This window comes from Puma concolor, chromosome F2 (assembly GCF_028749965.1).
Source record: "Puma concolor isolate L17-30 chromosome F2, mPumCon1.1.hap2, whole genome shotgun sequence".
Classification (NCBI taxonomy): Eukaryota; Metazoa; Chordata; class Mammalia; order Carnivora; family Felidae; genus Puma; species Puma concolor.
The window spans coordinates 33,719,937-34,769,750 of NC_141684.1; the positions used below are offsets into that span (position 1 = coordinate 33,719,937).

The 1,049,814-nt window shown below is 38.8% G+C and overlaps 7 protein-coding genes, 2 long non-coding RNA genes, 2 other non-coding genes and 1 pseudogene across 66 annotated transcripts; 6 read left to right on the plus strand and 6 right to left on the minus strand.

Moving 5' to 3' along the window:
• Positions 1–4,699: 4,699 nt before the first annotated feature.
• Positions 4,700–86,589, plus strand: DPYS (dihydropyrimidinase). 2 transcript variants are annotated; one of them, XM_086695443.1, is made up of 10 exons: positions 4,701–5,087; positions 19,737–19,895; positions 24,630–24,809; positions 26,296–26,485; positions 38,516–38,672; positions 39,610–39,751; positions 41,855–41,997; positions 73,425–73,632; positions 84,597–84,727; positions 86,186–86,589. In XM_086695443.1, exons 1-9 carry the CDS (start codon positions 4,824–4,826, stop codon positions 84,711–84,713), a joined length of 1,560 nt encoding a protein of 519 aa, XP_086551569.1. In that variant the 5' UTR covers positions 4,701–4,823; the 3' UTR covers positions 84,714–84,727; positions 86,186–86,589. The 2 variants fall into 2 exon arrangements, with proteins under 2 accessions (XP_086551570.1, XP_086551569.1); XM_086695444.1 differs by lacking the exon at positions 84,597–84,727 and having other exon boundaries at positions 4,700–5,087.
• A 12,038-nt stretch (positions 86,590–98,627) lies between these two features.
• Positions 98,628–115,052, plus strand: LOC147571918 (uncharacterized). 2 transcript variants are annotated; one of them, XR_015247043.1, is made up of 3 exons: positions 98,648–99,085; positions 107,304–107,527; positions 114,922–115,052. It is a non-coding gene; the product is annotated as an uncharacterized LOC147571918 (long non-coding RNA). The 2 variants fall into 2 exon arrangements; XR_015247042.1 differs by lacking the exons at positions 107,304–107,527; positions 114,922–115,052 and adding an exon at positions 99,753–101,403 and having other exon boundaries at positions 98,628–99,085.
• Positions 114,408–123,446, minus strand: DCSTAMP (dendrocyte expressed seven transmembrane protein). Its single transcript, XM_025923004.2, has 3 exons — positions 123,032–123,446; positions 119,799–120,840; positions 114,408–115,164 (listed from the first exon to the last, which is right to left on the minus strand). The coding sequence occupies exons 2-3, from the start codon at positions 120,825–120,827 to the stop codon at positions 114,829–114,831; spliced, it is 1,365 nt and encodes a 454-aa protein (XP_025778789.2). The 5' UTR covers positions 120,828–120,840; positions 123,032–123,446; the 3' UTR covers positions 114,408–114,828.
• Positions 123,447–148,962: 25,516 nt separating this feature from the next.
• On the plus strand, positions 148,963–149,033 carry TRNAC-ACA (transfer RNA cysteine (anticodon ACA)). The gene has a single exon. It is a non-coding gene; the product is annotated as a tRNA-Cys (tRNA).
• A 23,955-nt stretch (positions 149,034–172,988) lies between these two features.
• RIMS2 (regulating synaptic membrane exocytosis 2) lies at positions 172,989–787,323 on the minus strand. Of its 50 annotated transcripts, none has more exons than XM_086695400.1 (34): positions 787,146–787,321; positions 691,706–691,738; positions 691,219–691,305; positions 665,996–666,206; positions 649,387–649,398; positions 602,453–602,763; positions 506,314–507,239; positions 474,634–474,842; positions 473,036–473,155; positions 470,485–470,584; positions 469,555–469,678; positions 467,550–467,596; positions 463,604–463,716; positions 456,940–456,987; positions 453,159–453,289; positions 448,030–448,201; positions 445,511–445,664; positions 412,378–412,446; positions 404,516–404,672; positions 402,035–402,151; positions 393,074–393,139; positions 377,045–377,224; positions 376,026–376,135; positions 375,162–375,194; positions 349,949–349,978; positions 327,840–327,940; positions 307,745–307,917; positions 306,610–306,861; positions 265,738–265,979; positions 183,777–183,918; positions 179,127–179,239; positions 178,459–178,560; positions 176,313–176,452; positions 172,989–175,885 (listed from the first exon to the last, which is right to left on the minus strand). In XM_086695400.1, exons 1-34 carry the CDS (start codon positions 787,319–787,321, stop codon positions 175,667–175,669), a joined length of 5,220 nt encoding a protein of 1,739 aa, XP_086551526.1. In that variant the 3' UTR covers positions 172,989–175,666. The 50 variants fall into 50 exon arrangements, with proteins under 50 accessions (XP_086551526.1, XP_086551525.1, XP_086551537.1 ...); XM_086695399.1 differs by having other exon boundaries at positions 349,949–349,981; XM_086695411.1 differs by lacking the exon at positions 474,634–474,842 and adding an exon at positions 474,970–475,037 and having other exon boundaries at positions 349,949–349,981.
• On the plus strand, positions 383,432–383,701 carry LOC147571920 (ragulator complex protein LAMTOR5 pseudogene; annotated as a pseudogene).
• Positions 787,324–861,879: 74,556 nt separating the features above from the next.
• Positions 861,880–890,261, minus strand: DCAF13 (DDB1 and CUL4 associated factor 13). Of its 2 annotated transcripts, XM_025922516.2 has the most exons (11): positions 889,943–890,255; positions 887,107–887,306; positions 886,421–886,528; positions 881,919–882,008; positions 880,312–880,467; positions 876,222–876,299; positions 873,812–873,894; positions 869,652–869,816; positions 864,673–864,808; positions 863,338–863,501; positions 861,880–862,639 (listed from the first exon to the last, which is right to left on the minus strand). In XM_025922516.2, the coding sequence occupies exons 1-11, from the start codon at positions 890,010–890,012 to the stop codon at positions 862,552–862,554; spliced, it is 1,338 nt and encodes a 445-aa protein (XP_025778301.1). In that variant the 5' UTR covers positions 890,013–890,255; the 3' UTR covers positions 861,880–862,551. The 2 variants fall into 2 exon arrangements, with proteins under 2 accessions (XP_025778301.1, XP_086551496.1); XM_086695370.1 differs by lacking the exons at positions 886,421–886,528; positions 887,107–887,306 and having other exon boundaries at positions 889,943–890,261.
• A 124-nt stretch (positions 890,262–890,385) lies between these two features.
• SLC25A32 (solute carrier family 25 member 32) lies at positions 890,386–911,224 on the plus strand. Of its 3 annotated transcripts, none has more exons than XM_086695371.1 (7): positions 890,386–890,677; positions 895,066–895,216; positions 896,955–897,040; positions 898,349–898,509; positions 899,419–899,532; positions 900,090–900,235; positions 911,056–911,224. In XM_086695371.1, exons 1-7 carry the CDS (start codon positions 890,524–890,526, stop codon positions 911,102–911,104), a joined length of 861 nt encoding a protein of 286 aa, XP_086551497.1. In that variant the 5' UTR covers positions 890,386–890,523; the 3' UTR covers positions 911,105–911,224. The 3 variants fall into 3 exon arrangements, with proteins under 3 accessions (XP_086551497.1, XP_025778648.1, XP_086551498.1); XM_025922863.2 differs by lacking the exon at positions 911,056–911,224 and adding an exon at positions 901,152–905,263; XM_086695372.1 differs by lacking the exon at positions 911,056–911,224 and adding an exon at positions 900,905–901,136.
• Positions 911,225–913,121: 1,897 nt separating this feature from the next.
• CTHRC1 (collagen triple helix repeat containing 1) lies at positions 913,122–925,261 on the minus strand. Its single transcript, XM_025922892.2, has 4 exons — positions 924,946–925,261; positions 920,147–920,368; positions 917,179–917,395; positions 913,122–913,654 (listed from the first exon to the last, which is right to left on the minus strand). The coding sequence occupies exons 1-4, from the start codon at positions 925,096–925,098 to the stop codon at positions 913,512–913,514; spliced, it is 735 nt and encodes a 244-aa protein (XP_025778677.1). The 5' UTR covers positions 925,099–925,261; the 3' UTR covers positions 913,122–913,511.
• Positions 925,262–947,055: 21,794 nt separating this feature from the next.
• LOC147571921 (U6 spliceosomal RNA) lies at positions 947,056–947,162 on the plus strand. The gene has a single exon (XR_015247087.1). It is a non-coding gene; the product is annotated as a U6 spliceosomal RNA (small nuclear RNA).
• Positions 947,163–960,151: 12,989 nt separating this feature from the next.
• Positions 960,152–1,004,078, minus strand: FZD6 (frizzled class receptor 6). Of its 2 annotated transcripts, none has more exons than XM_086695725.1 (7): positions 1,003,922–1,004,078; positions 1,002,581–1,002,886; positions 969,034–969,230; positions 965,310–966,327; positions 964,175–964,323; positions 962,608–963,036; positions 960,152–961,609 (listed from the first exon to the last, which is right to left on the minus strand). In XM_086695725.1, the coding sequence occupies exons 2-7, from the start codon at positions 1,002,755–1,002,757 to the stop codon at positions 961,441–961,443; spliced, it is 2,139 nt and encodes a 712-aa protein (XP_086551851.1). In that variant the 5' UTR covers positions 1,002,758–1,002,886; positions 1,003,922–1,004,078; the 3' UTR covers positions 960,152–961,440. The 2 variants fall into 2 exon arrangements, with proteins under 2 accessions (XP_086551851.1, XP_086551852.1); XM_086695726.1 differs by having other exon boundaries at positions 1,003,933–1,004,060.
• Positions 1,004,079–1,037,595: 33,517 nt separating this feature from the next.
• On the minus strand, positions 1,037,596–1,039,165 carry LOC147571922 (uncharacterized). The gene is made up of 3 exons (XR_015246845.1): positions 1,038,876–1,039,165; positions 1,037,990–1,038,206; positions 1,037,596–1,037,729 (listed from the first exon to the last, which is right to left on the minus strand). It is a non-coding gene; the product is annotated as an uncharacterized LOC147571922 (long non-coding RNA).
• Between the last annotated feature and the right edge of the window lie 10,649 nt (positions 1,039,166–1,049,814).

Below are 1,049,814 nucleotides of genomic sequence, written 5' to 3' on the forward strand. Positions count from 1 at the left end.
TCATCACGGGTGCTATAGGTCAGAAGTCATTGTCAGGGAGGCAGGATTTCATTCCTGGGTCATCATGTATCCATTTACGTCACCTGAGGCCCCAGTGCAGCCAGGATCTGAACCTGGCTTTGGAATCCAGAGTCACATAATGGGCAAATCACAGGTTCCAGAATGGCTTACTGCCAACATTTACTGCTATGCGGCCTTGGGCAAATCATTTGACCTCAAAAAGGGAAAAACAGTACTCAGTTCAGAGAGTTGTGAGAGTGAAGTAAAATAAGGCACATAAAGCATTTGGCCAGTCCTGACTTGACATGAGTGCTGGATAAATCTTTGCTACTGGTGCTGGTATTGTTATCCAGGGCAAGCATCCTTCCTTCTGGCCAAGACTGGTGCTTCAGGGAAGGGTGCCCTCTGGAGTTGTCCAATGGGCGTTCTCTCACTCTCTCTTTCTCTCTCTCTCTCTGGCCCTCCACAGGCAGAGGACCATTCCCACCTGTCATGCATGTCATTGCTGAGCAGTGATAAACATGTTGCCCCTGGGCATCAGCACACAGACTTCAGGATCAGTTCCATCAAGCATCATTCCCTGATGACTGCAGGCTTCACACTGTGTATATGGCACCCTTTCCATGAAGGACCTCCAATGAAGTGGAGGGACCAGAAATAAAATAGTCCTGGATCTCAAAGGCAAGTCTTACTTGGTCTCCAATTCACACACCTTGACCCGAGAAGAGTTAAACTCGGAGACTCTGCCAGGCACTCTCTGAATGAGCTTCTGTCCCTGTTCCCAGAGTCACAAAACTCTAAAAGCCCAGAGGGTGGGTCTTACAAGCTCCTGTCAACTTCACTCCTTGTGTTTCAGTTGAGAAGACAGAGGCCCTGAGACTGACTTGCCCAAACACACACCAGAAGTTGACATCAGGGCTAGATTAATTAGATTACTAATTCCAACACCTCGTCGCATTTTCTTCTATTCTTGACCCATCCACGCTGCCTCCTCACCTCTGCAATCTCTGATTCAAGAGTTGTGAGAGTAAAGTACACTAAGACACGTAAAGTGTTTGGCCAAGTCCTGACTTGACGTGAGTGCTCGATAAATCTTCGCTACCTTGGATCCCAGGGTGGGACAGGGAGCCGGGGCTTCCTACAGACCCCAGCAGGGGCACGGTTTCCGGAGACACCCAGTTCTCTCTTGTTCTCTTGTTCCTCGGTGTGCCCGCACACCTCATCATTCCTTCTCTCTGCCCATAAACAGTGGCTTGAAACCCTCTCAGGGCCACAGGGGCCCTGGCCCTGGCAGGAGCCGGCCAGTTCGGGAGAATAGGGAAAGCAAACTCCTGGACTCTGGGCTTGCTGAGGACTTAAATACCCCTGGGTCTGATGGATTTGTTTTCCCAAAAACTCAAGCCACTCAATGAAGGAAGTCACCATTTTCTCCTCTACCTTGCTGCCCTTTGAAATCATCAGTCAGGGCTGATTTCTGTGGTTAAGCATCGATCTTTGTAATCTTCTGGGTGACAGTGAGTCCTCCACTCTTTGTTCTGTGAGTCAACCAACCCGACTCTTCCCCCAGCAAGAAAAAGGCAAAATGACAGTCTTGCTTCCCACCAGTATCACGTCTCTCTCTCCCAAATCCTTGTTCCTGCCCAGTGAGGCCCTAAGTAGACCTCTGGGTAAGGAGGAGGCTGAACAGGACAAAGCGAAGAGAGGAGGGGCTGTTCTGAGGACAAGCTTCCTCCAAGGAGCACTTTTGCCCAGGCTCATCCCACCCGGTGAATCAGGGAGAGCTCTTTCTGTGAACTAACACTTCTCCTTGAACTTCCCCACTCTGTCTCGTGTTGCTGTTGGTGAATCTCCATGAGCCACTTCCTCCTGCTTCAGCGACATTCTACAAAGCCCTTTTTCTGATAAAAGTTTGAGTTAATTAAACATGGGAAGTTGGTTTGATGTAAAGTACCTAAAATAGGGGCACCTGGGTGGCTCAGTCGGTTAAGCGTCTGACTCTTGATTTCGACTCAGGTCATAATCTCACTGTACGTGAGCTCAACCCCCGCATCTGACTTCGGATCCTCTGTCTTTGTCTCTCTCTGCCCATCCCCCATGAGTGCGCTCTCTCTCTCTCTCTCTCTCTCTCTCTCTCTCTCTCTCTCTCTTCTCTCTCTCTCTCTCTCTCTCTCTCTCTCTCTCTCAAAAATTAATAAACATGGGGGGGAAAGACTCTGTGGGGCGCCTGGATGGCTCAGTCAGTTGAGCATCAGACTCTTGATTTCAGATCATGTCATGATCTCAGGGTTGTGGGATCGACCGACCCTATGTTGGCCTCCATGCTGAGCATGGAGCCTGCTTAAGATTCTCTCTCTCTCTCTGTGTTTCTCTATCCCTCTGCCTCTTTCCCCCCACTCGTGATCAAGCTCTCTCTCTAAAATAAAATTAAAAGGGAAAAAAGAGGGAAAAAGACTCTATTAAAAAAAATAAAGTATCTAAAATAAAGAAACCTTTGAAATCATTCACCTGGACAGTTTCAGAAAGGATGTCACAACCACCCTGGCGTCTTATTTTCCTACGGTGGTGTGTTATTTGGATAGCTTACAGGAGTTTCATTACATTTGTAATTATTCCTTTCACCTTTACACAGCAGCCTTTTCACAATAATTGCATAACCTTCTTGGATTTCTTGTTTCTGGCTTGATGGCCAAATCAGGAATCTGAAATTACTGAGGCTTTCTAATTTTTTAATCACGTAGACGTATGTGTAATCTGAGAGATGAGGAAATTTGCAACGATACCGTTCATTCCACTATTGAAAACACCATCCCTGAGGTCACATGTGACCGCCTTGTCTTTCAACTCAAAAGATATCTTCCCAGTCTCTGTCAGTTGACTGCTGAAAGTGACAGAAGACCCGAAGTCAACCACCTGCCACAGAGTGGAAAGTCTAGAGGAGGGGGGGACTTGAGGCACGGGCAGTTCCGGAAGCTCCAACCATGTCGTGAGAAACCAGCCTCTCTCCATCTCTCCTGCATGTCCTCTGTGTTGGCTCTGTTCACAGGACTGTTTCCCTGTGTTGTCTACACGGCTCCCAGAAGGCTCTTGTTTATAACCTTCCAGGTTCAAGTCCAGCAGGAAGGAATAAGGTCCCCATCTGCTCCATCTAACAAAAGTCTTGGAATCTGCTCTCACTGGGCACAGTCAGGTGGCCTGGGACACGTGCCCATCCCATCACTGTGAGGACTCCTTCTGGGTGAAGGATTTCCCACAGAGAAACTCCAGGGCCTGTTAGCAGAATAAGGACAAGAACAGGTGCTGGAACAGCAGATGTCTACCACACTCTCCAACCCTTCTACAGCATTCAGCTCTGCTGCCCTTCTTGAAATTCTGTATTTCTGTCTTCCCTCACACGTTGCTTTCCCATACCCCTTCTGACTACCTCTTCTGTCTCTGCTTCCTCCTCCTCCCCTGTAAGGTGCAGGGCTGGTCCAAGGTTGTCTAGCTCTATCAGACTCAACTTTGCCATCCTTCCTCTGTGCCTTTACATACTCTGTTCCCATGGCCTAGCATGCCATTCCTTTCCCCACCCCTCATCTCTTTATGTCTGTGTCCTCTATATCCTGGTTCAAATACCTCTCTGTGAATCTTCTAGATCCAATTGTCTTCAAGACAGAAGTCGACTCTCCCTTTCCCCAAAACTCTTATCTTTATCCTCTCTCAAAGGTAGAATTTTCTGTTTTATATATTTTGTCATCTATTGAAATATCGAATGTGTGTCACCATTGGCTGGCTCCTTGAGGACAAGATGATATTTATCTTTATCCCTTACCCCCACCCCCCACCCCCGCGCCCACCCAATCCCCTCCATGGTCAGTCCTTACAAAGCCAGTATTTGTTCATTAGGTTTCTATGGTATTTCCCATTTTATTAAGGTGCATTCACATCCATCACCATATCCGCTTCTCAAAGAAGTCTGGAAGGGTGGAGGGGGAGAACAAATATCTCAGTTTTATGTATGAGAAAACTGAAGACCCAAGAGGGTGAAAGACTTAACAGAAGACCTCTAAACCAGTCTTGTGAAAAATCAGACTAAAAACCCAGATCTTTAGAATTACATTACTTGCTATTTTCCAAGAAAAACTTGCTGGTACCTATTGCATCCTTAAAATCTGGAGAATCGTTGATACCAAGCCGCTTTAGTTTCAAAGAGATTAAATATTTCACTCCGAACTTTCACTCCGTGTCTGCCAGTTACTGGGGTTGTGTGATGATTTGCTCCTCATAGAAAATCTTTTTAAAAGGAAATCCAGATCAAGTATCAAGTGGTTCCTTCTGGCGTGGGTATTTTCATTGTTGCTGCTGCAGGTGATGTGTGTGTGTGTGTGTGTGTGTGTGTGTGTGTGTGTGTGTGTGTGTGAGAGAGAGAGAGAGAGAGAGAGAGAGAGAGAGAGTCTGCGTGTGTCTGTGTCTTGGGACACGCACGTTCGTCTTTAAGGGGCAGAATAAGGTGGATTTCTTTCCCCAAAGTGCCTTTTCTTACAAGGGAAAACAAACGCTTAAAACTCCAAGACTCTCCCTACCAGTGCCCCGGACCCCTAGACTCGGGACGACGGCACAGTCGGGGTGGTGACCGAGCGCAGCCGGCCTGCCCCAGCCTGCCAGCGCCAGCCTCGCCCTCCCGGGGTGGAGCCCGCCCCCGCGGCCAGCAGATAAACGGGCGGGCGGGTGCGCCCGGGCTGCGCGCTCCCCCGGGGTCCCGGAGCCAAGGCCGTCGGCCGCCCTCGGGGACCGCGAAGGAGGCCACCCCGCACGCGCGGTCGGCAGCCCTTGCCCCCCTCGCCATGGCGGCGCCGTCGCGGCTCCTGATCCGCGGGGGGCGCGTGGTCAACGACGACCTGTCGCAGGTGGCCGACGTGCTGGTGGAGGACGGCGTGGTGCGGGCGCTCGGCCGCGACCTGCTGCCGCCCGGGGGCGCGCCCGCCGGCCTGCGGGTCCTCGACGCCGCCGGCAAGCTGGTCCTGCCCGGCGGCATCGACACGCACACGCACATGCAGTTCCCCTTCATGGGCGCGCGGTCCGTGGACGACTTCCACCAGGGCACCAAGGTATCCGCGCCGCCGCGCCCTGCACCCCGGGTGCCCCGGCGAGCCCGCGGGCCTCCCCCAGCTGCCCCGTAGCCCCCGGGCCGCCGCCTGCGCCGCGCCGAGGGGCCCGCGGGGCCGGAGCGAGCCTTGCAGCCGCGACCGAGCGGCCGTAGGGCCGGGGTGGGCGGTCCCTTGCGAGCGCCCTTCTACCAGGCGCCCCTTCCCGCTGGCTTCCCCCCAGCTTAGGCCAAGCCACACGCCCGCTCCTCCTCGCTTTGGGTAATTTGACACGCTTAAGTCAGCCTATCCTCTCTCCCTCAGTTCTCTGCACCCTATACTCCCCAACTACCCCCTTCCCTCCCCGCCCCGCGCCCTCCCCATTGTCGCTGCTGTCCTACGGACGCCCGCAAGTGTTCCATACTATCTCTAGAATCTCTCTGTTTACCCGGCACCCCCAGCCATTTCTCCCCATCTTCCACCCCCAGCCAAAACCAAATGAAAAATCCGTTCCCCTAGTAGATACTGCCTGACTCCAAGTAGGCAGCGTATGCTGGGTAGTGGATGACAAGTCTGGGCAGGCTGGTAGCCCACTGGGTCCACAATCTTTGCCTCCACCCTCCAGTGGAAAAGACACAGCCCTGACAAGAATTTATTTAATTATTTTTAATGTTTATTTATGTATTTTGAGGAAGCAGGGAAAGGGCAGAGAGAAGGGGAGAGAGGGAGAATCCCAAGCAGGCTGTGAACTGTCAGCACAGAGCCGGAGGTGGGGGGCTTGAACTGAGGAACTGTGAGATCATGACTCAAGCTAAAATCCGGAGTCAGACATTGACCCGACTGAGGCCCCCAGGCGCCCCCTGACAAGAATTTAGAAGAGAAATATTCCAGGAATGGTCTCCCCAGCACTCACACGGGTGCCCAGGCAACCTGGCCCCATTTCTTCTTAATCAGCTGGCCCAGGAGATACAGAATATGGACCTCCTTCTTGATGCTTGAGCATCTGGGGCTTGGCTGATGGTGCAGGAGGATCAGATCATCAAACCAAGGTGGGAGAAGGTTGGGTTTCTCTAGACACAAAGGCCTAGAGGCTCTGTTCGATGAAAAGAACCTTGAGCGTTTCTCCAAAGCTCCTGAAAATAAGATCTGGAGAGAAACTGGGCTGCCTTACAGCTACATAAAGTTACAACCCCACTCAGCACTTTGGTTAAAGCTAAGCCCATGCCCTCCTTGAGGCTTGCATTTTGGGGTGAAGGTATTGATATCCTTAAGGCCTAAACTCTTGTGTGTGAAACAAATCAGGCTATTCGTCAAGATATTAATTGTACAGACTTTCAAAGTAGTTTGAACCGTAGTTCGTTTACCTTTCTAACTTCTTTCCAATAGTTTTATTCTCCTCACACACACTCTGTCCACATTTCTCAATCATCTATGATTGACCACACTGTTTAATAGAAAAAAAGAACAATTTGATCCAGAGAGAAGGATCTGGGCAGGCTGTTCACATCGATGTTTGGAAAGCTTACTCCTAGTTACTGATTATTAACCTTTATCATCAGGGCAGTGGTCAAAGTGTTTTGTGGGACATATCATTTCTGTTGGGGGAAAGTGAACATTCATTTTGCCCTTTGCTTTAAAAGTAAACTTTCCTTGGGGCGCCTGGGTGGCGCAGTCGGTTAAGCGTCCGACTTCAGCCAGGTCACGATCTCGCGGTCCGTGAGTTCGAGCCCCGCATCAGGCTCTGGGCTGATGGCTCAGAGCCTGGAGCCTGTTTCCGATTCTGTGTCTCCCTCTCTCTCTGCTCCTCCCCCGTTCATGCTCTGTCTCTCTCTGTCCCAAAAATAAATAAACGTTGAAAAAAAAAATTTAAAAGTAAACTTTCCTAAACTTATTTTTTACGTTTTAAGTGAATTTTTCATATATAAAAGCAATACATGATTGTACAAAATTGGAAAAAAAGTATTAGGAAAGTAGAAAGAAAAATAGTACCCATAATCTCTAAGTCCATTGACAACTCCTGTGTCCGTATATTGCTTTTGTGCTTCCTAATATGCTTTATTTTACATAATTGAGGTGGTATTATGCATGTGTTATGGGCCTGTGTGCATACCTGTCCATAATTTGCAACCTGTTGTTTTTGGTTACAGTACATACTCTTTCTGTTACCACAGGCTCATCACTAACAAAGTGCTTTGCTAAAGGCAGGGCATTCATTGACACTCCCATTTGCCAGGTGCAGAGCCACTCTTTCTGGACCTCTGCCAGGACCACTAGTGTCATTTCCCCACATCATCTCCCTTTTTCTCAGTAAGATTCTAGAATGAGAAGCAGCCCGGATGCGGGGTTGGAATGCTGTGGGGGAGAAGCATTCCTTCGCTTTCTCAAGATCATCTGTGTATGCCCCAAGGCCCTGGAAGGTGGTTCTTAGTCTTCTGTCTGTCGTTCTTTGGCCATTCAGGGATTCCTAGCATGGAGAGATGTGCAATTGTATTGTGAGAAGGAGGGTCTTTGAAGCCTATCACAATATTATAGTCATCAACATCTGAAAGAATTTATCCACCAGCTGATTCTCTAGGCATCTCTGTATTTAAACGTTGTCAAGCTATTAAACAGACACATGTTCTTCATGAGCTTAAGATCTTAATTAAACCGAAAACAATATGGTCAGAGATGTTAAGGTCAAAGATTTAGTAAAGGCTAAATTCATGTTGAACACGAAAACAGTCCTCACAAAGACACTAAGTTACAGAAGTCTACTTCAAAATCAGCTGGATCCCAGGAGATCACCTCTCCTGCCCCCCAAAACAGAGGAGACTCCAGATGGGTAAACACAGATACACAGGAGCATTAAAGCGTTGGCCTGAGTTCTGGAAGGACAACATTATTGACTCACTTTGCCCTCTTTTATGGAGTCTTTCATAATTCCCAAGGCAGTGTTGGTGGAGTTTCTGGTTTGGGGAAATAGGGGCAAAGAAATCTTTTGTAGATGTTGATTGGGCTGTATATTAATCTTGAAAAAATCTTATTAATACCATTAAATAACGTTTATTTTATCAAGCACCTACTATGTGCTGGCACTGTGCTAAGTTGTCCACCATCTTCCAACAATCTCAGGGGCCGTTCTTTCATTTTGCAGCTGAGGAAACTGAAATTTAAGTCACTTGCCTAAGGCCATACACCAGTCAGTGACCAAGTGGCTCTTCAGATTCCTTACTGCCTGCCATTGCTAGAGCTCTTACCTACCAGGCTCACTTCCTTTCTGAAACTATTGGGAAAACGTGTGATGTTTAGGTTTGTCCGTGTGGCAGGTGTTGGGATGAAAATGCTGGGTACGTCACGTGCCGATGTGAGATGGCTTTTCTCAAAAACAAAGCAGGGTCATCCTTAAGAAATACAGTAGCTCTTCACTCTCCCAAAGCTGGAGGCAGTTAAGGTTATCAAAATAAATACACATTTCAGGAGTTCGGTTTGTGAGGCATTTGTACTTGAATTTATGGCCGCATCATTTCTAAGGGTAAGAAATGGGTACCTTGCATACAGAAAGCTATAAAGTAGAAATGATATATTATGCTTTCAGGAGATGGGCCCCAAATGTTAAGACCAATAGCTTTTTACTTTCTGCATGCACCAGGCAGATCATTTATAATATCTAACACATAGAAGGGATACTGTTCATGGTATTCTATTTATTGGTCACCAGATTGTGATGGGGCCCAATTTAAAAAATGAAATATAGGTCAACCAAAGGTTACATATTTTGTAAGTCTAATTTATGGCATAGGTTGGGTTTCAAGCCTAGAATAGATTTACTTAATTATAGGTAAAAGCTTTCTATCTGATGTAACTAATGGAAATAATTTTCTGCTTTAAAGAAATCATATTTCATTTTGTTGAAATATACTAGATGTACAGTGGTTTTCCAATATTCAATATCCATGAGGAAAAACAATGGGATTTTTTAAATGCAAATGGATATTGTGAGTTAGGTAAAGTTGAAGGAATTACGACTTTGCTTTTACTATATCCTGTGATCAGAGAGTAAATTATGAAAGCCTGGCCAGTTTCCAGGTAGATAGATAGATAGATATAGATATTCAGACATATGCAGCTTGGAGTGGGTGGGCTCACATTAAAAATCTGGCAGCATCAGTAGCTGGTAGAACGATCTTTTTTTTTTTTTTTTTTAATTGGGAAAACACACAGAACACTTTTTTCTTTTTCTTTTGTAGGACAAAAATCTTCAAAACTGTCAAGAAAGGAAATTACACTTTGCTCTGGGACTTTTTGGTAAATTGCCATCAAGATGATTGCTTATAATAAGGCAGTGGAAGGTGTATGATTAAGCGTGCTTGTGTGGTGTATTTATAGAATTTCTTCACGTTGTAGAACTGCACTTCAGAAAACTTGGTCGCAAGTCAGAGCCCTTTCTCTGTTGCTTGTGGGAGCTCCAGGCTGGGCTTTGGAAGCTGTGTGGGCTGACGGTGTGACCTTGGGCAAGTTACTTCTTCTCTCAGAGTTGTTAACATTTCCTTATCTACATAATGATGCCTTGGTTGGAAGAACAACCTCAATTTAAAAAAAAAAAAGTGAAAGTAATGAAAACAATATATATTATTCATTATCCAGCCCTCAGGAAAATGCTGGAGCATTATAGTTGCTCAATATATATTGCTTGAATAACTGCCTTTTTTTAAAAAAAAGGAAAATACAGTTGAACGTAAAGAAAAATAATATTTAAATTACCTATAATGTTTAACATCTTGCTTCCCGTATTTTCACGGTTTTCTCTTTGGGGCGCACATTTTTCCTTCTACTAAATTTTGCGTGCTCTCTGGAGACAGCCTCATTCATTACACATTTCCCCCAGAGCCTTAACTGCCGTTGGAGAATGTGATTTCCGGGGCCTTGTCCTCGCCAAGGCTAAGCCTCACAGTTTTCTCTCTGCGTTCTTGTCTCTGTGCATCAGGTTTCTATTTCCGCCTGTCTGAGGATATCACAACCTCGATGTCCCACAAGCACTTTGCACTCAGCATGTTCCGAGCCAACTCATCCTTCCTTCAACTACGCTACTCGTTTTTCATCCTGTTTCATCAACTGTTAAAAGCTCCCTTCCTGTCTTCTCAGTTGGTTGACATTTTGGCGGTTTCTGGGTTCTTGGGTTTTTTTGTTTTGTTTTGTTTTTTGTTTTTTTGTTTTTTTGTTTTTTTGCTTGTATAACAATGTTGGGACATAAATTATCATACGGATTCTTGATAATTGACTTAGAAATCACCCTTCAGAGTGAAATGACTGGACCAAAGAGTCTTAGATTGATCTTAAAGGAGTTTAATACATATACCCAGATCAGTTCGTGCTCCCATGAGCAACGCGTTACAATTCTCATTTCACTGAATCCTGGTTAATTGTAACTACTGCCTTAAACAAAAAAATCAATGCCAATTTAATAGGAAAAACAGAATTTCTTAATGTTTTTAAACGAGCTTTTTTTTCATTGCTGGTGAAGCTGAGCTTTGAATGCTCTTCCTGTGCTAATAGCTTGCATGCTCCAGCTCTAAGAGTTTATAATTCTGTGATTTTCTCGAGTAGCTCTTTACTGATTACAAAGTTAATCTTTGCACTAATCAGAGGAAGAAAAAAAATCTCAAAGATTAATTAGAAACCGCTTGATGTTAAATAGGGCCCCATTAAGGGTGTTGTGTGTTAGGAATTCTTTCGCTGAACTTGACAGAATCTAGGACTTGCCTTCTTACAGTTTTCATACTTGAGTTCTCCCTGCTTTTCAGTTCCACTGCATGTTTCCTCCTCATTTGCCTGAGGGTTTTTAATGTCCAACAGAAGTAGTGTGTAAATCAAGGTTTCCATGATGCTACTGTCAGGAAGGAAAAAGTTTTCCTATATCCTCTTATGTTTAGTAACTGGGACATGCAAATTAACTGACAAAAGACACATTAACAAGAGAAAAGACAGATCTTTAAAATTCAGGTATATGCAAGTTCACAGAAAAATGTGACCCAAGAGGTGGTTAGAATTTGGGGTTTATATACCACCTTAACAGGGGAGAGGAAAGGAGAGGGCATGTATGGGAACATAAATGACTTCTTAATAAGAGAAGAGGAGGAGTAGAGAGGACACTGATGGGGAAACAAATGACTTTTAGGAAAAACAGATGGGCTCTTAAGAAAATCGGTGGGAAATATGATGGTTTGTGACAAGGTCTGTTGAGGTGTGGTGCAAGTTTCTAGTCTCGGGTGTTAAGAGTCAATCTTCCCTGGTGGTGAAACTTCCTAGAAGGGGATTTATTACAGTTGAATTTTGGGAGGCTTTGCTTTTAGGCAGATAAGGGTATTCGCACACACGCAGACACACGCTTTCACACACCTATTCTTAAATACCTTCAGCTCAAAATGATTTTTATGCCACAGGGGCATACTCTGGGCCCTGGCACCACAATTTAAAATGGAATGATCCTAAACTAAGGATTTTTCAAGTTGATGATTAGATTTTATTATTTCAGCCAACAATATTTCTTGGAAACCCACAAAGTGACTGGCACTGTGGTTGGGGTAGAGATGAAAACCATGCTCTCTGTTCCCAATGGCAGACAGACTAGAGGCATATGGGGCTCTAATGTATGTTGGCCTTCATAATAAATTATATACAGTAGACTTTGAGCTTGTGGGCTTAACTTTGATGATTGTGACTATTTTTGAGTGAATGCTTAAGGTCTGGCATTTTCCCTTTCGCCAGGTCACCAGTCCTAATGGCTTGCTGCATCACAAACTATGTTTCTGAGCAAGTTATTTAGCAGATAAGAGAGCAGCTGCCCAGAGTCTACTGCTCGCTTCCACTTTGTGCTTCTCCTGTCATAGGTCAAGTAACAAATTGAGGGAGGACACTTCAGTTCTTCAGTTATGTTTCATTGCAAGTACTAGAGAAATTGATATGGTGATACTCATGAATTCCTGAATCCTGAGGATCTGTTCACACATAAAAACAAAGACCTTAAAAGTTAAAGTACAACAAAGTGTAATCTTTTTTATAAAACAAGAAATCACTTGGGGTGCCTGGGTGGCACATTTGGTTAAGCATCCAGCTCTTGATCTCAGCTTAGGTCATGACCTCATGGTACAGTCGTGAAATCAAGCCCTACATCAGGTTCTGCACTGATGGTGCAGAGCCTACTTGGGATTCTCTCTCTCTCTCCCTCTCTCTGTCCCTCCCCTGCCCTTGTGTACTCTCTCTCGAAAGAATGAAAGAGAGAGAGGGAGAAAGAAAAAAGAAAGAAAGAAAGAAAGAAAGAAAGAAAGAAAGAAAGAAAGAAAGAAAGAAGAAGTCATTTGAGGCCAATATAGATTCTAATCTGTTAATTAACACTGATTAGGTGATGAGCTTTGGAGAAAACTGAGCATTCAGCTTTCATGTGCGCTCAGTCTACATTCCACATTAACATATTCATAGAAGGATCCAGAAAGCTCCATGGCCAGGGCTAGCAATATTTTTAAGAAATGAAATGTCACATTAACATGCAAATTACACTGCTTTCTCATTTTGCTATTGGAAAAGTGAATCATCATAATTACTCCATCTCATAGCTACTGGAGGAAATTCATTGATCCCTCCCTTCCTTTCTCCTGTTAAAGAACAGAAATTCAGCTGAGTAAATTTGAAGATCTAATTGGCTTTATTAAGTGATTCATGAATCAGGCAGCATCCCATCTGTCAGGTAGAAAGAAGCTCCAAGTAGTTTACAAAATAGAAGGTTTTTATAGGAAGGAGAGTGGAGAGGGAAATTATTTAGCAAAAGAAAAGAAAGGATTGATTCCTGAAAGGTCACTCTCTCTTAGGGGGAAGGGCAGGGGGTCTTATCCTGAAGATTACCTCATCTTACTTTGGGGGATGGAGAGGGTCCAGATGACAGATTACCTCATTGGTGCCAACCAGGAAATTCCTGACTACATTTCTGAGGCAGAGCTGAGACTGCGGTAAGGTTAGGTATGAAACTCTGGTTTGGTGACTTGGCCTAGCTAGCATAAGTGACTCCCTCTTGGGCCTGTGCTTTTCTTTTTAACATTCCCTTAAACATTTAAAGAATATTTGTGTACCAGGCACTGTAACAGGCACAGAACATACAGAGATGAAACTACATCCATCCAGTCAGGATCTCTGAGGGATGGGATAAATTTCCCTAGATGATGCTGGTGTGTACCCAGGGTTAAGAATCACTGGACCAAGTAGAGGAGGGGCTGGGGAGGAAAGAGCAGGAGTGACATCTCTCTCTGAGGTAGAACGGAGCTCAGAGCTCTCCAAGGAGAGGGAGGAACAGTGTCATTGAAATGGGTCAAGTGGGTTGGAAGGGAGGTGCCTCAATAGCAAACAGAGAAGTCAGCTAAAGTTTCAGCCTTATGGGATGTGTAATAATTGTGTTTTCTCCATCGTAAGAGCAAAAGGGAAATCAATATAAGATCAGAAGTGGTGAGCATGGCTAGGGACAAGGTGACAGTGAAGAGGCTACTGCTCTAGTCCAGTCAGAGGATATAGGTGGCACTGGGCAGTGGAGGTATAGACGCAAGAAGTAAAGAGATTCACGGGCGATGTAGGAGGCAGCCTGGGGAAGAGCTGGGCTTGCCAATGGGTTGGCTCTGGCAATGTTGAGAAGAAGAGAGAAAAATGTCAAGGGTGACACTTCAGTCTGGTTTGCACAATTGGATGGACGATGGTGTGGCTAATATTTCGGACTTGGGGAGACAAGGAGCCGGGCACGGAGCAGCAGTGCAGAGGACATCTTTACAAAGCCAAATGGGCTTCTGGAATCGGAACATAAATTGGGATCCTGAAGTTTGTTTTCATACATCTTAGTGACTATAGGAAAGCTGAGAATTCAGCCCCCTTCCCTAAGGCTCAAATTGCCCTCTTCCATCTCCTTCTGCTTTACTTGGGTTGATTAAGCAGGTCCTATGATTGATTTTCATAAGACAAACTCATTGGTTCCAGGATGAGCTTAGAAATGAAAATTCGGTGACACCATCAAAAGGAAGATGATGCTTGGGATGCCTTCAATAGTGATATACAACCTAATACATTCTTAAATAGAATCTTGTGTTATATAATATTGTGACCCCGCTGTTGGAGTTTATCTCAATTTATGTTCTATCACATTTGCACCTGATACAGCACATGCTCTCCTCCTCCCCCCCCCACCCCGAAGAAGGCTTTAGATAAATTGGAAGGTTTTCAAGGGAGAACAGCCAAAGTAATTAGGAGCTGAAAGAATTGATTTATGAGCCAAGATTAGATAAGGTAAATACATTTTGTTTGGCTCTCTGACAAATAAAAGTGGCGTGAAGTCTATCAGCAGCAGAAACGAAGGAGACAGTTGAGGTTCACACAGAAATATGAGAGAAATTTTCACCCTCTATGGGTTCTCCCTCCCCTTCCTAAATTCTCTCCATTCCTCAAATGTTAGGTAAAGCCTGAACATCTGTGACGTGAACCTAAAAGCCTCCGATGATAAAAGCAGTTAAATAGACGCTGTGGCTACCTGAGGTGGGCTGGGAATATGATGTTCTGACCGGTCGGTTTGTTGAATCAAGGAGATTATTCCAGGGGCAATAGGTCTGTGAAGGGGAAGCAGCAGCAGTGTGGGGCCCTTCCTTGTAGACCTTCTAGGGACATATTACTTCCACAGTGATTGTCACAGTGACAAACATCTAGTGAGCTAAATAAAGTTCTGTTGCATTTGTGGATTTCCAATTCACAGTTTGACAGTTGTTTTGTTTCATAAGACTTTTGGTTTCTTAAGTGCTTGATTCGTTTCATCAACCTGTGCCTCTCTCCAAGTAATGATTCACTGATGACCAGAGCAACTGGCTGGAAATCAGATCGCACTCTACGGAAGAGTGGCTCAGGTGAACCAGCCGGCGTAGGGCCGAGGCCCAGAGCAGGCTGAGTGTCAGACTTACCCCTCAGAGTCCTGTGCCCTTCCGTGTGGCCTTGGAGAATCATACGATATCTCTGAGCCCCCATATCCTCAACTGTGAAGTAAGAGAAACAACTCCTACCTGTTCCAGACTGTAGAAAGGCTTAATTAAACGAGCTAATGTGTATAATAAGATGCTTAACCCAGGCCTGGGCATTCACAAGCCCTTCTTTGAACAGGCAAATAGTGGGGTGCCTGGGTGGCTCAGTGGGTTGAGCCTTAGACTCTTGATTGCAGCTCAGGTCATGACCCCAGGGTTGTGGGATTGAGCCCCGTGGCGGATTCCTTGCTTAGTGTGGAGCCTGTTTAAGATTCTCTCCCTTTCTCTCTCTGCCCCCTCCCCTGCTCTTTCTCTCTCTCTCCAAAAAAATAAATAAATAAAAATGAAGAGGCAAATACCTCCTAGGAGGAGCACATCTCCTTACCTCTACTTGGGATTGTACATCCTCAGTTCTGGCACACACGCGACTCCCCAGATCCAGTAGAACAAGGAAGGGCCATTTCAGGTCTTGAAATAATATTCAAGGATTTGAGATAACTTTGGGCAGTGAAGGGAGCATGGGTAACCAGACAGACCAGGGAGATCAGGAGATGAGGGGGAAAAAGAGGCTCGGTCGGTTGAGGGTCTGACTTGGCTCAGGTCATGACTTCACGGTTCATGAGTTCGAGCCTCGCATCGGGCTGGCTGCTGTCAGCACATTTTAGATCCTCTGCCCCCTCTCTCTTTCTGCCCCTCCCTCACTTGTGCTCTCTCTCTCTCAAAAATAAATAAAACATTATTTAAAAAAAAAAAAGAGGTTCAGAGGAGGCTGGGGTGCAGACAGTGGCTGGCGCCTGTTTGCCAGGACCCAGGGTGGCAGCGGGATCCCGGCGGCCAGTGGCTCATGCCCCCCGGTGGTTTGGTAACAGGTAGATTTTGTTGTCCATACATCTTCCCACACCCTTTCCCATTCACTAGGGTTTCTCGAAATTTGTTCCCATTTTGGGGGGAGGACAGGGAGAAAGAGAGTGGAGGAGAAACAGAACCAGAAGCAACAAAGAAGAGGTAAAGGGTGGTTCTCGGTTCCCTTTCCTGCTCCCGGGTAATGAGGGAGGTGGGGCAGGTGTGAAGAATCCTGATTGGGGAGCTTTCAAATTGTAACCCCAGGAATTTTGGTCTGCTGTTGTTTTAGTAGATGGTCCTTTGACCACCACATCTACAGTATGGCAAGAAGACCATCTACAGTCTCCATGTAATTACCTAGCATGTGCTTGTATTTTTATCATCTGTCCATGAAGTCTTGTTTTCTTCTTATAAAGCTTGTGCTGTGTTATAGAAAAGTTAGCAAATATTAAAAATAAAATTTAACTAGAGGGAAATTAAAGCAACCTGCAATTATGCCCACCCAGAAACAGACACTGTAAATGGCTGTCTGGGCATGGTACTGTTGCTTTTGTGCTAAGTGTTGGAATGTTCCGGAACATGTATTATGATTTAGATTATCCTGTGTCACTTCTCTCTCCTGGGGTCGTTTCGGCCAACCTCAGGACCCCTCTGGCATCCTCTCCAAGGTGACTGCCCCAACTCTCCCCTGCCTTCAGCGTCAGGTCTGCGTTTCCTTCTGTGTGCAAATACACAAAGTCCACATGTGCCCAAGCACCTCACACTCCACACTCACCAGAGCTGCCTCCCTCCAGTGTCCCCTCATCTGCCACCATCAGCCATCCCTGTCAGAATCAGCTCACGGACTCCCGTCACCCCTGCTGACGGTGCAGCCTTCCTCTTGTCGGAACCAACGCTTTGCTCTAACCCTAGTCCAGGTCTTAATTCTGCCCCTTACCAGTTTCTGCTGAGGGGCTGGCCCTTCCTCACGGGCCCTTCCTCAGAGCATCCCCCATGCTGTTGGCTGTTCCTCAGAGCACAGGCCCTGGCACCTGATGACCTGACTCCAGTCCGGCCTCTGTCAAGTTATTTGGTAGTGCTGTGTTGGGTTCCCTCCACCCTAAACAGGGGCTGATAATATTCCCTGCTACAGATCTGGTGAGAGGATTACAAAAGTTATAACATCCAGAACGTCAGTAGTTCCTGGCACATTAGAAGTACACACTGCCAGTTAGATATTATTAGCCGGCTGGCAACTTCATGTGTGTGTCCTAACGCTAATTTAAATCCATGCCTCCTCTGGCCTCTGTTCATCCTTCCCTCTTCTGAATTCCTAGTAGTCTTTCCCCGGGACCTCTTCCAAGGAGCTTAGCGATTTTTACCTCCCCTTAGCAATTTCTAGACTACCATTTATTGTAGAAATATACTTGCTACCTGGTATTACAAACTGAGTATTTTATCATAATTATTTATTCTTTTTTCCATCGCCCGCTGCAGTCTATAAACACCGAATGGGAGAACCTCTGTCTGATTATTTGTTGGCCCTCCCACCCCTCTCATTCCATAGCTTACATGTAGTAAACTTTTTTTTTTTTTTTTGGTAATAATTTCACTAAGACATAATTCATATATGATACAATTCAGCCATTTAAGGTGTACATTTAAGGTCAGTGGTTTCAAGTATATTCCTGGAATTGTGCAACCATCACCACAACCAACGTTAGAGCATTTTTATCAGCCCAAAAAGAAGCCCCGTGCCCGTGAGCTGGCACCTCGACTCACCCCCTCCAGCCCAAGGCAACCACTGTTCTCCTTACTGTCTCTAAGCATTTGCCTCTCCTGGATATTGCGTACAAGTGGAATCATATACTACATGATCTGTGACTGGCTTCTCTCACTGAGCGTAACGTTTGTAAGGTTCATCCACATCGCAGCATGTGTCAGTGCTTCCTCTTTATGGCCGAATAATATTCCACAGCGTTCACATGCTGCATTCTGCTGTCGATCCATCCGTTATGGACACGTGGGTTGGTTCCGGTTTGGGGCTATTATAAATATTGCTGCTCTGGATATTTGTGTACAGGGGTTTGTGTGGACATGTTTTTATTTCCTTCGCATAGATGCCTAGGATTAGAATTACTGGCTCACATGAAAACTCTATGTTTAACTTTCTGAAAAAGTGTCAAACTGCTTTCCAAGGTGGCTACCCCATTTATTTTATTTCCACCAGCATCATACCTAGTTTGCCTACAGCCTGAATGTGGAAGACTTTTAATATGGAAAGAATGGAAAGGATAGTTCTTTAAGCTTGATTTTGTAGTTCTGTAGGCACTAAAAAAAGTACTTTTCTTCTAACACTTGAATTAACAGCATTTCTGTTAGAAAGATGCCCTTCATCCTCAAGGGATATCCGCATCGCACTGGGAAGACACGTTAGGAAGGAAGACGGCAAGAAGATTAATCTGCATTCAAATAAAAATACATCGCTTGAGGATTTTTTTCCTAGTATTGTCATTACACCAATAGTGATTTCTTAAGAAATGCAAATGTGTATTGTTTGCCAAGAATAAGGCACTGTTATCTAAAGGTGGAGACAAAGCATAGGCTCCTGTACAAAAAGTGAGATTTTTCAGAGCAAAAAGAATTGGAGTGGGGCCAAGTGACTTAGGAAAAAAAAATCTATTGAAGTAAGATGAGAGCCAGCCAACCAGAGGGGACACATGGAGTCTGGGCGGCTTTGCAGGGAGGCTGATGGGGGTGCAATTGGAGGGACCTGGGAGAGGGGCTCTTGGCCTCTCAGGTGCCGCAGATGACAGGTGCTGAATCTAACCTCTATGCCCTGAAGTCCGTCAGCCTCCTTGGTCAGTGCCTTTACTGCACCACCATACTTCCTGGCTACGTTTGTTTTCTTCACCTACCTTGTTTGACTACAACACTTAAAGCACATTAACCACCCTGTGATTTTAGTTTAAGTAAAATCAATTTCAGTAGTTCATCAAAGACGCTTGGTTAAGCAACTTACTTTTAAATTTAGTCATAAGGCAATGTCATATAATGTAATGTGCCAAGAAAAATATGAGTTGAGGCAGATCACGTGGGGCCTCGTAGACCATGTTGAGAAGACTCAACTTCAGTCTAGAGGTGGTTAAAAGCATGTGGTTTTAACCCTTGGAGTCAAGTGGTCACATTTGTGCTGTGGAATGTGCTTCCAGTTGCACCAAGGAGTCTGTGGAAGGGGTGGGATATAAAGATCAAGCTGAAGGAGGAGAAGAGGCTGGACCAGGACCAGGGGGATGGATTAGAGGGGACAGTTGGGAGTTAAGGAAAGACGAAGGGTCCCCAGTTGGTTGTGGGGAATGTAGGCGAAGCAGGCATCATGTGAGTCTCCAGGATTCTGTGTGGAGCACGAGGCAGTTGGAGACACAGTTCACTGAGACTGATGCCAATGCTTTGGGATTTTCACAGTGATGAATACAGTGTGAATACAGATGAATACAAAAAAAATACTTTTTCTTGAGAAGAAAAAGTTTTGAGTCTTCTCCATTTTTCCATTTCGGTTTTTCCTTGCAATCCTCACTCTGTTTTGTTTGGGCCACAGCCACTTTCTTCTCACCAGACATGGCATTCTTTTTACGGAAGCAAGTCCAGCAATTTTAGCACTTCAAACTTCAATTTATGGAAAGTCTATTCATGTCCCTCTGGGTCTTTTAAACAGGCAGCAGCGTTGTGCAATTCCGTGGACCCACAAGTGCTTGCGAGCGCATAGCGTTCCAGGAGATAAATGACTCAGCTGAAAAGTTGATGGCTAACTGTTGAAACCCTCTTGTGATTCCAGGCTGCCCTGGCAGGAGGCACCACCATGATCATTGATTTTGCCATTCCTCAGAAGGGCGGTTCCCTCATCAAGGCCTTCGAGACCTGGCGAAGCTGGGCTGATCCCAAAGTCTGCTGTGACTACAGTCTTCACGTGGCAGTGACATGGTGGAGTGACCAGGTGAACCAGTGAGGGGTCCATTTCTTCCATGTAGTCCCCTAATCCTTGCTCTGTACAAGATCAAGAAACTGGTAGTGTCAGGGGCGCCTGAGACTCTCTCTCTCTCTCTCTCTCTCTCTCAAAATAAATAAACATTTAAAAAAAGAAACAAAGAAACAGGGGCACCTTCATGGCTCAGTTGGTTAAGCGTTGGATTTTGCCTCAGGACATGATCTCAGGTTTCTTGGGTTCAAGTTCCGAGTCATGCTCTGTGCTGACAGTGTGGAGCCTGCTTGGGATTCTCTGTCTCCCTCACTCTCTGCTCCTTCCTTGCTCTCTCTCTCTCAAAAAATAAGCTAAAACATTTGTTTTAGTTATTAAAAAAAGAAAACAAATGTTAACACGTAAGAGATTGGTGATATCAGTTGCTTCCTGGATGACCGGAAGTCAGAATTTGAGGGGGGCTTTTCCTTGCATATTCTTTTTACCTTTTGAATTTGGAGTCCTGTGAAGAGTTATCAATTCGAAAAACTAAAAAAAAATGTTTAAAGCGTATAAAGATGATATGATAAATCCTTTATAGTCATTCACAATAGCCTTTCATGATATGCAATCCATGAATTGTAACATTGTTAACTGTAATTTTTTAAAGTACTGAACTTAATTTTAACACCTCCAGGCTCTTTTAGGCAATATTTTCCCACAGAATAGAACTTCAGTCAGAAATGTTTAATATCAGGGGAAAACCAGGGAAGGGACACACCAGGAAGGTTATGAAGGTCATCTCCCAGCTGTATTCTAACCTGGGCCATTCCTGGTCTTTTCCACTAACATCAACACCAGGTCAGATCATTTCATAGCAGAGCTAAAACCAGCCCTCCCTATCTGCTGATCATTTAGGCCATGGCAGAAATGACAACATAATTCAGATAGAAAAGATAGTTTTGAGAGGTGTTAAAATATGTTTATTTCTCCTCATTAAAAACATGTATGCATACTTTGGAAGAAATTTTTACTTGAATTTCAATTGCCAACATGTTTTTTAAATAATTTTTAATGTTTTATTTATTTTTGAGAGAGAGAGAGAGAGAGAGAGAGACAAAGTATAAGTGGGGGAGGGGCAGAGAGAGGGAGACACAGAATCTGAAGCAGGCTCCAGGCTCTGGGCTGTCAGCACAGAGCCCGATGAGGGGCTCGAACTCACGAACTGTGAGATCATGATCTGAGCCGAAGTTGGAAGCTTAACTGACTGAGCCACCCAGGCACCCCTTTCCTTTACCTTTTTTTTTTTTTAATTTTTTTATTACGTTTCTTTATTTTTGAGAGGCAGAGAGAGACAGAGTGTGAGTGGGGGAGGGGCAGAGAGAGGGAGACAAAGAATCTGAAGCAGGCTCCAGGCTCTGAGCTGTCAGCACAGAGCCCGATGAGGGACTCGAACTCACGAACCGTGAGATCATGACCTGAGCTGAAGGCAGATGCTTAACCGACTGAGCCACCCAGGGGCCCCTCAGTTGCCAACATGGACCTAATTCAGAAATCCTTTCACCAGAAAGGGCTCAGGAGGGTGACTTTATTTGAAGTGACCATGTAACTTATGTCCCCACTTCCCCCTAAAAGTTGGGCTTCAGGCACCAAATTAATATAAAACTAATAATCAATCTTTAACAGGTAGCTCAGCAAACATAATAGCAAGGTTTATAGTCCACAGCAAAAGTTAATTTTTCTCCAAGAACACCATTCTAAGTGATGAATCTAGTCTCTTTTGTGCTATTAGGGTCTTTTGGCTTTCCTCCTTTCTCCCTTCCTTTCTCTTTCTCTCCTTCTTTCCTTCCCCCCACTCTCATTTTTTTTAAACATTTTATTTTCTTTTTTTCAATATTTATTTTTGAGAGAGAGAGAGACAGAGAGAGAGAGAGAGAGAGAGAGAGAGAGAGAGAGAGGAGAGATTGCATGTGTGAGTGGGGGGAGGGGGACAGAGAGAGAGTGAGACAGAGAATCCCAAGCAGGCTCTGAGATGTCAGTACAGAGCTCAACTCAGGGCTCAAATCCATGAACTGTGATACCATGACCTGAGCTGAAGTCAGATGCTCAACCGACTGAGCCTCCCAGGCACCCCCCTCACCCCTGTTTTATAAGACAGAGTCAAGGTGAGGATGTTTGCCCTCAGCAGTGTTTCTCACACTTTAATATGCAAATGCTTACCTGGAGAAATTGTCTAACTACAGATTATGTTCAGTAAACATATTAGTTTGTTAGGACTGCTGGGACAAAGAACCACACACTGAGCGCCTTAGAAATTTGCTGTCTCAGCCTCCTGGAGACAAGAAGCCTGAGATCAAGGTGTTGGAAGGCTGTTGCTTCCTTCTGGGGACTGTGAAGGAGAACCTGGCACATGCCTCTCCCTGGCTTCTCATGCTTCGCTGGTAATCTCGGTTGTTCCTTGATTTGTAGAAGCAGCACCCCAGCTTCTGCTCTCATCTTCACGCAGCGTTCTCCCTGTGTGCACGTCTGTGTTCACGTTTCCCCCTTTTATGAAGACACCAACATACTGGATTAGGCCCACCCAAATGGCCTCGTCTCCACTGATTAGATTGGCAGTGCCCCTGTTTCCAGAAGGTCACCTTTTGAAGTACTGGGAGTAGGACTTAAACAACATGTGAACTTTAAGGGGGTGCACAAGTCAACCCATAGCAGCAGGTCTGGGGCAAGCCTGAGAATCTGCATTTCCAGCAAACTCCCAGCCGATGCCAGCGTGGCTGGTTTACGTACCACATGTTTGGAACAGCAAGGCTAAGGTACGGCACCTGCATATGGAAGTCCATGTGTGCATATGCTAAATGTTTAAGGCATTTTTTTTTCTGACCGTGAAAATAATAGACTCACAGTAGAAAGTTTGACACTGTAGAAAAGTAAAACAAAAACAAAACAAACAAACTCGAGGCACTTTATATCATGCTCTGCCCCTTGCTGGTGTTCCTTAACATATCTTAGAGCTCATTCCATCACGTCAGTGATGACCATGTCAGCATTTCAGTGTTATTTCCAGTTCTTCATGGGGCTGAAATTCTAGTGGGGGAAGGCGTTAACCAGTAAATACATAATGTGCCGGACGATAAAGCACCATAGAGAAAAGTAAGAAAAATCAGTAAGGAAATAAAGAACAATGGGAGTGAGTAATTTAATATGTAATAGAGTCATTTATAAACTTTGCTGATTCAATAGAAAAAATTGCATTGTTTTATTTTGCACTTTTTTTTTTAATTTTTTTTTTAATGTTTATTTATTTTTGAGACAGAGAGAGGCAGAGCATGAACGGGGGAGGGTCAGAGAGAGAGGGAGACACAGAATCCGAGGCAGGCTCCAGGCTCTGAGGTGTCAGCACAGAGCCCGACGCGGGGCTCGAACTCACAGACTGTGAGATCATGACCTGAGCCGAAGTCGGACGCTTAACCGACTGAGCCACCCAGGCTCCCCTATTTTGCACTTTTTAATCAGCAGAAAGGTTAACATTTTTTCATGTTTTTAGTCATTCGTGTTTACTGTTTGAATTGTTGGTAATATTTTTTACCTGGAACGTTAGAGCTTCTCTTAAGTTGATGGATAACAACTAAGAACAATAATCCTATGCCTAGAACGTGTTTTGGTGTGTGTGTGTGTGTGTGTGTGTGTGTGTGTGTGTGCATGTGTGTGTGAACATACAGAAATTCAAACAATTTTATCGGCTCAAATCCACCAAATTTTTCTTTGACGTTATTAGTTTTTATCACGACTCCAACTGGACCCACACGGCAGTTACTAAGCTTGTTTTGATCTTGTCTTTTACCTTTGGCACCTGAAGGCTCCTGAGGATTCCGACCGGTCCAGAGTCTCTCACCTCCCTAGCAGCTGCCTGTGGCTCAGTGCACGTCTACCTGCTCCTTCTGAGAGCCCATCCTGTGGGTTTCAGATCTGAGCCCAAAGCTTTACCTTACATGAGCTTCGATTCCTCCTGGAGACATGATTGCTTCTGTTACTGCCAAGTGGCTTTGTTTTCATTTTCTAAAATAATTTCCTCCCATCAGGAGATAGATGCTGAGAATTTTATATACGAGTAAAGACGTGCAGTACTTTGGGAAAACTATGAACTCTCTCCTGATTTAAAAGTATCATACCAGTAATATTCATCAGATGAAGTGAGGTCTCACCTGTGGGGGGAGTGCAAGGCCTTAACTGCATTTTTTTTCTGGAATTAGACTGTTGTCCCTACTTTACTTAATTCTCTTCTGAATGCAGCATTTTGAACATGGAAGAGAACGTTGAAATAAAATTGAAATTTATTATTATTGTTAATAAATAATAACAAAAACAATAATTTATAAATAATAAAATAATAAAAATAAATTTAATTTAAATAATTTAAATAAAATTAACAATAACATAAAATAATAATAATAAATATTATTATTTAAAGTGTGACATTGTATGGGGCACCTGGGTGGCTCAGTCGGTTGAGTGTCTGACTTCGGCTCAGGTCATGATCTCACGGTTTGTGAATTCGAGCCCCACATCGGGCTCTGTGCTGATAGCTCAGAGGCTGGAGTCTGCTTCGGATTCTGTGTCCCTCTCTCACTGTGCCCCTCCCTCACTCCTGCCTTGTCTCTTTCTCTCAAGAATAAATAAAACATTTTAAAAATAATAATAAAGTGTGACGGTGTGTGTGTGTGTGTGTGTGTGTGTGTGTGTGTGTGTGTGTGTTTGGCTATTGCTCCCCTTTAGGTTAAAGAAGAAATGAAAATCCTTACCCAAGACAAAGGTGTGAACTCTTTCAAGATGTTTATGGCCTATAAAGACCTGTACATGGTGAGGGACGAGGAGCTGTATGCCGCCTTCTCTCAGTGCAAGGAGATCGGAGCAATTGCTCAAGTCCACGCGGAAAATGGAGACCTGATTGCAGAGGTAAGCATCCCAGAGCTTCGCCACAAATGAAAACGGCCACGACTGAAGCTGAAGACAATGGGACTCAAGTAGGTGAACTCATTCTGTGCATTGGAAGAATGGAGATCCAGAAACTAATGTTCTGTGGCTTGGAAACCCTTGACTCAGTTTACTTAACTCCATGCTCTGACTTTTACTCAGGTGGTATATGAAGGGAATGAAGATTTCCCTTTTTCAAATCAGTTATCAGACCCCAAACATGTTTCTCAAACAAACAGTTGTCTTTGTGTGTCCTAGCACGTTCTTTTTTTTTCTTCTTCTTCTTTTTTTGAAGAAGCTCCTCCTGCTGGTTCAGAATGCCAAAGTGTGGACATCAGCAGGATCTGATGACTTAAGCAGTGTGTTAAGTGCTGTTTAAAGCCCCACTCTTTTCAGAAACTGGGTATTAAAATGTGCTCTGGAGGAATCTAGATGTTATTTATTTCTTCTGTGAGTTCCATTCTTAATGCCCGAAGGGACACCATCTGCAGGATTTTAAGAGCTGTCTCTTACCCTTTATATTAGCTGATTTTTTTTTTCCCTCCTAGGCTCAGTTCCCATTTAAGTCGGTGAGAGTGAGGCTGGGTGGCCGTGAGGCAGTCAGGGATCATGAGAAACGGGCATGAGCTGTAAACTCAAGTAGACCAGAGTTTAAATGGTACTCTTCTGCTTCCTCAGTGTGACACCAGGCCAGTCATTTTACCATTTACCAACAGTCACAGTGTTGATTTCCTGCCTTTTTTGTAAGGAAGAAGTAATATTTTGGAGAGGGCAAATGACGGTCCAGTATCATTTGGTGAGTGGAACAGAGGGCAGTGAGGACTATGATTCAGCAAAAAGCACAACTAATTGCAATAATGTGACATAAGACACTTGAATAATATTGGGGGTTAGAATGTTTGGTTTTATTTTATTTTATACTAAACCAGTCATAAGACTGAGACTAGAATTAGCCTCATTTTTTTTTTTTTTTAAATTTTTTTTTTTCAACGTTTATTTATTTTTGGGACAGAGAGAGACAGAGCATGAACGGGGGAGGGGCAGAGAGAGAGGGAGACACAGAATCGGAAACAGGCTCCAGGCTCTGAGCCATCAACCCAGAGCCTGACGCGGGGCTCACACTCACGGACCGCGAGATCGTGACCTGGCTGAAGTCGGACGCTTAACCGACTGCGCCACCCAGGCGCCCCTAGCCTCATTTTTTTTTTTTTAACTTTTCCGTCAAAATAATGTAATTGTGAAATGTGTGTATGAAGAACTAACATATACTCTCAGAGTGTTAAAATTATATTTCCCAAATATACACACCACGCACACACACACACACACACACACACACACACACACACACACCTCTATTCCTAACAGGTCTGAAAGCCTGGCCGTGTACTTAATTTGCAACAAGATAATGGTAGCTGTCATTAGTAAACCTTCCTTGCACATGTGTCTGTCTCTGCTGTCTCTCTAGGGAGCAAAGAAGATGCTGGCATTGGGGATAACAGGCCCTGAGGGCCATGAGCTGTGCCGCCCGGAAGCAGTGGAGGCAGAGGCCACACTGAGAGCCATCACCATAGCCAGCGCCGTGAACTGCCCTCTCTACATCGTGCACGTGATGAGCAAATCTGCAGCAAAGGTGATAGCCGATGCGAGGAGAGACGGTAATTCCCGAGCGAGAACCTCACTTGTAACTCAGTAGTAGCTGGAGAGGGACGTAGATCGACTGCAGCTCCTGCTTTGCTTATGAGAAGGTTGCAGGTGAATTTCCGCAGCTTTTCTTCCTCCCTTTTTATTAGCATCCTTTCTGTTTTCTTCTGTCTAACGCATGTCCATTTTTGCCCTTCTTTTTGTTCATCTTCATGACTGCTTCTCTGCCTTGGGTCATTTCTCTACCATCCCTGGAGCCTCAAGACCTTTCCTTCAGCCATAGGTCCCCACTCTTTAATCTGCAGCCCACTTTTTAATCTGATGGCTGAATGCAGACTCTCCAGTTAACTTTAAAGAAGCTTACCTGTCTCTGGGGCATCACCACTATCCCTCCTAGGACCTGAATCAGGACGGTGCCGGGTACAGAGTAGTTGCTCAGCAAATATCTTTAGAGTTGAGTTGATTTGTCTGATAGCACCTTGGGTGTTGGAGCTATTAAAGCAATTATCCAAATAGTGTTTGTATGACAATTATTTTACAACTTAATTTTATTTTTTAATTTTTTAAAGTTTATTTTGAGAGAGAGAGTGTGAGCAGGAGAGGGGCAGAGAGAGAGAGAGAGAGAAAGAGAGAGAGAGAGAATCCCAAGCACATTCCATACTAACAAAACAGAGCCCGATGCAGGGCTCAAGCTCACAAACCATGAGATCATGATCTGAGCCAAAATCAAGAGTCAGACACTTAACCAACTGAGCCACCCAGGCGCCCCTGTTCTAAAGTTTTAAAACCAAGTCCTTCCCCCTTCCATATAAAATAATAGACCTTCCTAAGACGTGCTAGTGGTTTTGCCGTCTCACTTTTAAAAACCAGGAAATCAGAAATAGTCTTATAAATCCTATTGGCTCTTTGTTGTTGTTTTTCTCAAAACTGAAACCGACCGAATTTTTAAAATATGGATCGTGAGAAAAGGTTTGACATGTCTTTAACTCTAAAATTAGTTTTGCCAAAATTGCTTCTTATCACATGAAGGTTCAATCAGGATTTTTGTGCAATGTAATCCATTGATATCTTGTGTGAAGAGTAAACTCAGTTTCACACAGGCGCTCTTAATAGGGGCTACCAACCGTTTCTGGTTACCTCTCCCTGCTCCCCTTCCCCAATAGAATTTCAGTATAAAAGAGCACAGCGGTTCAAAAAGAAAGCACTGCAGTTTTAAAGGTACAGTGCTAGTTTCTGCCACCAGGTGGCTCTGTTGCCAACTCTATGGAATTGGTGGTTCTGTAATTATTTGCTTTGTAAATCATGTACCCTGTCCTAAAGCCTGTCAGTCAGGTCCATAATGTCAGAGTATGATTTAAAAAATAACAAAGTCAGTGGAAACTGTCGATCTTAATCCACTATCAAGCTGCAATTTTGACGGTTCTGTCAGGAAACAGTTTCTTGATCTAAGGGATACATTTTGTACTGGGATAGAATTCCATTAGGCACAGAGTAAAAGTCTAGAAAACGTTTTGGAATAAATCACAGGCAGAAAACTATTAAACTTAACTGTGGGCATTTTCATTTTATTGTAAATTTTAAATTGAATTTTATTTTTTGAATATGTAAAACATTTACATGGTCCAAAAGCCAAAATTATAAATTTAAAAAAAGTATTCTCAGAGAAGTCCTGCTTCCTTCCCTAGCACCTTCATCCTATATCCCCATTAGTAATTATTTTTATTATTTTTTTCCCGACCTACCTCTAAAGTGTTTCTCTTTATTAAAAAAGAATATATGCATATTCTTATTTCTCTTTTCTTTCCTACTTGAGAGGTAAAATAGTATACCTCGTGTTCTGTATTTTGCTTTTTTTCCCTACGTGAAAATAGGTCCTAAAGGTCAGCTCACATTAGGTATGGAGAGTTTCATCATTCTTTCCTACAGGTGCAGAGTATGTCGCTGTATCTGCTCAACTACTCCCCTACTGATGGATACGTGAGCTGTTGTCAGTCTTTAGCTCTTTCGTATAAAACCACAGTGGTGGACTTATGCATGTGCTATTTTATATGTGGACGGTATATTAGTTTTCTGTTGCTGCCATAAAAGATTGTCACAAGCTTCATAGTTTAAGACAACACGAATGTGTTCTCTTACAGTTCTGGAGGTCGGAAGTCTAACACATGTCTCACTGTGCCACAACCAAGCTGTCAGCCATGCTTACTCTTTCCCGGAGGCTTACTCTCCCAGAGCTCCCAGAGCTCCCGGAGGCTCCCGGACTCTCCAGGGGGAGAATCCCTTTCCTTGCCTTTTCTAGCTTCCAGAGACCACCCGCATTCCTTGGTTCATACTTCCCTTGCTCCACTTCCAAAGCTGCCATGGTGGGTGGAGAACATTGCATCATTCTGCTCTCCTCGTCTGCCCCTCTCTTCTATTTCAAGGACCCTTGGATTACATTGAACCCACCCGTTTAATCCGGGATAAAGTCCTTATTTCAAAGTTCTTAATTTAATCACATCTGCAAAGTCCTTTTTGCCATGTAGGATAACATATTCACAGGTTTTAGGGATGAGGACACGGACATCTGTGGGGCGCCATTAGTCTGTGCCACAGAAGAGAATCCTCAGAGTAGAGTCCTAAAAGTAAGACTCCTAGTTCAAAGGGTAAATGCTCAGACGTACTTTTTGGATACTGGTAAATCCCTTTCCAAAGGGGTTGTAAATGAGATATCTAAAATGTCAACCCAGATGTTTTAGCTGGGTCAGACTTACTGTAGTAACACTTGTGAAAATCCTCTATTGCACCACTGTCAGAAGCAGCAAAAGTCCAGAATAAATTGGCATAAGAGGGTTCCCCCCCTGGCATGCGACCTCTCACATGTGATCAAGCAGGAACCCAGAGGGAGAAGGGGGTGGGTTGGACATAAATGATGCTAAACTGTTCACATGGTGACTGTATCAGTCAACCCAAGAGCAAGTTCCTGGGGAGTATAGAGTGACAAGCACTTTTGGACCACACTGACCTTTTATTCATTTATTATCTAACATAATTTCTGAACACAAAAGAACAATACACATCTATTCATTGTTATCATGTTTAAATAAGAAACAATTCAGCCTATAGATTTATGCTATGAACACTTCCTATCTGTAAATACCTTTGCCAGCCCATTCTATCACCAGGGCCTTACCATCAGTGTGGTCCCTAGAATGCAGCATCAGCATCCCCTGAGAGCTCTTTAGAAATTCAGAGCCTTGGAGCCCATCCCAGACCCACTGAATCAGAATGTACACTTATAACTGCAACCCCAGGTGATTCATATGCATATTAAAGTTTGAGAATCACTGCTCCAGGAAGCACGAACGAGATCCAATTATTAATTCTTTATTGTAGTAGCCTAACAGTACAATGCTATTAAGTTGGGTATTATTATTAAACTGTCAATTATCTACCCAGAAGAGAGCAACATGATGGTCAATGATGATATAACAACCAACATTACTTGTTGAGTGCTTAATATGTCCCTGGCACATATTTTGATGTCTTAAATCATTTCCTGTTTTGCTATATGTTTTGTCATTAATGCATTTTGATATATGTTATCTTTTTAAATTATCATAACAATGCTTGAGCTAAGTTTTATCAGTTTTGTGACTGATAAAATTGAGGCTTGGAAAAGTTTGGTAAATTAAGCCCAATATCACTTACTAGTAGGTGTTAAACCTGGAATTCAGGCCCATGTCCATCTGACCCCAAAGCCCCAATTTTTTCCCATTTTCTCTACTCTGTTCGAGAAGAAATTGATTTACAGAGTTTGGAAATGCAGATATCAGGTTCGTATTTAATTGGCTTTGGTGTTTGGCCTTCCATTGAAGTTTTAATTTAAAGCATTATCATCAGTGTGTCATTTTTTATCATTATTAAAAGAGAAACACGTAGTTGGAGTGACGGCACCAAGATGGCAACATTCCTGACTTCGCTCCCCCTCACGAGAACAGCTAACATCTATTCAAAGATAAGACGCCACTGAGAGAATCCCAGAACACAGGGCTGAGGCTGAAGCACCCCCTGCACCTCACAGACCAAGACAGACTGCGTTACAAGAGTAAGAAAAGAAAGGGCACCTGGGTGGCTCAGTCAGTTAAGCGGCCGACTTCGGCTCAGGTCATGATCTGACGGTCTGTGAGTTCGAGCCCCGAGTCAGGCTCTGTGCTGACAGCTCAGAGCCTGGAGCCTGTTTCAGATTCTGTGTCTCCCTCTCTCTGACCCTCCCCCATTCATGCTCTGTCTCTCTCTGTCTCAAAAATAAACGTTAAAAAAAAAAAAAAAACAAGAGTAAGAAAAGTGGCTACATGTTGACTGCATTGTGCCACTCCCAGGCCAGTGCAAGTAGAGGTCTCCATGGGCCTCTGGTTCCTCCAGGGGGAAAGAGGATTTCAGGGGACTCTGCAGGGCTTCACTGTTGGGAATCTGACTGTAGTAAAGAAGGGAAGGGAAGGGAAGGGCTGCAGCAGCCAGCACTCGGATTTTGACAGAGAATTCATACCTGCAGTACCCAAGTAATAGTCCCAAACAGCAGCTTGACTCATCTGTACAACCAAGTTGGGGGCACATTCTGACCACGGACCTCTGTGGGGTGCAGATCTGCCTGATTTAGATCTGTAAGCAAGGAGGTTTGCTGACCCTAGAGCCTGGTTTGCTCATGCCCAGGCAAGGAGCTGAGTCACAACTCCACCTGCTGAGGGACTGCCTTCCAATCCTGCCTGACGGGACAGGCTGGCAGCAGCTCCTGGAAGCTGTGTGGCCCAGCAGCTCTCAGACCAAGAGAAGAGCAGACAGAAGCAATAGTTTGCCGAGCAAAGCTGATGAATGGCACTGTTTGGCCAGGGAATGTGGGGTGCAGTATGGCATGAGTTAAGGCAGCAAACAAAAAGCTTTACCAGTTTTAGGGCTACTTTGCCCCCTGTGCCTGGCCAAGAAATCTCATTTATAGCCCCACTTGTCACTGAATACAGTCTTTAGCCTGTCTAACCAGAACGCTTAACCAGAGCACACAGGAAGGTGCTCTGCCCATTCAACAGCCTTACGGTGGCACTTGAACAGAGAGCATAGTCAGTGGCTTCCCCCACCTGCAGAGTAAAACCAGTAGCCTCACCTGACAGAGAATTCAATGCACACCCAGGCTTGATTTGGGCCCTCAGACAATGAGCTGTAATGGCCTCGAGTCCAGGCCTGCTGCCCTGCCAGGGCAGGGAAGCTAAGTCGTAGTTCCACTGGCTTCTGAATACAGTATCCTGACCATCTAGGAAACCTGACCACAGATTTCAGGCCAACCACAGAGCCCATCCTACAGCCTCACTTGGGTAGAGAACCAAGCCAGCAGTCTTATCCAACCAACTGTCCTCAGCCAGTGGCACACCCCATCCCTGTCCCCAGAACCCAAACAGTTGCGTCAGCCAACAATAGACCTTACTAGCTCGCCCCCACCTGCCCAGACTCATTACCAGCAGACACACTCAGAAACCCAAACTGAGCGGACTGGTGAATTGTCTCTGTCAAAGCAACCCTGTAGGGTCTGGAAGAGGACCCCAATTACTCTAATGTGCAGACTACCAACATAAGAAATCAAAGATCACAAAAAATCGGGTAAATATGATACCATCAAAGGAAACTAATAAAGCTCCAACAATTGACCTTAACAAAAGTGGAGACCTATGAAATGTCAGACAAAGAATTCAGAATAATCCTATTAAGGAAGTTTAGTGAACTACAAGAAACAGAGGGGCAACTAAATGAAATTAGGAAAACAGGGCATGAACAAAACATTTGATGAAGGCAATAGCAACCATCAAAAAACAAACAAAACCCCAAAATCTTAGAGTTAATAAAATAGAATAATTGAACTGAAGAGTTCAACAGGGAGTTTCAGCAGTAGACTCGACCAGGCAGAGGAAAGGATCAAGGGCTGGATGATAGAACCTGGGACATTACCCAGAGAGAAGACTAAAGAGGAAAAAAAGAATGCAAGAGTGAAGAAAGCCAACAGGCATTATGGAACACAGTGAAAGAACCAAAAACAACATTCAGGTTATGGCCATTCCAGAAGGAGAAGAGAAAGAGGTGCCAAGTGCCCTTCCCGCCCTGGGAAAAATGCTCACCATGACTTCCTCTACTTTGAGTTCAGGCTGTAGTGGAGGCTCCCTCTACATTCCTTCATAAGCTGTTGCCATCTCTCCGCTTTGTCTTCCTAAAATCTACCCAGACTTCTGGCCAGCCCCGGTCCCTCCTTCATTCTCAGAGCAGTTGTGGGTTTGGGCCATCTCTTGTACAGCTTTGCCGGGGTTTGGGTGTGAACTGGGAAGAAAGAGATAGAAATGCACATTCGGTCCACCAACTCTAACTTGAAGCCTGAGGTTTCCCTTTGTTCATATCTTGATGTTTTCTTTTAACACTTGCGATAAAAAGCAAAGAGCGGGTTATAGGAAAAAGAATAAGAATGTCATGGGCAAGCCATTGAAATTGGAGTTGCTTTTGACAGTTTGCAAGGAATTTAAATTTCATGCTTATTTCTAGTCTTAGTTCATCTAAATTGGGTAACCAGAACTAGGTTAGTTGTCATCCTTCATGTGAGAAACCACTTTTGCAAAAATGAGGTAAGGGAACCAGAAGGCTGTACCTAGAATGATACCCTGTTTTCTTTTAGAAGCAGAATCTGCTGCCCTTGCTTCATACCCCACACATAAAGTTGGACCAACCAGCTGGATTTGTGTCACATATAGAAGTTCCCATCTGCCCGGCCCCAGACCGCTTTCACTCACTGCAGTCTTTGTCCAAATAGTGTATGTGTCAATATGTGCCATTGGCTTCAGTGACACTTTTTATTTTGGTTTGAGTAGCTTTGGTTATATACGTTCCTTTTCTCCATATATTGGCATCTGGAATTATTAATGGCCTTTCAAAAAAAATATATCGTTTACCTTCCCCTCCCTTTCCAATAGAACATGGATTCACTGTTTTTCTGGTGCTTTATTTGTAATGGTGGGACTTATCTCAGAACTTACTTGATGTTCTACTTATGTATATCTGTTATAATTTATTTTCCAACTATGACTGAAATTTTTAATCCCTTTTTTTTTAGTCTCCAGTTTAACTTGTCTCAATAGAGTTCAACTCTATTTTGTATCCATATTCCTGACTATAGGGTACAAATAGGACTCTCATCTGAATTTGTTAATAAAATGTTTTCTTTATACTTTTTACATAAAGAAAACCAAATTATTGGACACCAGATATATGCTAGTCACAGGGCTCTAGGCATCGGATTTGCAAAAATGATGAAGTTAATTTTGATCCTCAAGTAACTTATGGTGAACTGGGCTACATTGTGGTTGGGGTTTTTTTGTTCGTTTGGGGTGGTTTGGCTTTCCTTATCGGAGAAAGCTTTACTTTCCAAGTTTATTGCTGTAAAATATAAACTTCTATTACAGAGAGGTTTTAAATGTCTTATTTTCCACTTTATTTAAACTCTGTCTTTATTTAAACTCTGGGTTACTTACCTCTCCTCCCCCTGTCCAGCCATATTCCTTTTGTGTTTTAAAAGATGGGGAGGAAGGTCCATCCAGGGGCCTTTCTCTCTCTCTGTGTTTGAGTTGACCGATGTTTGTTAGAGCTGAACAAGAGTAAGTCAAATCTTGTTATCTTATCACAAGCATGTTTTACTGATGCTTAGTAACCCGTGCTGTTCCTAAGGAAGGATTAATATGCAGCTCAATCAAGGTGATCTGAATCTCAGGCTTTCTTTTTTTGTATGTGAACATCTAAACACTCCCTTGACCTTAAAATTTAGAGCAAGGTGATCTACCTTATGACCAACTGCAAAGCAGTTGAAGATTGGCCATTTTAAAACACTTTTTAAAAAGAATTGTGTAACCATAAGGAAACTGACATTTGTGGAATGTATTTGCTGCAGTAACAAAGTACCACAGATTGGGCAGTTTACGCGACAGAAACGAATTTTCTTACAGTATCAGAGATTAGAAGATCAAAGTGTTGACAGGGTTGGTTCTGAGGGCGGCAAAGGATGTACTGCGGACCTCTGTCCTTTGTCTGTAGACGACTATCTTCTCCCTGTGCCTTCACACTGTCTTCCCTCTGTATGTATCTGTGTCCAAATTTCCTCTTCTTAGAAGACCCCTCTCATATTGGATTAGGGCTTACCCTAATGACCTCATTTTAATTTAATTACCTTTATAAAGGACCCTCCAAATACAATCACATTGTGACATACTGCAGGTTAGGACTTTACCATTTGAATTTTGGCAAGGGGCACAATTCAGCCCATAACATGAAGTGAACCCAGAGTCCCAAGAAGATGCTAAGTACTTTCATATATATTGATGTATTTGATCCTCACAAAATTGCCACACTGGAGAGACATTGTGACCCCACTTCATAGAGGAGAAAAACTGAGACTAAGAACAATCAGTCGTCTTGTATACGGTCGCTGTCTAAAAAGTAGCAAAATCAGGATTTGAACCCAAATCTGTGTGATCTACTCTATTATGTTGCTTCTATGTGTTTTCCTTCTCAGTGTTTTCCTTTCTGTGTAAATGTAATATTTTGAACCAAAACAGACCCCAGAAAGGTTCTACTCTATCCTTCTTGCTAGGAAAAAATAGTTTTATAGATGTGCTTGGCTTTCTGTTGGTAGCCAGTGCTTCTACTCCGGGCCACCTGTGCTGGCTTCTCCGCATTTTCCAACCTTTTATAACAGATCTTGGGACTTGACTAAGTGCTGTTCACAAATCTAGACAAGGTGTGAACATCTGCTCTATCACTTTCATCTGATAAATGCCTTGACATGTTTCATCATTTGGAAATCTTTAGAATCTCTTAGAGGGCAGAAGTCCTTAACGTAGGAGATAGCATCTTAAGTGCAGAGACTTTTTTGGTTTGGGGCCAAACGATGGAGAAAGAAAGAGAGAACCTGTATGGGTAGACAGGGAATGATACAATGTGAACCTTGCTGAGACTGTGGGTGGAGATTAATGATGAAGATGCCCTATCTCCGGAGAGTTGTTGAAACCATGTGCCTCAAATGTAATCAGGAGAGCACCAGACTAGGACGGATATAGCACTTTTCATTACCAACCTGCTAAGCGCAGTAAATGACACCAGTAAATGAAATTGGAAAATTTCCCAGCCACAACCACAAAGAGCTTGTGGTTGATTTAAACATTTAAAAACACATGCTCTTTACCAAGAAATGAAGAATAACACTTTTCCTGGTAACGCAATGTGTATGTACGATAAGTCAAAATACTAGGATTCTAATTCTGGTTTATCACTTACTACCTGTGTGACTTGGGCAAATTAGTTAGTCTCATTGAGCATCAGATGCTTTATCTGTCACACCAGCTTGAGGGTTGCTGTGAAAGCCAAATGAGATACGTGAATTTCAAACTGTATTTGCAGTGCTATAAGATGTTAGATATTTTTGTTTTTCTTATTTTATTTTTGGCCTAAATCTAATAAAGCCCACAATTATGCTGAATTATCTAGTGTGATTCTCCAATTTACGAATTACCCAGTCCCTTCATTTTCCTTCCCTTTTTTACTTCTTGCATACTATCTGTTTTGTTGTTGTTGTTGTTGTTGTTGTTGTTGTTGTTGTTGTTAATGTCTTAGAACCATTGTGAAAAAGGAGGTAGAGTAGTTAGGAATTTTTAGCTTTTATTTAAATTTTTTAATATATTTGCCGATGCTTAATGAATGGGGAGACAGTCGAAAATAGCCCAGTTAATGAAGAGTTTGTTGTGTATACCAACACAGTGGCCTGTCACATTTTAAAGGTGTTAAAGCCTTCCAAGGAGATTACATGTCATCTGGTTTCAAAACAGTCCTGGCAGACTCCTGCTAGTTGCTGACGCTTTTAATTTTTCCTGAGAGCTAATAAATTTGTAGAACTTTGAAACTGTGTTCCCATCTCACCTTGATGGGCCAAATGATTGAATAGAGCATGTGATAAGAATCGCTCCCACATGATGAAGCACCACGGAAAATCCTGAGTTGACAGTTTGTAAACCGATTGCAGATCAAGTCTCTGAGTTTTTCAGTGTCTGAGCATCTCTTGGGATAGGAAGGTCACTACATGCCTGCAAGTCAGATATTGGGTCCATCTTTCTATCCCTCCAGCAAATAGTACATTACCTCTTAGTTCACATGAAAAAGGGTTGCTTCTTGTTCTACACACCAGAACGAGATACTGGTGGCATTTCTTCTTTCCTGGGAGTAGGGCAGTAGGAAAGAGGATGGGGGTGGGATTCAGCCTGTGTGTGTGCTGTGGGTTTGTGTGTGTGTGTGTGTGTGTGTGTGTGTGTGTGATGAAAGTGAAAGATCTTAGCCATGGCTATGTTCTTGGGGCATAACTTTTATTGACCATGTTTGGTACTTGGTTACTTAAGAAGCAAGGTTTGTTAGGCTTCAGTAAGCCTTGTCTCGTGGTTTGCAAGAGGAAAGCGGGAAGAGATGATCTGGGAGGTAATAGGATGCTACATTCTAGTAGTACGCGACGAAAGCAGCTGGTGGCCATCCGCTGTCAGTACTCTCTGAAGAAATGAGTTAATTTCAGTTCTATATCGAGGATTTGAGCTGAAATCTGGTGACTGACTGGCCAGAGTGAGCTAGTTAGGTGTGCCAGGATCTGTTTACTCTGTGTTCTCCTATGTGGCTGCTTGGGGATGATCAGCTTGATGTCGGTGTATCTATTATTCCAACAAATGCTAATCAGAGATAAGATTCTGATTTTAAATTCAAATTTACTCTGCACTATTAGCTTTTCTAACGCTGTTTGCTTGTGATGGCCTCATTTGCATGATTTTTAGAATATGCATTGCTGGCTACAATTATATTATCTGAGTGTTCTTTCTATTTAACATAAGTTTTTGGAGGAGGTTTTTTGTTTTTTGTTTTTTTCTCAAGGGTGTGAAGAAATTCTCAGTGTATTTGCAGTAGAGATATGCTGTGGTTAAACTCCATATGACCATGTGGTAATTGTCATCAGGGGTATAGCACAGAAGTTAGGAGTAAAAAATGCCCAGATTCAGATCCTGACTCCTCCATTTCATTGATGGCATGTGGAGTACATGTAATGCAACTGTGCAGAAGTCATTTCACTTCTGTTATAATAACAGAAGCTATTTAAAAAACAAGCTTTTTCTTCATCTTTTAGTGGAGATAATGATAGCACCTCCCCGGTAGGGTTTTGAGATCCTTTCATTAGAATGGCACACATATCAGCCAGCATTTGCTAGATCATGCTGCACTAACAGATACATCTAAAATATCAATGGTTTATAACTGCAGAGATTTATTTCTCATTCATACTCATGTCCATCATTGGTCGGCTCTACCTCTGTTCCATATTCTCTTCATCCTGAGGGACAACTGAAGAAGCAGTCTCTGATAGTCTAAGGTCAGAAAGAAAACTCACTGTGGCTTTAACAGCTTCTGCTTGGAAGCAGCCCATGTTACTTCCATTCATGTTTAATTGGCCAAAGTAAGCCACGTGGTCAAGCCTAGTATCAGTGAGAGCATATAATCATCTACCACAACACGTATGGACATTGACTGGAACATAGTAGATGCTCAATAAGCAGTAGCTTTAATTTTTTTTAAAACCAGGTATCATTCTTTTTTTTTTTTTTCATGTTTATTTTTGAGCGAGCGAGAGAGAGAGAGAGTGCGCATGAATGGGGAAGGGACAGAGAGATAGGGAGACAGAAGACCTGAAACGGGCTCTGTGCTGTTAGCAGAGAGCCCGGTACGGAGCTTAAACACACAAACTGCGAGATCAAGACCTGAGCCGAAGTTGGACGCTTACCCGACTGAGCCACCCAGGTGCCCAAACAGTAGTTTTAATTTTTAAATCCTGTTCACAAAAGGTAAATTCTAGTTTGGGATTCCTATCATCCCTCACTAGCGCAGAGAAGACGAATATTTATGTTTGTCAGATGGTTCTCTTGAGAGCAAACTGAAGTACTGAATGCGTCCTTTGAAATTTCCAGGGAAAGTGGTCTATGGAGAACCCATAGCGGCAAGTCTCGGCACAGATGGCACTCACTACTGGCATAAAGACTGGCACCATGCAGCCCACCATGTTATGGGCCCACCCCTGCGACCAGACCCATCAACGCCTGACTTCCTCATGAATCTATTGGCTAAGTAATCTTTGAGCAGAGGGGTGTGAAGTGTTTTGCCAAAATAAGGTGTTAGATGAGTCTCAGATTTGAATGTAGGACATCTTGTCCACCATCTGAACTTCCATCGACCTCCAGTGTCCTGTTCTACTTGACATGATAGGTGCTGGGGACTCCCTTACCTGAGACCAACGAGCAGTGGCTTAATTGTGACATGGTGTCAAAATCTCTCCTGGACGCAGAGAAATCAGATAATTTTTACTGAAGTTTGACTCTCTTCTAATTGTTTCCTTGCCGTTTCTATCCTGTATAGAACCGGGTCTCTTCACTGTGCTTTGTTTCTATCATTCACATATTCCTGAATATCTTTCTGTGCTGCTGTAACCCAAGAACCAGATGTGCCTGTATAGGTACATCTCTGAGATTATTCACAAGTCAAAGCAGGCTATCTGTTGCTGGTGACACGAACATCCTCAGCCAATTGTCACATGTCTGCCCATCACAACATTGGCATTTGGGCAGGAGCTGCCTCTGTCCACGTGGGTCACTGAGGCTCATCTTTGTGTAATGCTCTACTCACAAGGAATTTTCCCTTACGTTATTGCCAGTGACCCTAATATAATTGTCATCTAGAACATGTCATCACTAATTTCTAGATAAGAAACTGAGCATTGAACAAACTCATAACCACAGAACCTACAAGTGAGGGAGCCTGGAACCAGTTTTTCTGGCCTGCACGTGATGGTGCATCAGGCTTCTTGTAAGGGTCTTATTTTCTAAAAGCGCTTCCTAGAATAGAGATGAGTATGGATGAAACACATACTTGAAACAGCTTCTCGTTCTCCACTGCAGTTTTCTGACTTTCAGTTGAGGAGCGTCAGGAGAACCGGAAAGTTCTGGTAGTTTCCTCTTGACGTCTTTTATGTATTTATCACACACTTTGGTGTGTTCTTCTTTTCCAGTGGTGATCTAACCACAACAGGAACTGACCACTGCACTTTCAACACCTGCCAGAAAGCTCTTGGGAAGGATGATTTCACGAAGATTCCCAATGGGGTGAATGGTGTTGAGGACCGGATGTCAGTAATATGGGAAAAAGGCGTGGTGAGTTTCACGGGACCCAGCTTGTTTTGCTGAACTCTGTAACCAGGATCTGGCTTGTTTCAGGATCAGAGTGTTGCAAACTGTCATAGAAAGGCTTTTTGATTGTTTTTATTACAGTGGAGACTGGGAATGCAGCACCATGACCACGGCCACCCCATTCCTCCAGGGTAACAATAAGAAACAATTTTCTTCTCACATAATTTAGTTCAGAAGATACATCGCATCATTATGCAGACATTAGGAGGTAAATTTAGACTGGGTACCAGGAGGATTACTCTCCAGGTCAGTGAAATGTTATAGCCCTTCTACTTGATTTCTCATGGTTTTGAATCCCAGTTCCTCATGTGTCATTGGTGTAAACACTTGGAATGACTGAAAATACATGAAGGATTTTAATTATGTTCATAATAAATGAGAAATTTTTCTTTTTCATGAAATTTTTGTGGATGTCTCTTTTTGAGGACCGTTGAATATCATATTTTTGAAACTTCTGTGTAAAGTCACATAAATAATAATCCAAAGTCTAGAACAAGAGATTATTGTAAATACCCACAATTTAAAATGTTCTCCCTGAGCATGGAGAAGAATCAAGTGGCTAAATGTCCATATGTCAACCTGTCCAGCCATTTGACATGTGCAGTCGTAAAGATCAACAGGGGGAGACTTGCCTGGTTACACCACCATTGTCACACCATTCTCACCCATCTCTCAGAAACCCTCCCTTAGATGACACATTAACCATGTCTCACACCTCAGAATCCCCTCCACATACCATTCATGTCTAACTCTTATTTACCAGTTCTTGTCAATTCTATTTCTAACATGTCTCCTTATTTTTATCTTTGTGTTTACTACTCTAGTTTGAAGCCCGTCCCTTGTTTGGACTATTGCAGTAGTCTTACAGCTGGTGCCCCTGCTGCCGGTCTCTCATTTGCTACGGCCTATGCTATAGTTTAGGACCAGAGCTGCCTTCCAAAGCCAAAGGACTATTCATGCTTTCTTGTCTAAAATCCTTCAATATCCTCCATTATTTATGGGATGATATTTGAACAATTAATTTACATGTGAGGATCTTCAAAACATCTTGACAGCCCTATCTTCTGCTAATCATCCTTTTCACCTCTACCCAAACTCTAATCAACCCAGATGACTCTTCTGCTCTTCCTGTTTGCATAGATTTTCTTCCTGAAGTTTCAGCCTTTTTCTCTGAACTTGTGCTATTACAATGAGTATGTGCATTACAGCAAACTTTCATACTACATCAAGTGCATAAATGACTTCAAAGTGATAGACTATTTCTTAATAGCATCCAGGAACTGTTATTTTATGAAACATTAAGGGGGTTTGCTCATGGGAATATTACTCTCAGGATGTGGTTCTTCATCATTTTGTGAAACATTGACACACTGATAATTAAATAACCCTTAAGAATGCTTCTAACCATATAAATGTGCATAGGGATAAACTCTCAACATTTAAAAAAAACAAACCATATCAGTTTAGAGAGACCACATTTATCCAAAGTTAGTCCATATGAAAATCTCTTATAGTAGACTGTCCATGATCATTGGTTCATGTACATTTCAATAGCGCAAAATTTAACCTCTTAAATTGATTTTTTCCTCTTTCTAGAAGTGTTGTCATTGATTTAAAGGTCTGTCTTATTTTAACTCTATCATATTCTTCGTATTGTCTACATGATCATCTCATACATTTTAGGTCTGCAATAAACAAGCCAGATTAAAATTTAGTGGGTGGCAGTAGTAAACTCTAAACAAAAATTGAAACCACTATTGCTAACATTTAGCTGTTTGTGTGATTCTGGGAAGGATGGGGGCAATTAGTGGGGGGTGAGCGTTAGACTGATAGGTTTTTGAAAAGTTGTCTTCAGGCTTCCATGTGTTACCCCATCATCCCCATCATTATCATTGTGATAATTTAAGACCTACCAGTATTCACAGATGTGTTATGCTCCCCAATATAAGAAATTAACTACAGTTCTGTTGAGTTTTAAGAGACAAATCTTGCACCTTAATTGATAGGAGATTTTTAAGCATATGGTCATTAAAGCAGATGCATTTTCTCTCTTGGATTGTTTTACAGCATAGTGGCAAAATGGATGAAAATCGATTTGTGGCAGTTACCAGCACAAATGCAGCTAAAGTCTTTAATCTCTATCCAAGAAAAGGAAGAATCGCGGTGGGATCAGATGCAGACATTGTGATTTGGGACCCAAAAGCCACAAGGTAGGTCTAAGTTCTTGTATTCCTTAGCTTCTCCAGGGAGAAGAAGCGCTAACTTGCAAAGAAATGATTTATTGGTCTTAATCAGACTCTTCTTGTGGGTGACTTATTTAGCCTGTATTTTGAGTCTGTGCACAAGATAAAAGTTTTGACGTACAAATATCCCTTTGTTTTCCTGGACACAGAGGACAAAAAAGTTGTGTTGCTTACCATTCCTTGGAAATGCATCTGTGTATAAAACCAATATGAATTTACCACTTCAATGGTAAGCTTGTCAGACACCTGAGTTCACATGGAGGGAAGGTATGGCACAATGAAGAAACTAGAAGGCTTAGTTTGGAAAGGGCTGAATTGAAAACCCAAAATAATTATAGCCTTTTTAAAGCTTTCAGATAGAAAAATTCCAGCACAAAGGATGTCACTTTTAGTTAGCCAGATTTTCCAGTTGATTTCATCTTGAGCTTGTCATTCCCACTAGACTCCAGCGTTTTGTTTCCTATTTCCATAATTCTATGTTAATATTGCAGATATCGCAAATTCCACCAACTCAGGAAAGCATTCAAGAGAGGCCGAAGCTCTGGTAATTTCTCCTTGTAAGACATCAGCAGAGACAACACCTGCATCCCAATTTGTGTTTTCTATAGCTTTTGCATTTGTAATGGAGAAAACCCCACCTACTTTAATATTGTATGTGTGTGCATGCATACGTGTGTAAATAGGGATACATACACCTTCTGCCCCTGCCGAATGGCATTTATTCAAAGTCTACTGGGTTTATATGTTGTACTAAGCAGAAGTCTATAGTTTCTTGGAGGTGCTGTTGTCACAAAGGCCCAGCTTCAGTTGAAATGCTTCTTTTCCCTCTGGGGAAAAGAAGACTGAGAAGCATGAGAGCTACCATTGCTATGAGCTTAAAAAATAAGCACCAGGTATTCCTGTAGAAAAGGCTTGTCTTTTTTAGTTTAACACTCTCTGGGGATTCCCTCTCAACCCAAGCACCAGTTCACACCACTGGCCATCCATAGTCATTGCAAGCAGCCTGTACTGAATGTGTACCATCTTGTTGCTGGTTTACAGTCATGCAGTGCAGGGCATGGTGGTACGAGCATCTTATTTAAGACGATGTCCTAAGATGCCAACGAGGAACAACTCAGGGTCTTTGTTGCTATGATATTAACAAGGAACTATTGCTTACTTAAGGACAAAATATCTGGTTGTCAAATCATCTAGGCCCCTCTCTGCAGAAGAAATGATGACAAATAAACTCACATTTGGAGCAGCTTCTCTACTAGACTAGAAAAAAAATGTCCTTGGGGAGACAAAGGGAAAAAAAATTGCTTGGTCTTGGGTTGGTTTGCGGACAAATTGAGCATGCTGTGTTTAGAGAGCTCCTGGTGTCTTAAATGTCACTCTACTCACGCTCTTGTACACCCAGCAGGGACCCTCCCAGCATCATTTCTGCTGTGATTCAAACAGTTTTGATTGCCCCCAAGTACTGGGACAGATAGATCTTTTGAAATGATTTGTGGCTTATGGAGATGATGAGACTTAATCAGGAAACCTCGAAAATTTCAAAAGGAAGAAAACTATCATGCAGAAAAATATTTGTGAAAAATGGTGTTTTTGAAGCATTGCATCTGGGCGAGTCCTAATAATGATAGTAATTAGCAACCATTTCTATTTGCACAGTTCTCCGTGTTTTAAAAAAAATATTTTTGTATGTAAAACGTGATCTCAAGGTAAAACAAACGGGACTCCCCCTTACGGCGATGGGAAGACCATAGCACAAGGGCGTCCATGACAGGTTTGATACAAGGATCCTTGATCCAGTGTCTTTGACTTTGCAAACTTTTAGGTCTTTCAGGAGATTCGGTACCATGCTATCTCCTAATGCCAAAGCAGAGAGCACTTTATACCGTACTTGTTTGCTCATGTTCCGCTTTTTCTTCCAATCAAGTGGTCCAGTCACGAAGAGACTTTCTGGATTTGATTCTATTCTGTATTCGTTTTCAAAAGTGAGGGAGGAATGAAAATCATCAGTTGAGCGATCCAGTGTCTAATAGAGTGAAGAACCATGGGAGGCCATTCCTGTGGTTCTTTTTAACCCTGCACCTGGCTCTCTCTGGCAGGATTCACCTTAAGCATATCCTTGGCTGTTTTAATTTGTGAGGGTGACACCAGCTCAGGGGTAGAGCATTGTCTTCCTTAGACAACTGGACAAAGAGAAATGATCCAAACCTATGGGTGTGAATAATTCACTTACTTTATTTCCACATATATTGTTGCTCGGTGGATATTTATAGGCTGTGATTATGTCTCTTTGAGTCATGTTTTCAGACGATACAAATTTAGAGCACTTTCGCACAAGTTTTAGTTGCTGATTTCTGTAACATTGTTTTGTCCTTCCTTTCCTATTCAGTTGTTGCAGAATAGCACATAATGATCCAGATGTTTACTTCTTATTTTTTCAGGTCTATATATTACCTGCTTGCTGTCCCTCATTTCTAGCCTAAGGTCAAACTAAAAAGTTTCTGTGCTTTTAAGTTTCTTTCTACCTCTCTTATCAAGTCTTTAATTTTCTTATTTGATGTTTGTCCTTCACTTTATAGCAGTCATGATAGCAGGAAATTAACTATTTACATTTTCATATACAAATCTTTTGAGATAAAGATACATATTGGCATTTATTTTTTTAATTTTTTTTCAATATATGAAATTTATTGTCAAATTGGTTTCCATACAACACCCAGTGCTCATCCCAAAAGGTGCCCTCCTCAATACCCATCACCCACCCTCCCCTCCCTCCCACCCCCTATCAACCCTCAGTTTGTTCTCAGTTTTTAACAGTCTCTTATGCTTTGGCTCTCTCCCACTCTAACCTCTTTTTTTTTTTTCTTCCCCTCCCCCATGGGTTTCTGTTAAGTTTCTTAGGATCCACAGAAGAGTGAAACCATATGGTATCTGTCTTTCTCTGTATGGCTTATTTCACTTAGCATCACACTCTCCAGTTCCATCCACGTTGCTACAAAGGGCCATATTTCGTTCGTTCTCATTGCCACGTAGTACTCCATTGTGTATATAAACCACAATTTCTTTATCCATTCATCAGTTGATGGACATTTAGGCTCTTTCCACAATTTGGCTATTGTTGAGAGTGCTGCTATAAACATTGGGGTACAAGTGCCCCTATGCATCAATACTCCTGTATCCCTTGGGTAAATTCCTAGCAGTGCTATTGCTGGGTCATAGGGTAGGTCTATTTTTAATTTTCTGAGGAACCTCCACACTGCTTTCCAGAGCGGCTGCACCAATTTGCATTCCCACCATATTGGCATTTAATTATTAGCTCAATGTCCTCTTTACCTACGTCTGCTTATTGCGCATGCCTGGGCACAGGGCTACATAGAAACAGCACGGGGGCGCCTGGGTGGCTCAGTCGGTTAAGCATCCAGCTGCAGCTCGGGTCACGATCTCAGAGTTTGTGGGTTCGAGCCCCGTGTCGGACTCTGTGCTGACAGCTTGGAGCTTGGAGCCTGCTTCAGATTCTGTGTCTCCCTCTCCCGCTCTCTCTCTCTGCCCTTCCCCTGCTCACACTCTGTCTCTGTCTCTCAAAAATAAAATGAAACATTAAAAAAAAAAACTTTTAAAAACAGCGCAGCCTAAGAGCCTGCTGAGTAGGTGCTGGTCACAGCTCCATCAGTGCCAAGCTGGGGACCCAGGCAGGTCAGTTAGGGTTCCTCAATAGCCTCTGTCTCATTTGTAAAATTAGATTATTAATAATTGTTAAGCCTACCTCATAAGATTTTTTGTTAGGATCCCATGAGATAATTTATGCGAAAATGTGTTGTAAATCAAGAAGGCGCTCCACAGAGACAAGATTTGTGTTGTTTTGGTTACTTCCTATTTATCTAGTTTAGCTGGTGTCGTTTCTTGCTTCAGTCTTCATTTTCAGGTGGTCACGGCTGTTCTCCTGAGGTGACCAGGGAGGTCGGTGAACCACTGGGTTCTCTGACCCTCAGATTCTTTTTAAAAACTGGAGACCTTTGTTTGTTTGCTTTTCTTTTGCATTTTGCTGTCCTTTTAAAAAATGGGGAAATGTTATCTTTACTTGGCAGAATATACTGAAATGATCCAGCCCCCTTTGGATTTCTTTGACTTCTCCTTGCTTCTCCAACCCTTTAGTTTAAGAATTTTCTGTAAGCCACCCCCCCCATTTTTTTGCACTATCATTATTCATCCTTTTCAGTGTGAAAATTGCAGAATGTGGGAAACAGGAGAGAAGGGGTGGTTGAAGAGGGGGCTTCACAGACTAACGAATCTGGAAGAATATTTGAACAAAGAGAAAGTGTGTTTATTGTGCTTCCTATCAAAAGAGAGAATTTTGTGGGAACGGTATGCGGATTCCTTATCTAGGTCAGTCATAGCTCCGGCTCTCTCTATTCCTGGCCTGGTTGTTATGAGAAAGTTGCTCATCTGGGCTGGCTGTTCCTGACCAAAATTTATGCTGATGACCTCAACGAGGACCTTTCTGGTGCACAACAATATTTTTAGCCTTCTCTGACTGCCCGTACAGCACCCGTAGCTTCCCACTATCCTTAGCTGCTGCCCTGCCCCTGTCTGCGTCTGCCTCTTCCCACCTTGCAGACTGAGCTCACTGACTCCTGCACACCCACGTACAGTACCAGACCACAGTCCTTACTCACTGTCTTTCTCCCTCATTAACATTCTTGAAGTAGAATTCAGTCTTTAAGATCAATGTTTTATTTCAGAATAGTTTTAGATTTACATGAAAATTGCAAAGATAGCACAGAGGGTTCCCATATACCCCACACTCAGTTTCCGTTATTAATATCTTATATCCCTCTGGTGTATTTGTTATAATTAATAAACCACTACTGATATTTTACTATTAATTAGAGCCCATACTTTGAGGCTTCCTTAGATTTTACTTAATTTCCTTTTTCCTATTCCGGATCCCATCTAGGATACCACCTGGCATTCAGTCATCATGGTTCCTTAGGCTCCAGTGGTCCATGAGTTTCTCTAACTTGTTTTTGATGACCTTGAAAGTTTTGAGGAGTACTGGTCAGGCATTTTGTAGAATGTCTCTCTATTACGGTTTTTCTGGTGTTTTTCTCATTATTAGCCTTGGGTCATGGGTATAGAGTGCCATTTTCTTAAATTTTTTTTTTTCAACGTTTATTTATTTTTGGGACAGAGAGAGACAGAGCATGAACGGGGGAGGGGCAGAGAGAGAGGGAGACGCAGAATCGGAAACAGGCTCCAGGCTCCGAGCCATCAGCCCAGAGCCCGGCGCGGGGCTCGAACTCCCGGACCGCGAGATCGTGACCTGGCTGAAGTCGGACGCTCAACCGACTGCGCCACCCAGGCGCCCCTAAAGTGCCATTTTCATCCCATCCTTTGAAGGCTATATGCTGTCAACACGACTGTCACTGCTGATGTTGGCCTGGATCTGCTGGCTGTGCAATTTACTCATTTTCCCCCCTTCCAAATTGTACTTTTTAGAAGGAAGTCACTGTGCACAGCTCACACTTAGGGAGTGGAGAATTATGCTCTAGTTTTATGTGGTTTTATAAGTTTATTTTGAGAGAGAGAGAGAGAGAGAGCGAACACGAGTGGGTTGGGGCAGAGAGAGAGGGAAAGACAGAACCCCAAGGAGACTCTGAGCTGTCAGCTCAGAACCCAACTTGGAGCTCAATCCCATGAACTGTGAGATCATGACCTGAGCCGAAATCAAGAGTTGGATGCTTAACTGACTGAGCCACCCAGGCACCCCTCTAGTTTTATGTCTTAATTGATTCTATATCTTCAGGGCCTGGCCCAGTTCAGCACAGAGTAGAAGCACAATAAATGTTGAACGGGCAAGCAAGATGGATCCAGACTTGCACACTGCATGCGAGATTCGTGTAATTAAGAAATGGCTGCAAGTGCCTTATACACTTACAGTTCCCAAGAGAGTAGATCTTAAATGTTCTTACCGTGAAAAGGAAGTGGCAATTGTGTTACAGGATGGTGGGGTCAGCTCATGCTTGGTGGTGAGCATTTTGCACTATGTAAGTGTATCAAGTCACCTTAAATTCATACTATGTTACATGTCAGTTATACATTTTTTCATGTTTATTTATGTTGAGAGAGAGATTGAGAATGCAGGCAGAGGAGGGGCAGAGAGAGAATCTCAAGCAGGCTCCGTGCTGTCAGAGCAGAGCCCAGTGTGGAGCTCGAACTCACGAACTGGGAGATCATGACCTGAGCCAAAACCAAGAGCTGATGCTTAACCAGCTGAGCCACCCAGGCACCCCTGTGTCAATTATATCTTAAGGTAACTGGTGAAAAATAAAGAAATGGCATGAGGGAAAGTTGGAAAGATTCTATTGAGCAACGATTACAGTGAAAGGAAAAGTACAAAGAACAACATTTCCTCACCTTATGCTTTTAACTTATTGCAAGTTATCAATAAATGATTGTTGAATGAATGAAGGTGAATGTGAGTAGAAAGGATCTCCCAAGGAGAGGAGGAAGAATTGCTTCATTGGTCTTATTTTCTCTGTGACTTATTCATTTTTGAAGTTGGGAGCAATCAGCTTGTTAAGCAGCTCTTATAGAGAAGAAAATGAAGTGAATACAGTTTCCTTTCTGCATTTCTTCATTCCCATGGCCACTCATCATGGGAGCACCACCATGAGCCAGACACGAGGGTCCAGACTGTGTCAGAGCCAGGCCCTGCTTTTAGGAAGCTGGCAGTGGAGGGAGAGGGTATGAGATACAAAGTCAAATACTCTCAGTCTTGGCAGGAATGGGTTAAGAATATCAGGAGCAAGAAGTTCAAAGATCATTCTCACCTTAGCACCGTCATTGGCATGGGACCACATTGGCCCTGAGTGTCAAGACTAAACATGGAGGCAAGATAAACCAAGGCAGTGCTGGGAGAGTCTGGGAGGAGACAGTTAAGGCTGGCCTTAACTTATGTGAGAGAGAGAACAGGTTCAAGTCGTGGAAGCAAGTAGGGAGGTGAGGGGGTCATGGGCTGCCTCTCTCCAGCTTTAATTTTGTTCGTTACAAACAGAGGCAATTTTAAACAGAGCTCATCTGGTGGAAAGCATTGTTTAATCCAATGAATAAAATGGATCTGTCTGTAGGTTGTTTTTTTTTTTTCTTGAATGACACTGCCTTTTATTTTACCTACCTGGTTTAAATATTAGCTGAAGCCTGGTGATGTGAGGGCTTTCTGTCTGACCACACCATTAGAGGTTGGCCAGAATTTTCCTTTGAAATTTTCTTGAAAGGTTTTAGCAAAAACAATTGCCCAGCTGACTAGTTAGCATCTCAAATGAGAGCAGCATGCATTTCACCCCAGACCCTGAAGGGGGCACCCACAGCCTACACTGAGACCCAACGAGGCCAGTTGAGGTGTTGGTTATGCAAGAACAAGCCAGCCTCTGGAGAATGGATGTGTTTGCTAATGATTTTTGGCTTCATGGTACATAGATGTTTCCCTCTTTCTCTAAATTCTCATTATTTATTAATGGCATGTAGAAGTAAGTATGCTTGCGACACAATCTGTAACCTTAAAAATGAGCCACATTATAGTTACCGAGGGCGACCAGAGCCAAGAAAAGGCAGTGCAGCCATGTTTTTTGTGTTGTTTTTTTTTTTTTTTTAACCAGTGAAAAGCCCGATGATTCCAGGATGAGAAATCTGACATGTGGGATGGATGGTGAGAGGGAATTGGGGGTCTGTAGAGAAGGTTTGGACATCCTAATGCAAGATGACCTAAGATGTTACTAGCCTGTACAAAGTTCTCACAAAAATCAACTGCGGTGGTTCTTCTGTGTCGTTGCACAATAAAAACAAACTGCATTTGGTGCATATGGAGCGTCCACCTTTTCCAGAAGTAAAAAGAATCTGCTGTATTCAGCTTGATGGCTCACTGAACCAGTGTCTATTGCTTGTGACAGAGGTATGTGTCCCAGCGCGTCACTACTCGGGTCAAAGATTCCAATTTCAGGACACGTTCCTTATCTAAATGTTTGGCTCGTTTCTGTAGAATGTTTTGGTACTTAGAGTCAAGGGGAAGAAATCAGGAGTAGGATTTTCATGCGGAGTCAAGAGAGAATCTGGCCGTGTCATGTGGTCAAGACAGAGACCAGTCAAATCAGCCAACTTGTTAAAAAATCGTGTTAGAGAGGATGGCATGTAAGTTACTTGCAAGCTCCCAGCAGCACCAGTAACTCACGTTCCGGCAATTTAAGACTATCCTATGAGCTTCGGTTCTTCGGTATTCATTAAATAGCACTTAGTTACTATGGCAACTGTCCCTTCTCAGTATTTATGAGCTACAGGGTATCTCGCAGAATCTCCAGCACACATACGCATAGCTAACACATTGTGCGCACTGGAACATTTAATGAAGACTTCTAGCTGGACCGTATTCTGCAAAGCAGGCATATTTTGCTCACAGCTATTTTCATTTATTATTTTTTAACTCAATTATAGTGGGCTTTGACCTTGAATACACCATTCGTAAAGGCATCGTGCTGTCCTTCCTGCTTAATTTCCTTCCCTTTCTCAGCAACGATAGAGATGAATGAATTTTACTGTATATTCAGTGAAGAGGAATAACTTGCCACCTGTGAAAGTGTCCCCTGGATTCTGGAGGGGGCGTTGTGTGTGCAGGAAAGTGGGGTGAGAATGACTGTTTCATCCTTGGGTAATGGGGCTTGGGGGTGTGGGGACAAAGAAGAGATAAGGAGTAAGGTGCCCTTTGGCAAATAGTGGCGGCTTATGATTATAGCTATATTGTCAGTGACTGTTTCACGGAAACCTTAGGCATTTTCCCCTGAAGTTGCACATTGTGTATGATTTGACCTTTAGTCTTCCTGCTCCTCAAAAGAAGTCTGCACACACACACACATACTTGCACAGATGTGCACATGAACACAGCAGCTGCGTTTCTGCTTATAAACGTCAGTCAGCCTGAAGACTCTGCTTTTAACGCCCGTTTCTAAGAGTGTTTATGACTAACTCCTCCCTCGGTTCCCAAACGCACACCATGGCAGTGCATGTGTGTGGGAGGAAAGAGTGGGGGCCCAGGTCTCATACCAGGTATGCAGGCGGAAATGGCAGTTTATGCCATGATTTTTCACTGTGTTGCCTCGCATACATTCACGGCGTCAGGTTAAGGTTGTCCAGGCTGTGCTTTGCACACCCCAGGGGCACCCTTCATATGCTACGGTCATAGCAGTGACCATAGCTGTATGTAGTACTTATGGCCATTTTCCCACGGATCATGGCAAAGTAGCTTGAGGAATAATTGTCTTTTGCTAATCCACACAAAATCCTGCCCATCTTCCTGGTTCCTTGGGAGGCAGGAGCAGAAAGAGAGTGTAAAGAGAAAGGCTTTAGGGTTTAACTCCTACCCTGCCTCTTACTAACTAGATGGGACCTTGGGAATTGTGACCTAATTTTTCTGAATTTCAGTCTCTTTATTTGTAAAACAGGGATGACGATGATGATGATGGTGGTGATATTTATTTTATAGCATTGTCATGCGTATCTAAGACAGTATAATGAAAAAACAAAACAGAATAATTAAAGCGCTTAGTACATGATTAATGTTCAGTGGTTCTTGGCTTACCTGCTGACTATGCGGTGGTAGGTGGTCAGTGGCAGTCAATTTATTGAATAAGTGGAAGCTGTGATCAGCTCCAGTTGTGATTCACAAGTCCTTGCAGTAGTGACCTAATTCAGACATGACCAAAAGTCACTAGAATTCTATTTCATGTAAAAGCTGCATCTCTTGTACTTCATGCACGCTTCTAATTTTCACCAAGAATGACTAAAATGGAGAAGCTTGGATGAGTTCTTCTGGCTGAGATAACCTGATAAAAGCAGAACTCTTCAGTGGCCCCAGAGGTGACTCCTTTGAAAAGGTGTTTGCTGTGAAACCATTCCAACAAATCACCTAAGATTTATCCTGTGGCCTTCGGAAGAGGCTTTAAAAAAAAAAACCTTGTGCTTTAAAAAAAAGGCTTTGACTACACATTAAAAAAAAAAAAAACCTAGTTTTGCTGATTACAGTTGGGTAAAATTTTAACCACTGTTTATTCCAACTTGTTTACTTAAACATGTTCTTATGCAACTGAACTTTTCAAGTGAACTAGAAAATGATTTCCAGGGACTTCACTACTATTAGTGGCATTTTTTCCTAATTATAAAAGAAAATCAGCTTAGGAACAGATCACAGTAACCCATTCTATCATTTATCACTTGCCTTTGCCAGAGTAAGCACAGTTTACTTTAAGCATTAGGATTTGGAAAAGAATAAGCATCAAGGGGAGGTGGTTGTGTGAAAGGCATAGGCTCTTCCAACTAAGCACCTGCTATATTGTTCTTCCTGCCCAACATATATTATCTATTTTCCTGTCTTTGGCATTTGTCCCTCTTATTTACAGCTGCATCCCTAAGTCTCAAAGCAGTGCCAGGAGACCACATCTAGGAACTCAGTAATTATTTGTTGATGAATAAACCAGATACTAATAATGGTCTTGGGCCAATGAGCACATGTGTGATTTAAAGATTTTGGTTAGGCTTTGTTTATTATCTGTTCCTTGAACTGGTGTAAGATTGGTCTTACATTTCTTCCCTTTGAGTTAAACAAACAAACAAACCAGAGAACTCTTGGCACTTCTACCTTTTCCTTCTCCAAAGCAGTGCTTGGCCAAGACGCATTCCAGAGTCAGTGGCCAGCAGCATTGCCAGATCTGGCCAGGAATGTGGCCTAAGCTAGGTTGGATCTTTTTGTGGGTCAAACAATTCTGGTTTTGGCCCAGACTCACTCTTAATTCTGGCCACTTATCTTAAAAACATGGGAATCTTGGCTATGGAGGAAACAGAAGACGAAATGAAAATGGATCAAAAGAAATATAATGTCAGTACCTGGAGAGAATCCCAGGGTCCTTATATTCTTAAAGCACAGCAAAGAGCCATGGCTTTTTACAAAGGACTTTGGAGAAAGCATCAATTTAAATATGCCCTTCCCATCAGAAGACGACCACTGTGGAAGTCTATTTGGAGGCAGAGAGTGGTGTAGGGAGAGGCAGTCTTTTCTAATGGCTTGGAAAAAAAAAAAAACTCCAAAAAATTTAACTGAAGCTTATCTACCTCTTCTTTTTAAGAGCACATGTTCTCAAAGACCAGCAACTTCAACATCATTTAGGAATTTATTAGAAATGCACATTCTCAAGTACCACCCAGACCTGTTGCCTCAGAAACTCCATGGGTTTTAACAAGTACCCCAGGGGATTCTGATGCACACCCAAGTTTGAGAACCACTGGTTCTCATAGAATTGGAGAGGGCTTTGGGACTCATAATATCCAGCTAACTCCTCAGAGTTCTCTATGGCCTCGCTTGATTACTACTATTTTTAGAGAAGTTACTACCTAACTAAACCATTCAGTTCTCTCTGGGATAGCTATAACTGTTAAGATGTTCTTCCTTTGGTTCTATTAAAAATTACCTCTGTTGTGCTCCTCAACTGTTTGCCTCTGGAACTATGCAGAATATATCTGTGCTCTCATAAGATAGTTCATTCATTCAAACATTTAGAGAAAGTCATTGGCCCCCAGTAAGCTTTCCCATCACCAAATAAGCTTTCTCAGTTCCTCAGTAGATCCTTAGGTCCTTGATTAGCAGACTTCCAGTGTCCTGACCACACTTCTATTCACCCTTCTCTTGACACACACTTGTCCCTGTCCTACAAAGATGTGAGTCTCAGAACTGCACATGATTCTGCCTGGAATAGCACCAGAGCAGGAACATGTGAGCTAATTAGTTTTATACTAAATGTAAAACTTTGCATTTCCTTTGTTACATTTTTTGCATTTACACCTTATGAAATTGCCATTTGCAGGTTAAAAACAGTGAAATGCGGGGCGCACCTGGGTGGCTCAGTTGGTTAAGTGTCCAACTCCTGGTTTCGGCTCAGGTCACGATATCACCTCTCGTGATATCGAGCCCTGTCCAGCTCTGCACTGACAGCATGGAGCCTGCTTGGGATTCTCTCTCTCCTCTCTCTCTCTCTGCTCCTCCCTGCTCATGCTTTATCTCTCTCTCAATATAAATAAAAAAACTTAAAAAAACAAACAAACAGCGAAATGTAAACCATTGCATGAAGTTCCAATATTTTATCACATTTGTGCAGTCGCTAATTTAAAAACTTGTATTGGGTCTTCGTCTCTGATGTTTATGTTAAAATGACTAGGATTATATTAAACGGATTCTTTTCTATATTATACTTTTAAGTCCACTTGAACAGACAGTAATTTATAATGACCATAAGTTTTAGAAGATGCAAAATTTAATATAAAGAGAAAGTACAAAAAATAATGCCCTTGTATTCACTCCCAACAACCACCTTGGGTCCTGTATTTGATGTTTATTACTCCCATGCATTTCTTTCTATTTTTACTATATATAGATGCAGTCCCAAGCCGTTATATATATATATATATATATATATATATATATATACACATATATGTATACATATATATGTATACATATATGTTTATGTGTACATATATGTATATGTGTGTACATATATACACATATACATACATATGTACATATATACACATATACATACATATATGTACATATATACACATATATACATATATAATTATATACTTTTGTGTATTTTTAGCTTTATATGAATTTATTGCATGTGTATTATTGTGCAGTACTGTCTTTCTGGGATTTATCCATGTCGAAATATGTAGGTTTTTCATTCAGTTTCACTGCTATATAGTGTTCTGTCTATGAATACAACATAATTAATTATATATTCTCTTGCTCGAGGACATTTAGGTCATTTGCAGTCTCTCACTATCTCAGACACTGTGTACATCCTTATGTACATGTGTCAGAGCTTCTCAAGGACAAGCATCTAGTCCCTGATTTCCTTGGCATCAAATGCTGTCAAATTTTGCCAGTAGAAGCATATGAAATGGCTTGATTTTTGTAACTAAATGCAGAACTTTCCATTTGTCCCCATTATATTTTATCTTGTCCCACATTCATTTGGTCAGTTATTAAGAACAGTATATTGGGCCCCTGCCATGCTCCAGAGAGCCTAGGAGGCAGCTGAAGACAAAGCGAATGAAGTATAATCTCACTTTTTACCCAGGGTAACACGTGCAGGGCTAGTAGAGAGGTGATGGCTTTATTTCTAGCTGCAGTCACTGATTTTTGAGTTGTGAGTCCAACATTCCAGGTATTAGCTGTCACTTCCAGAAAGATTTCCTCTCTCTCACCATATATAAATGCAGAGTGATGAGCTGGGTGTGCTGAGTGAGCTGCCCATCTGCCTGTGAATCCAAGGTCAGAGCTACCTCAGTGTTCTGCAAGGCAGCAGATTGCATGCTCTGTCCTCGGTGACTAGTGCACACTTGGCCGGTGTGTGACATGGGTCCCTGTAAATCTGCCAGCAGTCCTGGACATCACTCCCCAACATGTTTTGCTGGCAGTGGGATTCTTTGGACATGAGAGGGCAGTTGACCTGTTCATTTCAAAGATACCCATGTGCCTGGGAGCATCTCTCAGTGCCACCCCCCCATCCGCACCCCAAAGAGTGGCCTGTGCAAACCAGAGAGAGCTCAGGAAGGAGAGTCAGGGTACGTTACGTTGATTTTGCCATTGCAGTTGGAGTCATATTAAACCTATTGCCTAATTTCCTTTGTCTAACTTGATTTCTTTTTGGCCGGGAGGCAAATGGATCAATATTGTTTTTTATGCCGAGATTATGTTGCCTGAAGGAAATTTTCCATCGGTGTAGTGTGCCTGCCTTCAGGCCTGTAACTGGGGCTGCGTGCTGTCTGGGCGATGAGGGGCCTCCCCAGACAGGCACGTGAAGCCTGCCATCTGTGCAGAGCCCCCCAGGAGCACTCTTCTGGAGGGGCTCAGGCGGGCTGCCCCTCGCCGGGCAGAGCTTGGCCTTTGTGTTGGGCCCTTTTGCACCTGTTTCTCTGGCCATACTCTAATATAGACAGCTTTATTTTTTTTTTCTTTATTTTCTGTGTGAAGCCCTTTCCTCCCTATCTTTTCTCTGTGTCTTTTCCTATGTTTGGCATGCTCTATGTCTCTCCAAAATTTCATTAAAATAGTTTCTTTACATTTCTTTTTTTTTCAAATGTTTTATTTATTTTTGAGAGAGAGAGAGAGAGAACGCATGTGTGTGCGTGCATGTGGGGGGAGGGGCAAAGAGAGAAGGGGACAGAGGTTCCAAGGTGGGCTCCATGGTGATGGCAGGGAGCCTGATGTGGGGCTCGAACTCATGAACTGTAAAATCATGACCTGATCTGAAATGGTACAGTGAACTGACTGGGCCACGAGGCATGCCTCTTTACCTGTCTGTTATATTTTCTTCCTGTCTTCCTTCTCCCCATCCCTCCACACTGTGGTTTTGCCAATACTCATCATCCAGCAGAGGGAAATGTTCATACTTTGCTCTCAGTTCCATTCTTCTACCAGGCATTTAAGGAAAGCTAAGATTCTGGAGGCAGAATAACGAGAAGGCAATTTACCCCCACACACAAAAAAATTGGAGCATTTATCTGTGTGCAAGTGTTGCGGAATTCCTCCTGTGGTGGGGGAAGAAAGACAGTAGTAATCAATTATCTTTAAACATATATTTATTGCACCCTCACTCTGTGTAAGAAATGGCATTGCTGAGTGCCATGGGGGTCATAAATAAGGTGCATTACCTGCCATCAAAGAAGCTGTATTCTGCTTGGGCAGACAAGAGGTTCGTGTGGGAAACGATAACTCTTGGAAGAGGAAAATATTAACAGCTCAACACATCAGTTCAAGAAGTGAGCAGGGTCTCGTGTGCTTCACTCCTCCACAAAGGAAGAGTCAAAATAATTGTCCTGACTTGAGGTCGTCAAGACCTCACAGAAGGCTGGGTTGGGCTCGTGAAAAGACTTTGAATTAACTGAACCCTTGAGGTGGCTCTGGGTAAATAGACGGGGCAATAAAGTTATCCAGATGAAGAAGTCAGGGCTAAATAAGGGGAAATTGAAAAGAGACATTCAAGGGGCGATCGAGGGACCAGAGAGCCTGGGCAGAGGGGTCAGGATGGCAGGTAGTTGAAGATAAGATCTCTCCTGGCCAGACTGCCAAAGGCTTTGAATGTTAGTTGAAGTATAGATTTTCTGCCGCAGGGAGCACAATTGAATGTCTTTGAATGAGGATTGAATTGATCTGCATCTTTTTTTTTCAGGTTAGTTAACATGCAATGTAGTATTGGTTTCAGGCAGGAGTAGAACCCAGGGATTCATCACTTACATATGACACCCAGTGCTCATCCCAACAAGTGCCCTCCTTAATGCCCATCACCTACTTAGCCCATCCGCCTACCTACATCCCCTCTAGCAACCCTCAGTTTGTTCTCTGTAATTAAGAATCTCTTATGGTTTGCCTCCCTCTCTGTTTTTATCTTATTTTTCCTTCCCTTCCCCTATGTTTATCTGTGGTGTTTCTTAAATTCCACATATGGGTGAAATCGTATGATATTTGTCTTTCTCTGACTGACTTATTTCACTTAGCAAAATACACTCTAGTTCCATCCACGTTGTTGCAAATGACAAGATTTCATTCTTTTTGATCACCGAGTAGTATTCCGTTGTGTGTGTGTGTGTGTGTATATGTGTGTGTGTGTGTGTGTGTGTGTGTGTGTGTGTGTGTGTAACATATCTCTCCTTTATCCATTCATCCATCGATGGACATTTGGGCTCCTTTCCATACTTTGGCTATTGTGGATAGTGCTGCTATAAACACTGGGGTGCATGTGCCCCTTCAAAACTCCTATATCTTTTGGATAAACACCTAGTAGTGCAATAGCTGGGTCATAGGGTAGTTCTATTTTTAATTTTTTGAGGAACCTCCATACTGTTTTCCAGAGTGGCTGTACCAGTTTGCATTCCCACCACAGAGCAAAAGGGTTCCCCTTTCTCCACATTCTTGCCAACATCTGTTGTTTCCTGAGTTGTTAATTTTAGCCATTCTGACTGGAGTAAGGTGGTATCTCATTGTGTCTTTGAAAGATGTTGAGCATCTTTTCATGTGTCTATTAGCCATCTAGATGTCTTCTTTGGAAAAGTGTCTGTTCATGTCTTCTGCCCATGTCTTCACTGGATTATTTGTTTTTCAAGTGTTGGGTTTGGTAAGTTCTATAAAGATTTTGGATACTAACCCTTTATCTGATATGTCATTTGCAAATATCTACTCCCATTCCATTGGTTGCCTTTTAGTTTTGTTGACTGTTTCCTTCACTGCGCAGAAGGTTTTTTTTTGGTTTTTTTAATCTTGATGAGGTACCAATAGTTCATTTTTGCTTTTATTTCCCTTGCCTCTGGAGACATGTCTAGTAGGAAGTTGCTGTGGCCAAGGTTAAAGAGGTTGCTGCCTGTTTTCTTCTCTAGTATTTTGATGGTTTCCTGTCTCCACATTTAGGTCTTTCATGCATTTTGAGTTTATTCTTGTGCGTGGTGTAAGAAAGTGGTCCAGGTTCATTCTTCTGCATGTCACTGTCCAGTTTTCCCAACACCATTTGCTGAAGAGACTATCTTGTTTCTATTGGATAATCTTTCCTGCTTTGTCAAAGATTAGTTGGACATAAATTTGTGGGTCCGTTTCTGGGCTCTCTGTTCTGTTCCATTGATCTGAGTGTCTGTTTTTGTGCCAGTGCCATGCCGTCTTGATGATTACAGCTTTGTAAAACAGCTTAAAGTCCAAGAGTGTGATGCCTCCAGCATTGGTTTTCTTTTTCAACATTACTTTGGTTATTCAGGGTCTTTTCTGGTTCCATACAGATTTTAGGATTGTTTGTTCTAGCTCTGTGAAGAGTGCTGGTGTTATTCTGTGCTTCCTGATTTTTACATGGCATAAGTAGAAACTGGTTTTATTTGTAGGGTATGTGGTAGTGAAAGGAATTTGGAGACTGTGAGGAGAATGTAACATAATCAACTTGTCTTGGTTTGGCCAGAACTTTCCCAGGTTTAGCACTGGAAGTCCTACATCCCAACAAATCCTTCAACCTAACCCTACACCAGGACTGCTTGCCTGTCACCTGGGAAGGTGCTTTTGGCCACCAATGACTAGCCTCGGAGCTCTACCCTGACCTGGTCACCATGGGATCTGAGGGTTTCAATCTTGCATCTGGGCTCATCAGTTGGGAAAGCTCGATGACCTTAGGGTAATGAGTGTGCAAGACTGGTTGGAGTCTGAGAGAATGGTCAGGAGACTGTTGGTGAAGTCCAATTTGCAGGGATAAAGCCTCATACAAGATGATGACAACAAAAGTGGAACTGATTTAAGGTGTTTTTTTCCCCCGGAAGGAAAACTTTTCCCTGACAGCTTGGTGAAAAACTGGAAATCGAATGAAGTGGAAGAGTCAACTGTAGCTTTGTTGCTTTATGACCCAAGCATTTATTGAGTGCCAACTGGGTGCCATATACTGTGCTCAAAACTAAACGAGAAATGTCTTCCTCTAATGTAACTCAGGACTTAAGTGGACAGAGAAAAAAAAGTACTCCACATAACTATTGTATAAAGTAATAGATCAGGATGTGTGGCTCAGTGGCTAAGGGGCATGGGATCCAGAGCAGAACTGGGTCACTGGATTCAAATCTCAACTGTGCCAATACTGTCTGCATGACCTTGGACAAGTTCCTTACCTCTCTGAGGCTCAGTTTCCTGTCAGTAAAATGTAGATATGCTAATAATAATACCAAGCTCTGCAGGTCACTGGAAGGAGATAATACCTTCAATAGAAGCATGGCATATAGCAAAACTCTAAGAGACATTAATATCATTATTATCATTATCACATACAAAAGATAGCCATGAGAGATTTACAAACTAGCAGGGAGGCATCAAAGTAAATGACTTTTATAATATGGGATCCTAGAGGGAAAAAAAGTTAGAGAAATCAACCATAGCCTCAGAATTCCAGTTTGTTTTGTCAGTCACTGCTTATACATATCCTCCTCTGCACATTGAATTTGTAACTGGCATGTCAACGAGGCACAATTGTAACTGCAATTTCAGTGGGAACCCCTTAGATGTCACATTGCACAGAGCTGTTCAGTATTTTTGAATGTCTGACTTCTCCAGGAAAGTCTCTCTCTCTCTAATGACTTTGTGTTAGGCCCTTTATCCAGGTTTCATACACTTGGATAACTTTGACAGTTTTCACTTTCATTTTTCTGCTACGTTAAATCTAGATTTGGGATTATTTCCATGGGCCAGATTACTGAAAGCAGAGTTACTGTATCAGAGTGTATATGCTTTTAAGGGTTACCACATCATAGTTCCTCACCAGCTCCGGATACAATCTTTTTTTCCCTTTGCTTCTTGTTATTTTTGCAAGTAAAAATTGTTACCTTTCAGCTACAAATTGCATATTTTTGAGCACTAGGAAAGTTGAATGCTTTTTCATGTGTATTAGTCATTGCTTTTTTTTTTTCTTATAGAGAAATGTCTGTTCATGCCCTTTGTTCATTTTTCTTTTGGTAACGTTATATTATTTGTCTCTTTATTTAAATGGTCTGTCATATTTCTTGCAAACTCCCCAAAGTTCTTTTGAGGAATAAATGCTGTGTCTATGGGGAAGTGTTTCATGGAAACTGTAAAGCATTGTGTGTGTGTGTGTGTGTGTGTATTATTGTTATTAAAAAGTTGACCTTGTTCATATGTTAGAATCACATTTATAACAAGCAGGTCCTTGCACATTCAGAAATAAGCATGACAAGGAGTGTGAGCGTCATTCAGGTGAGGATTTCTGTCTGTTTTCTTCCCTGCTGCATCCCCATGGCCTAGAACAGTACATGACATGGAATCAATCAATAAATTGGTAATCAATAGATACATGTTGGGAATCAATTAGTATGCAGGTAATAAATAAATTTATGTTAAATGGGTGAATATAAGAGAAACACAAAGATGGAAAGGGATTTTCTACATTGTTCCACCACGATGACTTCTTCATTTCCTTTTCTTTTTTGCCTCAAACCAGAGTGAATAGAACTGTAGATAAGTTGGTAGGTCAGAACTTCAAAATAGTGGCCTCACAGTTCTGGGCTTATGAAACTCATTTCTTAGAACCTAACTTTCTGTATGGTAGCATTGTAAGCCTAATTAGCAATTCTTACCTCATTTACTTAAGTGATAAACCAGAGACAAGAAGAGCTTAATGACCCAAGTATGGCTTTCAGCAATATGATAAAAGACCCCGGCTGTTGTTTTGTTTTTCATATGAGAACATTTTTAGTTCGTAAATACATGGAACCTCTGAGTCCTCACGTGACTCATTTGTTGTTTTCTGGCACCTATGGGAATTAATTGTACACAAAGTCTAAAAGAAAACATGACCGTATTCCTTAAAATTGATTCATTCTTTGGTTGACTATTTTGGGGGAAGCATTTTGCATAGAAATTTATGCTGCTGAGTATAATCTCATGTATAGACATACATTCAACTACCCACCCGTGTCTGGTACCATATTCTTTTATACAGTTTTTCCGTTCTGTTTTTATCCCTAATTATCCTACTTCACATTGTGTTTTCCTTTCAAAGTGCTTTAGTATTTCTGGAAGAAGATGGTGTAAAATTTCGTATAAATGTGGGTTTCATTCAAGGCCTGGGTCCTGGATGGATCTCTTACAGTGAGAGGCAATATATAGTGGTTAAGTGAGAGGCAATATATAGTATTTGACTCTTACTTATGATATTATGTGAGCTACTCAGCTTTCCTGGGCCTCAATTTCTTCATTTATAAACCAGGTATTAAAAACAGCTTGCTTCTACAGGGCTGTAAGGAGGATTAAGTGAAATAATCTATGAAAAGATGCTAGCATATGGTTTGACGTGTAAGCGTGCAGTAAATAGAAGCTGCATTATTTATCATCACCACAATCACCGTAGATGACTTGGCCATGACTCCTAGCCACTGAGGCGCTATCAGTAGATGTAAGAAGACCCGATGAAAATGTCAAAGGTGAATGCTTTCGGATAGCAAAAAGGAAAAGAGATCCTGGCAAGAAACTATCCCGGAAGTAACCCACCCAAGATACATCAGTCAGGGCTCAAACAGAGAAGTAGGACCACCTGGAGATAGATATAGACACAGATACTTGTATAAACACACCAATGCACATATAGGCATATGTATATAAGGATGTGTATGTGTGTGTATATATACATATGCACACATACATATACAGATAGATATGGACATTCACCACATGCACGTACAATACATGTATGTGTATATAATTTGACCTTCCACAATTGTAGGAGCTGGTTGGACAGTGTCTCAAGGCTGCCGTCTTTGTGTCTGATGCTGGAGCCTGAAGTCCAGAGGGCAGGCCATTTGTGAGGGCCAGATGGGGTAAAGCAGGCAGAGCAATGACAGGATGGAGCCATAGTAGGAGCTGGGCCCCGCGGGGAGGATGGAATGAAACCATGCTGTTCTTGTGACCTCCGCCCTTGGCAGTGTGGTGTGCAGGTCTGCCTTTGGTCATAGGACTGGACACACAGGAGTCAGAGCTGCTGAAAGAAGATCCAAGTGGGCGCAGCTATGGTGGCGCCTCATGCTGGGAGAGGAGCCTGCAGATAACCTGAGCCGCAAGGTGGTTTCTGCTTCAGTTCCATCCCCATCCTGTGAGGCCTCGATGCCATTGTCAATGTGGGTATCTGTTTCAAGGTGAAGACACTGAGGTTTAAAAAGGTTAGTTATTTGCCCCAAATCGTACAGCTGGAAGGGGCAGAGCTGGGATTCAGAGCAGGCCTGGTTGACTCAAGTCCAATCTCTTAAGCACTGCAAAGCTCCAGGCTCCCGAGAGGGCAGGGAAGGGAAGGGCACTGCAGCCTACAGGTGAGTCTTGGCCTCTGGAGTCAGACCTCCTGGCTTCAAAATGTGGCTTCTCCACAGAATGGCAGTGTAACCTGGGCCGAGTTGCCTGACCTCGGTTTGCTTCAATTTCCTCCTTGGTTTGCTTCGGTTTCCTCATCCGACAAACAGGCATCCTGGGAATGTTAGCAGTTCTTACCCCGGTGTGCTCCAGTCAGAGGGTTTGGGTGTGCCTGCAGTGGCAGAGAGCTGGTCAGGCCCTCCTGGGGTGCCAGTGGTCCCTGCCTCCTTACTGGCTGAGTTTGCCCTTAGGCGTGCTGGGTGTTGCGGCTGAGTCCGTTTCACTGGCTGCCTCGCCCCAGCTTCCCAGCATCATCACCGCCTTGCATTCTGAGCCTCTCGCCTGCTCCAGGAGACAGAGATGACATTGTAGTGATGATATTAGCCCTGGAGCCTGCCTCTGTGACCCGACAGTGCTTCCTAGAAAACAGGTGCCTTTTGGGTTGGGCCACGTTTGAACTATACAACCTCATTGCCAATTGGGACCCTGGGGCTGTGCTTCTCACTCTGGCAGCACTTCCAAAGTCCTCTATTCTCGGAGGGTCGTTGGACTGCTGGCATGCACCATGGCTGAACTAGATGATGGATTAGCTGCCGCCATGTTCTGGCCCAGATGGAAGGCAGATGATGTCTGTTAAAATTCCAAGTGTTCTGATACATTTTAATGAGTGAAGAAACGTAGTGCTTTCCTCCTCTGATCAGGGGAGTGGTCACTGACGGCCTGGGGCGTGGGAGAGAGAGAGGAGTGGGGGATCAGCCTGCTTATGTTTTATTTCTGGCCTCACCGCTTCTCAGGCAAGTTCCTCACCTCTCAGTCTCCATTTCCTCATCTGGTCAACAAGGATAATAACATGGGTTGTTGAGAGATTAAGTGAGGCAGTGCGCATGGAAGTACCTGGAATACAGCAGATGCTTAATGGGCAGTGATGAAATCTGGAACTTGCTGGGATGGTCACTGGCGTCGCTCTGCCCCACAACTCTTGGGTCATGTTTCTTGTCTTCCTTTACACTCTCTTAATTATTTCTTTGTTTTTATTTTTTGCCCCTCTTTTTCTCTCTCCCTCTCTCTTTCTCTCTCTTGGCCTCTCATCTTTTTTTTTTTTTTTTTTTTTTTTTTTTATAGCTCTCTCCCTTGCCAAGGTTTTAGGTCTTGCAAATCTCTCAAGGGTCTGGTGTTTTGTTTGTTGTTGTTATTGTTGTTGTTGTTGTTGTTGTCACTGGACGCATTTAGAGGAGGTGTCGGCAAACTCCTTTTATAAAGGGTCACAGAGCAAATGTTTTAGGCTTCATGGGCCAGAGGGTCTCTGTTTCCACTATTCAATTCTGCCATTGTACTACAAAAGCAGCCACAGATAATACACAAATGAATGAGCATGGCTGTGTTCCAATAAAACTTTATTTCCAAAAACAGACCGTGGGCCTGATTTGACCTGCAAGTTATAATTTTCCAACCCCTGATTCAGACTTTTGGAGATTAAGACTCCTCTCACTGAACACTGATATCCTCTGATGGACATTCTAGACCTCCAGTTCACACAATGACAACTGAGGAAGATTTTGGTAACTCATTGACTCTTGGTCCGTATTTTTCCACAGCACAGTCTTACACGGTGAATCAAGAAATGATGGAAAAGATGACTTTGTTATTGACAACTGAATGACATTCAAGTCTAGAACATTCTAAAGAAATTCCATTTAGACAGTTGGATCATAAGTAGCTCCATCAATTCAAAAGCAGTCAAGGTTAAGTAAAACTTGCTGGCCGCAGCAGAAATAGATAAGCATAGTGCTGGTACCATGCTCTCTGCATAGTTATTGACTGATTGTCTCAGGCCACTTCCAAAAGAGCTTGTAGATCCTGCACTGTGATTAAAACGAGCTGCTTTCCATCATTAATGGGAAGCCTTTTTACTCCACAGACCTAAGTTCCAGATATGCCTTGGCCATATGCTAGCTGGGTCGTAGGCAATGTAACCTCTTCCACACTCAGTTTTTCTAACCCATAAAACAGGGATAATAATAAATATGTCAATATCATAGCCTTACTGTGAGGATTAAATGAAATGATGCTTTCTACGTCTATCACAGAGTAAAAAGTCCATCAGTATCTGTTATGGTTATTGTGAGATCATGTGTTTGACAAGTTTGGCATTTCTGAGAGCCCCTAATTGAAATGACTCAGGAATAGAATCATGCAACATTATGCTTGCCTCATCACCTTCCCAGAAATCCTGGAGGCTAGGCCGCCCTTCTTCAGATTGCAGGGCTGGAAATTCTCTCTGACTCTTGCCGGGGTATCACCCAGGTCTGTGACAGCCTGCCTTCACGGTGTTCTCACCTGGCCACAGCTTTTGCCTCCCTTCTTCCCGAACATACCTCACTCTCCGTTGTCAAGCAGTGATTTTCCAGTGTCAAACTATATTTCATCTTCCTGTGTTTATGCTTCCTACCTCTTTTTATTCCCCTCGATAGGGATGGAGGGAAAACAGGTCATCTTCCTTCCAAAAAAAAAAAAAAAAAAAAGAGTAAGTTTAAAAGTCCCCCAGACATTTCGCTTACCCAGCCTTCTCTTTTCCATCCCTTTGGAGAACTCAGCTGTCTTTTCTTTATATTCCAGGCATTCCTTTCTCTCCCTAAAATATAGCATTACAGCTGAACATCATAAGCACCGGGCCCACTCTGACTTTTCAAGAAGGATATTGTGTGACTTGTAGCCAGTATATTCCTGCGTAGAAAACCAACATCTTGTTTCTGCCCAGGTTGTGCCCATAGATAGTCTGTCAAACAATGTCATCAGGCAAGGGCAAGGCAACTTCCCAGCATGGGGACAATGTAATTACAAGCCCAAGTCCACACACCACCCCAGAAAGTTATTTTTAACTCTGACCAATATGTTAGGGCAACAGCCTTGCTTGCAAAAGCTAATAATCATATCTCACCTATAAGCACTTATCTGTTTAATATTCATGGAACATACATCCTAGAATCATGCTAGCTTTTGCTGATTCACATTCAGTTCCTGTTCCTTTAAGACACTAAATTATTTTCAGTTGCCCACCTTCTGAAAACTAGTGTATAGGACATGAAATATTTATGTTAAGTAATAATATAGAAATTTACTAATAAGTTATTTTCAGATAAACAAATGTGTATATAAAATGCCTTCTATTTGCTCAGTGCTGTGTGAGACACAGGAAGTGAAAGATGTGATACCTACTTCCAAGGTCAACTTTCCAGTGTCCAAATTCAGTCTCTCTAACCACAATCCACACCACCATTTGTGACCTATACGATATAAGTTCAAAGACAAAATAGCAGGGCTACCTGGTGGGTTTATTTCTTTAAGTCAATGTTGGGGAGTTTTTGGAACTTGCATTAAATGTCTTGTCATCCATTGAGCACCAATACAGTTCCAAGTTATTGTCCAATTTAGATTTAATAACCTGGCTGAAGCAATTCCCATTTTCTCTTCTGTGGGAGGCAGGTGGAAAAGTCTGAAGAGAGGGTGGAAGATTGATGGGTGCAGTGAGCAGCAATTTTGCTTAATAATGACAGTGTACTTGAAGTAGCACCATTTAGCATTTCCAGAGATGTGGCTGCTTTGCCCCCCATTTATATAACTTGTCAGGTCCAAGAAATTGACAGAAGAGGTAGTTTGAAATAGACAGTTGGAACACATGTCAAAAAAATATCTTGTATCGTGATCACATTGACAATGACCGGCCAATTTTGGTTTAAGAACTTTTCTAATAGCATACTGAATCCCTTGCTGCTAAATGGAAAACAAACTAAGAATCATCAGGATGTATGGAACGAGTTTCTTCTCATTTGTTTTCTGGTTGATGAAAAAATGCTTTCGTTGATTGCCCGCTGTCTAGGTGGCTTCCCATAAAGCTTTCAAGGGCAATATTGTCTAGAGGCTAAGACCTCAACGTTTTATCTCACCTGACCTACATGAACTGTGCAGTGTGGGGTGAATTATATAAACCTTTTTGCATCTCATCTTCCTCACTTAATTGCACGGGAGTAATAATAGCACTCACTTCACAGTGTTGAGATTTAACGATGATTATTCTTTCATGTGATACATGAGGTGTCATATAACCCAATGTAAAGAGATGAGGTGTATTTTTAAAGAAGCCGCTAAGCGACCTGATGAGACTTTTAAAAACTTTTTTGGGCTCTCATGGTGACCTGATAAGAATGCACTCGTGCCACAGACAGAATGGCTGAGTTGGAGAAAATGTAACAAAATAAACAAGTCATTTCTCTGGGGCCAAGAAGACCCACGTTGCTCTCAGAAATTCTCTTCCTCTCCAGTGTTCTCTCTGAATGCACATCGACGGGGCTGCAGTCTCCTGCAGGCTTTGCTTCAGTGATTTTCTCATCTATAACCGCACGCGGCTCTTTGATAGAAAGCTATTTGCAAAGGGACAGAATGTTTTTCCGCAGCTGTGATGTGAGTGGTATCAAAGTTATTGACTAAGTTGGAAAATAGCTTAATGTTATCTTCAGGGCTTCTGCTTCCCTGTCGGCTTGAGCCTTGGAGATGTGTATAATTGGGACTCAGTAAGACAACCTTGACACCCCTCTGCAGAGAGACGTGCCCTTTGAGATACAGGCTCAAAGCGAGCTTGACAAAGAGCAGCTTTTCCCTCGGGGCAGAGTGACCACTGAGAACACCCTTCCTGTGAATCTGCTAATGAAGAGGCAAAGACCCAGGAACCCCATCCTCCCTTACCAGCTGGGAAGGTTTTAATCATTCCTACCCTTCCTGCCACCACCCAGACAGGCCAACAGCCTAGCCATCCAATCAGTAATTACAGAGAAGAGATTTCTCACAAATGCTAGTCTCCTGAGCTACCTGGCATATTGTTAAATTTGAAAAAATATTTGATGATAAATCTTGCAGCTCTTTGATTTTGCTTACAAATGGAATCAGAGCATCGTTCCACATCTGCATCTCTTCTGCAGACACATTTGGTTGAACGTAGCTTCTAGGTTCCTTCTGAATCACAGAATTTTTTAACTTTGCCCCGGAGATATCCATGGGCTCTTTGTTAAGGGAATTACTCTCCAAGGGACAAAGTCTTTATAAGTCGGAATCTTTGGCTGCAAATCATAGTGACCAACTTGCTGTCACTTAAGCAAAGGCACACTCTGTGGGAAGGCTATGAGGAGCTTACAGACCAAAAGAACAGTCAATGCTGTGGGCTCTGGAAGGGTGGAGCCTGGCCAGGGCAGCCTTGGACAGCCTATAGCGTGAATTGGTTTGCCATCAGGATTGTACCCACCAATCACTTTTAATTTTTGTGGTCACTCGCCAATGATTCAGGTTACTAGGAAACAAAAGGCAATTGCCCATCCCTTGCTTAGGTAAGAACAGGGCACCATATCTAACTGTCTTACCAGATTATCTCTAATGAGGGAGAGAGACGCCTTAAAGAAAAATGGGGGTGCTGACACCAGAGGAAGGGAGAATGAAAGCCAAGGGACAAAATTACAGTGCTTGCTACCCTGCATTTCTCAGGACGGGATTATTTGTGTGGCCCACTTAAGAGCCAGATGCACCTCCAACTTCCATGACACCTGCTCCAACTTATCTCACAGTGTTGCCGAACCTTACAACGATGATGAATGAGTCCATTGACTCAATCTCTCGTTTAGCCAGAGTCTGGGTACCTCCATTCTTGCTTTCTTTCAAAATGGTCTCTCAGTGTTCCACGCACTGCCAACCCACCGGGTGACATGAGATCTGCCGGCTTTGTAAGGGAGGATAAATGAGTCTGACTTTGTCTTTCATACCTGGGCTTGGGCTGCATCTGAGGGAGCCCCTTTGATCAACTTATGAAAACCTAGGGAATATTTCATTATTTTTCCATAAAGTTCTAGGAAGAATGGGTCTGCTCCTGTGTCTTGCAGGGCAGTGGCCTGAGTTGGACTTGAAGAGACAGTGCTTAATGCTCACCTCTGCTCAGGATCTGTTACAGAGACAAGACCTGAGGGGCAGTTGGGCTCAGGCTTCATGCTCAAGAAAGGCCTCAGTTTTATACTTTTGAGATTACCACAAACGATTTTTCTAAAAGTCCCAGAAATACACTGCAAATATTGAAAAAAACAGATGTATCTGGTGAAGTTCTTACTGCAACCAGGAGAAATCTGCTCTAGATAGTTAAACAAAAGGGAAATGTATTAAGGGACACTGAGTGGCTCAGAGAATCTCCAGAAGGACCAGAGGACCAGGCTAAGAGACTATACAACCAGGACCAATGCTCTAGGCCTACCACAGGGCAAGAGAGAGCCACGGTGCTGCCCCTGGGCACAGTTCCCATGGATGGCTTCAATGAAACAAGCTTGGACTCTGCTGCTAAACTTCTGTCACAGCTGGCCCTAAAAGCAGGATTTATCTGTCTCCACCCTCACCAACATGAGTTCCTGTGACACCTGCATCCTGAGTCACCAGCTCGCATGCAAAGTCTGGTGCTGGGGCACTATTTTGGAGGAGGCAAGATCTCATAACTGGGCCCCAGTTGCAAAGGAGGCTGGGAAGGCATGTTCTTGGCTTTTGCCTTAACAGAAGGTCTCTGCCTTTAAGGGAGCATGTTCAAAGGAACAACAGGTATCCTCCCAAAGGCAATTGTGTGACTTGGAACTTGTGTTCATTCCATTAATGGACCACATCTCCCATACTGCACTGGTAGTGAATAGATTTTAGATACATTTTGTAATAATTTTACAAATCTTGTGATGATATTGAATTCTATTTTTCTTGAAAACAATGAAATATTGAAATGCACCGCAATTTTTTTTAACCTTCTTATGGCAGCATTACAAATATACCAGTATTCTTTTTTTTTTTTTTTAATTTTTTTTTCAACATTTATTTATTTTTGGGACAGAGAGAGACAGAGCATGAACGGGGGAGGGGCAGAGAGAGAGGGAGACACAGAATCGGAAACAGGCTCCAGGCTCTGAGCCATCAGCCCAGAGCCCGACGCGGGGCTCGAACTCCCAGACCGCGAGATCGTGACCTGGCTGAAGTCGGACGCTTAACCGACTGCGCCACCCAGGCGCCCCACAAATATACCAGTATTCTTAAGTGAGAGTTATTCTGTCCTGTTAGAGGTTCATTCATTATCAAACTGAGTGACCCTTGGGCAAGCTCTCACACAGCTCTAATCCAGCATTATCAACAGGGATGTGGGGTGACAATAGTTACCTGTGAATTTATAACTGTCGGTAATATTGGCATCGCTAAATATTGCTAGGTATGGATGAGCAAGCGTTTCATATGACTTGATAAGATGCAATTAACAATGATAATTATAACAATTTACCTTATGCATTTATTTATGTACTGCTAATGAACTGGTACAGCTCACCAGAAATGTTAAGTAAACAATGAAACTCTGGGATTAGATGTTTCTATCTCATGTAATGTGGTGCTCTATTTCCAAAACACAGTCACGTCCTAGAGGTCGGTGGAGGCAGGAAATAAAACACACAGAAGGAAAATCGTGGCGATTCTTTTTGGTCATTTCATACATATTTATTAAGCACCTACTGTGTGCTGGGGATGAAACAACATGGAGTCAGTCTTAAAGTGTGCACTAGGTAAGAAGAGAGGGTCTTGTCCAGAGATCATTGGATCATTTAGCATTCAGATAGTGCTAAGCCACAGAGGAAGATATTCGGTTTTGCTGGGGGTCATCGGGGTCAGCTTCTGAGGGCCAGGATTCTCTTCCCACCGTCACCCTCCACCACCTGCTTTATTGAAATGTAATCGACATGGCACCGGGATTCTTGAGTGGAGTCTTAGGGAAGGGAGGGGAACAGATGTGAACAGGGAGGAGGGTAATCAGAGTGACGAGAACTGCATGCATCAAGATCCATAAGTGTGAAAGTTCCTAAAAGACCGGAGAATTGCAGCTCTGGCTGGAAGGCAAGAGTTGGGCGAGGAATGACACCCTGTCAGACACCTTCCGATGTAAAAGTGGAAGCACATTCTTTTTGCTGCTGGTGATACTGCCTAGAATTTACATTTTGTGTTAATTGCACCTCATTTACATAATGCCTTATTACAAAGAATCACTTAGATGCTGCCTAATTGTCTTCTTTCTCTTAGAACCCTTGAGAAAGTCAAGGTCATGACCTTTATTTGTCTGAGGCAGAGAAATCTGATTTGACATTTTGCTGTCACAGACCTTTTGCTTTCATATTTGTTTCTTTTTTTTGCGTATTCATTTATTCCCAGCCCACAAAAACACTTTACTTTGTGTGTTTCCTTTTGTATTTGCCTACCTGCATATGTATTTTCCTTGTAGATATAATATACATGCTTTGTATAACTTTTTTCCATTTATTATTATGTAATTATCATTTTATTTGCTTCCCTATCATATTCTTAATTGTAGTCTTTCATAGATGCCCAATATTCCACCAGATAGTCATTAGAAAATTGTTATGCTTCAGATTTTGAATAGTTTAGGCAGTACTGCAATGACAGTCATTGTGTATAGAGCTTATTTCTTCTGTTAGATTATTTCCCTAAGAGCGTCAGTAATTTTTAATTTCCCATCGGGAAAATAGACTTTTATGATTTAGGGCTTCCCCTTTTTTGTCTCCCATTCTTGTATTTCAGTAACCATTTCAGCATGAATTTTTATGCATTTTACTTCCTCCATTTAGTAGCCTTACTAATGCATTCGTCCAGACATTTTTATGTAACATTTTACAAAGCAAGCCGGAGAGTTTCTGCCATCAGTGTAACTGATACTTAGGAAACCACAGCCCAGACAGACTATGGAAGTATCACAAAGAGACTGTGATGGTCGTAAAAACACTTTAACCTGCAGGTTTGAAGCTCCTTTATATTGTTCCTTAGATTTATTTTGAGTTTGTATCTTTCATCACCAACTCATAACTCATCATAACTCATCCTATTCTTAGTAACCCTTTAAATATTTTATTCATTTTCTTATTTCCTATCAAACATCACTATTTGATCAGTAGCCCCCCTCCTCCTTAGTGTTGGAAATTATTGTTACTGTGTTTGTATCTACCTCTTATTCATTGTGATCTTTTCAACTTTTCTTTCTATCAGTCAGTTGGTTCTTAAGGCCCCTCTTGGTGGAGTATGAAGGTAACAGGGGAAACAAAGAGGGCTGTAGGAGGTGTTGGGTCGTCCAGATGAGAGATGATGGTGGCATGGGACTTGGGTGGGAACAGTGGAGAGCTACCCAAGCGGGCAGGTTTGGGATTTCTTTATTTATTTTGGGGGAGGTAGAACCAATAGGCTTAATGATATCTTGAGGGAGGAGGAAAGGCAGATGGTGGTATCATTTACTGAGTTGAGAAACTCAAAGGAGAAGCAAACTTGAGTGGGAGTGTTGTGGGAGACATTGAAAATCAAGAATTCTGTTTGGACATGTTAGGGTTGGAAACCATTCCAACCATAGGGTTGGAAACCCAATATCCAGGCCAGCACCATCTCGTTAATTTCTAGGGTGGCAGCACACAAAAGCTCTGAATCTCCCAGCTCCATCCTTCCAGATTAGGGTTGGGGGAGCCTTGGGCTGCTGTTCCTTCGACCCAGCCTTGGGGATTTTAGCAAAGAACTTCTCTCAATCTATCTTGAGAGGGCTTATAGAGACTTCTACAGAATTCAGATGATGCTCATGTTATTCACTGCTGCCAGATCACTCCCCCCACCCCCGCCCCTTTCCACCAAATGAGATTTAGGGAAGAAGTCACCCAACTTTCAAGGATCCAGCCTGGAAGTCATCGATCATATTGTATAAGATTGAACGTACTAATAAACTACTAAGAATAATGATGAATATACAAATAGATGACATAGACCGTGCTAAGCGATTATATTCTAACATGCTTTGTTATTTTTATTATCTCAAATTTTTCAAGTTTTGCCTCAGACAAGGGAAAGAAATTCCAGATACAATTTTCCTTGATAACGACCAAGTTCAATTTGACAACTACCAATTTCTGATTCCCTCTGGGAAAGGAGGGACAGGGATGGAATTTGGGGAGTGGGAATGAAGAAGCCTCAGATGCATCTGCCAAAAGTTAAGCTTCTGTAAAGCTGGGTGGGTACTGAATCAGTGTGTTCATCAGACTCATGCGTGTTGTAAAAATTAATTTAAAAATCTAACCGTGAGAGACAATATCTTCCTTTCACCCACTTCATCCTCATTAATCACCATAAGGAGTGATCTATTGGATTTTTCTCTCAGAAAATGTAATTACTTTGTAATGAAATGTTAATGCTATGCTCTATTCTTGAAGTTGCTTGTTCAAATGATAAAGCTTAATACGGCTTAATAGAGTTGCTAAATTTTCTTCTAAAGTCATTCTTTGAATATTTTATATTTGTCAGATGAGCTGGTGGTGATCTGGAGGGTCTTTGTCTTTACAAACAGGACTATTTCGGCAAGAACTCATCATCAGGCTGTTAACTTCAATATCTTCGAGGGCATGGTTTGCCACGGGGTGCCCCTTGTGACCATTTCCAGAGGCAAAGTGGTGTATGAAGCTGGAGTTCTTAGTGTCACAGCAGGAGATGGAAAGTTTATTCCTCGCAAACCATTTGCTGAGTATATTTACAAGCGGATCAAGCAGCGAGACCAGGTGAGTTGTGCAGAAATAGGTTATTACCGGGGGCTGAACCGTCACCTGTTTCTGGATGTTGTTTTTGGCGTTTTCACATATGCTCGCCTTAACACATTCTTGGGAGTCAGGATTGAGAGGAGAGGTTCCAGCTAAATTCCAGTTTTCTAAGAGAGAATCATTATTGGATGTATGCATTTTCCCTTGAAGATAGGTGTATCTACCGAGGATTTCCTCATGGACCAAGTCACTTTTCCCCAGGCAGATTCAGGGTCTCTGGGGACTTTTGGCAATTGTGTTAGTCGGCGTCCTCTAGGAAGCGGATACTCATGTTTTTATTAGGGGAAACACCTGTGTGAGAAGATTGGAGGGAGTCAGAAAATGCTGGGAGAGCCTTCAGACTGAAATTCAAGTCTGACTCTGGTGAAGGACCGAGAAAAAAGAAAGGAAGCATCCTAGTCTGCCATTCAATCTAAGATAGGTTGAGCAAGGCCTTGGGCAGACCTTGAACGAAGTCTCCTGTCAACCAGCTACAAGGCATGCTGTCTTTGGCTGGGAGCAGCTATGGGAGGCGTGGCCTGTGTGCAAAATGGAGGTGGAGTTTGGAGCTTAGCAATGAACAGTGCTTAGCAATGAATCGTGCTTCAAAAAATTACACTCCTTGTAGTTGAATGTATGAAAGCTCATTTTAATGGCCATGAGAGCAGTGGTGGAGTTTTGAGCAGGTAGATCTAAATATGAATTCTACCTTGCCCTTCTGTTTCCTAGCTATGTGGACAACAGCAAGATCTCTCATCCTTCTGCTCAGTTGTCTGATCTAGAGAAAGGCAACATTTCCTCCTTAACAAATTGCTAAGACTGAAATAAGAGTTTTAAATATAAGGCACATAGTATGGGTCAAATGTTAGTTCTGTCTCTTTGTTTTCCTCTTTTGATGACCAAATCTATGACAAAGTTTCCCTACATCTTTGTTTGTAATAAATGTATAAAAGAAACATTTGTTCTTAATGTATCATGGGTTTTTATACCTTTGTTTACACTGTTTTAAAAATTCATTTTACTAAATACACTAACATGTCAGAAAATTTCAAATGAAAACCATATAAATTGCTAGACTTGGGGTGTCGGGGAGGCAACCTGTGCCCTCGACCCCACGTGAGGACAATAGGCCGTGGCTGGATGCCCGAGATCTTCTAAGACTGCCTTTCTGGTTTTTACTCACTGTGTTCCTCATCTGGCCTAGAGACAGTAGAGTTTGAAACCCTTGGATCAATTCTAAGGCTTCTCTCTCTTCTTTCCATTTTAAAATATATTTCTATTTTTCCAAAGTTCTCTGGCTGTTTTTCAATGCATTCCATTTGGATCATGTAGTCTGTTTGATTTTTCCTCTTATGTCTTGTGAGAAATTTTTTACTTGTGGATTCTCAGAGTCCCTTATACAAGATTCATCCTGTTTTGTTTGATGTTTTTCTTTTAACACTTCCTAAAGCTTTGATTAAGTAAACAGGCACTCTAGAATGTTTTAAATTCTCAGGGTGCCATAGTTCTTTATATACTGTATTTTAGTCAAAATGTTTAAGATTACAGTTCATTTTGCTAGGGTTAATTTGTAAATGTTGACATTGACAGGTACCAGGTAGATAGTGACTGTAAGAATCCCCTGTGTTTCTGACCACGTTTGTGATAGATAATAGCAATACTAACATTTACTGATGCTAACTGAATGCAAGTCAGGGCATGAGTTCTTTCACTGTAAAATTCTGTGAGGGAAGGAACTATTATTTTCCCCCATTTTAAAGATTAGGAAACAAGCTTTAGAAATTAAGACACTGATCCAGGTCATACAGCTCGTATATGGTAGGGCCAGAACATAAACTCTGGTTGTCTGACTCCAAAAACTGTACAGGTGAGCAATGAACGATATTGTAAATCATAAAGATTGAGTTAAATGAGTTAATGGGAGACAAATGATTCAGCATTTGGTTTGGAAAACAATAGTCTCTCAATAACTAATCTGAATTGGAGACATTGTTGGCAGCTAATGCATTCACGAAGCTGTAATAGTAATCCAAGGTATGAGCAGAAAGGGATTGGGTTAGGGAACCATAAGGAGGCCGAATCAGCAGAACTGGGTGATAGGTTAGGTCGCATGTGAATTGGATTCAAGACAGCATCAGCGCCAATGCTCGCCAACAGGGGCGCTAGACTAACCGGGAACGCCTGATAGACTGTATTTAAATGGCTGACGTTACCTAAGTTGTCTTCTTGTAGAGAAAATGTTTGAGGCAGCAGAGATCACCAAATGACTGGTGTCATCAATTCTCCTTTCCAAATTGTCATTTTAGGGTTTGTTGGCAAAATTCTTATCAACTTCCCTTTTCAAGAGTTTACTTTGTTTGTGAGTCATCTTAGTTTCTTAATATTTTCTTCTGATATCACCAACTTTTTAAAAAATTTTTTATTGTTTATTTATTTTTGAAACACAGAGAGATGGAGTGTGAGTGGGGGAAGGGCAGAGAGAAAGGGAGACACAGAATCTGAAGCAGGCTCCAGGCTCTGAGCTGTCAGCACAGAGCCCGATGCGGGGCTTGAACCCACGGACTGTGAGATTCATGACCTGAGCTGGAGTGGGGTGCTTAACCTACTGAACGACCCAGGCACCCCTGATATCACCAACTTTTAAGGCATTCAAGGGCATTATTGTTTTTGCAGTAACAATAGGTGATAGCTGTTATCATTATTGTCATGTGCTATTCTGAGCACTTACTATCTGCCAGGCACCGTACTAGATGGTTTACAGTCATTATTTTACTCAACCTGAATAACAAGTCATATGGTAGGTATTATCAACCTCATTTTACAAAATAGAAAGCTGAGTCTCAGCAAGATTAAATAACTTCCCTGTGATAAGCAGTAAGTAAACGTAAGAGCCAGGATTTGTAACATGGCCTTTCTGATTCCCGCTGTATCATGGGACCTCCATACAGCAAGAAAAGAGAAGAAAGTGATTGTGAAACTCAAAGTGTGGGGAAACTCATTATTTTGGAAAACGGTGGTGTGGGAAAAATATCAAATAAAATGGATAAAATGAGGTTTGAAGGTTGCCTGGAGACATTTCAAACATTTTTTTCTCTCCATGAAGCAAAGATAATTTTATAGAAGAAAAATATCACACTAAGGTTAATAAAGAGAGTTGTTAGGCATTCTAGTTTTAAATTCACATTAGGTTATTAGAGCCCCTTGCTTTGGTTTCCATTTAAAATATTCTGGTTATTTTTGTAAGGATAGGAGTCTGAAGGCAAGCAGAAAAGTAAGAAAATGAATCCCTTACCCTTCTGGACTCCCAAAGAACAGATGGTAGAGACACATCAGCGTTTGCCTGCTCCATAACTTGGCTGACTTGGCTGGAGTCTTGGTTCCTTAAGGACACCATCTTATATTCTCACGCCCAGTACTTGGTACATAGTAAGAATTTGATGCATAAACAAACTGCAGGGGCATCTGGAGGGCTCGGTTGGTTAAGCATCCGACTTTGGCTCAGGTCATGATCTTGAGGTTCACGAGTTTGAGCCCTGCATCGGGCTCTGTGCTGACAGTTTGGAACCTGCTTCAGATCCTCTTTCTCCCTCTGTTTCTGCCCCTCCCCCACTCATGCTCTGTCTCTCTCTGTAAAAAATAAACATTAAAAAATGTTTAAAAATTAAAAAAAAACTGCAAACAGAAAGAGCAAAGACTATAGTTTTAGAGGTCTTAGAAAAAATTTTAAATCAACTTACCCAGGAGATTGCCCCCTGACTCACCCCAAATTGTGGAATTATCTGTGAGCTTGATTCTTGTCCATGAGTTTATTACTTAACAAAAGTTACCAACATCATGCCATGCACCTACCACTGTTATCAGATACAGTAAGGAATTTCAAAGGAAAGAAACAACATTTTTATCCAATTTGACAGCTTTTGGGAATTGTTACTTTATTTTAACATTTAAGCAGCTGATCCTTAAGGGAAAAAAATTTAAATCAGAAGATGAGGCATCAAACTATTTGATAAATATAACATAATAAAATATATATTACAATATTTTATAAAAAGTCACTTAACTGACTCTTGGGGGATGAAGGAAGGAGAAAAAAAAGAGTAACACAACTTAGATGTTCAAGAGCATCTGGAAAGAATAAAATCAACTTACATACTGTTAATTCCTTACCCCCAAAAATATAGCTCGTGAAACTCAAATGAATTACTTTTTCTAGAATTTTTTGTGTCTTTAGACTTGTAATTTTCACCCAAATTTGGAAGTACAGAGTTGCTTTAAGTCATCTCTTTTTCTCTTTTTTTTCAGTATTAAGCAACCCAATCTATTCTGGGAAATCAGGGTCACATTGCATTTTATAGAGAAACAGGAATAGCTTCACGGAGCAATGCATGGCTTCAGAGTTGTGCCAAAGCTTTGAAACTTTTAAAGCTTTGCAACAATAAGCATAATTTGCCTTTTAGATAAGATAAAATTGAATGGATGGCTGATCTGGTCCTTGAAATGAGTGTTCTCCACTTCTGAAGGAACAGTTTGTCAACATCTTTCTCAATGTGGTAGCTCAGAGAAAATAATTTAAGGGATGTCGGTAACTACCACGTATCCTCATTTCCTCAGATTGATTGTTAATAATAATCAAAGGTGATGCCTCCGTTGGAGTCGGCTCATTTTGGTTCATGAGAGACATTTGTGTGTGCCTCTTCCCAGCTCCTCATTCAGTGACGTCACTTCAGTAGCCTGAAATCTGCTATGGTGGGAGCATTTACACCCCAGAAATAGGCAGGTGCTATAAATCAGGGCTTTGGTGGGGGGGGGTGCTGAGAAAAGGGAAGGCAGCGCTGGTTGTTGACATTGACCAGTGCACCACTGTATACGGGGACTTCCTAAATACTCTCTTTTTGCGCTTTAACCACTCAGCATTTATTCAGTAAATATTTATTGATAACCAGTTATGTGCCTGGCATAGTTTAATCCTTACAACCTTTTGAGGCAAGTAGTGGTATTCCAATTTTATAAAGTAAGAAACTGAGGCATTTTTTTTAAGTTTATTTACTTATTTTGAGAGAGGCTGAGACAACATGAGCGGAAGAGGGGCAGAAAGAGAGAGAGAGAGGGAGAGAATTCCAAGCATGCTCCGCACTATGAGTGCAGAGCCCGACATGGGGCTTGAACTCACAAAACCATGAGATCATGACCTAAACCGAAATCAAGAGTTTGACCCTTAACTGACTGAGTCACAAGGTGTCCCAGAATCAGAGTCTTAAGGGGGTCACATAGTTACTAAGTGGCCGCCTTAGAACCCAGACCCAGATTTTTCTACCTCCAAAGCCAATCCCCTTAGCCTCTATTGCTGCAATGTACTGATCAGGAAGTTTTACTCCGCCCCCCCCCCCCCACAAAGCCACCTGCCCCCATCCTCAGAATGTCACCCCCTACTCTGCCTTCCTGTACATGGCGTTCACTTACCCTCAGGCTGGCAAACTTATTACCAGAGGAACCATCCCTGAAATGAGAGGGCCCAGCTTTGTCACATTGTCCTTGGGAAATAGCTCAGCAGATATGTTGAAGGTTAAATGGAAATAATTGGTGGATTGCAAAATGTTTTCGAAATGCAGGTTTTCACTGTTATAGGTCATCTCTAATGAACCTAGGGGTTCCTCGTGCCCTAGGGATTCACAGCCCCTGAAGGGCTCAGTTCAATGTGTGCTGAGTGTTCACCAGACAGGCAGGGACTTCATTTGCTGCTCATTAGGACTGCTAAGTATTGGGTCAGTACCTGCTGTTTGGAATCTGGAAATTCTGTTGTCTCAATTGATATTTTAGTTTCTTAGTCTCCATGGTTGGCATGGTATCAGAGCTTCCTCTGGGGCCCAGGATTCTTCTCCGTTGGTCTTCCTAGTCTCAGAAAAGCTAGCATCCCAGCACACAACTCTCTGCAAACAATACAATTACATTTTCTATCAACTTACAACTTCCTGTTTCCCCTGGTCAGCTAACCAAAAAGCATTTCTGCAATTACACGGGTATAATAATGATGATTGCGATTAATATTTATTCATAGTGCTGCACATTGTGATATAGTTCTCTTTTTTGTCTATTAACTCATCCTAATGACAGTCATCATTAAATGCTGTAAACCTTGGGGCGCCTGGGTGGCGCAGTCGGTTAAGCGTCCGACTTCAGCCAGGTCACGATCTCGCGGTCCGTGAGTTCGAGCCCCGCGTCAGGCTCTGGGCTGATGGCTCAGAGCCTGGAGCCTGTTTCCGATTCTGTGTCTCCCTCTCTCTCTGCCCCTCCCCCGTTCATGCTCTGTCTCTCTCTGTCCCAAAAATAAATAAACGTTGAAAAAAAAAATTAAAAAAAAAAAATGCTGTAAACCTTGAACTTTAAACCAACGCAAGCCACCAGCACCCTGCCAGACGAGGTGCCACCTGTGATCCCTATATTACCTAAGAGAGCCTCTCACACAGTTTTACCCTCGAGCCACTTTATTGGATTGTGATATCATCAGGATGGAAAGATCTGGTGGTGGGTGAAATCATTGGATTTTGACCCACCTGTACTGAGGGGAACAGATGCCACAACCCAGTTCAGCCCTCTGAAGGTGCATTCTCAGGACACTAGTCTCACACTAGTCTCTCTCTCTTTTTCTCTCTCTCTCTCTTTAGGACACTAGTCTCTTGAGGTGCACCTTGAGAAAGGTGTCACATAATTTTAGATAATGCTGCTCTCAGACTGATTCTATTGCCCAATATCATACAAAAAGTTCTAAGAAGTCCTACAGTTAAGAAACCTTTCATTTAACAAATATTTCTCGAGAACCAGGTACTATCCTAGGCCCTGGGGAAACAGGCGTAATATAACACCAGTGTTCGTTCTCAAAGACCTTAAATCCTATTTCCGTTTCACCTACAGTTCCTTGTGCCTAAGTTCCAGTTTTGCTAGAGACACTTATTACATCCCCCTGCGATGAGGTCTATTAGCCACTTGAACAAAGGAGTCTGGAGATTAGGAGAGATCAGGGCTGCAACTAAAATTTGGGAATCGCAACATGTAGATTTAAAACCATAAGTCTGAGGCCACCGAGAAGAAGAAAGGGGGCTTGAGATAGAGCTCTGAGACTGCCAACCTTCAGAGGTTGAGGAGCAGAGGAGCCAGCAAAGGAGCCTGAGAAAGGGGCCGGTGAGGTAGGAAGGAAACCAGGAGAACATGGAGGAGAGAAGGCAAGCAGAGAAGAGACCTGCCCTCTTTGTTCAATCCAGAGCCCTCTGTTTCTTTGTCCGGCTCTTCCATAAATGTCCGCGAAGAATTAGGTATGGGTTTAACTGGGAGACTCAGGACGGAGTCCGTGTTAACCGCTGTGCTCATCTGAGATCCTAGGGAACGAAACCCACTTTATTTTGGACCCCACCACTTAGGGTAACCCATGAGCGTGACGCATCGGTCTCACCAGACGCTAGGGGCCATGTCAGGGCAGGGCACTTCACACTTCAGATGGAGATCTGTTATTGTCACTAGAGAGAAGTAACAAGAGTTGTGGGTTGGGTCTACTGAGAAAACACATGTGCAACTGAACTTCTGAATAACACAGTGACGGCTTGAGATTTTGCAGGACGAGTGCCATCACTCTCTGTTTTGTCACAGTGAATATCTACTGAGGTTCTGAAATAGATGGAGTGCAATGCCAGGGGCAATAGGCAGTACAAAGATGAACGAGATGTGGGGCTAGCGTTAAAGAGTTTATGTAACCCACCTCTCAGGATAAGAAGATTTTACAAGGTGAAAGTACTGGGAGGCTTGGGACCAGAACTTGAATTGTCTTTGATTTCTGTCAAATCATCTATCAAAGCGGAAGGCTGTGAGGTGTGGAGCAGCAAAGCCTCCCCAGAAAGGGCCGGTTTGTCTCTGAGGCGGCGGCGTGGGCAGGAGTGGTTAATGCCCCACGGCAGTTCTGGTGGGAAATTGTGCCCTGCCTACCCAGAGCCTCAGAGGCAGATACAGAGCAGGACCACGTGCAGATTAGACCTGGCCAGTCAGGTCAGAGATACATGGTGGCCACTGTGACCAGAGTGACCAGCAAGGCTACGAGGGGCCTAGTGGCACTGCTAGTGAAGTGACTGAGCAGCCAGAAGGTGGTTCGTGGACAACCAGGTGAGCTGAGGCCTGCCCACAGGAGACAGTCGGCCAAAGAGGAAGGGCAGCCTAGAGAACAGATAAACAGCGAAACACAGCAAAGGAGTGTGAGGGAAACGGAGTTACCCCAGGCCAGGATGACCCACACAAAGAGGAGACAAAGCTCAGATGGGGATCTCCTTCCCATCATACCCTGGGCAGAAATTGATCAACTGTGTATTGAGTACTTGCTATGGAAAAACAGAGCAGTACCCCAGCCCCGAATCTGCTGGAAGGGATAGATGAGTAAACAGATAATTACAGGAAACTATGGTAAACAGGATGGTGGATGTGTCAGGGAGGGCTAAAGCATCCTGGACGGACAATCCTCTGGACTTGAGTTAGAGAAGATAAATCAGAGATATTTAGGCCAAGGAGGTGGTAATGCCAGCATGGGCGAGGTCTAGCCCTGGCGGGAGGATCTGACTCAACTGGTCATCTGTTGAGTCTCGTGATCCCCACCAAGTCTGCAGCTGGGGTCAGGGAAGGATCCTCCAAGGGACTGATCAGGTTGTGAAGCAAGCCCACCCCTGAATGAGGAGGACTGTGCCTGGGCGTAATGGCTCTGCTTAAATCACTGCTTTTAGCCACCCCTTCCCAGGAAGGAGTCCAGGAGAGACAAAAAGGTAATAGCTGAAAACCACAAGCAGTGAAGTTTCAAAGGAACTGTTGGGTGAAGAGGGAGACAGAGTGTGGCTGATGAAGGGCATGCAGCATGAAGGCAGGTGACACAAAGATCTGCCCACTTATGTCACTTTTTCCAGGGGATCTTAGCTGTGGAAAAGGCTGATGATGGAATTGAACTATGCCACAGGTTTTACTGAGTGCCAGTGCTAACAGAAAAGAGAGAAAGGAAAGACCCTTCCGATTGTAGGCAACATATGGACATGAATCCTGGTTTTCCTAGCTAGTTCTTTTTTTCAACGTTTATTTATTTATTTTTGAGAGAGACAAAGAGCACACGTACAAGTGGGGGAGGGGCAGGGAGAGAGGGAGAGAGAATCCAAAGCAGACTCCATGCTGTCAGTGCAGAGCCTGATGCAGGGCTTGAACCCCCGAACCGTGTGATCATGACCTGAGCCAAAACCAAGTCACTTAACCGACTGAGCCATCCAGGCACCCTGTTATTAGCCAGTTCTGATGATGCCCGTTAATTATGTTCAGTTCCCTTTACAGTCTCAGTCGTGTTTGGATTCAATTACATGGTCAGCCAAGATTTAAGTGATACATAACAGTCTGACTTGGAAAGTAAACGAGGAGAGGAAAAAACATGAAGACCTCCCTGAAAGGTCATAGAGTGGGACAGTAAGTAGGTGTAAAGTTTCAGGTGTGTGGCTTAGCTCCAGGTAACACAAGGTCCAGGGGCTGGGTGGCAGAAATAGGAAGTTGGTCCTTCATTTCTTGGTGTCGATGTTCCTCAAGATGACAACAGGATCCAGGGCAAAGTAAAGGACAGAGATAGTCAAAATGAAAGTCCAGCAAAGCATCCAACCAGACACAGAAAACGGACAGAGGCTGGGACTGGCGAGCGGAGGGCAGGGGTCCCCACCTCACATCCCCTAAGTGCTCTGTGTGTGCCCTGACACTACACTTCAAATGTCACAGCTGTAGGGACGGTCTCTGTGTTGCTCTGTGCCTGGCAAAACATCTGGGACTGTGTGTGTTCAATAAATATCCATAAAATGAAGGAAGGTAACGCTTTGTATCTGGGAGATGGCTTTCATTCCCTCCGTTTCCTAGATGAGTGAGTAGGCCTATCTGGCTCATTTGGCAAAGCTAGAACTCAAACATAGGGCCAGTGTCTGGCAGAGCCCACATTGTTGATCACCACAGTATATTGGTTTTGGTGGTCAAAACAAGGCAAATGTTATTGGGGGGGGGGGGGATCTACATACTTATGTGTACACACATACTTATTTATTAAGAGCTTATTCTACACTAGGCATTATTCTAAATGATTTACTTATTTTTAGTCCTCTCCCAACCACCCCCAAAAGCCGGCGCTGTTAAAACTGAGGCAGCAGGAATACAGTGTTCAGTAACATGCCCAAACAGTCTGGTTTCAGAGCCCATGCCCTTAATCACTGTGGCTTGCTGCCTCTTGACTTGCCAGTGAATTTGTGTCCATGTTTATAAACAGTGTGACTTATTTCTTGTGAATGCCTTTGTTTATCCAGTCCAGATTTCTAAACTCTGAGCAAGCACTGAATTAACTCAAGCTGAATCCAGCCGGCGGGTTCTGCTCTCAGCGGGCCACCCGAGAGGTGTAGTTAGAGATGTGAGATTCTGTGGACAGCCTGTTACACACAGGGGCAAGTGAGAAAATGAGAAAACACATACACAGATTGTTAGACTCAGAAGAAAATGCTCAGAGTCTTGGGAGAGGTACCACAAAGCTAGGAATATAGATGTCTAAGATTGAAATGAGAAGGAAAGGTAGAATGTCCGAAGGACCATGAGGTGGTTAATACAACCAGAAGGGTGTGGGGATGGGGTAGAGGCTCCAATTTAAGTTTCAGTGAAAAGAACAATCAGAGCGTGCTTCCTGGGTCTTTGTTGGACACTGATTAGCGCCAGCAAAGAGTGGGGCACAGCTCAGGTACTTGAGGTTGCCAGGAACTTCAGTGAAAGGGCGAGGGGCGGGAGGCACATGAGAGGTAAATTAGCAAGATTCGTTTTGCTCTTGCTAAGATTCGTTTTGCTCATTAAGGGAGCTGCACTTAGCTTTGAATTCAGGAAATCAGTAAACCATAAGAGGAAAATGAACTGTTCTGTTTCAGACTTGCACACCTACCCCTGTGGAGCGTGAACCTTACAAGGGAGAAGTCGTCACACTGAAAACTAGAGAGACAAAAGAAGACGCTGCAGCAGGGACCAGGAAACAGGCCCACCCCTGAGCTGGGTGCTGTGGGTAAGGGACGGTGGGCAGAGAAAGTATTCCTGCATGAAATCAGCAGCTCTGTCTTCATAAGCTTTTGAAGAGTCCAAGGTCAATGTCAAAGGCTTCAAAGTGACAAAAGACTCAAGGACAGGTTAGCTAAGGGAAGACTGATAAAAGACCTCTTAACACAGAACACTTAGTTGAGCCTGCAGATTGAAGAAGGCCTTGGTCTATTTCGAGATTTATTCTCTGAGATGTTAGGAAACATTCAGCAAAGCCTTGAAGTATCAAATGTGAGCATACAGAGGGACCTGTTAGTGAGGAAATTTGACACGTCTTAAAACAGTGTAATTTTGTGGTCAAAATTTATAAACTATTTAATTAGGATCTTATCTAGAAAACAAATGTTCGTATTGTAAATGCAATTATGTTCTAGAACTTAGAATGAATGAAAAAAATAAATCAAATGTTGCTTTGGGGTGTATAATTTTTCAGGAAAATTATTTGATAGTCTTTGATGTACTTCATTGCACACTTAATTCTTGGAATAGTATTGTAGATATGGTCATTTTGGAAAAATATTTCAGTGCTTCCTCCGTTTTCCCTTAGTCTTTTGATACCCAGATCTTTCTTTTTTTTCACGTATCTATTATCACCATTCTTGTTAATTTCTTTCCTTCCTTCCTTCCTCCCTCCCTCCCTCCCTCCCTCTCTCTCCCTTCCTCCTTTCTTTCCTCCCTCCCTCTCTCCCTCCCTCCCTTCCTTCCTTCCTTCTTTCCTTTCTTCCTTCCCCCTTTCCTTTCTTTCTTTCTTTCTTTCTTTCTTTCTTTCTTTCTTTCTTTCTTTCTTTCCTATTATTTTCTGATCCTGCTCTGGCAGCCTCTCTCCAACACCACTTCCACTGGCTTCATGAAATCTGCATGTTTTGCCAGCTTTAAATTTCATTGGGCTCTAATTTTTTTTTTAATTTGTGATGTTTTTGGCTGTTTCAACACATAGTGATCTGCAAAAGACTTATACGAGGGGTCGACAGGGTAAACGGGGATAGGTGTTTGTGTTAATTGGGACACTGTCAAAGGACTACTTTTATACATACCCACTTAGGAGTTGCACATTTTTTCACTAGGACAACCTGTACTTCCCTAAACCCCATGACTTGAATCATCAGGTCCTGTGTACTCTGGGTTATATTCTCTTTATTATGGAGTGCTGTCTTTAACAATGCTATGCAGCCGAAGCTTCAAGTTTTTTGTCATTTCCTGACTATTGGAATTCTTTTTCCAATCCAGGAAGATTGTGTTAAAAATTCAGAGGAAGATTAGCAAGAGGGAGAAATTCTGTTGAATGCTATAACATGCTATTAACATCATTTATAGGAGCAGGATTAGTGTTTACTTTGATTATAGCGTTTCTTGGGGGTTAGGCTTGAGTTCTGCATCTCTTTATGAGGGAGAATGTTATACTGAGTTCCTTTTGTTCTGTTCAAAGGTAAAATCAGAGAAAAGAATTCTGCTGTTCCCATCACTGTTAAGTGTCGTCAGCCCGTGGAGAAACAGGCCTCATTTCAACTCCCCAAGATGCTTTTGAAAAAATAATCGCTCAAGGCCTCTTTGATTTCCTTTCAGAAGCAATTGCTGTCTTTCTCACTGTGACTTTGTTGCTGCGTAAGATGGAAGATATAAATGACTATTATTGTGATGGAAAGTCCATGTGAAAATTCACTGATGATACTTTAAAATTCCATCTTTGCTTGTACTGGATTTCTTGCTTTGAAATTTTAAAAATCACTTTCTTGTTTAAGGTTGTTTTAATGGCTACCATTTGTTTAAAAATAGCAAACTCTGTGGTTTTACATCCTATTCTAATTAATAAACATTGAGATCTGCATTTTATATCCTGTTTTCTGGGTCATGTGTATCTTCTAACTTACAGGGTTGAGACTCTGAGAGGTTGGTTGTGATTCAAAAGCACAATTTCCTCTGTGACATCTGTTTCAGTAACTCCTGGAAATCGGATCCCTGAACAAACCTCATGTAATTAAATTGGATACTCAACCTTAGATTAAGTCTGAAGCAAATTACCCAATCACACTGATGAGTGCAGGATTTGGAGGAATTAACAAGAATCAGCATGGCTGATAGATGCTACAGTGATACCTTCCCTCCCCTATGCTTCCGGGTCTGTCCTGTGATCCTTCTGTGTATGCAGAGAAGCTGAGCTTCTGTTTCTTCTCCTAAGTAACTAGGTCAAGAGGAATTTTTAAAACATGGAGTAAAATCAGGGCAATTATGCTCTCACTGCAGATACATCTACCCCTGACTTAACTTAGATCAGGAGTGTATCCACACCTTTGACAAAGGGTGATAGGAATCCAGTTTATCCAATTCTAATTTGTTTTGAACACACAGGAAAAAATGACAAAGAGCTACACCTGAAGAAGAATCATGGGTCTTTTTTGTCAGGGTAGAGGTACCTTAAAACATTTGATTAGTATTCTCCTCTGCTTTGGTTGACAATGGAAACCCCTCAATAAAATGTCTGAATCCTCTGAAAAGAAATAGTGAAATTGCTTTCTTACCTGGAAGCCAGCTCCCACTCATCCTTCAGTCTTTGGCCTAATATCACCCCTTCTTAGAGGCTTTTTCAGATCCAACATGAGAGGTCACGTTGGGTCATATTTGTCCTTACCAGAGCCCGGCTTACGCCCAGTCACAGTGCCTGTGTCAATGCGCTATAATCACTGCTTTACATGACTTCTCCTCCCGGAAACTGAATGCTCAATCAGGGCAGGGCCCGTCCGGTTCAGATCATTTCCCCAGCATTTAGCGGAGTGCCTAGAAATTGATGAGCATTCTATGCATATTTATTAATTTTTAAATAAAGGAGGAAACGAAGGAGTTCCTGCTACCTTCCTCAATTGAGACAGATGAAGTCAGTAAGAAGTCTGAACAAAATAGGGGCAAACTTTGTGGAGTATTTTAGTCTATGGCCATACCACCATGAACGCACCCAATCTCGTCTGATCACGGAAGCTAAGCAGGGTCGGACCTGATCAGTACCTGGATGGGAGTATTTGAGTGTAAGCTTGCTTTAAATGAAGAGTACCCAGGGCGGGGGGGTGCTGGGTGGCTCAGTCGTTGAGCATCCAACTTTGGCTCAGGTCACGATCTCGGGGGTTCGTGAGTGCCAGCCCCACATAGGACCCGACTGTCTGCCCTGAGCCCACTTCAGATCCTCTGTCTCCCTCTCTCTCTGCCCCTCCCCTGCTCATACTCTCTCTCTCAAAAATAAATAAACATTTACAAAAAATAAATGAAGAGTACAGATTCATTGTCTGTTTGATAGATCCTTTTTTGGAGAATGAAATCTGTGTCAACAAAGTCATTTGAAATGAATGTGGGGATCCCTTTGTTGCTTTTATGAGACTTGTCATGAATATTTTTGCAGAAACGTAATTCTAACTAATATTATAAAGCCATAAGAAACCATGATTCAAGCTATTAATATTTAATACCATGTTTTTCAGGACTGCCTCTGGTATACAAAGCGAGGTCCCTTTGTCACTAAACAATTGCATTTTCACGGTCTGTGCAAAAAATAGATGGAATGACTAGCATTCCATTTTTAAAATTCAAATATGAGTTTATTAAAACATACAAAAAGCAAAACAATTAACATAACCACACCTATGTACCTACCATCCCATTTAAGAAATAAAACTTTAACGATACCGTGCAAGTGCTATTTCCACGTCTCCTACCTGCCCCAAGGTAACCAGAGCTCTGAATCTGGAGTTTTATTCCCACGCACATCTTCCATACCTTTGCGATACCTGCCCATATCTCTAAGCATTGTGTTGTATGGGGTTAAATCTTATAGAAACATTATATAGTATGTATTGGGGGTTTTTTGTTTGTTTTCTAGTGCCTATGGTATTGATTCCTGCTTTTTTTTTTTTTCTTTTACAGCCAAGGTGTTTGGGAGTTATTTGTTTTGTTTGGTCTAGCTCTCATGATCCATTTTAGCAACATAATTTCCATCATGTAACCACACCACAGTCTATTGACCCATTGTCCTCTTGACAGGCATTTATGCTGTTTCCATTGTTTTGCTATCACAAACGATGCTGCTACATGCATTTCTGTGCAGGTTTCCTGGGACGCCATTCGAGCTCCTCCAGGGGACATGCCTGTGGTGAAGAGTGGGGCTGCTGGGTCTTACAGTGTGCACATCCTCCCCTTACTTCAATACTGGCAAATTGTTCTCTAAGTGAAAAGTTGTGCTAATGAGGCTGAGCTCCTTTTCACTGTGCAGTTTCATTGGTCTAACTGAGCCTCAGTATCTTCATGTATAAGATAAGATAGTATCAGCCTAACACCTGAGGCTGCTGCAAGGGTCAGGAAGCCTGTACTGTATGGTCTGCACAAGCTTGCTACGATTTCTGTGCCATATGACGAATTAACACCCAGAGATTGTCTAAATCTTGACCCTGCTCTCTCTGTGGGAAGGAAGCTCACCAGGCTTCGAAAGAAGCCGGCCGCTTTGGCAGCCTCAGGAGCATGGAAGCCTAGACTAGGAGGCAGTTACAGAGGGCACAGCGGGGGGTGGGGGGGGGGGTGGGGGTGGGGGGGTGGTGAGAGCACAGCAGGGGTCTGCAGAGAGCTCAGAGGTCAAAGGGCTTGGTAGCTCCCAGCAGGCACCGCGTGAACAAGGGGCACAAGCTGAAAAATGAGGATGGGTGGAGACTGGCTCTCAAGCGCCCCCTGCAGGTCCAACAGGTCCCGATGTGCGCTTCTGCAGCTGCAGCTGGTACCCTCTTCTCCCAACGTTCCTCTCCCCTCTGCCTGCCCACTGGACAGGGGAGGCAGCCTCCTCTAGGGGAAGGATTGTGGGCACGTCACAGTCCTTAAAGTCACAAAAGCTGAATTCGTACCAGTTGATTGAGACCCTTGACTTTCCTGAGCCTCAGTTTCTTTCTTGGTAAGGTAGTAATAATAAACACCTCCTTTGCAGAGGTTCTTTGAAAATATGAATTGAGGAGCGCCTGGGTGGCTCAGTCAGTTAAGCGTCAGACTTCAGCTCAGGTCACGATCTCACGGTCCGTGAGTTGGAGCCCCCGTCGGGCTCTGGGCTGATGGCTCCGAGCCTGGAACCTGCTTCCGATTCTGTGTCTCCCTCTCTCTCTGCCCCTCCCCCGTTCATGCTCTGTCTCTCTCTGTCTCAAAAATAAATAAACGTTAAAAAAATAAAATAAAATAAAAGAAAATATGAATTGAAAGGGTAAGTGTAAAGCCTCTGGCTCTCCACCAGTGGAAGGTCAGATTTGCCCGCTGCTCCTTGCCCCTCCTCCATACCAACTTTAACTCTCCTCTTTACCTTCTTTCCCAGCTACCTGCTACGGAGCCCCCTCAAGCCCCTAATCGATTAATTTAGATTTCTTTTTGTCAAACCCACTCTCTCCTTTTCCTTCTTTTTGAATAATATCTGTAGACATGTTTTTAAGACAACAAGAACGGATCTATCATTTAGTAAACACCCACTGTTTATAGAACGCTGAACAAAATCCCTCAGTTCGGGCTGCCATTGTCCCTCAAATGCACACTGAGTGGCACAGTGAGGGGCTCAGTGAATTCATCTTGAGAATAAAAGACGAAAGATGCCAAGAGAAAGAACTCACAAATGAAAATCCACACTACAGCAAATTATTGGTTGTGTTCAGAGGTCAGGACTGCATCTACTGTGTGTCGAGGGAGTTTCTAAAAATATAAATGGCTGGTTTTGAAATATATGTGCCCATATTTTATTGAAGCCTGCACGATAATCTAATATGACCAAATAATTATGTTATACTTACTGTGCAAAATATTTGCAGCCGCATGGTAATTGTCAGTTCCTTGAGGACAGGGACAAGTTCTTCACAGCTTGGGTCCCAGACAGCACCGGCACAGTGATTTCCACAGGGTGGGCCTTCATGATGGGCTTGGTAAGTTGAAATTAATGTACCATAGCTGGGGGGATTTAGAGGAAAATGTCTGAATTTGGAAAGGCTTTCTGAAGAAAAAGGATTTCAAATCCTGCGTTTTTGAAGACACTCCTGTCTGCCAGAGGAGAGAAAGAAGTACGTTTTAGAAAGGGGAACAGAAAAACAAAATCACAGGTGAGCTCCACTGTCAGCCTTGGAAGTACACCTTGCACTGGCCCTTGAGGCTCCTCAGGGGGCAGTCGGCTTTACGTAACAAGCCCTTGGAGTAGGGAAGCATCAACAGGCTTTCTAAAGACTGCTTTTTGCCTAAAAATAGTATGTAGTCTCCACAAGAATACAGGACCTTTGACTTTTTCCATAATGAAACCTATAAATGTGCTCAGTAGATTCTTAATATTTCTCAGGCCCTTATTAGATGTTTGGGCCAGTGCTAAGCTCTCTGCATAGATGCTGTCACTCCATTCTGTCAGCAGCCCTATGAGGTAGATGCTATTATCACCCTGACTGAACAGATGAGAAAACAAAGCCTCAGAGAAGTTAAATAATTGCCCAAAGGCACTTCGCTGGTCAGTGGGTGACCCAGGATGTGAATCCCAGCCCACTTGACTCCAGTTGACCATGATAGTGTATTCCTTAGTCAAGATTTTCAAAGGAACCCACCCCTGGATGATGTACAGCTGTCTGAACCTCATTAAAGCTCAGAAAAAATCAAGGCAGCTATCAGTCATTAAGAGTCTGCCTATGAAGACCTTATGTACTTTAATAATCTGTTTTTAATGTTCATTTATTTTTGGAAGAGAGAGAGAGCCGGGCAGGGGCAGAGAGAGGGGGAAAGGATCCAGAGCGGGCTCTGTACTGACAGCAGAGAGCCCGATGCGGGGCTGGAACTCACGAACTGCAAGATCGTGACCTCAAGTTGGACACATAACTGACTGAGCCACCCGGGTGCCCCAAGGCTCTATATACTTTACAAGTATTAGTTCACACCATCCTTCCGACATCACTCTGAGGAGGGGACTGTGGTCACCTCCATTTTATACGTGGTGAAACTGAGGTATGTTAATTATAACTTCTCAGTTCCTGGATAACGTCACAGGATGACCTGGGAGGGGGTTTCCAAGGTGCGTTACGTCTTCTCGGTACACCATTTCTGAACCGCCCAAGACAGTCCTGGTGAAAGTGGATCACCTCACCCCTAGATAGTGCTAGACTCTCCCTAACTAATAATACATAACACAGGAGGAGCAGAAGACAGGATTTTCAGAAATCAATGGCTGTTTTCATGGAATTAGATTCAATTCTTTCTAAGAACTCTAGCATCCTACATAAGGACATTTCTCTTGGAGCAGCCAGAAGGTTGGGTTATCTTTCTTTTGTTCATTTTGTTTAAAAGAATTGAATCCTGATTTGTTGTCTTTCCTCCTTGAACCTGAAGTCAAGAGCACAGGTGGGAAGCACAGGCCAGCGAGTGACTCATGGACACTCCTCCCGGGGTCCTGAGTGGGCTGCCTCTCCCCGTGCCAGGGACCCGTGGGAGCTCCCCTGTGGCTGGCCCTTCCAGCCATGGGGAAAGAAACCTGAAGCAGTGTTAACCTGGCCCTACCACTCCTGGGATTGCTCACATCCGTCGGTGCCTCTGCCTGATGGGACACCTTGCATGATGCAGCGTGGGGTTGACATTAGAAACCCGGTGTCAGTACCAGCTCTGCCCTTTTACCTGTGTGGCTCCCGCAAACGACACTCGGCTCCAAGCCTCCTTGACTTCATCTTCCCCCAGAGGAGGTGGGTATACTGGCTGTGTACGGAAGCATTCAAGAACGGGGGTTCCGGAATCAAATGGACTGAGTTTCAAAACTTGCCTCCGTCACTACCTGTATAGTCTGGCAAATTACTTAAATTCTCCTGGCCTCATATGTTCCATCTGTACAATGGGGGGAATATAAATGCTTACCTGCAAGATTTGGGGGAGAATTAAATGGAATAAGGCATAAACACTTAACGCTGTAAATCCTCAGTCAGGATTAGCTATTGTCATTTCTTCGCGCTCAACTGCTTTAGTGTTCTACATCAAGGTAGAATGAAGCCATCTAATGCCATTGTAGGAGCTTCTGGCCTCTTCCGGGTCACAGTTCATGGCCATTGCTGCTCAATAGCACAGTCGCACAACTAAAACTGAGAGATGAAAGAAACACTTGTGCAAAAGCAGTCCCGTAGTGATTGGTGGACTGCTCATCCTCCTCTTTATTTCGATTGGCTCTCTGAAAAGTGACTACGTTGTTAGCCGCTGAGGGGCAGGTGAGTGTTGCTTTTGCTTCAGTAATTTATGAAGCCACTTGAGAAATAAGCCTTGCTATTTTCCCTTCAAATTTTCCCATGTGCTGCCTAAACATACATCTTTCCGTCTCATAGAACATATTATTTGAGTTAATTATTGGGGAATGAGATGTCACCAATAAATGAAATGAATACATTTCTGCAACTAGTCCTTCCAAAGTCATAAATGTGTTGAAATTTTATTTTCACAAAAACCAAACTTAAACTCTGGTTGTTTATGCCTCAAAACTTGTATTAGAATAGAAAGAGAGAGGGGCGCCTGGGTGGCACAGTCGGTTAAGCGTCCAACTTCAGCCAGGTCACGATCTTGCGGTCCGTGAGTTCGAGCCCCGCATCAGGCTCTGGGCTGATGGCTCAGAGCCTGGAGCCTGTTTCCGATTCTGTGTCTCCCTCTCTCTCTGCCCCTCCCCCGTTCATGCTCTGTCTCTCTCTGTCCCAAAAATAAATAAACGTTGAAAAAAAAATTAAAAAAAAAAAAAAAGAATAGAAAGAGAGAGAGAGAGAGCTGTTTGCTGGATGAAATCCTCATAACATTCAAGATCAGACTTAAACTTCATTCAGACAGGAAATGAAAGCATCATAGAGACTTAAAGCCAGAAAGACCTTTTAGCGCCCCCATAAGCAAGATGAGGAAATAAAGCCCTCCAGGCTATATTGCCCTAGGTCCCACTCCTGGCTCATGCCCTTGGGCAACTAACATTTATTGAGTATTCCTCACGTGCCAGATATTGGCACCAAAGATAAAATTGTGAGTAAAAGCAGATATAGTCCCTGCCCTCCTGAGAAAAACAGATTGGTCAAATAATCACAAACCATCCTACATTTGTAACTGTTCCAAGCACTACAAAGAAGAGGTATACAGTGAAACAAGAACCTGAGAGGAAAGATTTCATGACTTGGAGAATGATCAGGGAGGGCTTCCCGGAGAAGGTGACTGATGAGCTGAGACCAGAAGTAAGAATATAAGCAGGCAACACAGGGCAGGAGGAGTCTGCAGAGACTAGTGTGTGTGGCTGGGGCTGGGGAGGGCAAGGACCCAGAAGTATGAATAAAGGAGCAAAGGCTGAGATATCTGGTGGGAGAGGGAGAGAGAGACAGAGAGAAAGAGAGCACTCGAGAGGGAGGCAGGAGCCAGAACAAGCAACCAGAAGCCTCTGAAGGGTCTTCAGCCAAAACACGACCTCACCAGATTTGAGAGACAGATCAGAGGCTGGGGGTTGGCCACGTTATGTCTGAGATGCTAGTGAGCTACCCAAGTGGAAAGATCAAAGAGACCGTTGCACGTACTAGAGGAGAAAGCAGCGCCCGAGATTTCAATTTGCAGACGCCTCCAAACAGAATAGCTTGTTTCCTTACCTTTAAATTTTTTTTTTTTTCAACGTTTATTTATTTTTGGGACAGAGAGAGACAGAGCGGGGGAGGGGCAGAGAGAGAGGGAGACACAGAATCGGAAACAGGCTCCAGGCTCTGAGCCATCAGCCCAGAGCCTGACGCGGGGCTCAAACTCACTGACCGCGAGATCGTGACCTGGCTGAAGTCGGACGCTTAACCGACTGCGCCACCCAGGCGCCCCTCCTTACCTTTAAATTGGAGTCGTCACGGTGTCTACCTCAGGCTTAAAAGAGATAATGTAAAGAAATCCCTTAGCACAATGGCAACACCCAGTAGGTATTCAGTAGAAGTCAGCTCTGGCCGTGATTATTATCAGGAAACTTATTTCCTGAAGTCTATAGCTAGTCAATCACCTGAGGATAGGGGCCCTATCGTCAATGGTGAGATTCAAAAGCACTGCTGTGGCACTCTTTTTCTTTTTTTAATCTTTTTAATGTTTATTTATTTTTGAGAGAGAGAGAGAGAGTAGGGGGGCGGGGGAGGGCAGAGAGAGAGGGAGTCACAGAATCTATGAGCTGTCAGCACAGAGCCCGACACGGGGCTCGAACTCACGAACCGTGAGATCACGAACCGTGACATCAAGACCCGAGATCACGACCCGAGATCACGACCCGAGCTGACATCGGACGCTTAACCGACTGAGCCACCCAGGCGCCCCAGCTGTGGCAGACTCTTAACTTACTACAAGAACAAAATCTAAAGGCGAATTCTCTGGCCTAGAAACTCTAGCTTCTGAGCAGTACCATCTGACCCTACAGACATGACCCACATAAAAGATCTCAAATCACCAGTGCCTCAAGATAACCCAAAGTACTGGGCCACTGATTCTGCCTCCGTTTTGTGATCTGGAAATACAAATAATCGTAACACCAGCACCCGAGCAACGGTGAGAGGATGAAGTGAGACGGTATTTCTTCAAGCCTCTTCTGAAACGAGGTGGGTATAAATAACTAAATACATTTTTATACGTGACACGGTGGGTGTGAAGGCCCGGTGTCGCGTCTGACATGCAGAAGGCTCTGGGCTCTTCTCTGTGACGTAACTGCATGGTACTGTACTGAGCACTTCACTCATTTGTCTCCACAGCACATATTCGCTGGCTTTTACTTGGTGCCAGTAACGTGCTAGGCTCCAGGAATATGAAATCACCTCTTTATGAATGAGCTGGGCTTGGTAGAGTGCAGTCACAAAGCAACTGTCTCCTTCTCCTATGGTCTGAATCCCTTCTCCCCTCTCTCTCGGGATAAATATTGGGCAGTTGCCATAGCTCTGATGACCCAGCTCAGATCACAGGACAATAGGAGTCTTGTTTCGGCGTTAGAAAATCAATTCCAGTCTAATGATCCCCAAACTGCAGTCCAGTCTAGGGTAATAATGGAACCTCGGGAGCCAGTTAATCAGTTGAGCCTTCTCAGCAACCGCGTCCATTGTCTTCTCTCATCTGCACCCACCTTCTCCCCCTCACCTGGTGCAGTTTCTGACCATCCTGCCTCCTGTCACCCACGCAGCCCCACCTGTTTGGCTTTGGGCAAATCACTGAATCGCTGTGCCACAGTGTCATCAACTCTCAAATGCTGAAAGTATTTTGTCTCCCTCACTGGATTGTCGGGAGGCTTAAATGAAAATATTTCAATCGACGTCTAACATATGATAAACCTTCAGCAAATGTCAGCAATTACTATTACTGTGCCTTCCCTTTTGCCTACAAGTATGCTTAAGTTTCTCCTTCGTTTGTTTGTTTGTTTGTTTAATTGTTATTTATTTTTGAGAGAGAGAGAGAGACAGAGCGTGAGCGGGCAGGGGCAGAAAGAGACAGAGACACAGAATCCGAAGCAGGCTCCAGGCCCTGAGCTGTCAGCACAGAGCCCGACACGGGGCTCAAACTCATACACCATGAGAACGTGACCTGAGCCGAAGTTGGACGCTCAACCGACTGAGCCACCCAGGCATCCCAAGTTCCTCCTAGCTTATAGAAATTTCTTGACCAATTTATTTTTGACTCAAGCTATTTTGATTCTAGTGGTCCTTTCTTCCCAGCCCAGTTTGGAAGAGGAACCCCTATTTACATTCTCACTTTAAATCCACTCCTCAAAACCTTGCATTCTTGGATCCACCCACAACAACTGGACCAAGACTTGTCCCCAGTGTTCACCAGTCACCGCATCCCAAGACAGCCCACTCACCCTATTAGGTGACACAAACATTCTCTTGTTGAAACTCACATTTCTATTGTCTTCAATGACATTGTACTGATTAATTCCCCAATTAATTTAACAAAGAGCCTTAAGGTACGTGCTACGTTTCCTTTTGTTAAACCTCACCAGGAAGGAGCTCAGGCAGGGTTTTATTCAAGTAGGGAAAATGAGGAACCGAGAATGGAAAAGACATCGAGGCCACATGCAGTGACGGAAAGGACAGGTTGAACACCAGCCTCTGAGCACGTGGTCCAAAGCCCTACTCTGCAGCTTAAGCTGTAACATAGCAGAGAATGCACTCAGTCCTCTTGTTGCAGAAAGCTTTGATGTTTTTTTGGTGACATGTGCCAGGCACTGAACTACGTGCCAGGATATAATGAAGCCCCTGAGCCTAGACAGACAAGGACATCAGTACAGTGTGGGAAGGACCGTGGCGGCGGCAGGAGGATGGCAAAGATCCCCCCTGTAGCTCCAGCAAGCTCTTCCCAATCTTCTCAATCTTCTGTGCAAGCCTCTCTCCCTCCGCCCGCCCCCCCTGAAGCCTCCTCCAGATGCTGCAAACCTTGAGCCACACTGCCGTTCTATTCAGCCCACACCCAGGAAGAACCAAGAGCCAGATCTTTTGCTTCCCTTCTATCCCTCATCGCAACCAGCACCTCAGTGGGTAAATTCATCGCTGTTCCCAAGTGTCTAACACAGCACCTGGAACATAGTAGGAGTCAGGAAAAGCTTGTTGCATACACATATGTTAGCAATGAATCATAATGAAACAGAATCGGTGTAATTAACAGAATATTTTGAGACCTCTTGAGGATAGAATTAACCCTTCCTTCTCTAGGACTGTGGGTCCTTTTATGTCTTGTTATGTGTGGTGCGGGGAGGAGTGGTGGCAATAAATCAATGGTTAGTGTCCCCTGTTGCTATGGCATTCCAAGCCCCCAAGCAATTCTTGACTTTCGCCGGCTGCTCTCTGAGTTTCTAAGGCATACAGTATACAATTTTGACAACTGCCAGCCATGAGTATTCTGGAAGACTTTGGAGTTCTAATATCCCATAGCACTGTCCCCAGCAGAGTCCTTGTCTTGAGAGAGCCTCTAAAAGGTTGGAGTTTGACCAAACCAAGTCACCAGTTACACACTCCTGTGGCCGCCCCTACCCCGTGCCTAACAGGAGTGTGTAACTGGTGACTCAGTTTGCTCAAACTCACCCTTTCAGATGACTGCGTCGTGGGTCTGAGATCTCTTTGGGGGGATGATAAAAATGTTCTGAAATTAGAAAGTTGTGTTGGTTGCACAGCTTTATGAGTACGAAAAGCCACTAAATTGTACCCTTTAAAATGGTTACAACAGTCAATTTTATGTTGTATTATTTTACCACAAGAAAACACTAAAAAAACAGAGGCACACGTGACCGTTTTCAAAATACACTGATTCATGTAAGTGAGGGATTTGGGAGTTTTGCTGGTTGGAAAGTTAGGAGGCAAGATGGAGAGGGGGATGGAACAGCAGGTGTCCTCATGACAATGGCGTACTTTAAGGAGCCCAGCTGCAACACCCTCAGCTGTCTCCCCAGAGGTAAGAAACCAAATCCTTGCAGATGATAGGTGACAGACTGTAAAATGGCCAGAGATTAGGACTCAGCAACCATCACTATGAAAACACTATTAAAACCAGAGCTGGTTATGTTAACAGTTTGGTTAGGGCGAAGCTGTAATAAGCATCCTGGCGATAAATTCATTTGTTAATTCCAGGAGAACTTCTGATCAGCTGTCTGTGCCAGGCATTGGGCCCACATGCTTCATCCTTATCGGCTCTCCAGTGGTCCACTTGCACAATCCACCCACTCCCCAGGCTGAACCCCTGTGAGATGGAACCTCCTAGTGACTTGGCTCATGGTCATGAGACATGACCACAGAGTTAGATTTACTGTGAACAGGCTCCTGGGCTCAGTTGTCCAAGGGCCTGTGCTGGTCGCCCTCATCTGCCCCTTTCCAGCTGCGCGGCTTGAGGCCTCTCTGAGCCTCCATTTCAACGGAGAACATTCATCCAGTCCATGTCGTAGGCTGGTTGCGAGGCACACACAAGATAAAATGTGAAATCTTTGAAACCCATCAGATGCCCGGTAAAAGCGCGTTTTTAGAGTAGGGGAAGGGCACAGGTTTTTGGAGTCAGACAACCAGCGTTCACCGGCGGGAAGATCGTTGACAAGAAACTTCCCGGGTCTGAGCCTCAGTTTCCTCCTACGTAATGGAGGCGGCAGCACCTTCACAAGTCTGCGGGGAGGTGCGGCTGAGACGGTGCACACACAGCAGCCCGCGGGGAGTGCGCGACCGGTAGCAAATTCTCCCGGCAGCGCCATCTCCCTGAGTCATGCAAGGCCCGCAGGGACGCGGCTGCAGGAAACCGGGCGGGACAGCGCCGCCTCCCACACTGCCCGCGGGGGCGCCCGGCACGGCCCGCCGAGCAAGGCGCCGCCGCAGCCCAGGTGGGTGCAGCCCCCGCGGGGTGGTGGCCGGGGGGGGGGGGGGGGGGGGGCGCGGCGGGGTGCGGCTGGGGGAGTGCGGCTGGCGGGCGGGGCGAGCCGAGCTCGCCCGCCGCCCTCTGCCTCCCGCGCCAGGGCTTTCGAGACTCCCCTCGCCGCAGGCCGCCGTCCCGGGACTCATTTACTCCCCGCGCCCCGCCCCGCCCGGTTCTGCCTTCTTTTCTTAAGTGGTTTACAATACCCTGAGTTGCTTTACACCGTATGGCCAGGCTCGCTGTAAATAATTCTCTTGCCCTGGGAATTCTAGTAACAAGACGGCTGGCTTGCTTTCTAAAGGAACACGCTGCCCCCCTCCCCGCGCCCGGCCTCCCCCCTGCCCCCCCCCCCACCTCCCCAATCAATATTTACTGGCTCTGCACAGGCCCGCCTGGGGGGAGAGAGCTTTACGGCACATTAGGAAGATGTCGACGCGGACGCGGCCCTCGGGGAGCTTGTGATAAAAACGCTACAGGGAGAGGAGTCTGAGAATCGCTAGGCTTCTGGGGAGTGTGCACGGATACTCTGCACGCGGCGCTGCCATTTCTAGAGTTCCTGAGAAAAGGGTTTTCTTGTGTAGGGTTTGCTTTGGCTCCGTTTGGTTATCCCCCCCCCACCACCACCCCCTTTGTAGGAACAAAGGAAGAATGGAGCTTCCTAAATCTTAGGATCTACAATTATGCCACCGGATCTAAAGGGAAAGGGGAAAATGAAGGCACAAGTCGCTGTTTCTGTTTATTCAGATTCTTCGGAGGACACTGGCTTCACACAAGGAAGCACCCTGAGAATCACAGTGAGCCACGGTGTGGACGAAGACTCAGGGCCCAGGGCTCAGAGCTTTCAGTGTGTGGCCTGGGGAAAGCTGCAGCACTTCTCTGACCCTCAATTTCTGGATCTGTGAAATGGACATGATAATACCTGCCCTGCTTACCTTACTGCATTGCCAGAAGACTGCGCCAAGTGAAGTTTGTGAACAGTGAAACTTCATACATGTCATGAGTACAATAGGATTGTGATATCAGTGTCACGCTCAAAAACACACTCTGGAAGGTTGGTTTGTGGTTAAAAATGATTCAGACTGAGAGAGAGATTATAAAGGCCGCGGAGATTTACAAATAGATTGGTGAGATCACAGCAGGCACGGAAGGGCACTTTTGAGCCGATGGTGGAGACACTGAACAGGAAGTCTGGCAGTGGCACCAGAGGAGGAAGAGGTGTTGCTGGGTGCTACTGGAGGAAGCTGGAGGATTTGTTCCCTGACATGCAGGGGAAAGCGGTTGAGGAAACAGCTTATGCTGTGAGCTTATGATTTCGTGAGTCACTGTACCATCCATGTTGAAGGTCACATGCAAAAGCCAGAGACAGGAATAGGTGTGCCTTGCCGAGGTGATGACCGTGCCCGAGGACCTGTGGAGAAGACACGCAGGGCTGGGTGGTCCAGGAAGTTAAATGAGTTGGACACTCCAGGCAGGTTCTGAGAAAGCCCAGCAAGAGGCCGTGGGAGGAGGTCAGAATGAGCAACCGATGTCTGGGCAGAGGCAGCTGACGGCTGTGGTCGGAGGCCAAGAAAACCAGTTCTGAAGGAGCTGGAATCCTAGGCAAGGTGGCAAGGATGCCGCTTGGCAGGAAGGAAACCTGGCAGTCACCCTGGAACAGAACCAGAACTGCAGGGCTCCGGGAGGCTTGATGCCTGGGAGAGAGAAAGGAGGACTGTGTTTAGGTCTTGTTCCTCCAGACAGCAGGTTGGGATAGCAGGATCCTTGAGAGGTGGGACATATCTCATTCCTCTCTGTAGCCTCGCTACCTAGCACAGTGCCTGGCCTATGGAAGGCACTCAGCCAGTGTTCGTTGGAATGAACCGACAGATAGATGAACAGCAAATGAATAAGGCCAAATTCAAGATTCCCAACGAGCTTGGAATTTTTATTCCCTCCTTTGGTGGCTTTTGACTGCCTTAGGCTCTTTTCTAGTGCCATATAGCTAACGCCAGGACTACCCTCAGAGTCCCTCCTGAGAACTCTTGGCCATCTGGCATGTCTCCAGTCTCCTTCCTTTCTCTTTATAGGGTGTCTGCATTCAGGATGGCTGCGGTCCACTTAGTGGCTTGTTTCCATGGCAGCATGCTTCTTCATTAAGCTATACCCAACCCCTCTCCAGTTACTAGCCTTTGCTGTACCTTATTCAGTTCCCAGCCGTGTTTACATCCTGTCCTGATACAGAATGTCTTTCATTAAGGGAACATTGTCTTCCCAGAATTAACTTAAAAAATGCACTTAAACACATAATGGTATGACTTTTTTTTTCCAACTAGAAATATAAAATTTCTCCACAACTTCTGTGCCAAAAAATTAAGTTTCCTTGTCAGCCGTTTTCACTGACTCTTCAAAACTGTTTCCTCCACACATAGTGTATGCCAGCCCTGGAAAGAGTCTCCGGGAGAAGCATGTGGCTCCCAACATAATGTCTGGCTCTCACATTTTCACCTACATCTGGGGACTCTGCCCCCTGCTGGTCGTTGTCATGATTATAATTGCCAGCAGTCTCGCCCTCAGTACTGACGAATATGAACACTAACTCAAGAAAATAGAGGAACAAGAGTCACAGTGCGCATTTAATTTTATGTTACCGTGTCATTTGTATTAGACCCATCCATTTCTGTTTTTAAGGCTCCTGACGTGGTTGTCATCACTTTAATGAAGAAGGCTCTATCTGACCCATTATTAGAATCCATCTTGCTCTACTCACAGAGTGTGGCTTGCCCGTAGCTTTTTTCTCAGCTGTAAACTTGTAAGACTCAAGAAACACCGAGGTGGTGCTCAGTACTGCCAGTTCAAGTTCTACCTTTCTTTTTGACATGGATTTTCACATCCGCTGGCAGAATTTCTGCCATGCAGTCGCCACTTGCAGCCAGTGAGGGTAGGCTTGTCCTTGGTCCAACAGCTAGTCCCATTTCTCAGTTGGGGCCCGTCACCACTATTCCTCACCTTCCCATGAAGCACCATATTAATTCCCACATTCGGTATCTCCCACTTACTAGGCCTCTCATGGCTCAGCTCGGTGCATTGCCAAGATCTTCCACCCGGATCCTTTCCTCAAAGCTCAGTGGGACTCTACGCAGCAGAACACTCATTGTGGCTAGGGTATAAACCCAAGTTCCTTAGAACAGCTTGCCTCTGTGCATTGAAAATCCGGTTTTGATTTCCCCTGCTCTTTCCATGCCTGCATTTAGAGCTAAAGTGCACCAGCGGATATGCAAAGTTCATCCTAACCGTGCAGTTGTGCTATGACCAATTTAGAAAAAAACATTGTCTAAAGAGGTGGTTCTGTATACTGTGTGTGGTGTAATTCTTATAGGGAAAGTGAAAGTCTTTGTCGTACTGGGTTGATCCGTGTCCCCTTCAAAAATACGTTTCAGTCCTTAATCCCCAACACCCTGAATGTGACCTTATTTGGAATTGAGTCTCTGAAGATATCATCAAATGAAAATGAGATCATAGTGGATTATGGTGGGCCCTAGCCCAATGACGGCTGTTCCTATAATAAGCGAGAATAGGAAAGAAACCTGTCAGTGTGAAGACAGAAGAGAACGTGGAGTTAAGCTCCCATAAGCCAAGGAATGCAGAAGATTGCCAGCAACCACCCAGGAGGTAGGAGAGACAAGGAAGGATTCTTCTGGAGAGACTTTATTCAGCTTCTAGCTGCGAGAGTGTACATTTCTGTTGTTTTAAGGCACTCAGTTTGTGATAATTTGTTATAGCAGCCCTAGCAAACAATACATTCACCAACCAGAAAACTAGAAAGAGGTGAGAGGTTCGACTCTCAAATGTTGTCATCGTTTTGCCTCCAATGTTCAGCTTCCCCCAAGGACAGATGGGAATTTGCCCATTTGGTTCTTGGAAGAGAATACTTTCTGTACTTTCGGACATAAGGGAAAAAAAATGCAGCGATTTCTTTCTCCCCTGACATTGGTAACGTTATTACCCATAATGCATTAGACACTTAGATTTGAGATACTACCTAAATATTTACAGCTCTTCCTAGAGTGTGACTGCGTGATATCCCAAAGAGAGGCTACTTGTGAACCACCCCTGACCGCACCACAGCCTGCCGGACCCTCCTCTGGTGCCCAGCTAATGAATTAAATGTGGCTGCTTGAGTGGATTCATTAGCCTGCGAGGGCGGCAAAGCAACTTGGAGGTTGGATGTGATAAGTAATGCAGGTTATAAATGGCCATTAAATGTTCTTCCAAGGAAAATTGCTGAACAAAATGCTTTTAAACTTATTTTTTATTATTTGTCTTTGGAGAAAGAGTTCTAGAGCTGGGGGTGATGGAGAAGTTCAAGTAGGTATGGATCCAAATCCACTGGTTTGGTAGGGAAATGATAGGAGCAGTCAGCACTGGTCAGAAGGGAAATTTAAGGGATGTGGCAGCAGTAGAATTGGTCGGACGTTGCACGGAAGCAGAGTTGCAAACAAGGCTGACTCCTAGGCTGAGGAAATCTGAAAAACTTTGGGGTCACTGAGTGTGGTAGGGAATTCAAGATCAAGAAAAGCAAGAAAGAGGAGGTGAAGAGGAGGGTCTATCAGACTCACAGGCTAATAAAGCTTGGCAGAGCCCTCATAATCATTGGCTCCAAGTGCCACATCCTACGGACGAGGCCACTTGGGGCCCAGAGAGATGAAGCAGTCAACCAGAGTTCCACGGCTAGCAAACGGGTAGAGCCAAAATCAGAATCCAAGGCCCCTCTCGTAATCCAAATTAGAGACCAAGAACTGGAGAAAGACCTATGGATGTAGATTTTGTAGAACCCCACTTTCTAGCTGGCAACCCACAAAGGAGATATATGGAACAGAGATGACAAACCACGAACTCATGCTTTGACCTTTACTCTAGTTTTTAAAATTAGTAGTTAAATTTGTTTCTAACACCTAAAGGTCAGGTGAGTTCCCATGGCACTCTAGGTTGCTGGCTGCTCCGGGAAAAGTCAGTTGGTCTGTGAGAAACTAAGGAAGAGCTCCTTCGTGTGAGATGGGCCACAGGCTGGTGTACCTGCCCAGCTGGCGGGCTTCACAGCTGATATCCCCCACCTGGCCCCGCTGGACCCTGGAGTTCACAACCCCTGGGAGAGGGGAAGAAAGGCAGGGGTCCTGAGCCTGCGGCTGAGAAGCAGAATTGGAAATGGCAGAGGGTGAAGGGAAGGAACCTGAAGACAAGAAGGCCCAGGGAGCCTAGGTCACAGAAGCAAAGGTCTCATCCAGAAATCCAGGGGACGGGACGGACTTTTCATCTATTTTTGGATAAAGTAACAGGATGTGGAAACCAAAAAAAGTGGGCAATTCTCTGATCCTGCACAATGGTGATGACTTATGCTAAAAATCCTCTTTCCTATTTTTAACTAGATCACAGAAGCTGCGTCAGAGGGCTCGTTGCTGACTAATCCTGTTGTGGTGCCTTTCTCTGAATTGCATAAATGCCATCTACATAGGCGAAAGAACATTTGAGAAGGGGAGAAAAGTCTGTAAAGACTATTGCACACAGGGCATTCTTATAAATAGTATTCTGAGTGAGATCAGGGTGTTCTGGGCCACCACTTTCTGAAAGTTGTCTAGGATTTCATGGTTGAATGATGCAGACATTCAGAGGAAACTATTCATTTAATTCAAGCTGAATTAGTGATCCCGCGACAGTTTTGTACTCCATAGCGACAACTCTTTTTCAGTAGGTAACATGGAGAATTATGCCGATTTTTCAGCAAAATTATTATCTAGTTGCATAAATATCCCTGTGCCAGGAATACGTCTTTTATTGGAGAAAAGGACTCAGGAATGAGAGTGAAGGGTTCTCAATGCTTTATAAGCAAGAACCACATGGTGACCATGGCAGGGCTTCTTACTGAGACAGAGCTGTTGCAGATGCTATGAGGGCCCTGCTCCAACCCACCCCCCCCCCACCCCCGCTTCAGTGCTCTCCAACTGACCGCCAGCTGCCAATCTCTGCGTCCCTTTGCCCGGGGGCTTTTTTCATAACCGAGGAAAGCCAGCGCGCCAAGGAATGAAAACCACCCAAAAGCAGCAGCAGCCCCAACCGGCAACTTGTAGGAGTTGGTGTATAAATACCCTAGTCCCTAGCATGACCCCTCGCATGGGGTCTACAAGCCATTTAAGACACAGAGTAAGTAGGCTGCTGGCTTTGCAAGGCAAATACCTTGCTAGAGTAATGCAGTAATATTATTGCTTTGTTTTCTGTGTGTGTGTGTGTGTGTGTGTGTGTGTAGTATGTATAGTTTATATATATATAAACTATATATAGAGAGAGCTTATATATATGTATGTTTATATATGTAGTAGTATGTATAGTTCGTATATGTATATATGAAATGTATATACTCTGTGTATAATGTATATGTATATAATCTGTGTATATAACAAATAATGTATATGGTGTGTGTGTGCATATGGTACTTTATACTTTGGAAGATAATACTGTTTTCCACTTGCAATGGTGCTTATAAAGCTTCTTTTCAGAATGAACTTGTTTAAGTAAAAATGCTGAATTGATTTAAAGAACATTTAAGTAAATGATAGAGTATAACCTCCACCAATATGCCACAAAAGTGTAGAGGTTGTGCATGAATGACTAAAGCCACACTGGTGTCTTCCTGCTCTCTTCTGCAGATCCCTCAGGTGCCTCAGAGACTGCCAAGGCGGGCAAGAGGAGTGACAGTGGCTTCAGGTCACCCGCCTCTCCTTCAAGCAAGGCATCCTGGTGTACTGGCCTGGGAATCGGTGCTCTAAGGAGTGAACTAGGGGAAGGGATCTACCATTTCAAAGAACAATAGTTCACAAGTTTGAAATGTTCAAATGGAGTCCAGCACTCAATTTATTAAGAACTTGAGGCCAAGAGAGTTTAAATGGCATTTCCCAGTTCCCGTACGGAGTTTGTGGCAGAGCTGGGACATGGGCCCATTCACGTGACCCCCACCCATGCTCTTCTGACTGTGCTCCCTCCCTCAGAGGCAGGGCTCAGGTAGGGCTTCAAAGGCAGGAGAAAGCAGGGCAGGGAGTGGGGAGAGAAGATCCTGGAGAGCACAGCTCTGCAGGGGAATCAGGTGACACTTTCCCGGGGCCAGGCAGGGAGAGATTTTTAATAAAGGAAGGTGTTGGGCAGAGGCGGAACAAGGAATACAGTGGGGAAACATGTCGGGATCAGAGGAGAAGGAGCTTGAATGCCTGGTGCGGGGAGTGTGAACTCACAGGAAGTGTGGATCCGGGTCTCTGAGCTGGGAAGGGACGCATGAAAGCCATGCTTTGGGAGGCAGCACTGTAGAGAGCAAATAGGTTCAAATACTGCTTCCAGAGCCACTTACTTAGGCTCTCTGTGCTTTAGCTTCTTCTAACACACCCAAAACAGTATCTGGTACCTATTAAGGGCTCAATAATGAGCCCTACTAAGGGCTATTATGATGTTTTCTATGAAGGACTGAATAGTGCCAAGAGAGGGAAGTGGCCTGGCTGAGCTAGGTAGTAGCAGAGACAGAATTAGAAATCAGGACTGATTTTTAATTCAACACTCTTTTTCTCTGCATCTTGTTTTAAAATGATGTCGTATTGGGGCGCCTGGGTGGCGCAGTCGGTTAAGCGTCCGACTTCAGCCCGGTCACGATCTGGCGGTCCGTGAGTTCGAGCCCCGCGTCAGGCTCTGGGCTGATGGCTCAGAGCCTTCAGCCTGTTTCCGATTCTGTGTCTCCCTCTCTCTGTGCCCCTCCCCCGTTCATGCTCTGTCTCTCTCTGTCCCAAAAATAAATAAACGTTGAAAAAATAAAAAAATAAAATGATGTCGTATTTATTTTCTTGTCTGCATTAGCATTTCCACTTGCAAAACATAATGCCTTTATTTAGTACAAACATACCTCCACAATGGTTTCCTTTTGGAAAAACAATTTTGATCGGTGATTTCTCTCACTCCCTAATTAATATACCACAGTTAGAGTGAGCACTGCCTGCTTTGACAAAGCAGGGCTTTCAATTTTCAGATCTTCAGCCACTAACAGGGGAGTCTGACTTTAGACCGTATGAACTTGCGTATGACATTTAAATTTTAATAACTGTTCTGGTTGCTTCTTTGTGTCTGGAGAAAATAACGTTTATTTTGACCAAATGCTATCTTTTCCCTTTTTTCATCAGATAAATCATACTTATGACCTGAGAGCTTCTGTTGTTCTTTATGATTCACTGATCAACCGTGAACGAAGAAACAAATGCTGGAATTTTGGTGACAGCATATTGGTGATTCTCTCCAGGAGACTGCGGTCTCGCAAAGAATCAGAGACCAAGGGAGGGCAGCTTCCTCAGAGATTCTGTAGCCCAGCTCATCCATCTTTATAGATGACAAAATTCAGCTCAGAAAGGTGAGTTGAATTTTGCAAAGTCATCTAGCTATTTCGTGGTAAGAGGGATTTTGAACCCATTTGTTTTTTTGACTTGGAGTCCCCATTGCATCACGTCCTGCATTGACTCATGCATTTCTAAAAAGTCTTCCTGTATTATTAGGCAGACAAATCCAGCTTGTTGCTTGGTTTTGCAAATAAAGTTTTATTGAAACACAGTCCCTTCACAAAAGATGTCTGCCGATCCCTGTTGTGTATCAAGCCTGGTTGAAACTCCTTTGTTGTTGTTGTTTGTTTCTGTGTTATGCTTTTTGTAAAAAATCTTGATGGATTAATAGGTCTTTCAGCAACAGGTAGAACGGAAGTTCTGTGTGCATGTCACACAACTGATGACATCGATACCACATAGATGTGTTCTTATTTATTCGGCATTCCATCCTCTCCAAAGCTCGCCACAGTTCTCTAGAACAGTGGTACCCCTATCTGCCTGATCATCTGCTCCATTCCATGAAATCCTTGAGAATACAGACTCCCAGGACCCTCCCCAAATCTCCAGTCAGTGTATCTGAGTTTAGGTTTGGAAATCTGTAATTTTATTATTATTTTTGTAACCTCTGAAGGCCATTTTGATGATCAGCCAGCTTTGGGAACCTTTGCGCTGGGTAATGACTGGATGGACGTCTGTATCTTTGTTAGAGTCCTTTCCTTTCCTCCTGTTTGTCTCTAAGCCCATCCTCTTCCTGAGCCCCATGCTATGGGTCGTAGGTACATTGTTCAGCATCTTTGCTGAATGAGGCTGGGGGCAGGGGCGCCTTACACACCACACTAGTATTTCCTCAGTATCCAGTAAAGTAGTGCAGACACTTTCTGCCTTCATTGTAGTTATTTGACTGGTTACACTTTTATTTCTGTCATTGCCTTGTTCACTTTCCATTTGCATTTGCATAAAATTCCTGAAATGACAAATCCAACCCTGATTTCTTCTGCTTTCTGATTGTAAAAGTGAGGTGCATAGACAGCCAGAACTTAGATGATAAAAGCCTCGTATCCCCTGTACCCTGTTTTTCATCTTTCTTTCCTTTCCTGCTTTTAAAAGTGTCACTGAAACCATTAGGGATTAAAACAAAAAAAGATTTAGAACCCTGAAAGTTTGTTGGTCTCAGCCATCCATTAATTTAAATTTTTCCTCCCTGCTGTTTGAGGGTTATGTTAGCCTAATAAAACAGGCTTTTAAATATATGTATATATATATATGGCCACACTCAGTTCACATTCATTTTTTTAACCGGTTCCTCTCTCTTTCATTGCATAAATTAACTAAAATAATTGACCTCAATGGTCTTTTCGCTATGAGTGACTTTGTGTGAGGAAGCTAGTTCTCACTTTCATAGAATGAGATAGGTTTATTTCTTTTTCTTAAGTGAATTAAGACAAAAATATATGATGTGCAAAGACTTCAATATGTCCCATGTTATAATTAGGATTGATGAGGTCCTAAGAAAGCAGCAGACATTGAATCAAAAGATAATGTTTAACCTGCCAAGTAGAACAATAAACAAGATCTATTACCGCAAAGGTGTTTAGAATTAGTGTATCTCACTCAGAGAGACACGACCAACAACAAATGCGAAACCAATGAGGACATCAGAATGACACTTGAAAGACCTTAACAAAATATGGCATCACGCTGGGATTCGCGAGATGAGAAATACTGACTTTGACCGTGATGCAATATCTTCTATAAGCCATTACAATTAGAGGCGAAAATGGAAGGGCTATTCAATTACTTTGGGCAGTATCTTTCCACCTGCATGAGATTAACAGGGCACATTTCACAATAGATGTCTCAAGAAATTTAACTAACCGTTCATTGAAATCTAAAGTGGATAGGCTGTAATTAAATAAGCATTTTATATCCCAGTTAGGCTGGCCCTAATGAGCAAGTCTAAATCTTGTTTTCAGGATCAAATTGCATTTTGTGACAGCACCTCCTTGCCAGTCTGTCCTTCCAATAGGGACAGGCATTTCAGAATAAGGGCAAACACCTAACAGATAAAGACAGCAGGGCACTCTCCAGGCTTGTGCACTGTTCAAAATCACAGTGCATTGGAAACAACAGGGATTACACTAACTTCAGGAAGGTAATTTTGGTTTCAAGGAAATTAGGACCGATTTAGTAATCTTGGTAAACCAGGCGTTCATAACAGGCCAGGGCAGAGAACTTGGCCATGGTACCCTAAAGGTACCCACCTGCCCTGTGCCTTTGGCACTTCCTAAGCCTAGTGTGTATTGTTATTTATTGTCTAAGATCTGTCTGTCTTCCTGACTAGATTGAAGGCATCTCAAAGGCAGGGACCAAGGTGAACTGTTTGGGCATCATCAGTACCTTCCATGTGGGCTGTTTGAATGTTTGTTCTAGTTGGTGGTGATGCTCTTAGGTAGAATAAGTAAGTTAGTTAATTAACAGAATTTAGAAGCACAAAAGCATCCGATTCCTTCTAAAAATTTGGCAGTTCATTCTTTGCCTCTGTTAATACGGAACTGATTTCTCCGTAGGAGGAATAAATGTAAAATGAATACAAAAATTCACATATTGTATCCATTTGTTAATATATACATTTGTTTATTTAGAAAACACAACAAAGTACAAAATAATTGGGTGATTTGATTTAAATAAATCAAAACTGCAAATGCATCTTCACCTTCTCAAATCCTTTTTTGGTTGGAAGTCATGCCGATTACATCGGCAATTGCCTGCGCGGGGGCTGCGGAACTGGTCCTACATGTTTCTTGTAGATATTGCAAGTTATTGCAAGGTTTAATAATTTGGGGGACATTCTGAGTGAAATGAGGTTTAAAGAGACTTCTTTATTATAGGGTTTCTCAAGTTTTTGAATTGTGCCAACATCCTTTACGAATCTTCAAAGTTAGAAGGCAGATGGTATGGATTTACTAACTCATGTAACTCTTTTTATGGAACAACTGAGAGACTGGTGTGGTCCGAGGAACACACTTTGGGAAATGTTGAATCAGACACACTTTTCATGTAGGCTCCTTCTGTTAGAGAAATCGCACAGTTGAATACCTGAGTTGAAAGACCTTCAATCTGTAAACCTTCTGGAATCATGGTTCTCAGTCTTGGCTGTCCATTAAAATCACCTGGGAGTTTTAAACAAGCCAGTGCTGAGGCCCCACCCTCAGCCAGCTAAAGTCAGGGTCTCTGAGGGTGAGTTTTCTGACCCATAAAATGGAAATAATAATGCCTACCTCACAGAACTGTGAAACATAAATGAGACCATATATGGAAAATACCTGCTCTGTGCTTTCAACAATAGCCAAATTACGCAAAGAGCCCAATGTCCATCAACTGATGAATGGATAAAGAAGGTGTAGTTTATAAATACGATGGAATCCTACTTGGCAATGAGAAAGAATGAAATCTGGCCATTTGCAGCAATGTGGATGGGACTGGAGGGTAATATGCTAAGTGAAGTAAGTCAGTCAGAGAAAGATATCATATGCTTTCACTCATATGTGGATCTTGAGAAACTTAACAGAAGACCAGGGGAAGGGAAGGGGAAAAAATAGTTACAAACAAACAGGGAGGGAGGCAAACCATAAGAGACTCTTAAATACAGAGAACAAACTGAGGGTTGATGGGGGTTGGGAGGGAGGGGAAAGTGGGTGATGGGCATTGAGGGGGCACTTGTTGGGATGAGCACTGGGTGTTGTATGTAAGTCCATTTGACAACAAATCATATTTAAAAAAAATAAAAAAACAAATAAACATAAAATAAAATAATGAAGATTAAAAAAATAATACATAGCATCTCCATTTAACTGTGAAAGAAGAAAGAAAGAAAGAAAGAAAGAAGAAAGAAAAGAAAGAAAGAAAGAAAGAAAGAAAGAAAGAAAGAAAGAAAGAGGGGCGCCTGGGTGGCGCAGTCGGTTAAGCGTCCGACTTCAGCCAGGTCATGATCTCGCGGTCCGTGAGTTCGAGCCCCGCGTCGGGCTCTGGGCTGATGGCTCAGAGCCTGGAGCCTGTTTCCGATTCTGTGTCTCCCTCTCTCTCTGCCCCTCGCCCGTTCATGCTCTGTCTCTCTCTGTCCCAAAAATAAATAAACGTTGGAAAAAAAAAATTCTGAAAGAAAGAAAGAAAGAAAGAAAGAAAGAAAGAAAGAAAGAAAGAAAATACCTGCTCTGGTGCCCGAAACAAAGTTTAGGCTTTGAAAAAAATGTTTCTTCCTAAGGATAGTGTAGAATTCCAGTGAAGAAATATAGAAGATATTATGAAAAAAGAAAATCACTGTTTGGCCACACCATGGTTCTGCATCGACAGATGCTAACAATATATGATGAGAAACAGGATGTTTGCATAGCCTAAGTATTTCCCCACAGTATACTTATTAATTACAAAGGGAAAAACAGTAATTTTACCATGGAAAAATCTGGCAGACTTCATCTTAACTAAACGATGAAAGGTAATCTCATCAGTAATGAGACATGTCAACACCATGTGCTCCCGGTACAAGGGGACACCGAGGAGACCACATCATGACTTCTGTAGTGCTCTTGCTGAAAATACATTATCTGGAGAAAGTATACAAGGAAACATCAGCAAACCCAAGTCAAAGAACATTTCTCAAAATTACTGGCCAATACTTTTCAAAAGTGCCGAGGTCATAAAAGAAAAAGACTGAAGAACTGTCCCTGACTGGAGGAGACTAGGAAGCTAAATGCCCTGTGGGAGCCTGTATTGAATCAGGGACCAGAAAAGGAATATTAGTGGGACAATTGGCATGAACTCAATAAGTTCTGCACATTATCCATTTTTTTTCAAGATTGTTTACCAAGTATAATTACACTACACTTCTATAAGATGTTAACATTGGGGATGATGGATGAAGGTAAATGGAACTCTACTATTTTGCAACTTTTCGGTAAGTCTGAAAAGTTTTCAACATAAAAGCTTTCAAGATAATGGAATCAATATTTCAGGAGGTTTTTTTTTCCCTCATGGGTGTTTGGAGTTTAGGGGAAATAGGCCTCTATATACTGTATAGTCTACATTGAGCGTAGAAGAAAGTGGCTCAAGATGGGCAATTTAACAAGCATTTCCTGTGATTTGGAAACATGTGCTCCTGAGGCAACACTATCATAAATACCAGATAGAGGATTTGGTAGAAGAGGGGAAAAAAACAAGTGATCCAGGAAAGAAGAGGGTAGGAGCCCAGATAGTGGTAAGGAGAAATTAGGAGCTGCTAGATATGGGTTTCAAAAAAAGGATTTGTTTTTTTTGAATAGGAACAGGGGAAAGGGAGATAGTTCTGTGTATAGTGAATAGCTATGAGAGATATTTAAAAGGGCAGAGAAAGGACAGAAGAGGTTAAAGATATTTTCCTGGCATTATATGTGTTATGTTCTCCTTGGCATTTGCCTATAAGTCAGCAGTAGAGACACTGATTTTTTTCTAATTTTTGTTCTGTGTGTTTTTTTTTTTTTTTCTTTGAATATTACTCCATGCTGAGACTCATCCTCCAGGGGTCTGGTTATAATTCTGTTACACCGTGACATCGTCCAAATCATGTGCTTTGGAAGACAGATGACAAAGCCATTAACCTGGTAGCCCTTCGGCCTTATGAAGAAAAGTGGTTTGGTCCGCAAACTCAAACACCCGAGGAATCACGCAACACAGTTCTCTGCTGTTGGGCAAAAATAGGGACCATCAGCAGACCTGAGGAGAATTGCTGGAGCAGTGTGGCCGAGGAGCTGCTTGGAGTCTCTCATGGATTGTCTTCACCTGCAATGCCCATTGGTTTCTTCCTGATCATTTTCAAGACTGGAAGCCAGAAGTGAATCTGAAGAGACAAAAAGATCAATGAATGAGCATTAGAGTCATTTCAGATGCCTGTGACATAAACTTCTCATTGTGGGCTGCCGGCATTAGAAAAACATGCAAAAGACTTGGAAATGGCCAAGGGCGCCTACGTGGCTCAGTCGGTTAAGCGTTTGACTCTTGGTGTCGGCTCAAGTTATGATCTCACCGCTTTGTGGGTTTGAGTCCCACACTGGGCTCTGTGCTGGCAGCGCAGAGCCTGCTTGGGATTCTCTCTCTCTCCCTCTCTCTCTGCCCCTCTCACACTTGGGCCGTCTCTGTCTCTCTCAAAATAAATCAATAAACTTACCCAAAAAGTAAAGAAATAAAATGGTCTTGTGCCATTATAAAAAGGAGAAAAAAAAGAGACTTGGAAATGGCCAGAAACTTATCCTTGTGGGTTACCTTAGCCTTTCATTGTTTCTAAGCCATTTCCCCATTCCCAGCTGTCGGGAGCTGATAGCAACAATGGGAATGATTCTTGTCCACGGACACGTGAAATGACTTTCACCCTGTAAAGTGCAATTAATCCTCCCATCCACCTTGTGGAAGAAGAATGTGCATCTAGTAAGCACATTCATTTGGGTATTCCTGGTGGCATATATATATGTGTGTGTGTGTGTGTGTGTGTGTGTGTGTGCGCGCGCGCGTTGAACTGTTCTTTGAATTGGTTGGAATTTCTTACCGTCTCTTCATTAATTAATAAGTTAAATAAAACCTTCGATGAGCATTCATTTTATGTGTAGGAAGTCGTTATCATATTTATGCATAAATATACATATATGTTATGCCTATAGAAATCCTCTTCATCATATGTACATCATACATATACTTTAATGCTGGAGAATGAACAAATTCTTTGAAGTCTCCCAAGCTGTAGTAGATAGTTCCCTCTGTTATTTATTTGTCCTCGACGTGATAAATCGCTCTTACTGGGCACGGTCCTTTAATAATAATTGCAGAGGGCCTTCCCAGTAGCCTCTCTACCTTGTGGCTGACTGTACCTACTTGAAATCAGCGTTGGGGCGCCTGGGCAGCTCAGTCAGTTAAGCGGCCGACTTCGGCTCAGGTCATGATCTCGCGGTCCATGAGTTCGAACCCCGCGTCAGGCTCTGTGCTGACAGCTCAGAGCCTGGAGCCTGTTTCAGATTCTGTGTCTCCCTCTCTCTGACTCTCCCCCGTTCATGCTGTGTCTCTCTCTGTCTCAAAAATAAATAAACGTTAAAAAAAATAAAAAAATAAAAAGAAATCAGCGTTTTGAAAAATATCTTGCAGATCCATCTGGCCCACTCAAAAGCACGAAGCGAAGAGCCTTAGCCACACATATCTATTAATTTTCTCCCCCTGGTGTCCTATCTATTGCTAGGGGTGTGAACCCTAACATGAAATTGAAGAGTGCTTTGCAAGTCCACTGGCCCTTCAAACCCAAAGTCTCCTTCATTACAGATTACATCGCCATCTTGGCTTGCCTTGCCTTTGTAAAGTAGAGATTCTGTTTACTGTTTTCTCCTCCCAGTGCCTGCTTTGCTCTCTTCTTCAGGAGCTTCACATGCAGGTGCCGGACGCGCTCCGTCTGCACGGTGGGGTAGAAGGACGCGGACACCAGGATTTTAAGCTGCGTCAGGATGGAGGACAGCAGTCCCAGCACCACTAGTATCACAAGAATAATGCTGAGAGGAACCCAGGTCTTAGACAGAAGGAGCTTTGGCTTGGGGATGCAGGTGGGTTCAAACAGAGATATGTTAAAGGAAGAGTCATGTATGATGTCTTGAGTTCCTTGCTCCTAAAATGAAAGAATAAGACCCTTAAGATCCATGCCATTTTTGCCCTCAGTCCTTGTCTTGCTCAATCCTGCCCTGCAATGCATAGCATTTAGCATGAACCATGCAGGGATTTGGACTGGAGCAGCTCCTTTTGTGTGCTAGGATGGGAGCAAAGACAAGGGCCGAGTGTTCTTTGCAGCGGTTGCAGTGTTTTTCTAAAGCGGGTTTGTGGAAATATAGATTTCCTTGAGAGAAAACGTATCAGATAAGTTTGTCTACTCTGTCCTTTCTTTGGAGAGTCAGGATCCCCATGAGGCTGTTGAAGTCTCTGAGAAGAAGGCGGAGAAATCCATTTCACTTCAGCCAACACTTCTCCTCACACATTTGACCACATAACCCAGTTTTATGGAACACCTGTTTCTACACGCTAGGAAACGTGGGACTGATGAAAGATGTTTTTAGCTTAACTGCAGGAGCCTTTTTTTTGGAGCGTAGCCCCTTAAGACCCCACCATGTCCTCCCCATCTTGACAAATACCCCGACGGCAGACCACGAGGTCACAAAGATGCAGAAGCATTAAATTATGTTCTAAATCAACCTTCTAGACATTGGGGGCAGGGAATTATTCTTAGCGTAAAAATACTAAGAATAGTATTTGCTGAAGGTGGCTTTAAACCCTTTGTGTAGAGGTCTCAGACAGGACATTGTCTCATCTCTGCTGGATGCTCGGGCGGAATGTGTTCCTTTCTGCTTGAAGGCAAGAGTACAAACCAGTTGCCCTCAGTGGACTGACAACAGAGGGCAAAAGATGACATTGTGCCGCCCAGCCAAGCCACCAGCAAAAGTGTGTGCTGATTCAGCACTTGGTTTTCCCTGACCTGAGAAAGTCATTTAATCTCTCGGTGGATTTGTTTTCTAATTTGGTAAAACAGGAATTAATGGAGCAGATCCTGCCCATGAATAAACTACTCCCAGTGTAAATTAAGCACCTTGGGGATGGAGCGTTAACTTTACAAACTGGAGTACTTAGTAAGCTATTATCACTGCAGCACCCCAGAGCTGGGGGGGCAGTGGCGGGCAGGAAGAGGGAAATGACTTTTCCAAAAGAACACAACCACACCTAGAGAACAGAGTGCACCTTGAGCTGTCCCAGTGCCTGTGAAGACTCTGGAAACTTCAAACCTGGGGCGTCTCTATAGATGTCAAGTCAAATCTGTAATTTCTCCACCACTGTGCCTAAGCAATGAAAATGTTGCCTTTCATTTTCTCTTATTAAAAAGAAAGTTCACCTACAATTAAATATAGAGATTTCAGTCCCCAGAGCAAAGCATGTGCTCTTTTTAATACTAGTGAAGAAACAAACACATCGAGTGAGTCAGTGATGAGAAATCCTGCAATAAGAAAGCAGCGGGTGTCCGGTCTTGGAAGAAGTTACTTAATCTAGGAATCTAACTGGGGATTTTGCATTTGGGAGTCAGGGCTTCATAAAGATTGAGTCAACATTTTTGTACAGCGTTGGTGGAGGGTAATGTGGAAGACAAATGAATTCTCTCAAAATGCTGAGCAATATGCTAAATGGTACCCTGATGTTTTAAAATGTGTTTACCTCTCATAAGTACACAATTTGCCAAGACAGCGTTGAGTAACGGACCGAGGATCCGCTCTGGTATCAGACAGTCCTGAAAAGCTAATGCAGACAAATGCTGTGCACAATACGTGCTCAATAAGTTAACAATGCTGGCTACTTTTACTTACGATGCCCACCCATCCAGCTAGCTCCCTTTGGGTCATTTCCCTTCTTTCTTCTCTACTTAAAAGACTTATTTAAAATCATATGAAAGTGGGAGAGAAATATTGGCAAAACCCTGAGGTGATGTTTCTCTTCCTGCTCAACCTGCAGCAACAGAGGGACCCACGGCCACCAAGGGCATCCTGGGATAAGGGCAGGACACTGCAGGTCCCTGGAGCCAGCGGCTGATGGCAGTCTCCCAGGCACAGCAGGAGAGAGTTTGCGAGAAGCCCCCACAGCAGTCTCATACCCACACCTGCCCCAGCACCCACCGCCCTGCTGTCGCTATGCGAGAGGGTGGCGGCCTCCCCCACCAGGATGTGAGTGTGCAATGGCAGCTGGCAAAGCTTAGACATCTTTGCATCTCCAGTACCCTGCGATGCCCAAAAATGTATTTGTCAGGACATTGTCATTGGAAAGCTTCTGGGCTTTTTTTGGAAGGCAGAACTTGCCTTTTTCTCATTCTGTCTAAAATGGTGAGAATTCACAAAGCAGGCATGGGTATTGGCTGAGGGAGAAATGTGAGAGAGAAGCAAAAAGAGAAGGGAGGAGAGGAAGAACCGAGCAAGGAAAAAAGACAAAGGAGAATGGGTTGGGGGAGGGGAAGGGAGAGACCCTTTTCCCTGCCACCCCCAGGATTAAGCATGTCTAAAGAGTTAGTTTAGCTTTCACTGGAGACACCGCTTCCATTATTCCCCCTGCTCCAGATATCTAGAGCAACAGAGATCTTGTAATTAACTGAATTCTTCAGGGGCAGCAGAATGCTCAGGGTAATCAACTCTGAGAAGCAGCCCAGGATTACAGGGGGCGGAGTCGACCTACCTGCTGAGCCAGAGGAAGCTGGGAAGAAAAGTGTGGATGCTACCAGAAGACCCCAGTTCCCGAGATAAAGAGAGCCCGTGGAAGACTGTAGCTTGACCAAAAACAAGGGAAAATCAGACATGTGCAGACAGCTATTGGTGTTTTCACTAGCCCAGGCTGGCGCACTCTACCCCACCATGAGCAACACTCACGCCCACATACACACACACACGCATGTACACACGCATACATGCACATAAACACGCATGTCCCACCTAGCTCAGCTTCACAACCTCTGGGTTTAGAAAAAATCAAGACAATGTCTGACAATACCCACATCCTCTGACATGCCCACATAATCACAAACTTCCCCACAGAAAAATGGAAAAGAAAAAAGGTGGGAGGCACAAAACTCATGGTCTTCTTGCTTGGGACACAGCTGCCAAGAGGAACAAGAACGAAGGAGAGATTCCCTGAGGCTCAGGGGGCACCAGCTCAGAGAAACACACTATCTTGACCAATTAAGATTGTCATAGATCCATCCAATGGCTTTCAGCTCCCTTCTTTTGGGCGGAGTTTAGAACAGTGGTTCTCAATCTTGGCCACACGTCAGAACTACTTGGAGACTTTTTGAAAATCCCTCACCCAGGCCTCACCCCAATCCACTTAAATCTGATTCCTGGGTGTTTGTTGGCTTGTTCAGGTCCACAGTGAAGGCACCATGTGGCTATGGCAGATAATCACTGACTTAGAAGGTCCTTGCTTTTGGCACCAAATTTTCTCGAAATATGGTCTCTATAGACCACGTACTTTGAAATCCCATGGAGTGTTTATTAAAAGTACTCTCCCTGGGACACTTGGGCGGCTCAAGCATCTCACCCTTGATTTCGGCTCAGGTCACACTTAAGGTTGAGAACCACTGACCTAAAAAACCAAGGTAGCTCTTTTTTCTTTTCTTTTCTTTTCTTTTCTTTTCTTTTCTTTTCTTTTCTTTTCTTTTCTTTTCTTTTTTCTCTTCTCTTCTCTTCTCTTCTCTTCTCTTCTCTTCTCTTCTTTTATTTTCTTTTCTAGGGGGTATTATCATATACTAGCACCAGCCATAATATCTGGTCACTTAGGAGCCCATTTTTCAGCGATCATCCTCTTAAATGCTCTGCTGATGCATTGACAGGCCTCCTATATTGCATACGGACTCAAGATGCAAAGAAAAGAAGTTCTCATTCACAGAAGTTGCTCAAAGTCTACCTGCACAGGTCCAAGGGAGAGAGGAAGACAGACTCTAGGTTCATGCCAGGTACTCTTGCTTGAGAACCAACTTTACGTCCCATATCAGAGACACCTATTCTCCCATTTCAGTGTTTGCTAACTATAGAAAGCTAAAAAATTCCCTCTCTCCAGAGATATAAGATCCTAAGGCCTGAAACCTATACATGTTACTTTATTTGGAAAAAAGGGACGTTGCAGTAGTGACCAAGATAAAGATCTCGAGATGGGGAATTTACCCTGATTATCTCAGTGAGCCTTAACACAATCACATTCATCCTTTAAGAGGAAAGCAGAGAGAGATTTTACATACACGGAGAAGACAATGTGAAGACATAAGTGAAGATGGGGGTTGCGGCCACAGCCAAGAAAAGCCAACAAGCCACCAGACGCTGTAAGAAGCAACAAGTAGATTCTTCCCTAGAGTCCAAAGTGATTGTGGCCCTGCTCGCACTTAATTTCAGCTCAGTGGTACTGATTTTGGACTTGTTACCCCCAGAACTATAAGAGAATAAATTTTTGTTCTTGCAAACCACCCAGTTTGGGTCAATTTGTTAGAGCAGCCACAGGAAACTAAAACGGTGACCAAAGATTTTCAGGATGACATCATACTCTAACAACAGGATTTCAAGTCAACTTAACCAACAATTGTTGGGCTCCTTCTACATGCCAGACGCTGTGCCATCATGGGAATCCCAAGGTGAATAAGGCAGTGCCCTGCTCTGGGAGGTTCATGATCTTTTTCAAGGCAAGCCAGCAAATAGCCGGGACGCATCACAAGAAGCACCTGTGAACGCTTACCTCTCTGTGCAGTTTCAGGTGGACCTCCAGCCCTGGCAAGCCTTGGAAATGTTTGCCCACTGAGAAAATGAGCTGATACAGAAGATAATCTATGGCTGCAAACAGCACCCAGATGTAGAGGTGGGTAAGAATGGGGAGGAAAAACAGCCCCAGGTTCTTCCTCTCTTTAGGAGACGGCCAGAAAGATGGGATGACAACGTGTTTTTTCCTTTCCTTCTTATTCAGTGGGAGGACACAGGGCCTCTGTAGTTGCCTCTCCATTTCATCGAACCGAACAAATTGTTTAGTGATGAAGATATTTTCAAACTTCCAACCACAAGGGTCCAAAAATCGCTTCATGAAGAGGCCAGTGCCAAGTAGCACCAGCAAAAGCCCTGCTAGGGCAAGGAGCTGCCGTCCCAGGGAGGACAATACCTCTGTTGCCGTCACCATCTGGTACAAGACACCCAGGACTTGGCCTTTGGTGTCATTTAGCTGTGCCTCCAGGGCTTGGCTGGGACTGAAAAGAGAGACTGCCAGAGTCTGGTTCCAAGAAATAAGGTCATCAAATAGACTTAGGTGAGTGGCAAGGCCATAAATCCACTGAATGGCTTCAATATATTTTTTCAAAAGTGGAAAATGTATGGAAAAGCTCTTGGCCCTTAGGTTGCAAGTCATACTGTCCAGGAGACCTTTGAAGTTATGAAAAATATTTTCCACGTGTCCTAAGATTACTATCCCTGTGCCAGCTGCAATCAAGGCATTCCTGCCCTCCCGCAGGCCACAGGAAAGGAAGAAGAGGAGAATGAAACATCGTGCATGCTTGGAGCAGCAAAGCAGAACACAAGTGACCATCCAGGAGGAGCTAAAGGCTATGAATGTGGACAGACACCCGGAAAAGGCCATAGACAAGAGGCCCACTGAAATGAGAGCAACAAAAGAGCACACTCCCAAATGTTGGATAAAGTCCATCCATCCAGGGCTTCGTGGAGACACATACATCCCCCAGAGACCTAGGAAGATATCAGCGCCTGAGGTAAAGACACCCATGCTCCTTGTGTCCCTGGAAATAAAAAAGAAACCAGGGTCAGGCACTGCTTTTGAATGTCCTCGGTCACTGTGTAAAGGACATGGGGGTAGATTGGTTGCAAAAAATGGCCGTAATTCTTTACCCATCTCTACCTCCACACCCCCACCACCACCCCCTTTTTTAAAGTAGGCTTCACGCCCAGTGAAGAGCCAACACAGAGCCCAATGTGGGGTTTGAACTTATAACCCTGAGATCAGGACCTGAGCTGAGACCGAGGGTCAGATGCTTAACCAACACAGCCACCTAGGCACCCCTCCTCATCCCTTTAAATGCCACTTTACAGCTTCTCCCGTCAAGAGGTGGGAGAAACAGAATCCAATAAGAGGTGGGTGGGTCTATTTCTCCAGCCCTTGAATTTGGAATGGCTTTGTGATGTCTTTGATCCACAGAACGCAGCAGAAGTGACAGTGTGCCAGTCCTGAGTCTATGATCCACTTCTTCTCCCTTGGAACCTTACTACTGACTTTTTAACAGGTCCAGGTGTGTTAGTCTCCTGCCACAAATTGCCACAAGCTTAGTGGTTTATAGAAACACATGTTTATTCTCTTACAGTTCTGCAAGTCAGAAGTCTAAAATGAGTCCAGAGAGCTATGTTCCTTCTGGAGGCTCCAGGGAAGAATCCATTTCTCACTTTCTCCAGCATCTGGAAGCTCTTGAACTCTCCTCCATTTCAAAGCCAGCAATGTTGCACCTTCTTTCCTCTCAGACCTCTGTTGCCATCCTTATATCTTTTGGGACTCTGATTCTCTTGCCTCCCTTTAGAAGGATCCCTGTGATTATATTGGGCCCACCCAGATGAACCTGGATCATCTCCCCATCTCAAGGTCCTTAGCTTAATCCCATATGTAGAGACCCTATCACTATGTAAAATAACATATTAACAGGCTCTGGGCCTTAGGACATGGACAGCTTGGGTGTGGGGGGACGTGAATGAGCCTATCTCACCAGATTTGGCTCTAACCAATAGCCAATCAACTGCCAAACACCTGAAGGGGGCCCTCCTAGATCAGCCAGTCACCAGGCAGCCCATCAGCTGAGCACAGCCACTTGAGGAGTAATAAATGCTTATTTATCTTAAGTCACCGAATTCTGTGCTGCTTTCTTAGGCACTGGTTGTGAATTGATAAAAACAGCAATACTGTATCATGGATCTTAAGAATTGAAATAAACCCTAGGCTGATGAATAGGCTAAAATTTCAACACATTGCATTATGTAAGATCACTTTTTGATAGTCATCTATTTTTTTCTGCCCTGATCTTGCAGATCAGAAAGCGTACCAAGGGCACCCAAACCTAAATGAAGCACTGGACGAAGCCATTGTGTCTCTGCCCTGTAACGAACGGTTGTGTCTTACCCACACCCTCCAGCCCGCCCTTACCCTCTGAGGGCAGTTGCTCTCTGAGAATCTTGCAAGGGAAATAAGAATGTTTTGTCACTGAACGAATCACCTTTTCTTTATTCCCAGATCTGGCAGGATTAAAATGAAGGTGCTAATGAGCCTGCTTCCATCCTGTCAGTCATGCATCTTTAGGTCTGTGATGCACTCAGACGGTCTTGGGTTCATTTGGAATGATATAAAATCAATTTGAGACGTTTCTTTCTTGCTTGGCATGAAAGTATCTAAAAAGAGCATACGGTATGTGTGGGATTTCAAAGAAGATATTGATCAGTTTTTAAACACTGTCAAATAAGGGCGCCTGGGTGGCTCAGTTAAGCATCTGACTCTTGATTTCGGCTCAGGTCACGATCTCATGATCATGAGATTGAGCCCCGAATTCAGCTCTGCACTGATGGTGTGGGGCCTGCTTGGAATTCTCTCTCTCTCTCTCTCTCTCTCCTTCTCTGTCCCTCCCCAGTTTATGCATGTGTGCACGTACTCTCTCTCTCTCTCTCTCTCAAAATAATAAGTAAACTTAAAAAAACAAACAAACCACTGTCAAATACATCCCTTCTCACATCGGATAAGCTGGGGCTGGATTTCTGGAATAGCTGGACAATGTTTGAGTCAGGATTATACTCAGTGTGTGAGAGGTGCCCAGGCATTGGCTAGTGGGCATGAACCGAGCAATTCAGGGAAAAGGAACAATTCTTTTTGTGTTCAGGCTGAATGAAGTTGGTGAAGAGTGGAAATGAGATGGACAAAGAGGCAAGTTAGGAACAAACCTGTGGATGTTTCTCCTACAATAACGTAGAGGGCGTACGGCTCCCGTCACGTGAGGGGAAACGCTCGGCACAGAAAAGAGACCTGGAGAGAAATGAAGTGTTGAAGAAGGGTGATTACCATGTGGGACCGGCCTTTTTAGAGATTCGGAATCCCATGTAAGAGGATATTCTCACGCTGTCCAGAGGGGAATTGGAATAGCTATTAGAACAGGGACCAGCAAAAGGACGGAGGTCTTTCCTCCTGCACGCTTGCCTCCTTTCAGATTTGGAAGCTGGTTTGGAGGTTGGTCGTTCTTCCATGAACTGACCCCTCTCCCACTCTGTTTTGACCCCTGGAAATCACCAAAGGGCTCCTGTGCCCCCGAACCTTCCCCAGCACTGCCAGCCAGAGTCAGCTGCCTTGTGGACTGGACGGGAGGACAGCTGCTGTCAGCGGTGAGCAGGTGGGCAGGACACGATGCATCAGAGCAGGTCGGAAGTGCTGTCCCTCCTCCCAGCCATGTCCCTGTTCACTTTCTTTGCCATAGCTTTGGGTTTGACCCCCAAACCTTTATTTGTCTAAATGATCCACTAATAGGGATTAACGGCCCATTCCGTTCACTTTATGTAGAGCATCTCTCTCCCTGAAGCCCCCAAAGACAAATGCTCTTTGCATTTCACACAGAAGCCAAGGCTCAGAGGCTCTGAGAAATCTGATCCTCAGAACACCCAGAGAGTTGGTGGTGGGGTCCAGACCTGCTCTCCCTGCCTCCCCGTCCAGCTTCCTGCACCCCGCGCCATGGCCAGATTCCATGACTCCAGCTTATGTGACAGGACACTCAGCTCATTGTGTGTCTGCTGGAAAAGCATGACACGTTCTGCCAGTGACGTCATGTTTAAGAGTTGACCTGTATATCACAAACCCATTTCTACCTGCTCACTTTTCCCCCTGCCGAAGATAGTTGGCCCTGTAAGGCTGCGTCTCGATTCAGCAGGTTTTTCTCTCAAGCAAATCAGAAATCCCAGCTGTTTTGGCTTTTTTTTTCTAATATGCTTCGTGAGGCACCCTTCTCCTGGCTTCCTAAAAAATTAATAATGTGTATTTTGGATTCATATTTCCCTTCTCTCGTCTTCATTCTTGCACAGTGTGTTCCTAATACAGATATTTCTCTGACAGTAAGAAACAGATTTACGGACACATTAAAAGTTTAACATTGGGCGATACAAACTAATAACAATTAAATAAGATATACAGCTGCAATTTTGTCCTGTAAGAGGACATGTTTTCTTAATGAGCAACAGATTTAATATTATCCTCCTTATTTTTGTACTGAAAACAGCACATCACCAAAAGACACCAAAACTTTCTGCAGTGAGAGGATTGAGTGTATCCTCTCTTATTTTATAGTTTAAGCCACAGACCTGGGCTTGGGACCACATGTCCAGAAGCTGGTGTCCAGTCTGCCCTTCCTGTCATTGTTGAACGTGGCCTTGATTTCTTCCCCAATCTGTTTCTCATTTTCCCTACTTGAATATCAGTTCTGCCTGAGCTCCTTTCTGGTGTAGTTGGACGAGGAGAGTTTTAGCAAGCCCCTTAAGACGACCAGGACAGAAAGTGCCCAGTAAATGCAGCCCATTTCTTGTTTTTTTTTGTTTTTTTTTTTTGGCGGCCACAAAAAAAAAAAAAAAAAAAAAATGAGAACTTGAGAACTTCTATTCTCTGAAGGTCTTCAAGCAACAACTGGATGCCCCAAGTTCAAGGGAGGAATAGCGACAGGAGTGAGATTGCACTGCCTTCCCAGCACTGCTGTTTCCATGGCTCCTTTAGAAGTCTGCTGATTCCCTTCCTCTTCTGCAGAGGTATGATGTCCTGTTAAAGTTTCCTTGGACGGCCCCAATTCTTTCCTTTGAGGCGAATCTGGGAATCCAGATTTGGAGAAGTCAGTTGCTCCTTTCTTTCCCATAGACTTTGTCAAGCAGAGACCCAGATTCCTAAATTTCATTTTGAGAGCCAAAAGGAATCTTACAGATCAGGGCATCTTAAACTTGAGTCTATGATCACTGGGGCAGCCTTGTTACAATGCAGATTTTGGTCCTAAAGGTCTAGAATGGCACCTGAGACTTTGTCTTTCTGGCAAGTTCCCAGGTGGCTGATGCTGCTTATCTGAGGACAGGCACTGGGTAGCAAGCTCTTGAATTCCGCCCTGTCTGATAGCACTTTCTGTGACGAGGGAAATGTTCTGTATCTGTGCTGTCCAACACAGTCAGCACTAGCCATATGCGATGATTGAGCACTTGAAATAGAGCCAGTGTGACTGAGGAGTTGAATTTTTAACTTGATTTAATTTTAATAATTCAAATTTAAATAGTCCCGTGTCGCTGGTGTCATGGTACTGAAGGGCACAGCTCTAGATGATTGACACCTTGCCAGCTGATTTCCACAGATGAGGAAACAAAATCCAACGAGGCAAAGTGACTGGCTGAGGCTGTCCTGGCAATGGAGACAGAGCTGGGAGGGAGACCCCAGTTCTCCCTCACTTTTCCCATCACATCAGCGTCTCACTTCTGACTCTTTGCGAACTCTGTTTCAAAATCCTTACCGGTGTTCCTGGGTAATGGAGTTAAAATTTCCCACATGCCAAAAAAAAAGAAAAAGAAAAAGAAAAAAAAAATTTCCCATATACCAAGTTTGCCCTCAGGCACCCCAACATACATAAATAGAAAAGTGGACAAACTGTTGCTTGTGCCTCCCAGGCTTAGCAAAATAACAACAATAATAGGTTATGTCTCTCAATTTGTCCACCAAGTGCCTGGTCACTGTTTTTGCATCTGATGTACCTTATTTCTAATCTTCACGGCTCTAGATACTATAGATATTATTATAGCTATATATTTTAGATGAGTGAACTGAGGCTCAGAGAGGTTAAATAACTTGCCCAAGGTCACACAGCTGATAAGTGGAAGAACTGGAATTCTGACCCACATTTAAGCGCCACTGAGGGTTCAAGATGGGCAGCTTCCTAGACTCTCTTAAAACCGTCTTAAAGGAGTAGTTTCTTTTTTTTTTTTAACGTTTATCTTTAATTTTCAGAGAGAGAGAGAGAGAGAGACAGACAGAGCATGAGTGGGGGAGAGGCAGAGACAGAGGGAGACACAGAATCCGAAGCAGGCTCCAGGCTCTGAGCTGTCAGCACAGAGCCCGATGCAGGGCTCGAACTCACCAACTGTGAGGTCATGACCTGAGCCGAAGTCGGACGCTCAACCGACTGGGCCACCCAGGCACCCCAAGGAGTAGTTTCTAAATTTGTTTGAAATATATTCCCAGAACCCTAATCACGCATTCATCCAGGAATGTGGATTTCACAGTGCTGGTGTCAGCTCTCCTTGCACTGTCGTCTGCATCTGGTGGCCCCCACCCCCCTCTGCCAGCACATGCCCAGCGGACCCTCCAGAGCTGACTGGGGATCTCTTTTCCCCGGGCCGGCACTTTTGCTCAGCTGTGTCCTACTCCATGTTTTCCTTAGAGACTGTTCCAGCCAGCGTTAAGCTCAGGCTCACTCCTCCCCTGAACCAGCCCATTTGGTGTCAGGCCCATCCCGGTCTGAGGTCAAGGCCACAGGTCCATCGTTCTCTCCCAGGATCAGGGAGCTGAGAGGTATGTTCAGTGCAGGTGCCTACACTTTCTGTTGGGCTGGGGAGCGGCGGGGGGGGGGGGGGGGCACGTCGCAGGGTCGGGCTGTCATATGATGGAAAATCAGGGCAGTGTGGATAGCCCTCAGCATTGTAAATACTTACAAGGGTCAGACAAGCACTGTAAAGAATAAAGGAAATCAGGAGACACAGACACTTCTTGGGGTGAGGGGTATAGAGCAATGGGCAGTAGGTCTTGGGGGCCAGAGAGCCCAGGCCCCAGTTACAGTTATAGGTAAAGTAGCCTCCAAACCAACAGATTTTTTTCAAGCCTGTATGGAGTCCCAGTGTTGCCAAATTTTCTGCTGTTGTTTTTTTTTTTCCAAAAGAAGCCAGAAATCTAGACTCTTGGGGGTGACATCTCCTGATATGTGTATATATATATATGTGTGTGTGTGTGTGTGTGTGTATGTATATATATATATATATATATATGTATATATATATGTGTGTATATATATATATACACACATAAAAACTTTTTAAATACTCTAGCTGCTTTTCGGCCACTGACTGTCAGTTTGCGAGTCTTGGTCTTTGGGGAATCCTCACTGCTCCTTCTTCTCTGCTCTGCCTCCCTCCTTACCTTATTCTTCCTCCTCTCCTTCGTTTTATCCCCTGGGACATTTTAAAATCATGCTGTAGGCCAGTTTCCAGTCTCATGAATAAAGGTTTTTCTCTATGCCTTGGGAATATTTATTTTCCCCAAAGATCTCTAACTCTATTCCCTTCCCTCTGTCGGTGCTTACCCGACGGAGCCCCTCCCTCCCTCTCTCCATTGCTTCTTGTGGGAGCTGCTAAAAGGCTAACCTGATCCTTTTAACCTGCAATTTCTCTTTGTTTTGCCTCCATTATCGATAATGTTTATTGCCTGACTCAACATCCTTGTCTCCCCAGGACAGAGTACCTGCTTCTTGCTTTTACCAACAGCAATATCCCAAGAGCAATTACCGCTTTACTGCCTTCATCCCTAAACTACAGTTTGCGCCACACCCTGGGTGGGAAAACCACAGCTAGAGTCCACAGGAGAGCATCACTGAGGCCCCACCTCTCTTTCATGGGTTAAAGCAATTTTTGTGGGGCTGGGTGGGCGGGGACGAGGAAGGAAATAGGGCTGGTGATGAGGAGCCCCCGGTCCAAGCCGAGAGCCAGGCAGCCCATGCAGTTTGTGTAGCCAGCCTGAGCCCACACTTATCTGCTTTCACGCAGAGCTGAGCTGTTGCCATGGGAAACAGAAGGGCCAGGCTTCTCCATCAACCCCGCATAGCAAGCATGGGCTGTGAGGTGCATACACAGTGGCCCTGGCTGTTTTCCCCAGGGGGTGTCGAATGCCAGAGGCAGCAGCACAGGCCCCCAGTCCCCCACCTCGGAGCCCTGCTCATCCACTTCGTGGGGGAGTCAGGGGGCCAACATTCCTGAGCACCATTCTTTGAGCACACATCAACTCTGGAGCTGTACCGCATCCTTGCTTCACATACAAAGCCCAGGCAGCAGCCAGGACAAATGCAGCCATGACATAATGACTAGAGCCTCCTCCAAAGAAATGGCCTATCCTAGGAGCTTTCTAGATTGGGGGATATCGGAGATGCATTTCGCCAGTGCTGCTCTGGGGCTGACAGACAGAAGCCTCACTGTAAGTGCAGGAGAAATCAAGGTGGCGAGGTGACTTCCTTGTGGAAAGAGCTACAGATCAAGATCTAGGCAATTGTCCTGCTCCCCTCTTTCCCTACATGTGGAATGCTCGCCTTGTCTGACATCCCCAAATTTCCATTAAGTGAGATCAACTCATTCTGACCCTGCTCCCATGCAGAAGCCAACGGCTTATGCGTCACAAGCTCAGATGCATTCTGCAGACACCCTGGGGAAAAGGAAATCCAGACTAGTGATCCTTCTAGTCTTTCTGTGCTCCTCCAGCCGGCTTTGCTAACCCCCCGGGGGGAACCTATCTACCCACCAACCTCTCTCTCATCTTTAGGACTGAAAGGAAGTTGGGACAAAGGTTAAAGGTCATAGTGGAATAGGAAAATCGCATAGGGCAGGGAGATGGGAGACCTGTGGCCTCGCCTGCTTCCACCCAGGACGAGTTGTGTGACCTTGGGTAGGTCACTTCGCTTCTCAGGACCACAGCTCCCTTGGGCTAAATGAATTCTAACATTGCTGCTAGCCTGACAGTCTGAAATGGAAGGCACAAGAGAGCCGCAGAGCTGGCTCTGGGGGCTGGTGTTTTCCAGCCCAGCACCTGTAAATGGGACAAAGGAAGAATGGAGGATTTCTTGACTAACACTTCGTTCCTCCCTCCCTCCCGATCTCCCTTCCTTCCTTCCTTCCTTCCTTCCTTCCTTCCTTCCTTCCTTCCTCCCTCCCTTCCTTCCTTCCTAAATTCTTGGAAACTTATAATTTGTTTGGGAACATACTGTTCTCTCAGACTGCCAAAATCGCTCCAGCAGGCACAGAGGCCTCCTTTTGAGGTGGAGTGAATTCCTCATTCCTCTTAATCGTTCTTGCCTTGGGAAAGCCAGCAAATGCCTTCCTCCCTGGAAGCAACCTTCACACAAGAAAGAAAAGATTAATGAAAGCTACCAGGTAAACAGAAGAGCATTTAGGGAACAATTCAGTCTGTCATTGTGCGGGGCATTGTCAGTGAGGCCTGGCAGCCTTCCACGGCAGGTCCGGGCCGGCCCTGCTCCTCACCACCCCCCAGAGGCTCGGCCAACAGGGATCAATTCTTCAAAACCTGGGGAATGGGCAAATTTACCCAAGCTGCTCTAGTAAGAGGGTTATCATGCTGTGGTAGTCCCCAGATGAGGGTATTCGGATCCCTCCGGCCCGCATTAATAAAGACTTCTTTCTGGTATTTCTGTACACAGATAAACTCTCTGGGGCAGAGGGTGAGCTTAAAGTATCCTCTGGTCTCAATTGTATATTCCAATTTACTAATTTTTTTTTCATTAAAAAAAGCAATTCCAGGGGCACCTGGGTTGCTCCGTCAGTTAAGCGTCCGACTTCAGCTCAGGTCACGATCTCACGGTCCATGAGTTTGAGCCCCACGTCAGGCTCTGTGCTGACAGCTCAGAGCCTGGAGCCTGCTTCGGATTCTGTGTCTCCCTCTCTCTCTGCCCCTCCCCTACTCGTGCTCTCTCTCTCTCTCTCTCAAATATAAATAAACATTAAAAAAATTTTTCTTAAGCAATTCCAAGAACAAAATATTCTGAAAGTTTACTTACAGGTTCCTCTTAGGTTCTTCTCTAAGTGCGAAAATACCCTTCCCATGGACTCTGAGTTTTGATATACAATAGGAAAAAAGGAACCAGAAGTAACAAGAGGGTCACATCACCATGAATCAGCATCTTTATTTCCCCCACAAGGTGACTAAGTCATAATATTGACAAAGGGGATAATTGATGCAAAGGAACTCCATATTTCTTTCCCGTATTTTCCTCAGAATAGATGTTCCAGAAATCAATTCTAGCAAATAATGAAATAAGGCATTCTCAAACAACGGAGGGTGAGTTATGAAAATATGGAGGGTCATCTTCCTCTGTCCTCTTCTCCCTTTACTCTAATTCTCCCCACCCCAGGCCCAGCACAGGGACTAGTGACAAACTTCACCATCCACTCTACCATCCACAGTCCCAGAGGCATGAAGGGGCCATCTCTGCGTTGATGACCCAGGACAGGTGTAACTGTCTGTGTAATGCCTCTCAATCTTTCCATTTTGGAAATTTAGCTTCCAAAAGGATCAGCTTGTGTGGCTTGAGGGAGTTCAGGAAACCTCAAAACCTTTCTACAAAATTGTTTTTCACCTTTTGATCTAGACCCATAATATAACTGGAGAAGCTTTTACCTTAAAATTCAAGATTCCTGCCAAAATGTAGAAGGATTGATATAAACTGAAAAACATAAACTAAACAAGGATATGGATGGGTCACTGAAAACTCAGGTCAAATATCATGGTGAAAATACCCAAATGTATGATGCTTAGGAGACATAGCCATCCATCATGAACAACAGGGATTCCGTAAATGTGAGCAAATTAATATTACAAAAAAATCAGTGAGCATCACTGGACTGCATTGGAGAGAAATGGGTACTGGGGCAGGGAGCTGAGTTAGGAGGTAGGACCAGTGTATTATTAGTCAGGGTTGTCCAGAGAAATGGAATCAATACGGGGAGTGTGTGTGTGGAGAGAGAAAGAGGTTTATTTTAAGGAATTGACCCACATAGTTACGGGGGCTGACAAGTACAAAATCAGTAGGGTGAGCCAGCAGATGAGAGCCCCAGAGAAGAGGTGATGTTGCAACTTGAGTCCAAAGGTGAATTGTAGGTAGAATTCCTGTTTTCTTTGAGGACCTCATCCTTTTTCCCTTTTAAGGCCTTCAACTGATTGGATGAGGCCCATACACATTATAGAGGGTAATCCACTTTACTCAATATTTACTCACTTAAATGTTAATCTCCTCTAAAAAAAAATACCCTTATATCAACATCAGACCAACTATCTGGACACTAGCCAAACTGACCCAGAAAATTAACCATCACAACCAGATCTGAATTACGGAAAGGAAAGAAAGACAAAACAAAGAGTTTTGTTTGTTGTTTGTTTAGGCTGGAGAGAATGAATGGACAGAATTGGTATCTAGAGGAGAGAAAAGAAAGGAATCAGTGATGATCAAAAATTTCCACCTGAACCACAAAGAGCATGGAGGAATGTGGCGAGAAAAATATGATTCCACAAAGATGTCCGGATGGAAATATCCATCCTGTGAACAGCCAGGAATGTGGTCCCTGGCTTAGGAGAAGACATGAGGTATAGAGAGCTGAGAATTAGCCAGGCGAGTGCTTGCAACATAACAACCGGGGCATTTCTGTCTAATTGATTTGCAAGTTGAAGCTCTGAGGCCAAATGGATTTTCAGAGGGAGACAGTGTAAAGAGAGAAAGCAGAATGAGGGGATAGGTTTATGGTGTACTGGGCTGCAGAGTACCATCGTAAAACTCAAAGGGCTAGGGCTTCTGTTGACTCATCAAGCTCACAGAACACATTCAGACAATGCTTCAAGAACATAGCTGCCTCCAACGAGGCTGAGAAATAAGTCTTAACCTTGGGAAGGGTGGTGGGTAGCGAGGCTTCCAGACAGGGGAAAAACAAAATGGCACATGCAAATAAATGCATGGAGACAAATGACAGAGTTGCAAAAATCGGGATGTGACTGTAGTTAAGGAGGTTGGGGCAAGCAGGCACAAATGAAGGAGATAAGCCTGCCAGAATCATATCCTTAACAGACTTCATGTCAGGGAGCCGACTCAGTCCTGAAAGTGAAGGGGGCCATTGAGGCAAGATGCTTTCATTTGAATAAGAAGGTCTGGACTGTAGCATGGATGCCTGATGTGGATAATCCAGAAGCAACACTGGGGGCCCCAAGAAAGGGATGGGTCAGGGAATGGAGAACCAGAGGCAGTCTGGAGATCATGAATGCGGGAAGAAGAATGGAGCCCAGGAAATGGCCCTAGACTTTGGTGATTAGGAGGTCACTGTGCTCTTGGAAGAGTCATGTCACTAGAGGGCTGGGAGTGAGCCACAGGCAAGGACAGGAAGGGCAAGCCCACGGTTACTTTGTAGCAGTCTTGGGTGTGGAAATGGAGAGGGGAGTACATAACAGTTGAGAAGCAGTGGTTTTGGTTTTTGGAGAACAGAGAAAATGTAGATATCAACCTCACGAAGGAGAATGAAGACAGGAGCAGGTAAGATGAGGAGAAAAGAAGGAAAGCTGAGGATGGGCTCAATCCCCTTGGGGAAGGAGGAGAGGGGGCCTTCTGCTCTCATAGAAGGGAGGGGAGATGGGTTGTCAGCTTGTGGAAAGCACATCTGGGAGCAGCTGCCTGAAGAAGCACTGGGAAAAGGAAAGCAACGTGCCCCCAGCCCCCCAGGAGCCATTAAGGGGGAGCAGTGAGCCCCCCAGCAGTGCCCAAGCCTTGGAATGAGAGCAGCCAATTGGGTTCAGACGTTGGAGACGCCTAAAAGTGGGTGCCACTTAAGGTTGAGGGGCTGGAATGCTGACATTCAGCTGTTGCTGCAAGATTTCTTTCCTGGGCTTTCAGGGGACTCAGACAATGGGAAAGCTACGCTCAGCTGGGAACTTTAACCTGAATCAGCTCCAATGTTCCTTCATGACTTTGAAAGTCTGCAGTGAGTGGACTGAACAATTTGAGAGTCTCTGTACTCCTGAGATAGATAGCTTCAGAACAACAATGGTTGAGGGGGCCTGGTGTACAACAAACTTCCTACTCCAGGGCCTGGTGACCATGGGCATCTCTAGGATTCCACCTGAAGTGTCGGACAAGGAGCAGTCAGCCACTGCTGAAGCTCCTGTACGACCCTAGGGTCGGGAGCATCTAACATTCTTTCTCCTGCCATCTGGAATCTCTGCCCCAGAGGCAATTTTAGTGTTGATGAGTCAGGAAGCATGGGAAATATGAGGTTCACTTCAGACCTGTGATTCATCGAGCCCAGGAATCTCCGGAGAACAAGACAGGGAGTGGGTGTTTTGTGAGACTACAAGGCCTCGCCTAGACAAGTGTTGTCATTTTGTCCAGTTAGTGGTTTTTAGCCCCTTAAAAATGGCTGTAGTCTTTCCTGACCAACCCGTTAGAGGTAGTAATTTTCCTATGTTGAACGGACAATGAAAGAATTTTGTCCCACGAGTCCTGTTATGTGGTCCCTGCTCCAAAACTCTCCTTTTAATCTCAGAGTGATATTCCCGAGTGTTTCTCCGAGGTCATCCAAGTCCTATCCTTTACAATAAAGATCTGGATCATTCCTGCTATGTCAATATGGAAGTTTTGCAATGTTTCGCCCTCATTTCTGTACTGTAGCTGCTTCCCCACCTCCACCCGCAGGGTCCCCGATATGAGAGATAACAAATATCCCAATGGCTCAAGCCACTTTTTCTTTTGATAAGTTTTATCTTCTAGAGCAGTTGTAGGTTCAAAGAAAAACTGAAGAAGGTACAGGGACTTCTCATATACTCCCCGTCCCCATGCATGTACAACCACCCTCATTATCAACATTGCACACCAGAGCGGAAAATGTACCACAACAAGCCTGCATTGAGACATCATAGTCACCCGAAGTCCATAGTTTTTATTACGAATCACTCTTGCCGTCATATATTCACTGGGTTTGGACAGATGTGTAATGACTGGTGCCCACCGTTATAGGGGATATTCAGTCATGCAGAATAGTTCTATTGCCCTGAAAATCTTTGCATGCCTGCCTGTGGATCTCTCTCTCACCCTCACCTCCGCAACCACCGATCTTTTTATTGTCTCCGTGGTTTTACCTTTTCCAGAATGTCATATACTCGGAATCACAGTAAGTAGCCTTTTCAGATTGGCTTCCTTCACTTGGCAATAGGCACTTAAGTTTCTTACATCTCTTTTCAAGGTCCAGCCGCTTTTAAACACCACTTTATCAAGGTATCATGGACATATAACAAACAGCACATATTTAAAATGTATAATTTGATAAGCTCCAACATACGTGTATACTCCCCAAATCATCATCACAGCCAAGATAGTGAACATACCTATCTCCCCCAAAGTTCCCTGGGACACCATTGCACCCCTGCACACTCTCCCTCCCCACTCCACCCCATCCTCAGACCTCCTCTGTTCTGCTTTCTGTCACTGCAGATTAGTTTTTATTTTCTAGAAATGCATGGATGGACCCCTACAGCATGTATCGTGCTTTCTTTTTGGTCTGGCTCTTTTCATGCTGTGTAATTATTTTGATATTTATCCACATTGTTGCATGTACCATCCCTTTTCATTGCTGATTAGTGTTCCTACGTATGAACATACTGTCCATAAACCTCCTGGTGGAAATTTGGGTTGTTTCCACTTCGGGGCTATTAAAAATAAAACCACTATGAACATTTGAACATAAGTCTCTGTATGAGCATGGGATTTCATTTCTTTTATGAAAATACCTAGGAGTGGAATAACCATATCATATGGTAGGTGTATGACTAACTTTTAAGAAATAGCCAAAGATGGGGCGCCTGGGTGGCTCAGTCGGTTGAGCGTCCGACTTCAGCCCAGGTCATGATCTCACAGTTCGTGAGTTCGAGTCCCGTGTCGGGCTCTGTGCTGACAGCTCGGAGCCTGGAGCGTGCTTCGGATTCTGTGTCTCCCCCTCTCTCTGCCCCTCCCCCGCTCATGCTCACACTCTGTCTCTGTCAAAAATAAAGAAATTTAAAAAAAAATTAAAAAAAAAAAGAAATAGCCACAGTTTTCTAAAGTGATTGTGCACTTTCACATTGTTTTTAGCTGAGTGTGAGAATTCCAGTTTTCTAGGTCCTTGCCAGCACTTGGTATGGTCAGTCTATTTAATTTAACCCACTCTGATTGCTGTGCAGTGGTATTTCATTATGGTTTTAATTTGCATTTGACTAGGGACCAATGATGTGGAGCATCTTTTCATGTTCTAATTTGCCATCCATGTATCTTCTTTGGTGAAGTGCCTGTACTTGTCTCTTAATTCATTTTTAATACAATTGCCACAGTAATAGAATTTCTGTTAAAATATGTATCTTCTTTTATGAAACAATAATTCACATTCATTGTAGAACATCACCCTTCAAAGATAATTACCATTCAAAGATAATTCTCTGTCCATTTTATATACCTCAAATAATTTTCCACTTTGTAATTTGCATTCTAATTTGATTTTTAGGGTTTTTTTTTTTGCATACAGAAGTTTGTTGTTGTTTATTTTATTTTAGAGAGAGAGAGAGACTGTGTGTGAATGGGGGAGGGGGCAAAGAGAGAGAGAGAGAGAGAGAGAGAGAATCTTAAGCAGGCTCTACACTCAGCATGAAGCTCATCCTATGACCCTGGGATCATGCCCTGAGCCAAAATCAAGAGACACTCAACTGACTGAGCCACCCAGGCGCCCTATATACAGAAGTTTTTAAAATTGCAATCAGTCTTTGTCTTTGAAGAAAGAAAATTCAACTCCCCTTATAAGTTTTGTTTTGTTTGTGTGTATATGTGGTGCTTCCATTTAAATATTTAATCTGTCTAATATTTATTTGATAACTTATAAAATAAGAAACTATATTGATTTTCTAAAAATTTCTTTAATGTTTTTATACTTGAGAGAAAGAGAGAGACAGAGCACGAGCGGGGGAGGGGCAGAGAGAGAGGGAGACACAGAATCCGAAGCAGGCTTCAGGCTCTGAGCAGTCAGCACAGAGCGCAAGGGATTTGAACTCATGAGCTGGGAGATCGTGACCTGAGTCGGAGTCAGCCACCCAGGCACCCCAGGGAGATTTTCTACTGATGCTGTAACAACTGCAAACTCCGTCCGTAAACTCAGTGGCTTAAAAGAACACAAATGTATTCTCTTACAGCTCTGAAGGTCAGAAGTCTAAAATGGGTCTAACAGGTTTGGAATCCAGGTGTCAGCAGGGCTCTTTCTCTTTCCGGTTGCTCTAGGGAAGAATCTGTGTCCTTGCTTTTTGCAGCTGCCCACGTTCTTTGGCTAGTGTGCCCTTGATCTTCAAAGCCAGCCATTGCACCACTCTGACCTCCGCTTCCATTTTCACATCTCCGTCTGAATTTGACCCCCCTGCTTCCTCCTATAACCCTCGTGACTACATTGGACCCACTTGGATAAACCAGGCTCATTTTCCAGTCTCAAAATCCTGAATTTGATCACATGTGTTTGCCCTTAAAAGTACCACATTCACGGGTTGTGGGGATTAAGACATGGACAGGGGGTGAAAAGGGGTGCATTATAAATCTGTCTACCAAGGGATCTATTATTGCTTTTTAATGAAGCTCACCTATTAGCCCAATATTATTTATTAAATAATCAATCCATAATTACTCTACTGATCAGAAATGTCGGCTTCATCATACAAAAAATTCACGAGACGTATATTTATTTCCGAACTTTCTATTCTGTTCCTCTGGTCAGGAGAACACCCTTTTCAACATGCATCCTTGGTCCCCATTGCTACAGGTCACAGTTCAAACTCCTTCCCATGACTCTTGAGGCTTTCATGACCTGCTCCTGTCTCTCTTCTCAGCCTCACCGCTTACATGCCTGGCAGGCCTACCAGCCTCCAGCCAGGGGGCAGGGCAACCTCGTGACATGGTGACCTGCCAAACTGCAGGTGACACAACTGTGTAAGAGTACCACCTCCTGAAGAGACACTGAAGTGAAAATACGAGATCTAGGAGATGCACAATGGTAGGATGCTGCCTCACACTCTGTGAACAATAATGAGTGATATTTTAATGCCTCCAAGTTTCAGCCCAACAGATGTTTGTTGAGAACAAACGATGCACCAGATTCCAAGCTCGTCACCAGGGCTCTAGAAGGAATGGGCCACCGTCTCTAGCTTCGAGGCATTCCTAATCTGGTGGAGAGCTCAAATATGTAAAAGGAGAATGTTAGTACAGGCAGATAGCTGTTGTGACAGGGGCATGCTGTAGCTCACCCACCAGAGTTGCATTCCTGGATATCTTTCTGGATGTTTCCATTGTGTTAGTATTCATTGAGAATGACTATGTTATTTATTTTATCAAATAGCAGAATCTGTTAAAATTTTACCCCAGCATTTGACTGTGATGACCGTGTTTCAGCTGTCGTTGGTGAAATTACTGTAAACATCCTGAGCTCATACCAAGAGGCTGCCTGGTATTTGCTTCCTCAGCCACATGAGCTGTCTGATGGCATAATGTCCAGCAGCCAGGATAGGAAATGCTAGAATTCTTTTTCTAGTCATCACAGACGTCTCTGCCATTGACTGTCAAGCTGTGTGTTCTCGAGCGAGTCACTTAACTGCTCTGTCTTTTGGTTTTCATTTCCAAGATGGCAGGGTAAAATCAGATGACCTCTAGAGCCATTTCTATTATGCCAGCTCTCATCCATTCATGGTGGGAATGCAAAATGGCACAGCCACTTTGGAAGACAGTTTGGCAGTTTCTTACAGAACTAACATACTCTTACCATCAAATCCAGCAGCTGACATGCCAATATCCTTGGTATTTACCCAAAGGGGTTAAAAACTTGTGTCTCACAAACACCTGCACACAGATGTTCAAAGCAGCTCTTTTGATAATTGTCGAAACGTGAAGTGCATGTTACTAAGGGAAAGAAACCAATCTGATGTTTCCAACAATGTGACACTCTGAAAAAGGCAAAGCTATGGAGACAGTAAAAGGGTCAGTGGTTGCCAGGAGTTGAGGAGGAGAAGGCATGAACAGGCAGAGCACAGCGGATTTCCAGGGCAGTGAAACTACTTTGCGTGATACAGTATTGGTAGATACAGTTCATTATACATTTGTCCAAGTCCGTAGAAGGGACAACCCCAAGAATGAACCCTAATGTCAACTATGAACTTTGGTGATTATGATGTGTCAACGTAGGTTCCCTGATTGTAGTAAATGTTCCATTTTGGTGGGGGATGTTGATAGTGGAGGGGGGCAGTGCATGTGTGGGAGGCGGGCAGTATACGGAGACTTTCTGTACTTTCCATTCCATTTTGCTGTGAGCCTGAAACTGCTTTAAGAAATAAAACCTATTTTCAAAAATTTTATTAAACCATTATCCCCGTGACTGAAAAGTCTCAGTGACATCAAAAGTTATAGCATTTCCCAATATCTTCTCCCCACACCCATAAGACTTATAATCTCGAACCTTACTGATCCTAAGAACGTGGGCTCTGTACATAGTGGGATAATCCCAGAAATTCTTCTTAATTTCAGGTGGAGGCAATGATGCGCCCAACCCCATGGTATGGGCACCCAACTCGCAGAAGGTTGGGATTCCAGTGTGTGAAGCTGCCAGACTGAGATGGGCCAGGGACCCTGCCAAACAGCAGGCCATGTAAGGTCGGCCCCGGGGTCCACCACCCCGTCTCTGGTTATTCTCCAGCAAGAACCAGCTTGCTCCCCAGCCCTGGAAATTTACTCCAGACCAGCAGATCTAGGTACAAAGTGGAAAGATCAGTTAGAGAGAACACGGAACTTTTAAAATAAATGCATAAAACAGGAGAGAAGAAAAGAATTTGCCTCTTGAGGTTAATGCATAATTTACTACCGTGTCTTTGTACCATGGGGCTATAAATAGAAATGAGGCAGTTCTTTATAGACTCAAATGGAATGATCTCTAAGAAATACTAACTGGAAAAAGAGATAAGAAGCAGAATGATATACATATAAAAAGGAGTAAAAGACTCTATGGGTATATTATTTTATCTGTATCATTGTTTCTGGAAGGCTACACAACAAGCTAATTAACTGTGGCTGCCCCTGAGGAGGGACGGGGGTGACTGCAGGACAAAGACTGAGGAGGGGTAGTGTTTTGTTTTTTTTTTTTTTTAGACAGATTTGGGGGTTTTTTGTTTTTAATATGAAATTTTTTGTCAAATTGGTTTCCATACAACACCTAGTGCTCATCCCAACAGGTGGAGGAGGGGTAGATTTTACTGCATTCCTTTGGTATATTCTGAATGTTGAATTGCACGCACTTTGCCTCTTCAAAAAATAAATAACATAACTGCCCCTACAATAATAAAAGAATAATGATATTAAATTCTAACTTAGTATATTTTATAATTTTCTAAATATATTAAAGTTGTATGTGAATTTTATGGATATATTTATGTAAGCATTAAGCCAATCATTTACTACAATATAAATATTGGGAAACTAGTAAGTAAATAACGCAGATAGATCCGCATTTCAAAGCGTTTCAAGCCATTTACTCACTGTGTGGTCTTGAACGAGTGAGGTATCCTTTTTGAGCCTCCATTTTGCTTTGAGCTCAGTGTCCTTTATTATTGCAAACGGGGCTGGGTAGGGAGAGGTGGGTGAACTGTCACGGGCTGTCACGGTGCATAGGGAGCAAGCTGTTGGTGTGTACATCAGCTCTGGGATCCGCCACCAGGTGGCAGGGGGTGAGGGGCGCACAGGGAAACTGTCAAGGAGCAGAGCAAGGGCGCTCCTCGGGCCAGTAAAAGTCCTTGGGACGCCAGTCCCTCCCTTTGCGTAAGTTCTGGCTCCAAAGCAGAGGCAGCTTTGTGAGTCTGGCCCAAAAGCCTGAAGCACTCATCTGCTCCGGGGCTTTCTTCGTCCCTGGTCTCATCTTGGTCTCTGTTCCTCTTGGCCGTCAACCGGATAAACACTCTGAATTTACACAGCCCCAGATGCTTGCCCAGGCCCAGTCCCTCATGGCTTCTTGGCTCAGGCCAGCCGCTGAGAAGCCAGAAGGGCTGCCTGGCAAACTTCTCTTCCCTGTCAGGCGCTTCCCGCCAGCCTCAGTGCTTTCCCCGAAGTTCTTCAATCTCAAGGAGAAGAGGGGTCATGAATCAACTGTGGGTCAGGAGACAGGGAAGTGGCTTCTGCTTCCCCTAGTTTTGTTGTGGGTAAAACTGAGGCACCAAAAGCCTGAGTCACAAGCTCAGGGCAGGGAGGCTGGGCCACAGGGGCATGGCCTGCGGGCCTCCCTCCTCTCATATCTTCCTTGCTCTTAAAAGGGGACCCATTTTTCATCTGGTCTCTGTAGGTGTCCCCCACCACCCCACAACACAGTTATTCACTTGAAACCATTAAATTATTATTCTTTTAACAAATAAGCAGAAAGAAAAGTGGAAATGTCTTCATTTCATTGTTCCTTCTCTGTGGGCATCACTGGCTCACTCAGGCGGGCCTTCCTTAGTGCCTTGAATAGAGCCAGAGTTAGGAGAAATATTACTTCAGCTCTCAAGCTGGAAAAAGATTTCACCAGGAGGCACGGAATCTGGAAAACTGCTAATAAATTGTTACCACCTGCTATTAAAAGGATCGATAAGATAAGGCAAGAAATGACTGATGGGAGGGAGTTGAGCTTTGAGTACTAATGGGGGAACTGGCGCCTGACAGCTCAGAATGGTCTCTGGCCTGGGGCAGCACACGCCCATTCACCTCCTTCAGCAGAACCCTGGGCAGCTTCATTCACTGCCTTGGAGATCAGTAGTTATTGAGGGTGCTTATGAATAATTAAATCAAAGGGCAAGTGGGGGAGTTCAGGCATCAGGGAGATTTCCTGATTTATTATGTCTGTAGGACTGGGAGGGCACCAACACGCCTCCTCGATGAGTTTGTTTGTGATGCACTCACCAGGCAGAATTGGGGTAGCGGGTGCTGGCTGGTTCAGCCTCCACTGCGGCCCTGCCCAGCTGCCCCGCATGCCTGCCCAGCTCAGCAGTCTTGTTCCCGGAGACCTTCCCTCCCTTTGTAGGTGGCAGCATGGGCCTCACAGCCAGATGGACGCTTGTTGGACCAGGCTCGTCTGTGGGACCAGCCTCTCTTCCAGCCGGCAGACCTCCCAAAATCTAGGAGGATGAATCCATGTAGCCAGCGGCCAGATCTTTTGGCCACACACATCTCTGTCCATCTTCTCACTGTTCTCTTCTGGTTGTCAAGTGAACCACAGAGAAGGCTGCGGTGGGATTCCAAGGTGCCCCGGGAGCCTCGTTAGCTAAAAGTCCTGCCTCATTCTTCTACAGGATGCCCAGTCCTCAGAACCTCCAGAAGGCCTGGAGCAGACCGCATCTTTCTGCCAGCAGATGGGTGGACCAGTGCAGGGAATCGGTTCCCCCCACAAAGGGCAAGGCCCTGGAGCAATGGACATGAGCGGGCTGCAAAGTGGGAGGCGGGAGCTGCACAGGGTTGGTGGGCAGGACACTCTGGGATCCGGGCTTTTCCCGAGGATGTGCCCTCTGTAAGCAAAATGGCAACACAGGCAAGTCATTTGTGCCTCTTTTCCTATCTCCTCTTCCCTTTCTTTCTCAAATGACCCTCAATGCCCCTCTCTTCCGCTCAGGGGAACCCTGAAGTTCGTAGCCATCCTTTTCAGGCGCTGCCTAGGCTCAGGGTGGCTTTCTCCTGTCTTTCCCAGACTCGGGCAGGCCCAGCGTCTTTCAGCAGGGCCTCACGGCCAGCCAGCCTCATGCTCACCAGCAGCACCGGTGTCAGGGGCTTAACAGTGGACCATTTAGCAAGCAGCTGAGGAGGACTGAACGTGTGTGGTGTTCTGGATGGCGGGCACCCCTGTGATATCACTCAATCACACGATGACAGTTGGCGGGGAGACCACTCTCCCTACTGCGGCGGGAGCATCCTGAGAGTATCCCCTGCACAGGGTTACACAGTGCCCGCATTCTGGACCCCAGATCTGGTCCCAAAGCTAGTCTCTGTCCTCGACACCTCACCACGCCCCTCTTCTGTAGGGGCCTCGGGAAAATGGATCTCTTAACTCCAGAACGGCAGGGGAATGATATCGGGGTCCACATCCTTGACATCTGCCAAGACTGGCAGGCAAGGATTGCAGGAACGACAGGACCCAAGGAGACCGTGGCTGGGAAGTGAGTGCCACCAAAGACTGGAAGCTTCTCACATCAACCTGGGACTGCCTCGTCTGCCAGGAAAAACACTGGTGTACCTTCGATCTAGGGAAGTTCAGCCTAAAACAGACGACAGAGCCAGAGCCTGAACAGAGGAAGAATCACTGGCAAAGGCTGTGGCCTCTTTGATGGGAGAGTCCGGGCCATGAAAGGCACTAGGAGGAGGTTTGGGTGGCAAGTTCCAGACATGGAGTTCTGTCTACTCCACAGCCCGGGCCCAGCCTTCAGGAGACCCGAACTCCGGGGGTTCACCAGACACTGCCCAGCTTGTCAGAGGCCAAGTGTGTCCCAGAGCCCTGGAATGCCCAACAGCCACTACCTTGGGCAGCTGGCAATGTGCCACAGAGCAAGTTAAGAAAACGCAGAGGACTGTGAGAGACCACAATGTGACTCCAGCCGGGGACCTAATTGGGTGGGGGACAGAATCTTCATCTGAACATGCCCTGAAGCAGGGCCACCTAAGAAGCCAGCAGGGCGCAGATTATGGTTTGCTCCTGGGGGTCCCTCGTCGGTGGGCAGGGGCACAGATCTGGGAAGTGTTGGGTCCTACAAGGGTCAAACTGGTGGCTGAGCATTTGAGCAAGAGGCCCTGTCATCCACACTTGGCCTGAAGGTGGCAGCTCATCCTGCGTCTGGAGAGGGCTGGGAATTTCCTTCTCTGAAGCCTTTTAAAGTAGGCCAGCTTCTCCTTTCTGGAACGTCTCCCACCTTTGGTGGTTATCAAAGAGCCTCACTTCTGTCTTCAGAGATTTGTTGGCAGAATCATCCATTCCACTCACCACCGCACAGCCTGGAATGGCACAGAGCAGCCCCTGGCAAAAGGGCCATCGCCCCACGGGGCCTGAGAAGCAAGTGTGTCCTTGGGAGTCAAGCCCACATGGGTATGAGTCCCTGCAATGCCACTCGCTACTCGAGTGGGCTCGGCCGGGTGACTGAACCCCTCTGAGGATGAGAGTCAGAATTCCCATGATTTCCTTCCTGCCTGTCTGCCCTCCTCAAACAAGGCATATTCCAGGCAGGAGTCACCAGGTCAGGCGGTTTGGAGGGAGGATGGAAGAGACGGAAGCACGCGTTGGTCCGACAGAACCCGATAGGTGGGTACCAGTCAGCATCTGGCGGACTAGGCAGGGATGGCCAGCAGCTCCACACCCTGTGCCACTGAGATGCAGTGCGCACCCTGCTGGTCATACTGGGAACTGCAGCTCCAGAGTCTGCATCCAGACCTGAGCAGGAGGTGCTAATAACAGCAATAAAGATTACAGCCATCACTTTCTGATGCTGACTGTGTACCCTGCACTCTTCCGGGCAATTGATATCTATTCACTCATCTCAGGTTGACAATGGCCCTGTACTGCTGGTACCCAATTTTATAGATAAGGAAACCGAGGCACGGGGAGGTTGAAGAAATTGCCCAAGATTGCATAGCGGGTACGCAGCAGTTCCGAGATCCAAACCCAAGATAATCTGGCTCAACGCTAGAGAGTGCTTTCAAAAAGGCTAAACTGAGGTGTCTCCTAAAGCTGTAGTCAGCCCTGCTGTTGACAGAGGATGGGCGCAGAATCATGAAGGAGTAGGTTTCAGGGACCAGTGTCTGTTTCTTGCACAGAGCACAGGGCTCTGTTGTTTGGCCACCAGTGTAGAGTGGACATTCTGGAGCCCAGGTGACAGCCAGCAGAGCTAAAGGGCTGCCTACCTCTGGGGCTGAGGGAGAGGAGATGAAGCCATGGAGAACTCATTCCTAGGGTGTCAAGGTCCTCCTGAGTCCCTTCCTTCGACACCTAAGTTCTGTAATTCTGCTCCAATCCCTGAAATGGAGCAGCACAGGCCCCTGACAAAACAGCAAATTCTTCCCCAGGGAGAATAATAGCAGAATTAGAATAACTAATGCCTAACACCAAGGTGGGAGCTACATAAACATTAGAACGGAAATTAAGTTGGAGAAGAGACAGCATGAATGGATTTTGGGGACTGGCTTGTTTTCAGTCCATAGACTGCCTTTCAAAGAGAAAATTCAACCCTAACCATAAAGCAAATGTTCAAGGGAAAAGGAATTCTGTTTTCCCACTGGTAGCCTGGATGTTCCAGGCTGGGCCTGCCGCTGAAGTTCCCATCAGTCCCAGAACCTGGTGCCATGGCCGGTATGTTCCTGGCTACCCTCGGCAGACCCTGTGGGTGGGAGGGTGACAAGGGTGTTATTTCTCCATAACTAACCTTCAGCAAAGGGTCTGTGCATGCGAAGCGCTCAGGGTGGGGGTGGGAGCAGCCATAAGGCGTCGCTGAAACTATTAGAGCCACTAATTGCTGCCTGGGATGATCTAAGCTCTAACTGAGGCTTTTATGAACCTGCAGAATTCCCAGGGAGCCCACAAGGCTGCAGCTTCCCAGCGTCTTCCTGCAAAGAAGCAGCAGCCATTGCGCTAATCACAATGTTCTCAGCCTGCTGTCCTTCCCTCCCCCACCCCGGTTCAGTTCCCACCGACTCACAGCCTAATTATTCCTGGGGCGGGGGGCGGGGGGGTGCATGCAGAGGTTGGACTCTCATAATTATATTAAGGGCTTTTGACAGCATCAACCTTTCTGTCTTCTATTTCTGTCTTGTTGAAATTCTACTGTGCCACACTAATGGCTGAAATAAATGTGAGGGGAAGGATCCATCAACCCTTTCTGGAAACAGGGGAGACAGCAGAGTGTGTTGTATGCCCAGTACTTGCATCCAGAGGGAAATTTATGTTTTGTTCTCTTGGCTAATAGGAAAACTGCCCAGACTTAGGTGTGTGTGTATGGGGGTGGGGGGAATCTATGCTATCTTACTTAGAGTTAAATTTATGGCATTCAGTTTTATGCCAATCATGTATTTACGCCAAATCATAAGGCCCAAAGGGGTCTCCAGAAGGTATCCAACTTCCTCCCCTTCCTATCTTATAGGCTGTCTCTCTCTTTGCACGCTTGCTCTTGTCTTGACCTGACCCATGGTAGTTTGCCCTGTTGGATAAAAAGATTTGCACTGGCAACGTCAAGGCCACTGGCCCGGTCCTTCAACTGGCATGTTGGCCAATGTACATCCTGACTTTTCCTTACCCAGCCACTTGCTTCTCTAACCTCAAGGGGAGTTAACAATGTAAGAGCAGGGCTTCTGCGGAGAGTAGTGGGTTGGAGGCAAGATGGTCTTCTCTGTGATGAAAGGTCAAGAAAAGCACCATGAACACGCACCTGCTCTCGCTGAAGATGCTAACAATGACTCACATTATCAATTATATACCATATGCCAGGTCCTGAGTTATGCATATAACATGGCTTGTCTAACTTACACCTTGTAATAATGCTATGAACTAAGCATTGTTAGCCCATTTTGTAGATGGAGAAGTAGAGGCATAGAGAGTTTAAGTAACTTAACCAGTGTCCTTATAGAGAGCAAGTTTCATGATTGGAATTGTGTTCATAACTGAGATTTGAACCCAGGCACTCTGAACTCGTGGCTCCCACATTAAATTGGCGGTGATACACCCAAAGACTGGAGAGAGAGAGAGTGACGGTGCAAGAAGCATGTCAAGCAGAGTCACGGTATCCCCACAGTTCTTGGAATTCCCTGGGAAGTGTCTCTTGGGGTCTCCAACTTTGACTTCCACAATCCTCAGCTGCTCTCCCCTCCATCCTTCCCAGGAAGATTTCCCCCGGTGTTTGATGGGCTTTAGACGGGTCACAGAGAGGAAACCCCAGGCCTTGAGAACTCTGTTCTTTGAAAGTCTGCCAATTTTAGTTCACCTTCTATGCCTGCCCAGTGATCTGCCCTTCACGCATTTCAGTTTGGGGGAATGAAACGCCATATTCACATGCGTCTAGTTATTCCCCAAATTTCATAATTATATCCAAGAGCTTCACTCCAGGTAAGAGCACGAATTCATATCTCAGTACTTACTAGTCAGTAGATGCAACGTGACCAGGCATCACAAGGTTACCGCTTCATTCTCACCTCTTAGGACCTGTGTCAAGTCAAGAATGTGCTGGGCTGCAAGTGACAGAAAATCAGATTCACAGGGGCTTCACAAAGGGAGGTATTTGGTGCACATCCCAAGAAGTCTTTAGTCCTATTGGCCCAGTGACATCAGGGCCGGCTGCTCTTGGCCTTTCAGACAAGGCTGCAAGATGGTCGGTGTTAAGACACATGGCCCCATCATACCGAAGAGAAGGCGGGAGAAGGTGAAGTAATAGCGGCCTTTTCTTCATCAGAAAGAGCAAGGACCTTCCTAGAAGCTCCCGATGGACTTCTGCTGACGTCCCACTGATACGAACCGTGTCCTGTGACCAGAGGAGGGGGTGAGAAAGACAGCAGCTGCCCTTTATAACGGAAGTACCAAGGATAAGGGAGTGGGGCCGTCTTCCGAGTCAATCAACGAGTGGCATCTGCCAGAAGAGCTATTCCTCCAACGCGGTCTAGAGCCTAGAGCCAGGATCGCCACCCAGACGTTGCCACTTGCGAGCTATGCAATCACAGCACAGTCACTTCGTCTAGGTAGCCTTCGCTTCCTCCTGTGTCAAGTGGAGATGGTCACGCCTCCTCAATAAAGTTGTTCCGAGAGTTGAACACTGCCGTGAACGTGAGCACACCATCCTGGTGCCGGGCACATGCTATCGCAACTGGGCCCCCATCAAACTAACAGGGACAGATGGCAGGGCTCGGACACAGGCTGGCCTTCCCCATATGCCTTGTCCTTTTCCTGCCAGTCTTCGAGCTCTCCCGCCTGCCATGTGGGGCACCGCAGGCTTGAGGAGCTCCTCTGAGGACAGTTGGAAAACCACCGGACGGGGTAATGGAGCACACCGGTTCAGAGCAGGGGCCTCACAGCCACACAGCCTGGGTCTGACTTCTTACAGCCGTGGCCTATGCTCGAGTTACTGGAGTTCCCAGAGCCCTCGCTTCCTAACGTGGGGATAACACTGGTGCCAACGTCATCGGGTCGGTATGAAAATGAATGCACAGCACCGGTAAAAACACAGGGTCAGACCTATAACAAGAGTTTGACGAAGGGTAGCTAGTATTCTTACCATTACCAGACATGTGGGCTGGACTGCCCGGTGCCGGGCCGCTTTGGGGCGTTAATGCCAGTCCCAGCCTTGCCGAACTGGAACAAGGTTTAGCAGAAAGAGTCGGCCCGAGTTTTCGTCCCAGCTCTGTCCAGTTTGGCTGCCCTTTACTTCTTTGGGCCTGAATTAATTTGCTTGCACGATGAAGATACAGCCTTCCCTGCCAGCTACTTGAGAGGACGGGAGAGAACACTGGAGAAGCACCAAGCACAGAGGCAGGTGCAGAGGAAGTACTCGGTGCACAGTATCTCAGCACCGGAGCGTTAATCAAGGCTGCTGGGCTGTGATGGGCATGGCTCGAGGCACAGAGGTGCTTAATATCTCTTCTGAAAGACAGCTTAGAGATTTCTTTGCAATTCTTTGACAGGGCGCCTGCTCTATGAAACCTGACAACACAACAGCTTCTGGAACTCTGCCACAGTCTTGGGCCAGTTAAGCAAAGAGAAATGGCCCACAGGCGGTCCCGTGGGGTCCACTGGGGCCCATGCTGGCGTGAGAAGGGAGGTCAAGGCTGTCAAGGGTCACTGGTGGGCACCCCAGCTCTGAAGCACCAGCAACTCACTTTACAATTCTTCCTGCACCTTGGTCAGAAGGGGAGGCAAGCAAGGAAGAGATCTTTTTTTTTTTTTTTTTTTTTTTAATTTTTTTTTTTTCAACGTTTATTTATTTTGGGGACAGAGAGAGACAGAGCATGAACGGGGGAGGGGCAGAGAGAGAGGGAGACACAGAATCGGAAACAGGCTCCAGGCTCCGAGCCATCAGCCCAGAGCCTGACGCGGGGCTCGAACTCCCGGACCGCGAGATCGTGACCTGGCTGAAGTCGGACGCTTAACCGACTGCGCCACCCAGGCGCCCCCTGGCAAGGAAGAGATCTTAACGATTTCTGTGCACATCTCTTCCTATACACAGAGGAACTTTGTTCTGGGGGTCCAGGATCCCTCACCATTGTTCATGGGGATTTGAGGGAGAAAACGATGGTGAGAAGCAGATGAGAAGCAGAGCCTTCCTCCATAGAGAGGGAAATAGCAGCATCATTGCAGAAGGTTCTGCTAGGAGTCCAGACATGCTCTGCATCTTGTCGGAGCCGGCACCAGAGGAACAAGGAGCTGCCGGGCCAGGGACCGAGACGCACGTCTTCTTTCCAGGATACAGAGGTTCAAGCTGATGCTCTTTTATGCCACCTCCTAGAAGCATTATTTCTCAATTGGCCAACAGTTCAAATAGGCCCGGCTTCAGCAGTAGTTAAAACAGGCATCGGGAGGGTGCATGGCACTTATACATGCCATGCACACTAGGAGGAGTTACCAAAGACCTTCCACCCGTATTTTCCCGTCCCATGCCCACAGGAGTCTGTTGGGATGAAAACTGGAGAAATGAAAGAACTGAGGCACAGTGTTCCTAAAGTCATGAAAAGGAAATTGCTCAAACCCGGTCCTGGGACTCAGGGCCCATTAGTAAGCCATTTTGCTTACCCAGTAGCACATTTTGCATGTGTAAGTCACTTTGCTGGTGCTGGTTTCCTCATCAGGGGGTGACAATGAGCACAGAGTCTGGATTCAGACCTGCGGCCCTGCTCGCTCTGTGCCCTTGACATGTGACAGAGTCTGCTGTTCTGCCATCGCAATGGGGACAGCACCTCGCGCACAGCAGTGCTGCTAGGCACGAACAGGTGCCCCATCAATGGTCTTATTGCTGTTATTGTTAATAATAATATGCTCTGGGAGCCCGGTTGGCTCAATTGGTTGAGCGTCTGACTACAGCTCAGGTTTGTGGGTTCGAGCCCCGCGTCGGGCTCTGTGCCAACAGCTCAGAGCCTGGACCTGCTTCACATTCTGTGTCACCCTCTCTCTCTGCCCCTCCCTTGCTCTCTCTCTCTCTATCTCAAAAATAAATAAACATCAAAAAAATTTTAATAATAATATTCTCTAGTTTGGTCTTATTTAACAGTCCGGCTGTAACAACAGAGATGACCCTCGTTATGTATTTATGTAAATTGGTCTCCTTGAACATTGGATGGTAACTTAATTTGAATGCAAGCTCCAAGGTTCAGGGACTCTCATAATCCTCTGTGGCAAACCTCTCCCCTCTCCCTTTTCCTCGTCTTCACGGCACCCACCTTGTACATCTTTTTAATTGGCCTCCAATTAGGTTGTACGTAGAAACTATGGAGGGACATGTGTATTCATGCCGTGGGTACAGATACCCACAAAGAAAACCCACAAGAAGCTAGGCAAATTCGATTCTAACAACTTTTGAGTACAGAAAATGAAGAAAGGGCTGGAAAGACTAGACCCGGTGGCTTTGACTACACCTTCTGCTTTGGCCTGGATATTTTGTCTTCAGGCAAAACCAGCAAACAGGGCTGGCTGAATCTCTGCCCCTCTTGGGTTCTGCAGCTGTGGCCTACAAAAAGGAAATGACTTATCCAACAGCCCTCCTCCCCACTGTCCTACTGCAAGAAAAATCGGCAGGCATCCGTTTAAGTAGAAGGAGAGAAGATAAGCAAAAGCGAAGAAGTTCCTCTTTCAAGTGTATGATGTCATGTACAGCTCCTAGCAAATCAAAACCAGGTCTTTGGAAGAAACCTTGTTCCCGCACAGATGGTCCTGCCTGACAGTCCCAGCCAGCCTTTGCGAGAAGTATTGAGACAATCCCAAAGTAGCAGAGACTTTCCGTCAAGGTGAGTAAAAGGTTGTGTTTAAAGGGCAAAGGATGCTTTAAACCTGAACATCCGTACTCAAATCATTGGATCCCTTGGCCTTTCTTTTTCTCTTCTTTTAGATTCATTTTTCTAAGATCTACAGCGATTTTCTCAAAAGAGAACTTCTTGAAACACTTTATATTATTCATGGTAATGGAGCGATGATTTTTTTTTTATAAATCGAATCAACCATTTTGCATTATACCCATCGCTCTTCCCTCCAGACAGGTCGCTGTGGGACAGGCTCAGAGACAGTCGGCCCCATGAGGAGCCATCTTTGGCCCAGGATCACTAGCTCTTCCTGTTTCTCATCCCTCCAGCTCAGTGACAGTGGGAAGATCTCAGGGTTGATACCCAGAAGCTGCAAGGCAGGAAGAGTGCCCTAAGATGCCTGGGTTTGTATCCTGAGTCCCCGCTTAGAGCCGTATGAACTGTGTGAACCTAGGCAAGTTACTTAACCTCTCCGAGCTTTAGTCTCCTCACTGGTAAAATGGTGATACCTCACAAGGTTGTAATGAGAATTAGGAGAAATAAGACAAGCAAAGCATGCTTCTGATAGCGCCTAGCACGTGAGAAGTACTTGGTGAGTGGCACCTATTATTAAAAATCCTTATGAGGCATAGATTCCAAGGTAATCTCATAGATCTTCTATTCACATCGTCCTAGACACTGAGGTGTGACCACTATCTGTAGTCATTCGGGATTGTGCCTTTTGGGCACAAAAGCCGGCCACTGCACCCCATGGAATCTTAGAGAGGGGTTCACTGAGGCCCAGAGAGGTGCCTTTGCTCAGCTAAGTGAGGGCTAGGACTAGAGGTCAGGTTGCCTCATCCTCAGGCTGATATCCATTAGCCACCTTAAGATTTTAAGATTTTGGCAGAAGAGGAAGCACTGTCAAGACACAAATCACATGAAACTGAGTCTGGGTAAGTGTGTTGTGCTTAAATGAAGCAGCTTATGACGTGGGTATTCAATTTCTGTAATCTGTTCTAAATTTAAGCCTGCAAAATGTCAAGTTATCTCACTATTTTGCTTGGGTTAAAAAAAAAAAAAAGATTTAGATTTATGGCTGGATGTTAGAAGAACTGCTGCTTCATTTCAAATCCTGGCAGGCCCCTCAAAAGCAGCAATTGACAAAGAAGTCACTTCCTGACCCGAAGGTCGGTGCATTGGCCCTGGAACAAACCATAATGACAAGACCCAAACCTTCTCTCCTGCCATGTCAGGGGTGCTGGTGGAGGGGGCTGGATCTTGAAGTTCCAGCTGCTTCCCCATATCCCCCCCCAGCTCCCTCCCCCGAGCCCCTCTCACAAAGAGCTACCCCAGAGCTCCACAGGACACCCCCAAGACTTGGGGTGCTGCATCCACCTGCCACTTGGCCCCTGGCCAGTGTGTGCCCCACCTGAAAAGGCTCCCCTGGACTTAATGCTGGGGTCTAAGGGACAGTGTCTGGCTTTGGGGTCCCAAGTCACTTCCAGTTGATCTTGCAGGCCTGGGACTTAAAGATGTTACCAGGGTAGGTTAAATATGTATCTCCTGGGTTTTTTTTGTTTTCTTAGGTAACAGCCTTTCATAACATCCCATTTCCTTATCAGAGGCCTGATAAGAAGGCTTTGTGATGGCTGCAAGTGCTTTCTAAATAGACAAGGGAAATGGGACCTGACCTGGGAGCACTTGTGATTCATTTTCTAACCTGGTCTGGTGACCTGCCCTGATCCATCTGATACAGAGAAGCAAAACTTATTGACAGTTTTGTAATTTGGAGCCAGAATGGCAAACCTCTGGTGTATCTGGTGCTTTTGCTGCCAGATTAATAAGTGTTGCAGATCAGAAATTGCCAATTGCTACCTGCACCCCCACCTCCAAGAGCTGCACCAAAAGCTACCCAGTCCAAAACCATCAATTGCAATCTCCTCTCCCATGTCAATCCTCAGCACTAAGCCCTGAGAATTTTCTTGTTTGTTACTTTGTATCCAGTCTCCAGAGCTCAAGGATATGAACTCTTGAAGTCAGGCTCATCCACCCACACCTGTGTCCACAAAGCCCAGGCTCTTTGCTAACTCTTGTTACTTTGTAAAAAAAAAAAAAAAAGGTCAGGAAGAGTGCAGCGCCAGAAGAGGAAGGAATGAACGCTGGGGCAGGGGAACATCTGGATATCCAGCAAGGAAAGGAAGGAAAGGAAGCAGTGTCCAAGAGAAACCCAAAGAGGACAAAGTCAAAGAAAGATGCAGTGGGAACAGAGAAGTCAACGATGGTTAGGAAGGTGGCTTCCTCCTTTCTCCACGTCTGGACCTACAGGAATATGCAAGAATTTCAAGTCTCAACTGAGCTTTTCAGTCAGCTTCTCCTTCAGCGATCTGCTTGACGTTCAGGTCATCCTCCCTGTCACCCTCTGCGCCCACGAACAGTCTCACACCAGCTGCTGGCATCCATCCCTCCACAGCCACAGGTGCTGTGGGCACCAAGGCCACACTAGACCACTGGGGGGAGCACGCCTGCCTGCTTACCTGGGAAGACGCTTCCCTGGACTCCACACACTGACTCTCAGGGACGTTAGTTGAGAAAGACCCCAAGTGGGGGAAGAGGGGGTGAGGCCTGGGGACGCTGCTCAGGGGCATTGCCAAATGCCATGGGGAGGGGTTTTAGTCTGCATGCACTGCCATCACAAAATGCCACAGACTCAGTGGCTTAAACGGCAGAAATTTATTTTCTCCCCCTTCTTGGCTAGAAGTCCAAGATCAAGGCATCAGCAGGTTTGGTTTCTTCTGTCCTTGGCTTGCAGATAGCCACCTTCTCCCTGTGTCCTCACAAATTCTTTCCTCTGTGATTATTGTTAAAAAGAAAACCTCAGCCGCCAAATGACACCACTTAAGCCATGTGATCAGTCTGGACTTAACACCTAACCTAACTGCAGTTTCAATATCCCCCAGAAATGTTGTCTCAACCTGTCAGTCAGGAATTTTCCCATCAGCCTCAGTGAGGAATCTATCACAGAGGCCCTCCAACCCCTCAAAGAAGATGAGATAATCCACCTAATAAGCCCCGCTGCCCTTTCCCTTAAGGGAAGGTGACCTCCTGGAGCAATCCTTTCTTTTCTTTTGCTTATAACTCCTTGCCTGACCCTCCTTCCTATAAAACCCTTCCATTTCGTACAACTCCTTGGAAATCCCCTCTGCTTGCCAGATGGGATGCTGCCCGATTCATGAATTGATTAATAGAGCCAATTCGGTCTTTAAAATTTATTCAGTTGAATTTTTGTTATTTAACAGCGTGCATCCCTGATGTCTCTCCAGGTGTCCGAATTTCCTCCTTTTACAAGGACATCAGCCATATTGGATTACAGCCCACACTAACAGGCTCATTTTGACTCGGTCGTCCCTGCTTTCAGGGCCCTATCTCCAAATAGAGTCGCATTCTGGAGAATGGAGGGGTTTAGGCTTCAGTGTATGGATTTTAGGAGGACACAGTTTAGCCCATAACAAGCCGTGCAGGAGGATAAAACCACAGGGCATCCTTGGCTTTGGAGCTTTGAAAGGATGGAAGGTGGAAAGCAAAGATGGTAACAGCTAGAACCAAGGGTGAGGTCTAGAGTTTAAAACCGTCAGTTAGGATTGAGGTTGTTATGGGTTGTTCCCCTCTCCAACACCCCCCCCAAGAAGATATGTTGAAATCCTAACCTTTGGTACCTTAGAATGTGACCTTATTAAAAATAGAGCCTTTATAAAGGTGGTCAAGTTGACATGAGGTGATCAGAGTGGGCTCTAATCCAACCTGACTGGTGTTCTTATAAAAGGGAAATCTAGACACAGGAAGATGATGAGAATGAGGAAGGTCAAAGGGATGGATCCAGGAGTGAAGGAATGCCAAAGATTGCCAGGAAACCACCAGAAGCTGGAAAGAGGCAAGGAAGGGCTCCCCTACAATTTTCAGAAGAAGCATTAGCTCCTTTCTTGACCTCACTGTTTAGATATTATTCTTATAACATCAGTGTTAGCTGGATTTAGAATTTTTTAAAATTCTAGAATTTCAAAATTTTAGAATTTTAAATTTAGAATAAAAAAAAAATCTTATCTCAGACCTGCCTTTTGATCTTCTGGAATCACTCTCTCTCTCTCTCTCTCTCTCCTCTCTCTCTTTCTTTATAGTACATCCTTTAGAATTTCCGCGAGTGAGAGTTTGGAGGTCAACCTCCTCAGTGTTTATCTGAAAACGTCTTTATTTCGCCCTTGTTCTTGAGAAGTGGTTCTGCTAAGTATTTCAATCTAGGTTGGCAGTTATCTTATCTCAGTGTTTGCAGATATTTTCTTACTGTTTTCTGACTTCCTTGTTGCTGCTAAATCAGCCATCAGCCTAGGTGTCCCCTTGTTTTGTTATCTCTCCTCCTCACTAACGATGTCTTTGCCTCTGATATGTGCACTTTTGCCGTGATGTGTCCGGGCACCTTCTCTTGTCTACCTTCTTATTTATTCTGCTGAGAAGTCTCTTTTCCAGGTGCTCTTAGCCAAAGGTGGCACCACTGTTGCTTCTGTTCCCTCTCAAAGTCACTCTCTGCTTCTCAGAATCTCTCTTCCCAGCTGCCCACCAGCCCTTCTCATAGACTTATAAACATACATCTACTCTGATTGCCCCCTGGAGGAGCGAGGCTTCTCGTTCTTCCTGGGGTCTCTGTGTGCAGGCAACCAAAGCAGCACCTGGCTCTGGGGGTGGCTGCGGACCCCTGAAACGGGGTCAGAGGAAGAGAAAGCCACTAACAGGGTAAGTGAGACCTCTAATGCCTGGGGCTACAGTGGCATCAAATCTTTACGTGTGGAGAAAATATGTGTGATTTGAAGTCAGCTCGCCTTTGAAAGAGGAATGTCAGAAACATCACTGGTACTGAAATAAACTCTTTGTTTACCCTCAGCCATCAGGGAACACACGTTTAGCTCATCACCATTGAGGATGCCAGATCCCTGTGACAATCAGAGGCTTTGCTGGTGGCAGTGAATAGGAGGCTCTGCCGTGGTGACGATGGGCCAAGACTTTTATCTTCCATTGATGGCTCTCAAAGCTGAGACCTTGATGAACTTTTCCTCTTGTTAAGCAGTTCAGAATGAGGAAAGGAGGTAAAATACCTCAAAAGGATGACATTCTTTACTTCTTTCTAAAAGGTTTTCATTGGAAAATGGTGCTTTCTTTTATGAAGTCACATAACAAAACGAATTTTGCTCTGATGGAGACCAAAACAGACCACTGGCAATAAAAACACAGGCTTATATTAGGAGACAGAATTAAAGGCATCCCTTATTGGCCATTTATTTTCTTCTGTAAATGTTCTGTTTAATTTTTAACAAATTTTAAATTAAAAAAAATTTTTAATGTTTATTTTTGAGAGAGAGACAGAGCATGAACAGGGGAGGGTCAGAGGGAGAGGGAGACACAGAATCCGAAGCAGGCTCCAGGCTCTGAGCTGTCAGCACAGAGCCTGACGGGGTACCTGAACCTACAGATCACAAGATCAGGACCTGAGCCAAAGTTGGGAGCTTAACTGACAGAGCCACCCAGATGCCCCATGTTATGTCATTTTTCTCTTTCAGATTACCTTTAAAAAATTCACCTTTCTTACTAATCATCTAGTATGAATAATATGCTTCTACTTGGTGACTTTAAAACTTATTCCTTTCTACCCTAGAGAAGTTTTTAATTTTATATGCTCAGATTTGTCAATCTTTCCCTTTTTTTTTTTTGTTTGTTTGTTTGTTTGTTTTTTGCTTCAGGTTTTGCCTTGTTTTGGAAGGCCTTTCTTGCTGCAAGATTTCAGACAGATATTCTAATTATCTAGGTTTTGTTTTTACAGCTCTATCTTTAATCCATTTGGAATTTATTTTGTTGTATGGTATGAGATAGGAACCCAACTTAATTATCTTCCCTTTGTGATTATTCCTCATTGCTTCTCACTGGCCTATTTGGCTGCCTTGAAAAAAACATGCCTGTAAATTATCAGCCCACAATGTATTCCTGAGATCAGCAGTAGGATTCTGTTCTGTTGTGGCTGCGTAAGTGGTGGACTTTATTCTAAGTGGAAAAACTGCAGGTGAAACCAACCACGAATGCTTAGTTGCAGTAAACACGAACAGCTTGCTGTTTTTCTTCCAGAAAATGCTGTCACTCTACCACCTCAGAGTCATTTTCATTCAAATTCAAAAGGAATTATTATATTTTTATGATGTTATTATATTATTTATTGTGTATATATAATGTAATTTATTATATTATTATACATTTACTTTATACTCTGCACCCTGTGAATTATCATACAAGATAAAGCCCTGTGCTCAAAGTGCTTATAGTCTTATGGGGAAACTAATTCATATGTATCTATATATATGTATTTATATATATGTACCTCTATAATGAACAGATACATATATACGCCTGCAGACGAGATGGAGAAACACTCCAAGGCAGTTTATATTAATACACCATGAGTGCTGTAATGAGTCTCCGCCTCCCTCCAAGTCCCCAAGCGGGTAGGATGGTGTCGCCATTTTCATTTGCCTGGAACAAAGTAGGGGATTGGTAAATGTTGGTGTGCGGTAATAGGTGGCCCTGGGAATGAGAGAAGAGAGACATCGTGATAGTTAATAAAGGTCAGAGGATGGTTCTAGAGGTGGTACGGTGCCCATGCCAAGGATTTGGAGAGATGGAAAACAGAAGGAAGGGGCCACCAGGTTCATCTGCCCCTAAGTATTGTCTCCCTGGGAACCCATTTTCTGTTTTCACGTTAGTTCAGGTTGTCTGGGAGGGAAATGAAAAGCCGCAAACGTGATGTTGATCTCCTTCAATCATTGGTCTTCAGATGCTCCCAGAGCCCTGTGGCTTTTCAAACCCGTGGAAATAAATTCTCTGGGAGCAGCTTCCCTGCTGAGTCTCCTCTCTGCAGGAGGGACCAGCCAAGCGTGAGGCTCGGGCCCAGAATCCATCTGTCACAGGGCATTAGCTCTGCGAGCGAGCGCACACCGTGCTCACGGAGCAGAAGAGGCAGAACACCCTCGTCATTCCGTGCCTCCTCCCAGACTCAGCCCTAGTGTCAGTCAACAAACAGCTGCAGGGTTTCTGCCCAAGCCCAGGAGTGACACCATTGGCCCCAAAGATGCTGACCCTTCAAGCCAGGGCTGAGGGGCACAAAGAAAGGATGATAAAGACAAAAGAATGGACCCCGGCTGGCTTCCTGAGCCAAACCCCCCTGAATTTGCCCTCGTATCTGGGGAGGAGGAGTGTGCCTGTGGCATGGGTGCGGCAAATACAGGCCTGTGCAAAGCAGGCTCCTCTGATGCTCCTCCCAGGAGTCAAGTGGGAAACCTGAGACCCTCCTTGTCTCCCAGGGGCGGGAGGATGGTCCTTGGAGAACCTGGGGAAAAACAGGTTTTCTTCCCTCCTGAAGTATGTTCTTGGCTCCACCCAGCCCTGAAGAGAAAGAATCTCATTCCCATAATTGTTTTGTTTTAAATGAGATTTAGTGAAAAGACTTTGGACAATTACTGTCTTCTGTTTCCTTTCTCTCTTATTGGAAATTTGGGGCCGAATGCGGGGCGTGAACTAGGAAATGGCCTGGGTTCTCGCACCTGCACCTTCCTACCCCTAGTGCAAGCCAAATTTCCTCCCCAGACACGGGTACTGGAAGCCGAATTTGCCTTCCCTACCCTCCCGACCCAAGATTTCCCCTAACTGCTGCTGTATTAGAGCTGCCACGGGAAATACCAAGGAGATCCACAGCCTAGGATAAGTTCCCCTCCCCTCCCGTGTGTCTCAGAGCCATGCCCTCTGCCGCCCCAACTTATGATTGCTGGTAAGCCTGCCACGGGGATGAGTCTCTACAGCCCCAGCAATCCTGCTCCCCATCCCGCATGATTCCTTGTTCCCCAAAGCCCTAGCTGGTCCTCTCCAGGCCACGCTGGTCACCAGTAGCTACAGATTAAACCACCCTCTGCACTGCAGTCAACCTGTCTGTAAAACGAGGATGCTATTTGCCTCCAGGATGGTTTGGAGACCTTGGTGACAAAATAACTGCAGAGCACTTATGTTTGGCTCTGCACAGAGCGTGTCTGGAAAAAGTGCATGCTGGCCGTGGCTGCCACGCTCCCAACCTCGTCATCCATTTTGGTCTTGAAGACATTTTTTGTAACTTTTGCATTTGTGGAAATCACAACAATACACTCTAACCCTCTCCTCTCAGAATGGGTAGGGACTCTTCCTCCTTGGCATCCCACAAGAGACACCCCTCTGTTTCTTGGGCTCGAAGGACTCCGTGAAGGGTCCTTTCCACACTCCTGTCCTCCTTGGTCTCCAGTCTGCTGCTCTGAGCACAGGCTTTTCTCTGGATGTCAGGGCTAAGGCTTTTGATCCCAACGGAACAAAGTCTAACGAGTCCTGAGACCAGCACTCATAGCTCACACAGAAACTTGGCTGCCTTTTGAGTTCTAGCCTGAAAGCAAGCCTGCCTTCCTGCCAGGGTCACAACAGGGAGAAACAACACGCATTCACTCAGTATTTACTGAGTACCTCCTTCCTGCGCGGCACTGTTCTAGCAACTAGGGATACATCAGTGCACAAAACAGGCAGATATTCCTGCCCTCATGGAGCTTGTGTTCCAGCAGGGAGGGCAGTGGGGACAATAGACAAAGAATATGAAAAAACAGAAATAAGTTAACACAAATTAATCCTCCAGCAGATTATCGCACTGAACTAGCATACCTCAAATTTAAAATTTAGAGGTGCCTGGGTAGCTCAGCCGATTAAGCATCTGTCTTCAGCTCAGGTCACAATCTCACTGTTTGTGGGTTCAAGCCCTTCATCAGGCTCTCTGTTGACAGCTCAGAGCCTGGAGCCTGCTTTGGATTCTGTGTCTCCTTTTCTCTTTGCCCCTCTCCCACTTGTGCTCTGTCTCTCACTGTTTCTCAAAAATAAATTTTAAAAATGTTAAAAAGTTTTTAAATGTGTGCATTTATTCCCAGTGGCAGTTTCATTCGGACCATAATGGCCGTGGTGACTGCTCTCATCTCCTGAGGCCACAGGGACTGGTCAGAGAGCTCTGCAGAGATTTCTTTAAGTTTCTCTTTTCAAACCCCACACGCGTAGAAGAGTGGACCCAGGAAAACGTACCCTACGCCCACTTACACAAATGTTTGATGTGTGCCGTAAGAAACCAGAAAGAATGCAAGTGTAAAAGGCACTTCACCATAAGCCAGTGAGGGCTGGTTCAGATACTTTAAGAAGAAAAGGCCGGCACAATATAGAACACTGAGGAAAGAATCACCTCAAGGGGTCTGTATCCTTAGCAACTTCTCCCAGGCAGCAGAAGTAGGTTCTGTGGCAGAGTTAACTGAAGGAGAAGGCACATGCTTCTAAACTAATGAGCCCTGCGCATTGAGAAGCGCCTTCTAGAACCTTTATTTACTCTAGATAGTCACACACACGGCCGTTTTTAGTTGTCTATCTAATCTCTACTTTCTATGAGAACCTTCCTTCACAGCTTCTGCCTACCATGAAAAACTCCAGGGGCACCTGGGTAGCTCAGTCGGTTAAGCATCTGACTCTTGATTTCAGTTCAGTCGTGATCTCACGACTCATGAGTTCGAGTCCCTAGTCAGGCTCTGTGCAGACAGTGAAGCGTGCCTGGGATTTTCTGTCTCCCTTTCTCTCTGCCCTTCCCCCCACTCGCACACATACATATTCTCTCTCTCTCAAAAAGAAATAAACATGAAAAGAAAAGAAAAGAAGAACTCTAGCTTCAAATCCTTGCATAGCCAGTATTTCTTGTCCTCTGGGCATCAGCTCATATGTCGCCCAATCCTGAGTAGTTGAGGATATACCCTTCAACCCACACTCTCTACCTACTTGGTCACTTCCTTTAAAGGAAGAACCAAATATAATTTATTTCATTTTATCAGAACTAAATATAATTGGAAATGATCTTTTTCACTCATTCATTTCTTTGCTCACTTGTTTATTGGACGTCTGTCTCCACCAAAAGATAAGCTCCATGGGAACAGAAAACTTATCTTGCTCTGTCTCTCGCCAGCTTCTAAAGCAGTGTTTGGCAAGAGTAAATGTACAATAAATATTTGCTAAATGAATGAATAAAAAACTGTCAGCTTTGATTTAAGAAATCAGCTTCGATTTCGCAACTACCTCAAGTAACCATCTTATTTCCCTTCCTTTTTTTCAGTCCAGTGTTCTACCTCCACTTTTGATCACTCTTTCCCTGGTCTGGCCCCATCGCCTCCCTGGAGCAGCTCTCTTGAAGGTCAGCCACGGTCACCTTCAAGGTCAGACCCAATGGCCTTTCCTCACGTTCAGTTGCTTTATCTCCAGATCTGGCAATAAGGAATCTTCCTGAGATGCTTCTCACGAATGTGACCCTAGACTAAACTGAGCCCTTTTCTTTTCTATATGTTTTTACTTTGCTCCCTAAATATGTGTTCTTCCTACTGCCCTATCAAGTAAGACTATTCCCTGGGGTTCTATCCTTAGAGGGCTGCTTTTCCCTCTCTCTCCTCTTACATCAAAATTCACCCCAATGCCCGGTCTTCACCATTTGTCATCTGGATGATACTCATGGGAATTAGAGCAACAATTCACAAATGGCAGTCCTTTTTCTTTTCTTCTTCTTCTTCTTTTTTTTTTAAGGAACAATATTTATTCCTTTTCCAAATGTTACAGTAAAACCAGGTGGAAGAGAATGGCTTTAGCAGTTAAAAAAAAAAAAACTACAAATCTGGGGTTTGGCCATTAAAAGTTATGTACAGCAATGGGAGGAGAAGAAAAGGCAAGAAGTTGTTTCACATTACAGACCTCCCCTCTCTCCAAAGTCCAAAACTTTCCTACCAAGTCAGAAAAGAGACCGTTGATTCACAAGCCGCAGGTTTGAACTTGAGTAAGACATTAAAATTTTTTTTTTAATGTTTATTCATTTCTGAGAGACAGAGAAAGAGCACGAGTTGATGAGGGTCAGAGAGAGAGGGAGACACAGAATCTGGAGGAGGCTCCAGGCTCTGAGCTGACAGCACAGAGCCCGACATGGGGCTCAAACTCACAAGACATGAGATCGTGACCGTAGCCAAAGTCGGACATTTAACTGACTGAGCTACCCAGGCACTCCTTGATATTTATAAAAACCTAGACAGGGGCAGTGTCCTCCCCAGCCCAGGTGCCACTAGGCACAGCACAGGAGACTAAAAACTCAGTGGAAAGGGGAGGGAGAAGACTGGGCACTCAGGGGTTGTGTCAGCACCCCACATCTGACTCAGGGATTTGGGGAGTAGAGTAAACAAAACCTACTTGAAAAGAATAGGGAAAGAAAACTAGCAATTGCCTTCTGCAGGGGTGGGGAAGGAGAGGTAGGGGCAGGAGCAGAAACGTCTCACATCACAAACCTAACTTGGGAAACCACAAGGGACCATCTTCATCTGGCCTTAAGAGGAAGGCCACATGGATGATGGGAGAATCCACAGGAGGGAAAAGGAGAGGAAACGTGGCTGGGAGGGGGCAACAGCCTCTTCCTTTCTGGGCACAGGAAGGCAGGCAGGGCACTAGGTCCAGGCAGTGACCTCACAAGCAAGCCGTTTTTGCAGCTTCAAGATCACCCAGCTGCCCACCCCCCCCCCCACTTACTCATTCTGCTGGCTGGCTGGTGGGTGGCTCTGCCGTGGGCCCTGCCTCTTCTGTGTCCCCCCCCCCCCCCCCGGGGGCAGCACTAGCCTCTGCCCCTTTGGTCTGGGGCTCCTGGCTCCTCTCAGGGGCATCAAGAGCCTTCCCTTCCTGGGTTGTGCCTTCCTAGCCCACAGTTCTTTTGCCTGAGGCACATGTAGGATTGTTTTTCTGCATCCACTTTGAGGAATGACCGATCATGTGACTTACTTCTGTCAGTGAGATGTGAGGGAAAGTGTTATGTGTCGTGTTATGTGTCACTTCAGGGCAGCAGTTTTATGAGCCAGCCCTTGGTTCTTCATGTTCCCCTTTCCCAGTCCCTGTGACCACGGAGAACATGTTGAGATGGAGTCTCCATCAGACCGAATCTCTGAGTAACTAGGATGAACAGAGTCCCCTTCCTAAATTAAAGTGGCCGCAGGGAATGAATTACAAAATAAGCACCATTGTTTCCAGCCCCTGGGATTTCCCTGAGGATGGTAATTGTAGCATCACCTGGCCCGGCCTGACCCATACAGCAGCTCAGTCTGAGATTTTTCCCAAACTCCAGCTGCCTTCAAAAGGATTTCGATCTGCCTTGGGGCACCTGAGTGGCTCAATCAGTTAAGCACCTGACTTTGGCTCTGGTCATGACCTCGTAGCTCACAGGTTTGAGCCCTGCATCAGGTTTCCTGCTGTCAGAGCAGATGCCGCTTCAGATCCTCTGTACCCCCTTCTCTATGCCCCTCCCCAGCTTGCACTCACTCCCCAAAATAAATAAACACCAAAAAAAAAAAAAAAAAAAAAAAAAAAAGATTTCCCTCTGGCTTTACTGAAAGAAGTGTCAGCCCAATGTATCCATACCCAAACTCCTCGTTTTCCTCCCCAACCTTAGTACATACCTCTCTCCCTGACTTTTCTATTTCAGTTAATGGCAACAACACTCTTCTGAAAACCTAAACTTTATGTAATGAGTTACCTCATTTTGTCCCTGTTCTATCGTTCCCATGGGTGTCCCCCGGGTCTAGCTGTGGCCTCTTCATTCCTGGATTATTACACCTCTGGAGTCCTCTCACTGCTTCTATCTGCCTCTATTCTCTTCACGTTATGATCAACTATCCTTTCTTAGCCATTGGCCATTTATGAATGTGCTAAACGTAAGTATCTGGACCACATGATTCCTTTGCTTGAAAACTTCAATATGTCCCCATTGTTTGCTGACTAAACTCTCAATCCTTGGCTCTGGCATCTGAGACCTTATTTTCTCTCTCTTCTCACCCCCTCACGCAGGACTCCTTTGCACGGGTGTTACGTGAGCACTCGCCCACTTACCTCACTAGAAATGGGAGACAACCTGAGCTGGTTTGTCTCTGGTGCTCTCAGAAGTAATTCCTGGTCTGTGGTTTTCTTCCCGTATCTATCAAAACTCAAGTCTACCTTCACAAATCTGCTGAGATGCCACTTTCTTCACAGAACCTTCTCTGATCACTCCAACCCAAAGCGGTTCTTCTCTGACCCCTGGGGCTCTTGTTCTGCTCTACTTTTTACTGTCATAGTGGTATCTGCAGCTGTCTCATCTCCCTTACTGGACACCAAGCTTTTCTCCTGAAGTCGCCATATCGTGAGTATCTGTGGCTTCCCCACAGAGCAACTTGGGTTTTTTCATAAACCTTTTTAAGTGAAGAAGCACCAGGACATGAAATTTGTGGGACTGAGAGAATTCACAGGAGAGGTTCACATTTTGACAAAACAGAGAGCTATATTGAGCCTCAGGCAATAGTTGGTCTTATTATTGTTGTTTTTCAGTGTTGTAACCAATAAGAAACAGACCATCACTGGGTTACGAAATTTCATTTTATACGAATTAGAGATATACTGCTGGTGATAATAACCATCCAAATATTAGAAACATCTGTAGCTCACCTTCATTAGCTTTTCCTGTACAGTATATTGAGGAAATACTGCCAGACTTCAATTGTATACTACTTATGATTCTTTAGTCATAGCAAAACACTGGAAAAGTAACTGAAAACCTTTAAATCTCCCTAGTGTCATTTCTTGGGGGCGGGGGAGGGGCGGGAAATCCTTAACGAAATGGCTTTTTTTTCTTTTTTACTTTTTAAAAATGTGTATTTATTTTTGAGAAAGAGAGAGAAATAGAGAGAGAGAGAGAGCTAGAGCACGAGTGGGTAGGGGCAGAGAGACAGGGAGAGACAGAATCTGAAGCAGGCTCCAGGCTCAGAGCTGTCAGCACATAGACTGATGTGGGGCTCGAACCCATGAACCACGAGATCATGATGTGAATTAAAATCGGATGCTCCACCGATTGAGCCACCCAGGGGCCCCGAAATGACTCCTTTATAATACTCTCCTTGCTCTTAGATTTCAGCTGCCACCCCTACCCATCTCATTCTGGGAATATGGATGACATCATGTTATAAAGTAATGAGTGACAGGGGGCTGGTGACTCTCTGCACATAGGAAACAAACACAAATGTAAACTTGCTCTGAGAGGTCTCCGTATCAGTAGTTCTTAATCTGTAGTGCCCAGCCAGCATCACCTGGGCACTTGTTAGAAATGCAACTTCTTAAGTCCTTTCTTAGACCTGCCAAACCAGAAACAGTAGCAATGGGGCCTGAATACTCAACAAGGCCTTCCTGGTGATTCTGATGCACATGCTCATTTGAGAACCACTGTTTTATATCATCTGACTAAAGTCAGGAGAACTGAGAAATTCCCAGGATGGCCAGAAAATATCTCTGGGCTTTGGGTTGCTCATCTGTTCTTAATATATTAGGTCTCTTCCTACAGTGACAGAAGGCTCAGATTTGATGAAGGGATTGTTGTCATAGCTTACCAAATATTCTTCTGCATGAGAGATACAATTACAGTTTTACCTTGTCCTTTTGATTAAATAAACAGAGACCCACTCAAAGTAGCTTAAGTAGGGGGAGTGGGATTAATGCCAAAATCACATAAACAGATTAGGAGACGGGCCTCTGAGTAGCTCAGGCGGTTAAGCGTCTGACTTTGGCTCAGGTCACGATCTTGCTGTTCGTGAGTTCAAGCCCCAACTCAGGCTCTGTGCTGACAGCTCAGAGCCTGGAGCCTGATTCGGATTCTGTGTCTCCCTCTCTCTCTGCCCCTCCCCCACTCATGCTCTGTCTCTCTCTCTCAAAAATAAATAAATGTTAAAAAAATTTAAAAAAAAGAGAGATTAGGAGAATCCCTTGGACATCTAAGAAGGGGAGAACTAAAATATGGCAGGACCTCAGGCAGTCTGGAGCTGAAAGATGGTTCTGAATTCAAAATTTTTTCAAAACATCCTGGCAGAGCTTTAATACTATACCATGATTATGATACAATTATAGTCTTATACGCCTACTTTTAAAAAATCTGCCTACCAATTACTTCCTCTGTTTAATCATGCTTCTGATCCCCCATTATTTGGGCTGCAGGGATAATTCTAATTCTTATCGTTCTAATGTTAGAAGATGTTGGAATTCTAGACCAGACAGAGTAGAGACAACTCCCAAAAACTTTACACTTTCAGTTGTGACTTGGGAAAGACCAGGCATTAGGAATGAGGGCCGTGCTCCAATGCTAAGTTCAAAACAGAACCAGACCTGCCCTAACAAAGAATGGAACCAGCCTGCCAGGACCCAAAGAATCCACCAGTAACTTAACCATAATTTCAATACAAAGAGAAGCACACCTAGGAAAATGTAGTCAAATTGCTGAAAACCAAATGTGAAGAGAGAAATCTTGAAAGCAGCCGTATTTTTTTTTTAAATGAAGCCACAAAGAGGGAGAGAAAAGGATGAATTATGACTGACTTTTCATCATAAAGAATGGAGTCTGACAACAATGAGATGACAACTTTGAAGTTCTGCAACAGAAGGAAAGACACTGAGCAACAGAATGCTTTATTCAGTAAAAAATATACTTCAAAAGTTAAGGTGAAATAAAGCTATTTTCAGAATAACAAAAGCCTAGAGAATTTGTTGACAGTAGACCTGCGTGATAAGAAATGCTAAGGGAAGCCTCCAGGCTAAGAAGAAAGAACACTAGGCAGAAAGTTGAATCTACAGGACAGAGTGAGAAAATCAGAAATAGTAAATATTGGGGCACCTGGGTGGCTCAGCTCAGCATCCAACTTCGGCTCAAGACAGGTCAGGATCTTGCTGTTTGTGAGTTCGAGCCCCGCGTCTGGCTCAGTGCTGACAGTTCAGAGCCTGGAGGCTTCTTCAGATTCTGTGTCTCCATCTGTCTCTCTGCCCCTCTCCCACCTGTGCTCACGCACATGCTCTCTCTCTCTCTCTCTTTGAGAAATAATAAATGAATAAACTTTTAAAAAATAGGAAATGTTATTTGAAAAATATAAAAGAGTATCTTTTTCCTACTGTTAATTTGCTTGAAAGACAACTGATTATTTAAAGCAAAAATAAGACATTGCATTGCAGTGTTTCATGACTCACATAGACAAATAACAAGAGTGAAAAGGATAGGCGAGATCAATAGAATTTTGCTGTTGGAAGGTTCTTATATTTTGTGCGCACTCGTGAAATATTAACTCTAAGTGGACAGTTGTAAGTGAAGAATTCATTTGTCATCTATCTAGAAGCAGCCATAAAAATATCAATGCAGAGGAAATAGAGGAATTAAAATGGAATATGAAAAAACACATTAATTCACAAGACAGGAAAAGAAAAGATAAATAGGATGGGATAACTTGGAAGTAAATACCAAGATGCTATGCTTAAACCCAGCCATATTAATAGTGCCACTAAATGTAAATGAATTAAACCTTCCAAGAAAAAGGAAGAAGCAATCAGAATAGACTATAAAGCGAACGCTGCCCGGAGGAGACAGAAACACAATTTAAATAAATCAGCAGGGACAGGTTGGGAGTAGAAAGATGGAAGCAGTAAGAGTAAGAAGTCCGGCATGAGGGGCGCCTGGGTGGCGCAGTCGGTTAGGCGTCCGACTTCAGCCAGGTCACGATCTCGCGGTCCGTGAGTTCGAGCCCCGCGTCGGGCTCTGGGCTGATGGCTCGGAGCCTGGAGCCTGTTTCCGATTCTGTGTCTCCCTCTCTCTCTGCCCCTCCCCCGTTCATGCTCTGTCTCTCTCTGTCCCAAAAATAAATAAACGTTGAAAAAAAAAATTAAAAAAAAAAAAAAAAAAAAAAAAGAAGTCCGGCATGAATATTCCAGCACAAAGTAAAATTGCAGACAAGGAATATTAGCAGTGATAAAAGGGTAGTGCGTAGTAATAAACGGTTTAATTCATCAGGAAGACATAACAATCATGCATGTTATGCAATTAGTAACAGAGGTTCAGAATACAGGAGGGGAAAAAAAAAAAAACCTGAGAGAATCAAAGGGGAAAATCGACACACCTACAAGAAACTGCAGATTTTATTACCTCTCTCTCAGTAACCGATGGAGATTTAGCCATAATATCAACCAACTTGACCTGATTAATATTTGCAGACCCCTAACACCACACCCAACACCTGCAGAAAGCACGTTGTTTTCCATTGCACTGGGAATATTTGCCAAGATAAGCAAAAGCTAGACAATAAAATATGTCCCCACAGATATCAAAAGATCAATATCTTAGAGTCTGTTTTCTGGCCATATTAGAATTATGTTAGAAATCAACAATAAGGGGCACCTGGGTGGCTCAGTCAGTGGGCGTCCTACTTCAGCTCAGGCCATGATCTCATGGTCTGTGAGTTCCAGCCCCGCATCGGGCTCTGTGCTGACAGCTCGGAGCCCGGAGCCTGCTTCGGATTCTGTGTCTCCCGCTCTCTCTGCCCCTCCCCTGCTCATGCTCTGTCTCGCTCTGTCTCAAAAATAAATAAACGTTAAAAAAAAAAATTAAAAAAAATCAATAATAAGATACCGAGAACATTCCCGAATATTTGGAATTAGTGCAAGATGTACAGATGCAGATAGCAATCACCAAGTGTGATAAAACATTTTACCTAAGTGACAGTGAGGGATGAAGCCACAGCACAGTGTAAAAGGATATGTATAACTATAAGGATATTAGAGAAGAAGAAAGATTTAAAATCAATGATCTAGGCTTCTACTCTAAGAAACCAGAATAAGAATGAATCAAATTCAAAGTTATTAGAAAGTGGGAAACGAAGAGCAGGAATCAGTGAAACAGAGAACAAAGAATATGGAAATATAACAATGCCAAAAGGTGGTATGTCGGAGAGAGAAACAAAATTGATAAGCCCCTAGTAAGTCTGATTAAGAAAAAGAGAAAATTATCAATACCAAGAGTAAGAGAGGAGGGCTCATCATTTTAAATGCTACAAACATTTAAAGGATGATAAAAAAAATATTGTAAATACCTTTATAACATTAACATTTGGCAACTTACATAAAGTCAACAGATTCCTTAGAAATCATAGCCCAAACTGAAAGATATTCTAGTAGCTTTTTATTTATTACACAAATTTAACTGATAGTCAAATCTTTCCCACAAAGAAAATTCCAGGCCTAGACGGTTTCACTGGTGAATTCTGTCAAATATTTATGAAAGAAATAATGCCAGTTTCACACAGATTTATTCAGAAAATAAAGGAGGAAACACTTGCTGACTAATTTTTTTCACAAGGCCATCATCTCCCAGATAACAGCCTGACGAGTATCACAAAGAAAGAAAATTAAAGACTAGTATCTGGACACAGATGCAAGAATCCTTAACAAAATAATAAATCAACTCCAGCAATATATAAAGAAAATAATACATCACGATCAAGTTGGGTTTCCTTCCAAATTTTTAAAGGGCTTACCATTGGAAAATCAATCAGGGTAATTCATATAGTAACAGTGTGTGGGTGAAAAACAATACAAACATCTCAGTAGAAGGAGAAAAGGCATTTGACAAAATGTACCAGCCCTTCGTGACAAAAACTCTCAGCAAATTGAGACTAAAAGGGAACTTTCTCAATATGGTAGAGCATCTACAAAAATCCTACAGCTACCACAATACCTAAGGGTTACATATTGAGCATTCCCTGCCTCCCCAAGCCTTGAAGTCTTGGGCAGAACTTCTTGACAAGCGTTCAAGCTGTTTCCTTTCCCCACCTGACTGGTGCCCTTCGCTATTCCTTCTTCCTCTTTTTTCTCTCTTAGAACCGTAGACGTGATGGCAGGAGCCACAGCTACCATCTTCTAACCAGGAAGCAACCTTGAAGAAAAAATAAGCTACTTTCACTGGAGACTCTGTTATCCTGTGCTGAACGCAGTTCCTGGTTAATACAAGAAATAATTTTGGTTGTGTACTTATTGTATCCTGGGCTGTGTTGGAAGTGGTCATTTCTTTTGTCATTTTAACTCCCAACAGCCCTTTGAAGTGGCCATTACTTGCCTTTGCGGCAGATGAGTAAACTGACACACAGTAAGTCAACAATAAACAGAAAAGCTCACTTCCTTCAGGCAAACTTTCTGAAGAAAATTAACCAAATCTTCCTCTTTGTTCCTGTCGAGTGCGTATCTTATCTAGCAACAGACATATTTTAGGTACAGAAGAATACACTTTGGTCATATTCAGAGAGGTCCTTTTGCAGTCTGGGATGAGGTCTTAGCGTTATTAGTGCAGGTACAGAATTTTTTAAAAAAAAAATATAAAACCATATTTAAAAAATAAAATATAGAGAATATACTGCCCTGCAGTGTATTCTTTGGGGTTGTCATTATTAAGAAGACCAGCTATACAGTGGAGACAAGAGCAGGTGGCAATGGGTAGGGTTTGAGCCCTGGGATACCGGGACCTGAAAAGTTCTTGCAATCGGCAGTCTCCCACGGGCACTGCTCCTTGCTGGGACCTGGCTTCACATTCCTCGGACCCCTGAGCCCTACTCTGTTCCCTGTCCCGAGAACCTGTTCCATAAGTGCACAATGCTGTGTTTGAAATCCAGCTGATAAACTGCCCAGCCCGCAGATAGGAAAAAGACCTCTGGCTGGGCAGACTAGTGCTCTGATAATCCCATGCTACAGGCAGAGAGGAAGGCTAACAGACCTCTTGCAGCGACTGAAGGTGCTCCCGCTGCTGCTTCTTGTGTTCCAAGGGGGAGACCTTTCCATCATGGTGCCGTTGTGGTCCTGCTCTCTGTGTGTGCGGTTTGTGTCCCTCAAACTGAACTCCTGCCCAGAAGGGTGGCTGTCTCCTTTCTGAGTGTCCTCTTAAAAGCCACGACCTTTCTCCTTCACATTCAAGGTGTACTCAGCTCCCCAGGAAGACTCTGGATGTAACTATATCATTAAAGGAAGCCTCCAAGTGTTTATTTCTGTTTCCATTTTGTCTCTGGTGCTCATTCACATTCACCCATTCACCTGCCCCGCTCCAGCTAGGGGTCAGAAAACGAACTACATTCCAGACAGGGAAAACAGACCAAAGCTAGTTAAGGGCTAAATTGTTTTGGGGCGTTTTTCTCTCTCGGTCCCCTCCTTTTCTATACTCTTCTTTCCCTCTTTCCCTTCCCACGCCCATTTCCTCTTCCATACCATGAAAAATGCGTGATAGGGTTTGAGGTTCAGCTTGGAGTGAAGGGTCACAGTATTTACACCTGGGACTAGAAAGATGATTTATTGTGACAATAGAAAAGATAGAAGACAGAAAAGATGGGCCTGTTAGTATCTAGAGACGGAGGATCAGTCCATTTGGAAGAGAAATGATTCCTGGGTATCTGAAGTGCCTGTCTCTCAGATAGTTTTAAGACTTGAGGCCCTGTTGTACCCTGTCACTTCTTCTGAGAAAGCCCAAAGAACTAGATTTTTGGTTTTGTGAGTCTGGCATTATTTCCGTAAGTCTTCAGGCACTAAGTTTGTATTTTGAGGTTGACTAGACTGTCAACTTTGAGTGCCCAGCACTCATCCGAACTCAGAATATTTAGGATGAGTCCACCCCCTATCCTGCTGCTCCCCCTTACCACCGAGGCATTGATTTTGTTTTTATGTTGTTGTTGGTTTTTGTCTGTTAGCCCACAAAGTTCTTGGCTATAATAAATCAAGAATGAACTAGGCAATGCATACTTTTTCTCACAATTTCCAAAGTTTCCCCAGCAAGAGCTTGAAATGTGCTAAGGAAGGCTCATGATTGCCTAACACATAGTTTCTTGCCCTTGCCTACCTAACACATGCTGTTCATTACCCCCAGATAGGGCTCACGTCATCAGCAGTCAGGGTTTGGGTACCCCAGCATTATCACCCAATGTAGTCTGTGGGGGCCCTCATTGATCTTGGGTGGCCACCCCAAAAGTCTGTTGTCCCCAGCAGCCCAGCCAGACCCATGACAGAGGGGAGCCCAGACCCTGCAGGTGAAAAGCAGAGAAAAGTCTGACCTATTTCTTGCCTAGGAAACAACCAAAGAGGCTGCACGATAAGGAACCCAAGGATCTATGAGGATTCTGAGGTCACCCTGCTCCCATGTTATATCTTCCAGGGGCTGGGACTTCCTGTCCCATCACTGACTCTCCAGGACAGAGAGCTAGCCAGTGAACTCTCCCAGGGTCTTTTTAAGGTCTTGTCTTTTGGATGTCTGCCCAACTCTGTTTGACTAGCTGTACCTTCTGACAAGGCCCTGAGCTGCCTTGCTGCCTGAGATTTCTCGCTGGGGTCTTTTATGCAACCCTGATGGTAGCTGAATGCACTGGGGGTACATTTCTTCTTCAGGGAAGATCAGACGTGGTCTGCAAGGAGCTCAGCAGAGCTACCCCCCAATCCAGCAGGTGATCCCTCAGTTTGGCCCTGAATGTCCAGAGAAAACTATTTTTTTTTAATGTTTATTTATTTTTGAGATAGGGAGGGAGACAGAGCATGAGTGGGGGAGGAGTAGAGCGAGAGAGGGAGACACATGGAATCCGAAGCAGACTCCAGGCTCTGAGCTGTCCGCACAGAGCCTGACGTGGGTCTCAAACCCATGAACCGTGAGATCATGACCTGAGCCGAAGTCAGAAGCTCAACTGACTGAGCCACCCAGGTGCCCCAAAACAATTTGTTTTCTTAAGAGGACTTGTACCTTCAGTGAGACCAGCAAAGAGTGAAATGGTATTCTGATCAATTATACTCATAATAGCATTTGGGAACACTTACTTTATACCACTCATGGTGCCGTGTTCCATATACATCGTTTTATTCAATCCCTATGAGGACCCAATGAGCTGGTAGTTTTACTATTGTCATTTTGCAGTTTGGGGTAGTGAGAGTCAGAGAATATAAATGACATGGTCAAGGCTGAACATTAAGCAAGCGGCAGAGCCAGGAACCAGAAAAAAAAACCCAAGCTGACTGTGGAGCTTTGATCACATGTTCCCGGGAAAGTGAAGGTGCTGATGTCAATGGCAGCCACGTTGTTCGGGTTTAGTCAGAACCGCTAAAGAGGAGCTCAGTCCTGAGCAGGGAGTTGAGCTGTAGGGAGGGGCTAGCATGGATCATTTCTGAGAAAGCAGAAGGGCTTTTCAAGAGAGGGCATGCAAGAAAGGCAAGGGGGTTGGTATAATAGGAGTATGTGAGTAGCAAGGAAATAGCTCTTTAGACTAGGAGGTGGACATTGAGTAATGACAAATAACCTGGGATAGGCATGGGGGACTGAGCTCGAATGGAGTCCTTGGAAAGGGAAGAGATGGCTATTTCCAAGAATGGAGAGAAAACTAGGTTTGAATTTTTAACTAATTAAGCCAGCTTTTAAATTTAGAGCCGGGCGGCAGGGCGGGGGGGGCCTTCCGAGAGAACTCTGCCGGGGTTTTTTTCTTCCAGTGTAAGGAACTGCCCTGGGAGGATTCGCAGAAACCCTCGCCTCCAGAGCCACACCATAGAAGCCAGTCTCTGGACAGGTTGTTACACATCCCATTACCACCGGCGTCTCCCCTGCTGAAAATGCACCACTCCCCTCACCCCCACAAAGCTGAACTGACACAGCTGGGTAAAGCCCCTGTCACTCTTCTCACCTTCACCCAAGGAATGGCAGATGGCCTCTTGTGATTCTTCAGGACTCTGCCATCCGTGGAGGTGACGCTGACTCAGAAATCTCAGTTTACTCACAGACTCTGTGAGCTGCTGAGTCATTTAACCAGAAAGCACTTCAGTCTGGAACAACCACCTTTCCCCCACCATAGAATAACAATGTTTTGTTTGTTTTTTTTAAAGCAGCAATTTTTTAATGATGTGAGCAGAAATCCTTTGGCTCTTTGGAGACATGCTCTACTGAGGGCTATTTGCTAAGACCAGCAATCTGTTTCTGGCACGGAGAAGGAAAATAAAATTATTTTGTTGTCTTGAAATGATGCATGAGTTCAGGGAAAGCTGCACCACGCTTGGGGATGGGGAGAAGGGAAGCCAGAGAAAGCCGTGCATACAACGTCTGTAAAGAAAATGTTTTATTTAAAGTGTTAAATACCATCACCAGAATGAATTTGATTTACATTAGTTGGTGTTCATTACAGGACTAATCTGCCCTTTTTTTTTTTTTTTTCCCAACTGGAATTCCCTTTACTTTGAAAACATACTATGTACAGGGCAGCAATGGTCACTGGAATAGTGCTATTTACATGACTAAACCACAAGTTGAGGTGCAGACATGTGAAAATTAAAAAAAAAAAAAAAAATACACCAACTTTTAAATAAATACTGCATAATGACAAGTATGTACAAATATCCCATACAGTCATGTCCTTCTTATTAAAATCAGAAATAATTTATATAGGAATATGCACAAAAGATTATGTGACTGCATCTTAGTATCAGGAAAATGGTAAACGTTTATTCTACGGGAGAGTATAGACACTATAGGTCTATTAAATCAATTGCTGCTGGTACACAAGTGTCTAAATTATTTCCATAAAGTTTCATTCGTTCTTTTAACAACTTTACCTGGGTCCATCGTAGATCTCAGAATGTCAAGACACAGTCTCGGTGTATTTCATATTGCACCACATAAAGAGAAGGCATTTTTAGTGATACTCATTTTAACTTTTGCACCATATCAAGCATGATAGTTTTTAATGGTCAGCATGGAATTTAGAAAGGAAAAAAAAAAAAAGAAGAAGAAGAAGAAAGCAATTTTTGTGCATGGCCTTAACTGGTATGTATGTGGATTTCAAAAGTTACGGTAAGAAATTGAAATCGACCTGTAAGAATGCATTATCAAAGTGTACATAAAGAAACAGAAAGTGTGGGTGGTTTGTTACATTAACCAGTGACTTCTCCTCTCAATAGGGAAACTTAAGAGAAATTCGACCTTGCAGCACCACCCAATGGTAATAACTGTCTGTAAAACCAAAGGCAGGGGTTTGACCTAGGGGATTTGTGGTGTAGACTTTTGGTGATGGCATGAAAGAACTATTAATAGGCAGATTGACTTTCTTTGAGTCACCTAAAAATTGGAGCTTTAAAATTATTTGTTGCATATTTATGTTTACTATATTTCTTTAGAAATATAATTTGTGAAAAATTGTATTTTACTACAGAAAAATGAATTAATAAACAGCCCTGTGTTTCAGGCTCCAAATTTTTAGCAGTGTTTCTATTCACATAGTAAATGGAAATTGGCTAAAGAAATTGCTTTAATTAATTAAAAAACAAAACCTAAGACCTTCTAGAAATAATACTTTAACCCCTGTATGAATAATGCTGGTGCTAAAAACAAATTTATTAGACATTACAATGGCCACATGATTGTAGGGTTTTCCTGTAAACTGAACTTTGAAGGTGAAAATAAAAGTACCATGCACTGTACAATAAATTGCAAAAGTTCAAATATCTTCTTTATCAAATACATGCTGACTTACTTCAATGTACTCCCAAGTCATGTTGCAAAATCCTTTCCAACATGCTTGAAATAAAGAAAGCTCTTAGTTTCCCCCCCCCCCCCTTGAGAAATTCATAAATTCAGAAGCATCTGAGTCAAACATGGGGCGTAGGGAGTATCAGGTCAAAAACTTGCAATCTTTTAGCATAATCACTCTGGTAGGGAGAAAGAAAACAAAAGATTAAAAGAGCGAAGAGGAAAAGTAAGACAGAGAAGAGGAAGAAAGATGCGAACAATTTGCACATATTGAACTTCATAAGATTTGTATATTTGACACGGAAATAAATTGAATATATTATGCTTATTTGTCACATAAAGAGAATTTTAAGTATCTTCTAGAAAGTATTCTCATTTGTAATGTCTGCCAAAACACAGACTATGATCAGTTTAAAGAATAAACATGGTGTCTCTTTGTACCACCCCGCTGCGTTCTCTCCCCTTTTTAAAACCATGCAATAGTGAAATTTACTTTTAAAAATAATATAAATTGTTGAAAATGGCTGATTTTTATTCTTTTTTTTTTTTTTTTTTTGCAAGTTGCAGCCCCAAGAAAATAATTTAAGTATTCAGCTAATCTGTGTCCATGCAAAAAAAGTTTAATTTCATTCAGTACAGTGTAGCCACAGAATTTTGTTTTTCAGAGTCCAACACATCGTGGCATTAGTGAATGGCGTGCCCGCCGGAGCTCTGAGTCTGCCACTGTTCACGCAGGACTGGCCGCTGCTGGTCACACTCCAGAGGAGGGCTGACGTCTGTCCCGGACCACTTCTTTGGTCTCTTGCTTTTCACCTGATGCTTCCTAGGACTTCACTCCTTGACCTGTAACATGGCTTAATGACTGTATAGCTCCATTTCTGTGGCGTAACAGGGCTTTGGGGTCAGAGAAATGAAGAAAAAGGAACGATAAAAATATAAAGGTGCCATTGAAAAGGGCTTTTGTTGCATGAAACTGACTGATTCTTTGAGATTAATCCATGGCTTCAGATTGGACCAAAACTCGAGTGTTATTGAACTCCAAACCTGATAGTTCTTCATAACTGCTCTTTCACCTGAGGGCCATCTTTAGGGCACAATGTGTGCAACTTCCTCTGAGAACACAGGATCGCTTTGTATCCCTAGAAACAGGCTCAGAAGACACAACATTAAGCATGCAGTGTTACCAGGGTTTGCGACCTGTGATTTTTTTTTTATTTTTTTGTAACGCTGGTTGCTATGACAACAGTTTTACAGCTGCTATGAACGAGAGTAAGAAGGTCCGGTTGAACTTTCCAGAGATGATTGGGAAGCTCTTCTTGTCAGAGGGGCCAAGGTTGGATCTACTAGGGAGGAAGGAGGGAAAAGTTTGAACCATCCAATCACCATATTGGATAGCTCCAGTTCATCTAAAAGTATCTGGGCCACTCCCATAAAGGATTTGTGATCCATGCGGCCATAATCTCCCCAGACAATGATCTGTTGGCAAAATACAAAGGAGAGTAATGTCAGTATAATTATGTACGTGAAAACTCGTAAACTAAAATACATTGAGTTACTGTGTGGATATCAAACGTTAAGTTAAAGAGTTGTATTTTAATTGCTGGGATAGTTGTTTTTAACTACTAGAACCCAAAGGTACATGAGGACAAGTGTACTCGAGTGTTACGATCATAAGCAGTCCAGGGAGATCGGAGTCTGTGTATGATGGGGCTTTGCAAGTCTCTAGTTCACTGTGAAAGAAACAACAGCATCTGTGGCTTTATAGCACCAACCACTGTTGGGACGCTTCCAAGAATTTCGAGTGTGGGCAACTGAAAAGAATGCAATAAGAAGATATGGGGGTGCAAGGTTTGACTCCATGAAAATACTTTCTTATGTAGGGGATAAACAATTCAGTAAATACCTGTAAAACCTTCCCTTGGGGACTTTCTTCAAAAGATAATAGCTGCTGGTAAAGGGGTTCCAGCGTTTTTCTTGCCACCTTTGTTTTCTTTTTGGCTATGCAGACTCCATTATCTAACAGATACACCTTTACATATGGTGCTTGAGAAAGAAAACATAGAGGGGAGAGTTAAGCGATGAGCCATGGTTATGAAATACTCAACTTGCACGTGACATCTACAACAGCTTTACTTTAGGCTGAAAGAGCCAGCAATCAAAAGTCACCAGTCTTTCCACACTGTGTCAAAATCATTAGATAAAGAATAGGTGTTTGTTTGTTTATTTATTATAAAACTGCCATTCAAGTAGTTTTAGGCAATATTAACTCAGAGGCTACTCTGAGTTGTTACTATTATACCATCAAGTGGTTACATAGATATAAACACTGTATTAAATAAGGTGAACTGCTTCTAGTCCCTAACAATATTCAGGAGAGATGTCTTGTTCAGTCTTTCATCTGTCAGGACTTAAATCTAACTAAATGTGCTAGAAGCTATATATTGTTTTAGAAATAAATTATAATATAAATACTATAGTTTATATAATAATATAATATAAATTTTATAAATAAAAGTCATTTATTTATTATTCCAAGGGGTTTGTTTGTTTGTTTGTTTTTATTTTTTGGTTAATGTTTGTTTATTTTCGACAGAGAGAGACAGAGCATGAACAGGGGAGGGGCAGAGAGAGAGACACACACAGAATCTGAAGCAGGCACCAGGCTCTGAGCTGTCAGCACAGAGCCCGACGCGGGGCTGAACTCACGGACCATAAGATCATGACCTGAGCCGAAGTCTGACACAACCGACTGAGCCACCCAGATGCCCCAAAAGATTTATTTATTGATGGTGGTGTGGGTACAAGATAGCGGTGGGGCTTGATGTAATATGTTCACATTAGCTGGGAAGAGTCAACTAATTATGAATTCCATGGCTTGAGATGTGTCTGACTCTTCATAAAAGCATTTTCAGGGGCGCCTGGGTGGCTCAGTAGGTTGAGCGTCCAACTTCGGCTCAGGTCATGATCTCACGGTCTGTGAGTTCGAGCCCCACATCAGACTCTGTGCTGACAGCTCAGAGCCTGGAGCCTGCTTCGGATTCTGTCTGTCTGTCTGTCTCTCTCTCTCTCTCTGCCCCTCCCCTGCTCATTCTCTCTCTGTCTCTGTCTCTCTCTCTCTTTGTCAAAAATAAACATTTAAAAAATTTCTAAAAAATTATAAAAAATAAAAAAATAAAAAAAATAAAAGCATTTTCGTGCACGTACAAATTATGATATTCTTTATAGCAGAGTGGGTTGACTAGCTCCAAGACTTTTATAAACACAATTGACTTAATCGCTCCTGCAAGGTTGTACAATAGGTAATACACATTATAATTTAGAATTTCTGGAAGGATAGGAAGGAAAGTCAAGAAATTCAAAATTACAGTTCAATCAGTGGAGGTGCTGAGGTGACAAACCAAGTTTCAGAATCTTTACTAATTGTTCTACATAACAGATCTCACGTTCCGTACATCTCTGCACGATGTCTCTGGAGTCTGTGTCATTTTTCACGGCCCCAAGCACCTTAGATGATGACATTTCAGTATGAAATACGTGACGGCACAATAAAAACTGACAATGGTGCCTCTCTTTCTTTGTACAATACAGAAAGTAAAAGTTTTCTAATTAGAATGTCCTATATACAAAGGCTTTTGCTACTTTGGCAACCTGTATCTGTTTTTATTCTAATTTCAGGACTTTAAGAATTCCTAAGGAGAATTTTGAAGCTCCAGAGAAAGTAAAGAATAACACAAAATACCAGCTAATCAGAAAAAGAACTTCTTATGTACATGTTGTACAAAATAAATTATCTAAGTGTGGTAGTTTTTATTTTGCAATGGTTTCTACTACACATGTACTTATTTAACAACTTATATTAGCCCTACCAGACCACTCTAATTGAACGCTCACTTAGGATCAACACACAGACTAGTACAGATAACAGACTCCCTTATTACTAGTATCCTTAATTATCTGAAAACCAGGTTTTCAGCGTCTAATCAAAAACAAAGTCTCTGAATTGAAAAGTAATGGATTGCAAATAATAGAAGCATGTCTTCTTTTATTACCTGGCAGTGTCTTGGAACCTGGTTTTACAACAAGGCCACGAGCCCGAATGATTTCCACCTCCAATTGTCCCTTTTTGTCCATCATTCCTACCTGAATGTCACCTAATGGCATATGAGGAAGAAACAGACAGGCCTTAGTGTACAAATGCAGTAAGAAAAATGCTTGTGTCCAAAGACCTTGGTTTTAGATCATTCCGTCATTTCCCATATAGTTTCCAAAATTCAACTATATTTAAAAATGTATCAATGATATCTTACTTTGTTTTTTTATTTTCTATTTTTTAATGTTTATTTATTTTTGAGACAATGTGAGAGACAGAGGGCAAGCAGCGGAGGTGCAGACAGATGGAGACACAGAATCTGAAGCGGGTTCCAGGCTCTGAGCTGTCAGCCCAGAGCCCAACGCGGGCTCAAACTCACGAACTGTGAGATCATGACCTGAGCCAAAGTCGGACGCTTAACTGACTGAGCCACTCAGGTGCCCCAATGTTATCTTACTTTAAAAAGCATATTTAAATGAAGTGGAAAAATTGGTTAAAAATTTTTATTGGTAAAATAAAAATACTTATTCCTGTTGACAATACTGTTCAAGACTCTATGAAGTCAGAGAATGTAATTTTCAATAATCCAGAAGAGAATCAATAAAATCACAAGACAGAAATTCTTACCCATTGCAGGTGTAGCCAGAGTCTGACGCCCCACTAGCTGGGCAGGGCCAAGGCCATCCAGAAAATCACTGAATTGGCTATCGGAGGCCAGGCGGACGCCAGGGAAGATCAGACTAAAAGCAAAAGAACACATGAGATTAAACCCTCAACCCATTTACTCTCAGGCAGCTCGGGTTTCCCTCTTGCCCCCTTCTGTTACTGCCACTATTTTCCTACTTATATTAATTGGATCCCAACACCCAGATCCACCTCCCATGGCTCTTCCTTTCTTCTTCTGTAGCAGCCCATGTGTGTCACCAGAAGCACCTGTCACACTGGATTGCAGGCTGCTGTGTGTGTGTCTTTCTCTTCCTTGTCTAGAGGACATGGACTGTGATTTCTAGCAGTAACACCGAGCACCTGCTGAGCACTTACTCCACAACAGGCATTGTTGTATTGAATCCTCTTAGCTACTAGGAGATCGATTTTAATATCTAACCTGTTTTACAGATGAAACTCCAGATCATTCCCATCAGTACACGAACATATTGTTATTCTTCCACCTTAAAAAAAAAAAATCTTCTACCTTAAAAAAAAAAATCCCTTTCAAAAAGAAGAAGAAGAAGAAGAAGAAGAAGAAGAAGAAGAAGAAGAAGAAGAAAAAGAAAGAGAAAAAAAGGGGCACTTGGGTGGCTTGGTCGGTTAAGCATCCAACTTTGGCTCAGGTCATGATCTCACAGTTTGTGAGTTCGGGCCCCACATCACGTGAGCTCAAGTCCCACTTCAGATGAGTTCGAGTCCCACTCTATGCTCTGCACTCCACTCTCTCTCTCTCTTTCTCCCTCTGCCCCTCACTCACTCATGCTTTCTCTCTCTCTCTCTCAAAAAAAATCCCTTTCCTCACTCCACTTCTTCTGCTGCTACCTATCACCCCATTTCTCTACTCAAAACTCCTTGGGGGAGTTGACTCTATCGCTATCTTCAATTTCTTTTTTCTTGTTCTTTCTTGAAACTCTATTCAGTTTTTCCTTGCTCTCTTGCTTGCTTTATTTTTCTCCACTCTACCAAAATTTCTCTGACCAAGGTGACCTAAGGGCCACAGTGGTAAGCCCAATTGTTAGTACTTGTCTAATGTAACACATTAGCGTCATCTAGCACAATCAAGCCCTCCCTCTTCCTTGAAACATTTTGTCCACTTTGCTTCCCAGATCCTCTAGTCCTCTGATTTTCCCCTTTGGCCACTCTGCTTCAGTCTCCTTCACTGGTCTTACCATGAAATATTGGGAGCTCGATCCTTTGACTTATTTTTTTCTGCATGCCCCAATCTCCTTGGTAATCTCATGAAGTTTCATGGTTTTAAATGCCATCTATGCTGATATGGCCTAGATTGACATCTCCAGCTAGGACCACAGACATGCATTTGATCTGCGCTGTCTACAGACCTGCTTGGATGTCTAACAGACAACTGATACTTAATTTGTCCCAAACAAAAAGCCAAATTCTGTTCTTCTCAGGAGATTCTCATCTTTTATTTTTTTAATGTTTTTATTTGTTTTTGAGAGAGAGAGAGAGAGAGAGAGAGAGAGCGCACATGCATGTGTGAGCTGGGGAGGGGCAGACAGAGAGGGGGACAGAAGATGTGAAGCAGGCTCTGCACTGACAGACTGACAGCAGAAAGCCTGATATGGGGCTTGAACTCACAAACCATGAAATCATTCCCTGAGCTGAAGCCTGAAGCTTAACGGACTGAGCCACCCAGGCACCCCTTAGGGAATACTCATCTTAAATAGCAAGTTCATTCTTTCAATTGCCCAGCTTGGGGTAAGTCTTTCCTTTTTGTTATGGACTGAGCTGTGCCCCCCCCACCCCCCACCCCCAACCAATGCATATGTTGAAGCCTTAACCCTCAGTAAGACATAGTTGGGAGACTGGGCCCTTAAAGAGGTAATTAAGGTTAAATGAGGTCATGAGGGCAGGGCCCTAATCTAATATGGCTGGTATCCATGTAAGAAGAAGTAGAATGGAGAAAAATAAAGCAAGCAAGCAAGAGAGCAAGGAAAAACTGAATAGAGTTTCAAGAGAGAACAAGAAAAAAGAAATTGAAGATAGCGTTAGAGTCAACTCCTTATAAGAAGAAGAGACATCAGGGGCGCTCAGCAGGTTAAACGTCTGACTCTTGATCGTGGCTCAGGTCATGATCTCGTGGTTCATGGGTTCAAGCCCCACATCGAGCTTTGTGCTGACAGTACAAAGCCTGCTTAGGATTCTCTCTCTCCCTCTCTCTCTGTTCTTCCCCTGCCTGTACTCACTCTCTCTCTCCAAATACGTAAATAAATAAAAACATTAAAAAGAAGGAGAAGAACAATAAGAAGAGACATCAGGGGTATGCATGCATAGAAGAAATACCATGTAAGCACATGCTGAGGAGGAGGCCATCTGCAAGTCAAGGAGAGAGGCCTCAGGAGAAACCAAACCTGATAACACCTTGACCTTGGACTTCTAGCCTCCAGAACTCTAAGAAAATGAATTTCTGTTGTTTAAATTATCCAATCTTTGGTATTTTGTTAGGGCAGCCCTAGCAAACGAATACACCCCCTTTCTCTCATCACTTACATCAAATATATCAATTAACTCTTATTGGCTCTACTGTCAAAATACATCCAGAATCTGTCCTCACTAATGATACCACTGTGGTCTAAGCCATTATTTTCTATCGTTGGTGTTACTGAACAGCCTTCGGAATGATCTCTCTGTGGCCAAATTTACTTTCCACCTCCATAGCAATCAGAGTGATCTGTTAAAATGAAAGTCAGATGATATCAGGACTCTGCTCAAGTCCTCTACTGGTTTCTAATCCCTCTCAGGGTAAGAGCAAAGTCCTCACAACGATATATAAAGACCATCTGAGCTGTCCACCCTGCCCCCACTGTCTTAATTCCTAGTCTGTTACTACTCCTGCCCTTAGTCTGCCGCGCTGTCCTTCCCACTGCTGATGCCAGGCGAATGCTGCCTCAGGGCCTCAGCACTGCTTCAGCCTGCAATGTTTTTCCCTCAAATGTCCATATCCTTCAAATCTTTACTCAAATATGTCCTTTTCCCTGTCTACCTTACAAAAAACCTACGCTTACCCTCTGTCGTCTCTCTTCCTTTCTTTCTTCTCCTTAGCACTTACATTATCTAATCTACTATATGCTTTACTAATTTTCTATATATATATATATATATATATATATATATATATATATTTTAACAACTTTGCTTATTTTTTGTGCATCTTATCTATTGACTGTAAATTTGGTGAGGGTAGGGTTTGTTTTTCGTTTTATTTTATTCTGTATCTCCAGCACCTAGAACCATGTCTAGAATATTGTAAGCACTTAATGAATACTTGTTAAGCTCAGTTAATTCAAACGAAGCTGAGAAAAACTTGCCCAAGTTTCTACAGTATCAAGAAACAGATGAGAACTTAAGCCTGGGTGGTTCTAAAGCCCATGGTCTTAACGACTGATTTTGGCTCCCTTGTATGAATTATATCCCTTACTCAGCACAGTGCCTAGAGCCCTGGAAGGCATGAAAATATTTATTGAATGAGTTTATGAGTATTCATCCCATTTTCCCAATATTATATAAACAGCTGGGGTGCCAGAGGCCCCAGTCTGGATATTTTTGTGTCCCTAACAGTATCTATCACAGCACTCTGCAATGCACATTTTCCACTTCATTCTCCATCTAAGACTTCCTTGATGAATATCAAATCTATTTCTGCTGCCAGCCTTAATTCCCAATACAGTTAATCCAAATATTTTGATGTTTCTATAAGTATCCCATATAACCTTATTTAAAAAGGTATGGAGACCATACATATCTCTTGTATTTTATATGATCTTGCTACACAAACGTTCCCTGTGGCATATCATCGATAATCGGCCAGCAGTTCCTATGGTAACATGTCTGTGAACTGGCTACACGCACGTTGTCTGAACATCTGATGCTCCGTGGTGATGACAGAGTGGAGTCAGCAAACGCCACCTTCGTCTAGTGGTGTCCTTTAACACACCCATCTCTGGATCCGCAGTTGCTAATTATCATCAATTTGTGGGTGACAGGGCTACACAATCTTGACAAATGCTTTGAAAATATCTCAGATACAGCTGATTCAAGGAAAAGCTATATGCTAACTACATAAAGGAGAGGCTCACCAGCTTACTTTGTGGCGTTACATCGGTCTGAACTGCTTGTTACTTCGTGGAACTAAGTATGTATCCGGCATTCTATAATTTTTAGTAATAAGAGCCAAGATTTTAAAAATTAGCATTGCTCATGTGGTGTGGCACGAGGGCTTATTCTGTCTTATTCTTTCTCCATATTATGTCAAGCGAGGGCAAACTTTCATGTGCCTGTGCTGTGACAGTCACATTTTAGCGTCTCGCTGTTAAAGCAAGACACTTTGTCCCCAAATCTATCTCCTTTGATATAAAAAGCCACATGGGTCACATTTCTCAGTGGCAGGTGAACAAAAAAGAAGTCCTCCTCACAGCAAATCAGCCAGGGAACGTGAAAGTGGCGCTGTGGAGTGTGTGAGTTAGCTTCTGGGAAAGGGCAGAGAGTGAGACAGAAGATGGTCTCAGGCAAAGGCACGGAAGAGACGCGCGTCACGCTGGCCTCACTCACTTTCCTTCTGAGCTATAGCTGTTCATGCTGCCGTCCGTAGATTCTCGGCTCGCCTGCCGAGTCATCCAGTTCCTCATTTCCACAGCCAGGCCCGTCTCTGTACTTCGCTGGACGGTGCTCCGGAGCTTTTTACCGCCGGCTTCTGCACAGACAGAAGACAAGAGGCATGACAGTTGTGCCACCACCATCTGGTAGCAAATCATAAGCAGCCAACGTGGTGAAGGTCCTCAGGTGGAAAGAACTGCGTAAAACACAAAGTGCTCTCATTAAGGAGACAGAGAAAAAAGGTATTTGAAACAGTGTCTGGTTGAGTGGGATGAAGATATTCTAAAAAGTCTTCAAGAAGCACAAAATACTGCCACTAAAAAAATACTGTTGTTTTGTTTCCATCTAAAGCAGTGTTCAAATCGGTAACAAGAGGAACATAAAGTTTCAACCTAAGGAAAACAAAATAAGCTTTGTTTTCATCTGTAGTATTTAAAGGCAAGGTTGACTTATACCTGTCTTTTTTTTTTTTCCCTTTCCTTTCTTTTGATCATAGTGAAAAGATTAGGGCTTGACTTTATTTCCAAAGAATAGGTCATGGGTTAACCTCAATTCCAGCCTCCACTTTCATACAAAAACCTGATTTCGTAGAATGATCGATAGTAGAGGGCAAAGAAAGCCAAATAAGGGAGACAGCCTCTCTGATATAGTTTCCCATCTGTTGGTAACTTTCAGAGACTCTCAAAGGGAACACAACCACCCTCCCCCCCCCCCCCCCCCCCCCAGTAATACCAGCTGAAAAGAGCTTTCTAATTTGGAGTCATGTCCTCAGGCATCTTCAACAGCTTGAATATGAGACTTACTTAGAGCGGCCAATTGGAAGACCAAACAGGAAACTGAGTCAGGGACCACAGATGTGACAGAGTGTGCTAGTGATTTGGAGAGGTCAGGGAGGAAGGAGCTTCACAGACAGAGTGGGATTTTAGCTGGGCTTGAGAGACGGGCACACTGGGACCTAAGAGGCAAGAAGGAAGTGTTTGGGGCCAAGGGAAGGGCATGGACAAAGGCATGAAGAAAGGAATGACCATGGGCAGTTAAGGGATGGCACAAATAACCAAAGCATATTGAAGACCAGTGGTAGGAATGTGTAGTGGAGAGATTACTAAAGGTGGGGCAACAGGGTGACGGTCCAAACTATTTGTATTAATTTATTTCTTGTTGGAACTAAATATATATCTACACTGACCATGCATACCATTAGATTTTGGGGGACGATAAGCTCTTTTAGCGCCTCTATTACAATTTCATTTTAGATCGATAAACATTTGCTGATATTGACTGTAACTTCTTGAAATTTCTCTCACCACGCCTCTTAGAATATTTGCTCACCATTTTGAAACACTGCTTTCAACTTCATCTATTCTCCACTTTCAATCTTAATGTAAATCAAAATGCTCTAAAAAGTTTATATCACATATCAACTATGACCGATCTACAACTCAGTTCCGTAATCCAAGGCTGATATTTTAGAAAATCGATGGTAAACATGTTGTACTGATATGAACTATGAGACATTCTAAAGCATCCCTTCTTACTGATGAGGGAAGTCTCTTCTTTACAAAGACATGTTAGTTAATAAATATAAAAGGACTGATAAAAATTTTACATGACCAATTTGCAACCTCCAAAGCAATAAATGATTCAGATAAAGCACATCAATGGATGCTAACAGCATTAGATGAAAGGATATTCGCATTAGCGCCCCCACCCAAAATCATTTCATAGTTTAGTTCTACTTGTGAAAGGTAAACACGTACTTTAAAACTGGGAAACCAGACATGTATCACCATCCTAATTAAGTGATCAAACTTAGTAGCGCTCATAGTGGGACAATCATAATGTACCTCCTGATATAACATACCTAGTACCTCGTACCACCTATCGAGTTATTCCAGACAAAAATACACAACCTGTTTCTAATCACGTCTTTAGAACCAATTTATAGCTTTCAAAAACACAAAGGATAGGGTAAAAGATAAATGATACAATAAAAAAAAAATAGACAAACCCAGAACATGGGGTTTTGTTCAAGAGAATTGGCTTAGTCTCTTTAAAAAGTTAATATCGTGGGGGGAAAAAAAGTTAACATCATTAAAATAAACAAACTAACAAGGTCAGGGAATTGGTCCAGATTTTAAAATATCACAGAGATATAACCATTAAATGCTATGAGTATATTTTGACTTCTTTTTGGGAAAAAATAAAACAAGAAATACTGAAAGCAAAACATTCTACAAGCAATTTAAGGACAAATAGGGAAAATCTGAACATGAATTGGATATTAGACAGGATAGGAAAATAGTTAATTTTCCTAGTAATAATGGCATGTATTACAAAAATTTCCTTATCATTATAGACATATGAGGAAGTATTTAGACCTGAAATGTTCTGTCTGAAACTTGCTTTCAAATAGTAGAGCAAAAATGCACATATCCACAAAAAAGGGAAAATGTTTTTTAAAAAAGAGTAGGGATGAGGAAGAGACTCTTGGTACTCATACATTTAATATTTATGACCATTTGACAATGATCCCCAAATGGCTACACCTAAAAGTCATACAATTCTGTCCAGGGGTGAACTGGAGTCACGGAAGGTGCCAGGCTGTTGTTCAAGAGCCCAGCCAAGGGCTAGGATCCTGGCCTCTCCGTGTGGCATCCGTAAGATATATCACCTCCAAGTGAGACGTACCCCTTCAGTGAAGCTGGAAACGTGGAATGAGGATATGTACAGGAACACGACTTTCAAAGGAAATGAGATTCCTACAGGACACACAGCCTTTTGATATCGGTCTCCACCACAATAAGAGTAACTTGAAAACCTGCTATTACAGGTTGATGAGGACCAGCGACCATTTGTCAAAGAACAATACAATGAGAGTGTAATCCTCATGTTTACAGAGACTGCTTTTTACCTGCATTCTCTGTAGAACAACTCTAACAGTCCCCATTTTACAGACACAGCGTCCATGGGCCCTGGCAGCTTACACAAGGTGACAGAACTAAAGTTTCTACACAGGTCCCTGACTCCCGATTCTCTGCTTTTTGCTGATTTGTTATCAGAATACAGCCAATGGGTAGCCTGCATGGAAGGCCCTGTTAGAAGCAGCTGGTGAGGTAGAAAGAGTGGGGCATGCTCAAGGGGTCAGGCCCTGGGGTCAGACTGGTTCTCTTTGAACCCCCACCTAAGCACATACAAGCTGGGTGACATCGAGCGAGTTACTTATTCCCTCTGACTCAGTTTTCTCAACCTGTCTAATGGCAGAGACAATAATGCCTGCCTCATAGGATTTTTGTGAAAATAAGAAAAATAATACATTTAAAGTGCTTAGGAAAGTGCTTGATACACGGAAAATCTTCAATTAATGGTACTGTCGTTACTACGACTACCAGGTAGGGAATCAGAAAACATGTTTTCTAGGCCAATCTCTACCACTAACTAGCTGACTCTGTGGTTTTCTCTGAGTCATATTCCCTGAGTCTCTGGTCCCTCATTTATGAAAATGGCAAGGAATGGGGGCAGGGGTGACAGATTATTTCTGCTCTCTTTTAGCTATAAAGTCTATGAGTTTGTGTCATTAGTCTATGACCAAGACCATGATTAACAGCATACATTAAGGAGATAATGCGACTTATTGTCATCTGATGGAATCAAAGAATTCTATGCAATACACTGAGCATTTGTAATAGCTCTTTATGTCTGATACACAATAGACTTATTTAAAAAGTAAATGTATTTTTCAGTATTACAAATCCTTTGCATCACATTCACAATAAAAGTAATTTAGCCTAAATACGATTGATCATGGTGATTCACATTTAATGCTCCAAAAGCTTTGTCATGTCAGCCAACCTAAAAACTGAATCTGGATAACAGAGGATTTGGTGTCTACATGAAGTCAATGTAGTAGCCAGAACTCTAAGATGGACCCATGATTATGTTACTTTATACAGCAAAATGGACTTTGCAGATGTAATTAAGGTTACTAATCAGTTGATCTAAAGATAAGGAGATTAGGGGCGCCTGAGTGGCTCAGTTGGTTAAGCATGTGACTTCCGCTCAGGTCATGATCTCGCAGTCTGTGAGTTCAAGCCCTGTGTCGGGCTCTGTGCTGACAGTTCGGAGCCTGGAGCCTGCTTCCGATTCTGTGTCTCCCTCTTCTCTCTGCCCCTCCCCAGACAGTTCACACTCTGTCTCTGTCTCTCTCAAAAATAAATAAACATTAAAAAGAATTTAAAAAAAAAAAAGATAGGGAAATTATCTGAGTGGGCCTAACACACCCACATGAACCTTTTTAAAAGCAGAGTGCTTTCTTTGGCTAATTTCAGAAGAGTCAGCGAGAGATCTGAAACACGAAGGATTCAGTGCACCTTTTTGGTTCAAGATGGAGGGGATCGTGTGGAAAGAACCTGTGAGCAGCCTCTAGCTGCTGTGAGGCAGCAAGAACACCGAGACCTCGGCCTACAACTGCAAGGAACTGGATTTGGCCAACAACTTGAATGTCTCCGAAAGCAGTTTTCCCCCAGAGCCTCCAGACAATAACTCAGCACAGCCAACACCTGACTTCAGCCATGTGATATCCTTTTTTTTTTTAATTTTTTTTTAACGTTTATTTATTTTTGAGACAGAGAGAGACAGAGCATGAACGGGGGAGGGTCAGAGAGAGGGAGACACAGAATCTGAAGCAGGCTCCAGACTCCGAGCTCTCAGCACAGAGCCCGACGCGGGGCTCGAACTCACGGACCGCGAGATCGTGACCTGAGCCGCAGTCGGCCGCTTAACTGACTGAGCCACCCAGGCGCCCCAGCCATGTGATATCCTAAGCAGAAAACCCAGCCATATCATCCTAGAAGTGTGGCTTACAGAACTAATGAACTGACAAATGAACTACTTAATTAATGAATTAACTAATTAATTAACTAATACATGAGTGTTGTATTAAGCTGTTAAATTTGTGAAAACTGTTAGGCAGCAATAGGTGATTTTTTAGATACGTTTTCTTCTAACTGGCAAGCTCTATAAAAATTACCTATTGTGACCATAGGAGTGGACCAACTGAAATTATGCATAGGAACTCAACAGCCATGATTAAAAAATGTTTTTAAAGGTATACATACGTGTGTGTGTATATACACATTACATACATATACATATATACATATAAGATATGCGCCTATGTTTGGATGTTTAAAAATACTCACATAGTAGGGGTGCCTGGGTGGCTCAGTCGGTTAAGCGTCCGACTTCGGCTCAGGTCACGATCTCACGGTCCGTGAGTTCGAGCCCCGCGTCGGGCTCTGTGCTGACGGCTCAGAGCTTGGAGCCTGTTTCAGATTCTGTGTCTCCCTCTCTCTCTGACCCTCCCCCGTTCATGCTCTGTCTTTCTCTGTCTCAAAAATAAATAAATGTTTAAAAAAAATTAAAAAAAACTCAGATAGCAAACTATAGGACTAAGGCCCAGATTATATTGGGGTAGAGCCCTTAAAACCACTCTGGTAGGTATTTTGAACCATAGTGCATTTGCAGAAGATGCCTGCAGGTAAAAACCAAGTTCTTGAATTGCCAAACATCACAGGCAGAAAGCCGAACACGGGAGGTGTCCTTGTTATTCTGTTCTGCTTAGTCTGATGACTCATTCACTTGGCACCCTGTGTATTCAAAGAAAGCCACTTGATTAAATAAACAACAAAGGGTCAGTTTCCCCTAATAATATCTGAAAACCCTTTGAGTGACTAAAGGTCCCCCCTGCTACTGATTTGGAAACTTTCCTAAGCCCCAGATGAGGCTCAAAATGAAACGCCGAACTTAGAGTTATGGGGGCTTCTTTCCAAATCTTGTGTCCACAGAACCCATTCCTGCTTCCTAGCCCTTGGAAGGTCTCATCTCCTGTTTGCAGGCAGGGTTACTGTAGAGTCAGGATTCTCCTGACAATTAGTGTGGGAAACGATTTATAGAAACAGGTGGGAGAGGTTGGTAGATTCTAAAAGCTGACTTTAATTTTAGTTTTGGCCACAATTTATGTGCGTTAATAAGGCACTGATTTTCCATTTTATTAAACATTACCATTTCCCAGAGTGAGTATAATTTAGGGAAGCCATTTGCATCACATTTAGAGAATATAAAAATGCATTAAAAATCAGAATTTCTAAAATTATCAATTCATAGAATTTCAGAAGCTGTCTCAGGGATCCAGTGTACCTTTGTGGTTTATGTACCCCTTTATTGTAGCGATAAGAAAACGGAGGTCCAGAGCGGCTAGTTTCCCTTTAGTAGAAGATTTTCAAATAGAACTTTATTCCACCTAACCCCTCCAACTCCTCCAACTTTCAAGTTTAAGAATTAACTCCAGCACTCCCTCCCACCTCTATGGTGGCCCCTGTGGACATAACTTCCCATCTGCAGATTATATATCAAGACATGAAGGAGGTAGATTTATTTACCTGTTTGACCTGCAGGACTTCCAATTCTGGGATACTCATAAGTAGTACTATAATTGCATATAAAAGCTGTGTACTTATGTGTGTCAGGGCTTCTTACTATAATAACATGCAATTCAAACCTCTGAAAATCTCAACAAAACAGGCGCAAATATCTGATCATTTCTTCTGAGCTAACCCAGGATCTGCATCAACAATCAAAATAATAGAAATTAACAGAAAGTAGCAGTTGATTTCTAAGATTGCTTCAGAGTTTGCCACAAATACGTTTGTTCCAACAGCTTTGTCGTAACTATCACGACAGTTGTGGAGTCAATAGCTACAATACAGTGAGCGACAAACAGGAGTCACAATTACGATAGACATTAGGTCTGTTTGAATATATTCACCTTCCCCCCCCCCCCCCCCCCCCCCCCGACCTCTGAAGTTAGGTGTGGTCATGTGACTTGCTGAGCCCAGTGAGATGTGGGCAAAACTGGCCCTTGTAACTTCAGGGCAGAAGCTTCAACAGGTGAAGCGAGAGTCACCATGTCCCCCCTCTTCTATGTGGAAGCAGATAGCAACAGGCACCTCCACTGACCTGGGTCCCTGAGCACAGCCACAAGTATGGCACTCAATGGACATGCAGAAGGAGTGAGACATGAATTCTTTGAGTTAAGCCACTGATAATTCTGAGACATTTGTTATCACAGCATAACCTAACTAATTCTAGGAGATACACAAACACTAGCCATAACACAGTATTCCATTCTCTTGAAACTAATGGGTTCTAAGTTTTGTAAATTTTTCCTTTTTTCAGCATCATTTAAATATTTATCACTTTGAATACAGTCCTCTTAATTAAAACTCTGCATTTGGTATTTTTTTTATAACTGCTTTCATCGCTTTTATCTTATTAGTATGCCGAAAGAAATTTTAATCATTGTTCTTAAACTTCAGATTCATATTTTAAAAACATTAATATAATTTTTAATAAACTTCTAATTTTAGAATAGCTTTAGATTTACAGGAAAATTGGTACAATGGTACAGAAAATTCCAGTATTATTTTTCCTATTTTTTCCCTATTTTTCCCTATTATTAACATCTTACATGGCTATGGTACATTTGTTATAATTAATGAACTAATACTGATACATGGCTATTGACTAAAATCTATGCTTTACTGAGATCCCCTTGGTTTTTAATCTAAATTTTTTCTTCTAATCCATGTCACATTATATTTTGTTATCGTATCTCCTTAGTCTCCTCATAGAGACAGATTTTTTGATGTCTCTAATTTCTGACATCCTTTTTCACCCATAACTCGTTTTAGTTTGCTCTTTGCATGTGAAATTAATATGCAGTACTAGAATTCACCATAGTATAAATATACCATTAATGAAACCACTTATTTTTATTTAAAAAACAATAAATAAGTTGAAAATGCTCATCTATAGAAAAATAGAAAAATAGGGGCGCCTGGGTGGCACAGTCAGTTAAGCGTCCGACTTCAGCCAGGTCACGATCTCGCGGTCCGTGAGTTCGAGCCCCGCGTCAGGCTCTGGGCTGATGGCTCAGAGCCTGGAGCCTGTTTCCGATTCTGTGTCTCCCTCTCTCTCTGCCCCTCCCCCGTTCATGCTCTGTCTCTCTCTGTCCCCCCAAAAAATAAATAAATGTTGAAAAAAAAATTTTTTTAAAAATAAAAAAAATAAAAAAAAAGAAAAATAGAAAAATATTTCATGCCATAAGTAAATAATAATAAGTGTATGAAAATTATCAATACTAAATTAACTTATACCATATGGCATAATGTAAAGGGACTAAGTTAATATACATATTTTTAAATAGTTTATTTAAAAAGCTCAGCTGTCTTTCAGATAAGAATTAAATTAAAATCAGTATTCCCAGGGTGCCCAGGTGGCTCAGTCAGTTAAGTGTCTGACTTCAGCTCAGGTCACGATCTCACGGTTGGTGAGTTTGTGCCCCGTGTCGGGCTCTGTGCTGACACAGCTCAAAGCCTGGAGCCTGCTTTGGATTCTGTGTCGCCCTCTCTCTCTGCCCCTCCCTTGCTGGTGCGCTCGCTCTCTCTCTCTCTCTCTCTCTCTCTCTCTCAAAAATAAATAAAAACATTAAAAAAAATTACTATTCCTGATGTAATGATTCAGGCAAGGATCAGTACTGGATGTTAAAATCATTTGATGAGGGACACCCGACTGGGTTAGTCAGTTAAGCATCCAACTTGGCTCAGGTCACGATCTCACAGTCTGTGAGTTCGAGCTCGGCATTGGGCTCTATGCTGACAGCCCAGAGCCTGGAGCCTGCTTCAGATTCTGTGTGTGTGTGTGTGTGTGTGTGTGTCTCTCTCTCTGACCCTCCCTTACACTTTGTCTCCCTCTCTCTCTCTAAAAGAAATAAACATTTAAAAAATTAAAAAATAAATAAGTAAAATCATTTGATAAAGGTTTTGGGGAAATAGGATATTCACATGGCACCGAAGTATTACCTCAGAGATTATAAAGGGAAAAACATCTCCTCCTCCCTAGAAGGAAAGTGGCAGTCATCTCTAAACCAAGTGATCAAAATGAGCATACCTAAGAGTGAGAAAACTTATGTGTCTACTGATGGATGTATAAAGTTTATATCACCTGTGACATTTATTTATTTTATTTGATTTAAAAAAATTTTTTAAGTTTTTATTTACTTATTTTGAGTGAGAGAGAGAGAGAGAGAGAGAAAGAGTGAGAGCACGAGTGGGGGGTGCAGAGAGAGAGGGAGAGGGAGAGAATCCCAAGCAGGTTCTGCACTGTCAGTGCGGAGCCCCCTGTGGGGCTCAAACTCATGAACTGTGAGATCATGACCTGAGCCAAAACCAAGAGTCGAGTGCTTAACTGACTTGAGCCTGAGCCACCCAGGCGCCCCCTCACCTGTGACATTTAAACCGAAACTAACCATGTCTCTAGATCTAATGTCCAGTTAACAGGGAAGACAGGGAATAGAGATAACAATCAAACAAATCCAGATTGTTAGATGTTCTTTAAGACAACTTTGTCTGGATTCTTCAATAATTAGTATCATGGAAAAAAAACAACAACAGGTAAAAGTTCTGTTTAAGATTCTACCTAACAATCAAATGCAATGAATGAGCCTTGACTAGATCCCGCATTGAGGAAAAAATATAACAAAAAGCCATAAAATGCAATTTGGGGATAACTGAAAAAACTGCATTAGGAAGAGACATTAGATGATAGAGATTTTTTGTTAATTTTATTGTTTATGTAGTTTTTTTAAATTAGGAGCTACATGCTTATCTTATCTTGCTCTCAAATACTCAGCAAAAATGCATACTGTGTGTGCATGAGAGAGAGAGAAAGGGAAGCAGGGAAGAAACCAGAAGATAAAGTCAAAGAAAAATTGGTCAATCATTCACTTTACTACGCTCTTTTTGAATGTTTAAAATATTTCACAATAAAAGTTGGGAAAAATTCAATTACTAAATTCACATCAAAGGAAGGAAAGAAAGAGCTATTGTGTCTTGACTTACTTGTATGTGGAGATGTTTGGATATAAAATCTACCTGCTTCTAGTCCTCATAAGAGTGTTACCTGGTGGTTATTCTCACTATCATCTTCTTTTTGAGGAAACTGCCTAAGTTACACAGCTAGCAAGTGACACATGTTACACTTGAACCCAAACCCTAGCAATGTCAAAGCCTATGCTTATTTCTCAAAGCAGCCTGCCTTCCATCTTATTTAGTATTTTGGACACTAATTTCTGATTCCACAGTAACCAGTGACTTGAAACCTCATCTCATGTTCTCACTGCATGTCCAAATTAACTTAAAATAAACTGTTTTATGAACATTGTTGAGATTCAGACCAATTCATGCTTTGTTGTTTTATTATGAAAAATGGGAAAATGTTAATTTATTGCTAAATTCTTACTTCATGAACGTGATGGCAAAAAAACCAAAAAAAAACAAAGAAACAAAAAGAAAAAAACAAAAACCGAACAACAGACTCTTAGCTATAGAGAACACACTGATGGTTACCAGAGGGGAGGTGGGTGGGGGTGATGGGGATTAAAGAGTACACTTAGGACGAGCATTGAGTCATGCATAGAACTGTTGGATCACTACATTGTGCACTTGAAACTAATATAACACTCACTCTGTGCTAACCATACTGGAATCAAAATTAAGAACTTTAAAAAATTACCATAAAGATGAAAAAAAAGGATATTTATGATAAAATTCAAACAAATGTGTCAGAAATAGCTATTCCTTATTATATACATTTGCATTTCTATCTCTCAACGTGTCACTTTGGATCTATCCATAGCAAAAAGTGGAGATTTCATCAAATGATGCCACAGCAAGTAGTATTAAATATAGAGTGAAAAATTATGGATTTGTGAAGTTAAAAAGGACCTTGACTCTTTTGTGTCTTGATCCTCATCTGTAAAACAAAGGGGCTATTATAAGAACAAAAAACTGCAGACCAATATCTCCCAGGAAAACAGACTCAAAACCTTCAACAAAATATTAGCAAGTCAAATGATGAAGTCGGATTTATCTCAGTTATGCAATGCTGGTTCAGTATTCACAAATTATTTAATGTTATATATCACATAAACAAGTTAGAAAAGAAAAAGTCATGATCATATCAGTAGACCCAGAAAAGTATCTGACAAAATCCAACATGTATTCATGATAAAAACTCAGTAATCTAGGAATAGAGCTTTCTCAAGTTAATAAAAAAGCTCTATAAAAAATTTAAAGCCAACAACAAATTTAATAGTGAGAAACTCAAAGCTCTCCCACCAAGATTCAATACAAGGCAAGTATGTTCTTTCTCTAACTCCTTTTCAACAGCATACTGGAAATTCTAACTAATGCAATAAGACCACAAAAAAAAAAAAAAATTAAAAAAAAAAAAGAAATACAAATTATACAGATTGAGAAGGAAGAAATAAAACTGTTTTTGCTCACAGATAGTATAATGTTTATGCAGAAAATCTGAAAAAAATAGATATAAAAACTCCTAGACTAATAAATAATTATAGCAAAGTTGTAAAACACAAGGTTAATATACAAAAGTCAGTTTCTTTCCTATATCCCAGCAATGACTAAACAGAATTTGAAATAAAAAAACCAATATCATGTATATTAGCATATAAAAAAATAATGTTAGGTATAATATGAAGAAAACTACAAAACTCTGATGAATTATATCAAAGACCTAAATAAATGGAAAGATATTCCATGTTTGTGAATATGAAAGCTTAATATTGTTGAGATGTTAGTTCTTCTCAAATTGGTATATAGATACAATGCAATCCCAATCAAAGTGCTAGCAAGTTATTTTGTAGATTCTGACAAACTGATTCTTAAGTTTATTATGGAGAGGCAAAAGACCCAGAAAGGTCAATACAATATTGAAAACAAAGAATAAAGTTGGAGGCTGACACCATCAAATTTCAAGACTACAGAAATCAAGACAATATTGTATTGGTGGAAGAATAGATAAGTAGATCAATGAAATAGAACACGGCCCAGAAATAGGCCCGAGAAGTGATGAATAAAGATCTGATACTATAATCTATGTGACAGTTTCGAAAATTATAAAATGCCATACAAATCTTTTTTTGAAAACTGGAATAATGTGAAATCATTCTAAACTTGCAGTAAGAAAATTATGTATAAATAAGTGGGGTCTTGCCATTCGAAAGCTGAGAGAGACTGCTGGCCAAAATGGATTAAGGCGTTGCCTTCCCACACAAACCCATTGTTTTCAGATGACATCAAGGTAGATGCCATTAAACTTGAGAGCAAAGGAAGTGGGCAGAGCACAGAGGCTACAAACTAAAAGAACAGAATCTTAAGGCTTAAAATCTTTGTCAAATGAGGTGTTTGGTTAAAGTTACTCATACTTGAAACTGACTGGAATTAAACAGACTGTACAGCTATTGAACTTTTGAAAAACTAAGCCCAGTTGGAAAAGTCTGTTCAACTCTTTTAAAAAAAAAAACAAAAAACTTTTTTTATGTTTATTTATTTTTGACAGAGAGAGAGAGAGAGAGAGAGAGAGAGCGCGAGCGAGCATGAGTGGGGGAGGGGCAGAGAGAGAGAGGGAGACACAGAATCTGAAACAGGCTCCAGGCTCTGAGCTGTCAGCACAGAGCCCGACGCAGGGCTCGAACTCACAGACCGCGAGATCATGACCTGAGCTGAAGTTGGACACTCAACTGACTGAGCCACCCAGGCCCCCCAAGTCTGTTCAACTCTTAAAGTAACTACTGAGTTTCCCAATGTGCACTAGCAAGAAGCAGGCAATGAATAGTATACAGCCTCGTTTTCAATGCAAATCTTTGTGGTCAATGAAGAATAAAGACAAAGAAATACTTTTCCAGAAAACAGAACCAAGGTTGTCAGATAAATAAACCAAGGAACATATTGTACTGTCAATCTTTGCCATTCCTTCCAAGTGGGATTTGATCACTCTTGTGGACAATTCATTGCTTTGTATTTCCTATTCTCTCTTCTATATGAGAATTTTGATTTTCATTATCCTGTTGCTACTCTACCGTTTAAATTGAATGTATTGTAAACAGATGACTTACCTTTAGGTTTACAGGTCACTATAACATGAAAAGCCCCATCTGGATATAAGGAAGACAGCTACACATCATTCAAACATCCTAGATTTCAATTTGCATGCAGTAAATGAATGGCATTTTAAGGTTGTCTTTCTAGGGAGAGACCGACTATGATCTGTATGGAAAATAAGAGTGTGCATGGATATTTGGGTAGCCAAATCTATAGAAAAAGTTAAAAGTAAGAGAGCAATAGTCTTTATCTCAGCCTTCTTTCATAGATTTTCCCCCTTTTCCTATTTGCTTATGGTTATCAAGCAAAGAGGAGAATAACCCAATAGCAAACTAGTATTTAAAAATATTAAAAATAGGTAATTAGGCTAAGTTTAAGGGGTTTTCCCCTGGTAATTATTTTATATTACTAAGTCGATATTTCTTAATGGTTTGGGTCACTAGCATTTGAACCCTTTTCCTACGTATGAGAAAAAAAACCCCATCCTTCAATTGTAGATGCTAAAATTTGGGGGCATCATTTTTCCAGCCTGCCTGGCAGATAGGGCATGAACAATGACTGAGGTTCTGCTACTGAGGATTAGACACTACTACCTCAAACTTTGAATCTGAAGCTAGAGAAGCAAAGAAGCTGAGACACCACAGGCTCCCATTCTAATGAGGATGCTGGCCGCAATACAGAATTTCCAGGAAGGTCCTATAACAGTACGTAGTGATTCAACATCGAAGGTTGACAATAGTGTAAGCTGTGTTATCTGCGCCAAGCAGCGGCGTTAGTTCGCTAGGATTAGTTCCGCAGTATGTTTTGGGACAACGTTCCTAACCTCTGGCACAGGATCTCCAATCTTCCTAAAGATTCTGTGACCTATCCAATATCCTTTAGCAAATATCTTTTCCACCTAAATTGCTAGAATTGGTTTCTGTTGATTACAACTAGGCACCCTAAATGAAGCATACTACATATACATGGTTCATTTATAGTTTATAGTAGAAAAAATATGTTCCTAGTTTATATGGAGCTAAGTATACCCAACTTCTAGGTGTAGCACAAAGAACACATGACTTTCAAGCATTCTTGTACCTGCAAGATTGGAAACAGTTATTTAAGCAATTTGGTCCCTTCCAGCTCTAATTGCTTCTTTCCATTTCATAATATGAACACAGAAATCAATCAGATACTTATTCCTTTATTCACTCACTACATATTTGCTAAGTACTTACTTGGTGTAAGGCACTGTGGAAGATAAATATATGTAACACTTGATCACATAATTCCTTATACAATTTTACAATTTAGTAGGTGAGCTAAGATAGTAAATAAATAATGACAATCCAAGGCAATATATTCTAAGTGCTATATGAGTGCTATTAAGTACTGGGAGCCGTACCGTCCAATATAACAACATAACTTCGTGTGAATGACGGAAACGTTTGATAATTCTGCACTGTCCAGTAAGGTAGTCACTAGTCATGTGTAGCTACTGAGCGCTCCAAATGTGGCTAATGTGACTCTGGAAATAATTTACAATTTAATTTGGCTTTAATCTATTTCAATTTAAAAAGCCACATGACTAGTGCTTTCTGTATTGGACAGCACAGATCTAGTTCAGAAAAAGGTTAACACGTTTTGATATGGGATCAGGAGAGAATAATAACCATGACAATGCAGTGCACAACCCCTCTCTAAGGTGAGTGTTATTATGCACAGTTCACATAAAAATGAGGAAACTAAAGCTCAAGGAAATCAAGTACCTTGCTTAGTTCACACAACTAGGAAAAGGTGGAGTTAATACTCCAAACCCAGGTCTATGCCCATTCACCTTTTCCTCTGCCTACAGAAGCTTAAACAGATTCTGAAGACTTCATAGACAAGATATGAGTTGAGCTTTGAAAGGCAACTGGATATCATGCAGATACAGTGGTAGAACAAGAACAGAAAGAAAGGCATGAACAAAAACTTGGAGGCAAAGAGCAAGAAGGCTTAGTTTTACTGAATTACTGGATTCCCAAAAGGCCTTAGAAGCAAGGGAAGCTATGCTGTATATAAGAACGGGATTGTTAAAGATTTTGAGTGTCAGGCTAAAGGCACTATTTAGTAGGAGATAGGAATCTACTGAAGCTTTTGGAGGAAGAGCAGTGTCAAGATCAAGGTCATATTTAAGAGAACTGATTCAGGGGCCATGAAGTTGGACTGCAGTGGGGAGACCCAGAAGGTAGAGAGCAGGTTGGGAGACTCTCAGGAGATTTTAACGGGGAGCAAACGTGGTCCTAAACTATCAAGGTGACAATAACAATGGGAAGGAAGAAAGCAGTCCCCTGAAAGAAGTTGCCAACTGGTGAAACACATTTGGTCAACAGGTTATGTTTTGTTTGGCCCAAATAATGTTTATATTTTTTCATTTAGGTGCCAACATTGTAAAAGTTAAAGATTTTAAGTAAGCATCCAGATTTATAGCTTTTCTCTTAGGGAAAAAAGAAAAGTAAGTTTGCCAACCCTGGGCTGATACCCAATTTGGCATCAATGAACTGAACAGAGCATTCACCATTTCTTTTTGGATGGGTAAGCTTTCTCCAGCTTTTCAGAGTCCTTGCTTTTCCCATTTGTATTACATCTGGCCTGCCTCACTGATGTAGGTTACTGCCTGGCCCATGATTCAGACAAGAGTAAGAGAACAGCTGATCACTGAAATAGCTAAAATAAACAGTCTTTTCATTTAGTTTCATCTTAAGAAATGATCCTTCAAAACTTAAACTGGTACTATCATTTCTATGTTAGCTTTTTTCTTCAATTGTTCAAATAATATACATACATAGCATTAGGTAAATTCCCCCCCCCCCCATCAAACACTGTTACAGTAGAGTTAGAGATAGGAACAACTGTATAGAATGATCTTGTCTGATCATTAATAAGGGCCTACTTAAAGAGCAACAGAGTATTTACATTAAACCATAGTCTTTGGCAGCAAATGGGATGTCGCCATTACCACCTTCTAGTGGGTTTCTTTCGTAAGTCATTATACACAAGATGTCTCCCTAGGGAAGCTCATCCCCACTGCTAGTTCTGAATTTAGTGGGCTCACTGCAGGATGAAAGAAAATTGGGGTTAAACTTGACTTTTGTATTAAAGTTTTAAGTTACTCTAAAGATACTGTTTGGACACTTACCAGTAAAAAATTCTGGATCTCAGACAAATAGGTAATATTTAATAAGTACTCTGAATGAAACGGTTCTTTCATTTATTTCTTTAATTGCAAAATCTTTTACTTCACTGTATCTGCCTAGAATGTAAACCTAATATAAAAATGTTGTGCTATCAGGGTGCCTGGGTGGCTCAGTTGGTTGAGCATCCGACTTCGGCTCAGGTCATGATCTCGCAGTTCGTGAGTTCAAGCCCTGTGTCGGGCTCTGTGCTGACAGCTCGGAGCCTGGAGCCTGCTTCGGATTCTGTGACTCCCTCCCTCTGCCCCTTCCCTGCTCATGCTCTGTCTCTCTCTGTCTCTCGAAAATGAATAAATGTTAAAAAAAATTTTTTTTAAATGTTGTGCTACTGTTGAATATGATATGGACTCATTTATGAAATGATGTATTATGTATAATCAATCATAATCTAGAAAAAACAGTATCTCCTAAGAAAAGATACATATTTAGACTAAAACTGACTATCCACGTCCTGCCCCAATATTGGCATTGTCAAGATGTGCAAAAACTATGATCACCAAATTTTAAAAAGTCTAGATCACATATTAAATTTAAAAACAATATAGGGGTCCTGGGTGGCTCAGTCAGTTAAGCGTCAGACTCTAGATTTCTGCTCAGGTCATGATCTCATGGTTCGTGAGTTTGAGCCTGGCGTCGGGCTCTGCGCTGATAGCACGAAGCCTGCGTGGGATTCTCTCTCCCCCTCTCTCTCTGCTCCTCTCTTGCTCTCGGCTGTCTCTCTCTCTCTCTCTCTCTCTCTCTCTCAACATAAATAAGTAAACGTAAAAAAAAAGAATTAAGTGTATCATTTTGCCATATACAAAGATTAGACTAAGAAAGTATTTTTTATACTCTTCCTATTTGTTGCACGGTCTCTTAAAGAATGAGGGTGAATTAAATAGGTATTACTATTAGTCCCTTTAGTTCCTTTTAAATTAATTCCTCACAGCTTCATTATCATATGCAAAAAACCTTTTCTCAGTTTTTCTGGTAAAAACTATTCCTGTTTCTTGGATGGTTTTCCTATAATTTAATTTTCAAGCTAGTGGCATGTAAAAGAAATTAAATGAACTAATTAATTCAGTTACTAGCACTAAGTTGATAGAATCTCTTCTGTATGATTGCCAAAGCCAGATTTTAACTGAAGAAGGCAGGCCATAAAATCAAGCAAATCAAATTCATCACATATTACACGTACATAACTGAACAAGAATCACTAGCCCTGAACCAGAGGTAACATTAAATAGCCTCTGAGAAACCAGATCTACCAAGTGTTAGAAAATGTGCCATGTTCTCCCGTTATAAGACCATAATCATTTGCCCTTGAATCCATGGGTGGCAAGTTGTGGGGAAGCCTGTCCTACTAAGAATGGTAACTTTTCCTTGAAATCATTCCTTCTTTCTTAGAATTACATGTAATGGTTAAAAATTCTACATCCAATAATATTCCACGTGGGGACTCCATGTCAAGGCCAAGTAGTTTACACAGTGAAGTTAATATTTATCTCATAGGGTTCAGTGATAAAATACATAATCATAATTCATAAACTGTTAAGTAACAAGTTAGGGACTATTATTATTAATTTTACTTAAAAAAAAAAAAAAGCTGCTCAGAGGACTGGAGTCTTGGGAATATATCCAGGGACAAGGAAGCAAAAACAAAACAAAAAACCCCAAAACACATAAAAAAGAATTGCGAGCATACAAAAGTGATGCTACAAAGACCAATCAAGAATCTTATTTTGTTTATAGGAATGACCCTTTCATCCTCAAGGAAGTCGGCCCCATTGAAATGTATAATCCGTGGCCAAGTTGTTTAACGTCTCTAAATCTCAGCGTTCACACGTGTAAAATGTTGAAAATAATGACTTCCTTGCGGAATTGTCATGAAATCAAAGGAATGTGGCACGTAAAATGTGTTCTATTATTATTATTGGTAACTGTTATTATCGTACTGTACCTGGTCGTCAACTCCGCAGAACATTACTAGGAAATGTAGTGTAATCATGAAGAAACAACACACAGAGTAGTTAGGATTATAAATTCCAGAGCCAGATTATGGATTTAGACCCTAGCTCTGACACTTCCTAGCTGTGGGCTCTCAGCAAATGGTTTTCACAGGTGCACCCAGCAGGCGAGAGACTGAGAGCTGTCACCGATGCTCAAATCCATGTTCCGCTCTCACTTTCTCAGGATGCCTTTCTCTCTTAAATTAGATTTTCTTATAATCTCTTACTGCACTCTGTATTTCGCCATCCTAACATTGGTCACAGTTACAATTCCATAGTTGTTCCTATTAATTTCTACTTCCATTAGACTGTAAGCTCTACAAGGGTGGGGAACATATACAGTCATTCAGGGACTACCATAGCTAACACATCAAATAACCTCACTAAATATTTTTGAATGAAGGAATGAATACAATGTGGTCTCTCAAAATAAACTTCCTGGTACTTCATGTGCAGAATGGTAATGTCTGGATGTGCACTATAAGAATGAAATGAGAATATCGAACTGGAGTGGAGAGTACATTTGAGAGTAGTTATTTACACTATATCTGATCTGAAAAGACCAAAAAGAAAAAAAAAAGACTAACTTTAAAATCAGACTAAAATCACTTTCATCAGTCAAATTAGTTAGCAGACTACTGATCTCTAGACAAGTTGTTCTCAACTGGTGTGAAAATCATCTGTTGTGATGCATTTACTCTCCTTTATAAATTAGAATGGATCTCATAGTTATGACTATATTCCTGAGTAAGCTTATGAGAGTATGTTATCCATATGAACTTCACGTATCCCTTGTGGGTGTCTCAACAGAAAAAGAAAATGTAGGGAACACTGCTCTAGGGCAGTGATTTTGAACTTTTGCAACTCTGCAGGGTATGTTGAAACACCCTAAAAAAACCTTTCAAGGATGGTAGAAATACTGCAAAATCAAAGAGGAAGGTTAGGATTTCTTTTCTTGGCTGTATCAATGATGGTAGCCCAGTGGAAAGACCTCTCATTTATGGGGAGTGCTTCCTCTCTAGTTACCTGTAGAGAACTATATGCTTAATTTTAAAAACAATGGCTGCCTTTTGAAAGATTTTGTCTTGTCAACTCAATAAGCCGTATTATAGGACAGAGATCTATTTCAATTTCCCATGTGTAGATATAAGATTCCCCTTTGGGACAGTCAATATAACCCAAGATTAAATACATGTACTTTCAGTTCTGAAAATTTTCATGTTTATATAAGCTCTTCTTGTCTTTTCAGGATGGTATTCTGTAAACTCAACAATTCTAGTTATAACTTAGGGAAGAATAATGGTAGTTTATCTGAAGCAAACTCAAGACTGAAGATTTGGTGTAAAAATTAAAAGTTGAGAAATAAGCCTATAATTAAATTATTAGATTTAAATATGTATTTTCAGGTACACCTTGGTTTGAGTTCTAGCTTCACCCCTTGCTAGGTATGTGACTGTTGGCAAGTATATGAAAATAATAGTCTAGTATAGCCCAGAGTTGGGTGCACAGGTTGTATTGTGGACGGCTTGGGTTCAGATGCAACTCTACTGCCTTGGGCAAGTTTCTAAACTTCTCTCTGCCTCAGTTTCCTCTTTGTGAAATAGGGATAATAAAAATACTGCCTCATAAAGCTGTTGTGGGCCTAAAAGAATAAATACAGTTAAGTTGTTTGAACAGTGCCTGGCTCATAATAAATACTGAAAGTTTCAGCTACAATCATGATCATTCATTTATCCAGTGTGAGTTTCTAATTTCTTGACTTGTTTACATTTCCTGAGACTTTAAACATTTACTTGTAGAAAACAAGTGAAATGTAAATGTACAAATAAAAACAGCAGGGGCACCTGGGTGGCTCAGTCGGTTAAGCTTCCGACTTTGGCTCAGGTCATGATCTCAGGGTCTGGTCCTGTCCATGAGTTTGAGCCCCGCCTCGGGCTCTGTGCTGACAGCTCAGAGCCTGGAGCCTGCTTCAGATTCTGTGTCTCCCTCTCTCTCTGCCACTCCCCCATTCACGCTCTGTCTCTCTCTCTCTCAAAAAATGAATAAACGTTAAAAAAATTTTTTTACAAAACAAAAACAGCAAAGGATTAGTATGAAAATTAAAAGTCGTGTTTATATAGGGAAGCACCCTATTAAAACTCTATTGATCTATATAGGAAACTGATATTGCAACAATAAGCTAGAAGAAATCTGGATAGCTCTATCTAGTGAATTCTTTTGAAGACCACTTTCCAGACATTGTTCATCCTCCCAGATTCCACCTCCCTGCCCCTCCACTGGGAAAAATAGGGGGGGAAAATCTATTTCTACCTCTTCTTCCAACAGGTAGTTAGTTTCCTCTAAATCAGGACTCAGTGCAGATATCCCGATAAGAGATCACTGACTGTCACAGAATAAAAGCCAAATAAATTCTATTACCTACAATAATAGAGTTAACATGATTATGATACCTAACCTACTCTGCGTATGCGTGTAAAGTCGAACACGGTTTGCAACTAGCATATCAATAAATTAATAAACAGTATTTCAGATGTTGGGATGCCATTATTCAGCAGTCCATTCGGACTGTGAGTTACAAATTATATATATTTCTGTTAGTTGTTAAATCTTATAGGAAAGTTCTTCATGAAGAAAACCTACGTTGTGTTATTTAAAACCTTAGGAAGGTCTTGAAACCATTTGGTGAAGAGTTTAAACCAATGAGTCCCCTCCCCCATTTTTCTCTTTGGCTTAATTATAATGGCATCCCTTTACACCAGAGATAGACAACCCGTGGTCACATTGACAGTACTGTGGCCTGTAAACAAAGTTCTCAGTGTCCAAGAGTACAAACCCGCCTTTAGTACGGTCAACCTTGGACCTGTCCATTGTATCACCCTTCCCCTCATCCGGATCTTGAGTTTACACAAGCTGAGATCCCGGTTTCAAAGTTGCGCTGCTGCCTCTCCTTTTAATTTTTACAGACTTCTGTTCTCGAGGCCAAATGCTAATACCGAGACTGCCGGAGTAAACAGAAACCAGAGCGGGGTGCACGGCCGCTGCCTTGCCTCCCACCAGACTACATCCTCGCTGAACTCGCAAGCACTTGATCATGAACTTCACTAGGAAAGCCGTTTCTCAGGTCAGCGCCCCTGGAGCTCTCGGAATAACCAACAGACGGAACTTGGCGGCTCGGCCGGCGCGCCCGGGGGTCGCTCGCCCGCGCGCAGTCCCCGAGAGCCGAGCGGGGCAGGGACCCTGCCACCGGGGGCTCTCCCTCCCCTGTGAATCGTCCACCCACCGAGGAGCGAGGGGTGAACGGGCAGAGACGCCAACCACAGACGGCCTCACCTCCTTCCTCCTCCTCCAGGGAGTTCATGCAGGGAAAGTAGCCGGCCAGTGCCTCGAAGGAGGCGGAGAGGCTGCTGCGGCTCTGGGAGCGCTGCATGGAGCGCCCCGCGGCGCCGGCGCCCCCCAAGCCCTGCCGGCCCATCTTGGACGAAGACCCGCTCTTCCCGCGGTACAAGATACGAGGCGTCTTGGCGGCTGGGGCGCGGCGACCGCAGCGCTTCGGGGGCCGGGACGGTGCGGCGGGACCCTGGGGGTCTGGCCCCGGCCTCCCCGACCCGGTCCGGACCAGACGCGGCTTTCCCGGCTGCCGAGCCCTCCACTTTGCTGGGGGCCGGCCGGGAGCGGGGGATCGAGGCGGTGGCGGGCGGAGACGGGGCTGCTCGGGGCGAAAGTCCGAGGTCTCGCCGGGAGGGAGCTGAGGATCCCGGAGGCTGTGGCTGCCTGAGTCTCGCCGCCCTCCCCTCGCCGGGAGATGCTGCTGATGCTGTGGTCCCCGCCAATCAGCAGCCGCAGGGGGGAGGCGGCGGCGGCGGCGGGCTGCTGGCTCCGGAGCGCGCGCCTCTGCTTCTGGGCAACTCCGAGACCCAGAGCGGCCCCTGCTACCCGCTCCTCTTCCCCCCGCGTGCTTAAGGCCAGACGGTGGTGTTAATTACGTGCTCTGCGTTAGGCATCGCAGATGGCTAATACATCAGGCAAATTAGTGGTACTTCCCCTTTCCTGTTTCGCTTACAATTTGTTAGCGCTCCTCAAGCATGGCCAGGAAATAGTGACATTTTCTCCAAATCGTAACACAAGGCCCCCCAATTTACAACAGATTCCACGAAAGCCTAGAATTAAAACTTTCTTTCGTCTTCTGTCTTAAAAAAAAAAAAAAAAAGTCAACAGAGGAAAAAAGGTTAAAAAAAATTCAAGAGCCTGAAAAAGCACGGACACTAACAAAGTACTCTGACGCTTGTAAACTTTGCTTTAATTTCCAGAATGTTTAATGCTTTCTTTCCCTAAATAATCTACCTATTGTTGCTGAGAAGGACAATAAACACTGCAAGGCTTTAACATCTAAAAAAAGACATCCCCTTAACATGAAGTTGGAAGTCAGACAAAACGTACTAGAAACAAAAGTTTGTAAGTGAAATTAACATGTCACATTCTGTAAACTGCAAATCTCTAGCCCAGGATATAAAGCAACCACAATTCTACTTTAATAGGAGTCAGAAGACTGCCCCACTTTTTGTGGGGCCACTCAACCCCTCAAGCCACTCAACCTCTCAGTTTCTTTATGGAGGGTGGGGGGTGGGAAGGTAGGGTACAAAGATTCCAGTCGTAACCATGTCTTGCCCTCATTCTTGGGTATGTGTAAAAGGGACTTCAAAGTGTTTTGTAAAATGCAAATATTACAATCTACAATCTTTCTTTCATACAATAAATATTTCCTAAGTAGTGTATATGTGCAAGTGATTCGCTTGATGTACTAGGAGATTCAAACACTCATGCAATTAATATAATTGTGCTCCTAGAATATGGCAGGTACCTTTGTAAACACTTAGGGCACAGTAAGGATCCGAGCAGATAAAAAATCCCTGCTCTCATGGAGCTTACATTCTAGTAGGGGGAGACAGACACAATAAATCAGTAAATTATATAGTTTTAAGAGGGGGATAAATGCAAAAGGGAAAAATTAAGAGGGATAGGATAGTCTGCAATTTAAAAAAGGGCTGTCGGGGTACCTGGGTGGCTAGGTCGGTTGAGGTACCTACTCTTGATTTCTGCCCAGGGTGGAGGGATCGAGCCCCACGTTGGGCTCTGCCCTGAGTGTGGAGTGTGCTTAAGATTTTCGCTCTCTCTCCCTCTGAACCTCTCCCTTGCACTCTCTCAGGGCCTTCTATGTATGTTAATGACTCTGGCCATTGGACACCGCAATTTAGAAGGTATAAAAAAGGTAGGGGGTGCCTGGGTGGCTCAGTCTTTTAAATTACAACTCTCGATTTACACCCAGGTCATGATCTCCAGGTTAGTGAGATTGAGTGCAGAGTCTGCTTGAGATTCTCTCTCTCTCCTCTCTCTCTGCCCCTCCCCCTGCTCACTCTCTCAAAATAAATAAGCATTAAAAAAATGCATTCAAGTAATAATCCTTGCAAATCTTTCTAAAAACTAGGAAACTTTCAGTACAAATTAGAATGCCATGACATTAAGAACTTTTGGTAGTTTATACTTAGGATTATCCCAGGTTCTTGCTTCTGTTTTTCTGACAGATTTTTGTCCTTTCTTATTAGTATTCTTACGACTCCTTCTTAGTTCAATTTCCTGTTCCTTATACACTTTCATAAAATATTAGCATTTCAATAGAACATTGAAAAACCAGAAATTCTAAGAGCACTTTTTCATACCATATTGCTTTTTCCTCAGAGAATAGAAACGTTTTTATTAAATGAAATTTTTGTTAGACGAATGAAAAGAATCACAGAGTTTTGCAAGCTGAAAAAAACTATTGAAAGTCATCTAATTTTTTTTTTTAAACTGTGGGTCACAAATTCCTAGTGAGTCCTGAAAATAACTTAAGTTTTGATCACCATCCTAAAAAATAAAATGAAATAAAACATTAGAGGATAGCCCATGAAGTTACTGCATCGATTGCAGTCTTGTTTCAGGAATATGTATGCATGTATGTGTGTGTGTGTGCATGTGGGCACATGTGTGTGTCAAGTTGTGGTCAAGAGGAAAGTATCAAGGATGAGGGATTGAACAGGGAAATCCTAGGAAAATAAGCCAGCCAGGCGTGGAAACTTTTATTTTGGCATCCAGGGACAAAGTCACTTTGGAAGGGTATATCTTGAGTTTCTAACTAGTAATTGCATGGGGACAAGGAATCCAAAACCTGAAACAGTGGTCATGCCTGAGTTGCTTGGACCCTGCCTTCTCTGTGTTCATGACCTGGCTTTCTGCACCATGAAGAAGTTAGTCTACCATAGTCCAGATGCATCTACTTCCATATGAGCATAATTTCTCTCACGTAGTTTTAGAACAGGGTCGTCCTGGGAAGCTTCTCGATATTTTTTCCTATAGTCAGAATCTTCGAGATAGAGATAAATGACGCAAGAATGGCATAAGGGCAAGTAGGGAGCACTAAAGAGAGAAGAAAATCACCTACTTCAAGGAAGATAGCTTTAAAGAAAATGTAGAATGTTGGCACATGGGCATTAGAGAGACAAAGCACAGTAATGGCTAGAGACTTCTAGTCTTGAATGACCTGAACTTACCAAGAAAATTCACAATTCTACTTCTTTTTGTCCTATGCTCAATTGCTTGCCTATGTATAATAAATAAATGGATACATGCACACACCCCCCCACACACACATATAATATTTCTGGTTTATCTATTTTCAGCCAGTTGGTTATTTCTTATTCCATTATGATATAAGTACTGCCATTCCCAAAGGAATTTAAAAATTTACATACAAAAGAAACTACTGATAAAAGATGAAAAATGTCATTCCTCCATACAAGAATATATATTCAAATGGCTTTGGATGTGGTTCTCAAATGATGGGCCATTAGACAGTTTCATTATATAAAACTAAGTGTAACTCCAGAATCGTTATAATCCAGTATTTGAATTATTTATAACTTTCTTATTCATCCAAAAATAATCAGAGAAAAAGTGAGTCACAAATATACACAATAAATTACCTTCTAAAAGCAAAATGTGAAAAAAAAAATAATAAAAGCAAAATGTGGCCTTGAAAATAGATTCCACTGTTAAATATAAAAATCATCTTTCTGAAGCAAAGATACATAAATATAGCTTGCGTAGACTATTATAGCATTCTATTTGTTGAATATGAAACATATCCCACACTAATTATGCCCCTTCGTTCTTATGTCAACCCTGAGAATGTCATTATTTCTTTATAGATGAGCTAATAAAGATTTAATTAAATCTATTAAATCTATTAAATCACTTGTTTAATTAGCAAGTAGCAGAGTGAGACTCACATTCCGAGGATCCGATTTCAGTTCCAATGCCCTGTGTACTATACCACAGGTGCCTCATACCATGTATACTTACACAAAAATAGACAATGGATAAAGTATGAACTGTACAGTTAATCATTTGATTCAAAATAAGTAAAATCATTATTAAAAATAAATCTTTAAAACCATATTGTTTATTCTAACTGTATACCAATTATAAATCTATATTTGCTTTTTAAAATCAAAACGTAGCCATCAATTCTAACAGGTCTAGAAACTTACATGTCATTTATATCTCCATTTTTGAAAAATTGTCTCTCAAAAAAAAAATCACCCACATTCTAAAGTATGTTAAATTTATTCTGAAATAGAGACTTGGTCACTTAAGTGAATATATAAAAAGGTTATTATGTGAAATAGTTACATAGTGTCTAGACTACAGATTAGTTCAATCAGGAACAGAGTTGTGCCTTTGGCACAACTTGCCCTTTTCTACGCTAGAGATGATGTAGGTGATGCTGAGAGTGTAAATTACAAACAAAGGGAAAGGAAGAAAAGGAAGTAAGTCCCTGTGAGAAGTTGTGGAGAAAACAAGTAGCAAGGTCCAAAGGTAGATATGAAAAAGAAAGAAAGAACCTATTCCTATGGCACTATATAGTGTTTTCCAGCCAGCCCAGAAATGGCTGGTTGCTAGAAGAGACAGGAATTGCTCAGAATAGGTTATAGAGCCATGCTACAGACTGAATTAACCTTTTGATACACATTTGCTTTAAAAACACAAAGATTCATCTCTACCTCAGTCTTCACAATTGATATTAATTCTGCCACTGTGAACCATTCCTCCCTTACAGCAACAATTGTATGCTAACTGGAAATATTTATGGATATATAATATATATATCCATATATATAATATATATCCATAACAATATTACATTCTATATATATATATATATATATATATATATATATATACACACATATACATATTTAATTAGAAGCCAACTCTCAGAATCCTAATATACACATTTTTTTCTGCAACAAAATAACTTTGCATTTAAGTCATGGGAGAAAAAAATCCAGGTAGTCAACATTTTCTACAGACTTCAGATTGCTAAAAGCATTTAATAGTCTTGGGCAATTACCCTTGAGTTGAATGTGAAATCCAAAATATACAATCTTTTCTCCCATCCCCGGCTTAATGTCAACACGGTACAAATAAATTGTAAGCTTTTGTGATTTCAGTTTTCAGAGACAGTTTTGGTGTTTACTCAGCAGATGTACAAAGTGAAAAGCAGACCGTACTCGTTAGCAGCTGGTCAACCCAAAACTTTCACAAAGGTTGATGAAGTTGAAGGATGTTTAAGGTATAAGAAGATAAAAAAGGAAACATTAAATGATCAGCATTTCCATTATTCTGTAATGAGATTTAGGATGATGTTTGCCTTTATCTTATGACAGAAAATGTCCATAGAAGTAAGCAAATTAATTTCTTGAGTAGGCTAAAAAAAAACAGTAATAAGATCTGACCAAGGAATGAAGGAAAAAAAGCCTAAAGATCAAAGTTATGAATCATAAAAGCAGAATAGCTAGACGATAAGGGAAAGAAAAAATATGTGGATTATAATATTACTTATGGCCCTTTATATACAATAACAATGATGATGATGGTAATAGCTAATGTTCTGTTCCTCATAAACATTTCTTCACTTAATGTTCACGAACACTCTCCAATGTAGCTACTCTCATTATTCTCATCTCACAGACAAGAAAAGTGATACACACTAATTCAATAAATATATGTTAAGCACCTACCACGCGCCAGACACGATTCTATTACTGGGGATATAGCAGTGAACACAAGTGGACAATCAGCTCCTCACGCAGCTCACATTCTAGTGGAATAACTTAACACGTATGTCCCACTTACTATATGCCAGGCCTTTTTCTAAATGCTGTACAAACCAGCACATCAACTCATTTAATAAATGCACAACCTTATGTGAGAGATACTATTGTTACTATCTTTATTTTATAAATTAAAAAACTGAAAAAAAAATAAATGAGGAAACTGAGGGACACTGAGGATAAATCTACTGTCCAAGGTTATATAGATTACTAAGAAATGAAACCAGGATCCACATAAGAGTGAAAACACATGGTATCTGTCTTTCTCTGTGCGACTTATTTCACTCAGCACAACATTCTCCGGTTCCATCCACGTTGCTACAAAAGACCATATTTCATTCTTTCTCATTGCCAAGTAGTATTCCATTGTGTATATAAACCACAATTTCTTTATCCATTCATCAGTTGATGGACATTTAGGCTCTTTCCATAATTTAGCGATTGTTGAAAGTGCTGCTCTAAACATTGGGGTACAAGTGCCCCTATGCATCGGCACTCCTGTATCCCTTGGGTAAATTCCTAGCAGTGCCATTGCTGGGTCATAGGGTAGATCTATTTTTAACTTTTTTGAGGAACTTCCACATTGAAACTCAACAGAAGACCATGGGGGAGGGGAAGGAAAAAAAAAAAGTTACAGAGAGGGAAGGAGGCAAACCATATGAGACTCTTAAAAACTGAGAATAAACTGAGGGTTGATGGGGGTGGGAGGGAGGGGAATGTGGGTGATGGAAATTGAGGAGGGCACCTGTTGGGATGAGCGCTGGGTGTTGTATGGAAACCAATTTGACAGTAAGTTTCATATTAAAACAAAACAAAAAAAAAGAAATGAAACCAGAATTTAAGCTCATGAAGATTGATGCATAGTTTATAATTTGTCCAATGTCATAAGTAGCAAATCCAGGATTTGAATCCAGGTCTTCTGACTCTATAATCCATACTACTAACTGCTAAATAATATGGCTTAAGAGAACCTTCTGATATCAGTATCAGACAATGAGGCTGCCAATACGAACTGTTTTTCCATATATAACAAAGAACTTTAGCACAGTTGTTCTATCTCCTTATTATATGACATACTTCTTATGTAAATCTTCACTTAGCTATCACCAGGAATCTAAAACTCTTACTAAATGTCCTCAAGAAATTTTAGTAGTCAGTGTTCAGAGATGACTTCAGACAGAACCACAAGAACTCAGACTCAGAGAAAACAGGAAATATTATTTCATGCGATTTGTAACTTACTGGCATTTGGTCACCCCCGAAAGTGTAATTCCCGAAATAAAATGGAGTCAGTCATAAGCCAAACATTTTGGGGAGATACTACCAAAATTTAGAAAAAGAATGCTCATATACCTTCTATATACCATCTCTGCAAGTCTTAAAAGTCGTGTGAAATGCCATTTTCAAAGAAAAACTAAAATATTCATATAAAAAGAAAACACTTCATTTCATTGATAAAGTTAATTAAGCATGATCAAATAATAAGTTACAGATCTCCCTTAAGGGAGACTAGAAAGAGCGACCTTTACCAAAAGCTGTGTAGGGCCGGGGAAAAGAGAGGTACATGAAATACCGTTATGTTTCAATCATTCAGAGAGTTCCCTTTCTAATGTACGGTGGCCTTCACACGTTCCTTTATTTCCTCATTCATTCAGGTATTTACTGGGCACCGTGTGCAAGACTCTTCCCTAGGATCTTTGGGTAAGAATTAGACAAAACATGCATTTGGCTCTTCAGATGTTCAGAGTCTGGTGGTAGGGGATAGGCAGGATAATACAGACAAGAAAAACAAATAAATGCAATAGAGTGGGATAAGTAGCATATTGACGATTCGTTCTGGTCACTCTGGTGACATAAAATGGGGAGTGACAACTCTACTTACATGGGCCAGAGAAGCCTTCACAGAAGAAGAGATACTTTAGCTGCATTTTGAAGGCTGTTTGGTAGGCAGCAAATGCGGTGGAAGACACGGAAAACAGAAGTCTCTCTACCCTGACCACTACGAAACATGCCTCTTAGGGATCTTTGAAAGTGGGCAAGAATTTAGCGCTCCTCATGAAGGCCTCTCTCTCTTTCTCGTCCTTTAGGGCAGTGGCAGTAGTAAGGATAGTTTCCAAGTTTGAGAAACTCCCTGCTTTGGTATTCTGTTCTGCTATTCCAACCCACGCTCTGGCCTTGTGATAAATTTATACAAAGTCTTTATAGCAATGTTAGAAGAACATTTTCAAACATTTGAGAGGAGAGAGAAGTATTTCTTCTACTGTAACTCTCTTGGAATTCTGGATGAACATTACCTAGCAACATCTCATATCACTATGAGATCAAAATCTTAAGATTTTGGTGAGTATACTGGGGTTCCTGGGCAGCTCAGTCAATTAAGCGGCAGACTCAGCTCAGGTCATGATCTCACGGTTCGTGGGTTCGAGCCCTGCGTCAGGCTCTGTGCTGGCAGCTCAGAGCCTGGAGCCTGCTTCAGATTCTGTGTCTCCCTCTCTCTCTCTGCCCCTCCCCTGCTTGTGCTGGCTCTCTGTCTCTCTCTCTCAAAAATAAGTGAATAAACATTTAAAAAAAGATTTTGTGAGTATAAACATTTGCATAAACATACAGAAAGATCTAAAAAGTTTATAAAAGTTTCGGGTACAAATGCCCAACACTAGGCAATATTTATAAAAAGTGTGTTCACTTAAACTGCCTTATTCATTATTAGTTTACTTATTCACTATCATTTCCTCATTATTTCCCCCTTACCCACACCACAGGGTAAGGAGAATAATATTACCTATGCATGGAAAATGGAGGCATTTCCTAAATCACAAGTAAATCTAGTTCCTACCTGTTCGTCTTTGGTCTTTTTCTTTACTGGCTAAGCTTCCTATATTCTTTCAACACACGTGGAAGTAAAGACTCCCTCTGATTAGCAATTTATTTAACTGAGCCATATATTGGTTGAATATAAATGGTTATACAGTTTTGTACTGCTTGATCCGCTGCTGACATAAAAATGGAGAATCTAACAGTTTTCATAGAGATTTTGACTTAACCATCCAGTTGACTGATTAATTGCAGGCACGTTAATTATTTTTCATCATCTATGAAGGCAAGATTTGCAACAAAGTCATTTAGAGTTGTCAAAAACCAAGGGCAGTAGGGAAGAATGAGGATTCTGTCAAGGCATTAAAAATTGCAAGATCGCTAATAGCAAATTGGAAAAACAAAACAAAACAAAACAATTGCCTATGGAAAACATTCCTGTTATACAGATCCAGGTCAAACATCACCTAGATTGGGCATAAGTGAACTCTTGCCTGAAGGTAGTTCTATTCGTAGCTTGGTACATTTGGTAAACAGTTCAGACTGTGTGCCAAGTGGCGAATTCAGAAATCAAACTAAGCAACTCAGCATCAGCTGACTTCCACTTCTGGGACTCCATGTTAAAGATGTCTGGAAGCAATAGTTTGTTGTGTTGATTTGAAACTTCGTGATAGTCCATAACAATACAGATTAAACATGTTTCCCTCCTAAAATTCAATTCAAGCTGATTCCACCTACCAGACTTTATGAATACTCCCACAATAAGGTGAGAAACTTAGGTTTAACAAGATAGGGGACTATTCCTGGGGGAAAGTAGTCTCAGTAAGAGGTAACTTTGTAGGGTCATACAGAAACTCTCTGATAAATACAAGAAATTACAGAGAGGCAAATCAATAGGCATTCTAGTTAAGGGAATGTTCTGTAATCCTTCTCCTAGACCAGAGCTTTATAACTTGGATTCTTTTGCTTGGCAACTCCAGCCAGTCAACCTCTTAGCAGAGCAGTGTTTCAAATCCCAACTTCCTTTCCCATACTCGACAACAAATTTTGAAAAGATATTTGGGGAGGGGCCACAAATCTTGATGCATGATTTACAGCCTAAAAAAACCCTTAAAATTTGGCAACACCATTCAAAAAGCATTCCCCAAAATATTTAGAGTCTAGCCACTATTTATCAGCATTTGGATATAGAAAAACGGGTACAGAATTTCTGAGTTCCTTTATTTTCTGTTACACGTTAAATTTTAATGTGTGTGATTAACTGGCATTGACCCAACATTTTAGAAAAAAGTCATTGCTTTGTGATGCACTGTTATAAGCTACTAATTTCATTTCAAATAATGCTGTACTTCACATTATAAGGGCAGCATTTTATAGGTTCTCTGGGTGAGGCAAAAATACAAACTTTATATCTTAATAAATCTTATATTGTATCTGGATAAATGCTAAAAGATACTTTTCAAGGACAATGATCTTAAAATGGTCACACATTTTACTACAATTCAATGTAACTACAATTTTAAAACAGCATATAAAAATTTTGTACTATTTTTAAAATCATTTATTAAAATTGATTCATTTTTAAAATTAAAAAAAATTTTTTTCTTAATGTTTATTTATTTATTTTTTTTTTTAAATTTTTTTTCAACGTTTATTATTTTTGGGACAGAGAGAGACAGAGCATGAACGGGGGAGGGGCAGAGAGAGAGGGAGACACAGAATCGGAAACAGGCTCCAGGCTCTGAGCCATCAGCCCAGAGCCTGACGCGGGGCTCGAACTCACGGACGGCGAGATCGTGACCTGGCTGAAGTCGGACGCTTAACCGACTGCGCCACCCAGGTGCCCCAATGTTTATCTATTTTTAAGAGAGAAAGACAGAGTGCAAGCAGGGGAGGGGCATAGAGAGGGAGACACAGATTACAGGGCCTGACATGGGGCTTGAACCCACAGGCCGTGAGATCATGATCTGAGCCAAATCGGACGCTTAGCTGACTGAGCTGCCCAGGCGCCCCTGAACTGATTGATTTTTATTCTCAACTTCAGATTACAGGTCAGGATCAGTTGACAAAGGGTACGTTTTCTTTCTTCTATTGCCAGTCAGAAGGTGTGTGTGGTAGAACCTTACCATTCTGAAGTAAATAAAATAGTCATCACATGAGGTGAACAGCCCCTTGTCAATCCTCTAAGACACCGTTTGCCCCAGTCCTTGCTGAGCCATAGAGCTCACCTCCTTATTCTCAGATCTGAGCCCTACTTCCATCTTTGCCTTATGCCAACTCTACTCTCAATCCCCCTTTGTTGTTCTGCTCCTGGGCTCACCTGGGGTTGGTCAAACCATCATGTCTCTGCTTCACTGCCTAGTGATTAAACTTCTGACCTGAATGACCAGAGGCAAATGCCCCCCCCCCCCATAACTGAAGTTCCTCTTTATCTCTGTACATTATGTCACCCCTTTTAATACAACTTTTTGTGAGAGAGAAATATCATATTTTTTTCCATGGTGGATGGAGTCCATTAAGAAAAATATAAAACAACATTGGAAACTAATCTCATGAGAATCTATTATCGACATGTATTTCTTACTATAATGATCACGATGTCTGTAAGAAAATTCTTCAAATTATATGCTTTCTATAATATCCTCTATATGTGCCCATTTAAAAAATTTATGCCAATGAAGCAATTATTGACGGTGTTTCAACAATAGTGCTTAACATATCATAGGGATAAAAATTTTCCTGGTACCTACACTAGGAATTTCTCATGCTTTAGTTTTTCCCATGATTTTGCATATCTGTCTAATGGATAATCATTGTTTTATACAGTAACTTTCTCTCAAGTATTTTTTTTTTAATTTTTTTTTTTTAACGTTTATTTATTTTTGAGACAGAGAGAGACAGAGCATGAACGGGGGAGGGTCATAGAGAGAGGGAGACACAGAATCTGAAACAGGCTCCAGGCTCTGAGAGGTCAGCACAGAGCCCGACGCGGGGCTCGAACTCACGGACCGCGAGATCATGACCTGAGCCGAAGTCGGCCGCTTAACCGACTGAGCCACCCAGGCGCCCCTCTCTCAAGTATTTTTGAAAAACCTAGTATTCATCTCCAAAACATATCTAAAACATGAAACATGTTAGCTTAGTCCCAATTTCATATGTGCTAAAGTATAAGGAAGATGAAAGGCTACACATCTATTAGTAGTAGGATCTGATGAAGCCTAGATAAACCGTGGGCTTAAAGCCTTTTTGCATTTCTGTATATTTAATAATTATTTACAAAATATGAAGGGCCAATGAATATGTTCCTGTGAAAGGGTAATCTGCTGAAAACATTTAACAAAGAAAACTGATTACTAGGTTAGTAGAGCTAACATTCCATTCAACCATTCATTATTAAACAATATTAAAAAAATATTTATTGAATGCTACCATGTCCATGTACAGTATTAAGCAGTAGTAGATAGCAGCATTTATTAATTAACTATTAGTTAAACCTATTATTCACTCATTAATTATTATTTGAACTGATAAATGCAGAAAAGCTAAGGAAACAGGTTAAGTAATGCTATGCAATTAAAAATAAAGATATACTAATAGACCAGAATGTATTTAGAACATGTGTATGAAGCACAAGAGCATTTAAGATATCAGCACAAAGCAAAACAAAGACAGCTTAAGTACTCCTGTTTTCACCATAATAATGCCACACTTTCAACATCATGGGACATTAATTTAAAAAATTGTAAGACTGGGGCACCTGGGTGGCTCAGTCGGTTAAGCATCCGACTTTGGCTCAGGTCATGATCTCACGGTTTGTGAGTCTGAGCCCCGCATCAGTCTCTGTGCTGTCAGAGTCCTGCTCGGGTCCTCTGTCCCCCTCTGTGTCTGCCCCTCTCCACTGCATGCTCTTTCTCAAAAAAACAATAAACTTTTAAAAAGTAAAAATTATAAGACTATCACATTCTGACACATAATTTTGTAGAAGTGCGGTATTCATCAGGAAAATAGAACTAATGGGGAAAATCAGGAAATAAATTGCTTTGGTTATCACACACACACACACACACACACACACACACACTTATAGAGACACAAATTGACTCATAAAATAAGCCAACAAAAATATAATAGAGTGAAAATAAAACTGCTCTTTATAAGGTCCAAAACGAATAGCATATTGTCATATCCAATAGGACTTTCAATTCTCATTTTCCTGGCTCCCTGAGCAACATTCTACAGAATTGAGTACTCTTTCAATCTGAAAGCATTATTTTCTCTTGACTTCCATTATATCACATTCTTATGATTTTCCTCCTATTTTTCTGGTACCTCCTCATCAACCTTCCTGGCTGATTTCACCTCTTCTATCAAATTTCTACCTTTAGCATCTTCAACTCATCCTTATGGTTCAGTCCTGGGTCCCCTGCTCTCAGATTTCCCCCAGATGATCAATTCCATTTCCTGTCTTAAAAACCATACACAGTCACTCAAATGTATTACCAAGTGCAGACCTCACATTTGAGTTTCAGAACCGATAACTGTCTACTTGACCTCACCACTAAAATATCTCACAGACCTCTCAAACTATACTCTTGCTTTCCCACGTAAACCTTATCTTTCCTCCCTTAATAAATGACTTCCTCAGCCAAATAGTTGCTTAAACCAAAAATTTGAACATCCTCTTTTATTCCTTGCTTTATACTCTATGCCCTGCTCAATCATCATCAGATTCAATTGATCCTATCTCTAAAACAGATCTCATATCCATCCACCTCTCTTAATCCTATTCCAAGCTATTTTCACTCTTGCCCCCAAGACATTATTCATAAAGCAGCCAGGACTATCTTTTACAAATATGTTGGGTCACGTCACCACCCTCCTGAAAATCCTTCAATGTCTTCTCACTGCAATTATAATATAAACATATATATAGCATGACCTTGAAGGGTCTCGCATGTCTCTCCAACTTTACCACAAGCCACACTTCCCAGTGATCACCCGGCTGAAACAACACTGGTTTGCTCTTCAAACAGACCAAACTCTTTTCTGCCTCATGGTCTTCTGTCATGGCTGACTTCTCATTCTGAGGACTCAGCCTGAAAGGCCTTTCCTAGCGATCCAATCCAAAGTAAGAGGCCAGTTTTATTCTCCTGCATGGTATCCTTTTTTTTTTCTTTTTTTTTTCATAATATTATTCTACAGCTATATTTGCAAAATGTATTGGCTTATATTTTGTTCTCTCCCCAGACCTACTCAACAGAATCCTCTATTAGAACAGAGATCATCTCTGTTTTTTTTTTTTTTCATTTTTTTTTTTCAACGTTTATTTATTTTTGGGACAGAGAGAGACAGAGCATGAATGGGCGAGGGGCAGAGAGAGAGGGAGACACAGAATCGGAAACAGGCTCCAGGCTCTGAGCCATCAGCCCAGAGCCCGACGCGGGGCTCGAACTCACAGACCGTGAGATCGTGACCTGGTTGAAGTCGGACGCTTAACCGACTGCGCCACCCAGGCGCCCCTCATCTCTGTTTTATTCACTACTGCACATTCTCTCTCTACTCATTGCTTAATATTTAGGGGAGATGTAATCTTGTTGAGTTAATGTGATAAAATAAACTAGAATTTTGCTGTGAGTTTCCAGTTTTGACCAAGCGTAAAACCTAGTTCCTCATTTTAAGTGGCATATGCCAAACATCCAGAGGAAGGATTTTGTAAACTTTAAAGCCTATAATGAAGTTTTATTTCAACAAACTTGTGATTGCAAAGTCAGTCAATTTACTCCCTATCCAAAGAATGTCTGTGTCAGAGCTGCATTCTGTCCACACATAATTGAACTGAGTTCTTTACAAGTTATTTACAATGTTAGGACATATGGCCTTAGGTTGTACCAATTGTCACTGGTCTCGAAGGGTCAATTTTAGTGAAAGGGGTAGAACCTTCAGTAGAAGAAGTGGAAAACAGCCTGCCACTGTGCAAAGGCCAGGGGGAAACATCCCATCTGCTGCATTTCCACACAATAACCTAGAAGTCCATGGGCTAATGTAGGGCATTCTGAATTTTTGAAAGGATTCCAGTGATATTAAAGACAAAAGAGGTATGTGTGTATGGGGATCAGGAGAGGTATAAATCCCTTCCACAAATTCCTTTTTCAATTGAAAGAATCTCCTTTAAATTTCTTATAGAGCACTCCTTCTCAAACTCTAAGACCCTCATTCCAGACAAAGGCCCAGTGAAATTCCAGGGTACAATAAAGGCAACGGATGCAATTTACCATTCTATGCAGTGCAGGATTTCTGCCTGGAAACTCTTCTTTGAACACTTTCAGTGATGGAGAATTGAGGTTTTAATTATTAAATAGTTATTCTTACAATGATGTCAAAAACAGCCTCCATTATTGGTTCTAGTTTCTTCTGTAATGGTACAGAAAAAGTCCGCTTCCAAGGGCAGCCTTGAAATATTTGAAAGACAGCTATTACTTCCTTCCACAGCCTTCTGTTTTCCAGATCTTGACTCTCTTCCTCTGTCTTTTTTTTTTTCCCCTTGTGGTTCTACCTATACTAAATATTTGCAGGTCATGGGGACTTGTAGTCTCTCCCTATTGGACTTAGAGTTCTACACTACTGTCCATAATCTGCCTGCATCTTTCTTCAACGTTTTTTATTTATTTTTGGGACAGAGAGAGACAGAGCATGAACGGGGGAGGGGCAGAGAGAGAGGGAGACACAGAATCGGAAACAGGCTCCAGGCTCCGAGCCATCAGCCCAGAGCCTGACACGGGGCTTGAACTCACGGACCGCGAGATCGTGACCTGGCTGAAGTCGGACGCTTAACCGACTGCGCCACCCAGGCGCCCCTGCCTGCATCTTTCTTAATATGCCCCTGTATTCCTCTTTCATTCTTTGCTATTTATTTATTTATTTATTTATTTAGAATTTATTTAAGAGAGTGCATGTTCGTGTGGGCAGGGGAGGGGGGGCGGGGAGTGAGGGAGGGAAGGAGAGGGGGACAGAGAGAGAATCTTAAATCTTAAACAGGCTTCATGCTCAGCATGGAGCCTAACATGGGACTCAATCCCACAACCCTGGGATCATGATCTGAGCCCAAATCAAGAGTCGGATGAATGCTCAACTGACTGAGCCAGCCAGATGCCCTTCATTCTTTGGTAGTTTACAATCTGTAGTTGTCAGAAGCTCCCTGCTCCCTGAAATGGTTTCCTATGGATCTTCCTCCCTCAATTTTAAAGCTTAGAACCAAGTCCAGTTTTTGCTCTACCGCCCACATTGTGTTTTTAAGCTTCTCCCGTTCCTAATTATTGAGTGAAAATCAGCATAACTGTAGTTTCAATATATCCTCGGCTTGTACCTTTCAGATAGATTTGCAAGAAATTTAATTCCTCTCCCATGAGATAGTCTTTCCAATATTTCATTTATTTAACAAATATTTTTAGGCACCTACTACCTGAAGTACCTCAGATGCATAAATAAAAACAAAGATCCTTGTCCCCAGGAAATTCTAGCAGGGGGAGACAGTTCATAAACAACAAATATAAAAAAAATCAGTAAAGTATACCGTAAGCTAAAAGATGGCAAGTGTTACTGAAAGGAAGCAGTACAGTAGAGAAATAAAGGAATCAAGAGCGGTAGAGGTGACAGGGTAGTTATCAGCAAGACGGTGTTTGAGCAAAGTCTTGAAGAAAGTTTTCTTCACCCTCTGAGCCTATTGCCTTCCCTTCCTTGATTATATTACCATCTTATTCCCACAGATTTATTTAGTAGCTACAATGTGTGCAGCACCAAAATAGGTCCTGGAGACTCAAAAACTCCAGGGGAGACTGTTTCCGTGACTAGCTCACAGTCTAGTAGGAGCAGAACCACAAAACAGACAACCCTAGGGATTAAGTGTTATAATCAAGGTGTGGCTACATAAGAATTGGAAAGTGGCTGTTTTTGAACTCGAAGAAAAATACGGTCTCGTTCTCCCAAGATTTCTAATACTTGCTCAGTTCTTATTTGTTGTTCAAATGTGGAGTCCAGAAGGGTAGTTACCCTAATTATCTTGAAAAGACTTCTACAAATGTTCAGAAGCTTTCTAACTACTACATTTTACTTCTGTAATAGTTTTATGATCTGTTTTTAAGAAAGCATCTTGCCCTCTTGACTGTATCTGAAAATTATTATTTTTTATTTTCAGTTTCACCTAAATGTTCTATACCTGTCCTACCGTTATCAAGTTCATGGAATTTCAGGTCTATTTAAAAATCTTTTAATCAGGGGCGCCTGGGCAGCTCAATCAGTTAACTGTCTGACTTCTGTTCAGGTCATGATCTTGCGGTTCATGAGTTTGAGCCCCGTGTCGGGCTCTGTGCTGACAGCTTTGGATTCTGTGTCTCCCTCTCTCTCTGCCCCTCTCCCACTCACACTTTGTCTCTCTCTCTCTCTCTCTGTCAAAAATAAAGAAACATTAAAAAAATGTTTTTACATCTTTTAATCAAATAGCTCATTTTTACTTTCTATAATATCTGTTTATATTGAGGAAGATACACTATTTCCTGATATTTCAGTCCCAAATCTGATCCTTCTAAGTCTCAGATTTCCCTCTAAAATTATATTTACCTCTTCACATCCAAGTTTCAGATTTTCCTTGCTTGTGGTATACTGTTTCTGTCACTTTCTCCAACAGATCGCTGAGTACCTTTCTCCATTGTGGTTTTTCTCATTATGGCATACTGCTATCCACCACAGAAAGTATTCTTCAATTTTAAATAGACCTTTTTCTCCTTCCTTCTCATATTTCAGCTTAAAGGGAACTATGTAAAGGTCAGTCAATTCCCACCACACATTTTCTGAAGTCTCATGAAATATATGGGATCTCTGGCCAGGAATTCGTCATAGCAGTATCATAACTCTGTGATTATTTAACTTGTCCAACAAGGCTTTAAAACTTACACTTCTCTCCCTGAAGAACCTGTGACTCAATTATGCAGTGAGCTGCTATTACTGATGAGAACGCATCATGTTACTACGTGGATAATAGTGGGGGTGGACGTATAACTGCAGGGTTGTGATACAGGCCATCAAACGCTATTATCATTGTTTCATTTTAACAATTTAATGATATTATTATTATATTATTTGACTTCATCTACATTGCCGTTAGGAATACATTAGACTTGGATTTTCTAATTTAAAAATTTGTTTTTAATTTCACCTCTCTTGTCCTCTCCAATAAAACCTGCCAGTTCCTATTTGCTAGCTCTGCAGCTGGACAAAGACCTTGGTTATCCATGCGGGAAAGATGGGCTGGGTCCAGCAGAAATGGCCAGGCAGGATCAGCTCTCCTTCCTCTTTAGACAAGAGAAACTATGTAACATAGAGCCCCATCTCTTCTTGTGGGTCCTCAGCAGACATTTCAAGTCTTGTATGTCAAAAGGAAGTCTGTTTTTAATTCGAGGCTGTTGTTAACTAGCTATCTTTTTTAACGGATGAGTGATTTCAGGCAAGTCATTTAGTCCCTCTAGGAAATCTCTGATTTCTTTTCCAAAAAGAGGTCAGGTAGCTTCTCTGTACTGTCTACACAGGGTTGCTGAACTCCTTCCAGCTTTAACAGTTGGCAGCTTTAAACTTTCTGCTTTGTTATAGGTACTCTTCTTTTCCTTGAAAACTGAACACGGATTGCTAAAAAGGTCGACTTGTTTCCCCCCCCCGCCCCAAATTAGGTGTTCTGGAGGTGGACATTGAGGGGCTGAGGTCAATTTCTCAATCAGGCATCTATATGTTAGAGAAAGATCTGCATGTATATTTTTAATGTACTAAAATTTCATTAATACTGTCCGTAGAAATTTAACATCAGCCTTTGTGCAATACTCCTCTGACACAGAGGGAGAATGTTATACACAAATATTAGACTCTAATATAATAGTATCATGTTAGACAAGTCCTTGATTAAGTAAAACCAAGCTTGACATAACACCATCTCAAGGTGATAAATGCCAGCTTTAGGATATAATATCAGTCTATCGCCGAGTTTGTATTACTTCATGACTATACTATGAACGTCACAAAGATTATTAAAATGTAATGTGTATTTACAAAAGTTCAGAATTTTCCCATAATGTCGTATGTAGGCAGATTTACGATATAGGACACTGTATGCTATACTTTAATGTAAGTACTTGTGTAAATAACTGCTCACAGGTTTTATTTTATCCAAGTGGCCAGATGGACTCAGGATAAATTTATGTCCCAAAATTATTTTGCTCTGTTTTATGTAGTATTTTCGTGTGGGAGGAACGGGAGGCAGAGGGTCCTTCTGCAATCAACTATTTCCGCCATATTGACTGTTGAACAACTCAGTAGATGTAGGAAGTGTCAACTTAAAATATTCAAACTAGTGGCCTTGCCTCTTCCCTTACTCAACTGAGAAGCAGCTGTAGTGAATCTTTATATAAGTCACCAAAGCAAAAACTCAAAATTTGAATGCTTCAGAAGTAGTTTCTAATAGATTAATTGCTTTAATTATTGCATTTAGCGAAATTAAACTAAAAAGTACAGTTTCTAGTGGCACGACAAATAATTCTTTTAAAACATGTTGAAAATTCAATTGCTTTTGCATGGTCTTAAGTTGCTCTCTTAACTTAAAGTCTAACTGATCATTTACATAGATTTCTCTGCATTTGGACCATGATATATTTATGAGATATGATATAATAATATTTTAAGAAATTTACTGTTTAAAAAATTTTTTTTTAATGTTTATTTATTTTTGAGACAGAGCAGAATGCGAGTGGGTTAGGGGCAGAGAGAGAGGGAGACAAAGAATCTGAAGCAGGTTCCAGGCTCCGAGCTGTCAGCAGAGCCCAACATGGGGCTTGAACTCACGAGCTGTGAGGTCATGACCTGAGCTGAAGTCGGACGTTCAACCGACTGAGCCACCCAGGTGCCCCAAGAAATTTACTATTTTTAAAATCCTTTCACACATCATTTCTAACATAATTTTTTCTGAATATAGTAGCCATACATTACATAATGGAATTATGTGGTATTAAAAATTGTATGTAATTTTCTATTCCCCAAATTAATTTGTTTCTGGTAAAAGAACCAGATAATTATATTAAGCATGTTGCTACTATAAATGCTTTCTAGTTTCTAGGCCTGATAAACCATTTTGTATTTGAGAGATTAGGAGGAATGACAATGTCTTAAAGATCCGAAGACGTCTTGAGAACGTGCCGGTATAAGGTCTATCTTTAAGTACAAACTTAGATGAAAAATTAGATTTTTCTCCTAATATTTGGGAAAGATGCTTCCTAATCTCCTGTACTTCCAGGGTGTCAGAAGTCTTAAAGTGAAGACATTAGTCTTCACATTCCATTCCATACTTATTGCTAGTAAATCAGAAAAATTTTATTGTGAGTTGTACCTCATATATATCATACCACTTCATGATGCTATGGTTGAATTGTGTTCCCTCCAAGTTCAGATATGGAAGTGCCAACACCTAGTTGGGTGTAACTGGACGTAATTGTAGTTAGAGATAGGTCTTTAAAGAGGTGATTAAGTTAGGGGAGACTGGGTGGCTCAGTCAGTTAAGCATCTGACTCTTCATTTGGGCTCAGGTCATGATCCCAGGGTTGTGGGATCAAGCCCCAACTTGGGCTCCACACCGAGCATGGAGCTTGCTTAGGATTCTCTCTTTCCCCCTCTGCCTCTGCTGCTTATGCTTAATCTCTCTCTCAAAAATGAAAAAAAAAAAAAAATTGAAAAAAACAGGTGATTAAATTAAAATAAGGCTGTAAGGGTGGGGCCCTAATCCAATATGACTGGTATCCTTACTAGAAGAAATCTGGACACACAAAGAGACACCAGGGATGTGCATACACAGACCCTGTCAGTAGGCAGCAAGAGGGTGGTCATCTATACGTCAAGGAGAGAGAACTTGCAGCTTCCAGAACTGAAAGAAAATAAATGTCTGTTGCTTAAACCACCCAGTCTGTAGTGTTTTATCATGGCAGCCCTAGCAAAAGAATAGAATATGCCTTGAAATTAACTAAGTCTCCTATAAGCTATAGTTTTTTTTATAGTGCTTTCACAAGCTTTTAGAAGTCCTTTTTTTCTAAAAGTTTAAGTAACTTACTAAGCATTACTCAGATCAATTCTAAAGTTTTTAACATCTTGTTACAATTTTGCTGACCCAATAGACCATACCTCTCTGTATAATAAAAACTAAGCTGTAAAATGAATTTCCATAAATCAAATGGTATTTTCTAATTATTTCTGCTATTTTAAAAACTGATGTTTCTACATCACTGGTGGATATTATGCGTCCAGCTTGAACAAAGGTCAATTTCTTATACAGTCTCTTAAAAACACACTTGTCACTATATTTTGATATACATAAGACTTCAAGTTGCTTAAGGGCAGAAATTGTATTTTATTTACGATATTCGAATGTACAGGGCCTACCACAATGATCAGGACCTACCTCACTGATTTGCTTCTGAGGACACTTATTTATCTAAATAAATTCTCATAAAGCAGTTGTTCATTACCAATAGGCATATGCTAATTCTTCATTCATTCATTCTCTTAAAGAAAAGATTTTAAAATTAAAACTGCTAATACTTCTGTGGTGAAGGTAAATGAATCATCTGATGACTAGCACTGTGAATTGTGGCTTTAAAAGTGATTCTCCTTCATTCACATTCTAAATCCTTACTTACAAATTATCTATTTTTTTTGATATTTCAAAGGCTCTACAAAATGGAAGGGTAACATCCAATGCATCAAAGTAAATGGATGCCATGAACATATTACTTTTATGCCTACACTTACCAGGAAGCAAATCGAAAATGTACGTATATTTCTCATTTTATCATATGGAGTGTTTGGCACTAGAAGCCTGGCTAATTTTTTAAACACTGAATACATTAAAAACTAACTGTGCCATTTTCTAGCTACTTAAATATAGTAAAATCTTGCATTTCTAAATGTCCCATCTGATATCATCACTTAGGCCTGTGATATTGAATTCTTTACATCCTTCAAATGTTCATTTGCTTTCATGGCCATCTCCTTCCCCTAGACATCATTGTGACATAGAGTGAACTGAAGTGACTTAAAGTTTATTTTGAGAATCTTTTGAGAATTTTGTGATAGCTTTAGATGAATATAGAAACCCTAAGTATTGTTACTAGTTTGTGTTGGGATGCATTGATCTACATAGCAATTTAAAATGCCCATATATCTATTTATGTCCTCCTCTCCATTCTCATAAGAAAATTCTCATAAGATTGATATTTGCTATAAGAACTTATTCTAAGCAGGCTAGGACATAACACAGCCATTGTGAAAAGGCCACTTAAAGATTTTCGCAAGATTTAGGTACTATGTCTACACTGCTTAATAGGTAAGAGTCTTGCTTTCAGGGATTCTGGATTCTTTTACCCCACCACATTCATAGTGGGAAAATAAACCTTCCACATGAGAGATTTTTGTAATATTTCAAACTGAAGGAGGAAATAATATCAGAAACTTTTGAAAACCGAAAAGATAAAGATAGAAACCTTAACCAAAAGATGAGTAAGGGTTAGGAACAGGCAATTTGCATAAGAGCAAACAAAAAGATTGATGGGTATGAAAGATTTTTAAACTCATTAGTTACTAAAGAAACAAACTGGTACAACAGTGAGCAATCAGTCATTGCTAACCATCACTCATGCTAATCATCATTCGTACTGATGCTAGCATATTAAAAATTAGGAAGTAATGCTAAATGTCGGCATGGATGTGGAGATATAGAGACCCTTAGACACTACTGGTGGGAAAGCAGTCTAAAGTAGGCAACCTGGTGAAGTGGGCAGAACTTGGCCAAACTGATTAGATGCACACTGGACAACTCGATAAACCTAGTTCTAGGTAATTATAGATCTATGTAAGAAATTCTCACCCAGGCTCATAAGGAGAGACATATGAGGATACTCATCTCAGTGTTATTTTTGGCAGCAGGAATTGGAGTATATATATCTGGATGTCCAGCATCAGAAGAACAGAGAGGAAAACTGTGGTATATGGTACCATGTAGAACTACACAGCAGTTAGAAATACAGGACTGGATGTACACATTATAAGAACCATAATGCTCAATGAGAGAAGTAAAAGGAGAATGTAAATTAAAAATGCATATGGGGGCGTCCAGATGGCTCAGCTGGTTAAGCATCTGACTGTTGATCTCAGCTCAGGTCATGATCTCACGGTTCGTGAGTTCGAGCCCCACGTCGGGCTCTGCACGGACAGTGCTGATGGAGCAGAGCCTGCTTGGAATTCTCTCTCCCTCTCTCTCTGCCCCTACCCCACTTGTTCTCTCTCTCTCTCTCTCTCAAAATAAGTAAATAAACTTAAAAAAAACCCCACATATCTAAATACATATCTGTATATATAAAAAAATAAACACTGCACATTTTACAAGAGCACATATACACACTGAAGGTCCACAGTAAACATATTAAAATAACCACTCTAACAGATGGAGGAGGAAAATAGGGATTAAAGGGGATTAAAGAAGGAGGGAGGGAGGGAGAGAGGACAGAGAGGGACAGAGGGAAGAGAGAGGGAAAGGGAGAGGGAGAGGAGAGTAACTCTCCTCTGTGTGGATCTGTGTGAACTCTCTCCCCTTGTTTCCCTAAGTGTTTCCTGGCATTGCCCCCTTTCACCCACTCCAGTGGGATTATATGCTTACTGTGTCTACAGGTCAGTCATAAGCCACATGACAATGGGTACCGTGTATGTGTCTTATTCACTGCTGTATCCTCAGTTCCCAGTACTGTGCTTGCACACAGTAGGTATTCAAGGAATATTTGCTGAAGGAATGAATGGATGCACATTTTTATATTGGGCTGACTCATAGAAGACAGAAAACTAAAAGCTGAATTTAAGATCTTAAAAAATTTCACATGGATCTTTTCAGTGTTGAATTCCAGGTTTCCCTGCAAGAAAGGTTAAGTTCTTGTATTTCATTCAAGTGAAGTATATAAAACAGATTTTATCTTTAATGATACTCCTATGTGGCACTAGCTGGACCACTTTCGTCTTCGATCATACATTTAAGAGAGAATAAAGATTTTTATCTTTAGCTTTTTTTATACCAGAAAGACAAAAGAAATACCACTGTTCAAATGGCAAGAAATGTTTTTCTCTTTCAAAACTTGAAGTCTGCATATTATAACTTTCCTCATGCTCTCTCATATTGAGATTTCTTCGTCAGAAATTCTGTCAGGGAGTTTCCCTTTGACTTGTGACATAACAGACTATCACAAAATGAGTCGGAATAGGCCCTTACCTATCAGTTTCATAACGCTTGCATTTTCGAAGCAGTTCAGTTCGCACTATATAACGTACTGCCAGAGAGGAATTGCACCGTGCGGAACAAAGACCCTATCCTTGCAAGGCAGTTACTGTCGATCCCTGATTTCCTGCAGAATCTATAAATGCCACTCGCTCCAGCCTGCAACTGACAGAACCCTTGCCAAGCAATTAACTTGTCAATGAAGGAATCTTTTCACTTCACTAGCACCCTTGCTTCTCTTTGACCGTAAAACTACATTTCTTCGGTTCACACAGATTATGGTGAACATTTTCACTAGACTTACTTCTTCCGGGAACAAACATTTTTCTAGGATAACCGCTCTTCTAGGGAAATGGATGTATTGTCTGGGACATGGGATAATTTACTTAAATAGAATTGTGCCATACGGCTGTGCTGATCAGCTCTGAACTAACACATCTCCTTTGCACCGTTTGGTTGCTGATTGTTAACGGATTAGAAACAATGAAATATAACAGGGTTCAAGACTGACCAACGTTAGAGAATTTACACTTAAATAACACTTTCTTTGAAGCCGCTAAAGTTGCTAAATCATCTCTTTTGGTTTTTAAGTCATGTGTTATTTTCAATAGACTTCCTTCTAAACTTTATCTTTTGGTCTTAAGCTCCATTGTTTCCTGAGAGCACAGAACTCACTCTGGTTATGTATAGCGCCTCACTTTACTACATCTGGTCTGATAAAACAAGGTTCTGAGACCCACATATGAAACAGGTGAACACAAAAATGCTTATGAGGTAGAGTACGGTGACACGTAAAAGTGGGAATTTACAAACAACAGTATTTTTTGTAGGAGTCTATTCATTTCACAGTCAGAGCCAGGCACAATCTTTATAAAAATAAGACCTGAAATGGTGTAGGCTTTTAATTATCACTGTCTTGAGAAGTCTACCGTAAGCCTCACAGGAATAGAGATTATGTTTCAATTTACAGAAATATATTTGTTTATAGCAAATAATGAAAATTAGATCCTGCTAAAAGAGAGACTCCCCCACCCCCTCAAAAGCAGAATGTTTTAGGTAACAAACTCTGTCTCCTTCAGTCCTTTTTTTTAAAATTTTTTTTAGTGTTTATTTATTTTTGAGAGACAGAGAGAGCCAGAACACGAGTGGGGGAGGGACACAGAGAAAGGGAGACACAGAATCCAAAGCAGCCTCCAACCTCTGAGCTGTCAGCACAGAGCCTGATGTGGGGCTCAAACTCAGGGAATGTGAGATCGTGACCTGAGCGGAAGTTGGAGGCACCCAGGTGCCCCTCCTTCAGTCCTCCTTAAGAAATGAATGCATATCTTTGCCTAATCCTATGTGTTACCACTTCTCCCTACTGTTTTCCACCCCAGAAAAGGAAGAGATTAAAACAAACACACAACAAGAAAGGAGAAAGATTAAATCTAACATTCCTCAAATGTGTAAGAAAGCAACAGGCCTTTAAAATAGCTGCAACCCACTACAACTCAAAACCTGACAGGGGGCAACTGCATCTTTCTTATTTTTGACGGTTCGAAGTGATCTGTGAAATGACTGGGCTGTTAAGGACTTACCCAAAAAGTCAACGTGCTCTGAAGCTGCTAAAACAGATACCTACTCTCAAATCTACAGGAAAGGTGACAGCCGGGACTGCACCAAAGCAGTTCTGTTCACTGAGAACCTCACTCAGTTTTCAGTGCACTCTTCCTTTGGAGGAGATGCATCGAAGTATTTGGCAACTTGAATAGGAAAGACAAAAAGGGTAAAAGCTGAAATAGAAACTCAGACAGGACATTAAAACTTCCTTTTAAAAACGTGAAAAACCGGGGGCGCCTGGGTGGCTCAGTTGGTTGAGTGTCCGACTTTGGTTCAGGTCATTATCTCATGGTTTGTGAGTTCAAGCCCCCGTGTCAGGTTCGGTGCTGACAGCTAAGAGCCTGGAGCCTGCTTTGGATTCTGCGTCTCCCTCTCTCTTTACCACTCCCCAACTTGCGCTCTGTCTCTCTCTGTCTTCCAAAAAATAATTTTTTTAAAATGTGACTCTTGGTTTTAGGGTCGTGAGTTCAAGCCCCACATCACGCATGGAGCTTACTTAAAATAAAATTTAAACAAATTAAATTAAAAATATATGAAAACCTGTCATATGAAGAGCTACATGAGTCCAAAGAAAACAACTAACCAATGGATGGAAGTCACGGCAAATCAGATATAAATTAAAATCAAAGCTCTTGGAAAGATGGAGTAGGTAACCTTATCTTTAGTACTGAACTCCTGGTCCCTAGCGGTGTTCAGCATAGGCCAATTGCCCTGGAAGATGGTATGAGAAGATTCAAGAAACAAATGGGTAGTTGGATTAGATAGCTCCTTTCAGTTCTGGTATTCTATGGTCTCTGAAGCAAAGTGATCAATAAGTTTTTTCTTTGTCTTCAGAGCTTCATATTAAAAATTGGCTTGTTTCACAATTCAGCAATTATAAAGAATATATACTACCTCAAGTTATAATTTTGTAGGCATTATTCAGCACTTGGGGGAAATATGTATAATTTAAATGTGTGTGCATATATGTATGTATTTGAAATATACATACATTTGGAATACATATTTAGAATATATATATTTGGAATATGTATTTGGAATACATTCAGAATATATATATATATATATATATATATACACACACACACACACACACACACACACACATATATATGGAAAGAATATATCCATATATATGGAAAGCCCTGGCTAGATGGAAAGCAAGAAGTGTGTGTATATATACATATATATCTTGCTTTCCATGTTGACATCTAGCCAGGATTTTCCGGAGTTTATGCTAGGATCTTCCGGTGATTTCTATCTTTGGGACCTGTAGAAAAATAATAGATTCAGTCCAACAGCAAGAAGGTATCAGAGGTAAAGGGAAGCATCTAGGGAAGTGCAGTTTTGTGTCATCCCCAGATCAGAAGATGGACCAGCGACCTGATGACAAAAGCCTAATGATCTATCCTCCATCAGAGACGTAAGCATTTAGGTGCTGGAATGTTTCTGTAATGCCAAAAGCTTCAAACAATTTCAGGAAAGAGAAGATGCTTGTTTCCAATTCCTTGTTTCCATTTCTTCTTTGAAAACTCACTTGAGGCTTGTTTTTTTTTTTTTTTTTTTTAATTTGACTCCTACAGAAACAGCTATCCTAGAGGATAACTTATGGAGAAGTCTGGCTGTTTACTGTACTTAAAATAAGTAATCATTAAAAAGCCAATTCACAATTTACTTTTGAAAGACAAAAAACACAATTTAATTTACAAAAAGCAATTAAAGTGAATGAAGATTGAGCAACTTGTAGCCACGGGCAAACCAGTGGAGGACACTTACAGGTCAATATTTGTAATTCACAAGAGTAGTCATGTGCACTAGGCAGTCCTAGTCCATACAACAGCTGTTTTTTCTTTAAAAATATAAAAGAATGTATAATTTTAAAAGCATGATATGTTCATTGTAGAAAACCAGGAAATACTGGTTTAGACTGAGAAGTCTAATGAAAAAAATCCTTATATTTTCACTACCTAAATGAAGGAAACTATATTTTGGTATATTTGCTATCTATAATTAAATATAATGAAAATAGCACCATACTGTATAATTTTGTATCCTTTTTTTAAAAAAAAAGAACTTACATATTGTGAGCCTTTTCCCATGCATATATAGTAAACTCATTTGGACACATCCCTCCACAATGCCTACTAAGAATGTTAATCATGTCATATCTCTCATATTGGGCACACATTATATCTGACTTAATAGAATTTGAGTGTTTCATGCATAGTAAATGTATAAATCTTATTTATATTTGACTATCTAGGACTTCTATAATGTCTAGCACATAATGGACAGGAGATACATTCATTATTTACTCTGTGTGAACTGAATACATAACAGTTAAAATTAATCTACTGATTAAAAGAAAAAACCGGAAATGAATACTGTCAATCTTGAAGAACTTTTAGCTCAGGGTAGCTCTAGATAAAAAATTAGACAGATTGCCTTTATACTTAGATGATTTTATACACACACATACACACTCTATCTAAACAAACAACTCAAAGTCCTACTTCTTTAATGAAAACTTTCCTCATTAATGGGGGTACCCAGGCTGAGCTCTCCTTTCTATAACTTTCCTCGCCAACTGGTAACCATTGTCCTATTGAACAGATATGTTAAGTACCATCAATTCCCATCCTATAAACGCTCTCATTTTTGATGACTCCTAGATCTCCTATTTTATATCTGTAGCCCAACGCAACCCCCTAAATTTTAACTGGTATGTCAGCTGCCTCCTCCCTTTCTCCACGGGCATTTCAAAAATCATCATTCCCAAGATGGAAATGGTATTTCTCTCCTCACCTGCATTCCCTATTTTGATAAATGCTTCCACAATCACTGTGGACTAAAATGTACCTTTGTTCAAATTCATATGCCGAAGCACTAACCCCCCACTATGATGGTATTTAGAAATAGGGCCTTCAGGAGGTAATTAGGTTTACACGAGAGCCCTCATGATGGGATCTGTACATTACAAGAGGAAATACTAGAAAGCTTGCTTCATTTCTCTCTCTCCTTCTCTTCCTTTCTCCCTCTCAGGCATTAAAGGACATACTGAGAAGGCAGTTGTCTGAAAGCCAAGAAAAGAGTTCTCACCAGAAAATCAAGTTGGCTCGAACCTTGATCTCAGACTTCCTGCCCTCCAGAACTGTGAGGAAGAAAAAGCACTATTGATTAAGCCACCTGGTCTATGGAATTTTAACTCGGTAGCCCAGTACACTAAGACAGCCACTAAATATATTGTATAAGTCTCAAATACGGAAGACTTTCTAGACTCTTCCTCACATTCACTCATCACATCTAAGATCTGTAGTCTAGTTAACACTTTGGTACCAATTTAGATGACCTGCTTTTGGTACTATATTATATTTATAAAAGATATTACCACTGGGGGAAGTTGGATGAAGAAAATGTCAGACATTATTATTTTTGCAGCTTCCTGTGAGTTTGTAATTATTTCACAATAAGATTTAAAAAAAAAAACTCTTCTGTATTATTTCAACCTCTAGTAAGAATTTTTGACAAAAAAGTATGTGTCTTATTGGAAGGTATTCACTGTTAAGAAGCATTTTGTATTCAAGCCTGATAAATTTCATAAAAGTGAAGGCTTAAAGAGTCTGGCTACTCTTACTTCTACAGAATCTTGTGATTTATAAATAATAAATAATATACCTAAAATACAGTTACACTTTACTTCCTTAATTACTCATAAAATCGTTTTAAAAAATTCAATAAAAATTCAGGAATAAAAGAAAAACCTTTAGGTAAGTAAAATGCACTGATGCCTCCAAATAAAACTTTAAGAAATATACAGTGTGTTGCTTTTAATATGGAAGGCAGGAGGTCAAGTTTTCAAGTTGGTACATATGTAAATAAAAATAGAATTATATTTCTTTGCTATCTGAACACAGTGATAGAATAAAAGACTCCAGCTTTGAAATGTTTCAGTTTCATCTACAGATTTATTTTCTAAGGCTATTTTAACTCTGCATTGATATTTCACTAGCAGCAGGAAATGATTTGCCTGTCACATCACTATGTTCCTTGAGACTTATTCTTTTTTTTTTTTTTTTTTTTTTTTTTTAGTTTATTTATTTTGAGAGTAGATGAGAGAGAGAGAGAGAGAGAGAGAGTGAGAGATAGAGAACAAGCAGGGTAGGGACAGAGAGAGAGAGAGAGAGAAAGAGAGAGAGAGAGAGAAAGAGAGAGAGAGAGAGAGAGAGAGAGAGAATCCCATGCAGGCTTCATGCTCTGAGCTGAGCTCGACCCAGGGCTTGATCTCATGATTGTGATATTATTATTTTTTTTTTTAATTTTTTTTTTTCAACGTTTATTTATTTTTGGGACAGAGAGAGACAGAGCATGAACGGGGGAGGGGCAGAGAGAGAGGGAGACACAGAATCGGAAACAGGCTCCAGGCTCTGAGCCATCAGCCCAGAGCCTGACGCGGGGCTCGAACTCCCGGACCGCGAGATCGTGACCTGGCTGAAGTCGGACGCTTAACCGACTGCGCCACCCAGGCGCCCCATGATTGTGATATTATGACCTGAGCCGAAATCAAGAGTCAGACGCTTAGCCGACTGAGCCACCCAGGTGCCCCATCCTTGAGACTTATTCTTAAACTATAGATTATCATCATTACATTGTTCACATTCTAAGCACTGAATAGAAATTGTTAAGAATGAAGAGGAAACAATCCCAAACAACAAACCAAAGGACTAAGTGCTTACACTTACACTGAATTCTTACACTGAATTCTTCTGGAATTTACAAGAACACATATTTTCTACACTTATATTTCCGCAAAAAGTGTGCTTCAGTAAATCCATGAAGAAAAAGACCAGAATCATATAACAACTTTTACATAGATTACCTTTTCCTTCAAAGGCAACCATCGACTTCCTCTAAGAGAAAGCTTAATAAAACCATGTAACTCAAGACTTGAGACAGTTTTATGGCTTTGTTCCATTTCTCAGTCTGTCAGTCCTATTTCTTCTTATCCTTTTCTTTCCCCAGACCTCCTTGTGGAAAAAGGTTTTTCCTCTATTTTCCTTCAAGATGTATTTCCTTTGAAACAATATTTTTTCCTGCACTTTGGGGACACCAGCAGACTGCTGGAATCATGCTGGGGGTGTGACCTTTTCAGGCTACCAGGGGCTTTTTTGGATCCTGACTTGGTCCTGGAATAGGCAAAAGGCCAAGAAGCTGGAATATCAAATATTCTTTAATGTAAAGAAGGGAAACAATCTGGCCTTATGTGGAGAACGTTTCTGCACTACAACTCAGCAATCTATAAGTAGATGAGAACAAAAGGTTGTGGAAGGCATTAACACAGAAGGCCACGTGCTTGGATATTAACATGAAGGGCCATGAAGAGCCCCTGAAGTGCTCAGAGTGGAAGAACATTTGCAGTTGGCCCTACAGACAGAGAGAATCACAAATTTTCCCTTTCTGTACCCCTACTCCCCAACCCGACAATGCAAGAAGTCAGACACCAATGAATAAAGAGTGGGAGAAATAAGGAGATATTTAGTGAGGAAGAATACAGTTGAACTTTTAGATGTTGATTATATCATTTGGAGTTTTAATGATCTCTTTAATTTCTATTTATATCTCTAAAGCTGAAGGCTCTCTTTTAGTGTAGTGCTTACTACTTGCATCACTGAATTTTGTCAGGATTTGGGGCTAGAGATAAGACGGATCCAGGCAAACCTAGAAAGGATGATTGGCCTTTGGCACATTGGAAACAACACATAGACATGCTGAATGGCTCTTCATTCTAATCAGAATATAAATGAAGACTTAAAATAACAACTGTGAAGGTTACAGAGATCAAGGATACTTAAGAATTTATAAATAACCCACTATTACCAGGAAGGGAAAACATAAAAGTTTAATGAATCATTTTTGTTTACTATGAAATGTAACTAAATTACTGGCTTAAGCAAGATTTTATGCTTTATTCTCAGGGGTTATTCACTTGAAATTAGGTTCCTGGTGTGAAATGTAAATGTAACTGGAGAAATTTAAACACATTTTCATTTATTCATAGGCATAAAAAGATATAATGAAGGCAATCTTCACACAAACCAGGGTTAACACTGAAAATATTTTACAAGTCACCAGTTAGAACAGATGCTAGCTAGTACTATTGGTATACCCAAAATAACAGAAGTGGAACAAAAAATTATTCCACAGACCACGAATTTCTTGGCTTTTTTTTTCCTTCTCTGTTATAAACTTTTTCTAGAATCTCACTTCTTACCATGATATATATGTATATACATATATACCAAAAGGTTTCCTAACACAGTACTTTTCAAAAGGGGTTGATGAGGGGCGCCTGGGTGGCTCAGTCGGTTAAGCGTCCGACTTCAGCTCAGGTCACGATCTCGCGGTCCGCGAGTTCGAGCCCCATGTCGGGCTCTGGGCTGATGGCTCAGAGCCTGGAGCCTGCTTCCGATTCTGTGTCCCTCTCTCTCTGCCCCTCCCCCGTTCATGCTCTGTCTCTGTCTCAAAAAAAATAAATAAACGTTAAAAAAAAATTTAAAATTCAAAAGGGGTTGATGAGTCTCAATGGACTTCTTTATTATTTCCACAAATCAATCTCTGATTTACTAAGATTTCTAGGAAATACAGCAAATTACCTTAATTTTTTACTGAATCTTTTAGGATTAAACAAAACAAAATAAAATAAAAAGTCATTCAATATCAACTAGTAATAGCCACTGAAAACTTCATTGATCTCTTTGAAAACAATTCCAAACCCAGATATTAAAAGAGAAATCATGGAGATTTACCACTATAGCCAGTGAGACCTTTCATCTTGATACTATCAGAAAGAGTATAACAATCAAGCAGGAAATATCTTTCATGCTTTCCAATAAAAAAAAAAATACTGTTTCTGAAGGAATGAAGTAGATAAAAGAGTGAAAATAAATGTTACTTTCTCTCTGGCAGTTTTTAGTCTAGCTGGGTGACTAGTAACTCAAATTACGTAAAAAAATAATTACATGTGGAGTTGAGTGTAGATGCTTTAAGAATAATAGTTTATAGAGAAGATAAAGTCTTTGAATTTGAGAAGCATAATTCAGTATGAGCAATTTTAAGGAGAATGCAGGCATGGTGACCTTGAGAAAACATAGGGCCCCAGGAACATTCTGCACCTAAATTTCATGCTATCCTGTTTGTCTCTGGTGCAGAGATGATTTGTTTAAAAAAAAAAACTACATTATATATTTTTTCTACATAATTGAGGTAGACTTCAAGTTATGACATAGGTAGCACACTCCTTTCTTTTTTCTTTTTTAAGAAAGCTCCCATGTTTTCATAATCTTTATAGGTCATGCCCATCCATACCGAAACAAACAAACAAAAAAGATACTTTGGGGCACCTGGATGGATGGGTCAACTGGGCATCAGACTTCGGCTCAGGTCATGATCTCCGGTTCATGAGTTTGAGCCCTGCTTCAGGCTGCTGTCAGTCCGGGGCTGCTTGGGATCCTCTGTCCCCCTCTCTCTCTGCCCCTCCCCTACTCTCTCTCTCTCTTTCAAAAATAAACATTAAAAAAAAAAAAAAGATACTTCAATGCCAATTAAAGAAACAGTAGTTTTCTCCTTGTAGATCCCCATAATGTAAGACTGTATTGAAATTTTACCAAAAGTAGGCTGATTTCACAGTTTTTCACTCTACTCCAGACTTTAAAAAATATCTATTCTTTTGCATCTATATCTACTTACTGCTTTCCTCCATGGTCCTCTAATGAAAATGTGAAAATACATATAATTAATGAGACTATCAAATATAGACTACAGATTTCATTCTATTATATCTCACTACTTAGTTATGGTAAAAACTGTGAATCTCACCAATAAAATCATGTTCTTTTATATTCTGACGGACTGTCCAGAATTTGGTTAAAGGAATAATGTTGCATTTTCTAACAATGTCAGCTCTATATTTCTTGATAACTCAATTTTTTCCTCTTTAAAAAAAGTCAGGGGTGCCTGGGTGGTTCAGCCAGTTAAACTGCAGACTTCAGCTCAGGTCCTGATCTTACAGTTCCTGAGTTCTAGCGCTGCATCAGGCTTGCTGCTATTACCACAGAGCCCGTTTTGGATCCTCTGTCCCCCTCTATTCCTGCCCCTCCCCACCCATGCATTCTCTCTCTCTCTCACTCTCTCAAAAATGAACAAAACATTAAAAGAAAGTCAAAATTTATTTTCAAAATGATGTTCATTTTTTTTTCATTTTATTCTGGAATTTTTGTCTTCTGGTGTGAATGATATTTCAAAATTGTCTAATTTGAATGTCAATCTTATTAATCTTAAAAATCTGTAAAATAGGGGCGCCTGGGTGGCGCAGTCGGTTAAGCGTCCGACTTCAGCCAGGTCACGATCTCGCGGTCCGGGAGTTCGAGCCCCGCGTCGGGCTCTGGGCTGATGGCTCAGAGCCTGGAGCCTGTTTCCGATTCTGTGTCTCCCTCTCTCTCTGCCTCTCCCCGTTCATGCTGTGTCTCTCTCTGTCCCAAAAATAAATAAACGTTGAAAAAAAAATTAAAAAAAAAATCTGTAAAATAGTTCAACCTTTGGTTTTATTTATTTATTATTTTTATCTTTTGGTTTTATTTGTATTAATGGTTTTACAAGATACATGAGTTTGCTGAAGAAGAATAAATGAAAAACGGTCAAATAGAAAAGAGAATAAAAAATAATAAAATGTAACTGAGTCAAATTAAACTTCTTTGAGTCCTACTTAATTGTTATAGCTGGGTTTCAAACTTAACTTTGAACTTCTTGGCAGCTAAAGTCGTAAGGAGTACAGAATTAAGTAATTAGACAAAAAATGTAACCATTCTTCCATGAAAACTGTCATTTTGATCATTTTACTCTTTGAAAAGGTAGTATGTGAAAGGATTTATTTGTTTAGTTGTACTCCATCAGACAGAACAGAATGCAGAGCAGTGAAACAACTTTCTACATTAACAATTGTAGTTACTTCTGTATTTTCATGGATTCATTTTTAATGCCTTCATTGATTTCATTTTTTCTGAGGCTTAAAGGAAAAATGTACTTTTAGCTGCATCTCTAGAATAGCTCCAACTGTTCCACGACTTAAAAGTAAATATTCATCATTATTTGCAAACAATTGACAAAACACTTTCACATACATTTTACATTGTCATCCTTAGAGTAGTCCATTGAAACGGATATTATCACCATTGTACAGATAAGGAAGCCTGGCTCAAGGAGATACACATCTACAAAGTAGCAGACTCTAGGGGTGCTTGGGTGGTTCAGTCGGTTAAGCGGTTAAGTGTCTGGCTTCGGCTCAGGTCATGATCTCAGGTCATGATCTCGAGGTACCTCGAGACACATTCACAGCGGCTGCTGTGAATTGAGATATGCTATAAATATAAAATGCATAACAGCATTCAACACTTGGTACAAAAAATTATTAATATTTTTTATTGTATCTCATCAATAATTTTTACTGATGACATTGAAATAATATTTTGAACAGAGTAGGTTAAATAAAATATATTACTACAATTAATTTCACCTGTTTCTGTTTTACTTTTTCTTTTTTTTTTATTTTTTTATTTTTTAATTTTTTTTTCAACGTTTATTTATTTTTGGGACAGAGAGAGACAGAGCATGAACGGGGGAGGGGCAGAGAGAGAGGGAGACACAGAATCGGAAACAGGCTCCAGGCTCTGAGCCATCAGCCCAGAGCCCGACGCGGGGCTCGAACTCCCGGACCGCGAGATCGTGACCTGGCTGAAGTCGGACGCTTAACCGACTGCGCCACCCAGGCGCCCCTCTGTTTTACTTTTTCAATAGGGTGGCTGAAAAATTTAAATTAATAGATATAGCTCACATTTTATTTCTTTTCAGTACACTTATCTCAGCTAAGAGCCCTTTCCCAATATTCTTTAGCCTTAATACGTATATCAATAATTTTATTTTAAGGGTGCCTACGTGGCTCAGTTGGTTGAGCGTCCGACTTCGGCTCAGGTCATGATCTCACCATTTGTGGGTTTGAGCCCCATGTCAGGCTCTGTGCTGACGGCTCAGAGCCTGGAGCCTGCTTCGGATTCTGTGTCTCCCCCTCTCTCTGCCTCTCCCCTGCTCATGCTCTGTCTCTCTCTGTCTCCCCAAAATAAACAAAAGTTAAAAATAAAAATGAAATAAAAACTATAATAATAATTTTATTTTGTAAGTCAGTGATCCTTTTTGTAAAATATTCTCAATTGCTGTCTTTGGTAGCTACACCTTTCATTATCTGTGGTGGAAGTCTTACACTATGTCCTTCAAGTTAAAACCACCTGGTTCTACATAAACAACATTTTGGGGTATTTGAAAATGACAGCAGTCATACTATGTTTTACCACCACAATGTGTTTCAAATCTACAAGTCCCATTTACGGCATAGGTACCACTTTAGATTAAACCATTCATCTCTGGCTAGACCACTGCACCTGTATCCCACCTGAACCCTTTTCTCTATCATTACGTCTTTCTTCCTAGCACACCTCTCTCGCCTCACTTATCATCACAGAACTGGTGCCGAAGGGTGTCTTCACGATTCAAAGCATGGAGCAGGGATACATAAAACAGCTAAGCAGGCCATTTTGGTCCTTCATCAATCTATCGATAAGAAATATGCAACTAAATAATCAGAGAAAAGTTTTTTGTCTACTTCTTCTAACTCAATTTTCTTAAAAACACATGCTGTGATTTAAGTTTGAGGATGTTTAGGTGTTTTCCAATGTTTTCCAAGGAGTATTGATTCCAAGATATGCTTCACAGACAAAAGGTTACTTGGTCAAAGTGAGCCAGGGGGAAGCTACATATTCTACCTTTCTTTTAAAAAGTCACAAAGCACCTCAACACACCAAGGGCTTTATGAAGTCCTGCAATTAAAAAAAAAAAACCCACATACTCAGTGATATTGCAATGACATCAAACGGTGACAGATGGCAGCTACATTTGTGGTGAGCGTAGCATAACACAGAGATGCTGCATCACTATGTGGTGCACCTGAAATTAATGCAACGTTGTGTGTCAATTACCTGCAAATTTAAAACATTAAAACAAAACGCTATCTAAACCCACGTTTTCTATACTTACTTGACCGTGACATACTATTTTTCTGCTTAACATCTGTTGACATCCAAAGGCCTATTGCTCTGTGGGATACACTTCAGGAAATACCACTTTAGGTAAAACAATTTCCCATCTTCATCATGCCTGATTTTGCCCATTTTTAACCAGTACCACATTTAAATGAGAAAAGTTAGAATGCCGGAGGCCTAGAAGCCTTTACTAAAATACTGCTTCTGATCACTTTTGTCCTTGTTCCTGTCACTTTGTTAACTTATTTTTAAAATTTACTTTTTCATGCCTTTGAAAATACTGATAGCTAGAAATAGATCTTAGATTGGCCAAAGACCCAATGTCATATCAATATATGAAAATGTGACCTTAAAAAGCAATGAATCATAGATTAAAGTTTATGCTTCAAAGAACTACAGAGGATACAGTAAGATGAAAACTTAATTTTCCTTTCTTATTTGACAACATGACTTATATCATGCAGACTTGGGGTCAGGAAGGAAAAAAATATTGCCTCTTGTCCTCCCTCCCTTTTTTTTTTTTTAAATATTTTTTTTTCAACGTTTATTTATTTTTGGGACAGAGAGAGACAGAGCATGAACGGGGGAGGGGCAGAGAGAGAGGGAGACACAGAATCGGAAACAGGCTCCAGGCTCTGAGCCATCAGCCCAGAGCCCGACCCGGGGCTCGAACTCCCGGACCGCGAGATCGTGACCTGGCTGAAGTCGGACGCTTAACCGACTGCGCCACCCAGGCGCCCCTCTCCCTCCCTTTTTTAAAAAGCAAAGCACTGTAGTGACCCATTTTCTAGAGTATCAGGAAACAAATGCAATATAATTTCTGGACATATCTCAAACCACTGCTCCATTCAATCTCTGATACATCTGAACAGATGCACCTTGAAAGTACACTTAGAGGAAGAGAGAAAATTACTGTTTGCAGAAGATCCAGAGTTATATTTAGAAAATCAAAAGGGAAAACTAGCAGAATTAATGAGAAAAAAAAACAGGAGTACAATCAGATTTCAGTCAGGTGGCCTGACAGAATATTTAAAACACAATTTAAATAAATAATTTTAATAAATAAATACATGAAGTAAACAGAAAATTTAACAGAAAAAATATGATATTTAGCATAGTGACATAAGTTATAAAATACCTAGAAAAGAAATTAACAAATTAAGTCTTGAAGACAGATGATGAAAATTACAAAATATTACTGAAGGATAGAAAAGAAGGCCTACATCAATGGAGAGACCTACTAGGATTCTGAATAGCAAGATCAATATTACAAAGATGCAATTCTCCCCAAATTAGTTTACATTTTAATGCAATTTTAACTTTACAGTTTACTGAGAAAAAATAATAAAAAAAGAACTCCTAGAAGAAAACACAGACAGTAATCTCTCTGACATCAGCCAGAGCAACACTTTCCTAGACATGTCTCCTCAGGCAAGGGGAACAAAAGCAAAAATTAACTATTGAAATGACACCAAAACAAAAAGCTTTGCACAGCAGAGGAAACTATCAGCAAAACAAAAAGGCAACCTCCTGAATGGGAAAAGAGATTTGCAAATGACATATCCAATAAGGGGTTAATATCCAAAACATAAAGAATTTATACAACTCAACACCAAAAAAACCAAATAATCCAATTAAAAATGGGCAGAGAACCTGAATAGAGATTTTTCCAAAGAAGACCTACAGATGGATAACAGACACAGGAAAAGATGCTCAACATCATTCATTCTCAGGGAAATGCAAATCAAAACTACAATGGTAGATGTCCTACTAGTCAAAATGGCTAGTATAAAAAAGACAAGAAATGACAAATGTGGATGAGGATGTGGAGAAAAAGGAAGGCTCGTGCCCTTTTGGTGGGAATGAGAACTGGTTGAGCCAATGTGGAAAAGAGTATGGAGGCTCCTCAAAAAATGAAAAATAGAATTCCCATATGGTCCAGTAATTCCACTACTGGATATTACCCAAAGAAAATGAAAACACTTATATGAAAAGACATACACACCCCTGTGTTTACTGCAACATTATTTACAATAGCCAAGATATGACACAATAGCTAAGGCAAACCCATGTCCATTGACAGATTAATGGATAAGGAAGATATGGTATATATACACAATAGAGTATTACTCAGCCATAAAAAAAATATGAGATCTTGTCATTTGCAACAACAGGAATGGACCTAGAGGGTATAATGCTAAGTGAAATAAGTCAGAAAGAAAAATACCATATGATTTCAACTAGATATGGAATCTTAAAAACAAAACAAATAAACAAACAAAAAGCAGAAACAGACTCATAAATACAGAGAACAAATTGGTGGTTGCCAGAAGGGATGATGATGGGGGATGGGCAAAAAGGACAGACGGGGAGTGAGAGATAAGGGCTTTCAAGTTTTGGAATAAGTAAGTCACAGGGATGAAAGGTACAGCATAGGGAATATAGTCAATGGTTTTGTAACAGCGTATGATGACAGATGGTAGTTACACTTGTGGTGAGCAGAGTATAATACAGAGATGTGGAATCACTATGTTGTACAACTGAAACTAACATAACATTGTGTGTCAAATATACTTCAATTAAAAAAAAAATTAGAGGTTAGCCAAGCAAATCCTGAAGATGAATAATGAAGTCCAAAGGGAAATGCATTATGGAGACATTAGTAAATACCACTTGCTGTAGTCTGTTATTACCTTATGTCTATCAGCAGAATTCCTATCTGCAGCTTTTGATATCTTCCTCTAAGCCTAGAACCAAGAAAGCAAGGCCCAAACAGGAGTGCATTATGGAGATGTTATTACTAACTACCACTTTGCCTTAGCCTGTCGCTACTTTATATCTATGCATACAAAGTGTGATTCTTCCTTCTTTGCCTGTGTGGCTAATTTGAAGAGATTGCATTTAAGCATTTTAATTTATTTACTCTTATAATCATTTGTGTTAGGAAAACTTTTCAGTAGCACTTCGTCCTGACTGACATTTAAGAGCTAGAAATTATTAAGCATATATTTGTGAGATCTAACTGAGCAAGGAGTCAGCTTAGTTCTGTAAAAAGTAAAGATATTACACAAAAGGCATAGAATTTTTCCATCCTAATGTATTCCCTATGAAAACAGCTAATATAAAGAACGTGGCTATGAATTAAAAAGAAAATTTCCAGGTGCTTGGCTGGCTCAGTCAGGAGAACATGCGACTCTTGATCTCGGGGCTGTGAGTTGGAGCCCCCACATTGGGTGTAGAGATTACTTAAAAATAAAATCTTCAGGGGCGCCTGGGTGGCGCAGTCGGTTAAGCGTCCGACTTCAGCCAGGTCACGATCTTGCAGTCCGTGAGTTCGAGCCCCGCGTCGGGCTCTGGGCTGATGGCTCAGAGCCTGGAGCCTGTTTCCGATTCTGTGTCTCCCTCTCTCTCTGCCCCTCGCCCGTTCATGCTCTGTCTCTCTCTGTCCCAAAAATAAATAAACGTTGAAAAAAAAAAATTAAAAAAAAAAATTAAATCTTCAAAAATTGTTTTAAAAAAAATAAAGAAAATTTCCCAGTACAAAGCCAGCATGATCACATTATTAAACAACGAATTAGGTTTTATCTTTGCTTCATTATTAATATTACTCTGAGATCTCAAGAAAGTCACTTAACACTTTCTGCTTTGGTTTCACATTCATGAAATGACCTTATACCTGCCTTATTCCATTAAGTGAGAACAGTAATTCAAGTTTTAAAAAATATTATCTGCTGGGGCGCCTGGGTGGCTCAGTCAGTTAATTGTCTCACTGGAGCCCCGGGTCTGGCTGTGCATTGAATGACAGTGGGAAGCTGGTGTGGGATTCTCTCTGTCTCCTCTCTGTCTGCCCCTCTCCCCACCCACGTGTGTGCACACTCCCTCTTTCTCTCTCAAAATAAATAAATAAATAAATGAATAAACAAACAAACAAACAAACAAACAAACAGTTCTTTCACTTATAGAACCATTCTATGCATATGAGTAGGTGGCCCTTCCACATTTCAATATAAATCACTCATTGAATTTGTTACATCTCGTACATATGTCAATAACCATACCATGTTTAGTAAGTAAATATTTGTAAAGATTACTAATGATAAAACAGGAGCAATGCACAACCATGTGTTGATTGTCCTCTTCAGATATAAGTTTGAAAGGTACACATAACTTCTATATAGTACAGAAATATCGAGAAAGCTTGGCGGAAGTAAGCTGATGGTCATTCAGTTACTCCTGTTTAATTTTTTTCTTTAAAGAGGAAATGATTATGCAATGTTTACCTGTCTCCTCCTCATTATGGAAAGGCTTTTCTCTTCTATAGCTACGGAGATACTATTTCTGATACTATGAAAACAGTGTCTATACTTTCACAGCAAGGAAGAGAGAATAAGTAAAACAATAGTTCAAGAACCAGAATTAAAGCCTGAGAATGAACCATCCCCCACTCTGATCTAAAGACAGACTGGAATTAGTGCGCAGAAACAAATTGGCAATAATGGTGATGGTGGTGGTGGTAGTCACGGTGGTGTTAGGTGGTCAAGGTTACATTCCAATCAGAGAAATTTTCTCCATTGTTCTTGATTCAGCGTGTTACTACAACTGGAAGAGAAACAGGTAGGGAATCCACCCATTACTTTATAGTTTTTTGGATGAGTGTGGAATGGAAGCCAGGCCAGACTTGGAGAACTGGAGATAATAGGTAAGGCCATGAATCAGTACAAGCCAAGAAGCCAAAAGTCAGGCAATACATGTTGCCAGGGGCCAATTCAAGGTAGCACAGATGTACGCAAGTTAGACTAACAGATATGAAACAATGGGGACAAGAACTATTGTTCTTATAATCCCTGCCTCAGATGGAACTATAGATAGAAAAGTATCAGAGAAAGAGACACAAAATGATACAGAGAATAAATTTACCACCCTGAGAAGCTGGACTGGTTTTGGAACATAGTTTCGGATTTTATGGCTGCTCTGGAACAAAGAGGAGCATGCAGCTTGGCTCAATTCTTTTGCTCTTGGAGGGAAACAAGAGTGAAAGAAGAGAGCATCCATCAGCGACTGGGTACCTTTAGAAATCATGTCACAGATCTTTAGAGATCACTGGGTCTGCTCAGTGATGCTTCAGATGTGGCTACTTCTTCAATCTTTACAGTAAGAACTTCTCCTTGGGGTGAGAGTTTTGTATGACTAATGATGGTGCCCTTTTCTCTACTTGTTCTTTCTCCTGGTATTTCTGCTATTCAAAATCCATCTTTCATGAAAAATAGGTTTTAATCTGTTTTGGAAGGTTTCAATTTCCAATAGTGTGCACAGAGAAGTCTCTGTGTTTGTTACCACAACTTAAAAGTTACTGAGAAAGAGTGCCTGGGTGGCACAGTCAGTTAATCATCTGACTCTTGCTTTGGCTTAGGTCATAATCTCATGGTTTGTGAGTGTGAGCCCTATGTTGGGCTCCACACTGACAGCGTGGAACCTGCTTGGGATTCTCTCTTTCTCTCTCTGCTCCTTCTCTGCCTGCACACACACACTCTCTCTCTCTCTCTCTCTCAAAGTAAATAAACTTTAAAAAAAAGTTACCAAAAAGTCATTATGCTAAAACAATGGTATTTTAGCAAACAACACATTTTTTTGATTATGGTAGAAAATGGTAGCCCTTCAACAGTACACTTGGGTATGGAAAGAAGATTCTAGAATCATTATGGGGATGATTCTGGAGATAGAAGACCTTTTGCCTCTCCCAACTTTACTCTGTACTTAACTGATGCCTGAAATTCCACCTTTACAGCCTCATTACTGGAGCCTAAGGCTTTCCAATTCTGAAAATAGAAATTCTTATAGAGGGTATTTAAATACTTCCAACTATTCTATATCTTTTTTTTTTTAACGTTTTATTTATTTTTGAGACAGAGAGAGACAGAGCATGAACGGGGGAGGGGCAGAGAGAGAGGGAGACACAGAATCGGAAGCAGGCTCCAGGCTCTGAGCCGTCAGCACAGAGCCCGACGCGGGGCTTGAACTCACGGACCGCGAGATCATGACCTGAGCCGAAGTCAGACACTTAACCAACTGAGCCACCCAGGCACCCCTATTCTATATCTTAATAAGAGTGAGTTAGGTAATTATTGCCTGAGAACAGAAAAGGGTGAAAGAATCTGAAAATACTCAGGAAGGATCAGCTATAGAAAGGAAGGGCACAGAAAGTGGAGACTACTGGAGTCAATTCACCTGCTTCACAATTTTAGTAGGACTTGCTCAAAGCATTTATTGTGTTCTCTCCTTCCCTCCTCCCCCCTGTCACCCTTCTTTCTATTGCTTCTTTGAGTTTCCTCATAAAAGAAATGAAAAGTAGGGGCCATAATCCCTTCTTCAAAGAGCATATATGGGGATTGGAGAGTTAATAAATTAGAACATAGTTAGTGCTCCTGGAAATGCCCATTACTTTCCTGTTGCGACTCCTGTCTCTATCTGTTTAGCTAAAGGAAAAAAAAGCACTTTTTCCACAATGAATACGACAGTAAATAAAAAGACATCCAGAAAATAATTTTTAGCCCTATGTGCCTTTGTAACCCCCAGAAACTCTCAACTTGCCATTTAACCTTCATCCCCACAAAAAGATTCCAGGAAACCTAGCCCAAGAGCCTTGTTCAAGTTTGACTTATTCAGTCCCTTTATTCCAAACTTTTTTAGTCATGGTTAAAATATTCTTTTTTTCAGTTTTTATTTTTAATCTCAATATAGTTACCATATAGTGTTATATTAGATTCAGGTATACAAAATATTCTTTTGACATTACCTGATTCCATTGTCTCTAGACCATGAGACTCTAAGTCCTAGAATCAGATTCAATTTAAAAAACCAGAAAAGTTATGGTAGTAAAGATTTTAAGAAAGCAATAGTTTGTACTTTTTTCTTTGTTCTATCTAAAACAGAGTTTCATTCCATAACATCATCAAAACTCTTGTGACTGAATTCATAATAAAAAAAACTTGAATATCACTTCACTAACATCACCTGATATTCATTTAAATAAACTGTAGTAGTCAACATTAATCTAAAATTATCCACAAAGAACAGGACCTTCCAACTGTACATATATGGAAGAAGCATGGCCTAACCACCATGACTATGTCATTTTTCTCAAAGATTGCCAAAATCGCAAAGACATCCAAAAACCTGGTTAAAGGGTAAGAAACAAGGTCCTTCCAATAGCATTCTGGATAAAATGGAGAAATGATAATGAACACTGCCTCCAAGAATTTTTCTTTTAACACATAAATATTAAATTGGTTACTTATACTTGTTTTGCAATCTTAAATGCTTATGTTATATTAATCAAAAACAAAATAAAATAAAACAACAAAACCAGAAGTGACAAGAAGTATTGTTTAGTGAACTCAAAGCAGGGGTGGTCATTTTTTTTTTTTTTTTTAATTTTTTTATTTCAACGTTTATTTATTTTTGGGACAGAGAGAGACAGAGCATGAACGGGGGAGGGGCAGAGAGAGAGGGAGGCACAGAATCGGAAACAGGCTCCAGGCTCTGAGCCATCAGCCCAGAGCCCGACGCGGGGCTCGAACTCACGGACCGTGAGATCGTGACCTGGCTGAAGTCGGACGCTTAACCGACTGCGCCACCCAGGCGCCCCAGGGGTGGTCATTTTATACAGAGCACCACACATGCGCTAGATGGTAAATATATGGACGGCAATAAAATTTCAAGGCTATTTTGGTAGAAATCCCCACCCAGTCTCTCACGACACTAGAGCAAAAGCCTCTTGACTAGATAATTTTGATGGGATCAGTTTAGTTAGAGTAGAGAACTCCTTTAGGAGCTTAGAGAGAACTGAAAATTAAGTATTAGGTAAAAGGCTGGCTGAACTAAGTGACATTTAATATTTTGAGATTTACAAATTATCCAATAAAATATTTGGATGTCTGTTTTCACACTTAGTCATTTCCTCTCTTCTATCTTCAATAACTTCCCTCCCTTTATGTTCAAATGAAAATATTTTTCTCATCTTGGAGGCTAAAATCATGTTTGGATCCCCGCCAGAATCACACTAGAATAGGGCTTGGCAAACTTTGTCTGTAAAGGGCCAGATGGTGAATAGATTAGGCTTTGTGGGTCATAAGGTTTTCTCTGGCAACCACCCAGCTGAGCTACTGCAGCACAAAAGTAACCATAGACAAAACATAAATAAATGTGGTTGTGCTCCAATAAAACTTTATCAAATTAAAAAAATGTATTTATTAAAAAAAAAAATAGCAGCAGGCTACATTTGGTCTGTTGTTCATAGTTCTCCAGCTCCTGAACTAGAATTTTCCCCCCTTTGCTTCTCTATGGCTGGTGCCTCCAATTTCTACCATTTATGTCCTCCTTAAGTCCTGATGATCTGTCCTTCTTCACATCTTAAAAGCTAATACATATTAAGAATTAAATTAGACAACGCACTGAAGATAAAGCATATGAAGCATTTGTCACTGTGCCTGGCACACAGTAAGTAATAATAGATTTGTATTCATCAAAGTAGCTCCATGAATCTCAGCTGGCTCCCCTGACTCAGTAAATAGCAAAACACGTGTCTACCCCGTTGCTCAAGACAGGCTTTCAGAAATGAACTTGGGAGCCCTCTCTCCCTTTCCTCTCTTATCTAGTCCTGCTGATTCTCCCCATCTGATCCCTCCTCAGCTCTCCCTTCCCATTACTACCTGGTAGTCCAGACCACTACTCTCTTTTGAAAGATCACCACAGAGCTCTAGCAGCTTCTCCCCGCCTCTAGTCTTTCTCCCTTTGGCGTGACTGTCAATAATCTTAGGATAAACTCCAATTTACGGAACATAACTTTTGAGATATTCCGTGATCTGTCCTCAGCCTAACTCTCTAGCTTTATGTCTCAAGTCTGTCTGTTCTCTATGCTTCCAGCACACGGACACAGCTTAGTTCCCTCAGAGTCCCGTACTCCCCTCTGAATGCACTTACAGATTATATCATCGTCTGACTCTTCCAAATATTAAAAGGATTCCAAATGGCTTAGAAGAAGTTTGGAAACCAATTCTTTAGTCAGATGGTATCACAGGTCTTTCTTGGACTCATACTTTGTTTTCCTGAACTCACCCTGTACTACTAAAGTTTCCTATGCTTGACATGAATGCTTCTTTCATTTCACTGAAATGTTGCTAAGTCTTTAAATTCTGGCGTGAATCACAAATCTCCCAAGAGGCCGTTCAAAATCTCATTCCAATCAGAAGGACCTTTTGGAAATCTTACACCATTGTGTGCCACTGAGGTGCTAACATATCTGCCCCAATAGTTCTTAAGCTTTTTGAGAATGGGTGTATGATTTGTATAATTTATCAATAGTCCATAGTACCTGCATAGCACCTTTTCTTTATTAGAAGTACAGTGAATCATATTGACTGAGTATTTTAAATTCAGTTTTTTAAAAAGTGCTCAGGGCTAGTCTGATAATCTATTTACAATTTTAAGCAGTATTTAAACACAATGGACTTTTAACTGACCTTAGTATATTAAAATGTTGCATTGGAAATAGATTAAAACTCAATGGGTACTAGTTTAAGAAAAGCAAATTACACCAAGAACCCATAAAGAAAAATGAGCAACCATAAAAGACCAAGAAGATAAAGCAGATTAAAACAAACTGACCTTACCTAGTTCTCTTATTCAAAAGGAAGCAAAGATTTGGGCGCCTGGGTGGCTCAGTGGGGTAAGTGTGTGTGACTCTTGATTTCGGCTCAAGTGTGGAGCCTGCTTGAGATTCTCTCCCTCCCCCCCCCCTCCCCCGCTTGCACACATGCACAAAGTAAATAAACTTTAAAAAACAAACATAAAATACCAAAATGAAGCAAAGAGGCATAAGATTTTACTGATATACACAAATATTCCCTGAAAAAGTCAGAAAAAAATAAGTATCTTTATATGACATCTTTATATATTATTCCAGTATAAGTTTCTACACATTAAGATTAATGAAAAATAAATACACATCCAGGGAATACTGAGTATGATTGAAGGAATTAAAAAGAGGAATAATCAGGGCACCTGGGTGGTTTAGTCACTTAAGCATCCTACTCTTGATGACCTACTCAGCTCAGGTCATGATCTCATGGTTCCGTTCATGAGTTCAAGCCCCATATTGACACTGACAGTGTGGAGCTGCATGGGATTCTCTCTCTCTCCCTCTCTCTCTGCCCCTCCCTTACTCATGCTGTGTCTCTCTAAGTAATTAAAAAAAAAAAAAGAGGAATAATCTAGTATGCAAAATTTGTAAGGTAATTCTATTGAAGCTGAGATTGTAGAATTCAGAAAATAATGCCAATTCACTTCTAAATATATGAAAAATTATTTGAATATACAAAGAATATTCATGTGAACCACTTGGTCTTCATCAGCATAAATATACGAAAAAGATTTGACTATAAGTGGGATTAAATTGTAGAACACAATTAAAAAGAAGACTCTACATGTATAGCTTTAAAATTGTGCATTGTGCTGCATAATTGGGAAGGCAGAAGTATTATATTTCATTGAGGAAGGAAAAAATTTCAGTTTTCCATTTTGGTTAGAAATAAGAAATGGACTACAAACATAGTATGTATTTAGTTATATGGTATGCCGTCTTTCTTTTTTTTAACCTTTTTTTTTTAAGTTTATTTATTTTGAGAGAGAGAAAGAGCATGAGTGGGGGAGGGGAAGAAACAGAGGAGGAGAGAGAGACAATCCCAAGCCACGTGGGGCTTGATCTCACGAATTGTGAGTTCATGACCCGAGCTGAAATCCAAAGTCAGACTGAGCCACTGAGTGCCCCTGATATGCCATCTTTCTTATTGTTAATTTCATCTACTATTTTGTTTTCAAAACACATGCACTTTCATTTGTGTAAAAGTATTTTTACTGTCCTCCTTTCGGGGGGACATTTTCAGGGGGTAATTTTCCAAATGAAATAAGTCAAATGAACAGATTCTTAAATAGTCTATTTTTTTTTTAATCTATTTTAACATAGTGAAATAGAACTCTATCTGACTGTCCTTTCCATTAAGATAATTTCACAACTGACTGTATAAATGAAAAAAAAAAAAAAAAAAAACTCAGTCTGGCCGATAGCAAGTCAGAAACCTTTGGTTCATCCTGCTTCCCTTTGACACAGATATCTCTAATTCCAGGATAAAATGACTGCTGCAGAAGAAGGACAACAACAAAAGGGGACAAGCAATTGAGATACCTCAAATGTCAACAGGACTGGAAGGGATCTGCTAAGAGGGTAGTGGGCACTGGCTTCCTACTTCTGGCCACCATATTTCCTTTGGAAGTACGGTTTTGGTTGAGAGGTGTTGTAGAAATGCCTCAGTTAAGGGCACAGCCCCCTGGGGGTTTTCTTGGTTTTCTGGGATTATTTCTGTGTCTTTACACCTTTCTATTTCTGCATTACATGCTGCCTTACCGTCAACTTCCTTATCGGAGTGTGTACCCCCCTCATCTGGTACTTCTCCATTAGCTCTTGTCCCTCTCTCATTTTCTAGGCGATTACGACGCCTCGAGTTAAAAAGCAATGAATCCTCATATAAAACACAAAACCACTCTTTGGACTAAAAGCTACAGAAATTACATCCTTCATTCTTCTGTCAATGCAGAACTTTAATGCCTTAGAACACACTAGATCCATTTTCCTACTATTTCAACTTCAGGCATACTTCTATGTTAAACTAGCAACCATTGTTTCTCTACCTCATGGTATGCACAGTATACAAATTCAGAACCTATAAAGTTTCTAAATGTCTTTTCCAAGGTCATTTGACTTTCAATTGTTTTTTAACAGAAAGCGCACAACCACACTGACCCCCCTGGCAGATGGGTAGACGATATTCACCAACGCAGAGATTGACAAACCCAAAAACAAAGACAGAAGGGCAGTGTGACATTTTATACCATCCAACGGGACTTGTTGAAATTCTACTATGTGCAAAGTATTTGGCAAGAGCCAGGACGGACAGAAAGATGAGCCAGACTAGGTTAGTTCTCTGCTATGATATATTTTCATGCCACTGGGTACTTCCATTAAGGCAAGCTTTGACATTTTGACTATTGTTACTTTATTTGTTAAGGGCTGTCTCTCCCACTGGAACATAAATACCATACAGAGAGGATCCTGTTTATGACATACCATGGTGTCTTGTCACGGAGTAGAAATTCAATAAATATTTACTGAGTAACAATATAATGTTAACATGTTCTAAGGCAGTGAGTGAGGGCGTCAGTTAAAAAAAAAAATCTTACAATAAAAAGGATGTGTCCATCTAGAGCAGCATCAGAGAGGGAAGCTAGTTTCTACCACAGTGTGTTTCATTCCACGAAGTCTGCAGTACAAAATAGCTTTCAAAGCCCAAGGGGAGGATGAGCTAACATTCCTATGTTTCTCTTTATGTTCGAAAAATGAACTAACATTACTCCTAGTAGAATTTTACACTGCTTACCTAGGGCTTTAGGAAATTGCAAGAAATAACTGCAACTGTCTCTTTGGAAATTTTCCTAGTAGATAAAAGGAATGAGAGTCACTTGAATAAAAAATCAACCAACCAACCAAACAAAAACTTCTAGTAGCTTCATATACCTATGCAGAGTATATGGGAATTTCATTTAAAAATGGCCTTTACCAGGGGCGCCTGGGTGGCTCAGTCGGTTGAGCGTCCAGCTTTGGCTCAGGTCATGATCTCATGGTTTGTGGGTTCAAGCCCTGCATCGGGCTCTGTGCTGACAGCTCAGAGCCTGGAGCCTGCTTAGAATTCCCTGTATCCTTCTCTCTCTACCCCTCCCCTGCTCATGCTCTGTCTCTCTCTGTCTTTCAATAATAAATAAGTGTAAAAAAAAAATTACCAAAAAAATGGCCTTTACCTGAAAATTGCATTTCTGTTTATACTCTCATGCTCAAAAACCTTAAAACACTTACTTTTAATGAAATTAAAAGACTTCTTTTCCTTAGTATGTACTTTTCAGCTTACAATTAAACCCTTTATGGTTTAGTTATTCACAGTTACAAGGCCTTTGCTGATTACTAGCCTGTACAATGCCTTTGGCTATTCAGATTTTAAGATTATGTCCAATTAAGTTAAATAAAACCTATAATAAATTAAAAGTAGTGTCCTGCGAAGTTTTTATTTTGAAGAGAAATGTTTCCTTCCTCTTAATGATATGAAAAGAACTAATTATAAAAACATACTTAAAAAATATTTTTTAATATTTATTTATTTACTGGAGAGACAGAGTGTGAGTGGGGGAGGGGCACAGACAGACGGAGACACAGAATCCGAAGCAGGGTCCAGGCTCTGAGCTGTCAGCACAGAGCCCGACGAGGGGCTCGAACTCACAAATGATGAGATCATGACCTGAGCCAAAGCTGGACGCTCAACCAACTGAGCCACCCAGGTGTCCCTATAAAAACATACTTTAGGGGCACCTGAGTGGCTCAGTTGGTTGAGCGTCTGACTTCGGCTCAGGTCATGATCTCATGGCTTGTGGGTTCGAGCCCCACGTCGGGCTCTGTGCTGACAGCTCAGAGCCTGGAGCCTGCTTTGGATTCTGTGTCTCCCTCTCTCTCTGCCCCTCCCCTGCTCATGCTCTGTCTCTCTCTCTCTCAAGAATAAATACACATTAAAACAACAACAACAATAACAAAACTTTGAAACATTCCTTAAGCAACAGTGGGATCACATAGAGTACCAGCTTTGGAGTGGATCTGTCCATCATGGAACTGCTGAGTCTCAGTTTTCTGATATGTAAAATGGGAATGATAACGCATACATCTAAAGTTGTGAATATTAAAATGAACAAATTCATGCTACTGTTAATGATGCCTTTAAAACTGGTAAATTGTTTTCTGAATTTTATATTTAAAAAATATTATATGCTTAACAACTCGTATGTGTTGTTTGGTCAGATAGTGTAAACTGAAGATTAACATTTATTTCTATTTTGCTTTACTCCCAGGAAGCAAATAGTAGGATGTAAATAATAATTTTTATAAAACAAATCTATAATATTTCTCGAATCCCTCCACCTTTCAATATCTTTCCATAATTATCATTTGTAGTAGGCACAATGGTCCCCAAAGATGTCCATGCACTATTTTCTGGAATCTCAAAATATGTTATGTTATGTGGTATAAAGGAATTTGCAGATGTAATTAAGGTTAAGGACCTTAAAACAGGGATATTATCCTGAATCATCTAAGTTGGCCCAATCTAATTATATAAGCCCTTAAAAGTGGAGCATTTTCTCTAGCTGGACAAAGAAATGCAGCAGAATGGGTACTCAGATCAGAAGCACAAGAAAAATTCAACATGCCATTGTTAGCTTGAAGATGACAGGGGTCACCGTAAAAGAAGGGATGTCGGTCCTAGGCAGGCAAGGCATTGAATTCTGCCAACAACCCGAATGAACTTGGAAATGGAGTCTTCCTTTCAGCTTTTAGATAAAAGCCCAGCCTGATGACACTCTGCTTTCCATCTTGTGAGACACAGAGCAGAGAAACCAGCCGAGCTCACTCATATTTCTGATAGAACGGTAAATCTGCACTAAGTTGCTAAATTTGTGGCAATTTGTTATGGCAGCAATAGAAAACTTGATACACCATTGATCAGGCTCTCATCTCTGCTCTAAACTAATTGCCTTACAAAATTTGTCTCCTATTCTTGATCTCTAGACTTTCTTGTTGACAAAATCTTTCTAACTCTGACTGTCATGACCATATTTCAAATCCTGCAAAGGCTCCCTACTGCCAACTCTATGGCTTGAACTCGTCGGCCTGACTTTAAGTTCTTTCATTTTGTTGTTGTTGTTGTTTTTAATGTTTATTTATTGAGAGAGAGAGAGAAAGAGAGAGAGAGAGAGAGAGAGCAGGGGAGTGGCAGAGAGAGAGGGAGAGAGAGAATCCCAAGCAGGCCAATGACATCAGCGTAGAGCTGATCTCATGAACTGTGAGATTGTGAGCTAAGCCAAAGGTGAGCTGGATGCTCAACTGACTGAGCCACCCAGGCACCCCAGACATTAAGTTATTTCTTATCTGGCTCCAACCTCCATTGCCAGGCTCATCTCCCACTATGTGTCAAATACTCTCATATAGACAGCATTTCCGTATCTCTAGGTCTGCTACTGCCCGTGTCTGAAATGTCCATCCCTGTTCTCAGCATCCTCACAGTTTAAACATTATCCACAGTTTAAGACTTAGATCAACTGCTAGCTTGGCATCAGTGTTGGGAGTGATCATTTCCACTGCCACACTAACGATGACATATTATGAGCACTAACACCTGAACCAATATTAATAATTATATTAATGGTATTGGACACTGCTTTAAGTGCTTTCAGAAGGGCTCATAACAACCTCAAGAGGTGGGGAGATAGAGTCCATTATTTTTAAAGCTGAGGAAATGGAAGTTTAGAGAGGTTGGTTGACTTGTCCATGCAGCAGAGCCGGGAGATGTGAACTTGAAAACTTGCCAATCTGCTTTCTCCACTCTGCTACAGTTCCTTATAGGATAGTCTCTGTTCCTCTTGCTTGTCCTCATCATGTTCTACTTTGTTTTATATTTACTCAAGCCTACAACTCATTTCTTCTGGGAGATTTTAAGATCCTTCAGTAGAAAAGCTGTAAAAGAGTAAGGACTATGTGCCAAGTTTCGTTTTCCTTAGCACCTACCAAAATGCCTCCCTTGCAAATAGGGTAGTTGATAAAAAATGTTTGCTTGGTGAGATGAATAAATGTATGGTAATGTTTGTACTTTAGGAAAATGATTATAATACTGTAAGAATTCATTAGTAAATTTTTAACAATTCGACTATGAGTGTAATCTTTAGGTTTGGAAAGGGATAATGCAAGATAATTTGCAATTGTAGATGTAAATGGATAGTTCCTAAATAGATAGTTCCTTAACAATAGCTTTCAAGAGCTCTATTTATTTTTTTCTATAGATAATAATAAAACACTAGAATGTGAGATGTTCAGAAATATGTGACATATATTTATGTCATCATTTATAGCTTTTTTTAAAGTTTATTTACTTTGAGAGGGGGTGGAGGGGCAAACGGTGAGGGAGGGAGACAGAATCCCAAGTAGGCTCTACATTGGCAGGGCAGAGCCCAACTCGGGGCTCAAACTCACAAACTGTGAGATCATGGCCTGAGCCGAAATCAAGAGTTGAACCCTTACCTGACTGAGCCACCTAGGAGCCCCTGGTACACTGAAGTTTTAAAAGCTATGAATGATTGGGGTGCCTGGGTGGCTCAGTCAGTTAAGTATCCGATTGTTGATTTCGGCTCAGGTCACAATCTCATGGTAGTGAGCCCCTCATCAGGCTCTGCACTGAATGTGGAGCCTGCTTGGAATTCTCCCTGTCTCTCCTCTGCCCCTCTGCCGCTCACACGTTGTCTCTCTCAAAATAAATAAATAAATAAGCAAACAAACAAATAAGTATTGTTATTAACACAGAGATAATCCTTTAGAATCCGAAAAACAGGCTTACATTTTTCTATTATAAAAAGGTTTGGTTTTTTTTTAAGGAAATGGGCAAGACTTGAATGGACATTTCTCCAAAGATATCCAAATAGCCAATAAGCACATGAAAAGATGCTTAACATCACTAATCATCAGGGAAATGCAAATCCAAACTATAATGAGATGCCACCTCAGACCCATCAGGATGGCTGTTATCAAAAAATAACAAGTGTTGGCAAGGAAGGAGAGAAACCACAACTCTGTGCCCTGTTGGCAGGAATGTCAAATGGTGCAGCTGCTTGGAAAACGGAATGGCGGTCCTCAAAACATTAAAAATAGAACTACCATATGATCCAGCAATTCCACTGTGGGTATGTGCCCCAAAGAATTGAAAGCAGGATCTTGAAGAGGTATTTTTACACCCGTGTTCTTCATAGCAGTATAATTCACGATTGCTAAAGGGTGAAAACAACCCAAATGTCCATTTACAGGGGAACAGATAAACAAAATGTGGTATATAGGTACCATGAAATATTATTCAGCCTTAAAAAGGAAAGAAATGCTGACACATGCTCACAGCACGGAAGGATGTTAAGAACATTATGGTAAGTGAAATAACTAGGTCACAAAGGGACCAATATTGTGCGATTCTGCTTATTATACGAGGTACCCAGAGTAGTCAAATTCAGACACAGAATATGGGATGGTCATTACCAGAAGCTAGAGGAAAGGGCAAAAGGGGAGTTTCTAATGGGTGCAGAGTTTCACCCTGCAAGATGAAAAGCATTTGGAGATGGTTGTGCAATAATGGGAAGGTACTTACTGTCACCGCACTGTGCATTTGAAAATGGTTAAGGTAATAAATTTTACGCTATGCGTATTTTACCACAATTAAGCAAATAAAAATAAGGGTTTTCTTTTTAGAACAAATGATGGGAAATTCAATCCAAATCTAAGAAGCGCTAAATTAATTTCCATTAACAATAAAACTGGTATCTTTCTTAGCTACTTGTTTACCCCAGCTTGCTACAGAAGTACTTTAACACAATTCATAATATGTTTATAATAGCTTTCACTTACATGAAATATTTTACCTCATCTGTTATAGTTAAGCCACTTGAACTCAGTACCAAAGAATAAATAGCAGCACGATTATCAATACTTTTAATTATAAGGGCTGGTAGTATTATAAATGCTAAAACATTATAATTTTTTAAATGTTTATTTTATATTGAAAGAAAGAGAGAGTGTGAGCGGAGGAGGGGCAGAGAGGGAGGGGGGAACCCCAAGTGGACTCCATGCTATCAGCCCAGGGCCAGATGCAGGGCTCAACGTCACTAACTGTGAGATCATGACCTGAGTGGACATCAGGAGTTGGATGCTTAACCCACTGAGCCACCCAGGTGCCCCTAAAACATTATAATTTCAAAAGTGAGGAATACGCCTAAATTTGGCGTTAAACTCCTTAACATGTTATATCCTATAGTGTTAGTTTGAGATTTCTAATAACACGAAAAGGCAATACTGCTATTTAACATCTCTATTATTCTTCATTAGTACAAGTTCTGTTAACAGACCTATGGATTCAGCAAACATTCACTTAGAACTTTAACATACTAGAATAGTGGTGTTAGGTCTTTTTGAATTACATATACTAGACCAGTTGTTTTAAACCTTTTAAAATATCATCTCCGTTTCCCTAAAAAAATTATTTATCAACGGTACACATGTTCTAAAATAGTTGTATAATACATAAAACACACATTATTTAAAAGAATAAAATGCAACAAATATTTGTAAATCATTATTTCTAATGATAAAGTAAGACTTTATGTTTTCAGGAAAAATGTTTCCAGTGATGTGCATTATAATTTTCAAAACTGTTGGTGTGCTCACCAAACTTTCTTCTTCTTGTTCCTGAGCACTGCCTAAACTACATTTCCCAACCTTTTGTTTCCCAGACTCAGCCTTGTGACTGAGCAGTAGCCAATGAAATACAAACAGATGTGAATTTCCTAGTTCTAATTCTTTCGCATAAAAAGTTGCGTGTGCTGGCCGTATAGAGAGCATTTCCAAGTTCTTAGAAGAGGGTAAAGCCTCAAGATGAAACAGCCTCAAACCCTGAATGATCACAGAAAGGCCACTGGCCCACTGGGATTAACTGCAGTGAACTGATATTTTTGCCCAATAAATAAAGTCCTTTTGAACTAAGTTTTATATATATCAAGGTTTATATAGTATATATATAGTTTATATAGTATAGCAGCTGGCATTATGTTAGCAATAAGTAGAGTAATTTGAAGGTCTGCTTCCAAATTTGGTTTTCTCATACTTATTTTGAGTGATGTCATAATTGAAAAAGAAACTTCACAAAGACATATCATAGACCATATAAAGCATAAACACAGGGTAAGGGGTTCATCATTAATAATAGTGGATGTAAATCTATCTTTTATTAATCTTCTCAATAACTTAGAATTTATTTTTTTGAAAAATTTTTCAATATTTATTTATGAGAGAGAGAGAGAGAACGCAAGCAGGGCAGGGGCAGAGAGAGAGAGGGAGACACAGAATCCAAAGCAGACTCCAGGCTCTGAGCTGTCAGCACAGAGCCAGACATGGGGCTTGAACCCATGAACCATGAGGTCCTGACCTGAGCGGAAGTTGGAGGTTCAAGTGGCTGAGCCTCCTAGGCGCCTCCCCCAATAACTTAGAATTTTTCAGTGAGCTTCTTGTCAAATCTTAAGAGTGCCACTGTACTTCATCAATGGCTGATGAAGAGCTTGAGTAGAAACAAAAGTTTCAGGTCTACCTTTTTTGCACAATTGCAATAGCTATTATATTTAATCCACAGTTTCTTCGCAGTAATCTTTTTAAGCCACTTGCCCATTTTCTGATGGTTAACAAAACTAACACTTGCAGAAAGGCATGCAACACTGACCATCTGACATCCAGACCAACCATGAACACAAGGGTGAAGTGTGTACTAAACATTAGCAATGCTTAATTTCTTGTCTTTTAAGTTAAAAAATGAAAAGAAGTTCTATCGTTTTCTTTCCATTTCCCCCAGAGAACTTAATCATGCACCCCAAGGAGTACATGAGCTTTTCACTGAAGATCACTATATTTGAAACTATACCAGACACTGAGAAAGATACATAAGATAAGAAAAAACAGTCTAGCCAGGAGATAGACAAATAAATAAATGATTACAGTTATTGAGTGTTATAATTAGAGTAAATGTAAAATCCCATGTAACCTTAGAAATTATTACAAGATGAAAATTAAAGAGCATAATTTCTTGACTGACCACAGACCACAACGCTGATTTCCACTTAAGCTCTGAATCCAAAACTCTTTCAACTACTAAGTTGTTCCCACAAGTATCCTGTCACTAAAATAACAAAACTCTTTTCTGACTTCAATGCTCCCAAGCTATGGTCCTGTTTCTAAATTTCCATTTTTTTTTTTTTAATCAACAGTCCTGGAAAGAGCTGTTATTATCTGAAACTTTCAACTCAGTAGTCACTAGTCATATGTGCCTATTTAAATTTAATTAAAAGTGAAAAAAAATAAAAAATTCAGTTAATCACAGTAGCCACATTTCAAAAGCTCGTCACGCGTGGCTGGTACTACATATCATATTGGATAGGAGAGATACAGAACATTGCCCACATTGCCAAAAGTTGTATTGAACAATGCTGGTCTAGACTATGATAGAGTAAAAAGTGACATCTCCAGATCCATACTGTCTGGATTCAAATTCCAACTTCTACCCTTTCAGCTTAGGTAAACTTGGGGAAGTTATTCCCCTCTGCTCATTTTGGTTTTCTCAAAAAATCGTAAAATGAGGAGAGTAGTAATTAATTCCTGCTTCATTACATTATTGTGAGGTTTAAATGATTTACATGTAAAGTGCTTAGAGTAGTCCCAGCACATAAAAGTGTTCAGTAAGTATTAGATATTTTTATTTTTATTCTTGGTATTATTCTTACTGACACTACCTCAACTCCCATTTTTTTAAACCTGCTCCAAAAGGCTTTGTCCACCACTGCAAGGCTTGTCAAGGTTTACCAAATTCCCCATCTTGCCAAATCCAATGGTCAATTCTCAGTCTTCTTCTTACTTGACCCGTCAGAAGCACCTGACACATTGATAAATCTTTCTAAAATGTTTCCTTCATTTGGTGTCCAAGATACCATATTCTTTCCTTTCCTTTTCTTTCTCTCTCTTTTTTTACGTTTATTCATTTTTGAGAGGCAGAGAGAGACACAGCATGAGTAGGGGAGGGGCAGAGAGAGAGGGAGACACAGAATCCAAAGTAGGCTCCAGGCTCTGAGCTGTCAGCACAGAGCCTGGCACGGGGCTTGAACCCACAAACCGTGAGATCATGAGCTGAGCTGAAGTTGAAGGTTTAACCAATTGAGCCACCCAGGTGCCCCCCTCTCTCTTTTTTTAATGGCTTCTCTTTCTTAAGTCTTCTTTGATGAATTCTCTCCTGCTTTCTCAATGTTGGGGTATCACAGAGCTCTCTCTTTAGTTTTGTTCTTTTTTTTTTTTTTTTAAATTTTTTTTTCCAACGTTTATTTATTTTTGGGACAGAGAGAGACAGAGCATGAACGGGGGAGGAGCAGAGAGAGAGGGAGACACAGAATCGGAAACAGGCTCCAGGCTCTGAGCCATCAGCCCAGAGCCTGATGCGGGGCTCGAACTCACGGACCGCGAGATCGTGACCTGGCTGAAGTCGGACGCTTAACCGACTGCGCCACCCAGGCGCCCCATCTTTAGTTTTGTTCTTGATACAAGTTACTTTACAGTAATCTTATTCAGTGCCATGGCTTTAAGTACTACCTGTTGATCACTCCTAAATTACATCCTCAGCCTTGACCTACTAGGCTCTAGACTCATAACCAATTTACCAATATTTACCATATTGCGCTTAGAAGTCTAAAGAGGCATCTCAAAATCAACGTGTCTAAAACAGAGTCCTTGATTCCCTTATGAGGCCAAATTGGCTATGATGTCTTACACCAACAAAATGATTTTAAGTTCTCAAAGCATTTTCTTATAAACTAAAAAAAAAAATTATCTTATAAAAACCTTGTTAGAACAGGAGGTGTTAATTTCTTTTGTCAGAGGAACATTCTACGAGTCAGATATGTCGGGTAGGTTTTTAAAGAGGTCATATGTGATTATCACATATAACTCAGAGTAAGCAATAGAATCTGAGTCTTCTTATTATCTCTGTATTTTCTGCTAAGTTATAATCCCTAGCAAGTCATATGTAATCTTTAGAAATGCTGACTTTACAGGTGAGTTTACAATCAACAGGCAAAGGAACACACAATCTAGCATGTGCCATGTGTACTGATCCGTATACCTTTATAAATGCAAATTATTATTTACAATGATTGGTATGATATCACCCAGAATAATTTCACTATTTTTTAAAAAGGTCCCATTTTGCCGAGTTTTCTACTCATTAGAAGGTAAGTAAGCAGTCTTGTCTGAAAATCCTCACTGGTACAATGATATTTATTTTTACAATGATAAAAACCATCTTTGCTCTCTGTGCCTGCTCTCAATATTTATCAAGAAACCTTGAATAAGTGTAAATGATTATTTAGTTTAATACCACATAATCTCTAACTTCTATAATCTTATTAATGTGTGTTTTACAGGTTCTTAATTTTTTAACTGATAGGCTTCAGGCTTTATTTTTAGACAAGTTTTAGGTTTACAGATGTTTGTAGATTTTAAGAAAAAAATGCAATGAAGTTCTAACCGCTAGAGAGATACAAAAAAATCCAACTTCAATGTCAAAAGGCCAACATCTATCATTTTAGTACAACATAGCTAATTATGTATAAACATAAGTAAATTAAAAATAATTAAAGTATGATCTCTATGTCCATAAATTATTTCTATATTAAAATGTAACATTTTAAAGCACCAAATGAAAAGTTCCTATGTCAATTGGCACATTAAACATAGTGAGTTACAACCACAATATCAGGAAAACCATCAAATAACTATTTCAATATAAGAGTATATATATAAGACTCAGATTCCAGAATCCCTATTACAGTTATATAAAATGAAGGTTAGCCGGGTCCAGGAATTAACGTATCCTTAAATTCTTTTGTGTTGCAGATTTTTGTCCTGATTTCTGTGTATTAGAAACCCTAGTAATTAGAACCCTAGTAATTCAAACATAAATGAGATTTCACCCATTTGCCTATAATTTATTTGCTGTAAAAGAAACACCATATTACACGCTTTTGTTTGTTTGTTTGTTAAGTGGAAGATATGTTATTATTTCCAAGATACCAGGGATTTAATGTTTAATTATCAACAACCATTTGAAAAGACGTTGCTTTGACTCACAAATTTCTTAATTGCTAACTGTGGCTTTTCTGAGTAGGAGTAGGAGTGCTGTATCTAATTTATTTTTGCAGATGTGATTTCGAAACGGAATTTGAAAGTAGCAAGGCTTTGAATATCTTCACTATCAGCAGAAAATTCCTCCATCCCTGCTGCTGGAGAATATTGCTGCTTGAAGTTTTAACAGGGAAATAAAAACTGCAGTCAGAAAATTGATACTACTGGTAAATGCTGCTTACAAACTGAAAAAGAAGTTAGGTTGTCAGCAATAAAAGAACTACATTATTCACACAACATAGGAGGTGTCATCTTCATGACGGTAACTTGCTGGGAATGGAAATTAATTTGGCTGGTTCCCTCTTGAGGAACCTAAAGAAAGCAAATATCTCACAGATCAGAGCATCTTTACGAAGCATCAGCAACAGGCAATCCCGCCACCACAGCTTAACTCCTCCCTGAGGAGCAAAGACCGTACACGCATCTCGAGAACGGGGGCCAAGGTTCACTTCAAAGCAGGTTCATTGGTCACTGAAAAACAAAGTTAGTGTTTCATGTGCAGAAAGGTCAACTAGCTTAAAATGGCCCCATCTCTCTGGAACATGTCATCTTCCATTAATTACTGCGATGAAATGAGCAAGAGAAGAGAATACGTATTTTAATTACAGCTCAAACATGAAGTCAAAAGTAACATAAAAATGCCTACCCGTTTGGCTGAGCTGAGAAGCACTGCGACTCTTCCTGGAGAGGCCAACAATAGCTACCATTTTGGCCCCAATGCTAGAGCGCCGCTTTTTGCCGCTGGTGCCCAGGGCACCCACTGCGGTGTCAGACTGGCTGCCGTCGTTCTTCTCCAGCGAGCACATGTCTCCGCTGATGCTGGTGCTTTTGGTCATGTTCTTCCCTGAGATGCCCACTTGTCTGCTTTGCATTTTGGATGTAAAGACACTGTAGGCCGATGGATCATTAAAAGGCAGGACAAGAGTGAAAAGGAAAAGACAGAAAATGTATTTTAGATGAAACATCTGGAGTATAATTAAATCATATCATTTATGGGACACATTTTTAGGATTTAAAAACTTCCAAATACCATGGTCTTGAATGGGCTCTACTATTCAGGGTCAACCTAACGCAGCTATGTAACACAACTATGTAAACTCACGATTTCACTTCACTCAAAGAAGGCACCGGTTTGCGTGGCCATGGGGGGGATATATTCACAGAAAATCGGGGGCTTATTTCAGACAATATACTATCCTGCAAGTACAAATATGCTTTAAGGCAGCCATACAACAAAGGGAGATGCTTCCAAAAGCACTCTTCTCTGATATGTTTTACTACTGCCTTCAAAAAGAAATTAGTAGAGTGGGTGAATCTTTTAAAAAATAGCAAAAATGACAGCATCCACTGCTAACAGTGGCCTTTCAAAATAAGTTTTCTTTATCTTAAAAGATGTATAAGATTTATCAAAATAACGGTTACATTTTCTAACAGGGATTGATGTTTCATTAGTTTTGAATTAAAAAATAAGTTATTTCACTTTATGTAATTTCATATTTATCATTATGTCTATATTCCAAAGGATAAAGGGAGATTGCATTCATTTGAAAGAAAAAAAAACACCTCATTATTAGTTTTCTAGACAATGTGATCAAGAAGCAATCAATGAATCAATGAAGCATGTGAGCTGATTGATGATTACTGATTACTGATTAGCTGATTACTCCCATTGGGAGTGTTAGTAGTGATTACTGATTACTCCCATTGGCAATAGTCAGGAGACTAACACGGCCAACTAATTAAAGACAGGACCCTTGATTCTTCTGTGATTACTGGGATGTGGTAGGAAGTCGAGCGGGGTTTGAAGAATCCAGAAGCAGGCTATCCAGCTGGGCCCCCCCAAACCTGGAAAAATGTGAAGGAAGCAACCTGACTGCAGGTACGGGAAGAGTTATTTATAGGTCATTTTGATTTGGGATTAGAGTCATGGTTTTTGCCTTAATTTCATACTGATAACAGGAGTGAATAACATAATTACAGAAACAAAAGAAAAAAATCAAGAAACATTAGAAATATCTTTATGTATCATTTAAAGAGTGAGAATTGGAAAACTGACCTATTGAGGAAAGCTCTTATTTCTAATTCAATTTCTTGGTCTTTCCTCCCAACCACCCCCCCACCCCAATTTTTTTTTACTGCATCCTAGAGTAAAATCTACTCCAGGACCACATGTTAATTTTATGTACATTTTCTCCAAGCATTTAAGAGGGGAAAGGCCTAGTATAAAATTAAAAAAAAAATTTTTTTTTAAATTTATTTTTGAGAGAGAGAGATAGCACGAGTAGGGAAAGGGCACAGAGAGAGAATCCAAAGCAGCCTCCAGGTTCTGAGCTGTCAGCACAGACCCCGACATGAGGATTGAACTGGTAAACTTAGAGATCATGACCTGAGCTGAAGTCGGTAGCTTAACCAACTGAGCCACCTAGGTGCCCCCCAAATTTAAAAAAATATATAGTAAACTGGACTATTTTACCCTTCATATTAGTTTAAGGAGAAATGAGACATAAATAGGCCAAAAGACAGAACAGTGTATATGCTTCTATAATACCCCAAATTGATAATTTGCAAGCTTGTTTGATGCTGCTATTCTTTAATAAACAACAATAGAATAAAATAGAGTTTTGGGGGCAAACAGATGTGGGCTTGACTTCCAGTTTTGCCATTACTTAACTGACTTCCTTAGAAGAATTAATTATTCTGAGCCTCAGATTCTTCATTTGTAACATTAGATTATTTTATTTTCCCTTCTTACCTTAGAGAATAGAGATAATATATATAACTAAAGTAAAAATGTAATAAATTAAAATAATAACAATTTTTATCAGGGAATATGGGCAACAGATAAAATAAGGCTAAAGCTCTTCAGTTTTTCTTTAAAAACTTAGCTGCATTAATAGAAATGATATTTGTAATTATAAACTTAAAAACTTTTGAAATTAAAATGTCTACAATGTCTTTAATACAGCCGGCATTATATAATGGACAATAGACTGCACTGAGAGTCAGGAAATCTGGGTTTGATCTTTGGCTGATTCATTGGGGAGGGTTGTTAGCCTTTCTGAAACTTAATTTCCTCACTTAATAAATGAGAAAATGTAAGTAAAGCACTGAGCAGAATGCCAGACACATAAGAGCTCCAAAAATTATTCTCCCCTTCCTTCTCCCTATTATTATCACCCCTTACCATCACCACCACCATCATCCATTGGGCATCCATTAAACATCTTGAACTGGCATATCTGTAAGGTTCCCTTAAACTATTTAATGTTTTGCTGCCTTATGGTGTTTCTTATTCTGTGGATTGTGGGCAAATAAACACAGAAATGCAACCTATGATTTTCATAATATGCTGTCATCAGAAAAGGCATGGCATAGCCTTTAAAAGTTAAAGTTTAGTTGAAACTCAGGCTTTCAAAATAATAACATACTCCATATAACATGTCAGAATAACCTAGTACTCCTGTCATGTAGGCATCTTTCTCTCAAACATATGCCTTTCTAACAGAGCCACTTAAGCTAATATCTACCAAGGAAGAAAAAGATATACTCACAAAATATTGTTTATTATACCTTATAATTTTTGCATTTTTAATTTTCACGGTTGCATATAAAAGCTATAAAGAACTTGTCCAAAATTAAGCAGGATACAATAAAATACTAGAGCTGATAAATCAGTTTGTAGATAAATATTTTAATGACAATTTGGTTCTATGGAAGTATACTCCTCTTCAACCTAACAACTTTGATAATGCATTATCTACAAAAAAGGTTACTAAAAGTTTTGTAAGATGGATCTATTCTTCATCTTCTAGAAACTTCGAGATCATCAGGAATGAGTTTTGAATAGTTGCCTTCCAGTGCTATGTTCTGAGAAGAAGGAGACTGAGGCTAGGGTATCACTACTGGTTTCCTTGACTTTCCCTGCTCCTCACCACCTACACCTACAAGCAAGCAAGCAAGCTATCAAACAAAATGTTTAAAGTTTTGTGCCTCTTGATTCATGGAGTACCTTGCTGTAAGAAAAAGTCTGTAAACATGGGTGATCATTTGGAATGCTTAGTGTAGTTAAGAAAGCACAGGTCTATTACATTATCAGTTACTTTAAAAAAGACCATTTCTAAGGATCTGGTGATATAGTAAATTTCCAACAATGCTAGTGTGGGTCTCAGTGATGGACTTCTGAAGGACTAGCTGGCAATATGTATCAAAAACCTTAAAAAAAAAAACAGCCTAGCTTTTAAACTATTGATTCTACTTTTAAGTACATCCTAAAGGAAAACTTAGAATGTGTACAGATTTAACAATAATATTTGCTGCAGAATTGACTATAACAACACACTCATACACCCAAGGGAAAATCCCACAAGTGTCCAATAGTTAAGGGTATTTAAGTAAGATATGTTCATCAATAAAATAGAGTGTACCTTAGAAAATGCTGTTGTAAATAAGTATCTATTGAAATCAAATATGTTTTTAATATAGGGCGAGGGATAGAAGAAGCAGATATTTGCAGCTAGCTTTGGCTGGTCCGCATACCAAATATGGATTTACCCTACTGCTAGGGGTCACAGATCAATTCAGACCCCATAGGCTATCCATTCTTTCTTTTCCTTCCTTCCTTCCTTCCTTCCTCCCTTCCTTCCTTCCTTCCTTCCTTCCTTCCTTCCTTCCTTCCTTCCTTCCTTCCTTCCTTCCTATTTTTCTTTCTACTATCTATCTATCTATCTATCTATCTATCTATCTATCTACCTATCTATTTATCTATCTATTCTTGCTAAACTAGGCCGTTATGGAAACCTGGATTTGTGAGATGATCTGTGATTTCCCTGCACAAGAGGCAAATAAAGGGAATATGAAAAATAAAATTATATGTTCAGAATATTATCTTCTTATGGGGGAAAAAGGTATAAACGTACACAGCAAAAGATCTAGAAGGATATACTGTGCACAGTGCACTAAAAGTAGTTTCAGTGTTCTCTCGTTGGTAGTTCTGCTTTTTAAAACCATTCTTTTTTTTTTCTATTTTCCTCCCCAAATACATAGCAATAAGAAAAAAAAATTTTAATGAAAAGAGTAATCAAGGACCAATATATGTTTTTCTTTCACAAAGGTCAAATTATTCAATCCACATTGTTCACGCCAGGGGCTAAAGGTATAACATGGCTCCCAAGCCAATCCCAAGAGATTACCACACAATCATCTTGGGTGTTGATATAGGATGCTCAGTTCTGGAAAGAGATGCAGCATTTCTATATTTCTGAATATTGCCTTATACATATTTTCTAATTTTTGACTTTAGAAAAACTGTAAACTTAGTACCCTCAAAATAAAATACGTAAAATTGCCTGTGCAAGTGATCTATTTTATGACATAATTATGATAATTGTTAAAATTGTACTCAGATTTTTTCAAAAGGCAAATTTAGTATATTGTCAATCATTAGGAGAAAGGTGATGAAAGGTAAGAGAAATATTTGTAGATATTCCTCAGAGACTTAAATGGCAATATCAGGGGTTATAAGAGTATGTGATTAAATTAAATGAAGTTTATAGGCCATAGGGCCGGAAGTGTTCATTAATAGTTTGGATGAATAGAGCTAAGTAGTTTGGCTTAAAATAATAAACAGCAAACACAGGACAAAGACAAAGTCTGAGTGGGTGAGAGTAAGGGCACAAGAGTAGCACTGTAAATAAAATACATAGTATGTCAAAAATATTTCATCATACTGAGAGCTGGGAAGGTGGTTAGGAGAGACTTAGCCAAGGTATTAGATAGAGACCGGAGGGATTCAGATTGTTGTAGCCAGAGCTACAGAAGGCCCAGCAGCTAATACAGTGGAGTATGAGGACTGCAGCTCAGGAATAGAAAAGATACTTCTGGATAGGATGTAGACAGATACTTCTAGGAATGGATGGACTTACAACATCTTGGGCTAGGAAGTGGTGCTAACCGAGGGCCTGTAGCGCTCAAAAGGTAGAAGACAATAATAATAATAGTAGAGCGGGGGAAAACACACCCAGTGAGACTGGCCAAGCTCTCAAACATTATAGCACCTTGAAAGGTTTAATTCATTTTCCTTCCCATTGTTATGTTTCTGGAGCAGGTGCCAACAACTAGCCATGTACCTACCACTGTGATCACTCATTCTTGATTCCCCCGTTGCCTGTCATTGGGCAGATGTCTGGATTATAAAGTGTCATTTCTTGAATTCTGTCATGTTCCTTGGGTGCTGGAAAGAGGGGTAATAAACTCTGCTCCTGTCCAAAGTTCTCTTAATTAAAAATTTTCTCCTTATTAAATACTACGCCTTTCCTAAAATGTGGAACTTGAAATTACTATTATCCTAATTTATGATATAATAAGCTTCATTTCATTTGCTCAAATGACCATCTATAATTTTAGGCTAGGAAAGTAGTAATCATTTATTCAACCAATGTTTTTATTTAACATCTATCTCCACAAATATAAAGATAAAAAAATGATATGACATAGCTTCTCTTAATTAATTTACTGGCAAATATCAGCCATGTATAATGCAAATATGGCTGCACAATGACATGGTCTTAGTTTACAATTGAAATTCCAATGTCCAACTCCCAATGTCAAGAAACCTTAATTAACAATTCAAAAAAACATCTTTCTCTGAAGAGTATGTAAAAACTGAGTTTCCTATACTAATTCTTTGATTTCTGGAAATGACAGAAATTTAAAATTTAGCATTTTTAATAGTATTACAGTACTATATATAAATGCATTCAATTAATATACTATAGTATCTAAATATAGTATCTAAATGTTTTGGAGGGGATGTATGTTTGTCTATGCCATAGAGGTGATATCCAGAGTTAGGGAGAAATATTTTGCTAATTAACAAAGTATTTTTAGCCAAAAACATCTGCCTTGACTATAGGCATTAGTAACAGAGCTGTGTTTAAGATTTTAAGTTTTGGGGGAAGGAAGGAAGTAGGGCCTCAGCGCTCACAGAGCAGGTTGCTACTTAATTAGTATGGTTTAAGGAGCACCGGGAAGGCTTGTAATCTCCAAAATTCCTTTCCCAACTTCTTGCTAATGCCTAAAGTATTACTATATTAAAGATTTCTTTAAAAGAAAGAAAGAGGGGCGCCTGGGTGGCGCAGTCGGTTAGGCGTCCGACTTCAGCCAGGTCACGATCTCGCGGTCCGTGAGTTCGAGCCCCGCGTCGGGCTCTGGGCTGATGGCTCAGAGCCTGGAGCCTGTTTCCGATTCTGTGTCTCCCTCTCTCTCTGCCCCTCCCCCGTTCATGCTCTGTCTCTTTCTATCCCAAAAATAAATAAACGTTGAAAAAAAAATTAAAAAAAAAAATAAAATAAAAGAAAGAAAGAAAGAAAGAAAGAAAGAAAGAAAGAAAGAAAGAGAAGAAAGATTTCTTTAAGGGAAAAAAAGATTTACTTCTTAGTTGGAGGTTTGGTCCTTTATAACATGTCGCTACTTCCATGATTTGATAATTTATCTAGTGTATGTTTACTTTGTACTGACTATGTGGCAGTTCTTGGAGTCAGAAGTACAACAGAGAAAAGGGCAGAGAATGACCCTGTTTTCATGCAACTTTCATTCATATTGTCATGGGGAAAGACAATAAATAAGAAAATAAATGCTAATTTTAGATGGTGATATGTGATCTAAAGAAAATAAGGCAGGGGTACCTGGGTGGCTCAGTCGATTAAGTGTCTGACTTTGGCCCAGGTCATGATCTCACTGTTCATGGGTTTGAACCTTGCATCGTGCTCTGTACTGACAGCTCAGAGCCTGGAGCCTGCTTCAGATTCTGTGTCTCCCTCTCTCTCTGCCCTCCCCTGCTCACGCTCTGTCTCTCTCTCTCTCTTTCTCTCTCAAAAATAAATAAATATTTTTTTTAAAAAAAGAAAAGAAGGTAGAATATAATGATAACAGGCACTGGAAAGTTTGGGGGAAGGACAACATTAAATAGGGTGGTCAAGGAAGGCCTCTCTGAAGAGGAGATGACTGAGCTGAGTCCTGAATGCGGAAGCCAGTCATGCTAAGAAAGGGTGATCTAAACTGAGAGGAGAGACGGGGCGCCTGGGTGGCTCAGTCGGTTAAGTGGCCGACTTCGGCTCAGGTCATGATCTCGCGGTCCGTGAGTTCGAGCCCTGCGTCAGGCTCTGTGCTGACAGCTCAGAGCCTGGAGCCTGTTTCAGATTCTGTGTCTCCCTCTCTGACCCTCCCCCGTTCATGCTCTGTCTCTCTCTGTCTCAAAAATAAATAAACGTTAAAAAAAATTAAAAAAAAAATAAACTGAGAGGAGAGCAAGTGCAAATATCCTGAGGCCAAAACAATCCCGGTTGTTAGAGGGAATTTATGAAACCAATGTTAACTGGAGAAGGTAGGGATACTAACATAAGACGAGGTCAAGAGAGAATAAGGCCTGGATGTGATCAACAAATGTCCTGTCTTACTTACCCTTATTTAACTGCCTATTCAGATACTGCCTCAGAGTGGCCCTAAGTCTGTGAGGACATACACTGCATAGGTGGTTGCACCAAGATATCTGGGATTCAGACCAATATTTTATCTCTATAACATTAAAGGTCATGTTGGAAAGAACATGACTCTCTTCTTTAAATAGGGACAAATTTATGAAGAAAGTCTATAGATTTGAAAATTTAAGAGGACACAACTGGCCTTTAAGAAAACAGCTACTGAAGCCAACAAGTTGACAAAGAAACTTGGTGAAACAGAGTGGGAGCTATTACGGTGGATACAATTTTGAAGAGCGTTGAAATTGAAGAGAAAGAAATGGGAGTATAGAAATGAAGAGAACAGTCACGAAATAAGGATTACTAGTATATTACTTTTTTTTTTTTTAGGCAAAATCAGAACTTGAGGGGAGAGAAAGATTAAACAGAAAGTTAAAAATGGATACAAAATATTTCTTCAAGATGGAAAAATACATGAGTTTAAGAACTCACGTGAAAAAGTTTGATTTAGCACATTAAACTTTTATGCTTCTTTGCTCACTGGCCCTCCTTTTCCTAACCCAGCAAATGAGAAGGTTAGAGATTATTAATAGACTTTAACCTCTGAATTTTTATGACTATAATACCTCTGTTAATCTGGTTTTTTTAATTAATTCCTTTCAAATCTTCATGGTCTTTTTCTTTTTCTTTTTAATTCGGCTTTTCCTATTGTTCCCCACAATTTTCCTTGGTGTATGATTTTTAAGCAATAACATCTTTCCCTTCACAAGTGTTCAGAATGAACTTTACAATTCTAACCCATCAATTCAACATGTGTATCATCCCCTTAAATTGCTTTATTGTTTCATCCATACTTTTCAGCTAAACCCAAGTATTTTTATATGTAAATATTTTAGGCAGGAATAGACTTCCCTCTAACTCATTTCCATTTTGGCTTCTTCTGATTTTATTACATGATTACACAGTATTTGCTATACCATAAAAAGGTCCATGACAAATATCAGGAGGTGTCCTTACTGGCCTATAGCTTCAAGCATCAGTTTACATTTTCCACCATTCTTATCAATATCAAAGCAACACAAAAAGTTAAGGTTTTGTGAAACTAAAGAAATTGAGAGCTTTGATTTATTCTTGCTCCAACTCTATGTGTATCAAGTTTGTAGAGCATTTAACAGATGATGACTATTTTGCACTACTGAAATGATTACACTAAATAAAAATTCACATTATGACTTTAAAAATAATACAGAAAGGGGCGCCTGGGTGGCGCAGTCGGTTAAGCGTCCGACTTCAGCCAGGTCACGATCTTGAGGTCCGTGAGTTCGAGCCCCGCATCAGGCTCTGGGCTGATGGCTCAGAGCCTGGAGCCTGTTTCTGATTCTGTGTCTTCCTCTCTCTCTGCCCCTCCCTCGTTCATGCTCTGTCTCTCTCTGTCCCAAAAATAAATAAACGTTGAAAAAAAAAATTAAAAAAAAAAATAATAATACAGAAAGCTAAACCATAATATGAAAATATTCTTGGACTACAACTTAGCTAGCTCAAATCAGACATTATGAAAATATTCCTGGACTGCAATTTTTACCCAGATAAAATGACTAGATGCTGTGTTTCACAATCTATAAAAGTGTATGAATGGCTACATCTTAAGGATATTAATTTCCTCAGACTACATAAAGTACCAAAGACATTAGTCCCATATTTTGAAAAATAGTGGATGCTCTGAGTTTTTTGAAAGCTTGATTACAAATCAAATCCAAATTTTACAAATATGCAGCATTTCAGAGTGAGGACATGCTTTAAACTTATTTACCTTGATGAAATCTAATTATTCATTATCCATATAACTTCCATAGCTAATCAAATCAAAGTTTCAAATTCACAGAAGAATCTACTACAATTTCTGGAGGTCCATGGGATTAAAAAAAAAAAACACCCAAAACTCAGTCCACAATTTTTTCCCAAGAGGCTAAATGTATAATACCCATACATTCTTCCTTTATATTTTGAAACAGCAATGCTTTTATTAAAGTTGGGTATGTTTTCCTTAGAGCTGGCTGACAATAACCAAGAAAAGACCAGAAGTTTCTTGCCCTTTTTTACCTTTCTTAGCAACTGTTAGGTAGAATGATTTGTAGGGCACTACTGTTCCAGGTTCCTGGAATTTGTGGCTTTATGTCACATTATTCTTCTTAATGAGCTCTGAATTATTGCTTGGAAAAGACACGCCATTTTCTTTTTTTACCATCTATCCTCTTTACAGCAGGGCACAGGAGACTGGGCCACAAGCTTTGGAAATGTCAGGGAACAGAAGCATATTGTGTTTTCTGAAACAGTGTTTCAGGCCTGTTGCTTGCTTGGGAGAAAAAGAGGGCTCTGGGCTTAGAAATAAAAAAAACCAAGAAGGGGTCTTTCTTTCAAGAGTACACGCTGACGGCCACAGTTACAGATATTTAAAAATGTCTAAACAACAAAGCTCCAAGTGAAATTTTAAAATATTTTTTAACTCCGTTTTTTAGTGGGCATTAAAAATTGTCTATTTGTGTGAGTGTGTATATGCATACGTATGTGTACTGTTTATATTTTTTCAGTACATTTCGATGTTTTGACAACTTAAAAATCTTCCTGGCTGGAAAGACCTCGCCTTTCCTGGGGCTAGCCAATTGTCAGGGATAGCAGACATGCCTTTGATATGCAAATTAGCCAAATTCCGAGGCCTAGCTCCTCTATTTGGCTTATTCGCATTAATAAGCCCATACTTTCCCGGCCCTAATTCGTTCCAGTGCCAGGTACCAGGCAATAGAAGTCCACTTCTAGAGCCCAAAGCCCCGCCAGAAGGAATTCCTCAAGTTTGCCAATCTCAAACTGGTTACTCTGCCCTATCTTGTCCTTCCAGCCCCCAAATAAAGGCTCAGGCCTTAACTCTTGCCTGACTCCTGCCCCTTCTGCCTCCTGCCTACACTGCTGCTTTCCCTTGCGGCCCTACCTGGCGTGACACGCCTCGGTGGTTGCTGGGACTTATTATAAGCAACTCTGTTTTCCTGAGCTTCTCCTGCGTCTCCTCTTGTGGCCACACTTGGCTGATCATCACATAAAACACTGACCAGGATGTATGTACGTATGTATAAAATGAATGTGCTTCTTGTCAAGGGCCATGCTTTATAGTCTTAGTTAATAAATTTAGAAAAACAAGATAATAGGAGTCATAGAGCAAAATTCCCAGGGAGCTATCAAGTGCAATAATGTGTAAATTATTTTGTGAAGTGCTGTATCTAGCTTAAGACTTAAACCTGCATATTTTAAGTTGAATTTAGGCATTTCATGTGGAAAACAAAATACTTTTATGCCAGGTAATCCTTTATTTTTTGTTAAAATATACATTTCTTGCCTAATTAGATGAATACTGATAATTTCTCTTTGACTGAATCCAGTGTTAATAAAATGCACTGTATTAAAATTCCCAAGATTATCCCTTTATTCACCACTAAAGAAAATTTTGCTATTCTTTCATGTAAAAACACGCAAATACCTGAGTTAACTTAGAATATTTGCTTAGCTTGTATTTGTGCATGTAGACAATGTTCCAGTCATTGTGATTCACGTATGAGTTTGTTTTACATGTCACTCGGAAATCACCATGAAGAGAAAGATTTTAATCTCCTTTAATGATTAAAATGACAGTACTATTTTGACACGATGTGCTTGGTCATACATACTGAATCTTCCTTGGAGCATTTTAAAAAACACTTTCACCTTGTTAGAAATCTAAACTTTTTTTTTCCTTCCTGGATTCCAAGTCAGTCCCACAAAGATTGCAGATTTCTGCTCTGGAATGATGTCTCAGAGTATGCACCCTGCTAGTCTTTGAAGGTTAGGAAATCAGAGGAATTGGAGTAGACATAGGAAGGGAAATTAGGAAATTGTTCAGTCTATAGTATTTCAAGTTTTCCTACTATTATTATAAATCCGAAAGACATAAAGAATAACATGATAAAACTATGCAATATGTTCCATTTTCCACATGAATTGGGTTATGCCACTCTTCTGCTAAAATTTTTCAATGTTTTCTCATCATTCTTGGGAAAAATCCAAAATCCATAAAATAGAAGCTATTAGAAGAAATTCCCTTATCTTCCAACTGATAGCCTAGAAACCTAATTGCTTTTGTACACTTTTCTTTTTGCCCTCATAACAAAAAAAGTGCCCCTTCTCCTTGCAAATGTCAGTTCTTCCAAGGAACTCAGGACCCCATCCTCTTTCTCCAAGATCCTACAAGACTTTGCATAATGGACTTCCTCTTTTACGTCATCTCAGTTTTCTTTATAAACTACTTTTCAACCACAGAAGCCTCTTTTAAATTCCTGAGAAGTGCCAAGAACATTTCCACCTCAGGACTTTCAAATATATTGTACTCGAAATATTCCTCAGAATAACTTATGAAATAGAAACTATTATAAGCATACAAGAAGAATGTGAAGTACAGAAAAGTTACGAGGTTTGCCCAGGGTCTCATTGCTTGTAAGTCATAAAGCTGGTATTTGAGCAGTCTGATTCTAGAACACACGCTCTTAGCCACCATACTTTACCAATAGTTCAAGAAGATGGCAACAAATTCCACTCAGCTTAGAGTAGGCGTTGCCAAACTTTAGCCTGCATCAGAATAATCTCTGGAGGGCTTGTTAAAACAGATTACTCTGCCCCATTCCCAGAGTTTTTGATCCACCAACCTGGAGAGGTGACTGAATGTTTGCATTTCCAACAAGTTCCCAGGAGATGCTGCTGCTGTAGGTCCGGCAACCATATTTTGAGAATCGCTGGCTAAGTCTTACCTAGTATGACTATATGTTATGTGAAAAGATAGTAAGCCTTCATTTGCTGATTGGTAAATGACATTCAGGACACTCCTTTTGTTTTGCTCAGTTAAAAGACTTGCATTTACTACCTGCCTAGAAGTAACTGCTACTCTACCTCTCTTCAGAGGCATGGTGCTACATTGTGGTAATTCTGCTCATCCATCCTATTTGCCTCAGTCAGGGATTTTATAAACCCTCCAATCAGAGGTTCATTTTATCTCTGCCTATCCAATCCACATTTTTGCTTTCATGTCCTCTTATAATATAGGCCAGAAAAAAGGTAGGGTGGAAATTCAAGTATTTTGGCCATTACAGGATAGTTCTAGGTTTTTAAATGATTAGCAAAATTAGGTTAATATGTAAGGATGTAGGCTTATGAAACCAGAGTTCTGAGTGTAGGACTATATGGCATCTGTCTTTAGACAAAAAATTTAATCTCTGGTCTCAGTTCTTCAACAGTAAACTTAAGGGGATGAATGTTATAGAATGCAATATAATTCTATCACAGAAGACAGAAGTTCTAAAATGACCCAAAGAGAAAGTTGCAGAGTTTTTTACTAAGGCTATTAAGCTTGAGTAATATATAACATGATTATTCTATATAAGAAAATAACGAAAACATTAAAATGCATTTATCTTGGTTCTAATGATATCACATGAAAAAACAGAAAAGACGGGAATGCAAGCTGGTGCAGCCACTCTGGAAAACAGTATGGAGGTTCCTCAAAAAATTAAAAATAGAACTACCCTACGACCCAGCAATTGCACTACTAGGTATTTATCCAAGGGATACAGGTGTGCTGTTTCGAAGGGACACATGTACCCCAATGTTTATAGCAGCACTATCGACAAGAGCCAAAGTATGGAAAGACCCCAAATGTCCACTGATGGATGAATGGATAAAGAAGATGTGGTATATATATATACAATGGAGTGTTACTCGGCAATCAAAAAGAATGAAATCTTGCCATTTCCAACTACGTGGATGGAACTGGAGGGTATTATGCTAAGCAAAATTAGTCAGAGAAAGACAAGTATTATATGACTTCACTCATATGAGCACTTTAAGACACAGAACAGATGAACATAAGGGAAAAAATAATATAAAAACAGGGAGGGGCACAAAACAGACGAGAGTCATAAATAGGGAGAAAAAACTGAGGGTTATGGGAGGGTTTGTGGGAGGGGGGATGGGCTAAATGGGTAAAGAGAACTAAGGAATCTATTCCTGAAATCACTGTTGCACTATATGCTAACTAATTTGGATGTAAATTTTAAAAAATAAAAAATAAAATTAAAAAAATAAAAAACAGAAAAGGAAAATGAAAAATTTTGAAAATTATTTGAATGTATATATGAATTTGTAACCGAGACAGAAAATGTTTATAAGTTTAGAAAACTGCTAGCTACAAGCCTCTAGCCTTGCCCCTCCAATCATCAGTTACAGTAACATTAATACTAATATAATAATATTAATGGCTGCTACTTATCTCATACTTTATACTGGACTTTATGCAAAATACTTCACATACTTTCTCTCTAATCCACATAACCATATGAAGGACTATCATTTCTGTTTCAAAGACGAGAAAACTCAGTTTTATGATGATCTCTTACACGTAAAATTTCTGCAAAAAATTCCTTTAATGGCTCCTTCGTTTATAAAACAAGACAGAAACCATTGCATGGCCTACAGATGAATTATGCTCTGACCCATGCCTAGCATTTCAACTCCGTCTCCTTCTCCCTTAGCTCTCAAACTTTATGCTGTAGAAATACATGTAGTGCTCTAAAATACCTACATACTTTCAGCTTCCTGCGCCTTGACATCCACTTTTCTTCTCTCTCATAAACACCCTTCTTCACATGGCCGCTTGGCAAGCCACCATAATTAAGTCATTGCTGGAACAAGAATTCTTCTGGGAAGACTTCCCCAGTCTCTCTCTCACCAGCTCAGGTAATTTTGACATGCTTTCCACGATGTCAACTGTATCTACAGTAAGACTTTGCAGCGATATGTTCCACAATAATGTGAAATTAGATATAACACGATTTGCCAATTTGCTCCCATTTTCTGCCTAGCACCTGCTGGCATGATGGGTTCAAATTCTCTTCTGGAAGGGGGATGTGGTGTGGGTGGCAAGACTCTTGAGCTCATTTTGAGAAACAGGGTAGTTTCCCCAGTCCTCTACCATGGGCTGGGAAAACCAACGAAGAGATACTTGGATTCTGCCACTATACTGAAGGTCTCAGTCAGCCACAGAATTCAGAATCACCTTCATTTTTGGTATTTTTACCAAACAACTGATGCCAGGTAGCACCAAATTGCAACTGGAATCTGGGCATTTGGGCTCACGTAGCAAGACTGGTGGCTGTCACAGGTTTACCCGGATCACTTAATGAACCTAACGACACGGCAACATTGCACTAGACATGAGTTTTTGAATGCAAATTATAGTGTTTTCTCAGGGTTTTATTGTATCTCCACTATAGAAATCCTATTACAATCGTGGGTTCTCTTCTCACGGAACTTGGATAGTTCATTTTGTCAGTGCACTTCAGCAGCCTAGTTAGTAGCTGATACTGGGCACTAAATAGCTCTAAAGAAAAAGTTACCGAATAAGTGATTTCAAGAAATTCATTATACGAATGAATGCTCCTAGTAATGTAGGGATAATTAAATAATAATGTTTATGTTGCATCTGGTAAGTCTCATAAGTAATTCTGGTATTCAATAAATATTTGCTGGTGACAAAACAGAACTTCCTAATAAATGTTTTAGACATCTACAGATGTCAACCAAGTAACAAATATATATTTGTGCATCTACCATGTACGAGACACTGGAGTCAATGCTATGCCTACTCTAAAGAAATCTAAGACACGGTATTCGTTCCAAAACCACTTATAACTCAGTTCGCTAAAAGAAGCACAGAGACAAAATGACCCAAGGCAACACCTGGTTTAAGTGTCAAGTAAATGCTAAAGATATCAAAGAGTAAAGAATTTCAGATACTAAATTAAGAAATGTCACTAAACTCCTCTGTCCATCTGTACATGTCACCACAGGTTTCCATCACACGTAGCCATGCAGTTGCCTAAAGCTGCACTCATTTCTGCTTCTATGCTGACACAGAAAACATTGCACTAATTTTCACTGAGAAGTTTCCGTCTTCCTTCCACTTAAGCTAACTCTTCCACCTTCTAGGGCCCACACATTATATTTAGGTTCTATCTTCAATAATGCACAGTTAAAGCATATACTGAGATGTGAGCAAAGATTTTATTGATTTAGTTATAAAGTCTTATGAAATCTTTGTTCTGCCCCTATACATATAAAAAATCTAGTCCAGAATATATCACGTTGCTGTTCAGTTGCTTTTTAAAGTGGGAATGTCAGGCATAATTTAAGGAAGAAATTATATTTAAATCCAGTGTGGAGTGACAATCAGGAATTGCTAAATCAGATCACATTTTAACCCATCTAGCCCAAGACTCTGTAGACAATAAGTATCTCTTCTCTTATAAATTGAAGACATTTAGCCACTCTAAAGCAGGTGAAACTATGTTTTTAAAATTTAGCATATCAGAGAAATCAAAATTTTAATGAAACAGAGCACAGCTGACTATACATCTTATTCTATTATGTAAAAGATTATTTTTATATCTTAATTCCTCAAAGACTAGAAGATAAAATGACTTATTAAGTATCTAAAATACTCAAAAAGAGTATATAACATTTTGATACTCATTTCGATAACATTTGAAAAGCCGTTACCTTTGGAAACACCCTTGGAAACTGATATTCAAATATCCAACTGATCAGTACAGAGGAACTTCTAACTACCCTCCACAAAATCAGACAGACATATTTATTCCCATGTTAGCAGTATGACCCTGCTGATCAGGGGTCATACATCTGGGGAGAATACAAATTTAGTCCTAGATCACTCCCACTCTTAATTGGCACGTCTAGGGATCGCCCAGGTATGACCAATAAGCTATCATTTCTTTAGACTCAGAAGAACCTCCCTGTTTTCCCTGTTTTAAATAGAATGGCTAAATAGCTTTTAAAGTTATAAGAGAAAAATATTTATTGCTTATAGAATCTTAGGCTAGATGGGTTAAGACATGATCTCATGTAGCAATGTCTGAGTGTTACTCCAGACTAGATTCAAATTCCCTCCCCCCTTTCCCAAGACACCAACCAGTGATAGAAAGGTCTGCAAATGAGAAACATGGACAGGGTCCTGATCAGTTGGCTCCAGGTGAGTTACCAACCCAGTCCTCATTCCTAGCAATTCTAAGTTAGTAGTGCAGGACTTGGTAAGTATTGGTGTTTCACATATAAATTTTGCCTTTAAAGCTGTAGTTAATATTTCTTAAAAAAATTTTTTTTTATGTTTATATTTGAGAGAGAGAGAGAGGGAGACAGAGATACAGAGCACAAGCACGGGAGGGACAGAGAGACAGAGATAGAATCTGAAGTAGGCTCCGGGCTCTGAGCTGCGAGCTGTCAGCTGTCAGCACAGAGCCTGACCTAGGGCTTGGACTCACGAGCAGTGAGATCATGACCTGAGCCAAAGTCAGATGCTTAACTGACTAAGCTACCCAGATGCCCCCTTTCTCATTGTTTATTTAGCAAATATTTATCAGTGCTTACTATGTGTCACTGTTATAATTGCTTTGATAGTTTTAATTTATTTAATTCTCAAACACTCCTATGAGGAAACTATTATTATCATCACAAATTTATAGATGAGAAAACTGGGTACAGAGAGGCTAAATAACTTGTCCAAGGTCACACACACACAAGATAATAAGCAGGAGTGCCAGGACTCAAACTCAACTGTCTGGTTCCAGAGACTGCACTCTTAAACATAATGCTCTATTCTACATATATCATTCTTACATTCGTTTACTCATCCGTCCATTCTTTCTAACATTTAGTGAGCACTTACTATATATACCAGCTCTGGGCTCAACACTGGCATTAGGCATAGACAAGTAAGATACTCAGAAGATGTTTGTTGAATCAATGGTTTCACCTCAACTTTACTCTACTTTTGTGAATCCTCAAGTTACTTCTGAAGTAACTGTAAATTTTAAGCTAATGAGTTATTTTATTTAATCTAAAGCAATACATAATTTGCACCGAGAAGAATTACTGTTTTTGGCTAATGCATGAAGAAATGACTCCCACATAATCTTCACCCTCATGAAGATCAGAGTCCAGAAACCCACCTCAAAATTATCCCAAGGAGGAAGAAAACACAGACGAAAGGCTACTAGGTAGTTTTTTTTGTATAGAAATTGTCAATAGCTAACCTAAAGAATTAAATGGTTTATTCAAATAATAATATAAATATGCTTTATATTGTTGGGTAAAAAGTAAAAAATACTAAGCATTCATTTTTCAAAATTATAAATTATGATCTAGTTCATATTCTTTGGAGTTTAGATTAAATGTTCCAAGTTTACATTAGGTGTTACTTAAATGTTAAAATTATGATGATCTAGACTCGACACAAGGGATACAAGAGACTTGAACACCATCTGGCTTGCTCTCTTTATGAGTGAGAAAACCGAAGAATGACAACGCTCGCCCCAGGTCTCACAGAGTGTTAATGGCCGAATGGGATTCGAATCTATCCAAGTGCCAGCTGTACCACAACATATGGAAATATGCCAGGAAAATCAATGGGCTTTAACTCAGCTTGTCACATTGTGCTCCACATGTGTCTAAAAATACAAGAGCTTTATTATGCTGTAAGTAAAAATAGAGTTCTGAAATAATCTTTTATTATACATGACAGAATAAATCTCAATAAAAATTTCTGCCTACACATGCATTTGCTTTTGCTGTTCAAGCAACAGTTAGGGTGTGTCACTTTTGCATGCTCTAGGACACTGTAATTTTTCAGTCACCATGGTTTTATTTTGAGCACGATTGAAGCAATATGACAGGCAAGAATGGTTAAATTGCCTCTTTCAGCTCCAACCTCGGAGCGTTGACTCATAGGCACCAATCAGGTGAAGGTGACTGACAGAACAGATATGCTTTATTTTTATTGCAAATTTGGGTTCAGAGAGAACATCGAGAAATCGTATTTGGAACTGAACAAAAGTGAATAATATACCATAATCTTTTTAACTTAAAAATAATTACTTGTATTAACATTTAGACAATTTTATTCCCTCTGATGAAGGAGTTAACACTGGGACATTTGAAACTTACTTGAAAATTTTACTCCCCAAAGTATGGGCATTTTTAAAGTACTATAATCACACATGAAGTTCTATTATACAATAATTAAAAATAATACATATTATGAACACTAACTGTGAATCTTCAACCTAAAAATTTATAATTATCACCTGGAAATTGAGTGAATCTTTTTATCAATTTTTTTTTCTGTGAATTCTCATAAATGTCTTAAGTTCTTCCTTTATAGTAATAAGTATCTCACACCACATAAGGAATTCTAAAAATTCTTATATTTCTTACCTGTTGTGATGAACAGTTAAAATGGGGTAATAAAATGGGGTAAAAAAAGAGAAACTCCTTTATCATTGAGATGATTTTCTTAGTTATTGGAAGTATTTTTACTTCCGTCTAGTAATTTATTTCCTCTACCGAAAATTTCAGTGGCCAGTGCCAATGGAAGTTCTTGGCATATTCTGTCCAGAGCTGCTATCCATTTATATTTATTGTGTCCTTAATATGGTTCTAAACAATATCTGTAACCATATGATAAATGTCCTGGTAAAAAATCAGTTCATTGACTTAAGAATTGCCTTCAATTATATACTTAAATAATGTATACAGTTATTGGACAGCCTGAAGGTAACTTCAAATTTGATGAGGCTATGCAGGTATCTCAGAATTCAGTACAAGAGAGAAGAAACAATTTCCCAAATACTTATCTTAAAATATTGGGTTTTGTTGACTAAAGCAGAAGACAATACTCCACATAATCTAATCAGCAGAAAATGTAGATTATTTTGATAATAATTACATTCTCCAGGATTCTTAAAAAATTTCTTTAAAAGTATATATTCCTACACAAATTTAAAAATTCCATTACCCTAAAAAATTCCATTATCCTACTTGAATACATTAGCTTATAAGATATTGATAAAATACAGAATAGATCTCAATATACACACTGAAAACTCGTATGTATCATTTTTATAATTCAAATGTGAATATGTACGGTGTGATAATCAATGAATTCTGGACAAAGCTGAGTTAAACTGTACAAATAAATTTCTGAGTTACTGGATCAGAAAAAAGACGGCAAAGCTGTGAGCAGATTTCCAAAACATAGTTATTGATATTACTCACTGTTTAGAACTATTTCAAATTCTGGAACTATTCGAAATCCTAGAGTGACATAAGAAAAGCTCTTTATCATTTAAAAAATAAATCTGAGCAGGATATCATGAATACTTTTTATACTTAACTTAGACCAACAGATAAAGGAGGGTGTTTTTTTTCTTAAAGAAATCTATCCTTACAAATAATAATAATTACTATAATTGTGGTAATTACAATAAAATAGTGCCATACTTGTTTAATTTTAGATATACATTTGATCAGAATTAAAAGCAAAATTAAAACCATTCTCTCTCATGGTAAATGAAATAGTATTTCCAAAATTCCAAACCCCTAGCTGAAAATACAAAATTCAATCTAACCCACTGTATACCCTATGAACCCCAAACCAATCAAGAATAGTTATTTAATTTTGCATTTTAAAGAGCTGCTTTTATTAAAGCTGCTTTTAAGAACAAACCTGTTTTCTTTTTTATTTTCCAGCAATCTCAATAAAGCTTAATTTAATTTCCCCTAATCTAGGTAATTATACCATAAAATATAGAAAACACAGTTTTCCACATGGGCAACATCACTTATTTATACTTATTTAGCATTTCTATAATTACCTTCACTCCTGTCAAGGGCTTTATAGTAGTCTATACAACAATTCCATATAATATCTTATTATTATGCTTGTTATTCTAGGAAAAGGAGACAGAGCCAAAGTTCAATTTGTTTCTAACATCTCTCTATCGATTGATCAATTAATCAATCAATTTATTTATATTGGCCTATCTAGGTAGTCACTTACAAGAATATTTTAGAAATGTAATATTCTGATTTATCTGTTTGTACCGACATTATTAAGGAATGTTCTAAAACATACGAGCAGTTTTCTGACTTAGAACAATATGAAGAGTATGATTTATTCCTTTTTTTTTTTTTTTAAATCATTTGGAACTTTTAGTAACTCAGGGTCATTATTCCAAAGAATGATTACACTTTCAGATGCAAACCAGTAGCCCTCCAGGTGAATCTGGCCTACTGATATACTTTATTTAGTCAGAAGAGTTGTTTACGAAGTTAATATAAGTATTAGGGGTTTGGGTCTCCTGAAACATCCCATCTGGCAATATCGCCTGGCTTCTTGTATGGAAAGGACCAGCTGGAGCTGAGCAGCACTTTTCCCATTTAAAGGGAACATGTGCTCTCCAGTGGACCACAGTTCCCATATTACCCAGTCCTCAAACCTGATTTTAATCACTTATATTACCTGCTTGGACTCTTTAAGACTTTGAATTTGAGATCCCCAGACTGGTATTAGAACACTGTTACTGTAGGAGTCATAGAAATCAAACTTAATGAGTCTGGAGAAAATTCCATCAAAAGTTGTATTTAAAAGAATCTCAGTGATCTTGGCATGGGCAGTTTCTATGGTCACTTTCCTATTCTGGTAAAGCATGGGAGTAAAATATAGTTAATAACAATTCTAGTTAGTTTATAGTTGGTCAATACCAGATACAGAGAGCTACTGTTTCTGTATTGTTAGGAGGAACAATCAAGATTTTATTCTAATAAAGTTAAAAATCCTAGCCTCCTTCTCACTGAACCATCTAAAAGATCATTAAGGTATTTCTTTGCATGTGATTTTCCTTATAAATATGCAAATCCTGAAACCAGAAATATTTAATGACTCGGTAGAGACATTGAGCATGATAGTGTCAATCTAGCACTGAAGAAACTTTATCCTTGACTTCATGAACAAAACACTTTCTTGAATAGACAACTGTTTTTGAAGTAAAAAGAAATGAGGGCAGCTGTTATTCCTATGCAATTTATTTTGCTAAAAGCTTAAGAATTTAAACACCATTATTAACATTATATTTTAAGATTTATGATAAATTGAATGCAAATTTAAATATATTTATAGTCAGCTTCAGAGCACTGCTGTTACATTTTGTCATGCAGAATAATTATTAAAACTATTATGGAGTAATATTCCGAGACAATGCATCTAGTTATTTTCAATTCAAAAGAAACATTGACTCACAGGTGTTCTCATAGTTATTAGTGTTAAAAAATTTGCAATTCTTCAATACAAGCTAAAAAGCTATTGGAGCTTAAATATTTTTCTTATAACTTATGTAAATGAGAATTTTATTTTATTTAAAAAAAAATTTTTTTTTCAACGTTTATTTATTTTTGGGACAGAGAGAGACACAGCATGAACGGGGGAGGGGCAGCGAGAGAGGGAGACACAGAATCGGAAACAGGATCCAGGCTCTGAGCCATCAGCCCAGAGCCTGACGCGGGGCTCGAACTCACGGACCGCGAGATCGTGACCTGGCTGAAGTCGGACGCTTAACCGACTGCACCACCCAGGCACCCCTGTAAATGAGAATTTTAAACAGAGAAGAAAGTTGAATAAAACCACTGCAAGAATACTGAATTTTTAGTCTATCATTCTCCACGGGAACTCTGTTGATGATTAGGGCATGGATACCTAATCCATCAACTCAGAATAATGAAATTGTAAGATATTTCAAAATAAGTGATGAGGTTCTAGAAGAGTCTTACTTTGGCTAACAGAAATATTAGCGATTAAGAATTATGAGCAAATTTCTGAGGGGCTTAAATACTACTGACTAGATTTGATTTTATCTAAAAGACTAATAAACATGTTTTATAGCACAACTTATAGATCTCTTAAAGAAAATATATATTAAAAATTTTTTTAACGTTTATTTATTTTTGAGAGACAGAGAGACACAGAGCTTGGGTAGGGGAGGAGCTGAGAGGGAAAGAGACACAGAATCTGAAGCAGGCTCCAGGCTCTGAGCTGTCAGCACAAAACCTGACATGGGGCTCGAACCCATGAACCATGAGATCCTGACCTGAGCCGAAGTCAGATGCTTAACTGACTGAGCCACCCAGGTGCCCCAAGAAAATATATTAACTAATTCCTTCAATACCTTTCTGTTCTTTTCTTCATTTTTCACCTTCCCTTTCTCTGTTTTATTCCGTATCATTGCTACAAACAAAATGTTTTCAAATTGTGCGAAAGAGGTAAATTTTCATGATTTTGAACCTATTTGCATCCTTTCAATATAGGATGCATGCTATATTGATGTACTAGCCAATTGTGGAATGACTTCAAAGGGTAAAACAATCTGTACATAGCAAGTGAAATGCAGATATAAATGTAGTAGAGATTGGTGGAACATGACAAAACTTTAATTTGAATAAATACTATTTAAAGATAGAATTCTTCTTAGATATATGTGTTGTTTTTTTGTCTTAAAGGTAAATAATAATTATATAATTAATTAAAACAAATTAATTACATTAAAATAAAATAATTAAAAATATATTTTACACACACACACGGTGTGTGCGCGCGCGCACACACACACACACACACACACACACCCTGTGGGTCAAATATAACTTGGTTCAATTCTGAGGTAATAGTCCCTGATACAACTCTCCCTTCCAATTCAGTTTTTGTGTTCTTGAACTTCTGAAATATACTACAAATACAAAGGAGTGTATAAGACAGATGTTCAATTAAAGGACAATTACAAAGCAAACACCTTTATAATCACTCTCAGGTTAAGACAGTGAACATTGTTTTCTAAAGTTATAGGCAGGTGGTTGGCTCAATTTAAAAAAGTCTAATAGTTACAAGTGTCCAAAAATATAATGGATTACCTCATAAGATAAAAAAGTCTGAATTCTTCATGCAGATTGAACAATCAACTATCAGTGATATTGTATAGGGTTACTCATCATCACATCTAGATATACTGAAACCCATGATTTTCATGTCAAGGTCAGAGAATTGATGTTTTTAAAAAACTCCCCTGGCAATTTGCTTATGAGCTTGGTTTGGGAACCACTGATACAGTAGTCTTACTTTAGTTCAGAGAAACAGAGAACTTAAGTCCCTTCCAGTAATGGTCTATGGCTTTCTGCATGTAATAGTAGAACTATAAAAGAGAAGGATTACAATTACTAGGTATTACTCAAAGGATACAAAAATGCTGATTTGAAGGGATACATGAACCTCAATGTTTATAGCAGCACTATCAACAATGGCCAAAATATGGAAAGAGCCCAAATGTCCATCAACTAATGAATGGATAAAGAAGAAACAGTTCATATATATAATGGAATATTACTCAGCCATAAATAAGAATGAAATCTTGTCATTTGCAATGATGTGGATGGAGCTAGAGAGTGTTATACTAAGTGAAATAAGTTAGAGAAAAACAACCATATGATTTCAATCATATGTGGAACTTAAGAAACAAAATAGATGAACATAGGGGGGAAAAAGAGAGAGGCAAACCATAAAGCAGACTCTTAACCAAAGAGAACAAAATGAGGGTTGCTGAAGGGGAGGTGGGTGTGGTGAAGGGCTAAATGGGTGATGAGGATTTAGGAGGGCACTTGTGATGGGTGTTGTACGGAAGTGATGAATCATTAAATCCTACACATGAAACTAATATTACACTGTATGATAACTAACTGGAATTTCAATAAAAACTTGGGAGAAAAAAAAGAGAGAAGCACTACATTAAAATTTTAAGAATGAGTCACTAATAAGAAAAATGATAAGCAAGAAGAGGTAATATGGTGATTAAATATTTCATAGCACTTCAAGGATTAGTGGGAAAAGGCATTCAATTTAATCTAATTATTTGGTATTTAAATTTTTTTTAATGTTTATTTTTGAGACAGAGAGAGACAGAACATGAATGGGGGAGGGTCAGAGAGAGGCAGACACAGAATCTGAAGCAGGCTCTAGGCTCTGAGCTGTCAGCACAGAGCTCAACATGGGGCTCGAACTCAGGGACTGTGAGATCATAACCTGAGCCGAAGTCGGATGCTTAACCGACTGAGCCACCCAGGCGTCCCAACTAATTATTTGGTATTTAAAAGTCTTTATACTTTAGAATTATCTTTTCCATTCATTATCTAAGTTCAATGGATTTAATGAAAAGCCACATTTTAAAAAATTACTGAAATAGGTAGGTAGGCATTGATCCATCTATTTATTCTTCAACAAATATTTGTTGAAGACCTGCACTAAGCTAGGCAGTGCTGTAGGCAGTGCTAAGACAGATGAAAACTGCTCCCATGAAGCTAAGATTTTAGTATCCCCTAAATATGATTGCGCTCTGTGAGAAGTATGCCTAAGTCACAGATTCTTCTTATTTTGTACAGGTCAAACCTAAATTCTACATTTATTTCATTAGAGCAGCATAAGAATCCTAAACCGGGAGAATCCTCATCTCAAAAATGTAACTAATCAGATCTGCTCTATCAGTCTCTCAAGTATACTATCAATACCTCATGATAAGCACATGCACACATGTACGCAGAGATATATATAACATACATATGATGTATGGATATACCACATTGCACATTAATATGTAAATACATATTTGTATGTGTTACATGTAAAATTTGTTTTTGACCAGTATTCCGTAAATATATGGAATAACAGTGTTATTTATTAAAAGAATGATAACAATAAAGTGGTGAAGACTTTGAAAGTATAATTGGACAATGAAGTAGTTACATATTGAATTTAAAGTGAGTCTATAAATATCTCCCTTATAATATTCACTTGTTATATTGACAGACCTTGATGAATATATATCCTTAAACATAAGAGAATTTTCTTGTGTCTCCTATATAATATGTGTAATTAATTCTTTTAACGAAGAGGGTGTATTCTAACAATTAGTAGAAATAGTAAAGTTTAATGGTGTGTTAGAATATTAGCCATGGGAGTCACAGACTACACTAAATAACAATGTAAGGCCAACTCTAAGTCTAGAAAATTAGAAATAAGCAAGCCTTCAGTTCAGAGCAAGATGGAATGCTTCACAAAGAATGACATTGGGAAAGTGAGAGTTCCATTAAGCATGTGCTAGCGTGTGGCACACACACACACATACATGTACATACATATGTATATACATGTAGACATGACATCAATGGAGCTCCACAGCTGTATGTACTAGCCTTTGATGTCAGCAACTAACAGTCCAAGCAGATAGAAAAGGAAAGAAAGGTAGAAATGGGCCATCTATCAACTCCATCTTGATAGTAAGACTGAAATGCTTTGTTTGAAGTGATTTCCTGAACAAGAGACAGGGTGCATTAAATTTTAAAATGTACAGGAAAAGCCAGCAAAAATTATAAATGCTCATGACATTTGTTGAATTCTTTAAGCTATTTTTATGCATCTCCTCTATTAGTGTCATAACTTAAGAGATAAGTCTTAGATTCCTTGGACAACACTTTTCCTCTTTGTCAGATTTGTGTGTTCCTAGTTGATTTTACAATTCTTTTCCTAGTCCCACCTGTCTGCATCTTTAGGAACAAAATCAATCCCTATTAGTAAGTTTTCTCAGTTCCAAGGATCTCTTCTGGGAAATTCCAAATTTTGCACCTTAATTCTATGCTTAAGCTCAGCAAGAATAAAAATATTTATTTCACTGAGAGAATACAAGCCAAAGTTAGGAATGAAAAATGAATGCATGCCATTGAATTTAAAGCATATTTCCCAGAATAAAATTTGAAAGTATTACATTAAAATAATCCATCATAAGGTTTAGGAAATGCTGGCTTAAACACAACTTTATTACAGAACTTCTCAGAAGCTGATACAGACTCTGAATCTTGAAGGGAAGGATAGTATGTATACGGGTTTACCAACTTTGTTGACCTTAAAATCATTTATTTTATTTTTTTATTTTTTTATTTTTTTAAAAAAAATTTTTTTTTCAACGTTTATTTATTTTTGGGATAGAGAGAGACAGAGCATGAATGGGGGAGGGACAGAGAGAGAGGGAGACACAGAATCGGAAACAGGCTCCAGGCTCTGAGCCATCAGCCCAGAGCCTGACGTGGGGCTCGAACTCACGGACCGCGAGATCATGACCTGGCTGAAGTCAGACGCTTAACCGACTGCGCCACCCAGGCACCCCAAAATCATTTATTTTTTAAGCATTAGCTCATGGGGTTAATTTTCTGGAAATATACTTGGAAAGCAATGATTGAAAAGATTCAATTTTATGTTTCTAGGTATTCACACTTCATAATCTTGCCTTGCTAACTGATTTTAAGTACAGACCCTTTCAGATTTACATGGCAGGAAGATTTAAAAAATAACTATTAGGAGAACCTAGGAGTCCCAAGCGCAAAATAATATGAATGTTTTAATTACTGTAGTTTTTAGATTTTAAAAGCCTTATGTTTGGTTTGCATTAGAGCTAAGAACAACTGTTTTTTTTTTTAATGTTTATTTATTTATTTTGAGAGAGAGAAAGTGCATGTGAGTGGGGAGATTGGCAGAGAGAAAGGAAGAAAATCCCAAGCAGGCTCCATGCTGTTAGTGCGGAGCCCAACACAGGGCTCGATCTCACAAACCATGAGATCATGACCTGAGCGGAAATCAAGAGTCGAATGCTTAACAAATTGAGCCACCCAGGCACATCAAGAACAACTGCTTAACAAAGTTTCTCAAATATGTTCTTAGGCTATTAATTCAGAAAGACTTTTTAAATGGTTAGAGGCTTATAAGAAATAATGGATTTTTTTTTTCTGTAGACATTTTCCTATCTGTACAATGCTGAAAGTCACCTGTCTCTTCTTGCTTCAATTTATTTGTTTGAAAGGCCTTCCATGGTGAAGTAGGAGGAACATTAAACTTTGATGTCAAAAGATATAATTTCTGTCACTACTGTGACGTTTAAATTATTTTAATATTGGGCAGTTTAGATAACCTTTTGTAACTTCCATTTTCCATATTTCAAAGTTGGTAGGGAGCTTTAAATGAAATAATTAAGTGGGTTATTACAATGATGTGCTAAGAGGGGAAGTATTATCAAATCACATATTAAAGTTATTTTTCATACCTTTACTTATTATAATCATTTATTTACTTCTTGATCTCCCCTCTAGACTTTAAGCTCTTTGAGGAAAAGAACTAGGTCTTGTCAACCAGTATTTCCCCCATTTTAGCAGAGGATCTGGCATACGAAGATGCTCCATTATACTTGAATAATGGCAATTTAAGGAATAAAACCACTTAAACTCCAATACCGTTAAAGGTCAACCATAGCAGACTATGAAACAAACCTTACAAACACTTTCAGGAATCTCTACCATATTACTTTGTGAAATTATCTCGTCATGAAATCTTTTTGGTATTTTGGAAATTATTTTCTCTTGTACAAAATATAAGATGGATATACCTTATCCTGAATTATCTGTCAAAGTGTTATAGGAAAGTTTCTATGAAATATGCAGTTCAAAAAAGCCAAAAAGAATTTTTACATTTATTTTTCCTCTCCTTTCTTTTTCTTTCTTTAGTAATCTCTACCATTTATCAAATGCTTATCATGTGCCAGGAATGCAAGGAATTCGGTTAAAAGCTGTAAGGATATACTCTCATTGAACTTTCAGGACAGCCCTGTGAGAAAGTTACTATTATTATCTCCAATATAATGGTGAAAAGTGTGGTTTTTATTTGCCTGCATTTACATTGTTAGGAATTGACAGAACCAGGATTCAATCCAGTTCTGTCTGAATCCAGAGCTAAGTTTTAACATTATGCTATATATTATCTTTCATGTATATTTTCTGAGGATTTGTGTGTAATTTATTATAATACTAAAAATAAACTTTGGATGATGATAAATGATGATTATGCTTACTAGGAGTCACTGTATCATGGCATCACGTTCTTATTCACAAACTCTGCAAAGCAAGCCAGCTACATCCCCCGTGTGTCAAACTGACAACTATATCTCTGCATAGGACAGGTGCACCATGCAAAGCAGTAATTCATACTCCATGATAAACAGAAATAGTAAAGTAAGTTGGTGAATTCACAGATTTTTTTTTTGAAAATATGCAGTACTCTCCAGACAACTTCAATATTAAGTCTTATATATCTTTTCAAAATTGTCCTATTTAAAATATCTTGATAGGAAGACTCAGATGACTAATTTACAAGTTTCCTTATTTTTGTCATCCAAATGATAATCGCTTTTTTATACGTAAAAATCCTATATGAAGTCTGACATGGGTGGGAGAAAAACATATAAGAAAACATAACAAAAGGGTTCCCTAAGGTAGTATTTAAAGATCAGACAAACTAACATCCATCTAATGTACCCAAAAGAATAGTTTGAAATGAATTCTAAAATCCTATCGAAAGCTGCAAAGATGAGAGAAATAACTATTCATCATATTCAAATCAGCAAACCAACCCACCACCAACTATATCTGTCCAAAATGGAATACAATATCTTATAAAACAAATTCCTAGGAAGTAAATTCCACTGAATTGAGGTTTATTTCCACTGGGGAACAAATGACCTCCCGGACTATTTAAAAACTTTTGTCAAAGAAGACTAAGATTAGCATGTTGAGTATTGCACTAGGTCAGAAGCACCATGTTGGAAGCCCTTCATACCACTAAATTTTCACTGCTTTATTACAATCTTACTTCTTCATATATTCCTACACTAACTTTTATTGTGTGTCTACTTTGTGTGGGTTATTGTAGATACTGGAAGGTAAGACAATAAAAAGATAAAAATGAATGGATAACCTACCTCAAAAGGCTAACTAACCAACGGTCAATTATAGTAGATTAAATGGATGCAAAATTAACTACACTCAGAAGAGGAAAATGAATACCACAAGAGAAACTGTTCTTGTAAAAAAAATAGTAGATAAATTGTGAAGGAAGAGAAGAGACGGTGTTTCTTAGATGAATTTATATTTGAGTTGGGTATTGAAGGATGGGTAGGTACTCTACTCATAAACAGAAAAGAAGAAGCCATAATTCACGCACAAGAATCAACATGAGCGTATATACACAGAAGTATAAATGCAAGAGCCTGTAAGGAGAAAGATCCATAAGTGTGAAAGGCTGAAGTCAAAATAAGGCTAAAATAGGAAGACTGAAAAGCTGTAATCATCAAGACAGTGTGGTATTGGCACAAAAACAGACCCATAGACCAATGGAATAGAAGAGAGACCCCAGAATCAGACCCACAAATGTACGGCCAACTAATCTTTGACAAAGCAGGAAAGAGCATCCAATGGAAAAAAGACAGTCTCTTTAACAAATGGCTCTGGGAGAACTGGACAGCAACATGCAGAAGAATGAAACTAGACCACTTTCTTACATCATTCACAAAAATAAACTCAAATGGATGAAGGACCTGAATGTGAGACAGGAAACCATCAAAACCCTAGAGGAGAAAGCAGGAAAAAACCTCTCTGACCTCAGCCGCAGCAATTTCTTACTTGACACATCTCCAAAGGCAAGGGAATTAAAAGCAAAAATGAACTATTGGTACCTCATGAAGATGAAAAGCTTCTGCACTGCAAAGGAGACAATCAACAAAACTAAAAGGCAACCAACGGAATGGGAAAAGATATTTGCAAATGACATATCAGACAAAGGGCTAGTATCTAAAATCTATAAAGAACTCACCAAACTCCACACCCAAAAAACAAATAATCCAGTGAAAAAATGGGCAGAAGACATGAATAGACACTTTTCCAAAGAAGACATCCAGATGGCCAACAGACACATGAAAAGATGCTCATCATCGCTCCTCATCAGGGAAATACAAATCAAAACCACACTCAGATACCACCTCACGCTGGTCAGAGTGGCTAAAATGAACAAATCAGGAGACTATAGATGCTGACAAGGATGTGGAGAAATGGGAATCCTCTTGCACTGTTGGTGCGAATGCAAACTGGTGCAGCTACTCTGGAAAACAGCATGGAGGTTCCTCAAAAAATTAAAAATAGATCTTCCCTGTGACCCAGCAATAGCACTGCTAGGAATTTACCCAAGGAATATGAGTGTTGATGCTTAGGGGCACTTGTACCCCAATGTTTGTAGCAGCATTTCCAACAATAGCCAAATTATGGAAAGAGCCTAAATGTCCACCACCTGACGAATGGATAAAGAAGACGTGGTTTATATACACAATGGAATACTACTTGGCAATGAGAAAGAATGAAATATGGCCATGTGTAGCAATGCAGATGGAACTGGAGGGTATTATGCTAAGTGAAATGAGTCAGGCAGAGAAGGACAGATACCATATGTTTTCACTCATATGTGGATCCTGAGAAACTGAACAGAAGACCATGGGGTAGGGGAAGGGGGAAAAAAGAGTTACAGAAAGGGAGGGAGGCAAACCACAAGAGACCCTTAAATACTGAGAACAAACTGAGGGTTGATGGGGGTTGGAGGGAGGGGAAAGTGGGTGATGGGCATTGAGGAGGGCACCTGTTGGGATAAGCACTGTGTGTTGTATGGAAACCAATTTGACAAGTTATATTTAATATAAAAAAATCAAACTTTTACATGTTAGATTTGTTCATCCTGAGGGATACCTAGAGTTCTATTCGGAGTCACTAGCTTTGAATATCGCATTTAATGCAGAATAACAGCTGTGGGGGTGTCTGAGTCAGTTAAGCATCTGACTCTTGATTTCGGCATGGGTCATGATCTCACAGTCAGTCATGAGATCGAGCCCTGGATTGGACTATGTGCTGAGTGTGGAGCCTGCTTGGGATTCTCTCTCCCTCTCTCTCTCTGTCTCTCTGCCTCTTCCCCACTCACGCTTTCTCTCTCTCAAAATAAATAAACTTAAAAAGAAAAGAATAACAGCTGTAGATTAATTGTCCTTACTGGCTTGTAAAAACAAATATTAAATATGATGGGAACTAATGTGGCAGTTTTTTCTGCTATTATTTTGTATGGAGAGAGTCATTCCCATTTAATTATTTCTCTACTTTCACACTAAATTTATTTTACTCTCTAACATGCAGCACATGGGGAAAATGTTTGAAATAAATGTTTAAAAAGAGCATAAAAATTAATTTTATCCATTATAGCAGACAAGTCTATAGAAACATTATTTACCTATAATCAATGGTGGAAATGCCAGAAAACAAAAGTTCCATATATAAATGAAGGCTAATAGACATTTTAAATGTATATAACCTTAAATTGCTATTCTAACCAATGTGAAATTTGTAAAAATGAATCTGTGTGGGTCTCTCTGAATAAAATTTTCTGGTGACAACAGGATAAAATAAACCAGTTACCACAGAAATACAAACTAACAAAATTTCTAATAATGATTACATTACAAAGTCAATTAAATTTTATAAGTCTCTTAAAATTTATGTAGGATGTGGGAGTAAAGGTTAATCAACGCTGAGCTCCGATATCATATCGAAGAACAGAGATGCGGTACTGAAGGATAAATACTATGTGTTAGCTGAAAGGAATACCCTGAAAATGTGGTGGCCCCAACAGCAGAGCAAAAGCCCGGTGGCTCCACGACAAAGCTATACTCTTATTACTCATTCTAAACCCTTCTACTCTCGTCACCAAAACAATCTATATCTTGTCTTAACTAAAGCCTGGTACTGCCTTGGACGTACTGCTTCCCCTGAAGTCCTCTCTAATGACAATTACGTATCCTTTTTCATAGGTTGTAATATTTCTTTTTTTTTTTTTAATTTTTTTCAATGTTTATTTATTTTTGAGACAGAGAAAGACAGAGCATGAACAGGGAAGGGTCATATTTATTTTTGAGACAGAAGGAGACAGAATCTGAAACAGGCTCCAGGCTCTGAGCTGTCAGCACAGAGCCCGATGCGAGGCTCGAACTCACAGACCGCGAGACCATGACCTGAGCCGAAGTTGGACGCTTAACCGACTGAGCCACCCAGGCGCCCCATAGGTTGTAATATTTCTAACTACTGGTTACTTTTTTGGGAACGTTTCTCTTCTACTTTGACTTAAAAGCTTAACTTATCTTTTTGCAGCTTATGACTTCTGGCTATGCCAACATACACTTCTCCTTTTCTGCCCCTTTCTTTATATCATCTAGTGACCTCATGGCTATTGACTCATTCACTCAAGTCTTTAGGAGCTAGCTAGGTCTTCTTTTCAATTCTCAATTTTACCATATTTCTATCAGACTTACATATTCATTAAGAAGGTCTAGCCAACTGCTTCATAATTCCAAAACTTATATATCTCTATTTACCTTCACCTTTTACTCTTTTCATCACTCTGTTCTACTTGCTCCAATGGCTATGTCTTAGAATTTTCTAACTAATGAAATAGCTTCACCACACAATCTTGAGTTTCAATGTCATACTCTAAACCTCTCACCCATCCGGTTCCCTAGATTTGCTTTTGTACTAAATGGTATAGTTTTCCAACTTTTTAATTTCTCTACACTCTCCTAGTCTACCAGTTCCTGTCTTGACTTTTCTTCCTTCTTGTCTAGCATTGACATTTACATAAATAACCTTGATTTCTTTCCATTGCTGTTTTTCCAACAGCCCTGTCCATCAAAATTCCCATTCTCCACAAATGCTACAATCTGACTTCTGTACCTACAATTGGATCAGCTCAGTTCTGCTAGAAAAGAACACGCTACTCTCCTTGCTGGTGTCTCTTGGACTTGTCCCTCAGTTGGATCTATGGAACTATTCATCAACCCTTTAATTTGTCCTCCGTCTGCTACTTTTCCTATTTTCTTCAGCAATTCTTCCAAATCTTCAAGTCCAATCTCCAATTCAGCCTCCAAACTTTTATATTCTGCCTCTTATGTGTTTGAGAAAATTATGACCATCAGGTAGTGATGACCACTTCCCACTCCCAATCTAAACACTTACCTATTTTCCTATGTGTCTTTTTTCTGGTTTGAGCCAATCCATCTATGCTTCTGACCCAAACCCCTCCTGCATCTTCAGGGTCCCACTCTAGTATCTGTGCATTTTCAGTACTTTATCTTCAAACACTCCTTCCCTTCAGACCATATATGTGATCAAATCTCAAATCTCTCACTGTCAGGGATCTACTATGGAGACTGTGAAGTCATAAACACACCCAAGATTTACCACAAATGGAAAATAATACGATGGACAATAAGTTAACTCAAGAGAATAGTTCATTTACTGATTAACAGAGTCTTTGATATATATAGAGAGTTCACAGTTTCAGGCCAATGCTTATATTTACATGCAAAGGAGAAATTTGGGGCTATAAAAAAAGAGAACAGAAAATCATTACCTTTTCCTGAGAATAACGTCTGTTTTATTCATCTTAAGAACCCTGGTGATGTTGGGGCGCTTGGATGGCTCAGTCGGTTGAGTGTCTGACTTTGGCTCAGGCCATGATCTCACTGCAGGAGAGTTTGAGCCCCCCATCGGGCTCTGTGCTGACAGCTCATAGCCTGGAGCCTGCTTCAGATTCTGTCTCCCTCTCTCTCTGCCCCTCCTCTACTGTGTTCTCTCTCTCTCTCTCTCTCTCTCTCTCTCTCTCTCTCTCTCTCAAAAATAAATAAACTTAAAAAAAATAAAAGAACCGTGGTGATGTGAAAAATGTATGCAAGAATTTTTTTAAAACAGAGATAAACATTTTAGGGAAAGGTAGCTCTGAAGGAGAAATGGAATAGAAGAAAATATGATGGACAAACTAAACTCTAAACAAAGTATTATCTGCATTTATCACTACTACACTCGTTTATTGAAGAAGCCACATACAGATTCATTTTTTTTTGCAGATAATTTTGAGCATTTTTAAAGGTTTGTGGGGTTTTTTTGTATTTTTTGAGTTTTTCTTTTTCTTTTTTTTTTAAGTAGGTTTCACATCCAGCGTGGAGCTCAACATGGGGCTTGTGCTCACGACTCTGAGCTCAAGAATCAGATGCTTGACCCACTGAGCCACCCAGGCGTCCTATTTTTTTGAGCATTTTTAAAGATATAATTCCAAAATTCATCTTTTTAAAGTATATAATTCACAAATGAACTACTTCAGAGAAATTGACTACTCATTTTTTATGCTATTATCATAATGAGCTCAAAAAGATAAAAATTTTCTACTAAACTAATCTTCATAAGAGATAACAGATTAATTTATGGAAGCGGAAATAGGATTAGGAAGAAATTGACATATTTCAGAAATGAGTTAGCATCAGAATCAATAAGATTTGGTGACTGGAGGCCAGGAATTGTGTTCAATGGAGAAAGACTAGTAAAGAGTGATGTGCAGGTTGCTACTTGGGCAAATGTGAGAACATGGGTACCGAGAACTGGGAAAGAGAGTACAAATGGAAAAGCAGGTCATTCACTTTGGTTGCTTGTTTGGTGAGGGGTGTGATGAATTTAATTTCACATGTTGAGCTTGGTATGTCTCCCGGACAGACAAGAAGATGGACAGAAGAGGACTGGTTGGATCTGGCAGTTGAGTAAGAAAGAGATCTTGGCTGGAGGTATACATTTGGAAGTCACTAACATATAGATGCTACTTGAAGCCATGGAATTGAAGTGCACTGACAAGACAGACTGTGTAGAGTAAAAAAAGGGGGGGGACCCCCAGGATGACATCCTGGAAAATATCAACATAAAAGCATACAGAAAGCTCACAGAAAACACCAAGGTGACCAAAGAGATGAATGCAGAGTTAAAGGAGTGTACAATTACAGAAACTCAGAGAAAAAAGCATTTCAAGAAGAAGAGAATGGGAATGGGGTCAAATTCTAAAAGTCTACACAATAAAATATGAAAACGGTTAAGATTTAGTACCATATATAACTTGAGGCAGTTTCAACAAAAAGTTTCAGAACTCAAAATTATAGTAAAATAGAAGTAGAAAAGCAAAGCCTCAACAAGGAGGCAAAAGTGAGGTTGTCAATTATTATGTATGATATAATGTAGTTCAAGAAATTGACTGGAATTAGATTTTGGCTATGAACTTGAACTTCCTGATAGACTAGGTAAAGAGAACATACAATGGGCTGCACTGTTTTGTTTTCTGTAAAGCAGATATAGCAATTGTTTAGGAGAAATATTCATAGAATTTTAAAAGAAAGTTTTCCATGCACTATTTTTAAAATGGATGAGTGGCCCTGGAGAAAATATCCTCAAAAATGAATTTACAGCTAATGCACAGTAATTCTACCTGGCAGTATCATTTAAGAACTCCCTACGAGCCACTTCTATTTAACATTGTAGTGATGGTCTTAGCCAGGTCAAATAATCAAGAAAAAGAAATAAAAGACATTTAGATTGGAAAGTAAGAAGTAAAACTATCTTCATTCCCAGATGACATGATTTCTTATATAGAATATCCTAAGGAATCACCAAAAATATTTTAGAGCTAATAACTGAAATGCAGCAAGGCTGTAGGATATAAGATCAATATACAAAAATAAATTGAATTTCTACATATTAGCAATGAACAGTACTAGAAGGAAATTAATAAACAATTCCATTTACAGTAGCACCAAAAAATGCTTAGAATAAATTTAACAAAAAAGTGCAAGATGTGTACACTGAAAACTATAAAACATCATTGAAAGAAAGTTAAGAAAACATAAATAAATGGAACATCTCATGCTGATAGATTGCAAGATAATATTTTAAAATGGCAATAGACCCCAAATTAATCCAATTAAACAAATCCTAGTCAATATCTTAACTGCTCCCCCCCCCCCCCCAGTTGACAAGCTGATCTTAAAATTCATTAGGAAATAAAAGCAACAAAAAAGAAAGGATAGATAGCATCATAACCACCTGGGGTATTTGTTTTACAAATGCAAATTCCTGGGCCCCACCCCAACTTACAGAATGAAAATTCTAAGAGTGGTATTTACAAAATTTAAAGTTTCCTTTTCATGCACAATCAATAAACAGAGAAGTTACTGGAGCTTTTAAGATTTCAGTAGTATTAACTAGAAGATAGATAGCTTTAATGAGAAAGAAACAAAACAAAACACAGGACATCAGTAATACATAAGCAGAATGGCACAGTCCATCAGAACGCCATATGGGATGAGTTGGTACTCAAACACACTTCTAGAAAAATGAAAAACTCAGCTTGATCAATGGAGTACTAAATACTGGTCATCTAAATGTTGGAAACATCTGCCAAATGATGGAAACTTATGTTGAGCTGTTTGTTCTACTAGTGTTTGGTTAGTCACAGAACCAATGATCTCTTGAGCTCAAGATAATAAAGGCAAATCATCAATCTAACAGAAGATGCTTACTTTCCTGGTGGCTGTGCACTATGTTCACGTAAACTATGGCAAGGCGTGTCAATCATCCATTCCTCTAACTGACAAGCAAAAAAGCCCAGACCAAGTAGGTAGGTTAATGTGACAGAGTCAGGATGAGAATTCAAGTATTTTATCCTGCTTGCCATTCTAAAAGTTATAAGAACTTTTAGCTAGACAATTTAGATGGCTAAAGTCACTTAAAATCAGCTCTTCATGAATATTTGAATAGATGCCAAACTTTTTCCTTTAACAAATGACCCTACCCCAAAAACATTCTCTTTAAAAAGAGAAATTATAATTCTCCAGCCTTCACAGACATGCCTGAGAAAACTAAAAATTTATAGGGAACAACTTTCTTGAATTTTTTCTTTTGGCTTGTATCCTTAGAACAAAACCTGGAGGAATAGATGAGTCTCATTTGATTGTAAAGTTACCAATATTGTTGGTTTTGATAATATCATACTTTTCAGTATTTGTTTTTTCTATCTTCCATTGCAGATTTACTAAAGATATCCTCCTTTCTGCGCCAAATTCCTTCCTCAAATATGCTTGTGAATTTGTTTAGGTATACTGATGGCATTTTTTTTTTTGGATATGAGCTATCCTTAAATGTTCACTCACACAAGGCTAAGAAAATGATTCACTCTCAGGCTTAGATATTTAGAAATGCTTAATTTCATTTCTATCCCCAGTTTTTAGTATAGTGCTTGAGATGTTTTCTAAATAAGTTTTGGTTGAATAAATGATTTCCCCTTACCTCTGAAAACTTCTTTTTTTCCCCTGAGCCAACGTACCACATATATATGGTATATAATCAGCAAATGTATAGAGATATAAAATTTAGAACATACTCCCATGGATATAGAGTGAGAAAAAATATTTTCAGTGGTTAACATAATTTTGTATTTTCTAGAGTTTACCAAAAAATCATTAATGATATAGGGGCTTAATCAGGCTTACATACATATATGAGTATAAATATCTAAATATGAATATATTTATTAACCAACTTTGAAAAATTTTATATTTATTTTTTTTTTAATTTTTTTTTTCAACGTTTATTTATTTTTGGGACAGAGAGAGCGACAGAGCATGAACGGGGGAGGGGCAGAGAGAGAGGGAGACACAGAATCGGAAACAGGCTCCAGGCTCTGAGCCATCAGCCCAGAGCCCGATGCGGGGCTCGAACTCACGGACCGCGAGATCGTGACCTGGCTGAAGTTGGACGCTTAACCGTCTGCGCCACCCAGGCGCCCCAAAAATTTTATATTTAAATATTTAATGAACCTTTTTGAATTTACTTTTTGCTATTCATTTCCTACTTGTATATTCAGAAAAGACATCCTCTAATGTGACTACTAGACCACAAACAACATAATTCTGTATCATGCAATGATATCTAATTACTGTAATGAAAAGAGCAACTATAATGGATTTGCCTCATTGCAGTCGCTGTGTTAATATTAAGTTCTAACAATGTTATAAATACTTAAACTCTGAAGTCATATTTTTTTCCTGTATAAAACTTGCATTACTGTTTAAAAGGCATAAAATGCCAGTGGTGTATTATGGAATAAGATTATTTCCAATAATGTTGTGTAAGCTCGTACGTTGTTTTTAAACAACCTAGGATTGTGTTCATCAACTTCCAAAACAAAATGTTACTGGGAGTACTCAGACATATTTCCTCGCAATAAACATTGTTCATTTTATTCTAAGAAATGGAAGCAAATTCAAGATCTTACGTTGTAATAATTAGTGACGCCAAATGTTTCCTACAAGTAATTGCAGTTGACATTTTGTGGCACCTTATAGAATATATGTTCCCTAGAGACAGTAGCCTGGCTCCCTTTAGTTTATAGTTTCAGAAGTCTTACATAGTCACTTAAGCTGAGTACGGTGCCTTGACGACTCAGATTGCTAGGAATATGCCATCTTTCCCTTTCTCCTGCAAAATAATGTACTCTTTCCCTAAAGAAAATGATGGAGAAAGTAATATTAAAAATTTAGAATTTAAAGTTAAAATCTTCTCCAAACCCCTGCCCACCAAGCCAGGCATGTTAGACTTTTGGGCTTGTGTGTTCTCCTCTACACAGTATGTAGAAAGAAAAACACAGTAGAGAGCTACATTTTGCTCTGCTTTTGGAGGAAAGGAAACTCTCTGTCTGTATTTAAAAGGAAACCTTGGGAAACTTTTCTCTGTGAACTAATGATGAAATTATCCTATGCCAAACAAGTCTTTTTTTTTTTTTTTTTAAATGTTTATTTATTTTTGAGACAGAGAGAGACAGAGCATGAGCAGAGAAGGGGCAGAGAGAGAGAGGGAGACACAGAATGTGAAGCAGGCTCCAGGCTCTGAGCTGTCAGCACAGAGCCTGACGCGGGGCACAAACTCACAAACTGTGAGATCATGACCTGAGCTGAAGTCGGACGCTTAACCGACTGAGCCACCCAGGCGCCCCAAACAAGTCTTTCTTAACAAACCAGTGTAATTATCAAAAATTAGATAAGTAATGAAGTAGATTTGAAATTACTAGTTTTGACTCAAATCACAACATGCCAAACTTAGGATCCCTCTTCGGTTTAATATCTGTTATACAGGAAATTTCATAGATCACAGATATAATTAAATATACCAATCTGAGACAAAAAGTGAAGTGTCATAGACTAAACCACTGAATTGTATACTGATGGGGTAAAAAACTGCCCCAATTATCTTTCTTATTAATCATGAGTATGTACAAAATGAGACTGCATTTAAATATAATAATGCAAAGTTTGACTTATAACAGGGTGTGTTTATCAAGCCAACCATGTACTAACAAATAAAATTCTGGATTGACAGCTAGAAACCCAAAGTCCTCTAAGATGGACATGATTTGCAATTCTTGGTCTCTGAGAAATGTAATTACAGAAACCTCATCTCCTCAGGCAGAAAAAGGAGGTTTACTGTGTATTTGTGCTGACTTTCAGTACAGCACTGTGAAGATAGCTTCAGACCCACTTGGTGCCTGTGTTATGAAAATGAAAACATGGTTGTTTTTATACCTTGCTGCTTATGTTTCCTCCTTTCTTTCCTGTCCAAAGTTCCTTCTCTGGCAGTTTCTCTAGCTGCCTGAATTTTTAGAGGGACTTAACCCAACGTGTTTGCTTTCTAATAAACCCTGGGCATCTATCCTTTCTTTTCAGAGTATCAAAGAGCACTGCTCCTGATTCGCAACCTTCCTCAGTGTTCAAAACGAGGCTAGAACCCACCAGAAAACTAAGAAGAAGCAAGGGAGCCAGAGACCAAATAAAGCTTACGTTCTACTAGCAAATTTGCCAATCGTTTTAAAAGTTTGTTTCCAGTGTATAATATTTTTTATGAAGTAGGCTAAGTTTTTTCAGGCCCTTCAGAATCTCATTTTAAAAATTTTGACTCTACAAATGGAGAAGATATGCAGCAATTAACGCTAAAGGAACTAAGGGAAATTTACATTTGATTCAGCTGGTCATAAAGAAAATTGAATAAATCAGACCCTCAGAGTTAGTGGATATAAATTAAAGGCTGTTTCATTAGTCAATCTATTTGATAGTAATTTGCAATATATGAATTAGTTGTATTAGAAGCTAAATAGATAAAACACAAGAAAATAAACCAAATGTAAATGGCAAAACAGTCTTTAGAACTAGGACAAAGGGCTACATTACTAATGGGCAGTGTCTACAAAAATAAGCAAATTTTACCTGTCATCATCTTGTGAAAATCGTCTTTGCAAATCCTCTTTATTCCACTGTTCTTTTTCTTTCCCTTGCTCAGGTATATCTTGTGCTTTTTCCTCGTCTCCTGATTCTCTGTTTTTCTCCTTATTACTTGTGTTTGTGATCTCTGTCCCTTTCTCATTCTCATTAAGTCTTTCTTGCTTTACCTCTTCCTCCTCATGAACTATCTCTTCGTGTTTATCCCCTTCTTGCCCTCCCTCTTCTACTCCCTTTGGCCTTTTGAAAGCAACACAAATCGAAGGCATGCAAATAAACACAAACAAGAAAGAAAAAGTCAAGAAAAAAAATGCATATGAAATTAAACAGAAATGTAATGAAAACTACTAAAAACATAAATAAAAATTACATCTTTTAAACACTGAATACTTTTCTTTCCAGTGTATACCAGAAGCAAGCACAGTGTAAGCAACACTTAGTCATAATTGTTTTTATAGCATATTTTCCTGTCCCAAAGTTGCATGGAAAAAGGTGGTGGTCTCCATTATAGAGTTTTTTTCTGATGTAATGGGAGTAAAGAAATAAATTAGCTTAGGTGCCCATCAAATCTATAGGTCAGGTGATAAGTGAGAATTATAGTAACATATGCTACATTTACAAATTTTCTTGAGAGGCTGAGGAATTTCCCATGCCCTCATAATGGTGTCAGGAGAATGGGGGACCATCCTACTAAAAAAGTAATACTCTTATGTATTCTGAATCACGGAAGTATATTCAGCTAGGTAAAAAGCCCTCCAAAATATCATTTTTCATATTCCTTGGAACATTAAAAAATTCAAGTCTTCACTTACCCATCACTTTCATTTCAGTAAAGACAGAATAGTAACAGAATTACTTTCTGAATAGCAAACATGAAAAAAAGAACTAATGATATCATATCAAGTAGCCTAGGAAGAAAAATGTTATATGTTCTATAAAACTTCTCTGTGCCAGTAGTTTGAATATAGACCAAAATATAATACAAAGCGGTATGTTCAGAAGTTCTTCCTGTCTTCATGACACATAGTAACCTTTCGAAGTAAATGATTTTATGTTTACCCAAAGAAAATCAAAGACCTAAAATATGTTGAAAAGAATTTCCTGCCAAAATCCCCTTACTCACCTGATTTTCTTGTTTCCTCTTGGCCGTTCTGATTGGACGGACATGTAGCTTGTGCTACTGAAACGAGAAGCACTACTAGTCCTGGAAACCGCGGATATATCACTTACATCACTGTCCGAAGATTTAGTGGAAATATTATCTGCCCCTCTATGAGGATCCCATCCTGATCGGTACTGTTAACACAGATTGACAAACACGCAGAGGTTGTCAGTATTACTGCACAAGGCAATTATTAGTTTCTCCTACTTCAGCACTTTAATTGTCCACAGAGGATACTGCAAAACCCCACTCAGTGGCATAGAAAACAAAAGTGAATGGCAATTATCCTAAAAGAAAAATTCAATTTATATGAAACCCTTGTTTTTAGCAAAGGCAATTAGAGCATTTTCACCCCCTCCCCCCCCAATGAAGGCCATTAAAACAGTTTCACAATAGCAATGGCCCCGGGGAAGAACATTTAGGTGAAATCTGGGAAATAAACATAAGGAAGCAGAATTGTTTTATTCTGTACAAAATTTGGAAAAAAAAAAAAGTGTGATAAGGTTGCCATTGTAACTTATAAAGACCAATTTTAGTAGCCATCAATGTTCTCTGAAATCCATTATGCTTCACTGAAAACCTAGAGATAATGTAAAATCTAATTATTAAAACACTAACTTTTGAACGGAAAGCCAAGAAAAAAGAGAGTTGAATTTTTGGGTGGTTGCTGGAATTTTGATGAATCCTAGAAATACTAGAAAAGTCATTATTATTTACAATAGTTCAAACTTCCTGGAATTGAAATAACCGAATAGTTATCTGACCCAGCCAGCATGCAGGGTGTTATGGGTGTTCAAATATTCTGGTAAGTTGAAAACCATCATAAATGCTTTATGTTAATGACATTTGGGGTGTAAAAAAGAATAGACTTTGGAGTCTGGAAAACCTGGAGTGAGAAAAACTCTTACTAGCTAGGTAAACTTGAGCAAATTATTTAATCTTTAAAAGTCTGTTTATAAAATAACAGGGATAATATCTTCCTTTTGGGGTTTTGAAAATTAGAAATAATGCATGTCTGCTATCTAATAATATAAATAAATACAGTATTATAGCTGTATCATTACTAACTGATGGCTATTAATGGGTTAAGAGACTATCTGCTAATAGAGTTTTCTTTATTTATATGTACTTCAAACATAATGTTGAAACATCCTTATTTGGTCAGTTTTGCAATGGAGATTATTCTAAGCATAGATACTAGCAAATTTCACAAAGCCTTAGAAAGATGATTATCTTATATAAACAATTTACTGTGATTTGAAGAATCTTTACCTAATAAACCATCCTGTAAGAATAACAATTCACTGCAAATATTAGAGAGATATAAACATTCTGGCTAAGATAAATTGAATGGCAATAGGGTATAGTATAAACATTAAATCAGATTCAAATGATCTGGATTCTTTTCCCCCCAGTATCTCTCTGTGTCTAGTTATATATTTTTGAGTTAATAACTGATCCTTTTCTTCAAATGTAAAATAAGGGAATTATTTTTAAGGCTCCATAAAATTTTAATAACCAAATCCTTAATCTAGAAATATACATTCAAATTAGGTGAGATATTGGCCTTTCTTAGTCCCTTTTAACTTCCCACTTTGTTGGATAAACTCTCACGTATCAAAAAACATATACACTTAAGTTCTGCAAAACTTGCTGCCTTGTTTTCAGGAAGTATCTGTGTAAATAGAAACCTCATGTTGATTTTAAAGGTAATTACTTATTTACAGTGAATTTATTTGGAGAACATTTGGTCCACGATATCTTTTTCAAACTGAAGCCACATTAAAATAGTAAAAACAATTTAATTTAAGTGACAGTGTTTTCAGCCATTGTGTAGAATAACATTTCAATGGGTGGATCCAACATTATCTAAGTTAGCCAGTGCACACAAAAATGTACTGAAAGCAGATGAAAAACCCTAAATTTTAACTCTAGGAGGTGGTGAGAAATAATAAGGTACTAAGAGCACACGCTTTGGAGTGAGACTGAATTGTTGATCTGAATTTTGGCCTCACAAATTATTAAGTTTGTAATCTTGGGCCAATTGCTTCTGTAAGTCCCAGTTCTGTATGTGTTAAAATACAGACCGCTGTACCCATTTCCTAGGTTTGCTGCAAGGATTAAGATAATGTATATAAAAAACACTTGGCACAATATCAACATAGAACAAGTGTTTAATAAATGACAAATGATGATGACGATGATGGTGATGATGATTAGATAGTAGTTGAATACTGTTTCAGTATCATTCCAGGTACATCTTCACTGAAAAAAATATTGGGTAGAACCAACAATCAATATATTATTTTAAGGCTGCTCTAAGCTACAATAAGAATATAATCATTTCTACATATGTTCAAGAGATTCATTTCAGAACATATGTTTATAAAAAAATTTAAATACTAAAGCAAACTTTTCCACTGACTCCTAGTATGTCCTCAGGTCTCACCTTCCCCATTTGACCAGCTTCATCCACATCCCATGATCTTACCAACGACTGCTGATTCCCAACTACAGGATGAGAAATAGCTTTATCTCGGCAGGAAATACATGACACTTCTTGACTGACACAGAAGATGCCACATTTTTAATATTTGTTTCTAGCACTTCATTTTGATATCCGAAGCCGACTTGTTCCTGTGTATCCCCTGTCTCCCTGATTGGTTCTTGTCTGATTGCTATGCCTTCATTTCTGAAACCTACATTTTACTTGACTTTTGTATTTCACTAGTTAGGATTCTGACTTTGCACACTCTAACCTTTGTCTTTTTAAGTTGTCATGACTTTTGCTTCTGTTGCTATGATTCATAGGTGCATACAGGTCAGCCTAAGGCTTAAGAATTTGGTTAAAAAAAACCACGTGGGGTACATTGCACGTATGTTTGGTTAAGACCTCTTAGATAATCTAGTTTGCTCAGCTAAAATTTTGGAAATGAAAAATTTAGGGAAAGATAAGTTTCCACATACTATATTATAGTTTTATGCTTTTATAGAATTCAACATACTACTTCATGTTAAAGGGGTACATGTGTGTATGTGTGTGTTCATGTCTAATTTCATACTCTTTACTAGAATATAAGCTCCTGAAGGCCAGGATAATATCTTCCTTATTCTTGTAACTCTTTTCGCACCTAAGAGTCAAAGATTTAATTTAATTTAAACTCTATGCCTTAGTTTTCATACCAGTAAGATAAGGATAAATCCCTTTGTAAGGATTTTTGTGAGGAGGAAGAGACATGATATGTTTAAAATACTCAGTAGTGCACTTAGCACATAGCAACTGCTCATTTCCAGTGCCTAAGCAGAAAGTCATTAAATAAAAAGACACTGAATGGAAAAGTTTATATAAAGAAAGTATGCAAATTAGTCAAAGCTCTAGTTTGATGATGATTCTACTACCTTCTCAAGGCTTGCATTAAGTGCATTTCTCTGTCTACTTCTAAGCAACTGATATGTTTACCTTTGGGGTAGGGCTCAAGTTTCCATTACAAATTTACATATGATAAACAGAATGAGAAATACAGAAAGTGAGAAATAATGGGAAAAATATTTTTATAAATAAAACTTCAGAAGAACATATTTTGAATATACTTAGAATATAATATCTTCATATATACATACAACTCCAAAACCCCCCAGAAATCAAAGTAATAAATGACCTAATACTAGAGTTAACTTTTAAAACAATTCATTTTTTAAAACAATTTCCTAACTGTATTTTTTCTTTTCCTAAAGTATGGTAAACAAAAGTTTATAGTTTAACAGTGAGATAGAAGCAGCTAAATTATTATTGTACCAAGGTAGTTATGAATGCAAATAAGTTCACTTATTTAGAAAATGGTTGGTGTTGTCTTGGCACTATACAATAAAAAATGTTTTCAACGATTAGCATGTATTAGTTTACAGCTGACAGATGAACAATGGATGATATGCTCACCATTCTCTTTAATGGAACGAAAACAAAGAAGATTTATTGCATAGGATTATACAATCTCAGCTGAAAATTGTGCCCTGATTGGGATCATTAAAATCTTGGAAGAGACTAAGGAAGCTTTTCCCGACAGCATTTTGATGTTTTGTACATTACTATTAAGCACATCATGAACCAGAAAAATTTACAGGAAACTATTATTCTTCAGGATGTTCCAGACTCTAAAGAGTTCCTAAGTGGCCTAGAAAAGTTAATGTCCTCCCTATTTATCTAACATTAGTGGAAAGTAATAGCATATCATCATAGCTCTATTAAAAGGAAAGTTATTATTAAAATTTTAGAATAATATTCTTGAGAAAAAAGTAAATTCAAATTTCTAAAATAAGATTTTCGTTTTTCCAGTATACTTATTGGAAGCTCTTAGATTAGGTAATTTCCTAGTTTGATTTCTCTAACAGCCATTTCACCAACTCATGTTATTTGAGCTTTGTACGTGAACTTCTTGCACAAAACACAGGGGTGGGATTATGAGTTCCTTTGAACATTGCTTGTTACCAGAAAACTGCCATGTTGTCTAAAAATCTAGTGCAAGGATTGGTTATTGCAAAATACCAGGCACTAAAAAGTCCAAGTTTGAAGAAAAAATGTTTTATGTCATCAAGAAATAGTTGGAGGAATATTCATATCACATTCAGAGTAGATCATAAGATTGGGAAAAAATAGGGCAAACAAAATCTTTGGAACACAGAGAAGCTGAAGTTCTGGACAGGGCTCTTGACACCAGTCTTGGGGGCTAGAGGAGACAAGAACAGAGCATGGGGAGTCTTCGCCCTGTGGTCAATAAAATAATCATGTCAGCAAGATGATGCTATCCTTTGCGCTAACCGATTTTTATAGGATTTCAGATCATAATTCAAAGAGAGTCCTGTTGTTTCTTGATAAGTACCACAACTGCAGGGACTCTCCCTGTGAGGAGCTACTTCCAGATAATTTTCCTTTTATCCTAGCTAAGGCTCTTATTGGTGCTTGATTTGAATGTTGCACTGTGTAAAAATCTATTAGAGATAATTTTGTGTAGATAGGACTCCTCAAGAGGGTATTGCATGATAAGGTCTTCACTTGAGAGGGAGAAGGAAGTGAGGAAAAGCTACAGAAAATTGAAGGCTAATTTAAGATTCAGCCTTGTAAATAATATTCTGCAAATGAAATTCCCACTAGAAAACTCTTCCTTAATTCCTTCAAGGAGAATTAGTTACTGCCCTGTGTGTTCATAAGCTACTTTCCTCATGCTTTTCTCACAGTTTTATCACGTGTGTATCTCTCCCCCCCCCCCCACACACACATAATGATCTACCTATCTATCTTGCTAGATTTAAAATCTCTGAGGATAATAACTGTCTTAATATTTTAGTATGTATTCCCATTATCTAGATCCTTGCCTGGCATATAGTAGCAACTCAATAAATGTTTAATGAGTAAAAATGAATGGAATGGTTGTTTTATCTGGACTGTATCCTAGAGTATTATCTCCAGTATGAAGCATCAAGTTAGAGTATAAAATACTGTGGTAATAGCTGAATAGAGTTTAGTCACCTGACCCTTTTATTCTCCATGGTGGGTATAGGCAGTGGTGCACTGACATATGGTTAACAACCAGGTATCCAAGAGTTCTGATTTACAGAGTTTGCTCATTTCTGAGGAACAAATACTCCCACTATGGCTGCTTTCAAGTTACTAAGTTACCAAGTGCAGATTTGGTGTATACTACCAAGCATGGGATTTAGAAATACATGCATTGTTTGTATGATTCCCTGAGATTAATCTGGAGACAATGAGTGAGGGGCAATAAGATGTCCTATCTGTAAAATTACTCATCCAGGGAAATCTTGTGAAAGATGGAACAGCAAAAAGAGCTTAAGGGAAAAAACTGTAATAATAAAAAGAATAGCCATTAGCCTATAAGCCAAAACATACCAAGGAGCCAACTGTCTTTTGGTCTCAGGAAAACTTGTAAGCTTAATAATTTTTCCTGGAGAATTTGTAGAGAAGGAATTATAGCTAGTAGTCAATTATGACTCTCTTAATTTAGAGCTCTGGGGGAGCTCTGTATCTATTAGCAATCAGCTGATCTCATCACCTGTTATTTATTTCCATTAACTTCTCATAAGTTTTAGAAATGGAAATGCCAGTTCTGCAATGAAATTCCAGGTTTACAGATCTCAGGTAGCTACAGAACTCATGTTTTTGCCCTTAACAAATGCATTTATCACTTTCTTCCTCAGAAGAAATCTACTCTACTGTTTACTGAAATTGTTCTTAAAAACAAACAAAACGATCAATAATATCCTAATTTACCAGCTGGTAGTGTCTTTAGTTTTCTTCTTGCTTGATTTTGCTGTCACATCTAGTATTATTGAAGCCCTCTATCCTTCTGAAATGTTTCCATAAATGTCTTCTCAGATACCGTCACTCATGGTTTCTCACCAGTCACCCTCACTATTCCTTCTTAATCTCCTTTGCCAGCTTCACATTCCCTGACCTGATTTTAAATTATATTTTCCCCAAATTTTGATTGTTAGCCTTTTCTTTTCACTATGAATATCTCCCCCCAGGATGATCCAATGCATTATCTATGCATTTTCACTACCACGTAATGACTAATAAATCCTTATCATCTGCTCTCACTCATCTCCCAAGCTTCAGACCTGTATTTCCAGTTATTTCCAGGGCATCGTGCATATGCTGTTTTGCACGTACATCAAATTCATGTGGCCAAAACCAAATTTATTCTCTTTCACCCCAAACCAACTATTCATGTATCTCCAATCTCCTATAATAGGCTCAATATTGAACTAAAACATAGAAAATGTGTAAGTTATCTTTGACTTCTCCTTTTTCGATATTGTCCACTCTAATTGGTCAAGAAATATCACTTACTAATTTTACGGTAACAAATATCTGGATATTTAGCTATTAGGAGTATACGAATGGGTTTCTGGCCTTTCATGTAGGTAACTCAAGTCTACCACACCTATATATTGGTCTCAGTTGCTGCTGAAAGCCTACCAATATTCTTTCTCTTTTTTTGTTCTTTACTAAAAGAATCCAGATTTATTTCAGTAGTCCAACAACGAGAACAAAAACAAACAACTTCATTTTCCAGGATTCCCTGTAGCTAGGGTGATCATTTGACTTGGGTCTCGTCACTGTGAGGTAAGCAGGAACCAGGGACTGGGGTTGGAAAGAGCTACTACTTTTCTGGTTACAGTGGGCTGACTCAGCTGGGGTGGCCATTTGCTTTTCCCTCTTTGCTTTTTTTTTTTCTGATTAGAGATTAAACATGGGCAGAGGGGTGCAGCAGTCATTCTGTGACAGCGAGCATGAATGTCCTATGCTAAGAACAGGGAACGGGAAGTTTGGCTCCTTAAACAGCAGTATCAGCCATGGGCTGCTGTTTGGATTTCTTCAGATTCTCTTGTCAGGCTTTTTTTTGTTACAAACATGTGAATGGTATACCATTCGTTTTGTTCCGTGTCAGTAAAAATATTTTCAGACTTGATGGAAATGACTAAAGGAACATTCTTTCACTAACAATATTGAGATAATCTATGATGCCTGAAAATCTATCATCTGATTTTGATGATGAGAAGCAACGTATCATAATGGCCATGAGCTATAGAGTTGAAATACACTGATGTGCAACTGCTCTCCCACTTACTGGTAGCTATGTAATCTTGGGCAAGTCTCTTAACTTCTCTGAGCCTGCTGTGAGCTTTAAATGAGATCACAGGTCTTGACACATAGTAAATATTTACCATGATAATAATGAGGCATAGTCTGTGATGAAATTAAAGAGGCTCTAGAGTATAATTCAGTTTTCATCAACATTTGGCTATCATCTCAAACATTTTGCCTTGACTTATAAAAAAAAAAAAACTTGAAAAGAGCTGTGAAGTCTTATTATAAATAAGTCCCCAATTCCATATCTCATTTAAAAAATAAGGTATTGTCCTTTGACACCAGGTTGGCTTATTTTACGTAACGTAGGAAAACACCAAACCTGACTTGGAAATTCATGTTTTTTATTCTTGAAACTATTAACCTGGGTTAGTTTTTGTAATTGTGCTTATACTTGGCATCAAGGAAAGTTAAACCAGGGAATGTAACAATCCGTGACCATAACACCAATAATTATTAAAATGTGGATAGTTTTTATGGTTTACAAAGAACTTTCAAATATTTTCTATATTGCTTCCTTAGTCATCTATTGATTTAGATATATCCACATAAAGTAAATGGGTTTTCTTTCTTTTTCAATAACTTTAATGAGTTGTATATTTATTTGTATGCCCTTTATTTATTCAGTAATATCTCAAACAAATATCACCTGAAATTTCTGCTTCAATTAAGAATATTCTCAAAGTCTGTGTTCCCACACTGTTATATAAATAACAATACCCCATTTTGATATATATAATATTTCATGTATATCCAAGCTGACAGAGAGTAGAACAGAATGCCTGCTGTTAGTGCAAACCAACAAGCCCAGACTTTTCCAAAAGAGAGAAGAGTCAGTGTTAAAGCACTTATACCAGCATTGTGACTAAATGCTTTTCCAAACCCTTGGATGAGAAACCTTTAAGATCTAGCTAGAATTAAGAAATATCATAAAGAAATGCTCCTTAGCCACAAGCATCCCTGATACTTGGTCCTTTGTAAATATTTTTAAATATCCCATGGCTTATTTTTGTAATTTTGAGAGAATATTTATATTGTTTATTAGGATATAAGGTGGAGATATTATAGATATTGAGTGGCAAGCTAGCATCCCCAAAGCTGCAACAGAAATAAAACATGAGAACATAGCATTAGGACAAAGGTCCTGAGAATGTGAAGCAGGCAGAAACATGACAAAAATGAATGGACTAGGGATATGGAGAAGGCTCCTTTCCAAATAATAATACCTTAGAAAGCATAGAGTAACTCAAGGCACTTGTATCTAAGAAGATCAGGGCTAAATAATAGCCCGAATAACCACGAAGTGCTGAGAAACTTGAAAGGATGTGAGCATCGCCCTGACTTACCAAATTCAGGAATAGGGCAGATATAATTACATTCTGTTGAAAATCTGTAAGAGGCCCACTACTCTGATTCCTTGTGTTAGAAGATACAGCAGCATTAGTTGGGTTTGCATTAAGACCATTTGGGATGAAGGCAACAGTCAAAACATGGTGAGGAATAACATTTACGTCTTGCTTAGACTAGAGCAGTAGCCTCTGAATAGGACTTCTGTCGCTAATCTCCCTTATAAATGCATCTTAAGATGCACTAGAATTAATATCTGTTCATATTGGTGACTTCTTCAAATACCTTCAAAGCCCATGGTTATAATGAAGAACATTCTAGATTTTTAACCGAGTGATCCAAAGCGCTCTGTAACCTAGTCCCTGTCAGCTTATCCATCCTTATCTCCTAATATGTACCGCGATTTGTGTATTTCCATTCTAAGGAACTACTAATTATTCCTTAAACATACAGCTTGTGCTCACATGCGTCTGCAACTTTGCTTCAGCTCTTCCTCTGCCTGACATGTCCTCCACCTCATGGATTATTCTATAATGTATTCCCAGGTTTCTCCAAGCCAAATGAGCATTTCTCTCCTAATGCTTCCTTTGCATGGCTAAGTTTTATTATATCAGATAACACAGCCTATTTTGTAAGAGCATCACTTATGTGCTTGTGTTTCCCTCATTCAATTATGAACTCCTAGATCGGAAGGATTTAGCCTGCTTGCCTCTTTCCTTCCATCCATCCCTCCTTCCTTTGTTTCCTTTCATCCTCTCTTCTTTTTTCATTTCTCCCTCTCTTTCTCCCTTCCTTCCTCCATTCACTCAGTCCTTCATTTGATTGCTATTCAATTGATTGTTTTTCTGGAAACTTTTTTCTTCTTTTAACGTTGCAGAACCAGATGCCAGAATTACAGCTGACCAGCTTCAGAGAATTATCAGGCATGCAGTTCTGAGTTTTGAGGGAGCTACCAAACGTCCCCTGAGATTACAAAATATGTTCAGACACACAAGGGGACTTGCATAGAGCCACTCTTTGTTTAAGAAAAAAGCCCAGGAAAGTTATTTGATGCTGACACATACTTTTAATTATTCACTCATCACTGAGTTATTAAAAAGAAATCACAGTATTTTAAAGTTGAAAGTGACCTCTAAGAGGATATAATCTAGCTTCTTAATTTTGAGGATGAGAAAATTAAAAAACAGTGTCGTGACTAAGTTTATGCAACTTGTTACTAGTGAGGTCTTTCTATGTCTTTCCATTAAAAAATGTGTTAACTATAATTTCATGTTCAATGGGATACCAGGCAAGCATATAGAGAACCTAAGTCATTTCTTTTTTAAATAGTCACAGTTTGGGGCGCCTGGGTGGCGCAGTCGGTTGAGCGTCCGACTTCAGCCAGGTCACAATCTCGCGGTCCGGGAGTTCGAGCCCCACGTCAGGCTCTGGGCTGATGGCTCAGAGCCTGGAGCCTGTTTCTGATTCTGTGTCTCCCTCTCTCTCTGCCCCTCCCCCATTCATGCTCTGTCTCTCTCTGTCCCAAAAATAAATAAAAACGTTGAAAAAAAATAAAAAAAAATAGTCACAGTTTGAAGTATATATTTTAAAATAAAGACTTTCTTCATTTTCTGAAATTTTTAAAACTCTACCTAAAATGACATGTATAACCAGAATACAAAAACTGTATAAAAATAACAATACAACACTACTTGTAACTATACAACACTACTTGTAGCTATAACTGGATAGATCTTAAACAAACAAAACTTTAAAATAATTAGAAAAAACAGTAGCTTGCAAACTAATAAAAAGATAAAGATTTCTATGTCCTATGGAAATAACCCCTTTACATTCCATTTAAAATCAGGTCATCTTTTGGGGTGGGGCACAAAATGGTAATGGGCTTAAGAAGCAACATGTTCTTCATGTTGCAACATGACTGGACCTTGAAGACTGTTAGCTTTGCTGTGAGTATGCCTAGTCATGAAAATGACCTGAAAAGGGCCAATCTTAAAATCACAGCCATTTCTTTGTTAGTCAGGAAGCTGTATTCAACTAATAAATTTTTGCTCACCCATGAGAATGAAGTTCACTGTAAGGTTTTTCTATTACCCCTGTGTCACATGTATAATAAATAATAAAAATAACAACCATTACTGGGTGCTCCCATGTGCCAAGCTAAGTTCTGTACCCTTTTACACACACTATTTCTACCTCTTGAAGTTATCACCAGGAAAAAGTTCTTTCTCTTATAGGTTAGCTCTATTATTTTCAGACTAAAGTATTTATTTTGCAATCTTTGAAACTGATGAAATAGAAATAATCAAAATTCCATATTTAGGAAAACATTAGTACATTTATTTTGCTAATAAATAATATCCCTTCAACTGAAAAAAAAATTACAACTAATTTTTTGTGTGTTTTATATTATTACATAATAAAGCCGTAGACATGTTCAATTAGCCAAATTGAACTGAAATTATAGGTGTAGATAGCTCCATGCTCCCTTAGTTGACTGACTGCCTAATTGACTAAAGGTTTTGAATTGAGGGTCAATTCAAACCTAGTTGTCCAATATTTCATGTGAAGTAATAGGCAAAGATATTACACATATAAATTTATTCTCTAAATCATATTATGCCATAAGTTAATTTAAAAATATAGAGATTCAATCTTTTTTTTTTTTTTTAATTTTTTTTTTCAACGTTTATTTATTTTTGGGACAGAGAGAGACAGAGCATGAACGGGGGAGGGGCAGAGAGAGAGGGAGACACAGAATCGGAAACAGGCTCCAGGCTCTGAGCCATCAGGCCAGAGCCTGACGCGGGGCTCGAACTCACGGACAGCAAGATCGTGACCTGGCTGAAGTCGGACGCTTAACCGACTGCACCACCCAGGCGCCCCTATAGAGATTCAATCTTTTGTGAGAATATATCTAATAGAGAATCCGACACTGATCAGAGATTACTGAATCAATTAGATGAAGGAAATGAACTATAGAATGTCTACTTCAAACCTAATTTAAAATATTAGGCCATGAAATTAAATGGTTTTATTAATTAATAATGAGGTTGCCTAAAAACCAAATGTTAATACATAGTGTTTTTCAATGCAGCCTTCAAAGTACCAAGTAGCACTTTATAGATTACAAAGTCCCTCAATTTTTACACATAAAAAAGCTGGGCTGTGAAGAACTATTGGGTAGTTTCTTTTTTTTTTTTCAACGTTTATTTATTTGTGGGACAGAGAGAAACAGAGCATGAACGGGGGAGGGGCAGAGAGAGAGGGAGACACAGAATCGGAAACAGGCTCCAGGCTCTGAGCCATCAGCCCAGAGCCCGACGCGGGGCTCGAACTCACGGACCGCGAGATCGTGACCTGGCTGAAGTCGGACGCTTAACCGACTGCGCCACCCAGGCGCCCCTTGGGTAGTTTATCCAAAGTCTTATTACATAAGTGGTAGAATAAAAATTAGAGCCCAAATCTTCTAATTTTTTCTCAGCCTTCTTCCTACTATGATTAACTATGGACACAAAGCAATAATTAAATGCCCATTAGAAAGTTTGCTTCTGACTGTCATGCAAAAACCTACCCACACCTTCTCCCAAAGTTCGTAACTTGTCCTTACCTTGGTACAAAATACTTGACATTCACCTCCTCTAAAGCTTTTTCCAAACATATGCCATCCCTGACAGTCTAGCTTTCTCTCAGCACTGATGTCCATATTCATTCATGCAAAAATATTCCTTTGAGTGCTAAAAGCGTTTGCCACTAGAGAGACTACCAAGATGAAAAAATATAGTCCCCATTCTCGAGAAGATAAAAAATAAGCAAATAATTATCACATAAGGCAGAATATATTTATTTTAAGAGGTGATAAATGCCATGGTTGGTTCAGAAGGTATATACGTTTTCATATTTCTCTGTTGTTTTGAACATTCTTATACATGTAATTTTTTATATGTCAATACTTAATGCTTCTAGATTATATGGAATTTGAGTTGGAAATAATGTTTCTGCCCTATTTATCACCTTTTCTTCCTTCTTTGTTTCCCATATCCTCCTTGATTTCATAAAGCAAGATCTCTCTCCTCTTGGTGACCCGTATCATTGAACCCTTGAATTCCCTGTAAGGTATTCTAGTTAACAAGCCAGCAGCTCTGGAGGCTTGATGAAAGCAAAGGTGAATGAATGAATTTCTTTTTTTCTGGAGGTAAAAGAAAATGTTTCTTCCATGTATTCTTAGGCAATATATAAAAAGAAATTATGCTATTGGCAACAGCAGCTATTGTTCATACACTGACCCTTTTAGCAGCAGGTAGCTGAATACAAGTTACTTAAAATTCTTTTGTCAGTTTTTAGCAACATTATATTTACTAAAAAGGGAGAAATTATAATTTTTTTTCTGTAATTTTATAGTGTTCTATAACATATGAAGTGTTGCCCTAGTTACCTCAAATGAATTCTTCATAATTAAAAAATATCCTCTCCATATTTCTTGGCCTGACATGTGGTTATATAGTAATGGGTGGCAATTAACAAATACATGTAAAGAAAAAAAGACCCACGGCTTGAATGTCAAAACCAAATTATAGTCGAGTAAACCATATTTAAATTTAAATGTGGTTTTATCACTAAGCAAAATAATTTAAAAACTGAACTTGCAAGCACAAAAAACATTTCATCTCCTAGGATATGACAAGGTAGTTGGAGAAAGAGAAAAAGTAACAAAATTTCAGCAGTTTTAAAGTTTGAAATGAAATAGCTATAGTTACTTGCTTTAAAATCTCTATTCATATTATAACCAAATACACTTTTATAAGGCAGTAAAAGTTATTTTAAAAGACCATTAATTGTTTGTTAGAAATATGTTGTGCTTGAACTGTGTATCCCCCAAATTCACATATCGTAGTCCTAACTCCTCGTACCTCAGAATGTGACTGTACTTGTAGATAGGGCCTTTAAAGAAGTAAGTAAGGTAAAATGAGGTCATATGGGCGGGTCCTAAGCCAATTCACAGAGAAATGACCTTGTGAACACACAGCAAGAAGATAGCCGTCTGTAGCCAAGGACGGTCTCAGAATAAACCAAACCTGTCAACACTTTGATCTTAGACCCCAAGCCTCCAGAACTGCGAGAAAATTAATTTCTTTTGTTTAAGCTACCTAGTCTGTGGCATTTGGTTGTGGCAGTCTTAGCAAACTAATACAAGATGTTGAGGAAAAAAGGTACCTAAAGTTGGAAACTTTAGAATTCAAAGATTACTCACACATAAAAACACCAAATTTCTAAAATTCCACTAAAATTATTTACCATTAAGTTTTTAAGTATGGATCTTTTACTTAAAGTGAAGTATATTTGTATTTATGAGACAAGGAAGAAATGAATAGCTATTGCTTCCATCAGCTAAAATATGGAGAAGAGAAATTCTCCTTTGCCTCACCTCTAGGGTGTGTGTGTGTGTGTGTGTGTGTGTGTGTGTGTGTGTGTGTGTGCAGATATAGATAAATTCGTGTGCAAAAATAATTTTCTCTCTCTCTCTTTAAATTAAAGTTGAAGTACATCCAGTTTGCTAGAGAATAGAAATGGCAAGAAAAATAATTTTGGATAAAGATTTGACTAAACTGGTAAAAATAATACAACCCTAATCAATTTTTAGACTTTTAAAATTATCCTTAATCTTTATACTTTAGCTCCCTTTCCACCCATATATTTTTAGGATTACCTTAAGATATGCTTAGCTGTACCTAGTAGATTGTTGATGGCAACAAATATAGACCTGAGCCCCGAAGGGCTTTGGTAAGAGCAAGTTATCTGCTGGAAATGATTCTTCTTTTTCTTCTTCCCCACCATCATCATCATCATCACCACCACCATCATCATATCACAGCTAACATTTACGTATTCCTTACTACATTCCAAACTCTGTTTGAGCTATACATATACATAAATAGATTTCATCTTGAAAGCAATCCTATGAGGTAGGTACTATATTTTAGCACATCTTCCAGAATAAGAAACCTAGGCACAAGGATGTTAACTAACATGCCCAAGGCCACTCAAATATTGACAGGTAGGATTTGAACCCAGGCAGTTTGGTTTGAGAGTCCACATTTTTAATACTACTCTGCAGTCTATATTTAATCATAGTCACTAAAAACAAATTGCAGACTGACTAACAAAACTGGCTATGTATCTCTATTACTGTAATCAAGACTTCAAAAGTTGTGCTGTGAACATGGCTGCTACTGTGGTTATGAATAATGCACACAAATGGCAAGAAGGTATACTTCCAATGGCCTCTTCTCCCATGAAGATATATTGATCATCCATTCCTTTATTTATCTCACAGATAAAGAAGAAATTACATAAATGTATATAGAAAAATATTTCATTAGTTTTAAATTCTATTTGGTGGATGTAATAGACTATAGATGAGAAATCTACCTTCACTGGCATGAATAAGAAAATACGGAAGAGGCAAAAGAGAATATAGAGGCTTTTAAAATATGATTTTTCTCTAGTTCCTTTTTCATTTCAATTTCCAACTCTCTTTTCATTAGGCTTATATAGCCATTTGTCAAGTTTGTAGGTGAGACTGAAGTTGTTTCAATCTGACCTGGATAAGACTACCAGTAATATCTCTTGTGCTTCAGGGGCCATATTATATATGGCTGCTCTTACTTACTAGCTTAATAACCTACATTTTAAAAGCTAGCTTTATCTCTCTTTATAAATATACTTGATAAAGGAACAACCAGAGACTGATTGCAGACAAGTACACAGCAGGTGACTAATAAAAGGCTTGGAAGCTGTCTGGCTCCAAGACAAGCAGCCCGACAGTCCAGAAGGGTTATGGCCTGGTTTGGGGCCAGAAAGCAATCTAAAGTATGCAGAACTCGGGACAGAAGTCACCCTCAACTGGGGAAGGAGAGGAGAGAATGTTAAGAAGTGACAACTGCACCCACACTCTGACTTTCTCAGAACCTTGGCGAAGTTTGGAAGCTTGGTAGTAAGAATGCTTCCGGGTAACGTGACTTGTCTCTTTTTTCCTCCTATGCTCCCATGTGAGCAACTTCACTTAATTCCAGGAGTTTCTCTTGGGATTTTGCTACAGATCTTGAAGCTAGCTGACTGCAGGGTTATAAAGAAATGAAGGCAACACAGCAGAATAGAAGGGTAGAGAAAGGGGGTGTTGCACTGAAGAAATCCAGATGCAGCCACCGGCATTCCTGCCGTGTTATCCTCATCAGTGAGTGGTAAGATTTCTTGACCTGGCCAGGGATGGAGACCACAGATAGGGGACCTTAATTCTGATTTTTAAAGATGAGGCCATTCTGTCAGATATTTGGCTGGACGAAGCTTATCAGAGTTTCTTGAAAATCTGAATCCTGCCTCTGTGTACGAAATAATAAACTGCTTCTTCCAAGAAAGGAAGCTTCATTACTTCCTCTGGGACATTTTAACTTCCTCCGTGAGGGCCTTGCAGAGTAGAGACTGAGTTACTGAGATTACTCCTATTGGAATTTTTCTGCTCTATTCGTTAGAGGATCCCACCTCACTCACACCAGCACAGCGGGGTCTGTTTCATGTGAGTACCAGGTTCTGGATGCTTCAGCAGCAATCCCTCCAGTGGGCACAAAGCCTACTTCAGCTGTTCTGTTGCTGGCCTGTGTTATATGCTGCTAGCAATTCAACTTTTCTGCTTAGGCCAAAAAATTTTCCCAAGCATTTTATTTCAATCACTGCTATAAAATAAGCCTCCGTTTCTTCGCTTCTCCTAAATATATGTATTTTCAAGCATTTTCTTAGTGATTTGTACAAGCCCACCTATCCATGTTTACAATTTTACTTTTTATAAATGTAGTCTTTCAGTATTCAGATTAAGGAGCAGTGAAACGGCCAGGCCTACATGTGTGCCCGTTAACTGCTTTCCAAGGGCCAGGCTCATTTAACATCAACCCTGATAACCTAATTTCTTCATTTCAGCAATTTAGTTTGTAATTTCTCACCACACATCATGTTTCAGCCTCTTGTTTTTTTTTTTTAAATCCATATCCCTTGAAGATTCATAAATTCTTTCCCCCTAAATTGAATTTTTCCTTTTAGATTTCTGATGCTTGAATTCTCTGAGAATAAAAGGAACATTCAATGACCTCTGAGTTGCCCTAGAATCCTTTTCATTAGCTCAATTATTTCTTCACCGTTTCGTTCTGACCTTGTCATATTAATTTCTCATGCCCATGATTACATTTGCTGTTGTTATTGTGAAAATTAAAGCAAATATTATCTGCACCACTTATTCCGCACTTCACTAAATGCTAAGCCATTTCTATACATCATCTCTTTTCATCCCAATCATGACCCTCTGAAATAGATCCCAAAGCCTGGTTTAACAGATAAAGAAACTGAGAATAAGGGGTTAACCAACCCAAAGGCACCCAGGGGGAGTTTGCTTGAGTCCAGGCACTCTTCTCACCTGCTGCACTACACTCATTTACTGCTGTCACTTTGATGACACCGGAGTCTCTAAGTACTCCTGTTTACAAACGTCCAACTTATAAACAGCCCATATGTAGCCACTCCTAACCTGCCCCAACCTGTCTCCCTTTTCTGGTGTCCCTATTGCCTGTGTTGTCTTGAAAGTCCATTTAAAACACTTAAGGCTGGCACTGAATATGTATTCTCAGCGTAGAGAAGAGAATAAAGTCTAATAAAGGGAACAGTTTAGTTAACAGTGGTGACCTATTTGTCAAAAATACTTTGTTTTTAACTGAGTTTTTTTTTACATTGTTATTGCCTGCAATTCTACCAATGTGAGTTTTAGTTGTATTTAAAGGTTTTTAAAAAATGACACTATTTCTGCATTGTCTTCTTCATATTATAACGTAAATTACTTTAGTTGGATTGCTTTCCTTGTGATGGGCCTCTTTGAAATTGGCGAATGGGTCCTTAAAGGACAAAACTGCTGGGAACAAAGTGACAAGTATGAGGATCAGGTGTGCAAAATGAACGGAGAAAAACTCTTCTCCTTTCTACATTGTCCCCTGCTCCCAGAACACTAACTTAGTGTATTAGATTAAGAGTTAAATGGATTAATATAGACCTCTGGTCCACATTTGAAAAGTTCTGCACACTATGTGGCCTATATTACCTAATTCTAGGGAGATAAATAAGGAAAGAGAAAATGATAATATGGTTTTATATACAGCAGTTATGCTGTAATAAAAATATTTTGTGAAATTTTGTGAAAACATTACTATTTTAAAAAGAGCATCATTTCTCCAGAGTTGAGCTCCAAATAAATACTGTACCAATGAACTGCATAGCATTCTCTATTGAAATGTTAGGGGCTACCCTTTCAAAAAATATCTTCTGAGATCATTTAAAAATAATAAATATGGCTAATTAAAAAAATAAACATTATTACTTAAATAAACATCAAACTCTACATATTAATTTTCATATACATATATATACACACTGTTTGGCCTCAATATTATTGAGAGTATTCTATGTATTTTAAAAAATCATCTATATTCTTTCCTAAAGTATATTGGGAGATAAACAAATAAAACAAACGGGTGTTAGTGGAAGACATGTTTCTACAAGTTTTAATATCTTATTTTATTAGGACTACATGCCTTGGTATTTGGATTCTATAAAATGAATAAATGAGAGATTAGAGTAGAAGAGATGCCACAAAAGAAAAAGTGTGTCTATTTAGCCCTAAGAAGAAATACAACAAAGTCTGGGAAGACACAGATATCATTTCTGACATCAAGTTCAAAAGGTTAGGGATGTGTCTGAAGTACTATATCACTACAAAACTATTTTCCATGAAATCCACGGAACCTATTTGAAGTTCGATTCATATTTTTATTTTAGAAAAAAATATTATAGAAGTTTAGGGCCTGCTGAGTAAAGGCAGGGCTATTTTTATTTGTCTTGAATTTACCTTTCTCTGGCTTTAGGCCTATGTCATTTCTAGCACACCAGAATTCCATGATGAACAATTCTACATTCACCATGTGAGTATTCATGTAATTTGAGGAAGAGCTTGGTGGTTTGGAGGATGATGCTGATGTAGGAATCTCTGCCTCTTCTAGGTTGTACGAGACCTAGGAACTAGGTCTAGTTTCTAGTTTCGGGGGAAACTAGAAACCTGTGCTACCTACCACATATGCATATCCAACCTAGCCAGTTACGCTTCACTTAGTAAGTCTTGACTTTACCAAAGAATGGAGTATAATGGAGAGAAACTGAAGGTTAAGTAGGTAAGGATAAAATAGACCTAATGTATAAAAATCCAAACAGCTCTTCTCTAATACACAGATATAGACCACAAGTATTGCATGATTGCAACGATTACATTACTGAGTCACAGAACACGTAATAATTAAATGTCATAAGTTTTGCTATTTTCGTTCTCTTATAAAATCTTAAATAGCTACATCAGAGAAAAGTCTTTTCATGACTTTGACTATGAATGATATCATGAACCTAAAAATGTTTTGAAAATATAAAGGCAGTGAAGGAGAAGAGCCTCCCTCAGTAGATCTCATACCTCAACTTATTCCCAAAAAGGAGCTAAAAAGGATTCTCAATAAAAAACCTTTTGAACTCCTTACAAGAGCTCATGGGTATGTATTTTGTTCTAACCACTCATTAATAAACCAGATTCAACTAAAATACTATGAAATTGAAAAAAATTCCTAGGTATGGGAAAACCACAGCTATTCTCCCTAAACATTTTGAGGGTGTTGGGGCCTTTTAGATTTTATAAAATAAAAAATTCTAAAAGATTAGTTCTTTAGATCATTGAAGATTTTCATTTCTTTAATCTCCTATATTATATAGTGATTTTTTAATAAGGCAATTTCTATCTCTAAAAGTTGAAATATAAACACATTATAAATTTTAGCATAATAATAATCATGGGGCCATTGCATTATATGTTCGTGTCTAACTAATGTGCATTCAGAAGTTGAAGAAAACCTGATGGTTTCATATGATTAATTGATTATCTTACAACTTTTAAAAAGAAAAATGTCTTGCCTTTGAATGGTAATCTTGCTCCAGTCTGGGGTCTGATCCGGCTACCTGTTTGTATTTGTTAATTTTCATTTGGCGATTTCTCTCGTCTATATCCATAGCACCTATCGAGTAGAAAAAAACCCATAAAGTTAATGTTCAGTTCTTATTTCTGAGCCCCACTTACAGGATGTATAATAGAAGAAATGCTAGGCTGATATATCACTTTCATTCAAGGTAGTACGTACAAATTAAATGTCATCTATTATTTCTTGAGTTTATTAAAAGTATTCAATTTGGTGAACAAAAGCATGATGACTAAATATGTAAAAAAAAAAGTTTTAATCTGAGTAAGATGTAAATGAGTTTTAACAGAACAACAAATCTCAACTAGAGAGAAAACACTTTCTGGTACATGTACGCCCAGGAGAATATATTTGATAACACATAAACTTGACAGCAATAATACTGTAAAACTTTAGCCTATAATTCATCAGGATTTGCTGCTTTATTTATTGAAAAATAGTTGTAAGTCTAATTGGCTTCAAATACAATTTTACAGTTGTGTTTAGAAACCATTATCATAAAACTAGCACATGTGTGAAAGCAGGTTGCCCCAGCTTGTATGGATCTTTTGAACTTGAATTTTCTAGAACCAGGGCCAAGAAAGAAGCACTCGGAATAATACTCCTGAGAACATACCATGCCAGTAAAGACACTGAAATCATTTCAGAAAAAAACAAAACAAAACAAAACAAAACATGGAAGGAGGTGAGAAAGTGAGATGGTAAGCCTATTATAGAATAAGATTAATACTCTCTATAACAGGTCCTACCTACAAACACATCAATTATAGGTATCAAGAGGGTCTTTAAAAACTTTGCTTAGAACAAGAACTAAATTCAGTTAGCAAATCTTAGCAAACATGAAAAAATGTTTTTAAGGTATATTTATAACTTTAATCAAAGAGATTTTATAGGAAAATTCCATTTCTCATAAATATGCATAGTGGAAAAACAAAATCTCAATTGCATACTACAAATATACAAACTGGGAAAAATAACCACAGCTTACTGGGCTCAAGTGGGTATCTACAACAAAATGTTGTCATGTAAATTCATAACCACTGAGTGTGGGTAGAAATGTAAACATACACATATATGCCCTTCACTTAACATCATAACTTTTTAGAAACCGCAAGTTAAGATCTCTAGACAAAAGTGTGCCCATTCAAAAATAAGTATTTTAGTAGTCATCCTGAAAACAATGTCATTGTATATCAGATAATTCTCCATTAGTGACAAATTCTGAGTAAAAATCTGTTAATTAAAATAAGATTTAAAAAAGGAAAAAATTCCAAAAAGGAGTACGAAAATCTTGAATAAAAGAATGTATCTTGAATAAAAGAGTCTATATTCCATGACCTCTAAGTATAACAGAAAATTTAAGTCAACTATTCAATAAAGTGAGCCAAATTATTCTTTTTAAGAGTCTTGTTTTAATAATGATTTGAGTGATTAATTCTGTGCCAAATTATAAAATAGGGGATGAGGGTGTTGGGAATGTTAATATAAATTGAATAAAACATAAAATCAAGTGAGTGCTTCCATGATACGAATGTGAAATACAGTCAAGTATAAATGTCTACTTGTCTATTAAAATACAACATTGGAATTATTTGTACCTCCAGAGATATTCTCAGGAAAACATGTTTATTTTCTTCAAGGGCAAGGGAACAAAAAAAGCTATCCCCGCATCAAAGAAATTATGTGTACTTAAAGAATATTAACTAAATTGAGTGGGAAGTTCTTTTAAAAAGTTTCATTTTGATATCATAGTAGCAAGATACTATATTAATTCGAATAGCACCAATAGACAAAGTTAAGACACATTTTATATATACATATATAAATTTATGTAACATACATATAGATATATATACACATACACACATACATATGCATTTTCTAATATTTAGACTATTTTCTGGACATCAGCCTCCTATGAAGCTACATTAAATTCTTTCTAATTCCTAGGTAGTCATGTGATATATACTGGCAGAAGTTGACAAACTTGTTCTGTAAAAGGGCCCGATAATAAATATCTTAGGTTTTGCAGACCGTATGTTTTCTGCCACAACTCTGCCATTGTAACATGAAAGCAGGTATAGAGTGTGCATACACAAATGAGTGGCAATGTTCTATTAAAACCTTATTTACAAAGCAGGCAGCGGGCCAGATATGGTCTGTGGGCAATGGTTTGCTGATCCCTGCATTAAAGCATAATGTTTTTTTATTAAAATAACAAACAAAAAAACCCACACTGATTTAATATTGCTTTGCAAAAGAGCCTTTCTCCTTAGTAATGGTTTAAAGATTTTGTAGAATCAGGTTTATGGAACATCACTTATATTTAACAGATCATTGGGGGGCCTAAGAAGAAGATTAATCTGTATTTGCTCTAAGTAAACAAAGATGCAAATAGAGTGATATAATTATTTAAGTATGTTATCAACTAAATTCCAATCTCAAACACATCTTTCATCTCCAGACTCAATTATCATCTATAGACAGTCCTTAAACGAAAAAAAATTTTGTTAGAGCCTTAACTAATGATCTCTCAAGTGACTATCTTAGTGGATATACAGTCAACAAACTTGTATAAATATGTTTAGCTTAGAACTTTAAATTCTCCCAGGAGGCTAATCCTTAGGACAAACCACACATTTCTTGCTCCAAACTATTTGGCTCGTATGAAGCGTTCCATTCCTTTTCTACATTTTTATCGACCTATTCTCATAAGATAAACACTTCACAAACAATAATATCCTTAGAGAGAAAACTATCCTACTGGTAAAGAGATCCATTATAGGAAATAGAAAACTGTCTTCTATTGAAACTTCCCAAATAATTAATAACAATGTGATAAAGGGCCACTTTAACAAATCTAATTCATTTTCATGAAATACATAGAGACATAATAAATGTAATCTGAACATAAAATATTATCTGAGACAATTTTTGAAGTTAAAGAAGTGTATTATACTATAGTAGAAACATATTTTTTTTAAAAATTAAGTATATTTTGCCAAACTATCAAGGAAAGGAAAAAATTACTTTTGGTAACTATCGCATTGAATCCTAGTTTACAAGACTTTTCTTGTGAGAAAATACAAGGTTGAAGAGGCACAAAACGAAACAAGATTACAGACTATAATGGTGACACTGACAGAATTCACGTATTCCAAACGAACAAAGCTTAAAAGGGCCAAATTCACGTAATCTCTAAGTGCTAAACTCAGCATTTAGGTATGTACCAAATGAATGCAATAAAGAAAAAGGTATGATCAGTGTATGTAGCTATTTGCTTACTGCTAGGTGACAATTGCACAGGAGAAAGCATGGTTATATGTGTCTATTTTCTACTTTCAGTAGGGTAGACTATAAAAACAACTTATTGATACCTTTCGCCAGTCAGAAGAATAAGAATAGACATTGTTAAAAATGGCTACATAAGATATAATGAGATAAATAAAAATAAATAAAAATATATATGAGAAAAATGAGAAATGTAGTATTTTGTTATATTATTTTATTTTCTTTAAAAAAAATTTTTTTTAACGTTTATTTATTTTTGAGACAGAGAGAGACAGAGCATGAACGGGGGAGGGTCAGAGAGAGGGAGACACAGAATCCGAAACAGGCTCCAGGCTCTGAGCTGTCAGCACAGAGCCCGACGCGGGGCTCGAACTCACGGGCTGTGAGATCATGACCTGAGCCGAAGTCGGCTGCTTAACCAACTGAGCCACCCAGGCGCCCCTATATTATTTTATTTTCAAAGGCAGAGTAAAAAAAATATTGTCCCTGATTTTACTGAACATTTTAACTGTTCTTTCAATATCGGCTAACTGTGAAAAAACTTATTTTTCAGATTGACAGTCATTGACAGCTATTGACAAAAAAACTGATGGTCATTTATAGGAATGTGATGTACAATGATAAAACGTAAACTGTTTCAAAATACTACATATTTGGTGCTGTGCATCAAAAGGCTTTACAGTGGTCATGTTTTTGAACCTGAAATTTCACTTCCCAGGATTGTTCCTAAAGAAATAAATCAATGTGCAGGATGTACATACAGGTATATCTACTGCCACATTGCTTGAAAATTGTAAAGACCTGGGAGAAGAAACTCTAGATGTCCGACTATAGGGGTTGGTGAATTGCACTCGTGGTGTATCTATAAGATAAATGCATCCATGAAGTAGTGCATGTGATGTGCATGTGCATTCACATCCGTAAATATAAAGACACTGCAATTAGTAATTATAAAACATTAAATGGTGATATAGTACTATAGTTTCTGAACTATAATCTAAAAAACTATATATATATTCATAAAAATATATATGCACATAACCTATACAAAAGACAAAGGGATAAGGGGAAAAAATGAAGGTTTCTATACCAGAATGTTAGCACGTATCACTGGCTATTGAAATTAAGTGCTATTGTTTTCTTATTGGGGTCAATATGTAGTTTATAAAATGTCTACATGGCTATACACTATACAGGATAAAATACTTTAAAAAACACAAAGCATCATATTTTTGTGAAAAAGGACAAATTATTCAGTTTGAAAACCTATGGTTTTGTCTATGGCCATACCACCCTGAACGCGCCCGATCTCGTCTGATCTCAGAAGCTAAGCAGGGTCGGGCCTGGTTAGTACTTGGATGGGAAAATCCAAGTACTTGGATGGTTTTGTAATGATTTGATAAAAATGCTTTGGAAACAAATGTTAAATAAATTTTTTAATGTAAACATACAGCCATTCATTGCTAAATTTATCTTAGGGATATATATTTATTTTTTAAATAAAAGCATTTGGGTTGTTATTTAACACTGGAACAAGTTACATTTTAAAAGTATGCAAATAAATATGGGGATAAAAATGATAAATTATGTACTAAATTATTTCTGCATCAGTACTGGGGCCAATGGAAGCATTTTGTTTTAAAGTGTAAACAGTCTTTTTTTAAGTTTTCATTTAAATTCCAGTTAGGTAACACACAGCGTAATATGAATTTCAGGTGCACAATATAGTGATAACACTTTCATACAACATCTGGTGCTCATCACAAGTGCCCTCCTTAATCCCCATCACCTACTTCACCCAACCATCAGTTTGTTCTCTATAGTTAGGTGTCTGTTTCTTGGTTTGTCTCTTTTTCCCTTTGCTTGAGCACACGTAAGCTTAAACTGAGTAGCTAAGATATACAAGTTTTGAGGAATACTTATTTCCAAATAAATCAATTCTGAAGAAGTTTCTACTGTGGTTACTAGGAGTTAACACATTGGGAATGAAAGATATAATTTGATTTGGTTTATAATGTGTTTGCTTATAAAATGATCTTTTTTTTTCATTCCTAAGAATGTAGGAAAACTGAACTCCATATATGCCTAAGTCAAACTTGGAATTAACGGAAAAATAAAGACTCTAGAAACTTACAAAACTGTTGTACTACCTTGAGGCTCATAGGCTTTTAAATTACGTTCTAAACCTTAATAATCTATTTTGGATATCTAGGTTACCTGCTACTATATGTATCTGTCTGCTGTTTCTCTGCTACCTCTCTGCCATATTCATTAAATAATACTTCAAAGGAGATGCTATAGCAAACTGCACAGACTCCTTTTCCTATAGTCAAAAGAAACTGATATTTAGACTACTTTCGGACATACGTTATTAAGAGTGACCTAGTGATACGAGGAAACAGAGCATATCTGGTTTTGACATCTAAATTCAGTAAATAGACTTACTGAGGTTTTATCACTCAGATGACTTGGATTTTAGCACCATTTTAGGTTTCAACATTTAAAATCAGGATATGGTTGGGCTACAGGGGAAGGTCACGGTTTTGTGCATGGAGAGTGCAGTGCAAATAACCATCACAGGGTTGATGGGGCTTTGCAACTGTCCAGATTTAGGGTGATGGGTGTATTTATGCTATACAGGAATGAATCTAAAATCTTAAAAACAGCACTAGTTTAAAAGATAAGAAGAGAAAATACTTGGGTTTAAGTGTTAATTTCACAAGCCTTCTAACTGTAAGTACCTAATTTACCTTTCCGGATATAAAATTCACTTTCTGTAAAATTAATCATTTGGGACCAGATACTCTCTATGATTCTTTCTGCTATATAACTATCTGGTTGGTTAATTCTGATGCCAAAATAATTTTTAAGTGTTTGTTCTTTTATATTATCATATCTATTTCATTAATATAAATAGGATATATTTATATTATACCTAGAAATATATATTTCTGGAATGTATTTCTAGCAGTATTATACCTGGTCTAGAAATTCCTACTCTGTTTGCCCTGGCATTGCATTTATTAAAATTTACAGTGTGTGTGTGTGTGTGTGTGTGTGTGTGTGTGTGTGTGTGTGTCTAAGGAGACAGGGACAGAAAGGAGATGAAGGAAGAATAGAGGGTAGGAGAAAGACAACGAAAGAGGAAGGGAGGAAAGAAGGTGGGAGGAGATTGAGAGAGAAAGAGACAGAGAGAGCACTCTAAGAGCAAGCCTAGGAAAGAGAGATAGACACAAACTATATTGAGAAGTTCATTAAACCAGAGAATTTGCCCAGCAAAAAGAATCATAAGGATGATCTAATCTAGGAGGCTAGGAGGATCTTTCAGACAAGATCAAGTGATAATTGTTTTACTGTATGTTTCCCCCACGTATACTGACATATTTAAAAGAAAATATTAGTAACTTTCTATCAACTTAGTTATTTTTAACTTGTTAGTCATAATTCCTGTATCTTTGAAAAAAACAAGATACATTTTAAAGGAGAAACTAAATTTTTAAGTAAAAGTCCCTTGGAGAAGGAATACAATGATTATTGTTAATATTGTTTCTAAGAGAAAGTGCAATAACCACTGATAAAATATACAAATGTGATAGGGCTCCTGGGTGGCTCAGTTGGTTAAGCGTCTGATTCTTGGTCTCAGCTCAGGTCAGGATCAAACCCCTGACTGGACTCTGTGCTCACGGTGTAGAGCCTGCTTGTAATTCTCCCTCCCTCTCTCTCTGCCCCCCCCCCACTCTCTCTCTGTCTTTCTCAAAATAAACTCTTTTTTTAAAAAAGATACAAACATGAGTCGGATTCATTGGGTTAATATACTATTCCCTATATGTGTTAAGCACTTTAAATATTCTGCCATCTTCCTGATGGATAAAATCTACATTAAGGAAGAGATAACCCACAGAGTAACACATATTAATGCCCTGTGTAGGTGACTTGTCCCCATCTTATTATATTTGGGTATGACATATTATGAAAGAACACTGTGTCCCACATCTGGGGCCTAATTAACGTAAGTCATGAGATATTTCAACTGCATCCACTCTTATGCATATCACAGACTGCATGGACTGTTTGAGAGGAGCATAATAAAGAAATTTAAATGCAACTTTGCATTTATGTTCATTTAGAAATAAATGTTTAAGTATACGTAGAAATGCTGAGAGGGGTACCTGGGTGCCTCAGCAGGTAAGGGTCTGACTCTCCGTTTCAGCTCAGGTCATGATCTCACAGTTTGTGAGACAGAGCTCCATGTGAGGCTCTGCACTGAGAGCACAGAGCCTGCTTGGGATTCTCTCCCTCCATACATACACACAATGGAATATTTCTCAGCCATAAAAAAGAATGAAATCTTGCCATTTGCAACAATGATGGAGCCAGAGAGTATAATGCTAAGCAAATTAAGACAGAGAAAAGAATATGCCATATGATTTCACCCCTATGTGGAATTTACGAAACAAAACAAAATGACATAGGGGGAAAAAAGAGAGAGGCAAATCATAAAGCAGACTCTTAACTCTAGGGAACAAACTGATGGTTACCACAGAAGAGGAGGGTTATGGGTCAAATAGGTGATGGGGGTTAAGGACTATACTTGTTGTGATGAGCACTGGATATTGTAGGAAAAGTATTAAATCACTATATTGTATACCTGAAACTCAGATTTACAGTGTATGTTAACCTACTGGAATTTAAATAAAAGCTTAAAAAATAAATTATACTTACTATGGCATTAAAATGATAACATACATATTTTTAAGGTAACAAAGATATTTTACCTTCTTAAGTCAGGGCAACAAAGAGGCAGATAAGGGGTGATAAGTCATTCAAAGTGGAATTCTTTTATAAAGTTGAGATTCTTAAAAGGATCCAAACACATGTGATCGTATCCCCTAAACTATAATGAAAGGAATAATGAACTTCCTATTTTCCAAAAACAGCAGAATCAGAAAGGGGTTATTACCAAATGGAGAGAGGAGTGACATAAACAGGGCCAAATTTCCAAGAGTAAAACAAATGTCAATTGTTAGGTATAATATTTCACTTCATATTTTCAATGATGGTATGCATAAAAGTTGTTAAATCCTTACATTTCCTTTAGAGATAACAACATGTTGCCAACAACAAGCAAGCCAAGGAAGATTAAATTGTGCTTGGAAAATTTAACTGAGTAGAGAAAAAGAAAAACGTTTATATTTAAATTTTTAAAAATCACTAAAATCAATTAAATTATGATTGCAAACTGCAAATGTGACATATGCTTCCAATATAAGAACAGATAGAGAAAAAGATTTGTAATAGTCATCTCCCCTGAATATCCACAGTCATCATCCTAGAAAATGATTATCCATTTGAGTTATCAATTGGGATAAAATGAGGGAAGTTTATGTAGCAATAGTGTGATTAAAAGGAAAAATGTACATTTTAATTGTTGTTATACAATCTCATCCCCGTTAGCTAATACTGAAATTTCTTTAAATTCGGATCACCTAAGTTGGGGTTAATTATTTATAATGAGAAAAGGAACTATTACATACGAGGATTTTAAATAATACTTATGCTTAGATATCAAGCTGTGTACCTTTTTCCAAAGGTGCTCGTGAACACTGTTATTGGTCAAGGGAGCTATAACGACTGCACGGAGGACCTCATGTCTTGCAGTTTGACACTCCCTCAGAATTCAAAGGTAGGCATCCTAAATGTTTCACCAATAGGGACATTTCCTGAAATCTTCTCTTCAATACCAAGAAGAAAGTGGAATAAAAGTTAGGTAGGCTCACCCTCAGATCAAGACAGCTAGGGATTTGACGAAAACACCTAAGCCAGAGACTCCGCTGAATTTCATTCAACCTTCCAAATACCCATATGGGATTACTACTTACACTGAGGATCCTAAATGAAACCGCAAACTAGACGGTCTGTTGACATTACATGTCCCCTTCCGAATTCCTCTCTTTTCTTTTTCTAGACATGTAGCTTTGTTCTCTCATGGTGTCCACCACACATGTCACAGCTTCTCGGCTTTCACGTTTCTACATCCTCCACCTTGTCACAGGTAAAGACCCCACTTCCTGAGGTTAAGGGCACAGATTCTGGCACTGAGCTCAACTGCTTTAAATTCCAGCTTCAAATGGCTGGAGTAAGTTATGAACTGATCTATACCTGAAATTTTCAATCTGGAAACTAGAAATAAAAACAGTACTTCCAATGGGTCCTAAGCTCAATTATGTATTAAAATAACTTATAGCACAGGGACTTAATTATCCAAAACGTCAACCTCATTGTAAAAGAACTTATTAACCCAAAGAAATCTGAGAGAATGCAAAGTAAAAATTGGTTTTATCAGTGAATCCTAGTTCTATGACTAACACCATGTTAAAACTTATCTGAGGTACTTCTGAGTTTCTCAAGAGTAAAATCTGCAATGTGTGGAATGAAGATCCTGATCATCAATTATTTATCACCACTGCAAGTTTCGTAAGTGGGACCCACTATACGTAATATAAAAACAATGAGTTTTACAGGACTGAGCACTTGTGAGCTATAAAGTATGACTATCCCAAAGTAGAGAGCCTTTTATGTGTCTCCAACACAGAGGTCATGTTATTTGGTTACTGTTGATTCATTTAGTAAGAACTTCATCTTCTTGGGGTTCTCTACTATTTCATGGTGACTTCACTCAAAGAAAAAATTCGACTACCGTACTTATTTTGAAACTTATTTCCTAAATTCCCTGTAATGTCATATTTGCCAACTCCAGTGACCATTCTTCAGCACCATTCTATCAGACCTCACAGCAGCATTTGATAGATTTATTAAACTACGCTTGGTATTTTCTCCAAGTGTTTGGCCTGCACTTTTCTGACACTCATTCAGTTCACTCTTTATTAGACTACTTTGTTGGCTTATCTTTCTCAGCCCATCTTTCAAATATACACATTTCCTAAAGTGTTGTCGTTGACTTTTCTTTTTATTCTATTCCTGAGTGATTCTGCCTAAGTCCATAGCTTCAACTGTCACTTTAATGCTGAAGGCGAGTACCTTCATCTACTTTCCTGTAAGCCTGAGATTCACATCTTAGTTGGGGGCCCCTGGGTGGCTCAGTTGGTTAGGCGTCTGACTCTTGATTTCGGCTCAGATCATGATCTCATGGTTCATGAGATTGAGTCCCGTGTCAGGCTTAGTGCTGACAGCAAGAAGACTGCTCGGGATTCTCTCCCTCTCTCACTACCCCTCCTCTGTTCTCTCTTTCACTCTCCCCTTCTCTCTCAAAAGATATAATAATAATAATAATAATAATAATAATAATAATAATAATGCATATTTCTAGTTATCTCCTAGCGATCCCCACATGGATCGCTATGCCATCAGTGCCCAAAACTCAGCTTGCTCAAAACAAGTAACATTACTTCTCATATTTGTCCTTCTTCCTATAGCTATTATCAATGACTATCCAGAATATCCAGAATTTATGTCTTTGTTAATGCCTTGCCTGTTCTTGGAACTGTCAACACTAAACACTTCTCTTGCTCCTTCTGGGTTTCTTGTTCCACTGCTTTAGACTCAGACTTTTAGGCCTTCCTTTGCAAGCTCAACCCCTAGAGTCCTCTCTTCTCTTTGTGTGATGAAGTTATAGGCCACCCCCCATCCATTACCAAGCCTCCTGAACCCTATTTTGGGATGGGAGTTGGCTTTGAATTGCTTGGGATGTGTCAGGTCGAATAAAATTTTCTATTAGTCTATATATTTAGTACTATCGGGGTAATATATTTTAAAATTAATTTAAATTTTTGCGTGTTTTCAGTTATTTTTAAAGCCAGATTTATGGAGGCCTACTGTCAGAAATTAAAATTCACACTATTCAGGTGCATCTATGACATTTGACAAATGGATGTAGTCATGCAACCTCACCACAATCAAGATACAGAGTATTTCTGTCACTGTAAAAAGTTCCCTGGGGTCACTTTGCTGTCAATACTCTCCCTACCAGCCCGAGGTAACCACTGACCAGATTTCTGTCCAGCTTTTAATTTTTTTTTTCAACTAAAGTTTTACTGGATCAAGGCATAGAAAAAAAATGTAACAAAGCTTTTAAAGGTGCAAGGTTAAAATCTTGTGTTCGAGAACTTAATAATAACGTTCCTGAACAATTAAGATCTTAACACTAATAATACTTTCCAGAAGCCAGGAATTGTGCTAAAAGCTTTGCATGAATTATGATTATGTCACTTAACCAATACAACTGCATGTGATAGGACTTTTGTCACAATTTTACTTATTGGAACATTTGTATAGGGCATAGAACTAGTAAGTGGCTGAGATTGGTCTGTTTTCCAAAATTTATAATCTGAAATACTTAGTCATGAAGTGATTCTCTCTCTTCTCTTTCTCTCTCTCTCGCACAAACACATACACACCCTTAACTCTTATTTAATGCTTTTGTTGCCCCAACATTCTTCCTTTTTAACATTTCCTCCTTTTTCTTATCTAATTGCATCATCTCCTCTTTGGCCTTTTTTTTTTTTTTTCATACTTTAACTTATTTCCTTTTGACCCAAACTTAAACTACAATATAGTCATTTTTAGTCTTTAATCTTCTTTTTGGGGTTTCCTTCTGATTCTCATTCCTTTACTCTGAATTGGCCTACCAACCTCCTTCACATTCTTCATGACCTTATAACCTATAACCATGATCTCCCCATCAGTGATGTCACATAATGAATTAATCTAATCACTCTTACTTGTTACCATTTTCCTTGCCATTAAACTTTGCCTTTCCCACTATTAGTTCTCTTTCTCATCCTTACTCTCATGTCCCATACCCCATCTCCTCAAGCCTTCATACAGGCTACTAGAAAGAAACTATCCTCTGTCAAATAACATCCTTCTCTTCAGTTGAACTGTAATCTAATTTAAATTCCCTTAGCAATTATCTTCAATGTAGCATTATTCATGCCAACTTACCCTCTTTCATGTAAAACCTACTTATCTTTCATGCCAACACTTTTATATTACAATGGTTTTATTATAGATATAAAAGTATAGAGCTTTAAGTGAGCAAAGAGGAAGAAAATGATCTGAAAACAATCATACCTTATTTTTAACCATGAGCCAAAGAATACTTAGATTGTGTGCAAGTTAATACTAAATAACTTGATTCCTAACTTATTACATATAATCCTTTCCTTTCAACTCAAATGATTTAAAAGTATTTTAATCCTAACTTTATCATTCAGTTATACTTTGTTCATCTCCCTGCAAATCTTCAATATTTAAAACTCTTTCATCCATCACTGACACTTAAATGTCTTTTCAGGAAAAAAAAAAAGTATAGCAAAAATTATTCTCTTCTTCTGAACTTTAAATGCCCTGACTTTATCTTCTGATTCTTGATCTTAGTTGTGTATCTCCTGGCTCCTTTCATACTTTGTTTCTTCTTACTCTTCTGTTTTAGTTCAAAATCACCTCTTCAGAAAGACTTCCTGGATCCCTCCATCAAAAATACATGCCTTCCCACCCCAGCTGTGCTAAGCACAGAGGGTTTTAAATAATAGAATTATAACAATCTAAACTTACCTTGTTTAGTGACTATTAGCTCTCCCAAGAGTATAATTTCCATGATGGGAGAGACCTGTTATGCCCCCAGCACGTAGAATAGGCCTGGTATATGAAAATGTTTAGTAGATACTCGTTGAACAAATGAATTTTTCAGATGTGAAATACTTTTATAACACTAGAGTAAGAATTTCAGGAATAACTTCCTTTATATAAGCATAGATGGTAGAGGACACTTTAATATGTCGTTATGATACCTAGAGAATGATTTGAGTCTAACATAGTCAAGTTGACAGATTATTGGGCTATTTTACAGAGATTTTAATAGACTCTGCTTTGGAATTTTATTCCTATTTTATTTTTACTCTTATTTTAAATAATGACTCAATTTTATTATTCATTATTTACATTATACATCGGTCTGAAAAATGAAATCTTTGGTATAACTAGATTTAGTAGTAATAATTAATAGGAACTATCATCTTTTTACTTTCTAGTATGTTGAAAATTCTGTGACAAGTTCCTTACATATATTATCGCTTTCAATTTTTTTCAAATTACGAAAAAAAACATCAAAATAAGTGCTTGTAATTTCTGTTAATAACATTATTCAGTTAAATGGTTGCATACGCATTCATTATTCAACATTCATGGTAACATCCTTTTCACTGCTACAAATAATGCCTTAGTGAAACTTTCGTACATATATTTTTATCTGAGCTCATTTCCAACAGAGCAGAGTCTGTAAATATTTTTAAGGCTCTTGATTTCTATTGAAAAATTACTTTTTAGGAAGATTATAGTAAATTATGCTGCCACTCTTATATCACACTCTCACCAGCATTAAAGCATTGTTTTCAAAATAGCTGAAACATAATATTTCATTTTTTTTTAAGTTATCTATTTGGTTATGATTGGAATAAAATGTGGGATTTTTTGGAATAAAATTTTTTTTATACATTTACTGTCCACTAAATTTCCTGTTTGGTGAAACGTCTGTACGTCTTCTGCCCATTTTTCTGTTAGAGTTTTACAGAGTACATAGTTTATTTGTCAAAGTGATTCAGGCATTAAGGCTCTTAATACTCCGAGTTGCTGCAAATATGTTTCCCAGTGTGCTGTTTGCCTTCTAATTTGTTTATGCTGATTTTAATCTTCTGAAGTTTATACCTGCCAAGGTATAACTTGACTTGTAGTCAAGTCTCTCTTTTTAAATTTCATTACTTTTATTTTTAGAAAGGCTTTCTCTTTTCAGACAAAAACTTTTTCATGCTTTTATTAAAATATAATTAACCCTTTAATCTAACTGCAGCCCAGAGTTATATCCCTAGTGAGTGACAGAACCCAGATAAGAATTGAGACCTATCTGATTTCAATGTTCTCGCTTTCTACTCAACTCTGTTGTCCCAGAAATGGTAACGCTCAACAGTACAGGTGCAGCAGTTCTGATGCCCAGGTCTGTATGACAGCTACGTCCTAAACTAGAAGTCACAAACTCGTATATTTGTAATGCATATAACAAAAATAATTCTGTATTATAGACTGGATGACTAAAATGCCTGGGCTTCAATACACTTGACTCAAAATAAAAATTCTGGTTTCTAATGTATTTTATAAAACAATTAAAAAAAAATAGCTTCACTTACATCATGCTTACAATGTACCAGACACAGTTTTTAAGTAACTTACAGTTTATATATTAATGAATTTAATACATACGATAACCCTTTGATACGGTATTATTATCTCTGTCTTAGAGAAGGGGTATCTGGGGAATCTACAAAGAGTAACTTTCTCAGGATCACGCAGCACAGGAGCGGTGGTGCTGATCGGGGAGTCTAGTTCCAGAGTCTGTGTTCTAATACTGCTTCTCAGACTAACATTTCTTATAGGAACACATGTTTTCCCCAATAACTGAAATTTTCAGAAAAGAGAGTTAAGGTAGACAATAGGCCAAGGTAAAATAGAATGCTAAGGTATTTAGAGTGCATGAATAATGCTTTGAGAATTCAGCAGTAACTTCTTAAATTCAGGATGAATCTTCCAAGGCAGATGGAATTTTATAAGCGTAAAGCATTAAAAAACAGTGCATTCCAAACCTCAATTTAAGTGAGATAGCTGAAACCCAAAGATCTCCAATTACGTGTCTAGGATCACACAGCTCAGTGGAAAGACCGAAGCTAAAACTAGGTCTCTTGACTCCTGTTCAAATCTTCTTTCCAATTTCCCTCCCACCACCCGAGGAAGAACTACTCGGACCATTCTTATTTCACGTTTGGGCATTCCAACTGTTTCACGTTTCAATGACTTTCTTAACTCTCTTCTTTTATATTTGAGTATTTATAGGCTTTAGAAAATTAGTCTTAGTATTATCCTTTATTAATAGGAGCTTTCACATAAGATGTGATATGTTTTTATATATATGCACATATACAGGCACCTATGTCATTTCATTTGATTTTTTTTTTTTTGGTTAAAATATCACAATATTACTTAATAAAATGTTAAACCTAAACTTACATAAAATATTCCAGGCTGCTGTGTCTAGAGTACTGATCATACAGTTGACACTCCATGCCTCTTTAGAAACTGATTTACATTTTCTTTTTTTTTTTTTAATGTTTATTTATTTATTTTGAGGGAGAGAGAGTGAAAGGGGGTAGGGGCAGAGAGAGAGGAGAGAGAGAACCCCAAGCAGGCTCCAAGCTAATAGTGCGGAGCCTGATGTGAGGGGTGGGGCTCGATCCCATGAATCAGGACATCATGACCTGAGCCGAAATCAAGACTCAGATGCTTAATTAACTGAGCCACGCAGGCACCCTGATTTACATTTTATGGCAAAATTTCAGTCTACTAGACAGTTATATTTTTCATGACTGAGCAAACCTTAAATATCTATATCTTAGACTTTCATCAATAATACCGAGTCCATTAAATATAGGTAGGATACAATCAATGCACAAAAAGTACCTAAAAATGGGTAGAATGTGAGTGTAATGATAAGACTGATAATGAATCAATGACTGAAAGATTCAGGGAAATTTCAGTAACAGCTTATATGTGTGTTTATATGTGTACATATTTATAGATTTATTATATTTCCCCCACAATTAATGTTACTTCTCTTTCCCTTTTAAGATATAACACAAGTAGAACAAGATGTCAAGTGAAAGCACATGGCATTTAAAACATGTCATATATGCCATGCAAATGTGAAAACAATTAAAATGAAGGTTTGCAATAATATATCTCAATGGGGAACATTCAGAATAATCACAGAAATAAAACAAAAAAGAGAAACTGTTTTCATGCTAAAAATAATACTGTAATTGTGTTAATTTTGAAAAACTTGCCTTAGCTAACCCTAACAGGAAGTGAAGTAATAATTTTATTAAGAATTATACAATACTGGGGCGCCTGGGTGGCTCAGTCGGTTGAGCGGCCGACTTCGGCTCAAGTCATGATCTCACGGTCCGTGAGCTCGAGCCCAGTGTCGGGCTCTGTGCTGACAGCTCAGAGCCTGGAGCCTGTTTCGGATTCTGTGTCTCCCTCTCTCTCTGACCCTCCCCCGTTCATGCTCTGTCTCTCTCTGTCTCAAAGATGGATAAACGTTTAAAAAAAAAATTTTAAGAATTATAGAATACTAACTGAGCTTATTGTAGAAATCACTTCACAATTTATACATGTTCAAATCAGTGTGCTGTATATTTCAAAGGAATACAATGTTTGTTTATTTAAGGAATCTCCATGTAACCTAGGGCTTGAACTCAACGACCCAGAGATCAAGAGTCCCGTGCTCCACCAAACAGCCAGTCAGGCACCACCTCAAACTAATCCAATATTATATGTCGATTATATCTCAAAAGAGTTGGAAAGTTTTTTAAAAAATTAAAAATAAATTTTTAAAAATTAGAAAATAATTATAATCACAATGCAAAGTATGTATTAGTTATTCCCAATTGTGTTTTTATTAAGAAGCGCTTAAAATCTACTCAACTTGAACTGTTAAGCTTTTCAAATTAACATTAAGACCTGGCAGACCAATGGGCCAGTCTGAAATCGTAATTTTTTTAACACATTTTCTAAAACTTTTGATGTAGCACAGAACCAACTATAATAATGTAATAACTGGTTAACATAATAATATAATAATTGGTATTATAATATAATAATTCACCTAAGGAATTAGTAAGAAATATGGCTGAAAAAAACATTTGTTGTTTTTGAGATCTCCTTAGGAGTAAAACATATATTACACAAGCACTAAGACTGCTAGATGCCCTAGACCAGCTCTGGAAGTAATTCTGGCAACATTGTAGTTCACACTTGAATTTAAAAACATGAGCAGATGCTGTTTTATGGAACTTACCAAATAGTATTTTTAAAATCTCTTTTGTATCATTAGCTCTCTTTCAAATGGTCTCTAAGATCTGTTTTACAATTATCTAAAAAAGTACAGTTGTCATATGAATTTTTTTTAAGTTTACTTATTTATTTTGGGGGGGGGGGAGAGAGAGAGAGAGAGAGAGAGAGAGAGAGAGAGAGAGAATCCCAAGCAGTCTCCACGTTGTCAGCATGAAGCCTGATGTGGGGCTTGAACTCTCTAAGCCTGAGATCATGACCTGAACCAAAGTTGGGCACTTAACACACTGAACCACTCAGGTGCCCTATCATATAAAATTCCTCAAGAGTTAAGAAGAAAAGTGTAAACTCTAATAAAACTTGCTCTTCTCATTTAAAAGAAACCTGATTTTTATCTGCCAAGGGCTAAACTTAGTGAGTTTTTCCTGCTTCAAAATGTGTGATCAAACTCCATTCCTTCATTCACTGTGTAGAATTATATTGCAATGACTATACTTGGACCTATAATAGAAATAAAGGTCCTTCGACTACGGTATAAAATGCAAAACACACACTTCAACTTAATATGTCAGGAAAATGACTGGCCTTACGAAATTATTTTCCATCACATTTTGGCTCAAAGTATTAATAGGTGGTATTGATTGAGAAAAATAATCAACTTACATATTCATTAAAGATGTGATGATGGTTTAATATACTACATTCTATTGGTCACAGTCTCGAGTCAGTTTTTGAAAAGCTTGAATTTCATCTAACTTTTATTAAACACTTGGAAATCCATCTGAGTTGCTTGTCACAAAATTTACTGTTTTCTCTTCTAAAATTACCTCCTTTTTCTCTGAAGCTCTCATTACCATCGCTATCATTCTTTACTCTCATTTTGTTCTGGAAGGGAATGCACTGGTCCTCATTTTTCTTTAGGCTTTGGAGAGTTTGTGGAATCCTTTATTCAGTGCTAGCGAATACAGACCAAGTCCCCACTTACAGTGTTGAGAGTCTACAGCTGAGAAAGCTCACCCCAGCTTCCTCCCGCCAGAACGAAAGGAAGGCTTCATAGCTATAGCTGCAGTTTTTTTTTTCAACGTTTATTTATTTTTGGGACAGAGAGAGACAGAGCATGAACGGGGGAGGGGCAGAGAGAGAGGGAGACACAGAATCGGAAACAGGCTCCAGGCTCTGAGCCATCAGCCCAGAGCCTGACGCGGGGCTCGAACTCGCGGACCGCCAGATCGTGACCTGGCTGAAGTCGGACGCTTAACCGACTGCGCCACCCAGGCGCCCCTAGCTGCAGTTTTGAAGTCTGTGCTAAGAAAGACTTCAAATTACGTTTAGATAAAAATTAAAAGTAGCTTAGGACATGAGATTCGAACCAAGAACATTCTCTTTCCTCTGTAAATTTAACCATTCCACATACGTCCTAGATAGTATTTTTTTTTTTCCTAAGAAAAATTCCTTCCATCATCAATCTTCTCCTCTTCCTAATTTTCAAACTCCCTTAACAAAGTACTTTTCTCTATGCATATCATAGACATTCCTTTGTTCAAGCTGTTGAATTCCCCCTCCCAAAGCTTGGCCTAAGGTCTTTATTTTTCTCCGTGTTTTCTCCCCTACCATATTCAGTGCTTCGTTTCTTCCCTATCCTACCATCTATTCTTAACATTTTCCAATCTGTACTGTCAACCACACCTATCCTGAGCTTCCTTCTCCACTTCTTCCCGCGTTGCTGCCCACATCCTAAATCTTTTCCACTTGTGAATTCTGAACCCAGAAGCCCTTCATTAAATCTTATGCATTCTCAGCCTCATCACAGAATGCGCATCTCACCTGTTAGCCTGAACGGAAAGCTGCCCCTTCAACAAGAACACTACCTGTCCGAAACAATTTGAGGAGAAACGGCTCAAAATCCTATACTTTAAGTAATAGGGAGTCCTGGAAGTGGTACCAGCATTTTTCTATGTCTGCATTTCTCTTTTCACATGTTTACTTTTCTAATTTCATGTAACATTTATCGCTTTTATGTTCCTACCATTACTTTCTTGCTGTTACTGTCTACTTCCACCCTACCTTCCTTCACCCATTCTCTGTCACACTTAGGGCGTCAGTGGCTCTTCAATGCCTATATAAAAATTCTAACATCAAAGTTTGTTGCTTTCGGGGTGCCTGGGTGGCTCAGTTGGCTGAGCGTCTGACTTGGGCTCAGGTCATGATCTCACTGCTCGTGAGTTCGAGCCCCGCGTCAGGCTCTGTGCTGACAGCTGGGAGCCTAGAGCCTGCTTCGCATTCTGTGTCTCCCTCTCTCTTCCGCCCCTCCCCCGCTCATGCTCTGTCTGTCTCTCTCTCTCAAAAATAAACATTCAAAAAAATTAAAAAAAAAAAAGTTTGCTGCTTTCCTTTCCTTTCCAAACTGTGGTCCAAGCCCCACTTCAGAAATTCACCCCCAGTATCAAACCCTGTATCTTTCTATTATTTGGAATTGTCTAACATCTGAAAATTCTAAGCATCACTAAATCAATCTCTGAAAATAACACTCTCCACTTGCCTCCATTAGCCTGAATATCTCTATAAATTCCAGTTCTTTCATTAAAGCCCTTCTTTCCCAGTTCATGGAAAACTCTGTATCTGAATGTGATTTAACTGCATGGCGTGATTTCACATGACCAGCATCTTCCCTAATCTCAGACATCACTTTAAACACTTTGCTTGCAGGCCACCCTCAACAGCCTCATCCTTTTTCTTTCTCCTCTAACTGCCTGCAAACTTCCAACAATTTGTCTGAAGTGTGCTAATGAATCAATCACACGACCTTAAAGACCATCACGAATTTAAGTTCTTCACGTAAACTATCCTCCTTCTACATATCTTTGGTGAACTCTCCCTTGTATCCTCCAGGATAGCTACTCTTCATTTTAACTTCCCCAAGCCATTATTAGGAAGCCTAGTCTACAGTCACCCTCATTCTTTTTTCTTTTAGATCTCTCTTTCCTTCTCTTCCATCTGGCTTCCACGGTCCACAACTTCACTAAAACCATTTACACAAACATTGTTATTGGTTAACATTTAACAATAGTTGCCCTTCTCTTGAATTTTTCTGATGAGTATATCCTTCTTGAAACACTTTCCTTTCTTGACCTCTGTTCTTTTCTAGATATCCCACTGTCTTTCAATGGTTCTTTTCATCATGGTTTTCTGGCTCTTGTTCTTCCCTCCTCTATTTATGTAAAAAAATGTTGGTAATCCCAGAATTTTGATTCTTGGCTCTCTTCTTATTCTTCATATACTTCTGGAAATTCCCTTCATTCCAATGGAATCAGTTAAATGCTGATTCCTTATTCTCTGTCTCTAGCCCAGACTTCTCTGCTGAGTTCCAGACCCATACATTCAATCACTTCTAATAGATGTTTATACCTGAATATTCCAAAGGAATATCAAACTCAGTTCATCCTCACACTGAATTCTTAATTTTTTCCTAAAACTTTTCCAACCTATATTCCCTATCTTGATAAAATGTGCCCCCATTTACCTATACATTTCAGTTACCTGAAATTATTCCTCCTTTTCTTGCATCAGTAATATCCAATCAGTATGTAGGTCCTACAGGTTTCACATCTTTACTTTCTCTATTGATACCTTAAGTCACCCCATCATCATCTCTTCACTGATCTGTGAAACAGCCTCATAAATGATCTTTTTGTCTATACTGCTCTTGTCCACTTTTTATATAGTTTCCAAAGTAATCTTTGGAAAAAATATCCAATCTTGTTCCTCTCTTGCTTTACATGTGTCAATATCCTACATGTTGTTCAGAAACCCTCCCCTTCCCACTTTTGCCTAAATTTGTTTGAAGTCGTTTTCCCTGAGATGTTGTCTACACATGAGGACAACATCTTTCTAGTTTTTAATGTTTAATTCATATGTTATCTCTTCTATGAAGTCTTTCTTGAACTAATATCCATACTTTCCAGGTGGAAATGATCATACCGTCCTTTGTGATTCCATTGTATTTCTACACATATAGATTTCTCACAGCACCTGTAATATTATTGCATTTACTCGTCAGATTCACTCTACAAAAAGCCTATGAGGATAGGGAGCTATTTTGTGCGTCCTGTTATTTCCAGCACCTAGAACAGTACCACATCACATGAGTTCAAGAAATGAGTGTTGAATGAATGTTCGAGATTTAGTTCAAGTGTTCCTTTTGCCATAAAGTCTTTTCTGGCCGTCTAGTTGAAACAGATTTTATTTGACTTTATAGCTTTGCAGAACATATTGTTAGAATCATCCACACTGGCACCTAAACACAGCATGTTCCCCACATATTATAACTCCTCGGTGATATTGATAGCATGTGTAGGACATGTATTAGATCTTTAGTGTTCTCCACAGTCTAGCACATTGCAGAACTCATGATAAAAATAAAATACTTTTAAAATTATGTAACATAAAGTTGAAAACAAGGTTTAAGTCTAAAATAAGTTCAAGAATGAAATACGATTAATCTGTTACTTTAATTTCAATGACTAAATACTGTATGCCTATATGTATGTACATATATACATATATTTGGATCTGGAGTTAGTTACCCAGTTATGGAAAAAATACATATACCTACATGTACATATTATGTAAATATTAATCTTTTTATTTTTTATCGATCTAATTGGAGCGGTTGCTGCTAACAGTTGAATATACCACTACCTAAAATAAAAGTGCCTGCAAGATTTAACATTTTGTTATATTAGAGGAAAATGAAAAATTATGAAATGAATAAAAAATAGTAAAGAATTTCTAAAACAAGTTAGATAAATGAAAAAGTAACAAAGAAAAGCAGAAGAGACAGACCTGTATGTCTTCTCCTTGTGGAGTCCACTTCTTCTGTGATCACATCATGTAATGGACAGACATAGACAAAGGAGATGGGTGTGAGTGGATGTACTCAAGAGGTAAAAAGTGACACTGAAGGAAAGGGCCCCAAATCATTTTGAGAAAGAATCCTGTACACAGTTGCAGGAAAGAAATAATAAAATACGTACCATATGCAAATAAATTAAAAAATAATACGGAGGAATTGATGGAGAATTGGTTAAGCTATTATGGGTTAGCAGAATCAGAAAAATAAAGTTAGTGTAGAAATAAAGAGGATTCAAAAGTTTACAATTATTTATGGGCAGCCCCAATCCTGAACACTGATGCTGAAGAAAGATACCATTAGTAAAAACAATGTTACTTGTATGACCATATTGTTCAAGACATTCCTGAGTCCATTTAAAATCTGTGAAAATGCTTTTAGGATTTTTATTATCATTTAAAGGAAATAACTGAATCAACTTTTAAAAGAACAATAAAATAGTTCCAACAGATTTCTATACCTTTCAACTATCCCAAATGCATGAGTGCACACATGAAAATAAAGTAGGGCTATCAGGCCAATGTTCCACGGAATTACTTCAGTACAGCAAAATATTATCATAAAAAATATTATGGAGAGTTATCAAGTAGAAAACTCAGTATAAAAGAGTAGCTGAAAGATATGGCTTTACTTAAATATTAAAAATTCCTAATAACCTTAAATTTACACAAACTTTACTTGATCATATTCCCTTATAATACCTATTTATTCAGAAAATTATTACACACACCATATAACACATCATTGACAGCTCTATTTAAATTTGCCCATCAAAATCCAATATCTACCGTGATAGATATGGCACACATTTTGGAAATACTTCCTTCTCCTCTACTAGTGAAGTTCAGAAGACATTTTACACAGTGATTGAGAACAGGAGATATCTGCTAAACTCAGCATTCTAGGAAAAAATTTCTTCCAAAGATATTAGTGAGTTAGTATGATTGACACAGATAAACACTATAATACAAAGCCAAAATCTATTTAATTGCATTCTTAGCTTTGAATCAGGTACCACAAAATTCTTAAATCAAAGCACCACATTCACTTCTGCAATAGTTATATCATAGTTTTTGAGTGATATATAGAAAAACGTATTCTATCAAAATATACTTGGCACATTGACATATTGAAATTATAACTCGTAAGAGGATTCTTTCCTATAACAAACTTATCTCTTTTTCTGAAGAGTGAGAAAATGAAAACTTTCCACTAGGAAAAGATTGCTAAGATGACCAAATCTTGTTTTCTTAGAAAAAGGAGAAATTTTAGTATGAATTACAGAGAACTGAAAACGAATGACACATTTTGAAATTTAGTAATGTCATTTTTATTACTGTATGAGCACATCTTTGATCTATTCAAAATTGGACACTAATCTCATCATAATTGCATTACAAACCAGACTATGTTGAGAGGATTGACTATCCTCTTGAAATGTACGCCATACATTAATATGATATATGCCATATTTTGTTTTCCATACCTAGTCCACCCACTTCTCAAAGACAGAAAAATCAGAGATATACTAATAACATAGATTAATTCTGATTTTTATTATATCTTATTTCTGATATGCAAAATTTCTCTATATACATGTTTACCATACTATTAAAATAATTTCCTTGCATGTTAAAATGAAATTGATAGGACTTGGATGACATGACCATGTAGGTGAATTCCTTCTCTAAAATAAAAAGTTACTTATTTTTTTTTTTTGCAGAAAACATAAAAAAACAACAAAAATGCAACTCCTTTCTCTACCTAGCATTTCCCTGTATCTGAATTATTTTATAATGGCACTGAGGCAATGTTCTTCATGTTATATGGATTCAAAACATTCAAAATTCTTCTCAACTAATTCATCCATTAATTATAGAGAATAACTGAGGCAGACAGAGTTCGGTGACTTACCCAAGGTCACACAACAAGTTCAGTGGCAGAACCATAAATAGAACAGAGGTCTCCTGATTACCAGGTCAATTTTCTTTCTACTAGATGCTATATGACCCAATAAAAACATGTGAAATAAAAAGCCAAGCAAAGAAAAAACAAAAAATCTTCTCACGGTGGCACCTGATTTGGACATTGTATTATATAGCATTTAATTAGAATATTTTTTAAAAGAGGTAAGTGCTATAATTATACAAGTAGTTCACTGATGCTTTCACTCTTACCAGGAATATGGCAACACTTAGCACCAATAATTTAATTTACAAAAATACAAAATTCATATTACATGAAAGGATGAAAATGAAAGATTTGATAATGATCTCACTACTACCTGAAAGTGCCCATTTAATCACTTTTCCATCATTTATATGAATATGATCCATTAATAAATAGGTCATAACCATAATTATATTAAAAATCACTTAATTTTAATTAGCAGATAGAACATTCATTTAAATCATCTCAAAGTATAATTCACAGTTCCACAAAATATATTTTAAAATTTTTTGACATTTTTGTCTTCCTTGTTATTAAAATTTGTATTACATATACTTTGTATTAAAACAGCTTCATTTTAAAAGAGAAACTTATAGTTCAAACTTATCATTTAAGCAGCTATGTCTTATTTAAATGGTAATAAACTGTAAATTCTTATTTCACATATACTATTAATGAATTGCAGACTTCAGTAAATCTTGAAGAAGCTGAGTACTGCCTCCACAGTTCCTATCTCCCTACAAGTATACTCTCTTTTATGTATCCATTACTGTCATAACTGTGTTTGGTTCATAGTTTTAAGCTTAGAAAGCTAAAGACTTTGTAGAGAGAATGTACAGTATTTTTTTTTTTTTTGGTTCATTCCATCATATGAGCCAACAAAGAAGAAATAAAATATATTCACGTATTATATTGAAATAGACACTTAAAAATATAATGAATACTTCATAAACCCCATAAAACCATTTCTTCACTTAAGGCAAATTATTTTTGACAAATATTTTTCAATATAGGTGCATCAAAGTGTAAACTTGAAAAAGAATGGGGTTTTAATCAAGCAAAGTAATACAATATCTATTTATCTATCTACATACCTACTAAAGTTGTCTGTATTTGGTTCTGAAAATTTTTAAAAATCTACTAAAGATAAATACATAAAATAATTACTTTCATTAATTTATTTGGAAAAAATTAAGTTCATAAGAATGAATGCAATGTCAAATTTTATGCAAAATTTTGTGCAAACCAAAAATTTTCCCTTGCCAATATAATGTATCAACTTTTATTATATTTTGACTTAATTACCTCAAGTTCAAAGAGAAATAATCATCTGTAATCAACTTAACTTAAAAAGGCATATATATGGTGCCTGTTTATACATAAATGCAGTTTTTACCGAGGGTGTACTTTGTTGATGGTTAAAGTTCTCATTGAACATCATATACCACAGACATAATATTGGTCCTATTATCAGATGTAATTGTACTTGAATAAACATGTGTCCTTCAGGAGTAAGCATTCTGTTAAATAGATTCCTGGCAATGAAACAGAAGCCTCAAAACTTTAAGAGCATAATAGAACTTTCACTTAATTAAAAACTAATCAGTTATGAGGGCTTTTTAAAAGTCATAGTGTCTTAGAATGTCTCTTTGGGGTCAGGAGAGATACCTTTCAAAATGAAGCCTAAATAAGCAACTATTTAGTAGGAGAGCCTCAATGACACAAAGGTCAGGATGGATCTAGAATATAAAAACAAAATGTTTACCAAGTTTACTGATTTCAAACTAAAACTGCTCCTCTGTGACAAAATCTTGTTGAAAAATTCCTCAACCAAGTGATTTGAGTTTATTTTATTTTTTTTAATTTTTTTTCACGTTTATTTATTTTTGGGACAGAGAGAGACAGAGCATGAACGGGGGAGGGGCAGAGAGAGAGGGAGACACAGAATCGGAAACAGGCTCCAGGCTCTGAGCCATCAACCCAGAGCCCGACGCGAGGCTCGGACTCACGGACTGCGAGATCATGACCTGGCTGAAGTCGGACGCTTAACCGACTGCGCCACCCAGGCGCCCCTATTTTTTAAACTAATTATTACTTTCCATAGTTTTGTTAACAACCATAAAGTTATTGAACCCTTATAATAACTTCTACCTATTAAAATAAGCACGGTACAATATTTTACAATATTCTGCTATTTTTAAAAGCTCACTAATAAAAATGTTTATCTTTTAAATGTCTTTGTTCTCATTCCTAGCTGTACTGTTTTTTTCTGATTCTGTCCTTGAGGTCTGACACATAATGCAGCTTTAAATACGGAAGAAAAATATGCCCAGAGTATGTATTGAGGGAGCTTAAAATAATTGACTTTCAAACTACATCACACGATCATTAAAAAGACACTCACTGAATTCCAGCTTGGCCTTATAAGCTTATCTTTATGTTCAGAGGAAACTGATCCAACTTTAAGCAACGGGACGCATAAACCATGAAATTTTACTTTATCGATAGGAAAATATAGTTGTTATCAAAGAATGCTATGTTTACATCTGAAGATATCATTAGTATTTAATTCTGAAATCCCATCAGTTGATGTGCGTTGTATAAAATATTTACTTAGTTTTTACATTACTTTTTTTTCTATCAAAAATAAAATATATTCATTCTACAACAATCCAGAAATTACCAGTCTCTAATACTGCCCAAGAACACAGCCTTGATGCGATTTTCCAGATTAGATGGATTAGACTAGCACCTAACTAGAAGACTAATTTAGATTATTGATTTACATGGAAAACATTGTTTCTACTATTAAGAAGTGTTAAAATATTAAAAAATAAAGGGAAGCAAAAGTCCCTAACATCAAAATACTCAAAAAATGTCAAGTATTAAATTCACTAACAAAATACAACTCTCAATATTTACTTTTCTTAAGATAAACTTCATGAAGCATAATTACAAAGGGAGAAGAAAAAAAAAAATCCCTACCTTCACCACAGTTACAGATCCATAAAGAATACAATATGGAGATATCCATGTTAGAAAAAATTAAAGGTTAATACATTAACTAAATCATATAATATTAAAACTAAGGGTTTATGCATACAAGATGCTATAGTATGTCGCAAAACACAACTTGCAAAATATTGTAACAGTAACCCAACAAAGAAGTTCACTGTCCTCTACTTTCCCAGAGAAACGCAGACTTATTTTCCAGATAAGAAACAGCAAAGTAAGTAGCACCATCATGGTTTCGGGGTAATTACAATAAAGGGAGCCAGGTCATTTCAAAATTTTCCTAGATATAGTATATTTTACACGTAGAAAATAACAAATCAAGGCAGGTAATCTTTTTATGAATAGTATCAATTAATTATCAAATGTTTCAGAAATCATTTAAAATTGTTATCTCAAAATACATTCTGAACTATTTAAGTCCAAGATCTTTAACTGGAGAAACTATATCAGTTCTAAAACATTCATTCAGTATGACTAACTAAAGTTAGCTTTCCCACCAAAGTTTTTTGTCAGATGAGTTTAAGTAAAATATGAGATACAATATTTTATGTAAAATATGCTCTTTTCTCAGATACATTTCAATTACCGTAAAAACAGATAACTCACAAAGTGAAAATAGACGAAAGTTTTTCAGTGTTTAATAATACTGCATTATTATAGATCACAGTATTCTAGTCTAGAATAAGACTGCTCATTGAAAAAATAAACAACAGATTTTCCATACTCAAAAAATTGTGACTTGTGTTAAGAATGTTTTATTAACTTTACGGCCTAAACAAAATCAAATCCACATTCTACATAAGGAAGATGTTGGTGATTTACACTAAACATTATCCATAAAACCTGAAGTTTAAAATCATTTGTATGATTTTTATATTTTATGCTCATAACTAAGATATTAATGTAATAAATATCATCATGTTTCCCAGGGATCTTCATCTATACTATCAATTAAGTAAGAGATATTGAATATATATCACCCCTTTGGCTGATAATCCCCTTAGGGCAGTCTAGTTTTTCGAGATGTCAAGATTTTTCTTAAAAAAAAAGATACTAATCCATAATACTTACAGTTCATCCAAATATTGGTTAATTTTCTAGCCTACATAATGCCATGTATTCCTCTGGTTCTATAGTCTTGGATTTAAAATAAAAATTGCAAATGACTTTTTTACATTGTTAGTATACATCCTAAAAATGAAAACATTTCCAGGTATTATTCTTACACAGACTTTCATGAAACAGCAACAAAAAATATAACAATACAGGCTATTGACACATAGCTGACTTTGCATCTCAGATTTGGGTTCAAGTCTTTACAAAATTTTTCTAATACCACAAGTTTACTACAATAGTCTTCTGATGAAGAATCTTTAACAATTAATGGAAGATGGTATCTTAGATTTTACTGAATGAAAATGATGTATTAAACACTGAGTACAATCAACAGATTATTAGCATCATAGATGTATTTAAATATAAAATAAAGGATGACTCCAAACATACGTTCCGTACAGCTCATGCTCAAAACATGTCACGGAAATGCAATTGGCCCCACCTGATATCCCACTGCTTTCCTCTCATTTCATCACTTCAAAGTTTCAATAATTGAAAAATATCCTTTACATATCCTACCTTACTTATAGAAACAAACAAAAATATTTAAGGACACTAACATTTAGCAGTGTTTACTGCCTTAGCATTCCACATACTTACTCATGACATGTAGGGTGTGAATTTCCAGGACCAGTTTGAATTTCCCAGTAAATAGGAAAATGCACAATTGCCAACAATAGATAACTCTATGTAAACATTTTATCATGACATCAAAGCAAGCACTCTAACTACGTTAATTTTCCTGTACTACACATGAAGTTTATATTCAGTTAGGGGACTAAAGGGATAAAAAAAAATATATGCTATATGTGAGAATATACAAATTAATAATATTTAGAGGGCATTTAAAAATTTTTGTGAGATTTAAAAAAAATTTTTTTAGCTAAACATTGCATTGCTTCATGAATTTAATATTCAACATAATTTATTTGCATAGATATATAGGGCCACAAATCTATTTATGTAATCAGAATGATGGCAAAGGAGACAAATAAATAATAGGTTATGACCAAGGATAACTCATATCACACAATATAGCAAGGGAAGAGTTTTACAGTAATCATTAATTTTACACTGTTTACCTTTGAATCCCATTAAATATATTAAGATAATTACTACCCAAATAAACTGCGATTCTTAATTGAAAATTTGAAAAAAAGAAAGATATTTTTCTTACAACTTATAAATATATTTAGATTCCTAAAGTAAATTCCAGTTTATTTTACTAAATTTTCAGTATGTGTTTTACTAAAAGATAATTCACAGACTAAGCCACTTGCACTGTGGCATTTTGGCTTTCTTTCCGGACTTAGGTAACATACTGCTTTTTCTCAAAGCAACCTATTCTCCTTAACAGCACTATCACAACGGTGGTAACTTAATCATTAGTATTATTACTTTTCATTTATGTATTTTTGCCAGAATATAAACTCTATGGGGCAATTGCTGTATCCATGTTGTTTATGCCAATAACTCAGTGCCAAACACAATGCCTGGCATACAACAGAATAGCAGTGAATACTCACTAATAAGTTAGTTTAATTCATACACTGACATAGTTTAAAGCCTAAATTTTTGAGACCTAAGATGAACTAAGTCACCATTTAAAAATACATTAACACTGTTACTATAGACACAGTCATTTTAATGATAATATCACTATCAAAAACGCCATTTACATCCTAAAATTTTGAATGAAATTTTCAATGTGTACTCTCATCCAATTACTGATTAAAACTAGGACTGATTATTCAGTTTATTGATTACCTCTGCCCTTCACTCGTGGTTCAAGTTTTTGTTTTCTACTTAGTTAATAATACTTCTCCAAATAAGGAAAGAAAGAGAGGAAAATAAAACCGCTTTATTTCAATTCATTCATAGAAATAATGGACTGAAGAGACTACTGAATTCACACGATACGCTACCATTCCTTATTGTAGCAATATTTTTAGCTGCAAAAGTTGTAAGTAAGTCATTGCCAATATCTGGTTTAATGTCTTGACAGTATCATTGGAGCTTTGCACAGTACTTTTTAAGGATGCAAATAATACCTCTCCATTATTAAGGTACTTTAATGAAGTATATTTGTATCTAAGTATATATCATATTTAATTATATATTAAATTTAATACATTTAATAAATAAATATATTATATTTAATTATATATTGTGATACCTTTCCATTAAGGTACTTCAATTTGGGTCAAAACAGCCAAATATATAAATGGCCATTTGTGTTTAAATTAGTCAGTTCTTCTCCTACAGAAATAATCTTGATGACAAAAAATCTGTTTTTTCCAAACTATGTAGAATTCATTTTCTAAACAAATCTTGAAATAAAGTGTTCACCATCCTAATTAAATAGGTTCTACACCCTATGAAGTTCACACCAAAATGAGAAAAAGGAGGCTACAAGAAGCACACACATATTTAAAAAGCATGAAATGCAATGCTTATAGTTCATGCTTTCAGTGGTTTTCCCAACCCTGACAAACCTGACTCAGATTGGTGCTTCTTTTTCGGCAATGATTTGTCATCACTTATTGTACCATTCACCTTTTTCTGGTCTTCCCATGTGACTTCTAGTATAAATCAAAAAACAATAATCAGACCTTGTCGGAAGTATAGAGAATGTGTGCAAAAAGAGCCTGAAATACTTCAGGAATAAAATTATTTTTTAGACTTTTCCCCCTATGCTTTTCCATAAACTCTTAGTAATATGTAGTCGATGTTTTAGATACAGGAATGTGACATTTGAATTTTTTTTTTTTTGATTTCAAAATCCAGAGCACCAAAACTTATTCCAGTAAATTCCAAAACATATTTTCAATAAAATGGATGGGGGCCAAAATATAAAAAAAAAACTATAATTAAAATGGTTTGGCAAACAAAGTTTTTTTTTCCTTGGTTGATATTAAATAACGTTAATTTCTTTTAGAAATAAATGTTTTGCTAACCATTGTGTTATTATGGTGAAATAAAATGTTTATATGGAATTAAAATGCAGAGACCTCAAAAGATATCAAGAGAAAATCTACAAATACATTTTAATATATGATAAGATAAAATTACTAGTTATTTTGCTACCTTATTCAGTACTTTCATTAAACCACAGAAAAATTTATGTGCAATGAGGATATTATTTCAATGGAAACTACTAACAGTTTGGTGTCATTGAATATGAGTTACCTGGCTTATCTAAGATTATTCAGAATTATTTGTAGTATTATGTAATATTTTTCATTCAACAAATATATATTCAGCACCTATTATAATCCAGGCACGTCTAGGCACTGGGAATATAACCATAAACAAAAAAAGGCAAAAATCCATGCTCTCATAAAGTTTATATTCTAGTAGGAGAAATAGATTAAACAAGATAAACGAGTAAAATGGTTTATGATTTAGAAATGTGTAAGTGCTCAAAAGACAAACATGAAGTGGGTAAGAAAAAAAAAATGGCCAGGGTGTGATGGAAGCTTGAATAAGGTAGTCATGAAGGCAAGTTTTGAGTAAAGAACTTAAGGAAGGAAGTAAGGGAGTAAACCATATAGTTATTTGGGGAGAAGGCATTACAATCGGTAGAACAGCACATGCAAAAGTCCCGAGGTAAGGGCCTGTCTGACATGTTCTAGAAAAGCATGGACATCTCTGTGGCTGGCACAGAGTGAATGAAGGGGAAAATACTAGAAGATGAGGTTAAAAAGGTAATAAAATGGGAAGTGGGGGAGTGCAGTTCATGTAGGGCCGTGTAAGTCATGTACCAAAAGACTCACTGACCACCATTGAATCTTAATCTCAGTAGCATTCATAAGCACTCATGTATACACTTGCCTGTTTTTTATTCACATTTTTAAAGCTACCTTATAAGTAGCTGGTTACTATTGACGTATATTTGTAATCCCATGAGGTTTCACCATGCCATACAAAATCCTCTGGTGCCTTATCCTCCTTTGGCCATAAATAATGGAATACTAACTTCTTAAAATACTAACCTAAGCAAAACATAGCTAGGAAGATGAAACTACTGTCAAGATGGGAAAATATGCCATCTCTAGCATATCTGCTAGAATCAACTGCATCAATTATAAGGGTTTTTCAGTTCCTAAACCTGAAATAAATGTTATTAATACTAAGTCACTTTATTCTGGTCCCACATGAACCAGCTACTGTGAAGGAACAAACTCCTTGATTTGGGAGTATTAAAGTAACACTGAGGTGTATCATCGATACCCTGATTTTCCAATTGGTAAATAATCTGCTAAAGATGCAATATAGGACTCTGAAATGGTAAACAAGCTAGATAGAGATGCTATATTTCAATCCACTGCTAGTGGAAAGAAAAATTTTAAAACATTTAAAGAACATACAAATTTTCTAATAAATTCCAACGCTCTAGTTAAGCGATAAGAATAAAGGAATCATCTGCCCCTTAATCCAAATTAATGTGTAATATCAAAAATCAAGAGACCAATTCCCTCATTTTGCAGAAAATAACAAGTTCATTAGTAACAAAGTATTTCTTGCATTTGGTTACCCACCTACATAATATGAAAGATTTAACAAGCATTACAGACTTGTTTCTAAAATCACTATTGCTAAAACCCTAAACATTTGTCATTTTAGAATTGTTACACCTTTCACCACTTGATAGTTTGTAATGTTACAAAATAGAAGACATGCTACTTTTGAAGTAAGGTTGAGTATGTATGTAGAGGTTGAAATGGCTTGTTTTGAAAATGGTACAGCCTATCTGTAAATTGGCAGGAAGCATATTCTGAAGGGTGGAATAAAAAAAAAAAAAAACAACAGCTTAACACATGACATGTTTAATTTTAAACACTTTCTTTGAGTTGACAAACATTTTAGATGAAGAGAAATTGTTTAAAGTCATTTGTCTTGTGTTGGCAGAGTGAAATTAGCCAGTATTTGTTGAAAATTTATTACACGTCAATAACAAAAGAAGTTCCATAACCATCAATTTATAAATGTCAGCCAGTGTAACAATGAAAGATGACTTAGGCTCTCAAGGCTATCAACAGTTGACAAAAAAATGTAATAGATATGTTACCAGACTGAGACCCATGGTGGTTTCTAGGAACATTTCTACCATTAACTATGTGTATAACCTTAGGCAAGTTTCATAGTCTCTTTGGTCTCTTAGATGTTATATTTGAAGTGAGAAAGCTGGTCTTGAAAATTTGAAAGGTTATTTTCATCTCTGAAAATACAGGGTTGCTCTTGCTTCTTATTATTCTAGATTGATGAGGCAGATTTTATGGAAGAGTACCTAAACCAGAGATGAAAGTAGGACACCGAGATTTTAGAAGATTTTCCGAAAGTTCTAAATGTGACTATTATTAAATGCTTGTTGAAACTCAAATGTCTATTTTAAAACATAATTAAAGTCACAAAAAGAACAGAAGTGACTACTGACTCATTAATTCATTCATTACCCAAAAGCCAGTGCTAAAAGGTAGCCATATTTAAGCCCTTTTTGAACTATAGGTCACATCATTAAAATGAAATATTTACAGTAATTAAAAGCAAACTAGTTTTGTATCAGGAAAATCTTCAAATTGTTTGAAAATTGTTTTAGATATATTAAATAAAAATAGCAAAAATATCACTGATGCAACATCTTAAAGACAGTCTTTTCTGTTAAAGGACTATTGTGGTAATTTAAAAAATAAAATAATCTCCTTAGTGTTAAATAATAATGAACTTAAAATTGAAATTTAAGTACAAAGGGCAAGTCCATGATACTGTATACCCAGTACCCAAAGGTAAAAAGTAAAAAAATTAAAGATGTATAATGTAATTTAATTGGCAAGTATTACTTTGAAAGAATCCATTCAAGTACAGACAAAAAAGTTTGTTCTGGAGGGATATATACATATATATGTATATGTATATGTACATATATATGTATATGTATATGTATATATATGTATATATATATATATTTTTTTTTTTTACTAGTACTCTGAGTATTTTAAAACTGAATTGAGTAGATATTCAGTTGTGAATTTAATTTGTAGATGGGAAAGCTTAAAGACATCTTTAACCAATGTTAGATAATGTAAAGAATGATTTTACTCATGAAGACTTAACTATGAAGTGTGTTTTTAAGTGACATTTAAGAAACCCACACGTCTTCAAAATAACTGTATTCCAGCTAGTTTTCATCACACTAGGCAGCCAATCCTACAAATACTACGGTTTAAAGAGCACAGATTCTTACATTAATAAGACTGCATTTATATAATCCTATATGTTTCAATGTGCTCCCACATACAGCATTGTATTTAATGCTATAAAAGACAAAAAGGAGCTTCTATCACGCGGTTGGTTTCTATAGGTAAGAAAACAAAGAGCTGAGTAGTTATCTACTGTATGAACCATCCCACATCCATTACCTCATCTGATTCTCAAAGTAACACAGTGGGAATAAAAGAAATATGCTAAGATTTCCTTTTCTCAGATGAACTAACTCAGGTTAAGGGCCTAGAGTCACATAGTTGGTACATAGTAAAGGCAGGTCCTGAGCCAAGGTCCAAAATATGTGCTCGTTCTCTAGTCCAATATCATGTTCCTAAGATTATATTGTTTTCAACAACAAACAGAAGATGGCTTTAGGATTATGTTTAGAAAGTCAGTGGTGGTATGGCTTGAACAATGGCTGAAGTATGCAGAAAGGTACGAGGTAGAAGGGAGTTTTTCACTAAATGTTATTAGTCAATTGAGTCTTTGGGAGTAGAGAATAAAATGAGCAAAAGGGAAAGAAAAGTACAGGGCACCTGGGTGGCTCAGTCGGTTGAGTCACTTCGGCTCAGGTCATGATCTTGAGGTTCATGAGTTGTGGCCCCATGTTGGGCTCTGTGCTGACAGCTTGGATCCTGGAGCCTGCTTCAGATTCTGTGTCCCCCTTCCCTCTCTGCCCCTCCCCTGCTTGTGCTCTCTTTCTCTCAAAGAAAAGTAAACATTAAAAACAATTTTTAAAAAAGGGAAAGAAAAGTAAAATAAGGGGAAATGGCCTCCAAGAAGGAAAGCCTAGGAAAAGAAATTTTAAAATATTTATCTGGAAGTACTTTTAACTTCTACAACTGATTCACTTAGGCTTGTGGAACTGAATGAGGAGGGAAATTTTTAAATGCATTTATTCATCTTTACTATGGTCTCTGATACAGTTGAGACCATCACAGCAGACTACTGAAATACGCTTTTAAAACGGTCATTGGTCCTGTCTCTTTTCTTTCGAGCCATCCTGTTCATCATCACTGACTTACTATTCCATAGTACAGATGTGATTGAATGCTCAAAAATATATGATACATGTCTTGCTGTTTTATATCCCTGAATTTCTCCATATAAATTTTGGTCAAATGGTCGTTGGCCTAAGTTGGCAACGAATGTTATATTTAGGAAATATAAAACCCATTCCTATCTAGATATAATTCAAATTTGGAAATTAAGACATGGGTACAGTACTCTCCTTGCCCAAGAATCATTCATAAGAATACAGAGAGGCAGCAAAACACACCCCATACTCTAAATGCTCTCCAATTTCTAGAATGCTTGTATTTTTATTTTTTTATTGTTTATTTTGAGAGAGAAAGAGAGAAAGAGCAGGAGAGGGGAGGGAAAGAGAGAGAGAGAGAGAGAGAGAGAGAGAGAATGAGAATCCCAAGCAGGCTCTGCACTGTCAGCACAGAGCCCGATGTGGGGCTTGAATTCACAAACTGTGAGATCACGACCTGAGCTGAAATCAAGAGTCAGACGCTTAACCCACTGAGCCACCCAGGTGCCCCTAAATACTTGTAGAAGCAAGTATCCTTTACAGAAACTGTCAAAAATACTTTATTAATTTTGGTTCCTTTGTAAACTTTTTTTTTCCCTCTCTTCTTCCTCCTTTCCTTCCTTTCTTTCTCATCGCAAGGTTATCTATATCTGAAATAAAGTAGATGACTATCCATTGAGGCTCAAAGGACAAAATATTTTTCCTTTTATATGTTTAGGGACATGACTTTTTGATAGGTAGCATGGTAGGGCTTAGTCTATAAACCTGATAGTGAGTGACTCACTAAATAGTCAGTTAGAGGTTATATCTGTTAAGTTTCCAAACCAAACGAAATTAACAAATAACAGTAAAAACGTAGACAATAAATTGGAAGCAAAACCATTTGAGACTTTAGATCGTATTAGTTACATCTCCAAAAACACTTCGTTTCTTTAGAAAATTCTTACAGAATGCTTTATTTTACAGAAGAGGAAACTGAGGTGCAGAGAAATTAAAAGCCTTACCAGAGGTCATAGGCCTACCAGTAGAATGAGCTTAAGAGCCAAGTATTGTCTTCCAATGGAGTCCTCTAAACACTACAAAACCTGAAAAGTACTAGTGATTTCAATAGTTCTCTGACTTAGAGCAAAGTATTCTAAGTATTTGCATATTGATTTTTACACATGGATTAAAACATGTACAAATGTATTAGCATGTTATGCAATAACTAATGCTGTAATCTAGCCTTACTTATTCCCTGTGGTATTGTGTCTTATGCAAGCTATGTGATCAAAAACAGTATCAGGATTAATAATTTCCTAAAAACTACTAAACAGTATCTATTGAATAAGTATTCAGTTTTACTTTTATAATCAGGTGCTTTTTCTTTAAATTGAAAGTTTTCAGACTGTGTGCTAAAATGCAAAATCAGAGCAAGACATCACTAAGAAACATTAGTAATAATAGCTACCACTTACAGGGTACTTATTATGTGACCAGTATTGTTCTGAGCAATTTAAATATACCAAATTATTTAAGAAAGTAAATTTATAGGGGTGCCTGGGTGGCTCAGTCAGTTAAGCGTCCAACTTCAGTTCAAGTACGATCTCACAGTCCGTGAGTTCGAGCCCCATGTCAGGCTCTGTACTGACAGCTCAGAGCCTAGAGCCTGCTTCACATTCGTGTCTTCCTCTCTCTCTGCCCTCCCCCCATTTGCACTCTGTCTCTCTCTCAAAATAAAATAAAGACATAATTTTTTTCAGAGAAAGTAAATATATAGCATGGCTACAAAGCAAGCAACGTTATTTAGAGTAGACGAGTAGAGTAGGGGTAGTTCAAGGCAGAATTCATCATTATGACTCTTCTAAGGTACCTAGTACTCTCCCACATGTTACAGTACCCCTTTCCCTATACCTGCCTTTCCCCACTCATAGGCTCTAACTTTCTGCCTATGAAGATCTGTATGTGAGAATAGCTCAGGTCAGTCTCCTCAGGAACATTTACATTTCAGTGTTCTGGAAAGCCGAAAAGCTTTTTATTATTAAAATAATTTGGGGCGCCTGAGTGGCGCAGTCGGTTAAGCGTCCGACTTCAGCCAGGTCACGATCTCGCGGTCCGTGAGTTCGAGCCCCGCGTCGGGCTCTGGGCTGATGGCTCAGAGCCTGGAGCCTGTTTCCGATTCTGTGTCTCCCTCTCTCTCTGCCCCTCACCCGTTCATGCTCTGTCTCTCTCTGTCCCAAAAATAAATAAACGTTGAAAAAAAAAAATTAAAAAAAAAAATAAATAAAAAAAATAAAAAAAAATAAAATAATTAAGCCATCAGAGATGAGCAGAATATAAACTATGACAAGCAGTGGAAGAAATATCTTAGGCTGAAAACCTACCCAGAACCCCTCAAAACTTACCTCTTCTTTATACCTATATATCACAATCTTTAAGACACTATGTAAGTGACACGCTATAAAATAATTTTACCAGCCCCGTTTTGTTATTCTTATTACATATTATTATTGTTTTAACTTGGGACCTCCCCAAAACAGGAATCCGTTACTGCATTCTCAATAACCAACTAGTGCCATATACTGAAAATAGCACATATTGGTTGAAATGAACTAAACCATTAGCTAATAGTTAAAAGAAAACAAATGGTTGAAACCCATGCAAGGAGATTGTCACTTATCTGAAGAGGCACAGTATAGAAATGCTTACATTGGGAGTCAAGACTAGAGATGTGTTACCATGTGGGTTGAACAAAGCTGATTATCCTCTAGAATTCTGCTCCTTTATTAACAAAGGAAAGCAGTTTTAGGAAAAGATTTATAAGGTTCCTTCTAAATCTAAAAGTCTTCATTCTAAATCTAGGAGTAAAGCCACAGAATACTGATAATTACCCTGGTAAACTATAGGCAGATGGCTGGGGCCACATGACTCTACAAAGCAAACTGGCAGATCTTGATTTAGAAAACACACACACACACACACACACACACACACACACACACACACACACGCACGCACACAGCTTCCCACATATCCTGCATGTATTCTGTTTCTATGATCTCTTCCCTCTGTAAGAGATTTTTATTGATTTTCTTCTCTTTACAGCCAAACTCTTTCAAAGGCATTATATTCACCATCTCTCTTTCTCTCCTCTTTTAAATCCATTCTACTCAGCCTTCTACTGCCTATGTCTCCAACAAAGCTGTTAGTAATGAAGGTTAGCATGACTTCCTGCCTGCTAAATCTATGGTTTCATGCTCAACAGTTCTCTCCCACTTCAAGTACTTTCTTCACTTGTACTCAGAGACACTACACTCCATGGTTTCCCTCCTATTTCTCAGTACCCTGCTACCTCATCTTGTCAACTTCTAAATATGAGAGCAGTTCAGGTCATAGTCCCTAAACCTCTTCTATGCTTGTTCTCTCGGTGATCTCAGCCTTGTGTTCCTAAATCTCTCTTATTATGAGATTAACTCCCAAACAGTCCAAATCTCTAACCTGAAGTCCAGACCATGTTTTAAGCCACCTATTTGGCATCTTATCTTAGATGTCTAAGAGGATCTCTGACTTATATCCAAAACTCAGCACTTGAGCCCACCGAATGATTCTTCTCAAGTTTTCCCCTTTATCCGTTAATGCTCTATCTTTAATATCTACCCAGAGTCCAACTCCTCCTGTCACTAGCCATCTAAGCCACCATCACCTCTTTGCCAGGTTATTGCAAAAGCCTCCCTGTTTCTAATCTCCATTCTTTCAGGTTAGGCTCAACATGGCAATTAAATTGATGTTATTTCAAAAAGAAATGGTGTTGTGTCACTTGAATGAAAATCTTCCCATTTCACTGAGTAAAAAAAAAAATCCTAACACTGACTGATAGATAATATGAGTCACCTGCCCCAGTCCCTTCTGACCACACCTACTACTATTCAGCTTGCTCACTCTGTGGTACCCAACTGACCTCTTCACTTTCTCTCGAGTAAGTCAAGCTGGCTCCCATATCAGAATCCTCCTTCTTGCTGTTGCCTCTGCCAAGAACACTCTTCCTTCCCTGGCCCTCAAGGGGGTAATTCTGTCACTTTATTGAGGTTTCTGCTCAAATATTACTTAGATGGGAATACTTCTCAGAATGCATTATCAAGAACTATTTACCCTACTTTCTTGAATACTATCTAATCCATTATCCTCACTGAATTTTCCTGTTTGTACTTGTCAGTATGTGAAACAATAGTATATATTCTTTTATTTATCATTTGCTTCCTCCAATAAATGTAAGGATTATGAAGGTAGGGAGCTTGTTTGACATGCACACTAGTATATCTCCAGCACCCAGAACAGAGACTGGATCATCACAGTACCCCAAAATTATTTGCAGAAATAATGAATTAATAAATAAATAAATTATAATTAGTTAGAAACTCACCAATTATGCTGTTCTTTGAGTCTTAATTTATAGCGCTATACTATGGGATAAGGATAGTCTAGTCGCATTTTAGCTCGTTAGGGGTATGAAGAGCCAATGTATCAAAAGGGATTGGCTTAGGTAGAGTGTCATTTGAGAACTCGGAAACGGATTCCAAGTACTAAAGAATCTAATGTTAATACAGGGTTAATGGAGACATTTTGGCTGACTGATCACATATCTTACTAACTGAAGGGGAGCATACACTAGGTTTATTCCAAAATCAAATGTGGGCACTTCATAGCAAGATGTAGAATAAAGCTATCTTTATTATTTCCTCTCTTTGCATTTTAAACCAGAAGAGAGGATGGTGATAAATCCATCATTCAATTCAATGCTTGGCCATTTCTAACACATGGTTACAGCTGGAATTCATGGTTACCTTTTTTTTTTTTTTTTTTACTTTTCTTTTTTCTTTTTTTTAAGTTTATTTATTTACTTTTGGTTGGGGGGGAGGGAGGGTAGAGGGAAAGGGACAGACACAATCCCAAGCAGGCTCCGCACTGTCAGCATGGAGCCCGATATGGGGCTTGAACCCATGAACTGTGAGGTTATGACCTGAGGTGAAACCAAGAGTCAGACGCTTAACCGACTGAGCTACCCAGGCGCCCCCCCCCTTTTTTTTTTAACTCAATATGTAAGTAGAAGGAACATAGGAACATCTTTTTAACCTCTGGAATTTCCTCTAATCCATAAATATGCTTTTAACCAATTTAAAAACAACCTCCCACCTTAATCTTACTCATGGACTTTACTATGAGATTTAAAACAGTACATTTGTCTCTCCCAAAAGCAAAGAGCAAAGGGAAAAATTAGATACCCAGAACTTTATTATAAGTAGGTCATTAAAATATTACACTAAATAAAAACATGAGTTAGTATATGCAAAATATATAGAGTTCTCATCTTTCAAATTTTATACGTGAACTTCTTTCTAGGTCCAACTATATCATATGCAGGATTGATCTACATAACATAGTGACGTTTTGTAGTAAAGATGATTTTTAAATTTTTTTTTTTCAACGTTTTTATTTATTTTTGGGACAGAGAGAGACAGAGCATGAACGGGGGAGGGGCAGAGAGAGAGGGAGACACAGAATCGGAAACAGGCTCCAGGCTCCGAACCACCAGCCCAGAGCCCAACGCGGGGCTCGAACTCACAGACCGCGAGATCGTGACCTGGCTGAAGTCGGACGCTTAACCGACTACGCCACCCAGGCGCCCCAAGATGATTTTTATATAAATGATAAAAATACATTAATCATGAGTGGGAGTGAGTGAGGTCCCCATTCTTATTGTCAGTAGAACTTTTACATGCAATATCAAAGGAATAACAAGAATGGAGAACAGTTTAGAAGTAAAAGATATAGCGGCATTCAGGGTCAACTAGAGGTCAGGAAGCCAAAAAACCTGCTGAAAGTACTTCCTCAGTTCATGTATTTACATTGGTTACCTCCTGTGAAGTCCTCATTCTTTTGATACCTTTATTTAAATGTGCTTAAATACAAAATGGCATTAAATGTTCTTAAAACTTGTTGCACCCTGACATTTAAGAAGATGTATTTACTCTTTGGGATCAGTGACATAAATTTCAGTTCATATGAACATATTCTTTTGTAGGTGCTAAGCAAAGATCATAGAGGTTAAGAAATAGATAAAAATGACAAATATGTAAATGCACATTGAGGGCTTATTTAAATTTTTATTGTTTATTGAGAATGTTAATATTTTATAATACTTGATTTCATTTTATTTATTTTGCTATGTTATTTTCTCTCTTTTTTTTTTTTTACCTATCTTAGCACATTTTAAGAATTATATGCTGAGAGGGGTGCAAATAAATGACACTCCACAGTAAGAAACATTATTAAATTATCTTAACGCTAATTAAATATCACACCCAACACTGTAGACAGTATTTATAACAGACGAAGACAGGACAGAAAGAATTCAAGACTAAAAGACATTGTAACTAAAAATTACTGACACAAAAACTATTCATTTCTTAATTTGGCCCATAACAAGGGCAAATTGTAATGATATAGAGAAATTTTAGCACAATGATTTTTTTTATAACCGTCTTAAAATGCCGACATTCTCAGTCAATACGTGTAGTCATATTTGATTAGCAATTACTACAACACATATACAGTCCTTTTCCTGACAGAAGTTAGTTTTGCTGGGTTAAAAAATTAAGTCACCAATAATTACAAGAAAACTAAATCTAAGTACTGAAATTGATCATCTTTTTTACTCACCCAGGCAATATATTAATGCATGTGTATAAAACTGTGAACAACTACAAATATTATATATGTTCATTTAATATTGTTGAGCTCACAATTAAGTTCATGTCATTTTCTACTTTAAAATTTTGCTTTAAAATATTTCTTAAATCGTTCAGTTTTAAAACAATTTCTGGATTAAAAAATATCTTTGTGTTTTTTGCATGAAAACATGACCATCACTTTTTTCCTCAGAATCTTAACAAGACCAACAAAGCCAAACCTCTGGCTTTCATGCCACACATTTCAATAGAATAGGATCGTACTAGGATATTTATGTTTATTTAATTTAAGAAACCATATTCACACACACCACAAATGTCAATACTGAGTGTCTATATAGAGAAAGGCACTATTAAGTTCATATTAGACTTGCCTTTTTTCCCATTATTAGATGAGCTTGGTGTTTCTCCCTCATTGTCTTTTTAACATTGAAAACAGACAATAGCGGTTAGTAATTAAGGTCACTAACAACCCAAATAAAAACTAAGCACACCACAAAAGATGAAATCACACACTAGGGAAACAAATCCATGCATTAAACATGACACCTCACATTAATGAACACAAAAGTAAAGTATATCCTTCCCATCCTATGATAAAAGTAGTAGGAACAAAAATAAAATGAGGAATAAGGAGTAATTTTATACTAAATTAGAAGATTGTAGTTGTGGTTTTACGCTAATTTAATAATTGACATAATTCACTAAGTTAGTTTTGAGAATAAAGCATAGGTAACAAACGGGTCCAACAAATAGGCTTTATCTTAAGGAAGTGAAAAATAAATAAAAATGATATTAACTACCACTGAAGCCCCCAAACTAATGACATCCAACAAAATGACTTTCCTGTGGAAGCCAATTCATAAACAGTGTGAAAGCATTTCAGTGTTCATATGGACTGATATGAGATATATAGGAATGGGCAAATAGGAAAACATTAATTGCACACGTAAATTAAAATGAAGTTCATTTTTACGGTATGCTCCAAACAGGTTAGTCCTATAGCACTGCAGGAAAATGGAAGATGTGTGACATTCTAGTCGTTAAAATATTAGCTATTCAGAACAGAGATAGTTATACATTTTTATAAATATGTAGCTACACTTGCCTTTGTTTTCATGATCAGATGCACTCTGATGATTCTTCTCGTCTTTCGACATTGAAAATAGTTACTGACAATCAGCAACTACAGTTTAAGAGGTCTTGTGTCTTATACTATATATACTGACAGAATGCATCGATGACATAAGGAAATTGCTTTCACACAATGAGAAAGGAGAGAACATAAGGCATATAAAGGAGACTGTACTGTTCATGAATAAAAAGTGATGAGTTAAACAGGGTAAAATTAGGTCTAAAGTTATCGTTCAAAGAAAGTAAAAAAAAATTTTAAACTGACACCTAAGAAAAGATTAGGATTCAATTGAGTGTTTCAAAGAAAAATAGTGATAATTTGAAAAAAGAAGTATATACATATATTTACTGATTATGTAACATTTTAAGTTTTAAATCCTTTCAGGAGCATTCTGACAAAGAAAGTGGCAAATAACATGACCATCACTTTTTTTTCCTCAGAATCTTAACATGCCCAACGAAGCCAAACTTCTGACTTTAATGCCACACATTTCAATAGAATAGGATTGTACTAGAATATTTATGTTTATTTAATTTAAGAAAGTATATTCACACGTATCACAAATGTCAATACTGAGTGTCTAATATAGAGAAAGAGATATTATGATATATAAATGTAATAGGGACTTTAAAAAAACACAATGAAAGCTCTTTCCACACCACTTAGAAGGAGGACTCTTTGGGAAGAAATTATGATTGTCAATAAACATTAGAGCAATATTGAGCTGGGATGAAAACAGGAATGTATGGTAAATTTTTATTTTAGGAAAAAATGATGAAGAAAATAGAGGTAGCCTCTAAAAGCTTTAATGGAATTTATATTCTGCTCTATATTTACTTACAATTTGCCTCTACAAAACCAAAATTTTTATAGAGAGGAGGCTACGATTGCAATATAGTTCTACTCAGTGTAACCCACAGTAGATACTCAAACAGTTTTTAATAAACAGATGAATTGAATACAGAGTTGGGGTAAAGGATAGGTATAAATTTGGTCAGATGCATTGTCTACAATTTTAGTTTGATTTTAACATTAAGGAACATGTTCCAATGGATAAATCAAATATTCTGATAAGTTATCTAGATAGCTTATGTAATATTTCTCCATCAATAAAATTAGACAGTTTATTTAAAAATTAGTGCTGAAAAACAATCTATTCTTTATTGCACATTTATAAATTTGGAGCCTAAATTCTTACATGAAATTGAAAAGTCATACTTCCCAAACATTCAGTTATTTATTTTAGACACACAGACAGACCTGCCTTGACCTCTTCACCCTGCTTTTCTCCCCACTGCTCTTCCTTATGCCCCGTTTCTTCATTAACTTCTGTATTTGCAGAAGTAAAGAAAAAAATAAGACCAGATGTATATATTTGTTACTCTCAGTGACACAAATGTCACATTATTCATGATATAGTGAGTGACGATAAGGAGACTAAGAGATTATTTAATAAGTTTCTGACATGTTATGTAAGTAAATAAGTATTTTATTAATAAATTATCATATTGTCTTCTTTTATGTTGACTTTGATTTGTAAAAGAGTAATTGTGGCCCCTAAAATATTTGTGGTATGTGATAACTGTGTAAAGTAGTCAAAATACTTTGTCTATAAGCTTGATATATTCTTAGAAAAATAATATTATGCACCTTTTATGTTACAGAACCAAAAAATGATATATAAACTCTTTTTTACTTTTACAAAATTCCAGTACATCAAGGTCTGGAGAAAATTTAAAAAAATAATAATACCTTAACAGTTGTTTAGTACATTGTACTTTTCTTACATTGCTCCTGTTTACTCTGGTTCTCAAACAAGGAGAAGGTAACTAACACTGTACCATCATGAAAACCAACATATATAAAGTTTTAAATTAATTTCATTAATAGACTAAAATATAACCCAAATCAAAAGGAATTAAACTAGGAGTTGATCATTTTTTAGCTGTTGAACAGGATTAGATAAATAAATGTGTCATTACTTTGATTTTGAAATAATGCCATTAAATTATCTTCTGATAACTTTTAAGTGATAATCCAGACATAATTTGATTTAGACCGCCTATTGATAGCCTAGTTTGGCTCATGTACCGTTAACATCAGTGGGAAGTCGAAACTTCTAAAAGAGATATTTTATATCTCCTTTAAAGCTAAAGAAAATTACACAATTATGTATCTACTTAAGTGTTCATATCAACATTTACAAAAACATTGTTAAAATCATCCATACCTTCAAGCAAAACAAAACAAACAAAAAACTGAAAAACAAGTCCTTTTGTCTCATAGTGGAAATAACAAGGGTGGTTTAGGCTCTCCTTTCTTTTACTTATAAAAAAGAAAAAAGAATTACAATTAAAGGGACATTAAAGGAAAATCATGGTTTGAATAGACTCTACAAGGCAGAAACTAGATGGTATATAGAATGTTGACAAGCCCGTTAAAAACTTCTTCAACCCTGACTTTCATTATCAGCTCTATGTTGGCTTTCGGGTAGATTGATTATTACAAAGAATGGAACTACTCATATCTCAATAGACTATGGCTATAAAAGATATTAAAAGTGAATTTTAAGAAGTTGTGACTTCATAAGCCAACAAATGAGGTCAAAACTCTACCTTTAAAAATCCTGGGGAGACAAAAAATTTCATATGTTCTACAGAACTTTCCTTCTGGAAAGTACTTTTAAAATTATATACACCCATTATAATGCAAATAATTGAGAATTATAGAAGTGCTGCTATAATCTCCTTATCAGGCAGCACATTAGCACTAGTCACAACAGCATGGAGTTGTTTAAAATCATTGTACATAGCATAGGAAGAACCTCAGTATAGAAGTCGATAAATCATTCAACAATTAACAAGAACACAACTTGTTCCAAGTTATTATATATATATATATATATATATATATATATATATATATATATATATATCTAAGGCAATAAAATATCCCTGCCCAAAGGTAGTGCACTTAAAATTTTGTTACAAAGAGGTGATAGCAATATACATTTTAATACAAACATCTATAGAAGGCAAGATTATTTTAGTGATACATAATGCACTATGTGAAGGAACTTTTCAATTGTTAAACAATATTTCATGCATTCATTCAACAAATATTTATCGAGGACCTACAATGTGCCAGGCATTATTCTACGTGCTGGAAATTCGTAAATAAAAGTGAACAATTCCTTAAATTTACAAAGTTAATTTTAGAATTCTATCATTGGCAGAGGAATTTTTATTATCTTAGTGAATGTATGACACTCCATAGATCATGACTCAATATTTTCTCTTGAGTCATAATGTACTATTGATAATAAAACTGCACATATTTAACTTTGGTATACTGTAAGCAGTCTTGGTACAACATGAAAGGTGATGTAGGGAATACAAACCACAACCACTGTCTAATTCAACAACTTTCTTTTCTAGAAAGACAAATTTAATAATTAAAAGATCATCATAAATACAAAATGAAATATCTGATGATAAGAGGAACTAGACTAGGTGTACATCTTCAGTAACATAAACACAGACTGCAATTGATATCTTTGCTTAAGGTCTTGCATTAAACAAAATTCTGGTTGAAAGGCAGATGAAAAAAATTTAAAAACAGAACATTTTATCTTAAGAAAAGATGTGCAACAGAACATTTCACTTAAGAAAAGTTCAACTCTTTGCACTCTTACTTCAATGACGCAAAGAAATTTAACTCCCTGGCATAATTTCCAAGTGAATCAAAAATTGAGTGCTTTACCAAAAATCATAAAACAAAACCATTTTACTGTAAATAAAAGTCTTTACAATGGAGGGACATCAATTGCAGTTGGGTTTATTTTTGCTTCCGTAGCCCCCCAAAAAGGCTGTCAGCATAAAACAAACCCTCCTTTATGTACAGACCTTCATAAGGTTCTATCTCCTTGACTCCATTGTCTAGGAAAAACAAAATAAAAACAAAACAAAAAAGGGAACCAAAGCACAGGGGTTAAAAACAACAGAAATTTCCAAAGATACAGAATGTATGTATCATCTATTAAAGAAAAGTTAAATGGTGATTTAAATATATATATAAATATATATGTATTTTTTGGGAAAGCACATCCAGTTACTAAATAAAGGGACCATTTAAAAAACGAGGTTGAAAATTATTATATTCTATCATCCATGCTTTTAGAGGTCCTTTATCCCAGAATTTATAGATGTTTGGGGAGTATGTTCATCTGTGTATAAACAAATAGTGCTTCGTATGCAAAAATTTGAAAGTATTTAAAATATCAGTACAACATGCATCTTTCTTTGTATATTCATGATTACCTTTTTTCTGGCACTCCAGTTTTGAGAAGGATCACCATTGTTGTGCATCAGCTAACCAGTCCTTTGCAGTGTGTGAAAATTGATTTGGCTAGTTACTAATAAACTTTATGTAACTATCAACAATTACATAAACTTAATTGTAGCAAAGAAATATCATCCAATTGCTTATTTAAGAGCATTAAGTTTACTTTTTAAAATGCATTTACTCAAATCTTGAAAATGTGCAAGAGCAGTAACGGAAGGTTATTTTATCTCCAAATATTACAAATTTTAAGTGCAAAACAGGTAACATTTATAAATATATTTATAAATATAACTACTAGCAAATGCGGCTAAGGCGTTCAATTAACAAAAGAAGAAAACTAACACAAAGGTAGTAAAAAAAAAATCTTGATTCACCTTAGCTTCCATGTGTATTTCCTATATGACATAATTAGAAATAAAACTTACTTCTCTCCAGTGTCCCCTTTGGTGGAAGTTGAGGAAGTTGTCGGCCCCTTCGTCCTGCTACTGGAGTACTGGACGGGCTTGTTTGGACAGACCCAGTACGAGGATGAGACCTACAAGATACATCATCGATGTTCATTTTCAGTAGCGTGAGTTAAATAATTTTAACACATTTGGTTCATATGATAGCTGTGCAAGTGCAATTTTAAAAGACGTTTAGCTGCTGATTAAAAGGTTAGGAAAGAAGGACAAAATATGGATATTTGAATGATTGTCAAGAGATGCTTCTACTTTTGTGTAATATGCATACATACACAGATACATGCACACAGAATCCTACAGTAACATCCATGGAATTGTTAAATGTAAATTAGTATTCTATCTAGATGCAAGCAACAGGAGTTCTGCAGCTCAAAAAATAAAAAGTAATGCTTCACATTTCTTTCTACCAGATTTCAAACTCTCAGCACTAACCTCCCTCCCTTTATCCAAGGAGATTTTTACTCAGGCTTATATTGGATATCCCTTTATTAGAAAATATCTCATGAATCTACAAAAAAAAAAACAAAAAAACCCTGAACAATTCAAAATTCAACTAAAGAAGACACTGGTTAATACATGATACTAGTATGGATAGAAAGAAACTAAAAATCTAGCTTTATTTATTGTCATTATGATGATTGTTCCAAAAGTGATGTCTAATGGACACAAACAATTTCTCATTCTGTAGGAGAAGAACATGATAGTTATGAAGTGCATTATGGGGGGATTTACCCAGGACTCCTGATAAATGAGAAATCACAAAACAGATGTGGTCAGGACAGTTAAAAACAAATTACAATGGTAGCCACACACTATTATATCCGCTGAATATAAATAGTGTGCTTACACTGAAAAGGTTAGTATCAATTGTTATTAGTGATCAGCCAAGGATGATAGAAGAGACCATTTAGCTGCTGGGAAAATAAATAGGTGTGCTGGAGGGGCAAAGGGGAGGTTAGTCCGATTGATTTATCTTTCACCTCGATAAGGCAGGTGAAGGAGGGGCAGATCTTCCAGTCATTAATGAAGGCATCGACCTCATGAGGTTTGTATCAGGACGCTCAGTGGATCTGGAGCGGGCGGTGGTCCGCTCTAGGAGAGGCCGTTGTTCTGTTGGTCTGGATCTGTGATATGGCTGTCTATCTGCTGCTTCACAATCCCTGAAATGTTAGTCAAAAAGCAGCTCAGTTGATCTTTAGTGCCCTTCTGCTATTTGGTTATGATGCATCAAACTGATTTTGAAAAAGGTAATTGTTTAAAATTATCGAATTTGTAAAAAAAAAAAAAAAAAAAAAAAGTTCTCTTCCCCAACATATTCTGAGCCAGTCTCGCTAAACTTAAGAATTTCTAAGGAAACCCCAATCTGCCTCTAATGGCATTCCCAGTGGAGATGACAGGAGTTGCTCAGTTATAATCAATGACAACCAAAACTGCCTGTGTTCCAAAATGAATTCCCTAAATGAAACATGTGAAATATGTGAAGTATTCTATTTTCCAAGAATTCAACGGCTTAGCCTAACATTTTCACGAGAGTGAAGAACATACAAGCATTAATCCTAAAGCCCCTAAGGCGGATTGTTAGCGTGTCAGCTGAGATATTAAAAGGCTTTCAGCACAAACATAGTATAGTGATACATCCCAACATTCCAACAGAAGAATCAAAAGGTTGTTAAGAAACCACTGCAACCCTGCAGGCTGTAGCCATATGTAAACATGGTCCACAAGAAAAAAATCACAGAAAGCTGGTTAGTCAGCCAATCTGTGCCACCTATCTCGGGGCACTTTAGCAATGCCAACCAATGCAATTCAGAAGGGTATCGGGATGCCTGGGTGGCTCAGTCAGTTAAGTGTCTGACTTGGGCTCGGGTCATGATCTCACAGCTCCTGGGTTTGAACTCCGCATTGGGCTGTCTGCTGTCAGCTTACAGCCTGGAGTCAGTTTCAGATTGTGTCTCCTTCTCTCTCTGCCCCTCCCCTGCTCACTCTCTCTCTCTCTCAAAAATAAATAAACATTTAAAAAAAAACCCCAACAATTCAGAAGGGTATTAACTGATTGAAATAATAATGGTTCTGAAACAGTGTGATCTCTTTGACCACAAACAAGTCCAATATCAAAACCTAATCCTTGCTGAAAGAAGTATACTTAAATGTGAGGAACCCATCATTACTGATTTTTATATCTCTGGAATCAAACATAATGCTTTTAACACCTAACAAGTGATCAATAAGTGTTTTCTAACACCAGCCCCACTTTCTGCGACACAACCCTAAGAACACAAGAACGCTAACTTTGGCTCAAGAGCTCCATATACCAACGTAATACCTACAAAAATTATTACCTCTCCATCTAGTTGTAACCACAGAAATGGAAATGTTTCTGTATTATGGACCAAGCATTAGTCTCCCCCAAGACTAATGTAAAGAACTTCCACTTTCTCTGTAAGTTCTCTCAATCTTATTGTTGATAATGAAAAATGCAGGCAATTAAAGAAAAATAAGAAAGGACACAATTTCCTACATGTAATTAATTACATGGCACACAATTTTAGACCAGCACACATGAGATTAGAGGACTTTATGAAGTGAGTGCTGGGTTTTTATTCTACAACATATCTTGTGATTCTCTCACACTTTAAATTCACAAGGTAACAGAAGTCAAAAATCATTTTTAAATATTTTAAAAACTATATACCATGATATGATTGATTTCCTAAGTTTAGCATTTTTATATAAGTATATCCAGGATATGTCAAAAAAAAGCTGATATATACCAAGTATAAATACATATAACATATTCAGTTACTTTCAAAAACAGAGATGAAAAAGGCAACCTGATAAGTATAAAAAAAAATCCTAATTTTATTTTTGTTCCTGAAAAACTATTTGAGAGAAAACACTTTTCTTTAGAAATAAATGTGCTCAATAGTTTGCTAAGTGTTTTTAACGTACATTATCTTTGTATACCTTCACCACAATAAAAAAGCAGAAGCAACGTAACATATATCCCTTAGAGTCCTTAAAGCCTATCTTTTTGGAGAGTATCAATAACTACATTATTTTCAGATTTCCTATTACGTTAACAATAAGCTTATCTCATTGTAAGACATAGCAACAAAATTTGGTAGAATGTCTATGACCACCCTAACATAAAATGAGGCTAATCCCTCATGTATTTATGCAAAATTTGATTTATTCTGATCCTATCAAGCAATTTTTCCAAGTGAAAAGTAATATGTTAGGACATACATTTTTACTTCTTTGACATTACATTTTTAAAAATTGAAATACATGATTGTGAGTGAAATCCGGAGAATTATTTCAAATTTGTTGCTGTGTTCAATGTCCTTAAAAGGATACCGCTACTTATAAAGCAAATAGGTCACTCTTTAGGCAATATCCCTTAGGAAAATTCCTCTTTAGTGGAAGAGCTGTTTGAGGACTGTGTCAACATTTTAAATTTTGCTTATATTTATTCTCTCCATATTCATAAATAATATGAATTATCTGGTTTCTGTAGCATGAAAGGAGAATTGGCTAATCAGTGAAACACAAAAAGAGCCAGGGTAGAAGGTGGCAATTTCCTGAAATGTTCATCATAGATCGTTAAGGGGAATGGAAAGCAACCATATTTTAAACTTTGAAAACACAAGAGAAGATCAACACAGGCTCCCGCTCAAGGGTAAGAATAAGTCTTACTAGGTAAGAATTAAGACAAGAGCTGAGAAAGTTGAAAGTAGCAGTGCCTAAGTGTCACCTATGATGCCCCATCTCGTAGCAGGTTCTTTAAGAGTCTGAGATATAAAACTTGAAAACTTCCACCTAAATTCTTAGTGAATTTTAATTTTAAGATAAAGAACTTATAAATAATTTTGAATGGTAGCAACTGAAACGTGGGAAATATGCGTTTGCAAGGCATAAAATATTTTAGAGCCTACCTAGGGTTTTTAACTAGGAGTATATATGTCAATGTATTTTTTTTTTGTAACTGCATTTATTTAAAAAAAATTTTTTTTTCAACGTTTATTCATTTTTGGGACAGAGAGAGACAGAGCATGAACGGGGGAGGGGCAGAGAGAGAGGGAGACACAGAATCGGAAACAGGCTCCAGGCTCTGAGCCATCAGCCCAGAGCCTGACGCGGGGCTCGAACTCATGGACCGCGAGATTGTGACCTGGCTGAAGTCGGACGCTTAACCGACTGCGCCACCCAGGCGCCCCTTAACTGCATTTATTTACCTTATTTTACTTTATGCATTTTAAAACATTCTTCTAAAAAGGGTGGCCATAGGTTTTACAAGATTGCCAAAGGGCGAGCCATATAAAAGGTTAGGAACCATATACCTATAAATTTAAATCTTTCTTAGGTAGTTTGGTTGTTTTTAAAAAGTGATATAATATCTAAAAAAAAAAAGTCATTTAATATCTATCAGAGTTCTATTTTTTAAATAAATTGTTAATGTTTTGTAACATATGAGTAAAATAGTTCAGATTTCTGCATGTATCATTTACCTGGATAAATACAGATTATTGCTCTGTGTTATGTAGTGGCCCGTATTCCAAATTGCAAGCGTTTGCACAGGATACTGTTTAATAGCCCTCTACAAACAGAGCTAATTCATATCGACTGATAATACCATAACAATAGCCAAAACTGTAGCAACCCTGCTTTAAAAGCATACAATAGCCCATGCAGAATTTGAGCTGAGGATTTCTAAGGGAAAAATAATTTTATAATCATCCAGTTTGATTATTTGATTATTTGTCCAGTTTGATCATTTTTCTCCCAGTACAGTTGCTCTTAAAAGATTTTTTGAATTTTCACGTATCTGACACAGCTTTTACGTATTTCATCACTTGTGCTATTCACTTTTCCTATTCTCAATTACAAGGGATTGTAACTCAATCACAAGGACTCTCAAGCACAAGGGAGTTACTCAGTGTAACAGGAAAGAATAGGGCAGTGGGCATTTGTTTCTATAACAACTTACATTCAACCATCACAGTGCTACGATTCCAGATCAACAAAAGCTCAATGTAAAGCATCTCTGTAGGTGTGATAAAAGAATACTAATACTCAAAAAACAAAACAAGACAAACAAAAAACAACCAGCACAATGTAAAATTTCAAAGTAACATTCAGATGTCAGTGAAACTGTCCTAGTACATTACTCAGAACTTACAGTCTATGATACATTAGACAGGCTTCTTTCATATTTAGATTGTAAAGATGCCATAAATAAATGTAAGTGGTTTTCTTAAAAAATAAACTTGTAGAAAGTGAAGCTTTTTAAAAATTCTTTTTTTTCACAAAGAAATTATTTTCCTAAAGCTGAAATCTTAAATTAAAAAAAGAAAAATGTAAGTGTATCTCTGAAGGACAACAATTATAATCTCTGGTTTGGGGCAAGAAACGTCTTCCCTGTATCTATATTGTGTAATACCATAAGCTGATTAACAGCAGAAGCATTATGCTTTTGATAAAATCTATTGAATGTCTAGAGATTTTCTGAGCATTAGCTGCATAATGAAGAAATAACTACATGATAATATCTTAAAATTAGACATTTTAGGGTGATTAATAAAACATATATACATATTTACATAATAAATAATTTAATTATATGACTCAACTCTATAATTTTCATGCTCATCATAAATTACAATATACAAGTTTAAATTTGTAAAAACTGTAGTTTATATTATTTTAGTATTGCTTCCAAAGTAAAGAGAATTGCAATACACAAAATACTCACCATGGAAATCATGGTAAATAAATAAATAAATTAACTAATTAATATTGTGTATGAATAGGAACATTTTATTATTTTGGTGGAAGATAGGTCAATTTATCCCTAGGCATGATGGCATCTCTTTACAGAACATTTCTGTTCACTTGAATGTGAATTCTGTACATTAGTTAAAAGTGAGTTTACTCAACAATAACAGCAATATATACTGTCAGCCAAGTTAGCAATCGAAGATGTGAAACAGCAGTAATACATATAGTGATGTGAGAAAGCAAGACACTTCTAATGTAGAAAAACATATTACTATCACCCTTAGGTCTATTTTATCACCAAAAGAGAGAAGTGCTCAAACAAATCTAGAGAAGTATTTTCTTAGAAATAGTCATTAGTCATTGTAGGAGATAGCAAGAAAAAAAGAGTAAATATCTCAATTTCCTGAAGAAAATTAGGGACAAATACAATACTGAAAAATAAAGATATATTGTATTATTAAATATGCACACACAGAAACGTATAAGATGTAAATGTCTTGAGGATATTTTGAGTATTTTATTAAATATTTATAACTTTCATTGTTATTTAATTTTTACTTCAAAAAATAACAGAAACAAAACTACAAGTAAGCAGAATTAATTATTTACTCAGCAACAGTTAACATGCAGCAAATTAATACATTATTAAAATATATATTTTTAAAATCCTGAGATAATATAATTACTATCTATAATCTATAACATGCTTACTTTACTAAATAATTTTCATTTTTCAGTGGATGTTAAAGTTTAAAAACATTTTGTCAATTGTAAGAAATTAATGTTATTCCACCAAGGGATGGGCACCCCCCCATGTTTTCCCTTCCCAGGTCCTCAAACAGTCTGAAACAACAAACATTTTAAACGTGTGTTTGTAAAGGACCAAATTATGCATTGTTACTGTAATATATGTATAAATGTGAAGAGGGCTGGTCCTCATAGTAGAATGCTATGTTCAACGGTTTCACTAATCATCGTTGAACAATTCACCAACCTCCCTTTGTTTAGCTAGGTTTACAGGGAGAGTGGAATGGGTATAGGGCAAATATCTCAGACATACTGCTACCACCTGCCCTTAGCTGCCACTTCATGGGGTACCAATCACACAGTCAGAGGTAGCAGTCCAAGGATTAATCCCCCCAACATGCACACGCACACACACACACACACACACACACACACGTACACACGTACACAGTCTAGCAGAACAAGATGTATGCCTATTTTCAGGCATAAATACTAATTGCCTCAGTCACTACTGATGACATGATGTCTAACAGTCAATAAAAAATGACTAGAAACACCAAAAGGCAAGAAAAAATAGGGCCCGCTGTCAAGAGACAAAGCAATCAACAGAGTCAAACTCAGAGATGACACAGATTTTGGAACTATTAGGGAATTTCAAATAAGTCTAACTGACAATTAAAGACTATATTAGAAAAGATGGACAACATGCACGAAAAGATGGAGAAGTTTCAGCAGATAGATGGAGACCATAAAAGAGTCGGGCGGGAGACATGCGGTAGAGAAGGGACACAATGTGCTGTAGGGTTCCCGGCTGGGGTGGGGGTGGGGGGGTTGTGGGTGTGATGGAAGAGACTCTGGAGCAGCACCTGGAGGACACAATGAAGAATCCGCCCATTGTTTGAATCCTGGGCACAGATTCACTAGGACTTAATCTGGGCTGCTGTGAGATCCTGTCAGATTAGCATGCTGGGGTGATATCTGTTCTAGCTCAGCAAGCAGCTGGGCTAACTTCCGACCCCACTGATACTCCTGTGATGTGTCTAGAATCAGATAATATTATGATCCAGAAGCAGGACGGTATCACAGTGGCAGTACACAGCAAGACCTTTTGATGTCTTCTATCCGTTCTCCAGCAGCCTGTCATAGAGGAACTTAATTCTACCTATGTTAAGTGTCTTATAGAGCTATTGAAGCTCCAGAAGTTAGGTCGTTCATTTAAAGTACATTAGGCACTTTTCTATTAATTTTAGAGTAAGCATTTTTACACTGTATGGACTGACTTGTAAAAATACTAATAAGGAAGAATCACAGCTTGAAGTAGCAGGTCCAGGTCATTTTGTATACAGAATTTTGTTATGTTCAACAAATCAGGTTGGAGGGAAAAAGAGGCAAATGGAAATGCTGGACATACAGAAATTAAAGTATGGCAAAATATTAGTTAGAAAATTAGCCTGGACTCAGTTTATAGAGATCTTAAATGCCTCGTAAAGAAGCTTAGGCAGGGTTTAATTTTCTATGAGAGTGACCTAAAGCTTCTGAACAAAGGTAATTTGTAAATAACGTAATGAATTAGGAAGACGAATTCAGCAGTAGTGTATGGAATGAAGTAGAGTAGGAAAAGGCTAACCTGTAGTAATAGGGGTAAAAAAAGAGAAGAAGGTATGGATGACAAACATTATAAATCACAATGTACAAAATATGAAATATGCAGCATATAGAATATGCACAATATACAGAATTATACAAACAGAAGGTTAGGATTAGAAGGAATCTCAGAGGCCATATAATCCAATCTCTGTCTTTTTAGAAATAAGCAAACTAAGGCTCACAGAAACTTGGGATACGTCACACAATTAGATGTTTTCTGAGCTGGAACTAGAATTGAGCTTTCTTGATTCAGAAGTCTGTTAACTTCACTGAACTATAAAGTGTTCAATAGCAAGGGCTTTTTTTTTTTTCCCCTCTCAAACATGTTTGACATCCCCATATGAATTAAATGTAGAAATAAACAAGCCAAAGCAAAAACCTGAAATTCCCAGCCTCCAAAATGAAATGATGATCTATTAATATGAATAAAAGAATTCTAGGGAGGAAGGATAGTAACTCCAGTTTTGAACTTAAATTTGTGAGAGATAGAAGAATATTCTGTACAGAGGTCAATCAGGTAGAGAAATCTGGCCTTCAAAGGAGAGAGTGGTACTGGAGATACAGTTTGAGAAGTCATTGCGCAGTATTATATTTCAGTATTGATTGATTAATTGATTCATTATTTCAATACTACTTATTGTGCTCATATTATAGGCCAGGAACTATACCAGCTGCTGGAAGTTTTGGTCAAAGCCACAGAGATGATGGGATATAGGTCAACATACAGTCAAAAAGTTGAGGATGTGAGAAATAGGAAACAAGAGAAGGAGACAGAACAGTCAGATGGTAGAATGAGAATCAGGATAGTAATGCGTTAGAGAAACTTTAAAAAGGCAGTATTCGAGAATGGCAGATGCAAAGAGGCAGCACACAGATAAATATATATAAAAGCCTTGGCCAATAATAATCACAGGGAAAATAATTTAAAATAAAGGGCTGGAGGCAGCAGTCAACCATAGAGGGTTGGAGCGTAGGAGCTGATGAAGGAGTGTTTGAAGCATATGTAAAAATACATACTCAAAACCATGACTTAAGAGACAGAGAAGTGAATCATTCTCAAAGTAGCTTGAAGGTTTGCAGAACAGAAAGAAGGTATTATTTAGATTTCATCAGTAATTCAAGAAGAAACAAAAATATGAAAATAAGAGATATTGAAATGCAAGAGAAACGAGAAATAATTAATGAAGAAAAATTCCAAAGACATTAAGAGAGGTTACAGTCAGAAACACAAATAGAAGGTGGAAGGAGATTGGTAATAACACAAAGAAATTAAGATAGAAAGGAAGTATGAGTTACTTGGATTTGATCACATTTACTAAGGGCTCTCAGTACTACTTACCAGAAAATGGCATCTATAGGACAACAGTCTACTGGACACCTAGGTGGCTCAGTCAGTTAAGTGTCTGACTCTTGATTTTGGCTCAGGTCATGATCTCATGGTTCGTGGGATCAAGCCCCATGTTAGCAGAGCCTGTCGGGATTCTTTCTCTGCCTCTCTCGGTCCCTCCCCTCCTCATGCACACGTGTGAGAGCGCGCTGTCTCTCTCTCTCTCTCTCTCAAAATAATTAAATAAACTTAATAAACTTAAAAAAAAAAAAACTCTACATTCCATACAGAAATCTCATCTTCTGTGACTCCACTAACTTTATCAGAATGCTTTCTCTAATGAGGTTTTAGTCATGGCCCCAAATACCTTGAGATAAGACCGTTCACTGCCTCTCTTCAAACTCCATGGCATTCCTCCCAGCAACTTACTTGGGTCTATCACCAAAACCAGTCTCAATTCTGGCACCAGAACAACTTTGTGATAAACTTAGTAAAGGGCACGCTCAACTGCCCTGGATATCATCTAAATTCTTCACCTCCTGTACTTTCTTCCGTACCGTTTCAATCTCCTCTCATTCTCTTAGCTGTTATTTTCTTTTTTTTTTTTTTAATTTTTTTTCAACGTTTTTATTTATTTTTGGGACAGAGAGAGACAGAGCATGAACGGGGGAGGGGCAGAGAGAGAGGGAGACACAGAATCGGAAACAGGCTCCAGGCTCTGAGCCATCAGCCCAGAGCCTGATGCTGGGCTCGAACTCACGGACCGCGAGATCGTGACCTGGCTGAAGTCAGACGCTTAACCGACTGTGCCACCCAGGCGCCCCTTAGCTGTTATTTTCAAACCTCCTTACCCATTGTTAACAAACTTTCTTGTATCATCAAGGAATGGTTTTGTTCTGTAGAACGGTTCCTGCATATCCCTACCTTAAATAACATCCAGCTCAGCCTTGCAAACTCTGCTTCCAGTATCGCTCACAGCAGGAGAAGCTACGTATTCCTTCGTATTTCATAGTCCATGGATCTAGGAGAAGATGCCTTCCTAGAGGCACTCTGGCCATTACTCTCATACCATAATGTAAATATTTTTATTTCTATGAAGCATGTAACTTAGCTTGAACCTCCATTAAAAATTCAGGTTGCTAGTATCTATACAACTTCCAATCATTATCTCTTCTCTTCGTCATTGATAATTTGGGGAGCTGGTTGTCAGCTACCTTCTTTATCCTGATTCCTATGGTAATGCTAGGAGATTTTAGTGCACGTGCAGAAAACTCTTCAATAATCTTGAACCACAAGATCTTCAAAACCTCAATCATCCTCACATTTTTCCTGCATTACCCCCCACCCCAAAACTACTGTGGATCTTAGAATCCAATGAAACTATTTAAACTCAGAAACACTAAATTCTAATATGTATCTCAAATTCTGATTACAATAGCTAATTCTGTCAGGTGTCTCATAATCTCACTCCAATTTTACTTGATGTTCACTTGATAATCGATACCAATTCTCGACAGTATGTATCACTGTCTTTGCCTTCCTTCCTTACCCATCCTAAACTCCTATGATTGATCGTCTGACCCACTCCCATATCAACACTCAGATTCCTTTCTAACCCAAATCTCTCGAACATTTATCAGAACCCCAAAACTTTGTTCCATGCCATAATCTGATTTCTCTATATCGAGGCAACTGTGAACAACTTCAGGAAAGTTTGGCGCGCTGCAAACTCATGGCCTCCCACTTCTGCTGGGCTGCTATCATCTTTTTAGTTTTCCTTAGTTCCCATCACTTTTTAACCAATGACCATTTTAAACTTCCTCATTTCCAATCAACATCATATTCAACCTTGGGCCTCCACCCTCGAGAATTTGTCTCAAAAACAACCGCCATCATCTCGGTTTACAGCAGTGAGCTCATTGAGGCTATGCAACATAATTATCTTCAACTTCACAACTTTTTGCTAAAAACTTACTTCGTTTCAACTCTCTCATCAGTTTTCTTCCGGTCTCAAAAATAAACAAGAGTGTCTTTCTGTTTACAAACTCCATCTGTGTATTGAATCCATTCTCCTACCTAATAAGACCTTTCTAACAGTCATCCTCTCCCTTTTTCATATTTTCAACCTATCTTCTCCTAAAGGATCCCTTTCTCCAGTCTACAAACTCATGATGTATTTCGTAGTCGAAAGAGAGAAATCTGCTTTGAGATCATATACCCCCATCCAATATTTCTCCTCCACATTCATAATGCATCGAATTTCTTAGCTCCCGGTCATGTTTCAGGCTACTGCAAGCTGCTTTTTTTCCTTTGCCACCCTTCTGAAGTCATCCGAGATGAGTCACTAATAACTCCTCATTTGCCAAATCTCCTGGGTGTTTTCCAGTTATTATTTTTACTGCTGACGTTATTTCTTCCTGCTTCAAACTCTCTCCTTTTAGCTCTATTCTTCTCACTCTTCCTTCTCTGTGTCTCTTCCTTTATCTACCACTTAATTGTTAATGTTTCCCAGAGTGGAGAAAAAAAATCCTTGGCCTTCATTTCATGGCTTGTTTCTTAGGTTGTTTTCACTTTTATTTTTGTAGCTATTTCCCATTATGAGTGAATTTACTCTCAACGTGCTCTATATAGCCCAAATTTCTATAAGTTTTAAACTTATTTATTTTACTCCCTGCTAGAGTTTTCTCCTTAACTCTCTCAATAATTCCAAAACTGAACTTGTCCCTCACTTAAACTAATTCCTCTCCAAACATTCCTCCCCTTTGTCCCTCACTTAAACTAATTCCTCTCCAAACATTCCTCCCCTTTGATACTCACCTTTGTTAAGGTACTACACGCATCCAGTTACCCAAACTAGAAGGCTCATAGTGTTCCTTGACTCTTTGCTCCCCCTCAACGTCCAAGTCCTATTATTTACCACATATTACTGATTTCAATTGATTAAATCTCTGGTCTTCTTTCTATCTCTCCATCTATTACCTTACTTAGTTCAGGTGCTCAAAGAGGTTTCTGCTGCCCAGAGATAGTTCTGCAAATATCCTTATGCATGCTTTTCTTTCCCACCCCTTTTCTCAACCATCCCATACAGTCTCTAGAGTAATTATTCTAGAGTGAATAAGTATATTATAGCCATCTCCTAATTAAAACTCTTTGAAGTACCTTCATCACTTACAGTCTTAGATCTAAATTCCTTACTAGAACATACAAGTTATCTGTAACAGGGACCATCTCTATCATTCCAGATTTATTTCTTGCGATTCCCTGCCTTGTGGATAATGCTTCAACAGCACTAAAACATGACATGTATTACTTTAGTAATTTTACTTATACATTTCTTTAGAATTCCACTGACATCCTACCTTACCTCTATATAAATCTAAATAATTCCAATTCCCCTTTCAAGTTATAGCCTAGCTGTCTCCTCCATGACATCGCTACATAATGTTTACTACCACCATGTTGCCAAACATTAGTGATTCCTTAGTATGTTGTGCATAGCTTTAAGTAGAGGTAAATACGAGGGGAAAAAAAAGTTAGGTGTGGGAGTAAATTTTTAAATATAAAAGGTATATTTACTAAAATAAAGGCTATGTCTTAATAAAGGGACATTAGGGGCGTCTGGGTGGCTCAGTCGGTTGAGCGTCCGACTTCGGCTCAGGTCGTGATCTCACAGTTTGTGGGTTCAAGCCCCGCAACAGGCTCTGTGCTGACTGCTTGCTCAGAGCCTGGAGCCTGCTTCAGATTCTGTCTCCTTCTCTCTCTGCCCCTCCCCTGCTCACGCTTTGTCTCACTCTGTTTCTCAAAAATAAATAAAATGTAAAAAAAAAAAAAAATTTTTCAAAAAAATAAAGGGACATTAATACAAGGTAACATGATATCCATTCTAAATGTTGGTTTAAAGGTTGACTGTGTTTAAAAATACACAGTGACTCGGAGATCAATTTGTGCTGGTTAGCATAACTGGGTCAGAAGAAAAAGTGTTTTGATTCCTACTATTGGTTAATATTTGTCTCCCGAAACAATATAAAAGTTTAGCAAATATTATTTAAGCCTCTATTCATCTCTTCCAAAGAGACTGCCTTCATAATTTTTCATTTTACAACGTTGGGGTAAAGAGACCAAGGTTCTGATTCTTCACAGACTGGGGAAGCCATGTGGAGTTTACTACATTCATTCTAATCAGATAATTGCAGATTTCATATAGCTAAACTACAATCCACTTGGAGCTATTAACATAATATTTATCCCAGAAGGGGAATTCCTAGACTATTGCAGTAAATGCCACCTTGAAATCTGGGCTGGGAAACTGGACACTTAGAGGGTTGGTGCTAATTTTCTTTTCTCCCCCACCGCCCCCTCCCCCCCGACCCCTGCTTCCTGTCTTCCTTCTTTCCCTCCCTCCTTCCTTTCTTTTTTTCCCACAACTCTCAATAAAGAGATCACATTTCCTTTAAGTGTTCAGTTATTTTGGCTCAAGAAGGTGAGTTGGGGAAAATTTGGAAAATTTAGTTCAAAACCATTCCAGAAGAGAAAGAGATGGATGCAGATTTGAACTCTGTCAAATAGGTAAAAGAAGAACAACGTAGCAAGGGAAATGCGGATATTTCTAAGAACGGATTCCACCTCTGGATATGTAAGTAAGTAAAGTGGAGACTAATAGGAAAAGGAAAAGGTGTCAAGAGAGTGGCGTTCTCTATTGAGATAAAAGAACTAGTAAGGTAAAAGTAGTTCAGTAAAAAATATATACGAGAGAATGATGTGTAGTTCTGGTCCAAGAACAAAGTATGTGAATTAAGAATTAAAAAAAAAATTTTTAATGTTTATTTATTTTTGAGACAGAGAGAGACAGAGCACAAACGGGGGAGGGTCAGAGAGAGAGGGAGACACAGAATCGGAAGCAGGCTCCAGGCTCCGAGCTGTTGGCCCAGAGCCCGACGCGGGGCTTGAACTCACCGACCGTGAGATCATGACCTGAGCCGAAGTCGGATGCTTAACCGACTGAGCCACCCAGCAGTCCCTAAGATTTTAAAGGTAGAACAATTTCACATATGATTCAGAGTATGGCTATGGCAGTGACTGACTAAAGTAGAATTGGGGATAATTCACTACCTCCAATTTGAGATGGCCAAGAAAGAGAGTGGGTGCTGAATAAACCATTCAGGTGAAAACTAACATCATTCTGGCGGATGGCAGGGATTATGAAAAGGAAGACTAAAGCCAGGTGCTAAAATCTTCCGTGAATAAAATGGATTAATCAAGAAGTCACCAGATGATCTATATACAAAGGTACAGAGGTTGAGTTAAAGACAAGATGCCTAGAATATTATGGTAATAAACTCAGGGTAGGGATACATGTATATTTTCAATAATCCCAGAATCTCATAGTGGATTGAAGTGAGGATCAGAAGGACTGAGTAACTCAAAAAGTTAGCAGAGTGAGAACAAATTATCAAAGTCCCTTTAAAAAAAAAGCAAAGGAAGGTGATGTTAAGCTGAAAATTCAGTATAGTGTTTACTATTTCAGTGAAAGAGGCATATGGATTCCATAGGCAAAGATCTTACAGGTAGATGCAATAAATAAAACCGTATTATTCTGGCTCTCAGTTTAGGTAATAGATTCATGGATGTTCATTTTATCATTATGCTTTACAATGTACACACATTCTTTTTTATGTATCAAACTGGTAATGATGAAAGAGAGTATTTTTAAAAGCAACTAAAGAACTTCATTCTTACAAAATCCACCCAATTTATCTAGGAGTACGTGTACATTAGCCTCACACACTGGCATCATTTAAATGATGGCAAATCTTACAGTAGGATATTTGATCACTTGTTTTCTAAAACTGATTTTCCTAACTGTGTTGTACTTTAATATAAACATTAATGATATTGTGTTTCCTGACCATAGACAAAATTATGGCCCAAAAGGCAATTCAGAAATGTATCCTGCTAGGCTAGAGGTCAGAATTTGGGTAAGTATATGACATTAATGACCAACCCAGAGCTGATCAAGAACTGATTCTATGTATGTTGGTTTGTTGAAAGAACAAATAATATAAAGCAATCTGCTTACTAATAATGAAGATAAATAGAATATTAACAAAAACTAATGTGGTACAAGATTTTAACTCACAGTTAAAGGAAGATACTAGAGTAATTAGAATAAGCCTATAATCAGTAATGTCTCGTTCATGGTATCCACTTTAAGGAAGGTCTTGGTCAATTATGAGGAGTTCTGTAACTATTTCTTCACATTTTTATGATGTGAGTGTGTAACCACTGCAACTCCAAAATAGTCAAAAATAATATAGAGCAAAAGTAACAGTAAAACATGTAACAAAAAATAATAATTTAGTATTATAGCAAAATAACAGAAAAGAGGCTGAGAAAATGCAAAACACAATATAATACAGCAATTATCACTATCATATAACAAACTGGAAGGCAGTAAATGTCAATTACATTTACTGAAAGACATCACAAAACTTGAGTCATTAGGTATTTATTGTTGATGTTATCTCTTATGTTTCCTTCCACATTTATCTACATGAATTCAATCCTTAGGAATTTACTCATTAGTTTCAATTATTTTTTCTAAACTTTTAAATTAATAACTCTTAATAAATTAATAGTACAAAAGTGGTCACACATAACCCAAATCACTTTGAAACAACAGAGTGAGTACAGCATATAATCCTTTATCTACACTAGCTGAACCTGCCACATTATCACCGCCATTCTCTTCTCTGTCTGCAGGGACTCAAAATGATGTCACAGAACCAATTCAAATCCCTGAAGCTACATAGAGCCTTGAGAAACTGTAAGCTTTTAGAGACTTTCTTTCCCTTCTCTTTCTAGTTTATCCTTCTTTCTGTTAAATGCCAAGTAACTGATATTTCCCTTCAATATAAGGAGAATGGTGGAAAAGTAGAAATGAATAAGGATTTTCCCCCACACCCAATATTCTCCATGGATCCAGGACTATCTATGACCATTGAGTAGATCACAGCCACCTTGGACAAGGTAACCATAAACTGATCAGTTCAATCTAAGTACTTACAGGACTGATTCCTCAATTGTGGTGAGGGGGAGATGGGGAATCAGATTGTAAGATGTATAAAAATCAATCAGTTCCTTCTATATATATAATTATGAACTCTGCTGAGGAAGGTGGTCAGTTAAATGCAATTAATTTTTTAAAATACTGTTATTCTATCCTTCCAGATAATCAAGAGTTAACTGTAATTTCTGATGAACTAAATTTTTAGAATGATCCAAGAAAGGATACTAGCTCATTAAAGGAAAGCTATATTTTTGACCTCTTACTGCAATTAAAATATTTACATATGCTACATTTTCTACTATTTTATAGTAAGATAATATTTCTATATTTCATTAATAATCATATATGTATATATAAAAAAACAGAAACAGAAGTGAATTCTATCATATCAACAGACAGGCACATGCAATTCTATGAACAGACTCAATTGTAAGAAAAATATACCTGCCATCCCTGTGATGGTGTTCAATGGTCTGACTGTATCTGGAGCGAGGTAGAGTAAGAAACTGACTGCAAGCGTGGCAGAAACAAGAATAAAAATGAGACTCAGGAAAGAAATGAAAAGGTATAGTTTAATTTTAAAAAGTGAGATTCAAAAAAGATAAGCAGATAGTAAGCAAAGCAAATGAAAATTGTTAATAGAAAGCTTGCTCCTTCCTCCCAATGTCCATTGTATATGGCAGTGCTAAAGGTTAAAATAGCTAAGTATTCCAAAACAAACACACCAAAAAAGATAACAAATCAAGATTTAAACCAATCAGATTTCAAAACAAAATCTTATCAATTATCAAACATCTTTAGCACCATCTATAAAATGTCATACAACATAGTTGCTTTCCCTTTTTTTAGGAGGAAAGAGAAGAAAAAAATAATAAAATAACGGAAAGTTTAAGAAGAAAATAATAAAATAATAATAAAACATTCACTGTGTTTTTTTTATATGTTTATAACATACTATTGGCTGTGCTATGTTTCATGCCCCATGACCACTTTACCCATCTGTGGTTGATTCTCTTCTTTCCATAGCGCTAATTTAACCCTTTTATCTTCTTAGAACCTTTCATGCCAAAACTCTTAATTTTGACAGATGATCATTATATTCCAGTTAAAAAAAAAAGAAACAACCTTGAACTCTCTCAACTTCCCTATTTTATCTCTAAATATAGAGTATATATATTTATACCTTCATTTGCCATTTTTTTTTGCACCTAAGGAAGAAACTTCTCTACTTGTAATCCTAACTTCCCACATATCCTTCCATCATTCATGATTGTTTCATGCCTTCCTTTCCTGAATTGCATTTAATCCTAAAAAATAAACCCTTCATTGATCTCGCCTTCCTCTCAAAATATTGCATGTTTCTGACTTTCCTTCACAACATTCGACATCTTAGCCACATCTACAACTCTTGTCACCACTTCATCATGCGTTCATGCTTTAAGCTTACCATGATGTGACTGCAACCTCTACATTTCCCTTGAAGCTATCCTGTGAATGTTACCTGTGAAATCCTAAAAAAATCCTTCAACTTCTTGATCTTCATCATATTACATTTATTTATGGTGTTACACCCTGATTTTCAACCTCTTCTTGACATTCTCTCTTCTCTTGGTTTTTGAAACATGATTATCTGGCTATTAAAAATAGTATTTATAGGGGCACCTGGGTGGCTCAGTTGGTTAAGCATCCGACTTTGGCTCAGGTCATGATCTCGCGGTTTGTGGGTCTGAGCTCCACATTGGCCTCTGTGCCAAGCTTAGAGCCTGGAGCTTGCTTCAGATTCTGTGTCTCCCTCTCTCTCTCTGCCCCTTCCCCATTCTCTCTCTCTCTCTCTTTCTCTCTCTCAAAAATAAAATAAACATTAAAAAATGTTTTTAAATAGTATTTATGTAACACTTAACCATGTAACAAGTACTCCATTAAAGTTTTGTCAACTTTATCTCATTTATTTCTCATAACAACTCTTTGAGGTAGGGTCTAGTATTGCCACAGACCAAACAACTGAGGCTGTGAGTATCTGCCCACAGCCAGATAGTAAGTAGCTGGACTGGGATTCAAACTTAGGTCTTCCTTAAGCCAAAATTCAGGCTCTTATGGCCTGGTCTCCCGTCTAGCTAACTGCTTCTTTACCCATTTCATTTACTGGATTCTCTCTCTCTTTATTCCTTAGAGGCAATGGGTTCCCAAGATGTGTTCCTCAAACTTTATATTCCAACACATTCTTTCTGGATAATATTATTTGCTTTTATAGTTGTAAACTCTCACTTTTTTTAGCTTTCATTTTTCTTTGGGTTTCACAGCACATTCCCAGCTGCTTCCTGGGCTCTCCACATGGCTGCCTGAGTGTCATGTAGATACTTCAGAAAAACACATGTTAATTTTGAGGTTTGAACAAGACACTTGCCTATTTGGACGTCTGGTGCTGCATTTGTGAAATGAGGGGGCTGGAGCAGTGGTTTTTAAACTTTCTTTTTGAACAGAAGATCACTGGTTTTTTTTTTTTTTTTTTTTTTTTTTGAACAGATTTTTATGTAAAACCAGCAATTAGGAATCCAATAAAATCAGAATGACTGGCTGACAAGGGTGTGAGGGGATTAGTCCCTATGCATTCGGCTTCACCCTTAATCTACAACAGCAATCCTTCAGGTACCTCTTTAGAATCTAGGACTCCACGATCTCCCTCTAGCTTCAAATATAGTTAACTCTCCCTTGAAACTTAGTATTCCTCTTCCCGTAATAACTAAGGATTTAAATATTTACTTAATAAACCAACTTTTAAAAATCTCATAATTTGGGGCGCCTGGGTGGCTCAGTCTATTGAGCGTCCGACTTCAGCTCAGGTCATGATCTCGTAGTCTGTGAGTTCAAGCCCTGTGTCGGGCTCTGTGCTGACAGCTTGGAGCCTGGAGCCTGCTTCAATTCTGTGTCTCCCTCTCTCTCTGCCCCTCCCCTGTTCAAGCTCTGTCTCTCTCTCTCTCTTTCAAAAATAAACATTAAAATTTTTTTTTTAAATCTCATAGTTTAACTCCTCCATTTTCCTTATTTTCCCCATTTAATTGATTTATAAACCTTGCTAGTTCTAATGCCTAAATAACTCAGTTTTATCTCTTCTTTTTCTTCTGCCACTACCGTAAATCAGGCTTACCAAGTCTACTGAAATAATCTACCGTTTCCCTTCCTTCAAAACCAACCCTTTCCTGATGTAATCTATTCTTCACTCTGTCTATTTGAAGTATATTTGCAAATTATGCTTCTGATCATGTACAAACTTTGCTCCAAATCCTTCAATGGTTTCACATATCAAATATAAGTATATATATTCCCTTACATGGCATACTAATTAAGTTCTAAACTACCTTCAATCTTCATATCCTATCACTTCCTATCTCCCATACTATAATACTTTATCTAGACACACCAGACCATGGAAGATTCTCTAAATATACCCCCTCCCCCCACTCTCCTGACTCCAAGACTTTGTTAGTGCTCATCACTCTGCAAAGAATGCCATCATTCTCACCATGTCCCCACTTCATGGCCTTTGAAAATTCTACTTGATCTTTAAAGTCCAATTTGCCTTTGAAGCTTTTTTCCAATACTCAAGCAAGTAATTCTCTCTCCAATCTGTTCTAATAATATTATACTTAGGCCTTACAGTCTTCTATGTTTTATAATTAGTTGGTATATTATATAATATAATTAGTTGGGATATATGAGCTGGTATAATTAGTTGGATCTTCTGTTTATCTAGGCCAGGATAATGTCTATTTTAAATCTTTGCACACTCAATCAGTACATTTTGGATTGAATTAAAAAGTAAAAACAGAATTATGCTATTTTCATGGTGAGCCTCCAAAAACAGCAATGGTTCACATAATCATAGAGACATTCTAGAAATGTAAACAGAACATTACAAACTTTTGTAGTATAAGAAAATAAATAAAACAGTATTCAGAAAAGAATTTCCTGGCTCTACAGGGTGGAAATAATACCCAACAGTTGTGATGTTGGGATTTATTGCCTTAAGAACAAATAGATTTTCTCTGAAAATAACTTGACCAATGAAAAGAGGTAAACTTCAAAGCTTATTAAAATTTTCAAATTCATAGAACATATATATTGTCATACAATTTCTTACATTTTCCTCGAGGAGCCTGTGATTAATTTTGCCTCTATAAAGAAAAAGGAAACATTAAGGGAGGACTACCTTTGTCAAACATCAGTTTACTTCCCTTTTTGTGATAGTGAATTTAAATAGCCTGAGGAATACTCATAGTAAGTGTTATTTCTGGGTGTGTCATTGAGGATGTTTCCGGATGATATTAACATTTGAATCAGTGGACCCAGTAGATTGTCCTTCTCAGTCTGAGTGAGCATCATACAATCTGGTGAGAGTCACAGCAAAACAAAGTAGGCAGAAGGAAGAATTCCTCCCTTTTTCCTGCCTCATTTTAGAGCTGGACATGTCTTATCTCTCTCCCTCACACGAGGATTTCCTGGCTTCCCTGGTTCTCAGGCCTTCAGACCTGGACTGAATTATACTATCATTTCATGGGTCTCCAGGGTGCATAGATCAGATGGGAGGACTTTTCAACCTCCTCCATCACTGTGCGAGCCAATTCCTTATTATCTATCTATTCTACTGGTTCTGTTTCTTTGGAGAACTCGGAATGCATACTTTTCTATAGTCATGTTATTCCTCTTAACCTAATCTGGTCATGATCCCCCTTAAGATTCTGTTGAAAACTATAAAAAATGCATGGAAGACTAGTACATAAAATGAACCACACTGTTTTGGTAATAAAATCTACCTAAGATCCAGAGATTTATCTAAGACTCTTTGCCACATCCACTCGGTACAATTTAAAAATATTTCATTTACTCTTCTCAATTAAACCATGCTTACTTTTCTTCCAAGATTAATGGAATTATTAAACCTAAGCAAACACTACTGTCTTGAATACACATAATGAGTTAAGTAATGACTTAAAAAATTATGTTAAAAATTGTAATTCATCCAATCTTTTTGAATTTTTTAAAAAAGTTGAGCAGAGTAAAAGAAAAAAATAGAAAATTAAAAAAATTACTAAATTTTAAAAACTGAAAAAAGGGATTAAGATTCAAAAATCATAATGGAAATTCTCAGTATTGAAAGAATTGAACTGGATTACTGATCCAATTTCTAGACATACTTCGAGTCTTATTAAGAAATAAAATCTTTAAAAACAGAACAAAATTGTATTTATAATGAATTATCCTTCCATCATATCAGATGAGCCTGAAGGTCCCCTTTTAAAAACCACCAAACAAACAGGACTGCAAAAGGAGGAAATAAAATAACTCATTCTGAAATAACCTATAGCTTTTGAAAGCAAAGTTTCCAACAATCTCACCTTAATGCAAAGCTTTCTGTTCTGTGTCTTTTATATTGTTAATGTTTTGCTACTTTGTAGTTCCTAAAATTAATTCAGTATGATCGAGGTATGTTAAAATTTACTCCTGAAGTGTAATAAGTAAAACGTATTATTTTTGCAACGAGAGGTTTTTTTTTCATATACTTTCTCTGTATTTTCAAACTTTCAGAGATATGGTTCCCTCATAGTTGGTAACTAAAAAGACCAAGAAAACAATAGTTATGGGTCAGTTGGACACTTTCTGGTAGCTGGTTGGCTGACAAAAAGTAGAGAAATGGCCTAAGTGTGTGAGGTATCCTAGAGATCCACATAACATGGCATTTTTCTTTTTAGAATATAAATGCACAACAGAAAAACACTTCCGAAATAATATATCTTAGGCCAGTGTTAATAGTATTTTTTGTCATTATCCTAAAAGTATACTGCATAAAATTAAAGGTACCCAATATATTTTGGTCTCCAGGACAGACATAAAAATGAATACTGCAGGATATCTCTGACATGTTACAGAAATATTATCTAGTACTCTATAATTATTCTAATACTAACTTAACTCATGTAAACAAGCTCTTGAAGTGATTTCTAATATGAAAGCCACATAAGTTGTCCCAGGAAAATTATGTTCCTAGTAGTAGTTACCAGGATTTACCAGAGAAACAATGATCCAAAATGTATGGGGGCGAGGGGATGGAGAAGAAGATGAATAATGTTATAATTCATCATTTTAGCTAACAGCCCTGCATCCAAGTTTCTGAGTTACTTGTAAAGAACCTATTTTCTTTTCAACACAGGATAGGATTTTGACTAATGATAACAGAGATGTGCAGAGATATAAAGATCCAATCAAATGTTGATATAGGATTCTTTTTAACACCACCTATAAGGATATGAATACTATATTTCCTCATATCACTTAGTTTAGCCAGACACTATAAATTAATGCCGAATAGTAGTATTTTTCATCCAATATAGCCAATGTAAAAGTCATTATCTTTATGCACAACTTTCCAATATGTCAAGTCTTCATTCACACTGGGTCTTTCTGATATATATATGTGTTCTGCCTCTGTATTTATGCTCTTGCTCTCTCCTGAATAAACCTCTCCGTTTTTCAAGGTCCAACTCATGTTTCTACGCTCTAAAGCTTTTTTTTACAAATACCTGTATTAACTGATTTCTCATATTTCTACTTAATAGGCACATTAAAATGTCACTTGTCTGTAAGCCACAAGATCCTCTAAAATGTTAAAGGTAAGGCACACGTTTTGAGTACAAATATCCAAGTTCAGTATTGCAACCGGAGGTGCTGTGTCATTTAATCTACCCAACAACTCTATGAAGTTGGTACTATGTTCTAATTTTATAGATAAAGAAATCAAGCGTCAAACATGTTAATTTTCCCAAAGTAACACAGCTAGCAAGTAATAAAAAGCCTAAATTCAAACCCAATGCCATTTGGTTCCAAATCCTATAAAAGAAAAGAGTATATTAAATAGAATATTCTGGTCCAGTGCACCAATTATTACTGACAAGAAAAGTTAATGCACTCCTCAAAATGCCTAAATTTTACTTACTATCTCAAAGGAAATTCTCTTTTAGGTTTTTTTAATTAACAGTATTACTGACTGACTCTATAAAATGCTATTCACAAAAATTCACTGCAAGACTTCTAGGGTATTCTTACCTTCTAAACAGTGCATAAAAATTACGATGCCTTCACATGCATTCTATTATTGAAAATCTTTTAGAATATTTAGAATATAAAGGATAAAAAAGAAATCAAGAATCCATTGTTTAATAATGTGATAGGCTACCTAACATGGATAATACTATACTTTTTGATTTTTGATTCCTCATGTTAATAAGTAATTATTACACAGATAACTCAAAGCTAATATATTAGAAAAAGTTTTGTAGTCCTATATAAAAGAAATTCTATTTTACTAATTAAAAAAATTTTAGGGGCGCCTGGGTGGCTCAGTCGGTTAAGCGTCCGACTTCGGCTCAGGTCATGATCTCGCGGTCTGTGGGTTTGAGCCCCGCGTCGGGCTCTGTGCTGACAGCTCAGAGCCTGGAGTCTGCTTCAGATTCTGTGTCTCTCTCTTTCTCTGACCCTCCCCTGTTCATGCTCTCTCTCTCTCTCTCTGTCTCAAAAATAAATAAACATTAAAAAAAATTAAAAAAAAATTTTTAAACATCTCCCAGTTAGAAGTAATTATAATCTGGTAATCTATAGCACTCTAAAGACTTGCTGAAATTTCAGGGATCAAATGCTTCCAAAACCTCTGAATTATTTGAACATTTTGCCAAACTGAAGATTCATAAAGTTATAAAATAAACAAGAAAAATAAAATGACATATCAATTATAACTATATTAACTATATACCAAGGATTGAACAGCAACTTTTTTTTAACATTAATACTATGGCCTTTTGTCTTAAAATATTGATAAATTATTATGTGTTTGATATAATAGTGACAATTTTGTTTGTGAGGATAATTCGAGAGGTTAATTTTACTCTGTTCTTCTCTGCAAGATTTAGACCATATTGTCTTCAGAGAAAATATCAGGTCCATTTCTCCTTAAAGAAAAACTTTACATAAACTTGAAGGATTTAAAGTCATTTCAGACATTTTTTTCTTTTGTCGTGTCCTTAACAATCTTTCAAACAGCAAAGAGTTTATGAACTGCTACATGAATCATTTCCAGAGATTATCAAACTCATTAGAATTCTATAAGGCAACAAAAGTACTCATTCACCCAGCCTAATATGACTCCTTCCAACTCCTAATCATGCCAACAAGGGATCTTTCACTTAGTATTGTACTTGATGTGAAACCATTTCTATAGGCACCATATCTATAATTACCCCTAAAAACACAGATCATGATGAAAAAGTTAAACAAATGAAAAAGAAATAAAATACTACATTAACTTTCATTTGACAACTCATAAAGATATTAATTTAATAACTTCCTACTTCTTAGATCTCAGACACAAAAGCCAATGATTGTTCGCCACTATTGAAGACTATAGATAGACGTTCCCTATCTTTTCTTTTGGAAAAGTGTACTCAACACGATAAAATTATAAGCCCGAATTGACTATAACCCTTGATTTAGACAAAAACAATTAAATTCATAAGTACTGACAATGATAAATATTGGGAACTTCTCATATCAGTTGATTTAAATGTCTTTTTAAAAATCGGTTTAGGATGCACACAAAGCGACTGCTGAGTTTCCTTGTTATTTTATCATAATATTCTCTGAAGAGTAAATTAAGCTTTCTTTCCTAATCCTCATCTCGAACCCATTTGATAGTGTGGGGGAAATATCATAGCATTTTTCACTTTATATATAACCAAACCAAGAATTAGAGGGTTAATCAATTGGCTTAACTTAAAAGCAAACTAGTAGTAATTATCATATGCATTGAAACATATGTCATTTCTAAGTATGTCACATTTAGTGGAGCAAATTCAGAGAATTCCTCCAAATCCAGCAATCAACAACCATAATGCTTTAAGATGCGGAAAAGGTTTACTGAAAGCCATGAGGAAAAACCTCTTCATGAATCAGTTTTTGTGTCGGTTTCCAAAACAAACCAGGCTTGTCTCGTCAAAGTATTTTTACAGGTAATGATTGGTTATGATAATGTTAAAATAATAAAACATGTCATTTTCATTATATTGTCCTTATAACCTCATGTGAAAACTCACTAACTTAACTGGTTTGAGTTAACAAAGGACCAAAACGGCAAGAGCAAGATGATTTTTTTTTAAACCAACGAAAAGTTTGTTCTTGTTGGTTTCTTTTTTTTTTTTTTTACCTGGTGGTCATAAGAATGAATGTAGGAATTGTAAAGGAAATGGCTTTCAAAAAAGAGATGACAAATATCCAAGTTCAGTATGAAAATATTTTACGGTAATACCTTCCTCCTGAAGGCAGCGATTATAATAAGCTCTAATAGGATTTAATCCTATTTACCTGTCTCTATCTGGAGAATAATGGTCATCCATCACACGATGTCTATCCATTCGGCTAATTGTATTATAATGTCCAGCAGCAGACCGTGTTCCTCGAAGTCCCTGTTCCACATTCCGACTGAAATAGCAAAATCCATTAAATGTCTTAATGAACCATAATCATATACTACATTAAGAAATGAAGTTTATTAATAAAGAAAGTAGAAAAAGACAAAAATCACTCTAATGTCAAGTCCGAGATTTTTGTTTTAACTAACTGAACCTCTGGCTAATGGGATACATTTCAACTGGAGGTTGACAGGGAAGTTAGATTGTTGCTATAACAGATATAAACATAAAACTAAGCTAATATCAATGGGGATAGAGATAAGAATTATCAGAATTATTAATGGACAACTCCCAGGTTTCTAGTAGTAATTCTTACATAAAATACAGAAGGAGGAATAAATCTGTGTGGAGAAAATGAGTTCAGCATGTTGCTTGTAGTTAATATTGCTGTATCTTGTCTTAGGGATATGACTTTTATCCGTTTTTTACAATCTAAACTGAAGTCTTTATAACTGATCAATGATGACTTTTTAAAGTTAACATTCTTGGCCTGGATTGTCTACTTACACACTTCGTTTTCATGATAGAATAAACTTCTTATATGAGCTCTTATTATGGGCTTTCTATTAGGTGTAGCTGAATGTATTCTAAAACTTTGCCTATTTTCTTTAGGTATGTTCAGATATTCTTTTCCTGGTAAAAAGTCAAGCATCCTTCTTTTTTTCTTTTTTCCTTTTTAAATAAGGAATGGTGGGGCACCTAGGTGACTCAGTTGGTTAAGCGTCCTACTCGTGATTTTGGCTGGGGTCATGATCTCACAGTTCGTGAGTTCAAGCCCCGTGTGGAGCTCTGCGCATGTGCAGAGCCGGCTGAGGCTTCTCTCCCTCTCTCTCCTCTCTCTCTCCCTCCTACCCAACTCTCTCTGTCTCAAGACAAATACAAATAAATAAACTTAAAAAAATAAGGAATGGCTTAATTTATTAAAGTTAAAATTCAAAATCCAGTTCTCTCTCAAACTATTTTTTTTTCCAATTTTTAAAAAACATTTATTTATTATTGAGACACAGAGCACATGTATGGGAGGGGCAGAGAGAGGGGGAGACACAGAATCGGAAGCAGGCTCCAGGCTCTGAGCTGTCAGCGCAGAGCCCGATGCGGGACTCAAACTCACAAGCTGCGAGACCATGACCTGAGCTGAAGTCCGATGTTTAACCAGCCAGTCACCCGGATGCCCCTCTCTTAAACTTTAAATTTCAGATTACAAATATTCTATTGATAGGTCTACCACATTTAAGCAATTACTTTTCAGAAGACTTTTAATAGTTTTAGTCTCATTTACAAACTTAGTAAAATCAAAATCTTCAGACAATTCAAACAATGTTTATAAATTTAATATATTTTCTTTGTAATTACTTTAATGGTGTCTAAATTAAGTAAACACTTTCTAAGTACTTATATTCATATATATTAAATAAATTAAATTTATAAATGTAACAATCTTAAGTTCTCTTAGTCCAATACTATGTGTAAAATTAAAATTACAAGGAAAATTTCTAAAGCTAAAACTAAATTATTCGTTTAAAATAGGCATTATACGACTATCATTGTAAGAGTTCAAATTTTCTTAATGTAAAATGTAACGTATGTAAAATGTGAATTATGTAAATATATCTTGTCAATAAATACATTATTTCCATGGCTCTTATTCCTTTAAGCCTCTCTGTCTTTAACAGGATTGCTTAGAGTTTTCCACCAGGCACTGGACGTTTTCTGAGCCATTCTTCCCTCTACCTGTGCATCGTTTTTAATTCTTTGCATGATTGCTCCTAACCTAGAAACCCCATCAGATGTTTATTTTTTCCTATTTCTTAAATTATCAATACTAATATCACTCATGAGTATAGTTAATTGGTTCTAACTAGATCTGCTCAGTACGGATAAGTAACTGAAAGCGGGATCTTCTTTAAAATCTTCAACTCTCTGGGGCGCCTGGGTGGCTCAGTCGGTTAAGCGTCCGACTTCAGCTCAGGTCATGATCTCACAGTCCGTGAGTTCGAGCCCCACGTCGGGCTCTGGGCTGATGGCTCAGAGCCTGGAGCCTGCTTCTGATTCTGTGTCTCCCTCTCTCTCTGCCCCTCCCCCGTTCATGCTCTCTGTCTCAAAAATAAATAAAAAAAAATGTTAAAAAAAAAATTTAAAAAAATAAATAAAATCTTCAACTCTCACCTAAAAGAATACATACTTTAACCAGAGTTACAAAGTGGCCCATATTTTATTTGACTCTCACTATTTAGTTTATTGAAGAGAATATTTGCTTTTCCTCCAGTAACTTTTTTTCTGTCAGAATTTATTGCCTTTAGAGATTAGTAATGATTCTTTGTGATAAATAGGTTTCTCATATTATCCTACAAATAAAATGTATATGGTATCTTACCTTTGTGGAGGAGGGACACTAGGTGACCATGACCTAGTCCTTCCTATAACATCTACTCGGTGAGGAGATCCTGTTGGTGAGCAATGGTTTGATGACATTACTTGTTCTGGCACTGATAATGTTGAGCTTTGAAGATCTCGACCATTGTGTCGATAATCTAAAGGTACAAAGATTAAAAGTACAGTTATCTACCCACTAAGTCCTTTTGTATTTTGTACTTTAGTGAAAAAATTAAATGTTGGTGAAGTTGAAAGTCTTTGACTCTATGAAATGTAAAGCATAATGAACAAAACATAGTACTATAATATAAAAATATTTTAATTGTGCTAGGTAGATTAAAACTTTTATATATAGCGAATTATCTTCTTGTTAAAGTCTATTTATTTTTGAGAGAGAAAGAGAGAGTGAAGGGGGTTGGTGCAAAGAGACAGGGAGAGAGAGAATCCCAAGCAGGCTCTGCACTGTCAGTGCGGAGCCCAACATGGGGCTTGATTCCGCAAACCATGAAATCATGACCTGAGCCGAAATCAAGAGTCGGACGCTTAACTGACTGAGCCACCCAGGTGCCCGTAGGCAGTTAATTATCTTTTTTTTTTTTTTTTTTTTTTTTTTTTTTTTTTTTAAATTTTTTTTTCAACGTTTTTATTTATTTTTGGGACAGAGAGAGACAGAGCATGAACGGGGGAGGGGCAGAGAGAGAGGGAGACACAGAATCGGAAACAGGCTCCAGGCTCTGAGCCATCAGCCCAGAGCCTGACGCGGGGCTCGAACTCACGGACCGCGAGATCGTGACCTGGCTGAAGTCGGACGCTTAACCAACTGCGCCACCCAGGCGCCCCCAGTTAATTATCTTTAATAAAGGATGCAAGTTTATTCTAAAAACATTGTCATCTCTTCAATGAAATAAAAGAGCTTCAGTTACGTCTCAACAACTATAAATATTCAAAACGATTAACTTCACAAAAGTTCATAAAAGTCTATGATTATTTCTTTAAGAGATAAACAATATTAGAAAGCATTCTGAATACTATCTGAAGTACCTGTGTAAATGGCTTTTCTTATAGTGCTTGACAGGGCTGAGATACAATAGATGACTGAAAATAAAAATACGACAATTCGGAGGAGGGAAACAGCCCAACGATTTGACACGCTTAGAAAAAAAGTGTAATAGAAGTGATATAACTCAAATGAATCTTGGAAAGCAATTGATATTTGACAGATGGGAAGAAAGTAGAAGGAATTCAAAGTTGGTAGAAAAACAGCAGTACTATGTGGTGCAAAAGTAGGGAAATAGTTTGGTAAGTCTGACTCAAGTTGTATATATCTAAAACATCAGGAGGCTTGTCGTGGAAAAAAACCTGAACGTTTCTGAGCAGGAAGTGAGATTATCTCCACCACCATTATCTTTATCGTGTTCATCATGGCTGCTTTTGACTTTTCACTATGTGCCAGGAACTCTGCTGGGTACTTTACTAAGTGTTCTGCTACAACACTTGTTTCAGAAATAACTCAGAGAAAGTATTGGTTCGTATGCGATTTTTCCCAACATGTTAACATGCTGCGGTATTATCTGAAGTTGGTTCCTGAGAAATAGAGCAAGAGAAAGAAGCGGGTGGACATGAATGATTGAAGGAGTGGCCTCAGGAAAAAGGAATTAGAAGAGCAGAAGAGGGCATGGGAAGAAACGAAGCACAAGCATTGACCTCAGTCAGATCCCCCTGAAGCCTCTGGAACAGGAGTTGTACCGGTGTTGCTCTGACTTTGAGGCGAGGATCCTAGACTTTTGTGCTCCTAGGTTAGCCAGTCACTGACTGAAGACTGCCAGTGGGACTTAGGTGAGATTGTTTTGTTTGTCTAAGGCCAATTACCTGGAAAGGGGGGCAGCTGTGAGTTCTTAGCAGCCAACATTCACAGTAGCGGAGGACGGGTAAACCAGCTGAAGCAAAGGGGTTATGGGTAGGGCACCAACAGTGTCCACTACATCCAGAAAATAATAGCAGCTGCAAGCAAAGTACATTAACAAAGCTGGATGCAGAAAGCCCGAGAAATACAGAACCACATATGACGCTCACTCATCCCACGTTCTCCCTTTTGGCTGGCTTTGGTCACAAACTCCGTCTTAGAAGTATTTATTGCATGGCTTCTTCCTGGTGTTTGTGAGTACTTCCCTTGACATCATAACTTTGCAGACTTACCCTCTTTTCCTTCTAGACATACTCCTTCCACCCAGATACCTTCATTTTATTTTCAAATCCTACATCTAATATTTGTACTGCTTAAAACTTAACGTGACTTTTAAAAATTGTGCTTGTATTTTTATTTTTAGTGTTTTGGTTACAAAGCTACGTGGGTTTTGAATGGTCTGATCTTTTGGTCCATGATTTTGCAGAGCACAAGGCTTTCCCGGGAATGTATAAGTGATGTGATAGAACCAACTCGGCAAAGAAGGTAATATTATCCCCATTTTATACCTGAGGCAACTAAAGTTTACATTAAGACATTTACTAGGGAGGGGCTCCTGGGTGGCGCAGTCGGTTAAGCGTCCGACTTCAGCCAGGTCACGATCTCGCGGTCCGTGAGTTCGAGCCCCGCGTCGGGCTCTGGGCTGATGGCTCAGAGCCTGGAGCCTGTTTCCGATTCTGTGTCTCCCTCTCTCTCTCTGCCCCTCCCCTGTTCATGCTCTGTCTCTCTCTGTCCCAAAAATAAAAATAAAACGTTGAAAAAAAAAAAATTTAAAAAAGACATTTACTAGGGAATTGAAATTAGGTGGCAAATACTAGGGCTCGGATTTAAAGCAAAATCTATCGGGGGCGCCTGGGTGGCGCAGTCGGTTAAGCGTCCGACTTCAGCCGGGTCACGATCTCGCGGTCCGTGAGTTCGAGCCCCGCGTCGGGCTCTGGGCTGATGGCTCAGAGCCTGGAGCCTGTTTCCGATTCTGTGTCTCCCTCTCTCTCTGCCCCTCCCCCGTTCATGCTCTGTCTCTCTCTGTCCCAAAAATAAATAAACGTTGAAAAAAAAAATTAAAAAAAAAAATAAAGCAAAATCTATCGGACTTCGAGGCTCTCTCTGGGCTCTAATACCACATTCATCTTTCATGATCTAAGTAATCATTTAGGAATATGAAGCTGACAGCAGTATACAATTCAAACCCAAGGTTAGAGAGATTGCAGCAAGATTAATTGATCTTAGAAAACATAGAATAGACTGTCCAACAGAACTCTCTGGAATGGTAAAGATGTTCTCGATCAGCACTGTCCCATACAGTAGCCACTAGGCACTCGTGACTATTGAACACTTGAAATCTGGTTTGGGTTAATGAAGAATTGAATTTTTAATGTATTTATGTTGAATCAATTTCAATTAAATTAGCTACGTACAGCTAGCAGTACAACTCTGGAGTAAGACAACTGGAGATGGCAACAGACCACACCGAAAAAATCAGGACATTCATTCATTCATTCAACAAGTATTTATGACTGTACAGGCCAGATGCTGTTCTGTGTGCTGTAGTGAGCAAAACTAAAAGCCTTGACCTTGTAGAGCTGACGCTTCAGTTGGAGTGATGGAAACAATAAAAATCCCAATAAATAATTATGTGATATGTTTGAGGTGGTAAAGTGCTAAGAGGAAAACAGAACAGAGTAAAGGGAGATCAAAATGCCAGAACAGGGAAACGTTTTGCAATTTTATGTAGCGTTGTCAGGTGTAGATGGGACTCAGTGAGAAGTTGACATTTCAGAAAGAGTTGAAGGAAGTTAGATGCTTTGCCAAGTGGACAGAGAGAGAGGAGTTGTTCCAAGACAAGTGCAAAGACCCCAAGATAGGAGTCAGTCTGACATGTTCACAACAGCAGGGAGAAGAGGGTGCTTGGAGTGAAGCAGGCAATGGAGGAGATCAGAGACACCTGGAGGAAGGAGGAAAATCACGGGGGCCTTGTGTCACTTTGTAAAGATTTTTGGCAGTTGATCTAAGTGATTTTAATTGTTTTTAATGTTTGTTTATTTTTGAGAGAGAGAGGGAGGGAGAGAGAGAGAAAAAAATGTGAGCAGGGGAGGGGCAGAGAGAAAGGGGGACAGAGGATCCAAAGCAGGCTCCATGCTGACAGCACAGAGCCCCATGTGGGGCTCGAACTCATGAACCATGAGATCATGACCTGAGTCGAAATTGACTGCTTAACCAGCTGAGCCACCCAAGTGCCCTTGATTTGAGTGATTTTAACCCATTAGAGGTTTTGAGCAGAAACTGAATATGACCTATCTTTAAACAGGATCACTACAGTTGCCACGCTGAGAACAGACTGAAATGAGACAACGCAGTAAGTCAGGCAAAAGATGAACCAGGATGACAGCAGTGGAGATATGGCAAGTCATCAGATTCTGGACATATTTTGAAAGTAGAGGCATCGGGATCATTCTGTATAAGATTTGATGTCGGAGATAAGAGGAAGAGAAGAACAAGAACAAATCTAAAATTTTAATTCAAGTAAAAAAAGAATGGAGTTGCCATTGGTTTGATGGGAAAGATTAGGAGTTCAGTCTTAGACATGTTAAGTTGAAGATATCTACTATATTTCCAAGCAGAAATGTCCAGTGGGCAGTGGAAAATAAAAATTTAGACTACAAATAAGTAGTTTTGACTGGACATGTTGGAATTTTAGCATAAAGATGCTATTTAAAGGCACGGGACTTTATTATTTTTAATTGTTTTTTGTTAAGTTTATTAATTTATTTTTGAGAGAGAAAGAGAGAGAGAGAGAGCATGAGCATGAGCAGGGAAGGGGAAGAGAGAGAGGGAGAAAGAGAGAATCCCACGTAGGCTCCAGACAGTCAGCATGGATCCTGATGTGGGGCTGGAACTCCTGAACCATGAGATCAGGACCTGAGGCAAAATCAAGAGTCAGATGCTTAACCGACTGAGCCACTTAGGCGCCCCAAAGGCACAGAACTTTAAATAGAGGTCAACACTAGAGTAGTGAATGTAGACAGTGAAAAAAGTCCAACAATGGAGACTGGGGACATTCTAATATGAATCAACAACAATTTGTGATCAGATACAAGATCAAAAAAAGGGAAGAAATAAATGAATCTTAACATTTGATTAGCCCCTTAGGAAGTTAAGAGTATCCTACAAAGAGTTAGAGAAGTTTAGAAGGTTTACCAGTTTGGAGAGGGGGAGATAACAATATTTTCAGGCATATAGGCAAACAGTTACACACATGGAAAAGAATCTTGGGAAAGACAATAGGACTGTTGATAATGATTTGAGAGTCATTTATAAAAAGAGCATCACTGAAATCCAAGGTAGGGGAATATTTAGAGACAAAAGAGATGATCACGTAGTTTAAGAGAGACTATTGAGAAAAAGAGGAAGAGTTGGTACAAGAAGAACACTTAAATAATGCAGTCACAGGAAAACTAAACAGAAATATAGAGTTTTAAGAAAATGTTCATGACTCAAAATGTACAGAGCTACTCAGAAGTGATAAAAAATGAGTATTGGGGTTAGGTAATTAGCTTAGGAAATCAGAATATTATATGTGATGTTTAAGAGCCAATTATCAAAACATCACTCTACCTTCCCATTGGAAAATAAATTATGTGCATTTATTTGCATATTGTTTCAGGTCAGAGTAGAAAATAATACTAATGGTCTAAGTGGCGATAAACTCATACCATGAGCACACACACACACACACATTCCATTTATCTGCATTGTGGGGTGAGTCGACTTGTTCAAAGAATAACTGGCTTATAACCATTCTCATTCTTCTACTCGGTATACCATTGGAGTACAAAATCCATGCCAGTAATTGCTTCCCTGAGAAACCTAAATTTCAATATCAATCAAAGATTCTATTTACTTTGAAGAATATTAGCAATGCAAATGTAAAAATTACCTCTGACTTAGAATAAACAAAGTAAGTAAGCAAATGGGAAATATTACCTCTGACATAGTTAATTTTCAAGACACCTGCCTTGGAAACTTGGAAAAACTAAATAAAGCAGCTGAAACTGTTCATTATTGAGAAAAGGTTGATAGTTCACATTAAAAAAGGGTTTTGAATGGTTGCAACTAATACTTTGAATTTGACAGGTATGTAATATGCAGTTGGAAACAAATCTCTGCATATGGGGAACAAAGTATTAAGAGATTACTGGTGTCTTGACTTATACTAGTTGTTTATTTTTTATATTTTTATACTAGTTGTTTAAAATGCTACTTAACATGGGGGGGTGGGTAAGGGAGTTTCTCTGTATAGGTATATATACAATTCACACTTAAAATGCCTTAGGAAAAATTTCACAGAAATATAGGATGATATGCTTGATCTGACAGTCAAATTATTAAACTATTGACTGAAGCATTTATTCTCTGTTGAAAGAATTGTTAATAATAGAGCTTTAAAAGAAAGAACATTGGGGTGTCTGGGTGGCTTAGTCTGTCAAGCGTCTGATTTTTGACTCCTGATTTCAGCTCAGGTCATGATCTCACGGTTGTGGGATCAAGCCCCCTATCGGGCTCTGCACCGGGCATGGAGCCTGCTTAAGATTCTCTTTCCTTCTGGGGCATCTGGATGGCTCAGTCAGGTAGGTGTCTCACTCTTGATTTCTCTCAGGTTGAAATCTCATGGTTCATGAATTCAAGTCTGGCTCTGGGCTAACAACCAGCCTGGAGCCTGCCTGGGATTCTCTCTCTTTCCCCCTCTCTCTAACACTCTCCCTTCCCCTCCCCTGCTCATGCTCTTTCTCTCTCTCTCTCTCTCTCTCTCTCTAAATAAGTAAGTAAACATTAAAAAAAAGGAAAAGATTCACCTTTCCTCTGCCCCTCCCCTGTTCACACTCTTCCTCTCTCCCCACAAAAAAAAAAAAAGAAAAAACAAAACATTAAAAACAAGAAAAAATATATTAAAAAAATTTTTTAATGTTTATTTATTTTTGAGAGAGAGAGGTTGAGTGGGAGAGGGGCAGAGAGAGAGAGAGGGAGACACAGAATCCGAAGCAGGCTCCAGGCTTCGAGCCGTCAGCACAGAGCCCGACACGGGACTCAAACCCACAAACCAAGAGATCGTGACCTGAGCTGAAGTCAGATGCTTAACTGACTGAGCCACCCAGGTGCCCCAAGGAAAAAATATTTTTAACAGAATTAACATGTGTAAATCTTAGTACGATACTTATGTAAATGTAATTAGTACACCATTTATGAAAGTCATGAGCCTATGAAAGATAATATTTTAGAAACCACGATACCATAATCCTGATTTTCATGTTTATAAAAAGAATATGGAGATGCTTCAACTTTCTAATGGTGATAGATTTCAAGGATTTGAAGTCATTTTCACATTTGTTTAAGTCCCAGATAAATCTCTAACCATAAATCAGGCAATATTTTAAACTTCAATAACATAATTTCAAAATCAAGCGGTACCTGATACATAATCAACGCAACACAGTAAAAATTTTTTCAAAAAGCACATTCAAATATTTGACATATTTGGGTATGTTGGTGACATCAAAAAGATTTTCATATTTTTCACATGGCTATGCAGTATAAAGAAGTTTTAGTTACACAATAGCTCTCCAAATTTATGGTGAAATCCTTATTTTTGAGTAGTTTAAAAATAGAAAACTTAGAAATATTCACTTATCTTACATCTTTCAATAATAATATTCAATCAAACAATTGATAAGCGTTCCAGCAACTGGAATTACTCAGGAGGTTAAAGTGCCATAATGTTGTTTGGGGGAAGGGGAAAAAGAGGCAAGTTATTTCTCTCTCATTTTATTTATTATTTAATCTATTTTTTGGTAAATAGCGAATAACACTTCCTTCTTATTACTACACAGGAATTCTGCAATTCTTACCTGATACTATACCAATTCCATCATCACAGTCATAGTCAGACACTTCACTATCACTTATTCTTTTTGACCCTATGAAGCAAACAACAGGAATAATTAAAATTGCTGATTATTAAGGGAAAAAAAAAAAAAACTCCTCATCAACCTGAAAACCAAATGAAAGGATTCTGAATGAAACACACCTGAGAATAAAAAGTAGAGAAAGTCATTGTGCGCTCACACTTTTACACATATTTCATGATGTAAAGATATTGTTCTTAAATTACTCTTAAAATATTTTCCTAAATGTCCTAAAACTTGAAATAATATTAAACACCAAATAATATATGTAAGTGGTTTGATGCCGATTGATAAAATCTATTGAACAAAAAGCTAAGTTAAAAATAGCTAAGTCAAGTCAGTTTTAGATGCTTTTAGACAAAGACACTCAAGTCTATATAAGTTTCAAAGCAAGACAGTATGTTATTTCAAAAGCATTCATGGGCTTTTTTCTAATATGCATGACTAATAAATTAAATGTACCCCATTCTTCATTTTTCACACTCATGGAGAAGAAGCATAATTTAAGAGACACTTTTCCTTTACTATTAGTTTAGCTGTTCCTCCGCTGGTTTGAAAAGAAAATGAGAGGGGCGCCTGGGTGGCGCAGTCGGTTAAGCGTCCGACTTCAGCCAGGTCACGATCTCGCGGTCCGTGAGTTCGAGCCCCGCGTCAGGCTCTGGGCTGATGGTTCGGAGCCTGGAGCCTGTTTCCGATTCTGTGTCTCCCTCTCTCTCTGCCCCTCCCCCGTTCATGCTCTGTCTCTCTCTATCCCAAAAATAAATAAACGTTGAAAAAAAAAAATTTAAAAAAAAAAAAAAGAAAAGAAAATGAGAAATAAATCATCCACAAGCTTATTAATACATTTAAATTGTGAAATGTTATATTTTCTAAGAAAATAGCCTAAAACAGAGCAGTAATAATTATCATAATACAAGACCTCTGTGTGTGAGTTTTTGTAAGTTTTTGTAAGAAATCTCTTACAAAATTTTAAAGTGTTAATCATGCTATGGCAAAAACGCCACTAAATTGATGGCGAAAGCAGATTTCCTTCACATGTAATTATGAAATATATCACATATATAAACATGTATAATGTTTTTAAATATCTCTCATCTCCTACATGTGTCTTAAAATAGGCACATCTCACACAATAGAATCTGTTGTTATAGTTTTTTTCCTTCCTTATAATCAGAAAACGCTTAATGGTATATGAAAACAGTGTTGCTATTTCAAGAAAGACTTCTTTCGTCTGTCTACTTATACTACACATTAGTCATTAAATAGACTAAGTTCAGTTATCAGAAAGTAAATAATTTCCATAAGGTTTATAAAACACTAAGAGCTCACGTTGGGTAAGTTGTCTAAAGTAGCAATAATCAAACATTGTAGGAATGTACTCCAATATTTGCAACTTTCTCTTAGAAATATTCTATACATTTTTTTTTTTTTTTTTTTTTTTGCTTGAACCCCTGCCCTCCTGAGAGAGGGAAGCGTCTGTTGAAAGGACTCTTGTTTTCCACCTTTTAATGGGTACATTAAAAACATCTATCTATCTGTTTTGATCATGTGGTCCCATAGAATGGGTTCACTATTTTCCATCCGAAGCTTATATCATAAAATTTTAAACTCAATCAAACCACAGGCTCTTTCTTATAGCCCCAATTGATATGGGAATTATAATTACCACACAATATCCCAAAAGACTAGGCACAAAAGGATTTACAGAATTATTATATACTATACATTCTAAATGGATGTATGAGAAAAAAAATGATACCACAGATGAAGCTGTTGAGGAGAAACAGAATAAGAATTGCTACTCATCTGGTAACAAGATCTCACCTTGTAAAATGTAAATGCTCAAGGACAGGGTAATGATCAGTTTCATGTGCCAGGTACACTAGGGTATAAAGATTTCATGCTTTTGGTATTGGTCAAGAATCAGATCTGCCTCTGAAGTAAGATAAGAATGACACCAGCAAAAAAATGAAGTTCATTTTATCAGTCTTCATAAGTTGTTTTGTGTGGGGTTGTGCGTAGAGTTGGGGACTAGGGGATATATGTGATTTAAAAATGTTGCTTCCTTCCAAATGTTGTTACTCTCCTGACGGAAGTTGATCTATTTTTGCTAGTGATTCTACAGAGGTTAAATACATGCAATTATGTTGTCTCTACTTGGATGTTGTCATTTAACATCCTGATGAATTCAAGTACTTAAGTTTAATGTCACTGAATATATCAACCTTCCCTTTGAAAAGTAGCGTGTTCAATGTCTTGTTTAAGAAATCATTCCTGAGCTTATGAACAGAGATATTTTCATATTTTTTTCTGAAATTTATAAACTTTGCTTTAGCACTTATATCCTTGTCTATCTTGCACTGAATTTATGTACGGTATGAGATATGGATACAACTTTGCTCTTTCCATATGTATAACATATACGTCCATTTTTAGCAGACATAGAATGACCTATTGATTCAAGGTTCAGTGAGTTATATTTTTCATAGCAATTTGTCCACTTTGTGCAAGTTTCAGTGTTTGCTACAATGTTCATAATTTTATCATACTATTTGTTGTTTCCATTTGATGGAAATGTTTCCATTTGCTGTCTAAACCTTCTTTTTATTCTTTTTATTCTGTCAATAAATTTCACTAAAGGTTTATTTTGCCATTTCAAGGGACTAATGGGCTCCACTGGAAATTTGTTTTGCACTTGATTGATTTCTGCTTTTATAGTTACGATGTTTTTCTTTCTACTTTGAATTTATTTCACTTCTTTTGCTAAACTCTTAAATTGGATGAATATGCCAAAATTTTCAGCCTTTTAATCTTTATTAACATAAACGTTCCCCCTCTGAGTATTTTTCTACATTACTAAAATATTTATATACAGTGTATTATTTAAAGTTCAGGTCTAGGTATTTTCTTCTTGAGTCTATTAGATATTTACCATACATTATTAAATCCAAGGCACAATTAACTGAATAACACATGATAATTGCAGAGATAATAAATCTTAAAAGAAAATGTTCATTAAGGTGTCTATTTTCAAAATTTTTCAAATATATGATTATAATTTATTATTTTTTTAAAAAATTGACATAGTAACACTGGCATTGAAGAAAATAGACTATTGTCAAGTTTTTGAAATTTTCAGAAAATGAATTATTAAATAGTATATTAATAATTCTTACAAATGTTTCATGGATATAACAGAAGAATACAAAGTCATTATTTATTAGATGAGGACTTCTTTATTTGACAGGAGAACTATGTGGTTTGATCCTTTTGTATCTTTCCTAAATTTTTGTTTGCCTAACCTACCAGTGATTGAGAAAAATTAAAATGGAAACTTCTTCATTGGTGGTGAATTTGTTAATTTTTCTTTCTAGTTTACTTTATGTATATTGAAGTTAGTTCATTTATACCTACAAGTTTAAAAATATTTCAATAGATGTAGAAGAATTATTTGATAAGGTTTGCCCCCCATTCATGATAAAACATCTCAGCTAACCAGTCCAAAGGAAATTTCCTCAAATCAATAAAGGGCATGTACAAAAAAATCTGTAGGTAACATCACACTCATGACATATAGAATGCAATCCTCCTAAGACAAAGAATTAGCTAGGGATGTCCACTCGAACCCTTTCTGTTCAGCACTGCATTGCATTACAGTATAATACAGCAAGGAAAAGAACTGAAAGGCATACAGATTAGAAAGCAAGTAGTAACATGATCAGGGAGCTTAAAACTCCTAAGGAAGCTATAAAAAACTTATTAAGACTAACAATTTAGCAAGACTGCAGAATATATACATAGTCAACATACATAAATTAACTATATTTCTTAGAGAATAGCAATGGATAACTGGAATATAAATTTCAAAGCCACTATCGCTTACAAGAATACCCAAACACATGAAAAATTTACGAATACATTTAACCACAAATGTGCAAAACATGTATATCGCCAACCACAAAACACAACTGTATTTGTTTCTTAGGGCTGCTGTAACAAAGTACCGAACACTTTGGGTGGCTTATAACAACAGAAATTTATCGTCTCACAGTTCTGGAGGCTAGAAGTCCAAAATTGGGGTGTCAGCAGGGCCAGGGGAGAATCCTCCCTTTTCTCTTCTAGCTTCTGGTGTTTGCTAGCAATCCTTGGCTCTCTTTCACTTGTAGATACGGCATTCTAGTCACATGGCTGTCTTCTCCCGGGTCTTCATATTGTCTTCCCTCTGTCCATGTCTATCTGTGTCCAAATTTCCCCTTTTTATAAGGAAGTCAGTCATATTGGATTAAGTCCATTCTTGTGACCTCCGAATTGAACACTTGACTACTTCTACAAAGACCCTATTTACAAATAAGGTCACATCTTCAGGTACTGGAAGTTAAGACATATACTTCCAGTGGGACACAATTTAACTCAAAACAACTGCTAGCAATTTAAGAAAATTTAAATAAATGGAGAGACTTTTCTGCAAAGTTGGAAGCCAGAGTTATTAAAATAACATTGTCAGGGTGCTGAGAGAAGATAAAGGTAATTCTAGAATTTCATACACAGCTAAACTTTTCATCAGGAACAGAGAAATGAAGACATATTCATAAAAGCACAGTCTTTCAGATCTTCACTGAAAGAAGTCCTAAAATATGTGTACTTCAAAAACAGAGAAATTCATCCCAGAAAAAAAAAAAAGTATAAAATGAAAAGAAAAAGGTGGGAAGCAAAGAAAGTGGTAAAAATTCAGGTCAGTCTAAATAAACTCTGAATGAACAAAATGGCAATATTATAATAAATTACTAATTGGAAGGCTATATATTCTGGTAATATATTAAATAGTGGGGGTGAGAGTACAAATCAGATTTTAACTTATGCAGTTTGGGAAAAAAGGTAGAGGTGTTAATTAATGTTAATTTGCTAAGTGTGCATATTGTAATGTCAATAGTTACTATTAAAAGAATAGAGATTAAAAATAAAAAGCAGAGGGCACACAATAATCATAGTATGTCACTGTTTATATCAGAAAAAAAGAGGAAAAACCCATACATGTCTGTTTATGTAAACATAGCCTATCTCTGCAAACATACAGAAACCAGTCAGAGTTCATTCAAGTAAGGAGAACTAGATGTTTGAGAAACAGAGGGTAAGAATTTTTTTTTACTTTTCAATTTATACCATACGAATGTACTACTTAAAAATTTATAGCAACATTTTACAAAAGTTTCATTTGTAGATGAAGAGAATGTATATTCTCTGTTGGTTGGGAGAATGTTCTGTTTATTCAAGTTCATCAATTCTATAGTTCACATTTATGAGAGACTGTTATGATGATTGTGGCTTTTCAATTTCTCTTTCCAATTCTTTCTAGTTTTTAAAATAGGTATGATATAACCAAGTCTGGGATTTTAGATGTTTCTCTGGTTCCAGGTCCTGCTAGACCTCTTCCTTCAGATTCCCCCAGTCCTGCACCAAGTACATCTGAAGCTTTGTGACAAAGGATCTACAGAACTTCTGCAGGCCACCCATAAAATCATGAAGGGACATTTTGCATGCACTTTTCCCTCCCAACTTGTCCTATGACCTACGGTGACTTCAACACCACTAGTAAATGAAAGGGCAACAACCCTCCAAAGTTCTTTACTAGCTCTCCTCTGTTGCCTCTGGCTCATGACTTTTTTCAGATTCTTCAACCATTTTCTTATAAACCTTCTTACAAGGAACTACCAGCTTCTACAATTTTGTGGTTTAAAATATTTATAATAAATATTTTATTCCATATCTCTAATAGTACTTCAGCTTCCTGACTGAACTTTAACTGTCCTTAATCCATCTAGAGTTGATATACATGGTACAGGATAGGGATCTGATTTCATCTATGTTCGTTGTTTATGGATAGTATTTTTTTTCCAGCTCAATTTATTTAATTGTTTACTTTTCTTCTTTTGGTCTGACATGTTACCTCAGATCCTTATAAAAGACGGTTCACTCTTATGTGGATCCTGAGAAACTTAACAGAAGACTATGGGGGAGGGGAAGGAAGACAAAAAAAAAAAAAAAAAGAGAGGGAGGGAGCCCAACCATAAGAGACTCTTGAAAACTGAGAACAATCTGAGGGTTGATGGGGGGTGGGAGGGAGGGAAGGGTGGGTGATGGGTATTGAGGAGGGCACCTGTTGGGATGAGCACTGGGTGTTGTATGGAAACCAATTTGACAATAAGTTTCATATTTAAAAAAAAAAAAAAAGATGGTCTCGGGTCACCTGGGTGGCTTAGTTGGTTCAGCATCTGACCTGATTTCAGCTCAGATTATGATCTCCCAGTTTGTAAATTTGAGCCCCACATGGGCCTCTGTACTGACAGTGCAAGCCTGTTTGAGATTCTCTCTCCCACTCTCTCTCTGCACCCCCTCCTAAATAAATAAATTTAAAAAAAAAAGAGTCTCACATAAAAGAGTCTGCTTCTGGGCTCTTAATATTATTCCACTGATTGATTCTCATGCCAGTTGCACACTGTGTCAAATACAGTAAATGTTGATATATGACAAAGGAAGCTTCTCCTCCCTGCTTCCATAAGAATCCTTCTAGCTATTTTTTGGCTCTTTCATCCTCTACTTAGAATCTACCCATTAGTTTCCATGAAGATATCAGATAGGATTGGAACTCAATTAAATATATATGTCAAATAGGGAAATTAACAATAATGTCTTCATATCAATGGTTATGTCACGTTTCCACTTAGATGTTCTTTAATGTCTCTTAATAAAACTTTAAAATTTTTCCCTATAGTACTTCTATATAACTCTTGTAAGACTTATTCCTAGGTATAAAAATTATGTTTTCCTTGTAAATGAGCTTGGAAATACTCCTTTTATGTATATTATGTGAGTTTTATTAAGTTGAGATAATATGTTAAGATTAAGTATGAAGTACTTGAAAAGAATGTCTGAGTCTAGTGTTTTCTTTGTATTAAAAGACTTATTTTAACTTCCAACATATTAATATTTGTAGATAAAGGAATTCAGTTAGCTATTTTTCTTTTGTTAGTTTTCTATTTAATTCATTAGTTTGCATTTCTTAGAATTGTATATAAATGGAATCATACTAGCATTTTTTTTCTCTCTTCTTTCACTTAGTATAATTTTTCTGAGATTCATCCATGTTGTCATGTTAATCAATAGTTCATTCTTTTTTATTGCTAAATAATATTATCTATTATGGGTGTACCACAGTTTGTTTATCCATTACCCAGTTGAAGGGCATTTGGGTTATTTCGTTATTGCAAATCAAATTACAATGAACATTCATATGTAAGTTGTATGCACAAATATTTACACTTTTCTTTGATAAAGACCTAATAGTGAAATGACTGAATTGTATGGTAGATGTATATTGAACATTTTAAGAAAAACTGCCAAAGTGTTTTCCAAAGAGGCTGTCACATTTTACAAGTCCCACTAATAGTATATGAGAATTTCCATAACTTCTCATCCTCCCCAATGCTTGTTTTGATAGTCTTTTTTATTTTAACCATTCTAAGAAGGATCTAATGGAATCTCAGTTACATTTCCTTAAAGACTTACATTGAATATATTTTCATGTGTCTATTTTCCACTCTTATATCTTTTTTAAAATCTATGTCCATAAGAAATCTTATGTCTTAAATCTTTTCAAATCTTATGTCCATTTTTTGTTATGTTTTGTTATTCATGAGTTTTGATGGTTCTCTATATATTTTACATACAAAGCTTTTATTAGATATGTGATTTGCAAATATTTCTTCTAGCTGTGGCTTGGCTTTTCATTATCTGACCAGTGTTCTTTAAAGAAAACAAAAAAAGATTTTGAGAAAATCCAGTTTAATCAATTTGTTATTTAATGAAACATGATTTTCATGCCCTAAGAAATTATTGCCTAACCAAAAGTGACAAAGTTTTCTCCTAGGAGTTTTATAATTTTAGGGTTTACACTGATCCATTTTGAGTTATACACCATATACTTTTGTATTTAGTAGAAGTTCCTTTTCTTTTCTTTCTCTTTTTTTTTTTTTATTTACATATGGATATCTATAGGCTCTCACATTATTTGTTGAAAAGTCTATCCTTACACCACTGAATTGCCTTTCCGGCTTTGTTGAAAATTAGTCATCCATATATGTGTGGGTTTTTATCTGGATTCTATATACTGTTCTTTTGATACATTTATTTATTTTTATCACATCTCAGTTACAACAGCTTTACAATAAGTTCAGAAATCAACTATTGTAAGGCTTCCAACTTTGATCTTCTTTCATCAAGGTGGTTTTTAGCGATTCTGGGTAATTCACATTTTCAAATAAATTTTTAGAGTCTGTCAATTTACACAGAAATGTGTAATTGTTTTTTGTAAAAATGCCTGTTGATATTTTTTAACTGAATTGAGTCTGGGGAATTTGGGGAAAACTGACATACTATTAGTTCTTCTGACTCATGAAAACTTTTTTTTCATTTATTTCTTTTAAAATTTGTTTTTACAGTGTTTTATAATTCTTAGTTTAGAGATCTTTTGCATTTTTCAAATTTACCCCTAAACATTTCATATTTTTGACACTGTTAAATGGCATTGTATTTCTAAATTTCAATTTTCAATTGTTCCTTGCAGGTATATATAAATACAATTGATATCCTATCTTTACCTTGTATCCAACAAGCTAATAAACTCACTTCTTAAATATAATAGCTTTTTTTGTAGATTCCATCTGACTTTCTATATAGCTAAAGATGTATTCAAATTAAGACCATTTTACTTCTTGCTTTTCAATCTGGATGTCCTTTATTTCTTTTTCTTGCCTGATGTACCAGTTAGAACCACCAGTACAATTCTGAATAGAAGTAGGGAGAATAGACAACCTTTTCTTGCTCTGATCTCGGGAAGAAAGGTTTCAGCCTTTTGTCACTAAGTATACTTCTGCTGTAGGTTTTGATAACGCCCTTTATCTATTTTTTGAGAAAATTCTTTTGTATTCCACTTTGCTTAGGGCTGTTTTTTTTTGTTCGTTTGTTTGTTTCCAACAGAAACGGATGTTTGATTTTATCAAATGCTTTTTCTGAATCTTTTAAGATAATGATTTTTTTCTGTTTTTTTTTTAAGTATGATGAATAATACGACTTTAATTTTCAAATGTTAAAAACAAACACTGAATACTGAGATAAACACCACTTGGTCATTCTACATTATCTTTTTTATGTATTGTGGTATTCAATTTTCTAAATTTTTATTTTGCTAAACCTATTTTTAAAATTCAATTTGCTAAATTTGACATAATTTCTATAAGGTCTGTAGATTTCTTTCTTTTAGTATCTTTGTCAGGTATTGGTATCACAGTAATGTTTCTCTCAAATTAGTTGGGAAGCATTCTCAAATATACAATTTTCTGGGAGAGTTTGTGTAGAACTTGTATTATATTGTTCTTACATGTTTTGTATACCTCATTGGTTAAGTCATCTGGTCCTTGTATTTTCTTTGTGGGAAAATTTTTAACCACACATTCAATTTCTTTAATAGATATAGGGCTATTGAAGTTATTTATTTATTAACTTTTGAGTGGGCATCAAGTTTGTCTTTCAAAGAAATTTTCTATTTTAAGTTATCAAATGTATTGGGGCGCCTGGGTGGCTCAATCGGTTAAGTGGCCGACTTCGGCTCACGTCATGATCTCGCGGTCTGTGAGTTCAAGCCCCGCGTCAGGCTCTGTGCTGACAGCTCAGAGCCTGGAGCCTGTTTCGGATTCTGTGTCTCCCTCTCTCTGACCCTCCCCCATTCATGCTCTGTCTCTGTCTCAAAAATAAATAAACGTTAAAAAAAAAGTTAAAAAAAAAGTTATCAAATGTATTGACATAAATCTATTCATAATTTTTCCTTACTATCCTTTTAATGTTTGTAGAATCTGTAGCAATATCAGCTATTTTTTTATTTTGGCAATTTCTGTCTTCTCTTTTTTTGCTGGCCATTTTCCCTAAATGTTGATCAATTTTATTGATTTCATAGAGTCAAACTTCGGTTTCGTTAATTTTCTTGATTGCTTTTTGGTTTTTATTTTACTGATTTCTGTTCTTTCACATCCCCTTTCTTCTATTTAACTTGAGTTTAACTTGTCCTTTTAAAAATTTGTTTTTATTTTGTTAAGGTGAAAACAAGTCATTGATTTGAGATGTTTCTTTTTTTGTAACATATATGTTTGGTGCTAAAAATTTCCTCCTCTCTTCTGCTATAGTTGCACCCCATGAATTGTGATATGTTGTGTTTTCATTACATTAAGTTTAAAATACTTTTTATTTTCCCTTTGACTTCTCCTTTGACTCATGGTTTTCAGATGTATGCTATTTAGTTTCTAAATATTTGAAGATTTCCCAGAGATGTTTCTATTATTGATTTCTTACTTAATTCTATTGTGGTCAGAAAACATACTTTGTATGATTTGAATACTTTTAAATTCACCGAGACTTTTTTTTGGCCAGAATATTGTCTATCTTGGTAAGTGCTCTGAATGCAGTTGAAAAGAATGTGTATTCTGCTGTTGTTATATGGAATGTTCTATAAACATTAATTAGGCCAAGTTAGTTGATACTATTGATATTCTCTAATATTATTGCTTTTCTGTCTACTTGTTCTATCAATTACTAAGAATAAAGGGGATTAACACCTCTGACCATGATGAGGTTTTATCTATTCCGTAGTTTCCTCATCGTATTTAAAAAAGTTGAGGTATAATTCATACAACATAAATTTAATTGGTTTTAAGTATACTATCCAGTGACTTTTAGTAAATTTTAAGACTTGTGTAAAAATCACCACAATCCAAATTTTGAACATTTCCGTCATTCCCCCAAAATTCCTCATATGCATTGTCAGTCATTCCCCATTCCTACCCTCAGCCAGACAACTATTAATCTAACCTCTGCTCTATAGATTTGCCTTTTCTGTACATGTTATACAAATTACATTGATTTGTATTTGTATATACAATATTATCAAATTACCAAATTATCAATACAATATAATCAAATTATCAATACAATATAATCAAATTATATTGATTTGTAACATGATTTCTGTACATGTTATACAAATGAAATCATACAACACGTGGCCTTTTGTATTGCACCTTTAATTTAGCATTAATATTTTTTGAGGTTAAATGATGTGGTGGTATGTATCACTATTTTGTTATTTATAGCAATCCGCTGTATGGACACCATATTTTTTATTCATTCACCAGCTGATGGATATTTGGACTAGTTCCACTATTGACCATTATGAAAAATGCTGGTATAAACATTCATGTACAAGTCTTTGAGTGGACATTCATTTTTATTTTAATTGGGTATACAACTAGGAGTGAGTTCCTGTGCCACGTGGAAAATTTATTTCAATTTTTTTTTAACAAACCACCAAACTGTTCTCCAAAGGGCTACACTATTGCACATTTCCATCATCAAATTTATGAGGATTCCATTTTCTCAAAAACCTTGCCAAAAATTGTTACTGTCTTTTTTTATCACACTCATTTTAGTGGATGTAAAGTGACATATCGTTGCTATAATTTGCATTTCACTATTAACTAAGGACATTGGGGATCTTTTCATGTACTTATTTGCCATCCATACATCTTCAGTGAAGTGACTATTCAAATATTTTGCATTTTGATTGCATTATTTGTCCCCTCACTACTAACTTTCAAGAGTTCTTTATGTATTCTGGATGCAAGTCTTTTGTCAAATATGTAATTTATAAACATTTGTCCAAGTCTGTGGCTTTTCCTTTACCTTCTTAATGATGTCTTTGAATCACAAACATTTAAAATTTTTATGAGGTCCAATTTATCACTTTGTTCTTTTATTGATATTGTTTTTGCCATTGCACTGAAGAAATCTCTGCCTAATCCAAGGTAATGAAGATTTTTCTCCTATATTTTCGTCTAAGAGTTTGATAGTTTTAACTCTTACACTTCGGTGTATGATCCATTTTAAGTTAGGTTTTGTGGATGGTGTGAGATGGATGCTAATTTAATCTTTTTTGCATGTAGATATTCAATTCTTCCAGCATTAATAGCTAAAAAGACAATTTCCCCCTATTGAATTGCCCTGGCACCTGTTTGGTAAATCAACTGACTTTGAATATAAGGGTTTATTTTTGAATTCTGAATTAGGTTCCATTATGCCAGTTCCACAATATTGTGATTACTGTTGTCTTGTAGTAAGTTTGAAATCAGGAGGTATAAGTCTTCCAGATTTGTTCCTTTTTGGCTGTTCCAGATCTTGTACATTTCAATATAATTTTTAAGATCAGTTCATTAATTACAGCAAAAAATATTGCTTAGATTTTGTTAGGGATTATATAGAACCCGTAGACAAATCTAGAGGAGACTTGCCATCTTAATAGTAAGAATTTTCCAATCCATTAATTTGGAATATCTCTTCATTTACTTAGATCTTCCTTTAATTTTCTTCGGCAATATTTTGTGATTTATTTAGCATGAAAGTTTGTACTTATTCTATGAAATGTACTAATAAGTATTTTAAAATGTTTGATATTATGGGAAAGAAAATACTTCTTAATTTTCTTTTCAAAATGTTAGCGGGGACGCCTGGGTGGCTCAGTACGTTGAGCGTCTGACTTCAGCTCAGGTCATGATCTCGCAGTTGGAGAGTTCGAGCCCCGCGTCAGGCTCTGTGCTGACACCTCAGAGCCTGGAGCCTGCTTCAGATTCTGTGTTTCCCTCTCTCTCTGCCCCTTCCCTGCTTATGCTCTGTCTCTGTCTCAAAAATAAATAAGCACTAAAAAGATTTTTTTTAAATGTTAGCTACTAGTATATAAAATATAAATTATTTTGTATAGTGTTCACGTACCTTGGGACCTTGCTGACATTGTTTATTAGTTCTAGTAGTTTTTGTAGATTCTTTAGAGTTTTCTACATGTAGAATCATGTTATCTGTGAATAAAGTTTTGCTTCTTTCTTTCCATTCTGAATGGCTTTTATTTATTTTTCTTGACTGAATGCCCTAACTAGAATCTCTAGTGCACTACTGAATAAAAATAGTAAGAGCAGATATACTTGCCTAGTCTACAGTTAAGGAGAAAACATTCAGTCTTCTACAATTAAAAAATGATGTCAGCAGTAGGTATTTTAAAGTCCCCTTTATCAGGTCAAGAAAGTTCCCTTCTACTCCTACTTTTTTGATAGTTTTTGTTGTGAAAGAGTGTTGACTATTGTCATAGCCTTTTCTTTATCTCTTCACATGATCATGTCATTTTGTCTTTTTTTCTATTAATGCATTTAATTACATTTGATATTTAGTTAGTAACCAAATATTGCATTGGGGATAAATACCTCTTGATTAAAGTGAATAATCTTTTTTATATATTGCTAAATTTGATTTATTAATATTTGAGGATTTCTGTGTTTACATTGATGAGATATTGGCATTCATATTCTTGTGATATTTTGTCTGCCTTAGTATTAGAATAACGTTGGTCTCATAGAATGAATTGGAGATTCTTTTTTTTTTTTTTCTCCCTCAAAGAATGTAAGAAAGATTGGTAGTTTCTTTTACATGTTTGATAGAATTCATCAGTGAAGCCCTCTGGTCCTAGGTTTTTCTTTTCACAAATTCAACTTCTTTATGTTATAGTTTTATATGGATTTCTTATATTTTGCTGGATCAGTTTCTGTAATTTGTGGTTTTCTAAAAATTTGTCCACTTCTTATACATTATTTCATGGCATAACTGTTCATTGTATTCCCAAGCGATTCCCCAAAGTATTTCCAATGTAATCTTTTTGTTAAATTGGTAGTGATTTGTGTTTATTCTCATGGTCAGACTAGTTGTTTGCCAATTTTGTTGAGCTTTTGAAGCATCATGATTGGATTCTCGTTTTGTTTTGTTTCAATCTAGTCTAACAATCTCTCTATAAATTTTTCTCCCTGTAATTTGAAGTTCTATTATTATGTCCTTAAATGTTTAGGATTGACATGTTCTCTTGATCAATTTACTCTTTTATTATTACAAAATGACCTACTTTATCCTTGGTAGTATTCACTCTAAAGTCTAACTTGTCTAATATTAAGTATTTCATATTTCTTTAAATTAGTAGGGTATATCTTTTCCATCCCTTTAAATTAAACTCTTTGTGTTTTCATATTTAAAGTGGGTTTCTTATAGGCAATATATAGCTGGCTTTGCCTTTTTAAAAAATCCAATCTGATAATCTCTGCCTTTTAGCTGCAGTATTTTGACTATTTACATTTAATGTGATTGGTTTGGTTAGTTTGCTTCTATCAATTTGCTATTTATCTTTTATTTGTCCCATCTGTTCTTTGTTCCATTTCCTTCACTTTCTGTATTCTTTTGGATGAAATGGATACTTTCATGTTCCATTTTATCTTTTCTTTTGGCTTATTAGTTAGCTATAATCCTTCATTTTGTGATTTGGGGATTTATAGTGTATATATTTAACTTATTACAACCTACTTTCAAGTGATATCATACTTCTTATCATATAGCACAGTATAAAGACATTATAAGCATACACTTCTACTTTCCTCTACTTTTCTAATCTTCCTGTTGCTATTGTCATATATTTTACCTCTATATATGTACCAAAACTTATGCTACATTGTTATTTGTTTTACAGCCAATTATATTTAAAACTATTTACACAATAAGAATAAATCTCATATATTTACCCATCCAATTATCATTTTTGGTGTTCCTCATTCTTTTAAATACATCTATATGCTATATTACCACCTGGTATTGTTATTCTTGTGCCTAAAGGACTGACTTTAACAATTGCTGTAGTGCATATCTACTGATGATGAGTTCTGTTAGTAGTTGTATGTTTCAAAAACATTGTTACTTCACCATGATTTAAAAGAAATATGAATAAGCATGGAATTCTAGATTGATACCTTTTTCTCTGAGTACTTGCACTGTTTCTAGTGAAAAATCTGCAGGCATATTTATTCCTCAGTTATGTATTGAGTCTGTTTTCTCTGGATGCTCTATGGTTTTCTATTTATTATTGGTTTTAAAGAATTTACTTATGAGGTATCTTCATATATTCTTATGTATGTTTCTTGTGTTTGGAGTTCATTGAGCTTCCTGGATATATGGTTTATAGTTTTCATGAAATTCGGACAATTTCCGGCCATTATTTCTTCAAATATTTGCTTCTCCTCTCTTGCATGACTTAAATTACTTGTGTATTAGGGCAGCTTCAAATTGTCCATTGCTCACAGATACTTTGGTTTTTTTTAAACATTTTTATTTATGCTTCATTTTGGATAGTTTTTATTGCTGTATCTCCAAGTTCACTAATTTTTTTTCTACAGTGTTTATTGTTGTCAATCCCATTCAGTATACTTTTACTTTAGACATTATAGTTTTCATTTACAAATGCTTCATTTGGGTCTATTTCTGTCTTTCATGTCTTTAACATTTTGAACACAAGGAATACACTTCTATAACTGTTTAATATATCCTTGTCTACTAATTATAACATCTGTACAAGTTCTTTTTTAGTTTAGCTTTGATTTACATCCTTTTTATGGGTCTTTTTTTTTCTCTCTCTCTTTTGCATGGTCGGTAATTTTTTATTAGATGCCAGCTCTTGTGAATTTTACATTGATATATATTATTTTTGTATTCCTATAACCATTATTGAGTCTTTTCTATATGTAGTTGTGTTACTTAAAACGTTTTACCCTTTCATTTCTTGCTTTAAGATTTTTTTTTATGTGATACAGTGTCCATCTAGAGTCAATTATTCCTCACTACTGACGCCAGAGATTTCTGTGCACGCAACCCAATGACCTCTGAAATTTGATGTTCTCTACAAAACAAAAAGGCAGACACTATTCTCAGGCATTATTACTTGTAATCTTTTTGGGTGGTCCTTTCTCCGGGGTGGGTAGATTCCTCCATTCACACACTGATCAATATTCAACTTGAGAGAAACCCTCTGAAGATCTTTGGAGTTCTCTCTCTGGATAGTTCTCTCCTCTTCAGTAGTCTGCTCTGTGAACTCTAGTCACCCTTGTCTCCCCAAACTGTCAGCTCCATCAGTTACCTCAGGGAGTACACAGGCTCTGTTTGCCTTTTCTCCCCTTATGCCCTGTGTAGGAAACTCTCTAAAAGTGAATGCTAGGGCAATTTTAGGATTCAACTCATCTGTTTCCCTTATCTTAATAATTACTGTCCTTAATTGCCTGATATCCAGTATTATTAAAGCAACTGAGTTATATATTTATCCATTTTTGTTGTCTGAGGTAGGAAGGTAGGAAGAAGTCCCTTCTATTCCATCTTGGTTGTAAGTAGTAGCCTTCCTCAGTAGATCTAAAACTTTAGTGTGCCATTCCTGAAACTTTTACAGTTATTTCCTAATCCTATTCAAGAAGATAATTTTTTTAAATATAAAAGTTCATTAGACTAAATATATTTAAAATATTTTCCAGTTAAAAGTATTAAAACTAAAGTCCCAGTGACCAGTTATAAAATTTAGCATCAGTTTAAAACATCTTGACATACTTTGTGCATGTTTAAATTAAAAATCATAATACATTAGAGTTATAAAACTTAAACCTATTCAATTTTCCTTAGAAGATATGACTGAACAGCTAAAATGATGGAAGCTACAGCAAACATTATAGTTTTAATTGTTAAAATTCAATATACCTAGAATTTTTAACACTATCCCTCCATAAGTCAAAAACATTAAAAATTGTATCCACATAAATTCAAATTCTGTGAAACAGTGCACACAATAACACAGAATATACTGAACCATACTTCATTGATGAAATAGTACCATATTAAAAGAGACAATATTAGACACACTGAAATCATAAATCACTATATTTCAACAAGTGGTTTTTAATATCAAAATAATAAAGATGTAAACACAGATATACTGGAAAACTACTATAGGTGGAAAAAGGAAGCTACTGACATTTTGTTTAGGAATTTAACATATGCACAATAACCAGACAAAGCACAAAACAACAAACCAATTAACTGTGCATATGAATACATGCATTAAACATTGTGCATGCTAAAATTTACCTGAATTATATGAACATAAGGCTTTATCTGGAAAAAAAATGTTAAAATAATGTCAAAATACATTTAAAAATCTTTAAATATAATAGGGATATTGAAATTTAATCTCTGCTTTATAGTACAGGCCGTAGTTTAACATTTTTATTATAAAATAAGAAGGACCATACTAATTCAGAATAAAGAAGGGAGACACATCATATCTGAATTAGTACAAAAGTACATTAGTACATTCAAGTTATGTTAGTTGAAACTTAGATTGAATGAAATAAACAGGCTACGAGAAGGTACATAAAATAAAAAATTACTAATAGACCTGCCGTGCATACTCATGGCTATCAATTTTATTTTATAATACATGGTTATACAACAAACTATGAAATGTAAAAAGTAATGGTTACACAGAGAAATTTAGCAGGCAATAAGCAACTAATGAGCTTAAATTGAAGGAATCTTAGAAAAACATTATTGTTTTGAATTCTTGATTTTGAAAAAGTATATTTTAAAGTTGATTTCTTCTGGAAGAGGGACACTGAAGATTTACAGGGACAAGTTGTTTTGATATTCTCACTTAATTAAAATGTACATATAGAAAAAGAAATTGTCACAAGTTAGCAGAATACAAATTAGATTTTTCTAACAAATGTTTTAAAAGGTAGGAAAATGTGAATAAGTTGTTTTCACCTTGAAAGATGAGTAAATTATCATATGAATATACATCAGAAATTTAAAGGAATGTATGAATTATGATGCCATAAAAATACCAGAGAAGTGTAAAGATGCCCTAATACTTGGAAAAAATATAATTATTTATCCTGGCACAACTAAGTCATTAACCTAAAGGTAATAAGTCACAGGCAAAGAAAATAATAGGTTCATAGGTTATCACAGAAGCTTAGTTTCTAATGTTCAATTAAAAGATTTAAAATTTGAATGACATGATTCTAAACTCTATTTAACAAATAGAGAAGTAGTACATTTGGCAATATTTTACATGGTTGATTTGTCTGATTAGTAATCTACACAGCAGTGGAATTTATATATTTTAAGGAAAAAGAATAACTATTCTAACCACTGTATAGGAATTTCTAAAGACAGAGTATAATTACAGAAATTAGAAAAAAATAGTAGGGTTGAATAATTTTATAAGTATTGTAACATTTATCCAGGATGTATTTTCAGAAATTAAAGATAAACTGAATCATCTAGATTAAACTAGAATTTTAAAAAATCAATATAAATTCTTAAATTACCAGATTTGACCAACACTTACCACCATTTTACTTATCAGGTTACCAACTTACCTTCCACCATTTTCATTTAAAACAGATTTAATATATTTACTATATATTTTAAAAAATCTATTTACACTGAGTTTCCTGCCATCATTTTCATGTACAGCTTGTTTAAACACTTATGTATATTTTTCTAGCCCTTTAACATTTTAACTTTCTACATTTAAATTTTCTTAAATCTGAAATTAATTTTTGTATACTATATATAGCAGTGGTAGGCTAGTAAATGTTTAAGAACTATCAGTCTGGGGGAGACTAAAACCTTGATTTGCAACGTTGTCAATTTCTATAATGTAAATACTCTCATATAGCCAATTCAAGCTACCCATGTCAATGACTGTGAAGGGAAGAGATATGCCTAACAGGCTCTGGTTCCAGTATCCCATCAGAAAAAGAATTATTAGCCATACTAAAGTTAAAACATAATAGAAGTATTCCTAGTGGAAGTCAGAAAAATAAACTGAACATGAATAGATTCATGTTGCTTTAAAATGTCAAGAACTCTTATTATATCACAAAGACACAGAAAACTCAAGAGTAACAATAATAAAGAAACTCACCATCCAAAAAGCAAAGACAATAAAAATAACAAAAGAAGAGATGAAGTTACAATAACCTTTCCAAACAAGAAAAAAAAAAAAGAATAAAAGTAATAATAGAGAATAATACTGCGTACAATCAATAGAGCACACATGTATTAACTGATAGTACAAAACTGTCTTATGAAGAGTTGATCACAAGCTATGCAGCAAAAAATCATGGGAAAAAAGTGTAATAGAAATGTGTTACATAGTTAATAAATAAAATTAGCATGTTACTGCAAAATTTGAATTGCTGTAGTATATATAATTTTAAATTGTAATACCAATGAATTGTTATATATTTCCTTAAGTGAAAACACTGAACATAATTATAAATCTAAGTAAATATCTATATTGAAACTGTATTTTACATGCTGAAACAATTAACATTTTTAGAAGTTTTATAATTCTTTGTAAATATCTCTGTATCATGTTAAATGCTTTTTATTAAAATATGTAAGACGATGATATTCATATTCATTTACCCACATATGCAAATTAATGCAAATATAATATATCCAAACCCTAGAATTTCAAATGGATAAATATTTACGAAAGGAAATATGTCTGTTTTGGTCTTCCTACTTTATGTCACTTTATTGTTCAGGTGTTTGGGGTTTTTTTAAAGATTTTCTTTTAAGTAACCTCTACACCAACGTGGGGCTCAAACTGACAACCTTGAGATCAAGAGTTCTATACTCCACCGATTAAGCCAGCCAGGAGCCCCTACTGTTTGTTTTTTAATGGTGACTGAATCGTGGAACTTTATTCTTGGAAACAGTGTTCCCACATGAAACAGTACATCTTCAGTAAAGCTGAGTGTATTTCCCATATTGATATTATAATATTTATAATGGCTTTCTGTTTTAAGAACATCAAGATAAGAGTGTCATTTCATGCCCTTTTTACATCTTGAATGATCTGAACATTATGTTTTAATGACAGGTTTAACTGATCTAAGTTTACTATATATTTTTCAATTTGCAAGATATTATTTGAGGATTTTTCTGCAAAACACACTGTTGTTAAGCAGACCTTCAAAGTGGTTTTTTGAAAGTCACTTATAGCGTGTAGTGATCTACATCAATTTTAAAGTCAGAGGGTGGTCCCAAATGATTTTCCTTTTTATCACTGTCTAAATACAATATGCCCTAGGGAAAAGGATATAAAGTGAAATAATCAGTACCACCACCAAGAAGTGTAAGACTTAATTCAGCAGTGTAGATTTTTACTGTCAGAAATTAGAACAAGATATTTTAATGAATTTTAGATTAATAGTTAAAGGATTACATTACTTCTTAAAACTGTAAAAATAGCATCACTATAATTTAGAATAAAAGACATTCACCAAACTTTCAAAACTATAGCCGTCCCTATAGATACTGTTAAGAAGTACCTAATATTTTAAAAACAAGTAAGAGAATGAATATGAGTGCTTTCTGTCAAGGGTATAGTTCCTTTGTCCTTTTAAAATTATAATTTCGGTTCATGATTAAAAATTCATAATTTATAAGAAGTTTTTAAATTGGAAAAAAGATATCATAATGTTTCAAGCTATTAAAGCTTAAATTTTTACTGCAGGGATTGAAAAAATATGTGTGTATATATATACATATATGTATATATATGGAATATGTACTTACATATAGGATATATATAATATTTTTTTAACAATGTACATATTTTGATGCAAACTATGATGCTGGAAATTGTTCAAGGGATTTTAATGAGGGGAGATAGGGACTATTTACTTATTGTGACATTTAGCAATTGGAGACCATTATGGTCATTGACTAATAAGAACTTATAATTCAGGGTTGCCTGGGTGGCTCAGTTGGTTAAGCATCTGACTCTTGATTTCGGCTCAGGTTGGGATCACACGATTTGCGAATCTGAGCCCCACATCAGGCTCTGCGCTGATAGCATGGAATCTACTTGGAATTTTCTTTCTCCTTCTCCATGTGCCCCGCCCCCACTCACGTGCAAGCTCTCTCTCTCAAAAATAAATAAATAAACATTAAGAAAAAGAACTTCTCTAAATGCAAAGACATTTCCTTCCTATGTTTTTCCATTGCAGTTCACTGCTTTCCCTGATATTTACTACACTTAACTTGCTCCATTTCCAAAATATATGAGGTTTATTTATAAGCACAGTAGGCATTTGCTTATATGGTACAATGAAAGGAAACTCCTTCCCTTAAAACATTTTTTTCCAAGTTGCACCACATCAAGGAGAAGGAATATATCATGTTAAGACATTATTGTGCTATTTCTGTTAGACTTCTACCCTCAAATTCTTTTTAAAAATGATAAATCTCATAATCCTTAGCCTGACACTCAACACTTTCTATATATAAGTCTCATACTATTTAGATTTTATGTCTTCATCCTGGCATAATTAACTATTTACTTTTCTCACCTCTATATATTGAAATCTTACTTATTCTTAAGGCCTAGCTAAAATGCTGAGCACAGCTTGTATTATTCCCTAATACCTCTACATAAGCTTAAAATTTTAATTTTTACTTAAATTTTAATTTAACTCTACTTTCTACATATAAAAAGATCACACAAATACCAAGATTATGGCATGATTATGTATGTGTAGAGACATAAATTATGTTTTATTATCCTTACATTTTTCCCTTATACATTTTAAAGAGGTGGCAAGCTCTTTGTGTTTCTTTTAATTAGGGAAATTTATGTTTGAGGTTGGAAAGCAAAGTGACACAGAGCATTTTACTTTCCATACTCTAGGCTTATTAACGAGATTAAGCAAGAGGAGAGAAACAAGAAAGGAGTGTAGATGGGGCAGAAAAAGGATGGCACTGCTAAAGGTCAATATTTCTCATAATTAGAAAGGGGCCAATGGCTAGAGAGACTTGTGAATAATAGGGAATGAGGCTCTAGGACCTCTCTGAAGTCCAGTGATATTTTAGGATTCTAGGATGATAGCCCCATGATGTAGCTGGATGCTAAGCACCAAAGAAACCGAACGAAAACGTTTTTATTTATTTTTGGGACAGAGAGAGACAGAGCATGAACGGGGGAGGGGCAGAGAGAGAGGGAGACACAGAATCGGAAACAGGCTCCAGGCTCCGAGCCATCAGCCCAGAGCCTGACGCGGGGCTCGAACTCCCGGACCGCGAGATCGTGACCTGGCTGAAGTCGGACGCTTAACCGACTGCGCCACCCAGGCGCCCCGAAAAAAAAAAATTTAAAAAAGAAACCAGCATTGGTAAAAAAATGCTATACATAAATCTAACTTCAAATAACCATTATGCATTGGGACAAATTAGTGAAGCTCCATAAGGATTAAAAATCAATGGGTCTTTTCTGAATATTTTCCTTTTTGGGGGCTTCCTGTAACTGCCAGCATGAACTAGGAATAGGTAAGGAGAAGGAGTAAAGATTGATATTTGACTGGAAACAAAGATACCTAAATAAGATTAAAGTAAAGATTAAATACAATATTTGAAAAATAAGCATGTATTTTACGTGCAAGTTTGTGAATAAGAGTTTTACCTGCTACCTAAATATAATGTATCTTTGGATCGAACACAATATCAAGCACCATAACAGCTAAGTAAATATCTGTTGATGTAAATAAAATAATGTGAATTCGAAAAGAAAGCAAAAAAGGAAGGAAAAAAGGACAAATAAAAAACAAATAAGCAATCCCTATAAAAATAACACCAACATTCTTCACAGAGCTAGAACAAACAATCCTAAAATTTGTATGGAACCAGAAAAGACCTCGAATAGCCAAAGCAATCTTGAAAACAAACAAACAAACAAAAAACAACAACAAAAAACAAAGTAGGAAGCATCACAATCCCAGACTTAAAGCTGTATTACAAAGCTGTAATAATTAAGACAGTATGGTACTGGCACTACAACAGAACAGAAAACCCAGAAATGGACCCACAAACATATGACCAACTAATTTTTGACAATGCAGGAAAGAACATAGTCTTTCAATGAAAGAAAGATAGTCTCTTCAGCAATTGGTGCTGGGAAATCTGGACAGGGACACGCAGAAAAATGAACCTGGACCACTTTTTTACACCATATACAAAAATAAACTCAAAATGGATGAAAGACCTAAATGTAAGACAGGAAACCATCAAAATCCTTGAGGAGAAAGCAGGCAAAAACCTCTTTGATCTTGGCCGCAGCAACTTCTTACTCAACATGTCTCCAGAGGCAAGGGAAACAAAAGCAAAAATGAACTACTGGGACCTCATCAAAATAAAAAGCTTCTGCACAGTGAAGGAAACAATCAGCAAAACCAAAAGGCAACAGACGGAATGGGAGAAGATATTTGCAAACGACATATCAGATAAAGGGTTAGTATCCAAAATCTATAAGAAACTGATTAAACTCAACACTCAAAAAACAAATAATGCAGCGAAGAAGACATGAATAGACACTTCTTCAAAGAAGACATCCAGGTGGCCAACCGACACATGAAAAAATGCTCAACATCACTCATCATCAGAGAAATACAAATCAAAACCGCAATGTGATACCACCTTACGCCTGTCAGAATGGCTAACATTAACCATTCAGACAACAACAGATGTTGGCGAGGATGCGAAGAAAGAGGATGTCTTTTGCATTGTTGGTGGCAATGCAAGCTGGTGCAGCCATTCTGGAAAACAGCATGGAGGTTTCTCAAAAAATTAAAAATAGAACTACCCTACGACCCAGCGATTGCACTACTAGGTATTTATCCAAGGGAAATGGGTATGCTGTTTCAAAGGGGCACATGCACCCACCCCAATGTTTATAGAAGCACTATCAACAATAACCAAAGTTTGGAAAGACACAAATGGGGTATTACTTGGCAATCAAAAAGAATGAAATCTTGCCATTTGCAACTACGTGGATGGAACTGGAGGGTATTATGTTAAGCAAAATTAGTCAGAGAAAGACAAATATCATATGACTTCACTCATATGAGGACTTTAAGATACAAAGCAGATGAACATAAGGGAGGGGAAGCAAAAATAATGTAAAAACAGGGAGGTGGACAAAAACATAAGAGAATCTTAAATATGGAGAACAGACAGAGGGTTACTAGAGGGGTTATGGGAGGGGGGATAAGCTAAATGAGTAAGAGACATTAAGAAATCTACTCCTGAAATCATTGTTATACTATGTGTTCACTAACTTGGATGTAAATTAAAAAATAAATTAAAATATGCAATTAAAAAAATAAATAATACTATATAAAATATTAAAATTTGTAAGAATCTACATTAAATGTAGATGTATGAATTACTCCAATAAAAAATAAATCTTTTCATAATGGATTTAAGACCAACTGTACATTATTTTCAGAAGATAAATCTTAAATATAAGAATGTAAAGAGATGAAAGTAAAAGCTCTGAGAAAGATATACCACACACACAAAACAAAAAAAAAGCAGCTGCAGCAGTATTAACATCAAGCGAAGAGAGTCTTAAGGAAAAAGCATTCCTAGATATAGAGACACATTATGTAATGACAAAATCAACACTCTATTACAAAAAGCATAATAATTTTAGTTTATATGCACCTAATAACATAATTTCAAAAGCTATAAAGCAAATAATGACAAAAATAAAGGAAAAAGTCCACAATCATACGTGGGAATGTTAACATGTCTCTCAGTAACTGATGGAATATTCAGACCAAAAAAAAAAAAAAAAAAAAAGCAAACCCAGAAGATTTGAACAATAAAATTGGTAAACCTTATTAACTTGTAAAACATGTACGGAACTGCGACAAAATAAACATTTTTTTCAAGAACATTTAAGACCACAAATAAAATGAATAATTTTAAAGATTCCAAATGATTCAAAGTATACACTCTCACAAGAAGGGAGTTATGCCAGACATCAAGAAAAAGAGAAAAAAAAAACTAAAAAAAAATCCTCTAGAGTTTGGAAATTTAACAATAAACTCCTAAATAACTGATAGATAAATGAAAGCAACACAATACAAAGTATCTAAGTTTTTTTTCTGATGAAATGAGGGCAAACAAACTACATCTAAACAAAGTAAAGGAGAGAAATAATAACAAAACTTAATGAAAAAGATAACAAATACAACCTAGAAATGAAACAAAACAGTTTTTTGTTTGAAAAGACTAATAAAATTAAGTCTGGCCAAGAAAAACAAGAAAAGAAAAAGAAGGAACAAATTAACCAATACTGGGGAAAAGAGGACATCACTAAACATCCAACGGACATTAACTAGATAATAAGATGTTATTATGAATAATTTTATGCAAATAATTTTTTACATTAGGAGAAATGTACAAGTTCCAAGAAAAAAAACAACTTAACAAAGATGACACGAGACACAAATTTTTGAATAGTTCTAAATTTAGAAAAAAAGGGAAATTATCATTTAAAGCCTATACATTAACAAATTGCCAACCTTGATGCCTTAGATGGTGACGACTTCTTTCCAAGCATTTAAAGAAGAAATAATACTAATAATGCACAGATTCTTTCAAACAATAGAAAATAGGGTATACTTCCAAACACTTTTTATGAGGCCAGCATTACCCTCAAATCAAAAGTTGACAAAGATTATTACCAAAAAGGGAAATATGGTATCTAACAGAAAAAGAAGAAATATTTTCTAACACTTCTCTGAAGGCAGTATAGCATTGATAACAAAAGCTAATAAAGGACAATCTTTCTTTCTCCTGAATATGGATGAAAAAATTTTATGTATAGTATCAGCAAACTGAAACAAGGGATAGAAGAAATGATAGTGCATCATGAGCTAGCTGAGTTTATCACAGGAGTACTAGATTTACATTTGAAAAATCAATGCAATATACAGCGTTAATAGAATAAAAGAGAAACACGACCTGGTTATATCCATATATGCAGGGGAAAAACTGATACAATTCAATATCTATTCATGATTAAAACTTTCATAAAAGTAGGAATAAAATAGAACTTCCTGAATCTCAGTGTAAAAAATCTTAAGGCAAATATCAACTATAATTGAGAAATATTTAAAGCTTTTCCCAAGGAATGGGGAATAAAATATGGATGACAACTTCTACTCAACATTATCACTTCCACTCGGCATTTTATCATGGGACCCTGCCGAAGTGTTAAGTAAGAAAAAGGAAAGCAAGATATAACAGGAATTTGTAAGTAACAGGAGAAATTGTCATTATTCACAGACAGCATAATAATATTGCACATCAAATTTCAAAATAATGTATGTAAATGTTATTAGGATTTGCTGAATAATAATAAATAATAACTTTTATTTCTGTATACCAACATCAGTTAAAATTAAATCCCTAGTTACAGATCTAATAAAGATGTAAAACCTCTACACTGAAACTTATTAAAACATTACTTGGAGATATATCAATTCATGGAGTGGAATTCTCCTCACTCTAGAAAGACTTCAGTTCTCCCTAAAATGTTCACTGTAATTTGAATCAAAATTCCAAAAGGGTATTTGTGAAAAAAAATAATGTGATATTCAATTTGTTTGCTAGTGAAAAAAATTAACAATATTAATAATGATCTCAAAGAAGAACAAAGCTGGGTTAGTTACACTACCAGATATCACAATTTATTATAGACCTACGGTAATTAAGATACTTTAATAATGGCACAAAAACAGAAAAGTTGCCTAACTGAAAGGAACAGACTTCGGAAACTTAACCACATATTGGGAAGGCCTTTTTTTAAAAAAATTTTTTTTAACGTTTATTTATTTTTGAGACAGAGAGAGACAGAGCATGAACGGGGGAGGGTCAGAGAGAGAGGGAGACACAGAATCCGAAACAGGCTCCAGGCTCTGAGCGGTCAGCACAGAGCCCGACGCGAGGCTCGAACTCACAGACCGCGAGATCATGACCTGAGCTGAAGTCGGACGCTCAGCCAACTGAGCCACCCAGGCGCCCCTGGGAAGGCCTTTTTAACAAATGTCCTGGATCAAGTGGACATCCAAAGGGTTAAGAATGAATTTTGATCCCTACCTCACACAATATACAAAACTCAATTCCAAACGAGATATAGATTTAATGAGCAGGGTAAAGCACTATTCTAGAAGAAAACATAGACATACCATTATGACCTCAAAGAAGATAAAGATATTTTTATACAGATCACACCAAAAAAACACTAACATTAAAGAAAAAAATTGAAAACTAAAATACATTCACATTAAAAATTTCTGTTGGTCATAAGATTCCATTAAAGAGTGGAAAGGCAAGTCACAGAATAAAATACATGTATTTATACTATAAATAATTTAATACTATAATATCAAAAAACACTCATAAATCAATAAGCTAGAACCCAAATGAAAAATGGGCTAAAAATTTGACTAGGCTCGTCATAAAAGAGAGTATCTAAATGGTCAATTAACCTATGAAAAGGTTATTAGAGAAATGCAAATCAAAGCCACAATGAGGTAACACTGCACATTTACCTGAATGGGTAAGTGAAAATAAAAATACCAAAAATAAGTAATGATGTTGAGAAACTCAAACCCTCATTCACTACTCTAGGAAGTATGAATTGGTACAGTTCTTTACTGTAGGAAATAAAATGGGTTTTGAGAAACTGTTTAATAATATCTATCACAGTTGAATATATGCACAGCCTATTACCCATCTATTCTACTACTAGGTATATTCAAAGCAAAAATGAACACATATGATTACCCAAAGGCATGTATGAGAAAGTTCATAGCAGCCCTATTAAGAACAGCCCAAATCTGAAAGCAAAGTATTAATCAACTGTAGAATGCATAAATTCTTGTATACTTATAAAAAGGAATTGCATATAGCAATGAAAATACTTTAACTGCAATTATTTGCAACAATAGTGGTAAATCTCACAAACATATTGGGAAGAAAAAAAAAAGCCAGATGTGAAAGTGTAATATACTGTGTAATTCCATTTCTATAAAATTCATAGGTGTATGTGAGTATTCCATTGACATGAAGTTAAAAAAGAAGCAAAGCTATTTTATGGTATTTGAAGTCAGCACAGTTGTTACCTTGACAGGGAGAATAATTACCAGAAGAGAGCAAGAGAGAGGCTGGTGATGTTCTGTTTCTTGATGTGGGTGCTACTTATATGGTGTTGCTACTTTGTGTAAATTCACTTGGGGGTATATTTATGATTTATACACGTTTCTGTATAGATGGTATAATTCAGTAAAGTATACTGAAAATGTAGAGTTCTGCTTCTGGGAATAATAGAGTAAGTTATATTGGACTAATTCTGCCAGTAATAATTACAAACTCTGGATAAATATTTTAATAAAAAACTGTTTAAAGATACCAGAGAACAAACAAATGCAGGCAGAAATCAGTGATATGACCCTTGAAATAGTTAAAGCACATATTGAAACAGCTTTTCTCCTACGGGCCTTCCCAATTTGGTTCACTGCACAGGAGCTATAGTTCAAGAAAAAAGCTTCAGTATTGAAGCTTTGTATACAACAGCCCCCTAAATCTTTGCCTAAATTGTAAACTGCAGAGGGTAAAAGAAGAAGCCACAGATGAAAAGCTAAAAGCAATGCAAGGAGATTTTAGAAACTTCCTGATGCATAGGACATAGAGCCTAGAGTTTAAGTCCCGTTATATTGTGGGATTTTGGTCAATATCTTGGGCTTTGCCTAGAAAGTTCACACTTAGGGGGCACCCGGGTGGCTCAGTCAGTTGAGCATCCGACTTCGGCTCAGGTCATGATCTCACAGTCCGTGAGTTCGAGCCCCGCATCGGGCTCTGTGCTGACAGCTCAGAGCCTGGAGCCTGCTTCAGATTCTGTGTCTCCGTCTCTCTCTGCCCCATCCCCACTCATGCTCTGTCTCTCTCTGTCTTAAAAATAAATAAAACATTAAAAAAAAAAAAAAGAAAGTTCACACTTAGGAATGAGAACCACAAACCTGCCTAAGGGCTATACCGTATAACTATGAAAGACCAAAACAGAACTGCCCTAACATATCTTCTATAGGTCTTGGGTGATCCTTCAATAATTTCATGGTGTGCCAAAATAAAACCCAACATTCCTCTAAATCCAGAGTCTCTAAAATGTATGAAACACAATGTCCAGTACACAACAAAAATTAGTATATATAAAATATACACAGAATGTGATCCATAATCAAAGAAAAAAACAGAAATATAAATAGACCCACAGAAGACTAAGATATTAGAGCTAGCAGACTTTAAAATAAAAATTATAAATATGTGAGAAAATCCACAGGATTACACACACACACATTACACATACATAAATATGTTATAGATATTACACATACATATATGTACATTACACACACAAATGTGCACATACATATATATGTAATTCTATGAATTATTTCCTATATTTACATATGTGTCTACATGCAATCCTATAAATTCATTAATATATTTACACAAATGCATATCATATATGTACATTATATAGTATTATACACACAGGGATATAATAAAAGAAGGGGAATTTCAGGAAGGATACAGAAAATTTTAAAAAATCAAAATCATAAAATGAAAAATACAACATCTTTGCTAGGACAATTCATAATATGGCTTTCTCAGGAAATTGTACACTATAGAAGAAAATACCAGTCAACTTGAAGGTAGGTGAATAAAAATAATCAAAACTGAGTAAGAGTGGAGGGGAAATTTTTTTTTTTAATAAACAGAGGCTAATTAACCTGTAGAACAAAGTCAAGATGTCTTTATACATGCAACTGCAGCCCAAGAAGGAGAGAAGAGAATGGGGTGGAAAATTAGAAGAAATATTGACCAAAAATGTCCCCCAAATAGTTGAAATCTTGAGAAACTTTAATTATGAAATCACATCTCTTTTATCTTACACCTCTCAATGCCATCATTTTGGTTTTGTCCCAATGATTTTTTTGCATTCACTTTTCTTTAAACACTTGTGGTTATGAGGCTGTATAAGAATATAGTAGATATGATGTTTTCCATTTTAAAAAGTGAAATGGTAATAATGTTATATTTTACCAAATAAAGAATTAGCATTTGAGATGTCAAAGAGATGAACCTGATGAAAATGAGACAAAGAAAAGAAAAAAGGATCAAAAAAAGAAAACTCTTTTGGACTTTATAGTTCAAATTGTGATGAGAATGGTTAATAAGATACCAAGTCACAAACAAATTTGTAATGATTTCTGTCATGTTAAAAAGGAACATATTTCCCTAAAGACAGCAGGCAACTTTAACTGAATGACAGTAAAGAATATATAAAAATTAAAACTTAAACATAAAAATATACCTTCAAAACAATATCTTTAGGTGTCAGAACAGTAATGGATAGTTTCTCACCAGTGAATGAATCAGAACAAAATTGTGTGAATATGAGAGACATTTTACCATCTAAAAAAGCAATCTCACTTCTCTATTGATAAATTTTAGTTATTTGAATACATGGTTCCAATCTTACTTACATATTTTTAAAAAGGCTTAATCAGTCACTCTTTGAAATATGCACTGTCCCATCATTTGGTAATGTCTAAATAACATCTGGGATGGGAGCGGGTAAAAGTAGCCTGAAGTTAAAATGTGTTGTAGAAAATATTGCCACCATAGTAAAATTTTAACTTCTCATAATCCAATTGCTTTCAGACATGAACAATGAGCATGTGGCCCTTTCTATAGATGTTTTGATATATAGAAACTTTTTATTTTGCCACCTGCAGAAATACCGGTATAAGGAGTCCTCTATTTCAAATACTTTCACTAATTCCTTTACTAGGGAAACCATTCAAAGTTTATAATCAAAGTTGCCTCAACTCCTATCTCAAAAAGATTTTTAAAAAGTGTTTCAGTTAGCTACAAGATATAGAAAACAATTATTTTTAGAATGGCTTTTTAAAATATTTCCTCATATGTTTAAAATTATAAATTCCTAATGTCCATGGAAATGAAGTACTTTTTTGAATCATTAGAATCTACAAATTTAAAATAGGAAATCATGAGCAGAGAAAACAGAATTCCAACAACACCAGTAAATATCCGTGTATATTCAATAGCTCAGAGCCTCAGAGTTCACAGCCTCGGATTTTGCATTACCAACATATCCTATTTTGTGGAGGTAGAGAATGAGGGATTATTATACATTTGTGATGTTTACTGTTCATGTATATGTTCCATCGAATATGTTAATGATCATGATCTTTAGCAATATAAGACATACTTATAAATAAATGTAATATTTACCCTCTCTATGAAGACAAACCTTGAAGGAGGTCATTCTTACGAAGTAACTTTTAAAATAATTAATGTTTATTTGTACATACTCTAATTCGAACCTGTTATTGATGAGCAATATATCCTCAGCCAATAGTAATGTCTTTAACTTTCTATTTCCAAGTGTTAATCTTCATTTCCTTTAGGCATATGTACATGTTTTTACTTATCTTCAATCCTACACATTGCTAGTAAATTATGATTACATTTTAGGTGTAAAACACCAATTTTAGCCATATGTTCAAATATTGAAAATTTATTTTATTAGAGGTTATTACTGGTAGGTAGAGACAGGACTGAATGGTACAACATGAAACCATATTAACCATAAATGAATTTAATACTATTAATGACTAAGTAGCAGAAGAGCCATTTGGGAGATGGTTAAATATTAAAAGCCACAAAGTGGATTAAATTAAATTAACTACATGAAAATCTACGATCCATATAGCTAACTAGAAAGAACTCCATTCTCATCATTCTTCACATACACTATTCTTAATTAGCTGGGGAGGGAAAAAGTAATGAAAATTGTTGGAAGATTTAAGAGTTTCAGATATTAAGAGTTATCAAACCTAGTTATTCTAATAACAACTGGAATAAGTATTAGATTAGTAGCCTATAAACCTAAACTATAAGAATTAGTACAAACTGATTTATATTCGTAAACTTCATGTAGTAAACCATGATCCAACATTGTGATTTAGAGAGAACGTACTTAGTAGATCACAGTGACCAGAAAGAGTAGACACTAAAACGAGCCCACATAAAATTCATAGTCCTGTAATAATTACAACAAAAGACGTTGTAATGGCGATTGCAAATAACGGTGAGTAGGTGTTCACTCTGTGGAGAGGCTGAAAAAATTGAGTGCTATGAAACTAGTGTTCAATTAATACCACCCATATGTAAAAGACTGTACAGTCAGTGGAAATAAAATTCTAGTCATGAGAGACATTTTTAAAAAGGAGTGAAGACAATTCTCTAGGCTTTCCTATGACTAAATATCATAAGACCAATCCTCTGCTCTAATATTCTATTCATCAAACAGCCTGCTGATATATAATTTAGTCCTCTATTCAGCAGAGAGAACGTGATCCACATAGATAATAGTCATTTCTTATGTTGCCAAATATACTTCCCATTAATGATAAATGACATGGCTTTTGTGCTTTTAAATTTACACTTCTGAAATTTAGTTAATGTCAGTCAGTTCTCCAGTACTTGACAAAATGTTGCTAATCCTGGAACATGCTGACTCCATGAAGATAAAATTATCCCATGAACACTACCCAAAGCAGCAAGTGGACATCTCCCCTTTCAATAATAGATTCATCAGGAAAACAAATTTGAGTTGTAGGAACAATAAGCCAGTAATGCCACTTTTCAACCTAGAAATCATTTCCAAGTTTCCCCTAAGATTCTTTGAATTGATCAAATTCTATTCAATACTTTGGACTGTGTATAATTCAGGGTAAAATGCAAACATTGATGATAATAATAATAACAATAATAACATCAGCTTATATTCCTGAAAATATTTAACTCTTATTTCCACACTTAATGTAGGTTAATGTATCTATAGCTACATGGCTAAATTTTACTGTATCTGCTACCTCATTCCTATATAAGTTTCTAATAGCTAAAATTAAAACATAACTGTGCTTCGAGGTCATACTGTGATAAATGAATGCTGTAAGTATAACCTCATTTTAGCGTATCAATTGAAAATCATCAACAATAGCTATGAAAACACTAATAGATGTCTGTTAAACCATAATGGTATCTTTAAATCCTATGCGTCATATATATCATTCAAGATAATTCAACAAAAGTATGATAAATCTCACTGGAACCTTACTTTGCAATCTCCTTGTTGGGCTCTCTCCATGGAGTTGTCGTCGTGGCATATACGGAGAAGGGTGGGGAAGTGGTAATGAAGAAACATCATGGGTCTGGAGTTTGTACCAATGTGGCTCATCATCTAATAATGCTGTTTCTAATTCAATTAAAATCTACAAAGCCAAGAAACAAAAGAATGTTAAATACCTATAATATAGAAACTCTATTAAATGGTCTCATAACTTTTATAATAATAACAATGCCATTAGATCAAAATATGTTGCAAAGTTGTCCTTATGTTTGACAATAACTAAATAAAAGATAAGTATGCATAACTTCTGGCTGACTTAATAGTTTTAAATATCTAAAATTTTTTATAGACCTTTGACTATTCACTTACTAGAGGTTGTTAAATTTGCATTACATAAAGACACTACAAAAAAGAAAAAAAGAAACAACTATAGCCAATAGCTCTGATAAACATAGAAGCAAAAATTCTCAACAAAATATTAGCAAACCAAATCCAAAAATACATTTAAAAAATCATTCACCACAATCCATGAGATTTTTTTCAAGGATGCAGGGTAGTTCAATATTCACAGATCAATCAACATGATACGTCATATCAATAAGAGAAAGGATAAAAACCATATGATCATTTCAATAGATGCAGAATCCATTCATGATAAAAACCCTCAACAAAGTAGGTCTAGAGGGAACATACCTCAACATAATAAAGGTCATATACGAAAAACCCACAGTTAACATCATACTCAATGGTAAAAAGCGTCGGGCTCTGTGCTGACAGCTCAGAGCCTGAAGCCTGATTCAGATTCTGTGTTTCCGGCTCTCTCTGCCCCTCCCCTGCTCACACTCTGCCTCTCTCTGTCTCAAAAATAAATTCAAAAAACATTTAAAAATAAAAAAAAATTAATTTACAGAGGAAATCAGTCCATGGGAATAAGTGACTATTTCCTTTTAGGGTCTTGTGCAAAGATGACAGTGTTTGTGATTATGTATATGAGAAGTGCTGTGTAATGATAAATCACCATTTAGCTAAGGGAGGTAAGGAAGCACAACAGCTAAGTTATTTCATTCTTCCCAAATTTTCTCTAGTCATTTTCCAAATCACAGACACTGTGTTCCAGAGGTTTACACACACACACACACACACACACACAAACACACACACACACGCACGCACGCACACACACACATTTACTCCTCAGAATAGCCCTGAGTTGCATAGTATTATTGTTGCCGTTTGGCGAAGAGGAAACTGAAGCACAAATAGATTAAATAACTTGCTCAAGGACGCAAGGCTAGGAAGCAGTAGTGTCAGGGATCCTGACCCAAGAAGGCCGGCGCCAGTCTGCTCCTAACAACCACGTTACCCCTCCTCCCAACTGGTTTACCACTCTTCCTTCTCTATGAATATTCAGTTCAACACTTCTTTGGATTGTTGTTTTTCCCATGAGATTCACATTTAACTGACTCAGGCAAACCAACCACACTGAAAAAGGCTAAAAGCATTACTCATTTCTACTATGCTAATAGCTGGAGAACTGCCTCCCACCTTGCCCCTCTCCAATTCGTTCTCTGCATTACAGGTGGAAATGTTTTTCTCAAGTACAAATGCAATCCAGCCAGTCCCTTTAAAATCTATCATCTGCTCCCTCTATCCACAAGATAAAATCCAAACTTCTTAACATGATGTATTGAACTATGTGATCTGGTCAGTGTCAGATTAACCCTCGAGTCTAATTTCTTACCACTGTCCCTTCCAAGACTCCCTCAACTCTCACATCTTGTTATTCCTTCTGCAGGAACTTCACTCTCCTGGTCTGTATACTTAAGAGGTTATAAGTTCCTTGAAGGACATAATATTCCTTATTCACCTTTGAAGCCTCTGTCCCTAGCACTTTACAGATACATTACAGGGCTTAAAAAATAATTCATAGGGGCGCCTGGGTGGCGCAGTCGGTTAAGCGTCCGACTTCAGCCAGGTCACGATCTCGCGGTCCGGGAGTTCGAGCCCCGCGTCAGGCTCTGGGCTGATGGCTCAGAGCCTGGAGCCTGTTTCCGATTCTGTGTCTCCCTCTCTCTCTGCTCCTCCCCCGTTCATGCTCTGTCTCTCTCTGTCCCAAAAATAAATAAACGTTGAAAAAAAAAATTAAAAAAAAAAATAATTCATAAATGAATGATTGAGCTACTAGATGTAGAGTTGCTTCACTAAACTAAAATGATAAACACGCACTAGAAAGCACAGCAATGCATTTGTGAAACACAAAACAACCTTTTATCATTCAACACTGAGATTTCTACACTAGGAACAAACACCTAAAAATTGTCACAAAGTATTCAGAACCATTTTTTATGTTACCAACATTTTGCCTTGAAGCAGTAGCTAAATTCATTCTGTGAAAGAAACTGTTTACTTCTTCAGATATTAAAAATGTAAGATTTTACTGACAGTCACATAAAGAAAAGTATTCAAGAGGACAGGAACAGTCTAAGCTTCAAAGTAATTCCAGATACCTCTCCTAAGAATTCACTTTCTTCCTCTCGAACTCGAGCTTGATCCCAGAGCGTGATCTCTAGCATCCGTTCCCTAAATTCTCTTCGATGGACTGGGGAATAAATGAATGTTTGGTTCCATTTGGGTTCCAATGTTTTCTTTACTGTTTTAGTTCTTCTCTTGTTTTTATCACTGTAAAAAAAAAAAAAGGAATATATGAACTTATATAAACCTTTAAGTTTTGCCCCAAAAACTATTCATTTAAAATTTCTCAGGAAAGAAGTGAAGTTTTCCATAAATTTATCATACATTATGAATATTGTAATTGTTTAAATTGCTACTAAAACGTGTAAGTATATAATCATATCACTTTATAAAAGCAATATTTCAATAAATCTGAAATCCTTCCACAACAGATAATTAAAAACTTAATCTTTCTCAAAATCTAAATAAAACCAGACTAAAGAATATTAACTCCACGTTTTTTTTACAGATATTGCCCTATTGGAAACCTTTAAAGCAGCAATAAACCAATGACATTACACATACTATTCACTTGAACGACAGAAGTCTAATTGTGATGTTCACAACTTTATATCTGTATAGTTTAGCTGAGCAACTACAATTACATTTTATCAAGTTATTTTCTTACGTAAAGAAAATACGTACTTGCTCATTAAACAGCTATCAGGCCTTTAAAAGCATCGTAAAATTATTTCTGTGCGAGTTAGCCACCACAGTGTGAGCTGGAAATGCAAGCTGGTCATCCCTGATAGATGGAACTTCCAGCTCAGAGGTTTCCATACTTTTTTGACTTCGTATCTCTATCAAGCGAATGTTTTTGACAATGCATCCTATTAGATGTACATACATTTATGAATTACATGCATGTATTACTATACTGTTGTATTAATAATATTGTGTTCATTCACGAACACACGAAAATAGAAATTAAAAATAATTAGGTAAAAAATTAGAAAATTCAAATATTTCTTCCGGAACTCCAATGGATTGTTTTACTCATCCCGTGGGGTGTATCCATTCCTTTCTGAGATCCCTACTGTAGCTTATTAGAAAGGATCATCTAGGAAGAAAATATTAAGCCATCTAGAGAGCTTATTTGAAGTGAGAAGTGTACAATAAACTCCAAGCAGAACCATAGTAGCTGCCACAAATTCTCTCAGCACAACATAGTTCTAAGAGTACTGAGAAATAGGAAGCAGGGGGAAATAAGCAGGGACAGTAAGTCTCTGAATTGGGGAGGCTGTGCTGCTTCTCCTTGGTGAACATAGAGCTTAACATATGACATAGATTGCATTTAACTAATCAAGAGCACATATGTTGCCAGAGCTCATGTGTTTAATGTGGCAGAAAGCCACTTTAAAGCATTGTATCTTTATTCATCTCTAAGGCCTTGTTAGGAAAATAACTTTGGAAACTCATGTAGGGAATTTTAACTCCATTCTATCATATGGAAAAGCGGTATTGCAAATAAAAATAATTAAATGATAGAAATAATAACAAGGACCATGATTTATTACTCCTTCTGTCATCTCCTCTCTTCATTCAAAATTTTAACAAATATTTATAAAGCATCTACTTATATTCCATGCATTGAAGATTGAATTATGAGACCCTGTGAAGAGATAAAGTTCAGGCCAGGAATTAAAAGATTAAGGCCAGGAAGAAAACATTTAGTGGGAGCCTTGCTGTATAATTCAAAAATGGTTTGTAAGGCAGTGTGAAAGGCAATAGAAAAATAAACCTTGACTTCCTCCTAAGAAGTGTAAAAAGTTCTCAGATAAAGAGGACTATTTTAGAAGGGATTCCTACACTGGACAGCATGGAGACTAGACAACCATTGAAGTTCCTCACACACCCACCATATACAATTAACACTTAATAAGGCAATTTAGTGTGTATCAAAGTATCAATCCTTGCAAAGAACCATAAAAAAATTATCTTCAGCAAGTTAAAAAGTAAATTAGGGTTTGTGTTCGTTTGTTTGTTTGTATAACTAAAGCCTTCAAAATAAGATCAGGTTAAAGAAAAATGTTGGGGGTTTCCTGGCTGGCTCAGTTGGTAGAGCATGTGACTCTTGATCTTGAGGTTATCAGTTCGAGCCCCATGTTGGATGTAGAGATAACTTAAAAATACAATTCTTTAAAGCAAACAAACAAAATAAGTTCAGGTTGTATAAGTCAAACACTGAAAAGCTGCTAAGAGTGTTTAAAAACTAAGATCAATACACACGCTATAAAGATTTTATTTTTTAATTTATTTCTTTAAGATTTTTTAAAATGTTTCTATTTATTTTTGAGAGAGAGAGAGAGAGACAGAGCATGAGTCAGGGAGGGCCAGAGAGACAGGGGGGCTCACTGCTGTCTCTCACTGTGCTGACAGCAGTGAGCCCACACAGGGCCAGAAAGAGGGAGAGAGAGTCACAAGCAGGCTCTGCATTGTCAGCACAGAGCCTGACATAAGGCTCAAACTCATGAACTGTGAGATCATGGCCTGAGCTGAAATCAAGAGTTGGATGCTTCACTGACTGAGCCATCCAGGTGTTCCCAAGATTTATTTCCAAATAGCAGCCCAATAACAATAAAATAAATCACTGATCTCTACCAGTATCATTAAATTGTTGAGAATGCAAACTATTTTTTTTTTTTAAATAAAATCCAACCTAAAGCCTTTCCTATTTATTTTCATGTTACCAGCACTTTGGGTTTCCATTTACTTTATACCACGAACAGCATGCAAAGACTTGATGTGTTTACTCAAAACGAAAAAAATATATTTTGACTGAAAACCAATGTTACTTCAAGATGTAAAAGAGTGTAAAGCACACTCGGGTATTTTTTAGAGTAGGTCATAACTTAGAAAATAACGTTTTGAATAAATCAACTGACATAGTGGCATTTCAGACGACATCTCTTCTGTGCAGCCTCACTTGCCCCTCCAGGAATTCGTATCAACAAAAAGGCATCAATTATTTTCTATGTTCACTTATTCAAATAGCCTTTCTCCTCGAAAAATTGCCAAGAAAAATGAAATAATTCATACCAAAAGCATAAATAGTCAGTTATTCATGTGTAAAAACTTGTATCAGCAGCAAAAAAAAGGGAAAAAGATGATAATATAGCTGTTTCTGAGTTAACCAAAGAATTCTCTTCTCTTTAAAGATAAAACCCTGATACAACTCTCTCAATCAATAAAGTAAGCAACAAACTTACTAAACTATTTTTCAAATTTTTGATAATTGACAAGGAAACAGCTGAGAAACAATTTGAGGATGAAATATTTACCTATTTCCCCCATTCTCTGATGCCGAGAAAAAATAAAAACACTACATCTAAAATATAAATGATTGGTGAAGCAGACTTTCCTTTCCTTAGATCTATCTGCCCAGAAAGTAGGGAGGAGAGTATGTAAAATAAAATAAACAAAACAAAAATGGTCAATCAAGAAATAAATTCCGGGGCGCCTGGGTGGCTCAATCAGTTGAGCATCTGACTTCGGCTTAGGTCATGATCTCACAGTTCGTGGGTTCGAGCCCCGCATCAGGCTCTGTGCTGGAGCCTGCTTCAGATTCTGTGTCTCCTTCTCTCTCTGCCCCTCCCCTGCTCATGCTTTCTCTCACTCTGTTTCTCAAAAATAAATAAATGTAAATTTTTTTTTCAATTAACAAAAAAGAAATAAATTCCATAATTTGAAAGTCTTTTATCATCTTCCAAAGTAAGTGTTTTTTTTCAAAGGTTTGAGTAAGCAGAAACTTAGGTTATGTATATGCATAAAAACATAGATGGGAATAGTAGCAATTCTTGTGGGTTTTTATCAGGGCATTCTAAGAATGTTTAGACTAGTAAATCATGCTGCTCTAAGAAGCCAAGTGATTTGGCCTCCAGGATGGCAGGGTAATAGGGCTGTGACATATCGAGTCAACCAACTGAAGTTTAAACTGGATTTAAAAGCTCCAGTTGTGAATATCTTCTTCCCTTGCAGTTCATGGTATATCGCTATCCAAAAGGCAACCTAAGTTGTGAGAAAACAACTTTCTTCATGAAAATTTGGTAAGATCAAATTATATGGCAGTTTTAATAACCTTAGACACAATGGCACCTTGACGGACTTTCTCATGAATCTTCTTCACAAATTTCACTTCAAAATATGTATCAAACAAAATGCAAGGCCTATGTTAATTGTCTACTTCCATATTTTTATCCTTTTCTTGGTTGAGGTCGTTCTTCAGATGATACTTTGGCATTCAAGTTTGATGACTTTCCGCTTGAACTAAGTAAATGAGGGGCCAAAAGTGTGTAAACGTGTTGAAGATCACATGTGTGCCTAGCCACTTCCAACGTGGGAAGAAATGACCAGCCTTTGAGAACACTCTGTCCTGGAAGCCAGGATGCTCAATAGCTGGGGAAATGATAATTGGTGTCATTAATTCTTTCTTTTTACATGACGTCCACTGAATAATCTCTTTTATTTTTTATGTACCTGAAATTAAAAGGGGATTAGATAATTTTTGAAAACCTATTCCTCTAATCCTAATTTCTCTGTTCAAATTAGGGCAGAGCAACATCATTTGTGCTAGTTAGTAAGGACACAAAGCAAATGCTGCTTGAAGAAGTTGATTCCAGGACCAGAGGCATGGCGTGATGATATGGGGTGATGAAATATAAAGCATATTCCCTCATTTTACATTACATAAAGAAATAATATCTTAGAATGAGGAGGTAGAAGGTGTAAAGGAACATGATGAGTACCTTTTAGTATCATTTCCAGCTTTTTGCTTCTGTAGACTGTGTTAAAAATGCATTTGGTTTTCAAAAGCATAATAATTGTTAATGATTTTGATAAATGAAAATACGCATCATTTAAGAATCCATATAACCTAAAATAAATCTTCAATGAAATCATCCATAACATTTGACGTCAGTTTTAAAACAATCTCAAAGCACTTACTGTCACTATTTTGAAGAATCATGAATCATATGAATATATGAATCATTATGTTTAGGTTAAATTTCATAAATATCTGAGTTGCATGATACATAAAAATAAATGAGACAGAATTGAAACACCCACTGTTATTAACATTTCTTATTTATTTTCAAGAACATTTATTTTTGTTTCATATCCCTACCTTCTGTCTGGAAGAAAGTAAATTTTAACATAAGGATTCCTTGGCCTCCCATCTTCCCTGGAAGGGAGATCCTTTGCTCCCAAAATTGTAACTATTAATTGGTGACCAACCTTGTCAAACCATAGTTTTATCTGAAAAGCAAAAATATTCATTTATCAGCTCAAACTTTTACTACCATAACATAATGCTTACATTCCCAATCTTTCCCCATTCTCTTACACTAATATGAGCACAGAATAAGTTTTACTTCATAAATTGCACTTAGTTAAAATAAAAGGATATGCTATAATAACTTCAATGAACAGAGGCAATAATTCAGATTATTTTGGGTGGATTGATAAATCACTTGAGCTTTTTGTTATCCTAATGTGATTGCTTATTAACATGTGCATGATAATTACCCTAAGAACTTCACATACAATGACTGTGTTTGCCTATCTTTATGTAAGAATCATACTTTAGTTCCCCTAAAATAATGAGTTTAGAATAAATGCTCAAGTGAACTGAAGAGATACCTCATTTATATGGCATTCGTAGGGAATTTTTAAGCAAATGTTTTAAAAGACAAAACATTTCATTTGAAAAGACATTTTAAAGATTACAAGCAAGGTAGAATTACCAGTGGCTTTAGTCCATAGACTCCTTGATTTTGTATTTAAAGCCATAATAAATTCATCTTTATAGGTTTTTCTTACACAGACATCGAGTCCCTTTTTCATTAGAGGAGAAGATATATTACATCCTTAGAATAAAAGGGTATTATTTTACCATTCGAGATGAGAAGATGGGAGTAACTTCTCTGACATAATTAGGAATTGGAACTTCACATCCAGCTGCTAAATTCATTTGATTTAACAATTGTCACCTCCCACACACATACCTCACACTCCCACACCTAGCTAGCTAATTCTACCCTGTCAGGATGTATAACTTGGCTCTAATCCACGTTTTGGTTCGGAACTCATCACTGCTCTGGCCATTATCTTGAAATTGAATCCAAAATCTGAAAGTTGGGAATAAAATTATATACTGTTTAATAGTTTAATTTTTCCTTTAATTTTGAAGTTTAATATTTGCAGCAGTTAAAAAAAAAATGTTAATATACATCTCATGTCCGTCATTCCCTCTTCTCCTGAAATGGACAGTCAGGTCTGGACCAGGCTCTGAGATATACAAATAAATATACAACATATATACACATGCATAAAAATCACCTAAATATATATATATATGTATATATGATATATTGGTATTTGGTTCTAATTCTAACATGGCTCTGTTGAGTCTCTCACTTCATATCTCAGAGAACGAGAGGCTGAACGAGACTTTTGAGTCCAAAGAAGAGGACTAATGGCCCAGAAGAGTATATAAAATTATTTATCACGCTCTTCTGTCAAATGGAATTAGCCTTCTTAATAACAGCAAGAAATATTTAATTTTTAAAAAAATAATTAATACCCTTTATGTTATATTAAGCCTTCATATTTAAAATGCAGGTTTTACCATGCTGTCGTGTAACAAAGTTTTCTTAATAGAGCTGCAAAGTACAGTCTCTAGAAAAGTGTTTCTTAAAGGGTGGTTCACTAACCTTACATCTGTGTTATCTGGCTTATTTGTTGAAAAGTTACAAATTCCTGTGGCCCACCCCTCACCTACTGAATCAGGACGGGGCCCAGGTTTTTGTTTGTTTGTTTTTTTGACAAATTTCAACAAGTCCTCCTGGTGATTCTCATGGGCATTAAAGTTTGAGAACCAAACTTTATTAACACCCTAGGGAATTAACACCCTGAAAGAAAAAAAAAAAACCTCTTCAACATGCGAATAGAAAAAAGTACAAATATTTGCTTGTGTAACAACATTAGAACATAGATACGGGTGAGGGTAAGTGGAAAAAAAAAAAGAAACCATTGTTCTGGCAAAAGACATGAAGGGAAAACAACAAGAAAAAAAGTAAGAAATACAAGAGTGTCTTTATATGAGATGAAAGAGAGATGTTGTCAGAGTGCATCATGGTTCTTCTAAAATGTGTGACCAAAAACCCCATTAATTTCTGATATTCTCTATTTTCTATAGCAATCAAAAAGCTTATGGCTTTATATTTCCAGGACAATTAAAAACACTTCTCTGAGGATCATGATATGATTATTAGGCACTTCAAAGAAAAAAAGATTCTGAAAGGCTAAAAAAAAAAAAAAAGAAAGAAAACCTTTTTCTGGTAAACTGTACATTTAGAAACAAAGAAACAATAATAATAATTATTAGACTAAGCTCATAATTATTGGAGCAAGTTACTGATTTCTGTAAATTGTTTCTGACGGATGAGACTAAGCATTTGCCATCTTCACAGGTGATATTTTTGCTCCTCTAAACTCATTAGAGACGAACATTTGAGATACATAACTTCAAATGCTTGATAAGCAGTATTCTTTTTAGATTTTCCTATGCCACAGAAAACTAAAATTATCATTTGTAATATTCATTTTTCATACAAGCAGATACTAGGCATATGGCCTCCATATATACATTTTATAAAATTTATAAAATTATACTTTCCAGATATATAAATGTTAATATAGTACATTTTAATTTTATGGGTTTTTTAGTCAAAATTACAACTTTTAATAAACTGTTTTAAACTAGGCGTTTGATCGATAGCCCTAATTTTCATTTTATATTACAGGACTTGCATTGAAGTTTTTAATAGATATCCAGTTCACATTAGCAAAACAATTATTTTATTAGCTAGATTATTTTATCACATTCCTAAATTTCTTATCTGTGCTTTTCAAATGATAGGTGAAAATATATCTGTTGATTCCCCCAAAATATAGTAAGTGGATTTCCACAGTTCTAGATGACATACTTCTGATTTTACCTCTATCTCATTAATAAAAATCTTGGAGCATCTTTTTAATTGTTTGCATATAATAATCATTCCAGCTTTACCATGTACCCATTTTTAAATGTCCTAAGGAGAACCTGAACAGCACAAGTAAATATTTAACACTATATAATATTAAGTAGAACAACTGTAATTTTTCAAATTTAAACTAAATTAGTATTATTCAAAACCAACAACAACAAAAAAAACATGCAGCAAAGCAAGGAAAGCATAATACTACTTAAAAAAAACAACTATATTGTCATTATTTTACCATGTAAGGGTTTCCTAATGAAAAGAGGCAAACAACTTGTACCAAGTGTTACAGTAAAATTAAATCCCATTTCAATTACAAAATGTGAACAACATAAACCCAACACATTTTATTTAGATAATCATTTTGTTCTTTCACAATAACACACTTTTCAAACTTGAACCTTATATATTAAATGGATAAAATTCATATTTTAGATAAGGTACAAATTTATTTGCCAATCTCCTCAAGGATTTGTTGCTTGGAAAATGCAAGAGAAAGATGTTAAGTGATAAAATGAATGATTTAAAGAGACAGAAAACTTAGTGCAATAAAAAAAAATATCAGCAGTATAAAATTAGCTAGTTTTGTCAATATTCTATACACAAGTGCAGTCTGAAACCTATCAAGTTTTAGCATTCAGTGGATCATATAAAATCACTAACAGAGATTGTCTCTTTAAATTTTAATTGTATTTTCATCTCCATGCAGAAATTTTACAAGCTGGCTTATAAAATGATTTGAAAGTCAATAATATGGTTTGGAGCAACATACCAAAACAAGTTTCCTACTACGCATTTTCCAAAAACATACAAATAAGGGTTAAAACACAACTTTCGTTTCTATCAGGCAGACAGGGCCTTTACCTGAACCCTAGGAACAAAAGGCGTTGTTCTTCTACTAAGGCTTTGGCTCTGGTAAGCAAAATTAAAGAAAAAAGCAATAAAACAAAACCAAAAAGGACAACACGCTGGGACTAAAAGACCAAAAGTAAAAACAAACACATAAAACTATCCCTTAAATATTATTTTTCCATAACAATACATATCTGAATTAAGGACTTCAATGTAACAAGTTAATTTTGCCAAAATGCTAAGATATATAAAAACTATACAAAATCAGATGTTTAAATGTAATCAACACAATAGGAATTAAGAGCAAATGTAAAATAACATTTTTGGGCTTGTATATTCTGAAAGAATGAGTGTAAACATAATCCAGGAGTCAAGAAATTTCAGGTTTTACCCTTAAACGCTCTACATAGAAAAAAATCAGTCCAAGAAGTTACATAAAAATGCACCATAGAATTATTATTAGTGAAAAGTCATCTGTAGAAGTAATCGTGTGACTTCTCTAAAACACATCTAACAAAAATTTTAAAAACATTAGCCAAGTTGGCTCCAGCATTTCTTAAAAGAATAAACACAGTAAGATAAAAGCATGTGGAACACACTGTACTAACTAGTTGATTCACACCTTAAGAATTTATACCAGGTTCTAGTATTTAAACACCATTTTTAAACATTTATTACATACTATACAAGGTAATACTGTTTATTGCTAATCACACTTATTAATGATAATACCTCAATTCTTTTTATTTATACAATTCTTTATATTTTTCCAAGCCTCTACTGGCAGGTTATTGCAAGTTCATTGTCTCCAACAAAACTAGAAGGTAGGTGCTATTATCTCCAATTTGAAATAAGGAGACATAGAGAAAGGCTGGATATACTTGCCCATACTCAAACAAAAAGTAAGATAGTGTAAAGGTAAAAAAAAATAAAGCCTGGTTCTAAAAAAGAAAACAAGGAAGGGAAGGGAAGGGAAGGGAAGGGAAGGGAAGGGAAGGGAAGGGAAGGGAAGGGAAGGGAAGGAGAGGAGGGAAAAAAAGCCCAGTTCTGATTAAATCATTGTTTCAAATTCTTATAATAAAATCAAATTTTCTTTCTCTTTTGGCTTATCCTGTTTTCATTTGGAAACAGTTACCAAAAGACATCACAATAATCAGAATTTTGTGCCTTTAGTAAGGCATGCTAACAACTAAATAGGAACAAAATCAGAAGCATATATCAGGGTTTGGGAAGGGATTTCAAGGCATTCAATTCTTCTTCCTTCCCTAAGATTCCATTCCATTCCTCACATTTCCCATTCTCCTGTCTAATTCAAAGAGTTATCAATAAAGGCTCCAGACCTTTCCATTGCTATAAGGAAACAGATAATAAGTACTAGGAGGACTGTTGCCTAATTTGATTGTCACCAGATAGACACTATTTAAGACATAAATCTAAAACCCAAAGGAAAGCAGATCTTAAAAGCAGACATCAATCATGAGTCATCTTTCTCTCTCTCCAAAAACCAAGGCAGTCTCAAATCTAAGCACTCTTCCTTTTGTGTGGAGACATTTCCAAAGGAAGAAAGAAATCTTTAGATATGGAGTATGTTACTGATATCTGTCTGCATGATCCTAGGTGAATACTTCTCTAACAAATGGGCCAAGGATGGATGAAACGCATAGAGATTAACAAGGCCAGCTGAACAAAGGAACTAACAATATACTCTATTTGGAAGTAGATTTTATTTTCCTTCTCCTCTCACCTGTTCTACCTGTTTTAGACCCAAAGCAACAGGTAATGGAAGATTTGCGCAGGTAAGTTTTACTTCATAAACTAAAAAAGCTTAATTTGAAATGAACAGCACTTCAAAATAAATTCATCCTTTACGGCAAACAATTTCCATCTCCTAATATGATCTCAAGTAAGCAATTCACAGGTTTCTGAAATCAGTTGTCTACAATCTAGGGCAATTTAAACTTAATCTTTACCTATAAGTTTACACATTAAACTTGGCTGGAAAAAACATATTTCTGTTTTGCTAGTGTTTTTAATTGAGATGAAATTCACATATAATAAAAGTAACCATCCTAAGGTATACAATTTAATGGCATTTAGTACATTCACAATACTATGTAACTACCACTTTCTTATAGTTTGAAAATTTGTCATCACCCCAGAATACCCTATGTACCTGTTTGTACCTATGAAGTAATGTAATCAACTCCCATTCCTCTAATGCCCCAACTCCTGGCAACTACTAAGTTGCCTTCTGTCTCAATAGATTCTGGATATTTCATACATGAATGGTGAACTCTTACGTATTGCATTGCAATTTGCGATTCATATTGATTCATTTATTTTACAGGAAATATCTGATGAAACCTGTGACAACTCAGCCTCATACAAATGAAGAATTGAATTTGTACACTATTTTGCATTTTTTTCATGTTTGTTTATTCCCGAGAGAGAGAGAGAGAGAGACAGACAGACAGCGTGAGTGGGGGAGGGGCAGAGAGAGAGGGAGACACAGAATCCAAAGAAGGCTCCAGGCTCTGAGCTGTCAGCACAGATGCGGGGCTCAAACTCATGAACCGCAAGATCATGACCTGAGTCGAAGTGGGACACTTAACCGACTGAGCCACCTAGGTGCCCCTTTGCATTTTTAATGTCACTTTGTATCATACACTGCACTATCTTTAGGGCATTCCTTTTATGCAATGCTTCTGGAATAACAAGGTTGTGATGATGAGGTATAAAACATAAAAGCTCAAGGGAATAAACCTTCATTTACAGGAAGTTTTTTTTTTTTAATAGTATTTTTTTTTTTTAACGTTTATTTATTTTTGGGACAGAGAGAGACAGAGCATGAACGGGGGAGGGGCAGAGAGAGAGGGAGACACAGAATCGGAAGCAGGCTCCAGGCTCCGAGCCGTCAGCCCAGAGCCCGACGCGGGGCTCGAACTCACGGACCGTGAGATCGTGACCTGAGCTGAAGTCGGACGCTTAACCGACTGAGCCACCCAGGCGCCCCAGCATTTACAGGAAGTTTTTAAAAGGCTGTAGAGTTTCTAAGGATATTGAAAGATACATACCTATTCTTCAGTTACTTACTCCATTTAAATGGGCATACAAAATGGATATGGACAATATTTACAAACCCATCACTAAAAATGGAGTCAGAAAAATATTAAAACAAAGTAACTTAGGGAAACATTGTAGACATAAAGCAACCACAGACCCAGAAGTAAAATAAAATTATTATCAGTAAGAATCAATGTGTTCTTATAGAAAGAAAGAATTTTAAGCTTCTCACTTTTAAAAAGAGTCAAAGGCTATATTTTATCTTAACACTGTTTCAAAAAGTAGCCAACTAATTTAAATTATTGATTTTTAATTTAACTTTAAATGGTTGATTTAATCATTTAAATTATTAATTTTAAAGAATTGAAAGAACTACAAAAGTAATCCCCTAAAGAAGCAAACTATTAAACTGTGGAAGAACATAAGTTTTAAAAAGAATCAAAAGAAGAGAGTTTTGACACAGCCAAGGCTAACATACAGTCCAGGTGTCATAAACCTGAACTCAAAATGATTTTCTCACCAAATACATTTATGGCACTTTCATAACTTATGCCCTAGAATAATAACCAGCAACAGCAGAATTCAAGCATAGAGAGGAAATAAACTGCATAAAGTTTTAAAAATATCAACAGTCTTGAAATGAAAGTTTAAACAACAATTTAAATTATATGTATATTTCTACTTGAGAAAATATCAGTCCACGAACTGACCTGATACATTAGGAGGTCAGCTTATATACCATACAAATTTTCTTTGTTCTCCAGAATTAGCAATGCCATAAAATTGTGAGCTATGGGCATAGGTAAAAACTCACCAGAATAAAAATGTCCAAAGGTAAAATAAATAGAAGGATATAGGGATTGTAATGTTGCCTTGCGACTTCCTAGGAATTTTCCCAAAAGTTGATATATAACACCTAAACTCTACATCATTAGAGAAAACCAAAATGGTCTCCAGTTGGCAGGAATAGGGTTAAATATAAAGGGAAACACTATATCCAGAAGGATATCTTGCTTATGTTTCCTGCATGCAAAGAATGAAAATAAAATTAAGTTTCATGAAGATGAAATCTGTGTCTATCGGATTGTTCACGGTTATATTCCCAGCAACTGGGATTAAGGTTGACCCAGGGCCAGAGCTTAACATATATTTCTTGAGTCAATGATTGAAGATTAATTTAATACAAACATTTTTGAGGAAAATGTGGCAACAGATTTCAAGAATCTCAAATCTTTTTCTCTTTCCTTCTCTTCCTGTAATTTTACTTCTGAAAAGTTATCCTGACAAAAGAATGTTTTGTTCGACCTAACAGAATACGTAAGAGTTATACTGAAGGATTTCCATGGTATCATTGTTTATAGTAATATAAATTAAGAACAAGCAAGATGTCCCATTATAGAGAATTAAGTTAAAATGGTATATTAGCTATTAAAATAATTTTAAGAGAAATTTTGAAAGAAAAAAGTTTTAAAGAAAAATGTGCACAATATATTACTCAGTAAAAAAGCAGATTTCAAAATATTATACACAGATTTATTACTTTTGTTTAAACATTTATATGTATGTGAATGTTACACTTTAGTGGCAGGTTATACGTGATTTTATTTTTTATGTATTTATCTGCACTCTAGATTTTCCACAATAAATATGTATAGTATTTATTAACACCATCTTACTGGACCATATCCCTTCCAAGTCATAAGAAAATGATAAAATGTACACATTTTAAATTATAATTACATGGATTTGAAACTAACAGCATTTATAAATGTAAATATTATGACTTGAAATCATTAATTATATATTTAGAAGTATAACTTTTAAGTTTATGTTTCCCTAAAATATTTAAGTCTTACCTTTCTACTATATTCATTTTGAACCATGATGAAAAATAGCTCAATTTGAAATTTGTCTAAATGCCTGCACTACACTCCTTAATCTTCCCCCCACTTCCATATGCCCTGGGATTTCAAAGTCAGTAACAAAGCAATACTTACTTACTATGAAGTCTAACTTCCGCTCCCTCTTCCACCAACTGAAGCCAACTACACACACACACACACACACACACACACACACACACACACACACACACATTTATTTATGTACTGGCATCATCCAGTCATACTATGCATTATTTAAAGATGGACTATTTCACTGAATCCATAATAATTAAAAAGAAATGGTTAATGTCTATTAGCACTTTCTAAAATGGTGAAAGTACACATATATTTGTAACTACAAATGACAACATCTGTGCTGTCAACATATGTAAAAGAGTAAGTTGAAAGATGCTACTTATGATGGAAACTGAAAAAAAAAAGACCACTGTCTTCAAATGAAAAGGTTCACTCTGTTTATGAGAGAAAGTACACAAAAATAATAAAGAGAAGAAATTCATTTTTGTAAGACATTTACAAGTTCCTGGTAAGTATCTCAACTTCTTTCTTGTGTAACTTTTCTGTCATTGCCACCTTTGTGATCAAAATAGTCCCAGAACAGACATGTCTAAGAACTATTTCAATAATTTAAATCTGTTAATTCTGCTTATACTTCCTATATCTTTTAATTAATAAAAACTCTTCACCAAAAAAATCAAACACCTCCCTTCCCCTCCCCCAAAAAGAGAAAATTCAAAGCTGATTAAACAAGAAGCTTTTTCTATTGCTCTTAAAACACCAGCCCCAAAATAGTTTATTTTTTAATTGTAACATTTTTTTATCCAAAATTCAGTATCTGAATTTTGATAACCTAAATAGTTCTTAATAGTGATAAAATTGCAAGTTTATGCAAGTTTACTAATTCATCAACATTATGTTTCTAAACTATAACAACATGAATTTCAATATTTTAATATTTTAAATAGTTTAAAAAGAGAATGACAACTGAAGAAATTCATAATAATTGAAGGCTCAAGTTTGCAAGGCTCTTCTAATATGGACAGATAATGCCTTATTGAATTTTTCATTTTTATTATAAAATGTTCAAATTAGGGATCACTTACTATGTAGTCACACAGTATACTCAGTTATCTATTAAATATTTTACCATCTATTTAGTTTTGTCTGTTGACCAAAGCATCTCAAGTACCATTATATTGAGAGCAATATTCATACCCCAATGCTTTACTATGACATTCAAATTTCCTTAAATTCAAAAAGTAGGGAATGTATAAAATTTACTTTCATCTTAAATATACCATCTTTGTACAACACATCAATTTTATTTCTCTTAAAAGTCTAGGACAAGTTATAGTCATTTTAAGACAGTGAGCAAAAATCATAACCTTGAATTTTAGAATAAAATTACTAAGGTAAAAAAGATTTTAGATAGCATCACAAATTTTCTCGTTAAATTCCAGAAAACCTAGGGGGTATAGCTCAGTGGTAGAGCATTTGACTGCAAATTCCAGAAAACCTAATAAACTCTAATAAAGAAATACTATGCTAAGTAATTTAAATTTCAATTAACTGAAATTACTAAGAATGAGAAAGTTGATGGTTAAAAGCAAAATTATAGTCTAAGAAGCAGTTGGTTTACAAAATGCTAACGTCATAAAGTGTTAACAATACTTGGTATTCCAAAAAGAGAAATTAATGTAGTGATTACATACTGAAAGTTGTCCAGACAAGTACTGTGGAACATCCCTCAACATGCCGGGACTCATGGGAGAGGTAACGGAAATAGAAGGGCGATCCATTTTTTGAGATTCGAATGAGCTGGAACCTGAAATGGCAATTATACATAAGAAATAATAATGATGACTCTTCATTAGCATTTAATAATCTTTACCACATATCTTTTAAATTATTTATGTATTTATTTATTTAAAATGTCCACAAAACATCATTATATAGACCATTTTCTTAGCCACAATATTCCAAATAAACTTACAGCTATGTTTTGAAAGTGTAAGTACAGCTGAGCGACTCTCTTAAGACCAAGAGTGAAACATTTTCTCTGCCAGTTATAGTAAAGACCGACTTCTATGCCAGGACTTAGTTACTTTGCTATGTATATACTAAACTCGTATCTTATCATAACATATTAAGAAATTTCTAAAAATAGAAACTCTGGAAAAATCAAAACCTAAATCAAAAAAGCAACTTGAAGGCGATGCAAACTTGTAATGCTAAAAACATAAGTACTAGAATATTAATCATGAAGTGTTTCCAGGAAGTGACACTTTAAAACCATATCTGGAAAAGAATATAGTAAATTAGATGGGCAGAAAAGAAGAGAGGGTCTATGAAACAAGAGACATTACAGCAGAGAAAGCACAGCCTTGGTACTCAGAAGTTATATATATGAATTTATTTCTATGGAGGGGAAGGAACGATTCAGAAAGTGAATAAAAATGGAGCTAAGGGAATAGTGGGGGGATTAAGTGCCTGGAGTTCTGGGCTACACATTTTGGCACTAATCGACTATTAATCATTATTGCCTCATTCTCTTCTGAGTGAGGCATTAACTGGATTTGAAGAAGATGACTTTACCACTTATTTGAAGTGTGAATTGATTTGAGAGAGAGGGAAAACATCTCAAAACAAGTGGAATTCAGTAAAATAATAATAGGAAAGGTTGTGAAGATGGAATGGGCAGAAAGAATTCAGCAATATCACAAAATAAACAAAAGAGGACTCAGAAATGAATTAGACATGAGAGATAAAGGGAAAAACATGAAGATTTCAAGCCTTGTAATTAGACAGGAGATCAAGAAAATCCTTTATGTCTCTGTCTTGTTCTCTGAACAAGACTCTGCTGATATTTCTTGGGATGTAAAACACTGGACAAGTCCTGTGTTTAAGGAATGGGTGGAGGGGTGCCTGGGTGGCTCAGTCGGTTAAGCCTCCGACCTCAGCTCAGGTCATGATCTCACGGTTTGTGAGTTCGACCCCACGTCGGGCTCTGCGCTGACAACTCAGAGCCTGGAGCCTGCTTCCAATTCTGTGTCTCTCCAACTCTCGGCCCCTCCCCTGCTCATGCTCTGTGTCTGTCTGTCTCTCGATAATAAACATTAAAAAAAAAAAAGGAATGGGTAGAGAAGTTAATTAGAACTAACACGATACCTCTGAGACATCCAAGGGGAGATGTAAAGCAGGTAACTGGATGTAGGGATGGGACCAAATGTCGAGTAGATATTAGTGTTAGGAATCAAACCGTAAAGTGTCCGCCAAATTGGAGGCATGAGTGGATAAAACACACTCCTAAAAAGGGTATAGTCTAAAATAAAGGGGGAAACTTTATGTCTTGGCATCAGAAGTAACAGTGATACCTTATATAATATTTAGAAGTGGAAAGAATGATGGCTTTATGGTGAGAAGTAAGCTCAGTTTTCTACAATGTTAAGCTTCAAGTAAGAGGAAGACACTTAACATATTATTTAAACATTCAAGGATAAAGGAATAATGATGGATCATTTTGATAATATAAATTTAAGAGTCATATGGCAATTAAAACTATTATGAAGAGAAGGATTTATTGAGGAACTAAGAGGATTAATAATTGGGCCTTGGAGAAACCTATTCTTCAACATTTAAAGAATAAAGGATTGATTCTAATTTAATTTGAGAAAGGATCCCTATCTCCTCAGAAACAATTTTAAAATTATAGACTAGGGACTTTTTTAAATAGCTATAATAAGATAAAAGGTTCCACCCTGCTCATACAATACCTGAGTGATGTTACATAAGTGAATAAGAACTGTACATATTTCATAGGACTTTTGTAAGAAATAAGTGTGATAATGTAGACACAACATCAAGCACAATCCTGGGCATCCAGTAAAATGGGAGCAGTGATGATAACGATAATGATATCATATATATAATAATTACCATTATATTAATTATTAACCTTGGGTTGGGGGCTCTAGCCCCTACACAGTCAAAAATCCACAATAACTTTTGACTCTCCCAAAACTTAACTAACAATAGCAGAGAGACAGGGAGAATGAGAATCCCAAGCAGGCTTCACACTGTCAGTGCAGAGCCCCATGTGGGGCTCAGTCTCACGAACCATGAGATCTCACCTCAGCCAAAATCAAGAGTCAGACGCTTAACCGACTGAGCCACCAAGGTGGCACTCATAGTATATTCTTAATTATTGTAGAATCCGATCACTTCTCATCACTTACATTGCTACCACCAATGCCTAAGTCACCAAATAAGATACTAAAGATTTCAATGGACTAAGTATCCAAATAAGACACTAAAGATTAAAATAGTTCCTTCACTGCCCTCTCTGCTTTCACTCTTGACTCATTTAAACTAGTTCCAACATAGTAGCCAGATTTTAAAACACAAATCTCTCCTCAAAACCAACTTATGTAGCTACTGATTGCCCTCAGAGCAAAAGCCCAGAACAAAGTCGTCTTTAGGGAGGCTTATGAAGTCTATGCAATTTGGCTGCCGTTACTCCTCACCCTTCATCCTCCCCCCCCATTTACTCTGGTGCAGCAACACTGGCCTCCTTCTTTTTCCTAAATGCATCTTAGGCTCTCCTGCCTTAGAGCCATAGCATGACCCAGTCCCCATACCTGAAAAGCATTTTCCCCAGAGAGCCAGCCACTCTTTCAAATCTTTGCTCCAATCTTCCCTTCTCAGTATGGTCTATCCTGATCATCTTATTCAAATGGCAAGCCTATTCCTCTCTTCTTTTACAATATCCCTTACACTACTCTCAATCAATCAAGAAACAGTTCATTGGAAAAAATCCATTTGTTTAACATCTGAAATAGCACTCAGACACAAGTAATAAAAAGCGTTTATGAATTTAACATTACTTAAACTTATATGTCTCTTGTTCCTTCACCACCCTGATGTTAAGTCAGAAATTACTATCCCATTTCTAAAAATATAAATTAGAATATTATTCACTAGATTACCCCAAATATTCCCCTCACTTACTGAGAGTTAGTTTACAAAATAGTACATTTTAGGGCTCCTGGGTGGCTCAGGCATTAAGTGACTGACTTCGACTCAGGTCATGATCTCACAGTTCGTCAGCTTGAGCCCCTCTTCAGCTGAGCTCGAGCCCTGCTTTGGGTGAACGTGAACCCTGGGTGAGCTCCACTTCTCTCTCTCTCCGCCCCTTGTGGCATTCATTCTCTCTCTCGCTCTCTCTCTGCTCCTCACTCACCTGTGCGCCGCACCTCCCCCCCCCCAAAAAAGTAGTGAATTTTAAAATTAGAAGAAATGGAGGAAGAAAGGGCTCTCTCTTTTAGGAGAGATGGGTATGTTCATTATTTTTATTGTGATGATGGTTTCATCTGTATGTCAACACTTACCTCCTTGTGCACTTAGGTGCAATTTATGGCAGTATACCTTAATAAAGCTATCTAAAAATACGTAGTATTTAAGATAGTGTGATTAAAAAAAACTCTTAAAATATTATAGAATTTTGTACTTTATCTCACAATAACATGAAATAATGCTAAATTTTTTCATTTGTATATGACTATATATTTGATAACAAGATTATTATATTTCTTAGTTTGTGTTAATTGATTAAATACTTGAATGACATTATTATTTTCTTCTAATATAAATGAAACTTACTAGACTCCAGTTGCGCATGTGTGGTATCAGGTATTCTAGGGATATCTCTGAAATGATAGAATAAGAAAACAAGAAATTGTTTCAACAACTAATGCAACTGCTATTTTGACTATTATCAACCGACATAGAACAGCAGAGTATAAAATGAACAAAATTGTGCATTACATAAATAAGAAAAAACAAGCTGTGGTACTTTATTGCTAATAAAAACATTCTGAGCTAACCCCAATTATTTAAAAAGGAATAGTCATATGCACTTAGAGATTTATAAAAACACATACTTTATTTTCTATGTGCTACACTACCTGATTATCCATGCTAATAAATTTTTGAATTCAAGATAAGTTTTATGATAAATATATTTGAATTCTATTCTATTCTTTATTCAGTAACATTGAAATGCAAATAAAATATAACTAAAAGAAATATTTAAAGATTCAGATTGTGACTGAAATTTTTACTGAAATGGAGTGCAATAACTCCATTGAGAAAAAATGCAGCCATGGTTTTCACTGGGACTTAAAAATTGTAACTGCACTTACACCAAAAATGTGCACGTTTTTGTTTGAGATTTACCAGGAGAGGTAGATTTTAAAGGTTAAGATCATTCAGAAAAGTACATAAAAGAATATTAAAGATAGTAAACAAAAATATGATTAGAAGATCCTTCAATACCAACAAATAGATTCGATTAATACACTAAGCTAATACATTGCAGTTTTATCATATTACAAAACTATGAAAAGACAAAATGAAAAATAGATACAATGTCGTGTGCCAGATTCACTACTCTGAATGTGAGTAGTGAATAAAACTTTTTCAATAAAGAAAGTTGAATTGAATAAAAAGTTTTCAATAAAACTACGTTAGCAATGTAGAGTCATTTTCCCCAACATAAAAAGAGTGCAAAATAATATACTTCAAATATTTCCTAAGTGAATGAAAACGGGGCATTAGTGCTCTACAACAAAAAACAATTTCTATAGCCTCCACCCTCGAATACTCTTAACCCCAGCTTGTATTTAATAATTTGCTGCTGTCAGTGTATATATATTTTTTATTGCTTTTATTTAGCTACAAGTATATCTTTTACATTGGCTTAGAATATAAGCTTCTGTAAAGGAAACACTGCTGATATTTAATGAGTAATTTTCATAATATAAGCACAAAGGATGATATTTATTGCCAACTTTTGGAAACCATTAATTTCATCTATAAGTAAAAATTACAAAAGGAGTACTTTGGTATTTGATTATTTTTTTGGTCTGTTTCCTTAAAGATGTCATTTTGCTCCTTCCACTGTTCCTTCTGTTTAGGAATAGTGTGCCCTTAGGCCCTCTCTTTCCTATGTTGAAATCTCCATTTTGAAAAAATACAGAAAATTCATGGACCCTCATTTTCACAATGTAGAGGCCCACAGTTCATGAAACTTTCCTTCTAAAAGTAATTGTTACTGGAGCAGCTGGGTGGCTCGGTAGGTCAAGCATCTGACTCCTGATTTTGGTTCAGGTCGTGATCTCACAGTTCATGAGACGGAGCTCTGTGCTGGGCTCTGCACTGACAGTGTGGAGTCTGCTCGGGATTCTCTCTCTCTCTGTTCCTCCCCCACTTGTGCTCTCTCTCCCCCTCTCTCTCTCTCAAATTAAACATTTTTTAAAAATGGAAAAAAAAGTTTTTTAAATAAAATTCTTAAAAAGAAATAAAAGTAACAGTTACTGAAGTCTCCTTCTCCCACCATGCCTTTGGTCATCTGTCAAGCCACTAAGACAATAAGAATAATAAACACCTAAATATTTCTTCTTCTTTTCTAATGAACTGTGTATTCTAGCATGATAAGATAAAGTGATGTCATGATTTTTGGTGCGCTGTTTTAATAAAAATGAAAAGAAGCATTGTCCTCAAAACAATAATTTTTATGGAACAACCAGGTAATTTGCACACTACAGATTGTTTAATGGTAGTCAATTTTATAAGGCACATGTAGAAAGTGCACAGACCAACTCACCCAATAGGTCTTGAAACAACAAGCTCCACTTGTGGTTCAGGTTTGGACTCCAGAATGATGTTATATACTTCTTCAAATGTGGCTCCTTGCAAGAACCTTCCATTCCATTCTAATACTTCATCACCTATAGTACATTCCAGTAATGATAATCTTAGAAAGAAAAACTAATCCCATAAAATACACTTGAAACAAAAGCAATCTTAAACTGTAATGAACTCCATAGAATACAATCACCGTTATGGAGTAAGACCTACTGACAACCGTTGCGCATTGGCATCAAATTTGATGATGAGATGATTAGTATTTTTACCCAAAAGGACAAAGGGATTGAGGAATAAAATTACATAAAAGCTATCTCTGTGGTTTCTTAACAGGAGTCTAACTCCAGAAACTATCTAATTGTGGAAACTATTAAACTCTGTTACCTCTTTGAAAACTTTATGATTATATTCTAAGGTTTTCAATATATATGCAACAAAGCACCTTATCTAAAGTTTCTTATAAAAAGCTTAACGCTTAACATCTTATCACATCTTCTCTAAGGCATTCAAGGATCTCTCCAATAGTATCCATTACGAAAGAGATAAGGAGTAACACATTTTAGGAAATATGTATTTATCCCTGAAGTTTGTTTCCTAAACTGTTGGAATTTTTTTCAAAAGAAAAATTAAGGCTTACAAGAAGCTAAATAATACTAGATACACAATAAGAGTATCCATCAGCAAAAAAATTATATCAGTAAATATAAAAATCTTTTTATCTAATGTGACTCCAGAAACAATAGTTATACTTCCATTAATGAATAAAGTTTAAATATCTAAGTTAAAGAAGCCTTTGTTTTTGGTCAAATCACTTCCAAGTGAGGATAACTTTTTTATAACTACTTGAGTTTAACAGTTTAAATATAAAAAATCAAAGATAGAAACCTACCTGGTCTAAGATGTCCTACAGTATCAGCTAAACTTCCTTTTTTTACTTTGGTAATAAATGCACAAAGCCGACCTGATTCAGTCATCTTTCCTCCTACAACCTGTTTAAAAGAGGAAAGTGTTTAAAACAGGCATACTGTTCAAAGGAACATAGTTGCAGATTCAAGTAAAAAATAACTAGACAATTTGTAGCTTTTAAAACTATAATATTCTAAAAATAATTTTTAAATAATATACTGTTATTATTAGGAACTAAACACATGTGAACTATTCTCACATGTTCTAAAATTTTCACAATTTAATCTATTATTTGTAAAAAATATTGCATACCTTAGAAAAAATTGAATAATTTGTAATTTCTGTCTTAAAGAATAATTTTTATCATTTCTAAAAACATTCTATTACAGTACTATATAGTTATATTAACATTTCCTTTTTTTTAAGTTTATTTATTTTGAGAGAGACAGAGAGAGAAAGAGAGAGAGACAGTGTGAGGGGGGTGTGCAGAGAGTCAGGGAGAGAATCCAAAGCAGGCTCCAAACTGTCAGTCAAGAGCCTGACATGGGGCTCAATCTCATAAACCATGAGATCATGACCTGAGCCGATATCAAGAGTTGGACACTAAACCAACTGAGCTACCCAGGAGCCCCTATATTAACATTTCTAGTTGTAGATTTCAAATATCATGATCATATAAATATTTGTTACTTTGATGACAGTTATGATAATCTACTAAAATTTCATTAGTTAGTAATATTTTAGGCACATTGGTAATGTATATAATGATGATGGATTTTTTTCTGAGAAAATTACAAAGTGTACTGAATCTCATTTGAATTCATGTAAACTTTAAACCATTGGCATCCCAATTTTTTTTCTACTTTTATGTTGTTATTTACATATATCTGTTAGAAAAAGGAAAAAAAATGTCAGCAATAATGCTGTGGAGTCATATGTGTACCTGTAAGACTGGCCTCTTACAAAAATTAATGCTTCTGATCAACTACCATTCAATCACTATATCACCTTTATAGCATGTTAAACAAACAGTGGTAATTAATTTCATTAACTAGTTATTTTTTTTCTCTAAATTGAGTGAATGATACCTGAATTTTAAAATCACTGACTTATTGCATGTATTTAATCCCAAGTTGCAATGATTCACACTCAGGTGCAGTTCAGTTAATATTAACTGAAGATTCCTATGTTTCATTCTGAAAATGAAATGTATAGGTATTATGGGCCAACATCCTTATGTTACCATTTTTAAACTTCCTTGGCTTGATAACCTTCAATAGTAATAATCACCTACACTATTATTATTGCTGAAATCGTACAGTGTGCCTGGCACTGTGCTAAATGCTTGTGTAGTGCTTTATTTAAGCTTATGATAACAACTCAATAAGCATTATTATCTCCATTTTACCGATGAGGAATCTGAGGCTAAGAGAAGGTTAGCTGGCCAATGTCATGTTGCTAATAACTGCTATAACCAGGAATCAAGCCAAGACTTCCTAAACTCTACTCTTCACTGTTCTAACACCGTTGGACAGATCTGGATTTAAATCCCACCTTCATCATCATCTTTGTGACCGTGGGCAAGTTATGACACCTGTCTAAGCCTGTTTCTCATCTGGTGTGTTAAATAACACATTAGAAGTAAAACACTCAGATGAGTGTCAGCTCCATGGCAGTCACCCAATAAATGTTAGTTGGGCAATTCCACTTACACCCAAAGTTTTCTAATAATTCACTGTATTCTATGGGACAACTTCTGTGGCAACTGCTTAACTCTAACAACCATTTACTCTTTTTTTTTCATTTCAGTTTTTGTCATACAGATGCACGTGCACGCGCGCGCACACACACACACACACACACACACACACACACACACACAAATAACCCCACAGAGCTCTATTTGATCTACTTACCAAATAACTATCTGGTATTTTATAGTCGAATATATATCAAGATTTTTATTAAAACTCTTAGCATACGTATTTTTGAGTTTCCAGACTTTAAACGGTATTCTCTTCCTCATACACACGCATACTCACAAACCCACACACACATTGTGCTACCCTTACACAAAAATTATATTCCAATTGTTAAAAAACAAAATTCAACCAAGTAAATTTGAGGATCTAATTGGCTTTACTAAACAATTCATGAATCGGGCAGCATCCCATCCAGCAAGCAGAGGAGAGCTCTACTGAGCTCAACAAAAGAAAAGTTTCCAGAGGCAGAGAAAGGGCATTAAAAAAATAGGAAAAAGGAATTCATTAGCAAAGAATGTATTTTGAAGACTCTTCTAAAAGAGGGTCTAACAATAAATTTTTAGTATCGACCAGGAAATTCCACGTTGACTGGATAAAAAATATTACTTGGAACATGCACAAGTTTTGGTTAGTGAGTGCAAATGCTTGGGAATTCTTGAAAATTGGGGAAAAACACTAAGTATAGGTTGGAAAGAGTTATTATACCTTTTGCTTTTCTCATAAATCTACAAAGGAGTGGAGAGCCAAAACCTCATATGTTTCATCACATACCTTCAAGCCAAGCATTGCTCCTGAATCTCGAGGTACGCTTCCATCTTTTAGACGCTTATTTAACAAAATACGACCAATTAAACGATCTCCATCTTTAGATGGCTGCCACGTCACAGGGTGCTGACATATTGCATCAACAAACAAAGAAATTAATGTTCTTTTTCGATAAAGGACCCCTTGTTGTACAATCTCTCTGAACTCCTGATTATCAAAGTGTTATGATTACACAAACCAGTTTGTATTCAAAACATTGATCAAAAGCACATACTACATTATGCTTGTAAGGTCAAGATTTTTCAAAATCCAATTATTTCAAATTCTAACAGAGCCCTCACACATTACTGCAGTTATATCGTTCTATAAAATCTGAGAAATGTTGAAAACACATGCAAACTATCCACGCGCTGAAGATTAATTACAAATGGACAAGACAAAAAAGATGGATTGAAATTCTATGTAGCTAAACTCATTTAGAAATGATATTTTAATCTTCAAACGCTTTCGGAAGACTCTGAAAGACTTAATTACAGTTAAAGTTAAAAGCTAAAGTTATATTAAAACATGAAATTTGAACCTATGATGAGGGCTTCCTTGAAACAGGTTTCTAGGTTAAAACTGTAACGATACACAAGCCCCCGTAACTTTTCAGTTGAATATGCATGAGAGAAAACAGGCCAGATTCAAAGGTGAGGCTAGTTTATAGTGCTCAGTTTTTGTAGGTTCATTGATTCTTTCAGGTCTTTGATCCATTTAGTAAATTAACTTTGTTGGCTACCTCAGTGGTATCCACTGTGAAGCAGCTTGAAAATGTTAGGAGTTTATCTCTTTGTCAGGGAAGAACCAAACCCTTTACGAATCATGACACCATCCACTATGAATTATATGTCAAATAACAAAGTGAATGATTTGTGTAATCACAGTTTCACAGTTATCTAAAAGTAACATGCACATCTTCATGCAGAATTTGCAGGCAAAAGACAAGTTCCAATCAATCACATCTATATGGTAAAAAGATTTCAAAAGTCTCACTACACTAAAAGCAAAAATAATAAATACCAAAGCAGATGGCAATGGTTCTAGTACTAATTAATACTACATTAAAATGCTATGACAATAAAACAAAAGAGCAAAATGACAGTGAAAGGGAAAAAAGAAAAACAACTTTTTCTGTGCAAACAGACCCAATTATCTCCCTTTTGCCTGGGATTGAAACTATTAATAATTTAATTTTCATCCCAAGGAAAACATATGCAAGCAATCAAATAAGCCAATCCAAAAATTCTTCATATTTGTGGTTTATAAAAACATCACAAAGTTCTCTCATGCGACCGTAGACAAAGCATTCCTTCGATCCTAATTTTTTATTTCATTTACTTATTTTTTGGTATGCCGTCAAACAACAAAAACAGCAAAACAAGTGAGAAGTATTTTGGTTTGTTTGTTTGTTTTGGTTTTGTTTTTCTTTTCTGCACCTTAAGAAATGCTACATTGACCCTTGAAATGCCCTGTCCTTTTATTATGTTCTGTTTGAATGAGTGACAGAGAGCAAACGAAGACCAAATGAGCAGGTTAAAAGGCAGGCTCCACAATCTCAGTACCTTATCACTATGGCTATGCTCCTCGTTAAGGGTTGTGCTACTACAGGTATCTACCCCAGAGTCCTTAATCTGAGGCTCAGACCATTCCAAATCCTCTTCCAAAGAGTGGCCACCAAAGTACATCATTTTCTTTTGTCTCTCAGACCTGGTGTTAGAGTCCGACAAAACTGCCTGCTCACTAGTTTTTCTTTTTCCCTTTTGACTGTCCCCTACAGGTGCGGGATAAAAAGAAAAAAAAAAAAAAGATACAAAAAAGAAAACATGCAAAGGTGTAAATCAAAAAGGAAAAGTGAAATGAAAAACGAAAATTAAATAGTAAGGCTCCACATGTCTCACCAAAGACATTGGGGATGCCTCACTGCTATGCCAAGACGTATGGTCCAACCAGTTGTAATCCATGTCTCCTGTGAGAGTCAGACAGACAAAGAGTGCAGTAAAGGAGACAGCGAAAGAAAGGACAGACAAAGACATTATAAACATTGTTAACTGTGTGATCCTCTCTGGTTTCAAGAACTTTGTCTGCAGCACTCACTATATATACCAAAAGAAAGCTAAGATTCCAAATGAGTAAAATTTATAGAATGCAGAATATAAAGTTTATGTACTCTAGATGGATCCTACAGGGCCAAAGTTCTGCAAGAAGAGAAAAGGCTAATAATAATAAACAGGAATAGAAATGAAAAAAATTATATATTCCAAAAAAGAAAAAAACTATCCACTGTGTCTGTTACTCAGGCTATTTTTTTTTTCCATGCTGGCCTATAGACATGAGCAAAGATTAAGGAACATTTTAAAAATTAGACAGTGGTTTGCCAATAACCACTACAACAAAAAGCCAAGTAATTAAATGTTGTTCTGGAATGTAGTATGATATTCTTTATAATGTTGAAACCTCCTAAAAAACTTTGGGTGGCTTAAAAAAAGAAGAATTGGTTACACAAAAGATTAGTTTTGTAAGAAAATGACAAAACAGAGTCACTCAATTTCTATTAGGAAAAATAAAATAAATCTTTACTTAAATATCATGAATAATTTAAAATTACTTTGAAATAACTTTTCAACTTTTTTGCAGAAATTGCACTCATAAAAAGTAAATTTTCTTCTAAAATAATTTTGTCACACAACTTATGTAACTGGCAACTAAGAAAGGTTTTCCATTTCCCAAATGTAGGTGCTTCTCATTTGCCTTACATTTGAAAAAAAAAAAGGTATTTTTAGTCTATATGTGCACATATATCTTTTTAAGCCCTAGATGTACTTTCTCTTACTTAAAAATATTTACTAAACACCTTCCATTTGCTATGTATTGTGCTAAGCTCTAGCATAAGGAGTAAAACAATGAGACATAGAACAGAGTGGAGATAAACACAATAAATAAATCATGAGTGTCATACAGGAGAGTATAATACGTGCAAAGGACAAAACTCTCAACACACCATGAAAGAGTATAATAGGATCTAATTTAGATTTTGGGCTCAGCAAACACCTCGGAAGAAGGGATGTTTAAAACGAGAAATGAAATATGTGGCCTCAAGGACAAGTAGGGGGACAGGCAGATGGAAAGTGGAAGAAAGAGCATGCTAGGAAGAAACAACTTGGAACTCCAGTGTGTCTGAACCAAAAAGATGCTAAGTGAGGTGAGGCAGCACAAACCAGCTTAGAGAGGGCTTTTCATGCTTATTACAGATTATGACTGCCATTCACTGAAGGATTTTGAGCAAGATGGTGACATGAACTGATTTACATTTTAAAAAGATAAATGTAAGTACTAACTCCAGATTGGGTTGAAAGACACCAAGAGTTAATAGGCATTTGCAATATTCCATTGGGCAGGTAATTACGGCTTAAACAAAGGTGATGGCAATGGATAAGGTAGGGGAAGAGGGAACTGAGAGATGTTTCGGATTTAGATATAAGAGTATTCAGAAAGACTGAAGAGAGGCACCTGGCTGGCTTAGTCAGTGGAGCATGACACTTTGGATGTTGGGGGCATGAGTTGGAGCCCCATGTTGGGTGTAGAGATTACGTAAAAAAAAAAAATTAAGAAACACTAATGAGTCAAGGATAACTCCCAGGTTTCTGGCAATAATAACTGAATGGAAGGAAAGACTACGAAATGGAAAAAACTGGAGAAAAAGCATTTTTTATTAGAAAGGGGTAGGAAGGAATTACTCTATTTCACAGAATCTAAAATGTCATTGACTATAGAATTCATAGATATTAAAATGGTAAAAATATACATCTTGGAATTTATTATGATAATTGATTTTGGATATATTATTCAAAATACCCATAAATCATTCAAGTGAGCATATAAAAATTCAATTTGTTAAGTTGTAACAGAGAAGGGTCTGAGCTGCAGACATAAATTATGTACATAATTAGTACATGATTACTAGTACACAGATTGGAGTAAGTAGATCATTTAGGAACAGAATGGAAAGTAAGGTATAAAGAGGATCCCGACTGAATTCTAACATTTAGAGTTTGATTTGAGAGAAAGAGAAGCTGAGAAAGAGCATGCAAGAAAGAAAAGGAGGGAGGGACATGAAGTTCTGCAAACCAAATAGGAGACAGTTTCCTCAGCAGGAGGAGAAAGCAACTATGGTGAATGGTTTCTATACAGTCGATAAGGAACGGAAAAGTGTGCATTTGATTTGGCGACATGAAGATCGGGAAGGATGTTAGAGAAAGCACTTTGGGTAGAATGATGAAAATTAAAATCTGGTGAAGTAACTAAAGAATCAAAGGGAGACGAGGCAGTAGAAAAATTGTGTAGACGAATAGTTCCCAGAGTGAAATCCTCTAAACAGCATTATCAACATCATCTAGGAACTTGTTAACAAATGCAAATTCTTGGGCACCAATCAAGACTTAATTAATCAGGAATTCTGTAGATAAGGCGTAGGAATCTGTTTCTTAATAACCCACCAGGTGATGATGATCTCAATAATGTATGAGAACCACTGGAGATAATTTTCTTAAGAAGTTTATTTGTGAAGGATGATAAAATTGTGCTATCTAATATACACAAAATTCACTTCGTAGGGGAAAAATGCTCTTTAATCTATGAAATAGAGAAGGCCTTCCCAATCTTTCCCATGGCACAAATCAACAATTATAATTTTATGGCTACCCAAAGAGCTGAAAGTATTTCTTTTCCAGAAAACCCTTTCAAAATACAATACTGCTTGACACAAAGCACTGATAGATCTCCAAACTGGGTTAAATAAAGTGTGGAAACCATAAATGAAAATTCTTGTCTGGTTTATGTGAAGGTGTGAGAACCCAGCTCACAATGTCTCTTTCTCTCAAGGCCTGCAACCCGCCAAAAAACACAAATGAAGTTCTTTCCTTAGTAAATAAAGTATACAAGCTGCTTAACCATTTGAAACCGAAGCAAAAATATTTGATTGGCAAAAAAAAAAAAAAAAAAGAAAAGAAAAAAGTGTCATATGATAGGCTCAGTAAACATTTGTTGAAGGAGTAAAAATTAGTACTATTTAAGAATTAAATACAGTAATCAAGGAGTGCCTGGGTGGCTCAGGCGCTTAAGCGTTGGACTTTGGCTCAGGTCATGCTCTCACAGTTCGTTGGTTCGAGCCCCATGTTGGGCTCTGTGCTGACAGCTCAGAGCCTGGAGCCTGCTTCAGATTCTCTGTCTCCCTCTCTCTCTGCTCCTCCCCTGCTTGCTCACTCTCTCTCAAAAATATACATTAAAAAAATTAAATAAATAAACAAGCAGTAATCAATGTAAATCATATATGAAATAGTCCTAAACTACTAGGACTATTAGTATTTAGATAATAATATTTATCAATTAATATTCTTATTTTGTATAGCTTCAAAGAACAGAATTAAGATAATAAAATATTCTTCCCTCGGTAACAGTACAAAAATATATTGCTGGGCTTTCCAGTTCTAGAACAAGAAACAGAAGACACAAGAAAGTACCTAATGGAATTTTAGAACTGAAAAAGAACTGAAATTTAAAAAGCAAATGGATAAGCTCAAGTACAGAATACAGAAAACAGAGGAACAATTCAATTAACTTGAAAATAGAATCACAGAAATCACCCAGTTTGAAAACACATAAAATAGGCTAAAAAAATAAAATAAGAAAGTAAAATAGAAAAAAATAAAATAGAAAAAAAATATAATAGAAAAAATAAACAAAAAACAAACAAAATAAAATAAGCAAGGTTTTAGAGGCTTGAGGGATTATAACAAAAGATCTATGATTCATGTCATTGTAGTCTCAGAAGAAGAAAAAGAAGCTAAAATGGAAAAAGTATTTGAAGAAATAGAGACTGAAAAATTCCCATATTTGTAAAATGTGTAAGCTAAGCCTGATTCAAAAAAACTACATAAATCCCCAAACAAGAAATACACAAAGAAATCTGTACCAAGACTTACCAGAATCAAACTAAAAACTAAAGACAAATGGTCTTGCAAGGAGCAAGAGAAAAACAACACCTTACTTAAAGAGGGAAAACAATTTGAATGACAGTAGATTTCTGATCAGAAACCTTGGAGGCCAGAAGAAAATGGAACAATATTTTTAATTGTTGAAATACAAGAATGTCAACTCTGAATTCTAAATATGGTAAATTATGTCTCAGAAATGAATGAGAAATAAAGACATTCTCAGACAAAAGAAAACTAAGAGGATTTGTTACCAGCAGACTTAAAAGATGACTAAAGAAAGTTCTGGAAACAAAAATAAACAAAAAAAGAAGAAGAAGAAGGAACCTGAAATACTGAGAAGGAATAAAGAATATAATAAGCAAAAATATGGGTAAATACAATAGACTTCCCTTTTCCTCTTGAACTTTCTAAATTATATTTGGTGTTTGAAGCAAAAGGGTACATTGTTTGATGTGCTTTTGACATATATGGAAGAAATATGTAAGAAAATTACATTAGAAACAGGGAAAGGGAAAGGAACTTAAAGTATGTAAGGTTTCTACACACCACTCCAGTAAAATGTAAACACCAGTAGGATGTGATAAGTTGTGCATATATATTAGAACAGCCACACACACACACACACACACACACACATCTTTGCAAAGAAATACACTCAAAAAGCATTACAGATGAATCAAAATGCAATTCTTAAAAAAATGTTCAAATAATCCATTGGAAGGCAAGAAAAAACAGAAACAAAAATCAGAGGGAACAAAATACAAAAAAGAAAATGGCAAACAACAAAAGAAATGCAGACCAATACCCCTTATGAACAGAGAAACACTTAACAAAATATTAGCAAATACAATTCAGCAATATATAATAACTATTATGCACTCTGACCAAATGGGGTTTATTGCTGGAAGGCAAGCCTGGTTGAATATTGAAAATCAATGCAACCTGTTAGATTCACAAATTAATAGAGAAAAATCACATTGATGCAGAAAAAACATGATTAAAAAAAAAAAAAAACCTCTCGAAAAACAAGGAATAGATAGAGGAGAACTTGCTCAAATAAATAAAGGACATTGACCAAAGGAAAAAAAAAAAAAAAACTATTGCTAAGATCGTACTTAATGGTAAAAGGCTGAACTCTTTATATGAAGAGAAATTTCACCAAAAAGGATACCTTTATTTGTAGTAAGGATAAATATGTAGCCAAAAAGTAGAAACAACCAAAATATCTTTCAATAGGCAAATGACCAAATTGTGGCAAATCCATACCATTGAATATTAGTCAGTAATAAAAAGGAAAAAACTATTGATACATACAACATAGATGGACCTCAAGGGCAATATGCAGAATGGGGGGAAAAAAAAGGTCACAAAATGTTACATACCATATGATTTCATTCACACAATATTCTTTGAATGATAAAATTATAGAGATGAAAAATAAATCAGTGCTTTCTAGGGGTTAGGGATGAGCAGGGGGAGGAAGAAAATGTTACTATAAAGGGGTAGCATAACAAAGACCTTTGTTACAGTACAGTAGTTCTGTATCTTTATAATAGCAGGGGTTTATAAATCCATATATGTGATGTCATAAAACTATATAAACTATATAAGTTGATGTCAATTTCTTGGTTTTGATATTGTACTATACTTATACAAGATGTAATCATTGAAAGAAACTGGGTGAAGGGCACATGGGGTTTCTGTGTGCTACCTTTGCAACTTTTTATAATTCAAAGAAAAGGCTGTAGTACCATTTGTCAGCATAATGTAGAGAAGGTCATTGCTTCAGCTGGAAGTTCCACAAAAAGCGCACTAAACTCTATGTAACTCTGACATTCAATGATTCTATTAGAGCCAGTTAAACACATTTAAATATGAAACCTGATTTAAAAAAGTAATCAAAGACTTACATTTCAGGCTAAGATTTTCTCCTTCACTTACCTGTACTGTAAAATACAAACTAATCCAATACTGTGTGTGTTTATGTGTATGTGTGTGTTGTGCGTTGAATACTCAGAGAAAACAGTTCAGATATTCCATTTATTACATGTTTTCTAAGTCCTTAAGTGAATAAAAGAGTTTATTAACTATTTATGTCATTGTTTTCATTACTTTAGATTAACAGAGGTTTTGCAATTAAATCATATATTATATAAAAATATTCTGCAACATCCTTATTTTTAACTTTAACCACACTTTAAGGAAACAGCATGTTGCGACAGAAAGAGTTTTATAGCTAGAGCCATGAAACCTATGTTAAAGTATTGGTTTCACTCCTTATTAAATTTATGACTTGGGCAAGTCAAGTAATACATTAGGCCTCATTTCCTCATCTGTATAAAAAGAGATTAACTGTGATATATCACAGATTGTTGAGAGGTTTAAATATGATAATGGTCATGAAAGTTCTTTGCAAATTGTAGAGTTACCACAATTTGATGGTATTATCATTTTCATCATTATTAACATGAAATAATCAACTTCCATTCTAAAATAGACAGGGAATATTCATCTATAATCTTTTATTTTTCCTCTCATTTCTTTTCCTAATTTTCTACCCTTCTCTTTAACTTGTCAAGCTATATATGTTGGCATTTCCCAACACGGAACACGGATTCTGCAAAATATTAATAGGTTGAGTGATATAAAGATCCTCTAGTCAAATAAATATGGAAAACTCTGGATTAAATGCAATTAAATAAGATTTCTTGAGTGAAGGATTTTTCAGATAGCAATGACAATATGCTTTTTTACAAGGATTATATAACATATAATTTCCACAAACTTAATTGGAACACTAACCTTTCTCATGGAACAAGTGTTTGAGGAACTGTATTTTGAGACACAATGCTGAAACCTGCCTGAAGGGTTATTTTTCTTCATAAGTAGGCATTAAAACTGATAATAAGGCATAAGTGTATTCCCCCCTAAGGACAATGTTCAGTATTAAAGGAGACTCAAAACCCAAGAGAAAGAAAGAAAGAAAGAAAGAAAGAAAGAAAGAAAGAAAGAAAGAAAGAAAGAAAGGAAGGAAGGAAGGAAGGAAGGAAGGAAGGAAGGAAGGAAGGAAGGAAGAAAGAAAAAAGTTATATAGAGAGAATATTCTCTAAGGCAACGGTTTCCCAATTATGCACCATGGACTTGCTTCAGAAACAACTGTTGGGGTGGAAAACTGATTCTAAGGTGGTGCCCCATAATCCCCCCACCTTGTGGTGTTCATGCCTTTGCTCCTAATCAAGATGGTGAGATGGCAAGGTGATGGAATGTCACTCCCATGATATCATTAGCAAGACTGCACCACTAGTCAGTTTGCTCTAGACATTATCTTTGCTAGCTTAATGAAGTCAGCAGCCATGATGAGAAGCCTGTGTGGCAAGGAACAGCAGGCTGTCTTCAGGAACTGTGGGTACCATCTAGAACTTTGGGTAGCATCCAGTCACAAGAAAATGAATTCTGCTGACAACCTCATTGAACTTGGAATCAGATTCTTCCTCAGTCAAGCCTCCAGATAAGACCACAGCCCGGCCAACACCCTTATTATAGCTTTGAGACTCTAAACAGAGAGCACAGCTAAGCCATGCTGAGACTCCTGAATAACAGAAATTGTGAGGTGGTAAATGTGTGTTGTTTTAAGCTGCTAAGTTTATGGTAATTTGTTCCTAATATATTGCCAGCTTCAAAAGCAGCAGGTTTTAAAGACAGGGACCAAAACATAAAAGTCAGTAGATCTAAAAGGCCAGATAGATTCTTTAGACCAAGTCTCAACTTCCAAAGCAAAACCAATGCTGCCCAAAATACATCAGCATTTTAAATAGGAAGACAAAACATTATTCATAATTAGCTTGTTTTTTTTTTAAATCTTGCTCCTTTGGGGTTATGGATACATTATTATTAAGAAGATAATATTGATTAAATGGTTGTACATATTATATATATGAGAATTTATTTTAATTATTACACAGTGTGAAATTGTTATAGATTCTGTGGGTACAAATAGGACCTCAAGAAACTCATTCTAGAAAGACACACAGGTAAAACATATAACACAGCATAACATAGGGTAACATACCTTAATATACACCCATTGTATTCTATTTCATTACATCTAAGTTACTTTCAATTATAATATATACCACTATTTATAACTAAAAAAATGTTACAATTACACAATGATATGCATTTAATGGAAGAATTATCTCTCTTCCTAAGATGCTACAGTGTGGAAAAATTTGCTTCTTAGAATCAAAACTGTGGCATTTCATGAAAAAAATTGTTGATTATTCAGAAAAAGGAGAGATTAATACTTAGGAAATGCTTATAGGTGACATTTAAACTATACCTTGAAATACACAGTAAACTTTTACATACTGGAGGCTTTTACTTTCTTAAAGGAAAATAACATAATCCTAGCAAAGAAAGGGAAATATATCGAACTACTGCTGCCAATATGAATATAATATATTTGGGAAATGATAAGTAGTAGAATATTAGCAAATAATCTTTCCCTCAACCTGTAATTGGATATTATTTCCTGATCCGCATCAGCGGTTCTCAACCACTATGTTATAACACAGTTGTAAATTGTCACAAGTAATGCAACAGATAAAATAATATAGTTTACAAATTATTTAACTTTCTTTAACAAAAGTAAATTTCAGTTGAGAATTAATTCAAATTTGCATCTGTGCTAATGTCAATCACAATTCCTTTAATGAGAAAGAAAGGAGAGGAGTAAAGCTATGCAAGAAATTAGCAATTAGTCATATCACTAGGAAAAGAATATGACCGGAATATGAATTATGTTTCCTACTGGAAACAAGGTTTGGGAATTGCTGATCTTTATTATCAACTCACATAACTGATTTCATCAGATGTGAGGTAACATTGATTGCTTTATGTATTACTAAGAGAGAAAACTAAAATGCTGGGTTTAAAAGGACAGCATGGTTTCCTCCTAACATTCTCTTTGGACATGTGCTTTGGGAACTGTGAAACCATATATAAGAAATACATTTCCTTAGCCTTTGCTACAGAGACCACATGAGGAGAGAAATACCTGAGAAGGCTCAGAGGTTCCAGCTCCCCACTCCCAAACCCCACCCATGGGTTAGGTCCAGACTAGGGATAAGTGGTCCCTGTTAAGTCCTGTTGAAATTCTAGATCCACAGATTCCACGAGCTAATTAAATGGTTGTTTTATGCCACTAAATTTTGGTGCTATTTGTAGTTACTGGAATATACACTCTACCTGATTCTTAACCCTCACAATAACCATTTAAACTAGATAACAGTGTTATATTTTGCAGGTGAGAAAAGTACAATTGAGAGGTTCAAAGAATTTGCCCAAGATCACATTATTAGGCTATAATTGAGCCAGGATTAAAAATCCATGTAGTCTGTCTCCAAAATTGACATTCTTAAACCCTGTGCTAAAAATAAATTCTATGGAATTATTATCTTACAGACTTGATCCTATTCAGTAACTCAAAGGTCACATAATCTAAATCAGCCTCTAATTATATGTGATATTAAAAATAACTCTTGATTAAGTAATTACTTTGCAACAGATTTTAAGCAATTTTAAGGAGCTACCTAAAAGTGGTTAAAAATAGAATTAATGCCAGTAAGCAGGAATAAAAATTATTTAAAAATCCATTATATGAGTTTTAGTAAGTATCCCTCCTATCATTTGGGATATATTAATTTAATCCGAGCTGAGGTAACCTGAATCTCTTATAATCAGGAAAGTAGATTCATAAGAATGTGATTTCATAAATGTATGTGAAATCTACTTATATTTATTGTTTTCATGTTGTTTTTATAGTTTTAATTTCAGTTTTGTTTACTTAATAGCTCTTTCATTTGTTTCATTTAATATCATGTATATACCCCGAGCTTTATAACCAAAGCAAAATATTTTTTTAAGCTAAGATATAACTGACATAAATCATACAATGGTGGCACAAAAAGAAATCATAAAAACATCGTTTCATTCATTCACTGATTCATTGTTCCATATAGTCACCCATTTATTCAAAAAATATTTGGGGGCGCCTGGGTGGCTCAGTCGGTTAAACGTCCGACTTCGGCTCAGGTCACGATCTCGCGGTCGTAAGTTCGAGCCCCGCGTCGGGCTCTGGGCTGATGGCTCAGAGCCTGGAGCCTGCTTCCGATTCTGTGTCTCCCTCTCTCTCTGCCTCTCCCCCGTTCATGCTCTGTCTCTCTCTGTCTCAAAAATAAATAAAACGTTAAAAAAAAAATTAAAAAAAAATATATTTGTTGAATGCTTACCAGGTTCTGGGTCTCAGGCTAATTTCTGGGATACAACAAGAAAGGACATAGACAAGATCTCTACCTTCAAAGAGGTTACATACAGTCTAACAAGAAAAACAAACAACAACAACAAAACAATTAAACTCATTCTCTATAGTATCCTAATTTAAATAAATTTCTAACACACTGAGACCTACAAACCATAGATGACACCAACTTTTTTTTAACTTTTTTTTAATGTTTATTTATTTTTGACGGGGAGAGAGAGAGAGAGCGCGAGTGAGCGCGCATGAGCGGGGGAGGGGCAGAGAGAGAGGAGACAGAATCTGAAGCAGGCTCCAGGCTCTGAGCTGTCAGCACAGAGCCCAACGCGGGGCTCGAACTGACAGACCACGAGATCATGACCTGAGCTGAAGTCGGACGCTCAACCAATAGCCACCCAGGCGCCCCGACACCAACTGTTTTTTTAACTTTTCCTTACCTCTCCTAAGTCCCCCACACTTCTCTCCCACTACCCACCCCCATACAAAGTTTAAATCCTATTTGCACACACTTGCAAATACTATTAATTCCTTTGCCCTATCTCCTTTCTGGTACTCACTTTGCAAAACCAAAACACTAGTTCAGTTTAGTTTGCTATTTACTCCATAAGGTAGTCTAAATGTTTATGTCCCCCCCAATCCCCACCCCCAAATTCATATGTTGATATCCTAACCCCCAAGATAATGGTCTTAGGAGGTGGGGCCTTTTGAAGGTGATTGGGTCATGAGGGTGGAGGCACCAAGACTGAGATTGGTGCCCTTACAAAGAGACCCCAGAGAAATATCTTGCCCCCTTCTGCCCAGTAAGGATGACACAAGAAGTATGCAAACTGGAAGAGGTTGTACCTAATCATACTGGTACCCTGATCTCAGACTTCCAGCCTCTAGAATTGTGAGAAATAAAATTCTATGGCTTATAAGCTATCCAAACTGTGGTATTTTCTTATAGTAGCCCAAATGGACTAAGACATCCATCCATGTTTTGACCCAGGTAGCTGAATACATCTAGGAAAAAGCCACAAAAACACACAAACTAGTCTCCATGAAAATTTATAACCACTAATTCTAGGTTAGTTTGTATGTCTTCCAGGCGATTATACTACATTTCCTTAGTTTATTCTCTTTTCCACACTCCTAGATAAGAATTCCACATTTTCTCTATCCAGAGTAGCCATCTCCCCCAATTCTGCTTGACAAACAATGGTCCTGCTACCTTTTCCACTTCCAGAAAAAATAATAAAATGAGACATTGCACACTTGAAGAACCAATCACATTTTCAACCTACAGACACCTGTTTTCATATAGCCTGCCCTTCCTTCTAGTGATTATGAACAAATTATCCTTGCTCTTTTAACAAGGCATCCTACCTACTAGTGAAATAAATCACATCTTTCATTACCTAAGGATAAGGCTGTAACAATTGTCCTTTCTCTGTCTTTTATTATCAAATTTTTCCTCTCTACATGATCACCCCCATCAGAATCATCTTCACTCCAATCTTTAAAAAAAAAAAAAAAATCCCTCACTTTCCAGCTACCATTCTTTCTTATTGTGTTGTTCCTGCATACAGCAAAACTCCCTCAAAGAGCTGTCTATTTTCACTATTTCCAACTCTTTCCTTCCCATTTTTTTTTTTTTTTCTTGAGCCCACTTCAGACTTCTAATCCCATCACTCCTCTAAAAGTGCTCCTGTCAAGGTCACCAACACCAGCAACCTGTTCCAGCAAAGCTCAACCTAGTGGTTAATGATCAACCCTAGACTCCTAAACAGCAACTGATACTATCAACACTTCTTGGAATGCTTTCTTCAGTTGGATTTTGGGACATCACTTTCCTCCTGGTTTTCCTTCTACTTCCCTGGCCACTTATTCTCAATTTCCTTTGCTGATTTTTCCTCATTCTCTTCTAATTGTGGGAGTATTCCAGGAGTTAATCCTGAGAACTCTTCTTTTTCCTAGAAATATACTCCGTCAGTAGTCTCTTTCAGTTGCGTGGTTTTAAATATTATACATATATTTGAGACAGGGAAACTAAAGGGACTCCATGAAAAATTGCTTTTTCCTGCTGCTTTTCCTGCTTCTATTTTTGCTAGGACCTACCCCCCCTCCCCCCACCTTACCCAGGCATTATAGAACAGATAATATATGTCCTCCTTGTAAAGGTCAAGGAGTTAATGATTTCTTTGGAGTCTTCCACAACATTTAACAGCTAAGAAGTGACGGGGTGGGGGCGCCTGGGTGGCTTGGTCGGTTAAGCCTCCGACTTCGGCTCAGGTCATGATCTCACGGTCCGTGAGTTCGAGCCCCGCGTCGGGCTCTGTGCTGACGGCTCAGAGCCTGGAGCCTGTTTCAGATTCTGTGTCTCCCTCTCTCTCTGCCCCTCCCCTGTTCATGCTCTGCCTCTCTCTGTCTCAAAAATAAATAAACGTTAAAAAAAAAAAAAAATTAAAAAAAAAAAAAAAGAAGTGACGGGATGGGGTTGTCCTGAAGGTTTTCCAAGACCACTGACTCATCAAGACCCCTGGCTCCAGGGCATAAGTGACTTATGGAAAACACCTAAACACTCTTTGTTCCTGGATTACTGAGAAGACAAGTGCACCAGACCACTGTCCTCAAACAAAACCCCAGGGGCCAAGCAAGACATGACTCAGTCTTCTTTCCTGAGTCTCCCAGACGCTCTGTCCATATCTATACTCTCTATCTGTAATAAACTCTACTTTCATTTCTTCTCAGCTGGCATTGGATTGCTATCCTACATGAAGCCAAGGACCCTCTTGGTGGTCCTGGGGGGGCCCCTGTCTGCATCCTCAGACCCAGCCAGGCTATATCATATCGATGACTTCCGCATTTATGTACTAAACCAAACCATGCCAGTGAGTTCAAGATGAGCAAAGCCAATATCTGACTCATAATTTCCACTTGAATATCTAATAGGAAAGTCAAAATTAATATGAACAAAACTGAACCCCTGAACCTCCCCCATGCCCCCGCAAAAACAAAATCTGTGTTTGTCACAATTTCCTTATGTTATTTAATAGCAAGTCCTTCTTTCCACTTCCTCTACAAAAATCTTGGCGGTAATCCTTCACTCGCAACTCTTTTACGTTCACGACCCACCTCTAAACCATCAGAAAATTCTGTTGGCTGTATTTTCAAAATATATCCAAAATCCAACTACCTCTCTTCAGCCCCACCGCTACCAATTTGGTACAACCACCGTCTCCCATTATGTATCAGATTAGCCTCCTCACTGTTCTCCCTTCATAACATCTTTGTTCCTCTCCATTCTGTTTTCAATATAGCATCAAGAGAGGTACCTCCTCAAAAGGTAAGTTAGCCTAAGTCATTTGTTGCTCAGAACTTTCCAATGGTTTCTCATGTCACCTAGAGTGAAAACTGAAGTTTTTGCAATGACTTACAGAGCCCTATATGATCTGGCCTCTGACCTCGGGAAATTTGTCTCTTTTTATTTAATTATTATTTTTTTTCACTGTTATAGACTCTGCCATATAGAGTGGTACCTGGAACATAAACATTAACTGAATAAATTGACTAATGAATTAAAATAGCAAATCTAGTCGTTTTCACACTTCTTTATGCAATGGAGCATCCTTCCTAACAAACCCCCCAAATATAAAAGGTTAAGAACAAAATTTGGTTGAAACCAAGTAGAACATCCAGATGCTCGCCCATTTGGACATACCCTCATAGCCTCTTCAGTAGTTCTTGAAATATTAGCACAGATATCTGGTGCTTCATTGAGCACAGTTTTAAAAATATGGAATTAGTCTATTTTCCTCATTTTAAAGAGAAAATTGAAGCCCAGAAAATTAAATAACCTTCCTAAGATTACAGTGGGGTCACTAACAGAGCCCAGAATAGCACCTGTATCTTCAATCCATTGTTCTTTCTGCCTCTCCATAAAAAAAAGGATAATTAATAAACCTATCAACCATACCAGCTCCTCCACAGCTTATAAATTTCTTTCACTTTCCTGTTTTTTTCATTCCAAACATCATGTATTTAACTCTCTCAAACATATCCAAATGAATACAACTGAGATAGTGCCTATCTATTTCTTGGTAATAGAAAACATAATTTAAACCTTAACTTTCTAGTTAAAATGTAAGTACAGTATTAACCATTTTAATGACAGCGTTTTAAAAAATTGATAAATTAATTGTTGGTTGTAGACATATAGGGAACTATCAGAACTTGAAGTACAGAATATTTAAACTGAGTGAGAACTATCATTTTGGCATTCTTCATAACAGAAAATGTCTGGGGAAAATGTAGGTCAAATAGAAATTACTGGAAAGTTTTTACAAAGAATCAGGCTGACACGTAAAATGAATGATGATATTACTAAGGCAGGAAAACACATTTTAGAACAGTATTTTTAGTATGGCGTTATTTTTATTTTTGTTAAAATAGATAATATTAACCCATTTAGCCTTTTTAACAACCATGTGGAGTAACTGCTATTATTATAACACGTATTTACAGATGTGGCAAATGAGGTACAAATAAGTTAAAACATACAAAACAAAACAAAACTGCTCAAGGAACTGGGATTTTAACCCAGGCAATCTGATACCAGAGTACAACTTTCCTAATTGAGTCACTCATTGTTTCAGAAGAAAGGTGATATCGTTGACTTTATAAAAAAGAACAATGTATATAGAGAACAAGTCCACTGAAATGCAAAATATTACAATATGCAGCTTATAAAGACTCCTTTCAAAAATTTCTCAAACTACAAATTTCTTGAAGAAAGTTAAAGAGTCTTTTGTCATTGTATATGCCCTCCTCCCCTCAGTGCTAAGCACTGTCTGGCAAATGATAAGTACTCCATAAAAGTCGTTCCTACTGACACAATGCTTATGTTCCACTGTGTAGAATCACCACCTATCCCCATCCCATACTTGTTTTGGAAAATGCTATTTAACCTTCAAAACCCAACGCACATGGCACCTCCTCTACAAAGTCGTCCCTGAGAAGTCAAGGTAGAAGTCTCTCTACTTTCTCTGAATTACATCTATGTCCTACGTTTAGTTATTTTCATATCCATCATATTTTATTGCTCTTGTTTGCTTACATGCTTATCTCCCAAGGATCATGTTATGTTGATCTAATGCACAGCACTTAGCACAGCACCAGTGCAATGAGCACGAAGTAAATAAACAGAATTTGAAACTTGGGTTTGAGAGAGTGTTGATATCACAATGCTTGTTTAACTGAGGGTTAAGCAGAAATTAGTTTTCTTCTAGCAACACTGTATATTCTATATTAAACTAGCTTCTGGGTTTGTTTGTTTGTTTGTTTGTTTGTTTGTTTTTTAAATAAGCTCTATACCCAACATGGGGCCTGAACTCACGACCCTGAGATCAAGAGTCACATGTTCAATCAACTGAACCAGCCACGCTCCCCTAAACTAGATTCTTATATCTGAAACCTAATAGTTGTCTCTTTAATGACTTCCTACATTAGGATTAATTCTAATTTTCCTTTCTCTTCTGTAAATCTTTACATGGCATTTACAATGGGAATATTAATTATTTCATTTGGGTCTTTATTCTTATGAATATTTTCAAAATCATATTTATACAATTTTCAACAACTGGAAGCCATTACAAAGTAGAATAAAATTCAATAACTTTATATAAAAAATATTAAGCATGGTTTCTTAAATGTTTTCATAATAAGATAATAAATTTTAATGTGCTGACAGGTATAATTCATAGAACTAAATAGTTTGTTATCCTTTTTTTTTTTTCCTGGACAAGTTTAAAAGTGTTTCAATAGCTAATGCAGTGAAGGCTATTACTAAGAAATAACATGTAAATTCAAACATAATATCCAGTGACATTATATACTTCCAATTAGCTACTTAACATAATTAAAATGATGTGAAGTAATGAAGGTGACGTGAAATATTTTTTTGTGGTAAATAGCTCTTTTTTTCACATAACTCATTGTGAAGTTAGGTAACATAAGTTGTGTGTCAGGTTAGCATGCATGTACAGTGTGATCTCAAAATATCTTGCATCTTGGGGAAATTCACATTTAAATTTAAAACTTAAATATAATATTAATTTCAATAGGAGGTCTACCAAAAGGGAATTTTCAGGCGCGAGAGAGAGGGCTGGGCATTAGGTTGTATAACATATTATCCTTTTTCTCTCTAGTTCTCAAGGTAGCCTAATACTAAACAGAAAGTCCCTATAGTAGCCCTTCTAATTTTCTAACATCAGAAGTGTTTCATTAATAGAACCTGTTCCTTAATATGGGGTTTGTATAAAATAGACTTATCTTTCAATGAGGATTGGATTAAAGAAAGTGAGATGCAATTTATTAGCATACCTAAAAAATAATAAATATTGACGGAAGACACCACACAAAAATGTTAAGCCCCATGAAATGGGAATAGGCAACAGAGAAGCAGAAGGAGAAAAGACTAGGAGACAGGAGGGAAAACAGGCGGCAGAGAGATAGAAAAAAAGAGAGCAGAGAGTATGGTGAGGGGCATCTGAAAACTATAATTGCTGCACAAATTTCAGAAATAGGCAATTAAAGAATAAAATGTGAGGACAAGAATTTTTTCAGAACATAGCTAAGTATAATTAAGTTATAGAAACAATTCCAGGTGACTCCGAATAAATTAGGTGAAGACCGGGGCGCCTGGGTGGCGCAGTCGGTTAAGCGTCCGACTTCAGCCAGGTCACGATCTCGCGGTCCGGGAGTTCGAGCCCCGCGTCGGGCTCTGGGCTGATGGCTCAGAGCCTGGAGCCTGTTTCCGATTCTGTGTCTCCTTCTCTCTCTGCCCCTCCCCCGTTCATGCTCTGTCTCTCTCTGTCCCAAAAATAAATAAAAACGTTGAAAAAATAAATAAATAAATAAATAAATAAATAAATAAATAAATAAATTAGGTGAAGACTATTTAGTCTGCGTTTAGTGTGTTTTTGTTCACTATTTCATTTGGATAATTCTATCAAAGTGATTGTGAACCTTTCCAGTTATGGAATAGAAATTAGACAATGGTCAGAACATCTCATCTGTGTTTGAATATACTTGCCTAACCTATAGTTCAAAATGATCTTTGTCTTGTCTGAAAGATGTTATTAAACACTTTTTCACCACAGACAAATGTAACCCGATATGGTAGTTTTCGTAATACCAGCATTACACGTGCATCCATTTGACTTCTTAATAAATAGGCAGAGAAGGGAAAATTTTCATTTGGCATGCCAAAAAAACATTTATTATTTTACATATTTGCAAGCTAATATTTGAATCTGGAATTTTAATTCATTTTTGTTTTTTAGCTTTTGGAGATGGAAAGCTTTCTTTTGAAAACTTAATTTTGTGCTAATGGCCATTTCATAATATACTGAAATTCCTTTTTTAGATAGAGTGGCATTGCATGTGACAGAAAAAAAAAATCAATGAGGAGACTACCTGATATACTTTGATATGACCATTTCAAAAAATGTTTGGGTAAGTAATCATTTAAGCAGCCTGTCTACAGTTTTCTCAAGGAATAAAATATTGTCCTATTAGGTTCCATATCAATGTTAGTCTTAGAATTTCCAGTGGCGCCTGGGTGGCGCAGTCTGTTAAGTGTCCGGCTTCAGCCAGGTCACGATCTCGCGGTCTGTGAGTTCGGGCCCGCGTCAGGCTCTGGGCTGATGGCTCAGAGCCTGGAGCCTGTTTCCGATTCTGTGCCTCCCTTTCTCTCTGCCCCTCCCCAGTTCATGCTCTGTCTCTCTCTGTCCCAAAAATAAATAAACGTTGAAAAAAAAAAAATTTAAAAAAAAAAAAAAGAATTTCCTGAAAAGATTGCTACCATGTTCAATACTCATTACCAACTTGTAAAATATCCTGGGAAGTTATGTGATCTGTGTAAGCCATACATACTAAAAGAAGATAATAAATGAAGGACTAATTTAATTTTATGTGATTTAAATCAAGTATGAGGGAAGATGAGGCATAAAACATGAAAATTCAACACCTTAGAAATTTGGTGGAGTTGTGAGAAAAATGTTATGGAGAAAAGAATGCTGTTATATAGGTTTTTTTTTTTTTTACATGTTTTAGGCATTAAGCATGACCTAGTCTGTACATAAGATGATATTTATAATATTTTTGATATGCACCCTGAGATTATATGGGGCAGGGGGATGATCACTAAAAATGGAATACAGTAAGACAATTTAATCAACAGAGCTCCCTTTTTTCATGTTTATTACACAGACATTATAGTCTGCCACACTAATGAAATCCTACATGAAATTTTTCCTACGAACTATTGCTCTGACAAATAAAACTTCTAATTTATCCTTATTTCTTTCCAGTTCTTTTTTTTTTTAATTTTTTTTTCAACGTTTATTTATTTTTTGGGGGGAGACAGAGAGAGACAGAGCATGAACGGGGGAGGGGCAGAGAGAGAGGGAGACACAGAATCGGAAACAGGCTCCAGGCTCTGAGCCATCAGCCCAGAGCCCGACGCGGGGCTCGAACTCACGGACCGTGAGATCGTGACCTGGCTGAAGTCGGACGCTTAACCGACTGCGCCACCCAGGCGCCCCTATTTCTTTCCAGTTCTATACATAAAAGTCATTTTAACATAACAGATATAACTTTCAATTGAGCTTCTAAAAAAGTTTACAATATATCCTGGACAATTTTCCTTGTTACCATGGTCTCCACAGGTGATCAAAACTTCAAATAGATATCAGTGGTGTGATTAATTAACTACCAGTTTTCTGGGACAAAAACAGGCCCTGTTTTGTAACATTTGTCTATCTCTATGGCGCAAATCCTTCCACGTCAGCTAATTTTGAGCTGTCATCAAATGTGGAGTTGAGAAGACACGCATACAACTGGTTCTCACAAGCTGGTGCAAGCCAGCTGGATCACACTATTTTAGGACATCTGAATTGTTCCCACTTTCGCACTATTCTAATCCTTACAATGAATATCTCTGGCAGACAAATTGGTTATTTATCCAACAGTCATTTCCTATCCCCTTAAAATGGCGAACGCTAAACCAACCTTGATAATTCTAAGTCTTTTGTCATTGATTAGTTTGGAGCTGGCATGAGTAGCAATTATGGTGCACACACACATTCCCCCCCCCACACACAAATTATATATATATATATATGTATATATATATATACATATATATATATATATACATATATATATATGGAAAAGTCTACAGAGGAGACCTCTAGAAAAATTTCCCTCAGTTTCAGAAGGGTATATGAGTAAGTGATGCTTAAAATTGTTATATCCATCTTGAAAAATAACGGGATAATTTTGAGAAGAAAATCTTATTGGATGCTGTTGTATACCATCCAGAATTGCACTCATTCCTCAAGCTGCCCCAGGTGTTGCATGCTCAGTGCTTAAGCTGAGTCCTTCACCCAAGAAATATATCCAGGCCAAAACCTGCCTTGCCCAAAGTCATGCTCCCTCCCCAGCGGGTAGCCATGTCCAGCCCTTCTGACCCCTTTGTCAATTAGGTCATGTCTGAAGATCTATCCAGCTTCAAAATGGGGGTTTAGCTGAAGCACCTGTCCACAATTTAACTTCTCCTTTCCAAGTCTTTCTGCCCTTATTCCCTCACAGTTGTTGTTACCAAGTCATCCAGTCATTACAGTAGCAGTCCCCAAGTGGACAGACTTGGTATTTGTAAAAACTAATGTCCCTGAGCCTGTGGGGTTAAGGACTATCAAATGGGAAAAGTTATGTGAAAGCCTCTGAAAATGCCCTCCCCAATCAGCAAGGAGTAAACTAAAAACCAAGGATTCAAACATGATGGCTCACATTATATCCTCCCTTTAATTTACCAGGGTGGCACCTAAAAAACAGATGCATCAACACATCCTGGAAATGTCAGTGGAGTACTGCAAACTCAACAAAGTCATGGCCCTGGTTGAGGTTGATATGCCAATGTGGTATTCTTTCTAGAGACAATTAATATGGACTCAAGTATATGATATGAAGTCACTGAAGTAGCAAATGTGTTTTCCCATCCTTATCAAGAAAGACTAGAATCCTTCACATATTCCTGCAATTGACAAGAATGCATATTGACAGCCTTTGCCAGAGTTATACTAATTCTACTGTCTTCTAGCATAATATAGCCCCCAAAAACTCAGGCCATAGGGACCCCCCACAGAACATCATATTGGTTCACTATGTCAGTGAGAAAGAAGTGGCAACTATATTGGAGAACTTGTTTAGACACATGTTCTCCAGAGGGCGGAAGAGAAGTCCTACAAAGATTCAGGAGCCCATGAGAGAAATATTTAGGGACCCAATGGTCATAGGCATGGCAGATCACCCCTCCAAAGCAAAAGAAAAGTTCTTACAACTTGCACCTACCACCAATGAGAAAAAAAGCCCAATGGCTGGTAGACAGTCTGTGGATTCTGAAGGCACCATATTTCACACTGGAGAATACTGGTTTGATTCATTCACCAAGAATTATAGAAGGTTGTTGGCTTTAAATGGAACCCAGAGCAAGAAGCAGCTCCAGATTAAGTTCAGGCTATAGGGCAAGCAGCCCTGACACTGGGCTATATGATGCAATAGAAGGTGTGCTATGTGAAGCATCAATGGTGGGGAAAGACGATTATGAAATATATGGCAAGCCTCAATAGGGGAATCAGGATGTACACTCCTAGGTTTGTGGATCAAGACCATGCAGCCTGCAGAGGAGAATTACACTGAAAAATTGCCCCTGGTATGCTCCTGGCCCCGGTAGGGACAAAGATCTGATCAAGTGACCAAACAGCCAGAAGTGCCCAACATAAGCTAAGGTCTGTCAGGCTCAACAAATCAAAAGGTTGGTCATGCCAAACAACAATCTGTTGTAAGATAGAAACGATGTATCCATGTTTGAGCATAAGTAAGACCAGGGGATATAAGTAAACTGCCTGTGCGGATAGCCCAGACTTACATGCCAACTACTAGTATCATGGGAATGAGTACACACACACACACACACAAATCTGTGTATCACATTATTAAAGCCCTTATGGTAGCTAGACTCCAAGGATGGTGCCTTAGTGAACTGTCTCAGAGTGTTCATGCCCTTTTGTAAACTTCTCCTGTTATATGTATTCTAACTTGTTTGTAACCAATAGAATATGTCAAGAACGATGCTGCATGACTTCAAAGCTACATCAAAATAAATAGTATTTTGTAAGTTTATCTCTGTCAGCCCTGGGCCACCATATAAAAAGTCCAACTAACTAGAAATTGCTGTGTTGAAGAGACCAGATGTACGTGTGTTGGTTCAGAATCCCAGCTGAGCAGTCTTCCAACCATGCCTGCCACGGTGCCGGATATGGAAGTGAAGGCATCTTGAACCAGAACAGCCCATCCTACCAATGAAATTCTAGCAATTAAACTCAGTAACACCACACGAAGAAGAAATACTACCCAACTGAATCCTGTCTGAATTCCGCACTCACAAAATCATGAGAGGGAGGAGTCCTGGCATGAAGTATTAACTAGTTCTCTTCATGAAAACCAAGTACAAATCTAGATGAAATTATTAAAAACAACAATTGCATGGCTGTGGAAATCAAAGACACAGAAAACATTGTGAAACACTGCTGGAAGTTCAGATAATAACAACAGAAGTCTATTACCTTCTTACCTGGGATTGTTCCCAAAACCCTCTTCTGGCATAGTGCATACAAAAGAAGGGGTTTATAGAAAGGATCAATAGCAGTCTGGGGCTGTCTGGCAGGACCAGAAGCTCTGCTCCCATACCTTTTCTACTCAATTTGGGGTAGGAATGAAAACCCATGGTTCTGTCACCTAGAAGAGGCAAAGTCAATAGGAAACAAACAGAAAACGAGCAGTTTTACTAGTCTAAGACTGCAGTCCCATATAGGGTAAGTGGCAAACCAACCAGAAATTTTACAGGGAGACACTGGGATCAATAGACCCACAGAGAAAATCTAGAAAAACTGTCCACACTTTCAGGCTGACTAGGAAACGATATCATGTTCAGGGAGATGTCCAAAGAGCCTGGTAGGAAGTAAAACCTAAGAGTGACCTGAGAACTGGCTGAACTTTGAAGGTGTCCCCACACTATACACAGATTGATTGGCCAAGGGTAGAAGCCTTACAAACTCAAAATACTTAAAAGCATGACTTCTACCCAAATCTTTGGCTAACAACTAGTCTACGCAGACACAGGAATGACCTGTAGGAAAGTGGACACACACACACACACACACACACACACACACACACACTTTAGTAAAACAAACTGAGCAGGGAGATCAGTAGATATATACCACAGTGGGGACAGATTTAAAATGAAAAAAGAGAAGAAAAGAAAGTCAAGACAATCCTCAGGAAAATGAATAAGAAATCAGAGTCATTACAAGACATCATTTAAATGTCCAGTTTTCAACCAAAAATTATGAAGCATGCAAAGAAAGGAAATAGTGACTCATAACCAGGAAAAAAAGGACACAAAAAAACTAACTCTGCGTGAACACAGATGTTAGATTTAACAGCTCTTAAAAAGGTTTTAAAGCAGCTATTAAAAATATGTTTAAAAAAACCATGTCAAGGAATCACGGAAATATGATGACAATGACTCAATAAATAGAGACTCGCAATAGAGAAGTAAAACTGCAAAAGAAAAGAAATGCCAATTCTATCATTAAAAAATACAAGGGTGATTGGGTGGTACAGTCAAACATCTGACTTTAATATTGGCTCAGGTCATGATCTCATGTGAGTGTGTGAGTTCAAGCCCTACATGGGGCTCTGCACTAACAGCACAGAATTCTGTGGTTAGAATTCTGTCTCATTCTCTCTGCCCCCCTTAAAATTAATAAACTTTAAAAAGAGAAAATTAAAAAAAATTAGAACCACATATTTTCTGTTTCCTTAGTAAAATTTGGAGAGTCACCCTCTGCTACCATCTCAAGAACAGGATAAGAGACACAAATTCCAGGTTAATTAAACCCTAGGTGTATATGTGTGTGTGTGTGTGTGTGTGTGTGTGTGTGTGTGTGTGTGTGTGTATGTATACATGTATACATATATATGTATACATATATATACATGTATATGTATGTATATGTGTGTGTGTGTGTGTGTGTGTGTGTGTATATATATATATATATATATATATATATATATATATATATATAAAGTAGACTGCACACCAAGCATGGACCCAACACAGGGCTTGAACTCACCACCCTGAGATCAAGACCTGAGCTGAGATCAAGAGTCAGACACTTAGCCATTTGAGCCACCCAGGCACCCCAAACCCTAGGTATCTTTAATTACAAAGCACAGGTTAGCAGTCCCATGGTAAATAAATTTTTTCTTTAAAAAATTCTCAACATGTGCAGGATGTGCTGAAATAAAGTAGCTTATGGAATCATCTCTAAGAATAAAATTTAGGGGCACCTGGGTGGCTCAGTAGGTTAAGCTTCCAACTTCAGCTCAGGTCATGATCTCATGGTTTGTGAGTTCTAGCCCTGCACTGGGCTCTGTGCTGACAGATCAGAGTCTGGAGGCTGCTATGGATTCTGTGTCTCCCTCTCTCTCTGCCCCTCCTCGGCTTGTGCTCTGTCTCTCTCAAAAATAAATTAAAAAAATTTTAAAGAATAAAATTTAAAGCTCAGTCTGCTCTTTGACACTGCACATAAATACACACACACACACACACACACACACACACACACACACTTCTGAATATGTGTACTGTTTTGTAAAATATAATCATTTTATATTTACATTTATAAGATGTAAAATACATTTGGCTTGAAGAGACTGGAAAGTATTTAATTCATATCTATTTATTCTTAACCCACAATTTTAACATCTTTTATTCTCTTTTAGCCACTTCTTTATTTTGACACCCTTCTTCTTACATATAGTCTAAATTGTTATTGTTTTAGTCATTGACTAAAGTTTGTGATTTTCATAGATCCTACTATTTTATTCAACAGTCCATTCCATGAATTATTTATAATTATTATTTCAAGATTTGTACAAAAGTATCAGGAGCATCTTAGATTCCTATGAAATTAAACCTTTACCTTTATTTCATTAGGTCCTCTGTTAATAAAACTAACATCAATCTTACACAGCAGGAATCCATACTTGAACTTTATTATGTCAGGCTCACTTTAATCACTTCTGAAAGAGTTCTTAACAAAGCTAAGCCCCATAAAAAGAGGCAGATAATCTGTTCCAGTGAGAATGGGGTTATATATGGCAATAATTTGAGCTATGTGTCTGCTTTGAAACATATCCCAAATATTTCCTGAAAAAGCTCTTCTCAGGGATATATCCTAGAAAGGAAAACAGATCGCTTCTAGCATGAGCTAACAAAAACAAAATCCACACCCATGTATAATTTTCTTGGATGAGCCAGCTAGCATAAATGCAGTCAAATTTATAGCACAAGCTCTTACTTGTGTTCCATAAAAAAGCAATTCTAGGGTCATAAAAATATTTTCATATTTCATGTTTCATATTCTAGTACTATAGATTATTGACATTTAATATATCCTAGTTGAACCAAATAAAGAATGGATGAATGAATTTATTGAATACTGCTTGAAATATTGAATTAGTCTTAGACCCAACTTTTCTATTTCAATGCTTTTTTAACTCAAACATAATTGGCTTGTGCAGCATTAAAGGTATTTTGTTCTGTGTATCAATGAATAATTTGTTTTTCACAAAGCTTTATATTTTTCTATCTACAAAACATATTTCATCATTAGTTTTTTTTAATTTTTTTAAATGCTTATTTATTTTTTGAGAGAAAGCTTTATTTATAAAGCTGATTTCTTTAGAGTTTGTTTTTCATGCTTTAAGACTCATGCTTGTATCTGGAGATTGGCAGTCTATCTTCCCTTTTTCCTGTTCTGGGTCTGTTCTCCAATTTGCTCCACCTTTACATCTCCACTCACTCCTTCTCCAAAATAAGTTAAAGGATGTGCTACTTTCAAGAGTCTAATAATTGTATCAAACATTTTCCTAATTTATAACTTAAAAGATTGCTATATACATGTATGCTAACATTTACCAGCCCAGTCCCTCAAGATTTTACAAAGAAATAAAAGAGATCTGTAACAACCAAGTAAAATAGGTCAGGTTAGAACCTGAAAGACAGAGGAAATTCAAACTCTTCACAATGATCTCACTGCTCTCTAAAAAAATCAAACTGAATTTTGTGAGTTGGGCAAATGACTGACAACATGACTATGTAATTAAAGTGAAAAACACATTGCATTATAATACTAAGATTAAAATATATCAAATAAGAAAACGTATTGTGTTTACAATACATCAATTAGCCACTGAACATCATCTTTAGACCTTTCTCCAAGTCTAGAAGGAGACGGGGGTGGAGGGAAGGCAGGAAACACTAGCATCAAGTGAATCACAAAAGTATTATATAAGGGAGTAAAGCTTTAAGACATTTTTGGCCATAATCCACAGTAAGGAATATATATTTTATATTGTGGGCCTGTAGAGAAAAATGATTTTACAGATCAATTACCCTTACTCAGTGCACTCCAGTCTGATATTTTCTACTCTATCCTATTCCAATCCCTCCCCCCGCTCTGTCTCTCTCTCCCTCATTCCCTCCCTCTCTCTCTGTTTTGTTTTGTTTTGTTTTGTTTTGTTTTGTTTTGTTTTAAATGCTGACCATGACTCTCTCATTTGATTCTAAAAGTGAGGAGAGAAGGAAAATAAGTGAAGGGTTAAGAATGGAAGGTGGAGGTGGCTTTGGGGGACTTTGCCCTACAAGGGATATGTACCAATACCTGGAGATATTTTAGATTATCATAACTGGGGGTGGGGATGATACTAGCATCTAGTGGGTAGAGGCCAAGGATGCTGCTAAGCTCCTTATAATGCCCAAGACAGTCCTGCAAAACAATTATCCAGCCCCAATTTCAATAGTACTGAAACTGAGAAATCTCCTCTAGACAAGACAAAACTGGAAAGTCAATAGCACTTTTTAAAGGTTATGAGAAATATACTTTAAACTTCGAGAGAGAGAGATCTCACAATTAGATTCAGAGGTACTATGACATCAGCAATCTAAGACTTCTCTCCTTCCATAATCCAAAGACAAAAAAAAAAAAGAAAAACATCAGTTTGCAATTTTCTAACCCAACACAAACTATGAGGAAGTAATCAATATAGCACTGTGAAAAGCAAACTATGTCCTAGTTAAGAGATAAGTGTTACAAAACATGGAAATCTTTCTTAAGTCCAAAGTACCTATAATACAGTGGGCTTATATTGCTAGTTATTTTAGACTCTCAATTTCTTCAGGGTAGAAACTATGTCTTATTCATCTCTGTATTTTCTACTAGGTCCAATTCAACATCTTGCAAATTATAGACACTAAAAAGCATTTGGCTGAAAAAGGAATAAGTAGGTGCCTAGTCTTTAGCAACACATTGGATTTATGTCTCAAAATTACATCTCAACAAACTAAAAAGTATATTCTTCTTAGCCTAAAAATACAAGCATAGTTCAACGTGTGGCAGATCCTAGAAGAGGCAAAACCAACATAAATGACCACAATCCATGTAACCATGACTATACACTCATTCAAAACTCTTGAAAGTTGTCTCAAAAAAGTCTTGATTATTTTTTACCGTCATGGAACATTAGTAAGTAATCTAAAAATGTTTTTAATATCTATTTTTCGACAAATTACCAAACAATGAACACACTATCACATTAGTAGATAAGGAAACAGATCTAGAGTAGTTAAATAGGGAGGAGAAGATCATGCAGTTAATGAATTTCACAGGCCAGGGTTTAAACTCCTCTGATTCTAAAACCCATGCTCTTCTCCATGAAGAGCTCTTCTCCATTTATTGTTTCACGAATAATGGCCCAATCACTTATAGACTGTAATTATCAGCAGCATTTAACAGAACTTAGTGAATGAAATGACATCTATTATAAGTTTGAGTGAAATTCTGTATATTTAGAATAATAAGATCTATCCAAAGAGACAAATGACAAATGAATAAGACAAGAGCCAAAGCCACCAAAACCCCAATAAAGGTGAAGTTAGGGAAAAAAAGAAGGAGGAGGAGGAGGAAGAGAAGGAGGAGGAGAAGAAGGTGGCTAGCCAACAGGACAGCAGAGGGGAAAAAAAATTAAACTATAAGCTTCTTGTGAATTACAGAATTTTATTATTTAAAACTCAGGAAAGACCCTGCTGTTTTGTAGATGCTGTAATATGACATACAAGGGCCTGCAAAGAATCCTTCTGCAATAAGAATGCTGCCTGGTGCTGTCTATACAATGCTGGTTAATACTTTGTATTATGTGATCCAAATTTGCTTTCCACATTTTTGAAAGGTTGTGCACAAGAATGAAAAGAGACAGAAATGTAAAGACAATGAGAAAGATGTCTCAGTTGTTAAACACATTCTTTGGGGTCATTTAGTCTAGCGATAATAAAGCAAGGAAATAACTATCTTTTAAAAGTTGGTTGATCCTCATCAAAATGATGTGTCCACATATAAGCATATGGGGGGGGGAATGCTGCTAATGAAACCTTTTTAATTATTAGGAAGAATTTTCAAGCATTAGTTAACTACCAATGATGGCTATGAATCATAATGTTAGATATCTTTATAAGTAGCGTATTCCAAAATCAGACTGATACTTTTTCCACAAGCAACCAAAAATGCCTCTCTCATGATGAAAAGTCATGACAAAGTTTAATCTCTGTCCCAGTCTCTCAACAGCTATAACTTCACCTCCCTGAATACTATTATTGGGGGTAATATCCAACAGGAAAGTGTTATTTTATTTAAATTTCTTCCTCCAAAGCTGAATTATGATTGTTTACTGGAAATACATGTTGGGAGAAACCATACCCTGTAAAGCAGATTATTAGGCAGATGAGAAGGAGAACCATGTCTAGGTGCCTGCTAGGAGTTCAAGTAAGGGAGGATACAGATGTGAATGACATTTCGTTTCTTTCTGTATTTGATAAATGTTTTAGTTCTACTAAATAGCATAACATAAAATTTTCATTCAACTCATATAGCTTTTTATTTATGTGAGATTTTTATGTGTTTATTTCTTATATCTTTAAGTAGTAAAACTGAAGACATTACTTTAGCAAAGAATAATAGAAGTACGTAACAGAATCTAAACTAATCCACTAAAGATAACCAAGCTATCTTTTTCTTACCTCTTAATATTATGATAAACATGGAAAACGACCAAACTAAAGACTACTGATTATACTTAAGGAAGTATTACAGCTTGTGGGAAATAAACTTTCTATATGCTCTATGATAAAATTAAGATCTATAGTTTCTTCTTATAGATCTATTTTAATAAACACAATTTTCTTATTATTTATAATTTCCGTGCAACTTGTATGAAATGAGCGTCTAACTTTTTTTGCTCACTGTATTTACATTTCGTCCAAGCCCATTTGTTGAATAATTTACCCCTTCCCCTTTGGTTTGTGCTACTTTCTATGTTTTTATCACTTATTTGTTTTAATATGCCACTTTGGCATAAGGATTATTTTGAGCAGAAGGCAACTAAGAAGCAGATACAAGAAAAGCTCCTTGCACTCCCCCATTAGCCTAAAATAGGTATGATATAAATCTGTAAATGTGTCCCCTCTGCCCTCTCTATAAGGAAGGACAGCAGTTAATTATTCTACCAGGCAGAAGAAGGCTCCAGAGAAGTCTGAGTAACAAACTTTACTAGGTAACCCTTATCTCCTATTAGTTCACTCATACGTTTATCTTCCTGTGATTTGCTACCTAGAAACTCAAAGTCCCTTTCCTAGTCTTTTCATTTCTCTAAAAATTTACTGTTCTTTTGTTAAGATACTATAGAAACCCAAGTTCTAACCACCCCCTTTAAGTTTCAAGTAGCTGGAAGCTCCCACAGGTATGCACAGTCCACATAATAAATGTGTTTCTCTCTTAATCTTTCTTTTGTCAGTCTAATTTACCATCTCTAGTCCCCAGTGAGCCTACAATGCACAGAGGGAAAAAAAAAAAGAGTTAACATTTTTCTCCCACACACCCTCCCTCCAGATTCACTTTTAAAAATAAAATACAGGAACCAATTGGGATTATGCCTAAAATATCATTAACCCCAAGACACTGTTTAGAAAAAACATGCATCTTTACAATATTTAGCCTTCCCAATTAGGAACATGAAATGAATACCTACTCACTCAATGACTATCTTCTTTTATGTTAGTAAGTTTTATAGCTTTCTTATTAGTTATTTTTTAAATTTGTTACTGGTTATTTTTAAAATCACATTTTCTGTTTTTTGGGCAGAATGGGAACTGCTTTTCATTCATTTTCCTAACTAATTATTTTTGGTGCAGTAGAAAATAATGCCATATTAATACCATATCTAGCTGCCTTCTTGAATTTATTGATTCCTGTTGATTCTCATGAAGAATCTCGCCTGGATGTGAGATTCGATTATTCATCAAAGGTGCCAGAAAACTGTGTGTGTCGTGCAAGAGGGTGGGTGATATAGGGGATTCATGTTAGATACTCACCTATCTGGTATATTTTGGCATATACCAAAATAAGTTACAAAAAGATGAAAAAGTTAAAGTTTAAAAAAGTAAATAATAAAAACATGAGAAAATACACAGCTAAATATTTAACTGATTTGGGGATGAATAAAGAGATTCTACATATAAAAGAAATGGGAAAAAATTACCATAGATGCAAAAACAGCTATATTAAATTCAATATTTCCAAATGGCCACAGAAAACTAGTAGAGAAACATCAAAATGGGAAATACATTTCAAACAGATGACAGTTAAATGGGTAAAAATCCTAACCATATAAAAAGCTCTTATAAATCAGTAAGAGAAAAACTAATTAATACCCAATAGGAACATGGGCAGGAGAAATAAAAGGAATGAACAGACAATTCATAGAAGATAATCAAACACCAACAAACATATAAAACATTCAACTGCACAACCAAATTCAAATTAAAATGACAGAGAGAGAGCATTTTGTACCCTGTGCAACTGCAAAGATTTGGTATCTTGAGACAAAACTTAAGCACATCTGACAGGAGTATGGAGCATTATAACCTTTCTGGAAAGCAAGTTGGTATTCTGAACCAAAAGTCTGTAAGAATCAAAGCATGAGTATGTATTTGTGAAATTCTCAGGTATTAGACAAAAGTTCTTATATAAAGATAACCATTATAATATTATTTGTGCTAGCAATTGGAAGCAACTGCAATGCCTCCCAATAAAGGAATAGTTTGTGGTACACATCTATATAATAGACGATTAGTGCAGCCATTTAAAACATATTTATGAAGAACATCTAATGGCTTTGGAAAAAAGCTAATGATATGATATCAGTTGAAAAAATCAGAACAAAATTATATATATAAACATGTAAAATATAATGCATAGGAAAAGGGAAGAAATACAACAAAATGTTAATGGTTATATTTGGGGGAAAAGATTATGGATAGTTTGTATTTCATTCATTACACTTCGAGGAATTTTTCAGCTATTCTAGAGTAAATACATATTGTTTCTTGCCAAAAGAAACACATACAAAATGCTAATTTACAACTATAGGTAATAGATATTTTTTTAATACAGCATCAAGTGATGCAAGAAAATTTTCAGAAACAAAGCAAAATAGATTTAAAAAAAAAAAACAATAGACTTTTCTTCCACAAGAATAACAGAAGATATCCACTTTTTAAAATTTTTATGTGAATTTTTTCTTCACATGGCCAGCACCATTAAGAAACTTCCAAAGGTAGTAATATCTATTAAATGTCAATCACCAATACAGCCTAAAAAGAAACCCTCATGGAATCAACTACAGCTAAAGTGTGATTGGAATCCACTGCTTACCTTTCTCACTTACACTCTCACTTTCAATCTCCACATCATCACAACTGGTGTATTCAGGCGTGGAAGCTAATTCCTCCTCTGAACTGCTCAATGAAACCTGGCGCATTTTACCTCCTTTCTTTGATTTATGAGGCTTTGGTGGTGGAGGTCGCACGGACTCCGACTGGTCAGAACTGAGAGAATCGTTCCTTAACATTGTTTCCATCTTTTCCCGTTTTGTTTTCCTCACAGCAGAGCTAGGATCTAAGTGGTGCTGTTTCCGTAGTGAGTCAGTACGTCTCATGTCTGGTCTATCAATGGGTATTGGACTCCTCCGCGGGGTGGGAGGACTATGGTTTGTGGTCCTTTGTGGATAAGAACTTGGTCCCTGAGCCTCTCGAGTTCTTTCCATTGAGTAAGATCGCTGATTTTCCATGGCAGCTCTACGTTCAGATATAGATCTCTGCCTTGATGGTCTTTCCATCCTCAGCATAGAAATCCTAGAATCTTCCAGTTCAGCATTTGCCAGAGAGACATCACTATGCCTTCTCTCATGCCTCGCTCGGGACACTTCAGCATGAATACGCATTTGTTCTTCGTAGGGCTGTGGCTTTACTGGATACCGTGCCAAATTCGGATCGCTTCGATAGCGCGCCTGGTACTCCTCCTCTCTCCTTTGCCTTTCATATTCATCTCTGCTCTCCACATCCTCATCATCTACGATATATTCTTTGGAATGCCTATGACTTCTCCTGTTGGAGTCCCTGTAATTTATATGGTCAGACTCTTCGTAAAACTGAGGTTCACGCTGAGACCTCCTATCAGCATAATCTGATGGAGATCTAGGCATGGCGTTATCTGAAGTAGCATATTGTGAATATTCTTCTCTTTCTTCTCTTTGGTCGTATCTTCTATTCTGATCTCTGGATACTGAGGGACTTCGTGTCCTAAGTAACCAAAGAAAAAGACTGATGAGAAGAGCAACGTCTAAACAATTCAACGTTTTACTGATTCACTGGCAGGTTGACGAATTATATTCAGATAGTTCTACTTTAAAAAAAAATCTTTTTACAGTCATGCCATAATAAAAGTTTTACTAATATTCATTTTATTCAGTTCAAATAGGAAATTTTAAAGGTACTTTTGATATGGTTCTTCAATGCCTGCACACTACATATGGAATATACTTAAACGCCCTGAAATAAGACAGCACCATACTCTGCTTCTGCAAAATGGACTTTACTGTGATTTCTTTGCTTTGCTCAATACACTTCGACCGTCTCCCAACTGCTCTTCAGAGGCTCTGAAAAATTCCACCTGACATTCTCTCTATTCTTGACACCTCAATTTGAAGTCACTTGAAAATATAATGAAGCCAAACTGATTTGGCTCAAGAGCTGAATACTTTCTGGCTAAAACTAAACACTGGCTCTTAAAAATCATTTTTCATTCATCAGCTACTTATATCACTCCTAGTACTAGTTCAGCTCAATCTTTATCTTAGCATTATATCTCCAACTTTTCTTTACTGTTCTACTTGAGATACACAATTAAAAAACATACTGAAAATAATGACTTATTCATCACAGAAAGAAAAAAAATCTTTGTAGAAGTCAGAGAACTGCTATTTTTATTCCATCTTCACTGAGATTAAGGCCAGCTCAATGACACCTCTCTTTGTCATCCCATCTGACCCTCATACTTCCTTAGAGCCTCAGAAGAACAGACTGTATATTAAGTTCTCAACCTGCCCCTCTAACACTAGTACAACATAGTGGACCCTGTAATCATACAGAATACTCTTTGTCAACAAGATATTCACACTGTCCTCTTCCCTGGTACAAACCCAGCTAAATGTCAACCACTAGCCACGAAAAGCAGCGAGGAGATGACAGAAGTTGAGAATTACTATTACAGAGACTTTTGCCAGGACATATGAACAGGAGACAATAAAAAAGCAGGGTCAGTTGAAGTTAAAGATGACCAACACTGGATAGCTCAGTTGTGAATTTCTTACACGGTGTGTGTGTGTGTATATATCGTATATACATATGTATTTTTTGGCCTAAAAGCAAGAGCAGAGAAAGGATCCAGGTGGAATAACCCAACCCAGGAACAGCCTCCTGCTCCTCTACAGTTTCTGTGTCGTCGAATCTCTTTCCCCCGTATCTGAAATGCAGCCTGCCAATGTACCGATTAAGATTGGCTAGTAAAAACAGGAGTCACTCTAGGTTTTCCAGGCTTTAATACAGTGAGGGCTTTAATACAGAATCAAAAGCCACACAACGGAACCAGCAAAGGAGTGAAGGCCAGAGAGGTTAATGCTGCTGTTCTTAGCCTGAAGAACAAAAGACAAGGGTTCTCAAAATATTCATTAGGAAGCTGCTGTTAATCTCAAGAGTCTTTGGGGAGTTTGCCACCAATTATTTCAGCTGCCTATGGCATGAGGGTGGTCAATTAACAGGAGCTTGCCAGGAGCCACGGAGACTTTCACATCTGCCCGTGTGCCTGCCAACAACTGCTGCTGGACAATAACGGCTTCTGTAACTCTTCCACCTTTCAATGTCACACAAAGGTATAGCCAGGGTAAACTCTCCCCAGAACCACAAAGGACAAAGTATTACAGAAAATGAACGAACTGGTCTGTTTTCCTAAATGTTTTATGATTAGGCAAGTGGACGTGATTTTTTTTTTACATTGATATGTAAATGTACACTTACATATAAAACATTTAGGACTTGAATCTTTTTGGTTTTGCTACATAAAACCATAGACTTCTATGGTTTAAAATATACAATCAGGGGTGCCTGGGTGGCTCAGTCAGTTGAGTGGCCGGCTTCGGCTCAGGTCACGATCTCACGGGGCTCCATGAGTTTGAGCCCCTCGTCCAGCTCTGTGCTGACATCTCAGAGCCTGGAGCCTAATTTGGATTCTGTGTCTCCTCTCTCTGTCCCTCCCCTGCTCGCCCTCTCTGTCTCAATTATAAACATTAAAAAAATACATTAAAAAAATAAAATACATAATCAAAACAGAGCACTCAAAATAGAGCATAAACCTACCTAATATCCTATATATGTGTGCCCATTATACATAGTTCCTTTTACTTTTTTGTCATTTTTTTATACATATAACGAAAGAAAAAAAATAATTTAGCATGGTGGCAATGTGTCATAAAAAGAACAGAATTAAGGGATCTGAGTTTCTTGGTTCTGTTTTTGTTATTAACCAGTTATTTGAACCTATATGGCCATTTAACCTTTGAAAGTCTATATTTTAGACTATACACATTAATTCATATATTATTTTAACATCTATGTATTAGGTAAGAACGAAATGCCACATACTATAATAGAGATTAGGAATAAAGAAATGATAAGAGAGGATCCTTGATTTTGAGAAGGCGCATGATTCTAAAACTCTTCCATTTCTTAGGGACTATGATCTTATAATACTGACACCATAACTTCATCAAGTTAATATGCCTAAATGAAAGCTTTAGGCATAGCAAAAAAATAATGACACTTCTGTCAAAATGTCAAAATTAACTGTGCCAATTTTCAACATATTCACATCTCTTTAACTGGCCATTTATATCTACTTACTCTATTAAAAAAAACTAACTGAAATAAAAGAGAATTTCTCTAGAGAACTCTAAAGAATAAGCAATTAAATCAGTTCCTCTAAACTGACCATCTAACCTCCATTAGATGCATACTTTATGTCAGAAATTCAAATACATTTTGGGGTGTTATTTTTTTCCAACCTCAGTCAATAAATATATTTGTCTCTAAAAAGACAGATTCATAAACCAAATATAATATCAAGAAATTATACTGTTTCAAGAGTAAGATTCTAATGTTTCTCAGATAAGAAACATAAGAAAACGAACGATCTTTTTAACTTCATTTATTTTTGAAACTTTTTTATTTGAGTATCGTTGACACACAATGTTACGTAAGTTTTAGGCATACAACGTGGTGATTCAACTTCTCTATTTGTTATGCTGTGCTCACCACAAGCGTGGCTATCATCTGTTACCATACAACGCTATTACAATATCATTGACTACATTCCCTACGCTGTGCTTTTTATCCCTGTGACTTTTTCATTCTGTAACTAGAAGCACGTATCTCCCACTCCCTCTCGCCCACTTTGACCATCCCCTCATTGTTTAAATAAATTCTAATTTCCCTAAAATCCAGTGTGGATTGAAAAGGAAATTTTATAGCTAGCTATAAGTATATAAATTTTGAAAGCAGTATTACTTCATTACCATAGACCAGTAAGATCAGATCATCACTTAGAGCTCACTTTTGTGCCTTTGTATTTCCCCAGCACACATTCTATTCCCCATTCTATTTACAATTACCTAATTAGTGTTCTGTATTGTCCACTGGACTTTAAATTTTGAGCCAGGAAGGACTGTGTCTATCATACCTTTGTAGTTCCACTGTTAATTCATTCGCTGAACAAATACTTATTTAGGGCTTAATATGTGCCAGCTATGATTCTAGTTGCTGGAACTACATTAGAGAAGAGACACATAAAGTCCCTGCCCTAAGTAAGCTGTCTTTCTGGTAGGCAAGACAATCAGCAAATAAATTAGGCACTACACAAATAAAGGCAATTCCATACAGTGGTAAATACTATGAAAGAAAATTGAAACAGGGCAAATTTATGAAACGTATCTGAAGGAAGCTACTTTTGGTAAGAAATGTCTTCCTGAAAAGGTACATTTGAACCAAGACCTCAGTAATGTAGGTACACTGAGTGCAGCCCATTTATATAAAATATACAACTTCACTGGAAATGTTTTGGGTGTTCTCATTCAGTTACTATCACTTTGGTTTTTGTTGTTGTTGTTTACTGAAAACTGTGTTATAAAATATAAAATCTACCAAATTCTTGATTGCTTGATATAAATCACGGATTTTCCAGGTAGTTCATCTCTAGAATCCATCTAAAATCAGCCCATCAAGCCTCCTCCTGTACCCTTCCTTTTCAAAAGATTTCATGCTCTCAAACTGAGAAAATTCCAATTCCACATTATACTTGATCCCAGTTGGGAGTCAAAAGAAAAATGACCAGATTAAATCAGAATGAAGGGGTATTGGCTTTATAATATTATTTTAAAAAACTTACATGCCTTAAGATTGTTAATACAAATTAATCTCTAAAATGTGGGACCTAAGGCCATACAAGAAAGTAAAATAAATAAATAAATAAATAAATAAATAAATAAATAAATAAATAAATCGGAAAATGCTAACAGAGAAATTGGATATTTTGAAGGCAATTCAACCTAACAGTGGCCTTCCTCCTCCTTACTATACTTCTTCCCTAAGTAATCTTACCCATTTCTATCCAGGAATGTATATTATACTCTAAAGCAAGAAGGTTCATGAGGACCAGCAACTGGGTCTATGGACTCTGGCACATAATAGATGCTCAATAAATATCTGTTGAATTAAAGAACTGGTTAATTCTCCCTTAGATGATCTCTACTTTTCATGATATGCTCTTTCCTTCTATACCCAAACCCACCAATTTACTAAAATAGTCTAGTTATTCTCTTTCCCCTACTGCTGTCTTGGCAGTGATAACACTATCAGGGAAAGGAAGGAACTGCTTTTCTTAGTAGTGCATGTTGCATGTTACTTTGGCTTTTGTTGTTGAGCTTCAAAATCCAACAATCGTTTATAAAATGATTTCTTTGGCAAATGTACTCTGAGTGTCAATCACTTTACAATTAAACATTTAAAACAAAACCTCTTTGTAAATTAGGGGATGCTAGTAATACATTTAGCATCACACTTGGTGTTATGGGACAGAGGGAGAGCGGAGAAAAGAAAACATGTCATTCCCTGAGGAATGAACATAAATTTTTGAAAGTGAGTAGAGTACAAATAAAGTGACTACAGTGAGCCTTTACAATAGAAAAAATATATTCTATTTTATTGGTAAATAATATTTATCATAGAATTCAGTTCCAAAAGAAAGCCTATTATTAATTAGCACTTAGAAAGTCATCTAAGTGCTAAATCATACCTTAGAAAAATTGAATTCAACATTAAATCCAGCAATCACATTGTTCTAGAGATTATGAAATTTGCCTGAAGCATCTGAATCATCCTGTAGATGCTGATTTGTACTGGATTTAAGTAAAAATAGAACAGTGCTCATGATTTCTGAAATTGGGATAACTATTGTCACTGTTACTTAACATGAAATTAAGTTTTTAAAGATGCATTTTAAGGTATAGTATCTTATAGTATATTAAAGCTATGCTGGGAGCGAGGCAAGTTTTATTCTACGACTACTCTTGTCAAACAATGAAGAATCTGCTGTCACTTAGTCCAAAATATTAAAATATTCTGTCAAATAATTTTACCAACTAGATCATGAATTACTTCATTTTTACTCTCCTTTAAATTAAAACTGTTGTGTTTTCTTAGACACCATACATTTTTTCCAGGAACTGAAGAAAACCTATGAAAATTCAAGTACTATATCACTAATCTCCATCTTCCCTACTGCCCTTTATAAGCAAGTCTTAGCATTTATTCTTATTAGGTGGAAAACATCTAATAGGTAAAAGAATATAATGATAAATTATACAATTCTCTAAACAATCATAAAGGATTTAACACTATTTCACGCACAAATTATAATTCAGAAGAATGGAACAATTCATCCAAGATGTTATATGTCACTTAATCCTTCCAAGATGCTGAGATATTAAGAGGCAGGATCCAAAATTATGCCTTTCTTTAGAATAAAATGTATTTGTGACATCATATGGTGCCTTACTTTTTACCTCTATGCTTCAATCGATCCCTATTTCTGATATAACAATATCAGTATATATATATTTGTATTCACTTTATATGTGCCTCATATCTGTTCATCTTACCTCTTTATTGAAATCTAGGTTATTACAATTATTTTCTCTCTCACCATATTATAGTGTAGCATTTCTGTTCATTGCTTGTAATTATTTTATCATATGGACTATTCAATCTATTTCTAAATATTCTAGCTATATATTCACTATATCCTCTATAATAAATGTTACTCTGATTAGAGCAAGAAATTACCAAATAGTCTCTTTAAAGCTCTGTGTCTAAAACTCAGATTGACTGATAGAAAAACTCCAAATAAAGATTCTTTCCCAATTAAAGTCATTTTCAACAATTTCCCAAAGGCAGTCTCAACTTACATACTGTGTAACAATTCATCATGTTTCTACCATATTTACAACTTTAACCATGCTATGTAGTTTGCGTTATTATACCACCTATGATACCAACTACATATACTACAAAAAAAATCATTCAGGCTCTGAAAATATAATCTGGTATAAAATATTTGAAAACATTTATAAAGACAGTGAAAGCTTACATGGAAACTTAAGCTTTAATATTTATTTGTTTTTAATTCTTAAGACCTATACAATTTTTAAGAATCATGATATTGAAAGTAAAGAATTTGAAGACTGTTAATTTCTTCAAATTCAAATTTTATGCTATTCAATTAAGTACTACCTATAGGAAAGTCTCTTATTCATAACCTTTATTAGTAGAGATCATTAAACTACTGTCATTTATAAGTAAAAGAAGAGAAATGATATTTGAAGAATCAATAACCTGAAAAAAACCCTCTATCTTTATAAAAGCTTTATAAAGCATGGTTATTGCTAAATAAATTTAAAATGATTTATTTTAATTCTACACAATTCTAACCATATAGTTTAAACATAACATTGTAATCAAATTTGGAAATTTGAAACCATTAAGACACATTAAATCAAGGAATTAACAGAAATACAGGATCCTGTAAAATATGAAATATACAGACTCTATTCCTAGAATTTCTACGAAAAGCTTTTAACAAATCAAACAATTCATATTCATCAAAAAAACACACAAAAAAGACCAAACTTTTTTTTAACACAACATTTAACACATTTTTATAGTTTTACCTTGTGTTCAACCAATGCACATCTGTCCAGCATGAAGCATCATTGTTGACAAAAATACATCAACGCTGTGCCAGGCAGTGCTTTCATTTAATCCTTCTCTAGTTCTAGCAAAATCATAGGATCCACCCTTAATCAGATGATTTGAAAACCTCTACGTGCTTACAATCATTTTTTTTTTCCAAAACTGAATTACTAAAAATTTACACACAAAACAGCACTCATTCATGGATGGAGTCATAGAATCCTGTAGTGATGAGCCTGTTAAGAAAAAGGTTACTCTGTAATGCTGTTACTATGTGGCTGTATATAGCTCCAGGTCAAGTAAGAATGTACCCTGTAAGGAGGATTATGGTACTTAGCTGATTAGTGCCTCACAATACTGAATACCAAATGCATCCTACACGCATGGCATTTGTGGGGACTAGACTTAAAATGGACAGATTGAGAAATCTGTAAACCACATTCTCCTACATGAATTACAGTATTTCTAAAATAAGAGATATCATTGTGTTTGTTATTGATGTCCCCCCTGTGCTGCTGTCACTTATAAGATGTATGGTGACAATAAAAGTCATTGATGGTTTAACAAGCCTATTTGATAATTTCTTTTTGATTATTCACTAAGTTTCTTAATCTTCAGTAAAAAGAGAATGCTTCCCCAGAGGTATAATGGGAAAGGGAATAGCAGTCAGTGAGCTTCATAAAAAATAATGGGTTCCATGAACTAAGAAGTTCATCAGACACTGAGTTTAAGTCAAGTTTTGCTCCCTTTATCACTTACTCTCTCAATGACTCTATTCGGTCACTCAAAAAAAAAAAAAAAAAAAAAAAGTAAGGACAATAACACCACAGATTCCTTTCTACCAGAAACTAATCATCAAGATGTTAATAACTTCTGAGAGTTATATGTAAGTGATTCCACATAAACTTATATAAAACTGAGGAAAGGCCAGTGTTTGAAGAGTGGGGAAAGATGCAAAACTACTGTGCTGTTTTTTGGTCTCCTGAATTTCAAGTTTAAATGAGAGTCTAGGAATATGTGGTAGCACCATTCAAACTATTTGTGCAGTATTCATCTACACGATTCTCTCCTAGATTTAAGTCTAAATCTTGGAGAGGTTGTGGAGGGGTGGCAGGGACAGATAAAGTAATTCTTACTCACTGAGATTCCTAATAGAGATTTGTAGATTATTGAAACAAATGCGATAAAAATTCAGGATCACTCATTTTCATAGGAATGTGAAGCAATAACAAAAGTCACCCATTTAGACCCCATAGCTCATATTAAAGTGAAAAAAAAAAAAAAAAGATTCCACAGAATACTGTGATTCTTCCAAGCTGATAAGTCCCAAAGATTTCACAATATTACAGTTGATATTATGATAGCAAAGCTTCCTCCTTTATTTTTCCTTCCATTCACTTTGCCCACCTCTGTGAGTCCTCTAAGCAGTGTTGTCCCAGCTATAATGTACACTCTCTGTTGCCAATCATCTCCTCCGCCATCAACCTTGTTTCCTTCTCCATTCCGTTGTCCACCACAGACCTTCATTCATATCATTCATATCATTCCTAATATGTTTCCTCTCTATCAATCTTTCTAGGTCTTCAGTTTGTTTCTCCCTACACTTCGGGAGTCGTATTTTCCTTTTAGGACTATTTTCTCCATTTAAAAAAAAATTTGTTTTAATGTTTTTATTTATTTTTGAGACAGAGAGAAACAGAGCATGAGCAGGGGAGGGGCAGAGAGAGAGGGAGACACAGAATCTGAAGCAGGCTCCAGGCTCTGAGCTGTCAGCACAGAGCCCGACGCGGGGCTCGAACTCACGGACTGTGAGATCATGACCTGAGCCGAAGTCGGACGCTTAAAAGACTGAGACACCCAGGCGCCCCTCCCATTTTTAATTCTTTTCTTTTACACTTTTTTAAATTTTAATTCTTTGGGTAAGTACTTCCTATGCATTCAAATTTATGAGGACCGAATTTGGGATTTAAAAGGATTTCATGAGACTATTTATAATTGTAGTATCCATCGACTTCTTCAGAAGTACAAAATAACAAAAAGATTCTATGAATCAGATACCAGTGTAAATAATTTTTATTTCATTCATGATGATATTTTCAACTTACGTTTGAAAGATGAAGACCTTGTGTATTCAAATCTCTAGAAAATGGTGCAGAAGTGATGTTGCCCTCTACTAACCCATTGTGCCACTCCCTTCCTCCCACTATCCCTCCCCAAACTGCCACAAAGATTAGGAACCATTGTATATCAGAAGACAGTTTCAACCGGTAGTGATTTAAGTTCTCCTCTTTAAGGTGAGGAGTCCTTCTTTAAGGACTTCATTAAGCCTTCTTTCTGAATTTATGACAGCCTTGGAAACAACCCTACAATATTCAATGAAAACAATACAAGGAAGTACCATGAGCAAGATAGGAGAAATAGAAGGGAAAAAAAAGTATAAATACGTTTAACTAACAACTACCCTCCATAATCATCAGTGAAAGACCCCAGAAAGAGTTATTTTACTCCATTCTCCCCTGAAATCTTTCTATGATTTCAATATCACAGTTACTTTACGGAACTCCAGTTATTGGTTTAATATACCTTTGCATTCTCTCCTCACAGTTATTCAATAGAGAAGAAAACCTCTTCATATAAAAGGAAACAAACACATCCACAAATATATATCAAATTAAAAAATCGATACTGCTTATCTGCAAACCAAAGACGCATATAATTAATTCTCATCTTAAGTGTTCATTTCCTTACTGGGAAAAAGAATAATACGGTGTTTTAAAATACGGAAAACAGGGGCGCCTGGGTGGCGCAGTCGGTTAAGCGTCCGACTTCAGCCAGGTCACGATCTCGCGGTCCGTGAGTTCGAGCCCCGCATCGGGCTCTGGGCTGATGGCTCAGAGCCTGGAGCCTGTTTCCGATTCTGTGTCTCCCTCTCTCTCTGCTCCTCCCCCGTTCATGCTCTGTCTCTCTCTGTCCCAAAAATAAATAAACGTTGAAAAAAAAATTAAAAAAAAAAAATACGGAAAACATCGATAAATGTGTTTAAAGAGAAAAAGTGCATTCCATCTCAGTTAATGGTAACTCTTTCCTTCTAGTTGCTCATCCAACCCATGAGGAAATTCTATAGGACCTACCTTCAGAATGCATCCCGAACCTAAACACTTCTCACCATCTCACCACCTCCTCTAGCACAAGCCCGGTGAAGTCATCACCATTTTTCATGTGATATACTGCGAAAACTTCCTAACTGGCCTCTCTGCTTCCACGCTGTCCCCCTTCACCTCAGTGTCAACACAGCAGCAAGAAAGCAAGTCAAATATGCTTGAAGCCAGTTGGTAGCTCCCTATTTTGCTGACCAGGCCTAGGGGATGTGGTGCCCGTCACTCTCTGGCCTGGCCTCCTCCCCTCCCGCTCCCCTGCTGGCTCACTCAGGATCCAACCGCGTCTTCCCTGCATTTTCTCACTTTAGGACCATTGCTCTGGCAGCTCCCTCTGCCTGGAATCCCGCTCCTCCAGATATCAGCAGACATTTTCTAAACATCTCGTCAGTAGAGACCTTCGTTATTCATTCCTCATATCTCACCTTCCCAAGAGGCCTATCCTGACCACCCATGACTGCGACCTGTCTCCAACCCTGTACCCCCATTCCCGATCCCCTAAACCTACTTTATTGTTTTTAATCTTTTTCAGAACACTTATCTCCTTCTAATTATAATGTATTTTTTATTTGTTTCCTGTTATGTACACGTTGTAGGCAAGGACCACTGTTTTGGTCATGTGATCCCCAAATACCTGGCACATAGTAGATAATAAATATTTATTGAATAAATAAATAAAGCAACATAAGCAAGGTAATTTTTACACTACAACAAAAATAAATGTCATCTGTCCTATTCGACCAGCCTATCTACCATAGAAACATACAAGGATTAGCCAAAACCTACACTGTTTGTTTTCTTTTTTGTATTTTACCTTAAAAACTAAACTCACAAATTACCCAAAATACCACTTCCAAGGGAACAAATAAAAGATGTGCCTTCAATGCGCGAGTTTTGAGAATATCAACCTCTTCATTCTCCCAGCCCCTGGTTTTTTTTTCTGTCCAATTTTGTTGATTTGTAAGAGCGATTTGAGAATTTGAGTGACTTTTTCAGAGATGTAGAGAAAACCGCATTGCTGAGATAAGTAGGAAGAAGCAAGGAGTTAAAAAAGAGGCTGTTTTTTGATAGAGAACAGAAAGAATCTTGCCACCAATATGCATGAGAATACAACTCAATTAAATTATTTTAGAGAGTGACAGGTACAGAGAAAGCTCTTATTAAACAGGATTTTTCTTGGAAGAGAATTGATGATAACCAACTCAGTACAGTACTGTTTGGAGCCAACTACCATGACAAAATTAACACACACACACACACACACACACACACACAATCTATTTTATTTAAATGTAGGGCACTTCATTATACCAGTATTTGAGGTCACAGAAGTTTTCCTATATAATTCCTGTATGCTCATATGCCAATAAATACATAACATGCAATGTATCTTCACACAAAGCTAAAGGAACGGGCACAGATTATTTCTACATGCTCTCCAACTTCAGATCTGACCATTAGACCAATTAAAGAAACCTGATTTATCTTCAAGTTAACAGAATGTTCTTCCTCAGAGAATTCAGCACCTAACATCTGCCCGCCAGCAAAATCTGTCGGTGCTCCTTAGCCATCTATACCAATATTGCATTGCTTCAAGTTATGCCTCAATCAGCCCCCCTGTTTACATATGTAGTATTCTCTGGAAGACAGATACTCTTGATTCTTTCATTCTTTAAGACCAGTAAAACACTATAAAATCGAATCTTTAGTAGACTGTCTTCAAAAGTGGCTGAAAGCAATATACAATTCTATCTCAGGATACCACTGTCTTCACTCTATTCCCAGTCTGAGAAAGTCTGCCCCAATCCCATATATCTATACCATAAAAGTATTAATGCATAATGGAAATTTTAAGGAAGCTGTACTGAGGAGTTAAAAAAGACAGCATTGTACCCCATAGAGCATTACATAAAACATCCTCCTTTTAATAATTCTTTAATTCTCCCTTTAGTAAAGCTCTCTTAGCCTCTTACCATCTGGTCTCCCACACTCCTCTACAAATTTCCTGTGCCAGTGTTGTGTTATAGTTAGTCACTCCCCCACCCCCGAAAAAGTATAACGGAGTTCAACCCTAAATAACATGAGACGTGATGTGATGAGGTCCACTGGTGGGGCTGAGCTTTGTGAAAGAAGGATGGTTAATTTTAACAAGTGCATTTGTGTGGTTTCATGATATTTAACATATGATATTCTCTTTTAAACACCACATTGAAAGGGGATATTATTTAAGAGGCATGTCTGAAACCATGAGAGTGATGAGTCATCAGATCAGACACTGGAGTTGGGATTTTCTTTGCAACATGGACATGTTTTTAAATATAACTGCCTCCAAATAAATGATGCATTTTACCACTTGTATGGCAAAGTTGCTTTAGCAATTTTTAAAGTAACTGATAAAAATAAAACCACACAGTAAAATTACTTCTTTACCCTTTAATTTGGGCCTAATCTCTAAAAATGTATTAGGTAAAAAGCAAAATAGAGGTGAATTTTTCAGTTACTTTAAGTCTTATAAGTGAAGAAAATAGGAAATGTACTCTGGAAACAACGAATGAATATCTGTTGTTGTCACTGTCACTGATTCTCTTCTTTCTCAGGAGGGAAGGAATGTCTCCTCCATACTCAGCTTTGTGGTTTGGACTGAACTGGCCTCACATGCCCAGGGGTGCACGATGATTAGCAGAGCATTGTCCCTGCATGTACCATCCCTATTCATGACTGCACAATGACCTAAGCTGGTCCCATCACAGTGACTTAAAAACATGTGTCTGACAGTGCTGAGACAGATTCCTGTTTTATGATTGAGGATTCATGGAACTCTCAGAGCTACTGAAATCAATTCAGAGTTGGGGGAGTCCTCCCAAAACGAAATCAATTTAGTGAGACCAAGTGACAAAAATGGAAAGAAAGAAATTAGGTCCTGAGTCGTGTTAAATGAGATTCAGGATCAATCCCACGGTAACATTTATCTCTGGAGTTTTCAATTAGGTAAATAATAAGTCCCCTTTATTTTTTTTTAAGCCAGACTCATTTGAATTTTCTATAACTTGCAACTGAAGTCTTCTTGGCTGACATAGAATCTGCAATACGTACTCCTAAGTCTATGTGTTACTTTCTCATTAGCTGTCAATGATGCTAATGAACTCTGTTTCTAAGAAAATTGGTTCTACCTTTGTGAAAAGTAAGCATGCTGGGACCTCTATGTATATTGCAGTCACATGATTTCTTTAAAGTGTTTCCTATTTTTTTAAAGTTTTTATCTAAATTCCAATTAGTTTAACATACGGTGTAATATCAGTTCCACGTGTACAATATAGTGATTCAACACTTAACGTGTCACACCCAGTGTTCGTCACAAGTGCACTCCATAATCCCGATCACCTTTTTAACCCATTTCCCCACCCACCTCCCCTCTGGTAACCATCAGTTTGCTCTCTATAGTTAAGAATCTGTTTCTTGGTTTGCCTCTCTCTCTCTCTTGCTCTCTCTCTCTCTCTCTCTCTTTGCCTTTGCTTGTTTATTTTGTTTCTTAAATTCGACATATCAATGAAATCATACGGTATTTGTCTTTCCCTGAATGACTTATTTTGCTTCGCATAATATTCTCTAGCTCCATCCATGCTGTTTCAAATGGCAACATTTCATTCTTTTTTATGGCTAACTAATATTCCACTGTATATATCTGTATGCCACATCTTTATCCATTCACCAATCGATGGACACTTGGGTTGTTTCCATAATTTGGCTTGGCTATTGTAGATATTGCTGCTATAAACATCAGGGTGCTTGTATCCTTTTGAATTAGAATTTTCGTATTCTCTGGGTAAATACCTGGTACTGCAATTACTGGATCATAGGGTAGTTCTATTTTTTGAGAAACCTCCATACTATTTTCCAGAATGACTGCACCAGTTTGTATTCCCACCAACATTTCTTATTTTACACTAAAAATAGTCATTAAATGAGACCGAAATCTCTTCGGAGATCAAAAATCACAAGGTTGAATGTTTCATATAAAATTTCATATGATAATTATGACATTAGACTTGTTCTATTTAAGGCTAGAAAGTGATCAAGTCACACTCAACATGTTTCAAAGCAACAGCAACAAGCTGCTTTTTTAAAGTAATGCACCTTAAACTATCCCCCACTCAATGTCTAAACTATTTAAGAAATGCATATAAGAGATAGAGCATGAATTATTACCTCTATTACTGGTAAAACTTAATTTGGAGAACTGGCCTAGATCCATGTAAAAGCAGGTTTCCTATGGGGCACCTGGGCAGCTCAGTCGGTTAAGCGTCCAACTTTGGCTCAGGTCATGATCTCAAGGTCTGAGTTCGAGCTCCGCCTAGGGCTCTGTGCTGACAGCTCAGAGCCTGGAGCCTGCCTCAGATTCTGTGTCTCCCTCTCTGCCTCCCCCACTCACGCTCTCCCTCTGTCTCAAAAATAAATAAACATTAAGAAAAAAGTTTAAAGCAGGTTTCCTAACACCAGGCCTCAGAATCATACAAAAACACCTATCCAGGTACAGACAACACTGGTTTATGCTTATCCCTGTAAAAATAAAGGCAGGAACAGAAGAGTATGTTTGCTATCTGTAAGCAGCTTATTTCTGAGAGAAAGAGAAAAAGAAAGCACTACTTATGCTGACTTCCTTATCCCCAAGGGCAGAGTGGAACAGAGAGCTGAGGGAAGCCAGGAGTATTATTCTAGTGCAGCCCTCTCCACATGGAAGGAAACATAGGACTGAGGAAGCAGGGTATCCTATCTACCATTTGAGTCTACAATCGTGTGAAGTTAAAGCAATTCTACTGAACACAGGACTTCATGATTTAGGGTTCAAAATACACTTTGCTTAAACTGTAGATTGAGAAGATAGCAGGAAGAAATTACACCTTTCTAGGGTTCATAGGGTTGAACCAGGACCAAAAGCAAAACAGACTGGTAGACACAGCTGGTTGCTTACTGAATATATCTAAATCTCTTTTCTTTCTTACAAAAGATTTATTTGCCAGGCTCTTTTGTGGCTAGGGATGGTCATGTGACATAGTTCAGGTCAACAACATTCAGATAGAAGTTGACTAGATACAGCTTCTACAAAGCTATTTATTCCAAATGAAAAGAGATAAAGCCAGCTAGCATATACCTTTCATACTTTGTCCTTCCTCCTTTTTGAATGGAATGTGGTCCTATTCCTATAACTCAGCAGATCTCTTTTAACCATGAATTTGAGGGCTACATACTGTGGGTAGCAGGGCAGGAAACAACAACAAAAAGTGTAGGTCTCCTCGAGCTGACTTATCTCCAGACTTGTTTTTATCTACGGAAATCATAAACTCCTTCTTTATTTAAGCATGCAGCTATGAAATTCATGTTACATATAGCTAAACACAATAATAACTGAGGCCAGACAAAGACTTGTCTCTAGTGAGAATTCTAAGACATATCTAGGATCATTAGTAACCTGGCTGCTATTTCAGTAGAAAATAAACAAGTGAAAAAGGTCTAGGAACAGAAAATACGTACAAATTTACAGATAAATATAAGCCAAAGGGAGAGTGATTTCAAATGAAAGAGGCAAAATGGTATAGTACAAATAATACTTCCCTATCAAGTGGTGCACTGCCACCTGCCTATTGTAAACCCCTCCTTCCAACTTTGTGTTCAGTGACGTCACATTGGTACCTTAAAATCAGCCATGTTGGGACACAGTCATTTACATCATGAAAACTGGTAAATGCTACAAATCCGGTGGTTCCCCCCCCCCCCACCTTTGGAGAACTGTTTGTCTAACATTTACCAACACACCACAGCTTATACCTACAGCTCAACTAATAAGAACCTGGAGAAAAAAGTGCAATGGTTAGCCAATAGCTATCATTATTCATCTGGAAACTTGAGTTCATTAGCGTGAAGAATACCTAAAATAGAGCCTGACATTTAACAGAAGCTCAGTCACTGTTTGAAAAAAGAGGAGATTAAGGGAGAGTAAAAGAATTCTTCCTCAGTTACTCATAAGTCTAGAGTTAATTTTACTTTTTAAAATAATTAAAAATAGGGGGAGGGGGCGGGGCACCTGGGTGGTTCAGTCAGTTGAGCATCTGGCTCTTTGGCTCAGGTCATGATCTCATGGTTGGTGGAATTGAGCCTTGCACAGAGCCTGCATGGAATTCTCTCTCTCTCTCTCTCTCTCTCTCTCTCTCTCACTCTGCCCCTCCCCAACCTCTCAAAATAAATAAATAAATATTTTTTAAAATAAGTATGAAAAATAGGAAAACAAACAAACTCCTCAGGTTTTAATTTAATAATACTTGAAAATCCCTGTAATTCTTTGAATATGGCATTCCACCCCCAATCTTACACTCTTTTGAGTTGCAGGTTATGACATATTTAAGTGCTTTTATGAAACCAGAATATGTCAAAGCTTTAAAAAACTCTGGTAAGTATGATTTTCAAAGATCCAATGATCAGTGCAATGACAGTAGGAAGGAAAAGGGGGTGTCAAAGTGCATTTGAAGTTTCCCAGGGGGTTATAGAGAGAAAAACTGAAAGTACTTACCACTAGGTGGCACTAGATTATATAACTGAATCTTGAGATCTCCACAATAAAGAACTACGCTCATTTTTTCATTATTCTAGCTTTTTAAATTATGTAAAATCCCTTTTGCATTATTTCATTTACTGGAATTATTATACCATCATTCTTTGAACAAATAACTTGAAATGGCACAGAAAATAAAATACAGAAAACAGTTCAGTAGAAACAAAATCAGGATCAAACTCAGAAGTGGCAGGGAAGGCCAGAAATCAAACTTGGGTGAAGATTTAAAAGGCTCATGTACCATGCTAAGCATTTTGGGCTTTTGTTATGTAGACGAAGAGAAGGTCATCAGATGTTTTATGTCAGAGAGTTGACTCATGCAATATTCTGGTTAAAACAGGGGACAGGAACAAGTCTAGTGGTTGGAAGATCAATTGGATCATCCCAGTGATTCTGGTGAGAAATCATGAGCTCCTTGACTAAGGCAGTGGAAAGGAATGAAACAAAATATATTTAGGAGGTTAAATCTGTAAAACTTGGGCAGATTGGATGTAGAAGGGTGAGGAAAAAGGGAGAAAAGCGATTCACTGTGAATTTTATTTCTTGAGTGACTAAATGAATAGATTTAGAATAGAAAGGAAAAGGTTTATAGGAAAATATATGTTTTGTTGTCCAATGAATAAATGCATTTCATAAATGACACTGAACAATAATAATCTGTCAGTATTCCTCCATCACTAAACAAAATAGATGTCCTGACTAAATGAGCAGTTTTGTCTACTTCGTAGATTGTATTTCTCTACTGGGTATGAGGGCTTGAATACACAAGGCCATAAGTTCATGTGTGTGATGAAGAGTATTATAAATTATTTTAATTATTGTTATTTTGATGGTTTAGCTAAACTGAGCAACGACCTTGTACCAGGTAGTGTTCTGGGCATTTTACATGTATTCACTCATTCACCTTTCAAACTAATCCTATGAAGAAGGTATCATCATCCCCATTTTTATGATGATTGAGCGCAAAGTTATTTATCTTACCTTAAATCATACAGCTGGTAAATGGCAGAGGAGGAATTTAAAACTATTAAGAGAAAAAGCTTTCCTTACAGCCATCGGCTTGTAGCTGGCTTTGTTGCTATCAGTTAGGCTCTGGTATGCCCCTGGTAAATGTAAACAGTTCCACAGGATTATCAGACAAGCCCTCTCTGCGGCTCTTAGGGAATGAGGCTACACAACACCACTACATCACCATGTCTGAACAGAAGTAAAAGCAAAGACACTGTACAACCAAAATGACCAGCCATTCCCCTTCTCTACCTGCAAAAGTGACTATTGCTTCTTCTGACGTAACAACCCCTAGCACTGTCTGTTCCTTCCACCTCCTCGATAAAAGTTAAGATAGTTGAACTGCCCTACTTTCTAAGAGCACCCAAATTCAACACAGATTCTCATTTCTTTGAATCTTCCCCAAGATTACCTTACACAAGCCCAAATTCTGTAACAAGCTTCCACTAACCCTTTCGAACTAAGATACACTACAATTTCTCAAGGTGTGTGGCCTCCCTTGATGGAGCAAAGAATGAAGCCCAATTTTGACTACAGATACGTTCTTGGTTGTCTTTGACTGGTGGACATCAACACTAGCTCTTCAGGCTCCAAGGCTTATACCTTAAACACTATGCTATATATGAATACGCCTTATACAGTGAAAACTGCATGAGATCAGGGAAACTGATTAAACATTAAAGCCAACATTAAAGTCAACATTAAAGCCAACCCAAAAGCTAAGAAAACTAATAAAAAAGAAAAACTAAAAAATAATGGATTTCCTTTAAAAAAATAAGTTCTTCCACTTAAATGCTTCATCTATTGCCTTATAATGACAGCGCATAGGATGCTATATGTTACATTACTTTTTTTAATAAGTCTTACTCCACAGTAGAACTCTACTATATTCATAGCTTCTTAAGGATGAAAATTCAATCATCACTTTAACCAAAAAAATAGGCAAAGTTGGTTTTAAACCTAGCTCTGAGATTAGTTGTGTGACCTCAGTTTCCTGATCTGTTAATGGGAATAAGAAATATAATAAAAGTTAAATGAGATAATAGACGTTCAGTGCTCAACACAAGGCCTAGAACACAATAAGTGCTCAATGACTAAAGGCATTATTTTTGGACATTACTGCTTGTTGGGAATGCAGAGGGCACATAGTATAAAGAGCAAATTTTCTTTCCTTTACTTGAATCTAGAAGAAATGCTGCTTTTAAAAAATTTTGTTGGGGCGCCTGGGTAGCTCAGTCAGTTAAGCATCTGACTTTGGCTCAGGTCATGATCTTGTGGTTCGTGAGTTTGAGTCCCACATCAGGCTCTCTGCTGTCAGCGTGGAGCCTGTTTCAGATCCTCTGTCTCCCTCTCTGTCTGCCCCTCCCCCCATTTACACACACATGCTCTCTCTCTAATATAAACATGAAAAAATATAAATAATAAAATAATGTTTTTAAATGTGTCAAACATATTTTCCAACATCATTTTCTTTATCCCCAGTTTACCTCCTAGTCCACACTCTCCCTAAGTCCCCAAATGCCTAACAACAACAATGGCCATTAATATTTATTGAATACTTACTATCTGCTAAATACTATGCATGGTGACTTATTATACCAACCCATTTACTTGTAAAAACTCTATGAAGAAAGTTCCATTATAATTCTCTCCATACCATACAAATATCGAAAGTGAAACTTAAAGTAAAAAAATAAATAAATAAAGGGTGTCCTAGCCACAGCAATCAGACAAGAAAAAGAAACAAAAGGCATCCAAATTGGTTAAGGAAGAAATTAAACTATCGTGACATGATACTATAAGTAGAAAACCCTAAAAACTCCACAAAAAAAGTATTAGAAATAAAAAATTAATTCAGGAAAGTTGCTGGATAAAAAATTAACGCGCAGAAATTTGTTGTGTTTCTAAACACTAATGAAGAAGCAGAAAGAGAAAATAAGAAAACAATTCTGTTTACAATTGTGCCAAAAAGAATAAAATACTCAAGAACATAATTAGAGAGTGACAGAGCCTGAATATGAGTCCAGTTTGTTTTATTCCAGAACCCATATTCTTGCAACACTCCATCCATTCCTTTATGTGTTCACTTTAGTGAGCTGTCTCAGCTTGCCAAAGAATAAATATGAAAATACTATTTTTCTCTTTTCAGTGCGTTCAACCATGTTCTCTTGAATCCGCCTTCCCAATTTCACAATGACGTCTAGAATAGGTCAACTATAGCGATCTTCAATGAAGTCAATTTACCTATAGGAAATTAGTTGTGATAGATATTACTAGAGTCCTATGATATCAAATTTTCTTCCCCTTCTGGGCACCCAGAAGATTATACTTATCATCCCCCTTCCAGATGGAAAAGGCCAAATGATCGATCCCATCCCATGAGCTATGAGAGAAAGTGTTATCATTTCTGGACCAAGAAGAAACCTAAAACACATATGTTCAATTCTCCAATCTCTCTTCCTCTGCCCACATGTACAAGATAGTGACGCTGCAAGATGATAGAGTTGGTATAAACCACATGGGAGGTGACGACTGTGAAGAGTCACCCTTACTCACCGCACCACACTATGCCACAGTATACCTGAACAAGAGGTCAACTTCTTTTAATATGAATCATTGGGATTTTAGAATTGCTTGTTACTACTGCACAACCTTGACAATCCTGAATAATACACTTACACATTCCTTTCCACCCCACACATGGAAACACAGGATGTTCTCTGACCACACATCCCCTATTCCCACTTTCTTTCCAATTATCTTGTCCTCTGTTGAAATAGACACAGGATGGATAGATCAATAATTCTACTACCTAAGAAGTTAGCTAACCAGGGAAAAGAATGCTATCATCCCTTTCCTGTTAAAACCTCTAAGCACTTCAAATAATTCAGATTCTCTTCACTGGGTTTTTGGTAGAGGGAGATAATATATTCCTTCCCAAAGTGTGGAAAAGGGAAGAGAAGGCCACTGAACTCCACACCAGGCTCCAAATTCATTTTTCAAGTTGTTCTCCTCCCCCTCCTCACTCCCCAGTCCTCTTTTATATTATGAAAAGATTCTACTGGAGTTGACGGACAAAGGTAGCTACCAGTTAATCCACTTTTAGGAAACGTTAAGAGAAGTGTTGGGTCTCAATTATTGGCAGGACTTTCATTTAATGATAGGGTACTTTATGCTTTTTTTTATTTTTTATTTTTTTGTCTATATTGGACCTCAGCCTGTAATTCCAAAGCAACAGGAAAAGGCCCACTCCATATCCTATTACAAGTACTTAGTGTCTCAGGTTATCTCAAGCTATCATTTGTAGAACTTACCTAAGTGTATTTAATACTGAGAATTTCTTCAAACCACCATTATCTATTTCAACTGTATATTATAAAGAACCACTCAGGTTGAACCCATTAATACATGTGTATGAATGACAAAAACATCCTTCTACATGGCTTCTATTGTCCCTTCTCTGTAAAATACATGATTCAAAGTAGATATGAAGATTCCCCTCTAGCTCTACCCTACAATAATTCTATAATACTGTAAACTATATTGTTATAAATTATGATCCTACATTACTATATATATTGTTGTAGAATTTTTACTACACTACCCAGCTAGGAGAGCGATACCATGATAACTTTAGGCAACCAGGTTCGGAGTTAAGATAAGCCCAGCTATCTCTAAGCTAAGGTTTTCCTTAACTTAATTCTCCTAATTTTATATGATAACCCAATGTTTTTCTGTATACCTACATTAAAGCAAATTGGAAATTTCACTTTTTTACTTTAATATTAAAAACTTAAGGAGCATTTTCTTTTATGATTGAATTAAGGCACAAAGGATCCGATGATCACTACCAAAATCAACTTTCATAAATCCGTAATACAATCTAAGGAAGGTTGGTTGAATAATGTTAACTAATTGATACACATAATAACATCAGCAGCAAATTTCATTCGTTCAAGGGTTTCTGCACTTCCTACTATGAGGTTGGAATTTAGCAATTTTATAAACTAATATTTTCCTGGCTGTGATAAAATAATAGGGTCTTGCATTTCTTGGTCTTCTGGTAGCCAAACGTAATTATACAAATGTGAAGAGTTTTTATATTATTTGGGCTTTTCTAAAGTACTTTTTCAGAATTTTAAGTTGTCCATTAATAATACTTTATATAAGAATATACACATAAATAATGTACAAATGTTATTTATTTTCCTAATATAAATCTATACCAAAAGGATTTTAATAGAATTGATGATTGAACAGGATTTACAAGTTTTTGACTCTTCAAAAAAAGATTAAAGTTCTCCTAATAAATCCTTATAGGTTTTCCCTCTTAGTTTTCATGCATTGGCTAGATTTCTTGAAACCTGAATGAAATATTAGAAATTGGTAGATTTTTGTGACAGTAACAGATTCCTTTTTTTTTTTTTGTACAGGCTATCAACAACCATAGTAGATCTAGTGTAATGGAGTAATATTTCAGTTAACAAACCTATAAAGTTACTTTGTTAGCATTATTTTTAATTTTTTTAATGTTTATTTATTATTAAGAGACAGAGAGAAACAGAGCACGAGCATAGGAGCGGCACAGAGAGGAGGAGATACAGAATCTGAAGCATGTTCCAAGCTCTGAGCTGTCAGCACAGAGCCCAACGCAGGGCTCAAACTCAAAGCCCAACGCTCTACTGAGTCACCCAGACACCCCAACACTATTAAAATTTTTTTTTTCATGTTTATTTATTTTTGAGAGTGAGAGAGCATGAGCACGAGCAGGGGAGGAGCAGAGAGAGAGAGGGAGACACAGAATCCGAAGCAAGCTCTAGGCTCCAAGCTGGCAGCAGAGAGCCCGGCTTGGGGCTTGAACCCACAAAGCACAAGATCATGATCTTGACCTGAGCTGAAGTTAGATGCTTAATTGACTAAGCCACCCAGGTGCCCCAACACTATTTTTTAATGTATAAAATAATTTCACTCAAAAATTTAGTGCAGAGTCTAATCTAAGTAAAAAACCATAAAGGCAAAATAAACTCTTAATATTGAAACTTAATATCTGAGAGTATACATTAAGAAAAGTTATAAGCAGTACCAAATAATCTATATATTGTTTCACTCCATTTTTATTCTTTCATACATATCTTAATTTCCTACTGCCACAAAGCACTGTGATAGACATGAGTGGGATTAAAAACATTAATAAAGTAGTATTCACTGTATCTTTTAATGTTTTCTGAGAATATACATAAAAAGGTTGCACAAGCTTAGCCAGGACAATGTCTCATGCCTGTTTCAGCCATAATGTACAAATGTTTTTGAAGCTCATTTCTAAAAGCTAATCTAATAATCAGTTAAGACTGCATTTGGCTGCAAACCCCAGAAAATTCATCAAACAGCATTTTTAATAGGAAAGTATTTATCTGTCTTGCACAACAAGATGTGAGTCTAGGACCAGTACAGCACTAAACGATGCCGATAAGGCATGAGATTTTCTGGAACGTACTATTCTACAATCCTGGACTTTGGATACTGCAGCTCAGTCATTTCTTGCACGTGCCAAAAAGGAAAAATGGAAAAGCCAGAGAGGCTGCACTAGAAGACCGTCTTCTCTTTCTCCAGAACGGAGTCACAAGACTGTCTGAAGCTACAAAGAACAGGTGAGCTTTTCATTTTGCCCCTTCTGTAGTACAGAAGAACCTATAGTAGAGATCTTCGTGAGATCACAGAGAGTATCTAGACACCTTGTGATCTGTTGATTATTCTGGTTTCCCGGTTAGTGTGATTCTAAATATAGTAAGTTGAATAGAGCAATATAATTTTATAGTAAAATTAAAAATAGTACATATTCAGACATTTATGTGGGAAATTAATGATCATCAAATACTATGAGATGAAAATAAAAGCCAAAATTCACAAACTATTATAAACATACATCTTCAAATAAACCTATATATCCCAAAGCAAAACTTAAAGTTCATGACTCAAAAAAAACCTGTAAATGGAGATCTTTAAAATAAGTATTATATTAAATATGGAGTTAAATGCTGAGAAACAATTTATTATAATACATATGAACAAAAAATTGCTGAAGAGTAACAACAAACAGAAAAAGAAGTGGTCATGGCCATACACAATCTATTTAAAGAATATATATATATATATATATATATATATATATATATTATCAAATTTGTATGAAGAGAGTCTGCAGATTTGGAGGGGAAAAGCTCAAAGGTTAATATAATGATACTGATTGTCTCTACCTACTATATGAATATCAAAAGGGGGGGAAAACCCAACTTAAACATCTTTGGAAAACTCTTTAAAGAGACCTGACTTAAAGATGAATATCCAAAGTATATAAAGAACTTACACAAATCAACACCACAAAAACAAACAATCCTATAAAAAATGGGCAGAAGAAATGAACAGACATTTTTCCAAAGACGACATACAGATGGCCAACAGAAATATGAAAAGATGCTCAACATCACTAATCATCAAGGAAATGCAAATCAAAAACCACTGCAAGATATCACTTTACATCTGTCAAAATGCCCAAAATTTAAAATAAGACAAGAAAAAAGAAGCATTGGCAAGGATTTGGAGAAAAGGAACCCTCGTGCACTGTTGGTAGGGATGTAAATTAGTATAGCCACTATGAAAAACAGAATGGAGGTTCCTCAAAGAATTAAAAACAGAAATACCACACGATTCAATAATTCCACGACTGGTATTTACCCAAAGAAAATGAAAATACTAATTTGAAAAGAATTAGGTTTACGGCAGTATTGTTTACAACAGCCAAGATATGGAAGCAACCTAAGTGACGGTCAGTGGGCAAATGGATAAGGAAGATATGGTATGTTTTGTTTATACACACAATGGAATATCACACAGTCATAACAAACAACATGGGTGGACCTAGAGGGTATCATGTTAAGCAAAATAAGTCAAACTGAGAAAGACAAATACCATATGATTTCATTCATATATTGAATTAAAACAAACAAACAAAAAGCAAATCAGATCTATCAATACAAAGAATAAACTGATGGTTGCCAGAGGGAAGGGGGATGGAGGGATGGGCAAAATGAGTTAAGAAGAGTGGGAGATACAGGCTTCCAATTATGGAATGAATAAGTCGCAAGAATAAAAGGTAAAGCATAAGGAATATAGTCATGATATTGTAATAGTGTCATATGGCGACAGATGGTAGTTATTCTTGCGGTTAAGTATAGCATAATACATACACTTGGGCAATCACTACGTTGTATACCTGAAACTAGTAACATTCTGTGTTAACTATAGTCAAATAATTTTTAAGAGAGACCTGATTTATCCATACTATGCCACCAACTTAAAGATGGTAAATCAAACAATAATGGAAATATTTAATTGATGTTTACTGTAGCTACCTTTAGATCTACACCGTGTTTGTCATAAGTGGAATCAGTGTTTTCGTTATTTAAAAATGAATGCTTTCAGACATATCCTGATAAGCTGTAAAGGTCTTCAACTTGCTTCTTTTCTTGTGCTCTCTTGTAACCCTTTTAGCCCTTCTTTTCAAATTGCCATGTGAACTTATTCCTAAAAAAATTAATCAGTTACAACTGAAAATTATTGTGAAACAGACATGACAACTTCTGAATAAAAGAATGTTTGGAATGCCTTTCCAATTCAAACAGTCACATATAAAATACAGTTTTGTATGCATTGTATGCCATTTTAGTAAATTAAAACTTGTATTGAGAACACTCTGTAAACGACAAAATTAAAATGTAATTATTACCTATGATCTTTCAAAATTCAAATAAACATTTTTGTGCGTATTTTTTTTTCTCTTTTGTGTCTCTTTCACCCATTGATAACCAAAGTGCTAAAAGCAGTTCCCAGTTCCCTACGTGAATCCATTGCTATTACTTCCATGTTCTTTTGTTTACCACTTGCTGTGTTTCTCGGTTCTATTAGTGCTGATTCCCTGCATGCAAATCAGCTACTATGCCATAAGGAACAGACAGGATCCAGTCGTGCTGGAAGCTGCAGCCACGTCCCTATTATCAAAGCAACCTCTTCATTCACAAAAATAATGTTTTTTAGGGAAAAAAAAGTTATTTGAATCTATCTCACCTTGGAGTAAGGGGGAAGGATATAGAAACCATGGTGAAAGACTGCTCTACATACCCTAACTACCCATCTGCCTGAGTGAGTATCACTTGCAGCATCTATGCAGGAGAGATAGGGAGCTACAATCTATATGTCTCTGATGTTTTCTTGGCTCTTTGTGGTGCTGAATCATGAAATAATTAATGGTTTTCCTGACAGTGCAATTACATTTTCATGTTTTATTTGTCCTTACAATACAATCAATAATATATACAGAAAATGAAATGCTATATATGAAGTTCCATTTTAGACATCACTGTAAATAATTTCTTTGGTTTTATCTATTTAGGATCACATATATGTCATCTTTTGAATCTTCAGCTTTTGGGTTGCACGTTTGTATATGTACATACCCATATGCATCGGGTACAGAGAGACATATACAAATATACAGACACAATTGGTCTGTGGCTAGCAATTAAAAGAATATGGAAATCAAACTATATGCTGAACACGAAGAAAATATATTCCACTGTTAGTCACATATTTGAAAGTTCATTGTTCTAACTATGTAGAATACAACTTTTTTATTTACATTATTTTTTTTATTTATCCCACTTTTATTTCAAAGGCTCATTCCCATAATATTATCAGACTTTTTCTTATTTTTGGTCATTAGAAATGTTTTTAGATTATCAAAATTATAGGGCAACTTTACAGGTAACTAACAAAACATACAATCACAAATAGCCTATAATTCTTATTTCAAATATATTACACACGCCAATAGAAAATTCACAGCTATTTTAAGACCAATTTCCCTAGCTCTAAAAAATACCAATGCCTACAACTATTGACTGTGACTATGCACTTTTTATTTCCCTTTTGATCCACCATATTAATTCATAAAGAAGGAAACTCTAAATGAATATTAAGAAGCGTTCTCTAGGCACCTTTCCTTTCATGCCTAAGTGCAAAAATTTGCATGAGGTATGACAGTAATGATTTATAATGTAAAGCTATAAGGTATAATGAGAGTTTAAAACTTGATTTTCCAAACACTCTGACATAGTGAATAAATAACTAAAATGTTCTTTAACATTTATCTAAAAGTTACCAAAAACTTGCCCCACTCAAAGACATCACAGATTTAATATAGAAAATTATATAATACACTTTATACTCAAGAATTAGCTGCCTTATCCAGCAGTAGATGCTAGATAAGAAAAAGTATAGGATTCTAAATGTACTTTCAGATAAGAAGGTCATGTGCAACAGGGCAGACCCAGTCCATTTCAATCATTCACATTAAAAATATATGACTTACCTCCTAAACTCCAAGCCTACTTCCTTAGCTCTGCTGCCTTAGGCTTGTTAGCAGAAAATATAAGTGTAAGGTAAAATGAGAAAATCATAGTCATGCAGAAAGAACAGGTGGTTGTAAAAGAGAAAAAGATCAGAATAGGGTTCTTCTGGTTCCTTCACCCTCAACCAAAAACCAGAGCATTTGGTCTTTGGCATTCATTGGAGAACTAAAGAGGCACCAGGGAGCTACGCTGGAAGATGATCCTTCCTCCAAGATAGTGTACTTTGCAGCCACTGTAACAGGACTCCAGATGGCACACGCACCAGAGGAAATCTACTGAGCTGTCAATGACTTAGGGATCCCAAGTGCCATGGACACAGAGAATTTTGTTGGCAATTTATTATCAATACCAAGTACATATTATATTTTAAAGTTATATACCCATTTCGTTAAAATGTTTTCTTAAAATGTGTAAAATTTTACTCTCTTTTTCTACAAATAGAAGTCATGGAGGCAAATCTTGGAAATTTTTCTATTTGTGTAGTATACAGTCATATGCATGTATTGAATAACTATATTTAAACAGGGAACACTTTATCAGTAAGGTTATCTTCAAGTATAAAGAAAAATTTCTGGAAAAGTGAATGGAAAGAAAAAAAATGTTAATTTGCTATTACATAAAATACTGGCAAATTTCCCAAAATTAAACTATTGCTATCTTTGCAGTATGGGACCCATTCAATGCTCGTCTTTTTCTACATTCATCCTCTTCGGCAAAGTTATATGTAAACACGTATATTTAGATCATTTTTCTTTTCAACATTTTTTTCTCACTAACTACCTTATGAAATATATAGATTCCTCCTTCTCTAGCGAATTTTTATGACATGGCAAAATAATGAAATCTATAGACAGTCCCTAAGGCTCTTTATTCCAAGGAGATATACATATGTTTCTCCTTATGGTAGACACTGTTAGGGTGCTCCCCAGATCCCCTTTACCGGGTTGATGAATCCTCCCCTCAGCTGGTACGAGTGCTGGCTGCTATAATGGCATGCACTTCCTCCCTTCAGTGAACTGCCCTCCTCAACCATCAGGAGTCACCTCCACTGGAAAGGAGCACTGCCATTCCCTCCCCAGGTATGGCCCAGAGCCCATGATCTACTGATATGGGGATACCAAAGTCTGCTACTCTTACCTCAAGAGAAAAAACAAAAAACACTACCTTGTGATTTATACTCAAGATCCAAGCCTCCACACACACACTTCCCCATATAAACAAACACACACCCAGGATCAAGCCAGACTTTACCTGAGACCACATCAGGTGGTCTTTCCCCTTCCCTATTCTGCTTCTATCACCCCCTTAGAGGTTTCTTTGAAGAACGGTCCTTCAATAAATCATATACCCAGAAATTCTTGTCTCAGGCTCTGCTTCCAATAAACTTGACCTAACCAATACCAGGAGTGAGCCCAAGAGATAGACTCAAAGAGATCCTGGAGTTAGCTAACTCACTGGCCAACTAGAAAGGAGTAACTTATTATTGGTATCAGTGGAATACTGATGGTCCCTGGCATGCAATAGTAATGAAATTGTTAAGATTTCCACCTGTAGTGAAATAAGATGGATTACAAGTAAAAAGGGACACACTGGATCATGCAGTATCTCTGTCATTTGAAAAGTATAAGAAAAACAGTAATTGTAAGGATTGGAATTGGAGGGTTGTTGCTATATGCCAAACTGATGCATTGAAAATTAAAAACTGACAAGCTCATGGTAGTCAGTCATCAATATGAAGCAAAGCATGAGGGGCACCTGGGTGGCTCAGTCGGTTAAGTGCCCGACTTTGGGTCAGGTCATAATCTCCCAGTTCACGAGTTTGAGCCCTGCATCGGGGATCTGTGCTGACAGCTCAGAGCCTGGAGCCTGTTTCAGATTCTGTCTCCCTCTCTCGCTGCTCCTCCCCCACTTGTATTCATTCTCTCTCTCTCCCTCTCTCTCTCTCTTTCTCTTGCTCTCTCACTCTCAAAAATAAATAAAACATCAAAAAAAATTTTTTTTAAGTAAAGTGTAAGAGTCAAAGACCCTCCCTGTTCTCATTTAAAGGACCTCTTCTCTTAAAACCAGAAGGAAGATAGAGCTGAAGACTAATAAATAATATTAAGTTACAGGACTTAATTCTAAAAGTAAAAGAAATTGAGACAAGGCTAAATTCTCAGCCTTGGCAAACCTACGTCAAAGTGAGGGTCATGACAGAGCAGCAATGGGAACAGGAGACGAGACTCCCTGGTGGATGCACAAGCGGTCCTTGAGACTCAAATTGCCCTGAATCTTCTAGGCCTATGGAAGTAACCTACCTCCACCTTCACTTAGAAGACGGAGGACTCCCTTGATTGAAGATTATGCTGAAGGCTCAAATGTGGTAGGTGACTTAGAAGAGTCTACTGGCCTCCCTAGGGATCTGCCTCCTCCTCTCCTCTTGGCAAACTGATCTAAAAGGTCAAATCTTTTTTTTTTTTTTTAATTTTTTTTTCAACGTTTATTTATTTTTTTTGGGACAGAGAGAGACACAGCATGAACGGGGGAGAGGCAGAGAGAGAGGGAGACACAGAATCGGAAACAGGCTCCAGGCTCTGAGCCATCAGCCCAGAGCCCGACGCGGGGCTCGAACTCACGGACCGGGAGATCGTGACCTGGCTGAAGTCGGACGCTTAACCGACTGCGCCACCCAGGCGCCCCAGGTCAAATCTTAACATAACTCAACTGAGAACGTGCTGGGCTTGGTAAGGATGAAAACAGATTATACACCAAAACAGAACCTGGCTAACACATACCAGTAGGAACTGGGAGAGTATGACCAGCAGTAAATCCTAAAAGTGCTGGGTCAAAGAGGACAAAATGTAAGCTGGATAAGAGGTTTGGATAAGACAGGATTTTAACACTCTGACAAGGTCCATAGCAGATGGTATTAATATGCAATCAGATAGCTCCCTAAAGCTTAAAAAGGGATGGTTTCCATTAAACGATATAGAAACACCAGTATTGTCCTGGAATATTGTCAAGGGAGGAATCCAAAGATTTAGTGAAGTCTATATGCTAGAACAGTTCTGCTATATAAGACCGGAAAACACACTGGCTGAGTACGTCCCTCAGGAGAACTCAGGGGACATTTCATTTACCAAGTTGGTACAAATACGCTGGTAAGAGGAAAATGAGCATAGCTGAGAAGCTACTGGAGATTGTCCTCTGCAGGCCCAGGCTAAGGGTAGAAGATACTATTAGAAAACTGGGCTCTCTGGTGTCAATGGGGATGAGAGGAAAGGGGAACATCCAGACTTCTTGAGGGTTGGATACAGTATCCAAGTGGACACTAACATCCAGGAACCTAAAACACCAACATCAGCTTCATACACACTCCCAATCAGAGGAGGAGCATGTAATGTCACATAATAAATGGGAGTCCCAGCCTATGTCTATCTCACAGTGTACCTACCCGCCCAGCTCCACTGATTCCAATTATTTCCCTGACTTTCAAATGTGTGATCAGAATGAACATACTTAGCAATTGGCTGAACAGTAACATTTTTTTTAACTTGGAGAGTACCTGTCACCCCACCCCACCACCCAGATAGTAAATTGAAAACAACTGGCATTCTGAGGGACATGATTAGTGCCACCCTCAGAGATGTAAGTGATCCCTATAATATCCCCACTTAATTTACTAGTCTGGTCTTCTCAAACCCAAATGGACCACGGATGATGACGACACACTCCTGTAAGTCTAACCAAGTAGCAGCCGCAGCTGCAACTACTGAACCAAACACAGTATCTTTGCTAGAATTGATAAACACACTCTTGAATATGCGATGTGTTGTTATTCATTTAATGAAAAGTATTCTTTCACCATCAGAAAGGAGGATTAGCAGCAATTCACATTCACATGGGCCAAACAGCTGTATATATTCACAGACTTGCCCCAAGGATATTCGCCTCCTCTCTTGACATAATACAGTCAGAAGGAACCCTGCTATCTAAATGTTCCAAAGAATATCACTTTGGTCCACTATTTGATAATAGCATGTTAACAGGCCCAGAAGAGCCACCTGAAAGTAAGGCACTCTAGAAGATGAAGTGAGAAATAAATCTCAAAAAGCTTACATTTTTAGAATTTCAGCAGTATAGAACATGCCAGAACATCTGCAACCTAAAGAATGTTGCTTGTATCTTGTACCTCCGAACACTAAGAAAAAAGTCCGAAATTTGTTAGGATCCTTTGGATTTTGAAGGTAATATATTCTGTACTTGAAAATACTTCTCTGATCCACGTTAGTGGAGAAGAAAAAGGCCACACTTATTTTGAGTAGGGCCTAGAACAAAAAAAAAAAAAAAAAAAAAAAAAAGAAAAGAAATCTGCAATGGATCCTGGCTGCTTTATAGCACCACATAACCCATGGTACTAGAGATAACTACAGTAGACAAAGAAGCCATGTGGAGTCTCTGGAAAGCTCCAACAGGAGAAATGCAAGACAAACCCATAGTATTCTGAAACACGTCCAAGCCAACACAGCAGAGAACCATTTAAAAAATCTGCTTCTGTCATGCTTGAGATGGAGCATCTGACCTTGGGACATCATGTAACCATGCATCCAGAAGAGCCCATCATGAGACCACCGAATCATCAGGTCAGATACATTCAGCAGCATTCCATAATAAAATAAAAGCAGTTCATTTGGGATTCGGTTGAGCAGGTCCAGAAGAAACAAGTAAATTGTCCAGACAGATGCCCCAGACTATCAAGTCACTTAACACTATTGTGTCAATGCTTCCTCTAAAGTTCATATCCAAGAAAGAAAACGGTTGAGCTTAGATCATGAATGGGCCAGCTCAGTATGTTCGTATAAGCTAAAAACGGAGTGCTGCTAGACCTCAGCCCTATTCAAGGTTAGCCCTGAAAAGCAGTGATGAGGAGAAATCCTCTCAATAGGAAGAGTTTCAGAGGTTCAGCGAGTACACCTGGTTATCCATTTTGTGTGCAGAGAAAAAAAAACTATGGGTTCATGGATAATGATGAAAAGCTTAGATGACTAATCAAGGGCTAGGGAAAAAAAAGCAAGACTGGAAGATTTGGGACAAGGAGTTCCAATAAAGACACAAGTGGGTGTACCTATAGGAGTGGGCTGAAGGTGTGTAGACCTTAGTATTGCACATTATGTGTACCAGAGAACATCTGCTGCAAAAGAGGTGTTAAATAACCAAGTGGACCAATGAATTGGTCATGAGATGTCAGCTGGTCTCTGTCCTCACCAACCCCACCCAACCGCATAAGTGAAATAAAGCCATGGTGGCAGAAACAGAAGCTATTCATGTGTCCAACTCTCACCATGGTTAATAAAGCTACTGCTCCTGCTGAGTGTCTGACCTGTCAACCCAATATAATTCCATCTTTCAAAGAGACCACTAAACATTTAGTAATAAGGTGGTTACCCTGGCTACCTTCTACCCTGCAAGGGTCAGTAATTCATTCAACGGGCATAGATCCATGTTCAGGTATGGGTTTGCCTTTCCTGTCCAAAGTGCCTCAGCAAGTATCGCTGTACAGGCACTCAGAGTAACTACTTTACCTACATGGGATACCATATAACATGCTTCTGACCAAACAAAGGAAGTATATCTCCTTTGTAGTGGTAATGCAGTGAGAATGCCAATCAATCATGTGATTCACTGATCCTAGCACATATTGTGGCATCCAGAATCTTTTAACCTGATGGCGCAGTAGCAAATTCTGTTAAACATGCACCTGAGACTCCAGCTTAGGTGGACATTCTGCAAGGAAAGGCCACCACCTTTTAGGATATGGTATACTCCTTAAGTCACCTGGCTATCATATGTTGCTGTGCCCCCGACAGGTGGAATACACAGACCAGGAACCAAGGGGTGAAATAAGAGTGGACCACTAACCATTATTAGCAGTTACCAACTTGGGAAATTTGCACCATACTCCTGCTTCAGGCTCTATGGTCTAGAGATCCTGATTCCCAAAGCAAGGAATGCTTCATCAGGAACATGTAACTAAAGAAATGGCTACTGCCTGGTCACATTGTGTTCCTTGTGCCAGAAAAGGATAATCATATCAGCAGAAGTAGTTTCCCCTGATCATTGCGAGGAGGTAAGATGGTTGCTACGTATGTTTGACATTCAGGTTATCCACCGGAGTGTCTCTTGTTATTTGGAAGTCATGTCACCACTATCAAGGGGAAACCATCATAAGAACATGCTAAGGTCCTTAGACTCTGCAGTGCTGAGGTCAGGGTCTAGCCACCAGATAAGTCACTTAGACCAATAAAAGAGTGGTGGGAGGTGGGAGAAAAGGAGTTGACAAGTATCAATTATGGCCACAGGGTTGACCGCAGTAATAGTGGAGCTAGCAAACCTCATGTAAGTTTTATAGAAATTGTGAACACAGAATTCCAAAGGACCTTTGCCTGAATAGAGGATACTTCACTGTCAGAGGCAACTAGCTCCAAATGATGCAAGGAACAGACTAAAGGGCACACTAATGGGGCACCTGGGAGGCTCAGTTCAGCATCCGACTCTTGATTTCAGCTCAGGTCATGATCCCAGAGTCGTGGGATCATGAGCCTGGTGTCAGGCTCCGCCCTGAGAGTGGAACCTGCTTAAGATTCTCATTCTCTCTCTCTCTCTCTCTCTCTCTCTCTCTCTCTCTCTCTCTCACCCCCTATCCCCAGCTCGTGCTCTCTATAAGTAAGTAAATAAATAAATAAACAAATAAATAAAGTACACATTATTGGTTACCTCCCACATCCCCTTTCTCAGGCCAGTACACCCACCTTCCAGCTGCTGTAAGTGTGGGCTGCTAGTTGCTCATAGGTACCCCAATCGCCAAAGAAATGCTCTCAAATGATGATACCCATCTCACCCTGGAGGTTACCCCCATCCCAGGGGTAGCTTTTAACAAATGAGTGACTGAGATAGAGGTGTACAGATAGAAGAAACAACTCTGAGGAATGATTCATGCTCAAGAGTCGCCACCCCCGTGGCTAGACGTCACCTGAGACCACATCCTTGACAAGCTCTTCCATATCCTGCTTCACTCATTCCCTGATTCCCAACCCCCCCACACACAAACCCCCGAAGAGCACTGATTCAACAAAGCATACACACCTGAATTCTTGTCAGGTTCTGTTTCTAGGCAACTTGCGCTAAGATATTCCCCTTTTTCTAACTCTTATCATAAATTCTAATGAACTGGACTTTTCAAGTGCAAGGCAGAAAGAAGAAAGTAGACTTCAAGATGAATTTTAATTAAATGTCAAGATTCTGACTTCTAGTCCTCAGGCCTGAGGTTCCACAGAAACTGAAAAAGGAGGGGCGCCTGGGTGGCTCAGTTGGTTAAGTGCCCAACTCTTTTCGATTCCAGCTCAGGTCATGATCTCACAGTTCATGGGATGGAGCCCCATGTCAGGCTCTGTGCCGTAAGCATTGGGATTCTCTCTGTCTCTCTCTCTCTGTCCCTACCCATCTCACATGCATGTGCACTCTCTCTCTCTCTCTCAAAATAAATAAATAAACTTAAAAAAATTAAAAAGGAAATGAGAGCCAGTCATCTGCAAGTGACTTTTCAATTAGGGCAGAATCAAGGTGAGACCAAAGTGCTACTTTAAGAATGGTTCTTTTGAACACAAGTTTTCCTATGGCGAGCTGACACATCACAGTGCAAGTTCTCCAAGGATAGAGACCTTGAAGACTGACTGTCTTTTTCACCACCTTCCCCTCTAGTGTCTACAAAGCACTTGGCAAATTGTACACACTTAACAACTATTAGTTGACCAAATAGATAAAAATTACTTGATAGCTGCCTTTGTTTAAAATAGATGCTTTTTAACTTGTCACGGGAAGAAAATTATGTATACTCAGTGTCCTAGAAAAGGACTCAGCAAAATTTAATACATACACTAAAGTTCCAGATTTAAATTAGTTCCAGATTAAAATCAGAGGATATAGCTGGGTTTTGTCTGAGGCTGTACAATTCTCAATGAAGATGGGGGGGGGGGGGTAAAAAACAGAGAAAAAGAATCTGCACAAAAGAGATTGTGGAAGAAAACACCAGTAACATTTCAAACCGTGTATGTGACAACAAATTAGGAAAAAGAGGAAGGGGAGCAAAGCAGTAAATGATAAATTGAGAAAAAGCATCAAAAACACACAAGCTCTGAAGTGAAGTAACATTTGTGCCACTTGATCAAATCCCTCTCTGTTACTCCTGCTCTAATGGAACCATATTTGGGACCCACGGTGGTCTCACACCAGTTAAAGGCAGGAAAACAATTATCAAACGTCCTTGCAGAGGCTCTGAATTTCTTTCTATGACTCTGCTTGTTCTTTTCTGCATTTTTGTTTTATTCTGTCGTCTCCATATTTGGATCCACATACTTACTCCTCTTTCACTTAATTAACCACCATGTTTCCTTCTGACCGGCCTTGTGCCTCTAATATCGACATGCTGGCCTAAGAGTGCCAGAGTGGAAATGTCTGAAATTAGGAAGAGAGCCCTAATCCAATCAGACTGCTGTCCTTATAAAAGGAAACCTGGACACACGGATACCAGGGATGCACACGTTCACAAGAAAGACCATCAGCTTACGCCAAGAAAGCAGTCAACCTACAACCCAAGGAAAGAGGCTTCAGAAGAAACCAAACCGGCGATACCTTGATTTCGAACATCTAGTCTCCAGCAGTGTGAGAGAAAAATGGCCGCTCTTTAAGCCAGTCTGTGGTACTTGGTTATGGCAGCCCTAGCAGATTAATACAGAGGAGTAAATGTTCTCATACATATTTTTTTTTTTTAAAGTGAATTTTTAAATTTTTTTTTTCAACGTTTTTTTATTTATTTTTGGGACAGAGAGAGACAGAGCATGAACGGGGGAGGGGCAAAGAGAGAGGGAGACACAGAATCGGAAACAGGCTCCAGGCTCTGAGCCATCAGCCCAGAGCCCGACGCGGGGCTCGAACTCACGGAGCGCGAGATCGTGACCTGGCTGAAGTCGGACGCTTAACCGACTGCGCCACCCAGGCGCCCCTCTCATACATATTTTTAAAACTTATACAAGCACCAATGAAATTAAAAATAGGACAATATGAAAGCAACCAATGCCATCTCTGAAGAGCAATTCCATATGTTCATTGTGAAAATGTAACTAGTTAACCTTTTAGGAAAGCAATTTGGGTAAGGATGGGAGTCTTAGAGAAGTTGATAACTTGTGACCTGGTAATTGGACTTCAAAGAATCTTTCAGAGTGAAATCCTGAACAGAAGAAAAGATCTAATTTATAAAAATAATTCTTATCATTTACTTAGTGTGCCTTATTTGTCAGGCCGTGTTCTAAATGCTTTATATATTTTAGCTCATTGGATTTACATAAACTTCATTGTCACAGGGTTATTTAGTTATATTTAACTATGAAACCCAAACCATTAACTGTTAATATTTTGGTATATTTTCAGGGTGCCTGAGTGGCTCAGTCAGTTGAGCATCTGACTTTGGCTCAGGTCATGATCTCGTTCATAGGTTCTAGCCCCACATCAGGCTCTGTGCTGACAGCTCAGAGCCTGGAGCCTGCTTCAGATTCTGTGTCTCCCTCTCTCTCTGCCCCTCCCCTGCACTCTCTCTCTGTCTCTCTCAAAAACAAATAAAAACAAAAAAAAATTAATATTTTGGTATATTTTCTTCAATTCTTTTTTCTTGGCGTGTGTGTTTTTTGTTGTTATTTGTAAAATAAAACAAAAACAACATCTATGTTCTTTTTTTACTTGACATGGGTGAAGGAAGTCAAAAGGCATTAGTCTACTATCAAATCACTGTAAACATAATGGAAGTCAACAGAAAACTAGGATCTTGCTTTGTGTACAAGATTTTATGAGCCCAAATACAATGAGATCAATCTCTATTTCTTTGAATACACTAATCTAATACATTTTTTGGCTTTGTTTTTGTTTATTTTTCACTTCATTTATAGCTACACTAGAAGTGATGTTAGTATAAGACTTAAAGTCGTTTCTTAATGCCAATCCTCAAATGTCTACAGATGTATAATCAAATGTAACCACAAATAGGATTTAAGCAAATTTGGTAAAAAGCAGTTTGAAGATTTTAAACAGATGCTAAGAGACTTCTGAAACATCCAAACCATCTGTAAGATGTGATGGAGGAAGATGTCTAGCTGATTGGGTTAACAAGGCTCACCTGCATTTCTGCAGCTAGCGGCAATGAGACAGAGAGGCTAATTAAAAAAGAAGGCGACAACTTCAGATGTGGAAACAAATTTTAGAGGCTATGAATTTATTGTTTCTGGAGATAAAAATCAAAAAGAAATTCTTTCCTGATGGAGTTGTCTGTAGATAAGGGGAAAATGTGGTAACTAATTGAGAATAAATAAATAATTCTCAAGCAACAGCATGAAGGACCTAACTGAACCCAAATAACCTAATTTGGTACCACTACAGACAATGCAATTTTTCTTAGCAATCTGGAGACCTTATCCATGAAAATCCCAGACTCTGTGTTCTCTAAGGCCTGCTAAACACCTGCTACTCCTGCCTATTTCAAAGAGCTTCCTTTACTGATGTAGAGGTTTTATTCCTTGCTTTGGTAGCAAGAGAGAGAGAGAGAGAGAGAGAGAGAGAGAAGGAGGGAGGGAGAAAGGTAGAGAAGGAAAAAAGAGAGGGAAGGAGGAAGGCAGGAAAGAGGAAGGGAGGAAGACAGGGATGGAAGGAGAGTGGGAGGGAAAGACGGAAGGAAGAAAACAAACTTCTGGTATGGGCAGACTCATTTCAAACACATTTATTCTATGATTATTTTTGTGAAATTAACAAGTGTACCTTCCAGTGACAACTCTGGTGAAAACTGTCCAACTTTTTTTTTAAGGTTTGCTCTTGAGTCATTTCATTCCCACTCATGAATGCATTGAACTGTCACTGCCTAAAAAACTAGCTGGAAAACATTTTGGCATTATCTTTTAAAGTTGAACATATGAATGAAATATATCCAAGAGAAACTCCTACATATGTACAACAAGAGATATATCTGAGAATGTTCACAGAAGCATTTTCACAATAGAGAAAATTTAGAAACAGTCCAAATGCCCATCAGTGGGAGAGTGTATTAAAAGCTGTGATATCGTCACACTACTGATTATCATATGGCCACCAAAATAAATGAACTACCACAACCCATAACAATATGATGCAATGTAGAATTAAGTGTAAAAAACAACACCTTTTGAAAAAGGTAAAACAACTAATACTTGTTGAGAATACATACATATTAAGAAACCCATGTCAAAAAGGAAAGCGAAGGAATGATGAACCGGGGGTTCAATATAATAATTGCCACAAACTAGAGGAGTCAGTGAATGAGATGAGGTTAAAAAAATGGTGAGGTATAAATTATTGTCACGGTACCAGCTCCATTTTGGGATGGTGGGTTCATGAGTGCTTATTAAATTATTATAAAATAATTAAGAGGCTCCTGAGTATATGGGGTTAGTATATGGTTTTCCTTCTTCCCATAAAAAATTATACAACTGGGAAGAATAGATGAAACAATCACTTTAAGGCATTGGATAGGACAAGGTTGAAATTCTTAAGAAAGGAAAGGCATATAAGATACACTCCATACTAGCTTTCTGCCTGGAAACAATTTCACTTCAATTTCACAATAAGGAATTGGAGCCCAGGCAGAGAGCATAGGGCTTACTGAGCATAAGAAACAGGCGGGTGTTAAAAACAGAGATTAGAATCAAGCTTGCTAATGCAGTGGGAATTTGTGATGCATATTACAAGAGAGAAGGGAGCTAAGTAATAACCTCAGAAATAGGCATAGAGTTTTTACTCAGGTTTCTGCCTAAATCCTCAGCTGTACATATGCGGGCTTTCTGGAACCTGGTAGACTGCGCTGACTGACGGCTGAGAGATGAAGAGAAATTTCAGAAGTCACACAATAGGATGGAACTCTCTGATAAAGCAGGCTTGGAAAGACATTTGTGAAAATCTCAAGGCATTCAGTTGAGACCTTAGAAAGGTGATGCATTAAGAGTAAGAAACCACATCCTAGGAATAAAGGCTATGCTCTATGACAAAGGAAAAGACTAGAATACTACCCAAAGAAAGCCTAAAGGCAGCTTTGATAAAATCAAGGTAATCCTCCTTAATTTAACTGCCTGTTACTGTTTTGGTTTTTTTTAAGCATTCAAAAGCATTATTTATGGGGCACCTGAGTCAAGCCCCACATCAGGTCTGACACTGAGCGTGGGGCCTACTTGAGATTCTTTCTCTCTTTCCCTTTGTCCCTTTCCCCGCTGCCCCCCCCAAATTAAAAAAAAAAAACAAAACAGAACTCTTTCAGTAAAAACATAAAGAAATATATATGTAATTAGAGTTATAGAAGGAAAGGGGAAATGAATAGGACAGAGAAAAAGATTTAAAGAAATAATAACCAACATATTTTAAAATTGATGACTGATATCAACCCATATATCCAAGCAGCCTCAGTGACCCACAATGAGAACAAATACAAAGAAAAATACTTCAAACTGCTGAAAACAAAAGACAAAGAGATATATTAAAAGCAGCCATAGAAAAAAGACACTACCTAGAGGATAAAAATAATAAAAATTAGAGCTGACTTCTCTCCATAAACAATGGAGGCCAAATGATAACTGAATGATTTAAGTGCTAGAGAAAACAAAAGGTTCACCTAAATCTATATCTAATCTGTAATTAAGTACGCTTCCAAAAATGAAGGAAAAATACAGATTTTTTATAACCTACAAAGACTGAAAGAATCCATCACCAGTAGATGAAATACTAATAGAATTTCTTCAGATACAAGAGATATGATGCCAAGAAGAGGTCTATATCTGGAGAGAGGAATGGAGATAATCAAAGACAGTAAATGTGTAGGTAATCGTGAAAGGCTTTTCTTAAAAAAAAAGTCAATTAGTTTAATGCAAAATAATAATGCATGGTTAAGTTTATAATGTTTGCATACAATAAAATATATAGCAATAGCACAAAGGGCAACTGAGGTAAAAAATTAAATTATACTGGCTAGAGTGATAACACCAAGATGGCGACACCAGTTGTTCCCTGCTTCACTCCCTCTCACCGTAAGAACAACTAGAACTATTCAAGAATAAGACACCGTCAAGAGAATCCCAGAACACAGGGCTGAGGCTGAAGCACCCCCTGCACCTAAGAGACCAAGACAGACTGCATTACAAGAGGAAGAGAAGTGGCTAAAGTTGACTGCATTGCCCCTCCTCCAGCCCAGTGCAGCATCATGCAGAGAGGTGTCCCCTGGACCGCTGGTTTCTCCAGTGGGAAAAGAGAGCCCATGGGGTACAACCAGCACCCCCAGCATTGTGGGTCGCTTTCCAAAAGCCCCTGCTCTGATCGCCAAGAGGGTTACTGGGGAATGTCAAGATGCAACCACAGAACCAGACTGTGTCTACTTCCCTTCCCTGCAGGGAGGGTCTTGAAACAATCAGCACACAGATCTTGGCTGAGACATCATACCTGCGGTGCCCAAGTAGTAATCCCAACCAGCAGCTTTGCTCATCTGCAGAACCAAGTCAGGGGGCCACTCTGCCCAGGGAACTTGCCGGGGTGCAAATCTGCCAGATTCAGATGTTCAAATGAAGAGTTTTGCAGCCCTAGAGCCTGGTTGCCCATGCCCAGGCAAGGAGCTGAATCACAGCCCCACCCACTGTGGAGTGTCTTCTGGCCCCATCTGACCAGAAGGGCTGGCGACAACTCCTGGAAGCTTGTGCAGCCCAGCTGCACTTGAGCCAAGAGGCAGGCAGAGGAGCTGATCACCCTCAGAGCAAAGCCAGTACCAGGTGTGTAGTGTTTCCATCCTATGCACAGGCAGGGCGATTAATTCATAGCCACAGCTGATGGTAGCTCCTGGCCCCTCCCAACTGAGAGCCTATTTGGGAAACGGAGAGTGGCCTGGAGCAGCCCCACCCCCACACACAGGCAAGGGAGCTGCAACATAACCCCACCTGCTATAGTAAGTATTTTTCAGCCCCATCTGACCAGAAGGGCTGATGAGGCATCCGGCAGCACTCAGGCCAAGAGGCCGGCAGGCAGAGCCAACAGTTTGCAGAGCAAAGCCAGTAGCCCTATTTGGTCAGGGAAGGAGGGGTGCAGGTCGGCTTGAGTTAAGACAATAAACTAAGAGCTTTGCCTACTAAGAGCTTTACCGAGCGGCTTTAGAGATGCTTCTCCCACTGTGCCCAGGCAGGGCCTCTCATTTGTAGTCCCGCTCATCACTGAGTACAGCTTTCAGCCTACCCAAACAGGAAACCTAAGGAGAGCACACGGGAAGCTATGTAGCTCATTCAACAGCCCTATCTAGAGTGGCACTAGAAAAGATGGCAGAGCCTGGGGCTTCCCCTATCTGCAGAGCAAAACCAGTGGCCTCACCTGACCACGGAATTCAGTGCACAGTCTGGGCTGATTTGGGTCCCAAACAACAAGCTGTACAAGTCCTGGGTCCTGTCCTGCTGCCCTGCCAGAGCAAGGAAGCTAATTAATAGCACCATCTTGGGGTGCCTGGCTGGCTCAGTTAGTAGAGCATGGGACTCTTGATCTCGGGGTCATGAGTTCAAGCCCCATATTGGGTGCAGAGATTATTTTGTTTTTAAATGTCAATTAGCTCCATCCAGTACTGAATAAGACACCCACTCCTAAACATTTAGTAAACCTGACCAGAGAACTCAGGCAATCATGGAGCCTGTCCTACAGTCTCACTTTGGTGGGGAACAAAGCCTGCAGTCCTATTCAATTGTTCCTAGCCAGTAGCACACATGCCCCATCCCAGGCCTCAGAATTCAAACAGCTGCCTCCACCTGCACCTCAACCTGCACCACCTGCCCAAGGACCATACCTGCAGACAGACCCAGAAACCGAAACTCAGTTGACTGGTGAAGATCTGTCTCTGCCAAAGCAACCCTGTAAACTTTAAAAAAGGAGCCCGACTACTCAAATGTGCAGACACCAACATAAGCAATCAAGGATCACACACACACACACACAAAAGGTAAATATGACAGCACTAAAAGGAAAGTAACAAGTTCCAGTAACAAACCCTAAAAGAATAAAATTCTATAAACTATCAAAGAATTCTGAAAAATCCTCTTAAAGAAGTTAAATGAACTACAAGAAAACAGACTGCTAGACAAAATTAGGAAAACAATGCATGAACAAAAGGAGAAGTTTAAATAGCAACCATAAAAAAAAAAAAGGAAAACCAAAGAGAAATACGAGTTGAAAAAGTCAATAACTGAACTGAAGAATTCAATAGAGAGTTTAAAAAGTATACTCAATCATCAAAAGAATCAGTGACCAAGAGGATAGGACATTGGCAATTACCCAGTCAGAGGCACAAAAGGAAAAAAAGAATGAAAAAGAGTGAAGAAAACCTACATGAATCTTAAGACACAATGAAGAGAAACAATATTGCATTATGGGAATTCTACAAGGAGAATAGAAATGGAAAGGGACAGAAAATGTATTTACAGCAATGAAGCCAAAAGACACCAAGTAAGTTTAACCTGAATAGGACAACACCAAGACACATTATAATTAGATTGTCAAAACTCAAAGACAAAAAACTTTAAGAGCAGCAAGAAAAAAAAGAGAGAAGATACATGTAAGGGAACTCCCGTAAGACTATCAATGGATTTCTCAACAGAAACTTTTCAGGTCCGAAAAGAATGGGATGATATATTCAAAGTGTTAAAAGAAAATAATTGTCAACCAAGAATTCTTTACTCAGGGAAACTGTCCTTCAAAAATGAGAGGACAAAAACTTTCCTAAACAAATAACAGTTGGGAGAGTTCATTACCACCAGACCTGCCATACAAGAAATGTTAACCATATATCTGATAAAAGGTTAACATTCAAAATAATAAGAACATGGGGCACCTTGGTGGCTCAGTTGGTTGAGTGTCCAACTTCATGTCACGATCTCACGGTTTGTGAATTTGAGCCCCACATCAGGCTCTCTGCTGTCAGTGCAGAGCCTGCTTTGGGTCCTCTGTCCCCATCTCTTTCCACACCTCCCCTCGTGCTCGCTCTCTCTCTCTCTCTCTCAAAATTAAACATTAAAAATTAAAATTAAATATTAACAATTACATATAAATATAAATTATATATGGAAGTCACAACTCAATGTCCAAAAAAATGTTTATTTATTTTTGAGAGAGAGAGAGACAAAGCGTGAGCAGGGGAGGGGCAGAGAGAGAGGGAGACACAGAATCCGAAGCAGGCTCCAGGCTCTGAGCTGTCTGCACAGAGCCCGATGCGGGGCTCGAACTCACGGACCGGGAGATCATGACCTGAGCTGAAGTCGGACACTGTACTGACTGAGCCACCCAGGCACCCCGTAATAAATCTTTTTTACATAAGTCACAATAAACAAAAGTAACTTTAAAAGACAATTCAAAGATTAGTCCTCATGCATGGGGCACCTGGCTGGCCTAGTCAGTAGAGCATACAACTTGATCTTGCGGTAATGAGTTCAAACCCCATGTTTGAACTCACTGGACCCATGGGTCCAGAGACTACATTAAAAAAAAAAGTAAATTAAATTAAAAAAGATTAATCCTTATGCAGGGGAAGAATTCCATATAATCTTTGGACTGTATTATCTAACTGTGGTACCACTTTTGACTGAAACCACTCATCTATAATTTGTTGCAACACCAATGATAAAGGCTATAATGAACACTTCTTTATTTCTGTGGGCTTCATGGGAAACATGGTAATATTCTTTCAAGCACATATTGCTCTACGTATATTTTCATCACCAGATTTATATTTTGTGCATATGGTTTTATAACAAGCTGTTCAGTTTCTAAGGAAAAATAGTGTATCCTATTTTACGTACACCAAGTTTTGTTTCAAAATTAAAATATAACTCCACAGGTCCCAAAGCAGCAATGTTTAAAAACTCATTGCAAAAAATACATGTGGCCTTGGAAAATTTTATTAATTTAAAAGATGGGCCTTTATGACAAGTAATTACCATCAAACTTTGAGCACACACTTTTTATTTCTTATCCTATGATTGACAGCCAGTTGAAGAATTGGTGATTACTCTCAGAAAGTGAAATTTCACCTTCAGTCTACTCATCCCCATCACAAACATCATCAAATTTCCTTTAAAAATTCCACATGGAAATTATCTGTGAAATGGATGCTCATTAAACATGAGATGAAGAATGAATATTATGGCATTTGTCTTTTCATTGTATCTGATCAGACATTTACTGATAGATCAGAAATATCAAACTTGTATTTTCTGTGAAGAAAGCCTGTGTACATGTTGCTCACATTTTACCATTAGCAACAGTCATTAAAATATGGATGGAGCAGCAAAGAAAGAATAACTAAAAGTTATGTATTCTCTGTATAATCTGATGATACAATAATTTAATCAGGACATGAGTTTCCCAAATTAACCACTGGACAACTGGCTATTCAATGATATTTGCGGGGGGTGGCGAGGGGGGGAATTACAAACAATGAGCTTGGGACTATGAAAGAAACTACAAATATAATTTCTGACAACATAGTGTTTAATAAATACAATTTAAAATGTTAAAGAATTGATTCTTCTTTGGATAATGGCCAAGGAACTCCTATCAAACTAATCCTTCCAAAGATAATACATCCTGGACAAAATGTGAACAAATAACTACTTGAAGTCCCTAGAAAGTAACAAAAAGCAGACAGACACTGGGGTGCAATTGACATTCTGAGGAAGGGAATGACACTAGGTGTGTTTGCCATTTTTGTGACTTCAAGCCAAATCTATTCAATGCCTGGAGGCTAAATCTATATCAGAAAATTCAGAATTTTACCAACTTGAAAAACCGGAGGACAGAGTTTGAGCAAATACAGAAGGTGGAAAGTGAGGGGGAAATGACAAAAAGAAAGCTACAGGAAGGAAAAATAAATGTCTGTGGATAATAAATACTGCCAAATCTCATGCATGCACAGAAAGTCTTCAAGCAGCTCAGCTAAAATTACAATATTTAAACTAAAATTTCAGCTGTTCCACCTCACGGGAAACAAAGTCTGTAGCTCAAGTTCAGCCAAGTTAAATTCCTGCTTTAAAAATAATCAGCACTCTTCAGAACAGATTTCAAAGTCTCTATATAGTATTGTTAAACATGTCCAACACAAAATTTAAGATTACTCAAAATGTTAAGAAATGGGAAAACATGACCCCTACTCAAGAGGAAAAAGGATTAATGGAGACTGATTAAGAGATAAGTTGGATGTTAGAATTGCAGAAAAGGATTTCAAAGCTAGTATGATAACTGTTAAAGGAAGTGAAGTAATATGCTCATAATGACTGAAAAGATAGGAAATCTCAAAAGAGAAATAACCATGTAGAATATAAAAAATAACCAAATAGAAATTTTAGCACAAAAAGTAAAATATCTGAAATAAAAAATGATGCGCTTTTCACCTGAGAGCAGATTATGAAAGAATCAATGAACTTGAAAATTAATCTGAAGAACAGAGAAACACTGAAAAAGTTACAAGAATTTCTAGTATAATTTATGAAAAGCCTAAAATACAAATAATTGAGCAATCAGAAGGAAAAGAGAGATGGAGGCAGAAAAAAATATTAGAACAATAGACAAAACAATTATCAAATTAGGTAAAAAATACAAATTTACAGACTTAAGAAACACATCAAATCCGAAGAAGATAAATAACAATTAAAGACACACATGGGCACATCTCAATAAAACTACTACAAACAAAAGAGAAAGAAAATTTTGAAAGCAAATTGAGAAAAGCAATGCAATAAAATACAAAATACATTAAAATACAAAAGAACAATGATTTAAAGTGCTACTGACTTGTCATGATAAACTTCTCATCGAAAACTAGATGACTCTTGGGGTGCCTGGCTGGCTCAGTCAGTTAAGTGTCCAACTCTTGATTTCAGCCCAGGTCATGATCTCATGGTTAGTGAGATGGAGCCCCACATCAGGTTCTGTGCTGACAGCGCGGAGCCTGCTTGGGATTCTCTCATTCCCTCCCTCTCTGCACCTCCCTTACCCTCATCTCTCTTTCTCTCTTTCTCTCTCTCTCTCTGTCTGTCTGTCTGTCTGTCTCTCTCTCTCTCTCTCTCTCAAAATAAATAAAGAAACCTTAAAAAAAAAAAAAAAAACTAGAGGACTCTAAACTATTAAAAGAAAAGATGGGGCACCTGGCTGGCTCAGTTCGTAGAGCAAGCAACTCTTGACCTTGGGTTTGAGTTCAAGCCCCACTTTGGGTATAGAGATTACTTAAAAATAAAATCTTTTTTAAGGAAGGGGAGGGGAGGGGTGGGGAGAGGAGGGGAGGGGAGGGGAGGGGAGGTTAGAAAGGAAAGGACTGACAACAGAGAATTCTATATCCAACAAAAATATTCACAAAAAAATGAAAACTAAATAAAATTGTCTTTCAGATAAGAGTAAATGGAGAAGTGACTATCTGCACTTCAAGACATGCTAAAGGAAGTTCACCAGGCTAAAGAACAGTATATCACTAGAAATTTGGATCTTCAGGAAGAAAAATGATTAAAATGATAAGAAAGAGAATAATTAGGAAAAGAACAGTAATCAGTGCAATAGTAGACAAACATTACAGAAAAATCTACAAAGCTAAAAGAGAAAATATAATAAACTCTTAGGTAAACTGATCAAGCAAATGAAAGACCATTAATTGCTAAATACCAGTATCAGAAATAAAAGGATTATCATTATAAAGTGGATATTAAAGTGGACATTAAAGGATAATATAGGAAAATTATGAAATTTATAACAGCAAATTTATCAACTTAAATAAAAATGGCCAATTTCTTGAAAAACACCGCTTACCACAACTAGTAAAGATTAAACAAAATCTAAATAGTCCTATTTATCTTAAAGAAACTTTCACAAAAAGAAAACTTCCTGTCCAAATGGTTTCATGGGTAAATTCTATCAAATATGTAAGGAAAAGTAACACCAATCTTACACCAAGTGTTGACAAAATAGAGGATAAGTTAAAAATCCCCAACTCATTTTAGAGCTCACAAAAATCTTAATGCCAAAACCTGCCACTGACATGTCAGTAAAAGACAAAATACAATAGGTTTTATGAATACAGATGAAAAACTCTTTATAAACAGCAGAAAATATTGGGGCACCTGGGTGGCTCAGTCGATTAAGCATCTGACTCTTGATTTCAGCTCAGGTCGCTCAGTTCATGGGTTCAAGCCCCACACTGGCCTCCATGCTGACAGTGCAGATCCTGCTTGAGATCTTCTCTCTCTCCCTCTCTCTCTGCCCCTCCTCCACTCTCTCTCTCTCTCTCTCTCTCTCTCTCTCTCTCTCTCTCTCAAAAAAAAAATAAACTTAGGGGCGCCTGGGTGGCGCAGTCGGTTTAGCGTCCGACTTCAGCCAGGTCACGATCTCACGGTCTGTGAGTTCGAGCCCCGCGTCAGGCTCTGGGCTGATGGCTCAGAGCCTGGAGCCTGTTTCCAATTCTGTGTCTCCCTCTCTCTCTGCCCCTCCCCTGTTCATGCTCTGTCTCTCTCTGTCTCAAAAATAAATAAACGTTGAAAAAAAAAAAATAAAAATAAATAAATAAATAAATAAATAAACTTAAAAAAAATTTAAATAGTAAAAAATATAAACCAGCAACATACAAAATGGATAATATCCTATGACCAAGTGACATTTAGTCCAAGAATGCAAAGTTGGTTTCATATTCAAAACTCAACTAATATAATTAGCAGTTTAACAGAACAAGGAAGTAGAATCATGGTCATTTCAATAACTGCAGAAAAAGCATTTCACAAATGCAAACCCATTCAAGGTTTAAAAAAAAACTGTCAAAAACTAATGGACTCCCATAACTTCTTTTTAACATTGCACTATTAGTCCTAAGCATTATAATAAGAAAAGAAAAAGAAGTAAGAAGCATAAATACTGGAAATGCAATGAAACTATCTCTATTTGCAGATGACACGATTGTTTACATAGGGTAGTGTGGCAAATCTACAAGACAACTATAAGAACTAATAAGTAAGTTTAGCAAGGTCAAAAGATACAAAGTTAATATTAAAAATAAATTAGATATTTACAAAGTAGCAGAAAACAACTAGAAGCTGATATTTAAAAATAATTCTGTTTATAGTAATACCATAAACTTAAAATTCTTATGAAAAAAATTAACAAAAGTCATTCAAGACCTCTTCCCTTTAACCTACAAAACACTGTTAGTTAAATTAAAGAGGACCTAAATAAATGAAGAGATATACCAGCAGAAGATTCCAAAGTTGTTAAGATGATAACTCTCCCCAAATCAATCTACAGAAATACAACACAATCGCAGCCTTAATCCTAAGTAAACTTGTAAATCAAGATTAACAAATTGATTTATAAAATATGTATGAAAACGCAAAGGATCTAAAATATTCAGCCTATTTTGAAAAATAATAGGGGTGGAGAACTTATACCACCTGACCTCAAGATTACTATAAAGGTAAGACACTGTGGTATTGCACAAAGACAGACAAAAAACATGGATCAATGGAATGGAATAGACAGCCCAGAAATGTAAGCACACGTATACAATTATTTAATTCCCTACAAACGTGACAAAGCAAACCGATAGTGAGTAGAAATTCTTTTAAGTCTTTTCTGAAAATGATGATGGAACACTGGATATCCACCCGGAAAAAAATATGAATCTTGACCTCTACCTCACATCATATACACAAAAATTAACATGTGATGGAACATATACCTAAACTGCAAAGCTAACACTCTAAAACTTCTGGGAAATACATAAGAAGATAGTTTTGGGGCACCTGGGTGGCTCAGTCGGTTAAGCGTCCAACTTCGGCTCAGGTCATGATCTCACGGTTTATGAGTTTGGAGACCCACATGGGGCTCTGTGCTGACAGCTCGGAGCCTGGAGCCTGATTCAGACTCTGTGTCTCCCTCTCTCTGTCCCTCCCCTGCTTGCACTCTGTCTCCTTCTGTCTCTCTCAAAAATAAATAAACATTAAATTAAATAAACATTAGGGATTGGCAAAGGATTTTTAGACAGCACACAGAAAACAAAAACCCTAAGAGAAAAAAATTGATAAATTAGATTTCATCAAAATTAAAACTTCCACTCATCTAAAGGCATTATTAAGAAAATGAACAGGCAAACCACAGACTGGGAGAAAATATTCACAGAGCGTATATCTGTCAAATGATGGATATCCAGGTAGGTAAAAAACAAACAAACAAAAAATTCTACAACTCATTAAGAAAAACAAAGCCTAATTTTAAAAAAAGTAGGATGTACAGTTGGCCAATGAGAATATGAAGAACTGTTTGACATTGTTAATCAGGCAAATACAAAATATCATAAGGAGATGCTATTATAAGCTCACCACAAAATGACAAAAATTAAAAAGACACATCCTCAAATGTTGGAAAGTGTGTGGAAACCCCAAAATGCTCAAACATATTTGGTGGGAGTTTAAAATGCACAACCACTTTTTAAAATGGTCTGCATTATAAAACTAAACATACATCTACCCTGTGACCCAAGAATTCCTCTTCTAAGTATTCATGCAAGAGTATAAAAATGATTGTCCACAAATAAGACTTAAGAGAGAGAAGGGTATATTCATAAAATGGAATATTATTCAGCAATAAAAAGGAAAAAAAACTACACATACATGCAACAACATGGATAAATATTTTTAAATTATGCTGATTAAAAGCCTTTTATAAAAGATTATATTCTATATGATTTCAATTATATGAAGTTCTAGAACAGACATAGGTAATCTATACCAGGCGAGAAAAAAGCAGAACGATATTTGGTTCCAGAGGCTGGGGGAAGACAGTGTTGACTGGAAAGAAGCATGAAGGATCCGATAAGTGTTGGAATTCAGAGGTTAACAATATATAGCCCTTAACTCAAGAAGCTCACAGAATAGTGATTTTAACAATATCACAGAGCCAGGAAGCGGCAGACCTAAGATACAAACACCAGTGCCATGGTCAACACTACAGAGCATACGGCTAACACAGTACGTATAGGAAAGTCAAGCACAGATCAATTCTTGACTAAACATGGCAGCTCTCCTTGCCATTTTCCATTTCCTCTACCTCTGACATTTCAAAGGTCACTCAGTGAGATGGAAAGTTTAACAAGGTTTAAAATGAGAAGTCCAGAGTTGGATTTTAAGTAAGCAGTTGAAAACTGTGTTTCTAGAGCCTAATGTGGATCCCATGTCCCACTTTCTAAATCAGAGCTGCTCCACTTTTGCCTGCTTTACATACTGCGTTACATTCTGAAGGAGGTATTCTCTGGTGAAAACAAAAAACAAATGAACAAAAAGCGGAGTTTGAAAACCATTAGGCAAAATAAAGCCATGAGCAATGGCTTCTCTCATTTTGCCCAAAACGAAGTGTTCACACACCTTTGTGAGATATTTAAAACTTCTCAGATTGAGAAGCTAAACTCAAATTGTAGATCAGTCCTAGGAATTCGTTTGTTATACACATGAATCTTTGTGACTGATGAGTGAGTATGAATATGAGAGCTCATAGCACATATGAAACGAATTCACTTCAGTAATTGGTGAATAGTGCCAGCATTAAACAGAAAGCTTACCAGTAATGATCTTCTTTGACTTCTCTAAGATCCTTCATAATCATATAAAAGTTGGTAACAAAAAAAGTACAGGTAACATTTACCTGTCAGTCATCAACAAAAACAGTAGCTTTATAAAAATTTTCCAATAAAGAAAATATTTTAAAACTACATCAGTATCAGAGTAAGTATCTGTACTAAAAATTGTGGTATATAGCTAAGGTCCACAGTAAATATTCCAGTAAAAATATGTGTGATACACATTCATGAATCAAAAGTCACTTTGATTAGAAATAAAGAGATAATTGTTAAGATTTGGTTTTATGTCTGTGGTATATGATTAGTATTTCAGTAATCATTAGGATATATATATATATATATATATATATATATATATATATATATACTAATAGGTATATGATTAGTATTTCAGTAATCATTAGGATATATATATATACTAATAGGTATATATTTCAGTAATTAGTATTTCAGTAATCATTAGGGTATATATATATATCCTAATGATTACTGAAATACTAATCATATACATATATACATATGTATACATATATGTGTATACATATACATATATACATATGTATACATATATGTGTATACATATATACACATATATATGTGTATATGTATATACATATGTATATATGTATATACATATACACATATATATATATCCAACAAGGTTAAATAAATATGTGTGTGTGTTTGTGTACATGTGAGCATGTGTGTATCAGACTACCGAGTGCCTTAGACTTCAGAATAAAGACTGTCCATAAAAAAATGTTCCTATAATGAAAATCAGTTGTGCTACAATCATACCAACTCCAAATGATGCACACTGTGCAGACTGCATTCTCAAAGCTATAAAAAGTGAGCATGCTGTTCTTTTAATGTCAAAGTAGTCATTAATGTGCCATGATGAATAACAGGAGTTTATGCCAAAAATCCTGAACACAAATTGATGGCTTCATTATAAACCAAAGCAGTAGTAAATGCTATGTAAAGGGCTAAATACTTCTCACCAAAACCACTACCAGATTAAATAATTAAACATTTATTTTGCAAAATCAAATTTTATTTCAATAATATTAATGTTTTAGAACTGTGGAAATCTGTCAGTGGAAAGGAGTGCATTTGCACTAGGTAATTTCAAGCTTTACATTTCATTTTTTATAGACCAGCCCTGTAATTTATTGTCAAAAAGCAACACTTTTCAGAAGTACTAATAATAATTAGTGGAGGATGGCAGGCACAAACTGACGCTAGTCCAGGCAAAGCAGATCATATGGTTATCTTACCAGTAATTGAAAACACCAACAAATCCAAATATCCTGTAGTCTATTAAGGGTTTTGTAATCTTAGTTTAAAACATGGAAGTCTGCCTCTTCTCATTATATGTATATGGAAGGGAGAGAAAGACTGTCTCTAACACCTCTTCTGAATAAATTCCAGTCCTATTATGCCCCTGTGTGGCCGGACGGCACAGGAAATTCACTGCCACACATTTAGTTACAAAGAAATAATCACATCTGGAAAAAATACAGATTTCTTCTCCGTACAAGAGAGGTTACTCAAAATCGGTAAATGGAAAAATTTGAAGGATACGAATCAAGCACATTTTCCTGCACATTTTATCACAAAAGATAGATATCATATCTTGTCCATTTGAATACTGCTCAAAGCAATTGAGTACTCAATGCAGTGAACTCTGTTAAAAATATATCTTCTGGCATCCTGATATTACTTACGTTTGCTTCCAAAGACAAGCTCACAAAATGATTTAAGCTTCATAATGATTTTAGCACTTGAGGATTTTTTTATTGGCAACAAAAGCAATTATCTTTGTATCTGATTAAATATTTAATTTGGAAAAATGAGTTGATAGTAAGGAAACTTGATAACAAGAATTTAAATTAAAGTGGCATTTCATCAAAACCTGTCAAAGTGGATTTATGCAGGATGCAGATCCTGATTTTTTTTCTTGCTTTACCTTCAGTTGTTTCATATTAGCTGTAAAAGAACAGAGGATATCCTACCACTGCCTTTATGCACATTTTAAAATGGTACTCAACAACCACAATGATGAGAGAAAAAGCTAAGAAGTTTCAGTTTGAAACATAAGGGTTGGTCCCTATGGCTTCCAACAAGTCTAAAATATTCTAATGATTTTCACTCATAAATAAATTTCAATTATGCACTTGATAATAAAATACTTTAACAATCTATATTCATCAACAATTTAGTAATTTAGTATCCAGAATATATTACTGGTGTATTTAAAATCTTGGCTCTTTTGACAAGTTGAACCTGTAAATGTCTTTGGAGTAACTATTATGGGAGATTTTTGTCTTTGAACACTTTATCTTCCATGTCATAGAAGTAAACTGCCCTACCATCTGAAACCTGATGCAAATTGAGTTGCAGATTTAGGGATTACTTACCAGATTAGTTACCTGGGAAAAGTCTCAAGATTACTACTACTTGAAAGGTCCCCTCAACAACATATCATGTATAATCAATGCATAGTACTATTTTAGTAATTTCTCCTAGAAAGCAATTTAGAATAAAATATATTCCAATTGTCTATATCTCTGATGTTATTTTTCCATCAGCTTAAAGATCATAGATCATGTCACAATACAACTACTGAATATTCCATTCGAACTAGTCCAAACAATCAAGTGATTACTCTACATATTGTAACAACCAAGACTGCTCTTTCCAGAGACAGTGTTACATAATTGATGCTTCAAATCCCAAAACCATTAATGTCCAGTCCACAAGGTCAAAAGGCTCGTTATTTAGAAACATTTTTAAAGTTGTTGTAAGATCACACCTAATGACATACCAGCGTCCTTTTTCCATGACTTTTCCTTCAAGAATGATTTATTAGTCTACATCTTACTTTCTGATTCAATGCTAACTGAAAGGTTGATGTCTAGGCATTTGTATATTTTTAAAGAACCTCAGCAGAAAAAGAGTTCTAAAAGACCATTATATCTGATCTGAACACAAGTAACCAAAACACTAAAATATGTGGAGGCATTAATTGTGAGTTATATAAACTTACTTTCACTCTTCATACTTCTAAAATAATAACTATTGGCACAACTGGTTTTGACTGATTTTGAAAGTAAATCAAGTAGTTGATCATTTATGAAAATCAGTACATCTACATGTGAAAAAATGTCATATGTTTCTTGAAGACTAAGAAGTTAAAGAACATATAAAGCAGGGATTTTTTTCCCCTGAAGCAGAATACGTTTTTATTGATTAGTTGGTAGTTTCAGATAATCTTAGGTTTAAAAAAACCAAAATAAGGTTAAGTAAGACTGGTCTTACAGAAGCATCAGAAACTTCACATTTTAATGCTTGATTGCAACAGCATAAAATTCTGGATTTTTAATAATGAGAGCAATGCAATCATAAATACATGCCAACAATAAAAGAAACTTGAAGCTAAAGCAAAAGCAGAGTGATAGGGATCCACAGTTCCGTCAAGATATAGATATTCCCATATTTTAACACTAATGTTTCCTTTAAAACTAATTCCTTGCCATACTGTTAACAGCACAATTCCTAACATGAATATACATCCAGACCTAACATTAATATTTTTAAACACATAAGTTCTTGGCATTAAAAAAAAAAAAAGATAGAAATCAAGCAAAGAAAAGATTTATAAAAGATGAGTACAAATCCTGAAACTCTGGTAGCTTCAGGTCATGGAAATTTTAAGAAAGCCATACTGCCTCTTTTATTTAAATATAACATGCAAGACAGATTATTTTTACCATAAATGACAGACACTCAAGTGATGTATTACTAAATTAAAAAGCCCGGTATCTTAAAATATAGATAGCCTGTTACAGAATATCACAGCACTTCACATACTGTTATATATTTTAAATTATCCAAAAACTAAACATAAAAAAATAGAATTTGTCAACTGAATAAAACTGTCCTGAGGAAAGAAGTGAAATTTTATAAAAAACAGATATGTTACTTCACATTCAATGAAAAGGTCATCAATATATTTATCCTCGGTAAGCATTTTAAATGCCCACAAATTTTAAAAGCCTCCTTTTCCTTTGCTAAATTAAGACACATACTGTGTAATAGTTTTTTTTTAATCTCTAAATAGGCTGCCTCACATTGTTCAGAAGAGACCAGAAGAACCATTCAATATTCTGTGCACTATTACTTCTCCCTCAATTTCCAGAAGGCTTTAGTGCATTATTATCATGTTCAAAAATTTCTTCCTCAGTCCTTCTCCACGTATATTTAGTTAAAATGGGGTCTTTTCTACAGTAGGTATATAACATTAGACATTCTCACAACGTAAACAGCTGGGTGATAAAACTGCATTTTAAAAGCGTTCTTTAATAGGCTGTCTCTTTTCGTGTAAGCCAGAGAAACCGTCTAAAACATATGTTCATAATTTCACAATCTTCTCCACACACATAAAATGATGAGGTTGAAAAAGCAATAGGAATTCATAACAAAGCATCCTTTCAAACTAGCTGACCAAATACAAAGCAATACTAGCAGTTTGATAATACAGCTTGTTTAAAAGTGATTATTGATCTACTCTGCATAGAGAAATGTCTCAGACCCAGGAAACATCTTCCGCATGTTTTACAAAGAGCATGCATGACTGCTAATTCATATTTTCCAACAAATCACATAGGATTATATATCCCCATCCCTATAAATGCATTGTAATCACTGCCATGATCACAAAGAAAAAAAACCTATCAGGCATTTTAAATTGATCATTTTAGTTATTAGAAAATGAAATCATGAAACAGCCTGTATTATGTTTCAGAGGTCAAACTAGTTAAATTTAAGATGCTTTGGGGGGCTTTGAAGTAAGCTTATTTTCCTTCTCAAAATTCAATTAAGAAAAATGCCACATAAAATTTTATATTTGTGATAAGAAGACAACACCCTTATCATACCAACATTTCAGTACAGAACAATTTTTACAGGCATATCAGATTATTATTCAGAAAACATCAATGCTGAAGGAAATAGAGTTTAGCTTTACTCACCTTGCATTGTTCAGCGTTTGTCCAAAAAGCTCATTTTGTAAAATATTTGGTGGGGATGAGAAAACCCCATGAAAATGAGATAAGACAGAATTGCAGACCTGGCGCAATGTCTCAAATTGCATTTTCTTTCTTTTCCCCCCCCCTTCTCTTATTTTTCCTTACCACCTGTCTTTAAAGTCATCTATTTGCAGACACCATCAAATAAAAACATGCCAATCAAGTTCCATATTTCTCCTGAGCTCTGTAGAAACTGTGCTTAAATGAGCAGAGGTTGATAGTTAATTGTACAGTCATTATTCTTCTAATTCAGTCGTAGAAGATTCAGTGCCCGTACAGCTTTCGGCTTTCTCCTGACTGTAGCAAGAATTCTAAACAGCAGTAAGCTTTTTGGGCATTCCCAGCTGAAGTGTGAAGCTGAGCTGCTCTCATGTACTCTACTTATATTTCTCTAAGCCTATTAAAAACACGCAATGAATAGATGCTGTCGTCAGGAGTTTCAGCACATCTGGCTGCCAGCAATAAAATCTCAGAAGTAATAAAAATGGGGACAAGGTATCTTCTCAATGTTACTACTGGGTAAGAAGGAGAGGAGTTCTGCATTTCCCAACCCTTTTTTCTTTCCCTGGAAAACAAGCAACTCCAGCAACAGAGTATGTAGGTCTCTTCACTGTGCAGGCTGCTGCATAGGACCAGAACACTCTAAAAATAAGCGGTATATCCTTCTTTTGATATCGTGAAGCAATAAGACAGACAATACAGACAATAGGGCTTTTATTGCCTGCATTCACAATGCTGTGCTTCCAAAGAGACATTTGGAAAACATGAACTTATTCATCTTAACTTCTTCATTTGAAAATGTCTTCATTTGGTTTTAAAGAAAAATGAGTAACATTCAATCCAGTCTCTTTCCAAAGGCCGTACATATTGACTACATGATTATTTGTGCAATTTTAGAAAAAAATTATTCTCTGCTACTCTATCAATTAAAACTCACTTAGGCAGCACACATTGAATGTGAACTTTTCCACAAGTCAAAAAACACAAGTAAGGCCAGGGACTTTATCAACTATTATTAATTTATTTCAATAAATGGTGGTCATTTCTCAGAAAAGAATATTTCCTGAAGGCTCCAATTGTCTTAGAGTACCTCAGATCACCATCCATTCTTAAAAGAGTAATTCTGGTTTAGATCAAATGTTTGGGTTATTAAATATCCATGTGCATCCAATCTTACTACAAAAGATGCTCTAAAAGTTGTGTGTAAACCAAATTTTAAAAATCAACTCACTCACAGGGACAATTAATATTTTTATTGCTCCTTAACTACTCCTAAACCATGACATTTCTATAACAAGTATATCCCTTTTAGGCCTTTTTTACCTCAACTTTTAGCCCTCACCCTTTCCATCCCCTTCCACACATATACCACTAGCAATAAATAACCAGGCACTTAAATACACTAAGAAGTTTTTTTAAAAACTGGTGAATTCTTTGTTGACATGAATAAGCATTTCACAAAAGAGCAACACAAAATAAACATGTAATAATGCAAATTTTTAAGTAATTTCTTTCTTTTAGAAATTAAGATGTTTAATTATGGGTTTGTCCTCAACCAAGAGTGCCCCTGTTTTGCTTATTATTTATTATTTTATATTTTTATGGGTGCACATTCATCTACTTATGAAATATATATATGTAATAACTATAAAGTATTTTTTGGCTTATAAAGTACTTCTAAATTTATTTTTTTAATATCCAGAAAATGTGAGCAAGTGGTAGTTCTGCTATTGTTTCATAAATGAAAAGAAACTGAGGCCTTAAAAGATTGAAGATCACACAGCTTATATAAATAGAGTATCTGAATGAAGATCTCTGCCTTGGACTCCACATCACATGCCCCTTCCCTATCATTCTGTCTTCTATGTGCACACACACACACACGCACACACACACACACACACACATCCATTGTGAATAGATTAGTCTCTATACATGAATAGGAAAACTACCTGCCAGTGACCTAATCAAAGATATTTCAGTTAGAGCAAACATTCCAATGGTTTTAATTCATAAGTAACTTTAAATAGATTTCTTTCCTTTCACTCAAACAGAAGCAACCTGATATGCTAAAAATCTTAAGCTTCTGATCATAAGTGAATTTTTTATATCTATAAAAGGTCAATTTCTATAAGTGGAAACACATTTTTAAAATTCTTAATTTCAAAGCTCATACTAACTGTGATGAATATGTATGTGCATATATGTATGTATGTATATATTTCCCCCTTGCAGGTAGGTTTAATTTGTATAAATAATCAAAAGCCCTTTTGAAGTTAAGTCTGTTAAGTAAGGTGTTACACTGCAAAGCACTCTTCATTGCTATAAAAAAAAAAAAAAGTTTCTTTTGTTTCAGAGTTGGATCTGAAGACAAGGTCATAGGAAGAGTTCCAAAAAATGGTCTCAGCAATGGAAACATCACTAGAATGAACTGCAAAATTACTTCTTTAAAAACTAAAGAAACAGCAACTACCTTCCTCAGACCCTTCTTTTCCAGCTCTCACTATACAACACACACTACTGGTCAGCTTTCTCTTCATTCCCTCAACATTCTAGAAGTGCTTTCTTCCACTTCCCCCTCCCCTTACCAACCTTTCACCTGCTCCCATTCATTCTTAAGGATTCAAATGTCACTTTCTCAAGAAGACTTTCTCTGACTTAGCTTAGGTCCCCTATTATGCACTTTCATCATACCCTGTACTCGTTCTTCATGCATCTGATAAAAGTGTAACTATATATTTACTTGAAAAAAAAATGTTTAATGTCTTTCACCCTCAGTTCCATGAGGTTAAGGCTAAACATTGTTTTATTCTATAGCACAATGCCTAGCACAAAGTAAGTACTTAATAAATATTTGTTGAATGAACAGATGTCTATATTTTATTGAAAAGGTAATTAGCTTTTAGTCACATCCCATAAGTAGGATAAGAAACTGCTCAGGGCTCAATTTGGTTCTTTGTTTCTGTGTTTACTTTAGCCGGCCACATCTTATTATAAGGTTCATAAATACAAAAGCAACCAATATTTGCAATCAAAACCATTGTGTAATTTGTTGGAATATCCTGAATATTTTAAGAATGTTTACAGCTAATATTTGTTTTACATTTTCTATACACTGTAGGCCACATGTAACATAAATACCAGAAGCTTCTACGATGAGAGAAAGAACATGGCACTTGGAGTTTATTGGCCTAGATTTAAGTATTGACTCCAAACCTAACCAGCCATTATACCTCAAGACATCCACTTTATATACCTGGGCTATGGTTTCTTCAAGCTACATCATTTACCTCACAGGGCTATTATTATATTTGAACATGTAATGTATATAAACTCATTTTATAAACTTTAAGGTACATAGTAATTGCAAGTAACCTCACTATGAGCTACCTAAGGAATCACATTATTGGAACCAGGATTCTAACAATTATGTCCTTTTATTTATCATACTTGTTCATGCATTTCTTTATGAATTTCTTTTGTGTAAGGCTCTATCCTTCTGTCTGTTGGATGTTGACAGGATACAATGCTGATACTCACCTCTTTCTGGGAAAATTAGATAATTAGCTCTGTATTTACACTGAGTCCAGCAGAGAAGCATTAAGTCTCACAAATGAAGTTGATGGTGGAAATTTGGCTGTACTATTAGAATCTTTTGTACCTCACCGATAGCGACAAAGCAAACTAGAGCTCTCCCAGAAGAGGTGTTAAGAAACTTCTAGCAGCAGAGGCAATTTTATTAAAGAAGATTTCTAAACAGCATATCAACACGTGAAAAAGTTCAAGCTAAGTAATCAAAGAATTCAAATAAAAATAATCACATTAAAGTGTATGTTTGCCCATGAAATTGGCAAAGTATTGTCCGGAGAGTCAGAGAAGAGGCACCGTCTCATATCAGATTTACTGCTAGAGTGCATTTGGGTAGAACCTTTCTGAGAAATATTTAGTATTATGTACCAAAACTTTAAAAGTGCTCAAAAGCTGACAGAACACTGGAAGAATAAACACTAAAATGTTAATATTGATTATTTCTGGGTGAGACATCACATTTTTTTCTTCCATTGTATTTCTTTATACATTAACCACAAAAAAAGCCCAAAGTTTAATCTACCTGTAAGTAGAGAATTCTACAATTACAATGAAACCATAACCATAACAAATTAAGTATGATGTCAGCCCATGAGCTTTTTCTTAGCAATGCTTAAGTAAATCAAATATTAAGTTTCACGTGAATAGCTTTATGCATTAGCAGAGGTATTCTCTTCTTTGTCAGGAAGTTCCTAAGATTCTATAACAACTCAAATAGTTTAGTTAGTACTATGAAATATCCAAAGGAGAGGGGAAAAAAACCACTTAGCACTAACTCGTTTATTATGTCATCCTCAAAAATACTTGAAGTATAAGCTCTTAAATTAAAATTACTTAAGAGTCTTGGTTTGCAAATGCCTAATGGCTGTGAGCTAAATGTCTTAAGAAATTCACCACAAACTCAAAACCTAAATGAAAGCATAAAAATTGGGAACTTATTCTCTTCTAAATAACAATACAAGCCTCTTACTTGGTAAGGCTCAATATCCCTCATGGCATATTTCAATTTTATAGTTTTAGAGATGTCTGGGTTTATTTTAAATTTTTAGGAGTACGAAAGTGTGCCTACTAAAACGCTCCATACAGGGCGCCTGGGTGGCTTAGTCAGTTAAGCGACTGAATCTTGATTTTGGCTCAGGTCATGATCTCACGGTCCGTGAGTTCGAGCCCTGAATCAGGCTCTGTGCTGACAGTGCAGAGCCTGCCTGGGATTCTCTCTCTCCTCTCTCTGCCCCTCCCATCCACATGTGCGCTCTCGCTCTCTCTCTCTCTCTCAAAATAAATAAATAAAATTTAATAAATAAATAAAATGCTCCATACATGCAAACATTTAAACATAGCTAATCAATAACTGAAACTGTATGATATATAAAATGTATAATCTATAACAAAAATACCAGAAACGTGTTAAAGGAATTTTTCGTTTTCTTAAAATATACATCTATAGTTCTATCTACATAATTGAAACAATTGCACTGTCTCTTCTGTTGCATTATTCTTGTTCCATTGGCTATTTGAACCATCTGATAAAAATCTAAGGGTTATATATAAGAAAGATGGTCCAGGGGCGCCTGGGTGGCGCAGTCGGTTAAGCGTCCGACTTCAGCCAGTTCACGATCTCGCGGTCCGTGAGTTCGAGCCCCGCATCAGGCTCTGGGCTGATGGCTCGGAGCCTGAAGCCTGTTTCCGATTCTGTGTCTCCCTCTCTCTCTGCCCCTCCCCCGTTCATGCTCTGTCTCTCTCTGTCCCAAAAATAAATAAACGTTGAAAAAATAAATAAATAAAGATGGTCCAGAGAACAAGTTGTCTTCATATGTTTTTCAAATTAATGTCATGCATTGTAAATATTTCCCTGAGGCAAGACCATAGAACCATTCACCTCAGGGATAAGAAATAAGCAAATAAAGGCAGATGATGAAATTTTGAACAAAAGCACAGAAGGGAAAAGTCACTCAATAAAGGTAAATTGGCTTGTGCCTCAACTTAGTGTGGACAATATTTAAGGAAGATCGGCTTACATAAGCATACTACAAATCTAAAGATTCCAGAGTAAAATCATAGAACAGTGTAGTTCAAAATACCTACAGTGGTTTTCACAATAAGTTTTTAAGAACACGTTGATACTGTTATTTTCTGATGTACAAAAAAATTCTGTAGTATTTCCCGGGGCTTGAACTCTATATCTACCTGTCCCTAATTTGGGTCATTGCTGCAGACCGGACTCCTACTAGTTTCTATCATCTGATTTGGAAAGGAAAGGGGGGGGGGGGGCACCGTGAAAGCCACCACAGATGCATGAAGCCCCACCATCACTATCCTGTCTCTGACTCGTCTTTCTGGGCCAGAAATTGGAGGGCTAACACTACTACACTTTGGCTCAGGCTGCGTTATCATGAGAGGTGTTACAGGGTTGCTTCAACAGTCCAGTGCCAAGCAGCTCTTACCAGAGTAGTTCCCACTCCTGCAAGCTGGCAGCAATAGCAATTTTTCTTCCATTGGATGCAAGAGTCAGACCTGGATGTAAGCTCCAGAATGAAAACGTCCAGAGTGATTATCTAATCTGACGCCTAGAGATTCTACCTATTAGAAGAAAGAGAACCAAGATCTCTGAAAACACAACTTGGTTAAGTCTCTCCACTGTTAGGAAAACTAGTTCCAAGTAGCTACTTCCTTGATAACTGTCAAGAGAATCCCTGGAAGCAATACAACAACTTCAGGGGGCTATGTCACTATGAATATGAGCCAACTCAATCTCTAATAACTGTATTCACCAGGAACCACAGTATAAGAAATGTTTATAGCTTTGGGACTCCAAGCACTCACCTAAGCTTGCAAACTGACTGCACATTGTTAGTACATGAAAACTGGAAATAATAATCATTGGCGCAACTATAAATTGTTTTAGCAAAATACGGCAGCAAACAGAATACTATGCAATAATACTGGCCTCCGAGAGTTCGCATCCACAATTCTTTTCTTTCATGCAATTTCCTTCTACTCATTACATCATGAGGGGCTGAAAACATCACAAATACACCAAGATATTATCTCACTACATGTGGATGTAGGGAAATGAATTAGGAAGCTAAAGCATTAGTCAAAGCAACATATTAGCTGGCTTGAATTTAAATGATTACAGTAAGATGGAGACAAAGAGGACTAAAAAGGCAGATGTTGAATCAACAGGACATAATGATTGATTTGCACAGGTTGGGAGGCAGAGTATGAGGGTCAAAAGAGGAGTCAAAAATGACTCTCAGATTTCTCTCTTAAGTAGCCAAGCATATAGTCTTAAAATTTGCTGAAAAAGAAAATGCTAAAGGAAGAGCAGACTGAGGGAGAAGGAAGGGGAAGATGATGAGTTGTTGAATTTAAGCAGCATGCAAGATAGCTAAAAAGGCAAATAAGTAAGCAATAGGACAAATAAGTAAGCAAATAAGTAAGCAATAAGTAATCGCCCTGGAGTTCAGAAGAGAGTTCTCAACCGTAGATATAAATTCAGGAAGCATCAGCGTGTTGGTAAGGATTTCAATCAAGTGAGTAAATGAGACCACCCAAAGAGAAAGTTCAAAATGAAAAGGAAAAATAAAAGTTTAAAACAGAGCACGAAGGAACTAAGTTCCACAGTAAGTCATCAGGTAAAGAAGAACCAACTAAAGGAGGAAAGAGAGGAACAGCCACAAAAGTAGGAGGGAAATCAGGAGAGTGTGGTGACCCAGAAGCCAATAAAAGGCAGTGTTTTAAGAAGAATGGTATAATCAACTCTCTGTTACATATTCTGTCATCTGGAAATTGAAGAATTGCCATGTGTGATCCTGTGCCTCAAAACAATTCTCCTGAAAAGCGTTCTTTTAGCCTGAAATCACTCACTCTAATAGGGCCCAAACCTAGCCTAGGAAAATAGACTGGGAACAGACGACATTTAAGCTTCCTTCTTCTACCCCCTTTCCTTCCTTGGTAAAAGGTAAGCAAACAAAATTGTTAGTCTTGGTTCAGCCAAAGCAGAAGACCTTATGCAAATAAACTCATGCAAATCTACAGGCATCTTGATCCAATGTTACCAACTTAGAAATACAATCAGACATGCTCGACCCTTACAAATGAACAGAGATCAAGATTAATCAGAGAACCCAGCTACTTATGAGTGATTAAGCGCCAAATTTGAAAGTAGAAAGTATAATACAAACAAGACCTGTTCTATCAATTTTCCATCTAGCCTTCCCTTTTCCCTTTCTGTTTCCTTCCTAAAATGACTTGTTTATTTGTTATGGAATCTATTTTAGAAACCTCTTGGTTCTAACGATATTTGTCATGATGAAGAATAACATTTATTTTATGTGTGAATCGAGCCACCAATGATTTTATTGTTATACTATTTCCTATCTTTTTTTAAAACTTTTCTTAAGGTTTATTTACTTTTGAGAGAGACAGAACACGAGCAGGGGAGGGGCAGAGAGAGAGGGAGACACAGAATCTGAAACAGGCTCCAGACTCTGAGCTGTCAGCAGAGAGCCTGATGCGGGGTTCGAACTCACGAGCTGTGAGATCATGACCCGAGCCAAAGTCAGACGCTTAACCAAGTGAGCCACCCAGGCGTCCCTATACTATTTTCTATCTTAAAAGAACTTCCCTTGAACCCAAATTCCCTTCGAGGTGCTGCTCCATTTTTATGCTCCTCTTCACAGCAAAAGTTCTTCAAGGAATTGTCTTTAGTTGCTATGTCTACTTCCTCACTTCATATCCTCTTCTCAGTCCATGACAATCAATTTTCCATCTTTAATACTCCATCAAGATAGCTCTCATCAATGACTTCCATGTTGCCAAATTCAAATGCAGTCCTCCATTCTTCTCTTTTTTGAGCTTTTTTTAAAATTCCAGTTAGTTAACATACAGTGTTATAGTACTTCCATCTCTGTTCTTTTCTTAACATAACTCCCCTCCACAGCATTTGATACTGATGTTATACTGCCCATGGTCCTTTAACCATTTTTTTTTTTTTTGTCTTCTTTGTTCTTGAAACACATCCTCCTGATTTTCTTCTTCCTCAGTAGTAATTTTTTCTCAGGGTCTTTTGCCGGCATCTGAATGTTGGGAATGTCCAAGGCTCTATTGTGACCATGTTATCGACCTCTTCTGTTCTTTTTTTGTTGTTTTGTTTAAGGTAAATACTAACCCCAACGTGAGGCTCAAACACACACTTCAAGTTCAAGAGTTGCAAGGTCTACCAATTGAGCCAGCCAGGTGCCCTAACGTTTTCTGTTGCTCAATCTACATGCTCTACCTAGATGATTTAAATCCATGGCCTTTAATACCTCGTACATGTTATATCTTTGTCTTTATCTTCCCCTAGAACTCCAAACTCATATAACTGTCTATCAACTTGACATCCCCAAATGGGAATCAGAAGGTCATCTCAAATATATGTCCAAACGAAATTTCTGATTTCCTCATCCAAATCTGTTCCTCCTCAGTTTTTCCTATCTTGGAACAAGACCATGGTTTACCTAGGAATTATCCTTGATATCCCTCCTTCTTTGACACTCTACCACCTACATCCAATCTATCAGTAGGTTCTGTCAACTCTATCTTCAAAATGGAACACAAATCCATCAAAATTTACATCTTGCTACAATTCAAATTCAAGCTAGCAATATCTGTCTCACAGACCATTTCAATAGCTTCCTAATTTCTTTTTTTATTATTATTTTAACATTTATTTATTATTGAAAGACAGAGAGACGGAGAGCGTGGGCAGGGGAGGGGTAGAGAGAGGGGGAGACATAGAAGCTGAAGTAGGCTCCAGGCTCTGAGCTGTCAGCACAGAGCCCGACACAGGGCTTGAACTCACAAACTGTGAGATCATGACCTGAGCTGAAGTCGGTCGCTCAACCAACTGAGCCACCCAGGAGCCCCTCTTCCTAATTTCTCTGTGCATCAATACCTGTCTCCTACAACCATTCTCCACACAACAGAATGACCACACAAAAACATAAATAATATGTTCCTTCCATGTTTAATCCCTACAATGGCATCCTATCACATTTAAAATAAAATCTAAACTCTCTCATTTTACAGAAAGTAGAGAGCTGCATTTTTTCTTTGTCCAAGTGGTTGGTGACAAAGTTAGAATGAGCATCCACATCTCCTTACAATGCAGCGCTCCTTACTAAGTACTATCATGGCTCTCAGTCAGCAACTCCTCATGAATGCTCTCATTTAAAACATAAGCTAACTTTATAGTTTAAAAGTGCCCCCAGAATGTAAAAAAAGAAATGATAGGAAAACACAAATAAAAAGATCACAGTAGGCTTGGACATAAACATAACTCCCAAATCTCATTTTTTTGAGGGAGTAAAATGCAAAGATGCACCAAAGCACTGCATCAAAATATATTTAGACAGGAAAGGGAAATATTCCAATGAAAAAAGATCAAATTTTCATAATCCTGTCCCCACTCACATGACTCTAATTCTTATTAAGCAAAGTCGACTATAAGAAATAGGTTTCTTACCACCTTCCAGACAGTGATTTTAAATCATAACTCAAAACTTTCAACCATGTCAAGTAATTTACATAAGTAAATTTCAGATATATATCACAGAAGCTAAAAGCAATTTCACCCCACAAGTTTGAGTGCATATATTCTGTAGCGTCATAGCCATGAAAAATATAAACTTTTTGTGAGAGATGTGACTAAAATTTGTCAGTTCTGCTCTATCAATGCAGATCAATTCTCGTGCAGAGAAAAGGAAGACGAAAATAGTTGAAGAGATTGGATAAATAGAAAACTCAAGAATCTGAAAATATTACTGAGGAAAAATAAATTGAAAACTTAACATCTAAGAAAGAGACAAACAAAAAAGTGCTCAGGTGGAAAGTTATAAAAAGAAAGAAGAACTGAAAAAGAACAAAATAAAAGGGGGTTTTATCAGTAGAGAGGGGAGGTCACCCTTAAGTTTAATTTTCCAGTTCAGGCGCTGTGTAATTATGTAAGCACAGTGAGAACTGTTCCACCAATAACCTTCAAACCAACCTGGAAAGACCTTTCCAGACAAAGAGCTTCCAATCATACCTCAAAACTTCCAACTGTGTTAAATAATATATACAAGCATCTTGCAGGTATATAGCACAGAAATAAAAATAGTTGGTTATAGGTAAGAACAATTTTTATTCTCTACTCTGCTTATTTTTGCTGCATTATTTGTCTGAAAAAAACTAGAGTAGCCATAGATTACTACAGAAGAAATCCATATGATCTGTATTAATGTTCCTAACTGTACCCCAAATTTTAGGACAATAGCAATTTATCATGTTTTGAGCTATCTTGAGATGCATGAGACTAACTCTGTCTTCGAGATTTTTAAGGATAAAAGAGATCTTGCAAAATTAAAACTAAAACGCTTGTGAGAAACATGCACTAGTACTAAGTAATGCACTCACAATTAAAGATAAAAGATATACAGAATTAAAAATAAAGAGACAATTTCTATAAATTTCTTATTAAAAAAAATTGTACAAACTCTTCTGAGTTCTAAACTAAATCTCTCAATGGCTATAACATTGTAGGTAAAGGCTACAGTCAAAACATGCCTTCAAGAAAAACCCTGTCCAATTCACTACATTTTAAACATATTCCTACCTATTCCTCCTAGAAACTCTAGTCAATAGGGTCACCTAGAAGACTCTCCCAGTTGGTTAAGTGTCCAACTTCGGCTCAGGTCATGATCTCATGGTCCATGAGTCCGAGCCCCACGCCAGGCTCTGTGCTGACAGCTCAGAGCCTGGAGTCTGCTTCTGATTCTGTGTCTCCCTCTCTCTCTGCCCCTCCCCCACTCAAGTTCTCTCTCCCTCTCTCTCTCTCTCAAAAATAAGTAAACATTAAAAAAATTATTTAAAAAAAAGAAACTAAAGTCAACAAAGATCTTTTACATTTGTTTATCAAGAGGAGCAGAGGAAATAAACCACATGGACAAACTCAAGGGCATAACCAGAAATAAAGTAAAAAATAGGGAAGGAAGCTGAGAGTTTCATATAGTTTAGGTTATCTTATATAATTCTGTGTGTACACAATTAAATACTCTATTGGTAATGGAATAAGAGACTAATAAAATTTTTTTCTCTAATTTAGCAATTCTCAAAATTATAGTCTAATGACCTCAGGGGGATTCCAAGACTCTTTCAGAGGATCTCCAAGGTCAAACCTATATTCATAATAATATTAATACATTATTTGCCCTTTGGACTCTCATTCTCTTTTGGGTGTTACATAGGGTTTTCCAGAGGCTAAATTATGTGTGATATCTCAAGATACTGACTACAGACGAAGATAAAAGAATCCAGCTGTCTTCCACTAAATCAAACATCAAAGAGATTTGCAAAAATGTAAAATAATGCCAATTTTCTTACTAAGTTTTTCTTTTCTTTTTGAAATATGTTGTGTTAGTTCTCTATTGCTGCAAAACAAATCTCCACAATCATGATGACTTAAAAAAAAATACACTTATTATCTTACGGTTTCTATAGAAACTGTCAGGAGTCCAAGTATGGTTTCAAGGGTGTAATCAAGGTGTTGGCTGAACCACGTTCCCTTTGGAGCTTAGGGTCCTTTTCCAAGCTAAGATGATTGTTGACAGAATTCAGTTCGTTGTGACTCTAAGACTGAAGTCTCCTTTTCTTGCGTTCAGCTCCCAGAGACTCCCCCCTCAGATCCCTGCCATACATGCTTCCCACAGCCCCTCACTACATGGTAAGTGACTTCTTCAAAGCCAGAGAAAAAACTCTAGCTTCGGTCTAAGACACAGTCTCACATAATGTAATGTCATCACAGAAATGTCATCCCACCATTTTTGCCATATTCTTTTAGCTAGAAGCAAGTCACAGGTTCCATACATACTCAAGGGAAGGGCAAACCTCACTGTAGGTCAACTTAGAACTCTACTTATTCCCTCCCTATGGTTAGTTAAAACTTAGTGGATTTAGTGTTTATTTAAATTAATTAATAAAGGTATATTTTAATTCTCAGGTTTTATTTCTAATATGGTAAATACCAACAAATATAATCTATATACACAAAAACTCTTTGAGGTCCTCAATTATTTTTAAGTTTGTAAAGAGATCTCAAGACCAATATGTTTGAGAACCACTGCTCTAATCTAAGCTGGCTCTTATATATTTGCTTTCTCTGATATCTGACACATGATAAAAGATAAGAAAATTTACTTTCTGCAAGTAGTGTTCCTATCTTAGAACAAATAAGTGGTAAGCATGCTCCCCATATGGAATGAAATTTAAAATTGAGGAAATTATCCAAATTATTCAGCTTTCCATATCATTCAGCTTGAAATTTTGAACCATGATTATTTACTTTTGTAAATGTTTAACTATTCCCCACCTAATCCCATACTTTCACGATTTCAGGGAATTGCAGGAGCAATGTCCTTGGGTAGAAAACACAGGTAGGTTCTATGCATAACTAAAACAGGGATTGTTTATCTATAGTAACATGCAAAAAGGTAGAGAATATGAGCACAGATGCTTCGATATAAATAAGTGTAAAAGAATTCAAAGGCTCCGCCATGATACTAACTGCTCTCATTCATGTTATTATGGATTGATAAATTTAGATGACTGAATCCTCAAACAATGAAAGGTATTAAGTAGGAAAATATGTCTTGATCTTAATTTCAAGGTTTGACTCCAACTCCCTTGTTTGTTTGTTTGTTTGTTTGTTTGTTTTAACTCTGGTGAGATATGTTAGACCTTGTATGAGCCTTAGAAAGCCTATTTGTTCTTGCACCTTAAGCTTCAGTATCCAACATGGCAAAGCCAGTGGCTAGCTTCTTAGTCTCACCCTTCTTCCTCTATGATCTTCCAAAGGGGACTGCCCAGTTGTTTCATCCCAGAACTGTCTTATCACATCCCCTACAGGAGATGAAAATATACAGTGAAAAAAAAAATGGAAGTAGTTATTTATCCCAACCAAGCTTCATATATTACCACTTTATTCACTTTATTAAAGATCTAAAAAACACTTCTACACTCACCAGTCCTCATCCTTGCCCACCTTAGCGTAGCAGTCCAATTTTGTAGCCTTTATCCATTATATCCCTGACCAATATCAGAACTGTTTCACTTGGTATATATCAGGGTATGGGGAGAGGTGGGTGAGATGCCCTAGAAGTCAGTATACCACATTAATATCACCATAAAAGCCAAACTACAGACACTCCCATAGCTCATTGTTCACACTAAAACTGTCAATATATCAATAGACTCTCACACTAAAACTGTCAATATATCAATAAACATACAGTAAAAAAAAAAAAAAAATGGTGGGGCTCCTGGGTGGCTCAGTCGGTTAAGTGCCAGACATCAGCTCAAGTCCTAATCTCACAGTTCGTGAGTTCGAGCCCCACTTCGGACTCTGTGCTGTCAGCTCAGAGCCTGGAGACTGCTTCAGATTCTGTATGTCTCTCTCTCTCTCTCTCTCTCTCTCTCTGCCCCTCCCCCGCTCATTTAAAAATTGGTGTAAAGAATTATATAAGCATATATACTAATATTAGTTAAGAACTTGTTATAGCTTATTAAATCTTATATTTTTATGCATGAATGACTTGAGAAATCCAAGATACACATTAGTGTTGGAATGAATTATAGTCTCACCAATGGTCTCACAAATGGTTTGGTGTTAACCAATAATTTTCTCAGCAATTACTTAAAAAAGAGTGTTTCTGGCTAACAAAACCACCACCACTGACTAACAAATTATTCCATCTTAATGTCTTTCTAGCTTTCCTTTCATTCCAACTTTACTTTCTTTGATATAATGATCAGTACCAAAATAAAACCATATTTAAGTGAATATATGGCCTTCAAAAGAAGCTTGTTAAAAATGAATTAATGGACATTTTTTTTTTCTCAAGAAATAGTAAGCAACAAGTTCGGTCTAAGTCAATTAAATGCCACTGATTAGGAGAATGGATATTGGCTTATAATATTTGAGGTAAGACTGAAAAGCAACTAGTTCTAAAGTGACCAATATAGTCAAGTCATACTGTGAAGGAAGTAGGTAACAACTTTCCAAGACTTTGAATAAGAAAGACAAAATAACTGAACAAAAGGCAAAATTTCTGTAAGTCAAAGGAAATTAACTGACTGAACGTCTCTGTGTGAAAAGTAAAAAGTTGCCAAATCCAGCCAGAAACACAGAGGGAAAAATGTCACTGGAATTATCCCAAAGATACTGGCAGACAAAAAGGTAAGTTGGAATAAAATATGGTTCTAAGATAGAGATCAGTAGGTACATGGAAAAGTTAAAGTTGAAAATAAGTGTTCTATTATAATGTTTTATTCTGCGGGCACATGGGTGGCTCAGTCAGTTAAGCATCTGACTCTTGGTTTCAGCTCAGGTCATGAGCCTACAGTTTGTGAGTTCAAGCCCCACCTTGGGCTCCACGCTGACAGTACAGAGCCTGCTTGGATTGTCTCTCTACCCCTCTCTCTCTGCCCCTCCCCTACTTGTGCGCGCGCTCTCTCTCTCTCTCTCAAAATAAATAAACTTAAAAAAATTTGTTTAATGTTTTATTCTGTCTCCAGCATTTTTAAAAGAGAAGATAGCATGATTTTCAAATTATTAGTGAGACATCCCCCGAATGAGTACAGCTGCCATGACTTATAAAAATAGACTTGATATTTTTTATCCATATGCTCAAGAATAAATATGTAACCTGAGTAGTTTGATATCTATTGATGAAATTAAATTCATAATTTTAAAAAACCTAGCCACATGAAAACTCCAGGCATCTGGCCTCAGAGGCAAATTCTACCAAACATTTGGAGAAGAAATGATAACAGTTGTACACAAACTCTTACAGAAAACTGAAGATAGAAGATGACTTCCTAACCCATCTTAGGAGGCCAGCATTCCCCAGATACCAAAACCAAAGATATATATTAGAGGGAAAGGAATCTACACACTTAAATCCTTCATGAATATAAGTTAAAAATTCTCTAACAGGACATCAGTAAATCAAATCCAGCAATATATAAATAGAACAATACCATCATGACCAAAAGGGGCATTCCAGGAATGCAAGGCTGGTACAACACTTGAGAACAGTATAACTTACTACATGAACAGATTAAAAAAGAAAAATCAAATTATCATCTCAATAGAGGCAGAAAAAAACACCTGACAACATTCCACAGCCAATCACTCAGCAAACTAAGAATGGAAGAGGAATTCCTTAACCTCATAAAGGATATCTATGTAACAACTACAATTAACATCACGTTTGACTGTAAAAAAGTCAAAGCATCAACCATAAGATTGGAAAGAAGGTAAAGATGTCACCTTTAACACTGAGGTGGATGCACTAGCCAGTAAAATAGTACAAGAAATGGAAATAAACTGCTTACAAACTGAAAAGAAATAAAGCTGTCTTTTTTTTACACATGACACCATTGTCTATATAAAAAATCTCAAAGAATGTTTAAAAACATATCCTGGCTGTCCCAGGATAGCCAAATAGACCAATAGGACAGAATAGAGAACTCAAAAATGACCCAACTACATACAGAAATATGTGATACACAGATGCTACCAAAATCCAGTAGTGGGCAAGTGGATTATTTAATAGCTGCTGCTGGGAACCCTGGCTCACCATATGGGAAGATTAAACTTGAACTTATATTTTGTCATAACTACAAGTAAATTCAGACTGATTAAAGACATATATGAGAAAGGCAGAGCATAAAAGCTAATCACAGAAAGTGCAAAAGAATATTTCTAGGATCTTTGAGTGAGGTCTGACTTCTTAATCATGACTAAAAGATCACAAACTATAAAGTAAAGAAAGTAATGGATTTTACTACATCAAAATAAGAATGTTCAACAAAGACACTGAAGATGAAAATGACAGGGAGCTAATTTTTTTCAATTGGGCAAATAACATACATAAACAATTCACAGCTATGGCAGCCCCAATTGCTAACAAGTATATGAAGGAATTCCTGACTTCAACGTAATCAGGAAATTTCAAATTAGAACAAAAATACCCCTTAAGATCTACCAGACTGGCAGAACGCAAACGTCTGATTATTACTATTAGTAATTAGACGAGGATTCACAAACCCTCAAGCACTGCAGGTAGGAGAATGGACAAAGACATTCTTGAAAACAGAAACTAGTTAAACAAAATATATACACCCTATGTTACAGAAATTCCACATCTAGATATACACACTTCAGAGGAAGACTTGCATAGGTCCATAGGAGGCATGTTCCAAGGATGTTCACTGATTCACTGTGTGCGGTAGTGAGGAGTTTTCACATAGCCTAGATTCTCCATCACTAATGGATTGTCAAATAAAATATAATACATACTAGAAATATGTATTAGCTTACTACTGCTGCCATAACAAATTGCCACAAATTTAGTGGTTTAAAACAATACCAGTTTATTGTCTCAGTTTTGTATGTCAGATGTCTAGTGGAAGCTTCGATGGACCAAAATCAAGGTGCCAGATGAATTTTTAGAGGCTCTAGGAAAGAAAATTTTTTTTTGTTCTTTGCTCCTTCATGTTGTTGGCAGACTTCAGTTCCTTGAGGTTGTAGACCAAGGTCACTATTTTCTTGCTGGCTATAAACTGAGAGCGGTTCCCAATTTCTAGATGCTACGGAATGGACTTACGGTCCCCTTCCTTATCCTCAAACTCAACAATGGCCAGTCAAGTCTGTCAGGCTTTGAATCCCTCCTTTTGCTTCTTCCATCTCATCTCATTGACCCAGTCAGGAAAGGTTCTCTACTTTTAAGAACCCAAATGAGTAGACTGGACTCATCTAGAAAATCCAAGATAATTTTCCCATCTCAAGATCTATGGACATCTTTAGAGACCATTATTCTGTCTACCACAGAATATAATGCAACAATAGACTAATATCCCTACATAAACAAATCTTTTCAAATGTAGCATCTAAAGCACCACATCATTTATGTAATTTAAAACATGTACATACACAATACAAGATTTTTTTATTATGCAAAGATCCATATTTAGGTGGGGAAAAATACAACAGAAAAGCCCTATAGGGATCACTTAACTGCCATAAACTGATAAATATGACTAACAAAACTTACATCTGAGAACCAAAATAAAGAGTGGCAGAAGAGATATTAATGATCTAGGAACATCAACACTATACAAGTTTCTTTCCTACTATTTTTATATCATGCTTTATCATCTTCTGTCTTTAAATTTTTTTCATTAAAATTCTGTTAAAGTTTTAACAAACCTATAAAACCTTCCCCAAAGTGCCCTATGTAATTCCATCATTTAAATGTGTTCATTTAATTCTTTAATTCCATAGATTTCTTATTATTTATTTATTTAATTTTGAGAAAGAGAAAGCTCAAGCAGGGGAGGGGCAGAGAGACGGGGAGAGAGAGAATCTCAAGCAGGCTCCACACTGTCAGCGCAGAGCCCAACATGGGGCTTGATCTCACGAACCATGAGATCATGACCTGAGTCGAGATCAAGAATTGGACACGTAACCGAATGAGCCACCCAGGCACCCCTCTAAGTCCATATATTTCTCAGTTATATTTTGTTACATTTGTTTTTTACCAAATTCAAATAGTTAGATGACTACATCATTAGTCCTGACTTCCTGGATTATAAATTCTTATGGCATAAAACATCTTCTACCTTTTTTGTATTTCTCTTTCTATATGAGTGTTATAAAATATATACTTAAAAAATATTATAGGCTAAGTAGCTGAAGTGATATTTGCTGCAATATAGTTCCATGCAGAGCTTTCTACAAGTCCAACAAGTACGATGCATGATTTTCATTAGATACCACATAGAAAGCCCCCAAGAAGAATAGGGAGATGATGTAATGTATTGTCAACGTCAGGACTTTTTTTTTTTTTTTAATTTTTTTTTTTCAACGTTTATTTATTTTTGGGACAGAGAGAGACAGAGCATGAACGGGGGAGGGGCAGAGAGAGAGGGAGACACAGAATCGGAAACAGGCTCCAGGCTCTGAGCCATCAGCCCAGAGCCTGACGCGGGGCTCGAACTAACTCACGGACCGCGAGATCGTGACCTGGCTGAAGTCGGACGCTTAACCGACTGCGCCACCCAGGCGTCCCCCAACGTCAGGACTTTTGAGAGTAGAGTAAGTGCTCTTAAAAATTATGCTGGGACAACAGGTATAAGCCAGAACTGACCCTAACAAATGGGGATATAGGTCACCTTACCCGAAAATAGACTGAAGAACCTGGAAAACAGCAAGATATTTAGTCACATTCGATAAACTGAAGCTAAAATGTGATGGGTCAAAGCAAACATGCATAAGAACTGCTTTAAAAAAATACATTAAAGCACCTAAAATGCTCCATCATCACTGTAGGTGTCCAAGGAACAAGACTATACCAGACATCAGTCTTAAAGGAGGTTAGTTCTTTTACGCAGGTTAACGTGTTCTTACAAAGACATTACCAAAAGAATTATTCTAAAGGGCACAGAAAAATACAGTACTGGATTACATAAATAAATTCAATTTTCGTAAACATAGCATAATTGGAACAGGTAAATGGTATGAAAAAGCCCATTGGTGGGGGCGCCTGGGTGGTTCAGTTGGTCAAACGACCAACTCTGGATTTTGGCTCAGGTCCTGATCTCATGGTTTGTGAGACTAAGCCTCGCATGGGGCTCTGGGCTGACAGAGCAGAGCCTGCTTGGGATTCTCTCTCCCCATTCTCTCTGCCCTTCCCCTGCTCTCTCTGCCCTTCCCCTGCTCGCTCCCTCTCTCTCTCTCTGTCAAAATAAATAAATAAACTTTAAAAAGAAGAAAAGAAAAGAATCAGTTATCTACTTGTCTTTTCAGTGATTTATTTAAATTCATTCCAATTTGACTAATAGTCATTGAGTGCCTACGATTTCTAGAACCTAAACCAGGCATGCTTGGACACAAAGATGTAAAAGACAGTATACTTTAAAGTTGCTCAAAATTTAATAAGAGGGAAACAAGTTGATAGAAGGTCAGATGATGGTAAGTGCTATAATAGAGGTGCACTTGAAAGCAAAAAATATCATTCTTGCTGGAAAAAAAATAATGGAAAGCTTCGTGTAAGTAGGGATATTTAGGCTAAGATTCGAAGAAAAAGTAAGATCTAGGTGGAAATGCCAAGGTACACCCTTACTCAAGGATCTTGGCACTTACGCTTTCTCTGCCTGGAGTGTTCTTCCTCCGGATAACCACATGACTTACTTCTTCACCTCTTTCAGGTCTTAACTCGATGTTAAGGTGTTCCCTAACTCTAATTTAAAATTGTTAATCATCCCTCCTCCCCCTCAAAAAAGTCCCTTTCTCTCTTCCCCTGTATTATCTTCCTCTGCAGCACTGAGGCCAGAGCGTAGGAGGTCCCACTCACATCTAAGGGAATGGCGCCCCCTGGCGTTCTCCACACACACATAGCCTCCAACACACAGGCCTCCAGTTGTATCACTATCCAGTTAACTAGTTATTTCTTACCTTTTTGTCTTCCCCAACTAAAAAGCAACCTCCATGAGGGATTTTGTCTATTTTGTTCCCCGCTATACCCTGGGCACCTAGAAAACTGTCTGGCACACGACAAACAATAAATATTTGTTAAATTAGTATATGCATAGCTAGAACAGAATTCTAGATAAAGAGGTACAGCATGAGCAAATACTCTAAATTTGAAGAATAAAAGATACTTTTTAAATTTATTAGTTATCTACTATGGCTGTATTATAGGTTGCATGAGGCATAAAGTGATAGGAGATGAGGTTAAAAAATACAGATAATTAGTGAGCCTCGAAAAATTGAATGATAGGATTTTGAGCCAGAAAAATGTATGTTTCAAATGAAACTATACCTCTGATTTTGGAATCTTGAGAAACCATTTTAGTATAAAAAAGGGTATCTTAAGCCCCACCTTACATTCTTGTGGGAATTAAAATTAAACGCCTTACATTTTTTTCTCGCAGAGCCTAGAACATAGTAGGTAATCAACGGATGCTAACGTCCCTTAGAAAACTAAGGATATCGGGGCGCCTGGGTGGCGCAGTCGGTTAAGCGTCCGACTTCAGCCAGGTCACGATCTCGCGGTCCGTGCGTTCGAGCCCCGCGTCGGGCTCTGGGCTGATGGCTCAGAGCTTGGAGCCTGTTTCCGATTCTGTGTCTCCCTCTCTCTCTGCCCCTTGCCCATTCATGCTCTGTCTCTCTCTGTCCCAAAAGTAAATAAACGTTGAAAAAAAAATTAAAAAAAAAAAAAAAAAGAAAACTAAGGATATGAAATTTAAGTACAAAATGGGAAGGTATCAAACGAGAGGAAATGAATGACTTCGTTATATCTGTACTTTTAAAATCCTTGCTCTGGTGGGGATGCAAGCTGGTGCAGCCCTCTGGAAAACAGTATGGAGGTTCTTCAAAAAAACTAAAACAGAACTACCCTACCACCCAGCAGTTGCACTACTAGGTATTTATCCACAGGATACAAGTGTGCTGTTTCGAAGGGACACATGCACCCCCATGTTTATAGCAGCACTATCGGCAACAGCCAAAGTATGGAAAGAGCCCAAATGTCCATCAATGGATGAATGGATAAAGAAGATGTGGGATATATATGCAATGGAGTATTACTCGGTAACCAAAAAGAATGAAATCTTGCCATTTGCAACTATGTGGATGGACCTGGAGGGTATTATGCTAAGTGAAATTAGTCAGAGAAAGACAAAAATCATATGACTTCACTCATATGAGGACTTTAAGAGACAAAACAGATGAACATAAGGGAAGGGAAACAAAAATAATATAAACACAGGGAGGGGGACAAAACAGAAGAGACTCATAAATATGGAGAACAAACAGTGTTACTGGAGGGGTTGTGGGAGGGGAGATGGGCTAAATGGGCAAGGGGCACTAAGGAATCTACTCCTGAAATCATTGTTGCACTATATGCTAACTAATTTGGATGTAAATTTTTAAAAATAAAAAATAAAAAATTAAATTAAAAAAAATAAAAATAAAATAAAATAAAATCCTTATTCTGGAAGGAAAGTAGAGAATGGAGAAAAGCAAAAAAACTGAGACCCAGAAAACCAGAAAGCAAGAAACAATACCTCAACAGGGCAGTGATATCCATAACTGGAAAGGAAGGGTTGAATACAAGAGATATAGTAAAGATGCAGTTGGCCAAGCACCTAAATAAATATTCCCGGAATATGAAAATCAAGAGAAAGAGGGTTAGAAAATACTATGTAAGTATCTTAACTTGGGCAGCAGGATGATTGATGGTACATCAAGAGCTGGGGAATGACAACAGAGCTGCCCCTTTGGGAGGAAACACACACTTAGATTTAGAACATTTTGATTTTGAAATATTTATGAAACAAAAAGTAAGACTGTACAGCCTGCAATTGTAAATACAAGTCTGGCACATGGAGATCTCAGAACTAGACACAAACATTTTGGAATAAATATAATATTCACCTAGGAAAGGCAATGATACACCAGAAGTTCTGTTTTTCACACTCTCCAGTGCCAGCTTAATCCACTGAGTAGTCCTATAGCCATCTCTGCAACTAGAATCAAGTCATTTTGCTTCAGGGGCACACCTTTGCCATCTGGTGGCAAAAATGATAAATGATAAATATCCTTGATCATTCAAAAGCTGAACTCTCTTATCACTTATCAGTGCCATTTCCAGCAATATATTACAGGGAAAGAATATTTCATACTTCATTTCTAACACAATTGCTATTTCTCTTCTCACTTTTTGCTCTGATCACTAACACACCCAAACTATATAGCTGGAAGAAGTATTTTTTAGTACAGTTTTTTGGGTTTTTTGTTTGTTTGTTTGTTTTTGTATTTATTTATTTTTGAGAGACAGAGAGAGACAGAGCACAAGTGGGGGAGGGGCAGAGAGAGAGGAAGACACAGAATCTGAAGCAGGCTCCAGGCTCTGAGCTGTCAGCACAGAGCCCCAACGTGGGGGCTCGAACTCACAGACTGTGAGATCATGACCTAAACCGAAGTCAGATGCCTAACCGACTGAGCCACCCAGGCACCCCAGTTTATTTTTTTGAGAGAGACAGAGACAGGAGACAGAGCACGCGAGCTGGGGAGGGGCAGAGAGAGGGAGAGGGAGAGAATCCCAAGCAGGTTCTGCACTGTCAGCGTGGAGCCTGACGCCTGGTTCAAACTCACGAACTGCGAGATCATAACCTGAGCCTAAGCCAAGAGTCTGATGCTGAACTGACTGAGCCACCCAGGAGCCACTGAAAGAAGTATTATTGGTAAAAATATAACCTCCCTACTCTCCAGAACCTTCCCACTTTTCCACAATTCACTCATTGCATATTCTAAGATACATCACAAGTTACTTAGCTAAATAACTATGAAATTTAATGTATTACTAGAGCTCAGTTGCCAAGTATCTTACTTTCAATGACTAACAGTTTGAATTGCTTCTGTACCAGAAATGGACTTTTGAAACTAGATACATGCTTGAACAGACTGATAAATAGAACAGTACAGAACATCTATAAATATACCTTAAAATACAATAATTCAATGTGTGATAAAAATGGCATCTCAAATCAGTGGGATGAAAAGATTCACCACTCAATAAACAGTTGTGGGACAAAGAGTAACCACATATATAAAAAAGTAAGGTTAGATCTGTAACTCACACCATAGTCTAATAAGTTTCTGATAGATCACTGTTTCATAATGTAAAAGAAAAATCATAATAGTATTAGGAGAGGTCAAAGGGATATTTTTAATCTTAGTGAAAAGACAGCAACAACAAAGGATTCGACTATACCCCTCTCCATTGAATATATATATAAATAGCCAATAAGCACAAGAAAAGATGATCAATATCATGAGTCATGAGGGAAATGCAAATCAAAACCACAACAAGATAAAATTTCACATTCACAAGCATGACTGTAATAGAAAAGACAAGAAAATTGAAAAGATATGGCCACACAAAAACTTGCATAACAGCACTATTCATAATAGCTCAAATGTGGAAACAACTCCAATGTCCATCAACTGATGAATGGCTAAGTAAAATGTGGCATATTCACCCAATGAAATATTATCCAGTCATAAAAATGAATGAATTACTGATTCCTGCTCCAACATAAATGAACCTTGAAAACATTATTCTAAGTGAAAGAAGCCAGACACAAGAAGCCATATATTGTATGATTCCATTTTTATGAAATACCCAGAATAGGCAAATCCTGGGAGGTATAGATTGGTGGTTGCCAGGGAGTGGAGGGCAGGGGAGAATGGTGACTGACTGCTCATGGGTATGGAGTTTCTTCTGGTGATAGTAGAACTGCTCTGGAATTAGTGGTGATGGTTGCCCAAATTCACAAATATACTAATCCACTGAATTGTATAATTTAAAGGGTGAATTCTACCTCAAGTGAATTAGATCTCCATTTTTTAAAAAGTAAATGGGAGTCATAAAAGAAAAAAATCCCAAACACTGTAAAAGACATGGTTATGTGTATGCACTGGAAAAAGGACAACATAAGCAAAACCAAATGACAATAACAAACTCAGAAAAAACATTTGCAATCTCAGGCAAGCAGAAATCCCCTACAGTTCCTGCCACCTGGTATAAACACCTTGTGTTATCCCCTCCTTTTGAGTGTTGGTGGGATCTGTGAGTATGATGGGATTATCATTCCCATACATTATATGACAAAAGTGAGGTGATTTTGTAGATATGATTAAGGTCCCTACTCAGTTGACTTTAAGTTAATGAAAAAGAAAATTATGAGAGGTGGGCTTGATTAAGCAGAAAGTTAACAACCCTTTAAAAGAGCTTATAGAGGTCAGAGACAGAAGTCAAAAAGATTCACAGCAATATAGACATTCTCCTGTTGGTTCGAAGAAAAAAAAAACTGTCATGCTATGGGAAGGGACACTTGGCAAGGAACAGTGGGTGGCCTCTAAGAGCTGGGAGCCTCAGCCATACAATTTCAAGGCATTCAATTTTGCCAATAATCAGTGAGCTTGGAAAAGGACCCTGAGCATCAGATGAGACTACAGCCCCAGCCAACACTTTGATTTCAGCCCAGTGAGACTCTGAGCCAAGGATCCAGCTAACCTTTCCCCTGATCTTGACCCATGGAGCTGTGAGATAATAAATTTAAATTATTTTAAGCCATTAGGTTTTACACGGCAATAGAAAGCTATATACAATCCACTGCACCAAGAATTCTCTTCCATAATATACATAGAGATGCTAAAAATCCATTTATTTTTTAATGTTTATTTATTTTTTTTAATTTTTTTTTACATTTATTCATTTTTGAGAGACAGAGAGAGACAGAGCATGAGTGGAGAAGGGGCAGAGAGAGAGGGAGACACAGAATCTGAAGCAGGCTCCAGGCTCTGACCTGCCAGCACAGAGCCCGACGTGGGGCTTGAACTCACGAACCGCGAGATCATGACCTGAGCCGAAGTCAGACACTCAACCAACTGAGCCACCCAGGCGCCCCATAATGTTTATTTATTTTTGAGAGAGAGAGTGAGCAGGGGAGGTGTAGAGAGAGGGGGCGAGGGGACAGAGGACTCGAAGCAGGCTCTGCGCTGACAGCAGAGAGCCCAATATGGGGCTCAAACTCGCAAACTGTGAGATCACGGCCTGAGCGGAAGTTGGACACTCTACACTCAACCAACTGAGCCATCCAGGTGCCCTGAGATGCTAAACATTCATTCAGATAAAGACTAACAGAAAAACGGGCAACAGAGTTAAAAAAGAAAAAAAGGAATACAAATATTCTTCAACATATACAAACACGCTCAACTTGATTCATCTATGATACAAGAAAGATGAAAAGTTCTATAACTTTGGAGTGCCTGGGTGGCTCAATTGGTTAAGCGTCTGACTTGGGCTCAGGTCACAATTTCACAGTTTGTGGGTTCAAGCCCCGCATCAGGCTCTCTGCTCTCAGCACAGAACCCACTTAGATCATCTGTGTCCCTCTTTCTCTGCCCCTCCCCCACTGGTGTTTTCTCTCTCTCTCTCTCTCTCTCTCTCTGAAAATAAATAAACTTAAATAAAAAAGGTCTATAACATTGTGTTGGCTAAAGAGTTAGAAAGCAGTAACTAAATTGTTGACAGAAGAATAGATTGGTACATGCTTTATAGTAAGCAATATAGCAATGCCTACAAAAAATTAAAACTGCACATACATTTTTACCAAGTGATCACAATTGTGGAAATTTTATTTTATCTTATAGATATGCTACCTATATGTACCACATATACATGAGATTATTTATTACAATAGTGTTTATAATAGCAAAAAATTGGCAATAACCTAAATGTCTGTCATAGGGACTAAATAATTTTGACACACCCATTAAAAGTAATGATAGGGGTGCCTACGTGGTTCAGTGGGTTAAGCATCCAACTTGGCTCAGGTCATGATCTCATGATTTGTGGGTTTCAGCCCTGTAACAGGCTCTGTGCTGACAGCTCACAGCCTGGAACCTGATTCAGATTCTGTGTCTCCCTCTCTCTCTGCCCCTCCCCCGCTGTGTCTCTCTCTGTCTCTCAAAAATGAATAAATGTTAAAAAAAAAAAAAACTTTTCAATAAAGTAATGATAAAACACACTCATCATGTACTAGCAAAAAAAAAAAAAGATCTCCAACATACACACACACACACACACACACACACACACACACACGTATATATGTATGTGTATACAATGTATCATTTTAAAGGAATAAATATATATACATATGTAAATATGTATATGTATACCCCTACATTTGAAGAGAACGTTTATAAAAATTTACACAAACAAAATCCCAGTGGTTGTACAGGAAAAAGAAACGGAGTGAGTAGGGTATGGAATAGGTATATAAAATAGGGAGATACCATACAGAAGAAGAAATACATCTTGAAGCATACGAAAATCCTTCTCCATGAGCTCAGAGGTCTTAAAATTTACTCTCAAAAAAAAAAAAAAAAAGTTCAAAAAGAAAATGCAAATCAAAAACGGGGGTAATTAAACAAGATTTATTTATTTATTTATTTATTGAGAGGGAGGGAGAGAGAAAAGCAGGGCTCACCCAATGTGGGGTTCGTGCTCACCCGAAGTGGGACTCGAACTCATGAACCGTGAGATAATGACCTGAGACGAAATCAGATGCTCAATGACTGAGTCACCCAGGCGCCCTCAAACAAGATCTTAAACCATATTTTAAATCAGCATTACAATCTTTCAAGTGCAATAATACTAAGTCATTTTGAACAAAATAACGTCTAACACTTCCTGTTAAAGAAAAAATAAATTTAATCTAATTTTACTAAAAATATGTGTTTTTCATATATTATTCATTTTTTTTTACTTCTAACCTATGAAGAAATGTAAGCTTTTTAAAAGTATCAAAACTATGGTGAGAATTAATATCAAAAGACAGGATAACTCCAAATTCCATGCTGTAAATGAGTTCAAGAGTTGTTACTCTTGCCTCGCATCCAGTTTAAGAGGCACAAAACATAAAATTCTACTTATATCCTTTTCAGCCAGGGTAATCTTGTTATGGTCCACTAGCAAGATCAATTTTGTTATTCAGTGTCAGATCAAAATGCCTACAGCCCATCCTAAAATACTTTTATATGTGTACCATTATGTACATAATCAAATGGTGAGACATTTTAATAGCTTTCAAATGGCAGACTTTATAATTATGTTCTAGCTATCTCCACCCCAATTAGCATAAATCTCAATTCAACTATGTGTTATCCTGGACCTTAACCATATTTTCATAGCAAAGTTTCGTTTCTTGACTACTGAATCTCCTATAAGTTAGCTTTAAGCTAACGTATTGTATGAATTCCCAAGCATTATCTAAAATACATATGCCAATAATGTACTGATTTTCAATATGAAGGCTACTACAAACTCCTTTCATTCAATTATTTAACAAATTGAACATTTTGAACAAACTGAATTATTAAACAAATTCTATGCGTGGTCATTTTCCCCACCATGTAGAACAGTTGAGCACTAAAAACCTTTTTGGAGACATACGGGAATAAAACAGACAAAGCTAAGAAACAGAGACAAGATACCGAGATCAAGTTCATAGTATTTGAGTCCATCACTCCAGTTATTCATAAGGTCTATCCTCATTCTTTTCCTGGGGGTTCTGTTAGACACTCCAATGCCCTTATGATTCACCCCCCTTTTTCTTAAGCTATTTTATAATTCCATTCATTCAGCATTTTGACAAGTATTCACTGAGCACCACTGTGTGTCAATTACTGTGCAAAGTGCTACGTTTACATTAGTGAAAAAGATACACATGACTCTTGCATCAGGAAATTTACTTTGCTCAATTCCTCCCTTACTTTTACAGAGAAAATTTTCAATGTCTTTTAAAATGCTTTTTAGAACGTCAGCATTTACTGGTGCAGTGAAGTTCTTTTCTTTTCTTTTTTTAATATAACTTGTTGTCAAATTGGCTTACATATAGCACCCAGTGCTCATCCCAACAAGTGCCCTCCTCAATGCCCATCATCCATTTTGAAGTTCTTCTTCAAATGGAGTCAATAATTTACTTTTTGGGTGCCCCACCGCCAAAAAATTCTTGTGATGGAAATGACTAAAATTAGTTTTAAAGAACTAACATCAAAAGAAAAGTCATGCTTGACAGAATGACATGTAAAATACACCTTGTGTATCTGTATTATTTTGTCATCTTTAGATCTTCTTAAAGTAACTAATTTCTAAAATAGATGTTGCTTCTTCACCAGATTTTATTTTCCTTTTTGAATTCACGTTTTCAGTGACTATGAGCCCTCTGGTGGAAGGCAAAGAAAACAAAAATTTTGTGCAAATTACACGTTGCTCAGTAAGAATGCATTTTCTTTTTTTGGCACCTTGCTGATGAAATAGTTATTGCAAAATTTTTAAAAATCACAAAATAATAAAATACACAAATAGTTGTAGGCTCATACTATACAATAAATGCCAATACCACTGTAGGAAAAAACATTCAGACCACCTTCTTATGCACTCTATGATAATACTGTTCAGCCTCTCTTTCCTGAACATATTTCACATACAACTAACCTACAATTTCTGAAGTCTCCCACAAACGTGACTTCCTGCATCTCAAATGCTAATGAATGAGCCATGACAAAACAGGCCTCTATACCAAAGGGCAAGTGCAGGAACAATGTCAAATATTCCTCCCACCACCACCAGTGACCTTTAGATCACACTTCGTTTTGTCAGTGAGCGCCTTGCCTCCTGCTCTTAAAGGAGATAAGTTAACTATCTTGTGTCTGAAAAGTAAGGGGAAGGATGGACTCTGGCTGGCTGTATTTCAGATGAGAACTCTGTTCACTGCACAGGCATCCCACACAGAATGAAATCAGGAGCTTTAAGTACAAAGTCGAATCCTACCAAACTTACCCAACTTATTTTAATGCAACTCTTAATGAAACACTTCACATAAAAATCCCAGGATAAATGCCAACCTATGCAGGCTTCCAGGAGAGAACAGGTATAAACTGGGACTGTCCTAAGTGTAATGGCAGAGAGTGCAATTCCTTTTACAGGTCACTTAAATAAGGAAACTTGAGAATGGTTCAAGTTTAATTCAGCTGAAATAGAATTAAAAATTCCTTGTCACCTAAATATTGACATTAGATAAATTCCAAGAGAAAGGCTGACTTTTTACACTATGGAACCGACTAAAATATGTTAAACATTTAAAAAAAAAAAAGACATAGCTTATCTTTCAAAGCTCATATCATATTCTTTTTTTTTTTTTTTTAATTTTTTTTTTCAACGTTTATTTATTTTTGGGACAGAGAGAGACAGAGCATGAACGGGGGAGGGGCAGAGAGAGAGGGAGACACAGAATCGGAAACAGGCTCCAGGCTCCGAGCCATCAGCCCAGAGCCTGATGCGAGCCCGACGCGGGGCTCGAACTCACGGTCCGCGAGATCGTGACCTGGCTGAAGCCGGACGCTTAACCGACTGCGCCACCCAGGCGCCCCGCTCATATCATATTCTTAAAAATAAGTCTCTTAAGTGGTGGCCATATAAGGAAACGTCATTGTATATCTTCAAGTCTACTGTTTGATCATTCTGCCAATAAAGTCCAGGATTAGTCTGTCTAGAGGTTTAATGACTCATGGATCTCAAAGAATCAGCTTCTGGCTTCATTGTTTCTATTTTCTCTTTCACTGATTGCTGCTTTAGTTTTTGTTTTCTTTATTCTGCTTACTTGGGTTTAAATTGCTTTTCTTTTCTAAGTTTCCTAAGGTGGAAACTGACATCAATGCTTTGAGACCTTTCCTATTTTCTAATATAAGTGTCTATTGCTATAAACTCTGCCCTAAGTACTGCTTTAGTGGCAGCCTACAAATTCCACGGTATGTTTTCATGTTAATTCAATTAAAAATGTTTTCTATCCTCTTTTTTGAAATCTTCTTTGATCGTTAGGTTATTTAAGAGTACGTTAATTAGCTTCCATATATTGGGGGATTTTTCCATAGATCTTCCTGTCACTGATTTCTAATTGAATGCCATTGTGACCAAAGAACATATCTTTTATTACTTGGATTTGTTTCATGGCCAAAATCTGGTCTATCTTGGTTACCGCTCTGTGTATCCCTAATAAGAATGAATATTCTGCTGTTTGGCGGACTGTTCTATAAACATCAATTAGGTCAGGTTACTTGATACTAATGTACAAGTCTACTCTGTCTTTGCTGATTTTCTGCCTACTTGTTCTATTAGTTATTAAGACAAGGGTACTGAAATCTCCAAATATAACTGTGGATTTGTGTATCTCTCCTAAAAGTTTTACCAGTTTTTGCTTCATATATTTTGTTTGTCCTTTATTTAAAGTGTGTTTAACTGGTGGTTACCAGAGGGGAGAAGGGTGGGGGGCAGGTTAAATGGGTGATGGGTATTAAGGAGGGCACTTGTTGTGATGAGCACTGGGTACTTTATGTAAGTGATGAATCACTAAATTATACACTTGACACTAATATTACACTGTACGTTAACTAACTGGAATTTAGATAAAAATCTGAAGAAACAAAGAATTGGTCACTATGTTTTCAAGTTTTTCTTAGGACGCTTCATGCTCTCCTCTCCTTCGAGGACCCAAATTACATGTATATTAAATACGTGATACTGTCCCACTGGTTGTGATTCTTTCACTTACAAATTATTTTACTCATTTTTATCTGTATTTCATTTTGCATCATTTCTATTGGTTTGTCTTCAATTCTCGAATCCTTTCTTCCTCAGTACCTAATTTTCCATTATCCCCATCAAATATATTTTTCATTTCAGATATTATAATTCTCATCTCTACAAATTCAATTTGGGTTTTATTTTTTATATCTTATTAATCTCTAATTTACTTTTTAAAATTGTATGGGATACAATTCTAATAACTACTTTAAAGTTTTTCTTGCTAATTCTGCCATCTGTATCACTTCTGGGTTGACATCCTGTGTCTAATTACTTTCTCATTATTGATTGTGTCTTCCTACCATTTTGTATGCCCAGTTATCTTTGGATGTCAAACATCGTGAACTTTATCTTGTTGGGTACTGAATACTTGTGTATTCCTATAAATCTTCTTGAACTCCTGGGAGGCAGTAAAATTACTTAGAAACAGTCTGATCTCTTCAGGTCCTGTTTTTATGATCTGCTATTCTGTCCCTCAGCAGTGCTCGTTTTACCATTAATTATTCCCCATTGCAAAAGCAAGACTTTCCAAAATACTCTACCCACTGTTTCAGGAATCTTGAGGTTTGCTAGTCTGGCCACAAGGAACAGACATTATTCTTGGTCCTGGGTGAATGCAGGCCCGTGTTCCCTCTCATCATTTTGGATGACTCTTTCCCTGGCCACAGTTGCCAATCATTACTCCACTGAATACACAAAAAGAACCCTCTTCAGATCTCCAAGGTATCTTGCTGTTCATCTGTCTCCTCTCTGGTATTCTGTCTAGCAAACTGTAGTTGCCTTGGTTTCCTGAAGCCCTCAGAACTGTCTCCTCAACTCAGGAAGACCTCTGGGTTCTATACTCTTGTCCCTGTGCAATAGCCTGAAAACTCTCTCAAAGCAGCATGCTAGGGCAATCATGGAGCTCACTTTGTTTATTTACCACCTTTCAGGTGTTATTCTCCTTGATTGCCTAATGCCAATTTCTAAAAAAACACTGCTTCAAATATATTGTCTATTTTTTCAGATGTCTGAGGCTGAAGGGTAAACCCCGGCCCTATTACTCCATCTATACTGGAAGCAAAAGTCTTAAGCATATATTTTAACTACTACTTTTACTTTAAAATAATGAAATAAATGTTGCACAGCAAAGGAAACAACCAACAAAACTAAAAGGCAACCTATGGAACGAGAGAAACTATTCGCAATTGACATATCTAATAAAGGGTTAGTATCCAAACTATATGAAGAACTTCTAAAACTTGACACCCCAGAGCCAAATAATCCAATTTTTAAATGGGCAGAAAACATGAATAGACATTTTTCCAAAGAAAACATACACATGACCAACAGATCATGAAAACATGCTCAACATCACTCACCATCAGGGAAAGACAAATCAAAACTATAATGAGATATCACCTCACACTTGTCAGAATAGCTAAAATTAACACAAAGAACAAGTATTGGTGAGGATGTGGAGAAAGGATTCCCACTGCTGGTGGGAATGCAAACTAGAACAGCCACTGTGGAGAACAGTATGGAGGTTCCTCAAAAAGTTAAAAATAGAACTACCCGGGGCGCCTGGGTGGCTCAGTCGGTTGAGCGTCCGACTTTGGCTCGGGTCATGATCTCACAGCTCATGAGTTCAAGCCCCGTGTCAGGCTCTGCACTGACAGCTCAGAGCCTGGAGCCTGCTTTAGATTCTGTGTCTCCCTCTCTCTCTGCCCCTAACCCACTCGCATTCTGTCTCCGTCTCTCTCAAAAATAAATAAACATTTAAAAAATTTAAAAAAAAAATAGAACGACCCTACAATCTAGCAATTGTACTACTAGATACTTACCCAAAGAATACAAAAATACTAACTCAAAGGGATACATGCACCCTGAAGTTTACATCCAAAGTGTCCATCAACTGATAAATGCATAAAGAACATAGATAGATAGATAGATAGATAGATAGATAGATAGATAGATAGATAGAATGGAATATTACTTGGCCGTAAAAAAGAATGAAATCTTGCCATTTGCAATGACATGAATGGAGCCAGGGAGTATTATGCTAAATGAAATAAATCAGTCAGAGAAAGACAAATACAGTATGATTTCATTCATATGTGGAACATAAGAAACAAAACGAATGTGCAAAGTGGGGGAAAAAAGAGAGGGGGGAAATCCAAGAAGCCGACTCTTTAGAGAACAAACTAATGGTTACGAGAGAGGAGCTGGGTGGGAAATGAGGTGAATAAGTGATGGGGATTAAGGAGTGCACTTGTGATGAGCACCGGGTGATGTATGGAAGTGTTGAGTCACTATATTTTACACTTGAAACTAATATTGTACTGTATGTTAACTAATTGGAATTTGAATCAAAAATTTTTAATGAATTAATTATTTAATCAAATGTCACAAAAGTACTGGTAGGTTATAAAATTTTTTTTTCAACATTTATTTATTTTTGCGACAGAGAGAGACAGAGCATGAATGGGGGAGGGGCAGAGAGAGAGGGAGACACAGAATCGGAAACAGGCTCCAGGCTCCGAGCCATCAGCCCAGAGCCTGACGCGGGGCTCGAACTCCCGGACCGCGAGATCGTGACCTGGCTGAAGTCGGACGCTTAACCGACTGCGCCACCCAGGCGCCCCACTGGTAGGTTATAAACACCAGACAATAAGGAAATTACAATGATTACAAAACTCCTAAACTTTCATTACACTTAATTTGCCTTAAAGCTTTACATTTTAGATCTAAGATAATCACCTTGTATTTTTATTACTGTCTTGTCGTCACTTATAGCTGGTAGCATACTCACCATCTAACAAAATTCACTGAAATGTAACTGAGTCATATGACATTGTTAAAATTTTCCAGTCAGAACAAATGCTTAAGAATCTGGCATGCCTAACAACAGATGTTGGCGAGGATGCAGAGAAAGAGGATCCCTCTTGCACTGCTGCTGGGGATGCAAACTGGTGCAGCCACTCTGGAAAACAGTATGGAAGTTTCTCAAAAAATTAAAAATAGAACTACCTTATGACCCAGCAATTGCACTACTAGGTATTTATCCAAGGGATACAGGTGTGCTGTTTCGAAGGGGCACATGCACCCCAATGTTTATAGCAGCACTATCGACAACAGCCAAAGTATGGAAAGAGCCCAAATGTCCATCGATGGATGAATGGATAAAGAAGATGTGGTATATATATACAATGGAGTATTACTCAGCAATCAAAAAGAATGCAATCTTGCCATTTGCAACTATGTGGACGGAACTAGAGGGTATTATGCTAAACGAAATTAGTCAGAGAAAGACAAATATCCTATGACTTCACTCATATGAGGCCTTTAAGAGACCAAACAGATGAACATAAGGGAAGGGAAACGAAAATAATATAAAAACAGGAAGGGGGACAAAACATAAGAGACTCTTAAATATGGCGAACAAACAGAGGGTTACTGGGAGGGGTTGGGGGAGGGAGGGGTGGGCTAAATGGGTAAGGGGCACTAAGGAATCTACTCCGAAATCATTGTTGCACTATATGCTAACTAACTTGGATGTAAATTTAAAAAAATAAATTAAAAAGGAAAAGAATGAAATCTTGCCATTTGCAACTACATGGATGGAGCCAGAGAGTATTATGCTAAGCAAAATAAGTCGGTCAAAGAAAGACAAATATCATATGATTTCACCCATATGTGGAATTTAAGAAAAAAAACAAATGAGCAAATGGGAAAAAAAAGAGAGAGAATCCAAGAAACAGACTCTTAACTATTAGAGAACAAACTGATGGTTACCTGAGGAGAGGTGGGCAGGGGGATGGGTTAAATAGGTGATGGGTATTAAGGTTAAATAGGTGATGGGTATTAAGGAGTAAATCTTCCATCCCAAGCCCTCTTTGTAAAACAAATATTTGTTAACATCCCCTTGACCATCTTGAAAATGAATTCAGAGGTAAAAAATCTAACTATATATGTACTACGTAAGATATATATTCCTAACTGTATAATAAAGAAGAAATAAATAAGAAGTGTATTTTAAACACTTCTTTTTTTTTTTCAACGTTTATTTATTTTTGAGACAGAGAGAGACAGAGCATGAACGGGGGAGGGTCAGAGAGAGAGGGAGGCACAGAATCCGAAACAGGCTCCAGGCTCCGAGCTGTCAGCACGGAGCCCGACGCGGGGCTCGAACCCACGGACCGCAAGATCGTGACCTGAGCCGAAGTTGGACGCTCAACCGACTGAGCCACCCAGGTGCCCCAAAAGTGTATTTTAAAAAACAACATATTTAAATAAGTAAATGCTCAGCCACCATGTCGTAATAAAGGAGCCAGGGGCTTGCAACCACACGAATGTAGTCCATCTGCCACCAGGTAGCTGGTTTCCACCTTCTGACCCCCACTCAATAAATATGTCAGAACTCGGGGCACCTGGGTGGCTCAGTCGGTTAAGTGTCTGACTTCGGCTCAGGTCATGATCTCATGGTTCATGAGTTCAAGCCCTGTGCTGGGCTCTGTGCTGACATCTCAGAGCCTGGAGCCTGCTTCAGATTCTGTGTCTCCCTCTCTGCCCTTCTTCTACTTGCTTGCTCTCTCTCTCTCTCTCTCTCTCTCTCTCTCAAAAATAAACATTAAAAAAAATATGTCAGAACAGTATCTTCCAAGAACCTTACGCGTTCACTTATATATGCCTCTTAGTAGCAATGGTACAGAAGACAACTGTCACTGAGCTATTAAAGGCCACTGGTGTTTCCCTTCCTAAGATATTCTTAGACGCCTCACTACTGGCCTTCACTACAAGTATTGGCATCACTTGTTAGAAATACAGATTTTCAAGCCCTACCTCAGACCTACCGAATTAAAATCTATACTTTAATAAGATCACCACATTATAGTATGTAAATTAAAGACTGAGAAGCCACTGGGCATTCCTGAGGGGCATGACAAAGGGTAAGCCAACTGTACATAATTTTTTAAATGGTTATTTCAAAACTTATTCTGAAATTAAAAAAAACATATTTGAAAACCTCTAACAATATTTTACCTCCAAATTGATAATAAGTATTTACCATGTTATGAATAAACTAAGTAAATGCTTATTAACTAAAAACTAAGATCTAGGGCCAACTGATACTCATTCACTCAATAAATACTAAGGGTCTATGCGTAAAGCACTGTGCCAAAACCTGGGAGGGAAGAGGTCATAAAACAGGTCAAAACTACCCCAGAATGCAGTTAAAGATCAAACTGAGACGCCTTAAAAGAAAAATAAGTAACATACTTTTGTATCTGTCAAACACAATTCTAAGATCCACAGAGATTTAAAATAATTGAATCAAATCTTCTCTTTTTGTGCCCACCAGTTTCTGAATGGTATTGAGGAAACAAATCACTAATAATACTTTAAACTGAAGTTATATTCCTTATCAGTAGCTCCACTTCACAGTCCAACTCAAACTGCTCAAAGATCCACTCTGGTAAGAAAGAGAATAGATAAGGACAAAAAAGGAGCAGCAGAGAGATGGGGGGAGGGGGTGTTACCCAGACAAACAGGAAGGAAAGAAAGAGAGAGAGAGGCTAGGCGGCAGACAGGGAGAGAGCAGAACAAGAAAGCAGGCTTAACTGAAATAATTTAAACAGTAACAAAAGAAAATGGGCAAAGAAAGGAGACATCAGCAGAACAAAAGAGCTAACTACTCTCTAGGGTAGGAGTTGGCCAACAGTTTCTGTAAAGGGTCAGAGAGTAAATACTTTAGGCTATGAGAGCCATATGGTCTCTTGTAACTACTCAACCCTGGAGATGGAACTGAAAATAGCCATAAACAAGAAGTGAATGGAAAGGTATGGCTGTGTTCCAGGAAATCTTTATTTGGGGGGGGGGGGGGGGGGAAGAACAGGTGGCAAGCCAGATTTGGCTTCAGGGCGTAGTTTGCTGACCCATGACCCACCCCATGCCCTAGGGGAAAGAATTCACTGGGTTCATACATACACACTTAACAAAACAAATTGCTGTCGAATCTGCATTTAATAATGATAAAACAAATGCTCTTTTTTTTTTTTGCTCATAATACTTTGCCAATGAAAGAAGAGTTCAGAGATAATATTGAAAGATATCTTTGTTCTCATCACCACCTTCTACAGAGATTAGAGATGTGCTTCTATCTTCCTTACAAAGATGAATTAATCATTCATAAACTTATTGGATTTATTTTAAACGTCTACAACTTCCTGATGATATACATTCCAAAACTTAATCGTCTATTATGTGATCCAATGTTTTAGTATTTCCCTTTATTCTTCCTGAACCTATCTTTCTAAAGTCCAAAGGAGGGGCGCCTGGGTGGTGCAGTCGGTTAAGCGTCCGACTTCAGCCAGGTCACGATCTTGCGGTCCGTGAGTTCGAGCCCCGCGTCAGGCTCTGGGCTGATGGCTCAGAGCCTGGAGCCTGTTTCCGTTTCTGTGTCTCCCTCTCTCTCTGCCCCTCCCCCGTTCATGCTCTGTCTCTCTCTGTCCCAAAAATAAGTAAACGTTGAAAAAAAAAAATTAAAAAAAAAAATAAAAATAAAATAAAGTCCAAAGGAGACTATCTCATGCATCTATCTAGTTTTTGCAGAATGTGTCTATGCTCTCACTATTCATTTGACTTATTCATTAAAAATGTGTTAGAAATTCTTTAAAAATTCTATCTCCATTGGTTATCATCTATCTTTTTATCCAAGTTCATATACCATGACCATGATAGTTGTCATTTTACAGACTTTATTGATTTCTAAAGTCCTCGTATAACAGACACTGCCACAGTCCCAATCCACACTGCCTCATCATCTACCAGTCCCTGCATAGCAAAGTCTTACTATATCTCCCTAAGTGCTTTCTCTAGCCAAAAGAACCTGCTTGGAGAATGAGTTCCAAAGAGTTAACACCCTCCAAGAACAACCCTAGACCGATAACAAAGGAGAGGTAGGGTTTATAAATACCTCATCTCCTTGCCCATTAGGTAAGATAACTGTGAGGCCATTCTACCCTGCCTCCGGGAAGTCCCACTAAAATTGAGACTCCTTTGCCAAAAGAGGTAATCTGCTCTTGAATGTGCAGTATTGTGTTTTTTCTCTTAACTGGATCATTGCTCACTCCTCTACACGTGGTGTCTGGGATTGCCTTCCAAATTATCTTGTCTGCCTAAGGTGGACCTCAATCAAACTAAGAGGGTCCTCTAAACTCAAAATCCTTGGGTTCCTGAGATTTTACACTGAGACATGTTCAGAGTATTTCAGCCATGAAACCACCACTGTTTTCCCCAAAGATAGGATTACCTTGTTTCACTTTTGCTAGTTTTCAAAAGAACTGGTGAAGCCAGTTAATAATCATTTTATTATTCTCACAAGACACAGCAGCACATTACGGTGGCAACTTTAGGCACAATATAAGGTGACTCCCAGTTATCTTACCTGTGACAAATGAATGCTCAGAACCCAACATCCTGTTAGTATAATTTTAGATTTGTTTTTCCTCAAATGCATGACTTTGTACGTAGTCACACAGAAATTTATGGGCCACTTCTGGACAACAGAAGTAGTATAAACCAGATATATTATTCAGATTTTTTTAGTTTTCAATTCAAATAGGAATACGGTATAGAAAAATAATCTTCCCATGAAATTTTTTCATTCTCCCCTTTCAAAGGTAGGAAATATAGAACCATAAATACTATTTATAAAGTCTCATATTTTGAACATGAAGAAGCCAACAGAATTGATCCCAAGTAGCCCACAGATACAGAAAACTCATGAAACCCTTTTGTCTATTTGCCTCCTTGGGAAACTACCTCCACCTTCAGCCTAATGTAGAAGTTCTAGAGACATCAGTAATTTTCCCCATTCTCTTACCTCCCACTTGTGGTTAGTCCGTTCCATCCTACCTCTCTAAAATGTCTTAAAACTGTCTCTTCTTCATTCCCACTGCTCTTATCCCAGTCTGCCTTTCCTATGCCAATAACCTTCTATCTAGTCTGTTTTATTTCATTTCTTCATTCTGGAAAATCAGATAACCTAACGCTCCCTCATTAAACCTAACATTGTTCAAACCTCTAATAGCTCAAGTCCTAAACATCACTTTCAGCATTTATATAAAACAAATGGACATTTACATGACATTTAGATAACTCGTTGCCTAAACATTTCAATGTATTTGTATTTCTGTTTGGAATGAAGATTAAAAATAATGTTTACCTAAAGATTAAACAAAATGTTTACCTGTCTGAAGCTATGTCACTGGCAATTTGGTGCTTCACTCCTGACCCATTTTTAATAGAATCCTGTCTTGTGAGCCCATGAGATCGACTTTTCTCCACTGCAGGTACAGATAAGTCACCTGAGGGTCCTTGGAACTGGGCCTGCTCATGCAGTTTTGCCTTCTTCTCCTGAGGTGCCTCCTCGTTCCGCAGTCCTCGGAGAACCTTTTGATCAGGTTGCTGTGGTGTGTTAGATCCACTGTTATAAAACCATGCTCCTGATTTAGTGAGGATTTCTTGTTGTTTTCGGCACAAATTACATACCCACATAACCTGCACACGAATACACAGGGAAAAAGATTAGTGTTTCCAAAAGTTAAAACACAAATAAAAAGACAGTTCAAACCAACAAAAAATTACATGGTTATCCTTTCTCAGGTTAAAATGTAATCCAGACTAAATGCTAATATTAATTCTATCACATATCCTTTCTTTTAATTTTGTCCGAGTAATTATAATGAAACAATGCTAACTGACAGCAGAAATACGAAACGAGAGCACCAAATTACTAGTTGTTTATCTGTAGTCTTTTCAATTACTTTTTATTTAAATGAGGAGCACGGTATAGTATAGAGAAAATGGATTTTGAGGCTAGACAGACTTGGGTTTAAATACCAACTCCAAGATTAGAAACTTTGCAACTTCGAACAAGGCAATAAACCTTCGTATCTATAAAACTTAGCTTCCTTAATGATACAATAGAGAAATAGGGATGATAATGCTTGTTTTCCTATATTGTTTTGAGAACTGAAGGTTGGAAATAATTTATACAAAATGTCTAGCACAATGCTTGGTAGATGCTAGACTTCCAGTAGATCACCTACCTACCGGGAATGAGGCTAATCTATCATCAATTAACTATATTATAAGCTTCTTAAAGGGGCATTTATTTCTTTGAAGTAGCTCCTAATCGCTAACATAAAGCTAGGAACATTGTTGCTCTTCAATAAAAACCTATTAGTTGCCCAATTTATAGAAGGACACTTGTTTTTATTCTTATTATAAGAAAAATTTACCACTGTAACCATTTTTAAGTGCTTAGTTCAGTAGTGCTAAGTATATTCACATAGTTGTGAAATATATCTTCAAAACTTGTTCATCTTGCAAAACTCAGTCTATTAAACAGCAAATCCCTTTCTCCCTCTCTCCATCCCCAGGTAACCACCCTCCTACACTTGAATTTTTTCAAGATCAAGTGTAGATATAGATATCACATAGATAGGTTTTTCAGACTCTAGAAATCTAAGAATATTACAGCTGGTATTTGTGTGACCAGAAAATCTTCACCCTCTTCTAAGAAATCTTTTTCTATTATTCAGAAAAAAATAAAATTATATATTCATGAAATAAAAGGTGAGTTCATACTTCAAGTGAGTATTTTCTGATGTTTATGTCAAAACTGAATCTTACACAGCTCTCAAGATTACTAAACACTTCTTCATATTTTAAATAACTTATAATAGTGATAGATAATTGCAGTAAAAAGAAGATTCATTATGGTGTTTTCAACTGATATAAGGATGTTTCTGTAAAATGCCATTTACAATTTTTAATTGCCCTTATTCTTGTTCATATTGCTTGTATAATCCATATCATGCATTGTACTTAATCATTTTTTATTATTTTGTCATCTCTTTGAATGTATATACATTTCTTTTTTCCCCAATTAAATTCAAAGCTCATTGGGGACAGGGTTTATATCTTCTATTTGCATAAAGAGACACTATCAAGCACAGGACAGTAAGACCTTCTAATTGCTTGCTAACTTGAATTTTGTTTGAAACCTTTCTTGGGGAAAGATAGTAAGATATCTGATATTATTACACTAAGATATATGTTTCACTGATTTCCAAAGGGATTAGTCATCAATAATGTCAACATATACGTGTGCCTATTTTATTTTTATAATAAGAAAGCATTTTTGAAATGAAAATAACAAAATATCACTCAAAATTTAAAAAAAAACTACCTCATAATACAAATTTCTTTTGTTTTGAATGTTCATGAAATGTATCTCTCAGAAATCAAATTTCAACCAAATTCTTCAGGCTTTTGATGCCACCTTGTGACAAAAGTCAGTATTGCAGCTCTCTCTTAAAAGTGAAAGGTAAACTAAATAATAGAACCACAAAATGATGTTCAAATAAAGTTTGAATCTCAACTTTCGTTTTATTTTAAATAAATAACTATTCATATTATAGTGATAATAGAAGCCACCTGATTTCACAATATGAATTCATCTGGAATAAGTCAGAATACTGAGGATTAATATCCTTTGTGCCTGCTAACTGACTATAAAACAGAGTTCGTGAGTCAGACAACTTCCAATCACAATCATCTGCAGAAACAACCTGCTTCATTATTTGTCACAAGTAGGTTACTTAACTTCTTCTGGAACAGAGATTCTTGAAGACTATCCTCTGGGACACACAACAGCATCAGGATCACCAGGCCCCATTCCAGACAGGAATTCTGGGACAGGACCCAGAAATCTGTGATTTTTTTTTTTTTTTTTTTTTGGTCAAATCCTACAGGTGATTCTGATGCCTGATAAAGTTAGAGAACCATTGGTTGAGGCAGAGATTCCCAGCTTGATACGAGGAACGGGTTACAGGTGTGCTCCCCAGTGACTATGGAAGGCCATGAGCCGCCTTCCCAATTTACCTCAGTGTGAACTATTCAGCATCCAAATGGTGACAGCAACATTTCTGTGTAGCCCCAAATTAGAAAAAGACTAGGAAGAACTGTGGGCCTCGTTTTCCTCATCTGTTAACACCCAGCAGACACTAATATGAGATAAATGAGCACGAGGCACGAAGGATGATGTTGGATTCCTGTTAAAGACTCTCACTGCGCTAACACTTTTCCTATACTCTCTGGGATACCCACACTGGCTGCTCCTTTTCTGACTAGACACTCTGTCCCCTCCTAAACTGCCAGCTCTTAGTAGTCTCATATCCTAATACCCGATTCACTTTCTTCTCTTCTTTTGCTATCTCCTCTCATTCTTGGATTAATAGTTTATTCATCTTAAAAGTTCAGTAAACAGGGGCTCCTGGGTGGCTCAGTCGGTTAAGCATCTGACTTCAGCTCAGGTCACTATCTCACGGTCCAGGACTTCGAGCCCCGCGTCGGGCTCTGAGCTGATGGCTCAGAGCCTGGAGCCTGCTTCCGATTCTGTGTCTCCCTCTCTCTCTGCCCCTCCCCCATTCATGCTCTGTCTCTCTCTGTCCCAAAAATAAAAAAATAAAAAACGTTAAAAAAAAAATTCAGTAAACAAATCCACTCACTTGAAGTAGTACAGAGGCTGACACTTTCACTTGAAGCCCCTCACGCACAGAGCAACTTAACTTATACACTGAGCATATGGGACTCCATCTCACAAACACATACGCATATGCATATGTGACTTGTAACGAACCGGTTATGAAACTATTAATGTCTATTAGAGGTGAGTTATGTATCTATGAAACAAAATTAAACTAATTTGGGAATAAAATCACAGAGTTTTGTTAATGCAACCCTTTAAGCAGTTAGGTTAATCAGCAAGTGTATCATATGATGAAGGCTGTTAAAAAATATCTCAGTAATATGTACGCTTGGAAATAGTCATGGTTGGGGCCTATTAGTTTTGCTGATCTTCGCAAATATCAAACACACCGAAGCCCTGAGAATACAAAGACATATCGAATTCAAAATTATAAGGCATTATTACCTTCGTTTCTAAATATGCCAAAATTTTCAAAGTAATATAGCAATATTAAGAGAAGGAATGCTCTCTAATGACCCAAATTTGCCACTTATCATCATACGTTCCACTTCACAAATATCCTTAGTAGGTTTGAAAGGGAGAAAAAAAAATAAGAAAAATTAAATATGTCTTTAAAATTATAAAAATAGGGGCTTCTGGGTGGCTCAGTCGGTTGAGTGACCAACTCTTGATTTCAGCTCAGATCATGATCGCAGGGTCATGGGACTGAGCTCTGCATTTGGCTCCACACGGAGGATGCAGCCTGCTTAAGATTCTCTCTCTCCCTCTGCCCCTGTCCCTCATTCATGCTCTCTCTCTCTCTCTCTCTAAAATAATTTTTTAATTTAAAAAAGAAAATAGGGGCGCCTGGGTGGCACAGTCGGTTAAGCGTCCGACTTCAGCCAGGTCACGATCTCGCGGTCCGTGAGTTCGAGCCCCACGTCAGGCTCTGGGCTGATGGCTCGGAGCCTGGAGCCTGTTTCCGATTCTGTGTCTCCCTCTCTCTCTGCCCCTCCCCCGTTCATGCTCTGTGTCTCTCTGTCCCAAAAATAAATAAACGTTAAAAAAAAAAAAGTTTAAAAAAAATAAAAAGAAAATAAAAAAGAAAATAAAATTGTAAAAATAATAAGTTCAATAGCTAAGCCAAATACACAAAGAAAACAAAAACAAAATTATATCAAGTGCATATAATAATTTTAAAGCTCTGCAAATCCCTATAATTTCTCTCTAAATAGGGATAATAAAGAATACAGTAATTCAGGGAAAGGAAGGATTATTGGTTAGACTACAGACCAAGCTCTTAAGATCCAGCTAACTCTGAACAGAGAAAAGAATTTACTAGACTCCATTTCTAATCACTGCCAGCCTGATTACAAATGTGTGCATTAGTAAGAGAAGAATATAAATTGATCAGCTTAATCTATCACATGACTAGAAAAACAAAAGATTCTGGCTATTAAATTTATTTCTTTTTTCCCTTAGAACGCTGCATTTCTCACTCTCCCTCGTAGCTATGGATGGACCTGGCCTCTGGTCATTTGATTACAAGTATAATGATGTATGCCATTCCTCTGACCATTAAGAAACTCTCATATACTCCCATCATGCTCCCCATTCAAGACCCTCGGGGATAAAGGAGCCACAAAAAAGGGAGCCCAGGAACCTGAATGAGCAATTGGAAGAGAGCCCTCTGCTGACCAGCCATAGCAATGTGGATTTCACACAGATAAGAAACAGACCTCAATAATATTAAGCTACAGAAACTTTTGGAGTTTATCCTTTACGGTCGATAGCATTACCTTAACTGAAAATCGTTTTAAGCTACATGCTGTAGTGAATGTGTATCACCAACGTAGCCTCTGTATGTGAAAAACAAGACCATGGCGGGGGGGGGGGGGGGGGGGGGGGGGGAGTTACAGAGAGGGAGGGAGGCAAACCATAAGGGACTCTTGGATACTGAAAACAAACTGAGGGTTGATGGGGGCTGGGGGAGAGGGGAAAGTGGGTGATGGGCATTGAGGAGGGCACTTGTTGGGATGAGCACTGGGTGTTGTATGGGAACCAATACGACAATAAATTATATTAAATAAATAAATAAACAACGCATTACTAAACTCGCGTGTGAAAGCACTTCGGTGGTGTTCTAGAGCCAGCTTTCACTGAGTCATAAGGACCAGTTGTGCACATTTCTTCTCAACTGCACACTCAACAAAGTCATGTGGGTTAGCTTGAAATCAGCCCTGGTAGGTGTATTTAGACAACAGAAATTGGAAAATGCCACAAACCAGGGCTTTTTCTCACAGAAAACCAGTGGTTAACATTTATCAGCACACTACTGAATACAATGTTCCTACTCTATTCTACTAAAAGATTAATACTACATTCAGTATTAGTATACTACATTCGATATTCAGTATATTCTACTATGTTCCTACTATATTCTACTAAAAGATATATTCCTACTATATTATACTAAAAGATTAATACTACATTCAGTAGTAGTAAATAAACTTGGATGAAGCTGTACTTTATCATAGAAATTAATTCAGACCATAAAATTCCAATTTACTTATAGACGGGCAAATAACTATTAACACTAATTCATCAATTATTTACTCATTCGTACAATATTCACTAAATGCCTAGTATATGCCAGACACTATGCTAAGCGCTGGTAAATACATTTCAACAGACAGACTTTGCGGTGTCGTGGGGGAGACAATAAGCAAAACAAATCTGAAGTGTCGTGGGGGAGACAATAGGCAGAACAAATAATTGCGCAAATAGTGTTTCGATTACAATTGTGGCAAATGCTACAAAAGGAATGCATTCGCACCATAGATCCCTCGATGCCTTCTTCTCCCCTGGCCCAGGCTGTATTTGAAAAAACAACAAGGATTCAGAAAAGATCCGCAAGAGACCTGGAAATCCAGAGAGGCTCAATCCGCGTTACCCTGAAGTGTTCCCATCACCAGACCCACGATGTCTCTATGTCTCAAAAGATAGAATTCAATGGAACTTGTGCCTACTAGCCGACAAGCCCCGGCCCCAGCACTGTCATGACAGATTTGGAAAGCTGAAGGACTGGCCCGTATCCTAGAGGGTTTGAGTTTTCAAATATGTTCCTTAAGCAATTAGGAGATCACTGTAGTCTCTATAGAATAGGTTTCTGGATTGCAAAACAAAAATCAGCAACTTTGCTTCATCTGATACCCCAAGACAAACAGCAAGACTTTCCCAAATTCCCCATGAACTACAAGCATGGCCTCTCCAGCTACAACCACACTTGCAGGCTGAAGTGAAAAAACACTATGGTGTCTTCCATTAGTCTCTCAGCAGGTAGCAGCAGGACAGAAGAAACTTTAACCTGAAACATCTCCAAATCTTAGTTGTTGCGAATTCTTCTCTGTTACCAATTGTTGTAGCTTTGAAAAATCACTTGCAAAGAAACACAGCTTATTTCTTTACTTTTGGTCTGGTTTTCCGCAACAGCATACTAGCTAATTTTTTTTTTTTAAGAAACCACCCCTGTAATTTTAGTCTATTAAATAGCTCCTTTGGATAAATTCTCTATTTCTGATACTTCTACCCCTTTTCCTGCGGTTTTCCAAGGAAGTGTCTAGGTGTTCCATGGGGCTTCTCTTGCTGAAATCTGCAGCTCATCTAATTCATAGTCTGGCGCTTTTCAATTTAGACAGCATTGGGCTCCACTACTGACGTGATCTCACCTCAGCTCCCAAGGCACTGCTGACCCCTCTCAGTCCCCCAAAGAATCCTCCGTCCGGCCGTGGCTCAAGCTCTCTGTCCTGCAGCCTCTTCTGCAATGTCATCTCATCCCTTATCCCCCAGTCTTCAGAACGGGGGGAGTGTCATGACAGGGACAGGCAGCTATTTTTGTGTCCTCCATGCCACACTGGAACTAAGGAAAGCTCTGGAAAGCTAATGCTGGCTCTTTCTTAACCATGATGCACTGCTGAATTCGCTCGGAAGTAGCTATGCCCCAGGTGGTGCTAGAATCCTGAAAAGTGACCTCTTCCAAGAACCTCAGATGTTAAGAAGGGTAAAGCTGCCCTTCATTTAACCCACAGGCATCCTCCTCCTGGGGCAAAGCCTGGAAGGAAGAGATTAGAACATACCTCTGTCATCTAGCGGCCTCACCTCTGTCTTCTGTCTCCTTCCCCACAATGCACATGGGTAAAAGGGGCTGGCTTTTCCTTGACGTCCCTTTTCTGCATACCTACCACTGTCCCCAACTGCCTTCAGGCTTGAAGTAACAAGGTCCAGCCTTCCCATTTTGTAACCTCTCTTCACCCATCCATTGCCTCAAGGGCAAAAAAGAAAAAAGAAGCTGGCTTACTGATGAAAAGAATCCAAAGTGGGAGGCACTTCAAATATAATATACCTATTATACCATGATGTGAACATTGTCAGCTATGTTCAGAGATTAATAATTGCCTAAGTACAAAGTGTGGGCTAGATCCACACGCAAAGAGAGAAGTCCTAGGAGCTTCACGTTTCTGATAAAATAGCTAATTTCCTCTGTTCTGGGCAGGAGTTGTGGGAAGGGAGGCTGGAAGAGATAGAAAAGGAACCTAGCCCTGGCAAGGTGGTCCCCAGGGAATGTGACAATAGCCTATACTACCCAGAGTTGACGTTACGTGAATCATTTTAAAAGTGCTGAGTTTCGGGGCGCCTGGGTGGCGCAGTCGGTTAAGCGGCCGACTTCAGCCAGGTCACGATCTCGCGGTCCGTGAGTTCGAGCCCCGCGTCAGGCTCTGGGCTGATGGCTCAGAGCCTGGAGCCTGTTTCCGATTCTGTGTCTCCCTCTCTCTCTGCCCCTCCCCCGTTCATGCTCTGTCTCTCTCTGTCCCAAAAATAAATAAATGTTGAAAAAAAAAATTAAAAAAAAAAAAAAATAAAAATAAAAGTGCTGAGTTTTACAGCAAAATTAACTGAAGTCAGTAATCTAAAAAAATAGCACCAAACATCAAGGTAGGAGGGCCTGAGGCAAACATCAGAAACTAGAGAACAGAGCCAGTTTAGAGAGTCAAAAAGAACAATCTGTGCAATTGTTGGGGGGGTGGGGGGGGGGTGGGGGGGGATGGCAAGGGGTCTACTGTCTATAAGCTAGTTCCTTTGAAAAAAAAAAACTGACAGCAGTTATCATAAGTATTAAGAGACTCATTCGCTTTTTGAGTGTTCTCCAAAAAGAGTTATCAAATGAACCTATAAGTGGTTTCAACCTATTGAATTATAGAACTGAGGTGGTTAGATCATATGAGTACATATTTCCACGACCTTACAAGAAGTAAGCAAGTAAGTTAGAAAACTATGACAATCAGATAATTGAGTAGCAATTTCAACAGCTTTACAATACCCATAATATGAGGGGTCCATCTCAGGTTTTGGCAATTTGAGATGCCAAATATTAATTAAAAGATAGGAAATGATAGTGAAAATGAAAGACAGTTAAGTTCAAAATACAATGATTATATCACCATGCAGTCAATATTACTCAAATTTTAGATATCTGCACTATTTATTCAAACAAAACACCCAACTGAGAAAAAAAGAAAACACAGTTTAACTCACACTTAAAGCCTCAGAGAAATTAGAGAATTAAAAATTATAGTGAGCTCGACAATCCTGCCTAAACTTAAACCTTTATTCCTTCCCTCTACTTTACCTAAACTCTATTTTTCTCTCTACATATTAAAGTAGTGTGTTTTATGCCCTAATATTAATCTTAACTTTTAACATCTTTCTGTTAAAATAAACATAACTGTTACATAAAGATTTTTGTCTCTGCACCGAGAGTTTTAGCTTCTAAATTTACACAGAAATAAATTAAATTAAGAGAAAAGAGATTAAACTCATAGAAAAGAGACCAGAGTTGTGGTTACCAGGGGCAGTCTGGATGGAGGAAGGTGGTCAAAAGGTACTAACTTCCAGTTGTAAGCTAAGTACTAGGGATGTAATGTACAATGTTAGTACGACAATCAACACTGGTATACGATATAGAGTAAAGTTATTTAAAGAGTAGATTCTAAGAGTTCTCAACACAAGGAGAAATTTTTTTCTATCTTTTTATCGTATCTATACGAGATGATGGAAGTTAACTAAAAATTTAAAATTAAAAAAGACAAATTCTACTGGATTGAAATGTTTACTTTTGAATAGTAAAATAATAAGATAAAGTAAAAAGAGAAACCACAATCTGGAAGAGGTTTTATTGCAAGGTATGCTGTTGGCAAAGGGTATGCATTCAGAAAATAGGGAGAGTTTCCATATTCAGTAAGAAAGACACAAACATCACAATAGAATAATAGGTCAGGGAGTGAATATGCAATTCCACAGAGAAACCCAAGTCAACAGTAAAGAAATAAAAAGGTGCTTAACCTCATCAGTCAGAAAATGCAAACTTACAACAACGAGCTACTATTTCACTTCCATCAGTTGGGCAACATTTAGAAGTCTGACAATACCAAACACTGGAGAGAAAGTAGAGGAACCAATACTCAGAAACATTTCTCTCCAGATCTAAATTATTTCAACCAGTTGGGGAAGCCATTCTGCCATATCTAGTGAAACAGAAAATGGCGACCTATATACTTTATGACCCAGAAATCTTATATCTACCCCAGAGAAATTTTCAAGCATGCACAAGAAGACATGAACAGGTATGTACCTAGATCACCTAAACCAACATGACAAAGGATAAAGTGTAGCACATTCATGCAGAAGAATTCTATTCAGCAGTCAAAATGAATGAGCTGGGTTTTGATAAATCTAAATGTTGAGATAACTCTGAATATAGAGCTAGATAAAACGAGCTTCAGAAAAATATATACAGTATGATCCATACTATAACATTAAAAACCTTGCAAAATCACACACCCTACCGATTAGCAGCATATGTGTATCAAGTTAAACCATACAAATAAAAACACAGGTGGAATCATAAGTATTCAAGACAATTGCTCTAGCTCTAAAAACAAGAATATATAAAACAAATATGGCAAAATCCTAAGATTTGTATAAGGTTGGTATTATTCTCTAAACTTCTTGACAGTTTTGAAATATTTCTTTTTTTAAAGTTTAGTTATTTATTGAGAGAGAGAGAGAGAGAGAGAGAGCTGGGGAGGGGCAGAGAGAGAGGGAGGGAGGGAGAGAGAATGAATCCCAAGCAGGCTCCGCATCCTCAACACAGAGCCGGATGAGGGGCTCGAACTCACAAACCATTAGAAGATGACCTGAACCGAAATCAAGAGTCAGACGCTTACCCTACTGAGCCACCCAGGTTCCCCTTGAAATATTTCAGAAAAGCAGGGGGAAAAAAGCAGGAGGAGGGATGGGAATGCATAGGAAGGAATGTCAGACTAGTAACCAACTAAGGTTAATTGGACTAGTAAAAATATTGACTGATATTTATAATTACGAAAGTAAATATGTATTTAACATAAATATATGAGATAAATGAGAATCAATTACTGAATTTTCATAATTTTTGTTTAAAACAGGATAGCTTATTTTCAGGGTTTTTTATGGAGGGGTGTGAGTAAAGGAGTCAGACAAACATATCAAAGGTAACCAATCAGCTGTACGTATTTTGAAGTGTTATTTTTACTTTTCTTTTCATCAAATCATGTGATTTATTTTACAAACCCTGTTTTAAATTCAATGTTATCAAAAAACTAGAGAAGTGGTTTCCAAAGTAATCACTAAGAAGCTTTTAATAGTATAGTGATTATATCAGAATAGGTCATTGTTACTTCATAATAAATATTTATTTGAATTCCAAATCTCATTTTAATTCATAACTGCATTTCAAGCTTAAATTTCTCTAAGTAATTTTTTTAGGACAAGTCTTACAACTGAGCAAGCTTAAAGAAATAATAATAATAATTTCTGCAATTATTAAGTTTTCCCACTAGTCTGTGCTATAGCACTTTACTCAAGCCGAACCCACTGGATCCTTTGGTTATTAGTACTACATTGTTATATCTTTTCCCTAAAAATAAATTAAATCTCAGTTAAAAATACAGGAAATTTAACAAATTAAAAAGTGAGTTTTTAAATAAAATTTAACCATTTAACAAAATTTAAAAACAGCATATTACAAAACATGATATAATTATTAATTTTTTTCCACTGCATACTAATTCAGATCCAAATACAAATGTCCTACCAGCTGACAGTTTTCTTTTCCATCATTTAGAAGAACTTGAAAGTTATGATGTATAAATTACAGAATTATAAAATCATTTCAATAAATTTAAATTTAAATTATGATTTAAAAATGGGCGGAAGCAAGTTTAAATTTTCTTAAATAGAAAGCATATTCACATAGAAAGTTTCATTTAAAATGGAAAACAGAGGGGCACCGAGGTGGCTCAGCAGGTTAAGCATCCGCCTCAGGTCAGGATCTCATGGTTCAAGAGATTGAGCCCTGCATCAGGCTCTGTGCTGACATTGCACAGCCTGCTTGGGATTCTCTCCCTCTCTCTTGCCCCTCCCCTGCTTGCATTCTCTCTCTCTGTCTCTCTCTCTCTCTCTCTCTCTCTCTCTCTCTGTCTCTCTCTCTGTCTCGGAGTAAATAAATAAACTTAAAATATTTTTTTAAATAAAAATAAAATGGAAAACAGAACAGGACAATTTCTGAAGAGGACATCTCATAAAAGGAAGGAGGCCAGAACATAATTATACAAAGTTTAACAGAAGGTAAAGATGATGGTGCTTCATTCAAATTGAGGGGAATGGGAGAATAAAATTAGATGCAATACTAACATAATAGTAATGAAACATGGTGATATGGAAATCACTGAAACATTCTTGGGAGGGAGAAATGTTTAAGGAAGAGATAGTAATTCAGAGAACAAAAAGTTCCAAGTATAAAGATTCACTTACCTGTTTCTCAGATTCTTGCTAGTAATTCTTTAAAACTTTCAAGTTAAGGGACAAAACTATTTGGGATCTTCCATGGTTTCCTGTAAGTAAACTTGCAGAAGCCATAGACTACTATCTGGACTTCCTTTTGCAAACTGTATTTCTTGCTCCTGTAAGTCCTAAAAGGCAGTGACGTCACTGATCACATAGTCATGTAACCTACTTTGAAGCAGAGTTCAACACAAGGCAAGTCCAACTTGACCTATCCAAGGAAGATTTACTATTCTAAGACTTCACAATTCTAGTGTACTGACATTCACAACACTATTACAGCACCAAAGTAAAAGCACAGCCTTATATCCAAGATTCAGTGCACTTGTATTTTGACTCATCTCAATTTTAACATGCCCAAACTGAATTCTAGAACTTCACCCCAAAACTGCTCCTTCCACAGTCTTACTCACAGCAGTTAATGGTGACTCTCAACCCTCCCAGTTTGCCTCAGGCCAAAAATTGTGGAATAATCTTTTCCTCCCATATCCCACATAGATTCCACCAGGAAATCTTCTTGGTTCTACTTTAAAATGTATCTACAAAGATGACAACCCACCACCTCCACCACAACCAACCCGGTCTAGGTCACCGCCATCACCTGCCTAAATTATTGTAATAATCTCATAACTGGTCTCCCAGGTTCCACCCTGGTCTCGCTTTTCCCATTAATCTGTCTCAACTAAACAGCCAAATAAACCCTTCAACGTATTTTATAATGTAACACGCCGTGTCACATTTTGGGTCAGAACATTTTAATACTCCCCATTTTATTCAGGATAAGTGTCGACGCCCTTACAATGATCCAAAAGGTCCTCTGCAGTCTCCCTCTCCAATTCTGTCTCTCCCTGCTCCCACCGACTTGCTCTGCTCCAGCCACGCTGACTTCCTTGTTATTTTCCAACACGTCAAGCACGCCTCTACCATAGGACTTTTGTATTCACTGTTACCTCAATCTGGCCTGCTTTTCCCCTAAATATCTGCAACACGGACTCCCTCGTCTCTTTCAAGTCATTGCTCAACTGTCACTTTCAAGGCCATCCAAATTAAATTGCCAACACCACCCAGAAGTATCTAGATTTTATTTTTTTTTCCAGTGTATTTACACCTTCTTAATACTTGTTTATCTCTACTACTTATGTTGTGTGCATCTCCTAATTAGAATATAATCTCCAGAGAAGTAAGAGAAGTTTTTCTATTGTATTTTTTAAATGTCTATTTATTTTTGAGAGAGAGAGAGAGAGAACCAGTGGGGGAAGGGCAGAGAGAGAGGGAGACAGAGGATCTGGAGTGGGCTCTGTGCTGACAGCAGAGAGTATGATGAAGGCCTCAAACTCACTAACTATGAGATCATGACCTGAGCTGAAGTTGGACGCTTAACCTACTTAGCCACACAGGTGCCCCTGTTTGTCTGTTTTAGTTCACTGCTACATTCCAAGTGCCTAGAAAATACCAGGACATGTTCAAGGAATGACAGTGAATTAATATTTTATATTTATACTACTTTACATATGACTTTAAAATCTGTTTGCTTAGCAAATTTCTATAATCCAAATACATGGGCTTTCATGAAATTGTCTTTAAGAAAAAAATAAAATAACATTTAAGAACTTTCCAGATTCTTGGGGCACCCGGGTGGCTCAGTCAGCTAAGCGTCCAACTTAGGCTCAGGTCACAACCTCACGGTTCATGAGTTCAAGCCCCACATTGGGCTCTCTGCTGCCAGCACAGAGCCCACTTCAGATCTTCTGTCCCCCTCTCTGTCTGCCCCTCTACTGCTCATGCTCTCTCTTTCTCTCTCAAAAATAAATAAATATTAAAAAGAAGAGAGAGAACTTTCCAGATTCCACATGTATGTCACACTTGACTATGGTGATATTTTCACAAGTGTATGCATTTGCTCAATGCCATAAAATTGTTGAAAGATGTGCACTTTTTGTATAACAATTACACCTCAAAAAAATCCTGTTAAAACAAATTAAGAACAAAATTGTGCCAGCTATAATGAGCTGGATAAGTTGAGAGCAGCAAAATGGTATACTAAACCAGGGCTTCTCAAACTGTACCGTCCATTCGAATCACCAAGGGATCTTGTTAAAATGCAGATTCTGAGTTCCGGATCTCGGCGGCAGAGAGATAGGGATTCTGCATCTTGAACAATCTCCCAGGTGATGCTGCTGCTTCTGCTGGTCTTCAGACCACACTTTGCAAAGCAAGGCTCTGGTTTGTAGCCCAAACCCTGGTACTCCTAATAACACCACCGCCCCAGCCACTGTTACATCGCAACACCACTCCTGCTACTAACAACGAGAATAACAAAGATAAGTAGCATCTTTTGAGTTCTCCCCATGTTCCAGGCACTCCTCTCATTCTTGTATATCTGTTATCTCATCTAATAGGCACAGATTGCCCTCAGTTCATGGATGAAGAAACTGAAGATTGAAAGAGTTTAAGTCACATAGGCAAATGTCTTCCACCAGAGAAGCAATGCAGTCAGAATTCAAACCCCAGTCTCTAATGAACAAAGGACACTAAATTTGTCACATGAAGTCCATTTTAAGGCTCATGTAGCAGGTGATGTGGGTATCCAGTGTGAAATCTCTCTGACTCACATCTGACTCTAGGCATAGCCGTGGTGGACTGTGGGGACAGCCAATGAACCCAAGTCAACTTCATACCTGCTGGAATGGATATAATTTTTTTTTTTAAGGAAAATAAGAAGCGTTGGCAAAGATGTGGGAAATGTAGCCCTTGTACAGAGATGGCAGGAACTTAAAATGGAGCAGTCACTGTGGAATAGTTTGGCAATTCTTCAAAAACGTAAACAGAATTCTCACATGACCCAGCAATTCCTGTACTAGGTAATACCCAAGATAATTGAAAGCATATATTCACAGAACAACTCATAAATGTGTGTTCCTAAAAGCATTATTCATAATAGCCAAGAAGTATAAACAACCCAAATGTCCTTCACTTGGTGAGCAAATGAACATGTGGTATATCCACACAATAAAATATTATTCAGCCATAAAGAGAAATGAGCTACTAATTCTTGCTACAATACAAATGAAACGTTATAGCATTATGCTAAGTGAAAGAAGCCAGACACAAAGGCTACATATTATGTAATTCTGTGTATATGAAATGTCTAGAATAGGCAAATCCAGGGAGAAGAAAGTAGATTAGATGTTGTCTGAGTGCGTAGGGAGATAGGACTGACTGCTAAGGTCTACAGGGATTCTTTTCAGGGTGATGGAAATGTTCTAGAATTTGCTATTGATGATTGTTGTGCAACATTGTGAATAGACTAAGTTGTATACTTTAAAACAATGAATTTGATGTTATGTGAATTATATCACAATTTAACAAATTCTTAAAAATACCTCTTCTAGGGGCACCTGGGTGGCTCAGTCGGTTGGGTGGCCGACTTCGGCTCAGGTCGTGATCTTGCAGTCTGTGAGTTCAAGCCCCGCATTGGGCTCCGTGCTGACAGCTCGGAGCCTGGAGCCTGCTTCGGATTCTGTGTCTCCCTCTCTCTCTGCCCCTTCCCATTCGCACTCTGTCTCTCTCTGTGTCTTTCAAAAATGAATAAATGTTAAAAAAAAAAATAAATTAAAAAAAAATACTTCTATTAAAAAAAAAAATCCCAGGCCCAGATGGTTTTTATCTTACTTGGGTTTCTCCACAATCCTGACCCAAAGATTTGAATGCAAAGTAGTGTATTTGAGACATAATCCCAAAAAGTACAGCAAAAGTGTGGGAACGTAAAATATGTAAAAGAGAAAAGCCAATAAACAAAGAGTAGGTTATTTCTGAAGGCAAATGAAGCTTGGGCTTGATGAAACCCTCAGAATCATCATACGAAGAGGCAAGGAGGTAGGGAATTTATCTATTAGCTCGTTGGCACTTCTGCCCCTCTCTTTCGGGTTAAACCTACTTCATTGGCCCTAAAATGCCCTCAGGAAGAGAGACGCAGGAAGCTATTGGTATGTTCAAGAACCATTTGCAGGTGTCATGGGGGTGAGCAGAACTGAGTGGAGTACTCATAACAATTGCTACAAATTTACAGGTGAATCCTTCCAAACCTTTAAAGGCCATTAAATCATATCCTTTATAAATTATCCCATAAAATTAAATTTAAAAACAAAAGGATGAAAGCCATATATCTCATTTCATGAGGCAAATGTAATTTTGACATAAGATAAGCATAGGCCAATTCTACTCATCTATATGGGGAGGGAGTCAAAACATAAAACTTAAATAACAAAATCCGAAACAACTAGAAAACGTGTCCTATCACAATCAACCACCATTTAACCCCAGAAATGTAAGGATGGTACAACATCAGAAAATTTAGTTATACAATGGAATATAACAGACTAAAGAAGAAAGATCATATGATTACCTCAATAAATAAAGAAAAGCATTTGACAAAATACACCATTTCATTTGGCAAAATACAACACCATTTTATGCTTTAAAGTAGTTCTTAGAAAATTAAGAATACAGGTATATTTCTTTAACTTGGTAAGAGAAGTAGAAATAAAAGGGCATTTCCTTAGGTTGGTAAAGATTATTTTTCAAAAACCCTCGACAAAAGTTAAACTTCATGGAAAAGTGCCAACTGACTAAATCAAACTGTGCATTCTTAAATACTTCCTTAGAGTACAAAGTACTATATGTTTGCAAGATAAAATAAACAAAAGAATCTGAGGTATCAGACAACTGTAGGACAAATAATTCAGAAATATAGATGCTGATTGTTTTGTTTTGTTTTAATTTTTTTAACGTTTATTTATTTTTGAGACAGAGAGAGACAGCATGAACGGGGGGAAGGTCAGAGAGAGAGGGAGACACAGAATCTGAAACAGGCTCCAGGCTCTGAGCCATCAGCCCAGAGCCCAACACGGGGCTCGAACTCACGGACTGCGAGATCACGACCTGAGCTGAAGTCGATGCTTAACCGACTGAGCCACCCAGGTGCCCCTAGAAGCTGATTGTTTATAGGAGAAGACAGAAATGAGACTCTAGTTCAGTTATATTGCTAATGATCTTGATAGTTGAGTACATTTTAAATAAACATAACGTGGGGTTTCTTCATGTCAATAATCTAGAGTTGCCAATTTTTAGAGAATATTTTCAAGTTAGACACTAGTATCACACCTCAGTGTAATAGAAACTACAGACGAACAAATTCACCTGGCAGTCTTATTCTTCATGCAATTGCGATTTTCTTAACTTAGTTTCTCAATACATCTGTAAAGTATCCATTATAGATAACTGGTAAATAGCTTGAGAAGAACTTCCTGTTATATATACATGATACATACAATATACTTGTAGATGATTGATCTAAGTGGAGCTGTGTCAACAACTAACACCAATACTTGCTTATTAAATGTGAAGAGTCTTCTTATGTGTTCAGAGCACATTACAGATGCTACAGTTATATATCCATGACTAAACAAGGTGCTAGTTGATCAAAGTTTGAAAAATTAAGCAGGAACCTAATTCTAATTGCAATAATACTGAAAAAATATAACCGGAGGGTAAGAAACAATTGAGATTATCATTTTTAACTGGTATTGTTCTTAATAAAAATATCTTAATTTCTAAGACCATACCTTACAAAGCTTGTTCATAACATGCTATCCAATAATAAGCTAATGCTATTTAATACCTTGCAATTTGTTAAAAGTTAAGGAGGGAGGTATGAGAATATACAAGAAAATACTTTCGAATACATAACTCCCAGTTATATACCCAACCAGTGAAGGCCTGCGCTGCTATAAGAGAGACCCTAAGAGACTGCTCTTAAGACATTATCATCAAATCACAGTGTGAACCCATCTCTCTTGCAGCATCATCTATTTGCAAAACATTCAAACCCTAAGAAAAGCTATTAACATTATATGAAAATAAACTGAGGGTATTGGCAACTTACAAGCAGTAATTAAGACTGGCTGTGAAAAGCTTTTACAAATTAATATTGCTCACTGTGAAAGCTAGGAAATCTTACAGGAGAAAAAAGCTTATTCTGTTTCACAAGTGAGTAGCAAAAGAGATGTTAGCTGATGAGTCCATCAATGCAATTTTATTAAAACTTTATAGATAATGCTGTACTTTGTAGAGTTCATCAAATCGCAGGAGGCCGTGTTCAGCAGATTGTGGCATAAACTGTGGTAGATAAAAGATATTACTTACAGACTGAGTAATCTATAGATGTTTCTAATCATTCCCAGTTATACTGAAAACAACATAACTGATAAAATTATGGCACAAAGCAACTCTACAGGAATCAACTGGTGAAAAGAATTCAAAAGTATGAATACCCATATTCAGGTTGTTTTGGTGTTAGTTGGAATCGTATTTAGGATATCTTTAATTCATGTAAGAAAGCCATAATTGTACACAATCACTACATAAAAAAAGATAAAAAAGGAAAAATGTTCTTGCCCACTAATCATTCATAGCCTGCAGGCATTGACTAAGCACCCAGGACTAATATCCAGCCAGGATATGCAAGGATAGAGTAATAACCTTTGCTTATTCTTAGCCAGTTAGATATTCTGACTGGTTGGCATCCAGGGTCTGCTGATTGTAAATAATTTGAATGTCAACCACATAAGTATCTCCTATCTCTTAGTAATTGTATTAAATACTTATGATAAAGAAATTAATAAAATACAATCTCTGTCCTCAGGAAACCAACAGGCAAAACATATAACTAAACAAATAAATTACAGTAAAATCTGATAAGGACAGTAATAAAAACATACATACGGAAGATATGAAGATATACTGATAAAAACTGTTAGGGTTCATGAAGGAAGAAATATCTAGGCTGGATTTGGAAGAATCTGTATAAATGGACAAAATAGAGAAGCTGACTCTAGATAGAGGAAACAATGAGTGAAAAGGCACAGAAGCATCAAATCCTTAATAAAAAAGGTAGTTCCAAAAATTTTAAGGTAGACCAGGAAGCACCATGAATCTGCCTCCCCATCTAGACAACAATTGCACTGGCAGAATCTAACACAACTACCCTGAAACTTGAAAGTTGATTAAGAAGATTACAATTTCCAGGGGCGCCTGGGTGGCTCAGTCAGTTAAGCATTGGATTTCAGCTCAGGTCATGATCTCGCAGTTCACAGGTTCGAGCCCCACATCAGGCTCAGTGCTGACAGCTCAGAGCTTGGAGCCTGCTTTAGATTATGTGTCTCCCTCTCTCTCTGCCTTTCCCCCATTCACATGCTGTCTCTCTCTGTCTCTCTCTCTGAAAAATGAACAAAAATGTTAAAAAAAATTTTTCTTAATTACAATTTCCTGGAGAAAGGTTGGGTGGCAAACTGCAGTTACTTTCAATTTCAGCCTTTAGCACAGTGGCAGCTACTAGCCCTCCACCTCTTCCCCTTTGGCCAGCGTCACACATGTGTTCCTACGTCAGCTTCACACAGCTTGCAGAGGCCAGGGTGGGCAAAAAGGGAAATGCGAATCAAAACTACCATGCAATATCACCTCACACCTGTCAGAATGGCTAAAATCAACAACACAAGAAACAACAGGTGTTGGTGAGAAACAACAGGTGTTGGTGAGAATGCGGAGAAAAAGGAACACGCAAGCATGTTGGTGGGAAGGCAAACTGGTGCATTTCCCACTCTGGGAAATGGTATGGAGGTTCCTCAAAAAGTTAAAAATAGAATTACCCCACAATCCAGCAGTCACATTACTGGGTATTTACCCAAAAAATACAAAAACACTAATTCAAGGAGATACAGTCACCCCTATGTGTATGGCACCATTATTTACAATAGCCAAATTATGAAAGCAGCCCACGTGTCCATCGATAGATGAATGGATATATAATGGAATATTATTCAGCCATAAAAAAGAATGAAATCTTGCCATTTATGCTGACAAGGATGGAACTAGAGAGTATAATGCTAAAGTGAAATAACTCCATCAGAGAAAGACAAATACCACACAATTTCACTCATATGTAGAATTTAAGAAACAAAACAAATGAACAAAGGGGGAAAAGGAGAGAGAGACAAACCAAGAAACAGACTCTTAACTACAGCCAACAAACAGATGGTTACCAGAGGGGAGGAGGGTGACATGGGTTAAATAAGTATGGAGATTAAGGAATGCACTTGTGATAAGCACTGGGTGATGTATGGAATTGTTGAATCACAATGTCATACACCTGAAACTAATGTCACACTGTATGTTAAGTAACTGGAATTAAAATAAAAACTTAAAAAAAAGGATCCTATTCTCCAAATATTGCACACCTGTGCTCTGATCGCAGCTCACTGTGTCTGGTCAGAAAGGAACAGAGAAAAAGCAGGACAGCCATTATTGTCATGCCTACCCATATTGCTGCAAACACCTTCCACTCTGGGTGAAGTTACTTCCAAGGGATTTAAAGAGCTGGTGCCCTTTTTCTCCTTCTTCTCCCTTCATTTTTCTCTTTCTCCCCTCTTGGGAGCCAGGTATTAGGACTATAACATCCAAAGCAACTGCATATTCAGGAAAAATTAGACAGTAACTATACAGTATACTGTACCCAGAGAAAGGTGTAAGCTCAGAAAAGACCTGAGAAGATTTTAAGTTTATACCTCAGGCTGAACTTTGGCACCGAGATAGGCAGTAACGACTAAAAAATAAAAACAGTAACAAAAAGTAACAAACCCCAAGGAAAAGGGAAACTCTGATTTCCAGAGATACCACATTATTAAATTCAAATGTCCAATTTCAAACAATAATAACACAATCCCGAGACAAAAAGAGAAACAGGAAATATGGTCCATTCAAAGGAAAAAAAACCAGAAACAGTCCCTAAAAAGACCTGGTGGCAGATCTAATAGACAAAAGCTTTAAAACAACAATCTTAAAGATGTTCAAGGAACTAAAGGTGAATGTGAAGAAAGTCAAGAAAATGATGTGTGAACAAAATAGAAATATCAGTAAAGAAAAAAAAAAAAAAAAAAGATCCACATAGGAACCAAGAAGAAATTCTGGAGCTGAAAAAGTCCAGATAGCTGATATGAAAAATTCATTAGCAGGAGTCAAAGGAAGATTTGGGTAGGCAGAGGAACAAATCAGCAAATGTGATTCTAAGACGCTGGAAATATCGAGCCTGAAGAACAGAAAGCAAAAAGAACGAAGAAAAGTAAACAAAACATAAGGGACCTTTGGGACACCATCAAGAGGACCAACACGTGTATTCTGGATGTCCCAGAAGAAGGAGAGAGAAATGAACAAGGAGAATATTTTGAAGAAATAATGGCTAAAAACATCCCGAATTTGATGAAAGACATGAATATAAACATCCAAGAAAATCAACAAACTTCAAGTAAGATAAACTCAAAGAGACCCACACCAAGGCACATTATAACCCAACTTTTTTTTTCCTTTTTTAAAATTTATTATTTATATTTTAGTTAACATACAGAGCAATATTGGTTTCAGAAGTTGAATTCAGTGCAGGCACCTGGTTGGCGCAGTCGGTTAAGCGTCTGACTCTCGGTTTTGACTCAGGTCATGATCTCACGGTTCGTGAGTTTAAGCCTCACTTCAGGTTCTGTGCTGACAGTGTGGAGCCTGCTTGGGATTCTCTATCTCCCTCTCTCTCTCTGCCCCTCCCCCAGTCACACTGTCTCTGTCTCTCTCAAAAATAAATAAACAAACTTAAAAAAAAGTTGTAGAATTCAGTTATTCATCATTACATACAACATCCAGTGCTCATCACAAGTACCCTTCTTAATATTCATCACCCACCTAGCCCATCTCCCACTCACCTCCCTCCAGCAACCCTCAGTTTGTTCTCTAGCAATAAGAGTCTCTTGTGGTATAATCAACCTTTCTAAAGCCATAGATAAAGAAAGAATCTTGAGAGGAGCAGCAGATAAGTGGCTTGTTACATACAAAGGATCCTCAATAGGATTACTAGTAGATTTCTCATCAGAACCTCTGGAAACCAGAAGGCAGGGGACAGATATATTCAACGTGCTAAAGGAAACTGTCAAACAAGAATCCTATGTCCAGCAAAACTGCATTCAAAAGAAGGGGGAATTTGTTACCCCCTGCAAGACGTGCCAGAGGGAATCCTGCAGGGTAAAATGAACACCAGACAGTAACTCGAAGTCAAATGATGAAATAAAGATCTTAACAAAGGTAATTACATGAGCAAGTATAAAAGCCAGTATTGTAACAATAATTTATAACTCCACTTTTTATTTTCTACATGATTTAAAGCACTAGTATTTTAGTGTTTTGCTAATTATTAGTCTAAAAGCTAGCATTATCGTAACTTCAGTTTATAATTCCAGATGTTTTCTACATAATTTAAGAGACTACTGCATTTAAAAGAATTATTAGTTCATATATTTGGGTACACAATATATAAACAGATACTTTGTGACATCAACGACTGAAAGGGGTAAGGATGGGCTATAATGAGCAGAGGTTTGGTATGTTATTGAACATAAGCTGATAAAAATTCAAAACTACAGTCTTATAACTTTAGAACGTTGAATGTAATCCCCATGGTAACCACAAAGAAAGTAGTTACAAAATTTACAGGAAAGGATATGAAAAAATAAATATTTCACTCCCCAAATATCAATTAAGTACAAAAGACAGTAATGTAGGAAATGAAGGATAAAGAAGCTACAAGGCATATAGAAAATAAATACCAAAGCGACAGAAGTCCTTCTTAATCAACAATCGCTTTTAATGTAAACGGATTACACTCTCCAATCAAAGACAGATATTTGAAGAATGGATAAAATTACACGATCCAACTATATGCTGTCTATAAGAGACTCGTTTTGGATCCAACGTCACAAATAGATGGAGAGAGAGAGGATGGAAAAAGATATTCCATGCAAATAGTAGCCAAAAGAGAGCCAGGATGGCAACACTAGTATCACACAAAATAGACTTTAAATCAAAAAAGTTACAAGGGACAAGGAAGGACGCTATGTATTAATCAAAGCTTCCATGTAGCAAGAAGAGATGACAGTTACAGATGATAACGTCTCATAACAGACCAGCAAAACACATGAAGCCAAACTTGACAGAAGGTGAAAAGAGACGTAGGCAGCCCTACACTAATGCTTAGAGACTTCAAGATACCACACTCTCGACGACGCATGGAACAAAGAGACGGAGGACAGGTATGGACATCAAGGGCTTGAACAACACAGCAAACCCCGTAGAGCGAACAGACATCTACGCGGTGCCCCGCCCAGCAGCAACAGCAGACATAGTCTTCTCGACCGCACATGGAGTATTTTCGAGGACAGACCACATTTTAGGGCACAAATGAAGTCTCCGTAAGTTTTCAAAAGGTAGACGTCATGCAAAGTAAGCACTCCGACCACCACGAGACGAAGTTAAAACTCAATAATGAAGACAAGCTGGAAAATTCACAAGTTTGTGGAAATTAAACAATACTCCCTTAAACAACGAATGGATCAGAGAAAAAAAATCGCAAAGGGAATTGGAGAATACACAGAAGCAAGTGAGAAGCAAAGGCTAAATGTATTACAAATCACAGTATCACAACCACACTGATCACTAGGGAAATGCCAATCAAAACTACTATGAGATACCACCTCACACCCATTAGGGTGGCCACGATCAAAAAAAAAAAAATCTGAAAATAGCAAGCACTGGTGAGGATGTAAAGAAACCGGAACACATGTGCACTGTCGAGAGGAACGTAAAACAGTACAGTCCCTGTGGAAAGTAGAGCATCAGTTCCTGAAAAAATTAAAAATAGAATTATCATATGATCCAGCAACTCCTCTTCTAGGTATATACCCAAAGAACTGAAAGCAGGGCCTTGAGCAGGTCCTTGTACATTCACGTCCCTAGCAGCGGCACTCATAAGAGCTAAAACATGGAAGCAACACAGGCATCCATCAAAGAACAGATAAGCAAAATGTGGTGCATAAATACCAAGGAATATCATTCGGCCTTAGAAAGTAAGGAAATACCGACATTTGCTACAACATGGATGAACCTGGAGGACATGATGCTGAATGAAATAAGCCGGACACGGAAAGACAAATGCTGTATAATTCCACTTATGTGGGTTACTTAAGAATAGTCAAAATCAGGGGCGCCTGGGTGGCTCAGTCGGTTGAGCTTCTGACTTCGGCTCAGGTCATGGTCTCACGGTCTGTGAGTTCGAGCCCCACGTTGGGCTCCGCGCTGACAGCTCAGAGCTTGGAGCCTGCTTCGGATTCTGTGTCTCCCTCTCTCTCTGACCCTTCCCCGTTCATGCTCTGTCTCTCTCTGTCTCAAAAATAAATTAAAAAAATTTTTTAAAAAGAATAGTCAAAATCATAGAGATGGAAAGTAGAAAGGTGGTTGCCAGGAGCTGGGGAAGGGAGAGGAACAGAGTAGTTAATGGTAAATGGGTACAGAGCTTCAATTTTATAAGATAGAAAGAATTCCAAAGATAGATAATGGTGATGGTTGCATAGTAATGTGAATGCATCTAATACCACTGAACTTAAGAATTGTTACAGGGGCGCCTGGGTGGCGCAGTCGGTTAAGCGTCCGACTTCAGCCAGGTCATGATCTCGCGGTCCGTGAGTTCGAGCCCCGCGTCGGGCTCTGGGCTGATGGCTCAGAGCCTGGAGCCTGTTTCCGATTCTGTGTCTCCCTCTCTCTCTGCCCCTCGCCCGTTCATGCTCTGTCTCTCTCTCTGTCCCAAAAATAAATAAACGTTGAAAAAAAAAATTAAAAAAAAAAAAAAAAGAATTGTTACAAAGGTAAATTTTATGTTTGTGTATTTTACCAGAATTGAAAAAAGAATGTTAAGAGGAACAGAACAGACAAAAATCCCAATGATTATATGCCCTGATAGCTAAATTTCAATAGGAATAATTAGCTTCTTCTTTACCCTGTCTTCTCCCCAGACTAAATATATTTAACCAAGTCAATGGTTGTTGAATTTTCAAAGACTCTGTCTGGCTCTAGTATGGGTTATTTTCAGTGTATTTCTAGTGAACGTGATCTTACCTTTAATTGGCCATTTCCCTGCTTTTCCAACATCACAATAAATTCTAATACTATGCTATTAGGTTAGCACTAGCCTCATTTGGTGTCATCTACAGCTAAATAAGTGTACCCTCAATTCCAAAAAGTATGATGTCCTGGTATTTTTAAAAGGCACACAAACAACTCAGCGAATTCTCTTACGATAAATACCTAAGAAGAAATTCTGGACAAAAAGTTAGGCTAACTACCAATGCATATCCTGCCTAGCAGACACAAGTCCCTGAAAAACCAGTACCCATTCACTGAAAGCCCATGTTAGTTACTCTGTGGATGGCTAGAGCTAATGCAGAGCTATTCTTAGGGATCCAATTTGGTCAGCACCCAGGCTGATTATACTCTGGTGGGCTCTCAGATAGTGTGGATCCAGAGTTTGTTATAATGAAGCACTGAATCTGAATTCCCATTACAAGTTATTTTTACCTGTATCTACTAGGAGGGCTCCAGACCAAAGCATACCTTTCTCACCATGCCCATTTTAATCTAGTTCCACCATCCAATAGAATAAAACTGACCCTCAAAAGTGGAACAAACCATAAGATACATTATTATGGCACTTAAAGACCCAGTCTGGGTTATAAAGAAATAGACTTTGAGCCAGTAAGTACTCTATTAGATTTAAGGAAGGTACTATATTAGGAAACAACCAACAAAACTAAAAGACAACCTGCTGAATTGGAGAACATATTCACAAATGACATATCCAAAAAAGGGTTAGTATCCAAAATATATAAAGCACTTACACAACTCAACACACACACACACACACACACACACACACACACACACACACACACAATCCAATTTAAAAAAGGGCAGAAGACATGAACATATATTTCTCCAAAGACATACAGATGGCCAACAGACACATGAAAATATGCTCAACATCACTCATCATCAGGGAAATGCAAAACAAAACCACAATAAGATATCACCTCACACCTGTCAGAATGGCTAAAATCAACAACACCAGAAACAACAGATGTTGGCAAGGAGGTGGAGAAGTAATCCTCAGGTACTGTTGATGGGAACATGAACTGGTGCAGCTGTTGTGAAAAACACAGCTATGGTGATTCCTCAAAAAATTAAAAACAGAATTACCATATGATCCAATAGTTCCATTACTGGAACTATTTGAAGAATAGAAAATACAAAAACACTGATTCAAAAAGATATGCACCCCTATGTTTATAGCAGCATTATTTTACGATAGCCAAAACATGGAAGCAACCCAAGTGTCCATGGATAGATGAATGGATACAGAAGTTATCCAGTAGTATATGCACACATTGGAATATTACTCAGCCATAAAAAATAATGAAATCTTGCTATTTGCAACAATATAGATGGATTTAGAGGGTACGACGTTAAGTGAAATAAGTCAGAGAAAGACAAATACCAGATGATTGCACTCATATATACAATCTAAGGAGCAAAACAAAGGAAAAAAGAGACAAACAGAACAGGAATCTTAAAGACAGAGCACAAGCTGATGGGAAATGGATGGGGGAATGGGTGAAATGGGTGAAGGGGATTAAGAGTACACTTCTCATGATGAATGCTGAGGAATGTATATAAGTGTTGAATCACTGTATTGTACACCCGAAACTAATATAACACTATACCTTTCTTATACTGGAGCTAAAATTTAATAATAAATAGGCAAACAAATAAATATTTAAAAAGGAAGGTATTATATTTTGTTCCCAGAGAAAACTGGTCCCTGAGACACAGATTAAAAGAAAAAAATCACTCAGAATGCACACTGAGTGGGAAGTACTGATCAAGAGATGATTGTCATAATCAGCTGAACTAATTGAATTGTTCACTTTTATTTTCTAAGCTCTCTTAATACCAAATGTCAGGACCAAATACTGGAAAACTTGTATTAATAGAGAAGGATATTAATAAATTAATATCGCATGGCTAAGCTCAAGTGATATGCCTGACACAATGTAATTTTAAATAATATTGAAATTTAAATCAAAGTGATTGATTCCATTTCAATTTTGGTTTTATGATGCTTTTATTTCTTAAAAATAATAAAATAATTATCTCATTTTACGACTTTTTAAATTTTTCACCAATTTTTTGGTTGAGGACAGGGGGAAATTAGTGATGTCAGGAAATATCTATTTCATTCAATCACTTCATTATTCATATATTCACAAATAGTTTCGAAACCTACTATAATACACCAAGTGCTATGCTACTTACTAGGGATACAATGATAAAGAAGACAGACAAGCTCCTTTCTGTGGGACTCACAGTCCAGTGGGGGAGATAGATAATAAGAAAAAAAAAAAAAAATATATATATATATATATTTATGTTATATATATATTTCATATATATATAATGAATGTAGGTATATATTATGAATGTATGTATGTATGTATATGAATATATATTATGAATATATATGAATATATGTATATATATTCATATATATATATGAAAACTATACATATGTGCTTTGGAGAAAGTTAAGGGCAATATGATAGAGAGTAAGTGGTGTTGAAAGGGAGTAACACCCTACGGAGGGTAGTCAGAGAAGGCTTCCCTGAAGTGATGACACGCGAACTGATAACAAAGATGAGAATGAGCTGTGCACATGACAAGCTGATGAAATGCATTCCAGGTAGAGGAAGCAACATATGTAAATGTCCATAGGTAGGAAAGGGCTCAGTAGCTTCAGGGACAGAAACGCCTGGGGAGAAAAAGCAATGAGGGGGAGAATGGTGTGGGATGATGTTAAAGAGATAGTCAGAAGCCAGCATGTATATATCGTCTTCCCTGTATGCCCCAGTAAGAAATGGTGTGAGAAAGCTCTTAAGAGATTTAAGCAGAGAAACGACATAATCTGATCTCATCCTGAAAAACATCACCCTAGCAGATGGATGGAGACTGGGTTGGAGAAAGGAAGCAGAGAGACCAATTAGGAAGTTATTGCAGGAGTTCCAATGAGAGATAATCATGGCTTAGAGTAAAATGATAGCAATAGAAATGGAAAGATATGTTTTAGAGATAGAAGCCACCAGGATTTAGTGACAAATTAAAATTGCTTAGAAGGAAAGGGGAAGAACAAAGGATTATGTCTAGGTTTCTGGCTCAAGGAACAGAGTACTCAAAGATGTTCTTTGGGGTGATGAATGTTAATTTTGAGATACCTATTATATATACAAGGAGAGATGTCAATTAGAAGGATGGATATATAACTCTAGAGTACAGGTCAGGACTAGAACATATATTTAGAAAACATTAGTTGCTATGTACTAAATATCTGTCTCCCCAGTATTCACAGGTTGAATCCTAACCCCCAAGGTGATGATATTAGGAGGTGAAGCCCCTAGGAGGTGATTAAGTCATAAGGATGGAGCCCCTGTGAATAGGATTAATGCCCTTATAGAAGGTATTCCTCACCCCTTCCACCATGTGAGGACACAGCAAAAAGATACCATCTATGAAACAGAAAGTGAGTCCTTACCAGATACCCAATCTACCAGCGCCTTGATCTTGGACTTCCCAGACTCCAAAGCGTAGGAAATAAATTTCTTTTGTCCTTAAGCCACCTAGTCTGTGGTATTTTGTTACAGCAGCCCAGATGCACTGACATTAGTAAGCATGCAGATGATTTAAAGCCACTGGGATTTCCCAGGTTCTACCTCTAGTCCTTAGAATTTGGTTTACATTCAGTTGACCTTTAGGTGAAATGCAGGGTTGATCTGAGGAATACGAGCCTAATAATTCATTGTACACTCCTGCTCAGAAAGGTCTATAGGATTCTGTTCTAGCTAAATACTGCCCCTAGTATGCAATGAAGGAAAGAAAAAAAAAAAAAGAAAAAAACCTTCATAAAAGAGGAGTCATTTTTAGTAACAAAACTGGATTTGAGGCCATTAAGTTATGCTTCAAGAATCCTCCTAGGGGCGCCTGGGTGGCTCAGTCGGTTGAGCGTCCGACTTCGCTCAGGTCGCGATCTCACGGTCCGTGAGTTCGAGCCCCGCATCAGGCTCTGTGCTGACAGCTCAGAGCCTGGAGCCTGCTTCAGATTCTGTGTCTCCCTCTCTCTCTGGCCCTCCCCCCGTTCATGCTCTGTCTCTCTCTGTCTCAAAAATAAATAAATGTTAAAAAAAAAATAATAAAAAAAAAAAAAAAAAAAAAAAAAGAATCCTCCTAAATCTTCCCCCCAAAATACTAAAATGTTGATTCCATATCAAAGCCAATTCTCAGATTAAAATCAGTTAGGAACCAAAATTGAGCCAAATCTTAAATAACTCCAAAGAGAAATAGGTTTGTCAGGTCCATTCTAGCCAATGTATAACTGCTCACAATTGGTGAAAATGAGTCCCTGGTAAGGCCTTCAAAAAAAAAAAAAAAAAAAAAATCAAAGCTACATTCTCTTCGATGCCAGAATACAGTTTTATGTTTCCTCATGTTGTTAAAAAACTTGGATAAGTCATTTCTTATAAAAGACTACACTCACAACAATCATAATTTCAAGCTAGTAAACTGGTCAAGTCTACTCATCCTAGTGACAAAATGGAACAAGCTATTTGCTGTTGGACTGCTCTCTTTTTCACAATGTGACTTTATGAGTAACAAGTCTTTGATGTAAAAAAAAAAAAAAAAAAAACATATTATTCACTGTTTTGTAGAATTCCGTCCTGACTACAATAGATACTAAAATTCTAAAATATTCTAATCATCACATGTTATCTCAAGGAACTCAAGTCAAAATTCATATTAAAACCCGGATGATGCCACATCAAAATAGCCTGAAAATTATTCTACCTACATAATAAAGTATAAAAAAATAACAAATTAGTTTAAATGCAAAGCTGAGGACACAAGGAAGAGAAAGCTGAGGGGTCAAAAGGAAAAAGGAGTTACAAACCAGAGTGGTAATGTTCAAAGATTGGCACTGTGTAGTTTAAGATTTTAATGCCTATTCAGGAACAGCACAATAGATAGATAGATAGATAGATAGATAGATAGATAGATAGATAGAGCCTAGGGTCTACACAGGCTGAGGTGTTAAATCCACAATGATGCACGATACAGGGTACCGAGAATCTATGCCGTCAATAGAAGGGTAAACCAGACAAGTTTCATCTACCAACAGGGGAAGCACAGGAAGTACTTCTGCTCTAGACTAGCAAAGAAGTTTCCCTGAGAATTCAAAACACTGTCCTGCACTTCACACAGGTATGTAATTTACAGCATGATCCAGGAACCCACAAACCCATTTAGCCCAAATTCTAAATCCCGCAAACATATGCTTCAAAAATATGGATGAAATGAGGCCACTTTCAAACACACAAAAGCTGACATCGTTCATCCCCAGCACACTGGTGCTACAGGAAGTGTTACAAGATTTGGGTTGAAGGAAAAAGGTATGCTTCTACAAGAAGGAATAAAGAACAGCAAAAGAATAAATGTTAGTAAAAGAGTGTTGTTTAAACTTATTTATATATACATACACAGACATATACAAATCTACTTTTAAAAACCGTTGTCTACTTATAGCTATTTTTTGTAACAATGTAATGTGGGTGTTTTAGCATATATAGATAAAGTATGTAGAGCACAAAAAGCAGGAGGTAAGTAAACTTACGTTATTCATGAAGTACATGAATATTTTCAAAGTAGATTGTGATAGGTTAAAGATGTATACCATAATCTTTTGAGCTTTCTATAAAAAAACACCAGAAACAGACACAACTAAAAAGTGAATAAAGGAAACGAAACAAACTATGAGAAAAATCACTTAATTCTCCCCAAAGGAGTCAAGAAAGATGAAACAAGAACAAAGACTGGAGAGGACAAATAGAAAAAAAAAAAAAAAAAAAAAAAACCAGAGATAATAGACTTAAACATATCAATAATTACATCAAATGTTAATAGACTCATTAAAAGCAGCGATTGCCAGACAGGATACAAAAAGCAAGACCCAACTAGATGTTATTCATAAGAAATTCATTTTAAACGTAAGAACTTTGGGGGCGCCTGGGTGGCTCAGTCGGTTGAGCGTCCGACTTCAGCCCGGGTCACGATCTCGCGGTCCGTGAGTTCGAGCCCCGCGTCAGGCTCTGGGCTGATGGCTCAGAGCCTGGAGCCTGCTTCCGATTCTGTGTCTCCCTTTCTCTCTGCCCCTCCACCAGTTCATGCTCTGTCCCTCTCTGTCTCAAGAATAAATAAACGTTAAAAAAAAATTTTTTTTAAATAAATAAATAAACGTAAGAACTTTGGAGTACTTGGGTACTTATTTTATCAGTTAATTAGGGAGGGATGTTAAAGTCTCATAACTCTGATTGTGGATTTGTCTGCTTTTCTCTTTAAAACTTTCAATAAAGGCAGGGACACCTGGTGGCCAGTAAGTTAAGCATCCAACTGTGGCTCAGGTCATGATCTCATGGACCATAGGTCATGATCTCACAGCTCTTGGGTTCGAGCCCCACATCGGGCTTTGTGCTGACAGCTCAGAGCCTGGAGCCCGCTTCAGATTGTCTCTCTCTCTCTCTCTCTCTCTCTCTCTATCTTTCTCTCTCTCTCAAAAATAAATAAACATTAAAAAAAGTTTTTTGAACTAAAAAAAAAAACTTTCAATAAAGACAAAGACAGGTTCAAAGTAAAAGTGTGGCAAAAGATTTACCATGAAAACACTAGCAGAAGGCTGTGCTTCTGAATATCAGAAAAAGTAGACATCAAAATTGAGTGCTACCACATAAAAAGAGAAACACTGTGTGATAATAAAATGTCAATCCAAACATAATATTCACATTCACAATCTTGAATGTGAGTGACCCAATAATACACCTTTCAAATAAAGATGATGCAAAATGGAAAGCACTAAAGAGAAAAGTAAATAAATCCACAGTTAAGATACTTTTAACAACTCTCCCTCAGTAACTTATTTCACAAAACACCAGTTAGAATTTACATGTTTTGAACCATGCCATTAACCAATCTGATCTAACAGATATGTATGACACAATATATTGAACATCACTCTCTAGTGTGCATGGATCATTCACCAAGAAAGATCACATGCATCCCAACAAATTCCAAAGGAATAACATCTCGAGAACACAATATGTTCTCTAACTGCAATGGCATTAGGTTGGAAATGAATAGGTATCTTTAAAAAAAAAAAAAAAATCCAAATACTTGTAAGTCAAGCAACATGTTTTCAAATGAGAAGATTTTTATTTTTTTAATTTTTAAAAATTTTTTTTTTCAACGTTTATTTATTTTTGGGACAGAGAGAGACAGAGCATGAACAGGGGAGGGTCAGAGAGAGGGAGACATAGAATCTGAAACAGGCTCCAGGCTCTGAGCTGTCAGCACAGAGCCCGACGCGGGGCTCGAACCCACGGACCACAAGATCATGACCTGAGCCGAAGTCGGCCGCTTAACCAACTGAGCCACCCAGGCGCCCCAAGAGAAGATTTTTAAATGGTTTAACCTGATGATAAAATATAAGCACACCTATCAAAATTTATGTGATGCAGCTAAAGCAGTTCTTAATGGGAAATTTACAGTTTTAAAGGCTTGTGTTAGAAAAGAAGAACAGTATAAAATTAATAAGGCATGCTCCTACTTTAAGACACTAGCAAAGGAGAGGCGCCTGGGTGGTTCAGATGGTTAAGCATCCGACTTCAGCTCAGGTCATGATCTCATGATTCGTAAGTTCAAGCCCCAACGTCGGGCTCTGTGCTAACAGATCAGAGCCTAAGCCTGCTTCCGATTCTGTGTCTCCCTCTCTTTCTGCCCCTCCCCTGCTCGTGCTCTGTCTCTCCCCAGCTCCCTCTCTCTCAAAGATAAAATAAACATTAAAAATTAAAAAAAAAAAGATATTAGCAAAGCAAAAATAAATAAATAAATAAACCCAAAGTAAATAGAAGAAAGGAAGAATGAATATAAGAAGAAAAAAAAAACTGAACAAAATGTAAACAAAGCAAAACAAAAAGACAAAATGCAAAAACTGATTCACCCCTACACCAAGACTGATTGTATAGACACAGAAAGAGAAAACACAAATTCTCAATATCCAGCATGAAAGAGGGGTCACCTCTACAGATCATACCAACATTAAGTGGATATGATGAACAGCTATATGGCAACAAATTCAAAAACTCAGATAAAACAAGCTCCCTCAAAAACAAAACTTACCGAAATAAAATACACAATAAGAAATCATCTGAATGGTTCTATACATCTTTTAAAAATTGAGTACATAATTTTAGAAATTCCCACAGAGGACTCCAGAGTCTCCTGGCCTCAAAGGTGAATCCCATCATATCTTTAAAGAAGAAATAAAACAAACTTTCAGAAAAAATGGAAAAGGAATAAAATTCATTTTATGAGGTCAGTATAACCTTAAACTCGAAACCAGAAAAGAACAAAGAAGTATAGACCATTATCCTTCATGAGCATAAATGGAGAAATCCTCAACAAAATACTAGCAAATCAAATCCAAAATTATATATATATATATACATATATTTTATATTTATGTCATATATAAAGACCATGAAGTATGAAGTTGGTATGTCAAGAAACCTCTGAACAGAACTGAGTTAAATCTGCAACAGAAATGGAAAACATGTTTGCACAGCAGTGGTGGGGGCAGGAAGAACTTGAAAGTAATCATACAGTTATAGAGTAAATTTTAAAATACAACAAAAGGACAAGTTATGTAGACTAATTATATAAGTGAATAAATTTTTATTTCACGTTGTTCTGAGGGTTCTGACTAATGCAATTAAACAAGAGAAATCAAAAAGGAGAGAATAGATTATACTATTATTTTCAGGTCATATGGTTTCATCCTGTTGAAACTCAAGAGAAACAATGGAAAACTCTGAGAAGTAACATAATTCAGAAAGGTGGCAAAACCATATATTCCTATGTAAAAATAAGTGAAAAATAAAATATTCATTTATAATTTTAAAATAAAACTACTGAGAAGCATGCAAAATTAATATAAATACTACTGAGAGATATAAAGGAAAATTAATAAATCAAAAACCATATTCTAATTTTGAATATGATGACTTCATATCATAAAGATGACAATTCTTCCAAACTGATCCATAATTAAATGACTAAGTAAAAAATATCTATACGATTTACTTAGGACTAAACAAATTGATTCTATCATAGAGAAGGAAAACTAAGAAGCAAGTATAACCAAGAGAATGCCTTGCAACCTCGGGGCAGGCAAGGATACCCTAGAACACGCAAAGCACTAGCCATGAAAGAAAAAGCTCATAAATTGGAGTTCACCAAAATTAAATTTTTTTGTTCCCCAAAACACACCAGTAAGAAATGAAAAGGTGAGCCAAAGAGTGAGAAAATACATACGTATACCTGATTCTTATATCTCGAATATAGACAGAATGCCTACAAATCAATAATAAAAAGATAAAGATGCAACTTTAAAGTGGGCAAAAGATTCAAGCAGACATTTCACAAGAGAAGTAACATGATGGCCAATAAGCACTAATGACGCTTAACATCATTAGACGTTAGGGAAATAAAAATAAAAACCAAACGACTTCACACTCACACCAAATGCTGGTCAGGTTGTGGAGTAACCAGAATTTTCATATATTGCTGATGGAGGTGTAAAATTGTACATGATGAACTCTGGAAAACCGTTCGTAGTATGCCTCACTTTTTGTCCCAGCAACTCTGCTCTTCAGTATTTATCAAAGACAGATAAAAACATACGCCCACAAAAGACCTGGAACAATATTTACAGCATCTTTATTTTTTGTAGCCCCCCCACCCCCACCAAAAATGGAAACTTTCCAGACGTCCTGCAACAGGACGATGGATAAACAAAGCGTGGTACACTCACACAACAAAGTAGTAGGAATAAAAGGAACAAACTACTGACATCATGGCAACAATATGGATTAATTTCACAGGCTTTGAATTCAGAGAAGGAAGACCGGAACACCATATGATTCTACTTGTATGAAGTTCAAGAACAGGCAAAACTAAGAGAAGTCAGACAGGTGATTGACTTTTGGAAAAGGGAGGTGAAGAAGTAACACAGAAAGGTCACAAGTGAACTTCCTAGGATGATGGGGACAGTAGAGATGAGGGTGACAGTTGTTCCGTGGGAAACATATATTTTTCAAAACCGTTAAAACTAGACTTAAGTCCTGTGTATTTTATTGAAAGTTACACTTCAGATTTTTTGTGAAAAAAGGAAAATGACCAGGAAATTTGTGAAAAGGAAAGAAGAGCAATGGAAGGAAACTAGGGGGATGGGGGGGTAGGGATTTGATGTAATCTGCCCCAGAGGGGAGGAGTATTTTATTAGCAAATGGTTTAGAATTGCCTGCCTATGGAGATAATAATAATTAGGCCAACTTTTAGTTAGTTGTGTGTTTTGTTTTGTTTTGTTTTTACTGTTCTCTACAGACAACATGTTCCTTTCCCCACCCCTACGGACACCCCCCAATATGCCTCTGACCACTGGTACAATGTACTAGTAACTATATTTAAAAGGTACAGCCACTAAACTATGTAATACTTGGTACTGGCTCAGGAATAAAAAAAAAATCAATGTGCAGACACCAGAAATGAACCATAATGCATATGGGAATTGCATGTATGGAAAATGTGGCTGTGCAAATTCCTGTGTAAAAAATGGATTATTCGGGGCGCCTGGGTGGCGCAGTCGGTTAAGTGTCCGACTTCAGCCAGGTCACGATCTCGCGGTCCGTGAGTTCGAGCCCCGCGTCAGGCGCTGGGCTGATGGCTTGGAGCCTGGAGCCTGGTTCCGATTCTGTGTCTCCCTCTCTCTCTGCCCCTCCCCCGCTCATGCTCTGTCTCTCTCTGTCCCAAAAATAAATAAACGTTGAAAAAAAAAATGGATTATTCAATAAATAGCACTGTGACAAATGGATAACAATATGAAATAAAGTTGGACCCAAACCATATAACCAACACCAAAATAACTGAATAAGCTAGTGCTAAATATTAAAAAAAAAAAAAAGGATACCCCCCCTTCTCTTCCCCAAAAAAGAAAAAAAAAGGCCATGACAGAGTATGGAGAATTTGTTTTTGGAATCTTGGAGCAAAGGTTTTACTACACATGATATAAAATCCAATGCTAAAAAGACTGACAGATTTGACAACAAGGCAATTAAACATTTTTACATATAAGTAAACAAAAAGAAAAACACCTGGGGTATTTATACCACACATTATAAGGAATTACATTCTTTAGCATATAGAGTACTCATATAAAAAACAAAAGAACTAATACAAATGAGCAAAGAATAGTACAGAATAAGAAAAATGTAAGCCCTTACATGATAAAAAAATATGAAATCAGAACTAAAGTCTCCCTTTACTAAAGGAACAGAATTTTGATTAAAGGGAAAGTGGTCATTTGGACTTTTAGTAACACCGCATAAGTTACAAAGATTTATCATTTGAACTCATTAGCTTAAAACCAAATGTGTTGGGGCACCTGGGTGGCTCAGTTGAGTGTCCAACTTCGGCTCAGGTCATGATTTCACCGTTTGTGAGTCCGAGCCCCACATCGGGCTTTGTGCTGACAGCACAGAGCCTGCTTCAGAATCTCTGTCTCCCTCTCTCTCTGACCCTCCCCGGCCTGCGCCCGGCCTCTCAAACATAAAATAAACCAAATGTGTCGATTCAAATGGGATTTCCTATCCCCTACTTCCATCATGGGTTTCATCCTCCCTATGTTTTCTGACACAGTATCAAAGAAGTAAACAGCTCTTTCAGATGTACTGCAGAACCTGTCTTTATCTTTAAAAATATAAATCCCATCACTATATCTGCATGAGCTCTAAGTTTTAGAAACATTTGAAACAACAATTTGAAAATAAATGCGTTAAGTCTGAAAACATAGCATGGCCAACAGTGATAGCATGTAAATCGCCCTTGTTTATCATTTAAGACATACATCACTTCGCAGTGAACTTGCTGTACATAAGCTGTTTCTGAATGGTCATGTGGAAAATCCAACAAAATTATCATAAAATTTCGTAAAAAGGAGAGGACCTTTCAAGTTTGTTTTTTCCTTTTCTAGCCTTTTTGCTCCCTAGCTCTATACTTTAAAACATACTGAAACTTCTAGTGTCTAACAAAGCATCTTGCTTCAATATGAATACACATTAATAAAAGTACTTTTTATGATTTCAGAACCTAAACGCAATACAGAGCTTTCGTCTTCAATGAAAGCATGAACAGACAGTACAATGAAAAAAGGAAACATAAATGGCTTCTAAATATAAAAAGATGTCAATATCACTCACAGTAAGAAAAATGCAAAATAAACTAACAATGAGCTTGGTAAAGATATAAAAGATGGATACCTTGTATTATCAAGGATGTGAGAACCAGCACCCTCGCCTACTGTCAGTAGAAATATAAATTAATGCAACATTCAGAGCAGGCAATTTGGCATACTGATCAAAATTTGAAATGTTCTGCAATTCCATCTCAAGGAATTTATCCTACGGTAATATTTGCACATATGCAATGCACATTACAAATGTGACATATGTTAAAAAAATAGGTTTATAATAGTAAAAGCTTACATATAATCTGATTAAATAGACTGTAGCATATCCATACAAAGTGATAATGAATTCGTTAAGATAAATGTGATAATTCTATATGTATCAATATGGAAACATCTCCAAGATATAGAAGTAAGAGATAAAATTAAGGTGCAGAATATTTATGTAAAAACTGTATGTCTATATAATAGATCTCAGAATATATAAAAGAAAATGCTAACTGGCTGCCTGTAGGGAAGAGATTTGGGGGACTGGGAAACTGGGAGACCGAGGGCCAGGGATGGGAAAGAAACTTAGTTTTGCTATATATGCTTTTGTATCTTTTGAATTCTGTACCATGTTCCTATGTTACTGATCCAAATACATAATAATGTTCTTTAAAACAAGTTAAACATTTGCATATACTGCAGCACAGCAGTGACAAAGAACTATACTATGGAGAGACATAGGAATCAGAGGACAAGATGGGACCAGAGGAACAGTTAAGGAACCTGAAAGGGCCTTTTGTGTGGGAGGGACATTGAGAGCAGAGACTGCTGTAAAGAAGAAGAAAATGGAGGGATCATGAATATAAGAAATGAGCATATTCTCCCAGAGGTGACGACTCACAAGCAGCTCCGTACGAGAAAGAACTGGCCCATAAAGAGTCTTCTCCTGGTTTTGTCCTAGTGAGATTAAATTAAACCAAGGCCTTGGAGAGACGAAGCAGACTCAACAGGGGAAGAATACATCTAGGACAGTTAGATCATCACTGGACCCAATGACTATCGCAGGACAATCACCAAACCAATACCATATATTGTTCTCTTTTATCTTTTATGTTAAAATATGATAAATGATTTTGTTTATTTTTAAAGCAGGATGGTGGCTTTTGCTTTCGTTTTTGGCACTTAGGAAAGAGGATACTCAGAGTCCTGGGGAAGGAATCAATAATCAAATAAAACAACCCTATAGGTTAGGCACTGTTCTTGTACACTTATTTATTATCTCCATTTTTTCTTTTTTTCTTTTTTTAAGTTTACACCTAAATTCCAGTTAGCATACAGTGTTATATTAGTTTCAGTGCACACTATAGTGATTCAACACTTCCATACATCACCCAGTGCTCATCACAAGTGCACTCCTTAATCCCCATCATCTCTTTAACCCATTTCCCCACCCACCTCCCCTCTGCCAACCATCAGTTTGTTCTCTACAGTTAAGTGTCTGTTTCTTGGTTTGCCTCTCTCTTTTTTCCTTTTGCTTGTTTGGTTTCTTAGATTCCACATATGAGTGAAATCATATAGTATCTGTCTTTCTCTGACTACTTATGTCACTTTGCATAATACTCTCTAGCTCCATCCATGTCATTGCCCCGAATAGCCAAACAACCTTGAAAAGAAGAAAAAAAAAAAAAAGCAAAGCTGGAGGCATCACAATTCCAGACTTCAAGTTATATTACAAAGCTGTAGTGATCAAAACAGTATGGTGCTAGCACAAAAACAGACACATAGATCAATGAAACAGAATAGAAAAACCATAAATGAAGCCACAACTAATATGGTCAATTAATCTTTAGCAGCACCAGAAAGAATATGCAATGGACAAAAACCAGTCTCTTCAACAAATGGTGATGGGAAAACTGGACAGCAGCATGCAAAAGAATGAAACTGGACCACTTTCTTGCCCCATGCACAAAAATAAATTCAAAAATGGATGAAAGACCTAAATGTGAGATCTGAAACCATAAAAATCCTAGAGAACACAGGCACTATCCCCTTTGACATCAGCCATAGCAACATCTTTCTAAATTTGTTTCCTGAAGAAAGGGAAACAAAAGCAAAAATAACCTGTTGGGACTTCATCAAAATAAAAAACGTCTAGGGGCGCCTGGGTGGCGCAGTTGGTTAAGCGTCCGACTTCAGCCAGGTCACGATCTCACGGTCCGTGAGTTCGAGCCCCGCGTCGGGCTCTGGGCTGATGGCTCGGAGCCTGGAGCCTGTTTCCGATTCTGTGTCTCCCTCTCTCTCTGCCCCTCCCCCGTTCATGCTCTGCCTCTGTCTGTCCCATAAATAAATAAAAACGTTGAAAAAAATAAAAATAAAAAAAAAATAAAAAACTTCTACACAGCGAAACAACCAATTAAAAAAACTAACAGGCAACCTACAGAATGGAAGAAGATATTTGCAAATGACATATCCAGTAAAGTGTTAGTATCCAAAATCTATAAGGAACTTATCAAACTCAACACCTAAAAAACAAATAATCCAATTAAAAAATGAACAGAAGACATTTTTCCAAAGAAGGCACACAGATGGCTGACAGATACATGAAAAGATGCTCAACATCACTTGCCATCCAGGAAATGCAAATCAAAACTACAATGAGATATCATCTCACACCTGTCGGAATGGCTAAAATCAACAACACAAGAAACAACAGGTGTTGGCAAGGATGTGGAGAAAGGGGAACCCTCTTGTACTGTTGGTGGGAATGCAAGCTGGTGCAGCCACTGTGGGGACCAGTAGGGAGATTCCTTAAAAAGTTGGGATCCCTTTTGATCCAGCAATCACACTGCTGGGTATTCACCCAAAGGATACAAAAATACTAATTCAAAGGGATCACGCACCCGATGTTTATAGCAGCACCATCTACAATAGCAAAATTGTGGAAACAACCCAAGTGTCCATCAACTGATGACTGGATAAAGATGTGGTATATATATTCAATTTACCATTACTCAGCCATAAAAAAGAATATTACAACAGCAATAAAAAAAAGAATGTTACCTCCATTTTAGAGACGAGGAAAGTGAGGCTTATAGTAGTGAAGTAACTGGCCCAAATAATAATAAGGAGTAAAGTGATAGAGCCTGGCTTTAAAGCAGGGCATTCTGAAAATAGAGTTTTTGTTCTTAATCATTTCATGTTGCATCCCACCTCAGCCCCTATGAGGCCTCCCACCACTCACTGTTAAATAGAAGTTGTCATGAGGAATGAAATAATACACGTTGAAAAGTTTATTACAGTGCTCTTCATACAGAATGATTGTTTAATACAGTTAGCGGTTGTTATTATTAATAAACACCTCTTTCTTGGTTTCCTAAAAGCTCTTCAAACTCCGTATCTCCATAACTACAATCAGTGCCTTCCTTTCCTGCCCCAAATATGTCCTCTATCTTCCATATGTTGGCTTCCGCACAAATATCTTCATTCAATGCAAAAATCTAGTTGTCATCCTATACTATTCTTTTTTATCCTCTTTATTCAACCACTAAATTTCTCAGTTTTAACTCTCAACTCTCAAATCCTTCACTGCATGAAGCCAATGACACTGTCTCCTATTTCAGGAGCTCATAAACATTCATCTATGGCATTTCATAGTTATGGGAATCTCATAGAGGATAAACAAACAGGTCTCGTTTCAATCGTAGATTCAATGGAATGGAATACCTGAGTGGAATAATTTGATGAAAGTAAAAGTTGCCTAAAAGGTGAAGAAGTAGTAAAATACATAATCACAATGTATGATCTGTCCCTGCTCTCAAGAAGTTAGCTACGCTGCGACTGTAAATATACATCGTGGTCTCTCCAACTTCCTCTGATCTCTATCGTAGCCAAGCTAAGAGTCACTTTAAATCAGTTCTTATTAGTAACATCAACCTCTAAAAACTTCAACATTTAGTTATTAGTATTTTCACTTGTCATATATATTCTTTATCACTTCCCTCTAGTATATTTTATTTCACACAGGTGTCATGTCACAGAATTTCCACGGTGTGAGTTTTAATCCCTTTTCATAAGAGACCTAAATCAGATTTTCAAAGTTCACTTGCCCATTTACAAAAACGATGCAACTGCTCAGATGCATGATTTTTAAAATTATAAATTTTTCTCTAAATTTAGAATATATATAAAATATCCGGGCAAATATTCAGCAATCCCTATCTGTCTTTTGATTTGCTCAAAACTTCCTGTTTTGTTTGTTTGTTTGTTTTTTACTGAAGTACAATTAGCATACAGTGTTATATTAGTTTCGGGTGTACAACACATTGATTTAACAATTCTATAAATTACTCAGTGCCCACCACAACCAGCATAGTTACCATCTATCACCACCCAATGTTATTACGATATTACTGATTATATTCCCTATGCTGTACTTTTCATCTCTGTGACTTATTTACTTCCTAAGTGGAAGTCTGAACCTCTTAATCCTCTATCACCTACTTCCCCAATCTCCCCGCCCTCTTCCTGTCTTCTAAATGCATTTTTCCACATTTTTGTTGAATGGTATGTTGCTAAACAATATAGTTCAAAATACTTCTATATCACTAACAAAAAACTCTGGATGTTTGTATAGTATTCTTGCTGAAAATGTACAAATTCTGGTCTCTGTCAGGCTTGTAATAAGAGGTAGGATGGTACGACTAGTATTGAAAGTTGTGATTTTATTATAAAAGTTGGCCCTAGGAGAGCTCTTATATCCCATTTCTAGAACAATTTTATTAATATTGTATACATGCTTTTGTATTTTTGAGTAGAAATGCAAACGCAAACAAATTAACTTATCACATTAAGACAGTATTTGCCGGAACGCAACTTGGCACAGCTATTGCCCAGATGAAATAGAACATTCAAATATACAGTAACTTGAAAAATACCTTTTCGCTGAATTGCAACTCCAAATGAGAATTACAATGAGCAGTTAGATAAACGTATAGGGTATGGAAGCCTGAATAATGTGCTTCCATCAGAAAAAGCATCACATTTCAATGAAAACAAAGCACTTTGCCCTGAATATCATAGCTACAGCTGCAACCCAACAGATAATCTTCCTGTTCCTGAAATGGGAGAAATACACGTCACGTATCATCTGTCCGCACCCTTCATTCCAATAACAATAACCATTAGTAACATTACTTTTTACAGTAAAGGTCAACAGTCCATCACTAATGAGTGAAAATTTTATTTTCCAGGGTCTCAAGAGACACTAGTATCCTGAGAGACTCAATCACTATTATAAAAAGAGATAGAGGAATAATTTAAGATCCTCATTACAGTGGTCTTTAAATAAACAGATAATACTATCTCTAGACAGTGAAATGAGCATCACTTTGTTCCCAAAGCTATAATTTCATTATGCTTTCACTAGACATGAATAGGTCAGTATTCATTGCAAGATAAACAGAGATATGCACTAGCCTATGGGCAAAAAATTTACCATAGAAATTCAGTTTCCTTATTTGTTTCGCACAAAACTCAAAGAAACATCCAAGGTATATTAAAAATATATACAATCAATCCTTTTTCTCTGAGTCTATGTGAAATAGGATAAATTCAGACTTAAGCAAATATTCAATCTCTCAGACCAACACATTCATATTAATTTACTGTTTGCAACCTGAGGTGTTAAATGATCCTAACTCTTCAAACACTTACAGAGGCAAAGGCGGATAGATGAGTATCTGGGCAATGATCAACATGTATTTCTTTATTCTAGTCTGATATTTCTGAAGAAAACTCGGGATGTTTGTAGGGTTTCCCTGCTGCACATTACATCTCCACTAATGTTTCCACTAGGAATGTTTTTGTCTATAAGCAACAGAAATTCTGACTACTAGTGACAGGAACTCATTGAGGGCGGATATTTTTCTCACATTGAAGAAAGGTGTCTGATACGATTAAACCAGCAGCTCAATGATGGCATGCCTAATGATTCCGATACTCTTGGCTCACCTTCACCAAGGGCTGGTAAAACTCAAGATAACACTTTTGCATTAAAAGGTAGTGCCAACTACACTTTATTTATTTTTTTTATCATGACTTTCTAGAAGCCCTCATAAATTTTCTTACACTTCATTTGCTAGAACTGCCACAGTCATTCCCAGTTGCAAGGACTAAAAAATTTTATATTTTTCAAGTCGTTCCATCGGGGATTGAAAGAGAGAAAGAAGTTGAAAATGTCTGTTAAGATAGCCATTGAACAGGTTCTAGAACAGTGTGCTCTTTCAATTAATCAAAAGTCTTTATATATGTGTGTGTGTGTGTGTGCATGTGTCTGTGTGTGTGTATGTATATACATACATATGTATGTATGTATGTATAAAACACATAACACATTCACTCCTTCCCCAAGGGAGATAATCCCAAAGTCTCATCTAGTTACAAAATCTAGCTCTGAGTGTGGGATCCGTGAGGTAGAGAAAATCTCTCCATCGTGGTCTAGTGTGCATTATTGTGAACCACTGACCTACACACTGAAAGACAACTTGTCTGTTCCCAACACACTCAATACACAATGATGGAGAAAAAACAGAGTGATGGCAACATAAATTCTCATTCAAAAATGGAAAGAACAAGAAATATACAGTGGTCAACTGTCCACAGCACACAGCGATCCCTACATAAACATACCTTAATTTCTTTGGCTATCCTATTGGGCAGCCCCTGATTCAGCTATTCGCCCTTGACTATTGTCATTCATATTCCCTGGTTCTGCCCTTTAGGATGATGTCCCTTGTCAATTATTTTCCTTGGCTATATAAGAGACTGGCATTGGCAAGTGTAGCCTTCCTGCATTCTACAGTTTTTCTCTCTACTGCTAGTATACACATCATACTGCTCCTATAGTACAGGGCATTGACTTAGAGGCTGAATAGTCACCTAATGTTTACCATCCAAGTTTGGTCTTTCTTTCTCTTTCTTTCTTTCTTTCTTTCTTTCTTTCTTTCTTTCTTTCTCTCTTTCTCTCTTTCTTTCTCCTTCTTTCTTCCTTCCTTCCTTCCTTTCTCTTTCTTTCTTTCTTTCTTTCTTTCTTTCTTTCTTTCTTTCTTTCTCTTTCTCCATCTTTCTTTCTTTTTCTTTCTTTCTTCCTTCCTTCCTCTTTCTTTCTTTCTTTCTTTCTTTCTTTCTTTCTTTCTGTCTTTCTCCTTTCTTTCTTCCTTCCTTCCTTTCTCTTTCTTTCTCCTTCTTTCTTTCTTTCTTTCTTTCTTTCTTTCTTTCTTTCTTTCTTTTTCTTTCTTTCTTTCTTCCTTTCTTTTTCTTTCTTTCTTTTCTTTCTTTCTTTCTTTCTTTCTTTCTTTCTTTCTTTCTTTCTCTTTCTTTCTTTCTTTTTCAGAGAGAGAGAAAGAATGCGAGCATGAGCAGGGGAGGGTCAGAGGGAGAAAGAATCTTAAGCAGGGCTCAACCATGAGACCATGACCTGAGCTGAAATCAAGAGTCAGACACTTAACTGACTAAGCCACCCAGGCGCCCCCAAGCTTGGAGTTTGTTTAGCCACTAGCCATAAATAGCTGTTTAAACTTAATTAAAATTAAATAAAATTTAAATTTAAATTCCTCGGTTGCACTAGCCACATTTTGCATGTCCAATAGCTACATGTGACTAGAGTCTACTGCATTGGATGCTAAAGATATAAAACATTTTCATCATCAGTGGAAGTTCTATTAAATAGGGCTGCATAAAGAGTACCATAAAAAGCCCTGTTGAATTTTATTTGAAATGTTCTAATGCACATAAAATTCACATACTGTTAGTCTATCTGTTATATTATGAAATCTTGTCATTTCCATAGCTAAGTTATCACCAAATGTCTCATTTCTGGGATAGGTGTCAGAATTCACTATGAAAACTACAGACAATCATCAAACCATGATGTATCTTGTGTTAACTCCAAACACAAAAGTAGCACTAGAGATTCTAAAGGTATTGAATTGCCTGAATTGTACTCCTTGAGGGTCAGCTGATAAACTTGGCTTGTAGAAAACTGGCAGGTTCTCTAGGGAGCTTGCCCTGGATCGAATATGGTGCCCAGTCTGGGACATGTCTACAGTGATTGACTCTAAGTCCTCAAAACTGCCTCAAAAGTTTAGTAGAATTCCTATAGGTATTTAAAAAAAAATTAAAAAAGGATAGTGACAGAGTCACAGTGTCTTTTCTGCTCAAAGAATTCATTCTTTGGGCGCCTGGGTGGCTCAGTCGGTTGAGCGGCCGACTTTGGCTCAGGTCATGATCTCGCGGTCCATGAGTTTGAGCCCCGTGTCGGGCTCTGTGCTGACAGCTCAGAGCCTGGAGCCTGTTTCAGATTCTGTGTCTCCCTCTCTCTCTGCCCCTCCCCCACTCAGTCTCTGTGTGTGTCTCTCTCGCTGTCAAAAATAAACATTAAAAAAATTTTTTTAGAGAATTCATTCTGAACCCACATCAATATCTGCCAACACCTACGTTATCCCAACCAAGTAACTGAAAACTAAAAAGAATAAAAATTCTCCAACCACAAAAAAGAAGAGATCAGTCAAAGGATTTCTCTTTAGGTTTCATGCTAATTTAAATTTGGAAAACTTGAAAAGACCTCCAAGTTTTAGTCTGACTCATCAAAGGAATCAGAAAGGAAAGTTTTTATCTGTGCTTTGCAGGAAGTCAACATCTCCAGAGCAGATCCAAATCCAAACCCAAATCAGACTTCTGCAGACATTAGCAGATTATTCAAATCTTACCTGTGGTCAAATTCTATATATCTGAGAATTTTTTAATTACAATTATATCTAATAATCAACATGAGCATACAACATAGACATTTTACCAATCTCTAAAACATATTGTTAAGAAAAATAAAAATATATTAAATACTCAAATCAAGTATAAACATGTACTTCAGAAAATCCATGTTTGATGCTATTGAGACTCATTATTACAAAGATTAAATCTTTATACTAACTCAGAAGCTTCTGTTAAAAACTCTGACCAATACAATGAGTTTAGAGAAACATAAGAAGATTAAAGGAATTCTTATCACAATGAAAAATGCTGGGATATCTCCTTTAAAAAGGTACAAAACGCTAAAGAGGCAAGCTTTTTTAAGAATCAAATAATCAAAGTTTCATCTATAATATAATGAAATATGTTTTTCAGTAAAATCAGATAGCATGCTTAAAATATATTAATGTATAGCAATTATCATGCACAATGGCTGTAACAAAACACTTAGAAGCATACAAATTAAATACAGCTATAAAATTAAAACTAGCAATAATAGCAACAAGAAAAAAATAATATTAGACAGAAAAAAGACTCTAACCACTTTGTCCTCCTGGTGTGAATATCCACGAAAGCAAGTTAGAAAAGACAGAAAGACAAAACAAAAAAAAAAATAATAATTAATTCCATTCTTAAAACAAGCAAGAGTTTTTAAGAGTTTGTTAGTGAAATAAAAATTCTGAGAAAGTCTAAATTGCATTTTGTGAAATACAAACATTTTAAAAGGAAAATTTTTTCCATATATTTCAAGCAAGAGCACGCCATATACTAGAATTTATAAAGATACATAAACACAATAATTTGTGTAAAAGCAATAAAAAAAACAAACATCAGAAAAATGGGGATGTTCTTTCCACAAATAAAATCCCAATTTAACACTCAATTAACTCAAAGAGAGAAATTGAGAAATCTTAAGGCAAATAGCTTGTAAGTACAAAGACAATAAAACAGAGCATCACTGTTTATCTTTAATTTCATCATATACTATCAAAAGTAGACAAAATTCTATATGAATTATGCATATTGCTTCCAAAAGTTATTTATGTCCCATTAATTTAGAAGCTTTCCAAGCTTTATTAACTACAAGGAAAAAAATTAATTAGAAAAACCATTAAAGGTAACATGTTATTGATTACAATTGGCAATTTTGGGTCATAGATTCCCACTATAAATGTGGAAAAGAAAACGATGAGATGCATGATTTGGCCAAGGGGAACGTACTTAGATATTCTGAAGTTAAAAATTGTTGCATTTCTCTTTACTAAAACATAAAGAAATGATAACTGGCAAGGTGATAATGTAATGATAATGATCTGATATGTTATAAGAACTTATATAAATTTTAAAAATTCTATATACATTACAAAGTAAAATCATGTATTTTGAGGGATCATTGCTCTCTGAAAGATAAGTGGCGATAATAGTCGTGACTAAGAGCAAGGACTTTGCAATCAGACAGACCTATCTTAAAATTCCACCTTTTCTTAAAATAACATTTAAAGGGGTGCCTGGGTGGCTCAGTCCATTAAGCATCCGACTCTTGGTTTTGGCTCAGGTCATGATCTCATGGTTTGTGAGTTCGATCCCCACATCAGGCTTTGCACTGACAGTGCAGAGTCTGCTTGGGATTCTCTGTCTCCCTCTCTGCCCCTCCCATGCTTGCTCTGTGTCTCAAAATAAATAAATAAACTTAAAATTTTTTTTAAATAAATAAAATAACATTTAAATAACATTTAAAAAAATTTTTAATGTTTATTTTTTGACAGATAGAGTGTGAGTGGGGGAGGGAAGACAGAAAGGGAGACACAGAATCTGAAGCAGGCTTCAGGCTCTGAGCTGTCAGCACAGAGCCTGATGCAGGGCTCGAACTCACAAACCACAAGATCATGACCTGAGCCGAAGTCAGACGCTTAACCAACTGAACCACACAGATTCCAGAACATTTTTAAATAACAATTTTCTTAAGTTAAGCCTGTGTCTGCAAAACAGGGAATTAATATTTACTTTATAGGGTTTTCTGAAATAAAATAATAAGAAAAGCTCTCCATCCAGTGCCTGGCATGTAGTTCTATATCTGATATTCTAAACTATGAAACATAGGATATTGCATAGAAGGGACAGGACTGCATCCTTTACATTACTGTGTTCTTGACTGTTTCACCTGTTACAAATGTTAAAACTAAAGATAATATAAAAGCTATTGTACACAGTCCAAGACTTCTATTGCTAATAATTTAGACCAACAAAAATCATTTATGGACCACTCATTATATATGTATCAGGCACTACACTAGATTTCTGAGATGTAATAAGACATCTAAGATGTAAATTAAGTAAGACAGTTCCTCCCAAAGAACTAAATGTAGTAAGAGAAGAAAAATCATTGCATAACAGAGAGACTTATGAAAGCAAGAAAACAACAAAACACTATAGAAACACCAATGATTGAGGAGATAACAGGACTTCAAGAAAAAGGATTAAGACAAAGTTTCTGAGATGTAAGCAGATCTTTAAAGAATAAAGAAGAGAATGTCAAGCAAGACCAGTAAGGGAGACTATTTTATGCAACAAAATGAAAAATGCAAAAAGCACAAAAGCACAAACAAGCCTGGCATATTTGGAATAAAAGTATTTGAAAATGCCTAGATTACAACTGATATGTCTGAACTAAAGCCTCACATTAACATATTAACATATATTAACATTTGCCTGAAACTGAGAAGCATAACACTTAAACAAAATAATGCACATTGCACAAATAAAAAAGAAAATGAAGCCATAGCTAATGAATTGGCTAATAGTTAATCCCTCTGAACAGATAAAATAAGTTAAATTTTAGCTATAACAGACACAGGAAAAACTTCACTATAATACATATGTGAAATATTATTGCCATCGTATCTTTATTATCTTTCAACAGGAATAAAAAATAAGCAAAAAAAAAAACTATCATATGATTTATAAATGAGAGGCACAATATTATCAGCTACTATTTACCGAGCCTTCAACTATGCTGCTAAGTGCACGCTGTTGGAAGGGGACAAGTCCAGAAGCTGGGAGAACAATTAGGAAGATGTTGAAATATTTGGGGCAAGAAGCACATACGAGAGCAGTATGAACTACAGTCATAGTCAGAGAAATGGAGAGAAGTGGGCTGATTTAGGAGATACTGAGAAGTAAGGCTCTTAACACCGGACTGAGGAAGAGGAAGAAGTAGAGGTCTAGGTCCACCATAAGGGATACACTAACCCAGCACACAAATCTGATGATCTCATTGAATAAAAAAACACAAAATAAGTGCTTCACAAATATTGACTTGTTTTATCCTCACAGTCGCCTAGTGAGATAAGCACTATTGTTATTTCTATTTACAAATGGAGAGATGGAGGCAGAGATTAAGCATCTTGTACCAGGTCACAGAGCTAGTAAGTGACAAAGCTGGGATTCAAACTTCTCACGTCAGAACTTGTGCTGAAGCCACGACACCACGCTGCCACTCTAATGCCAGCGTCCTCTGTTGGCTTTACATATCTTTCCTGTAATTTCATTGCTAACTACATTATTTTAGGTCATAATTATTACAGTTGGAGTACATCCAAAAGCATTTATTAAAAGTTTCAGAGTATAAATACATATATATTTAAAAATTATTTTAAAAAGCTATTAAAATGTATTTTATTTTCTAAAATAAATTTTAAGTTTATTTATTTATTTTGAGGGAGAGAGACAGCATGCATGTGTACACGTGAGCGGGGGAGGGGTAGAGAGAAAGGGAAAGAGAGAGAATCCCAAGCGGACTCTGCACTGTCAATGCAGACACATGGGGCTCGAACTCACAAACCCGAACTACGAACCGGGAGATCATGAGCTTAAATCAAGAGTCAGAAGCTTAACCAACTGAGCCAGTCAGGCACCCCTAAAATAATTTTATACTGACCATTTTTCCTTATGATCAACTCTCCCTATGACCATCCTTACTATCTTATCGCTTCTGCTAATAGCCAACCACATTGCCTCTCCTGAAGATCAATGTAAGTGTTAATCTACCTTCTCGTTCTCACTTATATCATTGTTTTTATTGTTCCCTTTCCTGTCTGATACGTGCTCCTGATAGTCATAGCACTATTTGTGACTAAATATGGCAACTGCATCTGCCAATGACTATTCTTTGTATATTTGTACAACTTTGTATTATTCGTCCCCCAGTCACCTAGTAAACTAATGTCAGCTCCCCTTAGACTCCTTCTCTTAAATATTTAGTCTTTCCCCTTCTGCTTTCTTCCATTGCCAAAAAGGTAGATTCCCCTCTATATCAATGCTGTATACTCTACATAGTTAAACTACCATCACTTGTCTGTCTCTTCTTGCCTACCTTATATAACCAATCTTAAACCACCTCTCGCACCACTACAATATTACTCCATCTTCTCTGTCAAGCCTACTCCCTTCTTCTAAGAGTTGCAACAATTACGTACTGCCTATACAGTTTACCTTTTTATTTATTCATTCACAGGTTTAGACTGCCATCTTCAAAACACATTATCACAGTGCTGAGCTGCAGCAAGGAGCCGCATCAAAAGACAATGCCTATCTCTGAACACTTTTCCAAAGAAGACATCCAGGTGCCCGACAGACACACGAAAAGATGCTCAACATCACTCATCGTCAGAGAAATACAAATCAAAACCACAACGAGATACCACCTCGCACCAGTCAGAGTGGCTAAAATTAACAACTCGGGCAATGACAGCTGTTGGCGAGGATGCAGAGAAAGAGGAACCATTTTGCACTGCTGGTGAGAATGCAGACTGGTGCAGCCACTCTGGAAAACGTTATGGAGGTCCCTCCAACAATTACAAATAGAACTACCCTATGACCCAGCAATTGCACTACTAGGCATTTATCCAAAGGATACAGGTGTGCTGTTTCGAAGGGGCACACGCACCCCAATGTTTACAGCAGCACTACCGACAATAGGCAAAGTATGGAAAGAGCCTAAATGTCCATCAACGGGTGAATGGATAAAGAATGAAACTTGAATGCAGTTTCTAATGGCATAAAGCGCCCTCTCCCTATGATTCGTACCCTGCCTAACTCGAGACACATGCTTCACTCCATTCTGTATGCCCCAGCCGGACCACACTACTTGCATTCCTCTTAAATTATTACTGCCGTTAATCTCTTATGTTTTTGCTTCCCCTGCCACTTTAATCTGAAACATATATGTGTGTGTGTATATATTGTACATACACAATGGAGAATTACTCGGCAATCAAAAAGAATGGAATCTTGCCATTTGCAACAACGTGGGTGGAACTAGAGGGTATTATGCTGAGCAAAATTAGTCAGAGAAAGACAAATATATATCTTCACCCATATGTGGAATTTAAGATACAAGACAGATGAACATAAGGGAAGGGAAGCAAAAATAATATAAAAACAGGGAGGGGGACAACACATAAAAGACTCTTAAATATCTAGAATAAACTGAGGGTTGCTAGAGGGGCTGTGGGTGGGTGGATGGGCTAAGTGGGTAAGAGGCATTAAGGAGGACACTCTCTGGGATGAGCACTGGGTATTATATGTAGGGGATGAATCACCGGATTCTACTCCTGAAATCATTATTGCACTATATGCTAACTAACTTGGATGTAAATTCTAAAAAATAAATAAGTAATTAAAAAGAGAAAAAGACAATACCTCTCTCAAAATAACATGCCCATGATGAGTACACCAGATTTCTTTCTTCCATTCATTCACTCAACAGGTATTTATACTGACCTATTATATGCCGAGTACATGGAAACCTACAGTAAACAGGAGGACGTAGAGAAATACAGTCACTTAATCATAAAATGTTAAAAGTACTAGATTAGCAGTCTTTGGAATCCACTGAGGCACAAAAGAGTGAGTGATTAACTCACATGAGTTGCCCAAAGAAAGCATCATGGGGAGATGATGCTTAAATCCAGAAAAAGAAAAAAAAAGAAGAAGACGTGTTCATCAGGTGGGGAGGGGTTATTTATGGGTAGGAGCAGGGTCCAGGGGAAAACAGAGCTGTGTTTCGGATTAAAGTGGCAGGGTAAGCAAAACCGTAAGAGATAAACAACAGTAATAATTTAAGAGAAATGCAAGGAGTGTGGTCCGGCTGGGGCATACAGGATGGAGTGAAGCATGTGTCTCGAGTTAGGCAGGGTACGAATCACAGGGAAAGGGCGCTTTATGCCATTAGAAACTCCATTCAAACAATGAGTCATCATTAACTAGTTATTAAGCAGGAGGTAAAACAACCAGATCAGCATTTTACAAATATCACAGTAGGGACGTGGGAGGGATGTGTGTGAGGAATCTGGACTGGAGGAGAGAGACCATTTAGGAGACTAACATTAGTCCAGGTGAAGAAGGTGAAAGCCTAAAAAGGACAGCAGTTATTGGCTCTTGTAGATAAGAGAGGAGATAATCAAATCCAAATATTTGTGGGGGGAAGAACAGCAATGGACAAAAACCTGAGAGTACACCTGGTTTTCTGGTCTAGGTGACAGAACAACAGATAGTGGCATCATTCAGAAAAGCTGAAATTTATAGAAGGAATAGATCTGGGGTTGTTTCGGTGATAGGAAAATACATACTCTGTTTTGACCTAAGTGAGACTTAGTGGTATTCTAATATATGTATTGAAAGGAAGTTAAAAAGACAAGACTTCAAAAGAAGAATCTTATGTCCTTTTTTTTTTTCAAATGGGCCATCAATTTATTTATTTAAATACCTAGAAAACTACATATATTAATGTATACAATTTGATGACTTTAAACATATGCATACATCTATGAAACCATCACCACAATCCAGGTAACAGACATATCTGTCACCTCCAAAAGTTTCTTTGTGTCCCCTTATGGCTTTTCTTTTTATGGATCAGAATTATTTTTAACTTAAAAAAACAACACTTTTGTTTCGGACACGAGTTCGTTTATTTCTGTGCCTATGTTTGAAGTCAAACATTTTGGGGGGAATGTTTGAAAAAGAATTGGGTGAGATTTATTGAGTATTTCATTTAAAAAGGGTAGAGAAGGGGCGCCTGGGTGGCTCAGTCGGTTAAGCCTCCGACTTCAGCTCAGGTCACGATCTCACGGTCCGTGAGTTCGAGCCCCGCATCGGGCTCTGGGCTGATGGCTCAGAGCCTGGAGCCTGCTTCCGATTCTGTGTCTCCCTCTCTCTCTGCCCCTCCCCTGTTCATGCTCTGTCTCTCTCTGTCTCAAAAATAAATAAACGTTAAAAAAAAAATTTTTTTTTAAATAAAAAAAATAAAAAGGGTAGAGAAATTCATAGCTATGTCTAACCCTCCTCTCACATATTGTCTGCATTACATGTCCTTTGCGCTCCCCTACCTAGTATCTATTTAACTATGTGGCAGTTTCGGTGACATCCTAAATTCCCTTATCTAGTAAACTAACATAAAGTCTACTATTATGATTAGAATTCATGGCAAATGCTATTATTATTCTTCCCCAAACAAGCTAAGTAAAATCTATTTAACCTAGTGCTCATCTTACCTACGGATAAGGAGCTAACTTCATCTACTGATGAGGATATTAGGTACTGAGCAGGATTCTTCCCACCAAGTGGTCAGGAGCAAGTAGACAGCAAATAAATAGCAAAGCTTTCAAACGCACATATGCCATTAACCAAGCATACACTGCACCTGCTATATATCAGTAGTCTGCATACATTTTTTTCTTTTTTCTAAAATAAATTTCTGAAACCATGTACTCCTCACACATTTTTAAGATAACATTTAAATTTGAAGTTTAAATAGCTGGAAAGGATACATTTCCAGATATGCTGTGTATTGTAGGTACACTTCAATAATATTTTTATCAAATCTTGGGGCTGCGGATTTACCTCATTCAATATAGGGGAAATGTCTGCCATATAACCTATTTGGCAAAACCAGGCCATGCTGAGAAACTATCAGACGAATCTGACTTTCTCTCAGAGTCTGACTTCATTTTTAAATTCAAATAAATGTGCCACTACGGGTCACCATGACACTCATCTCACATCAAAATTATAAAAGAGAAATGAGGCACCAGAGTCTTGCCAGAAGTCTGCTGCCTGAATGAAACATGGTGCCGCCCCTTCTAAATTTCTTACAAAACCTCTCACTGCTTTACCCTCATGGACAGTACATTCTAGAATTGTCACTTTGTTTGGAACCCCAGAAATTTTCACATCCTGAGGCAATACATTATCCACATTAGATTGGGTTAAGAAGCATGCTTTTCTTTGAAGAGTATAAGGGCAACCAATTGTAAAAGGGAGTCGGAAAGAAAATTTCAAAAAACAGAAATGTTCTCGAGTGGATCAATTTTAAGAGAAAAAAAAGAAAGAGTACATATGGAAATTTTTGCCCTTTAAGTAATTCACATTCATCTACTGTCCAGAAAGCCTTCCTTCCTTCCACAGCAGGGGTACACGACCTCACTTTCAAGCCCACTGCCACATACCTCAAGAGTATAAAATGCCTATGGAATCATCCAGAGGCTCCTGAAGAGAAACAATCCCAAACAGATAACTACAATAGTATTTGTAAGCTTCCTTGCTCTTCTCGGTAATATTACCCACACTGAATCATGCTATACAGGTGACAGAAATGGGGGCTGAGCCAGATGAAAACTATATAAAGATGCCATATGAAGAGGGAGTGAGTGCGTGTAAACTTTGGTGAAAATGTTTTCGTTTGTGTTCAATTTGCAACATTGTTTTGCCTCCTTCCACGATGCTCGTATGTATGAGGAAGTGTAAATATCCTAAGATTCTGCAAGTTAGATTTTTTTCTCGCAGTCCCTATTTTATCCTATACCATTAAGGGAGGTTGACATCAATGAGGGGAAATAATTCTTCTTTTTAAATTCTACAACCATTTTTTAACAATATTCACACATATTCTAGGTTAATGAGCTCAGAGGCTTGAAGTTCAGGATCTACCGAATACGGCAGCTTGCTGAAGGGTGGTCCTACGAATTGTATTATTCTAATAAGTTATACCTATTTCTCAAATGCTTATGAACACAGTTACTAAAATTTAAGTGGTGCCCTCAACACTCCCATGCCATACAAATGTGGGATGGGGAGAGAAACCAAAGTGTACTAGATATAGCAACATATAACAACTAATGAAAGCTTCTCAATTCCCTTTTTAAAATTATTTAAGTAGTAAGTATATTTGGCTAAATGAATGTACTTTTAAGTACTTCAAGCATTACTTGAGTTACCTAGTATTAATTTTAAAATCATAAAATGTCAAACCCAGAAAACATCTTAGAAATCACAGATGATTTCATTTTACAGATTTTTTTTATTTTATTTTTTTAATTTTTTTAATGTTTATTTATTTTTGAGACAGAGAGAGACAGAGCACGAACAGGGGAGGGTCAGAGAGAAAGGAAGACACAGAATCTGAAACAGGCTCCAGGCCCTAAGCTGTCAGCACAGAGCCCGAGACGGGGCTTGAACTCACCGACCGCGAGATCATGACCTCAGCCGAAGTCAGACGCTTAACCGACTGAGCCACCCAAGCGCCCCTCATTTTACAGATTTTAAAACAGAAGCACTAAGATGTGAAGTGAAGACATGTCACACAGTCACACAACACCCGGGCAGAAACAAAACTTGGTTCTTTCATTATCTCAACTTATGCCATCCTCTTCCAGGAGAATGTCAATTTTTTCTTGATATACTGGTAGGTAGCAATTCTATGAAGTCTAAAAGAAAACTCATATATCATACACTTGCCTTGGGTGTATGGGAACTGATTGTATATTATACTAGTACATTAGTCAAAGACTTGCAGGTAATCACAGTGACTTAATTTTTTTAATTTAATTTATTTTAAGTAATCTATTACCCAGTGTGGGGCTCGAATTCATGACCCCAAGATCAAGAATCACATGTTCTTCTGACTGAGCCAGCCAGGCACCCCATGACTTGAAATTTCTAAAAAATAAAAAACTACCTGAAGGATTGCAAAAATACTCGAATTACCATTTATCTCTCAGTGAACAATTTAAAAATTAATCATTAAAATTTTTTTGCATGTAAGTGATACTTAATGACTTGGTTATGCAGTAGAAATGTCTATATTATTTCACTCTTAGCATGTGATATCTTGAACGCATGTATATCAATATATTTTAAGGGACTTGCTTCAGGATTACTTTCTTTTATAACCATTCTAAAGTTATAATTCATTCTGTTTCAAAACTAATATAATTTCTAGTGAAAAAAATCACATCTATTACACTTGTAAATTAATACAATCTTGAAAAATGTATATTCTTTACTTTTTCAAAATTAGATTACTTTTAAGCACATGGTAATCTATTTTTCCCACCAAAAGGCAAAAGAAAGAAAAAAGTTAATGTTGCTATGCTTTGAAGCTTAAAATAATCCTCATTATATATAACCTTTATTGTCCGTCTTATTAGAATCACCATTCTATGATTACAAAATAATTTCTTCCTTATAAAGTCATTATTTTTCAATCTGAACTAAATATATAGCTTTAATTTACTAAGGGGGATCATCTTAAAAGGAAATAAATGAAATCAATATTTCATAAATCTTATTGTATTGGTATTTCCATATGTCCTGCACTGAGTTTATTCTCGCTGAATCATAAATGTATCTCAAAAGAGTTAATTAATTGTTAAGGATGGCTCCACATGAAAGAGCCTCAAAATTAAAACAAAAGGTTATTTTATCTTGTTCTCATAGGAGATTACTAAAATAATTTTAAAATAGCTTTATAATTAAATTTTAAGCTATGAAATATTTGTATTCTCATTATTCTACTCCATAAAAATAGTCTGAGCAAATTTTGCTGAGCTTAATCCTTTGGGGCTATGATAAATCAAAAAGTGTATTTAGCACCTATTGAGAGCAAAAGCCTCCTTCTATTACATAAGGCAGTGGAGCATACATAGGATGATCCAATGTGAAAAGAGAAAAACTGAACTCAGTACTTTTTTCATTTAGAATATAGACAACCTTTATACATATCATACAAAGGAATGCTTCCTCAAGTAGATTATGAATGAAAATGCAGAAAACCAATAAAAGAAACCCAAAGCTATCCTTCTTAAGCTAAAATCTAGATTATTTTTACTTACGTTCATTCTCCTAACACATCCCTCAGATATAAGAAAAAAGTATGAGAAAAGTAGGGAATACTGCCTTGGGTTCCGTCCCTCTCCCATAAACCATCCACCAAGCTAATCCACAACATGCAGAGATTTAAAAAAAAATTTTTTTAATGTTTATTTATTTTTTAGAGAGAGAGAGAGACAGAGAGACAGAGTGTGAGCAGGGGAGGGGCAGAGAGAGAGGGAGACACAGAATCCAAAGCAGGCTCCAGGCTCTGAGTTGTCAGCACAGAGCCCAAAACGGGGCTTGAACCCACGAACTGCAAGCTCATGACCTGGGCCAAAGTTGGCTGCTTGTTAAAACCAACTGAGCCACGCAGGCACCCCTACAACATGCAGAGTTTCATAGTTCTACAATAAAACAGACTTCCAAGGGGCATTCCAATTTTTCACTTAATTTATTTTACTTAATTTTACTTAATTTATTGACTAAAACTTTGTTCAGCATAAAGTGACCATACATTAGAAACCAGAATATATAATTTCAAGCAAACTATAGTCAGATGTCATTACAGACTTCTACTTGTGGCCTAACTGGGGCAACAAGAACTAGATTTCTTCACCTGCCTTGGCAAACAAAATATAACACAAGAAAAATATATAAAAGAATGGTTTTCAAGATACTGGACATCAGGCAAAGAAGTCCAGAGATAGCTAAAATATGGCAAACAAACAAAATAAGCTCTACAATTGCCCCAGTTTTAGTGCTTTGAGAGACTTTCCAGACAGCAGAGCAGTACAGAGGAGCTCAAGTTCAGCTTGGCAAACATCCTCAGCAGAAGAGAATAAACCGACAATCTGAAGAGACCAACATGGCTGCATTTCAGTGGCCAACTTACCAGAGAAGAAAAAGATGCACAGAGAGAGAAGCCCAGATAACTGCAGAACAATCCCTTCAAGTATTCAGCTTAGCAATGATGAGTAAGCATGAATGTGAGAAAATACCCAGGAGAGGGGGAAAAAAATCACCTGAAGAGTTAGAGCGAACAGTGGATGTGTCCACCAACAAGATTGGAAAATCTCTTAATTCATATGTAATAAGCATATACAAAATTAGCTAAAGTACTCAGGAAAGCCTTGACTCAGTAGAAGAAAATAATTAGTACTAAACCGAGCACTTCTCCAGATCAACCTAATATTTATAAAAGCAAGATGCAGAGGTATTAACTTGTTTCCATGTAATTAATTGCACCTCTGAACAAAGCTCAAGGAGAGTTATGAAAATGCAAAAATATCCCAACCCAACAAGTAAAATTTACAGTGCTTGGCACCCAACATGAGATACAGGCATATAAAAAATCAGGAAAATGCACAGCATAATGAGAATGATCAATCAAAACACCCAAAAACTGACAGAGATGTTCAAATTAACAGAAGAGAACATCAAAACAGTTATCACAGAGCATGTATTCTACATGTTCAAAACTTAAATAGATCATAGAAGATTGTTTTTAATAGAAGATATTTTTTAAAAGCCCAAAACTGAAATACTGGACATAAAGACAATGTCTGAGATGAAAAAATATATTGAATGGTATTAACAACAGCTATGACATTGCCAAAAAAAAAAAAAAAAAAAAGTGCAAACTCAAAGGCACACCAAGAAAACACACATAAAATGAAAAGCAAAGATAAAGCTAAAAATGGGGTTGATGAAAAAAACTTAAGTGAGCTGTGGAACAATGTCATGCAGCCTAATGTACAGGTAATGAGAGTTACTGAAAGAAAAGAGAGAAAGAAAAGTCCAATAAAAATATTTGAAGAAATAATGGCCAAAATTTTCCAAAACCCTAGGAAAACTATAAACTCAGAGATCCAAAAAGCTCAAAAAAGCTCCAAACACAAGAAACATGAATAAAAATACACAAACATTATAATTAAGTTGCACATAAGCAGTGATAAAAAGAATTACCTTAAAAACAATCAGACAAAAAGGACATATTACATACAGAAAAACAAAAATGAGAATAGTATCACACTTCTAATTTGAAATAGTGAAACGTCTTTAAAATACTGAAAGAAAATAACTGTCAACCCAGAATTCTATACCTAGAAAAAAAATCTTAAAAAAAAAAAAAAAAAAAAAAAAGAAAGCAAGAGCACCTGAGTGGCTCAGTCAGTTAAGCGCCCCCAACTCTTGATTTCAGCTCAGGTCATGATCTCATGGTGGTGAGATCAAGCCCCATGGTGGGCTCCTTGCTGAGCATGAAGTCTGCTTGAGATTCTCTCCCTCCCTCTTCTTCTGCCCCTACCCTGTTTGCATGCTCTCTCTCCCCCTCAATAAATAAAAATAAATAAATAAAAATAAAAAGCAAAATTTTCAGCATAAAAAGTTGAAAGTATTCAACATCAGCAGACACACACTACAAGAAATATTGAAGGAAATATTTCAGACAGATAACATATGATAGCATATAGAAATACAGATCTATAAAAAGAAATGAATAGTACCAGAAATGATAATGACAACAGAAAATATACAATATTTCTTTTTATTATTTAAAACTCCTTAAAAGATAAACTTTTTAAATAAAAAAGAATAATAGTATTGTGGGGTTTATAAAATAAGTAAAATATATGACACCATAACATAAAGTCCAAAAGAGTAGAAATGCTAATACACTATTGGAAGGTTCTTGTACTATATTATACACAAAATGATATAATATCAGTTAAGACTGACAATGATAATTTAAAGATGTATGCTTCAAATCCTGAACTGAGTAATAAAATGACAAAACAAAGAACCAACAAATCTATAAAACAGAGTCGACAAAATTAACGAGCCAATGAAGGACATAACCTGAATCCTAAAAAGTGCTTGACTAATTCAAAGAAAACCAAAAAACAAAAACAAACAAAAGTCAGATGGTACAAGCAGAAAAAAAGCGAAATGATACATTCAAACAAACCATACCAAAAATTACATTAAATATAAATTATCTAAACACCCCAATTAAAAGGCAGAGATGGTCATGTTGGCTAAGAAAGCAAGGCTCAATTATATGCCTATAAGAAGAATACTTTAAATATGAAGACACAAATTATTCTAAAGTAAAGGAAGAGAAAAACATAAACCATGTGAATACTACCTAATAGAAAGCTCTATTAAAATTAGACAAAGTGGACTTCAGAGCAAAGAACGTTACCAGGGATAAAGAAAGTCATTTCATGATTACAAAGGGGACAATTAGTTAATAGGACATAATAATCCTAAATGTTTATGCATTTGAAAACAGAACCTAATAAAATACATAACACAAAAACAAAAATACATAGAACTACAAAAGGAATGGAAACCAATTTGACAATAAATTTCATAATAAAAAAAAGGAACTACAAAAGGAAACAGATTAATCCAAGTATAGTTGTATATTTCAATATCCTCCCTTAATAATTTATCAAATAAATAAGCAAAAGATCAAAAAGGATATACTAAACTTTAACAACTCTATTAACCAACTTGACTTAAAGGACATTTTAAACACTCCATCAAAAAATAAAAGTACATACATTTACCAAAATAAACCATATTCTGGCCATAAAATAGTATCAATACATTTCAAAGAATTCAAGGCACTCAAAGTATGTCTAGGACCACAACAGAATTAAATTAAAAGTAATTACCATACTTCAGAGCAAAGAATGTTACCAGGGATAAAGAAACTCATACAGATCTCTGGAAACTCCCTGGTATTTGGAAAAGAAATAACATACTTCTGATTTATTCATGGCTCTAAAAAGAAAGGGAAAACTTGAAAGTATTTTTAACAGAATGAAAATGAAAAGACAACATATCAGAATTTTGGGGATGTCAACAAAGTAGTACGTGGGGGAAACTGACAGCACATAATGCCTATATTAGAAAAGAAGAGACATCTCAAAGCAAAGACCTCAGCTGCCACCTAAGAAACCAGAAAAAGAGAAAATTAAACCCAAAGTCAGCAGAAATAATAAAGACCAAAGATGAAATCACCAATAGAGACAACTAATGAAACAAAAAACTAGTTCTTTGAGACGATCATTAAAATTGATAAATTTCTAGCCAAACTAAGCAGGAAAAAAGAGAGAAAATATAAATTACCAGGAGCAGAAATTAAAAAGGTAGCATCACTACATATTCTACAAATATTAAAGAATAATAATAGAATACTGTGAACAGATTTATGTCAATATATGTGACAATTTATAAGGATCTGGAGAAATTCTTTGAAAAACACCAAAGCTCGTTCAAAAAAAAAAATAAGTAAATAACTTGAATAAACCTATATCTACCAAAGAAATTGACACTGTACTTAACCCTCCCCCCCCCCAAGAAAATAATAAAACAGCATGCCCAGATGTCTTCACTGGTAAAATCTACAAAATATTAAAGGATAAGAGTATCAATCCTACAGAAACTTTTCGAAAACACTCAAGAAGAGGAAATACTTCCCAATGCATTTTATCAGGATAGCATTACTGCGATATCAAAATCAAAGAAACGTATTACAAGAAAAGAAAACTACAGACACTAACACTCATGAACATAGAAGCAAACATTGTAAACAAAACTTTATCAAATCAAACCCATCATTACATAAAAGGGACAACCCATCATAAGCAAACGGGATTCGTCCCAGGAATATAGTTGGTTTAGCATTTCAAAAACAACCAATGTAGTTCCCCACATTAACAAGCAAAGAAGAAACATGATTAATCTCAATAGATGGAGTCACATTTGGCAATTTCCACCATCTATTCCTGATGTGAAAACAAACAAATAAACCAAAATAAAGAACAAAAAAACACCACCTCTCAGCAAATTAGGAGTAGATAGGCATCTATGAAAAGCTGGCAGCTAATATAATACTTAATAATGAAGGACTGAAAGCTTCCTCCCTAAGAATAAGAACAAAACAGGGATACGTGCTGTCACTACTTTGATTCAGAACTGCACTGGAGTTTGTAGCCAATGTAACTAGTCAAGGTAAAGAACAATAATCAGGCAAACCAGGAGGAAACATTAGGGGGGAGAAAACAGAAAATGATTAATTCTGGGCAAAACAAAACAATGAGAAACAGGAAACAATGAGAAAATGGAGACATGAAATTACACAGGGGAACAAATCCCCATAACTATGTGTGAGTAATGTATGTACAAACATTAGCTCCCTATTTTAAAACTACCTAAGAACTGAGTGATAAAATACTAGTAAGGATACAAATGTAAATTGTAAAGAACTTAGCAAGGAAAATATTTTATAATACTGTTTTTGCTTATTTCAAAAAGCATTCTTTGGGTAGCATTAGATATTCCCTAAAGTGGATGGATAAACTGAAAAAATCTAGGATGAGTCTAAAACATCTCCTTATTATTTCCTCTTTAAATTCCATAATCTAATGTTTATTTCATTAATGTCAAAACAAAAATAAAGGGTAATGTAGCTTCAAAAGCTACAAAATTGTAAAACACAGACTCTCAAAGCTGAAAAGAGCCTCTTTCAAAAGGAGAGAAAACAGGGGTCGAAGGAAGAATAGGTCTACAAAGTTTATAAAATTATGTGTAATAATGGAAAAAGCAGTGTCACTGCTCTAACATTAATCAATTGTGTGACATGAAGAATGACCTTTGGTCTCCCTGGATCTGAGTTTTCTGCACCCGTAAAATAAAGGAGTTAGACCAACTGATCTATAAATTATTTTCATCATCTTTGAAAGTCTAAGATCCTATGATTCCAAACAAAACCATTAGCTAAAGGCCATAAACAATGAGACAAGTATCTTTTTAACTGAAAGGAAAGATTAAAAATTTCTTTTATCGAAAATGAAGACACTAGAAGTTTTTTTAATTCATTGGTTAACCTGAATATTAATTTCAATTGTCTGTTTCATTGTATTCACAATTAGCTTAACAATATTATAAGCTCAACTATAACAGAATTACGTGTGGTTTTCATTCTGTACCTTGTTTGAACGTAATGACACTCGACCTCCACAACGAGCACAGAACTTTGTTTGGCAATACGAACAGTTATGGCCACATCCATCAGCAAATTTAGTTTTGTGGCAGATACCACAGGTTGGGGCGTCACCCTTCTGTTCTTGCTGCTGTTGTGATTCTTCTCCCATCTTCTTCACCTGCTCCTTGTACATTTCAAACTGCTGATGAAGTTTTCTGCAGAGAAAACAAATAAGAAAAATTTGGTTTCCTGATGGGCTCACAAAAAATAGTAATTACTGCAATCGATATACAATCTTATATCCAAGAAACTCATAAAATGGGAATAAAGAATAAAAAGTTTATTTTCTGATTACAGAATAACATCTTACGTGGCAAATCACAAGAGTGTTGCAACTAGTTCTGCTCTCTGATATACATGTTAATTTAAGAGCCAACTGATACATGCTAATAGAGATCTCTCTTTGAGTTATAACTGCAAAATTTCTATCTGCCATTTGCAATATATTTTCAATCATATGCCCTAAAATATTTAAAATCGTATTTTTCAACAGTTTAGCTTTAGAAATAGACTGAGCTAATTTGACTTACACAGTACAGGCAGAACCTATGAACTTCAAATCATTGAGACAACTCTCAATTAGAGTGATCTCAAGAATCCAAACAGAGGGGAAAACACTGGATGAGTGCTCTCACTAATTGTTTAAATCTGTTCAACAGTCTGGACATTAGTTGGCTATAAAAACACTGAAATATTAGGAGTCTAGCAAATAAAAGGCCAATTTTTACCTTAAAAACAAAATAAGAAAAAAGATACCTAGAAAAAGGTATTATTTACTCATTAAAAATAAACAGGGATAAAACTTTTTACTTCCATTATTGTCAGAAAAGAAAAAAAAAATGTTTAAAAATTACAATGAACTCGGCTTAGAACTTACAAAGTTGTAAATAATGTCACTCCCATCCTAAGAGTAACAAAAGGCTAAATAATCTACAAAATCATAACTTTTCCTGAGCCCTTCAGAGAGTTGAGGACATAAGGCAAACAAATAATCTGAACTGCAAACAGCAGCAAGCCCCTCCAAAGAGAAATGAAGCACACTGCTCCACCTTCGGCAGAGGAGAGGAGAAGGAGAAAGAGGGGCCACCATACAGGCAGGTAAGAGGAAATCAGTTAAAATTTTAACGAATTGTAAAAGGCTAAGTGTGGGCTCACATGACAGTTTGGAATAGCTAAGGGCCCAGACTCAAGGAAAGCTCACGCTCACTCGCAAGCACTTTTCTGCAGGTCTCTCCTGGGTACTTAGGAGGAAGATTGCGAGCAGGCCATGAGAACAAAGAACCTTTAGGGGTATACATGCTCAGGTGTAAAAGAGGTACCTAGTGGCTGCTGGGGTACAGGCATAATTCCCCAGACTATCTCTCCTAAAAAAAACCAAGCTATGAGCCACAGGGAGAAGAAGGAAACTGTAATCCCAGGGCAAAGGTAGAGATCCCCTGCAGCTAAGGAAAAGTTTAAAGGAAAAAAACCTCTACCCATGAAAGAGGGACAGGAAACCATCTTCAACCAACATCCTATTTTCAAATCAATGGCCTTTCATCACTAGGGGAGGGATGGAAATTCCTGTCCCAAACCTATCAGAGATACAAGCGGATTCACTTCCATGGGAATAAGGACCTAAGAACTCTGAGCAAGCCTCATCCATAAGACCCAGGTGGCGAGGTCCCATCAAAAACAAAGAATAAGAAAACAGAACAGAACACCCTTGCCCCTGCCACAAACCTAAAATCAAGAAGAAATAAGCATCAATGATCTACTGCCGGGGAAAAGGCGAGAGTATAAAGGAGAGACGCCCCCTCCACGCCACTCCCCCCAATTTGAAGACTGCAATGCGCTAAAAATAATGATGGCAACAACAAAGTCCAAACCTATCTGAACCTGTGACTTGATGATGATTTAACTCCCAACACTAACAGTCTGACAGAAAAGTCATGCCCACTTTAAGGCAAAAATGCAATTCAAAACCATGAGACTCAGGAAAAAATTGTAAGGAATAAACAACCCATTGTCAAGAGATAAAATAATATAATTAGATTCAGAGATGACAAGAATGATGGAATTATCAGACAGACTTCAAAATGATTATAATTATTAAGGTAAAAGATCCGTAGAAAAAAGTGGACAACAGGCAGGACCAGATGGGGTACTGAAGCAGAAAGATGGAACGTGTAAAAGTCATATGAAAATGCTGGAAATAGGAGTGGCTGGGTGGCTCAGTCAGTTAAGTGTCTGATTCTTGACTTCAGCTCAGGTCATGATCTCATGGTTCGTGGGATCAAGCCCTGTGCCAAGCTGCGTGCTGACAGTGCAGAACCTGCTTGGGATTCTCCCTCTCCCTCTCTCTCTGCCCCTCTCCCACGCTCTCGCTCTCTCTCTCTCTCTCTCTCTCTCTGTCTCAAAATAAATTAAGAAAAACATTTAGAAAAGAAAGAAAATGCTGGAAATAGAAAACATGGCATTATAGATGAATAATTTCTTTGATGCGCTCATAAGTAGACTTGAAAGAACCAAGGAAAAGACCAGTAAACTTGAAATAAGTCAATAAAAAATATCCAGGGGCACCTGGGTGGCTCAGTCGCCTAGGTATCTGACTCTCAGATACTTCAGGTCATGACTGGAGGTCATGACCTCATGGTTTGTGAGTTTGAGCCCTTCGTTGGACTCTGCACTGACAGCATGGAGCCTGCTTGGGATTCTCTCTCTCTCTCTCTCTCTCTCTCTCTCTCTCTCTCAAAATAAATAAACAAAAATTTAAAAAAAAATCCAAGCAAACAAAAAAGAGTCAAAATGAAAAAAAAAAAAAAAAAAACCACATAGCATCTAAGAGCTCAATTGATCTAACATATGAAATTGGAGTCCCAGAAGAAAAGGTAGAAAACAGAACAGAGGAAATATTTGAAGGGATAATGGCCAGAATTTTCCAAAATTTATGAAAGACACCAAATCACAGACACATGAACTTCAAAGAACCCTTTGTAGAACAGCACCAAATACACACACACTTAGACACAACATACTCAAACTGCTAAAAACCAAAGAAAACTATAAAAGCAGCCAGAGAAAATGACACATTATATGTAGAGAGCCAGTGATAAAAGTTACAAAAGATTATCTTTCAGAAACCATAGAAGTTAGAACACTTTGTAGTAACATCTATATAAAGTACTACAGAAAAAAATCTGTCAACCCAAGATCCCATATGCAGTGAAATTATGCTTCAATAAATAAGGGTAAAATAAAGACTTTTCAGGCAAAGAAATGTTGAAAGAATTTATTGTCAGAAGACATTAACCACAGCAATTTAAAGTAAGCGCTTTAGGCAGAAGTATGATATTCCTTGAAAGGATCGTAGAAACCTAGAACACATAAAAATAAGTGCTTATACTAAAAAGGGGAAAAGTCTCAAATCAATTTCCTAAAAAAGAAGAGATAATTAAACCAAAGAAAGTATAAGAAAAGAAATTTTTTAAATTATAAAAGAAATCAATGAAACTAAATGCTGCTGCTTAAAAAAAAAAATCAATACAGGCGCCTGGGTGTCTCAGTCAGTTAAGCATTCCACTATTGGATTCGGCTCAGGTCATGATCTCACAGTTTGTGAGTTGGAGCCCTGCATCAGGCTCTGCACTGATAGCCTGGAGCCTGCTTGGGATTCTCTCTTTCCCTCTCTCTCTGCCACTTCCCTGCTTGCTCTCTATCTCTCTTTCAAAATAAATAAAAATAAACTTTAAAAAAAATCAATAAAATTAATAAACCTCTAGCCAGAATGATCAAGAGAAAAAAAAAAGAGAAAGAGAAGATAAAAATTAACTAGAGCAAGAATGATAGAGGGAACATCACTACGGACTCCACTGTTAAGCAAAATTAAATGTAAAAGATTACAGGGGCGCCTGGGTGGCTCAGTTGGTTAAGCATCCGACTTCGGCTCAGGTCATGATCTCGCGGTTCGTGAGTTCAAGCCCCGCGTCGGGCTCTGTGCTGACAGCTCAGAGCCTGGAGCCTGTTTCAGATTCTGTGTCTCCCTCTCTCTCTCTGACCCTCCCCTGTTCATGCTCTGTCTCTCTCTGTCTCAAAAATAAATAAACGTTTAAAAAAATTTTTTTAATGTAAAAAATTACAAGAGAAAACTACAAACAATTCTATGCCCATAAAATTCTACAACTTACATGAGAAATAAACTATTTCCTTGAAAGACTGAAACCAGCACACCTCACTCGACAAGAAACAGATAGCCTGAGAAGTCCTATATGTATTAAAAACCTTTAAAAATAAAACTGCAGTTCTCACTGGCTTTAACAGTGAATTCCACCAAATATTTAAGGAAGAAATAACACCAGTTCTACATAATCAAAAATAAGAAAATAGAAAATAAGGGAACCCTGTGGGACACCTGGGTGACTCAGTCAGTTAAACATCTGACTTAGGCTCAGGTCATGATCTCATGGCTCATGAGTTCCAGCCCCACATCAGCGTCTGTGCTGACAGCTCAGAGCCTGGAGTCTGTTTCAGATCTGTGTCTCCTTTCCTCTCTGCCCCTCCCTGGCTCAGGCTCCATCTCTCTCTCTCTCTCTCTCTCTCTCTCTCTCTCTCTCTCTCTCTCTCTCAAAAAAAAAAAAAATAAATAAACATTGAAAAAAAGAAAAGGGAACACTTCCTTTCTAACTTCCTAAGGCCAGCACTACTGTGATACCAAAACCATATAAAAATATAACAGAAAATTATAGACCAATATTCCTCATGGAAAGATGAAAAATCCTCAATACAACATTATCAAACCATGTTAAAGAACAATACATCACACACAGGTGTACCAGGTTTATCCTGGGAATGCAAGGTTGATTCTACATTCTAAATTTAAGCAATATAATTCACCCTATTAACAGACTAAGGGGAAAAACATATGATTCTGTCAAAATATATGGAGAAAACACTTGACTCAGCAAACCAGGAAAACTTCCTTAATGCAATAAGGGTATCTATAGCGAAGCCTATAGTTAACATCATACTATACTGTGAAGGATTTAATGCTTTCCCTCTAAAGTCAGGAATAAAGCAAGGTGTTCTCTCTCACTACCCCTAATCAACACTGAACTGGAAATCTTAGCCCGTGCATTAAAAAAATAAAAAGCATAAAGATTGGAAAGGGGGGGGGGGGGAAACTGTTTGCAGATGGCGTAATTGTCTATATATAAAGTCCTAAAGAAACTACAAAAAATCTCCTACAATAAATGCGCTTTAGCAAGGTCACAAGATATAAACTAAGTATAACCCCCCCAAAATTGTATTTTTATATACTAGCATTGCATTAATTGGAAATCAAAAATTTTTAAAGCAGTCTGCAATGGCATCAAAAAAGAAGAGAAAAGAAAGAAAATGCTCAGGTATAAATTGAACAAAATATATCCAGGCTTTTTTGTTGTTGTTGTTGTTAAGTTTTATTTTATCTTTGAGAGAGACAGCATGAGCAGGGGAGAGGCAGTGAAGGGACACAGAGGATCCTAAGAGGGCTCCACGCTGTCAGCAGCAAGCTGGCTTCAGGGTTCAAACCCACAAACTGCGAGATCATGACCTGAGGCAAAGTCAGACCTTCAACCGACTGAGCCACCGAGGTGTATCCACATGGGCTTTTTATGGTGGAAACTATAAAACTACTGTTAAAAAGGATGAGAGGAGATCTAAGTAATAGGAGAAATGTGCTGTATTCATCAACAAGAAAACTCAATATTGTTAAGACATCAATTCTCTCCAAATTGATCTCTCGATTCAATGTTATCTCAATCAAAAACTCAACATGATTTTAAGAAATTGACAAGCTAACTCTAAAATTTATATGGAAAAGCAAAACACCTACATTGGCAAGATATTTTCAAAAAGAAGATTGGCAGACTCATACCATCTGATGTCAAGACTTATTCTAAAAGCTCCAGAGGTAATCAAGTCAATATTCGGTATTGGCAAAGAATAAACACATACATACACCAATGCAAGAGAATAGAGTCCAAAACAATCCAATGCTTAAATGATCATTAATTAAAAAACAAAACAAAAGGCTGTCAAGGCAATGGAGAAAGAATAATCTTCTAAGCAATAGGAAATTCATGTGCAAAAAAAGCCAGTGGAAATGCATGTGTTAAAAAAAATCAACCTCAGGTCGCCTGGGTGGTTCAGTCAGTTGAGTGACTGACTTTGGCTCAGGTCATGATCTCACAGTTTGTGAGTTCAAGCCCTGCATCGGGCTCCGTGCTGACAGCTCAAAGCCTGGAACCAGCTTCGGATTCTGTATCTCTCTCTCTCTGCCCCTCCCCGACTCGCACTCTGTCTCTCTCAAAAATCAATAAACATTAAAAAAAACTTAAAAAAAAAAGAACCTCAACTCATATGTCACACATTATACAAAAATTAATTCAATGTATTACATAACTGCAATCAATGGATTACAGAACTAAATACAATGACTAAAACCACAAAATTTCCAGAAGAAAACAATGAAGAAAATCGTGGCCTTGGGTTAAACAAAGGCTTCTTAGATAGGTTAGGTTGAAGTCTTTCTTCAATAGTATGTAAAAAATGTGAACCAAAAAGCAGCCGTTGGCAATATGTAAATGACCGAGCAAGGCTGTGTCCCAAAGGCCGTTATTTATAAACACGAAACTTGACTTTCGTGTAATTTTTATACTCACAAAATGTCATCATTAAAATTTTTTGGGGGGGCGCCTGGGTGGTTCAGTCGGTTAAGCGACCGACTCTTGGTTTCTGCTCAGGTCAGGATCTCTGGGATCATCAGTTGGAGCCCCACATCAGGGCTCTGTGCTGTCTGAAAGTGCATAGTCTACTTGGGTTCTCAGTCTCCCTCTCTTTGCCCCTCCCCCATGCACTTGTGAGCACCCACATGCTCTCTCTCTCTCTCTCTCTCTAAAAAAAAATAAATGTATAAATATTTTTTTTAATTTTTTCAATCATTTTTAGGTGTAAAAACCATTCTTAACTCACCACTTACACAAAAACAGTATTTGGCCTGCGGGCCATAGTTTGCCCGCTTCTTTACAATAAGAGTTCATTTATATGACATTCTAGAAAAGGCAAAGTTATAAGGACAGAAATCAGGGACTGGAGTAGAACAAAAGAACTAACTACAAATAGGCACAAGGAATTCTTGGGGGTGAAGGAAATGTTCTATATCTTGCCTATGGTAGTAGATATTTAACTATGTTTTTTCAGGATTCACTGAAGTGTATACCTTGAAGGGGTGAATTTTACTGCAAATAAATCATACCTCAAAAACCCTGACTTTAATAAGAGTTCCTTTCAAAGTGCTAACCTAAAGTCAGTAAGTAAATTAAAAATAGAACTCTATAAGTGAGTCCGTCCTAGCTACTTAATTACAAACATTAACTTCCTTTTCACACCTAGTATCAATACATTTAAATAGCTAATGCCAGTGTCACTAACTTTTCCTGTAACTTCAAATACACTGTTTTACCCTGATTATCTCCTACCAAGTTTAAGTGAAGCTTTGCTAACACAAAACAAGCACCACTACAGGAAGTTCAAGTCCATAAAATGTGTGCCAGAGCAGGTGTGAGTTTAAGTGGACCAGTGGATGAGCTCTGCATCGGAGTTGCTCCCGCCACTTAAAATTATCTTTCCATGTGTGAGATACGCTGTACATTTCTATTGTATACCTGTTGATATGCTTACGATCTCTGACATCCCTCTCAGTAAACGCTCCAGGAGAAAGAGAAGGCAGAAGGAAGAGGAAAATTAGAAGGAGCGGGGTTTTGTTTCAGATCTAGAGGCACTGGAGTACACACTGGAACAAAAAAGCAGAAGTCTACCTCAGTGAACTGTGCTAAAATATAGCATCTCCAGGGAAGTGGAAGCTCCATTTCACCCATGGGGAGCAAAGTTAGTAATCACGTATCCCTAAGAACTATTTAAAGGACTCTGTTTGAAATCCTCTTACAGAGAACTGTAGAAATCCCAGGACTGCAGCATTAAGGCTGCAGGATGGGATCCAGTGGTCCCAGCTGTGGGGAGAGCAGAGATAAGCTGCAATCCAGGGAGGACACAACAATAGTTTGAGGTAACAAGGGAAGATTTAGAGAGATTTTGTATATTCATCCTTCCAAGTCCTATAAAATGAGAAACTACTGTACGTAGAGTCGGTGGGGTACAGGCAAATTCAGGAGCTCAACCGCATTCCTTGCCAAGAAGAGCGTCTCCCCCTGCCCCTTCAGAAATATGCAAAAAGCTCTCTCTGCTTCCTCGCCCCATTATTCTCTAACCACTCTAATCTGGTTTCCGGTCTTCTTACTAATTCTCACAAAGTTTATCAATGGTCTCCCTGTACCTAAAATTAATGAACAAAATTTTTAGTCTTGATCTTACTGAGTTCTCAACAATATTTGAAATTATGTTCAACTATGTTCATTGCCCCCTTGGCTTTCATAATGCTCTCCTTGTTTTCCCATATCTGTGGCCTTTCATTTTCTTTTTCCTTCAAAGGTCAAGATCGAGGCCCTCTTCTTTTCATTCTGTGATGTCTTCTTAGGCAGTCTTATCCCATATCCAAGGCTTCAATTTCCACCTACATACAAATTACGTATAAACATAAATGTCCAGCTCAGACTTCTCTGAGCTTTAAAATTCAATTGCCTACTCAACATCTTATCTGTAAGTCTCAACACCACCTAAAATTCAACATGTGTAAAACTGAACCCATAACTTTCCTACACAAACCAGATTCCCTTCCAAGTGTTCCCTATTTCAGTAAATGGTGCCACCATTCAATTATATGGCCTGAAATCTAGAAATGTTCCAGAACGATGTCTCTCCCTCACATGCATAATTTATCACTAACTTTTTTTTCTATTTTACTTCCTACATGTGTCTTGAATCCTTCCACTTGTCTCTATATCCCCTGTCAATACCATAGGCTTTGTTACCATCAAAACCCACCTGGTCTCCTAGCTAGTTTACTCACATCCACACTTCTCTGCCTCAATCTATTGTGCACACAGGAAAAATTACCTTTGCTAAAAGATACTGTTTAAAATGCTCTAATGGCTTCTGATTGTGAAAGAAAAAGAAAGAAAGAAAGAAAGAAAGAAAGAAAGAAAGAAAGAAAGAAAGAAAGAAAGAAAGAAAGAAAGAAAGGGAGAGAGAAAGAGAAAGAAAGAAAGAAAAAGAAAGAAAGAGAGAGAGAGAGAGAAAGAAAGAAGAGAAAGAAAGAAAGAAAGAAAGAAAGAAAGAAAGAAAGAAAGAAAGAAAAGAAAGAAAGAAAGAAGGAAAGAAAGAAAGAAAGAAAAAACTTCTTATGAAGACTTACAAAGCCTTGAATATTCTGGCATACATTCCCTTTTCAACCTCAAGTTTTGCACTGTTTCTTTACCCTCATTCTGTTAAAGCTATTCTGGCTTTCTTTCATTCTTCAGACTCATCATTGGGTATCTCATTACTGGTCTTTGCGCTTTATACATGTTCTTGCTTCCACCTGGAATGGATTGCAATGCACTTTTTTCTTCTTTTTTTTTTTTTTTTTCCTTTTGCTTTTTTTAAACCTTAGGTATCCAGAATAGCTGATCATAAGCTTTATGGCACTGATCCACGCTTGGCTTCTATTTTAATTCATTATTTTCCTTTTCCCAGTGTGATTTCCCTTCTATCGGATAACCAGTCTTGTATATTTACATAAATGGCATTATGCCATTTACTTGTTTCTGCTTATGTTTGTCACTTAACTTTACATTTTTATATTTAAATCTAAAACTGCATAATGCATATGGTGTTTATGGTGTATCAAGTAGATAGGTACTATTATTATTAATCCTATTTTTTTTTTTTTTTATAAAATTTTTTTTTTCAACGTTTTTTATTTATTTTTGGGACAGAGAGAGACAGAGCATGAACGGGGGAGGGGCAGAGAGAGAGGGAGACACAGAATCGGAAACATGCTCCAGGCTCCGAGCCATCAGCCCAGAGCCTGACGCGGGGCTCGAACTCACGGACCGTGAGATCGTGACCTGGTTGAAGTCGGACGTTTAACCGACTGCGCCACCCAGGCGCCCCTTATTAATCCTATTTTTATTGCTATTCTGCAGAGAATCCATTTTGCTCATGATCACACAGATGGTAAATCATTAAAACCAGATCCAAATTCAGTGTTGCTCCAGAATCCATGCTTTTAACCACTACAGTTTTCGTATCTAGTTCATGCATTTAATGGATGTATAATGTTCCATTTACATAAATCACATTTTATTCATCCATTTATTTTTTTAAGTTGGCCCTTTATAACTCATTACGATACCGTATTTCTGTAATGATGTATTCATAAACCCATATACACGCATACCTGTGTAAATACTCATGTTATTGCACTTTTCAGATATTGCATGTTTTACAAATTGAAGGTTTACGCGCTGCGTCAAGCAAGTTTACTGGCACCATTTCTCCAACAGCATTTGCTCATATAATGTTTGTGTCGTTTTGGTAATTGTCACAATATTTCAAACTTTTTCATTATTATTCTATTTGTTACAGTGATCGGTAATCAGTAATGAGAGCATTTTTTAACAAGACAGTACTTTTTAATTAAGGTATATACATTGGTTTTTTTCTTAGAATGCTACTGCACACTATAGACTACAGTATAGCGCACACATAACTTTCATATGCACTTGGAAACCAAGAATTTCATTTGACTTGCTTTATTTCGATATTCACTTTACCGCGGTGGTCTGGAACTCAACACACAATAACTCTGAGGTAAGCCAGTATGGTTTTCTCTGGGATATACATGCAGGAATATGGTATACATACTCAGGTTCACTAAATATTTAGAAACTGCTCTCCCAAGTGGCTTAACCCAGTTAGCATACCTGCAAGAAGGGTACGAAGGTTCCAGTTTTTCTTGTCTGTGCCAATGTGTGATATTATTTCACTTCTAATATTTTTTCAGCTTTAGCAGATACAAATTGATGTGGTTTTGTTGGTTTTTTTTTTTTTTCAGTTCATGTTTTTCTGACTTCTGATAAAGTTCACGCCACTGGACTGCCTCTCCTATGAATTGTCTATTCACTCCACCCTTACTCCAGTTGCATCCAATCCTCTGTTGGATTTCCCGTATTTTCCTGGATGATTTGCAGTAGGATCCTATATAACCTATATGTTAATCATTTATAAGTCAGGCAAAACAAATATCCTAGTCTGATGATTGTTAATTTTGTACATGATGTCCTTTGTTAAACAGAAATCTTTAATTTTGATATAGTCAAATACATCAATTTCTCCCTTCAGGGTTTGTGGTTTCAGTGGCTGGCTATAAAAAATTCTTACTTATCCCTAAGTCAGTCACAAAAAAATTCTGGTCTCTTCTAATAGCTTTATAATTTTGCCTCTCACATTTCGGCTTTTAATCGATCTGAAGTTTATTTTTATATGTGATATGATGCAAGAATTTAATTTCAATCTTCTCCATATAGAGATTGCATTTTCCCAGCACCATTAAATAGTCCATCCTTTCTTCCACTTATTTGTGATGGCAATCTATCATATACTAAGTTCCCACATGTGCATAGGTCTATTTACAGACTCTGTATTCTATTTCATTGATTTTTGTGCTGTTCCTACTCCAGAACAACACTGTCAGAACCAAACTCCAAATACAATGAAGGGTCTAAAAGATTTAAATTGAATATAAATTTAAATATATAACTTTCCAGTGATATAGATCAGAGATCAGCAAACTCTCTGTAAAGAGCTAGACGGTATATGTTTTAAGTATTGTGGACTATAGGGCCTCTGTCACAACTACTCAGCTCTGCCCTTAGGATGTGAAAGCAGCCACAGACAGTACAAAAACAAGTATGACTGTGTTCCAATAAAACTTTATTTACAGAAACAGGCAGCAGGCAGGATTTGACCCACACACCACATTTTGCAGATCCTGAATATAGACATAAAAGTCAAAGACACACTTTAATTTAAAACATTTATTACAAATAAATATTTAAAAGATGTACACATCAAATTATAAATATTGCTTTTTCCACTTTATTGCTTCATAAAACTATTTTTTTCCAAATTTTTTTTAAAGATTTTATCTTTACGTAATCTCTACAACCAACATGGGTCTTGAGCTCACAACGCCAAGATCTAAAGTCTCATGCTCTACCAAGTGAGCCAGCCACGCACCCCTATTTTATCCAAATTTTCATGTGTATTTTCCACATCAATGTCTCCCTCATCACTAAAGCCACTCAAGGAACTCAGTGTTTTCCAAAGTAAATTTTCTTCACTTCTGAGTTACTTGAAAAATTGGAACTTTTTAATCTATCAGTTCCTGGAAATCCTGCTATTCCTGATAATTTTATAACCAGCCACAGATGTTTTTGTGGTTGCTGCTGTTTTCTTACTCATCTCATAGATATGTTTTCATGATCCTCACAAGCTAACCATTTACATGACTCCTTCTTTAATCTTTAAAAGGTTTGTTTACCACAACTTCCAATACTAACCATTGTGAGGCCATACCCCCCAGTAATTTCTAGACTAACGCTTAATTTCTTTATCTCCCCTTTCACAGATTCCGTCGGGTAATATCTATAGGTATAAGTATATTTGTTTGAGGTCCTTTCAGGATAATGTGTCTTCACTCAGCAGAACTTTGTAGTTCAAACTAATCCTGGGCTTTCATAATAAGACAGATATTGTTAACAACTCAAAATAAAGCCATTTTCTTTTACTAATGGGATAATCTCAGGGGAAAAAAAAAACAAAAAGAAACAAATGTAAAGGAATGCCACATATTCCAGAACATATACTACCTGGGCCTTTGTAACTCATTTTGATATCTGGCAAAAGGAATCTTCCCCTTTGCTCTTCTGTTAGAAAAATTTCTTTGCTATTTGTAAATGTTTTTCTTCTACATAAATACTTTAATCCTTTAATCCAATTCTCTTGAAACTCTTGGTGGAATTTCTACTAAATTGCATTGCATTGATAGATTTGTTTTAGGAGATTTGACATCTTTACAATGTTGTGTCTTCTCTCCTACTAACACATTAAGTGCATTTATTGCCAACCCTCAAAAGACAGTCACCACCTATACGGCTTTACAGGTGAATTTTTTAACTCAACTTTCTTCATCTTAACTTCTCATCTACCCCCAAGGAGTCCATAAATATATGGGTTTTTTTTTTCCCAATTTAATTGGCTCCTTTATTGACCTATATTTTCCTTGCATTACATTCTGTGCATTTAAAAACATTATTTTGAGATGGAGCCTATAGGATTCACCAACCTGTTAAAGGCATCCATTTAAAAACCAGATTAAGGACTTCTATAAAGTACTCTCATGTTTTATATGTTGTTTCAGAAGAAAAGCGAAAGAAAGTTCCCCGACAATTTCATGAGGCCAACGTAACAATGACACTTTGTACTCTTCACTTCCATAACTCCTCAGTATTCTCACTGCACTTCCTTGGAAAATTTCTCCTTAGCATCTCTGACTATGTTAAATCCCTCCATGAAGTATTTTCAAAGCACTATAGTATACTATAGCATTTCCACATCCTTCCTTTTATTCATATATACGATTATTTGATTAATGCCTGTCTCTCTAATTAGAAAATATAATTTGTGAGGATTATTTTGTCTGTTTCTGCTGTCCATTCTATCCCACTGAGAAGCATGATCCATGGCCCATAGCCACGTCCTCAATAAATATTTACAAATGCTGAATTAACAATGAATACACAAATGTGTGCTATGTGTACCCTATTTTATAAGTGATGGAGCAAAAATTTAAAGTTGAATATGAGCCAATCTTGTCATCAGTAAGATAGACATATATGAACAAGTATAGACCTAAGATGAATATCAATAAACTATAACACAAGGAAAAATGAAACATATACTAAATAAATATGTAAGAAAAATGGTTTTGCAACACAAAGAAAAAGCCATTAATTGTGGATGGTGTTGGCATGACTTCATAGAAGACTTCTATGACGTCACAGATGTTTCAGTTTTTAAATATCCTACACATCCTGGACTTTAAGGATACGCAAAATTGTGATAGGCAGAAAATGGAGACTGATTCAACCTTTAGTATTTCATATGCAAAGCATGAAAACAGATGGAGAATTCAGGAAGTTGAGAGTATTGTCATTTGGCATAAAGTGTGTATGAGAAAAGAAGGGGAAGAGAAATATAGTGGGAGATGCCAGAGAGGCAGCCTGGGCGAGAATATCTTGACTTCCTTGCTAAGAATTATTCCCCATATTATCTGATATTCAACTTAGTTTGTCACATTACAGGTTATAGAAATCAGTAAGACACAGATGAGAAATATCATAAAACTATCTCGAACAAATCAGATATTTGGCCCACTCCTTGTATGCTAAAAACATTTCTCCAAAACAGTTTGTAACAATTGCATGCACACACGTAAACCCACCTTGAAATACTCTTTATGTTAAAATTTAAATGAAGTTCTTTAGATAATAATTCTTTATATTTAATATGTATCTTTAATACATGACTTTGTTTTTGTGTTTCTTGATAACCAATATCCAAAAGACAAGGAAATTCAGGAAGTCCATTTCTTAAAAAAAAAAAAAAAGAAAAACCTTTTATATAATCGCCAGATATAGAATCTTTGGAATTGAAATGATTATTTCATTCACAAGTGAAATCACCTCGATGTTACAAACTGAGGTTTAAAAGAAGTAAAAGTACACTCATAGCTTATAATTGACATTAGGAAATGATTCATCTTCAATATGAAGATTCCCCTTTCTGACGCCGAGGGGAAAGTGCATTTTGTTGCTTCTCTGAAATTTGTATCTTAAACAAAAGTATTCAACAAATTCAATTCTGGGGAAAAACTGACAAATAGCAGAAACATTTTAAGACCACTATAAATATTCCACCTTCAACTTCTTTCTGCCTAACCAAAATAAAGTACTTCTTCGAAAAAGACATTAGGAAGTAAAACACTTTTCTACACTGCTCCTGAGTAAAACACCATTTGCTCATTACCTAAAAAATAATAATAAACAGAAAAAGAAACTCTGACACCATTATTTACATGTTTTACAGTTTGTGCTAAGTATATCACAGTTAATCTCAGATTGATGCAGATAATTGTAAACCTGGAACTACGTCATGATACAGTAACACAATTGCTATCTATCTTGATGGCAACCAAGATATCTGAATAATAATTCTAACATTTACATTAGACCAATAATGTTCTCCTACAGTTCTCCAAGCACATCCAGCTCTTTCACACCTTTGCAGATGCTGTTCCATCAAATAGAATAAAATTTACTTTTTTTTTTTTAACTTACTACACTCTTTCAATATTCAAGACCTAGCTCAGATTTCAGCCATCCTGTCTGATCCCCACCACGAGGCAGAGTCAAACATCGACCTTGAGGTTGCACTTCTGAACAATAGATTTTATTGTAATTATTCTTATGTATACAATCTGTCAAGGACCATTCATCTTTTGCCCAACACTGTGATTGTGACACACACTAGGTAATTAATATGTGCCTTCTTAGGCACCATATTAATTTACTTTTCTTCTGAAACAACATATGAAACACGAGAGTATCTTATAGAGGTCTTTAATCTTCTTTAAATGGATGTCTTTAACAAGTTGGTGAATCCTACAGATTCCATCTCAAAATAATGTTTTTAAATGCACAGACTGTAATGTGAGCAAAATATAGGGCAATAGGAGCCAATGAAATACCAAACTGAGTTGAGGTATTTTGAATAAGCAAGAACAATTCAGTATTTCAAGGAAATCTACAGCAGGGAAAAATAAAGATTCTTCTCTAAACATGGTCTAAGATCCTATTAGCTGTATGAGACTAGTGGGATTTTAACACAGACTTCAGAGTTACTATCATGAGTAACTAAAATAACACATGAAGACAACCTAGCTCAAAGTTTCCCCATTCTCTCTTCTCATTTATGTGCTCTTTATGTCTGGGCTTAAACTTGGTTGGCTCTCTTCCTTATAGAAGAAGCATCTGTTCCCCCATGTTCTACATTACCTATGGTACAATGTTTTAGTATTATAGTATTGTCTGAGTGTCTAACCTTTTTATCTTAAAGGAATAAAATTATCAAATACAAAACTAGTATTACTGTATTCTCACTCTTCTTAACTATGATTATTATTCCAGCGTTTAAATTGAAAACATATTTATAAAGCTTTTTTTTAACAACCCAAATCTGTGGGGCACTTGGGTGGCTCAGTCGGTTAAGTGTCCAACTTCAGCTCAGGTCATGATCTCACAGCTTGTGGGTTCGAGCCCTGCATCGGACTCTGTGCTCAGAGCCCGGAGCCTGCTTCAGATTCTGCGTCTCCCTCTCTCTCTGCCCTTCCTCTGGTCACGCTGTCTCTCTCTCTTTCTCAAAAATAAATAAACATTAAAAAAAAAAAGCCCAAATCTGTGAAACTAAACTTAATTTAGGACTTGTTTATCAAAAAAAAAACCTGAAGCATTAAAATAAACATCATTTTAACACTGATTTTCATCAGAGAGTGAATTTAAAGTAGAGCCTTCTACAAGTTTATGGCATGCAGTTATGGAATGTTATCATTGAGTGTAGCCACACACTTTTTTAAGAGTGCTTTTCAAACTGCAGACTACAACCCAGTACTAGGACACAAAATCAATTTAGCTGGCCAAGGCTCACAATTTTTTAATAAAATAGATCAGCACATTGGAAGGAGTGCAAGTAAGCATTTCATGCAAATCTTGTTTCTATTGTGCATTAAAATTTATATGTAGGATGTGTATACTGGGTTATAGTGCAAAATATATTTCTCTTTATGGATGGAAGTTTAAAAAAAGAAGTATGAAAGCCACTGCATTACTAACCAGCCGAGAGAAAGAATTAATGTCCTTTTATGATAAAAGAATAAACATATGCCACATATATGGCCATCCCAGTCACTTAGCACCTTGCTCATCTGAACTTCTATGCAGCTCCCTAAGTGACTATTATAGCCCTAATGTTTATTATGAAATACAAATCAGACCATATCATCCTATGCGTTGTTCCTCCCTTTCTTGGCCAGATGCAGAGGCACCAAAACATCAAACAATAGGGCATACTCAAGAAATAGTACCTACAGCATTACCAAATAAATAAACAAGACACTAGAGACTAACGACCCAGACATAATGCTTAGCTTTGCTATTTGCAAATATTTTAAAATCGCTTACATACTTCATTTTCACAAATAACTACAAAATTCTCCTCCAAAGTAACAGGAAAAAAATAATGGCAACAGAATATATATAGCAGCACTAATCATAATAACCAAAAATTGGAAAAACCTAATTGATATGCATATCAATAGTAAACAGGTAGATAAACTGTAGTATATTCACATACTAGAGCACCATACAACTATGAGAATGAATGAAATACAGCCACATGCAATCATTTAGATGAATCTCACAAATATTATGTTGAACCAGATGGCACAGATCCGACAGAATATACACAACATGATCCCATTCGTATAAAACATACATTATTTGTACGATCTGTAGTGCTAGGTAAAAGGATGAAGTTACCCTTTGGGGTGGGAAGTAATCTTCCCTGGAAGGGAGTATGAGAAAGAGATACTGGAGGGCTGGTGATGTTCTGCTTCTTGCTCTCAGTAATGATTTCCAGATATGTTCGCTGTCTGGCAGTTCGATGACTTGCGTATTTTCAGTTTGTACACTTTTCACTACATATGTTACGTTTTAATAAAAATTTTACGCGGCAATAAGCACTTTGCTACTTTTATCAATTTTTCTAAATGCATTTTCTGATTAAGCAATCTATCATTCATAATTCTTATTTATATATCCCTTTCTTGAGCCAAAAGGAATTTAAGGCGGTTCAAAGGCACATGACTGAGGTGGTCAATTTTATTTTATTAATTTTTTTTAATGTTTATTTATTTTTAAGAGACATAGGGCACACGTGTGTGCGTGCACGAATGGGGAAGGGGCAGAGAGAGAGAGGGAGACACAGAATCTGAAGCAAGCTCCAGGCTCTGAGCTGTCAGCACAGAGCCCAATGTGGGGCTCGAACTCACAAAGTACGAGATCATGACCTGAGCTGAAGTCAGATGCTTAACCAACTGAGCCACCCAGGTGCCCAACGTGGTCAGTTTTAGACTAGACTGAAGAACATCTAAGTTAGGCCTGGAAACATACCATGTGCAGGAATTCATTCACTCTCTTACCACTGCAGGTCAACTGCTTTGACCAGTCAAGCACCAAAGCGAAGCACATAGCTTACATGAAAACATCTTTATCTATCTCATCCTCAATCTTCAGAAAAAGCAGAAAGACCAAGTGGAATTTTTGAAGTAAAATTAAATTAATAATAACCTCAAGGACCTTTCAATTCCCATTGCCATTTGCCTTCAAAACAAGAAAATCAACCCTTCTTGAGGTCATCAGCTCTCCCTTATGACTTAATAATAGCATGCCAGGACTCTTAGAAATTTCACCTCTGACCCTAGATCTAGCTCCATTGCAAGTTAACATGACTAAGTACAGCCATCACAGAATCATGATACACTCATTCTTATCAACAACAGGTATAAGCATCTCCAAAACATTCTTCTAAGGTACTCTCTATGACCTGAAATATAGAGATTTAGTCTTCTGGAAGAGACGGGAAAGAAAAACTACCCTGCAGTCTTGAAGACTGTAACATGCCATGTTAACAATTAGCGCTTCAAAATGCTGATCCTTGGATTCATGCTTTGCACCTAAAAAGACATAAATAATTTCGCCTGGACTATTGGAAATCTGCTCCATCAGGGGATCTTAAATAAGAGGATCTTAAGGATTCTCCAGAAGCAAATGATCTCTGCAATGGACTCTTGCATGAGGCAGATGACTAACTAAAATAGATAGCTTCCATCCAAAAAGAAAAGGATGATTTTCTGATATTTCTACTCCTCCTTTTTAAAATTATTTTTTTTACTGTTTATCTTAGTTATTATTATCCTTTGGTACTCTACTGGTCAACTAAAGTTTTCTCAATATGCTTTCATATATATTTTCATTGTTATCACATTTTTAATCTCCTTTAGTCTTTCATTGCCACCTAAGAAAATGCAAAAATCTCCCTGTAATCCCACTGATAAAATTTAATAGATGTTCCTTCCTTCTAGACATTTCTGTATTTGAGTCTTTGTCATATTATTAACCCTAACCTTCAGTCTCATAAAAATTAGACCTTGATCCCAAGTCATTTCATCAGCTTCAACAGAATCAACATTACCAAGAGTGAGGACTAAAATTGTAGTTATCCTTGTTTAGTGGCAAATCTTTACCTTTTGGCATCCTGAAATTTCCATCTCATTGCAATAAATGAAAATCAAACGAACTAACAGTAGTAGATGTCCTACTGTTCATATTATAGAGATACCTCTCTTCATGACCACATGGAGAGTCTTCCTAGACTCCTTGCAGTTAGTTAAGTGCCTTGTGACAAGTTCTGGGAACAAGCTGTGAGCAAAAGTGACCAGTCTTATGTAGGTAAGAACAAGTTCTCCATTCTCCATTCTCCATTCTCCATTCTCCCCATTCTCTCTCTTCCTCCACTGGCTAAGTGTTCCAGTTGGCTTACCAAGAACACAGAAGCAGCCTGGATCCCTGAATTGCCACTTTAAAGAGAAGTGTTCTTCTATAATCCTATAAATAAGTGTCAGTCTTTTAGTGGGCCTGTATCCTGGGCTATGACCTTCACAAGTGCTTCTGAGTTTCTTTTCCCCTTTCAGTGAGGTGGGACGGCTAGAGGGGGCTGCAGTCGGGCATTTCCCTTCTCTCACATTGGCTAGGTTCCCTTGAGAACAAAAAGCTCTAGGAGTATTTCAAAATGGTTACTTTTACCCTCCTCCCTGCTGAAAGTGTGACAGAACTGTTCACTGATCTTCACCTTGAGAACCTGGTGAGGTTCCTAGAGGTACAACTCACAAAATTAGAGGGGTACCTGGGTGGCTTAGTCGGTTAAGCATCCGATTTCAGCTCAGGTCATGATCTCACAGTTCGTGAGTTAGAGCTCCGTGTCGGGCTCTGTGCTGACAGCTCAGACCCTGGCACCTGCCTCGGATTGTGTCTCCCTCTCTGCCTCTCTCTCTCTCTCTCTCTCTTTCTCTCTTTCTCAAAAATAAATAGACATAAAAATTTTTTTAAAAAAAAACTCACAAAATTGGGGAGGTTGGGAAGGGTGTTCCCTTACGGCTGGGCTCCCAGGAATTTGTAACTCTTAAGTCAGTCCACACCCAGCCTTCAATAGTTCATCAGTTAATAGTTTAAGTTTTCCTACCAGATCCTAGTTCCAATAGTTTCTGCTCCCAGTAAGCTGTGGTTCTTTATTTGCCTCTCCCTCCACATGGCAGGGCACTGATTTGCCCTGTGATCTCAATTATACGATAGATGTTGAGTTGTTGATTTTCAATTTGTTCAGCTTTTTCTTGTTGTGAGGATGACAGTAACAACTTCCAAACTCTTTCCATGTCAAAGAGGAAACCAGAAATCTCCACAATATTGATTTTCATTGTTTACCAGCATGTCTTTTTCCCGCTTGAATGAGAAATATTTGTGAGAGCAGAAACCATAGTCCTTTTATCTCTGAATTCCCAGTAATCTGCACAGTGTGAGAATTCTTCAGGGCTCAATCATGGACCTTCTTATCTGCTCTTCTTCACACACTCACACACTCTCTAAGTTCTCTTCTCTATTCTTTTAGCTTTATGTACCACGTGGACAACAGCAAAAGTTATAACTCCAGTCAATCCAAATTCTCCTTCAAAACAAGCCAATTTATAGCATCTTAAACATAAAAAAGTTTAAAACTTAAGTTCCTGTGGCTAGTGCTAACCTGTTTGTCCTTTCCCCTTCTTGATCACAGTTAATGGCATCACCACCCAATTAGTTCCTCCAATCAGAAATCAGGCTCCTTGGCTCTTTTCTCTTCCTTACTAACTTCCTCCATATCTATGACACTAATAATGTATCCCCATTCCACTCCTCTTCATTTTCACCATAATCAGCCTAGTGCAAGTCATCATAATTCCTACAAGTCTTTCAGAAAAGCTTCCTTACTGCTCGGTCCACTTCTATTCTCAGTCACTCTAGCCATAGACTAGCCAGATTGATCTTTGTACACAAAGTAAATCATGTCACACCCATGTTTTAAAGTTTCCAATTATTTTCCTTTTATACTGACACAGATCCAAACTCTATTATTCTCTATAAAAACACTGCCTTCTCTGAGTCCTACCTCTGGAACCTCGTCTCCCACTACACTCCATCTTGCCCGCTGAATGACAGCCACACTGGTCCTCCTTGTCCCTCAAATCCTTTGCTACTAAAAAATGTTCACATAGGATGTTCTCTGTGCTTAAAACACTCCTCCTCTTAGCACTGTTTCCTATTAAAAGACTTCATAATCAAAGAGAAGTACAATATTAAATGGCTGTTTGATTCAAATGACTAAAATTTTAGATTTTCCTATTTCCGAGGTATATTTATTACTATGTTACAACATGAATAAAATTGTTATTACATGAAAATTCAAAACAAACTAATCCAATTGATCAGTTTTAATTAATCTGTATTTGAAAACTTTCTAACTCAATTTGATATTATGGTAGATATTGGGAACAATAAGTTACATTAACAGTTGCATTACAAAGAATTTAACATTTTTCTTTCCTACTAGGCCCATCCTTCATTACTCAGGGACTTGTTTTACACTTTACATACAACCGACATTATATTGCCTTTATAGAAATTTTCCCTCATTTTGATGCTGATGCGAAAAAAAAATAGTGAAAAAAAGAGAAAGTAAAATTAAAATTATTTAATTTGTATAATAAGGAATTTCCACAAAGGCTGAATGGAATGACACCTGAAACATGGATCAATTGACTTTCTATGCCTTAAAACTGATTCAAAGTCAGAGTTGGACACACTGGTCTAGTTATACCTACAATTTCACATGAATTACCCATATCAAAATTAGTAAGTCTTCCTGTTATATTAAAGAACTACAAAATAAACTCCAAAAACACAGACTTCAAGAAACTTACATTATTATAGCTTTGAATGACCACAAAATGAGACTTCTATAAATTCATAAAAATGAAATTACTGTTCAAAAATTATCAGATGTTTAATACTATCTGATAAAATATCTACTTAGTTATTCTACTATGAAGATGTTTATATGGAGTATGAAGAAACATAAGTCCTACTTTTTATGTATTAAATGAATACCTGGAATTCAGCTCTTGGAAATAATTTTATGGATGAATGAATACAAAGTAAGCAGACAGGAAGTTGTCCCATTCAAATGGTAGCCAAAGAGAGAAAAAAATTAGACGACTCAGAAAGAAGTCTTAGAACTCGGGAAGATGAATTAGAAGAGAAGATTCACAAGTAATCCTGGTCTATGGATCAGAAAGGTAAAAGGAAAGCTTCTGGAAAATTATATACCAAAATTCTTCAGCATAACAGAAGTGTAAGATGAGGAAGGTAACTATTGAGAGAATCTACTGATTCTGAATTTTTAAAACGGTATAAATCACAGATCAGTAAGAAGAATTAGTTGCCCAAGATACTTTAATGGAAATAATACCTAAAATCAATAATTAAATTTTAAAACATCCAAAAGTGCAAGTCTTTTCTCCTACCATCTTCCTACCTAAATAATCAAAGCAAATGGAATTATATTTATTACTGAAGTAAAGCTATGTCTTTTAGGTTTGACTTCACCTTTGTTTATGCCAATCAAATGTCACTTTATTTCAATAATCAGACATCACTGCTTAAAGTTATGACCAAATATTTTGTTGAATGCCCAGTGTAATCTACTAAATAATATAACTTAATCCTGATTACTTTCTGAAACTCACAAATAAGATACATAACTGAAGCAATTTAATACTGAAGCAAATTTGGATCTAAGTATATTTTGATAGTAATTTTACTATTTTACGATGTTTCAGTACCTTAGAGAAAATCAGCAAAATAATGACATATGTCATTTTAATGCAACTTTTGATTAGAAAACAGTTTCCTAAATTCATTGCTATTCCTTGTAACACAGTATTCTTATGTCATAAAAGACAAAACATGTAAAAATCAGTTATGAAGAAATGTTTACTGAGTTCCTCTTACAGATAAGGCATTCTGCTAGATTCCAAAGATAAAAGAGTAGTCAAGACAAACACAGGTCTTGATTTCACCTAGATTAAATACAGCAATAGTTCCAAATTTAGACCTACATATACAGTAGTCTACCCCCTTATCCTCAGTCTCTCTTTCCATGGTTTCAGTTACCCACAGTCGACTGTGGTCTGGAAGCAGAGGATCCTTCTGATGTATCCTCAAAGTCAACAGTCCTATGTCGCAGGACCTATATCCTTCACCTCATGTTATCTCATCACGTATGCATTTTATCAACTCACATCATCACAAGAAGAGTATTGTACAAGATACTTTGAGAGAGAGAATCCACATTTACATAAATTTTATTACAGCATATTGTTATAATTGTTCTATTTTGTGATTAGTTATTGCTGTTTATCTCTTACTGTGCCCAATGTATAAACTAAACTTTATCATAGGTATGTATGTATAGGAAAAAAAAAAAACAGTAAATTTAGGGTTTTTGTGCTATCCGCAATTTCAGACATCCACTGGGGGTCTTGAAACATATCTGCAGAAATGGGTGAGGGGAACTACTGTAAACTATTAGAAGTAGTATACTGCAACATAACCTTAGGTCAGCTGAAACTAAAACACTGACAAAATTTTAAATAAAATGCATCTGAGGTCATATAAAGTGAATGAGGGGATTACCCTCATCCAGAACAAGACAAGAAGACATTTATCCTCCAGTTTGCATTATAGGCAAACATGAACGTCTCTGAATATTTCATCTTAGGGCTCCTAATAGACATGTCATCCTCTCCTAGAGTTCATGTCACTTCTCAGTCTGCCCATTGCTGCAACCAAACCATCTTCTTCGTAAACATAACTCCCACTTTAAAAAAGCACAGAGGCTAAGTGTAAGAGCATGTCTCAGTAAGATGGCAATTACCATGGAGAGATTGGAACTTAATTAAATATGTGTCATTCTCACATTCTCAAAGTTACTTCCACTTGCCAGTATAAATAATATTGCTTGCACAAAGTTGAAAAGGCATGCGTGAACAATTTTTTAAAGAATGTTTTCTATTCCACTAACAACTAAACTAAATGGACCTGACCTTGTTTTTAATGTTTCAGGTCAACGTGAGAATAAATTGCTGCACTTCCCAAAGTATGTTGATAACGTAATGAAATGTTCAGTGAAAACAGAATTAAGTGGTCAAATATGTCAACACTGTATGTTCTAACACCCTTTGGAGAACATTTAGACACTGAGAAGTATTACAATAACGAAAACTCCTTGACCTTTTTTTTTTTTAAATTTTTTTTTTTTTCAACGTTTTTTATTTATTTTTGGGACAGAGAGAAACAGAGCATGAACGGGGGAGGGGCAGAGAGAGAGGGAGACACAGCATCGGAAACAGGCTCCAGGCTCTGAGCCATCAGCCCAGAGCCTGACGCGGGGCTCGAACTCACGGACCGCGAGATCGTGACCTGGCTGAAGTCGGACGCTTAACCGACTGCGCCACCCAGGCGCCCCGCCTTGACCTTTTTTTAAAAGAACCTTTCCAAAACTATTTGACCAAAGGCGGAATTTGGGGGTTAATACTTCTTAATGTCCTCTGGGTTATTTTTGAAAGAAACACACCTTATACTATATTGCATAATTGGAGAAAGATGTTTTACTGGAAGAAAGACGTTTTACTGGACAAATACAGTTTACATTATTTATACTAAAACTGAGGGGAGAATTACCTCTCTTCGTTTTTACTACCCTATAAACTGTCTTGTTTTCTTTTTAGATTTCCACGGGATAATTAAAGGTGAACGTGTCAAACTCATACCCTAACAATTTTCGTTTCTGAGGAGGAATATTCCAAGGGCAGCATTTTAACACATACTCTTCAGTATGCTATGCTATCAGAGAGAATATTGAGTCTATACAGATCAGCTTACTTACGTCTGGGGCTCCTTTTCATTTTGCTGTTTTTGCTGGGGCTGAAGAACGTTATTTACCAGTTCAGTGATCCCACTAAAGGGAAACCACCTGTTTAAATAAGCAAATAATGTGACTGAATAACCAAATGAATAACAATGTAGGTCAAATGTTTTCTTATCCACACTAATAAAAATACACAGGCACAAAAGCTACAGCCAATGGAAATGGGAGCTCCAGTTATCATCCAGGCAGTCAGATGTAGGGAAATTAAGTTGGAACACTTAACCAGTCCACAAGCAGGCAGCAAAAAACTACATCCGGTCAAAATGTGGATGAAGTAAGAAGCTGCAGGCAGCTCTCTTACAAGCCAGAGAGTCAGAAAGCAGAGGACACACTAGCTGCAGCCTATCCAGTATTAGGGTAAGCTAATACCATCCAAGGTGCGGGAAGCAGGATACGGCAAAGGTACAGAAATCAAGCCTACTGCACTCTGAATACATTTACTTACTGCGTCGGTTGTGGTTTGGGCTCTTCTTTGACCCTAAAAAGATAAGTTTGCACAACTGAGTGCACTGTACTAAGAAGAAACTTCTATCTACAATTTGTGGTCATATAAAAATGAAAACTGAGGTTTGTTACACAGAAAAGGTTAGTGCTTTGCTACATATTGGAATTATACATGTCAATGAAGCTGACACAAAAGAAAGAGTTGAATCACTTGTGCGTAATAGAGGACCGATATTACAACTCTACCACTGCTTTAATGATTCCATGATTTAGGACTCAAGTTCTCTGAATATTTTTATTAATACTGATACTGACGCTTTTAAAAGACTTACTTTAAAGCACCATTTTAAACACAGTTACATTTGGTTTACTGAAGATAAATAGATTTCCTCTTTATTTTTTAAATTTCTTCCTTAAAAAATTGAAGTAAAAGCATATTTTAAATAAAATGTACAATTTTATAAATGTATTTTAAAAGCCTTACAAATGAATTTAATTACTGCTTAAAGGAGCAGATAAAAAGGTTGGGGGTTAGGTATCCAATCTAACTAAAAACAGCTACTAACATAACTATGTACATTAAATTTTAAATATTTATAAGCTACAGTAAATTATTCATATAAGATAGCAGACTAAAAATGCATTTAAACTATAATCAACTCAGTGCTTCACTGAAATAGCACTGGATACTTAAAAGGCAGAGAAAGATCAGACCCAAGGGTAGTAGATTCCTCTGAAATCTGGCTTCCCGCACTTTACCTAAAACTGGTCCTAGACCTATGACTAAACCTATGACCTATGTCCTAAACCTATGACTTGGTGACCAGTTCGTTAGCTTTTCCCTTCCCAAAGAAAGGCTAAAAATTGGATACTGAAATTGGTTACTAAAATCTAGGACTTCCATAAGGAAATTATAGTAACACTGTGCATTAAATTATTTTTAGATCAAATGGATTTTCTTTTCCAGTGTGTTCCTATTTATAATGATATAAGCAATAAATGAAAAGGTATACCCTTATACATTTTTGTGTCCCAAAGAATAAATATAATTGTTAATTATATATCTCTATATTAAACCACAAGGGAATCTCCTATGTTCTCTGCACAAACTTCAAAAAAGTATAATAGTTTTATCCTAGAGCTAAAGCCACATCATTTAGTATTTAACTATAGTCATAAAATGGATTAATAATAAAAGATTGTATTTAACACCAACTATCATATCAACAAGCAAACACAAAAAACTTATAGTGACCCTGGATTCTGTCTAGAAAACTTACTATATTTCCTGGAGAATAAGGTAAAAATCTCTTAACATTTTAGAACAAAATAGGTCCCAAAGAAAGGTTACCAGATCAGCTCATCATACTGGAGAACAATGCAAGATTACCCTTCACCAAACGATATGTATATAAAAACAATAAATATTTAAATAGATAAATATGTAAATGAGAAAAATATTGTTCAAGAATTCCTGGGTGATCTCTGCAAGGAATCATGTTGCTTTTAATTACTGACAAAAGTTTTCATCATAAGCAAATGGATATTAATCTACCAATCAGTTCCTAATTTCAAGATCTTAAAAAATTAACAGACAAAAATTTTAATTACCAATTCAGGAATTATTTCTGGGCTTTGTAAAATATCTACATATGAAATATACAAACATTTGCATCAGCTTCCCAAATAAAATGTGTATCATAATGAGGCAGTATAAAGATTTATCCTGTCAGGTGGCCAATAGACACATGAAAAGATGTTCATCATCACTTGCTCTCAGGGAAATACAAGTCAAAACTACAATGTCACATCTGTCTGAATGGCTATAATCAACAACACAAGAAACAACAGGTGTGGCGAGGATGTGGAGAAAAAGGAACACTCGTGCACTGTTGGTGGGAATGCAAACTCTGGAGAACAGTATGGAGGTCCCTCAAAAATTAAAAATAGAACTACCCTACAATCTAGCAGTCACACTACTGGGTATTTGCCAAAAAAAATACAAAAACACTAATTCAAAGGGATATATGCACCCTGATGTTTACAGCAGCATTATCTACAGTAGCCAAATTTTGGAAGCAGCCCAAGCGTCCATCAACAGATGAATGGATAAAGAAGATATGGTGAGTATGTGTATATATACATATATATAATGAAGTATTATTCGGCCATAAAAAAGAATAAAATTGTGCCATTTGCAATGACATGGATGGAGCTGGTGAGTATAATGCTAAGCAAAATAAGCCAATCAGAGAAAGACGAATACCATATGATTTCACTCACATGTGGAATTTAAGAAACAAGACAAATGAGCAATGTAGAAAGAAAGAGAGAGAGAGACAAACCAAGAAACAAACTCTTACCTGTAGAGAACAAACTGATGGTTAGCAGAGGGGAGGAGGGTGGGAGCATGGGTTAAATAGGTGATGGGGATTAAGGAGTGCACCTGTGGTGAGCATCGGGTGATGTATGGAATTGTTGAATTACTGTATTGTATACTTGAAACTAATATAACACTATGTTAACTAGCTGGAATTAAAATTAAAACTTAAAAAGAAACAGATTCTTAATTACAAGAGAACTAATGGTTACCAGAGGCAAGGGGAGTGTTGTATGGAATTGGTGAATCGCTATACTGTACACCCGAAATTAATAAAACACTATGTTAAAAATTTTTATTTTTATCCTGTCTTTAAAAATGCCTGAACAAAATTAAAATTTACCCAGATTCCTTCATTTCGAAGTGTGTATGAGCGGCTTCCAGATTCCAGTCTGAGACACAAAGAGCTTGGAAATCATCACTCCCATCCTTACAACAAGCAAAGAGCTGAACAAAACTGAAAATCAACAATTCTTCTTAGATCTATCAAAGAATTTAAGTCACTGAACAAATTGCTGCCCTGAAAACTAGAGAAACAGACACACGGATCCAGAGTATCACATTTTACCAAAAGTACAAGCCAAGGGGCAGAAGCCCACACCTGAAGCTAGCATCTGTAGAAACACTTTTAATTGACCAATTACTAGAGACTCAATGTGGACTGGACTGATAGTTTAAAATTCCAAGGGGTCCCTGCCTTAGTTGTGCCACCACAATTCAATAAATATTATCTCCAGAAGCCCTACCAGTTGCTCACTGTGAAAATCAAAGAAAACTCTCCTCTTACCTCCAGCAAGAGAAGGGAAACGTAACGATTATGAAATAGTCCCAGATTTCTCTACTTCCTTAACAATCCTAAACTCAAGGGAAAATATTTTACCAAAGCCTAAACAATTGGAGTTCTACCAAAACCAAACAAGCCTGAGAAAGACAATTACCTCCTCTAGACTTTGATGTGGGATTAAAAAACAAAAACAAAAACAAAAACAAAAACAAAAACAAAAACAAAAACAACACCAAACTATATCCCCTCTAGCCTTCAACATGGGGCAAGAGAAATATCAACTCAGGATCACCAAAAGACAGAGACTACTGAATGCTTCTCATATGTCAACACCTTACCACCAAAACAATAGAGTTCTTGAATAATGACAGGAGATTACAACTAAAAGAACTAAAGTAAAACCCTAGTTTGTGAGCATAATTTGTTCCAGATTCACGTTTGTAATCCAAAGAACTCACACATCAAAGCGAATTTCAAGAACCATTGTCTCAGTTGTGATCATGTTCAGCAAATACTACTCGTAGTGCAAGACGTCACTCATTTAACAAGTTAAAATGTATTAGATTATGTTTGCTCCCCTTTTGGAACACTCACAGAACAAACTACTCGCAATCCAATGTTTTACTGTACAAGCTTTAGACACTATTTAGTTAAAAGTCTCTAGGGAAACACAAGGGAAAGGAAGTAAGGAAAAGAAAATGCAAATAAGCACAACAGAGGAGAAGATTCTGGGAAGATGATGGAGTAGAAAGCAATAGAACTTTGTCTCCCTACTTGGACAACAATGGTAAAATTTGTCTTGTGTAACAATTTTGGAAATCTGGAGTCCAATGAAGGCTTTCCATTTCAGGAGAAGACTTGAACTACACACTGCAGTTTGGTCAACTTGAGCTCTTAGCATAGTATCAGCCACTCATTCCCCACCTGCCAGACCCAAGGCATGTTGCCGTGCACTCAGTCCTAAAGCAACGTGTACACAGCTTCCAGGAGCAAAGGTAGGTAAAAAGGACTCTGTTCTCTGTCCTCAGATGGTGGACTTCTGACCGCTTCTTATCTCAGAGGTGCAGACAAAAAGGTGGGTGGTTATTGTTGTCCCAACTTTTCATACGGTTGAAGCCCTTGCCCTCTGCCTAAGGCGATTTCCAGGATATTTAAGTGGCTAACATATTTTCCTCTCTCTGTTTTTCCAGTTTTCTTCCTTTGGGAGCCAGACATTAAAGATTGAAACATTCAAAAGCAACTGCATTTATGGGAGAAAGTAAAGTCACTACACATGTCCAGTGAAAGGCCCATGCTTAGCAAAGACCTGAAAAGACCTTAAATTTATAACACAGGATAATCCTCAGCACAGAAACAGCCTACAAACAAACAAACAAAAAAACACAATAAAAGAAAACACTAACAGAAAACAACAAAATCTAGTGAAGAGGGAAAAATCTGAACCCCAGAGTACCACATTATTCGATTCAAATGTCCAATTTGCAATTAAAAAGAAATCATAAGGCATGTAGACCAACAGAAAAGCATTACCCACTCAAAGAAAAAAAGGATAAACAGAAACTGTCTCTGAAAAAGACCTGACAGCAGATCTACAAGACAAAGACCTGAAAACAACCATCTTAAAGATGCTCAAAGAACTAAAGGAAGGTGGGAAAAGTCAAGAAAATGTGTGAAATGTGTGAACAAAATGGAAATATCAATTAAGAGACAGAAAACCTAAAACAAGTGAAAAAGGAAATCTGGAGATTAAAGTACAATAACTGACAAAAAAAATTCACTACAGGGATTCAAACTACAGACTAATATTCAAATGCTACCCTAGCAATGTATACATTCAATAAAATCTCTATCAAAACCTAATGTTTTTTATAGAAACAAAAAAACCCATCCTAAATTCATATGGAATCTGAATTCCTGAATAGCCAAAATAATCTTGAAGGAAAGGAGGGGGACAGAAAGAGAGAGAGAGACAAAGCTGGATGACTCACGCATCTTGATTTCAAAACTTACTACACAGCTATAGATAATCAGTACTGGCATAAAGACAGACATAGACCAACAAAACAAAATAGAAAGCACAGAAATAAACCCTCACGTACATAGCCAAATGGGTTTTTGACAAGGGTGCCTAGACTATTCCATGGCGAAAGGACAGTCTGTTCAGCAACTGGTACTAGGAAAGCTGGATATCCACATGCAAAGAATGCAACCAGACCCTTATTTAACTTATACAAGAATTAATTCAAAATCAAAGAGCTAAATGTAGTATGTAAAACTATAAAATTCTTAGACGATAACATAAGAGCAAAAGCTATCCAACACTGGATTTGTCAACGTTTTATTGGATATGACACCAAAGGCACAAGCAAAAAAAGTCAAAATAGATAAACTGGACTTCACAAAAATCTTTAAATTTTGTGCATCAACAGATATCAACGGAGTAAAAGGCAACCCACACAATGGATGAAAGTGTTTAAAATCATTTATCTGATAAGTGATTAATGTCCAGAATATGCAGAGAACTCTTAAAACTTAACAACAACAAAAGAAAAGGAATTCAGTTCAAAAATAGGCAAAGGACTTGAATAGACTTTTCTCCAAAGACATTTTTGGAGATTTTCTCCAAAAATAGACTTTTCTCCAAATGGCCAATAAGTACATGAAAAGATGCTCAACCTCACTAATCATTAGAAAAATGCAAATCTAAACTATTGGGAGATACAACCTCACACTCATTGGGATACCTACTATTGAAAAAAAAAACAAAATAAGAGGTGTTGGTAAGGATTTGGAGAAATTGGAACCCTTGTGCATTGTTGATGGGAATGCAAAATAGTATAGTCACTGTGGAAAACAGCATGGTGTTTCCTCAAAAGATTAAAAATTATTCTATGACTTAGCAATTCCACTTCTGGGTGTATAATAGGGTCTCAAAGAGATAGTTGTACACCCATGTTCATAGTAGCATTATTCACAATAGCTATAACATGCACACAACCCAAGGATCCATCAATAAATAAATGGATAAGCAAAACATAGTGTGTGTGTATATATATATATAGGGGTACAAATTAAACAGTTAGGAAATTCCGACAGATAACTACAACCTGGATGAAACTTGAGGACATTATGCTAAGTGAAACAAACCAGCCACGGAAAGATAAATACTGTATTATTCTATTTACATGAGGTACTTAGGGTAGTCGGATTCATAGAGGCAGAAAGTAGAATGGTGGTTGCCAGAGGCTGATGCGAAGGGGAAAATGGGGAGTCCTGTTTAATGGGAATACAGGTGCAGTTTTACAAAATGGAAACCACTCTTGAGATGGATAGTTGCGATGGTAGTATATTATAAATGTATTTGATATCACTGATCTGTGCACTTAAAAATGGCTAAGATACTACATTTTATGTCTGTGCATTTTACCAAAATTAGAAATATTGGTCAAAAATATAAGGACAATAGAAGAAATTTTAGCCTCTGACACCACAGCTACACCAAACAGTAAATAGAGCCTAACTCCTAGCCAAGTAAATATAAAACCTAACACTAAAGGGCTCTCTACCTACATTCCTTTTACACAATAAACCTTGTCTAGTTTTCAACAAAATACAAAGCATACTAAAAGGCAAGAAAAACACAGTCTGAAAAGACAAAGCAGAATCAAAACCAGAGTCAGATATAGCGGAGATTTTAGAATTATCTTACTGGGAAGAATAACTATAATCTATGCTATATGTATAACTATATCTATATTAAGTTATATATATATATTAAGTTATATATATAACTATAACTATATATATAAGTTATATATATAACTATAATCTAAACTATAATTAGAGTCAAGGGCTCTAATGGAAAAAGTGTACAACACATAAGAACAGATGAGTTGTATGAGCAGAGAGATGGAAAGTTTAAGAAAGAATGAAAAGGAAATGCTAAAAATCAGTAACACTGTAACAGAAATGAAGACCTTTGCCTTTGATGGACTCATCAGTAGACTGCACTCAGCTGGGGAAAATATCAGTGAACTTGAAGACATGTCAATAAAAACATTCAAAACCGAACGGCAGGGGTGCCTGGGGGGCTCAGTCGGTTGAGTGTCTGACTCTTGATTTCAGCTCAGGTCAGGATCTCATGGTTGGTGGGATAGAGCCCCACAGCAGGCTCCTCGCTGACAACACAGAGCCTGTTTGGGATTCTCTCTCTGTCTCTCTCTCTCTGCCCCTCCCCTGCTTGTGCACTCATACATTCTCACTCTCTCTCTCAAAATAAATAAACATTTTTTTAAAAACCCTGAAAGACAAAGAGAGAAAAGACAGGAATAGATGAAACAGAATGTCCAAGAACTGTGGGACAATTACCAAAAGGTGTAACATTTTGTAATTACCAAAGGGTGTAACATGGAACACCAGTAGGAGAAGAAAGAAAGAAACACAAGAAATATCTGAGGTAATGATAACTGGGAATTTTCCAAAATTAACGACAGACACCACAGCTACACATCCATTAAGCACAAGGAATACCAAACAGGATTAATATTTTAAAAATGTACAACTAGGCAAATACTATTTAAACTGGGGGGGGGGAAGGAGTAGATTTTGAAAGAAGGCAGAAGGAAAATACACATTTTACCTATAGGGAAACATATAAGAATTATACCAGACTTCTCTTCAGAAACCATGCAAGCAAGAAGAAAGTAGAGTGAAATATTTAAAGTGTTGAAAGAAAAAACCACCAACCAATAATTCTGTATCCAGTGAAATTATCTTTAAAAGGCCAGGTGAAATAACTACTTTCTCAGACAAGCAAAAATTAAGAGAATTTGTCATCAATAAACCTGCCTGGCAAGGAATATTAAGAGGAGGAAGAAAATGATAAAGGTTGAAAACCCACATCTACATAAAACTAAGAAGAGCATTAGAGAAGGAATAAATGAAAGTAATATAAAATCTTTTATTTTTTCCTATTCTTAATTGATCTAACTGGTAAGTGTCTTCTCAGTAATAACAATAACATTGTGTTTGGTAATTACAGCTTATGGATAAGTGAAATGAATGACAGCAATTTTTAAGGTACAGGAGGGAAGAATGGGGAATACTCTGTTATAAAGTACTTGTACTATCCCTGAGGTGGTATAGTGTTATCTGAAAATAGACTTAGATTAGTTGTAAATGTACAATGAAAACTCTTCAGCAACCGCTAAAAACATTTTTATAAATGAAGTACAATTCATATGCTGAGAGGAGAAACAATGGAATCAAATCATATAAAATGCTGACTTTAAACAAGAAAAGGAAGAGAAATAAAGGAAGAAGAAGAGGAAGAAGAAGGGGGGAAGGGGAGAAGAAGGGGGAAAGGAGGGGGGAGGAGAAGAAGGAGAAATAAAAGAACATAGGCAATGAATGGAATAGTTATAAATATAGTAACTATCAATCCAAATATATCAATAATCGCTTAAATGTGAATATCTAAATATATCAATTAAAAGGAAGACACTGTCAAAATAGACTAAAAAACAAGCTAACAATGTGCTATCTACAAGAAACTCACCTTAAATGTAAAGCACCGATAGAATAAAAGTAAAGGAATGAAGAAAGATATACCATGCTAACACTAATTTTAAAAAGCTGAAACATTATATTACCTTCAAACAAAGTTAATTTCAGAACAAGGAATTTATCAGGGATAAACAGGGACATCCCATAATGACAAAGGGGTGAATTTTCCAAGAACACATGATATCCTTAATGTGTAGGTGCCTAACAACAGAGTGTAAAAATATGAGAGGCAAAAATTGATAGGCCTGCCACAAGAAACAGACAAAGCCACTGTTACAGTTAAAGACTTCACACTTCAATCAGTAATTGACAGATCGAGCAGACAGAAAATCAGTAAGGACACACCTGAATGACTAGCATCATCGATAAAATGTATCTAACTGACATTCTCTAATACATCATCCAATAGCACCAAAATACACATTACTCTCAAGCTCAAATGGAACATTTATCAAGATATACCACATTGTGGCCCTTACACTCTCTTTAACAAATTTAAAAGAATACAAATCATAAAAGTATGTTATGAGTTCACAATGAAATTAAACTAGAAATCAATAAAACTGTAGTGGAAAATCCAAAAATAGCTAGAGACTTAACACCCGGGTCAAAAAAGAAGTCTCAAGAAAATTTTGAAGTATTTTGAACTAAATGAAAATGAAAAGCAATCTATCAGAATGTATGAAAACTTTCACATTGGATGCAAAAGAAAAGATCTAAAATCCATAAAGCAAGATTCCATCTTAGAAACTAGAAAAAGAAAAATGAATTAAATCTAAAGGAAAACAAAGAAAAGAATAAAAATAAGAGCACAAATCAACAAAATTTAAAATAGGAAACCAACAGTCAAAATCAAAACCTGCTTTTTTGTGAAGACTAATAAAATGATGGATGAACCCTTAGCTAGGCTAGTCAAGAAAAAGAGAGAAGACACAAATTACTAATATCAGAAATGAAAGACAGTCCATCACTACAGATCCCATGACATTAAAAAGATAACAAAGAAATATTAAGAAAAACTCTATGCTCAGAAATTCAATAACTTTGAGGAAATGGACCATTTCCTTAAAAGAGAACTATCTACAAAAGTTCGCACCAGAAGAAATAGGTAATCTGAATAGGTCTAACATCTATTAATGTAATTGAATCAATAGTTAATAACCTTGCAAAACAGAAATCACCAAAGACTACATGGTTCCATTTGTGAACTCTACCAAACATTTAAATGGGAAATTATACCAATCCTCTACAATCTCTTTCAGAAAAGGAAGCTAAGAGAACACTTTCCAACTCAGTCTCTTAGAACAGTATCACCGTAATATAAGAAACAAAGACATTGAAAGAAATGAAAATTACAGACCAATATCTTTCACAAACACAAATGCAAGTATATTCTACAGCATATTAGCAAATCAAATCCAACAAAGTATAAAACTATTGCACACCATGACCAACTTGGATCTATCCCAGATATGCTGGTTCAATACTCAAAAATCAGTTAGCATAATCCATCAATATCAAAAGGTTAAAGAAGAAAAATCATATATCATATTTGACAAAATCTAACAGCCATTCATAATAAAAGCTCTCAACACACTATGAATTGAGGATATTTCCTTAATTTTGACAAACATAAAAAGTTACCACTAGCTTACTATCATTAAGTAAGTTGATAAAGTGTAAGTTTTAATGATGATAAGTAAGTTTAATGATGATAAAGTGTAAGTTTTCCCCTTAAGATCAAGGAGGAATTGACTACACAGATCAAACAAATTAATTCTTAGGGTGTTGGAACTGTTCTAAATGATATTGCATAGCTGTATACATGCTTCTATGTATTTGTAAACACCCACAGAACTACATACAGCACAAAGAGTAAACCTTAATGTATGCACATTTTTAGAAATCAACCACAAGGGCAAGGGAATCCTAGGAAGAAATGCAGAATGTGACAAATGAATCCAAATCTGTTTGGAGAATGTGGATAACAAACCTCACTAACAAGGATTCAGAAAAAATTGCTGCCCTAAGTAACAATGGGACAGGTTATTTTAAGTAGATATTTCCAATGCTAAGGACAAAAAGAACTATATTTAAACATTGTACTCTAATTGGCAAATTTGTTTTCACACTGCACAGGTTAGCAACTCTGAAACTATTGTACACGTACACAGGAGTTAAACAACTAAATAAATTCTAGATAATGAGAGCCAGCTTTCTCACTGTCATAAAAAAGAAATGACAAATAAGAGGAGGCTAAAATGAATGGACCCTGCCTACAGTGCTGGATTTAGAGTCAAAGATATTAGTCTGAAGTTATGCATGTTTACATTTTATAGGCAGAGATGACAGATGATGATGATGATAGATAGATAGATAGATAGATAGATAGATAGATAGATAGATAGATAGATAGATAGATAGAACCTATAAATGTAATTAATATACTAGAGCTAAAAACTCCCCAAAACTGCCCCAATGATAGGGTTTTATTTGTTTGTTAGAATGGGTTGAATCCTTTCAATTCTGGTAAAAAATTATCAAATTGCAAACCAGACAGACAAGTGGTAATGGACTTCTGTCAGCAGTCCTGAAAACCTGAATCCTCAGGCAACGAAGAAAGCAAAGAAGCAAATTAACCCCAGAAGGCTCAAGAATTGGCAGCACCAGGTATCTCTAGAAATGGAGAGTAAAAGCAGGACTAAAAACAAGTTGAAAGTCTCTTAAGAACATAAGATAAGGGGGCGCCTGGGCGGCTCAGTCAGTTAAACATCCGACTTCGGCTCAGGTCATGATCTCACGGTTCATGAGTTTGAGCCCCACGTTGGGCTCAGCGCTGACAGCTGGGAGCCTGGAGCCTGCTTCAGATTCTGGGTCTCCCTCTCTCTCTGCCCCTCCTTTGCTCATGCTCCGTCTCTGTCTCTCTCTGTCTCTCTCTCTGTCTCTCCCCCCGCCCACACACACACACATAAATAAACATCTAAAAAATGGAAGAAAAAAAAAAAAGAACACAAGATTAGGACCCAGATTCCCTCACTCACTCCATGCCTCTCCCTAACCTCAGCAGAAGCTTAAACAAGCCTCTCTGGAGAGGGTAAAACAGAATGAATAAACTAGGGGATACCAGGCAGAGGTGAGTCATAGCAGAGGCAATATACCGAACACAGACAAATTAAATGAAATCTTACGTAATGAATGTTAAGACTCTAGCTTTTTCCCCAACATGGCCCCAGAGCATCAGCAGGCAGGCATGTGCCCTCTTGCATGAAGTCCGCAAGATTCTGCTGAGAAATCTAATTTGGTCAAGAGGAAGGAACTGGGCTCCCCAACAATGCAGCCCAGCTACCTCACAGACTATGTTATTGTTGATCTTAGTAGGGAAACAATATCTAAAGAAAGAGGAGGCTGAGGATATTATAAAAACATTAAAATTAAGCCCCCAAATATTTATATCAGAACCACAAAAATGGGAAGAAAGGGCAAAGAAAACAGATTACATAGTAAAAGACTTCTACTTTCTATTATAAACATAAAATGAAATAATAAGACAGAACAGAGGCCACTTTCTCACAGCATCTACCTAAACCATCAGCACTTAAAGCTGCTAATAACACCACCTGCCCCCATCTACTCAGGATCCCCCTTTAATCTGTACCTCAGTCACTCTGATTCTCTTTTAGTCCCTAAAAAGGGCTGTGCACCTTTCTATGTAAATACCTAGAAATATCCAGGGGAAAATATGAACATTTTCAATAACAACCACATAATTTCCTATTTAATGCCATTTATTTTTACATTTGTGTACATCTATAAATGTGCTAATTTTTTTTTCTTTTTGTTATTTTACTGAAAGCAACAGATCAGTGTATTAGAAACTAGGGCTCCTAGACTCTAGCTGTCACTGCCTTTGCCTATGAGAAGGAGCCACTCATGACGACTTGGAATACTTATGGATAATGGGAGATAACATTCATCAAACTGTTAGTCAATAAGGTGGTTGTCAATGAACGCTGAAGTCCTTTCCATATTAGAGTTAGTCCACAAATGTTACATAATCGATCTGGATTATATATGTGGCAACTTTTCAGTGCCAAATTGTTTTCCCCCTGACACTAAAGATGTTCCTTCACTGCCAGATGGTATTTGCTCAGAAAATTCAAGCTTAATTTTTTTCTGAGTTATATACACACGCGCGCACACACACACACACACACACACACACACACACACACAGAGGCTCTGCGCTGAGCATGGAACCTGCTTAAGACTCTCTCTCTCTCTCTCTCTCTCTCTCTCTCAGGTGCCTGGGTGGTTCAGTGTGTTAAGCCTCATACTTTGGCTTGGGTCACAATCTCATGGGGGTCACGATTTCATGTTTCATGAGTTCGAGCCCCCCATCAGGGTCAGCGCTGACAGAATCCTTCGATCCTCCGTCTCCCAGCCTCTCTGCCCCGCCCCGTCTCTCTCCCTCTCTTAAAATAAATAAACATAAAAAAAAAATACTTTCCCTCTGCCCCTCCCCAGCTCCTGCTCACTCGCGCGCGCGCTCTCTCTCTCTCTCTTTAAATTTTTTTTTTAAAAAAGTAATTGTTTCTTCATATATCTTTTCCCAAACTTCTCTCACTACTCAAGGTTATCACTATCAGTTTGGGGTAAAAATCACTTTTCTAACCATTTTATGAGGAAAAACAATTAACAAACTTTTAAAGTAACTCACCTTAAATTCCAAAGCATTAATTTTGTATAAAATAGCTGGTGAAGAATTGTCTCAGGAGAATTGAGGCAGACCTACATCCTATTTCTTAACTATGTTACCTGGTATTTATGTGATCACGAGCAACTTATTTAATTGAGCCTCTGTTTGTAATTTGTAAAACTGTGATAATTCTGGATAAAAAAAACTTAAAAGATTAAACAAAATAGTTGGAAAGTGCCTGGCACATAGTACTTACACAATAAGTGAAAGTACCCTTTTCAAAACTGAATTTCCTTTCAAAGCTAAATTCAAAATATTTAATTGTCTCTGACTTTAAAATATTTACAATTCATTTCTGTGAATATCTTCTCCTAAGGAGGGGAAAACAGATGGATAGCAGAAAGGTTTGGAAAAGAAGCTTTTCATTGCCTATTTTTGTAACTTTTGCATTATATATTTGACAACCCAAGTGAATAAAATTTAAATAAAAATAGTAAGCCACTGTAACCAAAAATATTAATCAAATAAATTCAGTACATAAAGTCCTCATAACTTGATGTAAGTGAGTCCCCTGAATGCAGGGATTATGTCTCATTCATCTATGAGACTCAAGAATTTTGAACAATGCTGGGCATCTAGTAAACATTCAAACACATCGGTAAGAATGGATGCATGGTTGAGACCTCCATCTACATTTTGTTCATATTTATGTGGTTGCAAAAATTAAGACTGAAAATGTCTCTATAGCTACCTAAATTACATAATAGAATATATTGACTTCATTAACTGTGCTATCGGGAAAGCCAAAATAACTGATCACCAAATGATACATTTAATGCCTATACATAGAGGGGTTATCCAAAAAATTCGTTGATTTGCCATAGCATCAAACACTTAAAAATAACTATCATTAATTTCCAGAGATTTATAGAGAAAAGTACATTCCCAAAAATCTAAAAAGTGCTCACAAAAAATAGGGTCATTACTTTTTACAACCAAGTAAATTATGAAGAATGAAAAACTACTTTTCCACAGTACATATAAGAATTAATAATTCAGAGTGAACAGGACAACAAATTATTAGAGGGTGTCTATGTCTGATTAAGTGAACACACACACTGACGCAAATACACACATTTTGAAATGTCTTGGCATCACCACTATAAATCACGTAGCCTTGGGTCCAAAAGAAGTACTAAGATATTATCTGGAAGACTAGCTCTAAGGTTTTTTTTTATTTCAAATACATAAGATTAAAAAAAGATACCCACAAAATACATCAAAATATTAATACCACTTTTATTAGAGTGCCAGAATTGTGGCTGATATTCTTATTCTTGCCTCTATTTTCCAAATTTTTGGTAATGTAATTACACTTTCTCAGAATTAAACATCCATAATATTTTTAAGATATTATCTGGTTTAAAGAAGAGAAACCATCCAGTGTACCCTATGCTTATAGACAGTTTAAAAATTAAACAATCTTACACATTTAGATGTAAAATCCATTTTCAAAGTTCCCAAGAAAGAGATTTACAGTTAGCATCACCTGTTCAGCAAGGGAACTTGCTAAACAAGTTCTCTCTGCCCTCATCACAATGACAGCGTTGAATAAGCTATATGTATAAGTTCTCTGATCCTTTGAAATCTTTTTTTGCAGCTGTCTGCGGGGGTCATTAGAGGAGAAACGGGGATATGATTTATTCTCCTTTCTTCTCTTCTCTGCTATCAAATGGAGCACTGTCCAAGGGCAGTTAGCCAAACAGCCAGGTGAACTGCTCTAGTCACTCAGGCATTTGCACATGTCTAAAATACTTTATATCCCTTTATGATAAAATTATTCAAAACATAAAGAAAGGAGGAGCAGCAATAAATCATGCTGGCATAGCACAGTTTATTTATTCTGAACAGGATGGCTGACAAAGGAACCTGCTGTCACAATATATGAGAGCACTTAAAATAATGAGGTTTTTCAGGGAAAAAAATGGAAAAAAATAAAGAAAAACACTAAGTGTCTGATTCCGTCCATAAGATACCCTCACACACACACAAAAATGAAAATGAAGAGAGATTTGATGTGACATATTGGAGGTTAATAAAGAAACAACATCATCTCCCAATTTAATTTTGTCAGTTTTTATACAGAACAGTATGGGCTCTGGAGTCAATCAGACAGGGAGTTTGAACACTGGCTCCAATGTTCACTACTTGGCAAGTTACTTAACCATTTTATAATCCATTTGTAAAAACAGAAACTAAAATAGCTACCTCATAAAGTGACAGTTAGGATTAAATAAAGTAATGAGAAAATGCATGGCACGTGTTCTATTACTCTCTAAACTTTTCTATATGTTTGCAATATTATACAAACACATAATACAATGAGTGGCACATAATGGGCTCTCAGTAAATGTTGGCTCGCTTCCTTGTTACAGACATGAAAATTAAACCAGAGTTTTAAGTTAAAAAAAAAAAAAAGGAAGGGACTAGAGGTCACCTCGTTCAGACCTCTACCTCTAGGCAGATTTATCACATTAAAAAAACATCATCTGATGACTTTCAGCACAAGGCTGTAAGAAGAACTTTTCTCAATACCTAAGAGAAAAGGATAAGTAGGAAACGAATGATCAAGTAAATCCGAAATTGACAAAGTTAGTGCTCAATATAAAAAGGAACCCGCATCTAAGGACCACTGCAGTTTAAATGTCTAAAATTTACGGGGCGCCTGGGTGGCGCAGTCGGTTAAGCGTCCGACTTCAGCCAGGTCACGATCTCGCGGTCCGTGAGTTCGAGCCCCGCGTCAGGCTCTGGGCTGACGGCTCGGAGCCTGGAGCCTGTTTCCGATTCTGTGTCTCCCTCTCTCTCTGCCCCTCCCCCGTTCATGCTCTGTCTCTCTCTGTCCCAAAAATAAATAAAAACGTTGGGAAAAAAAAAAATTAAAAAAAAAATAAAAAAAAAATAAAATAAAATAAATGTCTAAAATTTGCAAAGCCATAGTGATTAAAACAAACGAAACCTATAGAATAGTTAGTATCACAAATCAAGGCGGGGGGGGAGGGGTGGCGCAGGAAATGTGGTTCTGGTTGATGATATCGCAAAGATTAATTCACTGTAAAGAAAAAGATGACATTACAGTCGAACCTTGAACAACAACAGTTTAGGGGTGGCAAGTTGTGCAGTCAACAATCAGTATATAACTTTTGATTCCTCAAAAACTTAACCAATCCTAGAAGCCTCACCAATAACATAAAGAGTCAATTAACATACATTTTACATATCATTATACGCTGTACTCTCACAGGAAAGTAAGCTGGAGAAATGAAAATGTTATTAAGAAAATCGTAAGGAAAATACACTTACAGCACTGTATTGTATTTATGGGAAAAATCTGCATATAAATGGACACACACAGTTCAAACCTGTGCTGTGCAAGCATCAACTGTGCTTAGGTATACAGCCTTCTGGCGATCTGTCTTACTATAGAGATCAAGTTTTAAAACTTGAGAGGAAAAGAGAGTTACCGTAATCACCATGATTTAAGAATGCAAGCTCTGGGGCCAGACATGCTAGCTTTATATCCTGATTTTATCACCACCTATGATACCATGGACAACCCCCTTCTCTCACTGGGCCAGAGATGACTCATTTGTAAAAATGGGGATTAAGACAATATATACTTCATGAAGTTGACGTCTGCATAAAATATAGACAGAAAAGTCCTGGTTCACATATGAAGTGCTCAACAGTTACTGGTAGTGATACTTGTTTTTAAGAAGAAAAAGAGAGGGGAAGGACAGTTTTAATATGGCTTTGAGACAACTCGTGTATCAGTTGTCTCTCCCTAGCTCAGAAAGGGGGGGGGGGGGGAGGGAGGGAGGAAGGGAGGAAGGGAGGAAGGGAGGAAGGAAGGAAGGAAGGAAGGAAGGAAGGGAGGGAGGAAGGAAGGAAGGAAGGAAGGAAGGAAGGAAGGAAGGAAGGAAGGATGGAAGGGAGGAAGGAAGGAAGGAAGGAAGGATGGAAGGGAGGAAGGAAGGAAGGAAGGAAGGATGGAAGGGAGGAAGGAAGGAAGGAAGGAAGGATGGAAGGAAGGAAGGAAGGATGGAAGGAAGGAAGGAAGGAAGGATGGAAGGAAGAAAGGAAGGAAGGATGGAAGGAAGGAAGGAAGGAAGGAAGGAAGGAAGGAAGGAAGGATGGAAGGAAGGAAGGAAGGATGGAAGGATGGAAGGAAGGAAGGAAGGATGGAATGAAGGAAGAATGGAAGGAAGGAAGGAAGGATGGAAGGATGGAAGGAAGGATGGAAGGATGGAAGGAAGGAAGGAAGGAAGGATGGAAGGAAGGAAGGAAGGAAGGAAGGAAGGAAGGAAGGATGGAAGGAAGGAAGGAAGGATGGAAGGATGGAAGGAAGGAAGGAAGGATGGAATGAAGGAAGAATGGAAGGAAGGAAGGAAGGATGGAAGGATGGAAGGAAGGATGGAAGGATGGAAGGAAGGAAGGAAGGAAGGATGGAAGGAAGGAAGGAAGGAAGGAAGGAAGGAAGGAAGGAAGGATGGAAGGAAGGAAGGAAGGAAGGAAGGAAGGAAGGAAGGAAGGATGGAAGGAAGGAAGGAAGGAAGGAAGGAAGGAAGGAAGGAAGGATGGAAGGAAGGAAGGAAGGATGGAAGGAAGGATGGATGGAAGGAAGGAAGGAAGGAAGGAAGGAAGGAAGGAAGGAAGGAAGGATCATTATCTCAATGAATTCCATTTCTATAAGATTTCAACAGAGAAATGAGTAAGGACTTCAGTATCTACTAATCTTTCAGTGCATTCCTCTTAGCCCAGTCACTTCCAAAGTAGCCTAAGGCCAGAGGAGCTGCAACAGAGCTGTAAATGCCCATAGGCTGCTGAATTACCCTTTGGAATCCCAGTGTCCACAGTGGCTTCACCAAATGAGGTGTTGAGTCAGTCATCCCAGAGTAATGCTGTTCTGGGGCTCATGCAAAGATTGTGATAGACATGCAAAGATTGTGATAGAATTCAAGGGCTTCTACTATAAATTAGATTTAGTTCATACCAACTCTTTCAAGGCTTTTTATATATGCTTCTAAAATTGATCACAACCATATGGAATGAGCTCTTTGAATAAGTATCATCTGAAAGCAGTCAAGGCTAAAAGTAAATTTTCTATGCAGTGACATTCAAACATTTTCTAACTTGACCCACAATACATTTTACATACAGGAAATACATTTGGATACATGCATACAATAAAATTTCGTTAAACAATACTAAGTGTATTGTCTTTTCAATTTATGTCGTTGTTCTTAATTGGTGGTTATACATTCTCCCATTAATTTGTTTCATGACCCAGCTTGAAAACCACTCCTCTACAGTAACTAGAGGTAGATTATACTTTATAACTTCAGGACAAATCCGTATCTTCTAAGTTCCTCATGACTTTCAGAATATTCGTAAAGTTTAGGAGAGTGGGTTAAGACCTAAAAATAGCCAAATAACATGAGGTGCCTTTATAATCACCTATTATACACGCAGACATGCCAGATTGCTGGGTCACCCTACAGGTTTCACATCACTGTAATTCTTCATGCACAAGTCAGAAAAGGGAGGTTTTTAGGGCCAGAAGGGAAGTATAAGCATTGAGCAGAGAAAAGGAAATGAACTTTAAGTAGACAGAGAGACAGGCAGGAGGTGTGGGACCTTCTGGGCTGACAAAGGAAGCGGAGAATGGAAGATAAACAAAGCCAGAGCCAGGAAAACAAGGAGAACCTGAAGCAGGAGGCTAACTGAAGCAGAGCCAGAAGGGAAAGCAGAATCAGGCACATCAGAGGAAACAAGGCCAACACGAAATAATGTGCTGTGCCAGAAAGGGAAAAAAGGCTGATGGCATTTGGCTACATCATGCATGAGAGCAGCAAGGCATGGGAGCTGTGCTGTTATGTGTGTTCTCTCGGGCTATCAGGGAACTAGAACTTCATAGGCAGCTAAAACTCTGTAATTTAAAAAAAAAAAAAATGTGGTCTTTATTATGCTCTATTAATTAGCACTTCTTTCCTACCAATAATTTTGACCTGTTTTTATTAAAAATGCTTGACTGAGCAAATAAACATATGTTCCTTATCTATTTGATAATCTTCTGCTACCAGAATTTAGAATCAATTTTAACTTCTGCCACATTGTTTTAGAATTCTTTAACAGATCCAAATGATTTCCTAGTTTCTCTAACACTTCACGTGTACAACTCTGCTACGGAAATACCTATGCTGTTTTAGCAGAAAAATACACTAAAATTAATACTACATGGAGTTGGGGCACCTGGGTGGCTTAGTTGGTTCAGTGTCCAACTCTTGATTTTGGCTCATCATGATCCCAGGGTCATGGGATCGAGCCCCAAGTCGGCCTCTGTGCTGAGCATGGGGCACACTTAAGATTCTCTCTCTCTCACTCTGCCCCTCTCCCCCACTCACTCTCTCTCTCTAAAACTAAACATTAAAAAAAAAAAAAGATTGACACTATAAGGAGCTAACTTTTACTTATCTTTTTCATATTCTGTACTAAAAATAATTATCTCCAAGAGGTTTCAATAAATTGGTGATACAATTATACAGTTATTACCATTTAGCAATGTTTAAACTATATCTCTGAAAAATGACTGGATACAGGGGTGCCTGGGCGGCTCAGTTGGTTAAGTGCTGGACTCTTGATTTCAGCTCAGGTCACAATCTCACCTGCATTGAAATCGAGCCCCACGCTGGGCTTTGCACTGACAGTGCAGAGCCTACTTGGGATTCCCTCTCTCCCTCCTTGCCCCTCCCCTGCTTGCACTTTCTCTCTCTCTCAAAATAAGTAAACTGTAAAAAAAAAATAAAAAGAAAAATGACTGGATAGGTTTCTAAAAAATATTAGAAAATAACAAGAAACCAATGTGACAATAAATTTCATATTGAAAAAGAAAATAACAAGAAATCAGTAATTACAAAACAAATTAAATGAGATTCAAATGGACGTCAGACTTAAATTTATCAACATTAGTCAGACATTTACATTTATAAGCAGAACTAATTCACTACCTGGTAACTCACCAAAACCTACTCAAGCCAGTTCACCGTTAAGCAAATGTACCATGAAACAAAATTTTTTAAAGGCCTATGCGGTATTAGCTATCATATTAATTAGTGAATACCTAAATCAATCGGCAGAGTATTATTCACAAATTCCAGTAACAAACAAGTTAACAAAATTACAAATACCAATTTAGATAATTAAATATTTCACAAAATAAAATTGATACAGCACTAATACCCTCAACAATTTTGATATTTAGAAACTGTCCTTAGTCAATTGACTGTTTATTTAAATAGGATATTATGAAAACTTTTCCCAAAAAAAGGCGGGTTTTTTTTCCCAAAAAAGTTTTTTTCGTAAAAGAAAGAAAAAGATAAAAATAAGTTCAACTAAAGATAAATTTCAGGGGCGCCTGGATGGCTCAGTCGGTTGAGCATCGGACTTTGGCTCAGGTCATGATCTTGCAGTTTGTGAGTTGGAGCCCCGTGTCGGGCTCTGTGCTGACAGCTCAGAGCCTGGAGCCTGCGTCGGATTCTGTGTCCCCCTCTCTCTCCGCCCCACCCCTGCTTGTGCTCTGTCTCTCTCTGTCTTTCAAAAATGAATAAACATTAAAAAAAAAAAAAAAAAAAGATAAATTTCAGAGGTGCCTGGGTGGCTCAGTTGGTAACCCCCGACTTTGGCTCTGGTCATGATCTCACAGTTTGTGGGTTCGAGCCCCACATCAGTCTCTGTGCTGTCAGTGCAGAACCCACTTCAGATCCTCTGCCGCCCTCTCTCTCTGCCCCTCCCTGCTCGTGCTGTGTGTGAGTCTCTCTCTCTCTCTCTCAAAGATAAATAAACACAAAAAAAATTTTTTAAAGAAAAATTTCAGAAAAGCAAGTTAGAAAAACCTAAAAGAGTAAAAGGTGCAAATACCCTACAATAAAATATACAAGCATATTCACTGCAACATGGTTTAAAGATAGAAATATTGAAAGTAACCTGTAGTAAGAGATAGATTACCAAAAACATTATTTTTGTTTGGTTGGTATGGTTTGGCTGTTTTTATTGAGATACAATTGACCTATAACATTGTGAACTTTTAAGGTGTACAACATATTAATTTGATACATTTATGTACTGCCATATGATAACAACTTTAGTGTTAGCTAACATCTCCACGAAGTCAAATAATTATCATTTCTTTTTTGAAAACATTTAAGATCCAATTTCTTAATAACTTTAATGTATATAATACAGTATTATTGACCAAAATCAGTATGCTGTGCATTAGATCCCCAGAACTTACTCATCTTCTAGTTGCAAATTTATACCCTTTAACCTTTTCCCAGTTTCACCACTCCTCAGCCCCAAGTATCTACCATTCTACTGTGTTTCTAAGAGTTCAGCTTTTTTATTTTTTTTTATTTTTTTTCTTAATGTTTTTGTTTTATTTTTTTCATATGAAATGTATTGGCAAATTGGTTTCCATACAACACCCAGTGCTCATCCCAACAGGTGCCCTCCTCAATGCCCATCACCCACTTTCCACTCCCTCCCATCCCCCATCAACCCTCAGTTTATTCTCAGTTTTTAAGAGTCTCTTATGGTTTGCCTCCCTCCCTCTCTAACTTTTTTCCCCCTTCCCCTCCCCCATGGTCTTCTGTTAAGTTCCTCCTGATCCACATAAGAGTGAAAACATATGGTATCTGTCTTTCTCTGTATGACTTATTTCACTTAGCATAACACTCTCCAGTTCCATCCACGTTGCTATGAAAGGCCAGATTTCATTCTTTCTCATTGCCAAGTAGTATTCCGTTGTGTATATAAACCACAATTTCTTTACTCATTCATCAGTTGATGGATATTTAGGCTCTTTCCATAATTTGGCTATTGTTGAGAGTGCTGCTATAAACATTGGGGTACAAGTGCCCCTATGCATCAGCACTCCTGTATCCCTTGGGTAAATTCCTAGCAGTGCTATTGCTGGGTCATATAGGGTAGATCTAGTTTTAATTTTTTGAGGAACCTCCACACTGTTTTCCAGAGTGGCTGCACCAGTTTGCATTCCCACCAACAGTGCAAGAGGGTTCCCATTTTGCCACATCCTCGCTAGCATCTATAGTCTCCTGATTTGTTCATTTTAGCCACTGTGACTGGTATAAGGTGATATCTCAGTGTAGTTTGATTTGTATGTCCCTGATGAGGAGGTATATTGAGCATGTGCCTGTTGGCCATCTGGATATCTTCTTTAGAGAAGTATCTATTCATGTTTTCTGCCCATTTCTTCACTGGATTATTTGTTTTTCAGGTGTGGAGTTTGGTGAGTTCTTTATAGATTTTGGATACTAGCCCTTTGTCGGATATGTCATTTGTAAATGTCTTTTCCCATTCCATCAGTTGCCTTTTAGTTTTGTTGATAGTTTCCTGTGCAGGGAGTTCAGCTTTTGTATTCCACATATAAGTGATATCATACAGCATTTGTCTTTCTCTGAGTGACTTATCTCACTTAGCATTATGACCTAAAGGTCCATCATGTTGTCACAAAAGGCAGGATTCCTTCTTTCTCATGGCTGAATAATACTCCATTGTGTACACACACACACACACACCATCTTCTTTACCCATTCATCCATTAATGGGCACTCAGATTATTTCCACAACTTGGCTATTTTGAGTAATGCTGCAATAAAATTGGGAGTGCAGCTTATCTCTTCGATATCCTGTTTCCATATCCTTTGGATATATACCCATATGCTGGACCATATGATTGAACCCCCATACTATTTTCCATAGTGGCTAAACTAAATTACATTCCCATGAACAGTGCACAAGAGTTCCCTTTTCTGCACATCTACATCCACCACCACTTGTTATCCTTTATTGTCTTAAGTGGACAGGGGGACTTAACACACATTTGTTCTCTTACAATTCTGAATGTCAGAAGTTCTAAATCACTTGCACTGGGCTGAAATCGAGGTGTCAGCAGGGGTGTCCTCTCTCTGCAGACTCTAGGGGAAAATGCATTCCCTTGCATTTTCTAGCTCCTAGAGCTGTAGTCCCTTCATTCCTTGGTTCATGATCCTTTATGCCATCTTCAAAGCAAGAAGCATAGCATTTTGCTTCACCCATCACCATTTTCTCCTCTAGTAGAATCTCCCTCTGCCTTCCCTTGGTAAAATACTTATGATTATATCATTGGGTCCACCTGATCAATTCAAGATACTCTTCCCATCTCAAAATTCTTAACTTAATCATATCTGCAAAGTCCCTTTTGCCATATAAGGTAATGTATCATACACTCAGAGAGTCCAGAGATTATAACATGGACATATTAGAGGGGTATTATCCAGTCTACTACACGGGGCAAGAGAGAGCTCTTTTCTTTTTGATGATAGCCACTGTAACAGGTATGAGGTAGTATCTCACTGGGGTTTTGATTCTCATCTACCAATGATTAGCAGCGTTGGGCAGCACCTCTTCATAGACATGTTGGCCTCTCGTATGTCTTCTTTGGAAAAAAACAAAACAAAACATCTATTCAGGTCCTCTGTCCATTTTTTAATCAAATTGCATTTTTGTTATTGAGTTGTATAAGTTCTTTATATACTTTGGACATTAACACCTTATCCAATATATGGTTTGCAAATATTCTCTACCATTCTATAGGTTGCCTTTTCATTTTTATTGTTTCTTTTGCTAAGCACAAGCTTTTTGGTTTTATGTAGTCTCAACTTATTTCTTTTTACTTTTATTGCTTGTGCTTTGGTGTCATATCCAAAAAAATCATTGCCAAGACCAATGTCAAGGAGCTTACCACCTAATTTTTCTTCTACTTTTATGGTTTCAGGTCTTATATTCAAGTCTTCAATCCATTTTTAGTTGACTTTTGCATATAGTGTAAGATAGGGGACCAATTCATTATTTTAAATGTGTCTGCCCAATTTATTGAACAGATTATGCTTTCCCCATTGTATATTCTTGGCTCCTCTGTTGTAAATTAATCGACCATATACACATGGGTTTATTTCTGGGCTCTCTACTCTGTTTCATTGATCTGTGTGTTTGTTTTAATGCCAATACCATACTGTTTTGATTACTGTAGTTTTGTAATATAATTTGAAATCGGGAAGGGTAATGCCTCCAGCTCTGTTCTTTCTCAAGATTGATTAGGCTATTTTTGTGGTTCCATATATATTTTAGGACTGTTTGTTCTATTTCTGTGAAGTGTGCCATTGGAATTTTGATGGAGATTACACTAAATCTATACATGGTTTTAGAGAGAATAGACATTTTAACAATATTAATTCTCCCAATGCATGAGCACAAAATATCTTTCCATTTATTTGTGTTTCCTTCAATTTCTTTAATCAATGTGTTACAATGATCATTGTACAGATCTTTCACCTGTGGGTCAAATTCATTCCTAGGTACTTTATTCTTTTTGATGCAGTTGTAAATGGGATTGTTTTCTTAATTCCTCTTTCTGATAGTTCATTATTCGTGTATAGAAACATGAGAGATTTTTGTATATTGATTTTGTATCCCACAACTTTTCTGAATTAATCAGTTCTAATAGGTTTTTCATGGATCTTTATCATTTTCCATATATAATACGTCATCTTCAAATAGAGACAGTTTTACTTCTTCCTTTCTTATTTGGATGCCTTTAATTTCTTGTCCTTAGCCTGATTTCTCTGGCTAGGACTTCTAGTACTTTGTTAAATAAACGTGCAGAGTTGGCATCTTGTCTTGTTCCTGATCTTAGGTGAAAAGCTGAAAGTCACCACTGAGTATTAGTTATGGGCTTGTCGTATACGATTGTTATCATTTTGAGGTATATTCCCTCTATACCCAGTTTGTTAAGAGTTTTTATCATGAATAGATATTGAATTTCATCAAATACCTTTTCTGCATTTACTGAAATGATCATGATTTTTATCCTTTATTTGGTTAATGTCATGAATCACATTTATTGACTTGCAGATATGAATAAATCCTTGCATCCCTTGAATAAATCCTACTTCCTAATGCTGTATGATCCTTCTAATGCACTGTTGAACTTGGTGTACTACTATTTTGTTAAGAATTTTTCCATCTATGTTGATCAGGAATATTGGGCTTATTTTGTTTCTTGTAGCATCATTCTTGTTTTGATATCAGGGTAATGCTGGCCCCATAAAATGAGTTTGGAATTACTCCCTCCTCTGTATTTTTGCAAGAATTTAAGGATTGGTATTAATTCTTTCTTAAATTTGTGGTAGTTGGACTTTCGTTAGTTGGGAGGCTTTTGATTACTGATTCAATCTCCTTATTTTCAGATTTTCTATTTCTTCATGATTCAGCCTTAGTAGGTTGTATGTTTGTAGGGATTTATTCATTTCTTCTATGTTATCCACTTAAAAGCACATACTTGTTCACAGTAGTCTCTTATGATACTTTGTATTTCTATAGTATCACCTGTAATATCTTTTCTTTCATTTCTAATTTTATTTGAGCCCTTTCTCCTTTTTTATTTAGTGACTTTAGCTAAAGTTTTGTCTATTTTTTTTCCCTTGTTCAAGTTTTTATTTAAATTCTAGTTAGTTAACATACAGTGTAACATTAGTTTCGGGTGTAGAATTTAGTGATTCATCACTTCTATACAATACCCATTGCTCATCACTTAATATCCATCACCCATTTAACTCATCCCCATGCCCACCTTCCCTCCAGAAACCCTCAGATGGTTCTCTACAATTAAAAGTCTGTTTTCTGGTTTCCTTCTCTTTTTTCCCCCTCTGTGTTCATCGGCTGTTTTGCTTAAATTCCACATATGAGTGAAATCATATGATATTTGTCTTTCTCTGACTGCCTTATTTCACTTGGCATAATACTCTATAGCTCCATCCACGTTGTTGCAAATGGCAAGATTTCATTCTTTTTTATGGCTAAGTAATATTCCATTGTGTATATATACACCACTTCTTTAGCCATTCATCAGTCGATGGACATTTGGCCTCTTTCCATACTTTGGCTATTGATGATAATGCTGCTATAAACATCAGGGTGCATGTGTACCTTCCAATCAGTATTTTTGTACCCTGTGGATAAATACCTAGTAGTGTAATTGCTGGGTTTGTAAGATAATTCATTTTTAACTTTTTGAGGAACCTCCATACTGTATTTCACAGTAGCTGCCCCAGTTTACATTTCCACCAACAATGTAAGAGGGTTCCCCTTTCTCCATATCCTCATCAACATCTGTTGTTTCCTGTGTGTTAATTTTAGCCATTCTGACTGGTGTGAGGTGGTATCTCATTGTACCTTTGATTTGTATTCCCCTGATGATGAGTGATGTTAAGCATCTTTTCATGTGTCTGTTAGCCATCTGTATGTCTTCTTTGGGAAAATGTCTATTCATGTCTTCTGCCCATTTCTTAATTGGATTATTTGGTTCTGGGGGATGCTGAGTTTGGTAAGTTCTTTATAGATTTTGGATACTAACCCTTTATTAGATATGTTATTTGCAAACATCTTCTCCCATTCCAAAGGTTGCCTTTTAATTTGTTGATTGTTTCCTTAGCTGTGCAGAAGGTTTTTATTTTGATGAAGTCTCAATAGTTTACTTTTGCTTTTATTTACCTTGCCTCAGGTGACATATCTAGTAAAAAGTTGCTAAGGCTGATCTCCTCCAGGATCTTGATGGTGTTCTATATCACATTTAGGTCTTTCATCCATTTCGAATTTATTTTTGTGTATGGTAAGAAAGTGATCCAGTTTCATTCTTTGGCATGTTGCTGTCCAGGTTTCCCAACACCATTTGTTGAAGATACTGTCTTTTTTCCATTAGTCTTTCCTGCTTTGTCAAAGATTAGTTGATCATACAGTTGTGGGTTCATTTCTGGGTTTTCTATTCTGTTCCATTGATCTATGTGTGTGTTTTTGTGCTGGTACCATACTGTCTTGATCACTATAGCTTTGTAACAGCTTGAAGTCCAGAATTGGGATGCCTCCAGCTTTGCTTTTCTTTTTCAAGATTGTTCTGGCTATTCAGGGTCTTTTTTGGCTCCATACAAATTTTTGGATTATTTATGCTAGTTCTGTGAAAAATACAGTTGGTATTTTGACAGGGATTGTATTAAATGCGTAGATTGTTTTGGGTAGTATATACATTTTAACAATATTTGTTTTACCAATCCATGAGAAGGGGATGTTTTTTCCATTTCTTTGTGTCATCTTTAATTTCTTTCATCAGTGGTTCATAGTTTTCAGAGTACAGATCTTTTACCTCTTTAGTTAGGTTTATGCCTACATTACCTTCCGGGTTTTGGTGCAATTGTAAATGGGATTAACTCCTTGATTTCTCTTTCTTCCACTTGATTATTGGTATACAGAAATGCAACAGATTTCTGTACTTTGATTTTTGTATCCCGTGACTTTATTGAATTTGTGTATCACTCGTAGCAATTTTTTGCTGGAGTCTTTTGGGTTTTCTATAGAGTACCATGTCATTTGCAAATAGTGAACGTTTGACTTCTTCCTTGCTAATTTGGATGACTTTTATTTCTTTGTGTTGTCTAATTGATGAGGCTAGGACTTCCAGTATTATGTTCAATAACAGTGGTGAGAGAAGACATCCCTTTTTCCTGACCACAGAGGAAAAGCTCTGTTTCTCCCCCACTGAGGATGATATTAGCTGTGGGGGTTTTGTATACAGCCTTTATGATGTTGAGGTATGCTCCCTCTATCCCTACTTTGTTGAGGGTTTTTATCATGAATGGATGTTGTACTTTGTCAAATGCTTTTTCTGCATTTTTTGAGAGGATCTTATGATTTTTCCTTTCTTTTATTTATGTGGTGTATCACGTTGATTGATTTGCAAATACTGAACCACCCTTACAGCCCAGGAATAAATCCCACTTGATTATGATAAATGATTCTTTTAATATACTGTTGGATTTGATCTGCTAGTATTTTGTAAAGAATTTTTGCATCCATGTTCATCAGGGATATTGGCCTGTAGTTCCCTTTTTTAGTGGAATCAGAGTAATGCTGGCCTTACAGAATGAGTTTTGGAAGTTTTCCTTCCAATTCTATTTTTTGGAACAGTTTGAGAAGAATAGGTATTAACTCTTCTTTAAATGTTTACTAGAATATACCCACGAAGCCATCTGACCCTGGACTTTTGCTTATTGGGAGATTGATTGGTGATTCCATTTCTTTGCTGATTATTGGTCTGTTCAATTTTCTATTTCTTCCTGTTTCAGTTTTGGTAGTTTATATGCTTAGGAATTTATCCATTTCTTCCAGATCGTCCAATGTGGTGGCATATAAATTTTTCACTATATTCTCTTATAATTGTACGTCTGTGGTGTTGGTTGTTATTTCTCTTCTGCATTTGTGATTTTATTTATTTGGATCCTTTCTCTTTTCTTTTTGATCAGTCTGACTGTGGGTTTATCAATCTTATTAACTTTTTTAAATAACTAGCTCCTGGTTTCATTGATCTGTTCTACTTGTTTTTTTAGTTTCTATATCATTTATTTCTGCTCTAATCTTTATTATTTGCCTGCTTCTGCTGGCAGTTGTTGTTCTGTTTCTAGCTCTCTCAGATGTAGGGTTAGGTTGTTTGAGATTTTTCTTGCTTCTTGAGATAGCCTTGTATTGTTATATAGTTCTCTCTTATGACCACTTTTGCTGCATCTTAAACCTTTTGGACCTTCATGTGTTCATTTGTTTCCATGTGATTTTTTATTTCTTCTTTAATTTCCTGGTTTACCCATTCATTCTTCACTAAAATGTTCTTTAACCTCCATGTATTTGTGGTATTTCTAAATTTTTTCATAGCACTGTGGTCAGAAAAGGTGCATGATATAATCTCAAATTTTTTTTTTTTTTTTTTTTGACATTGTTGAGGTCTGATTTGTAACCCAGTATGTGATCTGTTCTGGAGAATGTCCCATGTACACTTGAAAAGAATGTGAATTCTGCTGCTGTAAGATGAAATGTTCTGAATATCTCCATTAATCTATATGGTCTGTCATTCAAAGCTATTGTTTCCTTGTTGGTTTTCTGTTTAGATGATCTGTTCATTGATGTAAGTGGGGTGTTAAAGTTCCCTGCTATTATGGCATTATTGTTATCAATGAGTTCCTGTATGTTTGTTATTAACTATTTTATATATTTGGGTGTTCCAAGTTGGGGACATAAATATTCACAGTTGTTAGATATTCTTGTTGGATAGACCCCTTTATTATGATATAGTGTTCTTCTTCATCTCTTGTTACAGCCTTTCATTTAAAACCTAGTTTTTCTGATATATGTATGGCTACTCTGGCTTTCTTTTGACATCCATTAGCATGATAAATGGTTCTCCACCCCATGACTTTCAATCTGCAGGTGTCTTTAGGTCTAAAATTCGTCCCTTGTAAGCAGCATATAGACAGGTCTTGTTTTTTATTTATTTATTTTTTATCCATTCTGACACCCTTTGTCTTTTCATTGGAGTATTTAGTCCATTTACACTCAGAGTGATTATTGATAGATATGCATTTAGTACCATTTTTTTTACCTGTGTTGTCATTGTTTCTGGAGATTTTCTCTGTTCCTTTCTAGTCTTTGTTGCTTTTGGTCTTTCATTCCCACTCAAGTCCCTTTTAATATTTCTTGCAGGGCTGGTTTAGTGGTCACAAACTAGTTTTTTTTTTTTTTTGCCTAGGAAACTCTTGATCTTTCCTTCTATTCTGAATGATAGGCTTGCTGGAAAGAGTATTCCTGGCTGCCGATTTTCCCCATGCAGCACATTGAATATATCATGCCATTCCCTTTTGGCCTGCCAAGTTTCTGTGGACAAGTCTCCTGCTAACCTTATTTGTCTTCCCTTGTAAGTTAAAGACTTCTTTTCTCTTGCTGCTTTAGGATTTTCTCTTTATCATTATATTCTGAAAATTTAATTATAATATGTCTTGGTGCTGGCCTGCTTTTGTTGATTTTGATGGGAGTTCTCTGTGCCTCTTGGATTTGGATGTCAGTTTCCTTCTCCAGATTAAGGAAGTTTTCAGCTATTATTTCCTCAAATAATCTTCTGCCCTCTTTTCTCTCTTTTTCTGGGACTCCTACGATACAAATGTTATTATGTTTGATGGAGTCACTGAGTTCCCTAACTCTACTTTTGTGATCCAAAATTTTCCTTTCTCTCTTGTTCAGCTTCATTATTTTCCATAATTCTATCTTCTGTATCACTTATTCGTTCCTCTGAATCTTCCACCCTTATGGTCATTACATCCAGTCAGTTTCACACCTCAGTTACTGCATTTTTCATGTTGGCCTGATTATTTTTTAGCTCTTTTATCTCTGCAGTAAGGGTCTCCCTGATGTCTTCCATGCTTTTCTCATGCCCAGCAAGTATCCTTATGGTTGTTGCTTTAAATTCTGGATCAGACATATTACTTATATGTGTTTTTATTAGATCCCCAGCCATGACCTTTTCTTGTTCTTTCTTTTGGGATGAATTCTTCCATCTTGGCATTTTATCTAGGTCCCTGTCTTCCATATGTTAGGAAAGCCTGATATGTTTCCTGCTCCTGAGAGTAATGGCTTTATAAAGAAGAGGTCATATAATGTCCAGGGCATGGCATTTTAGGAAGTGTCTCTGGCTTGTGCTATGTGCACTCTGCTGCTGTGGTTTTTAGTTCTGTTTTAAGTTTATTTATTTATTTTGAGAGAGAGTGTATGCGTGCATGAGTGAGGGAGGAGCAGAGACAGAGAAAGAGAAAATCCGAAGCAGGCTCCTTGCTATCAGCAGAGAGCCTGACACAGGACTCAATCTCACAAATCATGAGATTGCGACCTGAGCTGAAATTAAGAGTCCAACACTTAACCAAATGAGCCACCCAGGCACCCCTCTGCTGCTGTGCTTTGGCTTCTCTTTCCCTCAGTTTCTCAGAGTTTGCAGAGTTTCTCCTTGCGTGCAGTAGGGAGCATTTGGACCTTCACCAAAGTGCTGCTGATTTTAACTAGGTGTGGTCTGGTCTGCTTATTAAACGAGACCTGATGGTACTTTCACTAGAACTAAAGCTTTGCAAAATGCTATGATCAGTAGACATGGTACATGCAGGGTTCTGTGCTGGTCTTCTGGAGGAGGAGCCCGCTGTGCTGGGCCTAGTCACACTCACCCAAGAAGAGCAGTATCAGCAGAGCGCAGTGGAGAGGGACTTGGTATAAGCAGGTTAGGCAGTCAGTGTTGGCACAGTGCTGTTTACTGAAGTTGGTTTATGCTGAGGGGATGAGGAGAGAAATGGTGCCAGCCAGTTCCTTTGTCTCCAGAGATGGGAGTAGGTGCTTGCTGTTTTCAGGGAAGCACTTTCAGAGGAGAAGATCATTTCTCTCCAAACATCACAGGCATTTTTCAGATAGCTGATTTCACACTGTCTCTGGGTCACTGCCTACCTGGAGCAGCACAGCACACCTTGGGCTATACCCTAGCCAGGCCCGCTGACTTTTAAAATTCCAAACTTTAGTGACTTGGTGTGCAGGAGCCTGTTGCACTGGGACGGATGCAGGTTTGATCCAGAAGGGCTGTCATGACAAAGCTCAGGGGTCTGGGATTTGCAGCAAGCAAGTTAAACAGCCAGTGTCCCAGTTAACTGCCCTCAGCAGGTGTCTCTGCACCTATGTTGAGGGGTAAAGGAGGGAAAGGGCACCCACCAGCTCTTTAGTGCCCAGAAGGCAATGCCACCTCTCACAGATACACTCCAAAAAGTACAGTCTCTCCCCATGCCCCTCAGGCAATCTTGAGACCATACCATCTGCCCCAGGGTTGTTTGCCTGTCTCCTGTCCAGGAGCACTGCAGCACCTCAGGTCTCTATCCCAGCCAAGCCTGGGGACCTCTGAAACTCTAGTCCTTGAGCTCCGCTGGTTGCAAAAACTCACAAAATTCAGTCCCTCTCATCTTCCCAGACAATGGCTTTGGGGAAGTGTTCCCTTTTTGTATATCCTTGTGCATTCCACTCTCTCTCACCTTTCTCCATGACCAAGGCTCCCTCCCCTCCACAGCACCTCCATTGTGTTTCTCCCCCAAACCACATCTCCACACTTCCTGCCTTTCTTGAGATGACCTCTTCTCTCCCTCTAGTTTTGCAGTTTGTTTTATCAGTCTTCAAGTCGATTTCTTTAATATTTGGAATGATTTGATAGTTATCTACCTGTGTTCTAGGATGAGGAATGCCTAGGGTACTCCTAATATGCCACCATTTTTGTCCATTTTTTAAATCTTTTTCTTTAAGTTTATTTTATTTTGAGAGAGAGACAGCACATGTAAGCAGGATAGAGAGAGAGGGAGAAAAGGAGAGAGGGAGAGAGGAGAGAGGGAGAGAGGAGAGAGAGAGACAGCACATGTAAGCAGGATAGAGAGAGAGGGAGAGAGGGAGAGAGGGAGAGAGGGATTATCTCCAATAATCCCAAGCAGGCTCCACACTGTCAGCACAGAGCCTCAACAGGACTCAAGCTCACAAACCATGAGATCATGACCTGAGCTGAAATGAAGAGTCGAACACTTAACCAAGGGGCCTAGAGGCCCCCAATCTATTTTTTAAAACGTTTTTAGTTTCATGGAACTTTTTAATTGTCTTTTTAGCTTCTATTTCATTTTTTTCTGCTCTGATCTATGTTAATTTTTTCCTTCTACTAACTTTGGGCTTAGTTAGTTCCTTTTTCTGGTTCCTTGAGGTATAAAGCTAAGTGGTTTATTTGAGCTCCTTTTTGTCTTAATGTAGGCATTTGTCACTATGAACTTCCCTCTTACAACTGCTTTAGCTGCATCCCATAAGTTTTGATATGCTGTATTTCCATTTTCATTTGTGTCAATATATTTTTTATTCCCTTTTGATTTTCTTTGACCCATTTGTTGTTCAGTAGCATGTTGTTTAATCTCCACATTTTGTGAATTTTACAGTTTTCTCCTTGTAACTGATTTCTAGTTCCATATTATTGTGGTCAGAAAGGATGTTTGCAATGATTTCAATCTTCTTACATTTACTAAGACTTCATTTGTGGCCTAACTTTTGATCTATCCTGTAGAGTGTTTCATGTGCACTTGAGAAGAATGTGTATTCTGCTGCTGTTGGATGGAATGATCTGTCTGTTAGGTCCATCTGGTCTAACACATAGTTTAAATCCAATGTTTCCTTTATTGATTTTCTGTCTGAATGATCTATCCATTGTTGAAAGTGGTGTACTGATGTCCCCTACTATTACTGTATTGTTATATTGTTATATTTCTCCCTTTAAGATTCTGTTTTTCCCTTTCTTTCCCAAACCACAATAGAGAATATCAAAGATAGCCAACTTCCTCATTATACCTGATTTCTGATATTTAGTCAGTTCTAAATCAGGTATTTCCACTACAAAATTTCCCTAATCTGTTCCACCTTGTTATACTACACATACGCACGTGCACACACACACAAACACACCACAACTTGTATTTCACCAGAACTGTTAAACATGCCTGTTAATCAAGCAAACTGTACCTCAGAGTAAATGCTGTAGTGTATTGCCTACGTCTCTCTTCAGGATTAAGGCATTGCCATCCCCCAATACTGTCAAGGGTATTACCTACTGACAGCTTATAATGGAATACCTCCCCCAGAAACTTCCTTCAGCTGAAGGAGCTGCCTCATACAAATTTATGAGCCTCCCCAGGGGCAGTCCACATCCCGTGACCCATGGACGAGAACATACAAAACCCTAGCTCCTCTGCCTCAAGTCAGGGCAATGCTGATGGGTCAGCCCACCTCCAGAACTCCCACTGGGATTGCTGAAAGCCTTTGTTGCAACTGCATCACAGTACTCCTCCTCTCTCTCCCTAGTTCTGCTTCCTTCACTCCCAGGTATTACCAACAGCACTCTCCAATAAACTTCCTGCAGTCCAATCTCCACCTCAAAATCTATTTCCTGGGAACCCAACCTAAGATAGACTTTCACTGCTCTCCTCTAGTGATTCTGCCACTATGTCATCACAACTGGATTTTCTTCTTGAATCATATCTATGCCCTCTTTCTCAATGCCATTTTCAAGGAATTCTATTTCACCAGTCTATGTAACTCACTTCCCTTGCCCCCTCATCAGTTAGCATTTAACTTCATAAAGGTGACTGGAAAAGCATTCGTAATTCCCCTAAATCAAGGACATAATTTGAAGTCAGTTACTGTTTATTGGAATATAATATACTTGCAGAAAAGTATGCAAATCATATGTGTACAACCCAGCTAAGTTTTACAAAGTGAGTACACCTGTTTAACAGCACCAAATCATGAATTAAATTATCAGTGCTCCAAAAGTCCTCTTTCTGTTCTCAGTCATTAACACTTCCTTAACTACTTTACTTACTTCAAATAACTGTAGGTTAATTCTGTTTTTGAACTCTATATAATCTCTTGGGGCGCCTGGGTGGCGCAGTCGGTTAAGCGTCCGACTTCAGCCAGGTCACGATCTCGCGGTCCGTGAGTTCGAGCCCCGCGTCGGGCTCTGGGCTGATGGCTCGGAGCCTGGAGCCTGTTTCTGATTCTGTGTCTCCCTCTCTCTCTGCCCCTCCCCCGTTCATGCTCTGTCTCTCTCTGTCCCAAAAATAAAAAAATTAAAAAAAGCCATTGAACTCTATATAATCTCTTGAATCTGGCTTCTTTTATAAACATTATGTCTGTAAAAGATACATCCTTGTTTCTGGTACATCTTGTTCTTTCACTTGTATTACTATTTGGTTCACCATGCATGTATCCGTTCTATAATGAACATTCAGGTTGTTTCCAGTTTGGGGATCTTAGTAGGCCAAATAATGGCCCTAAAGAGATGTCCGTACCTTAATCGTCAGAACCTGTAAATATGTTATCCTATGTGGTAAAAGGAACTTTGCTGATATGTTTAGGTTAATCTTGAGATGAGAACATAATCAACTATACTGGTGGGCCAAATGTCATCACAAAGGTCTTTAAAAGAGACCTTTAAAAGAGATGCAAGAAAGTCAGGAAAGAAGGCCATATGACAACAGAAGCAAAAGGAAAAGGGCGATGCAGGGCTACAAACCAAGGCAGCTTATGGAAGCTGGAAAGGACATGGATAAGGATTCCTCTGTAGAGTTTCCAAAAGGAAGCAGCCTGCCAACACCTTGCATTTAGCTCAGTAAGACCCATTTTGGCCTTTGACCTCAAGAACCATAAAACAATAAATGTGTGTTGCTTTAAGACACTAAGTTCGTGGCAATTTGTTACAAGGGAAACCAATACAGAAACACTACAGATGATGCTGCTAAGGACATTCTTTTACTTTTCTTTTGGTGTGTACATGTACTCATTTCTGTTGGGTACATGTCTAGAAATGGAATTGCTGGGTCACGAATTGATATCCACCTTCAGTTGTAGCAGGTATTGCCCGTTAGGACCTTTTGAGAGTAAAAAAGGATTCTAGCGGCTCTGTTGAGGATCTTTCCTTATAAGAAACTTCGATAACTACAATGCAGATATTGTGATTTGTTATCATAAGCATTCAATGTAATATGGCTGAAAGGCTAGATGAAAAGACACCTCAGAGAAGGGGCTAAAAATATCTCCTATCTCCTTTGTATCTTCCGCAGATCCCATGCACTAATTATGCATTTAGCATACAGTACATATATATTTAAATGAAAGAGTCCCCTAAGGTAAACAAAATTCATTTAGCTTCCAAAGTAAGAACTTTTTGGTAACCAGCCAGTCACAATACAAAGCTCAAGCAAATGTATACCGAGCAAACACCAGGGAGTCCCAGGAACCAGGCAAGGCCAAGAAGCATATTTTTACAGGGTAATTAAAGACACCTTAAAAAAAGAGAGAATGAAATGTAGTGAATGTAAATACCATAGACAGAGAATGATATTATCAGAGTAGTTATGTATCAGAGGAGTAAAGTGAAGAAATAAACAGGAAAACAAATCTATAGAAACAGGAACAAGTCAACCATAACAAACTAGGGCAAGGAGTTCAGGATAAAGCTATAAACAATATTAGGCTGAGAGATACGTGTTCTGATGTGACAAAGTCTGAGTGGAAAGCACAGCACGGGAGACTGGTATAGGGAAGTGCTGTCTGAAGATTCACTGCTATAAAGAGAATTAACCAGAATTATTATTTTGGGGGGTTATTATTATGATTTTTAGAAACACCTTTTATCTAAATATTTTTTTATTTCATAAACTGGGGAAGCCTAGGGCAAATATGATATCTAATTTTTCTTTTTTTTTTTTTTTTTTAAATTTTTTTTTTTTCAACGTTTATTTATTTTTGGGACAGAGAGAGACAGAGCATGAATGGGGGAGGGGCAGAGAGAGAGGGAGACACAGAATCAGAAGCAGGCTCCAGGCTCTGAGCCATCAGCCCAGAGCCTGACGCGGGGCTCGAACTCACGGACCGCGAGATCGTGACCTGGCTGAAGTCGGACGCTTAACCGACTGCGCCACCCAGGCGCCCCTTTCTTTTTTTTTTTTTAATGTTTATTGATTTACTTTGAGAGAGAGAGCGCGTGCGCACAGCGAAGAGGCAGAGAAAGGGAGGGAGAGAGAGAATCCCAAGCAGGCTCTGCACTGTCAGCTCAGAGCCCAATGCAGGGCTGGAACCCACGAACCATGACATCATGACCTGAGCCGAAATTAAGAGTCTGTCACTCAACTGACTGAGCCACCCAGGTGCCCCTCTAATTTTTCTTTGAATAGCATTCAGTAAGTGTTATCTCTTAGATTGTCCCGAATAGATTACAAATAAACAGTTCACCTCAGAAAAGAACGAAGCCTGCATATACTAGCCAGATGAAACACTTTTTGATGAGGGAAAAAAAAAAAAAAAAAACAGCTTACTAGAGTTAATGGCCATTTGAGAAAATTATGGGAAAAATGCAGGAACCTGAAACAAGTAAACAGAGTATTGACATACCAGTTGAAAATAATACAAATATCAAAACACCAATCTGGTTAAAGGCAAGACAAACTCTGCCTAATCACTAAGGTTATTCTAGTCATTTGCCTTTAAAAAGCTTGGTCTTATCTAGACTGAATTTCAATTATTTTTTTAAAAAGAAGCCTAAATATTTTGAAAAGTATCTCTTGTCATTATTTTATCTGCTTCATTTTCCTTTTCCCCATCTAAGATTTTTTGTCATAAATAAAATTTCTTTTAAAACATAGGTAACTTTAAGGCATTTTAAAACCATCTAAAGTGATTTGGTTTAAAAAGTTCCTTAGGCACCTGGGTGACTCAGTCAGTTAAGCGTCCAACTCTTGATTTCGACTCAGGTCATGATCTCACAATTCATGGGATCAAGCCTCACACTGGGTTTCACACTGAGCATGGAGACTGCTTAAGATTCTCTCTCTCCTTCTGCCCCTCTCCCCTGCTCATGCTCACTCTCTCTCTCTCTAAAATAAAGTTGAAAAAAAAGTTCCTTAGTCTAATATTTTCATAATTTAACCACTCAAACAATGTCCTACTAGCAAACAGTCTCACCTGAAAAAGCATAACACATTGAAGGAGACTATAATCCAAACTGACCATAGTGCTGGCCTCCAACAGTTGCAACTGAGTTTTCAACGTTTAATATGGAACTCTCGGTTGCTAAGCAGCATGGTCAATAAAATGTTTGTTTAGTGGACATATGTGTGTTTTATATGCCCAAGATCATTTTCTGTAGGGAATCACCCTCCCCTATGCTATATGGTTCTAATAAGGTTGCCAGTGGGGCCAGGCAGATATCTCAGCTCTGAGTAAACATAGGACCATTATTTTTCTGCACAGAGTAATTGGTCTGAGAATGGGCAAGTGACCAAAGCAAAGATAAGAAGAGTTCTTCCCTGTATTGATAGGAAGCAGACGGAAGAGCATAGTGGTAAGCATATACCATCTGTCTGGATTTTATTTCTCAGCTCTGTCACTAACTAGCTGAATGATTAAACAAGTTACTTAATTGGTCTCTTAAATTCCTCATCTTTAAATGTAGCTGTTAATAATACCTTTCTCATAGAATCATTATGAAAATTAAATATAGTAAAACATATAAAGCACGTAGCCTAGTAACTGGCATATAAAAAAGCATTAAATAAACTTAATGCTAACTATCAATACCATTATTATTACTATTCCTATTGCTATTGCTTTTGTTATTGTTGTTATAAATACATAAAAGTTCTAAATTTAGCCAGTGTGGCCTAAATATACAGGCAGCCTATCTTTGTCAGTTGCAGAGCATATAGAAAAAAGGCTTTGAAGCCAACAAAAAAGAAAAAGGAACCAACAGTGCAGAGTCCCAAAGACATTCTTTAGCCCCTCGGTCCAATCACCTACTGGGCTTCCCAATTATTTGAGCCAGTAATTCTTGAGGTTTTCGTTGTTTTCTTTTTTTTTCTTTTACTTAAAGAAAAAAGTATTGACTAACTAAACATCTGATGTCAAAAATCACAAAATAAATGAAAATGTACACACACACACACACACACACACACACACACACACACGGAAAGCAGTTTTATTCTATATACTCAGATGATAAAGAGCTGTATACAATTCCACTGGGTGGTAATACCTGTTGTCTTAGAATCTTTGCCAAATCTTCAAATTAATATCCTGTTTCCATTAATGTTCTATTATAGTATTTTCAGAAAATCTCAGGCAGACTAGTATGGGTAAGGCAGTGGGAAAAGAGGAATAACGTAGTTGCGGTGGGAAAGGTAAATTGATCAGATTATCATGGACTTTGTATGTCATATTAAAAAATTTTTAATTCTGTTAAAAACACGGATCCATGATGTTTTTAAGAAGAAAAGTGACACTAATTTATTCAATCAATAAGTATTTACTGAGTATCTACTCAGTGTCAGGCACCACATGAGAGCCGTTTTAGTGGAATTTATAATATAGTAATCAGGTCTATGCTCTTTAAAGATAACATTGATGACAGATAAGAATGGATAAGCACAGATCCAGAATAGATTAAAAAAGGAAAAATTGGAAGTAGACCAATTGGTCACTAGGACAATATGAGCACAGTCAAAAATTATTCCAAAATATCGACTTTTAACTAATTGATATTAGAAAAACAGTAAAGAGCAATTGATTTTGTTAATAAATACTATGACCTTGATTTGAAAATGTTTAGTCTAAGTTCTTCTTTCTAAAAGGTAAGCTCCATGAAAATTTTGATCACTATTTAAACCCAATGTCTAGAATAATGTCTGGCCTTAGTAGACGTTCAATAAATGTTATTTCTGAACAAGGTATCTTTAAGATATACAGGTAAAAACATTCATTCAATAATGGATTTATTAATAAATCCATTTGTTCTATGTCAGCTACTGTGCTAATAATAAATAAAACACAATTCCTTGCCCTTAAGGAATTCCTTGTCTGCTGGAGTATTCTTAACCTTTTCCATCTCTAAACATATTTGCATTCTTCAGCCAAAACTTTTTCCTGAAAAAAGTGTTCACAGAAGTAAAGCATCATAGAATTGATGGAGGAAGGGAGACTTACTCATTAAAACGTCTGATATTCATGTAAGTTTAGGGAACTCATTTAAAGACCTAAAAAAAAATGGTAATTTTATCAGGGATAAATAAATAATAAAGAATAGGAAATACGATGTAATATTTTAAACCTTGAACTCTCTTTTTTTAATTGGTCTTTTCCTCCAAAAATTCCACTCTTTAGGTATTATAAATAAGATTGGAGGGGCACCTGGGTAGCTCAGTTATTAAGCATCTGACTTCGGCTCAGGTCATGGTCTCACGGTTTGTGAGTTCGAGTCCCACATCAGGTGAGCTCAAGCCCTGTTTCAGGTGAGCAAATTTTATCAAGTAGTAAATCATTCCCAAACTTCAGTACTTCAAACTATTGTTAGTAAGAAATATCTGGGACAAACTCTTTCGCTAAACTTGGCACATAAGTATGTTATAATGTCAGTATTGAAAGCCAATCTAATTATTTAGATAAGAAATAAACCTACAATAACAAAACAGTATGGAAATGCATTGTATAATGAGGGTATGAGTAGGTATTTACAGCAACATAAAGAAGGGTTACCTAATTCAGTCCAGAAGGATCTGTGACAACTTCCCGGTGAAGATGATATTTGAGAAGTCCTAGCTGAATAGATTACAACTATTTGCAAGATACAAGCCAAATATTAAAAAAATCTATTGTGGGGCACCTGGGTGGCTCAGTCGGTTGAGCGTCCGACTTCGGCTCAGGGCACAATCTCACGGTTTGTGGGTTCGAGCCCCGTGTCGGGCTCTGTGCTGACGGCTCAGAGCCCGGAGCCCGCTTCGGATTCTGTGTCTCCCTCTCTCTCTGCCCCTCCCCCGCTCACGCTTTGTCTCACTTTGTTTCTCAAAAATAAATAAATGTAAAAAAAAATTTTTTTTAATCTATTGTATTTCTGAATACTAGCAATAAACATTCCAAAAATGCAATTAAGGAAATAATCGCATTTAAAAATGGCATCAAAAGGAAGTTGAGTGAAAGCCCCAGCTGGCTGAGTGAGGGCAGGGTTTCAGGTGCAGGACCCTAGGATTTTAGCTTAGTGACCACTGATGTGAGGGCACATCAGTAGTCACTGCAGAGCTGCTTATGTAGATTATATATGGCATGTGAAGATGATAGGTTAGTACCCTTGGAGACCTCTGAGCTTGATTTAACTGATCTGAAGAGCTGTGTGGGTGCCCCAGAGTAAAGGAGAGAGAGCTCAAGGTTCTCGGGGCTGTTCCTACATCCAAATGGTAATTAAAATAAAAACAAAAGCATCTGGATAGGTTATAGAATGCCAACAAGGAACTAGGAGCTCTGGAGCTCTAGAGACCCAAGTTCTCAGCGGTTATAAATGAAGAGACCTCTTTGTAAAGAAGTCCATATGTCTAAGAAGAAATAATGTCGTAAGTTGATCCTTCCTACCTACAAGTGAGTTAGAAAAGAGTCAGCCTAGTCTTTTCTGCCAAATCTCGTCTTGGACTTTAATGACTTCCCATTCCACCTCTCCAGATAAAATATAAAGAGCTACACAAATGATTACCTTCCTTTAAAAAAATAGCATCAAGGGGCGCCTGGGTGGCTCAGTTGGTTAAGCGACCGACTTCGGCTCAGTCATGATATCGCAGTTTGTGAGTTTGAGCCCCGCGTTGGGCTCTGTGCTGACAGCTCAGAGCCTGGAGCCTGTTTCGGATTCTGTGTCTCCCTCTTTCTCTGCCCCTCCCCCACTCACATTCTGTGTCTCTCTCCTTCAAAAATAAATAAACATTAAAAAAAATAAAAATAAATAAATAAATAGCATCAAAAAGAATAAAATATCTGGTATAAATTTAACAAAAGAAGTGTAAGACTTGTACACTGAAAACTACAAATCATTGTTGAAAGGAATTAAAGAAGAGCTAAATAAATGAGAAGACATCCCATGTCCATGGATCAGAAGTCTTAATACTGTTAAGATGCTAACACTCACTAAATTGATCTACCAATGCTAAGCAATCATTATCAAAATCCAAGTTGGCTTTTTTGGACATGTTGACAAGCTGATCCTAAAATTTAAAAGGAAATTCAAAGAAACCACAGTAGCCAAAATAATGCTGAAAAAGACTAATATGTTTGTTCACTGATATCAAAAATTACTACAAATCTACAATAAAGAAAACAGTATGGTGCCAGCATAAGGAGAGGCATAGAGATTAATAAATATAACTGAAATTCCAAAAATAAACACTTAGATCAATGATGAGTTGATTTTTTCCCCTTGAAGAAATATTTTTTTTCCTTCAAATTTGTATTTAAATTCCAGTTAGTTAACATGCAATGTAATATTAGTTTCAAGAGCAGAATTCAGTGATTCATCACTTGCATACAACACTCAGTCATGATAAGTTGATTTTCAACAAAAGTGTCAAGATTATTTAATAGGAAATGAATAGTCTTTTCTACAAATGGTGCTGGAAATACTGTATATCCATATGCAAAAGAATGAAGTTAGACACCTACCTCAAATAATATGAAATTAACTCAAAATGGATCAAAGACCTAAATTCAGGCTAAAACAATACAACTCTTAGAAAAAAAGAGAAGTAAATTTTCATAATCTTGGGTTAGACAGTGTTTGACAGATAAGACACTAAAGCACCAGTAACAAAAGAAAAGATAAACTACATCAAAATTAAAAACTGCTGTACATCAATGGACATCATCAAGAAAGTGAGAAAAAAATCCACAGGATGAGAGAAGATATTTATAAATCACATATAGAATAAGGGATTTGCATGCAAAATACACAAGCCTTGAAACTCAATAATAAAAAGACAATTTAAAACTGGGCAAAAGATCTGAACAGACATATCTTCAAGGAAGATAAAAGAATAGCCAAGAAGCACAGGACAAGATGCTCAACATCAGTAGTCATTAGGGAAAGGCAACTCAAATACACAATGAGAGACAATGAACTTCTGTATACATACATGTTTTTAATCTATATGTCTGTCAAGTCTCAAATGAAAGCCCAAACAGGACCCAACGAGAGTCCCCAGCATAAGGCAGAACCATAAATGGAAATATGCCACTTAACAGTCTCTCTCTCACTTTCTTGCTTTCATTCATACAAAAAAAAAAAAAAAAAAAAAGGCCATGTTTATTTCCTAAAAAATGTGAACAGCAATGACAGGATAGTTGGAATATACCCACAGTCTCCCAAAATGCCTAAACGAAACAAAATTCATTGAAAGGTAAGGATATGATATGTTATTACAAATAAACACATGTGAAATGAGAGGATGATGAAATGAGAGATGAACTTTAATCCACGTGTTACCAAAGTTCTGTGCCCCCTCTATACAGGAGAAGTAGGACCAAGAATATGCAACAGACTTAGACTTTGCAATACAACAGTACAGACTGATTTGAGGCCATTAAAAACAGGTTAGGGAAAAACACTTGCCTACATAAAGATCTTGAGTAACCCAGTCAGGTAGGTGCTAACTCATTTTTACTGTTGTCAAGTAAGTATTTATGAAGTCAAGATATATTAGCAGCATACCTTTTTGCTTCATTGATGTTGTATTGTTGCTGCTAGTGTGAATAAGGAAGTGTTTTGTTTTGTTCTTATGGGAAACGGTTCTCAACAGGTCAGCACTGGTAATTTACATATCTCTTGATTTCCACCATAGTCATAATAGATAAATAATGTTAATCATTACAAAACAACAAATCAGATGCCAGGACATAGTAACTGGGCCGCATACCAAATAATTAAGTAGCTATCTCTAAGTGAAAGGAGTTCTTCTCTATGCCTAAATTTTCTACATTGATACAATGAGCATGGGTGTCTTACTTTAAAAATACATAGTCAGGGGCGCCTGGGTGGCTCAGTCGGTTGAGCCTCCGACTTCGGCTCAGGTCACGATCTCGCGGTCCGTGAGTTCGAGCCCCGCGTCAGGCTCTGTGCTGACCGCTCAGAGCCTGGAGCCTGTTTCGGATTCTGTGTCTCCCTCTCTCTCTGACCCTCCCCTGTTCATGCTCTGTCTCTCTCTGTCTCAAAAATAAATAAACGTTAAAAAAAAAAAATTAAAAAAAAAATACATAGTCATTTGGAATTCCTATTATTTTTATCTATCCAGATGAAAGTATCTAAAATGAAAAGTGTATGAAAACTGTTCTTCATAAAGCCTACACTATGAACAACTGAGATAATCCTTAAATGTATGTATTTCAGATTCTTGATCACAGAGAGGAAAAAATGGCAGGAAGCTGTACTCTGTTAAATTAAGCCAGATAGTATAAAAAGCTCATGACCAATAATTTGGAACAGCTGCAACTGAGTCACTGTGCTAAATTTTAAAACCAACCTAACTTTGCCCAGCAAATTACAAAACACATTTAAGAATTTAAAGATACAGATAGTAACTCTGGTGGTTGGTTTGTTTTCATAGGTCTTTGGTTTGTGTTTTTGTTGTTGTTGTTCATTTATTTTTTTGTTTGTTTGCAAGCAATACAAGTCAAGCTGCTAACCAACTCTTAATGTAAAGAATGTACCTGTACTTATTAAAAGAAAATAAACCAAAATTAAAAGACCAAGTATGGTATCTGGGGTTTCATTTTTCACTATGGAATTTTAAAAAATGAATGAGAGTCTTGAAATAAACTTATTTTTAAAATTTAAAACATCTTGGGGTGCCTGGGTGGCTCAGTCGGTTAAGCGTCTGACTTTGGCTCAGGTCATGACCCCACAGTCCACGAGCTCAAGCCCCACAGTGGGCTCTGTGCTGACAGCTCAGAGCCTGGAGTCTGCTTCAGATTCTGTCTCCCTCTCTCTCTGCCCCTCCCCTATTCATATGCGCTCTCTCTCTCTCTCTAAAAAATGAATAAACATTAAAAATTTTTTTCAATTTAAAACATCTTAAATTTCATGATTGTCCCCAGATATTGACATGTATCCTCATTACTTTATATGTAAAACATTGGAATTATTATATGAGCTGCCTTTCCATCTCTCTTGATTCAAAGAGTAAATGTAGTCAATGTTTGATCTGTGCATTCAGCAACATTCAAGAATTTACTTAAATACTACTTTCAGAGTGTGCTCTTTTCTGAAGATTTTTTTTTTAATTTTTTTTTTCCAACGTTTTTTATTTATTTTTGGGACAGAGAGAGACAGAACATGAACGGGGGAGGGGCAGAGAGAGAGGGAGACACAGAATCGGAAACAGGCTCCAGGCTCTGAGCCATCAGCCCAGAGCCCGACGCGGGGCTCGAACCCACGGACCGCGAGATCGTGACCTGGATGAAGTCGGACGCTTAACCGACTGCGCCACCCAGGCGCCCTGAAGATTTTTATATAAATGTCACATGGTTTCAGGTTCTAGTATTTTAGGGGATAAACAAGATAAAATCTAAATTTGCCTTTTCATCCTTTAATATAAGAATAATCCTAATAATCTATGTTGGAAGACAATTGTCCATGGTCTCTCATTTCAGCATGTCTTGTGAGCAGAGGCACTGACTTCTTTCTTCTTCTATACTGTATCCTCAAGGATGTTTGGACAGAAAACACCTGGAAGTTAAAATCTGCCTCCACGGCCAAGGGCAGATTTGCTACATACAGCCTTGGAAGATAAAGATAATGTCTCCTTCCAGAGTAAAGGGTAGGCACGCTTACTGCATGTCATAAAAGATCTGGGGTCCCTAGGCTCAGAAATCCTCTCTTATAACTTGCAGGTATAATCTAGCCCCCTTCATGTCACCCTGTGAGGAATGGGAGTAAAAAGAACTGGTAGCTACTGCTATTGTGGTAACAACTATCTTTCATCTCTGACCCAAAGTCTCCTATCTTCTACCAGCATCTATGAAACTGTGGCAGGCTAACTTGGAAACAGGGTAAAATCTCAGACCTTTCATAGTTCTTGATAATCTAATGAATCAATATAATTCAAGAAGTGCTTATTGATCGTCTTCTATGTACTCAGCGCTATACTAAGACACCTTTCGAACTGTTCTAAGTTTTCACTTCCAAAAATCAGTTTCCCGGTTCTGTTCCACCTTCTTCAGGATCCAATGCCATCTACTCTTGTGGAGTTATATTCACAGCATTTGTACACGTCTTGATGACAATTATAAGCACTGTTCAAGTGCTTTATAAGAATTTAAATGTATTCTTTTACTTAAACTTCACACATACACACACACACACACACACAGAAATCCTTTAAGGTTAAGTATTATGAACTAATCATATAGATGAGGAAACTGTGACTTAGATAGATTAAGATGAAGACCATGTCTTGTATTTCTCAGTGCCTGGCAAAAAAATGTCACATACTGGAGTTTGGTGAATAATTAATCAGTGGTTGGCTTGTTTTTTTTTGTTTTTTAGCCTACAGACCACATTTTAGTCTTTCTTTTGGTAGACCTCTTATTATCTTTTCTAAACTTTACAATTCAAAACTAGATATTACTCAAGGTCTGACCAGTGCATATCTTGAGATTATTTCACAACTTCTATATACTGTATTAATACTTTCTTATTAGTTCTTTTTTACTGGTTTTTCTTAGGTCCATGGAGACTCTTGAAGTTTCCTCTACCATAAAGCACATCTACAAAAATATATAAATAAACTTTAAATATGTTTCTTATGTAAAATCTCTCTTCAGTCTCATACCCACAGAAGTGCCCTTGTATGTTTTACTAAGGCAAAGTCAAGAGAACTTCCTTCTAGAGCTTAACAACCAAAATAGACTTCAGGATATTTTCTGCAGTTCCAGTCCCAGAAAAGAACTTTAGATCAAACAACTTTAGATCAAACACAGTTGGGCTTCCCAATAAAACATCATATGACAAAGCTGAAGTCAGAGGTTCCCAAACTGCTGTTTTATTATCGGCCTTTTCTCCTTTTGCTATAGGATCTACTCGTGTCAACCGCATTATAAAAGTCCAGTCCTAACCGACAGACTAGGCTTTTAATCTACTACTTACAACTGTGAATTACTCGATCTCTGAGTTTCACCTATAAAATAAGCACGGTAGTACCTCACCCCCAGATGTTTTGCCCTAACTTAATAAAATGATAACATATAAAACACCTAGCCACTGTCTTCTACTCTATACATTATTCAGAAGATTGTTCTACTCACCTTGTCACATTTTCCTACCTGAAAGCCTAACTCTTCACCCCTTGCTAAATCTATCATTAATCAAAATGTGCCAAATCGTTGCCTCACTATTTGGCAAGAACTGAAGGTATAGAAGCAGACCAGATGGCCAAGATTCACCACTGGCTCCTGGAGCCTTGCCAAAAGCTAATGCTGAATGTTGGCAAAGGTCTGCAGGTACTCAAAGCAGTTCTTTTGGCTGTGATCAACTCAATGATGGGTTTGAACATTATAATATTAAAATCCTGAAGATCTATTTGAGTCTGATAAGCTACTTATGAAGTAAATAATCACACTGATGGACAAGACTCTGGGAAGTTTCTAATATTAGATTCAAAAGTTTAGAAAGAATATGGGTGTAGAGAAGGCTTTTCAGGCAGTGTAGCTCATTGCTAGACTATGTAGAAGTAATTAAGGATGAACTGATAGTCTACACTGGCAAGGAGAAGGAAGCATTTATACTTCCCCTCCACACTTAGTCTATCTACTCCTACTAGTCTAATCTCTAGAAGAGCTTGTGCTGTCACAATGCTAGGATACAATCGCACTGGGAGAAAGGAGCTCTGATATTCAGAACTAAAGATGGAGACAGTCATTCTAGTTTTGTCCACAGTCTAGTTATTTCTGGCTGGTCCCCACTTTGCAAAAAGATGCAAAAAAAAACTATGTGATAATGTTGAGACCGACCATGGACAATTACATTTGGAAACTGTAAATAACAATTTACATTCAAAGTTTCCTCCAAAAAATCCTTTAGCCAGAAGGAGGTAATAGTAAACTGGATATTTCAAGCCAAAGAGAAACAAATTCCTCTTGATTACACAAAGAAGAAAACCAATACGATGTACAGAATTCAGATTAGTATCTACTGGTACTTACTGGCTTACCTCAAAGGTCAGCAAACCTTTTCTGTAAAGGTAAAATGTAAGTATTTTAGGTTTTGTGGGTCTGAGACAGGGAAACTGAAGGACTCCACAAAAAAATCTGCTTTTGCTCCTTTTCCTGCTTCTGTTCTCTAGGGCCTGCACCCCACCCCACTTAGCACATGCCTTGTAATGCAAATAGCATATGTCTTCCTCCTAAGGGATAGAGAATTAAAGATTCTCTAGAACAGATACCATCTAGGTGGGTGACTGTGAGTTGACAAAGCTATCATGTGAGGATTCTAGACAATTGATGCCAAGGCCCCTTGCCTCCAAGGAATAATACCTGGCTACTCATCCTTGGTCTAACCAGTTCTGGGATGCCTGAGAGGACACCAGACCACCATTCTCCCTAAAATCCCCCAGGCACCCAAAGAAGAGACTCATGTTGCTTTCCTTTCCCAGTCTCCTAGACGCTCTATCTATATCTGCTCTCTCTATATCTTCAATGAATTCTGCTCTCACTTCCTAACAGCTCACATTTGATTTCTGTCCTATGCAGAACCCTCTTGGCTTCCTGTGGGAACCCATCTAGGTCCCTGGACCAGGCCTGCCGGAATCAGGTCAAAAGGCAAAATTAAAAGAATAATATGTACTACTGACATAACAAGAAAGAAAACACATTTCCACAAATTTCTTATTGACAAAATTCAAAATTCAATTCAAATAATTGAGTGCAATAAGACAGGTCCATTAATGAGAATATACTGGAATTCTTTTGGGGTAATATAACATTTTGACTTAGTTGGGATTCAAAGTTAGTACTCCAAATCATCCAAATCAACTGCAAATGGTCTTCTGTTAATGCTGATCTGTTATATGATTTCATGTATTTTATTTTAGAAATGTCTTTTCATGTGATAAGAAGTATCATTGAAAGTATCCGGATCAGTAGTATCAGTATCAGGATCAGTAAGTACTGATATTGACCATATGCATCACGTAGAGGGCACTTACAGAATTGAATTAGACTCTTCTGGTATTTGTCTTTTAGCATGTCATTACATTGCTGGTTAGGGGTGAGTGGCAGCTCTCCAATTGCATAATTAAGTGAATTTTTAAAAGACGTAATTTTTTTTTTTTTGCATTTGTATCAATGTCTGAAAAATGCTGTTGGAACCATAGTTTGAGCTGGTAAAATATATTCCCTGAAAATTTGAGTACAGTTAGAGAGTTTGCTACTTGTTTTAACTTTTGACACCACGGAAAGCATATAAAGCAGCTGAAATTATTTGTTGTAAAGATTAGTGGTCATTGAAGTTGAAATGACTTTTCCACAGATAAGCATACTTTTGCCGTGTAATTATAAGTTGCACTCAGAAACTATCAATGTGAAAACAAATTTCCAAAGCCATTCAGTGTTCAGTAACAGTGGTTAAGGGTATTTTTCTCATGCAGAAACAGTCCAAATGTTGGCCCTAAGTTCAGAAGCCTATAATAAAATTTTACCACTTCTAAGCCATCAAACTTCTATGTGATAGAGCAAATCATGATATTCAGTTTCTATTTCTCACAAAAGTACATAGAACTGATGGTTAAGTTCACAAGAGGAAATGAAGTTCACTTTTGACAATACTGAGTCAACAATCCATGATGATTCAAATATTTCCTACAGAGTACCTACTCACAACACAATGAATAACCATGGGTTTTAAACAGATTTTCAGAAGGTATGTAAATCTGTCCAACTTAGTCTTTTTCTACTCCGTATATATTTTTTGTTATCATCAATTTTAACACATCCTAGCAGATTCTACTTCAGGTTGTACTGACTTGGTATTTTCTCACATTCTTTGAAAATTTTCTTGCCTCTTGTTATTCCACACTGACTTTATAGTCTTATTCCTCAGTCACTTCAAACTCAGTCCCGACTCCTCAAATAAAAACAGAGCATTATCAATAACATCTGTCAACTGAGTAAGAACGAAGGAAAACCACTCAAAATCAATGGCCTTGTTTTTTTAACTGACAGGAAGTTGTTATTCCTAATGTCCTCAACTCTTTGAGAAACTATTCTCATTGAAGAGCTTAATAGTCTGAAACAAGTTTATTTTCTCTGGACACATTCTTTCATCAGCTACAATCAAATGTGATTTCATTAACTCATCATGGTAAATAAACCGGCTAACAGATGAGGCATTTGAAAACTTTCTTTGATTGAAGCCTCATTTTCATTTTTTACTTTTGGAAAAAATGTTCGGCTATAATGAAAATTCATGTTAAATTTCTAATCTTCCCTAATGGGAATATTGTGACGGGTGCCTAGTATCGTGATACCAACATATACTGTATTCTTTTAGCACACCTACAGTGTCAACGCATAATAAACACAATGCTTTGTTATCTAATTTGATGATAAAATCATCAACACTGTGTTTTAAAAGCGCATTGGAAGTCTCCTTTTCTCTTCTTGTGTTGACATGATGGGTATGCACTGGTATGTCAAACATTAAACAGAACTAAATATCACAGTACAGCAGTATGCATGGCACCCAAAATGCTGTTCAGTTTAAATGGCATCACTGCAATTTGCAGGGATCAAGCAGCAGCGCGAAGTGAGAGAGGGCCACCTATGGTCTCTGTCCCAACTACTCAGCTCTGCCATTACAGTGCATATTGTAAAGCAGCCATAGCTAAGACAGAAACAAATGAACATGACTGTGTTCCAATGGAATTTTATTTATAAACACCGGAATCTGAACTCCAAAACATTTTCATGAGTCATAAAATACTATTCTTTTGGCTTTTTTTTTTTAAACACTTCAAAGTAAAAGCCATTCTTAACTCACAGGTCAATACAAAAAAAAAGTGGAGCAGATTTGGCCCAAAGGCAATAATTGACTAATTCCTAGTTGAAACTCATCAACGAGGCGAGAGATGTAAAACTCAGAACGTCCTAGAAAACTGTTTCCTTCACTTCTCTGACCACATTTCAGGCCTAATGAATCATAAGTCTGTCATAAATTTGTGAATGAAAGGAAATCTGAGTGATGCAGTAGATCATATTTGGGGACAATGAAGAGCCAAAAAATGAAAGAAGATAATCTGACTGGGATCATAATGAAATGGTCCACATTTTGACCACACTTGGCTGAGCACTTCACCAGAACTTAATGAGGAATAACTGGAAATTAATACGAGAAGCACACAACAGTTATATCTGCATATTTTTATATTTAACTGTATATATATATAGATATATATATATATATGACTAAATCTACCTTAGCTGACATTGCATAGTATGTCATTTCTAACTATTTCTTTTATCTGTAAGTAGCCTCAGGTACACAGCTCCATATTGTTACAGAGACTTGAAACTAAATATTAACTTCGAAAATTATGGCTATGCCCTGCATTAGGCATTTTATGATTTCTCTGTTAATTCTCACAGCCTTACAAGGTAAATATTATTACTTTATAATTACTCAGGGCAAAAAACTTAGTAAAGGCCAAACTGATAGATGGCAGAAGAAATATTCCAAACCAGCTCTGCTTCTAAAACCTATGCTGTTTACCTGAATCCAATACAGCAAAATCAATATTATAGGAAATACTATGTTCTTCAAAGTGTGATCATTTTTTTCTTTAGGGTTCTCAAATAATGTTAAATGACATTAAATATTGATCCTAAATGTATCTTCTACAGCAGATATAATTTTATTTATTTTTTAAAAAAAAATTTTAATGTTTATTTTTGACAGAGAGAGAGACAGAACATGAGCATGGGAGGGGCAGAGATAGGGAGACACAGCATCTGAAGCAGGCTCCAGGCTCCAAGCTGTCAGCACAGAGTCCCACAAGGGGTTCGAACTCATGAACTGTGAGATCATGCCCTGAGCCAAAGTCGGACGCTTAACCGACCGAGTCACCCAAGCATCCTTATAGCAGATACAATTTTAAAGTTATAACCATAGACTACAGAAAATTTGAATAATTAGCAGAAACTGAACATTTACTGTTCAAACTCTTAAAAGTTTTATATTTCAATAATCATGAAAAATATAAAGTAAAATTCATTTGCTTCATAATGCAACAAGTGGGTAAAAATTAAACATTCTTCTAACACACTGACAGTGGGAAAAAGCCATAGAGATGATCTAGCCCAACCTCTTAAGTTTACAAATGAAGGTATGAAACTTACAGGCCACAGAACTAACCAATGAAAGAGGTAGGACTAGAGCCCAGGTGACCTGACTCCTAGCACAACGCCCACTTCTATTCTTCATACCATCATATAATTCTCAGGAAAGACTATGTAAACTCTTCACTATTTTTGGGAGATGACCCAAATAGATAAAATCATGAATGAAAATGGAATTATTACAACCAATCCCTCAGAGATACAAACAATTATCAGGGAATACTATGAAAAATTATATGCCAACAAACTGGACAACCTGGAAGAAATGGACAAATTCCTAAACACCCATAGCTTCCAAAACTCAATCAGGAGGAAACAGAAAGCTTGAACAGACCCATAACCAGGGAAGAAATTGAATCGGTTATCAAAAATCTCCCAACAAATAAGAGTCCAGGACCAGATGGCTTCCCAGGGGAGTTCTACCAGATGTTTAAAGCAGAGATAATACCTATCCTTCTCAAGCTATTCCAAGCAATAGAAAGGGAAGGAAAACTTCCAGACTCATTCTATGAAGCCAGTATTACTTTGATTCCTAAACCAGACAGAGACCCAGTAAAAAAAAGAGAACTACAGGCCAATATCCCTGATGAATATGGATGCAAAAATTCTCAACAAGATACTAGCAAATCGAATTCAACAGCATATAAAAAGAATTATTCACCATGATCAAGTGGGATTCATTCTTGGGATGCAGGGCTGGTTCAACATTCGCAAATCAATCAACGTGATACATCACATTAATAAAAGAAAAGAGAAAAACCATACGATCCTGTCAATCGATGCAGAAAAGGCCTTTGACAAAATCCAGCACGCTTTCTTAATAAAAACCCTTGAGAAAGTCGGGATAGAAGGAACATACTTAAACATCATAAAAGCCATTTATGAAAAGCCCACAGCTAACATCATCCTCAATGGGGAAAAATGAGAGCTTTTTCCCTGAGATCAGGAACACGACAGGGATGCCCACTCTCACCGCTGTTGTTTAACATAGTGTTGGAAGTGCTAGCATCAGCAATCAGACAACAAAAGGAAATCAAAGGCATCAAAATGGGCAAAGATGAAGTCAAGCTTTCGCTTTTTGCAGATGACATGATATTATACATGGAAAATCCGATAGACTCCACCAAAGTCTGCTAGAACTGATACATGAATTCAGCAAAGTTGCAGGATACAAAATCAATGTACAGAAATCAGTTGCATTCTTATACACTAACAATGAAGCAACAGAAAGACAAATAAAGAAACTGATCCCATTCACAATTGCACCAAGAAGCATAAAATACCTAGGGATAAATCTAACCAAAGATGTAAAAGATCTGTATGCTGAAAACTATAGAAAGCTTATGAAGGTAATTGAAGAAGATATAAAGAAATGGAAAGACATTCCCTGCTCATGGATTGGAAGAATAAATATTGTCAAAATGTCAATACTACCCAAAGCTATCTACACATTCAATGCAATCCCAATCAAAATTGCACCAGCATTCTTCTCGAAACTAGAACAAGCAATCCTAAAATTCATACGGAACCACAAAAGGCCCCGAATAGCCAAAGTAATTTTGAAGAAGAAGACCAAAGCAGGAGGCATCACAATCCCAGACTTTAGCCTCTACTACAAAGCTGTCATCATCAAGACAGCATGGTATTGGCACAAAAACAGACACAGAGACCAATGGAATAGAATAGAAACCCCAGAACTAGAGCCACAAACGTATGGCCAACTCATCTTTAACAAAGCAGGAAAGAACATCCAATGGAAAAAAGACAGTCTCTTTAACAAATGGTGCTGGGAGAACTGGACAGCAACATGCAGAAGGTTGAAACTAGACCACTTTCTCACACCATTCACAAAAATAAACTCAAAATGGATAAAGGACCTGAATGTGAGACAGGAAACCATCAAAACCCTAGAGGAGAAAGCAGGAAAAGACCTCTCTAACCTCAGCTGTAGCAATTTCTGACTTGACACATCCCCAAAGGCAAGGGAATTAAAAGCAAAAATGAATTACTGGGACCTTATGAAGATTAAAAGCTTCTGCACAGCAAAGGAAACAACCAACAAAACTAAAAGGCAACCAACAGAATGGGAAAAGATATTTGCAAATGACATATCGGACAAAGGGCTAGTATCCAAAATCTGTAAAGAGCTCACCAAACTCCACACCCGAAAAACAAATAACCCAGTGAAGAAATGGGCAGAAAACATGAAGAGACACTTCTCTAAAGAAGACATCTGGATGGCCAACAGGCACATGAAAAGATGCTCAACGTCGCTCCTCATCAGGGAAATACAAATCAAATCCACACTCAGATATCACCTCACGCCAGTCAGAGTGGCCAAAATGAACAAATCAGGAGACTATAGATGCTGGAGAGGATGTGGAGAAACGGGAACCCTCTTGCACTGTTGGTGGGAATGCAAATTGGTGCAGCCACTCTGGAAAGCAGTGTGGAGGTTCCTCAGAAAATTAAAAATAGACCTACCCTATGACCCAGCAACAGCACTGCTAGGAATTTACCCAAGGGATACAGGAGTACTGATGCATAGGGGCACTTGTACCCCAATGTTTATAGCCGCACTCTCAACAATAGCCAAATTATGGAAAGAGCCTAAATGTCCATCAGCTGATGAATGGATAAAGAAATTGTGGTTTATATGCACAATGGAGTACTACAGGGCAATGAGAAAGAATGAAATATGGCCCTTTGTAGCAACGTGGATGGAACTGGAGAGTGTGATGCTAAGTGAAATAAGCCATACAGAGAAAGACAGATACCATATGGTTTCACTCTTATGTGGATCCTGAGAAACTTAACAGAAACCCATGGGGGAGGGGAAGGAAAAAAGAAAATAAAGAGGTTAGAGTGGGAGAGAGCCAAAGCATAAGAGACAGTTAAAAACTGAGAACAAACTGAGGGTTGATGGGGGGTGGGAGGGAGGGGAGGGTGGGTGATGGGTATTGAGGAGGGCACCTTTTGGGATGAGCACTGGGTGTTGTATGGAAACCAATTTGACAATAAATTTCATATATTGAAAAAAAATAAACATTGTAATGAATTTTAAAAAAATAAAAAATAAATAAAAAAAATTTGTTGATGTTTATTCTTGAGAGAGAGAGAGAGAGAGACAGAGAGCATGAGTGGGGGAGGGGCAGAGAGAGAGGGAGACACAGAATCCCAAGTAGGCTCCAGGCTCTGAGGTGTCAGCACACAGCTTGACATAGGGCTCAAACTCACAAACCACAAGATCATGACCCGAGCCAAAGTCAGACGCTTAACCGACTGAGCCACCAGGCACCCCACCCTTCACTATTTTCTATACAAAACTATAAAAACTGACTTTCCAGTAGGTGAGTAAATTCAGTTTAATCAGAAATGGCACTGAATTTCTCTGTTGTAACATGATAATAACCTTGTCTTCATAGTCTTCACTGATGTGTGTTAGCCCTCTGGTATGCAGATGATTTTTATATTTGAACCAGCATTGTTCTCAATGGGAAAATTAGTCCAAATTGCCTAATCGACCATCACTATATGGGCACCTCTCGATTCCTCTTCTCTTACCTGTAAAATCAGGACAATAATGACAACTTCCTCAAATATTTATTAAGAGATCAGAGTGCCTGTTACATATTAAGTGTTCAAGAAGTTTTGGCTATGGTTTTGAGTTCCCTACCGCTAATCCAAAACAGGGCTCAGTTAGGAAGCATTTTGTCATCTTCCCTGCCTAGTATCCATTTTCCTCTAACACCTCAAAATCCTTTGACCAACTACTCCTCCACTACTGAGTAATCTTGATAAAGCTAGCAGTCAGTCAAACTGCGATGTCCTCCTCTGACCAAGGATGGGCAACTAACCAAAGGTCGCCCAGGCTGCCTCTCAACTGGTAAATGTGAACCTGGAGTGGAAAATAATGAAGGTGAGCCATACAAACAGCAGGTAGCACCTTGAACAGGCTATCCATGAGTTTCTGCAAACTAGCTATCCAGAGCTACTCCAATTTCTTATCCAGACACTAGTTATTTCACGTTTCTGAGTGCTGTCCAATATCCTTACAATAAACTTATGTTCTCTTCAGTTAACCAGGGTCCATGTTTGTTGCTTGAAACTAAAATACCCTAATTGATATGTCTCCCTTTCAAAGGTTTTCTACTCATCTTTATAACTTAATCTTTCTTTCAACCAGAAAAAAAATGAAAAAAGCGTCTTGACATTACTCAGAAAAGTTACAAAATGTTTCTTTTATCTATTACAAGTAATGAATCATTATTTTGTAACTTCTCTCTGTGCTTGTTCTTTGTTGCCTCTCAACTCTATTCCTGCCCTTCCATTTTTCTCCTCTTATTCCAGGGGGCTAGAAGCCTATAGACACTACCTTTCTCACACTCCCTTGATAGCTGGCTCTCAATTAAGTTCTGTCACTGGGAAATACTTGTGAAAATTAGATGGTAAAAGAAAAGAAACCATTTTTTTGTTTGTTTCCTTCTCTTTCTGGTTCCTGCGGCAGCAGCAACAATATTCCAGGAAGCTCAGCAAGTTTAATCATGGACCCTGGCTCCAGGAGTAGCAGCAGCACCAGCACAAGCACCGGCAACATCAGCGACTACAGGCCCTGGCATCTTTTGAGGTGAGTCCAGCATCCTCCACAAGACTAGCGCCTTTCTACATCATTACAAGTGCAGGCTCCTGGGCTCCAAGGGTAGCAGTGGTACGCCAACAATCTTAGCATCATAGTATTTATTGGCTCTGCTTACCACCATTTTCAGTTGTTCTCTCCCAGCCCTAGGAGGGGTAGTGACTTCCTGCAGTTGCTGATCTGGCAAATTCATCATCCACTTGTTCCTTCCCCAGCCCTACCACTACTTTTGGTAATTAATTCTCTATATTAAGTTGCCTTTGCATGAAACATCTCGAGTAGCTTTTGTTTTCCTAATTATACAACTTCCAATGGCATAGGCTTCTTTTTCTGTTTCTCCATCTTTGTGTTTCTTTTATCTACTCTTCCTCCTTCTCATCCATCCACTCCGCTTCTCTATCCTCTCTATCTCTTTCCTTTTTACTTTCTTCCTGACCTATTTCTCAAGTATACCAACAATATCTATGTCATTGTTTACTATAACGACACTCAGGGCAAAGGAGGTTGGAACATTTTCAATTTAATTAATCAGCAGTTCAAGTACAAAAACAATAATTTCCTCAGAACTATAACTCTTTGCTAATATCCAATTTTTATTATAATTACAATTGTCAATACCCAGAAAACATTTTCTGTACGACTTGAGTGGTAACATCATCTTAGCCCAAAATACTCAAGGCAAGTGGAAAATTCTAATCCAAATGGAAATTATAATTCGTAGCTTTAGATGATATTTCATATTTCAATTCTAATGCTTCATTATCCCATAATAAGCAAGAAAAGTCTAGTACATGCTTTAGAAGACAGCAATAAAACAATGTCGAGATATTTTAACTCATTTGAAAAGTTGCAAAAACGTTTATTCACTTGGGATCACAAACCAAATTCCACATCTGTTTAGAACTGAACTCTTGTTTGAGACAGAAACTTGTGACCTCCCTGCCCCACTCTAAACACTCCCCACCGCCACATCTACCCCATCATACCGATCGACCCATCTCCTTAAATTACCATTATATTTAGTATAAAACCAAATTCTCTGCCATGTCATAAAAGTCTTTGTCTAATCTACTTCCTATCTACTGGTCCATCCTCAACTTATCTACTTTCCTTATTCAACGCAGAAATAAGGAAAATAACCAATGGTCACAGAACAATTCATTCCAAACTCATCATACATAAACACACACATGCACGACACACACACAAATATGCGTGCATGCACAAAGTCCCTTTCAGTTCTTGGGCGAGATCCTCCTGTACAACCTATGTTCCAAACATACTTTCTTGTCTCCTGCTCTCCCTCTTCTTCTAGAGAAATGGCTGGAATCAAAGACAATCATGTCTTCCCTCAGCAAATAATAGGCGGAAAGTGAGTTGATGCTTAATACAAAATTGAAGGTGGAACCTGCACGGGATTGGCAAGGAATACATTAACAGAGAGTGGATACTGGAGGCTCAAGCTATCCATTCTTTCTCCTGTATGCCAAAGAGTAAACCATCTCTCACGTACTTCCTCCATCTCTCCCTCTCTCTCTCTCTCTCAGACACACACACAGACACACACATGCACACGCACACAAATATGCACACACAAACACATAGACACCCCACATGTCTTACTGGCTACGCCAAAATGATTAATTCAGGTTTACCCTCAGGGTCAGCTTTTAATGTGTTTCTAATACAGGGATTTCTAGGGAAGATGGTGGAGTAGAAAGATCTTGGGCTCACCTCATTCTACAGATATACCTAGATAACACCCACATCAATGTATATAACCCAGAAAACAACCTGAAGACTGGCAATACAGACTCTCCACAGCTAAAGGAGAAGAGGCCTCATCAAAGAGGGTAGGAAGAGCACAGACAAAGTCCGGGGTCAAACAGACCCATGGGACTGTCTGCAGGAGCGAGGGCCACCGTAGGCAGAGAGGGGAGAGGAGCAGACCCCACACCAGGCACCCAAGGCACAGGGGACTGCACTGAGAAGATAAATCCACTTAACATTTGGCTTTGAAAACCAGAGGGGCCTAACTTCACAAGTTCATGGAATCAGTGGGTCTTAACACCTGAAACTTTGAAAATCAGCAGGCTCAACTCTGAGAGAGCCAGAGAGGAGGGGAAAGTGAGTCCCCACCCTTAGAGAGACAGCACAATAAACAGCTAAGATATGGTATAGAAGCAGCAGTTTTAAAAACACCTTAAATTTACAGAAAGGAGATTTATTTATTAATCTCAGAGCATGTGTTGGAGGGGCAAGAATTTGGGGGGAGACTTCGCCAAGAACAAAAGAGCTGGCAGGGGCCATTTCCCTGTCCTGCCCATCAGCCAACTTACATGGACACATGCAGGAAGCAGCACAACACAAACACTTTCCACATAACTTGTTAACGGCACGTTTCTGCAGATCCACCTGGCCTGGACTTGGCAGGAGTTTTCCTGGGGAAACTGAGGTCCCCTCCCACAGTGGACCAACACAGACCTTGCTGGCACATCAAGCCAAGCCCCCAAGCAAACCCATTGCCTCCACCACACCCTTGGCAGGAGTCCACCTAGGTGGTGCCACAAGCCTGGCAGCATACCAGCAGCCCCAGCAGGGGTCAGTACCCTTCCAAAGTGACTCCTGTCCCAGGGAGAGAAGAAGGTAACCACACACACCAACCCAACTGCAACCCCAGCAAAGGGCTCAGGGCAGACGTCTGGTCTGACTGCAGGTCCCGCCCACCAACGAAAGCTTCTCAGAGGACAACACAGGGAAAGCATCTGGGAGTTCAGTGCAACAACACTCTGGCAAATGCCTGCTCTAATTCAGCTCAAGTGAAAGGTGGCCCCGGACTACCCTACTAACAACACAGGGACCAAACCCTGACTGTAACAGGCTGAGGGCCATTACAGATGACTGGACTGAAGGCAAACATGGCTCAGCCACAACAGTCGGGTGCACACAGCACATGGGAGACACCCTCAAAGTGCCAGGTTCTGGCAAACAGGGGCATTGCACTACAGGGCACTACAGGACCTCTTCTTCACTTGGCCACTAGTTTCAAAAACTGGAGACATAGCTAACTTTCTGAACACATACAAACAGACACAGACAGTTTGACAGAATGGGGAGACAGAGGAATATGTCCTAAATGAGAGAACAGGACAAGATCACAGCAAGAAAGCTAAATGAAATGGAAATAAGTAATATGCCTAATAAAGAATTTAAAATAATAGTCATAACAATACTCACTAGAGTGGACAAAAGAGTGGAGGACCTCAGGGAGACCATCAACAAAGAGACAGAAAACATTAAAAAAAAAAAAAAAACAGAGATGAAGAACTCAGTAACTGAAATTAAAAATACACTAGAGGGAATAAATGGTAGATTAGGGGAGGCAGAAGAATGGATCAGCGACCCGGGGGACACAGTGATAGAAAGCAATCAAGCTGAACAGGAGAAAGAAAAAAGGAATAATAAAAAATGAAAATAGATTAAGGACATTCAGTGACACCATTAAACATAGTAACATTTGTATAACAGAGATCCCAGAAAGAGAAGAGAGAGAAAAGGGGACAGAAAATATATTTGAAGAAATAATAGCTGAAAACTTCCCAAATCTGAGGGAGGAAGCAGACATGCAGATGCAGGAGGTACAGAAAGCCCCCAACAAAATCGACCCAAGAAGGTCCACATCAAGACACATAGCAATAAAAATGGCAAAAAGTAATGATAAAGAGAACTTTAAAAGCAGCAAAACAAAAGAAAACAGTTATTTAAAAAAAAAAAAAAAAAAAAAAAAAAGGAAACCCAATAAGGCTATCAGCTCATTTTTCAGCAGAAACTTTGCAGGCCAGAAGAGAGTAGCATCACGTATTTAATGTGCTGAGAGAAAAAATCCTGCAACCAAGAATACTCTATGTAGCGAGGCTATCATTCAGAATGGAAGGAGAGATAAACAGTTTCACAAAAAAAAGCTAAAGGTATCATGACCACTACACCAGCCCTATAAGAAATGTTAAAGAGGACTCTAAGTGGAGAGGAAAGACCATAAGCAAGAGTAAGAAAAGTAGGAAGCACAAGAGCAGTAAAATTAAGTGTATCTATAAAAAACAGTAAAAGATTCACAGAATAAAAGGATGTGAAGTATGACACCACCACATACCTAAAACAAAGTGGGGAATTAAAAAATTAGTGTTTTTAGAATGGGTTCAAACTTAAGCAACCATCAAATTCATATAGACTGCTATACGCACAAGATGTTATATATAAACCTAATGGTAACCACAAATCAAAAAATAACAGATATGCAAAAAATAAAGCGAAAGGAATCCACATGTATCACTAAAGAAAGCCAGCAAATCCTGAGGGAAGAGAGCAAGAGAAGAAATTAAGAGAGAACTACAAAAACACCAAAAAACAAGAAACAAAATAGAAATAAGTACATACCTATCAATAATTACAATGAATGTAAATGGAATAAATGCTCCAATCAAAAGACATAGGGTGACAGAATGGATAAAAAAAGCAAGACTCACCTGTATCTGCCTACAAGAGACTCATTCCAGACTTATAAACACCTGCAAGTTCAAAGTGAGGGGATGGTGAAACATTTATCACGCAAACAGATGTCAAAATAAAGCCAGAGTAGCAATACTCCAATATAAACAAACTAAACTTTAAAACAAAGTCTGTTACTAGAAACAAAGAAGGACAATATATCACCATAAAGTAAACAGTCTAGTAAGAAGATATAACAATTGTAAATATTTATGCACCCAGCCCCCAAAAGCAGCTAACAACAAACATAAAGGAAGTAATCATTAGTAACACAATAGTAGGAGGGGGCTTTTACACCCCACTTACATCAATGGATAGAACATCCAGACAGAAAATCAACAAGGAAACAGTTGCTTTGAATGACACATTGGACTAGGTGGATTTACAGACATATTCAGAACATTTAATCCTGAAACAGAATACACATTCTTTTCAAGTGCACATGAAACGTTCTCCAGAACAGATTATACACGTTAGACCACAAAACAAGTCTCAACAAATTCAAAAAGACTGAAGTCATACAATGCATTTTTTTCAACCACAATGCTACGAAGCTACAAATCAGCCACAAGAAAAAATCTGGAAAGACCACAAACCCACAGAGGTTAAATAACAAGCTACTAAACCAAGAAATCAAAGAGGAAATCAAAAAATACATGGAGACAAATGAAAATGAAACACAAAGGTCCAAAATCTTTGGGATGCAGCAAAAGCTATTCTAAAAGGAAAGCTTAAAGCAATACAAGCCTAACTCAAGAAGCAAGAAAAATCTCAAGTAAACAACCTAACCTCACACTTAAAGGAGCTAGAAAAAGACCAAAACCCAAAAACAGCATAAGGAAGAAAATAATAAAGATTAGAGCAGAAATAAGTGAAATAGAAACAAACAAATAAACAGAGCAGAACACACCAATGAAACAGGAGCTGGTTCTTTGAGATCAACAAAATTGATAAATCTCTAACCAAACTCATCAAAGAGAGAGAGAGAGGACTCAAATAAGCAAACTCAGAAATGAAAGAGGAAGAATAGCCTACACCACAGAAATACAACCAATTATGAGAGGACATTATGAAAAATTATATGCCAACAACTTGGACAACCTGATATTTGGTAGATAAAAACAGTACCAAAAAGAGAGAGAGAGAGAACTACAGGCCAATATCTCCAATGAACATAGATACAAAAATCCTCAAAAAAATTAGCAAACCAAATATAACAATACATTAAAAAAATCATTCACCACAGATGAGTGGGGTTTATTTCTGGGATGCAAGGGTCAATCATTATTTGCAAATCAATCAACATGATCTATCACATCAACAAGAGAAATGATAAAAACCATATGATCATTTCAGTAGATGCAGAAAAAGCATCTGACAAAGTACAATATCCGTTCATGATAAAAACCCTCAACAAAGCATGTTTAGATAAAAGCCCTCAACAAAGCATGTTTAGAGGGAACGTAACCTCAACATAATAAAGGCCATATATACAAAATCCACAGTTAACATCATACTCACTGGTGAAAAACTGCGTGCTTTTACCCTAAGATCAGGAAGAAGACAAGGATGTCCATTCTCACCACTTGCATTAAACATAATAATAGAAGTCCTAGTCATAGCAATCAGATAACAAAATAAATAAATAATAATAATAATAATAATAATAATAATAATAAAGGTATCCAAACTGGTAAGAAAGAAGTAAAATATTCACTATTTGCAAATGACATGATATTACATATAGAAAACCCTAAAGATTCCACCAAAAAAACTACTAGAAATGATAAATGAATTCAGTAAGGACACAGGATGTAAAATCAATGTACAGAAATACATTTCATTTCTATACAGTAATAATGAAGCAGCAGACAGAGAAATTAGGAAAACAATCCCATTTACAATTTCACCAAAAATAATAAAATACATAGGAATAACTTAACCAAAGAGGTGAAAGATCTGTACTCTGAAAACTGTAAAACACTGATGAAAGAAATTGAAGAAGACACAAATGGAAAGATATTCCATGTTCATGGATTGAAAGAGCAAATATTGATAACATACTACCCACAGCAATCTACACATTTAATGCAATCCTTATCAAAATACCAACAGCATTTTTTACAGAACTAGAACATATCATACAAAATTTGTATGGAACCATAAAAGACCCTGAATAGTCAAAGCAATCTTGAAAAAGAAGAACAAAACTGAAGTAGCACAATCCCAGATCTCAGGATATACTATAAAGCTGTAGTAATAAAGACAGTATGGTACAGGCACAAAAACAGACATAAGTCAAGAGACATAAGTCAAGAGAACACAATAGAGAGCCCAGAAATAAACCCAGCACTATATGGTCAATTCTCCCCCACTGAAGGCAAGAATATGCAATGGGCAAAGACAGCAAAGACAAATGATGTCTCTTCCAACAAATGATGTTGGGGGGGGGGGGGGTACCTGGGTGGCTTAGTCGGTTAAGCGTCCAACTCTTGATCTCAGCTTAGGTCTTGATCTCAGGGTAGTGAGTTCAAGCCCCCACACTGGATTCCACATTGGGTGTGAAGCCTGTTGGGAAAACTGGACAGCTATGTGCAAAAGAATGAAACTGGACCACATTCTTATACCATACACAAAATAAACTCAAAATGAAATAGAGACCTAAACATCAGACCTGAAACCATAAAAACACTAGAAGAGAGCCCAGGCAGTAATTTCTCTGTGCCAGCCACAGCAACATTTTTCTACATATGTCCCCTGAGGCAAAGGAAACAAAAGCAAAAAATAAACTATTGGGACTACATCAAAATAAAAATCTTATGAACAGCAAAGGAAACAGTTAACGAACCTTAAAGATATCCTAGTGAATGGGAGAAGATATCTGCAAATGGCATATCCAATAGGGGGTCAGTATCCAAGATATATAATGAATTTATACAACTCAACACCCATAAAACAAATAGTCCAATTAAAAATGGGCAGAATACATGAACAGATATTGTTCCAAAGAAGACATACAGATGGCCAAAAGACACACGAAAAGATGCTCAACATCACTAATCATCAGGGAAATGCAAATCAAAACCACAATGAGAGATCACCTCACACTTGTCCGAATGGCTAAAATCAAAAACACAAGAAACAAGCACTGGTGAAAACATGGAGATAAAGGAACCTTCATGCACTGTTGGTAAGAATGCAAACTGGTGTTAGCCACTGTGGAAAACATCATGGAAGTTCCTCAAAAAACTAAAAATGGAACAATCATATGATCCAGTAATTCCATCATTAGGCATTTACCCAAAGAACACAAAAACACTAATTTGAAAAGATGTATCACCTCTGAGCTTACTGCAATATTATTTACAATAGCCAAGATATGAGAGCAACTCAAGTGTTGCAAGAGAAGAATGGATGAAGAAGTTGTGGTATATATACACAATGGAATATTATTCAGCCATATAGAGAATGAAATGTATCCATTTGCAATAACATGGGTTACCTAGCGGGTATAATGCTAAGTGATATAGAAGTCAAAGAAAGACAAATGATTTCACTTATATGTGAGATCTCAGAAACAAAACAAAGGAACAAAGAGAAAAGAGACAAAATAACAGACTCTTGGAGAACAAACCTTTGTGCACTGTTGGTGGGAATTCAAATTGGTATAGCTACCTTGGAAAATAGTATGGACATTCCTCAAAAAGATAGAAAAATAGAAATACCATATGATCCAACAGATCCACTATTATTTACCCAGGGAAAACAAAAACACTAACTTGAAAAGATACATGCACCCCTATGTATATTGTAGCATCATTTACAATAGCCAAGACATGGAAGCAACCTAAGTGTCCATCAACAGGCAAATGGATAAGGAAAATGTTTACACACACACACACACACACACACACACACACACACACACACACACACTGGAATATAACACAGCCATAAAAAGGGATGAGATCAACCATTTGAGACAGAATGGATGGATCTAGAGTATATTATGTTAAGTGAAATAAGTCAGATTGAGAAAGACAAATACCATATGATTCCACTCATAAATGAAATCTAAAAAAATAAACAAAAAGCAGAATCACAGATGTAAATACAGAGGATAAACCGAAGGCTTCCAGGGTATAGGAAGTATGAGATTGGGCAAAATGGGTGAAAGGGAAAGGGAGATACAGGTTTCCAGTTATGGAACGAGTAAGTCATGGGAATAAAAATGCAGGGCATAAGAATACAGTCAATGACACTGTAATAGTGACGTAATGGGACAGAAGGTGGCACTACTTGTGGTGAACATAGCATAATGTATAAACTTGTCAAATCACTAAGGTGCACACCTGAAAATAATGTAACATTGTGTATCAACTGTACTAATAAAAAAAAAAAACACACACTTATTTTGATGACCACTGAGTAATGTACAGAGTTGTCGAATCATTGTTATATACCTGAAACTAATATAACATTGTATATTAATTATACTGGAGTTAAAAGTTAAAAAATAAAGTATTTCTAATGCAGGCATGCCTCTTTTTCATGGTAGTTCTATTTTTAATTGTGGGGGAAACCTCCATACTGTTCTCCATGGTGGCTGCACCAATTTACATACCGACCAACAGTGCACAAGGGTTCTTTTTTCTTCATCTCCTCACCAACGCTTATTTCTTTTTATTTCAGCCCTTCTGACAGGTGTGAGGTCGTATCTCATTGTGGTTTTGATTTGCACTTCTCTGATGATGAATGATGTAGAGCGTCTCTTTATGTACCTGTTACCCAGATGTATGTCTTCTTTACAATAATGTTCATTCAGATATTCAGGCATACCTCTTTTTTATTGCACTTCACTTTACTGCACTTCACAGATACTGCATTTTTTTACGGATTTAAAGTTGGTGACAACCCGCATCCAGCAATTCTATCAGTGCCATTTTTCCAACGTCATTTACTCACTTCATGTGTCTGTGTTACATTTTGGAAGTCTCACAGTATTTCAAACTTTTTAACTCCTATCATAGTTGTTATGGTGATCTGTAATCAGTGATCTTTGATGTTGCCATTGTAATTGTTTTGAAACATCACAAACCACACCCGTATGAGACAGTGAACTTGATCAATAAATGATGTATATACTCTGACTACTCCACCAACCAGTTGTACCCCGGTCTCACTCCCTCTCCTCGGGCCTCCCTACTCCCTGAGACACAATAATATTAAATTAGTCTATTTAATAACCCTACAAAGGCCTCTACTATTCAAATGAAAGTTATACGTCTCTCAGTTTAAATTAAAAGCTGGAAATGATTACGCTTAGTGAAAGGAAGACATGTCAAAAAAGCCGAGATCAGCCAAAAACTAGGCTTCGTGTGCCAGTTAGCCAAATCGTGAATGCAAAGGAAAAGTTCTTGAGAGAAGTGAAAAGTCCTGCTCCAGGGAACACAAAGATGATAAGAAAGTGAAACAACTTTATTGCTGATCTGGAGAAAGCTTCAGTGGTCTTGATAGAAGATGAAACCAGCCACAACATTCCCTGAAGCCAAAGCCTAACCCAGGGCAAGGCCCTAACTCTCTTCAATTTTATGAAGGCAAAGAGAGGTGAGGAAGCTGCAGGAGAAAAGTCTGAAGCTTGCAGAGGTTGGTTCATGAGGTTTAAGGAAAGCAGACGTCTGCATAACAGGAAAGTGCAAGGTGAGGCAGCAGGTGCTGATGTAGAAGCTACAAGTCATCGAGAAGATCCAGCTAAACAATTAATGAAAGTGGCTACGCTGAACAACGTATTTTTGGGATGAAACAGCTTTTATTGAAAGAAGATGCCATCTAGGACTGTTAGAGCTAGAGAAGAGAAGTCAATGCCTGGCTTCAAAGCTTCAAATGACAAGCTGACTCTCTTGTTAAGGACTAACACAGCTGGTGATTGTAAGTTGAAGCCAAAGTTGATTTACCATTCAGAAAATCCTAGGTCCATTAAGAATCATACTAAATCTTGTATAAATGGAACAAGAAAAACCGGATGAGAGTACATCTGTTGACAATATGGTTTACTATCCATTTTAAGCTCACTTTTGGGACCTAATGTTAAGGGGGGGGGGGGGGGCGGGGAAAGAGTCCTTTCAAACATTACTCATTGACAATGTACTCAGTCACCCAAGAGCTGTGATGGCAATGTACAAGATTAACGTCATTTTCACGCCTGCAACCACAACATCCATTCTGCAGCCCATGGATCAAGGAATAATTTGGACACTCAAGTCTTTTTAAGAAATACATTTTATAAGGCTATAGCTGCCATAAATAGGGATTCCTCTGATGGATATAAACAAGGTAAATTGAAAACCCTCTGGAACGGATTCACCATTCTAGATGCCATTAAAAACCTTCATGATTTGTGGGAAGAGGTCAAAATATCAACATTAACAGGAGCTTGGAAGAAGTTGATTCCAGCTCTCATGGATGACTTTGAAGGGTTGAAGGCTTCAGCGGAGAAAGTAACTGCAGATGTGGAAATAGCAAGAGAACTAGAATTAGAAGTGGAGCCTGAAGACGGGACTGAATTGCTGCAGTCTCGTGATAAACTTGAATGAATGAGAAACCGCTTCTTGTGAATGAGCAAACAAATCAGTTTCTTGAGAAGGAATCTACTTCTAGTGAAGATGTGGGTAAGACTGTTGAAATGACAACAAAAGATTTAGAATGTTACATAAACTCAGCTGATAAAGCAATGGCAGGTGTAGAAGGATTGACTCCAATTTTGCAAGAGGTACTACTACTATGGGTAAAATGCTATCAACCAGCAACCCAGGCTACAGAGAAATCATTTATGAAAGGCAGAGTCAATCAATGTGGCAAACCTCACTGTTGACTTATTTTAAGAAATTGCCACAGTCATCCCTCCCCTACCGTCAGCAACCACTACCCTGACCAGTCAGCAGCCATCAACATAGAGGCAAAATCCTCTATCAGCAAAAAACTGCAACTCACTGGAAATTTAGATGATGGTTAACATTTTTTACCAATATGGTATTTTTTAATTCAGATATATACCATTTTTTATAGACACAATGCTACCACACACTTAATAAACCACAGTGTAGTGCAAACATGACTTTTATATGCACTGGGAAACCAAAAAATTCATTTGACTTACGTTATTTTAATATTCACTTTATTGCAGTGTCTGGAATGGAACCCACAACATCTCTGAGGTACGCCTGTACTAATCTAAAGCTCTCCGACATTGTACCCCTTCATATCTTTAAACAAGGTATCCTTAATTCCTTCATTAATTCATTACTAAGCATCTACTATGTGTCAGGCACTGTGCTAACCTCAAAAACGAGTCGAATTCTACACCACACACAATTTCTGCCCTCAGTATCCATATAAACATAACTTATTAATAACTGGCTTAACCTATAAATAAATATCTATTATGGTTATAACTTTATTATTAGCCATTTGGAAATTTTTAAGTTATTCTTTATTTGCCATTTGGGAAAATACAAATGATTGATTATTCATTTCCTAATGTGCTAGAGATTAGAGCGAGAAGATTAAAAAGTAGGAGATGCCTAAAGTCATTTGCAAATGGGGAACATGTACCAAATGGGAGAACTAGGAGGGATACAAGATAGGTTCCACCAAACTCACAGTTTTACTATGGCCCAGCCCTCTTAATAATCATCATACTTGGGCAGATAAATAGAAACTGTATTGTCATTGGGAACATTGTCTTAGGCCACAAGAATCACAACATCTCTGGTTCACAAGACTAAAGTTTTGTCTGTTTGTTTGTTTTCTATTTTACTGAGGCTATTACAAAGATGCTATGTCCTCAGAGGATTTGTTAATCAAGGTTATCAATCTACTCCATAGAAACTTAAGAAAAATATTGGTGAAATTTAATTATAATGTAAACCTAGTGTTCCTCAACCTTTCTCTTAAGTAGATGCAGTAAAACTCTTATCAACATTTTAATGTTATCCAGGTCCAAATGAATGTATAGTCTGAAGGAATCCCCTATCAACCAACCAAAAGCAACTTGAGAACAATTTAAGAAAAAATCTATACAACAGAATGGAGAAAAAATATTTTACTAAATGATATTGGTGATTTTTTTCTTTAGGAAGAAACTATGTACATTTAGAAAAATACCTTGATAACCTACTTCAGAGCAGAAGGAGAACTCCAAGGGAACAGACTGAATGGCAACACTTAAGAAAACATAGTTACCCTGATATGTATAAAAATTAACAGAAATTGGAGAGTGAAAAGGAAATGGAAGAGAAAAGAAAGGATGAGCTAAAAGAAAGTAGGATAACAACATGTCACTGAGTTGGAATCCACTGGGCAGAAACGCTCAGAGACTTTTCAAGAATGGGAATGTTTAATTCTATTTTGACTTATCCACTGTATGTAAACCTCTTCACCATTATCCCTAAATCTCCAAAGAAATGCTATGAACACAGCTGCCTGGTGATAGTCAAATTTTAAAATCCAGGAAATAGGGCTGTGTCTCACATTCAGCTTCACACTAGGGCAGAGAAAAAGGCAAAACATACAGCAAAAATCAATAGTGAAGGGGTGCCTGGGTGGCTCAGTCAGTTAAGCGTCTGACTTTAGCTCAGGTCATGATCTCATGGTTCGTGAGTTTTGCCCCGCATCGGGCTCAGAGCCTGGAGCCTGATTCAGATTCTGTGTCTCCCTCTCCCTCTGCCACTCCCCTGCTTGCACTCTGTGTCTCTCTCTCTCTCAAAAATAAACATTAAAAAAAATTTTTTTTAATCAATAGTGGAACATTGAACTGTTTTGTTGTAATTGCAATGACAGTATTAAAAATTAGAACAGAGGAGAAAACTCATTTAATTGAATATGCCTGGCATGTGACAAGTGGTGAGGTAGATAGTTGAGAAATATGTTCATGGAAAAACATCTATGATATTCCATTAAGTAGAAAACATTTATAATGAAGTACTAAGCAGAATACAAAATCATACATACACCATAATTACATATATATATATATATGTATATATATATATATATATATAAAACATATGATACATAAAGATAAACTATAAGGGAATATGTAAAAATGAAGTTGTATAGGGAGACAAGAGTATATAGAATTTTATCTTTTTTTTAAATGTCTACTATTATTATTATTATTAAGATATCTAGGGGCGCCTGGGTGGCTCAGTCGGTTAAGCGTCTGACTTCGGCTCAGGTCACGATCTCACGGTCCGTGAGTTCGAACCCCGCGTCGGGCTCTGGGCTGATGGCTCAGAGCCTGGAGCCTGCTTCCAATTCTGTGTCTCCCTCTCTCTCTGCCCCTCTCCCATTCATGCTCTGTCTCTCTCTGTCTCAAAAATAAATAAACGTTAAAAAAAATTTTTTAAAGATTTTTAGTAAAAATTGAGATAAAATAGTCTTTGAATTTTCTATTTCTGTTTAATATAATCAGCCTTCTATGTGAAAGTATTTGAAAGACGGTGACTTCACTAGCTAGGATGAGCAAAAGAGAATTAATATAAATTTAAGAGTACTGCTATTTGGATCAGTTTTTTTTAAATTTTTTTTTTCAACGTTTATTTATTTTTGGGACAGAGAGAGACAGAGCATGAACGGGGGAGGGGCAGAGAGAGAGGGAGACACAGAATCGGAAACAGGCTCCAGGCTCTGAGCCATCAGCCCAGAGCCTGACGCGGGGCTCGAACTCAGGGACCGCGAGATCGTGACCTGGCTGAAGTCGGACGCTTAACCGACTGCGCCACCCAGGCGCCCCAGGATCAATTTGAAAAAAGTATGAATAGCCTTGAAATAGACACTTGTCAAATTACATAAGTCCATAACACAGCTTAGATTTTTTGCAGAATTTATAAAACAAAACAACTTTAAATACTATTCCTTTTTAAATACTATGAAAAGCCTTTTAAAAGTCTGACTAACTAAACTTCCAGTCTCAAGAGGGCAATTTGCTATTAACAACAATCTCAAAATCCTTTAGTGAAGAAAAATGTCCAAGGACAAATACCCAGATGAATTTCACCTGTGTTCTCCTCACTTCCTCTCACTCTTGTCTCATCTTCTAACCTCAAGACTGACCTTCATATAAACAAATGAATCTAACTTCAGATAGGGATGGCGAGCACAAAACTAGGAGCAGGGAAAGTAACCTAAAAGGCAACATGTTTATTTTTCTTTTCCTATTAGTGTTTATTGCCTATCCTCTGTATGCTGGGTGCATTATATTTGCATCTCACCACAACCCTAGGAAACAGGCATTATTGCTCTCGCTTTATAGATAAAGCAACAGAGAGTCCCAAAGTGACTTGTTCAAGGTCACACAACTAGCAGGTAGGCTATGACCCAGGGACAGACTATGCCAAAGCCTTTCCTTTATGGGAAAAGCGCAGCTGCTTATACACGGTGCACTGACTTGACTCCCTGAAACCAGCTAAGGAAACACAGGAGTAGGAGGAAAACAAGCAGAAAAAAGCCATATTTCTAGTCATAAAGATCCAGCTACTTATATAAAGCTGTCTTGACTGATTAGATTTAGACTATAGAAACTCCCCTAAATTCTAACCAGACAAAAACAGGAGTCATAAGAGGGAAATTTTTACTAGAACTGCCATCTTACACTGTTAAAGGAGCCAGCCCGACTCTAAATCATGTTTCTGACTCTAGTAAATTGTAAACAGAGGTAAAAGACAAGTATACCAAAGCCATAAAAACAAGTACTGAGATCAGAGTCCTGAACCTAGGCCAGGAATCAAGAGTTCTGAAGTGAGGAGTGAGCATTGTTTATGTTAGTAGTCCACAAAAGGGTCTAGGAAAGAGAACCAGTACAGGATTGACTCTAAGCTAGAAGGCAATAGCAGATTATTCATGAATCACAGAAATGAATGAGAACTAGGAGGTAAAGGCCAGGACAAAACTGAGAAATGTAAACTGGAAAGGGTGGGAAAGAGAAGTGTTTGAAAACATTGGAAATATTGAAACATATGGTAAATCGTGAGACAGTTTGAGCTATGGCATGGTTATATAAATTCCTGCTGCAAAATCTGGTGGCAGATTGGAAGCATGTGTTCCAAAACAATTCCATAAGACTTCCTATTACAGTTGAAGAAAACAAGTAATAAGGGTTTTATGCCCTTAATGGCATCCGAGTCTCTTCAAAAGGTGATTTTAATGTAACTTTTTAGATGAAAGCACCACTGATTTGGTCCCAATCTCAAATATTTCAGGATATATATCGTATATATAATATACTAATCCACTGAATTATTTATTCCATACATATCCCCCTTAGAAGAAGAGAACCCAAGCAGGGTTTGTGCTCCCCACAAGCGGGGCTCGAGCTCACTGGATGCAGGGCTCAAGCTCACCCAATGTGGGACTCAAACTCACGAACTGTGAGATCATGACCTGAGCCAGAGTCAGATGCTTAATGACTGAGCCTCCCAGGTGCCCTAAAGTTGCTTTTTTAGAAGGTACTCTGCAGCAATAGAGGACAAATCCAGGACAAAGACACAAGATCACAAAATACAAGACAGTATATGGGAGGGCAGATGGGCTAAATGGATAAGGGGCATTAAGGAATCTACTCCTGAAATCATTGTTATACTATATGCTAACTTGGATGTAAATTTAAAAAATAAAAAATAAATTAAAAAAAATACAAGACAGTAGCAGTAGCGGTAGAAATACACTGATGAGAATCTTCACGCTAGACGTTTTGACACTAAATTAATAGAATTTATTGATAGAACACACCCTATCAATGCTTTTATTTCAACACCTTTCACTGCAATCAAACATACCAATGAGATAAATTCAAATTTCTTAACATGGTATATAAGAATAGATGATTACAATATCTAACAACTGATAAAATCATATGACATTAATATACAAATCAATATATAAATTAACATTAAAATAAATTTCTTTCCTTTTTTCCCAAATAAACTATGGATGTAGACATATAAATATCTGCTTATTGTGTAATAAGCTGTAGCACAAATTATTCATATAGTCATTTTAATAATTCCAAAATCGTCTCTTCAGTTTTAGAAAGTGTTGAGTTAATCTCTTTAAGAGGCCGTGATTTGATATTTAGAATCATAACCAGGTTCTCCCAACATCTTCCTATTACAATGACAGTCATTAGTCCCCAGTGCCCAGCAGCACTTAGTTGCGGCAATAAAGCAGATGGGTATGCTGTTTGCGTGTCATTGCCACATAAGAATATGAATGCTAGTGTTTCCCACAGGGCATGAAACTCCTGTGCCTCAGGACACCCCCAAAAAAGTGGTGCCACAAAACTAGCTGCACTGCAGCCTGCTCCACTGCTTCTAACACCAACAGGACATTCTGGAGTATCAGGCAAGCACTGACACTCCAGCCACTACATGACTTACCAGGGCCACATTCATCCACACCAGCAAGGTCAGTGGGACCCATAATCCATCTCTACAGCTTGCACTGCACATCATTAGGTAACTTATTCTGTCAACAAAATGTACCAGTTTGCAGGAAAGCGATTCAATATTTTAATAACTACTATCTCTGTAATGGTGAATATAGTTGAATAATACCAGTCCTGCATACAGGACTCCTTACAGCTGACTCCAACCAACTAGCTTCCACCAATTCAACCCTTCCTCCCATCTTCCACGCAACTAGCCATATAGGAATACTGGTGATTCCCCAAAGACACTGTGTTCTTCCTCAGTCCATGATCTGCACATATCTAGAATGCCCTTCTCCTCCACATACTGAGTTATAATTTGCCTGAAAAGCCAGGTTATAATAACTTCCCCTAAATCCTCCATGTTCATAAAGTCACCCCTGTCAACTCAACAATTGATAAACACCCATTTTAAAGCATTTATCGTATATTTGGTTATTTACTTACATGATTCTTACCCACCAGATTATGAGCAACTCAAGGGTAGAGACTATGTCCTAGTCCTCTCCATTTCCTCAGTGAGTACAGTGGCTCGTGTATGGCAGGCACTCAAAACACATGTATTTAAAAGAAGAATGAAAAAACACCTAAACCAAAAGCAATTATTACCTTTGATCTTCTATACTAGATGCCATCACTGGAAAATTTTACATGCAAACTTAAACATGTACAAGAGAATACTTATCTTTTCTAAATTCTTTTAGAGACGACAGAGTGTACGTGACTTTGCAGAGGTGACACCAGTATAGCACTCCTCCCTGGCCTTCCCACTGGATTATCTCAGATAGTCTAATTACTACTTTTTCCGTAATGGGGTTATTATCAGTGAAGTTCTTTGTTTTAGATAGATACGTAAAATATCTATTTTTATTTAATTTGCCCTTATTTTCACATTTTTCTAGTATATAAAGTATGCATGACTGCTATCATTATCCTCATCAGCATCACCATCTCACATTAGCTGTCCCTGTTAGAGGGAAACCTGGGTAGCTCAGTTGGTTGAGCGTCCAACTTCAGCTTGGGTCATGATCTCATGGTTCATGGGTCTGAGCCCCACATTGGTCTCTCTGGTGTCAGCACAGAGTCTGCTTCGGATCCTCTGTCTCCCTCTCTCTCTGCCTCTCTCCTGCTCATGCTCTCTCTCTCAAAAATAAATAAAACATTTTTAAAAAATAAAAAAGACATCCCTATTAGAATACAAATTATTTTGTCAATTTGTTTGTTCTTTCTTTCCTTCTTTCTCCTGTCTTTTGTTTCTTATTGGCTTTTTTTTTTTTTTGAGATAAAATCGGTATATAATTTTATATTAGTTTTAGGTGTCCAACATGATAATTCAATATTTGAATACACCATAAAGTGATCACAATAGTCTCATTACTGTCCATCAACATACAATTGACCCTCTTCACCTTTTCCCCTCTGATAACCACCAATTTGTTCTATCAATGAGTTCTTTTTACTTTTGTTTTTAGATTTCACATATAAGTGAAATCATATGGTGTTTGTGTTTGATGTACTTCACTTAGCATAATACCCTCAAGATTCATCCATTTGTCACAAATGACAAAATTTCTCTCTTTTTTATGGCTGTCACTACATTTTGTGTGTGTGTGTGTGTGTGTGTGTGTGTGTGTGTGTGTGTGTGTGTGTATCTTCTTGATCTATTCACCCATCAATGGAAACTTAGGTTGTTTCCACATCTTGGCTATCGTAAATAATGCTTCAGTGCATACAGGGCTGAATACATTTTTTAAATTAGTATTTTCATTTTCTTTGGATAAATACCCAGAAATGGAATAGCTGGATCATATGGGAGCTCTATCTTTAATTTTTTTTAAGTTTATTTATTTTGAGAGAGAGAGAAGTGGGTGAGAGTGCACCAGCAGGAGCAGGGGTGGGGGGGGTGGTGGCTGGGAGGGGTGGGGCGCCAGAACAAAGAGAGAGAATCCCAAGCAGATTCTGCACTGGCAGTGCAGAGCCCAACCCGGAGCTCGATCTAATGAAACATGAGATCATGACCTGAACCGAAATCAAGAGTCTGCCATTTAACGGACTGAGCCACCCAGGAGTCCCTATTTTTAATTTTGAGGAACCTCCATACTGTTTTTCATAGTGGCTTGCACCAATTTACAATCTCACCAATTGTGTACATGGGTTCCCTTTTCTCACATCCTCTCCAACCCTGATTTCTTATTTTTTGATAATAGCCATTCTAACAGGTGTGAGGTGGTATCTCATAGTGGTTTTGATTTGAAATTCCCTGATAAGCAGTGATGTTGAATGTCTTTTCATGTGCCTATTGGCCATCCGTATGATTTCTTTGGGAAAATATCTATTCATTTTTTAATCAAATTGTTTGGTTTTTTGTTATTGAGTTGCTTGAGTTCTTTACAGATTTTGGATATTAACCCCTTATTGGATATATGATTTGCAAATATTTTCTCCCATTCAGTAGGTTACCTTTTCATTTTATTGATGGTTTCTCTTGCTGTGCAGAACCTTTTAGCTAGATGTGGCCCCATTTGTTTATATTTGCTTTTGTTGCCTTTGCTCTTGGAGTCATATCCAAAAATTCAATACCAAGACCAATGTCAAGGTACCTACAAGCTATGCTATCTGCTAGCATCAGTGCAACTGTGAATTTCTCAAAATTTTAATTATTGAAGTTAAAGTTTAAATCACTAATTAAGCAATATAGTAAGGATCTCAAACTTGGGATCCCCATACCTTGAGAATTCTTCTCAAACAAAATGTCTTAATACATGAAAAGTTTATCTCAAAGCAACGGGGCAATGTCTTAATACATGAAAAGTTTATCTCAAAGCAACGGGGCCAAGTAAACAATGCCAGTACCTTACCACAAAGTAACAGATTTTAATTTTTTAAAGCATTTGCAAGTGAAAGGGCGCCTCGCTGGCTCAGCTGGAAAAGCATGTGGCTGTTCATCTCAGGGTCATGAGTTCCAGCCCCAAGCTGGGTGTAGAGATTAGTTAAATAAATAAATAAATAAACCTTTTTGTAAAAGCGTCTGCAAGTGAAAATAAAGCACAATTGCAAAACTGCTGATTTACCAGTTTGCATAAAAACTACCAACACTATATTTTAAAATAACTAAACCAAAAAGAAGACAAAAGGGAGACAGAGAATGAATGACACTTTCAAAAATATTATTAGTAAGTGCATTGATGGCATGTGTGAGGATATAGAGACAAATTCAGTCAAGCAAACTACCAACTAGAGGCGTCTGGGTGGTTCAGTCGGGTAAGTGGCCGACTTCAGCTCAGGTCATGATCTTGTGGTTTGTGAGTTTGAGCCCCACATCACTAACAGCCCCACTGTTAGTGCAGAGCCTGCTTGTGATTCCCTCTCCCCCACTCTCTCAAAATAAATAAGCTTTAAAAAAAAAAAGAAAGAAAAGAAAATTACTAACTAAAGTTTTCATTGCAGATTAATGAATCTACAGTTTGTTATCTAGTTAATAACTGCCATTGCAGTGCCTAAAGACAAATGGCAAAAAACATATTATTTATCCTACAAAAAAGTACCAGATTTTGAAACAAAATATTAAAGAAATGCTGTATAATTTTATGACAAGAAACTATAAAGTCTCTACAAAAAAAGTTTATTCTGGAAAAAAACTGAAATTTAAGTAACACTATTTTATTCCCAGAGAAGATCTGGAATGTAAAATCTTGCCTATAAATATGAATTCCACATTAAATAATGTTTTCAAAATAAAAAATCTAATCAATCACCAGCTGCTACAATCCCAACTATTGGCTTTATACAGAGAAATGAGTTCAGAACACCACTCTCTGCTGTTCCACACCTCAGTGTGTTGTCTATTCAAAAGGAAAGCTTTCATTTTAAAGTTTATGGGTTAAAAATAAATATTGACACTGTGAGTGATTCTCACTTTACAGATTTGTTGAAGGCTATTAACTGACTTTAAAAAAAAAATGGCTTATTTAACTGACAGTTTCAAACACCTGGATGAACTCAGTCAAAAATTTTCACGAACTGTGCGAAAGTACATTAATGAGTATGACAAAGCTTATAGATTCAAAGCAATAGCTCAGTTTCATAAAAATTAAGTTAAAATGATTCACCAGTGACAGTCAATGTTATAAGCTGAGTCCTAATTAAGGCTAGCAGAGTACTACATATGCTTCAAGAAGAATATCAACATTATTTTTAAATAACTGACATTTTTTAAACTTCAATTGCATTTGGAATCCATTCACATTATCAGAAGAAATTCAACATTACATTTGTCAGTGAAAGAAAAGAAAGAGCAAACAGTTAAAAAAGTGTTACTACTATTGGAGTGAAATTTAAAGAGAGTGAATTTTCAAGATGAATAGAATGAAAGGAGTTTCTATCGATCAAGGAAAAGGAAATAAGTTTTTTCTTACAATTTGCTACCAACTACTTCTATAGTTTGTCAATGGTGAGCAACAAGAATCTGAAGAGATCATCACCAAATGGTCTTGATCAGGAATTATGTGTATATGTTTCAAAAATAAGTACATAAACCTTATAAAAAGTATCCTCATAGAAGCTAAGTTTCTCATTTTAGATGTCACAGGGTATTATTTAAAAGTTTTTACAATTCAACGTTTACTCTCTTCCATAATACCATGCATTTTGTTTTGCTTATAATTACATAATAGAAAATGTGGGGCACCTGGGTGGCTCAGTCGGTTAAGTGTCCAATTTCAGCTCAAGTCACGATCTTGCGTTGAGTCCGGGGCCCTGCGTTGGGCTCTGTGCTGACAGCTCGGAGCCTGCAGCCTGCTTCTGATTCTGTGTCTCTCGCTCTCGCTGCCCCTCCCCCACTCACACTCTGTCTCTCTCACTCTCAAAAATGAATAAATGTTAAAACAAATTAAAAAAAAATGTGATTTTTTTTCTCCAAGCTTTTATTTAAATTCTAGTCAGTTAACATACAGTGTATTAAAATACCAAAAGCCCATAATTACCCACCTATACCCCCCCCCCCAAATCCAAACAGCTCTGAAAATAGAACTTCTTCTGTAAGCCTGGGCCAAAATTCTTGATCTGATTTAGCATACAGTCTTTATCTAACCCATTTGTAAATATTCATGTTTCACTGGAGAAATGAGTTTGATTAGGGGCCGCTGTCCTACCCCTGCTAAGAGTCATATATTGTATGGCATGTGCATTTTACAATCCAAAACACTCTGAAACACATCTGGCACCACAAATTTCAGCTGAGATGGAAATTCCATCTCCATTTTACAGAGTTTAGGGAATTAAAGTGACTTCTTCAAGACAACATAGCTTGTCAATGATGGAGGGAGAACTCTACTCCACACCTCCAAATCTTGTTTTCTAGTCCTCTCTACACTACTGACCATAAGTGAAAAAACCTTTTTCTACATAAAAAGACATTCCATATTTCGTATAATATCATGCCAGCATAAGTTAATATAAAAATTTTAATGCAGAACTTAAAAACAAAGTCTGTTTGTATCTAACCTTCAAAAAAATATACTTCCCGCTGCTTAAATTTGTTTACAGCCTCACCGTGTTACACAAATGAATTAAGGTCACTCTCTCGTTTGTGGTTACTGACCCAGAAGTTAAGACCACCATCAACTTTTATTCTGATGCTATTTTCACTAAAATTCATAAAAACCACAAAGCAAATAAAATTTTAGAGGAAGAAATATAAGTAATTATGCTAGGGACTGCAACATTTTCTAATACCGATCCTGTCAATCTTGTGATAGTTGCATTTTTCAACAAGTATTTCTGATTTTCCCTCCCTACGTGGTAGGGCTACACTTTTCTGCCCTGAGTTAGGCATGATCAGCAACTTGCCTTCGCCAGTGAAATGTGAGAAGTTGTATATATATTTCCGAGAGGAAACTTTAAGAGAAAAGTTGCAATTCACCCCAGTCTTTTCATTTTGGTCTCAACGTTCCAAACAGCTTCTTTATTGGCCTGTGTCCCAGAATGAGGATAACATAGAGACCCCAAGCGCCCCAGAGAAAACATATGGCATGGAAAATAAAGAGATCTATACTGTTTTAAGCTACTGATATTTAGGGAGAGCATAGCTTATAAACTGACATATTTGCTACCTCTCAGCTCCAAATCCACCCTTCTTTGTCCTGTTTTGATACTGGATCTGGACTCTGTAACCATTTGTCCTTCCTCAGTTGGCACAATTGTGAAGCTCTGTCAGCAGAGGGAGCCAGAGTGACATTAAAGGAAGAAGGGGCTTCTCCTTCTGGTTCTGGGTGCTTTGGTGTTTGTCCTGTGTTCCTTGGCTGTCCGGAGCTTGGCAGCCAGTGGCACTCACCCTCCTAACACGTTTCACTTAGCACCCTAGCGGGCATCCTTCCAGCAGTTTCAGTAGCACCCCAGCGGACACCGCAATAGGTGGCTTCCCAGAGACTTCCCTGAGAACTCCAGCCAGCTTCTCTGCAAGCCCCACCAACACCCTCGCAGATGACTTCCAGCTTGCCCGCCCCAGCTTGTGGCAGCTCAGTGAGGTACAACCACACCCTCTAACAAGGGCTGAATCTCAGCCTTAGCCTTGGGGGAAGAAGGGATGTCTTCCAAATGTGTTGCTTCCTTGGGTACTCAGCTTCAGCACTAAATGAGGTGGCTGCTCACTGCTAGAGCTTAATAATCCTTTATATTAAAGTTTTCCTGTTCAAATTACGACTGTAGTTTCTGTCTCCTCACTGGACTCTGACATCTAGTCTATCCTAACATATACAACTACATAGTGTGACATGAATTTATATTAGTAGTTTTGAAGGACAACCTTGGTTCGTGTTCTTTTTCTACTTTATTTCATAGCTATTTTTAATGTTTTATTACCTAAGTTAAACCAATTAATTACATTTTAAACACTGACATAAACTTCAAGTCATAATACACACTACATCTTCTCACTAATTCAGACTTCTTAGCTAATAATTATAAGAAAAAAATAATACATGAAAGCACACTCATTGCAGGATAAGAAAAGGTTCCTAGACCAAACATGCAAGAGAAACCATATTCCAGGGACCCCTGGGTGGCTCAGTTGGTTAAGCGTCCAACTTCAGCTCAGGTCATGATCTCAGGGTTTGTGCGTTCGAGCCCTGGGTTGGGCTCTGTGCTAACAGCTCAGAGCCTGGAGCCTGCTTTGGGTTCTGTCTGTCTGTCTCTCTCTCTCTCTCTCTCTGCCCTTCCTCTGCTTATGTGTGCTCTCCCTCCCTCCCTCCCTCCCTCTCTCTCTCTCAAAAATAAACAAAAACACTTCAAAAAAAAAAAGGTTTAAGGGGCACACCTGGGTGGCTCAGTCGGTTAAGCAACAGACGGGCTCAGGCTTGGGTCATGATCTCGCAGTCGCATCGGGTTCTGTGCTGACAGCTCAGAGCCTGGAGCCTGCTTTGGATTCTCTCTTTCTCTCTCTCTCTCTCTCTCTCTCTCTCTCTCTCTCTCTGCCCCTCCCCCACTCGTGCTCGCTCACTCTCCCTCTCTCTCTCTCTCTCTCTCTCAAAACTAAACATTAAAAAATTATTGAAGAAAAAAAAGATTTACATGACTGTCAGATAATGAAAATATTTGGAAACATTTCAATAACTCTTCACTATTTAGTCATATGGCAAAGTTAATTCTCTTTCCATAAAAATAAATCCAATTATTAACTAAAATGAATACTTAAGAATACTTATGTGCTCTTTATATTCGAAGAATATAGAAGAATTCACACTGCTTGCCCCCAACGCCCCACCCCACTGGCAGTTAGACCAATATTTTTATTCAGGAGGAAATTTTTAAACAAATAAAAAATGAAGAGCAGATTGGGAGTGAGTTGAGGGAAATAAAGTATTATAAACCCATAGAAAAGTGCATTGTAAAATATTTCAGAGATATTATTCTGGAATTTGTATCTCTGTATACAAAATATATTAAAAAAAATAAAAGTAGTACAAAGTCTACTTTATAAAAAAACATATATCCAATTGTGTCTAGGCCACTCACTAATGTAAGGAGAAAAATGGCCCCTCAAAGGTATTCACACTCTAACCCCAGGAACATGTAACATGTAACATCTCTTACATGGCAAAAGGGATTTTACAGATATGATTATGATGGGGAGATTATTCTGGAATATCTGGGCCGAGTCTAACCATCTGAGTACCTAAAAGAGAAAAATCTTTCCCCACTGTGGGCAGAGAGAGATGTAGTGACAGAAGAAGGGCCAGAAATGGCATCATGAGAAGGATTTTCCAGATAAACACACTGAGGTGCAAAATTACCAAGTAACAGCTGAGATTCAAGCCCAAGTTGGCTGACTCCATAGTCCAGACACCTAAGCACTATGGTCTTAACTGTTTTCCAGAAGACTAAATAGCAGTGTGATGGAAAGAGAATGACTTTTGGAGTTAGAAAGATCTACCCACCTCTGTGTTCTGCTACTTACAGCCTTTGTGACCTGAATCCTAGCACACAGTAGTCACCAAACAAATGTTAGTTCCCTCCTTCACTTTCTGCTACAAGTCTAGAGACCTATTCAAATTCAAAGCAAATCCTATGTAGAAGAGACTTCAGATACAAACTGAATACTAGTCTCACACTCCTGAATTTCCATTTCTCTTTCCTCTCATTCCACATATTCCTTCTAAGGAATCAGCTAAGACAACCTATGGTACCACAAAACTGTCTCTATATTCTAAGCTTTCATTATTACATCAACAAAAATAGACTGTCATTTTACTGTAAGAACATTACTAGAAAGTAAGGAGAAAAAAAAAGTTTAAAGAAATGAAGCATGAGGTATAGGTAAAACAAAGGGACTTCAAATAATTTTAGCCATAGTACCTCAAAGAAACAGCTTATTACACACATCTTCTAGTTCATCTCTTTGGCTCAACTTTGTTACCATGTTGCCTTGTTAATATAGTTAAAAAGTGGTCACTACCCATATACTAATATGTTTTAAGTGAATATTCTTTATCACCTACAAATCAACTTTATCACCTGTTCTAGACATTGAACGTGGTCTTAACAAATGCTTTGTCCTCAAAGGTGCACAGCCTCCGCACTAGCTGGCCATTTAAATGTCTATGCTCCAGTTCTCTTGATTTTAAATCTCTGGGGATTTTCAAGCATACCTACAAAATGATCCAATTTCACACATTCTCTCAAGATTCATTTAGCTTCCTGCCCCTGCAATGCCACCATCATCATTGCTCAGAGAATTTTCTTTTTTGACAATGGTTTCCAAAATGCTAACGACTCCTATTTCAAATAGAAAAATACTCCACATGAGAGCAAAAAAAAGTGTCTACCACCAGCAAAAGGTGGCTTAAACTCTCGCATCCTTGAACAAATATTTATTAAATGAAAAGTCTTTTAAGTGAAAAAAGTTATTTATTAAATATATGGTCTTCACTGATTTCATGTGTTGTTAAAAACACATGCTCGATTCCTAGTTTAACTAACACCATGCACCATAACCAATAACTGGCATGTCCAAGAAGGATAACAATGAAACTTCTTGCAAATGTGACCACCAAATCCCAAAGATAATCATTTCTTGAGGTATCAGCAACTATCCACTGTTAGGCTACACTTAATTAATCACTCAAAACACATTTATATCCACTCACAATGGACTACCCACTGCAAACACAGTCCTTTTTCTATAATTTATTAGAAAAGAGGAAAAGTAATTCAATGACTATGATATAATAAAAAGTAGTTATTAAGAGTGCAAACTCTAGAATATGACTGTCTAGGTTTACATCCTGGCTCCCCACTAAAAACTTTGAGCATACAACTTCAGTCTTCATTTTTTTCATCTATAAAAATGATAAAATAATAACTTCTCATAAGGTTGTCATGGGGGCTGAATTAGATAATGCATATATAATGTAGCATACTAACAGCACAGTAAGCATCCAGTATATGTTGGCTATGGAGTATTAATGTTGTAAGAGTTACAGTAGAAGTATGCAATAAGGGTTGTGAGAGCAGAGGAAAACCTAACCCAGTTTTCAGCTGGTTGGAAACCTGACATATATCTGGATTAAGAACTAGTAGGACTTAGGAGCACATCGGGCTGACTCAGTCAGTGGAGCATCTGACTCTTGATCTCAGGGTTGTGAGTTTGAGCCCCACGCTGGGTATAGAGATTACTTAAAAATAAAATCCTAAACAAAAAATAGTAGAACTTAACAACAGAAAAGTGGGTAGGGCTTTCTAGGCAAAGAGAACAATATATCCTAGAATATTAAAAGAAAAAAAAAAACAATAAGGAACTAACTTCAATTTGATACAACCAAAGGTGTTCCCCAAGAAAGACTACCAGGATATAAAAACTGATAAAACCTCACAAAGGGACTTCTATGACACACCTAGAAATCTAGACTGCATAGTAAATGCAGTGGGGAAGCACTGACAAATATTAAGGACTTTAAAATAGATTTGTGTGTTGGACTGTTGTACTATTATGGAAGATGGGTTAGAGGTGTGCCTGAAAGTGGAGATACCCATTTGGAGACGAATAATTAAGGAAAATATAATAAAGGCATGAAACAGTGCCCCGACAATGAAGACAGAGAGAAGGAGAGAGATTTCGAAGATCTTTGGAAGAGAATAATGACAGGATTTGGTAACTGATTATATTTGAGAGCTTAGGGAGAGTAAGGAAATTAGAAGGACTCCCCACCACCAGCACCAGGTCTCTCTGGTCTTATAAAATTCACTTCTGATTTCTATAAACCTTCCTAACCTTTAGTTTGGAAATGGAATTTAACCATAGCCTTCAACCTGCAAAACTTCTAACATGCAAAACTTCTAACATGCAAAACTTCTAACATGAGGCTTCAATTTATTCTAAAATGGATCCTAGCTGGGGTGCCTGGGTGGCTCAGTTGGTTAAGCATCCGACTTTGGCTCAGGTCAGGATCTCACAGTTTGTGAGTTCAAGCCCTGTGTCAGGCTCTGTGCTAACAGCTCAGAGCCTGGAGCCTGCTTCAGATTCTGTGTCTCCTCCTCTCTCTGCCCCTCTCCTGCTCATGCTCTGTCTCTCTCTCTGAACAATAAACGTTAAAAAAAAATTTTTTTAATGGATCCTAGGATTGCAAATTTTTCTGTCTTATTATGAGGTCTGTGTCCTATATCTGCTTCCAGAGCAGGTATCTCTGTGAAGATTCAGTGTACACACCTACCTTCTTGCACCTTCTCCAACAAATCCCCAGTTGGGGTACCGCCCACTTGTCATCAAGCAGATGAACAGACCCTTCCTGGTAAATTCTGTATTCACAAATCCTATGGCTGATTTAAGACTTAAGTCAGCTTAGACCAATCATTAAAGAGAAATCAACCTGTGGTAATAAAGTTCAGTACCACAGAAATACTTCTGGAGTCGACCAGTGTAGACGGGAACTTTAAAGCTTTCCAAAGTTAAATAAGTAACACATAATAATCATGAGAATGTATTACTTACAATAGCCACAGTAATAGATACAGCCCTAAAATCAGTGACTTAACAAAGAAGTATATCTGTTATTCATACAAAGTCTAATGGAGGGGGGAGGCTAAGTCACCAGCCAGAACTTAATTACCCCAATCCATTTAGAAACAAGGAAAGCTGGAAAAGGTAGTCCAGGGCTAGGCAGTGCTGCATAGCAACAACTCTGTGAAAGAGGAATGTTAATCTTTGATGAACACCTAGCTATCTCCACTACAAAATTCATTTTTAACAGAAAAAAATTTTGTGCTGATAAAAACATCAATTAATTCTTTCAGCTCTTGGTCAAAAGGAATTATGTGTGATGTGTGATGAAATAGACTGTTCATATATGCACCTGAGAAGCAAATTTTTCACCAATAAACACCATTATGGTTATACTGTTATCTAGTTATATTGTTCAGGATATCCTTTTTTCCCAGCTTTAACATCCTAGAAGCCTAGCTGCAGAATGCATAAAACTGCTAAGTTATTTTTCCCTTACAGCTGAACATAAACTTACTTGGGGGGAAAAAAAAAACTGCTAAAGAACATAAAGAATTCTATCTTCCTCCTGTGCCTAAAAGAGCATTTAACCAGAACCTCTGTTTAGCAGAACCTACCAAATTACATGTGTGTAATGTAAGAAGGTTAAGTTTTTATAATCTATAAACTGTTTGAAAGTTCTTAACTCTAAATGTCTTTAAAAAGCGTTTAGCTAGCACTATGTGATATGGAAAATACAAATTGGAGCTTTTTGACATGTGTATATAATGTACATCTAATACATGTTCATAATACATAAACTATGTAAAATTCGTCCATTCTTAGCCTAATTTATACTATCTAGTTGCTTACAGTTGGGGGGGGCGGTAACAGTTCTAGAGAGAAAATAGGTGAAATAATATTCTATCACTTTTAGACCTAAACCTGTTCTTAACTTTTCCCTTTCTATAATTCTACTTCTAATCCTATTTCTAGAACTTCCCATCACACAATCTAACAAAACTTCTCTCTCTTTCATAACACAATACGGTATGAAATCTGCAATAATTCACTAAGCTAAGATAAAGAGGAACAGAATCTTCTCCAACCACAATATGTCATTTACACAGCTAATCTCTTTTCTTTATCTTCCTAAACTACACTCACATTTCCAAAATTCCCTTGGAGGTGATATAGGAATATATACAAAAAAGGAAATTTGTTCTAGTTAAATCTAACATATAAAACAAAGATTGCGCAAGAGTTAAAAACATCTGAAGAATGAAACAAAACCAGATGGTGAGAAACTCACGGACACAAAGTTGTCAATGGGAGCAAGGAATGTTCAATAAAAGAAAAACAGATCTGTAGTTTTGGGGGAAAAAATGACAAGACGTTAATAGATTTAGTAGAAAAAAGTTTTCTAAGCTAAAATACGAAGTAGCATTCCTCACAATTAGGAATGGATTCAAACAGTACTGATCTTCTTCTCCCCTTTTTCTTTGCCTTCTCTTCTTTCTCCCTTTTTGCCCTTTTTACTGCTACTCTATTATTTCCCATCCTGTCCCCCCTATATCACAAGTTATAGCCACTTCTAGTACAACTATTCACATTATAAACTGTTTAGAATAAGAAAAACAATAAAAGAAGCCTTCTCCGGCTGGTCTCTCAAGAGAACAATGGTCCTGAGACTAATTTAGAGAGCTGACCATCAGTGAGATGAGCAAAGACAGATCTACATGATGTACAGCAGTCAGTTGAGCAAGTCAGGCACCCTGAGAGCTTACTTTACCCTTACTTTTTTACCCTTACTTTACCTCCTGTTGTCAAATCCCAGTAATTTGGCTCCTAAATATTTCCAAATCTATCCTGCCTCTCCACCTCCAGCAGAAGTGTCCTCTTTCAGGGGCGCCTGGGTGGCTCAGTTGGTTAAGCGTCAGACTTCAGCTCAGGTCATGATCACACAGTCTGTGAGTTTGAGCCCTGCGTCCAGCTCTGTGCAGACAGCTCAGAGCCTGGAGCCTGCTTTGGATTCTGTGTCTCCCACTCACTCTGCCCCTCCCCTACTCATACTCTGTCTCTCTCTCAAAAATGAATAAATGTTAAAAAAAAATTTTAAAACAAAAGAAAACAAAAAAGAACTGTCCTCTTTCATATCTCCATCATATATCACCTGGATTACCAGAAGACTCTCCTAACTACAGCCCTGGTCTCTAGCATCAATCCCTCAGACTTGGCTGGGGGGTGCCCAACCAAATCTGATTACACTGTGTCACTGCTTAAAATCCCTCTGTTACTCCCTACTACCTTCAGGATTAAATCCAAATCAAAGGAAAACATACAACGTCTTTGAAGCTCTGACCCTTGCCATCTCTCAAGTCTCCTCTACCAACTCACTTCCAATAAGCCTTACGCTCCAGACATTGTAAACCACTTCAAATCAGTTTCTTGACTATGCCCTGCCTCTCTTTTACAAATGAGAGTTAAAGTCTGGCATAGAAAGACTTGGGAGTTTTCGTATTTTTGTTTGGAATATCTTCCTCTGCCCAATGAACATCTACTCATCCTTTGAGTCTCAGCCTAGGTGTCATCTCCCCCAAACTGGATAAGGTGCTCCTGTTCAATGAATATATCCATGATACACTGTGCACGTGGTCTCCCAGCACTTATCATGCAATACTGTAACTGTGGTTTATCATGTTCCTTATAGTGACTTCCTACAGGGTTAGCTGAGAATGGTTAAGAGTGTTTTAACACCCAGAAATAGATATCTGCATTCCATCAGGTGACTAGAGAATACGACAGTATCTGTAGTCTCTAGAATCTTTAACATCTAGGAGTAAAATTTCTACATAATTAAAAAGGATAAAATGTGTTACACCCTCAAAACAATACCAAAGAGACAGCAAACTACTCACTTGATTACTCTGACATATTTTTTACTATGGTCATGATGTTCCAAAAACACTTTTACTGTGTTTTTTCATGACACTTCACATTTCAGTGTGCTCATGCGATTATGGTTGGCCTTCAGTTGTCTGCCTCTGAAAGGAATGAATTATAGAAATTTCTATCCAAAATATTCTGTGCATCACTTACCATTCAGCTCTGTTAAACACACTGGAAATATACAAACACTTTCAAAGTAAAGTCGTAATTTTTAAAGCAAAATATTCTTTATATTAAAAAATAATTACAATTTCAAGATGACATATTACAATATTCTTCTGGTTTCTAATCAAAACAGATGTGCTCTTAGTCTAAAAGAAAGATGCGTCAAGGGGCGCCTGGGTGGCTCAGTTGGTTAAGCGACTGACTTCAGCTCAGGTCATGATCTCGCAGTTTGTGAGTTCAAGCCCCATGTTGAGAGTCCCTCTCTGTCTCTGCCTCTCCCCCGCTCATGTTCTGTCTCTTTCTCTTTCTCTCTCTCAAAAATAAATTAACATTAAAAAACATGTTTTAATAAACAAATAAAAGATGAGTTGCAATCATACGCAAATACTGTAAGTTTTCTCCTAGTAAAAAAATAATAATAAATAAATAAGCAAAATTGCACATAGGTTTAAAAATTACAATTGATTTTGCAAATAAGGGCACTACTACCTAAGCAAACTTTTTTCTTCTAGATCTTCAAATTTCACCTTGAAAGCAAGCACTACCTAGCTGAACACAGTATTTTATTCCCCAACATTTCATTCAGTCACCCAACTAATATTTTTAAGTACTACTATTAAAACATTGTGTTGGGTTAGAATGGCTGATATGGTGAACAAGACAGACATGGTGTCTGCTCTCTGGGAGTTTATAATCTAGCAGGGCAGACAGACCATAAACAAATAAAGAAATCGTAAATTTTAATAAGCATAACTGGAAAATATTAAAGATGATATGAAAAAGAAGAAAGAAAAGAACCTACTTAAGAACATGGGGCAAGAAAGAGCTCTCTAAGGAGGCAAATTTGAAGCTAAGAGGCAAAGTGGAAGTCATACAAAGAGTGTGTGCATTTGAAAAGCAATGGAAAGCAGAGGAGCACTCTAAATTGACACTTCAAAATGAGATTAACCTGATAAGATTCGCTGAGTTCTCAGATATAAGACAAATAAATAAATACATATTTTGATTTATTAATAGAGTAAAAAATTGATCCCAGACAACTGTAAGGACAATCACAGAGTAATTTGCACAAATTAGTTCCCTCGCATTCACCCATGATAATCAGTATCTTGCCAATAACCAATAATTTGGTGTCTTATTTCTGCTGCTACACCTTAGTTTCAGACTCTCTAAAAATGTTTTTTGCTGAGGAAATTGCTGCCGATTCATGACCTTCCCTCTCCATCCCTGGGCTTCTAGATAAATAATGAAGGCACTTAAAAGTCCTTCGGGCATTTTTTTGACTTCCCAGTAGACAAGGAAGAGAATGTCTCAATTGGAAAAAAAAAAAAAAAAGTTAAGATTTCATCCAAGAATGCTATGATAATATTAAGGTTCAGAAACTATTGTCTAGGGGCGCCTGCATGGCGGTTAAACGACTGACTTCGGCTCAGGTCATGATGTCACAGTTCGTGGGTTTGAGCCTCACATTGGGCTCTGTGCTAACAGCTCAGAGCCTGGAGCCTGCTCTCTGGATTCTGTGTCTCCCTCTCTCTCTGTGTCTCTCTCTGTGTCCCCCGCTCATGCTCTGTGCCTCTCTGTCTCTCAAAAATAAATAAATGTTAAAAAAGAATAATAAACTATTGTCTATAATCAGTTAATAACGACTTTTTTTGGCACACTTATTTATGCCAGGACATTTAATCTACATTGATCATAACAATCCTTCAAGGTAGGTGTTATTATTTTGATAATACAGATGAGGAAACATGGGCTCAGAGAGTTTAACAACATAAGCAAGACCTTACAGTTATTAATTAGTAAAATAAGGTTTCAAGTCAAAATCCAGCTGGCCCCTCACACTTGCTTCCATTACCTCTCTCTTCGTCACACAGTATAATCAGTTCTTTATCAATATATACTCAATGACAATATAGTCAACAAGAAGATATTATTTAATTATCCTAGTTGTTTTAAAATACAGATTATATATAAAGAATTGATTAGGTACTTTCTCATAAATGCCAATCAATTTTTTAGAATGCATTTGCAATTCTTAAAACTGATAGATTTTTCATTCTTGACAATGGTCATGGTTATTTACATAATCATAATAATGATTTTTGTTTAAAAGTCTTCATGATTAAATTGCATTTTTATTTCGCATGCCATGTTCTTAAATTTTCATTTTAGCTATAAGAAGAAAATATGGTAGTCTTTTAAATATTAGAATGAGAAAGATCATTCTAAGTACATCACAAACTCAAAAGACATAAAACAAAAAGTGAAAAATTAAAATGCATTTTTTAAAAATACTGATCAGTAAAAAAAAAAAGGCATAAAAAAGGTCATAAAACAAATGACAATAAAAAGAGCTTCTACAATTCACTAAAAACGACCAAAAGAAAAACAAAAAACTAAACAAATGCAAAAGGCTCTCATCCTCACTGATAATAAGAAAATTTCAATTAAACCTACGATGGCATATCTTTCACCAAAGTATTGGCTAAGAGTATCACACACTAAATTGGAAAGGATATGAGAGCCTCCCTAGTTTAGGTCACTTATGCATAGTTATTGTATGAAAATAAATTTGGCAATATTTATTAAAATTTAAAATATACTGACCTTTTGACCCAACAATGCATTTCTAGGAATTTATTCCAGAGATATATTCAAATATGTAAGAAATGATATATGCACAAAGATATTTATTGCAGTGTTGTTTCTAATGGCAAAATTAGAATCAACCTAAATACCCATAAATATGGTTCTAGATAAAGAAATTACAGAACATTCATAAAATGAGATATTACACAGCCATTAAAATGAATGAGGAAGCTATATATTAATGGGTGTGGAACTGATCTCCTAAAAAGTAAACTGCTGGGCACATTTATGTTTTTTATGTTTACACATATACATCCATACATCTGTGTGCACACACACACATTATAGATGCACACAATATGTGATATATACATATATCTACTTTTACACATAGAGTATTTCTGGAATAGTATACAATACAGTGGCAAAAGTAGTTGCCTCTGGCTTGGAGAAAAAGTAGCTAAGAAATTTTGTACCATAGGTATATATTATCTATTCGTAGAAAAGCTTATAAATTGGCTTTGAAAAATACTCTTAAAATTGAATTATTAAAAAAATTTAGAACTGCTCATCTATGTTTTAAATATAAGCTAAATTATTACTCTGATCTATCATGAAATCTTTACTCACTGTCTTCTTTTATTTGGGAAGCAAATAAAAGACATTTGACATTAATAAAAAATCCAAACTGAGAATACAAAGAAAATTTACACAGCAAAAAACATTATTTCTAATTTGTTATAAAAAAAAATCCTTATCTGAAAGACTATGATATGCACATAGTAGAAACTCAATAAATATTTACTGAATGAATACTTACTTTTCTATTGATTTCAGTGGTTTTGTTTATCTCATACATTTTTTTCTTAATACCACATCAAAAAAAAAATCACTCGAAAATATAAACCTAATAAATTATGCCTTTCTTTCAAAAAAATTATTCTTCATTTTCCCAACAAAATTTATAAACTGCCTCATTAACATTACAAGTCATATCAACATTACTTATTAGTTACCTAATATGTGCAGGTGTTAAGTATGCTGCAAAACACAAACTCCAAAGAAGGGTACATTATTATTCTTGCCCTCAAGAAGTTTACAATCTTGAAAGACGAGGCTTAAAAACATTAATAAGTAAAAGAACACTATAGATTTTACCTATAGATTGAGTTATCAAAACTAAAACTGCATGTGGATTTCTGGTAAGGATAAAAAAAAAGCAATTACTGATCTATTGAGGGATCTACTGAGATACAGATGCTTCAAAATTTTAGTATCTCAATCAGACGTAAAATAAAATTACTTGATGGTAACAGAAGACTTCCGAATATATGGATATTCAGCAAGGCTTTGAAGAAATTGCTAATAAATATAAATAGTCCTTAATTAATCTCTTCATAGAAAGAGAGATTACTATAGTGGTCTCAATGTCTTTTGATCACTCACCTCTCCCATTAAAAATATCTCAGGCGTGAACTTCTAAATACGTGCATATGTATTTACAAATTATATGGGTCTTAATATTGTCAATCTATATATTAAATATCAGTAATATTTAATTTCTTTTCCAAAGAAAGATAGAACTTGAAATATAAGTTTTAATATTCTCTTCCTGTACTCCAACATATCATCCTGTGATGTACTTCGTATGCACATCCCCCTTGGTATGAATTCTTAATATGAAAATATTTTCATCCAATGGTTTCAATTTTTCACACATCAAACTTTAACGTAATTGTTACAAGGCAGCAGACATCAACTTGATTTTCAGTTTGTTTCTCTCTGTCCATGACCTTCTCTCAAAATAAATGTTAACATGCAATTAAATGGGCATCTCTAATTAAATGGACATCACTAAAGACAAACAAAGGACAGTGTAGTCTTGACCAGATAAATGACCCCTAAAACTTAATGAGAAATAGTAATCATTGAAGAATACTAATATCACTTTTTCTTATATATAGTATTTGTAACTTAATACCCAATATTGATAATATATTACTTAATACATTATAAACTTATTTAAAACATTTTTTTCTTTCATTATAATTCTATTATAAAATCTAATGTTTTCCTCATTTTCCTTGCCTAGTCTTAACTAATTTAAAAAGCCAAAAACATTTTTATAGAACATTTAAAATTAAATTTGTAATTATATTATGCTTTAACTCCAAAAAACTTCTTGTTAAAATGAATACAAAAATAATTCTGAAGCCATGTAGGCCATTTTGAGGTATAACTCCTTCCAAGACTAAGTTAGGCAGAAATGCAAATAGATATTTAAAATAAATATGAAGATTTTTCATCAATGTAATCTCTCTGACTGTATGAATGTATGTTTAGAGAATGTTTCTACCTAAACTGTGTGAATATGAATGCATGAACATTCTATGTATTTGCATAGTATACAGGCTTACACAGAAAGGTAATGTATGTAATGTAATGTACCTACCTGAAAAAGCCTTTCGCAACATTTTCCTAATGTAACCTATTGTTCAATCTGAGTAATTCTTAATTCAGTATTGAAAAATTCATTTACATCTTTATATACTAGAACAATAAGTGGATTCGGAACTACAGTGAACTAGCCAGTACATACTATGATTTAGCATACTACCAAGAAATAAAAACACATTGTACATTTAAATATATGGGTCAAAGAAATAAAACTATGTTTTATTTGACATCACTTTGGCAACACTAATTTTATCACAATTATAGTAGGAAATATAGATTCATATACTTAAATATCAAATTCTAAGTCATCAAAAAGCTAGGCATTGTTAGTATATATAGTAAAGCAAAGTGAGTATTATGCTCAAAAAGCTTTTAAAAATAATGCTTTATTCTAGCATTAGTTAAAATAAGCTACTTAAATCTCATAACCATTTTTCATTTACCAAGCCTACTAATAAATCATATTCCCAAACAAGTCTCCAAACCCACAAATTAGCTTTGAAGAAGCAACTCTTCTTTATTCCAGTTAGTATGTCAGAAATATTTGTTCTTAGTCCTTCAATTTTTCTCAAACATGTAGAGATATTTGATATATTTTTACCATAATTTACAGTATTTTCATTAAAATATGAAAATATATATGTATAGACAGAATTATCTCTGTATAAGTGTATTAAAGAATACTGAATTCAACAACCTGTTTTAAAATTTACATGATTAGAGGTCAGTGTATTGCATCCTTCATAGAGGAACTCTACTCTTTCAATTTTGTGTTTCTGTGGAGAATATGGGAAAAATATATTTGATAACATGCAAAAGAGCAGTCCCACCGCTGGCATATAAACTGTCCAAGTTAATCTCTTAGTGAATAATTCATTTCAAGTAAAAAGAAAAAAGTTGAGTTGGAAAAACATAAAAAGGTTAAGCATCTTCTGCACAATCTCTTTCACACAGTATCTGAGAAATCAAATAACCATAAAACATTTAACAGCTAACCTGTAGAAACAAATCTCTTTGCTAGACTGACAAAAGGCGTCTCAAAGCTGTATCTCTGTCTGGACAGTTCCCTGGTGCTGAAGTTACACAGCGCTAAACCGCCGCCTGGGTGCTGCTTTTACTCTCTCACCCTCGGCAAAATCCCGGCTGCCTACACTATGAACACGAGTAGTAGAACTTCACAAGGTAGGAAGCATCCCAAACTGCAGTAACGGTAGGAACTGGAGCCTCTTCAGAGTCTCTTCAGGATTAAACAGATTTACTAGTTGCAAACAGGAAGAGCAGCAGAGTGCAGGGTGTTAGAACCCGCCGAGGGGGAGGGGCTGGAAGATGGCGGCGGCCGCACACCCACCCGAGACTTGCCAGAGTTTAGGCCCCTCGCCTGCACAGCCGCCCCCCTGCCCGCAGCGACCGCGGGCAGCTCTGCTCGTCTCCGCGTCGGAGGCAGGGCCGCCCTGCGGAAGCGCGGGACGAGGGGCCCCTGCTGCGCCCGCATCCCCGGCGGCGCGCCTTCGCCCGGGTCCCGGCCAGGGAGCACCTGTGCACGGCCATATTGGATTCATTGCCCCAGTCACTGCCACCGCGCGGGGGCGGCTGGAAAGGAGAGGGGACGCGCGGAGCCTGGGTTCAGCTTCAGCCCGGTGGGGACCCTGAAGCCCAACCGGCCCGTGGGGGAAGCCGTAAGGACGCCCGGGAAAATTACAACGCCTAAAGGCTCGCCACCCTCATCTCGGCCGGCCTCGGCACCTTCCCTTCCCGACACACACCCCCGCGCTCTGACACCCAGAAAGCAGCCCCGGCGGCCGGCGCCGGCCGCAGCCCTCGTGGCCCAGGCGCCGCCGGCTGGAGGGAGGGCGGCGATCCGGGGCGCGCAGGCGGCCGCAGGGCAGCGGCCGTGGGGGGCGGAGGGGAGGGAGGGAGGCGGGAAGATGGAGCCGGGTCCTTACTTGAGCACCGACTGCTCCTTCTCCTCTTCTTTCTTCTGCCGATCCATGACGGCCAGGATGATTTTCCTCTCCTCCTCCGTGAGGTGGCTGAGGTCGGGCATCTCGGGCTGCAGGGGCGGCTGAGAGGCCGCCGGGGTGGGAGCCGGGCGGCCCCGCGGCCCGACAGGAGCCGACATGTTTGGTGGAGCCTAACCACCCTAGGGAAGCAGGGAGGCAACTCCACTGGCGGCGGCGGCGGCACCCGCGCGGGCGGCTGGGGCAGCCTCCGGCGCTGGGACAAATACATACAAATCAACGGCCTTCAATCCAAGGCGACAGCCCCCCTCCCCCAAGAAAGAAAGAGCGGAGGGGGAGGGGAGGGCGAGCGCGGCGGGGAGTGAGGGCTGAGGAGTGCGCTCCGGGAAATGTTTCTTCTTCCCGGGGGCGAAGGGCTGGCAAGTGAGCGGTTTGGCAGAGAGGAGCGGGAGGCCGGGCCGGGACGCGGAGTGCGCGGAGCGGCGGGGGAGGGTGGTGGAGTAAGGTGGCGGGGACGGCTAAGGGTGGGGTGACTGGAGGGAGCGGGCGGGAGGGCGGCGCGCCGGCCGGGGCGCGAGTGTGTCCGGCGGGGGCGGGGGCGCGCGCCGCCGCGGAGGGGAAGGGGTAAGCTGCGAACCAGCCCCCTGGGGGAGTCCCGGGAACTCGCTTCGAGCGTGGGGAGGCAGCGTCCCGCCAGTCGGAGGGACGCCGGGGCGGGAGCAGAGAGGGGAGTGAGGACGCAGGGGCTAATTTCCCAGAGAAGCAGCTCAGCTGTCCCGCCGGCTGACGCGTCACTGGGCTTCCAGACGCCGCGGAGGGAGGACCCCTCCAGAAACGACCAGGGAAGGGCCGCGGGGCCGAGGGCGACCGCCGGAGACAGCTCCGGGCTAAAGCGGAGAAGCGAAAGCTAGGAAGGGATGACTAGGGCTAGCGGCGGAGATTCCCGGGGCCACGGCCCACCGGCTGCCAACGCCCGGATCCGAGCGAGCTTCGACGCGTAGCAGGGTCGGGCGCTGGTGCTTCCTCATCACGCGCCCGACCGCAGACCCTCAGCGGCCGCCGCCCCTTGGGTCGGTGGAGTCGGCGCCGGGGGCCCGCTCCCTACGCCGCTGCTGCCGCCGCCGCCGCTCGGTGCAGCCGCCCGCGCCGCCTCCGCCCCTCCACCTCCCGGGCTCCTCCCGCGGGGGCCGCGTCACCTCCTGGCCGCCCAGGCCCGGGCCAGGCGAGCACCCCTCCCGAGCGCGACCTGTGGGCTGGGGGCGGGCGGGCAGAGGAGGAGTAGAGAGCGAGTTTTCAAGGGGGGGGGGGGGCGCCCAAGGAGTCGAGAGTAAGGGACAAGAGCGTGAGCTGTGCTGGATGGGGGCGCCCTGTGGGTCAGGTCTGGAGGTGAAGGAGTGGGAGCCTGGGGGCGGGGAGGAGTGTGGGAGGAGTGTCAGGTCCGGAGATGGGCTGTGACCGGGAAGTGGGGGCGCCTAAGGTTTTGGAAAGGAAGGAACAGTGTGGAAGGAGGAGGATGCCCAGGTGTCGGGCTCAGAGGTGAAAGAGTGCGTGGAGGGGCTCCCCAGGTGTCGTGGGTGGGGTCCTTCAAGGAGGGAGAGCGTTGAGTTGGAGAGGTTCCCCAGGGTGCAAGGTGTGGGAACCCCCCCGCCCCTGGCCAGGGTTACTTGAGGGGAGGGAGAGGGAGCTATGAGTGAGTGGGGAGTGCAGGTGATTTAGAGGACCTGGGACCCTATGCTGGAGGTGGAGGTTGGGGGGAGGATGAGGAAGTTCTGGAAAACTGAGGGCTGATGGCAAAGAATGCGTGGAGAGGCCCTGAGGGGACAATGTGGGAGAGCGCAGAGAGGTAGGGAGGTGAGACTGGGGGAATTAGGGTTTAGCTGGGAAAGGTGTGAGGATGAAGAGGCGCCGGGAAGCTGTGAGGGTGCTAGGATCATCAGGAGAGATCCTAGGTGAGATGATCCCAGGTGAGAATGAGCTTGGGCCAAGGGCTTAGGCGGGAGCTTGGCCCTTTCCGGGGGAGCCTGGTCTAGAGAGAAGAGGCCGAGAAGTGAGGGGATCGGGTTAGCGTCTGAGTCTGGGTTTAGAGGCACAGAGACGGATTCGGTACTGAAAACCAGCTGCAGGAGAATGGCCGGGGCTGCCACCGCCTTCTGTGGACCAAGCTGAGCTCGGCCCGGAGGACTGTCCGGGTGGGGGCAGAGCAGGGAGCGGGCTGGGAGGCGTAAGGGGGAGGCCAGAGTGGTCCTGGCTGGGGAGCGCCTTCTGGGCGCTCTCCGCTAGAGCGGTGGATGACCGAGCTGGGGAGTGTGTGTGAGCGCGTGTACATGCATATGTACACACCCCTGCCTCGCCTCCCACACTCATAGTGTTTGGTACCAGGCCGGATTATGGTAAGATGAGTAGTGTAAGGCCTTTGGGGTTTGTATTATATTTACCTTCTTGGTAAAGGGGGAGCTCTCTCCCCCCTCCCTCTGTTCCCCAGGTACCATATGACTAACTCCCAATTTAAGAGAGCTAGGGACAGACAAAGCAGCCCTAGAAGTCCCTTGTGATTTCTAAGCTTAAATATCTGTTTCTTTTCTCCCGTGCTTTGTAATTGGGAAGAGGGAATAAGGAAAAGTTTACTTAAGTGCTGTTTGTTTGTTTTTTAACTCACTTGCTTCAAACAAAGCTAGCATACTCCAGATAATTCCATTTTCATCTTTTTGGAGCTGAGCAAACTAGAAGAGATCATATGCATCCCAATTTATTTAATTTTGTTTTAGAGCTAGAGAATTTTTATAAATCTCTAAGCTGACCTCATCATCCTATGGGAAACTAAGGACTTAAAAATCAGCCAGCTAGTAAATGGCAGCACTACAACTAGAACCTAGATATTTTTACTCCAATTTGAAATCGTGGTGGTTTTCAACCCTGGCTGCCCATTAAAATTATCTGGGTCACTTTTTAAAAATACCACCTGGGTCCAACCCTAGATCAAATGAATCAATCTCTGGGGTTAGGACCCTGGTCATGGGTATATCTTGAAAACTCCCTAATGACGAATGTACAACAAAGATTGAGAATTACACCACGAGCATTGCAAAATAGAAAATGGGAGAACTTGGGAAGTGGAAGGTGAGAAGAACACTTCTTTTAATTATTTTACTTATTTTGAGTACATAATTGTGGGTGTCCAAATTAGACAATTTCCGGTACTTCCTTTACAGTAGAGCCACATTGTGGACCCTGCACTGTTTTCTACCAGTAAACATAGCATGCTGGGTGCCTATGACTGTGTTCCCCTGCACCCCCACTGCCTGGCACCTGCCTAGAGGTAGTGCCTGCATATGAAACACAATGCAGATGAACTGGTATCTTTGAGACAGCTGACTTCTTACAGGAGTGAAGCAGAAGTGAGGGATCTTACTGTTACTGTGTTTCATTTTTCATTCCTTTACTACAACTACACCTGTTTTTCCTATTAAAGGGAATCCTCAGGAAGTACCTTAAAATCATCTTCTACCTCGATTCATATGTCTTTTCAAAATAAAAATGTGTCAGACTGTATTTCATATAGGTAAAATATATAGAGAATTTTAAATGGGCTAGTTTTCAAAGTAATAGACTCAATTTAATGTAAGATTGCTCTGCTCAGAACTATAGAAAGTAAAATAACCTTCAAAAGATCTCTATCTTTTGATCTTACTACAGTCTGGATCTTAGAGGCATTTTGTTTGTTCTGGTTTACTATTTTACTTAAAATATTTATCACAAGGGTGCCTGGATGGCTCAGTTGGTTAAGCTTCTGACTTCAGCTCAGGTCATGACCCCATGGCTTGTGAGGATCAGGTAATGATCTCAAGGCTCATGAGTTCGAGTCCTGCATCAGGCTCTGTGCTGACAGCTAGGATCCTGGAACCTGCTTCAGATTCTGTGTCTCCCTCTCTCTATGCCCCTCCCCGCTTGCTCTCTGTCAGTCTCTCCTCAAAAATAAATAATAAATGTTAAAAATTTTTGAGGGGGGGCATGGGTGGCTCAGTCGGTTAAGGCATCCCACTCGATTTCAGCTCAGGTCCTGATCTCATGGTCTGTGAGTTTGAGCCCCACATGGGGCTCTGCCCTGGCAGTGTGGAGCCTGCTTGGGATTCTCTCTTTCTCACCTTCTCTCTCTGCCCCTGCCCTGCTCTCTCTCTTTCTAAAAATAAATGAACTTTAAAAAAAATTTTTTTTAAGTGTATCACATCTCACTGTGTCCTATCTGGCATAGGTTTTACTTGGATGTGTCCCTCAAATATATGAATTTGAGGTTAGGTTGAAACTCCATTGTTCTTCTTAACTTTAGAAGTAACTGGGCATCTTCATCATTGAATTCTCAAGGTCCTATTGATAGGCTACACACTAATTCCAAAATGCAAGTCCTTTCTTCAATTCTTATAGGGATGCGAGTTTGTAAAGCCTGTAAGTCTGTGGACTTTCATTTTTACATGTAAGAGCTACTTGTAATCTACAAAATAAGGCATAGAGGCATATCTAAACTAAAGTCATAAAGTAATCACACCACTAGAATTTACTGAGCACTCAGTACTCCAGTAAGATATCTGGCTGCCTCAGATGTTTGGAGTCATTGCTGCTTTTCTTCTGCACAGGAATATACTTAGATGGTTGGCATTTCTATAGTTTCTCCTAACAGATCTCCCTACTTGCATCTTTGCGGCTCTAGAGTCTTTTCCCAACACAGCACGAAGAGCAAGCCTCCTAAAACAATCAGATCGTATCATTCTCCTGGTCAAAACTTTGTGGTGACTCTCCATTTTCACTAAGTCAAAGTGAAACTCTTTAATTGGCCTGCGAGTCCCACATGATCTATCTGACCTCATCCACTCCTTTCTTTCAGGCTTTCCTCTAGCTGTTCCTCTGCCTAGAACACTCTTCACTGAGATAGTCACTTGCTGACTCCCTCTGCTCCTTCAAATTTTGCTCAGTTATCCATCCTATTTAATACTCCAGCCTGCCCCACCTGCTCCCAGGTCACTCCAGTCTTCTTTACTGTACCCTATTTTTTTCTTTTTTCGATAGCACTGTCAGCTCTCTGACTACGTTTACTCCACATTCACTAATATCCCGACTTAATATTTTTATCATTAGTCACCAACTTCTATCTACTAGGACATGCACAGAGCAGAATTTTTACTCCTGTAGCCCAAACACCTAGAGCAGTACTTAGCATATAGTAGGTGTCCCAACAAACACTCGTTGAGTGAATTTCTGGACAGGGAATCTGTCATCGTTGGTTTAAGCGGGCAGGAGAAATGGAAAAGCATTCTCAAAACACGGAAACACGGGTGCAGAGAAGTAAAATCTAAACTTTGTCGAGGTATATAGGTTCCTTTGGGGTTCATCTCCTGCCTTTTCCCCAATCTAGTCTACCAACACATTCCCCGCTTCAGCCAAGACAACCTTCTTGCACTCCGCTGAATGTGTAGTCTCTCATTTCTGTGACTTTCTACTCCCTCTCCCATAACCTTCCTCTCACTTGGTTTCTTCTTTGTCTTCACCATATGCTCATCCCTCCCTTTCTCCTCTTTCCAACTTTTTACCCCAGGCTCTCTTAGCACCATACAGACCTTGCTCACAGATAGCGCTTGTCACATGGCACAGTAGGCATTTATTTCCTTGCCTGTAGCCTCAACTAAATCAGGAATTCTGTAAGAGCAAGGAATATGCCTTTCACTCCAATTTCCCCACAGCCTACTAGACTGTCATATAGTGCAGGGACTCAATAAATATGTGCTCCACAATTAATGAGTGGTCACAAAGTCATGAGAAAAATCACTGTTATTGGAGTACAAGGGGAGAGAGGCAGGGAATTAGAGCAAGAGATAAAGCGGGAGAAATAAGTTGTGGGAAGATGATGCTACAACCTTATACGTTGTGAAGAAGTTGAACTTGTTCTATAGTCATTAGCCAGGCAGTGAAGGTTTCGCTTAAGCACAGAACTGACATGATCAGCTTTAATTATCAGGAGAATATCCTGTCTTCAGTTCCTCATCCATATCCAAAACAGCCACTAACAGAATTATAGAAAGGACACAGATGTGGGGTAGACACTGTAGCTTGGAAACACAGTAGAATTTTTACTCCCTGTCTTCAGAATTCATTTTTCTAGCTATTTTGCTCAGTAGATTATAACATCATGATAATGAGGCCAAGGTCATGGTTTAAATCCCCGGGTGAGTCAGTCAGTGCAGTGGCCACAGCTGACTGTTAATGTTGCCAGTTGTCAAATGACAACATGATATTTCTTGACCAGGAACTGTGTGGAAGAATATGACTGGTTCACCAAAAGTTAATCAGCATTATTGGAAAAACAACACAAAGTGCTTAGCTATGGTTATGGGACCATACAGTCATTTTAAATTAAAATAACAGTATTATACTAGTGATAACAAAAGAGCACAGCATCAGAGAAAGAATACACTGTTTGTTCTAGAAACGAAGCTAGAGATTAGTACAGTTTAATTATTGGGATTTGAGGCCAAGAAGTAATGAAAAATTTAGTGGATGTTAGTGTAGATAAGCTTTATTAATTACTTTTTGTGTATTTAGCCATGTAGGAGGTTATTTCTTAATTATTATGTCATAAAACCCATAGAGCCATTTATATTAAAAGGATCTGGGAAAATCATATTCTAATCATCTTTCATTTATAGTATTATAAAGTTATTTCTATTTTTGTTCCCTGTTAGCAGTCAGTGAGCACATCTCTAAAGTGAAACAGGACAATGTTAGAGGTTAGGACATAGAAGCACAACTGATGTTACTATTTCCTTAAATTATATCTTCACCTTAGTTACAACTCTGACCACTTATGGAAGTTAAAAAAAAAAAAAAAAAAGCCTGAATTTGAGCATCTTCTAGGTCCACCTATCAATTTGCAGGAAGCACTGAGAACAAAGAAACATATTAAACTACACCAGGGGATTACAATATATGGAACGAAAATTCAGGTGTTTCAGCAAATATACTACAAGGAAAAAATAAAGGGCTGGAGGGAGGATCTATACTTGAATTGAAACCTGAAAGACATCTTCCGAGTACAGGGATCCATGGACCTCGTTTGGACCTTGATTTTTTTAAAACGACTGGAAAAAACTTTTGAGAGAACTGGAAATTTGGATAGTAACAAGGTATTTCATAATAAGAGGTAATTTTTTTAAGTTAACGGTATTGTGATGATGTTAAAAAATAAAGAATCCTTAGTGATACATACTAAAATACCTATGGATGAAATTACTGTATGTGCTACCTGAGATTTGGTTCAAAATAATATGGATGGGGGTATGAACGGAGCAAAACTGGCCGTGAAAGACAGTGAAAACCTCTTCATAATAAAAGTTTTTAGTAAGAGAATAAGAGTCTCTAACTTCCACTCTGACTGCCCTGCATTAAACTACAAAATCAACAAACTCAGTTAACCTTTTATCAAGCATTTGTTATTTGATACATACTATGTTAGCTGCTTTCACATTTTTTGCCACCTTCTCATACAACCCTCTGAAGAATTGTATCATTCCATTTTACAGGTTAGAACACAACCTGAGAGATTAAGTGATTTGACCAAAGGAAGAGACTGAATTTCAAGGCAAATTTTCAAACCAGGGTCTCCTGGCTCCCTGTCCAGGATTCACGCCACTATACACAACTGCTTAATATGGTTATATGCATATTTTCTGTTTCCCTGACTAAAATATGAGTACACTTTTACTGCAATGTCTGACATATAATAAGCATCATAAAATAGTTACATTTAACCCAAACTGATCCTAAACTGCCATACTTAAAATGCAAGAAACAATTACAACAGAAACTAATGTTTACTTAAGGTGACCATATGTTCCAGTTTCCCTGACACTAACCCAGCTTGCCCAGGACAGCCCTTGTTTAATCTGCTGATCAGGTGTGGGGCATCTGGGTGGCTCAGTTGGTTAAGCGTCCAACTTCAGCTCAGGTTATGATCTCGTGGTTCATGGGTTCGAGCCCTGTGTTGGGCTCAGTGGTGACACCTCAGAGCCTGGAGCCTGCTTCGCATTTGTGTCCTCCTTTCTCTTTGCCCCTCCCCGCTCATGCTCTGTCGAAAATGAATACACATTAAAAAAAATTTTTTTTAATCTGCTGATCAGGTGTAATTATTAATTGCAACTCTTTTCACTCTCAAAAGTACCTGTTTGCACATCAGATTTTATGGTCGTGCTCTATTTGGTGCAATATGTATTAGACTCAGATGGACAATATGAAATGGGTATAGAAAAATCTATAAAATTCACAGTGTGTTCCAAGAATAAAGATTTATGTCAGAACCGTCCTCTACCATACTACATGCTAGACATTTAATAAATCTGATTGAAATAGAGTTAATGAATTCTCCATTAGAAAAGAGTAAATCCCTCTGATTAGATTATATTCTCCCTTAGGACAAGATTGTGGCCCCATCTGGAATCCAGAAATAACTAATAGGAATACTGAGAAAACTGAGCCCATCTTCTAATAAAGATTCATGGCAAAAATGGATTAAACGGCCTAGGATTTGTAAGACAAGCATAATAATGGATATAGAAGACATCAACATAGGCTAAAATACAGTGCAAGAAGATAAAACCATAACAATCTTCCCAACTGGAAGAAAAGATAATAGTTGTTTATTTGAAAACATGTAGGAAGTGATTGCAGAAGTCTTGGCCAAAATCTAATCACTTGGGAATAGCCTGCAATCTAAGATATCCAACACAATTGTGGCTTTCGGAGACAAAGGGTGGGTTTATCTTCTGCAACATGAACTGGCTGCTCTATACTTCAGATGTCTCCCTCTGCCTATGAGGATTGCTTTAGCCTTATCTAGATGGTGTCTGATCCAAATGCTTTCGTCCATGTCCTTTACTCTGCCAGACACTGTGAAATTCAAGAAACTGCATCCTAGATCTGATGAAAGGAGAGGCAAAGCTTGCTATCAGCTGTGTACTGATGGTACAGCATCCCTAATTGCTTCGCTATCTTTCTGATTAGCGTCATATAACACGGAACTGAAAGGGAGATAAAACAGAGTCCTGTCATTTCCCACAAGGGAAAGGTGAAGAAAAGATTAGTAGAAGAGATCAAGAATAATCCAAGTTTATTAGAGTCTTTACCTTAGTCAATGATAATTTGGTTCACCCAAATACCAGAGAGAGAGTAATAAATTTGTCATAATCATTGGCTGGATATTTTATGGGGTGCCTCATGTATACAGAGAGAAAATGTCACCGTGCCAATAATTTGGAGAAGTTACTCAACTTTTGGGGGTTTTGGTTTTCCTCTTATAAAATTCCTCTAATGGGTGATCAGTAAGATTCTTTCTACCTTTCAAATGTAATGATTCTATAAAATACTACCATTACCTAACACTTCTGAAATATATCACCCAAACAGCAAGGATGTATCAGGAACTACTGAGAACAACATAACTGGAGAAGAAATAACGTCTACCTCAAAACCCTCATGGTCTAGTATGAGACATAAATACCTATAACCCACTGAGGCACATGCTAAAAGGTATGTACTCTGTGGGAGTACAGAGAGGATACACTTAACTTTTATGAGAAACCATAGAAAGAAAATTTTCAAATGGGTTTTGAAAGAAAGGTTATTTAGGCAGAAAAACAAAGATGAATACCCAGCCAATTACCAGCTGAATACCAGAAAATATCCAGCCAATAATTATGACAAATTTATTATTCTCTCTCTGGTATTTGGGTGAACCAAATTATCATTGACTAAGGAATTGCGAATTATTTTGTATGACTTGGAAGTGTGGGTTTTAAGAGGTTGGGAAGGGGCAGCTGCTGAAATGAGGCTGGAAACAGAACCTGTAGGGTATGGTAAGGAGTTTGGACTTCAAACTGCAGCAGTGCTCAAACTTGAATGTACATAAAAATCACCTTTGGGGGCGCCTGGGTGGCTCAGTCGGTTAAGTGTCCGACTTCAGCTCAGGTCACGATCTCGCGGTCCGCGAGTTCCAGCCCCGCGTCGGGCTCTGGGCTGATGGCTCAGAGCCTGGAGCCTGCTTCCGATTCTGTGTCTCCCTCTCTCTCTGCCCCTCCCCCGTTCATGCTCTGTCTCTCTATGTCTCAAAAATAAATAAACGTTAAAAAAAAATTTAAAAAAAAAATCACCTTTGTAGGTTTCCTTAAAATGCTCATCCTGACTCAGTTAGTTTCAGGTAGAGCCTGAGATTGTGCACTTCTAGAGAACTCCAAGTAATGCTTCTATACTGCTGATCCATGTACGACATTTTGAGGGTGAAGTGTATCCTAAAGTAGGAAAGTGATATGGTGAGATTGTTTTTAGGAGAAGTTACTCTGTGAACAGGTAGGAAGTGAAATGGAGAGAAGCAGAGTGGTGGTAAAGAGAAAAATTAGGAAGCTATTGAAATAATAAAGGTCACATAGAACCTGAACAATGGTAATGGAGATGGAAAGGAGGGGATGTCTTTCAGATATTTTTAAGATGTAGGATGAAGAGGACTTGGTGACCAATGAGCTGGGACAGGTGAGGGAAAGAGAGGGGTCCACGCAGGAATCCAGTAGTCTCACTCAATTTGATTTAAATGTATAATATCTCATTAAATCAATGTTGAACTACATCCCCAAAATAAGAAATGACAACAAAAGCACACTTGTTTGGCTACAGCCATCTTTTGCCACTGTTCTATTTAACCCTGTAACAGTCTCAGGTTTATCTAGAGCTGTGTTGCCCAACATGGTAGCCCCTAGATCTAGCCACGTGTGGCTATTTAAATTTACATTTATATCAATTTATTGTTATATTCATTAAAGTTAAATAACATTAGAAATTCAGGTTTTCAGTCACAGTAGTCACATTTTAAGTGCTCAATAGCTGTATGCGACTGGTGGCTACATTTTGTGTAGTACTAATATAGAACATTTCCACCTTTGAAGAACTTTCTACTGCACAGCATGATAAAGCATCAGTTAGTTATCTGTATTGCAGGGAACCAATATAAAAGACATCTCACTGTCTTTATTTTTTTATTTTTTTAAATACACATTTTGTGGGGCGCCTGGGTGGCTCAGTCGGTTAAGCGGCCGACTTCAGCTCAGGTGATGATCTCACGGTCCGTGAGTTCGAGCCCCGCGTCGGGCTCTGTGCTGACAGCTCAGAGCCTGGAGCCTGTTTCAAATTCTGTGTCTCCCTCTCTCTGACCCTCCCCCGTTCATGCTTTGTCTCTCTCTGTCTCAAAAATAAATAAAACCGTTAAAAAAAATTAAAAAAAAAAATAAATACACATTTTGTAAGATAATTTAATATATATATTTTTTTACCCAAGTCAAGGAATTAAGAAATGAGAACATTTGAAAACCACACTGAAGGTAAGGAAATCTTGGCAGGCTCAACAACATCATTTTCCTTTGAGAAACAGCACCAGGGACTGGAAATCCCAGAAGACGTCTCAAGATCATAACACCCTTGGGAAAATGAGCTCGTTTGTAAGTAAGTCCGTGAGAACGGTAACAGACACATTCCCCATATGTAAGCAATGGATAAATAAGGCTCCATTTTAAAACCTTGTGCAATTGCCATGAGTAGTTTCGTCAAGAAAGAAAAACTGAGTACAGAAGTTTAAAGACAGAGTCTATTTCAGTCTATTTCTTTGCCCCATAACAACAGACAGCTTACCAAGAGAGAGAGAATGCTTTACCTCTTAGGATGCTTTCAGTTACGTATAAAGGAAAGTTCAAAACAAACTGACAATAAGGACATTTTTTGGCTCACTTAACTAGAAAATTCAGAAGTAGATAAGGTTTCAGAATTGGGTAAACCAGCAATCTAGTTATGTTTTAACAGGGACTCCATTTCATTCTGAATATGTACTCCACTATCCATGGTGTTAACTTCATTTTAACAATGATTCCTTTCACTGACATGTTATGGCTAATAAAAACAGGGCCTTTCCATATCTGAGTTAGTCTGCTCCCATATCCATTCAACGTAAGTTTTAAACTGTGTACTGATTGGAGCACTTCTCATTCATCCCTGTGGCCAGGGCAGGCCATGCTCTGATGACTTAGGTCTGACTACCTGAACCCATCGCTGCAGCAAGAGAATTGAATTACCTGATAGACTTGGCCCACCCAAACCACATGGTTAACACATAATGGGGGAAGAGTGAAATAGGTATGAGAGAAGTAATTTACTATGTAAGCAGAAAAAGAATGTTGATTGTTCTTTAGTTTTCATTTATATGAACTCAGTTTTTAGGTCTTTACATTTCAAGTGATTTTTTATATAGGAAAATGCACTGAAACTGAGCAAATGATGTTATTTCAGATTCAAAGATGAAAATCACATTAGAGAGAACATAAGCAAGAAAATGGTGCCTTGAAGGTGGTGAATTTTTCTTTCTTAGTGCAGCCACAAAAAGTAGGAGAAGTAGACTCAAGAAGAATTGATGTTATAATTGGATTGGAATATATACAGATTTTACCCTAAAACTATAGATGAGAATCTTTGATAAAATGGAAGCCAACCAAAAGTGAAAAAGAAGGACTTCGGCCACCTCACTGTTAAACTATGTACACACAGGAATTAATTACCTTATAAATAGAGTTTCTAATATACAAATGTGTAATGAGTTGATGACCATGATAAAGTACAGCCATAAGCATGTTATTGCTTATCATCTCTCTACCACTGATTGTAGGATTTTTCTCCAAATCCAGAAGAAGAATTACAAAAGTTTTTTTCAAAGTAGCGGAAAGTTTATTCCCCAAAAGTTTTTTCAAACAACTGAAATGATCCCAGATGAATGCAGGAGATTTAAAAAGATAATAATAAAGCCCTCACTTTGCTTGACTCTAACTTTACGTTTAATGAGAAAATTATGGTTTCAAATACTATCTCAATGAAACTAATAACTAAAATTGTATCTCCAGGGGTGCCTGGCTGGCTTAATTGGTAGAGCATACAACTCTTGATCTCCAGGTGGTAAGTTCGAGCACCACGTTGGGTGTAGAGATTACTTTTTAAAAACAAGTAAAGGAGCACTTGGGTGGCTCAGTCAGTTGAGCATCAAAACTTTGGTTCAGGTCATGATCTCGCTGCTTGTGGGTTCGAGCCCCGCATCGGGCTCTGTGCTGACAGATCAGAGCCTGAGGCTGCTTCACATTCTGTGTCACCCTTTCTCTGCCCCTCCCCCACTTGGGCTTGCGCTCTCTCTCTCTCTCAAAAATAAACATTAAAAAAATAATAATAAAAAAATAAATAAATAGAATTGTATCTCCAGTTTCAGTCCTTCACACTCAGCTGTCTGGATAGCATTTATATTTGAGGGTTCCACTACCACCTCAAACTTAAATATATCTAAAAACAGAATTTATCCACCAACCCCTTCCTTAACAAAAAATAAAGTATCTTTTCTGACCTCCATTTTTCTGTCACTGGAACCATCATTTCCCCCCAAATCTTCTGGAGCAGAAATGTCAAAAATATCTGTGGTTATTCCTTATGTTTTTCTTACACCTAATCAGACCCTACACACTATCAATTATTTCTTTTTTTTTTTTAATGAAATTCATTGTCAAATTGGTTTCCATACAACACCCAGTGCTCATATTATTTCTTTTTAATATCTCAGGAGATCCCTTAAATTCTTCTCACTGCCACCACTCTGACTTAAGTTATCATCACATCTCACTCAAATAATTACAGCATCCTAGGAATGTTGTAGAAGAAAAATCACTGGGCTTGGAGTCTCTATACCACTAATTAGTCGTGTCATCATAGGTGTCACAATCTTTGAGTCCTAAATTCCTCTATAAAATGAGTAGAACTGGACAAGATAATCACTGTGTGCTCTTCAGTTCTAAAACTTTGTGCCAGAACTATTTTCCCTTGCTTCAGTCCATTCTACTCTTCACTCCAAATCATTCCACACACTGCTACCAGAAAACCTTTTATTTTATTTTATTTTATTTTTTATTTTTTAAGTAGGCTTCATGCCCAGAATGGAACCCAATATGGGGCTTACACTCATGCCCCTGAGCTCAAGACCCTCAGATTAAGGCCTGAGCTGAAATCAAGAGTCAGACATTTAATCAACTGAGCCACTCAGGTGTCCCCAGATGAACATTTTGAAAAAATCACTTTTATTATGACATGTAGCAGGCACACTAAAGCAATAGTTAAGAGTATCAGCACTAAGGTCAGAATGCAAGTATTCTAATCCTAGCTCTGCCAATTACCACGTTACTAAGCATTTTCCTCATCTGTCAAACAAGAAAAGAGAGAGCACCTCATTAAAGATTTCAATAATTAACTGAGGTGGGGCCCCTGGGTGGCTCAGTCGGTTGAGCGTCCAACTTTGGCTCAGGTCATGATCTCACGGTTGACAAGTTCGGGCCCCGCGTCAAGCTCTGTGCTAACAGCTCAGAGCCTAGAGCCTGCTTTGGATCTGTGTCCTCCTCTCTCTCTGCCCCTCCCCGCTCACGCTCTGTGTCTCAAAAATAAACATTAAAAAAAATAATAATAATTAAAAACCAATAAGTAAGTGAGGTAATACATGTATAATACCTGGCACATTCTAAGTGCTCAATAAATGTTTGTTATTCTGACATTTCCCAATCAAACACATTAACTGACCCTGCCTACAAAACAAGTCCAAAAGCTGTAGCTTGAGTGTTAAATTTTTCTACGTCTGCCTCCAAACCACTTTTTTTTTTTAACACTTGCCCTTACGATGATATTCTGTAGACCCTCCACCCCAAACATATTAGTCTGTTCTCTGTCTTCAAGGGGTTCCTGACTTATTTGCATCTCTTTAATATTACTTAGGCTCAGAACACCCGAGTCTCTTTACTTATCTGCAATGTAGTCCTCTAAATCAGAAGGCTTTCAGCTACATGAAACAAAAGACCAACTCAGACTAGCCTAACTAATAAGGAAATATATTAGTCTAGTGGTAAAACAGGTTTCAGATTGGCTGGATCAAGTGGCTCTACCTGTATTTCTTTGGCAGTTCTCCTGGTAGTGCCTTCCTCCATATATTCCCTTGGTCCTCAAGCTGACTTACAACTGGGGGGAAAAAAATGGCTTTAGTGGTTCCAGTCTTTACATCTATGTACCTTATTTACATCTTGTACTCAAGCTGACTTACAACTGGGGGGAAAAAATGGCTTTAGTGGTTCCAGTCTTTACATCTATGTACCCTATTGTTGGAGGAAGAGAGAGAGTCTTCCAGGGATTCCAAACGAGATTCCTGAAATTCACCTTGATTGGGTCATATACTCCTCTTCCCATCCCCTACTCACAGCCCCAACTGAACAATAATGTGACCAGTGGAAATGGAATGTGCTGATGATTGGATTAAGTCAACCACAACTCTTAAGGCTTGAGGTTGGATAAGCTTCCTTCAAAGTACGTGAGCTTAAAGCAGAGGATATTGTCTAAGTTAAAGTCTGGTTGCTGTTTATAATGGGAAAGCAGGTAATGAATATTGATTACGGAACCAAGAATGTCCATTCCACCATCCCTGAAGTTCAATTTAAGACCATCTCTTTGATAATATCAGTTTCTATAAATACTGCCTGACTTGCCCTATAATGTATCTGTTATGCATATATGTCTTGCCTCCTTAAGTTGATTATAAATTCCTTGAAGTCGGGGAGATTATATTCCTATTCAGCACTGAGCTGCACACAGAGAGTACTCAATGAAGGATAAAACAGTTTTATGGTGGATTCTGTGATCTATACTCGGAAAATGGAACTAGGTGGTTAAAAGAAGTGGGGTGGGTGGAAAAGAGTATCACAGCTCTCAGCACTGCCCTTGGGGGAGAGAAATAAATTAAGCAATGGATCTCTGGGTCAAAAACAAAAACGAAAACAAAACAAAAAAACCCACTTAGGCCGATTTCACTCCCTAAAACAGGAGCCCACAGAATGTCTGCTTTCCGAGTGAGTTTGAGGCCAACATGATTTTACAATAGCTGTGTTTGATGATTATATTTATGCCTCCACAAGTGGCTTTCTTAGCCCTGGCAATCTCAATTTAGTTTCTTATTTCCTTTGGATCTTCCAAAGTGTTCTCCCTCAAGTGGCATCTGGGAAAACATATTCATTTATTTCAGAACTGCTCTTTTGACCTCGTTATTACTTCCCTAACTATTAGAACCCAAGACGCACTTGCAAACAGGTCTTGTTGACAGTTTTCATCCTTTGCAAATGGACGTGATAACAGACCCACTACTTTGAATAAAAATATTTTGCTATTTCGATACTAAATATTTTATTAATGGAAACTACACATTATGTATTTTACGGAAATGTTATGACTTGAAATTTCGGTAGCTAATATGTCTCTAATAATAAAGGCTTCTTAGTGCAACTGTTGCTCATAGATTTGCAGCTGGCTGGCATTTTAATTTTTAATTCACATTTTTAATTCAAACATGACTGATAGGAAATACTAAGAAAAGTTCTCCTTGAATCATTGCACTTCAAAAGAAGAAGGCAAATCCAGCTGTCTAATTATGATGCAATCTTTTATTTATATATTGAGATCGTTAGCATTCACTCAGCGTTTTTTCTCTCCATTAAATGTACTCCTAATAATGGCAAATGAAGTGAAGACTCTGTAAAGTTCAACTCACCACAGCAACAAAGTAAAGTATAGAGGGGAGGGTTTTTAAAGAATAAATTCATTTCTACAAACAGATTTCATAAATAATAAGTATGCAAATGACTACAGGTTCTCATTCTCAAGCCTTAAACAATGCATTCCTAGGTAACGGTTCTAATAACTGTTCTGTCTTCCCCCACTGGCCTGTGAACCCCTTAAGGTTTGTGAAATGCCTTGTTCTCACTATTATTCACCTACCCTCTAGCATAGTGCCTATTATTCCACTGATAGGCAACGTTTGACTCTAAAATCTTGACACTTGAAAGAAAAACATGTAAGCAAAGCAATATGGTTTTCTTCATATAAAATGAGGAAATCTGGGAGGCACCTGGGTGGCTCAGTTGGTTAAGCATCAGACTCTCGATTTCGGCTCAGGTCATGAATTCATGGTTCATGAGTTCGAGCCCCACCTCAGTCTCTGCACTGACAGTGCGGAGCCTGCTTGAGATTCTCTCTCTCTGTCCCTCCCCCACTTGCACTCTCTTTCTCTCTAAGTAAATAAATAAATAAATAAATCACATGACAAAATTTTTTCCTTTTGGTTTTAGCTTTTATTGTTAACATAAATACTGGAAAATATTTTAATATATCTGGTTAGGTGAACTGATGAAACATTACTTCACACTTACAAATTCTAGCTCACCTTCATTTTAGTTTTAATTTATCTTTCAACTTAATTTTCCTTTTTTTTTTTTTTTTTTTTCAGAAAAAAAGGAAAATGACTAAACTCTTTTCTAACAGAGTGTAGGAGGTCATAATTTTTTCTTCCAGGATTGCCGACACTTTTTCCTTCTTTATTCCCTCTGTGTTTCTATGAACTGCATGAGAAGACCTCGGTTTGTCTTAGACATTTTTTTTTTTTTCAACGTTTTTATTTATTTATGGGACAGACAGAGACAGAGCATGAACGGGGGAGGGGCAGAGAGAGAGGGAGACACAGAATCGGAAACAGGCTCCAGGCTCCAAGCCATCAGCCCAGAGCCTGACGCGGGGCTCGAACTCACGGACCGTGAGATCGAACTCACGGACCGTGAGATCGAACTCACGGACCGTGAGATCGTGACCTGGCTAAAGTCGGATGCTTAACCGACTGCGCCACCCAGGCGCCCCTGTCTTAGACATTTAAATCAGGCTCCTAAATCTTGGTCCAAGAATGAGTCAGCATGGGGGCATCTGGGTGGCTCAGTTGGTTAAGCACCGGACTTCGGCTCAGGTCATGACCTCACAATTCCTGAGTTTAAGCCCTGTGTCAGGCTCTATGCTGACAGCTCGGGCCTGGAGCCTACTTCAGATTCTGTGTCTCCCTCTCTCTCTCTGCTCCTCCCCCCATCGTGCTCTGTTTCTCTCTCTCAAAAATAAATTTAAAAAACACTAAAAAAAAAAAAAAAAAGAATGAGTCAGTGTGTCAGGAAAACAGCTCTTTTGTGATGGTAAATGAGATGCCCTATCACTCAGAGGCAGGAAGATGAAAGGGAAGAAAACCATGCTTGCAAAGTAGATCTAATCTTTTAAGGTTGCTGTATGGTTATAATTATTTCATAATCAAAATTTACATCTTTTACGCCTTTTTTTTTTTTGCTAGGTTCTTTAAATTTTTAATCTTACTATTTAGTGAGGTTTGCAAAAGTGACCACCTATTTCTTCTGTCCTAAGGAGAAGCAAGGAAGAATGTATTGTTCACATTTAGACCAGAGTTTGGTACCCAGCATAATTCAAAGTAGGACAGCACAAATCTTCCCAAGGGAAGATGAAAATGGAGGTGAAAAAATTAAGGTCATTTGCTTGGCTTCTCCTTCTAGAGATTTTCCTTCCACTATTTTCACTGAATGAACTTCAGAAGATTTTGTGTTTTAGCATTGCAGGTCACATAGCATATGATATTTTTACAAAGTTTATAAGATCATTCTTGTTAAAAAAATTTTTTTTGAACTCCACTAAACCAGTTTTATTTCTCGACTGACTTTATTACACAGTTAAATTGATCTAATTTTCTGCCATTTACATTTTGTTTTTACTGAAAATTTTAACAAAATTAACAAAAAAATTAGCATTCCACTTAAATAGTGTCAACCATGCCATATTTTATTATAGCTACTGCCTTCTGAATTGCCCTTGGTTGCTATTATTTCTGCCATACCTAATTCTCCTGTGTCAAATTTTGCAGACCTAAATTTCATCAAAGATTTTCTATCACTTTTGGGTCAATAACAAATTTTGTGTGCTATTTTAGCCTCTGTCAGTTTTCAGTCTGATATTTCTACTAGTAATAGGCATCATAGGCTGGACAAAAGCCATATTTATTTACAAGTGTGCACAGGTTTGTCAGCATGAACAAAGCATCCAGGTTTATTGTCTATCACTTCTTTCTTGCTACCTTTATCCCTATTCCAAATACCTGAAAAGGACAGTGCTTCTTCCGATGTCTCACCAAAAACATCAGAAAATACAGATCACATAATATTTTAATACTGTGATTCTACACCACAAAAGAATGAGGAACGTGTGAAGGCAGGGCTTTTACTCTATCTCTAGTGCTTAGCACAGCCCCTAGTAAATTAGAGGCTTCAAAAAGACCTCAAAATTCACATGCATAGACAAAGTAGTTACCTTAAGATGCCAGGCAAATGGGGTGCTACCAAAAACAACAGAAGATTGCCCCCACAGAGCATTCTTGGATACACTTGGAAACTTGGATAAAGTTCACTCTCCTCTCCCCGTAAAATATGGCTGTGTGTGGAAAGAAATGACGGATCCTTAAAACCCTGACCTTGTGAGTTTATGGCAGTGGTTTTGGCTTCGGCCTCTTTCTCTGCCGTGCTCAGTGACAGCACATTTCTTGTACCAAATGAACAGCTAACGAGGGATGCGCCTGCATGCTGTCAGCGGTGGGCTGAGGTAATATTTTTTTTATTATTATTATTTTAGAGAGAGAGAGAGAGTTAATGAGAGAGGGGCAGATGGAGAGAGAGTGAGAGAAGGACGGAGAATCTTAAGCAGGCTCCATGCTCAACACGGAGCCCAATGCAGGGCTCAATCCCAGAAAATCAACAGTCAGATGGCTCAACCAACTGAGCCACCCAGCTGCCCCTACAAAGTCTCTATCATTCATTCTTAAGTATGTCAACTCACAGTTTTTCTAAGAGAAGGAGGTAGCAAAAATAGGAAAATCTCAGCAAAAACAAAACTGAAGATGTGGGGACATCTTTAACTATTACCATCATCATCAGTTTAATTATAGATCCTCACAGTACCTGATGGTTACCTTGTAGTCCACATGCTGTGTTGGGCTGGTGCAAAGGTGACTCCCTAATGGCTTCAAGTATTTAGATAATAGGGAGCATGAGATTTAATGAAGTTGAAATAATACTAAGAAATAAGAAAAAAAGAGGATATAAAGATTAAGTTAGAGGAAAGCTTACCAGGAAATAGCACTGAGTTGAAGGGGAATTGCGGAAGAAATGGTTGGGGACAACATCTTAATGTATATAGAATGTTCCTGAATTTGAAGGGAAGAGATGAGATGCAAGATGTATATAAAGAGTCGAGAATCCTGAGAAACTTAACAGAAACCCATGGGGGAGGGGAAGGAAAAAAAAAAAGAGGTTAGAGTGGGAGAGAGCCAAAGCATAAGAGACTCTTAAAAACTGAGAACAAACTGAGGGTTGATGGGGGTGGGAGGGAGGGGAGGGTGGGTGATGGGTATTGAGGAGGGCACCTTTTGGGATGAGCACTGGGTGTTGTATGGAAACCAATTTGACAACAAATTTCATATATTGAAAAAAAAAAAAAAGAGTCGAGAAACTTGGTTCTCATTAGTTTCCATCACCCATTAACAGTGTTGCCTAGAGCATTTTTACCAGTTCTAGGCTTGTAGGCTAGAGAAAATGAGAGCTACCTGTGACTCTCCCATAGGGCATCCCCTATATCTACACCGTTACGAAATCCTTCCATTTTCATCATTGTCTCTACTTTCACCTTTTGTCTTCTCCACTGCCATTGTCCCAGTACAGTTCACCCTACTTGAGTCTATCTCATTTATGGCTATCAGATTAACATGTGTAATAATTATTTTCATCACATCACTACTCATCCTCTCAGGAGTCTACATTGCTTAGAGTAGTAAGGCCAAGCTTCTCATTGTGAGGAAAAGTTTCTCACTTCTGAGAAATGAGAGCCCTCCACAACCCAACTTCACCCTACTTGTATAAAATTTTGTTTCCTAACACATACTCTTATTTCAGACAGGGACATCTATCTGAGCACTTCCCCACAATGCCAGACACATTCTTGCTTCAGTGCCTGTTCAAGTGCCAGTATATTGCTGAAATGACCTTCCTGCTTTCCTCTCCTCTAAATTGTCTCATTTCCAAAGTTCAGTTCAAGTCCTACTGCCAGATCGAGGCCTTTTCTAGTTACTCTAGCTCCTACAACATGGATGTCCCCTATTTCTGAAATCATTCTGTCCTTAGATGTAGGGCAGAGAAGAACTATTTTTTTTTAATGCTTTACTAAGAAAATTTTAAGCTACTTGAGGACATGGACCATGTTTTTAACTCCTTTTTCCCTCAAATAGTGTATAAAATAAGCTGAGCCTTCGTTTATTCTTAGTGGTTTGACTCACAGAAAAAGTGAAATTTAAATGTGAAGATAATGATTTAGGAAAAATCTTTAGGAATTTGTGCAAATTTAGAAAATTACATAGTATTTATGTGGTATAAGTTTTTGCAATTTATATTAAACAGCTTTTTAAAAATAAACTATGCTCATAGCAAAAGGAAAAAAACACTTTATTTTTTTCAAAAGTTTTCCTCTTTTTTTCAGCAGCTAACCAGGTTGAGATTTATCACTACTAAAAACAAAATGTAACAAGTTAGGCTTAAAGTTTGCAGACTTATCTGTAGCAACACCAGAAGAGGAGCCATGTTGTTATTTTGGAATATTTACACTAAAAAGAACACATTAGTTATACCTCAGTGGTGTTAACAGTTAATGAAGGTGGGAATGAAGAAGCGTTCATGCTCACTTTGGCAGAATATATACTAAAAAAAAAGTGTTCGCATTAGTGTTGGAGTGTACATAATAATCAGTTGTACAGTCAAACAAAAAAATTTAGCACCATGAAAAAAATATATATGTAAATATAAAATTATATTCATAATCTCTAAAAATATGAAAAAATAAAAGGCCAGCCACTCTATCCCTAGGTCCACTCTATGGAGGTTACCATTATTAACAGTTTCTTCCAGCATCATGCATAAATTTGCTGTACATATACAGCATGTAATTAAGGCAAATGAGATAATACAATACTGTTCTGCCAATCTGCATTTTTATTTTAAAATATATCTAGGAACCCTTTCCATATGAGTATTGCAGATTTACATCTTATGTTTTGCATAGTTTTCCATTTATATCAGAGCATCATAGTTTATTTAACCAAGCCCCAATTGATAGTCAATGAAGCTATTTCCAGTGTTCTTGCTATTACAAACAATGCTGCAATGAACATATTTTTTACACATTCTTGTGTATTCATGCAAGCATATCCTAGAAGAGAAATGTCTAGGTCAAATGGTAGATGCACGTTACATTTTTTAGTGATTGCCAAATTCTGTCCTCTAACAAAGGTTGCACAAACTCCCACTCCCACCAACTATTCAAGAGTGTTTCTTGTTTCCCTATGCCCTCACCAGTACTGGGTATTACAACTATTTTAAATCTTTGCCATTCTAATAGATGAAAAGTAATATCTTCTTACCGTTTTAATGTTAATTTCTTTAATTATGAATAACAAATGTTTTTTGGCCATTTATGGAGAGTGAATGAAAAATGTCTGTTCCTCTCCTTTTTTGTCTTTCTGGCACCAGTTTATAACAATTCTTTGCATATGATGGAAACGTCTTTTGTCTGTCACATATGTTGAGAATATATTTTCTAGTTCGCTTTTTTTCTTTTAAATATTTTTATGTTATATTTTTCTCATATAAAAGTTTCAATGTTTCATGTTGTCAACGTTATCATCATTCTTTTGTTCTATAAAGTATGCACTTGTACCATAAGAAAGGTCTTCTGATCTCCACAAGTATTTTTGAAAGTTTATTCATTTTCCCATTGGCATTTTCATGGTTTCATTTCTTTTTTTCAACTAAATATTTTATCTCTCTGAATTGGGTAGGGGGACACTGTAAGAAATGTAGTACAAAAAAAAAAAGAAAGAAAGAAAGAAATGGAGTACAGATACAGATTTTTTCTAAACAGCCAGTTGCCCCAAAATGATTAATTGAATAATCCATCTTTTTCTGATGTACTTAAGACACCCACATGCATGCACATATATAAACAAACTTTGTTACTAGCTATATTACTATTGTCATGCACAAGGTAAGGTCTGACTAACAGATTTGGCAGGAAAATAAACAAGCCGTTTTTTAGACTCAGACAGTTTACTACCTACACTCACAGCAAAAAGAAGAGAATCCAAAGGTACGAGCTCCCTGGGGCCATGGGGCATGGCAATACCAAAACATAAGAGGCCTGACCACCACCACACAAATAATGGGACACCCTGTTGCTGAGAAGCCAACGTCATGTTGCAGCTAAGTACTTTTATAAGCTGCAGCTGTGCCCTAAGCAGGGAATGAGGCAAGCCCAAAAGCCTCATACCTCATCAGAACCTAGGAGGTGATGAGAAACAGCTCATGACATCCTACCTTATAGATATAGGGGCAAATGGGAATGACCATGTAGCCACAATTTATAAGCCTCCCATGCTCCTGTGTTCTGGAAAAAAAATCAAGCATTCTGCCAAATCAGCTGCGGTTCAGTCTTGCTTGCTTAACATGACCTATGTGGATACATGCAAGGTCATCAAGGGCCAGCATGAAGCTGTTCCTCTACAACTGTTGAAATATATTCTTGCTGCTCTCATGTGAAACCTGAAGCCTCAATATATAGGATTAATGAACCCATAATAGTCAGCTCGAATATTTCTGAGAGAAATTTATATCATGTGGTTGAGTAAGAGTATTATCTGGCCCACACAGAGGGAAGGAGTAAAAACCTAATGAATTATACTTGAAAAGTCAAATATTTCCTCCAAAACTTTTTTAAAGAAAGATTGTAAATAGAAATGTTAAAACCAAATGTATAAAAGAGAAAGAGAAGTGTCTAAATGGCTTATGTTTTTCTAAAGACCAAATTGATTTATAATTTATATGAAGCGATTTTTTCATTAATAACATACCAATACATTATTATCAGTGAAGCTGAGAGTTTAATGAAAAGATTTCAAATGACTACACTAATTGTTATTGGTATATTTCTTTCTTAGACAATATCTTCTCAGAGTAACTAATCCATTTTAAGATAATTTTTTCATTAAAATGTTATTATATCCAAAACATTAGCACATTCTATATAACCATATTCATTGGAAATATAAATGTGTTGATTCCTTAGGAATCTTAAATATACTGAACTTTTTAATGCTATATTTGCATACAAAAATTTCCGGCAATATGTTTCTAAACCATTATATTTATCAAAGGTCACATTAAAAATAAGCATTGGGGTGCCTGGCTGGCTCAGTTGGTAAAGTGTGTGACTCTTGATCGTGGGGCTGTGAGTTTGAGCCCCATGTTGAATGTAGAAATTATTTAAAAATAAATCTCTTTTAAAAATCTTAAAAATAAGCATTTATCCTACGAATAAATTTAACCAAGGAGGTGAAAGACATGTACTCTGAAAACTATCAAACACTGATGAAAGAAATTGAAGATAACACAAATGGAAAGATATTACATGCTTATGGATTGGGAAAACCAATATTGTTAAAATGTCCATACTACACAAAGCAACCTACAGATTTAAAGCAATCCCTAGCAAAATACCAACAGAATTTTTCAGAAACCTAGAACAAACAATCCTAAAATTTGTATGGAACCACAAAAGACACCAAATAGTCAAAGCAATCTTGAGAAAGAAGAACAAAGGTGGTGGTATTGGAAGATTTCAAGATATACTACAAAGTTGTAGTAATCAAAACATTATGGTACTGGCATAAAAATAGACACATAGATCAATAGAACACAACAGAGAGCCCAGAAATCAACCCACATTTATATGGTCAATTAATCTATGGCAAAAGGAGGCAAGAGTATGCAATAAGGAAGACAGTTTCCTCAACAAATGGTGTTGGGAAAATTGGACAGCTACATACAAAAGCATGAAACTGGACCACTTTTTTTACACCATACACAAAAATAAACTTAAAATAAATGAAAGACCAAAATGTGAAATCTAAAACCACAAAACTCCTAGAAGAAAACATAGGAAGTAATTTCTTTGACATTGGCCATAGGAACATTTTTTCTAGATATGTCTAATGAGGCAAGGGAAAGAGAAGCAAAAAACTACTATTGGTACTACATCAAAATAAAAAGCTTCTGCACAGCAAAGGAAACAATCAACAAAACTGAAAGACAACCTACTGAGTGGGAGAAGATATTGGCAAATGGTATATCCAATAAGGGGTTAGTATCCAAAATATATAAAAACCTTATACAACACAACACCAAAAAACCCCCCAAATAATCCAATAAAAAAAGGGGCAGAGGGGCGCCTGGGTGGCGCAGTCGGTTAAGCGTCCGACTTCAGCCAGGTCACGATCTCGCGGTCCGTGAGTTCGAGCCCCGCGTCGGGCTCTGGGCTGATGGCTCGGAGCCTGGAGCCTGTTTCCGATTCTGTGTCTCCCTCTCTCTCTGCCCCTCCCCCGTTCATGCTCTGTCTCTCTCTGTCCCAAAAATAAATAAAAAACGTTGAAAAAAAAAAAAAAAAAAAAAAAAAAAAAGGGGCAGAATACATGAACAGATATTTCTCCAAAGAAGACAAACAGATGGCCAACAGACACATGAAAAGACGCTCAACATCACTCATCATCAGGGAAATGCAAATCAAAACCACAGTGAGGGGAGGCCTGGCTAGTTCAGTCCGAGAAGCATGCAACTCTTGATCTTGGGATCATGAGTTCAAGCCGCATATGGGGTATAAAGATTACTTAAATAAATAAAACTTCACACACACAAAAAAAAAACACAATGAGATCTCACCTCACCCCTGCCAGCATGGCTAAAATCAAAAACACTAGAAACAAGTGTTGGCAAAGATGTGGAGAAAAAGGAAACCTCATGCGCTGTTGATGGGAGTGCAAACTGGTGCAGCCACTGTGGAAGACAGAATGGAGGTTTCTCAAAAAATTAAAAATGTATATACCATACGATCCAGTAATTCCATTACTGGGTATTTACCCAAAGAACACAAAAAACACTAGTTTGAAAAGACATATGCACCTCTGTGCTTACTGTAGCATTATTTACAATAGCCAAGATAAGGAAGCAACCCAAGTGTCCACTGACAGATAAATGGATAAAGAAGAAGTGATATATTTATTACATACATATAATATGTATATAATAGAATATATATAATGGAATATTACTCAGCCATAAAACGAATGAGATCTTGCCCTTTGCATCAACATGGATGGAGCTGGAGGGTATAATGCTAGGTGAATTAAGTCAGACAGAGAAAGAAAATGCCATACGATTTCATTCATTTGTTGAATTAAAAAAACAAAACAAATGAGCATATTAAGAAAAAACGAACAAACAAACAACAAACCAGACTCTTAAACACAGGGAACAAACCGGTGGTCACCAGAGGGGAAGTTGGTAGGGAGATGGATGAAATAGATAAAGGAGATTAAGAATACACTTACTGTTAGGAGCACTGAGTAATATATAGAATTGTGGAATCATTATATTGTACATATGAAATTAATATAACTGTTAATTAAATTTCAATTAAAAATATGTATGTATTTTTTAAAAACAAGCATTTTTTGAAAACAAATTTATATTGTAAAATTTAGCTGACCCTGTTATTCAAAAATGAAGATTCTTTAAAACATATTAAAACATCTTTTTTTCATAAGAGGATATTTCTAAGTGAAACAGGGGATTTTTTTTAAGTTTATTTTTGAGAGAGAGTGAGTGGGGGAGGAACAAAGGGAGAGGGGGACAGAGAATCTGAAGCAGGCTCCCACTGTCAGCACAGTGAGATCATGACCCAAGCTGAAGTCAGACTCTTAACCGACTAAGCCACCCAGGTGCCCCAAAGAGGAGCATTTTTTAAATATTAGCCTGCTTGTTGCCAATTCAACATGTGAACATCTAGATTTACAGAAAAATTAGGATAATTTGTTCTGTAAAAGAAACGCCTTTCATAATAAATTCAGATTCAAGTAATATCTTTCAAATTCTTACTATACAACAATTACCTAGTATGCCTAGTATGCTTCCAGACACAATATCTCATGTGATTCTCATGAGCCTATATGAAACTGAACTTTTCTCCTATTCTTTGACATCTGTGTCTAACCATAGTGAAGTGTGGGGAAGTGGCAACAGATTTAGCAGAGTGGATTAGGTCAAAACACTAGGTGCTTGCTAGGGGTGAAGTTGGGGGTGGGGTGGGGTGGGCAGGGAGGGAGGATATTAAAGAGCATGAAGTGGAAGGAACCCTAAAATCATAGAAAGGCTTCAACCTGAAGGCCCAAGATGAAGCAACTAACAGAGGCGAGGTTTGGGGCTGAAAGAATTGGTTGAAACATCTGGACAGGAAATGATTAGACTCCCTAGGATCCCTTCTCACCCTCATAAAATTTGTGACTGCACATCCGCTCACACCATCCTCCACCCAACCATGTACCCAAACCCTGTCATTGAGATACCACAGATATATGGGGGCCCCAAACCAAAGAGGCTCTGGACTAAAGTTCCCAGGCTTGGGGGTGAGGTAAGAAGACAAAGGGCTAACATAAGAAATTAAGAAGATCTAATGGACCCTCTCTCCTACCCTGGTTCCAGGACACAGGCACCAATACCTGTTATAGTTGATTAAAAAGTGTCCTCCAAAAATTCACGTCCACCCAGAACCTTAGAATGTGACCTTATTTGAAAATAGGATCCCTGTAGATGTAATTAAAGTAAGAAGACATCATACTGGATTAGAGTGGGCTCTACATCCAATTATCAGTGTCCTTAGAAGAGGAGAGGGCACACAGAGACACAGGCAGAGACTGGAGTGATGTAGCTACAAGTCAAGGATTGCTGGGAACCATCTGAAACAATCAAGGATTTCTAGGGCTGTCATATACAATAGCTAATACTTGAGCCAGTGTATTTGGGGATATCTTTGTCACAATACCTTAGCCTCTCTCCTACTGGTTCAGTACTATTTTGCTTTTTAAAATTACTCTGATAGAAATAAAAGTTTATTTTAAAAGCAAAAAGAGTCTAGGAATAGAATGAATATATGTGTGTGTGTGTGTGTGTATAGATATATAGATATAGATATATAGATATAGATATAGATATAGATATAGATATAGATATAGATATAGATATAGATATAGATATAGATAGTATCTGTATATATATAGTATCTCAAAATACAAAATATATAGATACAGATATAGATATATATAGTATCTCTCTCTATATATATATATATACTATATACATATATAGTATACATATATACATATATATACAAATATAGTATACATATATATACATATATATATACATATATGTATACTATATACATATATATACTATATAGTATATATATAGTACCTCAAAATACCAGGCAAGCAGGATTTGTAAACAAATGAGATTTAGGGGATTTATAGGTCTTACATATTCTTCCTTGGTGCATATACAGCTTATTCTTTGTTTGGAAGGGGCACAGAAAAATGTAATGTACCTTGCTAAATAACAGTAGACCATAATCATGGTTTTCTAATCCCATCTGCTTCTCAGGAGAACAAAGGTCTAGGAGGCTTCTGCCTTCTTCCTGTAAGAGACTGTCCTGAGGGCTCTACATCATCATCACGTTTTGCTTGTTTGCTACTTGGTGGAACTGGATTGAACAAACTATGCTGCTATGTAATATATTGATTAAAGCATTTCCCAAACTCATGGGCAGCAAACACTCTCTTCCTAAGGGAGAGAGAACAAAAGACAAGGGTGTCATGGTTCAGGTATTGTCCTATACCTTCCTGCTGTTCCCACCTCACTGCAACTGTTACTTGGGAAGCCACATGCCATCAGAGATTGATAGCTTGTACAACTAGCAAGAGTAACAGTAGCAGTAACAGCAGCAGCAGTAGTAACAATTGTAGTAGAGGATAATGCCATCTGAGCGTGTGTGCCAGGCACTGGGCTAAGTACTTCAAATACAGTATCCTCCTTAATTCCCACAAGAACCTCAGTGTAGGTACTATTCCTGAAGGAGGATAGAATAAAATGATTATGACTGTGGCTTTAGAGCCAGACTTGCCTGGGATTGCATCCGGCTCGACCCTTAGCTGGCTATGTAATCTCAGAATTACCTAACCTCTGCCACCTGTAGAAAGAGGATAATTGTAGTCCTTATCTCCTAGGGTGTTTTGGTGAGCAATTTATGAGTTAATACGTATGTATAAAGTTCTCAGAATAGGACTGGTCTAGAACGTGCACTGTGAAGCCAGACTGCATTTACACCCCAGCTTCACCACCTATGAGCTATGTGGCCCTGGGCAAGTTACCTAACTTACCAATGCCTGCGTTTCCTCCACTGAGCAATGAGTGTGGAAAGAACAGTACCTACACCTCAGAGTTTTTATGAGGATTAAATGCATTGTATCTGTAAAGCGCTTAGAGCAGTGTCTGGCAAATAATAAGCTTCTCCCCATTCTCTCTCTCTTCTCCTGGGACTCCAGCTACATGTGTTAAACCGAGTCACTGTGTCCCATTTATCCCATTTACTCTCTTTTCTGTGTTTTCCATCCCATTTTGTTCCGAAATTTGAATAGTTTCTTCTAACTCTTCTTCCAGTTTGTTATATCAAAAATAAATATGGACATGTACCTTACTGTTCTAAATGAACAATTTCATGCACTCTGAAAAAAAAAATAAGTGAAAAATACTCTGTGCATAGCATATACTTGACATATGTTAGCTGTGACAATTAACCCCTATATAACATTAGAGGAAACCAAAACTTGGGAAGATTAATTCACTTTTCAAGGTTGCACAGCTAGGGGCGGATGCAGCCAGGATTTAAGCTCAGAGTCCATGCCTTAATTACTTTAATTATCATGCCACGCTGCTATTGCCAGAAAAGAGCTACCTTGTTCTTGAGGGTGGATACTGCCTTTGTTATCCAGCCTATGTGTGTGTGTATATTTCAAGGGCTCTTTCAGAGTGGGGTTCATTTCAACCCAATCCACCCTACCTATACCATCCTTAATTTTGCTCAAAATACCCACCTCACAAATAGAAAGCCTAATACTTATCTGTCATTCTGTATATTTAGTCAGTGGGAGCTCCCCACCCAGAAGAGATGATCAGTGAAACTAACAGTTCTCAAGCAAGCAGACTGTGATTCCAGAATTAACCTCATACTGCTGCCATCCTGAGCCCTTTGGCTGAGATATGGCTCCGGTGGAGGAAATGAATGAATCATCATTTGGGTTTTTTTGTTTTTTTTTTTTATTAGTCTTTAGCTATTTGGAACAGCAGCACTTTATATAATTAAAGGAATCCAAAGGAAAAAAAAATAAAAGAAATAGTGATCTCTTTCTTTGCTGATAAAGCCAGAATGTATTGAGTAGGTGAGAAAGGAGAGAGGAAAAACTTTCCGATGATTCTCTACAAACAGTTCTGCTTAACTAAAAGGCACAGATAGCAGGAAATCAGATTAAAGACTGGAATAATAGGGGCGCCTGGGTGGCTCAGTCAGTTGGATGTCCAACTCTTGATTTCGGCTCAGGTCATGATCTTGTGGTTTTGTGGGTTCGAGCCCCACATTGGGCTCTGTGCTGACAGCACACAGCCTGCATGGGATTCTCTCTCTCCCTCTCTGTGTCTCTGTCCCTCCCCCATCTCTCTCTCAAAAATAAATAAATAAGCTTTAATTTAAAAAAATTGGAATGGGGCGCCTGGGTGGCGCAGTCGGTTAAGCGTCCGACTTCAGCCAGGTCACGATCTCGCGGTCCGTGAGTTCGAGCCCCGCATCAGGCTCTGGGCTGATGGCTCGGAGCCTGGAGCCTGTTTCCGATTCTGTGTCTCCCTCTCTCTCTGCCCCTCCCCCGTTCATGCTCTGTCTCTCTCTGTCCCAAAAATAAATAAAAAAACGTTGAAAAAAAAAAATTGGAATGATAGACTACAAAGAAAATGTATTATTTTTGTCCCACCATCCGCTTCCCATCAAACACAGACATATATACATTATCTTTTTAAAAATTTTTTTAATTAACATTTATTCATTTTATTTGTATTTTTTTTAACATTAATTCATTTTAGAGAGAGCTTGAGCAGGTGGAGGGCTGAGGGAGAGTGAGACACAGAATCTGAAACAGGCTCCAGGCTCTGAGCTGTCAGTGCAGAGCCTGACATGGGGCTTGAACTCACAAGCGTGAGATTATGACCTGAGCTGAAGTCAGACACTCAACCGACTGAGCCACCTGGGGGCCCCAAACATCTTTCTTACAGTAAGTTCAATGATTTCATTCTGTGTCTCCAACCATCAGCTCTTTTTTTTTTCCAGTTTATTTTTCCCCTAAAATATTATATTCCATCAGCTTTGATGATCACATCTACAGATAACACCTGAATTTTCATGTCTTTTGTTTCACATTTGTTACAACTTCTTAGAAATATCTGAATACTTATCCCGCCACAAGCCCAAATTAAAAGTAAACACAATTCCAGTTCTATCGAGGATGTAGGAAGCTGGAAATAATATTGTTTGCACCCTAATAAAAGAGAAAAAAACAGGATAATCAACATAATCATACCTTTTCTTAAACCTGTCAAAGAGCTGATATCACAGGCAACAAAGTACATTGAAATCCAAGGAAAGACAGAAACTTCCAAGGAGAGAGAGGTTGAGAACATTGGCTCACTTGTGGCAGAGCTTAGGAGGAAGAAACTCCAGGTGTCATACAAGCGAGTAAGAAAAGAATACAGCTAATGTTTCTTTAATGTCCAGTGTGGGGCTCCAACTTATGATCCCAAGATCAAGAGTCATATGCCCCACCAACTGAGCCAGACAGACACCCTGGAATACAACTAATTTTTAAATGAATTGCTAAAGTGAGTGTGGGCTCGTGAGAGTGTTTAGAATCCCTGGAAACTGCAGACACAAAGGGAGATCACATCCACTTACAGTCTTTCTCCATGAATATCCACTGAGCGTGTATCATAGGTGCTTCATGTATGTGTAGTGGAGAGAATATGGTGTCTGAAACAGGCCATTCCACAGAGACAGGACACATTTAGAGATAAACATCAGAGACACCTCGATGGGAAAAAAGCCTCAGAGAACTACAAACAACCTGGGAAGGAAGATAGAAGGGGCAAGAGGGGGACATGGATTCTCCCTTAATTTGCCTCAGAGACCAAGGGTTTTAGGCATCGACCATAGCGTGGCTCCCTTTCCACAATTTCCTTGGCAGTGGAATGATGACGTGGTACTTGCTAATGCCATGATGGGAAGATGGAGAGGAAGCCAAGTGAAATCAAGACTGAGAAATGGTAGAGAAGGAAGACGAAGTTTGACAGCCTCTTATGTGACTGTTCCTTTCTCAAAAAAAGCCTTATCCATCATCCATACCACCCCACCTGCTCCCTCAGGCTTATATGTGCAAATGTCAAATTCTGCCTACATTTCTAGCGGCAAGTATATGTTTAGGAAATTCTCATCTTATTACCTGTGATAGTGGATCATCTTTTTCTCCCCTTATCCAAATGCCCCCCTGAGTTTTTAGCCTACTTACTGTACTAAACAAAGAGCCCGGGGGCAGGTAGGGCACTAGACAAAGAGGCGGGATAGTATCCCCGGGTTTGTCTTATCTGGTTGATGACTGTCCCTGAGCAAGGTGCCGTCTATTACTGACACTTAACACCAGTCTCCCATTTCTGAGATAGCACAGTGTCATATGCCCTGTGTCCCCTTTGTCACTCAGATGTCTGATTCTACCACCACGTCATTTCATTTCAGTAAACCTCCAGATCTTTTCCATATCCCCAAATCAAAATTTTGTGCTGCCTATGATATGATTATGTGCTGCCACTGGTTTCAATTAGCAGCTTTTTTTTTTTCCACATGTTTATTTATTTTGAGAGAGAGAGAGAGGGTATGTGTGAGCTGGTGGTAGGGGCAGAGAGAGAGGAGAGACAGAATCCCAAGCAGACCCAGAGCTCAATCTCAAGAACCCTGACATCATGACCTGAGCCGAAATCAAGAGTCAGAAGCTTACCTGACTGAGCCAATCAGGCACCCCAGCAGCTTTCTTTTAAAAAGACACCATCTCACTCTTATGTGGATCCTGAGAAACTTAACAGGAACCCATGGGGGAGGGAAAGGAAAAAAAAAAAAAAAGCAAGGTTAGAGTGGGAGAGAGCCAAAGCATAAGAGACTCTTAAAAACTGAGAACAAACTGAGGGTTGATGGGGGGGTGGGAGGGACGGGAGGGTGGGTGATGGGTATTGAGGAGGGCACCTTTTGGGATGAGCACTGGGTGTTGTATGGAAACTAATTTGACAATAAATTTCATATATTGAAAAAAAATTTTTTTTTAAATAAATAAAAAGACACTATCACCACCACCACCAAGAACAAAAAACTATTTTAACACAGAATTGGTCTTTGAGGGGAGGAGCTCTAAGAAAAGTGTGTTCTGAGTTTTATCCATCCAAGACAAAAGAACTTAAAGGTAACTTGGGGCGCCTTGGTGGCTCAGTCTGTTAAGCATCTGTCTTCGGCTCAGGTCATGATCTTGCCGTTTGTGAGTTAAAGCTCCACATTGGGCCTGTGCTGACAGCTCAGAGCTTGAAGCCTGCTTCAGATCTGTGTCTCCCTCTCTCTCTGCCCCTACCCCGCTTGTGCTCTGTCTCTCTCTCTCAAAAATAACTAAGCATAAATAAAAAAATTTAAGGGCGCTCTGGTGGCTCAGTCGGTTAAAACGTCCAACTTTGGCTCAGGTCATGATTCCATGGCTCGTGAACTTGGAGCCTGAAGCCTGCTTTAGATTCTCTGTCTCCCTCTCTCTGCCCCTCCCTAGCTCGCACTCTGACTCTCTCTCTCTCTCTCTCTCTCTCTCTCTCTCTCAAAATAAATAAACATTTTAAAAAATGTTTTTTAATATAAAAACAAAAAACAGCTTGATTTTTAACTCATTAAACCCAATTTTAACGGACTGTGACTCAAAATTCACTGTCAGGTTTAGTGGTCATTAAGCTCAGTTCTAGCCACCAAGTACTGTCCTTGGTCCCAGCTGAAGACCACTTTCTCTCTGCACCCTCCAGATGCTGCTTGAGCAGTTGTCTTTGGATTCCATCCGAACTCTCTTCATCAAATTTCTCATCTCAGGATCCCTTCGGTCTGTTCAGACAAAGTGACTTAAGCTGCTGCTTCCTCCTTCCAAGCTTTTTCTGGATATTTGTCTATATAAAGCTAATGTACTTCTCCCACTGGACTCCGCTAGCATCCTTCCAACCTCCTATCCCTGTGGGTTTCCCATTTTTCTGGAAATTTCCCCAACTGTCTCGTTAAGTAACTTCTACATTTCATTTTGTCCATCTTCTTCTCTCACAGTTACACCTCTAGAGACTTCATCCTTTCCCTCTCGGAGCAACATAAACCTCACGTACATTTCAGTTATTCTTACCTCCATATGGGCAGGAATGCTACACTCTTAAGTCTACACGTTCATTGGGAAAGGGTTATCTTTTTAATTTCTTTAAGATTTTATTTTTTTTAAGTAATCTCTATGCCCAACGTAGGGCTCGAACTTACAACCCTGAGATCAAGAGTTGCAGCTCTACTGACTGAGCCAGCCAGGCATCTTGGGTTATCTTTTATAGTCACAACTTTTAATCAATGAAAACCCTGTTAGCAAAGATCACTTAACATCTGGGCATGAGACCGAGACAGGAAGGCCCCGTCTCAGGTCATAGATTAGGGCCTGGACACAGAGATGCTGAAAAATTGCATGGAAGAGTATAGTAATTCATTAAGTTTCCAAATAGGATATAGCTCCAAAATTGGGCGATGAGGTCAAGGAAAAGTTAGCTTCTGGTATAAAAACCGATGGAAATTAAATTCTGCATCTGCAGAAATGACTCAATCTAAGTCATTTATAAACATGTCCCAAACAGAACCACTGTCTCTTAGTCCAGTTGAGAAAGTCACTGGATTTCTCAAAAAAGACGCATAGACTCTTCAGAGATATTGCCAAATGCCTCCGATTTTTTTTTTTTAATTTTTTTTTTCAACGTTTATTTATTTTTGGGACAGAGAGAGACAGAGCATGAACGGGGGAGGGGCAGAGAGAGAGGGAGACACAGAATCGGAAACAGGCTCCAGGCTCTGAGCCATCAGCCCAGAGCCCGACGCGGGGCTCGAACTCCCGGACGGCGAGATCGTGACCTGGCTGAAGTCGGACGCTTAACCGACTGCGCCACCCAGGCGCCCCTGCCTCCGATTTTTGTTGTGCTGTCAGAACAGAAGGCGGATTGGAAATGTCCCTTAGACCGAAGGAAGAGGAAGGCAGAAGAACAAGCTGATATTCGTTTTATCCAGCCTGTGCAGATGGAAGGGGCACTTTGACTTCGGAGGGCCAATGTCAGTTATTTAGTTAAAATATACCTTTAATAGAGCAGGGGCAAGCTACACTTAATTTTATAAAAATAGCCAGTAATTACATCTCACTATTTTTGTTGTCATGATTTTCACCAAGCGTTGCAGTAGGCAGAAAGAACTAGGAAGAGGAGTGGATAGGAATGTCATGGGTGAGGAGAATAATGTACATTTAGTGCCAGATAGGAAAATAAATTGCTAAATGGAAGTTTCAAGAGGAATGCGACTCAGGAGTGGGTGAAGAGAAAGGAACACTAGGAGAAAGGCAAGGCTGACTTACTGATAAGAGGAAGTTAGGATGAGGCATAATCACAAGAGTGTGTTTACAGATAAATGCCGAATCTGAATGCTTGAATGAAGAGGAAAATTGGGAGAAGACGTCCATGTAGAGCTTGCCATAGTAAGCATTTTTTTCCAAATGAAGTTGATACTTTGTAAAGTCAAACAATTGAGGGGTAAGCACATATAAAGTAGGAGAGAGGGAATAGAAGGTGATTAGTTGGATTTATTAAATCAGCTATCAAGGCATCCTGCATAAATGCTGCTAAAGTTTTGTCACTTAATGTAAGACAGATAAATTCAGTGTTTCCCAAATTTTGCTCTGTTTACTTACCTTCATCATCTTTGCTATATTCTCATACCACCTATACTCTTTTGTGTATTTCTTTAAAGTAGCTAACAAATTCTTTGAAACCATTCATTACAATATTTTTCATACCTCAGCTTCACCCTAAGCAATGGTATCTATGACACCATGAGTTTGGTAGGCTACTTAGATTTTTCGAACACGCATTGTCATAAATGTATAACCTTAAAAATTAAAACTCTCCATCTGGGTAACAGCTGAAGTCAACACCTGTACTACTGGTGATACACAGATCCCAATCTGAGAAATCTTAAGATATATATTGTTTGTCCACAGTAATGCTGTGGTTTGGCGTGCAAGAAGGGAAGTGTTAAATGCACTTAGCTTTTTTTTTTTTTTTTTTTCAGGCTCCTTCTTGCTTTTTGAAAGAAAAAAACAAGAGAAAATAAAACACCATTAAGTCCCTCCTAGTTGGGGTGACTCAAAGGCTAAGTTTGAGGTTGCTAAACTCCTGAATTACTCAAAGTGTGATTCGGCATTGGCCTCTGGGCTTTAGATTAATAGGAGAGTAAGATATTCCCTAGTAAGAAGGAAGTGTAAGCAGAGGTATGTAAAGATAGAGTGATGCTCCTGGATACTCTGAGCATGCTTTGTCCGGGCTGCAACCCACCATAGAGAAAAGCTGTACACAGGGATTAGCAGTGTACCCACTGAAAGACAGAACCTCTTTGGGGCAGATCACCTGATACTTATATGCAAGTACTCTCCTATGATGAGTGGAGAGGGCCAGGCGAAGATCCAAACGACCTAGAACTGTCACATGCACTTTTACTGTATTTCTACCAACATACAGTGCCAAAAATTTCTTCTCCCAAGTGGATTTACCACTAAGATAGCAAAGGTGAAGCAAAAAGCCAATGTTGGTCTCTGGGCAGATTTAATTTCTGTAAATCCTACAACTGGCACCCTAACTGATAAAGCAGCCTCTTGTGAGTTAAGTTAGAATGAAATTAATTCTGGGGCGCCTAGGTGGCGCAGTCATTTAAGCGTCCAACTCTCGATTTCAGTTCAGGTCATGATCTCAGGGTTCACGAGATTGAGCCCCACATGGGGCTCTGCACTGACATGAGGAGACTGCTTGGAATTCTCCGTCTCCCTCTCTCTCCAACCCTACCCAGCTCATGCTCTCTCTCAAAAATAAACATTAAAAAAAAGAGAGAATGATATGAATTCCTCCTAAGCTTGAACAATTTTTTTTAATTTAAGTTTATTTCTTTATTTTTAGAGAGAGAGAAAGAGAGAGAGCAAGCACAAGCAGGGGAGGGCCAGAGACAGAGGAAGAGAGAGAATCCCAAACAGGTTCCATGCTGTCAGCGCAGACCCCGATGCAGGGCTCAAACTCACGAATCATGAAATCATGACAGGAACCTCAATCAAGAGTCAGAAACTTAACCAACTGAGCCACCCAGGCGCCCCTTAACCACTTTCTTAATACATAAAAAATAATTTCTCAACCTGTAAAGCTAAAAATCTCTGGAGACTATCCAAGAAAATCATTCATATTTGGGGCATAGGCTGGTCAGAAAGTCGTCCTACTGTCTTTGAAACCTTAGTAGGTATGATAGGTACAAATTTAATCTCAAGTCCAGTTTTCCAAAGGCTGGCCCTGCTGTTGCATAGCATTAGGAGGGCATCCTATTACTCATTTTCAATGTTGTGTCTAACATCTTACTGATGACCACTCTGCCTTGATATTCAGTGAAAGTTATTTGCTAATGGAGCTGCTTGAGAACTGAAATGAATTTATGTGGTAGCTAAAATATTTTGAAACACAGCAAATATTGGTTTGTGCTATAAGCCTTCATTTTGTAAGAAGCATGGCATCATGTCACAGAACCGTCCACCTGTCTTCCAAGGGCTGTGCTGACCTTCTTATTAAATTGTCTTTTTCTCACTTAGCTCATCAATTAACAATCTCTGTTAATTAGATGCTAAGAGGACAATGTGATGTCTAGGTAGCAGAATCCAGGACCAACTTCTAATTATATAGTACTGAAAACAAAAAGTCTTGAGCGTTAGATAAGCTACAGCAGCGCTACTCTGGAGTAGGTTAGTACATAAACTTTATTCCTTTTTACTTTTCTTTTCAGCAGTCACGCTGTGCTAACTTCACAAAAGCATTTGATGCTATAAAACTCTTAGAAGAAAACAGTGTGGTAAATCTTCATGGCCTTGGATTTGGCAATGGATTCCTAGATATGGCACTAAAAACATGAGCCAACACAAGGAAAAACAGATAAACTAGACTTCATCAAAATTAAACACTTTGGTGCATCAAAAAGTGAAAAAACAAACCAAACCACATGATTGAAAAGAATATTTGCAAATCACGTATATAAGAGGGAACCAGTTCCCAGAATATATAAAGAACTCTTAGGACTCAACAACAAAGACAAACAACCCAATTTAAAAATGGGCAAAGAACCTGTAAAGACATTTCTGCAAAGAAGATATGCAAACAGCCAACAATCCCATGAAAAGATGCTCAATGTAATTAATCTTTAGGGAAATGCGAGTCAAAACCACAATGAGATGCCACTTGATACCCACAAGGATGGCCATGATAGGCCTTTTGTAGCAACGTGGATGGAACTGGAGAGTGTTATGCTAAGTGAAATAAGTCATACAGAGAAAGACAGATACCATATGTTTTCACTCTTATGCGGATCCTGAGAAACTTAACAGAAGACCATGGGTGAGGGGAAGGAAAAAAAAAAGTTAGAGAGGGAGGGAGCCAAACCATAAGAGACTCTTAAAAACTGAGAATAAACTGAGGGTTGATGGGGGGTGGGAGGGAGGGGAAAGTGGGTGATAGGCATTGAGGAGGGCACCTGTTGGGATGAGCACTGGGTGTTGTATGGAAACCAATTTGACAATAAATTTCATATAAAAAAAAAAAAGGATGGCCATGATAAAAAAGAACAAAGGGAAAGCAACTGCCAATAAAGGTGTGAACACACTGAAACTCCTGTATGTTGCTGATAGGTATATATACATAAAGTGGTACAGCTACTGTGGAAGACAGTGTGGTGCTTCCTCAAAATGCTAAACATAAACTTACTGTATGACCCAGCAATTCCACTCCCAGGTATGTAGCCAGCAGAATTTTAAACAGGTACTCAAACAAATAATTGCACATAAATTTCAATAGCAGCACTACTCCCAAGAGTCCAAAGATAGAAACAACCCAAACGTTCATCCATAAATACATGGATAAACAAAACGTGGTACATCAATACAATGGAATATTATTCAGCCATAAAAAGAAATAAAGTACTGATGCATGCTGTGATGTAGATGAAACATTATGCTAAATGAAGAAGCCAGAGACAAAAGGTCACATATTATATGACCCCATTTATATGAAATATACAGAATAGGTAAATCCATAAAAACAGAAAGCAGATTGGTGGTTGTCCCAGGCTGGAGAGAGAGAATGGTCAGTGAATGCTTAATGGGTATGGGATTTTCTTTTGGACTGGTAAAAATGTTTGGAACTTGATAGAGATAGTGGTTGCACAACATTGTGAATTCACTAAATGCCACTGAACTGTGCACTTAAAACTGGTTAATTTCATGTTATGTGAATTTAACCTCAATTTATAACAAAAAGCAGTTGATGATTGCTACTGAATGATCTAACATGCAAATCTGGAGCCAGAAACAACAGAATGCCACATTGCTGTTTACACCTATGACTTTTGATGACGTATATAGCCCACTGAGTTGAAATAATTTTCCAAAGAATCATAAAAGGCTATCTTTTCAAGGGAATCCTTTTTATGACTGTGTATGCTCAAAGTTGAGCTGACATCTGTTAAATAGCAGTATAAATTATTTCGCTTTGTTCCCCATAACTGATAGAGAATTTGGTTCAGAACAAGCGACGTTAACTTGAACGTGACTATCTGAAGCGACGGGAGATCGTGGGAAACCTGATAGTGTCAAATGATGATGCGGATAGATACATGGCATTGCAGCTGGCAGCTTAGAAACTATAGAAGTACATCTGTCATTCTGGGGAGTACTAATTAGAACCAGGGGAGTAGACAGAAGAAGTGCTTCGGAAGAGCTTTACATCATTTCAACAAAAACAGATGAGTCTGCCAAGAGAGCATGTCCGATCACTGGGGATACAAAATTGGGGTAGAAAAACTAAGAATACTTACAGAGAAGATGTGCGTTCTACTTTATGGAAGTCAGTTTCATTAACGTTCACAGAAGATTCCTTGATATGAGCTATCTGAACCTCTGATACAAAGAGATTAAATATTCTCCTTCTTGGTCTGTCATTGGCCTCATTTCCCAAACTCCTTAAAAGTTATCACCCTAAGGATGATTCTTGAAGTGTGTTACATACACGTCTTGATAATATGCTGTTTGCATAACACCAGACTATCCCCTTTGGAAGTGTACAGCTTACTAACTGAATTGAAAACAGCTTATAATGATTAATACAGATGAAACAATCTCACTTAAAACAGACTAGAGATAAAATGCAAAGTAGTAACATCGTTCGGGTGAGGGTGGTTCTCAGATTGAAACTCAAACCAAACCTTGTATCAGTTAGGATCTTTTCTTGGTTATAAGTATTCAGAAAATCAAACTAAAACAATGGCTTGAGTCAATAGGGATTTATTTCTCTCATTATAATTAGAAGATAGGAAATAGGAAGTTGTGTCTCCTTTATGAACGACATCATCAAAGACCCTGGACTTTTCTATCTTCCTATTCCATCACCGTTAGCCTCATATCTTGGACTCATGGTCACAATATGCCACCACAATACCAGACATCACTTTTACATATAAGGCATAAAGAAGTTGGTGAGGGTGGGGGGGAGATAGGGTAGCACCAACCAAATCTGTCCCTTCATTAAGAAAAGTTTTCCCGGGGCGCCTGGGTGGCGCAGTCGGTTAAGCGGCCGACTTCAGCCAGGTCACGATCTCGCGGTCCGTGAGTTCGAGCCCCGCGTCGGGCTCTGGGCTGATGGCTCAGAGCCTGGAGCCTGTTTCCGATTCTGTGTCTCCCTCTCTCTCTGCCCCTCCCCCGTTCATGCTCTGTCTCTCTCTGTCCCAAAAAAATAAATAAACGTTAAAAAAAAAAAATTAAAAAAAAAAAAAAAAAAAAAAAAAAAGAAAAGTTTTCCCTGAAACCCCATAGTAAACCTCTGCTTATGCCGTATTGACCAGAACAGATTCACATGGCCAGTTCCAGCCATAGGGAGGTGGAAAGAAGATATTTAGCATTTCTAGACTCTCTAGTGGAAGACTGAGAATGGAGAAGAGGGAGGGGAATATGTTTTAGGCTAGCGAAATTTCACTGTTTGCCATGCTTTTCCTTGTACAAACATTAAAGAGATTCTTAGATGAAGAAATAAAATAACTGATTTTTGCATAATAAAGAATATGAATACTGCATGACTCCTATTTCAACTCTCTTAACCTATGAAGTATGTAATTCCTTAAGTTTTAACTTAAATTCAGGGAAAAAAAACTGATACAAAAAAGAAAACTGATATGCTACCTAAATCTACCTAATGATTTGTGGCCTTCAGGTCCCAAAACACCTTCTTGCATATTGACTAATGTGGTTTTACTACACATAAGAGAAGGACATCGGGGTTGGAGATGAGGGAAAGATAGGAAGCGAGCTATGCGATCACTTACTCACCCAAATTTAGAACTTTAAGGTTCCTGATTTGAAGTTCAGGATATTTGGCAAGATACTTTCCTCTACTATTCTTCCTCCCTTTAAATGCCCAGTTAAACACATATACTTCACACACACACACACACACACACACACTATAAATAGTTGCCACCAGCACAAAGTAAGGAAGCAATTATCTAAATGTTGGCATGAGCAAAGGAAGGTCGTGACTGAATCTCCAGTGCTCAGGAAAAGAGGGAAATTATTGTTTTCCTAGGGAATACAAATCTCTTTTAAGTTATCACATCTGAAAAATGAATTTATGCAGCAATATTTCAGGGAACGGTAGTCAGATTTATGATGACATAAAATTCACTCAATTTTACAGAAAAAAAAAATACAGCTACCTCTTTGCTATCCACAGAACCTATCTTACCCAACCAGGCAAAATAAGCTTAACCTTGACAAATTTTCTTCCTGCAGCAAACGTTTGCATCAACTGGCAGATTTTCCCGGCGGTGGATTTGTAATTACTTTCTGAATTTTGAAAAGCAGATTAAATGACTACATAAGGATCCGAATATTACCATCCGCAAATCTTTCTGCTAACTGATTACTATGAGTTATTATTAAGTGAATTTTCCACGTTTCATAAGCATTTCCTGCACTGGTCTATCCTTTGCAATACTACATATCACCTCTGACAAATGATTCAAAAATAAAATATGAGCTTCAAAGAAAATAAAGCCAACTATATAATAAAATAGATTTCAAGGAAGATTTTTATAATATCTTAGGGGGAAGAATTTAAAAATACATTTTCCAAGGCAAAAAGATAGCAGCCTTTAAGGTTATGCACATAAATGTTAAAATAAGTTTTATCAAAAGAACAAAAGTCTTCATAAAGTGCAATGTTCATAGTTTAACATTTGAACTTTAATAACTTAGGTTGCAACTGTGATAGAAGTAATCTGTAAATATCACTTAGATATTAAAGAGATTCTTAGATGAAGAAAAAAAATAACTGATTTTTGCATAATAAAGAATCTCTTTAATCACTCTTGATCTCGGGGTTGTGAGTTCAAAATACATTCTCTTCTCCTAGGTTGAAATGGACTTTTAATCTGCTAGCCAAAGGGCATAGTTTAACTATCTCTATGGCAACCATTTTTTTCTTTTATTGCAGCATCTGAAGAAAGAACACACTGTGTACAGCTAGGTAATGCAGTTGTCCTAGACTTTAATAAATTTGCTTTTCCGTGCTATTTACAGATTTCTATCATACCCACAATCTTAGACATTAAGTTTGAGAGATACACAGAGTCTTCATAAAGTTCTTCTACAGATATCTGGTTATATTAATCCCCTTTGGCAAACTCCTATAGTACAATGTTTTATATTTGGAAAGTACATTCTAATCATTTCTGTTTATCTTCTCAATATCCGTTATGATGGGGTAAGTTCTGGACGGGGAAAGTGTTGGCGAATATCGAAGGCTGAGGAGTCTGTCGGCCTTTCATAGAGATTTGATAAGAGCGATCAGAAGTTGAGAAGACAGAAAATTATCTTGTTGGAAATGCCTTAATAAAGTTGGGCAGAAAAGGAGGCAGAACTGAGAACCCAATGTTGGAACCCAGAGAAAGAAAGAGACCTTCTAGACCTACTAGCTTCCAAGCTTGGAGAGTAACACTAGCTCATAATTGGTGAGCTTAGTGTGCTAGGCACTGGGATAAGTATTTTGCATCACTTATTTTCACTGAAATAGCACAACAACCCTGTGAGATATTACTACCATTTTCAGATAAGGAAAGGAGGTTTGTGGAAATTGCTCAATAAAATTTAGGTTTTGTGGGGTGCCTGGTCTGGTCCAGTTGGTAGAACATGCTACTCTTGATCTTAGGGTTGTGAGTTCAAGCCCCACATTAGGGATAGAGCTTACTTAAAAAAAAAAAAAGAAGTTAGGTCCTTTCTCTGCTATTCTCCATTATGATGATGTCTAACATATGATGAGCATTCATTCAGTCATCTTTGATTTCATGCTACAAGTATTTAGTGTACAACTACTTAGTGCTAGGATAAAGTGCTAATCATTGAGAATACCAAAATAAAGAAGACCAACATAAGCCCTACCCTCACAGGGTTAACTTTGCTAGTCTAATGTTGCACAGAGTCCATGTTCAAGAAATGATAATAGCTAATATTTTCATAGAATGTATAATAGCAGGTCCTGTTCTAAGTGTTTGACATACATTAATTCAATTACTTTTTGTAACAACCCTATAATGTAAGTATTACCACCACTTCACAGATGAGGAAACTCAGTCAAGACTAGAGGTTGAGTAATTTACCTAGAGTTACATTCCTTGAGATTGACAAAGTCAGGACTTGAACCCAAGTGGTCTAACTCGAGGGACCATGATCTCAACTAATCTACTATTCTTTCTTTCTAAAATTGCTTATTGAAATAGTTTGATTAGAGCCCTCTCTCACTGATTCCCAGGCCTGCAGGATTTTAAATGAGGGATGTATTTCTCTAAGAGAGAGTTCAAAATAAGAAAAGAAAGATAGAAATAACGCCTGCTTCTTAGGCTATTAAAAAAATAAAAAAAGGTGGGGGGGGGTGGAGAGCTTTGGAGGCTATAATAAAGCAGAGAGGAATTGCGAATACACCCAAGGATAAAACAGATATGGTCCATATCCTTTTAGAGCCCACAGTTGGCAGAGAAGTCCTCTAGGATTACATCACAAGGGACTTATCTGCCCTATGGGGACAGGAAAGCATTCTCTGAGGAAATGATGTTTGAGGTGACCTGAAGAATTTGGGACAAGCCCCCTGAGGCAGAGGGAACCATATGTGGAAGTTTGGGGCAGAAGAAAGTACCATGTAATCAAAGAATTGAGAGAAGTCCAGTTGGCTGAACACAGAGATGGAGGAGGAGTGTGGCATGAGAAAGAAATGTGATGGTGATGGAGAGAGCAGACTATACAGAACCATGTAAGCCATCTTGAGGCTCTGGGTTTTATTCTAATGGCAAGAGTAATAGCAACTGAAGGGCTTTTTTTCCTTTTTTTAACTTGAGAGTGAGAGAGAGAGAATGCAAGCGGGGGAGAGGGACAAAGGGAGAGAGAGAGAATATGAAAATCCTAAGAAGCCTCCATGATAAGCACAGAGCCTGACACAGGACTCAATCCCATGAATCCCAGATCATGACCTGAGCCAAAATCGAGAGTCAGATGCTCAAGCAACTGAGCCATCCAGGTGCCCCTGAAAGGTTTTTAAACACAGGATAGTCGCCATGGCAAATCTGATATTTGAAAAGATCACTTTGCCAAAGAGTAGAGGACAAATTAAAGGGGGAAAAATTTATGTAAAAAGAGACATTAGAGGAAGAGCTAAGATGGTAGAGTAGTAAGAGGACCCTAGGCCTGCCTCCTCCCTTGAAAACAACGAAATAAATATCAAATCATTCTAAATACCCAAGAAATCGATCTAAGGACTGACAGAACAAAATGCACAAGTAGAAGGAGAGAAGAGGCAACCTCATGGAAGGTAGGAGGTGTGGAGACATACTTTGGGGGAGAAAAGGATCACGCGTGCTGTGGAGGTGAAGAAGCCCTGTTTAAGAGAGAGAGAGAGAGACAGAGACAGACAGAGACAGAGAGAGTGAGAGAGAGATTGGAGCGCACAGGGGATCACACGAGGAAAACACTTCTCCAAAGACACCAACTGGGAAAATGAGAGGGGCTGATTTTTGTGAGTTTTATAAACAGTGGAGCTCAAAGACTAGAGTTTTAGAGGTCTGGGGCAGTGGGTGCTGCAGTGCTCTTGTGGAGAAGGAGTTCAGATAGCTCACTAGTAGTGGGTGTGATCTGAGGATTTCCCTGGGACACAATGGGAGAGATGGCTCCCCCTTCTTGGATTCATCCGGAAGAGGTGGCATCGTCTCTCTGGGGACAAAAGAGCCGGTGCCATTACCATCCCCTCCCCACTCAACATGCGTGCAGAGACACCTGCTGAGGGTGGCTAACCTGAACACTGGCTCTTTGCTAAGCTTTCCTCCAAACTCCATGCCCCTACACTTTGGTGCTACTGCCCTTCTGGGACAAACTGGCATCAGTCTCAGTGCAGCAACACTCTCCACCAGAGGTTTAGAGCTTTAAAACTCAGCCAGCCTGCCTGGGATAGAACACAGGTGCATTGCACTGCCAGGCAGACAGACAGCCTAGGCATAGATAGAGCGAAAGCAGGAATCTGAGAGACACCTGGGACACAGGAGGGGAAATTGTTCTTTCTTCTGGGAGGGCTTCCCAGACAGTGGAGAGCATGAACTTCCCTCTTCAAGGACAAGAAGAGGGTTGGTGTCATTTCTCTTCCCCAGCCCTCAGCGTAAACAAACTTCAGTAAGCAGCACAGAGCCAACAATGGCAGCCTAAACTGCTTACACCAAGTCCCTCATCCCTGCACTCTGCAGGTGCTGCTTTTCTAGAGGAAGCATGCCTGAGAACCAGAACAGTGGGTTCCTCTCCCAGAACACCAGCACAAATCCTCCATGTGCACCATGTCTACTGACCATAGAGTTCTGCAAAGCTTCAGCTCTAGTGGAAATATATCAGACCTCTTTTAACAAGCAGACCAAAACACACCAAGATCCAAGCACTACTCTGTGAAGGCAAGGAGAAACTCTGCAGAAGACTGACTGAGGGAAAGAGCAGCCAAAACACAGCAGCAGCAGACTACACACAGCATACACCAGAGACACTTCTTGAGGCTTCAGGCCCTGGACATTATATGACCTCTTCTTCATAAAGCCATTACTCTTAAGAGCAGGCTTTCCTAACACAGAGAAGAAGATAGATATCTAGACAAAATGCCAAGATGGAGTAATTCATCCCAAAAGGAAGAACAAGAAAAGGTCTCGGCCAGGAATCTAACTGAAAGAGATATAAGTAATATGCTTGATGCAGAATTAATTTTTTTATTTTTTTTTCAACGTTTATTTATTTTTGGGACAGAGAGAGACAGAGCATGAACGGGGGAGGGGCAGAGACAGAGGGAGACACAGAATCGGAAACAGGCTCCAGGCTCTGAGCCATCAGCCCAGAGCCTGACGCGGGGCTCGAACTCACGGACCGCGAGATCGTGACCTGGCTGAAGTCGGACGCTCAACCGACTGCGCCACCCAGGCGCCCCAGAATTAATTTTTTTAATATGAAATTTATTGTCAAATTGGTTTCCATACAACACCCAGTGCTCATCCCAACAGGTGCCCTCCTCAATGCCCATCACCCACTTTCCCCTCCCTCCCACCCCCCATCAACTCTCAGTTTATTCTCAGTTTTTAAGAGTCTCTTATGGTTTGGCTCCCTCCCTCTCTAACTTTTTTTTTTCCCTTCCCCTCACCCATGGTCTTCTGTTAAGTTTCTCAGGATCCACATAAGAGTGAAAACATATGGTATCTGTCTTTCTCTGTATGACTTATTTCACTTAGCATAACACTCTCCAGTTCCATCCATGTTGCTACAAAAGGCGAGATTTCATTCTTTCTCATTGCCAAGTAGTATTCCATTGTGTATATAAACCACAATTTCTTTATCCATTCATCAGTTGATGGACATTTAGGCGCTTTCCATAATTTGGCTATGCTTGATACAGAATTTAAAGCAACACTCATAAGGATACTAGCTGCGCTTGAGAAAAGCATAGAAAGCACCAGGGAGTCCCTTGACATAGATATAAAAGACCTAAAAATTAGGCCAAAATAAAAATATAATCAAACTGTGAAAACTGGATGTAATGACCACAAGGATGGAAGAATCAGAAGAACAAATAAGTGACATAGAAGATAAAATTATTGAAAATTAATGAAGCTAAAAATAATAGAGAAAGAAAAATACTGAATCATAAATGTAGACTTAGGAGCTCAGTGGCTCCATAAAGTATAATAACTTTCATATCATAGGAGGCCCAGAAGAAGAGAGGGGAAAATGGGCAGAAGGTTTATTGGAAAATATTATAGCTGAAAACTTCCCTAATCTGGGGAAGGAAACAGACATCCAAATCCAGGAGGCACAGAGAATTTCCATCAAAAACAGGCCAACACCAAGACATAAATTTGCAAAATTAAAGATAAAGAAAAAAAATCCTAAAAGCAGTAAGAGAAAAGAAATCCCTAACTTACAAGGGAAGATAAATAAGGTTAGCAGCAGATCTCTCCACAAAAATTTGGCAGGCCAAAGAGAGGGGCAAGATGTATTCAATGTGCTGAATGGAAAAAATGTGCAATCAAGAATACTCTATCCAGCAAGGCTATCACTCAGAATAGAAGGAGAGAAGAAGAGCTTCCCAGACAAAAAACTAAAGGAGTTTGTGACTACTAAACCAGCCCTGCAAGAAATATTAAAGGCGACTCTTTGAGTGGGAGAGAAAGATCAAAAGTGGCAAACACTAGAAAGGAACAGAGAAAATCTCCAGAAATGACTTAAGACATAATACAGAGCGCTAAATTCATATTTATCAATAATCACCCCAAGTGTAAATGGACTAAATGCTCCAATCAAAAGACATAGGGTGTCAGAATGGATAAAATACAAGACCCATCTATACATTGCCTACAAATGACTCATTTTAGACCTAAAGACACCTGCAGATTTAACGTGAGGGGATGGAGAACCGTTTAGGATGTTAATGGATGTCAAAAGAAAGCCAGAGAAGATATAATTCTACCACATAAACTAGATTTTTTTAAAGTTCTATTTATTTATTTTGAGAGATAGCTGTCAGCTATTTTGAGAAATAGTTGTCAGCATGAGCCTGATGTGGGGCTCGATCTCACAAACCATGAGATCATGTCATGAACTGAAATCAAGAGCTGGTCACTTAACTGATTGAGCCACTCAGGCATTCCCAGACAAACTAGATTTTTTTTTTCAGACAAACTAGATATTAAACCAAAGACTGTAACAAGAGATGAAGAGGGGCACTATATCATACTAAAGGGTTCTATCTAACAAGATATCTCTTACAATTGTAAATACTTATGCTCCCCAATTTGAAAGCACCCAAATATATAAAACAACTAACAACAAACATAAAGGAACTCATTGATAATAATACAATTATAGTAGGGGACTTTAACACCTCATTTACATCAATGGAGAGAAAATCTAAGCAGAAAATCAACAAGGAAACAATAGCTTTGAATGACACACTGGGCCAGACAGACTTAACAGAGATATTCAGAGAATTTCATCCTAGAGCAGCAGAATACATATTCTTTTCAAGTGCACATGGGACATTCTCCAAACTAGATCACAAATGGGGTCACACATCAGGCCTCAATAAGTACAAATGATTGAGATGATACCATGCATATTTTCCAACCACAAGCTATGAATCTTGAAGTTAACCACAAGAAAAAAATTGGAAAGACCACAAATATGTGGAGGTAAAGAATATCCTACTAAAGAAAGAAGGGGTCAACCAGGAAATTAAAGAAGAAATTAAAAAAATACATGGAAATAACCAAAAATGAAAACATGACAGTCCAAACAAAATCTTTGGATGCAGCAAAAGTAGTCATAAGAGGGAAGTATATAGCAAGACAGACTTACCTCAAAAAGCAAGAAAAATCTCAAATAAAAAACCTGACCTTCTATAGCTAGAAAAAGAATAACAAATGAAGCCTAAAAAAGCCAGCAGAAGAAAGGAAATAATAAAGATTAGAGGAGAAATAATATAGAGATATAGAAAAAAAAACAAAAACCAGAACAGACCAATGAAACAAGGAGCTGCTTCTTTGGAAAAATTAATAAAATTGATAGACCTGTAGCCAGATTTATCAAAAAGAAAAAAGACTCAAATAAATAAAATCACAAATGAAAGAGGAGAGATCACAACCAACACCAGAGAAATACAAACAATTATAAGAGAATATTATGAAAAATTATATGCCACCAAATTGGGCAATCTGGAAGAAATGGATAAATTCCTAGAAACATGAAGCACTTGGGTGGTTCAGTCGGTGGGGCATCTGACTCTTGATTTCTGCTTAGGTCATGATCTCACAGTTGTAAGATCAAGCCTCATGTTGGGCTCCACACTGAGCATGGAGCCTGGCTGGGATTCTCTATCTCCCTCTCTCTCTGCCCCTCACCGGCTCATGTGCACACACACACACACACACACACATATTCTCTCTCTCTCTCTCTCTCTCTCTCTCTCAATAAATAAACAAATAAATAAACAAACAAACATTTAAAAAAGTCCTAGAAATATATAAACTATCAAAAGTGAAATAGGAAGAAATAGAAAACTTGAACAAAACAATAACTAGCAAAGAAATTGAATCATAAATCAAAAATCTCCTAATAAACAAAAGTCCAGGGCCAGATAGCTTCCCAGGGGAATTCTACCAAACATCTAAAGAAGAGTTAATACCTATTTTTCTCAAACTGTTCCAAAACATAGAAATGGAAGGAAAACTTTTAAACTTATTCTATTATGTCAGCATTACCTTGATTCCAAAGCCAGACAAAGACCCTACTAAAAAAGGTAATTAGAGGTCAATATCCCTGTTGAACATAGATGCAAAAATTCTCAACAAGATACTAGCAAATCAAATGTTAGCAAAAAGAATGATTCACCATGATCAAGTGGAATTTACTCCTGGGCTGCAAGTGTGGTTCAATATTTGCAAATCAATCAATGTTATACACCACATTAATAAAAGAAAGGATCAGAACCAGATGATCTTCTCAATAGATAAAGAAAAAGCATTTAACAAAGTATAGCATCCATTCTTGATAAAAACCACCAACAAAGTAGGGATAGAGGCAACATATATCTCAACATCATAAAGGCCATATATGAAAGACCCACAGCTAATATAATCCTCACTGTGAAAAAACAGAGTTTTCCTTTACAGTCGGAAACAAGACAGCCGTGTCCACTCTTACCACTGTTATTTAACACAGTACTGGAAGTCCTAGCCTCAACATTCACACAACAAAGAGAAATAAAAGGCATCCAAATCAGCAAGGAAGAAGTCAAACTTTCACTATTTGCATGATACTCTATGTAGAAAACCTGAAAGACTCTAGTAAAAAATTGCTAGAACTTACACACAAATTCAGTAAAGTCACAGGATACAAAAATCAATGTACAGTAATCTGTTGCATTTCTACACATCAATAATGAAGCAGCATAAAGAGAAATCAAGGAGTTAATCCCATTTACAACTGCACCAACAACCATAAGATACCTAGGAATAAACCTAACCGAAGAGGCAAAAGATCTGTACTCTGAAACCTATAAAACACTGATGAAAGAAATTGAAGATGACACACAAAAATGGAAAAACATCCCATTCTCCTGGATTGGAAGAAAATGTCTATATTACCCAAAGCAATCTACACATTTAATGTAATCCCTGTCAAAATACCAACAGCATTTTTCACAGAACTAGACCAAACAATCCAAAAATTTGTTTGGAACCATATAAGACCCCAAATAGCCAAAGCAATCTGGTATCACAATTCCAGACTTCAAGTTATATTACAAAACTGTAGTGATCAAGACAGTATGGTACTGGCATAAAAACAGACACAGAAATCAATGGAACAAAATAGAAAACCCAGCAATGAAACCACAACTATATGGTCAACTAATCTTCAACAAAGCGGGAAAGACTATCTAATGGAAAAAAGACAGTCTCTTCAACAAATGGTGTTGGGCAAATGGGACAGCAACATGCAAAAGAATGAAACTGGATGACTTTCTTACACTATACACAAAAATAAATTCAAAATGGATGAAAAGACCTAATGTGAGCTAGGAAACCATCAAAATCCTAGAGGAGAAAACAGGCAGCAACCTCTCCAATATCAGCCATAGCAACTTCTTACTAGATATGTCTTCGGAGGCAAGGGAAACAAAAGCAAGATAAAAAGCTTCTGCAGGGGCGCCTGGGTGGCTCAGTCGATTAAGCGTCCGACTTCGACTCAAGTCATGACCTCATGGTTCATGAGTTCTATCCCCACGTTGGGCTTTGTGCTGACACCTTGGAGCCTGGAGTCGGCTTTGGATTCTGTGTCTCCCTTTCTCTCTGACCCTCCCACATTCATGTTTTCTCTCTCTCAAAAAATAAATAAATAAATAAATAAATAAATAAATAAATAAATAAATAAACAAACATTTAAGAAAAATTTAAGGGCCGCCTGGGTGGCTCAGTCGGTTAAGCGTCCGACTTTGGCTCAGGTCATGATCTCACAGTTCGTGGTTCAAGCCCTGCATCGGGCTCTGTGCTGACTGCTCTGGGCCTGGAGCCTGCTTCAGGTTCTGTGTCTCCTTCTCTCTCTGCCCCTCCCCTGCTCATGCTCTGTCTCTCTCTGTCTCAAAAATAAATAAAAACATTAAAAAAGATTTTTTTAATAAAAAAAATTTAAAAAAGAAAAATTTTAAAGAAAAATTTCTGCACAGCAAAGGAAACAATCAACAAAATGAAAGGACAGCCTTCAAAATGGGAGAAGATATTTGCAAATGACATATCTGATAAAGGGTTAGTATCCAAAATCTATGAAGAACTTATCACACCAATACCCAAAAAAACAAATAATCCAGTTAAGAAATGCACAGAAGACATGAATAGACATTTTTCCAAAGAAGACATACAGATGGCTAACAGACACATGAAAAGATGCACAACATCACTCATCATCAGGGGAATACAAATCAAAACTACAATGAGATACCACCTCACACCAGTCAGAATGGCTAAAATTAACATAGGAAATGACAGGTATTGATGAGGATATGGATAAAGGGGAACCCTCTTACACTGCAAACTGGTGCAGCTACTGTGGAAAATAGTATGGAGTTTCCTCAAAAAGTTAAGAATACAGCTACCTGGGGCGCCTGGGGCTCAGTCAGTTAAGCATCCGACTCGAGAGCCCACATCAGTCTGTGCTGACAGTGCAGAGCCTGCTTGTGATCCTCTCTCTATCTCTCTGCCCCTCCCCTGCTCCCTCTCTCTCAAGAAATAAACACTAAAAAAAAAAAAAAAAAAAAAATAGAACTAACCTACAATCCAGCAATTGCATTACTAGGTATTTACCCAAAGGATAAAAAAATGCTGATTCAAAGAGACATATGCACCAAAATGTTTTTAACAGCATTATCTATAATAGCTAAATTATGTAAAGAGCCCAAATGTTTATCAACTGATGAATGGATAAGGAATTGGTATATATACACTGTGGGTTGTTCTAGTTCTGTGAAAAATGCTATTGCTATTTTGACAGGGATTGCCTTAAATGTGTAGATTGCTTTGGGTAATACAGACATTTTAACAGTGGAATATTACTCAGCCATAAAAAAGAATGAAATCTTGCCATTTGCAGGGGCATGGCTGGAACTAGAGTATATTATGCTAAGCAAAATAAGTCAGTCAGAGAAAGACAAATACCAAATGATTTCAGTCATATGTGGAATTTAAGAAACAAAACAGATGAACATGAGGGAAAAAAGAGAGAGGAGCAAACCATAAAACAGACTCTTAACTACAGAGAACAGACTGAGGGTTGCTGGAGAGGAGGCGGTCGGGAGATGAATTAAATAGGTGCTAGGTATTGAGGAGGGCACTAGTTGTGATGAGCACTGAGTTAAAATTTACAAATCACTGAACTCTGCTCCTGAAACTATTATTACTCTGTATGTTAATTAACTGGAATTTAAACAAAAACTTGGAAAAAAAAAAAAAAAAAAGAAGGCCATTTGGAGGCCATTGCTGTGATCTGAGTGACGTTTGATGGGGCTAGATTAGGGTGATGACAGTGGGGATGAAGAGGACAAGGTAGATTCCAAGATAATTAGGAGGTATATAGGACTTGATGACTGATGGAAAGACAGAAAGGAACCAAGGACATCCAGAGGTAGATGTCTAGTCTCTGGGTAATTATCATATTAATCAATAGAGCAATGCTAGCATCTTGTAGGGCAGGTAGAAGGCGCTGAGGAGTGGGATATAGGATGATGGTATGGCAGCTGGAAAACAGGCATTGATGCCTAGGATGACAGTAGGAGGAAAAATGTTGGTGGGTATGGTCAGTGTTCAAGCTGGGGAGGGTGGTTCCTGAAGCCTCTTTGGCACTTTCAAAAATAATTTCTTTTTTTACTAATTTGCTTTAGCTATCTGGTGCTTAGTTACGGCTGAAGAGAGAATTTGAGAAAACATTTTAAAATGGAGAACAGTTACTAGTCAATTCACATATTAACATCCCAGTGATATTTTATCAACTCAAATCGATCTTAAGTCATCACTGCTAACATTAGGTCTCTTCCACTAGAAAGGCAGTCCCTAACCTACCTGAAATTGTCTTATGAAAGCTTAATTGTAAGGACTCTTGTCTTATGAAAGCTTAATTGTATAGGACTCTTGCAATATAATTTCTAGTATAACAAGTTACAAATTGTGAATAAGTTCCCAAACTAGCTCATAAGAATTTATTTGAAGCCTTAATAGAGCTAGAATAAGACTCTCTATAAATCATGTTGAAGAGATTCATCACATTTATCCAACAAACTCAACTGAGTACCTATGATCTGATAGACTCTGTTTATATGTTGAGAAATCAAGCAATAAACAACAGCAAGTCCCTTGCAGTCCAGTTGGAAATAAGAGGCTGAGCGTCAGAAGTAGTGACAAGAAGAGGCAGCAATTCATATGCAAGATACTCAGATCAATAGATTGTACAGGGTTTACTATTCTTTGTAGGGCTTCCACTCACCTTTTTTTTTTTTTAAAGAAAAATAATTCTCAGAAAATCAAGGTTTACTTACAAAAAGCTAATCAATTAGACTCTTTCTCATACAACTACTGAAAGGTAATTTCCTAATGAATTAGTTGGCCAAGAGCTATATACTTGTTCTTGAAAACAGACAGAAACTGACTATTGCTAGCTTCAGCAGAAACATAATTTGTTGGAAAGGTATAGGAAAGATCACAGATTGGATATGAAGGCTGGAGTCCAAGGCCAGAAATTCGATAGTAGCCAGGAAGGTTAGGGAACTGGAAACAGGCCAAAGTCCCACTGCAGGAATGGTCTGCTTGGGATGTATTGATGGATACAACTGCCACTGCTGCTTTCCATTGCTGCTGGATGCACCTCCATGTGTCAGTTCAGAACTGTGCCTACATAATGGTTTCACTTACCCCAGATTCAAAGCACTGGGCAGAAGCATCTAATTGGCTTTGCCCGTAAGGGAATAGGGAGAGGGAGCGTCTGGCTCCATCACTTCCAAGAATCACACAGTACAGATTCCATCAAAGTAGATACTGGGCAACCACAAAAAGGACAAATGTCCATTGCATACTGCTTATGATAATTTACTAAAGTGTTACTTTAATGAAGGGGTAGAATTTCAGCCAAGAATTTCAGACATGTTTGTAAGGGCAGCAAAGAAACTCTGCTCAAGGGTAACCTCCAATGGCTGATTCAAATTACAGACTCCATCTACGTCCATCCTTGACTTTGATTTTTAGATCTTTAAGCAAGCATCTTGCTCTTTGGCTCGGGTGTGTCCTTGTCTCATTAGAAACCCTCAGCCCTGTGGAGGTGTGCATATGACAACTTTAATAGACCCATTTTCCATATGAAATGACTGAGTCTAAACAGGTGTTTGGCATATAGTCACACATTATAGGCATGATTGGTTATTATGTAATATAGATTTGGAGTAAATAATTTCTTCCACCTTATTTACTCCAATTTAAGCAAAACATGATTAGTAAAAATTATTTTAAAATATGTATTTCCTCTAGGAAATAGTTCACATTTTTTCCTCATAAAATGAATGATAGTGATTTGAAAATCCCCGATGGATGAATAGGAAATTTTGTTACAATAAAGATTGAGTTCATTAATTATAAATCGGAAAGGATAATGCTATTCAAAGGTTCACATTTCACCTGGAAAGAATCTAATTAACAAGATTGCTTTTTATAATTTAATTTTTTGACCTATTTCCTTATTGCATTGTACCTGGACCCAAATACATTTGTTCTAGTTACTTGTTATATTTGATCTTGAAATTTTTATATTTGGGATTCTATGTACTGTGATAACACATGTAAGTCCAAATGAATTTTTAAATTAAATTACAAATATTGAGAACAATAGCTTTGTGGAGCATGTATTACCATCATACCAAACTCAATATTTGGGTTTATATTCCCTACCAATTCTAATTGGTTAAGGGGATTTTCTCACAAATCTAATGTTGTGATGTTTTGATTAAGGAAGCTTTGGGGAAATAAGTTTCTTCATGAGGAAGTTCAAGGTGTTAAAGCCAATAAAAAGCTTCATAAAGCATGTGAAGCAAGGCTTCCTGAACGTGTTAGCAGGACAACAACACCTCTGTACATAGCCTCTATTTTATCCCTGCTAAGGTGATAAAATTCCCTTTGAGGTAATTACAAAGTCTGCAAAGTTTGTGTTCTTCTCGGGTGCAAGGCATGCTGGGATCTCAGCAGCAAGACAGAAGCTCAGGCTCTGCAAAATGGGGGCCGCAGTTGGTCGTCATGGCTGTGGTTTCGTGAGCCTGGCAGAATTCCGGGGCTCATCACTGGCTAGTCAGGGCATGGAGGGAAGGTTTCTGAGTGTGGAAGTTTAGAAGCCAAAGAACTTACCAAATTCCATTATCTCAGTAAGCAGGGCATGGGCTAGCAGGATCCAGCATGGGGAAGCCAATTTGGTAGGAGATAGTTAGGGTTCCATGGCACTACTCACCACAGAGGACTCAGGGTGGAGACACATGGAGAAAGGATGACAATTAAGATCTACATCCAGATCCAGGGAAACACTGAGGGTCTAGGGATCCTAATGAAGTTCCAAGCCCCCTTTATACTTCCCACTTCAGGAGAACAGAGGCAAGACTGAGCCTGGGAGGGTATTTGGGGTGATCATCAGGAGACCTGCTTTTGAGCAGCTAGGAAAACAGAGGAGTCAAAGTGAGTTAAGGTTGAAATCGCCTCCTCTTTCTGTGCGTTTTATCAACTCAGAGCGACCTATCCCCTACTTCAGATTCCCAAGTCCCTGTTTTCTTCACTTCCTTGCCCATATCAAAATGCTGAGAGAATACTGCTATTTATTTTGATGATTAATTGAAATGTACTGAACAATTAGTGGCTTAGTACCCACAGCTCATTTTGAAAACTCCCACCTCTAGCTCATGCTATACAAGTAGTCAAGAGCAGACCTGTTAACCTGGGCCTCCAAGTGCCTCTGACACAAAGGACTCCGCCCTCAAACAGCTGATCCCAAATAAGAAGGGGTTTTTCTCTCTGGGAAATGGAAATTGAAAGACACAGAGGTAAGTAGCCAAATGAGAGAGCACTGGAACTGAAAAGTCATGTCCAGTCAGGCTTGGGCAGTTGTTTGGGGACAGAAAGAGCTGACGTTATAGAAGAATAAAAATTATGAGCAAGGAAAAGAATCCAGTGGGTAGAGAACCCACAGAGCAGATGCAGAAGGAGTCTCATTTCCTTGTGATCTTCCAATGCCCAGCTCCAGAGCCCTGAATATCTGGCTCAGAGGTACTGGGGTTCTTGTCCCTGGGTTTCTGAGACTCTTCCCCATATATTTCTTTAACCGTCCTGAGGAAAATGTTCCTTGCAACAAAATGATCCCCAATCTACAACAAAGCTATACTGTGTTTAAATCAATGTATTAACCCAACCAATCATTACATATTAATCTTTGTGTTTAGTTGCAGTAAAGAGAGATTTTATTTAGTGGGGGCAGGAGAGAGGTAATCACAAAATCATTCAGGACTATCTTTAAAGCTGGCCCTAAAAAATATATATAATTTCCTCCTTTGGTTGGGTGAACTTGGGAGTAAAGATCAGAGGGGATGTCTTCCCTTTTTGCTGGTGTCATCTTTTCTTCTGCTCCTTCGCGCTTACATAGGCACATGCGTGTGCACTTGCTGGCAGCTTATTTTGCTGCTGGTGGCTGATCTTGTCATGGGCCTGTCCACCCAGATCTCTAGCACACCCTGCTCTGCCTCAGTGCCTCCAATTCTCACACCAACCTTCATCTTTTTTCTTTTGTTTTTGTTTTGAGAGAAAGAGAGCACACAAGTGGGGAAGAGGGGCAGAGGGAGAGAGAGAGAGAGAGAATCTTTTCTTTTAATAACTTTTTTTAACATTTACTTTTGACAGAGACAGAGAGAGATAGAGCACAAGTGAGGGAGGAAAGAAAGAGGAAGTCAGCCATCGACTCCGAAGCAGGCTCCAGGCTCCGAGCTATCAGCACAGAGCCCAATGCAGGGCTCAAACCCACGAACTGTGAGATCATGACCTGAGCCGAAATCAAGAGTCAGATGCTCAACCGACTGAGCCACTCAGGCACCCTACCAACTTTCATCTTTCCTAACAGTCACTCTTTCTGTCCTGTGCCCTAGACTCCTAAAAATGTTTTTTGTTCTTTCTGAACCATTCATCCTTAGTACCCAATAAGACTTCTATAATTCTTTTATCTCTCTGGAGAATAGAAGCCCAAACTTTATGTATTATTTGTCCTAGGGTAATCAAGTTCTGATAATGTAGCATTCCTGCAACAGTTTCTTTCATTAATAGTGACATATCTGAATGAGGGATCACAGATTTATTTTGAAAACAGCCCTGCTATATTTCTGCTCACCCATGCAATATACCAGAACTAGCTGGCATTTGATAAACATCATTCACCTCCGGAGGGCTTCTTCCTTTCCCAGCAGGAAGATAGGGTTTTCCGCATGGCTGCTGCTATGGTGTCCTGCTAAGGCATCACAATGGACTGCGATTACTTGTTTTCATGTCTAATTCCTCAGAGACTGAGATCCTTGCAGAAGCTTTTACAGATTGAGTGCACAGTACAGAGACTAAATATGGATTATAATAGGGCCTATAAAGGTTCTATTATAATAGAACCTTTGGGGTTCTTAAGAGAATTAAATCAGCTTAAATTAAGCACATGTAAAGCATTTGCAGTATTATGAGTGTTCAATAAACATGAGCAGCCATTGTTATTATTACTATTATTAATAATAAAATTTGCTTCCTTATACCCAGGTTTCTGTCTGGGTATCTTTGTGGGTGATGTGCCATTCAGAAATAGGTAATGTACAGGAGATGAAATCTGGGAGTTGGAGCAAAATAATGAGTTCATTTTTGGACATTACCTTCACTGCCTGTGAAGAAACCAGGCATACAGCTGACTTAAGACACACACCCATAGCTGGGACTCAAATGTCAACTAAATGAAAAATAGTTCATTCAATAAATCATTCATTCATTCACTCATCCATTCAATCAGTGAAAGGGTTCTTGTACCTGACTTAACCCTAGCTATTTAATAACTTTGAAGAAAGGGATCAAAACAAACTTAATGTTTACTTTAAAATGTATGCCCCATTGGGGCGCCTGGGTGGCTCAGTCAACTAAGCATTGACTTCAGCTCAGGTCATGATCTTGCGGTTTATGAATTTGAGTTCCGTGTCAGGCTCTGTGCTGACAGCTCAGAGCCTGGAGCCTGCTTCCGATTCTGTGTCTCCCTCTCTCTCTGCCCCTCCCCTGTTCACACTCTGTTTCCCTCTCTCTCAAAAATAAATAAACATTAAAATAAATAAATAAATAAATAAATAAATAAATAAATAAATAAAATGTATGCACCATTGGCACTATTATGTGTCATAATACTAAACACCTGGAAAACACTGATCCATTATGTTTTAAAACTTCCTTCACTGTGGGGCGCCTGGGTGGTTCAGTCGGTTGTGTTGGACTTTGGCTCAGGTCATGACCTCACTGTTTGAGGGTTCAAGCCCCACATCGGGCTCTGTGTTGGCAGCTCAGACCCTAGAGCCTGCTTCAGATTCTATGTCTCCCTCTCTCTCTGCCTCTCCCCCATTCGCACTCTGTCTCTGTCAAAATTAAATAAACATTAAAAAAAAAAATTTTTTTTAACTTCTTTCACCAAATAATCAAATGCTTATTTAGTTCCTTCTATTCTGGGGCCTTAAGGCCCTGTATAAATGTTCACTGGATTGCAACTAATTTTGGATTCACTGCTCAAACATCCAAGCTAACCATGAAGGTCCTCTAAAGACTTAAGGTGCCTGATTTCCTTTTTTCCTATGACACAGTCCTTAAGTCTCTCTAGTATTGAGATGTCATACCAACTTTTAAAAAATCTCCCTAATCTATTCGGGAATTGTAAAAATATAAAAGATAATGAAGGTGGAGGAGATGGAGGAGGAAGGAATGAAAGAAGAAAACAAAGGGCGGAGGGACAAAGGAAGGAAGGGAGGTAGGAAGGAAAGAAGGAAGACAGGACAGAAAGACTGTTCTACGTCCACATCACTAAATGGGTAGCAAGTAGGGGGAAATCACTTGCTCTTTCCCTTCCTTTTTTCTTTAAAAAAATTATTTTCATTTTAATTCTACTATAGTTAACATACAGTGTTATATTAGTTTCAGGTGTGTTCTCCTTTTTTTTTTTTTTAAGATTTTTATTTTAAAGTAATCTTGGGGCGCCTGGGTGGCGCAGTCGGTTAAGCCTCCGACTTCAGCCAGGTCACGATCTCGCGGTCCGTGAGTTCGAGCCCCGCGTCAGGCTCTGGGCTGATGGCTCGGAGCCTGGAGCCTGTTTCCGATGCTGTGTCTCCCTCTCTCTCTGCCCCTCCCCCGTTCATGCTCTGTTTCTCTCTGTCCCAAAAATTAAAAAAAAAAAAAAAAAAAAAAAAGTTGAAAAAAAAAATTTTTAAAAAATAAAAAAATAAAGTAATCTCTAGGGGCGCCTGGGTGGCTCAGTCGGTTGAACGGCCAACTTCGGCTCATGTCATGACCTTGCGGTCCATGAGTTCGAGCCCCGCGTCGGGCTCTGTGCTGATAGCTGGGAGCCTGGAGCCTGCTTCTGTTTCTGTGTCTCCCTCTCTCTCTGCCTCTCCCCCATTCGTGCTCTGTCTCTCTCTGCCTTTCAAAAATGAATAAATGTTAAAAAAAAATTAAAAAAAATAAAGTAATCTCTACACCCAACATGGGGCTCGAACTCACAACCCTGAGATTAAGAGTCTCATGCTATACCAACTGACCCAGCTGGGAACCCCCTTCCTCTTTTTTTAAAATAAGATGATGAATGGGGAAATTAAAAAAAAAAAAAATAGGTTGAATAACAATCTGCTTTCTCTGGTTCCATCAAAGATATGGGCTGTAGCAGTGACCAAATGGCAAGACTTAATTACAAGGCATTTGATGCAACTTTTCTTTCCTGAAGGTTACTATCAATCTTTTGTATTCACTAGCATTTCTCTAACTCCTTAACCAACTCATTCACATCACCTCCATCCATATTTCATTCCTCAGGGTTTACCCTAACAACCTCATTTCTTAAAACATATCTTTGCGTTTTATTTGAAAAAATTTTGACTGAAAAAGTTACATTTCAAAGTGATCAAAATCATGTTCCCATGTCCAGATTAATAAAAAGCTTGAATTACAAGTTAATCGCTCATGTCTTTATCCAGTCAGGTTCTGTTGACTGCAATTCACTGAGACATCACTATGGAAACCACAGTAGTACCAGTGACTCAGCAGGTGTTACTTCCTCTCAAGTCAGTAGTACCCAATGCCCTGACAAGATGCCAGGCAAACACCATAATCTGGCTGTTTCATTTTTTACATGGTATATACATTGACGTTCCCTGGGCTAAGGGGCAAATCAGACTTCAGATCAGCCAAAACACGAGCAGGAAAAACAGCGAGAGAAAGATCAGTCAAATGATGGAAGAGAAAGAAAAACAGAAGTAAACTTCCATTCTACTCAACTTTGTAAATCAGCGAACGCTGGCCTCAGTGACTGGAACTGATTACTCAGAGGAGGCTGCAAGGGACGGATGTCCTTTCCTGTTAGCCTCATTCTTATTGCCTATAAGTGTAAGACGTTGCTAGATAATGAAACAGTTTTCCTAACCTGTTTTCTTTCTTTTCTTAATGAAGTATAAACAGCTTAAAATTTACAGTTTTGAATTTTGTTTTTAAAAAAAGGAGGATTCCTGTTATTATTTCTGTATCGGCTTGTCTAAATTTGACCAAAGCAAGATTTCCCAACAATGGCACTATTAACATTTTGTACCAGATCATTCTTCATGGTGGGGGTGCTGCCCTCTGCACTGTAGGATGTTTAGCAGCAGCCCTCCCTGGCTTCTACCCACTAGATGCCAGTAACAACTTTTTCCCCACTGGGTATAATAATTTTTAAAAAAAGCCTCCAGACATTGTCAAATGCCCCCAAAGGGACAAAACTGGCCCCAGTTGAGACCACAGGGCTAAAAGTAAAAAAGCCCTGCTCTGAGGTAACTGGGAGCTCAGAATCCAGACTCTTCTTAAACATTTTTAAGAAAAAAAAAAAAAAAAGGTTTTTAATTAAACTCTTAAACTTCAATTCTAGAGCATTATGATTCATTTGAGAAGTGGTTCCCGTCCCTGAATATTTGCAATATGTGCCAAGTGTTTGGGTTTTTTTTAAATACTATTTTTTTAAAAAGCCTAGATGACATGATATTACTAGAAACTCCACCAAAAAACTATTAAAATAAATTCAGTAAAGCTGCAGGATACAAAATCAACATTAAAAAAATCTGTTATGTTTCCATATACTAATAATGAACTTTCAGAAAGAGAAATTAAGAAAACAATCTCATTTACAACTAAATCAAAAAGAATAAAGTACCTAGGAATAAATTTAACCATGGAGGTGAAAGACCTGTACATTGAAAGCTATAAAACATTGATGAAAGAAACTGAAGATGACACAAATGAATGGAAAGATACGCTATGCCCATGGATTGGAAGTACAAATATTGTTAAAATGTCCATACTGCTCAGAGCAATCTGTAGATTCATTGCAATCTCCATCAACCTCCAAAGGCATTTTTCACAAAACTAGAATAATTCTCAAATTTGTATGGAATCAGAAAAAACTCTAAATAGCCAAAGTAATCTTTAGAAAGAAGGACAAAGCCAGAGGCATCATGTTTCCTGATTTTCAACTATATTACAGAGCTATAGTAATTAAAACAGTGTGGCATTGGCATAAAGGCAGACACACAGATGAATGAAACAGAAGAGAGAACTCAGAAATAACCCACACTTATGGAGTCAAGTAGTGATGACAAAACAACCCAGAAAATACAACAGAGAAAGAACCGTCTCTTCAACAAATGGTGTTGGGAAAACTGGACACACACATGCAAAAAACTGAAAATAAACCACTATCTTAAATCATACCCAATGATTAACTAAAAATGGGTTAAAGACTTGAATGTAAGACCTGAAACCATAAAACTCCTGGAAGAAAAACAGGCAGTAAACTCATTGACATTGGTCTTGGTGATGACTTTTTGGATCTGACACCAAAAGCAAAAACAAACAAGTGGGACTACACCAAAGGACTACACTGCAAAGGCAACCATCAACAAAACAAAAAAGCAACCTACCAAATGGGAGAAAATATTAGCCAATCATATATTTGATAAGGGGTTAATATCCAAAATATATAAAGAACCCATGCAACTCAATAGCAAAAAAACAAACATTCCAATTAAAAAATGGGCAGAGAATCTGAATACACATTTTTCCAAAGAAGACAAAGATGGCCAACAGGTGTGTGAACAGGCACTCAAATCACTAATCATTAGAGAAATGCAAATAAAAACCACAATGAGGGACACCTGGGTGGCTCAGTTGGTTGAGCGTCCGACTTTGGCTCAGGTCATGGTCTTGCAGTTTGTGAGTTCAGGCTCCACGTTGGGCTCTGTGCTGACGGCTCAGAGCCTGGAGCCTGCTTCACATTCTGTCTCCCCTTCTCTCTGTCCCTCCCATGCTCATGCTCTGTCTCTCTCTGTTTCTCAATAATAAATAAACGTTAAAAAAAAAATTAAAAAAAACACACAATGAGATATCACTACACACCTTTTAGCATGGCTATTATTATTACTATTTTTTAATGTTTATTTATTTATTTTGAGAGAGGAAGTCAGAGAGTATAAGTGGGGGAAGGGCAGAAAGAAGGAGAAATAGAATCCCAAGCAGGCTCTACACTGTCAGTGCAGAGCCTGACGTGAGGCTCAATCTCAAGAACCATGAGATATGACCTAAGCCGAAATCAAGAGTTGAACACTTAACCAACTGAGCCACCAAGGCACCCCAAGAAAGGCTATTACTTAAAAAAACAAACAAACAACAACAACAACAACAACAACAACAACAAAACCAGAAAGAAAACAAGTGCTGGCAAGGATGTGGAGTAAAGGGAACCCTTGTACACCTTTGGTGGGTATTTAAATTGGCAAGGCCATTATGCAAAACTGTATGGAGGTTCCTTAAAAGATTAAAAATAGAACCACCATATGATCCAGCAATCTTACTTCTGGATATATATTTAAAAGCATTAAAATCAGGATCTCAAAGAGATATCTGCACTCTCTTGCTCACTGCAGCATTATTCACAATAGCCAAGACATGAAGGCAACTTTACTGTCTATCAACAGATAAAAGGATTAAAAAAAAACCCCACATACACACACAATGAAGGAAATCTTGCCATCTGTGACAAAATGGATGCGCTTTGAGGGCATGTGTGCCAATCTCAGGTTATCGATAACCAATGTTGTAGCTAAGCCAGCCCATGTGGTTCTTATTATGATTGCAAGATGCCCTCAGCAATAACCATAAGGAAACTTTGAAAGAAACAAGGTTAATTACTTATAGGACCATCTGTGGCTACACAGAGAAATTTTACAGAGAAAAAGAGAGAAGACATGTATGGGCCTAGGGTTCTGCTTTTTAATAGGGTCGAGGATGAAGGCCTAGGGTTCAGGCTCACTCTTTATTGGTGAATTTAAAGCAGAAGAGAGGAAATTTAAAGTGTGGAAAGAGAAAAAAACAAGTGGCCCAAGTAGTCAATTCTCAGAATCAACCAAGATCTCTAAAATAAAGACGACTGATAGGGGAGGGGTGTTATAGCCTCTTTATCAAGTCCTATGGTGGGCAAGGGCTTTATTCAAGATAGCCACCTTTGAAGTAGATGCCCCAGCAATCAAAGCTGGCACTTGCATTACAAAAAGTAAAGCCAAAGGTCAGGGCTTTGGGGCACCTGGGTGGCTCAGTCAGTTAAGCATCTGACTCTTGACTTCAGCTCAGGTCATAATCTCAGGGTTCCTGGGCTCCAGCCTAGCATTGGGCTATGCAGCCCAAAGACTGCTTGGGATTCTCTCTCTCTCTGCTCTTCCTCCACTCATGTGCATGCTCTCTTTCTCTCTCTCAAAATAAATAAATAAACATTAAAAAAACAAAACCCAAAGATCAGGGCTTATACTACAGGGAATTATACTAAGTGAAATAAGTCAGACAGAAAAAGACAAATATCATATGATCTCACTTATATGTAGAATCTAAAATAAAACAAAAACAGGGGTGCCTGGGTACCTCAGTCGGTTAAGCACCTGACTTCGGTTCGGGTCATGATCTCACAGCTCGTGGGTTCGAGCCCCATGTCGGGCTCTGTGCTGACAGATCGGAGCCTGTAGCCTGCTTTGGATTCTGTCTCTGCCCCTTCCCTGCTCACACTCTCTCTCTCTCGCTCTCTCAAAAATAAATAAACATTTAAAAAATAATAAAAAAATAAAACAAAAACAAGCAAAAAACTAAACTCATAGACACAGACAACAGATTGTTGGTTGCCAGAGGCAGGGTTGGGGGGAGTGGCAGGTAAGCGATATGGGTGAAGGAGGTCAAAAGGTAGAAACTTCCACTTATAAAGTAGTAAGTCCTGGGGATGTAATGTACAACATGGTTACTATAGTTAATAATACTGTGCTGTGTGTTTTAAAGCTGCTAAAAGACTAGATCTTAAAACTTCTCATTACAAGAAAAAAGACTGTAATTATGTATGACGATCATTTCACAGTATACACAAATATTGAACCATATGTTGTACATCTGAAACTGTTACATGTCAATTATATGTCAAAAAAAGTTTTAACCTATACATTCATTTCATCAACATCTTTATCTGAGCTGATAACTCAGTGGTCATAAGTGATAATGAGCTCTGTGATCTTTCACCTTCCATCACTCCCCTCTGTATTCCCTCCAAGTAAAAATGGAAAAAGATAAAGGTGAATATCTAAACTTTCTTTTTTTTTTTAATTTTTTTTTTAATGTTTATTTATTTTTGAGACAGAGAGAGACAGAGCGTGAACAGGGGAGGGGCAGAGAGAGAGGGAGACACAGAATCCGAAACGGGCTCCAGGCTCTGAGCTGTCAGCACAGAGCCTGACACGGGGCTCGAACTCACAGACCGTGAGATCATGACCTGAGCCGAAGTCGGACGCTTAACCGACTGAGCCACCCAGGAGCCCCTGAATATCTAAACTTTCAAAAGTGGTCAGATGGCTTGTGGATAGGCCAGAACCATGAAATGGTATCTTTTTCACCATTGAAAACTCTTGTCTATCCCCTTCAATAAGTAGAAAATCTGTGTTCTTTTTGTGTTTTATAAAATTGAAGAAGAAACATATCATAGTTAAAAAGAAATCAAGCAACAGGAAAAACTGAGGCTTTGTTTCTTAATAGCATGATTTGATATATGTGCACTCATCCCCATTCCTTTTTTTGAAACTTTTTTTTTTAGTTTATTTATTTATTTAGAGAGAGAGGGGGTGAGCGAGTGTGAGCAGGGGAGGGGCAGAGAGAGGGGAAGAGAGAGAATCCCAAGATCCAGGGCTCAAACTCACAAACTGCAAGATCATGAACTGAGCAGAAACCAAGAGTTGAACCCTTAACTGATTGGGCCACCCACGGTCCCCTTTCCCCATGCCTTAAGAATCATGGTTGGGACCTGCTTGGTTATACTGATTACTTTTCAATGAAACAATAAAATAAGAAAGGGATTTTATATTATCTATTTGCCCTAACTTTAAATTTTTGTGTATGCACATAAATTCATGATTTGAATCAATTATTTAAATTAACTGATTCAAACTGAGGTGTGGTATGAATGACAAAAATAGCTTGCATATTTTCATAAAGGTGAGCTTAAGCAGTTATGTCATAAAGTTCCATGGCATGAATTTAATCAATTTTTTATTTTATCAAATAAATTTTTTGATGTCAACACCATCAAAAATTGAGTTACATGTTTTTATTCATGCACATGAACAATACACTTTTCAATATTTCAGGACAAAATATGTTTTAAAGAGGCACTTGTAAATAGAGACATTCTGCATTCTCAGGCATATGGAGGACAAAGGAATTAGAAGAAAAGTGTTAAGTCATGAAAATATGTAACTAAAATCATCAGCAAACATTCTACCAAGAACCCAAGTCTGGGTCTTATTTCATGTCAACAAACATTTAATGAGCACCCACTATGCGTCAAGTGCTAAATGTTGAGCTTGGCTTCTTTCTCTGCCATGGTCACTTCCAATTCTGTGACAGTTCATATCACTTAAGACCAATATTTAAATAACATTTTGCAACGAATTGCACTTTCACTCACATTAAGTTCAAGGTAAGTAAAAAATTACTGTGTACTTATTAAATGATCTGAGACTTCCTCTGCAGAAATATCAACAGATACTAAATAAGAATGACAATGGGTATGAGAGCCGGTAGCTGGGGCAGCCACGGAACTGGGCCACTCAGGTCTCCTTCAAGAGGACTAGCAGTGGGGAACGTGGTTGACCAAGAAGCCAGCTGCAGCCCCAGATCCACCTCAAGGCTAGGCTTTCCTCAGCTGTTCCCAGCCAAGACTGAGCACGTAGCGGGTCTTAGTCCTGGCCCATTCCCGAGGGATTAAGGAATGCTTCAATAGGCAACTTTGGCTCAAGGACTCCCCAGTGGCTCCGCTAAAGCTTTCTTAGAACTGCACTGCCCCCGCGGGGGGCTCTCCTGTCACAGGTGTCAAGCGTAGAGCCCAAGACAGAAGTTTCTCCCTGTGTACTTCTGCTCCTGCCTTCTAACCTTCACAGATACTTCCTTCCAATAAATCTTTGGCTTGTCTAACCCTGTCTTGGCATCTGTTTGTCAGAGAACCTGAATGGAACCTGGTAGTAGGAGGGGTGCTAGAAAATAAGAGGTCAGATGGAGTTTGGAGACAGGCTCACTCACTGCCTGGCTGATAAAATGGCTCAACTGAGTGGCTCAACTGCTGAAGATTTCAGGGTGAAGACCCAGGAAAATGTCCAGATGGGAAGAACTACCCCTGCAGGTATGACGATACCAGCATTTTTGTTTAAGTTTATTTATTTATTTGGGGGGGGGGGGGAGAGAATGAACAGGGGAGGGGCAGACAGAGAGAGAGAGAATCCCAAGTAGACTCTGAGCTGACAGCTGACAGAACAGAGCCCAACTTGGGGCTCGATCCCTCGAACCGTGACATCATGACCTGAGCCAAAATTAAGAGCCGGACACTCAACCGACTGAGCCACCCAGGCACCCCGATAATTCAAGCATTTGAAAGTGATGAGGGCACAATATCTCCAAGGACAACAGAGTTGCTACTTATTAAAGTGATACTGGTGCCCGGCCCAAGAATAATGAGAAACTGAGGGCCAAATGTGAGAACCAGAGTCTGGACTCTGCTAGTTTACACAGCAGCCCTTACCTCCTGCAGTGAAGGTGTGGACAAAGCTGGGGAGCAGACATAGGACTTGACAGTGGGAGTCGCAGAGCTCCTGAGACATTTAAATCCTCAGCCAATGCAGGTCTGTTTTGCTAAAGAAAGGACTCTGGTAGGGAAAACACAGAACACTGAAACATGAGGTGGGAGAACTCCAAGGATATTCCGATGATTTGGGCAATGCAAACCTCCCTGAACCCCTAGAGCTTGGAGAGGTGGTCCAGCCCTTCCCTGTAAGAGCTAGCACTTCTCCTGTATGGGATGATACCACAGAGGCATCTTCCCCGCAAGGCAACGGTACGGAGCACTCCCTGTCTACACTCTGGACTGCTAGGCCAATAACTGGAGTTAAATTCCAGCACTTCTTGGTTAGGGATATGTTGAGCCTGACAAGAAAAGAAATAGATTACACACCAAAGGAGCCGCAAGAACTAGCGTCTACTGGCGGGAGCCAAGGGAGTACTGCTGGGATTGAATTTCAAGGCGGCAGGAGTTTAATACTGAAAGAGGATGAATCATTCCTTTTGCCATGGATTTAGCACCTTGGCAAGGACCCTAGGGAAAGGGGGACACTCACTGTTAGGATGGCTCCTAGAAGCCTGGAGAAAGTGCTGGCCAATGTTGAGCCAAGTGGAAACACTGTGCTGCCCTGGTAGCCTGTGGAGGAAGAAATAAAGAGCTGAGGGAAGTTGGCATGATGGATGGATATATTATGTAAGGCCAGAGACGACCGGATTATGTTCATGGGAAAGCCTAAAAGACACACCAGATGTGGACACACAAAGTCCCCAGCAATGTGCTGGTGAGAGGAACACTAACATCACCAAATAGTTCAGTGCTGGTTCTCCTCTGCAGCCCAGAGCTGATGGTAAGAAGAGTCATCAGGGCAGTGAGCTCATTAAAATCCATCACGATCATGACCTTGCCCCCCAAACACACCAGTAAGAGAGGTCAAGTGGTAGTGCTTAACCATTAAAAGCTAGGAGGCAGTAATGACCAGCAAGGGTAGAGGGGCAGCCAAATAGCCTTAATCTGCAGGGAGGTTGGGAAATCATTAAAGTATGGTGTCCTTGAGGCAAACAGATGGATATTCATTAATGGTACGCTTTGACATCTACAGCCAGAAGAAGGCAAGAATGGAGGAGACTGAGTGTCATCACACAGAAGAAGTCCAATCTCTTGCTCAGTTACCAGACTGGAGCTGGAACCACTGATCTGAAGAGGTAGCTGGGTCCCTAAGGGGAGGGACCTTGCAAAACCACAAGTATATGCTATAATGGTTTCTCAAAAGGACCCACAGTCATTTACTTATTGTAACTGTGCACTGGAGAAAGGGGAATACCACGATATTGCAAGGACTATTGGACCCAGGGTCTAACATTTTATTCTCAAAGACCTGAGGGTCATCATGACCCTGTTAGAATGACAAGTTCTGGGGAATCTTATAAATGGAAAAGTCTAACTTATAGTAGGTCTACTGAGTCCATGGACTTATCCAGTTGTCATTTCCTCAGTTCACCAGTGTATAATTAGAAATGATATAGTTGGCGGGAGGGGCAACTGTGTGGCTCAGTCAGTTAAGTATCTGACTTTGGCTCAGGTCATGGTCTTGCAGTTCGTGAGTTTGAGCCCTGTGTCCGGCTCTGCACTGACAGCATGGAGCCTGCTTGGGATTCTCTCTCTCCTTCTCTTCCTGCCCCTCCCCAACTTGCACTATCTCTGCCTACCTCAAGAAAATGTTAAAAAAATGATATACCTGTAGTTGGAATAACTACCCTATTGGGTCCTTGACCATAGGATAAGAGCTGTGAAAAGAAAAACAAGTAAAAAGAGCCTTAAATGCCACCTCATCCCCCCAACCAAGACAGTATATCGAAAGCAGTATTTATTACACTGGGGGTGGGTGGACAGGCAAGGAGCAGGTATGGTCTCTTCATATCTCCATTTAATTTGCCAGTCTGACCTCTGCACAAACCAGATGGGTTGTGGGGAACACTGTAATGTGCACCACTGCAATCAGTCAAAAATTGTAGTGCTGATCCCAGTAGTTGTGCTGGTCATAATACTGTGGCTAGAGTAGATTTGTTGGTAGGCCTCAGGTACACGGTATGCAGCTGTCGATTTGGCAAATGTGTTTTCTATTCCAGTTAGAAAGAATGATCAAAGTTCACACTCACATGGAATGAGCAATATTCACTTAATTTTGTCCTAGGGTTTTTAACTGTCCTGTGCTCTCTCATGGTCCAACAAGATCGAGGCTGACTGGACATCCCACAGAGCATTTATACATTGCATTGATGACTTCCTGCTGACCGGACAGGACAAGCAGGAGATGGCTGACATGCTAGAAGTGTTGGTAAGATACATGTGGTCAGAAGGACGAGAAATTAATCCTATCAAGGTTCAGCACCTGCCGCGTTAGTGACCTTTTAGGGGTCCATTGATCAGGGGCGTGCCACAGTTTCTCTTCCAAAAGGTAACTGCTGCATTGAAAGGAAGCACTGTGCCTAGTAGATACATCTGAGTTCTGCAGGCAACACATTTCACACCTAGGAATACTTACTGCTTTGGCTCATCTGCTGGGTAATACAGAAGGCTACAGGTCTAGGCTATGGTACAGGCAGCCCTGAAGTACAGGATCGGAAGCATCACTGGTGTAAAAAGATGTAGTGTGAAGTTTATGGTAAGCCCCAGTGGGAGAATCAGAAGAACCTTAGGATTCCAGAGCAAGGCCATGCTATCCGCAGTGCAAAATTATGCATTTTGGGAAGTAGCTCCTGGCATGTTTACTGAGCTCTGATAGACACAGGATGCTTGACGATGAACACCAAATACACCATTTGTTCACAACAGCCCATTTTGGAGCTGAATTTAGTCAGAACCACCAAAACATAAAATTATATGAAGTCAGAGGCAGTCCATCAAAAGACTAGAACGCTACATCTGAGAGGACCAAGCAGGACCACAGGGCACAAGGAAGCCATGTGAGCAGGTAACATAGACCTCCGTCCGCATCACCCGCCACAATCGCATCAGGGTCATTCCCCCCATTTGTACCAACAGCCATGGGGGTTAAACCAGCTGAAGGAGGTGGATAATGACCGAGTTAACTGATAGGTTGGCTTGGCTCAGTATGTGGGCACAAGGCACAAATGGACCATGGCTACGCTAAAGGCACATGAAGGGATGGCCTTGAAAAACAGTGGGAAGACCTTCCCAATGCGTAGATCTATAAGCAATGTACCTGGTTATCATTTCATGCAGAAGTGGCCTTAGGTGAGATTCCTGGGCAGTGGTCAATGACTGGTCAGGGTGTGGAAGGAAGAGGGCCAGGAGATCTGATAAGGAGGTCTGGAGTAGAGGTATATATGGATGAACAAGAGGGAGTCAAGAGTAGATATTTTGTATAACCCATTAATGCCCATCAAAAAATCCACAATGGAAGAGGCTCTGAACCACCAAATAACTGTTGGTATTAGCCAGCCTGGAAGAGGCACAAGGGGCATATGGGTGGAATGACTTATGGCAGAGATAGAGGCTCTGAATGAGCTCAACAGATGAATTCCCACTCACCAAAGCTGATCTAGCTATATTGCGTCTCCGACAGTCCAAACTGTGCCAGAGCCCAGTATTGTGCTGATATGGCACTATTTATTCCTTGAGAATAACAAACAACCATTGGGTGTCAACAAGACTACAGTGGATCCCTTTGATCCTAGAAGGGCCACCAAGTCATCTTCACAGAGACACCTATGCCGGCATCCCCAGATATCAGTCATAAAGCGTCAGTTAGCACCACTACCTGAGCATTAACAGAATGCTTAATTCACAGGCATGAGTCCCACTCACACGGTATTCATCCAGGAAATCTACTTCAAAGCAAAGCAGGTAAAAGACTGGGCCCAACCAAAAGACCCCACTGGTCAAGTAACACACACAGTAGAGAAATATGCAATCTCGGGGCGCCTGGGTGGCTCAGTCAGTTGAGTGTCTGACTTCGGCTAAGGTCATGATCTCAGTTTGTGAGTTCAAGCCCCGCATCAGGCTCTGTGCTGACAGCTCAGCCTGGAGCCTGCTTCGGATTCTGTCTCCCTCTCTCTCTGACCCTCCCAGTCCCGTGCTCTCTCTCAAAAATAAATAAACATTAAAATAAAATTTTTTTAAATGCAGTCTCATAGATCAGTGGAATGGCCTACTAATGACATAATGTAAGCACCAGCTCAGACACAATATAGTTGGAGTACCACCTTCTGAATGCAGTAAACCCATCAAATCACAAACCTTTACATGTATCTGAGGACCAAGGGAGAAAAGGAACAGCTCCATCATTCCTAGTGACCTAGTGCTTACCATTCCTAAAACTCTGGCTCTGCAGGGTTAGAAGAACTGCTTATCAAAGGGGTACACACTCTTGCTACGGAACACAGCAAACTCCCACTGAACTCTTAAGTTATGACTATCATCAAAGTATTTTGGACTTCCATCCAGCAGGCTAGAAGAGTGGTCAGCCTGCTGGAAGAAATAATTGACTTTGACCAGAGGCAGCTGGGGGGAGATAGAAGAAATATATGCAGAACGCGGGCAACCCCTTTGATGCCTGCTGGTATTCCCTTGATTCACAGTAGCTGTTAATGGATATGTGCAGCAACCCCAGTCTGAGAAGGATACGATTACCAAAGGTTCAGGCTCCTCAGGAATAAAGGTTTACGTCACACTATTAGATTAGCCACCAAAACTTGCTAAGGTGATATAGCTGTGAATGAGGACATTTTAAAATGGATGACAGAAGACGGAGAAGATGAATACTAGTCATGGCTCTTCAGAGGCAGGGGTTACTCACCATTCAACCAGACTCCTTCTTCTAAAAGAGGTGCATGGAAATCACAGAGGAGTTCCTCCCCAAACCTGTAAGAACTGGGTCTGTGTGGCACAAGAGGTGCAGCAATAGAAATGCTCTGCTCACAACTCCTTCAAGAGCCGGCTGCAGGAAGTATGGCTGCCACCACTGCATTTGCTGTTAAGGTCATGCTTCCCCACGGCCGCTCCCTGCCACTGACTGAGCACAGTGAGGGTACTAGTGCTGGCCCATTCTTGAATACAGGACTCCTCTGACAAGCAACTTTGGTTCCAGGACCACCCATTCAGCCTGGCGCGACCTTTCTTAGAACCGCACCGCAGCCTGAGGCTCCTCCCACCCAGGCCTCCTTTCTTCCTCCTCCTCTGTCACAGGCGTCAAGCCTACAGTCCAGACACAAGGCTCTCCCTGTGTACTGCTCCCTCCTTTTTATCCTTTACAGACAGTCCCTGCCCATAAATCTCTTGCACATCTCATTCCATTTAGGCACCTGCTTCTTGAACTACTTCAAACTAACCACGGCTCGTGTTTTTGGATCAGTATTTGCATATTTCTTTGAAACTAACACCTGAACTAATAGCAGTGTAGGTGCACAAGATAACTTGGTTCATCTGAAAATCAAGTCATTAAGGCCTACAACAGATCATACGGATTAAAATGTAGATAGTTGATCTCTTCTCAGCTTTAAGAAAAATATAGTAAAATATTCAAGATACCCAAGAAAGCATAAAAAATAGAATGAGCACACAACTTAAGAGATGACCTCAGTAAAAGGGCTGAAGTCCCCTGTGTATCTCACCCTGACTGTGTCCTCCTCCCACGCTCGGATATTGATCTTTATCATCCCCATGCGTTTACATTTTTACTATAAATGTATGCATTTTTTTTTTTTTAAGTTTATTTTGAGAGGCAGAGAGAGCAGGAGCGAGAGAAGGGCAGAGAGAAAGGGAGAGAGAAAGAATCTCCAGCAGGCTCTGTGCTGTCAGCACAGAGCCCAATGCGGGGTTCAAAGTCACCAACTGTGAGATCAGGACCTGAGCCAAAACCAACAGTCGTACACTTAACCGACTAAGCCACCCAGGCCCCCCCATATATATGCATTCCTGAACGTATATTTTTGTGTTTTTATTTTTAAAATTTTTTTCTTATTTTAGAGAGCGAGAAAGAGCGAGCATGGGGAGGGGGAGGCAGAGGGACAGAGAAAGAATCCCAAGCAGGCTCCATGCTCAGCATGGAGCCAGACATGGGGCTTGCTCTCACGACTGTGAGATCATGACCTGGACCAAAATCAAGAGCCAGACACTCAACCAAATGAGCCACCCAAGTGTCCCTATTTTTGTGTATTTAAAATAAATCTCTACTTAAAATTTCCTAAAATTGAGGTGATATATATTCATAATAGAGTTTATTAAACTACAATTTTTAAAAAAACAACATATGGCACAAAGAACTATTTATGATTTAGTAAGATTGAAGAGAAATCATTTAGCAGAAGTGGATCAAAGTTATAATGCTGAGATAAAGGATGTTTTATTATCTTGACCATAAACTGTAATTATTATTTAAAAAGTTATATAAATTCAAGCTGATCATCTTTAAGGTCTCAAAAAGCCAACTACAAATAAAACACAGAAAATTAATTGAACTGAAAAAAGTTCTGACATAATTCTTCCCCATGTTATGTGTAATCATAGGAAGAATCATTGCACTAATTATCCAAAGTAATATTAAAGGTAACCAAAGAGATGTCTGGTCTTGAATGTAAATTCAAACATACAGTATATCTATAATAATAGGTCAAAGTGAAAGTATATCTGCATTTTGTAAAAGGAATTAAGTTAGTTTGCAAATACTGTATTCTTCAATGACATAAGAAAGAAGATCAAGAATAAAATGTCGGACAGTCTTATCAACCAGGCCACCTTTCAGGACAGTTTTTACTTCCTCTACACATGTAACTGAACTGTTCGTTATTATTCTAGAGCCAGTAGTTTTATTTACATTTGCAAATCAAAGTATAACAAATCATCATGTATCAGGATCGGTAGGAATACCACGTGTTATTTCACAACTGCCACTATGTGTTTCTTCTTCTCCGACACAATCGATACAGATCCAGGCTTGCTATGTTTGAGACGATTCACTTCCCTAGAAATAAACAAAATATACATATATAAGCAAGCTTATGAGAAATCACCTTAACCAAAAAAAACTGTCTCAGAAAAATCAGTCTTTTCTTTCACTAAAAAAATCCCTGTTGAAAAAAAATGTTTTCACAATCAGACTGGGTAAAAAGTACCTAGATATCAACTTCTGTTAACTTATTTAATTGCTTCTCTTATTATATAACAGTGTCCTTTATATAATTCTACGAGGAAACTGGCGGTGGGAGCTCTGCTTTAGATCCACAATTCTATGATGAAGCATATCAGAAAATTTTTATTTAAGAAATGGGTGCTATGAGTTCTCTGCATTCTTTAACTTGGAAAATATATAATACCTCTTAATTACAGCTTCATTAGAAATCATTTTTTAAAACATGATTTACAAGTGTCTCTAGTATGAGCAGAAATGCTTTCTTATTTTGATGGAATTCAGTTTTACTGGTTGCCCTTTCAACATAATTTCAAAACTAGGTAATGAAAATTCTCTGATAATCATTGCTTCTTCCTTCTACCAGGAAAAAGAAAAAAAAATAATAAAAGCTCAGGGAAGTGTTCAAAAACATCTCTAATGCATAACATCAACTATTCCCTCGAAAGGCAGGGTTTGGTTTATTTTTGGTGAGACAAGAGGGGGAAGTTAGAAAAGGGTACTGAAATAGAATCCAATGCCCCAAATCATACTTTCGTCGACGAGCTTCTCTCATGATGCGCTGTTCCTGAATCTGACTGTAGATGGATTTTGGTAGATGTCGGTGACGAGCAATGCGTTTTATATGAGGATGATGTTGAAATTTCTCTTTCAATTTCTGGTTATAATCTTTGGCTGCTTTTTCTCGTGATGTAAGCTGGAAAAATGTATTTTGATAATTCAATGAACGCCATGTTGTTTTTCTTCAAATAACAAAGCTAGGAAGCACCCTTTCCTACAAAAATTAAACTTCTAGGACATGCAACCGAAATTGCCAATGTAATTCTACCCTTTACGAGGTCAGGTTAGAAATATCATCTCTGCTAACACTGAATTTCCTTTTGGGCAGTATGTACAATGTAGACAGATGCCACCAAGTGACAACATCAGTGCTGAGGAAGTAGGGCTGTGTGGACCACTGAATTGGACCTTCTCTAGACATAAATAACATAGAAAAAGCTCCTAAGTTAATCCCTCAACATTTTGCGGGGGGGGGGGGGTGAAAATAACTTCTGAACACAGGAAAAAAAAGCATTCAATTCTATAATAATAAGGCTTCATTTAACAATGTTAAGGATGATATGATTTAAAGGAACTTACAATGAATTGAAAACTAGGCACAGTATAATACTTCCCAATCATTAAACCTAAAATAAAATTGTCTTTAAAAGCCGTTTATCATATCGTGATTTTCCTATTGGAGCTAAGGAGAAAATAACTCACGCTTAAACTTTCCTTTTTAAACTCAGTATTTGTTGCTGATATAAACACCCTGAATGTTTCTAATATTAAACATGAAACATTTAGAAAAACATCAAAAACAAAACAAAAGCCAACCATAACCCCATAACCCAGAGACAGCTAGCCAATGATAATATTTGTTATTGCTTCTTTCAATCTTTTTTTTTATTGTCTGAAGCTTTCTGTATTTTTTTTTTGAAGTTAGCATTTCACTGTCTTTGATATTAAAAGACCTCAACAGGGACTTGAAGCATTTGATGCGTCTGATTACTATTCCTTTAACAGAACAGGCATTCTCAGTTCTAACCTTCTAGTCTCTACACCTTCTCTCCTCATCTCAAGGAAAAAACAAAGAATCAGGAAGGCTCAAATATTACCAAACATTTGAATTAACAAAGGTCTCTGAGGTGCCTGTAACATGAAAAAAGTAAATCTCAATGCAGCCTTGTCTGTTTTGTTGCTAACATTTTTATCACAACTATGCCAGTTTGATCTAAGTACTTCAAATAAATTCTCCTTACAATATAACCATAGCCACTAAATTAGAAACTAGCTTTACGACAATGAAAGAAAATGGGTTCTCTTACCACACCCAACTTTTCAGAAGCATTAGCTTTCCACAGACGAATGTTCATTTCATCAGATCCACACATAATATATTTGCTGTCAGAAGTCCATTTTACACAGATAACATGTTGCATTCTCTTTGTGTGATAGACTTCCCTACAGAAGAGGAATTAAGGTAAAATTAGGATTTTGATACAGAGTTTCTTTAACCACTGCCCATCAAGTATCTGGGTAGCATTTCTGAGTCTGAAGAGAATATAAAAGGGAAATTCAAATTAATTTTTATGTACCTTTATTGAACTAATATAACAAGGTTCTATGCTAAGTGCTAAGGAGTTAGAAAAAAAATTCTTGTCCTCAGAGAAATTACAATCCAAAAAGAAAAATAAATATAAACTAACTAAGCAAAACTAGATGCCCAGAAAAGTTCACAAAATTACTGAAGACCGATAACACAAGTAAAATATGTTGAAGCTACATACAGTTTTTTAAAAATAAGAAATCAGGGGCGCCTGCATGGCTCAGTGGTTAAGCGTCCGACTTCACCTCAGGTCATGATCTCGCGGTTGGTGAGTTCAAGCCCCGCATCAGGCTCTGTGCTGACAGCTCGGAGCCTGGAGCCTGCTTCAGATTCTGTGTCTCCCTCTCTCTCTGGCCCTCCCCCCCCACCCCTCTCTCTCTCTCTCAAAAACAAACATTAAAAAAAATTTTTTTTTTAAATAAGAAATCAATTATCTCCCTCCTTCCAAATCAATGCGGGTAAACAATCACTTTTTCCCCCCATTTTACTGGAAAATAAAATAAATGCAATGGCATTCAAAGAGCACATCCTTATACGCTGAGCCTAATGTCTGATTTCTGTTTTGGTCAAACTGTTTAAAAAGCTCACTTAAATGAAGTAAGAGTGGATGATTTCCATGTGTGAACAGAAAGGGAGGGTTACAGAAGTGTCTGATGAGTTAAGAATCATTTAGTAAATGGAGATGTAAAATATCATACCTATCTGGAAAGGCTGTGAAACATGCTAAGTGAATTCACAGAAGACACTATATTGGGAAGTGTTGAGAGAGCATTAAAAAACAAGTAAAAGACAAGGTCAGGAAAAATAGAGGCTTTTGGAGAAATGAATTTTCCACATCTGGTTAGATGATTCAAAACGCAGACGAGTGAGAAAGGAAACAAACTCAGCATACTCTGCACAGAAAAAGAATACTCATACATGATGACCAGACTAAACAGAATCCAGATTTATAAAAAATATCTGAAATACACTCACAAAACTAGTTTTTTACACTGTTTCTAACGGAAATGTTTTAAGCACTTGAGTGAACATATACAGAAACCCTAAGAAATCTATTTCTGAAAGGGGAAGGACGGTTAGAAAGAATATCCTATGAAAATGAAAACTAGAGGAGATAGACTTTTTCTTCTCCCTCCAATGCTCTGCTTTTATAAGATTCAGTTCTCATAATCTCACCTATTTAAGAGGCTCCTTTTTTCATTAGCAATATAATGAATTTAAACGATAGAAAATTCAATCAGGCTTCAGTAACCATTAAAAATAATCTCTTCATGTATTAGACCAGTCAAATCTAGTGATTAATTACTTAACCAAAATAGATCCTCTTTAATGGTAAACTATGCAGAGTTTTTCTAGATTTGTTTATGCATGTTTACGAAGCTCACTAAACGTGATACTGTTAGGAGATAAATACATTTTAAAAACTTATATTCTTTAGTATACAGTCAAATTATGCCATGTGAGGGGTGCCTGGGTGGCTCAGTCAGTTAAGCATCCAACTTCAGTTCAGGTCATGATCTCACAGTTTGTGAGTTCAAGCACCGCACGCTGATAAATGCAGAGCCTGGAGCCTGCTTCAAGTTCTGCGTCTCCCTCTCTCTCTCTCAAAAAAAAAAAAAAAAAAAATTAAAAAAAAAAATTAATCCATGTGAATGCCAGTCATTTACTTGTTTGCTTAGTAAATATTGAATGAAATCCCAACAGAAGCCTAATTTTAGGGCACCTGGGTGGCTCAGTCAGTTAAGCATCCGACTCTCGGTTTGGGCCCAGGTTATGATCTCATAGTTCATGAGATCAAGCCCCAAGTCCCGTGTTGGGCTCTGTGCCAATGGCACGGAGCCCGTTTTAGATTCTCTCTCTCCCTCTCTCTCTGCCCCTCCCCTACTTGCTCTCTCTCTCAAAATAAGTAAAATAAACTTTGGGGGGGGAAAAAGCCTGATTTCAAATACTGACGTACCTGTAGCTTTTAATAATCTATTAAAAGTTTACTTTAAAAATACACTTTAACCATTTTAAGGTCTTTCAAAGAAAAACATTTTAAAAATAAAGATTCTTCAAAGCACTAGCTATGTTATTTGAGGGTTTGTAATGAACCAGATAGAGCAGACTGCAGAATTAACTCAAACTAGCTTTTAAGCAGATGAAGGCAAAGGTCAGAGGAAATACCACTTACATCTAAATCCAACAAGTAGCATATACTACCACTGTGATTACAAAAATCTCCAAACAACATCAGTAGACAGACAATTCCCTGGAAATGGGGCATAATTCCTTACTCCATACAAGTCTGGAATTACTTGAGCTTTTTAGATAGACCTACATTTGGCTGCCCACAGTGGCTTTGCAATAATTCAGCTTGAACTCAGCTGCAAGGGCCTTGAGATCATACGTGTCTAAACATCCTCAATGCTCTTTGTCTTTCTTGTTTGTTCTTTTCCCATTCTTTGTGCCTGTTTATTCATCATGTTAGAAAAGTATTGTCCTACCATCTTTGGAGGTTCTGATGCAAAGAAAATAATGGAAGGCCACATTCCCTTGCTTCTTAGTATCTTCTAGGGATGTAAGAATAGAAACTATCGGCCCTGCCTTGGGCCTGACTGAATAATCCCAACAAACCATTCATGACAGTCTGCAGAATATCAAGTTGTAAACGAGGCAACAGCCATACGGAAACCAACACCAGGAGTTCTACAGTGGAGAGGATGGAGTGAAGATCAAAATCATCACAACACTCTAGTCGATATGCTTTTGATTCAGGCATCTTTAATTTTTTTTTTTTTATTTTAAAGAGAGAGAGAGAGAGAGAGCAGGCAAACAGGGGAGAGGGGCAGAGGTGGGGAGAGAGAATCCTAAGCAGGCTCCACACCTCAGCACTGAGCCCGGCGCCGGGCTCCACGATCCTGGGGGATCATGACCTAAGCCAAAATCAAGAATCTGACACTCAACCGACTGAGCCACCCAGGTATCCCCAAGCACCTTTTTAATCAGATACACAATGATGATGACAATGATATGCTGGTAATCAACGATACCAAAAGGGTCAGGAATCAGTATGGACCCCACAAATTACAGGGTAGAAAGATGCAACTATCGCAAGTAAAAACACCAAAGAGTTAAACAAAGCAGGCTGGCTATCACCAAAAAAGGTGTGGATGAGTTGACTGTCAGGAGGCGTTATCTGAAAGATCTTTTGTTTCTGAAACAAGGCTGAGACTAAAGTGAAGCAGCTGCAGTACAGATGCAGGGCTGGCACCTGCACACCCCTAACAACGAGTACCTCCTTGAATTCTGCACCGAGGCACCTCACTCAGATGCGTCCTAGTGCTGACCCTACTGGAACAGAACAATGGTGAATCAGGAGAAGGACACAACATGCCTCTGAAAATGAATGTCATTCTTTCAAAAGACTCCAAAAGCTTCAGCACTGTAGAAGCTAGGCTAGTTATCGGCGGAAGTAGTGATCAAAATTCTCATCACTGCACTAAAATGGTGAGACTTCTCCAGACTGTGTCATTACAACACCAAAGTGAATAATCTCTAGATTTTTTTTTAAGTGAAGGATCCCCGAACAACTCTGCTACCATCAATCTTTATGAAGCTGGGTAAACTGCTCTACCAGCTCCACGTTGCTGTCCTCTGGCACAAATCATCAGCTCCCACCCTCATTACACACGTTCTGTCTTCTTTCCTCTCCCAGATTCCATCACTCCTCTCCTTTCCTTTCCTACCTCCAATCACTCTGTTATCTTTCAGCAAGTCCATCTTCTCCCTACTGAGCTTGAATTCCACTAAGCAAGAGTAGGACACTCAATCAAGTATACGTATAGATGTCTATGTATGCATGTGCTGTATATATATATATATATTTATATGCTATTTTAGAGAGAATGTTCACTTGGATTAATTTTAAATCTCAGTATCAATATTATTATTGTATCAAAATGCAGTCATATCTTCACATGTGAGCAACACCACTATACTACTTTATCATTTTTTTACAACTTTATTTTAGAGAGCATGCATGTGTGTGTGAGTGGGGGAGGGGGGTGAGAGAGAAAGAGAGACAGAGGGAGGGAGGGAGGGAAGGAGGGAGGGGGATAGAATCCCAAGCAGGCTCCGTGCAGTCATTGTGCAGCCTGATGCGGGACTCGATCCCATGAACCATGGGAACATGACCTAAGCCAAGATCAAGAGCAGGACACTGGCTGAGCTACCTAGGTGCATCTTAATTATCATTTAAAACAAAAAAATTTTTAAGTAATCTCTATGCCCAACATGAGGCTCAAACTCATGACCCTGAGATCATGAGTTGCATGGAGCCAGCTAGGCTCCCTAATTACCATTTTTTATGGGGAAATTTCCTCCAGCTTAATTGGGTTTTGCTTTGCATATGCTTCCCCAACACATATAAAGCATTACCAAAGAACAAGAATATGCATGAAAGTGCTTTGTAAACCACAGCACACTATACACGAGGCTATTATCTTACACAGGAAATTAGGTTTTCTATTCCATGAAAGAAATTGCCCAGTAGGCTTTTTGCCCATAGATGACACAGTGCAAGCTGGTATCCCAAGTCACAATACCTGGGTTGAATTCTACCCTATACACATAACCAAATAACCTTTCAAAAAAGATAAAGGACTGATGATGAAGACAAGAAAAAATCAAACAAATGGTTTATTGGTGGTCACATACCTGCTTCTACTTTTGTCCACAGGAAAGATTCGAATAGATTTATCAAAACTAGCAGACACAAACTCTTTCCCAGTCGGAGAATAATCCACATCAAGCACCGCAGATACATGATCCATATGTACCATTACAGGAGTGTCCAGTGCACGCATATCGAAAGTATATAAGCTGTAAAAGAATTTTTAAATTATTTCATACAAGTGTCTATAAAGAAGCACATGTGGTACTAATGAAACTAAGACCATTAGCCAAATCACACACATCTAAATATACAGCCTCTTTACATGGAAGCTAAGGGATTGGGAAAAATACTACCAGTTTTTCTTATTCCTTAAGATTACACTTAAACACCTTTATCTTCATAAACATAAATCTCATTGTAGAAAATGTGAAACTTTCAAAAAAGTAGAGTACAAAACCTACCTTTAATTCCACCGCCCAGAGAATATCAGTTAGTGCCATGTAATTACGTCTAAGCTTTTCACCATGCTAATATTTAAACACATACTTTTAACAAAATTGATAATATTGTATAAAGCTCTGTAGTCTCATATCTCATGTAGCATATTATAAGCACTTATGGTCACATATTATTTAAATAAGTTAGAATAGAATTATTTAAAAATTTATTTAAATACATTTGCTTATAATTTGTTAATAAAAAATTTCCAACTTTCAATTTTAAATAATATTTCAATGAAATACCAGTATTTGAATTTTTGAAATTCAATCTTTGAGTGGAACAAACTTAGTTAAATCTGGACAAATTCCTATAAGTAAATTACTAAATCCAAAAGCAAGAGCACTTTTAAGATTTTTAAGTTGACAAAACATTTCCAATAAAGTTCCACTTTTATTAGTGATATGTAAGAGTGACCATGGCTTTTCCAAAGGGCATACTAAAATTAGAAAACTATATGCACGGTTGGTTAAAAAAAAAAAAAAATCATGATTTTCAAGATTTAAACACCCTTAATCAATAGCTAAAAGAATAATGCTTCAAATGAGCCAACATGCACAACGGACAATAATAACAGAGCATTACTGTAGTCAAGTTCCAAATATCAAAACACTTCAAGATGCTAAGATTACTGAGCAAAAGTATGAGGAGAAACAGGATATCTACATAATTTCAAAGTATCTCCCCAAAGATAAATGTGAATTACAAAAGGAAAAACATAGTAACTTTACAATGCAGAAACTTGGCAGATACCACCCTAAGTGATCAAGATCAACACCACCGGTAATTAGAGTGACATCATGTACCCCAAAGTGATGAACCAAGAAGGACACATCAGTTTTGTGGTATTCTTGCAAAACATGCAAAATCTCAATCTAAATAATGAGAAAACATCAGTAAGCCCAAATTAAGGACAGTCTACAAGATAACTGACAAGTAAATCCTTTTCAAAAGTACTAAAGTCATAAAAGATTGGGGGGATTGAGAACAGTCACAAACTGAGCAAAGGAGACATGACAATCAAATGCAGTGTGGGATCCTGCACTGGATCCTAGAATGGACAAAGAATATTAACGGAATGACTAGTGATGGAATAAAGTCTGTAGTTTATAGTACTGTACCAATATTAATTTCTTGGTTTTCCTAATTCCATTATGGTTACATAAGATGTTAACATTAAGAGAAGCTGGCTACCACATACCATTTTTGCAACTTTTAAATAAGCCCAGTATTATATCAAAATATTTAAAAAATTGATGTAACACTTCAAAAACTATTTTTTTAACACAATTGTTGCGAGAAGTCACTCATGCTACTGACAAAATATCCCCAATAACATAAAATTCTCAAGAGACAAGTCATTGTTCTTTTTTAAATCTCTCAACCATAGTGCCAGGTGGCTCAGTCAGTTTAATGTCCTACTCTTGAGTTCAGCTCAGGTCATGATCTCACAGGTCTAGCTCTGCATTGGGCTCCACGCTGTCAGCCTCGAAGCGTACTTGGGATATTCTCTGTCTCTCTCTCTCTCTCTCTCCCCCTCTCTCTCAAAATAAATAAACTTTAAATACCCCAACATACCACAGGATTGTCAGCCAATGTCATACTGATCTCTGAGGTTACATTTCTGAGTTGACAACTGCTTTGTTTATTTTCCTTCTCTAGAGCAGTGGTTGTCAACCAGCTTTGCTTTGTTTCAGCATATTCTGTTTTTTTAGTAAATTCTGTTTTAATCTCTACCCAAGAAAAATGTTAAGAACTTATTCAAAATCTAAGCAAATGAATCCATTTGGATAGACAATGTTTACATACACAAAGTTTGGTGTTATAGGATTCTTTAGGGATCATCTATTTCAACTCTATTATCTTATAGATGATGAGACTATGGCACAAGTTAGTTTACATGCCTACTCCAAATTTCTACAGCAGTTACTGGTTGGGTCTAGACTTCAACTTGTGTTTCGAATTCAGAATTATTAGACTATTTAGCAGGCAATAAAAGAAAAAAATATAAAAAATATATACTATAGTAAGATCACTCTCAAGTAAGAGCAATTATAGTAGTCAGTCACCCCTTATAAGCGATGTGCTCTTTGTTTCAGGTGCCATATGAAATTCTTTCCAAGGCAAGAATGGAGAAAGTCCAGGGGTCTGTAAAAAAGGTATCTTGCCAAAATAGCTAATTAGAACAAACTTCAGAAACCTTAATAAGGCTGGTCAGCAAAATATTATATTATTTCTTTTAACTGGAATAAGGCCATTTAATTTCAAAACATTGATAAAGGCTAAAAGAGCTTCAATTAATTTGGTTTGATATTCCTTGCTAATGAGAATTCAACTGAGTTTGAGTACAGAAAACCATAATAGATGTTTTTAGTTGTACCACTAAAACATCGTGTAATAAATCCTATTTCTGAGCTAATTTATGTTTTCACAAATAATAATAGTGGAAAGAACAAAGAACTTAAATACAGAAGATCTAAAGTTCAATCCAATGAGAAACTTCCAACTTCTCAAAAAAACATGTGTTAAGAATCTACCACAAGCATTACACTACAACACACGCTTTGGATTTAAAAAAAGAAAGAAAGAAAGAAAAGAAAAGACACTTTTTCCTCCCTAAGATTAAATTCCAAGCTTTAACATCCTCATCTCTAAAAAGGGGATAACATACATGTCCTACCTCCCTTACAGGGATACTGAAAAGATAACATAAGACAGCCAAAGTGAAATGCCTTGACAAGTTTTAAGGCGATACATAGGGATCATAAAATTCCATCTAGGTCAAAAATGTAAGGCTAAGTCACCTTTACGTGGAGTCATAGAATAACATATCTGTAAATGTTAGGGTAAAAGTTGAAACTGTATTTTTCCTTTTGTCTTGCTGAAGTAATAGTGATGCTGATAACATGACTACATGAGCATCAGCTTTGTGAAGAGCTACAGATTTTGTAGGTAAATATTTTTTTTAATGTTTATTTTGAGAGAAAGAGAGAAACAGAAAGAGGGAGGAAGAGCAGGGGAGGGACAGAGAGAGAGAGAGAGAGAGAGAGACAGACAGACAGACACACAGATAGACAGACAAAGAGAGAATCCGAAGCAGGCTCTATACTGTCATCTCAGAGCTTGATGTGGGGCTGGATCCCACAAACCATGACCTGAGCTGAAACCAAGAGTCAAATGCTTATTAACCAATGGAGTCACCCAGGCACCCCTGTAGGCAAATATTTTTAGTTTCTATTAAAACATGTATGGTTCAGTCATTATTTGCATGGTGTAAAGCAGAAAGCAGCCAATTTTTTCTAGAAAGGGCCAGATTATACATATTTTCAACTTTGTGAGCCACATGGCTGCTTCTGCAACCACTCAACTAAGGCACTATGGCACAAAAGGACCCATATTCAATACATAAATGAACACAGTTATATTCCAATAAAAGTATTTACGAAAACAGGCAGCAGACAGGATTTGGTCTTCAGATCAGTTTTCTGTTCCTGGTCTGTATCATTTTGAAAACTCAATTTTTTTTTCTAACAAGTTCTTCTCCAATTTGGGAAATATATATACTTTTGAGCGAAACAAATGACCATTTTCTACCTTGTATATCAAGAACTACTACCTATGAAAACATATTTCATTAGTATGATTTATCCAATTGAGCCATTTCTGATAGAAATAAGCAAGTTATAAAAAGAAGAAAACTTACTTGTAATCTTCATTTGCTGCAGTAAAAATGAAAGCTTCCATAGGGTTCCAACAAATTGTGTTTGTTCTCATATCTAAGATGACCTGGAAGGGAAGAATACAGCAACCCATTACCATGAAATCAATTCCCTCTCAAATGGATAAATCTCCCACTTCATTTCTTTTCCTTCTTTTTCACTGATTTAAGCACATATTTAGCAAACACCCATCATGTGCACAGTACTCAGCTCCATGCAATAGGAAAGGAAATCAATCAATAATTGTTTCCTGAGTACACAGAGTAGTAGATACTGAAAAATATAAAACTACTTAATGGTCCCTCAACCTCAAATAACTTATTATTGAGTTTAGTCAGGAAAGGGAGATATGCATAAGAAATACTAAAATATTAACAAAGAAACAGTAAATGATCAAGTATCAAATTGGGGGCAAAATTAATGACTTTAGGGTTTAAGAGGAGAAGAAAGGTTTCAAAAGAGAAGCACGATTTGAGCTGACCTGTGAAGGAACAGTATATTAGTGTTGCTTAACAAGAACACTGCTAGCATTCTGAGCAAGATGATCGTGTGTTGTGTGTAACTGTCCACTGTAGATGTTTAGCCTCTCAGGCACCTGTCCACTAAATGCCAGTCTCTATAATGCCTCTCCCACATTTTTAAAAAGACACCCCTGGTTGAGATCTAGTACACTTAGGAGAGGAAAAAATAGAAGAAATAATGATAGTCTAGTATACAGAACAAAGAATAAAAAATAGCATCTCTGCATCCATCAAGGTGACCTGCCTATGACAACCCCTATTTAAATGTTCTCTTACTGACTGAAACAAACAAATAAATAGAATGCAAATAGGGACCAGATTTGGAAGGCCTTGAAAACCAGGCTATAGTTCTTTTCTTCAACCTAAAGTTATGGAACGCCATTAAAAAACAGAGAATGAAGGGCAGAGGAGGCAGAAACTACTACTTATCACACTAGATTTCATCTTAGCATTCTGCTAAATGTTTAAAATACCATGTCTTATTTTCACCCATGTGCTGGAAAGTAATTATTAATATCATCATTTTACAGGAGAAACAAAGATTAAGTTACCTGCTCAAGGTCTAAAGGTCTCAAAGTTCATGTGAGATGTGCCCACTAGATCATCATGAAGGAGTGAAATGATTAAAGCGGTAATTTGGAAAGATGATCATATTTATGCAGTTGAAACTTTAAGGAATGTACTCTACTTCTAATATTTTGGAATTTATTACATGTTGTGAAAACGGTTTAGGAACAACAAAAATATTAAAAGCATTTCTTTTCCATGTGGATTATCACAATGGCCTCATGGCACATGAATGGTGTCTAGGCCCTTCTGCACCCTCAGATTTGGAGCACCTGAAATCAACTTTATACTTACTTACAATGGCACTCTTCTCTTTACTGACAATACATTTCTCTGTCGATAGTCAGCTTAAGGTTGTATTAGCTTTGATATCTAAGTCCTAGAATGACTGCTGGGAAATCTGCCACCTTGGACAAGATATTATTTATCTAAATAAAACAGCATGTAATTAAACAAATAAAGCTGGTTATGTGTGTCAATTGCAAAATGTTCTGGAACAGAATACTATATGTATCATATGATAATCATGGTGTGTGAAGTAATGGGATGCAACACTTAAAAAGTTTGAACTCAGTGGGGCACCTGAGTGGCTGAATCAGTTAAGCATCCAACTCAGGTCATGATCTCGCAGTTTGTGAGTTCGAGCCCAGAATCAGGCTCTGTGCTGACAGATCAGAGCCTGGAGCCTGCTTTGGATTCTGTGCCTCCCTCTCTCTGCCTCTCCCCCACTCACGCTCTGGCTCTGTCTCTCAAAAATGAATGCACACTAAAAAAAATTTTTTTTTTAAAAAAAAATTTTTTTTTTCAACGTTTTTCATTTATTTTTGGGACAGAGAGAGACAGAGCATGAACGGGGGAGGGGCAGAGAGAGAGGAAGACACAGAATCGGAAGCAGGCTCCAGGCTCTGAGCCATCAGCCCAGAGCCCGATGCGGGGCTCGAACTCACGGACCGCGAGATCGTGACCTGGCTGAAGTCGGACGCTTAACCGACTGCGCCACCCAGGCGCCCCAAAAAAAATTTTTTTAAAAAGAACTTTGAACTCCGTTAAGTCTGAATTAGATACCTAAAACTTCCTGGCATTAAAGAAAATACAAAGATAACTAGGATACAATACCTAGTGAAAATGTAAGGGTCTCTAAAAAGGAACAGGTGCCTGAGAGAATGCCATTATGATCACTTTGGCTTCTAAAAACATATGAAAAAAATTTAATTAAGAAAAAAACATTCGTTCCATATTTTTTGTTACTCACTCCATAGAAGAACACATTAACAATTGTAAAAGCAGAAAAGAAACTGAAACTCACCTTTTTCAGGGGAGTAGCTTGCCTCATGTCATATAGTACTATATTCCTGTCAGAAGCACAACTTCCCAAGAGAAATGTCTGAAAAATAAGTACAAAAAAAGCCAAGCTTGGCAGCAAACCATGTCCATTCAATGAACAAATGATTCAATTACCCTTAATGTTTAAGATACAAATTTATAACATTAAAGTCCATTTTAAGAGAGTACAATGAATCACTCAATCTCAACAACCTTAGTTAAGTATCTTCTTTTTACTTATTTTATTTTTGAGAAAGAGAGAGTGTGAGTTGGGGGAGAGGGGAAGACAGAGAGGGAGACATGGAATCCAAAGCAGGCTCCAGGCTCTGAGCTATCGGTACAGAGCCCAAAGCGGGACTCAAACTCATGAATCATGTGATCATGACCTCAGCCGAAGTTGGTTGCTTAACTGACTTGAGCCACCCAGGCACCCCAAGTCAAGTATTTTCACTGCTAAATGCCCGTGTGTATATTTTACAAGGTAGTGTTGCAGTGTACAGATAAATCTGTGTTCTTTTTACAACTGAACAGATTTTATTTATCCATTCTTCAACTTAGACCTATTTCCTATTTTTCAGTATTATCAATAACACTTCAGATAACATTTTCATAAACGCCAATTCCTCTTTTTATAAGGTTAAAATTTCAGTAGTGGATTACTGAACCAAAAAGTATTGGGGTGCCTGGGTGGCTCAGTCGGTTGAGTGTCCGACTGGCTCAGGTCATGATCTCACAGTTTGTGAGTTTGAGCCCTATGCTGGGCTCTGTGCTGACAGCTCAGAGCTTGGAGCCTGCTTCTGATTCTGTCTCCGTCTTTCTCTGCTCCTCCCCCACTCACACTCTCTCTCTCAAAAATAAATAAACCTTTGAAAAAAAATTAAAAAAAAAAAAGTATGAACAGGGATGCCTGGGTGGCTCAGTTGGTTAAGCATCCGACTCTTGATCCTGGGTCAGGTCATGATATCAAGGTTTCTGAGTCTGAGCCTTGCATCAGGCTCTGTACTGACAGTGTGGAGAATTCCTGGGTTTCTCTCTCTCTTCCTCTCTCACTGCCCCTCCCCCACATGCTTACCTGTTCTCTCTCTCTCAAAAAATAAATAAATATAGGGCACCTGGATGGCTCAGTGGGTTCAATGTCCTACTTTAACTCAGGTCATGATCTTCCGGTTTGGAGTTTGATCCCCACACTGGGCTCTCTGCTGTCAGTGCAGAGCCTGCTTTGGATTCTCTACCCACCCCTCTCTCTCTGCCCCTCCCCTGCTCATTTTCTCTCTCTCTCAAAAATAAAATAAAATATAAATAAATAAATACACCTAAAAATTTTTTTAAACAAAAGCATGAATAATTTTATGGCTTTTGATGTTTAGGACTAATTGTTTTCCAAAGAGCTGTATCAATATACACTGCAGTGTGGAAATATGTCCATTTCACTGCAACTGGAAGCATTAAGTAGTGGCATTTAGAAGTTCATTTCTGTATGGCAATATTTCCTAATTATACAAACTAGTGCTTTTCAGTAAACATTTCTTCATGTTCATTAACTTTGTATAAACTAGGCCTATTCTTTGTCCAATTGTTTCAAGATGTTTCAAACATTTATTTATAAGTCAGTCATAGTAGTATTGAAGGTACTGATATAACTGACCCTTGGCATTATATGAAATCAAGCCCCCCACCTACCAGCAGGGCCTGAGTCCCATCAGGCCTCCTTACTCATGGTTCCTGACATAACTCTTGGCTTCTGCCTATCACTTCCTACTATAAGTGTAGGAGGAACAAGAAGAGTTATTTACTGCACAGTTACATGACCAGCTAACTCCTACTCTGTGTGTGTACACAGCTCAAATAAAACATCATAAAGCTAATGCTACAACCATGAACTCAGTCCTTTCCAAAACCTTCCTTTTTAAATCACTTCCTCAGAGACTTTCCCCTAGTTAGTGACTTTCAACTTTTCTTGGTTTCTCAAGAAACCAAGGTCTGACTAGGTTCCACTTCTAAAAGTTTAGGAGACCTTAATCTGAGCAAAGCAAAAAATTCTACCTAGACTGAAAGTCGACTTTTACACTATAAAATGTAATACTCAGCATAAAATTTTTGGCTTTATCAAAATGCTAGGCTTCAATATTTTAACAGGAAATTAATTATTAATGATTAGAGGAGACAAATATACTCCATTTGTTTACAGCCACATCCCCTTCCCATTAAGTTTAGTATAGGATGAGAGACAAGCATACCATTTGTTTCTACCACTAAGTCAGTTCATAAGGGTAATTTAAAGAAAAAATAAATAAAACCACATGGCTGAACAAATATAGTTGTTATACAGGCAAGTTTGAAAAACATGGTCACTATGTCATCACTAATAACTAATTATGATTTTGGAATTAATCATCAGCTCTTCTGACACAGGTGTTCACCAAAATAGACAAGCAAGATACTGTTTATCCCTCGCAGAAGTAGAAATCAATATCTCTGTTCTGTTTATTTTTTTAATAGTAGTAACATCATCTTAAATTTGGGTAGCATCTTTAAAAAATATTCACATTTTTATCACGTTTTACCCTCATGACAAACCTATAATGTATACTGAAAGATCTAATTAATCTCATTTTAAAAATAAAGAAACAAATATAGAGAAGGAGTGTGACTTGTATAAGGTCAATGCCAAGGTACACCAGCACCAAATACATTTCCAGTTTAGCTCCACACCAAGTAGGACACAAAATGTTCCTACAAATGGCTTGTGTTTGTCGCCACCTGCTTCTGTCTATTGTCACCTTGGCCTGGCTCTGCAAAGCTGACTTGCGCTTCAGGCCATATCTCACTTCTACAACCAAAAGACGATGGAGTGAAAAAGATACAGTACTGATAAATATTCTGGACTAACGATCAGCAAACGTTTTCTGTAAAGGACCAGACAGCAAATACTTTAGACCTCACGGGTCATTCTGCTGTCATAGCAGAAAGGCAGCTACAAGCAATATGTAAACAAAAGGGTATGGCTGTGTTCTAATAAAACTTGATTTATAAAAACAGACAGTGGGCTCACGAACCATAGTTTGCCAACCCCTGCTCTAGACCTGTAGACTCTCTCAGAAGTGTGCAGAAAGGTATATCAGCAGCACCACAAGGCCAAACTCTCATCAAACTACAGCATCTCACGTTCCAATACTTCATACAAACAATTTTATACCCTGCTACTTTGACTTAACCTTTCTTCCACTTTACCAGCTCGGGTGTCTGAGAGTATAAAACTTACATATCAGGTTATTTATTCTTTAATACCATCTAACATACCATCTAACGTGATAATTTCCTACTAACTTCTAAGATTAGCTATACATGAAGCAATTTCCTTTTTTTTCTGTGGGGGAAAAGGCATCTTTACTGAGTCTTCTGGACATTGAGTTTACCTATTGTTACGTATTCAGAAATAGCTCATGGAAAGGTCTGAAGTCCAAAGACTAGATTAATCTAGGCTTTAGGGCAGCCTCCTTTCCTAAATTCAGACCTGAATAACCAATAAGTAGTGGTTAACCTCCAACTCTTTCCTTAGACCTGGAAGGACTTAGGAATCATCATATTAGACTTCTGAGCAAAGAAAAATGAACTATCATCATGCAGGATAGTAATCATTACTATAAATCATTAGTGCCCTCATCACTTACAAGAGAAAACAATGCTAAATGCCTCTTCTGACCTTGAAGAGAATTAATAAATGAACATTTTCCCAAAGGTACAATGATGTAATCTGTGGAACATGAGTTCTGAAGGCATGAGTAAAACTGAAGTTTCACCAGAACTTGGTTACGAGCACATGCACACACCCTCCTGTAACGGAGTATAACACTGGTGTAACAGTGTATAAAGTGGGCAAACACGTCAAGATCTGACCAAAGGTATCAGAACTCTGGTACAATCTGGAGAGCTAACCAAATGCCAGAAGCCCATTAAGATTAAAAAAAAAAAAAAAAAATTCTTATAACACACACTCAAAAGTTTCCTAAACAGAGCTGAAATTATTAAATAAGGAAAGAGTAAGCAGAACATATTTCAAAAAGAAGCATTACCTCAATTGGGTTAAATTTAACACTACTTATACTGTCGAATCCCCAGGTCATTGAACATATAGGACTTGTTCTTTGTTCATCCCAAATGTCTACTTGCTGTCCACATGTGGCAAAAACAGCTTCCTTCCAGTGATGATCAATTCCTGTATATACTGTCTTTAAAAGCAAAGATGTTGTTATAAATGGATCTATCATTAACATTTCAAATCTACATAATATTTTAAATAATACTCTCATTTTTTTTTTTAAGAAAAAGTCCCTATTTACAAAGAAACTTCTTTGAAGCCTTTCCTTAAAGGAGAAAACAGTACCATAAAAGGTGAGGATTCTTATTACACCTTCTGGAAAAAACATTAACAGGGGATGTATTTAAATTTAAATACTTATCACTGAAGTAATCCTTAAATCATCATTGGGTATTTGAAGGACTTTGGAACCAATTAATGAAATGCAAAGGTAAGGTCTAAAACACTTAGTTCCACATTTAACACATGAAGTACTGATTCCCAGGCAGAAAAACAGAAACCAACAACTGGATTAAAATTTAGGGGGAGGAATAAAGCTGGCAAGGGTGGATGCTAATATTGTTAAAATCAATAAAATGTCATAAATTTTGATATCCACTTAAAAGATCTATTCAGGGCCAGATTAAAATGTCTTTGTACTATGTGGTAAAAAAATGTTTGCAAAGCAAATAAGAGGGAAATATTTAGCCAATACTTTAGGCTTTTAAGAACTCTTAGCAGCATCTGCAGGCTTCCAATTGTTATTTATGAAGGCAAGTCTGACAAACTTTTCCATAGTAAGATTTAATCCCCACTACCACAAATATAGAGGTTAAGATGAAATATTTCAAAAATATTTGGAACTCCTGGAGAAAAGACATTTTACAAGAGGGAAACCAATTTTGTTTTAGGAATTACTGATTTGCCAATTATTTGCCAATTATCCCACCTCTATGTGCCTTTAAAAACACTTAATCAGAAAAGCAGAACTTAAATATATACCAACATGATACTGAAATGGCAAACTGATTTTTAAAATGCATATATTTCAAGATTAAATCGAACTTTAGAAGTTTGCTTAGTATCAAAATGTAAACATTATAAAACACAGGTAGGCCATATGATCTGAATTACACTTAAGCTATAACTAAACCATATCGCCTGATTTGCAGAATAATGTTGTAAGAAATATCAATGAGATTTATACGAAAAGCATCATATTATAATACCTCTTCACTGCCTAAGGGGTTCTTTCCAGTAAGACATTCTGAGTTTTGTGTAAGATCTATAATATAAATCAGAGAGAATCTGAAGCATTGTTTTTCGTATAGATTTTCTCCCATGGACTTGCCACAGAAAATGTTTCACTGCATCCTTTAGCTAAACACAGAAACTGAACCCAATACAATGTATACCAAAGAACCATTCAAATTCTTCAGCTGCAAAGGACCTTAAACTGCATTAAATATTGCTTAAAAAAGGTCAATTATTGCAGGCTCAAGTCTCATTTACAGCTTTTTTTTTAATTAAAATTCTGAAATAATTTCAGTAAAAGAGAAGAATTTTAATAAGCAAATATAAGTCAATTTTTTTTTTTTGTACCTTTCCTAATATTGTATGCAACGGTTCCTCCTCTTCTCCATAGCCTGGTCCATCCATTTTCCACTGCTTCACAGTTTTGTCATCACCAACCTAGAAACATTTATTATTAAGATGATAATGGACAACTGTTATAAACTGTAAACATGCTAACATATACATCAAATGATAAACATCTCTATTTTAAAAAATACACATCCCATATACTTCCAGTATTGTATTTACTGATACGTTAATATCCCAAAATGTTATAGTAAAGATTTGTGACAAATACATACAGTACATAAAATTAAAATAAGACAGTGTGAGTAGAGCAAAAGGAGAACACGAACAAAGGTCATAAGTTTGGCAAGAAAAAAAAAAGCATACTGTAAAAAAGATGGCATTTCAAATTAGGAAATGAATTATAACAAAATGGTATTTTGATATCATGTTACTCATTAAAAAGTTTGAACCAATCTGATACGTGACATAAACATAAAATTCCAGGGGTGCCTGGGTGGCTCAGTTGGTTAAGTTTCTGATTCATGGTTTCCGTTCAGGTCATGATCTCACGGTTCATGAGTTCGACCCTGCATCAGGTTCTGTGCTGACAGCACTTGGGATTCTCTCTCTCCCTCTCTCTCTGCCCCTCCCCCGCTTGTTCACGCTCACGAGCGTGCGTGTGCGCTCTCTCTCTCTAAAACCATTTTAAAAAAAGTTTTAAAAAGCCTTAAAGAAACAAAAATAAAATTCCACATAATTTTAAATGTAAAAAATTAAATACAAAATATAAAGATACTAAACAGAAGTCATTTTTTTTAACCTTGGCATGGGTAAAGCACTTCTTTGCATGACATAAGATTCCACAAACCATCAACTCACTGGTTTTCAAGCCATGAAATGCAGACCTCTGAAGGAGCTTGAGAATTTTTCAGGGGTCCACAAGGTCAAAACTATTTTCATGATATTGTAAAGACATCATTTGCCTTTTCACTGAACTGACAGTTACGCAGATGGTGAAAAAGCCATGAGGAGTAGGACATTGGTGTCTTAGCCCAATCACAGCAAGGTAACAATGGTAACTTAGACTTGGGTATGTGGTAGATATATTCAAGATATTAAGTAAAAACTAAGCTGCAAAACAGGATGCACAATATAACTTAACTTGGGATTAAAAGCATAAAATAATCATACGTAGGGTATAAACAATTGTATATATACACCAAACCACTAGTTTTCCCGAAAAGCAGAAATACGGGATATGTTAACTTTCTCATTTTTTACGCTTATGTTATATGCAATCTATATCTACTTCTTAAATAAAAATATTAACAAAAATATGTATTTATGTATGAGAGAGTATATATATATATTTTTTTCAACGTTTATTTATTTTTGGGACAGAGAGAGACAGAGCATGAACGGGGGAGGGGCAGAAAGAGAGGGAGACACAGAATCGGAAACAGGCTCCAGGCTCTGAGCCATCAGCCCAGAGCCTGACGCGGGGCTCGAACTCATGGCCCGCGAGATCGTGACCTGGCTGAAGTCGGACGCTTAACCGACTGCGCCACCCAGGCGCCCCTATGAGAGAGTATAAATTTAGCTCTTTCCTTACAGCAAATTCAAAAGGGAAACCCTTCCTACAAAACAATTCATAGTGCCCATGATATCAGAATAGAAGGGTAATTAGGAGAGAAGTTTGGGTACTAAGGTCAAATAGGAATTTCTTTTGTTGAGGATGCTAACAGAATCCTTAACATCCTTATAATAGAAAAAGTATTTAATAAGGCAGTATCTTATTTAGCAACCTGAATCTGAGCTACTGGCATCAGACCAAAACCTTAATTCTGGAAAGCCAATTCTACCGCGAGCTAGTAAGATGTAATTTAGGCACCGAGGTCTTGGCTAATCTGGCTTGACCTAATGGAATATTAGTATTTATGGAAGACAAGATAAACTGTTATTGAGAATTCCCACTCTAAAAACTGTTTCTTTCAACCAAGCTTCTCACAGCGTCCACAAGCTCAAGTCCGAACTTCCTTGTAATTGATTAAGCTACTCTATACAATCTATTGAGTACAAGTCTTAGCAAATCATCAATCCTGAGAAAGGTTTAATAACATTCTGTAGAAATGAGGAGCCAAACAATATGTGCCTGGCCAGAATATCTTATCTCAAGGCTGAGTAAGGTAAAGAAAGACCTATTGGTGCTACAAATTGGGGTATAGTAGATATTATGAAATTTAGGTAATAAAGATTTACCTTTTGCAACATTATAGATTAAACATTTTTTGAAACACTAAGTGCTGAAATTCTGCCAGCAAGCAGTTTTCACAGGTCTTATCCCTAAGCAAACGTTACTTTAAGATATCTGAAGAAAGGGAGTAAATAATGAATATGAAACATCTTTCACCCTTTACTCATTTTAGGCACTCAAAAAAAAAAAAAAAAAAACACACACACACACAAAAAAAACCCAGCCAATAAATCCTCTGGGATATTAAACTAATCGATATATTCAGAAGAATAACTAACTGGATGCTAGCTGTGGTCAGTTTGCTCCAACTTCCCATGCAATTCCTTCTACAACATATGGTATACTGGGTCATAAAGCTTGTGTAAAGCCCTTTAGTGAAAAGCACCTGAATTTCCTGCGAAGTAGCTTATTTTGGTTTTTGACAGCAAGTAAGTTTCTCCCTACACCAACACCAAAACTTTTAACATTAACACCTATTCTTAACGCTGCTACATAGAACAACAAAAAGTCCACTTCTTCTTTCACACAACACTTTCAAATATTTAAAGCTTTCCCAGAAGTCATCTCTTCCCTTCACTACTCCTTTCCATCTGGCCCTGGCACCCAGCATGCTACTCAAGATTTACAGGGCTGGTTAGTGTGTATGTATACATCAAGTGCCATACATATACATATACACATGTCAGAACTTCTGAAAGCACAGACACCAAATTGCCCACAGTGTGAAAACTGAAAGATTAGAATTACGGGACCTTTAACTTTCTATTTTTTATAGGTTCGTGTTTCTAAAATATTTGTCTTCATCCTCATCATTCTTTGTAGTAGTTCACACAACCAACGACCCTTTCCTCCTGGGACATTAAGCTCATTTCCAGGCTCTTCTAGCTTTCTGGCTACTCCCAGAGTTCTCCCACTTCCTAGAGGCAGGCCTTCCCCAAGGTTATTTCTCTGACATTTCTGTATGTCTGTATTTTCCCTGCCACTTTTCCCTAATAACACCATTCCATGGCCTCAATCATTATTCCTTTTTGATGAGACCAAGTTTAGTTCTGACTTCCCTCCTGAACTCCAGACCTTTATCTAGAAGGGTCTGACAGACCTCTTCACTCAAATAGGCCATTGCAGTCCAGTTCATCCATCATACCACATCCTTCCCATTCCCACTCTCCTCCTCTAAAGTTTCTGACACTCCTGACTTCTCCATTTCTGGAAGGAAGAGCAATCTTCCTAAGCACCCCTCAGTTGTCAAGTCTGTCAAACCTCCAAAATGTTTCTAAACCTAACAACTACTTTCTATGATTTTCCCTCCCCAGCACGGATTCCTTATTGCTTACTCAAATTATTAAGACAGCCTGTAAACTGATCGCTTACTGCTGTCAAATTAATTATCTCAAAGCACAGCTTAGATTCTGTCATTCCTATTATAAAACTTCCAGTGAAATTGAGCAGATATTTGTAGGCCAATGTTTATAGTATCATTATTCATAAAAGCCAAAAGGTGGAGACAACCTAAATGTCCACTGATAGATGGATAAACAAAATGTGGTATATATGTATAATAGAATGTTATTCCATCTTAAAAAAGAAAGAAATTCTGATACCTGCTACAACATGGATGAAGACATTATGGTAAGTGAAATAAGCCAGACACAAAAGGGCAGCTATTATTTAATTCCACTTATGTGAGGTACTTAGAATAGTCATAGAGACAGAAAGTATGATAGTGGTTACCAAAGGCTGGAGGCAGAGGGGAATAAGGAGTTATTGCTTCATAAGTACAGAGTTTCAGTTTTCGGAAGATGAAAAAGTGGTGACGGTTGCTTAATAATGTGAATGTACTTAATGCCACTGAAATGTACACTTAAAAATGATTAGAATATAAACTGTACCTCGTGTGTATCTTAACCACACACACAAATCCTTCAATAATTTACTATCTGACAAAATAGAAATTACTGATTCCCAACCCTGAAAATCTTCCAGAGAAAACCAAACTATATTTCTAGCCTCACCTTACATTAATCCCACTTCTCAATGTTCTATGGAATGTTAGTTAAATAACATGTTAAGTAATCATTTATTAAAAAAATCAAAAACTTTGGAGAAGACTGGAGTGTACATAAAGAAAAGAGGACTTTTCAAAGTTTTAAAATTTATTTTGGGTTGTGAAACTTCAAATGCCTCATGGAATAAAGGAACTCAGAAAACATTAAATCAGTCTTATACGTGTTGAAAAGAGTTAATGACTTAATTGCATTATACTTACAGTAAAGAAAGAAGTCCCACAAAAGCGAGTACATATTCCTCGTACAAAACCCTCATGGGCTTGTATCGTACGGATACATTTTCGTTTAGTCAAGTTCCAAATTCTAACCTATGATAGAGCATACCAGGAAATTTCCGTGAACTATAAACATAAAATGTTCAGGCAGAGGCATACTACATTCCAAGAAAAATAAATTCAACGCTGAAAAAGCTATGACTCACTCCACCAGACTGCTAAAAACAAAATCCTCCAGTTTAAAATACTGCAGTGCATATGGATAAGTATGTCAACAAGCAGAAAATTCAATCTGTTAAGTACTCTTGTTGATTCTAATTTAAAGTGTTTCAAAGCTTTCTCTTCTTGCCAAAGTGGAAATAAGTGTTGAATCATTAATAACATCCTCTGTGAGAAAAAAAAAAAAAAACCCTCACAAAACATCTACTACTGTAAACATGCTTTATTGTTTACTGTCAAACTGAGCATTCAGCTGCTACATTTCTAATTTCTGAGGTTTAGATGAGAAACCACTGGAGTAATTCAAACACAATTCATTCTTGAGAATTAACAGAAAATAGGACAAAAAAATGAAATCAAACCAATTAAAATCCACCATAACACGAAACTGAAGAACATCTGTAACATAACTATTTTTAATTTAAAATATCAGTGTTTGAAATGACACTTGCCTCTCCATCACATGCCCCAGAAAGGACAGTAGCCAGGCTCTTTGGGTGCTTTGCCAAGCAATTGACTCCATCTCGGTGACCATCCAGGGAAGCAAGGAATGGTTTTGCAAATACCCGTTCCAATTTGGTAGCATTTAAAGCTCTTACATACTCTCGCGGGACTTCAAAAGGATGTAAGGTAGGATCATAATTTCTTGGAACTGAAATAAAAATGACTCCTCTTAATAAAACAGTTCACTTTTAATATTTCCTATGGCCTTCCTCAGGTAATCATTCAATTTGCTATCCAATAAGCCTTTGTTAGGAACACTGTTCTATACCTAGCACTGTGAAAAATACAAAAATAGATGACCTTTCACTCAGAAACCTTTCAGTAAAAAACTACGGGAAAAACATGGAAGGCATACATCTTGCAGAATAATTAGACCCTATAGATACCCTCAGCTTTTCCTTTTACAAGTCTTACTACATTCTTTAACTGCGCTGTAAACCTTTCATGACAGGGATTCCACTACACTCCTCACTTTACTCCTTATGTGTTGCACAGTGCCTGGCACAAAACATATGCATGATAAATGTTTGCCCAACTGAGCTCTATGTTCCTTCTGAGGCAGGAAACACAACTCATCTCCCGTGCTAATCACTCTGATAGGCACACAGTGTTATGATTATGATTGTAGTTACTATTTACTGAACACTTCCCACATGTGTTTACTTAAAAAACAGTTTACAATGTACAAGGCTTCATTCCAAATACTGTATATTAACTCACTTAATATCCAGACCCTATGGGTTAAGTCCTATTACTATTTCTTATTTTACTGCTGGGGAAATTGAGGCATAGAGAAGTAACTTGCCTATGAAATGATGAAGCCAGGATTCAAACCAAAGCAGGCTGATTTCAGAATTGGTGTTCTTAACTATTATGCTATGCTGCCAAACAGGTTCTCAGTTAATAATTGTGCGTAGGAAATAATTCTAAGCCCACATGTCTAAAAAACGCTTAATGTTTAAAAGTAAGTGCATCTTTGGGGCACCTGGGTGGCTCAGTGGGTTAAGCGTCCGGCTTTGGCTCAGGTCATGATCTCGGAGTTTGTGAGTTTGAGTCCTGCGTCGGGCTCTGCACTGACAGCTCAGAGCCTGGAGCCTGCTTCAGATTCTGTGCCTCCCTCTCTCTCTGCCCCTCCCATGCTCATGCTCTGTCTCTCAATAATAAACATTAAAAAAATAATAAAAAATAAAAAAAGTAAACGCATCTTCTTACCCCACAACTTCACCTTGTCATTTTTCTGACTCCCTGTTAATGGTACTATATCTAACATTCAGTCAAAATTTACAAGGAAATAACATCTAAATAAGAATGAAAGAATAAAAAAAAGGTAACAAACGTCTTCCTTGATTTATGTATCACAAAGCTCCAATACTTCTATTTTTCCATTTTGCTATTAAAACTTCCATCAGAAACTATAAAGAAATAAGAAGATACTATAGAAAGTAAAACCCTTAATAACATCAGATGACTAAAAATCTCCTCATGTGGAGAGTCTATGACCAGCCAATCACTTACTCATTCCTCCATTTATAAACTTACAAAGCAACCACTATGTGCCAGGTGCTGTCTAGGCACAGTGGGTATAGAAACAAATTGGATTCTTCCCTTCTATGCAAACTCAGTGTGATGAAAAAGATAACCAAAATAATCATCATGAGACAATGTGATATGTACACACTCTGATGTCAGCACGAAAATATGTGATAAAAAGGACAGAAGAAGGGTGCTTTAAATGGAAGGGGCTACCACGGGAGATAAATACGGAAAGACTGTTGTTCAGAGAAAGGAGCTAGTGTAGACTGAGAAAGCGGTGTGCCACAGGAAGCCTGAAAGAGAAATGTCGGAAATGCACTCAGATCTGCAAGAGTAAATGTAAGCTACTTGCAAGAAAAGTAGTGACTAGTGAAAGGAAGATGGAACCAGACGTTCAAGGAATAGGGATGATGTCTTGTCCAGGTGACATAACCTAATTTGCATTTTAGAAATATTACTACCTTGATACTTAACCCATAAACATCTTGTGAGAAGAGACCACATATTCCCCTCTCAGCATTATTCATATATATGTTGGATAATCTCTACTATTCAATCAAAATAACAAAGTATCGTCCCAGCCTCATCTTCTATGGTTTATCCCCCTTACTCAAACTGATGACACGGCCCTTCTCGTATGCTTTACCTTTATTCCCGCCTGAAGGCCTTTGCACCTGGTATTCTCTGTACACATGGTTGGTCCCTTGTCATTTAGATACGATCCGCTATAATTCAGAATGTTAATGGGGGAACAGACCAGTAAATAAGATCAATAAAGAAGCCTTATTAATTTCATTTTAGCCATTCACGCATCAAACTTCTTCACAAGCATTAAGAAAACTTGATGGCTTCAAGTTTCACCTTTGTCTCTTCCACATTTAGAAGTATGTAATTTTGACGAAAGAGATTTAAAGAAGCCTATCAAACCCTTGAATCTACGAGTTTGGCTGTCAAGTTCCACTTCTCAACAACCGGAGCCAGAAACATCGGAGAGCAGCCGCTGGAAGGGGGAAGGCGGAAGTATTCCAGACATAACGAACTTTCCCACGTACCACTAGAAAAAGTTCTTCAAGAAGAGCCTTGAGGAGAAATTATCTGCTACTCAGTCCCGCAACGGCCTTATGTGCACTAAGCTTGCCTTGGCAAAAGGGAACAGGGAAAGAAAGAGACTGGAGCGTCAGTCTTCACCCAGCTTTACTCGGTGGAAGCCGAGTCCAGACTGAAGGCTGGTGACTCCCTAACTTGTCTCACCTCTTTGTAAGTCCAGCTTGGTTTCGCGGACATAGTTGTCCGGGTTCCGGCTCAGCATCTTCACCTTCATTTTGGCGGCTCGGTGTGCCCGATTCCGAGCGTTTCCTCCAAGTTTGGGTTACCCCCGCCTCCTCCGGCACATGCTACTTCCGCTTCTTCTAGACTACTTCCTGTCACGTGACTTCCACGCAGTGGAAGCCAGCCCCCTCCGCAGCACCCTGCGGCGCGCCGTAGTTTTGCTGACAAAGGTTGGTCCGAGGCGGTTTCTCTGCCGTACTCTAGCGTCCGCGTCCCTCGGCCAGAAACGGCAGCGGATGGGGACGGGGCGGGGACTTGGCGGAGGACGGCGCCCCGCCTCCTTCGCTCTCTCCGCTGGCGTGACGTGCTGCCCTGCCCCTCTCACGCTAGCTCTGCGTTGGGGTCTCTCCGCTTAGTTACCACGTACTTGCGCCCGTCCCGGAAGTGGGCTGGCCTCCCCCTGAGGTTTCTGCTCCTAAGGGGCGACCGTCGCCAAGGTGGCGGTCACTGCATCCCGGCCCACCTCCGCGGCCCTGGGCGTGGTATCAGCGAGCCCTGGGACTATGACGGGTCAGGGCCAGTCGGGATCAGGGTCGTCGGTGTGGAGCACGATATTCCGCCACGTCCGGTACGAGAATCTGGTAGCGGGCGTGAGCGGCGGGGTTCTGTCCAACCTCGCGCTGCACCCGCTCGACCTCGTGAAGATCCGCTTCGCCGGTAAGAGGCCACTCAGACCCCGGGCTCCTTATCCTTGCTGGCATCCCGAACTGGGTGATAAAAACGCAAAAGGAAGCCTTGCTCTCCCCTGCCTCCTTCATACTACCAGGCGAGCGTTAAAGAAAATGCTGTTCTGGCTCACCTGGAACTAGGTTTGAGGAAGGGGAGCGTGGGAAAGGGATCGGGCCGCCGTCGTCCCGCTCCCCGAATCTAAGGGATGGAGAGCAGGGGTAGAAAAGCCTGAGACAAGTTCATATTGGGTACGATGCGGGACTCAACGCCTGATTTGTAAAATAAGAAAAAGATTGTCACGTTTTAGGGCTTAGCCCTCACACGTGCAAATCATTCACCCTTGGAGGTACTTTGAAATCTTAAGGTTGCCACGTGTTTGGCAGTTGCGGAACCGTTGCTTAGAGTAGGGCGTAATCTTCAGCAGGTGCTTAGGAATAGATTTGGGATAGGATTCTCTTGAAGGTTTTTGGTGTTTTATAGTGTACGAGATCCTATGAAGGAATAGTTAGCTCAAATCCAAATACTGTGTTTTAAATTTACGTTTCTTGAATTAAGTGCATTGAGTTAAGTGAATCTGAGTTTTTGCAAAGTACTTTAGAAGTTAAACTCAACAGTAAATTCTGGAGGAGATAGTCTCAGAGAAGGTCTTGATAACTCCTGGGAAACTGTTTTCTGACGTTTGGTTTTCTTACTGCTACAAGTTCTGCCTTGAGAATTAGGTCTGCAGAAGTGGTTCATCTTCAAGAGTCAGAACAATAATACGTATTGTTCTCTTAATATTTGTCGACCGCTGTATGGAATACAAAGTACTTAAAGTTCTTGTCCTCAGGGAACTTACAGTGTAAATTATAGGCTTGAGTCTCAGTCACATAAAAGATAATTCTAGACAACATGAAATCAAGAGCAAAATGGAATAAATCCAAATATGAGTAGACTGTCAAGAAAATTATAGATTGCTGATGGCCATCTGTATGGGTCCCATTAGATCTTGAAGTTCCATGTAGAAAGACTGATAATTTGATAGCTGGAAAGAAGACAAACCATTCTATGAAGGAGAGTCAGTGAAAATTATGGAGTATACTCCCTAGAAGAAAACCCAGAAAGGCATATAACTTCCATGGAGTTTGTGAAGTGTGCACAAATAAAAATTATAACAAGTAACATTCATTGAGCGTTTACTAAGAGCAAGGCAATGAACTTAAAGTTTTTAGTAAATTCTCTGATTTACTACTCTGAACAACCCTGTGAATTTATTATCCCTATTATACAAATGAAAATAATAGAAGTTGACTAACTTGCTGAAGTCACAAGTTTATAATGGTAGCTGTGGGATTTGAGCCCAGGCAGTCTAATTCTAGAACCCTTTGACTCTTAACCATTCACCATTCTACTTCTAAGAATTCCAAGTAGACAGTGGCTTGAACATGAAGAGAAGAATTTTGGACATGGCTGTAGGCTTGTATGACTCGGTGTCTCTAGGGTTTTGTCTAGGAGAAGAGGTGACAGTTGAAATGATCGTGGAGGAATAGTGTTGGCTTGGTGAGTTTAAGATTGTGCTGTGAAGAAGATTGTGCATGAAGAAAGGGGATTCATGGTGTCTGAAAAGATTGGTAACCTTCCCATTTTGGAGAAAGTCTTAGGAGACCAGTGTGGCCAAGATTGACAGGTAAAATAATTGAGATTAGATGGGAAGACAAAATTAAAGATCTAGGAGTCAAAGGACTTTGTCATAATAAAGTGTGAAGTGGTGATAGAAAAGGAAAATTTAGGAAGATGAATCAAAATAGTTGATTTGCCTATGTACATATAGTATTGCAAGACCCAGTAGCTTAAACTAATACTTCCTGAATGTTTGCTAGGCATGATTTTAATGGCTTTATATTTATTAACCCATTGTAATTTTTAGAGTTAGGTTCTGTTATTTTTCCCATTTTGTGGATGAGCTAACTCAGCCACAGAGGAATCAAGTAACTGACTCAGGGTCACAATGTTAAGTGTTGCAGTGGAAGGGGGCTGCAAAGGAAATTTGGTGGCCTGAGAAAAAAGAGAAGAAAATCAGGAGAGTGTGGCGTAAAAGTAGCCGACAAAAGTATGTTTAGGAGGTAGACAGTCGTAGGTGCTACTAAATGGTTGGTGAGAAAGAGAGGACTCCCAAAGTGCTCTTTGGGGTCTTTGGGGCACTTGCAGTAGTGGGGTGGAGACCCAAATCAGATTTCAGTGGATTGGGAGGGACATAGTTCAGACTGTAACAGGTTCTTGCCCTACTTTCCAGCCAAATTTCCTACCATCCCTTCTCTCCACCAGCTGTATACTGTAGCTATACCAAGTCCCTAATGTTCTCCCGAACGGTGCCAGGCACTGTGGTGCTTCCTTGGATTTACACCAGCTCTTGCGCTTGTCTAGAGATAAACCTTTCTCTCCTTTCCCCAAAGACAAGTTTCTCATCAATCTTCAAGGCTCTATGCTAACGTCTTCTCTCTCATTTTCCCCGTCACTCGACTGCATGTCCCCGGTTCCTTCTGTACAGAACATTTATTTGTGTTTCTTCTGTAATCCTGTAGCACTTCATTTACCATAGTGCTCATAACTTTGCCATGCTGTTGCTGCTCTGTTTTGTCTTGAAGACTGTATCTGACCTCAGGGTCAGGATTTGTGTCCTACTTAAGTTTATATTGCCCCTTTGCCTGGCAATATAAGGAGTCAATAAATATTTTTTTTAAATAAAATGATATGCGTACAAATGAATGTTTTTCATGTTTAAAGATTTGTCCCTAACTAGGGTAGATAAGATTAGTATCGGGGTAAGTATAAGGTACAGAATAGTGTTGCCTTTTACTGAGACTAAAAAGTCTTACAAATTAAGTGACTTGTCAAAATAATGAAGAAATCAGTGGTTCATACCTATGAAAAGGCAAAGATGGTTTTTTTATGGTTTTGTTTTTTACCTCCAGAGAGAAATTATGTTGTGACTTTATTATTTAAAGGAAATGGAAAGGTACTTAGGAAAAAAATTATCGTAAGACTAAAAGAAGTGAAATTCAAGGGAAGCATCAGAAAGATTATGAAATACACAGCCAAACATTTCCTGAGAGCTAGTCCCTCTGTTACTTGCTTTTAAATTTGTATAAACTTCCCAACAACCTGTGAGTTAGGGGATATTTATCCCCATTTTTTTTTTTTTTTTTTTTTAATGAGGATGCTATAACTCAGAAAGATTAAAATCGTGTAGCTAATTAGGGAAGTTAGATCTCAAACCCAGGTCTCCTGACAAAGCTTCATGTACTTTAATCTCATTTCATGGTGTAACATTATCAGGTTAATGATGAAAGAAATTGGCTTTTCTCCCTTTCCCTGGTAATGGCAAACAGTGATTCTCAGCCAGACTCCATTATGCACAATGAAGTAGCAGCAAAGGGGACAGTGAACTGAGCATACTTTTATGTGGCTAGAGGACTGTTATTTGTATAAGCTTTCTAGAGGGCGGTTTCAGTATGTATGTATAACTTTTGACCCATATTCATGCCCATTCTAATAGTTAATTCTAAGGATATAGCAGTTTGTATGAAATGTTATACAGCATATTCACTAGAGACCTCTTAATAGTAAAAAAGTGAGAACAACTTTCAGGTCAACTAGGGGAATGATTAACCAAATGATAGGGTATCTATGAGAGGGAAAACCATCATATCATTTTTAAAAATCTTTTGGAGGCCTATTTAATAACAGGAACTCTCACAATATACTCTTGAGTGAAGAAAAAAGCAGTATGCAAAACTATGTATAGTAAAATACCAGTTTTATAAAAATATTATCTAGATTATAAATTTGACATTCTCTTTCATTCCATTTCCATGTAGGAAACAGAAGGCACATTCAAAATAAGATAATTCTGGGGCATGGGGGGTGCTTGAAAAGACTATTTACAAAGATATGAGATTATAGCAGAACCACTGGGAATACTGCAATATTCTGGAGCTAGAAAGAGCTTGGGCTGTTGCCACCTGAAGAGCCAAAGGTCAAAGGGAGAAAGTCATTGAGGGAGGGCCACCTTGAGAGCAGCCGTGACTGTCAGTAGAGAAGTTCAGTCCAGGGGTGCCTGGGTGGCTCAGTTGGTTATGCGTCTTGAATTTGACTCTTGATTTTGTCTTAGGTCATGATCTCACAGTTCGGGAGGTCGAGCCCCTCATGGGGCTCGCGATGAGAACGCAGAGCCTGCTTGGGATTCTCTCCCACCCCCTCTCTCTAAATAAATAAATAAACGTTAAAAAGAGTTTTCTTCTGAATTTACCTCCTTAATATGACTGTGTGATGTCTATGTTTATATGTGATTCGGGGCTAGAACTTTCCTCTCACCTAATTTTGTGCCTTTACTGCAGTGAGTGATGGATTGGAACTGAGACCAAAATATAAAGGAATTGTGCATTGCTTGACTACCATTTGGAAACTTGATGGACTACGGGGACTTTACCAAGGAGTAACCCCAAATGTGTGGGGTGCAGGTTTATCCTGGGGACTCTACTTTTTCTTGTGAGTAGATCTGGGAGATTTTACAGTATTAAAAAGAAACTTTGTTTTTAGTGATTTTACATTTCAGTTGATGAAGCAAGATGAGTCCTTTAATCAGTTTCTTTGAATGGGAAGGGTCAGAAAGAGCACCATGTTTATTTCATTCTCTGTCAGCTATTATCAGAGGCATTTGGTCTGGAAGAAAGTTCTTAATAGGAAGAAGGTGAAAGGGTGAGATGGAGAAATGCTCTTACCTACAGAAGCCACTTCTGTGAGTTGAGTTCAGGAAGATGCCTTACCAAGATACTTCGGATTCCTGATGAAGTAAGAAAGCCGAGGAGGACAGGCCTTGGGGTCCCCATACCAAGAACACATACCAAGGGAGCTGTCTCTTGGGAACAGAAAGTAAAAAGCCAGTGCCTGGCTAAAAGAGTTTGAGGCACATCCCATCTTGCCTCTTAACTTGACCTGCACCATCATCTTCCCTCCTCCATCATTTCCTTCCTCCCTCACCTGTCAGGTCTCCTCACCATCCTCATGTCCATTGCAGAAGCCACTGAAAGCACCCATGACAGGTCCATTGAGCTTAGTGAGTGTGCCCGAGTGTGGGCATTCCACAGATGCCTCTAATAATTTGAAACTGAATCCAGGAATGGAGAGGCTTTTCTTTGTTTTAATACATGGCATTTTTAAGAGAACATCAATACCTGGTCTATCGGCCTTTTTCTCTTTTGTGTTTGTTACATATTCTACTTTCCCTCCAATAATTTTATGGCAGTATGCAAACCACAACCTGAAGATATTTTTAAGTGAATGCAAAGTAAAATTTAACCTTCGTATGGTTAAAAAATGTATTTTTTTTCAGTTCTAAGACAAACCTAGATGTGAAACTATACATATAAAATTTCTTCTTTTATGAATTTGGAGTTGTGTAGGCTCTCCAGTGAGAGTTTCTAAGGACAAGCCCTATGAACGTAAGGTGTGTGTAATGAGAATTTCTTATAAAAGTATGCTTGTTTCATGTTAGAATGGTACTGGTAGAGTTTGGAAGGCTTTTTGTAGCTGAAGTCTTCTTCCCAGAGGAAAATGGAAATTGGAGCTAGAGAGAATAGGCCGATTCGACTTCTCTGCTGAGAAACATTGGGTGGCCTCTCGATTTTCTGCCAAGTAAAGCCCAAATGTCAGTGTGTCACTCAGGTGTGATTCAATTTTCCATCTTCTCCCTCCACCCTTATTATAACCTTTGCTGATGTTCATCTGTTTCCCTGTTGAAACTACCCATCTCCATGCCCGGCCAGTGCCACCTCCCACACAAGCCTTCTGTGATCTCAGCCGTAGTTTCTCAATCTCTTATGACACCGTCTGTGTTGTCTTTATTATGATTACTTGTGTTCTGCTTATGGTCCTTGTAGTCTGCTCCATAGTCCCTGAACATATCGTTTTGTCTTGTGTGCCCAATTGCCTCACCACTGCTACAGCCTTCCCCCTCCCAGTTTTCCTATTGTTTTTCTTAATTGATGAGTACGTGATGAAAATATTTTGCCTGTGTAGTGCTACCCATATACATTTGCAGGAAGGGGTGGCAAACTCTTACAGTAAACCATTTCCAGCAAATCCACTCTTGAGACTGTGCTTGCCTTGGGCATGGACGTTTACTTTTGGGGTACTGCTGTTAAATTACACACATTTCAAACAGACTTTACTGCTTTGTGATACCTATTCAAATATTTATCAAACTGCTCATGTTTAATTCTTTTAGTTACAATGCCATCAAATCATACAAGACAGAAGGAAGAGCTGATCGTTTAGAGGCAACAGAATACCTCGTCTCGGCTGCTGAAGCTGGTAAGGCAGTGTGTGAAATATAAAACATCAACTTTTTTATTTTTGAGAGAGAGAGTGCATGCAGAGGACAGGCAGAGAGAGAGGGAGACACAGAATCTGAAGCAGGCTCCACTCTCCGAGCTGTCAGTACAGAGCCCGTTGTGGGGCTCACACCCACAAACTGCAAGATCATGACCTGAGCCAAAGTCAGACTCTTAACCAACTGAGCCACCCAGGTGCCCCTAAAACATTAACTTCTAACTTGATTTTCACTTTTGGTTTTTGTTTTATTTGCCTTTTCCCCCCTTTGAATGGTAGAGTTTAATTATGCTTATCTATCTAATCAGTTATCACATGGAATATCTTAGAAAGCAACTGTTCTTATTGGTTACTCTGGACAGATTGCAAGAATTTTAGTTATCACAAAGGAAGTAAAATTTAGAAAAGTTACGACTTCCTGATAGTTTAAGATAATTTGGTATATTTTCTTCAGTTAAAGTATAATTTCAGTTTTTAAATTAGTTTAGTACCCTTGTTTAACTGCCTCATGGATGTGTAATATTTCAAAGAGAGAAGCAAAGTAGGACTCATGTCTTTATAACTCATACTTTGACACCTTATTTACTGATAGCTCTCGTCCGAAAAAAATCTCATTTTGAATACCTAGCTGCTAGCACAGACCTGAATTACCATGGGACTTAATAAATGTTTGATGAATAACGGACTATTGAGGAAACTCAGCAAATGGAAAACTTAACATCTACAAAATTGTCACTTTCTGTAAAGAATGTAAAATTTATTTTATAGTTCTTTAATTTTTGAGATGCGTAGCTACTTTGAATGGATTTGAGGAGGGCTGTGGGAAAGTTGGGGTGGATATGCGTGCACATGCAGAGATTATTGAGGTGTTGGATTCCTGGTCCTTTTCCCCTGATCATCAGCCCATCTGGGTCATACCATATCCTTCTCCTAAATGTTTATATCTGCTGTCAGAGTCTGCTTCCCAGGACTTTCATTGTTTCTCTACTCCAGGCTGTATTGGTTAAGAGCCAGGATGTCTCTGCTGTCCTCAACACCTCAAAAGGAAAGCATTTCACATTTCCAGCTCCCTTTTAATCTACTTCCCACTAACTGAGGAACTTTTTCTGACCACCAAAACTATGGCTACGCTTTAACCCTAAGACTGTGCCTCAGAGACTTGATCTCACTGTTGTAGGTACAGCCCCTGGGCAACCCCATTGTTTATATTACTGGACTGTCATTAATCTGGATTGTCACAAGTGGCAAAGTACCTGTATGCTGAGTAATCTTATTTAAATTTGGTTTTAGGAGCCATGACCCTCTGCATTACAAACCCATTATGGGTAACAAAAACTCGCCTTATGTTACAGTACAATGGTGTTGTTAACTCCTCACAACGACAATATAAAGGAATGTTTGATACACTTCTGAAAATATATAAGTATGAAGGTGTGCGAGGATTGTATAAGGTAATGACTTATCAATATATTTTGGATAACCGAACACTGTAGCTTCCCTTGGCTCTATTGTCTGAGTTCTGAAAAACCTGTAGTCAGTCCCGAAAAGGGACCAGACTCAGGCAAGAAGCAGTTGAATGAAAACTGAAATTCTGGTTTATATAATATGGAAATTGTACTTTCATCTGTTTATCCTCCTTACCGTAAGGTATGTCATCATGACCCTGGTGGGTGCGAGAAGGCCTGTCTAAAATTTGGACAGTAACCATTCACTAAGTCACACATCACAGTCACTCATTCCTTACTACCCTCCCTAGAAACTGTGGTCCCTTGGGAACTTGCTTGGTGCTTAGTTGGTGTGTGTGTGTGTGTGTGTGTGTGTGTGTGTGTGTGTGTGTGTGTGTTTATTGTTCCCTGATGAAGTCTTGGAGTGATGGGGGGGTTCATGGGGTCCGGAGCTGATGGCCAAGAAAGAATTCTTCAAGAAGTCTTTGGTGCAAAAAGGTGATTTTACTAAAGTGTGGGGACAGGACCCATGGGCAGGAAGAGCTGCATTGGGGTTGTGGGGGGTGACCATTTTATGGAGTTCAGGGAGATAAAGTCAAGAGGGAGTTTCCAAAGAGACTTTCACATGTTGAAGACTTGTCTAGCTAAGGTTATATTTCCCTCCAGCAAGGCATTAACATTAAGACAGTAGGGATTCTTGGACTTTAGGCCTTTGATGGGATTGCCTTTTTCTGGTAAACTGGTGGAGATTCTTACCAGTTTAACCATTTGTTGTTTGTCCTTTCTTGTTTTTGGGAAGCCTGGAGTGTCCAAGGAATATCACACATGTCCCACCTGGAACGGGGGATGGGGGGATGGGTACTAACTTGTGCTTTGCCCTCAGCTTGCCTCATACTCCTTCATCATTCCCTTTAGGGATTTATTCCTGGGCTGTTTGGAACATCACATGGTGCCCTTCAATTTATGGCATATGAATTGTTGAAGTTGAAATACAACCAGCATATCAATAGATTACCAGAAGCCCAGTTGGTAAGATGGTTCTTTAAAAAAAAGGATATCATTGGGGCGTCTGGGTGGCTCAGTCGGTTAATCATCTGACTTCAGTTCAGATCGTGATCTCATGGTTTGTGAGTTTGAGCCCCACGTCAGGCTCTGTGCTGACAGCTCAGAGCCCGGAACCTGCTTTGGATTCTGTGTCTCTGTCTCTCTCTGCCCTTCCCTCGCTAATGCTCTCTCTCTCTCTCTCTCTCTCTCAAAAATGAAAAACGTTAAAAAAAAATTAAAAAAAAAAAGATATCATTTACTTTTGTAGGCATTTAATAGATGCAATTTTATCACGTTTACTTTGGTAATGTTGCTATGATGATGACTACCACTAATTTAATTTATAGTTAAATATTTTATGGGCAAATGACACACAAATATTAATAATAAAACCCCTTATTTGCACAGAGCTTGTGTTGAGGGGGAAACCATATTTTTCACTTAAAGATCCATTTACGTGTTTTCCTATATAATTTTTATTTCTGTATTTTTAAAGAAATCCTGTTTTAAGGAAAAACACATGTTTTGTGTTGTCATTTTAGAGCACAGTAGAATATATATCTGTTGCAGCACTATCGAAAATATTTGCCGTGGCGGCAACATACCCATATCAAGTTGTGAGAGCTCGTCTTCAGGATCAACATATGTTTTACAAGGGCGTGTTGGATGTAATCACAAAGACATGGAGGTGAGAGCATGCGGTATATCAGAATGGCTTTTAGGAGGTACCTTGCATATCTCAGAATCTCTTGTTGCTGTTAGTTTTATAGTAAAGGCCAGCGTGCTGTGGTGAAAACACGGCTGCTGGCCCCTGCTTTTCCATTTCCCATTTACTACATATAGAAAGACAGACTTAATCTCTCTGAGGCTTGATTTCTTCATTTGTAAATTTAGAATATCTAGGCTGACAGGGTTGCTATAAAAATCAAATGAGATCTGTGCGACAAATTAATAAAATTTAGTGGTTATAAAATACTTGAATGGCATTGAATGAATATAGGAAGTCATAAAAAAATGTAGTTTAATGCAATTAAGCTGCTACTTGCACAATAACTTGCAAATACTTGTCTCTGTGTATTAAGGAGGTTCTTGTTCTTCAGCATGTAGATAAACGTTTATAGGTAGATATCCCCATGTTTCTCTTTAAAAGGCCAGAGCAGAATATTTAGAATGTTTAAATTTAGTTCACTGAATATTTATCGAGAACCCAAGTGACAAGTTCCTACTCTAGGCATTAAGGAAATAAAGTTTTATTTTGTGGGTGCTATATTTAGTGTTGTCTGCCATTTATATAAGCTGTAAGATTGTTAATGCCTATATTAGATCAGTTAATACTCTTGCATGTTTATACATTTAGAGACATTTGAAAGATTATCATTAAAGCACTTCTCAGTTTTGAAGTGTCCCTACCCTCTCTTCCCGAGTCAGTCCACGGAAGGAATGTAAAATGGCTCATAAACTACCTTGCTTCAGGATGTTGAAAACATGGACTACAGTCACAGGGAGGTTTGACTGCTGGTTCCATGCCATATGTCAATTAAGCGTTTGTGTCTTCAGGCCAGCTATGTAGGAAATTAAGCATTTATCTATGTTTCCTTTTAAAGGAAAGAAGGCATCGGTGGATTTTACAAAGGAATTGCCCCCAATTTGATTAGAGTGACCCCAGCCTGCTGTATTACTTTTGTGGTATATGAAAATGTCTCACATTTTCTACTTGACCTCAGAGAGGAAAAAAAAGTAAGCTAGAAGAAGATCATCTCAATTCGTCTGCTTAACGCAGCAGTTGCTCCTTTGTGTTTGAGGTATAAACCTCAGAAGAATGCTGCACAGCAACATGGTTCATAATGGAAATTGGTGTATAATCATTAGAAGTCAAAGAACTGCTAAGACTTTGCAATGTTGTTTTGCTCTTTGCCTTCCCCATATGTTTGGGACTTGGCTACCTCTGCCAGAAATGGCTCCCATCAACATGACAGTAAAACTGACGTCAAGTGGAGAATTTCACAAATTTCTCTATTTTAGTGTTCAAGTAGAAGCTGATCACAGCATTTGTTAAATGGATTAGATGAATGTGCTTCTTTTTGTGAACTCATTTGCCTGGATCGGCTTTAAAATCAATCTGTGTGCAATAGCAAGAAAATGGCTTCTGAAAAGAATTGTCGTTGTTTCAAGAGTAAATTAAACTTTAATTAAGGATTTGCTGGAAAAATTGTTGCTTAAATCCAGACCATTTTTGAATTGAGAAATTTTGGTGAGGTAAAAAAAAAACACCACCACCGTAAATGTGCGTTAGTTTAAATTCAGTTGGAATGTGCTAACTAGGGAAATTTGAGACGTATATACTTCTCTTCATTTAAGAAATATATTTGTTGTCATTCTGTCATTAATTTTTTCCCTGGGGGCTCTTCCATAGTTTAAAATGTAATTGTGGATCCAGTTATTATATTTTTTGACATTGGTACTTGGTGTTTCTTAAACTTAACAAAATCTGAACTCAGATGCAGCTGTGTCTGCCCTTATTTAGAATATTTGGCTATAAGTCACTAATTGGCTATAAATCACTAATAGATCACCTCACACACATACTGGAATGATTGGGATCTGTATGTTGAGAAACTGTGTGGAAATGGGAAACTTTAACTTCTTATTTCAACTATGAGATGTATGGGTCCAGATCCCAAATAAACGATTAGTCTAGATTAGTTGCTCATATTCAGGTTTAAATACAGATTACACTAATGGCCATTATTGATTTAACTTTTATGAGTCATTATAAATATCTATAGAAGCCTGTCCCCAAAGGATGCCAGAATAATATTTTTATTTATCATAAACTTCTATGAATGCTGTTGCACTTCCATCTAGTTGTAAATAAAACATTGTGGTTTTCAAAGCCATATTTAAATGGTTCTTTGAAGATAGGTCTATTTTTTATATTTTGAAATGGCATTGTTCTAAAAATGTGGAACAGTAAGTAATTGTATTTACTATAATCTCTTGTAACATGCACAGAAATACTTTATAAATTAAATGTGATGTATTTTTCATCCTTCTGGGTTTACTACTATAATTCATCTGAATTCCTGACGTTAGTCCCTATACAAAATACTGGCTGCAGTTGCTGTTTGGAATTTTAGAGGTAGTGCCATTATTTGAATCCTTCTTGTGTACCCCCAAATTAATAAAACATAATTTCTGTCTTCTAAGAGCATATAAGTTTGCAGAATAAATAAATAAATAAGTGTTAAATAACTCCAACCCTAGATGAACGGGTAAGAAGATTTCTACAAGGCCCTCTAAGGGTTCTGAGAAAAGAGAACTCATTCAACAACAAATCATAACTGAGTTCTTGCTCTGTGCCAGGTATGTTACCAAGCACTGAAGACACAGCAGGGAATAACCCAGACAACATTCCTGCCCTCAGGGAATTTTCATTTTAGTGTGAGTGACAGAAAACAAATATATGCATAGTACAGTTTCAGATATTAAATGCTATAAATAGAACTAAAACAGTTGGGAATAGTGTTGCTATCTTAGGATGGTTAGAGTAAGGAAAGATCTCTTTTGAAGGGTAGTGTTTGAAACATTTTGAAAGAAGTGAGGAAAGCAAACCACTATGGGATAGAGGAAACACAGTCTTCTAGGCAGAGCAAATAGGAAATACAAAGGCCCTGAGGCAGGAATTAATTTGGCTAGAGGGAAGGAGTGAGGTTACGGTGGCCCATACTGTGTGGTGGAAAAGAAATGCAGGATTGGCTTCAAATTTCAGCTTTCCCCTTTGCTGTTTGGCCTCAGGCCAATAGTTCACCTCTCTGTCTCAAGTTTTCTTATATGTAAAATGGTGATTTGATTTGTTCCTTTGTGGATAAGGAGGATATGAGGATGCTTGGGCTAGTGATTTATTGAGGGAGTGCTCTTAAGAGACTCTAGAAGATGAGGAAGAAGTTTATCATCACCCTGACCCTATGGGACAATGCACTATGTGTTGGACTACAGAGGTTGTCCTGCCCTGAGGTGAGAGCTTGGGCTATTATGTTCTTACATCAGGCAGAAGAGGGGAGGCTAGGTCCCTTTCCTCAGTTGAGAGCAATCCTCCAAAATAAGGTGAAGGGGAGGGGACAGCTGTTAACAGCTGGGATATGGGTGCACCAACCCTGTAAAAGGAATTTGGTGGGTCAACAGCATCTACAAATGAGGCTATTAAAAGTATGTAGCTCATAGGATTATTGATCAGATTAAATGGATTAATCCATGTAAAGTGTTTAGCAGTGTCCCTGGGCCAAAAAACATTAGCATGGGCCAGATCTTCTAGCCCATGGTCAGGGGTTTAGATTGTGGGGAGATCATTCTAGTGATTGTATGAAGAAACAATTAGGAAGGGCACCTGGGTGGCTCAGTCGGTTGAGCGTCCGACTTCAGCTCAGGTCATGATCTCACAGCTCATGGGTTCGAGCCCCACGTCAGGCTCTGTGCTGACAGCTCAGATCCTGCTTCAGATTCTGTGTCTCTCTCTCTCTCTCTCTCTCTCTCTCTCTCTCTCTCTGCCCCTCCCCCGCTGGCTCTCGCGCTCTCTCTCTCTCAAAAATAAACATTAAAAAAATTTTTTTTAAAGAAACGATTAGACAGACAAGAAACAGGGTTACTAACTAACTAGTTAGGAAGCTTTCACAAATACCTAGTCAAGACCTGGTGGGTAGCGTGGACCTGGTTGATGGGAGTTGGAGGTAGTTTATAGCTTGTGGGGGGGGAAGACTAGAGCAGTCTTCATGGAAGGGCAAACTTGAAGCTTGGCCTTGAAGGTAGAGATTTCAAAGGGAACCACAGGGGAAAAAAGAAAGCATAGGTGACCTCTCTTGAGCAGTGTGTTGTCAATGTGGTAATAAAAGGAACAAATGGAAGAGACAGCTGAAAGATTGGGACCAGAACATGAGAACTTTCAGAGTCTCACTAAATGTGTTTGGGTTTTATGTGATGGATAAAAGAGAAGTGAGTCTCAGAACAGAGAGACCCGGCTACATCTTAGGTGTGACAGAAGAAGACCAATCAGATAAGAGGAGCAAACTCTGAGGGAAGGGGTTATCAACGGCATAAATATTCTAGTAGGTTAAAGATGAGTGTCACTGATAACTTTCAGCAGATTCAAATTGTAGAGGCTGAAGACAGATTGCAAGCAGCTAATCAGGGTGGGGCAAATTGCAAGTATCCATTTCACTCTAGGCTCGCTCTTGGATTTCAGCAGATAAAGGAAAGGTAGAGAACTTTAGCTTGAAAGAAAGTGCTGGGAGTCTAGGAAGGGGTGCAGGTGGGGGGAGGTTGGCCAAGGGAAAGCCAGAACATGATTGTAAGAATGCTTGAAGATTAAGATACGGGCCAAAACAAAACTTGTCGGAGCTCTGCATCAGAGAACGAACATATGGTAGAATGTGAACCCAAGATTGTGTTGGGTGCCATGCCTTGTGAAAAGGTTATGTTTCCTTATGTGCTTTTGTAATATGGCAATTTTATAAAGTCATGTTTTTTAAACACCATACTAGAAAAAGGGTACCGACTAAAAAATATGTTCGAGTTCATGAGGCACCAGAGCAAGGTTTGTCATTTGAATGTGGACACATTACCGAATGTAAAATCCTCCAGGTAGAGTATAATTACCCCTTCAATAGCAAGGCCTCTTTGGTGATTATAAAATTGCTTACAGAAATAAAATACTGTGAAATGATTTATTTAACCTTTGTCTTTTGTAAAAATGTGTTATTTAACATGCAGAAAATATGTGAGGTTTTGGGTTACTTTGGGTTGAGTCTTGCATTTCTTTTCAAATGAGTGAATAAGAAACAGACTGTGAAAGTACCTGTCATGAATACCTCTTATTGGCTGCTTGGCATCTGTTTTTCTTCCTTCTGAGACTAGTAGCTGGAATTTCTTGTCAGAACCTCCCCACTCCCTCCGTTCTCACCTTTGAGATTTAGACGGAATTGGCCTCACCTGCCCCAGAAGATGGCCCTGATTAGCAGAGCCAATCTGAATGTGCAATCTCTGTTCATAATGAATGTTTGGAATTGACATAATTACCTAAACTGGTCCAGTCACTCTTAAAAGCTATTTTTTTTTTTTCTGTGTATAGTGACAAAGATTCTCTCTCTGCTGTTTCACAAATTAGGATTTGTGTAATTCACAGCCCTCCTCAAAGCCAATTTAAGATCATGAGTTGGGGAAAGGAAGTTTGTCCAAAATGGAGCCAACACCAAAGAGAGGACAATAAAAATTGAAAGAAAAGAAACTAGGTCTTAAGTCATGTTACAGGAGATTCTAGATCAGTTCCGACCCCTAGCTACATGTACCTCTGTAGTTTCCCATTGGGTGAACCAATAAATTTCCTTTATTTTTTAAGCCACTCTCAGGTCTGTTACTCACTGCAACTGAAAACTTCCCCGATGACACAGAATCTGTGATCCAGTCCCTGAAGTCTATAGGTCATCTGCCCGTCAGCTATCATGATGTTGAAATCTTGTTTCTATGGAAATTGATGTCACCTTTAGGAAAAAGCACTTTGTGATCCTTCCATATGTTGTATAGGTTCTTGAAAATGTTTATACCTTTAATAGAAAACATTGTTACTTAATATTTGTAAAAAAAATATTCAACTCACTGTGAAAAGCATAAAAGAGGAAGACTGACCAGGAGACTTAGATGAAATCTGCTTACAGTAGAAGGCCCAACAGTACAAAAGATGGATGATTTTGAAAGTTGTCCTCAGTATATTTTCTGACATCAGATATTACAAGATTTTGTGTTTATATTGAGTTTCACTATATGTTAATTGTGATGTTAGGCTTGTTCTATTCAAGGCTAGAAAATAATAAAACTAATTCATACCCGGCATGTCAAAAAAGCGACAAGATGCTTTTGTTAAAGTGATTCACATTAACCTCTTTCCCACCCAGATTTTAAACTAATTCATAAATATACAAGGTAAGCGGAGCATGAAATATTATCCTTAGTAGTAGTAAGGCTGAAATTAGAGAATGAGACTTCTGTGTCTGTGGGAAAGAGGCCTTCCTTAAACCAAGCCTCAGAGCCATACAGATACACCTGTCCAGCCACAGACAGCACTGAACCGAGGCTCTCTTACAGCCTGTCCTTGTACAACACAGCAAGGAGAAATGGGGCTGAAGTCATGCTCTCTGTGAGCAGCTTGTCCCCCAAGAGGAGAGAGAGAAAGCACCACTCATGCTCCCTTCCTTGTCCCCAAATCCAACCAGGTAAGTCACACCTGTCAAGTCTAAGTCCAACCCGGAGACAGAACAGACAGCAAATTTAACCAGGAGAAGATTAAGTAAATGCATTATGGGAACTCTAAACAGTACCCGAAGGCTGAGAGAGAGTAGCCAAGGAAGGACAAGCTTAGAAGAGGGTCCCCTCTGACATTCAGACTTCTTGAAGAAGGTGCGCTTGCAAAGCACTGGATGGTGAGAAACTCTGCTGGGTTTCCTGGGCCTGAGCTGGTTTAGAATTACCTGACAAACAGGAAGTGATCCCCGAGGACACAAGCAAGCCAAGGCTAGTGAGCAGGTTGTCAAGGGAGTTGGGACATTTTTGCAGGTGCAAAACCAGGGCAGACTTTGTTCACATTGGAAAGGCTACAGGAACAACTCTGTAGGGGCAAGCAAGCCAAGACTTACGGATGGGCGCACTGGGGAGTCAGGAGCACTGCCACAGCAGAAGCCAGGACTCTGCGGTGACCCTCTCAACTGCAGCAAGATAATTAGGCCTCTTGGGCTGGGGCTGCAAGGTAAAGGACTGCATTCTGGATATGCAACTGGAGCAAGGCACCACCAGACAGACACACACCCTACTGACACGAGCAAGAAAATGCAAATGGCAGCACTCTGAAACCAGGAAGACCAGATTCTGTCTTCCGAGATGTTCCTCCAGTATGCTCTACTTAATGGGGTCATTCTTTTTTTTTTTTTTTCTTTTTCCTTTTTGAGAGTGCAAGCAGGGGAGAGGGGGAGAGAGAGAGAGAGAGAGAGGGAGAGAGATTCCCAACCTGGCTCCACACTCAGCGCAGAGCCCAACATAGGACTCGATCCCACAACCCTGGGATCACAACCTGAGCTGAAATCAAGGGTTGGATGTTCAACTGACTGAGCACCCAGGTGCCCCATTGATAGGCTCATTCTAAAGGAGAAAGAGAGTCCAGTCCATTGTCACAGAGTAGGTACTGAAGAATGAATTTAGAGCTCCGCAGCAATAAATGGATAAGTAGCTTAATTGACCCTTTTGAGTATTTGGCTTCCATTTGCACCCTTTTACACACAATCTAATTCCTGCCCAACAACAAAGCAACTAACTCTGTATTTTAGCCTAGCATGATAGAGCTATCCTGATAGGTGAAGTGCTTGCTCTTCCCCCAAATGAGAAAACACAAAGCACAACAGTCAGTGAATCCATTGCTGGATATATTAATTCCTCCTCAAATTCAGTCATGGTCCCACTGAATATTTTCTTAACTGAAGATTACATTGTAAAGTTGACCTCCACCAACTTTTATATAAAATAAAAATGGGAAGGAGAGAAAGGGAGAAAAGGATTAGCCCATATAAATAAACATGCATAGAACAAAAAGAAAATATCCAAAGCTACCACAGTCTTGGTTTCTGTCATTGTTCACAAGGTCATAGTTGAGATCTATAGCTTCTGCCTTTAACTACCCATTCTACATTTTCCTTGACCACAGCCAGAGCTCACAGCTCTGGGTTCTTTACCTGGTGAAGTAGATCCAAATCCTCCTTCCCAAAAGGTCTGGGTCCTCAATCACTCTGACTTTTTTGGTTCCTGTAGCTTTCCATTAATCTTGGGCATGGAGGAGAACCTGGGAAAGTCTCCTGCGTTCCAAACATAGTCCTTGCTTCCACCAAAGCAGCAAACAATTTCCCTTGGTAATTGGGAGCCGTCAGTAAAGTCAATAGATTAACCTGTTTTTCACCTGTTGGTTCAGTGGTCTAAAGAGTGCAAAATGGTCAGGTAGCAGTCTGTGTATATGTAGGCTTCTAACACGGACTCCATGATCCCTGCCCCTTGAGGTAAACAACCTATTTCTGCTTATGTATCTTTGGGACCAGTAAATATATCTGGATATAAACTCCCATGACTATGTTATATGGCAAAAGGAATTTTATAAGTGTAATTAGGGTCTGTAATCAGTTGGCTGTAATCCAAAAGGAGATTATTCTGGGTGGGTCCAACCTACCTAATAGGCAACCCTTAAAAGCAGAAGCACTGTCTTGCTGGTCTGGAAGAAAAACAGCCATGTTGTAAGAGGAGGGGCCACATATCCAGCACCTGGGAGGGACCTTTAGGAGATGAAAGGAGTCCTCAGCTGACAGCAAGAAAACAAGGTTTTCTTAACAACACAACTGCAGGGAATCAGATTCCGCTAACAATCACATAGCTGAGAAGAGGATCCTGAGCCTCAGATGAGATGACTGAGCCAACACTTTCATTTCAACCTCGTGACACTGTGAGCAGAGGACTCAACTAATCTGTACCTCGACCCTTGACCCACAGAAACCATGAGACAGATAAATTTGTGTTGTTTCAATCTACTACATTAGTTGTGCAGCCAACAGAAAACTAGTACAGTCTCATCTTCCAATTCAGTGGAACTATTGTTGTGTCCCCGGCTGGAATTCCCCGCAGGGAGAATAAGATCTCCAAACCGGCAGAGTTCAACATTGTCAGCAAGGGAAGCAAAAAATCTGCAAATGAGTTATTAGGTATGATAGTGAGAGAAGCCATTCTCATTTCGACTGCTTGCATTCTGGCTACAGGAGAGAGAACAGCACGTAATGATTTCTCATCCAAGCATGTACTACAACTTGTAAGACAGAACCCCATCCTTTTAGGATATTGTCTGCCAACTGGTACCATGATGAGTGCTCAGTCAGCCATTTCACCTTTCATTTAGACTAGCTGATAGTCTAATGTATGAGCTATGTGGTAATGCCAGTTAATTCCATGGGGTGAGCCCGATTGTTGGACTTCTCTGTTGTAAAATGCGGTTTCTGGATCTGAAGCAGTGCTGGGTAGAATGTCATGAGAGTGGTTAAGGCATTCTGTGAGTCCATGAATGGTATCATGGGCACAGAGAGCAATCTATATCCTGAATATATGTCTATTTCCATGAGAATGAATATCTCCCCTCCAGGGTAGAAGAGGTCCACTAAGTGGCTGACTTGTCCCCTCAGGGAATGGTGCCAGTGTTACATACTCAATGCTAGTCTCTACTCAGCAGTAACACTAGCCAGTCCAGCTTTTTTTTTTTTTTTTTTTTTTTTTGGAAAGAGAGAGGGAGAGAGAGTGCTCAAGTGCGTGAGAGTGTGGGGAAGGGGCAGAGAGAGAGGGAAAGAGAATCCTTAACAGACTCCTCGAGAAACATGGAGCCCAACATGGAGGCTGGCGAGGGGTCCGATCCCACGACCTTGAGATCACGACCTGAGCCGAAATCAGGAGTCAGACGCTCAACCGACTAAACCACCCAGGTACTCCATCAGGCTAGCCTTTAAGATTCTGTGTTGTTGAACATAGCCTCCATCTTTGCCACCATGGCTTCTTTGTTCGTGGGTCCATTGAACCAGCACTGGAGTGGCTGGGGAAAGAAGCTGGCATCGACAGTGTGTTATTTTGTCCGTCTCAGTATTAAGAGCCTCCTCTGCAATGGACATCCTTTGATAGGCATTCACATGGGACATAAATATCTTCACAATCTTTGCCAATTCAAAGATGTCTGAACTAATGTTCTTGTCCCCACCCAAAATGTCTTTAATCCCAGTCCCATTTCTCAAAATTTTTACCCATCTTGGTTAACTTCTGTCTTCAACATTATTTAATCGAGATTCCTTCTCACCCTCTTTTCCTTTCCGGATTATTCTGAAGCAAATTCCAGACATCATATCACTTTACCTTAAATATTCCAGTATTATTATCTTTAAAAGATAAGCACTATTTAAAAATAACCACAATATGGGGCACCTGGTGGGCTCAGTCAGTGGAGCATGGGACTCTTGATCTCAGCGTTGTGAGTTCGAGCCCCACCTTGGGCATAGAAATTACTTTAAAATAAAAGAAAGAAAGAATTTAAAGGGGCGCCTGGGTGGCTTAATCGGTTGGGTGTCCTATCTCAGCTCAGGTTCGTGATTTCAAGACCCACATCAGGTTCTCTTTTGTCAGTGCAGAGCCTGCTTCAGATCTTCTGTTCCACCCCCCTCTCTGCCCCTCCACCACTCATGCTCTCAAAAATGAATAAACATTTTAAAAAAGAAGTTAAAAAATAGCCACAATACCTTTATCACACCTAAAAAATATGTAATTATTTGATATCAAATACCCAGTTAGTGTTCAAATGTCTTCAACTATCTCAAGCATCCAAATAAAGTAAAAACATCGAAATGGATTGAGATGATAGTAAATCTCTTTTAATACAGGTTTTTTCTTTCTCTTTTCTTGCAGCTTATTTGTTGAAGAAACCAAGTTGTCTTTCAAGTTTCCCATAGTCTAGATTTGCTATGATTCTGTCATGTCAATTAGCATGTTCTTCTATCCCTTGTATTTCCTAAAATCTAACGGCTATATCTGGAGACTAAATCAATCCAAGTTTGATTGTTTCTTGGCAAAACTACTTCTTGAGTGGTGTTACGTATTTTCATTAAGAGATACATAGTCTGGTGCCTCACTTTTTGGAATGTTATCAGTCATTGATGATCATTGCCAGATCTCTTAATACATGAGGGGTTGAAAATTTGATATTCTAATTCTATCACTCTTCATTTGTTACCTATACCAACACACCCTATAAAATACTATAAAACACACACACACTTCTATAAGGGGAAATGTCCCTTCATCAACAGTTTGGTTACCCAGAAATACAGTTCATATAGAGAAAGCAGAATAAATGCTTGTTTTTTTCCTATTTGCCAATTTTCACAGTGACAAGTTGGTTTCCTGGCATCCTCCAAGTTGACCAATGAATTTTATGTTCATCTCATTATGAACTCCTGCATTAAAACACATTTGATGTGTTGCAAACCATTGCCATTATTTTTTTTTTATTAAAAAAAAAAAAACACCTTTTTTTTAATGTTTATTTTTGAGAGAGGGAGAGACAGAGTGCAAGCTGGGGAGGGGCAGAGACAGAGAGGGAGACACAGAATCCGAAGCAGGCTCCAGGCTCCAAGTTGTCCGCACAGACCCCAACGCGGGGCTCGAGCTCATGAACCGTGAGATCATGACCTGAGCTGAAGTCGGATGTTCAATCGACTGAGCCACCCAGGTGCCCCAAACCATTGCCATTATTATCTTTACTGATCCTTAAATTGTATTATCTTTGCCAGTGGGAACCAATTCAAGTTGGCTCTTGGCTCCTTTTCAGTTATCTTTCATAGTTGCCTTGTTTTCCACTATGCCAAGATGTTCCAGACTTGTACTGCAGATTTCCTGCCCCAGAGCTGAAATCACCCATTTCTCCAAGCAGCCTTAGTTCCTTTTAGTAGGAAATGGAATGTGTTACTAGACTGGTCATCATTTCTAGGTCATTGTTTGCAGGCCAAAAACTAGGAGACTTTGTTATTGTTTTTTGTTTGTTTTGTTTTTTTGGTTTTTGTTTTTAAGAGAGAGAGAGAGAGAGCACGTGCATGCACACATAGGTGAGGGAGGGGCAGAAAATCTTAAGCAGGCTCCATGCTCAGTGTGGAGCCCAACTCAGGGCTCGATCTCACAACCATGAGATCATGACCTGAGCCCAAATCAAAAGTCGAGTGGTTAACCAACTGAGCCGTCCAGGTGCCCCTGTTGTTATTGTTTTATAGCCTTATTTAAGATAAAGTACTTTAGTGAACCAGGATTCACTTAATTTTATCAGTCTGATACCTGTACTTCCTTCATCATGAATTCTTTCTGATGACCTCAGCCACAGGTAATACAACATCCTTTGAATTATGCCAACCCCTTCAACAACTTTTATGACAATCAACATATTGATCTTTGATTTAATGTTAATTGTGTATATATTTTATCCTCCCTATCAATTGGAAGTAAGCAGTTGGGAGGGCAGAATTCACATCTTTTTATTCTTTGTTAGAGATAAAATTCCTAAAGTGCTTGTTAATGTATTTCCTGACACATAAATACCCCCTTTCCTTTATACGCCTCAAAATATGAAGCAGTACATGTACTAAAATTTAATATATATATGATTATTAATTGAACCCAACTTTTCAGATATAAAGTACTAAGGACTCTAACTTTAGTAGCAATTAGGTTAAAGATATTAAAATAGTCTGAGGGGCGCCTGGGTGGCTCAGTCGGTTAAGCATCCGACTTCAGCTCAGGTCACGATCTCACGGTCCGTGACTTCGAGCCCCGTGTCGGGCTCTGGGCTGATGGCTCGGAGCCTGGAGCCTGCTTCCGATTCTGTGTCTCCCTCTCTCTCTGCCCCTCCCCCGTTCATGCTCTGTCTCTCTCTGTCCCAAAAATAAATAAACGTTAAAAAAAAAAATTTTTTTTTTAAAATAAAATAGTCTGAAACAAGTTTTATTTCACAGATATAAAACAGTTCTGAACATTTACAACTTATACAAAAACTGGTAGCCTTATGTTTTAAAAGGTGCTATCCTAAGACAATAGGAAAAGTTCAAGACCGCGATGACATCCCAAATTACGGGTTCAGGGAATGGGGAATACGAAGAAAGTATTCTAGTCAACTACAAAATCCTGAAACCAGTTTTGATTGAAGGAAAATGAATAATACTGGACTTTCAAACAGTGTGAAATCACACTTTGGTCTGTAAACACATTTAGCTTTGTTTTTTATTCAGATGTATACATTAAACATTATATAAAACGCCACTAAAATGAACCCTTCAAAGGTTTAATAAAAAAGAGGTAGGGAATGAAAATTAAAGAATCTATTTTGGTAGTTCTTCAATAATAATGCGAGACACTGAATTCCATCCAGTAGAGGCATCTCCTTTCGGGTAATCCGAACAAGTCCCAACCCAGATAGCAACATCCACTAGTCCGGCACCAATTCCTTCACAAAGTCCTTCCACTGCAGAACAGAGATGAAAGGTACATCTTTCTTTAGAACGAAAAGCAAAAATCTTCATCTAAATTTTAGTGCTTTAGCAAGCTGGATAACTTATCTATTTAATGTACGATGAATTAAAAATTCTAACACTTAATCAGGACTTCATAAAGATAAGTTCTCTTTTTCTTACCAAGTAAATATTTTTAAGAGATGTATTCCTATCCATTCGATGATATAAGCTTAACAGATAGTTTTCTTACAGGTTTTGACCATAAAAGCAGAGTCTGTTTAGTTCCTGAAAGTTACTGTTTAGGTGACTGAAAACAAAAAAGCAATTTATTTGACTAAACAAAGGAAGCCTACACTTTTGAAAGCCAAGAGTTTTATTTGATATGCAGGTCTTTTTTAAAGGAAGTCTTTTCCAACACTTACCTATACACTTGATGGCATTCACGGAGAAGAAAGGACTTTTAAAACATTAAAAGAAATTCTAGCATAATCATTATACCAGTCCTCCAATCTGGGAATCCCATTTTTCATAGAATTTCCTCACGGTGAAAAAACAAGCAGCCTTGTTTTTCCTCTGTGTTCTTCTGCTTTATAAATATACAAATTTTCTCAGGGTCTCTGGACTTTCACATGCTAATATACAACTTGCATTCCATCTTACCATGGTTCTTCTATATTAAAAAAAAAAAAAAAAATCCCCAAGGTCATTTTAACAGACAAAAAGATATGTGTCTGTGTAAGGAGGAAAAGGCACCAAAGGTTGCCAGATTCTTTAAGAAAATGGGTCCCGATATGAGTAGTGGAGGGATGCCATCATGCGACTGGTCAGATTTCCCATTTGGTAGGTTAGTACAATCCAGCTGAGCCTCAGTAATGTAGATCTGAAGCTATGTCCTTCTTTTAGCAGACACATCAGTGAATCTATGGTAAGTCCCTCAGAATCCAGTGATATGACTGTGGTTCAGGCCCCTTTCAAAGCGGGGAGAACTAAGCAGTGTGGCCACAATTCCATTTAACCTAGGGCCACACTTGGTGAAAATGCCCAGAAATAATACTCGTGTTCTCCCAAGTTCTGCAGATCCACGGCCTAGAAGCTTGCTCACCTCACACTGCATGATGTAATAAGACAAGTTGGGGTCTAGCATCAGTCTTGCATGAGGAGTCAAAGGGTCACTTCATGGTCTTTAACATATAACATAATGTTTTTTGAATGAATGAACATTTTTGCAATGATAATATACTATTGCAATTTATTAAGCATCTAAAATATGTTGGAATTGGGGGTTCTAGACCTATTTTCCTCCTAGACCCAGGTAACAAAGTAGCATTCAAATGTTTTCAAACTCCCATGGATATATCCAAGACTTCCAGTCAACCTCAATGTGCTAAGTATGTCTCCTTTCTCTCAAGAAAGAGTAACAGTGTGAGAGGGAAAGTGACTTTATTATAGGGGTAACCTTCCATAACCTTAACACAGAAACTGTTATGAGTAACAAATTACTTCTGACATTCCACCCAACGGATCACACCAAATGAGTTTCCACAACATGGTTGGGAAATGCTATATTAAATAATTTATAAGGCATATGCACGTATAGGTCACAGTTCATGGGCCTGAGAGCTTATATCATAGCAAGATATTAGCTCAAACACCTTAAAGGTAATACAATAGAAAGTTAGTTACTCATTCCAATGACTATTTAACACATATCACTTCCTAATCAAATTTTAATTTTATATCCAGATTTTTCTTATTTTAGAGACTGCTTCTCAAGATGCAAAACATATCATCCTTTCCAGCACATGTATCTAAGGACTTAGTGATGCAGCTTTTTAACCGGACCAAAGAGCGGGTTGGGGAGACAAGAGGGCAGGCAAGGAGCTGGTTTCTGCTTTCCTGGACACTGACTCTACTGTCCTGGGTAACACACTTTATTTCCCTGGACCTTCTCTATGTGCAAAAAGAGGGGATTAAAATATCTTCTTTATATCTGAAAGATACGGCGGGGATTTGAGGAAGAATGTGGAAGGGACGCACTTAATTTCTTAGGAATAAGAAATGTGAGATACTGGTTTCTGGGTACAGTATCTTGAATCCCCAAAGCATGCTGAAATATAATTTCCTCTGGTTTACAGTGGAGGGATCTCTTCTCTTCCCTCCGCCATTTTTAAGTGCAAGATTAGTGAGAAATCCTTGCAAGAAATCAGGGAAATGAAGCTGGTGATATATACATCTTGTGATTCTCCCAGCATGGGCGGTCATGCTGTGCGATCTCACTGCAACTCAAGAAACCAAATATCGGGGCGCCTGGGTGGCGCAGTCGGTTAAGCGTCCGACTTCAGCCAGGTCACGATCTCGCGGTCCGTGAGTTCGAGCCCCGCGTCGGGCTCTGGGCTGATGGCTCGGAGCCTGGAGCCTGTTTCCAATTCTGTGTCTCCCTCTCTCTCTGCCCCTCCCCCGTTCATGCTCTGTCTCTCTCTGTCCCAAAAATAAAATAAACTTTGAAAAAAAAAAATTAAAAAAAAAAAAAAGAAACCAAATATCGATAGTGGTACGTCTGGGTGATGGCTTTAATCGGCAGCCCCCCAGTTCTATTTCTTGGTATCGTCCAAATTTTCGTGAATGAGCCTTAAGACAGAACAAACCAACCAAGTTTTTTCCCTTACAGTTTAAGCAAACACTGGTTGAAACGAATGTCATTCTTTCACAGAAACAGAGAATGCAATATGGCCATGTTCTCTTTTGCAAGTTCAGCAGACCGTATCCACCCTTTTAAAGGACAAGGCAGAGAAGTAATCTCCTTATCAGTCTATGCTAGTGGATCTCATGAGCATTAAAATAACTGGAAGAGATTCTGCAATCCATTCCCTCAGCAGCCTCCATACCCGGTAAGTCAGACCCCCTGGAGGGGTGGTACTCAGGTACAGGGATTTTAAGTGCCCCAGTTGTGCCGAATACGTAGCCATGGTTGAAAACCACTGCTCTCTGGCATTAGAGACTGTTTTGCCATTTCATCTAACTCAGTAATTTTCAACCTTGGGGATCTTTTAAAAAATACAGTCTGGGGGCGCCTGGGTGGCGCAGTCGGTTAAGCGTCCGACTTCAGCCAGGTCACGATCTCGCGGTCCGTGAGTTCGAGCCCCGCGTCGGGCTCTGGGCTGATGGCTCGGAGCCTGGAGCCTGTTTCCGATTCTGTGTCTCCCTCTCTCTCTGCCCCTCCCCCGTTCATGCTCTGTCTCTCTCTGTCCCAAAAATAAATAAACGTTGAAAAAAAAATTAAAAAAAAAAATACAGTCTGATCCACAGAGATTCTGACTCAGTTGTTCAGAGGTGGGACCCAGGCACCTGCATGTTTTTTTTTTTTAAAGATCCGTTTCAGGGAATTCTGAAATGCAACCAGGATGAAGAATCATGTGCTGAAAACCTGCTATACGTCTCCTTCTCAGAGGCTAGTGAGCCAACATGCTAGTGGATTCAAAACCAGTTTTGGTCTCTAAAGACGTAAGGCACATCACGCAGTCACTATTCTACATACCAGAAGAAGTGCGATGAATATTAATTGTTGAATTGAGTTCAGGGCTTCCTTGGTCCAAATAAATTATGGCTTCAATGGGAAGAGGTCCTGAACATTCAGCTCCGTTGAACGTGAAATACCAACGCTGACAGCACGCACTTCGGCATTTTAACCGAAGTGAGCCGCTGAACAAAACTCGTAAAGCACTGTTGGAGCGCATCTTTGTAAATGTACACTCCTGTCACAAGCACAGAAACAAGGCTTTATTAGCGTTTTCAACTTTAATTAAAATTATGCTTTCAGGGCTGCCTGGGTGGCTCAGTCGGTTAAGCGTCTCCCTTCGGCTCAGGTCACGATCTCACAGTTCATGAGTTCGAGTCCCGTGTCGGGCTCTGTGCTGATGGCTCAGAGCCTGGAGCCTGTTTTGGATTCTGTGTCTCCCTCTCTCTCTGCCCCTCCCCTGCAGAGGGGGAGAGAGAGGATCCCAAGCAGGCTCTGCATTGCCAGCACAGAGCCCCATGTGGGGCTCCAACCCACAAAACCGTGACATCATGACCTGAGCCGAAACCAAGAGTTGGACGCTTAACTGAATGAGCCACCCAGGTGCCCCTCAAATTACATTTTAAAAAGCTTAACTTTTACAGAAGGAGAGAGGTTCTCTGCAAGATAGATAAAAGCCTGATATGAGGTACTCTCAGAAAATCAAATTACAGCATTCTTAAAATTATTCACGTCATTGAAGGTATCTTTTGGTTTTACTCAAAACAGCTAGTCTTCCGTATTTTAAACCAAACCAATCTATATATTGACTTTTTTTTTCCATTCCAAAAAATATCTCCTGAGCCCTTTATGCTGGATGTTACAGTTACAGCAGTAAATGAAACAGAATCTCTGCCCTCGTGGAATTTATATTCTAGACCAGCCCTGTCCATATTCTTTGCAAAATTTGTCTCTCCACTGGCTCACGGTCTACTATCTTTCACTTGCAGAAAACTCCCAAACCCATTCTGACCGCTCCTAAGAAACTTAAAAACATATTAAATATGTAGAGTCCACACGGATAGTTGTAGAACTCAGCAACTTTTGATGAACTGTAAGTAACCAGTCCGTCCCCGTCAGATGTGTAAAGAAGCAGGCGGCATTTTAACCAAATGCTTTCTAAGAAGTCACATACGAAAGTGCAAGTGGTCACAGTCACCAAAACTATGGAAGCTCTCTGGAACTTCGAGTACGCACAAATCAAATCAAGACAGTCTCGAACGGTTTGCAAGCGAGCAGACGTGAAAAAGCTACGGCGAGGAGCATCTCAGAGTGTTCCGAAAGTAAAATCTCTTCTATTTGCATTGGCTGATGGTAGGAGTGGTTACTATCAAGGAATAATATATTGTACATACAGAACCAGGTACGGCACTGGGCAACAAAAGAAGAAAGAGGCTTAGAAATAGCACCAAGCTTCTTCAGCTCTGGGCCATCCCGATCGTCTTGCCAGTTGCTTTTGAAGCAAACACTAATTAAAGTGACTAGAATCGTGAATCAAAATGCTTTGCCACTCAGGCTCTTTTGAGTACTTTTCCCCCACCTCACCGTTACAGACAATTTTTTTTTTAATTTAAGTTCATTTGTTTGTTTATGTATGTATGTATTTATTTGTTTATTGAGAGAGCGAGCAGAGGAGAGGCAGAAAGACAGGGAAAGAGAAGCCCAAACAGGCTCCACGCTGTCAGTGCAGAGCCCAAGCTCACAAACTGTGAGATCATGACCTGAGCTGAAATCAAGAGTCAGATGCTTAGCTGACTGAGCCACCCCAGGAGCCTCACAAATTTTTAAAAAAATTTTTTGTTAATGTTTGTTTATTTTTGAGAGAAGGAGACAGTGCAAGCTGGGGAGGAGCAGAGAGAAAGGGAGACACAGAATCTGAAGCAGGCTGTCAACACAGAGCCCGACGCGGGACTCGAACTCATGAACTGTGAGTTCATGGCCTGAACCAGTCTGACGCTTAACCAACTGAGCCACCCAGGTGCCCTCACAGACAAACTTTAAATGCTCACTGTAGTATATCTCTGGTCCATTCCACCTCCCGTAAGCTTAGCAATTTTAAGCCACACCTGCTACCCAGAATAAGGACAAATACCAATAGACTTCCCACTTCGAGATAATTCCTATCACAGGGTAGTTTCTTGGAAATTTTTTCCCACTCTTTCGTGGCCTGGAGCCACAGGAGAATTTCTTACACTAATTTAAATTTAAATTCACTTTAGGATAAGACTGGAAGGTTGCTTACCATCCAACACAGACACTCACACTCTCCCTTTTTAGTTTGCATTTAAAAAGGGGAGAGTAGGGGCGCCTGGGTGGCGCAGTCGGTTAAGCGTCCGACTTCAGCCAGGTCACGATCTCGCGGTCCGTGAGTTCGAGCCCCGCGTCAGGCTCTGGGCTGATGGCTCAGAGCCTGGAGCCTGTTTCCGATTCTGTGTCTCCCTCTCTCTCTGTCCCTCCCCCGTTCATGCTCTGTCTCTCTCTATCCCAAAAATAAATAAACGTTGAAAAAAAAAAAAAAATTTTAAAAAGGGGAGAGTAGATGGGGGGCGGGAGGGAGGGGAGGGTGGGTGATGGGTATTGAGGAGGGCACCTTTTGGGATGAGCACTGGGTGTTGTAAGGAAACCAATTTGACAATAAATTTCATATATTGAAAAAATAAATAAATAAAAAATAAAAATAAAAAGGGGAGAGTAAGTTATGTTAGGTATTATCCGGGCTAAAATAACATGGTGATTTATTTGTCTTAGAAATACCTTTATAAAATCAACTTTGAAATGTTAGCTTTTTTTTTTTCATTAATCCTAACTTAAAAGCTACAGGGTCCCTACTCCTTAATTTTGTAAAAAGCCTTCTAGTAAAAATAAAATAAAATCTCATCCAAAATTCACACTCAACTATGAAAACTCTTAAGTTTTGCTTCAACTTTAAAATAACTCAGACTTCACTTACCGCAATTTTGCCAAGATCAATGCCGTAATTCAGTGAACTCCACGAGCACTGCTTGTAGTTAGGTGTCCAGGACTCCTCAAAGCTTTCCCTCAGGCATTCTCCCTTTTCTCCTTTGAATCCATCCCGACCGGGGATCCCGGGGGTCCCAGGAATGCCATTGGCCCCAGGGCTTCCGTCTCGCCCAGGCACCCCTGCAGGTCCTTGTAAGCACATTCCATTATACTAGAGCAGAAAAAGGAAATAGGGACAGACTCTCACCGCTTACGATTCCAAGACTCATTCCGATTAGAATTGCATTTATTTTTGAGCACCTGGAGCGCAGAATCTCTTTATACTACTGGCTCATGTTCTAAATGAGTTATTATAGAGAACTGATTTTAAAGTGATTTCTAAAATGTTAAGATTTCTTTCCTGTTCTTTTCATTGCACAGACTGTAGGCACGCAAGCACACACACAAGTCAAAGATGACACAATGTTTTCATTTGCCTGCTTTTTTCTACTGCCTATTAAAAGTATACACGATTTTTAAATAGCTGTATTTCAGCGTGAACATAATTGAATACACTGCCATTTTCGTCTGACCCTACATGCTGTAAAGGGACTTGGATTTCAGAATGATACTTTAACATTTTTCTGCAACCATTGCATTATTTGGGGATACTTACGCTGTTCCTATTTTGTCTGTCATTAATATTATTGTAATGAAAATCTTCATACACAGAGCTTTCTTCATCTTTTGAATTATCTCCCTAAGATATATTCCTAGTGATAAAATTATTTAAAGAGCTTAGTTAATAATTATCTTAAACGGGCGAAACCTTTGAAATGGATTGCACATCTCCTGCTTCTATTTTTATGTGAAGGGAGTGTCACTAGGGTAACACGTCTGGCCTCCAACCTCACTCCTTCTTAGGAGTGAATGACATGGTTACAGGTGACCACTGGTTTTCATGAGGTTGGCAGGAATCTATCCAACTTCTTAAGTGCTATGATTATTTCTCGGTGTCAGGTAGAAGTTAAGAGCATGAGTTCTTGCACCAGATTCTCTGGATTTTAATCCTGGCTCAACCACATATTAGCTCGGTGAGATAAGGCAACTGACTCAACATTTCAGTGCCCGTTTCCTTACCTGTAAAATGAAGAAAATAGTAAAGATTCTTACCTTGTAGGGTTCGTATGAGATTTAAGTGAGATAATATATAAAATGTGCTTAGAGCAGTGCGGGGCACAGTAAGCAGTGTATGTCAGCCGTAAGGATTCTTATTATTCCCCCAAGACCATGTGAGGCAGTGATACTGGGCAAGTATGTCTACTCCCTCGGGTGGACCTTGCCAGGGTCTAGAGCTGGGAAAGGGAACATTAGCAAACCTGCCAGCCAGCACACATAAGCCACTCATACCAATGTAGCTGGATAAGTGGTAAGGGTGATATTTTATCTCCGTCTAATTCCCATGTCTATTCCTGAGTTGGTCCACTTATTAGGGCCCTCCAAACCCCAAATGCGATCCACTTAAATTTTTACTTTAACATTCCCCTATTTGTGTAAATTATACTGTCATTCTATATAAAGATCCTGTCCAGTGAGAACAACAACAACAACAAAACCCAAGATTCCTTACAGATTAAAATAACTTCAAAGCTTATCTTTCAATTTCGCCATCTGGGATTAGAGTTCATATTATAAATTATTTCATATTATAAAATCCAGTAATGACATTACCTAGGAAGGATCCTCATGTATATAATGTTTCCCAATCAATTTCTTTTCCCATCACCAGCTTTATATTTGTTTTTTTACAATTTATTTGAGAGAGAGAGAGAGAGAGTGCATGAGAGCAGGGGAGAAGGGCAGAGGGGTAGAGAGAGAGGAGAGAGAGAATCTTAAGCAGGCTCCATGCTGATGGGGGGGAGGGGAGGCTGGATTCCATGACCTTGGGATTATGACCTGAGGCAAAATCAAAAGTCAGATCCTCAAATGACAGAGCCACTCAGGGGACCCTCATCTTTGTTTTAATTTTTTTTTTTTTAGCACTTATTTCTGAGAGACAGAGAGAGACAGAGCATGAGTGGGAGAGGAACAGAGAGAGAGGGAGACACAGAATCCAAAGCAGGCTCCAGGCTCTGAGCTGTCAGCACAGAGCCCAAAGCACAGCTCGAACCCACGGACCGCAAGATCATGACCTGAGCCAAAGTCGGATGCCCAACCGACTGAGCCACCCAGGTGCCCTATGTTTTCATAAATGATTTATGTCATGACTTTGGCCACTGCCATTTTCCTGATGTAAGAAAAAAAAAGCACTATTTATTTATTGCCAAGGAAATAGTAAGAAAAATATTTAATAAAATTTCAAAAGTATTTGAAGACACGCTAAAATACAAAATATTCTAAAACAGGGGTCCCTGGATGGCTCAGTTGATTAAGCATCCAACTCTTGATTTTGGCTCAGGTCATGATCTTACTGTGGTAAGATCAAACCCCAAGTTGGACACCATGCTGAGTGAGCTTGCTTAAGATTCTCTCTCTCTCTCTAGGGGCGCCTGGGTGGCGCAGTCGGTTAAGCGTCCGACTTCAGCCAGGTCACGATCTCGCGGTCCGTGAGTTCGAGCCCCGCGTCAGGCTCTGGGCTGATGGCTCAGAGCCTGGAGCCTGTTTCCGATTCTGTGTCTCCCTCTCTCTGCCCCTCCCCCGTTCATGCTCTGTCTCTCTCTGTCCCAAAAAAAATAAATAAACGTTGAAAAAAAAATTTTTTTTAAAAGATTCTCTCTGCCCATCTTCCACTCGTGTGCTCTCTCTCTCTCAAAAAAATAAAAAATAAAGGAATAATCTGCATTTCAGTGACCACGTAATTATATTGAATTTGGTTCCACAGGTATTACATCTGTCTTCTCACTTTAAAATGCTAACCTTTGGGGCGGCTGGGTGGCTCTGTTGGTTAAGTGACCAACTTCAGCTCAGGTCATGATCTCTCAATTGGTGGGTTCAAGCCCAGCACGGGGCTCTGTCCTTACAGCTCAGAGCCTGGAGCCTGGAGCCTGCTTCTGATTCTGTGTCTCCCTCTCTCTCTGCCCCTCCCCCACTCTCTCACTTTCTCTCAAAAAATAAATTTTTAGAAGTTAAAAAAATAAAATAAAATAAAATGCTATCCCAGCACGTGCTTAGTACTAGGCAGGGGTTCTATAAATGTCGGTAGAATGAGCCCCTATTTCTCTCCATGGCCACCAGGGGGCAGAGCTTGCTGGAAGCTTGAAAGGAACGCTTTGACAGATTCTGTACAAAGAAGCTGCTTTATAGAATCTGTTGAAACCTTCTTAATGACCACATGAACATTTTTTTCTCCAGCAAAACCAAATCCAATCTACAGGATGCACCTGAGCTTGGCTGCACAATAAGCTTTTCCAAGCAGGGCGAGATTTGTGGGAAACCGCAGGTACTGAAAATCCTTGGAGGAAAAGAAAAAATTGCTAGCTTTATGGAGAAAAGGGGTATTTTGTGTATCATAATTGCAAATTCATAAATGCAAACTGCAGATGAACCACAACCATTTGGTACAGTTTTAAACAACTTAGACACTTAAAATAGAACCGGAGCCCTGAACACATTGTCTGCTTTGTGGAACAAAATTACATAGCACATCACCAAAAAGTGCAGTGTGCGATGGCAGGAATTTTTTTCCAGAGCTTTTGAATCTGGCATAGAACTAGCTGCCAGGGAGTTTGGTTTATTAGCTCAGTTTATAATGGCAACTTAACAAATTCAAAACGGTTTTTATCAAAACAATGCCCCCACTTTATGCCCTGCAATGCCTGTAAACCGTATTTGTCTGCAAATAAGATTGGCTTAAGGACTTAAGTTTATTATGTGCCAAGGAATATGGTAGCTTGTGAAAGGACAGCTCTAGACACAGGGCTAGGTTTGTTGATTTTCGGAGGGAAAGAGCTTTAAGCAAACAGACCTTCCCATAGATTAGCCCTTCAGAAAGCACTTGGGCTATTTGCTGTCCTGGAAACTGTCTTCTCCCTTAGCTCCACTGTGATGCTCCAGCTTGGTGGCCACAGGCTGGGGACTGAGGGTATCTGGAAGAACTGACTACCTGTCTGTCTAAACAGAACAATGAAATGGGTCCTTGGAGGGTTAGTGCGGGGTCCCTTCATTTTCCCCTTCTGGCCTTAATCCCTCTGAACCATTCCGGTCCTGAGCTGTGGTCGTCCAGCAAAGTAAATTGCAGCCCATACTTCCTAGGAAGATGACCCACATGACTCATAGTATTCAAGTTACAAAGAGTTGGACGGATGCTTTGTAAGGGTTGTTATTCTCTCCTGCAGGCAGACGTGGCCACCAGCCCCAACACAGGACACGTCACAGGGCTCTGGGCCAGGCCCACCCAAGGGATCAGCGAGTCTAGGGTCTCCCAGGCAGCTCCCAGGCCCACCTTCCAACCTACCTAAGCTCCTCCTTCTGCTCTCACTGCCGCCCTAACCCTCTCCATCTTTCTGGGGTGTGGAGGGCCCTCAGAGGCCAGAAATTATTGGGCGTCTCCCTGTATTTTGGGGCGTCCCACCCGACCCACGTCGCGTCTCCGCTCCACGATGGCCCTGCCACTTGGGTCTCCCGTGCGAGTTCCACGACCTCACCGCACGCCTAGCGCAGGTCCTACCTTACACGTGGACGCAGACAAAGCGGGACACCCAGTCGCACGCACGACCCACCTACACAGCTGTACAGACCACCCCGCCCCCAACAGCTGGACGCACTTCCTCCCGGTGCGGCCCGCGGCTCTGTCCCCGCCGCCGCACTCACCAGGTCCACCACCTCCCTCTGCCGGAGCAGCGCCTTTTGCTTCCCCTTGGGGGTCTCGGAGGCGCTCGACGGCGTCCGCAGCTGCAGCAGCAACAGCAGCAGGAGGCCGAGGAGCCGCTGCAGGGAGGCCGCGGCGGGGCCGTGGGGGCGCATGGCGCGCGGCGGCCCGGGGAGGCGCGGAGCAGGAGGAGGAGGAGGAGAAGGAGGAGGAGACGCGGAGCCGGGACCTGATCAGAGTCTGGCCCCGCCGTGCTCCCAGGCCGCCGCAGGCTGCATCAATGCCCCTTTCACCCGCGCGCCTCCCTCCGACTCCCTCTCCCTCCCGCCCCTCTGGACACCCGAGTTTCCATCCTGTAATAGGCCAGAGCCCCTACCCCGAGCCCGACACGGGGCGGGCCGAGAGCCGAGCCCGCCCCCTCCGGCGCCGCCGCTCGGCCCGCCCGGACCCTCGCGGAGAAGCCGCCTGCAGAGTCCGGGCCGGTGGCGGCGTTCTGGCGGCCACAGGTGGAAGCTTGGAGGGCGGGAGTGGAGACGGCACGCCTAAGTGACCCCTGAAAGGCAAGTGCCCTAACCTGGGTCCACAAACCACCTTCAGGGGTTGTGAAACTGGCACTGCGGGCAAGCTCTTTTTAGGAGGTGACATTGGGAGGCGCAGAACCATAGGTATCATCAGGTTCGCCCAGGGGCCCATGACCCAAATGACTAAGATTCAGTGTTTCAGAGCCGCCTGGTTGGGCTCAGTGGGTTAAGCCAGCCAACTCTTGATCTCCCCTCAGGCCATGATCTCACAGTTGGGATCCAGGGGGCCTGGGGCTCAGCGCTGAGAGCTGGGAGCCTGCTGGGGATTCTCTCTCCACCTCTTTCTCTGCCCCTCCCGCCTCTCAAAATAAATAAACATTAAAAAAAACCCAAGATGTTTCAGAAACAAAACAAAAAAAAAAAAAAAACCACTCTTAAATGCAGAGAACTCGTGGTTGCCAAAGGGGAGGTGGGTGGGGGGATCTGTGAAGTAGGTAAAGGGGATTAAGAGATACCAACCTCCAGTTATAAAATAAGTCACAGAGGTGAAAAGGAACAGCATAGGGAATATAGTCAACAATGTAATAGCGTTGTATGGGGACAGGTGGTGATTACACTTATTGCGGTGGGCACTGAGTAATGTATAGAATTTTTGAATCAATATGCTGTACACCTGAAACTAATATAACCTTGTTTGTCATTATACTTCAGCAGACATTTTTTTAATATAAAAAATTTAAAAAGAACTGATTTTTCATAAGTGCTAACACTCACTAAGCCCCAGGAACCACGCAAAGTCTTTTACACATACTCTGTCCTCTGGACAATCCTAGGGGGGTTGATACCTCCTCTGTTTGCACCATTCACAGATGAGGAAACTGAGGTTCAGGGAGGGTAAGTTACATGCAGTGGGAGAAATTCACTACTGAATGATCATTCTTGACTTCTCACTGATACTCTTTTTCTAATCCCATCTGTCCTCCTCTGTCCATTCTGGAAGAAAGCATCCCCAGGGGACCCAGGCCACCCACCAGGTAGGGTCCTTTATATGCCACTGGCTGGAATCCGGCAGGACAGTTTTGCCACACCTGTAACAAGGTGGAGATTATTCATAGAATGGCAATGCTGCGGAGGCGAAATTCAACTCAGCAAGGTCTCTTTAGAGACCCAGGCAGTTTCCTGGAAGTTATAGTGGACTCAGCTGATGGATATTAGAGAGAAGGAACCGTGTGGAAAGGGAGCAAGTCAGGGCATTTGGAGGAATGCTCACTCGTGGGCCAGTGTCTAACTACAAGTAAGTTTCATTCCTGTTTGTCAGAAAGAGGCAAAAATGCAAATGGGTTCTGAAGCTAGGACTTGCTACATAAGTTGCAGGGTCAGTGCAAAAGGAAAATGCAGGGTCCTTTGATGGAAAAAAAAATTAAGAATTTCAAGACAGTGTTAACAGAACTGGAAACCAAGCGTGGGATTCTTTTAAGCATAGCTACACAGATCGCTCACCCATGAAACAGCCCGGTGTGAAGCTGAACAAGGTCCCAGCTGGTGCCTTTCTGTGGCCAAACCACCGTGGTGGTGGCAGTCTACAGGCTGGAGAGGAGGGGAGGGCGCCGCCAGAGTCTGGCTTCTAGCCAATGGCAACTCCTGCTGCTGCTACCACCCAGGGACTTCAAATGGCCCCTCTCTGTGTAAATTTTGGGTCCAGATTCAGGTTTCAGCAAACAGATGTCTCTTTTTTCAGAGAGACAAAGCATGCATGGGGGAGGGGCAAGGAGAGGGAGACACAGAATCAGAAGCAGGCCCCGGGCTCTGAGCTGTCAGCCCAGAGTCCCACGCGGGGCTTGAACTCACAAACTGTGAGATCATGACCTGAGCCCATATCCGTGCATTTGTAAGCTACCTATTCGCATAACTAATCAAACTACACTGTAAGATGAGTAAACCAGATATCATCATATTTCAAAGGTAATCTATAATAATGCATAAGTGCCTTTATACCATACAGAGAGATTTCACATATCCTGTGTCCTAAAATTATCACAAATCTATTCCCACTATGGGTTTGGTTAACTTCACTCCCTCTGTGCTTACTTTTATACCTGTGTTGGTTTGCAAAGTCATTTATCCTCCTACCTCTGGAATTTACTATCTCAGTCCAGTCAAGTTTTCTTGGTCTAAAACTTAGGTCTGTTCTACCGTTAGTTCCAATTAAAGAGTATGGATTAGTGCCTTGGGTGTTATTTCCTGAGTGACCTTTCTCACAGATTTCCAAATGTTCTGCGCATTTTCTGTTTAAATATTTTCCTTTTTTTTCCCTAAAATATTTGGACTATTAATGCCTTTCTTGTCTGTTATAAAAACTACTTTGAGATTGGCATCTTTAAAACATTTAATCTTCCCATTAGGCACATCGTATATCTTCCCAGTTTTCCAAATCCTCTTTTATGCATCAGTAAAATTTTATAATTTTCTTAATATGGCTATATGGCTATTATGGCTATATGGCTATTATGGATTTGGCTGCTATCCCAATAGACTATACTAGTTTTCTATTACTGTGTAACAAATTACCACAAGCTCAGTGAAGTAACACAACACAAATTTATTACCTCCCACTTTTGTGGGTCAGGAATCCAGCTCGGATTAGTGTCGTACAAAGCTGAAGTTAAGGGATCAGCCAGGTGAGTCCTCATCAGGAAGCTTGACTAGGGAGAGATGCACTTCCAACCTTCCTCAGGTTGTTGGCAGAACTCATTTCCTTGTGGTTGTAAGCCTAAGACCCCTGCTTTTTTTTTGCTGTTTGTTACCTGGGGGCAGTTCTCAGTTACCAGAGGCCCCTCCCGTGTCTTTACCATGCGGTTCCTTCCAGAGATCCTCCCTGGAACACTTTGAATCTGTGGCAGGAAGGAGGCAGTGCCTAAGGTCTGATATGATTAAGGCAGGCCCATCCAGGGTAAGTCAAAGTCAACTGATTAGGGGACTTAATTACACCTGCAAAATCCCTTCTGCTGTATAATATAACATGATCGTGGGGGTGACATCCATCATCTTCAGCTTTGCTCATACTCAAGGGGAGGGGATTATATACCACAGGCAGAAATTTTCTGGGGTTGTCTTAGAAAGCTGTCTACACATGTGTCAATGGGCTGTGACTGGAAGCGTTTGATTTTCATCACTTGTTTCCTTATAGCATGAAAAGTTATGTTTTATAACATAAGAAGATATGGCAGGTGGCAAGAAGATCAAAATGGTCAATAAAAGTATTCTAATCATACTAGTGGTAGGACCCAGCCAACGGAATTCTGTATTTCCCTGGTAGGAAAGCAGATACAGAAGTCCTCAAGTTTTAAACTGTTAAGTGTTCACATATCTCTCAATCACCCTTTTTTGCCAAGTGCATCTACCATGCATCACTTGATGAGGAACACTTCAAAGCGTCACGTAATCACGGCCTGCTGGTCAAAAATTCCTTTTCAGCAGCATCTCTTAACTCCGTAAAGGGTATTCGTGCAATTGGATGGTTTATATCTGTTTTTATTATTTTCTAAAAAAGAGCCAAAGGGAAAAGAAAGGCAGTGATGTAAATAAGAACTGATAAATTTAGTATGGCTGAAATAAATACAGACATAAGTGGGCTGAAAGTACCATTTAAAAAAAAAGAGGGCGCCTGGGTGGCGCAGTCAGTTAAGCGTCCGACTTCAGCCAGGTCACGATCTCGCGGTCCGTGAGTTCGAGCCCCGCGTCAGGCTCTGGGCTGATGGCTCAGAGCCTGGAGCCTGTTTCCGATTCTGTGTTTCCCTCTCTCTCTGCCCCTCCCCCGTTCATGCTCTGTCTCTCTCTGTCCCAAAAATAAATAAAAACGTTGAAAAAAAAATTAAAAAAAAAATAAAATAAAAAATAAAAAAAAAGAATCGAGGGGACACTTACTGGAATTAATTTAGAAGAGTCTATGTGCCAGTCAAGGTCTAGTCAGAATAACATAAATCATGCTACATATTTCAAGCAGAGGAGATTTAATAGCTGCTATCAAAAGAAGCTGGAGGCTAAAGCTGTAGCTATCCTCTGTTTAGTGACTTACTAAGTACTTTCACCGGGTACTTATGGAGTGCTCTCTCTATATTGGCTATTATCATTTTTATTATAAAAGTTGGAGATCCCATATAAAATTAAAGGAAGCCATGATTCAACAGATGACACTTAGCCTATATGTCAGTTGTATCATTCAGCATCCGGTTAGGAAACAGAAACCATGCTGAGTATTTAAAATAAAAGGAATTTAGTGAAGGAAATTGACTACAAAGGCTAGAAGCTCAACAGGGGACAGTGAAGCAACCCAAAATTGGCCCTAGCCATAAACTACTGCCACCCTTAAGCTGGAGAGACACAAAGTGACCAGTCAAAGCCGGAATCATGTTGCGTTTTTTTGTTTTTTAATGGTTTTTTTTTTTTTTTGAGAGAGAGAGAGAGAATATGAGCGGGCAGAGAGAGAGGGAGACAGAGGATCTGAAGCAGGCTCTGCCCTGTCATAGTAGAGCCCCATATGGGGCTCAAACCCAAGAACTGTGAGATCATGACCTGAGTAGCAGTTGGACGTTCAACCGACTGAGCCACCCCTGTGTCCCTGGAATCATGTTGGGTTTCTCCATTGGAAACTGGAACCGTGAGAGATGAAGTCACTGCCAGAGAAGGAAAATGAGCGTATCCTGGCTTTTCCCTTCTTGCCTCCTCCGATCTCTGATTGCTCAAACCCAGCCAGAGGCCCCCTGAACCGGGAGCCTGGGCAACAGCCTGCAGAAGTCAGCCTCATATAATAGAGAGTGGAGCCGGAGAAGCTTGAAGAATGATTTGAGGGCAAACAGCACCCATCAGTCCTGAAGGGAGTGCTGAATTCCCCCCTCCACTGGCTTATACTCACATGTGTACACACAGGCAGCTCTAAAATCCAACATCGCAGTGGCTTCTTCTGCAATCCAAAATGCCTAGATTACCAGACTGTTTGGATTGGTCTTAAACGGCTAATCTTTCCACATCTGGCGCTGATAAACATTAAGCATACAGCATGTTTAGCAGTTTATGAGTGATTGGAATTTCTATAGTTCTAAGAGAAGAAAAGTTGATGGAAAATTATAGAACCTAAACTATTGATGAGAGAGAAGCATTAAGTCTCTTGCCTGTGATTACGGTAAGTGCATTCTTCATGCATTCTTTTTTATTTGTGTAAATTTATACAACTGGAAGCTGGGATGCTCTGCAGGGCTTGAGGGCGAACGCTGGTGGTCTGTGTTCAACCTGGAAGAGTTACAGTTCGTTTATTCTGAATCATAGCATGCGACATGCTTTCAACTTGGGTAGTCGTTCATTTCCTGCCGAATTTTCTTCCTTTTCTTAAGTTACCCGAAACTGTGCACTTTCTTCCCCTCTTCATTATGCCCTGTGTACAGAGGTTTTGAAATCAGCATCCTCTGAACAGACGCTGCATTGTAAGAATTCCTTAGAAAATGTTTCACGATGGAGATTTTTGTTTGAAAATGGTCAAGATTAAAGACATCACTGGGCAGTTCAGATGACTCTTTGCAGCCTGTGTGTCTCTTTCAAGGCACAAAGAGCCGCCTGTTTTATGATAAAAGAAAGCCAAAGTAAGCAGGATATTTGGAATTACATCTTAAAACATTTAGGTTTACAAAATGCATCCAGGTCTCCTATTTCCCTCCACAGATCTCCACCCCCATCAGCTAAACCAAGGTTTCTGGTTATTTTTTTCCCCAGTTCCTCCTGACAGTTATGGATGAGATTGCTTTGTTTACATAAAGTCGGGTCATTGGAATGAAAATTGAAATGAGCCCATAATATTAATTCCTTCCCTCTCCTATCAGAGTTCTTAGTAAATGACCAAGCAAGCTGAATGCAGTTTCACCTGTCCCCAAACGGTCCAATAGAGAATGCTAAACAGTGATAACATGGGAATTGACTGGTGGCAGGAGGGAGAAGATCGAGAGGTTTGGATATAAATCAAGAAACGAATAACTGTCCAAAGAAAAAAACAGAGTTAATGGAATAATTCACTATTTATTTTTTTAAATATTTTTAAATGTTTCTTTATTTTTGATAGAGTGTGAGTGGGGAAGGGGCAGAGAGAGAGGGAGACACAGAATTTGAAGCATGTTCCAGGCTCTGTGCTGTCAGCACAGAGCCAAACATGGGACTGGAACTCACGAACCATGAGATCATGACCTGATTCGAAGTCAGACACTTAAACGACTGAGCCACCCAAGCGCCCCAAAATTCACTATTTACTATGGCATAGAAGTTACCAGTTATATGATTTGCTAACCACCATGTAGAAAAGTATCATGGCAAGTTCTCTTCCCATGTTCCTTACCATGATGTGAAAATAACCCTTTGATGATATTATCAGATACTTTAGTGGTGTTATCAGTATTACAAAATTATCAGCATTATCAGAAACATCCCTTTTCCTTCTAACTCTTGGCTAAATTAGTGATTCCTATTTTTATGGGCTGTTGACCTCCTCGTAAATTTACGGATTCTATAGAAGACATGATTTGCTATTTATAGATGACCTAAAGGCAGAAGAGGCAGTCAAGCTGCTTGCACTAAAGCCAGATGGAAAAGATCTGTTTGGCATCAGTTTCTGAGGAAAAGATCTGACTGGATAGGTCTCAGGGGTGGGGGACAAGAGGGAAAACTGAATTAGCCACTTGCTAAATGAAAACGAGATAATTATTATACAGAAGAAAGTCACCGGAAATTGAATGAGAGACAATAAAAATTCTCACATCCATTAAACAGATATAAACATCCACCGACCCCAACCATATAGAAATTTTCTCTTGGATCTTAAGTTCACCAGGTAATTGTTGCAGCATGTAGTTGTATATGACTCCCACACCAGGGGTGATAAGAGATATCTTAGAGCTTGATCCCTTCATGGTTTTATGGCAAAATCTCATCAGCTAACTGGAGTCCTTGCCATGGGCCCTGATTTTTTTGTTATTGAGGTTATATTGACATGATAGAACATGAAATCACGGTCAGGTGTGCAACATAATGATCGGATACTTGCCTATATTGCAAAACCGTCACCACAATAAGCCTAGTTAATATCCACCACCACCCATAGTTACAACTTTTTTTCTCGTGACCACCACTTTTAAGGTCTACTCTCTCCAGAGCTTTCAAATATGCAGCACAGTATTATTAACTATAGTCATCGTGTGGTACATTACATCCCCAGGACTTATTTTATAACTGGGAATGTGTACCTTTTGAGCCCCTTCACCCAATTTTTAAGATGATTTCTCCTCTGGGCATGAGAAGAAATTTGCACCCACGTCCCCTTTCATTTAGGTAGAATTCCTCTAAGAGCCAGGTCACGTACTCCGCATCTGCTTGACAGGTCCCCAGGAGCTTCTGCTTCTTGGTCATCCGTTAGTGTCTGATGCATGTCAAGGTAGGGTTGGACTATTACAGCCTGGGGCTGTGTCCCAATCCCCATGCCTTGCCAGCCCATACTGGGCTCACCGACAAAGGCAAAGTCCTTTGGGGGTGCTCACTGACAAAGGCAAAGTCCTGCTTTCTGCTTTGAGGGTAATCATATTTCTCTATACTTCACTACTGAACACCCAGGCAATCTTAGTGACACCGTAACCACAAGAAGAAATAAAGGCATTGACAGACATCAACGATCCTGCATGGTCAAGAACCCTGCTGGAGTGTGGTGTTCAGTCCCAGACAACACATTTTAAGAGGAACCTCGGCAAATACAGCACGGGATGCTTCTCAGCAGAGTGAGCTTGATCGGGAGGGAGCTCAATCATCCCAGAGAGGCACAGTTGGAAAATCGGAGCAGGGTGGCGAGGAGGAGACAAGGGCTGTCTTGAAAGGGAGCCTTGATGTACTGCGCTCAGGAGGATGGTATAAACTTCTCTGAGATTTTCTGCAGCGTTCCAGGAAGTGCTGAGTGGAAGTGATCGTTGAGGGTGCTGTTTGCATCGTAATAATAGTCCAGTTGCTCTCCCGGGGGTGAGCGGGCAGGAGCAGAGGCCGAATGTGCAGTGGTAGCTTTGTAAGGCCTCTACTTGAGGGGAGTTTGCATAGGCAGTTGGTTGATTCTAGAAGACAATGATTACTACATCCCAGAAATAGAATATAAATTGGCAATGTCTAAATCCCCAAAACTGAGCCTAATAGGTAGTGAGTGTCTCGGGACTGAAATTGGATACCAGCTCTTGAAACCGTCTTGGGGTGGGGCGCCTGGGTGGCTCAGTAGGTTGAGCGTCCCACCTCGGCTCAGGTCATGATCTCACAGTGTGAGTTCGAGCCCCCGCATCGGGCTCTGTGCTGACGGCTCAGAGCCTGGAGCCTGCTTCGGATTCTGTGTCTCCCTCTCTCTCTGCCCCTCCCCCGCTCATGCTCTGCTCTCTCTCTGTTAAAAATAAACATTAAAAAAAAAAAAAGAAAGAAAGAAACCGTCTTGGGGTGCGGCCAGTTTAAGAGTCACAAGGGTGTGGGGGGCAGGCCCCAAGCTTTATATAAAGCGGGGCTCAGAGACACCGTTTTCCTCTCAACTGTATCTCAGGACTTTTAATTTTGAAGATACCCGCACCCCCCAGCCCCGCCTTGCCCGACAACTTGCCAACTCTCTCCTTCACTTTGGATTGACTCTGCCCCCTGAGTGAGCTCCATTATTCTTGGAAGTCATTCAGTCACTCATTTAATGTTTATGGAGCACCTACTATGAATTAGGACCCTGTGCTAGACCCTTGGAATGAAAAATAAGAAAAAGGCACAGTTTCTGTCCTCAAAGAGGTCTGAGTCTGCTGAGAAGGACAGCTTCTAAACATAAGAATGCAGAACAGGGTGATGAATGCCATGGGAGAGGTGAGTGCAGGTTGCCTGGAATGGGGAGGGGGAAGGGAAGAGGCGCTGCCATGGAAGGCTTCCTGGAGGAGACGACGTCTGGCTGTTTGAGAGAGTATGGCACGGAAAGTACTGAAAGGAAGAGCATTTGGTCAAGGTGACGGCCTGGGGACTGGCACAGAGGTAAGGAATAGCCCCCGATTCAGGGAACTACAGCCACGGGGTTGCCACAGCTTGTGGTGTCAGGCGGGGAGTGACCCGCCATGAGCTGGAGAGGCCGGCAGGGTTTAGAGCGAGCTCTGTATTCCTGGCAGAGGAGATCGGGCTTTGTTCTGTAGCTGGTGAGAAGCCTCAGACGCTTTGTAACCAGGACTGGCCTGGTTTTAGATTGTTTAGGCAGAACCTTGTGGCTGCACGTGGGGGCTGGACTTGAGGGAGCCGGACGGTAGGTGAAAGATCATTCAGGCCAGCAGCTCTCCGCGATGGTACCACATCCTGATTCGATGTGAGAACGAGCTCCGCGAGGGTCCACGAGACTGCCCAGGACCTGAAGCCTATTTTGTGTGTACCCCATGCAGGGATCCAGATTTGCACACACTGATAGCTGGGTTGGTGAGGAGGGGATGATGAAGATGAGAAAAATCTAGAAGATGCAATCAGAGGATCTAGTGATTAATTGGTCCTAGCAGGTGCTGCGAGAGAGTGAGGAGGGATCTCCTCTCCTGCCAGGATTTCTAGTGACAGCTCATGGATTGGGATGCCCCCAGGTGAGTCATAAGCGCAGCCAAAAAAACAGTTTTCAGGGCGCACAGAGGAAAGGCCGTGTGGGCACACAGCGAGAAGGAGGCCATCTGCAAGCCAAGGAGAGATGCCTCAGAAGAACCCAGAGCTGCTGACGCCTCCATCTCAGACTTTTATCCTTCGGGGCTGTGGGAGAAGAAATTTCTGTTGTTTAAGCCACCCCGCCTCTGGTATCTTATTACAGTAGCCAAAGCAGACTAAGGCCCATAACCCAGCACCGGCGCCACGACCTCTCGACACTTAGCTTCAGGAGACTCAGCACGTGCTTCTCCTCACTTTGGAGAAATGGTGGCGGACCGATGTCCTAGAGCAGTGGCTCTCAAGCTTCAGTGAACATGAGCATCACCTGAAACTCGTCAAAGCCCATTGCCGGCCCCGCCTCCACACCTTCTGAGTCAAGAAGTCTGGGGAGGGGCCCGAGAAGCTGCATTTCTAACAAGCTCTTAGGCTGCTTGGTCCGATTTTAATTTTTATCAATTCATTTTCAAACAGCAATAATTAGCCCCACTATATGGTAGAATAAATAACATTGTACTGAAAAATTGCTGTATTTTCTAAAACAAAAAGTTAACAAGGAGAGTGGCACCACGGTGCATCTTTGCAAATCTTTTTGCAGCTAGATTCTCATATTTGCTTCTGTACTCAATCTGTTGCCGTATCACGCATCATGTGGCCTCTGGAAAACTCTGCTGTGCACACGTGACAGAATGAGAGTGAAAAAGACAAATAACATCTTATTATTATGAAAATCATTTCAATGTCACACTTTCCCTGAAAGTGTCTCAAGCACACCCAAGGGTCTCTGGACCACGCTTGGAGAACAGATGATTTATGGGATGGGCAGAAGAAAAAAATCCCCAAAGAAGAGGCCAGAGAAATAGGAGGAAATCCAAGGGAGGCCTTGTAACAGGAGAAGAACCTTGGTCTGTGCTCTGATCAGAATCCAGCCAGCTGGGTTGAGTTCAGTCTCTCTGACCACACGCACACGGGTGAGCATCCATGTGCCTTGGCAGTGGAGAAGTTAAAAGCACGGCAGAGAGCAAACATCTTTAGTAGAAGTTTCGAAGTTTCATCCTGTTCAAGCACACGTTGGGCTTCCAGATTCTTGGACTGTAAGGTCCTGCTCCTCAACCCAGGACTTTGGCCCAACATCCTCCTATGACTCTTTGGGGATCTCCTCGGCTATGGAGTTTGTTTAGTTTCTTGGAGCCCTAGTGCTGTTCTTTTCTTTCCTATGTGCTTGCCTTTGTCCATAGCATGCATTTCCTTCTCCCCAACCTCTATACCAATCCCGGCCTTCAGAACTGCTTAGCCAGCCCTTAGTTCTTCTGGTCTGCTATTTCCCTTACATTTATACTCTAAAGTATAGGACTTCATGGGAATATGCCTTTGAAACTCACCTATAATTTTAAAGCCATCCGTTTCCAGTCCAAGAATAGGTGGATTTTGGATTTCAGGACACACACTGGGCAATAAATAGTTCTTGAATGAATGAATGAATGAATGAATAAGTAAATAAGTAAGTAAATAAATAAATATTAGCATTCTTCCAGAGGCAGAGACATGAAATGACCCTGTGCTGTGTCCCCTTTTCAAGAATGAGAAAATTTTTTCCAGAGTCCTTCTGGCACATTTCCCTGCTGTCTCATTGGCCAGGATTGTTGCACATGCCTGTTGCCTAAAACAAATCACTTGGCAAGAGACATTGGGCTCACGAGGCTAGAAAAAGACTATGCCTTCCCTGAAGGACGTGGCTGCTTGGAGGACAGTGAGCAACATTTGGGTTCTATTAGCAAAGAAGAAGGGCCAGTGGCCCTGCTGACTATTCAGCAGACCGCTGAGAGTGTCGGCCAGAATACAGTCTCCCTCAGGGTGATAATCTTACCGTTTTCCCAATCTTGTCACCCACAGGAAAGCCCTTGGTTTGTTTATACAATCTACTGTCCTTGATTTCAGCTCTGGGGACCTTTTGGAAATGGGAGACCTCCAGGAAACGGGCTTAGGATACAACACCGGGGAAAGTAAGCCTCTAAGTTCAAAGGATGTGTTGGAAATTTCCATTTACAGATATCAACCTAGGATTCTACTCTCTTCTTGCACTGGTAGTTTTCCTAGTACGGAAAGGCTAATCAGAGAACCCAGCTCTGTTTTTCAGGGAAGTAGCCCCATCTCAGTGTGGTTTCAGTAGAATGTTCCTGAGAGGATCCATTTTCATGAGTGTTTTATGCAAAGACCAAGGAGCTTACACAAATTTCTGGCTCACTCAGTGTCTTGCCTGTCATGTTTGCTTCCTGCCTCCCCAGGGATCTAATCTCCATGGAATGTGCTTTTTTTCCCTCCTGGGGTGATCATTCACGGGGCCCTACTTACTGAGGAGCCTTGTGTAAATCTGGAAACTACCACAGGGAAGCCAGGTTTTCAGGTTAGTCGTTTTGCCACAGGCATTTTGTTATCTCTTGATAATTTCTCAAATGAAATTTAGGCTCTCTCATGATGCTTGTATTCTCTGCTAGACTTGTTATAGTTTTAGGGCTCCTGAAGGATTGGTCTATCGGCAGAAGCCGAATTATTAGGCATTTGTTTCCAAGCTGCTATCAATGATTGCTACCATACCTCTGTTATGATGATTGTTATTACACTTTAGCTCACTGGTTGGTTGTTTCCACACTGGTTTTTATTTCCACTGGTGTGGTATTTATTTCCACACTAAAGAAAAAAGTATGAATCCTTGTGGTAAATTTCTTCATTTACAGAGTTCTCCACCAATTTATTTATTTAAAGAAGCGTAAGATGATTATTCCATTCCCTCTTCTATTCTGCCTGCTGTACTTAGTGCACCAGTAAAAATAAGATGTGTATGCAGTTTATAACTTTACAGATTAATGGGTCTCAGTAAAATACCTCCCCAATTGGTTGTCACCTTTCGTAAAACAACATTTAAATATATGTATTTGGAAAATTTGACTTAAATTTTTTTTTTTAATATTTATTTTTGAGAGAGAGACCAAACACGAGCAGGGGAGGGGCAGAGAGAGAGGGAGACCCAGAACCCGAAGCAGGCTCCAGGCTCTGAGCTGTCAGCACAGAGCCCAACAGGGGGCTCGAACTCACGAACCATGAGATCATGACCTAAGCTGAAGTCAGACGCTTGAAGTCGGATGCTTAACTGACTGAGCCACCCAGGCTCCCCTAAAAATGTTGAGTTTTAATTAGGTTAAAGATTTTCATTGGAAGTACCTAGAGAGCATACACACATTTAGTAATTAATTTGTTTTCACTGCCATATTTTTAGTTTCCCCGAAGATTGCCAGGATGCCAGGGACTGTATCTGACATTTCTTTGTAACTTCCACAATACTTAAAACAATGTGTTGGGCACATAACATAGTGATGTTAAATAACGCATATTGCATTGAACTGAAATTCTCAGCTTGCCTTCATATGAGTTTCAGAGAATAAATGGATAGAATCAGGTTGTGAAAAGGATCAATGTCTTTCAAATAGGTCACCAAAATGAAGTTAAAAATTTGGCTCTACAATTTTTGGCTCAGAAAACAAACAACCTGATTAAAAAATGGGCCACAGACCTGAAGATACATAGATAGCAAATAAGCATATGAAAAGGTGCTCCACCACATGTCATTAGGGAATTACAAATTAAAACAACAATGAAATACCACGGCACATGTATGAGAATGACCGAAATCCAGAACACTGACATCACCAAATGCTGACGAGGATGTGGAGCATCAGGAACCCTCATTCACTGCTCATGGGGATGCAATGGTACAGCCACTCTGGAAGATAGTTGGCCACTTCTTACAAAACCAAACATACTTCTTCCATGTGATCCAGCTATTACACTCTTCAACATGAGTTGAAATAAGTTGAAAATGTCCACATAAAAACCTGTTTATAGCAGCTTTATACACAATTGGCAAAACTTGGAAGCAACCAAGATGTCCTTTAGTAGGAGGATGGATAAATAAACTGTGGTACATTGAGAGAAGGGATATTATTCAGATCTAAAAAGAAATGAGTTATCAAGCCATGAAAAGACACAGATGAAAATTAAATGGATATTACTAAATGACAGAAGTCAATCAAAAAGCCTGCATATTATAGTATGATTCCAACTATATGACATTCTGGGAAGGGCAAAACTGTGGAGATAGTAAAAAGACCGCTGGTTGCCAGGGGTGATAGGGGAGGGATGAATAGGCAAAACCCAGAGAATTTTTGGGTCAGTGAAACCGTTCTGTACGCAACTATAATGGCAGATACATGTGATTACACATTTGTCAACCCACAGAATGTACAACACCAAGAATAAACGATAATACACAGTATAGACTTGCGGTGCTAATGATGTGTCAATGTAGTTCATCAACTGTAACAAGTAGACCACTCTGCTGAGTGATGGTGATAATGGAGGAGGTTGTGCATGTGTGGGGTAGGAGGTATGTGGAAAAGCTCTGTACTTTCCATTCAGTTTTGCTGTGAACTTAAAGCTGCTCTAAAAATTGAGTCTGTTAAAAAAAAAAAAAAAAGGTGAGTATGATTGGATGGACTAGTACAGTGTTGACCAAGACCCCATAAAGTCATGGTTCTGGGTCATTGTTTGAACAATGGCTTCCCAGAATTGCTGTTTTCCCCATTGTAAAAATCACTTTGGCTGTGGCAATGTGCAAAGCAAATCCAACTGGGAGTGACATTTCTTTAAATACGAAAGAGTATAGGAACTCAGGGCATAACCAAAAACTTTAAACCTTTTGTTCTAGAGGCTCAGTATCTGTTTCATTGTCTTTACCAGACCCCAGAATGGGAAAATCTTTCGGCTTATCACTTATTATCCCGTGCTGCCATCATTCTCCCATGTTTATAGCAGAGTTTTCAAGGATTTTGTACTGAAGGTTGAGGTCCCTATAGGCATAAATCCCATTTCCCCAGCCAGATGGTTACCGTTGCCTTCCCTGCTGACTCTTGACCATCAGCGATTCCCAGATGTACACAACTCCACATGTATCCTACAATATCTTCTTACTTTGCTATTCATTTTACAGTATAAAGAAGCTCGTATTTAGGCTGGTTTGGATGGAATAATGCAACTCTAGTTGAGGTCTTCAAAAAGCCTGAGATACACATTCTTATAATATTTCAACAAACGTTTATTGAGTGTCTTGTATGTGACAGACACTCTGTACTGGGGCTATGTACCACCCCCAAGGAGTTGATTGTTATATCAGTTAAGATGCTTTCCTCAGTAAGTAACAGAAAATTCAACTTAAGGTAGCTTAAGTAAGGAGATTTATTTTCTCACTTAACGTGATGTTCAGAGGGAGGGCTTCTCCAGGGTTGGTTAATTCAGGGACCCAACCACATCATCAAGAATTCAAATGTTTTTAATATTTATGTTCTGCAACTCTTAGGCTTTTGGCTTTTATCCCCATGTCATCATTCCCCCCTGGGGAGACAGCTGGTCCATGTGCCCCTGCTGGAGGCAGTAATATCTAGAGAAGAAGAGGACCAACTTTTGTGGTATCTCCTTGTTAAGAGGAAGAGAATATTTCCCAGGAGCCCCCTGCCCTTTCACATCCCATTGGCCAGAAGGGGGTCACAGACCCAACCCTAAAATATTTCTTAACCAGGAGGAGATGACCATAATAACCAATTAAGAAGAAACCCCATGTAGAAGAGAATTGCTACTTGAGTAGACAGGGGTTCTGTAATGAAAAAGGAAGGGAGGAATGAATGCTGAGTTGGTAACCAACAGCTTCTGGTTGAGGATACAGATATGTATAACCAGATGTTCAAGATGACTGTTCCTTCTTCCTTAGAACTCTGAATAAAGCTGAGCAGCTAACACCCACACATGCTATGGCGAGATGCTGGACGTGCCTATACAGCCTTTTGACCCCTCAGCAGGCCTAGCCTTATCATCCAGCCACTTCTAGACTATTTACTTGTTGTGTACTTATTTATCTGTGTCTGGCTTCGTTTGGCGAGCATGTTTTTAGGTGGATTCATTACTGCAAGTATCTTTTTATCACTGAGCCAAAATCCCAAAGTCTGTTTACCCAGTCATCTGGGAAGATTATACCCCTTCAGCATTTACAGCTGAGAGTGAGCAAGTATATCAGCTCCTTTCTAGACAGCAGGGTTTGGCTGCTGGAGCTCCGGAGCCGGGGGCTCTGAGGTGCTCCTACTGCAGAGAGATGACCCCCGAGCCAAGAATGTGCTGAGAGAAGATGACAGTGTGCCAGTGAGCACCCCCTGCTGCTTCCACTGGTGGAGGGGGCCCAGACTCAAGTAGGATTATCCTGGGGGCTCTAGGGAATTCCCTAATAAGGCAGGTTTCCCTCCCCTTATAACATGTCCCCAGGGCTCCTGTTGTTCTTGAACTTTGCATCAGAAGCAAGAATTCAAGTTATACCACGGGCAGCTGCTAAGATATTTTTCTCCTCCTACTTGACAGAGTTTTGGAAAACAGAACGCAGAGGGAGACAGGGAGGTTCCCCTTCTGTCTGAGCCCAACAGGGTGCATTATTAGCAAACTCTTGGCCTTGAAGTTAGGAGTCAAGCCCAGTATATCTAAGTCAATTCCAATTTTCTGTTGGAATTATGGTAATCCTAGACCTCAGCTCATCCAGGACTATGAGCTAAACATTTAATTCCTCAGTATATTTAACTCATGTGGTTATGAGTCACTGTTAATACGTTCAACAGATATGCTGGTTTCCAAGCTGCATATCCAAAGTAAGGGTTTTAATTGTTTTCCTTAGTGATTTGCTCATGTCTGCATACCAGCAGTCAGGCTTGACTGACCAAAGCCATCTTGAAATATTTAACTTAGAATTCAGTATAGGACTAAAACTTGTTAAACATTTCTAAGATTTCCACCCAGAGATACAGATCCTTCATCAAAGTTAAGCTCCAAACCAAGTTACAGTAGGAGGTAAAACCAACTATGTATTTTATACGTTAATATCATCTATGGAATGAATGATATTTTACATGTCATGTAGACATTTTTATGCATGTAAAAAACAAGCGTACTGTGTCTTTTACAAAACTGAAAAAAAAAAGGAAATATTTATCTGGTGAGGAATAATTTTGAAAATTCTAGAGTAATATTGATAACGACAAAATGCACGAAGCTGCTTATCTTCATATTGATGTATATCTTGAACTGCAATATACCTTCATTTATCTGAAGTGTGAAATAAAACAAGTAATGGAAGTTTGCACAAAAGGCTGTTCTTTCTTACCACTTTGAGCATGCCCCATGGCCCCCAATTTTGGAGGTGGATGGTAGCATATGCTCATTTTGAAGTCAAACAATATTGAAATGTATAAATCTGAAAGTACAGGGTTTCCTTGTTATTAACCTTCACCATGATCTCACTCCTTAAAAGAGCTATTGTCTATAGCTTAGTGCATGTCTCTGGTCATCAAATATATACATGAGATAGTGTTTGAATACAAGTTAAATAGGATTATTGTATACATGTGTGATATTGTGACTTATAATAAAAAATCTCTATTTGGCCTTGGTCCCCATTTTGGCACAGAGTTTCTAAAACCTTTGGAATTTCTGCAGTGATAAGAATTAAGAGAGGGGGACAGAGGATCCCAGGCAGGCTCTGTGATGACAGCAGACAGCCAGACGCATGGCTCAACCTCAAGAACTGCGAGATCACGACCTGGGCTGAAGTCAGACTCTCAACTAACTGAGCCACCCAGGTGCCCCATAATAAGAGTTTTAAATGTGTCTTGATATTCATAACAAATCCCTTTCAACCACACCCAAGTTTATGTTAGTGAGATGACTTTTGTTTTTGTTGTTGTTGTTGTTTGTTTGTTTTTCAATATATGAAATTTATTGTCAAATTGGTTTCCATACAACACCCAGTGCTCATCCCAAAAGGTGCCCTCCTCAATACCCATCACCCACCCTCCCCTCCCTCCCACCCCCCATCAACCCTCAGTTTGTTCTCAGTTTTTAAGAGTCTCTTATGCTTTGGCTCTCTCCCACTCTAACCTCTTTTTTTTTTTCCTTCCCCTCCCCCATGGGTTTCTGTTAAATTTCTCAGGATCCACATAAGAGTGAAAACATATGGTATCTGTCTTTCTCTGTATGGCTTATTTCACTTAGCATAACACTCTCCAGTTCCATCCACGTTGCTACAAAGGGCCATATTTCATTCTTTCTCATTGCCACGTAGTACTCCATTGTGTATATAAACCACAATTTCTTTATCCATTCATCAGTTGATGGACATTTAAGCTCTTTCCATACTTTGGCTATTGTTGAGAGTGCTGCTATAAACATTGGGGTACAGGGGCGCCTGGGTGGCGCAGTCGGTTAGGCGTCCGACTTCAGCCAGGTCACGATCTCGCGGTCCGTGAGTTTGAGTCCCGCGTCAGGCTCTGGGCTGATGGCTCAGAGCCTGGAGCCTGTTTCCGATTCTGTGTCTCCCTCTCTCTCTGCCCCTCCCCTGTTCATGCTCTGTCTCTCTCTGTCCCAAAAATAAATAAACGTTAAAAAAAAAAAAAAAAGAAAATTATAAACATTGGGGCACAAGTGCCCCTATGCATCAGTACTCCTGTATCCCTTGGGTAAATTCCTAGCAGTGCTATTGCTGGGTCATAGGGTAGGTCTATTTTTAATTTTTTGAGGAACCTCCACACTGTTTTCCAGAGCGGCTGCACCAGTTTGCATTCCCACCAACAGTGCAAGAGGGTTCCCGTTTCTCCACATCCTCTCCAGCATCTATAGTCTCCTGATTTGTTCATTTTGGCCACTCTGACTGGCTTGAAGTGATATCTGAGTGTGGTTTTGATTTGTATTTCCCTGATGAGGAGCTACGTTGAGCATCTTTTCATGTGCCTGTTGGCCATCCAGATGTCTTCTTTAGAGAAGTGTCTATTCATGTTTTCTGCCCATTTCTTCACTGGGTTATTTGTTTTTCGGGTGTGGAGTTTGGTGAGCTCTTTATAGATTTTGGATACTAGCCCGTTGTCCAATATGTCATTTGCAAATATCTTTTCCCATTCCATTGATTGCCTTTTAGTTTTGTTGGTTGTTTCCTTTTCTGTGCAGAAGCTTTTTATCTTCATAAGGTCCCAGTAATTCATTTTTGCTTTTAATTCCCTTGCCTTTGGGGATGTGTCAAGTCAGAAATTGCTATGGCTGAGGTCAGAGAGGTCTTTTCCTGCTTTCTCCTCTAGGGTTTTGATGGTTTCCTGTCTCACATTCAGGTCCTTTATCCATTTTGAGTTTATTTTTGTGAATGGTGTGAGAAAGTGGTCTAGTTTCAACCTTCTGCATGTTGCTGTCCAGTTCTCCCAGCACGATTTGTTAAAGGGACTGTCTTTTTTCCATTGGATGTTCTTTCCTGCTTTGTCAAAGATTAGCTGGCCATACTTTTGTGGGTCTAGTTCTGGGGTTTCTATTCTATTCCATTGGTCTCTGTGTCTGTTTTTGTGCCAATACCATGCTGTCTTGATGATGACAGCTTTGTAGTAGAGGCTAAAGTCTGGGATTGTGATGCCTCCTGCTTTGGTCTTCTTCTTCAAAATTACTTTGGCTATTCGGGGCCTTTTGTGGTTCCATATGAATTTTAGGATTGCTTGTTCTAGTTTCAAGAAGAATCCTGTGCAATTTTGATTGGGATTGCCTTCAATGTGTAGATAGCTTTGGGTAGTATTGACATTTTGACAATATTTATTCTTCCAATCCATGAGCACGGAAGGTTTTTCCATTTCTTTTTATCTCCTTCAATTTCCTTCATAAGCTTTCTATAGTTTTCAGCGTACAGATCTTTTACATCTTTGGTTAGATTTATTCCTAGATATTTGATGCTTCTTGGTGCAATTGTGAATGGGATCAGTTTCTTTATTTGTCTTTCTGTTGCTTCATTATTAGTGTATAAGAATGCAACTGATTTCTGTACATTGATTTTGTATCCTGCAACTTTGCTGAATTCATGTATCAGTTCTAGCAGACTTTTAGTGGAGTCTATCGGATTTTCCCTGTATAATATCATGTCATCTGCAAAAAGTGAAAGCTTGACTTCATCTTTGCCCATTTTGATGCCTTTGATTTCCTTTTGTTGTCTGATTGCTAATGCTAGAACTTCCAACACTATGTTAAACAACAGCGGTGAGAGTGGGCATCCCTGTCGTGTTCCTGATCTCAGGGAAAAAGCTCTCAGTTTTTCCCCATTGAGGATGATGTTAGCTGTGGGCTTTTCATATATGGCTTTTATGATGTTTAAGTATGTTCCTTCTATCCCGACTTTCTCGAGGGTTTTTATTAAGAAAGGATGCTGAATTTTGTCAAATGCTTTTTCTGCATCGATTGACAGGATCATATGGTTCTTTTCTTTTATTAATGTGATGTATCACGTTGATTGATTTGCGAATATTGAACCAGCCCTACATCCCAGGAATGAATCCCACTTGATCATGGTGAATAATTCTTTTTATATACTGTTGAATTCGATTTGCTAGTATCTTACTGAGAATTTTTGCATCCATATTCATCAGGGATATTGGCCTGTAGTTCTCTTTTTTTACCCGGTCTCTGTCTGGTTTAGGAATCAAAGTAATACTGGCTTCATAGAATGAGTCTGGAAGTTTTCCTTCCCTTTCTATTTTTTGGAATAGCTAGAAGGATAGGTATTATCTCTTCTTTAAACGTCTGGTAGAACTCCCCTGGGAAGCCATGTGGTCCTGGACTCTTATTTGTTGGGAGATTTTTGATGACTGATTCAATTTCTTCGCTGGTTATGGGTCTGTTCAAGCTTTCTATTTCCTCCTGATTGAGTTTTGGAAGCTTGTGGGTGTTTAGGAATTTGTCCATTTCTTCCATGTTGTCCAATTTGTTGGCATATAATTTTTCATAGTATTCCCTGATAATTGCTTGTATCTCTGAGGGATTGGTTGTAATAATTCCATTTTCATTCATGATTTTATCTATTTGGGTCATCTCCCTTTTCTTTTTGAGAAGCCTGGCTAGAGGTTTATCAATTTTGTTTATTTTTTCAAAAAACCAACTCTTGGTTTCATTGATCTGCTCTACAGTTTTTTTAGATTCTATATTGTTTATTTCTGCTGTGATCTTTATTTTTTCTCTTCTTCTGCTGGGTTTACACTGTCTTTGTGTTCTGCTTCTATTTCCTTTAGGTGTGCTGTTAGATTTTGTATTTGGGATTTTTCTTATTTCTTGAGATAGGCCTGGATTGCAATGTCTTTTCCTCTCAGGACTGCCTTCGCTGCATCCCAAAGCGTTTGGATTGTTGTATTTTCATTTTCGTTTGTTTCCATATATTTTTTAATTTCTTCTCTAATTGCGTGGTTGACCCACTCATTCTTTAGCAGGGTGTTCTTTAACCTCCATGCTTTTGGAGGTTTTCCAGACTTTTTCCTGTGGTTGATTTCAAGCTTCATAGCATTGTGGTCTGAAAGTATGCATGGTATGATCTCAATTCTTGTATACTTATGAAGGGCTGTTTTGTGACCCAGTATATGATCTATCTTGGAGAATGTTCCATGTGCACTCGAGAAGAAAGTATATTCTGTTGCTTTGGGATGCAGAGTTTCTAAATATATCTGTCAAGTCCATCTGATCCAATGTATCATTCAGCGCCCTTGTGTCTTTATTGACCGTGTGTCTAGATGATCTATCCATTGCTGTAAGTGGAGTGTTAAAGTCCCCTGCAATTACCACATTCTTATCGATAAGGTTGCTTATGTTTGTGAGTAATTGTTTTATATATTTGGGGGCTCCTGTATTCAGCGCATAGACGTTTATAATTGTTAGCTCTTCCTGATGGATAGACCCTGTGATTATTATATAATGCCCTTCTTCATCTCTTGTTACAGCCTTTAATTTAAAGTCTAGTTTGTCGTGCTCGCTTCAGCAGCACATATACTAAAATTGGAACGATACAGAGAAGATTAGAATGGCCCCTGCGCAAGGATGACACGCAAATTCGTGAAGCGTTCCATATTAAAAAATATATAAAAAAAAAAAAAAGTCTAGTTTGTCTGATATAAGTATGGCTACTCCAGCTTCCTTTTGACTTCCAGTGGCATGATAAATAGTTCTCCATCCCCTCACTTTCAATCTGAAGGTGTCCTCAGGTCTAAAATGAGTCTCTTGTAGACAGCAAATAGATGGGTCTTGTTTTTTTATCCATTCTGATACCCTATGTCTTTTGGTTGGCGCATTTAGTCCATTTACATTCAGTGTTATAAAAAGATATGGGTTTAGAGTCATTGTGATGTCCGTAGGTTTCATGCTTGTAGCGATGTCTCTGGTACTTTGTCTCACAGGATCCCCCTTAGGATCTCTTGTAGGGCTGGTTTAGTGGTGACGAATTCCTTCAGTTTTTGTTTGTTTGGGAAGACCTTTATCTCTCCTTCTATTCTAAATGACAGACTTGCTGGATAAAGGATTCTCGGCTGCATATTTTTTTCTGTTCATCACATTGAAGATCTCCTGCCATTCCTTTCTGGCCTGCCAAGTTTCAGTAGAGAGATCGGTCACGAGTCTTATAGGTCTCCCTTTATATGTTAGAGCACGTTTATCCCTAGTTGCTTTCAGAATTTTCTCTTTATCCTTGTATTTTGCCAGTTTCACTATGATATGTCGTGCAGAAGATCGATTCAAGTTACGTCTGAAGGGAGTTCTCTGTGCCTCTTGGATTTTAATGCCTTTTTCCTTCCCCAGATCAAGGAAGTTCTCAGCTATTATTTCTTCAAGTACCCCTTCAGTACCTTTCCCTCTCTCTTCCTCCTCTGGAATACCAATTATGCGTACATTATTTCTCTTTAGTGCATCACTTAGTTCTCTAATTTTCCCCTCATACTCCTGGATTTTTTTTTTATCTTTTTCTCAGCTTCTTCTTTTTCCATAATTTTATCTTCTAGTTCACCTATTCTCTCCTCTGCCTCTTCAATCTGAGCCGTGGTTGTCTCCATTTTATTTTGCAGCTCATTAATAGCATTTTTTAGCTCCTCCTGGCTTTTCCTTAGTCCCTTGATCTCTGTAGCAATAGATTCTCTGCTGTCCTTTATACTGTTTTCAAGCCCAGAGATTAATTTTATGACTATTATTCTAAATTCGCTTTCTGTTATATTGTTTAAATCATTTTTGATCAGTTCGTTAGCTGTCGTTATTTCCTGGACGTTTTTTTGAGGGGAATTCTTCCGTTTCGTCATTTTGGATAGTGCCTGGATTGGTGCGGAACTGCAGGGCACTTCCTCTGTGCTGTCTTGAATAACCTGTGTTGGTGGGCGGGGCCGCAGTCAGACCTGCTGTCTGCCCCCAGCCCACCGCTGGGGCCACAGTCAGACTGGTGTGTGCCTTCTCTTCCCCTCTCCTAGGAGCGGGATTCACTGTGGGGTGGCATGGCCCCTATGGGCTACTTGTACACTGCCAGGCTTGTGGTGCTGGGGATCTGGTGTATTTGCTGGGGTGGATCGGCAAGGTGCAGGGGCAGGAGGGGCAGGCTCAGCTCACTTTTCCTTCGGAGGTCCGCTTCGGGAGGGGCCCTGCGGCACCTGGAGGGAGTCAGACCCGCCGGAGGGATGGATCCACAGAAGCACAGTGTTGGGTGTTTGCGAGGTGCAAGCAAGTTCCCTGGCAGGAACTGGTTCCCTTTGGGATTTTGGCTGGGGGATGGGAGAGGTTGATGGCGCTGGCGAGCACCTTTGTTCCCCGCCAAGCTGCGCTCTGTCGTCCAGGCTCAACAACTCTCCCTCCCATTGGAGATGACTTTTGGAAAGCACCTAAAGATGGATGCTGGTTGCCAGGGAAGCAACCACGTGATTAGAGGGTTGGGCCTTTCAGTCCTACCCCCTGCCCTCCAAGGAGAGAAGAGGGTCTGGAAGTTGAATTGGTCACCAACGGCCAGTGATTTAATCAAGCATGCCTATGTAATTAAGCCTCAATAAAAACCCCAAAAGATGGGGTCTGGAGAGGTTCCCGGTTGGTGAGCTCATGGAGGTGCCGAGTGTCCCTCAGAGAGCATGGAAGCTTGATGCCCATTTCCCCCAAGCCTTGCCCTATGTACCTCTTCATCTGGCAGTTCATCTGTATCCTTTATACTACTCTTGGTCATGGACTGGTAAACACAGGGAAGTGTTTCTCTGAGTTCTGTAAGTAGTTCTAGCAAATTAATTGAAACTATGGAGGTAGTTGTGGAAACCTCCAACTGTAGCAGCGGGTCGGAAGCCCGGGTGACAAGCATCTGAGGTGGGGGCAGTCTTCTAGGACTGAACCCTTACAGTGGGATCTCTAGGCAGGTGGTGTCAGAACTGTGTGAAATGCTGGATGGTGTTGAAAAAGCACACAAACAGTGGAACGCATCATATTACAACCTGCTTTTTTCACTAATGATACTTCCTGGACATCTTTCCCTCTGAACATTTATCGTCCCCCATTATGCTTTATAATATTTTCATAGCATTCTAATGAATGGAATAGATTTTATAACTAGTTGCAGATTTATAGAGTTTTAAGTTTCAGTTTGAAATGATGCTTCAATTAATATCATTGAAAAATAGGCTCAATGCTAATTCCTATCTGAATTTACCTTATTTGAATATTGAGTTCCTTGCTCATTGTCTGACCACCCCAGGAGTACAAGCTCTGTGAATGCCTTGTCCCTTGTTCCCAATTGTATCCTTAGCACCTGGGACAGTACCTGACAGATAATATCAGTTGTTGTTATCACTGGGAGCATATTGATATTTCTAGATCCTTTCCATGATCCGAGGACACCCCAGAAATAAGGTGGCCGCTTCTGGCCGTCTCCCTACCTAGTCGCCTGGCTTAGCCAGTAACAACCCCTTCCCGCCTACACAGTGCCCTTGTGGAGATTCTGTTTCTCTAAAATCTTGAAATATTCACAGTTTGAAAATTAGGAACCCATTCAGATCTCAGAAATTCCACTGCCAAGAGGCTCCTTTCCTGTTGGCAACTTATCTGACTGTATGAGGTCGGTGGGGAACAAGGACACATTCGATCACTCATAACCCTTGACCCCTTTGCTCTTGGTAGGATCCGATAGCTAATTTACCACCAATCTGTATATTTTCTTTGGTGAGGTGTCTGTTAAGGTTTTTTGCCCATTTTTTAGCTTGGGTTGTCTGTCTTTTTGTTGTTGAGTTTTAAGAGCTCTTTGTGGATTTTGGATAACAATCCTTTATCAGAAGTATTTTTGCAAATATTGTTTCCCAGACCGTGGCTTGTTTTTCAATACTCTTGATAGTGTTTTTCACAGAACAGAAGTTTTTAATTTTAATGAAGTCCAGCTCATCAATTGTTTCTTTCATGGATCGTGCCTTTGGTGTTGTATCTAAAAAGTCATCACCAAACCCACGGTCATCCAGGTTTTCTCCAATGTTAAAACTCCTGGGAGTTTTGTAGTTTTGTGTTTTATATTTAGGTCTAGGATCCATTTTGAGTTACTTTTTGTGAAGGGTCTAAGGTCTTGTGTAGACTCATTTTTTTTTTTTTTTTTTTTTGCCTGTAAATGTCCAGTTGTTCCAGCATTTGTTGGAGTGAGTTTTTTCAATCTTTATTTCTTTCCCAACCAACTGTGATTAGAAACACAGAACTGAGAAGAAAGCATAACCTATCCTTTTCCATTTGATTTATCAATAGATTTACCAAAAAAATCTCTATGGCTTCTCTGGGTTGTTCCTCATTGAGTTTTACCTCCCGTAAGTTTTGAGACTGTATGTCAAATTTTGTGTTTGAGGGTCCTGAATAAATGATACCTTGTTTAAAAGCAATTGAGAAGTTGACAAGAGTCAGGCAGGTGAAAACAACAACCCTACTTTTGTTCATGTTAAGCTTGCCTTATTATGAGTCAAATGGGCTTGCTTGGGCTCCTGGCCTTCTAACCCTACCGAGTTTGGACCTTAAAACAGACCACCTAAGGGAAAACAGCTTCCACCTACTACCCTCCCAAACACGCACATTTGATATTGATTTTAAAACCTAGAATGCTGGGGCACCCAGGTTACTTAGTCGGTTGAGCAACCAACTCTTGGTTTCAGCTCAGGTCATGATCTCATGGTTCGTGGGTCTGGGCCCCACATCAGGCTTTGTGCTGACAGTGGGGAGCCTGCTTGGGATTCTCTCTCTCCTTCACTCTCTGCCCCTCCCCCATTCACTCTGTCAAATTAAATAAACTAAAAAAAAAATTAAAAAAATAAAATAAAACCTAGAATGTTAAGCACACCCTTTAGTTTGCCTTAGTAGAAGGTCCTTAGAACCAGAAAATGTCCCTGTTTCCAAATCTAGAGCAATATGGAATAGGCATCTCAGTAAAATGTGAAAAGAAGTTTAAGGTTGTATTGTTGTCATGGGCCCTTGTTCTTTATACGAGACACATGATTTTAACTCGTTGTTATATCTCGAGTTCCACCCCATGAGGACCTTGCCTGCAGCCTGAAGTACAAACAGCTGACTTTATCAGCCTGCATCCCACAGGAGATGATGGCAGGGAGGGGGCGGGGGACGGCAACACATACTTCAGCTCATAGGAGGAACACAATTCAATATGGACACCAGCTTCTTGTTCTGCAGAAACGGTAAAACTACCCAAAATACAGAAATAAAATAGCTCTCGGGAGTCACTGAGTTCAGGATCTATAGTGTGTATGTAATCTTGTCAAAATACAGCTCACATGTTCTTCTTGGCTGTATTCTAGAAGTGAGTGGTAGATTCGGTAGCGAGAAAGGAATCGCTCGGAAAGTTCCCGTCGTCTCCCAGGATACAGCTGGGCCTTATCTTTGGCTGATGCCCTCTTGATTACAAATAACAAATCTCTGGCTTAAGTGTCACGTGGGTAGGAACGTTAGTTTTGCTCTGGGCAAACACATTAAGAGAAAAAGTTGACTCGTGCTCTGGAGAGAAAGGACTAGGGCACTTCCTAAACTCAAGACCTAATCTTTTAGTAGTTTAGGCAGCAGGCAGGTACAGACAAGAGATGTATTCCCTTCACAGATCAGCCTAAGTTTGGAACTGCCCAGTCAGGAAGGAGCTGCTGATCCAAACTGGGTTGTTCCACAGACTACCTCATCGTGGCTGCAAGAACGGAGCCAATTACAAACAGCCAACATCCCTCTCCTATCCCTCAGTCCAGAACTCAGGAGGAGCCTGGGCCAACTGCCTTGCTCTCAGGGGCATGGGTGAACACACCGGGGGCGTCTCTAGAGAAGGACAAGGTCTACTTTCTGCTGAAAGCCGCCAACGCCCCGGACTATCCCTGACCGTCAGACCTCAGACTCTTGCAATCACTTTTGAAGTTGGTGAGTACAGAAGCAAACTCTAGTGATGAATTATCCACCGCCGGGGGCACTTAAAATGGTAGCGGTCTATTTGGGCTGGGGGAGGCGGAGGAGTGGTGGGTGGCAAGAATTTGCTGTGGTGGTTATTCTGCTGACTTCGGCCTTCCCTTGTGCCCCGCAATATCACATCTGGGGGGTGGGAAGTCCTATGGCCTCTTCCATCTCCCAGTGCTGGGATCAAGTAAGCAGGCCGAGGCTTTATTCGTGGGGGTAGAGTAGAGCCTGGGGAAGGGACTCAGGCCAAAAAGTAGGCACACAGGTTCTCAAAACACACGGGGGACTGCCCGCTGAGGAGAAAGTGGTTTGGGGGATACAGAGAAGCCCAGCAGGGAGGAACCAAAGGAAGTTTGAAGTAGACGAACTGGTGGCCTTCGTGGGTCTCACCGGAGCGGGCTGCCCCTCCCTGGACTGTGGGTGTGCAGCTCACATTAGTGAGGCCCTGACTGCCTTCGGGCTCCAACCCCCTCAGGCAGATTGGCTGGACCTACTGCATTACCATTAGCTAGATTTGTGCTCAGTAAATGTTTTTTTTATTAAAAAAAATGTTTATTTTTAGAAAGAGAGACTGGGGGCACTTGGGGTGCTCAGTTGAGCCTCCGACTCTTGATTTCGGCTCGAGTCTTGGTCTCACGGTTTCATGGGTTCGAGCCCTGTGTCGGGTTCTATGCTGACCGTGCAAAGCCTGCTGGGGATTCTCTCTCTCTCTACTCCTCCATTGCTCGCTATCCTCTGTCTCTCTCTCTCTCAAAAATTAATAAAAATAAAAACTTAAAAAAAAAAAAGAGCTGGGGGAGGGGCAGAGAGAGAGACCATCCCAAGCAGGCTCAGTGCTCGACCTCACAAACCAGGGGATCATGACCCCAGCTGAAATCAAGAATCGGGTGCTTAACCAACGGAGCCACCCAGGTGCCCTCAGTAAATTTTCCTGAAAAAAAAAAATTAGTTTGTAATTATACTACATGATGTATTAATAGATTCTCTTTATAAAAATGTAAACATTACAGACCAGGCTCAAGTCTGCTCTGATCATCACCTGCAATGCTGATCCCTTTCCTAGAGCTGACTCATTTACAGCATTTTCTGGAGTCTTCTCTGATGTATTTACATATATGTGTATATGTAGCATTTATAGGGTTTTTCTGTGTGGTGGGTTTGTTTACACATATGGTATCCTTATGCATTTAGATACATGTATATGTAACAGTAGAAAACATAGGACTGTCCTGTGGGGTCTGGGATGTTTACATATATGGTATTATTCTGTAAGTATAGTTCTGAGACATCTTTTTTGGGCATAACAATGCCTTTAAAGGCTTCCATGTCCAGGCGTTTGGATTTCATTCCTTTTAACTGCTAATTCTTAACGTGTTCTTGTCTCTTACACACGCGGATTCATTCTCTTCCACATAGATTCATTCTCCTCCATCACTCTTTTTTTTTTAATTTTTTTTTTAACGTTTATTTATTTTTGAGACAGGGAGAGACAGCATGAATGGGGGAGGTCAGAGAGAGAGGGAGACACAGAATCCAAAACAGGCTCCAGGCTCTGAGCTGTCAGCACAGAGCCCGACGCGGGGCTCCAACTCACGGACCTCGAGATCATGACCTGTGCCGAAGTCGGATGCTTCACCGACTGAGCCACCCAGACGCCCCTCCTCCATCACTCTTGACACTTGCTCAGTAGCGAGAACAGGTTTTGTTTCGTTTTGAGAGAGAGGGCACACACGCAAGCAGGGGAGGGGCAGAGAGAGGAAGAGCGGGAATCCCGAGGAGACGCCATGCTCAGCACGAAGCCCAGTGCAGGTTTCAACATCACTACTGTGAGATCACGACCTGAGCTGAAATCAAGAGCTGAATGCTTAACTGACTGAACCACCCAGGTGCCCTTAAGAACAGGTTTTTATGTTTTCCAGCTGTCTTCAAGGCGTCCTTCCAGGGTAGCCAGACTCCGCCCTGCCGCCCAAGTCCCCAAGGCTCCCTCCTCCCAGTTTTGGATGTGTCCCGTACCCCTTTCCTGGTCTTTGCTTCATCAAGAAGGCAGTTGGACCTCTCAGGGTCTGCACGGCGGGCCTGGAGAGCCTTGCCCAGAGTCTGAGGACCAGGGACAAAGAGGCAGTGATGACTGTCAGTCGAGGAAACACAGTCCTCCTGTTTTGTTTTACTGTAGTTTTTATTTGCCCGCAGCCTGCCAGCAAGGTCAGCTCTAGAAACACAGCGGTCCATTCTCCTCCACTTGGAGCCTGTGCTAAAAGAGGTGCCTGAACGGGGCTGCAAGTGCCAGCAAGGGTTTTTGCCAGTGGTCAACTTTGTTTACCGCCTCTGGAGGTTTCTGTTTTATGAAAGTCTTCACGGGGACCACTGAACTGGCCATTTGGAAGGAATGAAACCGCTAGGGGAGCTTGTACTTTACTGCTGAGGTTCTCCAGATAACGTCTAAAATCTACGTATTCAAATTTCCATATTTCCTGGCAGTGAAACGAATTAGATCTTAGAATAGGCCCCCGAGAAAATAAACCCACAAACTAGCCAGTTTTACCTGAGTTAGCACCTTGGAAAATAAGATGAAGAAAATACTAAGATCTATTATTTTCTTTCGGGTTTAGGAACTTTTCTGAATCTGTTGATTTTGTGCCTCTTCTCTCAACATATTCTAAATGTAATTCACATGTAAATTTATACACATAGGTATTAACTGTCCCGTTTAATGGACTCTTTGCACTTAATGTCAAAACCTAGTATAAGTGAACCAAATAAGTAGGGAATATTTGTAATAATGATAACGTAAGTGAAGATGAACCACGGCACGGGTGTGGAGTAAATGATGTATCTGAAAACCTTCCTTTGAGATGTTTCTGTCAAAGACTTAAGTAGATTCTCTCTCCCTCACCCCTCCTTCTCTGGCGGACAATTAGAAAAACCCGTTCTTAGAAGTGTTTTCTGGTTGTCTCTTTTCTCCTTTTAGGGATGGAAAATAAAAGTCTCAGATTTGGCTGCTAAAATGTATGCATTTTAGCATCATATTTTCATTTCTAACTAGTATTTACCACTCCCGGTCCTTTCTCCTTTCCCTCTCATCCCACTTCCTTTCCTACGGCCCCCTCTTGCTCCCCTGCCCCTTGCGGTGTCCACAAGACTCCTAGGCCACTTTCCCCTACTGCTGAGTCGCGGGTGCCAATGTCTTTGGAGAAGTTTGGATCAACCTTTTAATCTTTTCTCGTCTGCTCTCTTCATTGACGCGAGGCTACTAGGAGTTAATGAAAGGCTGATTCTTCTGCACGTACCGATCACGGTGGCCACCGTTCAAAACCTTGAGCATCTGGAACTTTAAGTCTTTGACTCCTGCTGGGGGCAGTGAGGTTTTAAAGATTATGCTTTCCATAAGTAACAGCAAGGCATCTGGGGGTTGTTAAAAATTCTATCTTTCCTTTCTTGAGAGTACCAGTCAGTGCCTGCCTTGGCAACATTAGAACTTTCCAGCAGTACCTGGAAGAGCCCACTAGTGGCATATTTCTGAGAAGTAAGGAAGCACTAAAACTGGGATTTTGATGATAGGTGGCAATTACGAGCTGTTTTTGGTCTAGTTTTTCGAGGAAAGTCTAGGAAAGATTCCTCCATTGCCATAAATAGCCTGGCAGACGGATCCCAATAGATGTACTGTCTTTCTGAAAGACAGCATTCCATAAAATCCTATTGAGGATTTGTGGCGGATAGTCAAGGTGAAATGCTGCTTTCTCGTGTCTTTTCTGCCGTTGAGGTTAGCTGCACATTGCCCGTGCCAGTATTGTAACTGTAAGCAGGAGTAAACTATGGAATTTAGGTCAATTTTCTCGGTCAAAAAACACCATGTAATTCGTGTTCGTATAAAACGAATACCACCGCTTCTGAAGCCACAGGCTCTTTTTGCATCACAGACGGGTCTCATGAAAAAGAGAAACTGCTGTTTTCTTTTGAATTAGATGATGGTCTTGAAGTTGGCTGTTAGAAAAGAATGATTAAAACGTTTAAGCTTACCGATTACGAATATGTTCATGGTTGGGAAGTCATTTAGAATGTAGGTAGGTACAGCTGTACATTTTTATCTTCAATCATTAGCGAACCAAATCTAGCAGTATATTAAATGCTACACCATGATCCCTTTGGGTTATCCAAAGAATGAAATTATATTAGGAAATTTGTTTTACTACATTAGTTTTGTACCTGGAAACATCGCTGGCCAGGTACTGACTAAAGGTGTCTCTGCCGCCTCCCGGGCACACGCTTTTTAGACTGTTTTTCTCAGCCCCCCTTGCAGGTCGGTGTGCATCCGTGCCTGAGTTCTGGCAAATGGAATGCAGCTGGAAATGATACGTGCCGCTTTCCGCTCTGATCCATAACAATTTTCTTGTGCAACCAGTTACTCTGTCTTCCTCCACCTACTGGCTGGGTGCAGACAGTCCTGCAAAGCATCTGCAGCCCTAACCGATGGCTGTGGCACAAGATGGAAGTGGTCGGTCCTTGAACAATCAGTTGGAAGGCCACCTCAAGAACATTTGCGCCTGTCACATGAATAACGGTTTAAAAAAGTTTTTTTAACATTTATTTTTGAGAGGGAGCGAGAGAGACAGAGCACAAGCAGGGGAGGGGCAGAAAGAGGGAGACGCAGGATCCGAAGCAGGCTCCAGGCTCTGAGCTGTCAGCACAGAGCCCGATATGGGGTTCGAGCCCACAAACTGTGAGATCATGACCTGAGCCGAAGTCGGACACTCAACCGACTGAGCCACCCAGGCGCCCCTGAATGACAGTTTCTTAAGCTACTAAGATTTTGAGGATTGTCATAGCAGTTAGGCTACCTTGCCTAACACCGAGAGCAAAAAGAATTCAATAAAATTCACCTACTGCTGATTTGAAAAAATTGTCAGGATTCATTATTAACTCATTAAAAAAGATCTAATTTCTCTCAAATGCCAACATTGGTTTTTTAATTTTATTTATTTGGAGAGAGAGACAGCGGGGGGAGGGGCAGAGAGAATGCCAAGCAGGCTCCATGCTGTCAACGCAGAGTCTGACACAGGGCGCAGACTCCCAGATAGCGAGATCGTGACCTGAACGGAAACCAAGAGTCGGACGCTTAACCGACTGAGCCACCCAGGTGCCCCAACCAACACTGTTCTTTAAATTTTTTTTTTTTTAACGTTTATTTTTTTGGGACAGAGAGAGGCAGAGCATGAACGGGGGAGGGGCAGAGAGAGAGGGAGACACAGAATCAGAAACAGGCTCCAGGCTCTGAGCCATCAGCCCAGAGCCCGACGCGGGGCTCGAACTCACGGACCGCGAGATCGTGACCTGGCTGAAGTCGGACGCTTAACCGACTGCGCCACCCAGGCGCCCCCAACCAACACTGTTCTTAATGATGAGCTACTGTAGACATTTTCATTAAAATAAGACAAGGATGCCTGCTGCTACCACTATTAACAATAACAGGATCCCAGTTCAAGCTAATAGATGAGAAATAAAATTACCGTTGAGATGAAAAGATCATCTACATTGAAAACCCAGGAAAAATCAACTACAAAATTATTAGAGTGACTAACATACTAATGGTCACCCATTACACAATCAATATTAAAAATTCATGTTTTTATATGATCTTTAAAAATTAAATTCTATATCTGCAAATATACACAAAAGAATCATAAAACAGGAAGATCCTATTTTAAAATAACAGGAGCATCTAGATGGCTCAGTAGGCTAAGCATCCAACTCTTGATTTCAGCCCAAGTCGTGATCTCACGGTTTGTGAGATCAAGCCCTGCATTGGGCTCTGTGCTGACAGCATGGAGCCTGCTTGAGATTCTCTCTCCCTCTCTCTGCCTCTCTTTGCCTCTCTCTCTGCCCCTGTCTCTCTCTCTCTCACACACACTTTCTCACACTCTCTCACTCTCACACACACGCCCCCCCACACACTTAACATTTCACCGAATTGAATGTGTTAACTAAAGCCTGTGCTTTATTCAGATCCCCTTAGTTTTTATCTAAGATCCTTTTTCTTGGATATCACATTACATTCAGTCACCATGTCTCCTTAGGCATCTCTTGACTGTGACAGTTTCTGACTTTGTTTTTGACGATAGCTTGGAGTGCTGGTCAGGTATTTTGTAAAATGTCCATCTGCTGGGACTTGTCTGCTCTTCTCACGAGACTGAAGTTACGGGTTTAGGGGAGGAAGATCACAGAGGCCAGGCGCCATTTCCATCACGTCGTATGAAGGGTACCTACTCTCAACATGCCCGACTACGGATGTTGACTTCTGTTACGTGGCTGAGGTGTTTTGTCAGGTTTCTCTGTGAAAGTTAGTCTTCCCCAGCCCCATTTCCTGCTGTGTTCTTTGGAAGGAAGTCACTACGTGCTGCCCAGGCTTAAGGAGGGGAGATTTATATTGCACCCCATGGATGGAATATCTATATAAATCAGTTTGATAAGTACTTAGGAACATGATTCCCGGATCATATAAGACCAGTTTGTGTGGAGAAACTGTTTTCCAACGTGGCCGTACCATTTTGCATTCCCAGTAGCAATGAGAGTTCCTTGTCGCTCTGTACCCTTACCAAAAATTGATATTGTCGATTTTTTCCAACCATTCTAGTAGGTGTGTAATGGGGTCTTGTTTTTCCTTGCTGATACAATTTAGAGAGAAAGGGGGGAGGGGCAGAGAGAGCGAATCACAAGCAGGCCCTGTGCTGTCAGTGCGAACCATGAGATCATGACCTGAGCTGAAATCAAGAGTCAGACGTGAGCCACCCAGGCTCCCCTCCTTACTGATATTTTTAAATTATATGAGATTAACAAGTCCATGCCTGGTAATTCTGGGGTCCCTCTGGGTCTTCTTCTCTTGTCTGATGCCCGCGCCAATTCTTATTCACGTGTTGTTTTTGTACACCTACTTCTGTTTGATGACACGATGAATATTGTATTTGAAAAAGTATTTGTAGAGCACATAGAATGACGTTTCTTCCTCCAGGCAAGATTTCTATTTGCTTCTGCCTGGTGCCGGAGGGGACTGCTAATCCGGAACTACTTCTTCTAAATCCAGGGCAATCTAGTCCACCCAGGTAACTTGAAGCAGGGCTGCTTTCCTTCACACTTACTTCTAGGAAATATCCCGCTGGAGTCACAATTCTAAATGCAGTGTGGTGTGCAGACACCCTTTCCCTTGGACCCCAGCGTGCTGGGGCTGGGAATTAACCATCCAATCACTAAATGTTCCCTGGGTGAAAGAGGCTCCAATGGTTGGGGTTGGCAGTGTGAATCTCCTTCTGCCACATCTTAGCCTGGCGACTCCTCGCTCATTTTTTAAAATGTTTTAAGCATGAGACTGTTTTATTCCCCACTGCCAGGAGTGAAAGCAGGGTCCTGGGCTCCCTTTGCTTTACCCCATCCTTCAGATCTCACACTGGCTTTAAAAGGTTATGGTAAATATGGCTGTATAATGTATATTCTGGAAAGAAACTGTAACAGATGAAAAATAGTCCTGTCTTCTCTTCCAGTTTAAAAAAAAAAAAAAGCTTCCAAGTTATTAATCATGGGGCCACTGATCGGAAAAATTCTACCACTTTCAGGGTCAGGATCACTAAAACTAATCACACAATACTCCATAATCTCTCACACAAAGAAAATTTTATTGCTGGAAAGACATACAATGTTTTTGTATACAAAGTTCAAAAATGTGGAAAAGTTAGTATTTACATTTTCCATACAGTACATGATAATCTTTTTATGCTTTAATAGAATGCTAAATAGAAAAAACCCAGAAGCATCAGAAAACCTTAAGGTATAACACTTAATTGAAAACAAAAATTAGGAAAAATATTTAATATTTTAAAGTATGTAATATAAAATACATTTTGTTTATCAGGACTACATTTTTTCCCCCATTTGATTGGCACTAATATTGCTAAACACACTTTTAAATGTTCGGCAAAATCCTATGTAAGTGCAGAAATGACATCTACGTAATGTCTGAGAAAGATACTATATAAACTTTAGTATTCTAAAAGTTAAAAAATTTAAAAAAAGTATAAGCAACTGTAAATGGTCATAAATATACAATCTTGAGTGGGCATAAAACTTTTTTTTTTAAAGAAAATCAATTGCACTTGGCTTAAATTCTAAAAGAGTAACATTTCATCCAATCCTTTAGAACATGTTGTTTAAAACTGTAGAAGGATCAGTGAGCAGCATAACATAATCAACGGTGGATGTCAAGCACCTTGTTTTAGAGGCACAGCAGATCTATGAAATTCCTAGAGCAAGACTCTATAAAATTCACACAGGGAACATAAGGTGGAATAAGCGGACTTTTAAAGGTGAATTCCCATGACAACACCTTCCGGTGTGTCAAATATTTTTTATACTGTAAAAGAATACTATTTTTCAATTTTCTTAGAAACTCAGTGTAAAGGCTACCAAAGCAGTGTTAAAGTATCGAATAACATAAAAATATTTGAATAGCTGTTCCAGGATTTCTAAGAAAAGTTCAAATACATATATTTTCAAATATATAAAAAAGATACAAAGTTTTAAATACTTCAGCAAAGAAATATCTTGATTTCATACCATAAAAGTAAAATAGCATATAGTACATCTTAAAATACTTTTAGCAAGAGGAGAATCTTCATAAATAGAAAAAGAAGATTCCTCTAACTCCCTCCTCCCACACAACTTAAAAAAATATTATTAACCTGCCCATTTCCGCTTTCTGGGTATATTGCCATCGTTAACCTCTGTGCGAAACAAATCCCCTAATTCTCGGAATCCATCGTTTCCAGTGTAACAGTAGGCAAGGTAGCTGTCAGTGCAAGAGAACAGAAGAGTGGTGTTGATAAGACAGCGTGCTGTCCGCTCCAGTGTCACATGAATCCACTTCTCAGCGATGGGATCGCCTGTTTTTCAAGTATCGGAGTGGCCGCCAGCGGCCTGCTCTTTTCCACCTCCCGAAGCTGAGTGAACCAGCAGGGACGTGGAGCCTTTCAGGCTGCCTGGCTCCGAAGAACCTGGGACCTGCAAGCCGCTGCTCTGCGCCGGGCCGGTCTCGGGGACATCACTTTTTGGAGTCACCCTAGGTAAAAAGACGAAAGCTGACACACACACAGACCAGAGCACAACTGTGATGCCAGATGTCCTTACAGCTGCTACCCACTTTCCACGAGTTTTATTCGCAACCAGTATCCACCTTGATCAGAGGACAGTTAACTACGACTCTGTGTGTGTACTCTAACACCTCAAAACACGTCTACTTCATTTTCAAATACAATTTTCGCCAACTTCAGAAACTGCATTAAGGACCACCCGGGCACGGGCCGGACATGGCGCATCGTGGGGAATCACAACTCATACGATAGGATCCTGCTCTCCATTTAGCAATATTTTCCTCATTTCCCACCGTGGGTGAGATGTTGTGTAATTCCAACACAAAGATGAACTGGACCTCAGCTCTGCCTTCGAGGAATTTACAAATCGAGTGGAGTTTTAAAGGCACATGTCTATTTCCAGCATGCAAAAGCTGTCACAGGAACACAAAGAAGGCACATTTGGTCTAGTTTGGGAGGGTGAGGTAAGAAACCTGGAGACCTAAAAGTACTTAGCTGTCAGCATTCTGGCTAATTCGATATTTACCTGTGTTTGGATCACCAGTGACCGTTTGGAAAAATTCATTAAAGATAATGTCACCGTGCTTTCATGTCCAGAAAATAAAAAACCTTTTATAATCATCTTCACATAAAATGACAAATGCCTTTTAGTACTATCATACAGTACTAATTAAAACTTAATAGCCTGTATTTCAGAAGGATCGTAAACATTTATCTACATATACATGCGATCCTTAACAATTTACCACAGAAATGAACATTGCTACTTGAACAACATTCACGAAGGCTCTTTTCAAAGCTGAGAATTAAAGTATCAAACAGCACGTTTATAGGCCGAACCCAAACTTCCTTGGATGAAGCGTATGGACGCACCATCTTCTTTCCAGATGCGCTACGCTTTAATAAAAACATATATAATGCAGTATTCAAAATAGCCCTGATTGAAGATCGCAAAATCAAAGCTCACCTTCCTTCACTCCGCATACTTTCGGATACACTGATCTTATCATTCCCTTTGCCTGCCCGGCCTTTCCCGTCAGCCTGTTCTCCACAGAGTTTGGAGCTGGATGCTGCTGGGGAGGCCGGATCCCCACAGTCCTGTTCTCTTGATCTGGGGGTGCTCGCTCCATCTGCTCTCACCTCCCTCACTGATGTTTCCGGGGAGGTTTGTATTTCTGTCAAAGTTTCTTGTCCTAAGTAATCGTGGTCCGTGATCGCTACTGCGGAAGTGCCGTGATTGGCCGTGGCACCTGTGCTCGTTCCCATGGATTTGGAAATGACCTTCAGCTTGTGTGAACTTGGTTTGTAGTGCTTCTTTTTGTGTTTAACTTTAGAATTGTGCTTTAAGAAGAACTCACACGACTCCTGTAGTACTCTTCGACTTTCACTGATTGGACTGAGAGAAACCAAGGAGAGGGTTGAGTTGGTAAGTGTTACATGGTAGAAACCAAAAAGCGTATCCTATCCTGTGCCAAAAAACCTTAATCGGTCAAGTTAAGAATTCTAAATGATTTATACTTGTAAAATCTGGGATTATAAATACTAGGAGATAGAAGTAGATTGTCATGAAGTGAACTCTTTTGTGCATACATTGTTAGTTGCCTTTGTCAGCATAAATAGACTGGCAAGGAATTAGGCAAAATCAAAGGATGAGGGCCAGGAAACTTATAGCGGCATAAAGTAGGAGACCATCTGTGTATCACATATAAATACATCAAATATAAAAGTAAACCAGAGGAGAAAGGACGTAGAATATAATTAATGGTCATTGTTAAATTCAATGATTTGCTTTCTAACAACAAAGCTAGCAAGTTATAATGAAGTGTGAGTATATAAATACAGGATAGATGTGTCATAACAGTGTAAAAAAATTAAGTCCAGTTAATGCAATTTTCAGACTTCAAAACTTAGAAAAGATCGATAGTTCTGAAAATTTTACCACAAAAAAAGTTTATTAATCAAACCAATGGGGAACAGTTTAAAAAACTCTCTAGTACATTGTTGACAGGAGAGAGTGTACATTGTATATAACTAAAACGAATTCATAAATGTAAGTCTACTATCCTGTTATACTATGTAAGTTTAAAATTTTACCATCTTGAGGCAAATAAGTGACATTTTAAGGCAATACTGTGTATAATAAAATTTAAAAGTAGTAAATAATGATCATATATTTGAATCATACTTTATAGATTTCCTTACATATATTTGATCCCACTTAGCCTTTTATCACTGATTTTAAAAAATTACTTAAAATGCTGCACCCAAAATAATCCAGTGATAACAGTTATAATATTAAATATAAGCCAGGGAAAGAAAACGCACAGTTTACACATCTTTCATACTTCAACAGAATACTACAGGCCAAAGACTATTATAACGAGTGCCAAAATAAAGTAGAGCTCTCCACGAAAAAGATTTCCAAACTTGAAACAACAGTTGATATAATGAAACGCCAGTACAATGAGGACTTGAATAGTCCCTTGGTATTTGTTCTACTTAAAACAACATCAGATAATTCAATAGGTTCTTACTCTCTCTTGCGATTTCGTCTAAAAAACCCTGCCCACTCCGTGCATGTCTTTTTGCTTCCGACCCAGAAGACCGCAGAGATGCCAACAATTAATGTCATCAGATATTTTATCATAAATAAAGCCAATTCTGGTCGAGTTTCTGTTCTGGCCTACAAAAAAGTGAATAATAAAAATGTCAGTGATTCATTCAGAGTGGAGAGCAGTCTATATAGTCAATGTAAAACTTGAACAAAATATAAATCTTCGGTCTGTTTTAGTATAGAACATTTGACGTAGCATAATATAATGAATAGTGCTACTTTAAGTATAATACATTCTTCACTGAAGTTCTGAATATAGAACTTTCATCTGGGTATCAAAATATATAGCTAGAAAGGAAAAAAACACCTAAATATATTTAGGAAGAATATCCGAAATCTTGGTTTGATTTCCCAACATTTTCCACCTCTAACTATAGCAGCCTCTTATAATTGTCAAAATATTTGGCTTGAAGTATTTATCTACTTTCTTTTATTATAGTCTACCAAAAAATTATACTTAAACCATTGGAACAACATACTATTGTAGAGTACGCATTGTTGATGTTTGTTATAAAAATTTGGTTGGTTGGAGTGAAATAAGTATCCGTATACTACAGTAAAATAAGTTCTGTTTTTGTAAGCCTATACTAAACAATGATACGATAATATGATCAAATTAAATATACCCAAATATAACATGATCATATACCCAAATATAATATGATCAAATTAAATATACCCAAATAAGGTTCCCACCACTGAAGAATGAAAAGCAACTCCCAAATCAGAAGTTATTTCTCCTTTTTTCCCTGTGACAGACTCATTCTTCTGTTTCTGTTCCTCATTATTATTAATCTGCCTTTGCAACCAAATTTACTTTTTAGAAGAGTAGCTAGAGGAGGCACTTTACTACTGTAAACAAAGCCTACACTTGAGGAAAGAACTCTTGAGACACTGACCCCAGTTTCAACTGATGCACAGGGAATCATCCCCTCTGTCTACTGGATTTTCTTATCTGAAATCTAATGTCATGTTCATGATTAGTTCGAGTGTATTTCCAGGGAACATTCTCTATGTTAAAATTAAACAGTGAACTAATACAAATGCTCTCTTACCTGATAAGGACACGGGATGTGGTACTGACGACAGTGGTCAGAGACCCAAGTTATCTCCCAGGTCATCCTGTTCACTTGCTCATAGACATAACATCCGAGAAGTGTCACTAATGGTACAAGATAGAGGCCACTAAAGACTCCAATTCGAATCATAAATTTCTTTAGTTTCTCTTGGTTCCGGCCATCGTGTTGTATAACTTGTCGAACATGATTTAAGGAAATAATGCCAGCTAAAAGAAGAGACAGCCCAACAAACACACAAAAGCACAATGGCAAGAGCACAAAGTAGCGAGAAGCATCCAGGTCATACAGGCCGACAAAGCAAACGCCACTAATGTTGTCTCCTTCAACTTTGTTCATAGCAAGAAGCATAACAGTCAGAAAACCTGGTATTCCCCACGCAACAGCATGAAACCACACAGCTTTTTGTTCAATGGCTTCACAACTCCACTTTCTTCCTGCAGCTAAGAACCAAGTAATGGTAAGTATCACCCACCACACGGTGCCAGCCATTGTGAAAAAATACAAAAACATAAAGAGAACAGTGCAAGCCTTATTCTGAGATCCTAGAACTACTGTGTCACCGAGTTCTAGCTTCTCATCTGCCTTATTGCAGGCTGTGCGATTGCCTAGCAAGAATCCTATAAAGTACATCAGAGAGACAATGCTGTAACAGACAGAGTAATAGATAATTGGTCTCTCTGGGTATCTGAATCTTTTAACATCAATTAAGAAAGTAAGGAATGTGAACAGGGTTGCACAAAGACAAAATATTGAAACTATTCCGATAAAACTTTTTGCGAACTCTAGCTCATCACTTTTAAAATACATGTTAGGGCACGGAGGTGCACACTGGTCAATTCCCAGAAACTTATAGCCTTGTCCCCCAGAAGTCTTAAGATGCCTGGGACACCAAAATCCAATGTCTCTTTGGACTTGCTCTGTTTTCTTCTGAGGACCAAGAAACTGTGTGTGTGGATCAAAAGTTACAGGAACAGTCTCATCACAGTATTGCAATCTGTAAAAATTATAAAAATTAAATATATAGAGTCAACATTTTGACCGATTCACTATTTTAATGTATGCTTTCCAACTATAAAATATTTCCTCATGCATTCATAATTGATGGGAAGACACACAACCTGAACAGATCATAGGTTAGAGCTTTGAAGTTAACTCAAAACTTGTGGTTGTTAGTGAGGCCCCAGTGCACTCACATATACTTAATACAAGGCATGTGAACATTAAAATTCCCTTACTCAAAAAACAATTTTTATTTTTTAAACTTTATTTTAAAGGAAGCTCTACACCCAAGGTTGGGCATGAACTCACAACCTGAGATCAAGAGCTGCATACTCCACCAACTAAGCCAGGCAGGTACCTCTAACTAAGACTAAATATTTAAGAAAGCATTTATCCTAAAAACAAGGAATTTATCTTAATTAGCAGCCTCAAGACAGAAAAGTGCTGGGGCACCTGGGTAGCTCAGTAGGTTAAGTGTCCAACTCTGGATGTTGGCTCAGGACATGATCTGATGATTTGTGAGTTTGAGCCCATGTTAGGTTCTGCACCGACAGCATGGAGCCTGCTTGGGCTTCTCTCTCCCCCTCTCTTTCTCCCCCTTTCCTGCTTGTGCATACTCTCTTTCTCAAATAACCTTAAAAAAAAAAAAAAAGTGCTGGCTTGTCTGTGTACATCATTTGGAGTATAAGTCTTGGGGAAAGTCACTTTTTTTTAGTGCCTACAGGTAAAGTAGATCAGCCATAGAACTAAGGGGATAGCGGCTGAAACGAGCCCCTTCTGTTTCCAGGACTGACAGGGTAGAGTTCTCTCACATCACCATTTTGTTTCAGTTTGGCTGTTTTTGTTTTTGTCTTTTTAATGTTTGTTTATTTTTGAGAGAGAGACAGAGTGCAAGTGGGGTACGGGCAGAGAGACAGAGGGAGACACAGAATCTGAAGCAGGCTCTAGGCTCTGAGCTGTCAGCACATAGCCTGATGTGGGGCTTGCTTAACCAGCTGAGCCACCCAGGCACCTGGCTGTTTGTGTTTTTTTTTTTTAATTGAAGTATAGCTGACATACAATATTATGAGTTGCAGATGTATAACCCAGTGATTCGACATTTGTATACATTGAGAAATGGTCACCACAATAAGTCTAGTTACCATCTGTCACCTTATAAAGTTAACACAATGTTACTATATTCCCCATGCTGTACATTCTATCCCCATGACATGTTTATTTTCTAACTGGACGTTTGTACTCCTTGCCTCCCTTGTTTATGGGCAGACCAGAGTGATACACAGGTATATTTCTATTTTGTGTAACACTTTATCACTCAGTAGAGTATCTACACACCAGTATTAATTGGGAGGATCTATATGGTTTAAAACTGAGTGGGAGTTTTTAACAAGGAAACAATTTATTTTATTTTACTTTACTTTTTAAAAGATTTTATTTTTAAGTAATCTCTATACCCAATGTGGGGCTTGAATTCACAACCCCAAGATCAAGAGTTGCGCACTCCATGGGCTGAGCCATGTTAAACAAGAAAACATTTAAAATACTCTTTAGATAAAAGTAGAAAATAATAATATGTATGCCCATAAAAAGAACACATATATCTACCAGCATTTCAAAACTTATTATGTCAATTTTGCTTTATATCTTTTAAAACAAAACAATATAAGATTAGAGATTGGGTGGGACCCCTTTCTGGTCCTATTTTTTCTTCCCAGAAATACTCATCACCACAAGTTCAGTTTTCATTCTCTTTATGAATTAAAAAAAAATTTTTACTATGTTATTTTCTAACCATAATGTTACATAGTATTATTTGGCAGGTTTGAATTTTATATAAATGATATCATGCTGTATATATCCTACCTTAGCATCCTTTTTTTTACTGAACACTAATTTTTGGATTTATCTGTGTTTACAGATATGGATCAACCATTAATTTTGTCAACTGTATCGTAGTTTAATGTGTACGTGTGCCACAGTTTACATTTATTACACATTCTTCTACAATGGGCTTTCATTTTTTCCATTTTTTAAAAAATTAGGAATAATGTGGTAATCAATATTCTTGTGTATGATTCCTTGTTTCTGTAAACGTTTCTATAGAAGGGGACCACCTACAGTGTAAGGTATGAACATCCTCAACTTTGTATGATCAAGTGTTCTTAAAAACAATTATGCATCTACTGGAAGTATATGACTTCCACAAAGGTTCTATACTTTATTCTACAGATAAAGAAACAAAAATGTAGACACAGCTTCCTCCCCAGCTTTATAATGCCAAGTCTCATTGTATCCATAGAATATTTCAAATTCATGATCCCCCAATGTCTACAGAATAAGAGACCAAAGTAATTAATGAAGGTCAATGAGTAAAAAGGTCACTGAATTGATAATAAGTTCATTCCCTCCCAGTTTGGGTCAAAGGTACCATTACATGTTCTCATACAACTGTGTACTTCTCTATTGTATCTAGCATGGTTATAATTTTATACTTATTACTGTAATTATTTATCTGTTCCTTCCACCCCAAAGTTCCCACTGTAAGTCTGTTTTTGCTCACCATTGTGTCCAAAACACTTATCACCCCATTAAGTGTGCAATATACATTTTTGAAATAATGAAAGCCTGTCACAAACATTCTGGAAAACTAACACCAACATTAAAATATCATTGGAAGCTTTCAGTTGAAAACATGACTTACCTGTCACATTCAAGTTCTTCAGGCCATCGGATACCAAAAGTGTCAATTAACTTTTTGCAATCAGAATATACTTTCTCACAAGATTTACGACAAGGTGGAACCACACGAATTTGTTCTGTACAGGTTGGTACAAAAGCTTTGCAAAGGAAAGTTTCAACATTTGGTGAACATTCCAAATTTGCAAGAGGAAGAAAAAGCTATTAAGGAAAACAACAAGATAAGGTTAGAAAACATTTTAAGAGCCAGTGAATGGAATTCATTTACTATTTAAAGTATATACCTTTTCACTTATACTCCAAAAGAATCTTTGCCTCACTCTCAATACAACTTTTTTCACTTTTATTTATTTAAAGTAATCTTTGTGCCCAATATGGGGTTCAAATTCACGACCCGAGATAAAGAGTGAACCAACTGAACTAGCCAGGCACCCCTCAATATAATCAAATTTTAAGGAAATAATTTCAAGTTAGTCTGTTAGACTTATGAATCCTTCATATACAATGGAATATTACTTTATTCAATTATACATTTTTCAGGAAGACATGCTAAGTCAAAACAAATCAAAAGCATGAGTTGATTGCTACATGAAATAAACTACAATATTCAATTTATAAGCATATGCTGAATACCCGAACACTGTACTGAGCACTCTAGAAAATGAAGGAGTGTTTGGGGCAGAGCATGAAAAAGGCATGAGGATCACTAGAGTGTGTACATGCAGGGCAAGAAGCTCAGTCTGGCTAGAACATAAGGTCAAAACAGTGGCATTAAGTGTAGAGAGTGAGGTTGGAGAGGTACACTGGGCCTGATCCTGGAAAGCACAAATAGCCTGCTAAATTGCCTGGATTTTCAAATCCAGGAATGAAATCCTATCGGAGAGTTTTAAGCAGGGAGTATCTCTAGAGTCTGATAGCTGAGTTGGAATGCTAGTTCCTCACTTACTGGCTGTGTAACTTTGTCAAATTATGTGACTTTTCTGTGTCTTAGTTTCTTCACCTGTAAAATGGCAATAATAATAGTACCTGTCACGTAAGATTCTTATGAGTACTGAGTTAATAAATATAAAGCACTTCGAACAGTGTCTGGCATATAGTGAGCACTCAATAAACATTAGTTACTGTGAAGATTACACTTTATAAGAATGCAGATGGGTTCTGGATAAACCTGCACATTAACCACATTATGTTTGCCTCCTTTCTCTCCTCATGGTTCCTCACTAAAATTATAATGAAGAATAAAAGGTTCTAACCCATTAGTACATGAACAGGAGAGACTACACTAGCAGATCTGACTTTTCCAAAGAATAAAAGCAAAACAAAAAAGAAAGCCCCAACCTTCCAAGACAGAAAGCTATTACAGGAGTGAAAAGTGATTTAATGGGATTCGGGGTGGACTACAAAATAGGAGTGGAGGGATTCAGATGACCATGAGTGGATGTGCCCTGAAGATTCTGAGAGTCTCAGTTCTTTGAAGTAGCAAGTAGCACAAAAGGCCAATATTGTAGGACTGTTTACTAATCAATTTCTCTCCATGCCATCCCAACTCCAACCCCTACCCCAGAAGCCAGATGACTACTGCATTCTACCAGGAGAAATGGAGCTAGAGATATTCTAACTTGGGGTTTCAGACACAGAGCCGGGCAGGGATATGGCACAAGGTGAAAAGAGGGGGACTGAATAACTATCTACAGAAACATGGAGCCCTCATCTTGTTCCTGTTCTGTTCAGGCACATACCCATCATCCCCATTCTTTGAAAAAACTCAACAATTTTGAAGAGCTCTACATAATGACAAAAAGCCAGTCAACTTTGAGCTCACCCTACTATGAAGCCCACCATTCGTGCACACGGACCTTTTTAGTGTCCCACACACGTACAACTGGGCAGCCAAGGATCATCAGGCATTTGAAGAAAGCCTCCCGTATCAAAAACAGACCAAAACAAGCAAGCAGATCATTGAATATTTGGAGGAAAGAGAGATTATGCAGGGAACAAAGGAAAATAAATTACAAAACAAAAACCTAAGTATCTTAAGTGAGAAGTTATTGCATCCATTTAAAAAGAATAGCATGCTATGGAAAATTAAAATAAGACAGCTCAAATAAAAAAACTCTACAGAAGGACTAGAAGTTAAGCTGAGGGAAGAGATGGACAATCGGAGAGAAAATCCTCCCAATCAGAGGATCGGTCCAAGTGTCCAACACATTACCACAGGAGTTCTAGAAAGAACAACAGGGAAAGGGGGAGTGTAGATGATAATCAAATGAAGAATATGAGACCATTTCTCAGAACAGAAGGGTACTAGCTCCCAAACTGAAAAAGCTGGCATCACACTGCAATCTCACTACTAAAACATTTCTGGACCAAAACTTCAGTCAATTAACTTTCTTTTACAGAGATCTCTCTCACATTCTCCTCTCTTTCAACATCCCAATTCCAAACCTATGCTTCAGTGATTATCCCATCACACAAACTTGTTCTATTATCTCCCACCATAGACACAACACAACAAAACAATATCTTTCCTTGACTCCCCATCCCAATCCCCATCCACTCATTATTCCATTTTTCTGTTCTCCTTTATAGAAAAACTCCTCAAAATAGTTGTCTTTACTTTCTCCAATTCTGCTCTTCCCATTCCCTCTTGAGCCCTCTCTCCAACCATCCTCATGCTTCAGTGAAACTGCTTGTCATGGCCACCAATAAACTCCATGTTGTCAAATCCAATAGTCAATTCTGAGTCCTCATCCTACTCAGCTCTCAAGAGAGTTTTACATAGTGGATCCTGCCCTCCTCCTGAGACACTTTTCTCAACTGGCTTCTAGAATACGAATTCTTCTGGATTCCTAACTATTTATTGCTGTTCTTTTTCTGATCTTCCATTTCCCAATTCTAAATATTGAAGTGCTCCAGAGCTCAATCCTCAGACCTCTATCTTATCTATACTCACTCCTCAGGGGAAACTCATCCTGAACCATGGTGTTCATTACCAACTGTGCATGAAGGACTGCCACAGTTATCTCCAGAGCCATCTCTCCTGTGAACCCTTGAGTTGATGGCCATCTGCCTCCTGGAGAATTTCACTCAGCTGTCAATCCGCATCTCAAACCCACCATGTCCAAAACATAACTCAACCCTAAACAATCCCTCACCTCAGTCTTCCCTGCCTCAGTAAGGTGGTGCCACCATTCACCAAGTTGCTCTGGCCAAGGATCTAAAGATTCATCCTTTACTCCTCTCTTTCTCTCACCCCATATGCAATCCAGCAGCAAATCCTATTGGTTCTCCCTACAAGATCTATTTCAAATCTGACCATTTCTCACTATTACTAAGTTACTATGTCTAAACCATTATATCTTGCACCTAAGCTACTGAAATATTTTCCTAATAGTCTCACTACTTAACATTCTTACAAATCTCACAGTTAATTTCCATGCAGATCCACACTCCAACTAATGTGATTTTTTAAAATGTAAGTTTGTCCTTGTTCAAAAGACTCTATCAGAATAAATTCGAGAGTCTTTATCAAGTCCTGTGAGGCCTGAAATTTCACGGGACACTGTGGAGGAAGAGTCTTCTAGGTAAAGAGAAGAGCAAATATAAATTTGTAGCCTGACTCCTGGCTACAAATCCACCTTCCTACCATTCTTTTCCTCATTTCCTACCACTCTTTCTCTTATTCACTCCATTGTCACCAAATTGGCCTTTTGCTTCTCATCATTCCATGTATACTTATGCTTAAGAATCTTTATATTTGCTGTTCCCCTCACATAGAGCACTCTTCCTCCACAAAGTCCCATGACTCGTGTCCTCATTTGATTTTCTGCATAACTGTCACCTCAGAGCACCATTCTCTGCCCACCCTTTGTAAAAAATGATCCTGCCATTCTCTGTTCCATTATTGTTTTGTGTTTCTTTATAGTCCTTATCACTATCTGACATTTCATTAAATATTAGTTTATTTCTTAATTTCTGCCTTCACCACTAGAATGTAAATTTCATGAAGGGAAGGGATTTTGTCTATTTTTTTTTCACGGCTATATCCCTCATGCTTAGAACAGTGTGTGTGTGTGTGTGTGTGTGTGTGTGTGTGTGTGTAATTATTTCTCTATCAATATTTGTTAAATAAACCAATCAGAGCAATGAATGAACAAGGCATGTCAATAAAAAATTTCAGAGCATCAAGATAAAGCAATCATAAAAGCTTCCAGATAGAAAAGAACAGGCCACATAAAAAAGAATTTAATTCTGAGTATCTAATAATTCAGATACTAGGAGACAGTTCAAAAATAATTTTAATATTCTGAAACAATATTATTTAACCTAGAATTCTATACCCAATGGAACATTTAGGTGAGAGTAAAATAATGACCTTTTTGGCCCTCTAAGAAATAAAAAAATGTTAACTTTCAAGTGTCCCCTTTTAGGAAACAACTAGAGGATGTACTATTCCTAAAACCAACAGATGGAATATAAACCAGAAAGGAAAATGACATAGGACTCAAGAATTAGTTGATCCAACACTGGAGAATGGCAAGAGGAAGCCTTAGCATGATAGCTATGATTCTAGTTCAGAAAGCAGTTGGGGCATATTGATGGACAGCCAGCTGAAGGAGGAATGTCTCCAAAGGAATAGGAATGGGGTACTGGAAATGACGGGTTATGTGATATACTGAGCATCTGAAAAAAATTGCTGTTAGATGTCTAAAAGTCTGTTGGGACATCTGAAAAAAATTAGCTACAGGTACATAGAAAACAAAGCAAATGGGGAAAAATGCATTTGCTGCATTAACCAAGAGGGAAGATATTAAAGAAATAGATGCAATCAAAGCATCTGACTCAGTAATGTACACTATTTAATGTTCCTAGTAATGCTAGAACTGATGATTGATTTAACCAAAAACTGTATTATAGAAGGTAGGGAGGATAAGTAAAAATGGTAGAGTAAGAGAAATATATTACCAACTACCATATAGGAAAGAATAAACAGATACTGCCTGAAGTTCTAAATGGATGAACCAATAAGTAACAGACGAAGAGGGGCACATGCGCGGCTCAGTCAGTTGAACATCCAACTCTTGATTTCAGCTCAGGTCACGATCTCCCTATTTGTGAGATCAAGCCCCACATCTGTCAGCACAGAGCCTGCATGGGATTCTCCCTCTCTCTCTGCCCCTCCCCCACACATTCTCGCACACTCTCTCTCAAAATAAATAAACTTTAAAAAATAACAGACTAAGCATATTAGAACATGGCTTGTGTATAAGAAAAGTTCCTGAAAGATCTCAAACTAGCTGTCTTTGGGGAGGAGGACTGTGATGAGGATAGAAAAGAGTGAGCAGGAACCGCAGTTTTTCTGTTAAAAAGCCTTTAACACTGAGGGTTTTCTTCTAGCTTTATTTAGGTATATTGATATATGATAAATTGAACATGTATAAAGTGTGTGCTTTGACAGGTTTTGAAAGCATTATCACAATCAAGGAAATATCCATCACCACAAAAAGTTTCCTCTTGCCTCTTTGTAACCCCTCTCCCCTCTCCTATCTCCCCTCTCACCCCCTACCCCCACACTAAGCCAATAACATCCCCTAGCAACCACTGATAATGCTTTCTGTCATTATAAAGCAGCATTTTCTAGAATTTTATACAAATAGAATCATACAGCATATATATTTTTTTGTCTGGCTTCTTTCACTTGGCATCATTATTTTGAGATTCATCCATGTTGTTCCATGTACCAATAGTTCATTCTTTTTAATTGCTAAGTAGTATTCCATTGTGTAGGTACATCATAATTTGTTTATCCATTCATTTGCATGGACAGTTTGAAGTGCCCATGGAACATGTGAGTGTGGATATCTACTAGTAGGCAGTTAAATAAATAGAGCTTGCAGGTAAGAGACTTTAAGTAAAGGATGTAGATTTGGAAGCCATCATTATAAAAATGGTAATTGAAATATGTGAATGAAATTACCCAAAGAGAACATATAGAGTAAGAGAAGATGAAAATTTGGATTTAAGAGAAATGCACTGAACTTATATAATAATATTCTCTTCTCCAAATGCCATTTAAATGGGAAAAAAGGGTTAAGGACAAAACAGAAAATCTATAACTTAACTGTATAAAAAAAGCAGGGAAAGGTCTATCAATGAACTACAGACATTTGGAGACATTTCTGAAAGATAGAAAGGAATGGAGGTGAGTATCTGGGAAGATGGTGGAGCAGGAGCACCCTAAGCTCACCTCGGCCCACAGATAATGCTCGTATCAGTGTAAATGACCCAGAAAACAACCCAAAGACTGGCACAACAGAACTCCACAATGAAAGGAAGAGAAGAGGCCACACTGAAGAGGGCAGGACAGGCAGAGACATGGTCAGAGCTAACCAAACCCTGGTGGTCCCTGGGAAGGAGGGAGCCATGGGCATGGAGAGGGGAGAGAGACTATCACACAGGGGAACCTGCATGGGGAATATGAATCCCCATAACATTTGGCTTTGAAAACTAGAGGTGCTGAATTTCACGAGTTCTCACAACCCGTGGGACTTAAAGTCTGGAATTTAAAAAGTCAGCAGGCTGGGTTCTGGAAGAGCCAGCTGAGTCCCCACCCTTAAAAAGACAGCACTACAAATAGTCTGTGGAGATACAACATAGATGCAGCAGCCTGTGGCACACAGGAGGGCTATTTACTGATTTCAAAGTGTGTCCCCAAGGGGTAGAGATCACTGGGAGACTCCCCCAAGAACAAAGGAGCTGGAAAACACCATTTCCCTTTCCTGCCCCCCAGCATAAACACATGGCCACCCTCAGGAACCAGCCCGATGCCTGATACACACTACCTAACTTGCTTGCACCGCCACCTGCCTGCTTAAGGGATCTGCCTCTTCCAGCTGCACCTGCCTCAGTCCCAGCACTGGAGGTCCCCTCCCCCAGAAGACTGGTGGCACTTTGCCAACACCTATCTCCCAACCCCACACTTTGTAAAGCTTTGATCCGCCGGTGGTGGTGGGCCCCACCAAAGAGCAGAACAAAACCGTGGGCCCTACCCCAGTGGTCACACCAGCTGCACCCTGCGTTGGCAGCAGGTACCCTCTGCCAGCATAAACCCTGTAAACAATGTGGGCCCTGCCCCCTCCAATAGCTCTTTTTTGCAGCCTATTCAAACTGGAGCCACAAGCCTGGCAGTGTGTAAGCACCACTCCAAAGTGACCCCTGCCCTTGGGTGAGGGCAAGATAACCAAACACACCAGGCAGAAAGTCCCAAGAGTGGGCTGGAGGCAGACAGTTGGTCTGACTGCAGTCCCCACCAACCAATAAAAGCTTCTCTGGGGACAACACAGGGAAAGCATCCTTCAGTTTGGTGCTACTGCATCTTGGACAAACACCCGGTCTGACTAAACTCAAGCTCACGGTGGCCCCAGACTGGCCCACTAACAACACAGGGACCAAACACTGCCCACAACAGGCAAAGAGAGCCACCGCAGAAGACTGGACTAAAGGCAAAAGTGCCCAACATACAACAGTAGGGTGCACACAACACACCTAGAAGATACCCCTGAAACACCAGATTCCGGTGAACGGGGGACACTGCACTGCAGGGCACCATAAGACCTCTTCTTCATAAGGCCGTTACTTTCAAGACCAGAAGAGGTAGCTGACTTTCCTAACACACAGAAACAGACACAGAAAGTTAGACAGAATGAAGAGAGAGGAATATGTACCAAATAAAAGAAGAGAACAAAACCACAGCAAGAGACCTAGATGTGACAGAGATGAGTAATATGTCTGCTAGAGAATTTAAAGTAATGATCATAAAGACACTCACTGGATTTGAGTAAAGAGTGGAGGACATCAGTGAAACTCTTAACAAAGAGATAAAAAAAAAAAGAACCAAAGATGAAGAACACAGTAAATAAAATTAAAAATACACTAGATGGAATAAATAGCAGGCTAGAGGAAGCAGAAAAATGAATTAGCAACATGTTGGACAGATTAATGAAAGGTAACCAAGCTGAGCAGGTGAGAGGAAAAAAAATCATACAAAATGATAACACATTTAGGGAACTCAGCAACTTCATCAAGCATATTAACATTCTCATTATAGGGATCCCAGAAAAGAAGAGAAAAAAAGGGGGCAGAAAATTTATTTGAAGAAATAACAGCTGAAAACTTCCCTAATCTGGGCGAAAAAAACAGATATCCAGATCCAGGAAGCACAGAGATTTCACAATGAAGCTACTCTAGGAGCTCCACACCAAAACACATAGTAATTAAAATGGCAAAAAGTAGTGGTAAAGAGAAAACTTTAAAAGCATCAAGAGAAAAGAACACAGTTACATACAAGGGGAAACCCCATAAGGCTATCAGCAGACTTTTCAGTGGAAACTTTGCAGGGCAGAAGACAGTGACATGATATATTCAAAGTACTGAAAGAAAAAAAAAATGTGTAACCAAGAATAATCTATCCAGCAAGTCTATCATTCAGAATAGAAGGAGAGATAGTTTCCCAGACAACAAAAGTGAAGGGAGTTCATGACCACTACACAATAAGAAATAGTAAAGGGGACTCTTTGAGTGGAAAAGAAAGGCCATATGTAAGAGTAAGAAAAGTAAGGGGCACCTGGGTGGCTCAGTCGGGTGAGTGTCCAACTTTGGCTCAGGTCATGATCTCACAGTCTGTGAGTTCAAGCCCTGCGTTGGGCTCTGTGCTGACAGCTCAGAGCGTGGAGCCTGCTTCATATTCTCTGTCTCCCCCACCCCCCCGCCCTTCCCCTGCTCGCTCACTCGCTCTCTCAAAAATAAATAAAAACATTAAAAAAATTTTCTTAAGAAAAGTAGGAAGCACGAAAGCAGTAAAATTATGTATATCTGTAAAAATCAGTCAAATCACAAACTGAAAGAATGTAAAGTATGACACCATATACCTAAAACACAGTTGGGAAGAGTTGTAAAGAATGGGTTCAAACTTAAGTGACCAGCAATTTAATATAAACTGATATCTCCAGGTGTTATATACATACCTAACGGTAACCATAAGTCAAAAACCAGTTACAGATATACAAAAAATAAAGAAAAGGAATCCAAGTATATTTCTAAAGAAAGCCAGCAAACATGACAGAAGAGAGCAAGAAAGGAAAGGAACTGAGAAGAACTATAAAAACAACCACAAGTAACAAAATAGCAATAAAAATGTATCTATCAATAATTACTTTGAATATAAATGGACTAAACACTCCAATTAAAAGACACAGAGTAGGGGCACCTGGGTGGCTCAGTCGGTTAAGCATCTGACTTCAGCTCAGGTCATGATCTCACAGTCCATGAGTTTGAGCCCTGCATCGGGCTCCATGCTGACAGCTCAAAGCCTGGAGCCTGCTTCAGATTCTGTGTCTCCTTCTCTCTCTGCCCCTCCCGTGCTCATGCTCTCTCTCTCTCTCTCTCTCAAAAATAAATAGACATTAAAAAAAAATTAAAAAGAAACAGAGTAATGGTATGGATAAAAAAACCAAGACCCATCTATATGCTGCCTATAAGAGACTCGTTTCTGACCTAAAGACACAGGCAGATTGAAAGTGAAGGAATGGAAAAGCATTGACCATGCAAACGGATGTGAAAAGAAAGCTGGGGTATAACAACACTTATATTGGACAAAATAGACTTTAAAACAAAGACTGTTACAAGAGACAAAGAAGGATACTTTATCATCATAAGGGGGACAATCCAACAAGAAGATGTAATAACTGTTAAGTATTTATGCACCCAACATGGAAGCATTCAAATACATAAAACAGTTAATAACAAACACAAAGGAACTAATTGATAGCAATACAATAATGGTAGGGAACTTTAACATCCCACTTGTATCAATGGACAGATCACCCAAACAGAAAAATCAATAAGGACAGTGGTTTTGAATGACACACTGTTTCAGATGGACTTACCAGATATATTCAGAACATTCCTTCCTAAAATAGCAGAATACACATTCTTTTCAAGTGCACATGGAACATTCTCCAGAATAGATCATATATTAGGCATCAAAACAAATTTCAACAAATTCAAAAAGATCAAAGTCATAAGATGTGTCTTTTCTGACCACAATGCTATGAACTAGAAATCAACCACAAGAAAAACTCTGGAGAGAACACACACACATTGATGTTAAATAATATGCTACTAAACAATGAATGGGTCAACCGAGAAATCAAAGAAGAAATAAAAAATTACATGGACAGAAGTGAAAATGAAAACACAATGGCCCAAAATCTTTGAGATGCCGCAAAAGAGGTTCTGGTGGTGGTGGCGGCAGGGGGGTGGGGGTGGGGGTTAGTTTATAGTAATACAGGCCTACATCAAAAGCAAGAAAAATCTCAAATAAACAACTTGACCTTACATCTAAAGGAGCTAGAAAAAGAAGAACAAAACCCAAAAGCAGAAGGAAGAAAATAATAAAGATTAAAGCAGAAATAGATAAATTAAAAAAACCCAACAGAATAGATTGATGGAATCAGGAGCTAGTTCTTTGAAAAGATCAACAAAACTCTAGCCAGACTCATAAAAAGACAGAGAGGGAGGACTCAAATAACCAAATCAGAAATGGGAAGAGAAGTAACAACCAACACCACAGAAATACAAAGGACTGTAAGAAAATATTATGAAAAATTATATGCCAACAACCTGGACAACCTAGAAGAAATGGACCAATTCCTAGAAACATATAACCTCCCAAAACTGAATCGGGAAGAAATAGAAAATTTGAAAAAAAAAAAAAAAAAGAAAAAAGAAAAAAGAAAAAAAGAAAATTTGAACAGACTAAGTACCAGCAATAAAACTGAATCAGTAATCAAAAAACTCCTAACAAACCAAAGTCCAGGACCAGACAGCTTCACAGGTAAATTCTACCAAACATTTAAAGAAGAGTTAATACCTATTTTTTCCCAAACTTTTCTAAAAAACAGAAAAGGAAGGAAAACCTTCAAATTCATTCTATGAGGCCAGAATTACCCTGATGCCAAAACCAGATAAAGACACCACAAAAAAAAAAAAAAAAAAAAAGAGTTCATTTCTGATGAACATAAATGCAAAAGTCCTCAACAAAATATTAGAAAACCAAATTCAACAATGCATTAAAAAGATCATTTATCATGATGCTGGGATTTATTCCTGGGATGCAAAGGTGGTTCAACATTTGCAGATCAATCAACATGATATATCACATCAATAAGATAAAGGATAAAAACTACTACATGATCATTTTAATAGATGCAGAAAAAGCACTTGACAAAGTACAACATCCATTCATGATAAAAACCCTCAACAAAGTAGGGTTAGAGGGAACATACCTCAACACAATAAAGACCTTGTATCAAAAACTCAAAGCTAACATCATATTCAAGGAGGAAAAACTGAGCACTTTTCCTCTAAGGTCAGGAATAAGACAAGGATGTCCACTCTCACCACTTCCATTCAACACAGAACTGCAAGTCCTAGCCACAGTAATCAGACAACACAAGGAAATAAAAGGCATTCAAATTGGTAAGGAAGAAGTAAAATTTTCACTATTTGCAGATGACATGATATTATATATAGAAAATCCTAAAGACTCCACTAAGAAACTACTACTGCTGATAAATGAATTCAGTAAAGTTGTAGGATACAAAATCAATGTACAGAAACCTGTTGTATTTCTTTTTTTTTTTTTTAATTTTTTTTTCAACGTTTATTTATTTTTGGGACAGGGAGAGACAGAGCATGAACGGGGGAGGGGCAGAGAGAGAGGGAGACACAGAATCAGAAACAGGCTCCAGGCTCTGAGCCATCAGCCCAGAGCCTGACGCGGGGCTCGAACTCCCGGACCGCGAGATCGTGACCTGGCTGAAGTCGGACGCTTAACCGACTGCGCCACCCAGGCGCCCCAAAACCTGTTGTATTGTATTTCTACACACTATTAAAGAAACAGCAGAAAGAGAAATCAAGAAAACAATTCCATTTACAATTTCACCAAAAATAATAAATACATAGGAATAAACTTCACCAAAGAGGTCAAAGACCTGTACTCTGAAAACTGTAAAACACTGATGAAAGACACTGAAGATGACACAACAAAAAGACATTCCATGTTCATGGACTGGAAGAATAAATATTGTTAAAATATCTATACTACCTAAAACAATCTACACATTTAATGCAATCTCTATCAAAATACCAACAGCATGTTTCACAGAACTAAAATAAACAATCCTAAAATTTGTTTGGAACCACAGAAGACCCTGGAGAGCTAAAGCAATCTTGAAAAAAAACAAACAAAAACTAGAGGTATCACAATTCCAGACTTCAAGTTATATTACAAAAGTATAGTAATCAAAATAGTATGGTACTGTCACAAAAACCGACACATAAGTCAATGGAACAGAACAGAAAGCCCAGAAAAAAAAACCATAATTATATAGTCAATTGATCTTTGACAAAGGAGGCAAGAATATAAAATGGGGAAAAAGTCTCTTCAACAAATGGGTGTTGGGAAAACTGGACAGCTACATGCAAAAGAATAAAACTTGACCATTTTCTTACACCAAACATAAAAATAAACTCAAGTGGAGAGACACAGAAGCAGAAGCAGTGCGAAGATGGCGGCATAGGAGGACACTGAGCTCACCGCGTCCTGCGGATCACTTAGATTCCACCCACACCTGCCTAAATAACCGAGAAAATCGCGAGACTAGCAGAATGGATTCTCTGCAGCCAAGCGTAGACAAGAGGTCCACGGAAGAAGGTAGGAAGGGCGGAGAGGAGGTGCACGCTACACGGACTGGCAGGAGGGAGCCAGGGCGGAGGGGCAGCCCACTGGCAAAGCAGAGCCCCCGAGTCTGGCTTGCAAAAGCAGAGGGGCCAGAAGGAGTGTGTTCGGACAGCAAGCAGAACTTAAAATCTGGAAGGATATAAGTTAACAGCTCTACTCAGAGAGCCAGGAGGGAGAGTTGTTGAGCCCCGGACAACAGAGCCAGCGTAGCTTGGCAGGGAACAAGGCGCTCACCAGCTCCATCTCCCTGGCCCATCCCCCAGCCAAAATCCCAAAGGGAACCAGATCCTGCCAGGGAACTTGCTTGCACCTCGAAAACACCCAAAAACCAATGCTGTGCTTCTGCAGATCCATCCCTCCGGCAGGTCTGACTCCCTCCAGGTGCCACAGGGCCCCTCCCGAAGTGGACCTCCCAAGGAAAAGCGAGCTGAGCCTGCCCCTCCCGCCCCTGTGCACCATGCCGATCCACCCCAGCTAATACACCAGATCCCCAGCACCACAAGCCAGGCAGTGTACAAGTAGCCCAGATGGGCCACGCCACCCCACAGTGAATCCAGCCCCTAGGAGAGGGGAAGAGAAGGCACACACCAGTCTGACTGTGGCCCCAGCGGTGGGCGGGGGCAGACAGCAGGTCTGACTGCGGCCCCGCCCACCAACACAAGTTATTCAAGACAGCACAGGGGAAGTGCCCTGCAGTTCCGCACCAGTCCAGGGACTATCCAAAATGACGAAACGGAAGAATTCCCCTCAAAAAAACCTCCAAGAAATAACGACAGCTAACGAACTGATCAAAAACGATTTAAATATAACAGAAAGTGAATTTACAATAATAGTCATAAAATTAATCACTGGGCTTGAAAACAGTATAAAGGACAGCAGAGAATCTATTGCTACAGAGATCAAGGGACTAAGGAACAGCCAGGAGGAGCTAAAAAATGCTATTAATGAGCTGCAAAATAAAATGGAGATAACCACGGCTCAGATTGAAGAGGCAGAGGAGAGAATAGGTGAATTAGAAGATAAAATTATGGAAAAAGAAGAAGCTGAGAAAAAGACAAAAAAATCCAGGAGTATGAGGGGAAAATTAGAGGACTAAGTGATGCACTAAAGAGAAATAATGTACGCATAATTGGTATTCCAGAGGAGGAAGAGAGAGGGAAAGGTGCTGAAGGTGTACTTGAAGAAATAATAGCTGAGAACTTCCTTGATCTGGGGAAGGAAAAAGGCATTAAAATCCAAGAGGCACAGAGAACTCCCTTCAGACGTAACTTGAATCGATCTTCTGCACGACATATCATAGTGAAACTGGCAAAATACAAGGATAAAGAGAAAATTCTGAAAGCAACTAGGGATAAACGTGCTCTAACATATAAAGGGAGACCTATAAGACTCGTGACCGATCTCTCTACTGAAACTTGGCAGGCCAGAAAGGAATGGCAGGAGATCTTCAATGTGATGAACAGAAAAAAATATGCAGCCGAGAATCCTTTATCCAGCAAGTCTGTCATTTAGAATAGAAGGAGAGATAAAGGTCTTCCCAAACAAACAAAAACTGAAGGAATTCGTCACCACTAAACCAGCCCTACAAGAGATCCTAAGGGGGATCCTGTGAGACAAAGTACCAGAGACATCGCTACAAGCATGAAACCTACGGACATCACAATGACTCTAAACCCATATCTTTTTATAACACTGAATGTAAATGGACTAAATGCGCCAACCAAAAGACATAGGGTATCAGAATGGATAAAAAAACAAGACCCATCTATTTGCTGTCTACAAGAGACTCATTTTAGACCTGAGGACACCTTCAGATTGAAAGTGAGGGGATGGAGAACTACTTATCATGCTACTGGAAGTCAAAAGAAAACTGGAGTAGCCATGCTTATATCAGACAAACTAGACTTTAAATTAAAGGCTGTAACAAGAGATGAAGAAGGGCATTATATAATAATCACAGGGTCTATCCATCAGGAAGAGCTAACAATTATAAATGTCTATGCGCTGAATACAGGAGCCCCCAAATATATAAAACAATTACTCACAAACATAAGCAACCTTATTGACAAGAATGTGGTAATTACAGGGGACTTTAACACCCCATTCACAGTAATGGATAGATCATCTAGACACACGGTCAATAAAGACACAAGTGCCCTGAATGATACATTGGATCAGATGGACTTGATAGATATATTTAGAAACTCTGCATCCCAAAGCAACAGAATATACTTTCTTCTCAAGTGCACATGGAACATTCTCCAAGATAGATCACATACTGGGTCACAAAACAGCCCTTCATAAGTATACAAGAATTGAGATCATACCATGCATACTTTCAGACCACAATGCTATGAAGCTTGAAATCAACCACAGGAAAAAGTCTGGAAAACCTCCAAAAGCATGGAGGTTAAAGAACACCCTACTAAAGAATGAGTGGGTCAACCAGGCAATTACAGAAGAAATTAAAAAATATATGGAAACAAACGAAAATGAAAATACAACAATCCAAATGCTTTGGGATGCAATGAAGGCAGTCCTGAGAGGAAAAGACATTGCAATCCAGGCCTATCTCAAGAAACAAGAAAAATCCCAAATACAAAATCTAACAGCACACCTAAAGGAAATAGAAGCAGAACAGCAAAGACAGCATAAACCCAGCAGAAGAGAAATAATAAAGATCAGAGCAGAAATAAACAATATAGAATCTAAAAAACTGTAGAGCAGATCAATGAAACCAAGAGTCGGTTTTGTGAAAAAATAAACAAAATTGATAAACCTCTAGCCAGGCTTCTCAAAAAGAAAAGGGAGATGACCCAAATAGATAAAATCATGAATGAAAATGGAATTATTACAACCAATCCCTCAGAGATAAAAGCAATTATCAGGGAATACTATGAAAAATTATATGCCAACAAATTGGACAACATGGAAGAAATGGACAAATTCCTAAACACCCACACGCTTCCAAAACTCAATCAGGAGGAAATAGAAAGCTTGAACAGACCCATAACCAGTGAAGAAATTGAATCAGTTATCAAAAATCTCCCAACAAGTAAGAGTCCAGGACCAGATGGCTTCCCAGGGGAGTTCTACCGGACGTTTAAAGAAGAGATAATACCTATCCTTCTCAAGCTATTCCAAAAAATAGAAAGGGAAGGAAAACTTCCAGACTCATTCTATGAAGCCAGTATTACTTTGATTCCTAAACCAGACAGAGACCCAGTAAAAAAAGAGAACTACAGGCCAATATCCCTGATGAATATGGATGCAAAAATTCTCAATAAGATACTAGCAAATCGAATTCAACAGCTTATAAAAAGAATTATTCACCATGATCAAGTGGGATTCATTCCTGGGATGCAGGGCTGGTTCAACATTCACAAATCAATCAACGTGATACATCACATTAATAAAAGAAAAGAACCATATGATCCTGTCAATCGATGCAGAAAAAGCATCTGACAAAATTCAGCATCCTCTCTTAATAAAAACCCTCGAGAAAGTCGGGATAGAAGGAACATACTTAAAGATCATAAAACCCATTTATGAAAAGCCCACAGCTAACATCATCCTCAATGGGGAAAAACTAAGAGCTTTCCACTGAGATCAGGAACACGACAGGGATGTCCACTCTCACCACTGTTGTTTAACATAGTGTTGGAAGTGCTAGCATCAGCAATCAGACAACAAAAGGAAATCAAAGGCATCAAAATGGGCAAAGATGAAGTCAAGCTTTCATTTTTTGCAGATGACATGATATTATACAGGGAAAATCTGATAGACTCCACCAAAAGTCTGCTAGAACTGATACATGAATTTAGCAAAGTCGCAGGATACAAAATCAATGTACAGAAATCAGTTGCATTCTTATACACTAATAATGAAGCAACAGAAAGACAAATAAAGAAACTGATCCCATTCACAATTGCACCAAGAAGCATAAAATACCTAGGAATAAATCTAACCAAAGATGTAAAAGATCTGTACGCTGAAAACTATAGAAAGCTTATGAAGTAAATTGAGGAAGATATAAAGAAATGGAAAAACATTCCGTGCTCATGGGTTGGAAGAATAAATATTGTCAAAATGTCAATACTACCCAAAGCTATCTACACATTCAATGCAATCCCAATCAAAATCGCACCAGCATTCTTCTCAAAGCTAGAAGAAGCAATCCTAAAATTCATATGGAACCACAAAAGGCCCCGAATAGCCAAAGTAATTTTGAAGAAGAAGACCAAAGCAGGAGGCATCACAATCCCAGACTTTAGCCTCTACTACAAAGCTGTCATCATCAAGACAGCATGGTATTGGCACAAAAACAGACACGGAGACCAATGGAATAGAATAGAAACCCCAGAACTAGACCCACAAAAGTATGGCCAGCTAATCTTTGACAAAGCAGGAAAGAATATCCAATGAAAAAAAGACAGTCCCTTTAACAAATGGTGCTAGGAGAACTGGAAAGCAACATGCAGAAGAATGAAACTAGACCGCTTTCTTACACCTTGCACAAAAATTAACTCAAAATGGATAAAGGACCTGAATGTGAGACAGGAAACCATCAAAACCCTAGAGGAGAAAGCAGGAAAAGACCTCTCTGACCTCAGCCACAGCAATTTCTTACTTGACACATTCCCAAAGGCAAGGGAATTAAAAGCAAAAATGAACTACTGGGACCTCATGAAGATAAAAAGCTTCTGCACAGCAAAGGAAACAATCAACAAAACAAAAGGCAACCAACGGAATGGGAAAAGATATTTGCAAATGACATATTGGACAACGGGCTAGTATCCAAAATCTATAAAGAGCTCACCAAACTCCACACCCGAAAAACAAATAACCCAGTGAAGAAATGGGCAGAAAACATGAATAGACACTTCTTTAAAGAAGACATCCGGATGGCCAACAGGCACATGAAAAGATGCTCAACATAGCTCCTCATCAGGGAAATACAAATCAAAACCACACTCAGATATCACCTCACGCCAGTCAGAGTGGCCAAAATGAACAAATCAGGAGACTATAGATGCTGGAGAGGATGTGGAGAAACGGGAACCCTCTTGCACTGTTGGTGGGAATGCAAACTGGTGCAGCCGCTCTGGAAAACAGTGTGGAGGTTCCTCAAAAAATTAAAAATAGACCTACCCTATGACCCAGCAATAGCACTGCTAGGAATTTACCCAAGGGATACAGGAGTACTGATGCATAGGGCCACTTGCACCCCAATGTTTATAGCAGCACTCTCAACAATAGCCAAATTGTGGAAAAAGCCTAAATGTCCATCAACTGATGAATGGATAAAGAAATTGTGGTTTATATACACAATGGAGTACTACGTGGCAATGAGAAAGAATGAAATATGGCCCTTTGTAGCAACGTGGATGGAACTGGAGAGTGTTATGCTAAGTGAAATAAGCCATACAGAGAAAGACAGATACCATATGTTTTCACTCTTACGTGGATCCTGAGAAACTTAACAGAAACCCATGGGGGAGGGGAAGGAAAAAAAAGAAAAAAAAGAGGTTAGAGTGGGAGAGAGAGCCAAAGCATAAGAGACTCTTAAAAACAGAAAAAACTGAGGGTTGATTGGGGGGGGGGGGGGGAAGGGAGGGGAGAGTAGGTGATGGGCATTGAAGAGGGCATATTTTGGGATGAGCACTGGGTGTTGTATGGAAACTAATTTGACAATAAATTTCATATAATAAATAAATAAATAAATAAACAAACAAACAAACAAACTCAAGTGGATTAAAGACCTAAATGTGAGACCTGAAACCATAAAAATCCTAAAAGAGAGCACAAGCAGTAATTTCTCTGACATCAGCCATAACAACATCTTTCTAGCTATATCTCCTAAGGTAAAAGAAATAAAAACAAAAATAAACTATTGGGAGTACGTCAAAATAAAAAAATGAGGCACCTGGATGGCTCAGTCAGTTAAGCATCTGACTTCGGCTCAGGTCATGATCTCACTGTTCATGAGTTCGAGCCCCACATTGGGCTCTCTGCCGTCAGCAGGAGCCTGCTTCAAATCCTGTGTCACCCCTCTCTCTCTGCACCTCCCCCACTTGTGCTCTCTTTCTCTATCAAAAATAAACATTAAAAAAATATATGTTCCTAGAAAGAAAGAAAGAAAGAAAGAAAGAAAGAAAGAAAGAAAGAAAGAAAGGCTTCTACACAGCAAAGGAAACTATCAAAACTAAAAGACAACTTACTGAATTGGAGTGTATATTTGCAAATGATATATCCAATAAAGGATTAGTATCAAAAATATATAAAAGAACCAATATAACTCAACACACACAAAAAAAAATAATCCAAGTGAAAAATGGGCAGAAGACATGAACAAACATTCCTCCAAAGAAGACATACAGATGGCCAACAGACACATGAAAAGTTGCTCAACATCATTCATCGTCAGGGAAATACAAATCAAAACCATAATGATATGTTAGAATGGCTAAAATAAAAAAAAAACTCCAGGAAAAACAACTGTTGGTGAAGATGTGAGGAAAGGGGAACCTTTTGCACTGTTGGTGGGAATGCAAGCTGGTACAGCCACTATGGAAGACAGTATGGAAAAAAAATAACAGAACTACCCTATGATCCAGAAATTGCACCAGTAGGTATTTACCCAAGGAATACAAAAACACTAATTTGAAGGGATATATGTACCCCTTTGTTTACTACAGCAATATTTACAATAGCCAAATTATGGAAGGAGCCTGAGTGTCCATCAGTAGATGGACGGATAACGAAGATGTGGTATGTATGTATGTATGTATGTATGTATGTGTGTGTGGTGGAATATTATTCAGCCATAAAAATAAATGAAATCTTGCTATTTACAACACTGTGGATGGCTCTAGAGAGTATAATGCTAAATGAAATAAGCCAGTCATAAACCACAAATATGGTTTCACTCGTATATGGTATTTAAGAAACAAAACAAAGGAACAAAGGAAAAAAAAAGACACAAACCAAAAAAACACACTCTTAACTACAGAGAACAGCAGATAGTTACTAGGGGGAGGTCAGTTGGGGGGATGGGTGAAACAGGTGATGGGGATTCAGGAGTATACTTATTTTGATAAGCACAGAGTAATATACTGAATTGCTGAATCGCTATATTGTACACAGGAATATGGCACTGTATGATAACTACACTGGAATTAAAATTAACCAAATAATATAAAAATGTGACATGATACTGAGCATCTGAGGGAATGTAAGAAATGAAAAAAAAAAAGGACAATGAGGACTTCTACTTTCTGGCAGTGTGACCAACTAAATATCTCCTGCCACAAAACATTCAGATTCTGGATAAAATGCAACAAATACACTTTACAATATATTGCTGAGCACTGTATACACGTAATAAAATAGCACAAAATATGTAAAGTGAAAAGCAACAAAACTACAAGGATAAATGGAGAATTCCATGATCTTAATGAGAAATTTCAATGCATATTTCTTAGTAAGTGAAAGGACATACAAAAAATTAATAAATAAATATGAGATGTGATTACAACACTACAATTAACACGTCTGATTTAAAGGGCACATATAGAACCCACACCCAACAATTAGGGAACAAGAGCTTTAAAGGACGTTGGACCAGTGGAGAGTCCACCCTGTCCTGATGGGGCAAAGTGACTGAGCAAAGACAGGGCCACCACAGGTGGTGTTCCACATCTCCCTTGTATGAATGATGCTGAGATTGACCCTTTGCTGCCTAAGAGGAAGTTGTTAGAGAACAGCAGAGGACTTTTCTCAAGTTTCTGTATCCCAAGAGGGAGAATGCCCAGACAGTGTTGAGTATCCATTCTGGGACAGAGTTGGAAGAAGCATGGGCAACTGGTAACACTTACTTCCTTATTTACTCCCAAATTGCCTGGTTCCTAAAATTTTTCAGTGTCTGTTAATCAGACCCTATACTGGAAAGAATTAAAATATACTATGTTTAATTCTCCTAACTCAGGAGTCATGCTGCAACAGCCAGGATAAATTGATGGTCAGCACTTAAGAACTATTTATTATCCAGTTTAAGGGCAGGCAGAATAAAAGTGACACATGGACTTTTGCTGTATTAAAATAATTTTCTCACAGGGCAAGTCATTTCCTTACAAGTCGCATCCTTTGTTTAATTCTTCTAGAATGTCAACACTGATTAATCCAATAATACCAGTTTGTGTGTATGCAATGTGCAGAGAATAAATCAGACGCTGAAAACTCAAATACCTGCAGGGGCTAGGCAGGTAAATTCGGAGGGGCAGAAGATAGCAGGAGTAGTTGGTAGCAGCTGCCATTCAACTCTAACAGACTGTTATTTGAAAATGGGGACACAGAATTGTCAGATATATTAATTTTTCATAAGAGAGCTAGAATCTAGATTTTTATGTTAAAATCTCCAAATTTTAAATTTTGTCACTTTAATATAAATATTTAAAATACCATACAGGACAAAATAAGACACTTTGGGTCGGATCCAGCTTGGACCACTTTCAAGTTGTTGCAAACTAATAGACATGAAGAATTTAAACTTGGAAGCGACTTTAGTGGACTTTTAACTCTATCATTTTCAAAAAGTGTGTGTGTGTGCGTGTGTATTTTGCCAAGTAAGATTTTCTTTAAATAAGAGATTACAAAGAAGCCCAATATATTAAATAAATAAAGCGCAGCTGCTCTGGCTGAAAAGGAAGCCCTCCCTCTGAGATACCTCTCACTGCTCCCCTTCCCTGCCAGTGACCTCAAAGCACTTCCAGAGATCACAGTCTGAAAACCAGTAACCTGATCCAGACCCTCAGATTATAAGTGAGAAAACAGAATCCAACTGCTTACTGAAGTTGTTGTTGAAATCCCCAAATCTAGCCTGAATTAGAATTTAAGTGCCCATATTCTTATCTAATGCTACTTTTACCAATTCTATAGGTACTGATAGAATTTTGATTTATTCAGCACTTGCCATTAACTGGACACTGTGCTTTCCCTACCCCAATTCTTTTTACAACAATCCTATGAGAGAGATGTTCTTATCTCTACCTTGCAGATGATGAAACAGCCTCTAAGAACAACTTTCATCAAGTGTCCTAAGTAGCAACCAGGATGTGAGCCTGGGTCCGTAAGACTCCAGAGTGCATCCTCTTTGAACTCTGACACTACACTACTACCCAGCTCTAACTGAAAACTATCCCTCACAAGATGGGCAAGAAGACCAATGAAGACGAAGGGTAAACAAAAGATACCAAAAGAGGACAGGTCATCTTCTATCTGAAACGAAAGTCTTCAGTTTGAAAAAAATAAATGTTCCCAGGACAAATAATCAAAGAGTACAAAACCTCGAACTACATTTATCACATTATAGATGGTGCAAGTACCTCCTGATGCAGGTAATTTTTTTAAACAAATCATTATGGAACAAATAAGAGCACTTCAAATAATGGGTAGTCGGCCTATTATTGCACTCATCCCAATCAACTGAAAACAGAATAAGTGGAATGAGTGTATTTCCCTGATCCTTTGAACTAAAAAAAACTCAATAGGAATCATTCATGGTTTTCCACAAAATGTCCTGAGCTTCTCAGAAACCAAACCCCCAGAGATGGAAAAACTACTAACTTGACTATGACATTTCTTTTTTTTTTTTTTAATTTTCTAATGTTTATTTATTTTTGAGAGACAGAGCGTGAGCATAAGCAGCAAGAGAGCAGAGAGAGAGAGACACACAGAATCCAAAACAGGCTTCAGGCTCTGAACTCTCAGCACAGAGCCTGACGTGGGGCTCAAAATCACAGACCATGAGATCATGACCTGAGCCACAGTTGGACGCTTAACCAAGCCACCCAGGTGCCCCTTGACTATGACATTTCTTATGCCCATAATCTTATAATCAGAATTCCATCATATTATTAAACTGGTATTTATATACAGCAGGACAAGTGCTATTTAAATATGTGAACTGAGCAAAGATTTAAATTTCCTAGTCTGATCGGTCTGCTCTTCCTTCCCCCCTTAGTGACATACCTCCTTCAAATCTCTCAGTAGGTAACTCAGGGCCTTCCTGGTCTCACTCATGAATTTCTCTTTTTCATATTTCATTTTCAAAGGCTCAGAAACTCATCGAGTGACTAACCACAACATAAAATATCAATTCAATAATAACTATTGAATAGTAACTCAAATAGTCCAGTTGATTATAGTTTTAACATTCAGAGAAATAAAAGGTAGGCTCCTTTAAGGAAATGGTCCCTGGCAGAAATCCTGTGGTAGATACTATTAGTACTAACAGAGATGAGGAAGAAGAGGGCAATTAAGAAGGCAACTGATGCCTCCATTCTGAAATATAACCAGTCTAACTATGATAAATAGACAATAAGAACCAAAATATGCAAAGTAGTTTATATAATCCTTTGCCTGGTATAATGCCAGCATCCTAATTCTGGTTCCAGCTTTGCCGTTAACTACTAGTGCCACCTTCAGCAGATCATTTTCTGTGTTCAGTCTCAGACCATCCATCAGTAAGATGAGAGTGATGAACTGATGGATGATCTCTAAGGACATTTCATGACTCAAAAAGTTTATGAAGAAGGTAACAAAGTCTTGCGTAGCAGAGCTGGACATAAATTTCAAAACAACTGTAGGTACTACAATGACCTTCTCTCCTTGATCAGTAATACTGTCTTGCACTGAGCTCTCGGGTGAATGCTTATTTCCATCTGCGCAGCAGCCCTATTTTGGGGAGTCCCAAAGTAGGTGAGATGCTACAGAAACTGAAGAAGGGATGCAGGGGTGCAATCTTCTAATAAACACATAGGCACATAATCTAAACGTGGCCATTTGGATATTCCAGGTATTGTGATTTGTGGGGAGAGTGCTGTACAAAAGAACTGATAGGTTATCTGAGGCAACTGCAGTGGGTTTAATAATGCCCACAGTGCCGAAATAAGTATCCAGGGGCAATGGCTCAGGAAGTGTCCAATGGCATTGGCACTGGTGACAGACTAAGATCATATGGCATGATCTTAGCTGTGTCCTGGTTCCCTTTGCTCCTCTCTATATTCTGAACCTGGTTCTCCAGTCTCCCCTGTGATTGAAGAAGCTATCTAATATCGATCCATTTTCTGCTTAACTTAGTCAAAGCTGGTTTCTATTGTTTGCAACCAAAAAGACTGAGTGGTACAGCAATTACGTAAGGAATGGGATGTAAGTGACCTCAGGGAAATGGGAGGAATTCTAGAACTGGTTTTCTGACCTAATTGGGGCCAAAAGCAGTGAACCATTCTACCAGCATTTGGAAATGGAAGTCTGGCAACCCAGGGTATATGGCAGAAAACCAGCTAGTTGCATTATCCTTGTAATCACTTAGATTCCCAGAATGTCTTAGAATGATATGCCCAGTAAAGGTTAAGGCTGAGTGGCTACTGCCAGAGAGGCAGAAAATAGTATGAAAAGCATGAAGTATTCAAGGATGGTGGGCTGAGGTGAGTGCCTCTAGTGCCCCTAGTGCCTCTAATGGCAGTGTTTAGCTTAGGAAAAGAAAAGAGTGACAAACTGACATCCCTAAATTCTTGGCTGGAGGTGTGGAGTGAAATACAAGGATTAAAAAGACTTAAGGTTTAAGACGTTGAAAACCAAATGCACAGTTTGATCCTGCATGTTGCCAAATTACATTAGTTAAATTTGCTACCCTTTCACACAAGAAATCAAGAGTTATTGTGATCTGAAAGCCTTGGGAGCCCCCGATCTGAAGTGGGGATACAAGACAAGGTTCAGAGATTCACACGATGCTCTAAACCTGAAGACCTCAAAGCAGACCCTCATCCCCGGTCTGTTGAGACAGATACTCCTCACCTGAAAGATTTACTTTGTAAGAGGAAAATAAATAGCTTCATACCCATCCCTACTGTTCTTCAATGTCTCAACCCATAAGCAGAGTTCTACTCTAGCATGCCCTGGGAGGGTCAAGTCAAAAGCAAATCTGGAAAACAGGAGCATACATTACTTGTAAGACATTGTTCACTTACATTGGTTTCCGAGTGTGCTGGATTAAGGAGGAAAGAACATAATTTCAGACAGTGCTAAGACACACTGATATGGCTGTATTCATTCTAGATTCAATGTGCTAGTTTCAAAAACTAGGCTTCTGAAGGTCAGATGACAAATGGGCTTATGACAGAAGCTTAGTGGGAGCCCAAACTCAACCCATTGTAATTTCCCAAGTCCACACATGTATACTTCAAATTGCTGTATTTAGCAATAGCACAATCACAAAACTGGCTTCTTGGATAAACATTATTATGGTAGAAGAGGTCAAATGAGAGGTCTCCCTCTACCATGAGAGAAAATCGAAAGCAGTAATACAAGCCAGAGAGGGTTTCCAGAGACTAGTAACATCATCAAAAACATATTTAGGGATGTAATTCTTAGCACCTGTCCATTGTAACTTTCCAGTACAACTGAATATATTATTAATAGATTGTCTTAAACCTTAATCAAAGGGCTCAGATGCTTTTCCAGATGTGGTCTCTTTACTGCAGCAAATCAGTACCACCTCGGCACTTCATATGCAGGCCAATGCTAACCCGGCCAATGCTTTTTTCCTCCAAAAGCCATTTACTTTTATCTAGGAAGGACGACAACACATCTTTACCAACTTGCCTTAGAGCAGTGGTTCTCGAAGAGTGGACCCTGAAAAAACAGCAGCAGCATCCCAAAGGCATTTGTTAGAAATGCAAATTCTCGGGGCACCTGGGTGGCTCAGTGGGTTAAGCGGCCGACTATGGCTCAGGTCATGATCTCACAGTTCATGGGGTCGAGCCCTGCGTCAGGCTCTGCACTGACAGCTCAGAGCCTGGAGCTTGCTTTGGATTTTGTGTCTCCCTTTCTCTGCCCTTCCCCTGCTCATGCTCTGTCTCTCTCAAGGTTAAATAAATGTCAAAAAAAAATTATTAAAAAAAAAAAAAAAGAAATGCACATTCTCCACCCCACCAAGGACCTACAGTTTCAGGAAGGGGGTGGGAGCAGCAATCTGTGTTTTACCAAGCCCTTCAGATGATTCTCATGCACACCAAAGTTTTAGAAGCACCACCTTAGAATAACATCAGCTCTTCAGCTCTGTGCCTCAATTTCATTGTCAGAGACTCTAACCATATTGCTATTTCCTAGGACATCACACTGGCCCATCATATTTAGGACATAAAAGCTGATAAGGCCATAGATATACATTCAATGAGGATTCCAATATTAGCCCTAAATAAATAAAAGGACCTTCCACCTTGGTTTTGCTAATAGTTCCTGATAGAAACTGGACATGACTATGGGACATCTAGAGATAACATGCCTAGTTACCTCTTATACATTGGGTACTATCTAACTCACCTACTCATGACATCAGGTATACCCAACAGCATTCCATCTTCAAGTGGCCTGGGCAGAGCAGATATTAAAGACATGGGAAAGCAGCATGAACATACTGCTTACACTCTCACAATGCCTGCTTCTGCCGTGCTACCATCTTTTCCTTGAAACACACCAGCTAGCTCCCCATGCTATGACATGGCAATGGAAGGAATCACAAGCCTGGAGTTGGTGGCATTCTAACCCAAAGAGAAAGTTTGGGTTAGCATTCTACTAGAGAGGGATCAAAAGAAGAAAAACATTTTTATTTTTAAAAAAATATATAAGCAGGGGCGCCTGGGTGGCTCAGTCAGTTAAGTGACCGACTTCGGCTCAGGTCATGATCTCACGATTTGTGAGTTCGAGCCCCACGTCGGGCTCTGTGCTGACAGCTCAGAGCCCGGAGCCGCTTCCAATTCTGTGTCTCCCTTTCTCTCTCTGCCCCTCCCCCACTCATGCTCTGTCTCTCTCTGTCTCAGAAAGCAACATTAAAAAAATTAAAAAAAAAAATATATATATATATATAAGCAGACTGCTCCTGTGGCAGTATCTTAGCTATGCCTTGACTCCCTTAGTACTAAAGACAGAGATACATAAACATTTGTCTCTTTGCTGGAACATGAATCCCACATGGAAGCAAGCAAGCAAGCCACTTTACTACTAAATGAGACCAGGCACCACAAGGCATCTGATTCTCAGCTCAGGATCCGTGCTTTCTACCCACGGTGACTTACACAAGTAATTCTCAAGGAGTGATAAATGTCTTATTTATTCCCTATTTATTTATTTTTATTTTATGAGTATATTTATTCATTTTAAAATATTATTTATTCCTTTATTCCTTACTTGAAAAGGCATCAAAACAAAGCCAACTTCTAGTAATGGTAATGAAAATTGAGGGAAAGTGAAGAAATCTAAAAAACAACTAAAAAAGTGATAGGCCTTGGCTAGACAACAGAGTCACTAAAGATCTACAGAGGTCCTTAAATTAAGTTTACATTTCAGAGAGTACTGTTAAAGTGGTTACAGAGATCTCAAGTAAATTCTTTGAGAATGTCAATGGACTACTATATAATAAAGTGATGCAAACTTTTTCAATTATTTTCATGAATGTGACCAATGCCAGGAAAGTGAGCTTCTTTAAAAAATACAAAGTGGAGCCTGGAATACAAGAATTAAAAGCAGGAATTTGCATTATTTCCATAATGGGAATACTTGTTATTTTCACGGCAGTTCTTAGCAAGCAGCAGTATAAATTTTAAATTATTTCTCCAAAAGAGTGTTTGTTTTGGAAATTAGACAAATATACATAGTAACTGATTGGCACTACAAAAGAATCTGTCCAATGAAGAGTCAATTTTTTAATTTAAAACTTGTAACTTGGAAAAACTCTAATTCCAGGGAAACTACGCATTCAGGTACACATTCAACAAATATTAATGAATGAATACATAACAAATACACAAACTAGAGTAATAAAGCTTCATTATCTACATGCCACATTCTCAAGGAAAGGAAATAACCACAACATAACAGTCTTCCCAGAATATAAAAGAACCATGTTCCTGTATGGATAGGCTCTCCCGAAGGCGTAACCAGTAATATCCTAGACTGTGGGATAGCAAGGAACGGCCCTGCAGGAACCTGGTGCCTATCAGCAGAGCCTCCCGGGAGAACTACTGTTCTCTGGTTACCTACAGGTCTAATCCTGATTCCGCAGACTTGGAAACAGTCATAACACTTTCTACTACTGCAACACAACATCACAAAGGAAGTTAAGCTTGGTTAAGCTTGCGACTTCTACATTTAAAACACAATAGCAGCCACTATACACACACCTGACTTGCAACACTTTTCAATATCTATTTCATTTTGAATGACTCAACAACTCACTTTCAGAATCGTCACAGCTATTTTCAGAAAGTCTTCCCTGAAAACAAAAGTTAGTCACACTAAACATTTTCTTTCCTTGTGTGTGGGGATAGAAGAGTAGAGAATAAAGAGGAAACGAAGGGGTCCACTAGACTCTAAAAGCAGGAAAGTGAAAATGTTTAAAAACCACTGCCCAACAGAAATAGTTTTTTTTTCCTTAGAAGTCTGTTTATACAGGTTTTCTTCATCCCTTTATTTTTAATTGAATAGAGACATTTTAGGAGTGCATATTAACAGGTGGAAAGGAAAGAGGTTTTTTTGGCTCACTTCCCTTTAGACCTTTCAAAAGTGGAACGACCACATGCTGTTCCAAACACAATACATGACTTTGCTTTTGCTTAGAGCTCAATGAAGGCAATTCAAAAAGAAAAATACAATATTCCTGTTTCCATTTTCCCTAGATCAGTCTCAGCTCTTTCTGGATGAAATCAGTCTCTCAAGGGACATCAACCTCACAATTTGGGAAACAATGCTCTAGATATGAAACAAAAAGGAACACAATGGAAAATCAGCAGCCATTTGTTTTTCTACTTGGGAGAGTTAGGCTGTACAACATCCTTTTCATTACCAAGCCAAGTTACTATTCAGAATTGTAAATTAACTCTTTGCAATACAAATGACTTCAGCTTCAGATAACAAAATAAGGAAAAAAAACTTAAGTCCCTTGTTTCAAGCAATCTCTGAAACAAAACCAAAGAACCAGAATATCCCAGTCAGTGGTCTGTGATAAATTTGGCCTAAGAAAAATTTATGCGGAAAGTAAATTACATATAGCTCAGGTAACATATTAACAAGAATGCATAATAATGTTTACTTAGTACATGCTCTGTGTTTATAATCCTTAAGAACATTTTTTTTTTTTTAATTTTTTTTTCAACGTTTATTTATTTTTGGGACAGAAAGAGACAGAGCATGAACGGGGAAGGGGCAGAGAGAGAGGGAGACACAGAATCGGAAACAGGCTCCAGGCTCCGAGCCATCAGCCCAGAGCCTGACGCGGGGCTCGAACTCACGGACCGCGAGATCGTGACCTGGCTGAAGTCGGACGCTTAACCGACTGCGCCACCCAGGCGCCCCAAGAACACTTTCAAATACCTTAAACCAGGTTCAGCAAACTACAGGCTGTGGGCCAAAACCAGTCCACTGCCTGTTTTTGTAAATAGTTTCACTGAAGCACATCCACATTCATTTGTTTACATATTGTTTATGGCTGCTTTTTTTTTCCTGCAATTGCAGAGTTGAATAGCTGTGACAGAGTCTGTATGGTTTGCAAAGCCAAAAATATTTATTATTTTACAAGTTTGCACTCCTTGCTCTAAACCAATGGGTCTCAAATTTTAACATGCATAAGAAACACAGTTTCCTGGGCTCCCTCTTCACAGATCATGGTTCACTGGGTGAGATGGGGTCCATGAACTGCATTTCTAACAAGCTCACAAGCTGCTGGTCTATGAAGTGAACTTTGAGAACCACTGCTCTAAACCCATCTCATATAATCACAGATGAGCACTGATAGCAGATACTACGAATTCTATAAAACAGGACAGCCCTCAAACAAAATGAAAACTAAGAGAAGATAGATCATTTGACATAAGGAATTCTTGGCGGCTAAGAAGACACAACTGGTTGCCATAATCAGCTGATAATTCTTCAGCCCCTCATCCTAACATTAATTCATATGGAACACAGGAAATTCAACAGGGACCAGCAATAATCGAAGACAGTTGTGTTGGAGGTATAAAACCCAATCTGTTCTTTAAAGAAGCTGTAGGGGCGCCTGGGTGGCGCAGTCGGTTAAGCGTCCGACTTCAGCCAGGTCACGATCTCGCGGTCCGTGAGTTCGAGCCCCGCGTCGGGCTCTGGGCTGATGGCTCAGAGCCTGGAGCCTGTTTCTGATTCTGTGTCTCCCTCTCTCTCTGCCCCTCCCCCGTTCATGCTCTGTCTCTCTCTGTCCCAAAAAAATAAGTAAAACGTTAAAAAAAAATTTTAATAAAAAATAAAGAAGCTGTAAAATGCCTTTTTTTTAGTAAAAGCTGAGCTATATGCAGTTATAATTTAGTATTTGACTGAATTGTAATACAGTGTTTTTGTTTTGTTTACAGTACAATGTTTGAAAAAAATCTGTTACATATGATTTATAATACAGTGGGCCAATCAAAAGATGAGTTCTTGCACTCCATACAAATAAATATAAATGGTTAAAAATGAAATTCTTTAAATAAATCCTAAGAAACATGTGTCATGCTAAAATGGGAAATATTAGAGGAAACAGAGGATGTCAACTGATACATTTTATCAGAACTAAGCTCAGGTAGAACCAAAGTGGGTGATATGAAACCACCTAAAAATATCAGAATTTCTTTCACCTGGACACTGCAGACGACAGAGGTGGAAGGTAAAAATTTGTAGGTAAAATTCTCTTTGTTGATTTTTTAGAGCAGGAAACACCACCTTTTTACTTACTCAGCTTTTACTGTGTATCTATCATGCTCTGAGGCACTGTACCAGGCATTAGGGGAAAAAATGAATAAATACCATCCCTACTCTCAACACTTGCAATCTAGTGAGAACCACACATATAACTACAATACAGCGTAGTTAAGTATTTAAGAACCATTGTATATTAAGTACTATCAGAGTGTAGAAAGTAAGCAGATTACATATGCTTGGGAGAAAGATGAAAGAAGGCTTCACTGAGCACAGAGTTACTGCTTTAACTGAGACCTGCAGAAACTGAGCAGGTGAAGGATAGGTAGAGAGCCTGGGAAGCAACCAATACAATGTGTGCAAAGGTAGAGAAGTGAGAGGGAGTAATGTGGATGTGAGTTCTACAAACAGGTCAGTTTGGCTGATGGAGATCATGTAATATGAGAAGGGACAAGACAGGAAGCTGGACAGGAGAGCAGGGTCACATATGAAGAGCCTTGCATACTACGCTAGAGTCAGGTCTTTATTCTTCCAGCTTTAAGGAAATGGTGAAGAATTTTAACCCCAAAGTGGACTATGGATATACGTTTTATTTTATGTTTAAGTTTATTTATTTATTTTGAGAGACAGAGAGTGAGCAGGTCAGAGGCAGAGAGAGAAGGAGACAGAGAGAATCCCAAACAGGCTCCACACTGTCAGCACAGAGCCCCAGGCAGGGCTCAAACTCACAAACTGTGAGATCACGACCGGAGCCAAAGTCCAACGTTCAACCTGACTCAGCCACCTGGATATGTGTTTTATAATAAAATCACTTTGACGACACCAGGGGGGAAGAGACTGGTGAAAACTGAGACTTTGTATTCATGGCACAGATAGGAAGGAGAAAGGGAGGTAGGTCTGGTCTGAATAGCAGTTTAAGAAAAACACCAAAATTCCCAGTTTAATTTTTATAGAAATTAAGTTTGCGAAGCAGCAGCAAAGACTAATATTAATACATCACATTCTGAATGTTAGGGCATATTGTCTTTTTTTATCCAATAAGGTCAAAGGCTAAAAAAACATCTAAAGATGACATTAGGGCTCAGAGCCTGGAGACTGCTTCCAATTCTGGGTTTCCCTCTCTCTCTGCCCCTCCCCCACTCATGCTCGCTCGCGCTCTCTCTCTCTCTCTTTCTGTCAAAAATAAATAAACATTAAAGATGACATTACGGGAGCCGCTGGGTGGCTCAGTCTGTTGAGCATCCAACTTCAGCTCAGGTTATGATCTCAGAGTTGGTGGGTTCGAGTCCCACGTTGGGCTCTGTGCTGACAGCTCCGAGCCTGGAGACTGCTTCAGATTCTGTGTCTCCCTCTCTCTCTGCCCTTCCCCTGCTCACACTCTGTCAATCTCTCAAAATGAAATAAACATTAAAAAAAAAAAGACATTATGGTCCATGTTGACAGAGAAGACTGTCAGATTATAGGCTTAGACTTTGGACAAATCCTAACTTCTCTGAGCTTCAGTTTCTTCAACCTATATGATGCAGGGTTCAGGGGTTCTTAACCATAATTGGTTTCTTTTGTAATGTTACTCATTTTATTTATATATATTTCTTAATTTTTTGTGGGGGCACCTGGGTGGCTTAGTCAGTTGAGCGGCCAACGACTTTGGCTCAGGTCATGATCTTGTGGTTCCTGAGCTGGAGCCCAGCATTGGGCTCTGAGCTAACAGCTCAGAGCCTGGAGCCTGACTGGGATTCTGTGTCTGTCTGTCTGTCTGTCTGTCTCTCTCTCTGCCCCTCCCCCGCTTATGCTCTCTCTCAAAAATAAATATTTTAAAAATATTTAAGAACTTGGTAAGGCATGAGCTATAAAACATATCAGAGAAAACATGAATTATATAATTACTCTTTGAAGGTACTCCTACTACATACTTTATTTTAATCAGATTGAACTATCAAAATGGTTCTGATTAATCAATGAAACGATCACTGCATCATCTGTTCAGTGTTCAAAAGGATATTCTGCATTGGTTTGAAAAACCACTGAAAGATTACCATAAGGTAATTTGTAAATCCTTTTAAAGTACATCTACTTAGCTTTAAAAGCTCTGTTATTTTAGATCTGAATCTACAATGAGGTAGTCGAAACCCTATTCAACGAAACAACAATGGAAGACTTGAATGTGCAAAAACAAAACTAATCGATTTTATAGTGTCTATATTAAAACTGTAAGGGTTTCATTTCTTAGCAACATTCTAAAGGGATGTTCTTTCAGGAGACTTATCAACCTAACAGATCTGTATGGGAGGGCAGGTTCCTGTCTCTACAGGTAACTCTCTTCCCACACTTCCCTAGCAATCTGCATATCTCTAAACCAGGGGCAGGTAACTAAGGCACCTAAGGCAATCTTAAGTGTCACTTGCCTCTCCCCAGACTTGTGGTTTCTTTTAACTGGTATCTTACAAAGAATACTTAAGTGTTCGGCTGGAAAAAAAAAAAAAAAAGGTCACTTTTCAGCAAAACACTATCTACAGCCCCCAAATCTTCCAGCAACTGATTTACCACAGAAAAACTGTGCCAAGTGAACATTAACAACTACTTACGACAAGGTATGTATGTAGTTCAGGCACTTTTAGTCCAGGCAATATAGATAATATGTTCAATTAATTAGGAAAAACTCAGAATTCACATTTCTAGAGGAACTACCATAAGTGACTCAGGAAAGCAAAATATTTGCCAGGTGCAAGGTACTTCAAAATCATAACTACATTTCATGTAAAAGAAACCCTATCTTAAGCAAATCCACTATCAAAGGCCACAAATCTACACAAAATTTAAGTTAGCAGGAGGAATTAATTTTCAAAAGGATGCATTCAAAATATGACTTGTGCACAATTTGAAGAAATCCCTTACGGTGTTTAAAAAAAAAAAAAAAAGTCAACATTTATAGTTTATTCCAGAGCAGAGCGTAAACTATTTCTCTATAAATATATGAAGAAATACTCACCTCCATTTTCACAGCAGCTGTACTCTGGTCATAATGACCCATTAAATTAGGGAAAAATGTCATGTTGTAGGCCATTTTCATACATCTGGGAACAGTAATTGGTTCACAGGTGAAAAGACTGTGTCCTCGTATGAAGGGTAGAAAAATACACGTCCACAAAAATGGAAACATTTCCATTTTCTTCAAATTCCTGGTTTTACCACATGGCTCGGATTAATCTTTCTTTTCATTCTCTGATTTCCATCCGAAAATAAAATGTTCAAATTCCTCTTTCGTTATTTTACCATTTTGAAGGAAGTTCTTTTCCTGAAAATGAGTTCTGGGTCAATTACTGTAAAAACAACCGAGGGAGTGTATCTGCAACATTTGTCATAAACTCAAATAGGGACATTAAAGTGCAGAGTTAAGATTTTGACCCTGGATAACTAACACTGGAAAAATGACGGAAAATTCGGTCCTTTGGAGACACCTTCCACCTGCTTTGGCACAGAATATGTAATTTGTTGAGCAAGTCTCATCTCTAGGGAACTGATGATAGAACATTTACGCTGTCTAGAACACCCGGTAAAGGGGGGGGGGGGGCAGAGGATGAGTGAGATGGAGGGAAAAAAAAGTCATGCTGGGGTTGGGAATAAGTTAAACGTATTAATAAAATCGTGAAATCTAAGGCCCCTGTTGGATATCTTACTCCGCACAGGAAAATTCTGTCCCAGGGTAATTTCTTAAGATCTGATGAATTCTTAAACTTCTTTAAGGACTCCAAAGAGCCAGTTTTTGTGGCGGTCTCTGGGGGAATCTGCTTTTCTGTTTTTCAAAAGGCCAACGAGGGGGAGACGTCTAGGATTCCTCCCGGAGGAGCGAAATTCGTTCTCCCGGGCAGGGGCGAGCGAAAGGGAAAAGGAGCCAAGCCGGACCGGGAGGGCCACGGAGTGTCTGGGCCCTGAATCGCGAATAACCGCACGCCCGGCCCAACACCCCCGTCCGCCCCCTCCCCGGGTGCCCAGGCTTCCAGCGCCGGGCAGACTAACTCGCCCCACACCCCTGCACCTGCCCCAGGCCTAGAGCCGGGCAGCAGCGTCCTGGCCCCGCTCGGTAGCGCGGGGACCCGGCGGCGCCCTTCAGGAACTGGCCCCAACTCGTGCGGAAACTCTGGCCCGAGCGGCCTGTCCCGCCGCCGCCTGCCCCGCACCTGTGGCTCCCAGCCCGCCGCGCGCGTCCCCGAGGCCCGCCTCGCTCTCCCCGGGACCCACTCGGCCCCGGCTCCCCGTCCGGCCGGCCCGAGGAACCTCAGCTCGGCCGGCGGTCGGAGGCAGCCCTCCCTCCAGTCCTCGTCCAGCCTACCGTCCGCGCACCGCGACCTGAGACGGCTCCGGGAAGCGTCCGGAACTCCAGCTGCCTCCGGAGCGGCACCGGGAGCGAGAGCTGAGCGATCCCGCGAGACTGCGCGGTCAGGTCGGGCGGGCAGGTCTGGGCTCGCGGTGGTGGTGGCGGCGGCGGCGGCGGCGGCGGCTGCTGCGGCGGACCTGGCCCTCCGCCCGACCCCGCCTGCCCTGCGGGCCCGGGAGGCGCCCCAGTGACCGGTGTCGGGCTGCGGGTCCCGCTGTGCGGCCGGCAAGTCCCCTCCACCTTGCCCCCTGTTCCGGTACCCGCAGCACACGACTATTCCTCGGGTCCAGAGGGGTTCAGCCTAGAAGGGTTTTTTGAAGCTCTTGGTGATCCCCTAAATAAAGCTTCCTTTACGAGAACCCACTGCATTAAGAGTTTCAGGACACAAGATTTCTCAAAGGGGGCTGATGTGCTCTGTAAAAGGCGAAAGATGTATACGATCTGAAGAGAAACCAGAGTATACTGATGTGCTCTGTAAGGTCAATTGTCCAAGGGACCTTGGAAAGTGGGTAACTTCCTGGATAACTGTCCTTAAAAAAAAAAAAAAGTATTCATTCTGAGGTACAGGTGGCAATGGGATTTCAGCCTTGGCAGGTGCCACAGTTTTACTGACGCAAAACCGTAATAGAACGTTGAACCACTTTAAAAGTCAACCTAGGGGCACCTGGGTGGCTCAGTCGGTTGAGCGGCCGACTTCCGCTCAGGTCATGATCTCACGGTCTGTGAGTTCAAGCCCCGCGTCGGGCTCTGTGCTGACAGCTCAGAGCCTGGAGCCTGTTTCAGATTCTGTGTCTCCCTCTCTCTCTGCCCCTCCCCCGTTCATGCTCTGTCTCTCTCTGTCTCAAAAATAAATAAATGTTAAAAATTAAAAAAAAAAAAAGTCAGCCTAGTTTTTAGTACCAACTATGCCACACTCTCATGTGCTTCACCTCTTCATCTCTCCCTTCTTCCGAAGACCTAACAAGCTGGGTTTTTGGTTGTTTTTGTTTGTTTGTTTGTTTTTACCATCTCCATAGTTGTGTCTTTTCTAGAGTGGCATGTAGTTGGAATTGTACAATACGTAGCCTTTTCAAATTGGCCTCTTTCACTTAGTAAGATTCTTCAACTCTTCTCACGGCTTGATAGCTCATTTCTTACTAGTGCTGAGTAAATTTGCCATTGTCTGGACGTACCACGATTCACCTACTGGAAGGAGGTCTTGGTGGATTCCAAGTTTTGGCAATTGTGAATAAAGATGCTATAAACCCCAGTTGTATTCAGGTTTTTGTGTCAATGTTAAGTTTTTAACTCTTGTGGGAAAATACCAAGGAGCCCAACTGCTGAATCATAAGGTAAGAGTATGTTGAGTTTTATAAGAAACTGTCAAACTGTCTTCCAGAGTGTCTATTCCATCTTGCATCACCCCTAGCGAAGTTTGACAGTTCCTGTTGCTCCATATCCTCCACAGCATTTGGTGTTGTCAGTGTTCCAGATCTTGGCCATTCTAATAGGATCAGAGTGGTATCTCATTGTTGTCTCGATCTGCACTTCCCTGATGACATATGATGTGAACATCTCTTCATGCACTTGTTTGTCGTCTGTGTATCTTCTTTGATGAGGTTTCTGTTCAGGTCTTTGTCCTGTTTTTTTTTAATTGAGTTGTCTGTTTTCTTATGGTTGGCTTTTAAGAGTCCTTTGTATATTTTGGATAACAATCCTTCATCAGATACATCTTCTGCAAATATTTTCTCCCAGTCTGTGGCTTATCTTCTAATTCTGTAGACACCACCTTTTGCAGAGCAGAAGGTTTTGATTTTAATGAAGTCCAGCTTATCAATTATTTCTTTCATGGATCGTGCCTGTGGTGTACAGAAAAAGTCATCACCAAACCCAAGGGCTTCCAGATTTTCTCCTATGTTATCTTCTAGGAGCGTTATAGCTTTGTGTTTTACGTTTAGGTCTATATCCATTTGGAATTAATTTTTGTGAAGATTTTGTGTAAGATTTGTGACCAGATTCATTGTTTCCCAGGTGGATGTCCAGTTGCCCCCGCACTGTTCATTGAAAAGGTGATCTTTGACTCTTAAAAACTGAGAACAAACCGGGGTTGATGGGGGGGGTGGTAGGGAGGGGAGGGTGGGTGATGGGTATTGAGGAGGGCACCTTTTGGGATGAGCACTGGGTGTTGTATGGAAACCAATCTGACCATAACCTTCATATACTGAAAAAAAAAAAAAAAGAAAGAAAGAAAAGGTGATCTTTGCGGGCACCTGGGTGGCTCAGCTGGTTAAGCATCCAACTTTTGGTTTTGGTTCAGGTCATGATCTCACAGTTCATAAGATTGAGCCCTGCATCAGGCTTCACGCTGACAGCTTGGAGCCTGCTTGTGATTGTCTCTCCCCATCTCTCTCTGCCCCCTCCCCTGCTCATGCTCTCTTTCTCTGTCTCTCAAAATAAATAAATAAAACATAAAAAAATAAAAGATGATCTTTGCTCCAGGTGTTGTCTTTGCTCCTTTGTCAAAAATGAGTTGCTATTTCTGGACTCTCTATTTCTGTTCATAACGAACAAAGCTGGACCAGGAGGGTAACAGAATGTCTAGAGGAGAAAGGCTGTGGGCCCTGAATCACATATAACTGTACCCTCCAACACACACACACACACACACACACACACACACACACTCTATCCAGGCTTCCAGCACTGGGCAGGGTAACTCACCCCATACCCCAGCACCTGTCCTTGTGTTGAGCATGTCTATTGGTACCATTCTTCCAACAGCATTTGCTCACTTCATGTCTCTGTCATATTTCGGTAATTCTTGAACTCTTTCAAAGTTTTTCATTATTGTGGGGCGCCTGGGTGGCGCAGTCGGTTAAGCGTCCGACTTCAGCCGGGTCACGATCTCGCAGTCCGTGAGTTCGAGCCCCGCGTCAGGCTCTGGGCTGATGGCTCAGAGCCTGGAGCCTGTTTCCGATTCTGTGTCTCCCTCTCTCTCTGCCCCTCCCCCGTTCATGCTCTGTCTCTCTCTGTCCCAAAAATAAATAAACGTTGAAAAAAAAAAAATTTAAAAAATAAAAAAAAAAGTTTTTCATTATTATTATAATATTTGTTACAGTGAAATGTGATCAGTGATTATGATTCACTGAAAGTTCAGACCATGGTTAGCATTTTTTAGCAGTATTTTTTAATCAGGGTATGTACATTGTTTCCTCAGACCATGCTATTGCACACTTACTAGACTACAGCATAGTATAAACATGACTTTTATATTCACGAGGAAGCCAAAAAAATTGATTTGACTTGCATTAGTGCAACGTATGCCTGATTGCAGTGGTCTGAAACCAAACCCATAATATCTCTGAGGTATGCTGGCATCTGCTTACATTACCAATCTGGTTTTGCATGCTATCTACTTATTCCTTTAGAGCCCTTAGCATATTAATCACACTTATTTTAAATTCCTAGTCTGACAATTCCATCATTTCTGTATATCTGAGTCTGGTTCTGGGGCTTGCTGTTTCTTCGGACTAAGTTTTTTTTTGCATTATAGTATGCCCTGTAACTTTTTGTGGAAAGCCAGACATGATGTACTAGAAAAAAGGAACTGCAGTAAATAAGGCTTTAGTGATGTGCTATAAGGTAGAGGTGAAGTGGGGAAGCATTGTATAGACCTATGATCACGTCTCAGTCTTTTTTTTTTTTTTTTCAACGTTTATTTATTTTTGGGACAGAGAGAGACAGAGCATGAACGGGGGAGGGGCAGAGAGAGAGGGAGACACAGAATCGGAAACAGGCTCCAGGCTCTGAGCCATCAGCCCAGAGCCCGACGCGGGGCTCGAACTCACGGACCGCGAGATCGTGACCTGGCTGAAGTCGGACGCTTAACCGACTGCGCCACCCAGGCGCCCCACGTCTCAGTCTTTTAGGGGACCTGTGAAATTTACAATTGCTTATCAGATTATATATACTCCCCTCAGGTGGGACAACATTGCCAGAGTGGGCTGAGTATGGGTGAGTGTTTTTCTTCCCCCAGGTCAGTTAGGCTCTGATAAAATCCCAATAAGTTAGGTGTTGGCAAAATAATTTCTCAAGAGGTTAGATCCTATTAAGATGAACAGGATGTTCAGGCAAATTTCAATATGGTTTCTTTCCTCCTTCCCCTGCCAGACACGAGGGGATTTTTCTCCAATAGTCATTGTCAGAACCTGGTAGAGCTTCAGGAAGTGAAACTGACAAGTGTGGGGTCCCCCAAAGACTGGGCCCCAGTGGCACGTTTAACTCTCAGACTTGTCCACACTCAGTCTCCAGCAATTCATCAATTATAGTTTGGGTTTTCCTATCCCCTACCCGTTACCCTGGAAAGGTACAAAAACCCTGGGAGGTTTTTGCTCACGGGTTTCTACTCTGGCAAGTTATTATTCTCTGTATCTGCCTGTCTTCTAATTTGGGGAGCAGCTGTTTGCTTTATGTCCTCAATTCTCGGACAGATCTAAGAAGAGTTGTTGATTTTCAGTTTATTCAGCTTTTTATTTGTTAGGATGGAGTGATGGTTTCTAAGTTATTTACATGCCAGACCAGAAACTCCCAATTCTTCATTTTCTGAAATAAGTATTGCTTTAAGAATTTGATCACTATTTCAGTTGCTACTGCTTTAGCAGAACAAAATTTCTCTGAAGTAAAATTAAGTTCAAAAGTTCCAAGAGCTATGTGCCTGGGTGGCTCAGTCGGTTAAGCATCTGACTTCAACTTAGGTCATGATCTTGTGGTTCATGGGTTCGAGTCCCATGTCAGGCTCTCAGAGCCTGGAGCCTGCTTCGGATTCTGTGTTTCCCTCTTTCTCTCTGCCCCTCTCCTGCTTGTGCCCTGTCTCTCTCTCTCTGTCTCTCAAAAATAAATAAATGTTAAAAAGTTCCAAGAGCTACAGTAACTCAAGAAAGTTATGTAATTCAGCATTATTGTTAACAAAACACTGATTGTAAATACAATACAATACAATCTTGATTATAATAACAAAATTAAGTGATTCTGCTAAGATGAAAAGAAGAAAATAAATTTTATGGAGTAAATATATCATTTGTAAACTGTGTTAAGTTTTTATTTTATTGCTTACCTAAACATCTTTGGCCCATCACCAGGCTAAGCATAGGCACACAGTTAAATTTCTTCATTCTGGTAATTTGCCTATACTCATTAAAATATAGCTGTATGCATTAAAAAAAATTATTTTATGATAAAGATAGGGGGCAGAATATATTTTATTTAACAGTTTATTAGCTTGATTTATGGCTTTTAAGTATGTAGACATATAATAGGGTGTCCTCCTTGGTACTTTTGCCTGGAGCAGGCCAGGTAATGTGGGTAGACCTGCTCGTGACCTTTGACCTGATGCCCTGGCCTTAGGAGCTGAGGGAGCAAACAGCAGGAGGAGGACCCCAGCTGGAGGAGTCTGGGTGAGCAGAGGCAGACAGAGAAGGCAACACAGGCAAAGAAGAACTTGGGCTCCAAAGGCTCCTTCCCTCCAGAAGTTGCCTCCTAAAGTCTTGTTTGCCCAACCCTGGAAAGCTCTGCCCACGGCTGCAATCCCTCCAAGTGACATGTGTGAATCTGACGGCTTACTGACTTCATTTAGGGGGGGGGGGGGGGGGGTCTATGAACACCAAGTAGAGGAGAGCCTTTATTTAAAAACTTTCGCTTGGAGCGCACGGCGCTCCCTGCTCCAACAGCTAATGGCCGCAGTGTTTGCAGCATCGCCATTAACCTTCTGCGGTGGTTGTATCCATTATGGTTGGCCAGAAATAATACACCTTCTAATTACCACCTCCAGTATTACCGGGAAATAAAACTTTCAGCAGTAACATGATGCTGCAGGAAAGAGCCGCATATTCGAATGACAGTTTGATGTATAAGATTGTGTCTTTGGAGTTCTGGCATTGTCATTTACAAATAAAAAGAGTCATAATGCTCAAGCAAAACAGCTTCACCTCCACTAATGCTTTGGGTTACACTCTGAGCCTGTGAGTTTACCATTCGGTTGATTTCGGTGGCTTCCATCCGGTCATCTTTAATATTTAATATCTTACTTTTTTTCTAGCAAAGCAGTCGTATTAAGTCAAATATTAGAAATGCTTACTTTCCTCTAAAGCTTTTAGCATATAGGAAAGGGCCTCTGCCTCAAACTTAGTGATACAGATAATAACTAAATTCATTTCCTTTGATACGCAAAAACAACTTCACACCCAATTGTGCATCACGGGCGCTAATGACTATATGCATTTGTTTAATTGCCTTAAAAACCAATGGGATAAGTATGTGGTACAGGGTGACAGATGAGGGAAGATACAGATTTAAATTTTAGAGAAAGGGGAATTAGAGAAATATTACTATTTTTGCAGTTCAACAGAAAACTTCCGTAGAGGAAGTGGGCTTTGAGGAACAACCTGACTGTAAAATTATGAAGAGATTTTGCGTTCCAAACACGGCACGTGGCTGGGGAGACAGTGGCAACAGGATCATTTAATACAATAGATGTGTGTTTTCGTTTGAAGGCAGAGGCAGAGATGTGCCATGAAGCCAACGAAGCTTAAGCTTTAGGGACCTTTCTAAAGCTCTCATTCTGTACTTGAAACCTTATGCTCTTTTTGAAAAAAAGAGTCCCTAAAATTGTGTAAGCTTCAAGAACCTCACAATCAGACTTTATTCCTCCTGAAAGGAAGAAAATAGTACAATGGAGACCAGGGAAATGGAATGACTCAGGTAGAGTTTGAGGCAGTTACTAACAATTACGAGACTTGATTTCCACTAAGAAAGGGGGGGGATGGTGAAAGGGGACGCTGCTGACTTATGTTCTTACCGATAATACATTTGTAGAACTAGTTAATTTTGGTTTGCATAACTTTAACAAAACTTAATACATGTATGTAGGTATGTGTGCATGCGTGTAGGTGTGTATTTAAGGGAAAATCGAACTCCGGGCAGTATGTGTGCAGGCAAGGTCCTTCTTGCAGACATCTTGAAGCCAAAGTAAGCCCTTCCACTCTTTGTTCCTCCACCCTTCTCCCACCTGGAGGTTCTTCCGGCCAAAGACAGAGGGGAAATGGGAGCAGGGAGTTCCTGGGAAGAGGAAATGCTTCTCCCACGTTGCTTGGCCTGGTCCTTTACCTTCTCCATCAATGATGAGGAATTTCTTTCATCAGGGAGTTTTCTTCATTATCTTCTCCCCTGTGCTGGATTTTTTTCTCCCTCTGCTGTATCTACAAAGCAGAATCTACATTGAAGATGGATTCAACCTCCAAATGAAGCTGCTAATGGACAACTAAAGCCACAATTATAACATCGTACACCCCAAACTCATATAATGTTACATACCACTTTTACCTCAAAACAAACAAATTTGGGTCAATTTTGGTCTTTTTGTAAATATAATTTTTTTGACCTTTATTCGCATTTACGTTATGCAGAATTTACTCCCGGCCCAGAAGTTTTTGTTTCTTTTTCTTCTTCTTTTGTTGTCTTTTCCTTCTGTGCAACCTCCTCTTCTGGTTTAGGAATAATCTGTTCTTGTTCATTAAGGATCATCTCAGTGTGGCAGGGAGAGCTCGTGTGTGGGTTAATCTGACCATAAGCCCTGTAAGTTGTTGTTGTTGTTTAAGTTTATTTATTTATTTTGAGAGAGAGACAGCACAAGTTGGGGGGGAGGCAGAGAGGGAGGGAGACAGAGCATCTCAAGCAGGATCTGCGCTGTCAGCACAGAGCCCGACTTGAGGCTCGAACCCACAAAACCGTGAGATCATGACCTGAGCTGAAACCAAGAGGCGGAGACACCTAACTGACTGAGCCATGCAGGCGTCCGAGCCGTGGAAGTTCTATGCTGTATCTTGGGGGCTTTGTTCACCTGAATGTGCTTGATGACAGGAGAATCTACATCTAAACCCTTAAGTTCAGTATTACTCTCTGTATTTTTAAGCATGTGCAGTAAAAATTCAGCACTCTTTTTGGGCCACCGACCTTGTGTCCAGCCCTACTCTTTGGCCTGCGCACACCTACCAACTCTAACATTGTAGCAACAGAAAGGCACACATGGCTTCTGCAACGTGACATCTTTCAGACACTTGCTCGCTTTTCAGATATGCAGACGCTTGGTGGCCTGGGCAGTTTCATGTGTGTTCTTAAAGTGAACACAACGATTTGAACCTCTTGATTTGCGTGATTTTGTCGGGTTTTCTGGATCAAGTGAATAGCGAACCATTTTCAGAGATCACCTCAGGCTGCTTAGGGGAAGAGGAAGAGGCTGTAAACATAATTTTGGATGGTCACTTACATTTTAATTTCAAGACATATCTTTTACTTAAATGGCTCTACTTTTGCTCAAATTGAATGGATTATAACCTTAAGGATACTATTTTATTAAAAAGAGCGGATGATTTACACAGGAACTTCATGAATACAACATTTTCATTTTAGTAAAAACTCCAGGTAAAATAAATCTTGCATTTTAATTTGATTAGCAAATCCCTTATACCCTAAATGACGCCATACGGGCGGTTGAACAACCAGAGACACCTGCGATTATAAAAGCAGTTCTCTGGGCTTATTATAGTTATAAGACAAATATGAAAGGTATAGAATGTTTTCCTAAATAAATTTCAATTAGCTAAAAACAAAGACCCAATTGGCAGGTCTACACTTGAGTTGGGTGAAACCAACATATGGGGTAGAGGTGGGGGGTCAAGGATGGAGAGGAGAGATATAAAAGATAGATTTCCAAGGAGGTATCAGAAACTATTAGCATCAGGTCCATGTGACTGGTTGGGATAAGCAGTCTAAGGCAGAGACTGATGCACAAAGGGCGCTCTTATTGAGTATATAGTACTCTTACAAAAACATATTAAAGGGAAAATTCACAAAAGTACGTACAACAGCAAAAGACAAAAATTAAATAAAAACACAATGGTAAAAACCACGATTTACCACCAGACACCTATTAGAAAGGCCAAAATCCACAATACTTGCTACCAAAGTTGGGTTCATAGGCTGGACAAGGATAGAGATGACGCTGGACCCAAAAATCAAAGGCACGGGCAAGGCTTTATCAGGGCTACAGTTTAAGATGAAGGGAGACACAGCATTAACAAAGACTAGTTAGGCTGGCTTCCACCAACACTGGGGAGGCCCCGCCTATATAGCGAAAGTTGCCTCTCAGGCTCTTACTGAGATCCAATAGGCTAATAAGAGGAAGGGAAAAAATGCCTCATTCTGATTGGCTGGAGGGGCCTTGTCCTGATTGGCCAGTGTTGGCAGGCAATTCAGGCAGCTCATTGGTAGTTTTTGGATCCTGGGTCCTCCGTTTTGGGCCACATCCTGGATCTGCTCTGTAAGAGAAGGGGCTTAAAAATAACAGCCAACAGAAAGTGCCCCAGTTACATAATGTTTTTCACTTGGTGCTTGTTCCCATGGTCCCTGTCTCACACTGGCAACACCGAATTCTAGCAAGGACATGGAATAATGGGAACATTCATTCATTGCTGGTGGGAATGCAAAATGGTACAATGATTGTGGAAGGCAATGTGACAATTTCTTACAAAACGAAACATACTCTTACCATATTACCATATGATCTAGTGATCATACTCCTTGGTATTTATTCAAATGAGTTGAAAACCTATGTCCATGAAGAAACTTGCTCACTGATGTTTATGGCAACTTTATATAATGGTCAAAACCTAGAAGCAACCAAGATATCCTTCAGTAGGTGTTACGGACTGAATGTTTATGCTCCCAAATTAGTATGTTGAAACCCCAACCACTCATATGTTGGTTTTAGGAGTTGGGGGTCTTTGAGAGGTAATTAGGTTTTGATGAGGTCATGAGGTTTGAGTCCCCATAATGGAAGTAGTATCCTTAGAAGGGGATGAGACACCAGAGCTTTCTTTTTCCATCGTGTGAGGACACAGCCAGAAAATGGGCATCTGCAAGCCAAGAAAGAGGCCCTCACAAAGTACAAAGAACCAGATCTGCTGACGGCTTAATTTTAGACTTCTCAGCCTCCAGCCTGTGAGCGATAAATGTTTTTTGCTTAAGGCCCCCAATCTATGGTATTTTGTTGTAGCACCACAAGCTGACCGAGACAGTAGGTGAATGGATAAATAAACTATGGTACATCTAGACAATGGAATATTTATTATTCAGCACTAAAAAGAAATGAGCTATCAAGCCATGAAAAGACATGAAGAAACCCGAAAAGCATTTTACTAACTAAAGAAGCCAGTGGGAAGAAGCTGAGTATTATAATATGAGTCTTACTATATGATACTTAGGAAAAGGCAAAACTGTGGAGACAATAAAAAAGATCAGTGGTTTTCAGGGATTGAGGGGAGAGGGGGATGAATAGGCAGAGCATAGAGGATGTTTAGAACAGTGAAACTGTTCTGTATGATACTATAATTGTGGACACATGCCATTTTGCATCAGTCAAAACGCATAGAATATACAACTCCAAGAGCGAACCCTAACAACAAGTATCGACTCTGGGTGAAAATGATGTGTCAATGTAGATTCATCAGTTGGAACAAACGCACCACTCTGATGTGGGATGCTGATAATGAGGGAGGCTGTGTGCTTTTAAGGAACCTGGGGTATATGGGAGCTTTCTGTACCTCCCACTCAATTTTGCTGTGAACCTAAAACTGTTCTGAAATACAAAGTTCATTAAAAAAGAAAAAGAAAGGAGTCCATGAAAACTTCCCAGAACAAGACTGACATCTTGGGTTTGAGAGCCTGGTGGCTAATTTCAAGAGATGGGAGAAGTTAGGGGTCCCTTTAAGGGCCTTAAAAAGCTACAGTATAGGGGCACCTGGGTGGCTCAGTCAATGAAGAGTCGGACTTTTGATTTTGGCTCTGGTCATGATCTCATGGTTCATGGAATTGAACCCCGTGTCAGCACAGAGCCTCTTGGAATTCTCTCTTTCTCTCTCTCTGTCTCTCTCTCTCTCTGGCCCTCCCCCCACCCTCAAAATATATAAATAAATATTTTTTGAAAAGCTCCAAGCAAGAAGGAGTGAGATGACAGGAATGCTTTAAAATAATTAGACAAGCGGGGGCGCCTGGGTGGCTCAGTTGGTTAAGTGTCCGACTTCGGCTCAGGTCATGATCTCGCGGTCCGTGAGTTCAAGCCCCGCGTCAGGCTCTGTGCTGACTGCTCAGAGTCTGGAGCCTGTTTCAGATTCTGTGTCTCCTCTCTCTCTGACCCTCCCCTGTTCATGTTCTGTCTCTCTCTGTCTCAAAAATAAACATTAAAAAAAATTAAAAAAAAATAATTAGACAAGCGGGTGAATTAAAAAGAAGGTCTATAAGTACATAGACAGGCATTTATACTACCCTGCTAGAGGCAGCAGTCAAATCCCTAGCAGTGGGATAGGGGGGAGGGGTGATAGGGGGTTCCCACTGTCTCACATCAAGTCAAGAATTACCTGTGTTTATCTGTGGAATGGGGGTGGGGAGAGTGTTGCACCAAGGCCTAAAAGGTGTCAGAAAAAAAAAAAATACTGGTAGGGAAATGCGTGATACTGCCTGCTCTAAGGGAGAAATTAGATACAGTAAAGGAAATTTCTAGAAAAGTATATAGGTCTTGGTCCTGTTTCATCCAGTTTGGCACCTGGAATTCTCATTTAAGAGACCTTACGGCACAGAGCTATACACTACCAAACTGCAGAAAATGTTGGAATGGATACATTCCTTGGCTTTTTTCCTGCTGAACTAGTTTAACTATGGTTGAAGTGTTGGCAGTCGGTTGCAGTCAACAAGAAAAAGAGTGAGTTGAGACATTTTGTAACTGACATGAGCTGCAGGGCAACTATATCAGGGAGAAAAAAAACTGGACACATCTTGGACATCAGGCATGATTATTAGATCTGCTTTTACCATTTTATTTAGCATTGATTCCCTGCTGAAGCCTTTTGCATAAGCCCATCTTATATACTCTTCTAAACCGAATTTATGCACATTTCCATTTCTGGGCAGGATGGAAAGTCTCCTGCTGGAAAACTGATTCTGTTTGGGGAAAGGAGTGTTTTTTCTAATTGCTCCCATACTTTTGGTAATGAGCCCTTTTAACCGTTTCTCCTGATCACAGTTCTAAGCATCAAGTGTAACAGTGAAATTCCTTAGGAACAGGAAGTAAGAAAAAAAGACTTTGAGGTGGGAGAAGCCTGGGAAGTGAATGAGGTATTAAGTGACATCCAGTGCTTTGTAAAGAGAGCCTGGTGAAAGGCCTTGGGGGAAAGCTTATAACCACCAGGTTTCTTGAAGGTAAGTATAGTCCCCGCTCTACATTGGATAGCAAGCCCTTGCACTTTAGCTTTAGACTTCCTTGGTTGGAAACTTACTAACTCTGTATCCTGGATACACTTACTAACTCTGTATCCTGGATAAGTTTCTTCAGTTCTCTGTCATGGCTTCTATATCTGTCAAATCAGTTCAACAATAATAATATATTTCTCGTTGGTGGTTGTGAGACTTAACAATTAATTTACGTAAGTCATTAAAACTATTTCCTGGCCAATAGTAAGATATCCAATTAACATTGGCTACTAAATCTATTGACAAGAGTACCTGCAGGCCTCTGGAATACAGGCAGGTGATGGTGGCGTGACCTATTCTGATCAGGACATCAGGCATCCCCTATCTCTTCCCATCTCAGGAGCTGCTTTTGAGAACCACACAGCAGCCATTTACTATTGCCCGTGAATTTACAGGTTAGCTAGGTGGGTCTTCTGTCTGGCCTCCACTAAGCTTCTTCATGCATCTGTGGTCAGCAAGGTGGTTATGCTTCCAGAGGTTGGCTGGCTATTGGCTGTACCACCTCTCTTTGGCACATCGCCCTGAGTTCTCCAGGAGGCTTGCCTAGCTAGGGTTTGCTCGTAGGGTTCTCAGATTTCTAGGAGAGTGAAATTATGCAAGGCCTTTTGAGACCTAGACTCAGAACTGGCAGAATATTGCTTCTGTTGCATTCCCTATGGTAAAGCGAGTCGCAAGGCGAGCCCAGATTCAAGGGGTCAGGAGGAATGCTACCTCTCTGTGGGAGGAGCTGCAACATCATCTTGCAACGGGGGAATGGGTAAAGGGAAGGGAGTAAGTGTAGCTACCTTTGCAAACTATCTTCTACCTCACCCAATTTAATAATTTCCTCTACAGCTTTTCCAGCAGGTAGTCCTATAGATGGAACACCTTGAAAGATGGGCAGATCACTGTTTTACAACGCAGCTCTGTGTTGGAAAGTTCATTATCATGCCTCTATAAAGACACCGACTCTCACAGAATCTTTGAGTCATAGAATTGAAGATCATCCAGGCAATGAACATGTTGAAGCCAGATTCCTGTATGGGAAGCCACAGGAAGTCTGCAATTTCCACTGATCTGTCCCAATTCTACCTTTTGGAGCAAAACAAAGCATTATGTGTTTGTTACTAATTTGTTTTTAAGAGATTCTTACCAAGGCCTACTTGGGCATTACACAACAGGTTCATATTCCATTCCAGTCCCCATTCATTCATCTTTTCTTTTCACTCATTTACTCATGCCATGCATTCGATATTAAACAGATTCCATGGCCAGGCACTCTTTTAAAATAAGTAGGAGAATGACGTTTCAAATTACTGAGATTCACCTAGAAGGCTCATCTTACCACTTGCCAACAGTGTGACTTGGGAAAGCTATTTAATTTCTCTAATTCTCAGTTTCCTCATCTGAAAAATGGGTATATAATTATCCCTGCCTCACAGGATGGTTGTGGTAATTAAATTAAATAACAAATACAAAGTGCCTGGCCTTTAGTAGGCACTCAGTTAAAGGTAGCTCTCGCTATTTTTATTATTATTATTATTATTATTATTATTAATAAGGGATGATCCCTACCCTGGATGTTTCCTGGGATCTCACTGTCTCCTGGGGTCTCCAATTACTCTCCATGTGTTGGCAATGCTTCCTTCTTTAGAATAAGTTGCATTTTATATATACAACATAGTTGTAGCATAGCAGTTTGAATAAATGGCCTTTGCAGTCAGCCACATCTGGGTTTGAATCCTGGCTCAGCCATTTAGGAGTCTGCGACTTAGACTCTCAAAGCTTTAGTTTATGAATCTGAAAAATAAGAATAATAATTCATAGATTTGGTCTGAGGATTATGTGAGAGAATGTACATAAAACCCTCAGCACGACGCCTGACAGGAAGTCCCTCCACTGTCCACTCTCCACTAATAGAAGCTGTGAATTTTATTTGATGTATTTTCATGATGTGAACATGGTGTTATGGAAAGAATCAGAAGAAAACTGGAGTGGAGTTAAGGGGATGGATTCTGCATTCCCCAGGACAGCTTACAGCTCCGATAGCCCTTGATTCACTTCTTCCAGGTTCTTTTATTCCTTTCATCAGAAGCAGAATTATGGAGGAGTGTTAGGGTGACTGTAGAGAGCACAAGAAAGTGGAAATTCAAAGCCCTTCCAAGATTAAGTAATCCCATACGGTGAAAGTCTCTGCTTCCCAAGAATATGACAGGCCACCCGCTTGTTGATAATCAAGTATCATAGTCTGGAATGCCCAAGTTAGGGAGAAATTGCCCTCTTTTGTCCAGGCATTATGCCAGGAGTTTAATAAGATGCTAAATCAAATACAGGGTGTCATAGCAGCTGAAATTGAGGGGACAGCAACTACATAGAGGCTATTCTGGAAAGCAGAAATAGCACTGTCAAATGCTACAGGTAAATGCTTAATAAGCTTTAGTGTTTTTCTTACATTTCCCTTTCCGTGTCCTCTAAAGTATAGGAAAACAACTGTTTGCCTTTTCTTCTGCATCTTCTCATGTGTTTTAGTGATTTTCTTTGAGCGACAGTCTCATATACATAACAAGTGTGGAAGTAACTTGAAATTGAAAGACAGCACTAACTGATGACCAGGGACTAGTTTCCTGTCATTGGCTTAACTGTTTGTTCAGAGTGAGAAAGGGAGATTGTAGCGAATTATTTACTTCCATGTTCTAGTGCCTTAGAATTCTTTTTTTTTAAATGTTTATTTTTGAGAGAGAGAGAGAGAGAGAGAGAGAGCATGACCATGGGGAAGAGGAAAAGAGAGGGGGCAGAGGATCCGAAGCAGGCTCCATGCGGATAGCAGAGAGCCTGATGCACAGAGCCTGATGTGGGGCTCAAACTCATGAACCGTGAGATCACAACCTGAGCCGAAGTCGGATACTTAACCAACTTGAGCCACCCAAGTGCCCCATGGTGCCTTAGAATTCTTGGAAAAAAAAAAAAAAAATTTGATCCAAGTCTTAACAAATGATGCCCTTAAGGATAAGTCTCCCAGACATGAGGACTGGATCTAATAGGAGAGAGAGAAATTTGCAGAACAACTGTGGGTCGTGTGATTTTTTTTCTTAATGTAAAGAGCTCCCACTAGTGTTAAAAGCATATCCGCAGGAAATGTTTAGAGCAATCCACAACTTTGGCCGGCTTACGGGAAAGGTCTGATGTGCCTGCGCTCAAGTCATCATGTGGTGCCCATAGCAACTTCTGCAGGCTAATAGCTGCGTGTAGGCTAATCTTGTTATTATTGGCTTAGGTTCCATTTAGGGCTCAACATTTCCTTTCGTGTTTACCCTTTCCTCAGAAGGCTGCCTTGTAAGTTATCTAGGAAATGTACCATAATTAACAATGCAGCTGAGCAGCAAAAAGAAATATATTTCTTACCATTATGATAGAATGTTTCACTCCCAGGTGTGCCTGTTGCTGACTTGAACCGAGATGCTCCTTCAACAGCGCTGCGAGGACAGTCAGGTCTTGTGAAATTTCTGTCAATTTCAACTGGAATATGGTTCTCTAAGCAGCCAACAATATATAGGTATATCTATGTAATTTGTATAAAAAAAATAAGTATCCGGATGCTAGTCTGCTCTCTTAAACCATCAAAAGAGAAGAGATTGTGGCAGACAGTGCCAGTTTGGGCACAAAATCATAGATTTTGTAATAAATCAAGCCCCACAATGTATCAGAGTTCCTATATAACATTTACAAACACTTACAAATCTTTCTTGTCATTAAGAATATAATAAGGAAGGGGCACCTGGGTGGTTCGCTTGGTTAAGGGACTCTTGATTTCGGCTCAGGCTATGATCTCACAGTTCGTGAATTCAAGCTCCGTATCAGGCTTCGCATTGTCAGTGTGGAGCCTGCTTGGGATTCTATCTCTGCCCCTCCCCTGCTAGGGCTCTCTCTTTCAAAATAAATAAATAAACTTAAAAAAAAGTCTTTTTTTTTTTTTTTTTTTTTACACAAAGAATATAATAAGGAAAAGTCAGTCAGACATAAACTTACCATGCACTGTGTTATGGATAAAGCCTCACAGTATGTCATAGCAGTGTCAGAAAAATCACCCCTGGGAACAAAACTGTAATTAGCAAGAAAACTCCTATCACTGTGGCAGTGATTATTCTGGCATAATTGCACACTTCTATAGCGTATGATAATTAAGTCAGTTATCCATTATAGAATGGCTTTAATACTATGATCATTAAGTCAGTCAAGTAAAAAACAAAACAAACCAGTCCATAGTATAAGAATAACGGAAGGACTGAAATCACTAGACAAAGAGACAAAGAATAACACAGAAGAGAAAGAAACTGTTCCGCAAACACATCCACGGAATTACAGCCATAAGAAGTGTTGGGAGACAGTTGGGACTGCCGTGGCTCCATAGTCATCCTGCATCTTGCCCCGCCCCCTCTTGATAAAGTTTTGGAACTATTTTAGAGGATAATTATAATGAAAATGTATTGGGTACTTACCATGAGTCAGACATTGTGCCGAATGGTTGCCTCACCTTGTTTGATTCTTTGCCTGTTGCTCTGAGCTCCAAGCCAGCCCTTCCATGACCTACTGTGCATCATCCACCGTCAGTATTGCTCTATTCAATACGGGAACCACTAGCTACACATGGCACCTCAAATTAAGCTAATATTAAATAAAATTTAAATTTCAGGAGCCATGTTTCAAGCATTCAATAGTCCCCATGTGGCTGGTGGCTATCGTACTGGACAGCACAGATTAGAGGACATTTTCATCCCTGCAGGAAGTTCTGCTGGATAGCCCTGAATTCTAGGTCCAGAAAACTACATTTCTTTTCAGTGGATTCCCAGGGCCAACGGGAGGCTCCGAAGGGAGGTGGGAGAAGGGGAGACCCGTGCTGTGGGCCACAGAAGCTGCTGGATAGGGGACAGCAGCTGTGGAGCCCCATGGTGTGTCAGTGCTTCTGGTGACAGTAAGCCTCGGCAGTGACAGTGATGAATGCCTGATGGGCCTGGCAATAGCGCTTTTTCTTTTCTTTTTCTCCTTCCCCTCCCCCCACCTCCAGCCTTGGGGTGGGAGCAGATGCCTGCAATTACCAATCTCTCAGTTATCTCACTGTCCCCTTTGGCTCCTTCACCCTTCCGTCATTTTTCAATGATTCCTCCTATTAAATCCCCTATTTGAAATACCTAGAGTGTTTCTGAGTGGCGTCCGACTCTGAATCTAACTTCTTAACCATTAAGCTATGGTGGAAAGGAAACGAAGAACATTGGGATTTAACCAAAAGTAGAGTGATAATTGTCTACAGCCAAACCAGAGCGATTATTAACTAGAGTGAGAGCCTAAACAATCAAAATAATTTTGGGGGAAAAGAAAGATACAGCTCTTTTTTCTATGATAAGCATCATTACTTATATAACTCAAAAAACTTCAAAAAACATTTTCTGAAGCTATACATCTGCCCTTGAACTTCATTCCCATACTAAATTTTTACCTACCAACCTGAAACCAGTTTTCTTGGAAATGTTAAAACAATTAACTAGGCTAATTCTTAATTGAGAAGTTATTAAGAGAGGCACCTGGGTGGCTCAGTCAGTTGAGCGTCCAACTTTGGCTCTGGTCACCATCTCGCAGTCTGTGAGTTCCAGCCCCACATCGGGCTCTGTGCTGACAGCTCAGAGCCTGAAGCCTGCTTCGGATTCTGTGTCTCCCTCTCTCTCTGCCCCTCCCCCGCTCATGCTCTGTCTCTCTGTCAAAAATAAATAAACATTAAAAAAAAAAGAAGTTATTAAGAAGGCGAGCCACTCTACAACAATGATGACTTACACTTGCCATACTTGATGTATTCAAAGTTAGTGCTATTCACTGATGGTTACAGATGTTGGGGATACAGAGGATGGGAAGATCCTAGAATGTGAACTCTCCTATTATTTGTTCAAGAGAATCTTTCCACAAAAGGAAGACAATTGATCATTGGCTACCTACTGACCCACCCTCCTCTCACGGACTATTGATCAGGGACAAAACAAGAAGGATGAGATATGACCTTCAAAATGAAGGGATAAAGAGGTCAGGGGACACTTTGCCCAGCAAAATAGTAATAGGATTCATGGTTTCAATCTCTATTGCTCACAGACATAACCTGATTAGTAATGTACCCTGATTAGCTAAACTTTTAAAACATGTTTATTATTTTAAGAGAAAGGGGGGTGGGAGGGGAGGGGGAGAGAAGGAGACAGAGAATCCCAAGTAGGTTCTGCATTGTCAGCACAGAGCCCGATACGGAGCTTGAGCTCATGAACCGTGAGATCATGACCTGAGCTGAAATCAAGAGTCAGATGTTGAACCAACGGAGCCACCCAGGCACCCTGCTAATTTTGAAATAATATGGAAAATGGTCAAAATAGAATACCAGAAGAAAAAAAAAATCAGAAACAAAATTGTATATCTCAAATTATTTCAATTACATGTACATATGTGCACATACATATCAAAAGAGATGTGGAGGAAAGATATCAAATGTTTATGATGTTTATTTCTGGGTTTGAGATTTTAAGTGATGTAGATTTCTTCTAGTAATATTAATTCTATTTTTCAACGTGCCCTGCATTACTTTTCAAATAAATCATTGTAAGTGATTTTTAACTTTTTTTTTAATTTATTTTTTTATTTTTTATTTATTTTTGGGACAGAGAGAGACAGAGCATGAACGGGGGAGGGGCAGAGAGAGAGGGAGACACAGAATCGGAAACAGGCTCCAGGCTCTGAGCCATCAGCCCAGAGCCCGACGCGGGGCTCGAACTCACGGAGCGCGAGATCGTGACCTGGCTGAAGTCGGACGCTTAACCGACTGCGCCACCCAGGCGCCCCTGTAAGTGATTTTTAAATGCTTGTAAAAACTGATGAATACTTTGCCTTTTTTTTTTTTGCATTCCACTTTTACAGAATTTATTTTACACCTATTATATCAAACAGCATTTTTTAAAGTTCATTCATTTATTTACCTATTATTGAGAGGGAGAAAGAGAGTGCACATGCAGTGGGGAGGGGCAGAGCGAGAGGAGAGGCATCCTAAACAGGCTCCGCACTCTTAGCACCCGACGTGGGGCTCGAGCTCACAAACCATGAGATCATGACCTGAACCGAAATCCAGAGTCAGTCCCTCAACCGAATGAGATACCCAGAAGCCCCTAAATCAAACAGCATTTTAAACACTGAGCACATAAACTCTCTAATATGAAAGACAAAAGTGTTTATCTTATTAGAAATAAGAAACACCATCACGTATAGTCTTCAAACATCACTGCACTCTTAACTTTCATAATTTGATAGGGCGTTCATGGGACAATCTGCAGATAACTAGTTTAACAGACAAATTAAAGAACTCCTAGAAGCAGACATGACCTAAATTGTTTATTACCTAAGACTTTTACAAACATTACTCACCCTACCAGTAACGGGGAGCTGGGGAGTGTTGCCTCTTCTCCAAGCTGCACAGGAGGACCAATAATGTGGTGGAACTTGGGGCCCCATCCAAGGCCCATGGAAGGCTTTTGCATGGCTCTTGCAGCCTGCACGTGTCAGCCCTGGCATCCCCCTGTGCTCGTGGACTAGTTTGGTGATCCTCTGGGTGTCAGGATTTCTTCTGATGCTTTATGGAATGGATCAAAGAAGATAACCTCAAAGAGTTTGTATGTAGAAACTTCACCCACCCAGTAAGAAGATTCCAGGGTTCTCAGCGCCCCATACGGGCATCCAACTCACTCCTCAGCAGCAGACTGAAGGCTTCCGGCAAACTTCAACTGGTGGACACCGTGATGGACAGGCTTGCCCTTGGTTGCACCCTTAGGAATGGGGAGTTTACAGCCACCACCATGCACACAAATCCGATAGGTGACATAACCTTGCTCTATCCTGGTTTGTGCTCTTTATCAGCTGGGCTGGGGGGGGGGGGGGGAAGGGGCTATGGAGTGCAGAGGGCTGGGGGAGGGCGTCCTGAGAAGAAGACACCCACAGACTGCTTCTTCCGCCACAGCTCCTGGACGTATTTGTAAGCACCCATCTTGGCTGACCTTTGAGCTGATGGCTGCCCTGGGACAGAAAGGCTGCCTTTCTTTCTTTTAAATTTATGCTATTAAAGTCTACAGCAGCGGTCCCCAAAGAGCTGTCCCTGCCGCAGCAGCAGCATCACCTGGCAACTTGTCAGAAATGCAAATCATCAGGCCTTGCCCAGGACCTCCTGAAGGAGAAACTGTAGTTTAAGAAGCCCTCCCTCCAAGTGATTGCAATGCACCCTGAAGTTTGAGGACCACTGGTGTAAAGCCGACGTTCATTACTCAAGCCTGTAAATCCTCCTAAGATTCTGCAAGTGGGGGCCAAAACTTTCAGCTGTGTAAAATGTGGGGTTGTGTTATTGTGGGATTAATGGATGGATTGAGGTGAGCCTGCTGGAGAGCAGGAAGGTTCATGCTGTGTCTGAATTCACTGTAGGGCGAGTTACGCTGGGGTTTGATGATAAATATATTAGTCTGGGGAATGCAGACTGTCTATATTGAAATCCACGGCGCATTTCATTGACGAAAGCCTACATTCATTTAAATTGAGCTCATTGTTCACGGAGACCACGTGACCTGTTTCACGGGGTTGGAGGAAGATTTTTTTTTTTTAATTCCTACCTCTACTTGCCTGATAGCTTCGCTTTCTCAAGTTTGATTTTTCTTCTGTAATTCTTCCTTCTCTCCTCCATCCCTGCAAAGATGGTTGATTTCAAAATTTTGGGGAAAAGACCGACACTTCCTGGATTGGGAAGGTCCCCTTCTCAGTTTCCCCCGTGGGGTAGTTGCTTACCCCATTGTGTCACACTTGGTTGTTCACGGATCAGGCATCTCCCCCCTAAATGGAGGACCCTGACCGCTTGCAAGCAGGCACATCTCCTTGCATCCCTAATTCTTACTACAGGGCCCAGCAGACCCCAAGAGCTCAAAATCTAGTGGTGGAATGAATGAAAATTACAATTTCTGAAACATGTTCCTTTATTCAGCATCAACATGTTCTACATAGATGATTTTAATACACGAAATGCATGCCAGAAACTGTACCTATATTAATCCGTGAGGGATACAGGTACTTAAAATACCATGTCCTGTGCTGTTTACTGTTCGCTTCACCTTAACCTCATCAAGTTTTCAGGAACTTCCAGCAGATGGCACCAATAAATATTGTCATAGGAGCCAATTGGAAACTGGTTGATATCTTTCGACGTGGACTTAAAAAAAAAAAAAAAAAAAAAAAGCAAGATGAATAAAACTTACCTAGCTCAGATGATAAAAATACCTGGCATTTGTTTAGCATTTTTTCAGGTAACAAAATACTTTCATATCCCTGTCTCAGTTCTGTCTCAGATTCTGTCAATGGACTGAGAAAATTCTATTATGCATTTTAGAATTTTGTTGACATGTCCTTTAGTCACAGGTAGCAGGACAATGTATGACTCTTGGTGACCGTGTCATTAGTTTGTATTTGTGACGCATCATTCTTTCAAAGACCAAAACTTTCCGTAGAAAATTTTGGCACGATCCTACGCATGAGAACTGAACAATAGTAACTCAGACACTAATAATTTAGCGAGCTACTCTTCTGGTTCATTGAACAGTAATGATTCCTTTCATTTAGAGGGTGTACTATGGATGCAAAGCACTTGCATAGACACAGCATTCTTTGATGCTTGCAGGAGCCCTATAATGTGGGGGAAGACACTGGCTCTCCTCCTGTCCGTTCCCATTCCTCATGCCTCCTCTTGGGCCCCATGAGGAGCCCTTCCCAGCTTGACCAGCTCAGGCTTAATATGTCATAAATCTTAGCAAAATTCCAGTGACGCATGAATGGTGATTAATGTTGGTTTCACTTAGAAAATTACAAGGAAGTACTTAGGTTAAAAGTCATTTCTAAGCGCACAGAATTATCTGAGACTAGGGTCCCAGACAGAAATATCTACCTTTCCTCTCCCCTCCCAGCTAGACACAGTCAAGTTTCCTCCTGACATCTTCTAGAAAGCACTAATACACTTTAAACAGTACAAAGTGCTGTACTGTTCTATCTCTATGAACATGCCCATTCTGAACAGTTTCTATAAATGGGATCATTCAATGTGTGTATTTTGGGGCTAATATTGTCTTAGCACAGTATTTTTAAGATTCATTCATGTCTGTCAGGTCCGGTTGGTTTATTGTGTTGTTCAATTCTCTTTCCTTATTGTTTTTCTGCCTGGTTGTTCAATTTTTTTTTTTAACGTTTATTCATTTTGGAGAGACAGAGAGAGACAGAGTGTGAGATGGGGAGGGGCAGAAATAGAGGGAGACACAGAATCCGAGGCAGGCTCCAGCTCTGAGCTGTCAGCACAGAGCCTGGCGCGGGGCTCGAACTCATGAACCGTGAGATCATAACCTGAACCGAAGTCAGACGCTTAACCGACTGAGCCACCCAGGTGCCCCTATTTATTTCTTTTAAATATTTATTTTTGAGAGAGAAAGACTGCATGGGGGAGGGGCAGAGAGAGAGAGGGACAGAGGATCTGAAGCAGGCTTGGATAACACAGAGCCTGACGTGGGACACCCTGGAGCTCACGACCACGAGATCATGACCTCAGCTGACGTCGGACCCTTAACCAACTGAGCCACCCAGGGGCCCCTATTTTATACCGTTTAAAAAGCCCAATGGTTAAAAAGCTTCTATTGACATAAGTGTCTGTTGCAAAATGTCTTTTGCAAGTCAGAAAAGGATTTTTACAATGAGTCAAAGATGGCAGTGTAAGGTGCCTGCAAAGGCATCGGAGAATCAGGCTGATGCAACGTGCTGTACTTCCAGGCTCTAACACACAGCATGGTGACCATAGTGGCCGGTACTGTACTATATGCTTGAAATTTGCTCAAAGAGTAGATCTTAAGTTTTTAAATGTTCTCATCACACGCACACACACACACACACACACACACACACACACACGGTAATTGCGTGAGGTGATGGAGGTGTTAACTAACCTTATTGAGGTAATCACTTTGCAATATACACGTGTATCAAATCACCAGGTTGCACGCCTTAAATTTACACAACTTTATGTACTGACTGTATCTCAAGAAGGCCGGAAAATAAAGCAGAAAAAAAATGTACAGTACTTCCCTATGTTTGTCAATGTCACTGCTGCTGGACAGGCTACCAATGCACGTAGACCAACTCGCCGAGACTTGGCAGAGTGCTGCTTCATCAGGGGAAATATTAATCTTTTTGTTTTAAGAGAGAGTGAGTGAGTGGGAGAGGGAGAATCTTAAGCAGGCTCCACACTCAGCGTGGAGCCTGACGTGGGGCTTGATCTCGTGACCTTGGGATCATGACCTGAGCCGAAATCAAGAGGGGGATGCTCAATTGACTGAGCGACCCAGGCACCCCGAAATATTAATGTTAATATCTAATGCTGAGTCCTTACACATACATAACCCAATTTCAAGAATTTAATGGCAAGTTTGAGTTCACATTAAGGACTGTCTACATTGAGATTTCATAATTTACTTTATCCCCCACCATGCTTGATTCAACAGATTAGTGACCTTGTAGTTGAGAGTATGTCTGTCATTTCTTTTTTCCTTTCTACCTTACATGATGAGTGAAGTTCTAAGGCTTAAATAAAAAATCAAAAGGAATGGCTATGAGGTTGACTTCCTGGGAGAGGTTTGAGGTTTTGGGGACCCCTTTCTTCTAGATTGTGCTTACCCCTCTTAGCAAGGCAGGACCTGGGTTCAGGCGATTTTACTGTGCCCAGTTGGGTTCAGATTTGTAATCTTCTAGGGTAAGATTCTGTACTGGGAGAGGCTGGTTAGACAACAGAAGGATCACCATGACCTTCAAGCCTGTTCACTGCCATCTGTTAGACAAACAGATTTTTGCTTTTGTTGTCTATGGGGTTAGAGTAGGCTTATTGTTCTGACTGAGAGGAGGGATGATGTCACTTCTTTGCTGACTGCAGTCATTGTTTGGGAATGTATTGATATGGTTTTCTATAGCTGGCTTTGTAAGTGTTTTGCTTGTAGATGGCCGAGGTGTGCAGATGCAGCTTTGTCTCGACAAGCTTTGGCACTCACGGGAAATCTCTGCGTTTCCTTCTTCCCGCGTCCCTGAAATGGACACCGATTCCTTTCCCCTTTCCTTTACCGCTTCTCAAACTGTGTTTCATGATTTATCAGTCAGGAGTCAGTTATAGATAACAGAACACTCTTCTGCTGGTTTTAGGAGAAAATGATTTAAAATAAAAACAATTATGGAGGGGGTGTGGGAGGCGGGATGGGCTAAATGGGTAAGGGGGCACTAAGGAACCCACTCCTGAAATCATTGTTGCGCTATATGCTAGCTAATTTGGATGTAAATTTAAAAAATAATAATAAAAAAATAAAAAATTAAATTAAATTTAAAAAATTAGGTGCTTATAGAACTTTTAGAGGGGCTGGAGGGAGAGACAGGTTCTAGGCTAAGCCCCCAGCAATGAGCTCTAATGCTGCCCCAAGGAGCAGGCCTGGCGAGGGAATTGCTATAAAAGAAGAGAAGAGAAACTGAAAGATCTTGGTCAAAGTTTTTGCCACAAGTGTGTCATTCATGAAATATTTGGATCCACATCACTGCTCTATTATGGGAAAAAACTGACCTGTCTCTTAGGCCCGTACAACATGGTCCACAGACCTGCAGGATCAAATCCCCCAGGAGCTTGTGAGCAAATGCACAATCTTGGGCTTCCACCCCCCACCCCTGCTGAATTAGAAGCTCTGAGGGTAGGGCTTCGGGATCGAAGGGCTTCCGTGACCGACCATCCTGGTTTGCCAGAACCCTTGAAGAGATTCCTGGGGCACAGCACTTCCGTTGCTAAAACCTGAAAAGCCCTGACGAGGACGGGCCCAGGTGGTCACTTCAGATGCGGCAAAAGTTTGGGAAATACATCTTGGGCCGTCTGTGTACGTGCTTGTTTTTGTTTTTAAGTTTATTTATTTATTTTGAGAGAGAGAGGAAGAGCAAGCAGGGAGGGGCAGAGAGAGAGAGAGAGAGGGAAAGAGAGAATCCCAAGCAGGCTCTACCCTGTCAGCCCAGAGCCCAACGCGGGGCTTGAACTCAGGGACCGTGAGATCATGACCTGAGCCGAAACCAAGAGTTGGACACTCCACTCACTGAGCCGCCCAGGTGACCCTGTGTAGGCTCTTGTCGGCGGGGAGTGGGGAGTGTGTGAGTCACAGATATGAGCTACAATGTTATTGAAGCAACCTGACAGTGAAATTCTGCTCACTCAAAATAACTTCAGTCGAAGTAGCAAAATGCTCATGTGTCACTACTTTTCATTTACTGCCGAAGAAGGAAGGTGGCAACGTTCTGAGCTGAATGACTTTTGAGAGAGAGAGATGACAAACTGAGGAAGCCTGTGCCACAGAGGCATTTTCACATGCCATACACTCAGTGGTACAAAAAACATTTTTTTTTTCCAAGAGCTGAACTTAATTTGAATCTCGAGCCCCCACTCTGTCTGGTAGCGTAACTTAAACGCAGCCGTTTTAGAGAAAATCCAGTCAAATCAGAGTTTTTCCCATTCAGATCCAGAATTTTCTCGGTTCAGGATTTTCACCACCCTCTCCACCCCATTCTGTGGGTTATGGCTAAATTTGGGGAGCTTTCACAGAGCCTCAGTGTTGGAGGATGGGGAGGCGTGTGTCCCAGCCGGCATCTCTGGAGATGTGCATCATCCCCACTGGAAATTTCTAGGACATCTGGGTTCTCCATCTGGTCTCTGGTAGTAGTTCCAGGAAGGTCACCCTGCCTCCCTCTTATCTCAATCTCAAAGTATCTTCGCGCTGCTGGCCTCTCCCAGCTACTTTTGAGCCCCTCATAATGGAGCCGAAGGGCTTCAGGGCAAACATTTAGATGTTCTCCCACGCTATCCGAGGGTCATAGGCCATCTAGAATAGTCCTCTCCGGCTCTACCTGCTTAGATGTGTCAGGCTGCCATTTCTATTATGGATAACTCAACACATAGGTCTGGGCAATTCCATGAGGCTTGTCACCTCCTGGGTTTTCACCTGGGAGCAAGGCACAGAACCTCTGCTTTTGTGTCCTCCAATCTGAGTTTTCTTTGGAAGGTTCAGTCATGAATCTCTGGGCATAGGACCCTGCTCAGGGTCCTTCATTTTCTTCTCACCTCCTTTCTGTTCCTCCCCTCATCACCCAGTCCAAAGGAGGGCTATGTCATCCCAAGTGAGCAAACATGCTCTTGCATAATCAAGGACTACGCTCAATTTGTATTTATGGTATCAACTTTACACCTCAAGTTCTTCAGGGTTGAGGCAGAAACTGCCATTTGTGACCCTATCTCCACTTCTCTTTCTACTTTAGTCACTTCAGAAACTTCAGTAACAGAGCGCTGATTTTCTTTGTAGTGCGTATGCCCTACAAAAGATTACGTTTTCTGGGCTCCCTTGTCGCTAAGCATAGCCAGGTGACTAAATTCTGGTGAATGAAATACAAGCATGAGTGTTGTGTAGGATCTCTTAAGTGATCTGACTCAGCAGGAAGGAACACCCTTTGCCTTTCCCTAGTTCCTGTTGTCTCAGATGGGATACAATGGCTGGAGCTCTGGCAACCATATTGTACCAGGAAGTAATCTCAGGGCTGCAAACCAGTATTAGGGGGAAACTGAAATACAGATGGAATCTGAGTATCTGATGACAGTGTCAGGTCTACACTACCAGACTTCTTTTACAAGAAAGAGAAATGAACTTCTATATTTAAGCCTGTGCATTTTCTGTCTCACATAGTCTAACTTTAACAAAGTTGACAGAGGTGTTCCTGAAAACCCTTTTTTCTCAAGCCATTTTCTCTGTCATGTGTTTATAAGATCTATTGAAACCCAAAGGCTAAAACCGAACTCTTTTTTGTTTCTTTGAGCTTATGTTGTAGCAATCCTTTTCTGAAAACCATAAGGGCCTATCTTCTTGCTGTCTGAAAGAACAGGAAGAAGCAAATATTAATATTTAAAAATATTATATCTTCACACATGAAATTTATCCAACCAGCCACCATGCCACAGATTAAAGCCTGGAGTTTAGAGCTTTAAAAAATCCAAGAGAAGCGGGCGCCTGAGCGGCTCAGTCAGTTAAGCGTCTGACTTCGGCTCAGATCATGATCTCGCGGTTCGTGAGTTCGAGCCCCACATAGGGCTCTGTGCCGACAGCTCGGAGCCTGGAGCCTGTTTCAGATTCTGTGTCTCCCTCTCCCTCTGCCCCTCCCCCACTCACATTCTGTCTGTCTCTCTCTGTCTCAAGAATAAATAAACATTAAAAAAAAAAAGTTGTTTTTAAAAATCCGAGAGAAGCTATGAGGAGAAATGAAAAGTTGTCCATAAATTTAATGATGTCTGAAAGCAGCTCCACAGGAGCTTGAAAACAGCGGCTGCATGTAACATACTCTGAACTCGCTCTCCCAGCTGCTACTCAACACCTGAGCAGTCTGCCCTCAACAGTTGAGCCAACGTCTGTATCATATTTTTTTTAAATTTTTTTTAATTAACGTTTTTTATTTATTTTTGAGACAGAAAGAGACAGAGTGTGGGGGGGGGGGGGAAAGGCAGAGAGAGAGGGAGACACAGAATACAAAGCAGGCTCCAGGCTCCGAGCTGACAGCCCAGAGCCCGATGCGGGGCTCAAACCCATGAACCATGAGATCACGACCTGAGCCGAAGTCGATGCTTAACCGACTGAGCCACCCAGGCGCCCCTGTATCGTATTTCTTTGTATCGCCTACTGAATTTCACAGGATGCCCTTAATCAACATTTGCTTGTTGATCTGGGGCTTGTCAGATGGCCCCTTTAATGAATGGTACAAGCAATCAGCCTCATGAATAACTTACCGTTCCTCTGGGTTGAGAGTTATAGCAAATTCTATTCCTTCTCAAAGAAGTAATGGTCCGTCCACCACGGTTGGCTAAATTAAGTTTCCTCAGCTATATATCACAGGGCGTGTCTGCCTTGTTGATCTTCTTTTTATGCGAGGTTGTGAAGGGAAGGTCAGCATGCCGCCCTAAAATGTACCGCTTTGGTACACTGACGATTTTAAACTAAAGTTCCTTGAGGAATGGCTGGTGCAAGGACACCGACCCTCCTTTGACCCCTGACAACAGGAAATAAATGTCCCACGTGAAGCTATCCTCCCTATACCAGGAGGGTAGAGGCATCCTTACAGCCAGAGACAGGAAATTCAAGGCCAAGAGGGTTGTACGAACAAACCTTGTTACTTCTTCACTAATGTGCTACCCAAGCCCAAACCCCATTGGTTTGTCAATTCTGCACAAGTGTGTTGTTCCTTTGTCTAAACGGTATAAAAGGGGCGCCTGGGTGGCTCGGTCAGTTAAGCGTCCGACTTCAGCTCAGGTCACGATCTCACGGTCCGTGAGTTCGAGCCCCGCGTCGGGCTCTGGGCTGATGGCTCAGAGCCTGGAGCCTGCTTCTGATTCTGCGTCTCCCTCTCTCTCTGCCCCTCCCCCGTTCATACTCTGTCTCTCTCTGTCTCAAAAATAAATAAACGTTAAAAAAAAAAATTAAAAAAAAAAAAAAGGTAGAAAAGCTGCCTGCTTTGGTTACTTTTTTGAGCCTCATATCTTTGAGGCTCCCCAATGTGCTTTTCTCTCGTGAATCTCTCTTATGTCAACTTAATTATTAGGCCCTAGAAGGGAAGAAGGGAAAAGTTTTCCTCCCCTACAGTTGAGATTAATTCGGTTACCTACTTTGGTGGTATGGATGTCGAGTTAGCTTAGCAATCGAGAGCAGTAGAATGAGTTCCAAGAAGAGTTCAACTTACAGCAGAATATAGCCGAACAAAAGAAAAGGTATTTACGTTTCATTTCCAAGAATACATGTCCCCTTTGAAGATTTACCTCCCTCCTTTTATTAGCTACTCATAAGACATGATTTCAAGTTTTATAGTAGCCAATTAAATGACTTCACTTGCTTCTTTGATCAGGCGTCACAGGCATGACCACATTGACAAGGAGGCCACGGGACTTAGATTTTTTTCAAGACAGTCTCGATTTTTGCTTACTTTGTTTATACTCCACCCCATTCCATGAAGAATGTAATGTCACTCACAAGAACATACGCAGTCATACCAATAAAACTCAAGCACAGAAGGGGCGCCTGGGTGGCGCAGTCGGTTAAGCGTCCGGCTTCAGCCAGGTCACGATCTCGCGGTCCGTGAGTTCGAGCCCCGCGTCCGGCTCTGGGCTGATGGCTCAGAGCCTGGAGCCTGTTTCTGATTCTGTGTCTCCCTCTCTCTCTGCCCCTCCCCCGTTCATGCTGTGTCTCTCTCTGTCCCAAAAATAAAAATAAACGTTGAAAAAAAAAAATTAAAAAAAAAAAAAACAAAAAAACAAAAAAACTCAAGCACAGAAATCAGGACCAAGGAAAATCAAGAGCAGATCAAAGAAAACATAAGTACGGAAAACCCAGGAATCCGAGCCAGCAATTGTTTCCCGTTCGTCTCTGAACCACAGGAAAGCAGAGCAAAAGAGAAGACGCACTTAGTCACAGAATTCTCATTATTAGAAAAAAAGGAAGCAGACAATTTCCTCAGGAGGGGCTTATATTGTCCTGGCACCAAATTCTCCAAAGAAATTTATTGTTTGGGTCTTTACAGGGAGCTCTGGGTTATACAGTGGACAAAATCCTCGAGGATATTCACAAAGTACCAAGCTGTTTGGGACTCATTTCTTTCGCTTTAAACCAAAGCTAAGGAAATAACTCTTCACTGAAATTCAGTGAATGACCTCCCAGACTGGTGTGCCAGGCAACAATGTTTTGAAGGAAGTTCGTAGGATTGTCACTTAAAAAAAAAAAGAAATGTGTCCCATACTCAAGTAAGTTTGGGAACCTCTGAGTTAACCAGTCAGTCAGGGTTCTTTGTGGCAGAGTTTTTCAGAAGCGAATGTGCATTGTAGCTTAAATCAATCAATCGATCCATGTGGCGGTTTGTTATTTCACCACAGAAGTCTTCTTCTGAGGTTCACCTACGAATAGTCTCTGAATTCTGTGACACACAGTTTGGAAACGATGAGCCATGATCAACTGATGGAAATACAATAATGAGAGGACCGTGCAGCTGTTTTTGTGGTTAATAGCATTTGCATGTTACTGGGCAGATTTGGGTACAAATCCGGTCTCTAACACCTACCAGCTGCATGACTTTGAAAAAGTTACCCAAAGTCGCTGGGCTTTAGTTTCCTCATTCATAAAATGAAGTGCATTAATTAGGAAGGCCCTGGCCCCAAGGAACAAAAAAATCTGTCAGAGTTACTTAAGGGTTTATTTTCCGGATCTAATAAATCCACAGATGTGCCATTCAGGGCCTGTGAAACTGTTCGTGAATGTCGTCTGGTCCAGAGCCTTTCTGCTTTGCCATCCTTAGCATGGAGGCATCTGTCTTCGTGCTTGCTGTCCCATGGTTGCAAAATGGCTGCTGGAGCCTCATTCCTCACATCAAGTGTTAGTCATGAAAAAGAGGGATGTAAACTACTTCTGAGTAGCCAATCCAGTGTCAGCCATAGGGGTTAGTAAGAGAAACTTCCTCAAAGAAGTATTTTGAGAATTAAGTGAGATACTGAATGAGATAATGAATGTGCTTACGTAGTGCCTAGTATTGGTTAGCGGTCAAAAAACATCAATTATTTTAATATATTGTTATACTATATAAATATTAATATATATACTATATACATATGCCATATAACATATATATATAACATGTAATAATATAAATATTATTTTAATATAATTTTCATGGATAGCCTTCGGTTCAGCATGATACTAGTATTTAGAGTACCTCCAGGAGAATTGTGTGTTCTTCAATGACGAGTAAACGTCCCTTTTCTCAGTGGGGCTTCGCAGAAGCAAAAGATGAGATGTGACACAATCCACTCCTATAAGGCTCTGGAGTACGGGCAGAGAGGAGATGCTCTAGAAAGAGGATAAGCAGGAGGAAAGCTGGCATCCTAGCAGGAACCTAGCAGGATTCTCTCTGAGGTCAGACCCACTCCATCTCTAAGTGGAGACCTGCAGGGGGTTCCCGGGCCAGACCCTGATTGGGAAGCGATTTCAGTAACAGAGCTTAGTCGAGTACAGTGAATTTCTGTATCACAGAATGTAGACAGGGTGATTGGGAGAAGCCTCAATTCTGTAAATATTCTGTCCCGCTCTCACACCATGGATAGAATGGCTAATAATAGATAGAAATAACATTTTGAAAGACTAACTACCAGATACGTACGGTGAATATTTACCATGAGTCCAATATTGTCTCATGGTCGTGGGGAGCTGAGTAACACTTTTATGAGTCACTTTGGGAAATACTGGGATAAATGTCATACATATTAGCAGAAATTCATGGCCAGTTAGAAGGAACAGAAGAAACGCATCACCAAAAAAACCCCAACCTTGGAACTAAGTATCATCTCAGGTAACGAAATCCTGGTGATAAGGAGGGCGAGGACACGCACTGTTTTATGTGCTTTGCAGACCATAAATCCCAAATACGTAATTTTCCCCATATTTTTAGCATCGATAGCTCACTTGGAGTGACTGCTTTGGGTCCAGCACCAGCACTGGTGAGATCCTCACAGATCTCTTATATAGATGTGCCCTACTATGATTCTAATTCCATAGATGAGACCCCTGAGGCTTAGCATGAAAGCTACGTGGCTAGTAACCGGGGAGCTGGGATTTGATAGACATCCGAACTGCTGAGTTCAAGCGCTTAGACTGCGCTCTATGACATAAAACATATACTTGTATGTACATAGCTTTTATAAGAACACTTCACCTCTTTTCTCTTAAGAAAAAATATGAATTGGGGACTTCTTTGTTAGGAGTTGAGCATTGCTCTGCTGAGAGACAAAGTCTGGACTGAATGACCCAGATTCTCTCGTGGCCACGTGATTTTTTTTGTTTTCATCGCAGTAACGGACACCCATATCCTCTCACAAGGAGAAGGGAGAGCAATGAACTGAGAGACTGAGTCATTCCCTGGGCCAGGTGACTCCCCGCTCTTTGGCGTTGAGAGGAAAAAGATCTGAGCCAGAATCACCAAATCGTTTGACCCTCTCCTCAGTCGACTTCCAACAGTTCCCACAAGGTTATTCAAAACCAACTGGCCGGGCTGTGTTCCACATCACCCGATTTATAACTGAATAAAGTTATCTTGTGCTACTGGGTGTTTTCAAGTATTGTTTTGCTCTTTAATGTTGGGAACTCCCCACCGATAGCCGCCACTGGAGAACAAGCAAATAGAGTTAAGTGGGGCAGAAAATCCAAGTAATTCTTGATATCTAAAAATACCTCAGAAAAAGTTTGTCAGGTGTTTAATTTAAAAAGATAAATTCTGTCGTATGGTGCTGCAAGATTTAGTTGAAAAACAACAACAGAATATTCTGAGAGCTGTGATTTGTAACCCTTGTGTGATTATCCATCGCAGAGTGAAATCGGGTTGGACTCAGCCTCCCTTTATCTACCTGGATCCTTACCAATGTGCTCTCTTCCATTCTCGACAGAAGGTCAGTGGGATATGCCCCCTTTTCTGTAAAGTATTATCACTTGAATCGGTTACAAATGATTACATATGAAAGGGAAGAAGGGCATACATATTTATAACATATTCCTTCGCGCGCCAGGTAACTTCATATGTTATGCATGCTAGTTATCTCATTTAATCTTTAATGCGAGCCCATTAAGCTCTACTTCATCTTCCTTGAGAAAGGAGAAAATTGAGGCTTAAAATCACCAACTAATCCACATTAAGTCACACAACCAGCAAATGCAGACCCAGGGTTTGAGCCAAAGTCTGTCCAACTCCACAGCCTGTGTCCTTTCCCCTTCATGAACAGTTCTCAACCCGGGCTACAGACCAGCGCCACCTGGGGAGCTTTTTCAGATAGACCCACGCACTGGAGCACCTGGGTGGCTCAGTCAGTTAAGCATCCTTGATTTCAGCTCAGGTCATGATCTCTAGGGTTCGTGAGTTCAAGCCCCGCGTTGGGCTCCGCACTGATGGTGCAGAGCCCGCTTGGGATGCTGTCTCTCTCTCTCTCTGTTTCTCCCAAAATGAATAAATAAATAAATAAAATATATATATATATACCAACACCTCGGTCCCACTCCCACTCGAATTATTACAGATCCAGATCTTATGTATGACTAGTGTGTGACACGCTCCTCAAGTATGACAAAAAACTTACCTTGACATACCAAGAGAGCTTTACTTTCAAATTTATTTGCTGCCGTTAGAAATGTAATCAGCGTTGTTTTCTCCAACTTGAACCCAGGGGAAGAAAATGAGCCCAGAGTCTCAGGCTACTTCCTCCAGTTTGCCTCCGTGGTAAAAGGAGAACCTGGCAGGAGAAAAAGAAAATTTTAGGCGTTTTGCGCAATTCCTGGAGCCCTATTGCTTCTGCTGACTGCTGCCCAGTATGGTCCAGCGAACCGATTCTGAAGCACCAGGGGCAAACACATCCCGAAACTGCCGCCAGCCAGACGTTGCTTCCCAGTGAAAAGTAGAAAGCGTCTTCAGCCCTGCGTTTCAACACCCATATTGCTGAAAGACTTCATAAAAGCTATGGAAGTGATGTCCCAGCTCGTACCTAGAACTTACCAAGACGGAAGCAAGAGCTAACAAGTTCTACCAACTTTCCATTCATAGGGTTGAAGGCTGGTTGCCAAAAATCCATCATGCCCCTCACGAGTCCTCGGTGGTAGGAAGACCTGACGTTTCTCATCTGTCATCTTTCTCTTTCAGGATCTTCCAAAGGTGTCAGAGCTCCGTCCGTAGCACGGAGACACCAGGCAATGAGTGCTTAGAAGAGGAATTACTAGGCGGAAGAGGGAAGAGAAAAGACCATCTGAAAGAATAGAGAACAGTCTGGAAGCACCCTGGCTCCCTTGTCTGCAGGGCTTCCAACTTAGGCCTTCTAAACCAAAGGAGTAATTCCACGTGAACTCAGACGAGCCCGTCCTGCCTCAATTTTGCCCTCCTCGCAATGGCAGGCATACCTTTAATGGAATTTGAAGGCCTTTTCCGCAAAGACAGGAAAATATAAAGTCTGCTCTTTACCTCCTCGCTTTTTGGACACAAATGTGAAAACATTTTCACATCGTATCATTTATTTCTATCTTATGGTAAAAACATCTGTCTTAGGGGGTTATTACGTTATATTTCCAGAAAGGTAACTTCATAATCTGTCCACTAAATCTCAAGAATGTTTAGCTTCTCTTTCTCTTCCCTAAATTCTGTACAATCACAGCATGGTGCTCCTCTCAAGGGGACTCCATACAGCCTCATCCTGTGCTTTGAGTTTCCCTGCATTATCTTGTTCAAATAGTCCGGGGCAAGCTGAGGTTAGTGGATAAAAAAGTAGACCAGGAACAGGCCTTGGCTTCTTTCTGACGCCCCTTTTCAAAGGCAGGACTTCAGAGAGGCACTTTGTGTTCAGACCTCAAAAGGACCATTCTTTCTTGAGTTGTCACCTGAAATAGCTTACCTTTCTTAGTACAATAATTCCTCTAGGTCTAATTGTCTCCGGGCCAAATAACCCTCGTTCCTCTGACGTCTAGGTCTTCCGGCCAAGGGGCAAATTCCCACAGCTCCGTGTCACTAGTTCCAGTACCTAGGACAGACACCTGCACCACGGTTGGCCATTTACAGGCCTTCGGGTAGCTGTCTGATCTTTGCCTAGAAAGTAATAGCACAGGCCAGCTGATATCAGAGAGTCCTGGGTTTAAAAACCGGCTTAAGAACTTCTAATTGTACAACCTTCCCCAAGTTGCACAACAAATCTTAAAATAAGTTTCCTCATCTATAAAATGGAGATGCTAATAATATCCCGCAATATCTCTGACAATGAGAGAATGTCTATATACTGCATAGCACTTAGTAGGCATTTGGAAGTACTAATTCTTTGCTCCTTTTTCTAAGCTACTATGGCTGGGTTTATATATCTAAATGTTAGGATTTTACAAAGACTAAAATAGAATCTTTTAAGGAGTTTCATTATAGTCAGCAATAACATTATAGTCAGCAATAACAAAGTCTTTATACTTGTGTTTATTTATCATCTGATTTCTTATTATGTGTCTATCATATTATATTTTAGCTGTCTGATTAGGCTATGAGATCATGCAGAGTTGGATCTCTGTTTAAAATTCTCTCTATACCCACAGGACTTAAAAGCACTCAGTAAATGCTTGATAGATGACAAATGAATTCATGAGTTCCTCAGTAAGCATTTAGGCCATGGACTTTGCTAATGCCTACGTCCCATGAGTGCTTTCAAGCGAATAAACATTTGCTGAGCATATGGAATGCTCAACATAGTATCTCCTAAGGAGCCGAGGCCCTTACAAGAAAGTGAAGTATCCTAATCACTTTATAGTCAAGCATAAGAACATCTATAACAAGGATAAAGCGTGCCAGAAGCTAGAGAGAGCATGCTGGGGCATTCAGGGGAAAGAGTGATTACATTTGGTTAAGAGGATTAAGAAATCTTCATTGAAGAATGAGTTATCACTGGAAGTGAATCTCGGAAGATGAGTAAGATTCCAACAGCTCCAGGGGAAGTTTGAGCCAAAGGCAGAATGTGAGACGGGCGTTCAGAGGGCTGCAAGTAGCCTGGTTTGAAGCACAAAATATGTGCAAGTCGGTTAGAGCTGCAAAGACAAGGAAGGCTTTGAAAGCTAGCCAGACTAAAAAATTGTTTCCTTTTTTTTTTTAATGTTTATCTATTTTTGGGGGTGGGGGGCAGGGGAAGGGCAGAGAGAGAGGGAGACACAGAACCCAAACCAGGCTCCAGGCTCTGAGCTGTCAGCACAGAGCCCAACGTGGACCCAAACTCACAAACTGTCAGATCATGACCTGAGCCGAAGTCGGACCCCCAACCGACTGAGCCACCCAGGCGCCTCTGAAAATTGGTTCTTGAGTCAGGCAATGAGAGGTCCTGAAAATTTAGAGCAGAGAAGTTTTAGATTTATAGTAGTTTCCCCTTATCCCTGGGGGATATGTTCCCAAACCCCCAATGGATGCCTGACACCGTGGAAAGTACGAACCCTATATACACTAGGGTTTTTCCTATACATATGTACCTATGAGATGTTTAATTTATAAATTAGGTACGGTAAGAAATTAACAATAAGGAGAAAATAGAATAACTATAATAATGTACTGTAATAAAAGTTATATGAACGTGGTCTCCCTCTCAGAATACCTTACTGTACAATTCACCGTCCTCCTTGTGATGATGTGAGATGGTAAAATGCCCCCATGATGAGATGAATTTACGTGAATGACAAATGGCTCAGGCACTGTGACTTAGCGTTAGGCTTCTACTAACGTTCTGAGGGTTTGTCAAAAGGATTATCTGCTTCCAGACCGCAGCTGACTGTGGATAACTGAACTGGTGGAAAGTGAAACCACAGATAAGGGAAGACTACTGTAATTAAGGTTGGTTGAGTGTCTTCATTTTACAGATTAGGCAGGTGAGTTTCAGAGAGATTAAATGACTTGCCCAGATTGCCAAGTGGCAGGCAAGGAAATCTACAGAGGTCCCTTGACATTCCCACCACACCGGAGCCATTGCTTCGGAAGATCTGCTGTGCAGCAGGGTAGGCTGGGCTGGAGGGAGGGGGACCAAAGCCAGGGAAGCCAGCCGAGAGGAAATGACTGCCGTTTCCTTTACATTCCTGCAGTGAATCCCTGCCCCACACTGTGATCTCAAACATAAGATGGTCTCCTATTTTCCCAGAGAAGATGCAAAAAGGTTTTGCGAATCTGAACGTAGAAACTGACTAAAGATGGTAGACGGAGCCAGATTTTTTTTTTTTAAATGTTTATTTATTTTTGAGACAGAGATAGACAGAGCATGAATGGGGGAGGGTCAGAGAGAGAGGGAGACACAGGATCCGAAGCAGGCTCTGGGCTCTGAGCTGGCGGCACAGAGCCTGACGCGGGGCTCGAACTCACGGACAGACCATGAGATCATGACCTGAGCTGAAGTGGGATGCCCAGCTGACTGAGCCACCCAGGCGCCCCCAGATTTTGAAGCAAATATTCAGTAAGCCAGTCTTACTGAGTCTGGACCTTGAGGGGAGTGAGTGCTATGATCAGATTTGCATTTTAGAAAGGGAATTTTGTCAGCAGTTGTGGAGTCTGGATTCAAGGGGTAAACTGGGAGGCAGAGAGGTCTGCAGAAATCCAAGAGGCGTGGTGGCTCGGGCGAGGTTGGTGGCTGGCAGGAACGGGTGGAAAAGACAGGCGGGAGAGACAGTTGCCAAGCGTTTGAGACACGGTTCCTTTACAGAGGGGGAGGGGAGAGTCAAAGGTGACTCCAGAGTTTCTGTTTTGAGCAGTTGGGTGGATAGGAGGGCCACTGACTGTGAGCTGCAAGGCACATTGATGAGGACTCATTTACAAAGCTCGGAAGTGGCACTAGGAAGGGAAAGATAAAGGCAAAGGATAGGAGAGAAAGGACGTGACCAAAACATAAGCAGAAGAGTCAGGAGTGGCTGAGCTGGGGAAGAGGCTGAGCTCTGGGAAACTTTATTCGTCCCATGCCTTTCCCACCAGCTTACATTTCCAAATTGTCCGGAGGCTTAATCGCGCGGTACCATTCAGAAAGAGTCTCTTTCCTGCTCTGATTATTCCAGGAGGAACAGGAAAACATGGTAATTACCACTCGTAATTTCCTCTCAGGAAAAGCTAAAAGTCCTGCAAAATGAGCGTAGTATTTCGTTGACATAGAACAAAAATGGAACAGACTGGAAACAATCTTCCTTCGAAGACAAGCATAAACAAAGTCACTGACCACAACCACTGCTGTCTCAACTGCTGTTGCCAAAGGAGAAAATGGCCAGAAGATCATTGGTCTAGGAATAGGGTGATCAAGCTGTCCTGGGTTGCCTGGGACAACCCACATCCCAGAATCCTTCAGTATCACCCTATCCGGAAATTAGACTTAGATCCTAATCCCGATTCTATTACTGATTGGTTGTGAAAACCTGGAACACGGCTTTTCTGAGCAGAGTTTTCTCATCCGTAAAACGAGAGGAAGGGCTTCCCTTTTTACATTTTCCCTGAGGGGAGTTCATTCAGTCCCATGAATTGAAATATCAGGTGATATTGTGATTTATAATATGAACTATACATTTGGTTTCTGTACAAAGCTCCTAAAACCCTTGGAATTTAAGTGCTGCAAGCCCTAAAGGTGTCTTCTGTTATGTTAATGCGGTGACTTTTGGAAAGTCCTTAGGTAGCTTAAAAATGGGGGCTGGTTGGGGCGCCTGGGTGGCGCAGTCGGTTGGGCGTCCGACTTCAGCCAGGTCACGATCTCGCAGTCCGTGAGTTTGAGCCCCGCGTCGGGCCCTGGGCTGATGGCTCAGAGCCTGGAGCCTGTTTCGATTCTGTGTCTCCCTCTTTCTCTGCCCCTCCCCCGTTCATGCTCTGTCTCTCTCTGTCCCAAAAATAAATAAACGTTGAAAAAAAAATTAAAAAAAAAAAAAAAATGGGGGCTGGTTGCCAGAGAAACCAACCACGTGATCAGAGGGTTGGAGTCTCACCTCCACACCCCTCACCCCTACCTCTGGGAAGGGTGAGGAGCTGGAGATTGAGTTCAATCACCAATGGCCAATAATTTAAAGGATCATGCCTATGTAATGAACCCTCCATAAGAACCCAAAGGACAGGTTTAGGGAGCTTCCAGGTTGGTAAAAATGTGGAGATTTGGGGAGAGTGGCACACTTGAAGAGGCATGGGGGCTCTCTGCCCTTTCCCCATACCTTGACCTATGTATTTCTTCCACCTGGATCTTCCTGGTTGCTGTTCTTTTGTAATAAGCCAGTAATATAGTAAGATGTTTCCCTGAGTTCTGTGAGCTGTTCTAGCAAGTGAATGGAACCCAAGGACTGGGTCACAGGAACCTCTGGTCTATATAGCACAGGTGACAACCTGGACTCTTGATTAGCATCTGAAGTGGGGGGGGGGCAGTCTTGTGGGACTGAATTTACCTGAATTCTTCAGGTGGATAGCGTCAGAATTGGTTTGTGGGATGCCCAACTGGTGTCGAAGACTTGCGTGGTGGTATGAAAAAACCCCCCACATATTGGATCCAATGACTCCAAATTTTGTATCTCCAGGTCTGACCATCCCCTCTCACCCTCAAGCTACACCCTTGAATTTCCAACCGCCTACTCAGCACCTTCACTGTCCAGTAGCCCGAAGACACCCTCGAGGCTCAAACAGAACTCTTGAGTTTCTCCCCAAACCTGTTCTCCCCAGGTTTCTTCCGTAGCTTCTCTTAGTAAATGACACCACCAGCCAGCCAATTGCTTGAGCCAAAAACCTAGGAATCATCTTTGATTTCCTTACTTGTCCTCTGTCTCGATTCTAGGCCAAAAAGCAAGTTCTGTGAGCTCAACCTCTAAAATGTATCCCCAATACATCTACTTCTCCAAACAATAGCCAGAGGACCTTATAAGAATAAAACCCCAGTGCCTTGCTACGGCCCAGGAGGCCCTCTGGATCCAGCCTCTGCTTTGCTGTCCCATCTCACCCCGCCCCTCACCCCTCTCTCCCTTGGGTCCAGCCACACTGGCCTTTCCCGATCCCCAGCTGCAGAGACTTCGCACTCCTTTGTCACTAGGCCCGGACTCCTGTCTGCCCGGATGGCAGTTTTGTGCAGCTGGCTCCTTCTAGTCACTCCGGTCTTGGCTCAAATGTCCCCCCTACACAGGCCTGCTCTGACCACCCACCCTGTGCCCAGGCCGATGCTGCCCAGGAGAGCATGAGCTGGGCCCGAGCCATGTGGACCCCTGCCCGGGAGGACAGCTTGGCGGGGAGAAGGGCTTCCATACAGTGAGACTGTATGGAGTGGATCACCCCCCCCCCCAATCAGGACAGGGCAGGAACGATAGCATGGTCCCCAAGCCCAGGAGGTACAGCTGGAGAGACCCAGCAAGGGAGTCTATGAGAACACAGAAAATCCCCAGAACAACAAAGTAAAACAAAACAAAAACACCAAAGAAACAAATAATAAGAGCTTTAAGTATTAGAAGAACTTGAGGGCCGGAAGCAAGCTTCTAAACCGGGAAATAAGAACTCTGGATTCCCTTCCCCTCATCCTTTGGCAAACTCCGGAATGGAGGGGAGAGGAGATGAGCAAATAAGGGACAGGAGCTAACCTGGACTTCTGCCCTGAGGCAGGTCTGCCGCTCCTCTCTGCAGGCACGAGGGAGGGATGATCTTTCCTGGGACTTGCCACTCTGATTTCTGAACTGAGACCATGTTTGGACTTTCCGCAACTGTAGGGCTTTCTGTTAACCTAAGAATGTCCAGAAAAACCTTAGGGCTGCTGTAGGCGGCAGGGGATAAACCTTCCCTTTTAGGACACATGTTTAAGAGACAGTTAGAGGCAAAAATAAAGCCATATTGTGATCACATCCCGCAAGCAGTCCTACCTTCCACTGACAAGCAGCCCAGCTTGGAGCTAAGCCAGGGTCTGTCTGAATTCCAGGCCTTTGGAGCCTGTAAAATGTGATCAAGGCTACAGCAGCAAGTGTAGGGTTACCCGAATCTCCTCCACTCTGTCTTCTTTGTCCAGAGGCTTTTCTGTGTCTCAAAAATTAGCCTCAAAGTGGGTGATGGGCAGAGAGGAGGGCACTTATTGGGATGAGCACTGGGTATTGTATGGAAACCAATTTGACGATAAATTATATTTTAAAAAATAAATAAAGTTAAAAAAATTAGCCTCGATTTTACTCAAGAATTAGTAGGTGAATTGTCACTGTTCTTTGTCTTTCAGGGATTTCAAATAAAGCTGTTTTAGACGGATCTTTAAAAAAATTATTTTCCTGTGTCCACATAGATGATATTTTGGAATATACATAGTTACTTGGTTTTTCCCTGGTTTTGACAGCCAGCAAGAAACAGACGAGGAGAACCAAACGAGCCTACTCTCAGTCACTTGGTCACACACGCTGGAGCTGAGCGTTCTCCCTTCCCAGGGAAGGGCATTGCACGTTTGGCTCCTGGTTCCGGACAATCTATCGGTGCAAAACAAATCTGTGAAAATCCCAGCCCGCTGCCAGACAGCTCCTCACGAGGGACTCCTTTACGCCTAAAATCATGTCTCCCTTGCTAGTTACCAATTTAACTAGAACTTGCCAATTTAACCATGCAAATGGAGCTTTAAAGGGAAACACCAAGGCTCCATAGCCTAAAAACCAAGGAAGCAAGTTTTCTTCTTCTGCATTATTGTGAGTCAGTGCTTCTGCCCAGAACGGAGCATGTGTTCCCTTGAAGATTTCCTGAGGGTGGCGGCTCTCGTCTTCCCAGGGTGCCCAAGGCATATTTTTGTATTGAATAACGTTGACCAACAAGGAATTCCCTGAAAATTTAAGTAAACGGGCACTTATCTGGGTAGTTAGAATTGCAATTCAGGAGACCCAGCTTCGGGGAGAAATAGGACTCCTGTTCCGAGGAAGACAAAGAGGGGGCAGAGTTAGAAAGACAGAGGTCATGAGGGCAGATCTCTTTTTGGTCCCCTACGGAAACCAGGATTGAAACGAAGCAAAGTGGGATCGGTTGGGCTAATACGCAAATGAGGAAATGAAACTTGTCAGAGCACGTGGGTTCTTTTCAGAGCGAGGAATGTGAATGACTCAGGTGTCATGGTGAGGAGGGAGTTAGGTCCTGGCTGAGCGCTTGCAGCTGGCAAAAAGTTCACAGTTTCTCTGCTGAGGGGGTCCATACATTCCTCCTGCCCCTTGTGGCCTCGTGGCCCTACTTGAAAGGGACTCTCGCAGCTAGGCTCCATTTTGAAATCTCCTTTACAGTAAGAAGTGCTTATCTTGAAAGAAGGTGCTTTTGTGGTGAATTAGAAGATACAACCTCCTTAAAAAATAAGGACCTGGCTCCCTAGTATATTTACCCTTGATCTGAGTTTTATTTTTAATTTTTTGTTATTAAAAACATCTTTTAGTGTTTATTTTTGAAAGGGAGAGAGAGTGTGTGAGCAGGGGAGGGTCGGAGAGAGAGAGAGAGAGAGAGAGACAGAATCCGAAGCAGGCTCCAGGCTCCAAGCTGTCAGCAGAAAGCCCCATGCGGGGCTCCAATTCATGAGCCGTGAGATCATGGCCTGGGCCTAGGTCGGAAGCTGCCCAGGTGCCCCCTTGAGCGGAGTGTTATATGCCAGACCTTGCCCACGTCCTGGGAATTTCAGGGTTGTATCACAGTGCAACAGTAATTAACAACCTTGTGTTTATCTTCATATACTGGACACCCGTGCTAACCGCTTTACAGATACATTCTTACTAAAAAAAAAAATATATATATATATATATATATATATATATATATATATATCCCCCTGCTCCCTTGGGATACTATTAGCGCCATGTTTTTTAAGTTTACTTATTTATTTTGAGAGAGAGAGAGCGCGCCCTCACAAGCAGGGGAGGGACAGAGAGAGAGGGAGACAGAGAATCCCAAGCAAGCTCCACACCATCGGTGCAGAGCCTGATACGGGGCTTGAACTCACAAACTATGAGATCATGACCTGAGCTGAGATCACGAGTCAGACACTTAACCGACCGCGCCATCCAGGCACCCCTGGAAACTCTTCCCATCCAGATTGCACCCCTAGACCAATTAAACCAGAATCTCCAGGGCCGGGACCTGGGCATAAATAGTTTTTAAAGCTCTCCAGGTGACTCCAATGTGCAGCCTTACTGCAAGCCATCCGTGTTAAGCAACCCTAATAATTCGTTCCACCTGCTAATTTTTTTAAACTAGAAAAAAATTCTATTCCATTTCGTTCTTTTCCATAAGCAGCAGTTGAGCAGCCACTGTGGCCCGGTGCTACTGTCTGCGTGGCATGTCCTTTCTCCTGGAGGACCCCGCTATCTGAGGCCATAATTTTCCTATTCTGGAACAAAGCAGGAGTGCTTACTATGGTAGATCTATAACACTTAGGTTTGCAATACATTTTAGAAAGATCCCCCAAATGTATTAATATTACCTTGAAAGGAATTTTAACATTATAGCAGAATTCAGAAGATGGCCATTGCCTTTGTTGCTGTTGAAAAAAAAAAAGGGAGAGAAAGCCAAAAGAAACAAAGGTGAAATTTCACAGATTTGCAGCCAGGGTGCTATCATCGATCTTGGCGTTAGCGCCAACAGCTTGGAAGCGCTGAGACACTGATGCTCTGAAAAGGGCTGTGAAGTCACTTGCCATTCATTGTGACGGGGAGGAAATTCACACTCACATTCATGGTGCGGTGGACGGGGCGCGGTTTCCACAGACAGGCAGACATGGGTTCACGTCCCAGCTCCGCTGTCCGCTAGCTGTGGCAACCCACCTTCACGTCTCTGCCCTTCACAGGGCTGCAAGGCTCACTGGCAGGATTGCTTCACTGATCAGAGACAGTGCGAGGCACCCAGTGCCGTACCTGCCCCAGGGCTGAATTATCATCATATGACAGACGCCACGTTATCTACATTTGTGGGCTCACTTAATCCTCACAACGGACCCTCCCAAAGATGCTGTTATTCCCACTGAAGGGAAGTGAGCCCCTCACAGGCTCCACCGTGTGCTCCTGGGTACGCAGTTGTAAAATGCCAGGGTAAGGGCTGTCTCCTGCACCGGAGGCCCGGGTTCTCTGTTTTTCCTGGCTGTCTGGCTGCCACCCCTTGATTCAGAGGCCATCCCATGGCTGGTTTATCTATTAGAACAGAAGGACATCGTCTGTGGATAATGGAGTAAAATAAAAAGGCAAACAAAAATTTGGGGCTATTTCCCCGGCACACGGCAAAGTGACGAAAAAGGTTATTCGGAGCAGAAGGGGCAATGTTATGCATCCATTTTTTTTTTTTCTTTTAAAGTGGAGTTCTTGGGGCACCTCCGTGGCTCAGTCGGTCAAGCCTCTGACTTTGGCCCAGGTCACGATCTCACAGTCTATGAGTTCCACCCCTGCTTGTGCTCTGTCTCTGTCTCTCAAAAATTAATAAACGTTACCAAAAAAAAAAATTTTTTTTTTTTTAAATAAAATGGAGTTCTACCTGGAAAAGTCCTGGCTAAGAAACTAAAACTGCCAAGCTCAGCCTGGCAGGAAGTGCCCAGACATAGCTCTCTGCTGGGTTAAAAAATCTGGGTGATCGGGCGCCTGGGTGGCTCTGTCGGTTGAGCAACTGACTTCGGCTCAGGTCATGATCTCGCGGTTCGTGGGTTCGAGCCCCACGTCGGGCTCTGTGCTGACAGCTCAGAGTCTGGAGCCTGTTTCAGATTCTGTGTCTCCCTCTCTCTCTGCCCCTTCCCTGCTTATGCTTGGTTTCTCTCATCTCTCAAAAATAAATAAACGTTAAAAAAAAAAAAAATCTGGGTGATCCATTGCCTGATCATGTCTGGGTCTTCTGACAGTTCCCTTTTCCTAGAGAATTAAGGATACATTCCTTCTGATATTGGTTTTTACGGTCTTCCATGGGGGATGGTTTGGGAGAACAATCTAAAGAAATTTTTGTTTAAGTTTATTTGCTTCTTTATTTTGAGAGAGACAGAGACAGTGTGAGTAGAGGAGGGGCAGAGAGAGAGACAGAGAATCCCAAGCAGGCTCTGCCCTGTCAGCATGGAGCCCGATGTGGGGCTCAAACTCACGAAAGTTTGAGATCCTGACCTGAGCCGAAACCAAGAGTTGGACGCTTAACTGACTGAGCCACTCAGGCGCCTCACAATCTGAAGTGATTTAAGGAGACATAAATACTGCTGAAATAGTTTAGGAGCTCACTGCATGAGAAACTGGGAAAGAGAGCCCGGGTGGGGCAAACAGTAACATTTCTCTCACCCTGTCATACCCTGTCTTACCCAAGAACCATGTTGAACAAACCAGAAACTTAAGAATCATCCTGATTTCTCTCTTCTCTTCATTTCCTACACCCATTCCATCAGTAAATCTTCATGTTTCCATTTCCAAAATAGAAACTTCTGTCCATCTTCACAATCACTCCCCTATCCCTTGCCACTAACGTCTCCCCACCAGGGCCACTGCAGGAATCTCTCAAGTGGTCTCCTGCTTGCATTCTGGCCTCCTTCCAGTCCATTCTCCTGTTAATGTTCTCGTAGCAGTCATCACCATCTTCAATTATTGCGATGATTTATTTCTTTTAGTTTGTTTTTACTGTCTGTTTCCTTTACTAGAATGTCAGCTCCATCGGGCAGGGGCCAGGTCTGTCTTATTCCTCACTGTACCACAACTTCTGACATCTCGAAGCTTCTTGATAAATACATAGGAAGGAAACGAAAGTTGAGTGAATACACAACTTTAAATATGAAGTCACATTTGTAACTTGCCTCCTCAGAAAGTTCTCCTGAGACTGGCTTCCCAGACTGGTGGGATGGGGAAGAGGACCTTCTGTATTTTGACGACTCCTGAAAGGAACGT

Bases quoted from the DNA above. Each gene is read 5' to 3' on its own strand.
- DPYS (XM_086695443.1), top strand. From the start codon at position 4,824: ATGGCGGCGCCGTCGCGGCTCCTGATCCGCGGGGGGCGCGTGGTCAAC. The intron at 41,998-73,424 runs GTAGGTCTAAGT...CTTTACAAACAG, and splicing joins TGGGACCCAAAAGCCACAAG to GACTATTTCGGCAAGAACTC. The intron at 73,633-84,596 runs GTGAGTTGTGCA...GTTCTGTTTCAG, and splicing joins GGATCAAGCAGCGAGACCAG to ACTTGCACACCTACCCCTGT.
- DCSTAMP (XM_025923004.2), bottom strand. From the start codon at position 120,827: ATGGGTGTCTTTACCTCAGGCGCTGATATCTTCCTAGGTCTCTGGGGG. The intron at 115,165-119,798 runs GTAAGCGTTCAC...CTTTCATTTTAG, and splicing joins ACCTGAAACTGCACAGAGAG to GAGCAAGGAACTCAAGACAT.
- RIMS2 (XM_086695399.1), bottom strand. From the start codon at position 787,321: ATGTCGGCTCCTGTCGGGCCGCGGGGCCGCCCGGCTCCCACCCCGGCG. The intron at 691,739-787,145 runs GTAAGGACCCGG...TTATCTTTTTAG, and splicing joins AAGGAGCAGTCGGTGCTCAA to GGTCAAAGAAGAGCCCAAAC. The intron at 453,290-456,939 runs GTAAAGGCCCTG...TTTGCTTTTCAG, and splicing joins CTTTTGTTCCTAGGGTTCAG to ATAAAACTATGGTTTGACAA.
- DCAF13 (XM_025922516.2), bottom strand. From the start codon at position 890,012: ATGAAGGTGAAGATGCTGAGCCGGAACCCGGACAACTATGTCCGCGAA. The intron at 864,809-869,651 runs GTATGTGACCAC...CCTCTTCTGTAG, and splicing joins GTGGACAAAAGTAGAAGCAG to GGAAGTCTATCACACAAAGA. The intron at 862,640-863,337 runs GTATGATTTGGG...GTTTATTTCTAG, and splicing joins AGAGAAGCTCGTCGACGAAA to GGAAGTGAATCGTCTCAAAC.
- SLC25A32 (XM_025922863.2), top strand. From the start codon at position 890,524: ATGACGGGTCAGGGCCAGTCGGGATCAGGGTCGTCGGTGTGGAGCACG. The intron at 890,678-895,065 runs GTAAGAGGCCAC...CCTTTACTGCAG, and splicing joins CGTGAAGATCCGCTTCGCCG to TGAGTGATGGATTGGAACTG. The intron at 897,041-898,348 runs GTAAGGCAGTGT...ATTTGGTTTTAG, and splicing joins CGTCTCGGCTGCTGAAGCTG to GAGCCATGACCCTCTGCATT.
- CTHRC1 (XM_025922892.2), bottom strand. From the start codon at position 925,098: ATGCGCCCCCACGGCCCCGCCGCGGCCTCCCTGCAGCGGCTCCTCGGC. The intron at 920,369-924,945 runs GTGAGTGCGGCG...TTTCTGCTCTAG, and splicing joins AGAGGGAGGTGGTGGACCTG to TATAATGGAATGTGCTTACA. The intron at 917,396-920,146 runs GTAAGTGAAGTC...TGCTTGTGACAG, and splicing joins TTGATCTTGGCAAAATTGCG to GAGTGTACATTTACAAAGAT.
- FZD6 (XM_086695725.1), bottom strand. From the start codon at position 1,002,757: ATGGAAATGTTTCCATTTTTGTGGACGTGTATTTTTCTACCCTTCATA. The intron at 964,324-965,309 runs GTAAGAGAGCAT...ACTTTTTTGTAG, and splicing joins ACATCCCGTGTCCTTATCAG to GCCAGAACAGAAACTCGACC. The intron at 963,037-964,174 runs GTAAGAACCTAT...GGTTTCTCTCAG, and splicing joins AGACGAAATCGCAAGAGAGA to TCCAATCAGTGAAAGTCGAA.